At 34.1% G+C, this 1,153,433-nt stretch overlaps 10 protein-coding genes, 1 long non-coding RNA gene, 1 other non-coding gene and 1 pseudogene across 17 annotated transcripts; 5 read left to right on the top strand and 8 right to left on the bottom strand.

Annotated features, from left to right (window-relative positions):
- The first annotated feature begins 157,996 nt into the window (after nt 1–157,996).
- Nup153 (nucleoporin 153) lies at nt 157,997–276,182 on the top strand. Its single transcript, XM_085814217.1, has 21 exons — nt 157,997–158,226; nt 166,623–166,974; nt 174,063–174,260; nt 174,347–174,480; nt 177,068–177,178; nt 182,100–182,225; nt 182,325–182,384; nt 182,546–182,587; nt 193,870–193,980; nt 198,636–198,721; nt 198,995–199,076; nt 202,318–202,554; nt 202,648–202,767; nt 213,998–214,142; nt 226,342–226,928; nt 233,678–233,795; nt 239,360–240,634; nt 246,252–246,455; nt 246,751–247,094; nt 247,188–247,339; nt 269,498–276,182. Exons 1-21 carry the CDS (start codon nt 158,155–158,157, stop codon nt 269,583–269,585), a joined length of 4,644 nt encoding a protein of 1,547 aa, XP_085670343.1. The 5' UTR covers nt 157,997–158,154; the 3' UTR covers nt 269,586–276,182.
- A 10,299-nt stretch (nt 276,183–286,481) lies between these two features.
- LOC118191566 (C-1-tetrahydrofolate synthase, cytoplasmic-like) lies at nt 286,482–341,220 on the bottom strand. The gene is made up of 10 exons (XM_035362365.2): nt 341,060–341,220; nt 333,970–334,054; nt 323,543–323,656; nt 319,605–319,664; nt 308,209–308,285; nt 295,728–295,828; nt 289,484–289,620; nt 289,288–289,399; nt 289,019–289,191; nt 286,482–287,794 (listed from the first exon to the last, which is right to left on the bottom strand). The coding sequence occupies exons 1-10, from the start codon at nt 341,101–341,103 to the stop codon at nt 287,789–287,791; spliced, it is 909 nt and encodes a 302-aa protein (XP_035218256.1). The 5' UTR covers nt 341,104–341,220; the 3' UTR covers nt 286,482–287,788.
- Nucleotides 341,221–371,777: 30,557 nt separating this feature from the next.
- Nucleotides 371,778–457,150, bottom strand: LOC118180247 (glutamate-gated chloride channel-like). The gene is made up of 9 exons (XM_085814216.1): nt 457,085–457,150; nt 424,932–425,023; nt 424,755–424,852; nt 420,720–420,784; nt 415,401–415,618; nt 400,212–400,294; nt 399,996–400,130; nt 391,063–391,427; nt 371,778–372,156 (listed from the first exon to the last, which is right to left on the bottom strand). Exons 2-9 carry the CDS (start codon nt 424,994–424,996, stop codon nt 371,998–372,000), a joined length of 1,188 nt encoding a protein of 395 aa, XP_085670342.1. The 5' UTR covers nt 424,997–425,023; nt 457,085–457,150; the 3' UTR covers nt 371,778–371,997.
- TRNAS-UGA (transfer RNA serine (anticodon UGA)) lies at nt 449,793–449,880 on the bottom strand. Its single transcript has one exon. It is a non-coding gene; the product is annotated as a tRNA-Ser (tRNA).
- A 57,565-nt stretch (nt 457,151–514,715) lies between the features above and the next one.
- Nucleotides 514,716–520,382, bottom strand: LOC146998348 (uncharacterized). The gene is made up of 3 exons (XR_015040465.1): nt 520,265–520,382; nt 517,837–517,926; nt 514,716–514,851 (listed from the first exon to the last, which is right to left on the bottom strand). It is a non-coding gene; the product is annotated as an uncharacterized LOC146998348 (long non-coding RNA).
- Nucleotides 520,383–534,204: 13,822 nt separating this feature from the next.
- On the top strand, nt 534,205–549,278 carry DCTN1-p150 (dynactin subunit 1). The gene is made up of 2 exons (XM_035362780.2): nt 534,205–534,611; nt 542,708–549,278. Exon 2 carries the CDS (start codon nt 543,047–543,049, stop codon nt 546,815–546,817), a length of 3,771 nt encoding a protein of 1,256 aa, XP_035218671.2. The 5' UTR covers nt 534,205–534,611; nt 542,708–543,046; the 3' UTR covers nt 546,818–549,278.
- A 19,812-nt stretch (nt 549,279–569,090) lies between these two features.
- Nucleotides 569,091–728,284, bottom strand: LOC118196513 (cilia- and flagella-associated protein 68-like). The gene is made up of 5 exons (XM_085812407.1): nt 728,160–728,284; nt 637,487–637,674; nt 604,805–604,897; nt 584,095–584,188; nt 569,091–569,510 (listed from the first exon to the last, which is right to left on the bottom strand). The coding sequence occupies exons 2-5, from the start codon at nt 637,619–637,621 to the stop codon at nt 569,326–569,328; spliced, it is 507 nt and encodes a 168-aa protein (XP_085668533.1). The 5' UTR covers nt 637,622–637,674; nt 728,160–728,284; the 3' UTR covers nt 569,091–569,325.
- On the bottom strand, nt 704,918–707,484 carry LOC146998347 (uncharacterized; annotated as a pseudogene).
- Nucleotides 728,285–732,389: 4,105 nt separating the features above from the next.
- Nucleotides 732,390–854,700, top strand: LOC118195585 (protein capicua homolog). 2 transcript variants are annotated; one of them, XM_085814210.1, is made up of 20 exons: nt 732,394–732,770; nt 734,808–737,701; nt 762,031–762,159; nt 765,452–765,594; nt 765,697–765,888; nt 767,345–767,486; nt 768,094–768,197; nt 769,719–770,007; nt 775,118–776,395; nt 785,817–785,943; nt 790,151–790,378; nt 812,000–812,139; nt 813,220–813,369; nt 816,825–817,019; nt 818,809–818,915; nt 820,764–821,188; nt 829,620–829,774; nt 836,381–836,530; nt 840,113–840,268; nt 851,933–854,700. In XM_085814210.1, exons 2-20 carry the CDS (start codon nt 734,857–734,859, stop codon nt 852,349–852,351), a joined length of 7,374 nt encoding a protein of 2,457 aa, XP_085670336.1. In that variant the 5' UTR covers nt 732,394–732,770; nt 734,808–734,856; the 3' UTR covers nt 852,352–854,700. The 2 variants fall into 2 exon arrangements, 1 of the variants encoding a protein (XP_085670336.1); XR_015040464.1 differs by lacking the exons at nt 829,620–829,774; nt 851,933–854,700 and having other exon boundaries at nt 732,390–732,770; nt 840,113–840,250.
- Nucleotides 854,701–856,845: 2,145 nt separating this feature from the next.
- On the bottom strand, nt 856,846–1,016,247 carry LOC118191108 (ubiquitin carboxyl-terminal hydrolase 25-like). Of its 4 annotated transcripts, none has more exons than XM_085814212.1 (22): nt 1,016,070–1,016,247; nt 994,600–994,690; nt 977,303–977,499; nt 966,430–966,595; nt 964,772–964,855; nt 958,835–958,981; nt 957,884–957,972; nt 949,519–949,601; nt 949,291–949,430; nt 945,799–945,926; nt 945,582–945,677; nt 934,831–934,977; nt 911,522–911,775; nt 908,021–908,091; nt 901,000–901,228; nt 898,303–898,500; nt 894,579–894,715; nt 892,809–893,005; nt 891,343–891,510; nt 888,109–888,235; nt 881,587–881,791; nt 856,846–859,352 (listed from the first exon to the last, which is right to left on the bottom strand). In XM_085814212.1, the coding sequence occupies exons 2-22, from the start codon at nt 994,639–994,641 to the stop codon at nt 859,174–859,176; spliced, it is 3,084 nt and encodes a 1,027-aa protein (XP_085670338.1). In that variant the 5' UTR covers nt 994,642–994,690; nt 1,016,070–1,016,247; the 3' UTR covers nt 856,846–859,173. The 4 variants fall into 4 exon arrangements, with proteins under 4 accessions (XP_085670338.1, XP_085670340.1, XP_085670341.1 ...); XM_085814214.1 differs by having other exon boundaries at nt 881,596–881,791; XM_085814215.1 differs by having other exon boundaries at nt 892,809–892,990.
- On the bottom strand, nt 1,005,483–1,006,796 carry LOC146998346 (zinc finger BED domain-containing protein 5-like). The gene is made up of 2 exons (XM_085812506.1): nt 1,005,932–1,006,796; nt 1,005,483–1,005,868 (listed from the first exon to the last, which is right to left on the bottom strand). The coding sequence occupies exons 1-2, from the start codon at nt 1,006,794–1,006,796 to the stop codon at nt 1,005,483–1,005,485; spliced, it is 1,251 nt and encodes a 416-aa protein (XP_085668632.1).
- Nucleotides 1,016,248–1,016,580: 333 nt separating the features above from the next.
- Tom40 (Translocase of outer membrane 40) lies at nt 1,016,581–1,064,248 on the top strand. Its single transcript, XM_085814209.1, has 7 exons — nt 1,016,581–1,016,902; nt 1,039,762–1,039,928; nt 1,044,429–1,044,527; nt 1,051,851–1,052,088; nt 1,054,107–1,054,189; nt 1,055,834–1,055,930; nt 1,063,685–1,064,248. Exons 1-7 carry the CDS (start codon nt 1,016,728–1,016,730, stop codon nt 1,063,822–1,063,824), a joined length of 999 nt encoding a protein of 332 aa, XP_085670335.1. The 5' UTR covers nt 1,016,581–1,016,727; the 3' UTR covers nt 1,063,825–1,064,248.
- A 32,038-nt stretch (nt 1,064,249–1,096,286) lies between these two features.
- Nucleotides 1,096,287–1,151,543, top strand: Zpr1 (zinc finger protein Zpr1). 2 transcript variants are annotated; one of them, XM_085814207.1, is made up of 13 exons: nt 1,096,287–1,096,685; nt 1,104,023–1,104,184; nt 1,105,830–1,105,920; nt 1,106,035–1,106,105; nt 1,106,210–1,106,296; nt 1,115,182–1,115,222; nt 1,117,330–1,117,411; nt 1,117,525–1,117,670; nt 1,124,394–1,124,553; nt 1,137,925–1,138,086; nt 1,145,465–1,145,554; nt 1,151,111–1,151,176; nt 1,151,337–1,151,543. In XM_085814207.1, exons 1-13 carry the CDS (start codon nt 1,096,557–1,096,559, stop codon nt 1,151,454–1,151,456), a joined length of 1,407 nt encoding a protein of 468 aa, XP_085670333.1. In that variant the 5' UTR covers nt 1,096,287–1,096,556; the 3' UTR covers nt 1,151,457–1,151,543. The 2 variants fall into 2 exon arrangements, with proteins under 2 accessions (XP_085670333.1, XP_085670334.1); XM_085814208.1 differs by having other exon boundaries at nt 1,096,289–1,096,685; nt 1,137,976–1,138,086.
- The last annotated feature ends 1,890 nt before the right edge of the window (nt 1,151,544–1,153,433 follow it).

The raw sequence follows: 1,153,433 nt of genomic DNA, 5'->3' as shown, positions 1-1,153,433 counted from the left end.
AGTGTCTTTTTTTTTATAGATGATGATTAGTATTTTGTCCAACCTCCTCTGTGTTCTATGACAGATGCAATTCGTCGAGGCATGGACGCGATTAATGTTTCAAAATAAGTTTCTTCCAAACTATAAAAAGCATCGCGGACCAAGTCCCATAATTCCAATCGGTTTCGAGCTACCCGATTCGCTAATCGACGTTCTAATTCTGCCCAAACATTTTCGACGGGATTCAAATCAGCTCCTTTAGGAGGCCAGTCTTCGACCATAGGAATTTCATGTTCTCGAATCCATTGTGTGACGCGTAAACTCGTATGGATCGGAGAGAGATCGTGCATGAACAAGAGACGGTGTTCGGTGATCAAAGGGTTTAAAGAAACATCGGGAGGTTGACTATGATCGAGAAGCACCGGCTCTAAAATATTAGAGAGGTAATAGTCGGCATTTAAATGCTGGATCCCGATTCGACGGATTTGGTTGGGAAATTTTCCGCTCATGCACATCCAGACACTGAGATTAAAACGACCGGAACATTGACGGCCTTCTAACGCAGAAGAAAAATAACGTTCGTCTTGATAACGCAGGACCTGTCGAGGCCGCCATACGCGAATAGGACCGTACCCGATCGAACTGAACACTTTCTCATCGGAAAATATAATCCGGGACCAATCGTCAACCGTCCATTCCACACGCTGAGAAGCAAAGTCGTAGCGTCGTTGACGATGAATCTCCCGCAAATAATCTTTTCGGACGGGGATGCGCGACACTAATCCTTTTTCTTTTAATCGTCGACGAACCGTTTGAGCGGTGCAAGGCACTTGTAATCGACGACCAATATCCGTCGCGGGTAAAAAGGGATCACCCGTCGACATTTCAAAAATACGTTGATCCATTTCTTGGGTCGTGGCTCGAGGTCGGCCGGATTTGTGTTTGGTTTGATAGTTCTCCTCATTTTCCGAGGAGCGGGAGATCCAATATTGAACTGTGGAAGGAGCGACATTCAAATGTCGAGCAATTTGACGAACCGTTTGCCCTCGTTCATAATACGAACGACGAATTTCCCGTCTTATTTCAATAGGTGTATACGGCATGATAAGAATAAGAATAATACAAGTAGGATCTTGGTTACCATGTTCCTTGATTTCATTTCAACGTGTCACGGTCCCGATAAAATCGTAGCAGGTGTCAATGGTCAATTGCAGTGCACGGAATGTGATCAAATTCAAGATGCGTATGCTTTTATTTTACAAGCGTCCTTTCCTGATGACAGTGATTCGTTCTTATCAGCTCGTCTAGCTCGAGAATATGCGAATTGGACGGGAGATTTGAACGTACCCTGCACATTTCCTCTCATAGGGATTCCTGGTATTTTACCGATCCGTAATGTTTCCGTCACGTTACGTATTTTATTAAACGGGATTCGATTATTACAATGCGTGAATGCCCCTTTTCGATCCCAGGCCGAACCTTTTGAATCGTATGAATCGCTCGAACGGTTCATGATCGAATACATGGACGAATACGCCCAGCATATTGAAAAAATCGCCAATGAAGAGAATCACTCCCAAGTCGATAAAGCGGCTCTGCACGCTCTTTTCACCAACATGAAATCGCTCATGGAAAATGTCCATCAAGACGAGGACCAACCTTTCAATTTCTTAAGTTATTATCACAAAGTCCTAGCTCCCTATGTAAAAATATGTGACGGCGACGATGCTTTGTTCCTTCTACCTCCTACTTCCAAGGATGTTGAAAAGGATCCCGCTTATCAATTATGTTTGGAAATGAAAGCCTCCAATCAAATTCGGGCTCGTTATTCTCCTTACACGACCCTATTTGATCTTGTGCACGTCATGATTTATTGCAATTTATGCCGGAACGAACTCAACGTGGTGGCGAATTTCGTGTTTGAGTTTGGAGTTCGCATTTGTCGTCGCCCCTTCTTCTTCAAAGAATCATTCTTGACCCAGCAATTGCGAAAACTGGTCACTTCTCAAATTACGTACCATCGGAATACAGAATTCTACTACCTCCTTCGAGAGATTCAACAAGGCGGCACGTGCGATGCCTTATCACTAGAATTTATTGAAAAAATGAGCCGAATCGAAACCTTTTTAGCGAAAGTGTTCCTAGGAAAAGCGGATGATCGAATAAAGCAGTTTGCGTTCAAACAAAATTTCCCCTACGTCCTGTTTGTTCCGAAAGAAGACGAAGAGACGACGAAAAAAGCCACCCAAATTGATGAGTACCTCGGATATCTTTTCGGGACCGGGTTTATTATTTCCAAGCTCAAAGGTAAAGGATTAGTGAAAGGTTCGATCGCGACGGGTAAGAAATTTTACCGTCTTGTACAGAAAGTGGCCTTGAAAATACGCGAATTTGAAAAATCCGACGAAGAAATTTTCTGGACGATGGAAATGGTGAAACTGTTCTTATGTTCCGACGGGTATATGGAAAAAGAATTGAGAATGTTACTCAATGTAGCGACGAAGGAATCTCAAGTTCCCTCTCGTCAAGAAATATGTCAAGGAGGAGGAAGAAGAAACGAAGACGGCGAAGAGATGGATATGTCATAATCAAGTAAATCATTGGAAAAAATGGCAGACGCAGAGGAAGAAATCTGTGGAATTTGCCTGAAGGCCTTCAAAGAAACGAAACGCCATAAAGTCTACAATCTCGATTGTGAGCATTCCTTTCATATTAAATGTATAAAGAAATGGATTCGAGAGTATGGTAAAAAGAAATGCCCGACCTGTCGGACTGGTATCAGCCAGGATGATATGCTCTATTTTACCAGCGGAACATTGCAAATGGAACATTTAAGAATAGATTCGGATGAAGAGGAAGAGGAGGAAGAACCAGAGGTGGAAGAACCGCCAAGGCAACGACGAAGACGAAGACCCGAAGAAGAATTAGTCGATCTGGGAGGCCATGGTCTCATTTTTTCAGGGCCTAGTACCAGTCAGACGAGACCCAGAAGACAGAGAAGAGAAGATTTAGTGGGAGATTATGCTTATATGGATACACCTAGACAAAGTTCACCTACCTCAGATGATGAAGAACGGGAAGTCAACCCTTATTTTGGTCGACCGAATGCATTTTGGAGAGAAATGAGACGACAAAGACGAAGTAGAAGGAATTAGATGATTCTTAAAATAAAAATAAATACAGTACGCAAAAATGGAAAAGTAAGACTCACGACTGGTGTATAATATTTTGTTATCAACAGACCCATCTCCTATACATTGTTATATCAACAGATCTATTTCCAAATGGAAAAGTAAAACCGACCGACTGTTGAAAAATATTTCTGAAAAAAATTTGGTAGTGTAAAAAAAAAAAAAAAAAAAAAGAAAAGAAAGAAAAAAAAAAACACTTTTTGTTAATTTTTATCATGTCTTTTAGACATGATAAAAATTAACTGTACCTTCTTTTTTATTTTGAATGATGTCACCTTTTCTAAAAATAGATTTCTAAGAATGAATCATGCTTTTCTTGGAAATTTATTCTTAGAAACATGTCTAGACAACATGTTGACATCATTCCAAACAAAAAGGAGGGTAGAGTTAATTTTTATCATGTCTAAGACATGATAAAAATTAACAAAAAGTTTTTTTTTTTTTTTTTTTTTTTTTTTTTTTTAATACCACATTAGATTTTTTTGAGAAATATTTTCCACCAGTCGGTCGGTTTTACTTTCTTTTTTTGGAGATGTTGATAACGATATATAAGTCGATATATAAGTTTCACTCACTGGGTTCTGATTCATTCGTTTTCGCCTTTGCTTTCACGAGATATCGAGACCGCTTCAGCATTTCGAAGGAAGCTCCTTTGATGTTATACTGTTTCTTCAATCGTCGCTTTAGATTAAATAAATACTGGTAATGAGTTTTTCCAAATAGTTTGGATGGAGGAGCATTGAAAAGAAACTGGAATAACTTTATCTGATTTGGATCCTTATAGACTTCTAAAGATTTAGACGCAAACGCTTTTCGTTTCTCTGGATCATCGTTTAGATAGCCCAAGATGTGAATCATCCTCAATTCCGTTTCTAAAAGTAATAAGACTATCAGCGACAGTTCATCTGTTTCATAATTGGAGAGACAGTGATTACGGATTTGATTCATCTGCTCTGCTGTAAAAAGTTGGTGTTTTCGACGACGAGGTTTCTTGATCACCACCTCATCTGCAGAAGGTAAGAACCATTTTCGTCGAATAGCATTTAAAGCATTTGAAATATATTTCGCGGAACGTTGTTTTTGATCGATAAGATATTGGTGATATTCTTGAAGTGTTTCGGTATGATTTAGATCTTTATGCATTTGTAAACACCAAGTTTCATATTGATTTTCATAAATAGAGTAGACTAATTTACTAGTTTTTGAGGGAGACATGATGCTTCTTTTATTTTTGGTATAATGAAGAACTCTTACTTATTTATAATTTTTTTATTAGGTTTTTGAATCAAAAAAAATATTTATAATAATAAGAAGAAACAGTAGAAACAAAATGGCCGAATGTTGTCCAATTTGCTTAGACGAACTCATCGCCGAAGATGTAGAGACCATTTCTACTTTAACGTGCCAACATCAGTTCCACACGAAATGTATTGACATTTGGAGAGAAAAAGCATTGACGTGTCCTGTCTGCCGAGAACCGTTTGAAGATGCCCTGCAGAAATTAATTTCTATGTTTCTCCCTTTGCGACGTTCTTTTTTATATGATGTAATTTACGATTATGAAAACCGCATCAGGTTTTCAGACGATGAGGCTGATTTAGATGATTTACTCATGTATGAATTATTGGGACCTTGGGAAACTTCTGAGGAGGAAGAGGAGGAGGAAACAGAATCAATCGAACCTGAGCAAGAAAACCAGAGTGAGGAAACTAATTGAGACTGGAAAAAGGAATCGAGACCATAGATGGGTTTGAGTAAATTAGCCGATGACGGATGTAGGGATTGGACTCGAACCGATGGAATGGATTGGGACTGATATTCATCCCATTTCTTTAATCCCATCCGAAGATTTAAAGCCAATGACTTTTTCATATATTCGGAAAGAAGGAATCGCCAGGTTTTGGGACGATACTTTCCAACAATCTCGAGAGCGTTTAACATGCTGAGATAGCATTCTTGAGCTGTCCGACACAGTTTCAAATGAAAGACAACATCCATTTCATTCTCAACTTGCTTCCACCATCTCCCAGTTTGATATTTCCTTGGGTACAGCACTTCATTGTGTGGATATATTTCAGCCTCATCTTCGATCCACGGTTTCATGGTACTGGAAGGAAGGTCGTAGGGATCGCCTAAATGATAATTCAGTAACTGACAATTAGATAAATTGAGATGAAGATGGCTCGTGAAAACAATGAGACGATCGGCATAGGCTGGTTTGACCACCGAGTCTCCAAAATTCGGTTCGATCCAGATGAGAAGATCGCAATGCGTGCCGTCGCATTCATAAGACGGATCTAACCCGCTGATGAACCAATCGTTGGAATCGTCGAGAAGAATATGAACCGTTTTATGATGTCGAACAAAAAGGGTTTCCAAATGATAGGATAAGAGGGAAGGATGCCTTCCTAAATTACCTAATACAACGGTCACGGGTGCATCTTGACATTTCTTGAAAAGATCTTGAATGGAACCCATGGTGGTTGTTCCACATACTTGATTCCCGAGACGAGTCAGAAAAGATCCCATGCTTCTTTATTTTTTTAACGCAGCTCGCATATATTCTTGATCTTTCTGGAATTCCGATTCAGGATAAGGTGGCTTTTGAAGACTGGCATTCACTTCATTATGAAATTGAAACCAGACGTGGGCAAAGTGTTCGCCTAAAAACCGTTCTTTATACGTTTTGAGTTTGGATAAGTAATGATACACACAAATCCCGCATCGGAGAGTTCGATATAAAGATTCTGTCACAAAGTCTCTCCAAAGAGTTTTCGCGAGACGAATATCCTCGTCCTGCTCGTCCTGAACTGAAAACGCTTCGGCCATCCAATGTAAAAGCCGCCAGTAATAAGGACCAAAGACCAACGTGTTGTGGTAATTGATGTGATAAAAATAATCTTCGGCTGAAAAAGGTTGTGGGGATACGGAAATGCCGATCCGGGTCATCAAGTCTCGAATCGCCTGACTTTTCCCCTGGAGTAATTCAATCACCGCTTCGTCTAAAAAGAAAAAGTATTCGCTCTTCCATCGAATACGGTACAGGAGCGTTAACACGCAGTACGTGGTCAATTTAAAGAGTTGAATCCAGCTGTATTCGCCTACCCAAGCTCCAGGTCGTAGAAACGTCCGTCCCCATTTATCTTGGTTCATTAAATTGGCCATGAATAATAAATAGGTGACGACGACTTCATCTAATCGTTGTTGGGGCTCTTCTTCTCGGAAAGCGGTCGTAAAGTGGGTGACGTCAATACCCGGAGGAGGAGGTGGAGAAGAAGGGGTTTTGAAGTGTAAAAGTTCATGAATTTTATGAGCCACGAACGGTGAAACACGAGCCTGGCTTTCTTGGAGTTCGTTCGAAACGATCGGTTCATCTTCTAAATAAGTTCGTTTTAAACGTTTAAAGGTTTGAGCATCCATTCTCTTTACTTAAACCACCATTGACGAAAACGGCAATACCAATCTCCCACGTCTTTATTTTGCACCAAACTACTGAGCAATTCCCCGAAAGTTGTAAAAATCGTCAGCTTGCGAATGTATCCAAAAGCCAGAAAGAGAAAAATGAGTCCGTTGATGAGGAGGAAAAGGAGAAAGAACCAGCTTTGTGTTAAAATGAGACAAAACAGGATCACGAAGGATGTATACGCTCCAGCGACTAAAAGCGTTCCTAATGTTAAGGAATCCATTTGTTTTTTTTTTCTTCTTCCTCTCTATTCTTGACCTAATGTCTCGTAATAAAGGGTCCGATACGTAATATTCTGGTAAGCATTATAAACGGGATGGTGGATAAAGAGAAATAATAAAATCCATAAGAGGATCGATACCATATTTTTGTTTTCTTTGTTCTGAGTCAGAAGAGAAGAGATAATAATAAAGTAACTCATATTAATTAAAAAAAATGGTTCGAAGGGATAAATCCAAATCTGATAAAGCGGAACGAAAATTGCTTCGAATGGAAGCAGCTCCTCCTAATCATGTAGGAGACCCAGTCGTTGACAACCCCCTTAACAATCACCCTCCAAGCAATCCATCTAACCATCCTCCTCCAATCCATGACAATCCTCCTAATAATGATAATGTAGGCAATATTCCCATGGACGTGGATGAGGAAATAATTCGTCGGCATAGGCGAGATCTCCTGAATTACGAAGAATACTACCCCGATCGAATGAAATCAGATAAGCGCTATGCCAAATTGGCTGACGGAAATGAGATTTATGCTAAGAATCGACAAGGAGATGAATTTTATATGCTGGATCCCGACGGAAATATTGTGTTTGCAAAACAAATCTCTCTCATCACCGGTAAAATAACCCCTGTCTATGCCGTCGATCATCTGAACCGTTCTATTTTACCCGTCGACGCCCAAAACCGTCCCGTGTATGGATTTGATAGTGATGGGGAACCCATGTTTCCCATAGAAAACGGAAAAATGGTGTATCTGTTCTACGGAGGAAAAGAATGGTATCCGGAAAATCCTCAGACCAAAGAACAAATCTATGCTTTAGACGAGCACCATCGACCCTATTTTGCCAAAGACGAGCATCAAAAGCCTTACTATGCTCGAAAACTCGATGTCAATCAATTCCCTATCGAATATGCCCCTCTCGCTTCCAACGGTCAACGGATCTATATTCCCTTGGAGAACAATAAATTCCAATACCCGTTTAATCTCGTCACAAAACGACCGCTGTTTGAACTCTCTCCGGATCAGGACGAAATGTATTTCCGAAACAATACGCTAGGTGAATATTATCCCGTCAACGAATTCAACGATGAAATTTACGCTCGAGATCGTTTGCACAATGAAATGCCGGCTAGGAACATCGATGGAACCCCTTATTACGCTAAGAGAGCGAGTGGGGACGAATACTATCCCAAGCAACTCAACGGTCTCGAAACGTATATTCGAATTGGAAATAGGGACGAACCGGCCTTAGACGCTTTAAAAGGAGGCATTTATGCGAAAGATGAAAACTTGGACGAATATTATCCGAGAATTTACCATGACGACAATGACGAATAAAGCAAAACGATCACCAAAGGATCTTCGATGGCAAAAGATGAGTATTATGCAGTCGACAATCTTGGAAATCAGCGATATAGAAAGGATCGAAGGGAATTTGAAACATATATTACCACTGACGATCCCAGTCTACTGTATGCCCTAGACAAATATAAAGTTCCCCATTATGCTAAAAAACCCGTGTATATCGGTGGAGAAAAAAAATTTGAGGAGTATTATGGAAAAATCAATAACTTGCCCGTCTTTCTAAAGTACCAGGGTCGAGAAATTTATGCCAAAGAGCATTCCGGGGCCGAGATGTATCCCAAAGTTTTGTTTGGGAACGACATGATTGCTCGAGATGCCGACGGGCGGTATTATTATGCTAAAGATGAGACAGGAAATGAAAAATATCCCTTGTTCGCCGACGATACGGAACACAAGCCCGAATACATGTCTTACGCCCTCGATAAAAACGGTATTCCGTTCTATCCTATCAATTCTCAGGGTAAACCCATCTATCCTAAAAATGCTACAGGCGATGAATTTTATCAAATCCTTCACCCTTTCACTCAGCAAGTCATCTTTGGAAGAGATACCGATCAGAACCAAGTGTATGCGCGGAAAGCGGATGGAGGCGAAATTTACCCGGATAGCGGTCAATTCGCCATGACGAGGCTGAAAGAATTCTTTTATGCTCATGATAAGAACGGGGTCATTATTTACCCGGTCGATCAACACGGCAACGAACGATATTTAGTGACGGACAAAGGATCGTACGATCAATTGATGAAAGATCCGGCCGTGAAACGATACGCCAAAGATGCAGACAATAATGAAATCTATCCGGAAATTATTCCTGCCGATAAGCGCATTACCCAAAAACCTTTAGGAAACCGGTACGCTCAAAATAAATTGGGTGAATATTACTACCCGGTCGATCGATACAATAACGAGTACATTGTCCAGTTCAAGAAAGTGAGTGAGGAACAAATCTTTGCGAGTGGATACCCCATCACGTGTGATCAAATCATCATTGTTCCCAATTTAAATGACAAGCCCTGGACGCCTGCGTTTATACGAGACCCTAGAATTGAACCCGAAAATTTGATAGGCTACTTGTACCGATCGCATTCGAAACCGATGGATTATTTGACCAATTTGAGATCTAAACGCGCTTCTCGACACGGGTTCCAACCCTATAAAGTTATATATAATAACTCGGAGTGTAAAGTGGTCGAGAAAGTGGAAAGTGGTCTTCCAGGACAAGAAGATCCAGTGGAAGAGGAAGAGAAAAAGAAGAAAAGAAAGAAGAAAATATATGCCAACCCGATACAGTCTGACGAAAATAATCATCAATCCACCACCAACTGGACTAAAATCATTCTTTCTATGATAGGTATCTTGGCCATACTTGCGTTCCTAATCTGCATTAATATACTGTTTAAAAACTAAAGTCGTGAGACTAAGAAAAATATCTGAAACAATCCATTCTTAAAAAGATTGGGATGTCTTGTCAATCCAGTCGGTTGGAAAAAATTTTTCAGAGCTAAAAAAAAAAAAAAAAAAAAAAAAAAAAAAAAAAAAAAAAACAACAACTTTTTGTTAATTTTTATCATGTCTTCTAGACATGATAAAAATTAACTATCTACTCTTTTTGTCTAGGAATGATGTCTCACCCTTTCGAAAATTAGACCATGACTCACCTTTTCTAAAAATAAAATTCCAAGAAATAAATGAGTCATGGTGTATTTTTAGAAACATGGTGAGACATCATTGAAAACAAAAGGGGATAATTAATTTTTATCATGTCTAGAAGACATGATAAAAATTAACAAAAAGTTTTTTTTTTTTTTTTTTTTAATAGCTTTGAGAAATTTTTTCCAGCCGACTGGATTCACAAGTCATCACCATTTTTTTTAGGAATGAACTCTTCCTCATCTATTTAACCATTTCGAGTTTTGCTTCAAATGTGTACGTGCTATTGAAGAGGGACCCACCTAGATCCTAGTTGACTCATTCATGGGGATGGAAAAAAAAAAGTATTCTATAACGTGTTGGATAATGTTGGAGGTAAGTCTCTTTCTTTTTCATTTTTTTCTAAAGATTTATGAATGACAAACGGAAAGGTTTCTTTCTTGTACTCTTGAAGGCGATGAAAATAAAACAAAGCTTCTTGGAAAGCACAATATTTGGTCCGACCTATATGTTTCGGACAAAACGATGAATATTCATAGTTCATTGGTATGGGCGCGGTATGAAACGCCTCCTTGTTCTTGGAGACGAAATTGAAATAAATAGGACGGGCCAGTATCTGGTACAAAACATTAATTTTCCAATAATGAGGGCAGTAAATGTTTTTATATCCTGCCGTTAGAGCTACGAGAAACGGTTTTAATTGATCGTACGGCAAATGACCCTCATTCCATGAAAAGCCATGCGTTATATCCGCTAACGGTAAATGAACACTCGATACACTTTGTTTGGCGGAATAGGATAATTCAGACCACGGTATGGGTGGTTCCACGTAGATAATGCCTTGGGAACGATCATGGGTGATATAAGCCACTTCTTTAATAAAATAGTCGGAAAAGTCATCATTATAAGAAAGATTGAGTTCTTTGGCGAGAGGATCACCATTCAATTCGAAACCTTCGAAATTGAGAACGATATAGGATTCCATGTTTTATTTTTATCGGTCATCTTGTTTCAGGAGAACATTGAATCTAAAATCCTCTACGGTTATCACATGAAAATCTCTCAATTTGCCTTTTAGATAGGTGGCTCCAACTAAGTGGATGGATTGAGTCCCATATTTTTTCTTTAATTGTTGGAAACAAATCCGCTCTGATACTTGTACTGCAATAGGTCCTAGATGTATCTTATCCTTGCGAGTGAACAGAGTTATATATTCTATACCCACTCGATGTTGACGAAACTTTTGTAGAAATTGTATTAAGGACCAAGATTGAAGACCCAAGGTCGATTTTAAATCTCTTTCCAAATTAAACGTGGCAGTATGGGAAATAAGAACAATATATCGAAAGGAGGGACCTATTTGTCGATTGAACCGTTCGGTGATTCGCCATGGAAGAAAGGTTGAATGATTCATTTTTTTTTCAATTTAATTTAATTTTTTTTTTCTTCTTCGGTTCGAAGGATTAAACAAGCATGGCAGAGTATTACGATATTTCTGTTTTGAAAACTATTCAATTACCGATTGATCGACTCATCCGATTCGTGATTGGGCAAAATCCTCAACTTGAAAACTATCAAGCGACGTACCGGTTTCTGAATTTATTTTTTGAGATTACGCCTCGACTCGTTCGAGATTTTCAATCACAGGCCGTTGCTCATATCCGTCACGTGTTAGATAATATGTCGCAATATGGACACCTATATCTTTTAATCGATCAGCAGCCCCTGTTTAATGCCCTGGAATGGAATGATGAAGAATTTATTTTATCGAATGAAGAAGTCTTAGACCCTATTCGCAAAATGGCCAGTCAGTTTTTTCCTAAAGATTCTGCTCATTACCATATCACTTGCATCTATCTCTTATATTTTTACGCACTACTCGCGAATCCGAAATATACTTGGATCACAATGGATTATTTAATGCACGGCAATAAATATCATCAATATTTATTAGCTAAACATGCTCACGAAGAAAAGTAAAAATAAAATCATTAGACGAGAAATTTATTTTTTGAAAAGATAAAGCAATATAATGGAATTTTATCCGAATCGATATGGTAGCGAATATTACAAATATCGAAAAAAAGATCCAGTCTTTGTGAAAAGTGAATATGGTCATGAAAGGTATGCCATTCACTCCCAAAAGGGGGAAATCTATCCCGACAAAGGTGATCCTTTCGCTAAAACCCGAGACGGCCTTCCATATTATGCCAAAGATCCGAAAGGAAATGAAAAATATCCTCTACAACGTAAAAAATCCCTCGTTATTCAAATTCAAAACGAATTCGTTCTGGCCAAATACGCGGACGGAAAAGAACGATACCCGGTGGATTTCCGAGGGAACGAATATTATTTAGTGAAAAATGAAGAACCTTACGTCCTGAAAGATGCCCAAGGTGAAATCTACTTTGCTAAAACATGTAGTGGAAAAGTCCTCATTCCCTGGAATTATTTTGAACAGTACAAGTATCTTCTCTCAGAACATTATAAACGCACATGCGATGCTGCAGGAAACTGCGTTTATCAATCCACGGTACCCGTTGAAGAAATTCTTAAAAAGTTGTTTCCATGCCTCTGTTTGTGCTTAGCTGAAATACCTACAATGGCTTTTATTTTAGCAGCTACGTTAATGTCAATACCAGGACTGTAAGAACAACGTTCTTATATATAGTCAGTGAGAAGAGAAAGAATGACTCGAAGCTGACTGAAAAAAAAAAAAAAAAAAAAAAAAAAAAAAAAAAAAAAAAAACCTTTTTCTTCCGAAATTGATGTCTTCAATTTTCGAAAAATTGAAGACATCAATTTTCAGACTAAAAGGTTTTTTTTTTTTTTTTTTTTTTTTTTTTAAATCTTTAGAATTTTTTCTCAGCTGTTAGAAATTTTTCCAACCCGACTCGATCGACCGGACATCACCATGTTTTAAGAATGGACTCTCACTTATATATTTCAGCATTGCGAGTTTCACTTCACATGATTCTGTGTTTTTGAAGAAGAAACATCTTGAAATCTGGCTTTCTTCAGTCAACTTTTGTTTTTGCCAAGTCATTACACAATGAAATGTTGGGAACCTACCTCATGCATATGTAAAAAGGTTAGTAATTCTTGTCTTTTTTCAGATTTTTGATGATAACATTATCGTAATAAATAACTTGTCTTTTATGCTGAGGCAGATCAATGGGTTCATCGTCCACTTTTAAATGTTTCGTGGTTGAGTGTTCTCCCTCTTCGTCGTCATGCTTTCGTTTGAGAGACGAATTCAATTCGGCATTTTCAAACTGAAGGGGTTCTACTATATCCAAAGAAGAGGAAATATTATTTTCGGCTGAAAAGGAACTGAAATCCATTTCGGTCCGTTTCAAATGTCCAAATTCATCATTGAAACGCATAATGAGTTCCGTTTCGTGGATGGAGGTGTCGCGCATCGTTTTCAAAAATTGTCGAATGGCCGATTTCAGTTCGTTAAAGGTCGTAACAGAACCGGGAATGATTTGTACATCGGCATACTGTTTGAATTGTGTAAAAATATCGGTCGAAGATAAAAATTCTTTTTTGAATTCTACTAATATTTCAGGTTCGGAACGGTAACGGATCATGCCGTCCTCCATGTTAATATTGTGGGCCAGATGCAGATAAATCATTAAAAAAAACCTTTATAGGAATCTTCGACGATAGAATCTTTGGTTTCGAGTAAATATTGATCCTGCATCACTTGTTCTGAGGTGAGGGATGGAGCATTTTTCGTAAACACGGCGTCAAAAGGAATTGCTACCACGCGATCATTAAACGCCTCTGTGGCCGTACACACTGGGAAAGTATTGGTAGAAGCCATGAGTTTGGCACTGGGAATCGCTCCTACATTTTGCTCGTACAAATTCCGAAAACTGGTGGTCGAATTACCCGTGATTTCTTTCACGAGGTTTTCGTTTAATTTTCCCGACATTTCTTCAACAGTCACTACCCGACAACAAAATAACGAAGAGGCCAGTTCGGGTTGGGCTGATAGTCCTTGACCACTCGTCGTTTGTAAATTGACGGCTCGAATACCATGACTATAGCCTCCAAAGACCTTCGAGATCATTTGAAAGAATTTACTTTTTCCATTGCGCGTGTTGCCTTTCAAAATAAAAAATTTGCGACCGTAATTGGTCGCAATGAGAAGACTGGCCAGGACATCTAAAAGGTATATGAACAGATCGTATTCGAAACACGTATATTTACACATGTGCACATAAAAATGAAGCATGCTTTGAATGAGCGGGTTGGTTTCTAGTTTGTCATGAAACTCGCGCACTTTTTCCCGCAGCGTATCCAGTAAATCGTCCGTGAGGTCGAGAAAACAGCTTTTCAGGTATTGTAGAAAAAATTTCCGGTCGGTTAATAAACGATAGATGGCTATCAAATCCGGATCGTGACGAAATTGTATCAACTCGTGTCGACTAAAATTGATGCCCAGACGTCGATCCGATAGGTAAGATTCCGGAACCGTCCCTCCTACATGACCCGTCAAGAGATTCAGAACCCCATCGTGGGTTCGAATATGCCATTTATGTCGATCCATTTGAATGATTTTACGATCAATGTTGGTTCGACTCAGAATGGACGAGACCACATAATTAATGTTGACCTGTTTCATAATGTCTGTGAAAGGACACATGTTTTTAGTTTTATCGGCAAACTGATTCCGAGCATAGGCCTGAATGGAGGACCAGATGGCATTCATCAGGTTTAGAATTTCTATCTGGTGGGGCACTTCTTGCCAGTACTCGTGGATATTATTCCACAGCGTTGAGGTTTCTTACAGGAATTGTGCATGGTAATGACGAGAATCGGAAAATATCGCTCTTGAATTCGATGAATTTGTTCCACGAGCTGATCTCCAGACACCGAATATAAAATAACGCCTTTCATGGTTTTGATAATAGCTTCCAGTTTATCTTTAAATTTGTAAATTTTAGGATTGAGATTCGAACCACAAAAGAGGATCGTGTCGAGAGTAAAATCTTGGGAAATGATATCTATAATTTTACTGTTGATTTTTTCCACAGAATCTATGAGTTCGTGAGATTCTAATATCGTACGCAAATGGGATGCGAGTGTATGGGAGGACATTCGTAAATGTTGACACAAGGCACAAAAGACAGGTAAAAAATAGTAATCTTGATTGTACTGCATAATCGTACGAAGGGGATTGGGATCGGAATGCAAACTAGGATTGTCTAACTTGAGAGCTTGATTCACCGTCTGGAATACATCGTTTTCGATGACGATAGAATTTTGACTTTCCCGGTACCATCGTTTTAGAGCCCGGTTATTTGATTCAAAGTCTGAAATCACAAACCCGTTAAACTTGATAAAGTAAAACGTTTTTAACCAATGATGACCTTCGGTTCCAAAATCCTTCCCTTTGTAAATATACATCGGGGTTTTTAGTTTGTACACAAATGTAGCCACTTTTTCATCGTCGGGTCCAGCTTCCTCATCTTTGCTAATAAGCGTGGGATACGATACTCGATACAAAGGATCGTACAGTGTCACCACAGGCATCATATATTCATAAAGTTGTTTTTGAATATCCATTGGCTGGAGGTCGAGCAGTTTACGAAAAAAAGAATTGGTATTATCCTTGCGACGTTTAAATTTTGATTGAATGCCTAACAATCGCATGCTGAAAGCATTGGGATTGGTCAAATCTAAACGCCAGGTGGTTTGTTCGTCTACATAAATAATCAGCATGGGTTCGTATTTATTCGTATAGGGCTTGGAGGAATTCACAAGCGTCGCATTCGCTAAAACGTCCAACTGGAAAATAAATTCAGATGTTTCGTGATAGAACCGGGGTTGAAGTTGGCTGCAGAATTGAATATAATCATCATGAGCGATCGAGATTTCCGGCAAATGGACATGAATACCACCTCCTGGACGAACAGCCACAATAAAAGTAAAATGCTTAAGGGATAAAAAGTAAAATTTTAAGTTTGAGAGAATAACAGAATCTACATAATCGTAGAGCATAGATGAAGGAAGGGATGCATCGCATTCGGTTTTAATATCAATATCTAGGATAAGGGAATGATGGGTCGTCGAGCAAAGATCCATCGTTAAAAAAAGATTTTCGGCAGACGTTCGAGTATAAAATCGAGAAAATTGTGCGTAGTCTTTTCGGTTACAGTAAAAGATTCCTCCCGACATCTGGTAGAAAATGTAAGCATCGTTGGGCGCATCTCCAACCGAATTAATCCTTGTTAAATAATGGAGGCTCTGCGACATGATTATATATCTTTAACTTGATTAATATTTCTTAAAAAAATACAAGCAATGCTTTGTAAGTAAATATCCTATAAAATCTCCACGTGCTCCTCTAAAGAATAAATAAACTGAGCACTTTTACCTTCATAAAGTCTGTTCCTATATAATGTTGAATTCACGGCACAGAATGATTTAAAGTGAAATTCGTTTCGCACGTCTTAAATAGATAAACCAGAGTTCTTTCTAGCCAGAGCTCAGAAAAAATTCTAAAGTAGATATTAAAAAAAAAAAAAAAAAAAAAAAAAAACACTTTTTGTTAATTTTTATCATGTCTTTAGACATGATAAAAATTAACTACCTTCCCCTTTTGTCTGGGAATGTTGTCTCACACTTTCGGAAAATAGAACATGACTCATCATGTCTAAAAGACATGATAAAAATTAAAAAAAGTTTTTTTTTTTTTTTTTTTTTTTTTTTTTTTTTTTTTTTAATATACATTTCAGATTATCTGAGAAATTTTTCCCAGCCAGCTTTTACTTTTCTAGACATAAACGTCCTTGTTTATGTCCTTGAATGACGTCATCTCTCATGTATATATAAAGCGTGTAAGTTGGCTCTGTAGACTTATTCCTTTCGAGGAAGAAGGCGAGATAAAGTAAGCTCTGTCATGGATAATGAAAAGTATTACAATGTTTCGGATTATGTGGAAGCGTATGGAAATGTTTATAGACAATATTATTTTATAGCTGTTCGTTTCAAACTACCCATCTTCCATGTCGATACTTTGAAACATTTTAGCCCGAGTCTCGTTCGAGCACCTTGCATTCTCGTGGTCAGTGAAAATCGACTCATTTTCCAAGGAGAAAATTTAGACAAAGACTATCCGTTTCCTCGTGGGTCTTTAGTCTTTTGCGTGCATGGAACAAAAGAGGATCCTCGTTGGATTAACGTCTCTAGAGATACGACCGATCAGTTTTTACAAAGTTTATTTCCCTCTCGAGATTTTATCAAGGTCTCCTATGAAAATAATACCTTATTTGTTTGTTCGACCATCAATCCGTTTTCCTTGTTCTGGAAAGTACTTCCTCGCAATATGGCTTTTCGCGCCTTAAGCGATCTGACGATGACCTACATAAAAAGAGAACCTTTCCAGTTAGAGCATTGCATGCGCCTCCGATTTTTCAAACGAAATACGCACGTCTGGGAATCGTGGTCCAACTGGTATCACTATTTACATCCCATGCTCATCCTCCACTTCATACATTTAACGGGACAAGCTGCGAGTGCTCAATTGGCTGCCAAACTTCATAAATTGTGGAAACGCTCCCTTCCACCTTACCTGCATACGGATTCTATTCCATCGGACTTTTATACTTGTGAAATTACTTTTGACGACACGAAATTAACCGGTGTTTGGTTTGTCGTTTTGAATATGTCTTTAGTGATGTATGTTTCGCCCATGATTGCGTCATTCCATCATGAAACGTTCCTCGACGTGAATCGTGAACAATGTAATTATTGGCTACCGTTTTACCGAAATAATGAATTATGGACCCGAGAAGGATTTAAAATATACGTTTCCCACTTTAGAAAGAATCGTCGCTACTTGAAAGAAGTCATGATTTGGTTATCGTCCCGCTCCGAAGAAAAATATCAATATATGTTGCTCGATTTGAACAAAGTAGCCTACCTTTTAATGATTTAAAAAAAAGCAAAAAGAAAAGAATGTTACATGAACTGGTTCGATGTCTTATTCAATACCAGTCCGACCCCACTTTTATATCTTTAAATGTTGTCGATGGTCTCAAACAAAATCTTCGAGACGACGTGATCGATGCTTTTCTCCTGAGTCGACCTTTACTCCATCTCTATCCTCAACTGTATAAAAAGAGTTCGAGCATCATCGATTTCTTGTTTCGCATTTCGGGCTTGCATTTGGAAGAGATTGTTCCGATGGAATCGCAGGACCTGGAAAACAAAATCGCTTCTTTGGAAACTCAATTGGAGGCAGATCGGAAAGCTTTTGAGAAACAAATCGAGACGCTCCAACAAGAGCACAGGAACGAAATGCGTTATTTTCTAGCGGAAAAAGAACAATATGTGAATACCGCTCGATTCGGAAAAGAGCATTCAGTCGTGGATTTGCAACGACAATTGGAACGCCTTACATGGGAGAAAGAAACCCTGCAGACTGAGTTGGAGCAGGTGAAACGGAATCACGAAACCTTACAAACTCAGTGGGAGCAATTGAAACGAGATCACGAAACCTTACAGACACAAATTCGAACGCATGAGTCTGAAAAAATACAATGGCAGAGGCAAATACTAGAACAACAACAACAACAATTGAATAATAATAATATCGAGTTTCCAAACCGTTTGATGAACGAATGGCAAATGCTCCACCAACGCTACGAAACAGGACTTGAAGAATGGATGCAACGAACGGAAAGTTTAATCCGCCCTTTGCAAATGGCTTTACAAGAAACGATCGAGCAACTGAAACTTCCTCCTTCTTCTACGACTACGGTCATTGAAACTTTACCGCTCGAATCGCCTCCTCCTCAGCAGCTCATGATCGAGTCGTCGCGATCTAAATTAGAGCAATTACAAGAAACCCTCGACCAGTTTTTAACATCATATCAATCGGAACAAAAACAGCACGTCCAGCAATTGAACGAGGAATTGAAAGGACAATTGACCCTTTGTCAAAACGAAAAACGGATATTGGAAAAGCAGTTGGAGCAGGGTCAGAAAGAACGAACCGACCTCCTGCAAAAATGGAAAATCGAGTCCGAAATACATTTCCAGGAAGGTATTCAACGCGTTCTTGACACGCTGCAAAAGAAAAATCCTCATATCGAGACGATTCTTCGAGACGAAATGGCTGAACAAATGAAGGAGTTCCACGAAACGCAGTTTATGACGTTTTTACAGACGATCCTTCCCCCCTCATTTTGGAAACCTTTAGGTGCGAACCAAGATTGGAAAACGTTTTTCTTCCAGCAAATTCAAACGTATATCCAGTATTTACAAAATTGGCAAACCCAGCTTTTGAACCAATTAACACTTCTCGGGAATGCTTTAAATCAATCGCTAACGCCCGACAATTTAGCTCATACCGTTCTTCACAGTCTCCCTTCTTCCTCTAAAAGCATGATGGAAGACACGACCCTCTTGCAACGATTGCACGATCTTCAACAATCGATTGAGAACCAGAACGAAGCGAAGGAGGTCCTACAACAAATCCAAGCTCAACTCCATCGGGATCGTAGCCAAGAACATAAAAAATTACAGCAGAGTCTAGAACATGAAAAACGGCAACGCGTCGCTTTGGAAAAGAAACTGGAGGTCCTGAAAACGAATTTGGTAACTCTGATACGGACTAAATGGAATGCGTATTTTGGGGCCACGGATCACGATCAGATTCTCTCGGAACTCGAAAAAGTATTCCATTTCAAAGAAAATCTAGAGAGGACCCTCGAAACGCAATTGGCGCAACTGAAAGGTCATTTTCCCGAAATACCGGTCGTTCAATTCGATAATTTGGCGTCGAGCATGATCGAATGGGCTCGACAGATCGAGAATCACAACGATTGTGAAGTCGAGCTCCGTAAAACCAAAGAACAACTTTTCGAATTGAAACAGAAACTCGATCAAGTCGAAAGTAATTATACGAAATGTAATGAGTACCTTCTCTACGCCAAAACGAAATTGACCACGTTCCTAAAAACGATCCTTCAGAATGACCCTAGTGATCAGAGGGAAGATTGGCCGTTAGCTGTTGTCCATCAACTCCAAAACGTGATTCACGAGCATCGACAATTTCAAGATCTCGTTTATAAACAAATTGTCACGCTTCGAGCCCAGTTTCCGAACATACCGGATCCCATTGAAGAATTGGCGAATTCGGTGATTTTATATTTCGAGCAGGAACGAGACCTATATCGACGGCAGTTGGAGGAACGTCCTCACATCACCGAAGTGAAAGAACCCACTACTGTACCGGCCATTACGTATCCTACGGATCAAGTGGAGGAATTACAGCGGGAAGTGAAAGATTTACAAAACCAACTGGAAGTGTCTCGGTCTCGAAACCAAACTTTAGAAAACCAACTGGCTAAAGCTCTCGTAGCTCCGCAGGATGTAGAAATGTCCGATACTTCGAAATATAAACGAAAGCACGTATCGACGGTCGACGAAGACTATGTAAGAGGTCTGTCATTGGATTTACAAGAGGCCAAACACGCTTTAGATCGATGTCTGGACGAAAAAGCCCACTTGCAAAAGGAATTGGGACACATTAAAACCGAACCAACCCCTTCTCCCTCCGTATCGTCCGATTTCAAAATGCTCAGCGACCTGTTTTATCAATTATACGTGTCCTATTTTCGATTACGATTTGATGTCGTGTACGGAAAAACCGTTTTCTCGTCGGAGGAATATATTAGATCCGTGCTGAATAAATTGGATTTCGTGGATCGAAGCATTCGATCCAATATGACTGTGAAAGAATGGACCGATGTTTTATTGCAATACATCAAATGGGACGTACAAACTCTGAAAGGAGGGTTAGATTGGCAGGGGTCGCATACAGCCTACATTAAAGATGAATTCTTAATCTATTGCATGAATCAAACGATTGAAATCATTGACCGGTACGCGAAAGAATTGAGGAAACAGACCGAGATGTTTAGAAGTCCATAAAATAATAATAAAGGGGAACTATGGAATATTCAGAGTTAATCGATCGTATTCTTGCGCACCCGATTTTAAAAGCGGGGATTGACGAAATCGTTGAAAATAACCCGAGAACGTTAAACCTCGTGAGCCGGGAATGGAAAAATATATTAGCCAACAATCCTCAGTTTCAAGATTTTCAAGCTAAAGCGATCCCGTTCCAGCATCCCGTAGAAAAAGGTTATATTCAGATTGAAAATATTAAAGATTTCAATCATCATTATAATATTCTCGTAGCGGGGTATTGGGTTCTCTGCGCTACTAATTATAAGAGGAATCTGAATGCCCATTCTTTCATATGTAAACTCTGTCCTCCTCTGGTGGACATTACCAAAGCCGTGGCCGCCGATCATTCCCAAATGCTGATTTCAGAACAATGTCGGTTCTTCATTGAAAAATGTAGACCTTCTCTCTGTAAAGCGTGTCGGCAAATGAGTCAACGAAATGATCTGAATTCTCAGATGTCTCAAAATCAATGGTGTTTACGCAAAACCAAAGTGTTTGATGGAACGACCCTTTTAAACGTGTTTCAAGAAACCCTGGACCAAGAATTTGTGAATAACGATATGTTTATTGGTATTTTAAATATTAAAATTAATTCGCGGTACTTTTACGAAACGGACGCTTTGTATTGTAGAGTAGGAGGCATTTGTAGAGATATGATTCTCTTTCAAGAAGATGCTCTGAATATGATCGAAAAACCCGTGTTTCAGTTAAATATTTTAGAACCTTCTTCGAGAAATATTATTAACGAAACCATTTCTACTACCTTCGATAAAGAGAAAATCAAAACTGAAAAGGTGGATCCAGACCAGGTTCCCATCAAAAGCAAGATCAATCCAGATCTGTGCAAACCATTCAAGAAAGAGAAGCCTAAGAAGGAGGCTGAGGATGTAAAAGGCAATGAGGATCCAGTCTATTTAGGTGAGGTTTCTGCCAGTTCTATGAAGAACAAGTTTAGTAAATTTGCGTATAAACCGTACGCTCTCAGGTCTCGTCGTGATCTGGATGATCTGGATTAGAAGTTTAAAAAAAAAAAACTTTTTGTTAATTTTTATCATGTCTTTAGACATGATAAAAATTAACTACCCTCCCCTTTTTGTCTGGGAATGTTGTCTCACTCTTTCGAAAAATAAACCGTGACTCATTCTTGGAATGATTGCCATTAGAAAGGATGAGTTATGGTCTATTTTTAGAAAGTGTGAGACAACATTCCCAGACAAAAAGGGAAGGGGGTTGTTAATTTTTATCATGTCTAAAGACATGATAAAAATTAACAAAAAGGTTTTTTTTTTTTTTTTTTTTTTTTTTTTTTTTTTTTTTTTTAGATCTTAAAAATTTTTTCCAGCCGACTCGATCAACAAGACCATCATTTTTTTTCAAGAATGTGTTCTCACTTATCTATTTAAGCCATTCGAGTTTCATTCGTGTAAATCGGGTCGGAAATGTTTATCCAGGAACTCGCGCGTCGGTAAAATGACAGTATTTTTCGGAAACGAGAAATTTTCCTTCACAATCAGGAAAGGTCCAACGACCTTGGTATGCGATTCCGATTCCATTCGATGATAATAAATTTGCAATCCATAAGGATTTCGAAGATGGTTCAGGCAGAGAATATTCCGAAACGCCGAAATATTGTCCGACCCACAAGGAATTTTTCGATTACTAAAAATACAATTGGATTCGTTCATTGTCTTGGTTTCTGAAAATCCGGCAAGGGTCAAGAGACATGCGATTTTTTAACAAGTCTGGAGGCAAAGTCGCTAAACAATTTAAACAATTCGACATTCCTGTCAAACGAGCAGGGGAGGTCGCTAAAGTCGTCGCGAAGAATAAACCCCTTCAAAAAGCTTTTGATAAAGTGTTTAGTAAGAAAGCTCTTCTGACCGCTGGAGGGGTGACGGCCGTCGCGCTCGGTTCTCAATATGTCAACCAATACATTCGGGACAATTCGGGATGTTTTCTCTACAACGGAGGGGACATGGTTTGAAAACTTAAAGAATTGAGTTGTTGTCAACCCGAACCTGTTCACGGGATCGAATCGTGCACGGGATTTCCTATTCAGCAATGGAATGCGTGTGAAGGGTACGACAACGAGAAAGAGGATACGTGTTGTCGATTATGTGATTGTCAATATCACGATTGTACACCGACGCAAGAATTGAAATGCCGTCGACCCACGATCGGAGAAGCTTTAACGCATTTCAGTCAAGACGTGACAGGTTCCATCACGAGTGGTATTTTAGATGTTTTGGGTAATATACCGTACCTAAAACCAATCTTGTTGGGAATCGTTCTTGTCATCATCGGCCTTATTATTTGGAAATTCGTATAAGAAAAGATGGATATCGTTACACTTCAATCCTTAAAGACTCCTATCGATCACCTTCTTCATCATAAATATCGTCCTCGACTGAATACCGTGGTACCTCAATATATCAAATTTCATAAATTTCCGCCCTTCACGAGCCTCGTCACGCTCGAACTGGTGCGCGATCCAGAAGTACGGGAAGCGGTGCGAGACTATATTCAAACGCTGTTTCGAGAAAAAGAGAAATACGGCTGTTTGTATTTTTTGAGTGAACAAAACCTCGTACTTCCATTTACAATTCAATGGAATACAGAATTGGTCGTGGATCCACTGAACTTTTTTACTATCATTACGGAAATAGATCAGATAGCCGACCAGTTCGCTCAACTGGGAGATATGACGTACGAAATAACTCGCGTTGAAATACTCTATTTTTTAGTGTTGATTGTGAATATTCAACTCAATTGTATCACAGTCGATTATTTGCTACGATGTAATCAGATGTATGATTACTTGATTGCTGCTCCTAATCGAATCTTGACCAATTCCGAAATGGAAAAGAATACAATATGATCTCGAAGTTACGAAATGCTTCTTCTTCAACCCTCCTGAGCGATCTGAAGTAAAACTTGAAATGTTTAAATAGATAAGCGAGAGCCCATTCTAGAAAGAATTTTGAGATGTCTTGCCAATCGAGTCGGCTAGGAAAAATTTCTGTAGATGAAAAAAAAAAAAAAAAAAAACTTTTTGTTAATTTTTATCATGTCTTAAGACATGATAAAAATTAACTCTCTCTTCTTTTTGTCTGGGAAGGATGTCTCACCGTTTGAAAAAACAAACCATAACTCATCCTTTCTCATGGCAATCATTGCAAGAATGAGTCACGGTTTGTTTTTCGAAACGGTGAGACATCCTTCCCAGCCAAAAAGAAGAGAGAGTTAATTTTTATCATGTCTTAAAGACATGATAAAAATTAACCAAAAGTTTTTTTTTTTTTCTCTCAGAAATTTTTTCCAGCCGACTCGATTCACAAGACATTTCAAGATGACGTCATCGTTTCAAGAATTGTGTATATCAGTGGATAACTATCGCACTTCTTGTGAGTTGAGTTCCTAGCTGAGCTAAGGGAATCACCATTTCTCAATCTACAGATATTTGTTTCGTTTTTTTTTTCTCTTTACAACAGAACACATGGAGAGGAAACTGGTCGTTCCATAAATTCAATTCTTAACCGGACAATATCGAGAAATTTTCGAGCTTCTCGACTTAGGCGAATGACGATCGGAGACGATGAATTTCTTGGTACAATGATACCTTCTTCTTCTTCGGTTTCGACCGTTTCGGCCGAAAAGCATATTTTATGTCGAGCCAAAGTTAGAGCCAATTGAAAGAGTTTCAGATTGCCGTACCTGATTTCTAGATCCGTGGAACGATTCTGATGATAAAATTCCAGCCATGATTGAACCAGGTAAGGTAGATGAGCATAGGGTTTAGCAAGTGGAACTGGTTTTTCTTCTTCGATTTTAGTCAGACACCATAAATCATGAGGAATGGAAGCATATCGAACTCGGTGAAGCGCATGCTGACAATCGTATTCGTAACTCTCGAGAAACGTCAATTCGCTCACATCTGTGACGGGATGGAACAGACACGCTGTGTTTCTATTAGCAGGTTGTTTCGGATGAGATTCGAGCATGACATAACTTAAACATAAGAAAGCCTTTTTGTATTCAAACCCGATGATCGTCGAACAGAGTACGACCGGTTGAAGTGGATACGTGGTTTCTGGTTCGTAAAGAATAGGAATCCAGTGCACGGTCGTGGGGATGGCTTGATATTCCATGTTCCGCTGATACGGTGATCGAACATATAAAATCGTTTCCGGTTCAGAACCGTTGACGACGAGTCCAATGCATTTCCCGTTAGGATTCGATCGAGTAGCATTTTCGAACCCGATTTGAAACGGGTATTCGATCAAGAGTCCGACCTTCTCAAGCGAATTTCTCTGATCGTACGTATTCAAAATATCTTGGACAATATATTGAGGATGGTGCTGATACGTCCATTGTTTTTGAATGAGCGCCGTACTCTTATTGTACTCAATGGGAAACGGGATGGGTTTCTCAGGATTCACGGACGGTAAAAATTCAATAAAGGAAGACGGAAAAGCCGTTCGCGTTTTCAGAGGATCGTAATAAACGTCCGGTCGATCTTTCCATTCGTTGATGAAATTATGGACGAGGTCGTTCTCGTGATGGACCTGGTTGGACAAAAAACAAAGACGATACCTTTTCCCTCCGTCATCTTCTGGTAAATGTAATCTGGGCCCGTTATCATCATCAAAGTAATGTCCTCTTGGATACGGTATATCCCATTCGTCTAAATATAGAATTGTATGATTATTTTGGGAGCGGTACACGTTTTCGAACACGGGATTTTGTAAATACCGTTCGATCGTTTTAGGATCTTTCACAAAAAATGGTGTGGCGAAAAGTTTGAAAAGATTGTGGGAGGATTCCGATGAATTCGGGATCGTGGGGAAAATGACCCGTTCGTTTTCTAAAAGAAGGATCCATGATGCATTGCGTTGAAGAAAAACGGTACACGACAAGTCCGACATTTTACAATAGGCGGCTAGGGCGAGAACGAGTGGTTTCTGACTCGGGACGACTTTATCGAAATGAGCGAGTTTTCGAATCACAGAAGGTTGAAGCCGCATATGGGCTAAGGGAAAAAAAATCGTATCTTGAATCACATTGAATCCTCCTAAATGCAAGCCATGAAATTGGCTGTAAAGTGTAGCGTATTTATGAATATTCATTATCCTTTGTTTTTGAGAGGTTCGGATTAAAAAAAGAAGAAAATAGACATCTGAGAAAGTATCCGCAAGTGGAAAAGCTTACGATGAGCCGATTTTATAGTTGGCGTAGTATCCGAACTGACATTCGCTAAGGGGTCAAATAAAATCTAAAATCCATGGCTAGAGAATAGATGGGGAAAATCTTTTATGCTTCTGATAAAAACCGCTCGTTGTAAATCCAGAATCCATTGGTTAGAACAGATGCGGGAAATGTATTTGGAATTCTAATAAACAGACCAAACTGCCTTGAGTATCTGCAAGTAAAAAATCTTACGATGAGTCAATTTTATAGTTGAAGTAGAATCTTGGATCCATTAAGGATATTGATAGAACTTGTATGTAATTAGAGAGAAAGGAATGAACAAGATAAAATGAGTTATGAATCATTTCTCCGATCCGTTTTTGGATCTAATTATAAGACATTTGTGCCTTTTATTCATACTATTCAGCTTTACTGTTTATTTGTCATTACATTAGTAATTTGTCTGACCATCTACATGATTTATGAAACACAGCAAGATAAATATTAGGAAAACTATGTTCCCCCTTCATGGTATTTGTTTTTCAGACATATATATTATGGATTAAGTTATTTCTTTATCAATAGCGTCAGATCCTGGCACCCATTCAAAAAATCATTAATAATAATTTAATATCATTAATAAAATTTTGAAACCTTCTAGTATAAACCTTTTTATCAAATTTTTAGTAAAATAAAAAAGATCCTAAAATCCTTACCTTTTAAATCTAATGTGTCCCATAGGACAAACCGGTTTATCCTATGGGACACACTACATTTAAAAGGTAAGGATTTTAGGATCTTTGTTATTTTACGGTCAAGGAAAATTTAAAAGTTTTATGGAATCCTTATATTTTTTTAATCAATTTACTTTTTAGGTACCAAAAAAGGATTAGATTAAAAAATATAAGACGAAGTGAAAAATAATAGATAATAATTAATAATGAAGGGTAGGAATCAAGATGGATACTGAGGAACCTACAACTTTATCTGAAAGGAAAAGAAAAAGAAAAGCATATTTGAAACATTATTGGTCACTGGAACGAGTAAAAGAAGCAAATCGATGGAGAAAACGAGAAAGGCGAAAAGATCCAAACGTTCGATTCAAAGAAAAAGAATACCAACGAATGAGACGATGGAAATGTTGGGATAACGCTCTTCCTAAACATAGACATAAGCCTGACAATACAGTATTCAAACAATGTCCGTCGATGGAGGAATGTCAAAATATCATTAAACGTATGAATATTTCGGAAGGAACACGAGCTAAGTATGAATTTTATTTTAATGAATTCTATGATTGGTATCAAAAACATGGTGACGGTATAAAATATCATTATAAAAGAGCACTAGAGATATATGAAAAGTATCTGACTGAGGAAAAGAGGAAATCGTATAATAAAATAAAAAATAAAATCGTGTTTTTATACCGTTTGCTCGGTGAAAAAAGGGAGCGCTCGAAACAAATTCATATTAAAAGATGTCAAGGTCCTCTTCTTACATTAAATGATTTCAAAAAACTTAGAAAAATAGTTATAGATCGCTATGAATATGAAGAGATGGCTTTATTTATTCTTGTCATTCTTGAAACTGACTTAAAAGCAAACGAAATTTTAAAACTTCTGAACGAAACAGATCTTCGACGACATTATGCAGAAAAGAAATTGGCATCGTCCAATATATGGGATCAACGTAATCGGTTTTTGTATGAATTTTTGGCTTGGGTTATTGCCGGCCCACTTTTCCCTCGATCATTAGATGGTTGCTTAAGAAAATTAAAACGATTCTTTCGAAAGTATTTTCCGTATCGACCCTTTAATCCTTCCTATACCATCATTAAACGTTCCATGAAAATTGCAAAATATCGTAAATATATACGAGAAGAAGCTAAAAAAGAGATGAAATCAGTGTAACTAATGGGAATCAAGATGAATATTGAGGCATCTACAATTTTGTCTGAAAGGAAAAGGAAAAGAAAAGCGTATATGAAATGGTATTGGTCACAGGAAAAAGTAAAAGAAGCAAATCGATTGAGATCTCGAGAAAGGCGAAAAGATCCAAATGTTCGATTCAAAGAGCGGGAATACCAACGAATGAGACGATGGAAATGTTGGGATAGCGCTCTTCCTAAACAGAGACATAAACCTGATAATACAGTATTCAAACCATGTCCGTCAATGGAGGAATGTCAAAATATTATTAAACGTATGAATATTTCGGAAGGAACACGAATTAACTATGAACTTTATTTTAATGAATTCTATGAGTGGTATCGTAAGCATGGTGACGGTATACCAGATCATTATGCTGACGCCTTAAAAAAATATGAAAAGTATCTGAGGAAAAGAAGAAATCGCTTAATCAAGTAAAGAATAGACTTTGGTTTCTATATCGTTTGTTAAGTGTTAAAAAGGAGCGTCCGAAACAAACTAATACTAAAAGGTGTCAAAGTTCTCTTCTTACATTAGATGACCTCAAAAGACTTAGAAAAATAGTTATAGATCGCTACGAATATGAAGAAATGGCTTTATTCATTCTGGTCATTCTTGAAACCGAATTAAAAGCAAAAGAAATTTTAAAACTTTTGAACGAAACAGATCTTCGTCGACATTATGCAGAAAAGAAACTGGTGTCATCCAATGTATTGGACCAACGTAATCGGTTTTTGTATGAATTTCTAGCTTGGGTAATTGCCGGCCCACTTTTCCCTCGAAGATTAGATAGTTGCTCAAGAAAACTAAAACGATTCTTTCAAAAGTATTTTCCGAATCGATCCTTTTGTCCTTCCTTTACCATCATTAAACGTTCTATGAAAATTGCAGGTTATCGTAAATATATACAAGAAGAAGCTAAAAAGGAGATGGAATCAGTAACACAAGAGTCTATTCTTTAAAAAACTTTCAAAAAATATAGGGATTATTACTTTTATGGATTGAAAAAGATAACCAGATTGGATCTTCAAAAGCACTTCGTAATCTGAAGTAGAACTCAAAACACTTAGATAGGTTCAAAAAAAATAGGATAATCATTTCTTTCTAGTAAAACGAAAAATAATTAAGAAGGAAAAATCTCTTACCTTTATTGAAGCATTTGTCGTAACGTAAAAGCTGCGTTGAAAGGTGTTACCTCTTCAGCAGTACAGACTGATCTGTAGGGAATGTCGGATTGTTTAAATAGATAAGTGAGAGTCTGGATAATTAAAAAACCACAAGGATCAAGTCGATCGAATTGGTAGAAAAATTTTCTGTAAACTTAAAAAAAAATCCCCCTTTTCGTCTGAAATTGATGTCTTCAATTTTTCGAAATTGTGAGACATCATTTTCGGACAAAAAGGGGGGTTGGGTAATTTTTAATTACACCCGATGTAAGATAGAGTCACGGTTTGTTTTTTCAAAAAATTTGAGACATTTTTTTTTTTCAACTTACTCAATTGATTTGGTCCTTACATTTTTTAATGATCCAGTTCATTACGGATCCCGATAAAACCGAGCTATATTCCTATGCACACACTGAGGTTTTCCTTGAATCATAGCCTTTACTTGTGGAAATTGACACATGCATTCATGCTGATTGAACCCCCTATAGATAAATGTACCATTTTGACAAACGTCTTTCGCCAATTCTCCACAATCCGGTCCATTGTAAAAAGCTGGATCCGTACAGTAACACGACCACTGATAGAATCCATTTTTTTCGGTAAGAATAATCATACCTCCTTTTTCAGTTTGACACGGGTAAGGATTCAGTTTGGGCATACAGAGTCCTCGAACACATTGCATTTCTTCCCCGTTTGTGCAAAGAAAATCACATGTATCCACACACCAGATTTTTTCTCGTCGACAATCTTTAAGCGGTATAGATTCGTTCATGGGGATGGAATCCGATTCTATGACAGAAGTAGGAAAGAAAAATAGAAAGAGACCAAACATCATCAAGAATATATACATTTCAGCCATCTTTTTTTTATTTGGAAAAAAACAAAGGATAAGGATATGGAAAGACGAGTTGATCAACACGAAGAACGTCGATCTTGTCGTCAAACGGCTCTTCAGTCTAAAATTAATACTTGGCGAGATGCTTGTACGGCATGCTTTAAAATCATGGATGATTGGGCCACGATCGATTTTAAAAAATTCCATTTCATATTTGAACGATGGGCCTCGATTCTCAATCGTATCTTGGAAAATCCAATTCGTCGATTGGACCGTTACGAAATGTCCATGTATTATTGTGAAGAGCCAGGAGGACCCAAAGAGGTTATTCAGTTATATATTAATGAAACCGAAACCGAGGAAGGAAAAATTCCCGTCTACGTTATTTTTAATCTTTTCGAGTTTATTAAAATTCATCGCAATTACTGCTTAAACTATTCCACTTCGAACAAGATGCTGGTAGATCAAAACAGGGGCACGATCAATATGAACACCAATTATGCTAATCAGGTCAATGTAGATCAAACTCGATTTTATCGTAATGAAACGACATGGCAATTATTATTCATTTTTACTTTACATGCCTTGGCTCATTTAGATGTGTTTGATTTATACGATCACGCTTACTATGATACACACCAGCACGTTCGAGATTCAGTTTTCTTCCGATTATATTTCTATGGACAAGTCATTTGGGGAATATAAAGCAAAAAAAAATGTCTTATCCTTCCAAAGTTCCTATTGAGTATGTTCAAAAAGTGTTAGAAGAGAAATTAAATCGAAACGTGCGTCGTTCTGAATTGACAGGGACATGTTCGTTGGGGCACGTTTTATTCGACTTGTCTCATTTACAAAAATTTTTTCCCCGCTATAGTCCAGAAGAGTTTATAAAGTTTCGAGACGATAAATTTATAATCATTCCGGGAAATTACTGGTATGACGCTATGAGTGAAGAACCTCGTGCCCAAGACTATGTAAAACGATTCTTAAACCGTAATAAAGTAGAAATAAATCCAAATATGCGGCGTCGATCTCAACGTCAACGTTCTAGAAGTCGATCGAGAAGTCGATCTCAAAGTCCAACGAGAGTCCGAACACGATCTCAAAGTCCAACAAGAGTCCGAAGTCGATCTCCAAGTCCAACAAGAGTCCGAAATCGATCCCGAAGTCGCTCTTCGAGTATAGATATACCCATTCGGCATTACTTGGCTCCTCTACCCAAAAAAAGAGGGAGAAAGAGAAAGTCCAAACTCAAAGCTCGTGTTGGCTACGATCAAAAGTTTATAAAAGCCCTCGAGACAAACGAATCGGGTCTGATTCTAAAACCGACTCGAGGAATGGATCGAGATTTAAATTTGCCGGGATCTATTTGTCGGGGTATTCGCCAAGTCTGTCGCTACAAGGATCCTCAAACGAAACGTTACATCAATTTTGTTCGTGACGGGAGTGAAGACGTTGAGTACGTGCTGCAACTGGAATATTAACAAATGATGGGATTTTCTAACGGATTAAAAGCCAGCGGGACAAGAGCCTTCCAGTGATCCGAATAATATAAATTATAAGGATCGTAATCATATACATTAGACGGTAAAATGGCTTTGTCGGTATGATTCTTCCAAGCATAATCATCTCGAAGGGACAATAATACTGATTTAGAAGTGCACGGTGACAATAAACCTTGAATCATGCGTGTTTCCAGTAAAAGAGATGAACGAGGTCCAAAATATTCGGGATCCATAATTTGATGAGTGATCTTGGCCGTTTTATAGTTATACACTTATAGTCGTATGGACTGGGGTAAATATCGAGTACTTTCGTCGTGAGTTAAGTTCAAAAATTCTCGAATGGCAGGAATGTTACTATTCAGATACATTATGAAATTATAAATTTGTTCTTCGAACATCTTGTATTTAAACATATCAAATTCAGCAAGATGGTGACTGGACAGTTTAACACGAAAACATTTTTCCGGATATTGATTTATATTAAAATCTTTAGGATCGATTTGTCGTCGAATAACCAATTTACTACTCTCGTCCGAAGTGATAAATTCCAGTTTATACGGATTGGGTTCTTCTAAATATCTTTGATTCAACTCGAAACATGGGGAGTCGAATCGTTTTACTTTCCCGTCTGATTTATAAACCATTTTATAATAAATATCCATAACTACATAATCCACTAAAATGGGATATTTTTTCTGTTTCAATAAATCGAGGACGAGTTGTTTATAATCCATCTTCTTGTTTATCTCGCAGAAAGCCACGTTCGAATGAGTTGACGAATAGGCTCATGGGGCATGAGTTCTTGAAAAGTATCTAAAACCTCGGCCAGACTGCGTTGTCGACTTTTACAAATCAGTTGATGCGTTACATCGTTGAAGACGACTTTCTCGGAGAGAATGCATTGACCGCGACATTTCTTCTTAAAATAATCCGGATGCATGAGTTTCACGTACCGAATAATGTCTCGAGTCGTTCGTCGTTTCAAGAACCGATGCCATTTCTTCTCGTTTAAAAATTCTCGATGACCGATGCGTTCTCTCTTTTCCACATTCAGAGCTCCAATATCCACGAGCACGGGATGATGGTCCGTGTACACAAAAGAACATAATTTTAAAACGGGAGCCGTTCCTCCGAGTCGATAACAAATACTACACAAGAAAACAATGAACGTGTAAAACGTTTCTGCTAAATATTCCGGTTAAAGAATGCGAGCACTATAAAGTCCAGGATTCATTTCAAAGAGACCTATTGTATATCCCGAACATTCTCGGAAATGCGTCGCAAAAGGCAACACATACTCCGAACTCAATTGTCGATGAAGAAGGATCAAATCGAAAAAATGTTCGGGCAAGTCACAAGAGCTGCTGGCACTGTAAGATCTCCACTGCATTGAGTGGGAAGTAAACAGGCAGTGGAATCGTCTTTGATTGAAATTATTTAAAATGAGAAAACAGGCATAATCAAAATGCCAAGGACATTTGGAAGGAGCATAATAAACAATTTCTTTCACGTGTTCAATAATAGTATGAGTGGTGGATCGACTCATCTTCTTCTTTCTTTAAAAAAGAAAGATGGTGGTGGTCTGTGTCTTAGATATGGATGAGACGCTTGGATACTTTGAAGGAGAAACATTTCAAATTCGACCCAAAACCAATTTCCTGATCCAGTTTTTACGTCTTTGCAATATCGATATCATTTTGTGGAGTAAAGGTTCGGATGATTATGTCGAGCGAGTGATCAACAGTTCATTGCACGATATTGCACGATATGCGTATCGGATATTTGGCCGCACGCAATGTGAAAAGTCGTGCCGAAAGTATAATATTTCAAAATATTCGGAACATATCAGAGTCTTGTACAATTACGACATTCTTTTAATTGGGGTCGATGATAACGTCAATGAAAATATGGACGAGCGCTATGATTTAAGAATTCACGTGAAGCCGTACAAGCAGATAGATCCCCGTGATCAAGAACTGTATAAAGTCGTGGAAAAAATTACCCAATTTTGTATAGATCCTCAACGAGAGTAGATGAAGCGAGATAGGGTTTTTGCTATGTCAGCTGGGAACCCCATTCCGTATAGAGAAGTGAGTACGAGAAAGTTATGTGTATATAGTTCTTGAAGCAATGACGTCATTTTTAAACAAACCAATAGTAAGCCAGTTTTAAAAAATGATGATTGGGAAAAGGTCGGTTGAAAATCTGGCTGGAAAAAATATGTCAGGAAAATTTACAATCATTAAAAAAAAAAAAAAAAAAAAAAAATTTTGTTAATTTTTATCATGTCTTCTAGACATGATAAAAATTAATGACCCCCCTTTTTTGTTTTCAATGATGTCTCAGCATCATGTTTTTAAAATACACCATGACTCACCATTTCTAAAAATAAAATTCCAACAAAAGAATGAGTCATAGTTTATTTTTAGAAATGGTAAGACATCATTCAGAGACAAAAGGGTGGTAGTGTTAATTTTTATCATGTCTAAAGACATGATAAAAGTTAACAAAAAGTGTTTTTTTTTTTTTTCAGATATTTTTGTTCCAGCTCTCACAAAATTTTTTTTTCCACTCGACTTCATCAACCAAACAAGACATTGCAAAATTCCTTCTAGAATGAATTCTCGCTTATCTACTTAAGTCATCCCATTTTCGCTTCAAATCAGTTTGTGCTGCTAAAGAGGTAACATCTCCTAAGGCCAGTAGTCTAATAACCAAGATACTACATTCTACTTTGTTCGAAAAAAAGAAATCTATTGAGTAAGAATGGATTATTCGTTGATTATCAAGAATATTCTTTCTTCTCCCATCCTTGAGAAAGCTATCGACGAATTAAAAGAACGTCAAGGTGCTCTCAACTTAATATGTCCCGACTGGGAAGATGTTTTAAATCACGATCTGCTGTACGACACATTGTCAACAAAAAGTTCAATTTTCCAAAGGAACTCGAAAAGATACTGTTCACATCCGAAACATTATTGGTTTACAAAATTGCTATAATGTTCTCGTGGCTGGTTATTGGTATTTGAAACCGGGGGAGAATAATAAAATAGGAACTTCGTTCATGACTCGACTGTGTGCTCCTTTAACTAAAATTGGCGAAAGCATGAAAGAGAATCCGCAACACAAATTTGCGGAGAATTGTCGTTTTTTCATGGACCGGTGCGATCCCGCGTTTTGCTCTGCTTGTAAAGGAGCCCAAGATAAATTTCAAATTCATAGAAATATGTGGTGTATACGAAAGAGTCGGATCTTTAATGGAGAGGGTTTAAAAAATACTTTTCAGTGTTCGATTGAAAATATGTTTGGTACGACGACTTCTTTTCTAGGTATTCTAAACCTTCAAATTTCTAACCGGTACACTTTCGGAGAAAATTCGTACAAGGTAGGAGGTTTAGTTCGCGAATTTATCTTATTTAAAGAATCTGTTCTGTTCTCGACCGATCTGGATATCGAAACTCCTCTTTCCCTCCCTGTAGTCGAAGAGATGGAAGAAGGGGAAGAGAAGTGTCCCGAAATTATCGGCATTCCCAATTACTTCAAACCCGTTACTCATTTTTAAATAAGAAGAAAGCATTTAGAAATGGATTTATGGAAAATCCATCGTCGACATTTATTATCCAAACGACGTTACCGATTTTTTGCCAAGATGGCTCAAAAAGAAATGGATCAACTTCCCTATCTCACCCCTCATAATATGTTTATTCATCGAGGTTTATCGGAATCGCTGTTGAGTAACAGTTTTGTGATTACCGATCATATGCTTTCCAGCATTATACACCGAAAAGATAATATTGATCCTCAGTACAGTCAATATTTGAACAAAATCGTTCCTTGCCGCAATTTTAATCAACCTCTCCTCCTTCAGTTAATAGCCACCTCGATCGCGGAAAAGGTGAAACCGGAACAGAAAGAATTACCGATGGGCACAAGAGGACTTCCTAAAGACCCAATAGAGGATCCAAATGCTAGGAAAGTAAGTGTTATTAAGGGGGGTCCAGGAACCTCCACGGAGGATGCACTGAATCAAATGTTTGGCGTAAACAAGTAATTTAAAAAATAATGGACGACCCTGTCAAAATGGTGAAGGTTCAACGAAACGATATGGTCTACAGTGTTCGAAAGTATTTATTATCGATCCAAAATCTACAAACCAAATATAAATTTTTGCAATATTTTGAACAAATAGGGGCCCAACGAGATAATGCCGGTCTGGTGCATGAAGATCGAGGCGATAAAATAAAAGTTGTGAACCTCTATTGAAAAAAAGAAGATGACGCTTTGGATATTTCTTCTCGTCTTTTATCTTTACCTGATCATGATCTACCTGTTTCGAAACGAGTCACAAACGACTACAACCCCTCCTTGGCAATCCATTTCCTACCACCCTCCTCAGCGGACGACGCTTTATTCGACTTGTATTCACGCAACCGATTGTGACGACGATTAAATATGTTTTCGGGGTGAATGTCTTCCCAAACTCCTTCCCCATACCACTTGTTCTTCAGCTACGGGAGAGTGGGTTCTGGTGAATCAAAAAGGATTGAAATTCGCTACCTGTTTTTGTAAATACCCTCATCTCGTCACGCAAAAAGAACGCGGGGGGAATTGTGACGTAGACATTGCTTGCGGACCTCACGGCCGATTAGAAAGTTCAGACAAAGATCCTTTGAAAGAAGGTAAATGTGTTTGCGATTTTGGATACAAGCCGCTTTTGCAAGGTTTCGGGTGTGAAGAAATGACCGCTCACGAACGATTAGCATTTTCGAAGGAAGAAGAAAAAAACAACGTATGGGATCCGACCGTATTTTCCGAAAAGTATCTCGCGTCTTTCCAAAAACCCGGTTACTTCCAGCAGCCCTGTTCCTTCGATGCTTTTACAGGTCAGCCTTTAAAACATACTTTTTATCATGCAGAATTTGGAAGTTGTGTGTGTGATCCGAGGTATGGGAATATCGGGGTGCGACTCGATCATCCCTATTATTTGAAAAATAACGATAAGGGCTATAATGCTTGCGCGCATATTTTTAAAAGCGAACCCGATTCCCCGATCCATCATGTGAAACTGTTTGCCTATTTCTACATGTTTGATTATTCGCCGGTCGCGTTCATCGAATTTGAGAATTTAGACCCGACTCAATTATCCTATCCTTTCAATTATTACGTGGTCCAATCCAAGAAACACCATCTACAGATCGAAGAAACGTGGCCTTTTGACTACATGCAATATGTTTTTAAGTACCTTCCCTTTACGGTGCATACGCGTCACTGCCACGAAGATCCTATTTTTCATGTCAAAACGCGCTACGAAACCATTATTCGACAAAACCAGCTCACGCGTTGCCAGTTGATCGAGCAAGAACTGGATGGAAAATTAAGTCAACACGCGAACGCCTACACGCTCCTGTATCGATATCCCGTATGTCTTTTTTCAGAGGAGGATCGACGCGTTCCCGAAATTTATCAAGGCCATGTCGTTCTCAATCCTTTCCATTTACTGTTGAAAGCCCTCCCAAACCTTCTTCGATCGAACGGTATTCAGATGAAACCGAATGAGGAAGGCATGTGGCACGTCACGTTTGCTCGAGCTCCTTATGTAGAAACATATGCGGCGACGTTAGATCCAGCCGTCTTTCCCGATATTAAAGGAGAACCCACGAAAGCGTTGGAAAAAGGTCATTTCTTTTAAAGAGAAAGAGAGAGAAAATCAAAATAAAAGAAAGGGAGACATATAATCAAAATAAAAATGAAACGCGCTCATGAAGAATCCGAAAAGGAAATGGACCATGAAGAGGGGGAGAAGGAGGAAGAAGAACCTACCCATAAACGAATTAAACAGTCGGACGTGTCTCTATTATTAGAGCTTCAAAATAAACACACAGATCCCGGTCAGCAAATGAATCGAGAATTGGAAACGGCTCGCGAAAAATATCTCGTTTCTTATCTACGGAAAGTCATTGAAAAACTGCCCATGAGTAAACACGTTCTAGATTCAACGACCGAAATTCCAGAAGGCTACGAAGGATTTTTAAAAATGTACAGTATCGCTAAAACATGCGTCCATTCGGAAATTCAGTTAAAAAAATTGATGGCATTTAATTCCATCTTTGACATGTTGAATGGCGTGATCGGGAAAGTCATTCACGATAAATATATTGCTCCATATTTAACGAAACTCGTCACCGATCACGATTTGAATCGGGCTTTTGCCGTATTCCAAGAAACTCTGCAAGCAGACGATACGAACGCATCCACGAAACTCCATTGCGTTTCGTTTTTGATTCAAGACGAATTGTCAAAGAAGGAACCTCTCAAAGTCCCCAATCCTTTGTATAATCGTTTCACGCAGCAAATGTATGCCGTCAGTAAATACGTGACAAGTATATTAATGGCGATCGCAGCGAATCATGCAACTGCATCTACGCCTGACTTTGAAATGATCGGAACACCTAGAAAAGGAGAAAAATAACCAATGAAAAAAAAGCTTAGGAATACGAAAGTCCATTAGTAACAAAACATGACAATGTCAGTTGGAAAAATTTTCTAAGAGCTAAAAAAAAAAAAAAAAAAAAAAAAACTTTTTGTTAATTTTTTATCATGTCTTTAGACATGATAAAAATTAACTCTACCCCCTTTTTCTTTTTTGTTGTGAATGATGTCTCACACTTTCTAAAACTAGATTTCTAAGCAAAAGAATGAGTCATATCGTTCTTGGAAATTTATTTTAGAAACATGTTGACACCTGATTCAAACCAAAATAAGGGGTGAGGGGTAGTAAAGTTAATTTTTATCATGTCTAAAGACATGATAAAAATTAACAAAAAGTTTTTTTTTTTTTTTAATAGTCAATTCGATGTGGACAAGAAGTTACGCTTTTTTAACCAGAATAAACTTTCACTTAACTATTTAAATCGTCAGTCAGTGCTGTGGCCTGGATCCAAGCTTATACTCCATCATAGGAAAAAACCTTCTTATTTGGGTCCATATTCTTAAAAGAATTTCTTTTTTTGAATGTCTATTCTCCATTCGATAAACCACGCAACCAACACCAGAAACACGATCCATCGAAACTGAAATATATAGAAGAGTTTAGGAAAGAAATGAAATCCATGGAATATAGTTTCGGCCGCTTCATGGTATCGTAAACGCCGATCAAGGTTGACGAGCTGTTTAACCGGTTCAGGAGCGATTAATAATTGTCTGTCTTGATTCACCAGAATCACGGAATGAGCCCAATCCACCTCATTTAAAGAATCCACGTTGAATTTTTCTTCCGAGGGGTAATTGGGATAAACATGTTCCGCTACATATCGTAAAGGCGCGTCTAAGAGTTGAGCTGTAAAAATAATATTTTTGGGATACGTCAATAACAATTGATTTCTTAGAAATTCTTCCTGATAAGGAATCCAAGCTGATGAACGATAAAGAATCGTTTCCATCATGATATTATTTCATCTACTCTGTTTTTTTCTTCTTTACCTATTCCAATGTTTCATGTACCGAAATTTACTCGTCTATTATTTGGGACAATCGATCCCTTTTCATTTCAATCTTCTTCAATGGTATCGACAAGTCCATCAAGAAATCACATAATAAAGGAATCATTAGTGGATAAAACAATGTTTGGTTTTAATCTTCGTTCGACTCTCGCCATAACCATTTTAATATGTCTGGTGACAACACTGGTCATCATGGCTCTCATCGTATATCGTCTCTCCTACGGCAGTGTGGCTTTCGTTTACGATGCTGCTGATCCGAATAAAGTCACGACCAAAGGAACGACAGCGAGCGATTTCTGGGCCAACAATAAAATGTTGCTCATTGCTCCAACGGTTGTCAATGTGATCAATATACTAATGGCCGGTTTATTACTTTACGTGTAACCGAAAAGAGAATAAAGACTAGATTCAAAAATACATCACGATGGATACAAAGGCTATCATAGTAATTATCTTATTAGGAATTGTATTTGTCTCGTTACTCAATTTCGGCTACCTGGCAACAGCTATTTACAGTGATGCGACACCCAAAACAGGAGCCGAACATTTTAATCAACGCAACTGGATGTTTTACGGAAATATAATGCTACATATTATTGCTCTGATGCTAGGTGGAGGCATTTTTATGAAAAAGTAATGATTTAATTAAAAAAAATATGACAAGACCTGCCCAAGATGAATCCAAAATCTTTCAGAGAAATACTTTCATACATAACGATGAGTCACTCGTATTCATAAACACGTTCAAGGTGATGGACGGGCGTAACTTCAATCCAAGAAGAAATATACCAACAACTGCTTTTATTGACATCTTGCCCACTCAAGAAGGAAGAACAAGAATGATCAGAGTCAGCTAGAAAAATTTCCCAAGAGCTAAAAAAAAAAAAAAACTTTTTGTTAATTTTTATCATGTCTTCTAGACATGATAAAAATTCACTCTACCCTCCTTTTCATTTTGAATGATGTCAACATGTTTCTAAAAATAAATCTCTAAGAATGAATCATACTTTTCTTGGAAATCTATTTTTAGACACATGTTGACATCATTCAAAACGAAAAGGAGGGTAGTTAATTTTTATCATGTCTAGAAGACATGATAAAAATTAACAAAAAGTTTTTTTTTTTTTTTTTTTTTTTTTTTTCACTACTAGAAAATATTTTTCTCAGCTCTCAGAAATTTTCCCAGCCAACTCGATTGACCAGACATCACCATTTTCTTACAATAATGAACTTTCACTTATTTATTTAAACCATCCCAGTTTCACTTCAAATCAGTTTGTGCTTGAATACAAGCTTCTGTTCAGGTATGTTAATAATATATTTTTTGTTTCTTTGGCTTTTCGCGTTTAGTTTATGTGATTCGTCTTTCGCTATAGAGATCCAATATTTTATAATGGTAATTTTGATTTAAGATGGTCACCATTTTTGCCATTTTCCGTAGCGCTTGATCTGCTCGAGTGTCCATGTTGCGTCTATCTTCATAAGACATATCTAAATACAGCTCATTGGCGTTCGGTTCAATATTTAGGTGATACACTTCATGATTGCGTTCTTTGTCCATGAGAAACTTGAACACATCAAATTCATTTGGCCGGCGATCGGATTTGAACGGTTTCAGGACTCTCGGACTGTAAAGTCGTTTCCCCTTCGGATCAAAGACGAAACCCGGACAAGGTCCACCTTTTTGAGAACGAACTTCCACCTCGTCCGGTTCGACATCTTCTTCGACCTGTCGGCCATTGTCGGAACGATACTGTAATTTAAACCGTCGCCAATTGTCAATAAACGCGTCGAGAGTATCCTCCGATTCTGGAAAATATTGTCGGTAAAGCGTTTCGGCTTGAGTTTGTTCTTCGGGTAATAAATTGGCATACTCCACATATTCAGTGAACAATTTCCGGAAAATAGGATCTTTCTCACTTAAATAAGTGGCCATTTCATCCAACGTCATTTCGTATAACTGTTCGACAAAATTCATGATGGAAGTGCTTTTTTCTTCTTCTTCTTATTATTATTATTGAATTTTCAAAGCGGACATTATATCTTCCATTCTCTCACATTGATAGCGGTATTTTAAATATTTGAAAGATGTGATGGCCATGAGCGCTAGAAAAATGACGAGCGTTAAGACCGTGAAATGAAATTTAAAGTGAGTTTCTTCCTCATGCACAATCAACACGCAAATGGAATAGAGTAATCCGCCCGCTAAAGCAAAGATACCGAACGGTTCTAGCTTTGAAATATTCATGGGGATCCTAAAAGCGACTGGGCAACTCTCAAGTTAGTAAATACTTTATTCCAAAATTCTTCGTGAATAGCGAGCGAATTTTCTAAAGAGGCCTGGAACATTTCGTACTGAGGCAGAGTTTGAGCAAACGATAAAATACAGTCTTTGGGATTCTGCATCGGCGTATGAACTAACCATTCGCGTAACCGGTTCCACGTCTCGGGCCAACATTGAATTTCTTGGTTGAACTGATCGGCAATCGAGGGACCGAACGTTTCATTCAAAAACCAAGAAATGCAAGCTACAGTTTGTTTCATAATCGTTTCTGAATTCATGGTTCCTTATTTTTAAATATTTTTTTTCATTTATTTCAGAAAAAGAAAAAGAAGAGCAAAGAATGAATCATTTAGACGAATTGTTTCAGTACCTTCTCCAACACAAGAAAACAATTGTGTTTGGGAACCTGAGTCGATTACCCTATGTGATCAACGATTACATTTCCAAACATTTATCCCACCTCACCATTTTTGTCATTTGTCCCTTTTATACGTACCCGTCTTCCCCTCATGTGCGTGTAATTAAACCGGAAGAATTGAGCACGAACACGTGCGATTTATTATTCTACATTGAACCTTTTCCGCATGCCGTTTTACAACACGACATTAAAACGGCTCAACACCTCGTCATTTTAACGAGTCACATGATTTTTATCGATCGATACCATACGTGTTCCTATTTATCCTATTTTCATTTCGCGGGAAGTTTAGAAAGGTATATGGATAAAACCAAACAGCTGATGGATTTGGAACAGACGTTCCTTTACAAAACGGATCTACCCGAAGTTAAAGAGTCCAAGAAAGCTCTTTCGATCGGTCCTAGTCCTACCCTGGATCGATGGATTAGTCCCGAGAATCCCGATCCGACTCCCTTAGAAAACATGTCATGGATTTTAATCGATCTCACGTCCTTCCGGAATACGTCGTCACTGTTATTTCATTTTTGGACAGCTTTTGATTACATGTTGAATCATATCGATCGCATTGAAGGCTGGCAATTGTGTTTTAAAACGTCCGCGGAAGCTCGTGCTTATAAGAAACTCGTTCAGAAATGGATCGATTATCTCTGTTGTAGGGAATTCCAGCACGGGAACGTGTTACAATTGAATGAAATTCTCTCCCTCACGCCTTTTTATCGAGCAGGGACGGTCGATCTTCCCATTATTTTAGAAAAGAAACGATTCGGACCTTTGGAATATATTCTTTGCACATCGGTTCAAGATGCGTATCGAGCTTCTATGCGATATAACTTAGATCCTGTCGTCGGATCCGTGTTTCGATTGAAATAAAGTCAGAATGAATGATCCTAACGAGGATGATGTTTCGAAGGAAATTCCACCTCTTGGAACACCCGAAGTTATTTATTATGACGATATTCTACCTTCATAAATTCAAAACCAAGTCGACCTTCCCGACGATTTCGAACTTCAATTTCCTCTCCACACGTATGCCAAATCCGATGTAACCACTAGCCCTTACATTATTCGACCGTCCGTTTCTCCTTCTTCTCGAAGTTCGAGTCCAAGTTCAAGAAGTCCAAGAAAACGCAGTCCGAGTCCAAGAAGGAGCAGAAGTCCAAGTCTAAGCAGGAGCAGAAGTCCAAGTCTAAGCAGGAGCAGAAGTCCAAGTCCAAGAAGAAGAAAAAGTCAGAGAAATCGTAGTCGTAGTTTAGAAATACGTCATTCTAGAAGAAGAAGTCCTGTAAGAAGAAGTCGTTCGGCTTCCTTTTCATCGTCTGCATTTCTTCTTCCTCTCCTTCCAATATCAATCGTAGAGGAACACAAAGACCCATTCGTAGAAGACCTATGAGAAAACGTCGAGGATACGTTCTTGGATCTCGAACCGTTCGTCTGGGTCCCAATCGATTGCTTCATAAATATGGTAACCATTCCATTACGTTTCTGACCGAAGGTGGGGCCCACATACGAAATAAGAATATTCCCAATAAAGCTTGTCGATATCTATTAAGTCATTGCTCACGACGGCATCCAACAGCTCGAGATCGATTGCCACGACAAGCTCGTATTGTTTTGAGAAAGAAAACAGCTTAAACACAACGAGTTGAAAAAGAAACAATATCCAAGCAATTCACAAAAGCTAAAAAACAATTCAACAAAATAATAAAGTTCACTTACCAAAATGTGTATATAATAGACTTTAACTGAAGATCTTTCGAAGCTGGTATCCAAAGCACAAACTGATCTGAAACCGAAACTCGAGTAATTTAAATAGTTAAGTGGAAATCCTTTTTCTGGTTTTATCGATCGAACCAACTGGGAAAAATTTCCAGAGCCGTATTAAAAAAAAAAAAAAAAAAAAAAAAAAAACTTTTTGTTAATTTTAATCATGTCTTCAGACATGATTAAAATTAACTATCCCCCTTTTGTTCAAATGATGTTAATCTGTTGTCTCAATATGTTTCTAAAAATAGAACATGACTCATTTCTTTCTTGGAAATTTATTTTTAGAAATATGTTCGAAAAGATGAGACATCATTCCCAGACAAAAAGAAGAGAGAGTTAATTTTTATCATGTCTAAAGACATGATAAAAATTAACAAAAAGTTTTTTTTTTTTTTAAAGCTAAATTTTTTCCTACTACCCAACTTTTGCTTCTCCTTTCTACCTCCCCCCCTTTCGTTTCACAGTATATAAACAGCTGGAGCTGAGGGGATTTTCTCATTTCATACTGAGGACAAGATGGATCAGGAAAACACTGTAACCCTGGAACCTTTGACATTACCCTTGAAGGATCGTCTCAAGTACGTGTTGGATGAAGTCGTGCTGGAAGAATTTAATCAATCTAATTTGTTTACGACTAAAACCACCGTTCAGTTGAGAGTTTTAAAAAGAATAGCTAATATGATGATGTTTCCGTGGACCTTGATTCAAGATTTGAAACCTCTTGTACCCGTCCATCGATACTGTTTAAATACCATTTGGCGTTTATGGATGGATGTGCAACAGCAGTTGGTACAAAATAAAACCATCTCCACGCCAGATGATGGAATATGATCGAGAAAGTTTTATCTAAAGACTATTCTAGATCGACCGATCTAATAAGACTTTCCAACATCTTATTCAAACGACAGGAAATACCTAAGATAGAAGTGTATAAATTATTTGCCGTAGACGGATTGCTGGGCGAGGATCTGCAAAAGTATGTTTTTAATCTACAGTACGGAGGAGATGAAAAAACACCTTTAAACGAACAAGAAGCTCTAGATTTTAAAGCAGTTCATGCTCGAATCGTCCGTTGTTTATATCACGAAGTTTCCAAACGATCGGAATCTCTTCTCTACGTGGATGTGATTCGACGTACTATAGAAGAAATAATAAACACTACACCTTCTACCAGTGATGAAGCAAGCGAATGGGGTGCATTGTATTTAAAGTATCTTGGAGAGGATCTATTTTCAAATATATTTTACGAAATTAAAGTCTGGAAGACGAAAGAATTGGAACAATACCAGGCGAAAACGAATCAACAAGAAAATAATTCTCAAAAGAGAAAGAATGTGAGAGAGGATCCTAGAATCAAGAAGAAAAACAGAAATAATATGTCGGACCTTACTTTAGCTTCGAGTGATTATTTCGACCCTTCGATTGTCGATTTGCAACCTGTTCGTTATCCTTCTCCCGAGAGTCCACCTCCATCGGAAAGGGGAGGAGAAGATCCTGTAGAAGCTTCCTTCGAAAGACTAGAGTGTGAAGACGAAAATGTAGAAACTACAAGTAGTGAACAAGGCAAAATGAACCCCTATAGACTCGGAACATTTTTTCCATGGCTCTTTAATGGAATATAAAGAGTGGACAGTCCAATAATACATTGAAGGTATGTGGGAGACTATATATATATTTTTTGGAATAGATTTAAATACTTTAGATGCACAAATATTAGACGAAATGAACTTGTTTTTGTCCTTTACAAGAAGAACTACTAACTATGATAAAATGTTTTTCGAATAGCATCCTTTCCAAAATATTTTTTCATCAGGTTCCATCCTCAACTGTAAAATCTGATTTTGACAAGATTTTATAGATAAGATAGTTCATTAAAAAAATTTTTGAGAACTGGTTTTTATCGCTATTCCATACGCAACTGTAAAAACTAAAATTTATAGGATTTTATAGTTGAGACAATTTATTTTTTAATTAAAAAAAATTTTTTTTGGAACTGGTTTTTGTATATGTTCCATACGCAACTGTAAATACTGAATTGAATCTCATTTTATACTTGTTACTATATAAAAAATGAATCCTTTTATTTTTGTTGTTAAAAAAAGCAACAACATCGAACTTTTTTTCGATATATAGGAACAAAGCCCTCCTTCAAGATGAAATGGGATTCGTTTCAAAATAGAAATGAATATACTGTCACTTCTTACGATCTCGATCACGCTATTCGGTATGCTCAAGAAGCGACTCAACTCTATATTTACGAACAAGCTCTTCAAAGTCGGTACGCTTTTATTTTTAAACATACCACCTTCCAAATAAGAAAAGCCGACTCCAAACGGGATACCTAAAACCCTCGATCCGGAACAATGTCATGTCGTCGAAAAATTTGTTTTTACGCAAACGGGATGTGACATGATTGCCTGCTTCCCTTTCCAAGAAAATTTAGAATCGTGTTTCCCGGAAGATGAACCGCGATGGATTCGACTCGGAACGGGTTTCAGTTTAGCTTGCCAACTCGCCTGCGATCGTTTATATTCCAACACGCAGCAGAGTATGGACACGGAATATCGAAATGGAAAATGTGTAGCCATAAATCTCGCCAAGAAATTATTAGCTCTCTTGCCCGAACAAGTTTTCTTTCAATCAAATCATCCTTCTCTTCCTCGTCATCATGCCGGCCTCAATCTCGTCGAGGGTCATTTACGACTCAACCAGCCTTATTGTGAAGCGTACGGTCTTGTTTTCAACGGGTCTGATTGTGTGACGACGACGGGGCAAGATATTGGCGAATTGTTCTTGGGAAGCAGTATCTATCGATCTATTTCCACTCTGCAAAAAAATCATACGTTACCACCATATCCTCCTCATCTTCCCGACTTTGTACAAAACTGGCCCAAGAAACATGTGAAACGGTCCTTGGTTCATGAATTGGCGATTGATGTAGGGATCGATATCGGATTAAAAGCCGCGCAAAAAATCCTTGAAAAACGGATGCCTAAACTCTTAACCAAATTGAGTATGCAGTCTCTTCCCATTCAATCGGCCATCCTTCAAGCTGTCGTTCGGACCCAATTAAGTACGCTCGCAACACTTTCCAGAATCGCCGCGACAGGATTCTCGGTTACTTCCAATGTGCTGACGGGTATAAGTATTCTGTCCGCCGTACTCGATTACTCGATATATTGGATCCGTTTCATTTCAATAAAGTGCTGACCGCTCGAACTCTTTACGATATCGACTGGCGATTAGACGTTCAGTTTTATCAATCGGAAACGGACCATGTTCTAGAAATCACACCCGATCTTCTATGGGACGTGTTAGAAGAAGATGCGAGCGATCGATACCTCTTCTTTGCCGAGAAAGTGCAAGAATATTTAGATGCTATCCATAAAGTGCCCATGACCGATCGACCCCAAACGCGAATGTCATTTCTCCAAAAATCACGAACAGACGAAAGAACCCCGAAAAATTGGATTTATTTCACGATAATTGTTTATTTGTTAACAGGATTCACCTTCCTATTTCGACCCTACATGCATTACTTATGCGTGACCATCTTTTTCCTATTTGTGTTTTATTTTTATCGTCATTCTAAATGAAAGCTTAAGATTTTTGGAGAGAAAAAAAACGAATGACTTGGAGGGAGAGTAACTAACCAGTGAATAAACTAAAAATCAGTTAGTACTTACAAATTATAAGAAGATGTTTCTTCTTTCACAGCACAGAGTGATCTGAAGTGAAACTTGGAGTTTAAATAGATAAGCAAGAGTCTCTTCCAGAAACAATTTTAACATGTCTGGTTTTCTGGATCAACTCGGCTGGGAAAAAACTGTAAGAGCTGAAAAAAATTTATAGATAAAAAAAAAAAAAAAAAAAAAAAACTTTTTGTTAATTTTTATCATGTCTTTAGACATGATAAAAATTAACTACCTCCCCCCTTTTGTCTGGGAATGTTGTCTCACACTTTCTAAAAATAGACCATCACTCCTTTCTAAAGAATAGAATTCCAAGAATGAGTCCTGGTTTGTTTTTTCGAATGGGTGAGACATCCTTCCCAGACAAAAAGAGGGGACAGTTAATTTTTATCATGTCTATAAGACATGATAAAAATTAACCAAAAGTTTTTTTTTTTTTTTTTTTTTTTTTTTTTTTTTTTTTTTTTCAGCTGTGAAAAATTTTTTCCCAGCCGACTCGATGGACAAGATACCATTTTTTAATAATGGACTCGTTTATCTATTTAAGCTTTCCAAGTTTCGTTTCAGATGAGTCCGTGCTGCGGATACTGTTCTCCTGAAGATCTTTCAATAATACCACTTTCTCGGATAAAATTCATCACCATTCGCTTTTTTAGCATAACTTAGATAGATATAGAGAAATTTCTCGTTTTTATGATCTTTCGGGTAATACTCATTTCCATTTTCGTCTCATGCATATCGGATGTAATTCGTCTCTGGCTTTTCCCGAATTCTATCCTGTATATAATATTCTTTTCCAATGCTGGATTTAGGATAAATCTCTCCTCCCCTCGCATTGACAGCATACGTTTTCACATTTACATCCAATGAATTTAACGGGTATTCTCCTCCATTGTTTAATTTAGGATAAAATTCGTCTCTGGAATTGGATTTGGCGTACCGACGAGGAAGCGCTATATATTCATGACCCCGATATTCCACAGCGTAATATTCATTTCCATGCTCGTCTTTGGCAAAAATAGGTCGATTGTCATTATCGAAATAATACAGCTCCTGTTTAGGTTTTTTAGGATCTTTCGGATATCGTTCTTTTCCAAATTCATCTATGGTGTAAACCGAAACCATGTTTTTTTCCTTTACCGATCTTGATATTTACATGAGTCACCTCCGATTATCCAGTTATCTTTTGATACATCTTTCGAATCCAGTCTTCAATCGATTGGCCCGTTGTTTTGAGATGTTCGGAATTATGAACGGTCAAATAAGCCATGTAAGCGGCTAGACCAAACGTGAGGACTAATAAAAATAAAAAGATGAGCCGGTTCGTTAAGAGGGTGACTGCGACTAGGATGATGCTGATATAAACCGTAGAGTAAAACAATATGCCTTGACCTAAATAACGATCCATTTTTTTTTCTACTTTATTCCATTTTAATCAACGAGTCAGCCGAGACCGGATAGTCATCGGTCGTGACGGGCTTTTCGGTCATTTCACCCGTGTACAACAACGTCATGTCAGGATCGGGGAGGGCTTTTAATTTTCGGTCTTCCCAGTAAGCTGAACGAGGATGCGTGACGAGAATTCTAAAAAACAATTTCATGTCGCGCTCGGTCCAAATTTCATAGACTGAGGTAAGGAGGGGAATACCTTCGGGATGCTGCGTCGCATCAAAAACAGCTTCTCGTCCATCTATTTTATATCGCGCTCCATTTTCCGGTATAATACGACTCAGCTCTTGAACTTCAAGTCGAAGGGTTAATCCAGCCGGTAAAATCCCTTCATAGGCTTCTTCTTTGGGTACGCATACGTGATACCCGTACGGAGTGGCTCGAATTCCTTCTGTGGAGGAAGAAGGACAAAAGACAAAAGGTTGACGCCAATTACAAGTGGCGTATAATACGGAATCGGGAATAAATCGTCCCGATCGTATGCGATGGCCTTCACGACACGTTTCGGGAACGCTATAAGTCGAAGCCTGTTTCACAAATCGCTGCGACCAAAATTTCAAACCTTGCCGTCGAACGCGTTTCTTTCGAATTTTTCCCTTTTCAAAAAGACACATGTGAGGAGAAGTGGGTAAATAAATAGCCGTTTTCAATTGTTTGAGGAATGGGTACGGCGTGCAGTCGGGATGAGAACAAATATTATAGCCGGGAATATAAACTTCTTCGTTGGTTTCGTCACAAGAGGTACGAGGTTCATGATCAAGAGTCGTCCAGGGCCGAATCCAATTCGCAACGATCGATAAATGATCGAATTTAAACACATCGAGATGCCGATACTGAAACGCGCCGGGGATGCGCGGTCGACATTCATTTCCGTCAAAAAATTTTTGAGGAGGACACGTTTGAATTTCCCTCCGAGCGCAATCAAAATATCGATCGCTCGTATCGCCTATCGCGAGTTTCGACGATGACGACTTATCCTCACAAGCCCATTCAACCGTATATTGATCCGACACTCGATAGCCTGGTTCTAAAACCGTACGTTTTCGGGTTGGATCACACGTGTAAGCTACAGCTCGATCCAAAGATGTTGAAAATGGATAGGACGGAAGATGTTTCGTATACTCGTGAGCGGGAACGACAGTTTCTTTTGAGCTCGGTTGAACATTTTCACAGAAAAGAGGCGGTTGGCATGTTTGGGACGTTTCGTCGTACACCATCGGTAAATGGAATAAGGCATCGCCGGTCCATGTATCCCAGGAAAGAGGACAGGATATAGTGTCGCGAACCATTCCGTTTTCACAAATCGCGTAACCCGGAGAGTACAGAAAAGATCCTTTTTGGACGATGGGGAGAGGTCGTTGCGTATTATCGGGAAATCCGTCGCAGAGATCAGACACGCATCGCCGATAATGTGTCGAATATTTTTCTCCGGGCGAACATCGAATCATTTTCGGTCGATGGCCACGACACTCGATATACGTCACCTCGTCAATCGGAAAATGTTGACCGTCTTCACAGTAAGATACGAAATGTTTTCGCGAAGTGCAAGCGTCGTAGTAGAAAAATGTCTTGGGCGGACAGGCGATTCGAATCGGTTGTTCGTTCTGGCATTCGTAATAAAAACGTCGATTGGTTGGATCGGGTAAAACCGATCCGTCATGCTGATCGATGCAGGGATTGACAGGAATGCAGGTAGAAGGAGAATGTTCTTCTTGACACATGAGCACGTCTAGAACACGACCGTGCCGACATCGATAATAATAATACATCATGGACTTTTCGCGGGGTACAAAACTCTGCGATCGTAATAAAAACAGGTAGAGGTTTTTCCCCGTTGCGGGGAGCTGAGTATCATCGGGCTGTCCAAAACATTCATCTTTTTCCCAAATCCGTCCTTCCGCGAAATAATATTCGAGTGGGAGAAGAAACGTCCATGTTTTTCCCGTGGAGGTGTGAAACGAAGCCTCGTTGTCGTTTGAGGTCTCGATCTGATATTGGAAACGCGTCGTTGTCGTCGCAGGAGAAGAAGGAACTTTCGGGGACGGGACCGAAAAATTATAGAAATACAAGTAGCAGTAGTATAAACCCAAAACGAATAAAAGTATGGCGAGCATCCAGCCTTTATTCATAAACGAGATGTGCCAATTATGGAAAGAGCAAAAAATTCCGAAAAAGGACGCAGCAGCGTGTTGTTCCAAACCGAATTATCGACATTTTTTAAAACAAGATCGCGCGTTGGATGAAATGCCGGCTCTGTATCGTGAATGTTTATCCTGTCAACAAAAAAGAAAGATCTTGGCGCGATAAAAAAGTAAGTCAGAATGGATTCGTATCGTCTAACCCGACGTTATTTTCGTCAATTGCAACGGCTTCACTTCGTCTCGCAATTGCGGCAACGCGATTGGTATCATCATATCGTCATCCAATACGTGATGGATCCCCAAAAAGGACGCCATTTCACACTTTTTCATCCGGCTATGGATACCCATACAGAAGAGTCGCTGGTTTTCTTTGGAAAACGTCGCTTGTTTCTTACGTTTATGTTGAAACGGATCGTTCACCAAGGTTTGAATGCCGAACAACGGTTACAACCGAACGCGTTATTACCTCTCAAATCGCTCGACGATCCCGTCTGTGAAACACAACGCAAGGCTATTCAAAATATTTGGGAGGTCGATGCTCATTGGTATACTACGGAGAATAAAAACGATATTGCCGTGAAGAATACGGCTCCTTTCATCAAAACCGAACCTCAAGCTCTGTAATTTAAAATATCCATCGGATGGGTGAGATGATTCGGATACGACACGATTTCAATCGTATGAGACCATTTTAGCATGTATTTATAATGTAAAAGATCGTGCCGCTTCAGCGTATCGAGCCGGATAGCTGAAATATAGGTTTTTTCTTCGTTGGTTTTCTCGTACAAATAACAAATACCTTGATCGACGAACACGTAAACATCTTGAGGAAACAGTTGCAGAAGCGACTTGTCCTTGGAAAAGTGTCGAATCACAGTATAATGAGAACTCGTAGGGATCGGAACCGGTTCTAATTTATAAAGGAGGAAAGAAAGAAAAATGATACACCCGAGCGCGATCATTCTATGCATTGTATTTCTAGTGACTCTCTTGAATCTTTTTTATAAACCCGATCTCCGGATGCCTTCTATTCCTCCCTCATCATCATTAGCCTTACCAGAAATTTCAACCGAGACGTATTGCCCTTTCCAAATCTTTCAGTGTCCCGATAGCCATTGCGATTGTTCTCAGCTCTGTGAAACAAATCCCACGTTTTACGAAAAACTCACTCTTTCTGATAAAACATGGAATCATCTCGAACCGGGTACTTATTGTATTCCCCAAGGAATTCGGACCGCTTGTCTTTCTTCCTCGGAAATTCCTATTTTTTCGGCCTCGGGATGGCTCTGTGCTCCTCGTTCCTCTTTCACCCATCCTTGTCAACATCCAGAAGCCCGTGATCCTTCTCTCAATGTTTTAATAGATCGTCGAACCCAACAACCCGCTCAAGAAGTAGCCGATTATTACGAAACGTTAGAAGATGGATCGTTCCGATACCAATGTCAATGCCATTCTTTAGATCGACGAGGTAATCGAATGATTCAAACATCTCCGTGGGTCTGTTCTGTCGATTACTGCGTTCGAGATTTGTGGAACGTGCCCGGACTAGGATGGGACGCCGAACGACACGTCTGTGAATGTGGACCCTACGTGCATCGAGTTCTGGGCGATCTATCTTCACCCTGTGTTTTGGAATATACACACATAGACGAAAAGCATAGGTTAACGGGAAAACGAGAATGTATGACCGACCAATCTGTTGAATTCCGACCGATTTATTGTCCACAGAATCAGTCGGTTTTACGGTTCACAAAACGGGTCTTGCGAGGCAACACAGCGTACGATTATGTCATTGTACATGGAACAAGTGTTCCTAAAATTTCGAGAGGTCAAGAATGACATCTCATTTCAAACGAATCGAGAAAAATTTTCAAACGGACCAAGAATTGAGTCGGTTTGAAAAGGAAGACGAAAGCCCCAAAGAGGAAGGATGGTCGAAGAGACAAACGTTCGCCATTCATTTACTACTGGTAACGGCAGGTCCTACGATTCTTTTCGCTTTACTGGGCAACGTATTGAAGATTCATTATTATGTCGTCTGTTTAATTCTATTATTTTACTTTGGAGCTCTGGCCTACTTGATACGATACCGATTTCAGTGGCTATTGCAAGCTTTTAAAGAAAGCCAGAAATATATTCGTTGAATATGGGACTTGAAGAGTGGATTATATAAAAAAACTTTGAAAAAAAATGAAGAGGGAGAAGAGTAATAAAAAAGGAAGAAGCAATAATTTAACCATGGCGATGGATCCTGTACTTATTCATCTATCTCCCAAAAATTCTGAAGGTAAAGAGTTAGATTTGGAAATATGGATAAACCCCGATGATACGGATGACAAGATTATAGAAATACATCGTCATGATCGCAAAGACAAAACGAAAGAATTTGAACCCTGTTGTCAAAATCCTTTTTTAACTCCCGCTATCCTCCAACGTAGAGAAAATGAAAAGAATAAGACGATAGATAAAACATTAGAATTGACCAAAGAAGCCATCCACATGTTGAAAGAAGTGTTTTCGGGAAATGGAGAATTCAGTACAATGGAATTTGATGCATCGTCCACTGAGGTAAGAGCTGATTTTAGACAGCCGACCAAAGAACCTGAAGTTGAGAAAGCAACAAGTTGTCAAGGTCGTAAACATAAGAAAAGAGTTAATAAAAAGAAATAGTACATTTAAAAAGACCTCCCCATCCTTCTATGAATTTCTTGAACAATGAACTGTTTTCACGAGACTCAATCCACATCTTTGCTGGATCTAAAGAGAATCTTGAGAAAAGACATAGCTTAAACTGTTTCCAGGAGAGTTGAAGTGCAGGCTTTTTCAACAGCACAGAGGGATCTGAAGCAACAGTTGAAATGCTGAAATATATAGAACAGGAATTCCATTCTTAAAAAAAAAACTGGGATGTCTTGTCAATCGAATCGGGTAGAAAAAATTCTTGGCTGAAAAAAAAAAAAAAAAACTTTTTGTTAATTTTTATCATGTCTTTAGACATGATAAAAATTAACTCTACCCTCCTTTTTGTTTTGAATGATGTCTCACCTTTCCTAAAAATAGATTTCTAAGAATGATCATGTTTTTCTTGGAAGTCTATTGTTTACAAACATGTCTATACAACATGTTGACATCATTCAAAACGAAAAGGAGGGTAGAGTTAATTTTTATCATGTCTAAAAGACATGATAAAAATTAACAAAAAGTTTTTTTTTTTTTTTTTTTTTTTTTTTTTTTACTGAAGAATTTTTTCTCCTAGTTCTTAAAAATATTTTTCAACGATATCTCGATACCTCTACCTATTTTATTCCCCCTCTCTTAGTATATAAATGGTTGAAAAAGAAATCGGAGTTCATTCTGTTTCGTAAAAAGATAGCGAACACATGGCAACGGATAACTTAGTCATTTCATGTGAAGAAGATCCCTTTGAGGATATTCCAGATACGGAACCCACTTTTTATGGACCATTTTCACCCGTTTTTAGAGTACCGAAAAAGTCTTCTCCTTCTCCAACTCATTCTTTGGAAATACTGTCTTCTCCTCCCTCGTCATCCACTCATCAGCGCTCTAGAAAGAAGAAGTCCTCACAGACCAAGCTCCACCAAAAAATTGTTGGTGTGTTGGCTGTCACCTCTGATGGATATACTCTTACGAACTGCGTCCCGTTTATAGCCAGAGACCTGAAAACACATACGAAGGAATTTATTCAGCAATTTAATGCGGATCTGGAACAACTTCATATTGAAAAACTCTGCGTGGCGAATGAACCCATTCGAGAAAAAATTCATCAAAAGGTACATCTCAAGTTTTTATGGACTGTTATTTACAAACCTCAACATCGTCAGCCACAGCAATGTCCATCTTGTCGATCGAAATCTTGTCATCGATTTATGGCCATGCTAGCGCTCCAACAATTAGTGAAATTTGCTGTTCATAAATGTATTCATTGAGTGGATAGGTAATCAAGGAATTTTTCTATCTTTTTCCTTTTTTCAGATGATCCAGAGAAACAAATACTCTACTTCATATGGTTTAGTGGTAAAGACCTCATCAGGACAGGTGGTGATGATTCATCGAAAAATGCCATACTGTTTTCAAAATTATTTAATTCAGCTTTTAAAAAATAAACGTATCGAACCACCCTTCGATTTGGAAAAAATATCGGTGCTTCAAGATGAATTTGAAAACCATATTTATCCGACTCTCCATCCCAATTTACAAGACGATTATGATCGGTACAAGGCTAAATTAGCTTATGAAGATGAATGGGATTTCCCGCATGGACAAATGGATAAAAGACGTTTCAAGAAAGACGACGACCCTCGATTCAAATGGTTCAGAGTCGCGTATCAGGAATTTGAAGAGTCCGGCTACCGATTCGCCTACCAACCCTCGGACGTGGCTCAGTATCCCTTAATCAAACTAGAATTTACAGGATTAGATCAATGCATTTATACACAATATTTTTTTATAGTCGAACATCCTAAACATTTACGCCGTAATACCTACTTTGATAATTATTCTCCTTTCCAATCTCAAGCTGCTTATAGAATGGCTCTCGAACGCAATATCGGGAGTATTGATGATCGGATGGTCTATCGGGGTTACTTAATTAAAATCGAAGAGGCTCTAAAGTATCTAACACGTCAACAGGAAATGAAAAAGGACGGGAAGGATCAAGTGTTGCTATATTTTTAGAAGGAGATAAATGGAATCCACCCGATTCTATTTGTTATTTACAAAAGTAAAAAAAATGGAATAAGATCCCTTAGCCACCCCGCATTTCCCACTTGAAGAATCCATTCTATCTATTCTTTTTTTAAATGTCTAGGGATGTCATCCGACGCATTCTCTCCACCAAAAAAAAACGAGTTCCTCCCACCTACCCCAAAAAGAAGAAGAAGAAGAGGAAATTTCCCATGAGTCTTTTCGAGAACCCGCCCCCCCTCTCTTCCTATATATAAAAGAAACCGAGAGAAAAGTTGTCTTTTCTTTTTTTTCCATCTCATCCTCAGGAGAAAGAGAGAGAGAGAGAGAGAGAAAACCAAATGCCATGGAGTGGTTACGGCGAGAGTCTTTTTCCCTCGCGATTCGTTTCCGGTTCGCCAAGACAATTCCCCTCACGTTTTACTTGGGGTCGGGCACGCTCTATTTTCGAGGATCGGAACTCGTGACTTGCCTTTCCCAGCAAGGGACTTGGATGAGTCCGAAAGGTCAACGAACTATTCAGCAATGGATCTCTCAAGCCCCTTTTCGCCCTTACCGATCCTTAACGACGGATCTCTGGATCGATACGTCGGACCGCCCCAGCCGGATTCTCCGCCATACCCCTTTTATCACCTTCGATTCCCTGGAAAGACTGCTCAACGATTTGGGTCCAGACGCTCTCCTCTTTTCGACCTGGCTTCAGAGTGTGATGAGAGAACCTCTTCAAATCCAAGAAGATTCTCAGACCGGGGAAACTTATTTTAGTTCCGTGGAGAACAAGGTGATGGACTTTCAGTTTCAAAATTTATCGGAACTGTTTCAATGTGCTTTATGTTTTTATTCTTCTTAAAGAGTGGGTGGGGAAAGATAAACTAAAAATTGTAGAATAATCATAAAAAATAATTTTGTTTTTCTTTAAAAAAAATATTGAGATAGTCCAATCTTGGGGAGGAGGTGGAAAATTCAAAACTATTATCTAAAACAGATGTGGCGGTCAGTCCATTTCGATCCACAGAGGAGGATATGTGTGAGATTCTCTGATCCATAGAGAGTTTCAGAAAAAAAAACTGCGAAAGTTTCCCCCCCCCCATCTCCAAAAAATGGGTATCCAGGTTGAATGCACAGTACAGACTGATGGGAAGCCGAAACTCGAGTTCCTTAAATAGAAAAAAATGAGAGCTCCTTCTAGAAACAATTTTAGATGTCTTGTTTGGATGAGTGAGTCGAGTGGGAAAAATTTCTCAGAGCTGTGGAAAAAAATTTTAAATTAAAAAAAAAAAAAAAAAAAAAAAACTTTTGGTTAATTTTTATCATGTCTTATAGACATGATAAAAATTAACTCTCTCTTCTTTTTGTCTGGGAATGATGTCTCACCGTTTCGAAAAATAGAACATATCCCATTCTTGAAATTCTATTATTTTAGAAAGGATGATGAGTGATGGTCTATTTTTCGAAACGGTGAGACATCATTCCTAGACAAAAAGAAGAGAGAGTTAATTTTTATCATGTCTATAAGACATGATAAAAATTAACAAAAAGTTTTTTTTTTTTTTTTCAATTCAGGAAATTTTTCTCTGAGCTTTGCCAAGTTTTTTCCCAGCCAGCTCCATCCATAAAACAACACCTCTCAAAATCTTTTCTCACTTATCTATTTAAACCACTCGAATTTTTTTGCTTCCAATGAGTCCACGCATCTTGGCCTTTCTTCCACTCTGCTCTGAGAAAGATAGGATAGATTGTTTTCGGTGGACCGTCCTGTTGACGCTTCCGATTTATATAGAGAGCTATATATAGATAGGGTCCCTCCTAACTCCCTCTATTATGACTATTAGTCTTTTTCTTTTTTTTTCCAAGAAATATACAAAGAATGATCCACAGTTTTTTTTTCCGTTAATGAAAAAAAATATGCTTCTACCTTCCGACTTCTTTTTAGTACCTCTTTAGGTGTCTCCTCCTTCTGGATCTTTTCCTTCTCCTCTCTTCCTCGCGAGCAGGGAATTGGAAATGCTGTTCAGGATGCAACGCTCGTAAAGACTCCATTTTCTTCCTGGAGAGGGCGTCTACGGCAAACACCGTCTTGTCATTAAATTGGAGTTGGTAGTAAAGAGGTCCGTGAATAATGTACACGGAGCGAGCTCGCAGTCGATAGGGAATCATACGATACCCGTCGGCTTCTGATTCCATTTCCCATCCATAAAGACGGATAGAAGCTTCTCCGGTTTGAAGAATATGAACCCACTCGGGTGAAACGTAAAACACTTTTAAAAAGGTTCCAGCATCGACGGCGATCACATTTTCCCATCGCAGATAAGCGTGTAAGCGAAAGGTTCCTGCCTCCATCATCGATTGGAAAGCAAAATGCTTGAAAACTTCGATGGACGAAAAATAATGCAGGATTTTTCCATCGTAACAAGATAAATAGCACATGGTTTCTTGGACGATTTGTTCCATACGCTCCGGGTCCCGAAACCATTCTTCGAAACGGGAGAGAGGTTCCCATTGATCAGCTACTTCGAGATGACAGACGGGCGTGATTTCCACCAGGGTAGGTAGAACTGCAACGGCATCGGCCGACATTTTAGTTTTGCTTGGTTGGGAAGGAAGAACGAGAATGAACCCTGTAGGCAGAAAAACTCGGATCTATATAAATACTAGAGAAAAAAAGGCGGGGGGAAGGGAAGTTCTTCCTTCCTCCCAAAGAATAAGAAAAGTGAGTGGAAAGAAAAAAATCATTTCACTCTCAGGAAAAAAAAAAGAATTTTTTTCTTGTCAACATGTTGTCTAGACATGTTTCTAAAAATAGATTTCCAACAAAGGTTCATTCTTTTCTTAGAAATCTATTTTTAGAAAAAAACTGGCATATCCTTCAAAACAAATTTCTTTTTTTTTTCCTCCCTCCAGCAGCCAACTGGATGGGCAAGCGTTTCGGGTCAGATCAGTCCGTGCTGACATTATTTTTTTTAAATACAATGGAATTAGTATAGGAATGTACTAGAAACTGACCCAAGGTTGAAAAGAAAATATCAAAATCAATACTCACTTCTTGACGATTTCTTTTTCCAAAAACCTGTCGAAGAATTCTTGATGGGTTATCCAATCTCTAGACCTGTCTGAAGGGAATCCAATCTAAGGTCAGCGCGCATTTACCTGACGCGAAACTCGGAATATCTGCATAAATAACAAAACGTCCATTCTTAAAAACTTATCGTCTAGTCCATTGAGTTGGTTGGGGGGAAAAAAATTCTCAGAGCTCTGGAAAAAATTTCTGAGTAATAATAAAAAAAAAAAAAAACTTTTTGTTAATTTTTATCATGTCTTATAGACATGATAAAAATTAACTGTCCCCTCTTTTTGTCAAGGAAGGATGTCCCACCGTTTCGAAAACGAAACCAAAACTCATCCTTCTCATGGCAATTATTCCAAGAATGAGTCACGGTTTGTTTTTCGAAACGGTGAGACATCCTTCCCAGACAAAAAGAAGAGAGAGTTAATTTTTATCATGTCTAGAAGACATGATAAAAATTAACAAAAAGTTTTTTTTTTCTTTTTTTTTTAATTACTCAGAAATTTTTTCCAAAGCTCTGAGAATTTTTTCCCAGCCGACTCGATGATCCAAACAAGACAGATCCAAATTGTTTCTAGAAGGAACTCTCCCTTCTCTATTTAAACCACTCGTGTTTCCAACTTCAGTTCAGTCTGTGCTGTGAATTCGACCTGGATACACACTTCTCCCTCCTGGAAAGAATTTCTGTGAAGGTATGCGAACATTTTTCTCAGCTCTTAGAAAAATTTTACCAGCTGATTTGATCGACCGGAGACATCTCGAACATTCTGTTATCTGCGGAAGCCGTTTCATTTTCGTGCAGTTCATGCTGTGGACTCACCTGAATATCCATTGCTCCCTTCCCTTCTGGAAAGGGTCGTAGCTTTTTTAGATCCTCGTCGCTCTTTTTACGTTTCGTTGGATATCTAGGACGAACTTTTTTACCTTATTCCTTTCAAACTCTAATATTGCGGTTGGAGAGCCGTCATGGAAAATCAGCCATGATCCTGACGACTCTAAATCGACTCCTTGAAAACAGAGACTGGGAAAAAAAAATTCTCAGAGCTCTGGAAAATATTTTCTGAGTGATAAAAAAAAAAAAAAAAAAAAAAAAACTTTTGGTTAATTTTTATCATGTCTTCTAGACATGATAAAAATTAACTGTCCCTCCTTTTTGTCAAGGAAGGTTGTCTCACCGTTTCTAAAAATAGATCATGACTCATTCTTGGAAGAATTGCCTTGAAGAAGAGTGAGTGATGGTCTATTTTTAGAAAGGGTGAGACATCCTTCCCAGACAAAAAAGAAGAGAGTTAATTTTTGTCATGTCTGTAAGACATGATAAAAATTAACCAAAAGTTTTTTTTTTATATCATCTAAAGAATTTTTTCTAGCCGACTCGATCGACAAGACATGACATGACCATTGTTTTTTTTAATAATGGACTTAACCTATCCCTTTCAACCCTCCGAGTTTGGCTTTGGATCCGTGTCCTTGCTTCCACATTCAGAGCTCTTTTCTTCAACATTTCGATGCAGGGGAAGAATCAATTCTCTCACGACGTTTAGATATTCTTTCAGAATGCTAGAAAACTCATTCAAAGAAGAAGTATCTAAGGGTGGAGTTGCCGGTTGAGGAAAATTCACGAGTCTTGGAATCGGATTATGCGAATCCGTCTGTATGCCAAACTGTAAAGGAGAACCACCCGCTTTAGGAGAGCATATAATAGTAAGATCCATCTTTTTCCAATTTTTGATTTGTATACTTGTTTCTTCTTACTCGAAACATTTTCCTTTTTCTTCCTCCTCATCCAGGAACTGAATTCCAGGTGGAATGGAAGCATTTGTAATAAACTGTTGTTTCTTGGTTCCACACGCCTGACATTTTCCCGTGACCATCGGCCGTCGATTTTTCAACATGCGATAGTGGACGTCGACCGTATCGGTCTTGGTTCGGCATTTCACACACCAAATGGAATAAGAAATAGGTTCCGCGTCAGAATGCTCCATTGCAATAACACACTCTTTATTATTTTCTTCTCTTTTGAGAGAGAGAGATCTTAACCAGAAGTGTAGATATAAAATTTAGGATACGTTTCGGATCCGTCGGCTCTTTTCGCATACCCCACTTCTTCACAGAGGTATTCCGTTTGCTGATCCGCTCTTCGAGGATAAAACTCGTTTCCCCAAGCATCGCGAGCATAACGAATTCGATCGCCGGCCGTTAAACAATATTCGACTCCATCCGCCTTTTTAGGATACATTTCATGCCCCGATTCGTCTTTGGCATAAGGGAATAAAACAGACGTATAAAGCGAATACTCGTCCCCATTTTGAAATTTCGGGTAGTATTCTCGTCCAAAAGACGTTCGGGCATACCGTCGAGGAGCTAAAATGTATTGGTTTAAATCTACTGCGTAATACTCATGACCGTTTTCGTCTCGAGCCAAGATAGGATTTCCTTCAGGATCCGTAACGTATAATTCGTAATGAGGATGTTGGGGGTCGGTCGGGTATCGTTCTTTCCCCGATGCGTCTACTCGATAAACAGACGTGCTTAGTTCTCGTCGCCTGCTCCTTCCTTCCTCCCACTCGAGACCCGTTGAGATGAAGGTATGAGGTTGATATCTATAAAATGGGTTGACCCTTTCAAACTATTCCATTGTTTAAAGACGCGTGGGTTAGGAAAAAAAATATTAACAAAAGCAAATATCTGAACGGTTCAACACAACGGGTGAATGGAAAAAAGGAATAGTTCTCTCTATCCAGTCACAGGATGGTTTCTTCTTCTAGAACGGCTCACACTCAACTGAAGCGAAACTCGGAACTCGAAATGTTTAAATAGATCATAGAGTCCATTCCAGAAAGAATCCGGAGATGTCTTGTCCAGCCAAGTTGACTGGGAAAAAAATTTCTGAGTTAAAAAAAAAAAACACTTTTGGTTAATTTTTATCATGTCTTATAGACATGATAAAAATTAACTGTCCCCTCTTTTTGCCTGGGAAGGATGTCTCACCCATTCGAAAAAAACAAACCATGACTCATTCTTGGAATTGTTGCTATTAGAAAGGGTGAGTGATGGTCTATTTTTAGAAAGAGTGAGACATCCTTCCCAGACAAAAAGGGGGTTCATTAATTTTTATCATGTCTAGAAGACATGATAAAAATTAACCAAAAGTTTTTTTTTCTTTTCTTTTTTTTTTTTCAGCCCACTCGATCGACAAGACGTCCCCATTTTTTTATTTAAGAATGGATTCTTGTTTATTTGTGTAAGCATTCCGAGTTTCGTTTTAGATGAGTCTATGTTGTTGAAGAGGAAACATGGGTACCCTCATTTTTTTTTCCTATCTGATTTCTAAGATGAATTCAGTGAGTTCACCTTGACCTTTTCAAATTTTGTTTGTTTACTTTTAGCCCAGAGGTCGACGGATAAATCATTCTGATTTTTTATATATTTTTTGTGTCGCTCTCTCTCTCTAAGAAACCTATCTCGTTCCAAGTCTTCTCGAAGTGCTATTGGTTCATTTCGAGACGAGGTCATTTCACATCCCCCCTCCTCAAAAAGTGTATGTATATAAATTAAAGGAAGTGATTTTCTATACACACACTTCACCTTTTTGAGTGGTGTCACGATGAGCCTATCCAGTAGAGAACGTCTTAGGGAAAGAATGCGTGAACAGAAACGACGCTGGCGAAGCAATTCAGCTAATCGAGAGCGAGAACGAATACTTCAAAGGGAACGTTATGCTGTTCTTAAAAAAAAACTTCCGACCGCGAAAGAAACATCTTCCTCCCAAACAGTGGGAAAGCTATACGAATTTGCAGTATAAGGATATGTGGTCCGAAGAAGCCTATCAAAAATGTATTCGACAATGTAATAAAGAGCAATACAATTTCCTGATCTACGTTCTCGTTCGTTTGTACACCTATTACGCGTTACCTGAATCGAAACGTCCCCTTCCTCTGGATATTATTGTGCAAGGATCTGCCGGAACGGGTAAATCTTTCCTGATCCAAGCTTTATACCAAACTCTGATTCGAACGCCTCTTTTTAGCGAAGCGTGCTCGGTTCTCAAACTCGCACTTAGTGCTCAAGGAGCGGTTTACATTACGGGAGATACTTTGCATCATGCCCTGCGTCTTCAAATGAACGGGACTTTTGTTCGACCTCTGACCCAAGAGACCTTAGACTATTACAGACTCCTGTATGCTCCTTTACGGATGGTGATTTTGGATGACGTTTCCACGATCGGATCCAATTTATTTTCGCGCCTCGACCAGCAACTTCGACAATTGTGTCATGTGCCGGATAAACCGTTTGGGAATGTACATATGATTAAATTCGGAGATTTGCAGCATCTCCAACCGATTCGCGACACGTCCATTTTTTATTCTGAAGGGTAGTGGACGCCTCAATCCACGCTCTACTATGAACTAGTCGAATGTATGCGATTTTCTCTAGATTACGAGGAGAGACTCGATCGTTTAACGAGAAATCACTTTTTAGAACCGGACGATGTGGCATTTTTCCAGTCCCGCGTTCGCAGTTTCGACGAAATTCCTCGCGAAGCTATTATTCTCTGTTTTTCGAGCAAGGATGCAGAGAAATATAATATGAAACGTCTCCAATCCCGAGGGACGTACTGTTCGTGTCTGGCTCGAGACGTGATTTATTCCGAGAGCGAAAAATTGCGGAAGAGGATGATGAAACGGAGTCAACATTTACATCGATCTCAGATGGCGAATCTCGAATCCGTCCTCCATTTACAAAGAGGAGCGCGATATCAATTGACTAAAACGCTCGGCAGATCCAAAGGATGGATGAATGGAGCGATTGGAACACTACACCAAATAGACCAGGATGAAGACGGAGTTGTGACGCGAGTCTGGCTGCAATTTTCGAATAGTCTAGCTCCTATCGATCGCGTCTCCATTCGTATTGACACCTGTTCGACGAAAACACTCGCATTTTATCGCGAACAGATTCCTTTGATGTTAGCCGAAGCGATCACGGCTCATAAAGCCCAAGGAGCCACCTTTCCGTCGATCGCAATTTACATGCACGGACCTTTTAATCGATTTCAGCAATATGTCGCTTTTTCTCGAGTGACTCAACCCCAGGGATTGTATATTCTGGACCAGTTTCGTCCCCGCATGAAATTGGCGAGCAAGCAAAAATACGAGGAGGAACTGGAGCGATTGCAAAACATGTCCCGGATTCCGTATGATATATCGGCTCGAGAAGAGAACCAAGATCCGTACGAGTTTCTCATGAACCTTCTTCAATGTGGGAATCGTCTTTCCTTCCATCTTTCCAATAGAAACATCTCCCAAGAAAAAGAAATCGTCAAACTAGAAGAAAAACCTTCTTTCCATGTAAAACCTGTTATAAAATGTCACTCTTAAATCTTTTTTTAAAAATTCAATAAAAAGAAATAATCTCCATCAAAACCCCTCCATTCTTTCAAAGCTTCACAAAACGCTCAACAATGTCCACACAATGGGATGAGAAAAAATCGATTTCAACGGTCCACACAACATGTTGACTCCTCAAAATATGTCTCTCCCAAGTGACAGGATGCTTCTTCTTCAACGGCTGACACTCATCTAAAGCCAAACTGGGAATGCTTAAATAGATAAGCGAGAGTTTATTCTTAAAAAAAATGGCGCTGTCTTGTCAATGGAGAATCGAGTCGGCTGGGAAAAAATTTTGAGAGCCGGGAAAAAAAATTCTCTAACTCTTAAAAAAAAAAAAACTTTTGGTTAATTTTTATCATGTCTTATAGACATGATAAAAATTAAATCTACCCTCCTTTTGTCTGGGAATGTTGTCTCTCCGTTTCTAAAAATAGACCAGAACCCATTCTTGGAATTTTATTCTTTTTAGAAAGGATGAGTGATGGTCTATTTTTAGAAACGGTGAGACAACATTCCCAGACAAAAGGGGAAGGTAGTTAATTTTTATCATGTCTAAAGACATAATAAAAATTAACAAAAGTTTTTTTTTTTTTTTTTCAGAGTTAGAAAATTTTTTTTCCTGGCTCTCAAAATATTTTCCCAGCCGACTCGATTCTCCAATTGACGACACAGCGCCATTTTTTTATGAATGGATTCTCGTTTATCTATTTAAACATTTCGAGTGTCACTTCAGATGAATGTCAGCCGTTGAGGAAGAAAAACGCAAATTCCCATTTTCTCATTTCCTTCAGAGAGAGAGAGACCTAGATTTTCGAGACTCGATGACTTTTCAAGCATTTTTTGTTTAAGCTATTCGACTTCATATTTGTCTGACGTTCAAGAGTATGATCTCTCGTGGATGGATCTCTTCCACCTCATTCTCTTTCCAGTCGATTTAGAAGGGGAAGGGAGATTTTTTTTTCCTCATGGAGGATGTCTCCTGAATACCGTTCAAAGAGTCTATGGAGAAATTATATGGTCAGAGTCACGGATTTCCAGGGCAATCTGCTTCTCAGCTAAAAAAAAGGATCTCTCTTTCCCAGTCTGTCTTCGATTGCCTCGTTAACTGTGAAACCCATCGCTTTTCCGATTTTATGGTTCTCCCAGTATAATCAGACAGTCGGTCACAAAAGTATTCGAACACCGGTACCCTATCAGAAAATGACAAGATGGCGTTTTTTTTTCTCTTTCTCTCTGTGTGTCGTGTTATTCCATCCTAGGTTTTCTTCTCCCCCCCCTCATCTTGGAAAAAAGTGGAAAAAATTGGTTACGATCTCTTTTTGAATGGGGAGATGCCATTTTGAGAAAAAGCCGACGACCCTATCTTGGAGAATGAACATGACCGCTCTACACACCCTTTTACTCTCTCTCTCTCTTTTTTTGAATTGGGAAGCCATTTTGGGAAAAAGCGGACGACCCTATCTTGGAGAATAGAAATGAACGCCTCTCCCTCTCTCTTTGAAATGGGAAGCCATTTTGGGACCCTCTATTCTTGGAGAGGGAGAAAACTGAAGTCTGCATTTCGCTGTCTCTGAATGCGGAAAGCCCTTTTGGGAAAAGCGGACCCTCTACTTCTGATCTTGGAGAACTGGAAATGAACGCTCTACACGATCTCTCTTTGAATTCAGAAGGTATTTTGGGACCTTCTAATGTTGGAAAACTGAAATGAACGCTCTACACCTTCTCTCTCTCTCTCTCTTTCTCTGAAATGAGTAGCCATTTGAAAACTCCCTAACTTTGGAAAAAAACAGAAATGAACGCTCTACACCATCTCTCTTTGAAAATGGGGGGGTGTCATTTTGAGACCTCCCTCCCCTAAACTTAAAAAAAAACTGAAATGAATGCTCTACACTTTCTCTCTTTGGACATGGGTAACCTTTTGGGGACCCTCTCCTCTTGGTAGAAAAAAAAAAGAACTGAAGTGAAGGCTCTACACAATCTCTCTTGGAATGGGATCCATATTTCGGGAAACGTGGATCACCTCATGCTGGAAAACTGAAGTGAACCACCAAGATTGGACTCTATATAATATTTTTTTTAATTGACATCATGACCCTCCTCCCATTTGTTATTAAAAAATATTGTTTTTTTTTTGTTTTGGTTTTTATCCCATTTCCGATGTGATTTCAGAAATGCAATTCCATAACAGTTCAATTTCATTCGAGGTTAAATGATCTAAACAGTCTTTGACCCACCCATCCGTATGATTATTTTCTTCTCCTTCCTGTTGCACCAAATTTTGTATGTCCATATAATCATTCCATACGGGAAGGGCTGTATCCTCACAAGGCTGTCTTGAAACACTTGGAGTCTCTTTGGGATGAGTGGAGGGATCTAGGATGTCTGGACCCGGCTGCGATTCTACCTCCATGATTTCTGGACCGTTGGAACTTGTTTACCCGGCTGAAATTCTACCTCCATGATTTCTGGACCCGTTGGAACTTGTGAACCCGGCTGTAATTCTGCCTCCATGATTTCTGGACCTGTTGGAACTTATGGACCCGGCTGACATTCTACCTCTACGATGTCGGGACGTTTTGAAGCTTGTGGACCCGTCTGACATTCTACCTCTACGATGTCGGGACAGGTTGGAGGAGAAGAAGAAGAAGAAGAGGATACTAGAAGAGGTTCTGTCTGTGAGGAGTCCGAAAGAGGTTGCCTGTTTGAACAAGTCGGGGAAGAAGAAGAAGAAGAAGAAGCTTCTGGATTCTGAAGCGGATCTTGCACGCCAGGTAGGTTCCGGTAAGTCGACCGTTTTTTAAGAGGTAATTTTTTTTCTTCCTCCTCATCTTCAATTGTGATGACTTCAATTTCATTCCGTTGCCGGGTCGATTTTGTTTCGGGCCATGACGACGGTTTGGTCCAGCTCCTCTTATCATCTAAGGAAGGGATGGGTAAAGGTGGCGGAGGGTTTTCTTCTTCTTTTTCTTGAAACATCATCGGCGATTGGAAAGAAATCTCCTCTTTCAATTGTTTCCATAGCGAGTACGAGCACCGATCGACGAGAAAGAGACTCTTCTGGGTTGTGACGATGAGATATTGCGTTTTCGGGGGAACGACATAGTTTTGAAAAGCTCTTAGAATATATTTCTTATATTTCATCCTGTCGCTGACTTTAAAACTTCTTTCCTTCAGATTGGGGGACGATGATTCGTAATAGGCGAGAGGAGCGGCTGTGGTTTGAACAATATGAACTTCGTCCTCAGCCGTCGTTCTCACTCCAAACGTAAAATATCGTTTCGTGAGAAAAATATTCTTCCACCGAAAACTCGTGCGCGGATCCGTATATCGCCGGTCTGTTTGAATGGGCCGTCTCAAAGCTCGATCCATCCGATTCCAAGAGAAGGGAGATTCCTCTTTCGTTTGTTGCGATTCGAATAAATTTCTGTATATATTCTGAACGAGCAGGTTGGAGGATTCGATATCTTGGTTGAAAGAAACGATCGCTTGATGAGGTGGTAAATGCGGAATAAATGTCGCACAATGACACGCCAAAAAATTTTCAAGTTGGAGATTTGCTTTAGCGTCTTCAAATCCTCCCCGTTCGAAATCCGTTGAGTTGGAAAAACGTCTAATAGCGACATGGCTCCCAATGGAAAAGAAATGATCTCGCCCAGTACTCTCGTCTTTTTATATATAGACAAACACAGACACACATAGAGGCTCTATGACGTCCGTTTTATTTGTTTTTTTTTTTTGTTTCTCTCTCTCTTCTTTCCAAGAAATCTTATCTCCATGACCTCTTTTTCTTTTCTTAAAAAGATGAATGTGTGTGGGAATGAGGAAGTGAAAGTAATAATTTAATAAACAAAAAATTATCCAACCATGACCTTCATTTTTTTTTCAAAGTCAACCTTTTCAATCCAAGGACGTCCAGAGATAGAGGAAGCAGGGAGAGAGGAGGAGGAGGGAAGGGAAGGTCACACTCTCTTTCTCTCTATAAATAAAAGGGGAGAGCCCCAAAGTCGTATTTTTGTCCAAGTGGATCATGAGGAGGCATCCCCAGCTCACTACGTGTATTCCTTTCAAATATAAATATGTTGATCTTTCCTTTTATATCATCCAAGGAGTCGTTTACCTGAAAGCCTCCGATTTTTCAAAATGTGCGGGTTATTATACCGTGGGGAGTTATCAAAAGATGCGGGACGAATTTTTGTCCGACGAAAACGTGTTGATGGCTCGTGACATTCCACCTTTGGATGCACAAATTTTGTTAATGAAACGAGCCAAATATTTTTACACGTCCCACTTTCTAACCGTCTCACAAATGAATAGGATTATGGATCGTCTTGAGAAGACAAAAGGGATTCTCGTTCATTTTAGTGAATGGTTGCACAAATGTTTGCACGAACCTCTCTCGATCGAGAAGACTGGGAAGAATACCTATTATATTCTTCTCGAGGACTCTCCTCCTTCGTCTCATCATAGAGAGGCCACGACTTTTGAAAAAATCCTCGAGCAAGAAAAAATAGAATGGTGGAACAACTACCCCATCCCTCTCCCCGAGCATCAAGAGGAGCCTGTTCAGAAGAAAAAGAAAAAACCTTTCCAAAAGCCTATCCTCATCCTCCTCGATAATGATGGGGATGAGGAGAAGCCTGTTCAGATTCCTCTCAGTTTGTCAAAACCCGTCGAGGATGAAAAACCTCTCCCTTCCTCAAAACCCCTTGAGGAAGAGAGACCCCTCGAGAAGGAGAAATCTCTCCCATTGTCAAACCTCCTCGAAGATGAAAAACCTCTCCATTTATCAAGACCCCTCGAGAAGGAGGTACCTCTTCCTTTATCAAACCCCCTCGAAGATGAAAAACCTCTCCATTTATCAAGACCCCTCGAAAATGAGGGACCTCTCGATTTGTCAAAACCCCTCGAGGATAAGGGAACCAAAACTTCTCTCTCTTTCGAAGAGGAGGGACCTCTCAATTTCTCAAGACCCCTCAAGAATAAGGGAACCGAAAATCCTCTCCCTTTCTCAAGACTTCTCGAGGAGGAGGAGGAGGAGAGACCGCTCCATGTCTCAAGACAGGACCCCCCTCTATCTCTTGAGGATCCGAGGGAAACGATTCCTATTGAAAAACCATCTATCGACAATCCCCAGAAAAGGTCTTCGGAGGAGATTAGACTTCCATGTAGAAAACGAATCTGCCACAATAATAATAATAATAATAATATACCCCCTTCTCAACAACGGAATCCTACAACATTTGCAGATAAATGCATTCAAACCAATCCCTTTATAGTAACCCTTTTGATTGGAGAACCCGTGCATTAGCCTCGAAAAATAAAATGAGATTCTGGCCTGTTTCTATGACCAGAATGTTAAGCCAATAGATAGGTCTAGCTCAGAATTTTTCTTTTTAAAAGAAAATAAATAAATAAATAACCCAAAGACTATTCGTAAATATAAATGGTAAAGTCTCGAGTCGGCTGGAAAAAAATTTTCAGAGCTGAGAAAAATTCTTCAACTCAAAAAAAAAAAAAAAAAAAAACTTTTGGTTAATTTTTATCATGTCTTAGACATGATAAAAATTAACGACCCCCTTCCCTTTTCGTCTGGGAATGTTGTCTCACTCTTTTGAAAAACAAATCGTGATTCATGCATGGAATGATTGCCATTAGAGAAAGGATGAGTCATGGTCTATTTTTAGAAAGGGTGAGACATCCTTCCCAGACAAAAAGGGAGGGTCATTAATTTTTATCATGTCTAAGACATGATAAAAATTAACCAAAAGTTTTTTTTTTTTTTCATTAGAGAACTTTTATCTCACCTCTGAGAAATTTTTTTTCTCCCAGCCGATTCGAGACTTTACCATTTGTTTTTAAGAATGATTTCTCCCTGATCTATTATTTCAAAATTCCAAGTTTCGCTTCAGAACCATCTGTGCTGTTGAAGAAGTAACGTGATATATGTATTTTTTAATGAGTTCTGTCAAGATTGAATTGTGCAGGATCGACCTTGCGAATTTCTTCTCTGTGTCTTTAAATAATAATGATACCGAACTGCTTTTTGTAGAGCGCAATGGAAAAAACCTTTTGTATGGTTAGGACAATTCATGTGTTCGATCCCATTGTATTTGAGAATCTCTTGCGTCGATCCCGAAATGCAATAAATGGATCTTTGCAACCATTTCTCTAAAAACCGCCGTTTCATTTCTCCTCGCACCCAAATCATGGAAAAGGGTTCCGTTAACATCGTTAACACCCATGGAAAATAACTGTACGGAATTTCTCCTTCGTACCACGACAAGCCGTGATAATAATCACTTACCCACACAGCGGTTCGTTTTTCTTTCTCGGTGAGCATTTGCCATGGAAACGGGGGTTTAAAAACAAATACCCCTCGAGAAGTACCGTCCAATGAGACGTAAGCCAATTCTTTCACAATAAAGGCTCCTTGAGAATCGTAGAAACCTTCAAAGTCGAGCACGAGTTCCATGTTTTTTATTTCTTTTTCTTTCCAAGGTGACCTTTATTATTATTATGATGGATGTGTATTGAGATACGCACGATATTATTCAAAAAACAAATATATATACGAATGTGACCTTTCCAAGAATTCATACGACCTGTCACGTGCAACCTTCTCTCTCTATATATATATATAAAAGAGGAGACGGCGAGAGAACGCTATCCATTTTTTCCTTCAGGACACACAGCGAGAGAGAGAGAGAGAGAGAATTTTGTTTTCTTTTTTTCCTCAATTGAAGAAGATGGACATTTTGAGTGCCAAACCTCTCAAAGATTCCTACATTGTTCTGGACATGGAATACTTTCACTGTTATGATCCAAAGACGGGAGATATATGTTTCATCTTGAAAGAACTGGGCTACATCACTTGCGATTTAACCTTATGCGGATCCATGATTTTTCTCCCTCCTGTCCATTACGATGACTTATCGTCCCGCAATCAAGCTGTGGTCAACCAGACTACAAATAACCGACACGGCTTTCAATGAACCCAGGGTCGTCTTTCCTACGAGCATCCTCCTACGATCCTGAAAATACTGACCGAAAATGTGGAGGTGATCTACGTCAATGGATACGATAAAGCCGAATTTTTCAGCAAGCTCTGCCAGCGATCCGTTTACGAGTTTTACATCCCAGGGAAAACCGAGTGGCGGAACAAGTCGAAATGCACGCGACACCAATATTTCCAAAAGATGATTCATTGTGCCGAGAACAAGGTGAGAAATTTTCGATACCATTTGATGGAGGGTAGTTACGTTTTCCGGAAATTACATTGTTACCCCTCCGAAAGCAAAGCTGTCGAAGAGGAGGCGGAAGAATCTCCCCAGGAGAACTCGTGCGACGATGAGGAGGAGGAGGAGGAGGATGAACTTTCTAATAATAATAATAAATGTCTAAGTTGGGATGCTTTAGAGACCCAAGAATATTGGTCTCAACCCTTATCTCACCTAGACCTGAAAGAGGATCCTCAAGTGTACTCTTTGTGGTCCTCTTCTAAAATTTGGTCTTGGAGAGAACCCTTGAATGTTCATGAATGAAATGGTATGTAAATCCCTAGAGAAAAAAAAATAGAAAAAAAAAGTTCCTTTTTTTTGTAATATGTTGATTTCTTTCCAATCCCATTTCTTTTCTACAACTCCAGCCCAATCGATGAGAAGAAGACGAATTTTCCAAGTTACACAAGACGAATCTTCCAAGTTACACAAGACGTAGAAAGATTTCACAAGGATTTATAAATCACACGCTCCCACATGATATATGTATAGAGAGAAAAAGACCCTCTGTTCTCTAGCCAATACGTCAAGACTTCCCTAAACTAAGAGAGATCATGAGTACCGAGGAAACCTTAGCAGAGCAAGTGGAAAGAATTTCAAAGAGATTAGAAGAGTTAAGACGGGATAGATTTACAGTTCCGCCGACTAAAGAGGAAACTATCATCGATTTCAACAAACCGCTGTACTTTCATCCCCTACCCCAAAGAATGAGACGAGTGGACTCGCCGTTGAACAGTTCCAATGAGAAACAAAATGTCACTTATTTGAATAGTCAATTTCAACACATGAATATTTCATAAGTATTTTTTCCCTAAAGCGTAGGGAGATCGGATCAGTAGTTTATTCCTTTTCATCGTCGAAAAAGATTGGGAGGAAAAATCTTTCTCAGCTCTCTCAGAAAAATTTTTCAGCCTTAAAAAAAAAAAAAAAAACTTTTTGTTAATTTTTATCATGTCTTAGACATGATAAAAATTAACTCTACCCCCCCCCTTTTGTCTGGGAATGTTGTCTCACACTTTCTAAAAATAGACCATCACTCCTCCTTTCCTAAAGAATAGAATTCCAAGAATGGGATCTGGTCTATTTTTAGAAACGGTGAGACCCTATTCCCAGACAAAAGGCGGGTAGAGTTAATTTTTATCATGTCTAAAGTTCAGGGTCCATCCATCTTCTTATGTGAAACGGTGACCCTGACAAGATCGAGATAAACAAGTCCTGTGAGTTGTTTTGTAATCTTGACGCGATCAAAGAAAGACTTTTTATTATTTTTTTTGAAATAGGCGGGGGGTGGGGAGAGAAAATGTTCTCACGACCCTCAGATATCTTTTCATAAATATATTTTTTATCAAAGTGTTTCTTTCATTCCGATCCTTTTAAGAGGTTGGAATGACCCTGACATTTAGATGGGGTCGCGATCCCGACAGATGTCGCGCGAGTATAAAAATGTGTGTCCTCCGCAAGATTTCTTCAAAGAACAGAAGAAGACGTGAACTGAGCTGGTAAGTCCCTTTGGTCCTATGAATATGGTTATCTATAAACTCGATTTGATTCTTTGTTTCTTTTTTTAATAATCATAATAATCATAACTTCATTTAAAAAGAACTCTCTTCTTAACCCTTTGAAAAGAAAAATGTCTCTTTCAAGACGACGACTCTAAAACGTTTTATTGTTTTTTTTCCCTTTCTAGATCTTCCCTGTTATACATATATACCTTTTCGACTCTTTTTTTTGCTCCTGTTTGTGGGAGACATCACCGTATTCATCGCCATGGCGTGTTCAGAAAACATTATCGTGCTCGATCTAGAGGGTTTCCAGTCCTACAACTACAAGAAGGGTGAATTTACCTACGTTTTAAAAGAATTGGGCTATGCGACAAAAGATTTTTTGACCGTGGGATCGTTGACGTTTGCTCCTCCTCACCCCTTCCACCAACTGAGTGAAAAAAACCAAAAGACAAATGCCTGGCTGACGAGAAACCGGCCGGACTTCGTTGGAACGAGGGTCATATTCCCTACAACCATTTAGGACGCATTCTTCAATCGCTCACTCACAGCTTCTCCACGATTTATGTGGTGGGATGCCAGAAAGCTAAATTCTTTGCTAAAGCCTTGGATTATCAAAAACCCGTGACGGAAATTTATGTGCCAGATGGAATCATTTGGAAGTATCGGGAAAAATGTGCCCGACATCATCAAAGGATGAAATATTTCCATTGTGCCGAAAACAAAGTGCGTAACTATCGATGGCATATTACGGAAGGAGATTTTCATATCAATCACGTCTATCCAGACGGAACGGAGAAAGAGGAGAGGATTCAGGAGGAAGCAGACAATCCTCTGCAAGATTTTGATAAGGCCTACGATCAGTTAGAGAAGGATCCGTCCCCAAAAGCGTACGATAACCTCATCCAGAAATGGGATAATCTGTCCTGTTTCCAAGTGATGGAACATCCGGATGAGCATACGCCTTTAAACTTGATGGGCTCTTCTACTTCGTCAACTTCCTCCAATAACTCGAGGAAGACGGAGGGTTGGGGAGACATACCTGAAAATATTCCCCATTACGATCCAGCAGCCTGTTGGGACGAACCTTCCAAAGAATCTCATGAGACCCCCAAAATATCTTCAGAGGATCCAAAGACAAAATCCACTGAGTGTTGGGACAATGAACGGACGACTCATGATCCAAAATCCACTAAGACTATGTCCACTGAGTGTTGGGACAATGAACAGACGACTCATGCTCCAAAATCTATTGAGACTATGTCCACTGAATGTTGGGACAATGAACGGACGACCCATGCTCCAAAATCGACTGAGACTATGTCCACTGAGTGTTGGGACGATGAAACCGAAAAGACGACAGAGAATTGGGATGACCGTTCTCAAAAGTATTTGAATTGATATATAAATAAACTCAGGAGAAAAAAAAATAAAGAAAAGATTTTTAGAAATAAGTAGGGAAAGGTACTCCGCTTTCCCTATATTTATGGAAATGGACTGAGAAGAGAGAGAGAGAGACGAATCAGGAGACCAAAAAAAATGGGTCTTGGAAGGAATGAGTGCAAATGCATTCGATTCCTTCCGAGACCCATTTTTTTTGGGTCCCTCTCTCATCCAATCTTGGAAAAGAACTTTGTCCTATTTTTCTAGGTCCATTCAAAAAGAAATGAATCTATCCATAAATTTTCTTAAAAGAAAAAAAACAAAAAGATCCATTACCTCTTGACGGTCCAAAGTCGAGAATCTTGGAAAAAGTTATCCACTCTCTCCATCCAGTCAAGCTTCTCTGTAGAAAATCTAGTAGGTGCATCTGCATTCTTGAACACCCGGCAGTTATTATTGGACGCGAAACGTCGAATGCTGAAATAGTTAACAGTGAACCCATTCTTAAAGAAACGGGGATGTTTTATTCATCCAGTCGAGTGCGGAAAAATTTCTGAGAGCCGGAGAAAAATTTCTCTGGCTGAAAAAAAAAAAAAAAAAAAAAAAAAAATACCCCCTTTTAGTCTGAAAATTGATGTCTTGAATTTTTCAAAAATTGAAGACATCAATTTTCAAATTTTCAGACTAAAAAGGGGGGTAATTTATTTTTCAGAAACTTTTCCCAGCCGACTCGATGTGAATAAAACTTTACTGTTTGTTAAGAATGTTATTTAATGGATCGATTTCAACCTATCAAGTTTCGCTTGAGTTCCGGCCGTGCTGTGGGCCCACCTGGATACAAGTTATCCCCTTTTGGAATAGAATAAAACTTTACTGTTTTTTAAGAATGTTATTTAATGGATCGATTTCAAAATATCGAGTTTCGCTTGAGTTTTAGATGTGAATAAAACTTTACTGTTTTTTAAGAATGTTATTTAATGGATCGATTTCAACCTATCGAGTTTCGCTTGAGTTCCGGCCGTGCTGTGGGCAAACCTGGATACAAGTTTTCCCCTTTTGGAATAGAATTTCCGTCAAGGTAGGCTACTTTTCCTCTTTTTGCATTTTTCATGTCATTTCATTTGTATTACAATGTACTGAAAACGGGCGTTCGAACTGATTTCTAGGCTATTTCAATACAAATAGAGCTCGGTCCAAGAAAGAAATGATGTCCTTTTTTTTTTATTTTGTGAACTGCCAATTTGTATTGGAATATACTGAAAACGGGTGTTTGAGTCGGTTTTCAGTATATTTCAATACAAATAGAGCTCGATCCAAGAAAGAAATGATGTCTTTTTTTTTATTTTGTGAACTGCCAATTTGTATTGGAATATACTGAAAACGGGTGTTTGAGTCGGTTTTCAGTATATTTCAATACAAATAGAGCTCGATCCAAGAAAAAAATGATGTCTTTTTTTTTATTTTGAGGACTGCCCATTTGTATTGGAATATACTGAAAACGGGTGTTTGAGTCGGGTTTCAGTATATTTCAATACAAATAGAGCTCGATCCAAGAAAGAAATGATGTCTTTTTTTTATTTTGTGGACTGCCAATTTGTATTGGAATATACTGAAAAGGGGTGTTTGAGTCGGTTTTCAGTATATTTCAAATACAAGTGGAGCTCGATCCAAGAAAAAAATGATGTCTTTTTTTTTATTTTGTGGACTGCCAATTTTGTATTGGAATATACTGAAAACGGGCGTTCACGTCGGTTTTCAGTATATTTCAATACAAATGGAGCTCGATCCAAGAATGAAATGATGTCTTTTTTTATTTTGTGGACAACCAATTTTGTATTGGAATATACTGAAAAAGGGCATTCACGTCGATTTTCAGTATATTTCAATACAAATGGAGCTGGATCCAAGAAAAAAATGATGTCTTTTTTTTTATGTTGTGGACAGCCAATTTTGTATTGGAATATACTGTAAACGGGCGTTCACGTCGGTTTTCAGTATATTTCAATACAAATGGAGCTGGATCCAAGAAAAAAATGATGTCTTTTTTTTATGTTGTGGACAGCCAATTTTGTATTGGAATATACTGAAAACGGGCGTTCACGTTGGTTTTCAGTATATTACAATACAAGTGGAGCTGGATCCAAGAAAAAAATGATGTCTTTTTTTTATTTTGTGGACAGCCAATTTTGTATTGGAATATACTGAAAACGGGTGTTCACGTTGGTTTTCAGTATATTCCAATACAAATGGAGCTCCATCCAAGAAAAAAATGATGTCTTTTTTTTATGTTGTGGACTGCCCTATTTTGTATTGGAATATACTGAAAACGGGCGTTCGAGTCGGTTTTCAGTATATTCCAATACAAATGGATCTCGATCCAAGAAAAAAAATGATGTCTTTTTTTTATTTTGTGGACAGCCAATTTTGTATTGGAATGTACTGAAAACGGGCGTTCACGTCGGTTTTCAGTATATTACAATACAAGTGGAGCTCGATCCAAGAAAAAAATGATGTCTTTTTTTTATTTTGTGGACTGCCAATTTTGTATTGGAATATACTGAAAACGGGCGTTCACGTCGGTTTTCAGTATATTTCAATACAAATGGAGCTCCATCCAAGAAAAAAATGATGTCTTTTTTTTATGTTGTGGACTGCCCTATTTTGTATTAGAATATACTGAAAACGGGCGTTCACGTTGGTTTTCAGTATATTCTAATACAAGTGGAGCTCCATCCAAGAAAAAAATGATGTCTTTTTTTTATGTTGTGGACAATCAATTTTGTATTGGAATATACTGAAAACGGGCGTTCGAGTCCTTTTTCCGACTATTTCTACACACATTCCACTATATTAAAATGACGTCATGGTTGAGTCCAAACAGAGTCGTCCCCGCACAGAGTCGTCTCCGGACAAAGTCGTCCCCGGACAATTTTATACCGAATTTGTATAGAGATATACTTAAAATGGGCTTGGAGGGGAGGGCGCTTTCTAGTATATTCCTATATACATTCGGTTGCATTCAGAAACAAAAAGAATGTCTTTTTGAATGGACAAAAAACTTTTTGTTAATATTTATCATGTCTTCTAGACATGATAAAAATTAACTCATCCCCCTTTTGTCTGGGTATGTTGTCTCACCGCTTCTAAAAATAGACTAGAACCCAGTCTTTTCTTGGAATTCTGTTCTTTAAAAGGATGAGTCATGGTCTATTTTTAGAAAGTGGGAGACAACATTCCCAGACAAAAGGGGGGTGAGTTAATTTTTATCATGTCTAGAAGACATGATAAAAATTAACAAAAAGTTTTTTTTTTTTTTTACATCTCAGAATTTTTTTCTGAGCTCTGAAAAATTTTTCCTAGCCGATCCCATTTCGTTTTTCGACTTTCACTTTCAACTCTTTACTTTTCCTATCCACTGTCGTTGGAATTGTGTTCACTGGAGGCTATTTCTTTTTTTGCAATCTCGCTTTTAGTTTTCTCTGAGATTCTTTAGAAATGGCTATACAAATTTCACCATCTATATAGAGATGATGTCCAAACAAAGTCGTCCCCGGACCATCTTGATGACCGAATATGTATAGAAATAGTCTGAAAATGGGCTTGAGGGCAGGTTTCTGGACGATTCCTCTACAAATTCGGCCGCATCCAGAAAAACAAAAATACATAGTTTCTTTTTAGGTAGACAGGAGATGATAAATTTCTTTTCTCTCTCTCTCTCCCAATATTGGAGGAGAGAGTGGCCCAAAAAAATGGGTCTCGGAAGGAATCGAATGCATTTTGAAATGCACTCATTCCTTCCAAGACCCATTTTTTTGGTCTCGTGATTCAACTCTCCAGTCTATGGAATAGGGAAAGCGGAGAACGTTTCCCCTTCCTTAAGCAACTGGAGACCATATCGCATTATCATCATCATCATCATCATCCTCTTTCTGATACTTTTCAACGAAGGCTTGATGTCTCTGGATGATTTTGGGGAGATGATGGATCCCGAATTGAGTGATGAAAAAGAGAGGACTCTTTTTACTTTCTTGTTCGTCTTGCACAGTCTCTCGGTGGGTGATATAAGTTTCCCCGTCCTCCTCAATTTTCGTCAGAGGTCTCATGAATATTTTACACATCCAAGGGAAAAGCGACTCGTTATGCAGGAATTTCGAAGCGACGAAGGCCGCTTCATTCGAAGTGAGGACAATCTGGTTCGGTTGACCCCATTCTTTGGAGTAGTTGTCCAAATCGCCTAGTCGAAGAAAATGGTGTCGATTAGGAAAAAAGACTTGGAGAACACTCGTCGTATGCGAGACGTTCGTAGGCAAGAGAGTCAAGATATCTTTGGCATTCCAGTACAGGAATCCTAAATCCACATACGCGTGCACGTAATAGTCATCGTTATATTCCAGTTTGAGCAGCATGGCTTTTGTATTTTTTTTTTCCGTTCTCAAGGCAAAACACTCGTCTGATATGAACAAGAGCTCGCTGGCGATCCGTTTATATAGACTCCTCAGAGAGAGAGAGAGAGGGGAGGAGGAACAAGGTTGATGAATTATAAAATAAAAAATATGATAAAACATGAGTGTTTGTGAAGGTCATAGAGAGATGATTATAAAGTTGTTTTATTTTTTATTTCCTCAAAAGAAAAAACCAAAAGGGTCCCATTCCATACGACATAACCTTTGAGAAGTTGACGGGGTCATGTGTCTACAAAGTTGATAAACTCTAGAATAAAAAAAAAAGCTTTCATCACGTAGCTCTCGAGAAGAAAATGACAGGGGTCTCTAGGAGATGGTCATAGGTAGTATACAAATGATGGTTGTTTTTTTCTTTCGTTCCTCTCAATCCCATGACTTTTGAAAAGGTGACGGGGTGTCCTTTAGGAAAAAAATAGAAGGTCATAGAGAGAGAGAGGTAGACAAAGTTGATTTTTTTTTCTAGAATTCAACCGTCACGTCGCCCATCACGTGGTCTTCTCGTATATATAGAGAGGCGAGTGGAAGACAGACTCTATTTTCCAGAGAGAGAGAGACTGCTGTGCGTATCCATATTTCTACTCAAGATGATGATCCGCGTCTTATATAATGAGTTTGTGAGCATTCGCTGTTATGTGGATGACGGAAGATTGTTTTGGAACGCTACGGACATTTTGCCTCTGATTCATACTTCCAGTAAAAGAACCTGGGACATTCTCTCCGTGTTTTTCGACGAACACCACGTCTTCAGGAAAATAAAAGATCTTGAGAGTCTCGGCAGTTCTCAAGAGGGATATGTCCTCTCCAGCGAAGAAATGTTACATCTGGCCGAAAATAATCCTAAAAATAATCAGCTTCTGGCCTGGGTGTATAGCATTTTAACTCAGCTCCTGGTTCGAGTTGTACCCAATCAACCCGTTTACCGACTGCTCTATCCGGAGGAGAAATTTCCCTTCATCACCCTCTTTAATCTGGGAGTGCGCTACATACCGCCTCATCCAGGCATGACGGATTCTTCTACTTACCCTAAACAATATGCCAGCGCTTATTGCCAGACAGACCCCCGTCAAGAAAAGGTCGTCGAGACTCAAACGGATCCTCTGGTGGTCTCTTTAAATGTCACTAAAGTTATCACCTTCTAAAAAAAAACAACCACCACCACCCAAAAAAAAATTTGCTCCTCCTCCAAATTTTTTTTTATCTTCTCGAAAGAAAAAAAAAAGAAACTTTTCCATCTAGCCTCTTTCTTTCAATCCCTCTTAAGAGAGAGGGAGGAGAAAAGAAAGAGAGTTCTGAGGAGGCAAAAGAAATGGGTCTGGAAGGAAACGGGTGCATTGCGAGAAAAACAGGGTCCTCTTTTCTTTTCTCGAAATGCACCCTTTTCCTTCCAGACCCATTTTTCTTATCACTTCTTCAAACCAATCTTGGAAAGGTGGGGATACAATAAATTGTGTGTAAAGTCCATTTCGATCAAGACTGGATTTTTTTTGAAAAGAAAACATAATGTTATATATAGATAGCTAAATCTTTATCATGATATTCTTTAAGAATTTCTTAGCCATTTGTCAAAGAAGGGGACTATAATTGAAGAATTTATGAATTTGGGAACATGTCACCCATGGCAAATCTAAAATCTTGGAAGTGGATACTGGAAAGCCCCGCTCTGATTATAATTCTGAGTTTTAGCATGGGACATTTTTTAGATCAATAAGCTAAACTATTTTTCTAGTGTCATATTCTCTCGTGACTAGGGTTTCAGATTTGGGTAGAGAGAGACACTGTTCTGAACAGAAACGTGGAATGCTTTTAGCTTTTATAGAAAAGTGAAGAGTTGAAAGTGAAAGTCGAAAAACGAAATGGGATCGGTTAGGAAAAATTTCTCAGAGCTCAGAAAAAAATTTTGAGAAAAAAAAAAAAAAAAACTTTTTGTTAATTTTTATCATGTCTTCTAGACATGATAAAAATTAACTCACCCCCCTTTTGTCTGGGAATGTTGTCTCCCACTTTCTGAAAATAGACCATGACTCATCCTTTTAAAGAATAGAATTCCAAGAAAAGACTGGGTTCTGGTTTATTTTTAGAAACGGTGAGACAACATACCTAGACAAAAGGGGGATGAGTTAATTTTTATCATGTCTAGAAGACATGATAAAAATTAAACGTGTTTTTTTTTTTTTTTTTTTTTTTTTACATCTCAGAATTTTTTCTGAGCTCTGAAAATATTTTGCCAGCCGATCTCATTTCGTTATCATTTTTTTTATTTTAGAATTCATCAATCTTGTTCCTCCTCCCCTCTCCCTCTCTCTCTCTCTCTCTCTCTGAGGAGTCTATATAAACGGATCGCCAGCGAGCTCTTGTCCATATCAGACGAGTGTTTCGCCTTGAGAACGGAAAAAAAAATACAAAAGCCATGCTGCTCAAACTGGAATATAACGATGACTATTACGTGCACGCGTATGTGGATCTAGGATTCCTGTACTGGAATGCCAAAGATATCTTGACTCTCTTGCCTACGAACGTCTCGCATACGACGAGTGTTCTCCAAGTCTTTTTTCCTAATCGACACCATTTTCTTCGACTAGGCGATTTGTACAACTACTCCAAAGAATGGGGTCAACCGAACCAGATTGTCCTCACTTCGAATGAAGCGGCCTTCGTCGCTTCGAAATCCCTGCATAACAAGTCGCTTTTCCCTTGGATGTGTAAAATATTCATGTGACCTCTGACGAAAATTGAGGAGGACGGGGAAACGTATATCACCCTCCGAGAGACTGTGCAAGACGAACAAGAAAGTAAAAAGAGTCCTCTCTTTTTCATCACTCAATTCGGGATCCATCATCTCCCCAAAATCATCCAGAGACATCAAGCCTTCGTTGAAAAGTATCAGAAAGAGGATGATGATGATAATGCGATATGGTCTCCAGTTGCTTAAGGAAGGGGAAACGTTCTCCGCTTTCCCTATTCCATAGACTGGAGAGTTGAATCACGAGACCAAAAAAATGGGTCTTGGAAGGAATGAGTGCATTTCAAAATGCATTCGATTCCTTCCGAGACCCATTTTTTTGGGCCACTCTCTCCTCCAATATTGGGAGAGAGAGAGAGAAAAGAAATTTATCATCTCCTGTCCACCCAAAAAGAAACTATGTATTTTTGTTTTTCTGGATGCGGCCGAATTTGTAGAGGAATCGTCCAGAAACCTGCCCTCAAGCCCATTTTCAGACTATTTCTATACATATTCGGTCATAAAGATGGTCCGGGGACGACTTTGTTTGGACATCATCTCTATATAGATGGTGAAATTTGTATAGCCATTTCTAAAGAATCTCAGAGAAAAGTAAAAGCGAGATTGCAAAAAAAGAAATAGCCTCCAGTGAACACAATTCCAACGACAGTGGATAGGAAAAGTGAAGAGTTCAAAGTGAAAGTCGAAAAACGAAATGGGATCGGCTAGGAAAAATTTCTCAGAGCTCAGAAAAACATTCTGAGACGTAAAAAAAAAAAAAAAAAAAAAAAAAAAAAAAAAAAAAAAAACCTTTTTGTTAATTTTTATCATGTCTTCTAGACATGATAAAAATTAACTCACCCCGCTTTTGTCTGGGAATGTTGTCTCCCACTTTCTAAAAATAGACCATGACTCATCCTTTTCAAGAATAGAATTCCAAGAAAAGACTGGGTTCTGGTCTATTTTTAGAAACGGTGAGACAACATACCCAGACAAAAGGGGGTGAGTTAATTTCACTTTCAACTCTTCTCTTTTCTATAAAAGCATTCCACGTTTCTGTTCAGAACACTGTGGGCTGTTGAAAAGGCAACACGCCTCCCTCTCTACCCTAATCGGGAATCCTGATCCAGGTGTTCCCCGCTTCACGCTACCCATCTTCACCCATTTCTAAAGAATCTCAGAGAAAACTAAAAGCGAGATTGCAAAAAAAGAAATAGCCTCCAGTGAACACAATTCCAACGACAGTGGATAGCTTTTCGAGGTCCTTCCAGATATATTACCGGCGACCGATAGGTTGTTCAGGGTCTACAGCACAGACTCAATGTACCACCTTTTGTCTGGGAATGTTGTCTCACCGTTTCTAAAAATAGACCAGAACCCATTCTTTTCTTGGAATTCTATTCTTTAGAAAGAATGAGTCATGGTCTATTTTTAGAAACGGTGAGACAACATTCCTAGACAAAAGGGATTAGTTAATTTTTATCATGTCTAGAAGACATGATAAAAATTAACAAAAAGTATTTATAATATATATTATATAATATATATTGTATAATATATATATTATATAATATATTTATTATATATTTTTTCTTTTTTTTTTCTGACTCAGAATTTTTTCTCGGCTCTCAGAAATTTTTCCCAGCCGATCCCATTTTGCTTTTTGACTTTCACTTTCAATTCTTCTCTTTTCTATAAAAGTATTCCACGTTTTTGTTCAGAATAATGTGGGCTGTTGAAAAGGCAATATGTCTGGTCATCAAGATGGTCCGGGGACGACTTTGTTTGGACTCAACGATGACATCATTTCTATATAGATGGTGGAATTTGTATAGGAAGAGTTTAGAAACCGACTCGAACGCCTGTTTTCAGTATATTGCAATACAAATAGGGCTGTCCACACAATAAAAAAGACATCATTTTTTTCGTAAATAGAGCTCCATTTGTATAGAAATAGTCTAGAAATTGACTCGAAAGCCCGTTTTCAGTATATTACAATACAAATAGGAGGCACTCTCTCATCCAATCTTGGGAGAGAGAGAGAGAGATCCGGTTTCCATAGTCATCCTGTCCATTCAAAAATACATTCTTTTTGTTTCTGAATGCAACCGAATGTATATAGGAATATACTAGAAAGCGCCCTCCCCTCCAAGCCCATTTTAAGTATATCTCTATACAAATTCGGTATAAAATTGTCCGGGGACGACTTTGTCCGGAGACGACTCTGTCCGGGGACGACTCTGTTTGGACTCAACCATGAGGTCATTTTAATATAGTGGAATGTGTGTAGAAATAGTCGGAAAAAGGACTCGAACGCCCGTTTTCAGTATATTCCAATACAAAATTGATTGTTCACAACATAAAAAAGACATCATTTTTTTCTTGGATAGAGCTCCATTTGTATTTGAATATACTGAAAACCAACTCGAACGCCCATTTTCACTATATTCCAATACAAAATAGGGCAGTCCACAACATAAAAAAAAGACATCATTTTTTTCTTGGATGGAGCTCCATTTGTATTGAAATATACTGAAAACCAACGTGAACGCCCGTTTTCAGTATATTCCAATACAAAATAGGGCAGTCCACAACATAAAGAAAAGACATCATTTTTTTCTTGGATGGAGCTCCATTTGTATTGAAATATACTGAAAACCGACGTGAACGACCGTTTTCAGTATATTCCAATACAAAATTGGTTGTCCACAAAATAAAAAAAAGACATCATTTTTTTCTTGGATCGAGCTCCACTTGTATTGTAATATACTGAAATCCGACGTGAACGCCCGTTTTCAGTATATACCAATACAAAATTGGCAGTCCACAAAATAAAAAAAGACATCATTTTTTTCTTGGATCGAGCTCCACTTGTATTGTAATACACTGAAAACCAACGTGAACGCCCGTTTTCAGTATATTCCAATAAAAATTGGCTGTCCACAAAATAAAAAAAAGACATCATTTTTTTCTTGGATCCAGCTCCACTTGTATTGTAATATACTGAAAACCAACGTGAACGCCCGTTTTCAGTATATTCCAATACAAAATTGGCTGTCCACAACATAAAAAAAAGACATTTTTTTCTTGGATCGAGCTCCATTTGTATTGTAATATATTGAAAACCGACGTGAACGCCCGTTTTATGTATATTCCAATACAAAATTGGCTGTCCACAAAATAAAAAAAAGACATCATTTTTTTCTTGGATCCAGCTCCACTTGTATTGTAATATACTGAAAACCAACGTGAACGCCCGTTTTCAGTATATTCCAATACAAAATTGGCTGTCCACAACATAAAAAAAGACATCATTTTTTTCTTGGATCGAGCTTCATTTGTATTGAAATATACTGAAAACCGACGTGAATGCCCGTTTTCAGTATATTCCAATACAAAATTGGTTGTGCACAAAATAAAAAAAAGACATCATTTCATTCTTTGATCGAGCTCCATTTGTATTGAAATATACTGAAAACCGACGTGAACGCCCGTTTTCAGTATATTCCAATACAAAATTGGCAGTCCACAAAATAAAAAAAAGACATCCTTTCTTTCTTGGATCGAGCTCTATTTGTATTGAAATATACTGGAAACCGACTCAAACACCCGTTTTCAGTATATTCCAATACAAATTGGCAGTCCACAAAATAAAAAAAAAGACATCATTTCTTTCTTGGATCGAGCTCTATTTGTATTGAAATATACTGAAAACCGACTCAAACACCCGTTTTCAGTATATTCCAATACAAATTGGCAGTCCACAAAATAAAAAAAGACATCATTTCTTTCTTGGATCGAGCTCCATTTGTAAAGAAATAGCCTAGAAATCAGTTCGAACGCCCGTTTTCAGTATATTGTAATACAAATGAAATGACATGAAAAATGCAAAAAGAGGAAAAGTAGCCTACCTTGACGGAAATTCTATTCCAAAAGGGGAAAACTTGTATCCAGCCGGCCACAGCACGGCCGAAACTCAAGCGAAACTCGATAGGTTGAAATCGATCCATTAAATAACATTCTTAAAAAACAGTAAAGTTTTATTCACATCTAAAACTCAAGCGAAACTCGATAGGTTGAAATCGATCCATTAAATAACATTCTTAAAAAACAGTAAAGTTTTATTCTATTCCAAAAGGGGAAAAATTGTATCCAGGTGGGCCCACAGCACGGCCGGAACTCAAGCGAAACTCGATAGGTTGAAATCGATCCATTAAATAACATTCTTAACAAACAGTAAAGTTTTATTCACATCGAGTCGGCTGGGAAAAGTTTCTGAAAAATAAATTACCCCCCTTTTTAGTCTGAAAATTTGAAAATTGATGTCTTCAATTTTTGAAAAATTGAAGACATCAATTTTCAGACTAAAGACTAAAGACATCAATTTTCAGACTAAAGACATCAATTTTCAGACTAAAGACTTAAGCGGTTTTTTTTTTTTTTTTTTTTTTTTTTTTTTTTTTTTTTTTTTTTTTTTCAGCTAGAGAAATTTTTCTCCGGCTCTCAGAAATTTTTCCGCACTCGATTGGATGAATAAAACATCCCCGTTTCTTTTAAGAATGGGCTCACTGTTAACTATTTCAGCATTCGACGTTTCGCGTCCAATAATAACTGCCGGGTGTTCAAGAATGCAGATGCACCTAATAGATTTTCTACAGAGAAGCTTGACTGGATGGAGAGTGGATGACTTTTTCCAAGATTTTCGACTTTGGACCGTCAAGATCTCTCTCTCCCTCTCTCTCTGAGGAGTCTATATAAACGGATCGCCAGCGAGCTCTTGTTCATATCAGACGAGTGTTTCGCCTTGAGAACGGAAAAAAAAAATACAAAAGCCATGCTGCTCAAACTGGAATTTAACGATGACTATTACGTGCACGCGTATGTGGATCTAGGATTCCTGTACTGGAATGCCAAAGATATCTTGACTCTCTTGCCTACGAACGTCTCGCATACGACGAGTGTTCTCCAAGTCTTTTTTCCTAATCGACACCATTTTCTTCGACTAGGCGATTTGGACAACTACTCCAAAGAATGGGGTCAACCGAACCAGATTGTCCTCACTTCGAATGAAGCGGCCTTCGTCGCTTCGAAATCCCTGCATAACAAGTCGCTCTTCCCTTGGATGTGTAAAATATTCATGAGACCTCTGACGAAAATTGAGGAGGACGGGGAAACGTATATCACCCTCCGAGAGACTGTGCAAGACGAACAAGAAAGGAAAAAGAGTCCTCTCTTTTTCATCACTCAATTCGGGATCCATCATCTCCCCAAAATCATCCAGAGACATCAAGCCTTCGTTGAAAAGTATCAGAAAGAGGATGATGGTGATGATGATGATGCGATATGGTCTCCAGTCGCTTAAGGAAGGGGAAACGTTCTCCGCTTTCCCTATTCCATAGACTGGAGAGTTGAATCAGGAGACCAAAAAAATGGGTCTTGGAAGGAATGAGTGCATTTAAAAATGCATTCGATTCCTTCCAAGACCCATTTTTTTGGGCCACTCTCTCCCCCAATCTTGGGAGAGAGAGAGAAAAGAAATTTATCATCTCTGTCCACCCAAATGCGGCCGAATTTGTAGAGGAATCGTCCAGAAACCGGCCCTCAAGCCCATTTTCAGACTATTTCTATACATATTCGGTCATCAAGATGGTCCGGGGACGACTTTGTTTGGACATCATCTCTATATAGATGGTGAAATTTGTATAGCCATTTCTAAAGAATCTCAGAGAAAACTAAAAGCGAGATTGCAAAAAAAGAAATAGCCTCCAGTGAACACAATTCCAACGACAGTGGATAGGAAAAGTGAAGAGTTGAAAGTGAAAGTCGAAAAACGAAATGGGATCGGCTAGGAAAAATTTTTCAGAGCTCAGAGAAAAATTCTGAGATGTAAAAAAAAAAAAAAAAAAAAAAAAAAAAAAACTTTTTGTTAATTTTTATCATGTCTTCTAGACATGATAAAAATTAACTCACCCCCCTTTTGTCTGGGAATGTTGTCTCCCACTTTCTAAAAATGACTTACTCATGACTCATCCTTTTAAAGAATAGAATTCCAAGAAAAGACTGGGTTCTGGTCTATTTTTAGAAAGGGTGAGACAACATACCCAGACAAAAGGGGGATGAGTTAATTCTTATCATGTCTAGAAGACATGCTAAAAATTAACAAAAAGTTTTTTGTCCATTCAAAAAGACATTCTTTTTGTTTCTGAATGCAACCGAATGTATATAGGAATATACTAGAAAGCGCCCTCCCCTCCAAGCCCATTTTAAGTATATCTCTATACAAATTCGGTATAAAATTGTCCGGGGACGACTTTGTCCGGAGACGACTCTGTCCGGGGACGACTCTGTTTGGACTCAACCATGACGTCATTTTAATATAGTGGAATGTGTAGAAATAGTCGGAAAAAGGACTCGAACGCCCGTTTTCAGTATATTCCAATACAAAATTGATTGTCCACAACATGAAAAAAAGACATCATTTTTTTTCTTGGATAGAGCTCCATTTGTATTTGAATATACTGAAAACCGACTCGAACGCCCGTTTTCAGTATATTCCAATACAAAATAGGGTAGTCCACAACATAAAAAAAAGACATCATTTTTTTCTTGGATGGAGCTCCACTTGTATTAGAATATACTGAAAACCAACGTGAACGCCCGTTTTCAGTATATTCTAATACAAAATAGGGCAGTCCACAACATAAAAAAAGACATCATTTTTTTCTTGGATGGAGCTCCATTTGTATTGAAATATACTGAAAACCGACGTGAACGCCCGTTTTCAGTATATTCCAATACAAAATTGGCAGTCCACAAAATAAAAAAAAGACATCATTTTTTTCTTGGATCGAGCTCCACATGTATTGTAATATACTGAAATCCGACGTGAACGCCCGTTTTCAGTATATTCCAATACAAAATTGGCTGTCCACAAAATAAAAAAAGACATCATTTTTTTTCTTGGATCGAGCTCCATTTGTATTTGAATATACTGAAAACCGACTCGAACGCCCGTTTTCAGTATATTCCAATACAAAATAGGGCAGTCCACAACAAAAAAAAGACATCATTTTTTTCTTGGATGGAGCTCCATTTGTATTGAAATATACTGTGAGTGAGCGATTGAAGAATGCGTCCTAAATGGTTGTAGGGAATATGACCCTCTTTCCAACGAAGTCCGTGCCGGTTTCTCGTCAGCCAGGCATTTGTCTTTTGGTTTTTTTCACTCAGTTGGTGGAAGGGGTGAGGAGGAGCAAACGTCAACGATCCCACGGTCAAAAAATCTTTTGTCGCGGGTGTTCAAGAATGCAGATGTACCTACTAGATTTTCTACAGAGAAGCTTGACTGGATGGAGAGAAGTGGATAACTTTTTCCAAGATTCTCGACTTTGGACCGTCAAGAGGTAATGGATCTTTTTGTTTTTTTTCTTTTAAGAAAATTTATGGATAGATTCATTTCTTTTTGAATGGACCTAGAAAAATAGGACAAAGTTCTTTTCCAAGATTGGATGAGAGAGGGACCCAAAAAAAATGGGTCTCGGAAGGAATCGAATGCATTTGCACTCATTCCTTCCAAGACCCATTTTTTTTTGGTCTCCTGATTCGTCTCTCTCTCTCTCTTCTCAGTCCATTTCCATAAATATAGGGAAAGCGGAGAACCTTTCCCTACTTATTTCTAAAAATCTTTTCTTTATTTTTTTTCTCCTGAGTTTATTTATATATCAATTCAAATACTTTTGAGAACGGTCATCCCAATTCTCTGTCGTCTTTTCGGTTTCATCGTCCCAACACTCAGTGGACATAGTCTCAGTCGATTTTGGAGCATGGGTCGTCCGTTCATTGTCCCAACATTCAGTGGACATAGTCTCAATAGATTTTGGAGCATGAGTCGTCTGTTCATTGTCCCAACACTCAGTGGACATAGTCTTAGTGGATTTTGGATCATGAGTCGTCCGTTCATTGTCCCAACACTCAGTGGATTTTGTCTTTGGATCCTCTGAAGATATTTTGGGGGTCTCATGAGATTCTTTGGAAGGTTCGTCCCAACAGGCTGCTGGATCGTAATGGGGAATATTTTCAGGTATGTCTCCCCAACCCTTCGTCTTCCTCGAGTTATTGGAGGAAGTTGACGAAGTAGAAGAGCCCATCAAGTTTAAAGGCGTATGCTCATCCGGATGTTCCATCACTTGGAAACAGGACAGATTATCCCATTTCTGGATGAGGTTATCGTACGCTTTTGGGGACGGATCCTTCTCTAACTGATCATAGGCCTTATCAAAAGCTTGCAGAGGATTGTCTGCTTCCTCCTGAATCCTCTCCTCTTTCTCCGTTCCGTCTGGATAGACGTGATTGATATGAAAATCTCCTTCCGTAATATGCCATCGATAGTTGCGCACTTTGTTTTCGGCACAATGGAAATATTTCATCCTTTGATGATGTCGGGCACATTTTTCCCGATACTTCCAAATGATTCCATCTGGCACATAAATTTCCGTCACGGGTTTTTGATAATCCAAGGCTTTAGCAAAGAATTTAGCTTTCTGGCATCCCACCACATAAATCGTGGAGAAGCTGTGAGTGAGCGATTGAAGAATGCGTCCTAAATGGTTGTAGGGAATATGACCCTCGTTCCAACGAAGTCCGGCCGGTTTCTCGTCAGCCAGGCATTTGTCTTTTGGTTTTCTTCACTCAGTTGGTGGAAGGGGTGAGGAGGAGCAAACGTCAACGATCCCACGGTCAAAAAATCTTTTGTCGCATAGCCCAATTCTTTTAAAACGTAGGTAAATTCACCCTTCTTGTGGTTGTAGGACTGGAAACCCTCTAGATCGAGCACGATAAAGTTTTCTGAACACGCCATGGCGATGAATACGGTGATGTCTCCCACAAACAGGAGCAAAAAAAGAGTCGAAAAGGTATATATGTATAACAGGGAAGATCTAGAAAGGGAAAAAAAACAATAAAACGTTTTAGAGTCGTCGTCTTGAAAGAGACATTTTTCTTTTCAAAGGGTTAAGAAGAGAGTTCTTTTTAAATGAAGTTATGATTATTATGATTATTAAAAAAAGAAACAAAGAATCAAATCGAGTTTATAGATAACCATATTCATAGGACCAAAGGGACTTACCAGCTCAGTTCACGTCTTCTTCTGTTCTTTGAAGAAATCTTGCGGAGGACACACATTTTTATACTCGCGCGACATCTGTCGGGATCGCGACCCCATCTAAATGTCAGGGTCATTCCAACCTCTTAAAAGGATCGGAATGAAAGAAACACTTTGATAAAAAATATATTTATGAAAAGATATCTGAGGGTCGTGAGAACATTTTCTCTCCCCACCCCCCGCCTATTTCAAAAAAAATAATAAAAAGTCTTTCTTTGATCGCGTCAAGATTACAAAACAACTCACAGGACTTGTTTATCTCGATCTTGTCAGGGTCACCGTTTCACATAAGAAGATGGATGGACCCTGAACTTTAGACATGATAAAAATTAACTCTACCCGCCTTTTGTCTGGGAATAGGGTCTCACCGTTTCTAAAAATAGACCAGATCCCATTCTTGGAATTCTATTCTTTAGGATAGGAGGAGTGATGGTCTATTTTTAGAAAGTGTGAGACAACATTCCCAGACAAAAGGGGGGGTAGAGTTAATTTTTATCATGTCTAAGACATGATAAAAATTAACAAAAAGTTTTTTTTTTTTTTTTTTTAAGGCTGAAAAATTTTTCTGAGAGAGCTGAGAAAGATTTTTCCTCTCAATCTTTTTCGACGATGAAAAGGGAAAAACTACTGATCCGATCTCCCTACGCTTTAGGGAAAAAATACTTATGAAATATTCATGTGTTGAAATTGACTATTCAAATAAGTGACATTTTGTTTCTCATTGGAACTGTTCAACGGCGAGTCCACTCGTCTCATTCTTTGGGGTAGGGGATGAAAGTACAGCGGTTTGTTGAAATCGATGATAGTTTCCCTTTAGTCGGCGGAACTGTAAATCTATCCCGTCTTAACTCTTCTAATCTCTTTGAAAGTCTTTCCACTTGCTCTGCTAAGGTTTCCTCGGTACTCATGGTCTCTCTTAGTTTAGGGAAGTCTTGACGTATTGGCTAGAGAACAGAGGGTCTTTTTCTCTCTATACATATATCATGTGGGAGCGTGTGATTTATAAATCCTTGTGAAATCTTTCTACGTCTTGTGTAACTTGGAAGATTCGTCTTGTGTAACTTGGAAAATTCGTCTTCTTCTCATCGATTGGGCTGGAGTTATAGAAAAGAAATGGGATTGGAAAGAAATCAACATATTACAAAAAAAAGGAACTTTTTTTTTCTATTTTTTTTCTCTAGGGATTTACATACCATTTCATTCATGAACATTCAAGGGTTCTCTCCAAGACCAAATTTTAGAAGAGGACCACAAAGAGTACACTTGAGGATCCTCTTTCAGGTCTAGGTGAGATAAGGGTTGAGACCAATATTCTTGGGTCTCTAAAGCATCCCAACTTAGACATTTATTATTATTATTAGAAAGTTCATCCTCCTCCTCCTCCTCCTCATCGTCGCACGAGTTCTCCTGGGGAGATTCTTCCGCCTCCTCTTCGACAGCTTTGCTTTCGGAGGGGTAACAATGTAATTTCCGGAAAACGTAACTACCCTCCATCAAATGGTATCGAAAATTTCTCACCTTGTTCTCGGCACAATGAATCATCTTTTGGAAATATTGGTGTCGCGTGCATTTCGACTTGTTCCGCCACTCGGTTTTCCCTGGGATGTAAAACTCGTAAACGGATCGCTGGCAGAGCTTGCTGAAAAATTCGGCTTTATCGTATCCATTGACGTAGATCACCTCCACATTTTCGGTCAGTATTTTCAGGATCGTAGGAAGATGCTCGTAGGAAAGACGACCCTCGGTCCATTGAAGGCCGTGTCGGTTATTTGTAGTCTGGTTGACCACAGCTTGATTGCGGGACGATAAGTCATCGTAATGGACAGGAGGGAGAAAAATCATGGATCCGCATAAGGTTAAATCGCAAGTGATGTAGCCCAGTTCTTTCAAGATGAAACATATATCTCCCGTCTTTGGATCATAACAGTGAAAGTATTCCATGTCCAGAACAATGTAGGAATCTTTGAGAGGTTTGGCACTCAAAATGTCCATCTTCTTCAATTGAGGAAAAAAAGAAAACAAAATTCTCTCTCTCTCTCTCTCTCGCTGTGTGTCCTGAAGGAAAAAATGGATAGCGTTCTCTCGCCGTCTCCTCTTTTATATATATATAGAGAGAGAGAAGGTTGCACGTGACAGGTCGTATGAATTCTGGGAAAGGTCACATTCGTATATATATTTGTTTTTTGAATAATATCGTGCGTATCTCAATACACATCCATCATAATAATAATAAAGGTCACCTTGGAAAGAAAAAGAAATAAAAAACATGGAACTCGTGGTCGACTTTGAAGGTTTCTACGATTCTCAAGGAGCCTTTATTGTGAAAGAATTGGCTTACGTCACATTGGACGATACTTCTCGAGGGGTATTTGTTTTTAAACCCCCGTTTCCATGGCAAATGCTCACCGAGAAAGAAAAAGGAACCGCTGTGTGGGCAAGTGATTATTATCACGGCTTGTCGTGGTACGAAGGAGAAATTCCGTACAGTTATTTTCCATGGGTGTTAACGATGTTGACGGAACCCTTTTCCATGATTTGGGTGCGAGGAGAAATGAAACGGCGGTTTTTAGAGAAATGGTTGCAAAGATCCATTTATTGCATTTCGGGATCGACGCAAGAGATTCTCAAATACAATGGGATCGAACACATGAATTGTCCTAACCATACAAAAGGTTTTTTCCATTGCGCTCTACAAAAAGCAGTTCGGTATCATTATTATTTAAAGACACAGAGAAGAAATTCGCAAGGTCGATCCTGCACAATTCAATCTTGACAGAACTCATTAAAAAAAATACATATATCACGTTACTTCTTCAACAGCACAGATGGTTCTGAAGCGAAACTTGGAATTTTGAAATAATAGATCAGGGAGAAATCATTCTTAAAAACAAATGGTAAAGTCTCGAATCGGCTGGGAGAAAAAAAATTTCTCAGAGGTGAGATAGAAATTCTCTAATGAAAAAAAAAAAAAACTTTTGGTTAATTTTTATCATGTCTTAGACATGATAAAAATTAATGACCCTCCCTTTTTGTCTGGGAAGGATGTCTCACCCTTTCTAAAAATAGACCATGACTCATCCTTTCTCTAATGGCAATCATTCCATGAATGAATCACGATTTGTTTTTCAAAAGAGTGAGACAACATTCCGAGACGAAAAGGGAAGGGGGTCGTTAATTTTTATCATGTCTAAGACATGATAAAAATTAACAAAAATGTTTTTTTTTTTTTTTTTTTTTTTTTTGAGTTGAAGAATTTTTCTCAGCTCTGAAAATTTTTTCCAGCCGACTCGAGACTTTACCATTTATATTTACGAATAGTCTTTGAGTTATTTATTTATTTATTTTCTTTTAAAAAGAAAAATTCTGAGCTAGACCTATCTATTGGCTTAACATTCTGGTCATAGAAACAGTCTAGAATCTCATTTTATTTTTCGAGGCTAATGCACGGGTTCTCCAATCAAAAGGGTTACTATAAAGGGATTGGTTTGAATGCATTTATCTGCAAATGTTGTAGGATTCTGTTGTTGAGAAGGGGGTATATTATTATTATTATTATTATTATTATTATTATTATTATTATTGTGGCAGATTCGTTTTCTACATGGAAGTCTAATCTCCTCCGAAGACCTTTTCTGGGGATCGTCGATAGATGGTTTTTCAATAGGAATCGTTTCCCTCGGATCCTCAAGAGATAGAGGGGGGTCCTGTCTTGAGACATGGAGCGGTCTCTCCTCCTCCTCGAGAAGTCTTGAGAAAGGGAGAGGATTTTCGGTTCCCTTATTCTTGAGGGGTCTTGGCAAATTGAGAGGTCCCTCCTCTTCGAAAGAGAGAGAAGTTTTGGTTCCCTTATCCTCGAGGGGTTTTGACAAATCGAGAGGTCCCTCATTTTCGAGGGGTCTTGATAAATGGAGAGGTTTTTCATCTTCGAGGGGGTTTGATAAAGGAAGAGGTCCCTCCTTCTCGAGGGGTCTTGATAAATGGAGAGGTTTTTCATCTTCGAGGAGGTTTGACAATGGGAGAGATTTCTCCTTCTCGAGGGGTCTCTCTTCCTCAAGGGGTTTTGAGGAAGGGAGAGGTTTTTCATCCTCGACGGGTTTTGACAAACTGAGAGGAATCTGAACAGGCTTCTCCTCATCCCCATCATTATCGAGGAGGATGAGGATAGGCTTTTGGAAAGGTTTTTTCTTTTTCTTCTGAACAGGCTCCTCTTGATGCTCGGGGAGAGGGATGGGGTAGTTGTTCCACCATTCTACTTTTTCTTGCTCGAGGATTTTTTCAAAAGTCGTGGCCTCTCTATGATGAGACGAAGGAGGAGAGTCCTCGAGAAGAATATAATAGGTATTGTTCCCAGTCTTCTCGATCGAGAGAGGTTCTTGCAAACATTTGTGCAACCATTCACTAAAATGAACGAGAATCCCTTTTGTCTTCTCAAGACGATCCATAATCCTATTCATTTGCGAGACGGTTAGAAAGTGGGACGTGTAAAAATATTTGGCTCGTTTCATTAACAAAATTTGTGCATCCAAAGGTGGAATGTCACGAGCCATCAACACGTTTTCGTCGGACAAATTTCGTCCCGCATCTTTTGATAACTCCCCACGGTATAATAACCCGCACATTTTGAAAAATCGGAGGCTTTCAGGTAAACGACTCCTTGGATGATATAAAAGGAAAGATCAACATATTTATATTTGAAAGGAATACACGTAGTGAGCTGGGGATGCCTCCTCATGATCCACTTGGACAAAAATACGACTTTGGGGCTCTCCCCTTTTATTTATAGAGAGAAAGAGAGTGTGACCTACCCTTCCCTCCTCCTCCTCTCTCCCTGCTTCCTCTATCTCTGGACGTCCTTGGATTGAAAAGGTTGACTTTGAAAAAAAAAAGAAGTTCATGGTTGGATAATTTTTTGTTTATTAAATTATTACTTTCACTTCCTCATTCCCACACACATTCATCTTTTTAAGAAAAGAAAAAGAGGTCATGGAGATAAGATTTCTTGGAAAGAAGAGAGAGAGAAACAAAAAAAAACAAATAAAACGGACGTCATAGAGCCTCTATGTGTGTCTGTGTTTGTCTATATATAAAAAGACGAGAGTACTGGGCGAGATCATTTCTTTTCCATTGGGAGCCACGTCGCTATTAGACGTTTTTCCAACCCAACGGATTTCGAACTGGGAGGATTTGAAGACGCTAAAGCAAATCTCCAACTTGAAAATTTTTTTGGCGTGTCATTGTGCGACATTTATTCCGCATTTACCACCTCATCAAGCGATCGTTTCTTTCAACCAAGATGTCGAATCCTCCAACCTGCTCGTTCAGAATATATACAGAAATTTATTCGAATCGCAACAAACGAAAGAGGAATCTCCCTTCTCTTGGAATCGGATGGATCGAGCTTTGAGACGGCCCATTCAAACAGACCGGCGATATACGGATCCGCGCACGAGTTTTCGGTGGAAGAATATTTTTCTCACGAAACGATATTTTACGTTTGGAGTGAGAACGACGGCTGAGGACGAAGTTCATATTGTTCAAACCACAGCCGCTCCTCTCGCCTATTACGAATCATCGTCCCCCAATCTGAAGGAAAGAAATTTTAAAGTCAGCGACAGGATGAAATATAAGAAATATATTCTAAGACCTTTTCAAAACTATGTCGTTCCCCCGAAAACGCAATATCTCATCGTCACAACCCAGAAGAGTCTCTTTCTCGTCGATCGGTGCTCGTACTCGCTTTGGAAACAATTGAAAGAGGAGATTTCTTTCCAATCGCCGATGATGTTTCAAGAAAAAGAAGAAGAAAACCCTCCGCCACCTTTACCCATCCCTTCCTTAGATGATAAGAGGAGCTGGACCAAACCGTCGTCATGGCCCGAAACAAAATCGACCCGGCAACGGAATGAAATTGAAGTCATCACAATTGAAGATGAGGAGGAAGAAAAAAAATTACCTCTTAAACAACGGTCGACTTACCGGAACCTACCTGGCGTGCAAGATCCGCTTCAGAATCCAGAAGCTTCTTCTTCTTCTTCTTCTTCCCCGACTTGTTCAAACAGGCAACCTCTTTCGGACTCCTCACAGACAGAACCTCTTCTAGTATCCTCTTCTTCTCGTTCTTCTCCTCCAACCTGTCCCGACATCGTAGAGGTAGAATGTCAGACGGGTCCACAAGCTTCAAAAAGTCCCGACATCGTAGAGGTAGAATGTCAGCCGGGTCCACAAGTTCCAACAGGTCCAGAAATCATGGAGGCAGAATCACAGCCGGGTTCACAAGTTCCAACGGGTCCAGAAATCATGGAGGTAGAATTTCAGCCGGGTAAACAAGTTCCAACGGATCCAGAAATCATGGAGGTAGAATCGCAGCCGGGTCCAGACATCCTAGATCCCTCCACTCATCCCAAAGAGACTCCAAGTGTTTCAAGACAGCCTTGTGAGGATACAGCCCTTCCCGTATGGAATGATTATATGGACATACAAAATTTGGTGCAACAGGAAGGAGAAGAAAATAATCATACGGATGGGTGGGTCAAAGACTGTTTAGATCATTTAACCTCGAATGAAATTGAACTGTTATGAAATGCATTTCTGAAATCACATCGGAAATGGGATAAAAACCAAAACAAAAACAAACAATTTTTTTAATAACAAATGGGAGGAGGGTCATGATGTCAATTAAAAAAAAATATTATATAGAGTCCAATCTTGGTGGTTCACTTCAGTTTTCCAGCATGAGGTGATCCACGTTTCCCGAAATATGGATCCCATTCCAAGAGAGATTGTGTAGAGCCTTCACTTCAGTTCTTTTTTTTTTCTACCAAGAGGAGAGGGTCCCCAAAGGGTTACCCATGTCCAAAGAGAGAAAGTGTAGAGCATTCATTTCAGTTTTTTTTTCAAGTTTAGGGGAGGGAGGTCTCAAAATGACACCCCCCCCCATTTTCAAAGAGAGATGGTGTAGAGCGTTCATTTCTGTTTTTTTCCAAAGTTAGGGAGTTTTCAAATGGCTACCCATTTCAGAGAAAGAGAGAGAGAGAGAGAAGGTGTAGAGCGTTCATTTCAGTTTTCCAACATTAGAAGGTCCCAAAATACCTTCTGAATTCAAAGAGAGATCGTGTAGAGCGTTCATTTCCAGTTCTCCAAGATCAGAAGAAGAGGGTCCGCTTTTCCCAAAAGGGCTTTCCGCATTCAGAGACAGCGAAATGCAGACTTCAGTTTTCTCCCTCCCCAAGAATAGAGGGTCCCAAAATGGCTTCCCATTTCAAAGAGAGAGGGAGAGGCGTTCATTTCCATTCTCCAAGATAGGGTCGTCTGCTTTTTCCCAAAATGGCTTCCCAATTCAAAAAGAGAGAGAGAGAGAGAGAGAGAGTAAAAGGGTGTGTAGAGCGGTCATGTTCATTCTCCAAGATAGGGTCGTCAGCTTTTTCTCAAAATGGCATCTCCCCATTCAAAAAGAGATCGTAACCAATTTTTTCCAGTTTTTTCCAAGATGGGGGGGAGAAGAAAACCTAGGATGGAATAACACGACACACAGAGAGAAAGAGAAAAAAAACGCCATCTTGTCATTTTCTGATAGGGTACCGGTGTTCGAATTTTGTGACCGTCTGTACTCCAGTAACCACCGTTGAAAGAAAGAGTAACACCCCAGAACCCGTGTCCTCAGAGAGCATTACATCGGAGTTATTGCAGAATGCGCAATTAAACGATAAAGAGAGGAATGCTGCCGATCGCGTCATTAAAGATCTTCAAGTTACTTTCTCCCGCTCGTCTTCTGACGTGGGTCGAACTAGTTTAACACAACATAGAATAGATACCGGCGATCATCCCCCGATGAAGCAATATCCAAGACGTCTACTGTTTGCTAAACAGGAAGAGGTGCGAACACCGTTAAAAGATATGGATGAAGGCGATGTCATCGAGCCTTCAGCAAGTCCATGGGCATCTCCCATCGTTCTCGTCAGAAAGAAAGACGGCTCAACAAGATTTTGCGTTGACTATCGCCGGTTGAATGAGGTTACGAAGGAAGACAGTTACCCTCTTATTAGAATAGACGACATTCTCGACACTCTATCTGGAAGCAAGTGGTTCTCAACGCTTGATTAAAGAGTGGGTATTGGCAGGTAGAAATACAACCTGATGACCTAGAAAAGACATCGTTTACTACGGAACAAGGGCTTTGGCAATTCAAGGTGACGCCATTTGGACTGTGTAATGCGCCGGCAACATTCGAACGCCTCATGGAGACTGTTTTGAAAGGTCTTTCCTACGAAGCCTGTCTGATATACCTGGACGACATCACCATCGTCGGCAAGAGTTTTGAAGAACATCTATTAAATCTTAGAAAGGCGTTTCAGAAACTGAAAGAAGCCAATCTGAAGCTGAGTCCTGCTAAATGCAAAATGTTCCGAAATGAAGTGACTTATCTCGGACATGTCATCTCTGCAGAAGGTGTGTGCACGGATCCTGAAAAGGTGTCAGCTGTTAAATCCGCGAAACGTCCCGAAAATGTCCATCAGCTGAGAAGCTTCCCAGGGTTTGCACCTACTATAAGAGATTCGTGAAGGACTTTTCTTCCATCGCAAGACCCCTTCACAAGCTGACAGAGAGAGAGAACAAAAGTTCTTGTGGACAAAAGAATGCGAGGATGCATTTAACAACATAAAGGAAGCTTTAACATCTGCTCCAAACCTGACCTATCATCAGCTCGACAGACCATTTATTCTCGACGCGGATGCGAGCAATGAAAGTGTCGGTGCGGTTTTGTCCCAAGAAATAGACGGCCAAGAACGTGTAGTGGCGTACTGGAGCAAGTGCCTGTCTAAACCGGAGAGGAATTACTGTGTCACCAGGAAAGAGTTGCTCGCCATAGTCAAAGCTGTAGAACATTTCCATCATTATCTATACGGCATAAAATTCCTCCTCCGCACGGACCATGCCTCTTCGGCCTGGCTTTTAAATTTCAAGAATCCTGAGGGTCAAATAGCCAGGTGGATACAGAGACTCCAAGAATATGACATCAATATCCGTCATCGTAAGGGATCATCAGACAGGAACGCTGACGCCCTGTCTAGACGACCTTGCCCAGAATGCTGCCGATATTCTTCCAGGGTGGAAGCGAAATACGAGCTGCTGACTCCGGTCTTAAGACAAATTATAACATCAACATCGACTTTTCGAGACCCGTGGAGTGATGATGAAGTCAGGAAAGACCAGCTGGAAGACCGCGACATTAAACCCATAACTGCTTTAATGGAGTCATCAAACAGAAAACTTATCTGACAGGACATTTCTATCTGTAGACCTACAACAAAACAATACTGGGCACTCTGGGATTCACTTCACATTCGAAACCGCGTCTTATACCGGAAATTCGAATCGGAAGATGGGAAGACATTGCGATGGCAACTGATACTTCCAAGATCCCGCATTCCTTATGTCCTTAAAGAACTACAGAACTACATAGCAGCCCTACAGGAGGTCACTTTGGAATAATGAAGACCTTGCAAAGAGTTCGTGAGCGCTTTTACTGGAATAATGCAAAGGATGACGTGCAAAAGTGGTGCCGATCTTGCGATGCCTGTGCAGGTCGGAAAGGACCGAAGAGCCGCAGCCGAGGCAAGCTGCAACATTACAACCTAGGGGCGCCTTTTGAACGTATCGCCTTTGACGTCTTGGGACCTCTGCCACGAACTGCTGATGGCAACAAATACATACTCGTTGTCGTTGATTACTTCACCAAGTGGCCTGAAGCGTATCCTATTCCTGATCAAGAGGCTGTTACAGTAGCTGAGGTGATGATACAGCACTGGATTTCCAGGTTCGGAGTGCCTCTTCAGTTACATTCCGATCAGGAAAGGAATTTTACATCGCTAGTAATCAAAGAACTATGCAAACTACTCGGCATTGACAAAATCCAAACAACGCCATTGCATCCCCAGTCGGACAGCATGGTAGAGAGGTTCAATCGAACCATCCTTAATAACCTCTCAGTAGTGGTTTCCAGAAACCAACAGGACTGGGACAAGAAATTACCACTGTTTTTACTGGCTTACCGCAGTGCTGTCCACGTGACTACCGGCTATTCTCCATCACAGATGCTCTTCGGTCGTGACCTTCGTCTGCCTTGTGATCTATTGTTTGGTCGCCCTCCGGATGCTCCTTCATCGTCTGAGGAATATATTCAAGATCTCCAGGCCCGGTTTCAAGTGATGCACAACTTTGCACGAGAGCGATTCAAATTGGCGACGGAGAAGATGAAGACCCGATACGACACAAGAACTACTGAACATCAATTCCACGAAGGAGACAAGGTGTGGTTGTGGAATCCGACTCGACGGAAAGGACTTTGTCCGAAATTACGGATGGCGCGTACACAGTCCTAAACAGGCTAAATGATGTCGTGGTTCGGATTCGTAAGTCTTCGAACTCAAACCTAAAGTCGTTCATTACGACAGGTTAGCTCATTACTATGGCCATAGTACGCAGTGTAAATAATTGTAAATAGTGTAAGACTATGATTCTTTTTGTTTCTAAATGTGTATTTAGTATTTGATTTGATTTGTATTTGATAGCATTTGATTTGTTTTATTTATTGCATTTATTTTTCATGTTGTTTATTATTGTAATGTAATTCTTATTATTGCATTTATGCCACAGTAGTAAGTTTGGCTTCTTGTCTAGGGATTGTACTGCCCGGGACGTGCAGTCCTTGGGAAGGGGGCAGTGTCACGGATTTGTTATTTAAATAGCTTATGTCAGTTGAATTGTAAATTAAAGGGTTTTATTTCCGGCGCAGTGCAGGGCGTGATGAATATTAAAAGAAAGCTAAGTCGGAAAACTGAAAATACAAGAGCGCGTGCATGTAACATTTAATAAATATCTCTTTTTGATTTAGTACTAGAAAATTCTCGCGTGCGATTTTCAAATCTTATAAAAGGAGGAAAATCTCTCAGTTCGTGATAGTTAATTTGTTGTTGTTTAGAAAACTGCTCCTGTTGACTGTCGCGAATTCGCGGATTAGCTTTCTCTAGCTGTTTTGAATTAAGTTCTTTTGAACGTTTGAGTAGTTAGAAGATATCTACTGTGAGATAATGTAAAACTGAAAGAATATCTGAGGGAATTTAAGCATTTTGTGATAATAATAAATTTTTTTTGTTTATTTTTCATCGGACTTGTGCTTTCATTTCGTAACGAAACCGTACGCACGCAACAATATCAAAGAAAAATATTTTAAACAGACATGTTCATTAACATAAACTGGTAATATAAATATAAATGTTTAGTTAGGTTTTGAAGCAATTAGAAGTCCTTAGGATACATATTGTTACGGATTTAAATAGCTAATGTTAGTTGAATTGTAAATTAAATGGTTTTATTTCCCGCGCAGTGCAGCGCGTGACGAATATTAAAAGAAAGCTAAGCCGGAAAATTGAAAATACAGGAGCGCGTGCATGTAACATTTAATAAATATCTCTTTTTGATTTCGAGACAGTTCCAGAAAGTTCTCTTGCGCGATTTCAAAATCTTATAAAAAGAAGGAAAACCTGTCAATTCAGTTAGTCAGTTATTTTAGTTAGCTTGTTGTTGTTTTAAGAGTTTGTTTAGAAAACTGCTCTTGTTTATTGTAGCGAATTCGCGGATTAGCTTTCTTTAGCTGTTTGAATTAACTTCTGTTGAACGTTTGAGCAGTTAAGATAACTGAAAAAATATCTGAGGAAATTTTTGTTGTGATAGTAATAAATTTTGTCCATTTTTCATCGACTTGTGCATTTAATTCAAACGAACCCGTACGCACACAACAATATATATACACTGCCCTGCAAAAGTTAAGGTACAGCATGTTTTTTACGTCTAATTTGTGAATGAAGCAACATAGAAAGAAGAAACATGTTTACTAAACAGTTCTTTAATGAATGCGACATATAATGCTTCTAAAGTTTAACACAAATATGAATTACAACAAACAATTTCACGTTTGGCAGAGAAACTCAGACTTGGAGAAACAGTACATAACAATTTTTCGAGGAAAAAATATAATGATAAAATTACGAAAACGGGTTCTAATAAGGATTGTGTCCATTCCTACCTGCAATAAATGGGCTGCAGCTACGTTTCATGTTGTCAAATTAAGTTTTGGGTCAGTGAAATGGGAAGCAACGACCAGATGCAAAGTAATCCTTGTTCAAGCTCAACTAACGACCTTGGAAGAGGATTTAAAGCAGCAACCTATTACCCAGGATAGTCTTAAAGACGCTGTATGGGATTTTGGTCTGGGGATTGAGTTGGTTATTCCATCCGCACCATATCGTGACCCTCAATATATTCTTCGGCAACCCGAGCTCGGTGTAGTCGCTCATTGTCATCCATCAGAAGAAATCCAGGACCAACACCAGCGGCAAACGGACAGAAATATGGATGAAGGATCTCGTCTCGATTTCTCACACCGGTCAAAGTTCCCCCATGGACCATGTGCAGGTCTGTGTGACCATCGAAAGAGATCCCAGCCCAAACCACGCCTCTGTAACTGTTACTTTCCACCACCTCTGTAACTGTTACTTTACCTCTGTTTACCTCTGTAACTGTAACTGTAAACTTTCCAAAGAGTGGAACTGGTTGTATTTGTTCCCTCCAGATCATCTGATGACCTGAATCGCTCTCCACTGTGAACCTGGGCTCGCTTGTGAAGAGAATAGATGTCCGTTGTTGACTAGTCCAGGAGACGTGTTCCCTTGCCCAACATAAAAGAGCAATTCTGTATCCTCGGATCAAGGAGACACGAACTACTAGTCGTCTTGCATACACACCTGTATTGCGCAGGCGTCTGCGCACTGTAGTAGCAAAGATTCTGGTTCCCGTTGCCACTAAATGATTTGCCATGAGCTGAGGCACTGTAATGTTGCTTCTCCTTCAGGCCAAAACAGATAAATAATGGTCTCCAGGTGTTTTAACTCTTGATCTGCCTGGAACATGTCCTCTAGACACAGAATCTTCAGTTTAAAACTGATTGTATATAGACGATGTACCACCCTTTATTTACGAGACATTGAGACATCTCGCAGCATCAGATAGTGAATCGCTATTTCCATCCATACGATCGCCTACTACGACAACAAATAGAGCAAACGACTTCCACTGGGCATTGATGACTCTCCTAGATATTGTCAACGAAATTGGTAATAACATTTGAAGATCAACAATCGTGAACAAAACTTAAAATTTTTGCATTTTTCTCCAATTCCTATATGAGTAAGCAGATGAGTAAAGAAACTATGCACTCTTAATTAGTGAACCAAGGATCTCTGCTTGCAGCAAAATACTAGATGCAGAACACTCCGCCGCAGAGTGAAAACGGAGACACGACTGAATATTCCAACTATAATTTAGAATCACTTAGAAAGAAAAGAGCAGTCCATAAAAGGAGAATTATCAATCATCAACATTAAAGATACAAAGTTGGAGAAACTTCTGCACTAAAAATATAGACACGTATGGCATGTTCTTAATTTTCTTTATCAAGCTTCGGCATACTGGCATCTTCCCTACTAATTTCAGAGTCAGATGAGTCATAATTTTCCTTAAACACAGCAAAGGTCCTAGTAGCCCGAATTCCTACCAGCAAATATACCTCCTTTCTGCGCTAAGAAAAGTATATGAAATATTTCTTGTCAACTACCTGAAGAATCACTTACACGAAGGCAAAACAATCAGCTAACACCAATGAGGATTTCAGGAAGGGAAATGTGTCACACATGTACTCATGAAAAAGAGAAACTACATCCTGGAGAAACAAACACCATGGGTACCATACAGCCATCCTCAGCTTCGATCTTAAGAATGCCTTAATATCTTTTGGTGATCAGTTATTAAATATCCATAAAAACAAGCAGGATTACCAGAAAACATACATCACGCCTTTATCAGTTGCCTATCGGAACGCGAGCACATCGTCGGGCATAACATTGGCATCATACAACGTAAACAAACACAAATAAGGCCACAACAATCATGTGCCGTTCCAATCTTATGGAATCTGACCTTTAGCAGCACATTAGCTACTGTACGACTTAAGTACAGTCTTAAAGTCTATGACTACAGCTTCTTTTATTTCAGATGCCTTTATTTTTTATTTTTTATTTTTTTTAAGCTGGTGTACTGTTACAAAAAGGATGAAATGCTTGACATCTATAATTAGTACAGTTCCATTTTAAAAACTGTTAGTTTCTCATTTTTACTTCCTTGTACGAAGTAAAAAGGAAGTATTGTAATCGCGAAAAGATTCAGGCAGCATATTTCAACGAAAATATCCATTTTGACCGCTATAGAATGCAATTTAACGATGTTTTTGCGTGATATTTGTACGTAAGGACAGAATAAAATACTCTTTTCCTCCAAAAAAAATCATAAAACTGCTTTAAAATGAATTCTGAAGAGAATTTTTCGTACGAAGTATGTACGAAGGTATGTACGTACGTTTCTCGCATAACTCAAAAACGAGTAGCTTCAGAACGTTGAAATTTTGTATATAGGACTGCTATAATATGCAGATGTGCACCTCGTATTTTGGTTGCAATCGGCCGCACCAAATGTATATAAATATATTTATATATATATATCCACTCTTTTACCCGGCTCAGTGATCTCAGTTTCTTTTTACTCTTATATGTTTGTAAATTGTACATTTTTTGCTTTAAAAATGATTGACTTATATTGTTCTTATCTTCCGGTTAAGGTTTTTATGCCTTTAGTAAATCTGTATGCAATATTTATAAAATTATCAACCATTTTAAAGTTGTTTAAGTGCCGCTAAGAATAATATTTTTTTTGATGGCGGCCATTGCTTGTTTACATTTGAAACTGCAGGATAGTGGATTTGTTGCCAATCTAGAGAAACTTAGCTTCGCAACAACAAAGATAACACCTTCATTTATTATTGTAAATTAAATCATGCTTAATCCTTTCTGGAATTTTTTCGAGGAAATAAGTGTTTAAGATTTACTTCGCAATTTTTAATACAGATATTTTGAGTTTTTATGTATTTTTGCCTTGTCGCGAATCGAGAACTGAATTAATTGAATGAGAAATACTCAATCTTCTGTGAAAAACTGTTTCTTTTTTGTTTTGTTTGCTTAATTTCTTTTATACATCATTCTAGCTTTATTATAGTATTTGAATAGAACATGTGGCAACGATTAGATAATTCTTTAATTGATATAAATTTTGTGCATTCTGAGTTATGAATGAAATTTTATAATACTGTTAAGTGAACCTAGCGCCAGAGTGTCGCTATGGGAAACAAATAGAGTGAATTTTAAAGAATGCATTTATTCTATTGTGGTCTATCGCTGTCGGCGAAATAGATGTAATTCAATCCATTAAGTTTAAATGAAATGCAAGAAAAAATGCGTATAATTTAATATTTCGTACAAGGAAGTCATGTAGTGTACACATCAGATTTTTTATACTTAATGTCCTTATCCAACGAAAGATAGTTTACTTTTTTTCAATTTTATCGATAATTCTAAGGCAATTTATCGATAATATTACATACAATTAAAATTGTGTTGATTTTAGGTACTTAAATAATAAAAATAAAAGAAAAATTCAGTATCTTTGAAATCAATTCTTTCCGTATTTAAATATTAAAATTTGTATTGCCTATATTTTACAACTTTATTGAAATAAGCAGAAACGCTTACGTGCCCGTAGTAAAAGTATAGTGCTAGAAAAACACAATATAAAATATTGTGCATATATCAACGATATAAATCCCAATAGTTTAAAAACAAAAAAAATTTGTATTTTTCCGCTTTAAGTTTACATTTCAAGTAAGAGCCTAAGTATTAGTTATAAAGTATTTGCTCCCTCCTTTTTGCATTCCTTCATGGTGTAACGGTAGCACACTCGGCGCGTATTTGAGAGTTCCAGGTTCGAGTCCCGGTGAGACTAATAGCCATTTTTTTATGTCTCTGCTTCAAAAATAACCTAATGACTCTAGAGTGGCGTCCAAACTAAAAGTTGCTGGATGATAATCCTTCACCAACAGGATTTGGCGATTGGTGCCCTAATCCCCTGTCGCCATTTAACCCCTTAAGGACTAGGGCTTCGAGGCATATTTCACAAGTGCTCATCAACATAGCCACTGAGGGAGGGGTTTGGAAAATGGACCAATGAGCTCCTATTGCTCTTATGATGCTAAATCTTTGTGCATGTGAGCGTATTTACGCCTAAGAGGTGGACTCACAGGAATCTAACCGGCGGGATTCTAATCTGATAAGACCAAGAGGCATACTAGCGTAACCGTGAAATAACAACGAAACGTGCGCTTGGCTAGTGAAACACGCTGTGAATAATCTGAGATATTCATCCGTTAAATAAGCACTTTACTTAACTTTAAATTTACATCCTGGCGTGAGAATGTGAGGGGAAGTTGAGAAGTCTAAAATAGGTATCAAACTTAAATTTGTTATGCAAAATAAGAAAAACCCTACAAATGGTACAAAACGTTTGATGAAAAATTAAAATCTATGAAATTTAAATCCCTTAATTCAGGTAATTGTGTTTATATTAAAAAGACATCTAGCAGTGAAACTCTCATGATTGTATACTCTTTTACCAACTCTAAGCAAACATATTGTTACGAAATGCCAAGCTGCGATAAGATAGTTTCCCTGCAAGGCGGGTGTAGGGTAATTAGAACCTAGAGCGGGACCGACTCACCTACCAGCAGAGCCTCTTGGTCATGCAGGCTCCCCTTCTAATTGCCCCAAACGATGGCAGCCAGCAGCCTGTCCGTGCCTGCCTAACAGCCAAAAGATTACAAGTTAAGATTTAAATAGTGTTACGAATTTGGTATTTAAAAAGCTAATGTTAGTTCACTTATAAATTAAATGGTTTTATTTCTCGCGCAGTGTAGCGCGGGACGAATATTAAAAGAAAGCTAAGCCGGAAAATTGAAAATACAAGAGCGCGTGCATTAAATAAATAAATATCTCTTTTTGATTTCGAGAAAGTACTGGAAAATTCTAGCGCGTGATTTTAAAATCTTATAAAAGGAGGAAAACGTCTCAGTTTGTTGTAGTTGCTGCTTAGTTTGTTGTAGTTTAGAAAACTGCTCTTGTTGATTGTAGCGAATTCGCGGATTAGCTTTCTTTAGCTGTTTTGAATCACGTTCTATTAGACATTTGAGTAGTTAAAAGGTAACTAATGTGAGATATTGTAATACTGCATGATAATTTGAGAAGATTTAAGCATTTTTGTTGTGATAATAATAAATTTTTGTTCATTTTTCATCGGATTTGTGCATTCATTTCGTAACGAACCCGTACGCACGCAACAATTTTTGGTGTCAGAAGTGGAATTTGAATGCCAATGACAAGAGCGATGGAAGAGCAGTTAAGACAGTTGATATCAGCCTTTGCTGCATTTAAAGAAGAAATGAAAGAGGATATGAAATCTGGTCAGGAAAAGATGGAAGAATCCGTTAAAAAGGAAATGGAATCCGTTAAAAAGGAAATGCAAGCCGTTCACGAAAAGTTGGAAGCTGGTCAAGTAACTTTTAAGGAAGATATAAAACTTGTACAAGAAAAGATTGAAGAAGGTCAAGACGAAATGAAAAGAGAAATAATCTGCGTAATAGAAAGTAAATTTGAGGCTATGGAAGACAGAATAGGAGCTGTCGAAAATAAAGTCGGGCAAATTGAAGAAAAGGTTTCTTCTGTCAAAGATGAAATAGAAGATAGAGTGTCGGCTGTGGAGCAACGAGTCGAAGGAAGAGTTTCGGCCGTCCAACAACAAATTGAAGAGAGAGTGTCTGCAGTTGCCAAAGAAATGGAAACTTTAAAAAAATTCGTAGCAACGGCAAGGAGCAAGAGTGTTGATTTTAAATTTATACCGATGCCTGCTCGTCCATCTCTGAAGCTATCCACATATGATGGGAAGACATCCTGGCAAGTGTATAAGACCCAGTTTTCTATCGTTGCGGATGCGAATGGAAGAAACTCCCAAGCTAAGGCCTGTCATCTCGCCGCTTCTCTGAGAGCAGACGCAGCGGATATCCTGCAGACGCTTCCTGAAAATCAAAGGCTAGATTTCGAAGCTCTGTCCGGCGCCTTGGAGCTGCGCTTCGGCGAGAAATTTTTAAATGACTACAGCAGGCTCTAATTAAAATCCCGTCAACAGAAGCTCACCGAAACACTTCAGGAGCTCGCCACGGATGTAGAAAGGCTGTCACATCACGCCTTTTCGGAGTGCCCGACAGAAACAAGGGAAATCCTGTCCTTGCAATATTTCATCGATGGCATCCGGGACCCTGAAATACAGAAAGCACTGCGAATGGCGGATGTTAAAGATCTGAAAAGCGCTTTAGTGTACGCCATGAAATTTGAGGCAGCCCAGCAAGCCACTCGTAGAGACAGCCACCCAATCAGAGCTGCTCATGTCCAGGAACCAAGGGATCAAGTTACTGTTCGTCTAGACGATATAACCAGACAACTCAATGACTTAAGAAGAAATATCAGTGAAAAGAAACCGACCTTAAAATGTCGGAACTGCGGTGCTGAAGGACACATACGACGAAACTGCAGAATACCCCAGAGTACGGATGTTAAGACCGCTCCTAACAAACAGCAGGGAAACTAATTAGTGGCCATCTCGCGGGGCGGAGGTTGCCAGATAATGAAAAGCCCCAGTTTAAAGCGTTTCAGATTTCTGCAGTGAGAGGCGGCAGTAATGGACTTTTCATAATAGGACATATTAACCCATTAACGGTTTCACCCGGATTTTCTCGTTCTTTTATGCAGGTCTCTTAACGGTTCGTTACAGATTATTGTTAGTTTAAATGTACCCTCGAAAACGGACAGTCCCGTGTTTTTGTATTATCGAAAAAACACGCCAAAAAGGACTAGCCCGTATTTTTGTATGTCTTCCAACTCCCAATGCCTAAGGGGACAAGGGTCCATGCAATCCTGACGACAATGGGTAATGGCTGTCATTAGCGTGGGAAATCTCCTTGATGTTTTGGGATAAAGGCCTTACACTGACTCAAAGGAAACAAATTTATTACCAGTTACAAAGTGGATGCATATATAAAGGGATTTAAGAATTTCCGTTTTAGAGCAGTTATTGAATAAAAAATAGAATTTTTTACAAAATGAACGTTTACCTATAAGAGCATTAATGAATTAAAACGAGAAAAATAAAAGTAATAAATGCAAACATAAAAATCTGAGAATGCAAATCTTTCAGATTTTACATTACGCCCAAAGGGCGTTTTTTAACGGTTTGTGGGTTACCTTTATTTTTAAATATCATGCTCTTCGCACTTAAACCATAAAACTTCAGTTAAACATCAATACCGCAAAATAAATTTTAAATGAGCATATCTTTAGAATTTCCAATACACAGTCTCGCCCGTTGAAGATAAATTTTTATATTATTATTTTCATACAGTGTTGCCTTTGCTCCCTTTAAAATCGTTGAGTTTCTTAATAAAAAATTCATTGAAGTTTTACGAAATAGGAAACATATAATAAAACAAATTCCAAATCTCGGCTTCGAGATGCCCATATTCGGGTGGAAATGTACGTTATTCAAAATTGGATGGGTCTAGGTACCGTTGTTTTATCACAATGCGAGAAACATACATATATTTATGCAGATTATTCATTATTTAATTTCAAGGCAGATAGCCCTCGAGTGCTCTGCCGTAATCTAATAAACCAAAACCATTATTTAATTTCTTTAAATATAATACAGGGCTGTAATATGTGGTAGCAACAGTTTGAAAAGTGAACTGACATAGTTTTCAACGGAAAATGAAAAAATGAAGTTAATAGACCTTCTCGGCTAACGCCCTTTGTTTTAAAAATAATGTATCGTGTAATTTAATGGGAATACGAGATTAAATAATTCTCTTTAAAAAATTCTTCTACAAATTTATATCACGAATAATAAAAACGTGAGGCTGTCTTGATAAATTTATAAATATTATACATCTGACAATGCGATTCAATTATTTGATTTCGTAATTTAAGAGCCTATGATTCTTCTTATAAAACTGTACAGGAATTTAGCAAAGAATCTATTAAGTAATCTCTTATTACCATTAATCTATGCGATAAATTATTATTATTATTATTATTATTATTACTTTTGGTTCAGTCTTTTACTTCCAAGTATCCTTTTACCTCAAATAATCGAAAAAATATATAAATTTAAAACAAAATTCGCCCCCAATCAGAAATTAGGTTACAAATTTCATGCAAATTTTATTTCAAAAGCTATTTTACGCTCTGTAAAATGATGCAAACTTAAAAATTTAAGATTTTTAGTTTATTCATAAATGGAAATATGCGCAAAAAATTTCTTCGACATTAAATTTTAAAAACTCTAAATCAAATTATTATCATCCGTAAACGTAATTGTACAAAATCTGAATTCAATAGCTTATCGATAATCAGTTCAAAAATCGACGACGAGCTTTTGATTAAACACCGTGAATGAACTGAATACAATTTTTGGAACAGCTCTATTTTTAAGCACTTTGGAAAGATCGGTAAGTTGTTGATATAGCATAACCGTTATTTTTATAACATTCTTGGCATTATGAAACGTGTAAGTGACATTCATAAGCGATTCCCGACAGTTCTGTTCATTTGTCAACGTGGCTGCTTTTGAAAATATTGTGAAGCTCACTCGATGTGCTCCACTATCTATGATACTCATTAAAGATATTTAATAATGTTTTATTTCTATACAGAAATACTGGTAAAATTAAGAGGTCAAATTATAGGGTTTATATTTATTTTAACTAACATTTATTTTAAGTTTAAACTATCTTTCCTGTCAATCCTTACTTTCCCCTGGAACTGCCAATGCCAGAATATGTAAATTTGAGTAGAACGCGCAAGCATTCAAATTATCAGCGGAAGTAGTATGATTTAAATAGAAGGAAACGAGTTCGGTGAGGGAGTTATTCTTACTTAGCGAGCGCGGAGGTAGAAATCGAGAATTAAAGAACCCCGCGTTGCGGCCTATGTGCTTGGCGGGAAGTAGTTGCAATTGTTCCAGTGAGCTTCAAGTCTGCTGAATTAGCTGCGGTATTTGTAAAACGCGGTGAGTTAGTTATTTTAGAGAGCCTCGTAGTTAGAATATTGTCTTTATTTTCTTTTCAGGTTATTATTTTTATTTTGACTGTCTAGTTGGCACAGTTTGTAAGCGTCAAGAGGACGCAATTGTAATTTAGTACGTTGAATAAAAAGGGACTTAAACCCTTTACAAGACTCTGTGGTTTATACAAGCTTTCACAGTCACCCTTGGTTGCGTGCAAGTTGGAGGCGCGCAACGTTATATTGGCGCCCGAACACTTATCGAACTGAAATGGCCGAAAACTGTATGGAAGCCGCTGAACAACACCAAGAAATGACAACGCAGTTAGAAGGATTTGGATACCTGGTCCAGACTTTGAGAGCATCAATCAAGCCAAACGTCTATTTCGACGGAAAAAATTCGGTGTCCGTATTTTTAGAAGGTATAGAAAACCACTTTCAGCTCTACCCTGTGCCTGAAAGACAAAAAGTTGCCATCGCCACATCAGCACTAAGAGGACAGGCCGCGCTATGGTGGAAAAATATAGGCAAATTTCTTCTAGGTGAATTTGGAAGCCCGACGTATACATTTGAAAATTTCAAAAAATCGTTAGTAAAGGCCTTCCCCATAGTGAAAGATCGCGCACGGCTGGAAGCCGAGCTATATAGTTTCTATCAACGGGATACAGCACAATTGACGGACTTTATTTTACGAAAAATCAAACTAACGGATATGTTGTATGGGAAAAAACCCGATGCGGAGATAATTGAAATAATATTACCAAGATTGTTGCCCGCTGTCCAAGACTACTTTGAAATTAGAAACCCAACCACATTGCAGGAACTCTTCGAATTGGCGGTGAAGTTTCAAAATCGCAGAATCGCGGAAAGAGCGAGAGGGGAAACATATTCTCAAAGTACCCGAAGGAAGGAGGAAACCAGAAATGGAAATCGCTCATATGGGGGAAAGAACTATCAAGCTAACGCATCGAAACTCGAAGGTCAAGGCCCAAAAAGAAAATTTGAAAATAAGCATCCGCGTACCCAGAAGACACAGATTGAAAGGAAAGCTTTAAACGACTAGAGGGGCCTGTGAAAGGGAGGGTCCAGACCCCGGAAGTTTTAGAAAAACCCTCAAATAGACATCTAAATACAGTCATCGTAAAAAACTCACAGCTACCAATTATACAAGTCCTGGTTGGCGATGTACCAGTAGAAGCCCTCATCGATACAGGAGCAGAAGGAAATTTCATGAGTGAAAAGTTCTTCAAAAAGAATTTTTATAGGATACGACTCTTTAAAACCAGAAATACGGAAATTATAGCGGCGCAAGGAAAAACATGTCACTGCATCGGGAAAGTATCATTAAACTTACAGATAAAAGAGGAAAATCTCAAAGTATTAATTTTTGTGGTGAAAGACCTCCAACACTCTCTTATTTTAGGTAGGGACTTTTTAAGGGCCGCGAGGGACAAATTAAATTTTCAAGATAGTTCCGTGGTGCTGGAGATGGACCAGAGGGTGGTGGAACCGGTGGAGACACCTGAATTGGACCTTAGCCATTTGAATGACCAGGAAAGTAAAGCAATACAGCAAGTGGTGAGTAATTTTTCTCATTTGTTTTCAGAAAAACCGGGAAACTGTCAGATCGTGACTCACAAGATTCAATTAAATGCCGGAAAACCTTGTAGGACTAAACCGTATCGCTATGATAAACAAAAAGACTTAATCATCGAAGAACATTAAGACACAATAACACGCCGAATAAATACTAATTCAGAAGTCAAACAACAAAAATCAGCGTTAATTCACAAAATTTTTTTTTTCACAGGACTAGTTTCGATGGTTTTACCGAACCATCATCTTCAGCTGCAAAACCGCAAATGAATTAACGCTGATTTTTGTTGTTTGACTTCTGAATTAGTATCGAAGAACATATTCAGGAGATGTTAGAGAATAAAATAATAACGCCCATAAATAGTGAGTACGCGAGTCCAGTCGTACTATGTAGGAAAAAGAACGAGTTTCCTCCTTCGGACAAAAGGGCTTGGAGGTTTGCTATCGACTATAGAAAACTAAATAGCATAACTAAATTTCCAGTTTACCCTTTGCCGGTTATAGACGAGATCATTAGACAGATCAAATCGACGAGATATATGTCTACTTTGGACTTAACGTCTGGCTACTATCAAATAGCTATGAGACCCGAAGATGTACATAAAACCGCGTTTATAACAAAATCGGGCACTTACGCATTTTTACGCATGCCTTTTGGGTTGTGTGGGGCCCCATCAACATTCCAGAGAGCTATGGACATTGTTCTAAAGCCTGTCCTAGGAAAATCAACCTTTATTTATCTAGATGATATAATTATAACGAGTAATACGTTGGAACAACACATTAATGACCTCGAACAAGTTTTTAAATTATTAAAAGAGGCCGGTCTTACAATTAACGCCTCAAAATGCAAGTTCACAACTAAAGAACTTAAATATCTCGGTTATAAAATTTCGCAAAAGGGTATAGAAACGCAAGATTTAAAAATAAAAGCTATTAAGAATTTCCCACCGCCCAACACCGCCAAGAAACTTTCGTCTTTCCTTGGACTATGTTCTTACTATCGATCTTTCATAAAAAATTTCGCTAATATTGTTGAACCACTCTTAGTAATCAAAAGAAAAAAGAGTAAATTTACGTGGACAGCTGAAGCTAACACAGCTTTTGAAAGATTAAAAGAAGCGCTTATTAATGCCCCTGTTTTAAAATTCCCTGAGGGGTACGTAAACCTGGAAATTGCGGCAGATGCATCAGACTATGCGGTGGGTGCGGTTCTTATGCAAAATAACCATCCGCTGGCATTTTTTAGTAAAACATTGAATCAAACACAAAGGAATTATACAGCTACAGAAAGAGAAACATTAGCCGTATTAATGGCTGTACACAAATTTCGAGTTTATTTCGGCAAATCGCCAGTAACAGTCTTTTCGGATCATGCGGCTGTTGGTAGACTTTACTCGGGAAAAAACCTAACGCCCAGGTTAATAAGATGGGCTTTAAAACTCCAAGAATATAATATCACAATAAAATATAAACCGGGTAAGGAAAACAATGTAGCTGACGCACTTTCTCGTATAAAACTGGACGATGAAGGTAATGAACTTAAATGCGCTGTGTTGACTTCAAAAATTTTAGATTCTAGAGATACGGTTATTACTGAACTGAAAGCTGATCCTGAATTTGGAAATATCTATGCTTATTTGAAAGACCCCGAAAGCTTTGAGCACACAGATATCGATGCGATAAGAAATAGAGCAAAAAACTATGAAATAATAGATAATTTATTATTCTATACGAAAACAACAAACGAAAATCTTGAGTATAAGCCAGTCATCCCAGCCTCGCTTCGATTAAGCATTTTGAAGGAGCTGCACGAAAAAAAAAAGCGGGCCACCTCGGGGTCAGAAAGACTTTAAAAAGGGTACGCGAGGCGGTATATTTCCCGCAATTATACAAAATAGTAACGGCGTATGTCAGGTCCTGCAATCAATGTCAGTTAATAAATGATATTAATTACAGCCCGGCCGGGTACTTAAATAGCATTCGCGCTACATTTCCGAATGAAATTTTAGGCATAGATCTCCTTGGTCCCTTCCCCCAGAGCGAGTTAAATAAAAATCGTTTTCTTTTAGTAATAGTAGATCATTTTTCAAAATGGATAGAAATTGTTCCACTTAAACGCGCGTCAGCCAAAACAGTCGCAGATGCATTCTTACACAGATACATTTTAAAATACGGTGCACCGATAAAAGTCATTAGCGATAACGGAAAACAATTCATTAGTCAAATATTTGAAAACATATGCAATGGACTTGATATACGCCATATCAAAATGGTTCCGTATAGACCACAGGCTAACATAGCAGAAAGAGTTAATAAAAACATTGTAAAAATAATTCGCAGTTACGTTAGCACACATCACAAGCGCTGGGATGGCTACATAAATGAATTAGCTTATGCTTTAAGGTGAAAAAATACTATAATCAGGTGAAAAAATACTATAATCCAAATGATTTTGGATTATTTAAGAACGGCACATCATGATACTACGGGAAAAACTCCAGCAGAATTATTTTTAGGCAGAAAGTTAATTACGCCTTTAGATAAATTATTCTTTGTGCAACAAAGAGACCAGGAATTTAGACAAAAGAACGTGCAAAAGCTAATTGATCAGGCGCTTAAAACCTCGGATACGGCAAGAAATAGGCAGAAAATTTATTATGATAGAAAACGCCGTGAAGCAGATTTTAAAGTTGGGGATAAAGTATTGAAACGGAAATTTTCTTTATCAAGTGCCCCAGACAATTTTATGGCAAAGCTAGCTCCAAAGTTTGAAGGCCCCTATGTAATTCAGGAAATCAAAGGAGTAGTCTTATATCTTAAATACGAGAGAGGAGAAATCTGTAAAGCAAGTCCCGACCAGGTGAAAAAATACTATAATCCAAATGATTTTGAAATCCTTAAAAGTTTCTTGCAGGACTCAAGTCTAAACGAAATAGAAGGGCCAGAGACTGCAACAACTATTCCACCACCCAAGAAACAAAGAACTGAAGAGAGACCTAGCACTTCTCCAACCCGGACGTCGGTATCAAAAAGAAAAAATGATTTTCAAACTCCCGCGTTTAAGAAAAACAAAAATACAGATGAACCGGGTAAAGAAACCGTAGTAAAGACGAAAACACCACCTACAAAAGATGGCAGGAGGAATTACACATCAAGGAGAACGCGCACACGGCCACAGAGTCAGGTGCCAGCAAGGCCGCCGTTCCGGAAACTGAAACGCCAACAGGAGGCACAGAAGTACGAGGAACAGAAGAAATTCAAGAAGGACTCCAGACCGGAGGACGTTAAGACCAGCCGTCCCAGGCAGAAACGCAAAGGCCAACAACCAGACGATTACTCCGTCAAGAGGCCAGCATGTAGAGGACGCAAAAGAAAGAGCAACGGGGACGACACTCGGAGATCAATAAGGAGAAGATTGACATCCATGACACCTCTAACTTGGGATCAATTTTGTCAAAAACGGATGACGGAGTTTCAAGCATCGAAAACTCAAAGATAAGTTAAAACCTTCTATAATTTTTTTTTCTCTTTTGTTCCGAAATGTTATGCATAAGTACGAAGTTCTATGTTTTGACGAAAGTCAATATGTCTCGGTTGAGACTTAGTTTTGTTTTACTTTATTTAGCTAAGGCAAAAGTATTATTTTCTTTAAGTGTAAAAGCTAAAAACAAGCATTTTCTGTTGGTCGAAAGACTAATTCTGTTATGTTAAAGCCAAAATTTGGCCAGAGATAAAAATAACTTCGTATTCTTGTACTAATAAGAATTTTAGTTTCAGTGCCGCCAGCTTGGCGAAGAATGAGTAAAGTAAAAATTTATTTTCACTTATTCATTTTATGGTAAATTGTAAAAAGCATATGTACGAGGGCCATCCAGGAAGTAGATTACGTTTCCGTCTGTGTCCGCTAGGGGCGGGGCTAGCGCGGCCATCTTGGGGTCAGAGCGTTGCGCAGCTCAGTCTGCATCTAGCCGTGCTAGTGAGAGGTTCGTGCTGTGCTCCGTTCAGATACTGTGACGGTTTGAAATGTCTGCGTTAATTGAAAATCCCGCGAGCTGCGAGGTGCGCTCAGTAATAAGGTTTCTGACTGCAAAAAACTGTAAACCGATAGAAATCTATCGGCAGCTTCGTGAAGTGTATGGGGACAACATTATCACTGAAGGTGGAGTGCGTCAGTGGGTCATAAGATTTCAAAATGGCCGAACCAATGTTCACGACGAAGATCGAAGTGGGAGACCCAGCATAGTGACCGCCGAACTTCTCGAAAAGTCGATGCTAAAGTCCGTGAAAATCGAAATTTCACAATAACGGAACTTTCTTTGAGTTTTCCACAAATTTCGCGAAGTTTGTTGCACGAAATCATCAGCGAAAAGCTTGGTTACCACAAGTTTTGTGCAAGATGGATTCCAAAAATCTTGACAGAGGACCACAAAAATCAGCGAATGGCTGCAGCGTTGAACTTTTTGGACGCTTACCATAAGGATGGTGACTCTTTACTCGATCGCATCGTTACTGGTGACGAAACATGGGTGAAACATGTGAACTGTGAAACGAAATTGCAATCAATGCAGTGGGGGCACACAAGTTCTCCCCAAAAACCCAAGAAATGCATGCAAACAATGTCGGCAAGGAAGATGATGGCAACTGTTTTTTGGGACAGAAAAGGTGTAATTTTGGTGGACTTCCTGGAAAGAGGCACTACAATAAACTCTCAAAGGTATTGCCAAACTCTCCAAAAACTCAGAAGAGCAATTCAAAACAAGCGCAGAGGAATGTTGAGCTCTAAGATCTTGTTGATTCACGACAACGCCCGGCCCCACACGGCAAATGTCACTCGTAAAGTTCTTGAATCTTTTAAGTGGGAGTTGTTTCCTCATCCGCCGTACAGTCCCGACCTGGCACCGAGCGACTTCCACCTATTCCCAGCAATGAAGAAGTGGCTGGCTATGCAGCGTTTTGATGACGACGCACAGCTGCAAGAAGAGGTAACGAAGTGGTTGAAGGCGCAGGCGGCCGAATTTTTCGACGAAGGAATTTCCAAGCTCGTACATCGCTACGATAAATGCCTTAATTTGTATGGTGACTATGTAGAAAAGTAGTATTTGAGTGTGGCTTTCATCTGTATATAATAAAATTTGTTTCCTATACTTTGTTTATTTTTTTATTCCAAAACGTATAAACTTTTGTAAATGTATGTAAATACTTGCATGTTATGTAAAAGTAGAATTTAGTCTAGAAGCATAAAATTGTAGATGCTAAAAGTGAATGCTTAAAAGCAATGAAGTCAAAATTTAAGTAGTAAATTGTAGATAGTCATGCTTTAGAGCGAAAGCCTGCATGTTTAAAGATGAATGAGGGGGAAGTTAGAATGAATGTGTTTTGTAGGGTTCTCCACCTACATTTGAATTTTTAAGAATATTAAAGTAGCTCATTGAGTTGTAGAATGTCGAGTAAGGTGTGTCTATTTGGTTGTTGATTTCTAACAAATCATGGTGGTTAGGGGAAGTGTTGTAAGACTAAAACACGAATATTCCCGTTTGACACCACACATGGTGGAGAGCCAGGGTAAAGTTAAATTAATGCTTGAAAATTAATGCTTGAATGTGAAGTAAGCAATAACTAAGAAAAACGAATCGTTAAAAACAAAAATTTATTGTGTCAAGAAAGTGTAAATTATAATGTATGTAGAAAGATACTGATACTTATTCCTTCCAGATGCTGGAAGGAAAGACCAAGATTGATTGATGAAGTCCAGGAAAAGTTGCTGTAAGAAGAAAGCTTTGTAACGAATAACAGAATTTTAATATATAATTGTTACATAAGATTTTTTTTTTGTGTAAACGAGGCTTTCGCCAGTTAGTTCAGAATTAGATAAACTTACAACAGGTTGTTTGTAGGACCTGCTTCCAAGTTTTCCAAATTCTGGCAGCGGCAAATGTAGGGTTTATATTTATTTTAACTAACATTTATTTTAAGTTTAAACTATCTTTCCTGTCAATCCTTACTTTCCCCTGGAACTGCCAATGCCAGAATATGTAAATTTGAGTAGAACGCGCAAGCATTCAAATTATCAGCGGAAGTAGTATGATTTAAATAGAAGGAAACGAGTTCGGTGAGGGAGTTATTCTTACTTAGCGAGCGCGGAGGTAGAAATCGAGAATTGAAGAACCCCGCGTTGCGGCCTATGTGCTTGGCGGGAAGTAGTTGCAATTGTTTCAGTGAGCTTCAAGTCTGCTGAATTAGCTGCGGTATTTGTAAAACGCGGTGAGTTAGTTATTTTAGAGAGCCTCGTAGTTAGAATATTGTCTTTATTTTCTTTTCAGGTTATTATTTTTATTTTGACTGCCTAGTTGGCACAGTTTGTAAGCGTCAAGAGGACGCAATTGTAATTTAGTACGTTGAATAAAAAGGGACTTAAACCCTTTACAAGACTCTGTGGTTTATACAAGCTTTCACAGTCACCCTTGGTTGCGTGCAAGTTGGAGGCGCGCAACGTTATAAAATATTTAATTATTTGAGTTATATAACTATTTATACTGTCTCAAGAAATTTTGAGTCATTTTGTAAAAATAATCTTTTCTTTAAAATTCCTTTCCCCCCCCCTTCCCACTATGCTTCATGACTTTATTACTATTCTGATGAATGGAAGGTTTTTAGAGACATTACATTTTTTTTAACAGCAAGAGACATGAAAAATGAGCAATGCTTTACCCGGGACGCGAACCACGGACTTCTCGAATGCGCGCCGAGCGTACTGAGACCACGAAGGCATGCTAAAAGGGCGGGAGAAAATACCGTATATACTCCCCCTTTTAAAGGGCGACTGGGAATTGGGGGACCGAATCGCCAAATCCTTGCGGCGGAGAATCATCATCCACCACCTTTTTTGGTTTGGGTGCCACTATAGAAACATTAGGTTATTTCGAAGCAGGACATGTGAAATAGGAGCAATGCCTTCGCCGGCACTCGAACCACCAACCTCTCGAATACACGCCGTGCGTGCTGACCATTACACCACGAAGGTATGCTAAGAAGGCGGGAGAAAATACCTTATAGGTTACAAAAGTTGAGTACGTAGTCACAAATCTAACTAATAAATGCTCTACAAATAAAACTTTTAATATTTTAGCAGAATTTTTTGGAAACGTATTTATATAGATTGTTTTAGAAATCGACACAGTTTGATGCCAGTTTAGAGGAGGGGTTGTTTATGAGCGTATTAAAAATGCTTTTCCCACTCAAAATGTTAACTACTTTAAAATAATAATTCATAATCGCACTGAATCTGATGTTTACAATTATTTCCCCTGAGATTTCTTTAAAAAGAAAGAATTACAATTGTGTTTAATGCAGAAAATTTAATGGAATTGGCATCTGTGCAAGAGGACGGAAACTATCAGGGAGGACTTTCTAAGGAAAACTAGATTTCCTTCACATTGAACATAGAAAACTTTCACCGAACAAGCGTGTTCACCAGGATTTGAACTTATGTAGGATTACCAGTACTCAGCGGTTTTAGCGCTTGGCCACCTCAGGCCGATTAAAAATCTTGTTTAGAAACCTTTAATCTTGATTTAGTTTGAAGGTAAGGATTACTTGAATACAGCAAAACACACGAGGAATATCTGCTTTTAAGGAAAGAGATGCCTTCGTAGAGGACTTTTTAACGAGAAAACTCTCATATTCATGTTATATATAGGGAAAAACATGGAAAAATACCATTCAGCCATCGTATTCGTTCGTCAGGGTGTAAATCGAACTACCAGTATTTACCGGCCACTAATATGGCCGTAGTTGAATAGGGGAAATAACTGTTGGATTGTAAGGCATCTAAATTAAGAAATAAAAAAAATTTAAAAAAAAATCACTTCTGAGGTAATCTTAAACCCAAATTAAGTTTTTTATTATAATTATGAAAGAGTTCAACTCATTTGTTAATTTTCAGATCGTTAAAATTAGTGTGGCTTTAATGAATGATTATTTAGACCTGTTACAGGAAACAAATACATCAAAAGTTTCCTTTAAAATATCAGGAATTATTGAAAAATCTTCTGTAATTTATAAACGAGAAAACGTATTTATCCAGATTTTACATGTGTGAAAAAATAATGAATTTTGATCTTCTCTAGTAGAGACATTTGTAATTATATTCCTAGTTCCAAATTCAAAGTGAAAAATCTAGGTGCCTGAAGCCAGAGAACACTCGATTCTTCTTGGCTTCTATTCTCAGCGACGAAATAGATCAACTGCATGGAATTTTTATGATTTTTCTCAACATGTGAACTAAATGCGTGTAAGTGTTTCTTAGAAAGCTCGTCGGAAGTAGAATACCTTTATCTTGGTAGATAGATATCGTGTGCTTTAGTAAATTTAGCAAATCTAAACACAGGGCCGACAGTACTATGTTTGAGGCCTTTCTCTAACATAGTCGAATAGTGTATCGAATAGTCGAACAATGAAATCACCCTACATCGCCCTCTTTTACTTACTTTTATACTTTTATCACAATATTATACTCGTATATTGCATCCACAAAAATGTCTCTAAATTAATGTTATTTGGATTCGAAAACCATTTTGTGCTTAAATACATCTTTCCAGATGTTTGTCTTTTACTCACTGAGAGTCAATGCTTCTTGAAGATGTCAATTCATGAATGAAAAATTATTTCTTGCTTTTCCGTTTTCTTTCCCCTAACCGTTCCCACAAAGGCCGAACCTTTGGGCAAAAACAGCCCTCCAATGATGTTAATTCCTCAGTAAAAGAGAAAGCACTGAACGGGGTAAAGTAGTAGAAATCTTGACTTTCCTTTTCACTCAAAATTCAAGCATTCCCAAAATCTACTATAAAAGATATACTCCCTAAGGTATAAAATTTTTGTGTAATGAAATTATAAAATGCAATATATATATATATGCATTATAATATATATATATATGCTAAAATATGAATGCATATATATATATATATCATTGATTATATATATATATATATATATATATATATCATTGATGACATATATATATATATATATATCATTGATGACATATATATATATCAATTAAACCTTTAGACACACTCACACACATACATAATCAGATATATTACATATATAGAATCACATAGTATCAGTAGGTGAAAGAAGAAAATAAATCCTACTAGTGAAAGATTGCTGAAGAAATTCAAAGCATAATGAAAGCTTCTTTTATCTTGGAATCAAAGAACTTTTTTATCGCTTTAGTTTTTGGGAGACTATTAGATTAAAATGTAATAAATAAATAAGTATATGGAAGAAAAATAAATCTTTAAAGGAAGAAAAAGGAAAAATAGAACCAAACAATCAAATCATTTTCAGCATTAAAACCAATTTTAAGTGTGACAGTATATTTTCCTGCCGATACGAAAACTTAAGAAAATAGACAGAAATCTGCATTGTTTCACCTATCAATATACGACAAATGGAATAACGATACAAGAAAAAGTAAATTTGAAAAATTTGCGAAAGCGGAATAATTTCGAATGCTGCACAAATAGAAAGTTACCATGCAGATACATTGGATTTTTTCGAAGCAAGAAATGCGAAAATTCAGCAGTGCCCTCTTTGTGCTTCTAATAAGGAGGTCTTCCAAATTCTAGCTGGAAGGACTTCCATTTATAACAAGATAGTGAGAATGGCATAATTCCTTATTATTTGTTTTCATTTAAAGGGCGAGAGAGAAGAAGCACGAGGCACTGTCGGAATAATTCATGTGTTAACGAATTATCGTCTGACATGTTTTCGTTGGGGTGCCATTGAAGAGACATAGCGTTTTTATGAGGGAAAAAAAAAAAAAAAACACGAAAAATCCGTTATCCTATCAGCGGAATACGAACCACAGGCATTCCGACTGATAGTCCGATCTACTATCACTTACACCCCGAGTTAAAATTCTAGCTGGAAGAAGCTCCATTGAGCAATTTTTTCCAGCTCAAAGAAGAATGAGATAATTTCTCATAATCAATACGGATATATAACTGATGATTCTAAAATTCTATTATCATTAAGACTGGAAAAAATACACGATTTAATTCATTTTCATACATTTTTAAAAGAAGTTAAATTTTTCAGAGAGTTACTATAAAATATTTATTAGAATGTCAAATTTAAGCATTTCAATTATTTATATAATAAAGGATAAATTTTATATTTATTTATATTTATTAAATATTATAAAGAAAAATCTTTAATAATATCACTCTGATTTTAGTGGAGATATTTTAAGAAATAAATAAGTGAAAGCTGGAGGAAGAAAAACTATTTCAAGTTATATGTTTATCTTAAAAGTAACGAGAGAAAAACTATGTTAAAAGAAAAGGCACGCATATCGAAATTGTTTCCTGTACTGCTGACAAATTGTTATATGGCATGCATACTATAATGTTCATGAATAATTGATTGCTACTAGATTAATACAGGCATAGCATATTTCTAGGGACTGATTTGCTGTAATTTCCAATTTGATTTTTGCATACTTTTATATTTAGGACACTAATTACATCACATTGAAGATTACTCAATGCAATAATTCCAGTGCAGTTTTATAGAAAATTATAAAATTTTCAGTTTCAATAAACAAATATATAATATTTCGATGACTCAGCAGGTAACATAATTTATTATCTTTCAAGTTTTTTTCTAAAACACCTCGGCAGATATAGAATCACCCACAGACTGTACTAACTTTAAAAAGCGGCAGTATCTGAGTGTTCACATTTCTGTTTATAACTGCAATAAGAACAAGTATAAGTTTGAAAAGTTTACCAATGGCTATGTGGATAAAAGAGATGATCATAAGTATTTTGACCTCGTTTTGGTTTCTGGTCAATACGTTGGCTGTAGGGAAGATTTCGTGATTTTTTCCATGTGAACTAGTTTTCTTTATAAATTCCTCTAAGTCTTTCGTTAAGTACATGCAAAGTTGCTACATTAAACATTAGTAAGTGTTTACATAGGTAAACATTTTAAAAGCGACTAGCGTAAAGAAAGATTATTTAAATTATGTTTTTTAAAATGCAAATTCAGAACACTGAAAACCAAACAGTAAACATTATAAGACTAATTTAATAATCTTTGGTTTGGTTTAGTTGAAAACTTTACTTAAAAAACGTTGAAATTTACAATGTTTACAACAAACTATTATTCTGCCATATTCATCGATTGCGTTAATCAAAATCTAAAATTATTTAACGTAAAATGTAATTATCCGAAAATTATGTAAAATGAGAATTTTTTCCCACTATATCTGTAGTTTACAATGGCTAGAAAAAAAGATAGCTCTAGATAATGAGTATTTCTAGAATGAAAAAACTCTATTGACTAGAAATAGTCTTTCGAGACTTTAGTGTCAGATAGCCTGCGGAGGTCAGGTTCCCTTCCAAAAAAAAGTAAAACTGTTTAAAATGCATATAGTTTAACGCTTTCTGTTTTATTTGGAATAACATTTCAAAAATAAAACTCGTGTTGGTTACGAACTAAGCAATTCTTAACGGGATAAAAAGCCGTACATTGATAATGCTAGGATCATGCATTCAGTTTTCGTCGTTTTAATAAAATCCATAATGATACTTATGCTGGTAATTATAAACTGCATTTACGGATACAGAAGTATGATTAATACACTAATATCACAGAATATAAGCTTTTTATGCTCTGACAAGTTTTGTCAAGATACAAATTTTTAGTTCATATACAAGTCGTAAATTCCCTAGCCAGATTCCTTTTTTATATAAATAGATGCATAGAGGAGAAAATGGAACAGTTAATTATATTTTTTATTCTTTTTCAAAATTTAATTCTTGTAGATATAATTTTTAACGATAAACGATATTCTGCTAAGTTATAATACAAAAATTATTACTAATAATAATTTATATCCTAATATTTATATCCTAATTTAATAATATTTATATCACTCAAAACAGAATTGGAAAACTCATTCAAATCATATTTAATCAAAACATTTTACGAAGTTATGGGAAAAAGGAATTTTGGGGTTTGTTTGATTTTTAACGGTGAATTCAATCATTAAAACATTTTTACCGTGTTTCCTCATTCATAAAACATTAGCAAAATAATTTACTAAATAATTCTTAGATGTAATAGTATTCTTGTTTATCTTTTGTTATATGACTAAAAATAAATAAAAAAGCGGCTGGTATTCAATATTATTTTATTTAATTACAAATACTTGGCTATTGGTACTCAAGACATAGTCTTTCCATATTATCACTTTTCTATTAGGCCTTGAAATTATGTTAACGACCTAATAGAATTCGGAAAATCCTATGATTGCATAAAACTGCGGGAGGTGCTAATAATGACAAATTTTAAATGAAAATAGAAATTTATTTAAATAAATTTATTTAAATTCTATTTATGCATTTAATGTATCAAATGCAGAAAAGTGAGAAAAATCCATCCAACACAGAGAAATAATTCTTTCTAGTCTGTGGTAAGATTGTATCAAATTCATTTAAACTTCCGTTTAAATTCGAAATGCGATCTCTCAAATCAACGAAGGAATACATTTTTGGCTTTAAATTCTACATTAGTAGCAACTGTATAATAGCTAAACTTACCAGAATATTTGTAGAAAACCGCCAAAATTCTAGAAATTGCTATAAAATCCCGAAAAATATTAGGAAGATTATGCTTGCCAATTCCACGCTGAAAAGACGAAGATGAGCTCGACAGTAAACGAACAACTTGTGGAAAAAATTCAACGCTAAAATATAAATGCATATGCGAAATTTTCCAAAAATTTCTGATAAATATTGTACTCTCATCGTAAATATGTATGGACTTATAATGGGATGAAAACTGAGTCGGTAAAAGAATGGATTAAAATTTAATTTCCCAAAATAAATTGGTTTACTAAAACTAAATAAAATAGATAAGTAAATAGTAAAAAAAATGTGTAACAAAATAAATAATGATCTTTCTTAAAATACTGCCCAATAAAACATGTCGAATAATTGAATGTTCACAAGCTTGGAAGCTAAAATTCTAAAAAGATTTCGGAAAATTCGGCAGTCACATGTTAAAAGAAACAAGTCTACAGGCTACTAGTACAAAGAAAGAGGAGGGAGACGAAACTAAACGGAACAACTACTTCTTGGCATTCAATAGCGGGGAGGCAATTTTATGGCTTATCCATCACACTAAGGGGAAGCAAACATACTGCCTTAGGCTGGGCCATCTTAGAGAGATTTCAGAAAACGAAAGCGATTTTTTTTGGAGGGGTTTGTTGTCTGACAACGCGACCGTTTTCGAAGCATTTCGTTTCGAGAGGCGGGCTCGTTGATGGGTTAATGGAGTTGCCTGCAATATAACGATAGATACAGGAGCCAACGTTACCATCATCCGAAAAGATTTGGCTCAACAACTGGGAAACAAACTTATCTGGACGCCGCCCTGCGTTACCCTCCAGACTGTGTTCGGTGAGAAGATCGACATCGATGGAAAAGTAAACGTTAACATCACGTTTGGAAGTGCCGTTTACTATCACACGGCATATGTAGCAGAGATAACTGATTCTTGCATACTCGGATTGGACTTTCTAAGGAAATACAATTTTTCCTTGGACTTTAAAAATAACGAATTGCATTCTACATCTGAGGACATAGCCCTATTCGGAATTAATGATGGAGTGAAATCTATCCACAAAATTATAGCTCAAGATGATATCACAATATCCGCAAGAACCGAGTTTTTACTTCCTGGATCCATAGCCGAAAACAGAAATTTCCGCTACGGCATCATAGAATATCCCAATAACTGTAATAGCCCAAAAGGAGTACTAGTAGCCTCTACACTCATCGACCTATCCAGAACGGTTATCCCGGTGAGAGTCGCCAATGTAACTGAGAAGTTGAGAATTATTAAGAAAGGTGAAGTGGTTGCAGCATGTACTCCAGTAACCACCGTTGAAAGAAAGAGTAGCATCCAAGAATCCGTGTCTTCAGAAAACATTACATCAGAGTTACTTCAGAATGCGCAATTAAACGATGAAGAGAAGAATGCTGCCGATCGCGTCATTAAAGATCTTCAAGTTGTTTTCTCCCGATCGTCTTTTGACGTGGGTCGAACCAGTTTGACACAACATAGAATCGATACCGGCGATCATCCCCCGATCAAGCAACATCCAAGACGTCTACCGTTTGCTAAACAGCAAGAGGTGCGAACACTGTTAAAAGATATGGAAGAAGGCGATGTCATCGAGCCTTCAGTAAGTCCATGGGCATCTCCCATCGTCCTAGTCAGAAAGAAAGACGGCTCAACAAGATTTTGCGTTGACTATCGCCGGTTGAATGAGGTTACGAAGAAAGACAGTTACCCTCTTCGTAAAATTGACGACATTCTAGACACTCTTTCTGGAAGCAAGTGGTTCTCAACACTTGATTTAAAGAGTGAGTATTGGCAGGTAGAAATATAGCCTGAAGACCGAGAAAAGACGGCATTTACTACGGGACAAGGGCTGTGGCAATTCAAGGTAATGCCGTTTAGACTGTGTAATACGCCGGCAACATTCGAACGTCTTACAGAGACTGTTTTAAAAGGCCTTTCCTACGAAGTCTGCCTGATATACCTGGACGACATCATCATCGTCGGAAAGAGTTTTGAAGAACATTTAGAAAATCTTAGGAAGGTGCTTCAGAACTGAAAGAAGCCAATCTGAAGCTGAGTCCTACTAAATGCAAATTGTTCCGAAAGGAAGTGACTTACCTGGGACATGTCATCTCTGCAGAAGGTGTGCGCACGGATCCTGAAAAGGTATCAGCGGTTAAATCCTGGAAACGTCCCGAAAATGTCCATCAGCTGAGAAGCTTGCTAGGGATTTACACCTTCTATAGGAGATTCGTGAAGGACTTTTCTTCCATCGCAAGATCTCTTCCCAAGCTGACAGAGAGCAACCAAAAGTTCTTGTGGACAAAAGAATGCGACGATGCATTTAAGAACTTAAAGAAGGCTTTAACATCTGCTCCAATCCTGATGTATCCTCAGCACGACCGACCATTTATTCTCGACACCGACGCGAGCAATTAAAGTGTCGGTGCTGTTTTGTCCCAAGAAATAGACGGCCAAGAACGTGTAGTGGCGTACTGGAGCAAGTGCTTGTCTAAACCGGAGAGGAATTATTGTGTCACAGGGAAAGAGTTGCTCGCCATAGTCAAAGCTGTAGAACAGTTCCATCACTATCTATACGGCAGAAAATTCCTGCTCCGCACCGATCATGCATCATTGACCTGGCTTTTAACCCTTTAACTGCTTAAGACGTGTTTAAACGTTTTTGGAATTTCTTTAAAAATGCTTAAGACGTCTTTACACGAATTTCAAATCGCACGAAAAATGCTTAAGACGTGTATACAGGAAGCCCGAATTTCGCGAAGATTTCTTTAGACGTGTTTAGACGACGCGATCTAGTCTTCCTTCCCCTACCTTTCTGCAGGCGGCTGTCAGTTGACACAAAGGTCTTAATAGGGTGTGAAGTCTCTTTGAAAAGAGCAGTTCAGGAAAAAGTCCTTAGAGTGAAGTATCTTTGTCCGACAGCAGGTATGTATTATCTGTGTGCCGACTAAAAGTTTGCGAAAGAAGATAAATCGTTTTACAACTGTTTGACTTGTGGTACTTTATACAAATGAAAGTCAAACAGGATCCGACGTTGTTATAGTACATTGCCGAATTTTAGTAGAAACAAGAAAAAATAAGAATTATAACGGAGGACGCCTTTATGCCTATATGTTATAGAATCAAATATTTTATTTTTGTATTGAAAAACGATTACAATTTCTGATTCGTCAGGAAAAAATATAAAATGTTGCAACCAGCTTTCTTGCTTGCCTTCGTATTTCAAATGCGCGTTATTATAATGGTATATTCTTCTTTTTACATTCTGAAATGTTAAAACTGTGCTTTCAGCATGCCTGAGTTTTGTACTCGTATGTGTGGCTCTATGCTCCGTAGAAATGGCGAACTGACATATAAAAATTATATGAATGTTAAAAGGAAGATATTCTACTCGAAATTTCAATTAAATGGAATAAATGAATACGCCGAAAGAATTTCTAGAAATATTTGTTTTAAAAATTTTATTATTAAGATTTTAAATCCAAAATGTTTTGAAATCTAAAGAAAAAATATGTAATCCTTGAAACATTTTTGGAAAGAAATCTGTCGATATAAAATCTCTTAAAATTAATGGAGTGTAAATGAATTAAAACAGTTAGTGTACGGAAGGGTTAGATATACTCCGCACAAAAAATTACAGTCAGAAGATCAATTATTTAAAGATATAAATTAATTACATTAAAAGAATTTAAAATAAATTAAATCTGTCCAATAGTCAATGCTAACAGCAATAGCACGAATGAAAGTTATTCTTTAAATTCCAAACTTAATTCATCCGTCGGTACGCAATGATTGTGTCTTTGCGATTACTTTTCTTATAGATACTACAAAAGGCCGCCAACGAAGTAGCGATAAAATCGTTGAATACTAATAGTTTGAAGTGGGTTCAAATCCTGACGAATGTATTGCCTGCATATCAGTTTTAGCGAATTTTTGCTGCCCATGTTTAATGTGAATATGAGCCAATTTTAGTTAGCTTTTCATGATGGCGTGCCTTGACTACGAGTCCTCGCTCGGGTTGTGTTTGGTTTGGCTTGTTAGATTATTAAGCACGTGAAGGCGATCTGTCTAAGGGGAGGTATGCTTTCGTGACAGATTTTCTAAGGGAAACAATCTTGCACTACAAAAAGTTAAAGCCATAAAAACACCCATGCAATCAGCTTGTTCACTGGGGTTTGAATGCAGGTCAAACTACCAGTATGTTAAGAGAAGCGATTTCAAGAATGTTTAATTATTTTATTTAGTTTGTCATAAGCTAAAGAAAATAATTAAACATTCTTGAAATCTCTTCACATTACTGAAATGGCAATAATTTCGAATTATATTATGCTACCACTTTTCCTCTAATATGAAATTTTGAACTTTTCCGTTATCGGACAGCCCACCAGCGACTGAGCGGAGTCTAACGGAACAACTGGTGGTTCTGTCCGGGGTTCGAATCCCGGCAAACGGGCTGGTTGCCAGGATGATATTCTTAGTTTTCCATATGTGTACATGTATGCAAGCCAATTTCCGTTAGGCAGTCCTCGAACGAAGGCATCCTTCACCTTAGGCAAATAACCATCGAGTACTTTGCCATAATCAAATAAACCTTTATCCATAACATGCTTCAAATTTTTTTATGTTGAAAAGTTCATGCGCCAAAGTTGGCCCCCGTTGAATGAAATATGTTGCTTATTTTTTCTTTGTTTTTTATAACAACAATGTTCTTGTTTTCAGAATCTGAATTATCAATAAAATTCTTTTAATAATATGCGATTCTATTTTTTTTTTTTTTGTTTTGTTTTTTGTTTTTTTGTTTAATGAAAAATTAATTTAAGAGACAAATCTCTTACATTTAGCAAAATTTTCGATTTTCGAAACGAGTTGCTGTCAAAAGCGCATCTTCTCGTTGCTGCATATATTTGTTTAAAGCAAACTGCTTGGCGCGTGTGCTTTTATATTTGAAAAGATTCAGAGAATTTTCAACAGGGAAATAAAGTTATTAATTTTATTGAATTTTGTAGATTCTTTGTGTTTTGAGGTAAAAGTCAAACCATCAGATATGTGATAACCTTAAAATAAGGGTATATATAATCAGGATTTTGCGGCCAGACATTCCCAGCGATATACATTACAAAAAATTATCTATGTAGAATTAATGTATATTCCGTTTAGTATTTTAATTTATCAGTGTTATTACACATCAGTTTATCAGTGTAAGTTATATCGAGTTTTAGTTGTGTTCGATATAAGAATTTTATTTGGTTTATATAAATCCGATTGGTTTAATAATATTATATTTATTAAATACTATTTATTAGGTTTCCAAATCTGTCAAACCCAATCAATGGCCTCCTGGCTAAGATATCTGATTATCGCTATTTCGACTCATATTCGAACCCAAACAAACGAACTGGTTGAATTTTGTGATTTAGCTTATGTGTAACATGAACATGAGTACGTTTTACTTAGAAAGTCATCCATGGAGACATTCACATTGCCTTCGGCTGATAGATCTCGTTTCCTTTGCCATACTCAAAAAATCTAAAAATTTTTCAAAAAGACTAACAGATGCATATAACAAAATAAAATTAAGTAAATGCATATAAGAAAATAAAATTAAGTAAATGCATATAAAAAAACTGAAGTAAATGTATATAACGAAAAAAAAATGAGGTAAAAACAAATTTTCACTAATTTTTCAATACAGTAGTTTTTAAATTGCTTGTTTTCAAATTTTATTTCATTTTTATGTATGTACTAATATACAGTGTATGTGTGCGAAAGTGTGCTTGTTCGGCATATCCATATATATTAATTAAATAAATCTGATTTGAAAATGCATGCACTAACGCGCTATTCTCGTAATTTGAAAAAGACTAAAGTATTGTCTGAGAAAAATATTTATAAAGAAAATTAAATTTCATCTCCTTACTCGGTGCTGTGTAAAAAATGTAAATAAGCTTATTAATTTTTTTCTTCTTTATTAAAAACAAATAAGTTTCTTTTCATCTATATATGAAAAATAACAAAATCTTGCTGTCAGAATGGAAATTCTTAAAAATATAAAACTCGTTGTTTTCGAACAAAAGTTTCTGAGAAATTTCTCTAGGTCAGCAGGTAGTATCAGGACCACTGACTGCTTTGTTTGAAAAACCCGATGAAGTGAATGATTTTACCCCCAAAAGGTGTTCTTTAACAAAGCAGATGCGGTCCAAATGGCTTTGCTGAGAAGCGTTCGTATTTGAATAGCTTGAAAGCTTGAGTGGAAGACTTATTGTTTCCGAAGCAATCAGTCAAACAGCAAAAAAAATTTGTTATAGATATTTCTCTCTCTCTCTCTCTCTCTCTGTGAGTTCTTGAAATCTTGGAATGGGTGAAAGTTTATTTTGTTTTACATATATAAGGAAACTGCATGTAAAGCAAAATAATTCAAGGCACCCATTGTATGTTAATCATTGTACGTCCCCTCAGCTCTTCGGTTGGGTATTAAGAAAAGAAATTCCTATACTGCTTTTGTATTACTTGTATAGTGAAAGGTTTGAAAAAAATAGCTTCATATGAAAGTTTTTCTCCGATGAACGAATACAGCTGAAACATGTTTCTGTCTTCAAGTATATCCACAAAACATGAAATAGTATTGTACTCTTTTGTATTCTATTGCATTTTTACATTACTTCGTGGTAAATTTTTTGATTCTTAAATTTCTCTCTCTCTCTTTTCTTATAATACACAAGTACTCTTTCAAATATGGCTGACCTATGAACCTAAATTTTTATACTATAAAATTTTATATAAAAATTAGCCGTAATCATTAGACACAGTTTTGTGTATATTATATTCTTGAATACATGCCTGCAATTAATACTAAGAATACTATTGATAAAATTCGTGATATAATTAATAATGAAAATACTGTTTAAGTTAAAAACGGTTTGAATCTTTTTTTCATTATAGGGTAACATGAGCCAAACAATTTTCGTTAGAAATATACAATTATGCTAACTTCACACATCAGATAGAAAATATTTTATCGTCATCATCGGCTATGATAAAAGATTTTTACGCTTAAGATTTTGAATTATGATAAAGCACACAGGACCTATTTGTCTAAGTGAAAGGAAGTCTTCAGGGTAGATTTTTTTTTTTTTTTTTTTTTTTTTTTTTTTTTGTGGGAAACAAACTGTTAATTCACAATCAATTGTACTTAGGAAAAACCACTAAACCTCCCATGCAGCCGCTAGAATTTACCGGTGCTCAGCTATCTTACCGCTTGGAGACTAGTTGGCTTTCTGAACTTACGCAATATCAATCTGAATTTGAATATTTGCATAAAAAACGAGCAAAATAAAATGACCCATTGTAAATAGTACATTTTACTGAAATCAAACTTTCTTTGAAAAAGGAAAATTAATTGTAAGGAATAAGATGGATGCATTTAATTAAACAGCGGGCAATAACAGCGCTAATCATATGTTTCGTATAGGAAATCATTTTCTTCGTGTTATCGTATAACGAAAAATATCCACAGATTATATTTTACAGTTTTTAAGAAGTGATGGGTTATCTGCTGTAAGAGAATACCTTCGTGGGTAATTTTCTAAATAAAATTGGCTTGAATTCACGTTACGCATCGGGAAAATCATAAATACCACAAGCAGCTAAACTTTTCAGTTGCCAACAACAAACTACCAACATCTAGCAATCTTATTCACTCAACTATAGTGAACTTAAACTAATGTTTGTATATTATTAGTAGTATTAAAATAACGAAAATATTTATTCTAATAAAAATTTTTGTTTGAATATCCTCCCTAGTAAGGTATTTCCTTTGGTTGGAGAAGCCCACCAGCGGCCGAGCGGTAAAGTCGCTGAACACTGGTAGTTCGGTCCGTGGTTCGAATCCCGCGAACGGGCTGGCTGCATGGGTGTTTTCGTGGTTTTCCCCATGTGTAACGTGTATACGAGCCAGTTTTCCTTAGAAAATCCTCCACGAAGGCATCCCTCCCCTTAGGCAGATAGCCCTAGTGTGCTTTGCCATAATTAAATACACCACAACACCACACCTTTGGTTGGAGATTTGTCAACACTAAATGCTATGTTCAAACAAGACATTTATTTAGAGCATAATGCTTCAAAAATGTATGCTGGGATCCCTAGAAAAAAAATATCGCCGGAAAATATATCGCCGAAAAAATATTTAATTATTCATATTCTTATGATTAATTATTAAATAATTAATAACTTTTATAATTATTAAATGAAATGCTTATTTATACTTTACCAAATGTATAGCAACACTCTTTCTTTACAAAACTACCATATTGAATAAATTATATTGTAAGCTAATAAGTAACAACATTGCTTTGTTTAATTAAGATACAATAACAAGCCGAACAAACATTAAATTGTAAGTCAAACAACAAAAATCAGCGTTATATTTTCAAATTTTCACAATCTAATTTTCATTATATCTTATCTCGTTCATTTGCGCTTTTGCAGCTGAGGATGATGGTTCGGTAAAACCATCGAAACTAGTATATAGGACATGTAGATGTGCACCGCGTATTTTGATTGCAATCGGCCGCACCAAACGTACATAAATATATTTATATATATATCCACTCTGTTACCCGGTTCAGTGATCTGAGTGCCGCTAAGCCTAATAATGTTTTTGATGGTGGTCATTGCTTGTTTACATTTGAAACAGCAGAATAGTGGATTTGTTGCCAATCTAGAGAAACTTATCTTCGCAACAGCAAAGATAACGTCTTCATTTATTATTGCCAATTAAATCATGTTTAATCTTTTCTGGAATTTTTTCGAGGAAATAAGTGTTTCAGATTTACTTCGTAATTTTTAATACAGATATTTGGTATTTTTGCCTTGTCGCGAAGTGAGAACTGAATTAATTCAGTGAGAAGTACTCAATCGTCTGTGAAAAACTGTTTCTTTTTTGTTTTGTTTGCTTAATTTCTTTTATACATCGTTCTAGCTTTATTATAGTATTTGAATAGAACATGTGGCAACGATTAGATAATTCTTTAAATAATATAAATTTTGTAGATTCTGAGTTATAATATGAACGAAATATAATACTATTATGGTAAACAAATACCGCTATGGTAAACAAATAGAGTGAATTTTAAAGAATGCATTTATTCTATTGTGGTTTATGTGCTGTCGGCGAAGTAGATTTAATTCAATCCATTAAGTTTAAATGAAATGCAAGAAAAAATGCGTATAATTTAATATTCTGTACAAGGAAGTCATGTGCTGTACACATCAGATTTTTTATATTTATTATCGTACAAATGTTCGTTTAAATAAAAATGCCATACTCGTGGCTTTTACAAAATATTTTCATTCAAAACTGATATGCTTATCAAGATATTCTGTAAGTTAGGATATTCGTAGAACAGTTTCTGTTTGTTCACAGCTTTCTAAAAACATTCAAACTCGTAATAGATTTAAAATGTTAAGTTGGTATATTTCGGGGTTGTGGCTTTCATTGAAAAGATAATTCAAAGTAAATCAAGCCCAGTAAACCATTTTTAACAGTATGGATTTTGTATATGATCGGGAGTGATTTTAGGAAAGCTGTACGAAAAGATTTAAGCTTAAGAAATAAGATTAAAATGCAAAAGTAATGCACCCCTTTTCATATTTTTTTTTCCATTACAGTTCCAAATACAATGACATATTAGTAGTATAAAACAGAGAGCCTAAAAAAATTCGAAACACTACAGATTGTATGAGAAAAATAGATATTCAACAGATATTTCAAGACAGAAAATATTAATTATCCGTTGAAGAGAAATGCAAAAGCAATGACTTCCCAAATTATGTCATGAGAATAATATTTAGCAATTTTATATTACTATAGTACTTGCATTTTGAATATAACCAGCAACTTTTATCTACATATTTTGTTATTAATTACAAATTACAAAGATTCGAATGTCGGAATCATTACGCCGGGATAGCGTCTACACACGGGCATCCGTTTTGCGAACCTCATCGAGTTTGCCTGAGCCGACAATAGCTTCATCTTCATAAGCAGGTATTCTTGAGCAGTTTCTGTTCATATTATCATTTATTAAATATATACTTTCTTTACAAAATAATTAAATTATTTTTAGCAGTGATCTTCTGCATATTTCCTTTATTTATTTTTATATTTGTCAAAATATGCCCCTGTTCGTATTTTATACGCAAATTTCCAAGTTTACTATTTTCTGCATTTCACTTATTCTTTTAACTGCTTCTGTAGAAACAATGTTTCTTACTTTTTTCTTACATATGGATCGCTTTAAACAGCACTTTTCTTGGAAAGAGAGATATAAAAATGTAGTACTGGAAAGAGATAATAGAAATCATGAAAACGAAACGCTTAATGAAATTTCCTAATTACGTTAACTTTTGAAATTTATTAGAATAATAACAAATCTAGTATTTAAATTAGGTGAAAAATAAAACATAAATGAAATTACTTTCCAAAAGAAATCTAGTCCTTTGAGTAAAAAGGCGAACTAGTGGCAGAGTGGTAAGTTCATTGAATCCTGGTAGTTCGATCCGGCTTCGAATCCCGGCAAACAGGCTGGATGCAAGGGTGTTTTGGAAGTTTTCCCATGTTTAACTAGGATATAACCTAGTTTCCCTTAGAAAGCTCTTCACGAAAGCATACCTCTTTAGTTTGCTTTGCCACAGTAAAAGAAAATGCAATATAAGAGACACTTTAAGGAAAAAAATTTTTGTTAACATGTAAGGATTATCTTAACTTTTGCGATTATTTTCTTAAAAATCAGAAGACAATAGAAGAAAGTAATTTTTTTTGTTAATATCAAAATAGATAATTATTATCTCACATATTTTATATTTAAACAAAAATGTTAATTTCTTTTCTTCATCGCGTTTGCTGAAATTGTTATAAACTTGCCATTGTCCTGAAATCGGTAGCAAGTGAATGTTTTCGCGATTTGATATCTGAATTATTTAATCATGATATTTTAATCTCATAAATGAACTCAGCCCTGGCCAGAGATATGATGGTAACGTTAACTTTCTAAAGCAGGTGGTACAATCAAAGTATCTATTGCCCTATAGATTCTTGGTACAACTATTGTACCGCGAAAATTATTTGCTTTCAAGCCGTCTATGGTACAACTGTTCAACCAGCCTTTCTGTCTCCCCCTTTTCGAGTAATCGTTTTTCTTTAGATTCTCCAGTTCTCCAGGTGGTCCAAATTCCTGTTCGGAGCAGCCCTTGGCTATGCATTGTTTCCCGTTTCTTAGCTGGTTAGCTACGTTTTGGCGAAGACCGTAGGTTTCGTCTAATGCCAGTGTACTTGAAAATAAAACAGATGCTATCTCTCTTTCAAACATTAGAGCTTTTTCTCGTGATTTCAGTGTAACCTTTTTTTCCCGCTGTCTTATTCAGTTCTTATAATGGCACCTCGTGTCAAAGGTCCCATTCAGAAAGAAATTAATAAGTTTCTAAAGAGATTTAGAAGAGGAAACTTTTGCTGATACAGATTCGGACTTTTCAGATACAAAAGAAATATATTTTAATCAAGCTTTTAATAAAGATAAAGTTACCGATGACTTCAAAAGCAAGGCTAATAATTTATTTGAATGGAGACAGCGAACTGAGCATGACAAAGCTAACATATTGACATTTAGCGGTAATCCTGGTATAAAGACTGAATTTTCGGAAACTCATCTTGCTACTGATTTTTTAAATTATACTTTTCAGATGAATTGTTTAGAATTTTAACCAGAGAAACGAATCGATATGCATCTCAAATCTTAGAGTTGCCACCAAATATAAGCGGAAAAAGGAAGCATGAAAGCGACTTAACGCCAGTTACATCAGATAAGCTTCAGAAATTTTTTAGATTACTCTTACTCACAGGGCGTATTGATAAAGACAGCATTCGAGATTATTGGATGATTTAATGGACATCATCCAATAAAGAGGATACTTTATGAAAAATTTGTCATAATTTTTTTCTTTAATTTTGCTTTGAAAATATTCCTGGCTACTCTTTTTGATCACGGAAAGAAATATAAAATACACATTTCCTACACTGTAAATGTCAACACCTTGTATGCCCTTATTCTTTTGAAAGTATGAAAGATTAATTTATTTAAAATAAATTAGAAAATTTATTATGTAGAATATTATGTATATTCATTTAAAACCAAGGAAAAATCAAACTTTGGATATAACGATGGTTTCGAATGAAATCCGCCTGTGAAAGAAAACTGACGTGGATTCTTTATAAACATTTAAAACTCTTCTGAAAAATATTTTTGATAAATTTATATTTTCTGAAATTTTAAATCATACATCAAAATTCTCTTCAGCAAATATTAAAAAGAAGCCTAAAAGTTTTCTCTCTCTACGGACACTACGAAAATGCAAAGATTTAAGAAATATCTCATCAGACTTCACTTCACACTGCAGGAATAAAATGGATTGATTATATGGGTATTCGGAAAATTTTCTCTGCTAACGTAAATAAAATCCAATTTTATAAAAAAATTCTCTCCACAGATATATATACCTCCTTTGCCCGACAGTGCAAAGTAATATTTGTTAAAAGTTAAATAATCAAACACAACTAATAGATCTCTGATTTTCTTTTTTATGTAACAATAACAAAGCTATCGAAAAAAAAAAAAAAAAAAAGATTTAAAGCTTTATTATCACCTCAGAAATCAAACAGTAATGAATTAAATTCTAATCATGTAATAGTAATGAGTATTATTATGAATTCATTATTATTATTATTTCATTAACTTATTCATTAGTATTATTTTATTAATGAAAATAGATTATCAAATACTGCATTCGGACGCTCAAGCATATAAAGGTAGTTCATATTTGTCAAGTTCTGTTCTCGTTTGCTAATTTCTAGAAGAAACAAAGATATAAAATTCACAAATGATTACCCAGATTGATCAGAAATAGTAAATTTCTATAAACATCTTATACATTTTGTTCTTTATAAATAAATACAGTTTAGCCTAAATTAAATCAAAATAAACCTCGAAGAAGTCGCAAATATAGTAACCTATTCTAGATTATTGTCCAGCGTCTGACAAACATGTAAATTTTCCTGCATAGGGACAAATATCCAGCCTAACCATGGAGGTAAGAAAGTACTTCCTACGCCTTTTCTTATTAGGGGACAGTAAAGGAGGGGGAAAAAGTGTTTTGGATAGCGCCGTCCTAAAGGTTATATTATGAGAATTTAAGCCAGGTTTTAGAAGGTTAATAATGTATAAATTAAATTTAGAATGAAAATATTTTTCTGTACTGTTATCTATTTTTAAGCAACTGGAAGAAATATATTATTTTCATCTAGCGATAAATCTTGTCCTTTATTAAAAAATCGTTGCTCAGTACAGCAAAATTCATTGGTGTGGTGTGGTGTATTTAATTATGGCAAAGCACACTAGGGCTATCTGCCTAAGAGGAGGGATGCCTTTCGTGGAGGACTTTCTAAGGGAAACTGGCTCGTATACACGTTACACATGGGGAAAACCACGAAAACACCCATGCAGCCAGCCCGTTCGCGGGATTCGAACCTCACAGCAAAAATTCAAAAAGCCATTTTATCTGGAGTTCATTGCAACATTTTTTACTAAGCGTTTCTTCATACCATGAGTGCCATAAATAAAATAGGCTTCTAACATCTTATGATAACGTTCAGTTGCAAAATTCCTACCTTTAATGTTTATGTTCGTTATTATCTTACAGCTCCCAATAAACATACATATTACTTCATAATAAATATTATAATGTATACTGAAAAACCATCATATTTTTTTTTTTTTTTTTTTACATTTCAATGGTAAATTGTAATATAATTTTTTTAATAGTTTGATATTTTTTGGCTTATAACATTTTTTCCATAAAGAAGTACAAAAACAATCCATGGATCTCATAAAATTCAAATTTTGATTGATTTTGAGTTTCAATTTTATATATTTGTATTTTATTTGGTCTTATGAGTAAATAGAAAGTATTTAATTTTATAAATTGGTAAGAGCAGATTGCATTATTGTTTAAAAGAAGAAGGGAGTAAAAGCTTAAATTTTATTGATATTTATTTTAAAAAGTGTTTCAGTGGTTAACTTTTATTTGAAGCATCGGGCGGCAATCTGATGTTTTCAAACTATAAATGCTATATTTCTGTTATTTTCTTGTTCTTTAAAAATCTTGTTATGGATCTAAAGCGTGTAGGATTAACTTCCTTGGTCATACTTTTCGCAAATGTTTAATTTTTAATAATTATTCCCTTCGTCCCTGGTGCAGATGCATAATAACTGCGAAAAATCTCGTTCGCTCTTTCTTTCCTTCTCGTCTATTTCTTTTCGTAATTAGTTTGAAATGTAGTAAATCATTTCCTTCATCAACATTAGATTATAAGTATGCGTTATATTTAATGCAATCATAGTCTGCTCTAAATTTATACCCTACAAATCGCAAATATTATAAAGGACAGTTTGAATATGATAGAACTAAATTTCTTAGTTCTAGACAAATATTTGTATCGTCATTCTATTTAAAATGCTGCATTAGGGAAATGTACAAATTATGGATTTTCGAGAGCGCAAATACCTTTTTCGTACACTAATAAAGCAGTTTCTCTTTCAGATTCCTGAACAGAGAAGAGAGATCTGGAGCATAATCATGAACTGGCAATAAAACATACAAAAGAGTATACTAATTTTTTCTCAGCTATTTGATAGGACAAATGTAATTTTCAGATATCTTTCTGTTATTTTATAAAGTATTTCTCCAGCTTTCCTAGCGTGCCTTCGTGGTGTAGAGTATATAAGGTATTTCCCCCTTCTTAGGGTGCCTTCGTGGTGTAGTCGTTCTGCACGGTATTCCAGAGGTCCGTGGTTGGATTCGCGGAGAAGGCATTGCTCATTTTTCATCTCTACAGGTTTTCCAATTAACCTAATGTCTTTGCAGTGGCGCCCGAACTAAAAGGGTGTTGAATGATGATTCTTCTCACCCAGAATTTGGCGATTGGGTCCCCTAAAAACCCCAGCCCCCCCTTTAAAGGGGGGTGTATATAAGATATTTCTCCCGCCTTCCTAGCCTGCCTTCGTGGTGCAGTGGTTCTGCACGCTGGCCCGGTATTCCAGAGGGCCGTGGTTCGATTCCCAGCGAAGGCGTTTGCTAATTTTTCATCTTTCCTGACTTCAAAAAAATACCTAATGTCTCTACAATGTAATATAAAGGATATACGTATAATTTAATGTAAGCAGAAGCGCATCAATTTGAAACTTATACAAAATTCATCTTCAGATTGGTAATAATATGAAAGATCTTTCAATTATATTGGACATAAGTTTTTCTCCATCAAACAACAGTACTTTGCAAGAAAATATTCTTCCTTTTTGAAAAGAAGCTATTACTGAATGCTGTTGAAAGGTCCATAGCAAATTTTTCAAAATAATGCTGTTCTGAGTTATATTGACTAATTGCCGAAACTGTAATACTTCGCTTGCATAGATACATATACATATACCCTTCTTTTACTCAAATATATTGAATATTGAATTTAACAAATTTTATGACCTCTAATATAAATGACACGTAGATAAGAGTACAGTATAGATAACGTATCACATTATTTTTTAAAAAATCAGTTACAGCTTTCTATTTCATTGTGATGCCTCACTTCCTTGCCCCGTAAAACATCATAATGATTGGTGATCGTCAAGAATATTTTTTTAATGTTATTTTCATTTTCTAGATCTTCTAATAAATACTTCAAGGGCATGCGTCGGAAATTTAGTTTTAGGTTTAAGTTATTGCTAAACCGAAGTCTACATACCTTTTGACTGAGGTTATCGAGCTACTACTGTAATTAGAGAACCTGGCATGTTGTTCTCTTCCCCAAGGAGTAAAAACATCTTGTTCATGTAGATCTACTTTGCCGTTCGCGAGCTTTACCCAGATTTTAATTTCAAATTTCATGATTCGCTTTTAAATATAGTAATTTTTAATTGCTTAAAACACGTTTAATGCCGTGTATTGTATTGAATTTTAAGATCACATCGGTAGTCGGCTTATAATAATCAAAATATGTATACACAAATATTGTTAAACGAAAACTTCCGCTTTTATATATATTTTGAAAACAACATTATGTTTCATATTTTTAATGTTACTTCTTGTAAAATAATTATAATGATTCGTCATTCTGTTTTTGAAATACCAAAATTTCTGCTTTGGACGTCTTTGTCAATAAACTACCATATGTCAAACAAAATCTTGCTTTTATGCCATAATCTCAGTGATGCTATTTATGGTGCTAAGTAAATACTGAATGATTTTTAACTGTTTTACGCAAAAAAAAGCTAAAGGGCATAAAAGTGTTCTTAGGGAAACTTTCTCTAAATGTCATTTAGATTATCACTTATCTAATTCTTCTGAGATACATCGTTAACAACACCATTTCGTCTTAGATTTTACTTGCAAACTGTCACAGTTTACAAATGAATGCTTAAAAGTTACGGTATCCTCATAACATTGCTAAAATCATTGGTGCAATAGGTAGTATTAATGGAGATATACAATTCATTAGCAATTACATGGCACTTTGGAACGCAAAATGCATGTTGTTTTTTTATATCTGTTTTCTTCCTCCTGACGACTTTCTGCTTGCATTATGATGAAATAAATCTTGATTATCATATCCTCTAATCGTCATAAATACAATCTTGGGGCAAAAAGAGATTCCATCGCGGATTAAAAAAGAACAATGGAAAGTGTAAACCAATGACAGTAAATTAAAAAAATTTTGCTTGGTTCTATTAAGAGTTAATTTTTCGGTTATTACAATATTTTCTATAGCTAATTTCAGATTGTTCCCTTCAAAAAGGAGAAAAATAGAAAGCGATTCACGATACTGACCTCACACTACCATATAATTTTATTTAATTTAATTGAAAATATACACTAATATTTACTAGTACGTTGGCTATTAGCTATATATAAATCTACTTAAAAAATGTACAAAAAGAGTCTGTTTTCTATTTCGATTGCGCATACAGCTCCTTAGAGAATAAATGGTATTTATACGATATATTTCAAAATGTTTTCGAATTGGAAGTACGATTCTGTATGATGCGTGGAGAAAATTAATCAGTGTAAGTAAGGTTTTGTATATATGCCCACGATTTTCTTCATTAAAAGTATAGCTTAAACTTATATTCAAAAATCCAGTTAATGAAATTATACTCGTATATCACTTCATGGGTTATTCTATTAATTCTCAATATCTCTTAAATATAATACACATTCAATGCATCTTTTATAACATAAATTATTAAGTGTAGAGGTAACATTATTATTCAAGTCAACAAGCCTTGTTAATGCATAAATAACTTTCGCTACAAATATGACTTGAAATTATATAATTTCTCTCAAAGCTTTAAAAAAAAAAAAAAACATAAACAACAATGTATTTCTTTTGGCATTTTTCCCAAGAATAATAAAATACAATATTACTATAAGAAACGTGATAAAATTATCTCTTATGAAAATACGATAATGCAATGAATGTTTTTGCAAGTGTACTTATTATTCTGAAGCTTAAAATCAATTTACATACTAACTCAGTGATTTTCACATAAAACTCGTATTAGTCTGCTAGCATCTAGTGCTGCAGCTTTTACTTTTCAAATGAAACATGAAAGCAAGAGAGTCAGAATCGCTCTACGCTCACTGTTTGAGATTTTGTGAGGATTTTAAAAAATCTTCTCGTCTACTGATGAGGCTTCGATCATGAGCCTCATCAGTAGACGAAAAGTTAAAGACTGTTGAATTGTTGAATACTGGTAGTTCGATTTACTTTCGGTTGAAACCCAGGCGAATGGCATGCCAGCGTGTTTGTTTTTCCCGTATGTAAGGTTAGTTTGTTCTAGTTTCCTCTTTTCTAGTCCTCTTTTTGAAAGAAGACGTAATTGTCAGTATAAAAAATACATGAAAATACTTTAATCTCCTTAATTTATAATTCTGAATTTTGTTTAAATTTAACTTCTTTAAATCTCACATCAAATTAAGTTGATAAAATTTAGTGTAACTAATAAAGTAATTATTTATGTATAATTATTCATCAAATCATAGCCTATGCGTTTTGTAATAATATTTATTAAAATAAGAAAAGTGTAGAAGTATTTTTAAAAATAATTGTAAAAATAATTGTTGCTAATACATAAATGGAGAATAAGAAAGATTTAAAAGGTTTTACTGTTTCAATTCACAATGAAAAAGTACTGAAAAACAGAAATATAAATTGCAATAGAAAAATAGGGAAAAAAAATTGATATTTCCTCGCTTCAGTCATGAAAGGAAGAATAGAAATTGAACTAAATAAAAATGATTTAAATTCAGGTTACGCATGAGAAAAATCATAAAGACTTAAGCAGTTAACCAGTTGCCAGGACCCAAACTCGTCACAAACTACCAACGTTCAGCAGACGTATTCAATCCACTATAGTGAACTTAATCTATTTTTTATATATTAATTATTAACAGCATTAAAATAATAAAAATATTTGTTCTAAATAAAAGTTAATGATCCTTCCTTGTATGGCATTTTCTTTGGATAGGAGTTTGGTGTAAATACTTAATGCTATATTCAAACAAGACATTTATTTAGAGCTTAATGTTGCAAAAAATGAATACTGGGAAAATTATCACTAAAAAAAAAATATCTCCCTGATAATGAATCCCATAATATATATTTAATTACTCATATCCTTTATTAAACACATTATCATAATTATTAAATGCAATCTTTATTTATTACAAAACATTCGACAATACACTTTCTTTACAATAATACTTTACTTTTCTATACAAAAATACCATATTGAACGATTATATTACTTATGTGAGTTAATAAACAACAACATTGTTTAGTTCATGCATAATAACTTAGATAAAGTGTAATAAAACATTGCATAGTGATATTAATTATGTTACATAATTCCTTTGCAGCTTTCAGTTTGTAGAGTCATTCGGTTATTTTTGAAGTAAGAAACATGAAAAATGTGCAATGCCCTAGCCAGGACTTGAACCTGGGCCTCTCAAATACGCGCCGAGTGTGCGAACCATTACAGCACGAAGGTATAAAGAAAGGAGGGGAAAAATACCTTATGTACTCTCCCTTTTAAAGAGCGACTGGGGATTAGGGTACCCAATCGCCATATCAGGATGGTGAAGAATCATCATGCATCACTTTTTTTAGTTCGAGTGCCACTGAAGAGTCATTAGGTTATTTTTGAAATAAGAAACATGAAAAATGTGCAATGCCCTAGCCGGGACTCGAACCTGGACCTCTCGAATACACGCCCAATGTGCTAACGATTACACCACGAAGGCCTAAAGAAAGGAGTGAGAAAATACCTTATAAGTTATAAAAGTAATGTTTTAATATTTCATATCAAGTTTAGTGTTTCAGTGGCAAAAAAGTAAGAATTTATAAACTCAGTCAATTAATAATAAATTTCTAAGCTGCATGAATTTCTAAGTTCTGCAAGAATACCATTAAAAATGCAATCCTTAAAAAGAAGAGTGTATTATTTTGGAGCTGATATAGTTTGCACTGAGATTCAAACAACTGTCCTTAAATAATCCAAATCTTTGTTTTCGTTAAATAAGTCATATTTAATACCTATCCTCTTTCAAATCAGCAATCCACGTATAATTTTAAAAATGCTTTCCTTTACACTGAATTTTAGACATTTAGTCACAAAGTGACAAAGTCACAAAGTTAGTGAATATTTAAATTTGTTTAAAAATTCTTTTCTATAAATTTTTCAACTATAAACAAACAAATTAAAAATACTTTTCCAGAAAACACCATTCCTTCGGAAAAAGATTCGAATTTGAGCATAAGAGAAGCCTAAAGTTTGAAATATACCTTATTTTTCACTATCAGTTTCTTTAAAAAGCAGTTTTAAAAGTCACATCATATTCCGTTGATTAAACTTGCAGAAATCATAAAACACCATTTTTTTATAATAATTATTCGAATATTATGCTAAACATCTTAAAAATATAAAAAGGTAAAAAGGATTATATCTATAAGGAATTATAGAACTGTTAAAAGATAATTATTATTTGCATGCAAATAAAAAATATAGAAAAAGATTAATGTTTTAAAGATTTTTAATTTATGCTAAAAAAATCGGAAAATAATGTAACATTCAAGAGAACTAATAAATAATGCTATTTAAATGTTGTAACAGTGTCACAGAAGGAATGAAACATGTACCAGTTAATACAGATTTTATTAATAAATTATAATCCAATTTAATCGATTTGCAATGAAATCAGTGACTTCGAAATCTGGGTAACTTGGTTATAAAATGCATAAAAATGAAAAATGAAAACAGGCAAATTTTAAAAGCAATTTGTTCGAAAATGAGATGTTTGTATGAAAGAATATCCTTTTAGTTCTGATACCGTTTACTCACGAAATGTTGATGAGTATTTGGTAGACAATTACCCTAGAGCACTCCCAGGGTCCGTCAGAGAGAAGCTATTCATTCGGCAAAGTTCTTGACAGTTCGCATCTACTAATGTTTACAGTGCAATCAATCTCTTTTAGGCGGAACAATTGAGCTAAAATTCTGGGAGGGATGGGAAATAACAAAAGAACTGCTTGACAATTTTCAGAGGTTTAGGGTTATTTTCGCGACATTTTACGGGAAGTTCGGTCCAAAACTAGCGACAGTTTTAAAGGGATTCGCAGAAAATTACTCGACAGGCTAAGGGTTAAATTTCAAGAATCCTGAGGGTCAAATAGCCAGGTGGATACAGAGACTCCAAGAATATGACATCACTATCCGTCATCGTAAGGGATCATCACACGGAAACGCTGACGCCCTATCTAAAAGACCTTGCCAAGAAAACTGCCGATATTGTTCCAGGGTGGAAGCGAAATACGAGCTGCTGACTCCGGTCGCAAGACAGATTACAACATCAACATCGGCTGATCGAGAACCGTGGAGTGATGATGAAGTCAGGAAAGACCAGCTGGAAGACCGCGACATTAAACACATAATTGATTTAATGGAGTCGTCAAACAGAAAACCTACCTGGCAGGACATTTCTATCTGTAGTCCTACAACCAAACAATATTGGCACCCTGGGATTCACTTCACATTCGAAACGGCGTCTTATACCGGAAATTCGAATCGGATGATGGGAAGACGTTCCGATGGCAGCTGATACTTCCAAGATCCCGCATTCCTGATGTCCTTAAAGAACTACATAACAGTCCTACGGGAGGTCACTTTGGAATAATGAAGACCTTACAGAGAGTTCATGAGCGCTTTTACTGGAATAATGCAAAGGATGACGTGCATTATTCCAGTAAAATTCCGATCTTGCGATGCCTATGCAGGTCGGAAAGGACCGAAGAGACGCAGCCGAGGTTCAATCGAACCATCCTTACAAACCTCTCATTAGTGGTTTCCAGAAACCAGCAGGACTGGGACAAGAAATTATCGCTGCTTTTACTGGCTTACCGCAGTGCTGTCCATGAGGCTACCGGCTATTCTCCATCACAGATGCTCTTCGGTCGTGACTTTCGTCTGCCTTGTGATCTATTGTTTGGCCGCCCTCCGGATGCTCCTTCATCGTCTGAGGAATATATTCAAGATCTCCAGGCCCGGTTTCAAGCACAACTTTGCACGAGAGCGAGTCAACTTAGCGACGGAAAAGATGAAGACCCGATACGACACAAGAGCTACTGAACATCAATTCCACGAAAGAGACAAGGTGTGGTTGTGGAATCCGACTCGACGGAAAGGACTTTGTCCGAAATTACAGTCACCTTGGGATGGCCCGTACACAGTTCTAAACAGGCTGAATGACGTCGTGGTTCGGATTCGTAAGTCTTCGAACTCTAAACCTAAAGTCGTTCATTACGACAGGTTAGCTTATTACTATGGCCATAGTACGTAATGTAAATAATTGTAAATAGTATCAGACCATGGTCCTTTATGTTTTTAAATGTGTATTTGATTTGATTTGTATTTAGTATTTGACTTGCATTTAGTATTTGATTTGTATTTAGTATTTGTTTTGTATGTAGTATTTGATAGCATTTGATTTGTTTAAGTTAGTTATTGCATTTATTGTTCATGTTGTTTGATAGTGTAATGTAATGTTTATGCCTCAGTTGCATTTATGCCACAGTTGTAAGTTTGGCTTCCTGTCCAGGGATTGTACTGCCCGGGACGTGCAGTCCTTGGGAAGGGGGCAGTGTTACGCATTTGGTATTTAAAAAGCTAATGTTAGTTCAATTATAAATTAAATGGTTTTATTTCTCGCGCAGTGCAGCGCGTGACGAATATTAAAAGAAAGCTAAGCCGGAAAATTGAAAATACAAGAGCGCGTGCATTAAGTAAATAAATATCTCTTTTTGATTTCGAGAAAGTACTGGAAAATTCTAGCGCGGGATTTTAAAATCTTATAAAAGGAGAAAAACATCTCAGTTTGTTGTAGTTGCTGCTTAGTTTGTTGTTGTTTAGAAAACTGCTCTTGTTGATTGTAGCGAATTCGCGGATTAGCTTTCTTTAGCTGTTTTGAATTACGTTCTATTGGACATTTGAGTAGTTAAAAGGTAACTACTGTGAGATATTGTAATACTGCATAATAATTTGAGAATATTTAAGCATTTTTGTTGTGATAATAATAAATTTTTGTTCATTTTTCATCAGACTTGTGTATTCATTTCGTAGCGAACCCGTACGCACGCAACAATAGAATAAAGCCACAGAGAAACCAAAGCGAGGGATCGAGTAACACAAAAGTTAGTATAAGGAAACCAAAAAGAATTAATAAATTTATGTACAATATCAATAGGTTGCAAAGCCATTTTTTCAAATACAAACATACACAAAAGTGACAGAAAAGGGAAACTAAAAATAATTAAAATAATTAAATGATGTTAGTAAAAACCAAAATTAATAAAAGGAAAATTAACATGTCTGAATGAATGAAATATAATGGTCAATCTACGGATTATGGTAACTTGGCGATTTTTTGGCGAAAATTTGGCGACCAACTCTGCTACAGCACCCTGCTAGTTTTTCTTTTTTTAGACGCCATTTTGTTTTCACGAAGTAAAGGCAAATTTTTTTTTTTTTTTTACTCAACATTTTTCTGCAACAATCTGCTAGCCGAATTACGCTTATGCTAGAACTTTTATGGAACAAAATTGCTTAATCATGACGAAGATTAGGTGAGAAATTGGGAGAAAGTTTAGAATCGTCCACTGCTTGCCGCGTTTTTAAGAATTGCACATACACGGTATCCAAGTACACGTCGACCTATTTTTACTTAAAAAATCATCCAGAATTGCACAAAAATGGCATTGCGCACACTCTTGACTTTATCCATGTACACTGTTTAAGTCCTAGCTAGTAACCTTTATCGCCTTACCAAAATGTCGCCAAACTACCTGTTACCATATTCCAAAGATTAGCAATACAACTAAATAACACATAACACTACATACACAAAATTATCAGATTATAGCTCTCGGGCTTCACACAATCAATCACAATTAAATAAAGGTAATAAAATAATCAATAAGTCTGATTAATAAAATTCGCAAACTATTTTAAAACACATGCTATTTACAGTATCTCAATTAAAAACACACCTCAATACAATCAAGTAGTCTAATAAATAAAATCATTTAAAATCAATATACACAACATAAACACATTATTAAAATCAATCATATAATTAATTACATTAAAATATATCATAATAAAATTTTCAAGCTAAAAATCTACAGTCTATTTTATGCGCGTTTATATAGACCAGCACGGCCTCGGAGAACTTAGTCAACCTGCTAACATCTAACACTGATACATTTTTTACATATCTCTAAAATCTTTGGCTAATCTTTGGAATATTGTAACAGGTAGTTTGGCGACATTTTGGTAAGGCGATAAAGGTTGCTACGACTTTAGCAATAATCTGAGAAGTACACAGTTTGAATCACAGATTATTTTGTCTCAGAGAAATGAGAGATCATGAGACATGTAATGTGACATTTTCCGGAAAATTTCAATCGGGATTTTAGCTAATAAGCACTTAGAAACAATTTCGCTGCTAAACTGCAGAATCGCCCACTTATTTGTTTGGCGCTTTTTACAAGAGTAAGAAGTAAACTGCTTTCACTTAAAAGAAATCGGAGAATTGCAGAAACTTGAGCATAAGCAACTCCATTGATTCGCGTTGTAAAAAAAAAAATGTTTCTAGAAAAATTGAGCTTACTACAGGCGAACCAAGATCCTAGCCTAATTGATTTCTCAGCCCTAGATTTTTTGCATCTCCAAATACTACCATTCAATGACTTTTTCTGACTAACTAACCAGCATAGTATCTTACATTTTTCACAACAAAAGTTATCCTTCAATAATCGACAATCCATCAGAAATCCTCTAAAATGTCCATACTCTCTTGTTAATTCATACATAAAATATCTGTTCCCAAAATTTTACGCTTGTTTGAAAACTCCCACTTTAAATTTTCCTTTATAATCTCCTGATACTTAAGTACAAAATCACTAACAGCAGTTTTAGAGCAAGCAATAATTAAACGCAAAAATATCATCTCCTAAGTAGCCAAAAAATATATACAAAATAGTATTCACGGTATCTGAGCGTTAAACAATCGCCAATAACAGTGTTACGAATTGTGTATTTAGGTATTAATTTTAGTAGAATTCTAATTTAAAATGTTGCATTTCCCCCTGCAACGCAGTGTGAGACAAATTTTAAGAGAAATCTATACCGGAAAAGTAAGAATACAGGGCACGTGCATTAAACGTTGAGTAAACGGATATCTCGGTAATTTGTATTGAAATTGAATAAATGTAACTGCCTACTATATTAGCTGTAAACATAATTCCAACCTCTTGTTTACATTGCGTTTGGCGAATAGTATGGGTTACCAGATCATATCATTTATCGCCGCTCTTGGCGATATTTTTTGGTTTAAAATTCCGGGTGGGCTACACTGAAGCAGTGCCATTTTTTTTAAAAAAAAGGTACTTTTCCGTTTTGCCGGCGCAAGCGATAAAGTCGCCAGTAATAATACAACCGATGCCAAACGGAATATTTTTGCTGGTAACCTTTTACGCCTCATTTTCAAAACAAGTCGCAGCTTTTTCTTATCAGATTGATTTTTTCTTTCAATACTGTCATATAATTACATAGAGTTTTTATCAGATAGTTCAGTTTTATGTCTAAGGCCATTTTCGGTAATTAAGTAAATTAGGATGCAATCACAGCGCTTACCCGAAGCCGAAAATATAGAAATGGTAAAGTCAAGGGTTAAATTCATCAATTCTAATGAGAATGCATTAGCGAAGTAAAGCACTGAAGTTTTACATAATTTCTGAGTAAGCTATTCGTACGAATTGAAATATTTCTTGCATTTAAACTTGTGTTCCAAATTAAGATTTAACTTGAAGTTAACGTAGATAATTACTGAGAGCATTAGATTTTTGTAGAGTAGTTTACGCGAGATGAGATCGCTTGGAGTCACGTGATATGAACCGGCGAATCAGGATGCTGAACCATGAAAGCAAATTAAATTCTTAAATTAATGTCTTTTTACAAATTTATTGTCTTTATTTATTGGCTTTTTATAAAATTTTAAGCGATATTAAAATGTTTATGCCATCAAAAAAAGAATTCTTAGAACTAACATTTTTTAAATATTTTTTATGTGTATACAGTATGTTGTCGCTAATAAAGTCTGCTTGGCGAGATTTGCGCCGGCGAAACGGAAAAGTACCTAAAAAAATTGAAATATACAATTATGAAGTAAAAGAAAAATGGTACTACTTTGGTAGACGGTTGCACGGATTTTTGGCGATTTACATTGGCGCAATTGTTGGCGCGGTTGTTACATTTGTCAGCCATCTTGAAAAATGCTGTTTTTACGTATTTTACGCATATAGTAAAGTATTCGAAAAAATAAATATCGTTAAAAATAATGGATTAATTTTTTGTTGAAAACGTTGTTTTTTAAGATGGCTGGCAAATGTAAATAAATACATTTACTAAGAGTATAAAATGCTAAAGTAAATTTAAATTATTACTTTCATATAATAGAATAAAAACACCACTATAAAAACATTGCGCAACATTTAATTGGATTAAAATATTACTTAAATTGAATATCGAATTAAAAACATCATACCAACGTTTAAAAGAATTAAAATATTGCTTAAATACTTTAAAATAAGTTATATAGGATTTAATTATTTAACATTAAAACATATGCGGCAGTAAATATCTCAGGAATTTTTTAAAACTTTGTATTAATTTTTTTAATAAAAATTGAAGTATACAATTGTGAAGTAAAAGAAAATTATGTACTTACATTTTTTAACCTGTCATATATTAATAAGTACCAAAAAAAAGAGGTCAGCTAACGATCTTCACCTGTGTGATTCACATCTCTCACACTTCATTGAAGAAGCAATTAGCCAGGTTTTCTCCAAAAATTTAAAATAAATTTCCTCCGACGCTATTAACAATTTATAAATAAATCTTTGATTAGCAAAGCAAGGTTGGCCAAAATAAGGTTTCAAACGGCAATTTTTTTTATTCCGATACCAATAATTCTTCGTAATTACCAATAATATCATTCATATTCGAAAGACACATTCATTCGCTTTGAAGTCTGAAGAATTCGAAGAGATGAATAATAAAATTTTAAAATAGCGCGGTAATGCCCAAATATTCAGTAACCAATCAGGGAGCTGATTACATCACGCATAGAATTAAAATTATTTAAATAATCATTCATAATAAAATCATATTTAAAAAACGCAAAATTAAATCGTACTTTAATATTTAACAGCAATAAATAATGTTTAAAACAATAGATTAAATTTATAGATATTAAAATCAATTACTTTTAAAATAATGTGACATCATTCATTACATCATTCATAACATAAATTCCATAAAATATCATAAACAATAAAATTTTTATTTCAAATAAAAATGCAAAATTAAATTCATTTTTAGTATTTAGAAGTCATGAATAATATTTAAAACACAGAATTTATGCATAATAAAAGGCATTACTTTTTAAATCGGAGATCGGAGATCATCATTCGTTAAGTAGTGTTCGACCCGAGGGCCTTTACCACTACATGTTTATCAATCCCCTAAGGACCTGTAAAAGTTCGTTAAATTCCATAAACTGGAAAAGTCCTGTGCACTTGTAATAAAAGTGCAAAGTCTTCAGTAGTGAAGAAGTTGATCAGGGGTGGCGCCATATATCGGCCTCAGATGAAGTCTTCGTTGGATAAGCTATAATAGCAACTAAATTTTGGCATATTTATTACACATTATCGTAGATTTGACACAGTATCGTACAATAGTAAGATGAAAAGGATGATAAAGATGAAACAAAATCTATATTAAATAGTTGAAAATAATAAAATATATACAAAAACTACCATCTAACATTATGATGTATAGTTCTGGGCCGTTTATGCGGCTGTTCGATTAGATAGTCGTACTCCCCTATGTTTTTAATAACTTCGTGAGTGGAGGAATCACATTTTTCGTAGAATTTGAATGTAATCTTTAGTAATTCGGCATCTAATGGTAAAATCTTTAAAGAATTATGGATGACAGTGTTCCTAACGAACCACGGAGAGTTCGAGAGGAATCTGAGAGTTTTATTCTGAAAACTTTGAAGCCTTGCTCGGTTTGAACGTGCAGTAGCTGCCCACGCCGGAGCGGTATTTTTTAAATAAAATGAAAACAAAGTATCGGTTACAATAAATAACTTTTCCAGCAATGGGTTTACCATAAGTCGTATCGCTCGCCAAAAAAAAAAAAAAAAAATCGCCAAAATCCGTGCAACCGTAGCACCAAAACTTACCTTCTATCCTCGGCTTCAGTTGATCTTCGAAGTTCAAACTGTTTTTCACTTTCATCTATACATCTACTCAAAACCCTTTGTGTAGTTTTGTTTCACTCTACCAGATTCACATTTGTTTCATAAATCGAGCAGTTAACCAACCTTTCAAGCAACTGTTTCTGCACTCAATCCACTTTCTTAGCTGTTTCGCTCCAGCTGATTTAAAAAAAGATCAAAATTCAAATTTTCATCTATACTGTGGAAGCACGTAACACTAGACAAATTCTTTAAAAAGTTCTTCAAACCAAAGAATTCTTTTTTTTTTCCTTTTTGAGCACTTGAGGTTAATCATTTATTTAATATTTTCAATCGTTTGCTAAATTTTAATAATGCATTTTTGAGAGCTAAGTCCTTCTTAAAGCATTTAATTTTTCTTAAAGCCAAACTAATGCATTCATAAAATTATCTTTAAAAAGCTGATTTTTATGGTTAAAATGATATACGTGTTTGGCAATGCCGGTTTTTTTTTTTTTTTTTTTTTTTTTCTGAGTGTTTCTTAAGAATGAAGAGTGGCTCCCGAAAAAAATTGCGTGTCGTTTATCAGTGATGAAATCTGGAAAGCTAAGATAGCTAAGACCATTGAACTCTCACTCATTGATTTGTAATTTTGGCATCTTTTGTCGTATTGAATCTGGATTCCAACCAATTTTTCGGTGCTATCTTTGATAAACGGCAGGGTCCATACTTCAACACTGATTTTCAGTTATAAACAATAACTTGTGACTGACTAATTAACAAATATAATATTTTTATTTTATTTAAAATGGAGCTAAACGTACATTTTTCTCAAAACCACGAGACGTCTAGGAAATGTCTCAAGAAACGTTACTGCCTCGTTCAAAATGGTTCATATTTTCATTTGATCATTTAGGGGTCTAGTCTGGACACCTGTCGAGATCGATATCGGAAAACCAGTCGGGATTCTCTTTCCACTCGACAGCAAACGGGAGAGCGAGTCTGACCCCTTCAAATTCCGTCGGCGGAAAAGGAAGTGGAGATTCCGTGCGGAAGTGACGTTTATTGCATAGCAACCAGTCTGTCTCACCTCTACATTGCTCGAGGCTGAGGGAAAGAGGGGTAGTTTGTTGTCAAAAGGGCTGCTTCGCACGTGCGTTTCAATGAGGATGGCGGTATAAAAAAAATTACCAATCAGTTGGAGTAAATGGTGAAATTTTTCGAAAAACTCTGCAGCTGTTAAGTGATAAACTTGATAGAACATTTAGTAAAGAGCACAGAAAAAAGAAATGGGAAGAGTCAATGGATATTTTACACAAAACTGCAGATATGTGAAGAGAGTAAGCATAATTTTACGTATGATCTTTTGCAAAATGGAAATTTTCTAAAAGGTTACATGTTTGTAAACTATTTGTTAACAGTTTTATGGTTAAAATATTTTTTCTCTTAAAAGTTATGTAACAGTGTCCTAAATAAAATCATTAAAATATAGCATCGTGTACGCGTGTTTAATATTTCTATTGAATTTGAATCAAGTTTTTTTTAATTTTTAGCAGCCCATGATTGTATCAATAATTTTATTTATTCAGGAATTATACTTATCACGTAGCTACAAATATACCATATATCGAAAATACCAATAAGCAGAAAACTTTGGATTGATGCATTAAAAAACGATTTACTAGTAAGTAAAAATATAAGAAATTTTTAACAAAAGTAATGGGAAGGAAAATAAAAAGAATTAAATAACTATAGGTTAAACCACAAAACATATCATCTTGCATATAAATGCACACACATAAACATATATATATTATATAAAATGGAAGGGAAAATTGCATAACAGCTGCATATTGATAATGAAAAGATTTTTCTGTTTATATAAATGAACAGTGAAAGAAATTGCAGTACGGCATTCTTCCGTGAAAGTAGGTGCAATTATAAATACGTGGGTACCATCCTACAGCGCTGATGACACCAGAAAATCCAAACTTTCGATTGAATCGTAATTTGATTTTGTTTTGTTGAAAACTATGTAAATTTATCTATTTGGGGAAAATACCAGAACGAATAGCATATGTATCCTCTCAAATGCACCAACTTGACATTTATTTCTCAGCCCAATATATCTGTTATTAACAATATATCTCTGGTAACTTCCAGATGCAAAACAATTTAAGGCAAGCAATTATAAATATATAATTGTTTAATAATATTGTTTCATAATTTGTATAATATATTATAAATATATCAACATATGCAGTGAAAGGAAATTGTAGTACATATTCCTATTTATAACCTTTTTAAATAGATCTCACCAGGGACCGTGAGGTAAAATCGCTGAACACTGGTAGTTCAGTCCGAGGTCCGAATATCGCGAACGGGTTGGCTGCATTACCAACATATCTCTAATAATCAATATATCAATATATCTGTCATTACTAATATATTTCTCATTACCAACATATTTCTGGTAACTTTCAAAAGCATAAAAATTTAAGGCGTACAAAACCTTTTTTAAATAAATAACTATATACATATGTATAACTGTATTATAAATATATCAGCATATGCAGTGAAAGAAATTGCAGTACATGTTTCTATTTATACCCTTTTTAAATTGATCCCACTAGCGGCCGAGCGGTAAAATCTCTGAACACTGATAGTTCGGACCGAGGATCGAATCCCGCGATCGGGCTTGCTGCATGGGCTTCATTACAAACATATTTCTCGTAAATTCCAAAAGCATAAAAATTTAAGACTTACAAAACCTGTTTTAAATAACTAACTAACTAAATGTATTATAAATATATTAACATATGCAGTGTAAGGAAATTGTAGTACACATTCCTATTTATGCCCTTTTTATATCGTTCTCACTAGTGGCCAAGCAATAAAATCTCTAAACACTGATAGTACGGTTCGAGGTTCGAATCCAGCGAACGGACTATCTGCATGGGCCTCATTACCAACATATCATTGGTAACTTCCAGAAGCATAGGAGATTAAGGCACGCGAAATCTATTTTAAATAAATAAATATATATATATATATATAACTGTATGATATATATATTATCAGATGCAGTGAAAGAAATCGCAGTACGTATTCTTATTTATACCCTTTTTAAATCGATCCTACAAGCGGCCGAGCGGTAAAATCCCTGAACATTGGAAGTTCGGTGCAAGGTTGGAATCCCGCGAACGGGCTGGCTGCATGGGCGTTTTCGTGGTTTCCCCACGTTAGCTAGTTTCCTTTAGAAAGTCCTCCACGAAGGCAACCCTCACTTTAGGCAGATAGCCCTCGAGGCTTTGCCGTAATTACATAAAACCAGCACTTTAAGATCTGAATAAAAATACAAAACTGATGTAATATCTAAAAGCAGACCACATTAAAAAATCTGATAACTAATTATAAATCTTGCATTATAATATTTACAAGAATTTAACCGAAAATTATACAGGAATTTAACTAGTTTTATACAGGAGATTTTGGAAACTGACATTCATATCAGTACAGTTAAAACTACTTAAATAATTTTTTTTAACCCAAAGCAATTTAATGTAAATATTGAATTTAGGATGTGAATAATTTGAATTATATACTGCATATTCTTCAATGCACGTGTTAATGTATTAAATTTTTATACACTACAAATTAAAATAAAAGTAGAGGAAAATACATTATAATTTAAAACATAAAATTGCAAAATTTGTAAATTATTCATCCAAACATGAAATTAAGTACATTGATATATACATTAGTTGAAAAATTAAAATTTTAAATTAAAAGTATGCACTCCTTCTTTATATGTGAAATAGGAAAACACCAAATATATTATTTTCACTAAAATTTAATTAAGGAATTGCTACTGCAGAATACATAAATAATCTAGAATCGTCAGCATCAAATGCGTTATTTCTATAGCGAAATATTCGAGTTTTTCACAAATCTTAAGAAATTAAAATATCCATTAAATACACTTCCAGAAGCTATCCGCCGTCCTCACTTTAGCTCTAAAACGACAGTCAGAAACTTAAACGGCAGCTATCCAGCTGACGGAAAAATTTCCGACACGTCGATCTCTGTAATGATCGAGACGATGACACCAGACTCGCTCTCTGTCGAATAGATTGCAGAAAACGACCCGTTCTTCCATTTCGACAGTGTCCAAACTAGGGCCCTTAATTAGTCTCATCAATTATTATTGGGAGGCTTAGTTTATAGCGCATATAGATGTCGCCGTAAGCTGAGTCTCCTATTTCAACATCCAATCACATTCAACCTAACATGCCGCCATGATTGTTGGTAATCGTGGAGCGTTATTCTCTCGTAAGAATGATGTTAACCATCTCTAACAGGATGTAAATATAGTTTAATTGTTTTCATGTGTGTATTAGTTTTAAATTCACCAATCGTCCGTGAACTTCTATGAAAAGATGGATAAAAGACTTCTGCGCAACAAGAAAGTTAAACCTCGCAATGCGAGACAATACGATCGTTCAAATCAGGTATATCACATTGTCTTTTAACCTCCTTTCTCTGCAATGAACTTAGCAATGAAAGTTCAGCGATCGATCCATGATTTTAGAATTGTGTCATTATAATCTGTGTAATACAGAAGAAAACAAAATTCTCAATATTAATTTCATGATATATGCTTAGGACAGATATTGTCCTGTTATACTTTTTTTGCTTATGTGTTTTGGAAGAATTCTATGCTTAATTATTCATTTAAACAGACGTTTGTACTAATTGCACGATTATTGCATTTTGTAGACTCTGCTTCTTAACTTATGTGTATTAATAGTGTGTTCCACATTCAGCAATTGTGCTTCCCGAATTTTATATCGCTTGCACATATGTATGCGTTTAGGAGAATTTTTGGAATGTATGAAGTTTTCTGAAAATTAATTGCTTGTTAATGGTAAATTGTATTAAAATGCAGTTTTTAGTTATTCTCCATAGTTTTTTTGGCATTTGCCTCCAGGCATTTTCGTTTATATCTGGTTTGTTTCCCTCATTTGAACATGTTTTGTTAAAGCATATTGTGCTCTTTAGTGTTTTTTATTAAAGTGTATCAAGTTTCTGTTTTCTAAAGGTCATTGCAATTCAATTACATCATTTACTAAGGTAAGTTGTATGGATAGCACATGGGTTGAGGAGGGAAAAAGGGTGGAACATAAAACATAAGATAAACTTATTTTAAAGGCTTAGTAAAAGTCATTAATTCAAATATTTATTTGGATACAGATTTATTTGGATTGCCAGTGGAATCATCTAAAACTCCTTCCCAGCAGGATCATTTCCTTGTTAGATTAGCTGGTAGTATAGGATAGGGTTTTTAAAGTGTGTGTCACGACCCTCTTGGGGGTAGCTGGACCTGCAGCAGGGAGTTGCCAAAAGTGTTTGCAGTTTTTGTATTTATTAAACTTATTATATTAATTTTATTATAATTACCAAATATTTTTACGCAGTGTATCAGGAAATAGATAAGACAGTACAGACGAAGAAAAAAAACAAAAATGTTTCGATGCATTCTTTTTATAATATAAACGTTCATTTTCCTTGCTTTGCAGGTGACGCTGTCATTTTGTTTGTTACTTATTTAAAGTTTTCACATTGTTCTGTCTTAAAATTAGAAATTAAAGTTAATGACCTAAAATGGCAATAGTATATTAATGTACAAGTGAAAAAATTTGACAGTTTCACTCATGTATATGTTGGATTTGCACAATACTTATGGGGTCCCACAAAATTTTTGTAAATATTATTGGGTCCTGGGGGTCGCAAAAAAATGTCAGTGGTAAAAAGGGGTCCCGACTTGAAAAAATGTTTAAGAAACCCTGATATAGGAGATAAAATTTTTTCCATGAATAAGGTAAATATGAACTAATTTGTCTAATGGTTTTCAAAGGCAATGCTATTCAGCAGTACTTCCACAGGTTGTTATACAGCTTTATAGTCTTTTTTTTAGTTTTATGCAGGTATATAGTATATATTCGTATGCAGATTTATGGGGTTGTACTAGTTGTAAAAAGTCTCCAAATTATTACTATTCAAAAATTATAAATATACCCAAATATGATAGGGCCTTTCTTCACAAATATGCCACTGTATGTGTGAAAATGCATTCGAATTCGCATTTTGAAATTTTTGCATATATTATTTTTATGTATTTCTGTGTGTTTAAAGATAATTTAAAGTAACTATTACTACTTTCTTAAAATAAATTGTATTTATTTCTGGTAGAAAATGTATTCATAAATATTAGTTTAACAAATATAACGTATGTGGTAGATCACACGTGTGTATGTGGCAGCATCACATATGTTAAATAAGTTCAGAAAATAGTGTTCTTCTAGGGATAATTTGTCATGCGTCATATAATAATCAGTGACTTAAGCTAGTAATTTATTTTTTTTTTCAAAGTTTTGTAAAAGCATGCGAATAAGTGTTTTTGAAAATTAATAAGAAAATGTTTTCTTTTGTGTTTTTGTTATACTTCCTTTGTCTATTGTTCACTTTATAACATTCTGTTTTTAGATATTTTAGAATATACTAAAAAAGGTGTTTTAGCTGAATGGGGAAAATGGTGCCAAAGCAGTGCGAGTTTATCAGTGAAATAAGCCAGTTTGAGATCCAAGTTCCATAAAAACTATGTGATTTGGTAAAGCAAATCTAAAAAAACTGGATGCACATGTAAAAAAACTGATCACAATATGGATGACTATGTATTCCTGTTTAAGTTGTTGCAGAAGTACACAATACGATTACTGCAGGTCCATTGCCTTCTGCGAGAACTGTTACTTGCAGTGTGCATGTACTGAAAATCACAGTCCTCAAGCTTCTGTTCTGTAGATGTTTCCATATCGATTCCAGATGTTCTAGATTTTGCAACCTTGAGACAAATAGCATCATGTCTATTTTACAAAATTTTCCTTATCAGATACAATGAAGAGATACAAGTGGCTGCTGCAGATATTATGGGTAGATAAGGTGCATGTCTCTGTAACTGGCAGTGTAAACTGCAAGAACTGTTCCTTGGTTTGATGAAAATCCTCATAATATGGCACCAGCGCCTTTACACGAGGCTGAAGGGACAGTGTGGTGAGTCATCACAAGCACATTATCAGATACAATGAAGAGGTACAAGTGGCCGCTGCAGATATTATAGGTAGATAAGATGCATTTCTCTAACTGGCAGTGTAAACTGCAAGAACTGTTCCTTGGATTGATGAAAATCCTCACAATATGGCGCCAGCACCTTTACATGAGGCTGAAGGGACAGTGTGGTGGGTTATCACAGCACAAAATCAGATACAATGAAGAGATACAAGTGGCCGCTGCAGATATTATGTGTAGATAAGGTGCATTTCTCTGTAACTGGCAGTGTAAACAGCAAAAACTGTCCCTTGGATTGATGAAAATCTTCACAATATGGCGCCAGCACCTTTACACAAGGCTGAAGGGACATTATGGTGGGTCATCACAAGCACATTATCAGATACAATGAAAGATACAAGTGGCCGCTGCAGATATTATGGGTAGATAAGGTGCATTTCTTTGTAACTGGCAGCGTAAACTGCAAAAACAGTGTTTCCTGGATTGATGAAAATCCGTACAATATGGCAATAGCACCTTTCTATGAGGCTGAAGGGACAATGTGGTGAGTTATCACAAGCACATTCGGTTAATCTTTATGGTATCGCTTGGCGAATCATTTCTTTTTTGAAGCCAAGATCGGCACCAGTTTCAAGATGGTGCCGATCCTTCCACCCCTACAAGAAATCAACACAAACTCGGTGTGCATGTACAAATGTGCCTATTTTAACTTGAAAAAAAAAAAAAAAATCAGAGAATTTCACAAACTAAGCATTGCACACTAATTTAACTTTCTCCATGTACACATCAATCTATTTTCACTTAAACAAAATGAGAAAGCTAAAATGGAAGTTAAATCTATCGTGTTGACCAGAAAAAATTAACCTTTGTTTTAACACGCAGACACGAACAAATAGCCAAAAATACACAGACACAGAGTAATAAATAACCAAAAATACATATTTCCTAACATAAAAAGATTAAATAACAAATCTTTCAACATAAATTAACACACAGACACCGATGAATAAACAAAACGTCAATTTTTTAATGTACCTTTTCTTCACGTGCCCACCAGCATCTTGTCCACATACACAATTCAGTTAAATATCTGGTCATTTCGACTCATCTGCTGTTAATATCAGATAAATACGTATAATAATGCCAAGAAAACCATAAATACATTTTTTGGTACTTTTCTGTTTCGCCAGCGCAAATCTCGCCAAGCATACTTTATTGGCGTCAACATACAGTATACACATAAAAAATATTTAAAAAAATGTTAGTTTTAAGAATTCTTTTTTTAGAGGCATAAACATTTTAATATCGCTTAAAATTTTATAAAAAACCGATAAATAAAGACAATAAATTTGTAAAAAGACATTAATTTAAGAATTTACTACGCTTTCATGGTTCATATCACGTGACCCTAAGCGATCTCTTCTCACGTAAACTACTCTCTACAAAAATCTAATGCTCTCAGTAATTATCTACATTAATTTCAAGTTAAATCTTAATTTGGAACACAAGTTTAAATGCAAGAAATATTTCAATTCGTACGAATAGCTTACTCAGAAATTATGTAAAACTGCAGTACTTTACTTCGCTAATGCATTCTCATTAGAATTGATGAATTTAACTCTTGACTTTACCTTTTCTATATTTTCGGCTTCGGGTAAGCGCTGTGATTGCATCCTAATTGACTTAATTACCAAAAATGGCCTTGGACATAAAACTGAACTATCTGATAAAAATTCTATGTAATTATATGTCAGTATTGAAAGAAACAATCAATCTGATAAGAAAAAACTGCGACTTGTTTTGAAAATGAGGTGTAAAAGGTTACCAGCGAGAATATTCCGTTTGGCATCGGTTGCACCATTATTAGCGACTTTATCGCTTGCGCCGGTAAAACGGAAAAGTACCCATTTTTTTTTCCCTTCTCCTTCTTGCGCCACACATATTCTGCCAAATAATAGTGCAAGCCATCCTTTATTTTCCTCCTGGCTAAACTGTGTTTAATTCCACTCCATGCTCCTTCTATTTTATGTACTCCTTTCAGCAGTCAGAAATTGTAGTCGTGTTTGAAATAATATACTCATTTATAACACTAAGCAAACTTTTAGACGACCTTTCAGGCACCACTTTCATAAAATGTTATGCATGTGCAACCAAACACAGCACTTGAATATCTCCTTCAATATGAAAGGGTTACTATTACAAAAAATAGCCAAAATTTCAACTTATTACAACACATTTGGAATAATCGCACAATTCTCCCCAACACTAGTTTCATCAGCATTAGGGTTACCGTAAAACCTATTTCATGCAGCGGGTTCCCAGATTTCACGAACAACCAATACCACTTGGCGATTTTTTCAGACAGAAACCAAGCAGAACCGTACAGTAAATATCAACTTCACATTCATTCTCAGTGCTTACTTCTTCAAAGAGGTTACCTCCACAGGTATGAAAACATGCTCCATGACAAGTGTTCAGTATACAAAATGTTACAGAATTCCAGCAGTGAAATGTCATTTATAACATTGTACAGATGCAGGATACTGCTTCTCCGCATGTCGCATGTGCTTTCGGCAACTGCTGCGATTGTACTTTGGGGTCAGAGTAATTTCCTGAAACTTTGCAGTTTTGTGGCTACCGCAATCTCCCAATCACGCTTAGAGGAATTTCTGGTTCTGGGATTATCTGAAATCGAAGATGTGTATACCAAATCCTTGAGATTTGTCAGAATTGAACGATACCATAAAATATGGATTTATAGAGGTTCCTCCTGAGATGTTACATTTGTCATTGTTGTCGACAACCCACATGCAGTGCATTATCATCTGCAAAGTTGGGCATATTCAAAAGATCTAATTTCAGTACTTTCATCTTACTAGTAGGTCCGCTTGCAGATTTTTAGTCCCTGGGCTCTGATTGATGAAGTATTAATAATGAAGTTTCAAGAAAATGGGTATCTAATGCTCTTGATGGTTCTGAAAATCATTGCATGAGGGAAAGCCGACTAAAAAGAGTGACAAGGGTGATGATAGCGATGACTTGGAAGTTGCACCAGACAACCCAATTCCAGCACCACTGAATGATTCGAGGCCTTTGAAGTAGCCGTAGACAACAAGGGTGAATTCAAGATATGTATATCCCCAAAAAATATTCATAAGGTAAAACAGTGTTGCCAAAATAAATGTTTCAATGCAGGTATGTGCATTGAGTATATTTTCTTGTATTAAATTATAATGGAACTATGGAGTTTAACATCTGATGAGTATTTTTTTTTTTTTTTTTTTTTTTTCCTTTTTCAGAAATTTTGCAGTTTGCACAACCATTGAGAATGCAAAAGTTCACAATCCAGGAAATTTTTCAGCTTCGTAGAATGCGAGTTTTACAATATAGGGTGCAAATGTGTTGCATTATAGAACTTTAAATGTCTCATGTATATCTATAATCATCCTCAGATGATCCATATCTAAAGGGAAACCACTGAAACTCAAGCTCAGTGAAATAGCCAACACCAGCCAGAGAATTGACACTGCCATCCTAATGTATGGGAATTATGGATAATGCATGGATGTTTGCATGATTTTAACCCTTTGCGGCATGGTGGGTCAATATATGTCCCACCTAATTAATATTTATTTTCTCACTTAGCAATTTCCGTTACAAATTTTCTAATCTTTTAAAAATAATCTATTTTAGTTATTATTTTTCTCAGTAGATGTTACTACTATACCAGGGCTTAAGTTGATAAGCAAAAAATATTCAAAATAGGATCACAAGAGTGATATCCATGTATCTCCCATTTTTTAATATTTTAAAAATTTTGGTATACAATTTATGATATGTATGATTCTTTTTAATATTCAAAGGTATTTTCAAAAATCTTAATTGGATTCAATATTTGATAACATTAATTTTGCAGTTGAAATAAGTGGGTTAAAATTTGTCCCACCACACACTTGAATTTCCGCTCAATAGACGGCAGCACTCACGATTATTTTTTCTTTTCTTTTTTGCATCTACTTTTTTCGTGATTGCGCGCGCTTTTACATAAGTTGTATGCTCTGATGTGCTAAAATGTCTAGAAAAAAGTTAACAACTCAGGAAGCTTTGGATCTTTTTGCTGAATTGCCATCTGATTGGGACTCAAATGCTTCAGATGTGAGTTCTGATTCAGATGAAATTGAAATCCAGAAGAGAATAACTGAGGTTGAAGTTATTGCTGAAGAAGAAAGGGAAGTAGTTATAATTTGTTTCGCTTTTTAAAGACACAGACCCATCTATACATGTGGCACTGTAAATATGAATCGGAAGTATCTAACCAAAAATTTAAAAGACAAATTTATGTCAAGGGAATATATAGACTTTTCAGTTAGCCATTATTCAATTTATTGCATAAAATGGAAGGATAAAAGATCCGTTTCTATCCTGTCTTGCTTGGAAAAGGCAACTGAAATGAAAGAAATTAATAGAAAAGAACGAGATGGAAAGACAAAAAAAGTACTGTGCCCAAACAGCATTATTTCATACAATAAGAATATGGGATATGTCGACTAATTGATCAACTGAAAGGACTATATGAAATACACAGCAAAAGCAAGAAATGGTGGCACATAATTTTTCTTTTCTTTTTTTTTTTTTTACTTTCTAGATGCGAGTATAGTAAACGCATTTATTCAAATTTGTTCGTGAACCCGATCATGATGTAAAAACAATGAAAGATTTTCTTCTCTAAGTTATAGAAGGTCTAATGGCACTTGCAGGCAAGAAACAGCTGAAAAGAAAACTGAAATCCCCAGTTCAAATAAAAAATGAAAAACCCGTTCGTACGACCAGAAAAGAGACTAAAACATGTATGTCACACGCCAAAGAGAACGAGCAGAAGAAGATGTGCATATTGCAGCACATCGAAAGAAGAATGATGAACATTTTGGATGTGTGAAACATGTTAAGTGCCTCTATGCTTACAAAAGAATGAAACAACATGTTTTTCAAAGTTTCATGAAAAATGACTTTTTTTCAATTTTAATCATATATAAATGTTTTCGAATCAAGTGTCAATTTTAATATTTTATTTAGTATATCTAAGTTTCAAATTTTAATCTTAAAATAATATTCAAGAAAATATTTTTTGTTCCTAAAATTTAAAAATATTAAATATATATATGCAAAATGTGCATTTTGCAAAATTTTTCAAGTCATGCATATATGCAATAAGTACAAAATGCATTTTAGTGCGTTTATTATGAATATTTTAGAATGCACACTTTGTTTTGTTTATTCATTCCACATACGATTTTTTTTCCTGCTATACACCAGTATGCTGTAAGACATGTGCTAGTTGCATGGTGGGACAAATGGTATCCCACATTCCCCCGTAAAAAATAAAAGCGCAGAATTTTTTCCAAGCCTTAAAGGCACTTAAGTAAGTCCATCTGACTTATTCTAAGGCATTTTTTTAAAGATTAAAATATATTTTAAATATGCGTGTCGCAAAGGGTTAAGGGGCCATTTAATGGCTAGTATTATTTTTGAGAGGTTTGGTGTAAGTAAGAGCCTTGGATTATTTGAAAAGCTGTAGACTCATGATTTTTCTTGTTACTGCAATGGATGGTATACATTTTGGATACCAGTTGAGAAAACGGACAAGTCATCTTCAAAAGATTATAGAGTTTATAATTGTTTGTTTAGTAGTATTTTCTGTTTGATATGTTATGTTATTAACAGGATGTTTATTTTGTAGTATTTGTTGTGCTTTTTAATTTACCTTTATTTCTATTCATTTTAGAGTATCTTAGGTAAAGTTGCTTCCAAAGTAAAAGGTCTCTTAAATCCTTCATGGTTGTTCAATGTTTCACAATGGATGAGTAGTTCTGAAGAACAACCAGGCTGTTCAACAGATGATGTAGAAGATGAATTGTCTCCTGAAGAGGATTTCCAACCCCATATTGCTTCTAGACCAAGCAAGAGGCCAAAATTATCACATGATCACAATCCAGCTATTCTAAATGCAGGAACTCAAACTTGGTTAGACTCATCTTCATCATCTAGCCTGTTTAGTCCAACAAATATTCGTGCACCATCTGCTATGAGTCACAGTTCTTTAATTGGAAGAAAAGAACCCACGATCAACCTAAATGGTATATCTTTTATATTTTATGCTCATATTATTGCTATTAAAAGTATTGATGTTTTGTTGTGATTAAAAGTAATATACATATAATACTTTGATGTTAAACTAAAGCAAGGTTGTTAAGTGAAAATTATGAACTCGCATTTTTTTTCTGATAATTTCTTGTATTTGAAACAGCATTACTATATCTTTATAAAAATATCTTATAATGCTTACAAAAGTAATTGTAGTTAATCCTGACATAGGGACTGTGATTGAAACAAAATTTTGCTGTCTAATTGTAATTAGAGAAAAAGTAAGCATTTGGGGGAAAGATTTTGTCAAAGCCATTTTAGGTCATTCGTTTTTGTACAGTATTGGAAAGAATGTACAATGTTTTTGTACAATGAAAGTATAGAAAAACTGTTGTGTTAGAAACACTTGTTATCAGGTGCCTGGGTTAAAACCACATCCTATATGTAACTTGTATGAAAATGGCATAACTTTTCTATCATAACATAGGTAAAAGTCTATAAGTGAGAAGAAATCTCACTACACTTCCTAAATATGTTTAGAGGTGTAAATGCAATTTAGCGACTGTTTCCCTAACGAACAATAAAGGCATAACTTTGCTGTGTGCTAGCGTCAGAACGGCGATATTGGTATTGAAGTGAAACTGAATATTTTGTGCATGATCGAGTGCCTTTCTTACAACAACCAATTGTAGCTTTCCTCTTTATTATTTTTATACTCACGGTAATGTCTCAATGTATTAATTGAAGTAAAGTTGTGTGTTTTGTTAAGTTCAATCTCTTTTTGGAAAGTAGAAATTTTGGTGTATAATTTGTAAATATTTTAATTTCTTCAGAAAGTTCTCCACAGAAGTACGAGGGGTGATCCAAAAAAGGCGAATGACAAGGCAAATGAAAAAATATTTATTAACAATAGAGACAAGATACAAGATTTGCAATTACAATATTTCCTTTGCTTCACACAAGGAAGCAAAAATTGGAACAAACTGTGTCATATCTTAAGGTTTCATGTTTGCACAAAAGATCGAAACTTGTTCCTAAAGAACAAGCTATAAACGATCAACAGTTGGTGATGGCCCATACCTTTGTATCAGCTATCTGACGCTACATTATACAAGGGGTGATCCAAAAAAAAAAAAAAAAAAAGGTTACAAGGCAAATGAAAAAGTATTTATTAACAATAGAAACAAGATACAAATGGGAATCAAGAGACACATCTGGCCTTCACTTTTCCAAATAGTCGCCAAACCTGTTTAGGCATTTGTCAGAACGTTCGACCAACTTGTTTATCCCGTCTTAGTAGTAACCAGGGCCCTGGTCATTGGGTCATTTCTCGGCAGCTGTTTTCATTGCATCGTCTGAGGTGAAGGTGAACCATGTTCCGGATAAGTATAGCTTCAACGCCGGAAAAAGGAAATAGTCACTTGGAGCCAAATGGGGGCTGTATGGGGGGTGGTTCCAGACCTCCCACTTGAACCTTTGCAGCAATTCCTGAGTCTGGCGAGCTGTATGGGGCCTGGCATTGTCATGCAGAAGAATGACGCCTTTGCTCAGTAATCCAGGCCGTTTGCGTCGGATGGCTTTACGCAATTTCGTTAAGGTGGCACAATAACGAACGACATACCTTAATGGTATGGCCACGCTCCAAATACTCGATTAGGATAACACCAGTCGTATCCCAGAAAACGGTTGCCATCACTTTACCGGCAGAGGGTGTGACCTTAAACTTCTTCCTCGTCGGTTATCCAGCGTGTTTCCACTCCATCGTGGCTCTTTTCGATGTGGGGGTGAAGTGATGAAGCCATGTTTCATCACCGGTAACGATGCGATCAATAAAGTCATGGCCGTCTGAATGGTATCGCTGAAGAAATGTGAGGCTGCACATCATTCGAGTGGCCTTACGCTCCACGGACAACGCACGTGAAACCCAGCGGGCACAAACTTTGGAATATCGCAACTCATCGGTTACGATACGCTGAACGTTACTATAACTCAGGTCCAACTCTGAGGCAATCTCACGCACAGTTACTCGTGTCGATCCCTTTGAATGATTTCTTCAACACGTTCCGTGTTGATATCCGTCCTTGAAGAACTTGGATGGCCGCTCGCTTCCATATTGCGGTTTTCCACATGCTCCCTGCCCGCTTGATAAGAATGACACCATTTTGCTACCTGTTGTCTACTCATTGCTTTGTCCCCGTATACCTCAACGATTTGTCTGTGAATTTCGGATGCGGCCACATTCTTGGCCCATAAGAATTTCTATGTGAGACCACTTTTCTAGACGTCGTGCCATTACTGTCACTCTTAAGTGTCTGCGTAATGACGCTACTTACTCGTAGAACCTCTGTAGGAACCAATTTAAAGGATAAATCTGAAGAATATTTTAAGAAAAAATATTGGATTTAAAAAATTATAAACAAGTAATGAAAGGTTTCGTTACTTCAAGTGAAAAAGTTTTGGAATCTAGTTACCTACTAAATTTGAGAATTGCCAAGACTGGCAGTCGGAGAAAACCTTATATTACCAAAAGCTAAAGCTATCGTTTTAACATTATTCAAAGAAAATGGGGCAAATGAACTTAATAATATTCCATTATTAAATGATACAGTAAGTCGACAAGCTCATGAAATGGTAAATTCCATAAAAGAGACACTTATTCAAAAAATAAAACACAGTATTTTGCATTGCAGTTAAATGAAAAGTACTGATATAATGAATAATTTTGAATTATTACTTTACATATGTTTCAAAGAAGATAAATGAATAGCTGAAGAGTATTTATGAATATGAATCATGTAGATCATCAAGGTGAATGGATATGAATCATGTAGTAAGGATTTTCTGTATTCCCCCCTCCCTGTTTATATTCACTGCATTCAAAGAGCACAGTATTAAGGAGAGAGAAAACTGCTTTTAACTATTCTAAGCTAATATGTTGATCATTCATTTATAACTATTTGATTACATTGTGTTTAATTTATGCTTTTATTTACTTTGTTATTTATGTAATTAGATTGGTAAAAAATGAGTGTTTTCAAAATTTAATTTTTCTATATATACATAATTTTATAATGAAGTGTAATTAATAATTATAATTGCATAATTTATTTATTATAGTTTGCATTATATTATTACAATGAATTCTCATATACTAGTCATAATTGATTAAAACTTTACAAGAATATTTATTTTAGTTTTACTAAAATTAATAGCAATTATTTTTCTTTTATGTAAGTATATAAATACACATTAAAAAGAAAGAAATTTCTCAATAATTGGTTATAATTATGTTATAATAAAATTATAATTTTTGATTTTTTGCCTTATCTATTTGCATTATATCTGCCAATATCTATTTGCATTATTATACATATTTGTATTAGGGAAAGAAAACTATTTTAGAAAAAAAGAATGGGAAAGATTTTTGTATATAATAGATCACAATATTGGCTAATGTCACATTAATTAAACTACAATCAGGGCAGATCCTGCTTAGATAGTGTAGAAACCTTTTGAAACTTTTTTATCTTAAATACAGAAACAATATTTTCACTAAAAATATATTTCCTTGATTTTTAGAGATCTTATTTGTAAAAGTAAACACCAAAATGTGCATTATTCGAGTAAAATTCATTTATTGTGAAAACAAATTTGAACATTTGCTGTGTCTAGGGTTGCAAACCAATGCGAATCTTTGGTTTTATTCCTGCAAATATGAAACAAACACGCAAAAGACAATCGACAAGATTTCTGATGACACAGGGACCTCTCTTTTTTGATATAAAATTTCCTTTTGTCCAACAAAGAGCGAACTCTCATTTAAGCTCTGTAATTAACAACCGATTTGGATTATTTCTGAGTGTTTTGACAGAATGCCAGCCAAGGCTGTGTTTGCCACATTTGAACTATAGCATGATATTTCTTAAGGGATACTGTTTAAATTTTGTCTAGGAGTAGCATATTAAAAGAATAAAGAAATGCACAATTCATTCCTTCTGGCGGGGGGGGGGGGAATCCATTATATTTTAAATAAATTAGTACCTAAATGAAGGACACAAACCTGTCAGAAAGGGTTTTTATGTGTTTGAGTTGAGGCTAATAGAGCATACATTATGAAACTTCATTGTAGTTTGCAGTTTCAAGTAAGACCGATGTGTTTTTCTTTACTGCTAATGAAAGGAAAATCATACTTTACTTTTAAAGCAGTCATAGTTTTGGAATAAAAATTTGATTGGTACAGTCAAAAGTCGTTAATCCGGACTCGTCCGGACTTCGGCGATTCCGGATTATCGATTTTTCCGGATTATAGATCATCAGTTTAAATCTCATAAGATGGCATGCAGAAATTCTAAAATTAAAAATATGAAACCGTAATTTATGAAATAAAGAACAATTCTGATTTAAAGGGTATCAAAATTTATATAAAAAAAAAAAAAAAAAAAAAAAAAAAACTTAATATTTATTTGTTTACTTTATTAAATATTTCTTTCAATGTAAGTTGTTTAAGTTGCTTCGTTTTATGTGATAATACTTTCTCTTTAATTCTATAAACAGACATAATTTCTTGTTCAGTTACAAAGTTCCGCTGTTCAAGCCCCGTAATTGATGAGCCGAGAATACCGACTAACTTGTCAATCGAAATTTTTTCGTTTTCACTAACTTCTCTGTCACATTCTTCATGCCTTTATCCATTTTTTGCAGCAATTCCACTTTTTGTTTGTTGGACATCGAAACATATTTTCGTTCTGTAGATCCTTTGGGAGTTCCAGCATCGGAAATTCTATTTGACATAATCGAAAGTTCAAGTTTACTTTTATAAAATTGCTCTTACAGTCTGCAAAAAATAATAAGCGGGATCCAATTCGAAGATTAAGGAACAATGCAATCATTAACATTAACTGAAATAGATAATTAGATAATTTTAGCTTACGCCGTCCGTTATACATTAAACGCGCAGGCAAAAACGTATTCTGCACTTAAGCACACGCATATGCGCAGTAGTCAAGGTCTTACGCGCGTGCGTAAAACGCCTGTGCGCATGTGCCAACGCGGCGCATGCCAGAAAGTTTTTAGCTTTGAGGTTCGGATTATAGATCATTCTGGATTATGGGTGTCCGAATTAACGACTTTTAACTGTAATACACAAGATAAAGTTGAAGCAAGTTGCATATTCTGTATTATCTGCTTTAAAGAAAACACCTCCCCCAAAAAGTCTACTTTTAGAAGAAACTGATGGGGAGGATAAGACTATTATACAGGTCATCAAAAAAATGAAAAGTAAATAACAAGCATTAAGTTTAATTTCTACTGCATGCATGTTTTAAATATTTCATTGCACGAAAGAACATTACTTTTCTGAAAATTGTTGGGGTTTTTTAAAAAATATCCTTTTACTATTTAAATAATTTTTGGAGGCAAATGTCTTAAAATTCTCATTTGCTTCATCTCTGTTATTTTTATCAGAAATTATTATTAATTACTTGAAAACACGATTAGGTTGTTTTTTAGGGTGGCCCTTGGATTATTGCCAAGTTGTTGTTTCGTTTATAGTAACCTGAGTAATTAACTGTTACGGAAACTGTATTATGATGTGATTGGTTGCATGATTCTTGTGGATTTGACTGATGGGATATTTGTAAGAGCTTATTTCTGCGTTGGAAGTACATTGCTAGGAAGAAATTACATTCAGTTAGGAAGTGCATTGCTTATTTTGTGATGTACACTGTAAAATGGCTGTATGTGGTGAGTTTCTGTACGATTTTGAACGAAAGGGGGGAAAAGCATTAAGTGATTGGTGTGTAAATGCAGGTTTACTTAGTAGTCATAAGTGTCCTGTTTCTACGAAGGAAGTTCGTGTGTTCGAACATATCATTTGGATGACTTTGAATGGGTTTGTTGAAGAAAGGTTCATGCAAGAAATGCCACCGAGAGTCCGGCACTACGGAGGATATTTTTGACTAGAATTTATGTGCTGACAGCAATATGCATATTCTAGTTCAGATAATTTTAGAAAGTTTTTGCATGCTGATACGGAATTTTATGTTCCACAGACTGAAGACACAAAAATTTCTAAGTATGGTACGTCGATATTTCTTTTTTGTAGTGCGTATACGGGATAACTTGTTTTCTTTTTTCATGTTATTTCATTGTGTGATTTAAAATGCAGTTTATTGAGCTACGATTGGCTATAAATTTTGTTCAGTTTTGGTGATGAGTAACTTTGTTTTAACATTATGAGACGTCATTATTCTCCTGATTTTTTTTTAAAGTGAAAATAGGTGGATGTGTATATGGACAAAGTCAAGGGAGTGCACAGTGCTGAGTTTGTGCTATTCTCTGATGTTTTTATAAGTGAAATAAGATCAATGTGTACATGGACACTAAGTATGGTTTTGTGTAGCAGCCATCTTGAAAGTGTGCCTTGCTGGCCAGTTGTCAATTTTTGCCAAGGGGCACCCTGAAATACACTTTAAATACCCCGAAATACTCTTTAAACACTTGCAATTTTTAAAATAAAAACAGGTAATAAAAAAGTATACTTCCATAATATGAAATATTCTTAAAAAACTTAAAATACAAGAAAATGTACCATTCTCTTAACCACTTGCGCTAAAAAGACGTGCCACGCACGGCGAGATGCTTTTGACTCAAACCGCGCGCAAGAATGAAAATAACGTGGTGCACATGTCGCCTAACAACGAGATTGTTTATTTCTCGAGTTACAGCTCTGGATTGCACTCGCAGACGCGGAGCGGCGTAAATGAGGCACTTTACCGCTTGTTATATTGTAGCGCACGGCACTGCAACTGTGAAGTTTTGTCATAGCACAAGTGGTTAAATGCTTTGTAACACACTTGTCACCCTTAAATTCCTGAAAATCCTCACACGAAATTCTAAAGTGTACAGATGAAACCCTGTCCCTGATAACACTGACATCAGAACTTCTCCAAGAAAATGTTTTATGGATTTAGGAAGTACTGATTAAATTCATAAGATTGCTAACAAACACTGGTAGATTGATATATGTGTCTGCCTATTTATTAAAAGTCTCAGATTGTATTTAAAAAAAATTTATTTGTAGGAGGTGATGATCATTCAGAAAATAGTGATGGATCTGCATCTACAAGTGGTTGTTCCTCCTTGGTATCTTCTCACAAAGATAGACCTAATTTCCTACCTAGTCCCTGCCTCAGACTACGTGAAAATGCCTTCGAAAATTTGCAAGGTGAAATTAATGATAACAGAAAAAATGTAACTCCACAGAAAAATAGTTTACCATGTATGTAAATGTTATGACTTTTACAGTTATATATGTATGGATAGGTACATATAAATATTTGAAATTTATTTTTATAATTTTTATAGCGAATGTGAATTCAAGTAGGTCACCTCTATGGTCAAGTACATCAAGACCATCAGTTAAATATCCAAGATCACCCTCGATTATACAGAGCAATCAGCCAAGTTTCAACTTGAGCAAATTTATTGGTCCTTCAAAAGTAAGTGACACCTTATTGTTTTTATGATAAAGCTAAATAAGTTATATTTGTAACCCTATTTGCATCAAAAGTTTTTTATTCCACTAGCAATATATTTGTAGTGGGACTTGTGTTTTACTGTTTATTTTTATAACTTTCACATTGCAAAAACAGTTCATAGTTAAAGAAATATAAGGCAATATACATTTTTAGTTTTGTTTAAGGAAGAAAGCTGAGAATAAAGATGTAGCAATGTGAAAAATCTGCTTTTAAAGGAAACAGCTGTAAAAAATTTTTTTCTAAAGAAAAGATGGTTATGTGAGGCTTTTTAATGTTAAATCTGTAGTTTTTACTTTTAAATTTCAGCCATGCTGATGAAATTTGTGTTTTAAAAGTTTTAATACTGCTCCTGTTTCTCTTTTGCATTGTTAGATATCTAAACGTTTTGCCGAATTTTTTTTTTTTTTTTTTTTTTGTTGTTGTTGTTGTGGCTCATCTCATTTTTCTGACAGTAACATCAGAACAAGCCACCTGAAATTCATGTGGCAAGGAGTGCAAGTTTGGTTGCCCCCCCCTTCCCTCAGCACCAACTTTTCGAGAGGACTTTCGGCTCACCACATGTTTTCGAGTGCCCCCATGCTGCACAGATGCTATACATTTAGAAACATCTGTGTCTTTTCCGGCATTGGAACCGGAACCTTTCTGTACGGCAGTCAGTATCGCTAACCACTATCCCGATTGGGCACCTTTGCTGGATTTTTAAATCAATCTTCCATTTCATTATTTGATTATAGCTATTAGGAGCATCTAATCCAATGTTTCTCAAGCTTTTTGAGTGCTAAAAGTAATGCCACAAAATAATTTATCATCTTTTTGAATCATTCATGGAATATAAAAAAAGTAATTTGAAAAAAGTAATTTTATAAAAAGTTTTTTGGTGAAGGGCTTTACTTAAAATGGAAAAGTGTAGTACCTGTTTTGCAGGTGTTGCATTTTGCAGTATCTCCTCCACCCATGCAACGCATTTGCTATGTCTTTTTATTTAAAGAAGTATTGCATAATAAAGTTTATTGGTATGAGGAAATTCAGTTTTGTAAACTTATTACTGAAGAAAAAGTTACTTAATTTATGAAAATTGAAGAGTGCTTTGCCCTAATTTAGTAATCCCATCATTTTTTTGAATATTTGTATCTTAATCATGAAGAATGAATATGTTGACTCCCTTGGGGTGATGAAATTTTAAAAGGGCTAAATTATGATCAAGGAGTTGTTTGCCAAATGTGCATCAGTAGTTGATGGGCATAGTCAAAATTGCATCGATTGCTCAAAAACATTTATTATTGATAATTGTTTATTGATCTAAAATGCATATATTTTCTTCCAGTTGTCTAAACCAATATCTTGTAAATAGCATGAAATATTTCAGTGATTTATTATTTTAATACTTGCATATACTGTAAAAAGTTCCTATAATATCTGGCACAGTATGTGATTCTAAGAATATAATGTAAACATAAAAAGCAGGTCTGTTATGCTCATGGGGGTGGTAAGAGAGAAAGGAAGAAATGACATAAAATAATTAATAAAGGTAAGATACCCCAAAATTGTGAAATATATTTTTAAAGCAATAATGCATTTTAAGTGTATAAGTTTTTTTATGAAATAAGAACAAAAAAAACTTAACCAACATTATTGAAATTTCCCTCTTACCTAATAGAAGCAAGTTTTAGTCGAGTCAATAATTTACTACATAAAAAAGAAACAGGTTTAATATTATTGAATGGGATAAAAGAGTTAAGCAATTTTATATGACTATTAAAAATATTGCATCCGTGCCTTGAGCACAGCCATCACGTTAACTGAAATTAAATTTTTATGTAATTAGAATCGGTGATTTTGCTTCTGAAAACGTGTTTATAATTGCAAAATTAAACATAATGATCGTAATAACAAATCTGAAAGAATTAAGTCGCCCAAAAGGGCTCTTTTAAAGGTTGATATGCTTTATCAGTAGAGATTATCGATAGACTTGTCCGAAGTGGAATAATGAAACACGTTGGGGCTTGTGTTTTTCTGATTGGCAGCAGAGGATGAAAAATGAAACACATTTAAATCGAAATAACACAAAATCGTGTTTCAAGATCAATAGCCCTTCTAGGCTAATAAAATACAATAAAGCATACATCTAACAAGTCATTTTCTTCAGTGTTTTTCATATTCTAGTTTTTTAATAACTGCTTTATTGGAAGAAATATTGCTAAGCAGTTTACTTTAAACAAGTTAAATATCTTAATCAAGAAAATATGAATATTTTATTTTCATATGGTGGTAATGATATAAAAGGTTAGTAAGACATGTAGTTATTTCAGTAGTATGTCTTCTATAAATAAATTGCCTCACATTTTAGGTTAAATATTACTTTCCTATTTTTCAGTAAAGGGGTAGTATAGTTTTTTGCTGTAACGTCAGTATGAGATTGTTTAAGTTATTTATATTTATTCTATTTATTCATTTTGCTCTGTTGAGTGAAATATACAATAAAAATTTTTATGCTGAAGTTGTATTTTAAGAAAACGTTTGCTAATTTTGTAAATCTACTCGTATGCAGTTAAATCCCCTGGTTGAAAGAAAAGTAGCTTCACCCTTCTATGAAGGGAAAACTAGTTTTGGTGGTGCATCTTCCAACTGTAGAACATCATTAAGTATTGCACCTTACCAGGTTAGTATTTTATATTTGCACAGTATGTTTATTAACTTTTTTATGTCATGAACATCATGTAATGTTCTATTTTTTCCTTAAAAGTGGCATATAAATTTTCATTTTTGAAAAATCGCTGTGTATGTATTATTTAAAAATTTCATGGAATAACTTCATTACATTATGTATTTAATTTTTAATCTCAATTTATGTAATCTTTGTAACTATGAGCTTATTACTAACAGGGTTGCCACACCACCTGAAAAACAGGGAAAACTTAGGGAACTCGAAAACTAATTAGAAAGGGCAGGCAAAAATCTATTTTAGTTAAAATCTGAAAAAGTCGGAGAATTTCATATGGCAGTCCCCTAAAAAAGTGATTTTTATGCCAGCGTTGGAGGCCAAGCACTTTCTTGCCAAATTATGTATCACATTAGCGTCATTCGGGCAACTATCATAGAGCCAGTTTTTGCAGCTCCAATCAGATTGTCTTTTAGAAGGCAAACCAAGTCTCCAGCAACTTTGGTTTCCGATAACCTCGAGAATCAAGAGATTCGCATGCGCATGTACAGTGCATGTTGAACAAAAGCAAATACTTTCCCATTCTCATATAAAACAAAATAATTTTTAATTTTAGTTTACAGTACATACGGGATTTGGTGACATTATGATAAGCAATAAACTAATCATTTGGGTGTTGACAACAGTTTTTAAAATCAAGCCAAGGCTGTACCGTATACTAGGATTTTACCACAAAATCTTTTAAACCTTTTTTTCTTTTTAATAAATGGCTCATTTATCATTTTGCAGTAAAATAATAATAAAAAAAAATCAGTAATTGGTCATGTAGGCTAACCATTTATTCGTCGAAATATCGTTGATTCTTGTAACTCAATTTTGAAAACTGTATTTTAATGTTATTCATATCATTAAATATGACTTCTTACATCTAAATTTATTTATTTTTAGTTAATGCATAATACTTTCAAATTCCAGGCAATTTTCTCTGGCATACTCCTGAAACTAATTCTAACAGTATGATGACATACCATTATGAAATTTAATGCACATATTTTTTGCTTGTGTATGCTGCTAAATAAATATAAAATACCTGAAAAATTAAAAAATACCTATAAAATACCTGAATATATTTTAAAATATCATTAAATACATTTCAATCATTTAGCTGCAAAAAAAGCCATTTTTTAATCCAGATTGGGCAGATTCTAATCTCAATCTTCTGTGGAGAAAACATCTCCTATTATAGTTATAATAGTAATGCCTTGGGGACAAGTCATATGTAATTGGCAAATTTTTGTGCTTTCAAGTGGTACCATAATTAATTTACTTCTCGGCACGGCCAACACGAACTACATGGATAGCCTGGAATTTTCTTAAAACACACCTCGAAAACCTGGAAAAGTTGGGGAATTTCATTCTCTTGTTTAAATGGCAACCCTGTACTAAAGACTTGTATTGTATAACCTTAATACAAAATAATGTTCTATACATTTTAGGCCCTAGTATTGTACAGCTTACAGAATGTTGTGGGTTGTAGGTCTTGTCCTCTTAAGTTTTGTTTACAAAATCCTTCTCCTTTTATTTTTATTTATTTTTTATTTTTTTTATTTACCTTAAACTTTGGATTTTTTTTTACATAATTAACTAACTGAAAATACTCTTAAGAATTGTGTACGAAACAAATTCCGTACAAAACTATGACATTTTTACATATATTTATATTCAAAGAAAATAACATAAATTCAAAGAGTTAAGAAAAAGGTATAAATGAGAAGACAATTTTTTGAAGTGAAAAACTCCTGAAAGTCGTTAAGCATTTTTGTGTTAAAAAAAAGTCATGTTACTTTCTGAGTATCCGTCTAACCTCGAAAAGAGTATTATTACCTTTGGCTTTTTTTTTTTTTTTTTTAATCTAAGACAAAAACAACAGCCATTTTAAAAAATATCAGAACACTAAAAACTATGTGAAACAGTAACCAATTGGTAAAATTAATGACGTAGGAAATGCTTGTATTAAAACACACCGATTTGTTTTAGCTCCAAAAAGCAACAGAGACTTGCAGAAATTCAGCATCATGGACAACTTGGCATTGCGTATTCTGTCATTCTATGCAACAATCTACTTTTGCTTAAAAAACATCAAAAAATTGCACATATTTGGCATTTCATATGCTTATGTTCTTCCCACGTACACAGTGATCTGTTTTCATCTAAAAAATAAAGAATTGCACAAATTTTGATCTATGAAATTAAATTGTTTGCAAAGCACCATGTCATGGAATGCAGAGAAAATACAACATGAAGAAATCTGTTTCTTTTCAATCAGCCTGAAAACTCACAGACTTGTTATGATTCCTTGCAAAAGGAAAAGTGCACTCGTGCAACAAAAACAGTAACAGTCATCAAAATTGAAAGGTCAGAAATGTTGCTTATCTGCTGCATGCATTGCCTTGTAAAGACATTTTGTTGATGTTATTGCACTGAATTCGGTAGTTGCATGTTATCGCAAGCACCTTGGTACAGTTTGGCGAATATTATGGAAGAAAAATTACAATTAATTTTATTGTTAAAAAATATATATATGTAAAATATGTTAAAAATAAATATATTCATATGCTATGTTCCAACTATATATTTATTTCAATCAGTCTTCGTTCCTTTAACGATTTTGTGAAAAAACTCTCTAAAGGAATTTCACCTTTCCTCCTTCCAATATATTAAAATCCTACAAGCACAAATTTTAATGTAAAGTTTTAGTGGCATCAGAAGGTCAGCAGTTTAGCCAGTTTAATGCTATTGGTAATGAAATTTTTTTTTAATTTGTAGTGTTGCCAAATAAAAAAACAGTTGTTAGTGTTTGACTATTGTATAACCTTATAGAAGGAGCTAAGAAATAATACAGAAAATATTATTTTAGACTTAGTGTAGTATTTGGCAAGGTGTGTTATGTTCCAAAAAAACTTTATAAAATTTTCAAATACAAAACTTGTAATAATTTCATATTCATCGTTTAAAGTTTTCCTTTATAAAAAAATCACCATTCTGTTACCTGAGGCATTTAAAATGTTTAATATTATTAAATGAGACAAATTAAATAGGTATTTATGGAAACCCATGCAAGAAAATGGCTTACAATTTGACATGTCGAGTGCAGACCCCCATTTTTTGTTTTGATTCTATTTTTAAACTAACTTTATGAAAAGGAGTAGTATAATAAATTTTAACTTAAGTTATTGTATAACTATAGCTCTTGATAAATTTTAAGCATTTTAAAATTAAAAACTCAGTATTTAAATGTGGGATACACAACATGTGGCCATGAATGATCAATTTGTGGCCTGCCGACACCTCTTAAAAATTTTGTTGCAGTTTGACATATTGGTTGTTTAGAAGGAGTTGTGAGCAGAAAAAATTCACCCCCCTTCATTACTTATTCAACTCTTTCCTCTTGAAGTCAGATTTGGCACTGGGTCAAGTTCCTGCCATCAACCAAAGCGAGTTTCACCACCTGAGCACAAAAACTGCTCCTAGCCTGTACCACGCACAGATTGAGAAAGGGTATGACGTAGGTATACATAGAATGAGTGTGCATGCATGCATTAGTAAAAAGTGAGAGAAAAATATTTTCTCAGATTGAAAAAGCTGCATTAATTTACTTTGTGATGTTTCACTTTTGGTTTTGTGACTCTGCGTTGTTATATCACTTGTGTGTTTATTTTTTTTCGAGACTATTAAGAAGTTTCTTCTTTTGAATAGTTTATTTATTTATTTTTTTTTTAATATTGAAAGAGGAACCAATGTAGAATTTTTGTTATTTTTGTTGTTCATGGATTTGATAGTTACTTGCTATGATAAACAAATCAAAAATGAAAAGAAAGGTAGCAGACGATAATAGGAAATTTTTGGAGGCCTAGTTTTTGAAATACTTTTTTGAGGAGCTAGATGCTTATATGTAATTTTATGATTAGCATTTGCGAGGAGTATAATATTAAGTGACGCTACCACACGAAACACCCAACATTTACAAAGCTTGGGGAGAGGATCGGAATTGTACAATTGAATTGTTGCACAAAGGAATGTGTTCACAAAAACATCTTTACATTTAGATATATAACTGTGTTTAATTAGTTTTGGATTCACAGCCTTATTTTCTAAAAGTGGCTGCCCATTAACTGATGGCAATTGTGCAAAGAAGTGTATATTGTTGTTGCCTGAGAAAGTAGGCCCTGAAGCTATGAAGAAATTTTAAAATGTGAGTCTGAGCGGAATTGAAAATTTATCTGATGATAACAATTAGAGATTGCTGCTGCCAAATTTAAGTAATGCAAGTGAACAAACTTATATATGTGAACAAATATTTTCTGTTCTGAATCTAAATAAGTCATTAAGAAATAAATTGACAGATCAACACTTGCAATCTGTCTTAAGAATACCAACAACTAGTTTTCAACCATATATATCAAAAATTGATGATAAAATTTACTCTCAACCATCACACTAATGTATTTAACTATGACTAACTTGTACACCTTTTTATTAAAATATTTATGTATTATCATGCACAAACATAAACTGTCATTTTTTTTCAAGTTGAACTGGGTGTGTCCCCAGCAGTGCATGCAAGGGGAAAGGGAAACTACCCCTCCCCCTTGCTTACATACATACGTAATGGTCTCCAAGTAAGTTTAAATTTGATATGGTACATGTCTGAATAGTAAATTAAGCAACTTATTTTATTAACTATCTTTCCCCCCCCTCTTTTTTTTTTTTTTTTTTTTTTTTTTTTTTGGCATATGCAGCAAGTCATTTCCATGATTGGCTTGGCCTTCTGCTAAAAAAGGTTGTATGTCCCAAACTTAAAGGACTTCGTGTGCAGATTTATCTCTTCAGGCCATGATTAACAACATTAAACTTTTAACAGGTTGAAAGACCTTTGAAAAATCACATCAGAGTCCAAGTTAAGCAATCAGAAGACAGCCTAGAAGGTATGAGTTCTGCTGCTAGGAGAATTTTACAAACACTGGAAAAAATGTCGTCACCTGTCATGGTAGTGTAATTTATATACTTAATTTTTTAAGAATTGACATATCTTTACATATGAATTTGTTATATCTGAATTTATGATATTTATTTTTTTTATGGGTAGGATGCTAAGAAAATTCCTAACACAAACAAATCTCCTGTTGATTTGTCTTTATACCTATCTGTAAGTATAATTCATCTATTAACTTTAGTATAAAATGTGGATATTTCATGTTTAGTGCTGAGTCACGATAACAGTTACAAAATTGTGTACCATTAATTTTGGTTTGTAGTAAGCTGCATTTTATTATTATTTGTATTCTAATAAATTTCATATTTTTTCAGCCACGTAAAGTACGTAGGAATACTGTATTAACGCCAACAAGTGTAAGTATTTCTGCTTTATTAACATTCCTTTTTAAAGACTTAATGTATTTATGTAGAGTTCTCAGTATATGACGTAGCGCTTTTCTGTCATTTTTTGTGCCATTTGATACACATTGGCTTACTCCATGGCTTTTTCTTGATGTTAGATGAAACAAAATGATCGGAATCACCAACAAGAAAACAATTTAAGAGCACAGCCTACTTTTTTAACCCTCTGAGTGTTACAGGATTAGACGTGGAATTTCAAAGTTCCTCAAAATGGCATGAATAAATGATATTTTCTTGCTTGTAATTAAAAATAAACTCTGACGCTTTGTACCTTGATTCTTTTTCTTCCAGTCTACATCTAATCTGAAATCGGATACGTTAAGAGCTAGCAGAAATTTTCATGTGTTGTAATGCTGAGCTGCCAACTGTCCCGATTTTCGACCGTTCTCTCGCCGATTTGATTTACAACATATTTCTCCTGAATTTCTGTTATTCTTAAAATTTCTCATGACTTTTATGTATCTTGGCTTCATTATTTGCCAAAAAACATAAGTGACTTTGGCCATCTGAAAGCTCTTGGTTTTTCTCTAGATTAGTTATAAAAGAAAACCAAAATTGTTTCAGCGGTGATAAATTATGGCACTTCTGCTTTGTAAGTGAGAGCGCATGCATTCAAAAACATCGTGTTCTAGTTCTCCAGTGAGCATCAAGTGTTGCTGCTTGTCATCTGGTGTATATTAGCCAATGAGCACAATTCAAGATCGAGGTTGTTATTTTGTTCATCTTGTCACTGGGCGGTGTGAGTGTACGTGCTTTCGAGAAAAGGTTTAAGAAATTTCTATGAATAAGATAAACTACTCACGTACTTTTCAAAAATCGTACATGGATGACTTTCCTTTTATTATTACAATGCATTTGCGCTGTGTACCATTTGTCATTTTTGCATTTTTTTTTTTTTTTTTTTCATTTTGCACGGTGGAAGGGCCAATGTTCTCAAATGTGCGTACACCAGCGTTTTTAAGATTTATCAGTTACAGATTTCTCATAATGTAATATTCAAATGAGGATAATCTATTGAAATTGCATAAATTAAAATATCTTTGCAACTTCATGTTTTAACTTTGATGGTTTTTGATTATATTACTTCTTGAATTTAAATTGGATAATAAATGCTATGAGGTATTATTTATAAATTCATTTTTTTTAGTACCAGAGGTGCTATTAGTTTTGAAACTTGCTTTTTATCTGTGTTATTTTTATGTCTTGAGTCTTTTTTCAAATTATTGCCAAAATGTTACTGCAGTGTAAAGGGTGTCAAAAATTAACACAAGATTTGAATTCAATATAAAAGAGAGCTTTTAGTCTTTAGATATTTATTCTTTAAGTGAATCATAAAGTACATAAGATAGGGTTATTTATGGAATAACACATTGGGCAAATGGCCTCCATGGCTTTGCTGGCACATACACGCCCTTTCGTCAAAATTTTTCATGACCTTTCTGCATAACTGTGGCTGAATTTCGTTGATGCATTGTTTAATTTCCTCTTGTAATGCAAGTGTGGTTGTGGGATTGTTGACACAGACCTTTGACTTCAAATAACCCAATAAGAAGAAATCTAATAGTGTTAAATCACATATCTTTTGTGAGTATATGCTGTAGAGAGCTTCTTGAAATTTGCAATTTTTGTCCATGATGCCGAATTGGTGTTCCTAGGTTTTCACCAACACTCCCATGCACTCCTTCAATATTGACATTTGAACAGCTTGTTTTTGGACGACCGGTGTGTTTAGCGTCTCCAACTGGTCCAGTCTCCACAAATTTTTCAATTAATCTTTTCACAGTTGACGAGGTTAAAACACTATTTTTACCACATTTTGTATAAAATTTTCGAACTGCAGCCGCCAAATTTTCATCATTTTTAAAACATTGTTCAATAATGAAGACACGCTGTTGTATTGTATAATGCTCCATTTTCACTATTGAAGAGTCTGTGCACATATTCCTCGCATCGTGGAGAAATGAAGACAAACCACTGAATTTTTTAATACACGTTGTACTTCAGCTGAACCCTTGAACTAAGAGATTTAAGAGTGAGAAGGGCCAACACTGTTCGAAATAAAACTTTTTTATCTCTAGTGTGCCAGATTCTTGCCATTTGGCTAAATGTAAGATATTTATCCTTTAATTTTATTCCACAAATTCAGCTATTTAAAAGGGGAGTGTTGCGATTGTGTGAAATAGAATACTTATTATTTCAACTCATGTGCATGTTGACATTCAGTAAAGCGTAAGATATATATAACTTCCGAATTTAATCTTTGTGTTGCTGAGTAACAAGTGATTGAAAAGCAATAAATGCAGGTCTTCAAAATATTTGTTTTATTTTTTAATCTGAATGATTTAAATGAAAATGCATTTAAATCATGAGAGAAGTATTTATTTCTATAAAATAACTACTTGGACTCATTAAAATCATTATGTACTTTTTTTTTATCTTGAAGGTAACTCTTTTAGGCGACTGGCCATTCAAGCAGCTAATTTTCAAGGAAATGATATAATGAATGTAAAGAAACATATGACAACCTTAACACTCTACTGGGAATTTCAAAAGATATGCTGTTTCTAAATCTTTTGTGATTTTGTTCTTGAATTTTATGTGGCATAAGTGCGAAGAAAATAATCCTTAACCCCTTCGCGCCGACTGTCACGTATACGTGCCAGCAACAAACACACTTATCTACCGGCCGACACGCAGGCGTGCCAGAGCATTGTTGCGTTTTCTACCGAATGTCACGTATGTGTGCCACTACCTTGGAACGTTTTTCAAACTATAATTTCTGCCACAAGATGGCACTGTATGTCCATATGGTTTTAGATACATGTAGATTAGACCTTCTACTCGAAATGAGAGAAGCATGACTCACATACACGTGTTTTTGATTGTATAAACAAACGGGGAACTAAATGTTTCCGAATGGCATGATTTATGATGTCTCTTTAAATCGCACTTTATTCGCACGTGGTAGTTGTTTATTGTAAGTAGAAGTTTTATATGCACTAAAGCATTGAGTATTTCGGCTTACAGTTAAGTTTTTAGAAAATAATTACATCTTAATTCAGAAGTCAAACAACAAAAATCAGCGTTATATTTACAAAATTTTCACAGGACTAGTTTCGATGGTTTTACCGAACCACCATCTTCAGCTGCAAAACCGTAAATGAACAAGGTAGGAAATAATGATTAGATAAGATAAGAAAGACTGGACAAGAATAAGCAAGTGGCGCCATCTGTTGGCGAAACCAGAACTAAAACAAAATTTCTCTAAAAGCCGAAGGCAAATTTGGATTGGAATTAGGATCGTTAACTAGAACAGAAAGATTTTTATGAATGTGAAATGCCTCTAGAAAATCCAGTTCTCCAATGGAAGATGTTTTTTGAATAATTTTAGCAGCAGAAAAATTGAAAGTGTGATTTTCGGACCAACAATGTTGAGCAACAGAAGACTTCTGTGTTTCCTTTTTTCTAACATAAGCCTCATGCTCTTTGACGCGAAATTTTAAGGCTCTCTTAGTTTGGCCAATGTAAATTAAACCACACTGGCAAGGAATCCTATAAATACCCCAGGAATTCATATCCGGAATGGGGTCCTTGAGTATAGAAGTCCGAATTTTATTGATGGGAGAATAAACAACCCGAAAGTTAAATTTCTGCAAAATATGTGCAACTTTATAGCTAATTGATGGAAAGAAGGGAATGACAACAGAATTTTTATAATCTCCTAAAATAAGAGTGTGGCTTTTAGTGTGTTGAGATGAGAATTTTTTAACTGCTTGATTAATAATGTTGGGTGAAAAGCCCCTGTCAATAGCTATTGCTTTTAAATAATTTAGTTCTTCATCAAGGGCTAGTTTGGAGGAGCAAACTTGAAGAGCACGGAAAACATAGGAATAAAATGAAGCTAACTTTTGTTTAGTCGGATGACATGATTTAATGTGTGGTGGAAGGCAAACCGATGAAGGTTTACGGTAAACTGTAGTACTGAAGTTGGATGTGTTACGTGTGACCAGAATGTCGAGAAACGGAAGAGAATTGCAAGTCTCAAGTTCAAAAGTGAACTGAATAGCAGGATCAATAGAATTCATTGTTGAAGGAACTTTATTTAAATCATCTTTATTACCTTCAAACAGGGTAAAAGTATCGTCTACGTAGCGGAACCATGCCGGGAAGTTTAAAGTTTCAAACAATTTTGATTCATAATAATGCATGTAGATATCAGCCAGGATGGGACTGAGGGGGCATCCCATGGCTAATCCCTCAGTTTGCTTGTAATATTTATTTTGGAAAACAAAATGTGTTTGTTTCAAACAGAGTTGAGTGAGAGAAATTAGCTCATCAATTTCGATGCAAGAGAAATGAAATTCGCGAAGTCTGGTTTCTAGACATCTTAATGCACCCTCCACTGGGACATTGGTGAATAATGATTTTACATCAAAAGAAACCATGAGTAAATTACTAGGAGAAATGTTTTTAACCTTTTTTACAAACTCTATTGAATTTTTTATGGTGTAAATGTTATTGTCTAATAGAGTGGAAAATCTAGAAACTAAATATTTAGCTAATGGATACGAGGCAGTACCTAAATTTGATACAATAGGGCGGAAAGGAACACCACTTTTATGAATTTTGGGAAGAGCATATAATCTGGCACAATTCGCAACAGATGGGATAAGCGAATGTTTTAAGTTGCTTAAAATGATTTGCGAAGATTTGATCGCAGTTTTTATTCGGATCCCAGCATTCAGGATCCGTGAGAGACTGAATATCAGAAACTCGGTTTGATACAAAGGGTTTCCAATTTCTTGCACATCCCTTTATCCAGTAGATAGTTATTTGGCTGTCACTCCAAAGAAACTTTTGATGACACAGTTCAGGAAACAGCTTTGTCAAATACATAGACAATTTGGCGGCTACTAAAGCAGCCATCAACTCCAAACGAGGTAAAGTCATAGTGTTGAGTGGAGCTACGCGACCCTTTGCGGTAATGAAACTGGTGCAAATAATGTTTTCTGAATCAAGGTATCTAAAGTATGCTACTGCGCCATACGCTTTAGGGCTAGCGTCAGCAAATACATGAAGGCTAACATTAGATTTTTCACTACTACCAAAATATTTTCTCGGAAGAGAAAAATCCTCCAATATCTTTAATTCAGCTTGCCAGCGACTCCAGTCCTTAACTATTTCTAGTGGAAGGGTATCATCCCAGTCCACACCTAATGTCCAAATTTTTTGTAACAGAATTTTCATTTTCATCACAAAGGGTTGAAATACACCAATTGGATCGTAATCTTTGGCCATCCTTTGGAGAATAGTCCTTTTTGTGGCCTCAGCACTGTCATGGGATAAATTTCCTAAAAATTCGCAATTCAACTTGATCTTATCTGCTTCAGAGTTCCAGATCATGACCAAAAATTTTGACTCTTTAGCTGGTTCTATGTTATAACCTTTTCCAATCTACCAGGAATTAAGTTCGTCGGAATTTGACCTTAATTTTCTCAAATTCATCTCAGCGTCTTTAAAAATCTTAACCGCGTCTGAGGATAATCAACATGCATCTTCAATAGTGTCTGCACCATAGTATAAATCGTCTACATATAACGAGGAATCTGACATTTCATAACTTTCTGGATTTGTACTTTTATATTTTTTAATGTGGAATTTTATCGTCATCGCTAAAATTGCTGGACTACAGCAAAGTCCGAATGGAAGACGTTTAAACCTTAAAACTTTATATTTTTCCTCATTATTCCTGATCCAAAGACATTTTAAATATTCCCTATCCTTTTCTAAGATTCCTATCATTAAAAAGGCCTTAGCTAAATCTCCGCTGAAAGCAATTTCATATTTCCGAAATTTTAAAATTATGTCCAAAACCACGGGGATCAAACTAGGTCCAATGTCTAAAAAATCATTTAAGGACTTTACACCTTTAGTTCTAGAAGAGCTCGCGTCGTAAACAATCCTACACCTTGTGGTTTCCTTAGGTTTTATTATTTCCCTGTGCGGCATAAAATACGATGCCTCCGTTATTTCCTGTGGCTCTTCAATTACGGATTTATACTGCTGATAAATCTCAGGATTTCTAATAAGTCTATTTTTAAGACTTTCAAATCGTCTTAATGCAACTCCGAAATTATTTTTTAACCGCCCTGCTTCCGATTTCCATAATAAACTGACATAGTATCTATTACCTTCTACCCGTATTTCCTTTTCAAAGCTCTGAATTATTTCCCTCACCTGGTTTGAAATCGCTGAGTCATCGGTAAGGCCCATCAAATCTAAAGCCCATAACGATCGCAATGAATCAGTTACGCAAGAAGAAAGGTTTACCATTGCCGTGTTTTGAGATACTATTTCGCTCTCTTTATCTTGAAGGCCAACTGGGACCCATCCAAACATAGTAGAAATCGCATAAATTTCCTTTCCTAATTGAATCTTTTCCCCCCTTACCATTTTCCAGTAATAATCCACACCTATTAGAATTCCAACGCTTCTTTTACATAAACAAGCGATTCGCAATCCGCACTCATACATCATTTTTAGTGTTTGTTTTGACGGCGTGGTCATATGCGCAGCCGTTATGGCGTCAGTGACGAGACAGCTGATTTTTATTTTGTTCTTTTGCTTCGCATCCGAAACACACAATTCGACAACCTTATATGTTTTAGGTACTGCGTATTTCATTCTGAAAGAATAAATAGACAATGTTTCTTCTCCAACAAATTTTAAGTTTAATTTCTTAACTACACTAATATGAACGAAACTTCGTGTAGCACCACAATCGAAAATTAAATTAGTTAACTCTGACTTTCCGTCATAATGAGCTAACACTGAACAGGTTTGCAATAAAGCATTTTTATTCAATGATTCATCACATGGAACAACAGAAAGCGTGTGTTCTTTCGGGGAGTTTTGTGTTTCATCTACTAAATTATCTCGCGAGCTTTCGCACAATTCTTTTATATTTTGATTTGAAGCCGTTCGCGCTTTGTTACGATTTGAACTACTCGTACATAGTGATTCATGATGCGACTTAAACCCGCATTTTAAGCAGTTAGTTTTATTTCTGCACGATTTCCAAATGTGATATTTTCGAAAACAAATAAAGCATCTATTTTCAGTACGTAACTTACACAATTTTTCTTTAATGCTTTTATCACAAGAAAATGAATTACGGGACTTTTCGCAGAAGATGCATGCACGATTATCAACAGCATTGAAACTGGCAGCCGTAGGTACATTTCTGTGAATTTTTTTATAATCAGACTTAGCATGTTCGAAACGTGGAGGCAAGGTATTTCTTTTATCTCGCGTCAATAAACTCGACGCTTCACGACATTCAATTTCCCGCTTTATGAAGTCCAACAAGTCTGAAACATTAATTTCTTCATTTGGGATTTTCCCTCGATTAAATTTCAGAACGAACTCTTCTGGAATAGCTTTTAACAACACAGGTATTAATAACTGACCAAATGAACCTTTCGTAACTCCTTGCGCTTCCAAATTCCGAACTGCAATTTCGATTTCATCATATAACCTACGTAAAGCTTTAATATTATTTGAATTCCTTACTGGTTCTAAATTTAACAGTTTGTTCATGAATTGACTAATTATTATTTCTTTTTTCCCGAATCTATCCTTTAAAGATTTTATACTCTCATCGTAATTTTTTGCATTTAATTCTAATGAAGATACTACATTACTCGCGGCACCTGTAAGTAATGTTTTCAAGTATGCGAATTTTTCTATTTTACTAAGACTTTCGTTTTTGTCTATAGTGCTTTCGTAACTGTTCCAAAACTCCGTAAATTTTTCAGGATCACCGGAATATTTCTCTAAAATTAGTTTTGGAAGTTTTATCGTACTTTGTACATTTTGAAGTCTAACCAAGTTTTGTTCACGATCTTTAATACTTATTTTATCCTCTTCCAACATTCAATTAATTCGTTTAATAGCTCGAGAACATTTTTCCTGATATTCCTCAGAACTAACTACATCCGCTTCTAGAGAATCTATCTCAATTACGGAATGAATTGCCTCGTCTAATTCTTTCAAATTACTTTTCTTTTCTATTAATAATTCATGCACTTCGCATAATTCATCTGTATCTTTCTTTACTAAGCTATCCTCCACTTTCTTTAGTAGTTTAGATACTACCGTTCTCAATGCGGTTCTCTTTCGTTTTAATCTATCTAGTTCTGCCATTATTTCGCGTTAATACACAAATGTACCTAAGACTGCAAATTATCAAAATTCGAATCAAACACGTTCAAAGTTTAATAATAATCATGCTCTTACCTAGGGCATGGTCTGGACACGTACTTCCTCGTGAAGTTCACTTTAACAAATCCAAACTTTCCGTAAGATGCACCATTGTGACTTTCCTGCATTTATCCATGGCGGCCCGTAGAGCAAGCACAAAACATCCGATGGTTCAGTTTTCTAATGCTATTTATTATTCGTTATATTTACATATTTACAACTGTCCTATTGTTAGGTGGACTACCTTCACAGAAATCATGTTGCCTAATCAAACGACATTTCGTTTCTACTTACATGCGTTGCGCTACTGCCAAGCAGCGCCCTCTACTTCTTTCTTTACAACACCAATGTCCCAGTGGAGGGTGCATTAAGATGTCTAGAAACCAGACTTCGTGAATTTCATTTCTCTTGCATCGAAATTAATGAGCTAATTTCTCTCACTCAACTCTGTTTGAAACAAACATATTTTGTTTTCCAAAATAAATATTACAAGCAAACTGAGGGATTAGCCATGGGATGCCCCCTCAGTCCCATCCTGGCTGATATCTACATGAATTATTATGAATCAAAATTGTTTGAAACTTTAAACTTCCCGGCATGGTTCCGCTACGTAGACGATACTTTTACCCTGTTTGAAGGTAATAAAGATGATTTAAATAAAGTTCTTTCAACAATGAATTCTATTGATCCTGCTATTCAGTTCACTTTTGAACTTGAGACTTGCAATTCTCTTCCGTTTCTCGACATTCTGGTCACACGTAACACATCCAACTTCAGTACTATGGTTTACCGTAAACCTTCATCGGTTTGCCTTCCACCAACACTTTAAATCATGTCATCTGACTAAACAAAAGTTAGCTTCATTTTATTCCTATGTTTTCCGTGCTCTTCAAGTTTGCTCCTCCAAACTAGCCCTTGATGAACTAAATTATTTAAAAGCAATAGCTATTGACAGGGGCTTTCCTTCCAACATTATTAATCAAGCAGTTAAAAAATTCTCATCTCAACACACTAAAAGCCACACTCTTATTTTAGGAGAATATAAAAATTCTGTTGTCATTCCCTTCTTTCCATCAATTAGCTATAAAGTTGCACATATTTTGCAGAAATTTAACTTTCGGGTTGTTAATTGTCCCATCAATAAAATTCGGACTTCTATACTCAAGGACCCCATTCCGGATATGAATTCCTGGGGTATTTATAGGATTCCTTGCCAGTGTGGTTTAATTTACATTGGCCAAACTAAGAGACCCTTAAAATTTCGCGTCAAAGAGCATGAGGCATATGTTAAGAAAAAGGAAACACAGAAGTCTTCTGTTGCTCAACATTGTTGGTCCGAAAATCACACTTTCAATTTTTCTGCTGCTAAAATTATTCGAAAAACATCTTCCATTGGAGAACTGGATTTTCTAGAGGCATTTCACATTCATAAAAATCTTTCTGTTCTAGTTAACGATCCTAATTCCAATCCAAATTTACCTTCGGCTTTTAGAGAAATTATGTTTTAGTTCTGGTTTCGCCAACACATGGCGCCACTTGCTTATTCTTGTCCAGTCTTTCTTATCTTATCTAATCATTATTTCCTATCTTGTTCATTTACGGTTTTGCAGCTGAAGATGGTGGTTCGGTAAAAGCATCGAAACTAGTCCTGTGAAAATTTTGTAAATATAACGCTGATTTTTGTTGTTTGACTTCTGAATTAGTATTTATTCGGCGTGTTATTGTGTCTTAATTAGATCTTGTTAGACGTGAATTTTTTCTGTTTTTACCGTTTCAATGTCGAAGCGTCGAAAATGTTTAACAGAGCATGAAATAGCAGAAATGATGCAAAATATTTCAGATATTGATTCTGAAATTCTGATATTGATTCTGAAAGATTAACTGAAAGACATTTTCCAAAACTTTGTTCAGAAGAGACTGATAAGAAAATGAGACGACGATGCTTCGTTTGTTCACATTTCCGGAAAAATCCTCCAAAACGGCAAATGAGTTATTACGAGTTCAAGGAATGTAACGTAGGACTGTGTGTAGGTCCCTGTTTTAAAATTTTTCATACGAAAAGAGAATTTTAAGTAATATATTTAGTTTTCAGATGTATAATGTTAAAAGTCATAAAATGGTGAGTAATTAAAATAAAATGTGTAAAATATGCATTTAAACAAGAAATAAGGTAATTAAAGTATATATATAAAAATATTTATAAAGCATAAGCCGTTTAAATATTCTATAGAGCATTATTAAACAATGCGTTGATACTTCGGAGATTTCATGGATTTAGGCTTAGTAGCAAAAAAGCCCCCGGTCCTGGAGAGACGCTCGCGGAAGACACTGCCGGCCTCCGCGATAAGCGCGCGTTTTCGCTACCCGGCTCGAAGGGGTTAATTAAAGGAAACTGTGACTATACTAGATTAAACAAAATTCGACATGCATAAATTTGATTTAATTGATAATGGCAAATCATCCTTAGGGTTATCTTCCTAAGGGAAGGGATGGCTTCATGGAGGACATTCTGAGGGAAACTTGGCTTGGATACATATTACACATGGGAAAAACACCCATGCAGCCAGTCTGTTTGACTGGGATTGAACCCAGGTCAAAACTACCAGTGTTAAGAGATTTTACTGCTTGCTCATTGGTGGCTTCAATACGCTTAAAGGTGTAAGCAACTTTATGATGGGGTGCTGTTACGATTGTCCTGCCTTATTTACCTTTTTCTGAGTGTCCTGCCTTATTTACCTTTTTCTGAGTTATTATTTCGTAAATTATTTTAGTGTGTAAAGTTATTTTTATGTAATAGTGCTATATTATTGAATGTAGTACCTTCAGTGCAGAAAAACTAGTATAGCTTGTGTTGTTTCTTTGGATATATTTAGAGAGTGAAAAAAGTGTGTTTGTAATTTCTTTGGATGTTTTGGACATTTTTCATGCATATTTATTTATTAATTCTAACTTTTGTAAATTTTATTTTTCAGACAACAAAAGGGCCACCTATAGCTGATATAAGCACAATATCTAGATTAGCTACACTAAAAAATCATGGGCTCAAGAGGTGTAGAATTTCTCCTGTGGATAAAATATCTACTGTAAGATGCTAAATAGTTCTATACAGTTTGCATCTAAAATATTCCTTCTGATCTGATATATATATATATAATTCTCTTGATCAGTCATATTTGTGGTTTATGTAGTTCTTGAAAATACAAACCCTTTTTTGAAAAAATAAAAAAGAATACTGTTTTTTTCTCTAGAAGCTTGCATGTAGAATGATCCAGATACATGTTTTCTCTAGATGAACTAAAATTGAATGCATTATTAATTTAATTGCATGTTTTTATTTTCCTGTTTATTAATATATAACATTAATATTGTTTTCATATTTTGTTACTAATTTATACTAGGTTGTTTAACCGTTTTCCATGGATAAAATTGCTATATATTAATAAGTAGGAAAATATTGGGAATACAAATAAGTCTGCATTGTTTGACAAAAAAAGACACCAGCAGCAAGTTGTGGTTAAAATTGTCTAATGTAAACATCATAAGGTTGGACATATGCTAACAACATAACCTTGAAATATTAGCGATTTTTTATTAATTTTTTTCGTACAAAAATGTCTTAAGTTTTGAGCCAAATGAGCTTCATGCACGGGAACTATTGATTTGCTTCTTTAATTTGAAGAAATCTACAGCTGAGGCACATTGATTGCTTGTAGAAGCATATGGTGAGGCTTCCTTAAGTGAGAGAAGTTGTTGTGTTTCAAAGGTTCAAAGGAATACAGATTTAATGTCAAGGACAAAGAATGTAGTATAAGGATGAAAGTGTACGAAGACGTGGAATTGAAGCATTATTGGATGAAGTAGCAAATGCACGTAAAACGTCCATTTACATTAGGAGTAACTCGACAAGCAAGTTCACATTGTTTAAAATCATTGGGAATGATTAAAAAGCAAGGAAATAGGGTTACGTATGACCTGAAGCCATGAAACATTGAATGCAAATTTTTTACATGTGAAATGCTGCTTGTCAGGCATAAACAAAAAGGTCTTTTGCATTGTTGCATCCGGCTTATTATTTTTTGCAGACTGTTAGAGCAATTTTATAAAAAGTAAGCTTGAACTTTCGATTATGTCAAAAAGAGTTTCCGATTCTGGAGCTGCCAAAGGATCTACAAAGCGAAAGCATGTTTCAATGTCCATCAAACAAAAAGTGGAATTGCTGCAAAAAATGGATAAAGGCATGAAGAAAGTGAGTGAGAGGTTAGTGAAAACGAAAAAATTTTGATTGACAAGTTAGTCGGTATTCTCGACCCATCAATTACGGGACTTGAACAGCGGAACTTTGTAACTGAACAAGAAATTGTGTCTGTTTATAGAATTAAAGAGAAAGTATTAGCACATAAAATAAAGCAACTTAAACAACTTACATTGAAATAAATGTTTAATAAAGTAAACAAATAAATATTAAGCTTTTTTTCTTTGTAAATTTTGATACCCCTTTAGATCATAATTCCTCTTTATTTCATAAATTACGGTTTCATATTTTTAATTGTATAATTTCTGCATGCCATCTTACCAGATTTAAATTAATGATCTATAATCCGGAATCGCTGTATTTCCGACGAGTCCGAATTAAAGACTTTGTACTGTATTATGAGTTGTTCAAACTGAACGAAACCATAAATGTAGTTGTCTACCAAACATAACTGATGAGATCAAAAAGAGCACTCGAAGAAAAATGTACCTGCTACTACGGACATGACAAAATTATTCTCCTGCATGATAACGCTCATCCACATGTGATGCCAGACAAAACAGAAGTTCCCCACCCCTGCTGTATTCACGAGACATTGCTCCTTCTGATTACTACTTGTATTGATTAATGACACGTGGCCTGTCTAAGCAGCGTTTCACATCATGTGAAGGTACTAAAAATTGTGTTGATTTGTGGATGGCTTCGAAGGATCGGCGCGGAATCTGTATGCTGCCAGAAAAATGGGGGGAAAAGGCGTGGCTAGCAACGGACAAAACATTGAATAAAATATGACATACCATTCTTTCATAATAAATGTCCAGTTCTTGATGAAAAACAATGAACACTTATTAGTACTCCCAATGTAAAACAGTGACCTAAACATACGAAGGAGCAATAAACCATCTTAATATTTTATTATGGATAAGAATATATGTTATTCAATTTTAAACATTATTGTATTTTTTTCTAATCTAAGAAGCATCATTTATACCATATAAAAATTTCTAAAATAGGGTGAGCTTTTGAATCAACACCATCATAGAGTTCTGCTTTTTTTAATTCTTATCATTAAGAAATATTTTTTCCTTAATTATTAATCTAAAGGAAAACTAAAACATCTATTATGGCTGCCTCCGAATGTTAAGATTCAAGATGGAATGGAATCCCTCCCATTTTTAAGGCTGCAATATTTTTAATTTAGCTTGCATGATTTTTTTTTTTTTCTTCATAAGAGCTTTAATTCTGAGAATAAGATTAATGAATTACATTCATTGAGAAATCTTACTAATAGAACTATCATAATATTGAGGCCATCTAATGCAATGCAGCTTCACACTGCCAAGTATCTTATCATCGTAACTTATAAAATTTATTTTTAGCATTTCCCATCTGAAAGCATAATAGATGAAAACCTTGTGATGAATTCAAAGGTACTCTAAATTAACCAGTCAGGTGACACCGAAGTTATATGAATGTATATAATAAATTTCTGTATAGTGTGCAGTTAGTAGGTAAATATTAATATCGAAAGAGAAATATGCTAATGTAAAATTATGGAAAGCAATCCTGTTTTGGTGTAGATTTTGAATAAAACTTAACTGATCTTGAGGGTGATCAGAACGAAATTTTTTGTTTTTAAAGAAGAATATTTTAACCAGTTACAGCCAGCTTTTGCTACTAGTAGAATGAAACTGTTTCCTGCTGGCAGAAAGGCCAATGTGTGTTCTAATAAATATAAAATAAAGATTTGCAAAAATATCTTAAATTGGTTATTTTTTATAGCTATCTAGCTATAGCATATTTCAATCGACAAACAATTTAAGGACTATGTATGTAAAAAATATATATCCTGGCTATTGATTGTCTTTTGATAAATTCTGGTTAAATAATAAAGGCATTGGCCTCAATGCTGTCAGAATGGGTTAGTTAGTTCTAAGCACTGGCCCCCAGCCCACCTAGCAGGCAAAACCTGCCATATGGCTATGAGGGGACAGGTCAAGCCACAAAGCATTAAAAAAAAAAAAAAAAAAGTAAAGCAGATAAATACATTCCAAACACTCTTCGTGAAATAATATATAAATGTGTCATATCCATTTCTGTGTTTTTTCCTAAGTTTTAAATCTTTATAAGTTTTACTTTCAATTAGTTATTATTATTCAAATCTTTATATTATCAAAATTCATCTTAAATTTATAAGTTATCTCAATTATTTCTGTTTTGAGTATGATTTTCTTTGTTATATCTCGATACTAATATTCTTCTTATTCTCATTCACAGTCTTGCAAATTTTCTACACAATTTATAGTTACTAAATAAATCCTCAAACTTTGCAAATTTATTTTTTTCTCTCACACTTCCAGTCAGGCAACAGTCCTTGATGAAATGCTTTGAATCACCGCATTTATTACAAACTTTACATATATCAATTTCCTGGAAGTGGAACCTTTTGAAGTAAGCAGGGAACCTTCCATGTGCAGTAGGAATTTAATTGACATCTGCATCTCCTAAAATTCCCATTTTTTGCTAATTTTTAAATATTTTAGATAGTTTTTGCTTCTTTCAGAGAGATCCCATACATTTTCCAGTCTCTAATAAGCTTGTCATATATTATAGTACATGTCGTCTTTTTCGAATCTTGAATAAAAACCTTTTCGGTCCCAATCCCCAGGGCGGCTTCTTTCGCTAGAGCATCCGCTCTCTCATTCTCATAATGACCAGTGTGAGCTTTGATCCAATGTAAATTCAAAATATGCTTCTTTCGTAGTTCTAAATAAGTATGCTTAATTCCATTAGCAATATTATTCTTTTGAAAGGGACAGAAGAGAGCCTAAGAGCAGATAAGGCATCTGAGTATAAATTAATGTAATATGGATAATTTCTTGATCCAGGATAAAGCTATTTTAATTGCCAACAATTCTGCTTGATAAGCTGAATTTCTTGGTTTTAAAGTAAACGTTTGGTAATCGATTTCAATACTGTGGAAAAATACAACGAAGGCGCAGCCATATTGGGGATGGTTATCAGTTAATACCATTCCCAAAAGAAAAAGGGGGAACAGAGAGACCTTTCATTTTAAAAACCTTGCATAACTAATACAAATGATGCTTCAGATAAGCAGGGTGGTAAAGAGCTTAAAAAGAATCAGATTGTAGATATGAAATACACTAATATTAGTTTAAAATTAAGTCAACAGCATTGAGAAGGAAATATTCCTTGTGATAAATAAATGTCCTAGTCGTCAGTAAATGAAACTACTTTATAATAAAAATGTCTGTTAAAGAAAATTTAGAGTTTATTTACTAAGAATCAGTCTCTCCTTCACTGTCATGGCAATTTGAAAATTTATAGTTGTCTTGCAGTTAATTGTGTTTCACAATCAAAGAAACGTATATTCATTTCTACTCTTGAAAGAATCTGTATCATTATTGCATAGCTTGGATTGCTTGCTTTTGTTCTAACCAAGAATGAAAATTTTTATTATTGTAGGAATCTTCCATTCTGAATGTTGAAGAGAAAGAGCATAGGCAAATAATTACAGACCAAGGGGGTTTAGCAAATAGTTCTTTTGATGAGTAAGTATATTGTGTTGTTTAGCCCAACAGGGTATTAATCTCATGATTTTATGTTTATTCACTTTAATTTTTATCTATTGATGACATTATTTTGCATCACTTTCAGACATTGAGTAGTTTGTTTGCCATATTACATACATGTACTGTATTTGCATAAGAGCAACTCGCGAGTCAAGCTATTGCCACCCCTGCTATATATGCATACTTTAATGTATATATCTAAAAATATTGTTTAGATGCTAATAATCTAAAAATGTGATTGAAATTTTACAGTGTTTCGAAGGGAGGAGGTGGAAAGATGCGAACAAAATTAAATCAGCAGCATCGCCCATGCAAGGAAGTGTCAGAAAATGAGGTAACAGTATCTTTGCATGTTACAAAATATTGATGCTTATATTTCTAATCTGTACTTATAATGTATGCAAGCTAGGTAGCAGTTTATGAGAATAAATACTTTTAATTATGAATTAAATCATCTTTGATGTATTGAGGTATTATTTTTTCAAGTGAATAACAAAATCTATTCAGTTTAATTAGACTGTCAACTCTCCTGCAATTTCATCACACTACCCAATCTCCTAGTTTATAACTGAATCTCCTGGTTTTTAAATTTAAGCCTTTACTTAAAGAAAGTGTTTTTCAGCAATAAATTAAAGTTATTGAATTGATGAAATTTGGAGAAATTTCGTTACCCCACCTGCAGTGATTTTTCAGTGTAATTTTTCTTATGAAAATGTATTTGATCTGAATTGTTTTAATCTAACATAAGTTTTTGAAAAATATTTTGTAAAGATTCAACCAATGTTTAATATATTAATATTTACATTTAATTTTGTTTTACATCAGTATATGATATATTATTATTTTTATTTTCATCGTGTTTAAAAGTACTTGGATAAATTACAGCGTTTGTTCTCTACTCGGGATTTTGTGTAAAATTGTAAGAAACTTACAAAACTGATATTAGCTAAACAACATAAATTTCAGAATATTAAATTAAATATTAATATAGTTTATGTAAAATTGAATTATGATTAGTTGAATAGCCTGGATATATAAAATGAATTTAAGTCAGTTTAAAAGGTCTTTAGAAATGGTATTGCTGCACACAGGAAAACCTCCGGGAAACAGCCAGTTTTTGATATGAAAATTTTAAATTTATAAGCATAGCCACTTTTATCTCAGTACATCCTTACTTTATATCCGTGTTATTGTTTTTTTAGGTAAGTATTGTTTTAACAAACTTCTGCCTTTGAAACGGGTTCGTCAATCGTTTGTTTTTTTTCCCTGGTCAAAACAGACTATTGAATCATTACAACAGAATGAGTCAATACAAGCCGAATTTTCTATAAACTTTGTCAAATGTTTTGTCCTTATTTTTTGCATGACGCTGTTATCATTCAAATGCAGATTGTCCAAAATCCATGAAAACTTCTTTACACCATTTGCTTCACAACATAAGATTCATTCAGTGACCAAAAATCCTGATAGTTTGGGAGTTTTTAAATTCCCATTAGAATGTTTATTCTAAAAAAAAAAAAAATCATCATTTCCTAAAAACCATCATTAAAAAAAAAAAAAAAAAAAAAAAAAAAAACATTTCATAAAAAAAAAAAGAAAAGAAAAGAAACCATTTCATTCACAGGTGAAAATGGCTTTTTGAAATGATTTAAATCAAATTCCTCGTCATTATAAATATCATGAATGCACATCAAAGAGTTTTCTGGTTGCAATTTTCTAATTTCGACTATGCGTAATGTATGCTTTATGCATGCGCGCGTTGAAAGAAATGATTAATAAAGTAAACAAATAAATATTAAGCTTTTTTTTTTGTAAATTTTAATACCCTTTAGATCATAATTGCTCTTTATTTCATAAATTACGGTTTAATATTTTTAATTTTATAATTTCTGCATGCCATCATACCAGATTTAAAGTGATGATCTATAATCAGGAGTCATCGAAGTCCCGACGAGTCCGGATTAAAGACTTTTGACTGTATTTGTCGGTATATTTGAACTACAGAGTGTAGCAAACAAAAATGTCTGTGCAGGTCCCAAACTTATGATTTCAGATAGAAAATAAATTGGAATTTTTTTCTTTAGATGATATTATTATTGTCTATGTCTATTTTAATAAATATTTAGTAAGATAAATTTAAAGTTAATATATTTTTATTCAAATAAATAAAATGTTCTAGTCTGATCAGCTGTTTTCAGATGAAGAATTTACCCTGCGTGCAATTTAAATTTAAGATCCCTGACATATTCTTCACTTAAAGTAAAAACTTCAGATTTTTACTGTGTTTCTTCACTTAAAGTAAAAACTTCAGATGTTTTTTCAGTGTGATTCGCTCGCATGATGCATCTGAGTGTATTACATATTTTTTCTTGTATACTATACTAGCTATGCAGCCAGCCTTCGTCTGGCTTTTAACTGTACCGGAAAAATGCCTGAAGGGAATGCCAAACGTTAAATTTAAAAACTGCGCAGAATTTTACTCTGCAGAACTACTTCATAAAAAAATAATTAAAACCCACAAATAAAAAAAAAAACATATTACATATAAAAAAATTACATTGAAATGAGTAATATTCGTTAATACAAATGTTAATTATCCTAATAAATAAATTAACCAACTTCCCATTGCCTTCTCTCAAGAAACATCCAGTATCCAAGAGAAACATTAAATTTAAAAACTGCGCAGAATTATCGCCCTCATTTTTCCAAGTGGCAACAGTGCTGATTTTCAACAGTCAGCAATCCAGTATACAATTGAATGCAAAACTGTTGCCAAAGCCACATTTCTGAAAGAATGAAAATATTTAAAATGATGCGATAAAATTGAAAAGAGAAAATAAAAAAATCTGATTCAAATTTTTAAAAAAACATCGCTTCGAGGTGCACTGGCTCTTGTCTAGGTGGACCAATGTACCAAATTACATAGCTCTGTGTCTATTAGCTTACGCACAGCACGAACGAAAAACACACAGACTCTTTCTTTTATTATATGTAGAGATTATCATTGCTGCCACCAGAAATATTATTTATTGTTAGTATAAGCATTGGTCTCATTAGGATAGTCCATTGAAAATTCATTATTATGTAGCACATTTCCGTATTTACTGGACCGATGCCTTTATAGTAATTCTAGAATTTTTAAGCACATAAAAAGTAATGTAAATATTAGAGACTTTTTTTTTTTTTTTTTTTTTTTTTTTTTAAGTAAATATCTGTAATATTAACTGTTCCTGTGCAAGGTGACTATAAAGCATTGTGAAATGTATTCAAAGTGTGGTCAGGTCATTTAAATTTGCCAGAGCACTTCAGGGCTATATACTTGTAAGGAGGGATGACTTTCTAAAGGAAATTGGCTCATATTCATGTTAGATGTGGTGTGTTAATGACTTCTAGATGCTCCAGCTGGGAATATCCTGGGGTTCAATCGGAATTCGTAATTAAGTTGTAAGAAATTATTAAGTTGAATGTCATTTCAATTTTTAAGATTAATTATAAAATTTAATGTAATAAAATTGCAAAATTTATTTTTATGTAGTTCATAAATTTATTTTATCAAAATTGTACTTATTTTTTAGGTGAATTATGATGCTCCTTTGCCTAATATACCTTTACCAATTTCAAAGTTGCCTACCTTCACTTTTCATCCTGACAGTCAAGTGGACAAGACTAGTTCTGTTGCAAAAAGCATGTCTTCCTTTGCTTATCAACCTGATAGACAAGTGGACAAAACCAGTTCTGTTTCCAAAGGATTTGTGTTTTCAGATCCGATAGAGCTAATGTTACCCAATTCAGCACTGCCTGAAACATCTGTTGTAAGTTTTAATTGATAGGCTTTTCAAAGTTTTTTGTTGTTTTTTTGTGTTTTCTTTTTTAATGTAGAAATATATTTATGGTTTTATTTGCAGTCTCAAGAGGGAACCGCTCAAACAGATCTTGTCAAAAATGACCAGAGTGGAAAATCTTTCAAATTTTCAAGCCCAATTGAACATACATTACCAGCACCCGATCTACCTTCAACAGAAGCTGTAAGTCTTTTTTTCTCCCTTCTCTTATTTACAGTTGCATGTGGCTTAAAAATAGCATTAATTGTAAATGCATAGGTATGTTTCTTTCAGTGAAAATTTTCTAGTGTTAAGTAATCTGGATTTTGTAAATTTTGTAACTGAATTCCATTAACTTTATTGTATGTAGATTAGACTATAATGTGTTTTTTGATATCAAATAATTTTTTGAATACATTAAAATAAACATTTTTAAATTAGTAAATTGTATTCAGAAGTTGAGTCAAGCTTTGACAACATGACCCCTTCCAGAATAGTTATTATTTGTTTCTTTTTGAGAGTCCTTTTCAGCCTATTCTAATGAACACACAGTATTGAAACTTGGAATACATGTAACTGAATCCATAGGCAAAAAATTTTAAAAAGAAAAGTTCAAATTTTGACCTTAAGCCTTTTTCAATGAAATTTTGCTTAAAATAGATGAGATCCTTCTGTGTGAATTAGAAAATACTCTTCTGTATAGAGAGCAAAACCATTGGTATTAGAAAACTTGTTTAGATGTAAGTATGCCTCTAGAGAAAAAAAAAGAACATATGGGAAAGACTTTGATTAGGAAAGACGATGAAGAAATTTGAAGATTGGAAACCTCAGCATAGCTTAAGGAAGGAGATGGTTGCCCATTTTATAAAAAAATTGTTAAAAGAAGTGACAGTGTAGTGGGTAACAGAGTTTCTTGCTCTCAGTATTCAGTAATATGTCAAAGAAATATTCAGTAATATCCCATACAGCACACTTAGTTGCTCAGACGTTGCAGTGACCTCTCAATGTTGCATTTTCTTCACATTACATTTGTGACCACGGTACAGCGTCGCAGAAATGTCGCATTGCGATGTGGATGTGAATGTAGTACGAATGTCACACACTTGTCACAGCAAACATTTAATGTGACAACAAGAATTTCGAAGTCTTCCCCGCCCTGACCGTTCTTGACCTTGCTCACATAATTCTTTAATGGGAGGTATTCTTGCGTGTTGACCTCCCGTTGATTCATTGCTATGTACGAGGGCCATCCAGGAAGTAGATTACGTTTCCGTCTGTGTCCGCTAGGGGCGGGGCTAGCGCGGCCATCTTAGGGTCAGAGCGTTGCGCAGCTCAGTCTGCATCTAGCCGTGCTAGTGAGAGGTTCGTGCTGTGCTCCGTTCAGATACTGTGACGGTTTGAGATGTCTGCGTTAATTGAAAATCCCGCGAGGTGCGCTCAGTAATAAGGTTTCTGACTGCAAAAAACTGTAAACCGATAGAAATCTATCGGCAGCTTCGTGAAGTGTATGGGGACAACATTATCACTGAAGGTGGAGTGCGACAGTGGGTCATAAGATTTCAAAATGGCCAAACCAATGTTCACGATGAAGATCGAAGTGGGAGACCCAGCATAGTGACCGCCGAACTTCTCGAAAAAGTCGATGTCCGTGAAAATCGAAATTTCACAATAATGGAACTTTCTTTGAGTTTTCCACAAATTTCGCGAAGTTTGTTGCACGAAATCATCAGCGAAAAGCTTGGTTACCACAAGTTTTGTGCAAGATGGAAGGCAAGAAGAGGTAACGAAGTGGTTGAAGGCGCAGGCGGCCGAATTTTTCGACGAAGGAATTTCCAAGCTCGTACATCGCTACGATAAATGCCTTAATTTGTATGGTGACTATGTAGAAAAGTAGTATTTGAGTGTGGCTTTCATCTGTATATAATAAAATTTGTTTCCTATACTTTGTTTATTTTTTTATTCCAAAACGTAATCTACTTTCTGGATAGCCCTCGTATTTCAGTAAACCTTTCTAAGTAAATTATTCTTTTATGCTTATAGCTTGCAATTTTAGTTATTTTTTTTATTAAAAATATTAACAGCTTTTAGCGTGTTTTTATTGATGTGGTACTTCGAAATCATTGAACTATATTCTGTGGTGAATGCATTCACATTCTACCGAATCTAGTGTTATTAAGAGAGACTGACGAAAGAGTTTGTTGTCTGCATAGCGTTTGTCTTAAGGATTTTCGCGACCGTTTTTTTAGTTCTGTTCACCGAACACATCATCTATGCTACATTTTCAGGTAAGCACTGTTTTTGTACATTGACGTGAATGATATCAGTAATAATTAATATGTAATAATAAAAGTGTAATTTAAATGCTATGAACAAAAAGAACTATTGGCAGTAGGTTAACTTTTATTTGTATTACAAAGAGTACGGAAGCAAGGGCCATTATCAAAAGTCATCTTATTTTTGTCTTACTGCTTAGAAATTTTAATTTACGGAGTTAGGTTTATTTGGTAGATATAGTTCACTTTTTGTTGTTTTTAATGTTAAAAGATAATGAGAAAAAAGAATTGATTTTACTGCAGTACTTTCATCGTGTTCAGCTATTTTTCGAAATTATTGACAACTTACTTCCATGCGTGGTACTTAGCGCCACATTATAAATGATGCCATACTTCCATCTAAATCCAGTATCTAAATTTCTGAGATTAGTTTTTAAATTTATTATATCAGATTTTTTGTTTTCGCAAATTATGTCACACTTTTATGTATAATATATTTGTGTTGTTAAAGTAACCCAATTTCCTTAATAAGAGATTTAGTTAGAGAAAAATATTACCTAGTTTAGGTCAAATTATTTGAATATGGCAAAACATATGTGGGCTGCCTACTTAGGGAACGGATGCCTTCGTGGAGAACTTTCTAAGGAAACTAAGTCGTATTTACTTTATATATTAAAGAAAACATGAAAACCTGTGATAAGTATTTACTTAAAAGATTAAAAGAATATATTTATTGTATTAATTTTTCAAATAGATACATAAATTATTTAAATGATAAAAATATAAAAATAAGGAAATTACATTTCATCGTTACTTATATATGAAGTTAAAATTTCACTTTTGACAAAAGAGTATAAATTAATATTAATTTGTCTCTAAAAGTACAAGTTACTTCATGTTATAAAGAAACCAAATTTCAGATTGTATTTTAAGAAAATTTAACCTATTGGAGATAATTTTATAAATGTAATGAAAATTACTGTAAATTGAAATGTATTCTGAAGCTTCATCGATGAACTTTATTTGAAATAATAATTTTATTTTAAATTAATATATATTACATCTGCGAACAAGATATTTTATTTTGTTATTATAAACTCAAAAATTACATCTAACCCTCTAATTAAATTATCTAAGCTTATCACATCTAGTTTTTCTTTAATGTATCATTTTCAGAAATAGACATTTAAAAGATACTAATTTCTGCAATCGTGTTAAAAAAGCTTAAAAAAATTAAGAAAGGAATCTTGCGCAAAGAAATTTAGAAATTTCATTGTGATAACTTAGAAATTCGCATATTATAAAACGCTGTTGAATTAAAGTCTCTCTCAAACAGGGGAAGAAAAACTTATTTTAAGGTAAAATATAACTTCATAGAATTATTTTTATTGGGACAGACCTCAGTTCTTTCCCACATTTAAATAAGCAAATAAATTTGTTTGGACATTTTATAACAGAAAGCCAATCTCTGAAAGCTCCGTATAATTGCGCTACATTATAGTGGGACAAACAAATATTTCTTTCATTGTAAGAGGAGGAGTTTTATATTTTAATTATTTTTTAATTTTAACAAAAGTTTTAAAGTTATTCCTACAAAATTAAGTAGTTTATTTTCATAAGTACAGCCAATTTCAATTTGAACTTCAGTATATAACTGAAATTCAGTTTTAATTGCATAGATTCTAAAATGAAAGACATAAAACATGTTTTCATATTTCATTTCACTTTGTGTTTTCATTTTTTTATATTAAAGAAATCAAATAATCTATTTCTCTTCAGTTAAAAGTATACAAAGGAAACTGTTTCTTTAATTCCCGTGTAGTAAAAAAAAACTATAACATCATTGCTAAAACATGTATTGATGGCTTTTTGACATCTTAACAGTTAAATCATTTCTGATTTCAATAAAGAAATCAAATGAAAAATTTAAAGAAAGTTTATGCATCTCTGGTATTTTTCTTGTCAATAATCGCTTCATTCTTAATAATAATTTTAAAATTTATTTTCAATTATTATATATTAATTATTACTGCTATCATTCAAGTCAGTATACAGTAAGTGTTTACTCCCCATATATGTTGATTAAATAAAAGAACTTGCGAACTTTAACGAATGAGGGGGGAGGTGTTAAGAAATATAGTTATTATAAACATTGCAAGCCAAATAATACTTTTTTGAAATGTTTATTTTGAAAGAGGGAGAAGAAGGGGTTAAATTAAGAAATAAAATAAAATTTTTAATAAGTTATAATTCAGATTTTTAATACAATTTAAAAATTTTGCAAAAAAATTAACTGTCTTTAAATATTAAATTCTAAAGAATGAAAGCAAAATTATGTAGCTTCTGGGCAGCTTATACTCAAAAGTATTAGCAATGTAATATGGCTAGAAAATGACCATATGATCACTTTTGCATCATATATATAGTAATGCATTCTGCATTTTCTGTACGCTCTAGTTTACAGTTATGTAACCTTAATAGGGTGAGATAACAACCTCAGTAAGATGAGAAAATTTCAAATGATTATATTAGATATTTTCAATTATTTAAAAATTTTGAATATTACAAAAGTACTAATTCAGAAGTCAAACAACCAAAATCAGCGTTATATTTACAAAATTTTCACAGGACTAGTTTCGATGGTTTTACCGAACCACCATCCTCAGCTGCAAAACCGCAAATGAACAAGATAGGAAATAATGATTAGATAAGATAAGAAAACCTGGACAAGAATAATCTGTTGGTGAAACCAGAACTAAAACATAATTTCTTTAAAGGCCGAAGGCAAATTTGGATTGGAATTAGGATCGTTAACTAGAACAGAAAGATTTTTATGAATGTGAAATGCCTCTAGAAAATCCAGTTCTCCAACGGAAGATGTTTTTTGAATAATTTTGGCAGCAGAAAAATTGAAAGTGTGATTTTCGGACCAACAACGTTGGGCAAATGAAGACTTCTGTGTTTCCTTTTTTCTAACATATGCCTCATGTTCCTTGATGCGAAATTTTAAGGCTCTCTTAGTTTGGCCAATGTAAATTAAACCACACTGGCAAGGAATCCTATAAATACCCCAGGAATTCATATCCGGAATGGGATCCTTGAGTATGGAACTCGGAATTTTATTGATGGGAGAATAAACAACCCGAAAGTTAAATTTCTGCAAAGTATGTGCAACTTTATAGCTAATTGATGGAAAGAAGGGAATGACAACAGAATTTTTATAATCTCCTAAAACAAGAGTGTGCCTTTTAGTGTGTTGTGATGAGAATTTTTTAACTGCTTGATTAATAATGTTGGGTGAAAAGCCCCTGTCAATAGCTATTGCTTTTAAATAATTTACTTCTTCATCAAGGACTAGTTTGGAGGAGCAAACTTGAAGAGCAAGGAAAACATAGGAAAAAATTTTTTGTTGTTTGACTTCTGAATTAGTATTTATTCGGCGTGTTATTGTGTCTTAATTACAAAAGTATTTTAATACCTTGAAAAGTGTAATACCTTACTGGATCATTGAAACATTGTTGTAGTTACCTGCTCTCTAAAATAGGAGTTCATCACTCTAAACATTTAGAAAGTAATCCAGTGTTGTGTGACATCCATTTACATCTTTAGTGACATTATATTCATGGCACTTTATTATCCTGCATTCATGTCACTCTATCGCGTTATATTAAAATCGAAGTGAGTTGTTACATGAATGTCGCAGTGTGACTTCACAACAATATCACAGTGTAGTCTCACGACAACGTTACAGCGGGACTTCGCATCCATGTCACAGTGTGACTTGATAACAATGTCGTAATGTGACTTTGCATCAAATTTGCAATGTGAAGTCGCAAAAAGTGGACATTAAGCCATTCCTACAACGCTACGGGAACATTGATGTATTCACAATGCAACACGTTTGCAATATTGCAGCGATGTGCAGTTCTGTTGGGGATAGTCAAAGAAAACTGCGACAGCTGAAATATGCTTTCCTGGGTCCATGATGCAAAAGTTATTGCAACATATTTTCAGTGGTACCTTTATAAAATCTACTTAGTGCAAAAAATGAAGTTGCAAGATTGAATTTGTCTACTAATTTCTCACTAGAATGGTTATTGACAAAATTGAGCTGTGAATTGTATGGTGTTACAGATTCTATGGTGTGAATTCTATGGTGTTACAGATGATAATATCGCTGATAAAAGAATATCACGTCGCGGCGCGCAATGAACTGGAAGTTTATCTGTCAGCACTATCCTTATCTTCAGGGCAGATGTTTTTATTTTATTCGGCTTATAATTCTTTACTAAATGTAGTATTTCATCTCGATGTACTCCATCTTTGATATGATTTAAATGAAATTCCTCGTCATTATAAATATCACGAGTACACATCAAATAGTTTTCTGATTGCAATTTTCTAATTTCGACAATGCTAATGTATGCTTTACGCATGCGCGCATTGAAAGAAATGTTTAATAAGGTAAACAAATAAATATAAAGCCTTTTTTTAAAATTTTGATACTCTTTAGATCAAATTGCTCTTTATTTCATAAATTACGGTTTCATATTTTTAATTTTATAATTTCTGCATGCCATCTTACCAGATTTAAATTGATGATTTTTAATCCAGAAAAACCAATAATCCAAAATCGGCGAAGTCCCGACGAGTCCGGATTAAAGACTTTTGACTGTATTGCGCTTTCCTTTGAGAAAAGAAAAATAATTAAAAGATCGAGCAGGAACTTTACATTCTTTTAGCCTCTTTTTCTAAAGATAGCATTGTCTTTTTACTTTGTGCCATTATGTAGTTATCAGAAAGGCGTCACATGCTTTCAAAAGTTTCATAGTTTGTAAAACTGTGTGACTATGTGAGTAATAACATACATCTTAGATAACTTCTACATACTAATTTTGTTTAAAATACAAAGGTAGAATGTTATAAATTTTACATTTTTAGCATTTACTTAGTATATTTATACATTTAGAATAACATCATATGAAATTTCCTCCTGAAATAAGATTAAAATAAATAGTATTATTTGTACTATATTTTTAGATTATGGAATTAATTTTCAGAAATTATATTTTTATTAATATTTGACAAAAAATCAACTAATTATACTTATATGTATTATTTTGTTGTCAACATCAATGCTAAAAGGTTTGCAAATTTCATGCTCTACATCAGGGTTTCTTAAACTGAGGGTTGCGGGACCTGCAGCAGGGGGTCGCCAAAAATTTTAGCAATTTTGATATTTCGTACAATTACAAATATTTTTTACACAATTTATTTAAAAATAGATAAATATAAGACAATACAGACAACGAAGAAAAAAACAAAAACCTTTCGATGCATTCTTTTTATAATATAAATGCTCATTTTCCTTGCTTTGCGTGTGACAATGTCATTTCGTTTGATACTTATTTAAAATGTTCGCATTGTTCTATGTCTTAAAATTAGAAATTAAAGTTAATGACCTAAAACTGCAACAGTATATTACAGTACAAGTGAAAAAATTGACAGTTTCACTCGCGCGTGTGTTGGATTTGCACAAAATGTTTGTAAATATTATGAGGTCCTGAATGTCGCGAAAAAAATCTCTCATAAAAAATTGCGACTGAAAAAAGTTTAAGAAACCCTGCTCTACATGGACTGATTTCACTCCTAAACCACTGCCCACCTCTCTTCCAAGGTGTGCAGCTTACCCCCTCCCTTGATACAGATACATTTCACATTTAGAAAGCTCAAAGGTACTATTTATCAGTTAATTTCATTTAAGGCCAAAAAACATTCAATGTGCCTCTCAAAAGGTTAATTTTGTCGTAATATGTAGCAAAGAAAAAGGAGTAATCATTACTTCATTGATTGGTATCAACTCTTTCTGGTTGCAGGATTCTTTCCCAGTTTACTTTATACCTTTGGCTGGGCATTTTATATGCGATAACACTCTTTTCTTATCATCCTGGTAGTTAATTAAAGCTTTATTGTTATTAGGCTAGTTTTATCACATTATTTTTGAACTGTCCTCTAAATAGGACAGTGAGACAATACAATGTCATTTGAAGAATTTCTCCCCTTATAACTAAGAGTATAAAGGGGGGAAAACACCTCCTTCCTAGTGATTTACCACTGCCGAGTTATGTCAATACAATGGTTTCTGAAGTTAGAGGAAGCATTGGAGTTATTAAATAGTTTAGATTTAGATGAGAGCAATGCTGAAATTTCTATGCTGCCACCACATGCCAGTGAACTAACTGACGAAGATGAAGGGAAAGGCAATGAAATAAATACTGGTGAGATTACTACAGTCAAAAGTCGTTAATCCGGACTCGTCGGGACTTTGGCGATTCCGATTTATCCGGATTATAGATCATCAGTTTAAATCTCGTAAGGTAGCATGCAGAAATTCTAAAATTAAAAATATGAAACCGTTATTTATGAAATAAAGAACAATTATGATCGAAAGAGTATCAAAATTTACAAAAAAAAAAAAGCTTAATATTTATTTGTTTACTTTATTAAACATTTCTTTCAATGTAAGTTGTTTAAGTTGCTTCGTTTTATGTGATAATACTTTCTCTTTAATTCTATAAACAGACTTAATTTCTTGTTCAGTTACAGAGTTCTGCTGTGCTGAGAAAACCGACTAACTTGTCAATCGAAATTTTTTCGTTTTCACTTACCTCTCTGTCACCTTCTTCATGTCTTTATCCATTTTTTGCTGCAATTCCACTTTTTGTTTGATGGACATCGAAACATACTTTCGTTTTGTAGATCCTTTGGGAGCTCCAGCATCGGAAATTCTATTTGACATAATCGAAAGTTCAAGTTTACTTTTATAAAATTGCTCTTACAGTCTGCAAAAAATAATAAGACGGATCCAATTCGAAAATTAAGGAACAACACAATCATCAACATTAACTGAAATAGATAATTAGATAATTTTAGCTTATACCGTCTGTTATACGTAAAATGCGCACGTAAAAATGTTGGGAAATATAACTTATTGTAAACCTTTTACTGCATCATCTCTCCTCCTTGAAATGTGTATTTAGTTTAGTTTTTATTTTAATGTCATATATTAGTTACTTCTACTTCTTTTTCTTATTGCCACTGTTTGCGTTGAGAACAGACTGTTTCAACCTAATTGAGATGCAAAAATGAAGCGTGATGTTACGTCATCTGGAAAGCCGATTTTTGCCGATAGCTGATTGGTTGCCGTGAGACGATGTCATGCCTACTTCTGCTATAAGTATCTCGCGTCGATCTGGCTCAGCCCTCCTTCTAGTTCCTGCTTTCTTGGCACTTGGGTGTGTGGTTTCCAGCCCCTTCAGAAGGATGCGTGCAGTCCGGTGAATGAGTTCCTTGGTTCCTGTATACAAGATGATTGTTCCAAAATAAGTTCCTTGGTTCCTGTATACAAGATGATTGTTCCAGAAGAAGTTCCTTGGTTCCTGTATACAAGATTGATTGTTCCAGAGTAAGTTCCTTGGTTCCAGAAGCTACCATGTGAGTGACTGCCGTGGGCGGCATCCATGTTTTTCATGAAGGTGGCATTTAAAATATGTTAGCGGCGATTCCTCGTGTTCAACTAATGTAAACAGAGTTAGGCCGGTTTTAAGTGCTTTCCAGAACTTGATTTAATTTTTCAGGTGTTTTCTTGATCATTGATCATGGACTTATTGAATGTGTAGCCAATTTCACATGAGGCCGCATAATTACTGTTTAGGACATTTTGTTTGTATTGAATGCCAGTGTTTTTGGAGACCAGGTAAAAATATTATTTGATGAATGATGGTTATATTATATTTTTCTTAAGACTGATATTGTTTAAATTTATTTTCTGTGTTTTTATTCTTTATTATATTGTTAATAAATTGGTTAAGTTTGAAACTTTTTTTATTGTCTTCAATGTCTGCACAACATATTATCTCAGGGAGCTCTTATTGCTACTACTGCTAAATGTTTAATTTTATAAACTTTAAACTTTGCTTTAGCATCAGAAAACGTATTCTGCGCTTGCGCACACGCATATGCGCAGTCGTAAAGGTCTTACGCGCACGCGTAAACGCCTATGCGCATGTGTCACCGCGGCGCATGCGCAGAAAGTTTTTAGCTTTGAGGTCCGGATTATGGGTGTCCAAATTAACGACTTTTGACTGTATGTGATGTTCCTGGGTCTTTGGAGATTAGAACAGGAGACAGTTTCCAGGTTCAGTCGTCCATAGGCTCTAGTGTTTCGACAACAAAGAGCCCCCCCCCCCCAAAAAAAAAAGCTAAAAAATATCGCACTGCGCTACACAAAATGGGAAATACAGGCTGAATCAACTGCAAGTGACTTTCTCAAGAAGATAGAAACTGCACTAAAATCTAAAACTCCATTAGAGCTTTTTGAGCAGCTTTATTCCAATGGAGTTTATAATCTCATAGTAAAAGAAACTGTGCAATGTGTAAAAACATATATCATTAGCAGACATTTTAGATCTAACTGGTTATAATTCAAATATCTGCAAAAGTGTCTACTGCTCAGATGCTGAAATCGCTTCCAAAAGTTGAAATCTTATTTGCACTTTGTGGACAGTGGAACTGTGAGTCAGCATCTCCAGGATCGGTCCTTCAAAGTAAAACCTTTGTTTGCAATACTCAGTAATAATTTTATGAAGTTTGAACACTTCTCAGCAAATCTAAGAATTGATGAAATGATTATCATGTACTACAGTAGGAATAATTTGAAACAGTTTATGTGAGGCCAGGTGATACTTTGCTTATAAACTGTAGGCTTTCTGTGGAAGCAAGTATATTTTTACAATTTTTCTCTCTTCTGTGGCAAAAAATCTGATGTAAGAAATGATAATCATATTGGTATCTGGGTTGTGCTAAAACTGATATAGAATATTGTGAATCCTTCAAGTAACATAAACTTTTTTTTACCAGCTTTGATCTTTTGAAACGTTTTCATGAACTATGTTTTTGAGCAACAGAAACCAACCATACAAGAAAATCAGATAATTTAATAAAAAATATAGGTCTTTCATAGTAAAGCCAGTATATGTAATCAGTTCCCCAATGTTTAATATGATGTTAGGTGCATAATATTGGTATGTTCTCTGAATCCACCTCTTTTTTTTTTTTTTTTTTAATGTTATAATAGCATAATTGATATATTTGTTTTTTAGAGTTTGCCAAAAAGCACAAAAGGCTTCAGTTTTACTGCTCCTTCATCTACATGGGAATGTGGAACCTGCTGGGTTAGAAATCCAGAGACAGAAAATAAATGTTTAGCTTGTGAAACATGGAGGCCTTCAAAAGAGCCTTCTGCTGGTATGTTATTTAAAATATGCAAGTCCATAGTTAATTAAACAAGAAATAATTATAGTAATTTACTGTGTTTTATTTAGGTATTAAAACATTGTAAAAAGTACTAAGGATGTTATTACTTTGTTATTAAAATAAATAGAAGGCAGGGTTCCTTCAATCAGTGTTGTATTTTTAGAGCATTGTTTGATATATTTACTTTATTTATTTACTGTATTTCTCATACCGTTATGGTGATCTCTGAGTTAAGTAAGAAAGTGAAATATTATTATTGTACTGTGAAAGTACAAGGTAACAGACTGTCCAGGTGTTCTTAAGAAAGGTGTATATAACTATGTATAAAGAAGATAAAATGTTCTAAAGTGCAAGTCATTGGTGTGCTCAACAAAAATTTTGACATTTTTTCTAAAACATTTCATAATTTCTTAGAATTTTTGAAAATTTCTATGCTTGTAGCCCATAAAGATCACAATGTACAGGGTGGTTATAACTAAAGTGGCCTTATTCAGACTACTCTAGAACCTGTTCTATTTATTGAATTTTGATGAAATTTGGTATATATGTTATATGGACCATGGGGAAATGATTTCTGCAGTAAAATATAGTTCAAATTTTGACCACCAGGGAGAATTATGGCACCTAAAGAAGGACAAAAATCTGTCAGAATCATTAAAGATTATTCAGTTACAGAATGTGCTCCATTGACATCAATTACATGCTGAAAGCACATTATAGCGTGTTCAGTGGTAGCACAAAGTAACTCTTGAGGGATTTCAGCAAGATGGCATGTAATGCTGGCTTTCAACTCAGGTAAACTTCTAAGTCCTCCTCCATAGACATGGTCTTGTAAGAATTCCCACTACCAGGAATCATAGGGATTTAAGTCGGGGGGGAGGAGGCCAGGCATCCGGAAAATCTGCATAGTACACGATTCTAAGTTAGCATGAAGCAGTTCTTTGATTTAAGAGGTTATCACACATGGCCACAATCCCTGCTAGACGGGACTTTTCTGAGAAGTCATGATTCTGGTAGCACTGGATTAAACAAGAGGATTCCTAGAAAAAAGAGCCCTGCCTAAAGTGAAGTCCCGCCTAGCTATGGAAGCAATGTTGCGGCTACACAGGATTTTTCAAACTTCATCGAAAATGTCTCGGGTCCCTAGTAGAGACAACCAATCAGACGAAAGTTTTGGAAATCCCGATTTGAGCGTTAATCGATTACTGTTTGGCGTTCAAGTGTTTGTAGTAAGTGAGAATGGTAAACTAGCTGCATGTGTTTCCTGGAATTGTGCGGGTTCTGAGAATTGTCCCTTTCAACGTGAAATCCCGCGTAGCCGAAACATAATGTGATTGGGACCTTGCTGTCCAGTGTGGGGAGTTGCTCTATCTAAAACAATGTAGTTCCTGTAAAGCAGGAATGAATTGCTGTCGAAGGAGTTCACTGTACTGTGCACTCATGATGGAGCACGTTTTAGGACTTTGAAGAAATAGAGTTTCGAAAAAAAAACAGTCCGAGGATAAAATCAGCAGTAAATCCACGCCATACAGTCCAATAATCAGAATGCAATGGTTGTTGGTGTAGAGCATTAGGAGCTGAAGCACCCTGTATGTGACAATTTTAAATTATTCACAGCTCCATCTAAAGAAAAGTGCACCTCATCTGACCTTTCCAAGGCCACGTGTTAAGGTTGCAGTACTGGAAGCCAAGTGGATCTTATATGGATGCCATTTTAAAATGGATCGCAGAATTTTTTGTGCTGTCGACCAAGGAATCACCAACTCGTCTGACACCGATTGAACTTTTACTGAAGAATAGTGGGATTTAGAGGATCTTCCAACCACAGCAGTAGAGAATTCTTCGACAGTTTCATTCGCAACCAGTTTCTGCCCTCTTCCTGGCAGCACACCCAAGTCTCCAGTCTCTTCAAATTTCGTAATCATCTTCAAACCATTCTTCAACATGGGCCCTTTTCACAATCACTTTACGATGACATTCACGCAACGGAGCTTACGATTGTTGGCAATGGTGATGATAAAGGCAAAGCATATTTTGCTTCCCTTAAATAAAGCTAAGACTAATGTAAATAAAATCCATGCTTTATTCCGTAAATTAAAGTAAAAGAGCTAACACTGTAGCCTTTACATTTAAAATCATTAAGTGAAAGAAAAACTAGCATAATGCTAACTGATAATAACACAAGAGAACAAGAACATTTGCCGATATTGGCGTACATATATGTAATACTCGGCCAACCCGCCGATCTTGACGTCATCGGCCAATCAGCAACAACCACGCTAGCTTACCGCCGATTGACCTCCGATCAAAATTTGCATGTGGAAAACTAAAGCCAACAAACGGCCCTCTTTTTCCCATGCAAAGACAAAACCAAAACTTACACAGAAGTTCATAGTTCAATTCTATAATACGAAAACACTTATTGTCTTTAAACACTGAAAACATCTAAACAAAACTTTCTTAAATTAACAGCAGTCGCTGCTTTTGTAAATACGGCAGTATTTAATTTACTAGGGTTAAATTCAAGGTCAAACACTCCACCATTTACTAGTCTTCTAACAAAGTGATATTTTACATCTATGTGCTTAGTTCGGCGATTTTCTATTGGCGATCTAGAGAAATCAATGGCAGACTTGTTATCACAAAATATTTTACACTCTCTTAAATTAAACTTTAAAATTTCATCTTGCTTCAGATAAGGCGATATACTTCACTTCCATGGTTGATAAATTTACACATTTTTGTTTAACAGTTTTCCAGATTACCGGTACTTCATCTAAATATAATATAAATCCTCCCATGGACATGCGGTCATCTCTATTACTTGCATAAACGGCATCTGAATAACAATATAAATTTATATGTTTAATTTTTGATAAGTTTAACTTATATAACTTAGTACTATTGAGATAACCAAGCAATTTCAACAATGCTTCCCAATGCCTAATTCCAGGATTCTCCTGAAATTGTGATAAGATATTCACTGCATATGTAATATCAGGCCTTGTCCTGTTAGCTACAAAAACTAAACATCCTAACAGATTTCTAAAGGGTAATGTATGCATTTCTGCAATTTCTGCACTTGTAGATGGACAATCTAATTTTCTAAGAATAGTGCCTTTAGCTATGGGAAGTCAAGTTATTGGTATCTGGAAATGTTTAAATTTTTCAAAAATTTCTTCGATATATTTTTGCTGATGTATAAAAACCCCATTCTCATTCTCTAAGAATTCAATTCCAAGTAACGTTTTAGTTTTGCCTAATACTTTAAGATAAAAAAACTTACTCAGCTGTGAAATTACTTTATCTATACTATATTGATCTTTACTAGAAATCACAATATCATCTACATATAACAAGAGAATTACATTTGAACCCTTTTAAACACAATTACACCATTGTATTTTCTTAAAATGTAGATTTTCTAAAGTACTTTCAAATTCACAAAACCATTCATGGCCGCTTTGATGTAGACCGTAAATGGCCTTGTGTAATAAACACACTTTATTTTCTTCTTCGATAAATCCCTCTGGTTGGGTCGTATATATTTTCTCATTTAGGTTTGCATATAAATATGCATTTTTTACATCTAACTGACAATTAGTCCATCCATATAAACATACCAGGATAGTGAAAAATATTCTTATGATTGAAAAATTTACTGTAAACGTCATCAAAATCTTCACTACTTTTCTGCCTGAATCCCTGTGCTACTAAACGTGCTTTGTATGTAACCACTTGATTCTTTTCATTTCTTTTTAGCGTATAGACCCATTTGTTTCCTATCATAGATTTATTTTCTGGCTTTTCGACTAATTCCCAAACCTTTCTTTTCTTCATTGTGTCACTTTCTTCTTTCATTGCCCTATCCCATTTTTCGGCATTTACTGATTTTCGTGCTTCTTTAAAATTTTGTGGGATAACAATTTCTATGGAATTTGCCTCTTCAGACACGGAGCTAGTCTCCTGTTCTACAAAATTAACTTTCCGCGAGTATTCGTTTTTTCCACTAAAATCAAACTTATCTTTTTCAAATTTAATATTTCTTGCCTCACAATACTTTTTAATATCATTATAAGATCTAAAACGGGTGTCTGTTCCCTCTACATAATAATATATGTCTGTACGTGTTCCATCTAGCCTTTTAACTGCTTTTCTTTGCCAGTTTAAGTCTGATACTTCTTTCGGAGTAGATTTGTCATCTGACAACTTTATTTTTTCTCTAGAAATTTCCTGTTTATCTGATTCTGCTAATAGCTCAAATTCCTCTAGTCTTTTAAATTTAGGTTTTGATTTCTGTTCCAGGATACTATTTGCTGCATACAGTTTTTCATCGAACTTCACATTACAGGTTTTTATTAACCTGCGTTCTTCTGGCAGCCATATCCTATAACCCCTAGTTTCCTTCACATATCCTACCATGATTCCTTCTTTGCATCTCATTTGTAATTTATTTCTAATCTGCTTTGGCACGCCAACATAGGCTTTACAACCAAATATTTTAAAATAAACAACACTGGGTTTTCTATTTAGGAACATTTCATAAGGGGTTCGGTTGCTTTTATGACATACTCTGTTCCACATATGTACGAAACAGCCAAGAGCTTCTGCCCACATTCTTTTCCTATTTTACCATCATTAAGCATAGCTTTAACTGCATCTAATGCCGTTCGGCCCAAGGCGTTTTGACTTCTAGAGTACCTTTGCAAATTAATGCAATTACCTCCACAACTTCGATAAGAAATCTGAAATAATTAAGAAAAAGCAATGGCTAAAGGGAAATGAACGAAACCGTTAAGGGTTTACAGAGAGAGAAGTGAATAAGGAGTCCACACTAGGGACGAAAAATTCTTTCTGCTTTCAACTTGTTTTACAAGATTGAAAGAGAGAGAGTTGATAATTAAGGCGAATTCCTGAACGCACTGCGTTAATGGAATCGAAAAGGTTGGAAGACAATCAGCCAAGAAACGTATTGTTCCAAGGCTTGGGAAAGGTAAATTAGGTAATATGGAAAGCCGCAGAAAAGTTCTCCAACCACCCGTGGCGAACTGCAAGGGCTTTTCACTGTGGAAATAACTGGAGCAATTTTTCGAAGGCGTTAAGAACCGTGATAACAGTAGGAAAGACGGAGAAATTTTGGGAGAGGAGTTAAAGGGAAGAGCTTCGAGCTAAAGTGGCTTAAGTAGTGGGTAAAAATAGTGGAATTTAATGGGGAGAAAAATTTTTAGGGGCAGGATTAAGATTAAATTAATTTTTAAGAGTAGGGATATTTAAGGAATATTAAGCAAGCTTGTAAATTTTATTAGGGAATTATGCTGTTCGGTTAAAACGTTCACACACACCATTCTCTTCTGGGGTGTACGCGTTCGTGCGTTCAACACTAATTCCATTTTCGGCTAAGTACCCTTCGAATTGCCTGTTACAGAATTCCCCACCGTTATCGGTGCGTATACTTATTAATTTTCTATTCGTCAGTCTTTCCTTTGCCTATGATAATTCTTAAAGTTGTAGAACTATTCATTTTTATATTTCATACAATACACTGTTACTAATCTACTGTAGTCATCCACAATAGCAAGAAAATATTTACTCCCACCCTTAGATGGAACTGGTAGTGGGCCACAAACGTCTAAATAAACCAACTGCAATGATTTATCCGATCTCTTCGGAACAGTTTTAAAAGTTATTCTACTAGATTTAGCAATAATACATGGTTCGCACCTCTCCATTGGTTTTCCAGTTTCTGGTAACTCTTTCACGCTTTGATTCTTACTAGATTTCTTAATATAATCAAAATTTACGTGGCTAAATCTCCGATGCCATAGCATTGCATCATCTACTTTATTTAACCTTCCAATTTCTGTACCGTAACCAGCTTCCCTTTTATTTGTTGCATATCTAAATGGTTTTACGTGATAAAGTCCGTCATATTGTTTAGCGTAGCATAATCTATCCCAATTATTAAAGTGTATCCACATCTTCCCTTTTGAAATCACAAAATGAGCACCTCCCTTTTCTAACCTTGCTCCCGATAATAAATTTCTTCTTAGATTTGGATTATATAACACATTATCTAACTCAATCCAATTTATTCGATTGCCTACTTTTACTGCAAATTTTACAGTACCCTTTCCTAGTACTTTACTTTCACAATTTCTTACAGCTAAAGACATACGTATATCGTTTATTTCTTCGAAATTTGTTTTAATAAATTTCTATTATTACAGAAATAGTTGTAGCTGCAATATCTACGACCCAATTAAATTTATCTGCATTACCTCCTTTATCTGTAGTTGTTACATAATTTTCTACTAACATTAATTCTTTATATTTAAACTGTCCATTTTTATCGTCTATTTTAAACTTCTGATTTTTACTTACATTTTCTTTACATTGAGCGATTAAGTGCCCAAATTTATGACATCTGAAACAAGGTCCTATTTTCAGATTCCTCATCTTTTTCTTAGATTTAGCTTTATTTTCAACTTTATCTTTCCCTGCGTTTAAACTAATAGTATTAAACACGCTTACCTTGCTGTCTTCTAAATCGGCATTTACCTGGCGAAGTCGGCTTTCTTCCCTTACCAATTCTTCAGTAATTCTTTCCAGCGTAAAATCTTCGTCCTTCCTCCCATGGATCAACTGTACAATGCCGATCCGGGGGTAATCTTATTGCTAATACTTCTTCTTTGTCCTCTATGAAGCTCCAACAATTTCTATCCAGTAACAGCATTTTCATGTCGACTTTTCATCGATCCCAGTTGTCATGGTTTAACAACTCAGAACCTTCAGGTAGTAATGACGTCTTCAGTTAAGTGTGAGTACAACTTGAACAAACTTCTAAGACAGGTCAGCTTCTTTTCGTGGATAACAGCCCTCTTCACCTACATTCCTTCAGTGCTGAGTTGAACTGGATGACCAATTAGCTGTTGGCGCTGGGCCCATAACCCTGTTGGCAGTGGTGATGATAAAGGCAAAGCATATTTTGCTTCCCTTAAATAAAGCCTAAGACTAATGTAAATAAAATTCATGCTTTATTCCGTAAATTAAAATAAAAGAGCTAACATTGTAGCCTTTACATTTAAAATCATTAAGTGAAAGAAAAACTAGCATAATGCTCACTGATAATAACACAAGAGAACAGGAACATTCGCCGATCTTGGCGTCATCGGCCAATCAGCGGCAACCACGTTAGCTTACCGCCGATTGACCTCCGATCAAAATTTGCATGTGGAAAACTAAAGCCAACAACGATGACATTCACGCAACGCAGTTAAGCTATTGCTGCTGTTCTGATAAAAACAGTTTTACCAGTAAAGCTCTATCTTTCTTCTGTAAGGGCATGATTAACAATGACAAAGGCATGCAGAAGGATTTTCGGGCTCTGGCTGCAAGTCTCTTTATAGGTTTGACTAATTTACGTAAGGAATTTTTGCAAACTGCTATCTGGTGGTGAAAATTTGAACTATTTTTTTATTGCAGAATTATTTTCCCCATAGTCCATATAACGTATATACAAAGTTTCATCAAAATCTGATAGGCAGAACAGTTTCTACAGGGTTCTGAATAGGGTCATTTTAATTATAACCACCCTGTATGTTGTGTCTAACTATGTTATAAACATACGATTTTCAGTTATCTGCAAAAAGTCGGCTACAAATTATATTTGTTGCATGAATAAATGAGACTACTTATACTTCACCAAAAGTTCAAATTAGAGCTCCTAATGAAGATAGTTTTGAAAAGTTTATGTGTTAATAATTAATCAATTAAACTTCTGTGTTTCTTCACGAGACTACAGTATTTCAGATTCTATGCGGAACCTTCGGTTGTTGTGATTGCTGACATTTTGTTGTAGAGGATGTAGGATATACCAGCAAATACCTGAGGTACTTAACTGTTATAAATCCCAAGTTGCTATGTATACATTTGGAGGCATGGGCAATGACTTCTGTGGGAATTTATTTCCCACTCACATGACAAGCAGAGGACTGATGCATGATTAGCATCTGAATATGAAATGCACTTAACATACGCTCATATAAATGCACTCACAATATACTCAAAAGTACTAATTAAGAAGTCAAACAACAAAAATCAGCGTTATATTTACCAAATTTTCGCAGGACTAGTTTCGATGGTTTTACCGAACCACCATCTTCAGCTGCAAAACCGCAAATGAACCAGATAGGAAATAATGATTAGATAAGATAAGAAAGCCTGGACAAGAATAAGCAAGTGGCGCCATCTGTTGGTGAAACCAGAACTAAAACATAATTTCTTTAAAGGCTGAAGGCAAATTTGGATTGGAATTAGGATCGTTAACTAGAACAGAAAGATTTTTATGAATGTGAAATGCCTCTAGAAAATCCAGTTCTCCAATGGAAGATGTTTTTTGAATAATTTTGGCAGCAGAAAAACTGAAAGTGTGGTTTTCGGACCAACAATGTTGAGCAACAGAAGACTTCTGTGTTTCCTTTTTTCTAACATATGCCTCATGTTCCTTGATGCGAAATTTTAAGGCTCTCTTAGTTTGGCCAATGTAAATTAAACCACACTGCCAAGGAATCCTATAAATACCCCAGGAATTCATATCCGGAATGGGGTCCTTGAGTATGGAACTCGGAATTTTATTGATGGGAGAATAAACAACCCGAAAGTTAAATTTCTGCAAAATATGTGTAAATTTATAGCTAATTGATGGAAAGAAGGGAATGACAACAGAATTTTTATAATCTCCTAAAACAAGAGTGTGCCTTTTAGTGTGTTGAGATGAGAATTTTTTAACTGCTTGATTAATAATGTTGGGTGGAAAGCCCCTGTCAATAGCTATTGCTTTTAAATAATTTAGTTCTTCATCAAGGGCTAGTTTGGAGGAGCAAACTTGAAGAGCACGGAAAACATAGGAATAAAATGAAGCTAACTTTTGTTTAGTCGGATGACATGGTTTAAAGTGTTGGTGGAAGGCAAACCGATGAAGGTTTACGGTAAACCATAGTACTGAAGTTGGATGTGTTACGTGTGACCAGAATGTCGAGAAACGGAAGAGAATTGCAAGTCTCAAGTTCAAAAGTGAACTGAATAGCAGGATCAATAGAATTCATTGTTGAAAGAACTTTATTTAAATCATCTTTATTACCTTCAAACAGAGTAAAAGTATCGTCTACGTAGCGGAACCATGCCGGGAAGTTTAAAGTTTCAAACAATTTTGATTCATAATAATGCATGTAGATATCAGCCAGGATGGGACTGAGGGGGCTTCCCATGGCTAATCCCTCAGTTTGCTTGTAATATTTATTTTGGAAAACAAAATGTGTTTGTTTCAAACAGAGTTGAGTGAGAGAAATTAGCTCATCAATTTCGATGCAAAAGAAATGAAATTCGCGAAGTCTGGTTTCTAGACATCTTAGTGCACCCTCCACTGGGACATTGGTGAATAATGATTTTACATCAAAAGAAACCATGAGTAAATTACTAGGAGAAATGTTTTTAACTTTTTTTACAAACTCTATTGAATTTTTTATGGTGTAAATGTTATTGTCTAATAGAGTTGAAAATCTAGAAACTAAATATTTAGCTAATGGATACGAGGCAGTACCTAAATTTGATACAATAGGGCGGAAAGGAATACCCCTTTTATGAATTTTGGGAAGAGCATATAATCTGGCACAATTCGCAACAGATGGGATAAGTGAATATTTTAAGTTGCCTGAAATGATTTGCGAAGATTTGATCGCAGTTTTTATTTTTGACAAGTCCGAAGGTGAAGGATCTTTAGGGATCGGATTATATGGTCCTTCGTTTAAGAGTTTAGTGACACCATCGATGTAAGTGTTCCTATCCATGACGACTATCTGGCCACCTTTGTCGGCCTTTGAAATAATAATATCCGGGTTAGAATGAATTTCACGCAATGTAGCTCTTTCTCTCGCAGTTAGATTTGGTTTCAAAGGTTTATTTTTGAATTTCACATTATGAGCAATAAGATGCCTAATCATTTCTTTCTGTGAATCTGAAACTTTACTGAACTTGAAAGCTTTTTCGATAGGAGCCAAAATCTTTGGAATCGAGGGTTTACAGGTTTGTGAGAAGTTAAAATTATATTTTAGAATTCTCTCTTGTTCTTCTGAAAGACTAACATTAGAAATATTAACTATTGGCTTGATGTTTACAATGGGAAGATTTTTTGAACTACTTGAACTGGAAGATTGTAAAAGAAGTTTTTCGAATTTAACTGCAAGGGTGTTTTTATGACGGTTAACTGCATTCTGCGTTCTAGACCAAGACTTTTGTTCAAAGGCAGTGAATTTTGGATATGATTTAGCGAGTTCCAGATGAAGCTTATAGAGTTCACGTTCAATTTTGGACAATTGTTGACGTGTATCCCTTATGACGGACCGAAGTAAGGCAAGCTTGCAATTTAACAGAATTCTTGAAACGCGACTCGAAGGTTTTTGATTAGATTTGATTTGAATAAAATTTGGGATCAATTTTTTACATTTACATTTAAGTAAAAAGTCAAGATGATTCAGGAATTTTTGCCGTTTCAGGCGTAATTTAGTGAAACGATTAACGGATGAAGGCATGATAAACAATACAGAAAATCAAACTAAATTAACTAAACAATAATAAAGCACACACAAAACAGCAGAAAAATCCCTCACTGAAATTAATAGAAAACAAAACGTAAGCAAAATGCATGAAATCAGACAAGCAAAGCACAATATCCAAATATACAAAATATAAACATAACTTGAAAATTGCAAAAAAGTACTTACCGAAACTCATGCAATCACAAAATGGCGGCCACACCACGTGTTTTATTTAAAAGCAATAGCTATTGACAGGGGCTTTCCACCCAACCTTATTAATCAAGCAGTTAAAAAATTCTCATCTCAACACACTAAAAGGCACACTCTTGTTTTAGGAGATTATAAAAATTCTGTTGTCATTCCCTTCTTTCCATCAATTAGCTATAAAGTTGCACATACTTTGCAGAAATTTAACTTTCGGGTTGTTTATTCTCCCATCAATAAAATTCCGAGTTCCATACTCAAGGATCCCATTCCGGATATGAATTCCTGGGGTATTTATAGGATTCCTTGCCAGTGTGGTTTAATTTACATTGGCCAAACTAAGAGAGCCTTAAAATTTCGCATCAAGGAACATGAGGCATATGTTAGAAAAAAGGAAACACAGAAGTCTTCTGCTGCCAAAATTATTCAAAAAACATCTTCCATTGGAGAACTGGATTTTCTAGAGGCATTTCACATTCATAAAAATCTTTCTGTTCTAGTTAACGATCCTAATTCCAATCCAAATTTGCCTTTAGCCTTTAAAGAAATTATGTTTTAGTTCTGGTTTCACCAACAGATGGCGCCACTTGCTTATTCTTGTCCAGGCTTTCTTATCTTATCTAATCATTATTTCCTATCTGATTCATTTGCGGTTTTGCAGCTGAAGATGGTGGTTCGGTAAAACCATCAAAACTAGTCCTGTGAAAATTTGGTAAATATAACGCTGATTTTTGTTGTTTGACTTCTTAATTAGTATTTATTCGGCGTGTTATTGTGTATTACAAATTCGTGCAGACAGCCAAGACAAGAAATTTGAGTGCCTAAGATAATACTTAGCCAAAATTAATTTGTCAAGTTTTATTTCTTTTTAATTTGTTCTGCTTCTTATGTAATTTAAGATGTAAATATGAACAAAGCGTATTTTTTGGTTTTATTTTTTAAATCAAGAGGCTTGACATGCTAAAACAATAAAAACTTTTGAATAGTTGTGTTTAAATAATTCTTTTTCTTTCCCACCATCCCCCAGACCTTTCATGCTTTACGTTGTTTCTGAATGACAATAATAAGTAACCTAGTTCTGACACTTTTTGTCAATCAGTTTGGATGCTTTTCAGGTTATTTTTATGATCCAGAGGTTCCTAAATGATTGACTGGTTTAAAAGTACTAAAAAATAAAATAATTTATATTAATTTCCATTATAAAATGCTTTTATGTTTATATATATTGAGCATAAAAAAAAAGGCCAGCAGCCTAAGCAGTGATGCCTGTTTATAGCGGTTGGATAGCTTAGTAATTCAAATAAGTATTTGTGCATGAAGCAATAATACTTCATTTATGTTCATTAATTGTTGTTTTATTCTGCTTGATTCTCATAGAGTGTTATTCATTGCAGATGTAAAGCCTTCATGCAGTGATCAGCCATCCTCAATCTTTAAAGCTACATCAGCCAGTACAGATAGTTTGTGTGTAGCAAATACATCTCAGACATCAGTGACTTCTGGCTTTAAATTTGGTGCAGGGATTAATACTTTTGTGTCTTCTGCATCTACTAATAAGACTACTGGGTTTAAAATTCCTATCAGTTCTGCAAGTTCTCATATAGCATCCTTTGGAGGTTTTTCATTAGATTCTTGCAAAACATCTATTTCAGTGAGTACTACTGAAAATAATGTATCGCATTCTTCAGAGATTGAAAAGTCTACAGCTGAAACATGTATTAGCGCATCAGCATCAAATAATACCATCTCTAGTCTTACGTCGTCTAAACCTATGACTGTTTCTACATCTGTGAGAAATACTGACAGTATAAAAGAAACTCCATCTACACAAGAGGCAAGTAGTACTGCAGATACTTCATCTGTGATAACACCTGCAAAAGAAACTGAAAGCACATTATTAAAAGGGAATGTTGATATATCTAATACTGCTGCATTTAAATCAAATAATAATGTAGAATCTGTGACACCATTCCCAAAGGCAGTAAGTCTAAATTTCCTTTTTAATTAATAGGTTTCATTTAACACTCTTTTGGCTGAATTAGATATTCTGAAAAAGAAATAAGCATCTTATCTTAAATGATCACATATTCCATATTGTGTATTTAAAAAAAAAAAGTGGGCTAAGACTTAGGGCCTTTCTTGTGATCTTAATTAGCTAATTTACCTAAAAATCATGCTGTGTAGATGACAACATAATATGTAGCCAATTGAAAGGCGCATTGACAGCAATAGAAAAATTGGTGCTGTTCTGTTTTCGGGACTGGATTCAGAAATGTGAGACATATATACATGAATGCATACATACATTTTTTAACTCGTGCTGATAACAACAGTATTGAAAAATGTCACAACTTTTTTTTTTTAAAGGAAGTGACCATTATGTTTCTTATTCACTCTGGGGTAGTAAATTCTTTTAGCTGGAATTTCTTTAAAAAAATTAATAAATAAAGAGTTTATGTACAGACTTTGTTTTTAAACTAGCACTACTACGAGCCATCTGTAGCTTGATGTGTCAACTGAAATGCCATCAAATTTGGTAGGGGGACTGATGACCACATGGGATGAACAATCATTTGCACCTAAATGGGACTATTAACATTCTCAAGTCTTGAATTAGGCCATCCGAACAATACCCAGAACCATGCCCTTGCATATCATGCAAAGTTTTTTATGGTGTGCTGACTAGTTTTGTCATTCCACAACTGCAGCAGGGGCAACTGGGTGCAGCTAGAATTTAAGTTTTTCAAAAAAAAAAAAAATTTTTTTTACAATTTTTAATGGTGCTTTGAGTTTTTGTATATTTTGGTACTGTTCTGTTATCAAGACCAGAATAAAATGTATGCATGTATATATAATAATTTCCCTTGTTCTAATTCTGTAATGCTTTCATGTTGCGAAGCCTTTTTCCCTATGAAGGGGGGAATATGTAAGATAAAAATTATGTAAATCATGCTTATAATTTAAACTAATGGTAACTCTTTAATTCTTTCTCTTTGTTATAAAAATCGTTATAACTTCTGGATTGCATCATTTCTAGATCATTCCATTTTGCAAGTGCAACACTGATTCCTGTACAACACTGATGATGTAATGCAACACTGATGAAGTGTTCCTGTGCAACACTGATGATGTAATAATTGGGAACTGAAACTTTTTGACTCGAACCAAAACTTTCTCTTTGTGTGCTTCCATATTGCATAACTACGCACTTCAGTTTTACTTTGTACCCTACTAGGACGCAATTTCGCTTTCTATCGCAGTAATATGAAAAATGTAAATGTTGTGTGAATAGGCACAACTAGAGCACCAATCTATCCTAATAGCTATTATGCATCGACACTGCTCCATCTATATATATATATGTATGTGTACATATATGTGTTTGTACACACACATATATTCATACATGCATTTCTGAATCTGGTGCAGACAACAGAAGAGTACCTATAATTTTGCCTTGCTGTGAAGTGAGAACTGAATTAATTGAATGAGAAATATATCTCCAGTGAAATCTGAAACAATAAGTTTAAATGAAAGGCAACAAAAAACGTATACAGTCAAAAGTCGTTAATTCGGACACCCATAATCCGGAATGATCTATAATCCGGACCTCAAAGCTACAAACTTTCTGCAAACTTTTCCGTAAGACCTTTACCGCTGCGAATTTGCGCGTGCGCAAAATACGTTTACGAATGCACGTTTAATGTATAACAGACGGGATAAGCTAAGCTAAAATTATATATTTCAGTTAATGTTGCAGATTGCGTTGTTCCTTATTCTTCGAATTGGATCCGGATTATTATTTTTTGCAGACTGTTAGAGCAATTTTATAAAAGTAAGCTTGATTTTTCAGTTATGTCAAATAGAATTTCCGATATATATTTACTAATATGTAAAGGATATACAAAGCGAAAGTATCTTTCAGAGTCCATTAAACAAAAAGTGGAATTGCTGCAAAAAAATGGATAAAGGCATATCCTTTGTTTTCTAAACTTTAACGTTTGTTTATCTAAACTTTAACATTTGTTTTTCTAAACTTTAACGTTTGTTTATCTAAACTTGTTTATCTTTAACGCTGCTGTGGTGTGCAATGAATTGGAAGTTGATCTGTCAGCACTATCCTTATCTTAAGGGCAGATGTTTTTATTTTATTTGGCTTATAATTGCTTACTCAATGTAGTATTTCATCTGGATGTACTCGGTCTTTGATATGATTTTCGGATGGCGAAGAAAGTAACAGAGGTTATTGAAAATGAAAAAATTTCGATTGACTAGTCGGGTATTCTCGACACAGCAATTATAGGACTTGAACAGCGGAACTTTGTAACTGAACAAGACATTATGTCTGTTTATAGAATTAAAGAGAATGTATTATCACATAAAAAACGAAGCAACTTAAACAACTTACATTGAAAGAAATGCGTAATAAAGTAAACAAATAAATATTAAGCTTTTTTTTTTGTAAATTTTGATACCCTTTAGATCATAATTGTTCTTTATTTCGTAAATTACGGTTTCATATTTTTAATTTTATAATTTCTGCATGCCATTTTACCAGATTTAAACTGATGATCTATAATCCGGAATCGCCGAAGTCCTGACGAGTCCGGATTAACGACTTTTGACTGTATAATTTAATAAGCTGTGCAAGGAAGTCGTGTGGTGTGCACATCAGTATATGTATTTTTATTTTAGTGTTGCATATTTTTCAGCCATAAGAAACAATAATTATAATATCTTCTCTCCATTGTTTGTTTGTATTTTATACTTCTCCTCTTTTAACCCATTCAAGAGCTTGTCCTTCCGAATGAAATGCTTTGAAAACGGCCATGTGTTTAGTTAACAAATCCCTCCAAAAATCACTTTCCTTTTCTGGAATATCTAAGATATCCACTGCCATAGAGAAGTATACCACTTTCCCATAGTGTTATAGATAAGCCATAAAATGTCCTTTCTGCTACTGAATTTCAAGAACTACTTGTGTTAGTTTTGTCTTTCATGCTTGTTGTTAGCATGTTTTATTATTTGGCATGTTTATTGGGCAATATTTTAGATCATTATTTTCCCCTTACTTTATACTTTTATATCCTTACTTTAAAATTTTATGCTATTTTATTTAGTTTTATTTGTCTTTTTTTATTGGTAGGACAAGTGATCTGGGAAATTAAATTTTAATCTTTTTTTAACCAACTCAGTTTTCTTGACATTGTAAGTCCAACAATAAAAGTAAAATATTCCTCAGAAATTTTTTGAAAATTAACTTAGTGTTAAGTTTCCTCTGCAAGTTGTTTGCTAAAAGCTGAACTGACCCTTGTAAATGCCCACAGGATTAACAAGCAATGATGTTCCGAATGAATGAATGAAGTTTTTTTGGGGGGATTTTAAAACAATTTCTAAAATTAGGGTGGTTTTCTAAAGATATTTTGGTAATTTTAGCTTTGTGTAGTTGCTAGCAATATGGAATTTTAAATCAAAAATTTATTCTTTCATTGATTTGATAGATGATTAGATTGCTACTTCAAATGGAAGTTCAGTTGAATTTGATGTAATCTTACCAGAAAGAGTTATTTCTCCATGCTCAAAAGCAAGATTTTCTCACTTTTTTGCATTTTAAAAATTAAATATATGAAATAGAACATAAAAAAATGCCTTTGGATTTTCATGGTTTCAGTTAAATGAATTGTAAAATTTCTTTTTAAACTTTTGAAATATTTTCGCTTGTATGTGGCTAAATTTAAAATTGTGGAACTCCCTCTTACAATTCACTGTTAAAAATTAAATAAACTCCTTTTTTAACCCCCAAACTTATATAAAATGTTTTGACTAAATATGATTTGAATGAGTTATCCAATTCTGTTTCGAGTGGCATAAATTATTATTTCTAATATATATTATGTGGTAATATAACTTAGCAGAATATTGTTTACTGTTCAAAATTATATCTAAAGAAATTAATTTTGAAAAGAAAAAAAAGGGGGGCCGAAAGACGCACTAACCTTTCTGTTTTCATCATTATCGGCAGGAACCTTCTGCACAGCTATATAGTTCGCCTTTTCTGCTCAGCGTAATCATGGACGGGAGAAATGCAAATTTCTAACAGTGCACCTATTTGTTTAAAAATGGAACTAGTTAGGTAATTTATGGTATCTGTATGATTTGCTGTGAACGGTCATATACCTAATGCCGTGATTGAAGGGATGCTTGTCCCCTTAGGCATTTGGAGGCAAAAACAAGAAAAAAAAACCTAGGTAGATGTTCTTGATGTATCTTTTAATTTTAACAGAAACAGGGGCAAGCCTGTTTTCGAGGGTATATTTTAAATGACAAAATTCCCGTAACGACCCACTAAGGAACCTTCATAAAAAAAAAGATAATTTAGGTCCAACCATTAAAGGGTTAAAAGAGTTTTAAGGATAAAAACCAACTGAAATTAAAATAATAATAATAATAACTTTAAAAAACTACCAATGTAAAATATAGTAAAATGGGCAGAAGAAAACTTGAAGTAAAAAAAAATGGCATCTAGTATTAAGTGAAAAGGTTAGGGGAAAGAAATAAGCCAAATGTTGCAACATCAGCTTGAAATTTAATAATTGGTAAAATGTATTTTAATATTGATTTCATTAAAGGGTACTTTCTTTGGTAGACGGTTGCACAGATTTTTGGCACAATTGTTGGCACGGTTTTTACAGTCGTCAGCCATCCTGAAAAATGCTGTTTTTACGTATTTTACGCATATATTTTACCCATTAAAAATAATGGATTAATTTTTTGTTGAAAACGTTGTTTTTTAAGATGGCTGGCAAATGTAAATAAATACATTTACTAAGAGTATAAAATGCTAAAGTAAGGCTAAATTATTACTTTCATATAATAGAATAAAAACACCGCTATAAAAACATTGCGCAACATTTAATTGGATTAAAATATTACTTATATTGAATATCGAATTGAAAACATACCAACGTTAAAAAGAATTAAAATATTACTTAAATACTTTAAAATAAGTTTTATAGGATTTAATTATTTAACATTAAAACATATGCGGCAAGAAATATCTCAGGAATTTTTTAAAACTTTTGTATTAATTTTTTAATAAAAATTGAAGTATACAATTATGAAGTAAAAGAAAATTATGTACTTACATTTTTTAACCTGTCGTACATTGATAAGTACCAAAAAAAAAAAAAAAAAGGTCCGCTAACGATTTTCATCTGTGTGATCCACATCTCTCACACTTCCTTGAAGAAGCAATTAGCCAGGTTTTCTCCAAAAATTTAAAATAAATTTCCTCTGACACTATTAACAATTTATAAATAAATCTTTGATTAGCAAAGCAAGGTTGGCCAAAATAAGGTCTCAAACGGAAATTCTTTTATTCCGATGCCAATAATTATTGGTAATTACCAATAACAACATTCATATTCGAAACGGACACATCCATTCACTTTGAGGAATTCGAAGAGATGAATAATAAAATTTTAAAATGGCGCGGTAATGCACAAATATTCAGTAACCAATCAGGGAGCTGATTACATCACGCATAGAATTAAAATTATTTAAATAATCATTCATAATAAAATCATATTTTAAAAAAATGCAAAATTAAATTGTATTTTAATATTTAACACCCATAAATAATGTTTAAAACATTAGATTAAATTTATAGATATTAAAACTAATTACTTTTAAAATAATATGACGTCATTGATTACATCGTTCACAACATACAGAATTCCATAAAATATCATAAACATAGTGATCAGACCTGGGTTTCTCTATGTGTCTTATCTTCTTATCTGATTACCCTTAAAATTGAGAAGTTTTATCAAGACCTGTAACAGTCAAAGGTTGCTTTTTTGCTTGATTTGAATGGCATGTTTCCTTTGTGTTTAATACTAAATGAGAATTATATAAAGTTTATTTCATAACTGTACTGCATAATGTTAATTTTTAAATATGTTTTCTGATTAAATAAGCTTCTTGTTGTAATAATTGTGAGATGTGTTGTTAGATTTCAAATTGCTTGAAGGTTTATTTTTTAAGTTAGATTACTTGTTAATAACAAAGCACTCAAGGTTATTTCTTTGTTTCAAGGGGCCACTAATGTAGGAAATATTAAAGGGAATCTAGTTTCTGTGATTGTGCTACACAGGTATTGTGAATATGCTCACAGAAACATAACTAGCCTGTTTAGCCTACAGGAATATAACTTTGTCTGGATTACCTACGTTTCACTACTGAACTCATGGTGAAATAATTTATCTTGCTACGTTGGGTTTGTTTTTGTAGAATGTTATTTTTCACAATTATTTTTTCCCTCTTTCTGTTGTTATCACCTTGAAGAGTGGTCTGGATGATAAACTTTACTACATATTTGTGTAATTGTCATTGGTAACTTCTAAGAAGCTTCTAAGACAACTTTTATTTAAAAATAGAAACTGTTTTGACATATTGGTATATCAATTCATGTGCATCTTTTTTTAATTGTTTATTGAAAGCAAGTTTGATTATATTAATCAAGTCAATTATCCATGCATGGGTGTGTAAAACTGTATTAATACAAAAAAACACACAATTGCCTTATTATTTATCTCTACTTTGAAGTTGTGGTTTCTGTTTTACAGGAGATTTAATATGAATAAGTTTTTACTGCGATCGGTATCGTCAATTGGTAAAACAAACCTACACTTGTAGAGTATATACAAAGATATTTTTTTCTCCCTTTAGTTTATTCATAATGATGCAAATCTTTGGGAGTGTGACACATGTTTGGTAAGGAATAGTCAAGATAAAATAAAGTGCATAGCTTGTGAAACTTTGCGGCCAAGTAAAGGAAATTCCAGTGGTAATAAATTTTTATTCATGTGTTAAACAGTTTTTTTTTTTTTTTTTTTTTTTTTTTTTTTTTTTTTTTTTGCTTGTCTGCATTAATAAATTTTAATCCAGCTGTATTATAATAGTATATTTAACCTCTTCGTGCTCCCAGCATATCATGTACGACTCACTTCACTCTGAGGGCCGACCGTATCATATTTGATATGCTGAAACAGAATGTTTAACATTTTAAATATGCATTAATGATATCAGAATGCTGTGTAACAATGCTCACAATGGGCATTCATAGTTTTAAAATGGTTTACAGCATCCAAATGGCTTAAAATTTTGTATGTGAATAAAAGATGTAGTAGGCATGGGTATTTAAATTCTTGAGTTTTTCCTACTTCATTATTGTGCAGATATAATTTGAATATGTTAATATAATCATTATCTCTAATGTTGTACATTAACTTGCGTTTAAACTTTATTTTAATTTTGAATGAGATTTTCTCTTTATATTATATATAACATTTACCTTAATATAGTATACACAAGAATCCAAATATTTTGATAAAAAGTAGATTTTATAAGAATTATTTTCCTACGTAAAGCAAAGCACGCTCAATCAGAGGATGTTCTGCACTCCAAGGTCACAGGCCCATGCAGAAATTTTGTTTTCTCTGTTCCTGTAGTGAAGAGATTAAAGAAAAAACAAAAGATAGTGGAAGAACATTCTAAGATTTTAGCATTTATGATGTCAAATGACGATTTTTTTAATAAAATTTTAAAACACTGTTCATTTGAAACATGAGAGATTACTTATTTTATTAGTAAAATTTGTTGAATATCACATCAGATGTTTACAAAAATATAGAGTCCACTAATTTTCCAGTAATTTTGATACAAATTAAAACTGACATGTCCACCTTGACCTCACTATGAAAAGTAAAGTAATATAACTTTAATGTAACTTTCTGTGCAGACCACAGTTTGTTTTGCTACTGTAATTATTCTGTATTTATCAACAAAATGTAGTGTATTCATATTTGTATGTTATTTTTCTTATTTTCTTATGCTGTACTTTGTTCAAAGATTTTTTATACACACACACATATATATATATATACTTTGGCTTTTTATGTTAGACACGTAAAATGCTCCCATTTTCATATTATTTTACAAATTTACTGATGAATAACATTTTTATAATTTTTTTAATTTCTTACTGCTTTTAAGTCTTAAATCTTACCAAGAAAGTAACAAAATTTTCTTCCTTGGATTAAAATCTTTCACTGCCTATTTGTCTCTTCTTTTACACTTATAAATGCTGAAGTAATTAATTTTTTCTTCTTGTTATGTTTTGTTTCACCATGTTTTTGAAGTTGAGATGTGTTGATTCATTCGCTTCAGTGAAAAATATCGGCCATTTTATTTATTCTGTTCATCATTGTTTTTCCTTCCCCAGTTTTATGAGGTTAGAAGAATAAAGTTTGTAATGTACATGCTGTATTAGTTTATAAGGTATTTTCTCCCTCCTTTCCCGTGAACGGGCTGGCTGCATGGGCGTTTTCGTGGTTTTCCCCATGTGTAACGTGTATACGAGCCATCCCTTAGAAAGTCCTCCATGAAGGCATCCCTTCCCTTAGGCAGATAGTCCTCGTGTGCTTTGCCATAATTAAATACACACACCTTCTCCCTCCTTTCCACATGCCTTCATGGTATAACGGTAGAACTGTAGGCACATATTCAAGAGGTCCATGTTTGAGTCTTGGCAAGGGCATTGCATATTTTTCACATCTTCTGCTTTTAAAAAAAATAATAATAATAAATGACTCTTATGTGGCACTTGAACTAAAAGGTGGTGGATGGTGAATCTTCACCATCAGGATTTGATGATTGGTTCCCATAATCCCCAGTTGCCCTTTAATAGGGAGAGTATATAAGGTGTTATTTTCTCCTTGCTTTCCTTGCCTTTAAAAGGGTAGCACACAAGTATTAAATTTAGTTATCTACTAATTATATATTGCTTGCTTCTATTAACAATGGTCTCAAACTGATGGCCTTCGAAACAGTTTGATGTAGCCCTTCAATACCTTTTTAAGTACCTTTTAATTACACATTTGTTGCAAATGTGATGTTGTAAAGATGTCATGATTTTAATTATTTGAAGTCTGACTTCATATTATTTTCATTACCATTAGACACTAATAACATACTCGCACCAAAAAAGTCTGTTAATTGCACTAAATTTGCCATGTGATATAAATCATGTGTCAAGATTTGAAGATACTATAGAACCTCAAGATATAAGTTTAATTGGTTCCAGCATCGAGCTTGTATAGCGAATTTCTCGTATCTAGAAACAAACTTCCCCATTGAAAATAATGGAAATTCAGTTAATCTGTTCTACTCCCCCCAAAATATCAACGCAAGAATCAATTTTCCATAGTTTACCTTAATATAACCATAATTTACCTTAATAAAGAGTCTTGACTGGCGATAGGAATGTGAAGAAGACGAAACGGAGTACTGTGGGGAAGGAGATTACCCTTCTGATTCAGGAAGGCTCTCTCTCTTCTTGGGAATTTTACCATACTGGAAGCAGGTTCTGGGTTAGAATCACTCAACTTTCTTTTAGTTGAAGGCAAACTTATCTAATAACACTTCTTTCTGTCTCCTTTTTAAGATGCCTCTAAAATGCAATACTACATTGTCATAAAAGTTCATGGTGCTCCCACGCACTGCTTTGTTAGGGTGATTTTCTTTAAAGAAAGTTTTCACTTCTTCCCACTTTGTCAACACTTTTTCACTCTTACTGGGAGAGAGGGCCTCATTCCCTGTTCCCTCCTCCTCTAATGAAAGGTCTACCACCTCTTGCTGCTGCTTCTTGTGAAGTTCTTTAAGTTCATCTGTTGTAAGTACTTCACTATGCTCCTTCACTAACTCATCCAGATCTGCACCATCTTCATCCAGACCCATACTTTTACCCAGAGATTCAGTTTCTTTGACTAGTTGCACTGTGTTATCCACCAAGTTAACGATCAAAAACTAATTTGGGAATACTCTGAGGCCAGTTTTTTCTATGCTGAATTCAGAGTCCTCACTGAGGCTTTCCAAGCCAATGAAGTTTAAACATTGTAGGATCAGGAACGTTAATTCGGGAATATTCTGAGGCCAGTTTTTTCCATGCTGAATTCAGAGTCCTCACTGAGACTTTCCAAGCTTTATCAGTGCAGTTTAAACATTGTAAGATGGGGAAGTGATCCTTCCAGAATTCTCTGAGGGTCAGTCTTGTATTTTCGGTTGTTTCAAAACGCCTTTGAAACAAGGTCTTCATGGTACAGCTTCTTAAAGTTGGAAATAGGATGAAGGCTGGCCCATAGGATGAAGAAATGTAATGATGTTGGGAGGTAGAAACTTGACTTTATGAACTGAAATTCCCCCAGCAAATCATCTTCAAGCCCTGGAAAATGTGCAGGAGCACTGTCAAGGATGAGTAAAGCCTTGACTGGCAACTTATTTTCCTGAAAGTATTTCTTCACTAAGGGATCAAAATCTTTATTGACCCACTCAATGGAAAATTGCCATGTTACTCAGGCCTTGCTGTTGGCTCGCCACATCACATTCAGTTGGTTTTTATGCACCTTGCCCCTCTTGAAAACTCGGGGGTTTTCTGAGTGGTAGACTAGCAATGGCTTGATTTTACAATCTCCACTTGCGTTGGTGCAAAACAAGAAGGTAAGCCTATCTTTCATTGGCTTGTGGCCAAGCAGAGATTTGTCCTGTTGCATGATGAAGGTTCTCTTAGGCATTTTCTTCCAAAAGAGATCTGTTTTGTCACAATTAACACTTGCTAGGGAAGAAACCCTTCACTAGTAATAAATTGTAGGAACTCTGGCCGAAATTTATCAGCATTAGCTGTATCGGAGATTGCAGCCTTTCCATGTCATACGATACTGTGAACACTAGTTTTCTTTTAAAATTTTTTTAACCATGCACGGCTTCCTTTAAATGGCATCTCATCTTCAGTCAGCGTAGCTGGTGTTTTTTGGAGAAAGTTTTCAAGTGCAGATTAGCGCCCGATATCGAATCGCCTTTTAACTGCTTTTCGTTAATCCACACCAGCAACAGTTTCTCGACATCTTCTAGGAGTTTAGGACGGTGCTTGAAAGTAAAGGCAACTTTTTTAGCAGCACCAAGTTTCTTAATTTCTTCCTTCTTCAGAATAGTGCAGATCGTTGATGTCAAACAGGCATTAAGTCTTCGCCAGTTTCATCACTCTTACACTATGCTTATGTTTATGTATGATTTCTTCCTTAATTTCAATGGCCATGGCTTCCTTCATTTTCTTTGCATTGCTATCTGAGGCAACAATTTTCTTGGGAGGCATCGTGCAATAATAATTTTCACGTTAAATGTACAAAACAATTAACTCACAAGTGGTCGAGCACGTAGATCAAAGAGCACTGAGTGCTCTAAAGAGGGGATTCTCCGACTCAAGCTGGATCGGAAAATGCGCCACCCATACCAACAGCCTGGCTTGTAGCTCGTTACATGAGTCAGTGCTCGTATTTAGAGATGAATTCATCGCTCATACTTTCCTCATATCTGAAATTGCTCATATGTAAAGGTGCTGGTGTCTGGAGGTTCCTCTGTATAGATATGGTTAACTTTTATTCATATTTGTCAAAAATTAAGTATGCTCAGTTATGAAATTTGCACTAAGAATAATTCCTTCGTTTGGGGGATTATGAATTTTTTCACATTTGAAAATTATAAAAAAAATAAAAGAACTCGATGAGCATCTACAATCCTAATAAAGATAATTTTTAGTAATTTTTCTTCTGAACATGGAATTTTACAAACAAATTTTGTATTTACTTGCAAACTTGTGTGTTAAAATATTTAATACATAAGAGAAAAAGATATGGTTGTCATTGTTTATTCTTATGATTTGTCCTACTCGAAATGTTCATAATTTGTATATTTTTATTTAAAATTAAAGTAAGTTACTTAAAGACTAATTAAATATATCCCATTTTTTTTAATAAATGTCAATGTGAAATATTAATGTTTAACTGTCAGTATGTATGAATTACAGTATGTAACCAAAAAAAAATATCTTGCTGGACCAAATTTCTTGTGTACATTTTGATAAATATTTATTAAGTGGTAGGGAAGGAAAAAAAAATACTAGCCTGTCAGCTATTTTTAGATTGTGCATTTGGACCTGCATGCAATTTGAGTTTGAGGCCACAGTTTTAGGTGATCGACTGAATTTTTTTGCTAAAATATATAGCTGCGATATATCCACTAATGAATTTACCTTTCTCTTACCAAGTACTTGTAAGTTAACTACGTCCCTAGTTTCTATTACTAATTACTTGAAGTGCCTTTCATTTCTCGTGAAAACTTCTAATGATATATTTGTGTATTAAAATAATTAAATGTAATACATAAATATTAATTCAATTATTAACTAATTCATTTATATAACTGTAAAACATTTTATGAAATATTTAAGATACGTATATATATAATAAAATATTATGTATTGCCTTTTAATGATATTTTACTTATTTAAATCAACAGAGAAAAAAGACCTGACAAGTTTCAAGTTCAGTTCACCATTACAGAGCTCGCCACTGATTTTCAAATTTGGTAACCCCTTACCTACATGCCAGTCTACTGATACTAGTTCAAGTTTTAAATTTGGTGTACCTCCAAAAACAACTGTAAGTTCATTTTTTGGAACATCAACTCCCATCTCTGATAACGTAAATGTATCAAAAGCTGTAGAAGCTAGCAGCAGTTCAACAGTTACATCAGAAACACCATCTTCAAATACATCTGCAGAAAACCAGAAATCCATTGTGACTTTCCTGCTCAGTGAAAAGAAAGATAATACTGAAGAATCCAAGCAAGAAACAATTGCTAAAGTTGTTACTGAAGCCATCAGTAGTTCAGTTGGAAAGAGTTTGCAGACTTCAAATGTAAATGCAGGTGCTCTTTTTGGACAGAGTCCAACTGTAAATGCTTTTGGTGCAGTAAGTTCAAGTACAGAAACACAAGCTATTGCAACATCAAGTTCAACATCGTCTGTATCGGCTGAACTTAAACCATTTTCTGTTCCTGTGGTGTATAGTTTTAGTTTACCTGTTCAACAGCAAGATTCTAAAAAAGGATTATTTACATCGCCTGCTGAGAAATTAAGTACAGCATTCAGTTTATCAAAATCACAAACTGCTAGTGGAGATTTTCTGTCTAAAGATGCTAATATTAAGGTGTCGAGTGATCTGGGTGCTCAAAATGCTGATCAGGCTTCATCAACCCCAAAAGAAAGCCTTCCTGTAAGCTCAGGAGGGTCTTCAATTTCTTTTCAGGTACCTACTAATTCTCAGCCTGTAACTTCGTCCTTTGGGTTACCGGTATCAGCAGCACCAGTATTTAAATTTGGTGAAAAAGATTCTTCAAAAACTGTTTCTGAACCATCCTCAAAATCTGGAAGTATTTTCCAGTCTATGAATCCAACTCCAGCTGTTCCAACCTTTAACTTTCTTAATACGCCTTCAAATACTATTGCAAGTTCTACTCCTAAGCCTACAGAAACACAAGCTACGTCAAATAACCTTCAATTTCAACCAAGTGTTACACAAAATCAGGATATGAAGTCAGTTTCTGTTACACCTTTTTGCACAGCTGCAACATCAAATTCTTTTACTTTTGGGACTTCGACTGCTGCATCTGCTTCTGCTCCTTCAGGTTTCTCGTTTTTTGGTTCAGCTGCTACTTCAGTTGCAACTGGTAACACTAGTGGATTTAGTTTTGGAGCATCTTCTAACACATCTGTGGAGTCTAAGCCTGGTGGTAAGTATTTAGCTAAACTGTTATAATTATCAGATTAATAATAGAATCTGTGAAGAAACTGAATGCAGTTAAATAGGACTTCCTATAAATATCTCTACAAAAGCTTCAATTTATGGTAGTTGGATCAAAATTTTCATTAAATATGTAATGAAAGACCCTGTCCTTATAGTGGTTATAAAGGTAGGATGAAGTATATTACAAATAATTACAACAATATTCCTTCATAAAACCAGAGAAATTTCTTACATTAAAGCATTTCAAGGTTACCTGCTTTTAGAATGCCTTTGTTGTTCATGTTCTAAGGGAAATTTGTTTTACCATAGCCTAAAATTTCCTTCATTTAAAATATGCAAAGCCTTTCAGATGCGAAAACATTTTGATGCGACTGGGGATAGGTTCCTTCATTCACTACTGAAGCAAACTATCCTGTTTTATTGATCATCACTTTTATAACTTTTGGCAAGTAAATATTTTACCGAAAATCATTACCTATAATTAAAGCGTATGGTGTTGTAATTGAGTAAGATCTCGCTGGTTTGAACTCTGTGCATTTCCATTTAACCATATAATACCAAGCACTGAAAAATTAATAATTTTTATTTAAATTTTTAAATATGTATTTCTCTAAGCCTATCTATGTATGCATAGAAAAATAAACACCAAATTCCTATTAGTTTGATCAATACTGCCTGTCCTAAAAGTAGGACAATGGTATAATCCACTGCTAATCATTCTTACTTAGGTGGAATGGGAGAAAGCATCTTAAGCATAGCCCAGTGTTACATTTTGTACGGATAGTTGTTGGTTTTGCTGTTTTTAGCTGGCATCTTATTTGTCTATTTTATGGGATTTTTCACAACAACATGTTCATTTTGAAGCTTTAGAAAAATCTTCATTAAACTGTTGAACGTTCAGTTTTTTGCAAAGTAGTTTTATTGGAATAGAAAGTCCCAAGTAAACAGCTGTTTTGTATCTTTCGAAATCAAGCAGACTATCGTCATTAAACAACTGATTGAACTTCCAATGAAGCAGCAAATGCTGTTTCAAACGTATTAACAAATAAAGGCCAGTACCCTTTCTTTCCTTGAAATGAAGTAACATAAGTTGCTCCATGATTATCCAAATAGGTCAACTCCATTTTTATTTCCTTGCATGAAGTAAAAAGGAAGTATTGTAATCACGAAAATTTTCAGGCATCATATTTCAACAAAAATATTCATTTTGACCGTTATTGAATGCAACTTAACGATGTTTTTGCGTGACATCTGTATGTAAGGACAGAATAAAAGACTCTTTTCCACTCCAAAAATGATAAAACTGATTTAAAATAAATTCTGAATAGAATTTTTTGTGCCGTTCGTATGTACGTACGTATCATGCATAACTCAAAAACGAGTAGCCTCAGAACATTTTTGTATATAGGACTGCTATAACATGTAGATATGTACCTCATATTTTGGTTGCTATCGACCGCACCAAACATATATAAATATATGTATATATATATCCACTCTGTTGACCGGCTCATTGATCTTAGTTTCTTTACTCTTATATGTTTGTAAGTTGTGCATTTTTTCTTTAAAAATGATTGAATTATGTTGTTCTTATCTTCCGGTTAAAGTTTTTATGTCTTTAGTAAATCTGCATGTAATATTTGTGGAGTTATCAACAATTTAAAAGTTGTTTAAGTGCAGTTTAGCCTAATTAATTTTGTGATTGTGGACATGTTTGTATATATTTTAAACTTGGCAAACTAGCGGATTTGTTGCCAATCTAGAGAAACTAAGCTTCACTCACAACAACAAAGATAATGCCTTTTATTATTATGAATTAAATCATGTTTAATCCATTCTGGAATTTATTCAAGGAAATAAGTGTTTAAGATTTACTTTGTAATTTTTAATATAGATATTTTGAGTTTTTATGTATTTTTGCCTTGTCGGGAAGTGAGAACTGAATTAATTGAATAAGAAATACTGAATCGTCTGTGAAAAACTGTTTATTTTTTGTTTTGTGTGCTTAATTTCTTTTATACATCATTTTAGATTTATTATAGTATTTGAATAGAACATGTGGCAATGATTAGATAATTCTTCAAATGATATAAATTTATATGCATTCTGAGTTATAATACGAACGAAATGTAACCAGAGTGAGCCTAGCACCAGTGTCGCTATGGTAAACAAATATAATGAATTTTAAGATGAATTCTAGGATTTGAAAGCGTGCAGCGGCAACAACTTTCGAAATAAAGTAGATTTTCATCTCTAGTTTGCGAGACCGTTTCCACTCGGAAAAATGAGGGCAAAAATTATTGTTATTCCGAGTTTTTAATTAATCTCTCTCTCTCTCTCTCTCTTTTTTTTTTTTTTTTTTTTTTTTTTTAAGGTAGGTCTACTTTTTCAAGGATTCAGAAAATTGTAGAAAGTTTGGTAACGATAGCTATAGTAGTGACTGAGTTATTAGAGGACAAACACACTGACTTTCTTCTTTATATATATAGATTGTTAAAAAACCTGAATCATGCATTACAAACTTAAGTTAATTTGGCCAATGCTGCACCGTGAGCTTCTGAGTAGTGCTGCAATTAATAATCATGCCAAGAGGAAGAACTTATAGGCCAAAATTGATTGAATTAAATTTTTTACTTAAATATTTATATACAATTATTTTTTGTTTAGTGATATGTCACAGGTGCATTATTATTTCAGGGTTAATTTCACACCTACATTTTTTATGTTTGATAATGACTGGAACAGAAAATTCTTTTTTATTATACCAGAATGGAAGTTCTAAACTAACTCAGTTTTCGTTGTAATAACATTGAGAAGAAAAAAAAAAAAAAAAGAGAGAGAGAGAAGAAAAGAAGAAGAACTGTGAAACTACATCACTGATCAGGAAATAATGATTGTTTATAAATTCACGAAGTTGGGGTGTGAGCATAAATTATAGTCTGCAGCCTAAAGGCACTTATAAGGCCATTTCCTTCTTCCTCGGATCATATCCATAACCACAATAACAGTAGCTGCAGAAAAAAGGTCAAGTCCTTTGATTCCTTTTGAGTGATGAAGATGGCACGTGTTACGATTGTAAATGAGGTGACAATTGCTAGGATCTTGCAGTGCTGTATTTTAAAGTTATGCACTGTAGAACAGTGTAAGGTTTTTAAGCAAATTAATTGTAAACTTACCTTTTTAATATAAAATTATATATTTCTGTTTTAAAAAATCTAATGATCAACAGGAAGTGATACCGGGAGTTGATTTCCGTAGTTCATCCAATAGCAGTATTTAAGAAAAAGAGGCATAGCCCATATTATAATCAACAACAAAACAAAACAAAAAAAAAAAAATGTTATCAACAAGTTACTTCCCTCCCTTTTAGCTGTTTAATTTGGAGAACAAGTTTATTTGATTCACCATTCAGAACAGTGGGAACAGTGATTTTACTTATATTGCTATCATATTTCAATAGGAATTGATCCAAAACAGAAGATTAATGGCTGTATCTTTAAATCGTTTCTATGATTTAGCAATTTATTTTTGATAGGAGATCATTACAGTTATACGAGGAGCAGTTCTGCTACAAATAATATTTTTTTTTAGTTTACATACCATTGAGGATAAAATCAATTTCTAAATAATGTGACATCATCTTCTACCACTGTTGCTATCTCAAGCATTTTTTTTTTTTTTTTTTTAATGTAGAAATTTTGCTTTTTTCTTGAGTCTACCATCAACGAGCAGTAAAATAGTAACACTGGTATTTTATTTAGGGGTTAAATTCCACAAATTGACTAGCTGTATGAAAGTTTTCATAATATTACCACATGTAATAGGAATATAAGCCAGTTTTCTTTAAAAATTCCTCTTTAAAGAAAGAGAATCAGAAAAATTTAGATAATTCAGTTCATAACTTCAGTTAACATAGGAGATTGTGTTCTTCCTTAACTGATTTGATCCAACTTATTATTTTTGAAGGTTGTTACTATTACAACTATGTTGACAGAATTAAAGTTTTGAATTTTCAGTTATGTCCAAAAGACATTCTAATTCTGGAACTCTAGCAGGATTTGCAAAATGAATGTGGTGTGAGAATACGCCTTTGATGCAATTCAGGATCAAAAAGTGGGATTTCAAAATTAGGTAAAACAGCAGCTTTATTTTGGTGTGAATTTTAAATGCAATAGAAAGTAAATTTTCCATTTAATGGAATTTTTGAAGAAACACGGAAAAGTGATAATTGTTGATGTTAAGAGTAATATGTCATAGAAGACATGGTTGCATATCTTTGGGTGTGCAACCTTGGGTGCTTTCTTTGAGCTTAACAGAACACATCAACCAGATGAAGATAGCTAACAGGAGATTTGTAGATACCTGGATGTGATAATTCCATGCGATGCTTCATATGAATGCTGTCTAGGACAATCTGCTTGATTCCTATTCCCATTTTTGTTTTCAACAGCTATTTTCCATGTCAGGATCCATGTGTCAAGTCATCACACCACACTTGAGAGAATCGTGCCTGCTGGCCATGTCGATAACTTGGATGACACAAAACCCAGATAGGTCCATCGGGTGGACGTACAGTCTTCATACATTTCTTGGCTTGTATCATGGGATTAACGTACTGAACTTTTCAATTCTTTAACACTGTGTAGTCATAAGGGAGAATGCAAATTTTCCAACAATAATAATAAAGATGACATAATAAAATTTTTCTATTACAAATTACAATGCCCCAATCAGCTAACTTATGTAGAAACGTATGGTGTGGTTTTAAATCCAGGAAATATCTCTGCCAATAGTGATGAAAATGACTAAGTTTTTTTAGAATGAAAAGATTTTAATTGGCAGTTTAGCGGAGGTTTCGACACGACAGTTACGACACTCGGTTATAATGGAACTTTGTAACTGAACAAACAAGCTAAACAACTTACATTGAAAGAAATATTTGATAAAACAAATAAATATTTTTTTAATTTAAATTTTTTTGAAGTCATAAATGCTTTATTCTTTCATAAAGAGTTATTAATTTTTTAATTTCTGCATATTTTAATATAGTAGTTCTGAGTCAGTTTTGTTCCGTTCACCCCTTTCATGCTTCCCACGTAGAAATCAATCCCTGCTCCTTCCAAAGCTTGAAAAATACATATACATTTATGTAGGTTTAGATTGATTGGGTTAGATTGTGTGTCGTAAATTAAGCAACAAAAAGTATAGAAAATGGTCATAAACGCCATCTGAAGCTCTGAAGATTCAGGATCTTGGACTTTGTATTGTAGTATAATATTTAATTATATAAATTCACAAAAATAAAGTAAGTAATTATTATTATATGAATTGCAAACGGGACTGTCCATTTCAAGGTGGCCAGGAAAAATCCGGCTAAGAAAGAAATTTTTTTTTTTATTCATCCATTATTTCTTTTTTTCTGTTCTTAACAAAAACCGGCCAGTCCCCCCCTCCCTTTGATGCAATCTTTGCAGCCTGGTTGTAAAAGAATGAAAGAGAAGTCAGAAAATGGATTACCATATGCTCAGTTAGTGTTTTTTAGTAGTAGAAGTAAAAAGTGTTATAAAATCTGTAATGTTAAAATATTTCTTCTCCATTTTTAGGATTCACTTTTAAAAGTTTAAGTGATGATAAATCTAGCTTGGTGGCTTCTAATGCCCCTACCTTCAATGCTTCTACTGCAAATACTGCTAGTTCATCTGTTTTCAAATTTGGTGCATCTGCTCCTGCCTCTACTGGTGGTTTTGTTTTCGGAGTTCCTAAAAGTGAGCCTCAAAATGTTACACCGGCTTTCAGTTTTGGTACAGGTAAGTTTAATACAAAGCATTGCTTTTTTTTTTTTTTTTTATGTGTGCATCAGTCTTGGCTGCTGGTAAGCTTATGGTAAGATCCCATAAATTTGAAAATACTCAGCTGTGTACTCTTTTACCTAAGGCCAAATTAAATATTTTTTCCTAAAAAATCCAAGAAAAAATGCTGCAAAAACAATTAATATATATCTTTTTTCATAAATTCAACTCAAAACAGAATTTAATGTCAGATTTTAAGAATATTTGTAAAATTTGTTTTCTCATTGTATATTGAAGTACGTTATATTTTCAGGACCTGCATCTGCCTCAAATGAGTCAACCTTTTCAGGATTTCAACCAAATCAAACTGTTACTCCAAATTTCCAGTTTGGTACTCAGACATCTATGAACTCTGTTAATAATACTCCAGCGTTTGGTGTGACCAATACTTTTGCATTTGGCGGCAAGAACGATACTACCAATCAGTTGGCTGCTCCTGCAACTCAACAACCGACTGCTTCTGCATTCGGATCGATCCAGCCCGTTTTTGGAAATGCATCTGCTCCATCATTTGGAAAAGTAGATAAACCGGCATCTGGCGGGTTTAATTTTGGGGCTGCTGCTTCTTCAAACCCAGTTTTCGTATTTGGGTCAACGGTGAATATATTTTTAAATGCCTGTTTTAATGCATACTGAATGGCATTTGGAATTATTTAATACATGCTGAATGGTTTAATATGCTTGTTACAGGATAAAAAACCAGCTATGACACCTGGATTTTCATTTGGGACTCCTACACAATCAGAGACTCCCAACTCTTTCCAGGCTACATTTAATATGAACACACCTCCTAGTTTCAATTTCGGAGCTACATCTACTCCAGCAGGACCTTTTCAGTTTGCGTAAGCATACATATATCTTCAAGGGGGGCATTTTTTCCAGAGATAAGCTATACTTGCATGTGCATGAACTTGTATCTTTGTGTCATATTATATTTTGCGATTAGTTTGATAGCGATTATTAAATGGTACCTTAATTTTTAAATTCCTAACCCTTTGGCCATTATGTGTTGACGTAACAATGGAGTAAATGTTTTGCCAATTAAACATTCTTCATTTTGATTGCGCACTCTCCTTTGAATTCTTAAACATGTTTATATTTATTTCCTTTTTTCCCCCACGAATAAAAGATATTTCTTATTTACTTATTCTCCTTTTTTTTGTGTTTGTTCCTTCCTAAAAGACTTTTTATTTTTAATATTTTTATATGTGAAGTTAAAATTGAATCACTCAAAACTTATAATGGTTTGAGTGAATATGAATAACTATTAACCCTTTTCAAATTTTATAATTTCAGTTTTTGTGTACATTTAACAAATGTGTGCAATAAAAGTATTTGAATACTGCTGCATTATATACTGCTTTGAATTGTTATAGTGTCTAAAATGCATTGCAGTAGATGTTACAGCATTTGGCATATTGCCTCTTTATACTGCCTGTTTTCTTAGAATTTGTTGCAGCTCTAGTTGAGAGAGAAGTAGACTTTGCACTGTTCAGTTTTAAATGTGATGTATTATTTTCTTCTATTCCAAAATATCATCAGTTGTAAGATTGACCAATGCCACTAGCCAAAAAAAAAAAAAAAAAAAAGAGGGGGATTCTAAAGTAAAGCAGATTTCTAAAATTGTATTTAACAAATATATTTATTGTAATAGAATTTGATTTATAAGAGTAATATTTATTTGTCAGTAGATATTGATTATCATTTTCTGCATAATTATCAAAATCTTAATATTTTGAAACCATTGTTATCTGCACTGTAATATGAAAATGTCATCATCCCATAATATACAGTTGAATTCCGATAATCAACACATTTTGGGAATAAGGGTTATGTAGATTAGAAAATTTTGCAGTTTATAGGTTTTTCTGAATACAATAGAAGCCTACAAACTCGGCGTTCCATGTAACTTGATGATCACTTTTAATTTTTTTAATTGCTAAAATCTTCTGATCGAGCATTACATTGCTTTTGATGTAATGTGGTGGTTTGTTGATAGCTAAACTGCAATAATTTCAAACATTGTCTGTATGGTGCAAGCAGTACAAGTACATTTTAATTACTGTATTATTGTAATCATAGTGCGTTATTTATCTACATAAATATCTGCATGGTGTTTTGTTCTGCTCAAAGGTTTTATTCTAATTTTGCAGTTTTTGTTTTTTTCTCTTGTGATATTATTTCTTGGGACGTATATAATGAGTTTGGTGTCATGTTTTGTTTCTTTCATGGAAATTCCAATCTATCCCATTCTTCCTGTCAGCAACAAAATGGCTGAAGAAAATCAGGTGGCTGCTGTCGGTTAATAATCTTCTGTTGCTTCCTGTTAGCAGGCTTACTAAAGGGTTTGTGAGTGCATCCTATTATAAGCTAAACTTTCAGTTCATTCTGAGTAGAATTTCTCAGTTTAAGTCCTGACTTATAGGTGTCATTTTAATTGGGCAACTGAAAAATGCTGAACGAGAAGGGAGGGGAAAATCAATATGACAATGGAAAATAAATTAGATGTCTTAAGAAACTGAACAAAGAGGAGAGTATTAATGAAATTGCTGTAGGTTTAGCTGTTGAATGAAATATGAGTTGTAAATAACTCATTCCTGCTTTCCTAAAACTCTACATTTTCAGTAACTCAAGCAGATGTCCTTTGTTTATCCCTCAGTGCCATGTTGTGGGATTCAACTGCATGTGTTGTTTACATTTCTCCCATTCTGTTTTGTGCAGTTTGCATTGTTTGCTTATTGGTAACTATCTGCATAGCTATGCCTGTATAAAAATTGTCACGTTTATGCTCACAAATTCACGATTCTATTTTTTTACATAAAAACAAAACATTTAATGAAGAGCTTATGTACATTATTTACATTATTGAAAGCACAATCATACATATATTATAAATTTTCCCATCATAGGGCCAATATTCGTTTATCAAGAACAATTACCGCTATGCGGCCAAGAACAGATCATTTCAAGGCGTCGCCCTCAAGCTAACTAAAAAGAGTATTACATTCCTTCTCTGCCGCCAGTCACGTGACCTAGTCGGCGACAGACGATAAAAAATAAAAGAAAAAATGAATCCATCGGAGGGAAAAAGAAATAATTTCAACAAACTCTCCCCTGATGAACAATAGGTTCATCATAAATTTAACGAACTATTACAATATTACTATAACAATAAGAAACAAATAAAAATTACTTACATATACAGGTCACATTATATCAATAATTTCTTAACATCAAGAAAATTTTTTCTGAAACTATAGAAAAAACAAAACATTTAAATTGACATTTCTCAAGATCACCACAAATCATTAAACCAAGGAAAATAATAATGAAAACATTATGAAAAAGAAAATTTTTTTTTCTATCATCAGTTTATCAGTCATTCAGTCCAAATTTTTTTTTTAACCAGTCACTGATTATTGCAATTACTGATATCATCAATTTCTAAATTGTACAATAGCTGCACTGGACGTTTGATTACCGAATTACCAGTTTTCACTTCACACGATCTGATCATTCCATCTCTACCAATAAAGGTTTTGGTTATTCTTCCTAATTTCCACCAACTTCTAGGTAAATTTTCATCATGAACAAGTACTATATCATTTACGTTGAATGTAGATGGTTTCTTCTGACCGGTATAATGAGCAGATCTCAAGCACAGGAGATATTCTTTTTTCCATCTGTTCCAAAAGTGATTTATTAGATTTTCTCGTGTACGGAAACGTTTTAACATTACTTCTCTGGAACCTGGTAAATTCAAGTCATTCCTCCTTACAGCTGGCAAACTCAAGAGTCGTTTACCAATCAACAGGTGGGCTGGAGTAAGTGCGGAGGGCTCTTCAAGATCAGAAAAGACGTATGTTAATGGACGCAAGTTTATCATCGCTTCTATTTCAAGCAAACTCGTTTCTAATTCACTTTGAGTCAAAGATGATTTCCCAATGTTCTTTCTTAAACTAGTTTTTACACTGCGAACTAAACGTTCATAAAAACCGCACCACCAGGCAGCACGTTCCACAATATATTTCCATGTGATTCCATGCAAAGCATAAAATTTTTTTTAACTTCAGGGTGGTTAATCACTTTCCACATTTGCTTTAATTCAAGTTCGGCTCTTTTAAATGTTCTAGCATTGTCCGAGTACACAGTGGAACACAAACCTCTTCGGGATACGAACCTGCGGAACGCAAGTAAAAATTCTTCAGTGCTCATGCCTTTTACGAGCTCAAGGTGAATAGCTCTTGTAGTAGCGCAAGTAAACAATAAAATGTAATATTTGTTGTCATTTTCTTTTACATACAAAGGACCTGCAAAATCGAGTCCACAAATTGCGAAAGGTGGAGATTCATTAACTCTATCCGCTGGAAGAGGTGCAGCGATTTGTTGTCCAGGACGTACATTATATTTTTTGCATATTAAGCATTTACTCAGGATTGATTTGACGTATTGTTTTCCTCTTAAGAGCCAGAATTTTTCACGTATATGCACTAGAGTATCTGATACACCCGCATGATAAACCTTTTCATGAGCGTCTCGTACTACTAATTCACTTAATTTATGTTTTGAAGGGATTACTATTGGATGTTTGTTGTTAAATAGTAGGTTTGACTTTTGTAACCGACTTCGTACCAAAAGTAGACCTTCATCTGATAATATGGGATTTAATTCGAACAATTTTGAATCTTTTGAAATATGCTTGTTTTCTCTTAGAGACTCTATAACTTCAGGAAAACTATCTTCTTGAGCTTGTTTTAACCAAAAGGTTTCAGATTTACTGATTTCTTCTGCTGAAATTTCCGCAAAATTTCTATTTTTCCTTTTTACTTTTAAATTTGATATAAATCTGAAAATCCAAGCAGTCACAGGATAAAGTTTTTTCAAGGAACTAAATTTTGTCAAATTCATGAGTGGAACATTTTCAGTTTTGTCTGCTTTGATCAAACACGCTAGGATAGCTTCCGATTTTCGAGATTCTTCTGATACATCATGTAATTTTGACGTCGATTGTTTGGGTTTTGGCCATTGACTTTCAGGTAACGAAAGAAATGCAGGGCCATGCCACCATTTCGAAGAATTTATCAGTTCTTTTGCAGAACAACCCTTTGTTATTAGATCTGCAGGGTTGAGTTTTCCTTCGCAATGTCTCCATGAACAAGGATCTGAAATTTCATGTATTTCTGAAATTCTATTAGCAATGAAAGGTTTCCATCTTTTAGCTGTACCTTTAATCCAATGTAGAACTATTTCCGAATCTGACCATAAAATGACATTTGAAATATGTAGAATATTTTTCAGGTAGTTGGCAACCCTAGCACCCACCAGTGCTCCCATCAATTCAAGGCGGGGAAGCGTTAATTTCTTTAATGGTGCAACACGTGATTTTGCCAAAACAAATGTAGTTTCAAATTTATCTTCATCAGTTCTGTATCTCAAGTATGTGACTGAGCCATACGCATTCGGATTAGCGTCACTAAAAATGTGTAACTGAACAGTGTCCCTGTCTAAATTTGGTACATGAAAATAATATCTGGGAATTTTCAACATTTTAAGTTCTTTTATTTCAGAGAGCCATATTTTCCAGTCATTTTCGAGTTCTCCAGAAAAGATCTCATCCCAAGGTACCCCTTGAAGCCATAGCTGTTGCAATAAACATTTAATTCGAATTACAAAGGGTGCGATAAATCCAGATGGGTCAAAAATTTTGGCTGCTATTTTTAATACATTACGTTTGGTACATTCAGTGTTTCAGGGTTGCCACGCTACCTGGAGAACCGGGAAAAGTCAGGGAATTCGAAAATTGACCAAAATATTCAGGGAAAAGTCAGGGAATTTAAGTATTTTTGTCAAAATCTGGAAAAGTCAGGGAAGTTCATACAACGATCCAGCCAAAAAAAAGCGATTTTTGCGCCGACGTCGGAAGAGGTAACGTTTTTGGCGAATTATGCATCACGTGAGTGTCATTCGGGTAGCTGGCATAGAGCCAATTTTCGCAGCTCCAATTTGATTGTCTTTTAGAAAGGCAAAGCAACTTTTGGTTTCCAATATTCTCGAGAATTGCATGTGCAGTGCATGAACTAAAGAAAGTACCTGTTCTCGTATAAAACGAAATGGGTTTAATCCTAGTATACGGTACCATGGAGGTTAGAATCAAAGAATATGTATTGTAAAGAAGGAAAACCTCTCTGCAACAGACGTGGCTGTGGCTCCGTTCCATCATAGAGGGAAAACAGCTGTGCATGTCTGATATATCTGTTGCCAAAGCTCGAAACCGGTGTCGAAGTTCGAAGGTCACGTTATCAAGAGTTCATAAAATGAATATCGTTTAAAATTTCTTTAACCACTTGCGCTAAAAAGACGCGCCACGCACGTCAGGATGCTTTTGTCTCAAACCGCGAGCGACGTGAACACGTCGATAAGCATTTATCGCAAAAATGAAAATAACGCGGTGCACACGTCGCCTAACAACGAGATTGTTTATTTCTCGAGTTACAGCTCTGGATTGCACTCGCAGATGCGGAGCGGCGTAAATAAGACACTTTACCGCTTGTTATATTGTAGCGCACGGCACCGCAACCGTGAAGTTTAGTCTTAGCGCAAGTGGTTAAACTCTAAAGGAAAAGAAAATATTTTTTGGCGCAAGTAAATTAATTCATGGATTAGTTATTTTCAGGGGAAAAAAAAAAAAAAAAAGAACTACGAAAATCCGTTTTTAAAATTATTGCGAAAAATCCAAGAAGAAACGTCCTTTGATAAAACGTTTCTTCTTGGATTTTTCGCAATAATTTAAAAACAGATTTTCGTAGTTTTCTTTTTGTCAAAAAGCGTTTCTTCTTAACACGTGTTTCTCAATTTCCTGTACACATCGCTGAGAGGGAAATTCTGGCCGCCAGGTTCCGTCGCCAAATCCCTTGGCAAATTTTCCCTCCGCATTCTAGCGACGTAATAGCATTTTACTTGTATGGAACCTTTTCTTCTTTACATAGACGTTCTTTGGTTAGAATAATAATGGGATTTGGCGACATCTTGATGCGCAGTAAACGGGTCATTTTGGTCTTGGCGACAATTTTCAAAATTGTACCAAAGCCTTACCGTATACTAGAATTTTACCGCAAAATCTTTTTAAACCTTTTTTTTTTTTTTTTTTTTTTTTTTTTTTTTTTTTTTTTTTCTTTTTAATAAATACCTTGCCATTTTTCAGTAAAATAAAAAAATAGTAATCAGTCATCTAGGCTAGCCATGTAATATAACTATATTCGCTAAAATATCGTTGATTATTCTAATTCAATTTTTAAGTAATTATTTTTATGTTATTCATATAATTTAATGTCGCTTCTTCCCTCTAAATTTATTTATTATTAGTAAATAATATTTCAAAATTTCAGGAAATTTTCTCTGGCATAATCCTGAAATTAATTATAGCAGTATGATGACATACCAAATTTAATGCACATATGTTTTCCTAATGTATGCTGCGAAATAAATATAAAATACCTCAATTTATTAAAATAGATTTCTTTCTTTCGTTTAGCTGCAGAATGTCTGCAAAAAAAGCCTTATTTTATTCCAGATTGGGAAGATTCTAATTTCAATCTTCAGTGGAGAAAACAGCAACTATTATAATTATATTTGTGTTTTCAAGTGTTAAGGTGCCTTTTAAGAACATACCTCACGCAAATTAAATTTACCTAAAATCTAACCTAACTATTTAGCATTGCATTGTGATTTATAAGGACCGGATTAGCCTTGTGTTGAACTGGTGATGATCATGAGTAATAATTAAATAAAACATACATTTGTTATCCAATATATATATCTTAAATTTTATTAAGTTTCTTAAGTGGAAAACTAAACAAAATTATCAAACAAAGTATACCAAGAATAATTAAGAATAAATGTCCTCTGGGATTTATTAAATAATTAAGTGAATTTGCTACACAATACAAGTAATACCATAATTAATTTATCTCTTAGTACAGCCAACGTACATTACGCGGATAGACTGGAATTTTCTTGAAACACACCTGGAAAACCTGGAAAAGTCAGGGAATTTGATTCTCCTGTTTGAGTGGCAACCCTGGTGTTTATAGAGGACAGTAAGGGTGTTAATTCTAGTCCTAAGACATCTTTATCATTGTTCCATATTAAACCTAGTACTTTTAAAGATGTACATGGAGTGTCACTATTGAGAAAGATTAACTTTTCCTCAAGCCATTTCTGCTTAAGCTCTAGGGAATTGCTTTCGAATTTTCTTAGATTTAGACCTCCTTCAGCAAGAATTTTAACAGATTCATTTGATAGATTAAGCGCTTCTTCAACAGTTGTCGCTCCAGAAAATAGGTCATCCACGTAAAGATTTGAGTTAAGCATTTCAAAAGTCTTAAAGTTAGAATTCTTGTACTTATCAATGTGATGTTTTATTGTGCAAGCAAGGATGAAAGGACTACAAGTTACGCCAAAGGTTGCTCTTGTCATTTTTTAAGAAATTACACTCTCTTTTCTATCAAGGTTTTTAAAATAAAGAAATCTCAGATAATCTCTGTCTTCTTTTGCGATTGATATTTGAAGGAATGCCTTTTCGATATCTGCCGAAAGGGCGATCCTATTTTCACGGAATTTCAAAATAACGTCCAAAACATTTGGATTTAGATTTGGCCCTGGGTGAAGACATTGAGAGAAAGTGCATCATTTGATTTTGAAGAAGCATCGTAAACGATGCGTACCTTTGTTGTTGTTTTGTCGTCTCTAATTACAGGATGGTGAGGCATATAATAAGAATTAAGTGTCGAGCTGTTTTCAGGGCATACTTCTACAATTCCTAAATGTTCTTGTTCCCTGAGAATATTGTTGTATTTTTCAAATAACATTTCATTACACTTAAATTTATTTTCTAGACTAGCAAATCTTCTTTTAGCCACTTCAAGATTATTTCTCAATAAATTGCGAGATTTGCTCCATAGTAACCTTGCCTCATAACGACCATTTTTAAATTTCAAATTATTTTGAAAGTCATTTATGATTTCTAAATCACTAGAATTCTTTTCGTTATTCTCAACAATACCCATGACTTCTAAATCCCAAAATTTCTTCAGTTCATCATTTTCAATCTCAACTGATACACTACAACAATTTATTCTTCTATCTTTTGATTCTATCTGCCCATGAATAGTATGTCCGAAAATAGTTTCTGCAATGTATAAATATTTTTCCCACAATACCTAATTCAATTTGCCATAAAAAGTCTGACCCTAGTAAAATAGTTATTTCTCGTTCATGCCCTGTATCAGCAGGATTAAATCCTCTCATTTTCAAGCGTTGAATCAAACCTTTGTCTGGAACTACCAAGGCTTCAATATTTATGGAATTGTTTGTTTGCGAAACATTTTGTAATTCAAGAGAAACTACGTCAAATGATGATTCTTGTGGTTTTCGTCCGCCAAATGAATATACTAATAAATTTTCTTTTCTTATAGGCTTTAAATTCAGTTTTCTTACTAAATTTTCTTTTATAAAGCATTTTTCTGAACCACTATCACACAAAACCCTTGCATGGATTTTGTTTTCACCACCAGAGACACATACAATACAAGTTTGGAGTAATGTAGAAATAGTTTTATTTTTCTGTTCAGAAACGCAAGATACTAAGGTTGTGGATTTATCTGCGTTAATATTTTCAGGACTTTCATGTTTTTCTGATTTATTACAGAACAGCTCATTGTGAAATTTATTACTACATTTCGAACATGGGGTTAATTTACTTTTGCATTTAGAAGACAGGTGTGATTTTAAAAAACACTTGTAACAGCGTCCTCCCTTCTTCAATTTAAAACGTTTCTCTTGATCTGTATACCTTTTACAACCCAAGCTTGTATGATCCGAAGAGTCACAAAATACACAAAATATTTTTATAGAAGTGTTCAAGACAGCAGCCGAAGGAACACTTTTCTTAGAAGAAAAGTTCTGATTATATTTTTGTTTGGAATTAAAATTAGTGTAAGTGTCATGTATTTTATTACTAGAAGAATTATTTACTAATATTGTGGCCTCACGGGCACGTAAATCTTCTCTCATAAATTCCAATAGGTCATTGACCTTATACTCATTTTCTGTATTATTTTTCTTATGAAATTCTAGAACCATGTTTTCTGGTAACAATTTTAACAGTACAGGCAGAAGTAGATGCCCGTATGAACCTGTTGTTACCCCCATTGACTTGAGATTTCTGATATGTATTTCACATTTATCATACAGATTTCTAAGTCCCCTTATATTATTTGATGATTTTACTGGCTCTAAGTTCAAAATTTTATTTATATGACAGTTTATGATTGTATCACGCCTACCATATCTTTCGTTTAACAATTTTAGGCATTCATCATAATTTTCATCAGTGAGATCAAACCCTGATACAACATTATATGCAGTACCTGTCAAAAGAGATTTCAGGTATTGAAATTTACTTATTTTTGACAAAGAGTCATTGTTATCCACAGCATTCTTGAAACAGTTAATAAATTCTAAATAAGTGCTGGGATCACCAGAGAATTTTTCAATATTTAATTTCGGCAACTTAACTGCCGCAACAAATTTACTTTCGATTACAGGAGTTACAGGTACATTTTGAACTACGTTAACTTCGGTATCTGCTTTACATTTTCTTAACCTATTCTTAATTTTGGATTTCATACTCAAAATTTTATGAGAGTATTCTTCAACCGATTTTAATTCTTTTTCATATTCAGCTTTATCTTCAATCAATTTATCTATCTCTTTATCAATTTCATTTAAAGAATTTTCTTTTTCTGACAAAATATCCTGGCACTCTAACAAGGAATCTGTGTCAGTTCTTTCAATCGCTGCTACCAGCAAATCTTCTGCTTTATTTATTTGTTTAGTGATTGCAGATCTGATAGCAGCTCTTTTCGACTTTAATTTGTCTATATTTTCCATATTTCAAGTAATGGAATATAACCTTATAAAATTTAACAAATAATTGTAACAAAATTTAAAGTACAGTATTTCAATATTTTAAGCACTTCCTTTAAAAACAATATACTTAATAGTCCACAAATTTCCTTCGATTAAGACCAATTAATTTTTTCAAGCATCAATGAAGTATTATTCTTTCAAGTAATATTTCAATAAAACAACATAAATATTCAATACTTTTATTCAACTCAATCATTATTTTTCAAGGTTGAATACTTCAAGAATGAAAGAAAATGGCTTACCTGATATTTTCAGGTACCCTTCCATTATTCCAGCATAGAACTATATTCGGTTTCGATTTTAAAGTATCTAAAGGTCCGGGAATTTCGGCACCAAAAATATGTGTATAAAAATTGTCACGTTTATGCTCACGAATTCACGATTCTATTTTTTTACATAAAAACAAAACATTTAATGAAGAGCTTATGTACATTATTTACATTATTGAAAGCACAATCATACATATATTATAAATTTTCCCATCATAGGGCCAATATTCGTTTATCAAGAACAATTACCGCTATGCGGCCAAGAACAGATCATTTCAAGGCGTCGCCCTCAAGCTAACTAAAAAGAGTATTACATTCCTTCTCTGCCGCCAGTCACGTGACCTAGTCGGCGACAGACGATAAAAAATAAAAGAAAAAATGAATCCATCGGAGGGAAAAAGAAATAATTTCAACAATGCCTTCAATACTTAATCAGACAGATTTATAGAGTATAAAATTATTATTATTTTAAATGCAGTTTTTACAAAGAAAATAATCCACATGTTTTCCTCTTGAACCTCCATCCATCCTAATTCTATCATAACATTATACACATGTTCAATTGAATTATTAACAAAAAAAACCTAGAATTGAAATTTTGGGTTTTTAATGTTAATTAGAATTGAGCACCTAAAAAATAACTGACAAATGAATTCTTTACGCATGGTAACCCATAAATTCAAAACTTAATTTTAAAAGACAGCAAAAAAAAAAAAAAAAAAAAACACCAAAGAAAGTAATTTATCTAAAACAAAAGATTTTGAGATTTGTGGTCTGTGTTTGCTACAGAAATGATTTGCAAGTTTCAGTGCTTGTGCAAGAAATGCCAAATAACATCAATAATAAATTTTCTGTATTTAAAATATAAATAAAAGTGTATCTTTGCTTAAAAAGCTGATTAACATAATTTCTCCTCGTATGTAGAGAAAACAATTTTTATTTAATTTGTCATGCTGAATTTAAAGTTGAAACATTTTGTGTGTATCCAAAAATAAACGCTGATGCAATTCTTGCGTTATTGGACTTCTATCTCTTACAGTATCAAGTGTTTCGATGACGGTTTTTATTATTATTATTTATTTTATTTTATTTTATTTTTGGGGGGAGGGTGAAAATAATTGCCTGAAAAAAATGAGTTCAAAAAATTGTGTGTCTTAGAATTAAAGAAATGTGGTAATTCATATTCTGTTTTGATTTCCTAAGACCTGTAATAAAATTATATGCTTAATGCCATAGCTGCCAGCTCTCAGTTTTTCATCACATCTCTTGGTCATCCACTAGACTAGCGGTCTTCAACCCTAGGAACTTCACGGACTACATATATAATTTTATATTTGGCAGACCACTAATATCAATAAATTTTTTAAAAATCCTTAAAGCCTTGTTTCCGCTACTGCGTATGAATGGGTTGCGTCAATTGAAGACACACCTACGGCATCCGTACAAGTGTTTCCACTGCCGCATATCCGTAGAATATTTTAATTTTGCGCCGCTAGGTGTCACTGTAATATTTTGGTGCCAAACAAGCAGTTCGCAAGTTACGACGCTGAACATCTGAATTTTTCCCACTTAAGCGAGTATTGTTTGTTTTGGATTTGATATGGAGCCTGACATCAAACGCAGAAAAGTTTTGTTTACTAAATTCCATGTTATTAGAAATTTTTATATCTGCTTATGAACTGCATACCTGCCAACTTTTACGAATTTTTCGTAATTTTTACGAAAATGCGTTAGTCTTTACGATTTTACTATCGTAATCCATTTTTTACGATTTTTTTTTCCTTTTTCAAGTGTTTTTAGTGATTTTTGTCGAAATTTTAGAATTTTTCGCCAATTCAGCGATTTTCGCCAATTGCATCATGTTTTACCGCCAACCACCGACTACTTCGAATCCAGTAACCTGCGGTTTCTCCCAACTCGCCGCTTAACCAGCCAATCCAATGCGCTGAACTTGTTTCTCCCACTCTTTTCTTTGTGGGTGCCAGATTATTTTTTTAGCGTGGATTGAAGCATTCTCTTCTTTTTTTTTTTTTTTTTTTTTTTTTGTTTGCACGTGCTACGAATTTTTTTAATACGACGTTGTTACAAAATTAGTTTAAAAAAAACCATCTTCTCAATATTTTCGGCCTGCCTACAAAGCCGAATTTCCAACAATTAAAGAATCCTTCAAAGGAAATAACTATGCATTTTGCAACGTGTGCGTGTGTGACTTCATAATAAGTCACGGTGGAAGAAGCGACATTGTGAAGCATGTTAAGTCTAAAAAGCATGAAGTTAATGCTTCGGCTTCGACAACATTAAAGAAAGTGGATGATTTTTTTTCAAATTCGGCTACGAATTTGGATGCCGATGTCATTTTGGCAGAGTGTTTACTGCATTCCTCATCGAACACAACGTGCTGCTAAGTGCTGCCGATCATGCCGGTCAGCTTTTCAGACGGATGTTTCCCGACTCCAAGGTTGCTCAGAAATATGCTTGTGCTCGCACGTAAACATCTTCTATTGTGAACAAAATTGCTTGCGTTGCACAAAGTAAAATGATAGCTGCACTCCAGAATTCAGCATTTAACTTTATAACTAAAGTTTTTTATAACTTTATACTAAAGTTTGTAAAACCGTCCGTTGTGAAAAACAGTGTGTTGATTCGTGCTGCCTATAATAGTTTGGCAAATCAAAAGGATGACAATGATCTTATAATTGGAAATCAAACCACGGAACTTGTAAATTCTTTGAAAGATCATGAGAAAAAAGAATTTTTTCAATGTGTTAGAAAGTATGGCAGGTATGGAACTGCGAAAGTAAAGTAAGCTAGCAATCTTTAGATAAATAAGTAAGGTTATAATGCATATTATGAACATCACTAATTCCATAGAAGCTGAAGTAAATTAAAAAAAATTTTTTTTGCATTTCTGGAAGCCTTAAATATTTATATATATTATTAAAACTAAAATGTACTGTTAGTGAAAAAATAAACAAATAAATAAATAAAATAAAAGAGTTAAAGGAATTAAAAAAATAGTTGGTACTTTAAAAATACAGAGCAACTGTAAAGAAATGTTCACAATATTTACACAAAATTTGCTATGCTTTTTATTATCTTATTTTGCTATACCGCTGGCTTCAGGGTCATAGCTGGATAATTTATTAGAAATCTCGTTTGTTTTAAAATGCACTATGGGCAGTTATATTTTATGCATAATCAATAAAATATTATTTTTAATTTAAACATTTTAAATTCATATATCTTTTTATAGAAGTTATAAAAATAAGATTTTTCTCTTTATATATACGCACATTAGGTAAAGAAAATGGAAATATTTAATTAATTAATTCCTGCGCTTCTGCTGGAGAGGACTAAATTTAAAAGCAATTATTATAGTAATTTTTTGTTAAAAGAAAATTTAGGGCATTAATACTGTCTCATGTTAATTGGAATGAAAGCTTAGAGTCATAAACATCCCAGAGTCTGAGCACGTGTTTATCCTCTTGAGACCCGAGAAGTAATTCCTCGATATTTTTACCTAATTTTTTTGCGTGTTCTTAAAATGGAACTATTAAAAAGAAAAAAACACAAAACGTACAGTTTGAAAATTTTACTTATTTTAATTAAGTGGTACTCAAACGGGTATCTTGGAACTACATGCATATAATATCATTATAATAAAGTAAAGAGTTACATCAATGTATATAGTTTTTTTAAACAGTTATTTGTTATGAAATTCAAAGAAGCAATTCCTGTTTTGTAAACTAGATACAAATCACATTTAATACATCTTACTCTTGATTTACCTTGGCATGAAATTCAAAGAAGCAATTCCTGTTTTGTAAACTAGATACAAATCGCATTTAATACATCTTACTCTTGATTTACCTTGGCATCCTGGGAAGCGACATTTAATTTGATTTACTCTTTTTACATGTTCAGGAACGTGGCCAATTCGGTCATACCGTACATCCTTCACGGGCAAAGGAGCAATTTGTTGACTTTTTATACGTTGAGGTCTTTCCTGTATCGTTTCTTCAAAAACTTCTACTTTTATTAAGCTCTCAGCTATTACAAGCTTGAAGTCTATTTTTTGGAGGAACTTCACATTGCTTACAAAGACGAATATACGTAATCCAGGCATTGCAAGTTTCCATATTAAAAAAATGGGCGAAGACACGCATTGTCCTTTTTTTTTTTTTTTTTTTTTTTTTTTTTTTGTTCGTATGGATATCCGGTAATATGAGATTAGTCTGTCCATCATATCAACACCTCCCATGTAAGTGTTATGCGTCTTTACAGTAGCAGGTTGTCTGACATCTACTCACTGTCTTTGGGCCCTATTCACGACAAGGAGCGCTAATAATGATTTTCTCTTAACAGACGACCGTTGAATTTCACGGCTCCAGTAACCATAAGGACTGTTGGTTAAATAGGCATTCGTGACAACAACCGTCAGAGGGATCCTTACGGTGAGTAACCTTCGTTCGAGAGTTGGAGAAGTTTGTTAAAATAAGCCAATCATATTACAGCTACTAGAGATACAGGTTGACTCATCAGCCATGTTCAAGCATGGGCCTTGTTTTGTAGCTACGCTTTAGGGTTGTATTTCAGGTTTGGGATGCTATTTTTGGCTCTTTAGCAGTGTTCGCTAAAACGTTATTATTTTACATTCTAGAGTATCCAAACTTCCGATTTTTTGCATTCATATAAAGATGTGTGGCTTTTGACCCCCTTCTTTTCTCTGCAGTTCAGCTTCTTTCTTCTATTTTTTATAAACTGCCAAATTTCTCATATGATTTAAGTTATTTTAAAAGTTTCTAAAACATTTTCATATATTATATTTCATATATTCATTTGTATATTAGTTTAAAATATTTTTTTATTGAATTTTCAATTTTTACTTTTAAATACATGCATAATGTTAAGCATCTCAAAATCTATTTTTGACAATAAACTTCTCCCAGCTGTGTGCTTAAATTTTTACGAGGTTGTACTGGATTTTATAATCATACTTTCATATTTATTTAACTTTTTCCTTTTATAATTCAAGGTAATTTCATGTGTCATATAAAAATTACAAGTCTGTCAGTGCTCTATTTGTATGATAATTCTTAATTTCTCAGCTAGGGCATTTCAGTACTGAAGGAGTTAAGCATATTACTTTTATTTACATTACATGTTAAAATATTTAGAGGCCATTAAAGCTGTGGGTACAAATTGGAATGGATACAACTTCAGTAATTTTTAAGTTTCTAAAGCTTTCCTGAATCAACAGATAATTTTCTAAAATTGTCAATAAATTTTTACATGATAAATACATAAGTGCATGCTGGCGCTTTAATATATCTAGCAAGTTCACAGTTTAAACTTCTGAAATAAATTAATAGCACGTCTGCATACAAAGCGTGTTTTTTAATTAAGACACAATAACACGCCGAATAAATACTAATTCAGAAGTCAAACAACAAAAATCAGCGTTAATTTACAAAATTTTCACAGGACTAGTTTCGATGGTTTTACCGATCCATCATCTTCAGCTGCAAAACCGCAAATGTGTTTTTTATTTTAAACCGCGTGTTTTTTATTTTAAATATGCTATTTGAAGTAAAAATAAATTTTTGTATAGATTTAGTAGAGTAAAAATTCCACATCAAAAACATTTTTTCACCTTTATTTAGGTAAAACAAAATTAAAAAAATAATACATACACAAATAAATAAAAATAATACCTTTACATACGGAATTGCAGATATTATTTACTAATAAATTATTTGTTATTGACAGCTACTTTTCATAATACATAGAAAAATACTGATAAATTTATACGAATTTACATGCATATGCTGTTAATATTACATTTATTTGACCATTTAATGATAATTCCATAGCCTATATAAGATTCAATCACATTATGATATATTACACTCTTACAAAAGAAGAAATATCGAATTAGGAATATACTCTTTTATGTATTTGATAACAAAGAAGAATAAAACGTATGCAATATCACATTATGAAAAATCCTGCAAGTCATTACAATAATAGGTAAAAATCAGTTGATCATTCTTTCACGGTAGCACTAAGTTTTCCGATCAAAATTATGAATATGCCAAAACAAATTCACGATCGGTGCCTTCAATTTAAGGTCACACAAAAGTAAATTTGATTTAGCTGAACATGAGATCTACCACGACAAATTTATGAACAAATTGATTTTCTTTAAAATGTACTTGCAAATTCAACAAAAGCATGCATGAAATTTAACATTAAAATCTAAAGCACTAGTATTTAATAACAGTTACATGTATTAAATGAGTTTAATCATACTTTTAAGAATGCAATTTTCTGATAAATTTAAATTTTTATACGACAATTGAATTAATTTTGTAAAGCTACTTAAAACATATTTCATGTTCACACATTTAAATAAATTTAAAGTAAGTATACGTAAAAATGCAACATGAAGATTTACTACTAGATAAAGCATGATAATGGGCTCAAAACAATTTGTCTAATATTTAAATTAATTAAGACACAATAACACGCCGAATAAATACTAATTCAGAAGTCAAACAACAAAAATCAGCGTTATACCTACAAAATTTTCACAGGACTAGTTTCGATGGTTTTACCGAACCATCATCTTCAGCTGCGAAACCGCAAATGAACAAGATAGGAAATAATGATTAGATAAGATAAGAAAGTCTGAACAACAATAAGCAAGTGGTGCCATCTGTTGGCGAAACCAGAACTAAAACATAATTTCTCTAAAAGCCAAAGGCAAATTTGGATTGGAATTAGGATCGTTAACTAGAACAGAAAGATTTTTATGAATGTGAAATGCCTCTAGAAAATCCAGTTCTCCAATGGAAGATGTTTTTTGAATAATTTTGGCAGCAGAAAAACTGAAAGTGTGGTTTTCGGACCAACAATGTTGAGCAACAGAAGACTTCTGTGTTTCCTTTTTTCTAACATATGCCTCATGTTCCGCGCGAAATTTTAAGGCTCTCTTAGTTTGGCCAATGTAAATTAAACCACACTGGCAAGGAATCCTATAAATACCCCAGGAATTCATATCCGGAATGGGGTCCTTGAGTATGGAACTCGGAATTTTATTGATGGGAGAATAAACAACCCAAAAGTTAAATTTCTGCAAAATATGTGCAACTTTATAGCTAATTGATGGAAAGAAGGGAATGACAACAGAATTTTTATAATCTCCTAAAACAAGAGTGTGCCTTTTAGTGTGTTGAGATGAGAATTTTTTAACTGCTTGATTAATAATGTTGGGTGGAAAGCCCCTGTCAATAGCTATTGCTTTTAAATAATTTAGTTCTTCATCAAGGGCTAGTTTGGAGGAGCAAACTTGAAGAGCACGGAAAACATAGGAATAAAATGAAGCTAACTTTTGTTTAGTCGGATGACATGATTTAAAGTGTGGTGGAAGGCAAACCGATGAAGGTTTACGGTAAACTGTAGTACTGAAGTTGGATGTGTTACGTGTGACCAGAATTTAAATTAATACTTAACGTCTTCAAGACATTCATTTTCATTAAAGGTAAATGAGTATGCAGAACTAGGAAATTATTGTTAGGACAAATTTTGCTATTTCATGGACTTGGAGTTATAATTTTTGGCCGCTGATTTTCTTGAACTGAATTTCTTGGCCGCCTGATTTTATCTGCGAACAAGTACTGTAGTTTGCAGTTATCTTATGTTACTTATCTTTTTTTAACTGAATTAAGCTGATTGCTGACTTTTTCAGTACGCAAATTTCTTCTTATAATGTTAATTCAGCTATAATGTATTTTTTAGCAAAATATTCTTTCCCTAAGCCAGCGTTCATCACTACTTCTGCCGCCATTAATTGTTGGTGACAACACCTGATTGCTCCTTTTTTACCATGTGACCACAACTCATCCGCAGACGTACAGATAGAAGTTGAACATTGTTGAACTCCATCCGTATGTGATCCGTCACCGCACATCGACCGGATTGAAGATGTCAATCAAAGTGAATTCACTCGCTGATTGGAGAAACACATAGACGCCGCAACGCATACACAGCAATGGAAATGGGCCTTAAATCAAACCTTAAAAACAATATATTTATAAGCAAAATCAATATTCAACTTCCCAATACATGTAATTCTAATTTTCATTTATTAATATAATTTTCAAAACATTTCGTGTTCAGCAGCATGCCTTTATGTAAATTTAGGCTACGTCTCTGATTATGAGTAACAATTAAAACACTATTAACATCTCGTTGAAACACATATTTCGTTCACATTGAAAAATTATATAAAAAGTACAAAAATCTTACTTTCTTGTACAGAAAGCTTCACATTTCCATATCACTGAAAAGCAACTTCACGAAAAAGCAAAAAGAGATCGGCAAACGCAAAGCTATCAATAAACTGAAAGTGTTATGCCACCAATTTTTAATTATTGTAAACATAATAATCATCACGTACTCAGCAATGGTGCCATCGATCAAAGTTAGACAGAACGGAAACTTCCACTGATGCAATTATAAACAAGAATGCAGAGGTTCTCATAAAAATGTACCAAGTTAGGTGTTGACACAGAGAAAAATTGTGTTATTAATGACTACAATAGCATATGTTTGTAATTCAAAAGGAAAGAGAATTCCAGTTCGCTCTATTATTGATAATAGCAGCATATCTATGGATGCCAACTCTCACTTTCAAATGTTGCTAGATGCACCTGCAAAAGTAGTTTTCACGGAGCACCAGTTGGCGACCACTGAATCTATTAGTTTTTAATTTTTAGCCTTTAATCTATGGAAAATATTTCATGCAATAAATGAAATTTTAATGAATTGATAAAACTTAAACTAGAAAAACTTCATTCGCCCACCTGTGATAATTTTCTGACTAATGTTTTGTATTGTATATTGTTGTTTCATCTGAATTATATTTTTAATCACATTTTATTGTTCTTATTAAATGTTTAATCTGAGTTGTCATAATGTACTGCAGATATTTGTTGTAAACATTATATAAAAATTCAAACAATGCTTAAACAGTTTAATTCTTCACCACTCAGAATTTTCTCAGTATAAAAGCATAAAAAAATTTTAAAGTGTAATTAGCCAAAAAACATAGAATTTAAGAGATCAGAACCAGGATCAAGGATCAGAACCAGGGAGAAAGTAGGCGGCAGAGACACATATTAACACAAGACCGTATTTATTGACAGCGCAACACTGAATAAACAATTTGTACATATACATATGCTTACTCAGCTTCGATTCTGATGGACGCCAAATAGCACCGGATTTGGCATGAGCTTAAAATAAACATTGGTAACAGGATCGTATTAAATGCTAATGTGTTTTATATAAGAAATGAATTGCAAATTTTTCAGTAACCCGAGCCTTGCATTTTAAAATGAATTAAAGTCAGTTCGAAACTTCTTTTAAATGGTGTCACTGCGCAATGTTAAAAACTTCCCGGTTTCTCCCAGTTTTCTTGCAAAAATCGCCTGATTCTCAAGGTTGGAAGCTATGTAATGCAATACTAACTTTTTTGTTTGTTTGTTTGTTTTTAGTCGCTTTTTAAGAAGTTATGTACATAGTGTTGTAGTGATATAGTCTTTCAAATGCTTATTAGTCTGTTTTCAGTTAGGCTTTCTGTATAAAGCAAAACATATTGTTTTCATCAGGTTTTACTTTATAATATTATACGAAAAATTTTCTTTAAGTCTGACTATAAATTGCTGTCTATCAGTTTTTCCCTCTGTGTAACAATGTGTTTAATATTTATCTCTTTTTATATATTTCTCATTGCAATATAATGTTTTAGATGGTAAAATTAAATCACTCATATATATCTGGGGGGAGAGTACTTTTAACTATTTTATGGCTTTTTTCTCAAATTTTGGGTAAAAATATATGGAATTGTAGGAAAATACATTGCCATTATTTGTTTTGTAAGATTCTAATAAGATTACAGATTTTATGCTCATTTGTTGGTTGTATAAATGTAAATGTAGTTTTGAAAATAAATTTATAAACTTCCAGTTATAAATTTCATCTTAAGATTTAAAGTGAGTTGTTTTTAAAGAGGTATATTTGTTATGAATTGTTGGATCATAGATATGCAACAAAGCACAATAGCTCCAGTTTTGCTGGATGTTAGAGAAGTAATTATCTTTTTCAGCTACTCAGTCACTGTAAATCTAAATTTTAAAAAAAATAAAACGTTTTGGTACTCTCTTTCTTTTATTTTATTTTTTAAAGGCATTGGGCATTTACGTATTGGAGGAAACGTGACATAATTTAATAATGCTTTTCTTAAATTCCTACTGTTAGCTCACACTCCTTGTTTAAATTTTCAATCGTTGATAAAATACTTTTTATTTATTCACTCAAGTTCAATTAAATTTTTTTAAACTTTTAGTAGATGACACTTGATGTAGTTTTTTCACATATTAAAAAAATTTAATTTTTAAATAATTTATTTTTTTATTTTCAAAATTTTTCTTTGTTGATCTAAGTAAGAAGTGATTTAAAAAAAATTATATTACTTTTTTATTTATGCTGATATTCAGGCTTCTTTCCTTTGTGCATTGAATATTTCATTTGAATCGTATTGTCTTCCAAATTTTGTGATTCTAGTTATGAATTATTTGATTATGCTAAAGCATATGGTCTGTTATTTTAAACTAGGCATTTCAAGATCATTCTAGAGCCTTACCAGTAGGTTGACTAACTAAAATTTCTGAGTGGTAGGATTTGGGTTTGATCTCGAGCAAACAGGCCGGCAGCATATTTTTTCGCCATGTGCAACGGGAATACGAGGCAGTTCCCATTAGGCAGATAGCCTCATATGTTTTGCCATATTCTGATAACCTAATCAAACCAATGGACATTGTGTCTTTTAACTTACCTCATACTATAGTATTGTCTGCTACAGAAGATGTTCAAATGTATTAATTTGCTAAAATCATATAATCCTATCTGTGTGGTTTTAACAAAATACGTTAGGATCATAAAAACCGTGAAGTGTCTATCTAAAAATAGTATATGCGTATATATGCCTATGACAAAGGAGGGCTTCATAATTAGCTCTTGTTTATGTTACACATTAGAAGAAAGCATTAAATCCTCTTGCAACCAACTTGATCATCCGTCAAAAAGAAACCGTGGGGGTGAACTTTAGCGTTTCATGTTTTTAACTACTGTGTCATAGATCACTTTGTAACTCGGTTGTATTTATTTGTTAAGAGTTATCCATAACTGAATAGGCATTTACATTTGAAGGTAATAAATCATTTGTTCCATGTAAAAAGTGCATTTTTTTTTTTTTTTTAAATAAGAGATGAATAGATGATTTAATAGATTTATTTACCAAAGAATAAAGAAATAAAAGCTAATATAAAAATCTAAAATGTTGAATGGTACTTTTACCTCAATACTGATTTTTGTTTTACCTCAATACTGATTTGATTTCATAATGGGTTTTCGTTCAATGCTATAAATTGGTATGAATTAATACTGATTATTGGGAAAGTTATTTTGTGTGTATTATGTTGTGTCAAGATAGCAAATCATACAAAACAAGTTCTATCTGCATGCATAAGCATAAAATTGAGAACGAAGAATATGTTGTAGTTTTTCGTTTTATGCAGTCAGTTTTTAAATTCAAGTTTTATATTTTGGCTACATATAATTGTAAGTGATCTAAATGGAATGAAATAAATATTTTACTTTTTATCCCTCTTCCTTTAGGGCAAATAGTGACAGTGCGAGTCAGGCATCAGCAGCTCCTCGAAAGTACAGGAAAGCTCTAAGAAGAGGATTGCGAAAACAAGAATGAGTGTGAAAGAAGACGACAAAATCTGTTTATCTGTGAAGCATTTTTATGTGTACTGAAAGTTCACCAAGCCATGAGGTGCCTCCTACAGAAGCTTGCAAATGGCATCTGATAAAGTGTACATTGCTGCATGCAACTTATAATACAAAATTCCTTTGTTATCAGTTGGTATTTTGCAAGATCCCCAGAAAAGTTGTAATTTGACAGTGTCAAATTGCAAAAGGCTGAAATATTATTTTCAACATTTTGGTAGCTGAATGAAAACTGAAAGCTGTGTCTTGAAATTGCAAGTTTAAATATAGACTGTGATGTATATATAAAACGTGGCAGCCGTAAATTTCCGGTTGTGAACCAAGTAGTGTACATAGATTAATTTTGTTTTAGATTCTGTAAAAATGGAACTCAGGAAAAAAGATAAGTCTTGATTTTGACCATTGACCTTGAAAACTTATTTAAACTAACATTTTGAAGAATGAAAGTAAAGAAGCAGAACTTCAGCTACCATCAGTATGGGTTTGCTGCTTTTTATGCCAGTAGTAGTATAACAAATATTTCTGTTGTAGGCATCATCGAAGAATAACTACTTAGTATTTAACCCTGCATCTTAAATATATTCATTGGAATGCAGTTAGGGGGGTGGGGATTTTCCTAATTTCTGTATTCACCAGACCTTTGAAGCTGTGTTGTGTTCAGTCTTCATTATCCAAATTGGCTTAACATTTGGAGTTTGTTGTTTTCATAATAGGAATAAAGAATTATCAAAGTGAAAAAATAGTGCCATATTTATTCTAAAAAAATATATATTTTTTTTAAATATTCAAGTTGTTATTCTTTTGGTTTTTATCTCGATAAAATGAATTGATGCTTTATGACATATTATTTATATTCACTTTTTATGATGGTAGTTTGGGCTGAAACTCCAGATAATTTTCTCTTTGGCAGATATGTAAAAAACATTTTAATGAAATCTTCATTTAAAAAATTTTTAAATGGAACGTTACTCATTTTCAATTATGTGTGAAATGCGTGTACTTTTTAAGTATTTTATTGATGAATAATTTTTAGTATTTTTACAAATTTCATAGTGGAGCTCTTTTCATTTGTTTATAATTTATATGTGCTTCATACTAAGCCTTTTACATTTATTATATATCTTAAAATGTCAATCGCTGAAAAATGTTTTCTGTTCTCTGTACATATTTGACTTCAGAAATGTAAATCTTGCATATTGTATATTTTCTTTTCTCAAGTTGTTATAATTGAGTGAAAGTAAAGAGTACATGTAAAGGTGTTCTTATACGAAAATGATCAACATTTATGTAATAAAAAATTTGAAAGCTTTCCAAGTGAAGACTACGTTTCAATGTAGTTGGTTTTTAAAGAGCATGAAAAATCTATTTTTGATAATGGGATTGGGAGAGTTGTGGCTGTTCAATTTTTTGTGTCATTGTTAGGTTGAAAATTGTATCTAGACATTTAGTTCACAATAAAGTTTTTGTTTCCAAGTTATCTCAAAATTTGCAGTTTTAAAGCCTTTTTTATTGAGATATTAATCCATTTATGTTCGTTTAAATTATAGCCCACTATTTTTTAATGTTAGATTGCTGAATATAAACAATTCAAGCCAGCTCCTGTATGTGGTAAAGTATGTTAACAAAGAGGATTTTGTAGCATGTGTTGTTATTTTTTAAAATGATGTTGCATTTTCATACTTTGTAATTATAGTTGACTATTTTATGCAGAGTTTGAAAGCATAATTAAACTTTAAGCTTAATTTTTTAGAAAATTAAATGCATACGTAAAAAAAAAAAAAAGAAAAAATTTGGATTCTGACACTCTAGACATAATATTGCAATATGCATCAGTTTTTACTCTTGTAATTTTCGGTTGCTTTTACACAGATAGCATTTAAAAATACTTACTGGCTAGCTGAAAAGAAAAATCAAAATCATGCAGCTTATACATAAGAATGTTTTTTTTAAAATTATTATTATTATTATTATTATTATTATTATTAATTCCAGGCAAAAATGAAAGATAAATCTTAAGACTTCATTAAGATGCTTTTAAATCAAAAAGGGCATTTTGTACATTTTTATTTTCAAAAAGAATGTACATTCAAAAATTTTTAATCGTACGTCATTGTTATGTTGTGGTCTTGTACATAGTTTTCTTTAAATATTATACGACAAAGGAATTGAAGTTCTACAAATCTTTGAATGAAAAACTGGCTGTTGTGCCTGAGAAATAAATATTTATATAAAATTATATTCCATAACGCTGTGTGTTTTTGTGATTAATCTCACTTGTCCGACCTAATAAGAACATATGTATTTGTTTTTTAAAAATGTAAATATTTAAAATAATTTTTATATATATATATATATATAATTTTAGTCAGTTTTTACTTTAAATTCTATATTGTAAAGTATCATTGATGTAATATGGCATTTTGCGCTGTAGTAACGTGTCGTAGCACTTACAGAAGTACAAAAGGATGAGATATTTTATTTCATGGGACCAAAGGACCCAAATAAGAATTTGCTTTTGACAAAAGAATGGATACACAAATGTCAAAGACAAGATTCTATTAACGTGAAGAGCGGAAAAATCTGTAGCAAACATTTTCTCTATTCCGTGTTTATGAAGATGATAATGAAAAATCGCTTATTTAGATAGCCACAAAAAGAAACTTAAAATGGAATGCTGTGTCGAAAGTAAATTATGCTGACAATAATAAATCAAATGTTAATGGTTTTGAAATAAAACTCACAAATGAAAATATAGATATTCTTGAATGCCCTAAGTTTAAGGATAAACAAGAATGCATTGCTAATTTGAAGAGCAAAATAATATCCTTAGAAAACTGTATTAAAGTATTGAAAAATAGAGAGAAGAAAAATTTTAGAATGTTTGTTCAGCGGCAAAGAAGGTGGACGACATATAGAAAGAAACTGGTATCATAAATTAAAATCTCAAATAGCGAAATTTGGGAGGGGGAAAGAAGCACAAATCGGAGAATTGGGGAAAATGTCTAAAGCCTATTTTTATAAAGACGTAGATTAATGCATTACTGAAAAAGAAGGAAAAAATTAGGTGGACTAGTGAAGTATTTCTCGTTGCTTTGTCATAAGAGTTCTGTCATCTTAAAGCTATGATTTTTGGAAAGAAAAAGTTGGAATTCCTTTACCTAGTATTAGCAAATTAAAAAAATGGTGCGCTAAATTTTAGTGTAGTCCAAGAATTCAAAGTGATGTTCTTACTCTAAAGAAGGAAAAAGGTGAATAGTTGAATTCTATAGAAAAAATATGCATATAGATTGAAAACTCTGCTGTGACTCTAAACTGGACCAAGTTCTCGTTTTTTTTTTTTTTTTTTTTTCCAAAATGTGCAGTTTGCTTTAATCAGAGGTCTCGTTTCGCACTCTGCCTCAAATTACTGAGAAATCGTGTTTTAGATAAAAAACTTGTTTTAGAAGATGGAACTGTTTTAAATTTTGATATTATTAAAGAGGTTTTAAATAGAGATTCGGAAGAAATAAAATTGTGTCACAAACTAAAACCGAATTATTTAATGATCAAGGGAAACGAGAGACAAAACGTTGCTCTAGCGAAAACATTATTTTCAAGAACTATTGCAAAGGTATACTCCACCTCGTAGGAAATCAAAAAACATCTGACTTCTAAGAGTTAATCGATAATATCTTCGGTATTACGAATAGTACCAACAAGAATAAAGTACTTAGCAAACTAATTAAGTACTTGTTAACGTTTTTCTTATTGTATCCTTTGTAACTAATTATTGATTCAATTTTGTGCTAGATTAGCATTCTAGATAAAATATAATACAGTCAAAAGTCGTTAATCCGTCGGGACTTCGGCGATTCCGGATTATCGATTTTTTCGGATTATAGATCATCAGTTTAAATCTCGTAAAATGGCATGCAGAAATTCTAAAATTAAAAATATGAAACCGTAATTTATGAAATAAAGAACAATTATGATCTAAAGGGTATCAAAATTTGCAAAAAGAAAAAGCTTAATATTTATTTGTTTACTTTATTAAACATTTCTTTCAATGTAAGTTGTTTAAGTTTTGCTTCGTTTCATGTGATAATACTTTCTCTTTAATTCTATTAAACAGACATAATTTCTTGTTCAGTTACAAAGTTCCGCTGTTCAAGTCCTATAATTGCTGTGTCAAGAACACCGACTAATTTGTCAATCGAAATTTTTTTGTTTTCAATAACCTCTGTCACTTTTATTCGCTATCGGAAGCGAATTATAATGACGAGGAACTTGTTTTAAATCATATCAAAGACGGAGCATATCGAGATGAAATACTACATTTGGTAAGGAATTATAAGCCAAATAAAATAAAAACATCTGCGCTTAAGATAAGGAGTGTGCTGACAAATCAACTTCCAATTCATTACGCGCCCGCCGCCGAGCAGCGTGAAATTGATAAACAGATTTCGGATTTCAAAACATACTTTCGCTTTAGATCCTTTACATATTAACAAATATATATCGGAAATTCTATTTGATATAATCGAAAGTTTAAGCTTACTTTTATAAAATTGCTCTTACAGTCTGCAAAAAATAATAAGCCGGATGCAATTCGAAAATTAAGGAACAACGCAATCATCAACATTAACCGAAATAGATAATTATTTAGCTTATACGTCCATTATACATAAAATGCGCACGCGAAAACGTATTCTGCACTTGCGCACACTCATATGCGCAGTCGTAAAAGGTCTTACGCGCATGTGTCAACGCGGCGCATGCGCAGAATGTTTTTAGTTTTGATGTCCGGATTATAGATCGTTCCGAATTAACGACTTTTGACTGTAGTATAAAACATCAAAGTAATTGGCATAAAAAGACCTGCCTCCTTTATGCACACTTTTGAAAAATTTAATAACTGATTCAGGTACTGTAAAGCTATTTTGTCAAAATTAAGGTAACAGTCCTGTGTTTATTTAATTATAATATAGATGGAAGTATAAATTACAAAATTATTTTTAAAATATCTATTTTTATATTGAATCGGAAGAGAAATATGCTAATGTAAAATATACAATTAGGTAAAAAATCAAACGTAGATTAGCAGAAATTTTGCCATATGTGTCATATATGTTTAAAACTATGTCAATGTATAGTTGTTTTTGAGTAAATTTAAATAGCTGCTATTATAGAAGCAGTATAAAAATTCTCTCAGTTAGCATGAAGATAAAGAAATGATTATAAATAAACGTGCATTAAGTAAAAAACCTGCAAATAATAATAATAATAATAAATTTAAAAACACGGAACTTTATGTTAAAAGAGTAGTGCATTTTATCCAATATTTTAAAATTGAGTAAGTGTTATTAAATTTTTTAATGTAACATTGTCTCTTCCAAATTATAGCTAGCTTTCACACACAGCTCATTTTAAACGCTGGTTCAAAAATGCTAATTTCTAAGCTGTGAATTGCATCTCCGCGTTCAATGTCATCATGACTACGTCATCACTTCTCACTTTCTGCTTCAGGGGGAAAAGCTGTATGAGCTAGCCCTTCGCTTCTAAGTCCTGGGTATGGCAGTCAGCATCGCTAAGCATTTTCCCATCTATGCAACTTCCTTACTGCTTTTCAAGACTAATAAAATATCTTTATTAATACAGGGTTGCAATGCTATCTGGAAATGAAAAATATACTGAAAGAGTCGAATTTAAATACGTAAGCCAAAACTGCGTAAGTCGGAATTTCATATAGTGATTCCCGAAAAGGTAGTTTTTGCATCAACACTAAAAGTGGCTCACTTATTAACTACTTGACAAATTATGTTTCATGTGAGCGCCATTCTGCCAGCTGGCATAGAGCAAATTTTTGCAATGCCAATCAGATTGTCTTTCAGAAAGCATGTTTCCAGCAATCAGGTTACCATGACTTGCATGCTGTTCTACAGAACAAGAAATCCATGCAAGTTGAATGAAATAAAATTCTTCCTCGTGATTTAGAGAGCTTCTTTTTTTATTGTCATCTCCAGTTAAAAAAATCTAGTAAGTGAAACTTTGTAATCTTTTAAAAATACATACTTAACATATTCTATCATATTTGCTTGTTAGAATAATAACAATGCATGCAATGTATTTTTAAAGTTAAAAGAAATGTATTGTTGCTTTTTTAATCATATTGTGCATTATTAAAAATAAACTTTTCAACATCGTTGATGGCATGCATATATGAGGATTATTGGACTTCGGAATTTTGAAAGAAAATGTGATACTTTGCTTGGCAAGTGCCAAAATGGTTATTCGTCGAGAGAGCGTGTTGAGCTCTGGGAAGGACTGAACCGAAGAGTCAGGAGCTGTGCTCTGTGTGTCGTCGAGTGCATTGCGAGTTGTAGCGTGGAGAGTACGCAGAGTTCCAAAAACGACCAAACAGGAGCTGTATTCTGGTGCTTTGCAGTGAAGCTGTCTCCACCGTGTGATAACCTGGAAGCAGTGTCGCTGATCGTGTCAGCGTGTTTATAGTAGCTCATCGACGACTGTAAAAACATGTTTTGGAATTGTCCTGACAATACTGGCCAATAAAGTGTGTTTCGATATTTCATTAAGTAGTATTGTCATTATTCACTCCAAATCCTCACGAACCCCATACCAACGTGAAGGAAGAAAATAACGTAACAACTGGTGCCAGAAAAGAAAAAGGCAACAATATCATTTGTTGTGGCTTCTTCCTTCTAAATTATTATTAGTTAATAACACTTTCAAATTTCAGGCAATTTTCTTTGGCATACTCGCCAAACTAATTCTATCAGTATGATGACATACCATCACGAAATTTTGTTAAATAGATTTCTTTCTTTTAGCTGTAAGATAACTGCAAAAAAGACCTATTTTAATCCAGACTGGGCAGTAGAGTATGTTTGCAACCTACTGAAAAAGCTTCTAACAGGGCAAGATGCGTGTTTTGCTAAAAAAATCATCCTTTATCTTATCATAATTTTTAAATGCATGTGTTTAAAGTCTAAGTAATTGCTTAGTAATCCTCGCACGGTAATTACCAGTATTTTTGGAAGCAATAAATTTTTATTGTTATTAAAAGATCTTTCTCAGACAAACCACCTCTTTAAGAACCAAAATTGGTAAAACTCGATATTACGGTCCAGGTTGGCACGTTTTCAAAAAATTGTTGAGTCGCGGAATGGGTTGTTTTCGCGCCTTTTAAAAAATCGCTAACTCATCATATCGCCATATTAGATGGTTGCGAATTTAAATTAATTCTGTAAACATGCAAAAATATCTGAAATAGGACTTCAAGAAAAAGTGGGAAAAGTGCAGAATCACCCACTGCTTGGCGCGTTTTTAAGAATTGCACATACTCTGTATCCATATATATATTGACCAATTTTCACTTAAAAAAAATCCCAGAATTGAACAAAAATGACATTACGCACTCCCTTGACTTTATCCATGTACACATCGACTTATTTTCACCTAAACACCAAACAAATAAGTGGGCGATTCTGCACTTTACCTAAAGTATTTGGAAGTTAATAACTATGTATTTTATAGGATAAACAATATTAAAAGTTTTCATAATATTCTCTATACCATTTTTAAGACAGTAGCAAAATGAAGTAAAGCATTTTATCACGAAATTTGAGAAATTGTAATAAGCAGTAAATGATCAGAAAGCATTGATTCGTATTTAAGTTATTAGATTTGGTGCGATTTCACTTCACTTGACGACTGGACCATAATCTCCAGTCTAGCCCCAAAATAATTTGTAACTGTTTCTGTTCATCTCGGAGAGGGCTCAGTGTAATTGGTTTACTTTTATTTTTTAATTCCTAGATTCAAGCTAAATAATTATGATCAGCCAAGGGAAATGAAATAGTGAACTTTTTAGTGATGATCATTGCTGACTCTGAACATGACCATTATTTTTAGAACATAAATAAGCATCATTATTGAACATTTCCTCTCTAGAAAATCAAAATTGTCTGCAGTTGTAGGGATTTGTCTTAAAATTACTTACAGTTGAAATATAGTTACTTGATATTGTAAATAATAAGTTATTTATGTAAATAGTAAGTTTCTGAATGTACATAATCAAATTGGAAAAGCAACACATGAATTTAAGCAAGGAAGCTGGGTGAGGTCCCTCTTTTAATGAGTAAAGCTCCTGAAAAGAGAGACCTGTTTGTGATTGTCCTTGGAATCCAAAGGTGTTTATTCAAAATTTGTAGCAAACGAAGATTGCTCTTTTTCTTAATTTTAAATACATGTTCAATTGGTTAAGTTTCAATTATGTGTCTCTAAAATGCCATAAAATTGAACGACACCAGTGTTTGTTTTGTCGTTTATAGCAAAGGACACAACAACTGTCAGGTTAAAAGGGAGAGATGCCTCTCTAACAAAACCTTGCTTGTGTTGCACAAAAGGAAAAACCGTGTCTCCGGCCAGACCACAGTAACACAGATGCCAAAAAAAAAAAATTCTCTTTACATTTAAGTTCATGTTAAACATAGATAACATGTACATAAATTTTAGTGTTTTACTCCGTACATCTGTTGTTTTAGAAGATATGACACATTCCTTTTTATGAAATAATTTTTGTACAGTTTAGTCTTTTTATTTTATAGCTTATTTAATGGTAAAGAAAACTGTGGGAATAAAAATTTTAATTTAATACATATTCATTCAGTCATGTACTCTAAAACCCAGGTTTGCTCTTTTATAACATCGATTCCTGGGAAGTTCAACAGCGACTACTCCATTTGTGTCTTCTTTGGCCCACCAACGCCAAAGCCGTAAAGTTTCTAAACAATGCAGTTCGAATCCTCGCAAACGGGCTGGCTGCATGGACATTTTCGTGGTTTTCCTCATGCGTAACGTTTATAAAAGCCAGTTTCTCTTAGAAAGTTCGCCCTGAAGGCAGTCCGAGTGCTTTCCTATAATTAAATAAACCAAACCCTTTGTCCCTTCATTTCTCCCATTTATAAGTGAGTGACCTTGACGGTGCACAGACTTCACTTATTGATCAAGAACTCAATTTGATGTTGTCAAAATATTATACAGTGAGTATGTTAATCTGAAGTAAAGTCAAAATAGAATACAGAAGTGTCAGCTGTCAGAACCGTATGATGTAGGGCAACTGTATATATTTTTATAAACTTCTGTTTAGAAAAATGCTTATATGAAATGTATTTGTCGACTTTTTCACAGAAACTTTATGAGGGAAGAATTATATGCATTAGAATAGAACTGTGTTTTATATATTTTACAACAAATTTTTTTTTCCCATTCATTTTTGTTATTTGCTTTCATTCACACGATCATTAAGCAGACTGAACAATTAATTTGGCTTTTCAAAACGTTATGATAAAAATATGAGAATTTTCTTTACAGTGAATTTTCACTAAGATGACCACTCACAATTCCAGATGATTTTGGGCTTCAGTGAAGATTGTGTTCTTAGAAGTTTTTGATGTCTGTTAGTTTATATGAGCCAGTTTCTCTTAGAGAGTTCTCCCTGAAGGCATCCCTCCCCTTAGGCAGATAGTCCTCAAGTGCTTTCTCATAATTAAATAAACCAAAGCCTTTGTGCCTTCATTTCTCCCATTTATGACCTTGTCCATGTACAGTCTCTGATTTTATCTTTAAGATCATTATTTTTCAGGATACTTAAATGTAAAAGTGATTGTGGCCCAGATATGGCTGGGATTTCATATTTTTGATTTACTTTACTTTTTAACTTTTCATAAATCTAGATTTGCGAAATGTGTACTCATTTCTCAAATTTTGTTTTAGTTAAAACATATCATTCAGAATGAAAACTTTTAGACAAACACTAAATGCTAAGTACTTTTACATACTTGTACAGAAGCAGAAAAACCTAATACTGGTGGAAAACAGAAATACTCAGTATTTACTAAACTGATAAAAATCTATTTTAACTTGCTTTCATGGACCCTTTCCTGAAAGTTCATTTAATTATATGGATGATATTATGATAGAATTTTAAACATCCTTTAACCTTTATAGCTTGCCTGTAGAGACTATAAAATATTTATTCTCATTGCATAATAATAATGTGGAGCTTTCTTTACATTCCATGAACCATTATGTTTTTATTGCAGTTCCTTATCTCTAGCATCTGCTGATATGCATACTTCAAGCATAATACATAAAGGTTTAATTATTGCTTAAGTGAAATGCTATTGTCTACATTAAAATGTCTTGCTAGTCATATTGAACTTGAGCAAAGAAAAGTATAAATGAAGCAGTCCACATTCACCCCTCCCCCCAAAAAAGCAACCTAAACTTTACAAAAATGTTGAGAAGTCAAAAAGTTGACTGCATGAAGTGATACAGTAAAACATAAATTAATTTTTAATAAAATATAAAAAGCTGTACCTTTTCCTTCACTGAAAAATTCTTTTGAAAATATGTATATATAAAACACTAATTTTTTTAATTATTTGAAATCTTGTTGGATTTTTATTCCACGGTAATTTTCAGGATTTCCGGAATGGGATTGCTGTTGAATGAGAAAAGTACATTTAGTCAGTGTGAAGAGAATGGCATTTTTTTAATTATAACATTTTATTTTTTTGAATAATGCATATTTATTCTTAAACAGGACTACTATCACACACTGAAGAGCCAAAACATTATGACCACCTACTCAATAATGCGTTGTGCGACCTTTGGCATGCAAAACAGCTGCAGCTCTCCTTGTTATGGATGTCACAAGTTCTTGGTAGATGACTGGAGATAGATGTGCCAAATGTTTAAGCAGTGGTCCTGCAAAGTGATAAATTCTGACATGGTGGTGTTTCAGCTCTGAGCTGCTGCTCCATGACTACCCATTTGTGCTCTATCACGTTAAAATCCAGCAAGTTAGGCAGCCAGGACATTAACTGGAATTCATCCTTATGATCCTCGAACCTTTTCAACACGGTTTGAGCCTCGTGACATGGGGTGTGGTCCTGCTGGAAGATTCCATTTTCAGTTGGAAAGACAAGGAGATGCCTTGTAAAGGTGCAACCGATCTGCAGTTGAGTTCAGATAGTCCGCAGCTTTCATGGTCTGTTTTACCACAACTAAGGGTCTCAGAGACACCCATGAGAACATCCCTGAAAGCATAATACGGACACCAGCAGCCTGTGTATGACCTGCTGTACGGAAAGGGCGCAATATTTCACCTGGAAAATGGCGTACCCTGACACGACCATTGGCATGATGAAACCGTGATTTATCTTCCACTTATCCATAGTTCAGTCTGGATATTTCCCAGGCCCAATTGTAGGTGTAGTTGACTATGACACTTGGTCAACAGAGGCACTCAAGTTGGATATCTGCTGTGCAGTCCTATATCTAACATATATCCTATATCTGCTGGACTGTGTGTTCCGAAACACTTGCATTTCGATCTGCATTGTATTGAGCTGTCAGCTGAGCCACACCTAGGACCGATTTTGCTGTACCAAGTAGGTAATCTCTTTTTCTTTGATAACATGTCCAACACTTTTGCTGGTTTCACTGTCATTTATCAACTTTGCATAAATACTAAAACCGGCTGATCATGCAATTTCGGAGATACTCATTCCGTGGGCCATTACAATCAAATTCCTTAAATTCCCATCACTTGAAAAAATAAGTGCAAGAATGAATCCTTATTTTCTCCAGTAGCAAATAAATACCATTCCCAGTTAATGTTATGCCCTCCACGTCATCCAGACAAATTCATTGAAAAATGTGGGGATGGTCATAATATTTTGTCAGTGTAGTGAAATAACTGATTCAGTTAAAATGTATTTTTTTATCAAAGTAAAAAGTATGTGTGTAGTAATATCAGATAAAAGCTTTTTCATCTTCTTGCATAAATATCCTTCATTCTAAAAAATGGACTTTTATTTTTCTCTTTCATGAAAATTTGTTTAAAATCATAGCCTTTCTTTACTTTAGCTGCTAAGTGCAAAGTGTAGTTCACATGTGTTAATAAAAAAATTTTAAGTATGGAGTATATTTTTATTAATTTTTATTATTTTAAATATGCAATATATGTTTACTAATGCTATATGGTGTTAATGAAAAATTAAGTTTTTTTTTTTTTTTCAGTTGAATAAAATAATTTATGAATTTTATTTATATAAATGCCAAATAATATTTTTGTGTAGTGAAAATAACTATAAAATGATATGCGAAGTTTGAGAACCGATTTATGCAAAAATTAATATCCTTGCTTGTGAAGGGGTCGTTTTAGATAGGGTCATAGAAGAGTCCTGTATAGTGTAACAAGTATTTATTAACAGGTTTAAGTTACACACGAACATTACATTTAACTTTAAGAATATTACAGAGCAAGAGTCTGATAGAACCTATCACGTGGGACGCTTGGCTTTTACTGAAGTACTTCTCTGGCTACTCACCAGAGGGCAGCCTTGTTGTCACAGTTAGTCTAACAGTTTATGTTAAAGGATTGGTTATATGCTTTATTTTAGCTAATGGAGGAGTGTATTATGTATCAAAGTACATATAAATAACTTATTGCACAATATTGCTAAAAAAAATTTCAAAATTTTGTTGCAGTTTCTTTCTGCAGTGTAGATTACAAAATAAGCTATTAAGACATAATCTCTTATTTAGTTACATTGTTGAAGTCCTGCAACTGCTGTTTCGAGAATTCCGACTAACTTGTCAATCGAAATTTTCTCGTTTTCAGTAACTTTTCTGGCACTTTCTTTACTATCGGTAGCGGTATTTTCTGGATCTAGAACCATACTACAGATTTCGCCATTCATTGATTGATTGATGATTGAGAAGCATTGTCATCACAATGGAAAACTTCTTTTATATTATCTTCATTTATTATCACTTCTCCACGTTTCTTTACAAAATCCGTTAATTGGAAAATTTCACCTTTGTTTTGGGATATCTGAAAAACCTTTAAAATTAGTGGCTATCATTATCAAATTTAGCTATCCTTCACTATACATATTTGGCATCATGAGCTTGGTGACTAACGATAAGTTGTTCCGTTAAATTTTATCTTGCATTTATCGCGCACTGAGACAATTAAATCTAAATTGTAATAATTTAGTTATTTATTATACTTATGTCTATTTCTTGCACATGCACTTGATTTATTTATCAGAGTTCTGAATAAATAAATTACCACATATACTTATTTATATGTTTATGTGAATAATAAATCAGTTATTCTTAATTCAAATAGCCCTAAATGTAATCTTTGGGTCTATGAGTATCATCAAGGAAATCTATTTTTAGCATACGGAGACACATTTTTGGTAAATTTTTCCTCGTCAACATTTTCTAGCACATTTAACATAAATCTCTAATCATCGCCAAGCGTAAAGTCAACATAAAAGGTTACCATAATCCATTATTATTCAATTACTAACATAAAAAAATTGTTTGGGCATCTCTACACAAATAATTACTCAAGTGAAAAGAAAGTATAATAAATAATGATTCGCCAGGTTGGCGTCAGATCAACAATGTATCTATGTGAAATCTTTCGTTTTGAGATGTGTGCCAAGCAGACACGGAGCCAAATTACTGATCATACAAATTTATGCTAAAATGATTGTTTCTTCAAGTGTCGAAGTGAAATTAAGAGTCGGGACTCTCCAGATATTTTATTATGCGTGGAGGGGGGGAGAATAAATGTGCATGCTGCGTAAAGCCTAAGAGAAAACGTTGGTGGTTTTGAGGTCTGGATTTTAGATCATTCCGGATAACGGATGTCCAGATTTCGGACTTTGTACTGTAATATCTATAACTGATATATACCAGTTGGCTATAATCAAACTTACCCTATAAACAGCATCCTACAGTGCAAGCAGGTGAACGGCATGCGACAAAATTTTGTATATGGGCTATGTACGAGATGTGCTTGCGGAATTTCGGAAAAAAATTTTAATTCCAAAATGTCCACCAGAGGGTGCCTTTTTGAGAAAAACAGGAAAGTTAACACAATAAATGACCAAAACAGAATACAGATACACTATTAACATTCATCGACTAGTTTCTGATCACCGTGTCATCGAACCACATTATGTGAATATCGCTCCACAGAATATTCCAAGGCTATGACAGTTCAACAGTCATTCTCTTGAGAAAACTGACTGCGAATGAGAGACAATGTGGCTTGTTCCTATCAAGCAGCTCCTGGGTATGGCGGATCTTGTAAGGGAAGTAGTGTATTATGTTTCTAAATACTTTTTGGAAGGTGTTGTAATAAGAAATAGCCTGTCTGTGTCAATGTAAGAATAGAATGTCTGTCGAGAAACTGCACATGTGTTACTGCCACCAAACTCTGATGTCAATGACTGTGCGTCAACAGCTGTCTTGAAGGCATTAACAAGTACCGGTGTAACATTTTTACGGCTTTGTCCAGGTCGAACTCCTAATTTCCCCGCTTCTTCAAATCTCTTAATCATGATCCAGATACCTTTAGTCCACGCCGTAGGTTCTTTCTATGACGAAATTCACGAACTGCAGCAGAAGCATTCTCCTTGTTTTTGTAAAACCCAGCTTCACCAATAACGCACGTTCAACTAAAGATGTCGTCATTGGTACAACCGGAAACATCGGCTTCTTCTTCTTCCCAAGCATGCAAATCTCAACATTTTTCTCCTACAACTGACAGCTTTTTGTGGTTTTGCATTTTATTACTCATAATTCTTGTTCTGAATTGTTAATATTGTTTCTGTATTCTGTTTTGGTCGTTTATTGTGTTAAATTTCATGTGTTCCCCGAAAGGGCACCATCTGGTGGACATTTTGGAACTAAAATTTATTTTTCCAAATTCCTTGAGTGCAGCTGGTCCATACACAAAATTTTGTTGCATTCCGTTCACCCGTTTGCTCTGTAGGATGCCGTTTATAGAGGAAGTTTAATTATAACTACTTGGTATATGTCAACAGTTTGACTTAAAATTTATGTACATACAAATTTCATGGTATTTCTAGAGTTAAGCAAGTGAGGTAATTCCTTATGTAGATAGAGCGATTTTATTTAAAATTTAAAAAAATAACATTTAAACGGGTGCAAATAAAAGCAGCAGCACAGTCTCTCAAAGGAACTGGTTCATAAAGTTATTCTTTAGGTTTATTTCTAATTTTGAAAAAATGAAAATAGAAAAGCAACCTTTAACCTCTTCGTGACGGCATGTTGCTGAACTAAAAAACTCTGCAGACGGGTGTGTCATATGTGAATCAGTCCTAAATGTCGCTAGCGGAGTGATACACTGGTGTAACACACCGTCTCCAAGCTGAATTGCGCTGAGGGGCATGCCATCTCGTAAGAGGATTAGCTGCTGATGCATATATGGTACACCTGTCCTTAAAGGGTGCAGGCACCTTATGATTTGTTTATTTTTATTCTTTATGATTTCAGCCTTCCCATATAAGCATGCAAGGCCTTTATTTAACTAAATAGTGTTTCTTTTAAGAAAGTTTCTAGTATGAATACATAAAATATTATGCAGTATTTAATAATAAATGGAACACTAAACCATTTCTTGATATTTTAGTATGCGTAAGTAATACGAGTTATTAAATAATCCAAACTAAATACTGAGTTCGACAATGTGCGTGAAAAATTTTAAATTAGTAATGTCTGGCATTATGTATTTCCCATATTCTGACTTAAAATTCCGGATACTTTTATAGTCTTCTCGGGAGGGGATGTTCAATAATGATGTTTAATGCTGTCAAAAATAATGGTCATGTTCCAGAGTCAGCAGAAGTTGTCTCTAGAAGGTTATCCAATTTTGCCTTGTTCATTATGGTAGCATATAACAGTAGTTATTTTGTATCTCTGGGATTAAAAGTAAACTAATTGCAGTAAACCATCTCTGATATGACCAGTCACAACAATTCCAAATGATTTTGCTTCTTAGTGGAGGTGGTGTAGAAAGATGCTACTTAATAATGGTATAAATTTAAGTTCTCTTGATTAGCATAAAAAGATTAGCAAGTAATTATTTAGACTTTTAACATGTACATTATAAAACTGCAAGCAATCAGTTTATTTTTTAGGTAATGAAACCAAATTTTGAATTAATGGCTTTCTCTTCTAAAAAATAGCTGCCTCAAATTAAATATGCCTCCTAGTGATAGAAGATGGTTCAAGATAAACCGAAAAGTGTTTGTGTATTCGGCAGTGCGATAGCACCCCTTGGAAGAGGTTCACTTTTACAGAGTCTTCTCTTTTTCTTCACAACCTGAAAAGCAAGTTTGTAAGAACAATCCACGAAGTCTTGCTGCACTGGAACAGAATATGTGTACAACATCATCAGCAACATCCGATGGCATGAGTCACAAGCAAGTCGCACAATGTAATTCATGAAAACTGTGCCTGAGCCATGACAATCAACATTTTCAACAGAACCTGTAGAGACAGAGGAATCCGTGTAATAGGCTTTTGTCTTTTATCTATTTGTATAATCTTTTTAAGAGTTCATGTATTTTTCAATTGCTTTTGATTCTGTTTATCTTGGTCCACCATGTATCTGGAAATGTTAGTACTCTTAAGGAGAATTTGCTTAAATAATACTGCAATCACAAAAAATATATTTAATATAATTTTGAACACTTAAATGCAATAAATGTGAATTTATTTGTGGATACAGGATTTTTAATATATGGGAGGCATAAGACCCCTTATCTTAAAATAATGCATGTGTCTATTTTACTGGAATATTATAACAAAGTTCAGAACATAACAAATCCTATGCCAATTTTTTAAAGAGAGGATGATAAAAGGTTATTTAACGCGTTGACGCCGGCCTGATCCACCGGTGGCCATGCTAGATTGTTCCGTGGGGTGGCATGCATCACTGATGGACCACGTTTGTATATAAAAAAATACGTAATATAAAATGTAATTTTATTATATTATTATACATTAACATTTCTACCTTATAATCAAACATTTAACACAAAATACATAACTTATAATTTAATCAATACATTAAATATAACAAAATATAACTACTTATGTTACCAATGCAATTTTTTAAAACATTTTAAACAAAGTTCCGGCTTATCCGGACATCTGCTACAAAAGGTCATTACTTTTTTGTTTTGTTTGTGGCGTACTGTGCATCTTTTGAGTTTGTTAAGCGCTTTACATCCTTTCCTCATCTTCCTCCCGAATCCTTGGAGAGAACTTTAAAAAAAAATTTTCTGTCTACTTATTAATTCTTCACTAGGGAGATTCTCAACACTCTTCAATAGATAATCAATATTTTTTTTTTTTCTAAATTTTAAAATTTGGTAATGCTTGGTTCCTCGCTTTTTGTGGATGTGCCCGTCGACCGGGCTTATGGCCATAAAAACGATTTAAGGTTTTTCCCAATTCATGTGACTGGCCACTGTAGGTCCTATCGGCAGGCCAGACCAGGTGAGAATTTTGGAAATTTGGTCTATTCAAATCAGCTACTGAGCAATAGGGTGCAAGCATTAAACAGTATAATTTGTTTCCACACCACCATATGGGACGAACCGCTAATTGAAGCGCCGCCACACGGAACGGACTGCAAATATCTGAGCTGGTGTCAACGTGTTAAAGAAAACTGAAGGTTATCTGTTATTACTTTACTTTGAACATGAATTCTTCATAGCCAGTTTTATGAGGACAGGAAAAAAAGAGTGCTGCGAGTTTTTTTTACTAAATTATACTCAATTTACTTATTCAGATTGAAAGACCTATTATATTTCTTTAACAAAGATCTTAATTGCACGATGTTAACTGCACTGAAAATTTATTCCAGAAATGGTTTTTTAAAAAAAAACCACAATTTTTTTTTAAGTAGGGGGACACAGCTTTTTCCTTCTTACATACACAAAGGTGCAGCAATGATACAGAAGCATATTCTTTTAAAAGTAGTTTTTAGGTTAGATTTGAAATAACCAATTTTGAAAACATGAATTTTGAGCTAGAATTATGCCTTTAAAGAACTCCATTGTGCCAAATGTCATTTTTCCTTCAAAACATGACATATGATGCATAAAAGTTATGAGGAAACTTAATAAAAGTTTAAAATATAAAACAAACTATTGAGGTAAAGGTTTTATTTTTCAATTCATAAAAATTTATTTAAGTAGATTATTCTGTTGGAAAAACTGCTGTCAAACACATCTAAAATTCACACTTTTCCTTGTCAAGATATGCACATTAAGCCTAGAAAGAAAGAAAAATTATTGCCAATGAATAATTATGCGTATTTCTAGTTTAAAAAAAAAAAAAAAAAACATTTTTGGCAAGATGGTAACATTTAAATTTCATTTCTAGTCAAACCAAAGTCCCCCCATGCCTTTGTTTCAAATAATACATGACAGACATATTAGCAAAAGTCAATGGAAAAACTAAGCAGAATACTTTTGTTTCCTAAAAAATGAGAACCTCATTTCCAAATTCCCTTAAACCTGCAACTTGAAGGTAATGTCTCACCAAGGATGCTTTTCTTAGGCAATGATGATACTTCAAATAGCTAGTTTGTTAGTTCTAATATGGTTAAAATTTTTATGAAGTCTCTCTGGATCTACTGATCCTTATAAAATTCTTTAAAAAAATCTAATTTCATACAGTTTTGTGCTGGTTGAACTATGCAAACTCATAGAAATGTAGTTTCTATTGACTTCTGGATAAATTATGTCAAAGGGATGTACTATTAAAAAATGAAACAAAAATTGGTGATTATTTATTTCATACATTGTGCAACTAAAGTGCTATTTTTAAATTAGAATGAAATAACAGGAAAAATAAATGATTAAAATAATGGCCACTTTCAGTGCAGGCATCTAAAAAATAAAGCAGTAAATTGCATACTGCACAATTACAGTTACTTAGTTTTATTATTATTATTATTATTATTATTATTATTATTATTATTATTATTATTCTAATATTTTGGTGAATTGTGCACTTTTTGCTTTGAAAGGAATTATGTTATTCCGACTAAGGTTTGCATGCAATAGTTGTAGAATTTTTAAGTCTGTGGCCATCATTTGTTTACATTTGAAACTTCTAGTGAATTACATCAGCTAGTACATCAACTTAAGTGTCTTTTTGCCCAGTGTGACCAAAGGTTAACTTTTGGTGTTTTAGGTTTTTATGTATTGTACAAATTTTAATGAGACTTGTTGCACAGTGAGAATTGAATTGATTGAATTAGAAATATATCTAATGAAATTCGAGGAAATAATTCATAGCGGGAAAAAAATTTGTATAATAGTTAAATAATTAATAGGCCATACAAGGAAGTCATGGTATCCACATCAAATGTTTTTATTTACTAAATTTAGTTAACAAATTTAGACTTATATATGTAACATCTGTTATAAAAAATTGATCTGTTTGATTGATCAGAACAGAAATATAATATTAATGCAATTTAATACATACTTTTTCTTTTCCAAACAATGCCCGTTTTGCAGCCTGTACAGTGTTTTTTACTAACATAATAACAGTCATAGGTCCCACACCACCTGGCACTGGAGTTATATATGATGCTACCTCTTTTACTTCGTCAAAATCTACATCCCCAACTAGTCTTGAACCTGATTTCTTAGTTTCGTCTGGTAGAGAAAATTTATGTGAAATTAATCTGTGAAGTCGAATACAAAATTTGTGTTAAAAACATTGATAAAAAGTTAATATTTTTATTATTTTACCTGGAATACTTGATATTCCACAATCTATAACAACTGCACCAGGTTTGACCCAATCTTTTTTTACCAGTTGGGCTTGGCCTACAGCTGCAACTATTATATCAGCTTCCCTAACCTATAAAAATCTTGCTTTAAATATATTAAAAAAGAATTAATTTCTTTTTTAAAAAATTTAATTTATCTGAAAATTAATTATTACCACATCTTTGAGATTTTCAGTTCTTGAATGGCATACTGTAACTGTAGCATGATGCCAAATTAGAAGTTGTGCCATGGGCATGCCTACAATTTTGCTTCGGCCAATGACAACTGCTCGCTTCCCTTTTATGGAGACACCTTAAAAAGAAAAAAACACATCAAACATTATGACCACCTATGACCAAAACATTATGACCACCTAGTCAACGTGTTGTGCTACCTCTGGCCTGCAATACAACTGCAACTCACCTCAATGTGGATGCCACAAGTTCTTGGTAAACACAGAAAGGACAGGTTGCACTAAATGTAGTATCATTTAGGTTAATGCTAATTATTATGTTATTTTAGCCTAATTATAGGAGCCATGTTATTTTAACCTAAATTATAGGCACTCCAAACAAGCTTTAACATGGTCTAAGCAGTGATCTCGGAAAGTGAAGAAATTTCATGCCCAAATACATGGTGTTTGGGCTGTGAGCTGCCACTCCATGACATCCCAAATGTGCTCGGGTTAAGATCCGGCGAGTTAGGTGGCCAGGACATTAATTAGAATTCATCACTATGCTCCTCGAACCTTTCCAACACAATTCGAGCCTTGTAACTTGGGACGTTGTCCTGTTGGAAGGTCCTATTCCCAGTTGGGAAAACAGAGCAGCAACTAGTGTATGAACTACTGTAATGAGCAACTGTTTGCCTGGAAGATGGCATGCGCTGACACAACCATTGAAGTGTTGAATGAGAAATCGCAATTCATTCAACCAGGCAACTGTCTTCCATGGTCCAGTCTAGAAGTTCACGGGCCCACTGTAGAACAGAGGTCAACAGAGGCACATGAGTGTGATGTCTGCTGCATGGTCCCATATCCAACAGTGCCTGCTGAACTGTGTGTGCCGAAAGGCTTGGACTTGCACTGTACTGAGCTGTCAGCTGAGCCACTGTCTGGGACCAAGTGGGGACAGTCTCCAACATCCTTTTTCTTTGATGACATATAAACGTTCAACACCTTGGCATCTGCTGGTTTCACCATCATTTATCCACTTTGCATAAATACTAGCAACCTACCAGTTGTGCAGTTTCAGAGATACTTGTCTTTAGGCCATTACAACCTGCCCTCTATTAAATTTAAATCAGAAGCCTTTCCCATCACTTGCAAAGTTAAGGGCAAGAATGATTTCTTACTTCCTCCTGCAGCAGTTAAATACCATTCCCACTTAATCATGTGCCCTCCACGTCATCCGTATGATTTCATCAAAAAATGTGGGGATGGTCTTTGTGTTTCAACTCATCAGTGTATATATATAGGAGTTCCTTCATTTTTGAAACTCTTAGTTTTACACACAAACTTCCTATTGAAAAATATTTTAAATTATGTAAAATATTCATATTTCAGCAATTTTAAATTAAAGAAATCTTTTTTTTTTAAATTATAAAATCTAACTTTTTATATGGTGTCCCAGTCTCTGTACTTATATTTAGGAAAAATTTATAATCAGTATGAAAAGCAAAATACAGTCAAAAGTCATTAATTCGGACACCCATAATCCGGACCTCAAAGCTACAAACTTTCTGTGCATGCATCGCGTTGACGCATGCGCGTAAGACCTTTACGGCTGCAAATATGCTTGTGCGCGTGCGCAAAATACGTTTACGAATGCGCGTTTAATGTATAACGGACGGTAAAGCTAAGCTAAAATTATCTAATTCAGTTAATGTTGCAGATCGCGTTGTTCCTTAATCTTCGAATTGGATTCGACTTATTATTTTTTGCAGACTATTAGAGCAATTTTATAAAAGTAAGCTTGAACTTTCGATTATGTCAAATGGAATTTCTGATACATATTTACTAATATGTAAAGGATCTACAAAGTGAAAGTATGTTTCGAAGTCCATTAAACAAAAAGTGGAATTGCTGCAAAAAATGGATAAAGGCATATCCTTTGTTTATCTAAACTTTAACGTTTGTTTATCTAAACTTTGTTTATCTTTAACACCGTGGCACGCAATGAATTGAAAGTTAATCTGTCAGCACTATCCTTACCTTCAGGGAAGATGTTTTTATTTTATTTGGCTTATAATTCCTTACTAAATGTAATATTTCATCTCGATGTACTCCGTCTTCGATATGATTTAAATCAAATTCCTCGTCATTATAATTCGCTTCTGATAGCGAAGAAAGTAATAGAGGTTATTGAAAACGAAAAAATTTCGATTGACAAATTAGTCGGTATTCTCGATCATAGGACTTGAACAGCGGAACTTTGTAACTGAACAAGAAATTATGTCTGTTTATAGAATTAAAGAGAACGTTTCAACTTACATTGAAAGAAATGTTTAATAAAGTAAATAAATATTAAGCTTTTTTTTTTTTTTTTCTGTAAATTTTGATACCCTTTAAATCATAATTGTTCTTTATTTCATAAATTACGGTTTCATATTTTTAATTTTAGAATTTCTGCATGGCATCTTACCAGATTTAAACTGATGATCTATAATCCGGAATCGCCCGACGAGTCCGGATTAACGACTTTTAACTGTATTTCATTTCTATAAAACAAAAACTGATAGATATATTTAATTTCAAACTTTGAGATAACTTATTTAAAGAAATATTTATCTTATTTGGGATAAAGATTATTTAATAAATACGAGGGCCATCCAGGAAGTAGATTACGTTTCCGTCTGTGTCCGCTAGGGGCGGGGCTAGCGCGGCCATCTTGGGGTCAGAGCGTTGCGCAGCTCAGTCTGCATCTAGCCGTGCTAGTGAGAGGTTCGTGCTGTGCTCCGTTCAGATACTGTGACGGTTTGAAATGTCTGCGTTAATTGAAAATCCCGCGAGCTGCGCTCAGTAATAAGGTTTCTGACTGCAAAAAACTGTAAACCGATAGAAATCTATCGGCAGCTTCGTGAAGTGTATGGGGACAACATTATCACTGAAGGTGGAGTGCGACAGTGGGTCATAAGATTTCAAAATGGCCAAACCAATGTTCACGATGAAGATCGAAGTGGGAGACCCAGCATAGTGACCGCCGAACTTCTCGAAAAAGTCGATGTCCGTGAAAATCGAAATTTCACAATAATGGAACTTTCTTTGAGTTTTCCACAAATTTCGCGAAGTTTGTTGCACGAAATCATCAGCGAAAAGCTTGGTTACCACAAGTTTTGTGCAAGATGGAAGGCAAGAAGAGGTAACGAAGTGGTTGAAGGCGCAGGCGGCCGAATTTTTCGACGAAGGAATTTCCAAGCTCGTACATCGCTACGATAAATGCCTTAATTTGTATGGTGACTATGTAGAAAAGTAGTATTTGAGTGTGGCTTTCATCTGTATATAATAAAATTTGTTTCCTATACTTTGTTTATTTTTTTATTCCAAAACGTAATCTACTTTCTGGATAGCCCTCGTAAATTAGAATAACTCAAGGTTCTTTTTTCTCTTAAATGTCATTCAGCAATATTTTTTGCGATTCGATAGTTTCATTGCTAAAATTCTTTAGTTTATAATTTATTTTTTTTTTTACAACTGAGACGATGACAGAATTTTTATATAAATAATCTATAAGCTTTAAAACATTAAAAATATATTATCAGTGCTCGTGAAGTTTTATTACTTTATATATTATATCTCGTGAAGTTTTATTACTTTAGAATCATAAACACTAATAATCATACAAAAATTCATTAAACTAGAAATATATTTAATGGAAAAATGTATACTGATCAACAACACTTTCCAGGATAACCTGCTGATCATTTAATTTATTAGTACCAGCAATTTTCATCATACATGTGTCGTTCCAAAGCTATTTATGGTTTTTCAATTTGCACAAGAAAAAAAAGGCATTGCTATTCAAAAATTTTTGCACTGTAACTGTAATCATGAGAGCTTTATTATTTTAAATCATCACTATCCCCAGAGCATACCTTCAAATATCAAAATCTGAAATCAAATTACTCGCTAATTAGCAAGTAGTTTGAAAAAAATTCTTTTTGGATTCTTTTTGGAACCTTTTTGGATTTTGATATGTAATGAGAATGAACTGTTGTTGGTATCAGTTATTCACCTGAAAAATCCCGGATGTTTACTGGTTACTGTTCCAGATTTTTACTTAAATTCAGCCACAGGTCAAAAAAACTTTAACCTCTTCCTATGTTAAAGGCCTCCTATTTGTGTTAAGTGTTGAATTATAACATGGTCCTAAGTACATTATTGATTTATTTCTAGCTTAAATATAAATTATTAATATTATTAAACAAAGTAAAAAGAAGTTTAAAACTTAACCCAATAGAGTTCTGACAGCAGCAAAAAGTGTTGAGTAATTAATACGTTTAAAATCTATCCCATATTCATGATGTGTGAATCATATATTCCATCTCCAGAATTTTTTATCCAATAAATAAATTATGTTGAATTTGGCCGTGTATGTCTGCAAGTCCATCATTCCATCTATGCATTAAAGGCCTCTCCAAATAACACAGACAATAATATATATATATATATATACAGTCAAAAGTCTTTAATCCGGACTCGTCGGGACTTCGGCGATTCTGGATTATCGATTTCTCCGCATTATAGATCATCACTTTAAATCTAGTAAGATGGCATGCAGAAATTATAAAATTAAAAATATGAAACCGTAAGTTATGAAATACAGAACAATTATGATCGAAAGGGTATCAAAATTTACAAAAAAAAAAAAGCTTAATATTTATTTGATTATTTTATTAAACATTTCTTTCAAAGCGTGCATGCGTAAAGCATACATTACGTACGCATAGTCGAAATTAGAAAATTGTAACCAGAAAACTATTTGATGTGTATTCATGATATTTATAATGAATTTGATTTAAATCATATCAAAGACAGAGTACATCGAGATGAAATACTACATTTAGTAATGAACTATAAAGCCAAATAAAATAAAAACATCTGCCCTGAAGATAAGGATACTGCTGACAGATCAATTTCCAGTTCATTGCGTGCCGCGACGTTCCCCTCCCCCACAGAGCAGTGTGAAATTGATAAACAGATTTCGTAATGGTTAGAGAAACAAAGGATATGCCTTTATCCATTTTTTGCAGCAATTCCACTTTTTGTTTGATGGACATCGAAACATTCTTTCGTTTTGTAGATCCTTTCGCCATATCCAGCATCGGAAATTCTATTTGACATAATCAAAAGTTCAAGCTTACTTTTATAAAATTGCTCTAACAGTCTGTAAAAAATAATAAGCCGGATCCAATTGGAAGATTAAGGAACGACGCAATCTGCAACATTAACTGAAATAGATTAGATAATTTTAGCTTAGCTTATACCGTGCGTTATACATTAAACGTGCATGCGTAAATGTATTATGTGCATGCATACACGCATATGCACATGCATGAAGGTATTACACGCATGTGCAGAAAGTTTGTAACTTTGAGGTCTGGATTATAGATCATTCCGGATTATGGGCATCTGGATTAACGACTTTTGACTGTATATGTTATGGTAAAATCCTGACGTCTGGCAAATACTAGGTTTTACTGGCAAAACCCAACTTTTACCAAAGTAGCTTGGTAAAAGTCTGAAGTATGCTTAAATAAAAGCTGTTAGCTTGCTTATATTTTACAGATTCAGGCAAAATGTTGTAAAAATTTTTCCGCATAACATCATTTCTTTTCAGCAAAATAAAAAATGCAAAATATATTCAAATGGGAACAAACTGCTTCTATCTTAGATTGTAGCTGCTTACACTTGTTGGAATTCGCTCAGAGCTAGACTGCAAATGGCACAATTAGGATGCGCAAGGACAGAAAAGTGTGATGTAATTTGCGTGCTTATTCAAGTTCGATTTAAATCCCTTGCTTCTGACTTTTACCGGTAGGCGATGGTAACTCCTAGGTTTTACTGCAAAGCCTTGGTAAAAAGCCAAAATGGAAACACTTCGGACTTTTACCAAGCCATTCTGGTAAAACCTGGGATCTACCAGACTTTAAGAGACTTTGAGCTTTTACTCTAACATATATATACATATGTGTAGACACACAAGTTAAAATTTTATATTAACTATTTTAGCCCTTTAATTATAAACTGTTCAATGAAATGAATACTTGCATTAAAATTTATTTCAAAATGACTTCTATACAAATTATTACAATATAACTGATCTTATCAAAACATGTTGGGAAACAAAATACTTTTGTAGAAATGTGTCCAATACTAATAAAATTATTTTTGCTAATAAATTATTCAAAAAGTAGCGTACCAGATCTCTTTATTAGTTCTAAGCATCCCATTGGTGTGCAGGCTATAAAGAAACCTTCTAACTGACCATGAGAAAGTTTTCCTGCATTTACATCATGCAACCTATTAAAAGTATCAAACATTAAGTATATAGCAGCAATAAAAACTACAGATTAAATGGATGGTAATATTGCATTTTTTCATAGCTAATTCTCTCTATACGTGAAACAAATTCAATTTCCTATACTAAATATTCCAGGCACTCCAGGCACTTGCTTCCTCATACAAATTATTTAATCGTTAGTGCATATAAATATTTTTTTCAATGTTAAATCCTCCTACTGATTAAGTTAAAAGATACATAGCTATTTTTTTCAAAGATGAAAGCCAGGCTGCTGAGTCAGAACATCATACTTATGAAAAAGAAAAAAATCGAACTTCCAGGTAGGTGTGGAATAACCACATGTGTTCAATGCAAAGTGTCAACACTTGTACTTTGCTGTAATGTTTTACTATGAAATGTCAAAAAATGAATGTCGTATTTTCTAATGCACGGTCTGTGCATTGCAAAGTCTTCTATGATGTACATATTGTTAAATATTCACATTGATATGCAACCCTAAGCAGCCAAAAAGTTGAAATCTTTTTCCATAATATAAGAATTTTAAAATGTGATCACTAAAATATTGGAACTGTATTTTTCAAGCATTAAGAAGTTTCCATCCCATTTGAGTGGGATCTCCTTTGATCATAGCTGATTTATTGTAATCTTTTATACAAAAATTTTTATCTTTCCTTTTTTTCTAAAATAAGTTTCATTTCCTCCAAATTTGTACATAGATTTTTGGGTGCAAAAATCAAAAGAAATATCTTAACTGACAGGCAGTTCACTCTTTCTACATTAACCCTCTGAGCAATGGTGGGTTTTGGAATCTGTCATGAAAACCTGTATTTAAACAGCCTTTATTAGTTAAATTTGCATATTTACATATTTTAATCTCTATTTTCATAAACTTACATTCATTAAGATGACATTTGTATTATTAATGAAAGCAAAATGTCTTAAATTATAAGCTAATATATGCCAAGTGACAAAAAATCTCATAATTGGATAAAGGCGGTCATGGCGCTCAGAGTGTTAACTCAGTGCGTGTGTGTGTGATTATGACAAAGCCTCGAGGGCTATCTGCCTAAGAGGAGGGATGCCTTCGTGGAGGACTTTCTAAGGCTAATTCTCGTATACACGTTACACATGGGGAAAACCACGAAAACGCCCATGCAGCCAGCCCGTTCGCGGGATTCGAACCTCGGACTGAACTACCAGTGTTCAGCGACTTTACCGCTCGGCTGCTGGTGGGCCCGAGTGTTAACTCAGTGTAATATCATACAAGAGACTACGGTTACATCTCTCTAGAGCCTTGACAGCAAATTTTTCTAAATTTCTTTTAACCCTTTCCAGCATGCTACCTTTTAAAGTTGGAATTTCAACAAAAAACATAGGAGGTAGTCTAATCAGGCTTAGTTGTAAAAATAGCACTTAACATTTTAATTCTGTGAGTGTGCCCGAAGCGGTCTCATTGAATGAAAAGAGTGCTGAAGGGAGCATTGCTGAGAAGCACGTAATAGAGTAGAAGATTTTGCCTACGATTTATTTTAAAATACTACATTCTGATTACTAGAGTAAATTTAACATTAACGAGGTGCGCCACAGGGAAGCTTGCTACTGTACGCACCCGCAAAAAAAGCTCTTCTTGGTTATATGATGATTACATGTGTCTAAATTAAAAAGAAAAAAAAACAAAAAAAAAAAAAAAACAGTAACTTGGCTATATAATGATTACATATGTCTAAATAAATTTTAAAAAAACGTAACTTGGTTATTACATTTCTTATTATTGATATGATATTGACATTTCATATTTACACTTTCGTCTACATTTTTCATGGTGGTACTTTTTGAAGCAAGTAACATCATCTTTCAAAAAGCACAACCCAACATTGCATCTTTTGCACATGTATTGAAATCTGTATCAGATTCACTTTCTAAAGGCAATTCGTTTAGGACTTTCAGTGCTTCAGAACAATCAGTCAGCCCTCTTCGATTGATTTGCAAAATAATTAAAAATCAGAAAAATAAACTAATATTATATCTACAATTAAGAAAATATGAACAATAAAATTAAATAAACATCGACAACCCCCAAAACTATCAAAACATAAAGAAACAAAAGCTAACAAAACAGAAAGAAAAAAAAAAAAAAAAAAAAAAGAAAACCACTCTAGTGAAAAACAAAAGAGCTAACCGATAAAAGAACCCCAATAATTCTTAGTTAATAATTACTTCAGAAAAACACCCCAACAATTTTTTAGTTGATAACCAAACCTCCCTTCTAGACGTATATTTTTAGGTCTGGTTTGGTAATTTTTAGGTGTGCCCAGACTGGGTTTGGAGCTAAGAAAATCATCAGTTGATGCATAAACACATTCAAGATTCTCTTGGAATAAGTCTGAAATATAGCCTAATGATTAACAGGATTTTGGGCTCTTCTTTGTTGAAACTAATTAATCTTCAGTGTGTTTTCAGACATGTTACAAATCCTTTTTGTAAAACTCTGAGTTATAGATCTTTTGTCAAGATGATGCATCACAGCAGCATCTGATTTTGTGAAATATGAGTGACAGGAGTTGAATTGCCGATGTTCAGAAGAGTAGATTGGCAGAAATGGATCTCTCATGGACCCTCTTATATAAAATCCTGATTTTATCCCACTAGATTACTTTCAATCAATTTCTATGATTTACACTGAAGGAAAGAACTGATAATCATGACCCATCTTAAAGAGAAAATTATCAAGCAATAACAAGCATTATATATTCCTGTCACCACATAGACCAAAATTGAATGCTGCTATGACATCTGCCATGTTGTTACTGGTGCATGTACTGAAACTCAATTTTGTATACGATCTTTTTGAAAAACTAAATTTAATAAAGCCTTTTTCAATCCATTTCCCATAATACATACAGTTAATGTAGAAACAATGATTCTTTAAAACTTTTAACTCATGGCTAATATATATTGTTTGAATTCTAGTGATATACACTCATGTCCATAAATTAAGGATAATGCCAAATCAGGCAAAGGAAGAGTTAGAAGCAACACAAATTTAACTTATTTGTAAAGCTTATTTATTAAACAAAAGGTAAAGAGCAAAAAAAGATGCTATATGTTTGATATTATTAAAAAAATTAGCGATTTTTTCTCCCTGGAGCAAATTACAAAAAAACTTATTTACAAAAAACCAATATTACATGGTTGGTATGATTGTTAATACATTTTATGTCACCCAGACGATGCAATACAGTCCGTACAACGCCTAGGCATGCTGAGTATCAAATTATTGATCTGATCTTGGGGGGATATTACACCACTCAAAATGCAATGCTCTTCGAAGTTCCGGTACACATGTAGGAGGAGGTTGACGGGCTGCAGCTCGTCGGCCAAGCATGTCCCACATGTGCTCTACTGGATTCAAGCCCGGTGAGAATGCTGGCTAGTCCATACGGGTGATATCCTCCGATTGAAGGCATTCGCTTGCGATGTTTGCACGGTGAGAACGGGCGTTGTCATCCATAAACACAAATTGCACCCATGGCACCCCGAAACAAACGTACATGGTGTTCCAGAATGACGTCCCGATAGATTTGGCTTGTCATGGTTCCAATTTGAATATGCAGGTCAGTTCTGGAACCCAGAATAATTCCACTCCAAACCAGCACTCCTGCACCACCGTAATGGTGTTATTCAATGATGTTTTCTTGGCGGTAACGGGTACCTGAAGCTCTCCATATGAAAGTCCGGCGAGAATCAGACTGCAAGCTAAACCTGGACTCGTCGGAAAACATCACACAAGCCCACTGTTGTGGTGTCCACAATGCATGCTCTCTATTCCAGGCTAACCGCAGGCGACAGTGAGTTGCAGTAAGTGGAACGCATCTGACAGGTCTACGAGCATATAGACCAAACTGCCCTAAGTGTCTGTACACGGTGTGCCTTGAAACTGTCGTACCAGTGGCTGAAGAGAGCTGATGAGACAGGTCTGAGGCTGTGCTCCGCCTGTTTCTTTTGGCAGTAACTGCCAAATACCGGTCCTCATTCGGCGTTGTAACTCTGAAGCGATCTGTGCTGTAACGTCTACTCACATTACCATCATCTTGGAATCGTTGCCAAAGCCTGGATATGACACTCTGGGCAATTCCAAGTTCGTCTGATACTTCCAGTTGGGTACGCCCACATTCCAGACGGTCGATAATTCTACCACGTAAAAAATCATCCAAATGCGTCCTTTGTGTCATAACTATTTGGTTATTGCACTGAAATGCTTATAAAGCGCCTGCGAACAATTTTACTTCTTTGCCTGTATTTCTTATATATCACTCTCTTACACTCTTGTCATTGTGACGTACCATCGGTGTCATCTGGTTACTTCCTGAAATTTGCATGTGATTCCTGAAGATGTGTGTAGTGATTTTACAGATGATATATTTATTTTAGAGTTCGATTTCCGCGCGACTCCGAATTATCCTTAATTTATGGACATGAGTGTAATTTATTCCTTCCGTACGTTTTCATCACCAATTATTGGATTGTTTCTACCCAAAAAATACATTGAACACCCCTTCCCCCACAAAGAGACACATAGACACACTTTGCTACTGTGAACAAATATTGCTATTTATTAAAATAATCATCTTCTTTATTAATATTCAGGTTCAAAGCTTTTGTCTTAACTGCTGCATGGCATGGAAGTAACTAGATATTTTCCAGTAGGAATAAAGATAGGTGATGTTTTATTTTATTTTAAGTACCATACGTTTTCAATTGGATTTAGACCCAGTAATTGACATAGCATTCTCTAAAATACTCACATATGCCTCTCTGATCTCATGACCAATAAGGTATCAACTGTAAGGGCCACATACCATAAAAAGCAGCGCAACAACATTAAATGTTGTTGTTGTGACTTGCCTCACTTGTCTGACAGTAACATCAGAACGAGCCCACCAAATTCATCGTGGCAAGGAGTACAAGACTGCACCTGTTGTTCACAACAGTCTTTAGCACCATACATTTTAGTACGACTTTGCTCAGATCTGCTCCCAATTGTGACAGAGATTACCGTCACTTAAGGTCTTTGAACAAAGTGTTTTCATCCATTCCATACAAATTTATTTTTGTTTTGTTACTCCAGAGTTTATTTTGCCATTGTTTCGCAGTTTAATTTTATGCAAAAATAGTCATTTGGTAAGACATTTCAGAGTTTAATGGAAAGATTAACACATTTCATAAATTGTTTATTTTTCTAAAAGTAGATGCTTTTTTTCGAATTTTAATGCCCACGAGGTCTATTCTTAAATGGATTACAAAAAGAAGCATTAGGTTAGAAAAAGAAATTTTGTGAAGACAAACAAATATTTATACGGCCAATATTTTAACTATTGCAGTGGAACGATGTTCAGCAAAATAACAAACATAAAGCATGTTAATAGCTGTATGGTACACACATTAACGGACTGGCCTTTGCCACACGTATGCTTGAAAATATGCTAAAAATGCAACAGATCTACCAAATGTGAAACTATGAGATATGGATAGTCAGAAAGTACCCTATTTCCTCACTAGGACTTATTATCTTTTACTATAACCTTTGGCCAATAGTTCCTAACATTTTCTAAGATCCGCACTTGAATTAACACTTGAATTTCTAAGGTCCACACTAAGAAATGTTGGTAGTTGAGTGATGACTCATTGATCAATCAAGCGCACATGGCAACTCCTGCTTTATGTCCAGATTATACCCATTCATAATCTCAATTTACTTGGCTGCAATCTCAGCATTAAGTCAATATCGTTTTATTAAATGTTTTACAGTTTTGAAATAAAGAATTGTCTAGAATATCAAGATATCATATCAGTATAACTAGTAGCCCAAACCAAACTGGGCAATATGACCTTGCCAGTTCCATAGCTGGGATGATAATATATGAAGAACTGTCCTGATGTTTGACAACCTCCTCTATCCTACCCTATAAGGCAGTCTAATTAATAAATATAAGCAGATTTGAAGCCTTTTGGATTAGGATAAGCTATGCCCATCACAGAACATACGACTATTAAAAAATACTGAAGTTTGGAAATAATATCTGGGAAAAGCAAGAGAGAATCAAAAATCCAACCAAACTACAAAGATTATATTAAACTTTTCTTACAAAAATAATGCATATTATGATGAAAAAATTTCTTAATAATTACTTGTAATAGTAAAATGTACATTATATCTACTAATAAAATCTATGTGCATTATTATTCATACTAGCTTGGAAACAAATATGAAATTTATTAGTGGGGTATTTTTATAATACAGATAAATGTCGTGCTGCAATACTGCTAAATGTTATGATTACAATATTGGCAAATATCTCATTAAATCATCTAGGACCTGGGCATGTCCCCCTCAACTATGAAAATTTGTGAACCATTTCTTTTCTAAACTACAAAAAGAATACTTCTGCTAAAATCATAGCTTCATGATTTTTAGTAATCTTATTTTTTAAAGTAAGCAATGGAATAGGGACTAGACTAGAAGAGAAACACGCTAATGTGACAATCAAAATCGTAAAAACAACCTTGTATTTAGCGTAGGTATAATGAAACACTCAATCGATTTCGAGGGCAGCTAAAGGTCCCTCCTCATCAGGAGAAAGGAGAAAATAGAGGAGAAGGAGTCACAGAAACACGTGGTCCTTATCAGCACTGCACGTGGTATTAAATGGATTTTTAATCAGAGTTGCACTAGCCGCCTACTTTTACTGAGCCAGGCTATCTGATCAAGCACGAAACAACAGAAAAATTAGCGAAGTTAAAAATAAGGAGCGAGGGGCAAATGTACCTTCACGCTCAAAATCTGAACTTCAAATAACGGAAAGCAACCACTGAACGCATTTTTTTACCCTCTGGTAGTACCAAACGCGAGGAGGTAACGCCATCTATCGGCAAAAATAACTGAATTAAGACAGTAGAATATTAAAGGCATTAGGAAGGACTGGATTGGACTTCAAATCATTAACTAAACCTGCTAAATCTTTGTGAATGTGAAAAGCCTCAAGAAAATCACACTGTAAAATTAATGTAATTAGTCACACTGTAAAAAATTCTGTTGAAGTCATTGATAAACTTAAAAATATTTCTCCACTTCGTTCCATTATGGTTTCATTTGATGTCAAATCACTGTTTACTAATGTTCCGGTCGAAGGAGCACTAAATTGTCTTGAAACTAGGCTTCGGGAATTTCACTTCACACATGCTGAAATTAATGAGTTAGTTTCGCCTACTAAAGTTTCTCTGAGTCAAACCCACTTTGTTTTCCAAAATGCATATTTTCGTCAAGTTGAAGGATTGGCTATGGGTAATCCTCTCAGTCCGGTACTTGCTGACATTTATATGCACTATTTTGAGATGAAATTATTTGATAAACTATCTTTTCGTCTTTGGATTCGGTATGTTGACGACACTTTCGCACTTTTTGATGGTTATAAAGAGGATTTATCCGAGATTCTATCTATTATGAATTCAATTGATCCAGCCATCCAATTCACTCTTGAAATTAAATCCAACAATTCTCTCCCCTTCCTTGATATTCTTATAATCCGCAATGAAACTGATTTTAGCATCACTGTGTACCGTAAACCCTTTGCAGTTTATTTGCCACCCTGTTAAGCAAAAAATGACTTCCTTTTACTATTATGTATTCCACGCGCTTAAAGTTTGTTCCTCTGAATCTTTGCTTACCAATGAACTTAATTATTTGAGAGCAGTTGCGATTGACCGTGGATTTTCTCCCGTGATTATTGATAAAGCCGCTAAAAAATTTTCAGATTCCCATCAAAGAAGACATTCCACTGTTAGAAATAATATTAATGACCTTGTCGTGCTTCCATTTTATCCTTCTGTTAGCTATAAAATTGCACGGATTCTCCAGAAACTCAATTTTGAAGTCGGTTTCTCCCCTATTAATAAAATTCACCCTTCGATTTTAAAAGATTGCGTTTCTGTCTTGAATTCTTGGGGAATTTATAGTATATCGTGCCAGTGTGGTTTAAGATATATCGGCCAAACGAAAAGAGCGTTGAAGTTTCGTATCAAGGAACATGAATCTTATGTCAGAAAAGGCGAAATTAACAAGTCTTCAATAGCGTATCATAGTTGGACTTTTAACCATAATTTTGATTTTGGATCTCCAAAAATTATCCAAAAGGCTTCTTCCATAGGTGAATTGGATTTTCTTGAGGCTTTTCACATTCACAAAGATTTAGCAGGTTTAGTTAATGATTTGAAGTCCAATCCAGTCCTTCCTAATGCCTTTAAAATTCTACTATCTTAATTCTGTTATTTTTGCCGATAGATAGCGTTACCTCCTCGCGTTTGGTACTACCAGAGGGTATAAAAATCCGTTCATTGGTTGCTTTCCATTATTTGAAGTTCAGATTTTGAGCGTAAGGTGCATTTGCCCCCTCGCTCCCTATTTTAACTTCGCTAATTTTTCATGCTCGATCAGATAGCCTGGCTCAGTAAAAGTAAGCGGCCAGTGCAACTCTGATTAAAAATCTAGTTATAACCACGTGCAGTGCTGATAAGGACCACGTGTTTCTGTGACTCCTTCTCCTTTATTTTCTTCTTTCTAGGTATTTCTTTCTTCTGATGAGGAGGGACCTTTAGCTGCCCTCAAAATCGATTGAATGTTTCATTATACCTATGCTAAATACAAGGTTGTTTTTACAATTTTGATTGAATAGGGACTGTTCATAAAAATTCACAAGTTATTGACAAATAAAGATTTGTATTAATTTCCAAGTTTCAAATCAATACAAATCTTTATTTCTGCTCATATGAACCAAAGGTGCAAAAAATATGTGATGACAGAATCCCACAATAATAGAGGAAATTTGATCGCAATCAGCAGAACTAAAAGTAAGTATAATATACATACATACAGTCAAAAGTCGTTAATCCGGACTCGTCAGGACTTCGGCGATTCCGGATTATAGATCATCAGTTTAAATCTCGTAAGATGGCATGCAGCAATTCTAAAATTAAAAATATGAAACCGTAATTTATGAAATAAAGAACAATTATGATCTAAAGGGTATCCAAATTTACAAAAACTTAATATTTATTTGTTTACTTTAATAAAACATTTCTTTCAATGTAAGTTGCTTCGTTTTATGTGATAATACTTTCTCTTTAATTCTATAAACAGACATAATTTCTTGTTCAGTTACAAAGTTCCGCTGTTCAAATCCCGTTAATTGCTATGCCGAGAATACCGACTAACTTGTCAATCGAAATTTTTTCGTTTTTACTAACCTCTCTGTCACATTCTTCATGTCTTTATCCATTTTTTGCAGCAATTCCACTTTTTGTTTGATGAACATCGAAACATACTTTCGTTTTGTACGATCCTTTGGGGGCTTTAGAATCGGAAATTCTATTTGACATAATCGAAGGTTCAAGTTTACTTTTATAGTATTGCTCTTACAGTCTGCAAAAAATAATAAGCCGGATCCAATTCGAAAATTAAGGAACAACGCAATCATCAACATTAACTGAAATCGATAATTAGATAATTTTAGCTTATACCGTCCATTATACATAAAACGCGCAAGCGAAAACGTATTCTTCACTTGCGCACACTCATATGCGCAGTTGTAAAAGGTCTTACGCGCACGCGTAAACGCCTATGCGCATGTGTCAACGTGGCGCATGCGCAGAAAGTTTTTAGCTTTGAGGTCCGTATTATAGATCATTCCGAATTATGGGTGTCCGAATTAACGACTTTTGACTGTACTCTTCTCACTTGGCCTTTATTTTTACAATTGTGGGTTGTAGTCACATACTTCCAATTACAGAGATGTTTTAAACGATAAAAATATTCATTTTCATAAAAATATTCATTCAAGGTCAGATTTAAAAAAAAAATTAATTTTGGACAAATAACAAAATCTAACTAACTACTATGGTCTGCCTGTTTCTATACTTATATTTAGGAAAGTTTTGTACTTATGATTAAATATAAATAGTTTGATTCCTGTTTGACAAAAAAATGTACCAGATATTTAATTTCAAAACTTGCAATTTTTTATGCTATTTTCAACTTGTCTTGAGAAACCAGTTGGAATAATTCAAGGAAATAAGTTTAAATGAAGCACAGCAAAAAATGTGCAGAATTTGAAAGGCCATGCAAGGAAGTTATGTGGCATTCCCATCATATTTTTTTTACCTTTGAAATCAACATCAACATTGACAGAACAAAGAAAATCATATAGGATAATTAAATTATTAGATAGAACATGTAAAAAACTGAATATCTAATAAAGTACTGAAGACCTTCTTTTCAATTTTACGATTTATATCATGGTATCTCAACCGAGAATGATGCACTCATCCTTTTATTTGCCTGTTAATTATTTATGAATATAAGAAACTACTTTATTCAGGTTTTAATATTCATGAACATTTCTTATGCTGTGTTTAATTTACAAAACACATTCAAAAATAACCTAAACTTAAATAAATGTGTGCATATTTTTCTCATTTGGGAAAGGAGAGAAGGGGGAATCATCATCTGGCAATGATGAAAGGGGTGCAGGGGACAAAAAAGGTTGAGAACCACTGGTCTATATTCCTTCCAGATGCCACCCCCCCCCCTAAAAAAAGACAAAATAGATCAGGTGAAAAAAATTACATGTCCTGTTTACTTCTTACATGTATAGAGAGTTATCATTTCTTTTCTGTGAAAAGAAAGTTTAATTTATTGATGTGCTCTAATTCCCTGAGAAGCACAGCCTGAAAAATAGTTCTGACTGATGAAAATTTCAGCAGCTTTACGCCATTTCAGAGTTTTTCATAAAAGTGCCAGTACATTTATGCCAATCCACTATTTTCATGATCTGGACAACTTAATAACATAGATATATTGGGTTTTAATGAAAATTTCTAGCCACCGCAAAAATCGTCTGTGCAAACAGTTGTTTTTAATCATATTTTGTCACACGATTTTTGGCATTTGAAAGAAAAAGACTTGCTTTAGAAAACTGTGGTGTGAAATTTGTAAAAGAACATTGTTATCATAATGTATAAGATGTCTGAAATGGAACTATCACCCTACCAGATTAGAACCATCATTTACTTTCAGCTCTTTTCCAAAAAGTCAGCTACAGAATGTCACCAAATCATGTATACAGCTGGTACTAATGTTGCATCATATGACATTGTGAAAGTTTGGTACCGAAAGTTCAAAAACAAAGACTATGACATTCAAGAAGTAGAGAGCTCTAGCCTACTGATGTTGACGAGGCCTCCCTGTGAGAACTTGTGGTAGAAGATCAGTATACAACCACTCGGGAGCTTGCTAAGGAGTTGGAGGTTAATGCTATGCATCTCATAAACTTGACATATATGTCCAATTACTGGGCGTCACAGAGCTTGTACAGTCATTAGGATTTATTGGAAGCAAGAGAGATGAAAAAGAAGCAATCGCCTTCGCCGGGAATCGAACCACGTACCTCTGGAATACCAGCCCAGCGTGCTACCGTTACACCACGAAGCATGCTAGGGAAGTGGGAGAAATACCTTATATACTCCCCTTCTTAAAGGGCGTTCTAGAATACTGGCTCAGCGTGCTACTGTTACACCACGAAGGCATGCTAGGGAAGTGGGAGAAATACCTTATAAGCTGACTAAAGCAGATAAGGGCAGACATATTCAGTCTTGCACAAATCTGCACGAATATGAACGCAAGGACAAAATTCTGGGTTAGACTTGTGATGAAAGTGAATTTACTTCAACAACACAGGCCGAAAAGCAGGTTGGTCTGCGCCCGTCAGCAGCGTCGCAAAGTGCAATTTGATTAACAAAAAGACCATACTTTGTATCTGGGATTGTTGTGGTATTATCCACAAAGAATACCTGGGAAAAAGTACACACCCACCCTATAGCCCCAACATTGCTCCTTTGGATGTCTATCTTTCTTCACACCTGCAGCTACGTGATGCTACCTTCCATCCTGCACTGTTTTGGGGCTTTGAAAAACTACCAAAATGGCAGAAAATCATAGATTTAGGTGGTAATTTCTACCTGCATTAAAGGTACTGCTTTCGTGTTTTTTGTTTCTAGCTTTATTAAGAAAGTTTTTTAGTGGAAAACTTTCATTACAACCAGATAGTTGAAGTCAGTACTATTAAATATATAAATGATATATAATAAAAATATATATAATGCCAATGAAATACATGCTAATTTCATATTTAAATGAAATTCCAGATAATATTTTAAGGGTCTCATTCATCTAGTAATTTTACAAGATTAAAATTATAAAATTTAACACATTTACTTCCAATTTTATTATCAAATAAAATTCTATTCATTTCAAATACATGATACATACCCATCAACATCTTTGCTTGGAGAAATTGCATTTGTAATCTGAGCAGCATTTATAGGAGTATCACAGTCAAGAGGAAGCTAAAAGAAAGATTTTATTTGTGACTTAAAGGAAAACAAGTTTCATATAACATTCAAGATCAAACATATGTTTACATTTAAATCCCACATATTCAGACATACAATAAATCTATCAGCACTTTATAAAATCCTCTTTCTATATAAATATTTGTTTGTAAACTAATTACTTATTCCATCTAGTAATCAACTGATTTTAAAGTTAAAATATATTACTGTTATGAAGTCCTCTATAATAATACTTCTGTTCACCTCTAGAAATGAGAAATATTTTTACCTCTATATTTCAGATTTTTGAATTTTTTCCTGAAAAACTAATATAACCTATTAATAAAGGAAAATAATTAAATAATTACCTTTTAATAGCTAACAGCTAAGTTTCAAATTCTATTAATTGCTATTACATAGCATTAACTTAGTTTCCTTATTGCTTTACATTACAACTTTCTTAGTTAATTAAAAAATGTGAAATATACAGGTAAAAATGTTCCTCATTCTTTTTTGAGCTCACAAATCATTATGTGAATATGCATTTAAAATTTCTAAAGTCTAAAAACACATACCTGTGATGTTTCATAGTGCTTTATTACTTCCTTGTATGAAGTAAGGGAAACATTGTAATCGCGAAAATTTTGGGTATCATATTTCAACGAAAATATCCATTTCGACCATTGTCAAAATGATTTGAACGATGCTTTTGCATGACATTTTTAAATACAGACAGAATAAAGAAACTGTTTTTGCCAAAAAGGATTTTTAAATGGATTCAGATGAGTTTTTCCTTGACATATGTACGTATCTAACATAACTCAAGAACGAGTAGCCGTAGGAAGCTGCAATTTTGTATGTGGGACTGCTATAACATGTAGTTGTGCACCTCTTTGTTTGGTTGCAATCGGCCGCATGAATCAGTATATAATATAAATATCTGGCTTCGTGAGATTAGTTTTTATTATTCTTATATGTTGGTCAATTGTGCATATTTTGCTGTAAAATGATTGAATTATGCAGTTTTTATGTTCTGGTTCAGGTCTTTATGCTTTTAGTTAGTCTGCATGCAATAGCTATAGAATTATCAACAATTTAAAACCATTTGTTTACATTTGAAACTCGGTAGAATAGCGAATTCAGTCAGTTTCTGCACCTTCAAATGTCCTTTTGCCCTTGCCCACTGCACAGATTGTTTGTTTTTGAGTAGAAACACTAATTTTAATGGTAAAAATTGTTTTTTTAACTGTATTTGGTGTATTATAATTTTCTGTATTTTACAGATTTTAATGAAGATCTTTTGAGTTTTTATGTATTTTTACTTTGCCGCAAAGTAAGAACTGAAATGATTGAATGAAAAATATATCTCTAATGAAATTCAAGGAAATTAGTTTAAACGAAATGCAGCAAAAAATGTGCATAAATGATGCTTTAAATCTGCAAAATTTCTAAACTACTTTACTCCTATGGCTGTCTCATGCCATGATGTTTTCTTCTTGCATTGTTTTGTCTGCAATATTTTCAGGCAGACATATAATAGACAGCCTCAGTGTGCTCTGCTGTAGTTATCGAATTCATTTAAAAATTCCCCAGCCGCATTTTAACCCAATTCAAGATTAAATTTTTGGTTAAATTTTTATTGCTCAGTAAATTCTAGATCTATTATTTTGAAAATTATAAATTCTGCATTACATAATATTTTGAATTCTCCATTTTTCCAAAACATTTTCTAGGCATGTATGTGAAAGATAAAAATTTTAACTCCCTAAACCATATAAAATACAGAGGGTGTTTATACATTCTTAGAATGATTTTGGAACCATTTAATTAATATTTAAAAGCATAAAGAGTACTTTTTTTAATAGCTTGATCTGACTGCTTTTTCTCTGGAGTCTGCATCAAGATTTCCATTCCTCTTCCACTAATTTCTAGAGTCCATCAATTGTGGTGGGTTTGCGCTTGGAAATAGTGCAAACCCTTGTGCACTTGGACTTGGAAACAGTGCTTCAAGAGACCAAAGGCAATAATCCATCAGTGAAACTTCAGGGAACTTGGGGATGTCAGGAGGATACGTAGAAAATGTATACATGCAAACCTTTATCAGTCTTTATTTTTTCAATGAATGCAGTGGTAATCTTCAAAGTATAATTTGTTGCTTTGTCTTGATGAAATTTCACTCCCTGAAAGTCACTGAGATAAAGAACTGGAATTTCTTCTGTAAATACCAGATGTAAAATTTTCTTTTCTTAGCATATTGAATTGATTTAAACAATTTTCCCCCATCCTTCTTAGTTTTAATTTTCTACTAAAAGGGCATCCTGCGACAATCATAAACCTCTTGCTCAAACTTTCTTTTGCATTGATGTAGCCAGGTTTGTATACTTTATCTGCTCTGTGTTCAATAACAAATAAACCTTTTCATTGTTGTTTCTGTTGTTGCAGTCATTTAGGTAAACCCCTGCTTCATCAAGAGTCATTATGTATTTCCATTTAAATCCTGCTAAATAGTTTTATACAGGCTTCTACAAATTATTAAGCATTGGGCCACACACCTCAGCAAAAGCTGGTGAACATTATGGTTTTAGCTTTTTTAAGTTGTAAATGTTAGTTTAATAATTTATTTATTGATTCTACGATATATTTAAAAAGGCACCAATTCAGAAGTCAAACAGCAAAAATCAGCGTTAAATTTCAAAATTTTTACAGGACTAGTTTCGATGGTTTTACCGAACCACCATCCTCAGCTGCAAAACCGCAAATGAACAAGATAGGAAATAATGATTAGATAAGATAAAAAAGCCTGGACAAGAATAAGCAAGTGGCGCCATCTGTTGGTGAAACCAGAACTAAAACATAATTTCTTTAAAGGAAAAAGGCAAAGATGGATTGGAAATAGGATCGTTAACAAGAACAGAATTTTTTTTTTAATGTGAAATGCCTCTAGAAAATCCGTCTAGGCTTTCTTATCTTATGTAATCATTATTTCCTATCTTGTTCATTTGCAATTTTGCAGCTGAGGATGATGGTTCGGTAAAAATATCAAAACTAGTCCTGTGAAAATTAACGCTGATTTTTGTTGTTTGACTTCTGAATTGGTACTTATTTGGTGTGTTATTGTGTCTTAATTATATTTAAAAGGAACAATTGATTTCTGTGTTGGCAGATTTGAGAAACATTTGAAACAATCCATACTTTTTTCAGGATTCGTTTGGAGTCTTCTTCCATGTAGAATTAATGACCGATGGTTTTGAGGTGGACAACACAAAGATAAGAAATTAATGTATTCCGTCCCCCACGAGTCACGACATTCAAGCCACTACGAAGTGTGAAACAATAGGCCATGACATTGCAGGAACAATAATTGGTCCATTTACGGCTCCACTCGACCTTACAAGAATCATAACTTCATACCATCTTCAAGGGATTTTAGAAATCTGCACTGTGTCACCAAAGCTTCTCAGTTTCAGGGATGCCAATGGGCCAATGATCCTGTAGTGAACTATTGACTAGAGAGACTACTGCTAGCAAGATCCTCACATAATAAGTACATGATAGAAGCTAACAATCATTTCTATGCCTTCAATTTTTTTATGTATTGTAATACACTTCTCATAGTTAGTTCTATATGCAGTAATATGCAACCTTAGAAAATGGAATTAACGCCAGTTACTACATGAAGTTGTACCATTAGTGCAGCATACCATCACCACTGCAGTTTTTCCCTCTCTGATTAATACTTTTAGAAATTTTACTACTATGCATTTCATAGTGTCTTTGAATTATGGAATTTTTCTCTTCAGAAAGCATAAAACATATTCACATGTGACATTTTGAAATGAGGATAAATTTATAAGTAGCAAATGATATTTCACATTTCATGTAATAAGCTGTTGCCTAAAAGATTTAATTCCAAAATATTTGCTTTTTTTTTTTTTAAATTTTTTATTAAAATCATTCTAAAAATGTGTAAACACCCTCTGCTTTTGGTTTCTGAGAGATCAAATAACAACCAAGATGTATTTACACTATTTTTAAAATATTAATTTTTATAATATTAATTTTATATTATAATATTAATATAAAATATTAATTTTATTACACAGTTTCATGATGTATAACTACCATAAACATATTTCAAGATTTATAGCTACTCTAAAGCTACAAAAGTGCAAGGAATTTTGGGATGAATGGATAATAGATTTTCTGGCAAATAACGTAAAATCTCGTAGTGTATTGCAAATTAGTGTATTGTCGAGTTTTGTCTTAGACTGTGCCAAGTCGAGAGCTATACTCTTGTGTATCGTCTAGAGTCTCGGGAGAGTCTTGAGAGTATGTGGAGTTCCGAGAACGACCAAGGAGAGTTGGGAGCTGTACTTAGGTGCTTTGCAGTGAAGCTGTCTCCACCGTTATTGCCTGACAGTGTGAAGGCTGTGTCGCTGAACGTGTCAGCGTGTTTATAACAGTTCGACGACTGCAAAACTGATTTTGGAGCTCTCCTGATTAAGATTGGCTAAATAAAGTGTGTTTCGATACTTCATCAAGTAGTGTCGTCGTTATTCACTCCAAATCCATGCAAACCTCATACGAACGTGAAGGAAGAGAAAAACACAACAACTGGTGTCAGAAGTAAGAAAGAACGCAACAATATTATAAAGAGAATGCATTGAAATGTTTACTTTCTTTCTTTTTTTCCCCTGTGTTGTCTTATCTTTATCTATTTTCAGATACATTGTGTAAAAATATTTGGTAATTGTAAAATTATTGTGGTAAGTTAAAGAAGTATCAAAACTGCTAAAATTTTTGGTGACCCCTTGTTTCAGGTCGTGACTCACAGTCTGAGAAACCCTGATATAGAAGACTTAATCTTGTGAATTTCATATTTCTCTCCAATGTATTCTTAAATGTTTTTTATGTATTGAAATTTTCACCTATTTCTGTAAGATGATTTATTCTTATGAATTGCGTATTTCTCTTCATGCAGCAATGTTCATTATTGCATGAACAGATACATCATAGTTGGTTTTATAATTTTGTTTTGATATTTTTTTATCATAACATTAATGAATTTTCATCGGTGTATTATTTTAGTAGGTTTTAGAATTTTATTCCAGTTTTAAACAAGATAATAGAGCATAACCATACACATGGTTACCACGCCTGTACATTTTGTAACAATATAAATGTTCATTTTCCTTGCTTTGTATGTAACGCTGTCATTTATTTAAAATTGTTCTATGTCTTAAAATTAGAAATTAAAGTTAATGACCTAAAACTGCAATAGTATATTACAAAACAAGTGAAAAAATTGACAGTTTCGCGTACGCATGTATCGGATTTGGACAATGCTTGTGGGGTTCCACAAAATGTTTGTAAATATTATGGGGTCCTGGGGGTTGCGAAAAAATCTCAGTGACAAAAAGTGACTCAGTGACTGAAAAAACTTTAAGAAGCCCTAGTGTATATAAAATGATAGGTAAAATCTCAATACATAAAAAATACTTAAAACACGTTAAGCTATTTTAAACTAAGTAATAAAAATCACTTCCTTTACTTACACATGGTTATGCACTGGTTTAAAATTAAAGTCTTGTCTTAATGGTTGAAACTTATCTAGGAACCATTAAAATGCTTCATACAAAGTCCTTTAAAATAAGAACATTATTTATACTAAAATATATTGCACTGACAAAACAGTATTACAAATTAAGCAAATAGGTTCACTCTCGTTTTTGAGAAAATAATTAACAGCCAGTTCTAAGGCTAATTAAAAAAGAGTTCCTCCCTCTGGTTTGATGCTCAACTTATTATTGACCTGAACACCTAACTGTACCTGCCAAGTATTTATGGCTCTGTTGTTGATGATCATGCTGATATTTTTATGAAGTGTGCTGGTTTTTCTATGATGATGTTTCTACTTATATTTGTAAGAAGATGCTGACATTTCTAGAAGTATGAGTGGAAAAATCCACAGCATACTTTGCTGAAATGTCTGCTAGCTCATTCCCCTTTATCCCTAGACATCCAGGAACGCAGCAATAAAGAATTTGATACCCATGAGTGGTTACATTCAAATGTAGTCCTAGAATTTCAACTATTAAAATGTTCTCAGTATCAGAAAATGCATTTAGAGCTTTAAGTGTATTATACAAGTTGGTCTAAATTATAAAATTTTCCATGCATAACTTTGATATGTACGAAAGGGCATCACACCGAGAAGTTAATTCCAAAATGAGCACTAAGCAAGCCTCATGCAGCTGTTTTTCCTCCATACAGTTTTTTTTTTTTTAATCATAAAGGATGTTCCAACCGAACTGACTATTAGACTCATCTTTATATATAGGAATATAACTATTTTATTCATGCCGGTGAGCAAAAACATTTTCATAGAGATCTCATTTGTGCTTCTGTTATCAAAATGACAGAATACCTAAAGAGGCTGAATTTGTGCATTCTCCCAAGGTAGATTTCGAAATATTAAGCATTCAGATCAGCAATACTGTTCAGTCAGTGACCAAACTCTTGTGGGGGAATAAGGCACACGAGATCTCAAACCAGCAATCAAATATGTCAGCATACAAAATTATCTTACTCCTATGGTCCAGTTGTGATGTTATGTTGAAATAATGACAAAGACATCTGTGCTTACATTACAAATACAGTAATGGTTCCAAACAGTCAATCTACATATCTTCAAAATGAGATATTCTTAATTCTACAGAAAATATAACAATAACATAATGGGAAATGGCATCTAGTTTCAGTAACAAAGACTCTGTCAAGCCAAAACAATTTAGCCATAGTCCAGTTTAGACAGGGTTCATAGCCACATTTTAGTTAAAACAAATAAGCACCTATAAGCACTTTTCAAGCACATTTTAAGAAAAAAAAATAAGTACCTGTCTAATTACATCATACACAACTGCATAACCTTAAAAATTAGACTTGTAATTTAAAATATGAGAAATGAAATACTTATTAAGAGAGAATAAGCATTACCTCAACGATGGAAAATAATTACTTTTTTTTGTTTTTAATTTTAAATAATAGTTCAATTTACAGAACTAGTTTACAATGAGGGAAAAAAAAACTATCAAGAACTAAACTATATTACAAGATTTAATGATGAAATTTCAGTTCAAAATAGAGAAAACAAATAATAATACGGTACATTTATTGTATTCGCTCGGAACCTAATAATAAATACAATTTATTTTTCCACTCATATTGATATTTAAATAATTTAAATCTAAATTCTAAACATTTTCTAAATTTTCATTGTATATCAGTTTTCTCTTAACAGATATCGCAAGCAAAGTAAATTTAAGTAAAAAAGAGGAACATTTCTGAAAGGAGAAGACAGAAAATTTGCTTCATGCAGTCATCTTTAAGCTTAACTAACCCGCATACTTGGAAATTAGCAAATATTCGGACAGTCGAGCATAACTTGAAGGAGCGGAAGGGGGGTAGACTGTAGCCGCTCTTTAGATTTTTCCGCTAAATAAATGCTTTTTGACATTTCAATATGTGCATCATATAAAATAAACCAACAGAACTAAAAAATATTCTGCTTAGCAAGCACAGTAAAAGTCTTTTAAGTGTTCATAAACAAATCTCGGACTGAACATCAAAATTAATTATCTCTGCAAAATATCGCAAACGTTATTGCACAATACATGCGCCGTAATTCTTTCCTACGTGATATTACGCAATTGGAATTAACAACTGCCGGTATTGGGAGTATAAAGAACTAAATAACTGGGGTGTTTTTCATTCTAATTTTCAACAGACGGCATTAAATTTCCGGAATAGAATCCTTCTTCGCTTGGGTTGGTAGACTGCAGAACTTTTAGTCCTATTCAATCCAGATTGGAAAGTGACAAAAAAAAAAAAAAAAAAAAAAAAAGGTCCGTTGCTTGTTTTGCAGCGAACTGTAACAGTTTCAATATTCAAGATTTTGCGGAAAAAGGGAAGACCTCCCAACCTTCGTTCCAGGGTTGCCACTCAAACAGGAGAATGAAATTCCCTGACTTTTCCAGGTTTTCCAGGTATGTTTCGAGAAAATTCCAGTCTATCCACGTAATGTACGTTGGCTGTGCTAAGAGGTAAATTAATTATGGTATTACTTGTACTGTGTAGCAAATTCACTTAATTATTCAATAAATCCCAGAGGACATTTATTCTTAATTATTCTTGGTACACTTTGTTTGATAATTTTGTTTACTTTTCCGCTTAAAAGAACTTAATAAAATTTAAGATATATACATTGGATAACAACTGTACGTTTTATTTAATTATTATTCATGATCATCCCCAGTTCAACACGAGGCTAATCCGGTTCTTATAAATCACAACGCAATGCTAAAAGTTAGGTTAGATTTTAGGTAAATTTAATTTGTGTGAGGTGTATTCTTAAAAGGCACCTTAACACTTGAAAACACAAATATTATTATAATAGGAGTTGTTTTCTCCACTGAAGATTGAGATTAGAATCTGCCAAATCTGGAATAAAATAAGGCTTTTTTTGCAGACATTCTGCAGCTAAACGAAAGAAAGAAATCTATTTAATGATATTTTTTTACTAAATTGAGGTATTTTATATTTATTTCGCAGCATACAAAAAGAAAAAATATGTGCATTAAATTTCGTGATGTCATCATACTGTTAGAATTAATTTCAGGATTATGCCAGAGAAAATTTCCTGAAATTTGGAAATATTATATACTAATGATAAATAAATTTAGAGGGAAGAAGCAACATTAAATGATATGAATAACATAAAAATAAAGATAATTACTTAAAAATTTAATTAGAATAATCAACGATATTTTAGCAAATACAGTTATATTACATGGTTACTCTAGATGATTGATTACTATTTTTTTATTTTACTGCAAAATGACAAGGTATTTATTAAAAAGAAAAGAAAAAAAAAAAAAAAAAGATTTTGCGGTAAAATTCTAGTATACGATATGGCCTTCGCATGATTTTGAAAATTGTCGCCAAAAACAAAATGACCCATTTACTGCTCATCATCATGTCGCCAAATCCCTCTGTACCATACATGGAGATTATTCTAACCAAAGAACGTCTATGTAAAAAGCGGAGGGAAAATTTGCCAAGGAATTTGGCGACGGAACCTGGCGGCCAGAATTACAGGAAATTGAGAAACACGTGTTAAGAAAAAACGTTCTTCGACAAAAAAGAAAACTACGAAAATCCGTTTTTAAATTATTGCGAAAAATCCAAGAAGAAACGTTTTTTCTTGGATTTTTTGGAATAATTTTAAAAGCGGATTTTCGTAGATTTTTTCCCCCCCTCAAAATAACTAATCCATGAATTAATTTACTTGCGCCAAAAAATATTTTCTTTTCCTTTAGAGTTTAAAGAAATTTTAAACGGCATTCATTTTATGAACTCTTGATAACGTAACCTTCGAACTTCGACACCGGTTTCAAGCTTTGGCGCATGCACAGCTGTTTCCCGCTATGATGGAATGGAGCCACGTCTGTTGCAGAGAGGTTTTCCTTCTTTACAATACATATTTTTTGATTCTAACCATCATGGTACCGTATACTAGGATTAAACCCATTTTGTTTTATACGAGAACAGGTACTTTCTTTAGTTCATGCATTGCACATGCGATTCTCGAGGTTACTGGAAACCAAAAGTTGCGGGAAACTTGCTTTGCCTTTCTAAAAAGACAATCAAATTGGAGCTGCGAAAATTGGCTCTATGCCAGCTGCCCGAATGACACTCACGTGATACACAATTCGCCAAAATGTGATCTCTTCCGATGTCGGTGCAAAACTCGTCTTTTTTGGCGGGATCGTAGTATGAAATTCCCTGACTTTTCCCTGAATTTTGTGGTCAATTTCCGAATTCCCTGACTTTTTCTGGTTTTCCAGGTAGCGTGGCAACCCTGTCGTACTGTATAATGTATTGGCCAAAAAAATGAAATTATTTTGACTATTCGATTACTTTCCCTTTATTTAAGCCATTCCGAATATTATTCCTTAGAAAGCTAATCTGTGTTACAAAACAACCATTTTTGGAAGTTTACTATATTTCAGCAGTTACTGCAACTATGTTATTATAAACATTCACACATAACGATCATAATAAACACGAATATGAACCGACCAAGCAGAACGAGAATGCAAATTTTTAAGATCTTGATAGAAATTCAAACGTGTGTAGTATTTGGGTGGGAGGAAAAGAATGCCGAATGTACCGGAATTTTCTACTGCTTTCGCAATTCTTTGACCAATAGAACGACGGGCACCTGTCTGTACTCTTCGTACACACCAAAGGTATGTTAATGCAGAGAAAGAGGGAAAAGCTATTTCCGGGAGTATGACTCACCTTCTGACATTCCATATTAGAAAGAAAAGTTGTTTATTTAGTTTCGGCTTTGGTACGGGAAAAATAGCGCGTTCATTAAAAAAAAAAAAAAAAAAGCACTAAAAAAAAAATAAGGGCTTTAAAGAAAAAGTAAGCACCTATAAGGGCCTTTATATTTTATTTTCAAATATAAGGACTTATAAGCACTTATAAGGACCGGTACGAACCCTGTTAGATTATATATAAAGATTAGAGGGGATGGGTACCCTATAAGTGCAGAGAATAGTGTAATGATCTACAACACCCCAGGAGATAAGGAATTTCTCAAAGCCATCAAACCTGTCAAGTCAAAATATTCAATTTCTCACCATTATTTTCAATGTATCCTCTACAGAATTTTAATTTAATAGCTATATACACTACTTTTCATGATTTAATACAATAGAGATCATAGACAAACTTTAAATTCAAAATGCCCTTTAAAAAGGTCAGCCATTTTTTGAACAAATGGCATGTATTGTAAGATTAGCCAATGAGTAATATAACATAATCACAAGATTTGCATTATCTGTTCCTTTCTATTAAGCTAATTATTTACTAGTTCTTTATTAGTTCTGATATAAATGTCAGTTTGTTACAATATAAATTTACATTTAAGCTTCAGAGTTAAAAAAATTCAGCCATGCCATGAATGACCTATTCAAAACTTTACTGTAATTAAATAAAAATTTAGTAAGCCTTTAGTTTCATACATCACAATTTTTTGGAGAATCATGAATTACTTTCACAAATTTAAAACCAATTTTTCTGTATTTACCGTTTTTATCTCTGGTAAATGTAAAAATTTATTCATGTACCATGCAAAACAGAAATTGCAGCACAGTTACAATTCAAAAAACACTTTTTTCCTGGTATTAAATAAATTTCTTATAATAATTACCATACATCACATATAAATGATAAATTGGAAAAAAAAAATGATAAGAAACAAACCTGTACTATAATTCCATGAACAAGAGGATCATCATTCAGTTTGTTGACCTCGGATAATAACTGGAATACATAAATAAGTATTGAATTGCATTAGTTATATATAAAGATTTAGAAAAGATGTGAAGTCTAACATTTATGAAAATGTTCAAAACCATTAAAAATATAACCCCCCCCCAAAAAAAAACTCCAACTTGATTTACAAATTCTTAATTTGTATACATACTGTATTTAGTATGTAGATAGTTCAATTTGTGAACGATGCAGTTACAGTAAGATGATAACAAATGAACAGTATTCATGGATAAGTAACTATCCCAATAATATCTATACAAAAGAAACTTTATGTCAAACATATATTTTGAGCTACATCCCCAGGAGTGGAAACCTGGGTGTTTTCTCAGTTTAGATGTTTATTATTTTACAGTTTCTTCAACCTTATGAAAAATAGCATTATGAATATGCTAGAGATTTTTATTCATTATTTTTAAATGTACCATCTACTGCAGCAATTTACATTTACAAAATAAAAGAGCCAATTAAAAACTGGAAATGATCTACCTTCACATATTAGTTTTAGAGAAAAAAAATAAGCTATTCATAATCAGTAATATAGGTATTTTATTGTGGTATTAATTTCCACAACTACTTTCAGACGATTTCAAGAATATCAAATTTTTCTATAAATGTAGAGTATATCATTTTTTTTCAAATTTCTCCTTTTACTGTTAACTGTTTTACTTCTTTTTTACAATTATATAACTTTAATACAAACGTGTGTAGCTAGAAATCCTGCCAAAAATATCCTGCAAATTAAATTCTATTCCAAAATCCAAACCAGTTTTGAAGCTAAAGTAATTACCTCAAAATCCTGGAATACTAAAAAAGGTTATTTTCTTAAAGTTACATGAAGTAACACTTTTGATGCCTTTGGAAATCAACAAGCATTTCCAAAGCAGAATAATTATTTTTTATCATTTTAAAACTGTATCACTTAAATGAAAAAATTCGGTACTCTTCTGTTATCAGGACCAAATTCAGAAATGTGTGTATTATGCATGTGTTCATGTATGCATATATGCATGTGTATACATACACACATATGTGCATGTACATATACATGTGCATACACACATACATACATTTCTGAATTTGGTCAAATAAAAGCACTAATTATACAATACCAGGATATGATTGATTTAAAAAATATATAACGTAATGCGAATTTAACTCTGCAACTTGTCATTTCTGTTATCACTATCTACTTAACCCCTTCGAGCCGGGTAGCGAAAACGCGCACTTATCGCGGAGGCCGGCAGTGTCTTCCGCGAGCGTCTCTCCAGGGCCGGGGGCTTTTTGCTACTAAGCCTAAATCCATGAAATCTCCGAAGTATCAACCCATTGTTTAATAATGCTCTATAGAGTATTTAAACGGCTTATGCTTTATAAATATTTTTATATATATACTTTAATTACCTTATTTCTTGTTTAAATGCATATTTTACACATTTTATTTTAATTACTCACCATTTTATGACTTTTAACATTATACATCTGAAAACTAAATATATTACTTAAAATTCTCTTTTCGTATGAAAATTTTTAAAACAGAGATCTACACACAGTCCTAGGTTACATTCCTTGAACTCGTAATAACTCATTTGCCGTTTTGGAGGATTTTTCCGGGAATATGAACAAACGAAGCATCGTCGTCTCATTTTCTTATCAATCTCTTCTGAACAAAGTTTGGAAAATGTCTTTCAGTTAATCTTTCAGAATCAATATCAGAATTTCAGAATCAATATCTGAAATATTTTGCATCATTTCTGCTATTTCATGCTCTGTTAAACATTTTCGACGCTTCGACATTGAAACGGTAAAAACGGAAAGAATTCACGTCTAACAAGATCTAATTATTTTCTAAAAACTGAACTGTAAACGGAAATACTCAACGCTTTAGCGCATATAAAACTTCTACTTACAATAAACAACTACCACGTGCGAATAAAGTGCGATTTAAAGAGACGTCATAAATCACGCCATTCAGAAACATTTAGTTCCCCGTTTGTTTATATAATCAAAAACACGTGTATGCGAGTCATGCTTCTCTCATTTCAAGTAGAAGGTCTAATGCACATGTATCTGAAACCATATGGACATACAGTGCCATCTTGTGGCAGAAATTATAGTTTGAAAAACGTTCCAAGGTACTGGCACAAATACGTGACAGTCGGTAGAGAATGCAACAATCCTCTGGCACGCCTGCGTGTCGGCCGGTAGATAAGTGTGTTCGTTGCTGGCACATATACATGACAGTCGGCGCGAAGGGGTTAACAAGAAAAAAACCCCATTTTGAGGAGGGTTGGTAATTCATACATGGAACGCTGAAATCTTTTACAAAATTATTCTAAATCCCAGCCTGTCAAATTTCACGATTTATCTTGCAAATATTGCTATTTTCTCTGCAATAAATTTTCTTTGCTGATCATCAGTAATGAGTGGCAAAATATAGAAGTCAAAATATGCATTATAGTCAGACAATTACAAAGAGAGAAAAAGAGTTTAAGAAAACTAGATGGTAAATTAAAATCACTAAAGCTACGTGTGACCATGTACATGCACACCATTTGCCATGTAATAATACATACACATCATTTCCATATATTCCCACTGAAAATTCCATGCATATGAAAATTTTATGTATTTAAATGACTTTCTACTAGAACTAAAAATATCACATTAAGAATCGAGCAACTCTGATTTAAAAATAATAATAATAATTTAATTAAAAGTGATCAAATTCAAGTATTTTATTATTTTTTAAAATTTATCTAAACTTATCTCAGCATCAAATTAAGATATTAATCTTGATTCATCAATACTTTAACCCAGATCAGATTTTTTTGGAGGGGGGTGTCTTGCCAGCACAAACAAACAAAGTTACAATGCCTTTGCCCAAAAATTTGGATCACTGCACTAATTTAGTTTTGGCAAATATTTTCTAGTTCTCTTAACAATAAAATATGATTTACAGTGTTTTTTTTTTTTTTACACACATTTATAGCTGCTATTGATTTATTTGATTCATACAGAATACAACTGAGATTTATTTAAAATAAAATTTTTGTAATTCATTTGGAAGATGGCAAAACATAAAAACATAGCAAAAATTATTAGGATATGAAACTATGAATAAAATACATACTAAGAATTTACCACATAAATAATTAATTTTTGCTTTTAAGATTTCAAAATAAAAAGGTACATATTATCTCATCGACCGTGAAACTGTTGCCAAGCATCATTATTTAACACCAATTATGGACAAGCATAACGTGATATGCACATAACATCTTGCTTTCATCTGATGTAACCCCCAGTTGATTCTCGATAAGTCACATTTTGTTACAATATAAATTAAATGTTATTGCTCTATATTTTTTCTTGCATTTTGAAAAAAAAAAGGTAATTTAGATTTAGAACCTTCCTTCTACTGAACTGCAACCAGTGGATTATTCAGAGTTACTGGATCTTAGCATGATATGGCCAACCAAAGAGTAATAACTGTAATAATTATCTGTGGGAAGTTTGTATTTGTAGTGTTCTAAACAGAGCTTTTGGTAAAATCGAGAAGCCTAACAAAATCGACGAAAGCATTTTTTAGAGAGAAAAAACAGTGCAAGTCAAATACAAATTGCTTATTAAGTAAAGAGATGTCTGTTCCTTTAGAATTCTGCAGCACGATTGGAGCAACTTGGGTAGGATCTCTGCCAATTTGCATGCTTCGGTGATAGCCAACTTTCATGGTCAATGAGATAATGCATAAGTACCAATAAAAATATTACAGCTAATAAATAACTTTTTCTTGTAGGGAATATATGTTGTAATAAACTGCATGACTATCATGATGCATGTAAAAATTTCAGAAGAATTTAATATACCTCTCTCTCTGTAACTGTTCTTGGTAGTTGAATATGTTTAGTTGATACACCGATATCATTTGCAACTTTCTTTTTCATTCTAATATATACATTGGAATCTTCTCTAGCACCAACCTAAGCAAAGGGGAAATTACAATTAGATACAAAGTTCATTTAATAAAAAAACAAAGGCATTGATATTGATGGCATAATGAATCATTCTCTTTATTTAAATATTTTAAGAGACAATTTAAAATTATCAGCCCAAAATTTGGGTACTAGAAACAAATTTATTTTTAATCATGATAACGATCCTAAGCATATGGTTCTCAACATTCGCCTATGGTGTCTCTATAATTGTCCACAGGTTTTGAAAACACCATCTCAGTTGCCAGATTTAAACACCAAGAACATATTTGGAAAGAACTGGAGGTTAGAGTACGAAAACACGACATCAAAACGAAAAGCGAACTCAAAACAGTCATGATGGAAGAATGGAGAAACACTGATATAGAAATTACAAAAAAAAAAAAAAAAAAAAAAACTAGTAAAATCTATTCCCAGACCTTTAAAAGCTGTTGTGGATGCTAAAGGATATCCTACTAAATAATAATTTAATGAAAAATGAAAATATTTACTAATATGTTAATATGTCAAGAATTTTTTGAAGTGTACAAAGACTTTTGTGACATAAAATGTTTGTCGTTTTTTGATATTAATTTCTTAAAAATAAAGTTTTGCTATATTTTAAAAATATTGCATGTAATTTTGTTACGAATAGACTATAGGAATGAAAGAAGCATCATTTGAATGCATTTGTCTTCAAGCTGACATGGAATTTAGTGAAGTTGTTATGAAGAGAATATTACAATCTATTGTTATCAGCATATACGATCCCATATGCATTACGTCACCTGCGACACTATTGCCAAAGTTACTACTGCAAGTAGCTAGATGCAATAAGCTGGATCAGGAAGAAGAATTGCCATCCAGTTTGCAATTATGCAATTGAAGATATGCTAAACATTTAGAGGTACTTACGTATTATCGCAACCAGGTTGGCGCTATTTGCAAGTTTGAGTAAAAAAGTATGAATAGAAAGAAAATGTACATTTATTAATTACAGATAATTTTTAATACAGTTTTTTTATATTATTTTGTTTTAAAATATAAAATAGCAATTAAACCCTTCCGGTTTCGAATTTGAATAAGTTGCAGAATTATTTTTTCAGCGGAAATCTTTTGGCTATTGCTTTTAGCACTGATTGAAAACCGTATTCGCCATAACCATGTACACGTCGACTTATTTTTACTTAAAAAAACATCCCAGAATTGCACAAAAATTGCATTGCGCACACTCTTGACTTTAACCATGTACACTGCTATTTTCTCATAAATTACAAAAATTTGCACGAAAATGCAGGAAAATTTTGTGAATCTCCACATTCTCTTTTTACAAAACTACGTATAACACGTAGGGTTGCCGTAAGTAGGGTCGTCAAATTTAACAATTTATGCGAATTTTGGCCTGGTTGCGTTAATACGTAAGTACCCATTTAGATCTTGTTCAGAAATGTAGATCGCCTTGAAAAATATTGCATGGAAATTTCAAAACAGCCAGCTTACACATATTGACTGATGCTTCATCTCAAGATTATGCTTTCTCTACACTGTGAAGAAAAGGTAGAAGTGAAAGTCTCAATGAATTTGCAAAGGCTAGCTCCTGTTAACAGGCCAACAATTCCATGTATGGAGCTCTTAAGAGCCATCACGAGAGTTAGAATTCGTTTGATAATATTAGACATTTTAAATTTTCCTTTGTAGACATACTTTTGGATGGACTTGACGATAGGTTTGCATGGATTACGAGCACAGAACCATAAAACACCTTCATTGGAAATTGATTGACAGAAATCAGGGAATTGAACACTAGAGATGATTGGAGACACATTCCTGGTCAACCTAGCAGACTTGCTTACCCGAACTTGCGATTGGTCAGACATTCTGCTGAGTCAATGGGTGGAGGGTCCAGCTTGGTTGTATAGAAAGGAAGAGTCTTGGCTAATATCGTAATTATCTATTCCAATGGTAGCACTTCTGTAATGATGCAAGCCAATTAACACAAATACAGTCACTGAGAAAAGAAATTTAGCAAAATATTTTTGCATTTTTCAAACTACAAAAGAATCGTCCGCATGACTGCTTATGTTTTAAGATTTTGCAACAACATCAATGCAAAATCTAAGATGAAAGAGTGAATGCAAAATCTAAAAGTAAGATTTCATGTGAAGAGACTGAAAGGCAAAAAACACTGATAGAAATCAGACAGTTTGGATGGCCTTCTGAAATATGAGAGAAGTACTATAATAATACAGTACAGTTTTACATTAAAATGAAATTCTGAAGGTCCAAACAAGACTCATTCTCAGTCAAAATCCAGAGAATTTTACACAGGCTATAGTTTACCAGATCATCCTTTCTAGAGAGATTGATATTGCATACCAAAGATCTTTGACATATGGATTGGAATGGATCATTCAATTATGGCAAAGCACACGAGGGCTATCAGCCTAAAGGGAGGGATGCCTTCATGGAGGACTTTCTAAAGGAAACTGTCTCATATACCCGTTACACATGAGGACACTCTTTGACTTATGCTGGAGTATCTTTGACACTAATACAATCATGAAAATGATTTTGGATTCCCAAAAGATGGAATTAATAAGTTATCAGAAGAGTTTTACGACAATGTATACAATGCAAGAAACTGACTTCCAGAAATGATAACCTAGATTCAGCTCCTTTGCCTTCTGAATACAATGAGTTGTGTCACTTCCAGTAACTGGTGCAGATCTAGCTGGACCCTTTTTCTTATGTGCAAGAAGCAAAGCATGGGTAATACTTTTCAGATGTGCTGTCTATCAAGCAGCTCATCTGGAACTAGTTTCCCCGTCTGCTGAAGTATTTATGCAACTATTATGAAGATTTTGGGCAAAGAGAGAAGATGTTCTTCTCTTTATACTGACAATGGTACGAACTTTACTGGTGTAGCCAAACACTTTGAAATTGCAGAAATGGGATTTCATTCAAAAGGAATCTGCTTTAATGAAAATCACGTTCTATTAACCAAGGACCTATGCGAACAGCTACTAGGCATCCTCGACGCTCTCAAAGAATTAGCCATTAGAAGCCCTACGCAGAGCCCACAGCCACCAACACGGATCCTGGATTCCTCAGTGTGTCCACGACAACAACACCTCCAACAGTCTCAAGATCCTACGCACAGGTGTCTAAACCACCACCGAAACACACTCTCTTGCTTTACCCTAAAGAAGACACAAAGCTCACAAGGAAGGAACTTAAAGATCAACTCAGTGCTGAATTTCCTCTTCCCACACTAGGGGTTAAGATCACCACGCTAAGGCCAATTCAAAAAGAGGGTCTGGCCGTAGACTGTGCTACCCCTGAAGATCTTGAGAAACTTACCAAAAAACTACAGGGTACCCAAGGGAAGCAACTAGTTATGACTAAACTACCTTCTACTAGACTTCCCAAAGTTGCCGTCCACGACGTACACCCAGCAGTTTCCCAGGCAGACATCGAAAAAGCACTAGGATCTGAATTTCACCTCAACAAGAATTTAGCTAAAGTCCTCTACAGATTAAAAGACAAAGGAAATGGAATCAAGTGGGTTCTGGAATGCACACCACCAGCATATCATCAACTCATTCAGTCCCCAAGAATGTACCTCGGTTGGCGAGCACATCGAATCGCAGAATTTTATAACACTCGAAGATGTTACCACTGCCAGGAATTCAGGTACACCCAACAGAACTGTAAAAACAAGATCTATTGCGCGTTCTGTTCTGGTAGCCACAGCATCAAAGACTGCAATGCCCGCCAACCCACCTGCATCAACTGTGCAGACTGGAACTATAGGAGCCACAATAAGAAACTCTGCACACATCCAGCCTACGACGTCACATGCCCTACATACGGAAGGTACATTGCATGAATCAAGCATAGCACACAGTACGATTAATGGTACCCCTGACATCCCAAACAATATGGCAAGCAACACTATGCAGTCAAACGACACTGTAAAATGTATACAAATCAACCTTCAAAGAGCACGAGCCGCAACTTCACAGCTTATCCAGCACGCAATTACGCATGATGCCGACGTACTTCTACTTCAAGAACCCTACACGAGAGAAGGGGAAGTTGCAGGTCTTCCAATTGGCTGGACACTCTTTTAACAGAAATCCGTTCCCCAAAATCAAGCCCCAAGAGCAGCCATTGCATGTTGCAATCCCTCCTGGTCCCCCATAGTTATTAAACAAGAACGCGACATAGTTGCCATACTACTAGCCCTTCAAAACTTTCATCTTATCCTCATCTCTGTTTACTCACCACCTTCTGAAGATATTATAAATCTCACCACCAACGTCCTTGATGTCATGCAACGATATCCCTCAACTCCGATTCTTGTAGGTGGTGATTTTAATGCCCATAACAGCATATGGGGCTATGCGGATACTAGCGCAAAGGGCCAAGAATTGGAAGACTTTGTGGCCTGTCATGACCTCCACCTCCTCAACACTCCAGATGCTCCACCCACTTACGATAACTCCTACAATACTGGCTGGCCAGACCTTACTCTCTGCACGCACAACATCGCACGTACAATTCAAGATTGGACAGTAAATGAAGAAGAGAGTAACTCAGACCACAAGTACATACATTTCTCCATCAGCTGCGACACCACCATTTCTGTTATTACCAGGTTTAAGCTCCCAGGCAATAAGATCCGGCACCTCACCTCCTCCTTCTCCACCATCTTACATAACGAAGAAAGAAAACTTCACAGCATTAACAGTCCAGCCGACATGGAATTATTCACCAATCAACTCCTGGCGACACTGAAAGACATATGCCACAACATTCTGCCCACCCGGTTCGCGATGAAACTACAAGGAGTCTCTTGGTGGACCAAGGAGCTTCGCACACAGCGACAAAAATGCAGAGCCCTTAGACGTCGCATCCACACTGCAGACAACAGCATCAGACAACAAATTTTGCTGGCATACAGGAAAGAGAGAGAGCCCTTTACAAAAATAATACTCTAACAGCCAAAATTACTAGTTGGAGGAACTATTGTACAGCTAATAATAACCCATATGGCATCCTCCACAAAACTTACCACCGGCAAAGTCTTTCGCCAGGCACAGATCCATATCCAGACTCCAGCACCTGCCAATAATACCAACATAGTGGAACACACTGCCAGCACAATCCTGAGCACTATATTCCCTGATGACAACCCAGAGGAGGACACGCCCTCACAGCGTATCATCCGCGAAAATGCAAGCACTACCACCACCTCATATGATATTCCCTTCAGTAGCAGCGAGATTAGACACGTCTTCAAACTCCTCCCGCACAAAAAGGCACCAGGCCCAGACGGCCTCGACTATGCTATCATCAAAGTGGCCTACAATGCATGTCCATCATTCTTCAGCACCCTCTTCAATAGACTTCTTCATCTACAAATTTTTCCACAGGCCTTCAAACAAGGACAAGTAGTTCTCTTTTTAAAGAAAAATAAAAGCGCACAAGATTTGTGCTCTTATCGACCCATCTGCCTTTTATCCGCAATGGGTAAGATTTATGAAAAACTAATTGGCTGCAGAGCGCGTTCGACACCCTCTGGTAGCCTGCTATAAAACAAGCCCTCAGAATAGCACGCTGCCCAGCAAATATCTTTAACGCCTTTAATAGCTATTTGGAGAACCGAAGCTTTTTAATTTCCAATGACAACGGCACAACCACCAAAAGCCAGGAGCGAGGATGCCCCCAAGGCTCCTGCATCGGACCGGTTCTCTGGAACCTAACTTTCAATTCTGTGGTGGAAGCTGACTGGCCACAGCATACTACAGTTGTTGCTTACGCAGACGACGTCGCTCTGCTGGTCAAGGGACGCACATGGAAGGAATTAGAAAGAAATGGGACTGCAACATGTACCATATTCGAAAACATGTGCACTGCATTAAAACTCAAAATTTCCACTGAGAAATCCATGGCCCTTGTCATCCCTAGGGCAGGTACAAATCCATCACGCTGCCCTTGTATCAAATTGCACAATCGAAATATTAAGATAGTCTAAACTCTTAAACATCTAGGCCTTCTCTGGGATCAAGGACTCACGTGGCTCCCGCACATTCAAGACATCAGAAAGAAGACTATCACCATTGCAAGGAAGGTACGCACCTTTCAAGGGCGAAATTGGGGGGCAGAACCATCATATACAGAAGATCCTATATCACACTGTGGCAGAGAAGATCGCCACGTACGCTGCCGCTGCTTAGGCCCACCCAATGGGCGCTTGTAAAATCAAATTACTGACTACCGTCCAACGCCCTTTCGCCCTCAACCTCACAAAAGCCTTTCGCACAACTGCAACAAGTGCGGTGACTGTCCTTGCGGGGTTGCTGCCTCTCCACATCAAAGTAGAAATGGAAGCGGCATATACAACTCTAGTATACTTAAGAAAAGAAGTCATATTCTACAATAGCACCTACAGCCCAATCCAGTTTGAAACACCTGGACACCCTTTCCACACACACCCGGCAATTAAAGGCAAAGGAATTTCTGTCATCATCCCACGCACCCCTACCAACACTGGAATGTAAGTACCTTCACAAGGCACCCACATCTTTACAGATGGTTCTAAACAGGAGGATGGTGTAGGCAGTGCCTACATCCACTACCAGGATGGCCTGATAGAACAAGAATGGAAAGGTTGTTTGCAAAATCACAACAGCATCTTCCAAGCGGAGGTCCTGGCCATCACAGCAGCAATGCAGTACATTGTCCATAATGATCTAACTCATACCACACTTCATACAGACAGCTACTCAACACTTCAAGCCCTCCAGAACCATTAGCACAGATCCCCACTAGTCATCGCCCTTCAGCACCTCTTGCAGCAAAATTCACATATGCACACGACGCTGATGTGGATAAAATGTGGCAACTTGGTTCCTTCCTTCCCAGTTGCTCTTTGAATGGAAGGAAGTTTCTTCTCCCATTTAACTTAAACTGCACGCCTTCGTGCTGCAACTGAATAGCACTTCCGGCTACCAATCGCAAAATCCTGAGTTTGAATCCTGGCAAGGGCATCGTTGACTTTGACTGTTCCCTGCTCCAAAATAAATGTAATGATTCCACAAGTGGCTCCCGAACTAAATTTTAGTAGACTATAATTCTTCACCACATGGATTTAGCGAATGGATCTTTTTTTGCCCGGTCACCTTTTAAATGCGAGAAAACTTAAGAAATTTTAGCCACTCTTATTGCATACTGATGTGGATAAAAGCACTTATTGCCAACAACGAAGGCAATGAGTCAGCAGACCGTTTAGCCAATCAGGCAGTAACCGACTCAAATGCACAGCAGATCCACCTTCAAGCCCCACCTTCCTACCTAAAGGGACAGCTCCAGAGTAAAGGGCTCCAACAATGGCAGGAGGAATGGAACCATGGCACAACTGGCCGCCGCACCTACGATTTCTTCCCAAAAGTCAGCACGAATCGACACATTGCAATCACTCCGTTGACACGATATACCACGGGACACGGCCCATTCCCCAGCTACTTCCAAAGGCACAACATCTCATCAACAGATATATGCGTCTGTGGAGCCCCAGGCAACCCAGACCACTATCTTTTCACCTGCCAGCTGACAAAAGACAATCACCTCCCATGTCCAACCATGAACAGAGATGCACACCACCGCTTTATCATCACTCACAAGCCAGCCATAACCAAAATCTGCAAAGCTATCACTCAGATCGGGGCAATGGGCCAAGATATCTGCTCACCGCAATAGACCAAGACCCATCCAGCAACTCTTTAAACACGATCATCTTTTCGTCCCCCCTACCAACTATCCAACCTTTTTAAAAGCTTTTCACTCAGGGGCCACCCCCACAAGTTTTTAAACAAAAGCTCCTCACCACCAAGCCTTCAACTTTATGTGCACATGTCAATCTTCTTTAGAACTTACCTTACCGGTGTGCTAGCAGAGTACCAACTGTGTCAACTCAAAGTGCCTTCGAATGCCTACAGAACCTTCCAACCTATTGCAATGCATGATACACCGCACGTATACATCATGCACCTACTCCGACTATGCCTAAGCACTACATAAGTGCACACATCAGTGAACATCAGTACCTACACCGTGACTTAGATAATTCTCTTAAAGTTGTTTACAGTCATAGTAACTGTGCAACCATTGTGATTGTGTACTGAAATTACTGTGCCTAACATAGTGTCTGCGCTGTAGCGACTGTACCAACCTATAGCAATTGCATTAAAACTTAGTGACTGTGCCAAACTCCAAATTTAGTGCTATTAGTACCACAGTGTACACTAAACTTTAGTGTAGTCTGAACTCTTGCAAATTTGAACAATAGTGCAGACTGTACTTTCAGCGAACTCTAACACTAACTCCTAGCACCATAACTCTACATCCGGTACTAATTGCTTCATGTCTGTGTTTAAGTGCTCACAGCACATTTACAACCACAAGGATACCAGCAATACACATATGACTCCCTTTAAACCACTATTTTTTTTAAAGTATTTATTACTCTTGTATTTTACATATGCGTCTCTTTTCATATTTATCTTAATATCAATGCATCCTTATGTTCGTATCTGTTAGTATTTGTTTGTTTTTGTCTGTATATGTATCTATTCTTGTATATTTTTATGTATCTGTGTTATTCCAACAGCCATGCACACCCACAAAGTTATTGTCACGCAACCATTGTCAAACAATAATCCTCAGCCCCTGTTTGGCCATGTATTGATCTTTAGATCTGTATTATAAACTCCCGAGGCAGCCTCACGGGGCCCCAGGAAGTTGTTATTCCTAGATAGGGGAGAGCGTGGGACACATGCCTGTTTACCTATGTTAAACACCAGGCGTCCCCGTCCTCTGTCACCTGCCTTATAATATGGTGGGGTTTGGGAAAGAATAGTTCATTGTATCAAGAAACTTCTTCAAAAGTGTTTGGAAAAGTCCTGTGTCACATGTGAAGAAATGTTGACTTACTCACTGATTGCGAGGCCACTATAAACGAATGACCATTGACAAATTTGTCAGACAACCTTAATAAATTAAGACCTCTTATGTCTGCACACTTTATTCAAGATTCAGGAATAGAACAAACCATTAGTTTGGATTTAATCGTCACTTACTGAAATGTGTGCGTTACCTTCATATCTTACGGCTAAATCTATGAAAACATTTCTATAAATAATATTTGAAGAATTGGTAAGATGCTCCAAGTCATCTTCATGAAGAAAGATGATTTCTCCAAGAGAAATTATCCTAGTTGAATCAAAGAATCCAAACAGGATAAATTGGCCTTTAGCACAAATAACTGAATTGTTTCCTGGAAAGATAATATTGAATATGTCACAAAACAACTAGGCAACAGTGAAATCATACAACCCCTTCAGTGCATTTATTCTTTGAAGCTTACTTCTGCAACAAATTAACTGAAGTTCCTCAGAAAATTGAGGCTACCTCAGAAACAGAACCTAGTGATAAAAAGGTTCTGGAAGATGTAAAGGTGGTCGCCAAGTAGTGCCTGTGAAACACTGTAAGATGTAAAGGTGGTTGCTGAGCAATAGCTGCGAAGCACATGGACTTGTGAACTGTTATTTACTTTTCTCTCTACTGTTTCATAATTGTAATGTCATTTTATGTGTTTATTACTTTTTCAATGTTATATTCACACATTTATAGTTCTCAGTTCAATTTCATTCCATGTCTTACAAATTTATGTCTATTATATATATATATGTATATTTCACTTTCTTTTATTTTGTATTGCTTTACGGCAAATTTGACCAGCAATATGAAAGGTGGCAGGATGTTGCCATCCTGTTAAGCATAGCATTTCCTGTTTGATATTATTTGTTTTGCAATTATGTTTGATCTATAAATCTGCAGCACATCTATATATATATTTTTTTAACGTTGTGATCAGGAAAATTTATTACCATTCTAACTTTGCAGCATTTAATTTATGCTACAGAAAATACTGAATGTTGTTCATCATCAAGATGTATGGATCATTTGATTATATTAAACCCTACACGTAAACAGTCTCATTTATCTCTGTGTGTTTGTGAAGTGAAAATAAATCAGATATATAAGTTGGAATTTCGAGTCAAAACAGTGATAGTGGTCATAACATTTCAGCTGTATGAGCTGCCTAATGTATTTTGGACAAGTGATTACTGATGTGAATGTAATTCAGAAAACATTCAGTGCCTATTAGAAAATTAACTAAAACAGTTAAGCTGATAAAAGCATTTGAAATGTTATTTTACAATTCTTGAACATGTCCTTATTGTTAATATACATACCTGTACAATGGCCAACATAGGTTCAAAACCTGGATGCTTTTCTTTCAGAGTTATTACTTCTTCTTGCAACTCATTCTGGATAGCTCTATGTAATATAATGAAAATTCAATTATTAGAGCATAAAAGGTAAAAGAACTAGTCTAAATTAACATTTTATCAGTCAGTCATTTTCCACTGAGAAAAATAATTGCTTAGAATCCAAAAGTTCTGTTTGCAGAAATTACCTTATGCCTTAGTTCAGTTAATAAGACTACAGTGTTAAGTAAATGTTTCCATACAGCAAATATTAGCACCTAATTGCCTACAATAAAGATAACCTATTCATTCTTGAACTAAAAAAGATAGAACTGGAATATAACTATTTTAGAACCAAATTATGACCATAAAATCAGAATTTTAACTTTTTCATGTGGATTCAAAAAACAGCTGTTCCTTAACTGGGGACTATTTGTGCAGCATTTAAAGAAAGGGAAAAGAAATGATAGTATCAAGTCTTAAATACAAGGTGATTAGTGCCTTTTTGCTAGTGGAAAGAGAAACTGTCAATTCTGCCTTTAAATGCAATCTCTTTCAACTAGCAGATTGATTAATGCAGTTTTCTCACAAAAAATTAATTATCATTTCATCTTTAAATGAAATGAACACTACTACTAGAGAATTTTGCTGAAAATTTTATTTTGTTTCAGGATTAAAAAAAGTGTCTAATTTATTTCCATCTAAATCAAGTACTGAAAATAAATATACTCACATATGACAATACAGAAAATTGCAACTATAGTGATGCATAATATTTAAACCTTCCCTTCCTTTAAGTAGTAGTATAATTACAGTAATAATAAAAGATCATTCAGTACAGATAATTCAGATCTTTTGATTACAGTAGTAATCAAATCATTCTTTTTTTCAGCATACCAATAAAAAGCATATAATGGTTTTAAAGCATCAACTTTAAAATGAGAATGGAGAGGATGCTATATCTCCAGGATGGAAACTCTTTTATACTGTTAAAGGAAATTTTAATCAAATGCATAGGTTTGAAAACAGAGTCCAACACTTTCTGATCATGATCCTCAATCTCTAAACACTAATAAAACTATCAAACAGAATGTGACACGGTGAAATATTTCTCCTGAATCCTGATCTCTAAGCTCAGAAGGTTTGTTCCCATTTGCCCATTTTCATTTCCCATTTTGTTTATATCATTTCAAAATGTCTACACGGTTAGAGTATATTTAAGGTTGCATCTTGGATTATCACCAAGTTGTTGTTTCATTTATGGTAACCTGAATAGTTGAATGTTAGGAAAACCCTATTATGACGTAATTGGTTGTGTGATTTGAATGATGGGAAAAGATTTGTAAGTGTGTTTGTGAGTCGGATGATGGTTAGGAAGTATGTTAGTTATTTTGTGGTTTACATGGTAAAATGGCTGATTGTGGTAAGATTAATTTGAATTTCTATACAATTTGGAATGAAAAAAGCATTAATTGACTGGCGTACAAATGAAGGTTTACTTAGTAGCCATTTTAAGTGTCCCGTTTGTATGAAGGAAATGCGTCTGGTCGGAGAATACCGGCACTATGGAGGATATCTTTTCCTCTTGTTTTTGAGAATTTATGTGGCGATGCCAGTATACAGTTCTAGTTTAGATAATTTTAAACTCAGTGGCGTAACAGTCCTAGTAAGCCAAAGCCAGTAGTGCCCCGAAATCTGCTTTCTTGACCGTGCACCCCGGGGTGCGTAAGCATATGCCCTAAACAAGTGGTCAGCTTGGGGGTCACAAGACCCCCAGTGTTTAGTCCCCAAACAAACTTGGTACTCATTTTATCAACCCAAGGGATGGAAATCAAGGAATGAAAGGCTGAGTCGACCTTGTCCAGCCCGGGGATGGAACCCCAGACCTGTGGTGGTGCTGCATGATGCACTAATGACTGTGCCACCCAGCCTTTCAGATAATTTTAGGAAGTTTTTTAATGCTGTTATTGAAGTTTATTTAACTGAAGACACAGAAATTTCTAAATAAGGTAAGTGGATATTTCCTTTGTGTAGTGCTAAGATGAATTCCATTTTTATGTTATTTCATTGTTTGATTTAAAATGTGATTTATTGAAATTATATATTTTTTTGTTTGGCTCTCGTGTACAATTGGCTGCTCCTTTGACTTTTTAAGTGAAAATAGATCAATGTGTACATGGATACTGAGTTTGTGCAATTCTTTGACTTATTATTTTGGCTTTGTGTAGCGGTGATTTTTGACACAAAGACAAATAACAAGTTGTCCCGCTACACAAAGACAAAATGACAAGTCAAAGAATTGCGCAAACTCAGTGTCCGTGTACTGTGAAAAATTGCCAATTTTCGCCAAGGGGCACCCATAAATATACTTTTACTATCAACAAATGCTCTTTTCCATCAGAAGTCGCTAATGTTCTTATCTTTACACAGTTTATCTTAGTATTTCACTTTATTAAGCCTGCTATATCTTTGAGCCAATTTAGAAACACAAACAGCAAGTTCCTTCTCTCGTTCTTGCAGAAAACGGAAGCAGTCTGCATTGAATCAGCAGATACAAGATGACCAGCGCAATCGCATAACCTGTTCTCAAACAAGCTCCTGTATATTCAGTGCATTTCCTGGTCGACATGGGAATGGGACTTTTCAGTCTCAACCCTCTCCAAGGATTTGTTTCTCAGGAAAAGGCTGGCATGCATTCAGAAGTCAGAATTGACTTTTCAGGCTTGCGTATTACCAAAATAAAATTTCACAAAATTAACAACTAAACAAGCGCACGGCCATATGATATGGAAGTCATTTTCTCCAAACTCTTCAACAGAATTGCGAAATTTTCAGCGATTCATCCCAGAAAGGGGATTGTCATTAGTGATAAGTCGGTACTACCGAACCGGATATTTTGTAACGGGTACTTAGTTGTAATGGGTACTGAAAATCGGTACATCCAAGTACCCATTACTTCTGTACCGAAATGGGTACTTTTCGGTATTCGTTACTTCTGTACAGAAACGGGCACTTTTCGGTATTCGTTACTTCTGTACCGAAAGGGGTACTTTTCGGTATTCGTTACTTCTGTACCGAAAGGGGTACTTTTCGGTATTCGTTACTTCTGTACCGAAACGGGTACTTTTCGGTATTCGTTACTTCTGTACCGAAACGGGTGCTTTTCGCTATTCGCTACTTTGTAACGAAAATATGCGTCTCTTCTCGGTATTTCAGTATTCATTACTGGAGGATCCATGAGGGTTCAGCTCACTACGGTTTTGGTACGAGGACAGTAGTATCTGGTTGTATTTGCGAAATGGTGATATGCGCTTCTTGCGTCCATGAATGGCCTGCTCCTCAGACACTTCCGTAGTTGACATGTTTTCTGATATTCAAAATCTTACTCCGTACAGATAAAATCAAACACGTGGTGGAGTTCCTTCAGTGCGCAAAATCGTTAGCTGCGTATTTCGGTACTCCAAATCGTTACTAGGGCACTTCGGTACTCCAAATCATTACTAGGGTACTTTGGTACTCCAAATCGTTGCTAGGGTACTCCGGTATTTCGTTACTTCGGTACTCCAAATCGTTACTTGGGTACTCGGTACTTGAAATCGGTTTTCGGTACTTTTCAAAGTAACGGTTACTTGAGTAATGGGTATTTTGTACGGGGTACTTGTCTGTACCCGTTACTCTCGTACCGGGCACAAGAAAGTACCGAAGTTGCCCATCACTAATTGTCATTATTTGCTCTCAAATTTTGTCCACTTCAAATGTCTTCTCTGGAAATTTAAAGTTTTCATAATATTTGTTTATTTTGCATAACTTAAATCATTTAGTGGTTAGTTCAATGTATTAGAACTAAGACACAATAACACGCCGAATAAATACTAATTCAGAAGTCAAACAACAAAAATCAGCGTTATATTTATAAAATTTTCACAGGACATTTTTGAAAATTTTACAGGACATTGAAAATTTTGTAAATATAACGCTGATTTTTGTTGTTTGACTTCTGAATTAATATTAGAACTATTTGAAAGAAATGCCATTTGAAAATTAAATATTAAATTTTCAGAGCATTTGAACTGCTAAGTGTAACCTAAGAAAATTTCTTGCAGGTACTAACATTTTGAATTCAGACAGAAAACAAACATCTATGTTTCAATAAATATGTGTAAGGGATTGGGCACCCAAAGAAAATAGAATTTAACTGAATCGAAGAACTCTTAATTTTAGCCAGGGAGAGAAGGAGAAATTATAAGTTTGAGAATAATAAATAAATGTAGAGAAAAACATTGTAAAAAATACAACCGAATATTGTTGAAATAAATTTTCAAATAAGCCATGTTCAAGGAAAATTTAATTTTCAAAAATGTCATAAACTTGCACATTACAAGTAACATTGTGTGTAAAATAAAGAGATATCTATACATTAGGGACATACATATACACACTCATATGTATATATAAATTCATTCTCATTTCTTTAAAAAAATTCAGCTCATCAGCTGCTTTCAGAATGTGCATGACCTGTATGCAATTTGAATTGGAGACCACTGACGTAAGCTATAAACTAAAACTACACAAATAATTTCTTAAGTTAGCCAATGCAGCAGTTTTCATCTACAATGAGCCTCTAATGAAGATTTGGTGCTGATCCTGCTAAGGAATAAAGTTTCAAGGATTTAATTACACTGACGGCCTTTTATTTAAGTTTTGGCATTTGTTAATTTATAAAACACACTAAAATATAATCTAAATAAATGTATATGTATTTTTCAAGTTTTAAAAATGAGAGGAGAGGGGCAAACGATCATCTCGCAATGGTGAAAGTAATGCATGGTGGAAAAATGGTTAAAAACCACTGCACTATTTCAAAGATAATTTAATTTTGGTACTCTTCTGTTACTGGGAACGGATTCAAAAAATGTATGGATGGATGTGCCCATATATGCATGTATACATACATACATTTATATGTGTGCATACACACATACACACGTGTACAGGTACATATATTTCTTAATCCAGTCACGATAACATAAGAGTACCTTAATTTCTTTAAAGAAATAATTGCACATTTCTTTGCAATAATTTGATTTATTTGCTAAATCAAGTATGTAGATATGAAATAAAAGATGAAAGGGCTAATTTTTGGAATATGGTAACAGGTAGTTTGGCGACATTTTGGCAATAATCTGAGAAGTACACAGTTCGAATCACAGATTATTTTGTCTCGGAGAAATGAGAGGTCATGAGACATGTAATGCGACATTTTCCGGAAAATTCCATTTGTGATTTTAGCTAATAAGCACTCGGAAACAATTTCGCTGCTAAAGTGCAGAATAGCCCATTTATTTGTTTCTGCTTTTTACAAGAGTAAGAAGAATTGGATTTTTGTCAATTTACTTTGACTTTTTAAGTGAAAATAGGTCGATGTGTACATGGATAAAGTCAAGAGTGGGAGCAATGCCATTTTTGTGTAATTCTGGAATTTTTTTTTAAGTGAAAATAGGTCGACGTGTACATGGATACCGTGTATGTGCAGTTCTTAAAAACGCGGCAAGCAGTGGGCGATTCTGCACTTTCTCCCAATTTCACACCTAATCTTCGTCATGATAAAACACTTTTGTTCCATAAAAGTTCTAGCATAAGCGTAATTCGGCTAGCAGATTGTTGTAAAAAATGTTGAGTTAAAAAAAAAAAAAAAAAAAAAACCATGCCTTTACTTCGTGAAAACAAAATGGCGTCAAAAAAAAAACTAGCAAGTTGCTGTAGCAGGGTTGGTCGCCAAATTTTTGCCAAAAAATCGACAAGTTACCATAATCCGAAGATTCTCCTATGAAAGATTTTTATTACTAATGTATATTTTAGCTTTTTCAAAATTTCCACTAACAGACAAATTATGGTAATCTCGTAGGAGATTCCACACCCTTGGCAACACACTGGGAAAGTGCAGAATCATCCACTGCTTTGCATGTTTCTCAAAATCGCCAACTTGAAAATAACATGTAAAAAAATTGCACAAACTCAGTATCCATGTACACATCAACCTATTTTCACTTAGAAAAAAATTCCAGAATTGCACAAATTTGGCATTGCACACTCCCTTGACTTTGTCCATGTAGACACTGATACGTGCCATATAAGTGGGCGTGTCAAGGGTGAGGGCTCTGCTAGGAATCAACCCAAATTATATTTACTTCTGTTGTACATGTTGTATTTGAAATTTGTAGTTTCCGAGTATCAATCACACTAAACAAGATTTTTCTGTAGGATAGTGAAATATTTAATGTAAAGGAATTTTAACCATAGAGTGTAAAAAAAAAAATTTAAGCTATTTATATTATTCTGAATATTATTCAAGAATAGTTATAGTATCTCTATTTCTCCTGCTGTGCATTTCCAGTGTTTATTATGTCGCATATAAATTGTACTTGTGCATATTTCTATCCCTTTTATTACAAAAATAAAAAATTTCTAATAAGAACATGATTTATATTGTCAGGGCTAAGAATAAAATAAACAGCTTAAGACTACAAAGTACTAAAAACCAGCTCAAGTTTTATACTTTACAAAGCAGTAATCTTTAAAAATTATTCAAGTTAACTGAAAGTATTTGACATTCTAGTAAATTGAAATACATACAAAATGAGAAAATTTTATGCCAGAAAAAAATCGCATAATTTGATTCCTTGGATATCGACATTAATTTGTTGCTTTTATGCCTGAAGAAAATTAAATACTGATAGCAGATTATACAGCACATTTAATTGACGAAACTAACATAAAATGTAAAATGCTCGTTCTTATTTAATAATGTATAAAAAATAAAAAAGTCAAATTCTGCCTCTTATATTAAATAAAAAATTAAGATACTGGTACTTTCCGTGAATATGTTTAGCAAAGAATTAAAAACCATCATAAAAGTTTGAATGAAATGTGTTACATTCTACCGGAATATAGCAAGATGCACGGCCATGAATTGCAGTTTCCTCGCAAATCTACACTGATTTTTACTCCCTTAGAACAAAATTTCGTACATTTTCAGATAATTGAAAAAAATCGAAATTAAATAAAAAATGCATACTTGGAAATCTCCCTTCCAGACAAAATATTTCCAACTGCAGGCATTGTGAATAATGAATGCGGACAGTATTGTAGAGTTGAACCAGCGACCACTTGCAAGAATTCTAACTTTACAAAAGGCCTTATCAAGCCCTTGACCACATCTTGTAATGCAGTTCTTATCATTATGTTGATAAGCATCTTTCAAAACTTCAAGTCCAAAGTATTTAGCTGATAATGACAAAAGTCGAGTTGAATAATTTAAATGCACTCACACAAATCATTTTAATAATTAAAAAGTGTTAACTAAATAGCCTTAATTATGATATTATGAATAGTTAAATTGTGTAACATAAAATTTTATCGTATGGATTTTGATATTAAATGCAATTATATTATTCTGACCTATATTCTCCTTTTGCAAATATAATTTACGAAAATATCATAATTTTCATCTCCTTTCAAATTTCGTGCATTAATAAAAACCAAACTATCTTAACAGAATTTCGCGCCAAATTTCGCAGACGATACCTTGTTAACGTTGTAATTCAAAACCGAAGATAACGCCCTCAAGCGGACGAGAATGGGAATGTAATTTTCTGCCCGTTATTTTTTTTTTTTATTTAATAATCTATTTGGGAGGATAATTCTATATCTGCCGTTGTACTGGGCCGATTGACGAAATTCAAGTTGCGTTTGTCATGTCTCGAAGGCGTGACTTAGGATATCTATTAGATTTATATATAGCATTGTTCTAATATAGGTATTTTTACGCAAAATCGGACTTTTTCTGAAATTGCATGCCAATTGTTTTCCATATTTCGAGTCAACGACGCGAATTTTGTCTAAATAATAAATTTTGTAACATTTGGTGAGAAATTTACGGAGAATTTCAAAACGCGCCAATATATAAATTCACGTATATTTTTGGAAATTGTGAATAAAAAATACTCGTATTTTTTGCAGATATGCTTAGAAATACATCTACATGATTATAGTAAACATTTATATAGATTATAGTAAGCATTTATATAGATTATAATTCATAATGCTTTTCGAAAAATTTACAAAAATTATTTTAAAATATAAATTAAAAAAATAAATCATAAAAAAATGGGCAAATTTTATTTGAAATGAGCTTAAATTTCGAAATGTGAAAGGAAGAATCAATAAAGTTTAATAAAAAAAAGAGAGAATAAGTATACACCAAATTCAATTAACATTGAGGAGCTAAAATTTTGAGAGCTAATTTTTATGAAAGCTACTGCGATTTTTACAAAACTTAACAGTTTGGTTATTTTGAGTCGTAGAATCGAAATATGAAAAACAATTGGCATGTGTCAAAATACTTATATTAGAACAATGCTATATTTAAATCTCATATATATCCTAAGTTGCGCTTACGAGACATGAAAAACGCAAGTTGAATTTCGTCAATCGGTCCAATAGAAAAAAAGATGTAGAACTGTCCCTTTTTTTTTTTTTTTTTTTTTTGGAACTACTCTGATATGCGCCCTCAAGTCGCCAAACATTTCTGGCGAGAAACTTCATGCTGCTATATTACTATCTAAATTTTTTGTCTATATTTCAAACTTTAAGCCTAAAATGTCCCAAAGGCGCAGTTTTCGCACATGCAAAAACTATGCTTTGAACACACGATTTAAGCTAAAAATCTGAAACAAAAACAAAAAATTAGATAGCAAAAACGTAAAGTTTCTAACCAAAAATATTTGACAAGAATCCATGTACACAGCATCCTGTTTAAACTTAAAAAAACATCTACGAATTGCACTATTTAGGCAAGGAACGAATCTACGAACTACACACACCTCGCTTTAATAAATTAACATAACAATAAATTTCAAAGAATACCATGTACACAGCATCTTGTTTAAACTTTAAACATCTACGAATTGCACAATTTAGGCAACGAACAAATCTACGAACTACACACACCTCGCTTTTATAAAATAACATAATAACAATAAATTTCAAATAATACCATGTACACAGCGTTCTGTTTCAAAAACAACAATAACGACAGAAATTCATACTAAATAACCAATGAACATAACATTCTACAAAATAAGAACAAGAATAAAATAAAATGCACTTACCATAAATTAATGCTTTTTCGAGCAGCAGAAATACCAATTTCATACCGCCTTTAACATGCCACCACTATCGTATTTACATGACAGCCAGACACACTCCAGAAAATCCATACTATGGTTCAAAAATAAATAAAATCACAAATTCCTACATCTATCATGCACAGCCATTAAAAATAATCTCCCAGACCCTCTTTCCACACTTCTAAATACCCACTACCCCTCAACATGATGGCCACAATGATATTTCCTTTTGCCGAACTTCAATTCAACAACGTCTACCATTTTATCTTTCCCTCCCATCTTCTCAGACACAGACGCGAATCAACGAGCTCCAGCGAAAGATTGTTCAACGTCAACAGGGTAACCATAGAACACGCAATCTCGCTAAAAACCAGCGCAGAACACATATCGCCACATTTGATGAAATTAGGGCGTATATCAGAGTTGTACCTTTTCTTTTTCGCAGTGTACTTTACATAAGTATCATATAAATTGTAATAAACAAGAAAATCTGGAAGCTTTCTATCAAATTTTATATTGCGCCCAAAGTGGTTTTTTTTTTTTTTTTTTTTTTTTTTTTTTTACGTTTTGCGTGTTACTTTTTATTTATTGGATATCATGTTCGTCGCACTTAAACCATAAAATTCAATTCAACAGCAATATCACAAAATAATTTAAAAGGAACATATCATTAGAATTTCCGATACCCGGTCTCTCTCGCGCTGGAGATAAAACCCTTTTTTTACAGTGTTGCCATTACTGGCTTTGAAATCGTTCAGTTGGTTAATCAAAAATTCGTTAAAGTTTTACAAAATAGGAGATAGATAAAAAATTTTCCAAATTCGGGCTTCCAGATGCCCATATTCAAGTGGAGGACTATGTTATTCAAAATTTGCTGTCTCTAGGTACCGTTGCCTTTTCTAAGTGCGAGAAACATACATTATTGTAGATTTTACAGTATTTAATTTCTTTAAATGTAATGCAGGGCTTAATATTTGGTGGCAACAATTTGAAAAGTGAAATGCCGCTTGCAGTGAACCAATGCAAAATGCCAAAATGAAATTAATAGCCCTTCTGGGCAAATTGCCATTTTGGGCTAATAATAAGTAAAATGGCTCACATTTGTTTTCGAGCACTTGTGGTTTTTTTTTTTTTTTTAATTTGAAAATATTAGTGAAATGATTTTATTTACCTTTCGCATATTTTATCATTCATGATCTTTAAAAACCTGCCCTACGGAAAGCGATATTAGCACCCAGGATTCGAACTCCAATTTCAATCTCCCTCGAAACAGTTTAATATCAACGAATTTTTCAACGGGCAGAATAATTTTTGGTATAAAGTAAGTTACTAAAAAAACGAATTTAAAAGAATATCATAGTATCACTACTGTAAACAGTTGGGGACAAGCTGGTGACTTCAAAATCTGCTAAAAAGTTCTTTGTCAGCTCTTAAAACATCTTACAGTATAAGGTGCTATAAAGGCAAATAGGGCAGTCATAGGCAACATTCCCACAAGTTTAGTATAAAAATAATAATAAAGTGATACAGAAACAAAAATAAAATTATTCAGGACCAGAGTCGTAGCTAGGGTTTTCAGCGCCCAGGGACAACTGAAGATTTCGCGCCCTCCTACTGCTTGCCAAAGATGGAAAACATTTAATTCTAAAATGTCGTAACATCAGTTTTATGAAGTTTCATCAGACTTTATGAAGTTCATTTGAATTTCGATTTTTTAGTCTTTGTGAAAAGTTGGTTCTAAATTTCTTTATTATATATATATATGTAAGATAAAAATGTATAAATCAGAATTATAATATAACTATAAAGATTAATTCTTCCTCTCTATTCTAAAATCGTAATAACTTATCTGCATTGCGTCATTCAAATTAATCATGCGATCTTACGTAACCGTTAATACCAGATGCCTCTTGACGACCAATCACCGAATTGTAAACCAAAACTTTTCTCTTCGCGTGCTTTCGTCTTTCATAACTACGCACTTCAGCTTTTGCCCTCTACTTTGCTAAGATGTAACTTCGCTGGCTTGCTTTCTATCTCAACAATATCAAAAATGTAAATCTTCTGTGGAAAGGCACGACTAGAGTGCCAAGTGATTGTGGCCACAAATATGAATTGGAAATAAAAATGGAATTAAAACTGCCTCGAATGCCAAGTTCTTTAAATACTACGCAATCAAAATTCTTCTTCAATATGGGTCTAATCACGCATCGACACTGCTCCGACTTTTCCTTTGCTTTTATTATGACATATATATATATATATATATATATAAGAACTCCTACAATCCTAGAAAAAACTAATTTACGTATTTATTTATCCCACATTTTCATTTTGAAACATTTTAGTGCATGCTCTTCCTCAATATTTTGAAAGTTGATTTTTTGTTGAACTCAAATATGTACTAAACTAAAGTCAGTGGTGTAACAGCCCTAATGGGCCAAGGGCTGCAGTGCCCGAAATCTGCTTTCTTGACCGTGGGCCCCGTGGTGCGTAAGCAGATGCTCTGAACAAGTGGTCAGCTTGTCGCAGGATTCCCAGTGTTTAGTCTCCAAGAGAACTTGGTACTCATTTTATAGACCCAAGTGATGGAAATCAAGGGATAAAAGGCTATTCGACCTTGCCCAGCCCGGGAATCGAACCCCGGACCTGTGGTGCTTCTGCGTGATGCGCCAGCCACTGCGGCCTTACTCGAATATGTAATATGGAAAACTTCTATCAGAAAACATAATTCAACTCGGAATTGAAACACGAGATAAATAGAGATAATAATAATAATGTGGGGTATTTGATCCTCTTCCCCTAATAGTCATTTGAAACATTTTAGCGTGTTTTTCCATTCAGTTGAAACGATAAAAATATAGAAAAATTCCCACAGAAACATAATTCGGCTGAGAAACAAAACAGGGAAAAAAAGGGGGGGGCTCGCGTCTGAAAATTGATTGGTCTAAAACAGGGCTTCTTAAAAACTTTTTTTTAGTCACGACACTTTTTTATCACTGGGATTTTTTCGCGACCCCAGAATCCCAAAATATTTACGAAAATTTCATGGGACCCCATAAGCATTGCAAAAATCCGACACACGCGTGATTGAAACTGTCAATTTTTTCACTTGTACTGTAATATACTATTGCAGTTTTAGGTCATTAACTTTGATTTCTAATTTTAAGACATAGAACAATGTGAAAACTTTTATTAACAGACGAAATGAAAGCGTCACGCAAGTAAAATGAACATTTATAATATAAAAAGAATGCGTCAAAACGTTTTTGTTTTTCTCTTTGTCTGTATTGTCTTATCTTTTTATCTATTTTCAGATACATTATGTAAAAATATTCGGTAATTGTAAAATTATTATATTAAGTTAAAGAAATACCAAAATTGCGACACACTGCTATAGATGGGGATCGTGATCCACAGTTTAAGAAACTCTAGTCTTAAATAACGTTACAATATTTGACTTTGCTAGAACATCGGATAACTGAGGCCACAGCCAGTGCGGTTATGGCAGGTGTGCAAAATTTTGGAATTTATAGATCTCAAGGAGTAAAATTTTTGGAATTTAGGAGTGGAAAAGTTTTTAGAATTTAGGACCCACAGAGATTGCATAGCGCAGCAAAATGTACCTGCTGAAGCTAGGACTCTAGTGCATGTTATATTCTTGTAAGGAGTGTATGCCTGAACGCAGAGATGCATTTTGAGTCATGATCGCGAGGTCACCAGCCTACACAGCCTTGTGGGATATGTCATTCATGTAAATATGGAATAAAATTTATTGCACATTAGTTAAATAACCTAACTCATTCCTGGTAAGTATTATGCGAGAGTACTGTAATTGTTGAATAGGAATACAACGCTTTCTATTCATCTGAAATGGGATAGATCTTCTAGCAGTTATTCCGGCTGAAGTTTGAAGGAACGGATCATTCTGTATTTAGTTAGGTAATCAAAATACACAAACTATGGACATAACATATTAAACCGTAATTCACTTTTCACATTGGACAGCCAATGTTTATCCAAGTCGCACTTTCCCGCCCTAATTTTGAAAATACTCTGTTGCATGCTGTTCTGTTGAAGACAAGTCTAATTTTTTTTTTTTTTTTTTTTACAATAGCTTGTATTATTTTTTTTACAAAATTTATAGTCTGCGAGTCATGAACAAATTTTTGGGGGGTCAAAGAAATTTATTTGACAATAAAAGATATACGGAATTTGAAGAGAATTTTGGATGTTTTTTGACATTTGCTAGGAATTTTAAATTAAACATTTTCATATTTTGATTTTATTGTTTTCTACTTGATTTGTGTGTTATGTTTGCTGATTTCCAAACAACTCGAATCGAATTTCAAAGCATTTGCACACGCGCAGCTAAGATGTAGTTTTTTCGGCTATCTTAGTAGTGTCTTGCATGCAATTTGTAATTGTAATAATTGTTTATAAACTATGTTTCTTATTTCTAATCAAATTTGTTGTCAAGTAAGCACATAACATTTCCTAAGTATTGGAAAATTCAGTAGCGTCTCGAAGGATAATAAAAACAATTTTGTTTTAGTTACAATTTTGTTCAAGATGGTTAAATGGCCCAAAATACATACCCAATGTTCACAAGAGTAACAGGAAGCATGGACCAGCATCAAATAAACTTCGAGAAAAACTATTAATGAAAATGTAAACAAAAATTAATTCACTCTCTTTCTACTTCTAATAAAAAATTGAGTAAATATAAAGAAGAGTTTATTTTATATTGTTTTACATGTTGCATTATCAATGGAAAATGAATATCCATAGTGTGTTAAATGCAGTGAAAACTTCGCACATGGAACGCATGAAACCTGCGAAACTAAAAACACATTTAAAAGCTAAACATAAAGATTTAGCAAATAAATGTGCAGAATTTTTTTAAGGAATGAGCTGAGAGCATGAAAAATTAAAATGTATTTTTGAAAAATATACAACAGTTCCTGAGAAGGCTTTACGGTCATCCTTAAAAGTTTCATATTTAATTGCAAAAAATTTAAAACCTCATACAATTGGAGAATCGCTCCTTCTTCCTTCAGCAATTAAAATGACATAATTTATGCATGGAGAAAAATATAGTAATGATTTAAAAACAATAGCATTATCAAAAGATACCGTTTCTCGCCAAATTTCTCTCATATCAGACACTATAGAATACAGAATCCTGTCTTTACTATACAAATTGATGAAACTACCAACATTACTAAAATGTCTCAATTCATTGTTTATCTGAGATATGTTTTTTTAAGATGACGCAGTAGAATATTTCTTATGTTGTAATATTTGGGAAGAAAAAGCAACTGGAGAGAAAATATTTGAAATTAATTAACAAATATTTTGGAACGAATAATCTTACCTAAACACGCTGTGTCGCAATTTGTACTGATGATGCTGCAGCATTAACTGGTAATTATGAAGGACTAAGAGGGTTAATAATGAAAATTGCTCCCCATATAATATTCAACCATTGCATGACACATAGACAAGCACTTGTTGCAAAAGACATTGATGAAGAATTACACAAGATATTGCAGGGTTATTACTGCAATTAATTACATTAAAAGGCAAGATCCTAAGCAGTTGTCTCTTGTTAATACACTGTAATGAGATAAGTTCTAAGCAAGAGACATTATTACCAAAGTCAGTTGGCTTCCACATAGAAAAATACTGCGACATATTTTCGATTTGAGAAATACAGTTTACATAGTTTTGGAAGAAAAGAAACATACATCAGCAAGTTCATTCATTAATAATGATTGGTTAGAAAAACTCAGTTACATAGTAGACATTTTCTAAAAACGTTAAAATTTTAATACTGAGCATCAATATGGAAGTTTTTAAAACTAAGCTAATATATTGGCAAGGAGAATTGAACAAAAACAATAGAAACATGTTTTTCAGAATTTACTAAAGAAAATGATACAGATTTCTAGTTTAGAAACAACATATGATAAAATTGACAGAAAACCTTTTGAAAAATTTCCAAATAAGGAATTAGGTTGGATCCGTGATCCATTTTCCTTTGGTATTTTCAATTCCAATGTATCTCTAAATGAAAAAGAACAATTGATATTTTAAGTGATGAAATATTGTGTATTCAAGTTAAGTCTTTAACTTGCAAAAATTTTAGTTATCTATTGGAAACGAATATGCCGATTTAAAAGTAATGAAAGTAAATTATTACGTTTCTTACATAAAAGTGTATAGTAAACATTCAGCTTACACTTTAAAACTTCCAAAATGCTTATGTTACATTTCTCTGTTATATAAGCATTGAAAATGGATTTCTCACTGAAATAGAAATAATTTTGCTATTGAATTAACATGGAGAACTTTTTTATTGAAATATTTTTTATATGTGCCCTTTAGTTGCATCTACTACAAACTGAAGATTAAAGAACTGTTTTTAAAACATTTTCGAATTCGTTGTCATATTATTATTAATACGAAGCACTAGATTAGTGAGTTTTTATTACATTATTGACAAATATAGTTTTTAAACAAACAAAAAAATTTCAGCGGAGATAATTATTTGTCAAATATGAATGTGTTTTCAAAGCGGAAATAAATAATAAGTGATAAAAAGAAAATTCAGTTAGAACATTCACATCTCTAACAAAGTAATTTGCTTTGATTTAATCTTTATAATGCAATATATTTTACAATGATAATGCAAAATCCAATGTGAAAGCTTATGTGAAGATTACGATAGTACCCACAGTATTCAGCATTTCGTATAATCCTATACCTATATAATAATATTAAAATCAATTTTATCTGAATGAAATTCTCTTATTACAGAAACAGTCAAATTATGCAATTACATAAACGAATGCACTTTCAATGCACTTTCAGATTACATACTTAAACCTTTCCGGCACGCTACCTTTTAAAGTCAGCGTTTTGATTTAAAAAAAGGTAGGCCTAGAGATTAGGCCTAGAGGAGTACACAAGTAAAATTTTGTGAAGATAGCACTTATCGTTTTAATTCTGTGGGTGTGCCCAAAGTGGCACACTGATTGAATAGAGCTTCGAAAAGAGTACTGAAACGAGAATTGTTGTCAATGAACTGATCGATGAGATGCGGAGAAACAAAGAATACAGACTCTCAGTTGTCCTAGATTATCGGTGAGCCCGGTCTGGGCACACCTAGGGTTCGCCGTTTGATTTTAAGCAAGATTTTAAGGTAAAAATTTAAAACTAATATAGAATAAGGAGATTAGCATACAGCCAAAAAAATAACATAGAATTTTTTTTTTCAAACAATTACTTTTATACCCTGAAAAAATCTCAAAGATTTCTTTGAAAAATGAGGGTCTTAAAAAACTAACCATGGCTAAAATTTATGGACTGGTTTCTGTTGAGTTGCCATCTACTATAAATAAAGAAGGTTGAGAGTAAACTATAAATCCTTTTTCATTCAATTTTCTGTGCGTACAGAAGGAAATTTTTAGGTGTTTCCAGACCGGACACACAGTGCCATAAAGGGTTAATACTGTTTACAAGAGCAAGCCAAAGTTCTGTTTAAGTTACTTCTCGCCCTTCAGCACATGCTCAAGAATTACCATCCAGGCGAAACTAGTCGATTTTCCCAAGACTTCAAAAATTCGAAAAGTGGGGGTAGGGTTTAGAAGTACGCTTCCCGAAAGTATTAGCAATAATTACCTCGGTCTTCCGCGCCCAATGCTAGTGACCTGTCATTGCAAAGGTCCTGCAGACTTGAACTATGGAACCAAATATTGAGGACAAAAATTGTCACTAATGCAGACCTTACATTTGTTCGCATGTTGTGATCGGATCGGATTCCGGGGAAATTGTTTCTGCCCAGTCGCATTCTGTTTGGCAGCTAGAATGATATTGGCAGATTTAGAAAGCGTTGGACTCTTCTCTGTTTTCGAAGCTACAGTTCTCCATTAAAATTTCCTTCCATACTCTTATTTTGTTTCTAGCATTCGCTCTACTTTCATCAGTGACGCTTTAATCATTTTACTTTTTTTCCACTAGTCTGGTTGAAAAAAATGTTCCCCCATCGAAACCAAATGTTGTGCTGCATATTTAGGGTCTAAATCAGCTGGAGGTCGGCTGAGCTGTTTTTTAGTATTTGTTTGAAATTGTAAGTTTAGTCGGAGCCCCAAATAAGATGAGGTCTGATATTTCTTTTATTTAACTATTTATAATTAATTTAATAATTTATTACATTTGCATTCATATCTTTATTTTTATTGAATTTTAATTTCAATCTAATTATTTTAGTTATTTAGTTACTGCATTTATTTATTTTTTCCCTTTCTTCCTGACGGGCTTCTAGAACGCTCCGTCACCTTTAATTTTAGAAATAAAGCTCTGTGTGGAACGCGATGTTTCTCTCTGTCTTCACGCTGCTCGTCAATAATGACGTCAATAATATTCGAGCAGCACCAACGCGCAGCCTGTATTTCATTTAGAGGATCCTTATAATCTAATATCCTCTTAAGTCATTTCAATGAAAGGAACTACGCGATTGGACTCAACTTCCTGCTACAGAGGGAAATATGCAAGGCCATCGAAAAGACTGCCAATGCTATAAAAACTCATTCGTCGAAATGGTTAAATCTCAGTCAGAAGTTTAATTTATTACCTCGATCGAGAAAAATAGATCGAATTTTAGCAGAGAAATTCCGAAGCACTTACGTGCACTTCCGAGTGTAAAAAGTTAAAACCATCATCGAAATATGAAAGTTGGTGAATGTAATGCCAAAGCTAAGCCAGTCGATTCTGCAGAACTCTTATAATAAATCATTTTTCAGTCTCTTTACATAATCCACCAAATAGGCAACTGTTGCGGAAATATTCGACCAGCTTCGTAAAGAGGCTTTCGTCTACGATTTCTACTGTTTTGTTAGGCGGTCATTGACAGAGATGGTGATTACGTCACTGAGTAAATCAGTGAATAATAATTGATTTATGACGTAGCAGATCAAAGTCTTGTTACAGTGTATTTTGTTTTGCTTTGTACACTGGTTATCATAAATTAAAGAAAAATCACAAAAATCACGATTACTGAAAAAGTTACATGTAGAGTTTTATGAAACTTACCCACAATATACAACACATAGTAAGGTATCAAATAACATAAAAAGAAATTACCAGACAATTATGGTAATATAGAAATTAGCACGTGTATAAATGGAACAAATCGAAGGTGTCAGTTTGCTATAGGAAAAGTACCTTCAGTATGGAATATGATCGCCTCTAGAAGCAATACAGCTCATTGCTCTTACAAAGCAGTTGCAAGCGCGGCAAGGGTCTGAGGGGGCGGATTGAGAGCAGTTAGACGTCTGCCTAAAGCATCCTAAACGTGCTCGATAGGATTCAAGTCCGGGGATCGAGCTGGCCACTCCATGCGCATAATTTTTTCTTGTGGAAGATAATCATATACGATGCGAGCCCTGTGTGGTCTTGAATTGTCGTCCTGTAAAAGGAAAGCATCACCTATTGCCCCGCATATGGACGCACATAAGCATCAAGGATGTCATCTCTATAAACATGAGCATTCACGGTTCCCTTTGGAAAAACATGGAGGTCTGTGCGTCCACCCAAAGAGATGCCACCCCAAACACAGACACTGCCTCTTCCCGTATGCATCTCTTTCACGGATGTTTGACGGACGGTAACGGGTTCCAGGTTCCCTCCATATCAAATAACGCCTACTATCGCTTTCTAGACTAAACCTGGACTCATCCGTAAAGAGAATAGCCCTCCACTGCTCAGGCGTCCAGTGGACATGTTGTCATACCCACTGCAAACGAACCCTCCTATGGCGTGATTTAAGCGGCACGCAAATGGTCGTTCGCCTCGCATACAGACCACCTTCGTGAAGCCTTCTACGCACAGTTGACGTTGACACCAACCTTCCGGTGGCTGCAGCAAGGAAGGATCTAAGAAGAGTAGGAGTAGCGATTCTATTCTGAGTGCACATAATGCCAAATATCGGTCATCGGCGCTCGTCGTAGCAGTTGCCTGTCCTTGGCTGAACCTCCTAGGTGCCGAATCTGTGATTTGAAATTGCCTCGTAAGTCTGTCAACCACAGAAGGACTCACATTTAGCCATCTGGCCACTTCTGTTTGGCTTTGTCCTGCCTCTAGTTTCCCAATGGCTCTCTATCGTAGTTCTGCAGGCAAATGATGCCTGGAGGTCATTGTTACGAATTGGCTATCTCAGATTTCTGATGTCACTATCACAGTGAAATATGTGGGCTTGCTCTCAAACATGGACTTTTATGCTCCTCGCAGATGACGTATTTCGAGTGCAGCGCCACTGATTTGCATATTGGAGTTTTACTCAGCTACTCTTACTTGGCAACATATTCAAATTTTACACGGTTTGGCTTATTTTTGAGGGAGTTATCGCTATTTTTGTGATTTTTCCTTAATTTATGATAACCAGTGTATTTTATACTAATAAAGTCATAGCGTGGTATAAAAAGAAACCGACCCAATATTATCGTCAGGATATTATAGAGAATCGAGGATAAATTTTTTCTCTTGATATAAGATGATATATTGTTTTCAGTTTCAAGAGTATTGTTAACTGTTATCACTGTCAAGCAAGCGGCTTATCCAGGGCCCCATTAACATCTTCAGAGACCTTATGGACTTGAAAGATTTTATTAATATCAGATATCATTACGCCAGTTTTTTCTTCATTTCCTTCTCTCCCTCGATTTCGGTTTTGATTTAGCTGAAAAATTGATTTCATGGTGAAGACAACAATGAGAAATGTTTTAGTGCTCCCTTTCTTAAATACCTAATGACTTTTTTGTGCTGCCTCTTTTCCTTGATGCCGTAAGCACGTGCTTGTATTGCTTAATGTTCCAGCCCTGGGCCTATCTTTCTTGCCTGACAATAAACTCAGAATATGGCCATGAGATTTATCGAAGACAGGACCGCACGATTACTTGTATCGCAGGCACAGGCTTTCGGTCACTTTACGGGACAGTGGTCTCAAACTCACTTAGATCGCCGAATGCACGATCTAAAAGCAACCAACGGGGCAGATTTTTTTAGCAAAATTAATTTTTTAATAAAATTTTAAATTTTGTATATATTTTGTATAAGTATTTATCATAACATATATAAGCAACTGCAATAATGGTGTAAAGAAAATTAAAATCTATGTTTGCCCATTTTCAAATTTTGCATACATATGTTGTCCCAGAAGAAAAGAAAGAAAATTCAAGATAAATTAAAATTTTAATTTTAATTTGAGCAATGCATTGCATAAAATGACTATAAACATATTTCTACAATTGAAAATATAAAAAAATTAATTGGAAATATTTAAATAAACATTTAGAAAATCAATAAAAATAATTTGTCTTCCACTTCATACCAAGTCGTTAGCTTGAGATTATTTTACCCCCCAATTAATTTGTAAATCTACCTAAAGGGGGCAATACATATTAAAAGTAGTAAAACTTAAATTGACTAGTTTATTTATGTCACTGAATATGTACTGCACCTTTTAGAGAGATTTGCAAACTAATTTTGGGTTAAATAATCAATTTCTTCATTTGACATGAAGTGGAAGACAAATTATTTTTCTATTGATTTGTTAAAATAAAAAACTTCTGTAATCAATTTTTATCATGAATATAACACATTAATAGTTCATATTTTAAATAATTTAACTTCTTTGTTTACAAAAAAATAAATCAGGTTACGAAACTAAGAGGTTGAATAGACAGGCATTTTTGCCTACGGTTACATTGTTTTTAAGATTTATATCTAAAACATTTCGATTGCTTTTTATATTTTAAATTGTAGAAATATATTTATGGTCAACTTTATGCAATGCTTCGCTCAAATTAAACTTTGAATATAATTTGTCTTGAATTTTCTTCTTTTTCATCTGAGACAGTCTATGTAAGCAAAATTTGAAAATGGGCCTTTTATTATGTGGCTGAAATTTAAGGGTTGGTACCTGCAAGAAATTTTTTTTTTGGTTGTACTTTGTCATTCAAACGTAATTGCAGCTAAATTCTGACTAAAATTAAACAAATTTTGAAAACTTTCTCTGTGAGACGAAACTTGAAAATAAATATTGACAGTACATTTTCTGTTATTTATTAAATTTTTTCTTCGGTGCTTATAGATAAAAATGCATCTGTTTGTATATAATTCTTTGTTTCTTACTACAACACCTGATAGTGTTTCGATTTTAATAAAATTTGTAACTTTGGAGCAGGTCTTAATTTATAAAATCAGAAGTGTCGAAGCCCTCTGGAAGGCCCTCAGGAAGAAAGGGAAAAATAATTAAATTATTTAAGCAATTATAAATAGTTAAATAAGAGAAATAAATTACCGAACCTCGTCTTATTTGGGGCTACGATTCAACTTAAATTTCAGACAGAAAACTAAGAAATAGCTCAGTCGGCCTCCGACCGAATTTAGACTCTACAGTACAACGTACGATTTCAATGGGGTGGGGGTGGGGGACTTCTTTTTCCAGCACGCCAATGAAAAAAGGTAAAATGATTAAAAAGCGCCACTAATTAAAATACAGAGAATGCTAGAAAAAATATGTGTGTATGGAAAGAAATTTCATGCCGAATTGTAACTTTGAAATAAAAGAGAGAAGAGTCTAACGCTTTCTGAACGCGATGCCCTGCCAATGTAATTCTAGCTGTGAAGCAGAACATTACCTCCATGACTTAAAAAACACTGTCAGACAGACCGAGCCACCAATTCCGCCCGCTAACACTACGTCATGGTATACAGACGTCGGCTTTAGGCAGGGAGAAACCAAGGAAGGATATGAATATGCAGTTTTGAGGCTCCAGGCGCCCACTGGAAACCTCAAGCAGTTTAAAGGCTCGCTGAATTCGCCAACTCTACCGATGGGGGTGTTTCGCCCCGAACGACTTATAAAATATTATATTAACTGTCAAGAATTGCAAGATATCTTAGTTAAAAAAAAATACTAATTCGAATCACACATAACATCAAGATACTCGTACATGAACACTACAAATCAGGTTTCTAAACTGCCAAGTTTATTCAAGTCTAGCACACATTCAACTAGCGGACGCCAGATCCAAGAACAAGAAGTATATATACATCATGAAAGATTTATGTCCTCTTTGGCGATTAAAATATATTTCCACATAAAATTTCTTACACACTGGGCCCGGCTGAATTGTAGTTCAGAACAATCAAGGTTATCAGAGTTACATGAACATTTTCAAGAATTATTTTCAAGAATCATTATGCATTTCAATACAAATTCAAGTTTTGTAATACACAGAAATATCAAGAACATGTAAAACTTACCATATGTTTCAAGAATATCAAGTAAATTTTCAAGTAAATTTCATCAAGAATTATTGTCATAACATTCCTATTCAAGCATCAGGATTTAAATCAAGAATTTATATGACTCAAGATAATATTAAACAAATTATTTCAAAATCAAGATTATCATAATTGAACTAAAATAATAGAATTATTACAAGAAGCCTGCCTTTTTTTTTTTTTTTTTTTTCAGAATTAAATTAAAATTTTTAAATACACTTATACATTTCTACAACCTTAAAATTTTCTAATATATACATTTATTTAAATATTAAATATACAGTACTTTAAATAGCAATTAAATGAAATTGATACAACATTAGTAGCATTACGATTACATTTTCAATAAGAAATATACAATCATACAATATTAATACTCTTAGCACTCTAAATTTAGATAGAGGTAATGGTGCTATGACTTGTCGCATCGGTCAGGAATTATAACGCTGACACAGTACACAGTTTCTTATAACACGTTTCACATTTTGTCTGGATCTAATTATCCAGTACTTTTCACGGAGGAACATGAGAGTACTAGCTACACCTGTATGAAGAACTCGTTCATGTGCATCACGTAATAGAAGTTCTGTAAAATGAGTTTTTGAAGGAATAATTATAGGATGCTTTTCATGAAAACTTAAAGTTAATTTTTGTAGTCTCCCTCCTACTAACAAAACTCTTTCCCCACTTATAAAAGGATTTAGTTCATAAATGTTCGAGTGTTTTGAAATCAACTGTCCAGACTTTAAACTATTAATTTCATCAGAAAAATGTTCATATTGAACTTCTTTTATCAAATATATTTCTGCGGCAAAAAGTTCTTTCGCTATCAAGGGTCCGGTTTTCTTGTCAGTTTTATTTTTCAGATTGTGAATAAACCTAAATATCCATGCAGTTACTCTAATAGCTCTAATTAATTTACTATAATTTTCAAGATTCAACAGAGAATTAGATTTTTCTGCAATAGACGGTAGTATTGTCGTATCATTTATACACTTTTTGCGCTCTAATTCAGCATCAGAAAACTCCGTTGTCACGATAAATTTACTAGGCCAAGCACTCACTGATTAAACTAACCAGTCTGGCCCAGACTGCCATAATCTTGAAGACAACAAATATTCGGCTGAACATGCTCGAGATAAAATGTCCGCTGGATTGGACTTTCCATTACAATGTCTCCAGTTTATTTGGGCAAGTTAATAATTTTATTTCAGATACTCGATTTTTTACAAACATTTTCCATCGTTCAGGAGCACTATGAATCCAGTGAACCACTATCATACTGTCAGTCCACGGATAAATATTTTCTTCATGAATTAAAAACAGCTCTTTTAAATGTTTAGCAAGTCTTGCTGATGTTAATGCTCCTAGCAACTCTAACCTTGGAAGTGTGAGTTTTTGTTTTATTGGCGCAATTCTAGATTTTGCCATAATGAATGCTACCTGTCCTTCTTCAACTGACCTAAAATATGCAACTGAACCATACGCTTTAATAGATGCATCACAAAATAAATGAAGTTCGATATCCTTATTTTGATTCAATTTGCCGGGGAAATATTCTCGAGAAATTTCAAATTTCTTTAACTTTTCAATTTCACCGCTCCACTCGGACCACAACTGCTACATTCAGTTGGACCTTCATCGTCAAATTCTAAACCCAACTGCCAAAGGTTTTGCATTATCAATTTTGCACGTAATACAAATGGCGCCAAGAAACCCACTGGATCGAAAATAGTAGCAGTCACCTTTAATATATTTCTTTTTGTGGTTTTTCTACAACTATTTAATGTTTCGCACAAGTTGTCTGTGTTCAAGGAAGTTACATCTTTTCTCGTACACCAGTTAAGCCCTAATACTTTTAAAGAACTATTTAGTTCATTTTCTGATTTAATTATTCCACAATCATCCCAAAGTTTCTTTAGTTTCTCGGAATTTGTATTAAACTGACGCAAATTCATTCCGGCATCTTTAAGCATGCAATAGGCTCCAGTACTTAACTTAAAAGCCTGTTCCACAGAATCTGCACCATAGAAAACATCATCTACGTAGATCGAACAGTTCAACATCTCAAAAATATCTGGATTTTCTAACTCTATTTTCATTATATGCTTTTTATAGTGCACACCAGAATGAAAGGGCTACATGATACACCGAAAGGAACGCGAGTCATTCTATAATGTTTCAAATTGTAATTATTATCAAAGTATAAAAACCGTAATACATCTCTATCAATTTCAGAGATTCTAATCTGGAGAAAGGCCTTTTCAATCTCTGCTGAGAACGCATGTTTGTATTGTCTGAATCGCAATATCAAGTCCAAAACAGAAGGATTCAAATTTGGGCCAGGCATCAAACAATTGTTCAGAGATACCCCATTACACTTCGAAGATGCGTCAAACACGATACGGACTTTAGTTTTTGATGCATTTTTTCTTACAACTGGAGCATGTGGTATGTAATACACTTTACTACTATCACTACTTTCAATTTCTCACTCTTCTATTATTTCATTTTTTAACTGTTCGTTTATTACGCTATCATAATTCGACCTAAGCCATTCATCACTTTTTAGTTTATTAACCAAAGATACGAGACGTCGCTTGGAATTTTCTAAATTATTACCCAAGTTTGCATGATGTGATTTCCATAACAAACGAGCTACATATCTACCATTAGTAAAATGCAATTCTTTTTCAAATTTCTCAATGACTAATTTATCGTCAGGATTCTCGTTCTCCTCTAAACCCAAATGGTCTAGACTCCAAAACCTTCGCAAACAATCATTAACTGAATTATTATCTTCCTTCAAGTAATGAGAAGCACTAGTTGTAAAAATACAGGCACTAGACTGATCACCATCTAAAGATCCAACTAAGGACCAACCAAATATAGAAGACACCGCAAATAATTTATTAGTTACTCTTTTCTTTTCGCCTGTTTGCACTTTCCAACATGAGTCAGATCCTAACAATATTTTTATTTCAGCTGCTTCACCACTATCGGCTAATTTTAGATTTTCTGATTTTAATATTTCTAAAATGTTTTTGGAGGGAATTTTTATGATCGCTCCAGAAATTGTATCTGTAACAAGAGCTTCAATAGTGATTGAGTCATTAGGGAAATGCATACTTTTCAGGGTAATTTGAACAACAATATATTCTATTAGTCTACCTTGGCTATACCCAAATGAATAAATATATAACCTTTCTTTCCTTAAAGTCCTTAATTTTAGTTCTTTAGCCAAATCAGATCTAATAAATGACCTCTGTGATCCACCATCAATTAAGATTTTTACTATTTGGCTTCTAGTATTATCTGTATCTGAAGCGTAAACAGTGCAAGTTTGTAAATATACACCTTTATCAGCAGTTTCAGAAACAGTCTCAGAGTTAAACGACAGGGATGCAACTACATTCTGCTTAGAATCTGATACTGTAAGTACTTTCTGTTTAACATCTGAAACTGCTTCCACTTTAGGAAGAATATTTTTACAAAATAGCTTATTATGATTTAAACCATTACACAACTCACAAGATTGAAGTTTCTTTTAACATCTGGAAGCTATATGACCTCTCTTAAAACATCTGTAACAACGTGCATGGTATTTTAATATCGCTCTTTTTTGCTCATTAGTTTTCTCACATTTTCCTACATCATGTGTATTTTGATTACAATAGAAACAATACGACTTAGTCACTGTAGCTAACGCCGACGCAGTAGGAACACTTGCCCCTTTTAAGTAATTATTTTTATTCTGTTTAACACCGTAATTCGTGTCCCTTTTCTTTGAGTTTATTATTAAATTAGAAGCTTCCCGACTCTCAACTTCCAATCTAATGAATTCGAGAAGTTCTGTTAGGCTATATTGCTGTTTAGAGTTTCTTTTTCTATTAAACTCCAGATTCATATCGTCTGATAAAAGTTTTAAAATAACAGGTCCTAAAAGGGTTTCGTAAGCTTCCGACACAATACCCAATGAATTTAAAGTTCTTATATTGATTTCACAGCAATCGTATAGTGTTCTTAGTGCTTTCACATTGGACGAACTTCTAACCGGTTCAAGATTCAAGAGTTTATTCATGTGCGAAGATATTACCAAATCTGTTCGTCCAAATCTTTCTTTAATTAAACTTATAGAAGCGTCATAATTTTCATTAGATAGTGCAAACTCGGATACTGCACTTAAAGCAGGTCCTGCGAGTAAGGATTTAAGATAGGTAAACTTCTCGATCTTCGTTAACTCATTATTATTACCAATAGCATTTTCAAAAGAATTATAAAATTCCAAAAATAAACTAGGATCACCATAATATTTAGGAATTGAAATTTTAGGTAATCGAATGTTAGTTTTGTTTTCGACCTTTACGGCAGCAATATGGTTACCAGGCAATTCACTTTCAATGCTCACTATCTGAGAATTTAAATTAAGTTTCTTTTTAGCCCTAAAAATACATAAACTTATTTTTTCATCATATTCTAACACAGTATTACATTCTTTCTCAATTTCAGACTCATCCCCTTTAAAACAATCCAATATTTTTTCATTAATTTCTTTTAACGCAGACTGTTTAGAAGTAAGTAAAAACACATTTTCTTCTACCATATTCTTATCCAAAATGTCTTTTTCAATTTCAGGTTTTACAACATTTATTATTCTAGAAATAGCTTGCCTCAGGACTTTTCTAGCAGATTTCAATTTAATAATATCGTCTGCCATTATAACGTTGCGCGCCTCTAACTAGCACGCAACCAAGAGGTGACTGTGAAAGCTTGTATAAACCACAGAGTCTTATAAAGGGTTTAAGTCCCTTTTTATTCAACGTACTAATTTACAATTGCGTTCTCTTGACGCTTACAAACGGTGCCAACTCGGCAGTCAAAATAAAAATAAAAACCTGAAAAGAAATTAAAGACAATATTCTAACTACGAGGCTCTCTCAAATAACTAACTCACCGCGTTTTACAATACGGCTGCTAATTCAGCAGACTTGAAGCTCACTGGAACAATTGCAACTACTTCCCGCCAAGCACATAGGCCGCAACGCGGGGTTTTTCAAATCTCTATAACTACCTCCGCGCTCGCTAAGTAAGAATAACTCTCTCTCACCGAACTTGTTTCCTTCTATTTAAATCATACTACTTCCGCTGATACTTTGAATGCTTGCGCGTTCTACTCAAATTTACATATTCTGGCATTGGCAGTTCCAGGGGAAAGTAAGGATTGACAGGAAAGATAGTTTAAACTTAAAATAAATGTTAGTTAAAATAAATATAAACCCTACATTTGCCGCTGCCAGAATTTGGAAAACTTGGAAGCAGGTCCTACAAACGACCTGTTGTAAGTTTATCTAATTCTGAACTAACTGGCGAAAGCCTCGTTTACACAAAAATAATCTTATGTAACAATTAAAATTCTGTTACTCTTTACAAAGGTTTCTTCTTACAGCAACTTTTCCTGGACTTCATCAATCAATCTTGGTCTTTCCTTCCAGCATCTGGAAGGAATAAGTATCAGTATCTTTCTACATACATTACAATTTACACTTTCTTGACACAATAAATTTTTGTTTTTAACGTTTCGTTTTTCTTAGTTATTGCTTACTTCACATTCATTCAATTTTTCAAGCATTAATTTAACTTTACCCTGGCTCTCCACCGTGTGTGGTGTCAAACGGGAATATTCGTGTTTTAGTCTTACAACACTTCCCCTAACCACCATGATTTGTTAGGATTCAACAACCAAATAGACACACCTTACTCGACATTCTACAACTCAATGAGCTACTTTAATATTCTTAAAAATTCAAATGTAGGTGGAGAACCCTACAAAACACATTCATTCTAACTTCCCCCTCATTCATCTTTTAAACATGCAGGCTTTCGCTCTAAAGCATGACTTTACAGTTTAATACTTAAATTTTGACTTCATTGCTTTTAAGCATTCACTTTTAGCATCTACAATTTTATGCTTCTAGACTAAATTCTACTTTTACATAACATGCAAGTATTTACATACATTTACAAAAGTTTAATACATATGCTTTTTACAATTTACCATAAAATGAATAAGAGAAATAAATTTTTACTTTACTCAATCTTCGCCAAGCTGGCGGCACTGAAACTAAAATTCTTATTAGTACATACAAGAATACGAAGTTATTTTTATCTCCGGCCAAATTTTGGCTTTAATATAACAGAATTAGTCTTTCGACCATCAGAAAATGCTTGTTTTTAGCTTTTACACTTAAAGAAAATAATACTTTTGCCTTAGCTAAATAAAGTAAAACAAAACTAAGTCTCAACCGAGACATATTGACTTTCGTCAAAACATAGAACTTCGTACTTAGGCATAACATTTCGGAACAAAAGAGAAAAATATTTATAGAAGGTTTTAACTTATCTTTGAGTTTTCGATGCTTGAAACTCCGTCATCCGTTTTTGACAAAATTGATCCCAAGTTAGAGGTGTCATGGATGTCAATCTTCTCCTTGTTGATCTCCAATTGTCGTCCCCGTTGATCTTTCTTTTGCGTCCTCTACATGCTGGCCTCTTGACGGAGTAATCGTCTGGTTGTTGGCTTTTGCGTTTCTGCCTGGGACGGCTGGTCTTGACGTCCCCCGGTCTGGAGTCCTTGAATTTCTTCTGTTCCTCGTACTTCTGTGCTTCCTGTTGGCGTTTCAGTTTCCGGAACGGCGGCCTTGCTGACACCTGACTCTGTGGCCGTGTGCGCGTTCTTCTTGATGTGTAATTCCTCCTGCCATCCTTTGTAGGTGGTGTTTTTCTTTTTACCACGGTTTCTTTACTCGGTTCATCTGTACTTTTGTTTTTCTTAAACGCCGGAGTTTGATAATCATTTTTTCTTTTTGATACCGACGTCCGGGTTGTAGAAGTGCTAGGTCTCTCTTCAGTTCTCCGTTTCTTGGGTGGTGGAATAGTTGTTGCAGTCTCTGGCCCTTCTATTTCGTTTAGACTTGAGTCCTGCAAGAAACTTTTAAGGATTTCAAAATCATTGGGATTATAGTATTTTTTCACCTGGTCGGGACTTGCTTTACAGATTTCCCCTCTCTCGTTTTTAAGATATAAAACTACTCCTTTGATTTCCTGAATTACATAGGGGCCTTCAAACTTTGGAGCTAGCTTTGCCATAAAATTGTCTGGGGCACTTGATAAAGAAAATTTCCGTTTCAATACTTTATCACCAACTTTAAAATCTGCTTCACGGCGTTTTTTATCGTAATAAATTTTCTGCCTATTTCTTGCCGTATCCGAGGATTTAAGCGCCTGATCAATTAGTTTTTGCACGTCCTTTTGTTTGAATTCCTGCTCTCTTTGTTGCACAAAGAATAATTTATCTAAAGGCGTAATTAACTTTCTGCCTAAAAATAATTCTGCTGGAGTTTTTCCCGTAGTATCATGATGTGCCGTTCTTAAAGCATAAGCTAATTCATTTATGTAGCCATCCCAGCGCTTGTGATGTGTGCTAACGTAACTGCGAATTATTTTTACAATGTTTTTATTAACTCTTTCTGCTATGTTAGCCTGTGGTCTATACGGAACCATTTTGAAATGGCGTATATCAAGTCCATTGCATATGTTTTCAAATATTTGACTAATGAATTGTTTTCCGTTATCGCTAATGACTTTTATCGGTGCACCGTATTTTAAAATGTATCTGTGTAAGAATGCATCTGCGACTGTTTTGGCTGACGCGCGTTTAAGTGGAACAATTTCTATCCATTTTGAAAAATGATCTACTATTACTAAAAGAAAACGATTTTTATTTAACTCACTCTGGGGGAAGGGACCAAGGAGATCTATGCCTAAAATTTCATTCGGAAATGTAGCGCGAATGCTATTTAAGTACCCGGCCGGGCTGTAATTAATATCATTTATTAACTGACATTGATTGCAGGACCTGACATACGCCGTTACTATTTTGTATAATTGCGGGAAATATACCGCCTCGCGTACCCTTTTTAAAGTCTTTCTGACCCCGAGGTGGCCCGCTGTTTTTTTTTCGTGCAACTCCCTCAAAATGCTTAATCGAAGCGAGGCTGGGATGACTGGCTTATACTCAAGATTTTCGTTCGTTGTTTTTGTATAGAATAATAAATTATCTATTATTTCATAGTTTTTTGCTCTATTTCTTATCGCATCGATATCTGTATGCTCAAAGCCTTCGGGGTCTTTCAAATAAGCATAGATATTTCCAAATTCAGGATCAGCTTTCAGTTCAGTAATAACCGTATCTCTAGAATCTAAAATTTTTGAAGTCAACACAGCGCATTTAAGTTCATTACCTTCCTCGTCCAGTTTTATACGAGAAAGTGCGTCAGCTACATTGTTTTCCTTACCCGGTTTATATTTTATTGTGATATTATATTCTTGGAGTTTTAAAGCCCATCTTATTAACCTGGGCGTTAGGTTTTTTCCCGAGTAAAGTCTACCAACAGCCGCATGATCCGAAAAGACAGTTACTGGCGATTTGCCGAAATAAACTCGAAATTTGTGTACAGCCATTAATACGGCTAATGTTTCTCTTTCTGTAGCTGTATAATTCCTTTGTGTTTGATTCAATGTTTTACTAAAAAATGCCAGCGGATGGTTATTTTGCATAAGAACCGCACCCACCGCGTAGTCTGATGCATCTGCCGCAATTTCCAGGTTTTCGTCCCCCTCAGGGAATTTTAAAACAGGGGCATTAATAAGCGCTTCTTTTAATCTTTCAAAAGCCGTGTTAGCTTCCGCTGTCCACGTAAATTTACTCTTTTTTCTTTTGATTACTAAGAGTGGTTCAACAATATTAGCGAAATCTTTTATGAAAGATCGATAGTAAGAACATAGTCCAAGGAAAGACGAAAGTTTCTTGGCGGTGTTGGGCGGTGGGAAATTCTTAATAGCTTTTATTTTTGAATCTTGCGTTTCTATACCCTTTTGCGAAATTTTATAACCGAGATATTTAAGTTCTTTAGTTGCGAACTTGCATTTTGAGGCGTTAATTGTAAGACCGGCCTCTTTTAATAATTTAAAAACTTGTTCGAGATCACTAATGTGTTGTTCCAACGTACTACTCGTTATAATTATATCATCTAGATAAATTAAAGTTGATTTTCCTAGGACAGGCTTTAGAACAATGTCCATAGCTCTCTGGAATGTTGACGGGGCCCCACACAACCCAAAAGGCATGCGTAAAAATGCATAACTGCCCGATTTTGTTATAAACGCGGTTTTATGTATATCTTCGGGTCTCATAGCTATTTGATAGTAGCCAGACGTTAAGTCCAAAGTAGACATATATCTCGTCGATTTGATCTGTCTAATGATCTCGTCTATAACCGGCAAAGGGTAAACTGGGAATTTAGTTATGCTATTTAGTTTTCTATAATCGATAGCAAACCTCCAAGCCCTTTTATCCGAAAGAGGAAACTCGTTCTTTTTCCTACATAGTACGACTGGACTCGCGTATTCACTATTTATGGGCGTTATTATTTTATTCTTTAACATCTCCTGAATATGTTCTTCGATGATTACGTCTTTTTGTTTGTCATAGCGGTAAGGTTTAGTCCTACAAGGTTTTTCGGCATTTAATTGAATCTTGTGAGTTACAATCTGACAGTTTCCCGGCTTTTCTGAAAACAAATGAGAAAAATTACTCACCACTTGCTGTATTGCTTTACTTTCCTGGTCATTCAAATGGCTAAGGTCCAATTCAGGTGTCTCCACCGGTTCCACCACCCTCTGGTCCATCTCCAGCACCACGGAACTATCTTGAAAATTTAATTTGGCCCTCGCGGCCCTTAAAAAGTCCATACCTAAAATAAGAGAGTGTTGGAGGTGTTTCACCACAAAAATTAATACTTTGAGATTTTCCTCTTTTACCTGTACGTTTAATGCTACTTTCCCGATGCAGTGACATGTTTTTCCTTACGCCGCTATAATTTCCGTATTTCTGGTTTTAAAGAGTCGTATCCTATAAAAATTCTTTTTGAAGAACTTTTCACTCATGAAATTGCCTTCTGCCCCTGTATCGATGAGGGCTTCTACTGGTACATCGCCAACCAGGACTTGTATAATTGGTAGCTGTGAGTTTTTTACGATGACTGTATTTAGATGTCTATTTGAGGGTTTTTCTAAAACTTCCGGGGTCTGGACCCTCCCTTTCACAGGCCCCTCTAGTCGTTTAAAGCTTTCCTTTCAATCTGTGTCTTCTGGGTACGCGGATGCTTATTTTCAAATTTTCTTTTTGGGCCTTGCCCTTCAAGTTTCGATGCGTTAGCTTGATAGTTCTCTCCCCCATATGAGCGATTTCCATTTCTTGTTTCCTCCTTCCTTCTGGTACTTTGAGAATATGTTTCCCCTCTCGCTCTTTCCGCGATTCTGCGATTTTGAAACTTCACCGCCAATTCGAAAAGTTCCTGCAATGTGGTTGGGTTTCTAATTTCAAAGTAGTCTTGGACAGCGGGTAACAATCTTGGTAATATTATTTCAATAATCTCCGCATCGGGTTTTTTCCCATACAACATATCCGTTAGCTTGATTTTTCGTAAAATAAAGTCCGTCAATTGTGCTGTATCCCGTTGATAGAAACTATATAGCTCGGCTTCCAGCCGTGCGCGATCTTTCACTATGGGGAAGGCCTTTACTAACGATTTTTTGAAATTTTCAAAAGTATACGTCGGGCTTCCAAATTCACCTAGAAGAAATTTGCCTATATTTTTCCACCATAGCGCGGCCTGTCCTCTTAGTGCTGATGTGGCGATAGCAACTTTTTGTCTTTCGGGCACAGGATAGAGCTGAAAGTGGTTTTCTATACCTTCTAAAAATACGGACACCGAATTTTTTCCGTCGAAATAGACGTTTGGCTTGATTGATGCTCTCAAAGTCTGGACCAGGTATCCAAATCCTTCTAACTGCGTTGTCATTTCTTGGTGTTGTCCAGCGGCTTCCATCCAGTTTTCGGCCATTTCAGTTCGATAAGTGTTCGGGCGCCAATATAACGTTGCGCGCCTCTAACTAGCACGCAACCAAGAGGTGACTGTGAAAGCTTGTATAAACCACAGAGTCTTATAAAGGGTTTAAGTCCCTTTTTATTCAACGTACTAATTTACAATTGCGTTCTCTTGACGCTTACAAACGGTGCCAACTCGGCAGTCAAAATAAAAATAAAAACCTGAAAAGAAATTAAAGACAATATTCTAACTACGAGGCTCTCTCAAATAACTAACTCACCGCGTTTTACAATACGGCTGCTAATTCAGCAGACTTGAAGCTCACTGGAACAATTGCAACTACTTCCCGCCAAGCACATAGGCCGCAACGCGGGGTTTTTCAAATCTCTATAACTACCTCCGCGCTCGCTAAGTAAGAATAACTCTCTCTCACCGAACTTGTTTCCTTCTATTTAAATCATACTACTTCCGCTGATAATTTGAATGCTTGCGCGTTCTACTCAAATTTACATATTCTGGCATTGGCAGTTCCAGGGGAAAGTAAGGATTGACAGGAAAGATAGTTTAAACTTAAAATAAATGTTAGTTAAAATAAATATAAACCCTACACCATAATAACAACAAAAGTAATTTTTATTCTCTTACCTGGTGCAGGCTTCAAAAGGTATAATCCAAATTTGGTAACTCACTTTCCTGGTGAAACACATTCACACGTATTCCGAACGTTAATCCCGCCACGTTCAATGCAAAGGAATAATTTTTCAGTAACACGAAAAACACCGCATTCTAAATAAAAAAAAAATTTCGTGCGCAACTGTTGGGCGCCAAAAGTATAAAATATTATATTAACTGTCAAGAATTGCAAGATATCTTAGTTCAAAAAAACACTAATTCGAATCACACATAACATCAAGATACATGAACACTACAAATCAGGTTTCTAAACTGCCAAGTTTATTCAAGTCTAACACACATTCAACTAGCGGATGCCAGATCCAAGAAGTATATATACATCATGAAAGATTTACGCCCTCTTTGGCGATTAAAATATATTTCTAAATAAAATTTCTTACACGACTATCAATATCTGACTATATAGCTCCACCACAACCAACGGAATGAACGAAACAGTACCACATGGTCCCTGCTCGGCCTGAAACAGCCATCTCCAGCGATGACTCCAGTCCTGTGGAGACTGATTTTAAACACCCGTGGCCGAGACTGACTAGGTACAGATCCAGTAGCTTCCCAGGCTGTTTTACCTGAGTAGATCACCGAAAGGGAGTTCAAATAAGACAGGAGGCACAAAACCACTGGGTGAGCAGCTGTGCTGCCATGAAGACTTTCAGCTTTATTGCTCACTCAGTGGGACCATGTTTATTTAAATTTTATAATCTATAAAATATATGAAATTTGTATATATACACTAGCAGCTTCGCTGCCAGCCTTCGTCTGGCTTTTAACTGTACTGGAAAAATGGCTGAAGGGAACACCAAACGTTAAATTTAAAATCTGCTTAGAATTTTATTCTGCAGAACAACTTCATAAAAAAAAGTTATTACGTATAACAAAATTACAATGAAATAAGCAATATCCCTTAATACAAATATTAATTACCCTAAGAAATAAATTAACAATTAACCAACTTTCCTTTGCAAAATCTTAAGAACTCAAACAATATAAAGGAGGTTAAGAACTTTGTTTCCTAAAAAAATCACTCAAAACTTTTCAATATCTTAAAGACAGTGAAATGAGCAATAAATAACACAAAAGAATACAAAAAAAGAACAAACAATTCTGAAAAGCAATGTATAATTAATGATATTTTACCTTATATTTTCAAGAAAAAAAAAATTACAGTGAAATAAGCTATATCCCTTAATATAAATATTAATTATCCTAATAAAAAAATTAACCAACTTTCTGTTGAAGGAAAAAAATCATGCAAAACTTTTCAATATCTTACAAATAGTGAAATAAGCAAAAAATAACACGAAAGAAAATCAAAATAAATAAATAAATTCCGCGCAGAATTTTACTCTGCAGAAAAACTTTATCAAAAAAAGAAAAAAAAAATGTATTATATATATATATAAAAGTGACAATGAAATATGCCAATCTCTTAAAAACAGTGACATAAGAAATACGATGGAAAATTGTTGCCAAACCCATATTTCTAAAAGAATGAAACTATTCAAAATGATGCGATTTCATCAAAAATCTATCAACTACAATAAGAAAGGAAAATTGTTGCCAAAATCACATTTTTAAAGATGTGAGATACAAGAAGTGTACTCGGAAGCTTCATTTAAAATTTTTTTAAAAAATACAAAATATTATCCTTTTTCCAAAATTCGTTTTGTAAAAGCAGTCGCAAGGATGAAAGTTTAACGTGTCCAAAAATCAAAGGAAAATAAACTGTGCATTTTAAAAAATAAACTTTTTTTAGAAAATATCCCGTTGAAAAGGTATTAAGCTCACTTTGTTAAATAAATTCGTATTGAATCGATTGATTGAAACACGAAATTTGTTTTAAGTTCGTAAAATAGTTAAGTGCCTGCGTTCCATGGCGATGTGAAAATGGAGTGTGTAGAGTAAAATCTCGCTTTCCTATAGCCCATTATGTCTCAAAATGACGCGATTTCGTCACACACACACTGACACACAGACAGAATCTTTCTTGCATTATATCTAGAGATTAAATAAAGTTATGAGAAAAATTTATATATGTATATATATATATACATAAAAATAAATTAATTAGAATTTGATAGCTGCGGAGATTAATTTAGAGTTTTTATGAGTTCATAAGTGCTTATGAACAGTTCACAGGAATTTGAGTTCATAAAGATATTAAGTACATAAGTTCAATCAGTACATTGTAATTAGAGTTCTTAGGAGTTTATAGAGTTATTTAAAAGGATTAAAAGTTCATAGGTTCTTTAGGTGTCTTGAGTATAAATAAGACAAGACAAAAACACGTTCAAATAAGCGTCTTTTTGACTCGGAGCCGTCGTGCGCCGCACGACCCTGCACCTATTGTCGGCGCGGGCCTACACACACACACATATTACATAAAAATATTCTTTTGATATTGTGGATTACGATAAGAGATGGAGGTACTTGTTATAGCAGTTTCATGTGCAAAATTTGAACATTCTACGGCTAATCTTTTTTGAGTTATGCGAGATACATACTTACGTTCATCGTACAGACGTCACGAAAAAAAAAAAATCCATTTTGAATTCCTTTTAAATTCCTTTTACAATCCTTTTTGGATAAAATAACAATCAATTACAACCCGTTTTGTCACGCGAAAAGATTGTCAAAATGGATCCCGGAACGGTAAAAATGGACATTTCCGCTTAAATCTGATAACAGAAATATGATTACAGTACTTCCTTTACTTCGTACAAAGAAGTAAAAATTAACCAAACATGCTTTCATCAAAGGACGAATTAGACATTTTTATCAAATGAAATGCTGCTATTATTATCAAATGCTATTTGCAAATTGGTGCTCGAGGATCGAATTCCCCAAACGGGATGGCTGCATGGGCATTTTCATGGTTTTCCCCATGTGTAACATGGAAACGAGCCAATTTAGCTTAGAAAGTCCTCCACGAAGGCATCCTTCCCTTAGGCAGATAGTCCTCGAGGTTTTGCCTTAATCACATAAACAAAGCAAATCGAATTGGTACTCTTATTGCAAATCATGATGTTTAAATTTTCACTTAAATAACATTTTTTTTCTGTCTAAAACCTTTCAAATATTTGAAAATTACACTTAATTTTAATTAATTAATAATTAAATACAATTAATTTTTGTTAAAATCATAAATAAACGCAGAACTGTTGATAGGTATTAAGAGTTTATTACTATTTCCATTAGTAATAAATTGGTACTAAACAGAAAAAATACTACCACATTGAAAAAAAAAAAAAAAAAAAAAAAGGAATATCAAGATTACATATTATTAAAAAAAGTACATTTTTAGGTGACAAAAAAGTTAATACAAATATCTTGGTCTAGTCACAGAATTAGAAAAATTTCCTTATTTTAGATATTGTTTTGTTGTGTAATTAGTATAAATTTATGTTAAAAGTGTTAAGTTATGAATGAAAAGTTATGAGACAGAAGAAAATTCTTCAAGCTAAAGCATATCTTAAATAAAACAGAATAGGTTGAAGTTTGGAGTTTGAATAAGAAAGAAATATTAATGGAATAAGTATATCATTCAGTTATCATTTCGATATCAAAAATGTGACAAATTGCTCGTACATTTTTATGCAATCTGCACAAATCATCATTCATACAAAATTTATTTATACATATAAAATGCAGAAGTAAATACTTTCACAAGAAATAAAATAAACATTTCACAAAGTTACAGTGAAGAATAAATGTGTGATTTTTTTTTTTTTTTTTTAATTATGTACTTCTGCTACTTCCAGAAACAATCCGAAAAATCAAATTTTCTGCTTCGTTCATGTGCAGTATTCTTTTTTTCTCTGTGAGTCAGTTCAAGTCGCATATGTTAACCAGTAGATGAAGTTGAAGAGTGCAAAGATAGATGGAAACAAGATGCGAGAGATGGCATCAGTTCGTTGGCCTTTAGTCGAATATTTATTCAGCCATCGCAGAGGCATCAGAGTAAACCGAAGCAAACTGTGAGTCGTTTTCTGTTGAAATTAAAAAACAGAAAAATGAGAGAAGAATTTTACAAAATATTCATTTCCTCCCCCCCCAAAAAAAAACGGAGGGGGAAGAAAGCTTTCAGATTTTATATTACTCCCAAAGGGACTTTTCTTTAACCTTTTGTGTGTTATCTTTATTTGTTAAATATCATATTCTTTGCACTGCAACCATAAAATTCAGTTCAACAGCAATATCGCAAAATAATTTTAAAGAGCCTATCTTTAGAATTTCCGATACACAGTCTTTTTTTTTTTTTTTTTTTTTTTTTCGTACAGTGTCGCCTCTGCTCGCTTTGAAATCGTTGAGTTTGTTAATCGAAAATTCATTAAAGTATTACAATATATGAGATCGATAATAAAACAAATTTCAAATTCCAAATTAGGGCTTCCAGATGTCCATATTCGGTGGAAGATTACGTTATCCAAAACTGGATGGCTCTAGGGACCGTTGTTTTATCACAGTGCCAGAATTATACATACGTTTTTGCAGATTCTTCATTATTTAATTTCTTTAAATATAACACAGGGCGACAATACATGGTGGCGAAAATCTGAAAAGTGAACCGACATATAAAGTTTTCAAAATGCCAAAACGAAATTAATTGCCCTTCTGGGCTAACGTCTTTTGGGCTAAAAAATGACACATAACTTTTATTTATTTATTTATTTATTTTTTGTTGTAGTTTACACTTACTAGGAAAATACGAAAATACATTATTGCAACCTGGAAGAGATGTTATATCCAATTAGGGACAAAATCTATCTATTAGGAATAAAGATCAGAAACAGGAGAAGTATCAATTTAAAAGTTAAACAACAAAAATCAGTGTTATATTTTCAAATTTTTACAGGACTAGTTTCGATGAATTTACCAAACCATCAGCCTCAGCTGCCAAAGCGCAAATGAAAAAATAAGATATAGTGATTAGATAAGAATGGCTGGACAGGAGTTAAGGAGAAGTATTACTGATAATCGACGATGCATAAGATCATTTATTAGTTCTTCGATATTATAAAAGTGCGCCATCAAAAACACAAAAAAGTAAATCACTTAAAACGCCCACCAGCGGCCGAGCGGTAAAGTCGCTGAACACTGGTAGCTCGGTCCGAGGTTCGAATCCCGCGAACGGGCTGGCTGCATGGGTGTTTTCGTGGTTTTCCCCAAGTGTAACGTGTATACGAGCCAGTTCCCCTTAGAAAGTCCTCCACGAAGGCATCCCTCCCGGTAGGCAGATAGCCCTCGAGGCTTTGCCGTAATTAAATAACCTAACCTAAATCATTTAAAACATTTTTATTTTTGTGTGTGTATGGGGAGGGTTTTATGTTAATTAACAGTTATTATTTTGGCCTGTTTACAAATATATGGCTTAAGCTTCGGCTAGCCGCTTTTGCTTCTCGAAAGTTTAGGTCTAAGTCAGGCTTTAATAAGTGAGTGGATTTCTGTTTTGTTAAAACATTCGAATTTGTGCAGCCATCAGGTTGAGGTGTTAATAAATAGCTTTCGTTTTATTCGAGCTGAGCTACCTTTTGTTAGAAGGCAGACGGGACAATAAATCACCTTACAGTCTGTACGGTTACTTCGAAGTGATCTGTTAAATTAAAACAACGAAGTAACAGTATATATAATATATACTTCTCAGTCGCATTTTGCAAAAAGTGAATTTTGTAAATGTTTCATTTATAACATAAATGCACTAACAAAAATGCGTTTCATTTGTAACATAAATAATATATTAATATAATAATTCATAACATAAATGAAATGCACTTCTGTTAGCGTATAGCATTTGCAAATTTTTAACTTTACTTCTTATGTACACTGATCACATACATCCAGAACAAAATCGAACGATGACAGTAAAATTTCTTGGCAAAGTATAGATTCCAATCTTCTCCCTATATTTCTGTATTAAATTTTATTTAAACGGTAACCTACCTCTATTTAATGCATTTTTAATATTCTAAAATTTTATAATTTCACGTTCAGTAAAGAATACAGAAACAAATAAATTACCTAAACTTTCGAGAAGCAAACATAAATATTTATTATGCATGTACATTTTACATTTCAATTGAGTATTTATCTGAAAAATTAATCAATAAAACTAATAAAATCAACCAAAAAATATTATGAAGGAAATTTCATGGCGATTGCGTCAACAACAGATTCAAAACAATTCTTTCCTGTAGTGAATTTATGGCAAAATACAGTATTCTACAAAAATATTACTGCAGTTTAGTCTATTGCAAGTAAATTTCACAAAAACTATTTTGAAACTGAATTTTAAAACAACATAAAATCACAATTTGCTTATAAAAACCGTTCGAACGTGGAATAGTAGAAAAAGAAACTATGCGAAACTGGCGACGTTGACTGAAGAACTGTTATACAGCATAGGCTGCTTGAAGATCTGTTAGGCATGATCACCAAAGTTTCGAACAATCTGAAAATTTGGCGACTTCTACTAAGGTGCTTACGTTAACACATAAGAATCCTATTCCTATTTAAGAAGAAAAGGGGAAGGATTATATATATATATATATATTAATTGAAAAAGAAAATGTAAAGCTAACTGGTAATTAGACGTAAGACCTATCTGGTCTCAAAAACTTTTGCGCATAATGCTGCAAAAAGATTTGAAAGAATAGTAGTAGGTAGGAACATTGCTGCGAACTTGCTAAAAAGTTACCAGGAGTTGTAGCTCCACGAAATATTGTAACACAGTACTACACAAATAATAAGAAATTTGTCTGGAAAAACTGTAAATACGCGATAAAACTGCCAAATTTAGTGCTGGAAGACTTGCTAATGCACTAAAAAATTAATTAATCTGACTATTGTGAAATGTGAAAGGTTAACTCACATGAAAAATAGATCGACGGAAAAATATATATATATATATAAGGAAGGTATAAAAACATAGATTATAAAATGTCAATATAAAAAAAGCCTATACATAAAAAATTAAAATTAAAAATTGCCAATATATAAAATGCCTATACTAAAATTAAAATTAAAATGAAGACACAAAATGCATCAATACAATTTACAATAAACAATAATTAAATAGCGGAAAAATGGTAAATTAACCCACTCGTACTCACAGTTGGCTTTTCAAGGAAAAAAAACTGTTTTACGAAATAGGTTAAATACCATTACGCGTTTCGCCGAAACAGACCATTGAAGCTCTTGTTTAATGCGAAAAAAATTTTTTTAAAAGAACATTAGTATTTCCGAAAAAATTCTTTAGAATAAAACCTTTTTTGTAGCTCCACTGCTCTGTTCCTTTTCCCGACGCGTCCGCTGGAAAACACATTAAGGTGTCAAAAGCTATTATAATTCCGAGCAATGTAAAATAAAAATAAAAATCAAAATAGAAAAATAATAAAATAAAATAAATAGCGGTCTGCTATTAGTCAAAAATCACAACAACGTACGGGCTGGTCCTTTAAACCGTAAAGAATATGTAACTTTTATTAGAAGAAAGGTACTGTACACAAATAAAAATGTAATCAATTTTGTAAGTAAAAAAACGTTGCAGGGTCTTATTAGGATCAAAAACCAAGACAATAGAAACGAAAAAACTGACCTGAGAGGTTCCGTCCTCAGCTTACGAAATATTTTTGGAAAAGGGCGCATAATCTCTTCTTGCCTAAGCCAACCTTCCTTATCGTAATGTGACGTCGTCGTGCGAAGCTATAAAATCTGAAGAGGCCAATGGGCTGAGATTGTAGGTTAGCGGGAAGTCTTGTCCCCCCCTTTTTTTACAGAAGAGGGTAACAGATGAGAAAAGAAACGGAAAGAACACAAAATGGCGTCAGTCAAGTTGTAAGAAGAACAAAACCGTTAAAAATAAGTGAAAATGGCTAATTCAGCTAAAATTACTTATTTTTGGCCTTTAAAGAAAGTGTAAATTGGAAAAAATCATTTGTTAATAAAAGTCGTCATTCTTCAAGCTAGAGGGCTGTCAAGCTACTATGAAAAATGAAAAGGCCCGATTTGTTAATAAAAGCAGAGTTTGGCCTTCTAAGTAATTTAAAACTATTACATAATAGTATTAAAGTAAAGTGTCAAAATCTTTGGAGGAAAGAAAATGTTTGTAGAAGAATTAACTGTACATTTATACAATTTTTACAATAGATAATCTGAATTAGCCATCGATCATTTGCCGTCCGGTAGGCTTTAAGCAAAAAATTTCATTATCCAAAACAAATTATCTAAAAATTGGTAAGGCTAATGCCAGCTTTTTTAAAAGTATTTTTAATTATTTTCTGAGGAATTTGGTTATTTTTCAAAATTGTGACGAAGTAAAGTATTTCTTCTTGTAAGTGTTCTGTAGTATTACAGATCCTTTTGATTCTAAGAAGCTGTGAAAAAATTGTTTTAATGATGATTCTTTTGGAAATATTAGAATTCCAGTTTGTTAACTTTAGTGTAGAAAAAGTGAATTCTCTCCTCTTGTCGTAGACTTTAATAAAATTGTAATCAATGATATTAAGGTCAAGGTATACTACATTATTTTGCACCGTATTTGTTTTATTTAGCTTTAAGCTAGTTGGGTAGATATTAGCTGCTTATATATATATATTTCTCTATTTATCAAGAATTTTAAAGTAACATTCTTCTTCGAGGTATTATCCTGCGATATAGTTTCCAAATTTTACGACTGCAAGCTGATTTTTTTTTCTCTTTTTTAAAATCTTTAGTGCAACAATTTGCTTTAATTATTTCTAAAGGCTTATATCACAATTAACCTTAAAAAATGGAATATAAATTCTGTTATGTGTAGGTATAATATTCATATACTATATTTCCTCGCGTATCCCCTCCTTTTTTTCTAATAATTTTGTCGTCCGAAAATCAAGAGGGAAAAATTATGCCAATAATTTAATTCCCAAAGGACGCGATTATAGCAAGAACATAACGAATGAAAAGTAGTCATGGATAAACTAGAGGCTAACAATATTATTTCTTTAAACGGAACCAACTTTCCAATAAGAATATTTGGCAGTATTCTTATGACAATAGCTAATTACAATATCTAATAATACATCTACATTTCTGTAAGTTGAATCTTGCCGATTCTTATTGTTGTCTCGGCTACTCTTTAGACCTCAAATCATCCACAAATAATTGGAGGTGGTGAATATGCGGCCAGACTTTATTCTGAATATTTGAAACCAGACTCGAGTGCCACGTGCGACTCTCGCACGAAGAATGTAAATTATTTTTAAATGTTAGAATATGTTTTATCTTCTTGTTTGTATGTCGCCATTTTTTTTTTTTTGAGTGTTAAATAAAAGTTATTGCTGTGTTCCATCATTGGAGTTGCTTCATTTCGCCAAAGAAGTATTACAGTCTTAATTATTTTGGAGGCACCGACAGAGATCGAATAATCGTGCGTATTTTTATTTTATTAGTTCATCACTGAACATAATATTAGTGATACCAGATTATTACTTTCTGTTAATATTGAATTGCTTTATGTTATTAGTTCATCACTGAACACAATATTAGCGATACCAGATTATTACTTTCTGTTAATATTGAATTGATTTATGTTATTAGTTCATCACTGAACACAATATCAGCGATACCAGATTATTACTTCCTATTAATATTGAATTGTCTTATTTTATTACCCTTTTGGATATTATTTTTAATATTCATTTTAGTTGTCCAGACAGTAGATATATATATTGCTCTATGTTGTTATTCTTATTTTAGTCACCATTAATGTGGTAGAGAGAATGAACTTCATATAATTTAAATATTTCATTTTTGAGGTATACGTATTTAACAGAGTGCATTTAATTTCGTGACTCCTGACTGCATTAATTAATTAAAGTAATTAATTTGAGCTATTTTGAGGAAATATAAGGAACACAGTGTTCGTTAATTTTAAACACAGAAACAATGTCTTACTTAGGAAGAGCTCGTAAGGAAGATTTGCAAAATCTCGCGGCTGAACTGGGAGTTCATGTGACTGCAGATTTGAAAATATTTGATTTAAAACAGAAAATTGTTGAAAGTAGAGATTATGATGAAGTCTTCGTCAAAGGAGTCTTAGACACAATAATAGAAGAACGGAAAGAGAGGGAGGAAAGGGAAAGAGAAGAACGTAGGAGACAGGAAGAAGCAGAAGAGCGGAGAAGGAACGAACAATATGAATTAGAGAGATTAAGACGTGAAGCAGAGACAAAGTCTCAAAATACCGGACAGATCCGGCCGAAAACGGAGCTGCGTCACCTTATGCAGAAATTCGATGACAAGAAAGGAGATATCAGTCTATATTTGCTATTGTTTGGAAGGCAAGCAGAATGGGCTAAAATTGATAAAGAAGAATTTGTATCTCATTTACTAGGACTACTTCCTTACGAAGTAACCCAGTTAATAGCTAGAGAACCCTCCGATAAAGCTAAAGACTATGAACACGTGAAAAATTTATTGTTAAGACGGTTTAAATTAAGCCCGGAAAAGTTTAGGCAGAAATTTATGAAACATCAAAAGAGTACCGAATCCACATGGGTGGATTTCAATTATGAAATAGAAAATTATTGCAAAGAATGGGTGACTGGTCTAGGAGTTTTGATCAGTTGCTAGATTTGATGGTGCTTGACCAACTTAAACGTCGAGTTCCTCCTGAAATTCGAGATCATTTTCTTGATGAATGGGTAGAGATGATTTCATCTAAAAAATTAGCTGAAAAACTTGATGCCTGTGAAAACGTTTGCGGAAACTTTCAAAAAAGGCCTGTAGTGGATCGGCAGAAAGAAAGATACAATGCACTAACTCAAGGTAAATTGAGTTCAGATAATAAAAATAAAACTGAAAAAAAATCGTCATCAGGATTTAATTCGCAAAGCTGGTTTCATAGACCTAGAAATCCACGTCCAGATGATAAATATGAAAAACGAAAAACGCCACAATGCTATCGGTGTGGGTCCTATCAACATTTAAGACCCCAATGTCCAATGGGTTACGTAAATGGTCATAAAATTCCTATATTAAGGGATTCAGGTGCTAGTATTGATATAGTTTGTCGCAAATACATCACGCCGGAAATGCTGACAGGTGAAAATGTGTGGGTGCAACAGCCATTAGATTTGAATACAACCTGTTTGTTTACCATTGGCTGAGATCGAACTAAATTGCGATCTTGGGCGAGTAATAACTAAGGCTGCCATTATTAGAAATGAACTCGACAAAGGAAGGTATTTATTAGGCAATCGAACTTTTGCACTGTTGAATAAACAAGGAAAGGAACCTGATAGTTGTCCTCACCAGGTTAATGCTGTCTCTACTAGAGCTCAAAAGAAAAGAGAAATAGCCGAAGAGAAGATCTTGGAACCGATGAAGGAAGAAAATAAAGCATCCAGAGATGTTTTTGAAGAAGAAGATAATTTACCGGAGCTAAATTCGGAAGATGAAACTCTCATGAAACTGGTAAACATTGACTCAGAAGAAATTGCACAACTTCAGCTTGCTTATAAGGAACTGTCTAAAATCATCCATGAAGTTAAAGAAGGTACAAGCAAAAATGAGAACTATAGTCTGACAGGAAAAGAACTTTTAGTTAAAAAAACGACGGATAAAATGGGCTTTGAAAGACAGCTTGTCGTTATACCTGAAAAACTCAAGCCGTCAATTATAAAGATGTGCCACGAAGGAACTTCTGGTCATTTGGGTGTCAAAAAGACCAAAGACAGACTTGCTAGATATTTTTACTGGACGAGGTGTTACAAAGAAACTGAAGATTTTGTAAGAACCTGTGATGCTTGTCAGCGCGCTGGAAAAGGAAATGACAAAAGGAAGGCTCCAATGACATTAGTACCAGTAATTTCCGAAATATTCACTAAAATAAATGTCGATACCGTTGGTCCGCTACCTATTTCAAAGACTGGGAAAAAATATATTATTACAGCTCTGTGTATGTCGTCCAAATATCCAGATGCTGTTGCGGTGACAGACATTTCTTCGCCATCTGTGATTGATGCTTTCTTACAGATTTTCAGTCGTATGGGTTTCCCAAAAGTAATCCAAACAGATCAGGGGACCTCTTTCGTCAGTGCTTTGACAGAGGAATTTTTGGAGCGTTTCGGCATTAAACATGTAAGAAGCTCTGTGTATCATCCGCAGAGTAATCCCGTTGAGCGATTCCATAGAACGCTAAAAAGGGTGTTAAGAGTCGTATGTATAGGAGCGACTTCGGATTGGGAGAATTATCTACCATCAGTTCTTTTTGCTCTCAGAACAGTCACACACGAAAGCACTGGTTTTACACCAGCAGAATTAGTTCATGGCAAAAACCTACGAACGCCAGTCACTTTACTTTATGAGCAGTGGCTAGAACCGATTGAAGAAAATAATAATGTTGTCAGTTACGTTTTCGAACTTATTAATCGAATCAAGAAATGCCAAGAACTTGCCGTGGAAAACATGAAAGAAGCTCAACAACGGAGGAAAATATGGTACGATCGAAACGCAGTGAAAAGAGAATTTGCTAGAGGAGATTTAGTTCTTGTTTTATCAACGAATTGTCAAAATAGACTAGAAGTACAGTAGAAAGGACCTGTAAAAATAGAGCAGAAAATTTCAGAAACCAATTATATTGTAAGTTTCGAGGAACAAAATGAGCCAAATCAAGTATATCACATTAACATGCTTAAACCATATTACAAAAGACCAGAAATGATTAATATGATAACTAAAGTGGAAGGAGACTTAGAAATGGACATTCCTCGTTTACCTTCCAATCCAAGTATATTAAATTTTTCGGACATCATAGAGGAGAATGAACTCGAGAAAAGGTTGAAATCCGAGCAAATAGAAGATTTACGAAAGATTTTAGGGAAATATTCTGGTTGTTTTTCAAATAATCCTAGACTAACAAACTTAGTTTGTCACGATATTGAGCTATTAAATAACGAACCAATACAAATAAAGCCATACAGACTGTCACCCCGACAGACTGAAATTCTCAAAAGGGAAATACAGAAAATGCTCGATCTTAAAATTATAGAGCCGGGAGAATCGGACTATACATCTCCCATGATTTTGATAGAATCTTCATCAAAGGATCCTCGGCCTTGTATTGATTATCGTAAACTCAATGCTGTTACTAAAACTGAATACTATCCTTTGCCTAATATTGAAGAACGTATCGAAACTGTAGCAAAAGCAAAATATATTACCCTATTAGATTTATCTAGAGGCTACTGGCAAATTCCGTTAACAGAAAGAGCCCAAAGATATGCAACATTTGTAACTAGTTTTGGAAGTTTCAGACCTTTACGTTTACCCTTTGGATTAAAAAATGCCCCATATTTTTTTAGCAAAGTTATGACTAAAGTCCTGGCTGGATGCGAAGGTTTCGCTGTACCATACCTGGATGACATTGCCATTTACTCAGAAAACTGGCAAGAGCACCTTAAAAATTTAACTTCTGTTCTAGAGAGAATACAGAAAGCAAATTTACGACTAAAACCATCAAAATGTAAATTTGCACAAGATCAAGTGAGATACCTAGGCCATGTTGTGGGACAAGGACAACGAACCCCGGATGAAGTAAAGATCCTGGCTGTAAAGGAGTATCCTACACCTAAAATTAAAACAGAAGTACGTGCTTTCTTAGGACTGGTAGGGTATTATCGCCAGTACATACCGAGATTTTCGGAAATTGCTTCACCCCTCACGGAGGTTTTGAAGGGGGTAACAAAAAAAGGAAATATAGAATGGTCTGAAATATGTGACAAAGCTTTTAAAAATTTAAAAGAGTTGCTATGCAAGAAACCAATTCTGTATGCTCCCGACTTTGATAAAAGGTTTATTATACAAACCGATGCCTCAGACAATGGCATGGGTATAGTACTATGCCAATTAGATGATGAACAACGTGAACATCCTATCTTGTATATAAGCAAAAAATTTACTAAGTTTGAAAAGAATTATTGTACTACTGAAAAGGAGTGCGCTGCTATCATCTACGCTATCAAGAAACTGCATTTTTATCTGGATGGTCAACAAGAATTCTTGATTCAAACTGATCATAATCCTTTGGTCTGGCTACAATCCAACGCCAAATGTAACTCTAGATTGATGCGCTGGGCACTTTCATTACAACCTTATAATTTTAAGGTCATTTATCGCAAAGGATCTTTGCACAAGAACGTAGATGTTCTGAGTAGAATTAAGTAATGTAATAACTCTTAGTATATGTAACCACGTTCAGGATTTATTTATTTATTTAATGCATACTCAACTGATGTATTTGAACGTTCTCCATTTTTTTCTTCTTATTTAAATGTGGTATAAAAATATTTGTTTAAAACTTAAAAATTTTGGCCTGAAGTTTGGAAACTTATGAGAGAAATTACCTTTTCTCTTTAAGCATTTGAGCAAGCCGAGCTTATAAACTTTCGAATTTTACAGAACTTTTCCCTTCGGCAAAAGTCTCTCCGTTGGGGGAGAGGTTGTAACAGCTTTACATATTATTAAAATCTTGTAGTTTAAATAATTTAATTATATGAACATTAAGGTATTTATGAATGGCAATATTTGAAACCAGACTCGAGTGCCACGTGCGACTCTCGCACGAAAAATGTAAATTATTTTTAAATGTTAGAATATGTTTTATCTTCTTGTTTGTATGTCGCCATTTTTTTGAGTGTTAAATAAAAGTTATTGCTGTGTTCGATCATTGGAGTTGCTTCATTTCGCCAAAGAAGTATTACAGCCGGTATAAAGTTCAACAGTTAGAAAGGAAAAGTTCCGCTTATCCTTCGTACATCTTTTTGTTTGCGAGAGTCTGTTAGGAACACGAAAACAACCACTGCGTCGGCAAATCTATTTTAAAATTAGGAAAGCTCGTTCTCTGAACGTACTGAGGAAGGGGAAAATTATAAGAATACTTTTTTTTTAATTTTCAGAACTTAACTCTAAAACACGAGGGGGAAAATTACGCGAGGAGATATGGTAATTTTTACAGAAAGGAAAGTTTGTAAAACATTTAAACAGTCTTTGCTATGGTGTAAAAAACCATTGGGAGTTTCTGGTTTGATTATCGTGACGGACTGAGTTGTTTTCGAGTTCTCCATTGCGATGCTAAGAGTTAACGATCTTCAAATGTATGTAACGAAAGCTATGGAATGCGAAGATTTAACGTTGCTTTTAAGCTTTGATGCAGTTGTCCCAAACTGGCAGCCAGCGGAAACGTTTCAATTATGCTATAAAGTATTTCTCCCGCCTTCCTAGCTTGCCTTCGCGGTGTGGTGATCTGCACACTGGGCGCGTATTCCAGAAGTCCGTGGTTCGATTCCCGGCGAAGGCGTTGCTCATTTTTCAAGTCTCCTGCTTCCAAAAAATACCTAATGTCTCTATAGTGGTGCCCAAACTAAAAAGTGTGGTGGATGGTGATTCTCCATACCCAGGATTTGGCGATTGGGTCCCCTAAAAAACCCATTCGCCCTCGAAAAGAGGGGTATATAAGGTATTTCTCCCTCCTTCCTAGCATGCCTTCGTGGTGTGATGGTCTGCACGCCGGGCGCGTATTCAAAAGATCCGTGGTGAGATTCCCGGCGATTGTTCATTTTTCAAGTCTCCTGCTTCCAAAAAAATACTTAATGTCTCTACAATGTATCTGTTGCAAATACGCTGTTACAAAGATTTCTAGTTATCTGAAGTCCGAATTTATATTCATTAGCATTAAAGACGCATACATTACGCAGCAAAAAATATATAAATGGAGTAATTAATATAGATTGGGATTTAAATCTTTTTCAAACATTTCGAGATATTAGCTTTATGTAGAGAAATATGATGTCATACAGCGATTGCAGCGCCCTCACCTGAAATAGGTGTTAGATGTGAGATGCTATACGGGAATGGCGCATTAAGCCATATCCTTTGATTAGTAGAATTTTCTGTATGTTGATTAAGTAACTAATTAACTGTACATATTGTAAATAAATATTTAACTTAACCTTGTCGAATATAGATCAATTATAGTGTCGAATATAGATCAATTATATAGATATGATGTTCTTCATAAAGAAAGATTAATTTTAGATACGGTAGAAGTTTCGCCTTAGAATAAAAAACCCATTTTGCGACTCTTTGCTTTGATTTGATTTTACTAACTTTTTTCGTACTGGTCTAAAAACAAATGAGTTCATTCACGAATTTTTGCACTAACATTTTGCGCTTTATTTAGGAATATTATATGCGTACAGCTTCTCCTCCCCCTCCGCAGTTGAAGAAAAGACTCCGATCGACCAATATCTGTGATGAAAATAATTTTTAATAATTTTTTTTACAAACTTTGAAATCTATCAGAATTGAAACACCAGTGAGTATCAAGTCAAGCTGTAGTAAGATATAAAGAAGTTTATAATTATTTATATACAAACATTTGTATTTTTAGCTACGCGTCGAAAAAAAAATTTTATAAATAAGAGAAAGACTAGACTGTCAAGTTTTGTCCCACTTCGAAATTGTTTTCTAAAAACTTAGAACATTTTCACAATTTGTCTATTTTTAATTTAAATTAAAAGCAGTTATTTAATGATTAGATACAGATTATGAGCTCAAGTTCAAAGTTTGTATGAAGACAATGTATAGGAAAACTACGTACAAAAATGAAGGGATGCCTTCGTGGAGGACTTTTTAAAAGAAACTGAATTGTATTCACGTTATGTATGGAGAATCGAAATCCGTTTGCTAGGATTTGAACATGGGGCAAATTATTAGAGTTTAATAGTCTTATTTCCTCGGCAATGGGTGACATGAGCAATATTAACTTAATGTCATTTATTACTTGCTGCATTAAAAGACAGCTTAAATATTGTTAAAAAAATTAAAAATAAATTAATTTTAGTTTGTATTCTGTATGCATGTTATTTGTATTGAGTCTTTAAATCCGATTATCATATTTATGAGTCATGAAAAATATAATATCAGCTTTCAGCTTGAGATTATTATTGACAAATAGCATTGCCATAGACTTGCACAGCGTTATCCCTATAGTATATGCAAGTCGGAGAAAAACAAGGCTTATATTAAAGTAAAGCTATGCAAAGAAGTCAGTTTTCTGCTGCTAATATATGGTAATACTTATGAAATCATAATTATATAGTACCGAGCTTTCTTCGCATAGAATTTTTTGTGAGGAGCTCTTTCTATCTTTCATACAATAATAATCGAGCTTTTTTTTTTTTTTTTTTTTTTTTTTTTTTTTTTTTTTTTTTAATGCAACAAGAACCAACTGTATCATTATACGTTTACTGGTATAATTGGTAAATTTATTTATAAGACTTTATCTGCAGGATTTTAAAGCAAGAAATATTCTTCTGCATTCACCATTGTTAAGCATCAGTTATTTTCTTATGTGTATCATTGCAATTCAAGTCTGATTGCTATCGACAGGAATAAAATCTTATTGAATTCCTGTTTAATCTTATTGTTTCCTGTGCTTAATTCCTGTTTCATGAACAGATTCGATTGATTCTCAAGTGACATTTGATTCGATTGTGTTCTCAACGGACGCGCCCTTGTGTTCTCACTGAGACAGATATCGTCTGCATCAAACGGGCCATTATCTACGAACAGATAAACCAGTATCTGACGGCTTACTCGCAAAATAAAGAGAAAATACTCATGTTTTTCAAAGAGATAATTCCATTTTGTTTTGCCTCTAAACTACATTGTTCATCATTCTAGTAGAAATGATAAGATAAATTTCAAGTTCGAGAAACCATGTCATGTAAATTTTCGAAAATCAACTACCACAAATAATATTTTTATTGCTTTTATCTAAACTTATTAGCCCAAAGGGCGTTAGCCCAGAAGGACTATTAATTTCGTTTTCGCATTTTGCGTCGAAAACTTTAAATGTCCGTTTCAGTTTTCAAATTGTTGCCACCAAATATTATCGCCTTGTATTACATTTAAAGAAATTAAATAACGAAGAATCTGCATGAATGTATGTATGTTTCTCGTACTGTGATAAAACGGCGGTTCCTAGAGCCCTCCAATTTTGAATAACGTACTTTTCCACCCGAATATGGGTATCTGAACCCAAATTTGGAATTTTGTTTATTATCTATTTCCTATTTTGTAAAACTTTAACGAATTTTTGATTAACAAACTCGATGAGCAATGGCAACACTGTACGAAGAAAAAAAAATATATCTCCAGTGCGCGACTGTGTATCACAATTTCTAAAGATATGTTGTTCTTTTTAAAGTATTTTGCGATATTCCTGTTGACTTGAATTTTATGGTTTCAGTGCGAAGAACATGATTTTTAATAAATAAAGGTAACACACAAAACGTTTCAGATTTTGGGGGGGGGTGTTTTATTAGGTTTATCAAATTTACGAATTTTTGAGCAGATTTTTTTCTGATTTTATAGTAAAAAAGCAGTTAATCTGAAATTTATATAAGAAATAAGCTTTCTGGAATTAAATGCAAAAATTAACGATGAATAGTTACTTAAATTTGTCTCCGAAGTTTTTCTTGTTACTAGTTTGAAACTCGATTTTATTTCTAAAACCGTGTTTCAGAGATTAAAACTGAAAATATAAAACCTCCCCTTCTGTTTCTAGAGAAGATGGAATTTTTTATTACTTTAGCCTTCGTTTCATAAATGTTAATTCCATTTTTAAATTTCAGTAAGTTTGCAAACATGTGGAAAAAAATAACAGAAAATAGCATCAGTTTGCTATTTAGTTTGCTATTTCTACGCACTTGCGTAATTCTGTCTTGTAGCAAATAGCTATTTTGTTTAATTCCTTAATGTCAAAAATCTTTCTAAATGTTTTTTTCAAATTTCTAAATATCAAAATCTATATCAAAAACTACCCGTTTAGAAAATGAATTCAGATGAAATTTGTGCTTTGTTACTATTAGAAGATAAATAGGTATAGGTCATTTACAAGTTTTAAAATTTAATAAATTTTACTGGGTTTTACTCGCGTTTACTGGAAATGAAATTTGCAAAATTGGAAGAAAAAAAAAATCAATTATTGAAATTATATCATATACGGGGTGTCCCATATGTATTGGTAAAAACTTTATGGGCAGGTAGAGCACATAAAAAGGTTCGAGAACCGCATAGAAACCTACGACCGCAAACGTCGTCGTAAGCCGCTGGGTGGTGGTGCTGTTCACAATGTTTGGGTTGGTTTGGTCGGCGACTGCTTTAGTCGGGCTTTACCTATTTGCCATCATCTATGACGTCAGCAAATGACCTCATCTTTTTGGAACCATGGACCTTATAAGAGATAGACTAACCCAGTGGGCTGGACCCGCATCACCGACATGTCAGCAAGAAAGAGTAGGGACGAACATGTTTACTTTAACACTGAAACCTATGGCGTTTGTATCACATAACTCTTTTTAATTATTAAATGTGATACGTTGTATAGCGATGAGATTATGAAAGCCACAGTTTTATACAAATAGGATTTAATATATCTCATTAAAGCCCTTTTTTCTGCATTTCGCGCATTTTTTTCGCGCGTAATTCTTGTACAAACATCTTTACTTTGGTAAAACGATAAAAACTCTAAGCACAGAATTTATGAACTTAATTTTGCGTACAAATAATGTAAAATTAAATAAGATTGATAGTACGTGATGCTTTGAAATAAATAAGGTAAAATTAAACAAGATATCTGATCATTTTTTTAAAATTTAATGACCATTTTCAGGCAGTGATTTTCAAAACTATAATAACATTACAAAACAATCATTTATTTGATTATATCATCATTAACTTATTAACATTAAAGTGGAATAATTATTTTAGTAATTTATAAAATTCGAAGCATAAAATTTTCTGAGAGTAATGAAGGAAAAAAAAAAGATAAAATCAAATCTAGAAGCACTCAGATTTTATATTACGCCCAAAAGGAACCTTTTTTTAACGTTTTGTGTGTTCTCTATATTTATCGAATATCATGTTCTTCGCCCGTAAACTACATGCATTTGAAAACATCATATCTTTAGAATTTCCGCACTGGAGATAAAACTGTTATTTTCCGTACAGTGCTCGCTCTGAACTCGTTGAGTTTGTTAATAAAAAATTCGTTAAAGTTTAACAAAATACGAAATAGATTAAAACAAATTCGAAATTTGGCAGTCCAGATGCCCATGTTCGGGTGGAGGATTACATTATTCAAAATTTGATGGCTCTAAATACTGTCGTTTTTGTCACAGTGCGAGAAACATACATGTATTCATGCAGATTCCTCATTATTTAACTTCTTTAGATATAATCCAGAGAGATAATATTTGGTAACAACAATTTGCAAGGAGACACGGACATTTATAGTAAAACAGCGCAAAATGCCGCTTCGAAACTAACAGCCTTTCTAGGCTACCGCCGCTTTGGGCTAATAAATTAAATTAACAGTAAATAAAAAAATCTTATGCAGAACTAAAAATAAATAAAAAATAATCACTATAAAATACAAGCAAAATTCATGATTATGGTTAAATACAATTTTAATATTAGAATTAAATGTATAAAAATGTTTAAGGAGTCAAAAGTGTTTATCACTAGATGTATTATGAAATATAATCGAAACAAAATTCCTTTATAGAAATTGTGTTATAATACTCATCTATAATTTTAAAAAGGCAGCATAATTTAGAATTTTAAACAAAACTTTCAAAATTTCATTTTTAAATATTTTATTTTTTTTTTTACTTACCAATAAAAAGCATAAAATTTGCTTGTTTGAAATTTTCTATTAGTTCAGATTTAAAATATTATTTTCTAAAACAAGTAGTTACAAATTTCCTTACAGCATAGGAAAAGCTAAAAAAATATCCAGCCCTGAAAGCATGTAATAGCTTTATAATTATTTGGAACGTTAATTATGCTTGATAAATATGCTAAATTTTTAAAAATCAATCTCAATTTCAAAAATAAAAATATGTAGAAATTCTAATTTGTGAAATGAAGCGCTACAACCAGCTTTTTCTTGAACAATTATACACGCTGCATTAGGCAACCACTGTTAAATTTTTGCAAGTCGTCCGTACTCCTCCGGATGTGATCAAGGTGACAGCCGGGAACGCCTCAGACGAGGGAGAAAATCCATTTGGATTAGTCTATTTCTTATAAGGTCCATGTTTGGAACAAGTTCCAGCAAGCTTACTTCGCCCTGTGCCATAAAACACATCAGGACATTTTAGGCTATTGGTCTGATGAAGTGGCGTATTATCGCGCATAACATCCACTGCAGCTAACCTCTCATTTTTTTATATTCTTTTATGCAATTTTTTTAAAAAAATGTTGATTTGTCACAAATTTTGTACAATTTCAGAAGAATAAAATAATAAATTGGTAATCTAGCAGTAGATTTTGAGCTTTGCTACTGATTTATTACTAATCTGAGTGAAAAATCTGTGGCAATTGCGTCAACTAAGAATTTTACTGTCTTTTTTGTGGAAATTTCGTTATAACTGAAAATCTCATTTGATTGTTAAAACTAATTTACATCCACTTGTTGAAGATTAAATTTAAAATCCTCGCCTAAGAAGATCTTTTTTAAGATATAATCACAGTAACGATATCATTTTATAAGAATAGTCAACTGCCGATTGACTGGGATAATTATTGATAGTTATAGGAACGATGGTCACGAAATAAAAGCACGGTTGATCCAAGCAATTATTCGGAATAATTATGGATTATTCGGATTAATTCCCGATTATTCGGAATAATTATGGAGACGACTACCACGGTAAATCAAAATCACGGTTGAATCGAGGCAACTGCCGATTAACTGGGATAATTATGTATAATTGTGGCAACGACCACCATGGTTGATCTGAAGCGACTCTTGATTAACCGAAATAGCTATAGAGTCGGCAATCACGTTAAATCAAAATCACGGTTAATTCGAAACAACTGGGATAATTATGGGGACGACCATGGTAAACCAAAATCATGTTTAAACTCTGACAACTGCTAGTTAACGAGGATAACTGCAGGTAATTATGGAACGACAATCACAGTCAATCAAAATCATGGTTAATTTGAGGGAGCTTCCGAGTCATCGGAATAAATACGGGGACGATGACTGCGATAAATTAAAGTCACTTTTACTCCAAGGCAACCACCGATTAGCTGGAACAGTTATGGGAACGACAGCCACTATAAATCAAAATCACGGTTAACTCTAGGTAACTGCCGATTGTTTGGGATAATTAAATACGGGATAATAAATACGGGGACGATGACTACGGTAATCCGAAATTACTTTACTCCACGGCAACCGCCGATTAAAAAGGCAATTATGGGAACGACAGCCACTGTAAATCAAAATCGCGGTCAACCCGAGGCAACTGCCGACTGACTTGGATAATTATGGGAATGACGACCACGATAAGTCAAAATCACGGTTAAACAAAAGGCAATTGGAAAAGAGAAAGAAGAAAGTAATCTGTATTATAATTAAGGGGAAAATACTATTCATAATTGACTTCTATTTTCAAGCATTTGAATGTGAAAAATAAATTCAGTGAGTTAGGTAGAGCCCTTGTTCAAAATAATAAGAACGCACAGCTAATAACGGTAGACTGACATCATTAGAAATGAAGAACGTTAAGTTAAAAAATGTCTGTGACCTGTAGCTATCTCACGAACTTTTCTTTCTCTTTTCGGATATTCGGTAAACAATTTTGCTTCATTCTGATGTTTTGCGGTAGCAATTTTTCCAATATTCCTCAATCAACGAACTTAACATTTTTTAAACGGAATTTAGTTGATTTGCAACCCGGTTAATAGGGAGTTGAGTGCATTTAAGAGCAATACGAAACCAAGTTTTTTGCTACGGATAAAATGTAACATGTTCTGGAAATACAAACCAATTCCCTTACCTCTTCTGTAATCTGCTCGCCTGAAACGTTCAGTCCTTGTTGATCCGATTTTTCATTCATATTTACAACCAGACAGTGTTCTAATAAAACTCCGAATATAAGGCAAACACAGACCCCCATCCAGACGTCCAGAGCTGTCGTATAGGATATTTCGGGAATGAGGTCATTGGCCGAGGTATTCACTACGAAGAAACATATAAGGCTGCCCATCCAGATACCAAAACGTGCTGTTGTCATGTGTGAACGTAACCAAAATGTGACGAATGACAGCAAGACGAGAGCAGCCGTCGGCAGATATAGACGTACTAGATAGTAGTTGAAATTTCGGGAAAACAGCATGTCAAATTTCAAGCAACTGTACTCCCCTGTAACAAATGAAAGAGAAGAAAAATTACCACACCAAATTGTGATTCAAATGGGACAGACGATATTAATGTCAAATTACTGAAGGCACAAGATATTTCAAGCATTTTGCTTAGCATATTAAAATTTCGGCAATGTCCTTCAGAATTAAGACATTTATTGAATTTACTTTTAATTAACCTTTTACTTGAGTAGATGCCTGCCCGGCCAGCTGCCTAAAATAGTTCTTGTAGAAACATCTGACGTACTCAGCTCAAGAGCACGAAATTCCTCATGGCAAGGAGCGCTCAGCCTTGAGCACCTAACAGGTGAGAGTGCGATTTAGCTCTGTTCCGCCTTCGATTTTGATGGAGAGCAACCCCGGGGGGGGGGAGACGCGTAATGCCAAACTGCACGTTCAGTTGATCAATGTTAAACGAATTTCGCATACTGCGCATGCTCAGAAGAGAATTTGGCGTAATTACCACTTTTGTACAATTTTGAAAGAAGATAAATACGGTGTGTGTTTGATATTCTGTTCTTTATTGAGTATACTTGTGAGGAATAAAAGCAACTGCGTATGGTAAATAACTATATGTTCCATTCGTATATACTTTAACAAATTAAAGAATTAATCCAGTTTAAATTACTGAATTAAAGTCCAGGAAATTATTATAAATAACTGATATTAAATATTGTTACGAATTTGGTATTTAAAAATCTAATGTTAGTTCAATTATAAATTAAATGGTTTTATTTCTCGCGCAGTGCAGCGCGTGACGAATATTAAAAGAAAGCTAAGCCGGAAAAATTGAAAATACAAGAGCGCGTGCATTAAATAAATAAATATCTCTTTTTGATTTCGAGAAAATACTGGAAAATTCTAGCACGTGATTTTAAAATCTTATGAAAGGAGGAAAACATCTCAGTTTGTAGCAGTTGCTTAGTTTGTTGTTGTTTAGAAAACAGCTGTTGTTGGTTATAGCGAATTCGCGGATTAGCGTTCTTTAGCTGTTTTGAATTACGTTCTATTGTACATTTGAGTAGTTAAAAGATAACTACTGTGAGATATTGTAATACTGCGTGATAATTTGAAAAGATTTAAGCATTTTTGTTGTGATAATAATAAATTTTTGTTCATTTTTCATCGGACTTGTGCATTCATTTCGTAACGAATCCGTACGCACGCAACAATATTATAACGTTTATGAACAAATTAACCAAAATGAAATGAAGCAGAAGCAAATGCATTAAGCACAAATAAATTTCGGTAGTATTATAATTGTAAATAGTTGATGAGACCTACATGATGAACAGGCTTCTGTAATGGCTGCTTATGCTTAGTCGCCAGTATTTCCTGTTACGCCAACGCTACACCACTGAGCATGCGCTGGAAACGAAATTCTTTAACACTGATCAACTCAATGTGCGGTTTGCCATTACGCCTACCGTTCTACTGGGCCGATTGACGAAATTCAACTTGCATTTTTCATGTCTCGAAAGCGCAATCTAGGATATGTATTAGATTTATATATATCATTGTTCTAATATAGGTATTATGACACAAAATCGGACTTCTTCTGAAATGACATGCCAATTTTTTTTCCATATTTCGATTCTACGACTCATTATGCCAAACTGCCAAGTTTTGTAAAAATCGCACGAGTAGTTTTTAAAAAATTAGCTCTTAAAATTTTAGCTGCTCCATGCTGGTTGAATTTGGTATATATTTATTTATCTCTCTTTCTTTATTAAACATATTTGATTCTTCCTTTCACATTTCGAAATTTAGGCTCATTACAAATAAAATTCGCGCATTTTTTATGATTTATTTTTAAAATAAGTCATAAAAAAATGGGCGAATCTTTACAAATCTTCTAAAGGTGCTCAGTATATATTAATGTAAATATCTCCTTCATATTTGTAAGTTAGGCAATGCTTTATTACTAATTTCATTTCCGTTATATTTTTTAGTAATATTTTCATTTCCATTACATTTTATGTACTATAGTATTTGTTCTTCACTTTTATTTTCTGCACAGTCTTTAATGAAGCGTTCACACGAGAGCTTTGCGGTAACTAGAGACGTAAGCTAAACTTTATTGCTAAACTACCAGACTATGCTACGTTACGAGTGGTGTAAGGATTTTGTCTTGTGATAAGGTCACATAAAAGAAGAAGAGACTGAAGATTAATATGGAAGGATGTCTCGTGAGAATAAGCTGAAAAAACACGTTTTCAATAGTTGTTAAAATAGTCTTTATTAAAATAATTAAATCGTTGGCAATGTTAAAAACGCAAGCTCGAGAGCCACGAATTGCTCTCGCACGTAAAATGTATAGAATTTGATTTTTGAAATAGATAGGTTTTTCTCTGCAGAATTGTATGTAGCCATTTTTTTTAGCATTCAATAAATTTTATTATGTTGTGTTTTGTTTTCAACCTGATGTCACAACCTAGGGTTTGTATAGCGGTTTCGGCCACTACACCACAGCAGTAAATATTAAAAGTTGGTGGCAGCGGTGGGATTGTTCCTGAGAGTAAATTTAAGAACGGACTTTTTCGCCTGTGAACTTGAGTTTTATGTAAACAGTCAAGACTTTCTTCTCTTCAAGAACGATCTAATTTTGCGTGCAAGGACAGTTCGCGTGGTGAAGCCTCTTCAGTGACAAGTGACAGTGTGTCAGAAGGGAACGCCGGATGAAGCGTGATCTAGTGCCGCAAAATAGTGAAATTTCCCGGAAGAATATCCAAGTAGTGCCAGGAGAGTCAATCGAAGGCGTCTTCAAAATTGGTGAGTACCATTTTTGTGATTTTGGAGAGGTTATGCCAGTTATTCGAGACTAGACTTATTTTGGATATAGAGCAGGAAAAGGTTGCCTCTTAATTAGCATTTTTTCAATATACGCTTTGTTTGTAGGCATAGGTGTTATCATTAAGTGTTATAAGGCAATTTGTGTTCAGAATTGTTAGGGAATTATTCAGTTTTGGAGAGATAGACCTGTTGTTGTTTTTGTGTTATTGTTTTTCGGGCTAGGTTATTTTTCTTTAATTTTCCATAATGGGTGAGTTTATGAGGAAATTTACTAAAGCTCTGCTATTGGAGTTAGCGGAGGAGTTTGAAACAAATGTGTCTCAGGCAAATAGAGTAAGAGAAATTAGGCAGGCTATTCTAAATGCAAGAATTTGGGCTGCGACTGAGCAGAGAAAAGCAGAAGAAATAGCGAACAAGAGAGAGCAGAACGGGAACGGGAGCGGGAGCGAGTTTATGAATTGGAAAGGTTAAAACTGATGAATGTGGTTCAGACTAATAGCCTAGCTTCCACGGTTTCGAAAGTTGAACAATCTAGAGAAAAAAAGGTTAATTTGAAAGATCTAGTACCGCGTTTTGAACCGAGTAATATAGATATTTCATTATTTTTATGCTATTTGAGAAACAAGCTCAAAAAGAGAACGTTAATGAGATTGATTGGGTCTCGCAATTAATTCCTTTATTACCTTACGATGTAGCCCAGTTAATAGTGAAAGAACCAGCCGATAAAGGGGATGATTATCAGCATGTTAAGAAATTACTCATGTAGAGATTCAAGCTTAGTTCTTGGGCACTAAAAACAAAATTTGAAGAACATTCTAGAAAAAACGGAATGTTATGGGTGGATTTAGTGTATGAATTGAGAGTGTATTTAGAGAATTGGTTGGATTCAGTAGAAGTTCAAGATTTTGAAAGTCTTAAGGAACTTATGCTCACTGAGCAAATTAAGCGGCGAGTCCCTCTAGAAATAAGAGAGCACTACTTAGACAATTGGGAAGAATTTAAAACAGCTTCCATTTTAGCAGAGAAATGCGACAAGTATGAGGCTTTGCGAAGAGATATGAGGAAGTTAGAACAGAGAGCGGAGTTAAAGAAACCATTTGAGAAAGACAGAGAGCGGTATATAAATTCTAACTGTAGTTATAATCAGAAAAGTAGTGGTCATCAAAGAATTAAATCAGAGGAGCATATAAAAGTGGAGGCTCCTAAAAAAAAGCAAGTTTTCAATGAAGCAGGTTTCGAGAAACAGCGGAAAATAAGGTATTACCAATGTGGAAAGGACGGACATATCCGACCTAACTGTCCATCGCTGGAAAAGAATAAGGCTAATCTGGTGAATAATATAGGAACGGAGAGTTTAGGAAAATGTTTTGAGCCGTATTTCAAGAAAGCAGTAATTAATGGGATAGAGAGAGAATATCTGAGAGATACTGGAGCTGGTATAGATCTGTGTAATAGTACTTGGATTAATACTAATGACTTATTAGGGGAAACTGTATGGGTGAAACAGCCTTTGGACACAGAATGTAAATGTTTACCTTTGGCGAAAGTCACCATTGAAAGTGATTTTGGTGTGGTCACCACAAAGGCTGCGGTTACTCCGGTAGAGTTAGATAAAGAGTACTATTTGTTAGGGAATAAAACTGCACAGTTAATTGAGGAAATTAGGGAACGACCGGTTCTCTTGAATGCTGTGGAGACTCGTAGTCAGGCGCATGCGCGCAGGAGTTTAGAGAGAGCGAGTGCAAAGGACTTAGAATCCAGATCGGAAGAAAAGAAAGAGATAGAAAATGAAAGGGCCGTCAATAATGAGCATTCGGAAGAAAGGAATTTAACCAGTAATACGGAGGAGACAATTAAAATTGCAGACATCAGTTTAGAAGAAAGGTCTATCCTTGCTGATGTTTCGCCAGCAGAATTCTTGGAAGCACAAAAAACTTGCGCTAGTTTAGCGACCCTGTGGAAGAAAGGGGAAAGTGAAAATGAAAAAGAGTTTATAATAGTCAAGGAAAGACTATTCAGAGTGGCAGATTCTAAAAAAGGGGAAGATAAGCGTCAGCTGTGTGTGCCTCTCGTTTTTAGGAAAGGGATCTTGAAGTTATGCCACGAGGAAATCTCTGGTCATTTAGGTGTAACAAAAACCAAGGATAGAGTTTTGACACACTATTTCTGGCCTAATTGCTACCAGGAAATTGAAGAATTTGTGAGGACGTGCGATATTTGTCAGCGTGTAGGTCATAATAAGGATAAAAAGAAAGCCCCTATGAAGATTGTGCCTGTTATATCAGAAGTGTTTAGCAGATTAAATATTGATGCAGTAGGACCTCTGATCCCTAGTTCGCGTGAAAATAAATACTTAATCACGTCTATTTGTGTTGCTTCCAAATATCCAGATGCCATTCCTGTACAGAATTTAAACTCTAAATGTGTGATTCAAGCCTTGATCCAAATCTTTTCTAGATCAGGTTACCCTAAGGAAATTGAGTGTGATTTGGGGAGATCGTTTACCAGTGAACTTACATCTGAGTTTTTTAGCAAGTTCGGAATTAAGGTGTATCATTCTTCTGTGTGTCACCCTCAAAGCAATTCCGTTGAAAGGTTGCATTCCACCTTGAAAAGGGTATTTGAAGGCTTTGTGCTTGGAAAGCGGGAAGGACTGGGAAGAATGTTTGCCATGTGCTTTTTTCGCCCTCAGAACTGTTAGCCATGAGAGCACAGGTTTTAGTCCCTGCGAGTTAGTACATGGAAAAATTTGAGAATGCCTCAAACGATTGTGTATGAAAACTGGCTAGAGGAAGAAAGTTCAGACCCCACTGTGGTCGAGTATGTTCTAGACTTAATAAACAGATTAAAGAAGTGTCAGGAGCTGGCTGTAGAGAGAATGAAAGAGTGTCAGAGTAAAAGGAAACTCTGGTATGATCGCAACGCTGTTAAGAGAAGGTTTAAGGTCGGAGACCTCGTGCTTGTTTTAGCCACGTCTAAACCACACAAAATGGCTCTGAACTGGATAGAGCCAGGTAAAGTAACTAGTGTGATTTCCGAAACCAATTATACGGTAGAGATTCCAGGTAAGCGTAGCAGTGACACCATTTATCACGTAAATTTGATAAAACCTTATTATCAGTGCCCCGAGTTTGGGAATCTTGTGATGGAGGAGGTCATGGAAGATATTGAGGGAGAAGTGGACATTCCTTATCCCTTGGCTGATCCAAGTCAGGTAGATTTTTGGAAAATAGTTGGAGATAGTAAGCTAGAAGAAAGAGCTTCGGCAGAGGAAATAGGAAAATTCCAAGAAGTTATAAGGAAGTATGGAGCGGTGTTTTCGTCCGACCCCTGCTGTACGTTTTTGGTCAAAATGGATATTAAATTGTAGGATGAGACTCCGGTTAGAGTCAGGCCTTACCGAATGTCGGCGAGACAAACCGACATCCTAAAAGAGGAAATTAGGCGGTTGCTTGAGTTAGGAGTCATAGAAGTCGGGCAATCTGATTATGCTTCGCCTATGATCTTAGTAGAGGTCCCAGGTAAAGATCCTCGTCCTTGTATAGACTACAGAAAATTAAATTCAAAAACTATGACAGAATTTTTCCCTCTTCCCAATATTGAAGAAGTGGTAGAAAAAGTCAGCGCAGCTCCATTTATCACAATCATGGATCTAACCAAAAGATACTTCCAGATACCACTCACAGAGCGCGCACGGAGGTATGCCGCATTTGTGATGCCTTTTGGATCTTTCATCTCGAAGAAAATAATTTTTGGGCTTTTAAATGCGCCTTTCTATTTTTGTAAATTGATCGCTCAAGTTTTAGGAGGGCTGGACAATTTTGTTCTACCGTATATTGAAGACATCGCAGTCTTTTCGCCGACTTGGGACAGGCATATGAAGGATTTGGATGTGGTTTTAGGTTGCCTTCAGGAGGCTAAATTGACTGTTAAGCCCTCGAAATGCAAATTCGCACAAGACCATGTGAAATTTCTGGGTCATGAAGTAGGGTCTGGGAAAAGGTCGCCTAGTGAGGCCAAGATTCAAGCAATCAGAGATTTTCCGATCCCCACTACTAAAACACAGATACGTAGCTACCTTGGTACTGTGGGCTACTATGCAAGGTACATAAAAGACTACGCCAGTATTGCGGCACCTTTGACAGACGCTTTGAAGGGGAAAAACAAAAAAGAAAAAGTGATTTGGACAAAAGAGTGCGACGAGGCTTTCAATAAACTGAAGACCAAACTAGTAAAAAGTCCGGTTTTATTTGCACCAGATTATTCTAAAGAATTTATTGTGCAGACAGATGCCAGCTTATATGGTGCAGGTATTGTGTTGTCTCAAAATTCAGGATGGGGAGGAACACCCTATACTGTATCTTAGCAAAACGTTTACTAAAGCGGAGCGAAATTATAGCACCATTGAAAGAGAACTAGTGGCCATTATTTATGGACTGAAGAAACGAAGTCATTACTTAGATGGACAGAAATTCAAGATACAGACGGATCATAATCCGTTGACTTTTTTAAACAAAATGATGGGATCAAATTCTCGTTTGACTCGCTGGGCATTGTGTCTCCAACAGTACAACTTTGAAATTGTTCATAGGCCAGGAAAATTACACGGTAATGCAGATGGCTTGAGTCGTGGCCTAGTCCAGTGACTAAATATCACTAGTAGATACAAAGTAAGGTAAAAAGTAATGAAAATGGGTGAAAATGATTTTTGTAGAGTTTTGGAATTATATTTGTGTAGATTCAAAATTGTTTGCATTGTGTGTTTCATTTTCAAAAAAATTGTTAGAATTAAATGTTTTATTTTACGTATTAGCATTGTGTAAAATTTGAGGAATATGCTTTGTATAAGGCACACATTAGGAGTAGTTTAAATTATTTTTGTTGTATTTGTGCGGTTATGTTATCTAAAAAATAAGTGCAGGGTAATGTAACTGGCTTCTCTATTATCACTTAAATGGTTACCGCTTGTGTTTTGAAAGCAGTGAAATGTATTTAGAATTTTTTCTTCCATAGTCAAGAAAAATTTCTTTATGAGGGGCGGAGTTGTGATAAGGTCACATAAAAGAAGAAGAGACTGAAGATTAATATGGACAAGGATGTCTCGTGAGAATAAGCTGAAAAAACACGTTTTCAATAGTTGTTAAAATAGTCTTTATTAAAATAATTAAATCGTTGGCAATGTTAAAAACGCAAGCTCGAGAGCCACGAATTGCTCTCGCACGTAAAATGTATAGAATTTGATTTTTGAAATATATAGGTTTTTCTCTGCAGAATTGTATGTAGCCATTTTTTCAGCATTGAATAAATTTTATTATGTTTTGTTTTGTTTTCAACCTGATGTCACAACCCAGGGTTTGCATAGCGGTTTCGGCCACTACACCACAGTCTAAACTATTCACCTTTATTACTTAAGGTAAAATAACACGCCGAACAAATATTTATTTAGAAGTCAAACACCAAAACTGTGAAAATTTGCAAATATAACGCTGATTTTTGTTGTTTGAGTTCTAAATTAGTATTCAACTTTATACCAACGGGGTATAAAAACCAACTAATCGAAGTAAAGGAAACAGCAGCTGACGTTCGGTCGACGATATCGCCGAGTCAGCTGCACACACACACAGTCATGTGCAGCTTTATATTTCCTGATAGACTGCGATTTAAACCTTGTTCTACAGATATAAACGGACTTATAGACAAGAAGTCTATGACCACTAGACCACCGAGTGAAAACTCCATACGAGAAGAAAAAAGATAATTTAAAGTAATTTCTAACCTGTATTAGTTCTAGACTTGCAATGGTCAGTAAAAAAGGAATTCAGTGTAAATTTTGACATATGCAGATTTTTCGTCACTTGCACAGGGTCATCACGTTTCCACAAGAATACCAAATCGTCAGTTGTGTAACCATCTGAAATTAAAGCATATTCTATTATAAAGCTCGATTAGTGGGCCACAAAAAGAGAAGCAATGTAATAAGATTTCAACTCACAACTTGCGAATATTATTGTGCGCACCTGGTTGTCAAACGGGAAATTCTCTAAGTTACACGGAGAAAACAGCTTCAAAGATATCCTGCAATATGAAATTATATATTTCTAGTGGAAGAGTAAATATATAATATTAGAGAAATCCAAAAAATTTTGTAAAACCACCTACTATTAATATGTAGGTGTTTTCTACACATTTATATACAATACATACAGGTAATATATTAATACAAATAACTCATAGAAGCACAAATATTAAAAATATCACAGCGGCAAGAATCAGTATAAGTTGCAACAATTTGAAGGACTATAGTTTCAAAGGTTCAATAGAACATCTTTCTTCAGTTGCAGGAGTGAAAATGACAAAAGGGTGTGCATTTAATTATGACAAAGCACACTAGGGCTATCTGCCTAAGGGGAGGGATGCCTTCGTGAAGGACTTTCTAAGGGAAAATGGCTCGCATACACGTTACACATGCGGAAAACCACGAAAACACACATGCAGCCAGCCCGTTCGCCGGATTCGAACCTCGGACCGAACTACCAGTGTTCAGCGACTTTACCGCTCGGCCGCTGGTGGGCCAAATGATAAAAGGGAACCATGTGCTTATAGGGTTCTAATTATGTATGTTTAAATCAATCGGTGCTTCAGAGCACTTGGTAGAGATAAATGTGACATCCTGTGTGAATTAAGAATTAATACACTACATTAGTTCCTTAGTTATCCAAATACGGAGTGTATTAATCCGGCATACAATACCGGAATTAATGCACTCCACCACTTGCGGGCGTTTAAAATAATATAAGTTGAAACTGAAATTCAAGTATCGTACTCAGAGATTGCATAAAAGGGTCTACCTATGTTGGCTCAAGTATTTTAAATGGCGTCAGCTAGCAAAATGGCTAAAAATGAAATATGTGGGGAGCTGGCTATAGGGATGTAAAGTCTGAAGCTCTAACTCTAAAACATTTAAAACCGCGAACTTAAATATTCAGACAACTAATTTATATTCTGGTGAGGACTACTGAAAGGAGCAGTACAGTAAAGGGTTTAAATCATAATAATTGTTTAATTAAAATAAAAACCTTACATGCTTACGCGGTAGTAATAGACAAAAAATTTCAATAAAGTTCCAGATAAAGAAAAGAGAAAATACCATTGGGCCATCTCTTGACAAAAAGTGAAAACAATTATAAACTTTTTTTTAGTTAAAGATGGTTAAGAGTTGGAATCATTAACTAAAAATAAAAGACTTTTATTAATGTGAAATGCTTCTAAAAATCTAATTGGCTAATGGAAGATAGTTTTGAACAATTCTAGCAATAGAAAAAAGAAAATGTAATTTTTCAACTAGTAGTCTTAAACAATAGAGGATTTATGTGTTTCTGTTTTTCTAACATAGGTCTAATATTCGACAGACGAGCAAACCCTTTTTCAACAGATGAGAGAGAGAGAGAGAAAGTAAAGCAACAAGAGTGAAATGCTAAGACTAAAAAATTGTTAGATGGCATATCATCTTCGGTAGATGACAATGGCTACAAGCTAGATGCGCGTGGCTGTCTGGGCAGTCTGAAAGGCATTTGTCCGGAAAACAGTTCTCAAAAAGCTTTCAAAGGCTCAGTACCTGAAAGACAGGCAAAAAAAAAGTTTAAACAAATCTAAAATGTTGAAGGTTATATGCAAGGAGAAATCGAGGTTAAAACTCAAGCTAATGCTCCATAATTTAAATAAGTTCATAAGAAGTAGATGACGCCCCAGAATAGCAAAGACAGTGGATCACCTTTCATTAGTATTCCCTATTTGAAATATACTAGCCCTGCTGCTATAGCGACACCGCCACCCGCCAGACACAATGGCGGGGCTGTTCTTCTGGTAGACAGGCAGTATTTTCCAAAGAACGTCTATACGTTCAATACATATTCTTTGGTATTTTCTTACCAAAGAACGCAGTGGCATGAACGCTGGGAATTAGCTGCGACAGGCAGGCGTATCCAACGGCTGATGCCAAAGGTTAGGACAAAATTGAAAACTGAGAAAGCAACTCTTATTCAATTTGTAACAGGCAATGGCCCTTTTCTATCCTATTCAAGGCGATTTGGGTATAGTGGCATGCATATCTGTGACTGTGGAGGGCTTAGCAACTTCGATCATGAACTTCCCTTTACTCGGAACCATCATCTCAAATTACCGGCTTCTGAATACTGGATGGCTTGCAAAGAGAATACGCTCTATAATAAAGTTGCACATATAGAATACAAAAAGCTATTAAAATTTAAATTAAGTGTCACTGGTTCCTTTCTTATACGATCCACCTTCAATAACCCAAACTCTTATTATTGTCTCTTATGCTTGCCTCTAAAGCTGTTATTGCAGTCTAATACCTATCTTAACGTGAAAAACAACTTCAATGATTGTTAAAGTCGTTATAATGACATACTGATAGATCTACTATATTAGTACTGCCAATCATTATTGTTTCATATTGTAATAGATGTTTTGGTTTGTATTGACACTTGCAATTCAATTTTACTAAACACAACTATTAAATCAGTCCCAATTGTAGCTTTGTTTGCTTAATTTCCCATACAGATTAGTAACTGGTATTGTTCATCACTGATTTTTAATTCAATGTTAAAAAAATTTGAGAAATGTCTTACACATCTTCTGCTCTCTCTCGCACAACTTCTGCTGATTCTATAGCAGTTGCAGTAACCAACGACGCTGACTCAAGAACAGTTCGGTATCTTCAATTGATAGATTTTTTTTTTTATCAAAACCAAGTATCTTTGTGGAATTCATAAAACTACACAAAAAGACTTTTTAGATTAGCGAAAACATTAGCAGCATTTTGTCATTTAGCCCTTGATCAGGAAAGTATAATATTATCTCAGAATAGTACAATCTTGGAACTGCGACTTTTCACTTGGAGAGAAAGGAATTTTTATGTCCTGTGCAAGCAGCTCAGACTTCAGTTGTCTCACACGAGATTCCACAAATTCAGATGATAACGAACCTCCTTTTACCCTAGTGACGCGTAAAAAGAAACAAAGCATTTTTTCAAATAGAAATCTTTCTGATAGTGTTTTACTCATAACAGCTAATGATTCTTCTCGCGTTCACCTAATACAACTCAATCTCGGTTAGCATAGGAGCTCCAGGGTAAATGTTTAGCTTTGCCATTAGAAAAATACGCTTTACAAGACCTAATAGTTTGCTTCTTAGCTGTCGTAACAAAGAATATCTGGCAGCTCTTAAAACGGCAATTCAGGAAAAGGTTACTCTTCGAAAAGATTTATTGCTCAGAGAGCCTAAGGTGCACAACGACAACAAGTCATCTTTGGAGTTCGTTCACATATTCAAACACAGGATATAGTGCTTGCTGCTTGCATTGGACAACCTCGCAAAATCTTCAACGGTTTCCATATATCGAAAAGCTCCACAACCTCGCCAAGACGATAAAAATAACTGGATTGTAAAACTTGATTCTGCATACGCAGAGGTACACTGCTTAAAAAAAAAGGGGGGACAGTTCTATATCTCTCGTTCTACTGGGCCGATTGACAAAATTCAAATTGCGTTCTTCCTGTCTCGAAAGCGCAACTTAGGATATATATTAGATTTATATATATGGCACTATTCTAACATAGGTATTTTGACACAAAATCGGACTTTTCTGAAATAACATACCAATTTTTTTTTTCCTTTCCCGTGAGAGGAAAAAAAGTCACCATCGTTCCTTTTTTCCAAATAATATTCTTTATATTATATTTTTAATTATAACTGTTATTATTTTAAGTAATTTTTTCTTTTTCGAATTTTATTTTAATTGTTTAAGTTGCATGGTTTTTTTTCGAATAACTGTTTTAAAAATTTCTATTTACCTATTCGAACTGCGTAAATAAAGGTGCAGCGTTTATTTTTTTTCAAATAGTTTTCTTTATATATATATATTTGTCATAGTTATTATTTTAGGTAATTTTAAAATTTTTATACTTTTATTTTAATTGTTTGTGTTGCATTGTCTCTTCAGATAATTGTTTTAAAATTTTCTATTTATTCCTTCGAACTGAGCATTTTAAATATATTTATTAATATAAATTTTCCAGAATTTGATTTCATTTATTTGAATTGCGTTTCTTTCGGAAGACCCAGAACGATGCGTTTGAAAACTGCATATATTAAAAGAGAAAATACAGTAAAGTACAGTTAACACGCTTTTCAATGTTCCGTTCAGAAAAGATATATATAAATAAGAGAGATGTATAACCGACATTTTAACTTAGGATGACTTGCATACACTGCTTTAAACAGTTTTATCATTGTGCCCATTGCTTTGCACAATTTTATCCTACATTTGGTTTCTTAAAATGTTATTCATATTTTAGTCAAATATTTTATTTTTGAAATCCCAAGAATTAAATATCATAAGATTAAAAGGTTTTAAATTTAAAAAAAAAAAATACAAATACTAAATTTTACGTAAAAATTTATTTTTTCTTCTCATTTTCTTCAGGCATTCTACTTTATTCTTGCTCTTGTTTCTTTAGGCATTCTGCAAGTATATTAAAAAGCAACCAACTTTTCGAAATATCTTGGTATTTCTGACAATCATTTTATTATTGCCTTCCATTTCATAAAGGCTCACAAACGACCGAGCGGTAAAGTCGCTGAACACTGGTAGTTCACTCCGTGGTGCGAATCCCAATAAACGGACTGGTTGCATGGGCGTTTTCGTGGATTTTCTCATGTGTACCGTGTATGCCAGCTGGTTTCCCTTATAAAGTTCTTCACGAAGTATTTGGCCAGAGCTTTTATCAGCCTTTAGAGGCTAAACATTTTGAAGGTATGAGATGAAAGGAAAGACTGGTTTCCTCAAGAGGTTTTGGTTTATTTAATTATGACAAAGCACACTAGAGCTATCTGCTTAAGGGGAGGGATGCCTTCGTGGAGGACTTTCTAAGGGAAACTGGCTCGCATACACGTTACACATGGGGAAAAGAACGAAAACGCCTATGCAGCCAGCCCGTTCGCGGGATTGGAACCTCGGAGCGAACTACCAGTATTCAGCGACTTTACCGCTCGGCCGTTGTTTCATCAGGAGGAAAAAAAAAACATCTTTAGCTGACATCCACATACATCACTGGATAAACTCCTTAATCTTCAAATAATTCGACTGAGAAAATCATGGGATTCTGCATTTATGATACAATATGATGTTCTATAACGTAATTTAAATTTATACAACCATATAGTCTAAAACCAGTCGCTCTTCACTTTAATCTGCAATGATATCGTTTTTGTCTTTTCTGTTAACACAAGCTCATTTGATGGTATTTGCTGGTGTACACGTCCACGTGTTTTCTCTAAACACCTAAATTCTGTAATCTCTAAACACCTAAATGAAGTATCCTGAAAGTATATTCAAAAGCGTCCAACTTTTTTAAACATCTTGGTATGTCTGACACCCAAATTTCCCTGCAAATTTTTGCTTACTTTTCTCCCTAATTTTCTTCTTTCCTTCTACAGTTATTTTCAGTGCTCACACAAGAAAATTAAGATTTTTCGATTGCTAGACTTCCATAAATTTTGCATTCTTGTCAATTTTTTAAAATATCAATTACATGAATTGCGTTTCCGCTGAAGACAGCTTTTCATTTTCTAGTCATTTTAACTATAAATAAAGTTTAAAGCGAAGTCCAAAGGATAAATATTTTAATTAAAAGGTTTTTGCTAAATGACAAAGAAATAAAACAGTCCAGCAGGGTTTATTCTGTACCACCGAGTAACCCGATTCTTATATCGGCTGAAACAATCTAAATCATATTACAGATCATGTTTTTTTTATACGCGAGAGAAAAATTAGCTTCTTAAAACATTCTTTCTAAGAGAATTAATGTAAAAGATTATATTTATATATATATATATTTTTAAAGCTGGGACTTGAACCAAACTGTCAAACTTTTAAAGTTTAATTTATATTGTGGTTATAATTAAAGTTCCAATATGAAATGGTCATAAAAGGAAAACTACCGGACCAAATGTTATCAAACTTGGGAATCGTGTAAGGTTATGGGAATTTATTTCCCGCGGAAAAAAAAAAAAAGAGTTTAAAAACTCACCACCAGGGGGAAAATGGCGCTGTATACAATATTGTTAAATGAAATAAGACATGAAAACATCTGTTTAAAATGTGTTTAATAGTTTCCGAAACGTGTTACAAAGCATGTTCAATGTAGCGTGCAGCATTTTCCGAAGGCAAGTTAAATCCTGTTACTGCATTCTCAACAGCAGCTCTTAGCATATCAGGAGGAATGTTACGGACATGTCAGTGTATCACATTTTTTATTTCTGCCAAATTGTTTAGATTATCACCATAAACAGTGCTTTTGAGATAACTCCATAGCCAAAAGTCACAGAGGTTGAGGTCTGGTGGGAAGAGAGGAAGTGTCGGCCTATAAGACGTTCATTCGTGAAATGTTGCCTAAGTAACTGTGCGACATACGTGAGGTGGGGCTCAGCCCTGCATAAAACTCATAGTATCTAAAATGCCACGTTACTGCAGTTCATGTATCACGAAACAATTTAACATTGACTCTAAGTGAGCTGCAATCACAGTAGTCCAGCTGTCGACTCCTCTTCAGAGAAAAAATGATTCAGTTATAAAACTAGCTGTCATTCAACACTAAACGGTGTGGAATGACTGCTATGCAATCGAATGCAGTAGGAGAATGCAATTGAACTAGATAGATAACATGAGAGATTTCTTTGGCCCAAATCGATTAAAAGCGTTTTGAATCAGTATCTTCATATTTTAGGGCCGAACTCAGGCTTCAAAAATTGCAAATTAGCGATCTGTACGAAAACAATTTCCAGATTGTACGCACTTGTGCGAGTGATTTGGGATCTCACATTTTCTAATCGCTAATTCGTGGTTTTCACGGACGAATTTCTCACTTACACGGATGGCGCACTCGACTTTTATCGAATTAAACGCCTTTAAATGGTAATTTGCTTACTTCAAAGTTTCTTATGGGTATACAACATATTAAACCCGTGTAACAAAAGGTTAAGTTAGATTCCGACCCATATTTCGTTTAACAATATTGCATACAGCACCATTTCCCCCTGGTGGTGAGGTTTCGAACTTCCTTTTTTTCCCGGAAAATAAATTCCTATGACCTCCTTTACACGATTACCAAGCTTTATAACATTTGATCCAGTAGTTTTCCTTTTATGACCGTTTCAATGTGGAACTTTAATTATAACCACTCTGTATATTATTAAATTTTAATTTGAAGCTATGCGTTATATGTATACCATGCGTAAATTTTTCGCTTTTATGGGAAAATAAAGAATCGAAGCAAATATACTTAGGATAATGAAATAAAACTGAAAAAATTTCCCCTCCCTCCGAAAATCAAATATTGAAACTTCGACCTTGAATTTATTGGGTTATTGAAATATTTAATTTGACTTATCTTCTAAGTCCTAGTTCCGACAACAATTCCGAATTACTTAAGCTGAAGTAAAAGATTTAGTATATATTCACTGTATGTTAATAAAGTAATCATAGTGTAATAAAAATAGATTATAGAATTTACGCTGATGCAACTTTTTGTCTGACTGCACAACACATAATGGAAGAGAAGGCTTGTAGAGACCTGTTTTTGACATGCCTCTAAAAGTAGATGTCATACTTCTTTTGTCTCTTCAATGTCAAAAACTTTCCTTTGAGAGGCAACTTTAGTTTTGGGGAAAGAAAAAAAAATCACAAGAAGACAAATTTGAAGAACATGCAGGACGATTGAATACACATACTTATTTTCGGAACACAAGCGGTTTTCCGACTGGTTATTGAATAATGAAAACATGCATTGTCATGAAATACAAAACATTTGGAATACGTTTTCTGGCTGAATAACGTAAGATTAAAAGTCATCTGCTTAATTCACATCCATTTACAAGTCAACTACTCGGGCAATTGCAGAATCGTTTTGATCCTGAGCTTGTAAGACAAACCTAATATCGCTGGATTTAAACACTTCTTTAATCTTCCGAAAACATTCCTTCTTTAGCTCATATTCCAAGAATATTAATTGAATACAATTATTGCAAAAGAAATTGAATATTCATTTGCACTACGGCTTGGTAGTTTACTAACAAGTTAAAAAAACTTAAATTCTGCTTTTTGTGTCTAAGAATACAACAATATTTTAAATATTTACAAATAAAATATTAAATTGGAGATTTAATTGGTGCCTCACCAGTTGCCTAGCATTTGAAGATTGTTAAATACTAATTGTTTGTTGCGAAATCTAACCCAGGCTGCATGATTGGTTTTCGTAGTTTTCTAGGTTCTCTTTACAAAGGTTCTCTATGAAATCATCTTAATCAAATAGCTCCCATGTTCTTTCTATGTTCAAATAACCAACTGACCTAGTTTAAGCGCGATTTACAAGTGACGTTTCAAGCAAAACCCGAATGGTCATTAAAAATCATGTAGCCTGCCAATCGGGAGTAACATAAAATATACGGCGCCAATAATTGAAGTGCTGTTACGGCACGCTGTTTCTAAACTTAGATGGTCATTCCTTAATTAAATAGCCTACCAGCGGCCGAGCGGTAAAGACGCTGAACACTGGTAGTTCGGTCTGAGGTTACCGTAATAATTACTTATTACATTACTGATGATTAGGATTCAGTTCTTGACAATTACATTCTAAATTAGAATTTTAAGGATATAATGAAAATACGCTACGCACAAAAATACATTTTAGGATAAAAAATGAGTTGATTTTTTATGTTTCAAAACTTCTTAAATTCATTTAATAAACATCGTATCCTCGTTGTTAATTGAATCCAGAATATTGGGTGTCGCTTATATAATTATTCTTACTTGTCCACAGAACCTGCTGACTTATCCAGCCATTAAGTAGCTGCAGATCATTTCTACATAACCATTGAACTTCCATTAATTCAGTCTCTAGAGGGTTGTATATTTATATCATAATTTGACTTTTATAAAAATTATTATTCTAAATCTTATGTTTCTATAAAAATATACTGTGCTTTAAAAATATGGATGATAGTATCAGCCGCTCTTTCAGCCACTTCATAAGCAACAGTTTCTTTAGAAATAAATTATTCAGTTAATGTTATAAAATATTTTTATAAAATTCAAATAAACATCAAACGAAAACTCTCAGTTTTAGACAATTCGATTTAAACAAAGTTAAAGTAAAGTAGCAGACGATAAAACGCCGAAGGTAAAAATTTACTCTTATTTTTTGTTTAAAAAAAAAAAAAAAAAAATAGTTAAAAATTTGAATAATATCATCTGTAATTTTAAAAAAAAATAGCTTTTCATATAGTATTAATATATATTTATTACGCATCATTGAGGGAATATATTTCATATAATTAATTCTTCGTAAAATTTTGCTTGAAATTTAAGGTTAAAAATAGCTGTGGCAATTCACTGTAACCAAAATCCATAAACCACATTTGGCGTTATTATCGCTAAAAAAAAAAAAAAAAAAAAAAAAAAAAAAAAAAAAAAAAAAAAAAGCCAAGCTTCAAAACGCGAAAATATGTAAATTCGTGTATATCTTGGAAAATTTTGAATAAAAAAGTCTAATTTTTGCAGATATGCTTAAAAATACACCTACTTTAAGATGATGGTAAAAATTTTATAGGTTATAATTCAAAATTGTTTTCGAAAAATTTATAAAAATTATTTAAAAATAGAAATTTTAAAAATAAAACACAAAAAATGGGTAAATTTTATTTGGAATGAACCTAAATTTCGAAATGTGAAAGGAAAAATAATAATAACTTAATAAAAAAAGAGATATTGATAAATATTTACCAAATTCAATTAACATTGAGGAGCTAAAATTTTGAGAGCTAATATTTTAAAAACTACTCGTACGATTTTTACAAAATTTGGTATTCTGGCATAATTTGAGTCGTAGAATCGAAATATGGAAAAATATTGATATGTTATTTCAGAAAAAGTCCGATTTTATGTCAAAGTACCTATGTTAGAATAGTGCTATATATAAATCTAATATATATCCTAAGTCGCGCTTTCGAGACATGATAAACGCAGTTTGAATTTTATCAATCGGCCCAGTAGAACGGGAGATATAGCACTGTCCCTTTTTTTTTCTTTACATTTTTATCTTTGCTTTACAAAGCGCAAATTTCGTTTCATAGTTCGGTATTACAACTATCAGGACCTCGACCATAGTAGCAGAAATTGTAATTCCGGTCTCAGTTTTGTCAGGTGCTCCAAAGCGCATACATATAAGAATTGTAAGGTACAGTAAAAGTATATAAATTGCTCTTCGTCTAACAAAAATCTTGGCAATACTTTTGCATTAGATTATCAAGTTAATTTCCGTTGTAGTCCAACATACAAAGCAGCCCTACAGTCTAAACTACAATAAGAGGCTTAACGGATGCAGCAATAGGTATATAGGATAGCCTTTGTAATTTACCAACAACTTTGTATAAACTTTTGTTTTGCAGTGCAATCAACAGAAATCTCGACAAACGAACAGCTCGTTTTTTCAAACATTTTCAGAAACTTCAAAAAATATTGCTTTTTTTCCACGAACCTTATGCACAAAATGGTCATATTCCTGGTTTGTGTAATCGACTTCAAGCATTTATTTCAAAATCAAACTGGACACAAATTATATTATTCTGTGCTTTTTCAGTTACCATCTTTTCAGTCACAAAAAACACAATCACAGTGCAATTAAACGCTGAAAAAGATTTCTTTCTACTCTGTACCACCGGCGGCCGAGCGGTAAAATCCCTAGACACTTGTAGCTCTGTCCGGTGTACGAATCTCGGCCAACAGGCTGGCTGCATGGGCATTTCCGTTGTTTTCCCATATGTAAGGTGTATACGAGTCTTTCCCTTAAAAAGTCCTCCACGAAGGCATCTCTCCCTTTATGCAGATAGCCCTCAAGGCTTTGCCGTAATCATATAAACCAACCTAAAACGTTCTATTCCTTTTAGTTTACTTTCCACCTACTCAAAACCTGAAATTTGTTGCTGCATGAACTGGAACCTATCTTTGTTCGCTCTTCATATTCTTCAGATATCACAATTGCAGGTGACTTTAATGTGTCTAGTTCCTTATAAGGATCACCATATTAAAATAACGTAGCACAACTAGTACAAGACTTTACCTCTTCACACTCTCTTCATCTTTTAAATAGCTCAGACAGCCCACCTTTAGCACATTAAAAAAGCGAAGGGGAGGGGATTTATAGTGCTTATTATAGTGGAGCTTCAGCCCACTTTTTCAGAACCGGCTTGTTCTAGAAGATTTTTAAAGCCTAAGTAATATCGCGTAATAACGTTTTCTTTTGACAAAACGCTTACATTTCGAGCAGGACGTCGTTTTAAAAAAATCAGTGGAAATGACAAGAAATTTCTCGATAGTATTTCTTCGGAATTGCAACTTCTAAATGAGTGCCAGAATAAAGAAGAACTTCATCAAGCGTATTCTAAAATGATCTCATCTGTGATACAAGCTTGCTTAAGAAGTTACAAATTAAAAACTTTTGGACAGGTACGCAGGGTTTCTTGGTGGATCGCAGGACTTCAGGCTTAGAGCAAGTAGACATCGTGTACAGCGCGAGAGGGATCCGAATGCTCGTAGACAGCTATTGACAGCCTATGAAAAAGGTCAGCATTTAAGAAACGTTGTAAGAATTCTGTTTATTTTATTAACAGTTAAATTTTGAGTTAAACTTCCTTTCCTATCGCTTCTTAATTTCAACTTACCACTTCCGGCCAGAACGTAGTTTTAGAATCACATCTAAATGTAAATTGAGGACGAGTGGTATTTAACCGCTCGTCCGTTCTACTGTTTTAGTCAGGCCCGGGTGTCGGCTTTATTGTACAACTCCAAGACGGAGTTCTGTTAAACTTTAGTTGGAATAATAAAGGGTTATTTCACCCTTCTCACTTGTTGTTTTCTAACCCACGAACTCAAGCGATTATTCGCTTACTACTTCTTAAGAATCCTCACATTCAACTGTAACTTAGAATTACACAGTGGTGAATCCTACAACGTTAACAAAAGCTAAACGTTCTCCGTAATACACATACTGTTTACAAATAATAGAAAAGTTTAGAATTATTTCTAAAATAGCGAATGAGGAGGTTTCCGACCTTGTTCGATTCCAGTTTCCATTAAACCTTCAGCCACGACTTCTTCAAAATTACTCGACATTCTTTTGGAATCAATATTTGAGGAAGATAGAATGGAGTAAGACACAGATGAACAGGCCACTTAATGATTAAGTTTCGAAGTGCTTCGGCGGACAAACACAGAAGATGATCTAAGCTTTCCAACAAAATTTGAGCTAGGGTATGTCATCAAGAAGATTAATATACGGAAGACTTGTGGCCCTGATAACCTTGATAATCAGCTAGTAAAACTACTTTACCAGAATTTTCCTACTTTGATCACGATATTTGTAAGAAATTGTTGGCGACTAAGGCTCTTTCCGTTGAGAACAAAAATTGTAGAAGTTGCTTTCTTTTTAAAGAAGGATAAGGATCCCTCTCAGCCTCAATCTTACAAGCCGATTTGCTTGCTGCTGACTCTGGGTAAGCTATTGGAAAATACAATCTTTATACGATTAAATCATTTTCTTTCTAAAAATAAACTCTTAGAACAGCAATACGGATTCATTAGGAATAAATCCACTGAGCATGCGATGCAGGGATTGGTTAGCATTATAACTTTTAATAGACATAATAACATGCATATACTTATTATATGATCGGATATCTAGGAAGCTTTTGACAGACATTTGTGGCTGGATGTCCATGACATCCTGGACAACGCACAGTGTCCAATATATCTAACTGAACTTGTTAACAGCTTTTTGACTGATCGAAGAGTCCAGATAACAGAAACAGACAGAGTAGTGATACGTCAAATAACAAAGGGTTGTCCTCAAGTTTCATGTTTAGGGCCTTTGCTTTGGAATCTTGTTGCAAGTACATCGTTTTTAGAATTTAATAACAATGAAGTTGTTCGGGTACCGACATATGAGGACGATTTCTTAATAATTGTCTCCGACAGACACGAAGTTGAGAGTAAGGCGCAGTCCTGTTCAAATATCTTTTCAAACTGAGCTAGATTTCATAAAGTTAACATACCTCTATCCAAAAACAAAGCAATGCTAATTGGCTAATATCGTACTTTAAAAAGAAACAGTCTTAAAATCTTTGGAAATCAATAGCATTTGTTTTCAGTCTACAATATCTTGGTGTTATTATTAACAACATAACATCGTGGATTCCTCATATCAAAAACATCAAGCAAAAAATAGCAAAAATTCAGAATTCTACATATACGGTAACTGATGTAGCCCGGAGAGTCCCTTCAGTTTTTCTCAAAACCTGGCTACTTAATTCAATGCAGAAGACACCTCTATTAATAATTAGTAATACGTATCGCACAACGTCAACTTCCGCCCTACACATCTTCACAGGAATTCCTCCTCTGATAACAGAAAGAGAAGCTTTAAATAAGAAATATTTTAAGACTATGCACATCAAAAAAACCTATGGAGATATTCTTTCCATCCAGATGACTATGAAACAAATAAAGTTAACATTATTTCTCATCCATCTTCTTTCCACATATTAGAAAAATTAATCCAAGTATCCTCGATTTCTCTGAAAAATATTCGGCCATTTATGCGAATAGATCCAAGGCTGAGCTGGCGGCAATTAGGAAAGCTCTAAAACTTGCCCAATTACAAAGTATTATTAATGCCAAACGACTTTCCATTTTCAAAGCTTCGACTTCAAGTCTGGAAGCGCTTTGTGACTTCCAGTCGAAAATTCCACTAGTTCGAGATATTCAGAATCGTCTACTGTCTTTTCCTTTGCTTCTTCGACCAACTTTGGCTTGAGTTCCAGTTCAACGTGGGATTCTCGGCAACAAGATGGCAGATTCAAAAGCGAAGGAGGAGTCATTGACACAGGAAAGACGTTCATTTCCACTTCCATTGCCTTCTTCATGTCCAAAGAAAGGAATCTGGAAACTTCTACTAATGCGTTAACAAGGATGACTGAACTTGGGTAACGTGGCGAAGAACCTACGAATTCTTGCCCAAAGTTTCTACAAATCTCTTCTCCGTAAATTCTGCTGTAACTTGGTTCATAAGGTGGACACGGTCCATTTATGACTTATTTACATATAATTGGACTCGCTCAAAGTAATCTTTTTGCATGTGGACAGATCGGAGATGCTAATCATTGTGTTTTTCACTGGCAAAGTGCATCGATAAATTCATTTTAAACAACCTGCTTCGCAACATACGCCTTTCCGGTTCGTAGGATACTGCAAAATAAAATAAGATTAGTTAAATTGCAGCAAGATATGTTTTCCTGTAGCGCAGCAATCTCACAACGAGATTATTAACAATCAGTTAAGAATCATCAGGTACAATAAACATTTTATTTTGAATATCATGTGAGTTTGGAACTGTGTTTTAACTAGGGAAATTTTTGATATTATCTCTATCATTTTATCATTCCTTCACAATTATCTGCTTTCAGTAATTAAAAATCATATGTTACTTTTCGTAAAAATAAGTTATTGAAACTTAACTAATGTAATACATTTAGAAGCAAACTTTTGGCTGTATATTGTTTAGAAATTATATTAAATTTTTAATAGGAAGCATATTTATACCCTGTTTTGTAACACATATTGTACGTGTTTGTTTTTTTGCCGTGTATTTAAACTTTATGTTTAACCTCCTGATAAAAACTATTAATTGTAATTTTGTTTCGGCATCATTTTAAATTGAATGAATAATACTTTCTTAGCTGCACTGGTTGTATCAACGTTAGAACTAGCAGCTCTTAATGATGAACTTTGTTTTCCCATGGGCACAATCGTGCTTCTCTTGCCTCTTTTATATATAGTATATTAATGTAAAAGCCCGAAGTCTGGTAAATCCGAAGTTTTACCGGTAAAAACTAGCCTACTGTTTCAATACTCCATTAATTTACATCTTGTGTGTAGATTTTAAATGAAATAAAAGTAATAAAACTTCAATGAAACTTGACCAGTTAAGCCTTAAGTTATCGAATAATTTTTGAAGTTAAAACAACATACAAAAGAAATAAAGCTTCCAACCTGATACTGTAGAGCACAGTCCCGTTTGGATAAATTCTGGTGAAAGTATTTGGCATAATAATATTGTGAAATTTCCCAGAATTTTCATTCGGAAAAAATCCATCAGGTTGCCACAATCTTCCTGGTGAATCTAAAGTCATGTACGAGACATTTCTGCTCAGATACCTCAATCTATCATCCACCCACGACTGTCGAAATGTCAGTTGTGTTTCATATTCCTAATGAGAAAGAAATAAATTTCCATCAAAATTTATAAATACAAATTTAAAAGTAACACTTCTTAATAATACTGGCCCAGACCTTTGATGACACATACATTTTTTTTTTTTTCTCATTTTCTGAGCATCTTTCTCTTCTAACCCTCTGACTGCTCAATTTGTAGACCGAAATCGCTTCCAAAATTTTTTTCCCATATTTTAAATCTATATATATTTGAGAATTGTAAAATGCACTTTTTCTTTCTAGAAAATATTTTTTATACTGATTTTTATCATGAGAAACTAAGTTGCCAGAAAAACCAATTTCAGATGTTATCACCAAAAAAAAAAATGTTTTTTTAAATAAATTTCAGTCGAATTACAGCTAATTTCTATTCGTTGCATAATATAAAAAAAGTAAAATGTATAAAATTTCAGAAAAATACCTTAGAGATGCAGTTTAGTATGATAGAGTTCAAAACAGGGTTCAAGGCAAAGTCCAACTTCACAGTCTTTGTACCAGATTCAATAAATCTAATTAACAATCAATCTAATTATTAATCTAATCAATATACCTAATTAATAATTCAATAATTTAATTAAATAATCAAGATAATCGCTGAACGTTTTCTAGCAGCCATTTCTGTAAGAAAAAAGCGGCAAAAAGTGAAGTACCATGTGCCTTCAAATGCCGCAATTTAGTGGACAACTAACGATATCTGTTGGCCAAAACGTAACCTAAACTCCTAATAATACTGTATATAATTTATTTCAATGGTTAAACGAGGAAAAAATGGGATGCGCACCTCAATAAAGGAAGAAAAACATATGCCCGCGGAAATCGCAGGATGAGCAAATTTTGCTACATTTCAGTTGCCCGTGGAAATGGCGGGATGAATAGTTACTTTTGACATAATACTGTACCAATGCCTGTGAACTCATTTTTACTACGCAGCCATGTCCTATCCGCAGAAAACTGGTCATGTATTCTATTAGTCCTATCTATCGCGACAGGCATTTTCCATAAGGTAGGATTACCATTTCTAAGAATTTTCCTATACGGCATTTCTTAGCTCTTTAATGTTTCCGTGCGTATTCATGCCCACAAGATTACATGCAGTAGGAAAAAACCTATTTAACGGAAACATTCTTAGAATTACACACTCACAGTTGTGTGCAATGCCTTTTCCAGCTTTAATAAAATAACTTTTATTTTTTTATTTTGTTCAGCTATAATTTGGCGAAGGACCTTGGATCTTTACATTTTTAAAAAGGAATATCATGAACGCAAAAGGCATTTGGGGATCACACATTTCGAAAAAAATAAAATAAAATAAAATTCAAGCGACAAGTATGTGTAGTTGTTTGGATTTTAATCCATTCGTCAGTGTTTGCTAACTGTGTCCTTTTCTATATTATTAGCTCAAAGAACGTTAGCCCAGAAAGGCTATTAATTTCGTTTTGCCATTTTGCGTTGATTTACTATAAAATTCGGTTCACTTTTCAACTTGTTGCCACCAAATGTTAGAGCCCTGTGTTATATTTAAAGAAATTAAATAATGAAGAATCTGCATAAATGTATGTATGTATGTTTCTCTTGGTGCCGGAAAAACAACTGTACAGACATCAAATTTTCAATAAGTTGTTCTTCACTAGAATATGGGCATCTGGAAGGCTGAACTTGGAATTTCGAATTTGTTTTATTATCTATTTCATATTCTGTAGAACTTTAACGAATATCTGATTAAGAAACTCAACGATTTCAAAGCGAGCCATGGCAACTCTGTACGAAAAAAAAACTTTTATCTTCACCGCGCGGAACTGTGTATCGGAAATTCTAAAGATATATTCATTTTAAAATTATTTTGCGATATTGCTGTTGAGTTGAATTTTATGGTTTAAGTGCGAAGAACATGACATTTAATAAAGGTAACACACAAAACGTTAAAAAAGTCCCTTTGGGAGTAATATAAAATATGACAGCGTTCAGATTTTTTTTTTCATTATTTATTTTTGGGAACTTCATTTTTTTACTTCCTTGTACGAAGTAAAAAGGAAGTATTGTAATAGCGAAAAGTTTCAGGCAGCATATTTCAAGGAAAATACCCATTTTGACCGTTATCGAATGCAATTTAACGATGTTTTTGCGTGACATCTGCACGTAAGGACGGAATAAAAGACTCTTTTCCTCCAAAAAAATTATAAAATTGCTTTAAAATGAATTCTGAAGATAATTTTTCCTGGCGTCTGTACGAAAGTATGTACGTACGTATCTCGCATAACTCAAAAACGAGCAGCCTCAGAACGTTGAAATTTTGTATATATTACTGCTTTAACATGTAGATGTGCACCTCGTATTTTGGTTGCAATCGACCGCACCAAACGTATATAAATATATTTATATATATATCCACTCTGTTACCCGGCTCAGTGATCTCAGTTGCTTTACTTTCATATGTTTGTAAACTGTACATTTTTTTTTTTTTTAAAAATGATTGAATCATGTTGTTCTTATCTTCCAGTTAAGGTTTTTATGCCTTTAGTATATCTTTAGGCAATATTTTTAGAATTATCAACAATTTTAAATCTCTTTAAGTCCCGCTAAGCCTAATAATTTTTTTGATATGGTGGCCATTGCTTGTTTACATTTGAAACAGCAGGATAGTGGATTTGTTGCCAATCTAGAGAAACTTAGCTTCGCAAAAACAAAGATAACGCCTTCATTTAGTATTGAGAATTAAATCATGCTTAATCCTGTCTGGATCTTTTTCGAGGAAATCAGTGTTTAAGATTTACTTCGTAATTTTTAATACAGATATTTTGAGTTTTTATGTATTTTTGCCTTGTCGCGAAGTGATAACGGAATTAATTGAATGAGAAATACTCAATCGTCTGTGAAAAACTGTTTCTTTTTTGTTTTGTTTGCTTAATTTTTTTATACATTGTTCTAGCTTTATTATAGTATTTGAATAGAACATGTGGCAACGATTAGATAATTCTTTTAATGATATGAATTTTGTGCATTCTGAGTTATAATATGAACGAAATATAATACTATTAAGTGAACCTAGCGCCAGAGTGTCGCTATGGTAAACAAATAGAGTGAATTTTAAAGAATGCATTTATTCTATTGTGATTTATGCGTTGACTGTGAAGTAGATTTAATTCAATCCAATAAGTTTAAATGAAATGCAAGAAAAAATGCGTATAATTTAATATTCCGTACAAGGAAGTCATGTGGTGTACACATCAGATTTTTTTTATTTTAAGAGTATGTTTTCCATTTTAAAATGCACTTTTCGGCCATTTTTAAAGGCATTTTCAGTGAATATTTTAGATCATCACAACTGGGCCCGGCTGACCAGCAATAGCTTTGTCACAGAAAAGAAATTATTTAGTGATTCTGATGTATTAATTTGTGCTTTCGATTATTGTATGATGTATTAATTTGTGGTTTTAATTTCAATAACAAAGTCGGCATTTCTTCTCTAAGAAGGTATTTTTAATGCTCTTCGAATTTAGGTTATAAGGTATTTCTCCCGCCTTCGTGATGTAGTGATTCGATAGGTCCGTGGTTCGAGTCCCGACGAGGCATTGCTCATTTCTTCACTTTCCAGACATCGAAAAATTCTAAATGACTCTACAGTGGGCCCCGAACTAAAAAAAGGTGGTGGATGAAGTTTCTCTACCATCAAGATTTGAGGATTGGGGTCCTCTAATCCCCAGTCGCTCTTTAAAGGGAGGGGAGTATATGAGGTATTTCTCTCGCCTGTGGTCAGCACGCTCGACGCGTATTCGAGAGGTTCGTGGTTCGAGTCCCGTCGAAGACGTTTGCTAATTTTTCATCTCTCCCACTTACGGAATAACCTAATATCTCCACAAGGTTATTAATTAGCGATTTTTAATTGACAGAACTTCGAATTAGACTAAACCTAACACACAGATAATTCGTTATATTTACCGAATTCACATATTCACAGTCATTCGGTAAAATATTCATTTATATTTTACCGAATGACAAAAGTCTAGCAGAAGGAAGATAAAAAAATATTTTATTTCGAACAGTGTTGCCATTTTTCGCTTTCAAATAGCTGAGTTATTAAACAAAAATTCGTTAATTAGTACGCAATATGAAATAAATAAACAAACAGATTCGAAATTAAAAACTCCGGCTTCGAGGTGCCCATGTTCGGGTGGAGGATTACGTGTATTAAAAATTCAGTGGCTCTAGATGCCGTCGTTTTTCCACAATACGGGGAACATATACACACAAATATCTACAGATTCTTCATTACTGAATATTTTTTAAAATAATACTTTGCGATAATATTTGGTAGTAACAATTTGAAAATTAATTTGTCACTTTGGTGTGCCACCAAATTCTTAAAGTGTGCCTCCAAATTTTAGAAATGTATATAGTAAAAATTATAATGGGTTAAATTTTAGTATAAGATACACATGAGAATTGGCGAAATTCGGTTTTTAAGACATTAATAAGCGCGCCAATAGTGGTATCCAAGCCGATTTGGATGCCGAAGACTTCTGTATTTGAATTGACTTTGAACGAAGAAGAAGAGCTAATTTCACTTTCTAATAATCGAGATTTAATTTTAAAACATTCGTAAAGAATCAATTAATTACTTTTGGATTAACATCAGATGCGATTATCCCAAGATGGCCGAAAAAGCTTTAAAAATATTATTACAGTGTTCTACATCTTATTTGTGTTAATTCGGATTTTCAGTATTAACCAAGATAAAAACAAAAAAATGATCGACACTGTTAAATGCAGAAGACGATATGAGAGTAGCATTGTCATTTTTACGACAAAATCTAAATGAAACTATCAAAAACATCAAGCTCAAATTTCTCATTAAAAGTATTCTTATTATTATCTTGTAATTAATCCCTTAATAAACGTACTGCTGTTTTTGTAGTACATATTATTTTATTTTACATTCAAAGTTATTATCATAAACTATTTTACACAGTGTATGATAGGTAAGTAAACAACTTTTAAACTTATCTTTTTCTTTGTGTGCCGCGAAATTTTGAAATCGGTAAATGTGTACCGCGACAAAAAAAGGTTGAGAATCACTGGCCTAGAAGTTTTTAAACTTACCATTTTTGAGTCATCGAAGTCGTTTATTCCTCTCACGTACATGTTACACGTCACCACTGTAGGGCCTAAAAATAATTCATGCCAATTCAATACAAGTGTTTGTATGCAAATAAAAGATTTAAATAAAAGAGCAATTTTAAAAAAAGTAAGAATACTTCAAGATATCTCAATGAAGGCTGTAAAGTTTGAATCAAATGATAGAAATTTAAGTTGATTTAACACTACAGAAGAATTGGAAATTTCGGAATCAAAATATCCGGATCACTTTAGTCTTCTTTTAGAGCTACGTAAATTAATGCCTGCATGTTTCTAAATTTTTTCTTTGGGTTTAAGACCTTCTTTAGTAAAAAAGTTAACCACAAAAAGATACAGTAAAAATTCACTACAGAATTTTCATTCAAATTTCAAATTTGTGTGTATAATATTCTTAGGAAATATCCAGCTGCGGTAGGATAGCTTCCCCGTAAAGCAGTTTTAGAGTTGGCAGAAAATGGCAAGGGAAGGCAGGGTTAGCAGATTTGGCGTTAAATAGTCCATTTGGCGACAAAATTGGCGATATGCCATAGATGGAGAACATTCTAGAAGAAATTCTTACCGGTTTGGTCCAGAATGTTCTCGAAGGCAGGCTTAAAGTTATATAAACCCCACCTGTACGCGAAGTAGCAGTCAGTAAGTCTCGTAGTCAAGTGTCGAGGTTCTCGTAGTCAAGCGTCGAGCTATCTCAAAGTTTATCATCAGTGTCTCGTCAGAGTATCGAGAGTTAGTGCATCGACAGTGTGCGTCGTTGAGGCTATCGAGTGTATCGTCGAGTACATCGCGAGTTGTAATGCGGAGAGTCTCGAGAGTACGTTGAGTTCCGAGCACGAGTGTTGACATATAGACGTAGATACTTTTTGCTTTTAGTACTGATTCGTAATCTTTCTTGCATTCCTTTTTGAGAAATTCATCCATTTCGTGCCAATCAATCTCATCACGAGGGAAAACAATTGATGGTGGTGGTTCTCCGTAATTCGTATCATTTCCTTCATCTGGCTGTTGCTGCAGGATTTGAAATCTGTTAATCTGTTCGATTTCCATAGTTTTCGGCTGATCTACTATTTTTGCTACGTTTTTATGTGATTTCCATTCAGAAATGTCATTAGTTGGAGTCGTGGGAGGCATCAATACTGTTTCAGGGCTGGCTTTAGTTTGCGGTGAGTCAACTCGAATTCTTCTCCTCTCAGTTTTCGGAGTGGCTTCAGCTGCAGGTTGCTTTATGTTGCATCCGTCTCCATTCATCACATTTATAATCCTCTCTATTCCTGATCGTTTATTAACTTCATTGCGTTTTGCTGATATTCTTCGTCATCTGTCTTCAGTTCGGGGTCAGTTGCATGTTTTTTCTTTTTCGCTATCTTCTTAGCTTGGTTGGCTTTGCAGAGATGGGCCTTTTCAGAAATTCCATTTTCCTTGAGGTAGTCGGAAGCGAGTAAGTCGAATATTCTGATACAGCATTGTCACTGTAATCATTATCATCTTGGCTGAGTGTCCCGAAATGGGACATGATGCGTGAGACCCAGAGAAATCACTTAACAGAATTTTTAGAATCTAGTCAAAAATCAAGAGCACTGATCAATCGCCTATGGTACTAGGTTGAGCTCTGAATCTCGACAGAAAGAGTGAGTGGGAGAGAGAGGAAGTTGCGATGCAATTACCTTTTATACCGGATTACATTTCCGATCACATGACAGATTAATGTCCAGAGGCTTGATTAGGATTTCATCGATAAGTGCGCAACAGAGATTAGATAACTAATCTTTTCCAGAATTGCAAGGAGTTTAGTTATAAAATCACTGCTCTGATATTTTTAGAATGAAGGCTATTAAAGGGCTTTTATTTATTTATTATTTGAAAGATTGGTATTTTATATTTTACATATACGTGTGTAAAATATAAAAAATAGGATGGCTTTACTCTACGCGAACAAGCAACCTCTAATTAGCTTTCCGCAATTTTAGGATCTTCCCCCTAGACCAGAACTTTCGAGAATATTCGAGCCTATTACGTAACCGCTCCTATAAATAGAGAACTCGCGCCATTTTGCATCGGAGACCGCTTTCTGCCTCTACTGCTGTTAAGACCTAGGCTGCTAATCTCATATGCCTCCCTTTGTTCGAATACTACGACGCAGTGAGCTATAAATTTAAATCCTTCTGTGTCATCATTACCAGATTGCCAAGCTTCACTTATGTGCCCGACTGCCAAAATATTACATATATTAAGACACAATAACACGCCGAATAAATACTAATTCAGAAGTCAAACAACAAAAATCAGCGTTATATTTACAAAATTATTAGTTATTGTTGTTTGACTTCTGAATTAGTATTACATATATATACATATATTCTCAAACAAAGCGATTATTAGTACCAAATTTTGTAACCGAGCTTATTTAATTTATGACAAATACAAATAAAAATCTTCAAATTTTATGACTGATATCCCATTGAATGTAATTTATATCACATTATATTAAATTAACTCCGTTTAGAAGTTTTCTGATGCTCGTTCCAAATGGAAAAAAAAATAATGTTACGAATTTTCTATGTATGTCAATAATTTTGATGAAATTCGATATAAATTGTAGTATTGCTTGTATAATATAACATAATTGGCTTGAGGATGCGAAACATTCCTGGAGAAATAAGGTTAAAGGGGTTAAATCTCTTTAACATTGAGAAAAAAGGCTTTATTGCCAAATTGGAAACTGGCGAAAACACAATCACCATTCTGGGGCAGATCCAAGTTGACGGTGGTTTTTTGCGATTAATTTTTGTAGTCAAATGGTTGAGAAAACACCAAAAGTCGCCAAGCTTATCGACCATTTGGCGACATCGGGTCCGATACCTGTGTAACTGTAATTGGTCCGATCCTTATGGTATTGTAACTCTGTCTGAGTCTTTGTAACCGTAACTGTGTATACGTTCGAGTACGTTCGAGAAACCGAAGGTACTAGAAATTTCTCGGCGGATAGGGGAAAAGTATACAAAACCGGAGAGAGTACCTGTTTAGTACAGAGTTTGGCTCAAAGTACTGAGAATTTAGAACAGTAAGAGATCACTGTGCGAGCTAACGCATTACGAGGCTTTCGTATGGTTACGGATTTGGTATTTAAATAGCTAATGTTAGTTGAATTATAAATTAAATTCTTTTATTACCCTTGCGGTGCAGCGCGTAACGAATATTAAAAGAAAGCTAAGCTGGAAGATTAAAAATACAAGAGCGCGTGCATTTAACATTTAATAAATATATATCTCTCTTTTTGATTTCGAGAAAGTTCCAGAAAATTCTCGCGCGCGATTTAAAATCTTATGAAAAAGAGAAAAACCTCTCAATTCAGTTAGTTAGTTTGTTGTTTTAAGAGTTTGTTTAGAAAACTGCTCTTGTTGACTGTAGCGAATTCGCGAATTAGCTTTCTTTATTGTTTTGAATTAAGTTCTGTTAAACGTTTGATTAGTTAAAAGATACTACTGTAAGATATTGTAATATTGTACGATTATCTGAGAAAATTTAAGTATTTTGTTTTATTTATTTGCAATAATAATAAATCTTTATTCATTTTTCATCGGACTTGTGCATTCAATTCAAACGAACCCGTATGCACGCAACAGTATTATCTTCTGTTCAGCGTTCTTAGTTGTTTGAAATGGTAACTCCTGATTGTGTTCTGTCAGACCGAGAAGAGGTGTACTTTTGTCTGAAAATTTCCAAAACTGTAAACTGTTTTTGTAAAATTACATTTATCTAGCTATCACCGGTTCTGTGGGCATTCAGTTCATTCTGAACTCGTAAGCCCATACCAATAATATAAATACTAACACCAAATAACTATAGTCTTGAAATCTTCACAACAACATTTTTTGCAACAACTACACGATTGAAACGTCTTCGAAGGCCACATAAAGCTGCTTCGCGGGTCACATGCGGGCTGCCAGTTTGAGATCACTGCACTTCATAATTAATTCCCATACGAAGACAAAATTTGTTAGTTACCTGTTCCGTTGGTACCAACCGGGCGCAAGCGTCCGTCATAATTGCGATATATTTGGTCAAAAATAGCCTTTTTCTCTCTCATCAATAAATGGTCTGACCTGCGAAAAGAAAAATATTTTAGCTGCAGTATCTACTAACGAATTCATCGCAGGAGTTGTAAGAATAAAAATTACTTACCGTGCACTGATGTGACAGAACAGGAGTATGAACACGAGTGATGATAATGGAGTCCGAAGAGCCATTTTCACGTTTTCTTATACTTAGAAATGCTGAAAAAATATATATATTTTTTTCACTCTTTCACAATGAGTAAATAACAAAGTTTATGTTCTACGAATCGTTTAAAGACTTGTTACTACCTTTCTGCCTCTTATATAACATTAGGACATTAGGATATATATTACCTAATTAACATTAGGATATATATATATATATATATATATATAATGATTTTAATGAGTCCAACTCGTGCAATTTCACGGATCCAGCTAGTAATTATTAAGCATAAAGAGGAAGAATGGCGTTTATTACTTTTAAATAGCTTAAAATGACCCAAAAGAGAAATTAAATAGCTTACATTTCCTAAATAGGAACATATACGGAACATAAAAATATTTCTTTTCGGGCAGTGGCAACGCATTTCGTTTAATTGCTGAAGTGATTGATTAAATTTGAAAGACAAATACCTTAGCTTTGCCAAGTGACTGCACATTTGAAATCGCTGAGTTTATTAATTGAAATTTTATTTCATTCGCAAGAAACAAAAATAATTTTTTTTTTTTTTAAATCTAAAAGCTTTCAGATTTTATATTACGCCCAAAAGCAGCTTGTTAGTGTTACCTTTATTTATTAAATATCATGTTCTTCGCACTTAAACCATACAACTCAGTTCAAGAGCAATATCGCAAAATTATTTTTAAATGAGCCTATCTTTAAAATTTCCGATTCACAGTCTCGCGCGCTAGATTTAAAAATGCTTCCTTTCCGTACAGTTTTGCCATTTCTCGCTTTGAAATCGTTGAGTCTGTTAATCAAAAATTCGTTAAAAGTTTATAAAATAAGAAATCTATAATAAAACAAATTCCAAATTTGGGCTTCCATATGCCCATATTCGGGTGGAAACGAACGTTATTCGAAATTGGATGGCTCTAGGTACCGTTGTCTTATCACAATGCGAGAAACATGCATACATTCATGCATATTCTTCATTATTTAATTTCTTTAAATATAACATAGGGCGATAATATTGGGTAGCAACAATTTGAAAAAAGAATCGACATTTACAGTGAACCAACGCAAAATGCCAAAACGAAATTAATAGCCCTTCTAGGCAAATTGCTTCTTTGCACTAAAAATTCAAAATACCGTTTCCGAAATTCACGATTCGGATGGAGACCTGTTTCAATTTGAAACAATGAGAATGACTTCACAGACTGAAATTTCTAAGTCGACGGGGACGCTTCCAATGTGCGCATTGACGACGATATCGCCCGTGATCTTTCGGGTTCAACAGAACTGGGTGTCATTTCAGATGATCAACCTCTACTTTATGAAATAATCGAGGAACTCGACATTCAAAAAAAAAATAATAATAATAATAATAATAATAATAATTTCGATGTGTTAAAACGTACCATTCTGCTGATGACGAAGAACGAAGATCCATTCATTCGCTTCCTCGAACACAAGAACCGTTGATGAATTGTCGCAAACATTAGCTGCTGTAGGGCTCTCTCGGAATTGAGCCCTGAAAATTAAAATCTCCCGGCTCTCGGAAGGAATTTAAAATAAATATCACTCTACCGGAATATGAAGTTTCTCAAAAATAACGACACAATGTGCACGGACGAAATGGTTGACAGTATCGAAAATCACACGACCGCGCACAGCAGCCAAAGAACGTCTATGTCAATAAATAATCTTTGCAGGAGCGATCTTCGGTGAGCGTTCGCCTTACGGGATGAGTCATGGTTTCATGCCGGCTTGTCGCGCCGTGACCGGCCGTGGTCGCGCCCTCATCTTCCCTCACCCTCTTATTTTCAATCCATTCTTTCATTCACTCTGCAGTTAGCTAGCTATCTACAAACAAGTGCGTGTTTTGAAATAATTTAAATGCTTTCATAATAATGTCTAGTGAGAAAAAATGATTTTGATTTTGCAAGTAAACAAGTACCACAAAAAAAAAAAAAAAAAAAAAAAAACTTATTTTTTTTCTTTTCCCGGAAACGTTTTTCCTCTCCCGGATTTTGACAACCAAGAGGTGGCAACGCAAGTTGCTGGACTTGTGAAGAAGCAACTGAACTCAAAGGTATGCGCAATTTGTCTAACAATTCAGGCATAATTAAGACACAATAACACGCCGAATAAATACCAATTAAGTAGTCAAACAACAAAAATCAGCGTTATATTTACAAAATTTTTCACAGGACTAGTTTCGATGGTTTTACCGAACCACCATCCTCAGCTGCAAAACCGCAAATGAACAAAATAGGAAATAATGATTAGATAAGATAAGAAAGCCTGGACAAGAATAAGCAAGTGGCGCCATCTGTTGGTGAAACCAAAACTAAAACATAATTTATTTAAAGGCCGAAGGCAAATTTGGATTGGAATTAGGATCGTTAACTAGAACAGAAAGATTTTTATGAATGTGAAATGCCTCTAGAAAATCCAGTTCTCCAATGGAAGATGTTTTTTGAATAATTTTGGCAGCAGAAAAATTGAAAGTGTGATTTTCGGACCAACAATGTTGAGCAACAGAAGACTTTTGTGTTTCCTTTTTTCTAACATATGCCTCATGTTCCTTGACGCGAAATTTTAAGGCTCTCTTAGTTTGGCTAATGTAAATTAAACCACACTGGCAAGGAATCCTATAAATACCCCAGGAATTCATATCCGGAATGGCGTCCTTGAGTATGGAACTCGGAATTTTATTGATGGGAGAATAAACAACCCGAAAGTTAAATTTCTGCAAAATATGTGCAACTTTGTTGTCATTCCCTTCTTTCCATCAATTAGCTACAAAGTTGCACATATTTTGCAGAAATTTAACTTTCGGGTTGTTTATTCTCCCATCAATAAAATTCCGAGTTCCATACTCAAGGACCCCATTCCGGATATGAATTCCTGGGGTATTTATAGGATTCCTTGCCAGTGTGGTTTAATTTACATTAGCCAAACTAAGAGAGCCTTAAAATTTCGCGTTAAGGAACATGAGGCATATGTTAGAAAAAAGGAAACCCAGAAGTCTTCTGTTGCTCAACATTGTTGGTCCGAAAATCACACTTTCAATTTTTCTGCTGCCAAAATTATTCAAAAAACATCTTCCATTGGAGAACTGGATTTTCTAGAGACATTTCACATTCATAAAAATCTTTCTGTTCTAGTTAACGATCCTAATTCCAATCCAAATTTGCCTTCGGCCTTTAAAGAAATTATGTTTTAGTTTTGGTTTCACCAACAGATGGCGCCACTTGCTTATTCTTGTCCACGCTTTCTTATCTTATCTAATCATTATTTCCTATCTTGTTCATTTGCGGTTTTGCAGCTGAGGATGGTGGTTCGGTAAAACCATCGAAACTAGTCCTGTGAAAAATTTTGTAAATATAACGCTGATTTTTGTTGTTTGACTTCTGAATTGGAATTCAGGCATAGTTAGCTCTAATATTAAAGCGCAAATTTATAATGTTAATAACGCTAATTAAGGTTTTTAAGACTGCCACCAAAACTGCCAAGCAGTTATTAAAGTTGAATAGAATTAAAACCTATAGAGAAGCAGAATAAATTTGATCTATCAACTAAGGACAATTCATCTCCAGACATGTAGGTTGTGCAACAACCGACTCCTGCACAATCACATGTTCTTTGCTGCCCTTCATTTAAGCTTATTTCCTCGAATTTCATTTTTTTGTTTTTTAATTAAAGAAGAAAAACAATAAGTTCCCCATGTACCACATAGTATCACATGGGGCTTACAGAAGTAAGAATGAAACACAATACAAAATAAATAGAAGAAAAAAAACTGAAATAAAATTAAGGATGATTACAAAGTTTCACAATAAATTGACAAAAAGTGTTAAAAGCACTTCTCTCGGAAATAAATTGGTAAAATTCTGGAGGCCAGTTAATATTAAAGATTTTCAATTCCAGTTTCAAGACTTTTCTTTCGTTCTTATATTTAGGACATAGAAGAAGCACATGTTCAACATTCTGCTCTCCACCGAGGCTACAATCACAGACAGACTCGGAGCTTAACTTAAAATCTATTCAAATAACTTTTGAAATTTCCATGGCCAGTAAGAAATAGAGTTAGTTTATAGTATGTGAAGAAGTGATGACATGACAATCTCATCTTGATAGAAGGGAAAAATCTCTTTGTTAAGCTCCCTTTATTTGAATTAATGAATTCGTGGCTCCACGACTCCACAATACTTTCATACATGACCTTCTTAAAAAAGGAATTAGGGATATTGACAAAAGTGTCAATTTCCCGCTTAGTCGCAGCCTTAGCAAGGAAATCGGCTCATTCGTTCCCAACAACACCTGTATGACCACGAACAAATTGAAAATGCAACCGAAATATTTTTATCTTTTAGGCTTTTCAGTTCTTTTTGAATTTCGATAATGATATTATTAGAAAAAAAAAATACATTTTAAGATCTCCAAGGATGAAATGGAATCAGTACAAATGAGATAGTCTGAAACAGCACTATTTAGTTCAGAGACCCATTTGATGGCGAAGTTTAAGCACAAAAGTTCAGCTATAAAAACGGTACATTCATCTCTAATTCTAAATTGAAAGTGCTCAAATTCAAGACCATTTTTGAAGACAACAAATGCGAGACCAACCTTGCCATCAATTTTGCTGCCATCAGTATAGCAAGTTACAGGCGAATCATCTACGATTTTATTGCTAAACTGAATAAAATTAACAGCATGTCTTTCTGAAGGATGAGGAAGATCAGATGGAGGTAAAATACAATCATACTGAGAGACAGCAGAAGCAGAAATATTTTCCTTATAAGGAATAGCATGAAGAATGGCAATGTTAATTGAAGGAAAGCCAGAAATTGCATAAACAGACTCATAGCTAACCGTACCATATCCACATATGACTCGCAGAAGTATACGCCTTTGAAAGCGTCGTAAACATCTATAATTTATCTTCTTCTTGAGCGATATACCCCAGACTTTAGAGACATACATAATCAAGGGTGCAATTCCTTGTTTATAGATGAGCGAATGAACATTGTAATTAATACCGTATGTGTTGCGTGCAATGCGACTTAATCCACGCTGCAATTTATCGCATTTCTCTGATACATAAGTTAAGTGTTGCTTCCTAGAAAATTTACAGTCGATAAAAACCCCAAGATATTTCATTTGCTTTACGCCAGTCAAAGGGGTGCCGTCGAGAGATAAATGAAATGCATCATAAATGTTTCTCTTTTCAATAATCATAACCCTGGTTTTATCAGGATTAAAGTCTAATTTAAATCCTTTTGACCAGTCGGAGGCGAGATTTAAAGTTTCTTGTGCCTGTAAAATAGTAGCAGAAAGGTCCCTACTCTGGAAGCAAAACAAGACATCATCCGCAAAGGCTATAGTATCACAACAAGCAAGATGTTCCAGTTTTGATAGGAGATCATTAATAATAATACTCTAAAACGAAGGATCTGAAATTTAGCCTTGAGGGCAACCCCTTTTAAGACGTTTTGTTCGGATTCATTAGAGAATTCCATTAGTTCCTCGAATTTCATTAGAGATATATTTCTCATTCAATTAATTCTGTTCACATTTCGCGGCAACGAAAGGCAGAAATACATAAAAACACAAAACGTCTTCATGTGTCCAGCACGCGATCTCTCCCTAGTTCCATGCTAAGGCACCGAACTGGCTTTAAGTAAATAATCACTTCCGAATGATTATTCGCAGTAAAAATTGTTTTTGAAGATTTGTAAGAAATGAATGATTTTGTAAACAAATTTAATCTAACCTTCTATACTTATAGTTAAATGTTAATTATAAACACTACCCATTTTTAGCCCAAACGGGAAATTTGCCCGTTAATTAAAGAAGAAGGGCTATTAATTTCGTTTTGGCAGCTTGCGTTGATTCACTATAAACGGCGAATCCCTTTTTAAATTGTTGCCACCAAATATTAGAGCTCGAATTCTATTTAAAGAAATGAAATAATGAAGAATCTGCATAAATGTATATATGGTTCTCGCATTGTGATAAAACAACGGTACCTAGGTCCATCCAATTTTAAATAACCTATGTCTCCAAACGAATATGGGCATTTGGAAGCCCAAATTTGGAATTTGGAATTTATTTTATTATCTATTTCATACTTTGTAAAGCGTTTATAAGTTTTTGATTCAGAAACTTAAAGAAACTCAACGATTTCGAAGCGAGCAATGGCAACATCTTACGAGGAAAACAGAAACAATAATACCTAGAGACATCCAATTTTGAATAATGTAGTCCTTCACCCGAATATGGGCACTTGGAAGCCCGAATTTTGAATTTAGAATTCCCTTTATTATCTATTTCATATTTTGTAAAACTTTAACGAATTTTTTATTAATAAACTCCCCGATTTCAAAGCGAGCAATGGCAACACTGTACAGAAAAAAACTTTTTTTTATCTCCAGGGCGCGAGTCTGTGTATCGGAAATTCTAAAGATATACTCTTTTAAATATTCTGTGATTTTTCTGTTGAATTGAATTTAATGGTTTAAGCGCGAAGAACATGATATTTAATAAATAAAGGTAACATACGAAACGTTAAAAATACGCCTCTTTGGGAGTAATATAAAATCTGAAAACTTTCAGGGGTTCTTTTTAACTGTTTTTTTCCCATATGTGCTCAGGTACATATCCATTCTCATGTTTTGTTTTGAAAATACCGCATTATCCTCTGTCATATAGTGTTTCAGCTTCACAAATCCGTTACTTAATAATCATAAGATTTTTAAAAGCAGCATATCTTCAGAATTCCCGAGAGTGATATGCGCTTCCACACAATCTTTTTTTATTATTTCTTAAAAACAATACATAGCGATAACTTTTGGTATTCGAAAAGTGATTCGACACAAAAGTGAAACCACCCCCAAAGATCGTGTGTAATAATACATATGAGTGCTTCATAACAAGAACTCTTCTTCATAATGAGTTTTTCTCGTTGCATTCGGCATAATTTCAAGAATACATTCAATGCTTATAAATGTAACTAGAAAGCCCGGCGGTCATACGAAATTACCGCTGTTCTAGATATTATAAATTGTAATTAAAATGATTTGTGCAAAGGTGTCTGCTAATTCAAACTGAATTACCCAGGGCAGGCAGTGAGGATGCCACTTTGCTTATTGCCCTACGGGGTTTTCCCCTTTTGCTTGCTTAAAGTAGAGTGCAATGAAGGAAACCACTGGCGGTACATTTCTTAAGAGTCACCGCTAGCTCAATAAATAAAGGTGATTTAAATAATAAAATGTTAATTCACATCAGTCAAAGATCTCTTTGTACACAACATTTCTTGGGTAGATCTTTCCATCATTTTTAAGCTCGCTTAGCAAAGGACCATCCATTATTTTTAATTTTACGTCCGTTCTTTCACGAACTCTCCCTGACACTTATTGATGGTCATAACAAAGGCAAGTTTTCAGGTAATTGTCTATGTCTCAATTGAAGCGGCAACCCTGTGCCGTGGCAACTTCACCCCATTGGCTAGTACAGTTACACAAACAACTAATAAACTGTCGGCGACAAACAGACACTTAAGCTGCATATATATATAGGGTGAAGTAACATTATCTCCTCCGAAACGGCTGGCTCCCGGGTTTAACGAAGCACGCCGTTGGATTCCGCAGGTCCGTGGTACGCCATTTTGACCATTCGGGTCTTCATGGAACGTTAATTAGCTGATATATTAATTAAAAACTAATTTTTCCTACGTTTCCCACTTTCTTTCTTGTGTTTTCCCTATTTTCTTGTGTTATCTTGTGTTATCCCTATTTCCCTATCCTATATTTATTTGGCTATGTGCCAAATTCTTTTTTCTCGAATATCTCTGGAACGGCCGCGAGTTGAATTTCGAGACGCATATCCTCGGATTCCAAAAAATTCTCCGAATCCATCGATACCATTCTCATTTTCGTACGACTTTAATCGGTCGAGATATTAATAAAAAACTGCGGAAACGTTAATTTCCGCGCTCATTTTTTCGAGTGGCAACAACAAACTATCGGCGACAAACACTTAAGCTTATCTTTACATATATAAAGAAAAGATATATTGTTCTCAATCAGATATCTGGTTTGAGTATCAGATTTGAGAAGTTTTGGATTATGTCATAATATATTTCTGATGAAAGTCTCTTCAGAGCTTCAAGTACAATATCATTTCCGGTTTATCTATTTTAGCCAAAATATGACACTTTATTCCCACTGATAAGTTGTCTAGAAGTCTTAAATCACAGTCTTAAATGCTAAAATTGAAACATTTTGAATTTTATTTTTAATATACGTAGTTTTTCATTAAAAACTGTTATGGACGAATTGTAAAATACAAAAAATATAATAATAATAAAACACCAAATACAGTTAAAACAGTTAAAAAAACAATTTTTAATTATAATTAGAGTTTCTACGCAAAAACAAGCAATTCGCCAGCGCACAAGAAGACAGATTTTTGCGCAAAACTGAATATGCAGAATTGTGAAGATGCGCAAAACTGAAAGTTTACTACCGGTTCCACTCAGCAAAAAGACACTGAAGGTGCAGAAACCGACTTAATTCACTATTCTATTAACAGTTTTCTAACGCTAGTTTCGTTAGGCTTGATGGTACTTAAACAACTTTTAAACTGTTGACAATTCTTCAATTAACTATAGGTATAACAACTTTAAACGAAATATAAAAACTACATTATTGAATCACTTTTAAAGCCCAACTTACCAACCATATAAGCAAAAAAAAAAAAAAGCTGAGCTCACCCAAGCGGGCAACAGAGTAAGTATATGTGTACGTATATATATATATATAATACGTAAAGAAACATAATAAGAGACTAAAATTAAAAACAAAATTTGTATGCCCGCCCTTCGCTATAGGTTTAGGTGCTGTGGCTGCAATTTACTTTTAACTTTAGATGCTTTAAGTTTATATATATATATATATTTGTATATTTATACTTTTGGCGCGGCCGATTGCAACCGAAAAGAGAGGTGCATAACTACATGTTAGAGCAATTTCATTATAAAAATTTCAATATTCTATGGCTACGCGTTCCTGAGTTATGCGAGATACATACATATACGTACAGATTTCAAGGGGGGGGGGAAAACCTGTTCTGAATCCGTTTAAATCCATTTTATAATCCGTTTTGGCAATAACAGCTTTTTTTAATCTGTCCGTATGTAAAGATGTCACTCAAAATGGATACGAGAGTAGTCAAAATGGTATTTCCGTTGAAATAGTATGATATCCGAAATTTTTCGCGATTACAATACTTACTTTACTTCGTACAAGGAAGTAAAAAACACTGTTACAGAAGTTTAATTTTTTTTTTTTTTTTTCAGTTTTTTTACTTTTTTCCGCTAAAAAAGGAAAAATTGTAATTGCGAGAAATTCCGATTATTAGATTTAGATCATTTGGAAAATTCTATTGTGTGACATACGTACGCATAGATAGAATAAAATACTCTTTTTCCAAAACGGATTTCAAAATGAATTTAAAACCGATTAAAAAATGGAATTTTTTGTGACCTATTGTACGTACGTACATATCTCGCTACTGTACATTACGCTGGAGATAAAAAGGTTTCACAAACGACAGAACGTTGAAACGTTGTATATAGGACTACTTTAATATGCCTGTGTTTATCAATTGGATTACTCCGCAGAACTACCTATAGTGTACAGCTGATGCACAGAAGAAGTATCGCGGCCAAGTGCATTTCTCTGCAATTTGCTTGCTAGTCACTATTGATTATAGCACTCATCATTTATGTAATAAAATGTACCTGTTACATTCAACCCATCAATAATACCAGTATTTCCTAATAGTAATACACAAGGCATTTTTGCGGTGTTCTTAAAGTGGAAGTGTGTTTTTGTGTCAAATTAGCGTGAAAGTTATGTACGTGGTACAGGTGAAAAGTGATTTAAAGTGTTAACGTGAAAGTGTTATTAAGTTTTGATATTGCATGGTGAAAGTGTTTTCAAGTGTTAAGTGATTTACTCGAAAAGTGATTTAAGGTGTTTACGTTCCGTCAACGGTGATTTATAGTGTGATTTAAAGTGATTTAACGTGATTAAAAGTGATCCAAAGGGTTAACGTGTCTGCAATTTGCGTGCTCGTCACTATAGATTATAGCACTGAAATTTATGTATTAAAATGTACCTGTTACATTCAACCCAGCAATAATACCAGTATCTCCTAATAATATACATGACATTTATGTGGTGTTCTTAAAGTGGAAGTATATTTTTGTGTCAAATTAAAGTGAAAGTTATGTACGTGTTCGATATTGCACGGTGTACGTATTTTCAAGTGTTAAGTGATTTACGCAAAAAGTGATTTAAAGTGTTTACATTCCGTCAACGGTGATTTATAGTGTTATTTAACGTGGTTAAAAGTGATCCAAAGTGTTAACGTGTCTTCAATTTACTTGCTGGTCACTATTGATTATAGCACTCAATATTTATGTATTAAAATGTACCTGTTACATCCAACCCAGCAATAATTCCAGAACTTTCTAATAATATACAAGGCATTTATGTGGTGTTCTTAAAGTGGAAAAGTGTGTTATTGTGTCAAATTAAAGTGAAAGTTATGTACGTGGCACAGGTGAAAAGTGATTTAAAGTGTTATTAAGTGTTGATATTGTATGGTGAAAGTGTTTTCAAGTGTTAAGTGATTTACGCGAAAAGTGATTTAAAATTTTACGTTCTGTCAACGGTGATTTATAGTGTGATTTAAAGTGTTTTAACATATTTAAAAGTGATCCAAAGTGTTACGTGAAAGTGATATTACGTGGTGAATTCCATCAACACTGATTTAAAGTGATTAAGGTGATACAAGTGTTAACGTGAAAGTGATATAAATGTGTTATTAAGTGAAAAGTGCTCAACGTGTATCAGTGATTCAAGAATGACACGTAACTCATCTGCACAGTCGGAAGGAGAGCCTCAGATGCAAAGGTCGGATTTCGATCCGCAAGAGATACTCGACAGTGACCAAGACCATCAAGGCAAAGTTCACCTGCTCTACGAATTTATAAGAAAGACAGCCAGCACTTATAGAAGGGGCAAATTCCTCCTACCTTAAGATCTTCGTGAGCGACTGCTATGTGCTCTGGACGCTCTGGAAACGCTAGCCTTGAGAGGCCAACACCTTGCAGAGAGTCCAACCCTAGCAGACATAGGAGTAAACACGTCGACGGTTCTTTGTTGTGAACTTGCTCACTCGATTCAGCAAAATGCAAAAAGACAGGTGAAGCAGCTCCATGCAAGCAAAGATACTATACAGCAGGATGAGCACCCGGTTATAGAGGGCAAAGATGGCCAACCTACGTACGCGCAAGCGGTAAAGCGGAGATGGAAAAGGAAAGTCACGAACATGCCGACACTGCTGATCCTCCCTAAACGTGATGAACAGAGTGCGGATATACGCGGTGTACTAGAAAAGCATGTCCAAATTGAAGATCTGTGTGTCAACCTTCGGGGCATTACGAATTTAAGTAGTGGAGGTGTGGCGGTGCGATGCAACAACAAGGATGAAGTACAGAAGATAAGTCAGTTCCTAGCTCAGCACGATAACCTAAAGGATACAGTACGCACGCGTATACCACGGAAGAGAACACCGAAATGCACAATCGACAATGTACCGTACGGCACCTCGGAGGTGGAAGTACAAGAAATGCTACAAAAGTCTTGCAAACTTGGGAATGAAGAGTGTAGAGTCCTCTTCAAGCGCCCGGACAGAAGGAATAGTGCCATAAAGTGGGTGATTGAATGTACCCCTGGTGCCTTTCATGTCCTCATGTCCAAACGAAGATTGTTCCAAGGATGGAGGGAACATAGTATCTACGAGTTTACAGGAGCCAAGCGCTGTTTCCGCTGTCAGGACCTGGAACATACGTCGAAAGACTGCTGCCACAGGCCTTACTGCGCTTACTGCGGAGGCTGTCATGACATTAACGAATGTAAAGCGGACTGCCCTGAATGCATTAATTGCATCATAGCAAACAGAGATTCAAAAGTTAAAGTGGATACACACCATGCAGCGTACGCAGCAAACTGCCCAACATTCCATGCGCACATCCAGAAGTTTAAAGCACGTACTGACTACGGCGAGGACAACTAATTTAATAGCCCAGCAAGCAAGGCATCGTCTACCTACTACAACAGCCAGTTCACTTAATAACAAGCGCACCTCTCTAGGAAGCAAGTCAAGTATTTTCACAGTTAGTAATTTTACCTTAAAAGTCAATTAATTTACAAAAGTAATGGAAGTGAATTCAAGAACAGAGGAAAGCAATGTGCTCAAGTTTGTCCAAATCAACCTCCAAAGAGCGCGCGCGGCTACTGCACAGCTAGTGCAATATGCTATGGAGGAAGAGGCGGACTTCCTTTTAATTCAAGAACCTTTTCTTTATGCAGGGCAAGCAGCAGAATTTCCCCTCCAATGGACCGTCATCCAGGATTCAGGAAGTGAGGGAACAAGAGCGGCAGTAGTTTGTTGCCACAGCAGATGGTTGCCAGTTGTGCTAGCAAAGTCAAGAGACATGGTCACAATTGCAGTCGAGGCTATGGGACTGAGTGTCCTGGTCACGAATGTTTACATTCCACCTACAGTAGACGTTTCTCTCACATTAGATGCCTTGCAGAATATCCTTACGTCCTACCCGCATGCACACCATGTATTGGCAGGAGATTTTAACTCTCATGCGGAGGACTTCGGATATCCGACCACAGACCCAAGAGGTAGAGAAGTTGTGGACTTCATTGCATGCAACGGACTCATTCTTCATAACGTGCCGGACAGTCTGCCGACCTTCGAGACCCAAATGGGAAAAGGATGGCCCAACATCACTCTGTCAACAGCGCGTCTGGCTCAGAAAATACAGCACTGGACCGTAAGTGACACTCCCTCAAACTCGGACCATCGCTATATAACGTTCCAGATAGGTCAGCCACATGCGCAGTTTATGAACAAGCGTTATAGAACCAATGGCAGAAAATTAAAACAACTTGTAAGCTTTTACAGTTTATGTAGCTGGCCACGAGAGGGCGCAGCGTTTTTTACTTTTAGCTTGTTATATTTTTCTTACCGCATTGCGGATTTTTGAGATAGATGTAGTGGCAACCAAAAAACATGATGAATGTTCTAATGTAAGCATACAATTCTTGTACATAGCTGTAAATAAAGCTTTTGTGTGATAAAAAAGAAAAGGAATTCCAAGCGTTCCTGTGGATATTCATTAAGAAAGGTAAGCAAAATTTCACTTATTGATGTTATTAAATGTAAATAATAAGAATATAAAAAAAGAAAAAGATCATAAGTTACAACATGGTGCCGAAATTCCGAGATAACAGTGATCTTTAGATATATTGTGATTTAATTATTTATTATTGTTCGATTAGTGATTGAATATTGATTATTAAGATGGATAAGTTAAAAGCACTAAAAAAGAAACGAGGAATGTTAAGAGCATCAGTAACAAGACTGATAGCTAAAATGGAAAAGGAAATAGAATCGGATAATATTAAATTTGATTTATTAGAAGATGATTTATCCATCTTAAATGAAAATGAAAACGATATACTAATATTGAACTCTGAAATCGAATCTATCCTAACAGATGAAAAAGAGTACGAAACTGAAATACAGGATAGCTTGGAATATAAAAATAAAATTACCTAGTGTAAATCGAAGATCAGTAGAATATTTAGAAATAGAAAATGTGTTAAATTAAATGAGCTGCCATCTAATTCTGCTACTATAGATACGGTAGAGAACACAAATACAAATGGCGCTAAACTTCCGAAACTAACCATAAATAAATTTAAAGGCGAAATATGTGAATTTCAAAGTTTTTGGGCTCAATACGAATCTGCTATACATAATAACTCTGCTTTAAAGGATGTAGACAAATTTAATTACCTCACATCTTTACTAACGGACACAGCTTTAATGTCAATAAAGGGATTACCGTTAGTTGCCGAAAACTATGCTAAGGCAATAAATATTCTGAAAGAAAGGTTTGGTAGAAAGAACATTTTAATAAATGCACATATGAATCGTCTGCTGAATTTAAAGCCAATTAAAAAAATGGATGATATTAAAACATTACGTAACTTATATGATAGCTTAGAAATTGAAATTAGAAGCCTTGATTCCCTTAACGTTACTGCAAATTCTTACAGCTATTTGTCATGCCCACTGTTAATGAGGATACTTCCTAGCGAATTAGTTTTAGAGTTTAATCGATCTTTAACCCCTGACACAGAAACCACAGTGACTAACATTTTGGAATTTCTGAAGAAGGAAGTTGAAAGCAGAGAGCGTACGTTTTTCCAAACATCGCCAAACTATTCCGAGTTTAACATTAGAACCGAACAACATAAACATCAATCGCGAGACCTTATTAAAAGTGAGAAATATCATACTGCCTTCAAAAACAAACATTTTGTTCCAGCAGTTGCGTCGTTGAATACGAATACATCAACAGCCGATTGTATATTTTGTGGGAAGATAGAAAATGAATCTTTGAAACATTCTACTTCAAATTGCGCAATTCTAATTGAGGAAAAAAGAAAAAAATTAAAATTGGCTAACAGATGCTATTTATGCTTTCGTAAGTCTCATACATCTTCCCGTTGCAGCTCGGATATACGCTGTGATTTATGTTCATTAAGGCATAATACTATTTTACATGATAATAAATTTGAAAATAAACGGGAAAATAAAGGTGAGCTTAAAACAGACACAGTGGTGGCGTCAATTTCGGAAAGAGATAACAAAAATAGGGTTTATTTACAAACTACAAATGCAATAGCTTTAGGTCAGAATAGAAGAAAAAATGTAAGACTCATTTTCGATTCTGCCTCTCATAAATCTTTCATCCTGACGGAAGTATCAAAACAATTAAAATTAAGTGTTGTGAGGAAAGAAGAACTTCAGATTTACACCTTCGGCTCTACTGAGCCTACAGTTAAAAGGCTAAAAAAGGTTAACGTTATTCTTAAAGATATATGTGGACCTAGGAAAATAATAATTGAAGCTCTTGAAACTCCAGAAATTAATCAAGCTGTTATTGGTATGTCAGGAAAGGAAATACTTAATTATTGTAAGGAAAATTCGATAAGACTTGCTGATGCTACAGATATAGGTGTCCATAACTCTCAAATATCAGTATTAATTGGTAATGATTATTACTGGAAAATAGTCACTGGAAAAGTTAAAAGATTATCTAGGGTCTTGTTGCCTCTGAAACCTTATTTGGTTACACTATAAGCGGAACTGAAGCATTAAGTAATGTTTCTACACTTCATTCCGGAATTACGGTAATGAATGTTGTTGAGAATACTTCACATCCACATGATTTGGAAATTAGTGCAGCTCTAAAAAGGCTATGGGATTTAGATGCAATTGGAATACATGACTATTCAGCAAATGAAAATGACACTGAAGTTATGCGTAGATTTGAAGAAACTATTAAATATAAAACCAATCGTTATGAAGTTTCATTACCTTGGAAGGACAATATGAACAAAATGGGTAGTAATTATAACATCGCCTTAAACAGATAGAACAGTTTACTTAGAAGGTTTAAGAAAATCCTGAAATTTATGACAAGTATTCAAGGGTAATTGAAGATTATCTGAATAAAGGAATAGCTGAAAAGGCTCCGAAGAATTCTGAAGAAAACATCTATTATTTGCCACACCATTGTGTAATCAGAGAAGATCACTATTCTACGAAATTAAGGGTCGTATTTGATGCTTCCTCGCATACTCATGACAGTCTATCTTTAAATGATTGCTTACATTCAGGACCAAATTTAAACCCTGAATTATTAGATTTGCTAATTAAATTTCGTCAACACAAAATAGCATTTGCTGCAGATATCGAAGCTGCTTTTCTACAAATTCTGTTGAAGCCTGAGGACAGAAATGCAGTAAGATTTCTTTGGACTTCAAAGGAAAAGAAGCAACCGACGGTTTTAAGAATGACGCGTGTAATATTCGGAGCAACCTGTAGCCCATTTTTACTAGCAGCAACTATAAAGCATCACGCAAGAAAGTTGAAAGCACAATATTCGAAGATCTGTCAGCTTCTTGAAGAAACTTTTTACGTAGATGATTTGATTCATGGTACAGATGATGAAGAAGAAGCTGCAGAAATTTATGAAGATGTGAAAAGAATTATGATGCTTGCTAGTTTCAATATGAGAAAGTGGAGGAGCAATAACGCCCAATTACATGCGATTTGGAATGCAGCTGAAAATACGAAGTTTAATGGAGACGGAATGAATAGCACTTTGTTAGGATATATTTGGAATCATGAAGCAGATAAACTGAAATTTCGAATCAAAGATGAATTACTCAAGGATCCGGCTGAGGAAATAACAAAGCGGAAGATTCTTCAAGTTGCGGGCGAACTATACGATCCTATCGGTTTCATATCTCCCTTTGTTGTTGCAGCTAAAATGATGATGCAAGAATGTTGGCAAAGAGGTTACCAATGGGATGCACCACTTGATCAAGAATTGCAGAATCAATTTAAAACCTGGTATAATGAAATTCCTAAATTAAAAAATGTTGAAATTCCAAGACATTATTTCAACAATCTGTCAAAAGGAAATCTGTGGAATATTCAATTGCACTGTTTTACAGATAGTAGACAAAAGGGATATGGTGCCGTTGTATATTTGAGATACAATGAAAATGAGTTAACAAAAACATCATTTGTTATGTCCAAAGCAAGAGTTGCTCCCATAAAAAGGCTTTCGTTACCTCGACTGGAGCTTTTAGGAGCAGTCATAGGAGCTCGACTCATCACATACATCCGACATTCGTTGAAAAACATAGAAATGAAGATTTATATGTGGGCAGATTCAGAAATCGTATTACATTGGGTCAAGGCTGATTCGACAAAATGGAAACAATTTGTACGAAATAGGTGTCTAGAAATCCAAGAGAAAACTGATCCAGATTGGTGGAATTATTGTCCCAGCCATGAAAATCCTTCGGACTTATTGACGAGAGGACAAAAGTAGAAACCCTTTCATAAAATGAACTGTGGTGGTATGGCCCACCTTGGCTTGTCAAAGATAGCAGCGTTTGGCCCAGATCTTCGAGAAATTTTAAGGAAGATGATAAAATAACAAATTCTGAGAAACGAAAAGGAAAGAAGCAAGAAATTTTAACAGCAAACTGTATTGTTGAAAATATCATTCCTATCGAGAACTTTAGTGACATAAAAAAGGTATATAGAATAACATCTTATGTTTTCAGATTTATCAATAATTTGAAAAACCTAAAACTAAGAAGAATTGGACCTGTTAAGGCTGAAGAGATGAATGAAGCAGAGAATTTCTGGATCAAGAAAACTAAAGAAGAAAATTTTAGAGAAGAAATAAGGAAATTAAAGATGAAACAAAGCATACATAGTTCGAAAATATTTACATTAAATCCATTTGTAGACTCAAATGGAATACACAGAGTAGGAGGAAGGATTCAAAATGCTGGGTTAAGCTATAATCAAACATACCCAGCAGTACTACCTGAGAAGTCTCATTTCACAGATCATATCATTAAAGATTGTCACGAAACGCAAGCACACGGTGGTGTAGTTGAAACTTTAACTCAAATTAGGGAAAAATTTTGGATACTTAAGGGTCGACAGCGTGTAAAGAGTAATATTAACAAGGGTGTGATTTGCTACAGATTTAAAGCTAAGCCACTAAGTCAGGATATCGCTGCTCCTTTACCAATCGAAAGAATAACAGAGGCAAATCCCTTCGAAGTTGTAGGACTTGATTTTGCTGGTCCTATGAGTACAAAGGATGAAACTGGGAAAGCTTATATTGCTCTGAATACATGCGCTGTAACCAGAGCAGTGCATCTGGAACTTGTGTCTAGCCAAACAGCAAATAATTTTCTTTTGTCCTTTAGAAGATTTATTTCAAGAAGAGGAGTATGTCGAATAATATATTCAGACAATGCAAAAACCTTCAAAAGAGCAGACAAGGATCTACAAAAACTATGGAATACCATCAAGGACACAGAAGTTCAAAATTATTTTGGTAATAAAGGTATTGAGTGGAAATTCAATGTCGAGAAGGCGACTTGGTGGGGCGGTTTCTGGGAAAGGCTTATTAGATCTATCAAGTCATGTTTGAAGAAAATACTCATGAAGGCTTCACTTAAATTTGAAAAGCTGGAAACAGTTTTAATTGAAATTGAGGCGATATTGAATTCGCGTCCACTGACGTATGTTTATAGTGAAGTTGGAGAACCATAACCGCTGACGCCAGCTCATTTTCTAGTTGGACTAAGACTGACATCCTTACCATCTGGCAAAATTCTTGAACCTGATTCAACTAAAGAAAATTTAACAAGGCGATATAAATACCGGCTAAGGTTATTAGAAGAGTTTTGGAAAAGATGGAAAAGAGAATACTTACTTGAAATTAGAAACGTGAAACAAATTCAGAGAAGTAATGCCGTAACAGATCTTTTGAAAGGCTCTGTAGTTCTAGTACATGAACAAAAATTACCAAGATTATTATGGAAGATGGGAGTTGTACAGGAGTGTCATCCAGGACGAGATGGGAAAATAAGAGCTTGCACTGTCCGTTTAGCTAATGGAACTCATCTTCGTCGTCCTGTGCAGTTATTGCACCCATTAGAAATGACTTGAACTCTTTGAACTCAATACAATGAACTTAAATTGCGAACACTGCATGTATGAACATTTAAACTTGTAGAACATTAAAAACATTCAGTGTTTAAGATAACTTCAGAATCCAATCCTTTGATGAACCAAAAGTTCATCGCGGGGGAGGATTTTACAGTTTATGTAGCTGGCCACGAGAGGGCGCAGAGTTTTTTACTTTTAGCTTGTTATATTTTTCTTACCGCATTGCGGATTTTTGAGATAGATGTAGTGGCAACCAAAAAACAGGATGAATGTTCTAATGTAAGCATACAATTCTTGTACATAGCTGTAAATAAAGCTTTTGTGTGATAAAAAAGAAAAGGAATTCCAAGCGTTCCTGTGGATATTCATTAAGAAAGGTAAGCAAAATTTCACTTATCGATGTTATTAAATGTAAATAATAAGAATAAGAAAAAAGATCATAAGAAATTACATAAGCAGGCTAGGACCAGTACTAGAGCAGGTGGACGAGGCACTAATGAAATGTCAGAACATAAAGGATGCTGACGACTTAACCACCAGTATGATACGAGATATTCTATCTATCTGTGATGCCACCCTAGGCCTGAAATCACCAAAAGTTTTAAGAGTGGCAAACTGGTGGACGAAAGAGCTCCGTGCACAGCGCAGTCGCACCAGGGCATTTAGGCGTAAGATGAAGAGCGAAAGAGACCCAGACAGTAGGCAAGCCCTTAGTGTTCTTTGTAATAAAGAGCAAGCTCAGTACAAAATGGCAATTACAGCCGCAAAACTTGCCAGCTGGAGGGAGTTCTGTACTAAGAATGTAGAAGTCTATGGTGCTCTCCACAAGATAGCTTCGAACAAAGTTTACAGACCACCAGAACTAAGAGCCTTTGCAGGGCAGCAGGCTGGACACATAACAGAAATCACGCTCAGGACAATTCTTGACGCCGTACTTCCGGAAGAGGATATTACAGATCCGTCCGACCACCAGGCTTATACGCTGCACACATCTGTCCCAGATGATATGCCATTTACGGAGAAGGAAGTCTCCGCAACGATCAAAATTCTCCCGAAAAGTAAAGCTCCTGGTCCGGACTCAATAAACTATCCAATCTTGAGAGCAATACATAAAGCAAGATGCAATACATAAAGGCTTTCTCACGCGTTATTTTAACAAACTGCTAGCATTGCAAAGCTTTCCGGAACCTTACAAAACGGGGCAGGTTGTGCTCTTTAAGAAAGAAGGGAAGGATCCAAACAGCCCATCTTCTTTTAGGCCGATTTGTCTTCTCCCGGTAATAGGGAAACTCTATGAGAAGCTCCTAGTCCAGCGGCTTAAATTTCATATGACGCAGAGTGGGGCAATCTCTGACGCACAATATAGATTCAGAGAGCTACGCTCAACGATTGCTGCCCTATCAAAGATAAGAGACTATATCAGCCACTTGCATGAAAGGAAACAGCATGCAACGGTCCTAAGTCTGGACCTGCAAAGCGCATTTGACTCTCTGTGGTGGCCCTCAATTTTAGAGGCACTGCACCAGGCAAGGATCCCTGATAACCTCTTGCAGGTTTTCAAGCAATACCTGTCCAATAGAAAGTTCATAGTAACACACTGGCGGTGTCATAACCAGAAGCCAGACAAAAGGCTGTCCACAGGGATCGTGCGCGGGTCCAGACTTGTGGAACGCAACTTTCGATTCCATCCTACGATACGAATGGCCGTCCCATACACAGATAGTAGCCTTTGTGGATTACGCGACCTTTGTGGTGGGCGGCAAGAGTAGAGATGAACTGCAGCAAAACTGCAATGATGTAATTGATACCTTCTCTCGGCTATGTCAGGAGAAAAAGCTAATAATTTCTGAGGCAAAATCGAAATACATAATTTATCATAAGCCAGGCCAAACTTTAATAAGAAACCCAACCATCCAGCTTAATGGGAAGACCATCAAAAGGGTCAGAGAACTAAAACTCCTGGGTATTATATTGGATGAAAAGTTCACCTGGCTGCCTCACCTTAAAGCCCAAAGAGAAAAGGCTCGCCGAATCGCAAACAATCTGCAAAAAATGCAAGGCCCGCACTGGGGCCTTCGGCCCAATATCTACAAGATACTTTACTCCACTGTCGCGGAGAGGGTCCTAACCTACGGAGCAGCCATCTGGGCAGCCCCGATGACAGTCAGAAAGGCAAAATTGCTAAGTAGTGCACAGCGACCATTTGTCCTGGCCATAACGAAGACCTACAGGACAACGTCGACTGCGGCCGCTTCGGTATTAGCAGGGCTTATGCCGCTCCCAATCAAAGCGCAGCAAGAAACCTCAATTGCAAAGGTGACGCAACTCCAACAGCCATGCACATATGGGGGATACATGCTATCTGCCAGAAGTCTACGAAACACGCAGGTCCAAACTAAGCACACATCCGTCGGAATATGGACTGGGCATAAGGACTTTCCACTCACCAGCGTTAACCCCGCGCTTAGACGGACCAGGGGCCGTGCTTTATACAGACGGGTCAAAAATTGATAACGCTGTAGGCAGTGCCTATATAGCCTATATAAATGGAAACATAGCAATGGAATGGAAGGGCCGTCTGGGCGCACAGAACTCAGTATTCCAAGCGGAAGTAGTTGCTCTCACAAAGGCAGTGAAATGGGCAATTGACACACGGCAGAGTCGAGCTACGATATTTACTGACAGCCTGTCAAGCATTTATGCTATCAACAACCCTCTCCAGCGCTCCGCACTAATCTCGCACCTGCAAGAAGTCCTCCGTCTACAAGAAAAGTCAATGAGAATCCAAATTTCCTGGGTGAAGGCGCACGCCGGAATCCAGGGAAATGAAGCAGCAGACGCTCTTGCCAAGAAGGCTGCCCAAAATGAGGAAACGGAGCAGATTCAGGTGCCCATGCCCCGGTCATGCGTAAAGAGGCAAATAGAGGAGTCTGCCATTGGAAACTGGCAGAATGAATGGGACCAAATCCCGCAAGGCCGCAGAGCATATGAGTTCCTGCCCAAGGTAGAGGTGGACCGGCTCATCTCAGCGCCCTACCTCACGCGATATATAACAGGCCACGGCCCCTTTCCGACGTACTTTGCAGAAAGGGGTCTAGCAACAACTGATATGTGTGTTTGTGACAACGTGGGCTCACCAGACCATTATGTCATGGAGTGCCCCTTAACAGCAGAATGGCACATCAAATTCCCAACTACCAATGTTCTGCCTTTCAAACGCCTTCTCGTAAAACATCGAGGCACGCGGCAAAAGCTTAAAAGCATAATGGACAAACTAGAAAAAATGGGCATAGACCTCTGCAGGCCGGAATAGGGCACATGCAATAAACACAATTGGCATAAAAGCGTCTTACAACTGTGAAGTCTCTAGATGGTTGCAGGGCCAGGGTAATACCCGAGTATTCATAGAAAGCCGTCCGGGTGCCCTATCCTGCTGTCACCTGTCACCTGTGTACCTCCCTTTTTTATTGCAACTGGCAGTCCCGAAAGTTTGTATATATATATATATAATTATCTCAAATAGGTAAGAAATTTAAAACCGATAAAAAGCCGTTAAAGTACTTGAAGGTAACCTATCTTTTTTCCCAGAAACACGTTGTAAAAACAAAATACTTAAGAATAATACAATTTATGAACTAAAAAACGTTTTTCAACAGGAAACGTGGGAAAAATCAGAGCACAAAAATTTTTCTTAATTTTCTCTGTTCAGAGCTTCAAACAGAACGTGTCAAGGGAAAAGTGTTTTTGAAGCCTCAAACCAATTAACTAGACGTAAACATGTTTCGTTCCAACAAATTCATTGAAACTTCAAACGGTTTTAATCGTTTGAAGTCTCAGTGCGTTCGAACTCAATATCCTTTATAAATCCAAACTAATAAACAGTATCATTAAATTTAGCTCTTTTTCCGACTAAATTTCCCTTTTCTAAGCTACATAAGTACTAAAGTGCTAAAAGTAATTACTACAAATTAAAAGACTTAAAAATTGAAACTTATAATTTAAAATGAAAATCCTAAACATAAATGGTCTAGTAAGGCCAACGATCAAAAGATAAGTTAAATGCAAAAGAATAATAATTAAGAGTATACTGCAACGCGAATTAAGATGTCGGAAGAAATTGAACACAAAACTGGAAGAAAAAAAGTTGCTGCATAAAAATAAAGAATTTAGAAACAAAAAGCTTTAAAAAAAGTAAATTACGTCCAAAGCGGCTTTTTTAACATTTTGCGTGTTACCTTTAATTATTAAATATCATGTTCTTCACACTTAAACCATAAAATTCAATTCAACTGCAATACCACACAATAATTTAAAAAGAGTATTACAGTCTCGCGCGCTGGAGATAAAAAGGTTTTTTCTGTACAACATTGCCATTTTTTCTGTACAACAACATCTTTTTTAGAATGATTTTTAAGTTACTATAAATAGCAAATAAAGTCCTGCTTAACAGGAAATATTGACATGATTTCCAAATAATAATACAACTTAACTTCAATATATTCAATTTAACTGAAGATACGCCTTTCAAACTGACATTACTTTACTTGGAGTTTTTACAGCTCTTTGAGTACATTTGATGTTTAATTTTTCACAGATATGAGAAACATTTTTGCATAAATACCATACAAAACATATAATATTGACATGAACCAACATCATGGTCCAACATCGTTAACTTAAATTAACTTTTAATACATTTTAGTACGAGTTAATTTTAAAAAGAAAACTGCCAATGCAAGTATTCAAACAGAAATGCTTCACAAATTTCAGATAAAATAGGAACGGAATGAACCTAATTGATAATAACGGAAAAGCATGCAAAGGACTATGAAAAGATGCATTCTTGGAGGAAATTCTAAGGCCCTGTTTAGCACTTAGAAAATGGGCTGCATTTTTCCTTTTCAGATTAAGCAAACATTCAAGAGAATACCTATATATCTAGATATATTATTTACACTAGTTAGTAATGTAATTTATTAGTACAGTCGAAGGCGTATAGGAGCGGGTATGCAATATCCATGAAAAAAACTTCCTCCCAAGCCAAAGAGCAATAGTGAAATATAACATGTAAGAAGGCGGAAAAAAATGTCAGATTTCCAGCAAAATTAGTGTCTGAGTATTGAAAACATGAACAAGAAATGAATATTTTTCTGAAAATGTACCGAATGAGATAAGTCAGGGGTAAGAACCTTAACCAGTTTCAGGAATAAGGCATAAAAAATAATGAAGTATTTTTAATCTTATTTTGGTCTATAATGCATTTACTTATACTAAAATATTATGTTTGAAGACTGTACTCTGCACTTAGAAAGAATTTCATAAATTAGAGTGATTTCGTTTTCTGAAGTTTCAAGTTCAGAAATATTACAACTCAAAAGCAAAAAGTTTAGAACGATAATGAAGTGTACCGTAACCAATAATAAAAATTTTTTTTCTTCCTAAAAAAATTAAAGTGAAACTTTTTTGACCTAAAAAAAATCTAAATGAATTTTTTTCGACTTTTTAAAATTAAAGTGTAACTTTTTCCCCTTGCATTTTGAAATTAACATGGGTTTTCCCATAGACAAAATAAAAGTGGAGAATTTTCTCCATAAAAAATTTAAAGTGAAACTTTCTTGACCTAAAAGAATCTAAACGAATTTTTTTTTCAAAATTTAAACTCAAGTCTAATTTTTCTAACTACATTTTGAAATTAACATGGGTTTTCTCATAGACGAAAGAACTATGAAAATTTAGATTTCACTTTAAAATTTTTCGTCTTAAATTTTAAAGTGAAAATTTTTCCCACACAAAAAAAAAAGCAAACTGTTTCTTTTTCAGCCCTAAAGGAAACTGCAGTGAACTTTTTTTGCCTTGAAAAAAAAAAAAAAAAAAAAAAAAAAAAAACACATTCAGAAATTATCATCAAGGTATTCCACTCAGATATATATATATGGAAAGGCACGACTAAAGTGCCAAGTGATTGTGGCCACAAATATCAGCTGGAAATAAAAATGGAATTAAAACTGTCTCGACTGCCAAGTACTTTAAATTCTACGCAATCAAAATTCTTCTTCAATATGGATCTAAGCACGCATCTACAGTCATTTCCTTGCGCTTTTATTATGACAATTAAGCCGGTAGGATTCGAACCTACGCGGGGAAACCCCAATGGATTTCAAGTCCATTGCCTTAACCACTCGGCCACGACTGCTTCGGCGCTGCTTCGACTGCACGACTGCTCGGCACTTCCGCTTTATCAACAGCTCAAAAATATGTAAGATAAAAATATATGAGTCAAAATTATAGATTAAACTATAAAACATTAATTCTTCCTCTCTATTCTAAAATCGTAATAACTTCTCTGCATTGCGTCATTCAAATTAATCATGCGATCTTACGTAACCGTTAATGCAGATGCCTCTTGACCAATCACCAAATAACAAACAAAAACTTTCCTCTTCGCGTGCTTCCATCCTTCATAACGACGCACATCAGCTTTTGCTCGCTACTGTGCTAAGATGTGATTTCGATGGCTTGCTTTCTATCTCAAAAATGTAAATCTTCTGTGGAAAGGCACGACTACAGTGCCAAGTGATTGTGGCCACAAATATCAGCTGGAAATAAAAATGGAATTAAAACTGTCTCGACTGCCAAGTACTTTAAATTCTACGCAATCAAAATTCTTCTTCAATATGGATCTAAGCACGCATCGACACTGCTCCGTCTTTTTTCCTTTGCTCTTATTATGACATATATATATATATATATATTTTTCGTATCCGAATGCGTTTCGTGTCTCACACATGCTCATTACGTATGATTTGATTTACCAAAATTACAACCAAGTTAGAAGTTAAGTGAATACTTCCTGAAATACTGTACATTTCATTCCGGAAAGTATCTTCATTTTGAATCCTCTAACGTTTCTTTTCCTGCATCCCAAGTAAATTTTGCGCATAAAGTTTTCAGTTTCGATGGAAGTTATTTTCGGATGACTCTGATGTTATCGTGTTTTCATAAACCTTTTGAAAACTTGAATATTACCAATTTTTACGGTACGGCCACTGCAAATCATTGAATTTTCAAATATTTTCCCTTTTATCTTTTACAACGCCTTGTAAAGATGTGGGAACAAATCTTTATTAAATGGTTATATTGTTTGATTTAATAACGTTTTACACGTTTGGAAGATTTAACTTCAATAACACTACCACGCTGAATTAGAAAATTAATAAAAGAAATGGAATTTTTATCTTAGTATACTATGGGAATAGATTAATTTTATCTGACACTGATGTATTCGAATGTAGATAACAGAGACTTTTAACTCAGCTCATAAAGAATATTCTCTCCAAGTCGCCAAGAATCACTGACTTGCACTGTCATATATTTTTCTCACAAATTCTATTTCTTTCTTATGTGTGTGTATGTGTGTGTGTATTTTAATTACGGCAAAGCACACTAGGGCTATCTGCCTAAGGGGAGGGATGCCTTTCGTGGAGGACTTTCTAAGGGAAACTGGCTCGTATACACGTTACACATGGGGAAAACCACGAAAACATCCATGCAGCCAGCCCGTTCGCGGGATTCGAACCTCGGACCGAACTACCAGTGTTCAGCGACTTTACCGCTCGGCCGCTGGTGGGCCCTCTATTTCTTTCTTAAAAGAAGTTTATATACTAATTTCATTAGAAACATTTCTAAGAGAATATCTGACATTCATAAGAAACATCAGCGCCTTGATTTAAATTACTAGGAAACTAAGAATCATCGTTTTGTAAAATATGTTTCTCTTTAACTCAAAAGTTTCTTCTTTATCATATTCTAAATGAACAATTGTACATAAGTAATATATTGTATGGGTGAACCAGTGTTATATTTTAACTTATTCTATTACATATCAAGTGACTTTGAGAAGAAAGTCACGTTTTCTTCTAAATGATCATTTTTCAAGTAGAATTTTACTAAAGTCCACATGTGTTTATCGCACTTTTTGATAAAGTCTCAAAGGCTGAAATGTTTCATTACCAAATTTGTACTTTCCGACTTTTCTACTAAAACGAAAACCTTCATAAAATTTGTACATGTTATACTTTTGGATTAATTTGCATACCACTTGATTATCTTTGAAAATTTGTTTCCAAGTCCAGTTCTAATATATTGCTAATTTTTGCTTTTTCAGTGTATTTCGTTTGTGACAAAATCTCAGTTAGAACCTTTTCTTACTTAACATATAAGGTATTTCTCCCACTTTCCTAGCGTCCTTCGTAGTGTAGTGGTTCTGCAATTCATGGATGATAATAATTATACAAAACTAGTTATATGGGAGATTTCCATAAAGTGGTTCCATGGAAAGAAACACGACATCAGTCTCCTAAAACTTTAAGTGAGCACCTGATTTTTGCTCTTGCAAAAGTTAAGTAGAATTGCAGATTCTACGTAAGAACTAAAATCAAAGGCCCAATTCCTTCCTACCTCCATGGCATGGAAGTAGGAGACTTGAAAAATGAACTTTGCACTTGCCGGGACTCGAAATTGGACCTCTCGACTACGCGCCGAGTGTGCTACCGTTACACATCGAAGGATGCTGGAAGGAGGGAGAAAATACCTTACATACTCTCCCTTTTAAAGGGCGACTGAAGATTAGTGAATCCAATTACCAAATCCTGGTGCTGACAAATTACGCTCCAATACCTTTTAGTTCGGGTGCCATTTATGAGATCTAGTGTGCTTGGCTATCATAAAATGGTAAGTAAATATACTTAAGGTAGAACCTTGCGAATTCTCGCTCAGGCATGAAGATGAACACAACAGCGAAAGAATATAAAAGACCCTTTTATTTATCACAAACTAGTTAATAAATGGTACGGACTTACATGTTTAACAAGCAAAACACCGACCACTTGCGGTGAGAACTTAAACGATAATGTCGCACTAAATATAAAGAGTAGTGCGAGACTACAAAATTCAATTTAAACTAACACTTAGAAAACCTACACCATCAGAATACTAATACGATGGCAAGAATGTGTAGCCACTCTTAAGATTAACAGCTAGTGCCTAATAAACATGCGCTCACAATAGCAAAATCACGCTCTGTCAAACCTTTTCGCTCCAACAGTTTGAACACTCTAGTTCACCTACTAATTTGCATCCTGGCGAGGAAATGCGAGGGAAATAAGAGAATTCAGGAAAGACACATAAATTAAAATAACTATTAGTAAAATTTAATGCTACCCTACACTCTGAACACAAAAATAAACAATTGCGAGAATAATTGTGATTGCATTTTTTGCCATTCTCGTGGTTGTCGTCAACTTTCTGGCAGGATTCAGGTTTTATTGCACAATACGCGATATATTATTGTTACTATATATCTGCTTTATAACTATTCAGCGTTTTTTGTGACAATGCTGAAGATTTATTTTATCCGCTGATTAATAAATCAGTAAATAAAAAAAAAATGAAAAAAAAAAAAAAGTCTGAAGGCTTTCAGATTTTATATTACGCCCAAACGGGCTTTTTCTTTCCCCCCGTTTCGTGTGTTACCTTTATTTATTAAATATCATGTTCTTCGCACTTAAACCGTTAAACTGAATTCAACAGCAGTATCACAAAGTATTTAAAAGAGCATATCTTTAGAATTTCCGATACACAGTCTTGCGCGCTGGAGACAAAAACTCCCCTTCCTCCGTACAGTGTTGCCACTGCTCGCTTTGAAATCGTTGAAATTCTTAATCAAAAACTCAGAAATACTTTACAAAATATGAAACAGCTAATGAAAGAAATTTCAAATTTGGGCTTCCAGTTGCCCCTATTCAGGTGGACACGTTACGTTATTCAAAATTGGATGGCCTTCAAATAACTGGCTGCTGGAGCTGCCTGAAGTAGTTAAGAAAAAATACATAACCCTTTTAATACATCCAGTTTGTGCCATTTCACGGGTCCAGCTGATAATTAAGAAAAAGAGATAAAGGACTGCGTTAATCGCTTTGAACTCGCTTAGTTTGTTAATCAGAAACAGGCAGGTAATATTTAAAGAAAAATTAAATTATGCTTCACCCAATGTCAACAAAATGGCGAGTAGAAGTAAAAAATATTTTATATTGGATCGGATGGTTCAAAATTGCATGGCTCTAGGTACCGTTGTTTTTATCACAATGCGAGAAACATACATGCAGATTCTTCATTATTTCATTTCTTTAAATATAATACAGGGCGATAATATTTAGGGGCAACAATTTGAAAAGTGAACCAACATTTATAGTGAATTAAGGCAAAATGCTAGAACGAATTCAATAGCCCTTCTGAGCAAATTGCTAAAAATGAGGCTTCCATAGGAGGTGAAAGCACCTTCATGGAAAACATCGGATTGGCATGGTCAAATGCCGATGATCGGTTTCAACCGAGAAATTGAACTTCAGTTTGTGACCTTCTTCTGCTGCGGTACAGTTTTTTATGCTGCGGTACCGTTCTGAAGACGTCTATCTTTTCGAACAGTCACCGGCTTGAATAAAAGCATCTATGAAGGCATCTCCAAGAAACTTTTACTGTTTAGGGGGTATAGTTAGTACAGTTAGGGTTCTAAACCTCGCCAAAATTTAGCTCAAAGCTGACGTTTGGTTTATAAAAAAGATAGAAAAAGTAAATACCTATATGAAGTTCTGCTTAGTTTTACATTTCAGATTGACTGCTTCTGATCCGTATTCTATTTTATTTTAGGGTTACATTATTATATTATCATTATTTATTCTTATAAATTAATTATTTCATCATAACTATCCTTGAAAATTTAGGATGCTATGAAAGAAGGTAAAGAGTTAAACATTTGTTTATGCCATGTAAGATTTCAAATAATGAAGTAAATATGAATTTAAAAAATAAGGAAATAAGACAGTATCTTATAAAAACCAAAAAGAGGAGCAAAACGGAAAGAATTCGGATTTTAATATAGCACCAGAAAATTTGTTAAGGTTTTTTTATGCTCTCGTTGAGCGTGCATTTATCTATCTACTCGTGGACACACTTCTGTTGCAACAACTTGTTTTATCCTTTAAACTTTATATTATGAAACATCACATTTTCGCACATTCGCCACTTAAAATTCAGAGCTCTTTTTAAAAAGCAGCATATTTTTTGAATTCACGATTGGAGTCAGTTGTTTCAGTGTTGTGTTTAGTTATTTAGTGTTTAAAGTTGCCGCACATTATCCAGCTCAGTAGACTTATAATTCTCGAACCTCATGTTTGCTTCGAATTACTTTTGTTGCCAGTATCATTCTTCAAATAAGTAGTCGCCGGAGCGGACCGAAGTAATTAAGAAAAATATGTATCGCTTTTGATAAATCCAGTTTGTGCCATTTCACGAGTCCAGCTGATAATTAAGAAAAAAAGATAAAGAATTGAGTTAATTGCTTTGAACTTGCTTAGTTTGTTGATCAGAAACAGGCAGGTAATATTTAAAGAAAAATTAAATTATGCTTTACCCAACGGCAACAAATTGGCGAATTGAAGTAAAAAATATTTTATATCGGATATCTTTAGGATTCCGGATAAAGTGTTCAATATTGCCATTCAAATTTTTATAGTCGCTACATTATTTCTTTGAAGAAATACACAAGGATTATTTTTGATGGCAACACCTGAAAAGTGATACGAAGCAAAATTTGAGATTTGAGACTAATAGCACCCCTGTTTCAAGAAACATCGCAAATGAAGTTGTAACGGCATAAAGTGTAAATAATGAGTTTGAAAGTAACTCATAAATATTTTAATAATTATAAATGTTTACTTTGCATATTATTGTATTATCGTTTTTGGCAACAGTTTTTAATCTTTGGAATGCAATTTGGTTTAAAAACTAGAAGATGAGTTTTCGACTACGAGGCAATGTACGAGGCCTACGAACGGCAATCCACAGTGATACTAAAGCGGAAAAGGTGTAGGGAAAAAATATTAAACTTCCTGGAGAATTCTTTGAAGAGAAAATTAGTCATACACCACCTGAAACTTTTATACATAAATCACAAAAGTATATGGAGTTAATTCGGCCAAAGGAAATACAACAGAAAGGTATCCCTAAATTATTTGTACATAAAGATTTAGAATCAGCTTCTTAACGTTTTTCGTCGCTTTGACAGAATTCGGAAGCATCCCGAACCCCCATATGAAGGTCCGTATTTGGTTAGCAATCGTTGACCAAAATATTTTACTCTCACGATAAAGAATAAAGAAGTAAATGTATCCAAAAGACAGATTGAAGCTAGGATATATTCCACCACAACAAGTCCCTAAACAGGAGAAACATACGACTCCAAATTATGTAAACGATGCGCATACGCCGATTGAAATTCAAACCAAAATAACTGTGGCTCAATGTAAAATCAAATCAGCTTTAAGACAATCCCGAACTAATAGAATTCTTAAGACACCGTTGCGATTCAAAATCTGATATGTTATTTATACATTAGTTTTGTTATTATTTTGATGATAAGTACCATTACGTCTTCCAATCTTTCTAACGTAACGTTCGTTAGAGGAAGGGGCATAAAATGTAACAGCATGTAAGGAATGTCACGGCATAAAATGCAACTAAGTAGTTTAAAAGTAACTCATAAATATTTGAATAATTATAAATGTTTACTTTGCATATTATCGGTTTTCGCTATAATTTTTATCTTTGGAATGCAATTTGTTTTAAAAAATAGAAGATGAGTTGGAGAATAAAATTATGTTTGATGTTAATATGATAACTTTATAAGGTATTTCTCCCGCCTTCCTAGCGTGCTTTCGTGGTGTAGTGGTTCTGCACGCTGGGCCGGTATTTCAGAGGTGCGTGGTTCGATTCCCGAAGAAGGTGGTTGCTAATTTTTCATCTCTCCGGCTTTTCCAATTAACCTAATGTCGTTACAACTTTCTTATTTTTTTGTAGTTCAGTCAAACTTAATTGGAATAGCAAAATTTTGTCTGCATCTTATTACTTTGTATCAACTGAGGTTTCATAGGAGTACTTATAAAATCATTCAGAATTATGAATTCTTATATATTGCTTATTCATTTATTTTGCTAACATCAACTTAGTGTTGTTATGTTCATAAAAAATTATTTACCTTGGAAATTACTCAATTTTTATCTAATAAATAGAGATGCTGTTCTCTTAAATTCCCGCCGAAATTAATTTCATTATTCATCAAAAGAAAATAACCTACGCTATAAACATATTCACCGCGCATAAACTCAAATACAGGTGAAAAAACATCTTGGTAAATGATAAAACAAAATAACCTACGCTGTGAACATCTTCACCGTGCATAAATTCAAGTACAGGTGAAAAACATCTTGGTACTTACGGATAAAACAAAATTTTCTAAAAAGCAAGGCTGAGATTTAAAAAGCTAAAGAAACCCAAGTACTTACTGGAGCACGGTCTTCGTGGTAGAAACCATCAAAAACGGGTGTTAGACTTCGGTATGCTTTTATGATCCTAAAGGCGGATATCCACTTCATTTAAATTTCTCCTCAAGGACATTTCCATCAACGACAGCACGTTTTTGTAGTTACCCATCATTGTGACATTTTTTTTTTCTGAACTTCTGCCTGCATAATTGGAGTGACTGTATGAGGGGAAAGGAAGCATGTTCGATGCTTCCGATTTAATTGAAACAGCGACACCAAAAACTTGCCGCCAGCATCAAAACTAATGTCACAATAGGCAAACATGTTCTCGTCGATAAACGACAACAATATGTATTTTCCTTGAGATTGACATGAAATCATTTAATATTGATTTGTTTCATCAGATTCATCTGAGAACATTTTTATTCCAAACGGTCAAGCCGTATATGTTACGTGCGTACGGGTTCGTTATGAATTGAATGCACGAGTCCGATGAAAAATGAACAAAATTTATTATTATCACATCAAAATAAACAAAATGCTTAAATTTTCTCAGATATTCGTGCAGTATTACAATATCTCACGGTAGTTATATTTTAACTACTCAAACGTTCAACAGAACTTAATTCAAAACAGCTAGAGAAAGCTAATCCGCGAATTCGCTACAGTCAACATGAGCAGTTTACTAAACAAACTCTTAAAACAACAACTAACTAAATAACGAATTGAGAGGTTTTCATGCCGCTTATATAAGCTTTTTAAGAATTTTCTAGCACTTTCTCGAAATCAAAAACGAGATTTTTATTTATTAAATGTTAAATGCACGTGCTCTTGTATTTTTAATTCCGGCTTAGCTTTCCTTTAATATTCGTTACGCGCTGCCCTGCCGGGGAAAAAACAATTTGATTTATAATTCTACTAACATTAGCTATTTAAATACCAAATACGTAGCACTGTCCCTTTCCCCAAGGACTGCACGTCCCAGGCAGTACAATCCCTGGACAGGAAGCCAAATTTACAATTAAGGCATAAATGCAATAATAAACATTACATTACAAATAGAAAACAACATGAATAATAAATGCAATAACTAAAACAATTCATGTACTAAATACAAAACAAAACAAATACACACTTGCGGATCCGAGCCAAGACGTCGTTCAGCCTGTTTAGGACTGTGTACGGACCATCCCAAGGTAACTGTAATTTCGGACAGAGTCCTTTCCGTCGAGTTGGATTCTACAACCACACTTTGTCTCCTTCGTAGAATTGATGTTCAGTAGCTTCTTGTGTCGTATCGGGTATTCATCTTCTCCGTCGCCAAATTGACTCGCTCTCGTGCAAAGTTGTGCATCACTTCAAACCGGGCCTGAAGATCTTGAATTTATTCCTCAGACGATGAAGGCGCATCCGGAGGGCGACCAAACAATACATCACAAGGCAGACGAAGGTCACGACTGAAGAGCATCTGTGATGGGGAACAGCCGGTAGTCTCGTGGACAGCACTGCGGTAAGCCAGTAAAAACAGTGGCAATTTCTTGTCCCAGTCCTGTTGGTTTCTGGAAACCACTAATGACAGGTTATTAAGGATGGTTCGATTGAACCTCTCTACCATGCCGTCCGACTGGGGATGTAATGGCGTCATTTGGGTTTTGTCAATGCCGAGTAGTTTGCATAGTTCTTTGATAACTCCTGAGGTAAAATTTCTTCTCTAATCTGAATGTAACTGAAGAGGCACTCAGAACCTAGAAATCCAGTGCTGTATCACACCTCAGCCACTGTGACAGCCTCTTGATCAGGAATAGAATACGCTTCAGGTCACATGGTGAAGTAATCAATGACAACGAGTGTGTATTTGTTGCCATCAGCAGTTCGTAGCATAGGTCCCAAAATATCAAAGACGATACGTTCAAAAGTGCGCACCTACGTTGTAACGTTGCAGCTTGCTCAGCTGCTTTTCCTCGGTCCTTTACGACCTGCACAAGACCGACACCACTTTACCACCTGCATTGCAAGATAGGCACCACTTCTGCATGTCATCCTTTGCATTATTCCAGTAAAAGCGCTCACGAACTCTCTGCAAAGTCTTCATTATTCCAAAGTGACTTCCTGTATGGCTGTTATGTAGTTCTTTAAGGACATCAGGAATCCGGGATCTTGGAAATATCAGTTGCCATCGGAGAGTCTTCCCATCATCCGATTCGAATTTCCGGTATAAGATGCCGTTTCGAATGGGAAGTGAATCCCAGAGTGCCCAGTATCGTTTTGTTGTAGGACTATAGATAGAAATGTTCTGCCAGATCTGTTTGATGACTCCTTTAAATCAATTATGGGTTTAATGGCATGGTCTTCTTGCTGGTCTTTCCTGACTTCATCATAACTCCACGGGTCTCGATCAGCCGATGTTGATGTCGTTATTTGTCGTGCGACCGGACTCAGCAGTTCGTATTTCTCTTCGACCCTGGAACAATATCGGCAGCTTTCTGGGCAAGGTCTTCTAGATAGGGCGTAGGCATTTCCGTGCAATGATCCCTTCCGATGACGGATAATAATTTCATATTCTTGGAGTCTTATCCACCTGGCTTGTATCCATCTGGCTATTTGACCCTCAGGATTCTTAAAATTTAAAAGTCAGGCCAATGAGGCATTGTCCGTGCGAAGCAGGAATTTTCTGCCTTATAGGTACTGATGGAAATGTTCTACGGCTTTAACGATGGCGAGCAACTCTTTCCTAGAGACACAGTAACTCCTCTCTGGTTTAGACAGGCACTTGCTCCAGTACGCCACTACACGTTCTTGGCCGTCTATTTCTTGGTACAAAACAGCACCGCCACTTTCATTGCTCGCGTCCGTGTCGAGAATATATGATCTGTCGAGCTCAGAATACACCAGGATTGGAGCAGATGTTAAAGCTTCCCATAAGTTGTTAAATGCATCCTTGCGTTCTTTTGTCCACAAGAACTTTTGCTTGCTCTCTATTAGCTTGTGAAGGGGTCTTGCGATGGAAGAAAAGTCCTCCTCAAATCTTCTAGGAAGCTTCTCAGCTGATGGACATTTTCGGGACGTTTCCAGGATTTAACCGCTGACACCTTTTCAGGATCCGTGCATACACCTTTTGTAGAGATGACATGTGCGAGGTAAATCACTTCCTGTCTGAATAATTTGCATTTAGCGGGACTCAACTTTAAATTGGCTTCTTTCAGTTTCTGAAGCAGATTTCTAAGATTTTCTAGATGTTCTTCAAAAGTCTTTCCAACATTTTCATTTCTTCTTCAAACGAGACAAAGGCTGATATCAACTGCCTTAATTGTTCTTCCATCGCTCTTGTTATTGGCATTCAAACCCCACTCCTGACACCAAAAATAGTTGTACGAGTTCGTTATGAATTGAATGCACAAGTCCGATGAAAAATGAACAAAATTTGTTATTATCATATCAAATAAAACAAAATGCTTAAATGTTTTCAGATATTCGTACAGTATTACAATATCTCACAGTAGTTATTTTTTTACTACTCAAACTTTCAACAGAACTTAATTCAAAACAGCTAGAGAAAGCTAATTATATAAATAGTATAGTTATATTATATAGTTAAGTTATTATATAGTATATATAAATCCTTAATTGTAGAAAGAAAAAGAGTCAAGGTAAAAAGACGGAGGTTCATTTTGGAATGATAATCAAGAAAATACCTTTCGGGTTATTTTTCTCTGATCTGTATCTGTTCGCCCTGGAAATCGATAGAGTTGCAAGTAAAATCTACGCCAAACGCAAGGCTGGGAACTTAACGTGTTATCGCAGCCACCCTCGTAGAGGTCACCAAATTTTCAGAATGTGCCAAACTCTCGGGAAACCATGCTCGTAAATATTCCCCTTTAGTCAAGAAACGTCGCTATTTTCGTATGCGTTTTGTTATATTCCAGTAGCTTTTCAACAAACCTGACGTTTTTTGCCTTAATGTGCGCTTATGGAATTTTTCAGCAACGCAAGAAATTCTGGTAAAATTTCAATAGGAATAAATAATTTTAAGGCAAAATCTCTAAAGGCAACAGCGAGGAGGTGCATTTGCTAAAACATAGTCGAGATAAGCAATACGAACTTTGCGCAGGGCCAAATCTCTGGAATTCTGTGATCTTTTTCAAACGAAAGCAAATCGCTGTGTACTTCGGAAAGAGAATAACGCATACAAATTGCAGAACAATTTGGTGAAAAGTACAAGTGTATTATTTTTTCGATGTGTCACGTGATCCGTATTTAATATCTGAAATTTGTGTCTTAATTGCTAGAGTATATTTTCATTTCATACATCTATTGTTATTTTATTTTTTATCCCGGTAATTGCTTTAATATAAAATCCTGTATTACATAATTCAGACATTTTTAGAAAACTGATACAAATTGCATTACTTAACAACTTTTTGGTTCTTATTTTAGCTTAGCGCGTTTAATAATGTGTCCAAAATTTCCACACATTCCTGGCGAGAAAAACCTGTGGATGGCGTTTTTATACACTCTCAAAGTAAACTATGTCTGATACATACATATTCTATTTTACCGATATGTTACCTAAAGCGAAGGCTACGTGAAAATCATATTCCTTTCTACATTCGCCTGTACGTATTTTATCTGCATATATTGACAGAATAAATATTATGAGAAATATGTATATGTGTGTATCTCTGACAATATACGAAAAACACACGTACGAACACAGTAGTATATTTACACTCATGTTCATAAATTAAGGATAATTCGGAGTCACGCGGAAATCGAACTCTAAAATAAATATATCATCTGTAAAATCACTACACACATCTTCAAGAATCATATGCAAATTTCAGGAAGTAACCAGATGACACCGATGGTACGTCACAATGACGAGAGTGGAAGAGAGTGATATATAAGGAATACAGGCAAAGAAGTAAAATTGTTCACAGGCGCTTTATAAGCATTTCAGCGCAATAACCGAATAGTTATGACACAAAGGACACATTTGGATGATTTTTTACGTGGTAGAATTATCGGCCGTCTGGAATGTGGGCGTACCCAACTGGAAGTATCAGACGAACTTGGAATTGCCCAGAGTATCATCTCCAGGCTTTGGCAACGATTCCAAGATGATGGTAATGTCAGTAGACGTTACAGCACAGGTCGCTCCAGAGTTACAACGCCGAATGAGGACCGGTATTTGACAGTTACTGCCAAAAGAAACAGGCGGAGCACAGCCTTAGACCTGTCTCGTCAGCTCTCTTCAGCCACTGGTACGACAGTTTCAAGGCAGACCGTGTGCAGACGCTTAGGGCAGTTTGCTCTATATGCTCGTAGACCTGTCAGATGCGTTCTACTTACTGCAACTCACTGTCGCCTGCGGTTAGCCTGGAGTAGAGAGCATGCATTGTGGACACCGCAACAGTGGGCTTGTGTGATGTTTTCCGACGAGTCCAGGTTTAGCTTGCAGTCTGATTCTCGCCGCACTTTCATATGGAGAGCTTCAGGTACCCTTTACCGCCAAGAAAACATCAATGAACGACACCTTTACGGTGGTGCAGGAGTGCTTGTTTGGGGTGGAATTATTCTGGGTTCCAGAACTGACCTGCATATTCAAATTGGAACCATGACAAGCCAAATCTATCGGGACGTCATTCTGGAACAACATGTACGTTTGTTTTCTGGGAGCCATGGGCGCACAATTTGTGTTTATGGACGACAACTCCCGTCCTCACCGTGCAAACATCGTAAGCGAATGCCTTCAATCGGAGGATATCACACGTATGGACTGGCCAGCATTCTCACCGGACTTGAATCCAGTAGAGCACGTGTGGGACATGCTTGGCCGACGAGTTGCAGCCCGTCAACCTCCTCTTACATGTCTACCGGAACTTCGGAGAGCATTGCATTTTGAGTGGTGTAATATCCCCCAAGATCAGATCGATAATTTGATACTCAGCATGTCTAGGCGTTGTACGGACTGTATTGCATCGTCTGGGAGACATACAATGTATTAACGATCATACCAACCATGTAATATTGGTTTTTTTGTAATTTTTTTTTTTTTTTTAATTTGCTCCAGGGAGAAAAAATCGCTAATTTTTTTAATAATATCAAACATATAGCATCGTTTTTTTGCTCTTTACCTTTGTTTAATAAATAAGCTTTACAAAGAAGTCAAATTTTGCTTCCAACTCTTCCTTTGCCTGATTTTGCATTATCCTTAATTTATGGACATGAGTGTAGTAAGAAAGTGCTTAATTTGCTCAGTTTTGTCACGTTACTACTCAGTCAAAAGTACAGGAGATTATCTGAATTATGCGTATATGCAAACTAAAAAATAGGGAAGATTGGACAGTTTTATTCCTCGTGTTCTACTGGGTCGATTGACGAAATTCAACTTTGCGTTTTTCATATCTCGAAAGAGCGACTATAGCATTGCTATAGCATTGCTCTAATATATTTATTTTGACACGAAATCGGACTTTTTCTGAAATGTCCAATCGGCCAATTTTTTTTCATATTTCGACTGAGACTCAAATTATGCCAAAAATCGCAAGCGTTGTTTTTGAAAAATTAGCGCTCAAAACTTTAGCTCCTCCATGTTAATTGAATTTGGTATATTTTATTAAACCTTTTTTAGTCTTCCTTTCACTTTCGATATTTAGGTTCATTCAAAATAAAATTCACCCATTTTTTATAATTTATTTTTAAAATTTATATTTTAAATATTTTTATAAATTTTTCGAAAAACATATTTGAATTATAACCTTCAACATTGGATGGAATAATATTTTTGCCAAAATCTTAAAGTGGATGTATTTCTAAACATACCTGCAAAACATTAAGAGTTTTATTACTGAAAATTTCCTAAGATGTATGTGAATTTACATATTGGAGCGTTTTGAAATTTTGCATACTTGTTATAAGCGATAATAACACCAAATGTGGTTTAAGCACTCTGTTAAAATTATTTGAAAGTATGAATTATGACTTTTTTCCGCTCGTCTACAGTGAAAAAATGGAAAAGAAAATAGGTTGCTATAAAATAAAAATTTCGCCAAGTAAATAATTCTTGGCGCAAACTGAAAAAAATACCCCATATTAATTTCTGCCTAAATTTCGTATTAAATTTCACAAAATTTAATATTTAGGCATAATTAGAATCAATATATGGAAAAAAAATCTTATGTTATTTCAGAAAAAGTCCGATTTTTATTTCCCCGCAATGTACATGCAAAAAGTACTCTAAGCTATGATTGGTTAATTTGAGGTCTCTATATAATCAAGGAAGGATCTCGAATTTGGGTGAACAAATATATTTAGTGGGAGAGCACCGAATCTAGAATATTAATTTTCAGGTCGCCAATTGTTTTTAAAGCAGCTATCGTATTTTCTTATATCTTAAATACATATATGCAAAGGAAATAATTGATAAGATTTAAGTATATGTGATAAATACTGTGGTACCTCTGCATACGCCTGCTTTAAATGATTACATACTTCAAATGATTTTGCGTTTTTTAGTATACATTTTTTTTTAATTCATTAAGAATGAATTTTAGGTCGTTAGTGAAGAAGGTTTAAGGAGAAAAATCGAGCAACAAGGAAAATGGTTAGGACAACTATGCAAGTGAAAAAAGGAGGTTGTTGAAAAATATAAAGATTACATGCGCATGCGAAGCATACTGCATAGCGTATACCAAGTATGATGGTGTATACAATAGTGAAAAATAAAGATTTTATTAAATCAGGAAGGAGGATGACATCGATCACCAAACTAAGATCGAAGACGTCGGAGCATGTTGCAAATTGCTTTTGGTATGGATAACAGGAAAACATTTATGTGCATTGCTTCATATATGTATTGTTTATATTTCGCCCATCCCAATTGCATTTTAGTATTCAAAACTATTATATTAATAACTATAATTTTTTATTACTTCCTTTGTAGGGTTTATATTTATTTTAACTAACATTTATTTTAAGCTATCTATCCTGTCAAGCCTTTACTTTCCCCTAGAATTTCCAATGCCAGAGTATGTAAATCGTAATAGAATGCGCAGAGTATTAAAATTTTAGCAGAAGTAAATTGAGTTTAAACAGAAGGGAAACGTGATTGTAAGTGTGCTTCTTGAATCGTGAGCGTGAAGGTTGCTAGGTAGAAATTTAAGAACCGCGCGTTCCGGCCTGTGTGCCTATTTCGGCAGTTCGTTTCAACTTCTTAAACAGTAAGTTTGCTGAATCTCAGCTGTATCTTAGAACGCGGTTAAGTTAGTTACGATTATAGAGCCTCGTAGATAGTGATTTCGTTATTTATTCATCCTGTCATTTATTTTTAGTTGTACTTTTCTATTTTGTTTAACCGCCGGGTCGGCTTAGTTTGTGAGCGTTAAGTGAACGCAACTGTGATTTCTAAGGTAAAATAAAAATGGATTTAAACCCTTCTTACGAGTTTGTGTAATTTACAGTTCATAGCAGTCACTACTACTGTTGCTGACAAGTTGGGGCCTCGCAACATTATATTGGCGCCCGAGCACCTTACGAACTGAGATGGCAGAAAACTGGATGGAAGCTCCTGTACAACTCCAACAACAAGAAATGGCGAACCAGTTAGAAGGATTTGGATACCTGGTCCAAACGATGAGAGCATCTATCAAGCCAAACGTCAATTTCGACGGAAAAAATTCGGTGGCGATATTTTTAGAAGGCCTCGAAAATCACTTCCAGCTATACCCTGTGCCTGAAAGACAAAAAGTTGCCGTTGCCACGTCTGCACTAAGAGGACAGGCCTCACTATGGTGGAAGAGTATAGGGAAATTTTTATTAGGAGAATTCGGAGGCCAAACATATACCTTTGAAAATTTCAAAATATCATTATTAAAGGCCTTCCCCATAGTGAAAGACCGAGCAAAGCTATAAGCCTAGCTGTATAGTTTTTATCAACGTAATATAGAAGAGTTGACGGACTTTATTCTGCGAAAAGTTAAGCTGACGGATATGCTGTATGGAAAAAAAACCTGACACGGAGATAATTGAAATACTCTTACCAAGATTGCTACCTTGTCAATGTTCAAGATTACTTCCGAATTCGAAATCCAAGCACCTTGCAGGAACTCTTCGAGTTGGCGGTCAAGTTCCAAAACCGCAGAATAGCGGAAAAATCTAGAGGGGCATCGTATTCTCAAGGTCACCGAAGGCAATCCTCAAATCAACAGACCGGAAACACAAATCGCTCTTATGGGGGAAAGAGCTATCAAGCCAACTCATCGAAACTCGAAGGTCAAGGCCCAAAAAGGAAATTTGAAAACAACCGTTCGCGTACCCAGAAGACTGAAGCTGAAATGAAAGCTTTAAACGAGTAAAGGGGCCTGTAAAAGCGAGGATCCAAACCCCGGAAGTTTCGAAAAAACCCTCAAGAAGATACCTAAATACGGTCGTGGTAAAGAATTCACAATTACCGATTATACAAGTCCTGGTTGGCGATGTACCAGTAGAAGCCCTCATTGATACAGGGGCAGAAGGTAATTTTATGAGTGATACATTTTTCAAGAAGAATTTTAATAGGTTACGATTATTTAAAAATAAAAACACAGAAATTATAGCGGCGCAAGGAAAAACCTGTCAATGTATCGGGAAATTATCATTAAAAATACAGGTAAAAGATGAGAGCCTCAAAGTATTAATTTTTGTGGTGAAAAATTTGCAGAGTCCAGTCATCTTAGACATGGAGTTTCTAAAGGCCGCGAAAGCCAAACTAAATTTTCAGGAAAATTTGATTATGCTGGAAGTGGATCGGAGGGTGGTGGAGCCAGTGAAACAAGCGCAGGTAGACCTTAGCCATTTGAATGACCATGAAAGCCGAGCCATCCAGCAAGTGGTGAGTACTTTTTCAAACTTGTTTTCAGAACGGCCTAGTAATTGTCGAATTGTAACGCACGATAGACAACTAACTGCCGATAAACCCTGTAGGACTAAACCCTACCGGTATAATAAACAGAAAGAGCAAATTATCGAAGAACACATTCAGGAAATGCTGCACAACCAGATAATAACACCCATAAATAGTGAGTACGCGAGGCCAGTCGTACTATGTAGGAAAAAGAATGAGTTCCCTCCCTCGGATAAAAGGGCTTGGAGGTTTGCTATCGATTACAGAAAGCTTAATAGTGTTACTAAGTTCCCAGTTTACCCTTTGCCGGTTATAGAGGAAATTATTAGAAAGATTAAGTCTACGAAATACAGGACTACGTTGTACTTAACGTCTGGCTACTATCAAATAGCTATGAGACCCGAAGACATACATAAAGCCGCGTTTATCATAAAATCGGGCACTCATGCATTTTTACGCATGTCCTTTGGGTTGTGTGGGGCCCCGTCAACATTCCAGAGAGCTATGGACATTGTTCTAAAGCCTGTCCTAGGAAAATCGACTTTAATCTATCTAGATGATATAATTATAACGAGTAGTACGTTGGAACAACATATAAAGATTTAGAAGAGGTTTTTAAATTATTAAAAAAGGCTGGTCTTACAATTAACGCATCAAAATGCAAGTTCGCGACTAAAGAACTTAAATATCTGGGTTATAAAATTTCGCAAAAGGGTATAGAAACTCAGGATTCAAAAATAAAAGCCATCAAGAATTTCCCACCCCCCAATACCGCCAAGAAACTTTCTTCTTTCCTTGGGTTATGTTCTTATTATCGGTCGTTCATAAAACATTTTGCGAACATTTTTGAACCGTCTCTAGTAATTAAAAGAAAAAAAAGTAAGTTTACGTGGACAGCAGAAGCAAATACAGCATTTGAATGGTTAAAAGAAGCACTCATCAACGCCCCTGTTTTGAAATTCCCGGAAGGGGACGAAAACCTGGAAATTGCAGCAGATGCGTCGGACTATGCCGTAGGTGCGGTTCTCGTGCAGAATGGCCATCCTTTGGCATTTTTTAGTAAAACTAAATTCTACGCAAAGGAATCATACAGCTACAGAGAGAGAAACATTAGCCGTATTAATGGCTGTACACAAATTTCGAGTTTATTTCGGCAAAGCGCCAGTAACAGTCTTTTCGGATCATGCGGCTGTTGGTAAGGGAAAAACCTAATGCCCAGGTTAATAAGATGGGCTTTAAAACTTCAAGAATATAATCTAATAATTAAATATAAACCGGGTAAGGAGTGAGTGAGAGATTATGGCGCAAAACCAAAGATGGTTATAAAGCGCCAAACACGAGATGGGGTGTGTACAACTGATGAAATTAGAATACAATAAATAAAAACAAGTAGACAAATTTATCAAATCCAGAGGATGAAGTCATATAAAAACAAGTTAAAACCACACATTTAAAATTCAAGACACAATCTTTAAAACAAGTTACATTAGGTGATAAAAGCCAGTCTCTTTTAAATAATAAAATAAATTACCATTGACCTCTCTTCCGATTAAACGGTCGAGAGGTAAGTCACAGCCATTAAAAATTTCTGACGAAGATTATTAAAATATGGACACTCAATTAAAATATGACGGACAGATAGACAAACATTACAATTTGAACAAACAGGCTCATTCTCAGCTTTTAAAAGGTAGCTATGTGTCACTCTAGTGTGACCAATTCTGAGGCGAGTCAAAAGAACTTCCTCCTTACGATTTTTGGTAGATTCCCAATGCTCAATTCTAGGTTTTACTTGTCTTTACTTGTTTTGAAGCTGAACATCCCAAATTTGCTGCCATTTTTTTCGGACCTTTCCCTTGATGACACAGCAGATATCTCTAAAAGGGATAAGGCGACTGCACAGTTCAACAGTAGATTTGGCTGCGATATCTGCAAGCTCATTTCCCTTTATTCCAGCATGTCCAGGAACCCAGCAGTACAGGACTTCGTATCCTCGAATCGTTAAGTTTATGTGAATTTTGAGAACATCCACTACCACAGGATTCTGAGTGTTGGGAAAAGCTTCCAAAGATTTCAGAGCACTATACGAGTCTGTATAAACTATGAACTTTTTGTGGCAGAGCTTCGAGATGTACAAAATACAATAATATATTGTAGTTAATTCAGATGTTAGGACTGAAAAAGCATGGTGCAGGCTTCTGCCCTCTATGTAATCTTCAAATACAAATGCCATCCCGACATGATCTTTTGACTTTGATCCATCTGTATATATCGGATAATAACTGCTATATTTGTGCCTGTGTTCAGCGAAGAGTTGTCTGTAAACGATCTCGTTAGTGCTTGCCTTCACGTGATGTTTGAAAACATCAAGAAGCTGAATCCGTGAATTTTCCCAAGGTAGAATTTCGAAAATGTGTACTGCTTGGGGGCGCATATCAGAGAGGGAATGTTCCTCAATGACAGGGCGAACTCTTAAAGGAAGGTAGCAACGCAGGATGGACGCGTTTCAAATAAAACATTACACGCATCATCGAGTAAGCACAGCTTATTGGGATGTTCAGGTTGGGATAGAGTATTAAAATACTGCAAGAGGGACAATTGCTCACCCCTCAAATAAAATGATGGTTCGTTGCAGTCAACGTACAGGCTCTGGACGGGAGAGGTCCTGAAAGCTCCTGAACAAATCCGCAGAGCTTGATGGTGAACAGCATCCAGTTTTAACAATACTGATGGCCGAGCGGATCCATAAACAACTGAGCCATAGTCCAGTTTAGAGCGGACGAGCGCTCTGTAAATGCGAAGCATGGAGCAACGCTCTGCACCCCAGGAGGTGTTCACCAACACTTTTAAAATATTTAGTGCTTTTAGACACTTCTTTCTCAGGTTTAAAACATGAGAAAGGAAGGTCAATTTTCGGTCGAACGTCACTCCTAAAAATTTTACTTCGGGCGTAACTGGAATAATTGTACTATTCAGATATAACTCAGGCTCAGGATGGAGACCTCGCTTCCTACAAATGTGAACACACACAGTTTTCTGTTTGGAAAAAGTAAATCCCTGTTTGTTTGACCATTCTTGGATCTTATTCAGAGCCATCTGCAATTGCCTCTGTACGTATCTCATGTCTGCCCCTCGACAGCTAATCTGCAGATCATCAACATATAGAGATCCCAAGATGGTGGAAGGAAGTTCTTTTAGTACAGAGTTTATTTTTAAACTAAACAGGGTTACACTGAGCACACAGCCTTGAGGCACACCCTCTTCCTGTTCAAAAACATCTGACAGAACAGAGCCAATTCTTACTTGAAAAGCTCTAGTGTTCAAGAAATTTTGAATGAAAATTGGTAGGTTGCCCCGCAAGCCACTCTCATGAAGATCGCGAAGTATACCGTATCTCCATGCCTTATCATAAGCTTTTTCAATGTCGAAGAATATCGAGACAAGGTGGCTTCTTCTTACAAATGCTTTTCGAATAGATGTCTCTAAGAGCAGCATGTTATCTACAGTTGTTCTTCCCTTTCGAAAACCGCTCTGATAAGGCGATATAATATCATTCTTTTCCAAGAAGTAGACTAGGCGGCTGTTTACCATCTTTTCAAACAGTTTGCATATGCAACTCGTAAGGGCAATTCGCCGATAGTTCGATGGATTCCTTGGATCTTTCCCTGGCTTAGCAATAGGAATTACAACAGCTCTCCTCCACGCACTGGGAAAAATACGCTCCTTCCACACTCTATTGTAAAGAGTGAGGAGGGCAGTCAGTGACTTATAGGACAGATGTTTTAGCATTTCGTAATTCACGCCATCAAGACCCGGAGAAGACCTATGTGTCTGCAATAAAGCTCTCTTTAATTCCAGCATAGTAAATGCTCTATTGTAAGGCTCAGATTTGGACGAGTTGAATGCAATGGGATTTATTTCAGAGTACTGCTTAATAGAGAGAAATGCAGGTGAATAGTTTCTGCTGGAAGAAACGGCAGCAAATATCTCCCCGATAGTATTCGCAATTTCTTCTATGGAGCTAATCACTCGGCCATCTTTTTCCAAAAAAGGAAAGTGAGTGGTCTTTATATATTCCGCATGCTTTTCGAACTCTTTCCCAAACCCGCTTACTAGGTGTGGATGATGTTATTGACGACACATATGAAATCCAGGAATTCCTTTGGCTCTGCCTCCTTACTTTTCGTGCATTTGCTTTGGCTCTTTTAAATGCAATGAGGTTTCGCAGAGTAGGATATCTACGAAAAATACCCCATGCTTTTTTCTGTTTTTTCAGTGCTTCATGACAATCGCGATTCCACCACGGTTTCGAATATTTCAGTATTTTTTCTGATGTTCTAGGAATGGAAAGCATATCCGCCTCAATAATAGTATTTGTAACATCTTCAACAGCATCATCGATATGCGCATCTTCTACCATTTCATCTGTGAGCTCTGCAATGGAAGAGAAGAGTTCCCAGTCTGCCCTATCGAGTATGAATCGAGGGGATCTCGACATGGGGTTTGCTCCTCTTCGTGCAAGAGATATAAAAATGGGATAGTGATCGCTGTTGTAAAGATCATTTCCCACACTAAAAGTGCAAAATTGCAGCAGAGATGGTGAACAGATGGCAAGGTCGAGAGCGCGGAATGTCCTTGAAGGCTCATGGAAGTAAGTATTCTGCCCATTATTCAGGAGACAGAGGCTATGATCTTCGATCATCTGCTCAATTTGTCTTCCACGGCAATTTGCATCTTTACTACCCCAGAGCGGACTATGGCCGTTAAAATCTCCTATTATTATGAAAGGCTCAGGCAGCTGCTCTAAAAGATCATTTAAATCTTGCTGATCAATGTGCTCATTAGGAGGCAAATAAAGAGAAACGACTGAAATTACAATATGAAAGTTTACTTGTACAGCGACAACTTGGAGAGAAGTCGTCAAAGGAAAGGAACTTGAGGGACAGTCCAGTGAGGTGAGGAGACATACACCTCCACTGGCACGCTCACCTGCAAGGTTATCCTTCCTGACGAGAGAAAATCTCCGAAGTTTTGCATGTTGATCTGGTTTCAGATTTGTCTCTTGTATTGCGAAGCACACAGGATGATAAGTATTGATCATAGCTTTGATGTCAAGGAAATTTCGGTGGAAACCGCGACAGTTCCATGAGACGAGGGTGGCCATTATGTTTGATGTTTGTTCTTTCTGTGTTCCTTTTTAGTTTTGCGCGGAAGCAGATGTTCAGGAATTTCCAATCCATCCTCCACTTCCATACTGTCTGAATCTAGAGATTCAGAATTCAAACAATCTACAGAACTATTGCTGCGGCTTCTATTTTTTGTTACGATTTTTGGAGGCACAGTTTTGGGTTTGCTCGGGACAGCTATTTCTTTATTTTGTACGATATGTGTTGTATTTTCCTTTTTCTCGTTTGCAGGTTGCTGGGTTTTATTTGGTTGAGTCTGTGTACTTATGGAAGTTTGGGTGGGTATAGTGCGTGTTGATTTAACGGCGCTGGCGTATGATTTGTTTGATTGAGGCTGTGTGCTTTGAACTTGTCTCCTGGCTTCGGCATGTGAAATGTTCCTAGAAACTTTTATGGTCTGAACTTCCTTTTCAGATTTCCATTTTGGACAAGAGCGAGAAAATGTTGGGTGATCACCCTTGCAGTTAACACACAATGGTGCAGCGGTGCAATTCTCACTATCGTGGCCAACCGACAAGCATCTGGCGCACGTAAGGGTGCCACGACAGGATGTCTTAGAGTGACCAAACCGCTGTCACTGGAAGCATCGCATTGGGTTGCGAATATATGGTCTTACGGGACAGTTAAGATACCCAGCCTTTATATTCTTCGGCAGATCAGGCGATTTGAAGGTCGGGATCACGTGTTTCGTGTCAACCAACTGACCTTCCTTTCGCATCTTGATCCGCCTAGCACCACAGACATTTTGGTCAGTTAACTCGGAGACGAACTCTTCTTCTGAAACACACAGAAGGTCGATCTCCGAGATCACGCCTCTACAGGTATTAAGTGTTTTGTGTGCTGACACTGTTATAGCTACTTGCCTAAGTTTGGTTTGACGTAAAAGTGAAGCAGACTGGGTGGCCGAAAGGGTATCAATGAGCAAGTCTCCAGAACGGAGACGCTTTATGTTCCTTGGCTCACCTACGCAGGAATGAATGTATTTGCTGACCAGGAAAGGAGACATCTTTTGCAATTCTCCAGAGGCACTGGAAACAACAACAAAGCGCGGACAATCAGCAGATTCTTTGGCATTTGCATCGGTACGGATCTTCTTTGTAATGGATTTGTCACTAACTTCAATATCTTTGGTATTTTCATCAGCACGGATCTTCTTGTTAATAGATTTGTCGACAATTTCTATATCTTTGTTGGTATCATTTGACTCGGGTTTTTTTAAAATAAAAAGGGAAGCCATGATTGAAATATATAAGATTCGGGTCCGACGGCCCCGCCCATCACGGAGCCCAACAAGGGAACACAGATTCCTGTGTTAGGGCTAGCCGGACCTATACGCAAACTGAAGCCCCACAGTCGGCTTTCCCGAAAGCAGGTACTCCCGAGAGCTTGACCCCAAACCACTGACACAAGGACTAGTGACAGCCGATTGACACCCGTGAGGACGACTAAGGTGCCTCCCATTTAGCTGAAGCAGAGGCCAAAGTAGTGTGTTGGGGACAGTCTACCAGGACCCTCCTTTCCAGCGACACGGGTCTCCACGCACACGGCAAACACGTGGGCAGTTTTCTCGCCACTCGAAAACTAGAGACAAGAGCTGCTCCAGTCTCTCGTGACGAGCCCCAAACTCCGTAGAGAGAAACAACGAGGGAGAAGGGAAGGGGAAAAGTTCCAGATAAGAGGAGAGGATACGGAAAAGAGGATAGATCACTGGGGCTCCAGGATCGTGACACCCGTCTCACCAAGAAGATGATCCCCTGAAGGGCTAGGTTACCTCGGGATTGCCACACCCGTACTCACAAGAGTGAGCCCCTGAGGGCTAAACCGGGTAAGGAAAACAATGTTGCTGACGCACTAACTCGAATAAAACTGGACGATGAAGGAAATGAACTCAAATGCGCTGTGTTGACTTCAAAAATTTTAGATTCTAGAGAAACAGTTATTGCTGAATTGAAAGCTGATCCTGAATTTGGAAGTATCTATGTGTATGTGAAAGACCCCGAAAGCTTTGAAGACACAGATATCGATGCAATAAGAAGTAGAGCAGAAAACTATGAAATAATAGATAATTTATTGTTTTATACGAAAGCAACAAACGAAAATTTCGAATATAGACCTGTCATCCCAGCCTCGCTTCGATTAAGCATTTTGAAGGAATTACACGACGCGAAAACAGCGGGTCATTTAGGGATCAGAAACACTATAAAAAGGGTACGCGAGGCGGTATATTTCCCGAAATTATGCAAAATAGTAATTGCGTATGTCAGGTCCTGCAATCAATGTCAATTAATAAATGATATTAATTACAGCCCGGCCGGGTACTTAAATAGCATTCGCGCTACATTCCCGAATGAAATTTTAGGCATAGATCTTCTTGGTCCTTTCCCTCAGAGTGAGTTAAATAAAAATCGTTTTCTTTTAATAATTGTAGATCATTTTTCAAAATGGACAGAAATTGTTCCACTTAAACGCGCGTCAGCCAAAACAGTCGCAGATGCATTCTTACACAGATACATTTTAAAATACAATGCACCGATAAAAGTCATTAGCGATAACGGTAAACAATTCGTTAGCCTAATATTTGAAAACATTTGCTCTGGACTTGGCATACGCCATATCAAAATGGTTTTGTATAGACCACAGGCAAACATCGCAGAAAGAGTTAATAAAAATATTGTAAAAATAATTCGAAGTTATGTTAGCACACATCACAAGCGCTGGGGTGGCTACATAAATGAGTTAGCTTATGCTTTAAGAACAGCAAATCATGATACTACGGGAAAAACTCCAGCAGAATTATTTTTAGGACGTAAGTTAATTACGCCACTAGATAAATTATTCTTTGTGCAACAAAGAGAAGAAGAATTCAAACAAAAAGATAAACAGAAACTTATTGATCAGGCGGTTAAAAGTTCGGATACGGCAAGAAATAGACAAAAGCTTTACTATGATAGAAAACGCCGTGAAGCAGATTTTAAAGTAGGGGATAAAGTGTTAAAGCGGAAATCTTTTTTATCAAGTGCCCCAGATAATTTCACTGCAAAATTGGCTCCAAAATTTGAAGGCCCCTATGTAATACAGGAAATCAAAGGAGTCGTATTGTACCTTAAGAACGAGAGAGGGGAAATCTGTAAAGCAAGTCCCGACCAGGTGAAAAATACTATAATCAAAATAATTTTGAAATCCTTTAAAGTTTCTTGCAGGATTCAAGCAAGTGGAAATTCCAGAATTATTCAAAAGAAGTGGAAATTTCAGAATTAACGCCACCCGCTCCACCACCCAAGAAGCAGAGAACAGAAGAGGAACCTAGCCCTTTTAGGGTCCCGAAAAGAAGGAAGGAAAATGGTCAGACTCCAGCATTCAGGAAGTGCAGGAAATCAACGCCGCCGCGTAAAGAATCTTTGGTAAATAGGAAAACACCAGATACAACTTTGGACAGTAGAAATTCTGCGTCAAAGAAATCACTTCCAGGGCCAGATAGTCAGGAGCAAACAAGGCCGCCGTTCACAAGAAGAAAAAGACATGCGACATGCGACGAAGGACGTGGGCACCACCCCTCTACCAATACGGTTAATCGGTATAGCGCCACGTCCACCTTTATCTAGATAACCATACGTGTTCGTTGTGCTAATATACTAATATATAAACATACATACAAATTTGGTACTTCATACAGTGGCGTTAAAGCTAATTAATGTTAGACACTGGATAATACATTGCCATGTTACAACGTGTATGCAAAAGCATGGATACGATAGCATATATACATAACGTGTGTACTCATATGTTGAGTACACTATGACCCTTTGAAGCATTATCATTAGATTACAGAAGACATGTACATACTGAAATATTAGGTGCGCAATGTTATGCTGGAATGAGTAATTAGTACAGTGAATTAAAAGTTAGACCCTAGATTAGTACTGTGTAGTACAGTGTCTTTGGTGCAATTAATTTTAGAGTGGGGCTCTAGTTAGTTCTTTGCGATACGGTGCCGTGTTACAGGATAAAATGTGCAGATGCATAGTTACATTATCATATATACAGAACATAAATTCATATACATATATACAGACACATTAGGTACATGATTATTCCGTGCGTAATAGATGTATATTAACTATACAGTGCCAAGATATGTGATAACACTAGTAGATACATGGGTACAATTACATATAAACAAAGACATACACAATTACATATAGACAAAAGCGTATATACGCTTATATTTTGGTACACAATAGTCATTGGTGACATAAACATTTCGTACTTACTTCATATACTGAAACTCTAGATCCATAAAATAATGTTATAACTAGTAATAGGTGCTTATTTAATTTCATAATAGAACACTACGTTGATATTTTGCCTTACTGTGTCACGTTACATAGAAATGTATGCGGGTGCATGGGTACAGCTTCCTATTTACAATGCTATACTGTTTTCCTATTTACAATGCTATACCTATTTACAATGCTATACTGTTTTCCTATTTACAATGCTATACCTATTTACAATGCTTATATCATTCGATTTCATAATCAATAGGTACATGGCACATTAAATACATGAGCAGATGGTACATTGTAGAGTGCCGTTGAGGATAATTGATGCAATTAATTTTATAGTATTTTAAAAATAATGCATTTATACGCAATTATAGGGTGCATAATTGTCATTGGGTACTTATACAATAGGCGCATACTACATATACATATTCATATATTAGTTTCTTAATACAATGCTAGGGCAAGTAATTGGTGCTGTTATTTTTACATGTTACATGATGCTGTAGGCGATTGGATGGATAAACTAATATATATACTAATATACATATACACAACTTTTAGGCACATAATAATCACTAGATTCTCAGACATTAGGTACATGGTATACATATACATATATAAACAGATAGTTCATAATACAGTGTTATGGAAAGTAATAAATGCAGTTAATTTTATAGTAAAATTCTAGTTTAACACTATGCGAAACGGCTTCATGTTACACAGTGTTAAATACTGACGCATGAATACAGTAATATTTCTACTTGTTAATACTATATATATATAAATATACAAATATTTTTAGGTGCATACTTAACAAAGGATACATAATTATTAGATGCACTGTGCATATACGTACATAATACATAAGATTAGTACAATGCTGGAACAATACATTTGTGCTGTTAGTTTTAGTGTAAGATCATAGTTTAACGCTATGTGGTACAGTGCCATACTACAGGATGATATGCGCGGAGCCATGGATGCAGTTATATACATACTAAAACACGTATACACAATTATTAGGCACGCAGTAATCATTGGATTTATAAGCATTATATACATGGTACATAGACAGACGATACATAATATATAAACAAATATATATATAATAATAATGCTATAGAAGTTAATTAATGCAATGGGTTTTTAGAATTAAGACTTTAGATTAACACTATGCGGTAAAGTGTCATGTTGCGTGATGTTATATTCGGATGCATGGTTACATTATCATATATACGAGGATATATATACATATTATTAGGCACATAGTAATCATTGGGCTCACAATCTTAATGCCTTAGTCTCGTGGACTTGAAAGTACGTAATAAGGTTCAAATGGTGCTATTAATTTGATGATGCTAAATAATATTAATACAATAATGCAGCAATGATTAATACAGTTAATGATCAATACAGTAACATTTATACTAGAACATATATATACAAGTACAAGGCGCATAATTACATTGAGTATAAAAGCATTGGGTGCATTATACATATACATACATAAAACATAACTACATGGTGATGGTACTTAAGATACATTTAGAAACAGGTACAGATGGTCCTTATTTACATATTGCGGTACAGATAATAGACATAATTCGTTTGGTTGGCATAATGCAAATTGATTAAATAGTTTATTCTTGCTATATTACTAGGAGTGTTGGACACTCCTTACGATAATTTACAGTTATTTTGTGGTGTTGGTAGTTGGTGCTAGACACCGAATTACTATTCGTCTATATGGCTAAGTATGGCACAGGTCTGTGTTAAGATCGGCCAGTTTATCCATTAAAAGCCCTATTTTTCTAACCAGGTGGCTCTGTTTTATCAAAAACTTACAGAAAGCTTGTCGATTGGTCGACGGAAGAAGAAAAAGAAAGAAAGAAGAACGAAAAGATTGGCACCAACAGAAGAAATTCAAGCAAGAATCCAGACCGGAGGCCGCCAAGACCAGCCGTCCAGGGGCCAAACGGAAAAGACAGGAACCCGAAGACTACCACCCCAAGAGGCCGGCGTACAGAGGGCGAAAAAGAAAAGTCACCATGGAGGAAACTCGAAGAACCCAAAAGCGGAGATTGACTTCCATGAATTCTATAACTTGGGATCAATTTTGCCAGAAGAGGATGTCGGAGTTCCAAGCATCGAAAAGTCAAAGATAAGTTAAAATCTTCTATAAATTTTTCTTTTGTTCCGAAATGTTATGCGTAAATACGAAGTTCTATGGGTTGACGGAAGTCAATTTGTCTCGGTTGAGACTTAGTTTTGTTTTACTTTATTTAGCTAAGGCAAAAAGTATTATTTTCTTTAAGTATAAAATCTAAGAGCAAGCAGTTCGAGTTGGTCGAAAGACTGGTTCTGTTATGTTAAAGCCAAAATTTGGCCGAAGGTAAAATAACTTCGTATTCTTGTATTAATGAAAAATTTAGTTTCAGTGCCGCCAGCTTGGCGAAGAAAGCGTTAAGTAAAACTTTATTTTTATCTTATTCATTTTATGGTAAATTGTAAAAAATCATATGTATTAGAATTTTGTAAATATAGGTAAATAGTTGAAAGTTATGTAAAAGTAGAATTTAGTCTAGAAGCATAAAATTTTAGATGCTAAAAGTAAATGCTCAAACGAAACGAGTTCAAATCTAAGTATTAAACAGTAGATAAAATCATGCTTTAGAGCGAAAGCCTGCATGTCTAAAGATGAATGAGGGGGAATTTAGAAAGAATGTGTTTTGTAGGGTTCTCCACCTACGCTTCAATTTTAAGAATGTTAAACATAGCTCATCGAGTTTCAGTATGTTGGATTAAGGTGTGTCATATTTTTTCGTTTGTATGCTAACAAATCATTGTGGTTAGGGGAAGTGTTGTAATACAAAAACACGAAGACTCCCGTTTGACACCACACATGGTGGAGAACCAGGGTTAAATTCAGGTTTGAATATTTGAATGAATGTGAATGTAAGCAGTTAAATGAGGAAAAGAAAAGGATCGAAAATGAAAATGTATTGAGTGTTAAGAAACTGTAAATCATAATGTATTTCGAGTATACTGATACTTATTCCTTCCAGAGGCTGGAAGGAAGAAAAAAAGATTGATTGCTGAAGACCAAATACCAGAAAGGATCCTGTAAGAAGATATGGTAATTTAACAGCTACAGAAATGATTATAATTGTGTTAGGAAACAGTTTGTTTTATGTAAACGGAGTTCTTGAGTTTTAGGTCAGAATATGGAAACTTTTTCAACAGGTCGTTTCTAGGACCTGCTTCCAAGTTTACAAAATTCTGGCAGCGGCAAATGTAGGGTTTATATTTATTTTAACTAACATTTATTTTAAGCTATCTTCCCTGTCAAGCCTTTACTTTCCCCTAGAATTGCCAATGCCAGAGTATGTAAATCGTAATAGAATGCGCAGAGTATTAAAATTTTAGCAGAAGTAAATTGAGTTTAAACAGAAGGGAAACGTGATTGTAAGTGTGCTTCTTGAATCGTGAGCGTGAAGGTTGCTAGGTAGAAATTTAAGAACCGCGCGTTCCGGCCTGTGTGCCTATTTCGGCAGTTCGTTTCAACTTCTTAAACAGTAAGTTTGCTGAATCTCAGCTGTATCTTAGAACGCGGTTAAGTTAGTTACGATTATAGAGCCTCGTAGATAGTGATTTCGTTATTTATTCATCCTGTCATTTATTTTTAGTTGTACTTTTCTTTTTTGTTTAACCGCCGGGTCGGCGTAGTTTGTGAGCGTCAAGTGAACGTAATTGTGATTTCTAAGGTGAAATAAAAAGGGATTTAAACCCTTCTTACGAGTTTGTGTAATTTACAGTTCATAGCAGTCACTACTACTGTTGCTGACAAGTTGGGGCCTCGGAACATTATACCTTGTACTAAGTAAAAGAAGTTTTGTAATCACGAAAAATTTCAAATATCATATTTCAATAGAAATATCCATTTTCAACATTCCGGAAAGCATTTTGATTATTTCTTTCGTGATGTCTGAACGTACGGACAGAATAAAGGACTCTTTTGCAAAATGGATTGTAAAGTAGATTTAAAATGGAATTTTTCGTAGCGTATGTACCTCGCATGACTCAAAAACGATTAGCCGTGGAACTTAGATTTTTTTGTATATTATTATATGGAACTGCCATAACAAGCAGTTGTACACCTTCCTTTCTTATTGCAATCGGCAGTATCGGAAATATATAACTGTATAAGGTGTTTCAGCATAGCGGTTACAAGCTTTCAAGAGATATAATAGTACATCTAGGCGATGGAAAATCACATAGCAAAAGCATGATGGAAAATGATTTCCTGGCGCGATAGTGATGATACAAAACACGGGAAAGGAATGACAGGAACAGGGTAAGAAAACATGTTAATTATTAAGTACATCTAAAATGTTGGGACGGCTTTGACTGGTGAGTGAGTGAAGAAAACCAAGAAAGACTACCGACATGGCCTTGGCCTCACAGTGTGTTATCTTCCTGGCAGAAACCATCTGCTCTCTGCTCCACCCAGCTCCGGGAACGTGGCCTAAATAGACGGCTAAAAGCTTCACAAAGTTTGCAAGTAAGCATGGATGTTGTTGTTCGGGAAAAGAGTAGCCTGTTAGGAACTACTTAAATTTAAGCAAAGAAGAAAAGAAAAGGTTGTTATGATTCGCTGCCAGAATAAAACAAAGTCTTGTGTCAGATAAAGTAAGGAAAGGAGGGCTCTGCCTCGAAACTTAACTGCCGTAGACTGACTGGACTCGCCAAATGTCTACATGCGAACACAACTGTTATATAGTTAATGTGTTGTTTGTAATATCGTTGATTTTGCATGAAACAAAGACGTAAGGAATTCAATTATTACATATAGTAAACTTAAAAAAAGAAAAAAAAACTGTCTTAGCTCCCAAAATTAATTTAACGCAGAAGATTACTTTCAATATGCCTGACTCTTATATAAAACATTTATAAAATTGTGTACCTGAAATCACCAAGATAACAAATTCGTGCATAATTCAGTTCTTTTCGCAAACTTAAACTGGAGGTGTTTTACAAATTGAACCATGCACCTACATTTTCTGTCGCAGTACTTGCAGATAGGATAATACATACAGAAGAACAAAACTAAACATTAAGGTAAAAATTCAAACATGATACTGAACACAGATATACAGAAACCTGATCCCTAAAACCTGCAGACGTAACACTTAAATAATACATACATAATACACGAAACTTAAAACTGCATACATAATACATAAAACTGATCACTAAATGATGCTATATCTGTATAGCATGCTAAATCTGTATAGCATTATTCATCTACATTCAACCAGTGTAATATTAATTTCCCTTTAGTTTTTGCTTTGAGTAGCAACAGCTGTAAAATATTATTATTTTGCTTTGTTTTGCAATGGAGCATCTTGTTAAAAAGCGATCTCCGTTACGAACATCGTTTACTAAGATATATAAAAGTTTAATGTCTCTGTTTGCTGGTGAAAATACAGAAATAAGTGATGTTTAGATTAAATTAGGTACTTTAGAACGCATTAGTGCTGATTTAATGACTCTTGATAACGAAATTTTACAACTTAACTGCAGGCGATAATGGTAAACGTTATTCTGACTAATTTGAATTTGTAGAAGAATATAAAGTCCAATTTGATGAAGCTATAGTATGCGTCAATTCTTTTATAGGAAGTAAATCACAACAAAACAGAAATATATTAATTAATGAAAAATCAAAAATAAAACTTCCCAAACTTGACCTAATGAAGTTTGGCGGTGAAGTTAAAGAATGGTTGTGTTTCTGCAATCAGTTTAAACGAATTCCCGATCATGAAGAAATGGAGTTGGAAGACAAATTCCAATATTTAATACAATGTATGTTGCCAGGTACAAGAGCAAAAGAGATCATCGATAGCTATCCACCTACGGGAGAAAATTATATAAAAGCGATTGAAAGCTTCAAAGCAAGATTTGGCCGTGAGGGAATTGTTAGTGGAATATACTATGTTCGTGAGCTATTAACTTTAGTTGCTAAAAATGCTACCAAATCAAGGCTTATTATCACTCAATTATATGATAAACTTGAATCCCATAGCAGATCATTAAAATCCATTGGGATGACCTTAACCTCAGACAAATATTCTGCAATGCTCTTCCGGACTTGTGGAGTCGTGTATTCCAGACGACGTGTTGAGAGTTTGGTTGAGAAATTCAGTAAATGAAGAGAAATCGTATAGTGCAAGACTGACACAGCTTTTAAATTTTTTAAAGGCTGAGGTCGAAGGGGAAGAAAGAATAACTCTAGCAAAGTCAGGTATGAAGCAAAGTGATCCCTGCAGAAAAATTCATAAGGATAGGGAAGATCCTTACGCAAGCAAAAGGATCTTCCCTATTCTTACGAATTTTTCTTATGCTTGCTATACCTAGTGCAAGCAACTTGTTTTCTGGAGTAAAATAAATAAGTAAAAATAATGTAATAAATTGCATATTCTGTGAAAAATCTCATCAAAGCAAAGATTGCTACAAAGAACAAAATTTAAGTCATGATGAAAAATTGAAAATTATGGAAAAGAAAAAATGTTGCTTTACGTGTTGAAAACACACCATCGAGCTAAAAATAGTAAAACCAAAGCTCTACGCATGTTTTGTGGTAGGAAGCATTACACTGTTTGTTGTCCAGAATTTAAGCAGAAATCAAAAGTTCCTGTAGAATGCAATCAAGAAAATTGTGAAATTAACACTCTTTCTACATGCACTTCAGGAAGAGTTTTGCTTCAAACTTTAATGGTTGCCATTCAACATGAAGGAAGGAAACTTCATCTTCGAGCTTTGATCGATACTGGATCTGAATATTCCTATATTTTAAAATCAACAATAGAATCCTTAGGAATAAGACCAGAAGCTCAAATATTTAACACACGTTGTGTTTGGAGGAATAACATCTGATATGGATCATAAATGCTATAAAATAAATGTTGAGAATCTGCATACTGGTTATAGCTACAAGATTCCTGTGTTAGATCTATTTATTCTATAATTTGTGGATCTATACCTAGTCTAGAGAAAGGACCTTGGATATCAGAATTAGCTGGAAAGGAATTCATATCACAGATGTTGATTGTGTCAACCCGCAGATTGATCTTTTGATAGGCTCAGACTTTGCAAGAAACATTTATACAGGAAAAATACAGAAATTAAGTACAGTCATTTTTGCCATACTCGGATGAATTTTGATAGGTAAATCGCCAACAAGTGGAGGTGAAGATTCTATTGCTGCTGTTGTTACCTCCCTCTTAATTCACAATCAATATATCAGAAACTTTTGGGAATTAGAAGCCATTGGCCTTACAGATCCTTTTGAACTGAAATCTAGAAGTGAAATTTATAAGGTCGTAAACGATCATTTTATGGCAATTTTAAAAAAGATAAGGAGGAAGATATGAAGTGAAATTGCCATGGGTAAATGACAAAAATATTCCTGAGTATAGAGACATAGCTGAAAGAAGACTAGAGAAAACAACAACTAAGTAAAAAATAGAAGGAAAATATGATGCATATAATAATGTGTTCGAGAAGTGGTTAATAGAAGATATAATTGAAAAGGTACCACTTGAAGAACTATCTAAATCTGGTTGCTACTTGCCACATAGAGGGATTTTCAAGGAAAATTCAACAATTAAGGTTAGACCAGTTTTCGACGCATCAAATAGAAAGAAAGGATTTCCTTCACTTAATGATTGCCTTGAAAAGGCTAACAACTTAGAATTGATACCGTCATTGTTAGTAAGATTTAGGGAAAAAAGAATAGGTATTATATCTGACATAAAAAAGGCTTTCTTACAGATAAGCATTGCCGTAGAAGATAATGATTATCATCGATTTCTGTGGTGGAAGATAGTGAAATTTCAAGTTTTTAGGCACCGCGGAGTAGTTTGCGGAGTTACCAGCAGTCCGTTTATTCTTGGAGCAGTCATTTGTCATCATCTGGAAAACACATGCATAGAACATAAAGAAATTGCAAAATATTATTGATATCGTTTTATATTGATAACTGCGTCACTTCATTGGACACAGAAAGTGAAACTGAACATTTTATAGAAGTCGTTACACAGTTAATGCAAAATGCTAAATTTGAACTGAGAGGTTGGGAATTTACCAGTTTTAATATATCATCTCCAGAACTAGGAATATCTAAGTCTTAGGAGTGCTGTGGAATCGAAGAACTCCCACTTTATCTTGTGAAGTTGATTTAAGAACTGAAATGATGAAAGCATTTACTCGAAGAAAGTTACTTTCTATTGCACAAAGAGTTTTTGATCCGATTAGTTTTTGTTGCCCAGCAACATTGTATCCTAAATTACTTCTTCAAGACAGCTGGAAATCAAAGCTTGGTTGGGATGATGAATGTCAAAAGATGTATCTGAAAAGTTTAAGAAGTGGTTCAAGGACCTTCATCTTTTGAAATTGGTAGAAATTCCAAGATATATGTCAACAGAAAACTGTGTATCCATCAGCCTGCATACATTCTGTGATGCATCTAAATTATCTTATTCAACTGCCATTTTCTTGAGTAGTGAAACTTAAAATCAAGTTTCAGTGCAACTGGTGATTGCTAAATCGAGAATCGCACCACTGAAACTAATGTCAATTCCTAGACAAAAGTTAATGGCATGTACCCTAGGCGTAGGTCTTTCTGATATGGTGAAATAGGCTTTGAGTATCCAAGACATTGAAGAATATTATTGGACAGATTCAACTTCAGTGTTGTATTGGATAAATCATGGTGATACATGGACTGTGTTTGTAAAAAACAGAGTTAAGGAAATTAGAAATATCACAGATCGAACAAAGTGGCGACATGTACCAGACACTGAGAATCTTGCTGATTTGCCATCAAGAGGTTGTTTAGCGAAGAAACTAATAGAATCACATTGGTGGAAGGTTCCTCAGTGGCTGAAGTTATCGGATAAAGAATAGCCTCATTATACCCAAAATGATGATGAAGAGAGCGTTGACACGGAAAGGCGAAAGATTGTTCTAACAGCAATGAATAATGTCAACGACTTGTCTTCAAAAGCTGTTAACTACTTTTTGAAGTACACAAAAATTTTGAGAGAAACCGGGTGGATGTACAGGTTTATAGAAAATTCCCGAAAGAAAAGTGAAGAACGAGAGCATGGAGAGCTCAAAGTTCGTGAGCTAGAAAAGGCAGCAAATTTATAGTAAAGCTCGTACAACTTGACACCTTTTCATCTGAAGATATTAAAAATTTAAAGTCCATCAGTGTGTTTAAGGATGAGGGAATTTTGCGAGTCAAGACAAAATTGACAGAGAGGAAAGGTTTAGAAAATTTTAAATATCCAATTTTATTGCCAAGTACACATAAATTCGTTAAACTACTCATCCTAGAACATCATTTGATTTTACATCATGCTGGACTTCATTCGACAGAAATTTTGGATTATAAATGGTAGGAAAACAATAAGAGTAGCTATTTCTAATTGCATTGTTTGTAGAAGACACAGTACGAAAGCAATGATATAAAATATTAAGTTTCTGTGCCACTTCCAGAAGACAGAATTACAGAAGCATCCATTTTTGAAGTCGTTGAAATAGACATAGCAGGCCCTCTTATCCTTAAAGATGGAACAAAAGCTTGGTTTGCTTTGTATACATGTGCTGTATTAAGAGCTATTCATCTTGAACTGCTAACTTCTCTATCTACGAATTGCTTTCTCTTAAGATTACGAAGATTTATTGCCAGACGTGGACGTCCTCAATTAATGTATAGTCATAATGGGACGAATTTCACAGGAGCAAGTAATCTTTTTAATGCGATTGATTGGAAAATGATTGAAGGTGAAGCAGCTAATAGAAGAATTACATAGAAGTTTAATCCATCCTCAGCTTGCTGGTGGGGTGGTTTCTGGGAACGTTTGATCCAAATCGTTAAGAAAATACTAAGAAAAGTCTTGAAGAATGCTTCACTAACTTACGAAGAGAGACTTTGCTTACTTTGTGAATGTGAAGCTATAGTTAATTCGAGACCATTAACTTACGTATCCGAAGATTCCGATGAGTTAAAATCAATTACTCCTGCAATGTTCCTGCAAGAAATTCCAGAAGTTGGTGTGCCATATCTTGACCATATAGACAAGATAAATTTAACTAGAAGGTTACGGTACCAGCAAAGACTTCGGGAAGAGTTGAGAAAACGTTTTAGAATATCTAGGAAATCTCATGCTCAAACAAATAAATAAGAAGTCATCTTATGAATTAAAAGTTGGGGACATAGTTTTGATCGAAAACGAAGGTAAGAAGAGAGCATTTTTTCCTTTGGGATGAATAGTCAAATTGTATCCTGGTAAAGACAATAACGTCAGACTGGTTAAAGTTAAGACATCGAATGGAGGATTCTAAGATTAATTCAACGCTTATATCCATTAGAAATAAAACCAGAATCTGAGGGAAGTCCTGAAAAGGCAGGTACTGAACAAGAAAATATCCCTACGAAGACTTCAAGAGATACGGAAAGAGAGAGTTACTAGAAGTGGTCGAGCTATAAAAGTGCCTTTTAAAGTCAAGGACTTTGAATTTTAAAATAGACTTTTAAGTGAACTTTAAAATAGACGTTTAAGTGAACTTTAAAATAGACTTTTAAGTGAACTTTAAAATAGACGTTTAAGTGAACTTTAAAATAGACTTTTAAGTGAACTTTAAAATAGACGTTTAAGTGAACTTTAAAATAGACTTTTAAGTGAACTTTAAAATGAAATTTTAGGTTAAATTTTAGTTTAGTTAAATAGTTGTTCTGATAAAAATCATGTTATCAAAAGGTGGGAGTAAGTATAGCATTGTTCATTAACATTCAGCCAGTGTAATATTAATTTCCCTTTAGTTTTGCTTTGAAGTGGCAACAGCTGTAAAATATTATTATTTTGGTAGAATAAACTTGTTTGGTTGCGTTTAAACTCTTACAGAGACTATTTATGTAGAAATGAGTAGATGAATGGGCAAAATGGTGTACATTTACTGTCTTATCTAACAAAATCCTTGCCAAGTGCGATTTAACATTTATAGTACATGCATAGACGTAATAAAAATACACTTGGGTACATTAAAAAGGAACATTAACTGAAAGGTACAGTATCATACTATTCACATTAAGACTGACATCCGTTTCCTAAAAGCCCACCAGCGGCCGAGCGGTAAAGTCGCTGAACACTGGTAGTTCGGTCCGAGGTTCGAATCCCGCGAACGGGCTGGCTGCATGGGTGTTTTCGTGGTTTTCCTCATGTGTAACGTGTATACGAGCCAGTTTCCCTTAGAAAGTCCTCCACGAAGGCATCCCTCCCCTTAGGCAGATAGCCCTAGTGTGCTTTGCCATAGTTAAATACACCACCACACCGTTTCCTAAAATATTGTTACTTATTTGGTATTTAATTAGTTAATGTTAGTACAATTATAAATTAAATTGTTTTATTCCCCGTGCAGTGCCGCGCGTGACGAATATTAAAAGAAAGCTAAGCCGGAAAATTAAAAATACAAGGGCGTGTGCAATCAACATTTAAAAAATAAATACCTCTTTTTGATTTCGAGAAAGTCCCAGAAAATTTTCGCGCATTTAAAAAGCTTATATAAGCGGCATGAAAACCTCTCAATGCGTTATTTAGTTAGTTGTTGTTTTAAAAGTTTCTTTAGAAAACTGCTGTTGTTGACTGTAGCGAATTCGCAAATTAGCTTTCTCTAGCTGTCTTGAATTAAGTTCTGTTGAACGTTCGTTTGAGTAGTTAAAAGATAACTACCGTGAGATATTTTAATACTGTACGAATATCTGAGGAAATTTAAGCATTTTCTTTTATTTGTTGTGACAATAATAAATTTTGTTCATTTTGCATCGGACATGTGCATTCAATTCATAACGTACCCGTGCGCACGCAACAATGTACCTTGAATACCTAAAGCTGAACTGTTATCTATATATACACTGACTACCAATAAGTATTTGGACACTTATGCAAATGACGATATCTGCGGTCCTAAGGTACGTCACAAACTCCGCCGGTATATATCGTGTAGGAAACAGCATCGGCTTTAGTTGCATGCAAGATGTGGCAATTTTACGGGTTGGACCTCTGTTACTTTCAGGACGACAATGCCAGTTGTCATGTTTCGACGTTAACCAAGGCTTGGTAGGGTGCCAATGGAGTTCATCGAATGGACTGGCCTGCCCAGAGACCAGACTTGAACCCTATCGAGAACCTCTGAGACGAGTTGCATTGCCGAATTCAGGGGTGCACTACCCGTGCAAAATTGGTGAAGGAACTTCTATGTCTTCTCCAAGTCGAGTGGAAGAAAATACCACTAGCTGTCATACAAAGACTTGTGGAAAGTATGCCCCGGAGCGTCCATGCTGTAATTACCTCTCGTGAAGGCTCTACCAACTGTTGATTTTGAATAAAGTTAGTTTTTCTTTTCTATCACAGGTGTCCAAATACTTATTGGTAGTCAGTGTATAAAAAGAAAAAAGTCTAAAGTGTTTGTTCGCTAATAATTCTCACTACTATAGCTATCGTCACCAAACTTCCTACAATTTTTTTCTGGGTCGTAGAAAATGTCAACGTCCACTTTTTTTCCAAAAAAAGTAGCTAAAATCAGAGATATTAATTAAAAACGGGGAAAACGATAATTTTCGCCTTTATTTTTCCGAGTGGCAACAGTCTCGTACGCTTGAGATGAAAATCCGCTTTATTTCGGCGAAAAGTCGCCTCTGCTCGCTTTCAAATCCTAGAGTTTGTTAATAAAAATTTCTAAGTTTTACGATGAAATAAAAATAGCATTTCCAAACATTAATTACATTATTCCCGAATGCAAAAATTCGTGAGAAGCCATTTCGACTATTCCCATCTTCGTACGATTTTAATTAGCCGAAATGTTAATTAAAAACTCTGAAAACACTCAATTTCGCGCTTATTTTTCAAAGTGGCAATAGTCTCGCGCATTGGAGATAAAAATGCTTTATTTTGAAAAGTGTTCCTATTGCTCGCTTTCAATCCGTACAGTTTGTTAATCAAAAATTTGTAAGTTTTACAAATTCTTTATAGATATAAAGAAGAGAGTCTATTTGTTCGCGTTATTCATTTCTTATGAATTATGATCAATGTTTTGCCTCATTTAATTCACTAAAATTGAATATCGGTGAAACACCGGATGGAGCTTGAGCTTTTACAACCATTTCATTAGAAAGATGAAAATCATTAATAACTGCGTGCCATTGTTGCTGATATAATGAGAGAGAATTAGTTTATTTTTCTATGGAAATTTTTTATCTGGGTTTTCTTATCGCATGAGACTGAAAAATGTATACTAAACTTATGAATCGTATTTTTTGCATCGTTATTAGAGAAGGATTGCAGCGGTATCGTTCTCTCTGTTGTTAGATGCATTACTCTCAATCTAACCTAACTGACACCGGGTACTTCCGCTAGCGATTACTAAGAAAACAGAAGACCTTGCCTAAATTAATTCCGTAGTTACTTTTATCATCATAGTACATGCAAATAATTTATAAAAAAGCATAGCTGAGCACTTAATGCTGATCAGTAGGGAGAGACTTAAAAATAAAGTTGATCACATAAATACAGATAACTGATTGATCCCTCGTATTTACATAAAAAAAAAAAAAAAACTGAACATTTATTATTGTTAAAAAGGCAAAAATGCCTGTCAAGAATAATATCATTCACAAATTGATGCATACTTATAATATCAATATACAATTAGTAAACATCGGAAAAAAACACTGCAGTTGTTTTACTGACGCAATATTTAGTCTTCGTGTCTTTCGAGTCAAAAACCTGTACATTAATTGCAAAAGCAACTTTTTTAAAGAATATTGGCAGGTCCTTGCCATAGTCCTAATTATCTTTAGTCTTGGGCTGAGAAGTCTGAGGTGTGGGTCCGCATAAGTAACCCATTGGTTTAGTGTGTCTTGTCTATGCGACTCAGAGCTCTAAGTAGGGCTCTCTTGAATTTCTTCCTGCGCCGGCACACTTTCACGTCTTAAAGTATCCTTCCTTTGACAGTGGCTGGTTACCACTTAACTTTGACTGGTATACTAGGTATTGTTGCTATGACTTCTGACAGGTGCGACCTATCTCCTCTTTCTTCAGCAAGTTTTGTCGCAGCTACTGAACGACGCTACTATCCGCTGCGATGCGTTCTGCCATATGGTTTCAGCATGATGGGCATCCCCTCACATTACAGCCTTGATGTGAGTCTCTACCTGAATGCAACATATCCTCAACATTGGATCGGCGGCGGTGGTCCGGTGCACTGGGCAGCAAAATCGCCCGACCCCCACTTGCACTGACCACTGCCTCTGCGGATACGTCAAGACGACGGTGCCCGAAACACCCACGAAGAGTGTTGAGAAACCTATTGCACGCATCGTGACAGCTGCTGGAGAAGTTCGGAACACTCCCAGTATTTTCGAGAACATCATACTATCTTTCATGCGCCGGAGATATGAGGGCTTGCAACCCTATCCTTGGTCGCAGGCCCCACATCTTACAAAGAAAGTTCGAATACAATCCTTGATGATGATCGTCGTCTTTTTTGTTCTTATTCCTTGGCTTCTGCTATATTAAGGGTAATAAACATGTTTTCTCACCGTTAGAACAAGAAATGTTCGGCCACTTCATTTCTTGTGCTTTGTGTCGTCACTACCGCGCCAAGAAAGCGTTTCTGACCATGCATTGCTATGTCACCTTCCATCGTCATAGGTGTTCTTTTATCTCTCCTGAAAGTTTGTAACCGCTGTGCTAAAACAGCCTGTATATGTATATACTCATCTACTTTACCCGGCTTAAAAGTATTTACTCAGCCTTCATTTTCGCAATTGTTGGTCATACTCATATACTTCCAGTTAAAGATGTGTTTAAAATTAAATTTTAATTTGTTGTTACAAATTTCTTTAAAAAATTAATTTTGGACACCTATCGAAAGCTGACTTTTAATGCGGTCTCCCGTTTCCTATATTTATATTTTGAAAAGTTTTATACTCGCTATAAAAAATAAAAACAACATTAAAAATAATCGTAAATTACAAAATTTAACAGAAATTATAAAAAAAAAAGTAAAAATAACATTAAAAAATAAAACTTTAGGAAAAAAAACTATATCTGAAAGCTTCCAGATTTTATATTACGTCCAATAGGGTGCATTTTTATCATTTTATGTGTAACCTTTATTTACGAAATATCATGTTCTTCCCACTTAAACCACATAAAATTCAATTCAACAGCAGTATCACAAAATATTTAAAAACTGCAAAACAGCATATCTTTAGAATTTCCGATGCACAATCTCCCGCGCTGTAGATAAAAAAAAAAAATAAAAAAAAAAAAAAATTTCGTACCGTGTTGCCATTTCTGGTTTTGATATCGTTGAGTTTGTTAATCAACAATTCGTTAAAGTTTTGCAAAATTTGAAAGAGATAATAAAACAAACTCGAAATTCAAAATTCGGCATTCCAAGTGCCCATGTTCGGTCAGAGGACTACGTTATTCGGAACTGGATAGCTCTAAGTATTGTTGTTTTTTCACATTGCGAGAAACACTCATGCATTCATGCAAATTCTTCATTATTTAGTTTCTTTAAATAATGACGATAATATTGGGTGGCAACACTTTAAAATATGAACCAACGCAGAGAGTGAAACGACGCAAAATGCCGTTTTGAGACTATAATAGCCCTTTGGGTCAAACACCCCATTGGTCTAGAAAGATAGAAGTTTGACCTCCGCACAACAAAAATTGACAGGGATCCTTAATTTCAAAATTTTCAATTTTTAATGCTATTTTCAAACCGCCGAGTTAGTTAAGTTGGAATAATTCGAGGATTTAAGTCTAAATGAAGTGCAGCAAAAAAGTGTGTATAACTTAATGGCTTGCACAAGGAAGACAGGTATTGTCTGCATCAGATTTTTAATTAATAAGACAAAGATTATCCGAACTCTAAATAGCCTGGAAATATTAAAAATGAATATAACTTTTCTTCTACTGCCTTTTAAATTTATTCACAATTGCAAAATATATCCTAAAAAATTGTTTTCAAAGGGAGCAAAAGTAAGGTGTTCCACGGAGTATTCTAAATTTATAAAAGTGGTGACCGTTTGAAAAATAATTCAAAAATGCTGCTATAGGTAACAAAAAATGTGCGACGTGTCCCAATTTCTCTGCTTACAGACCGGTCTGGCCATAATTTACTCCAAGCAGAATTCGTAAGCTTGTAAATTATTTGTTGCCGGGCTTTGTTAATGAGAGTTAAGCAACGAAAAATATCAAATTAAAGTTTCGAAACGTGTCTGAGGGTTAACAGGATAAGTTTCAAAAAAAGTTTGAGGTAACCTTTGAAAATTATTTATTGTCAATTTAAGTATCTGTAAATTGAGACATCGTTCGTCATCTGAGGCGTTTGTTTTTCAGATAGTTTGTTCGTGAAGTGAGGCGTTCGTAATCCGAGGTTTTATTGTATTTTAAAACCAACTGCTCAAATGATTAACGCAAGTGGTAAATAGAGGGAAAACTTGCTACACTACTATTCTATCATAAATTAATGCTAAGTGGAGAATTTGGCACTTACTCAACGAAGAAAACACTTAATGATTCATAATAAGACTTTTAATTATTCAACAAGTAGATACGTACTTCCTTTTTTCCACTAGATATTCGCCCGCGAGGATTGCAGCAAGTATTTATCGCAGGCAGGTGTGTAGCTAGAAGGGGACTATCCACCACGCGAGGCACATTTTTAAGAGTGGCATTTTTTGCGTGAAATATTATTTAATAGGGATTAGCCATGTGGATCTTCGAAGCAAGTGAAGAATAATCAGACTCTAAATTCCCATACGGAATTAAATTGCAAAGGTAATAATATTTATTTTAGATTGTAGAGTCATTAGGCTATTTCGAAGCAGGAGCGATGAAAAATGAGTAATGCCTTCTCCGGGATTCGAACCACAGACCTCTCGAATACGCGCCGAGTGTGCTGACCACTACACCACGAAGACATGCTTAGAAGGCGGGAGAAATACCTTATATGCTCCCCTTATTAAATCGCGAGTGGGGATTAGGGGACCCAGTCGCCAAATCCTGGTGGTTGAAAATCATCACCTACCATCTATTTTAGTTCGGGCGCCACTGTAGGCACATTAGGTATTTTTTAAAGCAGGAGAGAGGAAAAAGAAGCAATGCCCTCGCCGAGACTCGAACCACGGACCTCTCGAATACGCACCGAGTATGCTGACCACTACACTACGAAGGCATGCTAAGAAGGCAAGAGAAATACCTTATAAAGTAAATCTTAAACACTTATTAAAAGAAATCACCACGAGTTTTCAAAAGCTATATACTCTTGTTATACTTTTTTCATCGAAATTTGTGAATGCAAATTACGAGTATCAACTAAATTATGATCGTTGTGACATTCATAAGAAGAAATTCCTCAGTCGGAAATGAACATTTCCGAGTTCATTTCCTTTATTGCTATAGAAATCCAAACAGTAAAGTGGAGAGGCTGTCCTTTTGAATTTCTGGACTGTATTCTAAAATACAATCTCTCCAGAACACAGTTCCAAGTACTGTAATACTAGTGCGAGTTTTTTGATCGATGGCTTTATGTGTTGTTAGTTTAAAAAGCTTTTGCTAAATTAAAGTCATTTAAGAATTATTCAAGAACTACACGTTTATATTTTGCATTTAAAAAATCTTTCTCTGCTGTCTACCTAATAGGAAAAGCTATCAAATAGACCTCTAGAGTGTTACGGATGGTTTTGACAATCGGTTTCCGATATTTCGCCAAACAGTTTTGGTTGATTCGCCATTTGGTTCGCTAATTGGTTTTGGCGAACAAAAAAGACAAGCAAAATAACGCTAAAATTTTAAAATGTTGGAAAGTTTATCTTCAGAAATAAGCGTAGAGTTTTAATTTATTTCCCTACCTCTCGTTTTGACATTTATGTAGTTGTTTATATATGAAAATGGGAGGCAAATTTAGGGACCATCCCGGACGGCAAAAGTTCTAGCTAGATCACCGATCGCAACTAAACCAGCAAAAATATTTATTTTGCCAGGACATTAAATTCGCATAGTGTAACGCTTTCTTTAAAATGGAATATATTGTAATCTGAATACAGTACAGCTCCAATTATACGAACTCCAACTATCCGAATCGCTTTCAAAAATTTTGAGAATCAAATGAAGAAGAGACGGAAAAGGAGAAAAAGGTGAAAGAAGCTCAAGGACCGAAGGACGCGCATCCGAAGATGAGGATGACGTGTGACTTGAGAAATTAATAAACCTTTTTTTTTGAAAATTCTTGGATGTTCAGAAGTTAGAGCTGAGGATACAGCAGAATGGATGGCGTGTGATTCGTCAGACCCAGGGTTTCAAATTCTAAATGATGATGAACTTACTGAAAGTGTGAGAGAAGAAAGTGTCGAGGAAGAAGGTGGTCTTAATTTCGAATTTGAAACAGACGCGGGACCATCAGCTAGTGAAGTGTTTGCCGGCCTCGAAACTGCATTCAAGTGGATGGAGCGTCAGCCCGAGTGCGACCACATGCAACTTCTCATTGTCAAGTGGATGCGGGACTTGGCTGCTCGAAAACGGATGAAAGCAGTCAAACAGCCTACTTTGACCGAGATGTTCAGCAAGCAATGACTTTCGGCACTTGTAAGTAGTGTACAGTACGCTATATAACATGAACGTAAAAGTGTTGCCTTTTCCTTTTAATTAATTAAAACCTCTTTTTCTTAAAAAACAGTTTTCTTCTTCTATTTTCAACATACATTAGATACAGTAATTAAAGTGTAAGTAGACACTTTCTTCGGAAAAAATCCAATTGTCCGAATTTTTGATTATCCGAATGCGGTCGGTCCCAATTGATTCGGATAGTTGGAACTCTACTGTACTTCAGATTACAGGCAACCTCCAAGAAGAATATTGTTGCGTGCGTACGGGTTCGTAATCGATTGAATGCCCGATAAAAGGTTAATAAAATATATTCTTATCAAAAGAAATATAACAGAATGCCGGAATTTTCCTCGGAGATATTTGTACAAGTGTTCAAAATATCACACAATATAATCAGTAGTTATACTTGAAACTACTAAAAAAGTTAAACTACAACACATTGCAAAGCGTTATCTAAAGAGAAAACTAACTCGGATTTATCTCACTTCGCGCGGGACTACAAATTGCAACAGTAACTAAGCAACTGAGCTGAGATGTTCTCTCTGTGGCATTTCATAGTTTTCAATCGGCCACGCGAGATAGTTCTAGCATTTTCTGCTTATCCAGATTTCTGAAACCAAGAAAAGGGGGGAATTGCGGTTGCAGCTAACATAGCAGTCAATTACATTTATTCAATTTAAATATTAATTACGAAATATCTATTTACTAAATTTTAAATGCAAGTGCTCCTGTATTTTTACTTTTCCGGTACGTTTGTATATAAATACTTTGAATATGTACTACCCCCCCCCTTTAGGCAGATTTACAAACTAATTGGGGGTAAAGTAATCTCAAAGTAACGGACTTGATATAATGTGGAAGACAAATTATTTTTATTGATTGGCTAAATTTTTATCTAAAAATTCAATTGATTTTTTTATATTTTAAATTGTAGCAATATATTTATAGTCATTTAACGCAATGCATGGCTCAAATTAGACTTTAAATAATAATTTAAATTGAATTTTCTTTCTTTTTTTCTGGGACAGCATATATAAGCAAAATTTGAAAATGAGCCGGCGACAACACGTTGCTTTTCAATAGCAGATTTTGTTGACAAAAACTGAAAGACTAATATCTCACATTTTACCGAAAGGCAACTGTGACGGGAGTTGGAGATAAATATTTTATTTCAAACAATGTTGCCTCTTCTCGCTTTTAGATGGCTGAATTAATAATCAAAAATTCATTAAGTTCGTACAAAATATGAAAGTAAGCAAAAACATATTCAAAACCCAAAATTCTGAATTCCTGAAATATGTTTCAAGGACCTGACATTTACAAATGGTGTTGACGCAGCTTAAATAAGCAATTGCTTGTCTTTCTATTAAGATCGACAGTTGAGTTCCAACGTCAATCCCCAATTCCTCTATTACCACAATCAGCGTAGCAGCTTAAATTAACAACATCCTGCTAAAGCTTTATCCTTTCCTAAGAAGATCCTTCCATTTATTGTGACAAGAAAGGGTTATATTCGGCTTTATAACTTCCAGTTTCGAATTTAAACCTTGTAATTCAGACAATAATTTTATCACGAGTGAAGGGAGGGGGGGGGGGGAATCTGAAAGTTTTCAGATTTTATATTACGCCCAGGAGGGTGTATTTTTAAATATCATGTTCTTCGCACTTAAAACACATAAAATTCAATTCAACAGCAATATCACGAAATAACAAAACAGCATATCTTTAGCACTTCCGATACAGTCTCGGTGCGCTGGAGATAAAAATATTTTTTCCGTACAGTATTGCCATTACTCGCTTTGAAATCGTTGAGTTTGTTAATCAAAAATTCGTTAAAGTTTTACAAAATTTTAAATAAAATAATTAAATTTAATTTAACATTTTAAAAAATTTAATAAAACAAATTCGAAATTTAAAATTCGGGCTTCCAAGTGCCCATGTTCGGCTGGAGGATTACATTATTCAAAACTGGATAGCTCTAGCTATCATTGTTCCTTCACAATGCGAAAAGCATTCATGGATTCATGCCAAGGAGGTTAGAATCATGTAGATTCTTCATTATTTTACCCTCCTTTGATTCCCTCCTTTGATTACCCTCCTTTGATTCATGCAAATTCTTCATTATTTAGTTTCTTTAAATAATACTAAATAACTACACTGTGTTTAGTGTTTAACTGGTGGCAACAGTTTGAAATGTGAATTGACGCAAAATGTCGTTTTTAAATTAATAGCTAACGCACTTTGAGCTTTAAAAAAAAAAAAAAAAAAAAAAAAAAAAAAAAAAAAAAAAAACCGCAAAATTCGCAGGGCTCTAAACAAGCTAAGAAGGGAAAAATATTATTAGGATAATATTTTGCGCAAAAAGCGTCTTTTTCCACAGCCGCCTGAAGTAGCTATTACGGAAAAGAAAAAAAAATAATACATTGTGTTTCCTCGCGTTTCCTCCCTAGCTTTTCAAGACTAGTTTTTAAAACTTTTAAAACCATTCGCATAATTCTCCCTATCCTCTACTGCAGATACGTTTTCCCTCTGTGGGCTATTTTATTGATAAACTGTACTTTCTTGAATATTATTTCAAAGGGCTTTAGTCCAGAAGGACTATTAATTTCGTTTCGGCATTTTGCGTCGAAAGCTTTAAATGTCCGTTTCAGTTTTCAAATTGTTGCCACCCAATATTATCGCCTTGTAGTACATTTAAAGAAATTAAATAACGAAGAATATGCATAAATATACGTATGTTTCTCGCATTGTGATAAAACAACGGTACCTAGAGCCATCCAATTTTGAATCACATAATCCTCCACCGCATATGGGTATCTGGAAGCTCTAGTTTTGAATTTGGAATTTGTTTTGTTATCGATTTCCGACTTTGTAACTCTTTAACGAATTTTGGATTAAGAAACTCAACAATTTCAAAGCGAGCAATGACAACACTGTAGGGAAAAAAAAAACTTTTCATCTCCAGTATGCGGGACTGTGGGTCGGAAATTTTAAAGATAGGCTCATTTAAAAATATTGCTGTTGAATTTAATTGTATGGTTTAAGTGCAAGGAACAAGATATTTAATAAATAAAGGTAACACGCGGAACGTTTAAAAGACGTCCCTTTGGGCATAATGTAAAATTCCGAAAGCTTTCAGATTTTTTTTAATTGAGTATATTTAGTCTGCTTTTTCATTTTTGTATTATCATTTCATCCCTTTTATTTTCTCTTGCACCTTTTATTTGAAATGTATTTCGTGCAGATTCTTCGTCAAGTAACCCGGACGTAGCAGGCGTTTTCAACAATTAAAAAATTTTCCAAATATGTGCTTTCATCTTACTTCTATCATTTATGTTTCAGCTCATTGTAGCCTTATTTGCTGCCGATGTGGTCGATCTTTGGAAATCAGAGTTTTTCTTTCGCTTTTCTTCTTTGTTCCTTCGATGTCTGTCTTTTAGATGAGGTCAAATCTTATTCATGTAAGGTATCCCTACCTGGTCAAAGATATGAAATAATTTAAATTTCGACGCCAATGAGACAAGGGTAAGCGCGCTGTGTGCATTTGAGTTGCGCAGCTGGGAGAGCTTAAAAGCATGATTGCTCGAGCCGTAGGGCTATTCAAACGAATCTGTTGAGCTTGGATGGATGGTATTCAGACTAGAGATGTCTCTGAGACGTAACTGAAGGCAGTACGAACAATTGTCGGACTTTGAGAAGAGGTGTATAGTAGGCCTTAGAGAAGCTACTTCGATCGGAGCGATATGATAGTTGTTCGGTGTCGGCGACAATGTATCACAGAAGGGATAGTCTACTGTTGTGAAGAGTCAGGGCGTCCCAGGAACACAAATGAGCGCGAGGATCGCGCAATCATGAGAGCGGATACTTCCGCACGAACAACGTCCCTAGCATCGATTCGATGCCATTTATCACCTTCCAGGCATCCGGTGGTATCAAGGGAAACTATTCGGAAACGAATGGCTGACGCCGGTATATGCTGCCGACGTCTATTAAGGTGTGGGATCTTCAGTGATGATTCCCGATTCAGTCTCAATGCTGATGACCAACGCACACGCGTGTGGAGGCGGCCAGACCAACGGTCCGATCCGGCGTTTGTTGTGGAGCGGCATACGACGATTACACATGGTATGACAGCGTGGGGAGCCATTTTTTGAGACACACGATCACCTCTAGCCGTCCTTCAAGGCACTATGACGAATTGCAGTTACGTGGAGGACATTTTAACCCCCGTTGTACTGCCTATGTTATCAAGACACTCAGGTACCATTTATCAGCAAGACAACGCTCGTCGACATACTGCGCGAATCTCACAAAAATGTCTTCAAGGAGATGATGTAATCCCGTGGCCTACCAGGTCACAGATCTCTTGCCAATAGAGTACGTTTGGGACATGCTTGGAAGGCAACTGCAGCCGTTCCGGAATATTGGTGAATTAACTGCCCAGTTGCAAAAATTATGGCATGATCTTCCGCAGAGAGTTATAGGTGTCATATTTGATTCCATGCCAAGCCGTGTTTCGACTTGTATAGCTGCCAGAAGCGGCTATACTATTTACTGATTTGTTAACTTTTTCATGACATAACTTCTTAATGAAACGATCTTCTGTTCTGAATTTGTAATCATTTAATTATCTTCTCATATACTACATACATGTTAAATTTCGTGATAGTAGTTCATTTCCTTCTAGATACATATATTTTTTCTGACAGAGTGCATAAAATTTAAACCAAAAAAGCTTGACTGAAGAAAGAAAAATCTTGCATTATTTTCCTTCTGCGCAAATATGAATTTTCCACTCTCTCTCTTTTTAAGACTGCCCGTAAGTTAATTGCAGCCAATAACTAAGCGTGCGTTTAATAATTAATAAAATAATATAAATAGAACGGAAATACTATGAAGTATGTCTTAGTGAGCATCTCTGAAAGTTACAAGTTTTGAGAACAGAAGAAATACGACCGCCTTCATAAAAGACAAAATAATTTCGACCTGTTGTTGTCCTGTCTATATAGTACACGGAAAAATTGTTTCCAGAGCCTCAAGAAGGTTGGACTTTCACCTCAATTTTGAGGAACAGCACTCTGGGGGGGGGGAGGATTGGTCCGAGAGTCTCCCACCCCTATCCCCTACTACAAAATTACACGAGAGGACTTTCGGCTCGCCATGTATTTAGAGTGGCCCCATGACACTATAATTTTACAAGCATCTATGCCTTCTACGGGATTCTATCTCGGGCCCTTCGGTACAGCAGTAGGCTCAGAAAACAATGTACGATATTAATTAAAACTTTCAATTTTTTGCCTAATTTTAAAAAATAATCATTGAAATTGTACTCGTATATTTGATGTAAACTAAGCACACAATTAATGTAGACTATATAATCTCCAAACATGTTTTTAACATATTTTTTCATTTTATAACTTATATCAAGTAAATATAAATTTGGTGGAGCACTAAAGATATCCATGATTAAATGGTAGCACAAGTATATTTTTATATAGCCATGTGCAGGTTCGAGGCTAGATATTTTAGCGTCCGGTGTCTCTGCATTTCCTAAACTCTGCTAGTTGGCTTTCTAAATTCTACAAAAACGTGCCGTCCCTAATTACTGCTGCACCGGACCTGATCGTATACTCCTGTTTTCTGTAAATGAAGAGATTTTAATATGTACATTGTGAGGCCAAAGACTTTAGGCTTTTAAAATTCATAAAAAAGAACTAGTTTTCGTAGGAGGACGCAATTTTTTGAACTTTGCTAGAATTGCCAGTTTGCTGCAAAAATCGAAGGTACTGGAAATTCCTAGGCGGACGGGGGAAAACTATATAAGCTCGGCAAGAGCATAAACTCTTAGTTTAGTGCAGATTTGATTTTAGAGTACTGATGAGAGATCACTCTGCGAACTTATCCATTGAGGCTTTGTATATCATCTTGTGTATAACGTTCTTAGAAGTTTGAAGTGGTAATTCCTGATTGTGCTCTGCCACGCTGGGAAGAGCTGTACGACAACATTTGTAAAACGTTCCAGAATTGTAAAGTGTTTCTTTAGGAAAAACCAATTTTATAAAGCTGTCATAAGTTCTGTGTGCATTCGATCCAGGTTGCATCACGAACCCGTACCCACACAACAATGCTGATATTTCGGGGAAAATCAAATATACAAACTGCTGAATTTTTTCTAGAATTATACACAAAAGATACATTACTCAAAGCAGGGGCGTAGCTAGAGGGGGGCAAGGAGGGGCATTTGTCCCCGGGCGCAGAATCCAGAGGGTGCCAAACTGATATTACGACATTTTAGAATTAAATGTTTTCCATCCTTGGCAAGCAGTAGGGGGCGCGAAATCTTCAGTTGTCCCTGGGCGCTGAAAACCCTAGCTACGAATCTGACTCAAAGGGCAATAAATATTCATATTTTAACACAGGTAATATGCAGTTTATAAAAACAATTATCTCTTGTATGTAAACTTACGTCTTTTCATAGTTATTTATTTATGTGTAAAATGTAAACATCAAAATATGTTGAAATTCTTGTCAATATGTACGCCTTAGAATTATTCAAAGGTAAGCCATTCTACTTGTCATATTTAACTATTTAATTATTTATTTATTTATACACATGCAAAACATTTGGCCAATAAGCCATTAGTCTTGATCTTGCTACCCAATACTTAAGAACAATAGAATTAAAAGATAACAGTGCGGTGCATTCGTCAGTATGCTCCCGACCCATGGAGTTACAAAGAGTACAGCTTGAAGAATCCTGAAGTCGAATTTTAAAAAGATGGGCATTCAGACAATCATCCCCAGTCAAAAGATGAAATAACGCCACGGCTACAGGACGAGGAAAATCTGGAATAACTGGCTTTGAACTAGTGAGACACTCCCAAGCCATTAGTCTTCATCTTGCTTCTCAATACTTAAGAACAATAGAATTAAAAGATAACAGTGCAGTGCATTCGTCAGTATGCTCCCGACTCATGGAGTTACAAAGAGTACAGCTTGAAGAGTCCTGAAGTCGAATTTTAAAAAGATGGGCATTCAGACAATCATCCCCAGTCAAAAGATGAAATAACACCACGGCTATAGGACGAGGAAAATCTGGAATAACTGGCTCTGAACTAGTGAGACATTCCCAGGCCTCTTCATTTCGCAGTCCATACGTAATGCCATAACGTAATGCAATCCAAATGCTTGGAAGAACAAGGAAGTGAGGCAATGCTGTGATAGATTAAGCTTTAACCAGGTTGCATCACGAGGAGGCCTGTCACGTTACACACCTTGTCATTACATTTAAAATTTAAATTTTACATATATGTAAATCTACGAGTAAATAGCCAGAAGTTAAAAATGTGATAGGTTGCGTTAATATTTCTAAGTCAATGAAAGAAGTTTGCTTCGGAATGTTTTATATAGTTTCTTTTCATTTATCTTAAAGACATCATTTTTCACTTAAATGGCCAAGGTATATTTGAATTATAATTGAATATTATATATTTTTAATAAAACTATTTCGAGACGTTTTTGTGATGTGTTACGAATAGTTGTAACTGTATTCTGTGTATCGTTATAAAAATGCTAGATAATTTCGGGTAATTCTTATTTTTATAGCCATTTTTTTTTTTCTGTTGTATTTTTTATTCATTATCGGAAGAAGACATTTCCACATTATATGCAGATATTTTCTCACCAGGAAAACATTAGAAATAAGCTGGGATAGAATTTAAATAAGCACAATTTTATTAAATTAATTTCTTAACAGAACTTGGAGTTGCATTTAGCTAAGCAACCATCTGAACCAACCTCCCCTTAATTAGTTGTTCCTTTTGATATTGTTGCATTCTACGGGTTCGTGGATTTGAAGTGATTGATAACAACACTTGATGAAGAATAAAAACACAATTTAGTTAGCCAGTATTACTCAGGATAGTTCCAAAATCACGTTTAAATTCGTCAAAAAACTACGACAAACACGCTGAAAAATTCAGCAACATAGCCTTCAGGCTATCAGACTATAATGGTGAAGACAGCTTCAAGGCAAAACATTAAAGTACAGCTCCCGACTCGGTCGATCGCTCTCGGAGATCAACACACTGAAGGATATACTCGATTGTCTCAACGATGATATACTCAACAACTCGACGATATACTCGATAGCCTCAATGATGCACACTCTCGATGCACTGCTACTCCGAGTACAAACAGGGTTTATATAGCTTTTAGGCCTGCTTTAACATTCTGTGCCAAACCAGTAAGGATTCGTTCCAAAATGTTCTCCATCCGTCTATGGCATATCGCCAATTTTGTTGCCAAATAAGTGATTTCGCGCCAAATATGGCAGTCGTGCCTCTCTTGTCTTTTTCTGGCAACCCTAAAGCCGTCTTGCGGGGAAGCTATCTTTCCGCGGCTAGGCATTTCGTAACAATATGTGGTTAAAGTAGATTTAAAGGTGCCCTTTGGATTGTCGCTAAGTTGTTTCATTTATCGCCAAGTTGTTGTCTCATTTATGGAAACCTGAGTAGTTGAATGCTAATAGAAATCCTATTAGCATTAATTGAAAAGTGTGTAAATAACGGTTTACTTAGTAGCCATTATTAAGAGTCCTGTTTAGAGGAAGGAAATGCGTATGGTCGAACATCGAATATTTTCGAAAGGAGGATATTTTTTACTCCGATTTTTGTGAATTTATGGTGCGAGGCAGTATACAGATTCTAGTTCAGATAATTTTAGAAGTGTTGGGATGCTGTTAAGGAATTTTGTTTGACCGAAGACGCATAAATTCGTAAATAAGGTAAGTGAGTATTTCCTTCGTGTAGTGCTAAGAGGAATTTCCTTTTTTATGTTATTTCATTGTTTGATTTAAAATGTAGTTTATTGAGATTATATATTTTTTTGTTGGCAGCTCCTTTTACTTTTTAAGTGAATATAGATCGATGTGTACAGGAACAAAGAAAAGGGAGTGCACAATGCCAAGTTTGTGCAATTCTCTGATTTTTTTAAGTGAAAATAAGTACATAGATAAAGTCAAGGGAGTGCACAATGCCTATTTGTGCAAATCTCTGATGTTTTTTTCAAATGAAAATAGGTCGATGTGTACATGGATACTGAGTTTGTGCAATTCTTTGACTTATTATCCAAAAATCGCCGCTACGCAAGACAAATTGCACGAACTCGGTATCCATGTACCGCCAAAAATCGCCAATTTTCGCTAAGGAGCACTCGTAAATATATTTTTACTCAATATGTATTATGCGACATATATTGGTTGTTTACTCTTTTTGTTTAACATTTTGGATTTTCCGATTCCATGGCTATACTTGAAGCTGAACATTAATTAGCACTTTTCTCGAGTATCAGCAAAAACAATCGATACTACTCTATTTCCGGGCGGCGTCAAACTATTATTGACGCCAGTATTGCTTAAGTAATTGTGGTACGACTAGCACAATTCACGATTTCAGTTCCTTTTTCGCCTGTGAATTTTTCGCAAAAAAAATTATTTATTTAAAGCTCTTTTTCCGCCTTTTGACACTGATTTTTTACAGTTTGGACGCTAGGACAAAAGCACTAGAACAGGGTTTCATAAATTTTTTGGTGTGGGTACTCCATACATCTAAACTATCTGCCATCTGTATTGGTTGTTAGTGTTTTGCGCTCCGATTTAAAGGATTACTTATTGCGGATAAAACATTCAAGCGTTGACAAAAATGTCACCTGAAAGCCCATATGTAGAGGATTCTATTGATGTCACGCTCAATATGACTCAACACATTAACAAGGATTAATTAGTAAATTAGAGTCATTTCTGGTAATTAGATTAATAGGTTTTAGTTTTAGTTTAGTCCATACGTAAGTAGTTTTCAATTTTTAATAGTGTTATTGACCTCTTTGTAGATTACAATTGTAGAGAAAATAATTTTCCTTCTAATTATATTAATTTCAGTATTCTCATATTCATATCCTTGAGTAATTAAGAAAAACTAATTATTTTTACAATTTTATATTAATCTGAATAACAATATTGTAACATAGTTGTAAACATTACTGTAACTTTTTGAAATAGCATTAACTGCATCAATTATATATAAAAATTTGTTTTTCATATTTAAACTTTAATTAATTCAAAATAAATTTTTCATAGACTTATTAAATAAATTTTCTTTCTTTTTATGCTAATTTTATACCTATATTCACAAAGCTTCTATACTTATACTAATTTTACTCGTTTTTCCTTATATTTCTACTAATTTTCAAATTTAAAGCAATGCATGTTAATAATGCAGTAGTTTGACGCTGAAATAGCACGCGCTTTAAAATACTGCAAATATAATATTTTTTACTTACTTGTACGAAGTAAAAAGGAAGTATTGTAATCGCGATAAGTTTCAGGCAGTATATTTCAACGAAAATATCCATTTTGACCGCTATCGAATGCAATTTAACGATGTTTTTGCGCGATATCTGTACGTAAGGACAGAATAAAAGACTCGTTTCCTCAAAAAAAATTATAAAAATTATAAAACTGCTTTAAAATTAATTCTGAAGAAAATTTTTCGTGGCGTCTGTACGAACGTATGTACGTACGAATCTCGCATAACTCAAGAACGAGTTGCCTCAGAACGTTGAAATTTTGTATATAGGACTGCTATAACATGTAGATGTGCACCTCGTATTTTGGTTGAAATCGGCCGCACCAAACGTATATAAATATATTTATATATATATCCACTCTGTTACCCGGCTCAGTAATCCCAGTTTCTTTACTCTTATATGTTTGTAAATTGTACATTTTTTGCTTTAAAAACGATTGAATTATGTTGTTTTTATCTTCCGGTTAACGTTTTTATGCCTTTATTAAATCTGTGTGAAATAGTTTTAGAATTATCAACAATTTTAAAGTTTTTTTTTTTTTTTTTTTTTTTTTTTTTTTTTTTTTGACGGCGGCCATTGATTGTTTACATTTGAAACAGCAGACTAGTGGATTTGTTGCCAATCTAGAGAAACTTAGCTCCACAACAACAAAGATAACGCTTTCATTTATTATTGCCAATTAAATCATGCTTAATCCTTTCCGGAATTTTTTCGAATAAATAAGTGTTTAAGATTTACTTTGTAATTTTTAATATAGATATTTTGAGTTTTTATGTATTTTTGCCTTGTCGCGAAGTGAGAACTGAATTAATTGAATGAGAAATACTCAATCGTCTGTGAAAAACTGTTTCTGTTTTGTTTTGTTTGCTTAATTTCTTTGATACATCATTCTAGCTTTATTATAGTATTTGAATAGAACACATGGCAAAGATTAGATAATTCTATTCTTTAAATGATATAAATTTTGTGCATTATGAATTATAATATGAACGAAATATAATACTGTTAAGTGAATCTAGCGCCAGAGTGTCGCTATGGTAAACAAATACTGAAAAACTGAATAAATACTGAGTGCTAATTCAGAAGTCAAACAACAAAAGTCAGCGTTCTATTTACAATTTACATTACTAATTCAGAAATCAAACAACAAAAATCAGCGTTCTATTTACAGTTTGTAAATAAAACGAATTAAATAGAACGCTGATTTTTGTTGTTTGACTTCTGAATTAGTATTTATTCGGCGTGTTATTGTGTCTTAAATACTGAGTGGTAAACAAATACTGAGTGAATTTTAAAGAATGCATTTATACTATTGTGGTTTATGTGCTGTCGGCGAAGTAGATTTAATTCAATCCAATAAGTTTAAATGAAATGCAAGAAAAAATGCGTATAATTTAATATTCCGTACAAGGAAGTTATGTGGTGTACACATCAGATTTTTTCATACTGAGTTAGTATAAGAATTAGCTTTAAACATATTACTGCTTTATTTACCATTATTTTATAATTTCTGTCCTACGAATCGGCAACTATTTAAATAATAATATTTATTTATTTATTTAATAACAAAATTCCCTTGCATTTAACATACCTGTATTTTCATTTTTCCTTCTTAATACAATAATGCAAGAAAACAATCTTCATTAATCTAAATATAAGCCTATATTTTTTAATATTCTTGTAATCTTTTTTTTACTTGTTAACATTAATAACGTAAGGAAACATTTCTATTTATTTTGCTTTATTTAACTGCAAGTTTATTTAGCAAATTAGTCCACCATTTTTCATTACAGTATGAGCCAAAAAAATGCAACGATGTCTGATACTAACTCAGATTATGATTTTGACTTTAATATAGACTCAATCTTAGAAAAATCACATAACTTATTATTAAATTGTTCAGACAAGGCAACTGCCATCGACCATTATTACAACTTAGGTCATAAAATTACTAAAAATGAAAAAAGGATCTAAAACAATCATACCTCGCAAACTCCAAGATTTAAGAACATCCTGGACAAACTAAAGGACGCTGTACTCAACTTCACGGATAAGAAGACCCAAGTAGACACTACCACTCAAGTTACACCAACAAATTTTTTCTCCAGATATAATAAATCAAATATAATCAAAGAAGATAAATCACATCAAATAATTCCAGACTCTAAATTTCAAGAATCCCAGACATATGAACATTCTTATGCTGATATTACCAAATGCCAACATCAAGAACATGTTACAAATACATCGTACGCTCACAATTCAATTACTTCAGTGATGAATAACTTTAACAATGGAGACGAAGACTCTAATAAATGATTACCAGCTCTTCTCATCTATCCCAAAGATAATAATACTACAACGAAAACTATTAGAAGACTTAGAATCTCCCGCTCAGTAGCCTCAATACCAACTTCGTCAAAATCTCTAAACTCAGATGTAGTGGAATTGCCGTTTCATGTCTGTGGTCTTGGTAGACTAAATTTGTAGCCTGTGTCAGAAGCTGTTTGCAAGACTCAAAGGCTGTTTCAGTGTCTATTGACCAATTTAAAGGTGTTTTGCCATTTTTCTTACAGTGTCCGAGCATACCATTTAAAGGAAGTTGAACTTGTGCAGCACGATTTAAAAATCTCCTATAGAAATTAAGAATTCCCAAAAAACGTCTGAGTTCATTAACAGTTTTGGGTTTTGGAAAATCTTGGATGACTTTAATTTTTTCTGGTAAAGGAATGATTCCATTTTTGCCGATAATGTGACCTAAAAATTTTACGCGTTCTGCAGCAAATGTGCATTTAGGAAGGTTGAAAGTCAAATTATGACTTTTTAATCTCTTAAAAACTTCTTCGATATAAGTCTGTGCCCAAAATTGGTCGCGAAACATTAGCAATTGTAAAGAAGCATCGGCTGGTCCATTTTCTGCACCACTCACATGTTGAGTTTCAGTAGTGAACTGACCGATGAAATTAAGTTTATTAATTTATCGAGGTGAGAGCTTGTCATACTTTTGGAAAAAAATGCTTTTGTGAATGGATTATGATCTGTAAATACCGTAAAGTTAATACCTTCAAGCAGATATCTAAAGTATTTGATAGCGGCAAATATTGCTAACAGCTTTCCATCGAACGTACTGTACTTTTGTTCCGTATTGATAAATTTTCTAGAGAAAAATCCTAATGGTTCGCATATTTGAGCGTTGAGTTGTTAGACGCGAGCGCCTATGGCTTTGTCTGATGCATCGCACATGAGAGCAATTTTCTTTTTTGGGTCTGGGTGGATCTCAAGATTCGGTGTGCCTGCTCAGATCACCACTGATCGTGGTAGTCAATTTCGCAGTGAACTCTTTCGAGAACTGGCCAAGAACTTTGGTATTCGCCTTTTTCACATCAGCGCGTATCGCCCACAAGCCAACGGCATCATTGAAAGGTGGCACAGATCCCTCAAACAATCCATAATGTGTCACACATCCGTACACTGGACTATCGCATTGCCTTTAGTTCTTTTGGGACTTCAGACCGCTTTCAAAGGGGAACTTAACTCCTCTCCAGCCAAACTGGTGTATGGCCAAACTTTGCGTCTTCCAGGACAATTCTTTATGTCTCCTGACACCAACATTCCGTGGAGTTACTTCTTAAAACAATTGAAGGATAATGTAGAACATCTTCGCCCGACTGCTACTACCAATCCAAAAAACAGATCTTTGTGTATAAACACTTAGATACATGTTCTCATGTTTTCTACTTGTAGACACAATAAAACCTTCCTTGCATATACCTCACGCGAGTCCGCACAAAGTACTTCGACGTGGTGATAAAACTTTTACCATATCTAAACAAGGATATGATATCACTGTGTCTATCGACAGAGTAAAGCCTGCTTATTTAGTCCCAAATGATGTATCTGAACCTCCTATTTTAACCTGATGTGGATAGGCCTCATCGCAGCAACCAAAAACTATCCAGTAAGCGAAAAGCCACCTGAAAAAAATGCTCCTGCGAAAGCAAATTATCAAACTCGTTCAGGACGTAGTGTCCACTTTCCCAAACGATTTGTTTAAGACTAATTTTTTCACATTTTTAGCGGATTTTCTTTTTCCAGGAAGGAAGATGGTGTGGGGCTACGTTCCCTCCACATTTCTTCAGCGCTTCGAGTTCTCCTTGCGCATGCGCGATAAGAATCCCATCTCTGCGCGACTGCAAAAAGAGAACTTTTGCTTTCTGTTTTTACAAGTTCGTGTATGCACTTTACTCATGGCCGAGATTCCTGTTATTTTTATCATTATGCACGTATTTTGATTATTAAAAGAATTTATTTTTCTAATTGGGTGTCTAGCTTTTAATCAGACCTGAAACATGCCACAATAGCAATGGCGTTTTTCAACTTAAGGACAGAGTACTTAATAGTCCAGTAAAATAGTATTTACTCAGAACTTCAATACTAAGACTTCCTAAATGTAACCTTCGTCATGTTCCTGCACAATATTCTGAACTAGATATTATAAAACTTCTTTCTTCGTCAGCCAACTTCCCAAGTCAAAAATTCACTCCCTTGTTTAAACTCTCTGAACGCACAGAATCTGCCTCAAAGTGGATTGTTGAATGAATGTTTCCCAGCAACTTTCAGTCAACTTCGCAAACAAAAAAAAAAAAAAAATTAACATTGGATGGCAATTTATAAGAATCACTGAATATTATGGAATAAAAAGATGCACTAATTGTCAAGACTTTGCCCACAATTAAAAATACTATTCTAATTGCACTCACTGTATGTTCTGCGGCCAGTGTCATCACCACACTCAGTGCCAAGAATATCAACCAGGATGTATCAATTGTCAAGTCAATAATTCCTATTTCAATACCAACTTTAGCATTTTTCATAACGCCAATGATGTCCACTGCCTCTCATATCAAATTGAAGTAGAAAAAATCAAGTCTAAAATAATATATTAATGGATGCACAAACAGAATTAAAAATGTTCCAAATAAAGCTCCAAAGAGCAAAAATTACATTACCTAACTCACTCAAGTTTGCCAAAGAAGAAGGTATTCAATTAATATTTGCACAAGAGCCATATATTTTACCCAATAAAAAAACTAGAACTCCCATCTGGCCTTTATTTACTTCTTTCACATTCTACCAAGTCTGCAATAATATATAATAATCCTCTTACAACACTTATAGCACTATATATCAGCCTACATACTGCCACAGTCAAAACAGAAATTAATGAATATCCACTGTTCTGTACGAGTCTGTGCTCCATCATCTCTCAGTCTTCAAGACATACTTCAAGAGCTGGACAATACACAACTTTCCGTCATAGTCGCACTATGTAATAGCCAGAGACTTTAATACTCAAAGCCCAGTATGGGGTGCCTCCACCGATAACAAAGAGGCAGACTTCTACTAGAATACATATATGAAAAAACTTGATTACTCTTAACCGTTCCAATAGCTCACTTACCTTTTATACGACTATTGATCAAGGATGGATAGGCCTCATACTTGCTACACCAAATGTTGCCTCTCTAATAAACAACTAAACAATATCCGATCAAGAACTTTTAACGATCATAGTTTCATCACCTTCCAACTTCAACCAAAAATATCATATACAATGAAACGAAGATTCAAAACTCAATATGGAAGACATAGAAAATTCAAATCTCATCTTCAAAATAATTCTCAAAACATAATATCATCCTTCATCCTCAGCATCCACAAAAGAAGAAGTTAATAATGTGTCGAAAACTTTATATATACTATTATAAATATCTGCACTTCAACTTACAAACTACTTTCTCTCATAAATAACCTTAAAATAAACTGGTGGAACAAAAACTTATCCATAGAACGAAATAATGTCAGAGCACTTTGCCGTAGATATAAATCGAGCAATATACAAAAAAAATATCAGACAATCTAAAATCAACAGTTAGAGATTCCTTTTGCAATAGTACTTCCAATATATTTGGTTCGGAATTTAAAATAGCATGTGATAAAACGTTTACACTTCCTTCTTTATGAATATCCAATTTCCCAGGCACTGTTTCTTCAACTGAAGCAGCATATAAAACCTCATCAGAACCATTTCCTCAAGACGATGTATCATCTGTTTCAAACAATTATACAAACTCTTTTCTTCCACTAACTATCAAAATTGGTTGAAGTAGATTACATTATAAAACGACTCAATAATAAAAAGCTCCCAGGCCAGATGGGATTGATAATATATTTATTTCTCAAGCAAATCTTCTATACAAACAGAAATATTATCAAAACTTTTATTATGGCATGCTGTAAATTCCATACTTTTCCTTCAGTTCTCAAAATATCTGTGTATTATTTCATAAAAAGAACAAACCATTGGACAATCCACTCTCCTATAGCCCGATATACTTCTTACCTACATTTAGCAAACTACTTGAAAAATCAATACTTTCCAGGCTAATATACCATCTTCATAAAAATAGAATAATGCACAATAATCAATTTGGCTTCATCCAAAATAAATCAATAGATCGTGCATTTCAAAAACTTCAAGAAGTTATCCATAATAATAAAACAAATAATCAACATTCAATTCTAATATCCTAGATATTCAATCTGCATGCATTTCTATCAAATGGAAAGGCATTATCAATATTCTAGAAAGCATCAACTGCCCAAAGGACATTCTTCTCCCACATAGCACAAAAACATCCTTGGGATATCCCAAGGATGTTGCTCGCGGGATATGCGCACATCCTCAGAACATCCCGGAATATCCTGCGAACCTCCTAAACACCTCCTCCCGAGTGCTTAATGTCACATCCCGGGATATCCTCAGGACATCCTAACCAAGTCCCATCGACAGCGTGCGGGATGTTATTAGGATATGAACTCCTACTTACTACATCCTCAGGACATCCCGGGATATCCCACAAACCTCCTAAGCACATCCCATTATATCCTAAAAACATCCTATCTATGCCCCATCGACAGCATATGGGATGTTATTAGGATTTAAAGTCCTACTTACTACATCCTCAGGACATCCCGTAATATCCCAATTTCCTCCTAAACTCATCCTCTTGAGCGCTTAATGTCACATCCCAGTATATCCTTAGGACATCCTATCTACGTCCCACGGACAGCTTATGGGATGTTATCAGGATTTGAAACACTAGTTACAATATCCCTTTAACCTCTTAAATACATACTCTCGACTGCTTAGTGTCACATCCCAGTATATATACAGAGGAAAATTCCAGTGAATAAAACTGAAAATTTTGCTTTTATTTTTAAGATATTAAAAATCTTTTGATCATTTTTAAACATCCAATAGCCCCCAAATTGAATTATTCATAATTAAATTATTTTACAAAATCAGTCTCTAATTTCAGTTAATTTGTATTAAAAATTGAATAATAAAATTACCCATTTAATAATCTTTACATAAATGAATCATCTTTCTTTAAAACATGTAAGGAATTTATAGTGTTTTGATGACACTGTTGGGAAATTGTTAAAAGGAATAAATTGTATTTTTAAAACTAAATCAATTCCTAGCCTCAGAATAAATAAATATGTTTTCGTAACATGAGAATGCTGCAGGCTTTTTTATATATTTAATATTTAGTTGTAAAAATTTGACATTATGTTAACAATTCTTTATATCATTCAAAGGTAACTCAAGAAGCTCTTCTAAAATTCTATCTTTCTGCTCACACAATTAAAAAAAAAATCTGAAAGGCCTCAGATTTTAGCAGTCACTCAAAGAGGCTAAAAGTTTATGAATGCATAGATTATCAATACAGATGGGGCAGTGGATATAGCAAAACATTTTATAAGATACTGACACCAGAAAGTTATATGTCTTCTATATATTTGAAAAATGAAGAAATATATCATGTAATTATGTAGAAATATTAAAATGTTTTCAATTAGATATATCATGAATTAAATGCATTTTAAATCAATCAGATTAAAAATTAAAAAAAAGCATTGTTAAGAACTGTGTGTAATGCTTTTAAATAGCTTGGCTTGTTAGTCAATAATATATTAGATTTTAAAGGTAAATATGTTAAATTTTGCCAAATGGCAAAACTTGAATAAAAAGCGAAACAAGTTTACGACTGACGATATGAAGTCACATTTCAAAACTAATAGCCCTTTTAGATTAAAAAAAAAAGTTCTGAAAATAATTTGCAATGGTTCATTGGTATTATTTTACGCAAAATTCAGTAAAATGAAATTTACCCGTTGAAAACAACACCAAATTAAACTTTGTAAATTCTAGCGCATGTTAAAGGTTGTTTCATCCAGAATTTTATTACTAACCATTCATTTCAGAGCAAAATAAAACAGTAATTGCCATTTATATGACAATCAATATCAAAAATTTAAATCTGCATTTTACGCAGCATAGAAAAACTTCAAAAGATCTACTGTTTACCATGCAATTAAGGCATTTTATTCTGCTATCAACTCTACCAATTATTAATTCCATTAAGTATATTCAGTTTACTCTTTCTGCTCAATATATGCAATGTAAAATTTTCCATAAATTTATTAATTCATTTTATTTTGAGGTGAGCTTTTATTCAACTCTCAATGTCAACGAGAATGTTTAGTTCATTTTTTATTCGGTCTCAAAAGAGAAATCAAAATACGTGGATTTATGTACGTGTATTTATGAATCAAAATACATGAGAAATCACAGTGGGAAAAGCACTGCTACCTTAAACTGTGATTATATATAACAAATGCAGTGAATTATAGTTAAAAAATAGTGAAAATATTTATATTTCTGAACTATTTCATATATAACATTTTCAGTTTCGCATATGTGGCAATTTAAGAACTTTTTTATGTATACCAATTTTTTGAAATATCTGCAAATTTTTGCATCTTTAAGGAAAGCTTATTCTTTCACCTGTAGTATATAAGTAATGGTAATTTACCAGATAAAATTACTTAATGGGGAATACAGAAAAATATCTAACGACTTACCTTTGTGACTTCATCTGCAAAGAGACTAAAAAAGTAGTTCAGCTAAATCTGCTATAATAAATATTTATAATAATGCTAAATTATGCAATATCTATTAATATGACAAATTTTTGTAAAGCTATTTATTTGGATGAAAAATAAACACATTCAGAAATTTATGGCACTATATTATGATTAACAGAGGAAAAACACTTTTCAAAATTCAAAATAGTTTTTATTAATCCAATTTATCATATTTTATTTGAATTCATGAAAAACAATGTTATATCCATGTATTCTTATGTATATAAGAACTCTTGATAAATTGGATCTCTGTCATTGCCTTTCACAGCACCTAAAATAAAAAAACACTCACAATTACATATGAATATAATTCATAATGAAATTTAAACAAATGACTATTAGAATGCAAATTAAAGGAAGCATTTAAAATATTTTAACATTTAGTACCTATAAACAGAGTAGCAATTATTTGATTTTTTGATTATAGTAAAATAAACATGAAGGATGCCTTTTAAAATTTTTTATGTCAGAAAATAAATTCAAACCACCAGCTGAACATATGAGCAGTTTTATCAATCAGCCACTGGTAGGTAACCTGGATACTGAATCAACATATAAAGTTGCCAAGATAAAGAGAGAAACAAAATTATGATAATCACATCTTACCTATTCATAAAACTATTTTAAATTTAATGTGTAGGCAAGTCCAAAAAGAGTGAGAATGAATTTATTTTGCAACACAAAGTAAAGTCTTGCAGGAGCAAAAAAAACTTGTCTCATGAGATTGGCAAGTAAAAAATAATTAACTGCATTTGGTAACATTTATCTGACAACACATAAGTAATTGTTAGCTATGTGCAGAAAATAAAATCTGATCAGGGGCGTAGCTAGAGGGGGGCAAGGGGGGCATCTGTCCTTGGGTGCAGAATCCAAGGGGCACCAAACTGATGTTGGAACATTTTAGAATTAAATGTTTTCCATCCTTGGCAAGCAGTAGGGGGCACGAAATCTTCAGTTGTCCTTGAGCGCTGAAAACCCTAGCTATGACTCTGAATCTGATCATGTTAATGCAATTTTAAACTTTTGAATTTAACCGCAGAAATTTACCAAAGAAGTACTTGTACCAGTAGTAAATGAAGATGTGGCTAATCTTTACTGTATGGTACACCTTGCTTTCTGTCTGAAAAAAAATCGCAAAGTGGTATTGGTTGTTTGTGAAATGTGGAAGCCCATTGCGTCAAATAAGTTTTTCGGTAACCCTAATGTTGATAATGTTGGCAAAAGTAGCCTTTGGAGAAAAAAAAAAAAACTTTTTTTTTGTCAATAAAAAGGAGTTATTTCTGCAAATATTGCCAACGTGCTGTGATAAATTTAGTTTTGGGCTACTTTTTTTAATAGTAAACCTTTTGTACGGTCCCAGGTTTTTGGTTCTTACCATTCTCTTCAATTGCTGTGTTTGGTTGCACGGAAGTGGTATGGTCTTGTATTTTGAACATGCTATTTATTATTTTGGTGTGGGTACCATTGTTTGAGTATGTCTGAGGTGACTAAGAGACGAAAAATTTAATTGAACTGCTTACCTGGAGGATGGTGGTGGGAAGCCTAAACATATGCATGTGAAAAAAAAAGATATGTTAAAAAAATGACGTTTCATTTATTTTTTTGTCTCTGTGTGTTAATTTTTGTTAGAAGATTTGTTGTTTAATGTTTTTATGTTAGGAAATATGTATTTTTGGTAACTTATTTCTCTCTGTTTGTGTATTTTTGGTTGTCTGTGTGTTAAGACAGTGGCGAATTTTTTCTGGTAACTATGATATTTTTAACTTTCTGATTTTCTTAAAGTGAAAATAGATCAATGTATACATGGACAAAGTTAAGGCGGTGCACAATGCCCAGTTTGTGCAGTTCTCTGTTTTAATAGGTCGATGTGTACATGGACACAGAGTTTGTGTATGTCTTTGACTTCTTATTTTGGTTTTGTGTAGCAGCCACCTTGAAATTGGTGCCGATCTTGATATAAAAAAAAGAAACGATTCACCAAGGGTTACAGTAGAGTAAATTTTTACCAAAGATGTTCTACCATAATCACCATTTCAGTGGTTTAAACACTAGTGGAGCAGTATGCAGAGATGAAGATTTGAGTTTTGTTTACACAGCATGATGGTTTAGGCACTCCATCCATTACAGTGAACAAAATTATAATAAACATAGCCACAATAACTGTCTATAAATATTGATGTATAACACTGCATTAACTATTATATTTCTTATGCTAGTATATACAGAATCCTTAATCGAAGGGAAAATCAGAAGACTGTGCATGCATTTTCCTTTAACTGAAACATGGATTTGACCATACAAATCTGTCTTACGGGACATGCCACACTATGCAGATAGACAGTAAAAAGTGCTTGTGTTGTTTTTATTTGTTAGAGGTATGAAATAAATATACTTCTAGATTTTAATTTTTTCTTTTCTTGTTTTACATTTGGATTACCTATCAAAAAGTAAGGAATTTTGATATTATTACAATATCGGAGTTAAAATAACAATTATTGGACATGTTAAAGTAATGAAAATTTTAAATTAGGTTAAAAAGTAACCCTTAATGTGGCATATTTTTGAATTAAACTCTATCGACATTTAAAACAACAAAACGTCCCTCTTTATTAAGGATTTTAATTAACTAATTTTAAATGCGGAGCTATGAATGGATTTTTTCCCTTGCATGTTATAATAACTGAAACAAAATTACTCTGGAACAGTCAAAATTCCTAAATGCAAGTACATAAAATTTACTTTAGCAATTTAAAGAGATGAGACACACTGGACACATGAATAAATTTCTATCAAAGAATAATTTATTAAATTTGGCCTGTTCCATAGTAAACTTTAACCATTAGATTACATTATTACACCATGTTATCAGTTTGAAAAACAAGTCATATGCCAGATCTTGGATGTAAAAGAAATGCACAAAATAATATACAGATTATTGAAAAATGATGTATACCAATGTTTATAGATATGATTAAATGTAACAGAAAATTTACTGTCACAACCACATTTTTAATTGAAATGTATTATTTTAACATTTTACAATATTTAAGGTATGGCATTAAATGCAACATTATGTGCCTGGACATAAGTTAGTAAATTAAAAAAAAAATAATAATAATCAAAGAATGAATGTCATGAAAATTTTCAAAAACAAGCAGAATTTAATTTAGAAGACCTTTAAACACTTATGATAAATAAATTTGAGAATTCTTCACCCAAAATTAAATTATAATTAACTAAAACCAGTTTGACTGACCTTCTACAAAATCCTTCAGCTGCAATTTTTTCTAGCTTGAAAACCAAATTCTTCTCCACATGGTAATAACATCTTAACCAGTTGAAATTCCTGCAGAAAGTTTGATAACACAGTAATAGAATTAATAGAATAGAAAAATTAACACAAAAGTATAGAACATCATTTAAACTTAACATTATTACAAATTTTGGTGCTTTCTGACTATCTGCAAAGCTGTGAAAATTGGCAAAATGGTTAGTTTATGGCTCATATCTACTGCTCTGTTCACAAGTAGTAATTCAAATAAGCACTTTATAAGAAACAAGAAATTTTAGGATGCACAAAATATACACATTGGGTCAAAAATATACACATTGTCAAAAATCATACAAAAATATACACATTGGGTCAATATTCACATATTTTTCATCCAATGGAATACTATTCAGAAATAAAGATTAAATATAAAGCATGTAAATACATGTGTGTGGTATGCATATTCATAGTTTGCTATTATCGTGTACATACTCTTGCTGTTTTAGCATAAGCTGTGAGGGCAGATGATAAGAAAGTATCAGAATTTTTCATGTATAAGAAAAGATTGCCCTGACAATAGTATCTCAATTGTTTAGCACTGACATTTACATAGCGCATTAGAAATATATAGTAATATATGTATAATAAAAAGATAATTGCATATTATTAATTCATTTTTTTAAATGCCAAACTTTAACAATTCTTTCACATATAATTAAACAGAATTCTTTCATATGAACATCTAAAATCCATTCTTAACTAAAGAATAAATAATAAAACCACGTAAATTTCTTATCAAGCCCATCATTTCCGAAATGTCTACTTCTGAAAGTTCCCAGCATTTCTCAATATATTATTAAATTACTAAACTAAGCATCAATGATCGTCATGTTCGCTAATGTGGCAATATCTTTCACACTTCTTTGTTACCACAAGTAACAAGTAGGCTTCAATAAATCTTTAACTGTTACATGCTACTTTTGTCTAAAATTTGTACAAATAATAAAATTAAATGAGCTCTTTATAATATGCTCAAAGAAATAATTTTGTATGAAAATTTGTATGTTATATATTGGCCTGATTAATGATTCAGGAAATAATTCGGGTTTTCAAAGTGCTTCCAATAATTCAAATTTCAGCTTGTGTCAAAATAAAATCTATAACACAAAGATAAGCAAATTTCCTTATGAACAATGCATTTTAACATTATTCAATCACTGGCAATCACACAGTACTGATTGCTTCAATAAACATTACTGTAACTGTGTTTAATCATTTAGTACAGTTTGTTATTTCCTGCAAAAAGAATTCACTTTTCTGGATAGCATTTACATTTCCATCTCACTTTCAATGAAACATTAAGAGAAATGCATATAATTTAAACACCAGTTTATTTTATTTATCAGACAGATTATGTCAACTCGAAAAAACCTATCAGTAAAATTCGGTAGTAATAATTCTGAATGTTAGGTAACTTGCAAGATTCAACAAAAATTATAAATACTTTTATTATAATGACAATACTACAGTAACATGAACATAAAATTAAACTGCATATAACTATGAAATAAGCCAGCATATAATAATGGTGCATTGGTTTCTAAAACAATGGGCTCGATGAAAAAATACATGTATTATGGTAGCTATTCACATTCTTCAGCTTTCCTAATATTCTCACGTTCACTTTACATAATTAAAGTATCTAAAATACAATAAAAATGCAAACAATATTTATGAGAAAATGTTAAAAGCAATCATAAGCATTTGATTGAATGACCATATTTTGTCTTCCTGCAAGTCGAATTTTAAAATGATATGCAGTTTGAAAAATGCTTAATCCTTTTATAAAATATTCAAAAAAGATTAAAAAAAGGTACTGTTCTGTTATCAGGACCGGGTTCAGAATTGTATTTATGTATGCTTGTATATTTGTATGTTTGTGTGTCTACATATACACATCTATGCACATACTTACGAACACAGGTTCATACATTTCCGATTCTGGTCCCAATAACAGAACAGTACCCCCAAAAAAACTTGAATTACAAACTAGATTAAGATAATGTTTCAACCATACATATTTTGGACAAAACAATGCAAACTCTTATTTTTATACAATTGTTCAAATTATTTAACATAAATTTATTGCTGCAATAAAATAATACGCAATCTGATCACACATATTATTTTGAAACTGAATGCATAAACTAGACTAAAAAAATTCAGTCATAAACATTTGGATAGCAGGGCAAATTAGATATTTGAAAAGACAGCCAGCCATTGAGATACACGTAATTCACGACAGAATGGTAACAATTCAAAGCTGTGAAACATTTAACTGTCAAAATGACATAAATAACATAAATTCGAAAAGCAAAAAAAGTAAACATACAAGTATTGCAACTGAACTTACCTTTCATGCAACAAAAAATATCCATACAAGTTAACCTCATGGCGCAGCCATTTTGGATTTCGTTTCAAATCAGACAGATGTTTACGGATTTGCGGAAGAATACGAGGACCTAGTAGTTTGCCGGATACAAAGTGCAATGACGCGAAAGAATATAGTTCTGTAGAACTTCCTACATTATTCCGTAATAAACAGTACTATTTCCTAATTTTTTTCTTTATCTAATTAATTAATTAATAGGGAAATAGTTAAATAATGCCGAATTCATTTTTAATGAAATGTAAAATTTTGCATGTATGGGACGACCACCTTCCGTCCAATATTTCTGAGAATATAAACAAATTTTGGAATCTGAGAGTATCAGTAAATAAATATATAGAATATCGCCTCTCAAACGACCACTTCTGAAAGTGACCAATAGTTCTGAGATTATCAATAAATATTGATATTAAGCATTATTTCTATAAGACGACCATCTCTATATAAGACCAAAGTTTCTAGAATCTTGGATAGTCATCAGAGATGTATCTTTACTGCGAAATTATCGCACGACTGTAATTCAATATCAATAACGGATCGCGCGATTGAAAAACATTTTCTGTCCTGTAATTAGAGGAAAAAAAAAAATTATGAGGTATTTCTCCCGCTTTCATAACGTGCCTTCGTGGTGTAATAGTTCTGCACGCTGGACCGGTATTTCAGAGGTCCGTGGTTCGATTCACGGCGAAGGCGGTTGCTAATTTTTCATCTCTACGGCTTCCCAAAAAAATCCTAATGTCTCTACAGTGGCGCCCGAATTAAAAAGGTGTTGGATGAGGTATATCCACACCCAGGATTTAGTGATTGGATCCCCTTAAAAAAAAGTCGGCCTTTAAAAAGAGAAGTAATATAAGGTATTTCTCCCGCTTTCCTAGCGTGTCTTCGGCCCACCAGCGGCCGAGCGGTAAAGTCGCTGAACCCTGGTAGTGCGATCCGAGATTCGAATCCCGCGAACAGGCTGGCTGCATGGGTGTTTTCGTGGTTTTCCCCACGTGTAACGTGTATACGAGCCAGTTTCCCTTAGTCCACGGCCAGTCCCTCCACGAAGACATCCCTCCCCTTAGGCAGATAGCCCTAGTGTGCTTTGCCATAATTAAATACACCACCACCACACCTAGCGTGTCTTCGTGGTGGGGTGGTTCTGCACACTGGGCCGGTATTCCAGAGGTCCGTCCTTCAATTCCCGGCGAAGGCAGTTGCTAATTTTTCATGTTTCCTGCTTCCAAAAAAATACCTAATGTCTCTATACCCAAATTTAAAAAAAAATTCGTTTCCGTAATTAAATACTTTTTATAAAAAAATATATATGTTATTTAGAATTTTGCAAATATTCTAGAAAATGCCAATCCATTGAAAAAAATCTTTTCCATGACTAAATAAATTTTTAAAAACGTCAGAAAAATAGAAGTTAAAATTAATAACAAAATAACAAGAATAAATCATCAATCATATCAATATTTTTAATGTACAGCATTTAGAAACAACTTAGTAAAATACATATGAAAAATAAAATAATGTGCAAGTTTCAGATGTGCAATGTCCAAAAATTAAAACTGGTAAATTTAAGAACAAATATCCTCAAAATGTTTGACAACGAAAGTCCTCCGGACAATGCAGAATGAATGTCCTCAGGATGTGAAATTGGTGAACTCCTCAGGACATCTGAGAATCAACATCTTCAGGACATCCTGTCATATCCCGGGACATAGCGACTTAAATAAGACATCCTCAGGATGTTAAATTACGATCTCCTCAGGACATCTGAGAATCAACATCCTTAGGACATCCTAAGTATGTCCCGGGATATTGCGACTTAAATAGGACATCCTGAGGATGTTTTGTGCTATGGGGGCTCTTATTAAAAGATTTTTTAAACAATAGAATTCTGCAATGTACATCCAATAGTGGTGCATTTAATTCTAAAATAACCAAAGGCTGTCCCCAGGGCTCATGTTTGGGGCCCACTCTCTGGAATCTCATCGCAAATATTGCTTTACAATCTTTTGAATATATTCCTCACACACGTACAGGCATATACCGATGATTTCCTTCTAACAGTTAATGCAAGCAATCGAAAACAAATAGAATAAAACTCCACTGAATCTCTCAATATCTTCAATAACTGGTCTAATAAATTTCATTTCAAGACTTCCTTTTCTAAATGTAAAGCACTTCATATACCTTAATCAAGGTCATCACTTAAAAACTTAAGAAATCCGATTTTCAAAATATCTCAAAATAAATTTAAATTAGACAAAAATGTCATCTATCTTGGCATTGTAAGCGACCCAAAAATGTCATGGCATCCTCATATTCAATATATAAAAAATAAAACCATTATTCTCACCAATAAATACTCACGCAAAATATCATCTCTCAACTATTCAAAGACCATTTCTTCTTCTAATCTCAAAAACATACAAAACTACTCCTACGAATGCATTACAAGTAATAACACGAATTCCACCTATTTATCATTCAATTATAATAGAAGTTGTAAAAGTACAAGTAGCAAGACTACGTCTCCATAGCAGTCTGAACAATAATCGATATTTCCCGAATAAATATGAACAACGGTTTCACAATATTGATTTAAATCCATCTGATTTTCATACAAAATCACTTAATACTACATTTCCATCCTATTGCTTCGCTCTACAAATATTTACTGATGATCCAAATCTGAACTAGGATTAGCTGTGCATATTGTGTCTTTTATAATAATAAACTAATCAATAAATGGAAGCATTACCAAAAGAAGCCATCACCTTTGCAAAGACTTTTACCTCCCTAGCTTAATAATTACAGACAGTGCATTCAGCATCTATGCAATAATTGGCCAAAATCGAACTGCAAGAGTTTGCAATATTCATTATCTTCTCTCTCACTTTCCTCACAACCTACTACCCAAATTCAAATGGACAAAAGCCTATGCTAGAACAATAGGAAAAAAAAATAGCTGATGATCTAGCCAAATATTGCAGCTAATAATCCGTCTTTACCTCAACATTTCCTTCCAAATCCTTTATCTTACTTAAACAATAAAGTAGAAGATCGACTTGACTTCTGGAAACAACAATGGACATTGGAAACACAGGTAGAAGAACTTTCCAATTACTACCAGTACTCTCAAGAAAACTATTATCATCCTCCAATAAAGCGATCACCATCTTTCTCACCTCACATGGTCCTTTTCCAGAGTATCTTAACAGATTCGGTCTCCATAACTCAAACTTATGTATCTGTGGACATATTAGTACTCTTGATCCCTATCTCTTTAACTGCGAAATCACAAAGGATCTCCACCTCAAGCCTTTTTCCACAACATTAGCACAACTCTGGTTCAGACAAACACTAAAAAGCAACTTCGTTTGCAATAAATATCAAAATAGCAAACTATTTATCCATCAACTGTGAAAATTTAAAAGCTCCATAAAAATAATTGTACAGGGGGATTCTGCTCTAATTAACAATATTGTTAATCTATGGACTTTTACATATATGGAGCTCATACAAGATATGGCCTTCTATATATGGACATTCTTTCACACTCTTCAAGACATGGACTTCTATGTATGAACTTCTATACATACTAAGTATAGATACTATAATTAAACTATATATACTATATATAGACTTCTATATACACTTTAGATTTTTATTTTATTACTTTATTAATTTTACTACATATAAACAGTCTACATATGAAAATTCTTCTACATTCTACAAGATATGGACTTTTACATACATTTATATGTTGACTTCTACATAGACTTTATACTTATATTTTATTTTTATTTATAAAGTTATCTAAGTTTAAAGTTATATTATGTATTCAACATTTCTAATTACTTATGTTTTGTACATCAACCAATTATAATGTAAAATGTACACTAAATTGTTATAATAAATGCCGCTGAGCTGCAGATGGTGGATAGTACCCATCAATAGAGCATACAAGCCGAAAGTCTAAAATGATGGTGCGGTTGCTTTATTGATGGTCTTCTGTCTGTGGGGACCCCATATTATTTATGAAAATTTTGTGGGACCTCCATAAGCATTGCGCAAATTCGACACACGCGTGACTGAAAGTGTCAATTTCTTCACTTGTACTGCAATATACACTGGTGTGCAAAAATTAAGGACGAAGTCGAAAAATTAGCATATCAGCTGAGCGAAGAGGCAGAGCGGACAGAAAGACCAATCAGGAGATTAAGTAAGGTGATGTATGGTAGCACATGCGCAGATATGCAGGTAGACGTAATGGGGGAGTTTAGTTTACGAGTATGCTGCAACCCTCCTGGCCGACAGTAATCGGCCTTCGGCCTCATGGTTAACGCAGCACACCCGACGCAGAAAAACAACAACAAAATAATAATAATAGTAAAATAAATAAATAAATAAAAGATTAAAATATTTAAAGTCCTATTCCCATGATAGTCTTATTTTCATTCACAATCCTCATAATTTCTGTTGCATAGCTATTCAAGAATTTTCTTTTTTCAATTACATTTTGTACATTTATTTTTTCAAATCTCGCCCTCACACTCTCGGTCAGTTTACATTCTTCCATAAAATGAGCTGCATTTCCGTACTTCCCACAAGCCAAGCATTGATCATTTCCCTGGAGATTAAATCGTTTTAAATAGGCCGGCAATCTACCATGATCCGTGATAACTTGAATAGTATCTATATTATTAAATAGATCCATTTTTCTTTTTATGGTCAAAATCCTCAAGTAACCCTTATTTTTATTTGAACCATTCCATTTCCGAGCCCATTTCTCAATTATGCTTGCTTTCATTTTTCTCAAGGTAATTCTTCTGGAATCATTAATAGCCTCATAAATATCACCCTCTCCCAGGGCAGCCTCTTTAGCTAGCATATCCGCCCTTTCATTCCCGATAACACCAATATGTGCCTTAACCCAATGAAAATATATAGCATTTTTCTCTCTTATTTTGTTATAAATGTTTTTTATATCCAAAAGAAGTCTATTGCTTGGTTCCGGATTTGCCAAGCCTTGTAAGGCCGAGAGAGCATCAGAATAAATATGTATTGTAAAGTACTGTTTTAAGTTTTAATAATGGGGGAGTGTCTGAGTAGTATAAAGCATGTTGTCGGTGTAAGATCAGTATTTCTGGCAAAGAAATTGCACGCCGTATAGCAGTTAAAATCACACCGAGTTGCTGCCTCAGCGAGAAATGGCGAATAATCAATCTGTTAGACGACATCTGGATGCTTTTACCCGAGGTCGAATCATTGGGAAGTTGGAGGAAGGCCGCAGTGTGACAAGTGTGGCTGCAACCCACAGATGACCGGTATATTGCCTTATACAGGCCAGAAGAAACAGGCGGCACACAGTGGGAGAAATCGCTAGACACACGACACAGGCGACTGGACGACCGATATCGCGTTTTACCGTGGCCAGAAGACTGCACGTTGGTGGTCTGTTTGCACGACGTCCTGTACGGTGTGTACCTCTAACGCCTGCCCATCGGAGAAGGCGTTCTCTGTGGTGCCGGGAACACCGGAATTGGAGAGACAATGAATGGGGACGAGTACTCTTTACAGATGAGAACAGATTCAGTCTGAGTAGCGATTCTCATCGCATACTCATCTGGAGAGAGCGGGGAAGCCGCAATCATCCCTCGAACATCATTGAAAGGGACAGTTATGGAGGTGGCGGTGTTCTCGTTTGGGGAGGCATCATGCTTGGTAGTCGTACAGACCTTCACATCTTCGACCCAGGTTCAGTCAACGGGACCCGTTATTGTAACGAGATTCTTCTTCCATATGTGCGTCTTTTTAGAGGCGCTATGGGTCCGCAGTTCCTTTTCATGGACGACAATGCACCATGTCATCGCACAGTAGCTGCCGAACAGCTCTTAGAGAGTGAGGATATTGAACGTATGGATTGGTCGGCACGATCTCTGGATCTCAATCCCATCGAGCATGTATGGGATTTTCTAGGCAGACGCTTGGCAGCTCGTACCTTACCACCAGTAACGATTCCGGAGCTTCGATTGGCGCTGCAAGACGAATGGGCAGCAATGCCTCAACAACTCATTGACACCCTCATTCTCAGCATGGGCAGACGCTGTAAAACCTGCCTACCAGTCAGGGGAGATCATATCCCCTATTAAAGATCGGATGTTTCTTGCTGGACACCCATCACAGGGATGTTTCGGCCTTCAGTTGCATTGCGCTCCATGCTACTTTGCAATAAAGCTTCTTTTTATCCCTCTGATTTCTTTTTTAGTAAGTGTTGCTTACATTACTCATGTCCTTACGTATTGGGGATCTTACGGTATTAAATGTGTTGATTTGGAAAGCTTTTGTACAAAGTTATATTGAAAAAAACCGTCTCGTCCTTAATTTTTGCACACCAGTGTACTCTTGCAGTTTTAGGTCATTAATGTTTAAAGTAAAATGAAGGTTTCTATTATAAAAAATGCGTCGAATTGTTTTCGTTTTTTCTTTGTCTGTATTGTTTTATCTTTACCTATTTTCAGCAACATTATGTAAAAATATTTGGTAACTGTAAAATTATTATAATAGTTTAAAGAAATATCAAAATTACTAAAATTTTTGGCAACTCCTTATTGCAGGACCCACACTTTAAGAAACTCTGCCCTAGGAGAAAAAGCACCGTTGGGTGGATTCTTCAACAACGATGATTTTTCGGCGGATTGTGCAGAGAAATCCAAAGCATTCTTTTTAGATGAAGGTGCCGATCGATCTGTAAAACGTTTATTGGTTGTCATTTAAAGAAAATGTTACGGAAGGAACAACTAGGGAGTGGTGTTGGCACTTGGGTCGAAGGCCGTACCCCATGTAGAACAATTTACCTTTCCTAATTATTACAAGAGAGAACTAAAAGAGATTATAGCTGACAGAATTTAGAGAGATGTAATATAAATTAGAGAATTGAATTCACGACAGCACTAGAAAAACCAATTCAAGCTGTTGATTTTTCTAAAAACACAGAAATAGAATGACATAGGCAGTTACGAGTCAATTGTTGCAATAGGTAATTACATAAACAGGAGAGAGGTTCGCCGGGAATCGAACCACAGACCTCTGGAATACCGGCCCAGCGTGCAGAACCACTACACCACGAAGGACGCTAGGAAAGCGGGAGAAATACCTTATACTATTTGCTAAATCAATGGCCTATTACTATTTGCTAAATCATTGTAATCATAAGAAGAGATTTTTAATAACGGTGTTGTTTATTGACCTCTGTCTCTCATAGAATGTTTTTGCAAGAAAATAGTAATGGGTCCTGAGCAGAACAATATTTAGTTCCTCGTGATTACGGTTATTACGAAGGTACCACTGGGCCTCTACGATCTGCCGCAGAACTCAGTTCTGCTCGGTCTGCAACCTTTTTCTATTACTTTTGCAGGCATACGCCCAGACTGGACACGCGTAGCAAAGCATGGGACGCAATATGGACTTGTAATTCAGTAACTTGTTATCTATAGAAAGAATGCTGTTTCGAGCACCAAAGGGTAGAGATTAGCTTTACGAGCTTGAGAGACGAGCTTTACGAAACTTCTAGATAACAGAGTAATGTGTGGGGTCCACGTGTTCGAATTGAGGATCACCCCAAGATAAGGAACTTGCTTGGCAGAGGAAGGAACAACTGTTTACACAAATTATTGAAAGACATATTAATCGGATGAATTGCGAGATGTTGGCTTCGAACATTTCACTGTGAGCCACAAATTTCACTTTATTAACCCAAAAAAGTAAATGCCACACCCAAACGATACAGCGTGTGAGGAAAAGTACAAAATGACGCAACACAAACGACATCGAAGTACGGTTCGACAACACCTCGAATCGTACTGTGGCGGTGAATGCATAAAAAACTATTTTTCTTCGATGTTGGAAGCTATTAAAAATTTCATGCCTGCTCAATAAATTAATAATTCAAGATTAGGATCCAATTTGCCTTATTTTGTATTTGGTGTTTGATTGAGTGAGAAACATTGTATCATCGCCAATGTCTTCCACCTCCCGAAATCGAAGAGTAACAAACAATCTCCACTTACTGCTATAAAAAATTTCTAATAATTGATAATTATGCAAACTTTAAGGTTTCGGTGTTTGTTTAGTTGAAATTAAGAATTAAATTATTTCAAATTTTAAAATATCACGATACAAGACTTTAAAGCAAAAAATGTAACATTATTTGCATCAAGCATCCAGAAATTAGCTGAAATAATGAATTATTTCACAAAAATACTTCTATAACCAATAAAAATAATATCTGGATTCCCATTTTAATATATTACAGCTTAAATCTGAACTATTAAGCACACCATAAAATAATTTTCTTAAAATAAACTGCTTTAAAATTAATTCTGAACAGAATTTTTCGTGGCGTCTGTACGAACGTATGTACGTATGTACGTACGTTTGTGCGTACGTACGTATCTCGCATAACTCAAAACTCTTTTTAACTCTTTTTATCTTCCGGTTAAGGATTTTATGCCTTTAGTAAATCTGTGCGCAATATTTTTAGAATTATCAGCAATTTTAAAGTTGTTTAATTGCCGCTAAGCCTGTTTTTAATGGCGGCCATCGATGTTTACATTTGAAACAGGAGACTAGTGGATTTGTTGCCAATCTAGAGAAACAGCTTCGCAACAACAAAGATAACGCATTCATTTATTATTGCAAATTAAATCATGCTTAAGTCTTTCTGGAATTTTTTCGAGGAAATAAGCGTTTGAGATTTACTTCGTAATTTTTAATATAGATATTTTGAGTTTTTATGTATTTTTGCCTTCTCGCAAAGTGAGAACTGAATTAATTAAATGAGAAATACCCAATCGTCTGTGAAAAACTGTTTCTGTTTTGTTTTGTTTGCTTAATTTCTTTTATACATCGTTCTAGCTTTATTATAGTACTTGAATAGAACATGTGGCAACGATTAGAAAATTCTTTAAATGATATACATTTTGTGCATTCTGAGTTATAATATGAATGACATAAGCGCCAGAGTGTCGCTATGGTAAACAAAGTGAATTTTAAAGAATACATTTATTCTATTGTGGTTTATGCGCTGTTGGCGAAGTAAGTTTAATTCAATCTAATAAGTTTAAATAAAATGCAAGAAAAAATGCGTATAATTTAATATTCCGTACAAGATAGATTGTACAGATTATGGGCTACACGTGTTTGACGTATTACCTATTTTTAAAAATAAGTCTTACAATTACACTTAATTATGTCATACAAAATGGTAAAAGATTACAAGATACAAAATGCAAATATTGATAATGAGTAACAGCAGTTTTATACATTATTCTGCTGATTATGGGCTACTCACTTTTACATGTTACCGTTTTAAGTTTAAATCCTTCAAGTACATTCATGCTTTGTAAATTCAAAACGCACAAAATGCTACATAGATATATTGTAATTACTTAATCAGTCATTGCATATACATATACCAATACATATGTTAACTTTTTGCTAAGTATAGGGAGCTTTTACATTATTTGAGTACACATATATACATAATTTTAACATGAATTTGCATAGAAACATTGGACATACGAAAACATAGAACATTGGCTATACACAAAAATTGCACGTTAAATCTTTATAAAACATGATACTTAATCATCAGCTCTTAATATAATGCGCCAGCTTATCCATGCACGTTACAAGTTGCTACTTAAAAGGAACATAATACTCAAGTAAAACATAGTTGAAATATTGATTCACATATTATTCTCAATTGCAACATTAGTTTCCTAAAAGCAAAACACTTACTTATGTTTCATTATATTACTGCTAATAGAAATTGTTACTGTTCAATAACACTGTACCGTAAAATACTACACAGAACTCAATTAGAACATAATATTACATAGCTATGCAAATATTCAATTAAACATAGAACAACTTAATATCTGAAATTGTTCAATTAAAACATAGTGCCACTTAATAGCTTTGCATACACTGGTCTGATATGCTGTTTCGTAATTCCATTACTACATAAGAAAATTGTTCACAATAAAGCTACTTTATAATTTTACATACTGACATTGCTTTACAGTGTTACAAGTGCTTTAACGTTGTTCCGAGTATACATCCATTGTCAAATGAAACATGATACTGCATAGGTATATTATGAACATGTAGTAAGGAACTTTTACTATATATATTTTCATCAAATTAATTTACATAGTACCTTAGTACGTATTAGAATGCATGGCTTGGCATTACAATTGCATATAGTATATACTTAAGTTTTCATATTGTCCATGCATTGGCACGCATATGTAGCATACTGTTCCTTATTGTTTATACATATATAAGGTGCATATAATTGCAAGACTGCATAGTTGATGCTTTAATGTTCGATCATAAAGCATGTAGCATATAGTGTCATTCCTTGTAAATGTTGTAGCTGCATATAATACATATAAGCAGTTGCTGCACTGACCCGTTAAGCACTCTGGCATAGGTCAGCACCCAGTGACGAGAGCTTTGACATTATAACACAAATTTTACAAACCAGATGCCTTTGCTTTATTAAATATTTACAATAGGCTTGTGTATTAGTAGATGGAATTAAGAGATGTTGTCCAGCAGTGAGCTGGCAGCTGGTAACATAGTGTTCGCGTGTGCCTTGTGAGCCACAGACACACATATCTGAGTTACTGATTCCATGTCACGCGAAATACGCTGGAAAAGGACCATGGCCTCTTGTGTATCTAATTAACAAAGGGTTACCTATATTTCTGTCTGGGTAGACATATGCAATGTGATATGCTGTTCTTCGTCCAGCAGGACTGGAGTCCCACTCTTTTTGCCACTTCAATATGGCACGTAGTCTGGTAATTGTCTTTAAATGGGAGTATGGCCATGGAGAACTGCTTCCTTAGCCATCTTATTAGCAAGCTCATTACCAATATTGCCGACATGGGCCTTAACCCATTTGAGACCATAATTTTTGCTTTGATGATTCCTAACAGCGCCCTGAATGTCTTTGTTCCAGGTCATTGTATTTCCCGTAGTTCAGGTACAACTTCTCTTCTTGGGATCTTATGGGATTTGGATAACGATACATTAAAATGTAATCTTAATTATTCAATGGATAATGAGATAAGTGAACGTAATATGTTGGCTATGGTACATAAAATTTTTGATCTGCAGGGTTCTTTGAGTCCAACTACCTTGCTACGTAAAATACTATTACAGGAAGCTTGGACTATCAAATTAAAATGGGATGACCCCTTGCCAGACAACATTCAGAAAACTTTTCAGAAGTGGCAGGATGAAATTAAATATCTTGAGAAAATTAGTATTCCACGATATGTAGAAATAAATGAGAATTTAGAGTTACATCTATTCGTTGATGTATGTAAAAGCTCCTATGGTGCATGTATCTACATTAGAATTGTAACGCCTATGGGAGTCAAATTTCGAATGATCAGAGCCAAATCCAGAGTAGCGACGTTAAAATCTCTGACAATACCCCGGTTAGAATTGATGGCCTGTTGCACTGGCGCGAGACTGGTACACTCAGTATACGCCGCCTTAGATTTGCCTGATTTGAAAATTATTGCATGGAGTGATTCTATGGTAGCACTCTGGTGTATTAAGAACTGTAGTGATTGGTCAGTGTTCGTTGCGAATAGAGTAAAAGAAATAAACAGTCTGATTCCTTTTCAGTGTTGGGGGCCATGTACCACGTTATTTAAACCCGGCAGATATGCTTTCAAGAGGCTGGAGGGAGAGGTTAGTTCATGTAGTAAAGGATCTGTTGAGAAGAACACTCGGTAACGCGGTTCTTCCAACCGAGGAGTTGTACACAGTATTGTGCGACTGCCAGTCAGTAATTAATTCTAGACCTCTTACCTATCTGTCCGGAATTCCAGATGATTTAATCCCACTTTCTCCAGCCATGTTTCTCGTCGAGAATCGTGGCTTAGGTGTTCCGGATGTTGATTTCTCCTATTCAAAAGGTCTTCGAAACAGGGCTAGACATCGCCAAAAACTGCTTAATGATTTAAGGCATAGATTTAGGAAAGAATATTTAGGCCTTCTGGTTCAAAATGAGAAGGATCCATCGTCAGAGCTACGGTTGGGTGAAATTGTCCTAATAGGAGATGACATCAAAAAACGGATGCATTGGCCTTTAGCTAAGGTCATTCGACTAACTCCTGGGAAAGATGGCAAGGTGAGAACTGTAGAACTGAAGACTCAAGCTAGTACTCTGCTTCGTCCCATTCAGCGAGTCTTTCCATTAGAAGTTCAGTTAACGGACATACCCACTGATCCCATAAACGATAACTCTTTTACTAATCCTATTTCTTCTATTTCTAGTGATGAGCATTCAGATTTTAATGACTCTTCAAATGACTCTAGTGACATCATGCAAGGTGCTAAAGTGTCAAGATTTGGATGTGTGACCAAGGTGCCTCAGAGATTAGATCTCTTCGAACAGGTACTGTATGTCTTTGAGCCAATCTGAAGTCGACTCAAAGAGGGGGAGAATGTTGGAGACGGCTCAAGCAGACAGACGATTACATAACGGCTATCCGAAGTCGACAGAAGGAGCGCCGCAGTTGATTGGACTATTTTTTATTATTCTTATTTTTTTTTCCTTTAACTGCGAACTAAGCGAGGAAATTCCCTTTTCACTCAGTTATATGTATGCACTAGTTAGAGTAATGTAACGTTTTCAGTTTGTGTGAGATATCCATATTAAATCTTTATATTAATAATCCCTGCTGCGATTATTTAATTTGTAACCTGCACGTTGTAGCCCTGAGAGTTGCAACAATGATGTATTGACCATAAACTTTTAGAGGTGCGGGAGGATTTAAAAAAAAATAAGAATTATATGATTATATGCTGCAAAAGGTAGCGCAGATCACATCTTCTTGACACAACTCGTTCATTTTTATGAATTTTGTAAAATCTCTAGCAATTTTGTCGCTGTTTGTATATGCATTTTTAGAATGTTTAATATATATTCTTTATTTCATTTATTAACAATGTTATTCAGCAACTTCACATCTGAATGCAGGCTTACTGAAATCCGTTTTACGTCTGCATCCATAGCGTGCTATCAGAAAATTCCAAAGCTTGTAATTATGAATAAATCTTATTTACCTGACAGGTCTTTCGGTCAACGCCGGCGCTGTTCTGAAGTTAATCATGAGTCATAGACTAGATTATGATCCAGATTTGTGACACAAACATTTATCACATTTTATTTTGCAGGAAGAAACTGAACATTTCAACGACGAATTACTTCGTTGTCAAAATAGTCACAGTTATCATTTGTAGTAAAAGACAACTGCTCAGCGGTAAAAGCTCTCATCGCAGTCACACTTCCGGGCAGCTGCCTCCAACTTAAAGAAAATAATACAAAATTCTAACTATAAATATCGTTTGGATGCCAAAACTTCGACGTCAGAAACAGTAAATAAACCATGGAGGTAGAACCAAAGAATATGTATTGTTCTTTGGTAGAACGGCCCGCCACCTGACGCCGAGAATGGCTCACATAATATTCATTTATCCAATATTTATCCAGCAAATATTCTAAATTTCGGTAGTTTAAAAATCATTCTCGTTTAAGTTTCATTGGATATGGATAAGGCATTCAACACAAAATAGGTATTTCTGTATATTATAGATGGATATTTGCAAGAAAATCAGAATATATTTCACAAGAAATACACTACCTAATTTGAAAAAAAAAAACTTTTCTGCTTCGTTGTTATTCTATATCGCTTAAATGTATATAAAAAATTATATTCTATATTTCAAATATAGTAAATGTTTTATTTTTTCTAAAAAATAAATTAATAAACTTAATTAGGAGTGAGAGAACTAAAAGAAAATATTTTTAGCGGTCCAGAAGCTGAATTACATCTTCGTGTAATGCATTTATCTGAACTTGTCTGGAGTTTCTGAATTTTGGGAAGAGTATATGATAAAATAAACTTTCTAGATTTTAAACATTTCGAATAAACATTAATTACAAGTTATAAAAAGTAAAATTCCATGTGAAACTTTTCGATGACATATTAAATGTGTAATTCGATATATGCATTCAACTGTGAAAGAGAATCCTGTGAGCAAAGATGAAATGAATGGGATGTCATAGTAGTTTTTTGTGACGATTCTGTTATAAATTGATTTTCTGGTAGAGTGTTATGACTGATCGCATTTTTGGTGTTGGAGTAGGAGTTTTTGTAATTGCTATCGTATGGATCAGCGCAATATGTCTGGCAGTTCTGTTTTCTAAAACGAAACGCCCTGTCTCGTAAGTTTTATGTTTTTAAATTTTAGGTCATTTATTATTTTCATGAGCAATATTTTTTATATGTGTAAACATTACAATTGGCTCATTTTAGTTTTTTTTAGTCATTTAACTCTTATAATTAACTTAACGTAATTTGCTGAAATAATTAAACGTCTAGAAAAACATTTAAATGTAGGTAAGTTTAAAAAAAAAATTGCGATCCGAAACCTTCAGATTACTATCTAATACCTCTAAGATTTTTTTTAGTAAAATTTTGTAATGTTTAAAAAAAAAAAATTAAGGTAAGATTAAAAAGAATTTGATTACTGATCTTAGTATGCTTTTTAATTAATGAGTGATGAAACAGTTTTATGCTAAGTACAGGCCTGCTAGAATCATTTATTTAAATGAGCTGTTCAAACCAAATGGTAAGAAAAAAAATGTACTATGTTATTACTCATCATAAATTAAGATCATTCAAATTAAAATTGAAACTTTTTCCAATGTGAGATGCCTTTTCACCTTTTAAACGACAGTCCAAAAAATGTGTCTTTATTTCTAAAGAAATTAATTTCCTCTTAAACATTGTTTTGTTATCTTTATCGGACATGCTATATGGGTGCTTTTGCTCCATGCGGAGTTTATTAAATTTATTCAGATTGCTTAGGCAATTTTCTTATCATTTTAGAGAAAAACCATTTTGTAGGAGGGTTCTTGCAACTTAGAACTGTGTTATAGTGAAACCATGTTACAAGATGTCATGTTGTAGGAGGGATAGCTGTACTTCTTTGAATTGTCATTCTGCCGATATTCACATGGGCATGCTTTCTCTGATGCCAGATTGCTTAGGCAATTTTACTTCCTTACAAAATCACCATCAGTAAGTGGGTGGCCGCTTTTAGAAATTAAGGCTGTGATTCCCAAACTAACTTCAGCGCAGTTATTTAATTGTGAAGATGCCTGTGTAAATACTTTTCTTTGTGCAACGAGAGGATGACGAAGAGATTCGATTTCATGATTTTTATCTTGTCCCTCAAGCTTTGAAAATGTTGAATGTTTCGTGTCATAGTATCTCTTAATATTATACTCCTTGCGTACACTAATCATAAAATTACACATCAAGCATGTAATTCTATTATTTTGCTCCACAAAAAAAGTATTTCATAAGTTCAAACTTCCAAAAATTTCCCGTTATTGTCCACTATCTTTGTTTTAGTTTTAAATCCATTGGTCAAAACCACGTGGAACAAACATGACAAAATTTCTGTGTTGGTTGGTTCTTCTTTCAAAATAATATTAACAATAGTGAAATATTCAAAACGAGAAACTTTTAATGGTCTCAAAAAGAAAAATAAACACATAAATGATAAAACAATGCATAGTTATGAAGCCAAAAGTGAACAATATAAAAGAAATGAATACAGCGCTTCCGATCTGAGCAAATATTTTTCTTCCCCTTTAAGTGCATGTATGCAAACTCGTGCTTCCTTTATCTGCACGCTGTATAGGCTAGGAGTAGTTTTTTGGTCAGGCCCTGACCTTATTTTGGTTGACCCTGGGAACTTGGCTCAGTGCTAAATCAGGAGAGAGTAGAATGAGTAACGAAGGGCCTCGCAACCCTTTCTAGAGATAACTGATGTGTCAAATTGCAACAAAATTTTGAAGAGATCTAGGCAGACCACAAGCTGACTGCTCACAGGCCCACATTTGGACTGCAGGCCACAGGTTGTGTATCCCTGGTATAGTGTCTGTCCAGTATGGGGCATTCTAAATATATAACGAGCTGAAAGTCTTCTTGAGAGGTTGGTTGTAGAGAAGGAGGGTTAGGAGACCCTAGGATGCTCTTCATCAAAATTGGGGGTGGAACTGAGTGAAGTCTACTGTCATCTGTATGGTGCTCAAGTGCAGTCTTGCACTTCTTGCCATGATGAATTTCATGATCTGTCTTGATGTTATTATCAGACAAGTGAGATAAGTCACAACAACAAAATTCCCCCCTCCCATGTAATTTTTTCAAAATTCTGTGGAATTATAGTTTCCACTATAAAATCCATTTTACACTTTTTTCCTTTGAATTTATTTTTTCTGGCCTTTTTCCTGTTGCAGAATTGGTAGGGATAATTTTCGTTTTGGATTTTAGATATTGCACCTTGGTAAGTTTAGAAGGATTTGAAGGCCCATTTCTATAATTCTAAAAGATTAAAAATAAAAAAAAAAAAACTGTGACAAAATAAAAATTATCTTCATGGAATTAGCATCTAATGGATGTATTTTACAGGAAGTTTGTAATGAATTAAATTTCGTGGATAATTTTTAGAAGAACTATGGAAACATAATATATCACTATTTAAAGTTTGATCCTTGTAATCATTTTTTAACATGTTTATCTTGCCTTTATTTTCTCATCTTTTCACTTGTCACAAGCATGGAAAATATCAAAAATGCTTTTCATCTTATCATAAAAAGGAAATTTTCTGTTGATAAGGAAATTGAAAACTGGCAATTTAAAAGATTCATATTACATGTCTCGATGCATCATACACAGGGCTGGCGCTAGGCATTTTCCCACCAAATGCAATCTCTGTAGGTATAAATTCTGCTGCCTAGTGCCTCCCTAAATTTTGCTCTCAGTGTTGCTTGGTGCGTCACTAAATTCTGAAAATTCTTCTGCACCGGCTCTGTAACCAGCCCTGACTATCTATCTTATCACGTTTATTCTCAATGCTCATATTACTAAAGAAATAAAATTAGAACATATGTATTCTCAATACATCTAGTTCTTTAGACTAGTGTAAATCTTTTGAGTTGAAAATTCTAAAATGAAAAGGAAACTTACTGAGGTAAGAAACTGAATACATAAAGAGAATTATTCCTCAATTATGTGAATGAACCAGTTTATAATTTCAGCCGGTTAATCTTTGGATTATGGTAACTTGGCGATTTTTTGGCAACCAACCCTGCTACAGCAAACTGCTAGTTTTTGTTAGGACGCCATTTTGTTTTCACGAAGTAAAGGCTTTTTTTTTTTTTTTTTACTTAATATTTTTTTCTAACAATCTGCTAGCCGAATTACGCTTATGCTAGAACTTTTATGGAACAAAAGTGCTTAATCATGACGAAGATTAGGTGCACAATCGCAAACTGTTTGCCACGTTTTTAAGAAATGCACATACACGGTATCCATGTACACGTCGACCTATTTTTTTGCTTAAACATCCCAGAATTGCACAAAAATGGCATTGCGCACACTCTTGACTTTATCCATGTACACTGCTAGAGTCCTAGCTAGTAACCTTTATCGCCTTAACCAAAATGTTGCCAAACTACCTGTTACCATATTCCAAAGATTAGCCTTTCAGCCTTTACTATAATTTTTCCTTTCCATTTCCTCACCAGAATGTAACTCTGTTAGATAGTATTTAAACTGGGTTTTTTATTTTGTAGAGAGTGTATTTCTGCCCTCCACTTGTGTGCTGCATTACTTCCTGCCAGCTCTAATAGTGGCTAATCTTTGGAATATGGTAACAGGTAGTTTGGCGACATTTTGGTTAGGCGATAAAGGTTACTAGCTAGGACTTTAGCAGTGTACATGGATAAGGTGCATGGTGCGCAATGCCATTTTTGTGCAATTCTGGGATGTTTTTTTAAGTGAAAATAGGTCGACGTGTACGTGGATGATACCGTGTTTGTGCAATTCTTAAAAACGTGGCAAGCAGTAGGCGATTCTGCACTTTCTTCCAATTTCGCACCTAATCTTCGTCATGATTAAGCACTTTTGTTCCATAAAAGTTCTAACATAAACGTAATTCGGCTAGCAGATTGTTGGAAAAAAGTGTTGAGGGGGGAAAAAATGCCTTTACTTCGTGAAAACAAAATGGCATCCAAACAAAAACTAGTAGGTTGCTGTAGCAGGGTTGGTCGCCAAATTTTCGACAAAAAATTGCCAAGTTACCATAATCCAAAGATTGACCCTAATAGTTTGTAACTATTTGGCTTTACTTTATAACTGCCGATATTTGAATTTGTTATGAGAGTTAGTGAGCCAGCTGAGATTTTAAAATTAAATTGTGTAGTTTTTGACTACTAGTCCACATTTTAAATTTGAATTTGACTGTTCCTGTGTAGTTGCATCATCACAAGCTGTAGTTAATTTTGTAGTATAAGAACATTCATTTATGTTTTAAGTTCTGTTTAAATAAAGAGGTTTATTTAAATCTTTTTCTGACTTTGTAATTACTTTCACATATGGTGATAATTTGCTTCAAGTCTGTCAGGGGTTCTGGACTATTTTAAGAGTTCAATTAAAACCTCATAGGTATACTGTCGAAACATTGACATGTTAGGAGACAAAGCAAAAACTAGTGGAACATTGGTTTGCGTATTTAAACAGATTTCTTATTGTTATAAAAGGTGCTTAAAGAGAAGGAAATTGATATAAATTAGTCAAAATGTCGGAAATTTTCAGATTTAAAAAATACATACATATTTTGCTGCGTGTTACAAATGTTTTGTAGTTTTTAATGTGTAATTATTGTAATATCATGTAAGAAACAATGTCATAAATTACACACATTTTAAAATTGTGATTTTAGTAATGCTTTTTTAACAAATATTTTAAGAAAATTAAAATATATATATATATTGTGGCAATGTAAATCTGTAATGACTAAGGGTATCTAACTATGTAATTTAATTATTAACTAATTCCTCACCCTTGAAATTTTTATCTGTGTTTTAAGAGCAAGTTATTGTGTAGAATTTATTCCTTACAGCTAGTGAATAATACAAAACACCTTATCACCTCTAATTGTGCAGGACTGGATTACAAGTCCGGGAATTGTGCAGGACACTAACTGCATCAGACAAACAGCATAATACTTTCAAAATTTGCGAACCCTGCCACATCACGCATTCGGGCCTGTTCTGATCAGCAGGTCTCTCTTTAGGCAAGCAGCAGCAATAAATCTCTGTTATGGATCATGCTGATTATTATTTTGCTTCTCATTTTAACCTATGCTTTTTGACACAAAATCTGCTTGCTATTTACTGAGTGTACGTAATGAAACAAGACATAAAAGAAAAAATCAACATGAAGCTATCTAGTAAAAGTGAATTAAATCCGTCTTTAAACTAATCTTCTTTAAAATATATCCAACTATTGTGCAAAATATTTAATGCTACTTGATAAGTTTTATAAAGTTGACTTTATTCTCAAATTTGTTTTATAATTATGATTATTAAATCATAAATAGGATGCATTATTAAATATGTAATAATAATGCATGTATTCCATTTGCGGATCTGTTTTATTCTTGAGATGGTGTTACAAAAGTGAAGTTCAGGCATAGATAAAATTTTTAATTGAATTTTTCAGTTCTAATTTGCTGTAGGTCCTTAATATTTTTCATTAATGGTCCTTAAAAGTACCTTTTTCATGTGGAGAACTGTGTATGAACCCTGTGCAAAACCTTGCCTCCTTTTCCTTCATGCTGCTTGGTACTACTACTTTACTAATGTTTTTCATTATCTTAAATTAACACTTGAGGAAAAGAAGCTGCAAATGTGGGGTGTATCTAAGGCCTTTACTAGCCGAAGGTAAAGCGTGCTTTTGTAGAGAACTTTATTAGATAGACTGGCTCGCATTTACATTCACGAGAAAACAAGAATGCAGGCAGCCTTTTCATCTGGGATTAGACTCAGGTTGAACTCCAAGTATTCAGTGTCACTAGTAGTCTCTTAAAGAGCAAAATTTTCCACTGAATAGCAGTTATAATTTTTTATTACACAGAAAAATGTTGATGCTTTCTTTTGAACTGCTTCTATTGACATTAATTTAAATCACTGCATATTTCTTATCTGAAAACTCATCTATTTGTGATGTTTTTATATTCTACATCTAAAGTGCAAACAGGTTAGTTAAAAGGATTTAATGTTTTAACTGGCCATATTTTATCCATGTGTGAGAACATGCAAATAAAAAAAAATCTATATTTTTAGAAGAGTATTAATGTATGTTGATATGAAAGCATAGTACTATAAGAGGGAATATGAGATAAATGCTTTAGCCAGAAATGTTTAAGAAAAGTTCTATGCTTCACTCTCATACAACTTTTAATATATTTGCTAGATGCAGTAATGCATTATTTTTAATAGGATTTAAAATTTAAAAAATTCTTACTTCTATTGCTAAGAAAAATTAAAATGTTAAAAACACAAAAGAACTTATCACCAGAATGTGTGAAAAGGTACTTACATGTTGTCCCATCAACTGTGAAACTGTCCCTTAGCAGGATGATTTAGTGCCAGTTACGGATAAGCCCTGACATCACAATGCACTCATAATATTTCTTCTTTTGATGTAATCCTGACTGATTCTCGATAAGTCACCTTTTGTTTTAATGAACAAGGATATAAGTTAACTGATATTGCTGTATTTTGTTCTGCATTAAAAAAAAATTGTAATTCCAGAACTGTAGAATCGCATTTGTGACTGCATTTCATTTACAGCTGATCGAGCAAATGAACATCTATCAAAAGGCAAGAACAACTGAATATGGAATACAAAACATTTGAAGTTTGGACACATATTATTAAATAGGACTGCTATAATATGCAGTTGTGCACCTCCCCCACTCTGTCACTCGTCTCATTGAGCTCATTTTTTTTTTATTCTTATATGTTGGTAAAATGCACATTTTTTGCTTTAAAAATGATTGAATTATGTTGTTCTTATCTTCTGTGTAAGGTTTTTATGCATTTAGTTAATCTGCATGCAATAGTTGAATTAACAACAATTTAAAAATTGTTTAAGTACAGCTAAGCCTAATTTTTGTTTACCGTAGTAGCCACATTGGTTTACATTTGAAAATCTACCAGAATAGTGAAATCAATTTCTGTATCTTCAGTGTCTTTTTTGCTGAGTAGGACCAAAGTTAAACTTTCATTTTTGTACACTGAAAAAATTGTTGACTGCTGGCCGAAATGCTTGTTTTTGCATAGAAACTCTAATTTTAATTGTAAAAATTGTTTTTTTTTAATTGTTTTAACTGTATTTGGTATTTTATTTATTTATTTATCTATATTTTTCAATTTTTAATGAAGATATTTTGAGGTTTTATATAGTTTTACCATTCCTTGAACTGAGAACAGAATAACTTGAATGAGAAATATATCTCTAATGAAATTCAAGGAACTAAGTTTAAATGAAATGCAGCAAAAAGTCCATATAATTTAATATTCCATACAAAAAAGTCGTGATGTATACATCAGATTTTTTTTTTTTTTTTTTTAAGAACAGTTTCAATTTTAAACATTTGTACTGGTCAAAAACCAAAAAAAATGAAAAACAAAGTCCAACATTAAGAATTGGCATAAATTAAATTTTTTTATTATTATTATTGTTATTCAGCGTGATATTTAAACTAAATTTGTACTGGGTTAAGTGCCAGTACGAATAGGTGCCAAGCTCTCATATTGTGTCCATATTCTCATAATTTATGTCAGATATCCGAATAATTTAGTGAAATTAGACAAATGATGTGCTATTTTGAAATAATTAGCGTATTTGACGGCATAAAATTTGCTTTCAAAAAAGTTATCTGCGTCTTATACGTGAAGGACACAGTCTTATACATGAAAGTAATTGCATTCAATAATTGTTTATTTGGCTTTTACGAAACGTGAGAACTAAAAGAAACCACGCTATTGAAACTTTTTTTTCCTTGTGTGTGGCCGTCTAAATAAGGGTGCATCTTATATGCCGTCAAATATGGTATGATAAGCTGGGTCATCTCGCATAACTGTTAATTTTTGCTGAGATAAGATGCTTATATAAACATTTCTAAATAAAATTCTATTATTTTAAATGCACTTTGGAATATACCACATTTTTGATCTACTTCAATTCCCTCCTCTTCCTGCTTTTTTTAAAATTTCTGGTTTCGTAAATTAGTGTGTAGTAATTTTTTTCTTTAGTGTTCTGTGTATTTTTTTAAATAGTTTTTCTTCATACTTTTAATGTGTCCACCTGCTGTTTAAATTTACAATGAATGGTGAAAACTGAAAATTTTATTTAATTTTGAATTAATTTTTCTTACAGTTATTTTTTTACCTTGCAGATTTCTTGGATTTGGGAGCATTTTGATTGCTTTTTTTATAACTGTTGTTCTTCTCTTCATACCTCGAGAATCTCAAGCATCATATCCTGAGCCAGAAATATTGCCACCAGATTACTTGTTTGTCTGGAGAATTACTCTTTTAGCATTTTTACTTGTTAGTTTTATTGTGGCTATTATTTTGATGATAACTGAATATTGGGCTGTTCCAATGTCTGCAAAACCTTTAAAAAAGGTTATCCGTAAAACTTATATAGTGGAAACTAAGTAATAAACTAAGTAATATGTATTGTTAACTGCTATATTTTCTTATTTTTAATATTTAATTAAGGGGTGATAAATATGGCTGAGAAAATACCTAAAATAGGTAGCAGAGTTGAAATTGTGGGTAAAGATGTTAAAGGTAAAGTTGCATTTGTTGGTAACACAAACTTTTCTTCTGGGAAGTGGTTTGGAGTTATATTAGATGAACCAAAAGGAAAAAATAATGGTTGTGTTCAGGGCAAAGCTTATTTCACTTGTCCCGATAATTATGGGATATTTGTTCGTCAGACTCAACTTCTAGTTCTTGATGAGGACATTGGAAGTAAGGGTAGGGCATCGTCATCACCATCAACTGGTTCTATGGAAAACATATCATCAGTAAAAGAGGCTCCAGAAAAACGACGAAAATCTTCTTTCACTACAAATATTCCTAAATTTCCTACTGATAAAGGAGTAAAAGATGCAGCAAATATGGCTGAAGCACCTTCTCATGGTTCTTCATCTAGTTCATTAAAAAGTTCGATGATTGAAGAGAATGCATCAGAGAATTCTGCTGACATTTTATCTATCAAAAATGCTGCTAGTACACTAGAATTCAAAGGTTTACTTCTCCAGAAAGATCAAGAAATTGATAGTCTTAAAAATGAAATCAAAGATCTGAATGAAAAAATTGAAACTTTGAAAATCAAGCGCCTTGAAGACCAGTCTAAAATAAAAGAAGCTGAGAAAACAAAAATTCAGGTGCAGCAGCTTCTGGAATATAAGGCAAAAATAACGGAAGTACAGGCTGATCTTCAGAGGCAACTAACGCAAGCAAAAAAAGAAGCGAAAGATGCAATTGAAGCAAAAGAACAACATGCAGAAGAAATGTCAGATTTAGCTGAAGCTATGGAATTAGCAACATTAGATAAAGAAATGGCCGAAGAAAAATGTGAAACTCTGCAAGCAGAATTGGAACAAACTAAAGAAAAACTTGAAGAATTGCAAATAGATTATGAAATTTTAAAAACTGAAATGTCGGATAAAGGAGGTGATGGAACTGCAACATTGTATCAAGTGAAACAATTAGAGCAGCAGAATGAGAGATTGAAGGAAGCTCTTGTTAAAATGAGAGATTTATCTGCTCATGAAAAGCAAGAATATCAAAGAACTCAGAAAGAACTTGATCAAGCAAAATCAGAGATTAGCGAACTTAGTCGTGCTAAGGAAAAATTAAGTCTGTTAGTTGATGATTATGAAAAACAACTTGGTGAGTTGAAAGAACAAGTTGATGCAGCCCTTGGATCTGAAGAAATGATTGAACTTTTAACTGAGAGAAATTTGGCATTAGAAGACAGAGTGCGAGAGCTTCAAGTTCTAGTTGATGATTTGGAACGATTACAGGATGTTAATGATCAGTTACAAGAAACAGCTAAGGAAACTGAACTAGAACTTCGTGAAGAAGTTGATATGTTAAATGCTAAAATTATTGAAGGTCAAAGGAAATTAGAAGCTACTCAGGAAGCAATTGCAGATTATGAGCAAACTATTCAAAAGTTCCGTGATCAGACAGAGCAGCTGCGAGAGACTAATCATGAACTTCAAATGCAATTGCAGAAGGAATCTGATAGAGTTGCTATGTCTAAACCAGTTGAGTATTTTGATTTTAAGGTCAAATATGCAGAAACGAAAGCTTTTGCTCGAGCTGTAGAAATGGATTTGAGAAGGTTAGAAGTGCAAGAAGCTACTCAGCATGTCAACTATTTATGTGCTTTCATGCCTGATAATTTCCTCTGCCGTGGTTCTGATCATGATGCAATTTTAGTGCTTTTGCTTATTCCTAGAATGATAACAAAAGCTGAAATTTTATCATCACAAATAAAAGAAAAATTCCCTTGTCCTGAAGAAATATCTAAAGATACTGTACTTAAGAGTCATAAAATTGATCAGTATTCATTTGCCAATCGTTTATTATATCAGCTCTACTTTTTACAGTCACTTTTGCATCAGTATTCTAGTGCTCTTAACCATTGCAACGTGGAATTATTTATGAAGATTGGCACACTGTATATGGAAATGGCTGTACAAGAAAAAGCTCTCGATTTTTATATTGATTTATTAAGAAAAGATCAGTTGGATGAAAATGTTAACCTTGATGCTCTAATTAAATCTGTTATGTATTTCTATAATCTTTATAGTGTGCATTTATCTTCAGAGACTGTTGATTGTACTTCACTTATGGCAGATCACATGAAACTAATCGGAGCTGCTTGTGAATCTATTCATACTGATATTTCTTCAGTAAAAGTTCTGTTGGACAATTCTGGTGAAAGTAGTGAATTTGGAATTTTACTAAGAGATGTTTGTACGTATTCAGACGACGTGCGTCAGTTTGTGAAAAAAATTCGAAGACGACTGCCTGCAGATAACAGTACATCTGTTTTGCATTTTCCTGCTGAAATTTTAGAACAACTCAATCATTGTAGAGAAAATATTGGACAAGTCATGACAGCTGCCTTCTATTTAAGAAAATCTGCTGTGCAACAAACTTCCATGTCAGGGGATGCTGTCCATGTTAGTATGGAAAAGATAAAAGAACTTGCTCATGAATCTACTGACAAAGCTTATGGCAAGGATGACAGTGGGCCGGAATGTATGCGTCAATCAATGAATACTCTTATGACATACATGAATAAATTGTCAAGTGCTATGCAAGAAGGTGAATATGAAATTGATCGTTCGAGTGTTGAAAAAGGAAACCCGCCTGTTTATCTGCGGGCACAAGCCATTAAAGAAGAAGCAAGAGATTTAGAAAATTTAAAATTCAAGTTGGAGGCTCGAGAGGGTGATATTTTTGAGCTGAAGAAAGCTCTTAAAATGAAGAGTGATGAGTTAAGCGAGATGCATGTTCGAAAAGAAATGGCAGAAAAGAAATTAGAAATAGCAACAAAAGACAGTGATGAGAGAGTTGAACGTATTCAGAGACAGCTAGATGAAGCAAAAATGCTTCTTAAGAAAAAAGAAAAGGAATTTGAAGAAACTCTTGATCATCTGCAAGCAGATATTGATGCTTTAGAAACAGAAAGAGGGGAACTGAAAGACAAAATTAAATTAATTTCTAAAAAGGTTATACTAGAAGGTTTATCAAAAACTACATCTTTAGCTAACTTGGTTGCTTCTCCTACAAGTCCTACAGTACCAGGTTCAGCACCATCAAATATTGTTATGTCTCGTGATAGCTCCTTGTTATCGCAGCAAGTCCAAGATCTGCAGTTAACGGTGAAGCATTTAAAGAACGAAAATATAAGATTGCAAACTGCTCGCATGTTGAAGCAACTGGAAAACTTACCATCTCTGAAAACTCCTACTAAACCTATAGGTTTTGCAAGTACAACTGGATTTATGAATATGGTAGAGCTTTCTGAAGCAGACAGCACACCATCAGAAAACATTGTTGCATTGTCAAAGAAGTCAAAAGACCTTTTAGGAAAAGCACAGAATTTGTGTTGTCCTCTGGTAGTAGATATTAGTCATCGTAAACCAGGTACACAACCAACGATTGATAAAATGGCAGCTAAATATCACCTTGTTGAATCTGCATCAAAACTGAAAATTCTACAGAATGAAGCAGAAAAATTAAAGGTAGAAATAGCTAACTTAAAAGCTGCCCAGAAACAGGGCACACAAATAAATGCAGACTTTTCTGCATTTCCAATACCAACATTTTCAAAGGTTTCTCCAGATAATAAGCAACTAGTTGCAAGAATTGCCATTCCTCAGAAATGCAGTTCTGGTGAGAAAATAGTTATTCCTCTCATGCTCAGTAACATGAGCACATTAAATCATCTGCATTCTACAGTTATATCCTGATATGCTTAAGGTGCCTTAGACAAAGTGTGCTTCAGTAACAAGAAACAGCTTTGCTAATTTATAAAATTTGTCAAACTATTTATTAATTTATTTTTGCTTTTAAATTTCATGTTAGCAATATAGTGGCTAAATAAAAAAAAAAAAAGTGCAATTTCCATAATGGCCCCATGTAAAGGTTAATTTTCCGTATGGATATTGCATGTGCCCTATCACAGTGTGAAAAATCAAAAGTATAATTGCTTCAGAGCTTCCTGTAGTAATTTGTACTACCAACTGTTTTGAACTCCATTAATTAACATTTTTAAAATATACTTTAAGCATTTGTTGTGATTGTTATTGTAGCAGTAGCATTACAAATTATTAATTATTCTGTTTAATCAAACTTGTTTAGAATGCCAAAAATCAGAATATCATTCAAGGAACATTGAAAAACAAAATCTATTATTATACCTAAGATGATTTTATAAGTTGTATTACTAATTAAGAAAGAAATGTTCTTATTAATTTAAATAAAATTTGATGATATTAGTCTGTATTTCTAGTAATTTTTTACTTCTTCAGTGAGTGACAAATTAAATCATTGAAATATAAATAATTAAAAAGATATAACTGCTTAATAACTATAGAAATATATAGCTTTTTTAATTGAAAGTAAACTATCATCTCAGCATCTGACTGAAAAATATTCTTTTGGGAAAATTCTTTTAAACACAATTAGATTAGAATATTATATTTTAGAAAAAGATAGTGCTTATTTCTGAAATGAAATAAATAAATCTGAACAAAAGAGAAAATTTATTGAATGAAAATTTGAAATTTAAAGGAGCAGCTTTCACTGATTTATTTTATGATTTACCATTTTTGTTTATGAGTGGCTTACCATGATAACATATCTCAAGTCTTGTAAATTGTATTAAGTGCAGCATTGTAAAAGGAGACAATAAGGCCAAGAACTGCTAGAGAGGTATATGTGTCTTGGTTTGAGCCAGATAGTCCTTTGTGAAGGTGAAAGGGCAAATATTTTATTTGTAAAAGGAGACAATAAGGCTTGTAAAAGGAGACAATAAGGCCAAGAACTGCTAGAGAGGTATATGTGTCTTGGTTTGAGCCAGATAGTCCTTTGTGAAGGTGAAAGGGCAAATATTTTATATTGTTGAAAGATGCAAAATCATGAAATTGATGGAAACATAAAAAAGTGTGAAAAGTGAAAATACCCAAAGCAAGTCTGTTTTAAATTTTTCAAAATTATATGTAATTTGCTAATTTTATCACAGTTTAGTATGAATTGTCTTATCTGAAGGAAATATGATATATTTATAGTTTATGAGATTTAAGAAAAAATCATGAAAAGTTTTCTGTTCAAAAACTTTTAATTAAACAAGTTTTCTGTAATTTTCAAAATTTTATCTTTATGTACAAAATCATATTCCTATCTGTAATTCTCTTATTATTGTTCAGATGTGATTTTTGTGATGATGATTTTTGTGCTGAATGTATCTGAATTATTTAAAATTTTTATTTATATCGAAATATGCTGTGTGAATGTGATTTGAGGGAAGAGATTCAGATTCAGATGCATTTTAATTTATTTATTTTGGATATGATGCAATACAGACCGGTCTTATTTTTTTTATTTATTTATTTATTTTTTTTTTTTCTTTAATGGTTTTGAACAAAAATAATTTTTTATGTATGTTTAGTTATCTGTATATGATAATATAATCCAAAATCATTTTCAAGTTAAATCATGAGACAGTAAGATATCAAGCTTTGATAAATCTTAATAGAACAGTTTATAATCTAATGAGCTATTTAATTACCATAGATTAACTAAGTATTCTCACTTTATTTTATTCTATGTAGATACAGTCAAAAGTCGTTAATTCAGACACCCATAATCCGGACCTCAACGCTAAAAACTTTCTGCACATGCGCCACGTTGGCACATGCACACGTACGTTTTTACGCGTGAGCGTAAGACCTTGACTACTGCGCATATGCGTGTGCGCAAGTGCAGAATACGTTTTCGCCTGCGCGTTTAATGTATAACAGACGGTGTAAGCTAAAATTATCTAATTATCTATTTCACTTAATGTTAATGATTGCGTTGTTTCTTAATCTTCAAATTGGATCCTGCTTATTATTTTTTGCAGACTGTAAGAGCAATTTTATAAAAGTAAACTTGAACTTTCGATTATGTCAAATAGAATTTCCGATGCTGGAACTTCCAAATTATCTACAAAATGAAAGTATGTTTTGATGTCCAACAAACAAAAAGTGGAATTGCTGCAAAAAATGGATAAAGACATGAAGAATGTGACAGAGAGGTTAGTGAAAACGAAAAAATTTCGATTGACAAGTTAGTCGGTATTCTCAGCACAGCAATTAACAGGACTTGAACAGCGAAACTTAAAATACAAAAAAAAAAAAAAAAAAAAAAAAAAAAAAAAAATTATAAAAACCTAAAAACTTATAAAAAGATTATGATACTTAAGTTTTTATTATCTTATCTCTATCCCTAAACTTTCTCGAGCCTGTGGCTCCCTCTATTGAGCATCAAGTAAATCACTTATGCCAAATTTTTCCTATTTCTGCTCACTTTTAGTAGTTCTGATGTGGAGGTACATGGTTTTGAACCATAGGCACTCCGAAAATTGCAAATCATTGGCATTGGCGGAACTTTGTAACTGAACAAGAAATTATGTCTGTTTATAGAATTAAAGAGAAAGTATTATCACATAAAATGAAGCAACTTAAACAACTTACATTGAAAGAAATGTTTAATAAAGTAAACAAATAAATATTAAGCTTTTTTTTGTGTGTGTGTGTGTGTAAATTTTGATACCCTTTAGATTCATAATTGTTCTTTATTTCATAAATTACGGTTTCATATTTTTAATTTTAGAATTTCTGCATGCCATCTTATGAGATTTAAACTGATGATCTATAATCCAGAATCGCCGAAGTTCCGACGAGTCCGGATTAACGACTTTTGACTGTATACATATATCAAAAATGAATTAATTTGGAATTTCTTTAACTTGTGCTTGCTAGTTGTATAGAGTGAAGCAAAAATATTAAGTATGTATATGTGAAATGTTAAATATATAATTAGCTAAATAATAAAAAATTGTGCATCAGTAATCTTGTAAAACAAGTCTTTTTCTCTTATATTAAATTGTGAAAAGAAAGGAAAACTTAACAATCTGATTTTTATTTTTTACATTCCTGCTTAATATATAAATGCTGAGATAAAATTATTTTGTTGCAATGTAATATTTACAAAAATGCATTTATTTAATAACGAGAAATATATAACCGATACATATTTAGGATATGTAAACTAAAAATAATGAATTAGTGAATAAAGAAATGAATCACATGTGTGTTGATGGGATGAATAGCATGCTTTGGAAGCTGTTATATGCTATCTGATAAGTGATCAGCTAAAAAGGCTCCTGTTTACAGGTGTTATCGTGGATGGATTAGCAACATTTTATATTAGGACATGATGTGAATTTTGGTACTTGTATTATCCCGTAGACAGTGAAATTATCACTTGGCAGTATGATTAATACCAGTTACAGATTAAGTAATATCTATATTACTTGTAATTGTTATAATAATATACTTGTAATATCTATATTATATATAATATCACCAATATTAAAGATATTGGTGGCTGAAGGATTAATAGCTTGATTTTGAATGTCACATGTTAACAGTTCCTTTAACTCACTTTAGTGCTGCAAGATTTCCAATTTACATTACTTGTTGTAATTGTTTTATTTGTGTTGCTATCTTCATTCTCTGAAAATACTTGCTTCTGTTCCTTTTAATTTTTCTCCTCTATTTTTAATTTATATAGTTCTCCAGTAGTCAGTTGAACATTGTGTTCTAATGCCTCTATATCTGCTTTAATAACATTTAAATGCATGGTCTTATGCAAGGAAACAACAGTATATACAATGCCACCTCACCTTCAAGTTGTTCTAAGGGAACTCTTTGGACACAGTCATGCAATAGTTTTCTAGGGTTGATTTCAGTGTTCGTACAGAAATAATTTCCCATGACTGATCAATAAGATACAAACACTGAAGAAAATTTAAATATTCCTTCCAGATATCACAGTTAATTCTGCGTTAGCAGAAACTTTTGAAAAAAGCTTTGGTATAAAGTTTCTTTCAATAATGTTGGATCCACTGATATGATGACTGATGTAACTTTAGGAGGAAAAATGTAATTTTGGTTAAACTGTTCATCCATATCTTTTTTTCAATTATAGTGAATGTACTGGAGCATTATCTATCACAAGGAGAACTTTCTCAGTTAAATCTTTTTTTGCTGCAATTTTTTTTTTTTTTTTTTTTTTTTTTTTTTTTTTTTTTTTTGTTATAGAGCAGATTTTTGTCATCCATTTAGAGAAGAATTGTACAATTATGCAAGTTCTGCTGTTAGCTGTCCACATCGAGTATGTATAACTTAATATTCTGTTTTAACGACTTGACTCTTAAGAATTTTCTGTGTGGTAAACTATCAGACATTTTATTTTCAAGTCACAACTGTCATTAGCATCCCCCCCAAAAAGTTTATCTTTTATTGTCTTGTGTTCTGGCAATCCATTTCCTTCTTAGTTGTGAATATTCGTTTAAACATTTTTTCATCCTGAAAGACTAATCTCATCACAGTTGAAAACTTGTTTTGGTCAGTAATTTTTGGACTGTTCAAATCTAGAGGCCAAAGTAGGGTATGAAAAAGTTCATGTTTAGAGGTCAGCAAGAGACATGACTGCTAGCTGCCTTAAGAAAAGCTGTTGTAAAGAACTTCTGTTGGGAATTGGATTATTTAATTCAGGTAAGTGCAAGAAAGCTATTGACTTAAGTTCCATTCCAGTTTTGATCAAGAGCATTTCGGGAAATGGAATTCAGAGGTCTTGTACTACCAAATTGTGGGGAGAACTTCTTGGATTCATAGATATTAAGTATCCTGGAAGGAATTGCCAATATTTTGCTGCATTAGCTGATGGAATCTAATATAAGAAGTGGCTGCTTCAGATATCACAAAACAAACAGAAATGTTTTTGCAAAATCTTTTATTTCTCTGTAATAAAATAATTTAATGAAAAATTTTATAGCTAAGATTTTATGTGCAATAACAGCTAAAAATAATGGTAATTAATGAAGCATCCCACTGATTTATAACCATCAGGTGTAACTTTTATATGATATGATATTGGTCTCGGGGATTCAAGCAAAGGGCATTTCACTGCTTTTGCTTAATAGGAAACTTTATCTGTATAAAGGTACAGTCATAATTTTAAGTTGCTTCTTAAAGTGAAATTATTTATAATATCTATGAATAAATTATTCATAGAATAGTCTGAAAGATATTGACAGTAAGTATAATTTTATTTTTATGGATATGTAGGATCTGACCTACTAAATACAGACAAATTCTTCGTTGTGCCTGTTAAAGTTTAAAATTATTATTGCATTTGAAGGAGGTTGAGTGTCACACTATACATTTTTAATAATTAAAACTTTAGATTAGATAACAGTTAATACTATGTGGTTAAAAATTAAAACTAAATTATTTTTGCTTCACCCTATCTCATATATTATAAATATATATTTAAAACAAATCACTCTCTTAAGAATTTGAATTTGAAGTGTACTTCAAGATTTTGCAAATGTTTAGCATCGATTATATACTTTATTTTTATGTTCCGTGTTGTGAATGGGCTATCTTCTTCAAGTCCTCTTTAGCAATAAAGAGGACCTTGCAAGATAAATATAGTGAATATAAAACTTAAGGGTTCTCATCATTCTGTGGGAAAATGTTTCTGTATAATTTTCAAATCTTTACTGAAAATCCTGTTCAACAGATTGTTCAGATTTCATTTTTATTTTTACTTTTTATTTTGATCTGTAAAATGTTCAACAATTAAGCAGCTATGTAAAAATATATATATATCTGTTAATAAAATAATTTGCTACATTATCTAATAAAATTTTACTCATATTAGCTATGTTTAGTAATGGTTTAATTGCATAAAATGTATAAATCATAATGAAAGTACGAGGGCTATCCAGAAAGTAGATTACGTTTTGGAATAAAAAAATAAACAAAGTATAGGAAACAAATTTTATTATATACAGATGAAAGCCACACTCAAATACTACTTTTCTACATAGTCACCATACAAATTAAGGCATTTATCGTAGCGATGTACGAGCTTGGAAATTCCTTCGTCGAAAAATTCGGCCGCCTGCGCCTTCAACCACTTCGTTACCTCTTCTTGCAGCTGTGCGTCGTCATCAAAACGCTGCATAGCCAGCCACTTCTTCATTGCTGGGAATAGGTGGAAGTCGCTCGGTGCCAGGTCGGGACTGTACGGCGGATGAGGAAACAACTCCCACTTAAAAGATTCAAGAACTTTACGAGTGACATTTGCCGTGTGGGGCCAGGCGTTGTCGTGAATCAACAAGATCTTAGAGCTCAACATTCCTCTGCGCTTGTTTTGAATTGCTCTTCTGAGTTTTTGGAGAGTTTGGCAATACCTTTGAGAGTTTATTGTAGTGCCTCTTTCCAGGAAGTCCACCAAAATTACACCTTTTCTGTCCCAAAAAACAGTCGCCATCATCTTCCTTGCCGACATTGTTTGCATGCATTTCTTGGGTTTTTGGGGAGAACTTGTGTGCCCCCACTGCATTGATTGCAATTTCGTTTCACAGTTCACATGTTTCACCCATGTTTCGTCACCAGTAACGATGCGATCGAGTAAAGAGTCACCATCCTTATGGTAAGCGTCCAAAAAGTTCAACGCTGCAGCCATTCGCTGATTTTTGTGGTCCTCTGTCAAGATTTTTGGAATCCATCTTGCACAAAACTTGTGGTAACCAAGCTTTTCGCTGATGATTTCGTGCAACAAACTTCGCGAAATTTGTGGAAAACTCAAAGAAAGTTCCGTTATTGTGAAATTTCGATTTTCACGGACTTTAGCATCGACTTTTTCGAGAAGTTCGGCGGTCACTATGCTGGGTCTCCCACTTCGATCTTCGTCGTGAACATTGGTTCAGCCATTTTGAAATCTTATGACCCACTGACGCACTCCACCTTCAGTGATAATGTTGTCCCCATACACTTCATGAAGCTGCCGATAGATTTCTATCGGTTTACAGTTTTTTGCAGTCAGAAACCTTATTACTGAGCGCACCTCGCGGGATTTTCAATTAACGCAGACATTTCAAACCGTCACAGTATCTGAACGGAGCACAGCACGAACCTCTCACTAGCACGGCTAGATGCAGACTGAGCTGCGCAACGCTCTGACCCCAAGATGGCCGCGCTAGCCCCGCCCCTAGCGGACACAGACGGAAACGTAATCTACTTCCTGGATGGCCCTCGTATGTTATCAGTATCTAAAAAGTAAGGTACAGTACAAGTAAAGTAAGGTGCAGTTCACTTACATATCCCCTCTTAAAAGAAATGTAATTTAGAAATTTCTAATTTATGGTGACAGTTTGTAAAGGTATGGTTTAATAGAAAAATATAACGTGAAAGTAAAAATAGAATTAAAAGCAGTACCTGTAACTTATTATAGAATACAGTAGTAGTAGTAGTATTTCTATTTAAATGTGCCTGTTTAATCCAAAGGGCATCAGCCCGGAAGGGCTATTAATTCTCTTTTGGCATTTTGTGTTTAATCACCATATACAGCATATCACGTTTCAAATTGTTGCCACCAAATATTATCGCAATTTATTATATTTAAAGAAATTAAATAATGAAGAATCTGCATAAATGTATGTATGTTTCTCGCATTTCGATAAAACGGCGGTATGTACAGCCATCCAATTTTGAATAACGTAATCCTCCACCCAAATGTGGGCACCTGGAATCCCAAATTTGGAATTTGTTTTATTATCTATTTTATATTTTGTAAAAAATTTAATTTTTGTAACGTATTTTTGATTAACAAAGCGAACAAATTCAAAGCGAACAATGGCAACACTGTACGAAAAAAAACATTTTTATCTCCAGCGCGCAAGACTGTGTGTTGGAATTTTTAAAGACGTTCTCTTTTAAAATTATTTTGGGATATTGCTGTTGAATTGAATTTTATGGTTCAAGTGCAAAGAACATAATATTTAATAAATAAAGGTTACATACAAAACATTAAAAAAAAAAAAAAAAAGGCCTCTTTTTTTTTTTTTTTTTTTTTTTACATTTTGTTAATTCCCCTCCTCAGATATAAAATCTTAAAACTTTAAAATCTTTTTTAGTTATTATCTGCAAATTTAGTTAACTTTTTCCCTCAGAAATGTTATGCATCCTGTAATATTTCCTCTTGATTTTCAAGAAGTGAAATTAGCTAATCTAATACCTGAGTAACTATGATATTCTGTGAAGAAAGAATTTTCAGTATTATTTTGTCATAGCATGCAAATTAACAAAAACATTACAAAACAAAAAAATTAACAAAAAATAATAAAGAGGATATTTCGTCATCATATGGTACTTATGGTTTCATTAATGGTTACACAATGTTATGTCAAAAAAAGCTAATTTTTAACTGAAGATGCCATTCAGTAGAAAATAATATCTGTCCTGAAAAATATTGTTATGAAATGTACAGGCGTGGTAAGATAGCTTCCCCGTAAAGCATTTTAGGGTTGCCATAAAATGGCAAGGGAAGGCAGGGTTGCCACATTTGGTGAGAAATCGCCCATTTGGCAACAAAATTGGCGATATCCCATGGACAGATGGAGAACCTTCTGGAACGAGTTCTTACCGGTTTAGCCCAGAATGTTCTCGAACACAAGCTGAAAGCTATATAAACCCTGCTGGTCCGCAGTCAGTGTGCTTCATCGAGAGGGCGAGTCAGAGTGTCTCGTTTGGAGTGCAAGTTAGTTAGTATCGAGTTGGTGTCTCGTCTAGCGACTCAATCCCTGCAGAGTCGATCAAGTTGACCAGCGAGTGCCGAGTGGATCGTCGAGTTCACTGAAGGAGTCTATTAGTGATCGCGGTTAGTGCATCGTCGAGAGAGAGTGTTGAGCTCCGGAAACGACTGAACCGAAGAGTCGGGAGCCATGCTCTGTGTGTCGTTGAGTGCATCACGAGTTGTAGCGTGGAGAGTCTCGAGAGTACGTGGAGCTCCAAAAACGACCGAGCTGAGTCGGGAACTGTACTCCGGAAAGCAGAATTGGGTGCTTTGCAGGAAGCTGTTTCCACTGTGATAGCCTGATAACCTGAAGGCTCTGTCGCTGATCGTGTCAGCGTGTTTATAGTAATTCATCGACGATGAACGTAAAGGAAGAAAATAATGCAACAATTGGTGTCTGAAGAATTAGAAATTACGTAACAATATGCTATGTGAAGAAGAATGGCAAATAAATCTTATACAAGTATTTTCTATATGGCTGAGTACATAATTGCTTATTGTAATAACAGTAATAAATCTGTTCATTTGTCCATTCTGTCTGATGAAATTATTATAGGAGGAGCATGCCAGTTAATATCTAACTCAGTTAATAATTCATCTGTTAGTGAGATAGTATTTTGTTCTTATTTCATTAACCTCATAATATGATATCTGCTATTTGCTACTCTTGTTTAAGTTCGTAGGTGAAAACTACTTCTATATATTTAAAAAAATTCCTTCTAAAGTAAATATTATTTTGCACCAAAAATGCCATCACCTGGTCAAAAAAGGATTTTTATTAGTGCTGCATTTTATGTGATTGATTTGAATTCCTTTACAACATGTATTGCACAACAGTGCACCTTCACAGTTCATACAATAGATTTTATATGTTACATATCTTTAACTATTTCTTCCATACTCTTATAGTATTCCTAACATTCTTTCTATTCTTATTAGTGATACTTTAACCATTTCAGTCAGAGTCCGATTGAGATATTTCTTAGTTTTTGAGTGAAATTATAATTCCCGCTGGAGCCCCAAATAAGAAATCTAGTATTTTATTTTATTATTTAATTTAGTAGTTTATTAGATTTTCATTCATATCTTTGCATTTCATTCAGTTTTAATTATTAATCATTTAATTATAAATAGTTTTAGCAATTATTTATTTATTTTTCATTTTTCCTGATGGCCATCTCTAGTGGTTCTGTAATTTTTATTTAGAAGCTGAGTTCTGTTAAAAATTAAGCTATTTTAAATTGGTAAACAAAGCATTAAAACTCAAATGTGTAGTAATTGACATTTTTCACTCATACCTTTTCAATTTCATCTTTAAATCCCCTCATATCTGTTTCTTCCTTGTAAATGTTATTTATTTGTACTTCCTTTCTTTATGTTGTGTAAGTGAAAATTCAGAAATGTTGCAAAAGTGTACCTTATGTTTTTCTTTGATAGTGCATGTTTATGAAGTGTTTTATTTTAATTAATCAATTTTTCATTGTTTGGATCTGTGCTATAAGTTCTCCTTTCCATTAGCCCTAACCAGAATGCAAATAAGATTAAAGAGTGTTTGAGGTGAGGGTTTTGAATATTTTAGATATAGAGCTTTTGACAGGGACTCTCAGAGCTTTACTTTTTATTGCCTGGCTCTGTTAATTAATATTCTGGCATTAGCTATTTGCTAGTCAAAGTTAAATCATGCCATTAATCGCCTGAATGGCACAGCGTTTAGCGTTTTTTAAACAGCTTCTGTTAGCGAAATTTTTATAATTACTTAGTTTTTGTTTTCATAAACTTCCATTCATTAACATGATATTTACATTATTAAAGAAAATAAGAAAGCAAAATATTATAATCTATGTCTCCTGACAAAGAATCTTGTGACTGGATAAAGGCGGCCGTGCCACTCTGGGGATTAAAACTCAAGCCAGCTTAGTGGGCCACAGATTTGTGTAGTCATGGGCTACTACGTATCTCTCTCTCTTTTTTTATATTTATTTATTTAAATCGTAAATTCCATTTTGCATTATTTTAGTACCCCACAAGTGGTAGAGTTTGATTATAAGCACAATTTGTGCCTTCTGTTTAAATTCAAGATTAAATAAAAAGATTTATTTGTAACCTTTATAAGACTTTGTCATACATTTTCAGATGAAATGATAATACACTTGACAGTCTAAGGGTCAGAAGGACTTAGAGGCTAATAATACAGATCAGATCCTGTATGTTCCATTTCATTTTCCATTGCTTCTTATGTTAGAAGACCATAAATTCAAATTACAGTGCAACAATATTTAAAGCCAGCTGTTCATAATAGGAATGCTAAATGACAGGGGGGAAAATTGCTGTATTCTCCCATCATAAATCAACAATATGTTGAGATTTTGCACTTATTTTATAAAGAAGATATAATTATTCAAGTTATAGCTGTGCATATTTTTCCAGTGAATGGGTCTGAGGCTTGAACCCATGAGAGAAGTCATAAGAATTTCTGCTTTGTGAAGATACATGTAGTAAAAATCATAACATCTGATTTCAGGTGTTAAAAATAGTTTGGAAGCCAGTGTATGAAAATGGCATTTTTGTATAATCTGGTTCACTGGAGTTTACTGTGAGTTTGAGGAAATCATTGAGAATTATGTACCGCTATAAGAGGTTTTATTTTTAGGCAAATGTGCCTTTTCTTATTAGCAAGTTTAAAATACATAACAACTTACTATTTAATTTATACGTATATGCACATACAAACAAGCATTATTTTTAAATTGAATTTTCTATAATAACATTATCAACCCATTACTAGTAGATTTTTAAAAATTATTGAGCTATCGATAAATTACTATTTCAAAAATACATCCTACAGGTTTTTGACTGGATTAATATCTATAATTAGGAACAAAAGAATACAATTTAGAACTATTGGTGATATTTTTCAAAATATTCAAAGAATAAGGCAAGAATATTTTAATATTTGTCATTTCTTTGGGGAGGGATTAGGAATGTGGGTGTCATGAAAATTACCGTTCCTCAAGGAAATGTGTTTGTTTCGCTTCTCACAGGTTAAAAGTAGTTTGCTAGTATATGGAAAATGAAACATCATTTAAAAATAATGCTCAACTCAGAAGTGTGTAAAAGTTCTTGGCAGAAGATTTCAAGAGAAACAAACCAAGGTAAAACGTTAAAAATCAGGCAAAATAGCAACTTTATATTTTGTATAGATTTTAATCAAAATTCTATTGAATTCGAGAGTAAACAGATACTGGTCCCTCTTTGTTAGGAGCAAAATAAATTCTTCCAAAATCTATACCAAACATGACGTTGTTTTGCCAATTTTTTTTATTTCTGTTATCTATATCCTATCTTATAGCCTGAAAGCAAAGAATTTGTCCCCCCCCCAAAAAAAGGCGGCAGTAAATAAATTGTATGCAAAATTTACTTTAAAAATTTGAACAATTTTCTCTTATTGGAGAAATTAAACAAGAAGAATCAGCGTAATGTTTGTAAATTTTGCAGAAATTATTCAAAAACCAAAATTCCAAAATTATTCACTATTCTAGTTATTCAAAAAAACATTGTCCATTGGATTTTCTAGAGGTGTTTTACATTAAAAAAGATCTTTCTGTTCTAGTTAATGAACCTATTTCCAAACCATCTTTAGCCTCAACCTTTAAGGAAATGATGTTTTAGTTTTCTTGTTTCATCACTAGATAGCGCCAGTAACTTACTTTCCAGTCATTTTTCTCTAATCACCATATTCCATCTCGTTCATATGCATTTAGGCAGCTGTGATTCTGTATTTAAACCATCAAAACTAGCCCTGCAAAATTTACAAACATTACGTTGATTCTTGTTGTTTAACTTCTCCAATAATCGTTATTCAGTGTGTTATTTTAACCTGAGTTTTTTTTTCTTCAGTAACTAACAAATAAATGAAATCAAAGGCTTAGAGAGTACTTAATTTTACAGATGATAAAAGCAAAAAATATCTGGTGATAACTTGATGCAGCAGAAGCAAATCAGGAATTAAATTGGAAATTTTGGCAGAATGAGGGTAAAAATAAAATCATTAAGAAAATTGTACATTTTTATCAATACGGAAAGATTAAAGGATGATTCATAGTGTAAGATACTAGCTCCTTTAAAATTATCTGGAGGCTAGCTCTTTATTTGAACTGCGAAGCGACTTTTCTCCAAGTTCAATGTGTATTAATAACTACACATAAGAAGGGTGCAAAGACCCTTTTATTTAACTAAAGAACAATATGAACAGACGGTACTCCTGGCATGCACAGGGCCTCGCCAAACTCAAAGTTGAAAAGGTAAAATTAAATCTAATCCTGGTGAATAAATCATCCGAAGCTGCATAGATATAATTTAACATGTAGCTGGTTCTTGGCTAATACCGCCGATGTAGACTAACCAGAAATTAATATGCACGGTCGTAAAACAGCAAGCTTAACTAATAGAGAAACAGTGTGGCCGAAAGGCAAATACGCTGTGTCTGAAGGAACTGTGACACCAATTTAAATAGTAGCTTTTTACCCTATTTTGCATAATGCGCGAAACTAAAATCGTATTCTGGATTGAAAACTAGAGTGTATAGGAAAGGTTGCTTCCAAAATAAAATTAACTAAAACCCCACAAAAGAAACCATTTCACCAATTAACGAAATTTTCTAAATAGTTTGACAACCCCCTTCCGAAAAAAAATTGGGATGTATATTCTATAGAATATCGCTGCTAAACAGAGGATAACATACGAATTTCTCTCTTTTTTTTTTTTTTTTTTCAAACACGAGCTTCATATTTCCTTTCACATCAAATAAGCTTCACTGAGCAAAAATGTTGGGAATTCGTATGTGGGATAGTATCTTCCACACAAGGTGAAATTTGAATTCTATTATTAAACAGAAAAGTGCCTTGGATGTTAATTAAATGTATAATATATGCAAAAACGACAGAGAATAGCTATAAATTCTTATTACTGTTCGCAGTGGATTTGACTGGACTTTTTCTGTCATAGCAAAGCACTGGAGGTCCGTCTACATACAGATAGGCCCTGAATACCATGCAAGTTGACAAGGCTTGTGCTTAGAGTCCCATATATTAAGAGACCCCAAAATCCTTCTATAATTTCTTTTCTCTCATAAGAACAAGAAAAGGTAAAATGCTCCAAAAAATATTCTGGTTTAGAGCTCCAGACTGTGCTAATATGACCTTGCTCAAGGAAAAGGATTCTTCTTAAGGAATTATATAAATAACACATGAAGAAAATCTCATTCATTATCCATAAATACAATCTGGAGCAAACTGTTAATGTTTCCTAGTATTTGTGAATTTGTTTTATAAGTTGTACAAGATAATTTTTTTTTAGTTCAAAGGGGCAACTTGCCCTGAAGGACTATTAATTTCGTTTTGGCATTTTCTGTCAAAAACTTTAAAAAGCCTGTATCACTTTTCAAATTGTTGCCACCATCTGCATAAATGTAAGTATGTTTATCGCATTGTGATAAAACAAAGGTACTTGGAGCCAACTAAATTTGAATAACGTTATCTTCCATAGAATATGGGCATGTGGAAGCCCTAATTTGAATTTGTAATTTGTTTTATTATCGATTTCATATTTTATGACACTTCAACGAATTTTTGATTAACAAACTTGACGATTTCAAAGCGAGCAATTTCGACTATACGAAAAAAAATTTTTTTTTTTTTATGTCCAGTACGTGAGACACTGTATCGGAAATTCTAAAGATAGGCTCATTTTAAAATTATTTTGCGATATTGCTGTTGAACTGAATTTTATGATTTGAGTACGTAGAACATGATATTTAATAAATAAAGGAAACACACAAAACATTAAAAAAACGCCCCTTTGGACGTAATTTAAAATCTGAAACCTTTCAGATTTTCTTTTTTATTTTTTAAAATTTACTTAAATAATTGAGTTCCCGATCAAGCGTAGACTTGGATGAATAAGCTTTTAAGTTCACAGAAACAAACAATAGTATGAACCATCTTTTATTTAGTATAATAAGAGGATCTGCGACTTAATGAATGGCAGACTACGGGCTGTGATACTGAAACTAGATCTAATGCAGGTAATTAAAAATGTGTAGAAAGAAAAGAAATTACACTATTTGGATTTATAAGCGAGTGGTGGTATCTTTTCAGTTAATTAACTACGCCCACTGTCGAGAAATAATTGTAGTTAATTTCTAAAGAATAAGGCATTCAACACAATTTAATTTACGATCATATGAAATATATTAATATATTTTATTTGCATAATAATTATTATATTTTTACTGTAGCTTGCATTTTTGATACAAGATTCAAGTTACAGTTAATATAGGCTATGTCATTGTCAGTAAGCTCTTAAATGGGTGCTTGCAAAGCTTAAGATTTGTGAATGGCAATTACTTTAAGAAGAAATTTTTGTTTAAACCATTGTTTCTGTTATGCAATTTAAAGTCAAAAGGGAACTTAAAATTTTACTAGGAGGAAGGTGTGGCTATAGATTTAAGCAACGAGCTGATTTAAAAAAATGGTACTTTTACGCTTCATTTTCAAAACAAGTCGCAGCCATTTCTTTTCAGTTTGATTATTTCTTTCAATACTGACATACAATTACGTAGAATTTTTACAGGATAGTTAAATTTTATGCCCTAAGACAATTCGCTGTAATTAAGTCAATTAGAATTCACTCACACAGCTCACCCGAAGGCGAAAATATAGAAAAGACATAATCAAGTGTTGAATTCATCAATTCTAATGAGAATGCACTAGCGAAGTAAACCACTGCGGTTTTACATACTTTCTGAGTAAGCTATTCGTACGAATTGAAATAAATCTGGCATTTAAACTTTTATTCCAAATTAAGATTTAACTTGAAATTAATGTAGATAATTACTGAGAGAATTAGATTTTTGTAGCATAGTTTAAGTGAGATGAGATCATTTGGGAGCACGTGATACGAACCGGAAAATTAGGATGTTGAACCATGAAAGCATAGTTAATTCTCAAAATTAACAATTCTTTTTACAAATTTATTGTCTTTATTTATTGGCTTTTTAAAAAATTTTAAACCATATTAAAATGTTTATGCCTTCAAAATAAAAAATTCTTAGACTTAACATTTGTTATGTGTATACTCTATGTTGTCACCAACAAAGTCTCTTTGGCGAGATTTGCGCCGGCGAAACTGAAAAGTACCAAAAAAATATTTCACATTTATTTATTAAATGTCGAGCTTATTTTCTTTTTAAAAGATTTTTAAACTGCAGATTGGAGACTTATTTCTGTGTACAGCACAGAAGCAGTATCATTTATTAATATTAAAAATTCTCTACTACTTTTAAATTAATGTTGTATCTGTGATGAGCAGTTTCCCATTTTGTAATATTTAAAATAAGTGAATAAATTATTCTTAGTAATTTGGCAGGCTTAATATTTACTGAAAAGTATGTAAAAAGAAAGGGAAAATCTTTATTAAAAAATAAATGTTCAGAACTGCACTGTAGTTAGCCAGTATTTTTTTCCTAATTTTTATATACATTTTTTAAATTTCAGCTGATGTTTGAATATTTTGTTATAAAAATTGTTGCCAGAATTTGAGGAAGGTCGATCGATAGATGAGTTAGTGAACTCGAGATACATCACCCCCACGAATATCACTAATGAAAGTAAAATGGAGTTCTAAATATCTGTCTAGTATCGTCCATAAAAACATTTACTGCATATCTGCGATATTTATTAGATATATTTATATATATTTATTAGATAGGTTATTCTTTCACGTATCTTTAAGGTAGAAAATTTAAAGATAATTTGGCTCTATGTTGCTATTGCGTAAAATGTTTGTAATATCACATTTGAACACCAGATGGCAGCTCCACTTTAATAAGCATATTTGGCAGTTTGAATGCATGCAATACATCTTTTTAGATCGTATAATTTTAAACAATACAGCATCTTCTGGAAAGCTAAGAGATCTTAAATACTTATATTGTAATATTTGTAAAAATAAATATTTAAACTAATCATAAAATCCTCACTTGCATTGGTTGTTTTTTAGAGGAAAAAAGGCACTGCAAATTTTCATTATATTTAAATCGCTATTGAAATAACAATTTTTTAAATAAAGGGTGTAATATTTTTAACGAATGTTAACTTACGTATATTTAAGTAATGAATGTTAACTTACATATATTTCTGCCATCTAGCGGTGAAAAATTCAAACCTATGTTTATTTTATGACTAGGCTGTGGGGTGCCATTCTCGAAGAACCTGAGTTCCCATTCAAAATCTTTCCCTGTATGGACTTCAGTGTTTACATGAATGAACACCAATTTCCTAAATCGTGGATACAAACACTTCTTACGTCTACATCTAAGAATTGATTCTAACGTAATCCTTGTACTCTTGTTATATTCTTAAGAATCCAATGAAGGCGAAGGTTAAGTTCCTTGCGTGTTTCGTAGGATTTGCTTTATCTGGCCTGTTCTCTTTCGGCTATTTACAGCTGTTTATTTTACTCTCTGCTGTTATTTATTTCAAAACAATGTTTAATTTTTTTCATATTTATTCGGTATAATTATCACGGAAATCTTAACATGCCTGTACTTCACAGTAATCTTTTTTTAGTACAAAGAGGGTTTCGCTATTTTTAGAACGATTTTGACAAAGAATTAAAAGTTTTCTTTTAACTCTTTTGTTGTTGTTGTTTTGTTAATAATTTCTTTGAAAAGTAAATGCTTTAGAATAAAATTTCTGGCAGCAGCTTATAATTTGAAATGAGAAATATCGTCTGCTACTTTTAAATTTGTTCCTATTCCGTAATTCAAAAAAGTTGTGAAAATTAAGATATTAAAATTTCTAAGTGTAAAATAAGCAACATTATTAGCTGGAAAGCGAAAACTATCGATCATTACTTCTGCTTGGAAAGAATAAACGAATGCCCAAAACAGGTACGTAGGTTTTCTAATGTTTCTGAAGTTAAATCTTTGGTAACAAGAGGAAATCCGCTGACGCAGAAATCAATTGCAAAGTCTTTAAATTCATTTATAGCATCAATAAATAAAATAAAAGGAAAAGAAAAGAATGTACTAACCTGGTTCCGTTAATGCAAAGAAAGTTGCAGTGAGGGGTAAGGGGTTTATGATTGTCGCAGGATTCTCACACAATGGAAAATTTAAAATGAGAAGGGTATAAAAAAATGTTAATATCAACTATTTTAAATATCAACTATATTAAGAGAAATTTTTAAGTCCGATATTTACAGAAAATATTCCATTTCTTTATCTCAATGGCTTTCAGAGAGTGAAACTTCAAGACAAAACGACAAGTCACACTTCGAAAAGTACCACTGCATGCCTTGAAAAAATGAAGACTGATGTAGATATTGCATATACCTTTACATATTCCTGCGAAGTTTCCTGACGTTTCATCTATGGACTATTGTATCCTTGTTCTCTTGAAAAGAGCTCTTTGTTAAGCGTTAACACACCACAATTAATGCACTCTGGAAAGTAGTGGAAGGAAAATGGAAATCAGAAAGCCTGGAAATTTTACGAAAAGCCCATTTATCATGGAAATCATTAAGTGCAGACTATAGTCCAGAAAAAAGGATATCAGATCGATCATTAAAAAATTATTCTGTACATTTTAAACATTAATTAAACGGACCCGAAATCATTCTAGAAATGTGTAAACACCCTCTGTAGTAGAATGTCATTTTTCAGTCAGTGTTTGAATATGGCTCCTGAGGTATTGTGACGTTATATAACAGGGATGGACAACGTGTGTGTGTATATATATATATATATATATATATATAATCCACTTTTTTTCTTAAAAATATATCTTAATCTACCTATTAAAATATTAACTCTTTGAAACTTGTATCTTGCTCACTAATAAGAGACAGCAGGGGAGAAGATTAAGCATGATTTCCTTCGCACTTATGCCATATGCAGTTCAACAGCAAAATTACAAAAATCTTAAAAGCAGCATGTGTTTATAATTCGCGATGAAGTGTTAAGTGTTGGCATATATTTGTCTATTTTTCTTTTCAACTTTTTCTCAGTTTATCCTATCAATGTACAGTTTTCTTAGTAAAGTGTCTTATAAAACTTTTTTTTTGGGGGGGGGGGATCTTTTTATTATTAACGTTTTGTGTGTAAAATTCATTTATTAAATATCACGTTCATTGCACTTACGCCACGTAAAATTCAGTTGAAGAGCAAAATATTTAAAAGTAGCGTATCTTTAGAATTTCCGATATACAGTTTCACGCGCTGGAGATAAACAATGTTTCAATCCTTGCATTTTTGCTCTTGCTCGTTTTCAAATTGTTGAATTTGTTAAAAATTCAAAAAATAAATAAATAAATAAAAATAAAAAATATGAAGTATAAAATTCAAAATTCGTTTAAAAGAATATGTTATTTAAAATTTGAGAAGTACTGTTGTTTTTTTCACGGTGCGAGAAAAACACATACATTCATAGAGATTCTTCATTATTTACCGTATTTGCCGGCGTATAAGACGCACCGGCCTATAAGACGCATCCCCTTCTTTATACCATTTTTGAAGAATAAAATTTATTACTGATCATTATAATTCCGCCAAGTTCTTATTGTTTTCTCAGTTGGGGGCGGCCCGAAATGCCTCTTTACAGCCCCGTTTCCCTGTTCTTTAGCATACGCAATCACACGTAGCTTGTATGCTATGTTATAGTAATGCCGATGTTGTTTTTAAGCCATAATTTGCCAACAAATTTAAGAAACTAAACAGTAGAAATTTCACACACTTAAAGGTCGTTCACAAAAACTGAGAAGTTTAAACGAACCCAGCTGTGATCGTCGATGACAGCGCATGCGTATTCACTGAGGTCTACGTAACTGTAATATTCCCACACTTCGCAAGAAAACAAGAAAAAAATAGCATAATTCCGAATAGAGGAAAGTTCCAGAAATGAATGTCATCAAAAACTGAGTGTCGACGTATAAGACGCACCCCCTTTTTCAGACCTATTTTCAAAGAAAAAAAGTGCGTTTTATACGCCGGCAAATACGTTAATTCCTTTAAATATAATACAGGGCGGTAATATTTGGTCGCAACATTTGGAAAAGATATTCAGACTTTTATATTGATTCGAAGCAAAATCCCATTCCGAGACTAATAGCCCATTTGGGCTAAAAATGCCGATTCACCTATGCCGTCCAAAGCAAAAATAGATGTTCGAGTGTCACTCTGAAATTTTTGAGATACACATAGGTTTTTAAAGTTATACTTAGGAAATTTTAGAAGCTTTCAAAGTAGTCTCCTCCAGCATCAATGCACTTCTGTAGACAAATTTTCCAAAGATTAAATGCCTCAAGCCATTCACTTCTTGGAATTGATGAAAGAAGTGTATTTATAATCTCATCTTCGGAATGAAAACGACGTAAGTTCTTTTTTAGATTAAAAAATAGGCAAAAGTCGCACATAGCTAGATCAGGTGAATAGGGTGGATGCTCTATCATTTTGATGTGTATTACTCAAATTCAATTGTTAAGTTTACTGACTGAGAAGGGGCATTGTTATAGTGGAACAGGAATCTTCTAACATTCACTTCTTGAAGAATTTTTGGAAGACACTTAGTGGTGCACCAGTTAGCTGTTGCTGTCTTCTGTCCTTCCAGCTTGATGGTTGTGACCAGTCCTGTACTTCTGAAGAAAACGGCGGAAAATTACTTTTTTCATGGCACGTTGTCTTTTCACCATTGTGGGCGTTTCACCATTCAAAGACCCATTGTTTACTTTCTTGACGTATTGGAAAGTCAAAAAAGAAAATGTTATGTATGTTTCATTATCAGTTACAATTTTATAAAATAATACGCTGGTAGTAAATCTTTCAGTAATTTAAGGGTTTCTTTACGGATTCTGACACGCTCCTTCGTTTGGTGCTTAGTTAAATTACGAGGAAACGGTAAACTAGTTTTTTCATATGCATTTCTTCATGAATAATTCTATTTGTGGGGGCGAATCCAATGTTAAGTTCCTTCTGGTATCAGGTGGTAGGTACAGCGATTTTCATCGATTAACATTTTCCACATGGCATATAATACACATTACCCGGGATCACTGCTGACAACAACCTTTCTGTGTGTTGATCATCCTAAAGAGAGTTGCGACCTCATTTAAAAAATTCAGTAAATGGTCTGAATACAGTAGCAAGATATAGATCGTTATTTCCAAATGCTTAATTGTAGACGTTGACCTTTTGTTTTAATCCCACTTTAAAATCATAGCACGATAACATTCTCGCTTCAGCTCCATATTTCCCTCTGCCTAAAATTTATTCTAAGTTAAACTACTTCCAGTTGGCCAATAAAACATCGTCTGCTATGCTAAAAATAGTTCATATTTTCAAATCTAATTGTTAATATTTTTTTGCCACTTATCGTCGCGCGTATCTCAAAAATTTCAACGTATTCGCTGCATATGCTGATATTGGGATATTTTTCTAGACTAACAGATTTCCAGAATTCTTACTCATGTTCTCTTGGTTTTAAGGTTATAATTTTATGTGGATTTTCTACACCAAAGGGACAATCTGCCCAGAAAGGCTATTAATTTGGCATTTTGCGGTGATTCACTGTAATCGTTGATTCACTTTTCAAATTTCTGCCACCAAATATTAGAGCCCTGTATTATATTTAAAGAAATTAAATAATGAAGAATCTGCATACACGTATGTATGTTTCTCGCACTGTGATCAAACACATGCCATCCTTAGAGCCATCCAGTTTTGAATAACGTATGTTTCTATCCGAATACGGGCATCTGGAAGCTCAAATTTGTAATTTGTTTTATCTATTTCGTATTTTCTAACACTTTAACGAATTTTTGATTAACAAACTCGGCGATTTCAAAGTAAGCAATGGCAACACTGCATGTAAAAACAAAAACAAAACAAAAAAAAAAAAAAAAAAAAAAATTATCTCCAACGAGCGGAACTGTGTATCGGAAATTCTAAAGATATGCTCAAATTAAAATTATTTTGTGAAACTCTCTTGAACTCAATTTTATGGTGTAAGTGCGAACATGAAATTTAAAATAAATAAAGGTAACGCACAAAACGTTAAAAAAAGTCCCTTTGGGTGTAATATAAAATCTAAAAAATTTCTGTTTTTATTATTATTGTTATTATTATTATTCCCAGAGCACACCCGTTACAGTTTCCACATCGTTTTGCAAAGAGAAGACAGTAACATCACTTTCGAAGGAGTTAAAAAAAAATATACGAAATATTAACGGAAGCTGGACTTAAAACAGCATTTCATTCTCATTTTTTAAAAAATTTATTATTGTTTGTGTTCGGCCACAGCATTAATATCTCGCTTCAAAATTAATAATTTTACATAAAAGGTCCTCAAATTTTACATAGTAAAAAATATATGGCTTTTCTTTCGATGTTCATTTTTCATTATAAAACTGATCGTAATGTATAGGAAGGAAAAAAAAAGCAAATGTGTTGAGTAATTACTTAAAATAAACAACAGACTGAATCGGCATATAAACTGTTTCTCTACTTCGGTCATCTATTGTGCTGCATTTCCATTCGTAGTCTGCAAAACAGGCATCTGGGAACTGTCCTTCGTGTTGAAATCAACTGAGGATCTTGGTAGGCTACCCGATATGTGGTTTCGTAGCTGTCATAAATTCTCTTCAGCGGAGGTAGATCAAGTTGGGGTTGATGTCCTGGAAAACTTTTGGCTACCCCTTCAGAAAAAATGAAAAAATAATGTTATCATGTTTTAATGGCGTTAAGCAATTATTGCTTAGCTATAGTTCAACCGCGACATCAGTTTTAACATGCATGCGTCATCCGAACCGATTTATTTACAAAATTGGGAGGATGGATATGAATCATGTAGACGGGAGTTTTTCACGATGTTCTTGTTTATTTTCACTGCAAGTAATCAAGGATAATATACTGTTTGTAATTAACTTTTTGATTACATGGGTTTACTTTTGTGAATTTATTTATTTTTTTATACACAGGGTGTTTCACACATTTTTGTTACAACTTTGCAAAGTTTTGTATATAAACAAACCTTAGAATTTTATTTTCTAACATATTCAGTCTGATAGCCCTCTTGTTGAACTATCGTATTACGTCTTTAATTACGTCTTATCGTATTTCCAATATAAAAGTCCTTTTCTTAAAACATCAAGGTTTATTTTATTCCACTCCTCCTTCACAATCTTCCAGAGTTCATTCAATATTTTGGGATGCCACGTATAAAGAGCTTGTTTTAAAAGTCCAGATGCACAGTATTCCCTAGGAGGCACATCTGAGAGGGGGGGTTTGGGTGGGATGCATTTAATGGGAATAGCTTCCCTTCCGGTTTCATTTCTCATTTTTTTTTTTTTTTTTTTCCAAAAAATAGAGCGGTCAGATTTAGAGGTATGGCTTGGTGCCTTATCCTGATAGAACTTACACAGTGAAGATTGTTTTGATAAAGAGATAGAATTTCTTCTTTAAAACTAGGTGTTAAAACATGTTTCTGAATGAGACTTAATTTTGACATTTTGTTCTAATTTGCTTATTTTAAGTTTTCCGTTATAAGAGAATCCACCGATAACCATAAAACCTTTACAAAAACTTTCCTTATTTTCTCTCAACCAGCATATTAAATCGTTTTCTCCTCTTTTTCGGTAGTAATCGATCTTTTCTATTGCAGTCAGATAAGTATACCCAAGCCTCATCTATTGTAACTATATATTTCTATTTTTCACCTGCCAAATAATTTTCATACAGCAATCTACACATAATCTTACGTTGAGAAACAGGTTTCTGCGTTAGGTGATGAACATCGTGTTTTTTTTTTTTTTTTTTTCTTTTGATTAGCTTTAAATTAGATTTTATAATTTTGTTCGGAAGATAGTTCGGAAGGTATTGCATTGATAGACGAATTGCAACAACTGCTAAAAAGGGGTGGCTTTGAGCTTCACAAATGGTCGACAAGTGAACCGTCATTGTTAAAAACCGCTGGCTTAACAAACACAGATAATGACAATATTCATCGTGTAATAGAAGACAAACCATTGAAAGTTCTGGGATTGGAATGGTATCCGGACAATGATGAATTCAAATGTAATGTCGGTGTAATAGAGTGTCAAAGTGTTCCGACTAAAAGGATTATTTTGTCATTCGGTAGCAAAGCTATTCGATCCATTGGGGTGGATAGCTCCGTTTGTAATTCTCGCTAAAATGATCCTTCAGCAATTGTAAAAATTACAATTATCATGGAATGATCCTGTAACAGAAGAGATTGATCGAAATTGGAGAAATCTATATAAAGAAGTTAAACTTTTGAATTCTATAAATATACCTAGGAAAATTCAGCTACCTGATTATTTTCGATGTGAACTTCACGGATTTTGTGATGCGTTTGAAAGGGGTTATGCAGCAGTTATTTATATCAAAACTTGCAATAACTCTGACATTAATGCTAAACTTGTAACAGCTAAAACTCGTGAAGCACCATTAAAATCTATTACGATTCCAAGACTGGAATTATGTGCAGCAGTGTTATTGGCACGCTTGATTCAGTCTGTAAAAGCTGCATTAGTTATAAATTTTGATTTAGTGCAAGCTTGGAGTGATTCACAAATCGTGTTGCCACGGCTAAGGTCAGATCCTAAAAAATGGCAAGTATTCGTATCCAATACAGTTTCTGAAATACAATCCATCTTACCACCTGAGAACTGGAGTCATGTTGATGGAAAAGAAAATCCAGCTGATTGTGCTTCACGCGGGTTATTTCCTGCAGAACTATTATCTCATCAATTGTGGTGGAATGGTCCTTCTTGGTTAAAGTGCAGTGAGATTTCCTTGTCTAAAAATATTCTTATAGATGAAGAGGCATTACCAGATGCACGTAAAACAGTCTCATTTGGTCTCATTTGTAGTTTCTGAACCTGTACAGGAACTTGCTAGAATATCAGATATATCTTCATTTCCAAAGTTACAACGCATATTTGCTTGGATATTAAGATTCATATCGAATTCTAAAGTAGCATATCTAGAAAGAAATACGTCTTTTTTTATCTAGTAATGAAATTCAAGCTGCAACTTTCTGTATTGTCCGAATAATACAGCGACTTCACTTTTTTAAAGAAATTCTATGGTTGGAGTTGGGAAAGGACTTACCTACAAACAGCAACCTCCTTAGCTTGTGTCCAATTTTAGATGACAACAAAGTGTTACGTGTAGGAGGAAGACTGAAAAATGCGCAACTATCAGAAAATGAAAAACATCCAATCTTATTACCTTCAAAACACAATCTGACAGAAGTCATAATTAGACACTTTCATGTCAAATATCTGCATGCAGCACCGGAACTTCTATCTTCAATTATACAGCAATTTTGGATCATAGCTGCTAGATCTGCTATCCGAAAAGTAGCAAGATCTTGTATCACGTGTTGCAAACTTAGAGCTAAAACTGCAAGTCAAATAATGGCTGATCTACCGGAATCTAGAGTAACATAATCGCAACCATTTCATCGAACTGGAATAGATTTTTCTGGACCGTTCATGATTAAACATCGTGCAGGACGTGGACAAAAATCTTTTAAATATTACGTATGCTTATTTGTGTGTTTTGTAATCAAGGCAGTACATCTTGGAGTGGTAGAAGATTTGTCAACAAAGGCATTTTTAAGTGCATTGAAACTATTTATTGCAAGAAGAGGGAAACCATTTGAGATTTATAGTGACTGCGGTACTAACTTTAAAGGTGCAGACAAAGAAATCAGAAAATGTTTTTTGCAATGTCAGAAAAGTCAAGAAATTCACAAATTTTTGTCTTTAGAGGAAATAAAATGGATATTCAACCCGCCATCATCTCCCCATTTTGGTGGACTATGGGAATCGGCAGTAAAGTCAATGAAATTATATCTAAAAAGGACTGTTGGTGATACTGTGCTGACCTATCCGGAATTTCAGACCTTGATAGCGCAGGTTGAGGCTTGTCTCAACTCTAGGCCATTATGTCCAACATCGGCTGATCCAAATGATTCAACTGCGTTAACACCTGGTCGTTTCCTAATAGGAACGTCTTTAACTGCCATACCTGAACCAGACCTAAATTATAGTTCCTTCAATCACCTTGAAAGATGGCATGTGAGACAGTTTATTTTTCAGCACTTCTGGAAAAAATGGAGTCGAGAATACCTGTCTCAGCTTCAGCAAAGACCTAAATGGCAAAAAAGTCAAAACAATTTAGAAGTCAATGACTTAGTCCTCATCAAAGAAGACAATCTTCCGCCTCTTAAATGGAGGTTAGGGAGAATAATTGCTGTTCATCCCGGCTCAGATCATAGAGTCAGAGTTGTTAGTATTAAAACTGGTCATGGTGTCATAAAACGACCAGTCGTGAAATTGTATCCTCTTCCTATTCAGACTAAAAACTATGAACTGCTTCGCACATAATATTTTGTATTATTTTTCTTATGTTTATCTTTTATTACAGACTAAGAAGTTTCAAAATGCTCCAACAGTTGAAATCCCAGGGGATTTCAACGAGGGCCAGGATGTTTATGTGAGTATCGTTTGCTTCATTTTATTGTTGCAAATAGCGTAAATTTCTTTTGTTTTTCTTCCTTTAGTTTTGAACTTTATATGTGGCAACAAGATTGATTGATTGATAGAATTGTGTTTGTGACAGCCATGTAGAATGGCTCGCTTATTTTGCATAAATTATTTCGCATCGCTGACATATTATTTATAATTAGTGTAATGAAATAAAAGTAAAGGAATACAGTCCATGTGTTACGTATTTATTGTTTGTGGAACATATTAAGTAAAGATCATACTCAACCGTCTGGGAAAAACTTTTTTTTTTGTTTTGTTTGCTTAATTTCCTTTATACATCATTCTAGCTTTATTATAGTATTTGAATAGAACATGTGGCAACGATTAGATAATTCTCTTCTTTAAATGATATAAATTTTGTGCATTATGAGTTATAATATGAACGAAATATAATACTGTTAAGTGAATCTAGCGCCAGAGTGTCGCTATGGTAAACAAATACTAGAGTGAATTTTAAAGAATGCATTTATTCTATTGTGGTTTATGCGCTGCCGGCGAAGTAGATTTAATTTATTAAGTTTAAATGAAATGCAAGAAAAAATGCGTATGATTTAATATTCCGTACAAGGAAGTCATGTGGTGTACACATCAGATTTTTTTTTCATAAATTTTCTGACTACACTATTTTTTGACAGACACTTGGTCCGCGAACCTTTGTGAATTTATTGATGTGGCTGTCGAGCGTGAAAGGTTGAAGACCCCTACTTTAAAGCATGAGATGCGACTTTAGATTTAGTTAGAGCTGTAACATAAATTTGTTGGGTATGCATTTTTTGTCCTTTTCCCAGTCCGACGTAAACTTTGACTTTTCTTTTCATATTAATTATGTTACTTATATTACGTGTAGAAATATTAAAGCCATGCTTTTCACATCTTTTTTTAATAATTGAATAAGAGGATTTCTCTTCCGACGGCGCAAAAATATAGCCTTCGATCCCTTGTTTATTTTTCAGCGACATTTTAAAGAAAAGAATATTTTTAGTGTTGCAGACGATAATTAAATCTTATTCCAATTGGATGCCAATCACGTTTGTATTTTAAAATAAATATTTATATATATGGAGAAAATAAAAATCGTTACAAAAATGTGTAATTATATGATAATAAAGGATTATTAGTCCAAAGGGGCAATTTACTCAGAAGGACTATTAATTTTGTTTTGGCATTTTGCTTCGATTCACGATAAGCGTTGTTTCACTTTTCAAATTGTTGCCACCAAATATTATCGCCCTGTATTATATTTAAAGAAATTAAATAATGAAAAATCTGCATGAATGTATGTGTGTTTCTCGCATTGTGACAAAACAACGGTATTTAGAGCCATCGAAATTTGAATAACGTAATCTTCCATAGAATAAGGGCATGTGGAAGCCCTAATTGGAATTTGGTATTTGTTTTGTAATGGATCTCATTTTTTAACTTTAATAAATGTTTGATTAACAAACTTAACGATTTCAAAGCGAGCAATGGAAACACTGTACCGAAAACAAAAAACAAAAAAAAAAAAAAAAAAAAGTGAAAGGTCTCAGATTTTACTACGTCCAAAGGGGCGTTTTTTTAACATTTTGTCTGTTACCTTTATTTATTAAATATCACGTTCTTCGCACTTAAACCATAAAATTCAGTTCAAGAGCAATATCGCAAAATAGTTTTAAATTGAGCCTATCTTTAGAATTTCCGATGCAGAGTCTCGATAGATACGCTGGAGATAAAAATGTTTTTTCTGTACAACGTTGCCATGGCTCGCTTTGAAATCCTTGAGTTTGTTAATCAAAAATTCGTTAAAGTTTTACAAAATATGAAATCAATAATAAAACAAATACCAAATTCCAAATTAGGGCTTCCACATGCCCTTATTCTATGTAAGATTACGCCATTCAAAATTTGATGACTCTAGGTAACGATGTTTTATTACAATGTGAGAAAACATATATGCCTTTATATTCTTTATTTAATTTCTTTAAATATAACAATTTCTAATATTTGGTGGCAACAATTTGAAAAGTTATTCGACGTTTATAGTGAATCAACGCAAAATACAAAAACGAGATTAATAGCCCTTCTGGGCAAATTGCCCCTGTGGGCTAGAAAAGGCTTTCTCTACACTAGTGCAGTTTAATTATTCAGAATATCAGCTTTCCTGGACTGTTTAATAATATTCTCCAACAAGCGTTAATTTTTACTACATACTTTATAAATACTAAAATAAATTTCAGTGACCTGTAATAATTAAATGTGGAATTTCTAACTCTTTTGAAACTTTTTGTATACAGTATCTTCTGCATCCAAAATGAAAACTGCTGCCTGTGATGACATTTTTTTTTAATGAAACGTGCATATTATAAACCTGTATAAATATTTTTCTTTTATTGAGTCGGTGACATTTTCTTTTAATATTTTGAAATGTCTTGCTTTATTGATACCAAACGAATATTTTTCGGGGAAAAAATGCAAAAGCAAGAAGCTGGACTACTAAAAATTGAAATTCTTTTTGAGTTTCCTAATTGTATTCAACTTGCTCGGCCAACCGCCTAGAATAATTATTTTGAAAAAGAGAAAATATATAAGGATTTTAATCAGCCCACCTAGCGAAATTTCAAAAAAATATTGAATATCTAAAAATGTTATTTTCTGTACAGAGTTGTCATTGCTCGCTTTGAACTCGTTGAGTTTGTTAATCAAAACTAATTACAAAACGTGAAATGGATTAAAACAAATTCGAAATTAGGCCTTCCAGGTGCCCATGTTCGGGTGGAGGATTACGTTAGTCAAAATTAGATGGCTCTAAATACGGTTGTTTTGTCATAATGCGAGAAATATACATACATTTATGCAGATTTTTCATTATTTAATTTCTTCAAATATAATGCTGGATTCTAACATTGGGTGGCAACAATTTCAAAAGTGAAACGGACATTTATAGTGAACAACGCAAAATCGCAAAATGAAAACAATAGTCCTTCCGGGACAAAGCCTCTTTGGTCTAATTATCTCCAGCGCGGGAGATTCTGTGTCGGAAATTCTAAAGATAGGCTCATTTTAAAATTATTTTGCGACATTGCTGTTGAACTGAATTTTATGGTTTTAGTACGTAGAACATGATATTTAATAAATAAATGTAACACACAAAACGTTAAAAAAAAGTGCCCTTTTGGACGTAATTTAAAATTTGAAACCTTTCAGATTTTTGTATAGTTATTTAATTGATTAGAATACTTATATTATAATAAATAATTGTTATATTTCGAAGTTAAAATCTATATGCAGTATTATAACTGTCTAACGGTGGGAAAATAAATTTATTTTAGGAAAAATGAATGATTCTTTTTTTTTTTTTTTTTTTTTTTTTTACATAAAAGATCAGATTATTGGCAAATTTCACGTTAAATCAACAGCGATCAGGGGGAATCCCGCTCACATGGGGTGCAAACTCCGTTAGAAATAGAATCGTAGATAGCCCTTGTCCCAAAGGGTTATATTTAGGTTAAGGTGACTGAATTGGATTGAATAAGGTTGTTCTGGTATAGCATGCGAGAACCATCTCTCTACGGAGAGGGATGCCTTTTTAAAGGAAACACCTCGTTACGCATGGGAAGATCACGGAATTTCCATGCAGATCGATTTTTGGTGACTTGATCGACATTTGGTGATTTAAGTAGCGCCATTTTCCCACAATGCAAGGGAGCTTCCAAACACACATATACATACAGATTCTTCATTAATTAACAGTAGAGAAGAGATGGCTTTGCTTTTCACAAGAGTAGCGAAGGCGCGCTTTTAATTCTCCCATTTTCAGTTTTCTGCACGAGTTTAAACAATGTCATAATTTTATCAGTTAACTCTCACATAAAAGAATAATCTCAAGCCTCGCGTATGACTGAAAGATAAGTTTAAATTATATTAGGAAAAAACTATCACTGAACATCTTTTTTAATCGTTAAAGTAGTATGGCTAAATCAATGACGCTGAATTGAAATATTTGATGTAGACACCCCATGACTTCTTTGTACTTCTTATTAAATTATACGTTTTTTGCTGCACTTCATTTAAACTTATTTCTTCGAATTTTAGTAGAGATATATTTCCTATTCAATCAATTCGGTTCTCAATTCGCAGTAAGGCAAAATTGCGTAAAACCTCAAACTTCATTAAAAATTATAAAATACAGAAAACCTAAAAGACCAAGCACAATTAAAAACAATTTTTACAATTAAAATTAAAGTTTCTACGCAAAAACAAGCAATTCGCAAACAAGCAGGATGACAAAATTTTCAGTGCACAAAGTTGAAGGTTAACTTTTGGACACATTGGGCGAAAACACACTGAAGTTAGTGCACTAACGAACTTGATTCACTGTTCTGCTAAGAATTTTACATGTAAACAAGTGGCGACCTCGTTAGGCTTAGCGGAACTTAAACTTTTAAATTGTTGATAATTCTACAACTGTTGCATGTAAATTACACTTTCGAAGCAAAAAATGCACAAATTTTTGCCCCAGCGGGCAAGAAGGCAGATATTTCAATGCACAAAACTAAAACTTTCTTTTTGGTCACACTCGGCAAAAAGACACTGTAGATATGGAAACTGAGATAATTCACTATTCTGCTAAGTTTCTAATGTAAACTAATATGGCTGCTATGGTAAAAAGTAGGCTTAGCTGAACTTAAACAACTTTTAAATCGTTGATAATTCTACAACTGTTGCATGTAGATTAACTAAAGGCATAAAAACCTTAATCAGAACATAAGAGCAATATAATTCAATCACTTTCAAAGCAAAAAATGCACAATTTACCAACATATGAGATTAAAAAAGAATGGACTCACCGAGCTGGGTAACAGAATGGCAGTATACATATATACGTTTGGTACGGCTCTTCGTTTTGGATTCTGTCCTGATTCATTTTAAATCCATTTTACAATCCGTTTTAGGAAAAAAAAAAAAAAGAGTCCTTTGTTCTGTCAGATGTCACGCAAAATCATCGTTTACATGGATTTGAGAGCGGTCAGAATGGATATTTTCGTTGAAATATGATACCCGAAATTATTCGTGATTTCAATACTTCCTTTACTTCGTACAAAGAAGTAAAAGCGGCAAGTCACCGAAGTCACTTAAGTTTTTTTTTTTTTTTTTTTTTTTCAAAGATTCTTTCAAAGAGAGTATCCATTTTTCCTTCGAAGTCTCTTAATGCATTCTTTATTATCATTGCAGAATTTTGTACGATGAAGCTGAACGTGCATAATCAGTATTGTTGTACTAAAATTCACGAGTGAAAATTTCTCGTTGAGAATGTAACAATATCGAATTTCCATTAATAAAGGAATTAAATGATTAATCAAGAATCTTTTATAATCAATGATACTCGCTATTAAATTTCCCGAAATTCTACTAATTCAGTCGCTGGGGAAAGACAGTGATAGCTAACATAAGATAAACATAATTCATTATACTTAAAAAATAAGTAAAATAATAGAAATAAAAAAAATTTCAGATTTTTTATCCTGCCGAAACGGGCGTCCCCTTCCCCATTTACAAACTCATACACATTTCGAGAGCATTTGGGCTCACCTCATTGGGCTGAAAATATTTAAAAACAATTTATCTTTAGAATTGAAGGGTTTGGAACGAGAAGGGCACAGCTGCAATTTTGGTAGATTTTGTGCTCATGGGTCTTTTGTTTTAAAAAATCGTTCTTTGCATTGGAGTAAAAAGCCACTGGAGTAGCCGTAAAAAGTCATTTTTACTAGCCCTTTTAATGGGGACAAACGTTTAAAACATAAGTTAAAAAATGAATTTTTGATTTTTTTAAAATTTTCCGAAAATTTAAAACTGTGCACATGGGCCCTTCTTGCTGCAAGCCTTTCAATTTCCGATAGACAGTTTTCCGCACCCCAGATAAAAATGTTTTATTTCCTAGAGTTTTCCTCCCGCTCGTTTTGAAATTATTGAGTTTGTTAATCGAAAATTCGTTAAAGTTTTACAAAATAGGAAATAGACAATGAAACAAATTCCAAATTCGGGCTTCCAGATGTTCATGTTCGGGTGGAGGATTATGTTATTCAAAATCTTATAAATCTAGGTACCATTGTTTTTTCACAGTGCGAGAAACGTACACACATTCATGTAGATTCTTCATTATTTGGTTTCTTTAAATATAATACAGGGCGATAACATTTGGTGGCAACAATTTGAAAAGTGATACAGCCATTTATAGTGATTTGAAACAAAATGTCCTTTCGAGACTATCGCCCAGTTGGGCATTTAAAGGAAAAAAAACTTCGAGAGAGATAGAGAGGAGTATAAATTTCAGAGTTGAATATTGTTGCTTATTTGTAAATCACATTATCTCTGTTGAATCTGTGTGTAGGTATGAATCTCTCTCGTAACTGTGGGAAAGTGAGGGCACCTGGAACCACCAATTTTGAATACCCACAATTCTGACCTCGAATACGCGCGCCTCCAAGCCCGAATTTTGGATTTCGAATTTTTTATTTACTTATTTATTTGATATTTTATGCGAATTTAAGGAGATTTAGTTCACAAATTCGTCGATTTAAAGGCGAACAGTAGCAACACTCTTCGAATTAAAACATTTTTACCTCCAGCGCGCCAGACTGTTACCGTTAGATAGTTATTTATCTTTTAGTTTTGATCAACAAACTCAGCTATTTAAAAGTAATGTTTTTTGATTGCCTGAAATTAAGTACTTTTATGTGCACACATCAGCGTGTGGTCATTACGTAACGCATAAGATGCGAGTTAAAGCTTTCAAATTTTATCTGTTTGTTATGCATTAACAAACAAACAGTTTAAAAGCAATAAACGCAGTCCTTAAGAATATGTTTTCTACTTTATAATCTGTTTGATTTAAAAGTAATGCTTTTAATTCATGAGATGTGTCGTTAGAAATGTTGAATATTTTCATAAAATGGCACTAGCTGTACTCATATTTTAGTGTGCTAGTGTTTAAAATGGTAATAAATCTAGAGCCCCGATCCCAACACTATCAAATAGAGAAAATGTAACAGACCGTAAAAGATATGAATGCAAATTGTAGAAGGGATACACATGCGCAAGTGATCAAAATTTTCGGTGAACCGGGCAGCGTAATGGCAGACCGCACATTGAGTTGAACAGTGTTAAACGAATGTCGCATACTGCGCATGCCCAGAAAAAAAGTTGGCGTAATTATTATGTTGGCGCGATTTGAAAAAAAAGATAAATACGATATATGGTAAATGTACCGCCATCTGATTGTAATCAAATCTAGCGTTTAAATCTTCGTAGAGTATAATGTAAATGTAAAGTAATTACTATGTTAAAATACGATTTTTTCCTGTATTGCTCGAACAACTGGAAAGCTGAATGATACGATCAAGTATGAATTCGATTGAAGAGTGCAAAAAATGGGTAAATGAAATCAGCGTAAATACAAATGCCCAGGGCAAGGACTGCAAACCAAATGCTATTGCAAGATTGCTTTCAGTTATGTATTTTCCCATTTCAGTAAATTTGATATGTTAAAAATGGAAGTATGTTTATGTACTATGTCACAGTATCATCTTTCTTAATACACATACAGTTCATTAGCTTTTTTTTTTTTTTTTTTTTTTTTTTTTTTTTTTTTTTTTAACATTTCCTAAATTGCTATATATTGTAACATTAAGAAAAAAGTTTTAAGAAATGATTTGCTTCCTTCAGAGGAATATAGCAAGTGTTTCTAAATAAGAAAAAAAAAAAAAAAAACCGCCAACATACATTACCAAACTAGGAGAGAAAATACAGTTTACATTACTGAATTATAACATGTAAACAAATTAAATCTAAATAACGAACTATTACGAACATATGTTAACAAATATTAAATGCATCGTTATCAGCAAATTAGCCTAAATTAAAATGAAACATATATTAATAAAAAAAAAAAGCAAATTCAATCAGTAAGGACGTTAAAATAACGAGTAAACAAAGTTCCATAATATTGCAATTGTAAACATCACTGAACCACACTGGACAGCAACGGACATCACGAATAAGTTAATGTAGGGTTGCTTACTCGCCAATATTTCTCCCCGCGCCAATCCCAACACTATCAAATAGAGAAAATGTAACAGACCATAAAAGATATGAATGCAAATTGTAGAAGGGATACACATGCGCAAGTGATCAAAATTTTCGGTGAACCGGGCATGGTCCCCGCACATTACACAGTTCTTAGCCCAGTTCCGAGTGCGTAAACGTACACTCGCCCCCCCCCTTAATTGCTCAGAACAGCGTTCTTTCTACTGATAACAAAACACTCATTTACAAAACCCTGTTGCGTCCCATATCACCTATGCCTGACCTGATTGGGGTTATACTTGTAAGACTTCGATGCAAAACCTGTAAATACTTCAGAATATTGTGTTCAAACAGGCGGTGGGTTGTCGTTGGCTCATTAGGAAGTCTGCAATTCCCGTGAGCTTAAAATTCCTGAAATACATGTGTATATGGCTATGTTAGCCGAGAAATTCTTTGATAAAACTCCTGATGTACAAAATAGCACCATACCTGTACTAAATTATGATATTAACAGTCGTGAAAACCGGAGAAGGCCGCTTGCAGTCTTCCACCACCTGAATATGTAAATCGTCTTCTGTTATTTTGTTTACCGTATTTTTTCTGTATGACCTGCCATTCACACCTATTTGTATTTTATTGCTTTAGTTTCTAAGCTTACATTCATCATATAGGTCTTTTGTGCAACCGATTTGTCCTTGTTCCGTACTGCGAAAGAAATGCAACGTCACGTCACAGTCATTTCACTATTTTACAGATTGTAGTCCGAAGAAGGGGAGATAATGGTTCGAAAAAGAACGTATGAAATGCCATAATGATACTGGAACTTGGAAATGAACTTCAGAGAGGACAGATGATTCGCATAACGGTTATATTAGTGGCGTGCCATTATGTTGGTGAGGTACCGCGGCCTTACGGCATTTTCTACCTGTAGAATATCCCAAATGCAAATTTTTAACAGTTTAATGTTAAAATATTGATCAGCCTACATGTTTTTAGGTCTGCAGATGCCTTCTTACAGTCAGCCTGATTGCCCGACTTCTCGTTAATTGAGTATACATGGGATACATTTGTACATTGGTTGAATATCTCCCACTCCCATGAAATGAAGATAACTCGTTGGCCCAGATCGATACAATGTCCAAGACATTATTCGGACAGAAATAGATTGGATAATCCATGTCGAATTCAAAATTACTTCTCCCCAAAGGAGATTTTGCTTCATATTCTTTCTTATCATCTTGTATTTTAAGACAAAAGAATTTTGTATATATATAAAATTAAACCATTTGCTTTGCACCTGTTGTTGTTGTGAGTTCTCTTACTACTCGTCTGACGATAATATCAGACCAATTTCACGAATTTATCTTGGCCAGGAACGCAGGATTGCGTTTGTCATTGGCATGAGCCTTTGACACCTCATAAGTGACAATACGAATTTATCCAGCTTCTCCGGGGAATGAATTCGAGGGCCTTCCACATTCCACCCCATTTTCCCTTTCACAAACCCTTCGAGAGGATTTTCGACTAGACAGTACTTTATGTGCCCCCATTTCGCGAAGACACTACACACTTACAAACGTCTGAGCCTTTTCTGAGATTAGAAGCCGGACTCGGTGATATGAGAGCCATACTCGGTGATATGGGACCCATACTCGTTGATTACTGTGCCAGTCTTGGTTATTCATGCCTGTTTTTGAGCATTTCTTTATCGTGTATCCCTTTTTTTCTGGCAGGCAACAGGTTTAACGCGATGTAGTTTAATTGTATAAGGACTTGAATTAATATTAAAGGAAGGTTAGGAAATTAATACCTTATAACATTGATCTATTATTGAAGTATTAGTTATTCATAATACAGTGACTGCAGAAATTACTAGTACTTTGAGAATGCATAAAAATCGGACGTATATAGCTCATTCGTAAGATAAAATTATTTTGCGCGGTTGTTTGAGCTTAAGTAGATTATATCTTTTCATTCTGACACATTTGCAGCTTAGAAAAATTGGTTGGAAAAAATAAACGCCTGACTTCCTTGGAAATCCACAAAAGGTTTAGCAAATAATTTATCAAACTTTTTTCAAAAATACATAAAAGTTAAAGTTGTTCTGTCTGTTCAATTTTTTATTAATAAAGATTTTCGAACTGCAAACTTTTGCTTTTCGTTTATAAGTTTTATTCCTTGATTTCTGCAATTCCTTGATTCTTGCAATGTTCTCATTTACGAGGCGAATTTAGGTATAGTTCAACTAAAATTTAAGAAATATTGCATTTTCATAACTTTCATCACAATTTCTTAAATATAACCATAACCGGCATACCCATTTAATTATCGTGAAAAAGGGGAAAAGTTACACAAGGTTGCAAGTGCTTAAAATACAAGATGATAAGGTAGAAAAGACGTAAAATCTCCATTTTTGGCGATACATTGTGCAATTCAAAGTGCCATCAGGTCGATTTATGCCCGAACAGCGTCCTGGACATTAGGGTTGTTCTGGGTATTAGGACAGGAGCATTAAAGGTTAAGAGCTCCATGTAATGTTCATCCGGACCAACGATTCATCTTCATTCTAGTACCGACAATTGTTAGCCCGAATTTGAAGGAGAAACATTGAAGAAAAGTAAGAAATATTAAATTTACTTACGATCGCTCGAAAGAATGTCTCCACAGAAACCTGTTTCATACTTGTTGCGATCCCCAAAACGTGTTTCATACTCGGTCTTATAGGCGTAATCAAACTGCAAGTGAAGATAGAAACAATTTTAGAAATGCTAAAAAACTTAACTGACTTTTTAGGAGAGCATATACGAAGCCATAAACTGGTTTATGACCATGATTCTAAGTACAGAAATTTGAAAATGAATTGCTCAGATAAAACAGAGATTTCGGAAAATTCATTTCGCTTTTTTAGATTTAACAACTAATTCCTTGCCTATTTCCCAGATCCTAGGGCAAGCTTATCTATAGCTATTTGGTGGTCATTCATAGCTTTGTCTATAATTATGAGCAACCATCCTATAACTTTATCGACAGTTACATCGATATCCAGGAGATATAGCTAGTCAGTGTTATAACGGTAACAATGAACTAGCCATCCACAGCAAGAGGGAATGCGATGCTTTAAGTTTGCCTTTTTAAACAATAAAGGAATGGAAATTGTTTAAGCCAGTGGTCTCGAAATCAAATTGAATGCGGGCCGAATGCTCGATCTGAAAGCAGCTGATAGGCCAGAAAAATTGTCGGTATCTACTTACGTATGTATTAACGCTTCTTTTTTTTTTTTTTTTTTTTTTTTACGGATGAAAAGGTAAAAGTTATTTATCGGGTGCAATATAGCACTTTTCGCGACTTTTTTTTAAAAAGATTCCTTAACTACTGATATTTATTGAAGTTGCCAAACATTATCAACGTCTGAAAAGGAAACATACTTTAGTAATTCAAAATAAAAATTTTAATTATTAAATAAGCGATACACTAAAAAAATAAAACGCTTTTTTTTTTTTTTTTTTTTTCAAATCTTTCTGCAATTTTTTTCTGCTGTTCTTCCCAAATACACAGGGATCTGTTTACACTTGAAGAAAGAGACAGTTGCAGAGATGCGGCATCACGCAAACTCCGATAACATCGGCTATATACCAAAGGTATCTCCTCGTATTCCCTTTAGAGATTTTGCGTCAAACTTCTGTGTTCCTGAAGAAAATTTACAGCAGTTTCTTCTGTTTCTGGCAAATTCCTTAACCACATATTTTAAAATTAATTTTGAAGCACAAAATATCTCGGTTCGTTTATAAAATCCATTGGAAATACAATAAAAAGAACGAACGCCAAAATGGCGCCGTTACTTGACTGAAAGTTTGTGTTGTGAGCACGGTTGCCTGAAGAATCATTACGCGCATTGTTGCCAGAGTTTGGCACATTCGGAAAATTTGGCACAGTTTACGCGTATTGTTTGGCACATTCTGAAAATTTGGCGACTTCTACTAAAAGGTATACGATAACAGTAAGTACCAAAGTTAAAAATATTTTAAATAAAAAATAAGTAAATAAATAAAATTAAAAATAAAATAATTACATGTCTTTTTGACCACGATATTCAGAAATTGCAGTTGACCTAATAACTTTATATTTATGCTAATTCTAAAGCAGCCAATAATTATAAGTATAAAATTAAATAAAATCTGAAGGCCTTCAGATTTTACATTACGTTTCTTTAGCGTTTTATATGTTACCTTTATTTATTAAATATCATGTTCTTCGAACTTAAACCATAAAATTCAATTCGAGAGCAATATCGTAAAATAATTTCTAACCTCCTTAGTTTGATTGCCGCAGCCGTGAACCTGAGCGCGAATACGCATGCTCCATTCGGACCGATTTTGAAATAGGGAGGATGAACGTGAATCGTGTAGTAAGGATTTCTTCGTTGTTATTTCTTCTGTTGTTTTTCACAGTGCATTCAAAGAACACAAAATTAAGGAAAAAATTACTTTTTTGTAATCTAGGCTGAAATATGATCATCTTTTGTAATTAACTGTTTCATTACACTGTTTTTAATTTTTCTGAATTTATTTATTTATTTATTGGTAAAAATACGATTGTTTTCAAAACTTAATTTTGTTATATACAGGGTGTCCATAATCAAGCTTGAAATTTGCGAGCAGTCTGTAGCAAACACTATGCAGCAGAATTGCATGAAAATTGGGTAATGGCGGAATGAAATGATTGGAATTTTATCGTGGGCAAAAAAACAATGAGTTTCAAAAACCACCACTAGATGGCGTTGTGCAATGTAAGCTATTGCCATATGCAAATGTCGTAATCATAGTAATCCTGCGCTCGCTCAGCAACCCTATAAAGATGCGAAAGGTGAACCGCAGTCATAGTCCTGTAGAAGACTTATAAGACTGGTGCACCAATTGGCGTGTAAAAATTAATGCTAGCAAATCGCAACTTTTAATCCTCAGCAAAACCAAGAAGCACATTGTTTATAAAGACTCTTCTTTTTCTTTTTTCTTACTCTTCCTTTCCTGTTCCTTTGGTCACAAAGGCTAAATATTTATGCATCATTTTAAATCAAAGACTCACATGGTCCAACCACATTAAAAGTGTCAAGAGCAAGGCCATTGGTATCATGTGCAGACTTCTCCCTGTCATTGGAAAATAATCTTAGCTTGGGTACCAAGAGACATATCTACACCACCTGCATTCGACCAATACTATGCTATGCTGCACCTGCTTGGAATACTGTTATTCAGCTTCATCAATTGCAAGTTGTACAGAACAAATTTTTGTTATTATTACTGACTCCCACTGTCTTATTCGTAATGAGCTTTTACACAGAAATTTAAAGCTTGAGACAATTCCAGATTATATCAGAAGATCCAATGAAAAGGTTTGCACCAAAGCCGAGCTATGTGACTTCGTAAATTATTAAAATCTTTATTTGTGAAATTCTCTTTGAAGATCGAAGCATCCGACCACTGGCAGCACACACCTTCATGGGCGGAGATGAAAACTTTATCACTTAGCTCCTCATTTGGTAGTTGTTTATACTTCTAACGCATCTGATTTTAATTGTTGTAGTTCTGCAGTTTGAATATAGTTCTTGGAAATTCTGGTAGCTGATGTTGTGTTGTATTATGCGTAGTTGTGTTGAATTTGCTGTATTGTAATTTTGTAGTCCAGGTTGTTGTAGTATTGTTGTATTTAGTTGTATTGATTGAGGCTGTATTGAAGTTTTTGAGATTGCCATTGAAGCCAATTTTGTATAGTATATTTCTCTTATTGTTGTCATTGAACCTACATTGTCTTGGATCCTTCTGGAAAACTCTGCTCGCTCGTCACGTTTTGAGAACTTGTCTGATGAGATTATTTTGCTCTTTTTGGTACTTCTCTCCTCCCCCCTTACTCCGTTTTCTCTTCTGAGATTGCTTCCACGTCCGGAATTTATTATATAATGTGCCCCAGGGCTTTATTTCAAGAATCGGCAACGTTGCTTTTTGCAATAGTTCGGTATAATATCGAGTCTAAGTCGCAGTCATAGTCGTTTCCAAGTCAAGGAAGATGACGTTGACTCTCCAGGAACGTACTTTACTGGTGAAATTGTTTTACCAAAACGTACCGAAGCTTTGCGGAAATTTCGGAGCGGTTACGAAAAGGTCCACTCACTAGTCAAGGGTTAACAAACATGATTAGGAAATTTGAAGCAATGGGAACATTGGGGATTCAGCCAGGATAGGAACGAAAATGTGTTGCAGTCCAGGTAGTGGATGATGTAAGTGCAAGTGGAGGGAGAGAGATCGCAAAACATCGGCAGCCCTAGTGTTTTCGCGTATTACAGCATCTGTTGCCCAACCTCATTCCATGGTTCATACGATTCTTCAAAAGGTCTTACGCTACTGTCCCTATAAACTGTCGCTAGTGCAGCAGCTCTTACTAGCTGAGTTGACAAACTTTTGCGTTGCGGTTTCTTGCGTGAGTTGAGGTTGAGGATCAATGGCCATGGAACATTTTGTGGGTAGACGAGGACCACTTTCATGTGGAAGGTGGGGTTAACACGTACTGTTGCCGTATTTGGGGTGCTACAAACCCGCATCAATTCCTATAAATTTCATTACACTCTTCGCATGTTACGGTTTCGCACGGCTTTACTGCAACCTTCATTGTGGTCCTTTTTTTGGGGGGAAGAGCACAGCTCCGCAGGGCCTGTGACATGCACCGTCATCGGTCAGCGATATGCTTCATTATTAGAATAAAATTAGTCACCGTTATTCCAACTCTTCAGGTAAGGAGTTGTGATACAACCACAGTGTTTACGCAGGATGGTGTCCTCCACACATCGCTCGCAGTGGCGTAACCAGAACTCTAGAACCCCTATGCAAAAACATTTCTTGCCCCCCCCCAATAAATTTACAGTATTCCCACCCAAAAAATCGAGGTTTCTAGGAGCCAACATTTTGATAATGATTTTTATGAGATCAGGATTAATAGTTAAAAATCTGATATGGACACACATTAATCCTTTGTACCGCCTATTAAATTATACACATTTTTTGCTGCACTTCATTTAAAGTTATTTTCTCGAATCATTCTAACTTAATTAACTAATTCCTGAAGGCAAGTTGAAAAATCAAAAATTTCAAACTTTTAACTACGCGGTAAGTTTTGTCGTACGGGAGTCAAACTTCTTCTAATTAATTTTTTCATAACGAGTATAAAACTTTCCCAGGTATAAGTATAGGAACCGGGAGACCGCATGAAAAGTTAAATTTCGTTATTCGCGGAAAATTATTTTTTTTTTTTTTTAATTTTACACAGCTAAAGCATTTTTCGTCATTTTAAACATTCTGATTTGTCACTATTTTATATGGTTTTTCTGGAATTTGATAGGATAAACAAATCTTTTTACGATCTTTTGCTAGGTTTCAAACTTCCTTTCTTACTATATATATACATACATGTATTAAAAAGATGTCAAGAAAAAATCCCTTTTGAATCCCAAACCCATTTTAGGAAAAAAAGAGTCTTTTACACTGTCTGCAAATACAGACGTTACGGAAAGAAAAAAACGCTCAAATGGTTTATGTGATTACGACAAAGCCGCGAGAGCAATCTGCCTAGGAAAATGGATGCCTTCTTGGAGGTCTTTCTAAGAGAAACTGGGTGGTAGACACATGAAGGGCCGTTCCTACTGGGGTTTATGTGAGCTAACGGAGACAAGTGACGTAGCCGACCCATTTCAGAAACAAGTGTTTTTCCATAGGGCAGCAAGTTGAAAATCTGAACTGCAGGCATAGCGGGGCTAGTCGACACATGGAACTGACTCCACTAGCTCAGATAAATCCCAGTGGGAACGGCCCTTTACACATGAGGAAAACTACGCAGGCACATGCATCCATCCCGTTCGGGGGATTCGAACCTCGGACCGAACTACTACTATTACTTTCAGCTTGACCCTTGGTGGGCCCCAGATGGATTTGGGAACGGTCAAAATTACTATTTCCGTTGAAATATGATAATCGAAGTTTTCGCGATTACGATACTTTCTTTACTTCGTTCAAAGAAATAAAAAAAGAGAACTTTTAATTTCATCCAAAAGCTTTGTTTTCAAACAACTAATAATTTGTTTTTAAACAATCAATTAATCATTTACTGTTGCAGGATTCAAATATTAACAGTGCTTGAGAGAATTTTTTAACGTCATTCATCACAATGTCATATTCTGCCAATAATTTGACATCAGAGCTGAGGTACTTTCTCTGTGTCTACGAAACAATTGTTATTTTCTGCTAAAGTTATCAGAATTTAATCTTCTAAAGCGAATTGATATTGTTTTCATATCTTACAGATTTGTTTTCAATATTGATCAATACAGTTATTTCCTTCCCAATTTTTCTTTTCGATACAACTTTCAATATGATGAGAAATTCCCTCGCGCATTTTTTTTTTTTTTTTTTTTTTCTTATTGTTAATGTTTGCCAGTGCTATATTCCTGTCGACCACATTTCTCCTTATCTGAAATTAACCAACATGGTTCTTAGTAGTCTTTGTTAAGTTCAAGCGAATAACAAAGCAAAATCTGTCTCTAAAACGGAGTTATTAATCACTGTATAATCAACAGAAGAAAATGATCTGCTCTCTTGATTTTGGGTCAGATCGGTATCTTTTGGTTTACAAAGGCCAAAATTTAAAATAAATCCTTTTTTATCCTTTGTACGGATTTCTGGATAATGACCAAAATCGGATGGATATCTTTCATTTTTTACATCTCTAAAAGCGATTGGAATATTGTCTGACCTTTCGTCACTGTTTATGACTGTAGCTGAAATATATTCTGATAGTTCGTCTTCTTCAGTGATTTCAGTCGAAATAGTTTCTGATACATTTTTAATTCTTAAAATTATATTTGAACTGTCTGATGCTGCATTTAAATGCTCGCAAATTTCTGATGGATGTTCCTGTGAGCTCAAAGTTGATGCTTAATATTCTCCTTGACTAGAATTTTCAACTCGGAAATACTGATCCGCAGTTTTCATTATTTGATTATAAGTAGAGTAAATCATATAATTCATCATTTAATTAATCAAGAAGAAAATTTTAAGAGTATCATGCAGTATTTTATGCCTACTTAAAACAGTATATACTGTATCGTTTCTTAAAATCATAAGGAATTTATTTCACTTTACGTTCATTTCGAATCTAAACAAATAATATAAATTTAATACATAATTTATATTATTTTTTCTATTCTAAGTCCTAGAGTTCCTTTATGTTAATTAACTAGTTATTTTGTGATTTAGACCTTTACTGTCATTTCTTCTTTCCGTTTCCATGCCAGAATGCAAATTATCTCGCACTTTAAATAAGATATGTTATCTTCGGCCTTCTATAGTAATCGCCGATATTAAATCTTCACGCCGTTCCATTTTTTAATTTTCTTACACTTCGATGCTGAGAAAATCACAAGTAGCTTTAATACATGAGAGTGCTTTTAAAATAACGAAAACAAATTAATAATTAATGTACATAACATTTGTGGGGATAAACTTTATAATGTACCATATATTGAAAGAAAACAAAAAAAAAAAAAAAATAAATACAAATATTAACTGCTTAAGTATTCGAATAAGTTTTCATTATCATAAAATTATGTACACGAAACTAGTATTGAAATTAATACGCGTCAGAGTTATAAACTATTTCAATCTGAAAAACGAAAAAAAGTTAAAAACTGTGAAAAAAATAAGAAACGTTGTAAGGATCCTAAGTTTTACTAACGTTTATTTTATTTTAAATCTTTACCATCACTTCTTATTTTCTACTTCCGGCCAGAATTAAAAGCTTTAACTTATTTATGCAAATTTGTCTTGCTAACGCCAAGTACTTAAGTTGTGGCTTTTTGCCAAACAAGAGAGAGGAAAGAGTTATTGCAAACCGCTTGCCATAGTAGTTTTACTCGGTTGCTGGTTGCCTTCAAGGCCAGAGGTTTGGTCCTCTTGATAAGTTCAAACGTATCGCAGTTTTAGCAGCTCTCTGTACTACATACGGATTTTGTTAAATAACGGCCAATCTTAAAGCTAGGCATTTGTATATTAATCCAAAGTTAGTTTTAGTTAGAGTTTTAGTTAATAGTTTTATATTCTTACGTTCAGACCACAAGTGCTTGGTCTCTGTATTCCGAAGTTCCGGAAATCGCTGTAAAGATAGAAAAATAAAGGGTTTCGTATACCCTTCCTGTGTGTATTGTCTCTTGGGTGAAGCGGGAAGCCTCACCTATACTTACGAAAATTTCAAGACTGCCTTAGTAAAAGCCTTCCCTGTCGTAAGAAATCGTTCAAAATTAGAAGCGGAACTCTTCAGCATATACCAGCAACGAATTGAAAATCTCTCAAGCTTTATTTTAAGAAAAATTCACGTCTTTAAACTCTTGTATGGAAGCCGTCCGGATCCTGAGATAATCCAAGTGATTTTGCCGAGGTTACTTTCCCAAGTACAAGACTTTATTGAATTAAGGAATCCGACTACACTGGAAAAGTTATTTGAGCTTGCAATCCAGTTTGAAACTAGAAGAACGGCGGACATTGAAAGAAGACGCCAGTATGAGCAACGAAGCCAATTTGGTGCGCCAAGACCACAGCAAAGGCAAGAACTCGGCTACGGAAGCAAATCGAATCAGTGGGCAAGGAAACCTGAGTATCCAAAAACAACCGGCGAACGTCGACAGTTCAATAGTAAGCCAGAAAAAAAGTCTGAAGGCCAGCGAAAAAAAAAGGAAGGCATGGAAAGGAAGAAAGAAAATTTAAACTAAAACGGATTTCTGCTGACGGGAGGGTGCGGAAATCCGAAGGCCAAGAAAACCCCTCTTCCTTCAAGTTAAATACAGTTATTGTGAAAAATTTGACTCTTCCAAAGATTGAAGTTTTGGTGAACAACATCCCAGCCACCGCACTCCTGGATACAGGCGCGCAGTGTTCCTGTGTGGCAGAAGATTTTTTTAGGAAGTACTTCCGCAGATACCGAATATATAATTCGGATAATACGACAGTGTTAGCTGCGCAGGGAGAAAGATGCAAATGCATAGGTAAAATACCATTATATATTCGCATTAAGGACGAGCAAGTAAAGATCATGTTTTTTATCGTAAAAAATTTACAAGCACATGTCATTTTAGGGATAGATTTTCTTTCAGAGGCAGAAGCAACGCTGGATTTCAACCAAGCGTCCCTTAAGCTGACCATGCAACCAGTTCTGGAAGAAAAAAGAGAACCAACCATATTAAACCTCAACCACCTGCCTAAGGGAGAGCAACAAAAAATTCGACAAGTGGTAAGTGAATTTGCTTTGTTATTTAGTGATATTCCCGGATTTACTCAAGTTACTAACCATAGTATCGACACAGGAGATTCACTGCCAGTTCGCCACAAACCGTATCGGTACGATAAGAATAAAGAAAAAATTATAGAGTGGCACATTCGAGATATGTTACGTAAAAAGATCATAACGCCCATCTCAAGTAGTTATGCTAGCCCGGTTGTGTTATGTAAGAAAAATAATGACTATCCAGTAACACATCCGAAAAGGTGGCGTTTTGCTATTGACTATCGTAAATTAAACTCCATGACTAAATATCCGGTATATCTGTTACCTATTATTGAAGAAATTTTAAGGAACATAACTTCTACGAAATATATGACTACGTTAGACTTAACGACTGGTTAACGACTGATTTTCAAATAGGTGTTAAACCAGAAGATGTGCCTAAGACTGCTTTTATAACCAAGTCTGGCACTTATGCATTCTTGCGTATGCCGTTTGGCCTTTCAGGGGCACCGGCAACATTTCAGCGATGTATGGACATTGTGCTAAGGCCTGTTCTAGGAAAGACCACATTTATCTATTTAGACGATATCATTATTACTAGTGATAATCTGGAGCAACATGTACAGGATTTAAGACAGGTGTTTTCATTATTAAATGAGGCCTGTCTAAAAGTTAATGTCGAAAAGCGCAAATTTGCAGCCCCTGAATTAAAATACTTAGGTTACAAAATATCTCAGAATGGAATCGAGACGGACGAATCAAAAATAATCGCTGTGCAAAAGTATCCGCCGCCAAATACGGCAAAGAAGCTCTCTTCTTTTCTAGGACTTTGTTCATATTATAGGTCCTTTATAAAAGATTTTGCAGCTATTGCTGAACCATTGTTAAAATTAAAAACGAAAAAGGCAAGATTCTCGTGGACGGCCGAAGCCAATAGTGCTTTCGAAAAATTAAAGCAAGCATTAACGCAAGCCCCTGTTCTGAAATTTCCTGAAAACGATGAGAATTTAGAAATTTCAGCGGATGCTTCGGATTATGCGGTAGGAGCTGTACTTTCGCAAAATCAGCAGCCCGTGGCATTTTTTAGTAGAACTTTAAATCAAACATAAAGAACTTATTCCGCGACTGAGAGAGAGGGACTGTTAGCAGTGCAAAAGTTCCGAGTCTATTTTGGAAGGGCGCCAATAACAGTGTATTCTGATCATGCAGCGGTAACTAGATGGTACTCATGGAAAAACTTATCCCCAAGGTTAATAAGATGGGCACTCAAGTTACAAGAGTATAATTTGGTAATTAAGCACACCCCCGGAAAGGAAAATATCGTAACAGATGCCTATCCAGAATAAAAATAGATGAAGAAGGTAATACTGTAAAGGTGGCAATGCTCACAGCATGTACGATACATTCCCGAGAAACTGTAACCGAACTGGGTAAGGATCCTGAATTTAAAAATATTTATGATTATTTAAAGGATCCTGAAAATTTTAGCCACCAAGATATTGTGGCGATAAGAAATAGGGCGGCCCATTACGAACTAATAGATGGTCTATTATTTTATACAAAAACTACGAATTCCAACAACGAATTTCGACCTATTATCCCAGCTAGTCTTAGATTAAATATACTGCAGGAGTTACAAGACTCCCCTTTAGCTTCTCATGCTGGTATTGTTATATAGAAGTTTCGGCACCAATGTTAAATAGCTTTATTTCAAGGTACCATTGTTAAATAAGAAACTCCTATATGTTAAATGTTAAATATGAACCTACTTGCCGTGAAAGGTTTCTACTTCCTCTTAGGGAGGAAACTAAACTCTTAAGAATTTGCTAACTACCAAACTTTTAGTGATCGTATAGAGAACGGTAAGCATTTTGCGTTGTGAAAAAATGCATCCCGGGACCGCGCCGTGAGAGGATCGAAAACATAAGAAAAACATATACAAGATATATAGGAAAAACATATTAAAAATATCAAGAAAACATACTGTAATAGGTTTCCAGATTAAATATCAGTTTATTCAATTACATCACAATAAAATAAAATCTTAACCTCATCTGAGAGTCTAAGGAGAATTCTTCAATTTGTCATTTACCCTTTTTTTTTCATTTAAATTCATATAAAAACTTTAAGGTTTGTCTTGGTAATTTAAAGGGGAAAGAGAAACAAGCCAAAATTTAAAGCCTGAGAATTAATTTAAGATTCGAAGCTGTTTTTACATTCCAAGAAAAGTTATTGAAAACCCACTCAAAGTTCAAACACACAAAAAAAAAAAAAAAAAAAAAAAAAAATAGCACTTAACTTGGTTGGACAACTTGAAGTGGAGGACTCGTATCTTAATAAGCGTTGACGTCGGCCGGGCTCATCTTTACACTGGTTCTCATAACGTCGACGTTATTTTACCACTGTAGAACAGAAACAGGAGCACTGCTGCCCAGGACGGCTATCCGCTTGGTCTTGAAAGTCTAAAGTCAACACGCAGGTAACTGGTTTTCATAGTGACGAAACTAATTTTTCCTCTGTAAAACAGAAACAGGAGCACTGCTGCCCAGGACGGCTATCCGCTTGGTCCTGAAAGTCCTAAGTCAACACGCAGGTAACTCGTTCAAATTTCGCCTCTTTACCAGAACGCGGCAAGGGAGCGTGTTTGCAGCTTCCGGCCAGAAACGTTTTTTTAGGCAATTACGGCTCGCCTGTTCTTACTCATCCCAAGAGCAAGCTTCACGAGTAACGTCCCAAGTAAGTTCCACACGCCAGTCAGTAAGTGAGTCTCGCCTCTTAACCAAAACGCGGCCGGGGAGCATATTTGCCGCTCCCCGCCGGAAAAACATCTCTCGTTGTGAATTACATCTTGCCTATCTCCTTCAAGCCGGTTTTCAAGAGTAACCTCCAAAAGTCCAGCAAGCTCAGTCAGCGCTACTCGAATTTCCTTCGTCTCCTCCACAAACGCGGGCTCCCACTATGGCTTCACTTATCGCCCCCTTAATTTTGGCAAAATTCGCGTTTTCAACTCCAGAATGCGGAAATAAGGGTGATCGCGCATGCGCGCCCTTCTTCACTTAGCCAACAACCGGACCCTCAATCGCCAAAAACCTGAATGACTTACATTGAAAGACAAGTAGCAACCTTTGACCTTTTTGTCACGTACTTCCTCTCTTAAGGTCAACTAACACAATGAAAAATCCTTCTAGAACATTCTAAAGGACAAAGCGCGCGAAATCATGACTTGGCAAAAAATTGCCTCCCTTTCCCTGCTTCTTTCACAATGAATCAAAGCTTGTACAAAATTTGCAAATAAAAGAAAATAAATAATATTCTTTTAAACTAAATAATATTCCCAGAAGCATCTGTTTTTCCCCAAAATTAAAGCTTTAAAATAAATAATTCAGAATCAAATAAAAATTAAGATTTCCATAAATCAGAAAATCATTCACATAGTTTTTATAACGCTATCAGACAAATTCTCTACACAACAGTATTCGAAAAACCATCCAACGCGTACGCGAAGCAGTTTATTTTCCTGAGCTGCAAAAGTTAACAAGGGCGTATGTCCAGTCCTGCCCAACATGTCAAGCAGTTAATTATATTAATTTCCGCCCGGCCGGGTTTCTAAATAGCATTAAATCGGAATTTCCAATTGAAATAATTGGCATCGATTTATTGGGCCCTTTCCCAAAAAGTCAGTTAAATAAAAGTCGGTATCTCCTTGTTATGGTTGATCATTTTAGTAAGTGGACCGAAATTGTTCCCTTAAAACGAGCCTCCGCGAAATTAGTTACTGATTCTATTTTAAATAAATATATTTTAAAATACGGGGAGCCCCTAAAAGTTATATCGGATAATGGTCCTCAATTTGTAAGTAATATATTTGAAGACATGTGCAAAAACTGGGCATACGTGATTTAAAAATGGTCCCGTATCGGCCGCAATTAAATATAGCGCAACGGGTCAATAGAAATATAGTGAAAATTATCCGTAGTTATGTTAAAAATTTTCATAAAAGCTGGGATAACTATGTCAATGAATTAGCTTTCGCCCTTAGGACCGCAAAACATGATACGAAGGGCAAAACTCCTGCTGAGTTATTTTTAGGCAGAAAGATTATAACGCCGTTAGATAAATTATTTTATGTTCAACAAAGAGCTCCAGAATTTAAAATGGGTGATATAGAAAAATTAATTAAAGAAGCAAAAAGAACACTGAAGTAGCACAAAGAAAACAGAAGCTCTATTCTGATATGAAACGACGGGGAGTAACTTATAAAGTAGGGGATGAAGTGTAAAAAATTAAGCATTCACTTTCTTCAACACCAGAAGATAAAACTGCCGAATTTTATCCACGATTTGAAGGACCATATGTCACAGAAAAAGTAAATCAGGCTGTAGTGGTGTTAAAAGCCAGGAATGGTGAAACCTGCACCGCAGACGTCGACCAGATAAAACCATTTTATAATCGTAATAAAATGCCAATGTTTCAAGATCTTTTGCAGGATCCTGCACGGCAGGCACAATCTCCAGAGGTGGAACAACGACAATCACAAGGGCAAGCCATTAGTAGACAGGAGCAATTGAAAAGAAAGTTCCCTCGTTGGAAAACTGAAGGTAACAAGAAAAAGAAGCCGTTCCACCGATCAGAAAAGAGAGGGCACGACCACCCCCAGAATGAAGAAGGGAGAAGTACGAGTAATGCAAAGAGAGCCAGGAGAAATGGCAGCAACTATAACACGGCTCCAAAACGGAAGATCTACCCATCGGATAGGAGTCTACGCAGCAAATGTCGACGAATTGATGAAGGAAGACCAGCTGCAGATGCAAAGAAGCAAGAAAAATTTGAACAGCCAGCAACGAGATCCAGGCAACAACGAGAGAGAGTTGTCCCGGTTCCGCCAAGACCACCTGCCATCAAACGGCCGAGACCACAAGCAGATGCTAAAAAGAAGGTCTTCAAGAGTGACCGAACTGGAAGAAAAAGAAAGCTCATGGAGGAAGGAACCGAAGGGCGAACCCGCACAAGAAGGAAGATAAACCAGACGGTAGTCTTCTCCACTTTCCAGGACTGGGCAGGAAAAAGGATGTCTGAATATCACAAAGATAAGTAAAACTTTATGTTACTTTGAAACCTTAAGTTAATTTTTCATTCTTATGCAAGTGGCAGAATTCAAGAAGTTTTACCTCATGTGAGGCCTACCTTTATCGCCAAAAAGGCGAGAAATGAGTTGTTACCTATTTTGGTATTGTTTTTCAATTACTCGAGAGTAAAACTAAAATTATTGTATAATAGGAATGTGTATTGAATATTGTAAAAGCATTGATAATCTTTGAGAAAGGTACCTTAAAAAAATTGTAAAAATTATTGTATAAAATTTTATTTAAAAGATTCTGGCAAGAAAGAAGTTTTAGTCTGAAAGACTTTTGAAATGTAGTATTTCAATGTAGAAGAATTGGCACTTGCTTGGAAAAGAATAGAAGTTAACAATGTACTACTAATGTGTGTTTTAAAATGCGTAAAATTAACGGCATGTTAATATGTCCTTATATACAACGTGAACTGTTATCTTAAAAGTTAAGAAATGATATGTTAAAAGTTAAGAAATGATATGTTAAAAGTGAAAATATTAGAGTAATGCCAAAAATTTTAACTTATTGGTGTGACTGTAAAAAGAGCAAATTATTGTGAATATGTGATAAAGGTTGAATGAATGTAAATAGTTAGGCTCTCTGACGCTACACTTCAGAGTTAGCCACTTTTCAGAATAGTACCTCATTGTTTAGAGATGAATATAAGGTGTGTTCTGAGGTCTTGTTATGTTGAATTTTAACACGTTAGTGTTTTGATTGCAGGCGGTAGTTTTGAACACTTGTACATAGACACGCTCGTGTTTGGTACTTTTCTTTACAACACACGTCAGAGAGCACGGGGAGATAATTAAATAACGTCATGAATGAAATAAGAATTTTAAAAGAGAAATATAAATATTCATGTTACTTGCCATTTGATTGTGTAACATTTCATTAAACTAGTTTTGCTTACAGATCTCTGGAAGGAACCAGATTTCAACTAAGAAACTCCTGTTTATAGATGCAGTACAGATGAAAATTACTTGTCCATGGAGTTGATAATGTAAAAACGACTTTTTAATTTCTAGTTTCTAGAGAGAAATGTTTGTAAAAGATTGGCCTCGCGTTAGATTCAAGAGCTAAAAGTTTTCAACAAGGTCGTTTAGACCTCAGTTTCAAACTAATTAACTCTGGCGGGAAGTATGTAAGGATCCTAAGTTTTACTGACGTTTATTTTATTTTAAATCTTTACTATCACTTCTTATTTTCTACTTCCGGCCAGAATTAAAAGCTTTAACTTATTTATGCAAATTTGTCTTGCTAACGCCAAGTACTTAAGTTGTGGCTTTTTGCCAAACAAGAGAGAGGAAAGAGTTATTGCAAACCGCTTGCCATAGTAGTTTTACTCGGTTGCTGGTTGCCTTCAAGGCCAGAGGTTTGGTCCTCTTGATAAGTTCAAACGTATCATAGTTTTAGCAGCTCTCTGTACTACATACAGATTTTGTTAAATAACGGTCAATCTTAAAGCTAGGCATTTGTATATTAATCCAAAGTTAGTTTTAGTTAGAGTTTTAGTTAATAGTTTTATATTCTTACGTTCAGACCACAAGTGGTTGGTCTCTGTATTCCGAAGTTCCGGAAATCTCTGTAAAGATAGAAAAATAAAGGGTTTCGTGTACCCTTCCTGTGTGTATTGTCTACTTCACAATTTATTGAACATAGCTTGAGTAAGCTCCCTGTTCCGAGTCAGAACAGTTCATGTTTCCAAAGCAAGTTAAGAGGAACACAAGTCCTGATAACGTGAATATAAAGCAAGGAAAAGGAGAGATGATTTTAACCCATTTTAACTTTTATTCGAGTTTAAACCATTATCATAAGATTTATATGAATAAATTAATTTCATAATCAAGCTTTAAAAGAAGAATTTGTGTAAAATGTAGAACGCGTAAGAAAAGTTGTAAATCTTACCCTCAGCCAACTCATTCTTTTTGTATTTTACGAGAAAATTTTACATCTGGCTACCATACAAAGTAGTTTCCTAAAATTGGGAGTTTTGGGAATTCTAGTGGACTTAAAGAGTCCTTCAATTTTACGATAGTTTTGCCACATGCTGGCCTAAAAAAATTAAGGACTTGTTCTCACAATAAACTCAAGCAACAGTCTGTCCTCAGTTATCAGTAGTGACTTGAAAGCTCTCCTCTAGAACGGAATCAAAATAAAAGCATATAGCTTTTCTGCTTTGTATTCAGTTGAAGTTTTGGTACATGTAACACTGAATTAAGCTTTTTGTCTGCTTTCAAGGGCCCCGTAACTGTGTTATATGACGCAGAGGGTACCTGGAAATTTAAAAGATGACGGATTCTAATATATATATTTAAGAAAAATAAAGAATATGTAAAAGATTAAATTAGCAACGTTAAATTTCCCTTCTCAATTCTAAAAACAGTAACCTCTCTCTGCACTGCGTCATTTCTACATTAATCCATATCCATATGACTCTTATATAATTCTGATGATGTAAATGGAACTAAAACTCTAGCAGCCAATAGCAATTGTACAGCAATATTAACTACCCAATCAAAATGCACCGAGAACCGAAACTGACTCAGTTTGAATTAAGATTTCACCCTGAATATAACGCACTTGCTTTCTACGCTTTGGCCTAGCCGGACTGTAGTCTGTCTGTTCCTACTTTCTTACTGCAAAATTATCTAAAATGTAAGCTTTTTGGGATAGGAACAATTAAATTACCAACTTTTTTGTGGCTGCAACATGAATGTTGAAATAAAAAAAATGAAGATTTAACCTGCCTAAAAATTGCAATGATGGCAAGGATTGAAATAAAAGCAAGGAAAAGCCGGAACTGTTGATGCGTAATAGCTGTATAGGGTAGATGCATACTGAAGAGGAAGAATTCTGATTGCGTAGTTACAGTGGATGGACAAAAATATGGAAACACCTTGTGAAATGCATGTTTGAAAAGAAAGATTGATTTTAATGAAATATGTAGGTGGCGCTGGCGTTTTTGACTACTGACGCCACCTATACAACTTCGTAAATGTGCTAAACAGTTCAGTTGTTGTCGGAGTACTGTTATGCGAGATTGTCATTGCATTATGTCAGAGTTAACAGACTTCGAACGTGGGCAAATTGTTGGAGCACGTATGGTAGGTGCTTCCGTAAGCAAGGCAGCCGAGGTGTTTAGTGTTTCAAGAGGTACTGTATCGAAGATTTATTCCGCATATTTGAAAAGCGGATAAACATCATCTGCTAAAGCACAGCGCGGACGAAAGTGTGTCCTGAGTGATCGTGACAGACGTTCATTAAGGGCAATTGTGACGAAAAATAAGAAGACCACAGCTGCAAAAGTTACTGCTGAAATGAATGTTGTGTTACCGAACCCTGCGAGTACCAAAACAATTAGAAGGGAGCTTCATAAACAGGAAATTGCTGGCCGTGCTGCAATTGAGAAGCCACTCATCAGTGATGCTAATGCCCGTAACAGGAAAAGGTGGTGTTTAAGTCATAAAGCCTGGACTATAGAGCAGTGGAAGCGAGTAATATGGTCTGACGAGTCTTATTTCACATTGTTTCCCACTTCTGACCAAGTTTAAGTCTGGAGAACGCCATCTCAAGCCTATAATACAGACTGCTTGTTGTCATCACTGCATGGCGGGGGCTCTGTTATGGTTTGGGCAGCCATATCGTGGTTCTCTGCTAGCCCCATGATAACTGTGTCAGGGCACATGACTGCCAAGACTTATGCGAACATTTTGGCCGATCAAGTTCATCCCATGGTACAAACTTTCTTCCCCGATGGTGATGGTGTCTTCCAAGACGACAAAGCCCCTGTTCACACAGCTCACATTGTCCAGGACTGGTTTTCTGAGCACGAGGATGAGTTGTCCCATCTCCCCTGGCCACCACAGTCACCAGACCTGAATATTATCGAACCTTTGTGGTCTACATTGGAACGGAAAGTGCGTTCTCGTTACCCACCGCCAACATCGTTATCTGAACTTGCCACCGTTTTGCAGGAAGAATGGTATAATATTCCCTTGGCAAACATACAGGAACTGTATTTATCCATTCCGAGAAGACTGCAAGCTGTTTTGGATGCCAACGGGTTTCCTACACCATATTAAGCAAAGAAACATGTTTTTTTAAAGATGTTTCCATATTTTTGTCCAACCCCTGTATGTTAATTTCGTAATATTTAAGAAACTTGGCAGTCGAGGCAATTTTAATTCCATTTTCATTTTCTAGTTGACGTTTGTGGCCACAGCTCACTTGGCAGTCGATACGTGCCTATTCAGCAACATTTACATTTTGGATAGTATAGCGCTAGCAAGCAAGATAGCGAAATCACATCCTGGCAAGATACAGAGCGAAGCTGAAGTGCATAGTAATGCAAGATAGAAGCACACGAAGAGAAAGGTTTTGGTTTAAAGTTTCAGTTTCCAATTATTACGTCATCAGCGCTGCGCAGACCATGCAAAATCGAATGATCCAGAAATGACGCAATTCAGGGAGGTTATTACGATTTTTAAAACAGAGAGGAAGAATTAAAGAGTTTACCGTTAGTTTAAATTACATATTTTTTATCTTACACATATATGTATCGTCTTTTAAGTTTAAACATATAAATGTTGTTCAGTAGGGCATTAAAAGGCCCCATAAGTCTTTGGGCCCCTATGCGACAGCATTCTTTGCATACCCTTATTTACGCCACTGATCGCCCGTTGTGTGAAACAAGTGCTCCGCTGCCATTTCGATGACGACAGAATCATCAGCCGAGAATTTCCTACAGCTTGGCCTCCTAAATCCCCCGACTCCTAAACCCTTGCGACTTTTGGCTGTGGGGATACCTCAAGGCCATGATCCACCGTGATTCCATCACATCTCTGTCCGACCTTAAAGAAAACATAGAACACCATGTGTGTAACATTCCCCAGTTTAATGCTGCTTTCAAAAGTCGAACATGCCATTTTACGTTTCCAGATAGTACCAGAGACGATGGTGGACATAATATCGAGCATGTTTTGTAAACTTTTGTAGACTATTTATATGTTCTCAATAAAGCTATGATACGCCACCTAGGGGTGGTTTTTGAAACTCATTTTTTTTTTTTTTTCTTTTCCCCTCGATAAAATTCCCATCATTTCATTCTGCCATTACCCAATTTTCATGTAATTCCGCTGCATAGTTTTTGCTGAAGTCTGCTCGCAAAATTCAAGTTTAATTATAGACACCTTGTATATGTTACCAACAAAGTATGAAATCCGGCATTCTATAGAATGCCAAGGCATTGTTTATAATGCCTAAAACTAGCCGGCAATGTATGAAACGATTCATATTTCACACATTTCCTAGGCATTCTATAGAATGCCAAATGACTAACCAGCAAAGTATAAAATACATTTCCGATTCGTTTCGAAGAACCGAAACTACTTACCAGAAGTTAATAAATGATGTAAAAAGGCCAAAATGACTGCTAAGAAGGAACCACGGGACTATGGGCAGCCGAATCCCTAGGTGTGATGTTTGTGGAAAACAAAATTACATTCAATTATCCTATTAAAGGAACCGTCAGTACTATACAGTATTACGTCACAGATGCTAAGTTATTTTCCGTATTTCATAAAAACTCATTTCAGTACCGCACACGGACGACGTGACAGAATGGTGAAAGAATTTTCAACCAAATACAAAGAAAGTTACACGTAATGATATTGAACTGTACAACCACCTTTGTGAGCCCTGCCAGAAAAAAAAAAAAAAAAAAAAAAAAAAAAACAGAAAGGTTTTAAAAAGGGCATTAAAAGTGAAACTTAAGATTGTTTCTGAATTTAATTTCCGTTGTCAGGTAGATCTTACCGATTCCCAGTCTCGATAGAAAATACAAATTTATTACACTGTATCCAAGATCACCTCACTATCCCCCCCTTTTTTTTTACATATTTCGAAGAACAGTTTTTTAATGACACTCTTTCATTAATTTTTCAGAAAATCGTCTTTTAAATAATAGCCTTATCATCACCTTTTTTTTTTCATTCTTTGCCTAAAAAGCCTTTGTCATTCTATAGAATGCCTAGGTCTTATATACAATGCCTAGGAAAAGTATGTAATAATTCTCTTATTTCATACTTTGCCTAAAATCGTTCGGCATTATATACAATGCCTAGGCATTCCATAGAATGCCGGCGTTTCATACTTTTCCGGTAACATGTACATAATTTAATGACAAACTGTAATAAATAATTGTTATTTTCTAACAATTTTTATTATAATTACTTAATAGTTATTTTTATTGTATAATTTTCATAATATTGGTAGTGCAATAATTTCTAATAATTTTACTATAAACTGATTATAATAATTTTACGACAGTAAGCAGTTATTATAATTATACTATGATTTAATAATAATAATAATAATAATAATAATAATATATATATTTACTAAAGAAATATTGATTATATTTTCTCTTACTATTAACTTTAGTAGAAGTATCTAAAAAGAGTGAACCCATAGGTAAGGAAGCTTAATTCCGAAAATTGTTTCAAAGTAACTTGGATGTAAATTGTTAAAAATGTATATAATCAATTACTGTACATCGATTGTGCTCCTCTCCTTCTCTAAAAGCCGGCTTTTTCTTTCCTAAAGTTGGTCCACCAGAGGTCGAGTGGTAAAGTCGCTACACGTCGAGAAATAAATTATATTAAGTAGGTCCCAGGCGCGAATCTCGCGAACTGGCTGGCTGCATGAGTGGGCACGAATGGACGTTTTTGAGGTTTTCTCGATGTTCAACGTACATACGAGCTAGTTTCCCTTAGAAAATCCTCGACGAAGACATCCCTTCCATAGCCCTACAGCCTTCGAGTGCTTTGCCGTAGTCAAAGGAACCGAACTTTCCTGAAAACTATGATTGACCTCGTGCGTATCTGCGGTTTTAAGAACTAGGAAATGAAACGTACTTACGTCACTCATTGTCTGCCTTTTGTTCTTCAAGTAATCATAATCTCGTCTTTCTTCGACCCAATTGTTGACGTTCACGTCTGTATGATAACGATTCTGTATTTGATTTAAAAAAGAAAAAAAAAAAAAAAAAAAAAAAAAAAAAAAGAAAAAGAAAAAGAAAAAAAGAAACAGCATTATTTTTGCACGTCCTTGATTTTGAAAACTAATGAATGGAAATGTACAAAATTCACATTATCAGAAACGTCAGAACATTTGAAATACTTAAAAGTCTGAATTTATCAAATACTCCCCCCTCAAATTTATTTAAATATTTAATAAAAGAATTTTGACAACCAGGAAGTAGATATCTCTTTAAATCTGCTGTCATGTCTTAGAAGTAATGATCAGTACTAGCAGAATGTCTTCTGTCTATCTACACAAGCTGTTGGAAAAACCTTACTGTATGCTGTCATTTTCCCTTAAATATTTATCTTAGATATTCCGATTATAAAATCTCTTGAAACAAAATGCGGAACAGATAAGCTCTCTTTTAGCAACTTGGGAGCGATAAATTCTATAAAAATTTAATCTAAATTTGGTACTTACTTATTATTTTGTCGACCGGTCAAGAAGCACGATTTAGCGCCAATTATGGATGAGAGCTTTCTTTAGAATTCGGCAGTAATAATTAGCGACTGACGACCTTTGCCGAAATTTCCGCCAATAGTCGACGGAATAATACGTAAATACACTACATTTTTACGCGGTCTCCAAAGAGTAAAAATTTCGGTTTATTAGATATTTATTTTGGTTTAAACCCTTGAAACAAAAAATGGCATAATGATATCTGCCTCGAATATCTCTGAAACATTCGCAAAGATGTTCATAACAAAATTGCGTTAATTTTTAATGCTTGTTGAAATTTGAGATTGAAGCTATTTTAGAGAAAATTTAGGGAGCAGTTTTCAGATATCATTATACATTTTATTTCGAAACAGGAGACGTGAAAATTGTGCAGTGCCTTCGCCGGGCCTCGCGCTGCAAGCCGGGCCATCTTTCCCGTTACACCATTAAGACACGCAGTAAAAAGGAAGAGAAACCTTGCAATTTAAAAATAATAAAAGTGACTATTGTTGGCTCAGATATTAACAGAAACAACATTCATTTTGAAGCTGCTCTCATTACAGACGCATATCTTTAATCACTTAAAAGAATTTTTTGCTTAAATGTACAAACATTTTGTACCTAATTTATTAAAGAGGAATGAATATTTTAATAATTAAAAATTGTTATCTACGCGGGTCGTAAAAAAAAAATTCTGATGTGGCTATCACTACTCACAGTACGTCCCCTTAAATTATACACATTTCTTGCTGCACTTCGTTTAATTATTTCCTCGTATTATTCTAACTTAATCCGTCTAGGCAAGTTACAAATACTGCAGATTTTGAAATTAATTTTTCCGCGATTATAATACTTCCTTCACTTCATACAAGAAAGTAAAAAGGCTTATGTTATTTTTGTAGAACCGTGTAGGGTTTCCCTTAGTTTGACTAACCAATTATTTTAATTTTTGGTACCTTTTCTGAACTTCTCATTCCCCTCGCATTTCCCCCCCCCAGGATGCAAATTAAGTTAAAGTGAAGGCGAGTATTTAAACCGTCAAATCGCCATGTAATTATATTTAAAGAAAATTATCGCCATTTATTATATTTAAAAGAAAATAAATAATGAAAATCTGCATGAATGCTTGTCGCATTGTGAAAGAACAGCGGTACCGAGAGATATCAAATTTTGAATAACGTAACCTGCCAACCGAACATGGGCACTTGGAAGCCCGAATTTTGAATTTGCTTCATTATCCGTTTCAAATTCTGTAATACTCTAACGAATTTTTGATGAATAAAACGATTTCCAAGCGAGCAGTGGCAAGACTGTACGGAAAAAAAAAAAATTCTTATCTCCAGGGCGCGAGACTGTATCGGAAATTCTAAAGATATGCTGCTTTTAAATTTTGTGATATTGCTGTTGAATTTTATGTGGTTTAGGTGCAAAGAACATAATATTTAATAAATAAAAGTTGCACACAAAACGTAAAAAGAAAACGTCCCTTTGGGCGTAATATAAAATATGAAAGTTTCATATTTTTTTTTTTTTCCTAATGTGTTTCAGAAATTAAATATAAAAAGTATATAAAATGTTGGTAAATACCAAAACTTGAATAAAAGTAGTTGTTATATTCATAAACTAAAATTAAATACTTAACAGCTAAATAAAACTATAAATTTCCTTCACCGGTTGAGTGCCCCCGTGCTGTATATTCTTATAAGAACTAGCTTAATTTGTTAATTCAATAGAACATTCAATTTGAAAGATAAATGCCTTACTTTTTTTCCGAGATTCGAACGGAAAGTGAAGGGACACATTAAAGTGAATCAACGCAAATTCGTGTTTCTATACTAATAACCCTTTTGAGATAAAATCTCGCAATATGTTCCTCGTATTTTCTTTCTGTTTTCGTTTTTTCTTTTTTTTTTTTTAAAGAATACTTAAGAGTCGTAACCGTTTCGTACTTATTTGAATGATTCTTGAATGTATTTAGTTATCGTAATGAAGTGTAAATTAAGTGCCTTACTTTTCAAGAATGCATTTAATGTAAATAACTGCATTTCATTATGCATAGAAGCCTTCGTATATTACCGCTCTGAGCGCATCAACCGTTGCCACAATTGGCATGCGCAGAAGTTTCTTCCCGCACGAAAATTGATTTTTAGGATTTTACGTTACTTTTCGAGTTTAATTCTTCAGTACCGACCTCTCGACATTCTGATAACAAGAGTAGCTCTTTTTTTTTTCGAATGAAAGCTCGAAGACTGTTTTAAATATTTTGCATTTGGAAATGTTTCCCACTTTAGGTATCCGATTCTAGTTTAGTTTCCTTAGACTCTGTCTTAAAATTTAATTGCTTATGTTTTGCAGCAGCTTTGTCCTTAGTACATATTTTAAAACTGTTAATTTAGCTTATTGCGTTTAATTTCATCAATGCTATGTGGATGGGTTCTTAGAACACATTTTCCTAGTCATTTATTTCCCGGAAGAATTCGCATCACAATGTATTATGAAATTAATTCTTTTTTCTAATTTTAAGCTTTTTGCTTGATGAAATATTTCACGATTTAGAATAATAATCTACCAGTCTCAATTTACCATTCTCAATCTTAAAACCATTGCTTAAATACTGCTTCCGAACTCACTTCGAATTTACATACACGTCAATAAAATTTATAGTTTCTGAAAAAAAGGAAAGTTTCTGAAATTAAAAATAATTGGTTAGAATAAAATAAGGTCTTTACAACTGATGTTATACAGTCTTATTTATTGCAACAATTTAAACTATTATGATATTATGATGCTTTGAACTGCACAAGAGTTCCTTGCTTTTACAACAATCTTTCTATCTGTAACCTCGGCTTCTCGTTTCGACATCCACCAAAACATATCTGTGTTTGTCGACACATTATTCGGTACAAAAGCCTTCCTAATACAAGATATGCACTCTAAAACAAACAAAAAAAAAAAAAAAAAAAAGAACGACGCACCAAGAAGGAATCATCCGATTGCTTTGAAATTTCGTATGCATACATTTTTTGACCAAATATGCAAATGATTGAAATTTGGTGTCCGATGAATGATCTCCAACGCATCGGAACTGTGCATCCAGCAGATGTATATAAGGAGCTGTTCTTAAACTGCTGTTAAAATTTTCTCTTGCATTGCGATTTAGGATACCTTGCAACGACTGAAAAAATGCCCCACCGCAGGATTTTAGCTGATTACCAGCAACTGTCAGAGTTTGAAAGAGGTTGTATCATTGGATTGAAAGAGGCAGGTTGGGCAAATCAGAGAATCGGCTCGTCATATGAGTCGAAGCGATGCGGCGATTAGAAGATAATGGCAAGAAGGGTGGACAATGGCAAATTTCAGCGTCATGATGGTAGCGGTCGACTTAGGGCCACAACAGATTGGGAGGACACAGTGATTGTCAGATCAGCTATCACAGCGCCTGATTCATCGCTATCAACCATCTACCCTTCCCTTTGCAGTAACCTGGCCTTATTTTTCAGCAAGATAATGCCAGACCACATACGGTACGTGTTGCTATGAACTGTGTTACAGCTTGTCAAACACTTCCTTGGCCAGCCAGATCCCTCTCCCATCGAACATATCATAGGAAGGCGACTGCTTCTACCAGGGAATGTTGATGACCTAGCTCTACAAGTGGAGCAAATTTGGCAAGATATACCGCAAGAGACCATGCGGGAGCTTTATCAGTCTATGCCACACCGTGTGGCAGCTTGCATCCAGGCTAGAGGTGGGTCAACACCTTATTGAGCTCGTTACTTTGTAACTATGTAACTCTGAAATAACTGATTCAATTGTTCTGAAATGTTTCTCTTCGCAGATAACAAAATGAGTGAAATCTTTGTGTAAGAGTTCTTCATGTGATTTTGAGGTGACAGGACGCATCTTTTACGTCCTAAACCACGCCAGTGGTTTCTGTAGAACAATAGTTTTTTTATGCTGTAACTACAGTAAAAAGGACGCTTTTTTGCGTCCAATCTGCGTTAGCGGATATTATATGATTTAGGGCTGTAATGATCAGTTTATTTTTATGTTATAATCAAGAAATCTATTTTAGTTTATCAAATAAATAATTTAAAAGACAACCTGTCTTTCTTTCACCCGACACGGGTGTCCTGACGTTACAGCTATAATAAATGGTGGCAGCGGTTCAGATTAGAAAATCCATGCAGAAATTACAGACCGTCAGGCTCTAAAAATTCATCTCAAGATTGTGGGACAGTCATTGTCCGGATATCAACAGTGTTTTGCAGATATTACAGACCGTCAGGTTCTGAAGTGCAGCACGAAAAGTTACGAACATCAGTTCGAAAAAGTGATTACAGCTCTCCGAAGTGACGAGATAAGAAAATCCATGCAGAGATTGCAGACCGTCCGTGTCTGAAATTCATCTCGAGTTTGTAGGACAGCCATTGTCCGAACATCATCAGTATTTGCAGATAGTACAGACCGCCAGGCTCTGAAGTGCAGCACGAATTTACGAACATCCGTTCGAAAAGTGATTTACAGCTCTTCGAAGTGGGGAATAGAATCCACGAAGAGGTTACGGACATCAGTCCAGAAAAAGAGAAACGACAGTCTCCTGAAATAAGCTCATCTTTAAGCGCGGTGATAAAGGTGTTACTTGTGCGATCATCTTTGTGTTCGAGAAAATTTACCGCAGTGAGCGTGTGGGACAATCATTGTCCGAAGATCATCAGATCATTGTGATGTGTAGAGTATTGAAAAAGTGATATGTGGGTGATCACCCTTGTGATCGAGAAAATTTAGATCATCAGATCTTGTGTGTGTGCGTTATAGGTGCCTGGATCATCAGTATCCATAAAATCTTAAATTGTGCGAAGCGAAGTCTCCAATCCAGACGGGTAAGTACCTTGGATTTTTATATTGAGACAGTAAAGTAATTTATTTCTGTAAATCAGTATGTAAGTTCACATAACTGTTTTAAGTCAACTTGTTCCTGTAAAGCTTAAAGAAATGTGCTTTTTGGGTTTTATGTTACAATAAGAAAGTATAAAATTTAGAATTTAAACCTGTATTAATAGTTTTTTTTAATATCTGAAATGTTAATGTGTTGTGCTTAAATTAAACTTATATATTGGATTGTGTAAAGGAGTAGAATTACTGTAACTTGAAGGTTTTAATGTTAGGTGACATTCTGACATATCATTTCTAAGACGTTTTGAATGTTATAAATATTAGAATTTCAGTTAAGGTGTGTCAAACTTTTATTTGTGTAAGAACTGAGAATTTTTTTTTCTATTGAAGGAGTAAAAGGGGAATGATAAAACCCCCAGTATCTTTCCTTTTAACTGTTGTCATATTAATGTTAATTACTAGCATATGGATAGGTATTGTGTAATTTATTGTATTTCTGAATGCTTATTTTAACATACCCCAAATTTTGAGGAAAGTATATTGTATTATCATAAGCAAGTGTGTTTTACGCAACTGAATTTAAAGCTTTTCAGAGGATAATATTATTTGTAGTTTCATACGTCCTCAAGTAGACAATGTTTGTTTTTATTTTTGAATGCTATGTGCATATTATAGTGTAAACTGTCTTGTTTTTGTCTAACATCTGTAAAATAGGTTGTGAAAAAAATTATAAAAGTTTAATTTTTACTCTCTCTTGTGAAAATGATATCTGTTTAAATCAATTGTATGTATCTGTAGCGTGAGGGAGCTATAATTGTTAGGATCATTATTTTGGTTATATCATGGCATTCTTATCAAAAGTTAGGAAAGAGGATCTTAAATCCTTGGCTGAAGAGTTAGGGGGAAAAGTTAGCCCTGAACTTAGGATATTGGATTTAAGACAGCTGATTTTGGGAAATGAATCCTATGAGGAGGAACTAGTGAAAGGCCTGTTAGAAAATATCACTTCAAAGAGGCTTGAGAGAGAAAAAAAGGAGCAGGAGAGAATTAGGAAGGAAGAAGAAGAGAGGCAAGAAAGAATTAGGAGAGAAGAAGAAGAAAGGCAGGATAGAATTAGAAGAGAAGAAATGGAATTTGAATTATCCAAGTTACGTTTACTAGCCGCTAACGGAAATGACTCTGGAAATGGTGGGAATGAAGAAAATGGACTAAAAAAAAGCCGATACGATCTAAAAAAAATTATGCCAAAATTTGATCCTGAAGAGAACGATATCAGTTTGTATTCTAGTCATGTTTGAGCGCCAAGCAAAGCGTGCGAATCTTCACCAATCAGAATGGGTTTCGGTTTTATTGACAATTTTGCCAACTGACATAGTTCAGCTGATTATGCGAGAACCAGAACAGCAGGCTTATGATTACGCTTATATAAAAGGGATACTGCTTAAAAGGTTCAAACTTAGTCCAGAAAAATTTCGCATCAAATTCGTGCAATCTCAGAAACACCCCCAAACCACTTGGAGAGATTTTGCCTTTGAATTAAGGAAGTACTTTGAAGAATGGATTGCAGGTTTGGAAGTTACGGATTTTGAACTTTTAAAGGAGCTCATGATAACGGACCAAATGAAGCGTCGTGTAAATGCCGAAGTGCGGCAACATTTTATTGACGAATGGTCGAAGATAACGATTCCAGAGAAATTAGCGGAAATGCTGGAAGAATATGAAAATGTGCGTGAACCCCGGAAGAAGTTCTCTCCTGTTCATAGTTCGGAGTCACAAAGGGGAAATACAAATAATTTAAATTCAAGGGATCCGCAAAAGTATCACCAGTCTGGAGGGGAAGATAGATATGCCTCTGACAGAAAGGAACATCTCCGGAATCAGGATGAGCGTAAATTTGATATGAGAAGATCATTTAAGTGTTATTCTTGTGGTTCAACTCAACACTTGAGGCCTCAATGCCCGGAAATTAAAAAGGATCTCAAAACTCCGTTTATTGTAAATAGAGTCCAGGAGATTGAAGAAGATTGTTTAGTCCCGTATCTAATGATGGCTAAAGTGAACGGTTTTGATCTTCCAGTTTTGTGAGATACCGGGTCATGCATTGACGTAATTTGCAAGAAATATCTCACTCCTTCGATGCTGACGGGCGAGACTGTTTAGGTAAAACACCCGTTTGATGAGGCCCCAGTTTGTGTACCCTTAGCAAACGTTATAATAGAAGGAACTTTTGGCCAAGTAACAACAAAAGCAGCGGTCACTCGAAATGAATTGGAACATTATCTGTTAGGAAACAGAACCGCCTAAAAATTAGCCGTAGATCAACACGATAAACTTTTCTTTCAGGTGAAAACAGGTATTCGAGCTCCGAGTCAATCAAAGAAGGAAATGGGGAAAAGTTGTCCACTGGAGTCTGAACGAGGCGAACTCGAACCCTCAAGCGAAGTTTCTCCCCTCATTATAGAAAGGGGTAAAGTCTTGTCTCAAACACAAAGGATAGAGAAAACAAATTTCTTTCTGCCTGAAACGAAAGCGAATGAACTATCACTGCCTACAATAAAATATTCTTTTATAGCGGACCTACAAAAGAAAAGTGACGTTGTAAAGCCATCTTGTGACTTAGTCGCGTTAAACGATCACAGTAATTCTTTGGGAAAGGTGTACAAGTTAAGAATTACCTTTCCGGTTCGGCACGAACAAGAAACTGTAGATAAGCTAAATGACGTTTCGTACCAACCAGATTTGCGGTTGACCAGTTTGCGGATGCCTAAAAATTCCGTAGGAGAATTGGCCAAGACATCGAGTAGTGTAAATTTACCATTGAGAGATTATCACAAACGGAAAGTTAAAAATCTGCAAGGTTTCCCTTTTCAGTCTGGCTAGATATATAATTAATATTAAACTTAGGACTGTATATTGTATATTACATTTTTCAGAAAATTATACGTTCTTTATTTGTATGTCTATAATTAAGTTTATTTCTCAGTATTATGTTGATTATATGTTTTTTTACTGGCCTCAATATAGTTCTTGTTATATTTATCCTTGGTACTTAACCCAGTGTTCTTGTAAAATGTAACTGCTAATTAGTTTACCTTGAAAACTTGCTGTGGTAGCTACCCTGAATTGGAGTTCTGAAAACCCCCGCCCCCCGGGGAGAAAAGGGGTTGTGACCATACAGCTACTAGTACCCCCGCGGGCACAGGTGCTGAATTATAACTTCCTGTTTGTTCGCGGACGAAATGGACCATACCGGCAAAAAGCAGGACTGCAGATAAAACCCCCTGGGAGTTCCGGACACAAGGAACTAATTATGTTTCTCTTCGCAAATAACAAAATGAATGAAATCTTTGTGTAAGAGTTCATGTGATTTTGAGGTGACAGGACGCATCTTTTACGTCCTAAACCACGCCAGTGGTTTCTGTAGAACAATAGTTTTTTATGCTGTAACTACAGTAAAAAGAACGCTTTTTTGCGTCCAATCTGCGTTAGTGGATATTGTATGATTTAGGGCTGTAATGATGAGTTTATTTTCATGTTGTAATCAAGAAATCTATTTTAGTTTATCAAATAAATAATTTAAAAAACAACCTGTCTTTCTTTCACCCGACACGGGTGTCCTGACGTTACAATATATATATATATATATATATATATATGTATGTATGTATATATATTAGAAAAGAAGAAGAGAAATGTGTGTGGCATGAACGCATTCAGCCAAACAATATTCGCGTTTACGGAGTGTTAAGTGTCGCATACACTTTTTAAAAATATTCGCTTTATTTGAGACATAAATTGATTAAAGTAAAAGCTGCTATTAGGTATTGTAAAAAAAGGCTCAAAATTTTTGGTTCATTTTCTTGTTGTTCTGGCATGTGTATCATAAAGTTTATATGACCTGTTAACCCACAAAATACTGACTCAGTTTTTAAAAGCATTGGAAAATATCGAAATGTTTAATTTAATTATTTTTTGTTTTGAGGTTTAGGATGGTAACGATTTGAAAAGAATTTCAAATGGAATCCTAAGTTTAAACACTTTTATTATTGGAAAAAATGCACAAAACTAGTCAATCGGTTAATTCTAATAACTCAAAAATTGCTTTCATAATAATAGTCAAATTCTCACTAGTGAAGAACCACCATTAGCTTTCATCATTAACGACTTGAAGTTAATCATGAAAGGAGTAATAACAATAATAATATTTGTATTCTAATTTGCTTTTAATTGACAAATGTGCAGCTTCATTTTTAGGCAGTTTCGGAGGCTGCCCATCTGAAACTACACAAAAACGAAGCTGCAACGATGGATAAGGTTAAAAAACTGATATGAAAGAACCTAAGTGACCCCTATCTGCAAATACACAAAATTCTACTTTTACTTCTGTAAAAATATTATATATATATATATATATATATAATTTTATGGAAACAAAAATAGCCAGTCTATTTCGAATTTTTGTAACCTCTGTTTAAAAGATTTTAATTCTTTGTAACTTTTTGCCTAGCCATTGGAGGGGAGGGGGCAGGAATTATATTTTTTTTCCTTAAATTTAATATTTATACATTGTAAACCTAATTTAGTAAAACATCTAAGTCCTTGGGTTCCTATGCGTTTGCATTCCTTGCATACTTGTGCCACTCTGAACTTCATAACTGTGTCGACACATTTTTGTCATTATGCCAAGACACCCTTGGGTCTTGGAAAGCGGTTTTCAACTTAAAAAATGGTATTGGCACCTCTATGTAATTTGGCCACTGTTCACGAGAATTAAGTCCTTCACATGGGGCATCCCGGCAGCCTTCATCAAGGTTGTTTTCTTCGCGATACTGAAATTGAAATGGCGTCGGTACCTTTATATATTTATGCGATAGCACTCTTGCGCCTTACAGATCAACTGGCAAATGGGAAAAAGAAGCCACCACTTTTTCTTCTTAGTTAAACTACGTGTAGATTAAACCAAACCAATCCGCCCTTAACAAGAGCTATGCGATACCGTCAGAAAAGTCTTTTTACATCATAGGGTCACTTTGTGACCAAGTGGACGGTCAGAAAGTGACCCGTACAGTCAGCAAAGTAAGACAACATATTGTTACCAATTTTGTATATATGTAAATAACTTTAGTAAAAGTATATGAAATTGTAGTAGCTCTTGTATAATGTAACATGAAAGGCTACAAGAGTGTGAAATACAGGGTTACAGAGTTAAGTCCATTTAACATTGAGGTAAATGGTTTGGTGAACTAGCGCCGAGCTGGCGATGAATTTGGCGACTAATTTTTGTCGTCAAATTTGGCGAGAAATTGCAAAACTCGCCAAGTTTGGTGACCATTTGTCGATTTTTTGATCCGACCTCTATATAAATGTAACTGTGTTCCGCCCTATATAGCTGTAACTGTGCATGCCTTCCAGCAATTTCGCGAAATCGAAGGTACTGGAAATTTCTCGGTGGACGGTGGAAATCTATATAAGACTGGAGAGTGCATCAGTTTAGCCCAGAGTATTGAGAGATCACTGTGTGAGCTTATGCATTTGAGGCTCTTTGCATTGCCTTGTGTTCAGCGTCCTTAAATAGTTTTAAGTGATAACTACTGATTTTGCTCTGTCGTACTGAGAAAAGCTAGATGCGTACTTTATGAGTGTCAAAAGTTCCGGAACACTTTTTGGAAAAGCCAACAAGTGTTGTAGAGACATTGTTTTTTTTTTTTTTTTTTTTTTTTTTTTTTTTTTTTTTTTTTAACAGGCAAGATGAAAAATTAGCAAACGCCTTCGCCGGGAATCGAACCACGGACTTCTGGAATACCGGCACAGCGTGCAGAACCACTATACCACGAAGGCACGCTAGGAAAGCGGAAGAAATACCTTAGAGTGTTTCTGGAAAACTAAATTTCATCAAGCAACCATCCGCTCCGTGCGCGTTTAATCCATTACGAACCCGTGCGTACGTAACAGTATAAATTAAAATTCAAAAGTAGTATAAATCCCATTTGTCAATAGTTTACTGTTGTAAGAATAAAAAATTAATTGAGAAAGGTTGTTGGCACATTTCTTTCGAAGATTAGGAAATTTAGGCGGAAATTTCTTTTTGTTTAATACATTGATCAACTAAAAAAAAAGCAATAAAATAAATTTTTCTTTGATAAGGGAAGATTGATAGACTTTATTCAAAGTAAAAACGGTCTTATCGGAAAGATACGGAATTTCATAATTAGATGGGCTGTGCATGCGTGTCGATAACATGTTAACCTTGCTGTAAATAGCAAATATCAGTTTCGGCTACCTCAGTTTCGTCATACATTCATTCATCAAGTTGCACAAATTTTCCAAAAACTTGAACCCTTTCTCTGAAAAAAAAAAGTCTGAAAGCTTTCAAAATTTATATTGCGCCCGAAGGGGTGCTCTTCTTCACGGGGCGGGGGACTCAAAACGGGATTTGAAAAGTAATACAGACATTCAAAGTCATTCGAAGCAAAATACCGTTAAACATTGTAACGCCTTTGCGTTGCTACGCTACCAGCATAATACCTGTAAGAAATGGAAAATAAATCTTTCGCATAAAATATGAAGATGCATGCGATGTTAATGTTAATGGAACACTTTGAAATCGCTGAATCTGTTAATCAAAAATTCGTTAAAGTTTTACAAAATATGAAATAGATAATAAAATAAATTTCAAATTCCAAACTTGGTCTTTCAGATGCCCATATTCGAGTGGAGGACTATGCTATTCAAAATTGGATGCCTCTAAGTACCGTTGTTTTTTCACAATGCGAGAAACGTACATACATTCGTGCAGTTTCTTCCTTATTTAATTTCTTTAAATATAATGCAGGGCTCTAATATTTGGTGGCAACAATTTGAAAACTGATTCAGACTTTTATAGTGGCAAGATGCCAAAACGAAATGAATAGCCCTTCTGGGCCTTAACAGCCTTTGGGTTTAAAAAAAAAATCGAAATTTGAAAATTTCAGATTATAGTTTAGCATTTCGAAGAATTTACAAGTTAAATTTCAAAGAATGAAGTTAAATAACTATATGAAGGTTAAAAAAACATAAAATTAATAATCTGTGAAAAATCTCAAATTAGAAAAAATTATGATTTTTTACATTCGCTTGCAAAATTTCATATACAGATTCCAGTTTAATGCCCGAAAAAAATTTTAATCTAAATGGTTACGATTGTTAGTTTAAGAATTAATTCCCAAAGAGCATATAAAATCGTGCACGTATTTCAAAGCGCTGTTACAAATAGCAACACCCAAAGTTGTGTGTGGGGGGGGGGAGTGTGTTGCACTTTGTACTTGTCTGTACTGTGCACTGTGGTTTGCCTTCCACCACACTTTAAATCATGTCATCCGACTAAACAAAAGTTAGCTTTATTTCATTCCTATGTTTTCCGTGCTCTTCAAATTTGCTCCTCCAAACTATCCCTTGATGAAGAACTAAATTATTTAAAAGCAATAGCTGTTGACAGGGGCTTTTTACCCAACATTATTAATCAAGCAGTTAAAAAATTCTCATCTCAACACACTAAAAGACATACTCTTGTTTTAGGAGATTATAAAACCCCTTTCGAACAGCTGTAGAACTTTCTAAAACAGTGTAGAATCTTTAAGGTAGAATTTAAGTCCTCTCTCCATCAGTTGTTCGCGAAAATTTCGAAAACGGTGAAGAAATAGGGGGTGATTTTACAAGAAGACACATAACTAATCACAAAGCAAGTATCAGTTATTAGAAAAACTGTTAGATGGCACCATATTAGTTATCTCTTTAGGACAGTGTATAGCTTTTCACAATAGTGCAGAATCTTTAGAGCAGATTTAAATGCGTTATATATCAGTTTTTCGTGGAATACGTCAAAAGCGGGTTTTCACAAAAACTATTTACATTACCCTAAATGAAGTCTCTTCACTCTGCTTAAAGCCCCCATTTGACGACAAAATTGGCGATATGCCACAGACGGAGCGAGAACATAGAATGAATTCCTACCGGTTTCCAGAATGTTCTCGAAGGGAGGTCTAAAGCTATACAAAACCTGTCTGTACGCAAAGTTTATCGTGAAGTGTATCTTGAGTATCTCAAGTATGTGCTTGAATATCTGGAGTTTAGTAGTAGTGCTTTGAGTTCAGAGATTAGCTTGAGAGCGATCGACTGAGTCGGGAGCTGTACTTTAATGCTTTGCCGTGAAGCTGCCTTCATTATAGTCCGATAGCCTGAAGGCTGTGGTGCTGATTGTTTCAACGTGTTTATCGTAGTTTTTTTCGACGACTGTAGTGCGTGTTTGGAACTGTCCTGCGTAATACTGACGAATAAATTGTGTTTTCATTCTTCATCAAGTGTTGTCATCAATCACTCCAAATCCACGAACCCGTAGAACGAACAGTATGTATACCTTTTCGTTCTGCCGATTGTTATACATACTGTTCGTTGAAAATAAAAAATGGGTTCGTTAAAAAAAATTTAAAAATAAAAATCTATTGCAATAAAAATGGAAGGTGCACAGTTAAATGTTATATCAGTCCCTTATATAAAATTTGAACGTTCTGAAGCTGATCGTTTTTAGTTGTGCTAGATACGTACATACGTACGTACAGACATCACAAAAAGTCCATTTTCAATCCATTTTACAATTTGTTTGGGGGGAAAGGTCTTTTATTGCCCATATGCACAAACGTCCCGCAAAAAAATAGTCAAAATACGATGGCTCTAGGTACCGACGATTTTCTACAATGGAAGGGGAATGCATACATAGATTCTTCGTTATTTAAATGTATAAATAATAAACATTAGTTTTGGGAATTGATAACAGTAAATATCATATTACAGTCAAAAGTCTTTAATCCGGACGTCTATAATCCGGAATGATCTATAATCCGGACCTCAAAGCTACAAACTTTCTGCGCATGCGTAAACGCATAATACCTTTACACATGCGCATATGCGCGTTTAATGTATAACGGACGGCATAAGCTAAGCTAAAATGACCTAATTTTCTATTTCAGTTAATGTTGCAGATTGCGTTTTTCCTTAATCTTCTAATTGGATCCGGCTTATTATTTTTTGCAGACTGTTAGAGCAATTTCATAAAAGTAAGCTTGAACTTTCGATTATGTCAAAAAGAATTTCTGATTCTGAAGCTGCCAAAGGATCTACAAAGCGAAAGCATGTTTCGATGTCCATCAAACAAAAAGTGGAATTGTTGCAAAAAGGGATAAAGGCATATCCTTTGTTTCTCTAACCATTCCGAAATCTGTTTATCAATTTCACGTTGCTCTTGGGGGGGGGACGTCGCGGCGCACAATGAACTGGAAGTTGATCTGTCAGCACTATCCTTATCTTCAGGGCAGATGTTTTTATTTTATTCGGCTTATAATTCCTTACTAAATGTAGTATTTCATCTCGATGTACTCCGTCTGTGATATGATTTAAATCAAATTCCTCCTCGTTATAAATATCACGAATACACATCAAATAGTTTTCTAGTTGCAATTTTCTAATTTCGACTATGCGTAATGTATGCTTTACGCATGCGCTCGTTGAAAGAAATGTTCAATAAAGTAAACAAATAAATATTAAGCTTTTTTTTTTATGTAAATTTTGATACCCTTTAGATCATAATTGCTCTTTATTACATAAATTACGCTTTCATATTTTTAATTTTATAATTTCTGCATGCCATCTTACCAGATTTAAACTGATGATTTATAATGCGGAAAAACCGATAATCCGGAATTGCCAAAGTCCCGACGAGTCCGGATTAAAGACTTTTGACTGTATTTTAGAAGAGAAGCCAAACCATTTTTACCTTTATACCTCTCGCCAACCTATACATATAGGTAAGGGAGGTAACGTTTTCGGTCCAAAAATTCGATAGTAAGTTTTCAATGAATAAGCGCGAGTTAGGGTCCACAAAATACCTTTTTACTATTTTTACAATGATGTCTGTGTTTATATGTGTATGTGTGTGACGATTTTTTAGTCCTAAAAATTTATACTATCCATATTTAATCTTTCTACGGTTAAAAAAGTTGATTATGTTTTGGAGTAAAATTGAATTACCGGAAGTGGTCTTTATTTGAAGCCCATAAAAGATTTTAATGAAAACCTACGTTAAAAGGACTTATCAGTTTCAGTATCAGAGTCGTAGCTAGGGTTGTCAGCGACCAGGGACAACTGAAAATTTCGTGCCCCCTACTGCTTGCCAAGGATGTAAAACATTTATTTGTTGTTAATTCTAAAATGTCGTGTGTATTTAATTATGGCAAAGCACACTAGGGCTATCTGCCTAAGGGGAGGGATGCCTTCGTGGAGGACTTTCTAAGGGAAACTGGCTCGTATACACATGGGGAAAACCACGAAAACACCCATGCAGCCAGCCCGTTCGCGGGATTCGAACCTCGGACCGAACTACCAGTGTTCAGCGACTTTACCGCTCAGCCGCTGGTGGGCCTTCTAAAATGTCGTAACATCAGTTTGGCGCCCCTTGGATTCTGCGCCCGGCGACAGATGCCCCCTTGCCCCCCTCTAGCTACGCCCCTTTTCAGTATTTAAGACTTTTTATGTCAATAGGAGGAATATAAATGTATTATAAACACTTAATCCTGTTTAATTAAAAACCAATTAAATTTATAAGTTTTTAAACTGCCCAATAAAGTAAAATTTTTAATAAGGGACCCACATATGATGATGTCGATATAAATTTAGAAAAACTAGTTTTTGCATGGTCAATGATACCTTGTAAAATGTAATCCAAAGTTTCTTAATTATTGGAGCAACCAATTTAGATTTTATTTTCGAACGATCAACCGGAAGTGATATTTTATTTAAAAATTAAAATTTTTTAATGCTAAATACATTTTTTAGGTATTAGATTTTTTTTAACTGTAAATTTTTTTTAGTGATTTTTTTGACTGTAAATAAACTTTTTGCAGTACTTTTTTTAATTGAACTTTTTTTTTTTTTTTTTTTTTTTTTTCTGCTTACTGTGCTTTAGTTATACCCGAACGTTCGGTAACTGATCACTGCATTATTTTACTTTTGATTTTAAAATAAAGAAAACAGTAAATTCCAAAAGCAGTCTTTATCATATGAGCGAATTCTACAAGCGAATCAGAGAGTTTATTCTGTTTTTCAATATTTCTTCAGAATCCTTCAGGTATATTCTTCGAGGTAGTTTTATTTATTCATAACCGTTTGAAGACTTCTTTTAAGCTCGTAAGGAATTTCGAAAAAAATCAAGAAATAACTCTTCTTTGACAGCGAGTTCTCGGAATTCCATAATCTTCTTAATATCGAAGACTTCTGTGTACGTACAGATCGACTTAGGTATAAAATTTTTATTTCTAAATTAAATTACGCTGCTTATAAAATCAAAATTTTAAGCATACGTTTTTCAAGACCATATCAATATGCTAGTGTATGTGTGCGCGGTGAGGGGAAGAGCACAGAGTTGCAAACAAGTGCAAAAACAAACCACAAAATCTGATACTTAGAAAAATGACAAACTCGGCGATATCTGCCAACTGTCGATCAAAACAATCCAACGAAAATAGAATACGATTACGAAATATTTTCCCTCTAAGATGAGATAAGATGGATGAGTAATGTAAAGCTAAGCGCGCACGTATGTAGTATCCTTATCTTTAAAATAAAGATTACAGTAGATTCTTGTCCATTTTTAGGGTATTTTCTTTACTCTTTAATTCTTTTAAACTGATAATCAGCTTTAAAAATAAAGATTACAGAAAATTTGACAAACATGCTCTTTGAAAGAAATGTTTTCCAGCGTGTAAAAGAATTCCAGATATCTGAGCTAACTATGATCACATGCAGTGGGAATTTTCAAAGAATATAAATAATTGGGTTTTCTTTTGTCTCTTTGGGACCAATACACATCAACTGCTAAGCAAGTAAAGGAATTCGGTTGATTTTTTATTGCATTTTTAATTGCATTGATTTCACTAAATATTATGTAGGCAGTATTTGAGTATTTGTAATATATGTTATCTATCTAACTCGATTTTCACATTCATAATGCAGTAGTGCATCATATCTGAGGATAGGACAGTGTAGGTGGGTTTGGAAAACTTCAGATAATGACGAATGCTACACAAGAAGAGATACTCCCGTTACATCTTTATTACTAATTGATAAAGAAATCTTTATAAATGATGCCACCCACAGCAGCCGAATCTTGAATGGAAACAGGCTTCCGTCCGAGTATATGCATCTCGGAGCCTGAAGCCGTATGAATTTAGCCCAAAGGAAAGTTAGCTCAGAAGGGCTATTCATTTCGTTTTGGCATTTTGCGTCGACTCAGTATAAACGGCGAATCACTTTTGAAATTGTTGCCACCAAATATTATCGCCCCTGTATTATATTTAAAGAAATTAAAAAAATGAAGAATATTCATAAACTTATGCACGTTTCCCGTATTGTGATAAAACAACGGTACCTTGAGCCATCCAATTTTGAATAACGTACGTCTCCACCCGAATATGGGCATCTGGAAGCCCAAATTTGGAATTTGTTTTATTATCTACTTCATATTTTGTAAAGCATTTGTGAGCACCTATTCACAGTTAGATAGGGACTAATACAGTTATAGTTACACAGGAATCGAAGAATATGCCGATTTTAGAGACTAATAATATTCCTCAAAACTATCGCCAGCGTAGCGCTATCTCACCAGTTTACCTCAATGTTAAATGAGAATTAGAGAAATTAGTTATTAGAGAAGGATTACAGAGGTATCATTTTCTCTGTTGTTAGATACATTACTCTCAATTTAACTTAACTGGCATCGAGTACTTCCGGTAGTATTATTATATAAGAGATATCACAATTTACATATAATTTCGCTAAAATTATTTACATGTATACAAAATTTGTAACAATACAAATTCCAGAAGAGTTTTATAAAAAGAAGTTTTCCGTTTTTATGCAACCAGATCCGACGAACGCCACTACATTACAACCTAATTATTTACCCTTTTTTTGTCAAATAAAAATCTGACATCCAAAGAATAAGTCTGACATCAATTCGAAACACCGGTACTCTTCATCCCGCCTTCCCTCGAACGGTCGTGCATATTTTGATGGACTGGAGTATGCGGAAAAGTTGTCCTTCCCCATTGGCAATTTTACGTTCGCCTTTCCTTTTCACTGTAGAAACATATTAAAGCGTTTAAAATCTACAAGCTTTCCGTACGCAAACAGAATCGCAGCCAAGTAATACAAATTAACGGAAACAGGTTTTATTAAGCAAACACTCTGTACCGGTTTATTTAACAGTTTGTTTGGAGTATATCGATATAGACTTTCGTAATGTGTCAAAATTTACGCTGCCATATATTTATGGAAAAAAGCAATCATTGTATTATTCTCACTACAATTTTTCCTTTTGTCTCAAAAGTAGAAGCGCAGGCAAAATAATAAGGTAATGCATTAATTTAAATATAAAAAAAAAAAAACCTACACGATTTTAATCTTTAAAATGTGACGCAAAATATAGCAATACGACTGTTGTCTGAAAAGTCCTTACCCGACCCTAGTTTCGCAACCGTTGGTCATAGACATATGCTTCCAATCATAAAAAGGCTTTAAATGGCCAAAAGATTCACGTTTTGTCATTTTTAAATAAAGGAAAAGCATTTTCATAAACTTTACGAAATCTAACCTTTTATACATTTTTCCGCTTCGTATACTTAAGAAAACGTGATACTCATTTTCGAAAGGCACAATCCAAAAAGTGCGACTTCCCTGCGAGAAAATGGACTGCGGTATTTATACATTATTTATAGGTCGTATACAAACTGAAGAGAGATCTGTTTTCATTCGTACTTAAATAAAAAAATAAAAAATAAAAAATAAATATCAGTTTAAGAAAAGATTTCTGGTGCTAGCAGATTAAGAAAAGAGCATTTTTTTATACATAGGGATATTTCCTGGCGTATTTTTTCCCTATTTTTAGCCCAAAGGGCGTTAGCCCAGAAGAGCTATTAATTTCGTTTTGGTATTTTGCGTTGGTTCACTACAAATGTCGATTCACTTTTCAAATTGCTGCCACCAAATATTAGAGCCCTGTGTTATATTTAAAGAAATTAAGTAAAGAATATAAAGGCATATATGTTTTTTCCCATTGTAATAAAACATCGCTACCTAGAGCCATCAAATTTTGAAAAACGTAATCTTCCGATTGTGTATTGGAAATTCTAAAGATACGTTCATGCAATATTGCTGTTGAATTGAATTTTATAGTTTAAGTGCGAAGAACATGATATTTAATAAATAAAGGTAGCACACAAAACCTTAAAAAAACTACCCTTTGGGCGTAATGTAAAATCTGAAAGCTTTCAATTAAAAAAATAATAATAATAATAATTTTATCATCTGAAAACGGAAAGGGGAAAATCATGCGACTTGTTGCAGTAAGAATAAGCAAATTAAAAATGTTATTGAATAAACTAAAGGTAACTATCGCAATATTAATTTCTTAAAAGAAACCTGCATTCGAATAAGAATAAATAGTAATATTAATATTACAATATCTAATAGGCCGTCTTCACATCTACTTTCTTCTAACGTGAATCTTGGCCATCCTCGTGGTTGCTTCTGCGACTTTTTAAACCTCAAATGATTACAGAAGATGAATGTGCAGCCGATTCGGCGAAATCGTAGACTGAATGTCAATTCCTGTTTGCTTAGCTGTGATAGGTTGGTTTTGTGTTAGACTGGCATGAAAATTAAATAGAAGGAAAAACGAGACATTTTAAATACAGTTTACGAAGACGCTATCTCAAAATGTTTTAATTGGGCGACCTCAAAATTAACATTCAAGAGTTGGTGCTCTCCCCCTAAACTCATCTGTTCTCCCAAATTCGAGAATCGTCTATGTTATGTAACAAACACAAATTAACCAATCACAAATTAGCTCTACTTATTCCTCAGTATAAATACTACTGGCGAGTTAATTTCATCATTCTTCCCTTCCCTAACTGCTGCTCTGTCAACACCGCCTCGCTTTACCTTTGTTCAACTACCTACGTCATTTCTTTTTAAAAGCCAATGCACACAGAAATTTATCATATTTCATTATGAGTGAATCATAGAAATGTATCAGATTTCATTATGATTGGATAAATATCTGAAAGGGTTTTATATGCCGTGAAATAAAGATTGGAAATTCGTCTAATTCATTTTTGTCATCTGTTCGTCTTTCCAACCTGCCATTCTGCCATCACGACTACACTTCAAAATCATTACATATACATATATATAATTTATTTTCTAACGATTATTTAATGTATTATTCTCCTCTGAAAAAAGTAGTTAGAATTTTATTGAAATGAAGACACTCATTAGCATGTTTAAAATGGATTCTTGAATATACTTAATATGGAAACATTAAAGTTTCCATTAAAAATGCTAATGAGTGACTTCATTTCAATAGAATTCTAACTTTTTTTTCTCAAAGGAGATAATATAATATACAAATAATAAAAAAATATCTGAAAGCTTTCAGATTTTATATTAGGCCCAAAGAGATTTTTTTAACGTTTCGTGTGTTATCTTTATTTATTCAGCAGTATCGCAAAATAATTTTAAAATGAGCATATCTTTAGAATTTCCGATACACAGTCTCGCGCGTTAGAGATATATTTTTTCCCCCCGTACAGTGTGGCCATTCCTCGTTTTGAAATCGTTGAGTTTGTTAATAAAAAATTCTTTAGTGTCTGACAAAATACGAAATCGATAAAAAACAAATTTCTAATTAGGGCTTCCAGGTGGCCATATTCGGTGAAGGATCACGTTATTCAAAATTGGATGACTCTAGGTACAGTTAATATATATATCACAGTTCGGGAAACATACACACATTTATGCAGATTCTTCGTTACTTAATTTCTTTAAATGTAATACAGGACTCTAATATTTGTTGGCAACAATTTGAAAAGTGAACCGACATTTATAGTGAACCTACGCAAAATGCCAAAACTAAATTAATAACCCTCTGGGCTAATAATAAAAAAATCGAAATTCATTATTTTGATTTCGAGGTGCACACGTTTGTGTGAAGAATTATGTGTGCTCAAAATTTGATGGTTCTATGCACCGCCGTTTTTTTTTACAATGCAAGGAACGTACATACTTTATTAATTAATACCACAGATTGTTTTTAATTAACATTTTTCTTTTTGACACTTTTTATAATTAAGATGTCAGATGACCCAAATTACAGCAGTATGAAAACCTATATTATTTGGGAGATTTCTTAACCTAGAGTAATCTTTCTGAAGCACTGTTATAAAGCACGTTAAAGTTTAAACACAAATTAAAATTTTTTTAAGAATTTCATTCTCTAAAATAAAAAAGATTAAAACATTATGTATAGGAAAGTCGCTATCAAATAAATATTCAAAGCTTTAGTTAAGTTTGCGAGATTCATTATTTTTGATGCATTCATTGTCACAAATAAGTTGTGACGGAATAGGTACAATTTTTCACTTTAAAATTTTTTAATCATTTAAAAAAGATGAAGCATGAAAATAGCGTTGATGTATTTCCGTCTATTTCGCTTCTGAATGAAAAATGATGGACGATATAGGAAAACCGTGAAAAGAGTAAGACAAATGACGTTTGGAGTAATGTTTCCTCCAATTTATTTTACAACTGCGCAGAACGAGATTTTAATTCCGTGGAAAGAAATTATCAGTGCGCAAGGCTGCACAATGTCGAAGTGCGATCGGGACCGTCTGGAAATCAGTTTTAGGCAGGGCCGTCTGGGTATAGGCTCGGGGGCATCACGAAAATAGGGGCCCCATGCTAATTCACTTACATTTCATTTCTATGAGTGGTTGTTGTAGGGGGCCCAGCCAGTACCCCCTACAAACAGAAAGTACTGCCCCAGCACACTAATTTGCCCGAAGGCCCGTAATGGTGCTAAGAAAGCATATAGCTCTCGTGTGCTGTGCCCTAATGCAAAAGCATTAGTTGACTAGAATTTTTTCCTTTCTCTTTACCGGAGACCAAAATGAGTTATAAAAAAGAATCTGTAAAGATAATTTAATGATAACAGCTAAGAGAAAATACTGTCCTTGCCAGTTTTATGCTTTGATGACCAGCTGAATTAGTTGTAGAGACATTCGGTTATTTCGAAGCAGGAGATATGAAAAATGAGCAATGCCCTCGCCAGGACTCGAACCACCGACCTCTCGAATACCCGCCGAGCGTGCTGACCACTACACGACGAAGGCGTGCTAAGAATGCGGGAGAAATACCTTATATACTCCCCCTTTTAAAGGGCGACTGAGGATTAGGGGGCCCAATCGCTAAATCTTGGTGGTGGAGAATCATCACCACTAAGATTTTTCTAGTCCGGGCGCCACTGTAGAGATATTAGTTTATTTCGAAGCAGGAGGTATGAAAAATGAGCAATGCCCTCGCAGGGACTCGAATTACGGAAGAAAACTACTTCCGTACGAAATACAAAATATTAGAAATGTCTGCAAAAAGACCAAGGGAAAATTAAAAATCAATAAAACATCTATTAAAAAATCTTTTAAATTTGCATCATGTATTTTGCATGTCACCTAAAATGAAATCATGGATCTCTTAAGAAGGATCGATTTTAAACCAGAGCAAACAAACAACAAAGGAGCATCAGACTTAATAGGAAGGTGAGTAATGATTGAAAAAATAAAATTCTGTAGAAGTCTGCAGGAAGGGGAAAAGTAGTGTTCACTGACTGACGTTTTCGAAACGAAGTTTACATGCAAAGTCCTAACAAGATTAAAGTCGCTGAACACATACAGTCAGACACTCCTTCGAATCCCGGCGAACAGGCTAGTTACATGTACATTTTCGTGGATTCCTCGTGTGTAATGTGGATACGAGCCGGTTTCCCTTAAAAAGTTCTCCATGAAGTCATCTATAGGCCCTCAAGTTGCTTTATTTTAAACAATCAATCTCACGTAATCAGATCAAGATGATAGGTTAGGTCATTCGAATATGGCAAAGTAGCGAGAGTTATTTGCCTAGAGGAGGAATACTTTCGTGGAGGATATTCTATGGAAAACTGGCATAAATGCATTCACGTTACATATGGAGAACACTACACCGTGCATCTAGTCCGCTCGCCTATGATTGAACCCTATAGTGGAACTACCAGCATTTGGAAGTCTTAACCACTCCGCCACTGATGGAACCGAGGTGAGGCCATTGTATTAATAAATTACACATATTGCCACACTTTTATAATAGTTTTTATATTTTTGTAAATTTCATTACGAGAAAACATATTCCGCATGATGGCCATCATTTTCAACGATTATGCAGAAATTGCGCACCATACCGTCATTCTGAGATAGGACGCGGATTTACAACAGACATCAAGCAATTATCAAAATATCAATTGGTATTTAAAAATAAAATAATTAGAACTGCATGCAGAAACGCAGAAAACATGACGATGACCGGCAACATGGAAAGCCCGCCCAGTAGGAGAAAGGTGAGAACACTGCACATTGGGTAGTGGATTCCTTCTTGAGCTGGATCCTGAGGTGAGGCGCCCTTTGATGGATGTTATACTAGAAAAATAGTGCGACGTAGCAAAACATGTAAATCCATAGGCGAAGTTATGGTGCTCCGTCCGTTTTTCCCTGCCCCTGGTTCCCAAATTCGGCAGTTGTGAGTATTCACGTCACCTTCCAAATGCAAATGAAGCAGCATACTATTGACAAAATTATTATTGATTAATATGCTATTTTGTCCACAGGACAGACGAAGCAACGGTTCATTGCATATGTCACCCTATAACGGAGAGACAGTTGTAGGATTAATTTCAATCTCAAAACCGGACGATACTTGAAATATTTTGTTTTGCCATGGAAGACGATAAAACTGCCCAGCCGAATGCCGAAGCTAGCAAGTGTGAAAATTCCCCCGTTTTGGGGTTGAGATGTGGTTTTATCAAGTACAGGTCCAATTTCAATAGCCATTCTGAATTGATCTTAAAGCAAGCAAGAAACTGAAGTGAGAACCGGAGTAGAGCGTCATAATCACGTAGAAGCAACCACTGCACCAGTGAAAGTTTGTAAGGATAATTATCAAAGTATATTCCGCATGATCTTACGAACAGTTGAACGTGGAATATCCAACGTCTGTGAATACATGCCGGATATTGGAGCTATGTTCTCTACCACCCAAAGCGCAACCTCCTTTACTATTTTCGCAAAAACGGGTTTCTTCCTCTTCCAGGACGAACGGAAAACGATCCTGTTTCTTCAAATTTAGTTACGAAGTTTTCGTTAACATTAATTGGACCTCTTCAAATCGCCTCCAAAGAGCGAAATTTCTGTAGAGCAACTACTATTTTGGCAAAACAATTTTACTAACAAAGAGCGATTTCGTAAACTTATTGTCAGCAACAAGCACACTGAGAACAAAATCTCTTCGAATATTTCTAGGTTTTATAACACCTGCTGTGTGGCGTCGACGAAGATTTATATTTTGACTGCAGGGTTTCAAAGCAAAACGCTGTCTATTTGTAACTAATTCTTTCTCTCTCTCTGAAAGACATTCCCATCCCTTCATTAAATCCGCCACAAAATTTAACGATTTTCTGATGACTGGTTTCGCCTGCTGGCAGCTTTGAAATAGGGTTCTTTAAATCTGGACATACTGTATAGCCGAGGGAATCGAATTTCTTCTACTTCAATCAGTAATGCAGCATATTAAAAAAAAAAATCAATGATGAAACTTGTCTGATTAATATTTTCTGATCATTCTATGATCTAATTCTTCTTATCACTGCTCATAATTTTCTGATCATACTTTTTCAAATTTTACATAATTAATTAATTTACATAAATTAATTTTTAATAATTTAATACTTTTACATAATTTAATAGGTCATACAGGAAATCATATGGAGTCCACATAAGATTTTTTTTCGTGTATTATTTATTAGCCTATACTTGCAAATTTCATGCACAAAGCCACTTGGCAGCCGAGCAATATTAGAGTTACTCTGAAAAGTAGTCCCGCAAACTCGAGAGGATGGTGAGTTACCGAAAATACCGAATGGAATGGGTTGTTCACAAGAAGGGATGGGTTACTCACCAATAAATTATTTTGTCCTAAATTAAGCAGGGTTATTTTATTGATTACTTTTTTTTTTTTTATTTGGTTATTCAAGGCATCTGATTTCATTTCCATTTATTTTTGTTTCTTTTCTTCCCGTCCGACATTTTTCTTGCGCAGACAGGTACAGTTCTGCAGGTGTTTAAGGCATTGATGAACTAACTGTTAAGCTGTTGTAACTGTTAAGTGTTAAACTAAGCTAACTGTTAAGCAGTAAATTAATTGTGAAAGAACAACACGGGGGCGGTTAAAGTGTTTCCTAAACCGCTTTCCCTACCTATCACCAACCTCTGAAGACGACTTTAGACTCACCGTGTATTTTAAGTGCCGCCTAGCCGCACAGACACTATACGGTTACAAATATCCATGACTTCTTCGAGATTCGAACCCAGCTTCACTCATTTGCACGGACAACACGGCGCAACACTTATAAGCCTGGTTATTAGCTGAGAAACTCTACTCAGAATGAACTGAAAGTTTAGCTTACAAGAGGGTGCAGTTATAACCTGATAACAGCTTGCAGCAGAAATGAGAAATTTAAAGTGGCAACTGAATACCTGACTTTCTTCAGCCAACTTGTTACTGAAAGAAGGAAGGGCATAGCTTGGAATTTCCACGGAAAGAACAAATCTTATCACGAAATTCGTTATACAGGTTCCAATCAATAGTGGCACGAAAGGAAAGAGACAAAAATTGCAAAATTAACCATAACAAATTTTGGACCTAAACAGGAAAACTTGCGAACATTCATATACCTGAATATGTAGCACAGTTACGAAAATCCAGTAAACTCTTTGCGCCTTACCAGCGTGTTTAGAAATGATTACAATCTAACTACTACTAAACCCCCACATTATTTCAAAGATGAAGATTCTGCTTGACCAGCAGAAATCATTTAACGATTAAAATTATTTTGCCATCGAGTTATAGGGAAAATCAAATAATCGGGAGTCGAGTTTGAGGACTCCAGTATATATTCTTCTTATTTAAAATATTAGAAATAAGTTACCGCGCAGCCATTTTTGTTAAAAAGAAATGCTGAGAAGAAGCAAATAATAATAGAAAACGTTCATCCTCATAAAAAGAAGCAAAAGGAACGTGTTTTACAAAATTTGGATCGGTTATTCAAGTAATAAATAACAAATAACTTCTAATAAAAACGAGCACTTATCCATCTGCGACTGACGTCTGACGCACGATTGTTTCTTCAACCTCACGCAAACAATCGCGACATTAAAGAGAACTGAACCGCTCTGCGGCCAATCGTTTTCGACACCAGTATCGAGTCAATCTGTTTAACGGTCCTCTCCTTCCGAAAGGTATGTCCCGTGGGCTGTGGAGAGCAGGCTTTTTCAAAAGGCGCCAGGATCATTCACTTTGCGTGGGCATTTTGCAGAGCCACGTGAGACCTGGAGAGATAACGATTTTTCACATCTATCGCGCGTGTGTTTGTGTTCGGGACTGCAAAGAATTTCCTTCGGCCGGAAAGCACTTGTCGGTGACGAAACAATGACGGGGCACTGCACCCTAGTCAGCCTGTGTGCACGCGGGGAGAAAAAAGAAAAAAAAATTCAGAAGAACGGTTTGAGTCCAGTTATAAAGAAAAATGTTTCTGAAAACTAAGCGCTGCTTAAGAATAACGTTTGATGTGGATACCACATGACTTCTTTGTACGGCCTATTAAATTATACACACTTTTTGCTGCACTTCAGTTAAACTTATTTCCCCAAATCAAACTAACTTATTTAAACGAGCCCTCGAGGTACATTGAAAATGACAACACAAATTGCAAGTTTTGGAATTAAATATCCCGGTCTATTTTTGTCTTTCGGGAGTCAAACTTTTAATAATTTAATTTTTTTTTTCATGACGAGTATAAAAATTTTTCCCATATACCAGGAACCGGGACACTACATTAAAACTAGATTTCGTAATTTGTCCAAAATCAATTTTTTTTTAATTTGACATTTCCAAAACATGAATAGTTTTATAAAGTATATCTTCCGCCTTAGCATGCCTCTGTGGTGTAATGCACGCTCGGCGCGTATTCCAGAAGTCCGTAGTTCGAATCCTGGCGAGGGAACATATGACCACGACCAATGATCACGAAAATAAGGCTGAGTAAGGACTTTTATGCCGGGTAAGAAATGGATGGGTATATATATACATATATATATATATATATATATATATATATACTTTTGGTATTAGCCATTACAATAAAAAAAAGATAGTTCACAACGAGATGTTATAGCAGTCTCATTGTCTCATACACAGAATTTCAGCGTTCTACAGCATTAGCTTTTTTGAGTTGTGCGAGTTACCTAGTGCAAAATTAATAATCTGATAATTAAATTAAATCAAATCTGCATAATTAAATCTGAAAGCTTTCAGATTTTACATTGCACCCAAAGGGGCGTTTTTTTAACGTTTTCTGTGTTACCTTTATTAAATATCATGTTCTTTGCACTTAAATCATGAAATTCAATTCAACAGCAATATCGCAAAATAGTTTTAAAATGAGCCTATCTTTAGAATTTCCGACACACAGTCTCGCGCTCTGGAGATACAAATGTTTCTTTTTTACCAAAGGCCCTGGATACCAAAGGCCCTGGATTCGAATCCCGGAGAAGGCATGGATGTAAAATTATCTGTCCCTTCATAGGAGGTAACGGTGGCCACCTATTAGATGCCTTCACAATAAAAGAGTCACCACTTCTGGCCTTAGTAGTTGCCAATGCCGTTATAGGCAAGTGCCCGCCACTGGGGGAAAAAAATAGAGACGTAATCATTAATGTTGTTCCTTTAAATCATTCTCTGCTGCGTAATTTATCAACTATGCAGTCTCGAAGACCTTGTTCTAAATTCCAACAAAGTAATGAAATATAAGCATAAGTTATTGAGGTAATTAAAGAGGTGATAAAAAAGTAACTATTTTGAAGTATGACTTGCCAAGAGACTTACTTCAGATTAGTAATATTTCCATTAAGCGTCACAACGTGACGGTACTATCTGACGGTTGTTCTTATACAGAAGAAGGTATGAGGGTCCATATATGAAGGCACATATCTGAGTTAATGGCAAGGCCGAAAAACACTCTTCTCTATGATACTGCAGTATAATAGCGATGGCATTTTTATGACCATCTATGTTTGACGTGAAAACAAAAGTCGGTTTTGTAATAACAAAATCCAATTTTAAATTCTGTAAATATTGTCTCCGGAGTATAAAATTCTCAGTCAACAAAATATTCATGATGTTTTAATTAGTTAAAAGCAAAGTTGTTCATTTCTTTAAGTGCAAAATTCACGAAATACCTGATTTTTCCCTCCCTATTTCTGGTTTCAAAATTTCTGAGAACAAATTTAAAAGCCCCCCCCCCATATAGGAGGAAAAAAAAAAAAAATCTAAGCAAAACTTTTATGAACGTAACCCCACTAAAGAAGTATTTTATTCTTTACATGTTACTTCACTATGTAAATAAAACCTAGGTTCGAAAAAAGTCTGAAAGAGTTAAGATTTTAATGATCCTCCTAACGAACTTTCGCGAAATTTAATAGAGATTTATCAGTTGGCATTATCAATACAAATGATCCAGGTGGAAGAGCTGAATTTTTTACAGGATGCTGGATGAATATACATTTAAACTAAGATGGGAACATGTTTTATCTTCTGTATATCTGAAGAGTGAAAAAATATAGAAGTCATTTTATAGAAACATTGAATGCTTTTCATTAAATATATCGCGAATTAAACGCATTTGTATTTTAATCAATATTATGGAAAATTAAGATATTCTTAAAAGCTGGCCGAATGGCAAGAGACTTTGTAAGGATCTTAAGTTTCATTAACGTTTATTTTATTTTAAAACTTTACTATAACTTCTTATTTTCCACTTCCGGCCAGAATTAAATGTGTTAACTTGTTTATGCAAATTGTACTTTTTAACGCCCAAGTATTTAACTTGTGGCTTTTTGCCAAGAGTTAGATAGAGAGGGAAAGTGAGCCGCCTTGCCACTGCATTCTGTACGAGTTTTCAATCAGCTGCTGTCCGCCTTTAAGGCCAGAAGTTTAGTCCTCTTGATATTTTAGAACGCATTGTAGTTTCGGCAGTTTGTGTACTACATACGTAATAATTTAAGTCTTAGTGTTAAGGCCAGTCTTAGTGTTAGGCATTTGTGTAAACTAATTCAAAGTGAGCTGTTATTTAAAATTTTAGTTAGTAGGGTTTTTTTTTTTTTTTTTAAATATTTTACGTTCAGATCACAAGTGGTTGGTATTTTTATCCCGAATTGCGGGAGCACCTGCAATATCGTGGACACTAACCCTTCCTGCTTGTGTCGTCCATTCCACACATACTTAAACATAGCTTGAATAAGCTCCCTGTTCCTAGACACGTAATATTCCCTAAACAAGTCAAAAGACATACAAGTCCTGACAATATGACTTAATTACGCTGATGAAGTCACTAATTCGGAACTTAAACTGCCTGTTATAAGTTGCCATGTTGGATAACTGCGCACTTTTGCTTCTACCTGTATTGACGCTGCTTCGCTTCTCTCTTCCTACTTCTTACTTGAACATAGCTTGAGTAAGCTCCCTCTTCCTATTCAAGACACGTAATGTTCCCGAAGCAAATCAGAAGACATACGAAAAGTGAAACAATTAATTTGCAACAGACGATATTTAAAGCGAATCAACGCGTAAAAATCGTTTTTCATGATTCATAGCCCTTTTGGGTTTAAAAAAAAATCTGGTGTAATCACCCCATGACATCCTTGTGCGCCCTATTAAATTAAGCACATTTTGGGCCGCAATTCATTTAAACTTATTTCTTCGAATTATTCTTAATTAAACAATCCCTCGAGTCAAGTTGAAAAACAAATTAATTAAATTACAACAAAAAAGGAGAAATAAACTTGCATGTTATAGCACTTCCATATACAAAATTTCAATGTTTCGCGGCTCTTCGTTTTACGCTTATGCAAGATACATACGTACGTATTTACAGAGGTCATGAAAAATTTCATTTTGAATCCATTTTACAATTCGTTTTGGAATAAAGAATCCTTTATTATGTCCGTACGTACAGATGTGATGCAAAACATTGAACAAATGGATTCGGGAACGTTCAAAATGAATATTCCCGTTGAAATAAGATACCCGAAATTTTTCTCGATTACAATGCTTTCTTTATTTCGTACAGAGAAGTACAAACAGTATTTATATATATATGTATGAAAACAAGTAACAAAAATTATCGACGAGTTTACCTTTACCTTTTACTAAAGATATGTATAGTTGCAAAGGGAGAAATTCAATCATTTTTGTAAAAAATATCCTATGTCTTTCAAAAGAACAAAATATTTCAAAAACCCCTATCCTGGAAGACAGAACTTGGATTGCGTTTACACTCAAACAAAACAGAACACCTGCTGTGGACACCATATGACTTCCTTGTACGGCCTATTAAATTATATACACTTTTTGCTGAATTTCATTCAGACTTATTTCTTCGAATTTCATTAAAGGTATATTTCGCATTTAATTAATTCAGTTCTCACTTCGCGGAAAGACAAAAATGCCTAAAAACTCGAAATATCTTCATTAAAAATTGTATAGTGAAAAAAAAAAAAAAAAAAAAAAAGCAATAAATACAGTTAAAAACAGTAAGAAACAATTTTTATAATTAAAATAAAGTTTCTACGAAGAAAACAATTCAGTCAGCGGGTATAAAGACATATTTATCGGTGCACAAAACTGAAAGTTTATTTTTGGTTCCATATCGCACTGAAGTTGGTGCACAAAGCGACTTAATTCAACATTCTATTAAGAGATTTAAATGTAAATAAATTGAAGTCTCGTTAGGTTTAGTAGCACCTAAACAACTTTTAAGTTTTTGATAATCATACAACTATTGCATGCAGATTAATTAAAGGGATAAAAACCTTAACCGGAACATAAGAACAACATAATTCAGTTAGGTTTAAAAGGAAAAAAAAAACGCACAATTTACCATCATATAAGAATAAAAAATCTGAGCTTACCGAACCGGGTAACAGAGTAGATATACAGGGTAGTCTAAAATTACTGAGCTCGATTCACATTTAAATTGCGGGCCACAAATAGACCTCATGGTCAAAGCTACTTAATGTTTAAAATTTTGTTGTGTAAAACTGTTTTAAATTGTCTTTCCAAGGAAATAAACATGTACCCATCCCATTTTGTTCCTTTCTAATTTTTCAAACATGAAATGGGCTCAGTAATTTTAGACCACCCTTTATATATATGTATTTTTATTTCCTTTACTTCGTTCAAGGAAGTAAAAAGATAAAATTAAAAAATATTTAATTCCCTAAAAGGCGAATCAACTGTATAATCCAAACTCAGATTTGCTACTTCCTCCTCTCCTGAACAGCCAAAATTTCAAAATTTCTATCCTACTTTTCAGCTTCTGTCTGACAGTTCAGTCAAAGAATTTGAATGGAATCCATTGTCTTTCTTTGATTTAATGGTTAGATGCACTTTTATACAAAAAACGCCGTACGGTGTCCTGAGATTTGCTTATTCAGTTCTCGTTCTTTTAGGTTGATTATAAAAAGGAAAGCAATGTGAAGAAGTTTCTTTCCCTTTACCTATGGAACAAGGATCCTAACATCCTAAACGTGCATTGTTTTAAGGGTTATCAATTTTCCCGTTAAAACTTGTGGAAATTCTGGAAGTCTGACGGAATCGAAAGGTTTGTTCGTAATATCTGGGGGTTCGTTACAGCCGGCTTGGAATGTGATCCATTTTTTTGTACGAGATCGGTTTTCGTGAACTACCGGATACAGCAAACTAAATTTTCGATCTTATAAAATTCGTTATGACGGTGATTGATTATACGGAACGATGTTTTAAACTTTCCCGCAAAATGTAAGGTGTATTTTCATTCAAACTATGATTGCATAAGAATTAAATATGTATAAAGAGAAAATGTGAGCATGCATTTCTTTCTTTAAAGCATTCTCACATCTTTAGAAAGAGAGGTCAAATGCCTACTTTTAAAGATGGGGCAGGCCACTGGTATCGCTCATTGCTACTGTCGCAGACATAGTTGCGTTTTATGTGCAGATACCTCTCACGCAGAAATTTTCTTTGTCTCTCATAATCAGCTTCATACTTCAGTCGCTCCATTACCTAGGGTTTTATGCAGTCTTCAGTTAGAAAATCTTCTCCTCAGACCTAATCTGTAAGAGTTAATGTAAAATGTTGATTTATGGTGGATCAAATGTTATTCCACGAAAAATTCAGCCATTATTTCAAAGCTATACACTTTTTTAGCCCAAATGGGTGTCTCGAAACGGCGTTTTGCGCCGGTTCTTTGTAAATGCTCGTTTCATTTTTGAAATTGTTGTCACCAAATATTATCACCCTATATTATATTTAAAATAATTAAATAATGAAGAATCTCAACGAATGTATACATGTTTCTCTGTGATTAAACAACAGTACCTTGAACCATCAAATTTTCAATAACATAGTCCTCCACCCGAATATGGGCACCTGGAAGCTCGAATTTGGAAATTATTCTATTACCTATTTCATATTTTGTAAACCTTCACTAATTTTTGACTGATAAATTCAACGATTTCAAAACGAGCAGTGGTGACACTGTACGAAAAAAAAAAAAAATTATCTTCAGCGCGCGAAACTGTTTACCGGAAATTCTAAAACTATACTGTTTCCCAAAGAGGCATCAGCCCAAATTCTCTAAGAGCCAAAATATTATGACATATTGCGAGACTTTCGGCCTATGAAACAGCTGCAAAGGCCGCTCCATGACATCCCTAGTGTGCTTTATCGAGTTGAGATCCGGCGAGATAGGTGGCCAGGACATTAACAAGGAATTCATTCTTATGGTCCTCGAACCACTTTAACACAATTCGATCCTTGTGACATGGGGCGTTGTCCTGCTGGAAGACAGACGCTATGTAAAGGTGCAACTGATCCGCAATTATGTTCAAATAGTTCGCAGCCTTCATACTCTGTTCTATCACAACTAAGGTTCTCAGAACCGCCCATGAGAAAATCTCTCAAAGCATAATACCGCCACCATCAGCCTGTGTATGACCTTCTGTAGAGGGAAGAGCAACTGTTTGCCTAAAAGACAGCGTACTCTGACACAACCATCGACATGATAAATGAGAAATCGTGATTCATCCGACCAGGCAACTGTCTTACCAATGATCCAATCTCTATATTCTCGGGCCCGCTTTAGGCGTAGTTGACAATGACGCTTGGTCAACAGAGGCACACAAGTGGGACGTCTGCTGCGCAGTCCCATATCAAACAGTGTCCGCTGAACTGTGTGTTCCGGAACATTTGCGCTTGGACATGCATTGTAATGGGCTGTCAGCTGAGCCACTGTTTGGCGTCGATTTTTCTGTACCAAGTGGGACAGTCCCTGGCGTCCTTTTTCTTTGATGATTTGTGGACGCCCAACACCTTGACGTCTACTGGTTTCAGACCGGGTTCCGGGCCGCCACGTGGAACTACTGAGAAGAAAGACCGACGTATTCGGCGTAAGGCTGCCGCGCATCGTACTGCGTCTGCGGCAGAAATTCGAACTGCAGTTGGTACCACAGTGACACAACGAACTGTTACAAATTGGTTAATTCAAGGACAGCTCCGAGCTATGTAGCGTGCATTCCACTGAACCCAAGCTATTGCCGTTTGTGATTCCAGTGGTGTCAAACAAGAGCTCAATGGAGGACAGAGTAAAGATCTGTTATGTTTTCTGATGAAAGCAGGTTCTGCCTTGGTGCTAATGATAGCCGTGTGTTGGTCAGAAGGATGCCAGGAGAAGGCCTGCAACCAAACTGTCTGCTGCCTAGACACACATCTGGAGTCATCCATCTGGAGTCTAAACGTCTGCTGCCTAGATACACACCTGGACCTGCATATGGAGTCATGGTCTGGGGAGCAATTCCTGTGCCAGCAGGAGTACTCTCGTGGTTATTCCAAGCAAACCTGTAGTGCTACTATTCATGAACAGCATTCAAGGGGGAGTTTTCCAACAGGATAACGCTCGTCTTCATACCGCTGTTGTAACGCAACGTGCTCTACAGAATGTCGTCGACATGTTACCTTGGCCTGCAAGATCACCAGATCTGCCTCCAATTGAGCACGTATGGGATATCATTGGGCTATAACTCCAGCGCCATCCACAGCCAGCACTGACCGTCCCATTATTGACAGAAGAAAGTAAAAGCATGGAATTTCATACTACAAAGTGGCATTCAGCATCTGTATGATATAATGCATGCACGTTTGCAGGCTTGCATTCAAAATTCGGAGGTTACACCGGCTATTAATGTAACAGCATTTCACATTTGAAATGCATTTTCTTGATCTTAAATTAACCTGTGATCTTGAAAATGTAATCAATTAAACATGTTAACTACATAAATGCCTTGGCCAAATTTCATTACTCTACAATAATTTTTCCTTGGTGTTGGGATTTTTTTTTCCGTTATTGTACGTATATATTCATTGCTCAACGCCACATAAAAGAAACTGCGAAGAGACAATAATCTCACTGAAGCTGAAGCGGTTCGATTTTCGTTTTAAAACTGACTTGTTTATATAGATGCGATTTAAATTTATTTGAGAGAAATACTTCAAAATTAAAGTTACTACATCAATTATTGAGTTTTCCCTCTTCTTACCTAAAGAAATTTTCATCGCCGATTTTTCGTCGTAATTATTTTATTATGGAAAACTTTGAATTACCACTTTGTATATTTTTAACGATGTGATTTAAAGATTAAAGCTAAGAAATTTTGTGCCAAATATTAAAAAATTATATCAATATATCAAACACAGTCATCATATTTACTAAAATCGAAATTTTGCACAATTAGAATCTCAAATTTTGTTTCTGAAAACTTGTTTATATTTGTAAAATTAAAAACAATAATAATAAAAAAAATAATCAAACATATATTAAATAAATAATTTTTTCAAAACTTCTGTTCATGTTCTAACTCTTAGCTTGTAAAATTATTTGTGGTGTAATTATGTCGTATGCTGTATGCAGAGGCAAATGTAAGGAAAAGGATGCAAGAAAAAGATTTAGAATTCCTGAACTAAATAGATCATAATGTCTAGAACAGAATACGGAACGAAAAGAGAATCTATAGTTCTTTTATCCATTCGAATCGCAATAAGTTGTCGAAGTTGATGGTTTAATGATAAGTAATCAACCAGATCATCTAAGACATCAACTATCTCGTAAGCGAAATCTGAAGAACGGAACATCATCAACAGAGAATAAGAATAAATGTATCCCTACAAGTTACGTTCTCTGTAGCGAAATACACAAAAAAGGAAATCAACTTAGAGTATCTATAGCGAAAATGTAGCCAATCAACTACTATCGCCGAAGCTGAAAGATAATCAGAAAATAATTTAGGAATTAAATAGTGTACTACATAATATATTTTAGGATTTTTTTATATGTTTCATGTAAAATGTTAAGATTTTTGTTATAAGTGAATTTGTAAAATAGTTTTCGCTCAAAATGTGCCTTAAGAATATTAATGATGATTCTGAATATTGAAAATCAGAAGAGTGAATGTTTTATCACTTTAAATTTGAACAAATTTACGAAGAAAGATGTAAAAATATATTCCTCAGAAACGATACTTCCCCATCTTCTAATAGATTTTTTATGCATAATTTTATTTACCTTGTAAGGTATTTCTTCCACCTTCTCAGCGTTCCTTCGTGGTGTAGTGGTTCTGCAGGCTGGGCCGGTATCCAAAGATCCGTGGTTCGATTCCCGGCAAAGGCGTTTGCTAATTTTTCATCTTTCCTGCTTCCAAAGTACCTAATGTCTCTACAATCTGAAGAAATTTTGCTTTTGATACGAAATTTTTATTTTATTATTTATTTGACATGAAACTGTTCAAAATATTTGCTATGGTCATAAACTAGGTAGGTTAAATGTAACACGGATAAGAAACAGAGTTATTAATTGGTTTAAACTAAAAACTAGAAAATAAAACATAATTTTCACCCTTAATACGATTACACACTGCTAGCCACTGAAACTGCTGCATCAGGAAGGAAAGCAAACGACAGAATCTTATTGTTATACGTAGGCAGTATAATGGGACAAAAGTACGGTTCAGTTTGCAGGTGGCCTGAAAACACAGAGTGTAGAATTCGATACACCGAGCTGGCAACTGAACGGCTATAATCTGGCTGGGCATCAAGTCGACAAGGTCACGGTCGAACTCAGCTTGGATGACAGATACGGATAGCGAAAAATATGTATACATATTCTTTAAGGAACAATACATATTCTCTGACGAATACTTCATTCCATGCGGCTTCAACCCTATGCCAGAATTCATAGCCGTAGTGGCTGGCTGTTGGTAGTGTACCGATCTCTCAGTAACTCGTCACAGTAACGAAGTAAAACTTGCTGGTTTAAAGCACAAAACACAAAACTACAATAATTACTGAAATTTCTATTGCCTTACATCATGCAAATGCAACACCAAGACCATATCTTTATGTCATGTGCTCAAAATGGCTTTTCTGTTCAGTATGCGCGTTTTAACATCGTAGACACTTTTGCATCACAGTTGTAGGTATCGTTGTGCAATGACTTTAAGCGGAATCGTTTTCTGTTCACACATCTGTTGAATTTTGTTATTCAACTATTGCGATGGGCAATGATATTTTAGTTTATTTTTATTGGTGTGTAAGGCATTCAAGTTTGCAAAAATATATTTTATATACAGGTGGCTATCAAAATAATGGAAACACTTGTGAATACCAGTGACATTTAAGAATGCGTTTCGTAAGTATTAAATACTATAAACCTAGTTACAGTTTTATTTAATATAAAAAGTACATATCATGGTAGAATGAGGTAGCTTTATTTAAGTTACATATGTCTCGGATGTTGTCGAAAGCGTAAAATGTCAGACCTTACAGATTTTCAATGAGGCCAAATTGTAGGAGCCCGACTAGCTGGAGCAACTGTGACAGAAACACACAGCTGTTAGGCGTTTCTAGGATAAGTTGTCTAAAGTCATGGCAGCGTACATGCAGCACGGCAGGAAAAGCTTCATAAAGCAAAATAGTGGACGGAAAGACAAGCTGAGAGAAAGAGACCAATGGGTACTGAAGCGGACTGTAATGTCTAAAAAGAAAACAACTGCAACCAAAGTGACCGCAAAGCTCAGTCAGCACTGGATTCTCCAGTGTCAATAATTACAGTTAGGAAACACCTTATTAAATATAACATTTACGGCAGTGCAGCTATTCCCAAGCCCCTAGTGGCACATGTTACTGCCAAACATCATATACAGTGGTGCCAAAACCGCAAAACCTTGTCGATTGATAAATGGAAGACAGTTATATGGTCAGATGAATCATCTTTCACACTTTTCCCTTCAACAGAACAAGTGCACGTCTGGAGGACACCTGCAGAAGTGTATGATCGTGATTGTCTCCTTCCAATCGTCAAACGTGTAAGTGAATCCGTCATGGTATGGGCAACCGTGTCGTTGTTTTCTGCTGGCCCAATCGTAATTCCGCAAGGAAGGATCAGTGGGGACAACATATATAGAATACCTATATAGAGAAGTTTTAGTTGACCAGGTCTATCCTGTGGTGCAAACTTTGTTTCTTGTAGGACATGGAATTTTCCAGGATAATAATACTCCTATTCAGGCAACGGGACTTGTCCAATCATAGTTTGATGAACAAGAGAATGGAGTGAAACGTCTACCTTGGCTCGCGAAGTCCCCGGCCTCAATAAACTGAAACATTTATGGTTTGTTTTAGAGCGTCCGGAATCAATATCCTCCACCGGCATCTCTCCCAGAACTTTCACAATATCCTACATTAAGAATGGTACAATATTCCTTTATACACTATTCAGTACATGTATGATTCGATTCTCAGGCGAATCCAAGCTATTTTATATTCCAAAGGCGGGCCCATGCCATGTTAATAACGGATTCTTTATTTCATTTTTTAACAACCACCTGTACATGTTAATATATTGCAAGTATGTATTTTAATAATACATATTATATACCTTCATTCTCTGTAAACTGAGTCATAATCTTATGCAAATAAGCCAGACTGCTATGGTAGCCAAATTGCCAATAATTACTGCCATATGTATGTAAATAAAGATATTCATAGCAACGGTTGAATAAAACAAATAGCAGGAGAAAATGCCCAGTATGAAATTTTATGTCTGAGCTCTAATTTCCTATATAGTTCGACCGTCTCAAGCGCAACCCTGGTTGGCATTCTGCCAAAACACATAGACTCGTCCATAAGGGGCGGTATTACTTGCTGCGACGTGAAAGGTCTTCTCTTCTCGAGAAAGAACTATGCTGGAGTAAAGTCCCCATCCTTGCACCTATTTTGAAAACAATTCGGTCCGAATAGCGCATGCGTATTTGCGCTCATGGTCGCGGATGAGGCGGTCGAACTATACTTGGCAGTTATCGGTTCAAACAATTAATGGTAAACATAATTATAATTAATCTTCTAAGATATTGGTAATTCATATTTCAACATATTCCCAGTTCATGGTTCAACATATTCCCAGTTCATGGTTCAATATATTACCAAATAATGGTTCAACCAAACTACCAAATAATGGAATAATGTTTCATCGTCTTTTGGTTGCAGCTATTTTAGTACCATGATTTGCTGAAGAAAGAAATTTTTAACTGTATGTCTGAAGCTATATTCCATGGTTCACCATATTACCAAATATTGTTGCAACTCTGAATCAAATTTTTAATAGTATGTACATGTTTGAAGCCATATTCACAATCCACGGTACACCACATTACCAAATATTGCTGCAACTCTCAATCAAATGTTTAATAGTGTATGTTTGAAGCCCTTTTGTGGAGCACCTGTAAACTGACGTTGTTAACCCTCGTCGTAATGTTTATCATTTAGAATCTTCAGGGTATGCGGATTATTTGTTTTATGCTTATTGGTAACCTGCTTCAAAATATTCGCCTTCCTTTCCAAATTATTGACAAACATTTATTTTTTTATTAGTTTAAATATGTGTTCAAGTTATAGAGGACATCTGCAGTTGGGCGTTTCTGATTACTGCAATTTGGCCTTTGAACAAAGCAATAGCTAATTCCATGTAAATAATGCAATAACAGTAAAAATTTCATTGATCTTTGGGGGACCTTATTCTCACCTTATTCCATTTTTCACTACAGTTAGTTGACCCTTCACCAAATTCAATCTGAGGGCCAAATCATTTGGCTATAATTTACTTTCTTCGTACTCTCTAAAGTCGGTAGCAATGTAAGGAGATTGCTGTCAATATCAAGGTCAATCAATCAATCAGTCTTACTCACATTTCTTCCCGAGTCCTTTATTTAGTAAAGCTTATACTTTTGGGGTGGTAAATTCATGTACATACCTCTGAAGTAGGTGAGTAGAAAAAAATAGAACAGCAAACTAAAAGGCCTAAGAGCAGTAACAAAATCTTTCAATCGTATACCTCAAATATTATGCAACGTACTGTTTTCCTTGCAAAGAGAGCAATGTGAATAAAAAATATCTTTCAAAACAGCAATGGGATTTAACCAATTTAACACACACACACACACACACAAAAAAAAAAAAAAAAAAAAAAAAAAAAAAATTAAATAAGTTTTTCACAGAATTTTAATTAGGAAGATGCAAATTTGTTTATGAACTGTTCATAATGACTTAACGCAATAGTTCATTTATGAACTGTTCATGACATTTCTAGAAATTATTTGACCGATGCTATAGCCATGAGTTATCCAAAAATCTGAGTCAAACAAAAGTTGCTTTTTAAAATTGTTAACTACAATCGAAAACAAGCCGTGTGAATGCAAAATCCCTTACTTGGAGAAATTTTTCTGACACTTGGCAATTTTTATAATCTCATTTGACCTTATTTGGCGACTTTACTTCAATACAAAAATCTCTTTCTGTAATATTTTGATAATATTAACCAAATGGTATATTTTTCGTATAAAAATGGGCGGAACTTCAGCAATTCGAGGGCAATATCCGAATGATAACACTAACCACGATCACATTAAATGGCGTCTAACGTAGTAACATTTCGCAGTTAAAAATGTCAGTACATTTCAGTTGCAAATAGCCTGTGTCTACAGGTACAGGCAGAAGCGGAAGGGACCCTGAAAGCGATCTAAAGAAATCTTAAGATATTCGTTGCGGTTTTTTTTTTTTTTTTTTTTTTTTTTTTTTTTTTTTTTTTTACGGGTCCGTGGATTTGAAGCGATTAACGACAACCCTTGTTGAAAAATGTAAACACAAGTTATTAGCCAGTATTATTGAGGACAAATCCAAACACACGTTTACAGTCGTCGAAAGCTACGACAAGCACGCTGAAACAATAAGTGACACAGCCTTCAGGCTATCAGGCTATAACGGTGGAGACAGCTTCACGGTAAAGCACCAGAGTATACAGCTCCCGACTTGGTTCAGTCGTTCTCGAAACTCTACGTATTCTCCAGATTCTCCAAGCTACAACTCGCGATGCCCTCGACAATAAGCACTAGACTACAGCTCCCGACTCGGTTCGGTAGTTCTCGGAGCTCAACACACTCAAGATAAAACTCGACGAGGCACTAACTCGCGATCAACTGGATAGACTGCGAGACACTGAATCACTGATGCAGGCAGGGTTTATATAAATTTTGGGGTGCTTCCGAGAACATTCTGGCCAAACCGGTAAGAATTCGTTTCAGAATGTTCTCCATCCGTCTATAGTATATCACTCAATGTCGCCAAATGGGAGATTTCTCGCCAAATATGTCAACCCTGTCTTGCATTGCCATTTTCTGGCGACCCTAAAACCGCCTTGCGAGGAAGCTATCCTACAGCAGCTGGACTTTTCGCAACAATTTATTTCGTATGGTAAGGAGGAATTGCTTAATATCCGCGCTCACCTCGAGTTATTTTCAGCAATTTACTATGCTGTGTAGGCTCTTTATTGTGCTTGTTTTCCTAATAAATTGTTAATTTTTTTTCAAGCTTATCTCAACTTATTATTTCAAGAGACATCAATTCGCAACAATATGAAGAATTCGCCCGTCATTCAAATGAAAACGGAGATCAAAGCAGTAGTTATTCAGGGAATGGCTCGCTTGAAATCAAATGTTAATCAATATTTACGAGCTTCGAGAAATGCTGTAACTGTATATCTTTCATTCCAACATTTAATGCAATTATCTACTTTGGTTTTCTTTTTCAAATTGCTTTTCATATCTCCCACGAGCATCCTGAAAGTGCGAATTACTTCTGTATGGTCGATAAGATATGATTATATGCGAATTATCGATAAAAGAACGCATTGAAGTTTGCTGCGTCAAGGAATGTCTTCTCTTTTGCCGATTAACTTTCGTGAATGGGCCGCTTTGTTTATCGTGAAAATGCCTCTCAGTCTGCAATCGCAACTTCCACCGTGCGCGTAAAAGGAAGGGGGTTTCCACTTTTTTTTTTTTTTTAAACTTGCCGCATGTAGCGAGTTACTGCGAAATTTTGATCCGTTGCCAAGGCAATGGCACGTTCTTTGCCAGGTTGGTTGTTATCCACATTTCGTTACGATTCATGTCTTGAGCGAGCTTTTGTACAGTGCGCGCATTTAAGAATTCTGGGGAACGCTTTTAATCAATTAAATAAAAAAATCTGATGGAGACATCACATGACTTCCTTGTACGGCTTATTTAAATTATATACAATTTTTACTGCACTTAATTTATTTCCTCGAATTTTTCTAACTTAATTAACTGATTCCCCACAGGCGAGTTGAAAATGACATCAAAAAGTTCAAATTTAAAAATTAAACATCCGATCAAATTTCGTCCTTCGGGAGTCAAACTTCTTTTAATTTGTTCATAACTAGTATAAAATTTATAGAAACCGGGAAACAACATTAAAAATTGGATTTCGTTATTTAAAAATATTGGAATTGGAAGTATATGACTGCGTCCAAAGATTACGAAATTAAAGGCCAAAGGACTTTTAAGCCGGGTAATTGAGTTGATAAATACATATATATATATATATATATACAGGGTGTTTATAAAGTCGCGGACCCATTTTGATGTTTAATAACTCATAAAATAATAAAGATAGATTAAAATTAATAACATAAATGGTTAGATAGACTCAAAAGGTTTCGTGACCCTTGTCAATGAACTTTCACGTGTGCCCCCTTCGTCGCACGTAGAATATCAAATCGATATTCAGTTTCACGCCAGGTACCGGCAAGCATGTCGGCATCCACAGAGGCTATTGCGGTTGTAATTCTGGCTTTTAGGTCATCCATGTTCGACACTCTCCTCCTGTAAACGTTATCCTTTACAAATCCCCAAAGAAAAAAGGCCAGCGGCGTTATATCAGGTGATTTGGGTGGCCAAGGAATTGGACCTCCTCGCCCACTCCATCTTCGTGTAAAATGGTCATTCAAAGAACTACGAACGAGGGTACCCCAATGAAGTGGTGCACCATCTTGTTGCAAAAAGACATGTGGCTGAAGCTCTTCTAGTTGTGGAAATACGAAGTTTTCCAACATGTCTAAGTATACGACTGATAAGACCGACTTTTCTGTAAAAAAGAAAGGCCCAATGACTCGGTCGTGCATTAGTCCACACCACACATTAACCTTTGGGGAATCCCTTTGTGCCTCCCGGTATTCATGGGGGTTTTCAGATCCCCATATGCGCACATTATGGCGATTAACAATGCCAGAAAGATGAAAGGATGTTTACGACGATATTACAGACGATATTTAGAAAAGTACAGATATTTTGACTGGAAAATGAAATTAGCTGAAATTAACCACACGCGCAGACGATATTTAAAAAAGTAAAGATATTCAAACCTGAAAAGGAAAATATATAAGTTATTCCATCAATAAATACCATAATTTTGTTTATATCTTCATTATTTTATGAGTTACTAGCAGCTTCGCTGCCAGCCTTCGTCTGGCTTTTAAATGTACCGGAAAAATGGCTGAAGGGAACATCAAACGTTAAATTTAAAAACTGCGTAGAATTTTACTCTGCAGAAAAACTTCATAAAAAAGTTATTACGTATAACAAAATTACAATGAAATAAGCAATATCCCTTAATACAAATATTAATTATACTAATAAATAAATTAACCAACTTCCCTTTGCAAAATCTTAAGAACTCAAATGGTATAAAGGAGGTTAAGAACTTTGTTTCCTAAAAAAATCACTCAAAACATTTCAATATCTTAAAAACAGTGAAATGAGCAATAAATAACATAAAAGAATACAAAAAACAAAAAATTCTGAAAAGCAAAGTGTAATTAATGATATTTTATCTTATATTTTCAAGAGGAAAAAAATTACAGTGAAATAAGCTATATCCCTTAATGCAAATATTAATTATCCTATTAAAAGAATTAACCAACTTTCCGTTAAAGAAAAAAAATCATGCAAAACTTTTCAATATCTTACAAACAGTGAAATGAGCAAAAAATAACATGAAAGAAACTCAAAAATCAAAAAAAGTCCGCGCACAATGTTACTCTGCACAACAACTTTATAATAAAAAAATCAATAAAAATGTATTATATATAAAAATTTTCAATGAAATATGCTAATCTCTTAAAAACAGTGACATAAGAAATACGATGAAAAATTGTTGCCAAACTCATATTTCTAAAAGAATGAAACTATTCAAAATGATGCGATTTCATCAAAAATCTATCAACAACAATAAGACAGGAAAATTGTTGCCAAAATCACATTTTTAAAGATGCGAGATGTGAGAAGTGTACTCGGAAGCTTCATTTAAAAAAATTTTTTTAAATACAAAATATTATCATTTTTCCAAAATTCTTTTTGTAAAAGCAGTCGCAAGGATGAAAGTTTAACATGTCCAAAAATCAAAGAAAAATAAACTGTGCATTTTTAATTATTTTTTTAAACATAAACGTTTTTAGAAAAAATCCCGTTGAAAAGGTGTTAAGCTCACTTTGTTAAATAAATTCGTATTTAATCGATTTATTGAAACACGAAATTTATTTTAAGTTCGTAAAATAGCTAAGTGCCTACGTTTCATGACGATGTGAAAATGGAGTGCGTAGAGTAAAATCTCGCTTTCCTATAGCCCATTATGTCTCAAAATGACGCGATTTCGTCACAAAACAAAAAATTAAAAGAATTCGAATTTCGAAAAAATCGCTCCGAGGTGCACTGGCTCTTGTCTAGATGCACGTATAATACCAAATTTCGTAGCCGTGGGTCTATTAGCTTACGCGCAGCGCGAACGAAAGACACACACACAGACTCTTTATTTTATTATATATAGAGAAGAGATTAAACATCAAAATGGGTCCGGGACTTTATAAACACCCTGTATATACACACACATTTGGTACTGCCGATAGCAACAAAAAAAGGAGATGCACAAGTAGATGCTATAGTGGTCCCATGTACAAAATTACAACTTTCTGTGCTTAACCATTTATGGGTTATTTACATACGTACGTACAAACGTCACGAAAAAATTCATTTGATATCCAATTTACAATCCTTTTTGGAAAAAAAAAGAAAAAAAAAAGAGTACTTTATTTTGTCCACACGTACAGACATTATACATTAAAAAAATGGTCAAAATGTATTTCGGAACAATCAAATTGGATATTTCCGTTGAAATCTGACACCTGAAATTGTTCACATTTTACTTCATACTAGGAAGTAAAAAAGCTTATGTGTATACCACACGACTTACTTGTACGGAATATTAAATTATACGCATTTCTTCCTGCATTTCATTTAAACTTATTTTCTCGAATTTCATTAGAGCTACATTTCTCATTCAATTGATTCAGCTCTCATTTCGTGGCTAGGCAAAAATATATAGAAACTCAAAATGTTTTTATTAAAAATTTAAAGATATAGAAAAACATAAAACCTCAAATGCAGTTAAAACAATTAAAAAACAATTTTTGCAATTAAAATTAGAGTTTCTACACAAAAACAAGCAATTCGCTCAGAAGGTAACAAGGCATAATTTTCGGTGCACAAAGTGAAAGTTTAATTTTGGTCCTGCTCGGCAAAAAGACAATGAAGCTGCAGAAACTGAATTCATTTTTCTGCTAGGTTTCAAATGTAAACAATATGGCTGCTGTAATAAACAAAAATTAGGCTTAGTGGAACTTAAACAACTTCTAAATTGCTGATAATTCGACAACTATTGCATGCTGGTTAACTAAAGTCATAAAAACCTTAACCGGAAGATAAGAACAACATAATTCAAACATTTTTAAAGCAAAAAATGCACAATTTACCAACATATAAGAATAAATAAACTGAGTTCACGAAGCCGAGTAACAGAGTGGGTATATGTATATATATATATATATATATATATATATATTTACTCTTTGTGTGGCCGATTGCAACCAAAATGCGAGGTGCACAACTACATGTTATAGCAGGCCTATATACAAAATTTCAACGTTCTGAAGCTACTTGTTTTAGAGTTATGAGAGATACGTATGTAACGTACGTACGTACAGACGCCACGAAAAAATTCTCTTCCAAATCCATTTTAAATCAGTTTTATAATTCCTTTGGGTAAAAAAGAGTCCTTTATTCTGTTCTTACGTACAGATGTCACGCAAAAACATCGTTAAACTGCATTCGATAGTGGTCAAAATGGATATTTTCGTTGAAATATGGTACCCGGAATTTTTCGTGATTGCAATAATTCCTTTACTTCGTACGAGGAAGTAAAAAGGATTATTGCAATCACGAATGCAATGAATTTCGCATATATTTACTGATGTCTCTTTTTTTAACTTCCTTTAAAAATATTACTTGATTCCTTCAATCGCAGTTCAAAATTTAGTTTTAATCCTAATCACATTCGCAGCTATTTTCTGATTTGTCTTTAAAATTTGTGTTTTTAAGCAAATTAAAATTTTTTTCGGAAACAATTTTTGAATTAGAACCTATAAAATTTTTACCATCACCTTAAAATAGATGTATTTCTAGATATACCTGAAAAAATTAGAGTTTTTTTATTCAAAATTTCCCAACATTTATGTGAATTTTGAAATTTGGTAAATTTGTTCTATGCAATAATAACTCCAAAATGTAGCGTACGTACTTTGTTAAAATTATTTGAAAGAACAAATGAAGCTCCTTTTATTCCGCTTGTACAATGTAAGGGAAAGGAAAATAGGTTATTATAAATTAAGAATTTAGCCAAATGAATTATTCTCTGCGCAAACTGAAAAATCTGCGCTGAGATAATTTTTTAAATTTCTCGGTACGTTTCTCAAAAAATTTTACTAAATTTAATATTTAGGCATAATACGAGTTGTAGAATCGAAATATGGAAAAAATCGTTATTGCATTGCAGGAAAAGTCTAATTTTGTATCAAAATACCTATGTTAGAATAATACTATATATAAATCTGATATATATCCTCAGTCGCACTCTCGGGACAGGAAAAGTTTATCTATATACATAATTCGTGTAGGGGAAGTTTTGTGTAGGCAAGAGTTTCTAAATTACTTTGGTTTTCTAAGAAATTTCGTTTTTTACTCTTAATTAACTTTTTTTTTTTTTTTTTAATTTTAATTCTAGTCTTTACTTGCTAATTTCTCAAAATTCCACTTGTTTAAATTTCTTTTTGGTGATTCATTCCTTGCAGCAATGGCGCAAGACAATTATTTAAATTTAATTTAACTTTACTATTTATTCTTTTGAAACAATATGAGTGTATTGATATATGCATGAAACATATATGAAACATATCTGAATATCATCTGTCTTAAAAATTTATTTAGAAATAATAAACCTCAAAGGGCTAAACCGAAATGTTGTTTCTATCATTTATGTTTACATGCATAAACCGAATCATGAAAATTAAAATTTTCTGCAATGGTATTCAATCATTCAATCTTGGTAATCAGTTCGAAGAAATGCTCATCAAATTTAATCATATGGTCCACTACAGAGACTGTTTTCAAGTCGCCACGAATCAGTTTCTTTCTGATCAAGTAATAAACATTGAAGATTCTTCTCAAACTCTTATTCTGTATCACCTGAAGTTTGTGGAAGTACGCGTCTGAGGTTGAGAACCAGGCTAGAGATGCGTAGCACAGAACTGCCGCCCAACCGGGTGAAGTGGTTAAGATCATTGACTGCCGTGCTGAAGGGCCCGGGTTTGAATCCGGAAGAAGGCATGGATGTTTGTAAATGTGTAGTTTCCGTGCGGTATGGGGCACCCTAAATATGCGGCGAGCCGCAATTTTTCTCGAGAGGTTGATGGTAAGGGAAGAGGTGGAGGGAGACCCCATGACCCGTCCCACCGGAGTGCTCTCCATCAGAATTGGGGGCGGAACTGAGCTAAATCGTACTGTCACCTGTAAGGTGCTCAAGGCTGTTGCCAATGACAAGGGTTAAACTTGCGCTCCTTGACACGAGGGATTTCGTGGGCTGACTATAGTTCAGACAAGTGAGTATTAGCAACAACAACAGAACTGGCTTATAATTGCATAGATATAAATCCTTTTCTTTGTGCTTAACAGTCCAGAGTAGTTTTTGAGGAGTACAGGAAGCTGGTTGCCTTTTCCTATATGACGTGCTTAATATTGTTACGAAATGTACAGACGCGGTAAGATGCCTTCCCCGCAAAGCAGTTTTAGGGTTGCCATAAAATGGCAAAGGACGGCAGGGTTATCATATTTGGCGAGAAATCGCCCATTTGGTGACAAAATAGGCGATATACCATGGACGGTTGGAGAACCTTCTGGAACGAATTCTTACCGGTTTAGCCCAGAATGTTCCCGAACACAAGCCGAAAGCTATATAAACACTGCTGGTTCCGCAGTCAGTTAGTGTGTGTGTGCCTCGTCTAGCGAGCTGATAGTCAGTCATTGAGCGAGTGTCTCGAAGTCTAGCGCCGAAGTGGTCGTCGAGTGCATCCATAGTCTTTTAGTGCATCGTCGAGTTTTGTTTTAGACTATGCTGAGTCGAGAGCTATACTCTTGTGTATCGTCGAGTGCATAGTGTGGAGAGTCTCGAGAGTACGTGGAGTTCCGAGAATAACCAAGCGGAGTTGGGAGCTGTGCTCGGGTGCTTTGCAGTGAAGCTGTCTCCACCGTTATTGCTTGACAGTGTGAAGGCTGTGTCGCTGATCGTATCAGCGTGTTTATAGTAGTTCATCGACGACTGTAAAACGTGTTTTGTAGCTGTCCTCACAATATTGGCTAAATAAAGTGTGTTTCGATACTTCATCAAGTGTCGTCGTTATTCACTCCAAATCTACGAACCCCGTACGAACGTGAAAGAAGAAAATAACGTAACAATATGATCAAGCCCATGTGAGCCAATAGTTAATGATAAAACCCCCAGATAAATTTTACATTCTTTCCCTCTCCTTGGATGTTCTCCTGCATGACTTGTGATTAATCATAATAAATATTAATTTTCCATATGGCCATAATTGATTTAAGGAGCTATTTAGAGAGATTTTTAAAAGCCGCTATAATATGATTAAATAGCAATAAATTATTACATCATTCTACTTTGTAAAATAATATAATAGTATTAAAATTTTATTTACATTAATAATTGTTTACCATAAACTACTAGAATCAAATTTGAATGGGCTTTATTAAAACAAAGAGCAGTTTGTTTTAATACAGTCCATTCAAACCCAGCTCATTCACACCAGCCCAGCCCATTCACACATTAATTCTTATCTTTACTTCTCAGCTGCAGATTTTTATATCATTCTTTCGTCATTATACAGCCATACTGGCAATTCCTTTCTGCACTTGGCTAGCAGTGTGTATATACTGCGTCAGCGATAATAAGCAGAAGGTAAAATTATTAAACCTTGAAGTCACGGATTTCCAAGAAGATCAATAAAATTTTAAAGGGAGTTAATGATGATCGAGGGATCTTTTGGGAATCGATAGCCGAATTCGCACCGACATTTTTTCGGCATAATAAATATCTCATTGGTTACAGAAAAAGTATTAATAAAATTGATAATTTATTATTTATTGATATAAACAATCAGTGATGAATGATATAATAAATTGATTTCTTGCTTATTATATGGAGCTATATCATACAGTAAGCAAGAAATCATAAAATAAATTTAAGGGAAAAACTAAAAATCTGAATTATGTTCAAAGGGGCTTTATATTATGTTCAAAGGGGCTTTTTTTAACGTTTTGTGTTTTACCTTTATTTATTCATGTTCTTCGCACTTAAACCATAAAATTCAATTCAACAGCAATATCGCAAAATAGTCTAAAAAGCGCATATCTTTAGAATTTCCGATGTAGAGTCTCGCGCGCTGGGGATAATTTTTCCCCCCGTACAGTGTTGCCATTTCTCGCTTTGAAATCGTTGACTTTCTTAACCAAAAACTCATAGTGGCTTTACAAAATAAGAAACACATAATAAAACAAATTCCAAATTTGGGCTTCCAGATGCCCATATTCGTGTGCGTATGTTATTCAAAATTCGATGACACTATAGGTACCACTGTTTTGCCACATTGCGAGAAACATAAAAACATTCTATTCCGGTTCTTCATTATTTAATTTCTTTCAGTATAACACAGGGCGGTAACATTTGGTGGCAACAATTTGAAAAGTTAAACGGACATTTAAAGTTTTCAACGCAAAATCCCGAAACGAATTTAATAGCCCTTCTGGAAACAAGAAAACACAACCAAAAAAATACGAAGAATGTAAAACCTTTTCAGAAGATATATCGTTATATACCCGTCACTTGCAAACTTTAAAAGAAGATTTTAATGTTGGCTTTCAGGACTTGAGAATTCGAATGTGCCAGCAAGGCTCATAGAACCGGTGAACTGCGATATATTTGAGACTGATATTATGATGCAAGAAGAACTGATCTGCAGTGAAGGACGATTTTAAAGCATAAAATCTTATTCAAAACACACGGCTACGCAAAGTTTTGGAATTTAAAAGTCATCGGAGAAAAATTTCAAAATAAAAGTCATTACCGAACCAATATTATTGAGTTTTATCTTTTCTTACCTAATGGAAGCAGATTTTCGTCGTCGAGTAATTAATTTACTACGAAAAACAAGAAACATGTTGAATATTTTTTTAACGAGGTGATTTAAGGATTAAGTAATTTTCCGCTAAACATTAAAAAATTACATCAATACATTAAGCGCAGTCATCCCATTAATTGAAATCGAATTTCTGAGAAATTAGAATCTGATGCATTTGTTCATATTTGTAAAATTAAAAATAATAATACAAAAATATTAAACATAAATCTAACAAATCATAAAATTTTCAAAGCAACAATCTTGCGTCTATCTTAGATTTTAATGAAGACTATCGAGGGCAAACAGGTACAAAGCTGTCTTGATCAGGAGCAGAAATTTCTTTACTCCTGATGAAGAGAGTCTGTACCTGTTTAATCCCGAAATCGCTAGTCTTGACAAAAATCCACGCCAAACACAAGCTAATTTTACGTTTTACTTTGGCATGTTTCCCTTCTATCTAATAAATCATTTTTTCAAAACTTTTGTTCACATTCTTAATCTAATTGTTAATTTTAAGTTATTTATGTGCAATTATATGTAATATGATTATGCTGTAGGCTGTATGCTATACAGAAAAAATGTACGGTTTCAATGAAAACCATTCTTTTAAAACGGGTCGATCCAAGAAAATGGCCGAAAATCTCTGCTTTGAAGTCATTACAAAGAAAAAGAAACAGAACTCGTTTATGAAGACGTTTTGTTCAATAAGTGTCCCTGAGTATGACACGTATTTGTTGACAGCGAATTTCTGCTTTTGAAATGTTTAAACTTACCGCCGCGCGCGACGAAGTTGCGACTAGAAATTCCTTCTGATAATTTGTATTTCTCTTGTTTATGTCAGAAGATAAATTCTTATCTTGCGACTGCTTTACATTAGTTTTCTATGGAACATGAAGTAAGAGAATGAACTGAAATTTATCGTTGAGTATATATGCCACATTTCGTTAAATGAAATTGTCTAGAAATTTTTTCTCTAATGTCACATGCTAAAAATGGTACACACACGCACCCCCCTTCCACACACAAAAAAAATTAGATCAGCAAATAATTCTTTTCAAAACCATCAGAGATTCAACCAAAGCCTTTTCAATGTCTGAAACTCTGTTTTGGATAAAAATCATGCTATTCAAAAAGAACTTGACTGAAATTTCTCTTATCTTGCATTACGATTCTAGCCATTCATTCCTTTTTTTAGAGATCATTCCAGATTAATAAGATTCTTTATCGGGCATACACCTTTACTTTATTAAGAAATTTCATGTTGCATGTTTCATGCTACAAAATTCTGATGCGGGCGAAGTACAGGATGACTAAGAAGGAATGCAAAAATCTAAAAAATGTATTACTCAGAAATTGTAAACACATCCAGATGATCTGAACATTTTAGGTGTACGTTTAATTTTGATATTATTTCATTTTTCGGACTGCCAAAATCGACACCGTATACGATTTTATACCGAACATGGCATGTTGCAGTTGGCTTATGGCTCTCTCCATCGTCATAGGTGATGGAGATTATGAAGCTTAATACCGTACTCAGTATTCTTACCATATCCAGGGGGGTTTCTGGATAAGCTATCAATCTTAAAACTGCACTGCGTGACCTGGAACTCCGAGGGCTACAGACAAGCTGTCTGAAGGTGTCCAATGTTTTAGTTTTCTTGGACCACATTGGAAGAAGATCAGAGTCGTAGCTAGGGTTTTCAGCGCCCAGGGACAACTGAAGATTTCGCGCCCCCTACTGCTTGCCAAGGATGGAAAACATTTAATTCTAAAATGTCGTAACATCTGTTTGGCGCCCCTTGGATTCTACGCCCGGGGACAGATGCCCCCTTGCCCCCCTCTAGCTACGCCCCTGAAGAAGTTGAAATACAAGGTGTGACACACACACACACAAAAAGAGACTGGTTCAATAAATCATTGTACTTACAGAATCAGTTCTTCGTGACATTATCACCTTCAATGTAGTTTTCTTCAGCTCTCACACACTTCTGCATTCGGTGCTGCCATTGCTGGTAACAGTTCTGGAACGAGGTTTTTGGAAAACCCTTCAGGAGATTTTCCGTTTTTGCCCGAACCACCTCAGCTGAGGTAAAATGGGTTCCTTTAAGTAAGATTTATCTTTAGGAAATAAAAAATGTCACATGGAGCCAAATCAGGTGAACAAGGAGGATGCCCCATCACAGTAATGTATTTGTTGGTCAGAAACTGACAGATAGGGTCGTGTGAGCGGGTGCATTGTCCTGGTGCAACAGCCATCCATCACTCCACAACGGTGGCCTTTCTCTTCCTAATTTTTTCACGAAGTCTTTTTAGTACTTCAATGTAGTAGTATTGATTAACAATCTGACCATTGGGAACCCATTCAATCATAATGAACGTTCTAGGCGCCCCACGTTCATCATTCTTCTACACTGTCCCTCCCCTCCGAAAACCGCTTATGCCCTTAAAACACACATGCATGAGACAAAATTTTATCTTCATAAACCTCGGCTAACATTTGAAATGTTTCCTTCGTGGCTGATTTCATAAGTTTTACAACATACTTGATATTGATTCGCTTTTTGGTTTTTACATTAGACATTTTTCCGGCAGAATGCAGTTTCATGCGTTCACTCAATGACGCAGTACTCCACACTGGCATGGTCGGTTAAGTCGAAACTGACCGTATGGATAGAGGAAGTGTGTGGCATGACGTCACCAAAACAGTTGTTGCCAACTCCACTTTGTTCTCAAGCTATACACTTAGTCTCTTTTGTGTGCATGTGTCACATTTCGTATTTTGGACCACATAATTATTTCTAATTCTTGAGGCAGCTCATGATCTCCCAAATAAGCGAATTACGCAAGTGCGCAGTTTTCATTGAAAAGTTTCGGGTTTGCTTAGAAATTTTTTATTTTCTCCTCCAGGATAGAAATGGGCAAGTTTGACTGCGCTAGTTCAAATTTGCTCATTTTATGCTATGCATAAAAAAGCGCATATAAAGAAAAACTTTAAATTCATATGAACCAGTGATTAACTTGATTTATATGGCAAGCTGTCACTGACTAACAATAATGATGGCTGATAAGCCCCCTTAAGACTTTTTTTAAATTATTTTAATAAAATTATTTTAACATTGTATTTGTCATTTTACGCATGAAATTTCACTATCAATTTTGTTTATGATTACAAACATAACCTGAAATCATAAAATCAATATAATATTTAACCTTGAATATGAGAAAATAATGGACCAATGTCTGGTTCAATTTTGCAATTCTCAGGTAGTTCTCAATGTGCTCATGCCATATTCTGGTTCTAAGTTTACTCTTAGTGTGCTTCACTCTTAAAAATAGTTGTTCACAATGCATTGCCAGATAATGACAGCTTGAATAACGTATCACTGTGCAGCCAGGCATATTTGTCTCTGGGTAGGCATGATTTATAAAAATCAAATCAACGTGATCAACTTTTTCCTTAAATTGAATATCAGATAGCAACTCTATGCATTATATTTGATATTTGATGCATTATATTTGATATTTGATCTGTATCGACTGTAAACGGACTAGTAAAAATACAAAAATTGTGATCAGTTTTCCGAAAATCTTGAAATCTATTTTCAAATTCTTGTATCAGATCGAAAAGTAAGGTTGAGTACTTTTTCCCATTTTTAAGGTCATGTTTGTCCAACGTGTTGAAATGCAAATAAATAATTATTTGCATTTATTTGAGCTTGCTTTATTTGACCCCTCAAAACACATTTTATTTCGCTTCAATTCGAAGGGTCAAATAATTCGTCGGTCCATGCTGAAAGCGAGCCTCAAACCCCGATCCCAGCAGTAAAATGTATCATCGGGGAACGGGGCAGTGTCTTCATATTTCTTTTACGTTTCGCGCTCGCTTCTCGGGCAGCTCTGATACTAACACTTGCATCATTACAGCGGCTTTAAGAGTTTCAGAATGATATGTTTTTATTATATTAACAATTTTTACTGTATAATCTGTAACAATATAAGACGACTAAGTTAAGGAATTAATGATAAAAATTCCAATAACTTTATCAATAGGTTGAATCTTGAACGATGTAAAGAGATTAAAACAGCGAAACGGAATACCAGGCTTCGTGAATAAAGTTTTCTTATACTGTTTTCGTTGCAGCCACCGAAACTGGAAACTGTCCACTGAGGTAGAGGCGGAAGCAAAAGTTTTAATATCTATTATCAGCCATTGCGTAGTGCAACTGAAAAAGTCAATTTGTTATCAGTATGTTTTTCTCTGAAAGCTGATGTCTGCATCTTTAGACGTTGTTTGAAAAACAGATGAAGGGCACTTTACTATTTTATTAAGGAGCAAACTTCTGTTGCTATGTGAAAGAAATATCTGAAAATAATAATTCTTTTTGTAATGCTGAAAACTTTACTTGTAATATCCTGTAATAGATCAGGCTAAATTAAATTTTTTTTAAAAAATCGAATATATTACATGGCAAGAAAGTCAGTATCCTTGAAAAGCATGTTAATTTGCATTCAATTTTCTGCCTTGTTTGAAGCATTGCATCAAAAGCAGGGGTATCCAAACTACGGCCCACAAGCACTATCAATTCGGGCCGCCAACGCGTTTTTTAAGTAATTTTATAAAATTTGAAGTAAGCAAGTTAGCATACACATTAACTGTTTTATGTAACAACCCATCTATAAATACATTTCCTGTCAGGAAATTTCTTTATAAAGCATATTATAAACATAATACAACTGTTTCTAAATTTACAATGGGTGAAATACAATAGCTCCCTATCAAAAAAAATTGTCAATGTACTTTTTGCGAGAATAAGGATTTCGTCTGTTATCTTTACCTCCTTTCATAGTAGTATTTTGGGTTTGTTCATAAAATTTTCGGCAGCAATTTTGTTTTAATCCTTATTTTCCCCCTTGTAATTTATTTTAATTTTGGAGATGTTTTTTCAAATCAAACTTACCCAAAATATGGAATGCCTGAAATATAAAAGTTTGCATCTGATCAAAATGTAAACAAAAGTAAAGTTACATTGCAAAACGAAGAAAGCTCTTATATTCTGGGATAAGAATATTTTTGCAAATGTTGAAACAGTTTTAAGAAATTTATGTTAGGTGAAACTGCATGAAAGTCTAAAAAACAAGTCTCTTCGTGTTTTCATAGCGGTATTCTTAAGACTCGCTCTACCTAATAGGTAAACTATTTTACGGCCAAATAAAGGGCTGGGCTAGCTCAAAAAGCAAACGTGGACAGCCAGATTCTCGGAACGTAGAATAGGCGTCCAGCCATGAACCCCCAAAAAACACTCAAAACAAATGAAAATAAAAATGCCCTTTTTCATCAGGCCTACCCTTCTTAGCCCCGGAAAACCAATCCCTGTGCGCTGAGTAACAAAAAAAGGCTAATATATAAAGAAAACAAACAAAAAAGTAAATAAAAATGAAGTACAAGACGGTATTCATCATATATAACCGCTGGTTATAACATGCGTATAGGAAAGTAAAGAGAAACTCATAAAATTAACCAAACACAATGAACTCTTAGTTAACTATAAATAAAAATAAGGAAAACGCACACGCACTCACAGTGGATAAAAAAAAGTATTGGCGATTGCCTACAGTTGATCATATTACCTAACAAAGGAAATGCTTGACAATTTTAGCTGGACATAACGAACACAGGAGGTAATAAACAATTTAATGAAACTTTCAATTTAATAGGCCTTTTACACAAAATATACAACAAAAACGTAAATCTGCAGTGCTATTTCAAAACTTTTAAAACGTTATTTTGCTAATTCTGTAATAAAATGGAGAAGGAATTGTGCTGAAAGCATGGTTATTCAATTCCAAAATGAGGGTTTAACGTATCATCCTATAGGAATACAACTGAACGTAAGTTGATATCCCGTTAGAAGTGTTGTGAAAATGTTCAACAAGACAGGATCGGCGGAAAATAACATTACAAGTGGACGGCCTCGAATATTTTCTGCAAGGGAAAACGGGCATTATCAAAGAGGTTAGGAAAAACCCTAAAATAAGTGCACCCCAGTTAGCGAAAGGGTGTTGCTAATACTTCGCATAGAACTTTTAGTGTACAGACTATACACAATGTTTTACATGAAGGAAGTTATTGTGGAAAGGCACTTGAAAGAAAACTTTCATTTCAGAAATAAATAGAGAAAGAGTTTAGATTTTGGAAAATCTCATTTTAATTTATCAGACGAATTTTGGAACACCGATATTTTTTCCGATGAATCAAAGTTTAACATTTTCGGGAGTGATAGACGACAATACGTGTGGAGAAAGCCAAACACCGAACTGGAAAAACAACATTTAACACCGACTGTGAAACATGGTGGAGAGAGCAGATATTATTAACATACTGTTAGGTGTGTAACAGTTCGTAATGGATTGAATGCAGACAAAACCGATGTTAGCTTGCTGAAATTTATTTCCCCCAAAACACTTTGAGGTTGCGGAACTCTTCCCACAAGGCATGAGTTACAGCTAATCTTTCTACTTCTACTAATTTGCTCAAGCTTCTGGTCTGACATGAATCAAAGGACCGTTAAAACAGCGTTTAAATTAAGCTTAACTATTTGTCATTCATTTAGTGCTTAAAAAGGCAGAATGAATGGTAGTAACATGTTAATATGCACGCCTTCTGATAAGTTCCGCCCCAAGTTTGAGAGCGAGAACCCTGGGGCACGGGTTCGAGGATTTCCCCCCTCTCTCTTGCACTATCAAACTGCTTTCGGCTCACCATTTGTTTAGAATAGCCCCATGCCGCAAAGACACTACACATTTACAATATCAATGCCTTCTCCGGGATTCGAACTTGGGCCTTTCGTTACGGTAGTGAGATACTAAACATTATCTCACTGGGTGGCAGTACGGAATGGCCACTGGAATATAAGGAATTTTGATCGGCTGTGCAGTTATTCATAAGTTATCCCCACAATCTTTACCAACAGCGTCTTCAAAGCGATTTTTCTGCTTTAAAAGCTTCGCGCGTATATTTTTTTGTAATGAAAATAAGTAATATTTTAGCTTATCTGAGCTGAAGGATGTTTCAGCGTTCTTATCAGCCGTGTAATTAAATAAACATTCGACAACAAGTTCATGGAAGCAAGTAAAAATAGATTTAATCTATTTCGCCAATAATGGGTATTTCTGTTTTCCATTTTCTGTCAGCTCAAATGATGAAAATATGAGTTCGTTCTGTTTCTTAAAACACAAGTGTCTAAATGTATCTGGTGTTAACTGTTTATACTGTAGGGTTTATATTTATTTTAACTAACATTTATTTTAAGTTTAAACTATCTTTCCTGTCAAGCCTTACTTTCCCCTGGAATTGCTAATGCCAGAGTATGTAAATTTTAGTAGAACGCGCAAAGTATTCAAATTGTCCGCGTAAGTAATTTGAGTTAAATAGAAGGGAAACAAGTTCGTAAGTGTGCTTTCTTGCTTCACGAGCGTGAAGGTGGCTAGGTAGAAATTGAAGAAACGCGCGTTTCGGCCTGTGTGCTTGCCTCGGCAGATAGTTGAATCTTTCAACTTAATATTCAGAGAGTTTGCTGAAATATCAGCTGTATCTTAGAACGCGGTTAGGTTAGTTACGTTTAGAGAGCCTCGTAAGTAGTAACTTGTTATTATTCATTTTTAGTTTCTTATTTTTATTTTACCGCCGGGTCGGCGTAGTTTGTGAGCGTCAAATGCACGCATCTATAACTTCTAAAGTAGAATAAAAAGGCAGTTAAACCCTTCTTAAGAGTTTTGTGTACTTTCCAGTTCATAGCAGTCACTAATATTGTTGCGTGTAGGTTGGGACCGCGAAACTCCACATTGGCGCCCGAACACTTGTCAAACTGAAATGGCCGAAAACTGGATGGAAGCTTCTGGACAAGTCCAACAAAAAGAAATGGCAAGCCAATTGGAAGGATTTGGATACCTGGTCCAGCTATGAGAGCATCAATCAAGCCAAACGTCAATTTCGACGGAAAAAATTCGGTGGCGATATTCTTATTAGGCCTCGAAAACCATTTCCAGCTCTACCCTGTGCCTGAAAGACAAAAAGTTGCCATTGCCACATCTGCACTAAGAGGACAGGCCTCGCTATGGTGGAAGAATATAGGTAAATTTTTATTAGGGGAATTCGGAGGCCAAACATATACCTTTGAAAATTTCAAAAAATCATTATTAAAGGCCTTCCCCATAGTGAAAGACCGAGCAAAGCTAGAAGCCGAACTGTATAGTTTTTATCAACGGAATATAGAAGAGTTGACGGACTTTATTCTGCGAAAAATTAAGCTGACGGATATGCTGTATGGGAAGAAACCCGATGCTGAGATTATTGAAATAATCTTACCAAGATTGCTACCTGCTATTCAAGATTACTTCGAAATTAGAAACCCAAGCACATTGCAGGAACTCTTCGAGTTGGCGGTCAAGTTCCAAAATCGCAGAATGGCGGAAAAAGCTAGAGGGGCATCGTATTCTCAAGGTCTCCGAAGGCAATCTTCAAATGAGCAGACCAGAAACGCAAATCGCTCTTATGGAGGAAAGAGCTATCAAGTTAACTCATCGAAGCTCGAAGGTCAAGGCTCAAAAAGGAAATTTGAAAACAACCGTCCGCGTATCCATAAGGTAGAAGTTGAAAGGAAAGCTTTAAACGAGTAGAGGGGCCTGTAAAAGCGAAGGTCCAGACCCCGGAAGTTTCGAAAAAACCTCAAGAAGATACTTAAATACGGTCATCGTAAAAAACTCACAATTACCGATTATACAAGTCCTGGTTGGCGATGTACCAGTAGAAGCCCTCATCGATACAGGAGCAGAAGGTAATTTTATGAGTAATACTTTTTTTAAGAAGAATTTTAATAGGTCACGATTATTTAAAAATAAAAACACAGAAATCATAGCAGCGCAAGGACAAACTTGTCAATGTATTGGCAAATTATAATTACAAATACAGATTAAAAACGAAAGCCTTAAAGTATTAATTTTTGTAGTAAAAAATTTGCAAAGTCCACTTATTTTAGGTATGGAGTTTTTAAAAGCCGCGAAGTCCAAACTGAATTTTCAGGAAAGTTCTATTGTGCTGGAGATGGATCAGAGGGTGGTGGAGGCAGTGGAACAACCGCAAGTCGACCTTAGCCATTTGAATGACCATGAAAGTCAAGTCATCCAGCAAGTGGTGAGTACTTTTTCGAATTTGTTTTCAGAACGGCCTGGTAAGTGTCAAATTGTTACGCATGATATACAGTTAACTGCCGACAAACCCTGTAGGACTAAACCTTACCGCTATGATAAACAGAAAGAGCAAATCATCGAAGAACACATTCAGGAAATGTTAAAGAACCAAATAATAACGCCCATAAATAGTGAGTACGCGAGTCCAGTCGTACTATGTAGGAAAAAGAATGACTTTCCTCCTTCGGATAAAAGGGCTTGGAGGTTTGCTCTCGATTACAGAAAGCTTAATAGTGTTACTAAATTCCCAGTTTACCTTTTGCCGGTTATAGAGGAAATTATTAGAAAGATTAAGTCTACGAGATACATGACTACGTTGGACTTAACGTCTGGCTACTATCAAATAGCTATGAGACCCGAAGACATACATAAAACCGCGTTTATAACAAAATCGGGCACTTATGCATTTTTACGCATTCTCTTTGGGTTGTGTGGGGCCCCGTCAACACTCCAGAGAGCTATGAACATTGTTCTAAAGCCTGTCCTAGGAAAATCGACTTTAATCTATCTAGATGATATAATTATAAAAATAAAAGCCATCAAGAATTTCCCACCTCCCAACACCGCCAAGAAACTTTCTTCTTTCCTTGGGTTATGTTCTTATTATCGGTCGTTCATAAAAGATTTTGCTAATATTGTTGAACTCTTGTTAGTAATTAAAAGAAAGAAAAGAAAATTCACGTGGACAGCAGAAGCAAATACTGCATTTGAAAGGTTAAAAGAAGCGCTCATCAATGCCCCTGTTTTGAAATTCCCGGAGGGGGGACGAAAATTTGGAAATTGCAGCAGATGCGTCGGACTATGCTGTAGGTGCTGTTCTCATGCAAAATGGCCATCCTTTGGCATTTTTTAGTAAAACTTTCAACCCTACGCAAAGGAATTATACAGCTACAGAGAGAGACGCCCAGGTTAATAAGATGGGCTTTAAAACTTCAAGAATATAACCTCAAAATTAAATATAACCGGGTAAGGAAAACAATGTAGCTGACGCACTATCTCGTATAAAACTGGACGATGAAGGAAATGAACTCAAATGCGCTGTGTTGACTTCAAAAATTTTAGATTCTAGAGAAACAATTATTGCTGAATTGAAAGCTGATCCTGAATTTGGAAGAATTTATGCTTATTTAAAAGACCCCGAAATATTTAAACATACAGATATCGCTGCAATAAGAAGTAGAGCAGAAAACTATGAAATAATAGATAATTTATTGTTTTATACGAAATCAACAAACGAAAATTTTGATTATAGACCAGTCATCCCAGCTTCTCTTCGATTGAGCATTTTGAAGGAATTACACGACTCGCCAACATCGGGTCATTTAGGGGTCAGAAAGACTTTAAAAAGGGTACGCGAGGCGGTATATTCCCGCAATTATACAAAATAGTAACTGCATATGTCAGGTCCTGAAATCAATGTCAGTTAATAAATGATATTAATTACAGCCCGGCCGGGTACTTAAATAGCATTCGCGCTACATTTCCGAATGAAATTTTAGGCATAGATCTTCTTGGTCCTTTCCCCCAGAGTGAATTAAATAAAAATCGTTTTCTTTTAGTAATTGTAGATCATTTTTCAAAATGGACAGAAATTGTTCCACTTAAACGCGCGTCAGCCAAAACAGTCGCAGATGCATTCTGACACAGATACATTTTAAAATACGGTGCAGCGATAAAAATCATTAGCGATAACGGTATACAATTCGTTAGCCAAATATTTGAAAACATTTGCACTGGACTTGGCATACGCCATATCAAAATGGTTCCGTATAGACCACAGGCAAACATAGCAGAAAGAGTTAATAAAAACATTGTAAAAATAATTCGCAGTTACGTTAGCACACATCACAAGCGCTGGGATGCCTACATAAATGAGTTAGCTTACGCTTTAAGAACGGTAAATCACGATACTACGGGAAAAACCCCAGCAGAATTATTATTAGGACGGAAGTTAATTACGCCTTTAGATAAATTATTCTTTGTGCAACAAAGAGAGCAAGAATTTAAACAGAAAGATGTGCAAAAACTCATTGACCAGGCGCCTAAAAGCTCGGATACGGCAAGAAATAGGCAAAAAATATATTACGATAGAAAACGCCGTGTAGCAGATTTTAAAGTTGGGGATAAAGTATTGAAGCGGAAATTTTCCTTATCAAGTGCCCCAGACAATTTTACGGCAAAGTTAGCTCCAAAATTTGAAGGCCCCTATGTAATTCCGGAAATCAAAGGAGTCGTATTGTACCTTAAGAACGAGAGAGGGGAAATCTGTAAAGCAAGTCCCGACCAGGTGAAAAATACTATAATCAAAATAATTTTGAAATCCTTAAAAGTTTCTTGCAGGACTCAAGCGTAAAAGAAGTAGAAGGTCCAGAAGTAACGTCACCCGCTCCACCACCCAAGAAGCAGAGAACTGAAGAGAAACCTAGCCCTTCTACAAGTCATGCGACGGTACCGAAAAGAAGAAAGGAAAACGTTCAGACTCCAGCATTTAAGAGATACAAGAAAGCAATTCCGCCGTGTAAAGAATCTTTGGTAAAGATGAAAAGATCAGTTACAACGTATCGCAGTAGAAATTCTGCATCGAGGAAAACACTTCCAGGGCCAGATAGTCAGGAGCAAACAAGGCCGCCGTTCACGAGAACGAAAAGACAGCAGGAGGAACGAAAAGACCACCACCAACAGAAGAAATTCAAGCACGATTCCAAACCGGAGGCCGCCAAGACCAGCCGTCCAGGGACAAAACGGAAAAGATAGCAACCCGACGACTACCACTCCAAGAGGCCGGCATACAGAGGGCGAAAAAGAAAAATCAACATGGACGAAAAACACAAAGGAGACGACTGACTTCGATGAATTCCATAACGTGGGAGCAGTTCTGCCAGAAGAGGATGTCGGAGTTCCAATCATCGAAAACTCAAAGATAAGTTAAAATCTTCTATAAATTTTTCTTTTGTTCCGAAATGTTATGCGTAAATACGAAGTTCTATGTTTTGACGGAAGTCAATTTGTCTCGGTTGAGACTTAGTTTTGTTTTACTTTATTTAGCTAAGGCAAAAAGTATTATTTTCTTTAAGTATAAAATCTAAGAACAAGCAGTTCCTGTTGGTCGAAAGACTAATTCTGTTATGTTAAAGCCAAAATTTGGCCGAAAGTAAAATAACTTTGTATTCTTGTATTAATGAGAAATTTAGTTTCAGTGCCGCCAGCTTGGCGAAGAATGCGTGAAGTAAAAATTTATTTTTCTCTTATTCATTTTATGGTAAATTGTAAAAATCATATGTATTAGAATTTTGTAAATATACGTAAATACTTGAAAGTTATGTAAAAGTAGAATTTAGTCTAGAAGCATAAAATTTTAGATGCTAAAAGTAAATACTCGAAAGAAATGAATTAAAGTTTAAGTATTAAACAGTAGATAAAATCATGCTTTAGAGCGAAAGCCTGCATGTCTAAAGATGAATGAGGGGGAAATTAGAATGAATGTGTTTTGTAGGGTTCTCCACCTACACTTGAATTTTAAGTTAAAATAGCTCATCGAGTTTTAGAATGTCGAGTAAGGTGTGTCTATTTGGTCGTTGAATGCTAACAAATCATTGTGGTTAGGGGAAGTGTTGCAATACTAAAACACGAATATTCCCGTTTTGACACCACACATGGTGGATAGCCAGGGTAAAGTTAAATTCATGTTTGAATACTTGAATGAATGCGAATTAAGTAGTAATTAAGAAAAATAAAACGAACAAAAACTTTATTCAGTGTCAAGAAAGTGTAAATTATAATGTATTTAGAAAGATATTGATACTTATTCCTTCCAGATGCTGGAAGGAAGAGAACAGATTGATTGCTGAAGTCCAGGAATGGTTGCTGTAAGAAGAGAGGGTAAAATGATTATCTACAGAAATTTATTCTAATTTGTGAGAAAATAGTTTATTTTATGTAAACGAGGCTCTTAAATTTTAGTTCAGAATATGGAAACTCTTCAACAGGTCGTTTCTAGGACCTGCTTCCAAGTTTACCAAATTCTGGCAGCGGCAAATGTAGGGTTTATATTTATTTTAACTAACATTTATTAAACTATCTTTCCTGTCAAGCCTTACTTTCCCCTGGAATTCCTTCTTAAGAGTTTTGTGTACTTTTCCAGTTCATAGCAGTCACTATTATTGTTGCGTGTAGGTTGGGGCCGCGCAACACCACAATACAGTGTAAAAGTTTTCACTTTATGCAATCTCTGAATGGTTATTTCATCTAAAACAAAATTTGAGAAAGGTGATGAGTAGACATTTCACAAATCCGATATTCCGGATTTAAGAAAATAAAAAAATCCGGAATTTCGGCTATTATCCGGATCAAACTCACCTCTGATTACCTCTGCCTTTTGTTTCCCGTGTGAATTTCGGATATTGAAGGCAGCATTTAAAAGGGACATGCACTTAATTTAGGGAAATATTTCGCATTTTTTTATTATTACTATCCTCGGATTGTGGAAAAACCTTGATGGTGTCAATTATCTTTTAATACCCTTAGCTGAATACTGACGCTTGTACAAGATTCCAAAGTTATGCATCATTGCAGAAAAATTCTCATCTGTTTTAAGTTTTGGGCTTCATTTTCCCCCTTTAAAAATTTATGTATGTAGCCAATAAAGTAGGGCGATTAAGAATTCTAAGCAAAAGAGTTGTAGGAACTACGGGAATAAAGAGTAGAAGGCTGGTCTCGCGAGATGCTTCCGAGAATGAATCGAACAAAACGAATCGATTTGGAAGAGTTCCCCAAAATTTCTTGGTAGAAACCCAGAACCACTTCATTTTCTCGGAATTCTATGTGGATATAATTGTTGTAGTTCGCTACTTGATTAGCGCTTAACAATGGATGCATTTCATTCCTACGAATTTTCTACCTGCTTCGTAATCACGTTACGAAAAACTGCAAGGTCTTAACTACTAAAGTGCAAAGAATAAAGATAAACGAGATACAACTTTTAGCGGACATTTAATAAGCCTGTCTTTATCTGTAGGGTAAATCGATATAGTCATTCTCATGATTCACATTTCGAATTTACTACAGCTTCAGATTTATAGTTTACCGCCTTTCTGTTTGACAGATTGGGTGTATCATCTACTCAAGTTTACGTATCGAAAGAGAATTAAAGCTCTTAATCATAAAGCTTGGAACTTGAAAGAAAAGTGAAAGCCCCAAACAACAGTTTTAAAGAGACTTACTATGAGACTGCGCGTTTTTACTTAATGTAAAGATGGATGTTTTATGTTAAGAGACTGCTTTACAGTAGCGATTAGGCCCGTTGTGTAAAAATGAACAATAGGCCCTAAGAATTTTTAGTCCAAAGAGTGTCAGTCTATAAGGGCTATTAATTTCGTTTTGGCATTTTGCGTTGAAAACTTAAAATGTCGGTTCTCTTTTCGAACTGTTGCCATCAAATATTACACCCCTGTATTATATTTAAAGAAAGTAAATAATGGAGAATCTGCATAAATGTATGCATGTTTCTCACATTATGATAAAACAATGGTATTTAAAGCCATCAAATTTTGAATAACGTACATTTGCTCCCGAATATGGGCATCTGGAAGCCCGAATTTGGAATTTGAAATTTGTTTTATTATCGATGTCATATTTTGTAACACTTAAACGAATTTTAACGATTTTGTTAATCAAACTTAAACGAACTGTTCAAGTTTGATTAACAAAATCAACGACTTCAAAGCGAGCAATGGTAACACTGTACGGGGAAAAGAAATTCTCCAGCGCGCGAGACTGTGTATCGGAAATTCTAAAGATAGGCTCATTATAAAATTATTTTGCGATATTGGTCTTGAACTGAACTTTATGGCTTAAGTGCGAAGAACATGATATTTAATAAATAAAGGTAACCCAGAAAATATTGGAGGAAAAAAAAAAAAAAAAAAAAAAAAACCTCTTTGGCCGTAATGTAAATCTGAAAGCATTCAGATTTTTTTCTTTCTTTTTTAAAGTTTGATTTCACTTCTTGAAGTTAGGTATTGAAATGACAGATTTATTACTTTCGAAGTATAATTTTCCTTTTTATATTAGTTGTTTGTGTTTAGCTTATAAGGTATCTCTCCCGCCTTATTGGCATGCCTTCGTGGTGTGGTGGTCTGCACGCTGTATGCGTATTCCAGAGATCCGTGGTTCGATTCCCGGCTAAGGCGTTGCTTATTTTTCATCTTTCTTGCTTCCAAAAAAATCCTAATGTTTCTACAAGCTTTATAATTCGAAATTTCCTGAATCTTAAACTATGGTTCCTGCTGTCATGAAGTTTGTCCACCCCTCCTATATAAAATGAATGGGCCTCATTTTTCACTGGACTATATCACAGCAAATTATGCAAGAACTAAGGGAAGAATACCTTCGTAGAGGACTCTATCAGGGACGCTGGTTCGTATTCACCAGGAAAACACGAAAACTCGCAATGCAGCTAGCCCGAGTACCAAGATTTGAATCCGAATTAAAATACCATTATTCGGTGTCTTAATCGATCTGCAACTGATCGGGTTCTTCATAAGCGAAGCTCGATCTCTCACCATTTTCGAAAGCGATCGCAATAGTGTTAGGAAAATACAGAAAAGTCCCAAAATGAGACAGCTACATACCAGACACACAGTGAACCTATCTAAAACTGAGACGACCGAAACTTTTCCTAAAAATGAGATAGCCACATAACTACAGTCAGAAGAAACCAAACTTCATTTTAAACTGCCTTCAGTTTCTTCACATTTAACGTAGAGATGAAATGCGTATCTTCATAAAATGCTATTCATATTCATCTATAAGCTTCTCGTTCTCAAATGTTTAATCGTTCAAGTTTTTTAAACTTGCTTGAAATCTTTATTGGAATTTTCGGATATTAATATTAATGAAGACTTGCTCTTCTAGTCTGTTACATTAGAACTAGAGAGTCCCTCGATTCTCTAATAAATCGAATAATGCCTTAAATTAAAATGGCACGTGTCCTATACTACCAATGTTATGTGCCGAATAATTTTCTGATATGTTAACTCTTGTCGTATGCATGGAAAGAGAAAAACTTTTTTGGCTGCTCATTGTTGATGTTAACTCGTCCAGCAAAGATTACAACTAAACATTTAGCTATATCGTTAACATTTAAAATTCATAATCTTTTGAAGATTATAACTAGACGTTGAATATGGAATTCTGGTGTGAAAGAAGGAAGAACTAGAAGCATATGTGATTGTGATTGCATTGTTTTCTGTACATTTTACCCAATTGCTCTGAAGAAACACACCTTCTGGAGGAAATCGCGGGGTTTCAACAAAAGGTCCGTTTTTAGTTGATGACTTGATGATAAAAAAAAAATATAATGACATCTTTGAATCTTTGTGGCAAATTAGCGGAAATTAAGATGAGAAATAATTTTTATATAATCTATCTAAATTCACAACAAATGGGCAAAAATGTTACACGTTTGTCATATTTGATGTGATATCTGGAAAACCAAAATCGTAATTTTTTTTGCGGCGTAATTTTTCTTGCGGTGGAAGTTAAAATTAGACCAGGGGTTCCCAGAGGGGTCGATATTGATCCTCTGGGGGAGATGAAATTTTAAAGGGTTTGGTTTATTGAAATCCCGGCGAAGCACACTAAAGCTATCTGCCTAATTGCAGGGATGCCTTCGTGAAGGACTTTCTAAGGGAAACTCTCTCGTACACATGGGGCCACGAAAACGTCCATGCAGCCAGCCCGTTCACGGAAATTTCAAAAGGGACTCACTGATGATCAAGGAGACGAAAGCCAAAAGTGCACAAGCAATTATTTGGCCTAATCAAGATCTAAATTGATTGCAAAAAATATTTACTACTAATACTGATAATTAAGTGTTTATTGATAAAAAAAAGTATATCACACATTGGTAAGTCTTATTCAAAACACATGAGTACGCTAAGTTTTCGAATTTAGAAGTCATCCGAGAGAAATATTCTAAAATAAAAATTGTTGCCGAACCAACATTATTGACTTTTAGAAGAAGGCTTCAGTCAGGTCCGTAATATACTACGGGGAAAACAACAACAGGTGGAATATCTTTCACCGAAGAGTTTAAGAATTAAGTTAAACAGTTTTATGCCAAATATTAAAAAAATTGCATTAATGCACGAAATTTACCTCTTTAAACCTATGGGGAAAAGGTAGGTTGAGGTTTTATTTTCGCAGGGAACATCGCCAACAAAAATTCAAATACTATATAAGAAAAATGATGTCTCTGATCCTGATGAAGAAATACTTCTGTAACAGCTATATACATTTTTGAAACAGCTGAAGAGATTTCCTTTGTATATGAATTTGGTTCATTCTGTAATGTTAGTATTTTATTTAAATCTAAAAGTAATGCGAAATTCTATCATTCCTCCTTCGCAAAAACATAATATTAAATTAATTTTCTAACATGATTACCTAAAATAATGTTTACTACCGTTTAATGTTAATGCTGTCAAAATTAAAGAAATATTTTTGACAAAAGTAAGGTATGTAACAGCACATTCGGAAACATTCGGAATGAATAGCCATTTAGAAATTATGCAATAAATGATTGAAATGTGTAGTCTCTTAGAGCAGCGGTTCTCAACCTTTTGACTAACGCGTACCATCTAAAAAAAAAAAAAAAAAAAAAAAAAAAAATGAAAAACTTTATTACCAACACTACATTTTATAATGATTATTTTTCAAATTCTCAATGGAAATATTAATATATATATATAATTTATTTACTAAAGAATATTGATTATATTATCTCCCAAGAACTCGATTTCGCACTAGTGAATTTAAGATCATACAACATACACTGGTGTGCAAAAATTAAGGATGAGAGGGTTTTTTCAATATAACTTTGTACAAAAACTTTCCAAATCAACACATTTAATACCGTAAGATCCCCAATACGTAAGGACATGAGTAATGTAAGCAACACTTACTAAAAGAGAAATCAGAGGGATAAAAAGAAGCTTTATTGAAAAAGTAGCATGGAGCGCAATGCGACTGAAGGATGAAACATCCCTGTGATGGGTGTCCAGCAAGAAACATCCGGTCTTTAATAGCGGATATGATCTCCCCTGACTGCTAGGCAGGTTCACAGCGTCTGCCCATGCTGAGAATGACGGTGTCAATGAGTTGTTGAGGCATTGCTGCCCAATCGTCTTGCAGCGCCAATCGAAGCTCCGGAATCGTTACTGGTGGTAAGGTACGAGCTGCCAAGCGTCTGCCTAGAAAATTCCATACATGCTCGATGGGATTGAGATCCGGAGATCGTGCCGACCAATCCATACATTCAATATCCTCACTCCCTAAGAGCTGTTCGGCAGCTACTGTGCGATGACATGGTGCATTGTCGTCCATGAAAAGGAACTGCGGACCCATAGCGCCTCTAAAAAGACGCACATATGGAAGAAGAATCTCGTTACAATAACGGGTCCCGTTGACTGAACCTGCGTCGAAGATGTGAAGGTCTGTACGACTACCAAGCATGATGCCTCCCCAAACGAGAACATCATTGAAAGGGACAGGTATGGAGGTGGCGGTGTTCTCGTTTGGGGAGGAATCATGCTTGGTAGTCGTACAGCCCTTCACATATTCGTCGCAGGTTCAGTCAACGGAACCCGTTATTGTAACGAGATTCTTCTTCCATATGTGCGTCTTTTTAGAGGCTCTATGTGTCCGCAGTTCCTTTTCATGGACGACAATGCACCATGTCATCGCACAGTAGCTGCCGAACAGCTCTTAGAGAGTGAGGATATTGAACGTATGGATTGGCCGGCACGATCTCCGGATCTCAATCCCATCGAGCATGTATGCGATTTTCTAGGCAGATGCTTGGCAGCTCGTACCGTACCACCAGTAACGATTCCGGAGCTTCAATTGGCGCTGCAAGACGAATGGGCAGCAATGCCTCAACAACTCATTGACACCCTCATTCTCAGCATGGGCAGACGCTGTGAAACCTGCCTAGCAGTCAGGGGAGATCATATCCCCTATTAAAGATCGGATGTTTCTTGCTGGACACCCATCACAGGTATGTTTCGGCCTTCAGTCGCATTGCGCTCCATGCTACTTTTTCAATAAAGCTTCTTTTTATCCCTCTGATTTCTCTTTTAGTAAGTGTTGCTTACATTACTCATGTCCTTACGTATTGGGGATCTTACGGTATTAAATGTGTTGATTTGGAAAGCTTTTGTACAAAGTTATATTGAAAAAACCGTCTCGTCCTTAATTTTTGCGCACCAGTGTATTTGCTTCCTTGTAAGCAAGGAAGTAAAAATTTTTGGCGTGATGCCTTTACTTATGGATAGAATAAATAAACATTTTCCCAAAACAGATTATAAAACATATTTAAAATGGATTTTTTTCGTGACGACTATAGGTATATACCCTATATATCTCGCACAACTCAAAAACGGTTAATTTTAGAACGTTAAAATTTTTTATATGGGACTGTTATAAAATCTAGTTATGCACCTCCCTTTTTTATTGCAATCTTTGGCAGTACCAAAAGCATATATACAATTATTTCCAATTGCAAAAGCATTTTTAAATGATGGAAATATTCGTGTTTTAGCCGTGCAAAAGTAAAGATAAAAAAATTAATTTTGGAGAAATAATGAAATCTAACTTTTAAAGCGGTCTACCTATATTTGGGAAAGTTTCACAATCGTTACGAAAAAATAACAGTACGAAAAGTTTGACTCCCGTATGACAAAAATGAAACGGGGTATTTAATTTTAAAATTTGAAACTTTTGATGTCATTTTCAACTTGCCTTGGCGAATCGGTTATAAGAATAATTCTAGGATATGAATTTAAATGATGTGCAGCAAAAAATATGTATAATCTAATAGGGCGTACGAAGAAATTATGTGGTTTCCGCATCAGATTTTTTTTCTCATGTCATCGTTTTGATGTTTGTACATCACAAGGCACGTTATATTAGATATTTAAAACTAAAAGGGTAAAAAAATATGAATGGATTTTACCTAGAAAGTATTACTGTTAAGGAATTTCTGTTTAATTTTTCGTCATAAAGATGACTCACTTTGCATCATATTTGACAATGCTTGAGTGAAGATGGTAATGATCACCAAGCTTAATACTAACATAAAAAGTTGCCATGCTTTAATATGAACTTAAGGTAAGGTTTAGTACTTAAGGTGGATCTGTGATTTGACTTGACATCATGACCTAATAGTTAATCGACTGCACCTTTTAGAAATTATGGGTTTCTGAATGAATTATTTTTAAACAAAGTTACAGAAATCAAAAACGTTTTCCTACTCGAACTCGAAACTGCGTACTTTTCATCGTAAGAAATAGCTTTGTTATTTTTGGCAACGTAAAAAAAAAGTATCATTTGAAAGTTTTTCTTTATTATCCAGGGCTTAATTTCTAAAATTAGAAGTGGCGGAGCCCTATGGAAGACTGTGAGGAAGGAAAGAAAATAAATAAAACAGCTAATAATTAAATAATAAATTAAAATCATATTAATTAATTAAAAGAAATTAATTAGTTAATTGATTAATTAAATTAAGAACAATGTAAAAATACGCACTGAAAGAGAAATCTAATAAATTATTAAATTAATTTTTAATAGTTAAATAGAAAAAAAAAAGTATCGGACCTCGTCTTATTTGGACATCGTCTGGAATTACAATGCCACTTGGATGCTAGGAAGTAGCTAAGCCAATCTCGGTCTGAGTTTAAGCACTCATTATACATATAGTGTACTATTTCAAAAGGAAGGGCAGTTACCAGTCTTTTTTTGCAGCACGACAAGGAAAAAGGATAAAACGCTTAAAGCTCCACTGAGGAGAGCAGTGAGAAATCTAGAAACAGTATGAGGATATGGAAAGAAATTTAACCGAAAAAGCTTTGAAAAGTGTAGCTTTGAAAATAAAGAGGGAAGAGTTTAAGACTTTCTGATTGCGATGCCCTGTCGATATAATTCTAGCCGTCAAGCAGAAATTTTCCCTGATTACTTTTCCTGAATAAATTTTCCTAAATAAATAAATAAGAATAAACACAAGACTTCTTTGTTCAAGTGACAGCAGTGGTTCCCGCGTTTGGTTACATCATTCAGAAAGTCACCAGGACAGTGGCGTAGCTAGGGTGGGGCAAGTGGAGACATCTGCCCCCGGGCGCAGCATCCAAGGGGCGCCAAATTGATGCTACGAATTTTTTTAATGAAATATTTCCCATTCTTACCACACAGAAAGGGGCGCAAATTCTTCAGTTGTCTCCGGGCGCTGGAAACTCCAGCTACGCCCCTACAACAGGAGCTTTGCAGTAGGAAGTCACTAGCGTGGAACGTGCACGATCAGAGTATCACTTTTAGTTCTAATTTACCCGCCGTCATGAATTCATTGCATATCCGGTAGAATAAGCCTTTGACATATAATTGGGGGGGGGTCGCACCTTAAAAGTCTAAACCTCTGTGTAAGGCTTCGGTGCGAGGGAAAGACAGGCCCTGCATTCAGAAGTTAGAATCAGATTTTTAAAACATATTTACTATTAAAACAAAATTTATGTGCTAAAATTGTGGTTCACGTGCATAAAAGAAGTGCTGGAACCCCTTTATTTAGGACTCCGATGCGCTCCGGATGAAATTATAATTTATCTCGAAAACTGAGTACCGGAGCCGGAGGGCTCCAGCGCAATTTAAGCTCTGTTATTGTCACAAAATGGCTACTTTTGCAGTCGTATCACTTTTTTAGACAATAAACCTAGTGAAGCTCAGAGCGCCATTGGGAATGAATCACTATCGAAACGAAAAAGAAAGCGAAAAAAAAAAAAAGTGCAGAGGAGGGGGAAGGAAGTTTGCGGTTTTCGTTACCACATCATAGTCAGCTGACACTCAAATTATCTCCTCTCTTTTCGCCTTTGTCCGCAGGAGTTCAGGTACTCTCAAGTTGTACAATTACCGTAGAATTTCCAGTTTGCTTTCCTCTCTTTTCTTCTTCAGAATTGTACTCTTTTGTTGCTCTCAGGTAGCTAACGAAGACTCGTTTTCGGTCCACAGAAGTCCGGGCGCTGCATTGAACTCTGCTTCGCGCAAAAAGCCCGTTCTGAAGGTCAAGTACGTTCACAATCGGAAACTTGCAACGATACAGTTACTGCACAGCCTCCGCTCCAACATTATCTTCCCCGATCTTTTCGGCCTGACGTAAGGTTTCAGTTGCAAAGTGAAAAGATAATCTACTTTCGTTTTCTACTTTTTTCTTTCACTTTATATCTTTTTTTTCGCTATTAACAGCATGTCCACATAGCAGCGTTGTCGGAAAAAAAGTGTTAAACGCGTGCGTTGACGCCTCCATAGAATTTATTTTTCGCATCGTGATTTCACTCGAATTCATAAATTGGAAAATAAAATTTTCAGGCTTTTTAATAGGATCTAGATTGCCTCAATGAAAATGAAACATACAAGTCAAAGTTTCGATTGATGTGTATATACAATGTACAAAATGCCTTTGGAAGTATGTCCTTAGGCGAAAAGACACTAATAAAATACCCAGTATGAGCATATTGGTATAGAATATTATAGCAGAAGCAGAAAGTCGATGCAAAAGTTTAAAAGCGAAGGGGAAAAAGTAACAAAAAAAAAAAAAAAAAATCTAAGAAGGTCTTTTGTGATCTCGGACTCCCCAGTCACGTTTAAATAGAGAATTCTCTGTTAGAGAAAGACAAGCAAGGAGGTGATCTCAATCCAATGAAGCCGGAATAGCAGAGGGCGACACTCAGGAGTATCGGAAATTCCAATCACAAATGCGCAGCCAAGAAGTTAGGTTCAACTGGTAGCCGGAAAGCAGCTACTGCAGTGTCTCGAGGGCAATCTGGTAAATTCAAATTTCTTATTCCAGCCTTTGTTTTCAATACGAGTTTCAAGATTACAAATAAAGGAGCTTCCGCCCCCCCCCCCCGACTCACATGCTTCAAGCCTATGTCCAGCTAGTGGAAAGCTAAATAAATGTTTCCAGATGCAGTCAAGCATACATAATGAGGACATAGAACTTCTAGGCAGAGCAGTTTTACAAGTTTGAAGTTCATATTTTTAGAGTTTTTAAATACAATTCCAAATATATACAACAAGAGGTATTTATAACTTTGTAGTTGAAATTTTACAATAATATTTGAATATTTGTAATAATTTTGACAAATGTAATTTTATCACTACCAGAGAATATAATTTTTTGAGAGTTCAGTTCTTATAGAATTTATAGAGCTGGTGATTACAGTTAATGCTATTTGGTAATTGCCTTCGTGTTGACTTTCTGAGTCTGGTATATCGCGTTTGGTAAATTGAAAGCTTTATTCGGGATATATCAGGTAAATTCCGGAGAAAGATATCCCGCTAAAGGCATGGATGTTTGTGAATGTATGGCATCCGTGCGGCATGGGGCACCCTAAATATGCGGCGAGCTGAAAGTCCTCTCGAAAGGTTGGTGGTAGGGAAAGAGGGCTGGGAGACTTCCTGACTTGACCCCCCCCCCGGATGCTCTCCAGAATTGGGGGTGGAACTGAGAGCTAAATCTCACTGTCACTTGTAAAATCCTAATCACATTTGTTTCCGCTACGAGGGACTGGACATCGAGAAGGACAATTCTCAAAACCCACACATTTCCACGAAACCTACTTAGCTAGGTTACCGTGTTTCCTCACTAAACAGACTTGAACAACAAACAGTAATCGATTATCGCTCAGATCGGGATCACGCGATCCTTCAGAAGCAGAACTTTCGTTTGATTGGTTGATCTCTACCCGAGACAGAGCTGCAGACGGAACATTTTTCGGCGAAGTTTCAAAAAGTCCGGGGAACCGGTACTTCGTTTCCGTAGCTAGGCGGGACTTCGCTTCCAGCGGAGCTGGTTTTTCTAGGAATCCTCCCCTTTAAACCAGAATCTCGTTTCTCAAAAAAGTCTCGTCTAGCAGGGAACCGTCGCTAGACGTGATAAGTCCTTAAGGTGCTCAAGGTTGTTGCCAACGACAGGCGTATCTTGCGCTCTTTGCCACGAGGAATTTTGTGAGCTTGGGCTGACTATAGGTTAGACAAGTGAGCATTAGTCAACAACAACAACAAAGCAAGCTCCGTGCTTCGAAAATCAAAAGCTAAATAATTGTAGAAAAGACAGCTGAAAAATAATAACACTAGCTTTATTCTCTAGAGCCATCTGTGTAAATATGCAGCCATTCATTATTTGGATAACTTTGTTCAGTTGTTTCCATGATAACGAAATACAAAAGTTCTGGACTGCAGTAGTCCGATTTTACGATAGGTTGGCAAAGATACAGTCGCAAAGCAATACCTCAAACTTAACAGCATCCCAGCATCCCGGAAATCTTATAAGGGGAGTCTGGTTCTGAATTATGAGTGTGTGTGTGATTATGGCAAATGTCGAGGGCTATCTGCCTAACGGGAAGGCTGCCTTCGTGGAGGACTTTCTAAGGGAAACTGGCTCGTATACACGTTACACATGGGGGAAACCACGAAAACGCCCATGCAGCCAGCCCGTTCGCGGGATTCGAACCTCGGACCGAACTATCAGTGTTCAGCGACTTTACCGCTCGGCCGCTGGTGGGCTTCTGAATTATGAGCATAAGGGATCATGCTTCGCATGAATTTGGCAAGTTGCCTTTCATATTACAACCTGTAATAGCTGGATTACTGAAGATAGAAATGGTATTGTTATTAATTGAGGTTTTAAATTCCGTAAATTTGTGTCATTATAGGCTCAAAAACAGGTTGCTCCCTTTACTTTTTCTGGGTGTATTAACCCACTGAATAAAGATGTACCAGGAGATGTAAATTCTTCTTTTATAGTTTTTAATTAAATTTTTCACTTCGTGTTTATTGAATTTCAAAGCTGCACTCAATTTCTTATATTAAAGTATTAAATAATTCTATTATTAAATAATGGAGAACTTTCTCCTGTGTGTGTCTGAAAAGTTAAAATATATATAATGTCATGTTATAAAAATACTGAATTTTTTAAATTAGATATAAGGTAAATTAAATGCATTTTTGATTAAATCAAACCGATTCAAAAATTAAAAAATACTATTCTTCAAAACTGCATCTGGTGCTTTTAAATAGCTTAGTTTGATAATCAGTAACAGACAGATTCAATTTAAAACGTAAATTAGTTACTTTTTGCCGAATGGCAACAGACTCCAATGAAAAGGGAAAGTACGCATTTAATGTGTCCAACAGTCAGCGAATCAACGTAAATCGTTGTTTCGAAATTAATAGCCCTTTTGGACTAATAACAGAATAGTTTTAAGTGGAGCATATAATAAAGTCGAGAAATTGTATGTCTGCAACACATCAGAAAATGGATTGAAAAGAGGATGGATGTGGGTTCACATAATGTGAGTTTTATTTTAGATACCAATTTCTTGAATTCAGTTCTCAAACACCAAGACAGTCCAGGATTTTTTCTGTACTAAATCGGGTAGTAAGAAAGTCACGAGGAGCTCTTCCCGAGTTTGCGGTCTCAATACCGCCCCAATGCCGAGCCCGGATAGATAGGCAACCATGCGTTCGCATTCGGGCTACGAGTGAAGAAAACACGAGCTGCTGACCTTGAGAAGGATTCCCCCCTCTCTCCCGGGACATCCACACACACGCACACACACATGGACTAGAATCGGGGCAACCACTCCTAGCGAGCAGGCTGAAAGCCTTGTTGCTGGGCCTGCGCCGGTCGATAACGCAACGCAACACTTCGCTGTCTCCGAATTCTCGCTGCTCCCTCCAAAAACCACGTGGGGGATGAAGCAAAACAATAACACCCGACGTAGTAGCGTGGAATCTTCCGCGCGATTTTCAGAGGCAATTTGACCTGCACGTTGAGGTTGCTTGTCTGCAGAGAATGAGTTTCTAGAAAACGCTAGTATGTGATCACCCTTGCTTAAAAAACTTTGTTAATTGTGTTTGGCAAAGACTAGTCTGACTTGTAAAACACAATTAATTAAAGCTTTACGGTCCCGTATGTTAAAAAAAGAAGTGCTGGTAAATGTATAACTGTTGCCAAAAGCAGCTGGTATAATTTAAAAGTTTATTGCTGTTGATCTGGAAACGTTTTACTCGTTGATATACATTTCAAAGCTTACACTAAACAAAAATTTCTCTTCCGATTGATTTCATAAATTAAGAGCCGTGTCTATGTCTATTATTATATATGCGTTCCCTCGCATTGTGGAAAAACAATGGCAGCTAGTGACACCAAATTTTGAACAGATCTAGTCCTCCTCCCGAACGTTAACACCTCAAAACCTGAATTTTCAATTTGTTTTTGACTTATATATAGTATTTTGTGCGGATTTAATGAATTTTTGATTAAGAAACTGGGCGATTTCAAAGAAGTAGCAATAATATTCGAGAAAAAACATTTTCATCTCCAGAATGTCGAACTGTTGTCACTCGGCAAACCTCGGCTATTTAAATAAGATGTGCGTACAATGTATGCAACTTTTTAAAGGGGAGAGCATAGCGCTATCATTGTGATCAACCAATCGAAAGCATATTTCTGCAGGTATGAATTAGTACGAATATGCTTGCATTTCTACTGCAAGCATTCTAATTTCTGCGGTGTGAAATTAAATTGAATATTCAACGTTACATTAACCACTGCTTGAATGAAAATACTTTTATGTTCCACGTGCTAGCATGTTGCCATTCAGTAAAGCGTAAGGTATTTAAATTTTATATTTGAATTGTAAGGTCATTAGGATTTTTTGATACTGGAGATGTAAAAAATGTGCAAGACCCTCGCCAGGACTCGAACCCCGGACTTTTCGAATACGCGTCGATTATGGTTCCGATTAAATCATGAAGGCATGCGAAAAAAAGGGAGAAAATACCGTATAGAATTTCTTTAAAAAAATTTCTTTCGAATTGCGGTATCTGTTTCTCTATTTTTTCTAAATTTCTTTATCTGCTTATTGAGGAGAAAACTAAACGATCTAAAAACAATAAACGCAGGTCATTAAGAATTTTTTTTTTTAACTTTTAATCTTATTACTTTAAATAAAATAAAAATGTATAAAATAAAATAAAAATGCATTAAAATCATGAGATGTCTAATTAGGAATATTAAATATTATAATGAATTGACACTGGCAGGGCTCATTAAAAATCCTTAATTTTTCCTTTTTATGATAACTATTTTAGGCGGCTGGCCGCGCAAGCGTTTAGTTAAACAGGGTGATCATAAAAATATCCCCCGATTTATGAAGCCTTAGCGGTATATCCGCTCAAACAATCGAAATGGAATTCCAGCCGTTTATGTTATTTGAAGGTATACGCTCGAGACTGTCAAGATTTAAAACAAGTTCCCACGGTTATGGTTGCAATGAAAAAATTTTGAAATTTTCTAATGGCAACGGCCATTTTTTTTCCTGCGCAAATTTATCAACGCATTGAATAAACATAAACGTCGTTGGAATGGTACACGTGTGACGAAAATTATCTGCGTAAAACATTTACAAAGATCATTGTAATGAACCAATCACAACACAAGAAGAGCGAAAAAAAGCTTTGTAGAAATTACACGTTTTCAACGCGCTCACCTTCGCAGGCGATAACGCCTTGCATGTGGGAGATTGTTGAGAACAGTGAAGAACGCAACATCTCAGAAAGAATATGTATAACTTCATGTTTTACGGCATTTTTCAGTACTGACAATTCTCGGGGATCTGACGTGTACATCTTTAGATTTCACATAACCCCAGAACCAGAAATCCATCGGAGTAAGTTCGGGGGATCGCAGTGGCCACGAAACTGCAAAGTTACGGGAAATGACTCTATCCAAACCGCTGCTGCAGCACTTGTCGAAAATTATGTAGAAGTGGGGAGGAGCATCATTATCCATACAATATTATCCATAAAATGCATCATGCAACGACATTTGCAACGACGTTGCTGCAATTCTGGAATTTCGTAATTCTGCAAGATTGTTGTATAACGAGCATTTGTGATGGAGCACGTTCTCGTATCTCTGGAAATGACCTTTTCGATGAAGTACGAACCGATACTTAGTATCTTTTGCAAACTGAATTGCGAATCGTTCGCAAATGTTTGTCGACAGTTTTCATCATACGTGTATGCGCTGATCAATTTGTGCAGGAAAAAACTGAGTATTGCTGTTCGAAAATTTCGAATTTTTTTCACTGTAATCGTAACTATGAGAGCTTTATTGTTTTAAATCATCAGCGCATACCTTCAAATAACAATATTCGAAAGTTCTTTTTCGATTGGTTGAGCGGATAGGGTGCTAGGGGTTTATGTATCGGCAAAGGGTTTTCAGGGCTAAACACTTTGCCGATACATACTCAAACTCTTTTTTATTAATTCAATTTAATTATAATAATTATTCTTAAAATAAAAAATGCAGCAATAACTGTTAATTTATATCTTTTTTTTAATAATTATGCTCAAAATGATATTTTTTCCTTTTAATAATTATTCTCAAAATAAAAAAAAGTCATTTTTTATTTTAATAACTATTCTCAAAATAATAATTTTAATAATTATTTTCAAAAGTAATTTTTTAAATAATTATTTTGAAAATTTCATTACTTATTCTCAAAACGAAAAAAATTTCTCAAAATGAAATTTTGAGAATAATTATTAAAATGAACAAATTTCAATAATTATTCTCAAAATTATTATTAATATTTTAATAATTATTCCCAAAATGGTAAAAAAAGCAGCAATAACTGTTAATTTATATCTTTATTCATGAAAATGAAACAGCTTTTTCAGAATCAGTCTGGATTGTACCAGATCGAAAGCGCAGGTGTTATGAACGTTTGTTCGTCACTTTGTCCGTAACTGGCAGTAAGACGCCCTGCTTGGTAATACGGTCGATGGGATAATATGTAACTACCGAATTTGGATTCCATTTCAGGCCAATATTAGGAAAGTTAAAAAAAACCTAGTTTGGTCAGCACATGATCTCCCTCCAATTATATGTCTTAAACAGCAACGAAATTTAAGTGAATAAAAAATTATTAAAATATATCGCTATAAATATAGTACTTAATTAGCAACCAGAAATAACTTGAAATTTCCAGTTTCGCCGTTATGTGTTAACATTTTATCACGACTGGAAAAAAGAATGGTCGCTCCTCACGGAACATTTTTGCAAAATCGTCCTTTAAAATCATATGCGTTAAATGCACAGTGTATGTAAAAGAGAGTGTAAATAAAATGTGACTCTAGAAATAAGTAAAATTCTTCAGGTCTTACCGAGAAATTGCGATCAGTTGGATACCATGCAGGGTAAACTAAAGAGACCTTGTGTGATAGATCTATAGATGTTATTACCCGATATAGAGGTGTTCCTGTTATTAATGATATTTACCACACAATTAATGTTAACTGCGTGTTAAATTAATAAGATAAACAATTTGACAAACTCGTCTGCCAAACTCTTATTATAACGGCTCTATATTTTTTTCAAGAAAAGAGTTCCAAGTGAAAAATAAGCTCTGGTTTATGGTTACTATTATAAGGTGTGTTACTTTACTCCCGCCTTCTTGGCGTGCCTTTGTGGTGTAGTGGCTCTGCACGCTGAGCCGGTATTCCAGAGGTCCATAGTTCGATTCCCGGCGAAGGCGGTTGCTAATTTTTCATCTCTTCGGCTTTTCCAATTAATCTAATGTCTCTACAGTGGTGCCCGGACTAAAAAGGGTGTTGGTGAGGATTCTGCACACCCAGGGTTTGGCGATTGGGTCCCATAAAAAATCCCAGTCGCCCTTTAAAAAGGAGAGTATATAAGGTATTTCTCCCGCCTTCTTAGCGTGCCTTTGTGGTGTAGTGATCAGCACACTCAGCCGGTATTTTAGAGGTGCGTGGTTCGATTCCCGGCGAAGGTGGTTGCTAATTTTTCATTTTGTCTGCTTTCAAAAATCCTAATGTCTCTACAATATCAAAATCTAATACGTTGTTCTTAACCATGTACGAATATTAAATAATAAATTTGAGAAGATTTGGATTAAAGATAATATACTTTTTGATGGAAATCTGTTCAGAGCTTCAAGTAACCTATCACTTTCGATTTACTAATTTTAGCCGAAATCTAATATATTGTTCCTATTGATATACAAAAATTTTTAATACTAAAACTTAAAAGTTTTGGATTATATTTAAATATAGTTTTTCATTTTAAAATGTTGCATGTTTTAAGTAAAGTAACACTTCCGATTGTTCATTAAAAATTGTTATGGGCTGAAAGTAAAGTACCACTTGCGGGTGTCCAGATTAACCCAAAATCTAATTAACTCTTTACATGAATGTAGAAACTATAAATACATGAAATACAATTTTTTTTTTTAAATTTTGATTTAAGAATTATCGAAAATGAAAAAGTCATCACACACATATATCATTGTGAAACTAATAAAAACGTGTTTAGCGACTCTAATTCAATTTTATTCACTCTCGAATTTTTTGGACCACAATATTATCTCGGTTACTTATGTTTATAGGTTATCAGGAGATAAAAACTAAATGCCAACTTTTCTCAACAGTTCGAATCTTTGACTGTTCGAAATTTAATTCTACTCTTTTCATTTTCGGCTCCTCAGAATTTTATATGAAATAAATACAATTTGTTGGTTAGACTTGCAGGAAGAAAATGAGCAGCATTCTATCTAAATGGCTCATAAGATTGAAAATGTATCATATTTACACTATCGAATAAGAATTATGCGATTTAAGACTTATCATGCGAAGATACACCCAGTATCATCACTAGGACAGTTCAGTTTTTCAAACAGCCTGTAAGTTTCCGTTTTGATCGGTGACTGTTGAGATCTTCAAAGGTTTTTATCGAAATACAGAAATTTGCAAATAAATTGAAGACTTCGGATTTACAGAACTTTGATTTTAAAATTTCTCTGTCAGAAGGGACATTGTCGGCGGCTGTTTACTTTAGCAAAGATTGCTTGTAATGTAACACGAAATTTTTTCCCAACTTTTGCCGAATAATGGTAAGCAGTGAAATTTTTAGAATTTAGGAAGACGAGAGGTAACAGAAATTTAGAAGCATAGAAAATAAAACGAGCGACAAAATGTCTACCGCTGGACCTGTACATGCATACATATTCTTCATTACTTAATAACAGTGATATGGTTAAAAACTGTTCGAAGTGTTTAGTCAAATAAATAACAAAACATATAGGAATCAGTTAAATGAATGATTTTCGGATAGTGCATCTGACGCTGTTCTAGCGATTTAGGTTGTGAAAGGAGAAGGAAAGGAAGTACAGCTTTCCTTTGAATACGCGCCAAACAAGCAAAAGAAAGTATTTGCTGTATGAGCTCTAGCCTTTTCAATTTGCTCTACATTCACTTCACCTTCTTTTAAAGTTAGTTTAGTCACCAGTTAAGAAGCATATTGCTTTTTACACTGTGTTCAGGAATTATTCGCAGGAACTATCACTGTTGGAAGTGTGCCAGCCTTCCTGTACAATAGCTAGCACTAACGTAAATCCTTTTAGTCAGCCGAGACTTAAATATAACGTTGAATTGTATTAAATAGTTAAGCAACCATCACTTCCCATTTGCGAGTAAAAAGCAGGAAACTTATTGCTACGGTTAAATGGTAATAATTCTTAATTATTGAAATAGAGTAAAGTGCACTTTATGAAAACGTGTTACAGAATTCTACGAAAAAAACTAATGTTCACTTTGTTTAGAATATTATAAAATTATGGCCTAATTTTCTGTAAACTAAATCAAAGATCTTTTATAGAATTGTTGTATATCCTTAAGAAACATTGACCTAAAGAAAATTACTATTTAAAGGCTTTAAAGGTGATAAAAGTCTAGTGCGCCATCCGTGTCACGGAAAAATGCGTCCGTGAAAACTATAAATTACCGATTAGAAAATGTGAGATCGCCAATCACTCGCAAAAGTGGGCTCATTCCGGAAATTTCGGTTATCTCAAAAGCACTCTTCATGGTGATAATCTAAACAATTTGGCGGATTTGAAAACACCGACATTTCCGTAACATTCCTCCTGATATGCTAAGAGCTGCGGTTAAGAATGCAGTCATACGATTTACCTTGATTTCGGAAAATGCTGAAGGCCACACTGAACATGCTTTGTAACATGTTTCAGAAACGATTAAACACATTTTAAACCGACGTCTCCATGTCTTATTCGTTTAACAATATTGCATACAGCGCCATTTCTCCTCCTGGTAGTGAGTTTTTGAACTTTTTTTTGCAGAAAATAAATTCCCATAGTGTCCTTTACACGATTACCAAGTTTGATAACATTTGGTCCAGTAGATTTCCTTTTACGACCATTTCAAAGTGAGACTTTAATTATAACCACCCTGTATTATGTACACTATGAGTATTATGCATCTTTCTCTGGCATCAAGCGATTCGTGCTTATCTTATGTATTAATGTATAAGTCACCAGCCAAACAGCTTTCTGGATTGATACCTTACTTTAAAATAAAAATATAATCGAGGTATAGCAGGTATTAAGTAAGATAACAGGTATCAAATAAGATAATAAGGTATAGCATCTAACAAAAATAATAAAAATGTAATAAAATAACGAAAGAAAAAAAAATTGAAAGGTTTCAGATTTGAATTTCGTCCAAAGGGGCGTTTTTTTAGCATTTTACATTTAGTGCTCAGCGGTCATTTATGCTAAATGTAGCTCATTTAGTGCTACATTTAGTGCTCAGCTTTCACAGAACAACATGTTGCGAAAGTAGATGAGCTCATCAAGAAAGACCATCCTGTAACAGGTACAGGTAGAAGCTAGGCTGGCACCTCCGTAGTACCACAGGTAATTGAGGTATTGCTGAACCTAGCTAACTGTTAAACTTTCCACCCCAATTTTGAGGGAGAACACCCCGGGGGGGGTCCGAGGTTCTCCCGCCCCTCTTTTTTTACCATCAACCACTTGGGAGGACTTTCTGAGATAAATGAGTTCTGGTATTAATAGTGTACACAAATCATATTGAGAAAAGACTGTCCTTGAAAAGTTCAACAACTGATGCTTCCAAAAGCAGAAATGTAAGAATAAATGTCTTTTCTAAGGCGGAAGGTGTAATAAGCAAGTCTTTGGAGCTCCCGTCCATCAGCATTGCGTAGATAAATGAAACTGTTGGAACATTAAAATGAAATAAAAAAATAAAAAATAATAATAAAAAAATAAATAATGAAAAATAAAAAAAATATAAATAAAATAAAATAAGGTAAAATAACATATGGACATGAATAAGCATTAGATATGACGAATATCCAGTCCGAATATTTGGATATGTATAAGAACGTCTCTGATTTTGGCCCTAAGGTGTCTGTTCTTTATGGCATATTTCTTAAATGGTATTAGGTTGTTGTTAGGCTTGATCAGATGTTTGCCGTCTGTTAGATTACAGTCAAAAATGTAATGATCAGGGTCACCCCTTTCGCCACATATGCAGAGATCCGTGGGGCACATGCCTCTGTCATGGAAGTAGGTGGGGAAAGGACCGTGCCCTGTGATATACTGATTCAGAACATGGTCATAGTGTAGGGCCTCTTTGTCAGTTTTTGAGAAAAAATTGTGGACTCTTCTGCCTTGCAATGCAGAATCCCACTCTTCTTGCCACTTTGAGTCGACAATAGCATTCAGTGTAAATTTTAAATGGGACTTGGGCCACGGGACATGAATTACCTCACTGTTAATGTTAGTCGTTGCATCCTTTGTAAGGAGGTCAGCTGCCTCGTTGGCGTCGTTTCCGTTGTGGGCTTTCACCCAATTGAGGATAAACTGGATTTCTGGGTGGGCACTTACAGTATTTTGAATATGTTAAACCAGCTGGTTCTTATTGTTTCTGTCCTTCAGGGCATATAATGCAGATTGACTGTCTGAATAGTTAGCTATTGTCCTGAAATTATTTGATATAGCTTTATTTACTGCAGATTGAATTGCTGACAGCTCAGCTTGATAAACGGAATTTTCTGGAGATAATTTTCCTTGCCATATTGTTGGAATAGAGGAAGAAGAATAGATTATTGATGCTGCGCCCACTTCTCCGTGATGAATTTTAGAGCCGTCTGTAAATGCTCTTGGACATTCTTTACTACTGATTGCTGAAGCGTCCGTATTGATAATTAAATTACAATACTTTACAGGATGGTAGGTCAATGGTATGGCTGGAGACTCATACTTTGAGGCAGAAAAGGTTCAGGTAAGCATCTTCTTTCAACTGGAGTACTCTGGCTTTTATTGAATCCTTCGTCGCAATTAAATGAAGGGGAGGAATCCCAGTAAGAACGCATAGAGAGGAATTAGCTGTCGTTCTGTAAGCTTTGCAAATGCTCAGGAGAAAAGGTCTCTGAATGGCGAAAAGTTTCCTTTTCTTCCTTTCTGTCATAGTCTCCGCCCAGATTGCAGCCCCATAATTCGCTATACTTGAAATTACTGTTAAAAATAAAATTTTTTGAATATGAGGACGAAGTCCCCAGTTACTACCTTGCATTTTTCTGAAATTATAAGCGATTTGATTTGTCTTTTTCTGAGTCTCCGTGAGATGGTACATAAAATTAAGTTGGTTATCTATGTGGATACCCAGAAACTTCAGGACTTGAGTAATCTTAATTTTCTTTCCGTCCAGGTTGAAGGTGGGCTTTCTTAAGAGCTTTTGGCCTGGCTTGTTAAAAAGTATTGCCTTGGACTTCTCTTGCGAAATGCAGAGTTTCAACATCTGGCATTCTATGTTAAACTGTTTGAGAGAACCGTTCACATTCCTTTCGAGGATGTCTCTAGTCCTACCATTAACAACCAACGCAGTGTCATCCGCAAACGCGAAGATCTTCGTATGATCGGGAAATTCATATTTTAAGACGTCATTAAAAGTGAGGGCCCAGAAATCAGCACTCAAGCAGGATCCTTGGGGACATCCTCTAGTAAATTTTTTGTTGGTTATCATGTTGTTATGAATGAATATGCTTTCTCTATTATGAAAGTAATGAATGAGGATATTGAGAAGATTAGAGGGACAGTTGGCTTTATTAAGTGCATGTAATACTGAAGGCCACCATATTGAGTCGAAGGCACTTTTTAAATCAACACAAATAAGTGCACTATGTTCACCTTTTGATTTATTATGTTGGATTTGCTTCAGTATTTTGTCAATTGCATGAATAGTGCTTGAGTTGGCTTTGAATCCGTATTGGTGTTTACTGATTGTTTGATTTTTGATAAAGTGATATCTCAACCGCCCGGCAATAAGTCTTTCTAGAACTTTTCCTATGGCAGGCAGCAAATTTATTGGCCGAAATGCAGAAGGATCTTCGGGGTTCCTATCCTTCTTCTCGAAAAGTATAATTTGTCCTTTCTTCATGTTATCGGGAAAGGTCGACAATTCTAAGCATTTATTGAAGAAATTAAGGATTCTTGGGTCATGATTGTGCATAATTTTTAGAATTTTGTTGTTTATAGAGTCGGGGCCCGGGGCTTTCTTATTGTTGAGGTGCTTGATAATATTATTAATTTCTTGTAGAGTGAAGGGGGAGTCTTTTGAGCCATTTTGTAAGAAATTGGAAAGTCTAATCTCTCTCTGCTCGGGTGTGTCATCTTCTGAATTGTCATCCATGAAGATAGCGTCAAGGATTTTGGTTGCTGCTTCTTGCGATAGAATCTGGGAATCAGGAATACTCTTATTGTTGCTTGCGTGATCTTTGTTGGGAAGCGTAATTTTTGTGGGAACGAAGAATTTCCTAGTTGCCAATTTATGGAGGATGCCATACGTATCTTTATTTTCAGAACAAAATTTTTTCCACGAGGTTAATTTAGCTTTCATAATTTTCTTTTTGTAAATCCTTCTTTGCTCGTTGTTTCTTGCGCATGCAGCATTCCTAGAATTGTCGTCCAGTGTAGATTTTATTTTCCTCCTTAAGGCTTTAGTTTTGTTCCTCTCTGCCCTCAACTCTTTTGTCCACCAGTTTGCAGTGAATTTATTTCTTGAAGCTCTAATTTTAAAGCTCTGTTGGGATATTCTTTGTATGACTGAGAAAAAGTTGCTGGAGATTTCATTTAATTGGTTGCGATCCCTGCAGTAGTTTATGCCGTTCAAAATGGAAGTTTTTTCTTTAGCAAGGAGGTTTTTAAATTTCTTGATGCCAGATTCAGTTATGTGAAAACGTTTCGTGCTGGTACTAGAAAAAGTAAGATCAATCTCAAAGTGAATGAACTTATGATCCGAATTATTTTCCTCGTCCAGTATCTTCCAGTTTTTAAGAAAGGTGCTGGCATTTGTGCTTGAAAGGGTTAGGTCAGGCCATCCTTTACCTGAGCATGTTTCGAAGGTAGGCCCTTGTACGGTGTCGTTGTGAAGGACGAGAGAGTTGGCAGCTATGAAATCTTCTACTTGTTCGCCTCTAGAATCTGATTTTGGATATCCCCATTGCACGCAATGGGCATTCATATCCCCACCGATAAAGTGATGTGCGGTCGGAGCACTCTGAATTATATTGTCAAGGTGTATAAGATTTCTTTCAATTTCTTCTGCGGGCGAACAGTAACAAGAAGAAATGCATAGTTGTACTGTACCTGAATTAATTGAGATAGATATAATGTCTCTATCAATTTTGCATACAGTAGGGTCTAGTTGTTTGTTCGTTAAGACAATGCAAGCTCTGGGGTTTTGTTTCTGGACTGGAAAATCTTTGCTTAAGTTTTTATATAAAATATTCCATGATAATGGAAACCCTTTTATCTCTCCTTTCACGCTGTATGGCTCCTGGATTAGTAAGATATCGTAATCGGATTCTGAGACTAACTGCACAAGTGAAGATGTGGCTTCCTTGCATCTCCTAAGATTACACTGAAGGCAGATAAGGTTCTTGAGAATCTGTGAAGTTTTTATTAGCATTGAAGGATTTGTGGAAAATGAGGCATCCATAAAAATACTTTGCAATATGAAAAATGAGAAAAAGAGAAGAGTAACTAAATAAATCAAAGGCTAAATTGCGTTGATGAATCGAAATGAAGTACAATTTAGACTATTTGATAATTAGTGATAGCTTTAATTTTTTCAGTTTCTCTTTTGTACAGAGGGCACTGAGGTGCATATGCTGCATGCTAGTAATTAATGTTTGTGCCATTTGCGTTGTTGTACAATCTGCAGTTAATGCAGTTAGGTATCTCGGCTCCGCAATCTTTTATTGAGTGATTGCCTCCACAGAATGCACAATAAGATTTAAATTTGCACTTGTGCTGAGAATGCGTAAAGTCTTGACAGTGGAAGCATCGTTTGACGCCAAAGAACTCTGCAATAGGAAGAAAATTCCAGTTATAAGTAATATTCCTGTGTTCCGTGCATGTCTTGAAGGTTGAACCATCCTGTAACAGTGGACGATTCTGACTCAGTAGGAATTAGCCATGGTACGATTCATGTAATCATCGGGGAGATGTTGAAGTTCCATAAAGCGTGCGCACAATAGGTCTCCCATCAGTTGACACCAGAATAAGGGACCTGTCACATGGTCATGTCTCTGCAATTGCTGCAGTGTTATAGCAAAGGGGCGGACGACTTTCTCTCAGCAGTTGTCACCGATGACGAGAGTTAGTGCCACCAGTTTGAGCCCAAATCGAAACGGAAAAGTTTGTAGTGGAAGCACATAGATTCCCCTCCATCAAAAAAGCTCAAGACTCTCCACACTAGTGCTGGTAAGGTAATGTTTTGGTTCTTTTTCGATCGCCCTACGTCGAATTTCGAATTCCTGGATCATGGAGCTACATTTAGTGCTCAGCGGTATTGTGAAAGTTAAAAAAACTTAGGAAGTCAATCAAATCGAAACGTCCCGGTAAACTTTCTTTTGGTGTCATCCTGTTGCACGAAAAAGCTACAACACCAACCAAGGAAACACACAGCTAAAGAAACTAAGGAAGTTTTGAGAAGTTCAAAGGGGAAGTCCTGAACCATCCACTTTATAGTCCAAATAGTCCACTTTATAGTCCTCACTTTATAGTCACTTTATAGTCCACTTTATAGTCCTCAATGTGACGTCCAAATCTTCAGTGACTTAAAAAAAAAAAAAAAAAAAAAAAAAAAAATTGAGGGGACAATTGTTTCAAACGGACGATGAAGTCAAGGAATGCGTGCGCAACTGGTTCAGACAGCAACTAAAGGCTTTGTACGAGTATGGCATTCTGCGACTAGTGTCACAATGAAATAAATGCCAAAACGATTGGGAACATTGCTTTTGAGTTTCATTAAATAAATTGTGTGATATATCCCTTTGCTTCGTCATTTTTTTGACTGCGTCAAATAATATTCTGCTAATATAATAAAACTTCTGATAATGTGGTAAAAGGAAGCACATATGATTTCCTTCCTTTTATTCATTTATTTATGCAATACTTCTTTTCACGTAGTTTCATACTTAAGCTTATTAGTTTCTTTGATTTTGATAATGGTTCTAGTCGTTAGGTAGGTCATCACCAGGGAGCAGTAGCTAATATTTTCTGGCTTATCCTCTCCGCTTTTTTTTTTTTTTTTTTTTCTAATTTTATCGTCCAAAAATCAAGAGGGGAAAATTAAATGAATAATTTAATTTTTGAAGGACGCGGTTACAGTAAGAACGTAACAGATGAAAAACTAGTCATCGCTAAACTACGGGTAATTAACTATCTTAATATTATTTCTTTAAAAGAAACCAACATTCAAATAAGAATACATAGTAATATTAACATTACAATATTTAATCTCAGCGTTCTTCTTGTTGTCTTTGCTATTCCTCAGGCCTCAAATCATCCATAAATGATTAGAGAAGATAAATGTGTAGCAGACTCGGTGAAATTGTAGACTGAAGGTCGGTCCGTCTTTGCCTCGCTGTGATGGGTTGATTCTTGTATTGAGCTGGCATGAAGTTTAACAGTTACTCGGCTTGACCTTCGCAGGTAGTTTGAGAGAGTTTTCGGTTATTAGTAAAACGCAAACAATCCTTGCGTAGACGAATCCATTTTAAAATTTATGAGGAAGGGGAAGTTACGCAAATATCTATAAAAAAAAAAAAAAAAAAAAAAAAACCCTGGCTCTAAAAACCTAAGGGAAAAAATGCGCAAGGAAATATGGTATATACTATATACGTACCATATTTTTGAAAATGTATTATATATATACATATATGTAAAAACAAAGTAAAGTAACAAAAAGAAATGGGATAATTGAAACACTATCTTAGATAATGTAAAAAAAGTTCGAGGAAATAAGTTAAATGAAGTTCAGGAATTTAATAGAACATACAAGGAATCGTGTGATGTTGATATCGGATATTTTAAGTAATTTTATCATCCAAAAATTGAAAGTGGAAAATTACGTGTTATTTAATTTTCGAAGAACGCGGCTACAGTAAGAACATAACAAATGATGAGAAGTCATGGATAAGAAGAAAAGATGAATAAAAAGGAGATCTTAATAAATATATATCAAATTCAATAAACATGGAGGAGCTAAAATTTTGAGAGCTCATTTTTTAAAAAGTAGTCGTGCGATTTTTACAAAACTTGGGTGTTTGGCATAATTTGAGTCGTAGAATCTAAATATGAAAGAAAAAAAAAAAAAAAAAAAAAAAAAAAGATATATTATTTCAGAAAAAGTCCGATTTTGTATCAAAATACCTATATTAGAACAATGCTATATATAAATCTAATACATATCTTAAGTCGCGCTTTCGAGACATGGAAAACGCAAGTTAAATTTCATCAATCAGCCCAGTAGAACGAGAGATACAGAACTATCCCATCCCCCCGCAGTGTACAGCATATAAAAGGGGGTGAAATTGTGCCAATATTTAAAAAAATTTCGGCTATGGCAGAAAATACGCGAGAAATACGTTGTATATATGTCATAATAACTATTCTAGACGGCTAGCCGAGCAAGTGGCTTGTATGTTAAAATAATAATAATAAACCCATTTTGTACAGTTTCGTGCAATTTAAAGCCTTGTACTTTAAGAGTCAATTGTATTGTCTTCGATATTACCTAATTTGAATCATACTACCATAAACATGAAAGACACCTTATTAGCGATTTATTGTGCTACACCTAAGAGTGATGATTTAAACTTAAATTCTCACCCTTTACAATGACTTCAAGAATGCGCAGGAAAGTGATTCTGCCTTGCATTTTGCGTGGGAAGTTTCTGAAAATAAACTTAGGGGTCTGCCGGGAAAGAACCGAATACCGTAAATTATTGATCGCTGCATGAATGTTGTAACATATGCCAGTGGTCTCAAACTGTAATTGCCGCCCGCGGTCCGCATGCACAATTTAAAAGCAGCTGATAAGCCAGAATTTTTCTCTTATTAACAAAATAACACACACACACACACACACACACATATATATATATATGTATAACTTTCGCTTACTTAGCATTTTCGAAAATATATATAAACAATAATAATACTATAGCAAACGAAAAAATGTCCGATTTATATTCAGTTTTAGTCTGAAATCTAAAATTTGTTACCTGGAAGACATATTTGTTGGTTACACTTTGAAATACTAATACAGCTAAATGTAAAATTTTCAGACTGACATTTATTAAAAATAGTTCCAACATGTTTAATTAATCATAAAATAACCCAATTTAATTTAAATTCAAAGAAAATATAAAAATTTTCTCCACGTTTCAGAGAAATTTTTCCAAGTAGGGCAAAAATTGAAAATAAATAATTACAACTTATTCTCTTTCTCTTATTTATGAATTTTCCCCCCGACGCATGAATAAAAATACATATGTTTGTATGTAAATTATAAACTTTGTAGAGACATTAGGATTTTTTGGATACGGGAGGCGTGAAAAATAAGCAATGCTCTGGCCGGGATCTCTCGAATACGCGCCGAGTGGGCCACCGTTACACCATGAAGGCATGCAGAAAGGAGGTAGAAAACATCTTATATATTCTCCTTTTTAAAGGGCGACTGTGGCATAGAGACCCAATTTCCAAATCCTGTTGGTGAAGAACCATCATCCACCACCTTTTAGTTCAGGGGCCACTGCAGCGTCATTAGGTTATTTAAAGCAGGAGACGTAAAAAACGAGCAATGCCCTTGCCAGGACTCTGGTCTTCTTGAATACGCGTCGAATGTGTTATCATTACACCAAGAGGGCATGCACAAGGGAAGGAGAAAATACCTTATAACTCCCTTTATTTCTTACTACAGCCTGACACTGGATGAGGTTTTAATTCTGATAAAGCTTTTGTAGCCTAGGAGAAAAATTACTAAAAATTATCCTCATCACGAATTCTAGATGCTCATCAGTCAATAGGGTTTTCTTCTTATTAATTTATTTCAACTGTGTGTGTGTGTGTGGGGGGAACTGTTCACATACGAATGTATTCCCGAACAAAGAGATTATTCTTGGTGCAAAAATTCGTAACTGAGCTTATTTATATTTTGACAAGCACGAATAAAAGTTAAAAAAAAAAAAAAAAAAAAAAAAAAAAAAATCTGTATCTCCAACTGTTTGGATAAGATTTATATTACATTTTAAATTAGTTTGCCTCTTTTATAGATTTTCTGATGCGTTATTCTTGTTCGTTATTAAGGGTAATGAAAATAATGTAAACATGAACTTCAAATAATTAAAATCTTGAAATCTTTGCAAGAAATTCATTATTGAAACGTCTTCACGGGCTGCATAATTTGCTTCCGGAGTCGCCCGTTTGAAACCATTGATGTAGGCAATTTTTGTTTTTCTTTTAGTTCACTGAGGAGTAAAAGTGATACTCTAATTTAGATCAAGCAGTTTTAATAATTGAGCTATGCCAGTTTTATCGAAGTGCATAACACATACACACTCACGTTTCTGTATTTTCCAATTAAAAATAAATACATTTTAAATTCGAGAGCCATCGTGCACTATTCATAAACGATGACCCTGAAAATTCACTCTTCTGTTTTGAACTCATTTACATCCCATTACGGTTATAAAAGTAGAAAATGAACTTACTAAAATTGCTAAAATTATTATTGCACATGATAAAATTATTTTCTAATGTATTTTAAGAAACAGGAAGGAGCCATGTCAAAAGCACCCGGAATTAGCTTTGTATGAAGAATACTATTTTTAACTCAGCCGGGGCTTAGCCGTAACTATCGAGATAGATAAGGCCTGCGCGCTGAGTTACTGCGTCACTGCTAGGGGACCGGTCTTCGTGCAGTTTACCTTCCTTGCTAAACACCAGTTTTTCTAAACCTATTCTATGAAATTGGTATCTCATACTATAAAATCAGTCTAAAACAAAATTACAAGCGGCAATATAATGTTTTACAAAGCTTATACGAATATGAAATATTTTCATTTTCTTTTGTTGGTATTTATTTTCAAAACAAAATTATTTGAGAATGGTGTGGTGCTTTTAAAAGCAAATCATTTCTTTGAAGGAAAAATTAGTTTTAAAATTCAAGTAGCAAAAATTTTTATTTTGATTTTTCTGTACTGTCTTTGTGTCTCTCGTTGATTCTCACCACCGCATCAAATTTTTTGTTTCACCCACTATAACAAAATGTTTGCCAGTGGGAACACATATTATCTCTCAATCTATAATTATTGCATATTTTTATTTATATCTATCATATTAATGTAGCAGGATTATAAAATATCAAACGAATGCAAGAGACTACTTAATATTTAGACTAACATTTAAATGCCTTATATCAGTCAGAAAAATTTTCTGAATGTAATAAATTACTAAATAGTCTACCTTTAAAATTATTTCTTACTTACATACTGTATGTTAATCTGTATTACAGTTAATGTTTTCCTCTTAATGCTACATAATTATTTGACAGAATCTGTAGTTTAATTGAGATAATGTTTATTACATAGCTCTGAAGACTATCAATATTAAATTCCAAATAAGACAAGAAAAAAGTTTTTTAAATAAACTTATACACAATTTTTTTTTGAAAATATTTTTAAAATATATGAAATACTTAAAGCATTTTTAGAAACAGAAATTTCTTGCAAATATTTACATTATACCTATTTAACTATAAGCGTTACCTCTGTTCTGAAAATATCTTTTCTATTAATATCCACATGAAAAGAAAATATAAATCCTTGTGGTGATGGCGATAAGGAGCGCGCCTTGCGCCCTCCGATAAGTGTGGCAACCCTAGAGGAGAAGTTTCTTACGAGTAGCGAGCAGAGCGAAACAGGCAGGCTGTCGGGGAGTATGCGCGAAGTTCCTAAATAAAGCTTAATTTTTATTGTACACTATGTCTTGTTAATATTATATTAATGCAGTAAGAACATAATCTGTGATATGGAATTCGAGGATTGGTGGTAAAAACATAACCGGAAATCACCATAATGGTAACCCGGACTGTGTTAAATCGTATGAACAGTTCTCAAGCACTTTCGGTTTTGACTACAAGCCATCACTCAAGATCTCCAAACCAGAAGTAATGGATTACATCGGTTTTCATCCTCCGAATCACAGATGAGTACTAATTATAGATCATTTTATAATTCTGTTTTCTACTTATCATTTAATTTAATTTTCTTTGGTTAAATTTTTGCTTTTATTTTGGCTTAAAAACCTTGCACAATGTCTGATGTTCATGCCGTCCAAATTCCGGTTTATAACCGATCAGACCCATATTTATGGTTTATTATGTGTGAAAGTACTTTTGCTCTCGCCACCCCCAAACCTATCACAGAATCCATTACTAAATATAATTACGTAGTTTCTCATCTTCCTCCAGATATCGCATCACTAGTACGGGATTTACTTATGAAACCAGACCCTATTGATCCATATGCAAAGCTTAAAACTGAGTTAATAAATCGTTCAGGAGAATCTTCTCAGCAAGAAATTCGCCAATTATTATCTGGAGAAGAATTAGGTTCTCGAAAACCTTCCGATTTGCTTAGAAATATGAAACGTCGAGCAGAATCTTTAAATGTTCCTGATAACTTAATGTTAGAATTATTCCTTCAACGTTTGCCTTCGACTGTTCAGTCTATTTTGGCAGCGGTTTCCAATTTAACTGTAGATAAAGCTGCAGAAATTGCCGACAGAATTTTAGAAGTAAATCCAACCCCAGGGACTTGTGCCGTTTCTCGCACAGTCGATCAGTCTCTAGAGGATAAATTATTTAAACAAATAGAAAAATTAAACAAACGTATTGATCGCATTTCTCTTTCTCGTGGTCGCTCGCCAAATCGCGGAGATCGCAATAAGGAAAGAAGCAATTCCAAAAGGAGAGATTATTCTGTTTGCTGGTATCATAGACGTTTTGGGAAAAAGTGTAGAGATGACAAATGTACAAAACCTTGTTCATGGCAGGGAAACGAAACCAGCAAAGAATAGAGGCGACTTATTCTTTGCCTCAAGTTTCACGTCGCCTGTTCGTTCGTGACCGTAGAACAAACCTTTCATTCTTGGTCGATACCGGCTCTGACGTGTCCTTACTTCCAGCAAATAATTCTCAAAAACGGAATTCGTCCCAACAAACACTTTTCGCTGCTAATTCTTCTACTATTCATGTTTATGGTCAAAAAACACTTTCTTTGGATTTCAAATTAAGACGACAGTTTACATGGACTTTTCTTATAGCAAATGTTAGTACACCCATTCTTGGAGCAGATTTTCTCCATTTCTTTGAATTGGTGCCTGATCTCAGAAACAAATGTCTCAAAGATTTAAAAACGCATTTTAAAACCGTCGGTTGCGTGAAAAATGCAAGCATTTATTCAGTAAAAACTGTATTTAGTGATACACCATATCACAAAATTTTAAAAGAATTTCCTTCAGTTACTAGATTACCAGATCCTAACCAACCTGTTAAACACAACACCGTTCATTATATCATAACTAAAGGTCCACCTGTGGTTGCAAAACCTCGTCGGTTAGCTCCAGATCGCTTAAAAATAGCAAAACAAGAATTTCAAACTATGATGCAATTGGGGCATTTGAGACCTTCGAGCAGCAATTATGCATCCCCACTTCACATGGTTCCAAAAAAGGGAAGTCTGGAATGGAGACCTGTAGGAGATTATCGAGCATTGAACGCTCAAACAATAAAAGACAAATACCCTATTCCATGTTTAGCCGATTTTACTGCTGCATTGCACGGTACTAAAATTTTTAGTCATGTCGACCTGATTAAGGCATACCATCAAATACCAATTAACCCAGCCGACATCCACAAAACCGCCATATGCACACCATTCGGTTTATTCGAAAGTATCCGTATGCAATTCGGCTTATGCAATGCATCTGCGACTTTTCAACGTTTTATAGATGAAGTTACGCGGGATTTAGAAGGCGTTTACGCTTTTGTCGATGACTTGCTCATAGCCTCTAAAGATTCTGAGGAACATTGCAGGCATTTGAAAGCTTTATTTTCCAAACTTCAGGAATATGGACTTTGCATAAATGTTTCAAAATGCACCTTTGGTCAAACATCTATTGATTTCTTAGGTTTTCACCTTAGTGAAAACGGAATTGAACCTCTTCCTGACAAAGTCAAATGTATTTTAGATTTTCCTCAACCTACCACTCTCACTCAGCTTCGCCGATTTTTAGGCATGTTTAACTTTTATAGATGTTTCATACCTAAAGCAGCACATATTCTTTCTCCTTTAATAAAATTGTTAGAAGGCTATATTAATAAAAAGAAATCTCGTTCTCGTGTTCAGGATTCATCCCCACAATTAAATTGGAACGAGAATGCTGAACAAGCCTTTATTGCTGCCAAAAATGCCATTGCTCAGGCTACCCTTTTGAGACACCCTATTCCCGGAGCCCAGCTAAGCATCTGGGTAGATGCCTCAGACGTCGCAATAGGCGGCACACTTATGCAGTTGTCTCAACAAACATGGGAACCTATAGCATTTTTCTTTATGAAACTCAGTAAAAGTCAACAGAAATGCTCCGCGTACGATAGGGAATTATTTTCTATTTATTCTGCAATTGAGAAATTCCGACACATGTTAGAGGGCAGAAATTTTATAATTTATACGGATCAAAAACCGTTAATATACGCTTTTAAACAGAATCCTCATAAATGTTCACCTCGACAATTGCGCCATTAGATTTTATTTCTCAGTACTCTACTGATATTAGGCATGTGCAAGGTTCAAAAAACGTCGTTGCTGACGCTCTTTCAAGAATCGAAATTGATTCCATAACAAAATCTCCATTTTTGGATTTTAAAAAATTTTCGGAAGCTCAACGGCATGATCCGGAGGTACAAGACCTTCTCAAAAACAACACATCATCTTTGAAACTGGAATTTAAACCGTGCCAATATTCTGATGGTAATATTCTTTGTGACATATCAACAGACATTCCTCGTCCATTTGTTCCGAATTCCTTTCGCAGACTCATCTTTAATCATCTGCATAATCTGTCACATCCAGGAATTGCAGCTACTACGAAGCTTATTTGTTCTCGTTATGTATGGCCCGATATGAAACGTCATATCAAAAATTGGGTGAAATCCTGTGAATCTTGCCAAAAATCGAAAATTACTAGGCATACTAAAGCACCACTGGGCACATTCTCTCTTCCTGATGCACGTTTTTCAGAAATCCATATGGATATCGTTGGACCGTTACCTCCATCAGAAGGCAACGTGTACCTTTTGACTCTAATAGATAGATTCTCCAGATGGCCTGAAGCCATTCCCATCCCGGATATGAAAACGGAAACCATTTGCAGAGCCATCTTCAACTGTTGGATATCTCGTTTTGGCTGCCCATCGATCATAACAACAGACCAAGGTTCTCAAATGAGATCCGCACTTTTTGCAGAATTCACGCGCATTTTGGGTACGAACAGAATCACAACAACAGCCTATCATCCAATGTCAAACGGCATTGTTGAACGATTTCATCGACATTTAAAATCTTCTCTCAAGGCTCACGAGACCAATAACTGGACTGAAACACTACCAGTTGTTATGCTTGGTATTCGGACAGCCGTAAAGGAAGATCTACAGTCATCTTGTGCTGAACTGGTGTACGGCACAACTCTCAAGCTGCCTAGTGATATGATAACGTCATCTAAGATATCTCCGTATGACACACAATTTATCACGAATCTTAGGCATAGAATGCAACAGTTGAATCCAATAGCAACATCTGCACATTGCCAAGAAAAATGTTACGTAAGTGCTACCTTAAAGTCGTGTACGCATGTATACTTACGTGTCGATCGAGTAAAGCCACCTCTGTGCCAACCATACACAGGTCCGCATAAAGTCCTTTCTAGAACGGACAAAACTTTCACAATAGATGTTAACGGTCTGAAATCTACTGTGTCTATAGACCGTGTGAAACCAGCCTATTTGCTTTCGGACTCTAATTTGCCTGAACTAAAAACAAATAAAGACTTAAAGACAGTTCAGCAGAATAAATCTGCAAACGAACTCTCTAAGACACAAACTGTCACCAGATCGGGAAGATATGTTCACTTCCCTAAGAAACTTGCTTCTTACATAACAATTTAAAACATTTTTTTTTTAAATTCATATCTTAACATATTTCTTGTTATTTCATGTTTATTATATGTGTCAATACCTTGTTATATATTGAATTGCATTTTGATCTTTTCTAATTTTATATTCTAATTTTGTAATCATAAAAAAAATACCCGACAGCACGGATACTCTGAGATAATTTCATAACCTATGTCGTTCCTTTGAATAGCCATTAAAGGAACTGGGGGGAAACTCTGTGGTGATGGCGATAAGGAGCGCGCCTTGCGCCCTCCGATAAGTGTGGCAACCCTAGAGGAGAAGTTTCTTACGAGTAGCGAGCAGAGCGAAACAGGCAGGCTGTCGGGGAGTATGCGCGAAGTTCCTAAATAAAGCTTAATTTTTATTGTGCACTATGTCTTGTTAATATTATATTAATGCAGTAAGAACATAATCTGTGATATGGAATTCGAGGATTGGTGGTAAAAACATAACAGGAAATTTCCATATCCTAACATCATGTTCAAAACTTTTTTTTATAATGTATGCAATTTTTTTTAACTTACCTTACATATCTTTTTGGGGGTGCCATGTACTCAACTTAAAGATTGTAATTCAAAAGATAATTAGAAAAAATTGTTTTTAAAATTGCATTGAATTGAAATACAATGAAAACAAGTATGTCTACATATGAATTCAATTACTACTGCTTCTTCAATAACTGTATATTTTTAAAATTTCAGTTTGCAGTTTCGCAATTTAATTACCTTAATATGAATCTTACATACATTATTTTAGAAAATTTTCTATCATTCTCAGAAAGATTTATATTGCATAACAAATTTTAAACAAACTGATTGCATGATAATAACATATATAAAAGTGAACAGAAGCTATATTAGCTAAACATATGCATTTAAGTTTCATCATGATAAAATGATATTTAATGATTTGCAAAAAGCATTGATATTTAAATTTAAGAACACAGTACTATGTCATGAATCATACTCATCATTTGATATTCTACATATTATGTAATGAAATAAGTGTTATGCTTTTAACCCCTTAGGACAGTTATTTCATATAAAATTAGTTTCCAATTAAAATAAAGAATCATAAATTTTGCTGACAATTTCTATATTACCAGTCTTAGTAATTATTACAAGGGATGGTGCTTCGGATATCAAAAGTAAACATAAATTCATCCCTTAAATCATAATGAATAAAAAATTACAACTTATAAAAGCCAACAAAAAGTTTACAAATAAATTTGCAATAAAATAACTGATATTTTTTAAATGCAATGGAATGTTTTCTAAAATATAAATACCTTATTTTAGATATTTGCTTTCTGTAGTGTTTGTAGTTTTCTTTTTAAACAGGGTTTTCTATAGTTCACAACAGTAATTCTTAAGTAAAATGTTTATGCACACCCACAAAATTTGTTTCACACAATACTCAGCAGTATGACCTAATTCACATATATCAATTGAATTAAATAATTCTAACCTATTTATAACAGAAAATGCAAGAGTCACTGCAAAATTTCGTTGATTTTGAACTTTTAAAAATTCATTTTCCTATTTCTCAGAAAGAAGTTTTTGAACTACTATATAGCAATGCACAATAATATTCACAATGTCTGGGTGAGGATACTTTAAACATCCTCTATCCATACTTGAAATTAAGCGATATGAATCTTCGCATATCAGTTCTTTATCAATTGAAAACTGTGACAGACATGATGAACACTTCTGTTTTTTGCATATGGCATAAACACAATATCCTGCAAGGTATGTCAAAACTGGTATTACACTTTCGATGCCTAAAATATCTTCATTAGTTACATCAATATTCAAGTAATTAATTACTTCATCTTCCTTTTCACATGAAGACACAACATTAAATTCATCAATAGTAATTCGACCAAACGTTGCAGATCTCAATGAAAAAGTGTTTTGTAATCTGAGTTTGGACTCACATTCAAATATTTGCCTCACTGAGACATGATATTGCGATCCGGCTAAAAATCTATACTTTCCGAATCTCTCTTCTAAAGAATCAGTTTGTATTTTTCCATAGAGAAAATATTTCATTTTCAGCTCTTCGATACAATACTCCTTCATTTCCAACAAAGCATGAGTTGTGTGAGTAAGAGCATGATGAGTTTCTTTCGTAAAACTCCCTGTAGTGCATCCCATGCTTTTCCAAACATCCAGCCAATTCAAAAATTTACTTAAGAACTTCACGTTTTCATCGTCAGGCAAATTAGTTAATGGATTCATATTTTCATTTATTAGTCGTATTCCTTTATGGGGACTTTTTACATTTATAATGCACCACCAAACATGAATTATTTTAATAAAATTTCCGGTTTCTTTGGCAAATTGGAGATTAGTTTTTTCTTCTAGTTCTACTAGAGCATTCACTACATGTTCATTAAAAACTTGCAGTGCCAGTTTGACATTCTGCCTCTCTAAATTCGATGGGTTAAGAGATTTAAAAGTCAAAGAGCGATTAAATATAACTAAATTATTCTTTTCAGCTTCATATAGTTTTTTGAGAGTATAAAAAGACGCAGTTTTCATAATAACATTATTTTCAAATGTCTCAAAATCTGGGTATTGAAAACACTGATTCAACCAGTTATTTCGTATACATTTTAATATATGTACTGCATCAATTACATAAAATAAGGGTCTGTCTGTTTTCACTGGATGAGGATAAACGATACTCAGTTTTGGTGGATTTGAGAAATAACACATAGCTTTACGATTGAGTGAATTATTGTCACTTACTACACAAACCGCGAAAACCCCTATATTCTCTAATCCTATTACAATCTTTTTAAGTATAAAGTGCAATATATCCGCTGTTATGGTTTTCACAGGTAAAATATGCACAACATTTTTATACTGGGAGAGTAAGCTCTGGATCATAAAAACATAAGCACTTGTTGCTGCATCCTTAGTGTTAAAAGAAGAGCCAACAATATTACCTCCTCTGAAATCTAAATATGGTTTAATATGAATTTCATCCATCATTACAGAAACAATTCTTTCATGAAGTTGAAGTTCCACAAATTTCTCTCTCGCATAATGAAGGAAGTTTACTTCAAATTGCTCTTTAAAGGACTTGCATTAAATTCAGTACAAATTTTTCTAACTGTTGCTGGATGGGGAAGAATTATGTTTCCCGAATGTCGTAAAAACTTATACGCGTGTGGAGATATGGAATGCAATAAAGTTGAAAATATTAGCATTTCTGGTGAGTATCTCCGTTTAACTTTATTAACCGAGAAAAGTGAAACTTGTTTGGCCAAAAAATTAATAACAGTTTCTTCGACTTCATCATTCAGTTTAAGAAGGCCCAATAATTCCAAAATTGTATCCAAAATTGATTGAATTTCATTTTGAGCTACAGGTATTAACAGAGACTGTACACCATCTAGTATCTCTTGGAGGTTTCTGATATCTCTAACTTTCACAGGAAAGTTACGTTCTTTGCATGATTTTATTGCAGCATTACCAATAAATGCTGAGACACTTAAATCATATTTAAGAACAACAGAGGCTTCAATAACTGGTGCTGCTTGAGTATTGATGTGAATAAATAATGTTTCATCTTCTTTTCTGATTATAGACCAAAATAACGGGATTTGCTGAGTCTCTAAGCACTTTAAAAAGTTTGCATATGTTGAAAACATGTATTTTGCTTCTTCTTCTGATTTCGTTTTCATGCTTTCCTGTAGAGCCAAATGCAGTTGCTGATTTTGTAATCGTATTTTTTTATCATACGGAGATTCTCGATTCTGTTTCTGATAGGATAAATATGCAGGGCAACCCGGAAATAAAGATGGTATTGCTTCTTTCGTTAATCGAGAACGTTCACGTGCACCTCTTTCAAGAGGTGCACTTATTTTTTTTTCAGAGGATGGATCATATGCACTTGTCTCCATCTCAATATCTTCATCTTTGAAATGAAGTTCGCAAACTTTTGAAGCTTTAGTTAATTTAAAATTACTCCGAGGTATACCTTTAAGCCATTTCTTTTTTTAAATTTCATTAGATGGAAAACTGTAGACGCTCACACGAGGACCATTATCATAATTTCCTTTGCATCCAGGAACAATACAATGGGAAGGCATAATGCTGATAACACAATTTCGCACGAAAATATGCAGAAACAAAAATGTATCACTAAGCAATCAACTTTACAAAGCAATGAATAATGCACAAATGTTAATAAAATTAACGAAATCTAAGCATCTAACAAGAGCGTGTGAGGTATGTCTAACAGTAACAGTTAAGTATGTCTTGTTAAGAGGCAGGTGGCTACTGGTAACAGCGTTAAGAGGTAGGTGACAAAGAATACGGAAAAAGTTTCGGGGAGTGTCATTGTGTGAGTTATTGCTGAGGGTCCCTTAACCGTGACGTCACAAGCCAGTTTCGATTCAGAGCGCGGGCCTTATCTATCTCGATGGTGACGGCTTAGCTCCGGCATTTCTCCATTTTTCAAAGAAAGTTTCCACTGGACTTTCATAAGGCTCCGCTATTTTTTATTTTTGAATTTAAATTAAGTATAGGAAAGCCTCGTAGTGAAAACGTTGCTCTATTTGTAAAGATAAAACCCAATTAAAAACACTCCTTTAAGGGGAAAAACTTAACTAAAATTTCATTAACATTACGTCCTACAAGCTCGGCTCAAATTCGACGAACTTAACCCGAGCTGCTTGTGGGGTCTCGGGCATACAATATGCAATAGGCTTAAATATACATATTAGAATATGCTTAAACATGCGGTTCAACAAATTGATTTCACGTTTAAAGAACTGAGCTCCAACTTTTCTCGGCTTCAAAACCAATGCACACTAGCAAACACAAGAAAACGCTCACCAGAATTGAGATCTGTAATACAGATGTTCGACTCGCGAAAAAAATTGCTTTCCTGGTGTACATTTAATGTTATATTTCTAAATTACAATATTACTTGCTATCCAAATTCCATCTAATTTGCATTCCGATGATGCTGATGGAAGAAATGAAAGGTACAAGGAAGAAATATTATAAAAATAACTGTTACCCAAAATGAACCATACACATTTTTTGCACAATTGCTTGAAAACCGATTCCGTAAATTTTTCAACACCCTGTATATCCTTAGCAATCCCTTAGTTAAGGCATATGCGAGGACGAAGGATCAAAGGCTTTCGTCTGGTCTTCTAACATATCCCGCAAATTGCTGCACCGGATTATGGTCAAGCAAGTCCATTGCCGAATCATCTTGATCCACGTGAGCCTTGATCACGGACACCTTACTAGGTGAAATTCTAAACGTATGATGTATGTAGACATTAGTCGAAGTTCGCTACTTTTTGCACTACAAAATGAGAACTGCGATTCACAACCGAGATGTCAATCGTGTCACTTGACGCCCGACATAAGAGAAGAAAGTATAGGATTTTATGTTCGCCTTTCCTTCATCTCACCAGAACGCATATTGGTTGGGTGAGTATTTAAACCGAGGATTTCAATATTTTAGAGATAGAGCTTTTGACAGCCTCACTTGCAGTTACATCATATCTCCAACTCTGCAAAAGTTTCTTCCGACTTTGAGCCATTTTGCTAGCCGACGTTAAGAACGCACCGTTAGTTAACTTGAACCAGCTTAAGTAGACCATTTGTGTAGTCTATGACTACGTTATATAAAATTTAATTTTACTTATGTTATTTTAAATACCCAATGCCGATATTTCGCAATGTTGGAGTTTTTGTTTGTAAGCACAAGTTCTGTTCAATTTTAAAGATTTAATAAAAAGAGTATTTTAGCTTTCTCAGTACTTTGTCATCTTAATTTCGCTTCTCAGTCTATGCAGATAGAAGGACGGAGTCAGTCTATATGAATTTAAGCTTCTGCACAAGAAGAAGTCTACAAGACATATATGACCAAACTAAGCACTTCTATTAGATATTGTCTTATTAATCAAATACTAATACTTTCAGTTATCATTATTAATACTGATACTGAATGTATAAGTGCCGGTAACGGTAAAATCGCAGAACACTATTAGTTCCGACCTGGGTCCCAATCCAGGGAATGGGCTGGCTGCATGGGCGGTTTTATGGTTTTTCCCATGTGTAACGTGTATATGAGCCATTTTCCATCAAAAAGTCCTCTACGAAGGCATCCCTCTCCTTAGGCAGATAACCTTAGTGTGCTTTGCAATAATAAGCTAAAAACCAATCATACGCACTTGGTATGTACTAATAGCGAGGAAGCGGAGGCGTAGTTAGAGGGGGGGGGAAGCAGTTCTTCGCCCCGGGCGGCAAATTTGTTTGGACATTTTCCGCGTGAAACATTGTTTTACAGTGGTTAATCATGTGGACTGCAGAGTGTAGAGACAGGTAAATACCTAACGAGGTCGAGGCAGGTAAGATACTGAACTGCCGTATAGAATTAAATTGAGAGAGAAGAAAAAAGATTTTACTTTATCTAAAGTATTTTAAGAAATCAGCTCGAGATTTCAATAGATACGTAGATACGTACTCTTGTTATAACTTCATTATTACAACAAAACTTTTGAATGAATACTACGTCTGTGACATTAATGAGGCAGAATTCTTAACTAAGAGAGAAGTTTTCAGAGTTTTATGTCCAATATTGCTAGGGGGAAAAAAAAAGGAGCGTGGAAGGACGTTCCTTTTCAGTTTCTGTAATTTATTCTAAAATGTAATATCCGGAACAATGTTCGAACTATTGTAATAGTGTAGAGTTTCCTTTAGTTTGCATACAAATTATTTTAAGTTTTGTACCTTTCCTTAACCTCTCATTTTTCCCTCGAAATTCCTCACCAGGTTAAGTGAAGAGAGTATAAAAACAGACGAAACTAGTAGTTTATTCAGAGCGTGATTTCGCTAGCCAGCGCAAATTTCTATTTTGTACTTGCTGCTGTTACTCCGAGTTGCTGTATCAGGTTCTGTTTTCCTCCTTACTTGCTTTGGGAACATTAAATGTCCTGACTCGGAACAGGGAGCTTACTAAAGCTATGTTCAATAAATTTGGGAAGTAGACAATACACACAGGAAGGGTATACGAAACCCTTTATTTTTCTCTCTTTACAATGATTTCCGGACTTCGGAATACAGAGACCAACCACTTGTGGTCTGAACGTAAGAATATAAAAATATTAACTAAACTCTAACTAAACTTAACTTTGGATTAATCAAACAAGTGCCTACTCCAAGATTGGCCGTATATTAGCAAAAAGGCGTATGTAGTACAGAGAACTGCTAACACTACGATACGTTTAAAATTATCAAGAGGATTAAACCTCTGGCCTTGAAGGCAACCAGCAACCGAGTAAAACTACTATGGCAAGCGGCCTGCTTCTAATAGCTCCTTCCTCTCTCTTGCTTGGCAAAAAGCCACAACTTAAGTACTTGGCGTTCGCAAGACAAATTTGCATAAATAAGTTAAAGCTTTTAATTCTGGCCGGAAGTAGAAAATAAGAAGTGATAGTAAAGATTTAAAATAAAATAAACGTTAGTAAAACTTAAGATCCTTACAGCTGATACAGCTTTTGGCCATTTAATTAAGTATATAGCCGGGTAGGCTGTTGAGTCAGCCTAGTTAGCCTTAAACTAAATTGTTAGTGAGCACTACTACCCTTATCTTTGAATTTATTAGTTCTAAGTTCCCACCGCAAGTGGTCGGTGTTCTAAGTTCCCAGCGCCCGAAGTACTTTCATTTGTGTCAAGAGTTTTACGAATAATAAAGGGTTTGTTTAGCCTTCTTCTGTGCCGATATTATTCACGCCTGTAAGAGAAGTCGCCAGGTTTCTTCGTAAGATCATGTTGATTTTATGATAGCGAAGAAGACCAAATCTTACAATAGTATTTCAAATTTTTCTCACAACTGCTGTTAAATGTTGCTAGTTGTGAGAGAAGTTTTTCTAACTGAGATTTAAAAAATATTTAAAAACTTTTGCATTTAAGAGAGCTTTCTATACTGTTTACATAACGGCAACGGGAGAAATCAAGCAGACCTTCTTTGATATCATTGATGGCTTTGCGAGCTAAAATTAAGCAAAATAGTATGATTTTAAAAAGTTAGAATTAAAAATTTTCTTAATAAACAATAGAGTTTTGATTTATATCCCTTTATGTTATTATGACATTGTTTTAGTTATTTGTTTGTGTATCAAGAGCAGCGGCAAATTCAGGGCTGTTCAAGCGATCAAATTAGAGATCGCTCCGCGCTGCAAAAGTTCTAGCTGCGTCACGGTGAGAAAGCGCATGGGTCGGTCTCAAATATTTCTATTCTCCGCAAGTTTCCTAAATGTCTCGCAGACACTTAGATATACCGCACTATTGCCTGACGCAACGTTGCCGGTTCAAGAAATCAAGCCCTGAGGCACATGACATAGTAAAATCTGGACGAGGATAAGGACAGGATGTCCGCAATTTATAGCAATCGCGCATGGATTGATGCACCCGGTATTTCACTACCTCCCTCCAGATATGAAACAGATGGTGTTCTTAATGAGCAGCATGTGCATAATACTTATATATATGTGTTATAGTACGCAGCGCGTCAGTCTGTTATTTAGCATTTTACTTTAAAAAAGGCACTTCACGGTCATAGCGACCACCTCTCATTTACTATTTTAAAGTGGGTCATTACCGTGGTGCGAAAGGGATTAAGGAATTTTAGCAAATTAGTGGACTCGGCCATCTTCCGCAGTAATCGTTTCGATGGTTGCGAGGGAAACCAAAAGGGGCAAAGTGGCTTTGAAATGCGTATTCTAAAGTAACAGACTATAAAAGAGAATGAAAGGAGCAGAAGGTCTCTGCAGTCTCTGAACATTGCTATTATTAAGGCAGAGACTGAGGATACTAGGCACTGTAGAGGATTTTTGTAGCAGTTTATCTATAAACTGCCAACAGAAAAATAAGAAATTTGGTAATTTTTCAATGTTTGGATCTGAATTTTGTGCTTTCTAGTTTAAAAAGATAGAAAAATAAAGAATATGTAAAAGATTAAATTAGCAGCTTAAATTCCCTTCTGTATTCTAAAAATAGTAACCTCTATTTGCACTGCCTCATTTCGAGACTAATTTATGTCATATTATTCTTACGTGATTCTGATGATGTAAATGGAACTCAAACAGCTAATAATAATTTTACAGCAATATTAACTATCCAATCAAAATGCACAGAGAACCAAAACTAACTCAGTCTGAATTAAGATTTCACCCTGAATATAACACACTTGCTTTCTACGCTTGTGGATCGGCGTTTCAGCATTCTTCGACATCAAAATTCTCACTGTTCATTACGGATTCAACAGCCTGCGTTCTACTACAGAATCTATTACAACAGTTTTTACGAAGCTAGCGGCAGTGCAAAGCAGCGACACGAAGCAAGAGAAAAGGCGGAAGAGAGGGAGTTGGTTAATGCATGCACTGCGAATAACGTTTCCATCGGAATTTTAACGCACAGCATATGTATCCTGTCGACTTTTATTTATATGTAATGTTTTTGAAGCATAGAAGAGGAATCAACTTGTAGCAGTTGTGGCTTATAGTGAAGGCTTACAGATGAAGGTAACAAAATATAAACTTGAAGAATTTCCAGCCTTTATTTCCACGCACGTAAAATCATCTCCGTGGATATTTATCCAATCATAATGAAATCCGGTATTCATACAATCCAGAGGTATTCATACAACAACATCAAACAACTGTATAGTATACCGTTTTTTAATTAAGTCTTAATTTTTTCTTCTAGTAAGTTGCTTTTAGTACTGGGCATTTTCGATTGATTAGTTCTTTAATCTCTTCTTCAGGAATAAAAGGACTTATGTTTTTAATTACTACTCTTAAATTTATCTTAGAGTGCAGCAAGAAAGTATGGAAAGGCGTTCCTCTTTCTAAGAGTTTGGGTAACGTTTTTGAATTTGGTAAAAGTTTACAATTGGATCCCCCTTGTATTTTGGAAAATCTTTTTTGACGGCAAGATCGGCGCCAGAAATGTACAATTTCACGATGGCCGCTACACAAAGCAAAAATAAGAAATAAAAAATTGCACAAATTCGGTGTCCATGTACACATCAATCTATTTTCACTTAAAAAATCAGAGAATCGCACAAACTCGGCATTGCGCTCTGACTTTACTTGTACACATCGATCTATTTTCACTTAAAAAATTCAGGAAGCTAAAACCAATTTAAAACTATCATGGTAACCAGAAATGGGGCTTCATCCCCAAAACATAACAAAATTTGTTGGCAATCGAAAGGGCACCCAATTCCACACTAGAGCTTTGAATTTTTCTATTGTCTCTAAAGATATACGTATAACTTTATTTAGAATACAAACATTATATTGTACTACTTGTTTATTATCTTGTTTCTGCGAATATTCTGCATTTATCTTTGGATATCTGTCATTCCTGCTTCTACGTTGTCACCGATACACTCAACTATTCTTTTTTCGGATTGCCGAACAGCGAACGTTCATATTTGTACTAATTAAATAGGAAGATGTACTACTTGTTTAGACGGAAGAGACTTTGTACTTTTGATTTGTACTACTTGTTTTTTATTTTTTTCTTTCGAATATTCTGAATCCATATCCTGATCATCTTCTGAAGAGGAAAGAGAAGCCTATTTATTTTTATCTTCAAATTTAGGAGTACTTTCAACTTCTGGAGGTTTTGCTGTTTTGGTTGGTAAAATCCAAAACAGCAAAATCTCCAGATGCCTTTTTGCTTTTCTATAATTTGACTGATTTACTAAAGATTCAGTTCTTTCTTTCACTTGTTCTGAAATTGCTGCCTTATATATTTCGCTTGTTTTTTTCTTAGCTGAGTAATTTTGATGTAAGACTTCTTTTCTTTTTCTTTTTCCTAATTTGTGTATCAGAATTCTTGATTTCTGTTAGTTTGTGAGCCGTGTTCGCGCTCTACACCGGATTCCATACTTGAGTTGTCTTCTGTTCGATCTGCCTGGAGTTTCGTTGGCTCAGGTGCATTCATCGGATGTGGCCGAAGGTTTTGAAAATTTCTTTTAGACTGGGGTTGTTTTGCTTCATATGGGCAAAAATACTACTCGCAAAAATTAGTACTCTCCGAGCATTTTTTTATCCTTAACGAAGAGGGCAATCGTTTTTTTCACACAGATTTCCTTTCTTGGTAGTAAAGATCATCCATATTTAGAGAATCAGAAACTCACATACTGACAGCCTCGACGCTGGTCTATGGTTGGCCACCTGATCATTTCTCTTAACATCAGCTAGGCTCAGCAGTACATCAATGATCAATTTTACTACAGAGCTGCTGGCCTAGCTTTATGGTCTGTTACGTATAGTTTATTATATGATTCCAATTTCATATGCTTCGCGATACTTTCTCACTAGTTCGCACAGCAGTTCTTGATCTGCCGCTTCTTGCATTCATAAATTGAAAACATACACTTTTTACATCATACGGAAAAGAAAGGGCTTCGCTGCGGGCTCTTCGGAAAATTTAGGATCCGCCGGTATTCATAGCACAGAAGCAAAATTGCAGAAGAGATGAGCGTATTCGTTGGCAGATATTACAGTTGTTTATGAAGCGCTGTATCCTATTGTTTTTCATAAAACAATACAGTACAACTCCAATTATCCGAGTTCTGACTATCCGAATCGTTTTCAGAATTTAAGAGAAAAATTAAGACGGAAACGTAGTGTTGGACGGTCAACAATTTCAGACATTAAAAGGAGCAAACCTACACTTTTAAACTTCGTGTCATTGCTTGAAAACGAAGATGGAAGTTCTTAAAAAAAGTCACTGAAGGCAGCAACAAATAAAAATTTAGAAGATATCGTTTCCAAGTGGTTTTTGTAGCAACGTTCTATGGGAAACCCAATTTCGGGTCCGATTCTTGGTGAAAAAGCTAAGACCTTAGCTCAGAAGCTTGGTTGTTCATCTTTTAAACCGAGTAACGGCTGGCTAAGAAATTTTAAGCGTAGGCACGGTGTCTGTCAAACAGCTTACGTTGATATTACAGCAAGCAATGACTTTCAGCACTTGTAAGTACTGTACGGTACGCTATATAACATGTACGTAAAAGTGTTGCCTTTTCATTTTGATTAATTGAAACCTCTTTTTCTTTAAAAATAGTTTTTTCTCCCATTTTCAAGGTACAGTACATACAGTACTTAATTAAATTGTACGTAGACCCTTTCTTCGGAAAAAAAATCCAACGATCCGAATTTTTGATTATACGAGTGGAGTCCTGTCCCTATTGATTCGGATAATTAGAGTTCTACTGTATTTAAAATTTGCGTCTTAACCCTTTTCACTTCTTGCCAACCTATGTACATAAATAAGTAAGGGAAGTAATATTTTCGGCTAAAAAATTCGAGAGTGACTTTTCAGTGAATAAGCACAAATTAGAATCCCCATAAATACATTTTGATTATTTTTTACTATGATGGCTCTTGATCTATGTGTATGACTGTGACGATTTCTTAGCCCACGTTAACTCTTATGTCAGACTTCCAAAAAATTTCTATTTTCTGCATTCCTATAAAAGCATAAGCTTTCTGCATTCATATCAAGAGTTGATCAGATTTGAGTTAAAATGGTACAACCAAGGAATTGGTACTTTACTTGAAGCCCATTCTGCAGCCATCAATGTCAGCAGCAACTGCAACACTACAGTTGCAGTTTGGGAACGAACTTTGTTGACTAATACCTGAGTATCACGGAGGTTATAGTACAGATCAAAAGGAATTTAGATTTATTGATAATACGGAAGTAACACAGAAGAGAATGAAGTTATGGTATACATTTTAAAATAATTTTTTAATATATCCTAAAGGATTAACTTACTTTACTAAAAAAGCAATTAAATTATATGTTATTCAGCTGCCCAATAGAATACAATTTTTAATAAAAAAATAAAGGGACAAACATTTGAACTATGTTGATATAACTTTGCAGGCATTTGATTATATAGGTATAAATTTAGAAAAATCGTCTTTTACCGATCGGCCGATGATAGCTAATGAAATATAATCCGGAATTTTATGTTGCTGATCTTTGCATTTGTAGGAACAGCTAATTATATTTTTTATATTTTCTTTCTAAACGATCAACGATACTTTATTTAAATTCGTTGCTATTTTAATATATGGATTGAAGAGAGGTTATGCACTCGTCGCATCAGATTTTTCAGTAAGCTTCTAATTACATATGTATCAGTTTTAAACAGCGAACAACATTAAATGCATTGCATGCAATTAAATACAAATTTCAACTAAAATAAAATTTAAAAAAAAAAAAAAAAAAACTAAGAAACAAATACCGGATAATTGCTGATGGAGGGCTTCTGTGGTATCTTGCAGTTGTTTGTTTATTTATTTTTCTAATAAATTATAATATTCCTGACTACTTGGTCAAGAGGACCCTATTGAACTGTAGCGACTTCACTGAGTTCAAGTGTAACGACAAAGTCCAGAGAAATATTAAAATAGCCTTTTATTCACTCAAAGAAATAATGCTTCCTGTACGCCCTTACGCCCGAGAAGGGCGTACAGGGAAGCTTCCACTCGGGCTTCAAATCAAGATAAGAAAAATAAGCAAATAATCTAATACTAAACTAAACTGAATTTAGCTAGACAGAATACCTAACGTAGGGTATTCTGAACCCTACCGAAGTTAGCATAAATACCTAATGTAGTTGGCCCCTTAATTAAATTAGCCGTAGATTATCAACAGGCGTGTACAACGCGGCCGAGGATAGTAGGTTTAACTAACGAAGTAACCTGACGGCAAACATGTGCCACTAAGGACTCCTAAGCTCTCCTATGAGATACATTCCGCAAGAGAAGAAGAGGAAAAATGTGGTCACGTGGTTTAAGAACAGCAACATCAGCATGTGCTGTGTTTACAATGGAGTCGATAGCAGATATTCCGCTGAAATTAATTGATTTTTCGAATTTAGAAATTTATGGCTATTGCGAGAAATTAAAAAATACGCTTGGAAATTATTTCTCTTTCCTTGATGTCAACAAGAAGGGTCTTTTGTTATTCAAGAAAAAACATGTGAACAATATTGTTTCAAATTCATGCCGGATATCACGGTACTTATAACAAGCTGTGTTAAAGCCGAAATGAAGAAATCAATTAATTATGAAACATCTGTGCAAATTTCTGCAGAAAACGAGGTAAGATTTATAATTTTTTCTTATGCGTGATGCTTACCAGTATTAATAATGTTTTTATTAAGAATATTAAGTGTATATCAGTTAATTGAAAACTATTCCCGAGACCTTAAATCACGTTTTCGAACTTTTAAACGTAAGTGTAATAATAGTATTGTTACGAAATGTCAAGGCACAGTGAGATGGCTTTCCCGCAAAGCAGTTTTAGAGTTGCCATAAAATGGCAAGGGAAGGCAGGTTTGCCGTATTTGGCGACAAAATAGGCGATATGCCATGGACGGATGGAGAAACTTCTGGAACGAATTCTTACCGGTTTAGCACAGAATGTTCTCGAACACAAGCCGAAAGCTGTATAAACCCTGCTGGTCCGCAGTCAGTTAGTGTCTCAGAGAGTGTGTCTCATCTAGCGAGTCGACCCAGTTGAGTGCCGAGTGAGTCGTCGAGTGCACCGAAGATGTCTCTTAGTGTATCGCGGTTAGTGCATCGTCGAGAGAGCGTGTTGAGCTCCGGGAACGACTGAACCGAAGAGTCGGGAGCCATGCTCTGCGCGTCTTCGAGTGCATCGCGAGTTGTAGCGTGGAGAGTCTCGAGAGTACGTGGAGTTCCGAGAACGACCGAGCAGAGTCGGGAGCTGTACTCCGGTGCTTTGCCGGTGCTTTGTGAAGCTCTCTCCACCGTGATAGCCTGATAACCTGGAGGCTGTGTCGCTGATCGTGTCAGCGTGTTTATAGTAGATCTTCGACGATTGTAAAAGTGTTTTGGAGTTGTCCTGATTGATATTGGCTAAATAAAGTGTGTTTCGATACTTCATCCAGTGTTGTCGTTATTCACTCCAAATCTACGCACCCCGTACGAACGTAAAGGAAGAAAATAATGTAACAATTGGTGTCAGAAGAAAGAAAAACGCAACAGTATATTCATAGTTCATGAATAGTTGTTCTAAATTACTGAAATGGCCGAATTCGTGAAAGATCTGTTTATCTGCAAGAACATAAATACCAACCCAATTTTTTTAATTAATATTAAATTAGTGTCATAGAATATTTTATGCAGCTAACATTTTATTAATTTCATCAGGATATGTTTTATTATTTTAGCTGTTGTAATCGATTTTTAATGAATACACTTAAATGTCGGAATGTTAATTTTTTAATACCTTCCATTGTAAATATTAAGGATACCAACAGCTGTAATATTAGAAGCATCAGTAATACTGAAACATTTTAATATAAAAAGGAAGCTTTTATAAGAATTTACATTTAATTCTAAATTTTCATGGGAGATTGCCGAGATTTTTAGTTTAAATATTAAATTAACATGTATATTTAGTCCTTGAAAACCAGTGGTTGTGTCATTCCATAGTTTGAGATAACATGTGCCTTAGATATATGCATTAGAATTATACTCGTCTATTTCCTATGGTAGATCTTTTCAATAAATACATTTGAAAATCTTTTTGAGATACATGATTTTAAAGTAAAAAATTCTGCACATAAATTATGTAACTTACAAGATTAAAAATAACTTCAAATTTATTTTTTAAATATCTAAAATGTATACAAATAGTACTTTATTATTATTTATTATTATAAAATGAAGAAAAATGTATTATGAAAAATTATTAGTTTCACAGCTAGTACTGCAGTGAACTCAGTTGCACAAATCGCTATATTTTTCTTTTTGAGATTTATAGTATACAAAATGTGTTAATTTGCAGTTTATACTATCAATAGGATAATAGTCAGTTGCTAAAAATTAAATTTTAAGTTGTATAAAATTATGCATTAATTTGGAACTGTGCAGAACATTGGCATCGTTATTCTTATATGATTTAAAGGCCAAATGCATTTACGGTGCTCCGGAAATTTGACTATTACGATTTTCAGAAATCAACTATTTATATTTACTGTTCTGCTTTTTAAGCTTATAAAATTATGACTTAAAAAAATATTTATAGTAACTTTCTTTTCAGTGTAGAAGAGCAATCTATGTAAACATGATTTTATGTATTCATTTTTACATTTTTATAAATGAATTAATAATCAGATCAAGGAAAGAATTCATAAATAAATATTAACAATCAAAACATAGCAAAGCAGCGAACAAAAGAGAATTATGAAGATAACAATAACATATAAGAGTTACCAAAATTATACTAACCAAATGAATGAACAGTTAATTAATGGATGAAATAATAATTGAAGATGAAATGCAAATTTCATAACTAATTAAAAATAAACAAAGCTTCCGAATTTTCAACACATCTACCGCAGCACAAGCTTGTTTGTTTACATTAGTAGTGCTTACATCATGTGATCTCTGACATCACCGGAATGTATCTCATTGAAGTAAGCTGAACCATCCTCAAATACTCCTTTTACCTCATTTACATTCAACGCGATTCTAAAAACTCATTCTGGTAAGGAGTTGTAAGTGGGAAACAAGAATTGAAAGGAAAGGGTTGCAAAATTAAAAAATAACTGTTATAAAACTATAATTCACCTTGCAGAATGTTTAAGAATACTTTGGATTCTGTTTTTTTTTTTTTAATCTGGTTAGTTTAGTTTGGTTGATTTTAGTTTAGTTCAGCTGGGAGAAAACAAGAGTGATAACTGTAGATGAGAAAAAATATAATGATTTTCAACTATGTTTTATTTTTTGTTTGAATATCTAAAAGAGTTGTTGTTTTCACTCGACGGAGAAAATCCTGACCCCGCAAAACATGCAGCTGTTATTATTTCACGCGATATAATTATCTTTCATTTTTTCTTCCGAATTATAACAGCATGTTTTGTATTAAGTATCAATTCTCATTCGATCACTGAAGTACACATCTGCTGCGAACATAAAACCCAAAGATATTAGTAAACTTTTGTACCCCAACACACAAATTGCAGTCCCCCCCCCATTTGTATCTTTCTTTTGCTTTTTTACCCTTCTCTTATTCCTCCTTTCCCCCCCATTTTTTTAAATTTACTGTAGATGTTTTGAATTTATTTTATTAGATGGCAACTTGAACAATAATTTTATTTAAAAAGAAAAAGGAAATGGTTGCCGCCTAAATAATGTAATGTTTAGGTAAGCCTACTACGGTACCGAAGGCCCGGGTTCGAATCCAGGAGAAGATATGTATATTTGTAGATGTATAGTGTCGGTGCGGCATGACGGCATTCTCAATATGAGGCGAGCTGAAAGTCCTCTCGTGTGGATTGGTAGGAGTGGAGAGGGAACCGCCGAATGACCCCAGGATGCTCTTCCTCAAAATTGGGGGTGGTAAACAGAAGTGCAACCTCTCTTCGGAGTAAGCTCTGGCAACCATTGTGTCATGTAATATGGACACATAACGCTTTTCAGCAAAGCGTAGAATTCGATCCTTCATAAGTCTCTGTTGTTTTCAGATTTCTAAGTTTATCAGTTAACATATCATATAACACTCGTACTTACATAACTCGTACTTACGAAAAAATTTATTTATTAATGTTTCCTTTTAGTTGCAAATATAGATAAATTTATATCATGAAAGGATATATATGAGTTAGCTCCGAATTACGAACTATTAACTAATAATGTCTGGTTTTTAATGGTGGAGGCATTTTAAGAACAGTTCGTTGCCTAAGTAAACGATAAAACTAGCTTTAACTATAGAAAATAATGGAAATATATATAACAATTCAATTTTCTGAACCAGTTTAATGAGCTAAAGTATTTTAGGAACAGATTCTACTCAGTCGCTTAGAATCGGTTGAATGCAACTACTGCTTCTTTCATTTTTTGGGGGCAATCAACAAATTCTTTAAGTTTTAGAACATCTTCTGATCTGTTCCCAAACCTTCTGTGCTTAACCCCCTAGGAAATACTGAACTAATGTTCACACCCTACATAGTATTCCCACATCGGCTTTTGGCTTAATAAAGTCTCGCGACTGGTTACTCGAAGATATAAACCATTCTTTGCCTCATTCCTTGATATTCCTTCTCGCACCTGTGGCTGGGAAATTTTCTGTATGCATATTCCTAAGCAGAAGGTCTGTCATATGACGAACATTCTACAAAGGAAGATCAGTTCTCTCTCCTTCCTAATTTTGGCGTATCTTATAGATGCTCAGTTAAACACGATACCTCATTGCTGCGTTCCTCAAATCTCTGTCCTGTCATGCCTTCTGACAGAATGCGAAATCTCGTCAATAAAATTGTTAAATGCACATCAGTATCACAACGGAGGGAGTGGATACGAGTACAAAGCTGTCGTTCACATTTTAGTTCGCAACATTCAACATGTATTTGTATTTTTTTCAAACGTTTTTAATCAGATAATTAACTTTTCACAAAACTTTTATCTAATTTTGCAACGAAGCCACTATGTTTTTTTTTTAATTATTTGGTATAGGGAACTGGATGGTAAAAATTTTTTAATCATTTTACTTTAAGAGCTATAAAGCCCCAAAACGCAGCAAAGGTCACGTGGCACAACCGAAAACGACTGGAAGCACACTGGTTCCTTTTAGAAACCCCTCCCTCGGTTGTGATATCGATATGCACCTGTCAGTTATATATCTAGTAAGCGGACCCCACTGTGGTCTGCACAGAATTCTTTCAGACATTCGGTTAGCAGTTCCTATAGCAGATCGACTCCAAGCCTAGGTGATATAGGCAGACACCTAAGGTTCCGATTTTCGAAAGTTGCCAGTTAAATTATTCTTTCAACCGAAAGCTAAACGGAGGTATGCTTTGCTTTAAATTATTAAAATATGTAATTTATATGGGATAATGGTCTCCCGAGGCTAAAAAATGCTGCTTTTGCAGTGTTCATCAATCACTGCTTGCATGGCGACGTACGTAGGCTAGCAAAAGAATAGGCTTCTTAAGGAACAGAATACTATCTCCACTGACTTGTTGAATTCCAAATAAGCTGCCAAAAAATAAAAAAAATTGATGTTGGGTGTCCCATTTGCATATTAGACTATCACAATGATGCAAGAGAAAACAAGGCATTTCTGATATTTTCCCCCCTCTGCCAGTCGAAATTTCCACATGAGAGGAAATTTCAGATGCTCGGTGTATCATCTTACTAATATGGCCACTGCGGACACTCCTCAGATGGGCCAAAGGGAGCAAATATTTTTGAAAATATATTTTCATTTCTAAGAGAGTTTGTGTAAATAAAGAATTCACAGTACTACATTAACCATCAGATTTACGATTCTGTTAAAACAGCCCTGCCCTTGACATCATCATTGGTAATCTCATTTGATAATAGGCCCCAGGTGATGCAAAGTACAGGACATGACTAATGTGGATTATAAGCCGGCTGTATTCTTACTGGCCACTCCTGAAATCGACATCCATGTCTAAGAAAGAACAGAAGTGGTTGACAACTGTGAGTTTTTTTTTTGGGGGGGGGGAAGCTTTTTATAATTAGTCTAGTATAGGTACACCGCTGATAAAGTACAGTGGTAACAGCCAGTAACAATGGCTTCTTTTGTAATACTAGCATCTCCCGTCAGGGCCATAACTATCTGCCAAAGTAAAACTGACTTCAGTTGGTCAAATTACTGGTAGTTGTTGTTAGAATAAATTAGTGTCTCTTTTGCGTAATTAAACTCGGCAACGTCAAAAACAAACGAGCGCCAAACGATATATTGGCGAGAAAGGATTCTATCTTTGTTTTGCAGGTAGAAGTCTTAAAAAAGATTTTGTACTTGCGATGTACTTGAACTTCATTTTTTTAGCAACCGACCAGCTGGCAATACATATTGCAAATGGACAATTTGCCCTAGCCATCTCTCTGCAAATTCCATTATCACATCTTAAATCAAGACTGTAACGGGACCTTATGTTCCTGTGGAAAGCTAACCTGGACACAGGAGGTAACAGGCAGGGACAGGGAAAAGTGGACGGAGCACCAGAACTTCGTCAATGACTTTAGAGGTATTGCTCCGCCGCACTACTGTACCCGCTGGGACTTCGATTGGCCCGCAAAGGATGCCAGTCTAACAAGATATTTACATAGAAACTTTACGTTAATTCTAGACTTAAGTACTGAATATACAATTACAAAGACAACGTATACAATTATTACAAAGAAATTAACCGATTAACAAAAGTTGGATTATGGTAGATTAATATTACATAATTACTTCGAACATACATCCTACAAACATTCATTGTACATCGGACATTGTACATTGTACTTCATACAAACAATACATTTACATTAGTATATCTAATGACATCGAATTACATTAAACATCTTTTTAAGCAACTAATTAGTGAAGAATTTTTTGTGCATCTCCTAGTACTTTGTCGTATTCCTAGGGCAAATTATCTTGTTAATACATTTTCTTTCATTTTTTTAACGTTACACACAATTGCATCAGCACTGAAGTCTTACATTATTTTTGTAAATTAATGTATCATAAATACAGAGAAAATATAGATTAGAAAATCACATAATACTTACATTTACATTAATATATCTAATTAAGTCGTATATTAATTTATTTTTTTAAATTAATGATTTAATTATTACAAGATTCCCCCCTCATCTTCTAATACAGTAGAAATTCTTAATGTAACTATTTTGTAGAAACAATTCATACCATATTTGGCCTGTTTTAGACATTTGCAATATTTCTGAAATCTTGCATTATTTTTGTAAGTTATGGAATAAGAGGTATTTATACAGACGTGATATCATCTTGAAATATGTCTTCTCTTTTATATGAGAAAAGTTTCTTCATAATCAAAGAAACCTTTTGTTGTAATTGAAGGATCGTTAGTAAGCATTTAATATATTCAGGCGTAATTTATGACCTTTCTTTGCAGTGTAGCTCTTTTGTGGTTTCAAAGCTTAAGGAAACTTCTTAGCTGATGGACATTTTCGGAGCATCTTTATTCTCTAACTGCTGAAACTTTTTCTGAATCCGTTCTCACACCTTCTGCAGAGATGACATGTCTGAACTAAGTCAAAGTGCAATACATAAAAACGAATGCGTCCGTACAATAATGTTGATGCTCAAAGTGCCCCATATAGATAAATAGTAGAGTTTTGGTGCAGTACATATTATTGCTGTAAGATTTGCTCAGACCAAATCAATAAAAGCTGTCGCAAACTTTGTAACTGAGAACTTGCTTTTATATACACAAAATTATAGGTTGAATCACATCGAGACTATAATCCTCAAATAACATATAAGGTATATATCCCGCTTTCCTAGCGTGCCTTCGTGGTGTTGTGGTTCTGCACGCTGGGTCGGTATTCCAGAGGTCCGTGGTTCGATTCCCGGCGAAGGCGGTTGCTATTTTTCGTCTTGCCTGCTTAAAAAATATCCTAATGTCTCTACAAACATTATTGTTGAATTTCTAATAAAATTATTTCTATGTTGTCACTTGTATTGAATGCTTGACGATCATTAAAAAGATTATTACACAAGAACATAATGTATTCTCCCTCCTTCTAGCATGCATCCGTGGTGTAACGGTAGCACACACAGAGCGTATTCGAGAAGTCCAGGTTCGAGTCGCAGTGAGGGCATTATACATTTTTCATGTCTCCCTACTTCCAAATAACCTAATGAGTCTACAGTGGCGCCCGAACTACAAGGTAGTGGACAATAATTCTAAGATATTCGCTTTCCTTCTAACATACCTTCGTTGTGTAATGGTAATACACTTGGCGCATATGCAAGAAGTCCAGGTTCGAGTTTCGGCGAGCGCATTGCACATTGCTATTATATGATATGTCAAAGTGAAATAATTATTAGCATTCTCAGAATGACTTCAGAAATACGTGCGGTTCAAAGTTGAGTTCAAGAAGGTCTTCTAAATAGAAAAGAACATGTACATTCTGATATCTGTAAAATGAATTGAACAGGAAATGCATAAAAAATTAGTTTTTTTAAATATGGCAAAGCACACGAGGGTTATCTTCCAAAGGGAAGTGATGCCATCATGGAGGATTTTCTAAGGGAACTGGCTGACTTTCAACTGCACTTCATGAACTCATGAAAAACAACGGCGTAGGCAGCCCGTTCGCTTTGAATCGAATCTGGATCGAAGGATCTTAACCACGGTATTCAACGGTCTTAATCATTTGAAATGCATAAAGAGAACTTAATTTTAATCTGCTATATATATTTAATTTTGATCCTATTTGTCATTATATTTGAAAAAAAATGGGGTATGTCCAGAGAATTAATAAAGGATTTTGCAGAAAGGAAACAACTAGCAAAATGCAAATTTTAATAAATCAGGATTTTTATAATGTTCATTTATGGTGACTTTTAACATCAGTTTTATCAGTCATACTGTAGAGGCTCATACATTCGAGGCAGGCAATAGAAACAATCAATGATGCCCTCTCCGGGGATTCGAACTGCGGACATTCCTGATGGCAGCCGTATGTGCTTTAAATAGCCCACAAGAAGCATGGGGTGCGTTTGAAAACACTCAAAGGTATGGGCTAGGAGTGAGATTTTACAACAATAGTCAGTTGTAGTTTTACCTTAATTGCCAAAGAAATTAGAACTGATGGAGAGAAGAAAATAGGGGACATAGAGGGGGGAATCTGGAGCAAGTATAAGTTTTATAAAAATTTGTAAATCGTTGATTATATTAGTTTAATTGATTATGACAAAGCAACTTGAACGCTATCTGCCTATGTGGAAGGATGCTTCGCGTAGGGCATTTTTAAAGAAACTGCCTCGTATCGACGTTACTCACAAGGAAAACCACCACGCAGCCATCCCGTTCCGGGATTCGATCCCACGTCGAACTACAAGTATTCAGCGACATTTACCCCTCGTCTGCTAGTAGGCCTTATACACTGGTTTCAAAAATTATGAAAAAAAAATCCATAACATTAGCGATAACTAGCTCAAAAATAAGCCAATCCGTATAAAATTTTAATCCGTTGTCAAATAAGAACTGCTGAGTGAAACTGCAGTATGCAATCTTTCATTTCTTCCAGTGTTTCACTCATTTCTTAAAACTAGTAAATAATAATAATTATGATTTAAAAAAAACCTTAGATTGGTGCAAATTTCATATAAAACTCAAAATAAAATTTTATATAAAATCTGCTAATGTTGAGCTTTTTTCTTTAACCCTATATTTCGCACGGTTCCTTTTAATTTTGTATTTTAAATAACACGATTCTTTCTCTATAGATTTATTTATTTGCCCTCGATACATCTTTGATAAATGGAAAATTTCATAAAAATCTGATTCCTCAAAGCAGCAAACCTGGATTTAAAAGTCAGCTGATTCCAGAAATAAGGCTCCAGTTCTCCCCTCTTTGTTGATCTAATTGTAGAGAAACAGAAAAGAGAGGCAGGGACACTTCCTTTTTTCTTGTAAAAAAAAAATTGTTTTGTGCTGGTACCCTTTAAGCAAGGGCTTATATTGCTTAATAATTGATTCAGCCCGACTAAAGTCATCATTAATGAAAAAACTCTGATCCCCCCTTTTTTTAGTGCTGTAAATTATAGAGAATGGGGCGTAGAAATAAGTTTTTGTGTAGGAGCTCACGAACTGTACTTACGCCATTGAATATATGCCGAAAGAAAATTCAGTATCAAAACTTGGCATTTCTAGATAGTCAGCAGCAATCGGCGACGCCAATATACCCCAGACTTAAGATTAACTGAAAAAACATGGCTTTACAGCTCATACTGCAGCACCAAAACTTTCTTGCACTTTATCTACAGAATATTCGAGATAGGCAATTTTCAGTAAACCACGCATTAAAGAGTTTCAGAAACTATTCAAGGCAAAACTTTGAAGCAAAAACTTTAAAGAAAAAGTTGTGCAATTTTTCTAAATATTTTTCAGTTTTGAAAAAATTCATTTTTACTTCCTTGTATGAAGTAAAGAAAGTACTGTAATCGCGAAAAATTTCGGGTATCGTATTTCAACGGAAATGTCCATTTTGACTATTCCCGAATCCATTTGAAAGACTTGTTGGTCATAACAATAGATTTCCAATTACAGAATGATTTCCAATTACAGCTTTTAATGATGACAATATTCATGTTTTGGAAATGTCAAATTAAAAAAAAATTTTTTTTTTCGATAAATAACAAAATCTAAGTTTTAATGCTATCTTCCATTTTCCTATACTTATATTTCAGAAGTTTTATGCTAGTTACGAAAAAATTAAATTATAAGAAGTTTGACTTCCATACGACCAAAATTGACCGGGATATTTAATTTCAAAATCTGAAATTTTTGGCATCATTTTTAACTTGCTTCGAGAAACGAATTAAGTTAGAATAATTTAAAATAGAATTAAGCGAATAAATTTAAATGCAGTGCAGCAAAAAATGTGTATAATTTAATGGGCAGTACAAGGAAGTCATGTAGTGTCTACATCAGATATTTTACTGTTATATAATCAGAGTATTATGATTTGACTAAATAACCACAGAAATTAATAAAGAAATTTTCAATTAATATATCTCGCTAACCTCACCAGTCTCTTAAATAAAAACCTCTAGCAAATGTACTTTGGTTTGATATGTTAACAAGGTCTACAATAATGTGTTTTCTCTCCATTTCATTTCATATGTGTTATTCTCTACAAACATTTATATTTTTGAAAGTAAAGTAACATACCTGATTGCCAGGTGTGCTTGTTCGATGACAAGAAATAACTTCGATAAACCATTTCTCAAAATAATTTGTAAAAGCAAATTTTTTTTCAAGGATTCTGTTTAAAAGTTTGCAAAACGGCGAAACTTTTGTCTTTCTACGCAAAGAAAGTTGAAACAAAGCAGTACGGTTGCCACTTCAAAAGCAATAATTTCCTGTTTATTAGTTTTACAAACGATTCTAGTTTTGGTAACTTTAGTAAATTTTGCATTGGATCCCGGGACATACGAAGCTCCATAGAATCTGAAGGAGATCATATTTTTTATAAATCATAGTTACGTGTAGAATCTATGATCAGGTGCTTCGTTATAAATTAAGGAAAAATAAAAAGTATTCTCAAAAGATTCTGATTTTAACATTGCACCAGAAGATTTGTTAAGTTTTTTTTTTTTTTTTTTTTAATTTATGCTTTCTCTGAGTATTTCAGTTTACCAGTCTGCTCTTGTTTTCATTCCTGCTAAGACAAATTTTTTTTCCTTTTTAAATTTTCTTATTAAGCATCGTTTTCGTTGCCCTTATGTCACACACAATTCGACAGTAAAATCCCAAAAGTATTAAAAGGGCATATCTGAAGCATTCCAGATAGAGTGTTAAGAGGTACCATAATTTTCTTTTTTTTTTTTTTTTTTTCTTTTATATATATATATATATATATGTATTCGGTAAATCATTTCTTTGGAAACTAACCTCTTGAACGTACAGCCGCTTAAAAGAGTTATCATAATGAGAAAAGTATATAAAAAAAAATCTGATATGTACACCACATGACGTCTTTGTATGGAATATTAAATTATACGCATTTTTTTCTTGCATTTTATTTAAACTTATTGGATTGAATTAAATCTACTTCGCCGACAGAGCATAAACCACAATAGAATAAATGCATTCTTTAAAATTCACTCTATTTGTTTACCATAGCGACACCCTGGCGCTAGGTTCACCTAACAGTATTATATTTCGTTCATATTATAACTCAGAATGCACAAAATTTATATCATTTAAAGAATTATCTAATCGTTGCCACATGTTCTATTCAAATACTATAATAAATCTATACCGATGTATAAAAGAAATTAAGCAAACAAAACAAAAAAGAAACAGTTTTTCACAGACGATTGAGTACTTCTCATTCAATTAATTCAGTTCTCACTTCGCGACAAGGCAAAAATACATAAAAAGTTAAAATATCTGTATTAAAAATTACGAAGTAAATCTTAAACTCTTATTTCCTCGAAAAAATTCCAGAAAGGATTAAGCATGATTTAATTCGCAATAATAAATGAAGGCGTTATCTTTGTTGTTGCGAAGCTAAGTTTCTCTAGTGGGCGCCATCAAAAACATTATTAGGCTTAGCGGCATTTAAACAACTTTAAAATTGTTGATAATTCTAAAAGTATCGCATACAGATTTACTAAAGGCATAAAATCCTTAACCGGAAGATAAGAACAACATAATTCAACCATTTTTAAAGCAAAAAATGTACAATTTACAAACATATAAGAGTAAAGAAACTGAGATCACTGAGCCGGGTAACAAAGTGGATATCTATATAAATATATTTATATACGTTTGGTGCGGCCGATTGCAACCAAAATACGAGGTGCACATCTACATGTTATAGCAGTCCTATATACAAAATTTCAACATTCTGAGGCTATTCGTTTTTGAGTTATGCGAGATACGTACGTACATACTTACGCACGCACGTACATACGTTCGTACAGACGCCACGAAAAATTCTCTTCAGAATTCATTTTAAAGCAGTTTTATAATTTTTTTGGAGGAAAAGAGTCTTTTATTCTGTCCTTACGTACAGATATCACGCAAAAACATCGTTAAATTTCACTCGATAGCGGTCAAAATGGATATTTTCGTTGAAATACGCTGCTTGAAACTTTTCGCGATTACAATACTTCCTTTTTACTTCGTACAAGGAAGAAAAAAATGTGAGTTCAAATGATACATTGCGATAACTTTTAGTGACAATAGTTTGAAATATGATTCGGACACAAAAGTAATACGGACAAAAATTCCCTTTCTAGACAAATAGCAGCTTTGGTGCTAATAATAATAATAATAATAATAATAATAAAACAAATTGGTCGCCCAAAAGGATTTACTAAGATTTTTTATGCTGTCGCTGAGCTCGCCGTCTACAAGTCTGCTGTTACGCTCACTCCTACTAACACCTACCCCCCCTTTTTTTTTGTCTTTTTAACTTTTTAAGCATAATTTTCTTTTCACTGAAAGCAGCATAGCAACATATGTTTAGAATTCCCGATATGATCCCGATGAGAGTTCCCGTTAAGTATCGGCATACATTTTTCTGTTTTTTTTTTGTCTTTTCTCAGTTCATAATATCAATGTTCAGTTTTTTTATTAAGCTGACTTGCAAAACTGTTTTTTTCGGGGGGGGGGTCTTTTTACTGTTAACCTCTCGTGTATTAACTTTATTAATTAAATATCATGTTCTTCGCACTTAAGCCACATTAAATTCCGTTCAACGACAAAAATCATACAATATTTTAAAACAGCACATATTTAGAATACCCGTTAGGTAGTTTCGCCTTCTGGAGATAAAAATGTTTTATTCTGTACACTGTTGCAACTACTCGATTTCAAATCGTGAGTTTGTTAAACAAAAATTTATAAAAGTAGTACAAAATATGAAACAGATAAGAAAGTAAATACGAAATTAAAAGTCCGGGCCTCTAGATGCCCATATTCGTGTCGAGGACTACGTTATTCAAAATTTGCTAGCTGTAGGTACATGCGTTTTTTCACAATGCTAGAAAAATGCATACATTCATGCAGATTATTCATTCATTAATTTGTTTATTAATCATTTTCTTTAAAAGCATTATTTTATTATTATTCTTCATTATTTAATTTTTTTAAATAATGCAGGGCGATAATATTTGGTGGCAACAATTTGAAAAGTTATACACAGTTTATAGTGATTGAAAATGGAGAGCATTAGCCCAATTGGACCCATTTTGGGCTAATAACGGTATCTCAGTTTAAATCGAACTAAGATTTTGAACCTCATTTTCCAAGGTATTGAATTATATTTTGTAATGATGGTTAGAACTAAGATTCTTATTGTAAAATGTTTCTCTCTTACGAGTTTTATATCCCATAATAATCGATATAAAAAATTTTATGTTGCTTGACATTTGTAATTAAGAATAAAAAATGAACCTTAATGCAAAAAAATATTAATAATTTTGTTTAAAATCCTTTTTTAAAATTTAATTTTGTGGTTATGCCTTTTTTAATTTTCTTTTAAAAGCATGTTTCTGTGGCCTAAACTTTTTTCCTAACTTTCTATTAGAAAATGAGAAACATAGTAGATGTTGCGACTCCTTTTAGCATTTCCCGTTTTAATAGTTTGTTTTGTAATTTTGTTTAATGTATGAATCTGGTAACTAGTTTTGTTTTCGAATGCTGTGATCGGGGAAATTCCTTATTCTTCTAAGTAAGCAGTTAAGTTACGTTACTGAAATACTGAATGTTTTTCATCATTAAGATGTACGGATCAATTGATCATTATACTAAACTCTACATGTAAATAATCGCATTTATCTGTATGTATTCGTAAAGTGAAATAAATTGGATATAAAACGAAGTTGGATTTCGAATCAAAACAGTAGAAATTCAGAGCATGAAATTGCACTCATGCTGTAAAATACTCAAGATATTTTTTGTTATAAGAAATAAAAATAAAATTTTAGTGGAAACAGTATTAAAATATAAGGCGATTTCAACATTTTTACCCTTAACCTGTTTCGATTACAATAAATTGGTTTTTATTCCCATTCATTCTTATGTCGAGAGTAGATTGATTAAAGTTTGAATATATGTGCTATTCAAACTCAATACAAGCTCAAATTTTATCCAGTACTCCGTAGTTCCATGGCTTAGAATTTCTAGACAATTTACGGGCATATTGATACGTACGCGAATTCATCTGTCAGCGTAGACTGCGGGTTTCTCTTTTATTTTCTGTCTTCTTTTTATTTATTTTTTAGTGTGTATATGTGTTCTTTCATTCTAACTCCTCCGAAACTGCATGTATTTTCTTCTTCCAGACTACGTCAAACGCTTTAAGATCTGATTGGTTGTCCGTTCAATGAAGTCACTGCGTGGTCGCAGCAAGGTTGCCTTGCTCATCAGCCGATTACGTCAGCTTTCGAAAGGAAAATGCAGTACATTAACAGGTTTGAGCAGGTATTGCATTTTTTTAGCTTAGGGTCATATTGCAATGAAAGCATTACTAAACTATGAGTCTAAAGTGTACACTGCATTACAGTTTTCTGCAAATATTTTAAATGTCTGTTGAAAATAAAAGAAATAACTATTGCAAGTGAATAGATCTAGTGGAGCATTACATGGAGCTACTACAGCCAATGAGCGCATACAACTCCAGACATTTTGAGCACGTGATTATACATCTGCCCAATCGTAGATCTCAACTTTACTAGCTCTGTTACTCATTCACCATTTTTAGGTCAAGAATCAGCGATGAGATGGGGCTAGTGTTGATAATATGAAAGAGTGGAATATTTGGGTAATGTAAGTACTTTGTTTTGCCATTATTTTGCAATTCGTGCTATTAATATTTAATAATGACGGAAATGTGTTGCACGATCTCTTATGAGATAGCATGTTATGAATTTTGCGCTACTAAATACATGCTTTCAGTTTAAATGTTTGTATGGTCGATCAACACAGCGGGATGGTAGGCTTAAAGTGTACGTGCACTACAGTGCTGCTTGTCAGGTGTTGGCTGCAAAATAAACATGTCTTTGCTTGTGGTTACCCTTGCTTTATTATTGCATTTGATTCCTTATCGCTTTAAGTGCAGCATTTCATAATATGATAGATCCAAGATGCAGAAATGCATATAAAGAAATTTTATATTATTGCATAAAAGTTTTTATTGCGATTTTCTTTTAATAGGGTCCTCTGCTGCTAAAACTATTTTCTGTTTCGTAATAAATTGCTCACTGTATATATATATCCCAGGTTTGTATTTTATTTATTTATGCATACTGTGAGAAGGAAATGGAATTGGATATTACTAATATCGTGATTAGGTTAAATTATAATACTGTCAGATAGTATCATTATTGATTTAGGTTGTTAATAATCTTACCCTCGAAGTCTGTGAATTAAATTATCGTGTAAGTTGTGTGTTACTGCAAAATTAATGTGAAAAGAGTGTATTTGACAGGTATTTAATCATTTAGATTCATCACTCTAGTCAATCACTAAGAACTTTAATATATATTGTACATATTATTTTCCAAGCTGAAAACTATATATTTGTTTATATATTATATTTTAAATATTATTACAAAACATTAACACGGTCTTTGTTTTTATGCATGTTTGCGGTTTGATTGTCATATGAAAACTCCTGTTACATTTGTGTTGTGATGAGTGTCTTGCTGCATTCTTTTTGATTTTTGTCATAATCTTGTTCAGAACTGGAACTAAGAAAATCGTGTGTTTTGTTATGGGTAAAATAGTACTGCTGCAGAATTAATGTGCAAAAAGATAAAGCATTTGATTGATCTTCCATTATATTTATAATTATTGATATTATAGTTCTGTTATATTTATAATAGAATTTCTGTAATAATTAACTTTTAGTGGAATAATACAATATTTAAGAAACAATAAATATGCATGTGTGCATTGCATATGATTTTCTTTTAATCAGAAGTATTTGTTTAAAATTTGGATTTTTAAGTTAATAGTATAGTAGGAAAAACTGAAATAATTTTTTTATGTATTAATGACAAAATATCTTATTTTAAAAATCTAATAAGTTTATTTTTCAAGGAAAGGAATGTTGGTTATGCTACACTTAATATTTTTGTCTTGAATTCCTCTTTATTTATTTTTTAAATAGAGATTATATGTATGCAGAATGATTAAAATATATATGGCAGAAATATAAAAGCAGATAGAAAGAACCAAAATAAGCTGATTTTGTTATGGGATGTATGTATAGAAATGAAATTTAGGTGGTACAAGATACTTAGCAGTATATGAAAAGTGTTCTGCTGGCATAAATTCTTGGTTCTGCTGGCATAATACTTGTGTGGATTTCAAGTGGTATACATCACTGCTTAAATGCATTTTATCTCTAATGCAGATAAAATGGAGCAGTGTATGTTGATTAAATTATAAACCAATGTATATTATCGGGTATGATTATGATGATTTATATGGGTCATATGCATAACACCTTTTTACATGCTGCTGAACAGTCCCTGTTACTTGTAATATGCTGTTTCTGTACACATTCCAATAAAAATCTGCTTAGTTTGGTCTCTCCTATCTGCCTTTTAATTTTTGTCACTTTTTTTTTTTTGAATAAGTGCATATATTGAAGCATTGTTGATGTGCATTATGGTATGCTAATCAGGTATTCCACATCTATTAAATTTTCAGAAATTGCTCTTTTTTGAAATCAGCTTTATTTAGTTTCATGAAACTTTACTGTATTTAAATTGTAATTGTCATTTCATACTTTAACAGAATTCTTGATTTTATATTTGTTACTTTCATTAATTACATTGCTTTTTTCTTCCTTTTCAGCCTTGCGATTCAGCATGGGATTTCACCATAATATAACCAGCATGTTGAAATGAATCGTCGCAGTGACAGTAGGCACAAGAAGGCAGGAGGTGTAGCTAAGATTGTTGCACCTTCTGCCAGAACAACAAGAAGTAGGAAGAGACATGCGAATCTTGAAACTACAGATGATAAGCAGGATGATGATTTAAAAATTCCAGATGTTGATCATAAAAATTTAGATTCTCCTGCCGATGACATTAATACAGTTTTAACTCTTGCATCAAAATCAGTGGACTGTGTTTCTCCACCAAAAAGTCATCCAAACATCAGTCAAAATGAGTGTCTTTTGAGTGAAATGAAAGCTATAACTGCGTCAGATACTGGTGAATCTCATTCTACTCATGATACTAGAACTTCTCCATCACCTCCAAAATTGGAATGTATTCAAACTACTGTAGTAGTTTCTCATCCTGTGGAACCCAAATTTCCAAATTTGGTTGAAAATAGCAGCAGTAAAGATGAAAATTTGCAGTTATTAGCAAAAAAAGTGCCAAAGAAAAGGAAATTTAATCCTTCTGATGTTGAAGGTATGATGGTTAGTGAAGTGAGTAAACCTTTCGAACCATCAAGTGTCATAACAAGGACTGTGACCCAACTTGCAAGTCAGCAGACTTCACCTCCTCAGCTTCCTTTTCTGTCACTCAATGGCATAGATATAGACTTAAAAGACTGGAAAGGCCAAAGGGTTTTAGCAAAATGTAATGGTATTTATTTACCTGGTGTTATTAGAGAGTTAAAAAATAACTGTGATATTGTAATACTGTTTGACAGAGACCAATCAACAAAGTGTATCTTTGATGTTTTAGGCAATGGTAAATACGATGTGATAAGTGATCACAGTCCATCACCAGGCCAAGTCAAAGTAGGTACTTGTGTTTGTGTTCGTGTGAATCAGGATGAAAATGTGTTTGTAGTAGGAGAAATTATTTCCATAAGCCCTAAACCTGTGCTTTTTAATGTGAAACTAGAAGGTACATCACAGTATGGACACGCAGGAACTACTGTTTGGGTTTCTAGAGCAAATCTCAGGCTCCTTTTGCCACCATGGTGGGAAGAGCTTGACATGGATCCTCAGCCATCAATGCCTTTTACACCTGCGCCACCTCAGCTATCAGTTTCGGCTCAGAGTAGTTTACAAATAGAAGCTAATGAGAACTTAGCTTGGAGGCCTCAGCCTGCACAAATTGAACTTCCCACCCCTCAAACAAGTGCTTTTACTCAAGTAATTACAAATCATCAGACTTTTCAAGATATGCCTTTAAGAATGCCTGCGCCTGTGTCGGAGCTGTATGCAACATCTCCTTTACCTAATCAAATACAAGTACCATCCATCTCCAACACATTTAACACTGGGACTTCTGAGCAGTTGGTGCATGAAACTGTGCTTAATAAGAAAGAATTAAGAAGCCCACATTTTGATGAAGAATCATCTGATGAGGATTTAAAAAAAGAAAATATTAAATTTGATCAAGATTATTTTACTTATCCATACCAAAGACCTTCAGCTTTATCTCAAGGTAGTATTACCCCACGGTCTCAATCTCGGAAAAGTGAGACTGGATTGAGCCGTGCAAGTACCGATTCATCCGATTGTCTTGGTACGTCACGTTCACCAGCTATGCTAAATGCAAAATATAAAAAAGGCGACATTGTTTCAACCCCAAATGGCATCAGAAAAAAGTTTAATGGTAAACAGTGGCGCAGATTGTGCTCAAAAGAGGGCTGTACGAAAGAGTCTCAACGTAGAGGTTATTGCTCTCGTCATTTATCCCTGAGAGGAAAGAATATTCGTCCTCCTTCTCTGTCTTTCCCGGGTCGCCGTAAAGGAACTTTCAAAGATTCTGCTACAGGCAGAGAACTAGAATGGGAAGAATCATCTCATGACAGTGAGTCTAACCCAGTTTTCTCTGAAAGAGATCGAGTGCAGGGACGTTTTGATAGAGATGAAACTGAAGCTGCAAATATGCTTGTTTCTTTAGGGAACTCAAGGTCAGCTACTCCAGCATTTTCTCCTAACAATACCCCTAATCCAATATCTCCTCGAACTTTTCAAACTCCAAACCACATAAACCTTTTTACTCCTATTGGTCATCCTCTGCCATCACCTACTGTTAGTCAACAACCTCCCCAATGGACTATATCCTCACAGGAGTCTCAAACATTAACTTCTGCTCCAGAAATATTATCAAATAACTATTCAGCTTCCAATACAATTTATCATCCTGGTGCCATAAGGACTGAAGTCATACAACATCCTGTTACTATTCAAGAACTCAGTGTGCAACCTGAGGCAAGAGCTTCTGTGCTTCATTTGAGCACAAATCAACCAGATACTTTGTCTGTTATTCAGCCTGTCAATTCACGTCCAGTTGGAATGCGGGATATGCCTTCTCATATTGAAAATCATAAACAAGAGCATGTTATTATGAAGGCATCCAAAGATGGCATTGTTACCTTGTCTCAAAGCAGTGTTCCTGATATGATGCCTAGTTTGGAGGAAGGTACATCTCGTGCAGTAGCAGACACTCAAGCAGTGTTACTTGTGAAAAAAGTTGTGCGAAACGATATGCAGTATATGAACAGCGAACCCACCGTTATAACATCTGCATCAGCTGGTAATTTTGTTTCAAATTACTCCGTTCAGAATTCTGTGTTAGTGCGAGATGAAGAGAAACCTGTAGATTATGACTATACAAAATATGCATGTGATGGAAGAATTCAAAGCTTTACTGAAAAAGATTCTAGAATTACAAATTCGCAGCCTATCACACCTTCGCAATCTGTGATACCTGTTGCTTCTTCCAATTCTCCTGTGAAAAAGGATATTTCCATAGATAATGGGAAGAATGGTGCAGGTGAGTTAATTTTTCACTTCATAGTGTGCTTTTTATATATATTTATTTTTTGGGTGTGCTTTTATTAAATTTTATTTTAAAATCAAAGTATATTTATTCCTTTGTAATACTAAACATTGAAGCATTATTTGTGTAATTATTAAAAAAAATGAGGGGGGGGGGAGTGGAAATTATTTGCAGTTATACTTATCAGATTATAACTCTGTTGTGTAGATTGTTATTTTTTAAGAAACTTTTGGCATCGTTTAAATTGATGTTACGTATTAAAATAATAGCAACTTTATCTCGCAAAGCACATCGGAAACAGTGTTGCTGTACAAGTTGGGAGATAGAAATTCTTTTACAGTCTAAGAATAGAATGTATAATAAATAAATAAATTTGGAAAGATTATATATATATATATATTCTTTTACTTTAATAATGGATATAAACCTCAATATGTCTTGAAAATGGGGAAATATTATTACAGAGTGCTGAATATAAATTAAATTTTAAACATTCTTCAGACTGTAATTGAATTGAATTTGTAAATACTGTATATCATAATGGTCTCATCTAAATGAGGTAGTTTTCCTTGAATCTTGTGAAATTCTCTTTGAAAAAAGTTCATAACAAATGTTCTGCATGCCACTTTAGATATTTTGCCCTCTTCTCCACTTAATTGAGTTTTCTATATTTTAGACTAATTCACTGAATGACATTCATTCTTCTCCAGCTTTTATTTTTCTCATGGTTTTAGAATTGATCTCTGCTGTAGAATTTTACACGTGCTTGTTATTTTTATTTGTCATATATAAAAGAATATTGACAGTTAAAAAAATAATTTTCCTATCCTTTTGACGTGAACGATTTTCTTACATGCATTATTATGAGGTTATTCCATTTTCATGATGTCAGTATTTGTCATTGCCTGATTTTTCGCACTGAAAAAAATTCACCTAAAGTCAGAATAAAGGATAGATTTGAAATTCAAGACTTGTGACACTTTACTGTATGTGCATTTTGAGGAAGTATGCTTTTTGAAATTTTAGCTCCAGGATTTATTCCTCTTGGAATATAGTCTTTTTTTTTTTTTTTATTTGGGGATACAGGCAGAACACTTGCAGGTAAAAAAAAAAAAAAAAAAAAAAAATGGTTTTTTTTGTTGATTTCTGTAAAGTACTGACCAACAGACTTTTTAATCTTCTGCTTTCCTTTTGTTGTAGAAATCTTTCTACTTCACTAAACAACTTTGCCATCATAATGAAATATTAATGAATAATAATTTAATTCAAATAATTTTAACAAAGCACATAAACCACATTTAGCATTATTATCTCTTATAACGAATATGCCAAACTTCAAAACACCCCACTATGTAAATTCACGTATATCCTAAGAAATTTTGAATAAAAAACTTTAAATTTTTTGCAGGTATATTTATTTATTAAATACATCTACTTTTTAGATGGTAGTAAAAATTTTATAGGTTATAATTCAAAATTTTTTTCAAAAAATTTAAAAATAAATCATAAAAAATGGTTGAATTTTATTTGGAATAAACCTACATTTTGAATTCTGGAAGAAAGAATCGAATTTAATAAAAAAGGAGATATTTATAAATATATATCAATTAACATTGAGAAGCTAAAATTTTGAGGGCTAATTTTTTAAAAATTATTCTTGCGATTTTTACAAAACTTGATACTCTGGCGTAATTTGAGTCAAAAATCAAAATAGGGGAAAAAATTGGCGTATCATTTTCTAACTCGCACTTTCGAGACATGAAAAACACAAATTGAATTTCATCAATCGGCCCAGTAGAAGTGGAGATATAGAACTGACCCCCCCTTTTTTTTTTTTGCCCAGCGTACTTATGAATGTATGTGTATATGAACATACATTTCTGAATCTGGTCGCGATAACAGAAGAGTATCGATATGTATTTAGTAATGTGTCATGGCTTTTACCAAAGGGAACTAAGTTTTAAAAAAAGATACTAGTTCTCTTTAAGATGCTTTCAGATGATTTGAAACCACCATATAGCAGAAATGTCATCATAGCAAAGTGAAATTCAATCCCAGTGTTTGTTAATATTTTTTGAACTATGGATCACTTTCATAAATGGCCATCTTAAGAAGGTGGGTCCTGGGCTGATCATAACCTCATTTTGAAAATCTTAAAAATATTTATGCAGTAAAAGTCCAACATGAATTCAAAAATTTTTGAGTATTGATATGATATTATTACATACATACATGCATGCAGATGTATTTTCAAACTACTGTATGTCATAAATATATTATTAAAATTAATTCATATTTCACTACATTAATTTACACAGTTCCCTATTGATTTGTTTTTCAACATTTGTTATAAAAATTATTAAGCTAGCTTTTCATGGATGGGAGGTGTTACTTTTTAAGAGGTTTTGCATTTGTATTTTTCTTTACTAACAACTGAAAATTCAGCATGATCTGCAGGTCATTTTGATGTAGACAATGGCTTTACACTTAATCCTTTTTAAGCATTAGATTAGAACTTGCAGAATGTAAAGAATTTTAATAAGCTGTCTGGTTATGCAATAAATTACTCCTAAGACCTTTACCAATAATCATCAGAAGGACTTTTTGACCCAAAAGCATTATATGCAATTTTGTGCAATGAGAATAAATAATATTTTAGTCTATGCAGCCTGTTCAAAGATGTTTTCCATTCTGACATCCATATAATTAAATGAACTTTCAGTAATGGCTCTGTCTAAGCAAGTTAAAAGAGATTTAATCAGTTTTGTCAATATCGGGTATTTCTCTTTTCCATTTTCTTTCACTTTGAATATTTCTGCCCAAAATGTTACTATATCAGTGTTTTCTTATTATGTGTAAGAGAAACAGTAAAATTACTTTTTCATGTAACACAAACTTAGTTTGCTCCAACTAGAACTTTGAATTCTCATTGAACTTTATTTAGTGTTAAAAAGTTTTTTAATCTAAATGATATATTTGTTCTGAAACAAAATATGGGGCAAAATGTGCTTTAACTCGCACTCCTGGGGACAAATTTATTGCCTGGTAATAAGATGTCAAATCTAGAAACCTAATTTTCTCGGATTGCAAAGCTAAAAAATTTTTCTGGCTTGCGAGAGTGCTTATTTTGTTTTTGTTACGTTTTCTGGCCACACGCAATTTTTTTTTTTTTTTTTTTAAAGTTTTGTTGCACTGCACATATTTTGTCATGTTTTAGGGTATTCTTCAAATCTGAGCCTTTTTCAAAGTTAAAATTAGTTAATTTAAATCACTTTAGTGTTGTTACTTTATGTAATACAACATATGTGGGTATGTCTGCTTTTTCTAAAAATTTTAATATGCATTTCCCTCAATTTAAATCAGATCTATGAATTTGACTGTGGAGAGCGAATGCATTACTGAATTTTTTGCTATTTTGGAAGTGAAAGGTAATCTTGCAGTTTGGGATTGGTGTGTAATTAAAGGGTTAATTGTGTTAACATATGAATGTCTGAAATGTTGTGGGAGCATGTGATTGCAAGAAAGGGAAAATAACAGATATGAATGGAGATGCAGGAAGAAAGGAAGTATTTCTCATGATGTTTGCAGGAGTATAAGGGGAGGTTCATGGTTTTCCCACAGCCATTTGAGTATGTGTCAGATTCTATGAGTAATGAGATAGTGGTTTGGAAGGTGTTCGAATGATTTTGTTATTAGTGAAATGAACATGCATAACCATGCAGTTGTGGATTGGTTTATGTTTTGTAGAGAGGATTGCTATTGATGTGCTAGGGAAAAGCTCGGAACTTTGAGGACCTGAAGTAATTGTAGAAGTGGATGAATCCAATCAAAATTTGGTAAAGTGAAATATGGAGGAACGGATAAATGCTTTGCTATAGTGGTTGAACCACGGATGAAAGAGGAACTTGGCTGATCTTTGGAATATGGTAACTGGTAGTATGGCGACATTTTGGAGGCGATAAAGGTTACTACCTAGGACTTTGGTAATAATGTGAGAAGTACTCAGTTCCGATTACGCATTATTTTGTGCGAGGAAAATGAGAGATCATGAGATATGTCATGTGACATTAATGGACGAATTACAGTTCTTTAATCGGAAAAGGGGGAAATCTGGAAAAAAACTGGAAATTTCGTATTTAGCTTTATTCTGTGTTGTGTGAAACAGTGTTGGTTAATTTTTGGATCCCATGGCCCTAACTAAAGTGAATTCGAAATGGGTATTTAGGCATTGTGATAAAGAGAATTTTGCTTTTTATTTAGCGGAGGAAGTATGGAGGAAAAATTTGCAGAAAAAATCTTTCAATAATTTTATTGAATGAATTAGAAAAGTGTATCCGCCACGTCATCAAGATTCTGAAGAAGATTAGGTAAGTTAGTATTTTTAATTATTTGAGGATATTATTTTTATGCATTGTTCTAAATGTAAGGAGTAAATAAAGTAATATGGTATTATTGGAAAATTGTTATTAGCAATGATTTAGTTTAAAGTAGTTAGGATTGTAAGCTAATTTTTATTAATTTAATGTATGTGCTTATTTATATTTTAAGTAGTGTTTTTGAATTTAATTATATTTTAATTAAATGATAGTTATTTTGTGAATTATATGTTTGTAGGAATTTGGTATACGTTTCAGTGGAAGTAAACGTGCATGGAAATAATTTAAATATTTGACACTAAGTATTTGTAACCATTTATAATGTTTGCAGTATGAATTCGTTGGTGACGTTTAAAATATAATAGATAATTTTGAGGTAAAAGTTTTTGGATATTTTATACTTGGAAATGTTCATCTTTGGAAAGGGTATATACATTTTCGCGATCAGGTAATTTCATATATGTTCGTTTTACCGGATTTAAAGATTCACAAAATTTTCATGCATTTTCGTGAAATTTTTCTAATTTATGAGAAAAAAAGCAGTGTACATGGATATAGTGAAGAGGGTGCGCAATGCCATTTTTGTGCAATTCTGGGATGTTTTTTTAAGTAAAAATAAGTCGACATGTACATGGTTTAGTGATATTTTAATTAAATAATAGTTATTTTGTGAATTTTATGTTTGTAGGAATTTGGTATACGTTTCAGTTGAAGTAAACGTGTATGGAAATAATTTAAATATTTGACACTAAGTATTTGTAACCATTTTTAACGTTTTGTTATGAATTCGTTGGTGACGTTTATAATAGATAATTTAGAGGTAAAAGTTTTTGAATATTTTATTTATATTATACGTGGAAATGTTCATCCTTGGATAGGATATATACTTTTTCGCGATCAGGTAATTTCATATATGTGCTTTTTTCAGAGTTTAAAGATTCAGAAAATTTTCCTGCATTTTCGTGCAAATTTTTGTAATTTATGAGAAAATAGGGTTGATCTTTACATTATGGTAACTTGGCGTTTTTTTGGCGACCAACTCTCCTACAGCAACCCTCTATTTTTTTTCCCCGCCGCCATTTTGTCTTCACGAAGTAAAGACATGTTTCTTTTCTTTTTATCTACTGAACACTTCTACTGAATTCTTTTATCTACTGAATGCGTAGTAGCCGAATTACACTTATGCTAGAAATTTTATCAAACAAAACTGCTTAATCATGACAAATATTCACTGCAAAATTGGGAAAAAGTGCACAATATTATACTCCTTACGCGTTTTTCAAAATAACACATACACATAAACCATGTACACGGCGACTTATTTTTACTTAAAAAAACATCCCAGAATTGCACAAAAATGGCATTGCGCACACTCTTCACTATATCCATGTACACTGCTTTTTTCTCATAAATTAGAAAAATTTCACGAAAATACATGACAATTTTCTCAATCTTTAAACCCGGTAAAAAGAACATATATGAAATTAACTGATCGCGAAAAAGTATTTACCCTTTACAAATATGAACATTTCCACATATAAAATAAATAAAATATCCAAAAACTTTTACCTCTAAATCAACTATTACATTATACACGTCACCAACGAATTCATACTGCAAGCATTACAAATACTTAGTATCAAATATTTAAGTTATTTCCATGCACGTTTATTTCAACTTAAACGTATACCAAATTCCTACAAACATAAAATTCACAAAATAACTATCATTTCATTAAAATATAATTAAATTCATAAACACTACTTAAAATATAAATGAGCACATACATTAAATTAATAAAAATTACCTTACAATCCTAATTACTTTAAACTAAATCATTGTTAATAACAATTTTCCCAATAATACAAAATTCCTTTCCACCTCATGATCTCTCATTCCTTCCCATGATCTCTCATTTCCCTCACACAAAATAATGCGTAATCGGAACTGAGTACTGCTCACATTATTACTAAAGTCCCAGGTAGTAACCTTTATCGCCTCCAAAATGTCGCCAAACTACCAGTTACCATATTGTAAAGATCAACCGAAAATAGCAGTGTAGATGGATAAAGTCAAGAGTGCGCGCAATGCCATTTTTGTGCAATTGTGGGATGTTTTTTTAAGTAAAAATAAGTCGACGTGTACATGGTTACTGTGTATGTGCGATTTTGAAAAACGCGGCAAGGAGTTTGTAATTCTGCACTTTTTTCCAATTTTGCAGTTACTATTTGTCATGATTAAGCAGTTTTGTTCCATAAAATTTCTAGCATAAGTGTAATTCGGCTAGCAGATTGTTGGAAAAAGTGTTGAGTAAATAAAAAGAAAAGAAACATGTCTTTACTTCGTGAAGACAAAATGGCGGCGAAAAAAAAATAGAGGGTTGCTGTAGCAGAGTTGGTCGCCAAATTATCGCCAAGTTACCATAATCCAAAGATCAACCAGGAACTTTTGGCTGTGATTCGTGAGTAGGTGTTACCGGGAATTTGTGATAGTATCGCCAATGAAGGATCTGTGCATTAAGAGTCAAAGCTCCTCATACAGGTGTGTATACCAGCTCCATAGAATCGATTTGGTCAGCAGTCAAGTGCTTCCTCGGAAAAAACATAAACCATGTGGAGGGAAAGTTTGATTCCTACTTAGGGAGAAAAATGCATGGCCACTCACTGGATGATAATGTGTGGGAGTCTTTCTTAAAAGCGATTGGAAGAATATATTCCACACTTAGAAAGGATTCTTTCTCAAAATAAGTCAGAATTATTTAATTATCTTTTATTTTGTGCTCTACTAATTTTTTTCATATTCTTTTATTTCATCCTCTAATTCATTTTTTCATATTTCTTTAGCTTTACATTGGAACGTATGTTAACCCACACAAAATCACACCAAGGGTCTCGATTAGAGCACATTTTCACCCCAAATTTAGAAAGATTTTGCAAATTTGCTGATTACAGAGTCTACATCTCACTCCAGATATTTCATATTTGAGAAAGTAAAAAACCCATAATTTCAGGTATTATATGGACCATAGTCACCTCTAAACAGATCATCAGAAGAGGGTTTACTCCATTTTTAACGCAAAAATAAATGTGATAATGAATATTATGAGCTGATGAAGTTCTGAAAATCAAATGCAGAGGGAAAATCAAAGTAACCATATCGTAATGAATAAGTATTATTTTAATTTGGGGGTATCATAAAAGTAAACATTAATTAAAATCTGTCTCAAAAAGAGTTGTTCTTGTGTCTAATATAAAACATGTTCAAATAGTGCCATGGACGAAGATGACAGCTCTGGCAATCTGCAAAATGTTATCATAGAGATTTGAACAAGTCCCCCAATTTTTAACAATTTAGCAAGGACAGCCAGACGATAAAAAATGTGTGCATTTGTCAGTTCTGTGTCTGGGCAGTTATCACAGCTCTTGCAGGTTTTCGTAACCTCTCTGTCAATTTTCAGTCCTCTGTGACAGTTCTGACTATGGTTTTAGTCATAAATTGATCCCCATAAGAGTTTTTGTCTCCTTATTCTATCAGATGCAGACAAGAAAAATAGCAGTGGTCCTTTTGAGTAGTCATTCTTGGAAACCATCGATGATAAATTGACTGAGATAGAATAATTGGTCTTCAGTGGAATGTTTTCTGTAGGATGTCTGATAGAAATTTATCTTGAGTTTTATAAAGACCTCCATGATTTTGGAGTGGATAATTCATTCCGTTACCTTGCAAAGGATGCTAGTTAGGGCGATAGCCTATAGTTCTTGCATTCTGTGGCTGATTTATTTAGTTTAAGTTAAGGTACAGTGATAAAAATTTTTCATGCCTTAGGCAGCTTACCAGATTTCGATAATGTGTTAAAGATTCTCAAAAAGCATTGTCTTGCTTTTTCACCAGGATGTTTAACCATTTCTCCAAAAAAGTATGTGGAGAAAATTATCCAAAAAATATCCAAAGATAATTTCTAGGTGATTTATTTCCTTTAAGAGTGCTGATAGCACTAAATTCTAGATTGATGTCCTTTAGAAACAGGTAATCATGCGCATACCCTCTTGCCTCCAGGAGCAATTTTTTGGCAGAGCATTTTATTTTCTTATCTCTCTGATAATCAGTTTTATCAATACTAAAGAAGTGCATGTAAGTTCATTGGCTACTTTCTCATTGTTTCCTTTGGGAAAATAAACTTTATCGATCTATCACTGTTTGTATGTACACTGCTCAAAAAAAAAATGGGACAGTCCTATATCTCCCGATCTACTGGGCCGATTGACAAAATTCAAATTGCGTTCTTCATGTCTCGAAAGCGCGACTTAGGATTTATATTAGATTTATATATAGCACTATTCTAACATAGGTATTTTGACACAAAATCGGACTTTTTCTGAAATAACATACCAATTTTTTTACATATTTCGATTCTACGACTCAAATTACGCCTAAATATGAAATTTTGTAAAATTTGGAGCGAAATTTACGGAGAAATTCACAAATTTATGTTGGCACTTTTTTGTCAGTTTGCGCCAAGAATACTTCACTTGGCGAACTTCTTAATATATGGCAACCTAGTTTCCTTAGAAAAAAAGTCACCATCATTCCTTTTTTTAAAATAATATTCTTTATATTATATTTTTCATTATAACTTATTATTTTAAGTAATTTTTTCTTTTCGAATTTCATTTTAATTGTTTAAGTTGCACTTTTTTTTTTTCCGAATAACTGTTTTAAAAATTTCTATTTACCTATTCGAACTGCGTAAATAAAGGTGCAGCATTTATTTATTTTTTTTTAAATAGTTTTCTTTATATATATTTCTCGTCATAGCTATTATTTTAGGTCATTTTTAAATTTTTATACTTTTATTTTAATTGTTTGTGTTGCATTGTCTCTTCAGATAATTGTTTTAAAATTTTCTATTTATTCCTTCGAACTGAGCATTTTAAATATATTTATTAATATCAATTTTCCAGAATTTGATTTTATTTATTTGAACTGCGTTTTTTTCGGAAGAACCCAGACTACGATGCGTTTGAAAACTGCATACTATATTAAAAGAGAAAATACAGTAAAGCACAGTTTTACACGCCTTTCAATGTTCCGTTCAGAAAAAATATATATAAATAAGAGAGATGTATAACCGATATTTTAACTTAGGATGACTTGCATACACTGCTTTAAACGGTTTTATCATTGTGCCCATTGCTTTACACAATTTTATCCTACATTTGGTTTCTTAAAATGTTATTCATATTTTAGTCAAATATTTTATTTTTGAAATCGCAAGAATCAAATATCATAAGATTGAAAAGTTTTAAATTAAAAAAAATACGAATACTAAATTTTACGAAAAAATTTATTTTTCTTCTCTGTTTCTTTAAGCATTCTGAAAGTATATTGAAAAGTATCCAACTTTTCGAAACATTTTGGTATTTCTTGACAATCATTTTAAATAAAGTTATCGCCTTCCATTTCATAAAGGCCCACAAACGGCCGAGCGGTAAAGTTGCTGAACACTGGTAGTTCACTCCGGGGTTCGAACCCCGGTAAACGGGCTAGTTGCATGGGCGTTTTCGTGGATTTTCTCGTGTGTACCGCGTATGACAGCTGGTTTCCCTTAGAAAGTTCTTCACGAAGTATTTCGTCAGAGCCTTTATCAGTCTTTAGAGGCTAAACATTTTGAAGCTATGAGATGAAAGGAAAGTCTGGTCTCATCAAAAGGTTTTGGTTTATTTTATTATGACAAAGCACACTACGGCTAGTTGCCTAAGGGGAGGGATGCCTTCCTGGAGGACTTTCTAAGGGAAACTGGCTCGCATACACGTTACACATGGGGAAAACCACGAAAACGCCCATGCAGCCAGCCCGTTCGCGGGATTCGAACCTCGGACCGAACTACCAGTGTTCAGGGACTTTACCGCTCGGCCGCTAGTTCATCAGGAAGGGAAAAAAACATCTTTAAGTGACATCCACATACATCACTGGATAAACTCCTCAATCTTCAAATAATTCGACTGAGGAAATCATGGGATTCACCATTTATGATACGATATGATGTTCTATAACGTAATTTACACAACCATATAGTTTAAAACCAGTCGCTCTTCACTTTAATCTGCAATGATATCGTTTTGTCTTTTCTGTTAACACAAGCTCAATTGATGGTATTTGCTGGTGTACTCGTCCAAGTGTTTGCTCTTTGAACACCTAAATTCTTTGAAGTATCCTGAAAGTATATTCAAAAGCGTCCAACTTTTTGAACATCTTGGTACGTCTGACAGCCAAATTTCCCTGCAAATTTTTGCTTACTTTTCTCCCTAATTTTCTTCTTTCCTTCCACAGTTATTTTCAGTGCTCACACAAGAAAATTAAGATTTTTCGACTGCTAGACTTCCATACATTTTGCATTCTTGTCAATTTTTTAAAATATCAATTATATGAATTGCGTTTCAGCTAAAGACAGCTTTTCATTTTTTAGTCATTTTAGCTATAAATAAAGTTTAAAGTGAAGTCCAAAGGATAAATAATTTAATTAAAAGATTTTTGCTAAATGACAAAGAAATAAAACAGTCCAGCAGGGTTTATTCTGTACCACAGAGTAACCCGATTCTTATATCGGCTGAAACAATCTAAATCATATTAAAGATCATGTTTTTTTATACAATCTATAACGCGAGAGAAAAAATTAGCTTCTTAAACCATGCTTTCTAAGAGAATTAATATAAAAATTTATATTTATATATATATATTTTAAAGTTGGAACTTGAACCAAACTGTCAGACTTTTAAAGCTTATTTTACATGGTGGTTATTATTAAAGTTCCACTTTGAAATGGTCATAAAAGGAAAACTACCGGACCAAATGTTATCAAACTTGGGAATCGTGTAAAGGAGTTATGAGAATTTATTTTCGGCGGAAAAAAAAAAGAGTTCAAAAACTCACCATCAAGGGAAAAATGGCGCTGTATACAATATTTTTAAATGAAATAAGACACGAAAACATCTGTTTAAAATGTGTTTAATATTTTCCGAAACGTGTTACAAAGCATGTTCAATGTAGCGTCCAGCATTTTCCGAAAGCAAGTTAAATCATGTTACTGCATTCTCAACAGCAGCTCTTAGCATATCAGGTTTGGTTTTGGTTTGGTTTATTAGATTACGGCAAAGCACTCGAGGGCTATCTGCCTTAAGGGAGGGATGCCTTCGTGGAGGACTTTTTAAGGGAAACTGGCTCGTATACACGTTACACATAGCATATCAGGAGGAATGTTATCAGTGTATCACATTTTTCATTTCTGCCAAATTGTTTAGATTATCACCATAAACAGTGCTTTTGAGATAACCTCATAGACAAAAGTCACAGAGGTTGAGGTCTGGTGGGAAGAGGGGAAGTGTTGGCCTATAAGACGTTCATTTGTGAAATGTTGCCTAAGTAACTATGCGACACTCTTGAGGTGGTGCCCAGCCCTGCATAAAAATCGTAGTATCTAAAATGCCAGGTTACTGCAGTTCATGTATCACGAAACATTTTAATATTGGCTCTAAGGAACTGCAAACGCAGTGGTCCAGCTGTCGACTGCTCTTCAGAAAAAAATGGTTCAGTTATAAAACTAGCTGTCATTCAAGAGTAAACGGTGTGAAATGACGGTTATGCAATCGAATTGTGTAGGAGAATGCAATGGAACTAGATAGATAACATGAGAGATTTCTTTGGCCCAAATTGATTAAAAGCGTTTTGAATCAGTATCTTCATGTTTTAGTGCCGAATTCAGGCTTAAAAAATTACAAATTAGCGATCTGTAAGAAAACGATTTCCAGATTGTACACACTTGTGAGAGTGATTTGCGATCTCACATTTTCTAATCGCTAATTCGTGGTTTTCACGGACGAAATTCTCACTTACACGGATGGCGCACTCGACATTTATCAAATTTAACGTCTTTAAATAATAATTTGCCTACTTCAAAGTTTCATAAGGGTATACAACATATTAAACCCGTTTAACAAAAGGTTAAGTTAGATTCCGACCCATATTTCGTTTAACAATATTGCATACAGCGCCATTTCCCTCCCTGGTGGTGAGGTTTCGAACTTCCTTTTTTTCGCGGAAAATAAATTCCCATGACCTCCTTTACACGATTTCCAAGTTTGATAACATTTGATCCAGTAGTTTTCCTTTTATGACCGTTTCAATGTGGAACTTTAATTATAACCACTCTGTATATTATTAAATTTTAATTTGAAGCTATGCGTTATATGTATACCATGCGTAAAATTTTCGCTTTTATGGAAAAATAAAAAATCGAAGCAAATATACTTAGTATAATGGACCAAAACTGAAAACATTTCCCCTCCCTCCGAAAATAAAATATTGAAATTTCGAACTTGAATTTACTGGGTTATCGAAATATTTAATTTCACTTATCTTCTAAGTCCTAGTTCCGACAACGATTCCGTCAAAAATTCCGAATTACTTAAGCTAAAGTTAAAGATTTAGTATATATTCACTGTATGTTAATAAAGTAATCAGAGTGGAATAAAAATAGATTATAGAATTTACGCTGATGTAACTTTTTGTCTGACTGCACAACATGTAATGGAAGAGAAGGTTTGTAGAGATCTGTTTTTGACATGCCTCTAAAAGTAGATGTCATATTAATTTTGTCTCTTCAATGTCAAAAAACTTTCCTTTGAGAGGCAACTTTAGTTTTTGAAAAAGAAAAAAAATCACAAGAAGACAAATTTGAAGAACATGCAGGACGATTGAATATACATACTTATTTTCCGAACACAAGCGGTTCTCCGACTGGTTATTGAATAATGAAAAGATGCATTGTCATGCAATACAAAACATTTGGAATACGTTTTCTGGCTGAATAACGTAAGATTAAAAGTCATCTGCTTAATTCACATCCATTTACAAGTCAACTACTCGGGCAATTGCAGAATCGTTTTGATCCTGAGCTTGTAACACAAACCTAATATCACTGGATTTAAACACTTCTTTAATCTTCCGAGAACGTTCCTTCTTTAGCTCATATTCCAAGAATATTAAGTGAATACAATTATTGCCAAAGAAATTGAATATTCATTTGCACTACGGCTTGGTAGTTTACTAACGAGTTAACAAAACTTAAATTCTGCTTTTTGTGTCAAAGAATACAACAATATTTTAAATATTTGCAAATAAAATATTAAATTGGAGATTTAATTGGAGCCTCATCAGTTGCCTAGCATTTGAAAAAGAAAATATTGTTAAATACTAATTGTTTGCTGCTCAGTCTAACCCAGGCTGCATGGTTGGTTTTCGTAGTTTTTTAGGTTCTCTTTACAAAGATTCTCTATGAAAGCATCTTAATCAAATAGCTCCCATGTTCTTTCTATGTTCAAATAACCAACTAACCTAGTTTAAGCGCGATTTCCAAGTGAAGTTCCAAGTTCCAAGTAAAATCCGAATACTCATTAAAAATCCTGTAGCTAGCCAATCGGGAGTAACATGAAAGATACGGAACCAATAATTGAAATGTTGTTACGGTACGCTGTTTCTTAACTTAGATGGTTATTCCTTAATTAAATAGCCCACCAACAGCCGAGCGGTAAAGACGCTGAACACTGGTAGTTCGGTTCTAGTTTCGAATCCCGCGAATGGGCTGGCCGCATGGGCGGTTTCGTGGTTTTCCCCATGTGTAACGTGTATACGAGCCAGTTTCCCTTAGAAAGTCCTCCACGAAGGCATCCCTCCCTTTAGGCAGATAGCCCTCGTGTGCTTTGCCATAATTAAATAATCCAATTCAATCCTTAATTAAATATAATTGATTTGTAAATTCTACTAGAACTGACGGTAAGAATTGAAGTGCAAATAAGTAATATGGTGTGCAATCTTGATTAATATAAAATTTAAAATATTTGCATAGAAAAATGTTTGCATTCAGACAGAAAGTTTTTTGAAATATTTGCAATTACTTTATAAGAAGGATTTATTAATAACAGCAATAATTACTTATTATATTACTGATGATTAGGATTCAGTTCTTGACAATTACATTCTAAATTAGAATTTTAAGGATATAATGAAAATAGCTATGCACAAAAATACATTTTAGGAAAAAAATGAGTTGATTTTTTGTTTTAAAACTTCTTAATTCATTTAGTAAACATCGTATCCTCGTTGTTTATTGAATCCAGAATGTTGGTGTCGTTTATATAATTATTCTTACTTGTCCACAGAATCTGCTGACTTATCCAGCCATTAAGTAGCTGCAGATCATTTCTACATAACCATTGAACTTCCATTAATTCAGTCTCTAGAGGGTTGTATGTTTATATCATAATTTGACCTTTATAAAAAATGATTATTCTAAATATTATGTTTCTATAAAAATATATTGTGCTTTAAAAATATGGATAATAGTATCAGCCGCTCTTTCAGCCACTTCAAAAGCAACAGTTTGTTTAGAAATAAATTATGCAGTTAATGTCATAAAATTCAAATAAATATCAAACGAAAATTTCAGTTTTAGACAATTCGATTTAAACGAAGTAAAGTAGCAGACGATAAAACGCCGAAGGTAAAAATTTATTCTTACAAAAACTTACTCTTAAATTTTTTAAAAAAAGAAAAGATACGAGAGAAATTAAAAAAAAATAGTTAAAAATTTGAATAATATCATTTATAATTTAAAAAAATAGCCTTTCATATATTTATATATATGTATTAATAAATATGTATTAATAAATATTTATTACGCATCATTGAGGGAAAAAATGTCATATAATTAATTCTCCGTAAAATTTTACTTGAAGTTTAAGGTTAAAAATAGCTGTGGCAATTCAGTGTAACAAAAATCCATAGACCACATTTGGCGTTATTATCGCTCAAAAAAAAGGTGCCAAATTTCAAAACGCGAAATTATGTAAATTCGTGTATATCTTAGAAAATTTTGAGTAAAAAAGTCTAATTTTTTGCAGATATGCTTAAAAATACACCTACTTTAAGATGATGGTAAAAATTTTATAGGTTATAATTCAAAATTTTTTTGAAAAATCTATAGAAATTATTTAAAAATAAAAATTTAAAAAATAAAACGCAAAAAATGGGTAAATTTTATTTGGAATGAACCAAAATTTCGAAATGTGAGAGAAAAAATCAAAAAAGTTTAATAAAAAAAGAGATATTAATAAATATTTGCCAAATTCAATTAACATTGAGGAGCTAAAATTTTGAGAGCTAATATTTTAAAAACTAATCGTACGGTTTTTACAAAACTTGGTATTCTGGCATAATTTGAGTCGTAGAATCGAAAAATGTAAAAAAATTGGTATGTTATTTAAGTCCGATTTTGTGTTAAAATACCTATGTTAGAATAGTACTATATATAAATCTAATATATATCCTAAGTCGCGCTTTCGAGACATGAAAAACGTAGTTTGAATTTTGTCAATCGCCCCAGTAGAATGGGAGATATAGCACTGTCCCATTTTTTTTTTGAGCAGTGTACATTCAGTCCATTACAAACCCATATGCACGTAACAATATTTATTTACTATGTTCTGATTACTTAAACGTTCCCTCCTTATCCAATTTTCATAACTTTATCAGAGCATATTAACCATTATTATACTCATTAGTTTTCATACTCAATTAATAAAATCTGTCGTGATGACCACCTCCCCAAGCGAATCACTTCTAAAGTGGACTAGTTTTTATGAGAAAAAATAAATAGTACCACTGAATTTTACCTTTCTAAAATGGCTACCACTACTGGCCATGTGTGATCATCATAGAGAAGATTAAAATTTTTCTTCGTGCAGTACAAAGTCTTTAATCCGGACCTCAAAGCTACAAACTTTCTGCGCATGCGTAGCGTTTACGCATGTGCATAATACATTTATGCTTGCACATATGCATTTACGCATGCGCATAATACGTTTAGGCATGCACGTTTAATGTATAACAGACGGTATAAGCTAGACTAAAATTATCTAATTATCTATTTCAGTTAATGTTGCCGATTGCGTTGTTCCTTAATCTTCTAATTGGATCCGGCTTATTATTTTTTGCAGACTGTTAGAGCAATTTTATAAAAGTAAGCTCGAACTTTCGATTATGTCAAAAAGAGTTTCCAATTCTTTAGCTGCCAAAGCATCTACAAAGCGAAAGCATGTTTCGATGTCCATCAAACAAAAAGAAGAATTGCTACAAAAAATGGATAAAGGCATGAAGAAAGTGACAGAGAGGTTAGTGAAAACGAAAAAAGTTTGATTTACAAGTTAGTCGGTATTCTCGGCACAGCAATTACAGGACTTGAACAGCGGAACCTTGTAACTGAACAAGAAATTATGTCTGTTTATAGAATTAAAGAGAAAGTATTAGCACATAAAATGAAGCAACTTAAACAAGTTACATTGAAAGAAATGTTTAATAAAGTAAGCAAATAAATATTAAACTTTTTTTTGTAAATTTTGATAATCTTTAGATCATAATTGCTCCTTATTTCATAAATTATGGTTTCATAATTAATTTTAATAATTTCTGCATGCCATCTTACCAGATTTAAATTGATGATCTATAATCCGGAAAAACCGCTAATCCAGAATCGCCGAAGTCCCGACAAGTCTGAATTAAAGACTTTGTACTGTATTTAGATCCCTAAGTAAAAAGCAGTATGTTCTGCTAGTAATTGGTTACTGATAGAGTTTGACTTGCTGTAGGAGCATAAACTAGGTCCACACGCTTAACAGATGTAGAGTTAAAAAGAAAAAAAGCTTTTTTTTTTTTTATTAAATAAGAACTGGAAGATAAACACATTTCTTGTGCTTAACAAAATCAGTCACCACTTGTGGTAATATACTTAAGTAACTACCAAATTCAAATTTCAGACATGGACTAGATGTTCAACAGAAAACTCTTAACCCGTGTATCAATTGGGATATCGACCACAAATAATGTTAGGATGAATAATTGCAACTTATCAAAGATGGCAGAAGGAAGTAACATGGCCTTGAGAGACAGAAACACATGTTGTCTTACAATCCAAAAACCTCAGCTTAAATACTCACTAACTCAATTTATGTTCTGGTGAAGAGAAAAAAAAAAGGAAAAGTTATAGTAAAGATCTAAATCATAATAACTGATTAATTTCAAATAATAACCTTACAATCGCATTGGGAAACTGGTTTATAGAGTGAAATAATGGTAAAGTTAGTATCAAACTATCAGTTTGTCATCTTACAATTTTTTTTGCGAAAAAGATTATGACAAAAGTAATTGGAAACCATCAACAATTTAAAAATGCTGCTGCTGTTGATAACTTTTAAATAGACTAATAAAATGTATTAATCAAGAAAAACAATGTTTCATTCTAAATATTTAGTTTTAGGTTTGATTTAATTTAAAAGTAAGGTTTATAACTGCTGTAATTTTTGGAAAGCTGGTGCGCATGTATCTGGTTCCTTTAGAGAAGAAAAAGTTAGGCATCCAAACATATTTTCATTCTCAATATGTATATATTGTCATAGTCACACAAACACACACATGTGGATATGTATGAAAACAAATCATTATGAATGTACTGAAACTCATTCTCTGTGACTACTTATAAGAGGTATTGGTACTTACGAATTATCGCAACCAGGTTGACGCGATTTGTAAGTTTGAGTAAAAAAGTATGAATAGAAAGAAAATGTACATTTATTAATTACAGATAATTTTTAATACAGTTTTTTATATTATTTTGTTTTAAAATATAAAACAGCAATTAAACCCTTCCGGTTTCAAATTTGAATAAGCTGAAGAATTATTTTTTTGGCAGAAATCTTTTGGCTATTGCTTTTAGCACTGATTGAAAACCATATTCACCATAACCATGTACACGTCGACTTATTTTTACTTAAAAAACATCCCAGAATTGCACAAAAATGCCATTGCGCACACTCTTGACTTTATCCATGTAAACTGCTATTTTCTCATAAATGACAAAAATTTGCACGAAAATGCAGGAAAATTTTGTGAATCTCCACATGCTGTTTTTGCAAAACTACGTATAACACGTAGGGTTGCTGTAAGTAGGGTCGCCAAATTTGGCAATTTATGCGAATTTTGGCCTGGTTGTGTTAATGCGTAAGTACTGAGGAATATTATTCCATAGTAAGTTAAAATAAACTGTTTATTACTTTCATAGAGTTTGGAATTATTTTATCCGTATGAATTGAAGACTCAGTTTCATGTTTAATGCTCTTGTTATTACACCATTGAGTCGTTCCAAGTCTACGTCTACATAGAGAAATAATGCATATTAGTAACTTTTAATTTTGAAAAAGTCCTTTCCCTTAAAGCAAACAAATTTAAGTGCATTTACACCTATTTTCTTAGATGTATGCCTGCATGCATCAGATTTAAATGCTTTTTATATCATATCAAATCTTTGAAATCTGTAAAGACTAAAATAAGCAGAAAGGTTCACGGTGACTTATTTCTAGTCTCCTCCAAAGCTGGATAATAAATCTGTATTATTACATGTGTAGGAGGTCAAAGTGGATTGAATGTATACAGAACCAATGATAGCTAGATAACATTTAAAATTTATTTTGCCAAGGGAATAATTTGCAACTCTGGAACTTTCCACAAAAGTATTCTTACAGCTTTTCTCAATATGACAGAGCACAATCAATATTTACCACTTCAATCGTATAAGAATGTGAAACACAAGACAATATACAAAAGCGTCGAATAGATAAGCTCACACAGTGATTTCTGAATACGGAGCTAAATTCTAAACTCGGAACTAATCTAAACTGAATCTGTCTCCATTCTGATATAATTTTCCCCCATCTACCGAAAAATTTCCAGTTCTTTCAATTTCTCAAAATTGCTGGAAGGCATCCACAGTTACAGTTACATAGGTTTTGAACCAAAATATAGCCAAGTTTGGTGACTTTTGATGATAAAAATTCACCACCAAAATCATACCAGCTTGCCGCCATTTAGTGTTAAATGGATGCCCCGGTAACCTTATTTTTCTGCGAATCTTTGCATCCTTGAAGCCTCTCATGTTACATTATACAGGGGATACTACAATTTATAGATAATATATGTATCTTTAATTATTTATATATTTTATTGAAATTACTAAAATTATTATTAAAATTATTTTTATACACACAAAATTTGTAACAGTATTCAGCATGTGATTATGGTACACACTCACTGTATATCTCCTTTGCAAATGAAATGAATGTCTGTGTTTTGTTATTCTTTATTTTCATTTCCTTCAATATTTTCCAAATTTACAAGAACTAATTATTGTGATTTCAAGAGATTATAGGAATAATTCCAATTGCCTTGGAATCAATATTAAATTTAAGGTTTTAGGACCTGTAGAGGAACAAGTTGTTTTAAAAGCTGAAATTTCTAAAATGTTTCCAGAAAGTACTGTATTTATAACTAAAAATAAGGATGCAACAGGTGCGTGAGAGCACCCTGGGTGATGACTTGAAGGTCTCCCACCTCTTCTTCCCTACCACCAACCACACAAGAGTACTTCCAGCTTGCTGTGTATTTAAAATGCTCACATGCTGCATAAGACACCGCGCACTCGCAAAACATCCACTCTTTCTCTGACTCTGAACCCCTGGCCCATCAGTACGAAAGTCGGCATCAATAACCACTCTAGCCAAATAAATAACAAGGATGCGAAAGCGGAAATTAGAAAGTTGCAGCATTAATTAAAAATTTTTAAAATGTGAAAATTACAGTGGTTAATAAAGGTAAATGTATAATGAGTATACTTCAAAAACATGCCAGTAGGTGAGTATGATTTAATTATAAAAGTGCAGACATTTGCTGAAAGTGTTTGCAGTTTGGTATTATATTCAAAATTCCAGAATTTTAAATAATAAACTCATGTCCATAAATTAAGGATAATGCAAAATCAGGCAAAGGAAGAGTTAGAAGCAAAACAAATTTGACTTATTTGTAAAGCTTATTTATTAAACAAAAGGTAAAGAGCAAAAAAAGATGCTATATGTTTGATATTATTAAAACAATTAGCGATTTTTTTCTCGATGGAGCAAATTACAAAAAAAAACCTATTTACAAAAAACCAATAATACATGGTTGGTATGATTGTTAATACATTGTATGTCTACCAGACGATGCAATACAGTCATTACAACGCCTAGGCATGCTGAGTATGAAATTATTTATCTGATCTTGGGGGATATTACACCACTCAAAATGCAATGCTCTCCAAAGTTCCGGTAGACATGTAGGAGGAGGTTAACGGGCTGCAACTTGTCGGCCAAGCATGTCCCACACGTGCTCTACTGAATTCAAGTCCGGTGAGAATGCTGGCCAGTCCATACGTGTGATATCCTCCAATTGAAGGCATTTGCTTACGATGTTTGCACGGTGAGGACGGGAGTTGTCGTCCATAAACACAAATTGTGCGCCCATGGCGCCCCGAAACAAACGTACATGTTGTTCCAGAATGACGTCCCGATAGATTTGGCTTGTCATGGTTCCAATTTGAACATGCAGGTCAGTTCTGGAACCCAGAATAAATCCACCCCAAACGAACACTCCTGCACCACTGTAATGGTGTCATTCAATGACATTTTCTTGGTGGTAACGGGTACCTGGAGCTTTCCATATGAAAGTCCAGTGAGAATCAGACTGCAAGCTGGCGGTGACCTGTGCTGTAATGTCTACTTGCATTACCATCATCTTGTTATCGTTGCCAAAGCCTGGAGATGACACTCTGGGCAATTCCAAGTTCGTCTTATACTTCCAGTTGGCTTCATTCTATTGTGATAAAATTTTTTTTTTAATTTTATAAAATTTCACTAGTAAATTTAAACAGAATTAAAGAAGCCATTTACTGTTACAAATGAAATATTTAATGTTGTATATAAGCATGACTGTTTATAACCAAACAGATCATTTTGCAGTGCAGGGAAAACCTTTTAGAAGTAAATGTTTGTACTTCTGACTGCCAGCATGTTAAGAACTGAAGCTTCCTTTTCTTGTACCAGCAATATTGAACATAAGTGTAATTGTTTATTGCTGGTGTGTTGTGCAAAGTGCAATTTTACCAGCTCAGATGAAATTTGAGCCTTTCGGCACTTAATGATGAATGTCTCCTAATTCGTAGAAACGAAAGCTTGAACAGATAGAGGAAGACCATCAAAACATCCTTTTTTTGTAACTCTCTGAAAGGCACACTTTTTGGATTTGTTTATATAGAGCTGACAGCATTTGTTAGTAACATTTGTAAAATTGCTTTTGTAACTGTTTGCTTTCATAAACTTTATTAAGAAGATATTTAGATTATTAACAAAAATTAGAAATCAAAATATTTTACATGATGAAATGATACATAGCAAGTGGCACTGAATTTCAGAACTGGATAAAGGCACTTAATCAAATTGGAGAGTTGAAAGTGCTAAGTCACATAAGCAAGTGTGAAAGCATGGATCAAAAGTGTTATCACTTAAGAATAGATGTAAAATTTGTACAAAAGTATGACATCAATGAAAACTGCAGTGCACATCTTTGAGATATTGCAAAAATTTAAGAAACTTTTTCCCTACAAATGTTACTTCAATTAGATCAAGGTGTAATCCAGAGCTTTAAAAGAGTTTTTTTAGAAAAAAGAGTGATGAGTAAAATTTGAATAGATTAGAAACTAAACTGTGTTATAATATAAATATATTTCTTACCCTGTAGTAATATCTGTGTGGGATTGAGTTTCCATATGAAAAGTTTGTAATCTTGTGGAGGATTTGTCAATAATCGGATCGGTACTATATGTTCTCATGTAATGTCAGAACATTTTAACTTCAGTACATATTTCCAGATAAGGACATTTCACTGGACATTCAATTTCAAAGTTTGGTAACTTGCACATCTTTTGTTATTCTCCCATGCAGAGTCGATGATAATGCTTGAAGAATAAACATGTTAAAAAAAAGTAAGTATCTATGTGGTTTTATATAGGGTTTTAAATGCTATATCTAACCTGAGCCAATTTTACAACTAAGTTATTCCCTAGGTATGCGCTAAGACTGGAGCTGCATTTCTTTTCCACAAAGAAAAGACAAAATTCATTGGTTCATTTTAAAGTGTAGTTAAATATTGTTTACGTCAATATTAATGTTATTTAAGAAATGTGAATAAATTTACAGTGAAACTTATTATAGTGGTTTTTTTCTGTGTCAAGTATTTATGAAAAATACGAAAATGATGGTATTAAACATTTGCATTAATCACGCTCTTTATAGCAACCTCTTGAACAGAACGCAGAAACCTTTTGGAATCTTGGGTAACTGTCTTAGGGAGGCTTCATTGCATGTACTCTTTAGTCACTGCATTGGATAGACTGAATTTTAATCTAGAGACATCTGCTACATGGGAGTATCTGAGCCATCTGATACATGGGATGCTTTACATCAGCCCCATGTAAAGCAAATTTAAATGTCCTACATCCTTATCTAAGTAGCTTTTAATTTTTTTTTCTTCTTTAAAATGGGCAGGAAATATATACACTGAGCATCAATTTTTCAACAATTTTTTGTGTACTTATGCCATCACAAAAGTGCGCACTCAAGTTCTGTTTTACTGTACGTGCAATGACAGTTCTTGTTTTCCAATCACTTATGCTTTTTTGAATTATCAGCTGTACTTATATTTAAAAAAATAAATGCCTTTTCCTGTTTTGTCATTGTATGGTATATTTCTTTGTCTTTGAGACATTCATTTCATTAAAACCTTTTCAGTTGGCGTGTTGACACTTTATCGTGCTGAGAATAACTACAGAATTTATGTTGTTTGCAAGAGGTTTGTAATGTCTTCACATATATTCTTATATTTACACAATGATTCTACACAATGGTTTTTTTTTCTTAAAAAAAGTACTGGAGTTTACTTGGCTAAATAAGTCTTCTACTATATTCCTCCCAAGATGAAAATTAAGTGAATATGTAAGAAAATTTGACCTTTGAGGATTATCTGACAATTAGTGAAAGTAAAACATGTGGAGAATTTGTCTGAATATGATTTAATTATTAAGTCACTATATTCTTAACAGACCATTGCAGACTATTCTCTTGGTAAAGGTATAGAAAAGTTGACGTATATCAGTGAAAGATATAGCAAATTTAACTCATAGTTGCAAAAAGGAAATGTAAGCATATATTTTACATTAATGAATACTCCAGACACTGCAGTAAAATCAACGTTCCATATGTCACTTTTAATTACTTAGTGATTTTATAAAAAAAAAAAAAATAAATAAATAAAATTTGCTTATGTAAATTATAAATAATTGTTTTGAACTTCTTATCTTTCATAGATTTTATCAAATTAAGGTAAAAAAATTTGGAGGCATTTTTTAAGTAACAAAATTTAAAGATTCATTATTTAAATTGCGCTTTATGCTTGTAAGTTTTAATAATTATTTCTTTTTAAATATATTTAAATTTTAATGAACTAATATAATTAATCAGTCATTTAATGACTTCTGAACAACATTTAATAAAGTGGCAATTTGTTGTGACATCTTTTTTCAGTATTCCTTAAGGTTTTATAATGCAAGTTAAATGTGTTCTGATGAAATGGGCTTTGAATGCTGCCATCCAGAGCACCAGTTATAGTTTTTTCCAATAATGGGGGCTAATTTGTTATAACTTTTGAGCTTTAAATTCCCAATATTTGAATGTAACTTCATGCATTACCTTCATGATAATTCTGTCCAGTAGGCATGCAACCTAAATAAAGCTGGTAATTTACAGCAGACATATCATTTATATGTACAATTACAATAGAATTTCAGTGATTAATAATTAATTTATTAATTATTTTTATAAAAATGTTTCTGACAAACTTTTACAGCACTTTAGAGGTCTGAATCTGCCGTTTCACCTGCAAATTTGATGAATTAAAAACTTTATATTTTATTTATAGCTTGGAGTGATGCCAGACCTATTCCAGTTTTTCCGTGGCATTCTTTAGTTCCCTTTCTTACAACGAATTCCTCATCAAATTCCACCCCAGATGTTCCAGTTGCATCAGAGACTTCTACAAAAGATACAGGTTTCAGTCATATTTGTGTTACTAATTTCAGTTTGTAAATAGCATACTGTTACCTATCTTTTAATTTTTTTACTAAGAAATTTGAAAATAATCCCTTTTTTTTAAATTGTTTGTCCTTATTTTTCTTTTTATGTATCATTTTGTTGTATTTTTCATAAGGAGTATAAAACTTTCCCAAATATAAGTAGTGTAGGAACCAGCATTAAAAGTTAGATCTCATTTATTTGTCCAAAATTAAGTTTTTTTAAAAAATTGATATTCCCCAAACATAAATACAGAGGCTGTTTGCAGGTTTTTTAGAGGATTTTCATTGTGTTTAAAGAACTATTTTCCTAAATTTTTTCTGTTTTAAATGTTCTATTTGATAACCTTTATTCTTTACTGTCTTTCTACACAGTAATTTCCAACATAATAAAGCCTTTTGTAGTATTGAAAGAGGTATTTTATAGCATTCCTCTCGAACAGCATTCCAAAGTCCAAGGAGTAGTCCAAGTCCAAGTCGAAGGTCGACATTCGGAAAATCTGCTTTTTATAATTTCAAAAGCGCAAAAATCCATAGGGGGATACATTAGAAGATTTAGTAGGGATGTGAGTGAAGGGTATGGGGGTTGATACCCATTTTTTGTTCCTTTTTTTTTTTCAGGAAATTAACGGTGACTTTCGACGTGTGGCTGCTTGCCTCCTCTTGATTCAGTTATACTGATTGATGCTACTCTGGTAGGTATTTCATATTTGAAAATATGTTTTAAAATATGTTCCTGAAAATATGTGGAGTTGATATTAACATTTTTCTCGGCTCACTTTATTTTTAATTTGCCATTATATAAAAAACCAGCAACAATCATAAATCCCTTTGAAAAACTTACTTTAGATTCTTAGAACTATGATTTAAGATTTTTTTCCTTCCTCTTTGAAGATAATAAATGGATCCCTTTTTTGGAATCATTTAAATACAAATAAATGTTTCTCATAAAGAATTCTGCAGTGCATTCTGCGTTCGACGACATGTCATAGAAAAAGACGATGCATATTATTGTTTTTTTAATTTTTTTTAAGATTTAAATTAACCCCAGTCACTTTTTTTATAGTTGATACTGAGCATTTTAATGAATTTGCAATTGTACTTTGAGTTGACGGATTTTCTTTTTAACACTAAGGATTCACTACCTTTGCAACATTAAAAAATTCCGTTTTTCCCTTGGATATGTGTTTGGAACAAATTTTCTACTTGAAGCCATTTTTCCTTATTGACAATATTATATATCTTAGCTTTAGATATAAAAGAATCGTGGCTTTTACAACATTTTTTAATAACTAGATATAAATAATTTTCTTTGGGAAAAACACAAACATAACCTTCCATCTATTGTTTCTTTAAAAGTGCTGTTTTGCATGAAAACAAACTGTAAAGTAGCAGACAATAATTTACCCTTTCAAAAATACAGTTGCAGTTAAAACAAAAATTTTCAAGTAAATGACATTTTTTATAGCAAATTAAAATCATCTAAAAATGTGTGAACAGCCTCTGTGTTTTTATCATTTAAAACATATCTGTGTTTAGAAAAATATAACTATGACTAAGGATTACAAAAATGAAAGGCGGGTAAGGGGGTAGTTATGTGTATGTATATACTGTATAAATACTTGTGGTATTGCTGATTGCAATAAAAAAGCAAGGTGCACAATTTTGTATATGGGACTGCTGTAACATCTGGATATTTCTTTATTCTGTCTGTACATGCAGACGTCATCAAAAATCATCCATGTGAATTGGAAACATTTAAAATGGATAGTTCTGTGGACGTTATGCTCAGTCAATACATGAGATAATTTAGTGACGTAAAGGATAATTCCATAATGGATTAAGCATATTTTAATTCACAATAATAAAAGAAGATGTTAGGGTTATAACATTAAAACAAACTTGTTTTTTATTTACATTTTTCTGTTGCCGATCTAGAGAAACTAAACTTCGCAACAACAAAAATAATATTATACATAGATGGAGCTGCTACTGTTCTGTTGTAGTAGGATATCTAAGCTTTTTTTGCAATTACAATAATTCCCGTACTTTGTACAAGTAAGTAAAAAGTCATGAAAACCACCAACTTGCACCCAATAAGTAACTTTTTTCATATGTAAGAAATCACAAGATTGCACCAAAGTGCTTCTGTTAATATGTAAATACCTAAAAATGTACAAAAGAAAATAGCGTAAAAAAAGTTCTGTGCAAATTGGGGGGGGGGAGAGTTCTAACCGCTAAACTCTTGCATATTAATTAAGCATTGGTTGCAACTGGCTGAAACTCTAGGTCATTTAGCCCAAGCCCAACAATATGGCAACTGGTACCATAGACCACCAGTAATTCCTCAATAATAAACACAATAGGCATAGAAATTTTATTCTTGATATGAAATTCCATTGTTTGAAAATAACAAATAATTTATTATTTTCACATAATGTAACCTACCAGTCACTTTAATAATTATAATCATCATGTTGTTTTTCAGTGATCCTGTTTATATAATGTTCCACTGTGAAACATCTTTCGAAACTAATTTGTCTATATTTTACAAAATTTTAGAACTAGTACTTAATATTTAGTAAGTGAAAGGGTTAAAGATTGTTCTGTCACTTATTTCACCGAGAAGAAAATAAACTAATTGCATTCAATTAAAAAACCATGGTGCAGAAGGAATAATTTTTTATGATATGAAAAAAAAAGGAAAGCATTTAAATCTCCCTTCTTCAAATTAAAACTTGTTATGAACTGATAGCACCCACTGGCTGGCAAGTGATTCAATTAATTGACGTTAGCAGTGAAAGAACAAAGGTATTTAGCCTAATAATTCTGAAGGTGCATGCCTAATAATTATGGTTGTAAAGCACTGTAGTATATGTAAATAAAATTTTGTGTGTGCTGATAACAAGTGGAATCATCACGTTCATACTCAAACAGAAATCTAACGAATGGTGATGTAATTACCACAGCACTGAAACAAATCTAATATGGCTATCTATTAAAATGTGTAATAATCTTGAAAAGTTTGGTCTCAGTTAAGCCATTTGTTTATTATCAAAGAATATGGAGAGATTTAATCCAATGAAAGAAATTATGTGCCTTTTTGGGACATCCTTAAAAGAAAAGAGACGAGGAAGAAGGGAAACCCCAAAACAAGCAGGAAAAATTTTAAACATAAATAAGTCAGTATTTCTATAGCTGGGGTAGAGGATATCTATAGTAATTTATTAGGAGAAATCATGTTTTTAATTAATGATATTTATTTTTTAGCTCCTCCAGAACCAGAAGAAGGTGATGATGATGTGTTTGTTACCAGTGACAATCTTCCTTTAGATGTTCAAGAATTAGCGGACAAGCGTCGAACTCAGTCCTTGAGTGCATTACCAAAAGATGAATTAAAAAGCCCCAAAAAGGTGGAAATGAAAATATTACATATTAAATTTAATACATCTATTGCATTTATAAAAATCTTTTAGCAAAGGAATTACTTTTTAATAAATATTATGTTTCTTTAGCCTGCAAGTCGGGAAAAAGATCACATCAGACGTCCCATGAATGCTTTTATGATATTTAGCAAGAGACATCGGTCCCTTGTTCACCAGAGACACCCAAATCAAGATAATAGAACCGTAAGCAAAATTTTAGGTGAATGGTGGTATGCACTTGAACCAGAGAGGAAGCAGAAGTATCATGATTTAGCTTATGAGGTTTGTTTATTTAGCTTTTAGTATATTTTACTACATGTTTATGCATGCTAATATTTTGCATGCAACAACAACTGTTATTTGTAATTTTTTCTGTTATTTGAGAGCTAATGTTCCTGTTTTTGCATTTAATTTTCTTGTTATATATCAAGCATTGAACCTGTGGACTATTTCTTATTACTTAAGTGTTTAATCATGCTGTTAATTGAGCCAGGTAATATGCTTCATTTGTTGGAAGATTAAAAAAAAGGGGGGCGTCTAATGTTGCCAGTGCATGGCCTTCTGCCAATTGTATATTTTAATTAGCAATGAGCTTTTAGTAAAGTATAACTACTGGTTGAACATTTGCAAATTTGTTGTTCTACCAGGTGTAAAAACTATATTATCTAAATTTGTACCAGCATAATCAAATGTCTGCAGCTTTTTATTAAAAATTATATTTTATTAAGAGTTAATAACATATAATTTAATTGGGTTTTAATTATGAAAATTGTATATGATATATTTAAAATAATAACTTTGAAGCAAATACTGTACTTCAGTTTTCTTCTATGTTATTCCTATAGTATTAACAAATCTAAATTCATTTTGATCAGCACGTATTAGATATCAGTAAATAATGCTTGTTAGGTTTTGGAATTAAAATTAAATTGTAATATATTTTTTCATGAACGTCTCTTCATAGCCTTAAGTCAAGAATCACTTCCGATTTATCAACTTTAGCCAAAATCTAATATATTGTCCTGATTGATAAATATTAAAATTTAAAAGGTTTGGATTATAGTTTAGTATAGTTTTTCATTCATTAAATTCCTATAGGTTTTGATTAAGGAAACACTTCTGGTTGGGCACTTTTACTTCATATCTAATCAATACTATATATGAACACAGAAAGCTTAAATATGGAAAATAGAAATTTTTGAAAATTTAATATAACAGTTATCATGAGCGGAAAAATTATCACACGTGGACAGATAGGCATACATCATGATAAAAATAGTAAAAATTTGTTGTGGGCACCCTAATTTGTTTTTATTCACTGGAAACTCTCAAATTTGTGGATCGAAAACATAATCTTCTTTGCGTATGTATGTAAGTTGGTGAGAGGTAAAAATAATGAACAAATAATTATTGTATTTATCAGAAATATTAATTTCCATCACTAGAAAAGATTCAAGAAAAATTATTGAACTATTTTTTGTGTAAGTAATGTAATCACTATATGGTATATCTGTTTTATTTTGTGTTGTTTTGAAAACAGGGTATACATTGCAAATATCATATAATTTTCTGCTGAATCTTTAATACTGCTAGTGTAGAGTCACAGTAAATATTTCATTTGTGTTTTGCATGTGTTTCGGCAGTTGTAAATTTTTGCAATCTGGTTGTCTTTTTAATAACTAGCAATGCAAATTTGCATTTCAGATATTATTAATTAAAGGTTTATTACTTTTGACAGGTAAAAGAGGCTCATTTTAAAGCATATCCCAATTGGAAATGGTGTAGCCGGGATAGAAAAAAATCCAGTACCAGCTCTGCACCTCGAGACAATCAGAAGCCGTCTGGGACTGATGAATCTATGATCCCATCTCTGCCATTAGGTAATTTCCATAAATACATTGAATTTTATTCCAAAAGTTAGGAATTTGAAAGCCTATAGTACTTACCTTGTAGGTCTTACTAGGTATAGTTAAACATGTCTTCATGAATAAACAAAATGTTATTTTAAGATAGTGTAATATCTCTGTCTCTTGTGTATTTATAGGTTTTGATTTAATGTTAATAGGATCAGCATTTACTTGTAGGAAGTTGTATTCTTGTGTTTATCAATAAATTTAAATTGTGATTATTATGAGATAAAAATCTACTATTAAGTATTTTCTAAATTAGAAGCAGTGGACTGAAATTAGATACTAATTTATGCGCATTGGAAGTGAATGTGCAGTTTAATTCAGTCATAGTTTTAGATTAAGTAGCAGTATGCTTGAAATCAGTAAAAGTGAGCCTCCTTTTTATTATTCTTATTTTACTGTTTTCTAAATGGGAAATTGTTGACACATTATTTTTATAAATTATAAATGCTCTTTATGAAAATTTCTTTTTATACTGTATATGGAAGAGTTTCTGTTCTGTGGCCCCCCCTTTTTTTAAATTCCCCTTCTTCTGTTTAAGACAATTTGAATAACGTTATTTAATTTTTCTTGACAGCTGATAAAGTTTCCGATGATTTGTTACTAAACTTTAATGTTTCTGCTGCTGCAAAAAAAGACAATGAGACTACTATAAAATCATCTAAAAATTCTATTTTTGAAGTAAGTCCAATATAAGAAATAATTACTTTTCTCTAAAACATTTTCTGTTCTTGTACAAAAAGTACGTTTTAAATAATTATTTTTTAGTTAATATGATTTGAATAGTTACTTTAAAGTATTTGGATAATTTTTTTCTAAAGCAAGTATTTTTTAATTATTTAAGTTATTATGAAAATTTTTAAAAATATTTTATGATAAAAGCAAATTTAAATAATAATGGTTTAAAAATTTTATGTAACTTTTTATTGATACTTTTCACATGTTACTAATATGAAAAATATTTTCTAACTGAAATACTATTTCTGTTTGTTCTTAAAATATGTTTTCATTCATATATATTGTGATAAAAACATGTTGAAATCAAAATAACACTCATAAGAAAAGCTTTTATATATTTTTTGGTATTTACACATTTTCCCATTCATCATAAAAGTTGGCAGCAAGCTTACAAAACTTGTGCCATTCATTCAAAGTATAAATAGGAGCTCAATTAAATTTAATATGGCAGCAAATTGTGTTGTTATTATTTTGGATTACAGCAAGACATGGCAAGGCTGTCTGCTTAACAGAAAGGATGCTTTTGTGAAGAATGTTTCAAAGAAAACTGGCTTGCATTAATGTCACGCATGGGAAAGGGTCACAGAAACTCGCATGCAGACAGTTCATTTGCAAAGACTTGAATTCGAGTCAAACTATCAGCATTCAGCAATTCATTGCTTGACCTCTGATGTATCAGTATCAGTCATTTTTGTAAAACCTGCACTTCATAAATTTGCCTAAATAAGAAACTGTGTCATACAGTTCCTCAGTGTTTTCTTGTGTCTTGTGCCTACAGACTTTTAATGTTTTAAATATATGCACCAGTATCAGAATTTACAAAATTATATTGATGATTAATGAACAGACGCTAATTCGTTATTGACACTAATTTGTACTATATGTCAAAAGTGTTCACTTGAAATAACTGGTTTTTCTAAATTAATACTATAATATTTACAAAATAAGATGAACTTTTTTGCATTCGCTTATATTTTACTGTGGCTGCCAACATAAAAGAATTTACTTTTAGAAATATTCAAATTTAGCAAATCTTTAGTATGTAATCCAGATCATCAAATCATATATAAAAAAATATTTGAATTCTAAAATATCTGAAAGAGCTCTTTTATCATCCAATGTAAGTTTTGATATTTCAAATTAACAGTAATTTCCTTTAACTTATTGTAATAGTTACTACTTTAAAATATATAAGCTTAATATATGCAGAATGAAAAATAAATTTTGAAGTTTATGATGTCCCTCTGCATTTCATCTGTAAAATAAGATTTTAAAATGTTTTAAATTTTTTTTTAAAATTATATAGTGATATTACTTTTTATTTGATTACTCTGATGTAAATGCTGCAGTTAAATTCTTAAAATGTTCATCATTTTTGTTTGTTGTTGTATCTGAAATTTAATTCATATACATTTTTAAATATTATGTTTGGAGATTAATTGGCATTATGCAAACAAATTTTAGAAACGGCCACGATCAAGATCTCTTTCTCAGTTGCCTGATCCCTGGCATACGAGCTTGCTAACAAATTCCTCTGAAGAAAATTCTGATAAAGTTATAAATGGTGCTAAAAGTGTAAAAATCAATGGAATGTCTCACAGTGATGCTGAAAATGTTAATTCTTTGAATTCTAATGAGAAACCAAAGAAAAAGCGTTCTAATTCATCAAAAAACACTTCTAATGACAAAGCACAAGATTCAGATACAAGTGATGATGAACGGATGGTGATTTGCGAGGATGATACTAATTCAGGTTAGTTTTTCTTCTTTTGGAAAATCATTTTTATGATAAGGTTTATTAATTTAATTAGAATCTTTAAATGTGTGTAATTGGTGTGTTAATGTGAGGGGATTATTTTCATTTATTTCTCCTCATAATGCAGTTAAATACTTGGTTTAAGATAATGCTGTATTAAAAGTTATGTTTATGTAAGTGAATATCTCTTGTTATATTTGGTAGTTACGTTATGTGCAAATTGTCATTTTTGAATTTTTCTTCACGTGTAAACATTTATCTTGTCTATTAAATATATATTATATCTTTATTAAAGATGTATAACTATAAAGTTCAGTAGTGAAGTGTGGGTGTATTGAAAGTGAAGGTGTATTAAACTTTTCGAAAAGTGTACTTTTTCATTAAAGCCATTTTGCAGTTTTGAGCCCCATAGTGGTGCATTTTGGTTTATTTCTTTCTTCACACTTTTAGCTCAGTTTTAGACAAAACATAATACTCAGGAACAGCAACATTTTTGGAGGATTATGTTGTAAAAGCACAGGGAACATCTGTGCTTTTACAACATAATCCTCTAAAAATCAGCTCTGTGTAGGGGGAGGGAGAACAGAGATGTATTATGTTTTTATTTTCTTTGTACAAAATAAAGGAAGTATTATATGCACAGAAAATATTGGATATCATATTTCAATGGAAATATTCATTTTGACTACTATTTTTTGCATGACGTGTGTTTACATGGACTGAATAAAAGACTTTTTTTTTTTCCAAAATGGATTCAAAATATTTTTTTTCATGATGTCTGTACATACATACACACATATGTATTTCATGTAATTCAAAAAAAGTTATCTGTAGAATGGGAAATTTTGGATATGGGGCTGTATAGAATATCTAGGTGTATATAACGGCTAGTTGTGCACTTCCTTTTTTAATTGAAATCAGCAGTACTGAAAGTATAATACTGCCTAACATGCAACATGATGAAGATTTGGCTGTATAAATATGCAAATTTCAGGTAACACATAGTGGAAAAAGTCATGCAGATGATATAAGATGCAAGTTGATCACGTGATTATAGTGCAAGATAAAAGTGAAGGAAATTGTGAATGAACCAACACTCTGCTGCTTAGGGAATCCAGAATTTCAAGAAGTTTAACATGCTTAGACAATGACATAATAGGTTGTTTCAGCAACTGGATGATTTTACGAGGTATGACATTGTAAGCTTACATATGGTTGGTAGGTCTTACTGTCATATCACTGCTGAAACTCACGTAGATCATCCGCTGTACATAAATTTTGGTCTAGAGGGATCAATGAAGGAAATGTAAATAATTGCTAAAGATCAGGTTCATCTGGACATACTACAGAGTGCACAGTTTGATGCATGCCAAGATAAGCGGTGGTGAATGGAATGTGGTGGGAGCTTTGGATGTTCCAATATCTGGGAGAACAGTTTCCCCAACATTTGCCTGAAAGCAGCCTGCATGCAAGCCACCCTTGTGCAGACTGCCATTAATGCCAAATCATCGACACGACTGCGAGGTGTCGTCAGTAAGACATTTGGACATCTCAGTAGCATTGCGTCTTGGTTTGCTTGATGATATTTGGCGATTAAGAATCTGATGGCATTGGGGAGATAGAGCCAGTCCGACTGCTATTGCTGAATGAATTTTATGATAACTGGGATGTGATTTAATGCCGTTTATCTGCACTGCCCCAGCCATTAACGGAAGGCGAACTTTGGAGGAGGGTTCAGAGCATATGGGCAGCATACCATCTCTCAGAACGCAATCCCCACACTAATCGAATCTGTAACCTTGTAGGGTTGCAACTTTCATTGCTGAAACAGATGGTCATAAATCTTACTGATTCCTTATATATTTCAGGCACTGTATAAATTTATTCTTTCTATAAATAGCATCACTTATTTACATATGCATGCTCTATTCTGTGTATTAATTGCCATCTACCCAATCTTTCATAGTGTTGCTTTTTCCAATTCAATTAGTGTATATATCTAAGTCTCTGTGATTTATGTATGTAACTAAACATTTTAATTAATCATAATAAATTGCCTAATACTTGCACAAAAGCTGTGAATATAATATATACACACACACGCTCCCACATCCCTGACCTTTATTTTCGGAATTATTGGTTGTAGTCTTATACTTCTAATTACAGAAGTGCTTTAAATGATGAAAATATTTTTTTGACAATGTCAAATTTAAGAAAAATTAATTTTGGACAAATAATAAAATTTAACTTTTATTGCGATCTCTCAGTTCCTGTACTTATATTTGGAAAAGTTTTATAGTCCTTATGAAAAAATAAAATTATGCGATTTTTGTCTCCTGATGCCAAAAATTGAGTGGGATGTTTAATTTCAAAATTTGCAATATTTGATGTCATTTTCAACTTGCTTTGAGGGATTTGCTAAGTTGAAATTATTCGAAGAAATAAGTTTAAATGAAGTGCAGCAAAAAATATGTTTAATTTAATATGACATATGAGAAAGTCATGTGGTGTCCACATCAGATTTTTCTTTTTGTGTATAAGGTTTTGTCAGTTTCCTCAATTTTTAACATTAGGATGAGATAACAAGGAATTAACACATACCTTTCTTAACATTATTCCAACCAGCCTTTGTGTTCCAGCTTACCAGCCTTGAAGCAAGTTTTCATTTGCTAATCAATAGATGCCTTATTTCCTCATTTATTTTTGCTTCTTTCATTTTAGTTCCAGGTTCTGAAATTTAAAAATCATTCATGTAATTTTTCCCTTTATGCCAGCCTAATGCAAGAACCAACCCATCAAAATGACCAAAGACAAACTGACATTCAGTTGACTGTTTGGGCAAGTTGGTCGTAAATTCACCTTCTCATTATTTATGGATGATATGAGGTGGCTGTGACAACTATAAGAATATGCGAGAATCAGGTTACGGGGAAATAGAAAGAAGAGTACCATATTAGATATTTGAATGTTATTTTGTATTCTTATTGGAATTAAAAAAATAATAATACTGTGATAGTTAACTAGTTTATCCATGACTACTTTTCATTTATTATGCTGTTATTGTAACCGTGTCCATCGGAAATTAAACTATTTGCATAATGTTCTCCTGTCAATTTTCAGACCATAAAAATAGAGGGGAGGGGAGGGAAATTCAAGGAGTAACAGTGTTAATTCCTGATACCATAAATAATCACATGGCAGTGATTAAAGAAATGCATGATCCAACAGAACATTGTGTTCTTATACCTCTTCCTTCTTGACAAGAGTGAAAATATACTCAAACAATAAAAGTGGCAAGTATGGCTTTAATAGAAAAGTACTCCCAGACTGTTATTAATATTATTAGATGATTAGATATTTGTATTATTTGAACAAACTCACTTTTATACATATCTCCTTTATTCTTATTTGTGTAACAGTAAGGGATTTAACTTCATTGGGTAATTGCAAGGGGTGATTACTTTCACATAAGTTGTTATTGAACTTCAGTTTTTAAGATGCCCTATTTTCCCTATGTAGATAACTCCAAACACAACATATATGCTTAAAAATCAATGGCATCTTGAAATATCAATCCCTCTCCTAAACTCTTACATGTTGACCTCTATCTGGAGACATATTTATAGAGGGAGTTTGTCTTATAATAAAAGAAATGCAGTATACATGCTGCCTTTTCAGTTAGGTATAAATAAGTTGTTTGTGTGCTCAGTGATTGAATATTTTTTGTGTTATGGAAAAGCTAAAATGTACTAAATTATGTGTAGTTAAATATTTTGTGAGATAAGTCTTCTTACCTGGAAAAAGAGAAATTTTATTTGTGAATAGTTATTAAAAATTTCTGAGGTGCAGACTATATTGTACTAAGTCAAAAAATTGTTGGCTAACTTAGACACATAAGGGAATAGCTTTATTGCAGTTTTTGATCAGAATCCAACTTGGTATAGTCAGAATTAGAGCAGAACTTCGAACAAAAGGAATTTCCGTGTAGATATATAGTGATACTGGGAAAGAGAATAGTGTTGGTTAGATTTTAAATTAACCATTAAGTTTATATATACAAATGCCAAAATGCACTTAAAGGTATATCAAAAATACTATGTGATGTAATTTAAAGTTCTAGTAAACTCATTCTGCACTTAAACCTCATCTCTTTGCACAATATGATTGCTGCCACTCTGCAGTTCTTTATATACCAAAATTACTTCTGCTTTTGGAAGACTTTAGAGAATACAGTTTCGTATTTGAAAATATAGTATATTCAAACTTCATATTTTTATTCTTTTGCCATTATCTCATGATTTCGAAAATAAAGTCACTAATAATTTTTAAACTTTTTAAAATCATGCAGTTTACTAAAATTTGATAATACAAATAATTTGTTTAATCTGAAAAAAACGTTCTCAGTGTTAAAAAGAATTCTTAATGTTATGAAATTTGTATTTAGTTAGATAGTTTTAGTAGAATTATAATTAAAATATTTGTATTTCCTTGTGCAATGTGCATTTAAAGAGAAAAGCTATGCCGGAAAATTAGAAATACAGGAGCATGTGCATTTAACATTGAGTAGAAGTTTATCTTGGTAATTTATATTTAAATTGAATACTGTGTTAGCTGTAATCGTAGTTTCATCCTTTTATTGCTTTCCAGAAATCTTGAGAAGCAGAAAATGCTAGAACAATCTCGTGCGGCCGGTTAAAAACTATTTAAAGCCGTACAGAGACATCTCAGCTCAGTTGTTTAGTTAGCTGCTGTTGTTATTGTTGCGAATTTGTGGTGAGATTGGATTAGCTTTCTCTTTAAATGTGTTGTGAATTGCATTCTATTCAACTTATTTGCGTTCTCCTGATTATTACTGCCTGATATTGTGAACACATGAACGAATATCTCTGAGAAAAATTCCAAAGTTTTGTTATATGTCTTGTGATAAGAATAAATTTTTGACTTGTGCATTCAATCTATTATGAAGCCGTATGCAAGCAACATTACTTTTAACTTGGAGGTGATGGGTCAACTATCTTGATACAGAGCTTTTAGGTAATTATTCTCTTAGATCATCAATGATTTGTTTTAGAAAATTTATTAAAAGTACTTTATTTTCTTTTTATAGCAAATGAAAAGTCATTATCAATTGAAGATCCTCCCATTGATTTAAAATGCAAGGAAAAAGTTACAGAAAGTGACACCGAAAGTCAATCAGATGACGAATCTCTTATAGAAAACAAAGCATTTCCCCAGCAGAGGTTCTCTCCTGTTATGAAACTTGGACCTTCAGCTGAAGTTACCCACCGTCCTAAACCAATAAAAGCACATCCTTGCTCTAATTCTCAAGTTCCATTTCCCATTGGAACAAATAACAGTAGCAATAACCATGCCTCAAGCAGTTCGGGAAGTGTACCGTTTTTAAGGCCATTACCTACAGGATCTAATTTCCAACCCACCGGTGCTGTATTTAAAGATGTACATTCTCCCAAAGTTCATAGTTCAGATGCATTTACCATATTTCCTGTTGAAAGCCAGAAGCCTTCAATAATTGTAACGTCAGAGCAAGGAGTGAATGACAGAATATCAGCATCTCCAGATATGCCTGTTTTGGTGTCAAAAACATCATCACAGGAGGAAGGTGGCCTACAATCTCAATCTATACTCAATCAGAAGTCAAGTACATTTGATCAGTTATTGGTTTCAACAGCATCAAGAGATTCTCCAAAACCACGCATTCAAAAAACAGTGCAAAAGTTGTCTAGAGGAAGTACTTTACCTCCACCACTTTCAATACCTTCTATTAATTTCAGTCATTCACCATCACCAGTTACATCTGCTGTCCATACAAATTACTCAAAAAACGTGTCATTGCAAACTCCAACTGTGAATAGGCAGCTGCAAACTTTGCAAGTTCCCACTTCTTCTGTTCCTGTTCAGAATGATAAATCCAAGTTGCAAATATCACCGATATCTGCTTCATTAATTCAAACATCTCAAGGATTTCTTGTGTCTAACGGGGCCTTAGGTGCAACTCACTACAGTATGGCAATTTTGAGTCCGCCCATTTCAAAAAACTCAGCTCCTTCTCCTCGTGCATCTCCTGCTCTTACTTCCCCTGAATATTTGACTGCAACTTTAAAAAATGTAGTTATTCCTGCTAGTAAGCAAAATGGTTTGCCAAGTATGCCACAAACACCATCTACACCAGGATCTCAGTTAACGCCAACTACAGTTCTGGCAAACTTAGTTCTTAAAACTAGTACCCAGATGCCTTCACAAGGTTTACTGTCGAGTCCAACATCTCCTGGGCAGTTTCATCTGTCTCCACAATTGATTTCAAGATCAGGTGGTCAAGTGCAATATTTGTTTCCTTCTCTGACACTACAATCATCTAATGTAAAAGGTGGGCATATATATTCATATGTATATATTGAACTAAATTGTTTTAAATTTTTTTTACGGTAAAAGTGATTCCATGTGTCACTAAATATTGTAAGAAGAGTGGCACAATCTTGCTCACTCAAACTCTCCTAATTATGTAGGACCTCAGAGTGAATATCTTAGTAATGTTTGAGTGTTATTTTTTTGGGGGGGAAGGAAATGGAAAAAGATGAAAAATTCCAAAAAATAAGCAACAACATGAAAAAATACGAATAATACAAAAATTTCATTAATCTTTTTAGAGTTCTTTATTTAGTTTTATTTTATTATACTTGAGAGTTTTAATTTAAATTAAGACTCTCGAGCATAATAAAATAGATTTTTACAAATTTATTTACAATTAATTTATGATATTCATCTTAAAGATATGTTATTGCACACATTGAATAAATGATAGTTTATGTACCAATTATATGTCTATTACATATTTTGTTTTAATACTTTATGTGAGAAATAAATATCACATAAGCATTAAAAGAAAGAGAGACAAAGGAATGCAAAAATCCTTTACTAATATTTATTTGCTTTATATAATATGTACATGGGAGGAGTAGATATAGCATTTCAAAGACATAAAATATCGTACTCTTGCCAGAAAATCATCCAACTAGCACATGCATTTATTTTGGTTAATTTTGAGTATTGCCAAGTGTGTATAATTCAGATAACTGTAAATTATCCTCAAGAAAAATAATCTAAAATATTATGGCTTTTAAGTTGGAACATTAACTGTTATGTAGCTATATGAAAATGTACTTTAGTATTATTTCATGTTTGTTACTAGTACATAATGGGTTGCATGGTAAGTTCTGGTTGCTAAGGGGATGAATGTTTATTTTGTTTAAAAACCAAATGTCAATCTCTGTTATTAAATAATGAAGAATTGGTATGAATGTATATTCCTGTCATTGTGGAAAAACAGTGGCACCAAGACACCAGATTTTGCACACGAGTAATCCTTCATCCAAACGTGTGCACTTCTCAGCCCGAACTTTGAATTTAAAATTTTTTTTTCATTATTTAATTTTTTGCATTAATTTAGGAAACTCGGCGCTTTTAAAAGCAAACAATGGCAACACTTATCAAAATAAAACATTTTTATCTCCAGTGTGTCAAACTGTTGCCATTCAGCAAAATGTAAGGTATTTATTTTTCACTTTTTCCAGGCAGTTTGTTGCCATTGCCTAAAATGTTCTTTTATCTTCCACATATCTCGTACCTCGTTACCATTCATCAGTACGATATTTTCAAATTTAATTTTTCTGTTATCAAATAATAAATTGATTTAAAAGCAATAAACACAATTCTTAAGAGTACTTTTTCTACTTATTGCTATTTTTTTACTCTTAACTTTAAATAAAAATACAGTCAGATCTTATTTATTTTTATAATTATTATTTTAGGCAGCTAGCTGCGTGAGCAACCAGTCATTACAAAAAATGAACTGTGTGTGTATTATTGAAGATCTGCCAGCATTCATGAAAATTTTCTCATCTCTTATCTGTGAAGTAAAGCTGGCCTAATGCTGCTAAAACATCAGGAAGTTTTCCATTCTTTTTTATTTTAGTGATGAAGGCCAGTCATGCAGTAGCACAGTTCAGCTTCTTAGTATAAGATCTAGGGAATGCATTGATTACTAAATTTGCTGGTTTTTAATTTTCAGTCTTTACTTAAGAAAATATTCACCCACAATAAATGAAGTTTATCGAATTAATGAAATTTATTAGACAAATTCTATTTCTTTACCTCTAATAATTTTCAGAATAATTTTTCTTGTTAAACTTTATTTCATTTGAATTGTATTTTTAGCCCAAAGGGCCAATTTGCCCAAAAGGGCTATTAATTTTGTTCTGGCATTTTGCGTTGGTTCACTATAAACAGCAAATCACTTTTTAAATTTTTGCCACCAAATATTAGAGCCCTGTATTATATTTAATGAAATTAAACAACGAAGAATCTTCATAAATGTATATATGTTTCTTGCATTGTGGTAAAACAACGGTACCTAGAGCCTTCAAATTTTGAATAACGTACGTCTTCACTCAAATATGTGCATCTGAAAGCCCCAAATTGGAATTTGTTTTATTATCAATTTCATATTTTGTAAAGCATTTGTGAGTTTTTGATTAACAAACTTGATGATTTCAAAGCAAGCAATGGCAGCACTGTACGGGGAAAAAGTAAACATTTTTATCTCCAGTGTGCAAGACTGTATGTCAGAAATTCTAAAGATACGCTCTTTAAAGTATTTTATGATATTGCTGTTGAATTGAATTTTAGGATTTAAGTGTAAAGAACATTATGTTTAATAAAGGTAACAGACAAAACATTAAAAAAACACCCCTTTGGGCATAACCTTAAAGCTTTAAATTGATATTTTAAAATTTTTATTGCATTGAATCTTATCAAATTTTGATTCTCCAACCTGTAATGATTTTCAAAATAATTTTCTTATTAAACTTTATTTCATCTGAGTTGTATCTTTTCTTATTACATTTTATCAACCATATTAAAAATTTTATACAAAAATTTTATCTGATACATCTGAGTTTCTGTACATTTGATCTGAGTTATATTAATCTAGTGCAACACATGTAAATTTTTATATGAAGATTCATGCAATGTGCAAACAGTTAATATTTGAATTTAATTTTCTTTAATATGTGGTAGATTACTAAGTTTACCCACACAAAAATTGTTACATAATCTACGCAAAAATTATCCACACATTTGGAATGCTATATCTACTGATTATTATTTTATTTTATCATGTTTTAATTATTACTAATTTTAATTAATTATTACTTTTATTTTTATCATATTAAAAGTACTTTAATAAGCAAAAACTTTCTTTTACTACTCGGAATTTTCTCAGTATAAAAGTTTTAAGAAAATTAAAAGATGAAATTAGCTAAAGAATATAAAATTTAGAATATCCAATTAAATACTAATATATTTTACATCAGAATTGAATTACAAATAGTTCAATAATCTGAACCTTGCATTATAATGCGAATAAATTCAGTTTGGAGTTCGTTTGAAATGGTGCCACCATGCAGTGCAAAATCCTCCCAGTTTCTTCTGGTTTTTAAGACTTCAAAGTTGGCAACTAAGGCATTTGTACATTGGCATGTTTTCTTCCAATGTATATTTCGCGGAGCCACAGTTTTTAGCAACTTTTTAGCGTGCATACTAAAATTTATCTTCTGATTTCCTTAATTATGCACCACCATGTGTAAAATTTTTGACCACATAGGTCTTTTATCGTTTGTTCTATCTACTTTACTTTAAATTATATATATATATATATATGAAATGTAATTTCTCATACATTATTTGTTTTGTGCAGCCGGGGCAACAGGAATGAGACAAATTTTGGAATATAAAGTGGTAGGTTTATTTTAGCATCCATCTCACAAGCGTTCTCTCTTCGTACCTTGAGCAGAAGCCCTATTTATCCCTATGTGTGCGTCACGAGGCTCATCTAATCAGCGATATTAATTGAAATCACGAGGTGACGCTATCTTCTCATCAGGAGTGTTCTTAAGGACTTTATGTAATATGACAGATTTATGAGTTTGGCGATTTGGCGGGCGCCAACAGGTTAATATATTTTATACTAAAGAAAGGATTTCGCCAAAATTTAGGAACAGGAATGCAATTTAGGTAGAGAATCGCCAACACATTATTAAGCAATATTATTAGAATTTAATTTAATCAATTGATTTAAAAATATCATTACAGATTATCCCCCCCCCCCATCTGAAAAGGCTTGCAGTCGCGGCCGTCTGCTCAAGACAGTCCAGATAGTGAGAGCAGAAAATTTAGTTATTAGGAAATTAAGTGAGTAGGAAAACTGATTGGATTTACCTCAAGGCACACAAAATGTTTACATAAAATATGACATAAAATATTTGAATATAATTAATACAGTATATAAAATATAATAAATGATTAATGAAATTATAATATAGTAACTAAGTGCAGAACAAATAAAGCACTAATAACATATTGCTGGTTAGCTACGCGGCAATAGGAAATAGTAATATAACTGAATTTGTAAGTTTATATCTTAGGGCATGCCATTCACAGTTTGTGTATGAGTCCGTACAATCATTAGAGTTGTCATTCAGGCTCATCTTCAGTCTTTTACTGGTCTTTGGAGATCTCCGGATCATTTAATTAGCTCTAGAATTATGGATCAGCATTGGCACTGAAAACATTTGAGTTTTTATGTCACGATACTAGAGCTCTTATACTCTTGTTGAAAATACACATCTTGCTAGGTTTTTAACATATTTTGTCACTCTATTTTTCTCTTATTAATGATTACAAAACAAAATTTAACTTCGAACATCCATAACAGTTTTTTGTACACGATGCTGCAGAAACATAAAATGAAATTCAGAAGTTTCAACAGCTGAAATTTAACTTTTTCAACTGTTGCTACAATTTATAACACAAACATAGGAAAACATGAGCTCAAGGAAATGTGAGGGTATAGTACTCTACTTGTAGTATAGCCTCAATTGAGTGTTTCCCACACGGAAAGTGCATTGAACCTGAAACTCAAGTTTGAAGGAGCCCAGTAAAAGAAAGGGGCAGACAAACTTTTCAGACACTGAGAGATAAATCAATTATTAAGGGGGACAACAAGATGAAAACTAAAAGAAGGGTTATGGATAGTTTATTGATTTATAAATTTTGATTTATTCATGATGTAATTTAAAGTTCTCGGGTGGATAATAGAACCTTAATTTTGACGTATGGTCAATCTCAGTTGGTTTCTTCGTGTGAAAATTTTCCCTGTCGATTTCATAATTAACTTCAGATAATTTATTCATAATCTGATAAGGGCCTGAATAGGGTGAAGTCAATTTTCTAGTATTTGGGTATTCGAATTCCTCGTAAAGGACAAAATCTCCAGGTTGAAATTTAGATTCTACAAATCTGATGTCATATCTAGTTTTATTCTTTCGGTGGTATTCGATAATTCTTTTCTTTGCTAAAGCCCTTGCTTCATTTAAGGAAGGGTATTTATTTTGATCAATTGGAGATTCAAAAGGGAGGTTACCAAATAGTAAGTATGCTGGGGTGAACTTAGTTACCGTACGAGGGGAGTTGTTATATTCGATAACAACTTGCTCTAGCACTTTAGTCCATGGTACTTTTTTAGAAGAAGAATTTACTTTACATTTTAGTCGACTTACTATTGATTGATTTACTTTTTCTACTTTACCATTTGTCTGGGGATGGTGAGATGAAGTTAAAAGTTGTTTAACATTATGCTTTTTAAGAAATTTTTTGAATCTAGAGGAAGTGAAGGCTGCATTCCTGTCACTCAAAATTTTTTCGGGGACTTGTATTTGAAATATTTGTTTTAGACAATTGGCATAGGTTTCTGAAGTTACACTTTTAGAGGGAAAAGCCCAGACATATCTTGTTGCATGGTCAATAACTATATGTGAATACTTTTTTGTAGAATTATAATAATTAAATCCTCCCACAGTGTCAATAGAGAGACATTCGAAAGGTTTGTCGGTTGGGGGTACGTCTTGCATAAGACCAAATTTTTTCTGTTTTTTCTTTTTATTAAGTTGACAAGTATGACAACGTTTAACAAAATTTCCGATATCTTCGCTAATATGAGGCCAATAATATTGAGGGGTGATTAAGTTAAGCATAATTTGAACTCCCGGGTGACCAAAATTTTCATGGGTTTTATTCAACAATTTTAATCTTAAAGGTTTAGGTACTACAATTTTATAAAAATTCTTTTTCTTAACTTCTTTAATTTTTTACCAATATCTAATTTTTTGCGAAAATATTGCGTTATGTCCTCTTTATGATTGTACTTGTAATTGGCAAAATCACCAAACGTAAAAAGAGGGAGCCACCTGGACAACGGCTCCCAGCGCATTTTCCAAGGTGTGCGCTAAGAAATTGGTGGATTCGAGTTGCTCGCAGCTCGAACGTTCTACGAACGTAAAAAACTCCCTCAGCAACCGCTTTTTCGACTCCTTCGCCTTCTTTGGTCAATGACCTCGTCCCCCCCCTCCGACCACCCCAAGGCTCTTAGCTCATAGCTTGAATACAGTTACCTTACCTTTCCCGGGGCCCGGTCTCCGCGCCTCTCTCCATCAGCTGACTCGTATCCATGGCAACCATTCACGCTGAGCGTTCCGGCTGCCTCTCCTTTTGTATCTGAGAGCAAGCAGTTGACTCGCGACGGGGGGCTCAATGCCTTCCATTGTGTTCAACGCTTGTTCTTTCCTCCTGTGTCCAAACAAGAGGACTCTTAACGAATCTTGATTTTTGCTTAACTGCTTCTTTCACAAACTTTAGCTAATGCTTTCTCTTATCCATTCCAATTTTCTGAACGATGATGTGGAGGTAATTGCATTTAATTGCAAAGGTACTCCGTAATTCAAACGCCTTGGTCCTTGGTCCAAACGTAATTAAAGTGGGGTCGAAAAAATTTTCCTTTAAAATTTGGATTAATTCCACATATTTAGTAATTTTATGGCAGTTTTTGACATATACGCTAAGTGCATTACCTTTTAGATATCGAGCTACATTATTAAGCTTCCATGTTTCATCTTTATCTAAATGAGTTTTGTTAAAGTACTCAAGCCACGAATTTATATCCATATCATTCTGCACGTCAAAGGGAATACTTGTTTCAGGTTCAGCGCTAGCTGCCCTTAATGAACCATCAGGATCAGAGATGTTTTCATTACCCATTATTCTCTTAATAATACTTTCATAAATAAAACTAACTCAAAAATAATAACCTTTAAATTTTCCCAAAACAATATTAAAAACCAAAATACATCCTTTAAATACCAAATTTAAAATACATTTATGCCAAAATAATACTTTTTAAAATTTTCAAAATAAAAACACTATTATTAAATCAGTAATTATAATTCAATAGTAATAATATCATTTACATCGCCAAATTATAATTAAATAGTAATAATATCATTTACATTGCCAAACTTTTTACTAATTGCTTCTGTTTGCCTTATTGTGATGAGAATACGAGTGATGAAATCGACACGAAAATACACATTTTTGTGCACTCTTGATTAGATTTTCGCAAAACACGATCAATCACCACACAAGCACAAAGCTCTCGAGAGCAACACAGAACGGCGTAGACGTAGGGAAAGATTTCCATCCTCAAAAGTAGGTCAACGGTAAGAGCACATTTGATGAACAACGAACTTTCGATGGAAACACAGATCACGCATCACAGGGGGCAAAAGGATGCTTCTCTGGACGTAAAATCTGCATAATACCAGAATACAGGTAACAGAAGGATGATTCTCTTGAAGCAAGAACGCCTAGAAAAAAATGTAGAAACATAGAAGTCGTACAGCGGCAAATTCATCTAAAGTGCGTAACATTTTATCCGTATAATCCTTGGGGTATCTTCTTTTTTAGATAATCCCTTTGAAGGTGGTATCCTACCGGCTTTCTGAAATGTAATTTCTCATACATTATTTGTTTTGTGCAGCCGGGGCAACAGGAATGAGACAAATTTTGGAATATAAAGTGGTAGGTTTATTTTAGCATCCATCTCACAAGCGTTCTCTCTTCGTACCTTGAGCAGAAGCCCTATTTATCCCTATGTGTGCGTCACGAGGCTCATCCAATCAGCGATATTAATTGAAATCACGAGGTGACGCTATCTTCTCATCAGGAGTGTTCTTAAGGACTTTATGTAATATGACAGATTTATGAGTTTGGCGATTTGGCGGGCGCCAACAGGAATATATTTTATACTAAAGAAAGGATTTCGCCAAAATTTAGGAACAGGAATGCAATTTAGGTAGAGAATCGCCAACACATTATTAAGCAATATTATTAGAATGTAATTTAATCAATTGATTTAAAAATATCATTACATATATATATATATACACACACTACCTTAATTCTTTAGGGCCCATATGTATGTTTGTGTACGTAGAGGTATTGTAATAAATATTTTTGAATGTGAATATGTTTGACTTGGCCACTTAGAGTTTTAAAGTAAATCTAAAATTGTTTCTTTTTATAATCACAGAAAATCAGATATTAAAGTTAATATCTATAAACTCATTTAACATGCTAAAGACATCAGTCAAAGGAACAGCCAATTTAACTAACATTCTTGTTGAATCACATTTCTTTATGATTAGAAAAATAAATAAAATACTATTTATGGGTATGATGTCTCTCTCTTCCTTTGGTGGTCAATTAATTCTGTTTGCTTGTAACTTTATTGTCATATGTCTTCACTATGAAGTATGTTCACTATTAGCTTATCTTTCAGTTTTTTAACTTCAGCATTGCAATTTCATTTAAGGTACATATAAGTCACCCTGATCTGTAAAGTGGTTAAGGTTTCTGACTGTATCACTGCGCCTAGGTTCAAATGGATGTTAGTAAGTGTATTGTATCCTTATGACATGGTGTCACTTAAAATACATGGCAAGTTAAAAGTCCTCACGAGTCACTTGGTGGTGAAGAAAGAAGTATGGGAGACCATTGGATTCATCCCCTGTGGGATTCTCCTTCAAAACTCTGACTGAGTTTGGCAGAGTCATGCTTAAACCTCTGAACCTCTAAATGGCATGTAATTTTTGATCTATTGCTGAAGACCTGTATTTAAAGCACATTTATTAGCTAAATTTTTGTAATTATTTGTTTCAGTCTTTGGTTTCTTAAATTTCTATTCATTGTGATGATATTTGCACCATTTAAGAAAACAAAGTATGTAAAATTATAAGGAAATACATACCAGGTGACACAAGATTTTATGACCAGATAAAGGCGATCATACCTCTTAGATGAAATACCAACAGATGGAATTTTGTACTACTTGCCTCAATAAAATTTGTGGACTTGGTGATATTTTCAAGCAAGTGATATAAGTAACAACAGCAATTGCATATAAAATTTTCATTCAATTCATTGAAATGAAATGAGGAATGAAAAAAGAGCAAAGCTTAATATAAGCACAATAATTACAGAGCAAGTGCCTATATTTTTTCTCCTTCATCCAGTTCACCGTTTAGTAGCAATCCAAACAAGGTCTCATTTGTGTAGAATCCCCGTTAAGGGGCACCTGAGGTGCTGGTAAGAGCGCGATGAAGTTCGCTCTGAGACCATCCTAAGTAACAGTATCACAAAAGGTTTTAAACCATAGGCACTCTGTAATTTGAAATCTAGATTACTGAAGCCTTAAGCGTTTTCTGTGTATAAAGTTTTAGCATAACCAAATTCAATATAAATGGCATAAAACATATTATATATATAAAAAAAATTATCTTTCAATTTTAACATGCTTATTTTATTGTAATTATTAAATAAAATAGGAAATCTTTATTCAGGTGTGGTGCAGATGGCTGTTCCTGCTCAAGGCAGCATTCAACTGGGTACACCTACTAGTCATGCGAGTGGTGTTCCAGCTGGTTTAACTGGAAGTAATACCAAGTATATAGCCAACGGTCATGGCAAGTAAGTAGTAATCTTTATGATAAGTTATATTAACATAATTCATAACATTTAGAGAATATTGTGGGAAACTATAATAAATTATTTTGAATATGGCGAAATATTAACCACTTTTCTGCCCAATAAGTTTCAGAAATCTGTTCAAAATTTCTCTGTTTTTGTATTGCAGAACGTGAAAGAAAACTGCATTTTTAATGAATTATATGTGAAAAATTACTCCTATGTCAAAAATAAAGTATCTTCATCGACAGAAAAAATTACAATTACGGAATTTTGCACACACATTAGTATGAGTAGTGAACTCTAAAATACCTCTATAATGCTGGCTTTTTTAACATATTCAGGTAGTAATAAATAATTTATATAGCTTTACATATTGTATTTACTACACATCTGGAAATTTTTGCTATTGCATAATCTATTTTAAAATGAGGAATGCCATACGAAGAATGTTTTTTGGTATATTTTAAAACAAGGAATGAATGAAAGAAAACATGTGAACGAGAATAATATAATTTAAAAGCTGATTTATATGCTTTTAATAGTAAGATTATAAGAGTTTATTGATTTGTAATAAAATTTATTAAATGAAACCATCAGGAAATTCAGCACTATATAGCAAAACAGATGTTTCACTATGAATACAGCAACCCCTCCCCTGAAAAAAATACAGACTTGTTTTTTATGGTTATGTAATGCCACATACGGGCAAAACTGTTAAGCAGTTAAAAACTGAGCAAGTGTTTAATTTTGTTTTTGCTTTTGAGGTTAATAGAAAGTTAAAGAAACGACTGAAAACTGGTTATTTTACTCTGGAATGAGAAGGCTATAAATAAGACACAAAATTTTAATTACTGTATTTTATTCTTGTTAATAGATTTAATAGTTTACATGAAGTGTATGATAAAAATATTACTTCATTTCCTTTGAACATAATTATTAAAATTAAATTTTTCTATTAAATGAAGTAAACAGATGTAGGCAGCTCTATTGACTTTTTTATGAGAAGTATTTTGTAAAGTAGAAGATCTTTTAAAAATCAACTGTTGAGTCTTCCAAAAGCTGAACTTTAAAGTGGAATAAATCTTGAAAATGTAAATGTTATATTTTCACAGAAACACATAAATATCTGAAGAATTCATATATTAAAAATGTTCTATGGTCAAAATGAGTATGTTAATGATTTAAGATTTCTGTTATTTTATGTTAGTGTTGTAAACCATTGTAGGTACCAGTGCGTGCAGTTTAGCTAAAACATTATTTATTGATGATTTGTTTTTGCAGATTTTCTTTTCCTATGTTTAAATGTTTTTAAAAATTTGCTTAATTAATTAGAAAAATTAATTAGAAATTATTAAAATTATTCCCATTATACATGAGATATGCAAAATTGAATCTCATTATTATGGCCATCATCCACTTCAAACATCAGCGCATCTATCACTTTCGCATACAGCAAAGGTAAATTACAAGATGTTTCCATTCATGAATATACCATTATTATGGGCAAAACATTATTTTATTAGACATGTATGCCTTTAATGTTATTTTTCTCGAACATTGAAATTACCTTCACCCTTTGAAGTAATGATTTTGCAGATTCATAGGTTTAGTATGGTGCTAATTATATTTTTGTAATAAACCAATAAAATTTTTCTAAAAGAATTCTTTTAAAAATTTTTTTTGGTAATTTCTGATTATGTGTCCCTTCTCCAATGAAGCAAACTAATATATAGCTAAATTATGAAGCAAAGCAGTATATTGCTGAAATAGTTCTGTGGCAACGACCTACAGTGTGACGAAAAAGTTGTTTTGTGGCAACCCATCTATGCATATTGTACAGTAGTTTGCAACATGTCAGCCATTTCACAACTGCTAAAAAATTATCTCCCTCTTTTCCCAAATTTGAAAAATACACAGACAGTTATTTAGATTTAATTTTTTTAATACAATTTTATAAATTAAACAACAAAAAGTATAGAAAATGTTGATAAATACCAAAACTAGAGTATAAGCAGTTTTTTGTATTTATAAACTAAATACTTATAAGCTAAATAAAAGGCTAACCAAATTCCCCCTTAAACTATGAAAATTTCCCAAAGATTTCCTCTTAGTATAACACATGACTGTTTTGGCCAGGCTAGAATGGCAAAATTGTTTGGAATTTTAAAATTATGTATGAAAACTTGCATTAGTTTAAGTTTGTGATAAATTAACCCATGTATATTTTTATCCCCAAAATGTTGGCTGTGGACATGAAAGAGAGTTCATGCTTAACCCTCTATTGCATGATTTTTACTTGGAAAAAATATGTATGTACTTGAATGTAATGAGAAAACATGAAAAAACGCTAAAAAAAATTAACTCTTAAATTTTCACTGTTTTTAATTGAATATTAACTTGTGCCAAATAGCAACAACATGCATTTGAACATAATAAACAAAAAAATTAAACCATGCCAAATGGCTACACCATGCATTCAACAGACAAAAATTGCTTTAAATGATCTCTAAAACAGTTTTTGTTTGTAAAAATATGGAGGACCTAAGCATTTGGTGCAATGTACTCTAGTAAATCCTTTGCAACTCAACATTTTACATTGTTGTTTATTTGTATCAGTGCTCTGATCAATGGTCAGTTCTGTCAGATATGATTACCTCTCTCTTTTTCTATCTTGGAAGCTGTCTTGAGCAAGTCTTTTTTGCTTGTTTTCCAGTTACTTCCTTTGTGGCTCACAGTCTCCCTCTTTTTAGAGATTTGTTTGTCTGTGTAAGCACAAAGTTTGTGTTAACTGCAGTCTAAAACTGATAAGTTTAGAGGCTTTTCAGTACTAAACTTTTGTTTGTGTACTTTTATAAAACAACCAAGAATTGATAATTGTCAGGTCTAATAGATGGTAGAACAACTGAAAATATCACTTTTTGCTTCCCATGATTATTTTTACCTTCCAATCAAACTATCAAGTAAGTGCACACTTTTCATGTGCTTGTTGTAAGTTATAACAGGAGGACAGTTTACTTTCATATGACACTTTTCTTTCCTGTCAAAGCGCTGTATGTTAGGATTAAATGTAGGATCTTCATCTCTATTATCCATATCTTCATCCTTTCCACTTGAAAGGCCATTGCATATTTCATCTGTCAATACTTTTTATGTTTCATCCGTATCAATAACATAAACAGACCTATTTGCTTCCATTATTTTAGCTTATAAAGTTTAAAAAAAGAAATAAATTACTTCTAGTCCTATCACAAAGACTTATAATTAAAACTGCGTGAACAAAAAAAAAAAAAAAAAAAAAAAAAAAAAAAAATTGAGAGCAGGGGTTCTCAACTCCGTGCCCACGAAGCTATTTTTTTTTTGCTCACGACTGTCCGCTATATACTATATTAGTATCAACTGCGCCCAACCCGTGGCCCAAAAATTGCATTAAATGCAACTATTTTGAATTTTTTGTTAGCTTTTTAATGTAAGGTATTGTTTATGATGCTTATGATTGCAATAAAATAAAGAAATATTAAGAATCACAGTACTTTTTTTTTTTACTGCTCCTGCCAGCATTTCCTGTTTGTCAGATGTACCCAGATGGGGAATAAGGTTAAGAACCCCTGATCTAGAGTAAGAAATATATATAGAGTACATATTTTCTGAACTGCAGTACTGAGTTATTGTTCATTGCATCCTTCCTGCATAATGTTATAATAGATATGCCATAATATATACAGATATATATTATGACCTAATTTTTTTCTTAATGTTAGCTGTTACATAGCTTTTACATAAAAAGCCTTTAAATGGAATATGAATGTTAATTTTATGCATATGATTTTTTTTTTTTTTTTTTTTTGTGTGTGTGTGTGTGTGTGTGTGTGTATGTGTGTGTGTGTTCATAGAAAAACATTTAATTGTAAATAGCAACCACAAAATTTGGTCATTCAAGTGATTTGAAAAGAGTATCCTGCGATTTCATTTACTGTTACATTACAGGTAACTAGTGCCATCTATTGAGAATGAAAGGTCGTAATTGAATTAAAGATGTCTGAAACTTTCTCTTGATGCACAGTGTTGCCTTATGGCTACATTTTGATGGTCATTAAGAAGAAAAATCAACTGTGTAGCTATTTGGCAACATAATGCAGTGTAGGGTTAAGAAAACGTAATGCTTCCAAACAAGGAGTTTTAACCATGTTTCTTATTTTTTATTATGTAGCACAATATCATCATCTAAGAGTCCAAACCCTTGTGTGCAAGGAGTGATTGTAAATAAACAGGCATCCACCCTTCCAGTTGCTGCCTCACAGGTTTTGACTCTGACACCAACAGCCAGCCCTGTTGTAGAAAATTCTCGGTTGACTCTGAACAGTGGGGCTCAGACTTACACTATAACAACTCCACCTACGTCTACTCCAACACAGCGGCTTATTTTACCATCCACCAGGTAAAGATTTTAAAAAACATTCTGTTATCAAGTAAAACTTACCTCTGTAGAAATGCAGTTTGTGTCAGTTCTTAGAAGCTGTTAGAAATTAATGTTTTGTTAAGAAGTAGTCATTCAGATAGTTCCTTAAAAGGCATAAAAGATTTTGGTACTTTTCTCTTATCAGGACCAGATTCAGAAATGTACATATATATGTATATGTGTATACACATACATATATATGCACATACACTGCTAACAAAAATTAGGGGAGCAAGCAAAAAAAGTGAAAAAAAAATGTTGCATGATAGCCATGCATGGGCATGAAATGGAGAATACAAGTACAGTTAAAAGTCGTTAATCCACACTCGTCGGGACTTCGGTGATTTCGGATTATAGATCATCAGTTTAAATTTGGTAAGATGGCATGCAGAAATTACAAAATTAAAAATATGAAACTGTAATTTATGAAATAAAGAACAATTATGATCTAAAGGGTATCAAATTTTACAAAAAGAAAAACTTAATATTTATTTGTTTACTTTATTAAACATTTCTTTCAATGTAAGTTGCTTCGTTTCATGTGATAATACTTTCTCTTTAATTCTATTAAACAGATATAATTTCTTGTTTAGTTACAATGTTCCGCTGTTCAAGTCCTGTAATTGCTGTGTTGAGAATACCGACTAATTTGTCAATCGAAATGTTTTCATTTTCAATAACCTCTGGGTCACTTTCTTCACTATCGGAAGTGAATTATAATGACGAGGAACTTGATTTAAATCATATCAAAGACTGATGAGTACATCGAGATGAAATACTACTGAGTACATCGAGATGAAATACTACACTTTGTAAGGAATTATAAGCCAAATAAAATAAAAACGTCTGCCCTGAAGATAAGGATAGTGCTGACAGATCAACTTCCAATCCGCGGGGTGAAATTGATAAACAGATTTTGGATTTCGAAACATACTTTCGCTTTGTAGATACAAATTACATATTAGTAAATATATATCAGAAATTCTATTTGACATAATAGAAAGTTCAAGCTTACTTTTATGAAATTGCTCTGCAAAAAATAATAAGCCGGATCCAATTCGAAGATTAAGGAACAACACAATCTGCAACATCATACCGTCCGTTACACATTAAACACGCCTGCGCACAAACATATTTGCAGCCGTAAAGGTTTTACGCACACTCGTAAATGCCTGAACTCGTGAACGCAACGCATGCGCAGAAAGTTTGTAGCTTTGAAGTCCGGATTATAGATCATTCCGGATTATGGGTGTCCGAATTAATGACTTTTGACTCTGCTCCATTCTTGAAGAAGTGTTATCTCCAAGTCTTGAATAGCAACAGGACGCCTTGGTCTTGCAGCAACCTGTCATCAGTGTGTGTTCAAAAGCTGCTCTATTGAGTTGAGATCAGGAGAGCATAGGGGCCACTACATACACTGTATCGTTTCAGCTTCAAGAAAGTTCTCCACAAGACGAGCTGTACAAGATCTGGCATTATCCTGTATTAGCAGAAAGGAATTACCAATGGCTGCAGGGTAAGGAATGATGTGGGGTCTCAAGATCTCATCTGCATACCTTTGAGCTGTCAAAGTGCCATTCTGAATGATATACAGGACAATACGTCTGTCTATGTTGATTGCACCCATACCATCACATCTTATCTGTAGTGTGATCTTTCTTGAACAAATATAGGTTTATTTCGAGTGCAAGCTAAGTTGTCTTCAACACAGGAGGTTCGTCCTGACCTTGCTTCATCCTTGGAAGTCTTCAAGGGCCTCACTAAAATGCTTGATCCTCTTGCAAAAAGATGTTTTCTTCAGCGAGTTATTTTCATAAACATCCGTCAACATTTCATGAATTTCCTGAGAGCTTTTTTGAAATTTCGCCAAAAATTTGATGTTGATTTGTTGTTTTGTGTGTTCATTAATATGCATCATTGACAAGAGCCAAAAAAAAAAAAAAAAAAAAAAAAAATCCACTTCTAGCTGTGTTCTTGCTTCGAGAGTATGGCAATTTTTGTCGCTCCAGTGGATCTCCTGCCAACAGAAAGCAAATGTGCGTGGCCGAACTTAAAACTCAATGTCACCCTACTAGCGTAGTTTGCATATTTATTGGATAGATTATGTATCATATAAAATGTGCATTTCATAAGTAGTCCTAATAAATTTTAGGAAACTTTACTGTTTGTTCCTATTAAAGAGATAAAAGGCACACTTTGCATAGTCTTGTTCTGTTTTGTGAGCTCGTGCTTAATCCATATTGTGACGAGGTCACATTGAATTAATTATTTACTATGTTATGGCAATATTTAGATATTTACATCAAATTCCTTTGGTGACAGTTTCATTTTTTTCGCCAACTTGTGTTGTAAGGTGAGGAACAGATTTCATCAGACAACTGTTGTAAGCGGAGGAAAGTGTTGTGTCAAACAACTAGTGTTACGTAAGGCGTTACGTTCGAACAATGGCTAGCTCAGAAGGGATTCGTAAGTCATCTACCCAATGAATTAACAGCTATCTTGTCATAAATGGAGTACTTCATTTAAACTTAAGCAAAAAGATTTATTTACACATAAAGACAAGTTAAAAGAATATGAAATATTTATCTAGCTACAATATCTATCTAGCCACATCATGCAAACATCGTTCTTAGCTAACTAAACCGGAACTGTTCGTTTTCCTCTGGCGTCCCATGACGTCAGTCTCTATCTGGCTTTTGATTCGTTGGCTTAGTGATGCCATTCCCAACATCCTCCCCCCTTTGAGTTGCTGGATAGCTACTCAAAACATTTAAGTCTATCAAGTTCAGTCTTAGTGGCATCTTAACAGTTCTACCAGCTCGTGTCTTTATAGTCTTAGAACTATCACATACATCGGAAACATCAGTTGAGTCCGGAGATCGGGGTGACCCAGAAATTTCTGAATGATGAGAGGTACTCATGTCGTCTCCACGATGAGAATCTGAAGACTTTACAGCAGATTGATGTTTTTGAGGATCACTTGGATGACATGAACCTGACAAATCATCATCTTGGATTTCTAAGGGAAACACTCGTTGTATCGGACGTACTAAATTGTTAGTTTGCGTTCTTAATCTAACTGTTCTCACTTTACCGTCCTTTCCTGGAATCAGTTCCGTAACCCTGGCTAAAGGCCAATTCAATCTCTTTTTGATATCATCTCCTATCAACACAACGTCATTCACTCGAATATTTGGAAAGTGTGAATTTTGCTGTCGTTTCTGAATAAGTAGTCCTAAATATTCCTTTCGAAAACGTACACGGAGATCTTTCATTAATTTTGCATGAAATCTGATTCTTTTCCTGAGATGATTGGTGTCTACTGTATCTATATCAGTTACATCTAAATTTGATCTGTCGGTCAGAAACATGGCAGGTGTAAGTGGAACTAAGTCTTCTGTATCTTCGGATACATATGTCAGGGGTCGCAAATTTACTACCCTTTCACATTCGCACATAACTGTTTCCAGTTCTTCATAGGTAAGAACAGCTCTGCCCAATGTTCTCCTAAGAAGTTCTTTGACTACTCGAACAAGTCTTTCCCACCATCCGCCCCACCAGGCAGCAGTGGGGGGAATGAATTTCCATTCGATCTTCTGTATTTCTGTTTGTCGAGTTATTTTACTCCAATCAATTTCTAAAAAATTATTATAAGCTCCCCTAAAGTTTGTACCGTTGTCTGTATAAACCACTCTAGGTCTTCCTCTTCTAGCAACAAAACGTCTAAATGATAACAGAAAAGCATCAGTGGAAAGCGACGTTATTAACTCTAAATGAATTGCTCTATAAAGAGCACACGTGTAGAGAACCATCCATACTTTGTCCCCACGTTTTACAAATAGGGGACCTGCTAAGTCAATACCAACTACTTCGAAAGCTGCAGCATTTTCCACTCTATCAGCAGGTAAGGAAACTGGTTCAGTAATGAGAGATTTAGTTTTGTATCGTCGACATTTAATACAGTCCTTCAGAACACTACGTATCGCTCTTCTTCCTCTTGTAATCCAGTACTTTTCACGCAATATGCTTAGTAATATCTGGGTTCCAGCATGACAGTTTTCTCGGTGAAAATATTCAATCAGTCTTTGAGTAAAGATACATTTATCAGGAAGAAGAATAGGTGAAATGAAGAAAGGCTTATCTATGCGTTCAGTAATTCGAGTTTTAATTCTGATAATTCCATTCGCATCTTTGAAAACACACAAGTTCCGAAAAGAGGTTTCACTAGGAAAAAATTGAGCTTGCACATTACGAATAAGCAGAATTTCAGCATTTTCAATCTCCTGCGTTAGAAGTTCTCCCCCCCGTCTAGTATCATGATGCGATCTTACATTACTGATAAATCTCAATATCCATGCAACCATTCTAACTATTGAATGGAAATTTGAGAATTTAATGGCATACCACGGGACTCTCTCTTCCAACAAATTAATATTACATAACCTAACCTTTCTCCTTTCAAGTGTTATTTCGGGTGTTTCCGTTATCAATATTTCGGTGTCAGGCCAGTTGTCTCTTGCTTGCAACAACCATGCCGGGCCTTTCCACCAGCAGGATTCTAACAATTTCTTAGGGGAACACCCTCGCGAAATCAGATCAGCGGGATTCATTTTCCCTGGCACATGTCGCCATTCATTATTAGGAAACAGATTATTTATTTCTTTTACTCTGTTCGAGACAAAAACTGTCCAATCACCACGCTCTTTTAACCAGTATAAAGCTACCCTAGAGTCGCTCCAAAATATTGTTTTAATCTCATGGGCATTTAAAGCCTGCTTCACTGAATATGCCAACCTGGCACCAATGCAGCAAGCCATTAACTCTAACCTAGGGATCATTACTTTCTTCAAAGGTGCAACTCTGGTTTTTGCTCTAACAAAGTAAATTTTTACCCCTTGAGAGGTTCTCGTTCTAAAAAAAATACAGGTGGCATATGCCTCTTTGCACGCATCTACGAAAACATGCATCTCAGTGGAATCATTTATTTCAACATAACGTGAGATTTCGATATCTCTTAATGCATCTATTTCTCTAAACCATCTTTTAAAAGACATTTGAATACTATCTGGTAAGGGAGTATCCCACTTTAGATTTAAATTCTACGTTTCCTTCAGTAAAAGCTTAGGTGGTAAGATTGCAGGACTCAACAGACCTATTGGATCATATATTTTGTGAACTGTAGCTAAAATGATTCTCTTAGTAAAATTTTGATCTTCACTTACAAGATTAAAGTTTAAATTACACTTAAGAGTGTCCTTATCAAGATCCCACAAAATTCCCAATACTTTCGTGACACCAGTACTATTAAAAACATACTTACATTTTACATTACTCTCCCAGTTTCTTAAATTAAAGCAACCCCGTGACAAAATATCTTTTGCATTTACAATAAAATCTTCCTGCTCCTCAATATTTGCAACACCACAAACACAATTATCTACGTAAAAAGAATGTTTCAGTTTTTGTGCTATAGCATCAAATTCAGATGGTACATTATCTAATAAATGTGTAATTGAGGCTGCTAATAAAAATGGACTCGACTTTAACCCAAATACTACTCTGCGATGTCGGTAAACAATCTGTTCACTCTCGGACGGATAAAAAAACCGCAAGAAATCTCTATGTTGAGGGGCTATACTTAGCATCAGAAATGCTTTCTCAATATCTGAAGATAATCCTATTGGATGAATTCGAAACCTATCAAGTATCTCTGGAATTATTTCTAGTAAGTTCGGACCCTTATACAAAAGGTCATTCAAAGAGCATTTACCACTTTCTCGGGCTGACGCGTCAAAGACAGGTCTGATTTTTGTACTGTCCTTAATTACTGGCCGATGAGGTAAAAAATGTCCCGTCTCAATATTATCAGTTACCTTTTCAATTATATTCAATTTTTCCCATTCCCGGAAAATCGTAGTATATTCTTCTAAAAATGCTTTATCTTGTGCTTGCTGGCACATCCTTTTATGCCGCTTCCAAATTAAATCTTTATTTGTCGGCAAATCGGCCACATCAGATTTAAAAGGTAAACAAAGTTCATATCTACCGTCTGAAAGAATTTTCACATTATTTTTAAACTCTTCCAAAACTCTAGAATGTTCTAAATTCTTTCTATTATTTTCAATGGGATCTGAAATACCTATGGATTCTAAAGACCACAAATCTTTTATCGAATAATTACTAACATACAACGAAATTGCATTCAAAACAGTATCATCATTGCTATCTCCAAATGACTCATGCTTCCCAGTTAACACATGTCCCAAACAAGTGTCAATCAAAAATAACCCTGACTCCAACCGAACAGATTTATTAGTAAATAAAGCGCCCACAATATCCGCTCCCAAAAGCAGATCAATCTCACGATCAGAAGAACCCAAATCAGACAAACTGACGCCTCTATCTTTCAGTTCATTAATAATTTTACTATCGTTCACTTTTGGCACTGTGCCACAAATTTTGCTCTCGGAAAGTGCTTCGATTTGAAAGGAGAAAGTTTCATCTAATGCCGAAATCAACAAATTATAAACATCGTGAATCTGCGTTCGCGTTTCTCTTCCACCGAATAACGAATGCTTCAATTTAATTTGCCTTAATGGTTTTAAATTTAAATTCTCTACTAATTTTTTACTGACAAACGAATGCTGAGAACCTGTATCCAGTAATGTGCGTACTTTAAGCTCAACATTCTTAAATTTAATTTTAACTATTAGAGTCATTAAATAAACATTTTCTATTTTACAGTTATTAGTTAATGTACTGGTTTCAGTTACGTCCCTTTTAGACTTTTCATTTGCGCTTTTTTCTTGTCGATCGGGACACATTAAAGAATGGTGATGTTTATTACAGTACATGCAAGAATTTTTTACTCGACATGTTTTATAGGTGTGTCCAAATCTGAAACATCCAAAACAGGCCCCTCTTTTAATTAATATATTTTTCTTAGCTTCTAATGTCATATTTCTAGCAGAAAAACATTCTTTAGTTGGGTGCCGTTTTTCACAAAAGAGACAGTTAAAATTGCGCTTACCTGGGCTCTCAGAATTTGATGTACTTACTAACGCAGCTGCGGTGGCGAAATCTAAATTTTTATTTAGTGTATCCTTTTTCTTAGAAATATGATTAGAACCAAACCCAGTGCGGGCTAACACGACCATCTCTTCTCCTTTCACTTCTTGTTTTAGAAAATTCATCAAATTTTCAAGGCATCGGTCATCAGGCTGAAGTGCTTCTTTTAAATTTCTGTTTCTCTCCCAAGCAATTAATACTTCTTCGGGCAGGCAGGATTCAACTAAAGGCGTTAAGAAATCAACTTACTTCTCTTGCGTTCTTCCAAGACTTTCTAAAGCTCTAATCTTGGTTTCTAAATCATCGTAGAGAGTGGGAAGATCCGTCTTCACACGTCCACTGCTTGCATTACGCATAACCATGCTTAGAAGATCTCTGACGTATATCTGCACAAGTAAGTCTTCTCTTCCAAACCTCTCTTGAAGCTGGGCGATTGCTTTTGAATAATTCGAGGCCGTTGCCGGAAAGCTCTCCACTACCCGTGCGGCTTTGGACTGAGGAACAACTGCTTGCAGGAGGTACTGGAATTTATCTTCATCTGGAATCGTCGGATCTTCATGGATCTTCGAAAACTGGCTCCAAAATGTCAAAAATTCTTTTGCTTCGCCGTTGAATTTCTTTAGTTCGATCTTCGGCAGTTTAAATTTGCGCTTCTCTGGTAATTCAGTAGGTAAAGGATTCTTCGACAGCTTTTCGATTTGAGAACACAGTTCAAAATATTTATCTCTATAAGGCTCAGAAGAAATAAAATCTTCTTCATATAGCTTTTCAGCTTCTTTAGATTGTAGAATTAGCGACGTTACTTCCTTTTGGCAAATTTCAAGTCGATTAAACTTGTCCCTAAGCTGTTGTTCCAGAATCGAAAGCAGCTTCAAATCAGGAATATCTGATTTCAGTTCTGCATCAATTTTGTTTGCACATGTGGTAAAGGAAGTTCTTAGACATTTTCTTTCTGTCTTCAGCTGTGTAAGCTCCATTTTCAATTTATTTTAGCTGTTATCGCGCCCCACGTCTTGGCGCCACAATGATATGTTACGTAAGGCGTTACGTTCGAACAATGGCTAGCTCAGAAGGGATTCGTAAGTCATCTACCCAATGAATTAACAGCTATCTTGTCATAAATGGAGTACTTCATTTAAACTTAAGCAAAAAGATTTATTTACACATAAAGACAAGTTAAAAGAATATGAAATATTTATCTAGCTACAATATCTATCTAGCCACATCATGCAAACATCGTTCTTAGCTAACTAAACCGGAACTGTTCGTTTTCCTCTGGCGTCCCATGACGTCAGTCTCTATCTGGCTTTTGATTCGTTGGCTTAGTGATGCCATTCCCAACAACTAGCGTCTTCACTTCTGTTTGCCTGTGTAGCTGAAGGTATTTTGCGATTGGTTGCCTTCTGACGCTGGATCTTTTTTCATTGGCGGCAAAATCCCGATGAAGAGTACTTGCATGTGTTTGAGCTGAAATACACCAAGTCTTCAAAGGGCTGTGTGGAAGAATTGATCTATCCTTTTTTTGTTCTGAGTGAGGAGGCCTCATATCGTCATGTGACATACCGGATTAAAAAAAAAAAGGAATATCTCTTCAGTATTGTTAGTATCCAATAAACAAGAATTAAATCTGTTTTCACGTGTTTGTCACTCTCTCGCCACGGCGGGCTATAGACCTGGATCTATAGACCTGGGGTAAGTTGCTACTATATTCCTGTTTATCATAACATGTGACATATACGTTTGCCACCACAACCAACGAAATAATCATTACCACACTTGGTGCCGCGCCCAACCATTTCGTGGGCTGTGGCAATTACATTAACGTTGCATTGAACTGTATCTATTCTAAGACTGCATTTAAAGCAGTTGTATTTATGAATGTATTTAAAGTGAATATAGATTGTATTAATCACATGAATGATTCAAAGTCTAACTGAATGTATTTAAGATGAATATAGATTGTATTAATCACATGAATGATTCAAAGTCTAACTTAAGTCTTATGCTGCAGTGGTAAATTTGTTTTATATTAATTTTTTTTATTTGTATTATATATATGATTTATAGTATATACCTTTATTGGGCAAAAATTTGCATATTTATTATATGTGTCATTTCATAGAATGTTATTTTGTTTAATTGAGTATGCCCAAGACACGACAACAATCTCCTGAACAAATGGAAACTAAAACATTCACATTTAATATTGCATCATTTTCTGGTGATCCTGATACCATTCGCCGGTTCACTAACCAGATTAAAGAATATAAAACTCTTAATAATTGGAATGATAAAGTTGCACTATTATATCTGAAAAGTAAACTTGTTGGTGCTGCACAGCAGTTCTTTGCAGAATCGCCTGCTTGTCAAAATGTGACTTCCTTAGATGAGGCTTGTGAAAAACTGATAAATTTCTTTTTGAAGGATTCTCTTCATCTAATTTAATTGCTTTCCAGACCATTCAGCTGTTACCTGGTGAGTCAATGAAAAGTCTTGCTCATCGCATTGAAACTTTGGCTCATGCTACATACAACCATGTTCAAAATAGCAAAGCATTGAACCAAATAAAATCTTTGCAGTTTCTAGCTGCTTTACCAATAGAACTCAAAGAAAAATTAATTAGTGAATCTACAGATAATTTTGATCAACTTGTGAATTTAGCTCAGCAACATCATTCTAATTCGCAAAATTTGAAAATAATGCAAACACATTCCATTGCTTTGAATAGCAAAGATGATGCTATTGAGAGTTTAAAAAGTCAAGTTGAAAACCTCAGTCTTCAAATTGCATTACAGAATGAAAAATGTCAGTTTTGTAATTTAGATAAGCATCCCTTAAATCAATGTAATGCTGTTTTGTCTTTACGGACAAGTAATCCCACACATACTCAAGATACAAATGACCACTGTGTAAATTGGATGCAAGAAACTCCCATATATCCTCCATATCCACTTCCATGCTTATACTGTCATAAATTTGGACATTCAATGTCAGTATGTCGTGCGTATTTGGCGATGTGTAGCCCTCGTCAGAACCAGGTTAGAAGTTTGAGTAGTCGTCCTAATCTCACTAGACCACAGTTCTATAGCAATAGTACACGACAAGGTGATAACTCAAATGTTAACAGATTTCCATCTTATGGTCGGAGACCAAATTATTATAATCAGCCAAGATACAGTACCCCTTTAAACGTAAGGGGAGTTCACAAGTAGGTGGCGATGTGACCTCTAATGTCTCAACCAAGTCACCAAAAACCAACTATCATACGAGCAAAGAATCGGAGAGTATTGAAACATATTTAAATAAGCAAATGATAATCAGGGGTAAACCGTCGAATTCTATCAAAGAGTTTTTGCAACAATTTCATGTCAAAAGTAAAAGTAATTGTTTACCTATTGCGCATATAAATAATGTCTTTTCTGATTGTACTCTTCCTTTGATTCATGTAACATTTGGTAAAAATTTGTGCACTTTATTACTTGATTCAGGAAGTTCTGTGTCATTGTTATCAAAAGCTGTGTTTGATACAATAAAATTGGATACTAAAGTTAGATTTTTATCCAGACATGTTCAAATTAAAACTATCAATTCCAATTTACATTTTTCAGCCTGTGCAGAAATATCATTTATGATAAACAAGCAGCATTTTAAACATGCCTTTTATGTATCTGATGCTTTTCAACAAAATTTTCATGGAATTTTAGGTTATGAGTTTTTATCCAAACGTGATGTCTTAATATGTGCTAAAAGTGCAGTTGCAAAATTTAATAATTTTGATGTACCTCTAATTAATATGGCTAATGTAAAAAATTATAATTGTAATCCTGTACCTTCAGAATGTTATGCAATTTTGAAACACAAAATTATGTTAGATCCTGGAGAATCGACAATTGCGCACTTAAGAGTCAATAGTCCTCATGCTAACAATCAACCTGTCCTTTTTCAACCAACTGTAAGTAAACACGATATTGAATTGCATCCTGCGATCCACACTCTAAACGACAATTCCTTCATTACTGTCATCAAAAATATTGGTTCGAACAATGTTCATATAAACAAAAATCAGAAGCTAGGTCAAGTCACATCTGATATTGAATTTGCTGAGACCATACATGATTCTGTAAATTCAGATACTCCTCAAAATGAGTATCGCTATCTTGTAACCCCACAAATTTGTTTTAGCTTTTTGAATCCCATTAGGACCCTCCCTTTTGAAATTCCTTATTCATTGCAATCCCAAGTTAAAGAAGATCTTCAGGAATTGCAGGAAGCTGGTTTAATTCATCGAAATGTTGCTGAATGGGCTTGTCCCATGCTCTTAGTAAAAAAGAAGCCAGATCCCAAATACCTTAATAATCCACCCAAATACCGCATGGCTCTTGATTTAAGATTGCTTAATTCTATTATTGAACATTCAACATATCCTCTTCCAAAGATTTCAACGCTTATAAACAACATCTCCACTTACAAGTACTATTCAGTACTTGACTTAAAAAATACTTATTGGCAAATTAAACTTCCCGATCACTTGCAGGATGTGTTAACATTTACTACCGCTTTTGGATCCTTTGCTAATAGAAGGCTAGTTTTTGGCTTAAAGACTGCCGCCAGTACTTTTCAAGCTTTAGTGGATACGCTTATTGATGAACGGCATCGTAGGTGTGCATGCATATCAGGATGATATTGTAATAGGTGCTTCTGACTTTAATGATATGATGACTAAGTTGACTGCAGTATTGAAACTTTTATCTAAGTATAACATAACACTGTCTCCTACAAAATGTGTCTTTTTCAAAACAGCTATAGATTATTTAGGATTTCACATCTTTCATAACTTAATTAAACCCATTTCAACTAATATTGCTAAGATCACTAACTTTCAACCACCTAAGACTGTCCGCCAGGTCAGAAAATTTCTAGGCCTTTGTGGTTTCTATAGGCATCCCATACCAAATTATGCTGAACTTACTGATATTTTGACACAATTGACCAGTAAGAAGAATAAATTTAAATGGACTGATGCGCATTTGCATTTGAGAAACTTCAGCATATATTCTTTTCTGAACCTTTTGTTATCTTACCACAATGGGACAAGGAATTTATACTGAATACTGATGCCAGTGGTCATGCTATTTTGGGAGTTCTGCAGGAACACAACAATGAATTGCATCCTGTGTCATATTATAGTCGAACATTGTCACCATCTGAAAGAAAATACCCAGCTATAAAATTGGAACTTTATGCCATTTATCGGTCTGTTACTGCTTTCAAATCATATTTATATAATCGAAAGTTTACAATTTTGACTGATAGTAAACCTCTGTTGCATTATCAAAAATCTATGTTACCTGCTGACAACACGACTAGGTGGCTTATGGAGTTAAGTGAATATACTTTTGAATTTTAGCATATTCCTGGAAAATTAAATTCTCTAGCTGATTACATGTCACGTATGCAAGATCCTGATCATAATCAGCCAGTGTTGGCTGAAAACTCTGAAGATAACTCAGTTATTCTTCCGTTTGTTGAAACAAATCTTGAACGACCCCAAGTGAATGCCCTGGTTTCTTCTGGAGATCCTGATTATGAAATTTCAGAGTCAACATTTCTTGCTGAGCAAAGTTCGGATCCTTTTACTTCAGAAATTATCACAATTTTGAAAAATCCTTCCTTGCTTAATGCTGCAAAGGTACATAATTTCTTCATTAATGAGTCAAGCAAGCTTCTTATGTTTATTTCAAACAAACAAAATAATGCTGAGTTAATTGTTGTTCCACAAGCATTGAAATCTAAAGTGTTAGAAATTTCCCATATATCCCATCTTGGGGTGCAAAAGACTTATGAGATTTTATCGAAACGTTACTTTTGGAAGGGCATGACACAAAGAACTTTGTCCTCTCGTGTCATTTATGCAACAAATATAAGTCGTTCACTCCTAAACAAGCACCATATAAAGCCATCAGAATACCTAAGTACCCAAATGACTTTATTTCCATGGATATTGTCGGTCCTATAAGGAATTGTGGCCATGTTCTTACTGTTTTAGATCATTTTTCTAAGCATCTTGCTTTATATCCACTTAAAAATCTCACTGCTGAAACTATTACAGGGCATTTATTACAATATATATCTGTACATGGACGATTGGAAATGATCTTGACTGATTTGGGCACACAATTCACTTCATTAGTGTTTGAATCAATTACAAAATCATTAGGTATTAAATTATCTCACTGTACTCCTCAGGGACCGGAATGCAATGCACAAAGTGAACGAGTTAATACTTCAATCAAAACTTCTTTACTTACCCTTCATGAAAAAGGTGTTTCATTTCAAAATGCATTGTTAATCCATCAGAATATTTACAATGGTACTATTCATCCTTCAACAGGCTATTCTCCTAATATTTTGCATTTTGGAAGAAACTTATCTTTAATTTTTGATACCTTTAATTTTTGGTACATTTCATCCTGATCCAAGGCCAGCTCAATTGGATAAATCCCATTATTTGTGTGATCTTCTAACACAGCTGAAATTAACTTATGAACATGCCTATGAGACGCTTGAGCGAAAACAAGTATAACAAAATACTCGTCCACTGAAAAATGCCAAATTAAGATCATTCAGTATTGATGACGTAGTGTATCTGAAATCTAAGGATACATTTAAACCCAGATTTTCTGGACCATTTTGTATTGTTTCAAAATCAAGTGATGTAAACTACACTATTCGAGCACTTGACAATGAGTTTGCTCAACCATTCAAAATTCACATCAATCGCCTTTGTTTAGCTTCAAAACGATTCTCTCACTTAGTTCAAAATCCACCTCCTGCTCCTCAAGTTACACACCAGTATAATCTAAGAAAAAAGACAGCACGTTTAAATTTTCTTCTTGTCTTAACATAGTAGTGTATTGGAGAATGTTGATATATATGAAAAGTTATGTATTGTTAAGCAGGAGGTGTGTTTATATCTAATTGTACCAAATTTATTCTGTTGTGCCTCTTTTGTTGAATTCTTATGATTGTGCAGGCATAATCATTAGAGTTTAAGGCTTGATCACCCTTAAATATCAATTATAGATTCAACAACATTGTGCCTAACATATTTAAAATGATTAAAGGTGTTTTATTTTTTCAAAATCTCTCTATATGATGTGATTATAGTTGTCTTATAATATTTTGTCATCATAAATGCTATTTATTAAGTGTAACTAGGAGTATGTAAAAATTGCAATTTTGCTTTATCGTAAAGAATGTTTTCTTATTTTATTGTAACGGTTCTCTAATCTTTAGTCACCATGAGATTTTATACGCCCTACTTTTATCTTGAAACTGTATGTGTTATATTACATATTTATAGCATGAAACATGTTTTGCATGAAAAGTTGGTATGTGAATTTTGTTTGTTGTATAACATGAGAAGTATTGTATGTCATGATATATTTAATTTGGTCCAATGGTTCAATGCATATTAACTTTATTCTAAGGGTTTGTGCTGCTCCCTTTTAGGTGCTAATTCAGAGTGTTGGTAATATCTAGCTGCATTGCAGTAGCATGAAATAATATATGTTAAACTATATTACATGGTGCTACTAAATTACTATAGCATGATATTCTATTACTGTGCCTTTGAGGACTCACTGTTAATGCATTTACCACCACAACTGTCTTATGTCTTGCAAGTTAACTTTGTTTACACATGATATTTCTGTGTTTGTGTATCCATATATCCTCTTAAATGCTGAATTCTGTGCAAATAGAACAGAATGTAGGTTTTGAACTATATGAACAATGTTCAAATTATTTGACATCTCGACTACTTTTGTGGACTGTGTACTTATTTAACACACACTTATTATCAATTATGTGCCTAGTTTTTCAATATTTTGGACAAATTATGTGAATGTGCAATGATTATATCACTTATTACTGAGTACACATGTTAGAGACTGTGCCTGAATACTCAGTACGGTAATTATGTTAAATTTATAGACTTTTGATATTATGGACTCTAATATTTTTCATGGACTTTTAAAATGAATGCTTCCATTACTGTGTGTGATGCACAGAAGACTATCAGTTGAACTTTAATCATCTGTGCCAACAGTATAACATTGGATTCTTTGCACAATTATCCATATACTTTGGTGTTAAATGATAGCAATTTAACCAAGTGATCTCCATGTTTTAATATGTTAGAAATTGTATGTTTATTTATAGCGCATCTGATTATGTTATTTGTCTGGCATTTGTATACTAAGTACTTTTATTTATTATGTAAATAGCAATCTGTGTGTAATATATGTATTTTCAATCAGCACTTTCACATGAATTGGCATGAGTTGATATGAGGCTCCCTCTTAACACTAGGAATGTTCTTTGTGCACATAGGAATTTTTTTTTTTACCCTTTTTTTTTCCGAAGCAGGGGTGGATATGTGACGAGGTCACATTGAATTAATTATTTACTACGATATGGCAATATTTAGATATTTGCATCAGATTCCTTTGGTGACAGTTTCATTTTTTTCGCCAGTTTGTGTTGTAAGGTGAGGAACAGATTTCATCAGACAACTGTTGTAAGCAGAGGAAAGTATTGCATCAGACAACTGTTGTAAGCGGAGGAAAGTATTGCGTCAAACAACTAGCGTCTTCACTTATGTTTGCCTGGGTAGCTGAAGGTATTTTGCGATTGGTTGCCTTCTGACGCTGGATCTTTTTTCATTGGTGGCAAAACTTAACTGTGGAACTTTATAAAAGGCGGTATTTTTGTCCACGAAGAGGGAGGAGAAGGAGGAGATTGTGAAGGTGCGAGATGGAGATGCTGCCTAGAGAAAGACAGTAAGAGTGGGGTAAAATGCAAACTTTTGGGAGTTTATCGTGCAAGCTTTCTTTGGTCTCTCAGTGTGTATTAAGGAAGCGAGTTTCTTTCTCTTTGATGTTGTAGCTGCAAAATTTAAGCTAATCTCTTTTTTTCCCGGGCTTGGCATTTTCGCCCGGCATCCCGATGAAAAGTACCTGCATGTGTTTGAGCTGAAATACACCAAGTCTTCGAAGGGCTGTGTGGAAGAATTGATCTATCCTTTTTTTGTTCTGAGTAAGGAGGCCTCATATCACCATGTGACATACCGGATTAAAAAAAAAGGAATATCTCTTCAGTATTGTTAGTATCCAATAAAGAAAGAATTAAATCTGTTTTCATGTGTTTGTCACTCTCTCGTCACGGTGGGCTATAGACCTGGATCTTGTCCTGGGGTAAGTTGCCACTATATCCCTGTTTATCATAACATGTGACATATACGTTTGCCACCACAACCAACAAAATAATCATTACCACACATATATTCAATTTTGTCAGCTTTACTGTAATTACTGTACTGCAAGAAGTGTTTGAATTGTGTACTGGTCTTCTGAACTGTTTTGCTTAGATCTAGTTAAATTATGTCCGTTCATTTTGTGAAAACAACAGAGGGGAGGACAGAGTCATGAATTCTGTTTTGAAGACTTTGTGAACTTCACAAAAGCAATGCCAAATCCGTTGGCTTGACAGCATTTTCTATGCTGAGATTTGTTGCGATTACAGAATTTTTGAATTTAAATTCATTAAAAAAAGTTATCCTTGCATCGCTTGTTGCTATAGTTGAAATTATCTGAATGGTTTTTAATATAACATACTCTCAGAAGTCAACAGCTTCTGGTATTACATTACTGAAGTATATAAACACCTAATACCATTAGAAATTTTATTTGCTTTTCTCAAAACAAGTAGAATTTGCTGCATCTTTTATTGGCTTTATTGCTGTATTATCTTGGTATTTGTGCTGTGTCTGTGCAAATAATGATATTAATTCTAGTACTGAAAATATCTTTATGTTTAATTAATAACTATTTTGTTGCTCGTACTTTTTTTCAAAAATTCATTAAGAATACTTATTTTATTGAAGAATAAGGTTTTTTACTTAAATAAAGATAATGATAAGTTTTGTCATGAAAGTTTATATAACATAAAAGTTATGATAAAGTTTGTAATTAAAAAACAATTGAAGGTAATATAAGGCAGGTAAGGTCCTACCACCCACTAATAGGCAATTTAAGCTTTCATGGTGGGCGTCTTTCATGGGGTTTTTTGTCTGATAATGATCAAGAAAGATTGAAATGTGCATGGATGTATACATTTATACCGAAGAGCCAAAACATTATGACCACTTACTCAGTAACGCAATGCATGATCTTTGATGTACAAAAGAGCTGCAACTTGCTTTGGCATGGATGCCACAAATTCTTGCTAGATGACCTGAGACGTTTTGTACCAAATGTCTAAGCAGCGGTCACGAAAAGTCAAGATAGTCAGACATGGAGGTGTTTGAGCTGTGAGCTACCGCTTCATGACATTCCAAATGTACTGTATCAGGTTAAGATCTGCCGAGTTAGGTGTTGAGGACATAAATTGGAATTCATCCTTATGCTCCTTAAACCATTCGAACACAATTTGATCCTTATGACATGAGCTGTTCTGCTGAAAGATTCCATTTCCAGTTGGGAAGACGACATACGCCATGTAAAGATGCAGCTGATCCATAGTTATGTTCAGATGGTTCGCAGCTGTCATGGTCTGTTCTACCATGATCAAGGATCTCAGAGCCATCTATGAGAGCATTTCCCAAAACATAATACTGCCATTACCAGCCTGTGTATGACTTGCTGTGTAGGGGTAGATCAACTATTTGCCTGGAAAATGGTGTACTCTAACACAACCATTTGTCGTGATGAATGAGAAATTGCAATTCATACGACCAGGCAACTGTCTTCCACTAATGTATGGTCTAGGCATAGTTGGCAATGACACTTGGTGAAGAGAGGAACACAAGTGGGACGTCTACTACTCAGTTCTATATATGACAGTGTCTGCTGAATTTTGAAACACCTGCACTTGGACATGCATTGTGTTGGGCTGTCAGCTGAGCCACTATCTGGTGTCAGTTTTGCTGTATGAAGTGGGACAGTCTCTGATGTCCTTTTTCTTTGCTGATATGTGGACGTCCAACACCTTGCCGTCTACTGCTTGTAACGAAAGTTTTCCGCCAAAAAATGTTCTTAATAAAGTTAGAAAAAGAAACATGAAAGCAGTACGTTTAGCGCGGGTGGTAATAACCATCGAAATCTATGATTTTCTGCCAACGTTTTGGTAGTTTTTCAAAGCCTTCAGCCAGAAACTTGGTGGCCATGAGTCTAAAAACAGATCAACTTCAATTCAGGCGTCCTGTGCAGGATGGAAGATAGCACCAGTAAACTGTGGCTGCAAGTGTGAAAAAAATTAGAAGTTCAAAGGAGCGATGTCGAGGTCATATGATGGGTGTGGCAAAGATCCCATTCGAGTCCTTATGGAATTTAGCCAGTGAATGCAGACTCATGTGGTCCTGCATTATCCTGATGGAGCATTATCTTTTTTGTGCTGGAACTCTTTGAAATTTTTCCTTGATAGCAATTTGAACACGGACCATCAAGGAATCTCATTGTACACCTTACTGTTGAGAGTTTTACTTTTTTCCAGATACTCTTGGTGGATAGTACCACAGCAATCACAACAGATACAAAGCATGATTATGTGAGATAATCATGCTTTGTATCTTCCTTTTCCTCTTTGTGAATAATACCACAGCAATCCCAACAGATACAAAGCATGCTTTTTGTTAGTCAAATTGCACTTTGCGCCTCACCAGGGGCAGACCAACACCTTTTTTTGGCTTGTGTTGTTGAAGTAAATCTACTTTTAATCACAAATGATGATCCGGTCCAGAATTTTGTCCTTGCTTTGATATTTGAGCAGATTAGTGCAGGCATGAACATGCCTGGCCTTATCTGTCTGAGTCAGCTCATGTGGCACCCAGCAATTCAACTTGTATGTTAAGTTTATGCAATGCATAGCATGACCAATGGACATGGCGCTAACATCTAACTCCTTAGCAAGCTCTTGAGTGTTTGCGTACTGATCTTCTTCTATAAGTTGTAGCAGGTGGGCCTTGTCAACATCAGTAGGCTGGGCAGAGCGCTATGCTTCTTGAGTGTCATAGTCTGTGTTTTTGAACTTTCTGTACCAAACCTTCACAGTGTCATACGATACATTAGTACCTACAGTGTATACATGTTTTGGTGACATTCTGTAGCTGACATTTTGGAACAGAACTGGAAATAAATGATGTATCTAATCTGGTAGCAGGATAGTTCAATTTGAGATACCTTGTACTTAATGAAAACGATATTTTTTTACAAATTTTGCAGCACAGTGTGCTAAAGCAAGTCTCTTTCTTTGGAACGCCAAAAATTGTTTGCCAAAACACAATTAAACATGCCTATGTGAACTGTTTACACAGAGGATATTTGTGGTGGTGGGAAACTTTCGTTAAAACCGATACTAACAATGACAAATTGTGAACAACCTACCAGTCATACAGTTTTGGAGATACTCGTTCTCAGTCTTCGAGCCATTACAGTCTGCTCTGTATCAGATTTGCTTAGAAGCCTTTCCTATCACTTGCAAAAGTAAGTACTAAAATGATTCCTTACCTTCTCTAGCAGCAGCTAAATACCATTCCCACTTAATCATGTGTCCTCCACATTATCCAGTCAAGTTCATTGAAAAATAAGAGGATGGTCATAATGTTTTGGTTTGTTGGTGTATACACATGCCATATCAAGTTTAGTTCTCTATTTGACCATTCTGCTTCATATAGAGCTTTCCTGTTTTTATACATTTATACGGCTTTGTTGTTTTTAATGAATTTCCTGTCTATTAAAAGTATAATATTATAAATTATAATATAAATAAATGGATAAATTTAACTATGTATTTTTTACTAAACATCCACTAAAAAACTTTTGTAGTTGCGCTAAATTAGTGTTAATTTACTGTGGATGTGTAGGCAGTATAGAAATTTTACTGCCTTCAAATTGGACTTGTAGGTATAAAAGGGCTAACTACCCTTGATATAAGAACTAATTAAAAAATTCAATGGATGCTTTTTTAGTTTTAAAATTTTAAAGCCATTAGCAGTTTCATTTGAAATTTTTCATTGAAATAAACAGATGAGCTACACTTATAAATTTTTAATATTGGAAGCCATATGTTATCCAAAAAGTAAGTTCTGGTGGGGTATCGCAAAAACAACAACTGTTCTTACAAAAATATTTTCTGTTGATAAATAAATACCAATAAGTATTTTTTAGCAATTCCCACTATTGTTCAGAGGTGCTTACAATGGTAACAGTAATCCCAGCATCATAGTAAGCTGTTACCTGTGATGCAAAGCACACATTGATTGTTGTCTTAAAACTGCAGATACCAAGTTTTTTTGTAGAGATGGAAGTTATGACTGCATGGTCTGGACTGTAGGGTGTATGCTACATCATTTGTTCTGGATTGTGCAGTTCAGTTTCATAAGAGTTTTTACATACACATTAATTGTGAAGCCTTGATACAAAAAAAATCTGACAAAACTACTTTTGTTTTTTTTTTTGTCCAAAACAAAGATTTGAAGATTTTCAAAGTGGAAAACGTACTTCTCTTTCATCTTTCGCGTTGATGAAATGTGCTTCCACTGTGGCACACCAACTTCTACACTGCTGTAGTTTGAATTAGAGATTGCATGCAACTCTCGAATTTTGTATCCAATATCAATATTGCTTAGGAAATCGCTGCCTTTCTTATAGTAGTGTACCAGTGAATCAAAGTTCTATGAACTGCACATCTGTTTCAGTTTGTACTCCTCTGCAGGCAGTTTTGACGGCCTAGTATGTAAAGCAGTTTCAGTGGTTAGCCTACACTTCATTCACTTTTTATGTTAATGTTTGCGAAGAAGTGTACATAGAAGTTCTTCGAAATTCAAGGAGAATGATGTCATATCAAATCTACTGTTCTGTCAAATTTTCCATTTAGATGAATGCACAAATTTCAATGACGAAAGGTAATGGGTGAGTATCCTCATCTACACATACATATTTCTGCCCTTTAAAAAGTCTTTTCTTTGTACTCTTGAATTGCTGATATCATTTCTGCAAAATTTTAATAGTTTTCCAATGAATTTTAGCATTTCTGGCACTCAAGAAATAAGTGATAGATGATTTTTGTAAATATTATGAACACAGACCCAAGATACACGGCGAGACTGTCTGAAAATTGCACCAAAACCTTACTAAAAATCAGAAAATTTTGCATGCCATGTGCAGCGTCACTGTCATAATATTGCAGTGACAGTGACACTATTTACTTTCTAGATATTCCTTATATATATGTGTTTAAATTCACCTGTGATGTTGATATTTTTATTTCTCTTTTAAATATTTTCTATATAGCCATGGAGTATAACTATTAATTGATTTTAATAGCTAAGTTGATATGTGTATTAAAAAATTGAATTTTGTCCATATTATGCATTTCTTTAATCATGCTGCAGCATAATGGTTAAATTGCTATCAGTTGAGCTGATGAATGGTATTTGGAAATATACAGTTGTATATGTTAATTGTTTTTTAGAAGGCAGGCAACTTCTCCTGGATCTCCGGCTTCACTGAGTTCACATCCGGTTTCCCTTATATCTTCATCAGACCTCTCTCCAGGTGTTCAAGGAACTTTAATACAACTTCAACAGTGTGTAGCTGTGACACCTCAGAAAGGTACTTTTATCAGCTGAAAATACTCATTTTTAGATAAAGGAAATCAGAGAAAAGAAACAGAAAAATGATCAGAAGTAGTTTAGAAAATTAGAAGTGTATGCTTATGATTTAATTACCAAATGCGAAAACTTTAAAAATTTATTGCATGTCAGTAAAAAGGGGATTATTCATGAATATGTTATTCCCCCCTTTTCTCTTTTGTTTTATTTGCTTTATTTATTTAGCTTACGAATCATTTGTTTTAAAATGCTTAGTTAAGAAGTTACTTTTATAGCTTTTTGTTTGTAAGATTACTTAAATAATTATTCTTGTACAGTGCTTTGAGATTAAGTTAATTTCTTTATTATCCAATATATGAATTTAATACATTTGTGTAATTTTTTGATATGAATTAAATGTTAAAGGTGCATTACACATTGGGCTATACCAGTGGTTCTGAACCTTTTTTGTCCCATGTACCCTTTTCACCATTACTAGATGATCATTTCTACTCTGCTGTTTTCCAAAACTCAAACTTTAATTTAAATTTAGATTATTTTTAGTGTGTTTTATAAATTAAGCAAGAAAAAGTATAAAAAATATTGATAAATACCAAAACTTGAATAATAGTAGTTTTTTATATTCACAAACTAAAATGAAATTTGTAACAGGTAAATGAAACTATGAACGAAAGAAAGAATGAAACACTCCAGAAACTGTGAAATCCCCCCTAGGGGGAATTCTCTCCTGATTAAGATACTTGGGCTGTACTATTTTAGATGTACTTATAGGTTAAATCTTACTGTAAGTTATGTTATAATCTTAAGTTATGCAGAAGAAAGAACCAATGTAATTGAGGAATGTAGAATTACACAAATAAAAAAAAATTTTTTTTTTCTTTTCTTTTTTTTTGGGGGGGGGGCAAGAGAAGTAACATGTATTTTACATTCTAAAAACATTCATTTTCTTTTTTTTCAACAATGTAAATTTGAATAAAATTATAAATTTTTAATTATTGCTTATGTTTTGAGGGGCATAATGAGATAATATACTTCTGTCTTTTCGAATACATTATAAATATTCATGATATGTATTTAATAGATCCAACAACATATATGACTGTGAATCAAGTTAAATCTCCCTCTGTGACATTAGTAGCATCAGCTTCTCCAGCTTCCAGTCCACGAGCATCATCAATAGCTGCAGCTAGAAGTCCTCATAATCGAAGTCAATCACCTCAGTTTTATGCAGGTATATTAATTTTATTTGTTATTATAACATTAATGTATTACATTAACAATATTAGGATCTAATAATATATGTCATACTGTAAGGTAATGGAAATGTAGTCATTTAATGCAACATAGACCCAAATAGTAACCGTTATTAAGCTTTGTTTTATATTTAAAAAGTTTTATTGTATTACAACTGCTCAAATTAGGATAGTAAAATATGGCTGTATTACATAGGTATGTTTCCATTAGCATCTGTTGCATCCGATAGAAAACATTGTGAGCCTCTCAAATGTTCCACTTCTAGAAATAGCCAAAAGCTACCTTTTTTTATGATTGCATCTAAGATTAAGCTGTGCATATCTTAAATACATGCTGTATTAAGTTGAAACCATGAATGGCTTATTAAATTAGTTTTGATTCCTTAGATCTTAATCCTGGAAAACTGTGGTAGTTTTTGAGCTAATACATGCAGCAGAGCTCTGACCTTCGAAGATGTGTGATTTTATTAGAATGAAACCAGTCAGACCTTATTTCAAGTGGCCCAAGATAAACTGAACTGGATATGGAAAGTTTCACTTGCACTTGGGTTCAGTTTATCTTGGCACACCTAATATATAACCCTATTCTCATGCAAAAGATGTCCCCACCTGTCTGGTGATCTACCTCCTGTGAACCATGATCAAAATTAAAGAAACTAGTATTGTTGCAGTAAACCAGACAAAAAGTAGTAGTAGTAAATAAATAAATGCAAAAAAATTTTACACTTTTTACCACATCCGTTGATCATTATATTAAATTAAAGAGAAGTGCACTGATGTGGCCCTGAAGATGGCCAATAATATCTGTCAGTGGTTGTCGTTATACTTCAAACCCAGTTCAAGCAATTATTTGGTATCTGTCAATTGAAGCAGTCCCATTTCACATTTGTTAATACTCATCATTTTACTGCTGTTATCAGATATAACACTGATAACCATCCCTGTTTTTCATTTAAACAAATGCTGTCCTGATGTTTCTTAACATGGCCAAAAATTTATGATCATTATTTACAGATTGACATCACAGTTTAGCGAGATGATGTGGCAGCATCACTTGTGTTAACTTCAGGTAATAAATCTTGAATATGAAGGTATTGTACTGCAGATTTCTCAGTTGCAATTATGCAGAATTCAGTTGCTCTCATCTTCATAGCACTATTCACAATTAACAAATTGACAGTTTTTACTTTTGCTGTCTTTTGCCAGAGGGGTATGAGTGTCAGGAGAATGCAGTAAGTTACCCTGATACTATAAATGAAGCCAAAGAGGGAACCACTCAAGGCCTGATCATGTGATTCATACTGACAATTAAAGTCAAATACAGGGTAGGTCATCTGTTGCAAGAAACCTGTGTGGAGAACTCTTAGATTGCAGAAAGATCCAAAAGTTGGTGCTACTAGTTTTCCCCTTTTGTCCTACTGAAAAAGGGGGGATGCTTGTGACAGGGCAGGGCAGATCCTCTCTGGCAGCCCTCCGTGAAGTATCAAAGTGACTTCACTAATGTCACATGATAATAGCTGACTTTCCAACTAGCATACTTGCTACTTCTGTGGACTTCTGCCTGTGATTTTTCTTTGAATGTGTTGAATGACTTACATGTAATTGTATTTTTTGTTTTTGTGCATATGTGCTAAGCTAATATATTTTTCTAAATGTAATTAAAGTAATAAATGTAAAAACAGGCATATCATCTCTTCCTTGTATTAACACATATGTCTATGGAATGGTGACTCTAATCTGGCCTGAGGTAAAACATTACACTGGTATGAACTTTAGGCTGGTAATAGGAACTTTGGCTACCTTTATCCGAGAGGACATGATACACACAAACCAATTTCCTAATTGCCATCGCTCTAGGTGGGTACATGGTGGACTAGCATTTTGGTTTTCATATATTTCCACATCCTTGGAGGTGCATTGAGATGACGAAAGAGTCTTCCTCATTTGATGGGCTGCTGCTGTGAGTCTGAATAGTATCCATTCCTTTTGGATTAATCCCCTTTAAGGACTTTTCACTTCCCCTGCCTTAACTGGGAAAGCCCATATTATCACAGTTTGGTGCAGCAAAATGAAGGCAATAATTATTATTATAGAGAATATTTAGGGAAAATTAATTTTCATATTTTATATAACTTATTTATTGTTATTAGTGTAGAACTGTTTTTTTTTTTTTTTTTAAATAACCTCTTTTTTAAAAAAGGAACTGCATGATTATTTATTGTAAATAGCAACTCTTCTGATTTCTTTATGTGAAAGCTGCAGTTTAGTGTAATTATTTATATTTACATAATGAGTTATCTAGAATAGTGGTTCTCAACTTTTTTTGCCGCATGCATTTTTCTTTCACCATTGCTAGGAGATCATTCCCTCCCCCATCTTTCCAAAATGTGAAAAATACACATGCATTTATTTAGATTATTTTTTTTAAACATGTTTTATAAATTAAACAAGAAAAAGCATAGGAAATATTGATACATACCAAAACTTGACTATTAGTAGTTTTTTGTATTCTTAAATTAAAATTAAATACTTAATGTTAATACTATCAAAACATATCAAACCTAATACTAAAACAAATAACTTACGTATCAAAATTAATGCTAAATAAAAGGCTGACTGTATTTCCCCATGAAGGTATGAAATCCTCCCAAGGGGGCGTATTGCCTAGTTTCAGAGGGATTTACTTGTGGTTGAAAATTCCTGGTTTAGAAATTAGATTTATGAGTAAATTTGTTAGTGTTAATAAATATATGTTAGCTGGAAGTAAATATTTCATAATGGTAAATACAAAAAATCGAGATTATATAGAATTTTTCATTTATTGCAGTTATATTAGTTATGCTAGATACCCTTTAACTAGATAGTAATGGAATGAAAGAAGGTAAAACATTAATTGCAACTGAATTCAACAGTTAAACTATTTTAAGCATTTATGTTGGAAGATGCAACATAAAATGTTCTTCATTGACAGTTTTTATATAGAAACTTTCTATATAAAGAAATAAATTTAACAAATATTTTATGGTGTGATTCTGTTGTTCGCAGTACAGATTAATTATTCTGTTGTTTGCAGTACAGATTAATTACTTTAATGAGATTTTCTTCTAGTAGTTTTAGAATTATTCAGAAAATAAAATGGAGTTGTAATATCATGATTTTGAAAAGTAAATTACCTTTAATTTTGCATGCATATATTAATATTTTAATCTAAAACTTTAATTGTTTTAAGTTACAATAAGATGGAAACGTTGATCATTACTGTGTAAGTTTAAACTAGCCTAAGGCTTGATAGGTAGTTTTTCACTGAAGAATTTAAAAAAAAAAAAAAAATTCTATATCAGCAATGTTAGATTTGATGTCTCACAATTTTTTGTTTGTTAGTCATTGAAGTAATCTGTTATTCTCACTGTATTGGGCATTTATTTATTCCTAGGTGTGATGGATATAAAATCTGGGGCACTTTCTACCACACCTGTAAGTTTGACTCCAAACAGTAAAGGAGATTTAACATTTTCAGCTCATGCATTTCATCCTAAGCCTCTCAAAGTAAAAGCTGCTGTAGCAAATGTCCCACTGCCTTCTGCTCCTGCAGAAACAGACTCCTCTCCAAAAGCTGATGCCAAAAATGGTACTTGAGATATATTGTTTCATTTGGAATAAATTCATGAAATAAAAATCACTACAGGGGAAAAAAAAAAAAAAAAAAAAGTTAACCTTCTGTCGGGCACAGTACTTTTCATAGAAGGAGTAAGCATGGTGTATCAAATTGATATATTGATTGGTTACTTTGGGGGCTTTGTCTAATTGCAAAATAGTATTTTGTTTCTTATATTTTTATAATAAACGCATATATATGTGTTTATTATAAAAATATAAGAAAATATGTGTTTATTATAAAAATATAAGAAAATATGTGTTTATTATAAAAATATAAGAAACATATATATGATTGTATATATGAAATATGTAAGTAGAATGTAAAAATATTTAGACAAAAATATAACGTTTGCAACGAACGAGTATACTTATTTTCATGGTGTTTCGATTTCTACATGATCTGTTATGATGTAGAACGGTAAAAATCACTAACTGAATTGTTGACAGAATCAAATAACATTCAGTTTTGATTGCCTTGAAAATAATATTTATATCAGATTAAGAAAATAGTGTCATTCATCATTCTTCACACCAGAATCATGATATGATGGACTCGGAAAATGAGTAGTGCAGTAAGTGCAAATGTTTTTGATGTTATGAGGTTAAGAGGCTTCTTGCACATTTTACAACTGTACTTAGTTGTCATTAAATTGTTGCTCTTTTGACACATTTTTCTTTTTACCCCATTATCACTGAAGTTGTCTTGTTTTTTAACCCCTTTGTGGTCTTAAAATTTTGACTTTCTTGAAGATTTTTATTATATTCCTGAAGTATCTATACTCCTTTGAGTAATTAATTCATGAAACAGATGTTTCAAAACATTTTTCTTTTAGCAACATCTTAATTGTTAGTAAATAACTTGTGCATTAATGTCAAATATATTTGCCATTGCAAAAAATATGGGTGCATATATAGCATCACAGCAAGCGATTCTAGTTCTCCTCTTAGAGAAGCTTTGACATGACAGCCCCTCCCATGCCTAATACGAATCCATGAGGTCAGTTAGTGTAATGCCCTGTCGGGTGTGACGGAATATGTAATAATATATAATGTATCTTGCAAAAAGGTTCTGTATTTGAATTTAACTGTATTTAGTGTGATTACTTTGACTTTTATCTTTAAATTTTCTAAATATTCTGATGTACGTTCAGATCTAATACTATATTTCTCTGCGTATAAAGATATTTAAAATAATCGATTGTAAGTACTGTAGTTTGCTCAACATTGATAACAGACATTAAATTTATCATAATAATAAGCATATTTAATAACTTTAACCATTTGTCACATGATGTATTTTCAGACTAGCATACTCTTTCAGAACGTTTAAATTGAATGCATTTCACTGATTTTGATGCACTACACAGATTTATGAATTTTTTTGTGCTGATTAAAAGAACTAGTCCAAAATATGATGTTTTGAGTATTTTAGTGGCAGTAGCTTATTAAAGATGAATTTAGAAGAATTTGAACAAGTTAGATGCATTATTTTGGCACTAGGTCTAAGTTTTGAACATTGTGGGGGAAAAACGCATAATAGAACTTTTTTACTTTTTGTTTTTGGAAAAAGGGTTGAATATATCAATCAAGATATTTTGAGAGTTCATTAAAAACTTTTTAAGATTGTTTTAGCGTGAATGAAATTAAAAGTATTTTGCAGCATTTTTATAGGGGAATTTAATTTCTTGACATTAGTATCTTGTATAGAGTTTTGTAGTACACGATTTGGGAAGAAAATTATAACTGTTTATTATTTGTAGTTGATGGAGATACTGTACAGTTGGATAATACGAAGCCTCAGAGATCTTGTAAAGGAAAGCGATATAAGGAAATGGTGGCTGAAGGGGGAATTAGAGCAAAGAAAAAAGTGAGTATTCATGAGTTTTGATTTATTTTTAAAACAAACGCATTTCAAATAGTACACAATTTTTATCACATTGAAAGAGCTGATGAAAAACGGAGCAATTTATTTTAAACGTAGGTAACCTGCTCTATAGTGAAAAAACAGAAAAGCCATGTGCTTAAACTTAAATGAGAGATAATGTTAAAAAATTGCAGTAAAAGTTTTTATTACCATTAAGTAAATTTTAATTCTAAATGGGTTCGTACATTATGCCACTAGAATATGAGCATTTAAGTACTGAAAAAGAATAGAGTATATGCTTTCTGTTTTAACTGCCTTTGTAAGTATCATAGAAAGAAATATTTATTAAAGTAACTTAACATCAAAATTGTAATTATTTGGCATTTTTATAGTTAAGCCACAATTAGTTTCAAATTAACTTTGGGTGGGCAGTTTGGAAAAAAAAAAAAAAAAAAAAAAAAAGAGTAAATATTACCCTAAATGTAGGTAAATAATCTTTTTAAATGGTTATTTGTCAATACAGTCAAAAGTCGTTAATTCGGACTAGTTGGGACTTCGGCCGTTCCGGATTATCGATTTTTCCGGATTATAGATCATCACTTTAAATCTGGTAAGATGGCATGCAGGAATTATAAAATTAAAAATATGAAACCGTAATTTATGAAATAAAGAACAATTATGATCTAAAGGGTATCAAAATTTACAAAAAAAAAAAAAAAAAAAAAAAAAAAGCTTAATATTTATTTGTTTACTTTATTAAACATTTCTTTCAATGTAAGTTGTTTAAGTTGCTTCGTTTTTTATGTGATAATACATTCTCTTTAATTCTATAAACAGACATAATTTCTTGTTCAGTTACAAAGTTCCGCTGTTCAAGTCCTATAATTGCTGTGTCGAGAATACCGACTAATTTGTCAATCAAAATTTTTTTGTTTTCAATAACCTCTGTGTTACTTTCTTTGCTATCAGAAGCGAATTATAATGATGAGGAATTTGATTTAAATCATATCAAAGCCGGAGTACATCGAGATGAAATACTACATTTAAGGAATTATAAGCCAAATAAAATAAAAACATCTGTCCTGAAGATAAGGATAGTGCTGACAGATCATCTTCCAATTCATTGCGTGCCGCCCCCCCCCCCGGCCGCAGAGCAGTGTGAAATTGATAAACAGATTTCAGAATGGTTAGATAAACAAAGGATATGCCTTTATCCATTTTTTGCAGCAATTCCACTTTTTGTTTAATGGATTTCGAAACATACTTTCGCTTTGTAGATCCTTTACATATTAGTAAATATATATCAGAAATTCTATTTGACATAATCAAAAGTTCGAGCTTACTTTTATAAAATTGCTCTAACAGCTCTAATTGCTCCACTTCGAAGATTAAGGAACAACACAATCTGCAACATTAACTGAATTGGATAATTTTAGCTTAGCTTATACCGACGGTTATACATTATACGCGCATTCGTAAACGTATTTTGCGCATGTGCACTCGCATATTCGCAGCCGTAAAGGTCTTACACGCATGCGTCGCCGTAGAAAGTTTGTAGCTTTGAGGTCGGGATTATGAGTGTCCGAATTAATGACTTTTGACTGTACATATTAATAACATTTCAAAATTTAACCCCTTTTTACTATTAATTATGATAACCTGAACTACTTTAAGAAAACTTTTGAGGTGTTTATGTGCAAATGCATATTGATAATGTTTCATATTTTTATCCATTTCATATCAATTTGATGTTTTGCTTGGTAGACTAAAAAAAATAGTCATTTGTGTTTATTTTGAGAAATTATATTAAAAAAGTTTCTAAGCTTTGATTTTGAGTAAAATTCATTACAGCCACCAAAACTAGGATTCATTAATGAGGTACCTGTTCAACCAGCTGACTGTCAAGCAACAACTGAAAGCAGTACAGTTGCTTCCAAATTAAATATGCCTCTGTCTTCAGTAATACCAGCTATCCCTCAGAAACCTGATAATCCTAGCCCAGGTACCGATGATGCCAGTGAAGTTTCAAACTCATCACCACAAGTGTGTTTTGTCCTAGCTCCAACTCCAGCACAGCTTGGACGAGCCCCAGGTCAGCTTCATCAGCGCCGATTGTCCGAGTCTCAGGATTCCGACAGCAAAGTTACTGTTGGAAGTGAAGAGGAAACTGAAGGTTCTGAAAATGAAAAACAAACATCGGGAAACAGTAATCATGCAGATTTGTCGAGTCCGAAAAAGCCTATCTTAAAAAGAGCTGTAGACGATGGCATGGATAAGTATGTTTTATGTGTAATTATGTTCGCTTGTAGTATCATTTAAGACATTTATTGTAGGTATTTTTGTTTTAAAAATAGTCTTTATATTGTATTGTATTCAAACTCATTAAAATTAAGTCTTTGAAATAATTTTTTTAAAAAATATTTAATATATAAATTTATTAATATAATTCATTATTGCAGAGTTTAAAAATTTTTTCCTTTCAGTGTTCATATGTAATGAGTAGCTAGTAAATCAACTTGAAAAGTTTGTGATTAAAAGGTTTTTCTTGTTTTAACTGTCTTAAGCAGCTAAACCAATATGAAATATGTTAGGATATGTTATGAAATATGTTAGGTTATCCTGTCAATGCGTGAAGAAGAAACTTGCAGACATGGCCAAATTAAAATACTTCTTTTCCTAATTGAAAAACGTGTTTCATTCATGCCATTAAAAATTTTAGATGTAATTTTGAAGATGGCAAAAGCAACAGGCTATTTACTAAGAAAAATGGAATGTATCTTATTCCAAGATGGAAGCCAAGTTCAAAGGGAACTGCTTTATCAGTGTTATGCAAACAGTGTAAAAAAGGGGAATATTCGAATTAAAATAGACAGTAGACGTGCAAATTAAACTTAGTAGTGTGATTTACATATTTCATAGTTGAACATTTTCATTACTCAATACAAAATAAAATTGTCATAGAAGCATGTCTTTTTAGAACTTTTCAAACATTTTAAAAGCTGCAAGTTGACAGAAGTGAAGAGGAAAATAAAAATGCCATGTATCTAAGAAGAAATCTTAGTTAAAAGTGGTATATAGTGGCTCACATTTATATTTGGACACTTGTATTTTTTTTTTTAAATTTATTTGCATAGTTCAAAGTGGTATATAGTGGCTTACATTCATATTTTGGACACTTGTATTTTTAAAATTTGTGCAGATTTTATACTAAGTATTTAAACATAAACTCCAAATCTTTTCTAGTATGTTATTTTTCCCATATATAAAGCCTTGCTTGTTACAAAACAATTATCATCAAATTATTCCTTATAATAAAGTAATTTTTTCAAATTATATTAAGGTCCGAGGTTCAAATCCCGCGAACGGGCTGGCTGCATGGGCGTTTTCGTGGTTTTCCCCATGTGTAACGTGTATACGAGCCAGTTTCCCTTAAAAAGTCCTCCACGAAGGCATCCCTCCCCTTAGGCAGATAGCCCTAGTGTGCTTTGCCATAATTAAATACACCACATCAAATTATATTAATTGGACCCTCAAAACTTTTATTGAGATATTTTGGCAGATGAAGTTTCTTCTCATATTTTTTTTTAAATAAAAATATACAATGTTTTGAGTCTTTTTTTTTTAAATAAAAAAAATCACAAAAATTACCATCTGCACTTCGAAATTGTTAGTTGTTTAGCAAAATATGTTAACAGTTTTATATCTGAAATGAATATGGTAGGATATGGTGAACTAACAACAAGTTCTGTCAGAAATTCATCTATTCATCATTTTAAAGATGGTAAAAGTATTCAAAATATCAAAAAAATTTTTGATGTAAAGTATTCAACTATCTTTGATGTTATAAAATGATGGAAAATGTGTGCAACTTTTGAAAGGGCATTGAAGTGTGTATCCCATTCCAAACTAGTATGAAGGAATCAGAGATTTATCTTATGAAAAATCAAACAAAACCCAAATATTAATGTTGCTAAACTTACAAAGGGTTCGTACGGTCCTTAAGAGTCCTTAAAAGTCCTTAAGTTTTTTGGAATCGATTTTTGTTCCTTAAAATTCCTTAATTTTGGCTAAAATTGAGAGAAGGTTCTTAATTTTAATCATCAGAAATGTCTTATCTGTTTTTACGACTGCCATTTTGAGTGTGAATTATCATTTTCGAGGAATATATTTGGCGATTCACTGATATATATGGTTATCTTTTGAATGGGTTCAGGGGTTATAATTTGTTTCTATTTCTAATATAAATTGTGAGGTATTGAAGTTTCTAAGCAAGAAGTGAAACATAAGCATTTCAAAATTCATTTTTTCTAACGAAGAGCTCTTATACAACTTTTCGCTTTTATTAAATGGTTCTAAATTTGGCGACATATCAACATTTTGGCGATTTTAGATCAGTTTCTATAAAAAGTTTTTAATTCCGAGATCTGGGAATTTTTCGAGAATTGTTTTTAAAACATTGTAACATTGATAAATTTCATTAAAATAATGGTGATATATTGAAGTTATATTTAAAAAATAACATTAAAATAAAACATTTTTATTTTTCACTGTCATATTATAAAGTTTCATTTTGGCAACTTATACAATGTTTTGAGTCTGAAAAATAAACAAGGTATAATGTATAGAAAATGTATGTATAAAGCACAATTTACGAAACACTTCTTAGCAAAAGCAAAATTAGCTATGTAATTAATTAAAAATGTCTTCTTTTTAATTTTTTCATAGTAAGAGTTTTTCCCACGTAATCGTTTCAGAATTCTCAGATTATGCATCAGTTTTCTCTATAAAATTATTTTTTTTTACTTTTTTTTTCCAAAATATTTCTTGCTTTTTGCTGTTACAGAAATGGTAGGTATAATTTTTCTTTAGAATTTTAGACATTGCAGCTTGGAAAGTTTCAAAGAATTTGAAGGCAAAATTTATAGACCCACGATTCTAGAAGATTCCAGAGATATGTGACAAAATAAAAAAATGTCTCCATGGTATTAACATGTAATGGATGTAATTTACAGAAAGTTTGCAATGAATTTCTTACCTTTTGGAGAACATCTGGAAGAACAATAAAAACATAATATTTGAATGTTTTACTTCCGATACTAGAATCTTTTTCTTAACGTGTTTATCTTCCCTTTATTTTCTCTTTACTTTTCACTAAAAACAAGCATGGAAAATATCAAAACTGCTTCTAATCTTATCACATGGGCAGGCGTTATAGAAAGGAATTTTTTATTAATAAAATAAATTGAAAAGTTAGAATTTAAAAGATTCATTTATATGTCTTAATGCATCATACACCGAGCTGACACTAGGCATTTTCCCTCCTGATGCAATCTATGTCTGTGTATCCTTTCTGCTGCCTAGTGCCTTTCTAAATTCTGCTTCCAATGTCTGCTCTAAATTTTAAAATAAAGTTTTGCCATTTTCTATCAAGATTTTGTTGCTCGGTGTGTCGATAAATTATAAAAATTCTTCTACACCAGTTTTGTAACTGGTCCTTACCATATATATTTCATATTTCTTCTGACTGTTCATATTACTAAAGAAATAAAATTAGCCAGTTTTTTCTATACATTCTAAATGCACTTTTTTAAAAATTTTATTGTGGAATAATAGAAATCCTTAATTAAATCCAAAAATTCTAAAATGAAAAGGAAACCTGTTGAAGAAAGAAACTGAATACTTGAAGAAAATTATTCTTCAAAGAATCAGTTATTTTGTAAATTACCCAGTTGTTTATGATTTCAGCCTTTATATGATAGAGTTACTGAATCAGCTTAAATTAAAATTAAATTGTATAATCGTTGACCACTAGTCCACATTTTAAATTTTAATTTGACTATTCTTGTTTAATAACGTCACTGTGAGCTATAATTGATTTTGTTAGCATAAGAACCTGCCTTTATGTTCTAAGTTCTTTTTAAATAAGAGGTTTATTTAAACCTTTGTCTGATATTATAGTTACTTTCAGACATAGCAATAATTTGCTTCACGTCTGTTGGCGGGTTTTGAACTATTTAACTTTTCCAGATCAAGTAAACCCTCATAGGTACATTGTGGAGAGATAAAGCATGCAGAAACTAGTCAGAACATTGGTTTGCGTATTGAGACAAATTTCTGATTGTTAGAAAAGATGCGTAAAGAGAAGAAAATTGATAAAAATTAGCCAAAATGTCTGGGAAGGCTTCAAATTAAAATGGCGCATAAATATTGAGTGTTGTTACAAGATATAAATGTTTTGTAGCTTTTAATGTGTAATTATCCTAATATTGCTTAAGAATCAATATCGTAATTTACATAGATTTTAAACTGTGAAATGTTATTAGATTTTGATTTTAATATGGCTTTTTTAACAAATATTGTTAAAAGAGAAATAAAATTTAATAGCGATCATGTAAATCCATAATGGCGAAGGTTATTTAACTGCTTAATTTAGTTGTTTATAACCAACTGCTTACCCTTAAAAATTATCTCTGCATATTAAAGTGAGTTATTGCCTTTCATTAATCCTCACCGTGGTCACAAGATAAAGCATAAAACTTTCAAGTAAAACCTATTCTTTGCATCTAGTTAGACTTAAAATAATACAAAACAACTTATCCCCTCTGGTGCTTTAGTGGCTTGAAACTTTAAAGTATATTAAGTGGGTTACAACCCCTGTAACTCTACACAAAACTATGACACTAACTGCATCAAACAAAGCCCAATTAACTTTCAAAACTTGCCAACTGTGCCTACATCAGGCCTTTCAGGTTTTGTTCTAATCAGCAGGTCTCTCTCTCTAGACAAACAGCAGCAGTGACAACATTCAGTCTTTTGTTATAAATCATGCTCATTATGATCTTACTTCTCATTTTAACCTGTGATGCTTGACATAAAATCTACCTGCTATTTACTAAACCTCTAGACTGAACAAGTATGTGACAAAGTAAGACTTGGGGAAAAAAAAAAAAAAAAAGTCAGCATAAAGCTTACTGTTAGTAAAATGTAAGTGACGCTTATCTTTCAAATATGTCCAACTATTATAAATATAAAGTATATAATGCTACGTGATAAATTGCATAAAGTTTATTTTATTCTCAAACTTATTAATAATAATGTTAATTAATTCACTTTTAATAATAATGTGTCATGCTAAGGGATCTATTTTATTTTTAGAATGGTGTTACAAAGGTGAAATTCAGGCATAGATAATATTTTAATTGAATTTATTCAGTTCTCATTTGCTCATAGGTCCTTAATTTTTTTCATTAATGGTCCTTAAAAGTACTTAATTTCCGTGCGCAGATATGTGTACGAATCCTGTTGTAGCAGATTTAGAAGAGTGGTTTTCAATAAAAGTTAATCCTGAAACTGTTAGATGATTCACTAGAGCACACGTGTACATTGGCTAATAAGCAAGAAGGAAATTTTTATCAAGTAGGAAACAAGGAATATACACCAAATACATTTGGCATTCACAAAATGTATGGTGAACAAAGATTTTTGATATTACAACAATGTTATATTTGCAAACAAGTCATAATACATTTTGGTCTAGTGAGCAAATTGCTGTATAGCAAAAGCCGAATAAAAACCAAGAACCTTATTAACCACTGTTAAACATGAGGTTACAGGCATAATGGTTTGTGGAATTTTCATTGCCTCTGGGATGAGAAATGTAGTTTTTATGGAAAGTAATATGTATGAGGATAAATATTCTTATCAAAACTCAAAAGCATGTGCAAGAAAACATGGAATGTGAAATACATTCTAATTCTATCAGGATAACAATCCTAAAATGCAACTCTGAATATATAGTTATAGTTATCTTACATCTGGCCTAAGAAAGTCAAAACTCCTCCATGTTCTCCTGATTTAAATCCTGTTGAACATATGTAGAGTAAGGTGAAGCAATATTGAGGAAACGGCACTTTTTCGAAAGCTCTGCTAGAAGTAATTCTTATGTAGTACAAAATTTTTTCGTGAAAAAAATTAGTTGAATACATGCCAAAAAGCATGAAAAGTGTAATTTTATTTAAAGGGTATCCAACAAAATATTGAATATCCTGTTGTTTTTTTTATTTTTTATTAAATATATATAAACCTGGATTTTGGTTTTTTTTCCAGATTTTGGATTATTCTAAATATTGTAGGATGATGGTATATGAGATGCACTTTTTCTTAAAAAATCAAGTCTTAAAAACTGGTGTGTCCTATACAGTGATGATGACAGAAACACCGGTAATGGCATTCTGGCAAGCTAAATCAAAAATGAAAGATCAACGTTGATACATGTGTGTTAATACGTGTTAATCCTCAGAATGCCAAGGCCTTTTGTTGCCTGTTTCTTTAAAAAGCCAAAGCATCGGAAATTCCATTTGAGATTCGTAACAATTTCTCTCACTTTCCATTCATTAATGAACAAAGAGATGTGAAGGTTTCAAATGATATCGTTTCTAATTCTTAATAAAGAATCTTTCACTGTAAGTGTATACTAAATCACATTTAACCTAAAGGTAAGGAATCACAAAACCACAATCCTGTTAGGATAAGACTGTCTACAATAAAGATGAATTGTTACAAAGCATCTGGGGAAATTGCACCTTAGGTTTTTGTGTACTTTAGGAGGAGGGTAGAAACAAAGCATGTAATCTCGGCTATTCTCATGGCTGTTGTAAGCTGTTATGCTTGCCTGTTATAAACTGTTAACCTAGAAAAACCAGTCCTTCAACAAAACAATTCTTTATTATTTTCAATTTTCTGGTTCCAACGTCAAGGTGTATCTCACACAAGGAGAAATACAGTATGTGTGTTCATTTTGAGAACTTTTTGATTGATTGTAATTGATATTTGCACATAAAACTGAAAAATACAAATGTCCAGAAACAAATGTGAGCATGATTTGCATTAATTGTGTTTTGATTTGCATATTTTGTATGTTGCATACAAAAAATATTAGTCATGGTCTTCCAAGTACAATAACACAGTACAAACTCCAAGATCCGGGCTCATCCAGACTTAAAGGTGATTCCGGATTTGGGATTTCTTTCAGATTTTAGATTATTTTAAATATTTTAGGATGATGTAGAAATTATTGAAATTAAAGATATGAAGCAGTGATTTATGAAATAATGAAACATTTATGATCCTAAAGAAATCAGTTTTATCAATTTAAAATTTACCCCCTCCCCCCTAAGAAAATGGGTCAGTATTTATTCATTTGCTTCATTAAACATTTCTTTCAATGTAAGCTGATTAAAATGCTTAATTTTTTATGTTAATACTTTATCTTTAATTCTGTAGATAGACATAAGTTCTTGTTCAGTTACAAAGTTCTATTGTTCAAGTCCTCTGATTGCCACATCGAAAATTTTCTCTAAATTTTCATTCAAAATTTTTTCGTTCTCAACAACCCCTGTGTCACTTTCTTCACTATTGATAGTGATATTTTCTGGATTTAGAACCATACTACATACAGATTTTGCCATCTGTTAGTTGATTGGAGTATTGTCATTGCAACAAAACACTTCTGTTTTATCATCTCTATCACCACTTTTGTACATTGCTTCACAAATTTCCTTCATTAGAAAATTTCGCTTTTTGTTTGTGATATCTGAAAACCTGCAAATTTGTGGATAGCATCATAAATCGTTGCTGGGAGCCCACCAGCGGCCGAGCGGTAAAGTCACTGAACACTGGTAGTTCGGTCCAAGGTTCAAATCCCGCGAACAGGCTGGCTGCATGGGTGTTTTTGTGGTTTTCCCCATATGTAACGTGTATACAAGCCAGTTTCCCTTAAAAAGTCCTCCACGAAGGCATCCCTCCCTTTAGGCAGTTTGCCATAATCACATACACACACAAATCGTAGCTGGCGTTTGGTATACATTATTGGCAAATATGTCCTAAGGTTGGTGACTAAAGACTGTTCACACTTAGCTCCACATGTTTGATTATGAAAAATATCAAATGTGCAAGAGCAATGTGCATTAAAAATAATTTTTAAAAATTAAAATAAAAATAAAAATAAAAATGTTGCTGGTGATACAGAAGTCCGGATCGGATCTTGAAATTTGTACTGTATACATCTTGACATGTGTCCATACAGAGGGTCGAAACCTTGGCTGCTTGGAGGGTTAAGTTTTACTAGTTAATGATAAACAATAATTTTAAGAAGTTTTTGACATAAAAATTTTTTAACCACACTCATGGATTAAAATATTTCATTTGTTTATTTTTTTAAAATTTGTTCCTTATATTTAAATGAGGTATTAAGAAAAAAGAATGAACACTAAATATTTCTAATTTTTATGTCATGTTTTACAATTTAATTTTTATAAATTGTGTCTCTTTGAATCTTGGTTTAATTATTGATTGGGATATTTTTTACATTTATTTATACAATTTATGTTGCAACAGTGGCTCTTTTTACATTTCTGGTTCTATAGGCATCTTCATCTGTAAAAACACAAAAGTTCCAGTCAATGAAAATTTTTTCAGTAAGGTTTTGTCATTTGCACATTAAAAATTCAAAATGATCATGATTGAAAGTGTTATATCTGTGATACTGGATGAAATTTCTTTTTCTTCTTTTAATTCAGTTTGAAAATATATTGTTTGGAAATTAATTTCATTTTTTATTTATGGTAGAGGTAAATGTTGCTGATAGAATTCCTGAATATTTCAAAGCAGTTTTATATTTTGACTAAGTTGAATATTTTTAATAATTAGGGTTCTTGAACAAGTTGATTTTGAAGCACGTTTTGCTGAACTTCCGCAGTTTAATCCAGAAGAATCTCCTTCTGCTGCTGCTGCTGCTGCTGCATCGCTACCTAATTCACCACGAGCATTTGTAAACAGCTATAGGAAAAAAAGGAGACTTTCAAGTAAGTCTGTTGATAGATAGACTTGCAATATAAAAATTTATTTCAAGGATATTGTTTCTCAATATCCTTAAATAGTGTTCTGTCATACTCATTTATTTTGTTTTCTGCTTTATGCAGTGCTCTCTCAAAAAGAATAACATACACAACATTTAAGCTTTTATTGTGGTTAAATAATTTTTTTTTGTATACTTTGGTAACTGGCTCAGTTACCTTGTAACCCCCAGGGGCACCTCACATGACTGAGTCTTAACTGCAATTCCCAAGAAGGACAGTGGAGGATCTATGGAGAAGGAGGGGTAACAAAAGACTGAATTTTGAAAGATGGGAACACACGGCAGTAGATAAGGCTACATTGAGCTAGAATGTAGATAATAGTAGGAAGGTGAAATCACTTTAAGTTTGAAATCACCTGTCATGTTCGGGTAGCTCAACGAAGAATCTCCACAAAATATGTTTCAAATAATAAATGCAGGGGTAAATAAAAATGACAAAATGCTAATACAAATCGAATACTCTGAATAAAAATAATCAAGGGATTACATATTACCAATAAACATAGCCCTCAGTGAGAGAAACCATGTACAGTCAAGGAAGGGGGAATTTGTGAATGTTTTTAAAATTTTCTGAGACTAGTTCTGAAATATATGAGAGGGCGTGGGAAGTACACAAAAAAATGTGGTACTGCACTAGTGGGCAAAACTTGCAAATTCATTTTTGAACATACAACCTTTTCATCATTGTTGTAAAGAGCTTTTTGCATTCAATACAGTGAAAAGCCAATTCAATAGAAATGACACATATGCAAATATCAGCATCGTGATACCAGAGGGTACATCAGGGCATGTAAAAGGCGAGGAGTCAGCTTGTGCAAGGCAACTTAAAAAGAAGAAAGGAAAGCACATTTTCAGGCATTTTTCTGCAAGTGAAAGTGAGATTGTACATGCACTATGGCTGCAAGAAAACAAGAAGAGACATTTATGTTTTCTGAAAGAGACCAAAGCTGGACAGTTATCTTATTAGTAAAGCTATATATATATATATATATATTTTCCCCCAGTTAACAATCTCTTTTCAGAAGATAATCTGTAAAAGTACTATTTGTCATCCACACGTTTTTGTTGCTATGGTAAGCTTAAAGTAAATTTTTGAATCCTTTCAAATATCAAGGTTTCTCCTTTTATGAGAAAACACTGCTTTCTTCTTAATTGTTGGTTCTATATTGCATGTTAATAGCGCAGTAACTTATTCCTTCAATTTCTTGAACGAATTGCTGTATCACTTTTAAATACTAATGCATGTTCTGGTAGTGCAGTCCAGATTTTGTATGTATTATAAATTTCTGTGGCTTGTATTTATTTAAGCAGCCTGAGTAGACTGTCTTTCATCCAGTTAGCTATATGATTATATCTGTTTCATTATTCTCACCAAGCAGTTTCTGATGAAGAATGTTAGATTTCTCTTTCTCCAACTTATGAGCTATATATTAGTTAATACAAAATTGTCTCCTAGCATTTAGTAAATTAGCTGAAAAAAGTTGCAGGAAGAGAACATATTTTGGCTTTATAGCTTGAAACCTTTCTAGAAAAGAAATTTCAACATGTTTTGATTTTCTGCCGTTTTTACCGCCCACCTTTTCTTTTCTTACCTGACATCTTTACATATGGACAGAATAAAGGGCTCTTTTCTCAAAAACGGTGTGAAAAAGGGATTTAAAGTAGAAAGGGATTTTTTCATGATGTCTGTACATATGTATGTACGCTTGTATGAATCTCACATAACTCAAAAATGATAAGTAGTAGAATTTTGAAATTTTATTTATAGTACTTCTATAACCTCTGGATATGCACCTCCTTTTTGTTACAATTGGCAGCACCAAAAATATTCTCTCTTTCTATTGTTAGCAATTAATTAGTTCCTTTATTCAAAGCATTTCCGTCAAACATTACTGCTCAAAAACATTACAGTTCAAATCATTACCATTCTAAAAAAAAAACTGTTGTTACCAATCAGGAAAATACATTTTAAATAAAATTAATACGTTGCGTTTACATTCGGGCATCCTGACTTGGTTACAACCTCGGAACATTAAGAACTTATACTTAAAAAAAATTTAAATCTGTAATATTAATGTTTATAGTTCGAAAGTCTTTAACTGTCATATAGATTCACTGTCGTTTTCTATTCTTTTTCCATGTCCTAGTTTTAGTAATATGCAGCGTGTTGTTATCGTTATCCCCAGTAATACTAATGTCATCACCATCATCATCGTTTTCTTCTGATTCAGCTTGACACTGCCATGACTTTAATTGGCTCACATGAGCTGTCGTACTAAAGAAATGTCCTTTCACCTTCTCTTCTAATTGAGTCACTCTATAGGTATCACTTCGTAAAACTTCTGTAACTACCAAAGGTCCTCAATACTTTTGTTGTGTTTTGGTTGATTCTCCAGTTGATTTAGGTATTCTTCTCATAACTACTATTTCTCCTCATTCGAATTTTAAAGAATTGCTTTTCTTCTTGTCATAATTTGCTTTAATTTTCATCTGAATTATCTTCAATTCTCTTTCTAACATTATTTTGTAAGATTACTGTATTCTCCCATTCAATTATTATCTTTTTATAGAAGCACGCTCTTCGGCATTGGTTTTATACGACTTCATGCAAATAGGCTTACTCTCTTCAATTTCTTTAATATCCATTTTTGTTAAGTTTGTACACCCTAATTCCTCCATATTTAATGCAAAACAATCTCGATACTCATTTATCAAATGTAAAACTTCCTGTTTTCTCTCTGGCGTAATATTGTTATTAACTTTAATTTCTTCTAAAGTAATTGGTCTCCTAAACTTCTTAATTTCATTTATTATCAGTATTTCCTTTTGACTTGAATTTTCAGTTTTCTGATCTGAACTTGGTTCAACTAATTCTGCTACTTCCGCTCTACCGATACATTGATTCTCTTTCAAAATTAGTTTTCGATCGCTGTAGTTAATGACTGGTATCACTGTTTCTCCCTGTATTACTTCCAATAATGAACCCAACTCATCTTCCGATCCACTTATTAAAACATAGCCGTTATTTATTTCATCAGTTTTAACTTTTGTGAAATTAACCGTATTACTTTCGATTTGAGTTTCTTGGGAAGCCTTCAGTTTAATTCACAGAGTGTTGCTATCATTTTGTAACTGTGAAGATGGGCAGTCATTAGCATAGCGTATGTGCAAAATATTACCTATCTTGGCGTATGCAATATGTGGTAAATCAATCCATGTTCGACCAACTAATAAGTCGCATGGTTGCGTTTCATCTCCTACAATTAGAACTGTAATGTCCTTTCCTTCCACATTATCAATCTCTAAGTTAACAGTTACTTTTCCCAATGTTCTAACGGCTGGTTTACTCTGGTTCCCAAAGCCAAACAATTCCTCCACATCAGATTTTATAATCAAGATTCAGTCTCTTAGCCGCAGACTGTTTCAATAAACACGAACTAGAATCCGTATCTATGATTGCAGTAATTTCTTCTCCATTATTGATGCGAGCATACTTTAAATATATAGCTGGTGAAACACCTGAATTCTGGTCCACGGATAAATTATTTTTAACATTTGTCAAGTCTGGATTCATAGACGTACACTTTTTAAAAGTATGACCCTTTTCATTACATTTCCTGCAAATAATTTCTTTTTTAAGTTGAGGACAATCCGTCGCTATATGTCCATAATCATTACAATTGAAGCATTTCGGCTCACCCTTTTCATTGCGGATGCCAGAATTATATTTCCTTTTCCTTTCGTCTGTTTTATAAAATTTATCTCCCAGATTGTATTTATTATTGAAACTTTTTAAAACCCACTTTGAAATTACCATCTGTCTGCATAGAATCTTTAACATTTTTGTGTCTTGAATACTGATTATAGGATCCTTCATAAAATTTAGAACCAAATTTGGGCTTAGAATTATGCCTAAAAGTGTTATTTTCTACTTTAAGTACTTTTATCCCTACCCGAATATTTTCATATTCATCTAGTTTTTTAGCCAACTCTTCAGGATTAAGGAATTTAGACCAAACATCAATGAAATGGTCTCGGATAGCAGCGGAGACCCTTTTCTTTAATTGATCCATAATAATAAGTTGTTTTAAAGAGTCGAAATCTGTTACATTTAATCCAGCAAGCCACTCTTCAAAATAGTTTTTGAATTAAAACGTGAAGTCCTTCCACGTATTATGCAACGTTTTAATATGATCAACAAACTTTTGCTGAAACTGTTGAGGGCTTAACTTAAATTTTCTCAGTAGCAGTTGTTTAACGTGCTTATAGTCATTAGCTTTTTCTTCTGATTTACGGGCAATTAATTGAGTTATTTCATAAGGCAATAGAACCAACAGCTGAGGAACCCAGTTTTGTTCTTCTAACCCAATACGTCATGCCTGTCTCTCAAATAAAACTAAATAAAAACTTATATCACCTTCATTCAAATCATATTTATGCATTAATTTACTCATATCACAAATATTACTTCTATTAACATTAGAAGGAACAGAATAATTTACATTACTACTTCTGATTTCTGCTTCTATTTTCAATTTTTCAAGTTCAAAAGTTCTTTGCTTATTTCTTTCTATAATTTCCATTTCAAATGCTCTTTGCTTATCTTTTTCTAAAATTTCTAACTTTTCCCTGTCTAAACGATCATTTATAATTCTATCTAGCATTTGTTTAGTAAAGTCTTCATTATAATTCTTATTATTCAAAATCATATCTCTTAAGCCTACAATTTTAATATCAGAAAGGACATCTACATGAAGTTCCAAAGCAAGTTCTTTTAAGTCACATTTCTTGCCTCTTGCCAAATAAGCCATCTTAGACTTCAATTTTCAAATAATAATACAATAATTATACTTAAGTTCTTTCCGTTTAATACTTAGACATAACATAAACAGTTTATAAATTCACGTACCTTTCTACTTTCAGTTTTGGCGAGCTTCCGCATTCAGTTTAAGCTTAACATACATTAAGGCAATACGTTGTTAAATCCTAGATAATAATTCCAGTTAATCCCACTTCTAAAATGTTAGCAATTAATTAGTTCCTTTATTCAAAACATTTCCGTCAAACATTACTGCTCAAAAACATTACAGTTCAAATCATTACCATTCTAAAAAAGCTGTTGTTGCCAATCAGGAAAATACATTTTAAATAAAATTAATACGTTGCGCTTACACTATATATATATATATATGCACCCACTCCTTTACTCAACCTTTATTTTCTGAATCGTTGAACATAGTCGTATTTCTCCAGTTACGAAAGTGTTTTAAATGGTGAATATATTTATATTTTGGTAATGTCAAATTGTAAAGAAATCTAATTTTCAGCAAATAACAAAATCTAACTTCTAATGCTATCTCCTGGTTTCTGTGCTTATGTTTGGGAAAGTTTTATACTCATTATGAAAAAATAAAATTTTAAGATGTTTCACTGCCATACGACAAAAATTTACCAGTATATTATTTTTGCTCTCTAGGACATTTTAATTTTTTATTAGTTTTTCATTCGTTGTAAATCCTTCTTTAAGTAAATTGTGCAAAGCTATTAGGGAAATTCACGTTATAAATGTAGTTTGTCTCACCAAGAACATTAAAATCTTTTAAGAATTTATCCTTTTCTAAAGTCTTTTCGATTGACATTTTGATATGTTACAAGTTAAGAACACGACAAATAAAAAATTTAAAAAAAAAGTTTCTTCCAGTGATTTATTCAAATTTCAAAATTTATATTTATAGCTAGCACTTTATGATTACAAGCATGATCAATGCTTTCCATGCATTTCCTTCAGTCTTCACATATTGCTTGCTTTCTATTCAAAGATTTGGAAGTGCTTAGAAGCTTCATGAAAATTTTTATAACTCTCTCTGAGCGTAACATATTTATTCCACAGTGGAGATTTTGAATGGGGAAACATTCAAAAATAGGATACAGAAGTAGCACTTCCACTTCCTATCAGCTGATATTCAAGCAGGAGTCCTCGCTCATTTAACCTAAGATAAAGAAATTCTACTCCTCTGAAGTGCAGTATGGACAGAGAATACTGAGAGCATGTATAGGGATCAAAGGGTAGGAAAATGAGAGTCAAAGTTCAAAATGAGAGTTCTATTGGAGCACTACATAACCTGAATGAGAAAGCCACAGTCCGTAATACATTACATGGATGAACTATGAAAACCTTGAATAGGTTGTGTTAGGCTATTCTAGCACTGAAAAATTAGTCTTTTACCATTCTGAGTTAATTAAGCAGTGGAGAAGAGTTTAATAAATCATGATTTTTCTGTGGATTACTATACATTTGTTTGGGTTCTGGAAAATTTGAACATAATAAGCGATTGAGTTTATTAACCAGTGAGTTTAATAAGCGGCAGGTACTGTTTTGGTTAATGTTTTAAATTTTTAAATAATGTATTAAACAAATGGAAGTAACTGTTTTATTCGTTATTCATATGAGATAAATGTAACTTGCAATTGGAAATAATTATTTATTATAGAAATCATGTTATTCTTTGCATATATTTTTGTATTGAATAATAGAAATATTGTATTTTTGAAGCTGCTCAAGATCAGGAAGACTCAGAATCTCTTAAAAGCCCAAGTAAACAAAAAGGTCAATCGAGTAGCTCGGAAGCAGGCACTCCAAAAACACCCAAGAGTGCCAAGTTTGAAGGAAATAAATTTTTTGGACCTAATTTCAGCATTGAAGGTAATTGTAATTTGCTTCTTTTAATATTGTAATGCATGTATTTTTAGATGTTTAAAGATTTTAAAAGTATTTCTTCTTTTTGATATATTTTTGATATCTAACAGTAAATTGTATTTGAAAAAGAAACATGTAATGTAAACATGTAAACATGTTGTAATGCAGTGATTCCATACTTTTCCTAATATTGATGGCACATTTAAATGAGCTGCCATAATTTTACTGCACTTTGTTTTGAATTATTATACTATATTAAATGTAATATTAATACTTAATTTGCTTTTTTTTTTATGTATTGCTCAGAAACTGGTGTACCAATATGCAAAATTTGTCAAAGACATGCTGATTAGTTTGTGCTCAGATTTCATGGCGTTTGTTTTTAAAAAAATAATGTTTTGTACTGCTGCTACATTAAAAACAAGATTAAAATTTTAAAATGTACATTTAAATTAAAAAAATTTGAAACATACCAGTATGTCACAACACACAGTTTGTGAAGTACTCTCTGAATACAACTGTATTCTGTAAATTTTTATTTATATATACCTATTCTTGTGGAAACAAGTTTTGCAAATATAGAAATTTCTTCCCTGTTTTTACTCCCTTGTATAAAGTAAAGGAAATATTGTAATTGCAAAAAAATTTTGGGTATCATATTTCAATAGAAATTTCTGTTTTAACCCTTCCTGAACCACATGGATGATTTTTTTTCTTTCTTTTGGCATGACATCTGTACATATGGACAGAATAAAAAGCTCTTTTTTTTTTTTTTTTAAACGATTTGAAAAATAGATTTAAAATGGATGCGAAAGGGATTTTTTTCATAACGTCTGTGGATAGTGTGTGTGCTTGCATGAATCTTGCATAACTCAGAAATGATAAATAATAGAATTTTGAAATTTTATTTATGCTATACGAATAGCCTCTGGATATACACCTCCCTTTCTTGTTACAATTGGCAGCACCAAACATATATATCTCTCTATATATACAGATGGAGGACAAAATAATACAAACACCTGTGAAATAATGGAAAATCTTTATTAATGGGGGGTTGGACCATCCTTTGACTGAAGTACAGATTGAATGTGACGTGGGATAGATGCACAAAGGTCATGGACAATATTTAAAGGAATATTAAGCCATTCCTCCTGCGGAGCGGTCTCTAATTCCGAAAGTCCAGATGGAGGTGGAAATCAAGAACGAAGTTTGGACTCCAAATACGCCCATAAATGTTCAATAATATTTAAGTCCGAAGACTGAGGGAGCCAAACGAGATGTTTAATTGCATCATCATGCTCTTCAAACCATTCTTAAGTACATCTAGCAGTGTGGATAGGGGCGTTGTAATTGCATCATCATGCTCTTCAAACCATTCTTAAATACATCTAGCAGTGTGGATAGGGGCGTTGTCGTCTTGAAAAAGTGGTCACTCCCCAGGGAATACAGTCTGGACAAAATTATTGACATGATCCCCTAGAATGCTTAGATAGTGATTGAATGTAATCCTTCCATGTAGAATAACAAGTGGCCCAAGACCGTGCCAAGATTTCGCAGCCCATACCATAATGGCGCCACCCCCACGCTTCACAGTCGGCAAGAGGCAGTCAGGATGAAGCACTTCTTTGGGCGTTCTCCAGACATAAATGCGTCCGGTCATCTGAAATAGGGTGAACGACGATTCATCTGACCATGTTACCTGTTGCCACTGCTGCAGGGGCCAGCCTTTGTGATGTCTTCACCATTGGCGTCGCTTGAAAGCATTAGTTTCTGTCACCAAGAGTTTACGAATTGCCACTCTACCATAAATGTTCGCAGCATGAAGTTCCCTTTTTCATCTAAACGGTATCAAAATTTAAAGGAAAAAGTTTACTATTTATTTGTTTACTTTATTAAACATTTCTTTCAATGTAAGTTGCTCTTTTTTGTGTACATAATTTTACACTTTCTCTTTAATTCTGTAGCCAGACATAATTTCTTGTTTAGTTACATTGTTTTAGTTCTGAATTGCTGTGTCGAGAATCCCGACTAATTGTCAATCGAAATTTTTTCATTTTCAGTAACCTCTCTGTCACTTTCTTTCACTATCGGTAGTGGTATTTTCTGGATCTGGAACCATACTACAGATTTCACCATCCATTAATTGACTGATGATTGAGGAGCATTGTCATCACAATGAAAAACTTCTTTAATATCATCTTTATTTATTATCGCTTCTCCACATTTCTTTACAGAATCTGGTTATTGGAAAATATCACCTTTATTTTGCAATATCCCAAAACCTTTAAAATTTGTGGCTATCATCATAAAATATAGCTGTTATTCACTATACATATTTGGCTATGTATGAGATTGGCCGCTAAATTTTATCTTCCTTCTGTTGCGCACTGAGACATTTAAGCCTGAATTAGTTTAGTTATTTGTTATACTTTTATGTCTATTTCTTGTACATGCTTATCTGAGTCCTGAATAAATAAATTCCCACATATACTTAAGGCTTATTGAGGGCTGGCACTAGATATCTTACCGCCTGATGCAGTCTCTGTTTGTCCTAAATTCAGCTACCAAGCACCTCCCTTTGTCTTCCCCAAAGTCTACCACCCGGTGTGGCCATATGAGCCCTGGTGCTGGTTTTAGGTTTATGTGAATAACAAATAATTTTAATTTGCATAGCACTAAATTTAATCTTTTGGCCTATGAGTATCATTAACAAAAATCTATTTTTAGCATAGGGGAAGAGATTTTTGTTGAATATTTCCTCATGGACATTTCTTTAGTGCATTGAACTTAAATCTGTAATCATAGCCAAGTGTAATGTCAACGTAAAAGGTTACCATACTCTTTATTATTCAATTACTAACATAAAAAAAAAAAAAAAAAAAGTTTAGGCAATGCTACATGAGTCATTACTCAAGTTGTCATGTGTTAATAAACATGTGATGATTAATGCAAAATATAATAAATTAATGATTCGGTAGATTGGCATCAGGGATCTGAAATATTAGTAGGTGTAAAATCAACGATGTATCTATGTAGAATGTTTCATTTTGAGACATATGCCAAACAGATGTGCATCTATGGGGCCAAATTATTGATTACACAAATTTATGTTAAGATGATTGTTTTTTCAATAACGAGGTAGAGCTGTAGTGAAATTAAGAATCAGACTTTCCAGATGTTTTATTATGCACAGAGGGGGAGGGGGAGAATCAAATTCGCATGCATAACACATACAAAAAATTTTTAAAAAAATGTTTGTGTCTTTGGGGCCCGAATTTTAGATCACTCCAGATATTGGACATCCAGATCTCGGACTTCGTACTGCATAAGCTATAGAAATCGTAAGAGATATAATCTCTCTTTTTAATCAATTATTGGAGAACTTACTAATAGATAAGAAAAAAATTCTTTAGTTTGAATAAAATTTTACTGCTAAAGTTTGGGCTGAGTTTTTATTAATATTTTAAAAAGTGATTTATGAATATATTATAAGATACTGTGTATACCATTTTGCTTCTCATAGCAATAATGTGCATTTATTGTGTTTTATCTGTTAAAAATATTTTGTTTGTAATATGGTTTTAGATTTTGTGGAAGCAGAATGTTCAAGTGCTCATTCTCCAAGGACACCTAAAACACCTAGTGATAGTGAAAAGGCGATGTCTTCTCAGAGACGTATTTTAGACCATCGAAGAAGTCTAGTGATGCAGTTGTTAAAAGAAGTTGGCTGGTTTCCCACTGGTAAATACTTCTTTTCTGTTACTAATTATAGATGTTTTGGTGCTTCTTTATTATTACAATCCTTATTATTTAGACAATGCCAAGAGCTTTCTTATTAATGGGTTGTGCCAAAGTGTCAACCAGTTCAGAACTCCAGCTTAAACTCCATTGGAATTTTTTAGGCAAATAATAAATTCTATCTGGAGTGTACCAGAACTGTAGAGCAGAAGGTTTCGACATTTTTTTCATGTAACTGAACAACAATTTCAGAAAATTTTTTTGATTTCAAAAATTTTATCTTAAGAATAAAATTGAATTAAAAATCGATTGTAACTTTTGAATACATGCCCTTCTTTTTCTTGAAAACAAACCCTTGGATTCGTTTAAGCAAAGATATCCTCAGCTCGCATGCAAAAAGGGTATCCTGTATTAAGTGCAGGAATCTGCCAACTTTTTGGAATTATGTAACCAAATAAAGGGGGGGGATGAGAATTGTCACTTGTTATTTTATTCTTGGGTAATTCTAGAGGAAATTATTTCTCCATTTCACACTTTGCTTTACAGCTAGAATTGCATTGGCAGGGGTCATGGTAAAAAAAAGTTGGACTCTTTTTCTCTTTTTACTTCCTTCTATGACTGACTTCGTACTTCCTCCCCCCCCAAAAAATTATAAAACTGATTTTAAATGAATTCTGAAGAGAATTTTTCGTGGCGTACATACGTATCTCGCATAACTCCAAAACGACTAGCCTCAGAACGTTCAAATTTTGTATATAGGACTGCTGTAACATGTAAAAATGCACTTCGTATTATGGTTGCAATCAGCCACACCAAAAGTACATATATATATACACTGGTTATCATAAATTAAGGAAAAATCACAAAAATAGCGATAACTCCCTCAAAAATAAGCCAAACCGTGTAAAATTTGAATATGTTGCCCAGTAAGAGTGGCTGAGTAAAACTGCGATATGCAAATTAGTGGCGCTGCTTTCGGAATATGTCATCTGCGAGGAGCATAAAAGTCCATGTTTCAGAGCAAGCCTACATATTTCACTGTGACAGTAACATCAGAAATCTGAGATAACCAATTCGTAACAATGACCTCCAGGCATCATTTGCCTGCAGAACTGCAATGGAGAGCCATTGGGAGACTAGAGGCATGACAAAGTCAAACAGAAGTGGCCAGATGGGTAAATGTGAATCCTTCTGTGGTTCAGAGACTTTGGAGGCAATTTTAAACCACAGATTCGGCATTTAGGAGCTTCAGCCAAGGACGGCCAACTGCTACGACGAGCACCGATGACTGATATTTGACATTATGTGCACGCAGGAATAGAACCGTTACTCTGACTCTTCTTAGATCCTCCCTTGCTGCAGCCACCGGAAGGTTCGTGTCAACATCAATTGTGCATAGAAGGCTTCACGAAGGTGGTCTGTATGCGAGGCGACCAACCATTTGTGTGCCGCTCGCGTCGCGCCATAGGAGGGACTGTTTTTAGTGGGCACAACATGTCCACTGGATGTCTGATCACTGGAGGGCGGTTCTCTGTATGGATGAATCCAGGTTTAGTCTAGAAAGCGATAGTAGGCGTTATTTGATATGGAGAGAACCTGAAACCCGTTATCATCCGTCAAGCATCTGTGAAAGAGATGCATACGGAAGGGGCAGTGTCTATGTTTGGAGTAGCATCTCTTTGGGTGGACGCACAGACCTCCATGTCTTTCCAAGGCGAACCGTAAATGCTCAGATTTTTAGAGATGACATCCTCGATGTTTATGTGCACCCATATGCCAGGGCAATAGGTGATGCTTTCCTGTCACAGGATGACAACACAAGACCACACAGGGCTCACATCGTAGATGATTATCTTCAACAGGAAACAATTATATGCATGGAGTGGCCAGCTCGATCCCCGGACTTGAATCCTATCGAGCACGTTTGGGATGCTTTAAGGAGACGTCTAGCTGCTCTCAATCCGCCCCCTTAGACCCTTGTCGTGCTTGAAACTGCTTTGCAAGAGCAATGGCTCTCGCTTCCTATGGAACTGATAGACCGCATAATTGAAAGCATCACACATCGCTGTATGTGCTGTATTGCTTCTAGAGGTGATCATATTCCATATTGAAGGTACTTTTCCTATATCAAACTGACGCTTTCGATTTGTTCATTTTATACATGTGCTAATTTTTATGCTACCATATTTGTCTGGTAATTTCTTTTTATGTTATTTGATACCTTACTATGTGTTGTATATTGTGGGTAAGTTTCATTAAATTCTACATGTAACTTTTTCAGTAATCATGATTTTTGTGATTTTTCCTTAATTTATGATAACCAGTTTATATATATATATATATATGTATCCACTCTGTTATTCGCCTCAGTTCTTTATTATGTGTTTGTAAATTGTGCATTTTTTCTTTTAAAAATGATTGAATTATGTTATTATGTTCTTTATGCCTTTAGTTAACCTGCATGCAATAATTTTGGAATCATTAACAATTTAAAAGTTTTTTTAATTGTGGCTAAGCCTAATTTTTAATGCCATGGCTGCCGTGTTTGTTAACATTTGAAACTTGTCAGAATAGTGGATTTTTTGCCAATCTAGAGAAACTAAGCTTCACAAAAAGTAATATATTCTTTTATTATTGCGAAATAAATTATGCTTAAGTCATTCTGGAATTATTTAAGTTATTAGCATGTTTTTGCATTGAAACTGTAATTTTAATTGTAAAAATTAGTTTTTTAATTGTTTTAACTGTACTTGTTGTTTTATGTTTTTCTATATCCTTCAAATTTTAATGAAAATATTTTGAATTTTTATGTATTTTTGCCTTGCCGCGAAGTGAGAATTGAATTAATTAGTAGCGCATGCGCATTAGGTGAACAGTGCTGAATCGTCTGCGAAAAACTGTTTCTTTTTTGTTTGTTTCATTCCTTTTATTTATCGTTTTAGATTTATTTATAATATTTGAATAGAACTTTTGGTAATTCATCAGATGATATAATTTTTGTGCATTCTTGAGTTATAAAATGAATGAGATGTTAAGTGAACCTAGCGCCAAACTGTCGCTATGGTAAATAAATATAGTGAACTGTAAAGAGTGCATTTATTCTATTGTGGTTTATGTGCTATTCACGAAGTAGATTTAATTCAAAATCTGTTAACTGTTAATTCAATATGTTTAAATGAAATGCAGGAAAATTGCATATAATTTAATATTCGGTACAAGGAAGTCATGTGGTGTATACATCAGATTTTTTTTTTTTTTTCATACCTACACATCCTTTTGCTAAAATTTTCTGCATACTCTGTATTCCTAGTGATCTTTGACTGATTTACCTTTTTTAACTGGTGTGCTGGAAAGAGAATAAGCTTTCTTTCCATCATCTGTTACGACAGTACATTGTACTGTATTATTGCATGCATATGGGTTAGTAATAGACTGAACATACACAGCTCTGATAATAGAGTGATAAAATTTATTTTATTGAAAGAAACACTTCAGAGTTCTGGAACCACAAAAATAGTTCTACGACTCTTCACAATATCGCAGAGTACAATTGGTAGTTACATTTCAAACTACTAAGAATGTTAAACACAATGCAATGTAAAATGCATCTAAATAGCAAAGCCAACCTGCAGATTTCTCAATACTTCTTTTCATGCTGAACTGGAAGGCATATGAAAGCTGAATAACAGTTACTCAGAACATCAGTGACATTTATGCAATTACTATATGGTGCTACAGACACCAGGCCAGAATGTTGACAAATGGTTGCCATGTTTGGCGATAAAATTAGTCTCTAAAATCATTGCCAGCGTGGCAATATCTTGGCAAATTAGCGAGACAGCCATTTACTCTGTATTAAATAGACTTGCCCCTGTATTCTTACTTTTACAGCTTAGCATCGTCTCTCTAGATTTTCATGTTATGTTTTATTTATTAATTTAGCCTTTATTTATTTTTATTCCTCCTTTCTGTTAGTTTTCCATGGGCTTTGGCAGTTCTAACTTTAGAAATAAAGCTCTGGTTACGGGTAGAGTGTAAAGCCTCATTTACGACAGCCGATTTGACCAGTAGCAAAAAACGGTTCTTCCGATGGTGTTCTACACCAGTAGTAAACATATTAAAAAAAGATGTAAGCGAAAGTTAAAAATCTGCCAATCCGATTTGCATTTGTAACATCATTCATTGCTCGCAGTGGCTTATGGGTAAAGGGATGGAAGGAGATGTGCATCTGAATCGGTCCTGAAGGCGAAACTGGTTCATATCCCCCTTTCTCCCTAATACAAACAGCGGTTGTGCGAAAGAGTGGCACTTAAGTGACCGTGATTGGGGGTGGTTTGCAAGTAGCCCAAATTGAATTGCCTGGGAGCTGTAATAATAAGGAAGTATCTATACTTTTGTTACAGACAATGGAGATTTGTAATTATTATTGTTAACATAATAAATTTTCCTAAAAATATTAATGTTCCTAGAAATAAAATGAAAGGGAGGACTTTGCAAAAAGGCATTCCAGATGTTTTTTTGTCTTTGTTAGGCTTTTCTAGCATTTTTGTGGCAGACATCTGACTCATTCTGATTGTTGTCTTAGTAGTGGTCCAAAAGCTAAACTAAAATGAAGAAATTTCTGAATATTTTTGAGAAATCTTTTCTCTTTAGGGTTTTTAGAATTTCCTTTTACTGGAAATAACCTATCCACAATTTTTATGCTTAAGATACTGAAAACACAGAAAACATCAAGGAACTCTTATTTTGATCATGGCTTTTCTCACTTAAGTTCTCAAAATGTTTCTTTATATTCAGAATTAATAATACTGATGCATAGGCACTTATGATAGCTATAGGTATGCAGTATTCAGTTTTTTACATTGTGTATGATAGCTATTGCTTGTTCAGTTACGTAACAAATTAACAAATCTCTCTCTTCATATACAGTACAAAGTCTTTAATCTGGACGTCCATAATCTGGAATGATCTATGATACGGACCTCAAAGCTACAAACTTTCTGCGCATACGTTGCGTTTACGTGTGTTGTTCCTTAATCTTCTAATTGGATACAGCTTATTATTTTTTGCAGACTGTTAGAGCAATTTTATAAAAAGTAAGCTTGAACTTTCGATTATGTCAAAAAGAGTTTCCTAGCTGCCAAAGGATCTACAAAGCGAAAGCATGTTTCGATGTCCATCAAACAAAAAGTGGAATTGCTGCAAAAAATGGATAAAGGCATGAAGAAAGTGACAGAGAGGTTAGTGAAAATGAAAAAATTTCGATTGACATGTTTAGTCGGTATTCTCGGCACAGCAATTACAGAACTTGAACAGCGGAACTTTGTAACTGAACAAGAAATTATGTCTGTTTATAGAATTAAAGAGAAAGTATTAGCACATGAAATGAAGCAACTTAAACAACTTACATTGAAAGAAATGTTAAATAAAGTAAACAAATAAATATTAAGTTTTTTTTTTTTTTTTTTTTTTTTTTTTTTTGGTAAATTTTGATACTCTTTAGATCATAATTGCTCTTTATTTCATAAATTCAATTTCGTATTTTTAATTTTATAATTTCTGCATGCCATCTTACCAGATTTAAATTGATGATCTGTCCGGAGTAAAGACTTTGTTCTGTATACTTACCAGATTTAAATTGATGATCTGTCTGGATTAAAGACTTTGTACTGTATATACTAGAATTGCTCCAAACATTTTGAGCCTTTAGATTAAGAGGGGTTTTCCCCCAGATGAAGTGTTCAAAATCAATTAAGACACAGGGAGCAGGAGCCCATGTTTACAGTTCAACATTCCTTAGTTGTATACATATTTTTATAGAGATAACTATGTTAACCAAATACACAGTATTTTTTGTGTCTTGTTGCAGGTGAAAATGTAGAAGTATCTTAAACAGTGTTGTGCAATAAAATTTTGCATGTGACAAATAAATAAAAAAATCTGATTCTGGAGCATTGCTGTTGTAGTGGACAGTGTACAAGGATGCAGTTTCATCTTTAGATGATAGAAGGCATTCTTGGATGGAGGGGGAGCATTGGAATTGGGCAGGATGTGTTTCAACTTCTAGAACTGAAACTTTGACTTGCATAGCTATAGCATTTATGGGTGCCTGAGTGTTTGAGAAAAAGGAGCTGTGCAGGGTCATCATGAAATTACAAGCACATGGTTCTTTCAATACATTCATGTCCTAGTCACATATTGTTGCCTTTGTAGGGAACTTTTGGATAAAAAATATATCTTTACCTATTATACAATCTTAAATTTGCTCCATGAGTTTTTTTTATTACCATAGCTCTTAAAAAGCTTAAATAATGTTGGTAATAATATAAAATAATAATATAATATAATGTCTGCTTTTAATAATATAAAATAATGTCTGCTTTAAGAGCGATATTTTAAGATAGATGAAAATAGACAAGCAACTCTGGTGAAGGATTTAAAGAACTCAAGTGTTGAATTTCTACCTTACAAAAGGTTTTGTCTAAATGAATTTAATAGTTTCTTAAATATATTGTAATATTTTATTATTTAACAAACGATTATATCGTTAAGGATTTGATATTTAAATAATGTTAGTTGAATTATAAATTAAATTGTTTTATTCCCCGTGCAGTGCAGCGCGTGACGAATATTAAAGGAAAGCTAAGCTGAAAAATTACAAATACAAGAGCACGTGCATTTAACATTTAATACATAAATATCTGTTTTTGATTTCGAGAAAGTTCCAGAAAATTCTCGTGCACGATTTAAAATCTTTTAAAACGAGTTAAACCTCTCAATTCGTTGTTGTAGTCAGGTTGTTGTTTTATGAGTTTGTTTAGAAAACTGCTCTTGTTGACTGTAGCGAATTCGCTGATTAGCTTTCTTTAGCTGTTTTGAATTAAGTTCTCTTGAACGTTTGAGTAGTTAAAAGATAACTACTGTGATATATTGTGATACTGCATGATTATGTGAAGACATTTAATCCTATTTGTTGTGATAATAATAAATTTTCTTCATTTTTCATTGGACTTGTGCATTCATTTCGTAACGAACCCGTACACACGCAACAATTTTTGGTGTCAGAAGTGGGATTTGAATGCCAGTAACAAGAGTGATGGAAGAACAATTGAGGCAGCTCATCAGTGCTTTTGCTACATTCCAAGAAAAGATGGAAGCTAGCCAAGCATCCTTTAAAGAGATTAAAGCGGAACAGGAAGCCGTTAAAGAGAAAATGGATGCTGCTCAAAAATATGTTAAAGAGGATATGAAGGCTATTCAAGCTGGTCAATTAACTTTTAAAGATGAGATAAAAGTTGCTAAGGAATCTGTTAAAGAAGAAATAAAAGCTGTACAAGTAATGATTGAAGAAAGTCAATACGAAATGAAAAGAGAAATTGCCTGCATAATAGAAACCAAATTCGATGCTATGAAAGGCAGAATAGATGTGGTTGAAGATAAAGTGGGACAAATTGAAGAAAATGTTTCCTCCGTAAAAGATCAAATTGAAGAAAGGGTTTTTTCAGTGAAAGAAGAAATAGAAGAAAGTTTCTTCTATAAAAGAACATATAGAGGAGAGAATTTCTGCTGTCGAACAGCAAACTGATGATAGGATTTCAGACGTTGCGAAAGAAGTTGATACTTTAAAGAAGATTGTAAAAATGGCAGAAAGCAATTCTAATAGTTTTAAATTTTTACCGATGCCTGCTCGTCCCATTCTGAAACTATCTACATATGATGGGAAGATCTCCTGGCAAGTATATAAGACACAGTTTTCTATAACGGCGGAAGCAAATGGATGGTATTCCCAGGCAAAGGTCTGTCATCTCGCTGCCTCTTTTAGAGCAGACGCAGCGGATATCCTGCGGACTCTTCCCGAAAACCAAAGGATAGATTTTGAAGCTCTATCCGGCGCTTTGGGGAAAAGTGTTTGAAAGACTTTAGCAAACTTCAACTAAAATCCCGTCAATAGAAGCCCACTGAAACACTTCAAGAGCTCGCCACGGATGTTGAAAGGCTGTCACATCACGCCTTTTCTGAGTGCCCGACAGAAACAAGGAAAATCCTGTCCTTGCAGTACTTCATCGATGGCATCCGGAACCCTGAAATACAGAAAGCACTGCGAATGGCGGATGTTAAAGATTTGAAAAGCGCTCTAGTGTATGCCATGAAATTCGAGGCACCCCAGCAAGCCACTCGTAGAAACCGCCACCCAGTCAGAGCTGTGTGAGTTCACGAGCTAGTGGATCAATTGATGGCTCTTTTAGATGATTTAGCCAAAGTCTATGCTTTGATAGGAGTGAGAACAAAGTTGCTTTAAGGTGTTGGAAATGTGGTATTGAATGGCACATACGATGACGTTGCAGAACATCCCAGGGCACGGATAATAAAGTGGATGAGTTCATAAAACCAGTGAATGCCTTGAGACGGAATACTGGTGAGAGGAAACCAACCCTAAAGTGCTGGAACTGTGGTGTTGAAGGCCACATACGAAGGAACTGAGTTGATTCGATGGAAAGGAGTCAGCCCTAAATTACAGTCACCTTGGGATGGTCCGCACATAGTCCTAAACAGGCTGAATGATGTCGTGGTTCGGATCCATAAGTCTTCGAACTCTAAACCTAAAGTCGTTCATTACAATAGGTTAGCTCATTACTATGGCCATAGTCATAGTGTAAATAATTTTAAATAGTATAAGACAATGGTCCTTTTTGTTTCTAAATGTGTATTTAGTATTTGATAGCATTTGGTTTGTTTAATTATTGCATTTATTGTTCATGTTGTTTGTTATTGTAATGTAATGTTTATTATTGCATTTATGCCTTAGTTGTAAGTTTGGCTTCCTGTCCAGGGATTGTACTGCCTGGGACGTGCAGTCCTTGGGAAGGGGGCAGTGTTACGGATTTTGTATTTAAATAGCTAATGTTAGTTGAATTATAAATTAAATTGTTTTATTCCCAGTGCAGTGCAGCGCGTGACGAATATTAAAGGAAAGCTAAGCTGAAAAATTAAAAATACAAGAGCACGTGCATGTAACATTTAATACATAAATATCTCTTTTTGATTTCGAGAGAGTTCCAGAAAATTCTCGCGCATGATTTAAAATCTTATAAAAGGAGGAAAACCTCTCAATTTGTTGTTGTAGTCAGTAAGGTTGCTGTTGTTTTAAGAGTTTGTTTAGAAAATTGCTGTTGTTGACTGTAGCGAATTCACGGATTAGCTTTCTTTAGCTGTTTTGAATTAAGTTCTCTTGAACGTTTGAGTAGTTAAAAGATAACTACTGTGAGATATATTAATACTGTACGAATATCTGAGGAAATTTAAGCATTTTTGTTGTGATAGTAAATTTTGTTCATTTTTCATCGGACTTGTGCATTCATTTCATAACGAACCCGTACGCATGCAACAGTATTTATTATCTTTGATTTTGGAGTGGCAATGCCATATTTGTATCATGTAACCATTGCTGGCAACGTCAAGAAAATGTTTAAAATTGTTATTCTGAAAGTTTTACTAGTAGGAGATGTATGAAAAATTTATAGAGAAAGAAACTGTAATAGTAAGCTGGAGCTGTAAAAGACAGAATTGTATTTAAGTTATATTATCTTCATGAATTGAGAATAAAATTTATGTTTGGCTAAAAAGCTCATCTGTTGTTTCGATAAAATAAAATTCTGTAAAATACTGTATTCAGTCTGTTCTGTAAAATATGTTACAATATGTATAGTTTTGTTTCTCTGCATTATTTAAATTAGCAAAAAATAATTAAAAAATAAGTAAATTAATAGTAAACTGAATTTTAAATAATATCGAAGAAAGAAGCCATTTAGACAATTACAGTTTTGCTGTTTCTATTTTATAAACTTAGGCAGCAAATGATGACATCACTTAGTGACTATAACCATCATAGTACCACCAGTTACAGAAGAGTGATATTAATAATATGTTGTTATTAATCCTTGTGTGCAGCTTTTGCTATACAAGGTCTATGAGTTTATTCACCTTCAAAAAGTCATAAAATAGCATAGGAGACTTAATTAAGTCGTCTTAGGACAAACTCAGACACCTAAGGATATGTGCCGGAGAAGCCTACTCATTGTTGCATTTCAGACAAATCAGGTGTGTCTTTTGACCTCTCTGGAAGGCAAGGCTTCTTAAATGGCCACTAAGAAAGCGGGAGAGTGCTGTCTGGGTGCATCTGTCACAGTTCATAGTGAGGGATCCAGTAGGGGATTCAACCCAGTACCAAGAGTGTGTCGGAGGGACAAGCCAAGTCACTTTATCAGTATGTTTTCTGGCAGAATACAGCTCAAGGTAAGTCGGACAGTTGGAAGTAGCCAGAGCCTCCTCGGCACTCTCCTTTGCCAGCACATCTGCCTCTTCATTTCCCCAAATGTCTACATGTGAGGGAATCTACTGAATGTGCACATCACAAGAGGACGAGACTTGTTTTAATTTAGTGAGAATTGAAGTTCCAATTTTGTCACCAACGTTACACCAGTTTGACAAATGTTGGACGACACTACAACTATCAGTCATAATCCAGATAGCTTTTGGGTCTAAAAATGACATTATATAGTTCAGTCCCTCATCGATGGCAAAGACTTCACTTTTGAAAACTGAGCTAAAGTCAGGAATTCTTTTCTTTATTTTGACCATTTTCCATTGGGATCTCTGATAAGTACTCCGCTGCCAATGTGGGAATGCTCATTTTTGCTACCGTAGCTGTAAAGTTTATTGTAATACTTCACTAGGCTTGAGTTTCTTCTGACACTCGGAGGCTGAAGGTCTTCCTCAAACAAACAATATCATTTGGGCAGCTGTTACATAAGCCAGTTATAACACGAGAGGCACTAAGCTGCACTCTCTCCGATTTCTGGAGGTTAGTTGTAGACGCGCAACAGTAAATAGGAAGGCCGTATTCTAAGATGGGACGGATAATAGCCAAATAAGTAGCTCTTAAAGTTCCTGCGTCAGCAGCCCAATCTTGTCCCGAGATATATTTCAGTAAATTAAGCCGCTTCCTACTGTTCAGCACTAATGCCTCCACATGCTTGTTGCTAGTAAATTCAATTAATAATATAAATATATCAATTGCAATTTATATAATACTAAAAAATCCATAAAAATATACATCCCTTAATTGATTGTTCTTAAAGTGAATCGTTAAAATATCTTTTGGAAAGTTTTAAAATTTATGAGTATTCCTACATTTATTGAAAATTTTTTTATCAAAGATCTGTATGTTTTCTCATTTAAGTCCTTATAAAATTGCTTAGTTTGGAATTATAATTTTGTCAGATTTCTGTGTTCTTGGACATTATAGCTTGCATTACTGAAAAAGAAAAGTGGTTTTATTTATTGTTAAAGACAATGTTTAGTAAAAGCTTATTTAAATAAATATGAACTAAATTTTGTTATATATAAATGTAACCATTTTTATGTTTCCATCTTCTTTTTTCCGAGAAAAATCTTAATAATTATAAAAATTAATATAAGTGTGTCTTTGAATAGTTAATTTCAGTATAAAATACTAGATATTTTTCTCTGAAATAATTAGTGTTTATTTTCTTAGCAAATATAATATGCTAGTTGGGAGGGGGAAAAAAAAAAAAAAAAAAAAAAAAAAAAAAAAAAAAAAAAAAAAAGCAAGAACTGATCTTATATTTTTCTGTATTTTAATTGCAGCTCAGGCAACTGCACAGTTTCAACATGTGCACCAAGAAGCATTTCCCACAAAAAACACTTTACAGTTGAAAATCAGAGAAGTTCGTCAGAAGCTAATGGCTCAGAATGTTGGAACTCCACAGCCTCCAACAACACCAACAATAACAAGTGGGGTTACAAGTGGCTCAGTTTCTATTAATAGTAATAATAGTAACATGTCAACACTCAATACAAGGTCAGAAGTGTTCTCAGATAGTACACCCCGTGCAAGTGCATGCTCTCAGCAGTTTTTGGCACCTGGTCCAGTGGTGACAAATAACAAACCTCGTCCAGCACTCACCCCTCCAGCTCCATCATCTGATGGAATCAAAAACACTTGTCCACTAGGATCAAATCAAGAGAAGCATGGAGAGATTGTGAATAGTAATGGACAGAGCTGATGAAATACAGTTTTATTCATGTACAGATTATTTTCATCAGCTCTGCAAAAACAAAGTGGTGCACATATTTTTTTTTTTTTTTTTTTGGAATGCTGGTGCAAAACTAGTCATATAAAAAGCATCATCTTTCGTTTTATGAACCCTTATTTTCTTCTAAAGAAGAGTTAATGAATATTGAGAGAAAGTAATTGCTATTTTCAGTGGAATAGGATCTCTTAACTTTTTAGTATTTTTCTTGCACTTGCATCCTCCAACAATGCAGAGCTGAGATGTCCTTATAAAGGATATTTTATAAGTTTGAGCTTGAATTTGTAGCTCTTGTAAATGACGAATATGAATTATCCTTTGGAAGGATATTGAATATAAACATTTTGAAATGGGGGGGGAGGTCACATATTTTTAGATAATACAAGACCCTGTGTGTTGCATTTGACTGACATATGGAGGATTATATTTAATTATGAGTAAAAGTTTCAAACACGTTTTTAACTGTCTGAGTAAATTGTTAAATTATTCTGAGTATTTTTCATATTTTTTAAATCCAATTTAATTTTAAAAATAAGTAATTCTACTTAAAATAATTTGTACATATTTTAAAATATAAAAGTTTATGTAATATTTATAAAAATTGCATTTGCATTCAGGTATTACATTCTGTTTGTTTTTGAAATAGATCCGAATACTGGGTTCATTTTCAGAATGTTTAATAGAAATATAATTTTTCAGCATGTTTGTGTTTTTATATGAGAAATAATTCAAAATCCTCTGCAACATTTTCATAATTAAAGGAATTTTTTTTTTTCTGAAATACGATTTTTTGTGCATGCTAAAATTTTTAAACATTATCAATCATGTAAATTAACATTTATATAAATTTTTCTAAAATGATAAATATTTTATGCTTGCTAAATTTTTTAAACTTTTAATTTTTTTTTTGTTTTGCTAAACATTATCACTTCTATAAATTATCATATGGGAAATAAATTTATATACATACATTAAGATGGTGAAATTTGTTATTCAAACTGCATACTGCGAAATTCATTTCTCGAGCATTCTTTTAAAGCTTCCTTAAAGACTCTTATGTAATTTTTTAAATTCTGAATTAGATTTTTTGCTTTTTAAATCAAAATGGTTAAAGCACTTAGAATCTTAAAATTTAAGTTATATAAAAATGTTAGAAAGTTAATCAGATTGTTACAACACTTGTTAATATTTTAAAAATTCTTTTGTTATATTATATAATCTATTTGAAGTATATTAGTACTTTGTTAGTCTACTAAAACATTGAAGAACAATAATGTTATATCAATTTTTAAGAGTACACCATACATGTGTATGTATATACTGAATACTGTTATAGATGAAAATTGATATGTATTTTAGAAGTATTACCAGAAGTTGTTGGAAAAAGTTTGTTGAGTGCATTATTCCTGTGTTAAATTTACTCTCTTAAAATATAATTCAGGATAAGGTCACTAAATTTTATCTGTTAATGTTAGAACTAAATTTTAACAGTGTCTTACATTATGTTTATTATGTGACATATAAAGAATTTGTATGAAAACTGACACATGCAAGAATCGTTTACAAAATGCTGAAATACTGTTCAGCTATTTTGTAATTATGCAAGCATATTGGCAGCTGGACATGTTATAGTTTGTCATTGGTGGAGGAGAAAAGGTGTAAAAATGTTTTAAAGGTGTAAATAGTCTTTAGTCATTTGCTATGTACAAATCTTGTAGTAATAATATGTAGATTTTAGTATTTATACTTTTGGTATTAAGTATGATTGAAGAATGTTTTTAGTTTTTCTTTAAATGCTCAATTTTTCTTTTATAAAATGTGAGCAGAATGGCAATCTCATGCTTTACTGAAATTTTCATTTGTGATAAGTTTTTATTCTGCTTTCTTAGAAAGTGAAGTTAAAAAAAAATTAGATTTTGGATTTTTATTGTATAAATTTTTAACCAGAGTAAAATTTTAAATCTATGAAAATTATATGAGTGATTATTTAATTCTAAATTATTTTAATTAAATTTTGAAATTGGTTATATAAAATTATTTTTAAAGAGATATTCTAATCTGTACAGACAAACTCCTTTATATAAAGTTATCTGATTGCTATTTTTATACCAAGGTCATAAATCTTACTCAAATATAGTGAGGATTGCTGCATTTTGTAAATAAATCAGATATAAAGATTTGCTGTCTAGTATTCTTACAAAGCACTTTTTATTGTCAAATGTGATCCACTATGTTGTAAAAATGTGTGGATATGTGAATACTGGTATAAATATATTGACCAGAAAGCAGAATTAAAAAGAAAAATACTTTATTGTTCTCATATTTTGTTTCTCTTCCCTCGCAAATCCAAACATATAATTGCTTGTGGACTATATTGTGAGAAAACAGAGTACTCTAATATGGTATTTTCAAATTTTTTTATGAAAAATTTTACTTAACAAAATAAAAAAAAATGTAAATATATTTTTACTTTCCACTTACTAAATATTTATTTAAACATGCATACATAATAATATCACAAAGAAAAAATCCAAATTTATTTTTTTGGTTTGAAGGCACTTTTGCTGGTTACACTTTGTTATTTAAAATACATTGCTAGTATTTAACTTCCTGAATGACATTTAAAATTGTTCTAATATGTTTAATTAAACATTAAATAAATTTAATTTAAAATAAAACGAATTATAAAAATTTTTAAGAGAAAATATTCCAGGTGGGGCAAAACTTGAGAATAAATAATTCGGACCTAGTTTCTTTCTCTTATTTATTAAATTTTAATTTGAAAATAAAAATACATGTTTATTATAATTTCTTATTGCACATGGTGTTTTAATTCTGATATTATAGTCTTAGGTAGAAATTATCATCAGAGATTGTAAATGTTAGTTAGTCAATAGAGTTCTTTTTTAAAAATTTTCAACCATTAAATTAGAAAATAAATAAACTGTTCACATATAAATCCCAAATGAAGCAATTATTCTTAGTTTCTAAAAAATCGTAACTGATGTTACTATATTTGAATTAAAATAACACACTGGATAGCAATAGGATTATTAGAGGAGTTAAAAGAGCAAGAACCAGCTTAATACACTCAAAAAGAGATTTGAGCGTATTCATTAAATTTGTAGGACTAATTTCGAAGGCTTAAGTATAGAAGGTGGTTCTATATTTAAACCTTCAAAAGTAGTCCTGCAAATTTACGAATATTAGCACTGGTTGTTGCTTTTTCTTTTCTAATATGAACTTATTTTTCAATAATTGTGAATAAAAGTTAATCTGATCTGTATCTTTGAATAAGATTTATATCACAGTGTAATATTAATGAGTTCCATTTTCAGATTTAATATAATGTGCTAGTCATATTCATGTTTAATAGACTTCAAATAACTCTTTAAACACCGTACTTATAACAAAAACATAATTGAAGTGTGCTTCAAGGGCCACCAATTTGAGACTGCTGATTATGTAGATGATTAAAAATTCATTAATTTCAATTCTTATTATAATATTCTCCTCATTTATTTCTTATCGTATAAATACATAACAAAGCTCTGTACCTTTAAAAATTAGGTTTAAAAAAGAAAAAAAGATCTTAATTAAAATGAAAGCTGTAGTAATTTTTAGTACTTATATTTCTTTAACTAAAATTTTTGTTAAGATTCATTTCAATTATGTTATTTTTAAGAACTGTTATGTAGGAAACCATTTAAAATTTGAGTAATAAAAATGCAAGTTGTCCCTTATAAAGTGATATTAATGAAAGAACATAAAATTTAAAATCTTTAATTATATATTTATCAATTTTACATCAGAATCATATATTAGTTCAATAACTTGAATCATAAATTACATTGTGAATTTAAGCCAACTTGGAGTTTTGAAAATGGCATGAGCACAAAAACTCCCGGTTTCTCATTAAAGAATGGCAGCTATGTATTAGAAGTAGTTTCGTAACCTAAATCGTGTATAATACAGTGAACCTAAGATTGACTTTTTTTGAAAGAACATCCCATGCAGTGGGAAAACCCAGTCTTCTTTGTTAAAATCACCCAGTTTTTCATATTTCAAAATTAATAGCTATAAATTTTCCTTTAATTCAGTAACTGTCTTTTTTTATATATATTGCTATTTGTAAAGACTTCTTTACAAAATAGCTACTGGAAGAAATTGGGGGAGTTGCATTTTATAAACAGAAAATACAATGCATTTTTTATTGGTATAAGTGGGATTTATAATCAGTTAGGCATAGTTACAAGGGAGAATCTGTCTCTGGGCACAGCATCCAGGAGGAGTCAAACTGATGTTACGATACTTTAGAATCAAATATTTTTCATTCTAAGCAAACAGAAGGGGGCATGAAATCTTTGATTGTTCCCAAGCAATGCAATACCCTAGGTACGACTGTTTACTATGTTGTAAAAATATATGGGTAATGTGAGTGCTAGCATAAATATATTGACCAAGAAACAGAAATAAAAAAATACTTTATTGTTCTCATATTTTTCTTTTTACTTTCCATTTAGACACCTCAGAAGACCAAATAATGTAATTGTTTTTGTTCTTTTGTGTAGACACCATTTTATGTACAGAAAGAACAAGAAAACAAAAGCATACTATTATATTAAATTTAAAAGAATTTATTTTTATAAATATTATATACATATATTCAAAATGAATTTTTGAATTTTCCCTGCATGAGTGGGAAAAGGGAAATATTTAATTTTTTCTTCCCCACAGATTTTAGCTTAATGAAACTTTTCCTAGTCGATCAATATATTCTTTTTCTATTTACCTACAAATAAAAATATATGGAAGAGATGAGTAAAAAGTTAAACTCAACAAACTTTAAAAAAAAAATTTTTTTTTTTTTTTTTTTTTGCTTTACTACTGCTTTAGAATTTGCATCTAAGTAACAAACTCCCCACTGGAGAAAAAGAAGAAAAAGCTTTGGCATTTAAGCATAAAATGACTAGGAATCATTTCAAATCAGCTAAATGCATTTTAAGTTCAGTATTTTAATACTTTAAAAGATAAGGTAACAAACTGGACTAATATAATTTCATACACAAATTTATCACAATCAGTATTTTAAAACTAATGTGAGCATAACACAACTTGTTTCACTTTAGATTATTCAAAATATTCCTGATCCAAACATTTATCTATGCACTGTGGTATGATTCAACAACTATTTAATTGTTTTAATTAGAACAATTATTTTTTGTGTCTGAACAGAACATCTAGTACATTTTGAGATATGCTGAAAAGTGCCAAATCCTGATATTAATAATATTCTGTTCTAATAAAGATTAAATTTATTAGTTTCAATCTTATTTTACAAAGATTACTATTACTCTTTATTTCAAAACTGCTGTCACTGAATGTAACTTAGATATGCCTTCATCCAGATAAACAGATTCTGAGAATGCTAACAACTTACTTAATTTCTTTAATTCTTATAAGTAATATATTCAAGCAATTCATTTATTTATATTAAATTTTGATTTATAACAGAAGTGAAATCAAAATATATCCTTTTAAGTAAGGAAAATACTAAAGCATCTGATTTAATATGCTTGAAAAATATAATAAATTGTATATAATGATGCTTAAAAATGATGATAATAAATAATTCAATGCATTATTCAAATGCACTTATAATTCTTTAGGTTTTCATATACGACAAAAAAATTGTTTTATTATTGGTATAAATGATATTTTTATTGTTACTTAAACGGTGTATAAAAATTATTTCAATTAGTACTTAAAATACAAAATACATTTTTCCAAAATATTTAACTTCATAAATGAAAAATATTTATTTAAAATAAAATTAGTTATTTTTTTAATGACTATCAGTTATTTTTGTAGTCTACTCTTTCCTAAGAGATGCCATAAAAGAACTCTTCTACACATAATTGTCATTTATTTTTGTATAAAACATTTATAAATAAATGCTTAAATAATAAAAATATAAATCTGCAAAAATATTTACGGGATTATAAGTTCACAACAATTGAAAATAAAAACCGCCAGAATTTTCTTTTAAGGCCGAATAAATATATTATGAAACAAAATAACTATGCCCGGTTTCATAAGTGATATCAGTGAAGCCATAACAGGCATATAATTTTCACTATTTCTTCCCTTTTCATAAAAACTACAAAACTAATTATTCGCACAGGAAACCAATCTGAAACAATGGAAGTCTGCAAGTGCCACTTTTTGAGCGATAACATCCATCCTGCTGAACAAAACACTTATATACAAGGCAGAACAAATTCACGGGGTAGCCTTTAGGTTATACTCATCCATTCTAAAATGATTTCACTCAATTCTATTTTGCAATTATGATACTAATGAGTTTGTATGTATCACATTCCTTTAACAAAAATCACAGTTAAAATCTTGAAATTAAATATAGCACCCTGAGTAGAGTGCGACATTCTTATATGATTTGACTTAGTAACCAAAATAGTTTCATTTGACCAACTTTTTTTTTTAAATCTGTCCCTGCACTCACAACAAGCATTCAGCAGTTTGAATATTTAACACATAACTTTCAGTTTCAAACCAGCAACAATTTTCGACCGCAAGTTGGAAAGATGTATCACAATATCAGCAAGTTTTAACAATGTGAATGATTTAAGTTACATGGTGGCTCTTAAAGTGTATTATAAAAACAGAAAAAGCACTTTCTCTGCTTTTGGATGCAAGGCAAATGAGGATACCATCCTCCAAGCTGGAAGCTTTTTCAACTTTTTCTTTTTTAACCTGCTAGTCAGAAACTGGCCTTCACTTTGCCACCTGTGATGCTTCGTACTCTCCCGATTTTATTGCCAAGTTCAGTGCAGCACGATATTTTTCTTCTAAGTTAAAAAGACGAGTCTGGGGCATAGCACGAGTTTTAGGCAAGTCGTTACTTGGGTCTAAAAGTTTACTCAAAAAGTCTTGCAACCTTTCTTGCTTGGGACCTAAATGAGAGAAGAGAAAAAATTAATTCCACTGCAAATGAAAATAAATAAATTAACATAATAATCTCACTGTATTATTCCTATGCTAAGTTATGTATAAAAACTAATTCCTGTAAAAGAAGTTGCACAGTTTTGTTTCACTTTCTAGTAGTTTATTAAATACAAAATTATTTGGTTTTGAGGGCCCTCAAAAATCGGCAAACTATTGTTAATGCCAGTGCTGCCAAAAATAATTGCGGCAACCCTAAGGCAAGAAAGGACGTATAATAGCAAGTAACTAAGATTATTGTTTTAATTTAGATGAAAGTTTAATTTCATATAATACTTTTTTATTATTATAATTTATATAAAAAAGGCTAAACATGACTGAATGGAAGAATAAAAGTAAATACAGTCAAAAGTCGTTAATTCGGACCTCAAAGCTACAAACTTTCTGCGCATGCGTTGCGTAAGACCTTTACGGCTGCGAATATGCGTGTGCGCATAATACGTTTACGCATGCGCGTTTAATATATAACAGACGGTATAAGCTAAGCTAAAATTATCTAATTCAGTTAATGTTGCAGATTGCGTTGTTCCTTAATCTTCGAATTGGATCCGACTTATTATTTTTTGCAGACTGTTAGAGCAATTTTATAAAAGTAAGCTTGAACTTTCGATTATGTCAAATAGAATTTCCAATATATATTTACTAATATGTAAAGGATCTACAAAGCGAAAGTATGTTCTGAAATCCGAAATCTGTTTATCAATTTCACGCTGCTCTGCGGCCGGGGGGAGGGGAGCAATGAATTGGAAGTTGATCTGTCAGCACTACCCTTATCTTCAGGGCAGATGTTTTCATTTTATTTGGCTTATAATTCCTTAAATTGACAAATTAGTCGGTATTCTCGACACAGCAATTATGACTTGAACAGCAGAACTTTGTAACTGAATAAGAAATTATGTCTGTTTATAGAATTAAAGAGAAAGTATTATCACATAAAACAAAGCAACTTAAACAACTTACATTGAAAGAAATGTTTAATAAAGTAAACAAATAAATATTAGGCTTTTTTTTTTTTTTTTAATTGTAATACCCTAAAGATCATAATTGTTCTTTATTTCATAAATTACGGTTTCATGTTTTTAATTTTATAATTTCTGCATGCCATCTTACCAGATTTAAACTGATGATCTATAATCCGGAATAGCCGAAGTCCCGACAAGTCCGGATTAACGACTTTTGACTGTAACTATTTCAGATCATTATTATAATTTATATAAAATAGCTAAACATAACTGAATGGATGCCTGCATCGCTAAAGCATAATTTCATCTTGTTGGTTGTTCAAACATAATTTTCTATAATGAATTCTTTTTCTTTGAAAAAATTCTCGGTAAAGTGCAGAATTGCCCATTTATTTGTTTGCCGCTTTTTCCATGGGTAAAAACAACTGGATTTTTGTCAATTTTCTTTTACTTTTTAAGTGAAAATAGGTCGATGTGTACATAGATAAAGTCAAGGGTGTGCGTAGTGCCATTTTTGTGCAATTCTGAGATTTTTTTTTTAAAAGTGAAAATAGGTCAATGTATACATGGATACCGAGTATGTGCAATTCTTAAAAATGTGTCAAGCAGGGGTGATTCTGCAGTTTACCCAAAATTCTACTGCAGACTTTTCAACATGGGCAATTCCCAAATTGTTAAATCCATAGGATATCAAAAAAGGATTTAAAAATTAAACTAGTATTTCAATGGCATCTTAAGAAATACAGAACTATATAAACTTATGCAATCTGAAATCAGCTTGCATGTTCATTTGGCGCACTGTTAAATGGGCACGCTGTTTGCTAGATTTGGTGATTTTGCGCATACAATTTTGCTGCAATTTTTTTTTATGATCCTCAAAACGGAATAGTACCAATTATTCTATGGGAGGGGGGAGCAACAATATGCGGTAAAAAAATAAAACATTGTGTAGCCAATTACTACCAAATGTAAATTACATCTTGTCACTTATGTATAAAATAAATCGTCTAAAAAATAGTGAGTACAATATTATCATTATTTTAAAACTAAAGTGGTAATCACATTGGAAGAGAAACACACCAATATAAAAGTGTAAAATATAATAAGTTCAACCCTCATTTTCTCACCTATTAGTATAATCTGTTGCTTGATCCCATCTCTGATTTTACTTCTTAGGAACTTTATGGTATATCTTGTAAATGTGGCTCACTACTACATCGGCCAAACTAAGAGTGTTAAAATTTTATCTCGCAGAATACGATTCTTATATTCAAAAAGGAGAAATAAATAAACTTTCAATAACTAATAATATCTTAATACCTAATCACAATTTTGACTTTGGTTTTGTGAAAGTTATCTGTAAAATTTCTTCAGTGAATGAACTTTTTTTGAAACTTCTGATGTTCATTAAAAAATTATCTTCTTAATTTTCCAATCCAGTTCTTCCTAACACTTTCACAATTCTAATGCTTTAGTTTTCTAAGTTTCCTTAACAGATGGTGCTATATTTATTTTTGCCTTGTTCCATCGATTGCTGTCAAGATAAAATGGTTGTTGCCCCTCCTATTTTTGCTCCTGAAAAAGGGCGTGTGTCCTTGAAATTAACCTTATTTTATTTGAAATAGACACCAAATTAAAAGTACTTTTTTGATTAATTTTAGTGATGATTTTTTTTTCCAGCATGGAACGTAATATAATGGGCTTATAACAATTTTTTACTGGACCTGTGTGAATAATTTAAGTGGAAATTCTTCAGTTTCCATATGGAGACTGTCTAACTGATTGTTTTCTAACCTCAAGGTTTTTCTATTACTGGCCTCTTTGAGTCTGTTCTCTACCCTACTCTATAAACAATAATATACTAAAAAAATTCATATATCATTCACATAACAATTATTTTCAAAAAGTATTATTTATTCCTGCATCCATCATTTTATGAATTGTTGTTTACCAAATTAATTGTTTGTGAATGATATTTTTGCTGCAAGATCGGAAATGTTCAATTTAGGGAAAAAGCAGCCAAGAAACAAAAGACAGTTACAACTTTTTTGTTACAAGAGATTATTATTATTATTATTTTGAAAATAATAACTCCTATTTATTTACAATGTGAATACTTTACTGGCTTAGCTGTTTTCTTCTTATTCCATCCCATGAAAATATGGATCCATCCCATTTGAATTTTGTCTTTATGCACCTCAATGGATACATCTTGAAATTTTGATGTATTTATTACACTTGCACAGCATTAAATTCTAAGCTAAAGTGCGACACAAAATTTGTAAATAGACTGATAATGACTAAAGATTTCTCAGAATATTTATTGTAAGCAATAAAACTAAAAAGCATGCAAAAATTCCTGCTACTGCATACTTTGCATGTCTTCATGGAGTAAAAATACTAAATGCACATATATGTAAGCTTATCAATTCTGGTTTGATGAAGTGATCCTTGTGCTCCATCCAGTTTGTCCCAGTTATTTAGCGAAATTTTAAAAGCACTGAATATACAAAAAGTAAAAACAGTGCATCTTTGGGGCAAAACAGAAATTAAAACATCTCTGTTACGCTCACTTTGTCAATCTAAATATTTGCGCATAGATCTAAGTACTTTTAATGTTGTCTAGATGCCCCCCCCCAAAAAAAATTACAGCATATGGCTTAATGAATTTAGATCTTTTATTCAACATATTTTTTACAGAATTTAGAAAAGCATGTAGATCCAATAGAATTTACAAAAGCTATAAAATCCAGATATTTTATTTCAATCAATGTTGGTAGCACTGAAACTTACACTAGTCACATCATTGTTGCAGCATGTTCAATTCAAATTGTGAGTTAAAATTATAAAGAGAAATTTTATGTTTACTGATGGATTAAAAAAAAGATTATTCATTTTTGAAAAACGTTTGTGATTGTGCTGACAAAATGAAATATTAACAGCGCTTTTAAGAATTTTTAAAAATAGTTCATACTATTGATATAGTTTCTTCCTATAACTATTCTAAATTTCTTTTCACTCTGTTGTTATTTTAGGTTTTAGATTTAGATTTTTCAATTATAGGTACTTAACCTAATAGGTTTCATTTTTTGTTGTAAGTAATGTCCTGGTTTGAACAAAAAATATTATGGTAACCCTATATAATATAAAACAGGGACTGGCATGTGTGGCCAGTCAACTAACGTAATGGGTGAAGATCTTGTAAGCATGCTTGTATAATGATCCTCCTCATAATCCTTCCTCCTTTTTGTATTCAGAAGTTTGAAAATATTCAAATATTTGCTTGATAATGAATAACAAACACATAAATTTCATTTTTAATGTCCATACTGATGTTAGCATAACTAATTAATTGTTTAAGGGTTTATTTTAAAAGTTTTGAAATTAATAAAATTATGAAATATGTTCTTATTGCCCACATGTACAACAACCTCTTATTCCACCTCAGATCTCCTCAAACACTTCTGTGCACACACATGAAAACTACAATAAACTATGTTATGCACTATTATGTTAGAATAATAAAGGAAGATTTTTAAAGACTTGAATTTCTTAAACCAAGAGGCCAAGAACACATTCATATTTTAAAATAAATGTGTAATTTTTGTTATGGCAGAATTTCAAACATTTTTAACATATTAGATATGCATGAGAAGGAATTTTCATATCTGTTTCAAACAATAGCAATTCTCACACTCTGAAATGTAGATGAAAGGAAAAAAGAATTCCCCCCACAGGATAATTAAAAATTCATTTTTCCCCTCAAGCTGAAAGATAATGAGATTTTAAATAATCTGTGAAATGTTAAAAATGAATCTTTCTAGAATCTTCTTCTTTTCTTTCTAGTAATACACAGTTTTCCTATAAACAGAAACTGGCTTATATTTATGCTATATAAAGGAAAAACCATGAAATCTACATACAGCCAGTTGATGCCAGGTCAGCATTTTCTACACATTTGTTTTGGTCGGCATTTGTTAAGATTTAATGTTACAGACTAGCCTTAAAAAAAAAAAAAAAAAAAAAAAAAAAAAAAAAAAAAAAAAAAAAAACACTTTTTTTATGTCTAATAAAGTAATATTTAAATGCTTAGGCATCAAAATAATTTGCAGATTTCACTTTCACATATGCATTCATTTGAAATGTTTGTCGATCAAGAAAGAAGAGAAACACGTCAAAGAAAAACATAAAATTAGGCAAAGCAACAACCTTCTGATTGGTATATATTTTAAACAAGAGACTATTAATTTTGAATACAATCAGGTGCAGGTCCCTCATCATCAGGAGAAAAGAAATTCTGCAAAGAAGGGAGCTGCATTTATGCCAAAGCAAAAGAGTAAAGTAAACAAGAAGGTAGGTGCTATCTGTCCACTGAAATAGTAACAAAATGTCAAAACTTAATAACATTTTAAAAGTATTAGGAAGAACTGGATTGGAATTAAAGTCCTAGTTAACCCTTTTCAGACAACAGCCATATCTTCTAGCCTGTCACTATGAGACAGAGAGCTATAATTCCCCGATGTCTTCGTAGGACAGTGGGTGCTCACTCACTATGCCTAATTTTGCTTTTGTCTGGCCAAAAACACTTTTATTCCAATTAACTGAATTTTTTAAAAACAGTACAGAAATAGATTTACCTTTATGCTTCATGAATTAAAAAAATAAGTATAACTTTTGCAGTTGTCATGATAATGATAATGAGGAATTTTAAAACATACATTCAAATTCAAGGCAAAATGGCATCAATGCAGCTAATGCCTGAAATTTACATTCTCTTCTTGATATGACCCTCTCCCTAATTTGTTAGATTACTTTTAATCAAAACTGAAGTAATGGTGTTTTTTGTACCATTTTTTACATCATATAAAACATGAGCATTACACATCGTAATGTCGAGGAGCCCGAAAAATAATTATTTATATCATCTGAAAGATTTTCTGTAAGATGGATAATGAGTAGTGACTGCATCACTATTATCCACACCTCCTATATTTTTACTATACTGCAACATACAGCTTGATTTCTTAATACTTTCTCGCGTTTTGTAATTTTGCTTACCATAATCTTCTAGTTGGCATTTATGTATTGTAGTTAAAAGCAATATTTCCTTCCTTCTTGATCTTTAAATGCAAACAGATTCATACTTTCACTACACATCGTCTCTACATTGTTTTGTGGAAATGCTTTTTGGCAGATCTTTCCTCATTTTCATGATTTTGCAATAAACATTTAGTTGTGTCACGTAAACCTAATGCAAGTGACTGTGAAGTGAAAAACCTATCCAGATATAAGATGTATCTTTTCCCCAGATGATTATAGCTCATAGAAGACATAGATGTGTTGCTGAACAAATTGTCCGTTTATTTTAAGCAATAAAGAATGGCCTTAAGAGAAAGCAAAGTACCCTTGCTATATTTGTAGATTTCAAAAATGCTGTTGATAAAATTTGGAGAGCTGGATTGCTTAAAATACTGATTTCCTGTGTCATTTCTGGCAACTTATATAAATGGATTAAAAGTGTATTTATAAATGTTAAATATGGTCAAAATGTGTTGGGTTATCAACAAACTAAACTAAGTTTACCTTAGGGAGCATAACTGAGTCCTATTCTATGTTATGATAAACAATTTAATTGACAATATTTATATATTTATTCCAGGCATTAATATCTTGTTATTCGTTGATGATATGGTGATGAGTGCTACCAGATCCGACTTTTTTGGCCTAGAGAGTGCCTTAAATGTTCTTAACACCTGGACTCATGAAAATGATATGGTGGTAAATACTGAAAAACTACCTTTCCTTAGTACTAAATACTAAGACATTCATCTTCATTATAATAATCTAAATAGAATGTATGATTCTGTTTAATTGGGCATTCATCTAGACCCAAAATTATCCTGGAAAAAAGCAAATACATACAGCTATTGATCGAGGACATTTGAGATTTAAACTATTGAAATGTCGGGCTGGTATTACTTGGGGTTTGACCCAAGATGTTTTGTGTACAGCCTATGAAAGTTACGTGCATTCTGTTGTCAAGTATGGTAATGAAGTTTCCATTACTGTCTCAGATTCTGTTAGAAACAAGCTGGATATTTTCCAAAGCAACATGTTGCGACTGATCACTGGTGGTGCAAAATCAACTCCTATTGTTGCTATGGGATTACAGACAGATTTGGAGCCTTTACGTGAAAGGTGCCAGAGGACTGTTATGAATCTAGTTGAAAAAGACAAGCGGTTCCCGGTTTACATAGATGATTCAGGGGAAGGTGCGATAAAAAAATTTCAGTACTAGAATATATTCAAGTAATTTTAGTATTAACTGTCCTGTTGGGAAGTAATGCAACAATTTTGATAAAGAGATAGCAGCTACAAAATATGCAACTGTTAAATTAAAAAATAGCCTAGATCAAAATATTTTGTTTTCCATCAATTCACAAACTGCTATTTTGTCTTACCAATTTTACCTATAATGAAAATGACAAGCTTGTTTCTTGTAATATGAAACTTTTTGAGCTAAGGTAGAACAGAAAGAGCATTGTTCTTTGAATTCCAAGCTATTTGGCTATTGGAGATTTTTGAAAATAAGCAGGCAGCTAAGACTTGTCAAGGTCGGGTCATTTATGGCCCAACCTGATTCCCCTTTACCTTTGTGTAATATTAAAAGAATTATACACAATAAAATGAAAATTAGCAGAATATCCTTATATGTTGATGCAGCTATGGATAAGAAACGGAATATCTTGTGTTTAGGTAAGTCCATCAAGGCTAATTTTGATCCTTGCTTTTTTACATTCTCGTCATTTTATTGGGCTGCTCGTTGACTAATGGCAGAAATGCGAAAGATGGGAGTAGGATAATAAAAAGTTATTGTAAACTCTTTCCTGTTTGTTTGCTTCCCCATGCTAAATCATGTCAAATCCTTCTAATGAACTCATTTTTTTTTAAATCAGTTGCCAATGGCAGAGAATTTTCTTTTGTGGTTATTCATAAATCCTTAATTTTCATTTGGTCATCAAAGAAAAAAATAAAATAAAAATTTCATCTAGTTATCAAAGTAGACATCATTAGACATAATATTAATATTTTTGCTTTTCTTCCATTTTATCTTTCTAACAGTTATAAAATTCCCCTGATTCTCCAGAAGTTCAATTTTCAAGTCATTTTCTCGCCTGTCAATAAAATCCATTGTTCGATTCTTAAAGATTCCATTTCTAAATTTAATTCTTGGAGAATTTACTGCATATCTTGTCAATGCAGTTTGAGATATATTGGCCAAACTAAAAGAGCATTACAGTTTTGCTTCGAGGAATATTAATCTCATGTGCAAAAAGAAGAAATAAACTCATTTTCAATATAGTTAATCATAGTTGGAAATTTAATGGCAGTTTTGACTTTTCATCTGCAAAATTTATCGAAAAAGCTTCATCAGTCTGTATACGGAATTTACTTAAACTTTTCACATTCACAAATATTTATCTTGTTTAATTCAGTGACTTTAATCCCAATCCAGTTCTACATAATGCTTTTAATATGCTATTAACATAAGTTTTCACATTTTGTTACTACAGTCAAAAGTCGTTAATTCAGACACCCATAATCCGGACTGTGCATAAGATGCACGTAAGACCTTTACGGCTGCGAATATGCGTGTGCGCTAAAATACGTTTACGAATGCGTGTTTAATGTATAACAGATGGTATAAGCTAAGCTAAAATTATCTAATTCAGTTAATGTTGCAGATTGCGTTGTTCCTTAATCTTCGAATTGGATCTGACTTATTATTTTTTGAAGACTGTTAGAGCAATTTTATAAAAGTAAGCTTGAACTTTCCTATTTACTAATATGTAAAGGATCTACAAAGCAAAAGTATGTTTCAAAGTCCATTAAACAAAAAGTGGAATTGCTGCAAAAAATGAATAAAGGCATATCCTTTGTTTATCTAACCATTCCGAAATCTGTTTATCAATTTCCCGCTGCTCTGCGTGTGTGTGGGGGGGGGGAGACGTCGCGGCGCACAATTAACTGGAAGTTGATCTGTCAGCACTATCCTTATCTTCAGGGCAGATGTTTTTATTTTATTTGGCTTATAATTCTTTACTAAATGTAGTATTTCATCTCGATGTACTCCATCTTTGATATGATTTAAATCAGATTCCTCATCATTATAATTCACTTCCGATAGCGAAGAAAGTGACTCGGAGGTTATTGAAAACAAAAAATTTTGATTGACAAATTAGTCGGTATTCTCGACACAGCAATTATAGGACTTGAACAGCAGAACTCTGTAACTGAAGAAATTATGTCTGTTTATAGAATTAAAGAGAACGTATTATCACATAAAAAACGAAGCAACTTGAACAACTTACATTGAAATAAATGTTTAATAAAGTAAACAAATAAATATTAAGCTTTTTTTTTTTTTTTTTTTTTTGTAAATTTTGATACCCTTTAGATCATAATTGTTCTTTATTTCGTAAATTACGGTTTCATATTTTTAATTTTATAATTTCTGCATGCCATCTTACCAGATTTAAACTGACGATCTATAATCCGGAAAAATTGATAATTCGGAATCGCCGAAGTCCCGACGAGTCCGGATTAACGACTTTTGACGGTATTTCTTTGGATAGATGGCGCCGCCTTCTGGTTCACTTTGCTTTCAGTAAAAATATGCTCCATTTTCTGAATTTCTACCCTCCTGATGATGAGAGACCTCCACCTGTTTACTTTTGAAATCGACAGTCTTGTTTAAAATATAGGCCAAATAGATGATTAATGCCTTGCCTAATTTTATGTTTGCTGATGTTTTATTTTCTAGGTACTGATATAAAATATAGGTACTTCATGGCCTTTTATTTATGGATATGAGTAGAAATAGGTTGAAACATCAATGAAACGAACATTCTTTATTCTATTTCCATCCTTCCTCCTTACTATTCTTTATTCTATTTCCTTAGATGCCTTTGCTAATTCTTGTAGGAGTAACAGCTTGAAATCACACCTTAGTTTAAATACCCTCTGCTGATTTAGTTAGGTTGTTGTTGCAAATGGATACAATGGTTTCAAATGGTTCAAATGCATTTGAAATGACAAATGCATTAAGTTGTTCTTATGTATGCATAAAGCACTTCGATCTGTAATCTCTTTTTATTTATCAAAGAATTTAACTTCCAAAAAAATTTACAACAGGAAGAGTTAAATTACTACACACTTACAGATATATAGATGATCTTATTACATTTAATAATTTTAATAAGATTGAATATTCCGAAATTTATCCAGAATGCCTTTTTATTTATCCAGAATAAAACTAATCATTCGCAAAATAATATCGACTATCTCGATCTTCAAATCATTAACTACAAAAATTTTTTACTTTTTGACAAAATAAGAAACTTCAGTTTCAATACTAACAAACTTAATAAATTGGACTTCCAACATCTCCAAAAAAGTTATTAGTAACACAATAATAAATCAAATACAATGTATTAAAAATATTTGCACAGATACGATAGATCTACAACGCGAAATTTTGCTCCTTATTAAAATTCTCAAAAATAATCTAATACCTAATCGATTTATTAACCATTGTCTTAAAAGGGCAGGCATTAAATACTCACTCTAAATCATTTAACTGATAGGGCTATGATAATTTGTTCCTAAACCTGAGAAGGCGGTATAATTTGGATGACTATCTGTTGGAGGATTTGTACATAGTGTAATTACAAAATTTTACATAATGTAAAAAGCTAATTGTTTTCAGACTTTTCTTATGCTGTTACTAAAAAAATTAGCCTATTTCATAATCTTTAGTCTGTCAAATAGCTCTTTGACAGTGAAAATTACTTTTTTCCTTTTCTAATTTTCTTCCTCATTCCGACACGACAATTAGCCAGAAATTAATTAATTTCCATTAACTAGTTAGTATATTCAAAATTTTAACAGACGTTTTCACTCACATAAGAACTCCGCAACAAACGTCTCTCAAGCAATCCTAGACCCTCCTGCATCCCATAAATTACTTCTCACAAGTTTTGCCGCCTGAAATAATTCAAAGTATCCCCGCTGCCGATAACGGAAATTTCGGACACACCCTCCTTCTGAGTAAAGCACAGAAGAAAACACTTTACCGACATCCCAATAGAAAGAACGTAAGTTAATTTATGCATTTTCTGGCCATTTATATCTTCATGTACATTTCAAATTCTTTTGTTATTATACATATATATTAATTTTTAATTTTTATTAAAAAATTTTTATTATTTGATTTGTTTTTGCAAAGATAGCATTGTTTTGTCTCTTAATTTTCTAATGTTTATTTCAATTACTTTGAGTTCTATTTCATAATCCCAATTAAGATTACCACTGTTTAATTTTTATACAAATAATTTTCAATTAACATGCATAAAAGCGAGGGTGTCGGGGGACATTTACTCAAGTATTTTGTAAATTTTCCTGAATTGCTTTTCACTCAAAATTTATAAAGAATTTTATATTAGCGAAAATGCTTAGTTCAGAATGAGTTCTTTGGTATTCTACTATGGTTCTAAATCCCACCACTTCACGGAACTACAATTTTGGGCTAACTTCATTTGCCAGATTGGCATCACCATTCTTACTTGAGTAAAAGACAAAACACCTTTGCATTTATTAAATATTGTTTATTGAACGGGAGTTGGTTTGTTCCCCTTGAAAAATCAACTAATTTCTGATCAATAGCGATAATTACTTGCTATTAATTTAATTTCTGTTTCAAAGATTGAAATTTTGTTATTCAATGTTTTAAATTCAGGTCCCCGTAAAACATTCTAATAATTTACATACAAGTTACTTTGAAACACAATTTTCATACACATACATAGGAATTAAACACATACGTAGGAATGAAACTTTCTACGTATGGGTTCCCTCTTTTTTGATATTTCTACTAAATTTATTAGGAGATAATATAATCAATATTGCTTTAGCAAATAGAACATAAATATATATGTATATTTATATACATGCATATATACATGTTCTTATATATGCATATTCTTGTTTTTGTCTTTACTGAAAACATTGTCGAAATTTCACCATAGGAGGATACCAATTTTACACCCATGAGAATGGGAAAGTTCCTACCCAGTTTTGCTGAAGAACACTCAAGGAACAGATACATCCTGCCCCTCTTTTCACACCATAATTTTTCTTTAGAGGACTTGTGGCTTGCTAGTATTTTAAGCATTCACATGCCACATAGAATCTATACACTTGCAAACATCCAAGCATTATCCACAATTGAAACCCCAGCTCAACAATATGGCAGCCAGCAACTCTAATCACTATATCAACAGGGTTCATAGCCACATTTTAGTTAAAAAAATAAGCACCTATAAGCACTTTTCAAGCACATTTTAAGAAAATAGACTTGTAATTTAAAATATGAGAAATGCAGTATTTATTAAGAGAGAATAAGCATTATCTCAACCATGGAAAATAATTACCTTTTTTTTTTTTTTTTTTTTTTTAAAATTTTAAATAACAGTTCAATTTACACAACTAGTTTACAATGAGAGGGGAAAAAAAAAAAAAAAAAACTTTGCAGAACTAAATTATATTACAAGATTTAATGATGAAATTTCAGTTCAAAATAGAGAAATTAAATAATAATAAGGCACATTTATTGTATTCGCTTGGAACCTAATAATAAATACAATTTATTTTTTCACTCATATTGATATTTAAATAATTTAAATCTAAATTTTGAACATTTTCTAAATTTTCATTGTATATCAGTTTTTCCTTAACAGATATTGCAAGCAAAGTAATTTAAGTAAAAAAGAGGAACATTTCTGAAATCAGAAGACAGAAATTTGCTTCATGCAAATTTTTCCATTTTCATCCTTTAACAGTAAAAGCTTAACTAACCCTCATACTTGGAAATTGGTGAATATTCGGACAGTTGAGCGTACAGGATCCCAGGACGAATTACTATTAATTCACGGCAAATGCATAATGCTCATATCTGAAGTTGCTGTTCCAAATGTCAATGACAGAACATTCAGCTTTCGAACTTCCATCTTTAAAATTACATTTATTTCCATAAAATTTCACAAATTTGCTTGTGTACTAGCAGACTAGGTCACAGCATTCATCAAGTTTAATAACTTAAATTAGCCTGAAGCAGATGATTTAGAAGCCAAATTATGAGGATGATCAAGTAAAAGACAGGAACTTTCATTCACATTCTAGGTGTGTACAGTATTTATCCAGTTTAGCTGCAAATCATCATGCAGACAGTCTGAATTGTCTCCACATCTTAAAATTGGTTTTTTTTAAGTATACCTATATTATATTTTATTACCATTATCAGCATCAATTAACATCGACTCCAACCCCAGAAGAAACTGCACATTAATTATGTCTTATTATATATACCATATTTGACGGCATATAAGACGCACTTTTTTTCCTAAATTAGGTCTCAAAAAAGTTACCTGCATCTTATACGTGAAGGTAATTGCATTCAATAATTGTTTATTTGGCTTTTACGAAATGTGAGAACTAAAAGAAACCACGCTATTAAACTTTTTTTCCTTGTGTGTGGCCGTCTAAATAAGGGTGTGTCTTATATGCCGTCAAATACGGTATATACACAGATAATAAGATATATTATAACAGACCGTGTGTGTGTGTGTGTGTATATATATATACCAGGGTTGGAACTTTAATAGTGGCAACTATTTATTTACAAGAAATACAAAAGTGATTCATGTCACCACAGTTCTTCAGTATAGTCGCCAGCATTGTGTACAACCCGTTTCCAGTGATGTGGAAATCGCAGAATACCTGTAGCAGCGCCTGTTTTGTTGATAGTTTGAATGGACTGGTCTACTGCCGCAAGAATCTCAGGAACAGTTTGGAAGCGAATGCCACAAAGTGGTTCCTTCATCTTAGGAATTAAGTCATAGTCACAAGGGCTTAGATCTGGGAAGTATGGTGGATGGTAAAGCACTTTCCAGCCCCATTGCTTGAACAAATCAGTCACAGCTTGCGCTGCATGCGGCCGAGCACTGTCATGCAAAATGAGAGGAGCGTTCTGAAGAAAGTGTTGCTGTTTTTTTCTCAAAGCTGGTCGGAGATTCTGCTCCAAAAATGAGCAGTAATACTGCGCAGTGACGGTCTGCTGTGGGGGAACAGTATGCATTAGGATGACACCATCACAAGTCGTACACGAGAATCACCATAACTTTCACATTGCTGGGGTTCCGACAAAATTTCGAACGTCGTGGTGACCCATGATGACGCCATTTGTTTCATTGGCGTTTCAGTTCTGGCTGGTATGATTGGGCCCAAGTCTCATCCAGCATAACGATATGGCGTAAAAAAGCATCTCCTTCGCGCACATAGTGCTCCAGGTGGGTTTGGGCAGCATAGTATTGTAGCCATTTCTGCATTTCCGTCAATTGATGTGGAACCCATAGTGAAGCAATTTTTCTCATGGACATGCGTTCCTTCAGAATGTGCAGCCTAGTGCTGTCTGTCCGGCCAGTTGACGAATCGTTTGGCAGCGATCACTGTCCATTAGTGCGGCAACAGTTTGCACGTCTGCATCACTGACACTCGGACGACCTGGCCGCAACATGTCTGCCACGTTTTGGCGTCCTTCATTGAATGCTTTCACCCATCTTGCTATGGTTCTGTAAGGCAATGCAGATTCCCCGCAAGCCTCTTGAAGCCCTCGATGACACTGTCATGCTGTACGACCTCTGGCACATTCAATTTTTATCCAACATCGTTGTTCTTGTTTTGAAAACATCCTGACAACACTTACTTTAGACTGCGAGCTAATACAAGGATCCGTTCTTCGCGTCACTCCGCATGCGCGTGACGTAGGCAAGACGAGTCTTTTTGCTGAGAAGTAAGGTAGGTATGTAGTTCACGTGTGGTATACGCGATATTCTTTGGTTTTGTTGCGCAGCGTTTTTTCAGCTGTGTTGCCACTATTAAAGTTCCAACCCTCGTATGTAATGAACAAGTTAATTATCTGTAATACTTGTACTAGAGCTACAAAGTAATAAAATAATATAATACTTTATTTTGTAGTAGTATATTTAATATATTATCTTTGAAAAAGTAGTTACTGAATTATTATAGTAAAAGTAGTTATTGAAAGTCTACTGAAATTAATTATTGAAATTAATTTACTGATTAGCATATTTAAGAAAGAATTATTAAAAAGGTATAATTAAAAGTGAAAATACAACCAAGAAACTAAGAAATTCTAGTCATTGACTGGAAATTAGTTGACTTTTCAAGGGAAACAAACTAACTTCTGATCAATTAACAACAATTACCGTATTTGACGGCATATAAGACGCACATTTTTTCCTAAATTTTGTCTCAAAAATGTTACCTTCATCTTATACGTGAAGGACAGAGGTTAACTTTCAATAATGAATGCTATTTTTAGCCCGGATAAAGGTCTAGACACACATAATAACTTTTTCTACATCTGCCATAATTATTTTGCGCATGCATGAAATATCTGTCGCCCAAAAGCGCCAAAGCTCAAAGCTGATGTCGAAGTTCGAACAGGTTCAACGGTCCCATTACGTCTATGGAGCCTTTCCTTCTTTACATAGACTTTCTTTGACTTAGCCGACACACGTTTTGGTATCGGTGCTACTATGTATAAACGTGTCAATATCGGTGCTTAATGTTTAAAATAATACCCTGGAAAATATGGCTACAAGAAACAAGAGATTAAGCTATACAATTCAGTATAAACTAGGAGTGTTAAACTATGCCAAAGTGTATGGAAACAGAGTAGCAGCAAGGCATTTCGGTCCACCACCTACTGGAAAAATTATACGTATTTGGCGACTGCAGGAAGATCGACTGAAAACTGCTAAGAAACAAAAACATAACCTTCGATGCCCAGCTCTATCTTGGCCTGAACTTGAAAATGCCATAAAAATGTGGATGATAGATAAGAGGAAATCTGGGATAAGTGTTTCAACCAAAATGATAAACAATGAGGCCAAAGGATTTGCAGAAAAACTTGCACAGAAAATGCCAGCAGATTATGAAGAAAAAATACTAGCATTTCATAGGTTTGTTATAAATGCATGCAAGAAAACGCCTTTTGAGCTTGGTCAAATAGGAAATATGGATGAAATTCCACTCACATTTGATATACCATCCAACAAGACTGTGAGTATTAAAGGGTCTAAATCAATAACCATAAAAACCACAGGTCATGAAAAAACACGATATACGGTAGTTCTAACATGTTGTGCTGATAGCACAAAACTACCGCCATTTTCATATTCAAAAGAAAACCTCATCCAAAAGAAAAACTTCCTATGGGTGTAATTGTTCATGTTCATCCGAAAGGCTGGATGGACGAAGCTGGAATGAAACTGTGGTTACAGAACATACAGGCGAGGCGACCTGGTGGACTCTTAAGAAAACCCCCTCTTTTGGTTTTGGATCAGTTTAGCGCCCATAGAACTGAAACCATAAAGAATAAAGCGACAGAATTAAAAACCTAGATAGCTGTCATTCCCAGCGAACTGAATAGCCAACTGCAGCCTTTAGATGTATCGGTGACTAAGCCATTTAAGGAAAAAGTGTGAGAACGATGGAACAAGTGGACAGGAAAGCCACATCACACCCTCAGGTAGAATGAAGCGGCCCTCTATTTCACAAGTGTGCGAGTGAGTAAAAAGATCCTGGGAGGACGTAAAGGCTGAAGTAATTGTTAAGTCCTTTAAGAAGTGCGGAATCGGTAATGCTCTTGACGGAACAGAAGACGACGCATTATTCGAAGAAGGTGATACCAGCGATGACGGAAACAGTAGTGATGACGGTATTCTCGTTTTTGATGATGATGATAGTGAAAAGGATTTTTATGGTTTTGAAAGTGATTAAAGTCTAATTTCATGACAAGCAACGTTTTCCTTGAATCTGTGTTTTTTGTTGTTTCTGCTTTCTTTTGTATTATGTTTGATTGCTTGCCATTCATTTATTTATTCATTATTGAAATTTACATATCATGTTCAAAATAGCTTGCCGTTTGTTAATTTTTCTTAGTAAAAATATGTTTGGTAATTGCATTCAATGATTGTTTATTTGGCTTTTACAAAACGTGAGAACTAAAAGAAACCACAGCTATCGCACGGACTATTGAAACTTTTTTTCCTTGTGTGTGGCCTTTTAAATAAGGGTGCGTCTTATATGCCAATGCATCTTACATGCCGTCAAATGCGGTAATAAATGCTTAAGTGTTTCATCTTTTTCTCAAGTAAGAATCATGACAAAAAAGCTTTTCAGTATTGCTTCCTGACTCTTTCGTGTTTGAAATATATATATGTGTGTGTGTGTGTATTTAGTATCTATGACAAGCTACAGCAAAATTCAATTATCCATGAAATAATATAGAGACATAATAATTTCTTTTTACTTTTAGTATTCAGAAATTTGAAAATATTCAGATGTATTTTTGATAATTATACTGCATAATAGATCCATAAGATATTTTTAAGGTTCATATTTAGTTAGAAATTTTAAAATTAATTAACCTAATGATTTTAAATAGATGAGTATTTACAAAGTAACCACTATAATCATCAGTCAGAAGGCTAATATCAGTAAATTATTTTCTTCCTACAAAATAATATAAAGATTTTTAATTATAAATACAGTCAAAAGTCGTTAATTCGTACACCCATAATTCGGACCTCAAAGCTAAAAACTTTCTGCGCATGTGCCGCGTTGACAAATGCGCATAGGCGTTTACGCGTGCGCGTAAGACCTTTACGACTGCGCACATGCGCGTGCGCGTAAGACCTTTACGACTGCGCATATGCGCGTGCGCGTTTAAAGTATAACGGACGGTATAAGCTAAAATTATCTAATTATCTATTTCAGTTAATGTTGATGATTGCGTTGTTCCTTAATCTTCGAATTGGATGCGGCTTATTATTTTTTGCAGACTGTAAGAGCAATTTTATAGAAGTAAACTTGAACTTTCGATTATGTCAAATAGAATTTCCGATGCTGGAGCTCCCAAAGGATCTACAAAACGAAAGTATGTTTGGGTGTCCATCAAACAAAAAGTGGAATTGCTGCAAAAAATGGATAAAGACATGAAGAAGGTGACAGAAAGGTTAGTGAAAATGAAAAAATTTCGATTGACAAGTTAGTCGGTGTTCTCAGCACAGCCATAACGGGACTTGAACAGCGGAACTTTGTAAGTGAACAAGAAATTATGTCTGTTTATAGAATTAAAGAGAAAGTATTATCACATAAAATGAAGCAACTTAAACAACTTAAATTGAAAGAAATGTTTAATAAAGTAAACAAATAAATATTAAGCTTTTTTTTTGTAAATTTTGATACCCTTTAGATCATAATTGTTCTTTATTTCATAAATTACGGTTTCATATTTTTAATTTTAGAATTTCTGCATGCCATCTTACGAGATTTAAACTGATGATCTATAATATGGAAAAATCGATAATCCGGAATCGCCAAATTCCCGACGAGTCCGGATTAACGACTTTTGACTGTATAAGTCCATTTGCTTCAAAAAACGATTAAAATTTTACATGAGCCAAAATTAAATAACATTAATATTTTTACGAATTGCTATACACTTCATTATCTTGAACATAATTTTTCTAACATGGAATAACTTTGCTGCCTTTAAATTCACAATACAGATTTAAACGTTAAACAAACCATTTTTACTTAATTACGAAAATTTTCAGGCATCATATTTCAACGAAAATATCGATTTTGACCACTATTGAATGCAATTTAATGATGTTTTTGCGTGACATCTATACGTAATAACAGAATAAAAAACTTTCCCCAACCCTAAAAAAATTATAAAACTGATCTAAAAATTCTGAAGAAAAAATTTTTGTGCCGTACGTACGTATCTCACATAACTCAAAAACGAATAGCCTCAGAACGTTGAAATTTTGTATATAGGACTGCTATAATATGTAGATGTGCACCTCGTATTTTGGTTGCAATCGGCTGCACCAAAAATATATAAACATCCACTCTCAGTTCAGTGATTTCAGTTTCTTTATTCTTATATGTTTATAAATTGTGCACTTTTTGCTTTAAAAATGATTGAATTACGTTGTTCTTATCTTCCGGTTAAGGGGTATCAGAAACCCCTATACTGACAATGTTAAATTGGCCATTTTCGATGTACCTTTTCTCAAAATCTGCTGTAGATACAAGCTTGAAATTTTTTCTGTAATTAAAGTAAACCTATCTGATTGTACTGAAATGAGCTTTTGAAGCATTTTGAATTTTAGAGTAAATTACAGAATATTTTGTTAGGCATAGTAAAATTTAGCACTTTTCATACGCAAAAAAATTAAATTTTTTTCCCCTAAGTTTATTACAAAAAGCTCATTTCAGTAAATATTAGGGAACCTAATAAATAAGCCATAAAAAGTTTAGATACCTGTGAGCAGTAGTTCCTGAGAAAAGGTACATCGAGTATAAAAAAATCACGTTTGAAGAAAAACGTGTTTTTATGTAAAAATCCTCATTGATCAAAGCAGTAGACGAGAAATTAAAACAAGATTTTTTCACAGTTCTAATTTTCATAGAGATTAAAGAATGGTATTTTTAGAAAGATAAAAGTGTAGAGAATTTGAAAATGCAAAAATCCAAAATCACAATTTTTTGAAGATTTTGGGGTTCCAACACCCCTTTTAAGGTTTTTATGCCTTAAGTAAATCTGCATACACAATATTTGTGGAGTTATCAACAATTTAAAAGTTGTTTAATTGCAACCAAGCCTAAAATTTTTTGTGATGGCAGTCATGTTTCTTTACATTTCAAACTTTGCAAAATAGCGGATTTGTTGCCAATCTAGAGAAACTAAGCTTCGCAACAACAAAGATAACGTCTTTTTTTATTATTGCAAATTAAATCATGTTTAATCCATTCTGGAATTTATTTAAGGAAATAAGTGTTTAAGATTTACTTCATAATTTTTAATATAGATATTTTGAATTTTATGTATTTTTACCTTGTCGGGAAGTGAGAACTGAATTAATTGAATGAGAAATACTGAATTGTCTGTGAAAAACTGTTTCTTTTTTGTTTTGTTTGCTTAATTTCTTTTATACATCGTTTCAAATTTATTATAGTATTTGAATAGAACATGTGACAATGATTAGATAATTCTTCAAATGATATAAATTTATATGCATTATAAGATATAATATGAATGAAATGTAATGCTGTTAAGTGAACCTAACGCCAGAGTGTCGCTGTAATAAACAAATACAGTCAAAAGTCGTTAATCCGGACTCGTCAGGACTTTGGCGATTCCGGATTATCGATTTTTCCGGATTATAGATCATCAGTTTAAATCTGGTAAAATGGCATGCAGAAATTATAAAATTAAAAATATGAAACCGTAATTTACGAAATAAAGAACAATTATGATCTAAAGGGTATCAAAATTTACAAAAAAAAAAAAAAAAAAAAAGAAAAAAGAAAAAAAGCTTAATATTTATTTGTTTACTTTATTAAACATTTCTTTCAATGTAAGTTGTTTAAGTTGCTTCGTTTTTTATGTGATAATACATTCTCTTTACCATAAACAGACATAATTTCTTGTTCAGTTACAAAGTTCCGCTGTTCAAGTCCTATACCGAGTTCAAGTCGAGAATACCGACTAATTTGTCAATCGAAATTTTTCCGTTTTCAATAACCTCTGTCACTTTCTTCGCTATCGGAAGCGAATTATAATGACGAGGCATTTGATTTAAATCATATCAAAGACGGAGTACATTGAGAGGAAATACCACATTTAGTAAGCAATTATAAGCCAAATAAAATAAAAATATCTGCCCTTAAGATAAGGATAGTGTTGACAGATCAACTTCCAATTCATTGCGCTCCGCGGCGTTAAAGATAAACAAAGGATATGCTTTTATCCATTTTTTGCAGCAATTCCACATTTTGTTTAATGGACTCCGAAAGATACTTTCGCTTTGTATATCCTTTACATATTAGTAAATATATATCGGAAATTCTATTTGAAATAATCGAAAGTTCAAGCTTACTTTTATAAAATTGCTCTAACAGTCTGCAAAAAATAATAAGCCGTATCCAATTCGAAGATTAAGGAACAACGCAATCTGCAACATTAACTGAAATAGATAATTAGATAATTTTAGCTTAGCTTATCCCGTCCATTATACATTAAATGCACATTCGTAAACGTATTTTGCGCACGCGCACACGCAAATTCGCAGCCGTAAAGGTCTTACGCGCATGCGTCAACGCGACACAGACGCAGAAAGTTTGTAGCTTTGAGGTCCGGATTATAGATCATTCCGGATTATGGGTGTCCGAATTAACGACTTTTGACTGTATAGTGAATTTTAAAGAGTGCATTTATTCTATTGTGGTTTATGTGCTATCGACAATGTAGATTTAATTCAATCTGATAGAGTTTAAATGAAATGCAAGAAAAAATGCATATAATTTAATATTCTGTACAAGGAAGTCGTGGTGTACACATCAGATTTTTCAATAATAAATTTCATTTTTATGTTTTAAATAAACACATATTACTTTCATTTTGACTTTGATTACATTATGTACAGGTAATAAAAGCGGAAGCAAAAGGAAAAAAAAAGTTTTATCTTTATCATAACCTGATAACTTATCACATCACCAACGCAAAATCTTCACATTCTAGACTTCTCTTTCATATACCATTTTCAATGCCACCTCTTTCAATAATAATAATATGAAACTCTCTCTTCAATGCCACCTCTTTTATATACAATTTTCAATGTCACTAATAAAAAAATAGCTTAAATACTGAAAGAACTCTCTTTCATCTTATTTCCACAAAATAAATTTCTTTTACTTATTTTAAATCTATTTCTAGAAAATTCTAAATCATATAAAATCCATACAAGACTGGCTTGCACATATCTCATACCTTTAAATAATGATCATAAATATTCCCGCTAGTTACCAAAGTCATGCAATGCCAAACATGTTCATACCTAACTTTTCCTAGACATTTTTAATGCACATTATTTTTACCTGACTACGCAGTTTTTCAAGTTTATAATGAAATCACTTACTGTTTTACATACGAAGCCTGGCTATCAAGTTTGGCACCACCTGCTTAAGTAATTATCGAGATTTAAAACCCAAAATGATCTCATACTTTGCTTACTTGCTATGTCAAGACCCAACATAGAACACCATCTGTTTCGTATAGTTTCTGCCACAACAATATCTGTCTCGGATGCTCCAGGTGATGCAAGGAATTCCATACTCGGTAGTACGTACTCGTAGGCAGTTGATAAGGCCTCTAAAGCTGCCGCAGGATCCAAAGATTCAAACTGGTTGGCTACAATTTCATTTAGTTTCTATTGGAAAAAAAAAAAAAAAAAAAAAATTACAAAGACAATGAAAATTTTTTCAACAGCTCATCATCAAACCCTTTATATTAAAAACAAGTCAATATTCAGCCTTTCAATGAAAGTTTCAGCCAGTTAAATGAAAAATGTTAAAATCACACATAAAAAAATAATTAATTAAATTTTAAAAAATGCAGAATTTTTACGTTTTAGAGCTAATATCATAGCTACTCGCCATGATTTAACATAAGAGACATAAAATTTCCCTATTTTGGCAAGTGCCTTCTACAATGGAAAAAATCACCTGGAAGAAATAGGTTCCATCTGCTAATGTGGAAGAAAGAAACTGATTTTTGAACTTATTTATATTATTATGCCTATATTTTATTCATATGTAGAACTGATGTATTATTACAAATTTAAATATATTCATATTCTACCTAATTTAACAAGCCTCATTTGTATGTTTACCTTTCTTTGGTTATTTATACTTTTTTGGAGGGAATGGGGCTCCTGTATGTATTTTTGTGCACTTCTAATGAGATCTGCTTTTGCAGTCAGATACATTTAAAACCAAATTTTAGTTAATATCAATGACCAAAAATAAGCAAAATACTATATTTTCTTGCATTTTTAGACCCCCCCCCCAGACTGATTTTGCCATCCAAAAATTGAAAGGGGAAAATTATGCAGATAATTTAATTTCTGAAGGATGCAGTTATAGTAAGAATATAACAAACGAAGTGTAGTCATGGATACATTACAGGTAACTATCACAATATTGTTTCTTTAAAAGACACCTACATTCCAATAAGAATACATAGTTATATTAACATTACAATATCTAATACGCTATCTTCATTTCTACTTCCCCTTAACTTGAATCTCAACATTTTTTACTGTCTATGCTACTACTGAGCACCATGCACTTATTGTTTCATTCCACTTAAATTCCATTATAAGAACAAGAGATTTATACTTATAAATTTGTTTCTAAAAAAACTTCAAGAAACGCTGGAGATTTTTCCCCATATTTTATTGTATTCCAAATTTTAATAAATTATTTAAACAAAGCTATTGGTCTAATAAATTCTTCTGGTATATTCATTCAATCAATTTTATTTCTCAAGTAGAATATCTTAATCTCTATATTTAAGAATTTTTTACATGCAAGTTAATGTTTATAGTAAATAATCAATCACACATATAAATCCATGCTGAAAATTGTGTTGTCCTTTCACAAAGCAAAAAGAAAATACCATTAAAAACTCCAATTGAAATACAAGGGCAAACAAAAAGCTAATTGTGACATTATATATCTTTTTCTTACTGTTGACGAATCAAAAAATGTAACATACTTTTAATACAAAGCTCAAGTAGTCAATAATATATTATATGATTTATTAAATATTTTTTCTAATACATTTGTGTTTTTTTTTTACTAAAATATGATAATATAATCAGCGACTGTGGGTTGGACATTACTTTAAAGTATCAGGAGGCAAACAGTTGTAAAATGATTCATTTCCATTCAACAAGCTTGTAGTCGCCAGAAGATAAATATATACCTGTTGTCTTCACTCAGCAGACTCTTCTGTAAAGTGCGCTATTCAAACAGATTTCACACCCTACTAAGAGCTTTGAGCTAAATGACAGCCATCTGCAGATATGCAGGTGGACGGAAGATCTGGTGTAACGTCTCAACACATCTTAGGCATTTATCAGAGTCTTGCCTTCATGTATACACGTCTTAATCATTTTTCAAAAAATTTCAGTTGCATGTATATGCATCTAAAGCATTTTTAGAGAGACATCTGAAAACGCTTAAAGAAGTTAAAGAGTTAAAAATTCTATCTCGGTAAATACAAAATCCTGCACCAGTTCCATCATCATTTTTAAAACCATCCAAATATAGTTCACAACCACTATTCAGTGGAGAACTTAAGTCCTGCTTAAAGCTTTAATTTTAGCTAGATGTTATGACCACTTTGAGTCTACGCTTTCTATTTCTTCTTTATTAATACTTATATCACCATATCCAAAGTTACAGCAACCTCTAGTAGTTATTTGAATAGCACTTTTTATATCCAGCTGATATCAAGTGGAATCACACCAGCTGAAATTTGAAGAGATGATGTAGATACTGTTTTATAGCATCTTGTCATCCTTTGGACAGCATTTGCTTTTCTCCTCATTTTAACTGTGGCAAATTTCCACCATGCTGAACAAGCATGAGCTACAATTCATACAATTGCTCTTTTATATAATTTTTTAATTGCCATTTTAGATATACCAGTCATTTGTATCAACTCATTAACAATCTTGCTTGTCTTTGCTTTTTTACATCCTGGTACTGCTATTGGTTTCAAAGGTGACATGAAGGGCTAAACGGCTCTGCCTCGGTTGACTTCAGGACATTTAAGGACCTTCAGATATTCTCGTGGTACTAAAAATTTTTCCATTTGTATCAAATGAAGCACCTATATAAAGCTACTTTGCAGCATCTGTTTAGTTGTATTGCCTTGGTGCATGATGAGCTGCTGAAGCTATCTAATTTCAAGTTGGAATTTATGAAGGAGAATGAATTTATGGATCTGATCTGATTCAGATCAGAGGGATTACTAAGAAGAAAACCTCCCAGACTTCGGGGGAGATTTTTATTTTTATGGCTGGTGGTCCGGATATTAAATCATTTCAGATACTGGATATGCAGATCTTGGACTTTGTACTTTATGTAATAAATTTAAATAGTTTCATTATATGAAGTTCTGGGGAAAATTATTATATTATTCTGCACTAAAACATTTACAGTCAAAAGTCGTTAATCCGGACTCGTCGGGACTTCGGCGATTCCGGATTATCGATTTTTCTGGATTATAGATCATCAGTTTAAATCTCGTAAGATGGCATGCAGAAATTCTAAAATTAAAAATATGAAACCGTAATTTATGAAACAAAGAACAATTATGATCTAAAGGGTATCAAAATTTGCAAAAAGAAAAAGCTTAATATTTATTTGTTTACTTTATTAAACATTTCTTTCAATGTAAGTTGTTTAAGTTTTGCTTCGTTTCATGTGATAATACTTTCTCTTTAATTCTATTAAACAGACATAATTTCTTGTTCAGTTACAAAGTTCCGCCGTTCAAGTACTATAATTGCTGTGTCAAGAACACCGACTAATTTGTCAATCGAAATTTTTTTGTTTTCAATAACCTCTGTCACTTTTCTTCGCTATCGGAAGCGAATTATAATGACGAGGAACTTGTTTTAAATCATATCAAAGACGGAGCATACCGAGATGAAATACTACATTTGGTAAGGAATTATAAGCCAAATAAAATAAAAACATCTGCGCTGAAGATAAGGATAGTGCTGACAAATCAACTTCCAATTCATTACGCGCCCGCCGCCGAGCAGCGTGAAATTGATAAACAGATTTCGGATTTCAAAACATACTTTCGCTTTAGATCCTTTACATATTAACAAATATATATCGGAAATTCTATTTGATATAATCGAAAGTTTAAGCTTACTTTTATAAAATTGCTCTTACAGTCTGCAAAAAATAATAAGCCGGATGCAATTCGAAAATTAAGGAACAACGCAATCATCAACATTAAATGAAATAGATAATTATTTAGCTTATACGTCCATTATACATAAAATGCGCACGCGAAAACGTATTCTGCACTTGCGCACACTCATATGCGCAGTCGTAAAAGGTCTTACGCGCACGCGTGAACGCCTCTGCACATGTGTCAACGTGGCGCATGCGCAGAAAGTTTTTAGTTTTGATGTCCGGATTATAGATCATTCCGAATTATGGGTGTCCGAATTAACGACTTTTGACTGTACTATAAAATGTTATTGTAAATTTATTCCTTAGCCTCACAGTTGCATGAATGTTAATTTATTCCACTTTTCCCTAGTTTCTTATACTATCCTGGAAAAAATATGTTTCTTCTAGAACAGACCCAACCCTGATATAAATATTACTCAATATATATATATATGAAATTGACTAAATCTAGAGCAAAATTCAGTGAAACAGCTCCAAAATTACTATTCATGTTCCAGACAAATAAATATGCACTTCTGCACAGGTGGTCTTCATTGATAAAGCAACCATTAATGATGGTGGTTATTGATTTGTATAGTGGATATCCTTGTTCATTGCTTTTTAAATCTTCTAAGAAAACATCAACACAGAAATGTGACCCCATCATATTATAATATTGTTTGTAATAATAAAACTACAACTTAATTATGAAGAAAAATAATTAATATTCTAGCAAAAATTAAAAAATGAATCAATATGCATTAAAAATTACTTTATACTCAGTTTCCTAAAATAATTTAAACTACATAATATTTCAAAAGATGGAAACTAGATCTTTTGGGTAAAATGAAAACAAAGTTACATAAAACATTTTCCAAAACAATCACTGCTCATTAAAATATTCATTTACCAAAATCTGCTAATATCCCTTTCAGACAGACTGTCAGCAATATCTTTGGTAACTTGAAATAATGTTCCTAAATGTAAACCTTTAACTTTTTGATTCACAAACATTTTAAATTAAGTTAAAAGATTAAGTTAGCCAAAATAAAATATGTTGCTCCCATTGATATATATATATATATAAAAAGCTTTAAATACCAAAATTTAAATTATCTGATGTGTTATATGACTTCCTTGTATGGTATATTAAATTATACACATCTTTTGCTGCATTTCATATAAACTCATCGAATTTCATTAGTGATATGTTTCTCATTCAATTAATTCAGTTCTTACTTTGCGGCAAAGCAAAAATACATAAAAGTACCTTAATTAAAAATTGTAAAATACAGTAAAACATAAAATCCCATATACATCCTTAAAAAGCTTTTAAATTGTTAGTAATTCTACAGCTATTTCATGCAGATTAAAGGCGTAAAAACTTAACCGGAACATAAGAACAACATAAGTCAATAACTTTTAAAGCAAAAAATGCACAATTTACCAACATATAATAAGAAAAAAAATTCAGCTCACTGAGTCGAGTAATAGAGTAGGTATATACATACATATAATTTATGTATGTTGCTGATTGCGATATTTGGTGTAGCCAATTGCAACCAAAATTGGGGCAGGAAGTGAAAAGGTACTGCAATGGTTGACACCTTTTGCAACCCTTGCTACAGAATGTGAATGAAATAGAAAAGGCTAAGGGCATCAATACTGTGATTTTTAGGGGAAAAAAATTAATTATGAATGTTTACCTTTTTAAAAATTACTTCTAATAAAAATAGTTGAATTAATTAATCATGTTTTATCTATTAAAAGGAAATTTATTGGAAGGAAAAAAATTTGGGAACCCATTATTTTCTGCATGTATTTACTTTCTCGATTAGACAGATTTTAAATCATCCACAGTACTGACAGAATTGTTATTTGGACTATGTGAGGTATTGCTGTATTACATGCAGCAAATGAACACATATTTAATAGTGCTATGGTCGCTAAACCTGCCTTGCCCCAATAAACCCTTTCACCATTTCTAGATCATTCTTCATTTCTTTCAAAAACTCCAACACATATATACAGTTATTTAGCTTTACATTATTTTTTTTAAAGTGGGTTTTTTATATTCAAAAACTAAAACTATTTAACAGGTAAATTAAAGGCTGATTGCATTCTCCCTTCTTACCTACAGGGTTATTCAACCCTGGTTGAGAGGGCTTAACACTCAAAAGACGAAAAATTTTTTAATGTAATTATGATGACAATAGGATTGAGTTTTTCATTGTAAACAACTGTTTCATGAAATCACTAAAAAATATTTAATTTTTATGTTCAAGTACATGTTATCGCAAAAATGTAAGTTTTAAGAGCAATTTTTCCCTTTCTGTATATTTTCTTTCTGAATTACTTCATAATTTATTTTTATGTCTGGTACTTGCTTGTGATGTTTTGTTTCTTAATGAGAAAAAAAAAAAAGTAAGCTAGGATAGCTAAATTTTTTACACCCAGACAAAATATAACTTTCCTTCTCCCAATGCATTTCATAACCAAATTAATATCGTATATGGCCCCAATATGTATAAATAAATATATAAAAATACATGAAAAAAGTATTTTTATCAGAAATTTTATAAAAATAAAATGAAAAGTCTGATAAATTCCTTTAAATGGAGCAAAACTATTGCTATAGAAATACTCCATGTAGTATATCTTAAAGTTCGAAGAAATCACAAAAAATGCAGGTACAATACATAAAAATTGCAACACTTAAGATGAAATAACAGCATTGAAATACTGTAAAATAAATAACACTTACCAAAGCACTTTTTCTCCTATAATGCTCGAGCAGCTTAACATCAAGACCTCGTCTGCTCCCTGCTAGTTTTAACAAAGTTGAGTTGAGTTGGCAACAACAAATGAACATGTTTAAAGCACTTGCATAACTAAAAAAGAAATTAAAATCAATACTTTTGTGATATTTAAAAAAAAAAGGAAAATACCGTTATATATATAAATGGTTGAGGGGGAGGGGAAAAAATTTATTCCTTCTCTTAAGGGAAAAAAAAGTACTCTGAACTTAAGAGTAAGTAGATCACAGTAAATGGTTCTAATATGAACTACAAGAAATTTCATAGTTTACCCAGGCACTCGAAACCAGTGGTCGTCAACTTTTAGAACTTCCCGAACCACTAATACGAATTATATATATAACTTAAATCAGACCCTAAAAACAACATATTAATATGCAAAAACAATATTCAACATTCTAATACATGTAATTCTAATTTTCATTTGTTAATATAATTTTCAAAACATTTGGTGTTCAGCAGCATGCCTTTATGAAAATTCAGGCTACGCCCCTGATTGTGAGTAACAATCATTTAAAAAAATTAAAAAAGAGAAGAATACAGGTTAAACAGCCCCCTTCTGGCCAACATGGTTAAGAGTTAGTACAGCACATGAATAACTTTCTGAAATAATGCATTTGACTCTACGGGAGTATAAGCCATCATATCATCTTCCATTATGACATGGAAAACTTAATTGCTAAATTAAGTCATTTTTAATAAAGCCAAAATGTTGGGTATCTTAACTGATCATGACATGACAAGACTTTATCAATTACATGCTGAACAGCAGATTAGTTCTTCTCCCCCCAAGTTCCAAGATGCTTCCATAATCTCTTCACAAGACCTCTGTTTGCCTGATTTCATGCAAATTCTGCCTTTATGTTCTTTGGCTAATTTCATTTCAGAATTTTCTTACACTTCTGTGTACTGAGAAAATCTTGAGTGAGGAAGTAGAGCTTTTATTTACCAAAATACTTTTAAATGTGAAGAAAGCAAAATTAATAACTAATGCCAAATAATAAAGTTAATTAAAACTAACTGTAAATTTAACCCTTTGCGGCACAGTGTGCCCGGTCTTAATTTCCGGAATTTTTCACCTAAAAATTTCCTTCTGTACGCACAGAAAAATTGAATGAAAAAGGATTTATAGGTTACTATAGGTTACTATGAACCTTCTTTGTTTATAGAAGATGGCAGCTCAACACAAACCAGTCCATATAATTTAACCATGTTTAGTTTTTTAAGACCCTCATTTTTCAAAGAAATCTTCCAAATTTTTTTAGGATATAAAAGGAATTGTTTGAAAAGAAATTTCTATGTTATTTTTGGGCTGTATGCTAATCTCCTAATTCTATATTAAGTTTTTACCTTGAAATCTTGCCTAAAATCAAACTGCGAATCCTATGTGTGCCCAGACCGGGCTCACCGATAATCTAGGACAACTGAGAGTCTGTATTCTTTGTTTCTCCACATCTCATCAGTCAGTTCATTGACAACAATGCTAGTTTCAGCATTCTTTTCGAAGCTCTATTCAATCAGTGTGCCACTTAGGGGCCACCCACAGAATTAAAACGATAAGTGATATCTTCACAAAATTTTACTTGTGTACTTCTCTAGGTAGACTGCATACCTTTTTTTTTTTTTAAATTAAAATTCCGACTTTAAAAGGTAGCGTGCTGGAAAGGGTTAAAACAGAATGGCACATACAGGTGAACAATGTGAAAAAGAAAACAATTTCTTCACTTCATATTGGTTAGGCTGCAATCCCGTCCCTTCACTTTCGAGACCAATTTCAATATAAGAAACTAGTTTTTAAGCTTTTTTTTTAGTAATGTTTCACCATCGCATTTTGTTCTGCAGCATACCTGTCAAACATGAAATAGGAAAAACTGGGAGTTTGTTGGCTTTTGCACAGCACAGTAGGATTATTTTAAAAGAAGTTAAAATTGATTAAAATTTGCTTTATAATATATGATTCAGCTTTTTCAACTATTCAGAAAGATTCTGACATAAAATACGCTAATATTTAATTACATATTTAAAATTGTATGTTCTTTTTCTTATACTTATATACTAAGAATTTTTTTAGTGGAAAAGAAAAGCTTTAATTTCTAAATACGAGAAAAATAAAATTAATAATTGGTGTACAAAGTATTGTGTGGATAAACTTAGTAATGTACTATGTATTTGTAAGATACTTTTCCTTCCTTACGATGTGCCTTAAAATGTCCAGACTCTGAATCCCGGCCAGGGTATTCTACATTTTTTACATCTCCTGCCTCTAAAAAATCCAAAATTCGCTCTACAGTGATGCAAACTAAAATCCGATACATGATAAATTCACCACTACCAGGATTGGGTGACTAGGTTCAAAACTTCCTGTGCTGTCATGGTGTAATTGGAAGCATGTTCAGCTAGAAATCGAAAGGTCTGGACTTTTGAATCCAGTGAAGGCATTGCATATTTTGAAATGGACCTACAGACTTGATATATTGATTAAAGCAAAATTAAATATAAAAATTTATGAGTTAAACATTGGTTGAATGTTCATATAAGTATCAGACATGTCTATGGTAGATTAAGACAATTCAGATCAAATAAAATTTAATAAGGAAAATTATGAGGAATACTAAGGACATGGGAATAAAATTTCCACAATTTAAACTTCATTAATGAAACGTTAATTGTGCAAATTTTATTTGCACATTTTAAGTTTACTTTTTAAGTTTAAGTTTACATTTTAAGTTACTGCTGAAAAACACTTTCATTTGTAAAGGCTAAAAATAAAAAACTGGGAGAATCAACAAGTATGCTGTAGTTTGATACGTGGAAACACAAAGCTGCATCAGTAGCAACGAAATAAAAGGCTAAAAAAATTTTTAAAAATGGGAGATTCAGTAATCTACAGGGAATCTTCAGACAAAACCAAAAGAGATAAAATCAATGCAATATGCATAGTGAAAGGTTACAGTCAGCCAACTTGAAGACCCTTATTTTCTCAAAATCTAAACACAGTTCAAATTTTTGATTATTTTCAAAGCTTATTTATCAAACAACAGGTTTATTCCCTCATACATTCTGTTCGAACTTCTGATGCATTTTTTTGAAGCACCATTTTTAACAAACACATGGCAAACCATTATTATTTTTTATACCCTGCTTACTCTGAAATTATTAATAACCACAAATATTAAACTTACTTTTTCTGCTGGTGATAATTTTCGATACCAAGAACAAAACAGCTGACCAATTTACGAAATGTCTGATACTCTTGATGCCAATTTTTATACAATGTAGAGTGGTGATCATTAAAATTACGCCTCATATTGTCCAGTTTCAGAGTAGCTGCATCTTTCATAAGGCGCCCACTAAAACAGAGATTTCAATATTATTAAAAATTTATTGTATAAACTTTTACTTAACTTTTTTTTTTCAAACTATATACAACTAAGATGGTATTACTGACTAATAGAAGAAATTCATACACTTTGGTTTTTAAGATCATACTTCAAATTTTATTACAGGGTTCCCACTCAAACAGAAGAATGAAATTCCCTGACTTTTCCAGGTGTGTTTCAAGAAAACGCTAGACTATCCACGTAGTGCACATTGGCTGTGCTGAGGGTAAATTAATTATGGTACCACTTGAAAACACAAAAATTTGCCAATTATATATGACTTTATATACATATACATAATTCCCAAAGCATTACTTTTATAACTACAATAGGAGTTGTTTTCTCCACTGAGGACAGAGATTATAATCTGCCCAATCGGGATTTAAAAATGTCTTTTTTGCAGCTAAAGGAAGAAAGAAATGCATTTAATGATATTTTAAAATAAATTCAAATATTTTATACTTATTCAGCAGCATACTTAGGTAAAAATTATATGCACTAAATTTTGTGACGGTCTGTCATGTTACTGCTAGAATTAGTTTCACAAGTATGCCAAAGAAAATTGCCTGAAATTTAAAAGTATTAGCAACTAATAATAAGTAAATTTGGAAGCAAGAAGACACATTAAATGATATGAGTAACATTAAAAGAAAGTTACTTGAGGGTTAAAGACTGAATTACAAATATCAATGGTACTTGGCAAATATAGATATATTAAATGGTTAGCCTAGATGACAGAAATTTTTTTAAATTGCAAAATGACAAATAAAGCATTTAAGAAAGAAGAAAAGGTTTAAAAGATTTTGTTTTATATGATAATTTACTTTAGTTCAACGTGCACTACACATGCACATGTGACTATGTGGATTCTCAAGGTTACTGGAAACTAAAGAAGCTAGAAACTTGCTTCGTTTTTCTAAAAGACAATCTGATTGGCACTGCGAAAATTGGCTCTATGCTAGCTGTCTGAATGATGCTCACGATAGATGATTCTCAAAGAAAGTGATTGCTTCCGACACTAACGCGAAAATCGCTTTTTTGAGAATTGCAGTATGAAACTCCGCGACTTTTACAGATACTGACTAAAATATTTAAATTCCTTAACTTTTTTGGTCAATTTTCAAATTCCCTGACTTTTCCCGGTTTTCCAGATAACCCTGTTATTGATTTGTATCAATTTTTCAAAGCACTTAAATTTTCTCAGTTTCATTCATATAATTTAAAATTTTACAATTCTAGAGCAGTTATAAATAATTAATTTTCCTTACTTTCGGAAATCATCCAATTCAGGCACCAAAAACTGCTCTAAAATGGACCATGTAAGAAATGGCTCAGGAGAATTAGAATTCATTGCCATATAAACACCAATATGTTGTAGTCGAGGGTCTTCAGATGGATTAGCGGGAAGTCTTGCCAACCTTCTTAGTCTAGAACTTTCCTGGTGAACTATCTGCACAATAAAATTCTAAAGAATACATGTTCTTCATAACATCACACACAACACACCAATGTAAGAAATAAATATGCTTAACATGGCATGGAAAATTTTTGAGTACAATAAAAAAAAAAATTATAAAATGTTATTAATAAAATACAAATCAGTTACAGGACATACTAACCCACAACTGATTTATATCTCATTCACTTTTTGTTAAGGCAGAAAACTAAATTACAGTGAACCTCAGTTCATGAACAAATTTTCTGAACAAAAAACATTTTGGATGGTGAAGAAACATTTTGGATGGATCAACAATAAATGATTTTCAAAACCATTTGAAGCAATCTGTGACATATTTCAAGACTCAGCGCCATCTAGAAATACCATTTAAATATTTTTAGTAACTCACCTCATTAGCAAATCTGTGACTCCCGAGTGCCTGAACACAAGGACCATGACTTCAGTCTGGAGGAAATTATGGTTAAACCATGTTGCAGTTAAAGTTTAGGGAGGCTTCGCATTGATTAATTTTTTGTTGTCAATGATATTGTGTCTTTAGGCCAGACCATGGGAGAGAAATTAACAGTGCTGACACAGAAGAGTCAGTGGACAACCTCAAAAAATGAGCTCATAAAAAAAACTGGGATAATCATTAAAAAAACTATATATATATATAAAACTGGAACAATTTCAGCAACAAAATATGATTACGCGAGAAGGGACTTCAGGGAAAGCGAATACGATCCTAGTTCTTTGACCTGCAAAATAAGAAAAGATCTAAAGTTTCACTGAAAAACATTATCCTAATTAAGAAATGCCAAGCTATATCTAAACAATTTCAGTGACATTGCCAATATGTCACTTTAGAAATATTCTAATATGAAGACCAATAACAAATCACACTGCTGAAATTTTGAGTGAAATGGAGGTCCAGTAAATTTGAAGTATAGTTCAGCAGCTTTAAGAGATAAAGAAAACAGACAAGAGACACAGCTACCTGATGTTTTTGTAGAAGGGAATTTCTCACTCAGACTCTAATATCTCCACCTTAACACTTTTCATTCACGATAGCAGACTTTCCTTTGCATGGGTATAGTAAAATAAATTATCTACTTTCCGTTTAATATTGTGTTTAACCTTTCCTGTCTTAAGATTTAATAATTCCAATTTGTTTTGTGATAAACCTGTGCATAAAATAATGTTCTAAGATTTTAAATAAGCTAGCATATCTCCTCCAGAAACAAATTAATCTTTTTTCAGTTTTAGTTTATAAACATTAACAATGACAAACGGCTTTTAGAAGCAATTTAAGTTCAGGAACCGAGGTTTCACCTTTTACAGAATTATAAACATAACTGAAATTGTATAGCAGCTGAATTTTTCATGTAGCAATGGTTATTGAACATACACAGTGTCATGCTTATTTATAAGCTACTTGAAGGATATAGCCTTATAGTCATAAGAAGTAGCTGGCAAGTATGAAACATGACTGTATGCCATTTGAGAGATCTTTTACAATTTTTTACAAAAATTAATATTCATATAAAATCTCTCTTTTAAGAGGAAACTTTAATTTGCATTTTCAAAGTGCTTTTCTTACCTCTGCAAATGCTTCGGCAGCTCCATGTCCCGAAAAGATTTTTGCATGTTCAATTCGACTAAGTGTTGTTTTGTGCAATAAGACAGCATGTTCCATGCTTAAATTGCTAAAAAATCGAGCTGTGTTCTCATCCATAACTATGAAGAAAAGAAAAGAATTATTTATTTCTTATCAAGAATATTCAAATTTAGTAAATCTCAAAGAAAATATGGAATATTAAATGACTAACATTTAAAGGATTACAGTATAATTATGAAAAAGATTAATCTAAATGATTGCATATAAATTCCACTTTTTATCTAATTTTTGTATAAATCTAGAATCGTTTCATTAAGAAAGTATTAACAACCAAAGCTGAAGTTGAAATTGGGAGCAAATAAATGTTTGGGGGGCATTAAAAATTTGATCTTTCAGATTCCAGCCTGAAACCTGAAGACCAAACTTTAATCCAACAATATATTTTTAATAAGAATTATTATTTACCTACAATAAAAAATTGAATTTTTATTTTAAGATAAAAAATACCGGATCTTCAAGAAAATTCTGCTCTTTTTTAAGGTTTCGATGGTCATCGATGAACTTGGCTTGCATTAAAGTGGGTGCAAACAAACACAGCTCGTATTACAAATTTATGAGCGATAGATATTGCATGTATTTAGGAAGAAAGAATTGCTCAATCTTGCAACTGTCAAAGGATTAAATAAAAGTGCATTTTTATCTAATCTTTTTGTTACTTTTAATAAGAAATGACCTTGATTATACCTGACTTGTAGGGGAAAAACTATTATTTCTACTCACATGATGTTATGTTTTTACAATGGTAAACATGAAGAAATAAAAAGTTCATTTTCATCATATTAGGCTTTAAAAAAATTCAAAAAAGCAAAAAACACCAGTCAGATAGCTTGCAAAACATGTATACGGTGCAAAGGCTGCTTCTAATGACCCAAAAAGCTAATTAACTAAAAATTGGAATAGAGAATGATTGTCTAATTAAGCTCTTTTTTGAGATGATGAGCAGGAATCAATCTTACCAGTTCTACAATGTACATTTCATTCATATATCACAGCTGTATTACAAATTTAAAATTTTCATTTTTAAAAATTTAATTAGTCTCATTTGTATATTTACAGTCACGTTGGTTATTTATATACATCTTTTTCGGCGGTGAGGGGTCTTTTTTATTTATTTTTGTGGTCTTACAATGAGACCTGCTTTTGAATTTAGGCAGATTTTAAAACTAAAATTCATTTTATATCAATAAAAGCAAAATTAAATTTTAAAAAAACTGAAAGGTTTCAGATTTTAAATTACGTCCAAAGGGGCTTTTTTTCAAAGTTCTGTGTGTTACCTCTATTTATTAAATATCATGTTCTTTGCACTTAAAACATAAAATTCAGTTCAATAGCAATGTCGCAAATTCATTTTAAAATGAACATATCTTTAGACTTTCCGATACACAGTTCTGCACGCTGGAGGTAAAAAAGTCCCCCCCCCCGGTAGTGTTGCCATTGCTCGCTTTTAAATCCTTGAGTTTGTTAATCAAAAATTCGTTAAAGTTTTACAAAATATGAAATCGATAATAAAACAAACTCCAAATTAGGGCTTCCAGATGACCATATTCGGTGGAGGATTACGTTATTCAAAATTTAATGGCTCTAGGTACCATTGTTTTATCACAATGCGAAAAATATACATACATTTAAGCAGATTTTTCATTATTTAATTTCTTCAAATATAATGCAGGACTCTAACATTTGGTGGCAACAGTTTGAAAAGTGATTCAACGAAAACAAAAGGCCTTTAGGGACAAAGAACCTTTGGACTGAAAAAAAATTATATCACAAAACTGAAGCTACATCATTACAATATTTCCAGAGCATATTTTGTTTCTCTTACTTAGCATTAACCAATTTCATAATTTTGAGTGAATAAATTCAAAAGAGAAGAAAATTTGCTTAAGTCCTGCTTAACTTTCTTAATTACATTATACAGTTCAAGTGAAATTTCATAAATGAACTTTCTTTTTAATATACAAGATTTAGTGTATCGTAAATGGCATTAATGTACACTAAGATTTTTTAAAATAGCGTACAGGGGCTGTTCACACATTTTTCAGACGATTTTACTTCATAATAAAATAAAATCTTCTGCATGGAACAGTGTTTTTAAATGCATATCTATTTTTGAAGGTATAAATTATAGTCTGCTACTTGGAAATATTGTGTTTTCATGCAAAACGGCTCTATTAAAGAAGTAATGGACAGCAGGCTATGTTTCTGCTCTTTCCAAAAAAAATTATTCATATCTAGCAATTAAAAAATGCTGTGAAAGCCATGGCTTTGTGATATCTAAAGCTATGATAGGTAATGTTGTCAATTAAAGGGAAAAAAACATCAAAGTTTGGTTTCAAGAGGAAGAATTTTTTTAAATACATATCCAAGCTAAAAACAGAACTTTTCAAATGTTGGAAATGTAGATCTTTAATGTTAAAAGAAAGTCCACCAATTCAAAAAGCGTTTACAAAATCATTAAAATGCTCAGTGTCAACTGCAAGCAAAGTGTATAGCGCTGATTTGAATCTTAAAAACATTATATGCATAGGTCTTTCTCCACGACATATTGGCGAACACAGAACGTGATGCAGAATTCTTTATGAGAAACATTTATCGGAACAGAAATGGATAAATGTTGCCACAAAAGATGAATCTTGGTTGTATTTAAATAACTGCAATAAAAAGATATCCATTTATTACCAACGAAGAGGGGGAAAAAATCTTAAAACATAGTTCAAAGAATCTAAAGAAAGTTTTTCAAAAAGATTTATGATTGTTGCACATTTTTCATATAACGGCTAATTAAAAATAACAAGAGTGGAGAAATATGTTAAGATCAACTCTACATATTTATCAAGAACATATTTCATACCCAATTTTCAAACACACAGTGCAATTAATCAGCAGAAAAAGCAAGTAGCCACACATCAAATTAATTTCCCAGTGGAAAAAAAAATGAAACAAAAATCAGGTATCAAGGCCATATTTACTCACATCTGTTGAAGTATCACTCATGGATTTTTACACTTTTGGACTTTTAAAAAGTGGACTACCCATTGACCTACAAACCTCTTTGGACTTTGGAAAGCTGTTCAAGAGGAATGGGATAAAATACTTCTTCTGATTTTACAAAAGGCTTCCTTATCTTGGAAATTATAGTGTAGAAAGATAATGAGGATTTATGGTTATCAATGAGAACATTTAAAACACAAAATTTTTAGGTAAAATACTTCTGTAAATACAATGGAAATTTACAAATACAAATGTGAAATACAAAAATGTGAGAACAGCCACCGTATTTTTAGGAAGGTTAGCAAATTTCTTCCACGGTGGAAAAAACTTCATACATGAGTCTATGTCTAACTGATTTAAACAGTTTCATTATATGAAATTTTTGGAGAAAATTATTTTGTATTGTGTTGCAAATAATAAAATACTGATTTTCATATAAGTTACACTGCTATTGGTAAATTTATTTCTTTTAGCATTCTCGTATGGTACATCAATGTTAATTTTTTCCATTTACTCCAGTTTTGTTTACTAATCTGGATGAAACAACCCTCAGCTAGATATGTGCCCCTCCCCTTGTGTGTATGTACATCATTTTCAGAAAACATGCAGAATCCCTTGTGGTTGTAAATGAACTTTTTTAAATAGATTTACTTACCCATTCTTTTTTCTGCTATAATGGTACAATCTCCATCTCCTCCAACAGTCATCGTAGATGAATCTTTTTTGCGACTTTGTTCAAAATCCCACTGTTCCATTTCCATTTGAAATGCCTCATTGTCATCTTCAACATACTGTTGTAAGTCTTCAGGTAAAGTATATAGATACTCGGGTCCAATTTCAACTTCTTTATTTTCTAAAAGCATAATGGTGCCAATAAAGTACAGAATAAAAAGATTAAGAACAAACTATGTCAGATATGTGCACAAAGAAGGAATTTCATAAGCCTAACCTTTTAACCATATATATATATATATATATATATATATATATAAAATAGCATAATTTTTAAAGCCAACAAACACATAACAGACGCCCACATCCATTACATATGAATACCATGAGATGCTTAAAAAGCATTATTGCAGAAGCCCATTGCTTCTCATGCATAATTTCCACCATTTTCAAGTTAATGATTCATTGTTCTGGGATTTTTATCAATTTTATTACAGTATACCCTTGCCAAGCACAGATTCTCAGAACATGATTTCTCACATACAAGTTATCTTAATTGTTTCATCCTAATTTGTCGTAGAATTTCACCCACAGTTTCATTCAGCTTTTTTATTTGTAGCATATATTTTAGAACATGAACATTTTATAATTTGAGAGGACTGATCTCAGGATTAATTTCATTTGAGAGGATTTATTTTTTTAAAAAAACTTCCCTGACCTTTTCAAAAAAAAAGGATTGATTTTCTTAATCGAGGATTGATTTTTGAATTAATTGACTTTCTTTGATCATCTTTTAATTTCTTTGACTTTCCAGGTGAACGGAAGCTCCATAATAATTAGTTACATAATCTGCTATAAATTAACGATATATCGATTTGAAATTTGAATTCAGTGAAAATATTAAAATGGTATTTAAAAAATAAGACAAACTTTCATACATAAAATGTCTCACAAAAATTACCAACTACTATAATATTTTAATTTTGCTAAGTAACGGGAGAAAAGCTTTGAAATAAAATAATAAAGAATATTTTCTCTTTGAATACATATTATCTGAGCTCTCTCTTTGGACTAAATAAATTTGAAAAAATAAACAACATTTTAGGCTGAAATGAAGGAAAAAAAAAGAGATAACACAAAATTAATTGGACACTTTCCCAATTTCTAATTAAAATTTCTGCAACAAATAAAAACCAAACTTTTATTTAATTGGTTTGATAAAGAAGCTAGGCAAAATAAAAAAAAAATGTTTGCTTATATAATTCAAATTTTATTTTTAGAAAATGCTCGTTATTTTATGGTTTTCTTGCAATGGCTCAGTCAAGAAAGTAAACATCATTAGAATGATAAAGAAGCTAGGAAAAAATCTAAAAAATGTTTGCTTTTATAATTCGAATTTTCTTTTCAAAAAACATTCGTTATTTTAATGTTTCCTTGCAATGGCTCGATTGCAAAAGGAAACATAATTAGAAACCCGCAGATTAGTTATTGATTTGCATTAAAAGAAAGGGAAACCTATTAGAAAAATTGCCTATTTAAAAAAAAAAAAACTTAACTCAAGTGTTTTTACAGTTTTTGGTATCGTTAAGTGTTATAACATACACAATCTCCAAGATTGAGTGCTCCTTAACTTGTTGCAAAACTTTATGCATTATATGGAATTATGTGTAAATCCAGAAATTGTAAGAACAGCAATGCAATCTGCAGGATATCGTGGGCGAGTAGCAAGAAGAAAATTTTAAGTCTGTTAAAAAATCCCAAAAATTTTGACTCGCTTTTGCAAAATTGATGAAACAAAAGACACCTCGACTACTGGGGGGGGGAATTGCTGTTTGCTGATGAAAGCAAATTTAACATCTTCGGCTCAGATGGACAAGTGATGGTGTGGAGAAATCCCAAAGAAGAATTTTGGAAGGAAAACTTGGTATGAACTGTTAAAGACAGCGGAAATGAAGTTATGGTATGGAAATCTAAGGCACATTCCGGTGTTGGTAATATAGAGTTTATAGATGTTATTATGGATCAGTACAATTACCTTGACATCATACAGCAAAATTTGGCTTCGTCAGCACAAAAAATTAATACACAAAATAGTTTTTAAATTCTACCAAGACAATGATCCAAAGCATATTGAGCCCAGTGTTAGACTCTGGCTGTTGTATAAATGTTCAGAGGTAATTAAGCACCACCTCTATCACTAGATCTTAATCCTATTACACATATTCGGCAGAAAGTGGAATCGAAAATTCGAAAACAGAGTATATCTTCGCAGCAGCAACTGAAAGCAGTGATTCAAGAGGAGTGACATTATATAAGTTCAAAAGTTTAAGGGGGGAAAAAAAAAAAAAAGTTGTGGCGTCAATACCCAAAAGTTTAAAGTGATCAGGTGTAAAGGTAATCCCACAAAATATTAAAAAACAAAAAACAATGTATGCTTTTGTCATTTTTGGCTGTTACTAAAAGTGTTCAATTATTTTTGTCAGAATATTTTTTCTCATTAAAAAAATGATATGGAATTTCAAATTTATACATGATCAAAATAAAAGTCTTTCTTTTTGCTCTTATTTATTTTAGTTTTTATGTACATTAAAGAATACAAAAATTCAAAATGTTCGATCATTTTTGTGAACCACTGTATGAAAATATTTTGACACATATTAAAGGAAAATACATAAATTACCATCAAAAAGTTCTGGCCTTAATTCATCAACATATAACAAACAATAAGCTGATGCATAATGGTGACCACCCATAGAGTCTTTCTGAAGTTCAGTCCATGTTGCTTCAGATACAGCTACATCATTAAACTTGAGCCAAAGTCTCCTATTAGGGCAATATACATAAGCCCAGTAATGACCAGAAGCAGCTTGGCCTTCATGAACTAAAACAGCATGCAGTCGATATGGCTTCTAAAGAAATAAAGAAGCAAAAGGTAAACAAATATATAAATAAATGCTCAATTTACCAATAACCTAATCCATTTTAATATTTTATAATTTTAATTTGGTTTACAATGCATTGGGCATTTCTAGCTCACATCTCATAGACCACAATGTTTAAATGGCCAAAGATATTTTATATAATGTACAACATCTGCAGGAAATTCAAAAAGCATGAATTATAAACCCTTTACAGATGGGCATCCCATGTATGCATTCCCTACAAATGTCTCTCAGATCCAGGCATCCCACCCATGCATCTATGCAGAGTGAGGTTAAGGAACGGGTGATGCATATGTGCATTTTCAGCTGAACAATTTTTTAAAGACCATTTGATGGCACTCTATGTCCATTACATTTGAATTGAATATAATTTTAGCTGTCTTCTAATTTAATTCTGTAATCTAATTGCCCTAATCTTCAGTTTGATCACATTCTGTCTAACTTTGGTGTCAGCTGTTGCAGGGAAGGAGGGAAAGCATAATGTAAACAGAGCTTGGCTCTTTAACTCACCAAGAGATATAAACATTTGTGTTTCTAAATATCTCTTCAAACTCCTTTTTTATTCTTTTTTTCTACTACATAGGGTGTTTTAGGGTTACTACGTGGTGTTCTGTTATGCTTTTATTGCTTATATTTTGCACACTTCTCTTTCTATAGGAAAGCTTTGACTTCAGTTTATTATGGAAAGCAAGCACTATTTTATTACAGGAAGGATTAACTCATAGGGTAAATAAGCCAATTAGTGACACAGATAAGAGTGATGATTCATTTTCTAAAGAGTTAGAGAGAGTGATGATTCGTTTCCTAAAGAAAGGTAGAGAGTGATATTTCTAGTGATTCTGAGAGAGATATTGTATCGGAGACTGAGCTCACTGAATGCTTGCCTTCCACTTCCCATGACAGATTTTGCTATTTCTTGAATTTTTTAATTAATTTTAGTTAAAAAATAGTAAATTAGTTTTAATTAAGTTTATGAATGTATTTTGTCCACAATTTTTATTTTTCTGAAAATTATTTCTCAAAGTAAGCAATTTTTTAATGCATTTTCATGTAACGTAAAGGAAAAAGATTATTAAACGTTAATTTTAACATAAATGATAGTATAAGTAATAATCTAAAAAGGTATAAAAAAATTATAAAGCTAGAACCTAAATCCACCCTCTAAAATTAGGTTTAGTGACCAAAATTAGGCTTTCTAATTAAAGCAAAACCTGAAAATAAACAATGATAACCTATTACATTTCTTTTATTTATTAAATTTTTCTTAGGTGCATTCAGGAAAAAAAAATATCTTTATGTAAATAACTGTACACTTCTTTACTTCATATTACACCTTTCAGCTACTTAAACCCCGTTCACAAGAGCAGATTCGACCGGCGGGGAAAACCGGTTCTTCCAACGTGCCCTATTCACATGGCAAACAAGCATTAACTGCTTCTCCAAATTGGAGGTAGAATTTGTCAGAATGCTCCTAACTCTCAGGAGCAGGGCAAATGGAGAGATTTCCTGTACTAATGCTGTGCGATCGTGCAATTCTCTTAATTTTAGTTACTGCTCGCAGGATTGTCAGCGAAACAATCGCGCTGATAGAAGTCTGAGGATGTGATAGCATCCCCCAAAAATGTCCAAGATGCGGAAATTATAGACAAATACAGACAAGATATCTGATGCCGGGTATTCTAGAAATATCATTCAAATTAAAACTAAAGTTAAGACAAGTGCATATCGCCTTCAACGCGACAAAAGACTTGGTACCTTTTTAATGATTTTTTTTTTTTTTTTTTTAATTTAAGCATTTCATCTACTTTTTATGAATATTATTAAATGGTTTTGTAAGACAAAATAATTTTAAGCTGAAAAAAAGCTTTCGCAAGTAATTTTTTTAAATTAATTTCTGAGAAAAAAATAAAAATACAATTTTATCTAAAATCATTAAAACATATATGATCTCGTCTTTTCATTTCAAACAATTTTTCTTTTTAGTATTTTGCAAAACCGATCTTTGTTTCTATAAAGTACATAATTTTAGATAAAATAATAAATAATTTAGTCCATATCTGTATATGTTTTAGGACTTTAAGTAAAAGGATTTATCAAAAAAATGCAAAGGTTTTTCAGTTTGCATTTGCAGTTTAAAGAATACAAACTGTCTAAACAAACATTAAATCATTTCAAATTTCTTTAAAATTTTCTTAACAAATTTCAATACACATATATATATATCAAACCTCGTGCTATTTATTCAATTGATAAATACAAACATAAATTACAAACCTTTTTTTCAAACCTTATCTGGCCAGAAAAATTGAAAAAAATCATAAAACGCAAGCAGAATTTTTCTTTACCTACTTTTGTTTTGTAAAACACATTCAAAACAATTTTAATACATTAATTAATTATAATATAGTTACGTGCGTACGGGTTCGTAATAGATTGATAATAGTTCGTAAATGATTGTCATTGCACTCAAATCCAATGTTAGCTTAATTAAATTTATTTTATCAACAGAAACACTTCAAAGTTCTGGAATTTTCCACACAAATACTCGTACAAGTGTTTAGAATATCACTAAGTACAATCAGTAGTTATGCTTCAATCTAATAAAAACGTTAAACACAATGCAATGCAAAAGGCATCTTAAGTCAACTCAGAAATATCTCCGATCTCACGCTGAACTAATAACTGGCAACAATAACAACTTATAAATAATGTCATAAAAATAGTGTGGTATAATGAGATTATTACTTTAAAACCGATATTTCAAATTGATGCCCAAGAAGAACAAGTATTTCCCATTCTGCTTCATTGCATATTTTTTAAAAAAGAAAAAAAATCATCCAATTTAATTCCCTTTATCATTTTTTTTTTTTTTTAAATGTGAAAAGTTTGTTTTATAAGTTGTGAAAATGTCGGAAGTTCGTAACCAATATATTTTTAGATATGAAATTTTAAAATTAATGGGCATCAAAAAGTCTATAAATATGAATGGTTTTCAAAAATTCTCCTAAAATATTTTTTAAAAAAATTACAGTAAAAAATTTCGCTTAATTTTTTTCCTCCACTGTGTCTTATGCTGCAAAATATAATATTCTGAGATTCTCAGTTTATTTGTTAATATTTGCAAAAAAGTTGTTTCAACTTTAAATTTGAAAAAAATCTAATCCTCTAAAAATCAAAAGCATGACACCACATCCACAAGCAATGTATGTACAAAGTTTGAGTTCTATATCTTATCGGGAAGCAGTTTAAAAATCTATGACCATCTTTTAACCATAGCGACAAACACCAAGAGTGAACTAAATAACAGCTTACAAAATAATAATAATTAAAAAGCATATATTTTTCAGGAACCATTACGAAAGTTCAGGTACCAGTTGCGAAAGTACAGTTTACAAAATTAACAATAGTAAACGGCAGCTGTGCGAAGGAGCGTTGCATGTGAAAGGGGCTTAAATCTCATGGCATTTCATTTCAATAACGTTTGTAAATTTGAGAGAAAATTATTAGAAACTATCTGTATCAAGAGTTACGGATGCTCATCAATCAACCTAGTTCTTTTTTTTTTTTTAATTATTAATTTTCAGTTGCACGAGGAGGGAAAAAACTGTTCATATATATAGATATGTATTTCCACACAAAGTGAATATTTTTAAAACAAAAATTTGTAACTGAGGGTATTTATGTTTTGACAAATACAAAAAAAAGGGGGGGGTAATCAAATCTTCAAACTTTGAATAAGATTTATATTACAGTCTAAATGAATTAGATGCAGTTGTAGTTCTCTTGGGGCATTATTCATATTAATTTTTAATCATAATGAAAATAATGTAAAACTGGACTCAAAATCATGAAAATCTTGACCTTTTTTTTTCGAATTCTTGCCATAATAATGCAAACTAATTTGCAGAAAATGTACTTAAAGGGCTAATAAAATTGCTCTGGGGCAACAAGTTTGAGATAACCGACATATGCAGCATTTTATCCACTTCTACTGAAGTGAATAACAATTTTCAACACTGAAAGCTGCAACAATTTTTTCACATACAGATATTTCCTGTAAAACAGATAGATTTTTCAGAATAAAAATCAGATATATCGGTACTTATAGGAAAACTGAAATGATATATTGATTTCAGTCTTTCCAATTTGTATTAAATAATTTTGCTAATTTATGTGACATCTTATAATTGCATCTCCCATACTTTTATTCATTTTTATGTAACCTTTACAAATAAATAAGACTTTTTTTTAACATTGATGTGCTTTATTTATTCCATAATCCAAACAAATTTTGCTAATTTCTTCATCTGTAGTGTTTTCTATAAGCTATATGTTTCAGCCTCGCGTTTATGAGTATTTTTATTCCTAAATGTTGGTTGCTTGTTCATATTTTTTTAGACTTATAAAATTAAATCAATATCAATTAAAATTCATGTCCAGTAGCTGCAACAAACTACAGAACCAACCAACTGAAGATTGTACTGGCTAAATATTTTGAAAGGACTATCAGTTTTGAACATTTATTTTCTAAGATAAATACATAAATAAAACAAAATTATTTTAACAAAGTTTAAAATCTAACTGCACTGTAATGCTTATTAAAATTGGTGATAATGAAAAATATCCCAGTAATTCACATAAAATTATTTTCAAAATGGTTCATTATTAAAAATTATAATAACTGCAACACATTGACGTATCACAGTTTTCTCCAACAGTAAAGATACTTAATTTTTCATGAGGTTTCAAGATTACTTATTTAACAAATATGATTCAAAATTTTCAAAACAGAAACCACATAAAAAAGAAAGAAAGGAAACAAAAACCTTTGCAAATTATTACAGATTAAAGCATGAGCAGTTGGCTAGACAAACAAATAAAAGATAAAGGTAACCCACAGAATATCAGTAATTAAACAGATGCCAAACGGAATATCCTCACTGGTAACCTTTTACGCCTCATTATCAAAACAAGTAGCAGCCATTTCTTATCAGATTGATTGTTTCTTTCAATACCGGCATACAATTACGTAGAATTTTTACCAGGTAGTTCAATTTTATGCCCTAAAGTCATTCGCGGTAAATAAATCAATTAGGATGCAATCACACCACTCACCCGAAGGCAAAAATATAGAAAAGGCAAAGCCAAGGGTCTTCAGTTCTAATTAGAATGCACTAGCGAAGTAAAGCACTGCGGTTTTACATAATTTTCGAGTAAGCTATTCATACAAATTGAAATAATTCTTGCATTTAAACTTGTATTCCAAATTAAGATTTAACTTGAAATTAATGTAGATAACTACTGAGAAAATTAGATTTTTGTAGTGTAGTTTACGTGAGATGAGATCACTTGGGATAATGTGATATGAACTAGCGAATAAGGATGTTGAACCGTGAAAGCATAGTAAATTCTTAAATTAATGCCTTTTTACAAAATTTTAAACGATATTAAAATGTTTATGTATTCAAAATAAAAAAATTCTTAGAACTAACATTTGTTAGCGTTTTTTATGTGTATACTGTACGTTGTCACCAATAAAGTCTGCTTGGCGAGATTTGCGCCGAAGAAACGGAAAAGTACCAAAAATGTTTGTAATAAAAAAAATTATTTCAAACAAATTTTTAATAAATATTTAGTAAAACAAATTTTACTAAATATTTATTAAAACAACCATAAATAATAATAGCACAAAGAAAAAATTAATACTAATATCTTTTTTTATCTGAAAACTTAGCTGATTAAGTTCAATACCTGTAAGACATTTTTGTTGGTTACATTTTATAATTCAAATATATTGATAGCTAAATATTTAATTCTCAGATACACATTACTTTCAAATAATTCTAATGTAGTTAATCATTAAATATCTGACTAATTTAAACTAAAAAATGAACAAATTACGCAAACTACTTAAGTTATCAGAGAAAATGTACCAAATCAGACAAAACTTGAAAACAAATAAAAATGGCATTAAATTGTCTTTTTCTCTTATTTATCACATTTTTGTTTGAGGCAGAAATAAAAATACATGTATCGGTATGTAGATAATTATAACCTTCATTTCTTAATAAAGTCTATAGCCTTGGAAAGAAATTACTAGAAATTATCTTCATTATGGATTGTAGATGTTGATTGAGGGTTTTTTTATTATTATTATTAATTTTCAACTATGAAAAAAGCTGTTAAGATATCACATTCCCAACAAAGAGATAATCATTAATACAAAAATTCATAACTGAGCTTATTTATTTTTTGACAAGTACAACTAAAATTTAATAAAATCTGTATTTTTAAATATTTGAATAAGTTTTACATCGTATTGTAAATTAATTTAGCTCCATTTACAGATTTACCAGTGCATTACTCATGTTTGATTTTAATGGCAATGAAAATAATATAAACTTGGATTTCAAATAACTAAAATCTTGACATCTTTCAATACTGTATTTACAGAAAATACACAACTGAAATGTTTTCAGGAGTCAAATGTGATCTGTGAGCCACTAGTTTGAAGCCACTGATTTCCCTTCCAGTTAAATACTTAAATTTTCATTTCTATGGAGTTCTTGAAAATTACTAAATCTAACTATTTTTAAGAATTTCTAGTAATGTACTATTTTTTATGGTTACTTTTAAATTTACAAAATAAGCTGAAGATGATTAGTAAATATAAATTTTTAAAATCTCCACTTTTTCGAAAACCAGCAAAACATATTTACATATATAAAATTTTAAAGATTCAAAGACAGATGAATATACCTTTTGCAATGATGGATCATTATAAATTTCTTTGATAGTATTGTCTATATTGTTGATATTATCTTGCAAAGCTGTAAAAATAAATAAAAGCCTAATGAGCATATAACATATTTCATGACAACAGATATTTAAAGCACTATATTTACCATTGCAAAAGCAACAGACAAAACATCAATTAAAATTTACAAAATTTTAAAACTAAAAATAAAGCAAAATTCTCACTAAATTGATGCATTTAAAATAAAGAAATCTATTTAAATTACCTAAAAATGAAATTAATTTTAATTAAATACCTAAGTATTTTAACTGATATGAATTAATTCAATTTTGAAACTATAAAGAAATATATATATATGTGATATTTTGGCAGTCGGGCACATGACTGACGAAGCTCGGCATCAGAGTCCAGGTGTTGTTTGGCTGAGTGGAATACAGCAGAAGGATTTTGCTTTTAATTGCACATCTTTATTCAATTCAAATGGCCGATAATTTTTCTTTTAAATGAAATTCTCCTAATTACATATCAAATAGTGTTTTAAACTAAATACAATGAAATCTAGGCTTTTGATGTCATAACTATTCCAACAAAGGGAAGAAAGATGAGAAGTGCAGCAGTATAGAATTTAACAGCAGAGGGAGAGAGGAGCTTCGGAGGCCAAATAGCGCAAATTCTGTATTTATAGAAGCGGTTGTGTAATAGGCTGGAATGTTCTCGAAAGTACTGGTCTAGAGGGAAGATCCTAAATTGCAGAAAGTTAATTAAAGGTTGCTGGTTCACATAGAGCAAAGCCATCCTATTTTTTTATGTTTTACATCCTCACCCCCCCAAAAAAAACAAGAGGCCAGGTGAGCAAAGCATTAGTAGATTAGTGAAGCAAGAAGCATGAGAAAAGAAACAAAGAAACATCCAGGACATAGCTTACAGGCTTTACATATGTCCTATCATAAATCATGATCTTTCTGATATAATTATAAAGTTTTTAAATTATACAATTTTACAATGATTTATAAATAAACATATAACTTATAACTAAATTTAAAACTATAAGACAATAATATATGGAATAATAAATTATAATAATAAAAGTTCTCAATTTTTCTCAAAATGTGCATTGAAAAGTTCATAAAGTCCTTTTCCTTGAATGAAGATACTGGTGAAGTCTCTTGATGCCAGTAAGTCCACAATATAAAAATAAGCTCACAAATATTATGCACTTTTTTCAATGAATATGATTCCATAATAATTTTTGAATAGAAGATGTTTAAAAATTTTGCAGGGAACTTTTTTTTTTTTTTTTTTTTTTTTTCATATAAAACTTAGAAGATACACAATTTATGCATAATGCGTTCACGCAATAACATGCGCTCATTCTTCTCATCGTAGGTAATTAACAATACATTGACATATTTTAAAGTAATTTAAAAATTCAATACAAAACATTCTGATATAATACCTTAAGAAAACAATTCAATATAAATCTCTAATAATATAATGTAATATTTCATAAAACAATAACGTCTTGAATAAAGTCTTTGGCATGTCCTCTCCAACAGATCAGCATAACTAGTTTGCTAATAGTTGGGGGTGCTAGGTACAAAATATCAAAAAACATCCGTTGCCTAATGAAAGGTAACTGGTTTTTGGCATTGTACATTGTATCAGTTTTTTTTTTTTTTTTTTTGTAAAAATATAAAATCTTACAAAATTAAAATTTAAGACAAATAATTTGTATGATCAAGTTAAAGTCTTTACTAGAATTTTGGAAACTAGAAATGAATATTACCTTACAACAAGCAGGCAGGAAAAAAAAATTGTTACAAAATAATATAAGAAAGATGATGTTTGGTTTTCTAAAAATATGAAAAAATACGATCATTTTGCTTGCAAAATCTCTAATCTCTTTAACAAACCATACAGGTATATGATAATTACTGATCATTAACCTTACATTAAAAGTTACTTAAAATATTAACTGAGGATATATTAATATATAATTCCAGTTTTTTCAATAGCATGACTTTTTTCTTTCAAAATGCAATAAAAAAAATCCCATTGCTGATCAAGGATGCTGATCATTTTCAGACACTCAGGAGTTGTATTATAAAGACTTTCTAAAATTTTCTACCAATTTCATATATTAAGACTGAAAGAAAAGGGGGAAAACAGTTGGCGAATATTTTAAAACCCAAATACATAGGACATTTCAAAAGTAAGTTTCATCATTTTTTTATACAGAAAAAGAATACATTATAACATCATGAACAGTATACCTTGCACTATTTTTCGACACAGTCACTACCGACATTGAGACATTTGTCGTAGCATGCAATCAATTTAATGAAACCACTCAGGTAAAACTCGAAGCCCTGCAATGCAAAGAAATGTTGCACAGCCCGCTCTCACCTCAGCATTGTGTTGGAAGTGACGCCCTGACAGTGCGACTTTCAATGCAGGCAACAGATGAAAGTCTGATGGGGCAAGATCGGGGCTGTAGGCTGCATGATCCAATCTCTTCCCTCCAAATCAGCGAATCTGATTTTGTGTGAGTGTTGTTGTGTGTGGTTTTGTGTTTTCATACAAGAGGACACCTTCATTCAACAGCCCTGGTCTCTTTTGTCGAATGGCAGACCTGAATTTGGCAAGGGTGTTGCAATTGCATGCTGCATTGATGGTTCCATTGTGGAGGAAATCAAAGAGACTTGCACTTTTCACATCCCAGAACACTATGGCCATAAACTTTCCTGCGGGAGGGTGACTTTTAATTTTTTCTCACTGATGAACTGGGATACTTCCATGTCACTGAGGCAACCTTTATTTCTGGGGTAAAGGTGGTGCACCCATGTCTCATCACCTGTGATAATTCTGAACAAGAACTCATTTCCCTCGTGCATACCGCATTTCAAGGCTGATTCCCTTTCTTGGCAATCTTGTGGTCCAGAGTCAGAATTTTTGACACCCATCTTGTAGAACCTTTTCAGTAAACCAATATATTATGGAGCATGAGATGGGCCGGTGCACAATCAATATGCAGTGCATATGCCCCATCTGAAGCACCTCTTTGCTACAACCATATCCTGTACTCTAGTAATGTTTTTTTTTATTTGTGGACTAGCAAACAATCATCTGACAAGACATGACCTCTTTACCATACATAGTCTGTAGGCATTCATGGATGAGGCACATACTAGTCCCACATGCCCATACATACCAGATGACAGCATGCACGTCCCACATGGTGACCACAATGTCAGCACATGTCTACTTGCCATCATGATTTGTACTCAAATAATCTCGGGCATGCCAGTCTGCTGCTACTCTCTCTTCCACTGCGCTCTGCGCACACGTCATTCCTCCTCTGCTGATACTCCTTCCTTAGTTGAACCAGCAATGAATGTGGCTTCTTATGGTAATTATTTGTTTCACCTGGTGTACCATATTTTCCTTCATAAAAAAGTGATGAAACTTACTTTCTGAACATCCCTCATACCCTAAATACTTACTTTTGACATTAGTTTCAATTTCTTTTCGCCACCTTTTCAAACACGCCTGTAAAACTTTTAATTCCAACTCTGAAACATGTTGCGGAGAAGGCACTGTTTCCTCACAGTTATGATTTACATGTTCAAAACCAGTGTTTCCAGCAGTTACAGATAAACACACACCACTCAGAGGAACACAAGACCCTGATGGGCTTGAAACAATGTCCATCGAATTTGCTTTATTTGGAGAGTTACAAGGGGAGTCACAACCCATGCTGCAATTAAAAAGAATATATATATCATTTTACATATAATTATACATAGCAAAATTCATTGTACAAATTTCACTCTTTAATCCTTTAAATTTTTCCCCTTATATTCTAAAAAGAGTGCTGCTAACCCTAGGAAAGCTAAAGTAACCAATTTACTTTCTAAGTCGACTCTTCTCTGCACTGAGGACTGCTTCAGAAATTGATGCACCCATAACTGCCAGCTCTGAAATAGGAAAAACCAGGAGTTTCTGAGAAGTTTTCATGCGGCATCGTGGCACCATTTCAAAGGAACTCCAAACTGGCTTAAATTTCTTTTATAACACATGATTTGAGTTATTCAACTGTTTGCAATATGGTTCTGATGTAAAATACATTAATATTTAATTAGATTTATACATTTCATTTAGTAATTTTCTTACATTGAAAAAACACAAAGCAGGGAAAAAAAGCTTAATATTGACTGACCAGACATTGATTGAAACTTCATTTAAACAGTAGATTAAAATAATTCATATCAAATAAAATTTTATTTAAAAAAATCATCCTGAAAATCACTACGTGTGAGGGAATAAAATTAGTATTAAAATTTCATTAACCAATAAATAAATTTCACTTATTACTGAAAAACACTTTCCTTGCCAAAGGCTAAAAATTAAAATGGGAGATTTGGCAATCTACCAGGAGACTGGGAGGTTTAAAAAAGTTGGATGTCTCCTGGTAAAATCTGGACAGTTGGCAGATGCGAATTTAATTTTGTCCTTAGCAAAGATCGAAAACTAAAAACCGGAACTCTGCCAATGAAAGAAGAGAGTTGGCAGCTATGACCACAATTACATTAATTTACATTTGTTTTAATCACTTCAGTTCCATATGTTTGACTGTTAGGTTTGCAATTCTCTGTCTCTTTTTCTAGGTGTGTCAGAATGGAAAATCTCCACTGCCTATTCAACTAACATTTACATATTTTTACATTTTACTTCAATCTCAAAGGGATTAAATAAAATCAATCACGCAGGTGTTACAATAGAAAAGCTCAAAGATTAGCTAAAATTTTTATTCACAGGAGGAAAAAATTAATTAAAATTAAATTTCTTCTTGAGGTTGCTGTTATGAACTAGCTGCTAAACAAGTCAGTTGAATTAAAATAAGTTCATAAATACACTTCCAACATAAAATTATAAATTAATAAATTTATCAAAATTGAACAAATATAATAAATATTTATACATCATCTTCATTTATCAATAGCCTATTAAATAATTCTTAATAATAGTAACTTTTCTATCGAAATAATCATTGAGAAATATGTTATTTGACAGACTTACAGCTTCGAGATAAAAACAATTGATAGATGTTTCAACCCCAGAGGAATTATAAAAAAAATCACACATTTGTTAACAGTTAAAAGACTGAGGTTCTAATTTACATAAAAAGTAGATAAATAAAGCTTTGACAAATTAGCTACTAAATGAGTTAGCTGATATACCATAATTTCATTAGTATGTTCTATTCTGATGTGAAATTATGAATTAAGAAATTTAATAAAAATGAACATATATAAAAACTAAATTATTTCAATATTTTTCATCTATATACAATCCAAGGCTCAGGTGCGAAGAACATGCAGAGCAGGTGCCTAGGCTAAGCCACATCCTCCGTGTAATGCATGGAGAGATGACATAACTTTCCTGCCATAACATTAGGGAATGATGGCCAAGAATTCTAGAAATAGGATTCTCGATGTTGCGATGAGAAGAGCCTTACATATAAACCTTCAGGAGGTACTACGACTAACAGACAGCAAAACTGCACTGGTTGAAGAAAGCAGAATGGGGAAAATTGAAAAAATCAGGTCTGAAAATAGCTGCGTGAGTTTCCTCTGTTCCTATTGTTCCGTCATAGAGTGTTAAATCTTTTCTAATCTTGAGACTCAGCGAAATTAATAAGTACCATAGCTGCTTGAAAGCCTGTTTGTAATTTTTCTGCTGGATTCTTTGCTGCTCTTTTTACCAATGCATAAGATGATCGAACATACAATCCAAACACTTTTTTAGTTAATAAAACTTTTTCCCTGCTAACAATGTGTAATAATTTGACTCATTTCATAAAAATGTGCTTATTTATGGTTAAAAAAATCCACTACTTAAATTTTTTGCAAATTTTGTAAATTCTATTTTTAAATGTTAATATCTTTTAAAAGTTTTTTTTAATATTAACAATTTTTAAACAGTTTTAGCTTATTTAATTTTTATTTCATTCATTTTTTTATTCTTAAATATATATTTATATATATATATATGTAATATACCTTAATATATTGACATTTATAGAAAATAAAGAAAAATAACATTATGCATGCATTATTGGAAAAACATTTCTCGAGAACAGTTTCAGTTCTAGATCCAGGTCTTTAGAGATTGCTGCAAAACATTAGAGCAGTTCTTATTTTACAAATCTTACATTTCCAGTTCGCCGTGGCTTTAATATTAAAAATTTCTATTTGAGGTGAGGTATTCCTCTATTTTTTCTTCATATCATTGACAATTGCAATACTTGACTGATTTCTTAACATTTCTTTTTGACTTTTAATTTGTTTACAGTATTTTATTTTGACTAATATAAAACACTTATTTTTATAATAATCATTTTACACAATAATTTTACTCGTATTTTCCTTTTACTAGCGACAACGACAATTAGGCCATATACTGCATTATCGTTCAACACAATTTTCAACTTCAATAGTATTTTATAATTACCATTAATGTCATTGCCAAAAATTGACACATAAATACAAAATAAATACAAAGATACAAAACAACACATCAAAAATTTACAACACAGAAAATTAGACATTAAATAATTAGAGGTGCTCTAATTACTTTTAGTAGCAACCCCAGTTGAGCATTTACCAAAAGGAAGGTGTGTCTACCTATTGGTGATGTAGTTTAAAATTTTCTGGATCTTGGTAAGTGTCGTAGTCTGGAAACATGGACAATATCAGTAGGTTTCTTTGTGTGGTAATTCTTTTTATCAATTTCATAATTAACCTCAGATAATTTTTTGACAATTTGGTATGGTCCAGAATAGGAAGGTGTCAATTTACGTGTATTCGGAAATTCAAATTCATCAAATAAAACTAGATCACCAGGTTGAAAATCTACATCTGCAAATTTTGTGTCATTACGACTTCTATTCCTTTTATGATATTCAATAGTTCTCTCTTTAGCTAATTTTCTCGCTATGTCAATCGGAGGGTAAGTATTTTGATCTAGGGAAGAATCGAAAGGAAGTTTTCCAAGTAAAAGATATGCAGGGGTGAATTTAGTTACCGAATGAGGGGAATTATTATATTCACTAATAACTTGATCCAAAATTTTCGCCCATGGAATTTTCGATGATGTAGAATTTACTTTACATCTTAAACGGGTTACTAGGGTTTGGTTCACATGCTCTACTTTACCATTTGTCTGGAGGTGATAGGCAGTAGTTAGAAGTTGTTTTCCATTATAATTTCTAAGAAATTTTTTGAATCTATTGCAAGTGAATGCAGCATTGCGGTCAATAAGGATTTTTTCGGAGACTTGAATGTGGAAAATTTGTTTCAAAATATTAGCATAAGTTTCTGTAGTTGCACTGCAAGTCCAAATTTTTTGGGTTTTTTTCTTTTTATTAATTTGACAAACCATGGCAATGTTTTACGAAATTTCCAATATCTTTACTAATGTAGGGCTAATAATATTGTGGGGTGATTAAATTTAACATAGCATGAATACCTGGGTGTCCAAATTTTTCATGAGATTCAGTTAATAATTTTAATCTTAAGGATTTTGGTACCACAAATTAAGTAAATACATAGAATGTAATGGCTTTAGTTTTCCACATGCAAATTTTGATAGGAGGTCGATCGGCGGTAAGCTAACGTAGTTGCCGCTGATTGGCCGATGACGTCAAGATCGGAGGGTTGGCCGAGTACAATATATATGTACGCCGGTATCGGCGAAGCTGGTTCTTGTTCTCTTGTGTGATTATCAGTTAGCATTATGCTAGTTTTGCTTTCATTAAATGATTTTAAATGTAAAGGCTACAGTGTTAGCTCTTTTATTTTATTTATGGAATAAAGCATGAATTTTATTTAGTTTAGTCTTAGCTTTATTTAAGGGAAGCAAAAAAAAAAAAAAAAAAAATGCTTTGACATTATCACCACTACCAACAGGGTTATGGGCCCAGCGCTAACAGCTAATCAGTCATTCAGTTCAACTCAGCATTGAAGAAATGTAGGTGAAGAGGGCCGTTATCCACGAAAAGAAGCTGACCTGTCTTAGAAGTTTGTTCAAGTCGTTGTGCTCACACTTAATTCAAGATGTCATTACTACCTGAAGGTTTTGAGTTGTTAAACCATGACAACTGGGATCGATGGAAAGTCGACATGAAAATGCTGTTACTGGATAGAAATTGTTGGAGCTTCATAGAGGACAAAGAAGAATTAGATAAAAGTGCAACAAGGCGTGAAAAGCAGGAGTTCACAATGAGAGAAAACCGAGCCTTCACTACACTATATTACGGAATTAAAGCTGAGTTCAGGCCGCTGATACAAAAGTGTTCAAGTGGTAAAGAAGCGTGGGAAGTTCTACAGAAACAATTTGAACTCAAAACAAGAGCAAGGATAATTCAGTTACTGGATGAATTTTTTAGTATTAGATATACGCCAAATGAAGAAATAGGATTATTCATCGCAAGGATAAGAATGACTGCAAAGAAGTTGGCTGAAGCTGGTCACAACTTGGCAGATCTTTTTAAAGGATTTCAGGTAATAAGGAGATTACCCCCGGAATATTTTGGCATTGTACAATTGATCTATAGGTGGAAGGACAAAGATTTTACGCTGGAAAGAATTGCTGAAGAGCTGGTAAGGGAAGAAAGCCGACTTCGCCAGTTAAACGCCGATTTAGAAGACAGCAAGGTAAGCGTGTTTAATACTGTTAGTTTAAACGCAGGGAAAGATAAAGTTGAAAATAAAACTACATCTACGAAAAAAATGGGGAATATGAGAATAGGACCTTGTTTCAGATGTCATAAATTTGGGCACTTAATTGCTCAATGTAAAGAAAATGTAAGTAAAAATCAGAAGTTTAAAATAGACGATAAAAATGGACAGTTTAAAGATAAATAATTAATGTTAGTAGAAAATTATGTAACAACTACAGATAAAAGGAGGTAACGCAGATAAATTTAATTGGGTCGTAGATACTGCAGCTACAACTCATTTCTGTAATAATAGAAATTTAATGACAAATTTCGAAGAAATAAACGATATACATATGTCTTTAGCTGTAGGAAATTGTGAAAGTAAAGTACTAGGAAAGGGTACTGTCAAATTTGCAGTAAAAGTAGGCAATCGAATAAATTGGATTGAGTTAGATAATGTGTTATATAATCCAAATCGAAGAAGAAATTTATTATCGGGAGCAAGGTTAGAAAAGGCTGGTGCTCATTTTGAGATTTCAAAAGGGAAGATGTGGATATACTTTAATAATTGGGATAGATTATGCTACGCTAAACGATATGATGGACTTTATCACGTAAAACCATTTAGATATGCAACAGGTAAAAGGGAAGCTGGTTACGGTACAGAAATTGGAAGTTTAAATAAAGTAGACGATGCAATGCTATGGCATCGGAGATTTAGCCACGTAAATTTTGATTATATTAAGGAAACTAGTAAGAATCAAAGCGTGAAAGGGTTACCAGAAATTGAAAAACCAATAGAGAGATGTAAATCGTGTATTATTGCTAAATCTAGTAGAATAACTTTTAAATCTGTGCCGAAGAGATCGAATAAACCATTGCAGTTGGTTTATTTAGACGTTTGTGGCCCATTACCAGTTCCATCTAAGGGTGGGAGTAAATATTTTCTTGCTATTGTAGATGACTATAGTAGATTAGTAACAGTGTATTGTATGAAAAATAAAAACGAATCGTTCTACAACTTTAAGAATTATCATAGGCAAATGGAAAGACTGACGAATAGAAAATTAATAAGTATACGCACCGATAATGGTGGGGAATTCTGTAACAGGCAATTCGAAGGGTACATAGCCGAAAATGGAATTAGTGTTGAACGCACGAACGCGTACACCCCAGAAGAGAACGGTGTGTGTGAACGTTTTAACCGAACGGCATTAGACGCAGTTAAAGCTATGCTTAATGATGGTAAAATGGGAAAAGAATGGTGGGCAGAAGCTCTTGGCTGTTTCGTACATACGTGGAACAGAGTATGTCATAAATGCAACCGAACCCCTTATGAAATGTTCCTAAATAGAAAACCCAGTGTTGTTTATTTTAAGGTATTTGGTTGTAAAGCCTATGTTGGCGTGCCAAAACAGATTAGGAATAAATTAGAAATGAGGTGCAAAGAAGGAATCATGGTAGGATATGCGAAGGAAACTAGGGGTTATAGGATATGGCTGCCAGAAGAATGCAAATTAATAGAAACCTGTAATGTGAAGTTCGATGAAAAACTGTATGCAGCAAATGGCATCCTGGAACAGAAATCAAAACCTAAATTTAAAAGACTAGAGGAATCTGAGCTATTAGCAGAATCAGATGAAGAACACGAAATTTCTAGAGAAGAAATTAAGTTGTCAGATGACAAATCTACTCCGAAAGAAGTATCAGACTTGAACTGGCAAAGAAAAGCAGTGAAAAGGCCAGATGGAACACGTACAGACATATATTATTATGTAGAGGGAACAGACACCCGTTTTAGATCCTATAATGATATTGAAAAGTATTGTGAGGCAAGAAATATTAAATATGAAAAAGATAAGTTCGATTTCAGTGGAAAAAACAAATACTCGGGGAAAGTTAATTTCGTAGAACAGGAGATTAGCTCTGTGTCTGAAGAGGCAAATTCCATAGAAATAGTTATCCCACAAAATTTTAAAGAAGCACGAAAATCAGTAAATGCCGAAGAATGGGATAAGGCAATGAAAGAAGAAATCGACACAATAAAGAAAAGAAAGGTTTTAGAATTAGTCGAAAAGCCAGAAAATAAAACTATGATAGGAAACAAATGGGTCAATACGCTAAAAAGAAATGAAAAGAATCAAGTGGTTAGATACAAAGCACGCTTAGTAGCACAGGGATTCAGGCAGAAAAGAGGTGAAGATTTTGATGACGTTTACAGTCCTGTAGTAAATTTTTCAATCATAAGAATATTTTTCACTATACTGGTATGTTTATATGGATGGACTAATTGTCAGTTAGATGTAAAGAGCGCATATTTATATGCAAACCTAAATGAGAAAATATATATGACCCAACCAGAGGGATTTATCGAAGAGAAAAATAGTGTTTATTACACAGGGCCATTTACGGTTTACATCAAAGTGGCAGTGAATGGTTTTGTGAATTTGAAAGTACTTTAGAAAATCTACATTTTAAGAAAATACAATGGTGTAATTGTGTTTATAAGGATTCAAATGCAATTCTCTTGTTATATGTAGATGATATTGTGATTTTTAGTAAAGATCAATATAGTATAGATAAAGTAATTTCACAGCTGAGTAAGTTTTCTGATCTTAAAGTATTAGGCAAAACTAAAACGTTACTTGGAATTGAATTCTTAGAGAATGAGAATGGGGTTATGGGGTTTTTATACATCAGCAAAAATATATCGAAGAAATTTTTGAAAAATTTAAACATTTCCAGATACCAATAACTTCACTTCCCATAGCTAAGGGCACTATTCTTACAAAATTTGATTGTCCATCTACAAGTGCAGAAATTGCGGAAATGCATACATTACCCTTTAGAAATCTGTTAGGATGTTTAGTTTTTGTAGCTAACAGGACAAGGCCTGATATTACATATGCAGTGAATATCTTATCACAATTTCAGGAGAATCCTGGAATTAGGCAAGCATTGTTGAAATTGCTTGGTTATCTCAATAGTACTAAATTATATAAGTTAAACTTATCGAAGATTAAACATCTAAATTTATACTGTTGTTCAGATGCTGATTATGCAAGTAATAGAGATGACTGCGTGTCCATGGGAGGATTTATATTATATTTAGATGAAGTACCGGTAATCTGGAAAACTGTTAAAGAAAAATGTGTAAGTTTATCAACCATGGAAGCGGAGTATATCGCCTTATCTGAAGCAGCGAAGGAATTAATGTGGACGAAAAATGTCTTACAAGATGAAATTTTAAAGTTTAATTTAAGAGAGTGTAAACTATTTTGTGATAACAAGTCTGCCATTGATTTTTCTAGATCGCCAATAGAAAATCGCCGAACTAAGCACATAGACGTAAAATATCACTTTGTTAGAAGACTAGTAAACGATGGAGTGTTTGACCTTGAATTTATCACCAGTAAATTAAATACTGCCGACTTATTTACAAAAGCAGCGACTGCTGTTAATTTAAGAAAGTTTTGTTTAGATGTTTTCAGTGTTTAAAGTCAATAAGTGTTTTCGCATAATAGAATTGAACTATGAACTTCTGTGAAAGTTTTGTTTTTGTCTTTGCATGGTGTTTTGGCCTCCTCGGTGATTGCGGTGATTTGTGCCCAGAGGGCGCACCGCACAAAAAGTTAGTTGCGTTACAGAACGTAAGGGAAGCGGACACGCCAAAATGTCGGGCGTATTACCGCTAATTGAGGTAATTGCATCGTATCTGTCAGGTGGCAGAAAACTAATATGATGTATCAATTCACATGCCAGGTGCAGAATATGTCTATCATGTACATGCCAGGAGGCATAATGCTTGTAAACATGCCAGGTGGCATACGACTTGTAAATAAATTGTTAATAAATGTACAGTAAAATATCTTGGTGCAATAGATCAAGGAACACGCATCAACAACTTTCTGATCATTTGGATACGTACATTTTTTCTGGTGACACCGGACTTGATTTGTGGAGATGAAGAATGGACGAAGAAAATTAGTGAGTTCATGACTGAAAAGCCAGGATTTAACGCGAAGAAATTCGAGGTAGGCCCTTTTTCATTTTTCCAATTTTGAATAGAATTGTTGAATAAAAATCTTGGTGATTATTATAGTTGATAGAATCTAATGGTAAAATGGAGGCTATGAATAAGGCAAAGAAGTTGCGTACGGTGACGCGTAACTTAACTACCAAGTTGATGAGTAAAATAGATTCTGCATTGTTAGAAGAGGGTGAAACCGCGGATGAGAAATTAAAAGAATTACTCGAAATGTTACTTGAAAAATCACAGTTGTTGAAACAATACGATTCTGAGATTGAAAAACTTATAATTACGGAACAGGAGTTAGAAACAGAAGTAATTTCCGCGCAGGAATATCAGGAAAGAATTATAAGTTTTAAATGTAAAATTCAGGAAAAATTAAGAAAAAACGCGTGTAAAGTTGAATCTAGAAATTCTAGTGAGGAAACTATATCTCCGAAGTTGAAAACTTGTGAAGTTAATACCTTAAAATTGCCAAAATTAACGATTACAAAATATTACGGTGATCCTTGTTCTTGGCTTGAATTCTGGAATCAGTTTAGTAATTCCATTCACCAAAACGAAAGTCTCAGTTCGGTTGACAAGTTTTGTTATTTAAAATCGCTTTTGGGAGGTTTAGCTTTAAATGCTATTAGTGGATTAACATTTACTAGTGAAAACTATACGGTGGCTGTTGATATACTAAAAAACCGTTTCGGCAGAGATGACCTGCTAATTAATGCGCATATGAATAAATTGTTGAGTTTAGAACCTGTAAAATATTCCGGAAATACGGCTTCTTTGAGGAAGCTTTATGACGATATAGAAATACAAATAAGGAATTTAAGATCTTTAAATGTTACTAGTGGTTCTTATGGACATTTATTATCCCCTATTTTGTTAAATTTAATACCCGAGAATTTAACTCTAGAATTCACTAGGAAAAGAAGTGATAAACAAAATTTCGATGTTAATGAACTACTAACGTTCTTGAAAACTGAAGTGGAATGTAGGGAAACATCAATGATGTTAGCGCGTTCTAAGAATTTTGATGTAAATGAAACATCAATACGAAACAAAAGTTCCCATCAAGGTTATCAAAATAAATCTTACATGCATTCTAAAAGAAATGATTACAGTACGAATAAGCAAGGTGTTTCAGTATTAACTAGTCGAAGCAAAACTCCCTCTAAATACTTTCAAAAATCACATTTTAATCCAAATCGAAAGTTCTCTACCCCGCCTAAGAAAGAGAATCAAAATGTCTGCATATTTTGTTTATCTGCTTGTCATATGAATCATGATTGCACACTTGATTTAAAGGCTCGCCGAAAGGCATTAATGGTTCGAGGTTTATGTTTTATTTGCTTTTCGAAAGGGCATCCAAGGCGTTTCTGTGCTCATAAAGATGAAAAGTGCAGACTGTGCAATGTCCAAGGTTTACATAATTCGTTAATATGTGACGCCGCATCGAAAGATTTAGAGACAGATACTTCCAATCAGACAAAACAAACGCCAATCCCTGAAGCTTCTCTTTCGCTCTTATGTAATGAAAATAATAACAAAATTAAACTACCGACTTCTGTTCTTTTACAGACGTTTTCGGCAGCAGTTAGGTGTAAAGGGGGGGACGAAAAGGTATTACGTTGTATGCTAGATTCAGGGTCAACAAAGTCATTCATCTTACGAGAAGTGGTTGATTCACTGGGGTTGAAAATTATTAATAAAGAAGCGCTTATTATTTTCACATTTGGATGCAAAGATGCAAAAGAGTGCTTGTATGATATCGTAGAAATCGTATTGCAAAATGTAAGCCATCCCAGTAAAAAGATAAAAATTAACGCAATAGTCATTGATTCTATAACACTAGGGCAAGTAAAAGTTCCTTCTCAGTGGATACGAAAGATGGCGTTTGAGAAGGGAATAGAATTAACAGATGCTGGTACGAGTGACGAAATTCAAGTATTAATAGGTTCGGATTATATTTGGGAAATTTTAGGAGAACGAAACGTGAAGATTTGTAAAAAATTAGTTGCAACAGAAAGCACTTTCGGTTTTGTGATTCAAGGCAAGGACGAAGGATCAAAGTGTAAGGACGCAAGAGTTAATCATATAACCGTTGTAAATGAGGACTTAGATTATGAAAGAGTTAAAAAATTATGGGAATTAGAAGCAATTGGGATAAGTTCGGATAAAGAAATATCTCTATCAGATAAAGAAATTTTAGAGTCATTTGAACGAAATACAACTTACAAGAATAAAAGGTATGAAACTCGATTATTGTGGAAAGAGGGTGTTGAAGGTTTAAATAACAATTATGAAATCGCGAAACAGCATTTACAATTTTTAAATAATAAGTTTCAGAAAAATAGCGAGCTATATTTAAAATATAATGAGATAATTAATGAACACTTGAGAGATGGTATAGTGGAACGGGTAGATACGTATTTAAATAGTAGTTTGAAAACGGGGTATTACATGCCTCATCACGCGGTAGTGCGCGAGCAGAAGGATTCTACAAAGGTTCGAATAGTTTTTGACGCTTCTTCTAAAAGTAAGGGAAATTTATCACTTAATGATTGTTTGGAAAGCGGACCTAATTTAAATCCTGATTTGCTAAAGATTATCATTAAATTCAGGGTACATTCAATTGCGTTTTGTGCCGACATTCAGCGTGCATTTTTAGAGGTAGGCTTAGCTAAAGAAGATAGGGATTTTTTTAAGTTTTTGTGGATAAATGAAGAAGGGTCAAATCTCGATCACAGTAATTCCAACTTACAAGTTCTTCAACACAATCGAGTTCCTTTCGGGGTCAAGCGGTCACCTTATTTATTAACAGTTACAGTAAGACTGCATTTAAAAAAGTATGAAGATGCCTACGAAGAGGCATGCAGTATGTTAAAAGAGCTTTACGTAGATGATTTAATTTCTGGGACAGTTAATGTCGCAAAGGCCTTACATTTAAGCAAGGATATGATTTTCATTCTTAGCGAGGCCAGTATGAATTTACGTAGATGGGTTTCAAACTCACCTGAGCTGAATGAACTATGGAAACTTAATGGAATTGACTCTCGTGAAACATCTGAAGACTCTTTGGTACCGTTGAAAGTTTTAGGTCTTATCTGGGACAATGTCAATGATAATTTGAAAATAGATGTATCTCAGTTTGAGAAGTTACAAAATCTCAAAGTAACTAAACGCATCATTTTAGCAGCATGTGGTATGCTCTTTGATCCCTTAGGAATTATGAATCCATTTACTGTTCGAGTTAAACTCTTAATGCAAACTATGTGCAAAAAGGGTATTCAATGGGACGAAAGTGTTCCCCTTGATACAGAATTCATATTTCAGGAATGGTTAAAAGAAGTTGAAAAAATAAAGTTTTTCGAAATTCCCAGACAGTACTTCAGTGATATGTGTTGGAAGTTAATAGAAGTTCACATATTTTCTGATGCCAGTCCCAAGTGTTATGGTGCCGTAGCATATTTTAGATTTAAGAAGAAAAATAAATGTAAAACAAGTTTCATAGTGTCGAAATCCCGTTTGTCTCCATTAAAAGGGGTAACACTCCCTAGGCTTGAACTTTTGGGAACATTAATTTCTGCAAGATTAGGTTCGTATTTGCAATCAATATTTCCGCAGTTGGATAAGGGAAATATATTTTACTGGACTGATTCCCAAATTTGCATTCACTGGATCAAGGGATCTGCCAACGAGTGGAAACAATTTGTTAGAAATCGTGTGGCAGAAATCAAAGAGAAAACAATTTTAAACAACTGGTACTTTTGCAGTGGGAAGACAAACCCTGCTGATAAACTTACGAGGGGCATGGATGCTGAAGTTCTAATTAATGATAGTGATTGGTTTTCTGGGCCACCCTGGCTTTCAGAAGTAAATATTCGACATCACATAAACGAAATGAATACCGAAGCTGACTTGCAAAACGTTAGTGAAGAACGAAAATGTGTTACTTTGAAAACACTTGTGGAATCTACAGAACCGTTACTAAATCTTGAACTGTACGGAAATTTAAACAAAATACTGGGAATAATGGCTTATGTTCTGTGCTTCGTGAACAACTGTAAATCCGCTCGTGAAAAGCAATCTGGTGTGCTTACCGCCTATGAGTTACGGAAGGCTTCAGAATTTATTATAAGAAATGTTCAACTTAATGAATTTTCAGAAGAAATTAAGGCTTAAAGAAAGAATCAGAAGAAATCAGAAGTTCTGTCTTTAATTTCAGAAGAAATTAAAGACAGAACAACCGATTAAAACTAAAAGCAAAATCATTTCACTTAATCCATTTCTAGATGAAAACGAAATTTTAAGAGTAGGAGGTAGATTAAGAAACGCAGAAATTACCAGAGAAAGTAAACATCCCATTATATTGCCAAATAATAATCACTTTACAAAATTAATGATACAGCATTATCACGAAAAACATTTACACGGCGGGTTGCATTTAATGTTATCCGCAATAAGACAGAAATACTGGATAATAAGTGCAAAGAATGAAATTAAAAAATGCATTTGGAAATGCATAAAACGTTGCAGAGTACGAGCAGTAACATCTATTCAATTAATGGGAGAACTACCTGCAAGTAGAGTGATTCCAATTAGAACCTTTTCAAAGGTTGGCGTTGATTATGCCGGCCCATTTTCTGTGAAAATGAAAAGGGGAAGAGGTATAAGACCAATTAAATGTTATGTCTGTATTTTCGTTTGTTTAGCTACAAAGGCTATCCATTTAGAGATTGCTAGCGACTTATCAAGTGAAGCATTCCTAGCTGCTCTAAAACGATTTGCTTCGAGGAGAGGAAAACCTCAAGAAATAAGAAGTGATTGTGGAACTAATTTTATGGGTTCAAATAAAATCCTCAAGGAAGCAGTTTCATCTGTCCAGTCAACCTCAGAATTTCAAAGGTGGTTAGCAAATGAAAACATAAGGTGGATATTCAACCCGCCAGCTGCTCCACATCATGGTGGTATATGGGAGGCAGCTGTTAGATCTATGAAGCTGCATCTAAAGAAATGTGTTGGAACTCAAATTTTGACTTATGAAGAGTTTCTAACTCTAATTGCACAAATTGAAGCATGCTTAAATTCGAGGCCAATAACACCGGTCTCCAGTGATCCCAATGATTTGACAGCTTTGACTCCTGGACACTTTATTATAGGGACTTCTTTAACAGCTGTTCCGGAACAAGATTTAACCGAAGTACGAGTGTCTCCATTGCAAAGATGGCAACTAACACAGCAGATGTTCCAAGGGTTTTGGAAGCGGTGGTCTAAAGAGTACCTGTGCCAACTACAGCAGCGTAGCAAATGGAGACAGCCTAGCAGAAATATTCGTCTAAATGACTTGGTTCTCATTAAAGAAGATAATATGCCTTCATTACATTGGAAACTCGGGCGAGTAATAGAAGTGTTTCCTGGAAGAGACAATAATGTCCGAGTGGTTAGACTAAAAACTGTGCACGGGGACATTAAACGTCCTATTACCAAACTGTGTCTTTTACCAGTTGAAGAACATTAACTTAAGTGTTTGGTTTATATTGAATATGTTTTATTATTATTTTCATTTCTTATTGTACTAATAATTTTATTTGTTTGTTCTAGTTTAACCCTCATAGTTAACGTTTCAATATAGTAAGATATAAGATGTTTTGCTAGAAGATTGGTAAGTGTAACATGTAATTTTATACTTTTTGAAGGTTTTTGTATGTTTTCAGTTTCTATATTTTTCATTTACTTGTTTGCATATATTGAAGATTGTATTAAGATGAATGTAATTCATCGGGAAGGGGAAGATGTTTTGGCCTCCTCGGTGATTGCAGTGATTTGTGCCCAGAGGGCGCACCGCACAAAAAGTTAGTTGCGTTACAGAACGTAACGGAAGCGGACACGCCAAAATGTCGGGCGTATCACCGCTAATTGAGGTAATTGCATCGTATCTGTCAGGTGGCAGAAAACTAATATGATGTATCAATTCACATGCCAGGTGGCAGAATATGTCTATCATGTACATGCCAGGAGGCATAACGCTTGTAAACATGCCAGGTGGCATACGACTTGTAAATAAATTGTAAATAAATGTACAGTAAAATATCTTGGTGCAATAGATCAAGGAACACGCATCAACAACCTTCTGATCATTTGGATACGTACACATGGGGAAAAGAGGGCCGTTTGTTGGCTTTAGTTTTCCACATGCAAATTTTGATCGGAGATAAGCTAACGTGGTTGCAGCTGATTGGCCGATGACGTCAAGATTGGCGGGTTGGCCGAGTATAATATATATGTACGCCGGTATCGGTGAAGCTGGTTCTTGTTCTCTTGTGTGATTATCAGTTAGCATTATGCTAGTTTTGCTTTCATTAAATGATTTTAATTGTAAAGGCGACAGTGTTAGCTCTTTTATTTTATTTGCGGAATAAAGCATGAATTTTATTTAGTTTAGTCTTAGCTTTATTTAAGGGAAGCAAAAAAAAAAAAAAAAAATGCTTTGACTTTATCACCACTACCAACAGAATGTTGGAGCTGGTGAGAAACAAGTTGTCTAGAAAGCATATCAGCTTCAAGGTTTGCAGAGCCTTTTTGATATTTAACTTCGTAATCAAACATACTGAGTCGGAGTGACCAACAGAATAATATACCTCTTAAATTCTTAAGATTTTTAAGCCAAACAAGGGCTGCGTGATCGGTATGGATTGTAAATTTTTGATCGTGAAGATAGTAATAAAATTTATCTAATGCATCAACAATAGCTAAACATTCAAGTTCTGTAATTGCATAATATTTTTCGTAATCTTTTAAAGCTCTAGAATGGTAGGCAACTGGGTGTAATATATTACTTTCATCTGGCTGCTTCAAAACAGCTCCCACAGCAATCTGTGATGCATCAACAAAAACATGACAAGGTTTATTTGGATCATACAATTGTAATACGGGTTTTGAAATAAGAATATTTTTCAGTTCGTCAAAAGCAGTTTGACATTGATCATCCCAATGCCATGGTTCATCTTTTTTCAATAATTTATTTAGAGGAGATCTTAATTTAGCATAATTAGGTATGAATCTATGATAAACATTTACACTGCCTAACACTCTTTGTAGTTCTTTTGCATTACTTGGATATTTCAAATTTTTAATACTTTCAATAATTTGGTTATCTGGGGTAACCTTTCTAATTTCATAACCTAGAAAATTTATTTTTTCTTTGGCAAAGACACATTTACTCTGGTTCAATTTAATACCTTCTTGAATAAATATTTCAAATAATTCACTCAAATGCTTTAGATGTTGTTCTTTGGAAGAAGAGTAAACAATTATGTCATCAAAATAACTACAAGCAAATTGGATTTTATTTTTAGTGAGGATGCATTTAATAACTCTGTTAAAGATAGCGGGTGCATTTTTGAAGCCAAAAGGGAGTCTTAGCCATTCATACAGTCCAAAATTTGTAATAAAAGCCAATTTTTAGGGGTCATCAGGGTGAGTAGGAATGTGCCAAAACCCTGATCTTAGATCTATTGTAGAAAAAAACCTTTGCATTACTTAATTTATCTAATAAATAGTCTATCCGGGTCAGGGGATGAGCATCAGTCTTTGCTAAAGCATTCAACTTACGATAATCAATACACATTCTGTTTTTTTTTTTTTTTTGCCCTCATCGCATTTTAATACTAAAGTTACTGGGGATGCATAAGGACTACTACTTTCTTTAATAATTCCATTTTTTAATAATTGATCAATTTGTCGTCTAATTTCTTCTTCTTCCTTAGGGGAAGTTCGATAAGGTCTTAAAGTGACAGGCAAATCAGAAGTCAAGTTAATTCGTTGTGGTTCAATGTTAATTTTACCTACATCATATTTATTTTTGGAAAACACATTCTTATATTTATTTAACAATTTAATTAATTCAGGGTTTTCTTCCTCCATACTCTCTGAATCTGTTGTTATTTCACTACTTTGTTTTTTCACATCACTTTTTTGAATTTTTAGTTTTACATTACTTTCATTATTTACATTAACTCTTGTTACCTTAGACATCCTATCATCATTAAACTTCATAGTATTAGACTTATTACCTTCATTAACTATTATACCTTTAGACACATTATTTTCATTATATATATTACTTTCATCAACACTTATTACCTCAGAGATATTACTTCTAGGTTTTGTCTTAACTGATGGCATTACATTACTGTTTTCTTCAAGTACTTGATCAAGTTGTACATGCAAAGAAACTCTGTTATTTACATTCACAGAATTTGAAATGTTTTCATTTCTTTGAGTTACCACTAAATTACTACAATCAATTTTTAATTCAAATAATTTACATTCATTTAAACCCAAAAGAACATAATCTAAATTAGTATCTAACACTAACAAGTTTAATAATATTTCCAATTTTCATTTGTAATCTACACATTTTATCAATAGAAAAATTTCCTTTAGTTTGCCTAATTTTAATACCTTTTACCTTTTGAATTTTTAACTGTAAATGGTTTGCAGATTTTTCTGAGATGATAGACAATGTTGCGCCAGTGTCCACGACACAGTCGACTCATCTGCCATGGGATACAAATCCCTTAATTCTTAGTTGTCAAATTCCCGAAGAATCAGACCCCGAATTTTTGTTTTCCACATAAGAATTAGTTTCAGTTTCGTTGTTGTCATTTTGGAATGGGCAGATTTGAGCCCAGTGATAACAATTTGGTATCCCTTTTTTGGTACATATTCTACAAGGTGATGGGGCTATACCGTCAAAATTACTATTAATACGGTGACTTACAACTTTCTTTCCGTTCTTGATATTACCGTTAGATTTATTTCCAATTTGTTGAAAACTATGAGGTTTGTAATTAGATGCATTGGGTCGATTATCAACAAACTGACGATTATTATTTCGGAAATTAGCTTGTCTGAATTGCTGACTATTCCTATGTGAATTTTCATCTTTAAATTCATGAATTTGTCGAAGTTTGTGGGCTTGTTCTAGCCAAGTTATCGGATCAGCGGGACTTTGAACAATCATCAAAGACTTTAAGTTCGTTGACAAACCTTCTGTCAAACCTTCTAAAATAATTGATTTATCCAAATTAAGCCGCTTACCCACTTCAATTTTCTTTCGAAAATAATTTGTGATGTCTTCTCTGGCGTTATATTTTAAATTAGCGAAGTCGCCGAAAGTAGTTAAGGTGAGATCGATAAAGTTTTCTTTTAATATTTGTTCAAATTCTGAGTAAGTTTTTAGCTCATGGCAATTTTTAATATAGAGCCAGAGGGCTTTTCCCTTAATGTAACGAGAAATATTTTGAAGTTTCCAATGTTCATCCTTATTTTGGCAGACTTTGTTAAAATAACCTAACCAAGAAATTATATCACTGTCCTTAGAATCTTTAAATGGAATAATATTTAAATCTATTGTATCTTGATTCAAGTTCAGTGAATAGTCAAGATTAACGGGTTCCTGATTTGTCGACATTGCAGCTGAAACTTTAAAATTTTCTTGAGAACAAAAAATGTGCACTTTTCTCAAAATATTTTTACAATAGTTAAAATATTTTTTTAAACTAAAAACTCTTCAGAGTACTATCAACACTTCATAGAATAATAGACTTAAATAAAATTTTGTATTCTCAAATTTTATGATTATCACTACACATTTCAGGATAATATCAAATCTTACTTAGAATATTATTAAATTAGAATAAGACTTGAAATTTAAATAAACTCGTAATTACTTTAACACAATATATTTAAAACAAACTATTGTCGTAGCAACTTAGTTTACACACTGAGAAAAAATAATTTCTTAAAATATGTTCTTACTTGGCTGTTGAGTACACTATTTAATCCTGCTCGTTTGTGTGCTGTTAAAAAAAAAAAAAAAAAAAGCATAAATATTGAATTTCTTCAGCTTCTTTCCAGCAGACGATATCCAAATCATGCGGTTCTAACTATGAGACGTGCTCAAAATGCGACAACAAAGCTGTATCACAATTCACAATTCTCCAATTAAAAAAAAAAAAAAAAACATATATGATTGAAATTTTTCACTTCTTTCCAGCAGACGATATCCAAATCATGTGGTTCTAACTATGAGACACACTCAAAATGCGACAACAAAGCTGTATCACAATTCTTCAATTTGAAAAAAAAAAAAAAATGACACAGCATAAATGATTGAATTTCTTCAGCTTCTTTCCAGCAGACGATATCCAAATCATGTGGTTCTAACTATGAGACGCGCTCAAAATTTGAAGACAAAGCTGTATCACAATTCATATGTTCTTCAGTTGTAAAAAAACAGACACAACTTGCACTTAAAAAGTTCTTTCTCTTCCACTGGAATTATTTTCCTTTTGGGTACATCCATCCTGCCGATTCCTTGTGATGTACCAGCTTTTGTCCGGAATAAAAATTGGTGAAGAATCATAGATGTAGTCGTAGCTTAAATCATCAGACGATAAGATTTAAAAACAGGATCCATTTATTATATTTCAGGAGATTATATTTAGGATTATATTATTATTTCAGGAGATATTATTTATTAATTACAAAAATTAAGATCTCTGGAGTAAATTAAAAAGAATTACTAATAACTTTTTGTATGAAGTTTACTGCATCATGGCATTTAAGAAAAGCCCCCGATATTCTTTTGCGAGTCCTTTTATAGCCTCTGGAAAGGCGGAGCTTCCAATAAATGACGTCAGCCTCATCAACCATTCAGTTCGCTTTAAATATTTCCAGAACATTCTATAACTGTACGTGTAGAAAAGGCAGGAAAAACAACTTGATTACAGGGCGATGGATTTAATTCCACGTACTTTCAAATAAGAGACCGTCGCCATTAAAAATGAAATGAACATACAGTTAGAATTTTAAGTGTATTCTTGACTATGGAACTTTATTATTACAAATATATATACATTAAAACTTCCAGCCAGCAAGGGATTAGCTTATACTTCAAAAATTAATTGTGAAGTTTTTTTTAAAGTTACGCTCAGTTTTCTGCCTAATTTTTAAGGCATGTTTCTCTGAGTCATTATTGCAATTAATTCTTTGAAAAGTTTTAATTTAGCTTGAATAGTTTTCAGTCAAACTTAAATATCGGGTCATCCAGAGAGTTTTGCAAATCAAAGCGCGTTTCGTGGTATAATTTTTGTTTCAGTATAGCAGAGAATGAAAAACCCAAAAAGGTCGAAAAAGTTCATTTTTGTCATATTATGCCTCCTTACTTTAAAAAATAAAATGCTAGCTAGACTGTTTGTAAAATTTGCACTGCATACAGACATAGTGCTGTTTCTGATAGCACAGTTCAAAGATGGTTAGAAATTTAAGAGTGGAAATTTCAGCCTAAAAAATGATGCCCACTCTGAATCACCATCTTCTAAATTAGGACCTCTTAAAACAAGCTATCACTGAAAATTAAGAGTTATATGATTCAAGAACTATCAGACAGAATAAATATTCCCAAAAGTACATGATCATTTGAAGAAAATTGAGTATGTAAGCTGCTATGATTATAGGCATTCCATAATTTAACAAAGGAGAATATGCTGACGCTTGTTCAAATTTTGGCAAGTCATTCTTTGCTGGGAGGGGGGCAAGCTCCTTTTCGAAACTGCTCATTACTGGAGATGAAAAGTATACAGTGGTGGCCAAAATTGAGGAATCTTTTAAAATTTTTTATGTTTTTGAACTTTGTATGCTTATAGAAAATGTCACGTTTCGCAAAATGCAAACTTGTATATATCATTTTAAAGAGAATTTATTACTGAATTCAATACAAAACACAAAATTCAATTATTTGCAATACAAAAAAGTTATATGTTCTTTAATATAAATAAAAAACACAGTTATGAAGTGGTTTGTAATGTCTAGCTTTCCTGGCCAATCACTGTTCTTGTTCTGAGAACCAATCAAATGTTAGTAACTGCCAGTAAAAGCTGACATCATGTTTACACTTGAAACAATTCATTATTTTGCTTTGTTCTGTAGAAGGAGGACCTGTTTCTTATAACACTGCAATTACAAGTATGAATTTTTGTAAAAATGTTTAATATTTAGTCAAGAAGCAATGACATCAAATAAAAGAGTAGATTGGACACCTAGAAAGAGATGTAATATTATTGTGTTACGAGACAATGGTCTTTCCTATGCTGAAATTGCAAGACGGGTGGTTCAGTGACTACATCTGGAGTCTGAAAGTTTTGTTTATGATATCAGGAGACAAATTCAATAAAAATAAATAAATAAATAAATAAATAAAAAGAAGAAGAAGAAGGAAAAGGCCGAAAATGCTGCACCACATTTATTGATGACAGAAGAATAAAAAGACTATGTCCCCAAGATAGAAAAATATCATCAGCAGCCATCAGAAGTGATCTGAATGATGCTGGTGTTTCTGTCAATTCAAGTACAATCAAGAGAAGATTAACAGATGTTGGATTGAGAGGGAGAATTTCACGAAAAAAAAAGACTACAGTGGGCAAAGGAACACATTAATTGGACAGATGATCTGTGGTCACAAGTTATATGGAGTGATGAAACTAAGATATCGTTATTCGGTAGTGATTGGCGAAAATATGTAAGACGTAGAATAGGAGAAGAGCTACATCCTGACTGCATTTAAGCAACTGTGAAGAAACCAGTTAGTGTTATGATTTGGTCATGCATGTCAGCAGATGGTATTGGTTGCCTTCATGTCATCGATGGGACACGTCTGAATGCCAGAAAATACATTGACACTATTCTAGAACCAAAACTTCTACCTTCCATCAGAGATCTCTTTCCCAACAATGCTTCGTTTATTTTTCAGCAGGATTCTGCTCCTTGCCACACAGCCAAAATATCGAAAGAGTGGTTTTGTACAAAGATCATTAAATTGTTGTCATGCCCAGGAAACAGTCCTGATCTCAGTCCTATCGAAAATTTGTAGCACCCTTTGAAAACTCTTGTCCGAATGAGGCGCCCATCAAATAAAAGGGAACTAATTGAGGTTATAATTTTTTCCTGGCATCATGTAATAGCGAAAGAGCTTAAAACTCTTGTCATCTCAATGAAACGTCAATGTGAAGCTGTAATCGAAAATAAAGGGTACCCTACTAAGTACTGATAACTCACTGCAATCATCACTGTCTAATGTATATCGATAACTATTATCGTTTAACTTTTTTTGTATTGCAAATAATTGAATTTTGTGTTTTGCATTGAATTCAGTAATAAATTCTCTTTAAAATGATATATACAAGTTTGTATTTTGTGAAACGTAATGCTTTCTATAAGCATATAAGCATAAGTTCAAAAACATAAAAATTTCCAAAAGTGTCGACAATTTTGGCCACCACTGTATACTATAAAATAACGTTACAAGAAAAAAATAACGAGGTAAGCCAAAAGAACCTGATTTAGTAATACACACGAGGTTGCATTCCAAAAAGTAATGTCATGTGCAGTGAACTACAAACGAATTGTATAGCATGAATTGCTGCCACTTTATCAGACATAAATTCAGAAAAATACTATTTGGCAGTTTTTAAGAGCAGAAATCGAAGGAGTGTGTCCAAAGCCGACCAGTCATCTAGGTGTTGTCTTTGATCATGACAATGCTCAACCCACATTTTGATGAATGTCAAACTTACCGAGCAGGACTGGGATGTTTTGTGTCACCTCTCCCCCATATTCTCTGTACCTTGTCTCCTCAAATTTCATCTCTTCAGGTCACTTCAAAATTCTCTGAACAGCCTGAAGTCCATGTGTACTATCAAACAGCACCTTGATAACTTCTTTACATAATAACTTTAATACCCAACAATTTTTAAAAAATGAATTTTATAGCTGCCAGACAGATGGCAAAAAGTCAGAGAAAAATTATGGTTATATGAATTAATTATAGTTTGTGTGTTTTGACTGCTTCATTTGTATTTATCTTAAAAAAAAAAACTGCAGAATTTTCACTATGATTTAATATTCTGCAAACAATATTTTAATATAATTCAAACCTGTTATAAAAAATTAACCACAGAAAGGAACATTTGGCTTTGAAAGAGATAAATTATAATAATTACCTGGAAACTGAAGCGGGAGAAGCCATCTCGATATCTTCCATCGTGTTCAACTCTTCGCTGCTTTTTCGACTCTCGGCAAAATCTAGCGTATACTGCAACACATCATAAAGTGGAACCTTTTTTGGCCCAGATCCATAGTTCAGATACCTTTTAACACCAAAAATGTCATTACTTGAGGAAAGGTTCAGTAGCTAAACTGCAAGGGTCAAATATTCACTTATATAAAATTTCCTTGCACAGGGTTCGTAGCCACATTTTAGTTAAAAAAATAAGCACATATAAGCACTTTTTAAGCACATTTTAAGGAAAAAATAAGCATCTGTCTAATTACATTATACACAACTGCATAACCTTAAAAGAAAAATTAGACTTGTAATTTAAAATATGAGCAATGCAATATTTATTAAGAGAATGGGCATTACCTCAACCATGGAAAACAATTAACTTTTTTTTTTTTTTTTTTATATATATATATAAATTTTAAATGACAGTTTAATTTACAGAATTAGTTTACAATGAGAGGAAAAGAAAACTATGCAGAACTAAACTATATTAGAAGAGTTAATGATGAAATTTGAGTTCAAAATATAGAAAATAAATAATAATAAGCCATATTAATTGTATTCATTTGGCACCTAATAATAAATACAATTTATTTTTCCACTCATATTAATATTTAAATAATTTAACTTAAATCAAAATTCTGAACATTTTCTAAATTTTCATTGCATAACAGTTTTCCCTTAACTTCCAAGCAAAGTAATTCAAGTAAAAAAGAGGCACCTTTCTGAAATCAGAAGACGTGAAATTGCTTCATTCAGTCATCCTTTAACAGAAAAGATTAACTAACCTGCATACTCGAAAATTGCCGAATATTCCGGGTAGTAACTGGAAAAAGAGGAGTGGGGGAGATTGTAGGCGTTCTTTAGATTTAAATTTAGGCTAAATAAATGACTTTGACATTTCGATATGTTCATCATATAAAAATAGACCAACGAAACTGAGAAATATTCTGCTTAGAAAGCACAGTAAAACTCTTTTAAGTGTTCATAAATAAATCTCAGACTGAACATCAAAATTGATTATCAAGGCAAAATACCGCAAACGTTATTGCGCAATATGTACGGCGTAATTCTTCCATATGTGAAATTACGCAATCGGAATCAACACCTGCTGGTATTCGGAGAATAAAGAACTAAATAAAGGAACAGAAAGAGACTTTTAATCTGGGGTGTTTCTGATTCTAATTTTCAACAGACTGTATTAAATTTCCGGAAGAGAATCAACCTTCACTTAGGTTGGGTAGGCCGCAAAAACTTTTAGTCCTATTCAATCCAGATTGGACAGTGACAAAAAAAAGTCCGCTGCTTCAATATTAGAGATTTTGCGGGAAAACTCCCAACCTCCGTACTGTACAATGTATTGAAAAAAAATTTTTAATTATTTTGACTATTCGATTACTTTCCTTTTATTTAAGCCATTCCGAATATTATTCCTTAGAAAGCTAATCTGTGTAAAAACACACCCATTTTTGGAAGTTTATCTACACTTCAGCAGTTACTGCAATTATATTATTATAAATATTCATACATATACTCATAATATAAGCATAACGATCATAATAAACACGAATATGAACTGACCACGCAGAACGAGAATGCAAATTATTAAAATCTTGATAGAAATTCAAACGTGTATAGTATTTGGGTGGGAGGAAATGAATACCGAATGCACCGGAATTTTCTACCGTTTTCGCAATTCTTTGACCAATAGAATGACGTGCACCTGTCTGTACTCTCGCACGCACCATAGGTTACGTTAATGCAGAGGAAGGGGGGAAAGCAATTTTCGGGAGTATGATTCACCATCTGACATTGCATAAAAGGAAGAAAAGTTGTTAATTTAGTTTCGGCTTTGGTACGGGGAAAAAATGCGCGTTCATTAAAAACAAAGGATTAAAAAAAACACTAAAAGCAAAAAATAAGCACTAAAAACAAAAAATAAGGGCTTTAAAGAAAAAGTAAGCACCTATAAGGGCCTTTATATTTTATTTTCAAATATAAAAACTTATAAGCACTTGTAAGGACCGCTACGAACCCTGTTGCAAAATACAAAAGCAAAAAAAAAAAAAAAAAAAATCGACTTACAGTCATATTTGTAAAAAGTCTAGCTACCCTTTTTTAAAAAAACTACTCTGAAATTATTGCTGGAAATACATACATATTCATTGCACGTTTGAAGACAGTACAAGAGCTTAAGTGCTAATAATGCAAAGACTCCAAATACTACGGAGTTGAAAATCTGCTTATACCAAAAGTTTTTAAATCATAATTATAAATTTCATTCTATCTTTGTGAACTTTCACCCTTCTCTTCTCTAATGCAGTCTAAAAATTATTTTGTCCATGCTTTTCCTATAGGATAAATTTTGAATATTTCAACATAAATTATGATAAAGTAATATAATTTTTTTCTTAAATCAGATAACATGCTTACAGCTGCAGCAAAAACTCCAATAACACATTTCCCAACACACAGTTTTGATTAGTAATTACAGCAGTAAGTAATTGATTAGTAATTTATCTCTCATCCATATAGTGAACAGTTTCCACATGAATCCCTTGCCATTTATGATCATGAATGAAATTCTATAGAAATAATGTTTTTTATTCCTGCATGCACTTTCCCACATTAATTGTTTGGTAAAAGAAATTCATGCGAGCTACATATTTATTATTTGTATTGCCTTCTGCTTGGATAATAACTCTAGTAACAAAATAATATAATAACACCTCATAAATAGCCTTCAGTTCCACATCCATATTATTACCATCATTTCTGAATATTTTTTGTCACAAGTTGCAACATGTTTATTTCTGTTAGTTTTCAGGAGTTTTAGGGTTAAATGCTTAAGAAAAAAATATCTTTCTGTGATTTAAAATAAACAAAATGTAATTTCATATAAAAATCAGCCCAAATAAAGATGAAAATGCCATTGACTGCAGTGTAAATATTAGTCCAGCGTTTCCAAAGCATTGTCGAAATGTTACGTTTCTGTTTATTCATAGGCTTAATTTTCATTTTGGGTCTACAAGATGATAAAAATACTAAGAGATGGTATTGAACTTCACGAATACATACAAACTTTAGAAAAGGTTTTAAAGTGTTTTTCTATATGCAAAGTGGGAGTGACATTGATGGAAAATGTTTTAAATCACACTTTCAAATGAGGTAAAATGTATTCATGAAACAACAGACAATACACTATTTTAAACACTTTAAGTATAATCATATTAAGTATTGTACTAAATTCATGCTAAAAGGAATAAATGTTATTTATTCATAATGTTTAATTACTTTCTTTCATTTATTGTTCCTTCCTTTCACTCCACTGAAAAAACAAGAGATCAAGGTTCCACCAACACAAGGCTGGAAAGAAACATTAACCATTTAATGTTTCTTTTCAGCATATATTTCTAACTAATTCATTGAAATTCCTTTTAAAAAAAAAACTAGATTTTATGTTCAAAGTGTGGAAGAAAAATAATGAAGCCACTTTTAGGAAACATGATATAAATTTTTTAGTTACAAATCAGTAGTATATCTTCTTTGAAATAGCTCTCCAGAAATGTTACACATTACTTCTAAGTAGTTCTGATGAGAAGCTACATACCATTCTTAATGTACTACGCTTAAAATATTTAAAGCAAAATCACTTTCAACCGATCCATTACAGTTTTCTGGATGTTATTTAAATATGTGTCACAAAAAGCATTATTAATATTATTAATAACAGGTATTTTTGTAGCTACTGTTTAATACAAAGCATTACCACAACGTGGCACCCATTATCTTGAATTTTGATCTACAAATGAACAAATTTCCACCACAACCCTAAGGCTGACAGAAAAATCTCATATTGGTAATGCTGGTTCACAATCTGTCCAATTTCTGAATTCCTTGTGAATAATCCCAAGCATTGGAAAAACAAATTAACAATGATTTAATATTGGATTGATCATTGCCCATTTCTTGGGGGGGGGAATACTGTGATTTGCAAATGCGTTACACTAACTCTTGATTTTTAATTTTTGGATAATATTCGAATATTCAGGTTTTGCCACCACTTATCACTTTCTTGGGGAAATTTTAATTGCTTTGGATAAATTTCAGAAAATCCAAATATAATCATCCCTCGCCACTTCTTGCTTTGACTACTGCAGCTTTACTCTATCGTGGTTTTTCAAATATATTCATTACAAAGTTGACTGAGAAAGTGAAAATGATAAAGTGCACGCTCAATTTTCTCATTCGAATATATACCCTGTATTACAATGAAAATCAAAACTTCTTTATATAAGGACTACAGGCCTATGTATTCGAACACCACTGTAAATTCTTCAATGCTGGCTGCAGCCGCTCTACCACACCTTGTGTGTGGGCAAGTATTTCTTTCCAAAAAATTGGGCGTGCTGAAACCAAGCCAATCATATGTTGTTAAACAATTTGCTATCCTATCCTGCACTGACTGGCTCAGCCTCACGCAAGTTTGTTTTTTTCATATATGCTTCTACATTGGACATCGGAAATCACTATCACTATGTCACATCGGGAACACACACTGGAAATCACTATGTCTGTGAGCGTGAAAGATGATAAGCAGCCAGAAATTCTAGGGTGGGGGAGGAGGAAGCTGGCATTACACTTGAACGTTCTCTAGTAAGTCATGAAACCTACTGAAGAACTACAGGACATGATTGGTGGATGGGACCCACAAATGCTGTATGCATTGCAGTTACAGAATGCACTTAATGGAGCAATGGACCTCCACAAAAGCCTTTTCACACATATGAAAAAACTAGGCCAGCAACTATCACAATATTCTTCAGCCACATACCCAGACACCCACAGAAGCAACAACAGAAGATGATGCAGCAAAAGACAAGCAGCTTTCAGCAGAAGACGAGAACAATGCATCTGCAGAAGATACTGCACTCCCTAAAGACTTGACTATTGAGGTTGTGCCTTCAGAGGTGCAGTAACCTTGCTTCTCTTTGCTGTGCAGTACATCTATTCATCTTCATCATCAATACACTATTTTCATAGCTTAGCAGTAGTGTGTAAGACTGTGTGTATGCAATTAAACATACAATAATAATATTATATTTATAACATCAAAAATGTCATATCATCTCTTATTTAGTCTAATATATTGGGTAATTATGAGGGTAATGGAATTTTGAACTGCATCGTGCAATAATTATATATATATATATATACATATAAAATTATTGCACGATGCAGTTCAAAATTCCATAGCTTTACTGCTGTGACACAAAGCAAATACACAGTTTACTTAATTTACTGCTAACCATCCTCACTGTAAAAATGCACAAGTTTTTTTATTATCTTATTCATCCACTTTGGATCTGTAAAATAAACTTTGAACAAATATGTGTTTAATGCTAAATGGAAACTCATTCTGAAGTCCAAAGACAGGGAGACAAAAGGAAAGCTGGAGAATACATGAAAAGTCTTATCATTTTTCTGCCTCACCTTATGTATCAGCAAAAATCCGACACCATTTCAAATAACTAAGGATATTAATGTGAAACACAAACAGATATATATGCATACACACATTTTTAAACAACTTCATTTGAAAAGGGGAAAATGTCTTTATTATTTTTTTATCAAAAAATTAATTTGTTTCATATCAGGTGTAATTTTTGGAAATTGCAGGATTAATAATTTTTACTAATAAATGAAAGTTCAGTATCATCATCAGATTAGAACATTTTTTTTACATTACATGAACATCAGATTAGAACATTTTTTTATTAGCATCAGATTAGAACTTGAAGTATGCAGATTAACAAGTGATACTGATGAGGAACAGCTAAAAGGAAAAGAATATTTCATTGAATGCAAAGAACTTTGGTAAACTATCCAGCTGTTTACTAAATTATACCTAAAATCTTTACCAATGGTCTTCAGATGAATTTCTAATGCAAAACCTACACTTGCATTTTTGGAGTTATTTTTGTGTAATGAAAATATATAATATTTTAGTCTTCACAACATCTAGGGTATCAGTGTTCAAAGATGTTCCATATTCTGTCATGTCACCCATATAATTAAATGAACTTTAAAAAAAGAATACATGGAAGCAAATTAAAATTAATCTATTTAGTTATACTAGGTACTTCTGCTTTCCATCTTCTTTCGGCCTTGAAACTTAAGCTCTTGTTTGACTTCTCTCAATAATCTAAAAGTTTTAAATTTTTGTTATCTCTGAATAATTATATTTTCTCAAAAAGAAAGAAAATGAAACTACATCACAAAAATCTGGAAATTTTGAATCAATGTAGTTAAAAATCTGGAATTCTTGCTCTAATCAGGATGTAATCATCCACGATTAATCAATGTCTTTTAACAGCTAAAATCATTCTAGTTGAATTATGATATTTTGCATATTTCTGGATGGACCGGGGAGGAACCCTTTTATTTTTATACTTTTAGTATGGCAAACTTAACAGCAGTTTTCCTTACATGTATAAGCAAATAAGCATTTTACAGTGTGCTAGATTTACAGCACACATAGCTTAATTACAGAAGTAAGTTAATTCTATTAGTGAAGTTATGTATCATACTCGAATACATCATACACGAATGTGTTTACTTATGTAAACACATTCGTTTTAAACTGGTATGACTCGCACAAGGTATGAGATACCCACTTCCCTGAATTTTTTAATGTTCCTTCCAGACCTTTTTCCGGAAATAGACAAGTCTGCGCATAGCTCACTCTAAGGTCATAACCTTGGGGCCGAATTCTGAAAATAGTTCTTCGGATATCGCCTCGGACGGGTATGTTATACTCTGCATGAGTATTTGTGTTATAGTTCAGAGTATGCGAACAAGCTTCCAAATTGTTTTTCCTTTATCCCACATTATCACAGTTATGGTGAAGAAATGCAATATTTGAGAAATTTATTGGATATTGCACATTCAGAAGAATAACTATCCTTGGAACCATAAGAAAAAATAAAAGAGATTCCTCCAATGTTTTTGAATTCAATGAAAAGATTGATTTACTCCTCCATGTTTGGATTCCAAAAAAACACAATAATTCTCTCACCTACACCCAAGAAAAATAAGAATGACTTCTACTTTCAACTATACATAATGATGATGTAATAGACTCATCTACAGGAAATTCGAAAGAAACCTGAAATAATAACTTTCTACAATTTATCTAAAGGAGCAGTTGACGTTGTAGACAAAATTGCTGCCACATATTCAACAGCTAGGAAATCTAATCTTTAATCCATGGCAATATTTTTTGCAGTTGTTACACGTTGCTGCAATAAATGCACGAATTATTTTGTTATGCACTAAGAAACTACCTACTGAACATCAAATGTGGTGATCATCTTTGAAATATTTAGAATTTCAGTTTGCAGAAAAATACAGGAAAAATAGAAGCCAACAAGCAATGCTTCTGATTAAACTTAAAAGGAAAACTAGGATCCAATGGAAACATTGCACCACCTACAAAGAAGGCCAAAGTTATACCTAAAAGATGCACTGAATGCCCTAATAAAAAAGACAGGAAAACTAAATTTATTTGTGAAAGGTGTGACAAACATATATGTACAGAACACATGGCACTTATTTGCAGAAAATATGTAAAATAAATAAAAGTAGCATGATTAACTAGTTTTACAACTGTAGTCTTCTTTTTAAATTCCCCCCTTTCGTGCATAGATTTTATGGTAGAAAATATAATGAAATACCCTTGTGTATGACATACCTTGCACAGAACACAATGGTTGAAGCTGTTTCAATTTAGGGAAAGGACTTCAGGGAAAATTTCAATTTAGGAAAAATGTTTTTTTAGGAAAGGGAATAAATCTAAAAAAAACCTTTTTCGCTGGAATTTTTTTAAACAGTCTGTTTATTTTTTTTTCTCTTAGTTACAGTATTAAATATTACTTCCAAAGTAATTTTGTTAAATATGTGCATTTTAACAGGCTTTCTTTATTTCTTTAAAAAAAAAAAAGGAAAAAAGAACCATTTATTCATTTTTTCTCTGCTCTTTTTTTTTTTTTTTTTTTTTTTTTTTGTAGTGATGTTATTTTCTTTATATGGAATCAGATTTTTAAAACATAACAAATTTTTCCATTCTATAAACCTTGATTAAGAAATATTTTCTAAACTATAAATATGTTTAGTTATTTATAAACATGTTGAGTCATTTATACGCAAACAATTCAAACTTAAAGTACACATTTAAAAGGAGGAAAGTAAAAATCATAAACATGCCCTAAAATCCACAAACCTTTCCAATCCACACACCCCTTTGTCCAGAATTGCATAAATTATTAGAATTCTATTGTATTTTATATTACTTTCTATTTTTCTGCCTCTTCCCTCTTAGATTATTACAAAAGGGGAATAATGAACCTAAGACATTTCAATGCTTTAGTAATTTAACATTAAATTGGATTTTTGAGTTCATTACATGACAAAAATCTATATTTCCAGAAATAACACTCTTTTCCCTTTCTATCAAAGCTGTGGGGGGGGGGGTAATTTATGCATGTAAACATAATTTTGGACATGAGTGTACATGAAAGCATCATGTAGCCAGGAGCTCTCGGTACAAACTAATAACATGCTGAGGCTTTGAGGAGAGTAAGACGACCTTTTAGATTGTAAAAAATGTGAAAAGCTCCATTATTATTAACCTAATTATTTTTCTAGTAAATTTCATTGCACAGTTCAAATGTTTTATTGATAAAACTACACATTATTATTATTATCATTATTATTATTATTATTTATTGTTAAAGTAAAAATGTAATTTTTATCTTCAGCATTATTATTATTTTTTTAATTTTATAGAAGTAATCTTGAAAGTTCCTTGAAATGTTAGATTTCAGATATAGAATCATATTTGAGTGCATATAAATTTTTCTCTTATTCATAGAATGACTTTTAACCCTTTCAGGACGGGCGTCCCATATACGCATTCCCTAAGAACATCTCCATGCTTCGAGGTTTACCACACTCAGTCTTCATTTTAAATTTCGTTTCTTCTTACTGTAAATAGTCTTTATTGTGTTGTTTTATTAATTTTGATTTTATCAATTAAAACTTTGGAATAATTTGAATAGCGCTTCCGAAAATTATTTTACAAGATAAGCAATTTTCAAGTATATTTTCACGTAAAATAAAGAAAAAAAGGTTATTATGTGTGGATTTTAACATATATAAGAGCTTGGGTAATAATCTAAAATGATACCAAAAATTACAATGCTAGAAGTGAAACTTTTTTTTCTGATTTTTTTATAAAATTAGCCTTAGCGATTCAAAACTTCCATCCTGTATGGTGACTGCCTTTGATTCCCTTCCATCCCGCATGAGCGTCTTAAACAAAGTTGCGCCATCGCGAAAAGGTTAACTTGCATTGATAGTTACAAATTTATTGAAAAATTTAACTGAACCTATTTTTGTTCTAACATTTCGAGTTAAAAAATTTGAAATTTTTTTATTCAAGAAAATTCAAACGACTGAAGAATATTTTTAAACAAAGACAATATCTCAATAATTTATTTCTTCTAGGACCAAAACTTAGAGAGATTTACTTAATACTCTTAGGTAAGTAACATTATAAAACAATATTTAAGTTTGTTTGATGGTTTGAAATTATAAAAATGAACCTAAACTTTGGGGGGGGGAGAACCTCGTTTTGAGAAAAACGTGAAAAACAAAAAAAAATTTTATCAACTAAATTTCAGAATTTTTTTAACTTTCTTACACCATAATCACACTGTGATAACTGCTCTGTAACTTCCTGTTTAACTTTATTTTGTCTTTTAGTAATTTTTGCTTGCTTAAGTTATTTTAAAAATCATTGTTTCAACTTTGATGAATAGATTTTTTTTAATTTTTAAATAAGCTTTACACGTCCTACTGTATATCTGTCTTAATTCTTTGAAACTTTTATCACTTCAATTCAGCAAAAAATAATTTCTTTAAAATATATAACAATATCCTCTCTCTAATTTTCAATGATTTTTCATCAACAAAACCATTTTCATGCTCATCTAGAGCTTCTCTGAGCAAAAGATCTCCAAAAAGCTTTTTCTTTTTTGTTTAGTTAACAGACATCATTTTGAAAAGAAGTGTTTATGCATAACACTGTAGACATAAATAAAACATAATAACTACATAACATACTATTAAGTCTCAGTTAAGATTTATTTATAGTAAGAGGACTATTTATTTATAGTAAGAGTTTATAGGGCTCCACTTGAAAATTCTGTCTTTAAAAAGGAGTTGTGGCTGTTTTAATATACATCATGTATAATAATTTAATAGAGATTGGTACCTTAAATCTAAAGATGTTATGCATTTTTGGAATCAGCATTTGAAGTCAAAAAGTGAAAAACTGATTTTTAGACTTACCCTCCTTATTAAGGATTTACTCTCCTCAAATACTCATCTACTAACTGGGCATATAAAATTCTATGCATATAAATACTTTAGCATGTGTGACAGACGGCAAAATTTGACATGAAAGAATACATATATCATTCCCCAAAATGATATATTTATGAGCCAAGTGTGATGCCTTTTTACATTCTGTTTTTAGCATGAAATTTTCAGGCAACCAAATATATAAAAGTAAAAAAATTCAAACCATAATAAAATTTTACAAATAAATGAAAACCTTAAATTTACTTTTCAAGTTGAGTCTGAAGTTTATCTCGCCGATCCTTCAATCGCCGAACTTTTTCTCTAATGGACCTTGTAGTATTCTTATTTTGTTCCATATACCTATTAAAATTCAGTGATAGATTATTGATAACATTATAGCATAGATTAATGTTAAAGGAATGGCATATTCATTAATATCAAAGTTAAGAATTCTTATCAATTAGCAATCATATTTGCTTACCTATCCATGTACATTATTTCTGGAAATTCTAATTTATTATGAATTTTTTCTGGCCGTCCTAATTGTTGATTAAATTGAAATCTTGAAAGTTCAAAGAGTAACACTGGAGGTAGACGAGTAAACCAACTCTATAAAGAAAATAAATATACAATCATTCGAATTAGTAAGAAACTTTAAAAACTAGACTCCTAAAATCATTGGCTACACCATTTTTACCAATACTCTGTAAAATATTTTTGAGAATTTAATGCACAATTTCCCAGATGATTCCAATGTGAAAAAAAGATTTTTTTAAACAAAATTAAACAAAAGTCTGAAAAGATTCAGACTGTAACATCACACAAGACTTTACCAGAGACAACAGGCACATTGAGGGCATGGCCGGTGGTATCGTGCATGGTTGGCATAGCAGTTCACAAGACGGAATATCTAAACATGAACAGGGATTTCAATACCCAGGAGCTTGAGACTGCAATTGTGGACTCAAATCTAAATAAATCTTCTGGACCTGATGGTATACATGAGCAAATAATAGATAATTTAGGTCTGAGTGGGAGACAAAAGATTCTTTGATATTATAAATGCTTCCTAGAAATTAGGGCAGCTTTCCGGAGATTGAAGAAGAGCTGATGCTGCCCCTATAAGAAATCCCAGCAAAGGGAATCTGCCAAAGGAACAATATGGTTCTAGAGAGAGGGACACTGCACAACAGATCAAGTACTTTATTTCTGTCAGAAGATTAGACACACTCATAACAGGAGACTGCTAATCACACTGTAGCAGCCTTTTTGACAGAGTATGGAATCAAAAACTAATTATAAAATTGTTCAATGTTTTTGGAATTTGTGGAAAGGCCCTGAACTGGAATTATGATTTTTTAAAACACAAACTTAAAAGGGTAAGTTTAACAATTCCCTTTCAAGGAGCTTTAGACTGTACAAACAGGTCCTGCAGGGATCTGCCTCAAGTCCTATTCCGTTTTTGCTCTTCCTAGTAGGTATCGAGCATGTAATCCCTAGGAGATGTGAAGTGGGCTTATTTGCAGATGATATTGTTCCTTGGGAATCCAGCCACTGATTTGAAGGAATATATTAAAGTTATATTAAAGTTGCCTTTGACAATTTATGGAATTTTGCTAAAAATTTTGCTCTTGTAATCTAATCGCCAGTACTATGGAAGAGCACCATCTGACACCTGATCCTCCAGAGGGTGTCTCTAGTGTCTTTTTCAATTCATGTAAACAAGCAAAAATATCTTCCTGATTATTTAAGGCAATTGGCTCTTGAAAGAATTAATAATACTCCAATGGATGCTGTTCAGGTGTATACGGACAGTAGTAAGAATGATAATAATAGTACTGGAAGTAGAATTTACATAAAATCACAAAATCATGAGATAAAGATTCAGATGAGGGATCCCGACTACTGCTCTGTCTTTCATAGCCAGCTAACTGACATAAATGAAGGTCTTGATTCTCTTATGTCACTCACTGATGGAAAACAAATATACACCTTCTCTGATAGCAGAAGTTCTATTCAACACTTGGCCTGTTGGTATAGTGTGAGAGATAATACAGGAGTGAATATTCTTAAGAAACTTAAGCACCTTTCTTTGTCTCATCAGATTCATATACAGTGGAATCCTTCCCATGTTAACATCTTGGGCAATCAGACTGCAGACACCCTGGCTAAGACAGGCGCTGGAGATGCCTTTGTGCCTTCTATGCCTCTCACCTATATGGAGATTATTTTATGATTAAGTGCACTTGGCTTGTTCCACCGGTTCACTTCCGGTATTAGTGTAATCGACCAGATGGCTCTCTGACACCTGATTGCAACAGACAGTATCAAACCACCCTCACCCACTTAATCAGTAGGCATAGATCTCACACTTTTTGAGGATTTCAAGTATTTTGAAGTCTGCACCAAGTATTCTTCTGAACAAACTTCCTCTGATTACATTCTTACTTGCCTGGGGCTCTCTAGGCAGGATCTCATTGAAAATCCATTGTTGGTTCTGGATTTCTTTAGCAAAATCTCCAAATATTTTAAAACAGCTTATCAGAAAAATTTAAGTCATGTAACATAAATTTAAAGAAGTAACCAAGAAGTTTTGATGGTCTAGTTATGGAAGATTCAAAAGAAAATATGATACATTTCTATTACCAGGATGCCAGTCACCAAATGTGCATGAAAGCACCAAATATGGTAACTTGTTTATATCGCATTATGAATAGTTGTGCAACATTTAATGTGCAATGCCCAGTTTGTGCTATTTTCTGGTTCTTTTAAGCAAAAATATATTGCTGCGTACACAGGAAGAACAAACGTTTGATACTGTGCCCAGCTTCAGCATTGTGCACATTACACATCGTATACATTATAATAGACAATGCTCAATGTGCACATTACTATAATCACAAGTTAAAATTTTTTTAATGAAACTTTATGTTTCATTAAAGTTGCTGTTAGTTAAATTTTGTTCAATGTTTATGTTTGACACCCTACACCAGAAATTTTTATATGTACTTGTATATATTTATTTAATTGACTAAATATTGGAAAGCATTGAGGTGCTATTTACCTAAAGTAGATTCTATGAAAAACACCTATTTCTCAAAAGACACATCTCAAAAGAATTTTAAAAATCTTTCTCCGAAATATAACATATGCATAAGAGCTGTATGAATGCTTTATACTTGTTATGTAAGGGAAAAAACCATAAAAACATATAAATAGTCAACTCATCTCTTATCAAGAACTGAATATAACGATGAAATTAATGACACACAGAACGTTTAAATAGGTCATTTATGTAACTCCAGATTTTTATACACATTAAACATTGCATCCCCCTACATGTTAGGAAGTGTACAGATCTCCTGAATTAGCAGATCAAAGGACCAGGAAAACTTAAATCTTTAGTATTTAACATTAAGTGATAGTTTTTAAAAGTGGTGAAAAAAAACTAAAAACAATACAAGCAGGAGCAAAGAGGCAATTAATTACCCTTAACACAGAAAAATACATCATCAATACAAGCATTGCTATAGCCAAAAATCCATAACTTCAAAGCTGCAAACGTAATAGAAATTGCTAAATTGCTCACACAGCAAAAATTAAAATCATTCAGTATAAGCTTATCTGGAGTCAACATTTCAGATTGGGAACACGTAAGCTTGAACTCTCAAAAGAACTCATAACTTTTAGCAACACTTTACTTACACTGCAACCATGAAGAATAACACTATAAAAATATTCCAAAAAATTTCGATTTAAAGTCGAGAAAATGTGTTTCCTGGAAATTTCAAATGAATAACGTACGGAACGAATGTATGGAAGAATGCACCTAAAACTGCATTAATAAGTCATTAATAACTTTAATGAAACTCTCCAAACAAAATTAATTAGAAAAAGGTGCAAGATCTCAAAGAAAATATTTAATAAACATTTTGCAGTAATCATTCCTATGCATAAGTTTCTTGCTACTTACCTCTTGACCAGATTTTGTCATAACATCATATGACTCAATCTCTTGAGCCATGGCAGCCTCTAAACTCTCATGAATATTACTAAAGCCATTGACTTGAAGGGGGTATTGGCCAAATGTTTCTTCATTGCTAAACATGCGTCCTAAAATTAAAAGTTGATTAGCTTCAGTTTTTATAATAATGATATTTTACATAATTAGAAGTAATAAAAAAAGAATTACAAGCTATACCTTCATTGTGTCCTTCAGATAAAAAATGACCATAAAATAAATCTAACATGGGATTTTGTACAGAATCTTCCATCATACTCTCCCTAGAAATATATGATTAATTAAAAAAAATTAAATAAAGAAAGCAGAAGTAATCACCTGTTAGTACATTTAAGTAGACTCAACACTGCTTATTCATTTAGAAAAAATAAAAGTAATTTCATTATCTGATTACATATAAACTAAGAAATTACATTGCATTGAAGACATTTTTACTCCCTCACACACACACACAAGGGGGAAAAAAAAAAATTGCACTTAAAATGCTATGCTAAAATAAAAAAATCTGATATGAAACTCAAATGTTGAATGAATACAACTTTGTGAATATTATATCACAAGATACAAAATAATCATCTGCTTGTTTAAAACTGAAATGCTTTTTGAAGTGAAATTTAAATTCACGTAATCGACAAGATTTGACTTAACTGGTGGCATTACTAGGAAATATTAATACATTGAAAGGATGGATCCACAGAACTTGCTACAGCATTCTTTACAGATTACAAGATACCCCTTTAAACTTAAAATCTTCACTTTACAGATTACAAGATACCCCTTTAAACAATATATTATTGGCTTCTATTACACATCAACAGAAGTGGTACATAGGTACATATCCTCAAGTGTTAACCTATTTTAACAAATTACTCCAAGAAGATGCCATTAATTCATGAATTACTCCAAGAAGAGTCAACAGTGAATATTTTACCTTTCCTCACTATAATATAAGAAAAATACAATTAAAATGCACCATTTAAAAAGAACTTAAGTATCTCATTTTATACCTCAAAAGCTTGAACTTTTAAACTGAATTAATCAAAGAGGCGAAAAGTATTAAAATTGTTTCCGATACAGACGAAAATAACAAAAGCTGCAACTCTGTCACTTTACAATAAAAACATTATTCCGTTCATTCTTCAAGAAGCCTTCAACATGCATTTTACTTATAGGTAAAACTACTTATTTTTTCCTCATAATGTTTAAAAAAAAAACTATTAATCAACAATAAACTTACTGATTGATAAATAATGGGCTTATGAGAAATGCATGCATAAAATGCTCATAATGTTAATTTTGTCTTTTCAACAGGTAATCTATGACACATTTTTGTATTGTATCAATAATTTTATGAGTGAGTAAAATCTGCTGCTCCTCCTTTTTAACTTGAAGATTAATAATTTTTTGTTTTTCATTTCTAATGGGGGGGGAACACATCAGATATATTTTTTAACTAAATCGAATATATTTTTACACTAAAATGTACACTGCTCAAAAAAAAAAGATGGGACAGTCCTATATCTCCCGATCTACTGGGCCGATTGACAAAATTCAAATTGCGTTCTTTATGTCTCGAAAGCGCGACTTAGGATATATATTAGATTTATATATAGCACTATTCTAACATAGGTATTTTGACACAAAATCGGACTTTTTCTGAAATAACATACCAATTTTTTTACATATTTCGATTCTACGACTCAAATTACGCCTAAATATGAAATTTTGTAAAATTTGGAGCGAAATTTATGGAGAAATTCACAAATTTATGTTGGCACTTTTTGTCAGTTTGCGCCAAGAATACTTCACTTGGCGAACTTCTTAATATATGGCAACCTAGTTTCCTTAGGAAAAAAAGTCACCATCATTCCTTTTTTCCAAATAATATTCTTTACTTTATATTTTTAATTATAACATATTATTTTAAGTAATTTTTTCTTTTTCGAATTTCATTTTAATTGTTTAAGTTGCACCTCCCCCCCCCCCGAATAACTGTTTTAAAAATTTCTATTTGCCTATTCGAACTGCGTAAATAAAAGTGCAGCGTTTATTTATTATTTATTTTTCAAACAGTTTTCTTTATATATATTTTTCGTCATAGCTATTATTTTAGGTCATTTTAAAATTTTTATACTTTTATTTTAATTGTTTGTGTTGCATTGTCTCTTCAGATAATTGTTTTAAAATTTTCTATTTATTCCTTTGAACTGAGCATTTTAAATATATTTATTAATATCAATTTTCCAGAATTTGATTTTATTTATTTGAACTGCGTTTTTTGTCGGAAGAATACTTTGTAACCCAGACTACGACGCGTTTGAAAACTGCATACTATATTAAAAGAGAAAATACAGTAAAGCACAGTTTTACACACCTTTCAATGTTCCGTTCAGAAAAAATATATATAAATAAGAGAGATGTATAACCGATATTTTAACTTAGGATGACTTGCATACACTGCTTTAAACAGTTTTATCATTGTGCCCATTGCTTTACACAATTTTATCCTACATTTGGTTTCTTAAAATGTTATTCATATTTTAGTCAAATATTTTATTTTTGAAATCACAAGAATCAAATATCATAAGATTGAAAAGTTTTAAATTTTAAAAAATACGAATACTAAATTTTACGAAAAAATTTATTTTTCTTTTCTGTTTCTTTAAGCATTCTGAAAGTATATTGAAAAGTATCCAACTTTTCGAAACATTTTGGTATTTCTGACAATCATTTTAAATAAAGTTATCGCCTTCCATTTCAAAAAGGCCCACAAACGGCCGAGCGGTAAAGTTGCCGAACACTGGTAGTTCACTCCGGGGTTCGAACCCCGGTAAACGGGCTGGTTGCATGGGCGTTTTCGTGGATTTTCTCATGTGTACCGCGTATGACAGCTGGTTTTTCTTAGAAAGTTCTTCACGAAGTATTTCGTCAGAGCCTTTATCAGTCTTTAGAGGCTAAACATTTTGAAGCTATGAGATGAAAGGAATGACTGGTTTCATCAAAAGGTTTTGGTTTATTTTATTATGACAAAGCACACTACGGCTATCTGCCTAAGGGGAGGGATGCCTTCCTGGAGGACTTTCTTAGGGAAACTGGCTCGCATACACGTTACACATGGGGAAAACCACGAAAACGCCCATGCAGCCAGCCCGTTTGTGGGATTCGAACCTCGGACCGAACTACCAGTGTTCAGCAACTTTACAGCTCGGCCGCTGTTTCATCAGGAATGGAAAAAAAAACATCTTTAAGTGCATCCACATACATCACTGGATAAACTCCTGAATCTTCAAATAACTCGACTGAGGAAATCATGGGATTCACCATTTATGATACGATATGATGTTCTATAACATAATTTACACAACCATATAGTTTAAAACCAGTCGCTCTTCACTTTAATCTGCAATGATATCGTTTTGTCTTTTCTGTTAACACAAACTCAATTGATGGTATTTGCTGGTGTACTCGTCCAAGTGTTTTCTCTTTGAACACCTAAATTCTTTAAAGTATCCTGAAAGTATATTCGAAAGCGTCCAACTTTTTGAACATCTTGGTACGTCTGACAGCCAAATTTCCCTGCAAATTTTTGCTTACTTTTCTCCCTAATTTTCTTCTTTCCTTCTACAGTTATTTTCAGTGCTCACACAAGAAAATTAAGATTTTTCGACTGCTAGACTTCCATACATTTCGCATTCTTGTCAATTTTTTAAAATATCAATTATATGAATTGCGTTTCAGCTAAAGACACCTTTTCATTTTCTAGTCATTTTAGCTATAAATAAAGTTTAAAGCGAAGCCCAAAGGATAAATATTTTAATTAAAAGATTTTTGCTAAATGACAAATAAATAAAACAGTCCAGCAGGGTTTATTCTGTACCACAGAGTGACCCGATTCTTATATCGGTGGAAACAATCTAAATCATATTAAAGATCATGTTTTTTTATACAATCTATAACGCGAGATAAAAATTAGCTTCTTAAAACATGCTTTCTAAGAGAATTAATATAAAAATTTATATTTATATATATATTTTTTAAAGTTGGGACTTGAACCAAACTGTCAGACTTTTAAAGCTTATTTTACATGGTGGTTATTATTAAAGTTCCACTTTGAAATGGTAATAAAAGGAAAACTACCGGACCAAATGTTATCAAACTTGGGAATCGTGTAAAGGAGGTTATGAGAATTTATTTTTGGCGGAAAAAAAAAAAAGAGTTCAAAAACTCACCATCAGGGGAAAAATGGCGCTGTACACAATATTGTTAAATGAAATAAGACACGAAAACATCTGTTTAAAATGTGTTTAATATTTTCCGAAACGTGTTACAAAGCATGTTCAATGTAGCGTCCAGCATTTTCCGAAAGCAAGTTAAATCATGTTACTGCATTCTCAACAGCAGCTCTTAGCATATCAGGTTTGGTTTTGGTTTGGTTTATTAGATTACGGCAAAGCACTCGAGGGCTATCTGCCTTAAGGGAGGGATGCCTTCGTGGAGGACTTTTTAAGGAAAACTGGCTCGTATACACGTTACACATAGCATATCAGGAGGAATGTTATCAGTGTATCACATTTTTCATTTCTGCCAAATTGTTTAGATTATCACCATAAACAGTGCTTTTGAGATAACCTCATAGACAAAAGTCACAGAGGTTGAGGTCTGGTGGGAAGAGGGGAAGTGTTGGCCTATAAGACGTTCATTCGTGAAATGTTGCCTAAGTAACTATGCGACACTCTTGAGGTGATGCCCAGCCCTGCATAAAAATCGTAGTATCTAAAATGCCCCGTTACTGCAGTTCATGTACCACGAAACATTTTAATATTGGCTCTAAGTGAGCTGCAATCGCAGTGGTCCAGCTGTCGACTGCTCTTCAGAAAAAAATGGTTCAGTTATAAAACTAGCTGTCATTCAACAGTAAACGGTGTGAAATGACTGTTATGCAATCGAATGCAGTAGGAGAATGCAATGAAACTAGATAGATAACATGAGAGATTTCTTTGGCCCAAATCGATTAAAAGCGTTTTGAATCAGTATCTTCATGTTTTACTGCCGAATTCAGGCTTAAAAAATTACAAATTAGCGATCTGTAAGAAAATGATTTCCAGATTGTACGCTCTTGTGAGAATGATTTGCGATCTCACATTTTCTAATCGCTTATTCGTGGTTTTCACGGACGAAATTCTCACTTACAGGGATGGCGCACTCGACATTTATCGAATTTAACGTCTTTAAATGGTAATTTGCCTACTTCAAAGTTTCTTAAGGGTATACAACACATTAAACCCGTTTAACAAAAGGTTAAGTTAGATTCCGACCCATATTTCGTTTAACAATATTGCATACAGCGCCATTTCCCCCCCCTGGTGGTGAGGTTTCGAACTTCCTTTTTTTAGCGGAAAATAAATTCCCATGACCTCCTCTACACGATTTCCAAGTTTGATATCATTTGATCCAGTAGTTTTCCTTTTATGAGCGTTTCAATGTGGAACTTAAATTATAACCACTCTGTATATTATTAAATTTTAATTTGAAGCTATGCATTATATGTATACCATGCGTAAAATTTTCTCTTTTATGGAAAAATAAAAAATCGAAGCAAATATACTTAGAATAATGGACCAAAACTGAAAAGATTTCCCCTCCCTCCGAAAATAAAATATTGAAATTTCGAACTTGAATTTACTGGGTTATCGAAATATTTATTTGACTTATCTTCTAAGTCCTAGTTCTGACAACAATTCTGTCAAAAATCCCGAATTATTTAAGCTAAAGTAAAAGATTTAGTATATATTCACTGTATGTTAATAAAGTAATCAGAGTGTAATAAAAAATAATTATAGAATGTACGCTGATGTAACTTTTTGTCTGACTGCACAACACGTAATGGAAGAGAAGGCTTGTCGAGATCTGTTTTTGACATGCCTCTAAAAGTAGATGTCATATTAATTTTGTCTCTTCAATGTCAAAAAACTTTCCTTTGAGAGGCAACTTTAGTTTTTGAGAAAGAAAAAAAATCACAAGAAGACAAATTTGAAGAACATGCAGGACGATTGAATATAATACTTATTTTCCGAACACAAGCGGTTCTCTGACTGGTTATTGAATAATGAAAAGATGCATTGTCATGCAATACAAAACATTTGGAATACGTTTTCTGGCTGAATAACGTAAGATTAAAAGTCATCTGCTTAATTCACATCCATTTACAAGTCAACTACTTGCAATAATCAACTATTGCAGAATCGTTTTGATCCTGAGCTTGTAAGACAAACCTAATATCACTGGATTTAAACACTTCTTTAATCTTCCGAGAACGTTCCTTCTTTAGCTCATATTCCAAGAATATTAAGTGAATACAATTATTGCCAAAGAAATTGAATATTCATTTGCACTACGGCTTGATAGTTTACTAACGAGTTAACAAAACTTAAATTCTGCTTTTTGTGTCAAAGAATACAACAATATTTTAAATATTTACAAATAAAATATTAAATTGGAGATTTAATTGGTGCTTCACCAGTTGCCTAGCATTTGAAGATTGTTAAATACTAATTGTTTGTTGCGAAATCTAACCCAGGCTGCATGATTGGTTTTCGTAGTTTTCTAGGTTCTCTTTACAAAGGTTCTCTATAAAATCATCTTAATCATATAGCTCCCATGTTCTTTCTATGTTCAAATAACAACTGACCTAGTTTAAGCGCGATTTACAAGTGAATTTTCAAGCAAAACCCGAATGGTCATTAAAAATCATGTAGCCTGCCAATTGGGAGTAACATGAAATATACGGCGCCAATAATTGAAGTGCTCTTAGGGTACGCTGTTTCTAAACTTAGATGGTCATTCCTTAATTAAATAGCCTACCAGCGGCCGAGCGGTAAAGACGCTGAACACTGGTAGTTCGGTCTGAGGTTACCGTAATAATTACTTATTATATTACTGATGATTAGGATTCAGTTCTTGACATTTACATTCTAAATTAGAATTTTAAGGATATAATGAAAATACGCTACGCACAAAAATACATTTTAGGAAAAAAAAATGAGTTGATTTTTTATGTTTTAAAACTTCTTAAATTCTTTTAGTAAACATCGTATCCTCGTTGTTTACTGAATCCAGAATGTTGGTGTCGTTTATATAATTATTCTTACTTGTCCACAGAATCTGCTGACTTATCCAGCCATTAAGTAGCTGCAGATCATTTCTACATAACCATTGAACTTCCATTAATTCAGTCTCTAGAGGGTTGTATGTTTATATCATAATTTGACTTTTATAAAAAATGATTATTCTAAATATTATGTTTCTATAAAAATATATTGTGCTTTAAAAATATGAATAATAGTATCAGCCGCTCTTTCAGCCACTTCAAAAGCAACAGTTTGTTTAGAAATAAATTATGCAGTTAATGTCATAAAATTCAAATAAATATCAAACGAAAATTCTCAGTTTTAGACAATTTGATTTAAATGAAGTAAAGTAACAGACGATAAAACGCCGAAGGTAAAAATTTACTCTTACAAAAACTTACTCTTAAATTTTTTTAAAAAAAGAAAAGATACGAGAGAAATTTTAAAAAATAGTTAAAAATTTGAATAATATCATCTATAATTTAAAAAAATGGCCTTTCATATAGTATTAATAAATATTTATTACGCATCATTGAGGGAAAAAAAGTCATATACTTAATTCTTCGTAAAATTTTACTTGAAGTTTAAGGTTAAAAATAGTTGTGGCAATTCAGTGTAACAAAAATCCATAGACCACATTTGGCGTTATTATCGCTCAAAAAAAAGTGGCAAATTTCAAAACGCAAAATTATGTAAATTCGTGTATATCTTAGAAAATTTTGAATAAAAAAGTCTAATTTTTTGCAGATATGCTTAAAAATACACCTACTTTAAGATGATGGTAAAAATTTTATAGGTTATAATTCAAAATTTTTTTCGAAAAATCTATAGAAATTATTTAAAAATAGAAATTTAAAAAATAAAACACAAAAAATGGGTAAATTTTATTTGGAATGAACCAGAATTTCGAAATGTGAGAGAAAAAATCAAAAAAGTTTAATAAAAAAAGAGATATTAATAAATATTTGCCAAATTCAATTAACATTGAGGAGCTAAAATTTTGAGAGCTAATATTTTAAAATCTATTCGTACGATTTTTACAAAACTTGGTATTCTGGCATAATTTGAGTCGTAGAATCGAAATATGTAAAAAAATTGGCATGTTATTTCAGAAAAAGTCCAATTTTGTGTCAAAATACCTATGTTAGAATAGTACTATATAAAAATCTAATATATATATCCTAAGTCGCGCTTTCGAGACATGAAAAACTTAGTTTGAATTTTGTCAATCGGCCCGATAGAACGGGAGATATAGCACTGTCCTTTTTTTTTTTTTTTTTTTTTTTTTTTTTTTGAGCAGTGTACATATTATGATGAAAGCATAACTGTGGCTTGTGACATTAAATGCACTTATTGCAATTTCAAGTCACTTGCATAATGGAAACAATTTTGCAATAGCAGAAATAATCTGAACTTACCCATTATCTCCTATATTTTGTGGATAAGAGTTCATTTTAAATGCTTCTTCTAACCATTCCAGAAGTTTATGGCTAAATTCACTAACATCCTAAATGAAAGAAAATTCAAAATATTGGTATCAATAATAATTAAAAATAATTATAATATAATAATTTAACAGTCAATAATAATTTTCCACATTTATTCTTAATGTTAAAATAATTTAATATTATTACAATAATAATTTAATAATCAATAAGTTTTCCCATTTATTCTTAATGTTCACATAAGATTGCATTTTATACAATAAAATTCCATCATGATATACTTCATTAAAATGTAACAACTAGTACAGTACAATAAGTCCAAACATAATATATTGTATTAAAAATAGAACAGTGCAAAACAAAATTAATGAACATGAAAATAAGGATCGAGATAGCACAGTGCTTGAAACTGTAATGAAAAAAAATTGTGGGCTAGTTCTGAATAATTTTATTATAGCAAATAAATTATATATATTCGACTTAGTTTGTCTTATTTGCTATTAATGGATTAGTACTGTTAATTGATTACATCTTTTAAAATTGTAGGCATACACTGTTGTTTAATTCTGAATGAAATTAAACATGGACAATTAGATTGTTAAGAAAATAAACTTACATTATAAAAAAGGCAATAAAATGTTCAAAAATAATAAAAATTTAAAATACTATTATATAACTCAAATCTTTCTAATTGATTTCCCACTCACATGGCCATGCATGATGAAAAGATCATAAATATATTTATTTAAATAGGAAAATACAAGAAAAATTTCTTCTCATAACTTTTCTATCCATATAATTAACAGCTGATAATCTACTGCAACATATACTAAATGAGAATACTGAAAGCAATATAATTACATAAAATTCTCACTCCATTTCTTGTTTAAAATCAAGAGATTTTGCATATAAAAAAACACTAACTTGTTGGGAATCAGTTCCACTACTATCAGGAAAAGCTTCTTTAAATTCTTCTAATGCATGAGATGGATCTACATATTTTCGCTTTGAACATAATAAAAGAGCAAACAATTTTCTTAATTCTTGCATGAATGCAAGATTCCGCCTTTCCTAGAAGAAGGGAAAAGAAATATAAATAAAAACATTAAAAATCAATAACTCAGTAAACCACATACTTGCTTGGTAAAACTATATTTTAGGGTACCCTTGACGAAACTTGGTGATTTTTGCCGGTACATGGATACCGAGTTGGTGCAATTCTTTGTCTTGTTATCTTGGCTTTGTGTTACATCGACCTATTTTCACCTAAAAAAAAAAAAATCTCAGAATTGCACAAAAATGGCATTGCGCACTCCCTTGACTTTATCCATATACACATCAACCTATTTTCACTTTAAAAAAAATCAGAGAACTGCACAAACTAGGCTAAATCGCCGCTACACAAAGATAAAATAACAAGACAAAGAATTGCACAAACTCGGTATCCATGTACACATCGACCTATTTTCACTTAAAATAAATTCCAGAATTGCACAAAAATGGCATTGCAAACTCCCTTGACTTTAGCCATGTACACATCGACCTATTTTCACTTGAAAAAAATATCAGAGAATTGCACAAACCATGCCTTATGCAATGCCTTGAGTTTGTCCATGTACACATCGATATATTTTCATTTAAAAAGTCAAGGGAGCACCCAATTCTACAGTAGAGGCAAACAAAAAATACATAATCTCAATAAACTACATTTTAAAGCAAACAATAAAATAACATAAAAAGGGGAAAACCTGTTATGCATTTAAGCAATACACAAAGTAAATATCCACTTACCTTATTTAGTCTGTGGCACAAAAAATTCCTTAACAGCATCCAAAAACTTTCTAAAATTATCTGAACTAGAATCCGTATATCAGCGTCACCACATAAATTCACAAAAATAAGAGTCAAAAATATACTAAGTAGTTTCAGACTGTCAGGAAAATGGCTACTAAGTAAACCTTCATTTACACACCAGTCAATTAATGTATTCCTCTTTCATTCCAAATCATACAGAAACTTCAAATGAATCTTACTACATTCAGCTATTGTACCGTCTAAACAATGAAACAAGCAATGTACTAAGCAACACACACCACAAAAGCCCTTGCAAAATATCCCATGATTCAAAATTTCCCAGAATAATGCAAATGATTATGTCATAATAGGGTTTCCATAAATGATACAACTTTGCGATGATACAAGAGGTACTCTAAAGTCAACTCTAACCACTTGCTTTAGTAAATGATTTCTTATGAACAAACACATGTACATAGACAGATCCAAAAAATTCTGGTTTGATACACTTCTAAACGACATGCAGAAAATGTGTCCAGTTTATTTTTTCATATGAACATCTTGAACTTTGATACACTTTTCACATCATTTAATGAAAAATTCTATGCTCCAGGAAAAGCAATTTGAAGATCTGTCCACAAAATGTTCCATAATCGGCCTTTCCATGCCATCTTCATCACCAAATGTTTTCTATACAAGTCAGATTTCGTATTAGAGAACAAGGAAATAACCAGTTGAAATTAAATCTCAGTTGTAAGGGGAGATGGATACCTCAAACCTACTGCCAAAAGGAGTCTGAAGTATCCAACTTGTAAGTTCAAGAAGAATGCACAAAATAGTTGTTTCAGACAGATCTAATCTTGCTGCTGTCCCCTCGACTATTAATCTTCAATCATTATTTCTGCCTAGACATGAGCAATATCTTCCAATGTCAATGCCTTGAATGCTAGACTTTTACAAGAACAATCTGCGGACAGGAAAAAAACGCATCACCACACATATTACCCAAGCATAGTCTTATTTCTTTGGGAATGACACCTTCTTTAGTTGAAAACTTAATCATAGAACAATATTTAATTTCAGAATAAATTAAAACATCACTTTATCCAATAAACAGTCAAAAAAGAACAAAGATGATTTCACTAGTGAAACTTCCAAATTTATACATTTAGTGCTGCCACTATACACCTGCAAAAAGAATTTATTGCCAAACAACATTTTATATGCGAGGCCAGAAATTTTGAATCTACCTATGTTGCTACAAAGTTCAGACAAAAGTTTTCAGTTGCTTATGAAAGAAAGCACATTTGAAATTTAACTGCATCGTCGACTGTTTTAGCCAACAAGTACACATTTGGGCAGAAATTCCTGGATTTCATATCTAAATATAGAAATAATAAAAGATTTTAAGCAATATCTTATTTCACAGATGGACAAAACAAATTTTACTACATGTTTCACCTATATACTGCGATATAATGCTTGGATTTACTATTATCTGGTCCAGGCAAAGTAATGTGAGGAAATCAGGTTGTGACCATGCCTGACTGGCACAATCACCATCATGGTGTGGAGCAGTGAATATCATGTATCCATGGTAGAGGTGTACATCAATAAGGAAAATTCTATCATCACCACAGAGTGACTGCTCTGCACTTACTTCTGTCTTGTTTTTATTGTGAGAGTAAATGTTTTGAAGAGCAGGCTCAGATTTACAATAACATCTCATGGCAGATCTTGCAGCATACAGACATCACAGAAAATTGAAGCAGTGAGGTAAGATATCACAAGATCTCCACAGTAGCACATATAATGCTGCTACAGAAATTTCTGGCTGCAATGAATGCAAAATTTTACTTATAATGGTATCTATACAAGCTGATGATTGCACAAGAACTTGCAAAACATAACTGTTAACAAAATTGTTTCTATTGAGGTTACCTTGCAAAATGTTCCACATAATGTTATGCTTTTCACTGATGAACAACATTTTCATTTGTCAGTCTGTGAGCACAAACAGATCTTTCACTATGGGTTCAAACTAATGCTCAAATTAATCTTTGGCAATGCTATGAATACGGTACTACGGAGTGGTCTGCTATCACTGATTTTGATGTAGTATGCCTCTAATTTTTTTTTAGAAAAGTAGTTACTTTTCTGTTTCGCTGGCGCAAATCTCGCCAAGCAGACTTTATTGGCAACAACACACAGTACACACATAAAACATTTTAACAAATGTTAATTCTAAGATTTTTTTATTTCGATTTTTTTAATCATTTAAAATTTTGTAAAAAGCTGAAAAAACACACAATAAATTTGTAAAAGACATTAATTTAAGAATTTACTATGCTTTCATGGTTCAACATCCTGATTCGTCGGTTCATACCATCTGACCCCAAGTGATCTCATCTTACGTAAACTACGCTACAAAAATCCAATTCTTTCAGTAATTATCTACATTAATTTCAAGTTAAATCTTGATTTGGAATACAAGTTTAAATGCAAGAATTATTTCAATTTGTACGAATAGCTTACTCTGAAATTATGTAAAACCGCAGTGCTTTACTTCGCTAGTACGTTCTCATTAGAATTGATGAGCCTTTGCCTTTTCTATATATTTGCCTTTGGGTGAGCCATATGATTGCATCCTAATTGACTTAATTACTGCGAATGGACTTGGGACATAACACTGAACTATCTAATAAAAATTCTATGTAATTGTATGACAATATTGGAAAAAAAAAAAAAATAATAATAATCATTTTGATAAAAAAAAATGGCTGTGAATTGTTTTGAAAATGAGGCGTAAATGGTTACCAGAAAAGATATTCCGTTTGGCATCAGTTTTACCATTATTGACGATTTTATCGACTGCGCTGGCAAAACGGAAAAGTACCGAAAAGTACTATAGCATCTGATCATTATGCAAATTTCTGCAGCAGCAAGTGAATAAATGTGGCCATTTGGCTGGGTGGTTTTAAAAAGCGGTACCCCAACCTAGACTTACATGGTGTGTATAGACCTACATATTAATGAAAATGTTAAATGAAATGGGTATTTACATATTATCCTGTCTGTGAGATTGCTGCGAAGCAACGTGATTTAGCAACATTTATGGATAAGTGTGATGTTACAAAACACTCATAAAATTTGTGCTTTCATTTGACATAATCCCAATCCATTCCATGTCAGCCACATAGAATTCCGGTTCATTAACAACTAGTCAAGTGAATTAACATCTATCGAACAGGGAAAAGAATGTGGAACGAACAGCAATGATTGCGAAAAGATTGCACTCATAGGATTCTAGACAGAACTTCCAGTAAAATCAGGGGGCGTAAAAAATAATAGAAACTGGCGAGTGCCTCTTTATGAAGCTCTAAAATCAAGCCAGTTGAATACTTTTGCAGCAGTGGCTATTTGGTGGATTGTACAGAGAGACTACCAAATGTTTTATTGAAAGATTTCTAGATAGAAATGTGGCTCAGAATTCAGAGGAATGATTGACGCAGTTTGGGCTGATACCCACAACTTTCAAAGTTCAACTTCCACAATCAACGGGATAATATGTATGTACCATGAAATGTTTCTAGGGCATCTGATCTCACTTTAAGGTAGCATTCAATGGCCAGTTCATGCATCTGATCTTGCACTTTGCAGATGATTTCTGTGAGGATACCTAAAGACTGAAAAGGAAATCCAAACGTAACCAATGAAAGATGCTAACACATAGGATATCATGGTAACGGCAAGGATATCATGGTAAGATGACTAGGAGGGTAATGCAGAAATCACAATGAGATTTCAGAAATTTATATACAGTGTAAGTCAGCATTTGGACATTTTCAAAACAAACTACTCACACAAAATAGCGAATTGCTGCACTTTCAAACTATTATTCATTATAAATATGCAATGGAGCAGAATATTTTGTTATTTGTAAATGTGAAGCAAAATGGTAAATCTTTAAATTTCCAACAGTGAAATAAAATTCTGCAGAACTTCTATCAATGCTTTGTTTATTATATATGAAGTATTGGAGTTATTTCTGCCATACTCTTGTAAGGTTCTTACTGTTAAACTAATAACAAGTTATTATGATTCTGATCTATATTCTATAATAACAAGTTATTATGTTTTCTTCTTTCCATATTCCTCACAAGAATGCACATTAGCTTTAGAGTATATAAGTTGAGGGTTGTAAATCTTAGTCAAAGAAAGAGTTTCTGGCACTCGCATTATGCCGTTAGAATTTTGCAAGCTCCATCTGAATGCGATTATTCTAGTTTTTGCATTCTCTCACAGCTAATGCTTTAAAACTTATGCACGGATAAGAGATACAGAACCAGTTTAGTTTATTGCATGTGTTACTAGGCTACTTTATCGAGGTTTAAATTTATTTGATTGTTATCGCTTAATATACTTCGCCACAGGTAGTAGTTTTCATCTGTAGTACAAGTTATGCCTTTTAAAATTAGAGTTCCGATTAAATAAAAAAAAATTATTTAAAATGTTCTCAAAGCTTTGTTATAGTGTTTCAGACATAGTGATAACTTGCCAAGTCATCTAATAAGGTTGTAGGATTTAAATTCAATTTTCCAAGTGATTGCCACTTTATACTTTGTATTAGATTATTTTTTAAATTATTTTATTCTTCAAAAAATGTTATTTTCAAGCTAAATATTTTTCACTATATGTTACTTGAGCTAACGTGTTTTGTTAAGAACTGCATCAAAACAGTCATCTTTGTCAGTATTCAATGGATTAAAAATCAAAAAATTAATTGATCAAAAGTAGAAAACTTACAGCAAGCACTACATTTAACATCAAACCTGCTGCAGCATAACAAGAAAAAATACTGACTTTTTACAAAGAAGAAATTAATTTTTGTTCTGAAAATTAAATATCTGTATAGATTCTCAAAAATAATGCACTATTTTCTTATGCTTTTTCCCCAAATTTATATAACTTAAAATTATTATATCATTCAACTTCTAAAAAAATGAACTTGTTAAATACATCATCACTGTAATAAAGCTTAGCTTTTATTTAAATTTAAGAAACTACCTTGGCATCAGGTGCAATCATATTCCAATCTCTTGGAGAATAACTCAGAACTAACCTTCTGAAAATAGGAAGATGAAACAAAGACTGAAAGGGAAAATATATAAAAATTTAAAATGATGTTAAGCAGTTCATTATTTTGGAAAAAAAAAAAAAAAATATTTTGCCTATAATATGGACTAATTTAATTTTAAAAACTATTACAGTCTTTTACTTAAAAGAAATATAAAAAGCAAGAGTTTTAACATAAAATTTTACACAAAATGCTAATAACCAGAGTAGCATTAAAATTCTAAAGATTTCATTCTTCATTTTCAGTTTTCCTTAAATAATATGCAGGGTTGCCATAAAGTAAGTTTGACCTAAATACTAGTCCTATACAGTTGCACAATTCAGCAGATCAAAATGAAATTCAAGATGTGAGGATTGCATGATTTTCCCTGAGAATCACACAAATACCAATAATTACAGTTACATCAAAACAACAGATATAGAAAATTTCCAATGGCAATAATTAATTTACACATTTTAATGTAAACAGCACAGAAGAAGAGGGAGAAAAAAACTTTGGAACAGTACTTATAGCAAGCAATGTGCAAAACCACTAGCAAAGAATACAGCAGGAATGACAAATGAGGAAAGAGGGGCACAGACAAGTATGTATAATTTGCATCATGACAGGTCTAGCAAGACAGTAGAACTTCAGGTATAGTCAGGTATAGAATTTGTACAGGTATAGTCCCACTACACTAACTGTACAGTTCTTCCCCAGTTTCGATGAATAGTGGCTTGATAGATCCACCAAACACTGGAGATTACTTAAAGCTCACCAGTATTTTAATGCAGTTACAAGCTGAAGCAATGTTAGCACTTGCACATTCAAGTAGATATATATTAGGTACTGTCATACCTTGCTGCTTGTTAAGCTTCCATACTAGTACTGACAAAGAACACTAGGGGGGAAGGGGTCTGAGGGTTTCCACCTCTCTCTTTCCTTACTACCAACTACTCGAAGGACTTTCGGTTTGCATTTGTGAATTTTGAGTGTCCCTTGCTGCAGAAATAATTTACAGTTATTCATGCCTTCTGCAGAATTTTAACCTGGGTCTATCGGTACTGCCGTCAGCGTCACCAACCACTGTACTGGTCGAGCAGCAGCAGCCCAATGACACTGAGACTGCACATACCAATCAGGCATGAAATCACAAGCATTAACCACACAACCCAAGCTGTTATCGTTTTATGTGATAAGTCTATATAGCATATCACAACTTTCTCTATAACTGTGACTAGAATATTGAAATATACTTATATTAAGCTTAAGGGCTATTTGCATATGAAAATGAATGTTTTATGGAGAATTTAAAAATAACAACTAGCTCGTATATAAGCTACACACATACACACACAGAAAAATCATAATAATAATAATAAACCAACCACTTGCTGAAAACTAAAATTAAAATGACCTAAGAATATTTTACCATATTCAGCAAACAGTCAACAAACACATCTTTTAATTACAGAACACTACACTATTAATTCAGGTATAATATATTCAGTTTAATTAACTATAATGAAATCATCAGTATAAATATTACAGTTTTGATGATTAAAAACACAAGGTGAAATTGCTCAAGTAAAACTGCATAAAATATTACCTGTATAACAGCTGAAAACCAGCATGTGTTTCCTACATTTTTCAGACCCACAGGCCAATCTCCATTTCGTTTTCGGTCATGAGGGTTCAAGGGATCTTGCCATACTTCTCCTCTTTTCCTTTTTGTTCCAACTGCTTTTGTTTCAGCGAGACTTGCTTCTACAACTCTATTTTTTACACAGCAACAAAGAAAGGAATTACTTAGCAACATTATGTATGAATATAATATAAACCTTTTATTAGGAATGGGAAAAAAAATCAATACATCATTTTTAATAAATGGTATAAATCATTTATTAAACCTGTAATCAGTTAACATTAACATTAAGAATATAGAAAATTTACATGCTACAGTTCCAAGATTTTACTCGAAAAGGATTTACTTAAATTTGGTTGACATCTTTTTTAAAACAATTCTCCTGAAATTTTAACACTGCCAAAGCAGAGCAGATGTCCTTTCCTTAATGGCGATTCAATATTGCCTATAATTTCACATGGATTTCACTTAAAGTGTCATATCCCTTTGGTTTCAATTTCATTTTCATAAAATAAAATTAGTCAGAGGGAGCTGTTTCGTGAAAAAATAAAGGGTGTAGGATTAAAAAAGTTCAGAAATTCTTGAAAAAGAGATTAAAAAATAAAAAATAAAAAACAGTCCAACATGATTTGTTGCATCCAATTTTTCATACACTTACAAATTTGCAATAGCTGCAAAAATTAACATCAAGAATATAGAAAATTATAAGCCGAGTTCACTATATCAGTGTTTGGCTGTATGTAAGTATATTTTTGTACTTCTTATACGATAGGCTTTCACATCTATGAGTTGGGATGGATTTTAAAACTAAACTCTGTTGATAATAACAACAAAGCAAAAAATTAACATATACAGCAGCATGCAGTGTTTTCCAAGCCAGATTATTGTGCATTAGTGAATCAATTAAGTGGATAACTAATCACTGTTCATTAAGTTGTAGCTTTCTTATTTCCACTGATTCTCTTACATCCTTATATTCTCTTATGAATACTTTCTCCTGTTATCAGTTAACTTTCATCTCTCATGCAATTCTTAAAGATCTTAATAATAAAAGTGTTGATGTGTCTTTTCATGTACATGGTCATACTGACAATCTAGGAAAGGAAAAGACTGACTGGTTGGCAGAACAAGCTACAGACCTTCAAAATAAGCTCACAGTGACATTAAATCATTCTTCAAGAAACAGAGTAAAACAATTATCAAGCAGAATGAATTACACAGAAATTCTCCTACTGCCTCGCAGTAGACTAAATTATTTTTTCCTTCTATTCCTCACAGACTCAAAAATAAACATCCTTTTCTGCAATTTTGAAATTACTAAATTTTTAACTGTGTGCGGTAATTTCAATTCATATTTAAAGACAGTAGACATACTTACACAGTACACATCGACCATGAGACTGTTACCAAGCAGTGCGATTTAGCACCAATTATAGATAAGCCCACACATACCAACACATTCATAGCATTTGCACTTTTGTTTGACATAACACCAACTGACTGTTAATAAGCTATGTTTTGCTTTTATGAACAAGGATATATATTGTTATTGCCTATACCTTTTTCCTTGCATTTAAAAAAATTCAATATAGGACCTTTCTTCTGCAGAACAGCAGGCAACAGATTATTTTCAATGTCATGGGATCCTACTTTATATTAAAAAAATAATAATAATAAATAAATAAAATAAAACATGTATTAATGGATAGAATATGTTCAGCTGAATATGGGCGACAAAACAGTAATCTATTACTGATTTGTCTACTACACCTATGGAAAGTTTGTATTCATAGTGTTCTAAACAGAGTTCCTGGTATAATCAAAGAGCCTAATAAATAACAGAAATAAACAAAAGCCTTTTTATGAAATGCAAAAATGAAGTGGGACGAATACTGACTGCTTATTAAATAAAAAAGCATCAGTTCCTTTAGCATTACGCAGGAACAATTAGTACAATCTTGGTGGGATCTCCACCAACTTCATGATTGATGGGATAATAGTAAGTACCCTAAAGAGTTTGGGCTGTGTCAATATGAACTTGCAGATGCAGCTTCAGGGCAGTGCAAAATGTCGAACATTTGTTGTTCTATTGTTCAAAGCTTACGAAAGGAAGAAAAGAACTCATTTCACAGTTAAATTCTTTTAAATATTAAGTTTCCTCAACTCCATGTTCAAGAAAAACAGCATTCTCCTCTTTCTGTATATTTATTTCTTAAGTTTCATCTATGAATTTATAACTTTTTATTTCATGTTATGTTACATTCCCCCCTTCCCTCAGTAAATATGGTATGATGCTATGTGCACAAACAGTTTATATATTCTTAAAATTAATATATAGAGAGAGATAGATGTGTAACAAAAATAAATCCTGCAGAAAGTAAAGTTGATTATTAAAACACTGAACTACATCATCTTTAACTCGGTATAACGTATAATGAATGAATCGGAAAGAACAGAATTATATTCTACTTTTTACTACATATTTTAGAAAAAGATTTTTCATAGCAGAAATAATAAAACATTTATTTTCATATAAATTAAACAATTTATAATCTTTAGGAAATCTATGAGTATCTTTTCTTCTGTTTTTTAGCATGTTTGTTCCAAAAATACCCAACCCTGATTCAAGGCATAACGTTGCATTTGACTAAAAATGAAGCGCCAAACAATATAATTCTAAACAATAAAACAATGTTCAAGTTTTCTTCAAAGATCAAGTAACTGATTTCTTTTTTAAGTGATATCAACCACAGTAAGTTCACTACCATTGTTCATATTTTCCCTCCAGCAACCAATAGTTAGTTGCCCTAAGTGTTAATGCCCTAACTGCCCTGTCTTTATCTAGGTGTTTTGCCAAATTAACTCTGTAACTAATTAATTAATTGTGTTTGTGTCAGTAGTTAGTTACTGGTGGTTATTTACTAACCACTAGTGGTTAGTTACTGGTAATTAATGCCTAATTCATCTAACTGTTGGTTAGTTGTCCCTTTTTTAAATAAGTATCCAAATAGACTTACATGGAGCAATTTAACCACTTGCACTAAAAAGACATGCCACGCACGTCAAGATGCTTTTGTCTCAAACCGCGAGCGACATGAATACCACGTTGATAGGCATTTATCGAAAAAATGAAAATAACGTGGTGCACACGTCTCCTAACAACGAGATTGTTTATTTCTCGAGTTACAGCTCTGGAGACACTCGCAGATGCGGAGCGGCGTAAATGAGACGCTTTACCGTTTGTTATATTGTAGCGCACGGCGCCGCAAACATGAAGTTTAGTCGTAGCGCAAGTGGTTAAAAACACCTATTATATCTAAGAATGCTTTATAAAAGCTCCACAAAGCCCTTTCAGAGTCTTCAGACCTGATCTGGTAAGATTCATACAGAACTTCACCCATGTTAATTACTTGAATTTGCCAGGAAAGTTGAAAAATTGTTTCAATAAGTCACAAAATATATATAAGCAAATAAAAGCATAATCTATCACTAAAAAGAAACGAGTAATTGGTAGCAATGACCTTCAATACCCTGAATACCTGTTTTGAGCCATACCTGTTGCTGAGAGCAAAACATGAGAACTTTTAGATGCTACCTTACATGCTTACTTTGAGTTTGAGTTACTAGTTTTACTTTGAGGTAAAATGCTTAAAAGGACACAGATAAAGATAGTTTAGCAATTATGACAGCAAACTTATTTAAAACTACACCACAGATGGAAGAGCTGCATGATTTACATGCCCTAGCATTACTCATTGAGTACACATTCCAAAAGAACTTCATCCACTTCATGACGCAACTCACCTTAGGGATAATGTGTTGTTGCAGTAGTACGATCTCGCAAGATGGGGTATTTTAGGTTGTTAAGCCTAGCTTTTAAGAAAATTCATTAAAAATATTTTTTATCAATTGTTTTGATTTTTCTTACAATGGTATCTAGGAGTAATATAATCGTAAATACACAATACCAAGAGATTCTAAAATAAAATTTAACTAAAACCAAAATGCAATATAAAATATTTGACTCGTCTTGATGAAATGCTGTAAAAAACTTACTTAAATCTACCATATGCAAAAATAATAAAATATACAATTAAATATTATAGTATAATTTCATAATATTTACTTTTCAAAATTTAGCAAATATTTCATTATGGGCCAATGTGGTAAACCTAACACAGTTCATGAGTTTGATTTCATGCAATTCACAAGTTTAATTAACAATTCACACAATTGATAAGTTCCATTTCTTTTTCACAGGAAATAAATATTTATTAAAAGCTCCCCCCTCCCTGCTTACATGGATTTCACAATTTGGGAATTTTACCACAGATAAATCAAAGTTTGAATTTTACCATAGATAAATCAAAGTCTGAATTAATGTATTTTAAGCAACAGGCATCAGAAAAAATAAAGAGCTATGCTTGAAAGATCATGACATAAAACTCAGTTTTGAACAAAACGCCGTGACATGTCGTTGCAGGAAATGATCTTGCAATAAGAGAAAAGGAACAAATTACAACTTAAGATGAACCATAATAATAATGTTGATTGGAACAGTTGCATGCAGGAGGTTTGCAAAACAGCTTTAATAGCCCAGCCAACAGTGAAAATTGGTGGTAGTGACAAGGTTGCCGAAATAAACGAAATACTTTTCACTAGGAGAAAAAGCCATGTTGGGCGGGTTCTTCCACAACAATGGGTTTGCGACTGATTGTGAGGAGACTCCAATGAACGCTTTTTATTTGCAGTTCCTTTTGGTAAGGCACATAAATCAGATGAAATGCAAGACGGTGGCTTCGAACACTTATTTACCACAAATTTATTTCACTTTGTTGTACCAAAAAATGAATGTCACACCCAGAGGGTAGAGCATCTGTGAGGGAAGTGCAAAATGGCACAACAAACGGCATCGCGGCATGGCTCAACAACACCTCGAATCCTACTTGTCCGAGTTTATGTGTCTACAAATGCATTAAAAAAATAAAATTTTTTCTTCGATGTTGGAAGATATTAAAATTTTAATGTATCCTCAATATATTAATAATTAAAGATCTAGATTTCAGATTTTTTCCCTTATTTCATGTTTGATTTGATGGAAAAAATTTAAACATCGCCAATGCCCCCCCCCCAAAACGGAGTAGTGCCCTTTTTTTAATAAGAACGCAAGAGCTGCATAAAAAAAAAAAACCTAGGTATGATACTTTTTTTCTACTATTAGTTCCCTAATACTGTATTTTTGTTTATATACTGTTTTAGATGCATACACATATCACAGATATTAATGTAATATGTGTGTAAATAATATATTTGATTTTTCGGTATTTTTCCATTATGCGCCTGCCCCGCATTTTGTTGGGTTTTTTAACTGCTAACAGTTTTAGTTATAAGAATAGTTTATAAGATGACAAGTACACAGATGATGGTCAATAGATCATCCCTTGCTACATGCCAAAAAAGCAGCAGGTTCACAAGAATGCTATGTTTAACATATAAAATTTTAATTAAAATAAATTTATTTAACAATTCATCTACATCTGGGGTACGACACCATTTTTCAATTTGCTTCCCTCATGAAATTCCTTCTTTAATTCGTTGGTTTGTATGTTTTATTTATTATTTTACTGTAGCAGATTTGAAAATTTGGCAATGAACAAGCGGCAAATATACCAATTATATTCTTTCAAGATAAAGGTGTTATCCATAATGAAAGACTGTATTTAAATAAGCATCCAATGGAAGTCAAATATTTGTCGAAAGATAAATGGTTCTGGCATGCACAGAAAAGACAAGATTCCAAAAAGGAACTCGGTTTGAGAATTCACACATATTATTTCTCATCAATCTACAATTTATTTATTTGTGATGCAAAGAGTGACCTCCATTGACTTTTGTAAATGGCAACTACAATTAAATGAAAACACGACAATGGACTGGAACAATTATCTCCAAGAGGTTTGCTGCAATTCTTCAATGTGTCATCATAAAACTAAGATCAGTGGTACCAACAAAATCATTGAAATTTTTTTCACAAAAAGGAAACACAATGTAAGTTGCATATATCTGCACAGTGGGTTTTCAGAGGCTTCTGGCAAAAAATAATAATGATTAGCTGCAAGATATGATCACTTCACGGTGAATCATTTAATTTTATTGGCCCTGTCACGGGGTATCATACTCATTCTAACAAACGTTTTGGGGGCAGTAATAAATGGAAAAACCAATACCGAACAGACACTGTCAAATCAACACTTTAATTTTCTCTTAAAACAATTCATGTGGCATTGCCTACATCCAAAAACTGAAATGTTGTCTACCATATTGGAAGATATTCGTGATATTCGTACATTCACGTCTCTTATGTTACGTTTAGTATTATTTATTGCAGCTTTTTTTTTTTTTTTTTTAGTAATTAAGAATGAAAAAATTCTTTGTATTAATAAGTTGCTATCTATGAACTACTTTTAAACTAAAAATTGTTTACGATTAAAAAGTCTGCCAAAATGTGTGGTATGTGCATAATGGAAAAGTACCAATTTTTAAATATATTCTGTAGAAAGAATTATATATTTATGTATTTTTTACCAATTTTTACTGATACATACATGACACTTGTAAATATAAACAGCTAAAATTAAAATTTTCAGTTAACTCTTTGAAATCGAGACTCTTCGCTAACCTGTATCCTCAAAATACCGAACCGCCCGAAATACTTTTCCAGTTTCCAGCAATTTTCTCCCCTCCCCGTCCATTAACGCAGAAAATAGGTGTGAAGATTTCGAATGACATTCTTTGTACTTTCTGACAAAGATTCCATTAACCTTTGACCCCGTTCTTTATAACCTATTTTGAAGGTCAGACAAACAAGCCTTTCTGGCTTTGTTATGATCATGACTGAGATTTTGTTTACTTCCCTTATTTTTATAGGAAGGATTAAATTGATTAAAAATAAATCTAATCCTTAAATCTTTTAAACTTCACTTTTATTGCAGTTTAAAATTTATGAAAAAAATAGCTCTGGTTTAAAAAGAGTAGATATTTTGTCATAATTCTGTTAAGTACTGAAATATTCCTGGGTTTTTATAGAGGATATAAAATGGATCCCGCTAAGCAAAATACGTATATTTATTACTATCACGTGCAACGTAAATATGAGCCAATTTTCATTGGGAAAATCACTCCCATTGCCTTCGCCAATCCTCTTGTACTTATATACAATAGGCTACTTTAACACCCCGTAATGAATATAATATAAATAAATAATTTTCTTTTTTAAAATTTCATTTTTACAGGAATTTCTTGTTTTTTTCTTTTATTGAACAGAGGATTAAGATTTCACTTCATGTACTTTCTTTCTCTTCATGTTAAGTTGCTATTTTTTAGTTAATGTGGTGTGTTATTTTTTCATTTTAGTTTATTTCACTTTGTTTTTCCTTTTCCAAAAATAATGAGGATCTTTTCATTTGTTGATCAGTTGTTTGATTCCATCTTTGTGAGGAATAAACCTTAGTTTATAGACATTTTTTATGATTTTACTTATTGTACAAGTTTTAAAGCGCGTTTATAAATGTCATTGTTTTTCCATGTTTTCATTAACGTAGTTATATATGTATATTATTATTTCTTTATATAGGTAAATATGCATATGTATTTTATCACTCATATAAATTTGTAGCTAGATATATGCATACATAAATGTGCCCCTTGCATTAAACGTGTCTATGTTTATATATATATTGCTGTTCATTCCACATTTATACACGTTTTTCTGATGGTGCAATAACGTTTTCACTTTTTTGAAATTGGATACTGTTCTGTAATCGTAACCGAATCAGAAATATATGAGTGTATGCACATGTGTATGTATATGCATATATGTGTCTATGTATATACACACATATTCCTACTTACAGTATATACATGCATACATGAAAACACACATCCATCCATCCATACATACATACATACATACATAAATACATTTCTGAATCCGGTCTTAATAAGATAACTGTACCTGAAATTGCATGGCCTTTTGTGGTCCTGAAAAGAGACTTTTTTTTATATTTTAGCAACTGAAATTCAAAGGCTAAACGAATGTTTTGCACAAGCACATTCTGCATATAACACACTCCCAAGAACTTTCAATATACCTCTCCCAGTTTGTCTTTTTTTCCTAATTATTTACATCGAACACAAGTGCAGTTATGACCATTAATTTTTCGACGTTTGTGATCATGAAATTCACTAGGCGAAAATATGCCTGAGGTTCGTTTTCAAAACAAATTTTGCGATGTGGATTCTTCAATCAGTTCTAATTTGAAGTCATATAGTTGCTTTGGTTGCTTTAGGATTGGATAGTTAGTGACTCTATGAACTATAAAAGTGTTATTCACTGCTGTGTCTAAAAGAAACCAAAATACATACATCCACCATTTTGAGGATTTTCTAGAAGCTGAGTAATATTTTCGATGCTGATCTGCTAGATCTACACCTTCCATATTCTTATTGTACTTGACAAATGCGGGTGGACATGGTACTATATTTTTTCAGAGCCTTTTCTCCTTGTAGTAAAAAAGGTTCATTTTTACAGTTTGTGGAAATTATATGTATCAATTTTTTATTAAGTCAGGATGAATAAAGTAAATTTGGCAGGCTTTTGCATTGCATAACTATGCTGTCATATTGATTTCGCAGCTTCATTTGCCTGATGTTCTCGGGCATGTTTTTCCGATTTGTTATCACAGTTCCAAATGATAATTGTCCAGATTTATATAACTCAAACATCAAGTCTATGCTGGTGAAAAATCTGTCAAAATATATTTCATGACCTTTGTTTTTAAGTGCTTTTACTAAGTGCATAACTACGTCATATCCTAAACCCTTTCCTGAACTTGGTATCTGATCTTTTTTACCACAATAAAGTTCAAAGTTGTAAGTATATCCTAAGCGAGATGTGCAGAGCATCCATATCTTTAATCCATGCTTAGCTGGTTTCATAGGCATATATTGCATGATCCCTAATCTACCTTTAACCGTTTGACTGCTACACGGCGAAAAAGCGCTGCGTTCATTTGTCTAAAAAACTGCGACGCAGTTAGTTATTTCAGAACGCACTTCTGTTACAAAGTATGCTACAAAAACTAAACATCCTAACAGATTTCTAAAGGGTAATGTATGCGTTTCCGCAATTTCTGCACTTGTAGATGGACAATCTAATTTTGTAAGAATAGTGCCCTTAGCTATGGGAAGTGAAGTTATTGGTATCTGGAAATGTTTAAATTTTTAAAAAATTTCTTCGATATATTTCTGCTGATGTATAAAAACCCCATTCTCATTCTCTAAGAATTCAATTCCAAGTAACGTTTTAGTTTTGCCTAATACTTTAAGATCAAAAAACTTACTCAGCTGTGAAATTACTTTATCTATACTATATTGATCGTTACTAAAAATCACAATATCATCTACATATAACAAGAGAATTACATTTGAACCCTTATAAACACAATTACACCATTGTATTTTCTTAAAATGTAGATTTTCTAAACTACTTTCAAATTCACAAAATCATTCACGGCCGATTTGATGTAGACCGTAAATGGCCTTGTGTAATAAACACACTTTATTTATTTGCATAAGGAAAAACTAAAGCCAACAAACGGCCCTCTTTTCCTCATGCAAAGACAAAAACAAAACTTACACAGAATTACAGTAGTTCAATTCTATTATATAAAAACACTTATTGTCTTTAAACACTGAGAACATCTAAACAAAACTTCCTTAAATTAACAGCAGTCGCCGTTTTTGTAAATAAGTCCGCAGTATTTAATTTACTGGTGATAAATTTAAGGTCAAACACTCCATCATTTACTAGTCTTCTAATAAAGTAATAATTTATGTCTATGTGCTTAGTTCAGTGATTTTCTATTGGCGATCTTGAAAAATCAATGGCAGACTTGATATCACAAATTAGTTTACATTCTCTTAAATTAAACTTTAAAATTTCATCTTGTAAGACATTTTTCATCCACATTAAGTCCTTCGCTGACCCTGATAAAGTGATATACTTCGCTTCCATGGTTGATAAACTTACACATTTGAAGAAACAACTTTACATATTGTAAAGGTGACGCACCAACATGTAAATTATGAATTGGTTCTGAAAAGCTGTTAAATGGGGACAAAATTATGGCATCATTATTAACATTAGCAGATCAGGTTTTTACTGGATTTTCGTTACACTTTTCTGAAACCTCTGCTTCCAGATTTGATTTGTGCTCATCTCCATCTACTGCTATAAATAATTCTTCTTCACTATCATTTATTTCATTTTCTATTTCTTTCCTGTCGCCGTCTTTTGATTCCAAATCTGACTCATCTGTATCATTAAAAAGAATAGCCTCAATTTCTTGTTAAGTTAAAACTTTGTGATATTTGCACATTTTGATTAAAGCTTAAAAGCACACTCTACGAAAAAAAGTGTCAACAACAAGCTATCAAAAGATAACAAACCTCTTAAGACAAGCTGTCTGCAGTAAGCTGATACAAAACATTGGGGAAATTGCACCTGCTACTGCATACCTTAGGGTGAGGGAAGAAAACAAGATTGCAATCTCGGCCGTTTTCGGGCGGATTGGTTGTGAAAGAATAAAACTATTACCAAATGTTTAAATCTTTTAAACTCATTTTCAAAGCTTTCTTTTTTATTTTTATGCAATTTTCATGTCTTTATTTTTTAAAATATATACATTAAAAGCAATTAACAGAAATGATTGTAAATTTTATCAATGATCAAAAATGGTTTCTTTATAAGTTATAAAAGTAATTCCAACTCACTAACCTGCTTATATCTTGATCTTCCATAGAAACTTGTCCCCCCAGAACCTTTTCCTGTTCTTTTAGAGACAGGGCAATAGCTTTTTTCAAGTCATCTTCTTTATCCGCACCATCATTTGTTAAGTCTATAACCCCAGCATTTGGAGATTGTGCAGCATCTTTTTCAGCATTCAGAATTGGCGGCTGTTGCTGCTGTTTCTGCTTTTGACACAAAAAGTAATTTTTTAGATATAAATCTTAATCATATATTCTATTAATGAGAACAGAAATTTAAAAAAAAAAAAAAAAAAGATATGGTACTTTTCCGTTTTGCTGGCGCAAATCTCGCCAAGCAGACTTTATTGGCAACAACATACAGTAAACGCATAAAAAAAGCTAACAAATGATAGTTCTAAGAATTTTGTATTTTAAAGGCATAAACATTTTAATATCATTTAAAATTTTGTAAAAAGCCAATAAGTAAAGATAATAAATTCCAAGTGATCTCATCTCATGTAAACTATGCTACAAAAATCTAATTTTCTCAGCAATTATCTAAATTAATTTCAAGTTAAATCTTAATTTGGAATACAAATTTAAATGCAAGAATTATTTTAATTTGTACAAATACCTCACTCAGAAATTATGTAGAACCGCAGCGCTTTACTTCACTAGTGCATTCTCGTTAGAACTGATGACCCTTGACTTTGCCTTTTCTATATTTTTGCCTTCAGGTGAGTGCTGTGATTGCATTTTAATTGATTTAACCCTTTCAGGATGGGTGTTCCATATACGCATTCTCTAAGAACGTCTCTTACAGCCGGGCATCCCATCCAGGCATCACTAGAGGTTATACTCAGAGGACGGGTGAATATCTTATTATACGCATTTTAAGCTGGAACGTTTTTTTTTTTTTTTTTTTTTTTTTTTTTTTTGAAGGCCACTAGATGACATCCTATGTCCATTACTTTTCAAATGAACACAGTTTTGTGTTCTTGACCTTGATACAGTCTGCCTGATTTTGATATTTTACTCATCAATTGTTGCAAGGGTGAGAGGGAGGGAAAGCGTAAACAGAGGTGGGCTCTTTAAATTGCCGCGTGCTAATATAACATTCGCGTGTCGGATTTATATCCAATTCCTTTTTTTTTATTCTATTACCCCTCCCTACAATGTATGGTCTTTTAGGGCTACTTATGTGGAGTTCTGTTATGTTTTGCATAGCATTCAGATATATTTCCATTTCTTTTCTCTTTTTTTCAGAAAGTCTCATCTCCAGTCTATTTTAGCCGGAAGGCGCTATTTATCAGAGTAAGAATACCCTCGTATGGTTAATTAACCATTTACTAATGCAGATGAGAGTGATTATTCATTTTCTAAGAATTTTGTATTTTAAAGGCATAAAGTGATACTTTTTCTAAGAGTTGGAAAGTGATACTTCTCCGTGCTTCGAGATTTACCACACTCAGTCTTCATTTTAAATTTTGTTACTTACTGTAAATAATCTTTATTGTGTTGTTTTATTAATTTTAAACTTTATTGATGGATTTTATCAAGTAAAACTTTGGAATAATTTGAATTCCGCTTCCGAAAATTATTTTATAAGATAAGCAATTTTTTAAGTACATTTTCATCTAAAATGAAGAAAAAAAAACATTATTAAGTACTAATTTTAACATATATAAGAGCTCAAGTAATAATCTAAAATGATACCAAAAATTACAATGCTAGAAGTGAAACTTTTTTCCCCCGATTTTTTTTAATAAAATTAGCTTTGCGATGCAAAACCTCCGTCCTGTACGGTGACTGCCTTTGATTCCCTTACGTCCCGCACGGTCATCTTAAACAAAGGTGCCAGTGCGAAAGGGTTAATTCTTGTGAATGGCCTTAGGGCACAAAATAGAACTATCTGGTAAAAATTCTATGTAATTGTATGCCAGTATTGAAAGAAACAATCAATCTGATTAGAAATGGCTGCGACTTGTTTTGAAAATGAGACGTAAAAGGTTACCAGCGAGGATATTTCGTTTGGCATCAGTCGTACCATTATTAGCGACTTTATCGCCTGCGCCGGCAAAATGGAAAAGTACCAAAGATAAATTAAATGTCATTTCACAATAATTCAAAATAGCTTTACAGAGAATGGCATACTTATGAGTCTGGGTCACATATTATTGGCAGTAAGCTTTTGAGACAAAATAGTAAAGAATCAAAACATAAAAAGTTAGTACCAAAAATTAAAATAAACAACAATTAAAAAAAAAGTTGAATTCACTTCAGATGGACTGCATGCAACGCAAAATGGGAAATATGGGGTAGGCATGGAGGAAATGCTCATAAAAACAAATTTTTGCTTTCATATATAGTACAAATGGAATGGATCATGCAAAAAGTTAATTACCTGAATAATGGCTTATCGACAGCATTTGTCATGAAACAAGTGAGTGGTTTTTGTTGTTTTTTTTTTAATTTTTTTAAAACAGATAGCAAAAACTTTAATAGAGGTAATTACAAATGTGATCAAGAACTTATTACAGATTTTTTGAAAGAATACTCAGTGCAGCAGCGTGGTTACTAAAATGTAACTGCAAATATTTTGCCGTCAAAAAATTATCACCAAGAATATGTGATCCAGTATAATCATTAACTATCCAGATTACATATATTCCGACAGGTGAATATCTTATTATGGAATAGAGAATGCATAGTAATACGATTACAAGGAAATACAACCAATAATACAAAACATGCATTCATAAAATCACTTATTCAAAAAAATATATTTTCATACACACAAGCAATCAATATATCGTCATATAATTTTACAAATACACACAAGCAATCAAATATATAGTCATATAATTTTACAAATATATAATTGCTGAATTTTATAAGCATTTAATTATAAATTATATGGTAACTATGTATGGAACTATTCCAACCACATCATGAACAGATGTATAATTTAAATATATATAATGTTTAATGTGCACAACATCTAAGCTGTGTACGATGGCAAGCTTAAGCGATTTTTTATAAACCATCTGAAGGTTATCGATATCTACTCACCTGCGTTGACAGATTTACTCATTTGCCAGAAGCTTTTTCCATTCAGGACTTTTCTGCCGACTCTGTGGCTCAATAATCCATCTCCGGTTGGATTGCACGATTTGGAGTACAATCAATTGTGACAATTGATTAAGGTCAACAATTCCAGTCACACCTTTTTGCTTCTCTAAACATCTATGCTTGGAATAAGCTGAATTCGCACTTCACCATATCATCCTCCCACCAACGGCTTAGTGGAACATTTCCACCGTGACCTAAAGGCAGCTTTCAAGTGCCATAATGACACCCAGTGGACTACATCACTCCCTCCTTTGCTTCTTGGGTTACGATCTTCCTTCAAGTAAGACCTTGCAGGTACATCTGCTGAACTTCATTAAATTTCAGAAATATACCTTGTAACAAAATGGAGATAATTTTTTTCACAGTCAGAACTAATTTTTCATACCTGTTGAGTCACGTAAATTATGTCAAACTTGTAGAGATTCATAGAGAAATATTAAAACTGAGTCTATATTATACAGTAAATCTCGCAAATATTTCGTTTTTTATTTCTAAAGAGATGTATGATATTCATTGTTATCGAATAATATTAGCATTTACTCCTAATACTCTTTTAATGGAATCTGTGATAACCCTTTACTAAAGTTTAAACAAATGAATGCAGTTTATACAAAATGAACTCTCAAACACTTCGGACAGTTAGCTCTTCAAATTTCATTAAACAGGGTTCGTACACATTTCCTTACATGAAAATTAAGGACTTTTAAGGACCATCAAAGAAAAAATTAAGGACCTATCAGCAAACAAAAAAACAAATAGAATAAAGCAATTATCCATACAACCGACTTCATGCTTGTAATTTCACTTTAAGAAACTAACAGAAGTGTGTAACTCCCTACAAGTTATGAAGTAGATAACATTAAATTAGGAACATAATTTCTTTAAAAACATGTATAAGTGTATTTTACACTAATAACAGTCACTATTTTAGAGATTTACATGATTATTATTAACTTATTTGATATTTATTTAAACACAGTCAACTACTATTATAATCACAATGTAAGAATATTTTGCAGATTAAAATAACTGATTTGTAAACATACAATTTATTTTCTTGGTTTTTTGAAAGATACTAGAATAATAAACTGTACAATAAAAGATACAAAACATTTGTGCTTTTTTTAAATCTGAAATCTTTTCAGCTATTTTAACATCTAATTTATTTATGTCTATTTCCTTTTCTTTACTATTCTTCTAAGTTCATTTGCTTTGATAAACAAATCAATGTTCATGCTGGTCTCAGCTTCATCTGCTAAAGCATCTACTTCTTCATTAATATCTTTAATGTCCCTTTGAAGAAATTTTTTCTTCTGCTTCATATAATCAATTTCTTCCTCAATGATATTTCTTTTCCTCTTTGAATTTTCAGATTTAGTTAAAGATTTTTGTTCTTCTAAATACTGCATATATTTAGACCTTGCAGAAGCTGCTGATGATCTCATTTCTTTATTAATTTCGATATTAAGAACAACTCCAGAAAATTTTATGTAATCAAATACTGTGCGTTGAAAAATGTATGATGAGTCACTTAAATTTTCGATTTCATTTGCTTTATTTACAGAGAAGCCTCTTTCCACAGAGGCCTGTCCATGTGACAAGATAAGAATCATTTTCACTATTTTCCATACTTTTGAATAGTGAAAATCATGAAAATAAGAAGTGAGAAATGTGTCAAGAATGTGTCAGAATTTCATCCCAATCATCTTGTAAAACATGTTTATTCTGCATTAATACCTTTAGAACTATTTTCATTTTGTTCTGGGCTTTTTCTGGACTTTTAACTATCAATCGCGGATCTATACAAGATGCATTCGATTGCGGCATTTATCATTCATTAACTGCTCAGCAATGAATCCCAAATAAACTTTACTTTTATCATTATAACAATTTGGATCATTAAAATTAAATTTATAAAGATTTTCTGCTTTAGCTATTTTTGAATATTCTAGTTTCAAAATTTTAAAGTGCTGAAGGCAATCATTTACAAGTTTTAAGATATCTTCAGCAAAAAAGGGAATAAGTGGTTTATCACTTTGATAATATTCAAGGAAAGGCAATAATATTTTCGACAGAGAGAGATAAAAATTTAATTTTATAAGAAATGTTTTATCTTTAGTTGCCTCCAAGATATTTGAGAAGGATTTCAATGAATTTTTTTTAAACTTTCCCATTTCAACTTCTTTAATGTACAGTAGCAAGTCATCCCATATTTCAATGGCTCTTTCAACTGCTGGGACATTTTGCAACCATCGGTAAAAGCAAAACTTCACAGGTAGCTTTTTTAAGCCAGATATACTTAAAAAATCTTCACATCTTGCAGGAGAATCTTTAAAAATCCAATATAAGGAGGATAAGAATGATGGAATGTCCCAGCCAGTGGATGACATCCTATGCTTGAAAGCATTGTTAAGAATGTGTAAACCACATGTCCCTAATGTCAAGCATTGAATGTTATATTCCTTTGTCTAGTCCTGTTGCAATAAATGATAAAATTTCCAGTTTACTGCAGGACCATCCATCGATATTTATAAGAGTTTTGACAAGTCTAGTTTTTCAACACATTCATAAAATTTGGATAAAATAATTTCACTTTTTGCATGCCCTATAAATGCAGAAGTAAGGTACTGAGTTCTGACCTTATTTTCGTGATGCCAGTACCTCACATAAATATCTAGTTGCTTCATTTGATTTGTCAGATTAAGAGTCTCATCAAATAGTAATGTAAAAAACTCGGCATTTTTACAATGCTTTAGTAACAAAGTTTTAAAATAAGGGCCAAGACCAAAATAACAGATATAAGCACATTTCTTTTCACCACATGAAAACCATTTTGCAATGGAACTATCCGGGAACATTTTAGTGAATAACGGCCCAATATCATCGCACAATTTAAAAGAATAGTGGCTTTTGACGCACTTAAAAGCCCACAATATTTCTGCATCTGTAACTTCAGATTTGAAAAGAAAAGAATTTATTTTATTATTTTCTACACTTATTGATGTTGAATTAGCAGTTACATCTTTTCCTGAAGTAGATGGTTCTTCTAACTTGACAAAATTCATGATACTGTTAGAAGAAACTCTGCAGTTGAGAAGGGAAAGATGTTTTGCAGCTAAAAGGGGCATTACATGCAAGGCATTAGTAAAATTAAGTATTGCATATATATGTATATAATGTATCTATCTATCTATATATATATATATAATAAGAAATGTATACTGAAAATATATATACATATATACATACAGTACATATATATATATACAGTACAAATTCCAAGATCCGGACATCCAATATCTGGAATGATCTAAAATCCGGACCTCAAAGCCACCACCAACCAATTTTTTAGGGCTGTTTTGGAGGGAAGGGGTATGCTTTACACATGCACATTAGATTTTTTTCCTCATCATAAAAAAACATGTCGGAAATCCCGATTCTTAATCTCAGATTGGCGCTAAATAAAATATCTCATTATTGAAGAAATAATTATTTTAGCATAAATTTGTGTGATTAGTAACTTGACTCCATAGCTGCGTATCTGCTTGGCATAATCTCAAACCAAAACATTTGTTAATTTTACACCAACTAATATTTTATATCCTTGATGCCGAAATCGCGAATCATTATTTATTGTATTTTGCTTTCATCACCGCATGTTTATCAACGGATGACAACTTGAGTGATGACTCATGCAGAGACGCCGAATAACAGAGTATTATCCGATTAAAGATTTAAGTTTAATGCGCTAAAATGTTAACAAGGGGAGATTTAACAGAAATTTCTTTCCTTATGCTGAAAATAGATTTTGTTAATGATACTCATAGGACAAACGATTATATTTAGTGCTATTTGAATTAAAAATAACTGATTTGTTATTCACATAAAGCCAGAACCAGCGCCAGAGCTTGCATGGCCGCATCAGGCGGCAGAATTTAGAGAAGTTAAACAGAAGTTTTTCATTGCGATGACAATGCCCCAATCATAAATCAATTAACGGAGGGCGAAATCTGTAGTATGGTTCTAAATCCAGAAAATACAGCTATCGATAGTGAAGAAAGTAACAGAGAGATTACTGAAAGAGAAAAAATTTTGATTGACAAGTTATTTGGAATTCTCGACACAGCAATTACAGGATTTGAACAATGGAACTTAATAACTCAACAAGAAATTATATGTCAATAGTATTAGTCTAAAGTATCAGCAGAGAAAACAAGTCAAACAACTCACATTGAAAGAAATGTTTAATAAAGTAAACATATAAATATTAAGCTCTTTTCTTTTGTAAATTTTGATACCATTTAAATCATAAATGCTTCATTATTTCATAAATCATGATTTCATATTTTCAATTTTATACTTTCTATGTGCCATCTTAGCAGATTTAAAATGATCTAATATCTGGAAAAATCTCAAATGTGGGATCGCCGAAGTCCCGACCTCAGACTTTGTACTGTATAAATATATATATATATACATATATACGGAATGTTTATTTTCAGTTAAGCTTCTACCCAATAACATTTTAATAATTCATGAAAGTTAATTTTGCGTCTAGTTAATTCAGGAAAATTAGTTTCAATTAGTTGTTTTCAGCTTTAAAAAATAATGCATTACTATCAAGAGCACAGGATTAAACCAAATACTTAATTGTCTATTGAAGCTTCAAAACGTATTTCCGAACTTCACTTTTTCTCGGCTAACGTTACCGAATTTACCCTTGGCGACCTAAAATCGAAATGGAGCCAACAGATTTCCCGCGAAATTGATAACAGACCCTCTGCAGAAATAAACTCATAATCCCGATATCCCATACATATAGTATGTGAAAAAGAGAATAAACTCCGTAGAAGGTGATAAAAAATTAAATTATGGCTTAATTGAAACAAACACAGAAATTAAGCTAAGCAAAACCGTGTAAAAACAAATTGAAATGATAAAACGAAACTTAATTTTCATGTGAATTTTCAGCGCTGACTCTCCCATTACAGAAATTTCAATTTGTTTCAAACAAAGACCACATTTAGCTTTATAAGGATTGTCATCCATCAATATCCAGTCTTTGCAGTCAGCTTGATGAAGCCACAGTTTATTGAAAATGCACTTTCCAGGCATCTCGTTCCTATTGGCGTCGGAAGGGTTGTGGCCTTCCAGGTTGGGATTGCTCTAATTTTGGCAAATATTTTCAGAATCCCCCCCCCTTTTTTTTTCTCGAGCACCTTCATCATCACTTTCGCCTCTTAAAGAACTTCCGGCTTCACGCTTTCGTCACAATCTGCCTAAATTTATGGATAACACCTGTTTCAAAAGATTGGGTGAATAGCCAATCAGACACCGATACTTTCGTTCGGGTAGCTAATTGTTTTTTTTTTTTTTTTTTTTTTTTTTTTTATCGTTTGCAACGCAAATCCACCAACGGATTGGTTGAGAGCCGTGCAATTTTAATTCCATATTCATGAGAAATCGCAATTCACACACAGAATGGCAATCATTAGAAATGATAAGAAATGTCAAATGAGCAAAATTAAGTACCGTTTATTCATTTTGGCCAAAATCAAGGACTTTTAAGGACCATACGAACCCTGATTAAAGGCACCTGACGTGGAAACATGTTTCAATTGCCATGGATTTTTAAAATTATATTTACATTATAAAATTACAAATATTATGAAAGAACTCATAACATTTAACATGGCACAATGCTTCAATTACCATCTGAGTTCTTTCAGCCATCCTCTGCTTCAGGCGATCCAGCATCCTTCCTCCAAACTTTCCGAGGGGAGATGAAGACGCTGTCTCCGACTCCTACATGATGCCACATTAAATACACCTCATTCGTACACGCTGCAATGAGCACTTGCACAAAAGGGTTTGTGCGAAATGATGTGGTAAAAACCACTGCTCACTTCTCCTTATGACGCACCCTTCAAAGTCTGTGCACGTAACAGTAAATATTTCACTGTTCTCATGCACGACAAGGAAACTGTTCTGGGAATAGATCGACTAAAGCCTGCATTCTTCGAAGCTTCAAATACTCCGGTTCCTATAACCAGTGATCCTCCTGATTCCCCGGATCCACCCATTTCTCCAAATACGTCTCCTTCAATCGACCTTACACTCCCAACCAATGCTCAGTGCTCCACCAGTCGTCACACGATCGGGAAGATGTGTGCACTTCAACACCAGATATTTGTGAACTGATTTTTTTCATCGTACCTTTGGTACTCAGGGGGAATACTATGCAGAACTCTTTATTAATATTATTCTTTATTATTATTTGTCCGCTGACCCAAGAGAGGGAACTACCAGCTTTCTCCCTCTTGTCCAGTAAGGGAAAATTCGGACCAGTCCCTCACTCTGTTCCTGGCTGCCGTCGGTGAAGCACGAGCTCACCTATCTTCCACTTTGTGATAGCTGTACAGTACAAAGTCCGTAATCTGAACGTCCATTATCCGGAATGATCTATAATCCGGACCTCAAAATCTGGATCATTTTAAGCAACTTACATTGAAAGAAATGTTTAATAAAGTAAACAAATAAATATTAAGCTTTTTTTGTAAATTTTGATACCCTTTAGATCATAATTGCTCTTTATTTCATAAATTACGGTTTCATATTTTTTATTGTATAATTTCTGCATGCCATCTTACCAGATTTAAATTGATGATCAATATTCCGAAAAAAAAACCTAATCCAGAATTGAAGTCCCGACGAGACCGGATTACAAACTTTGTACTATATTACGACTTTCATGCATTTTTGCTAATGTGGACTTACTACCTGTAAAAATGTTTATGTTCTGTGACCTGCATCTGGCGTTATTTTGTTATCAGTAAACATGTGTTGAAACATATATCCTATCTAGCACTTAATAAAAATGGTAATATCACCAAGTTATCATCATTTTATCTGCAGCAACAACACAAGCCACCTGTTACAACTCGAACGCGAAATGAGCGAAAGTTTCTCTTCTGCCAGTGGCAACGAGGAGTCGAAAAACGAACTTAGAAGAGAGCAGTCGCTCACTCGGTTTGTCTTGATAAAATTTGATACGGAGGGGGGATAATCCCCATCTTTTGATTTGAAATTAATCTCAAATTATGTATATATTGTAATATAAAAGATGTGTGTAAATAAAAGTTAAGACTTAATTGAAGTAGTGATTTGAATCGGATATACAAATTGAAAGCTCTCCCAAATAGAACTATGGATTATAGAAATAACATATTTTAGTGGTGCCTTCACCAAGGGACTTTTGGGTTAGAATTTCGAAGATGAGCAGATGGATTACCTGTAAACAGGTAAGCAATTCCTTTTTCTTTGAAAATTTGAAAAAAAAAAACGAGTTTCAATATTGTGATTAGTCAATTCTAAACATGGAAGCTTTAGATAAACTGAAGCAGAAACGTATGAATGAATGCAGTAACGTTACGAAATTAATTACAAAAATTGACAAATTGAGTCTTTGTTATCAGAAAATATCGAAAACACAAACATTGAGGAATTGAAGGAGATGAATGAAACTATTTTCGAAAGAGAAAACACATTGAAAATGTTGAATTCACAAATCGAAACTCAGTTAAAAGATGCTAAAGAATTTGAATAAGATATTTCTGCAAGTGATAAATACAATGAACAAATTATGTCTGCAAAGTTTAGAATTAAAATAAGATTAAATAAATGTAATGAAAATTTGTCTGTGAAAAAGGCATCAGATGCAAATTCTTTGAACACTTCTGTTTCTGAAATAAATGTATCGTGATCGGCTATGAAATTGCCAAAGTTAAATATTCAAAAATTCTCAGGAGATGCAGGAAAATAGTTAGAATTTTTTAACAGTTTTTAAGCTGCGATTGATCAGAAAAAAGCGTTAAGCAAGCTTGAAAAATTCGTATACTTGAAATCATTACTGATGGGGCAAGCATATAATGTCATTGAAGGATTTCAGTTAACCGAACAAAATTACGATTCGTGCTTAGAACTTTTTAAAAAACACTTTGGAAAACCAGAGAAGATTATAAAATCACATATGAAGAATCTTTTGGACATAGAACCAGTTAAAAATTCTTCTAACTTAAATGCACTAAGAAGATAACATGACGCTTGTGAAATAAACATTCGAAGCTTAAGTAATTTAGGAGTAACTTCACGTTCGTACGGACACTTGTTAAATCCGATATTATTGAAATTATTGCCTCAAGATTTGATTCTTGAATATCACCGAAAGCATGATCCAAAAGACGAATCTGATGTTACAGGTTTAATTGCTTTTTTGAAAAACGAAATTGAATGCCGCGAACAAACATACGCAGTTAACAAACCTGAACCGAAATTCGTTCCATTGAACGGAAAGAATAAACACTTCGACAAGCACAAAATTAATTATAAATACACAAAGAATAAGTTTAAATTTAACCTCTCGTCATCGGCAGAATTATTAACTCCTGTAAAAGAAGAAAACTGTATTTTTTGCAAAAATAACACACATAATAGTGAAAAGTGCAATATGAGTGTAAATGAAAAACGAAAATGTAGCGAGATTACAAGGTCGATGTTATGTTTGTCTGGCTCAAGGTCATCGATTTTCCGATAGTTCTGAGAAAAACTCTTGTGTATACTGCCACAAAAAACATAATGCAACCCTATGTTACAAAAATGAGAAAAAACCCGAAGCATCGCAATCAAAAGGTGTAGAAAATTCAGCGTGCAATCACATTAGCATCGATAGGAATAAAATATTTTTACAGACGGCGACAGTAGAACTTAAAAGTAGGTCACGCAATAAATTAGTCCGTTGTTTATTTGACAGCGCTAGTCAACGCTGGTATATTCAGAAACATCTGTCTAAACAACTGGGATTAAAAGTCGTGGGAAGGGAAGAAATAATGATTCATACTTTCGGATCTCAAGTGCCTACCAAACAGAACTATGCGCGAGTAGAAGTAAAAATAAAAATAAATTTCGATAACCAGGAATTAATTATTCAGGTTTTAGAGACTGATGAAATATCGAGTGCTGAGCTAGACTATCCTACGGAAAATATTCGGGAGTTTAAGAGATAGGGGAATAATTTTAGCGGATGTTGATCACGAATCTTTAGATAACAACAGCGTATCTTTACTCATTGGAGCTGATAATTATAGGAAATTAGTAAAAGACAAAGTTGAATGTTTGAACTCAACATTAGTTACAATAGAAACCAAAATGGTTTGGATTTTAATGGAAAAATTATCTGATCATATCAACGATAAGGAAAATGTGACTAATGCCGTCGCAGTGACTTCTTTATTAATTTACACATCGAAGATTGAAAATTTGTGAAAATTAGATTTATTGAGTATTCGAGACCCTGTTGAAACAAAATGCAGAAAGGAAATGGAAATTGCCACATTGAATCATTTTAACAAAACTGTTACCTTTAAAGAGGGAAGATATGAGGTTCAGTTGCCTTGGGTAATAGAAAAGGACTGTTTAAGTCAAAATTTCGATATTGCTAGACAGCGTTTAAAAAGTATGACACACCGGTTGATACAAAAGGGCAAATTCGAGGATTACAAAAATGTTTTCACAGATTGGTTAAATGAAGGAATTATAGAAGTCCCTGAACACGAAATGAATAATCAGTGTCACTATTTACACATAAATGGGTATTCAAAGAAACTTCGACCCTGAAATTGCGACCGGTTTTTGATGCTTCCTGTAAAGACAAAAATTTTCGCTCACTTAATGATTGCCTAGAAAAGGGTTCAAATTTGCTGGAACAAATTATTCCTATAATTTTAAGATTTCGCAAGAACAGAATAAGAGTTACTTCAGACATAAAAAAGGCTTTTTTGCAAATGTCAGTGAATAAGAGGGATCGAGATTTCTTACGATTTTTATGGTAGAAAGACAAGGAGAAACTTAAGAGTTTTTAGACATAAACACGTTTTTGGATTGAATTGCAGTCCCTTTTTATTGGCTGCTGTATTAAACCATCACATTGATCTAAATTCGTCTAAATATCCTGAAACAGCAGAAAATTTAAAAGAATCATTCTACGTAGATAATTCCAACACATCTCTTCCTGATGAAGAGACACGCGATTCATTGAGGAATCAAAACAGATATTAGATTCTGCGTCATTCGATCTAAAAGGGTGAGAGCACACTTCTCTTTTGAAATCTGAACACAGTATAAAACCTACTTCTGTATTGGGAATTTTGTGGGATAAGGAAGATGATAGCCTTTTCTATGAGGTGAAGACTGCTACTGACAAACCAGTAAATCTTACTAGGAGAAATATATTGCCTGTGGTACATCGCATTTGCGACCCCATGGGTTTTCTCTGCCCGATAACACTAACACCTAAACTACTCATACAAAAGACATGGTTCTTAAAAATTGGTTGAGATACAAATATACCCGAACACTTAGGAAAAGAGTTCTATTCGTGGATTGATGATTTGTCACTTTTATCCAGTATTAGAATTCCAAGGGCTTTAGATATAAATGGAAATGAAAATCTTAGTCTTCATATGTTCTGTGATGCAAGCAAACAAGCCTATGGATGTGTGATTTATTTAAGAAAAGAAACAAGTGAAAATGTATCAGTGTATTTTCTTCTAGCTAAAAGTAGAGCGAGTCCATTAAGAAAAATAACCATAAATCATCTAGATCCTGCTGTATAGAAGTCAGACTCGCAGTTCTTGCTTTACAAACACTCAAATTAGACAATGTTCCAAGGAACTATTGGACAGATTCTACTACTGCTCTTTCTTGGATCCAAAGAGATGACCATTGGGCGACATTTGTCGCAAATAGAGAGTAAAAGAGATACGAAAATTGTCATCGGAATCTGAATGGCGTCACATTTCAGGAAATTCGAATCCAGCAGATATACCATCATGAGGGTGTTCGATTAAGAGTTTTGTGAAATCTCGCTGGTGGCAAGGGCCAGAATGGCTTATGAAGAAAGGTGAAGAGTGGCCAACTAGTGAAGTGATTACTAAAGAAGAAGAAATTATGAAAGAAAAGCGAAAGTACATTATTTCGACTATGGCTAATATCACCGCTGAAAAATGGTACCTGATTTACTTTTCAAGTTACTTTAAAATTGTGAGAATGATTTCTTGGATTCTAAGATTCATAAATAATTGTAGACATGGAGGAAGAAATTATGGCAAAATCCTGAGTGTTGAAGAATTGGACATTGCTGAGAAGAAATTAGTGAAGATCGTTCAACAAGAAGCATTCTCTGATGAAGAACAGTTGAAGGGACATTTTACTTTCAGATGCAGAAGGGATTATAAGATTGAAAACTAAGATTTTGAGAAGACATGATGATGAAAACTTTCGGTGCCCCATTGTACTTCCAGCCAAACATGAATTAGTAGAAAGAATGATACAAGACTACCATTTACAACTTTTACATGCTGGTACTCAAGTTCTTTTGACCAATATTCGTCAAAAATTTTGGATAATAAAAGGAAGAAAAACAGTACAAGGAGTCATATCGAAGTGCGTTCTGTGCAAGAGACACTCGGTGAAAGCTCTTGATACAGTGCCTTGTCCTCTCCCAGAAGATCGAGTCAGAGATGCTTATGCATTTGAGGTGACAGGTGTTGATGTAGCAGGACCACTTGATTTAAAAGAAAATAGAAAAGCTTGGATCTTGCTTTTTACCTGTGGAGTTTATCGTGCGGTTCATTCAGAATTAATTGAAAGCTTGTTGACAAATGGATTTTTTCTCGGATTTAGAAGATTCATAGCACGAAGAGGACAGCCTAAAGTAGTATACAGCAATAATGGCACAAACTTTTTAGGGGCAAGGAATTTGCTCCGATCTGTTGACTGGAACCAAATTATCAGAAGTTCTTCGATAATGAAAATTCAGTGGAAGTTAAATCCCCCAACCGCAGCATGGTGGGGCCGCTGGTGGGAGAGACTGGTTCAGATGATCAAGAAATTATTGAGAAGAGTCCTGGGAAAAGCATTACTTTCATATGAAGAAATATTAACTATCCTACATGATGCAGAAGCAAATATTAACTCCAGACCATTAACATATGATTCAGAAGATTCCACCGATTTATGTGCACTCACTACATCTATGTTTATTCAGGATGTGCGGATCTGGATAGTTTGCATAAAATTAACTTATCGAAAAGATGGCGATACCACCAAAAGTTACGTGTGGAATTTCGTAAAAGATTTAGAGATGAATATCTTGGTCTGTTAGTACATCGACCAAAGACTGTACCTTCGCGAACCATCAAGAAAGGTGATTTAGTGTTTGTAGAGGACGATAAAAGGAAAAGAATAGACTGGCCTATGAGTCGTGTGATCGAAACATACCCAGGAAAAGACATCATCAGAGTGGTGAAAGTAAAACCATCTAGTGGTGAACTGTTAAGACCAGTTCAAAGAGTATTTCCAATGGAGATAGACAATAAAGAATCTTCTTCGAGCTTAAAACTACTGAATCATCCACATCTCCGAGAAATACTGGTAAAAGGAATGATTTAGTAATTGATACCAAAGACAATGAACTTGAAAATTCTGATAAAAACATTCATGGCAGAAAAATTGTGAAACCAAAGAACTTTAATTAGTTTAATTTTGTTTTCAGTACCACTATTATTTGTTTTCTTTATTCCTTTCTTTGAATTTAAATTTGTATGCAATTTGATTTTCCAGTTTAGAGAATTAATCTCTTTACTAGTATTTTTCAGAAAAGAATTTTTTGCCTGTTGTTTAAAGAATGTAAGTTTGCAGAATATTATGTAAGTTAAAAATATTCAAGATATTTGTTACGCCTAGATAAAATTGTTAATTTTGGTAAGATTTAAATTACTCATCTTATATTCATATTTCAATTTTCATTTCACAACTGTTTTGATTTTTTCATACTTTGTCAAAAATCAAAAGGTGGGAGAAATGTTACAACTCGAACGCAAAATGAGCAAAAGTTTCTCTTCTGCCAGTGGCAACGAGGAGTCGAAAAACGAACTTGGAAGAGAGCGGTCGCTCACTCGGTTTGTCTTGATAGAATTTGATATGGAGGGGGGATAATCCCCATCTTTTGATTTGAAATTAATCTTGAATTATGTATATATTGTAATATAAAAGATGTGTAAATAAAAGTCATCAAGACTTAATTGAAGTAGTGATTTGAATCGAATATACAAATTGAAAGCTCTCCCAAATAGAACTTATAGAAATAACACCACCAAAAATGGCATTCATAAATGATGGCCATATACAATACAAAGTCCGTAATCCGGACTCGTCGGGACTTTGGCGATTCCAGATCAGGGGTTTTTCCATATTATAGATTATCAATTTAAATCTGGTAAGATGGCATGCAATCAAATTTTACACACACACACACACACACACACACAAAAAAAAAGAGCTTAATATTTATTTGTTTACTTTATTAAACATTTCTCTCAACGCACGCATGCATAATGTGCACATAATGTATGCATATTCTTTACGCACATGCGTAAAACATACAAAAAAAAAGTTTGTGGCTTTGAGGTCCGGATTATAGATCATTCCGGATAATGGACGTCCGGATTAGAGACTTTGTACTGTCTTTAATGTTTGGCAATGCTACTTTTACTTCATTGTAAAATTTAAAATTTTTTATTAACTCTACGATTTGAAAGCAAGAAGTGGCAACACTTCTCAAAATAAAGCAGATTTTTATCTCCAGCATGTAAGACTGTTGCTACTTAGAAAAATGAGGGCAAAAATTAGCGTTTTCAGAGTTTTTAATTAATATCTATGATTTTAGGCCCCCCTCCTTTTTTTTAAAAAAAAAGTGGACGTTGACGTTTTCCAGGACTCAGAAAAGAATTGTAGAAAGTTTGGTGATGACAGTTATAGTAGTGACCGAGTTAATCACAAACACACAGACAGTTTTCTTTATAGATTGTTTCATTTTTGGAGTCTGTCAACCGTTCTGGAAATGCACGATGCATATCACCCAAAACGGGTTCGTAGGTCATATGTTATTCTGACGCTGACTTATTCTGTACAGATACTGAATGAATTGCCGTTTATGGCAGTCAGTTTCATTCTCGAACATGCTTTATAACATTTGGCAACAAATCGTGCATGCCTGACCTGAGCCAAAGAATTTACTCTGGTCAAGACCACTACACAACACAAGTACTGAAATTTGTAAATGAAAACAAATTATACCTGATTGGTGTAACGCTCCAAAGGCGACTGCTCCACAGTCATCTTGATGCCATTAATGCTACTTTCATATGAACTATGATGAATTGTGCATCTGTAAAATAAATAACCATATTTTCAAGAAAGCTTAAACAAAACTAAGAAACAGTAGTTTCATAATGCTATTTGTGTCTAAAGAAGCTATCCAGTGATGCGCGCGACTACGCGGGACAATTGCTTAAAATTTGCTTTAAAAAGAACTGCTGTCTGTCCTATGTTTTGTAAAATTTATCTATGAAATTGAATCTAATGTAGAAATGTAAATTTACTAGTAAATATTTTATTATACCTATTATCATAGCTGCCAACTTTGAAATATTAAAAAAAACCTGAAAATTTTCACACAGAAAACGGAAACTTCTGAATAGTTTTCTGCTACCCGGCAATACCATTTTAAGAGTTCGAAATTGATTTAAATCAACTTTTTAATTCATGATTCAGGTAACTGAACTATTTATAATGATTTTTTATGATTAATTGTAAAAGATTTTTTTAAATAATTTATTTTATACTAGTATAATTATTACTATTAAAAAATCTTTTACAAAACAGTGTGTACTTCTAGACATTGTTTTGTAAAAGATAGGGGGTCTCCAAATATTTATGGCACCAATAAAGCCATTATTAAATTTGGCAATCAATACATTAAATGCTTTAAAATGAAGAAATTTAGAGTTTAACATGAATCAGATACTTTATTTTTTTATAATTCCGATTGTAAATATTTTCTGTACTGATAACAATAAGAATACAGTCAAAAGTTGTTAATTCGGACACCCATAATTCGGAATGATCTATAATCCGGACCTCAAAGCTAAACACTTTCTGCGCAGGGGCCGCGTTGACACATGCACATAGGCGTTTACGCGTGCGTGTAAGACCTCTTACGACTGAGCATCTGTGTGTGCGCAAGCGCAGAATACGTTTTCGCGTGTGCGTTTAATGTATAACGGACGGTATAAGCTAAAATTATCTAATTATCTATTTCAGTTAATGTTGATGATTGCGTTGTTCCTTAATTTTCGAATACTATAAAAGTAAACTTGAACTTTTGATTATGTCGAATAGAGTTTCCGATTCTGGAGCTCCCAAAGGATCGTATAAAACGAAAGTATGTTTCGATGTCCATCAAACAAAAAGTGGAATTGCTGCAAAAAATGGATAATGACATGAAGAATGTGACAGAGAAGTTAGTTAAAACGAAAAAATTTCGATTGACAAGTTAGTCGGTATTCTCGGCACAGCAATTAACGGGACTTGAACAGCGGAACTTTGTAACTGAACAAAAAATTATGTCTGTTTATAGAATTAAAGAGAAAGTATTATCACATAAAACGAAGCAACTTAAACAACTTACATTGAAAGAAATGTTTAATAAAATAAACAAATAAATATTAAGCTTTTTTTTGTAAATTTTGATACCCTTTAGATCATAATTGTTCTTTATTTCATAAATTACGGTTTCATATTTTTAATTTTAGAATTTCTGCATGCCATCTTACACGATTTAAACTGATGATCTATAATCCGGAAAAATCGATAATCCGGAATCGCCGAAGTCCCGACGAGTCCGGATTAACGACTTTTGACTGTATTAGGTAAATAAGAAAATTCTATCAACCATCTTTTGCCAAAAGCAGGCAATACTGTTTCTGTCAGTAATGGGAAAACTTAATTTTGGAAACACTTGGTTCGGATAATCTTTGTCTTTACACAAAAGTTTCATCAGCTTTGGTTTTCTTTTTTTTTTTTTTTTTTTCTCAGTTTCAAATCTTTCCTCCTCACATTAATAAATAAATGAATAAAATTTCAGATGTGCCCATTACAGAACATAATGCAGTAGTATTTTAAACAATATGGAATCCTACAATCAACCAAAACGTGCATTAAAGGGTATGATATGACACTTTACTTGAAAATATACAAACAATGGTACTGCAGGCTCTTGAAAAGAGAGTAAAAGTTTGCAACGGTAAGTGGGTTTAGGTTTTAAGTATTTAATTTTTAAATACACTAATATTCATCAGTAGTTGGAGCCAAGAATTAGACTATTAAATGGGAAAAAGAACAATTAGATTTAAGTGACAAGCTAGTTATCAATTGGAAAAATTGCTTAAGAGAAGTTTGCATGTACAACTTTTTATCAAGACCAAAGAAAAAAATCAAGTGGGGGGGATACTCAGATAGCCGGCACTTGGCGAGGTTCCTGAAATCGCGTTCGGCAACTTGGGCAATAGGCGCCAAACAGTGAGAAGAGTGTTTAGGTTGCTAGCCCAGATGTTAACTAAGATAGGGAAAAGGAAAAGGATATTTTCTTTCTATATGGTTGATACTTTGCATGTGGTGTCGTGACTTTGCAGATAAATCTTTGTGCTGATGATCTCATGAATTTGTCAGTAGATGTTTTGAATTCACTGTTTAATTATTTTCTAAATAAATTAATTGCACTTGTAATTAGAATAAAATCATTTTATTTTTATACAAGAAAATTACAAAATATGCTCTTTTTCCATACTTATGGCTCACGTTAGCCCATGTGTATTTACATATAATTAATTTCTAAATAAATAAATTAAAAAATTTTAATTATAGATTTAAATAAATTAATTACACTTCTAATCAGAATAAAATGATTTTATTTTTATAGAATAAAATATGCTTCTTTTCTAACTTATTGCTCGTATTTCCAGATAATTTCTAATTAGAATGGAAACTTTTTTAATTATCTTCTTAATATTTAAATATATGGGAGTCTGGCCATAAGAAACAGGAATGAATATCTAAATAAATTAATTGTACTTCTAATACAAATATATATATATATATATATATTTTAATTTATGGAAGTCATTTGTTTAATCTAACCAAATGCCTTTTTTTCTAATTATGTTCATGTATAAATATGATTAGAATTATTTAGAATATCAAAAGCACTCTTAGGCTATTTGCTTAAGGAGAGGGAAGTCTGTTAGCCGTGCCTTGACCTTGAGACGAACTACCAGTGTGCAATAGTTTTACCCTTCAGCTGCTGAAAGACACCCTGTATCATAAAAGCAGGTTTTTAACCCCTCATAATAAATATATTCAAATATAATTATTAAAAATGCAATCAAATGATAATCAGACCTTTGAAATGCTAATAAGTTAGTATGAAATATTACAAAAACATTATTCTGCTGTTTTTCTACGTTAAGCATATTTCACCAACTTTGTTATATAGAGGATTTTGTGGATTAAAAATTGGGTATGTCAGTAAAATATCTAAACCATCAGCATTTCTTTTTTTTTTCACAAAAAAAAAAAAAAAAAAAAAACGAATAAAAGTTCATTAAATTTGTATCTTTGAATGAGATTTATATTTATATATTTTTTTTATTTCTTATGTTCATGTTTAATAGTAATGCATGTAAAATAAACTGAAACTTTAAATAAGTAAAAAATAGAAATCTTTGAATCACTGTACTTGCAACAATGCATAACTGAAATACATTCGCCGACCACATAAAACTGCTTTGAGGGGCTGCAAGTTTGAAACCACTGTTACAGACAATGTTCGAATTGCACAAAAATAATATTTTAGGATTTAACTTCTCATGGAATAAATACAGACAAATTCAAATAACCTTACTCTATTCTATTTGATTGGTATCTTTCTGAAATTTAAACAATTGCATAATGTTGTGAAAAGCTATAGAAGCGCTTGTTACAAATCCTGTTTCCCTGCAGTTATGCATTTCATGATTACATTTCTTTGGCTACTTAAATGAAAACTATTTTCCCCACTTAAACAAGAAAAATAACCTTATTAATTGAAATTACCTGTATTAAAGAATCCAGAATTTAAAATATAAACCTGACTGAATGATTGAATAGCCTGGAATACATTTCGAGGATGCAATATTATTGTGGAAATAATCGCATATTTCTTTAAACTTTCATCATTAACTATGTGTTATCACATAGTTAATCACATATATCACATTTTCGTGATCATTACTGCATTTATATAAAGAACATGTTTTTAAACATATATGACCATTATTACCGATAATTGTTCAAATTAATGGTAAGAATTAAAAAAGTTAATAATGCTGGAGTTATATACAGTAGAAAGTCTTTAATCCGGACTTGTCGGGAGATCGGCGATTCTGGATTAGGGGTTTTTCCAGATTATAGATCATCGATTTAAATCTGGTACGATGGCATGCAGAAATTATAAAATTAAAAATATAAAACTGTAATTTATGAAATAAAGAGCAATTATGATCTAAAGGGTATCAAAATTTACAAAAAGCTCAATATTTGTTTACTTCATTAAACATTTCTTTCAATGTAAGTTGTTTAAGTTGCTTCATTTTATGTGCTAATACTTTCTCTTTAATTCTATAAACAGACATAAATTCTTGTTCAATTACAAAGTTCCGCTGTTCAAGTCCTGTAATTGCTGCGCCGAGAATACCAACTAACTTTTCAATCGAAATTTTATCGCTTTCACCAACTTCTCTGTCACTTTCTTCACGCTTTTATCCATTTTTTGCAGCAATTCCACTTTTTGTCTGATGGGCATCGAAACATGCTTTCGCTTTGTAGATTCTTTGGCAGCTCGGAAACTCTTTTTGACATAATCGAAAGTTCAAGCTTACTTTTTATAAAATTGTTCTAACAGTCTGCAAAAAATAATAAGCCAGATCCAATTAGAACATTAAGAAGCAAAGCAATCTGCAACATTAACTGAAATAGATAATTTTAACCTAGCTTATACCGTCTGTTATACATTAAACGCGCATACATAAACGTATTATGTGCATGTGTGAACGCTACGCATGCGCAGAAAGTTTGCGCTAATCTTTGGAATATGGTAACAGGTAGTTTGGCGACATTTTGGTAAGGCGATAAAGGTTACTAGCTAGGACTTTAGCAGTGTACATGGATAAAGTCAAGAGTGTGTGTGCGCAATGCCATTTTTGTGCAATTCTGAGATTTTTTTTTAAGTCAAAATAGGTCGACGTGTACATGGATGATATCGTGTATGTGCAATTCTTAAAAACACAGCAAGCAGTGGGCGATTCTGCACTTTCTCCAATTTCGCACCTAATCTTCGTCATGATTAAGCACTTTTGTTCCATAAAAGTTCTAGCATAAGCGTAATTCAGCTAGCAGATTGTTGGAAAAAAAATGTTGAGGGGAAAAAATAAATAAATAAACAAATAAAACATGCCTTTACTTCATGAAAACAAAATGGCGTCCAAACAAAAACTAGCAGGTTGCTGTAGCAGGGTTGGTTGACAAAAAATCGCCAAGTTACCATAATCCAAAGATTAACCAAAGTTTGTAGCTTTGAGGTTCGGATTATAGATCATTCCAGATTAAGGACTGTACTGTATATTATAATATAAAATATTAAGATGAAAAGAACATGTAGATTTACTTAATCACAACAATAACTAATTGTTTACAGTTTGTTCTATGTGTATGGTTTATCATCTCAATACAACACTACACTTTGAATTATGCGATTTTCACACAGCAGAGCTATTACCCCGATATTGGGCTGAAGAAAGAATTTTTGGAAAGTGCCTTTTGATGACATTTCCCTCTCGGGTAAAAAAATTCCTCCCAACAATGTGGCGATTTTTCACGATTCAAGATGACGGAGAAAACTGCTTTAAGTGCCGCTTATCCGCGTTTTCCCATTTGAAGTTCCGTTAATCTTCGGTCTTCGGCTGAACTGAATGAGAAAGGATAATGTATTTTCGGGTAAAATTTATTTATCTTTTATTTTTTAAAAGGTACTACAGTCAAAAGTCTTTAATCCGGACTCGTCGGGACTTCGGCAATTCCGGATTATCAGTTTTTCCAGATTGTATATCATCAGTTTAAATCTGGTCAGATGGCATGCAGAAATTATAACATTAAAAATATGAAACCGTAATTTACGAAATAAAGAGCAATTATGATCTAAATAGTATTAAAATTTACAAAAAAAAGCTTAATATTTATTTGTTTACTTTATTAAACATTTCTTTCAATGTGCGCATGCGTAAAGCATACATTACGCATAGTCAAAATTAGAAAATTGCAACCAAAAACTATTTGAGGTGTATTCGTGATATTTATAATGATGAGGAATTTGATTTAAATCATATCAAAGACGGAGTATCCAGATGAAATACTGCATTTAGTAAAGAATTATAAGGCGAATAAAATAAAAACATCTGCCTTGAAGATAAGGATAGTGCTGACAGATCAACCTTCAGTTGACAGTGCGCTGTCAAGGGCACTGCGACGCCCTTGACAGCGCACTGCGACTTGTAGGTAGGGACACAGGATGGACGTGTTTCAAATAATGTGTTACACGCATTATCAAGTAAGCCCAGCTTATTAGGATGATCAGGTTGCGATAGGATATTAAAATATTGCAAAAGGGACAATTGCTCACGCCTCAGATAAAGTGATGGTTCGTTACAGTCAACATACAGGCTCTGGACAGGAGAAGTCCTGAAAGCTCCTGAACAAATCCACAGAGCTTGGTGGTGAACAGGATCCAGTTTCAACAATACTGATGACCAGGCAGGTCCATAAACAACTGAGCCATAGTCCAGTTTAGAGCGAACAAGCGCTCTGTAAATGCGAAGCATAGAGCAACGCTCTGCACCCCAGGAGGTGTTCGCCAACACTTTTAAAATATTTAGTGTTCTTAAACACTTCTTTCTCAGGTTTAAAACATGAGAGAGGAAAGTCAATTTTCGGTCGAACATCACCCCTAAAAATTTTACTTCAGGTGCAACTGGAATCACAGACCCATTTAGGTATAATTCAGGCTCAGGATGGAGACCTTGCTTTCTACAAAAGTGCACGCACAAAGTTTTTTGTTTGGAAAAAGTAAATCCCTGTTTGTCTGACCATTCCTGGATTTTATTCAGAGCCATCTGCATTTGCCTCTCTACGTATCTCATGTCTGCCCCTCAACAGCTAATCTGCAGATCATCAACATATAGAGATCCCAAGATGGTGGGAGGAAGTTCTTTTAGTACAGAGTTTATTTTTAAAATGAACAGGGTTACACTTAGCACACAGCCTTGAGGCACACCCTCTTCCTGTTCAAAAACATCTGACAAAACAGAGCCAATCCTTACTTGAAAAGTCCTAGTATTCAAGAAATTCTGAATGAAAATTGGTAGGTTGCCGCGCAAGCCACTCTCGTGAAGATCCCGAAGTATACTGTATCTCCATGCCTTATCGTAAGCTTTCTCAATGTCAAAGAATATTGAGACAAGGTGACTTCTTCTGACAAAGGCTTTTCAAATAGATGTCTCTAAAAGAAGCATATTATCTACAGTCTTTCTTCCCTTTCGAAAACCACTTTGATAAGGCGATAAAATATTATTCTTTTCCAAGAAGTAGACTAGGCGGCTGTTTACCATCTTTTCAAGCAGTTTGCAAACACAACTGGTAAGGGCAATTGGCCGATAGTTTGAGGGATTCCTCGGGTCTTTCCCTGGCTTAACAATAGGAATGACAACAGCTCTCCTCCATGCACTGGGGAAGGAACACTCCTTCCACACACTATTGTAAAGAGTGAGAAGGGCAGTCAGTGACTTATAGGACAGATGCTTCAGCATTTCATAATACACGCCATCCAGACACGGACAAGAACTATGAGTCTGTAACAAAGCTCTCTTTAGCTCTAGCACAGTAAAGTCTCTATTATAAGGCTCAAGGTTGGAAGTGTTAAAAGCGATGGGATTTCTCTCAGAGCGCTGCTTGATAGAAAGAAATGCAGGTGAGTAATTTCTGCTGGAAGAAATGGCAGTCAATGTCTCACCAATAGTATTCGCAATTTCTTCTATGGAGCTAATCACTCGGCCATCTTTTTACAGAAAGGAAAGTGAGTGGTTTTTATATATTCCACATACTTTTTTAACTCTTTCCCAAACCCGTTTACTAGGCGTAGAGGATGTTATTGATGACACATATGAAATCCAGGCATCCCTCTGGCTCTGCCTTCTTACTTTTCGCGCATTCGCTTTGGCTCTTTTAAATGCTATGAGGTTTCGCAGTGTAGGATATCTATGAAAAATTCCCCATGCTTTTTTCTGTTTTTTCAGTGCTTCATGACAGTTGCGATTCCACCATGGTTTCGTATATTTTCGTATTTTTCCTGATGTTCTAGGAATGGAAAGCATAGCTGCCGCAATAATAGTATTAGTAACAGCTTCAACAGCATCATCGATGTGCACATCTTCTACCATGTTCTCTGTGAGCTCTGTGGTGGAAGAAAAGAGTTCCCAGTCTGCCCTATCGAGCATGAATCGAGGGGATCTTGACATGGGGTTTGCTCTTCTTTGTGCAAGAGATATAAGAATGGGATAGTGATCGCTGTTGTAAAGATCATTTCCCACACTAAAAGTGCAAAATGGCAACAGAGATGGTGAACAGATGGCAAGGTCGAGAGCGTGGAATGTCCTTGAAGGCTCATGCATACTTGCCAACCTACGACACTCAAAAATCAGGAGATTTTTTTAAGAAATCAGGAGATTTTTCACAATGTTAAAAAGACTTTTTAAATGATAAAAATATAGTTTTTAATAATGAATTAACTTTAAATAGTAACTAATTCTTAAATGCAAGCAACAAAAAAATACCTTACACATAAAAAACATTTTTATTACTTGCATCGTTTACGGAAAAAAAAAAAGACACTTTAGTTTTCGTACAAATGTTATAAACAGTGGCAGATTTTGCTTTCTTTAAGAAAGAAACGTCATAATTTTGTTCATAGCAATTGCCACGTAGGCCTGTTTTCGCTAATAAAAGTTTTTCGAATGTGTCATCACTAATATTAGATCTAAATTTAGTCCTCGTTTTCGTAACACTGAGAATCCTCTCACACTCTGCATTACTATAGGGAACTGTCAAGATGGTAACACAATTCTAGACAGTTCACTATATTTTACAGTTCCATCAGCACCTTTCACTTTTCCAATTAAACTCCACTGGGTGTCAATCCTAGCTGATTTTATGACTTCATCCAAGTTTTCTAATTGTAAACTATTGTTATGCAGCTGTTACAATTAGAAAACTTGAATGAAGACTTGGATGGATTGTTTCAATTTTTCCTTCCTTTTAGAACTCCTTTCAAGATAATAATAAATATCAACGATGTGTTCATCCACATTTATGGGTAAAGAAGCTGCCCCTTTTTCAGCTGCTAAATTTAAGAGGTGACAGGTGCACCTCATAATCTGAATTTTCCTTTTCTTAAGATGCCTGCAACACCAGTCTTCCAAGCCTACCAATACTGGTGCATTATCGGCACCAAGTGCTAAGCAATTATCCAGAGGGCCTGCATTTTCTTTTAAAGTTTTAATAATTAGCTGTGCTATATTAAAGCCTGTCAAATGTCCTTCTAAAGTAGGAACATAAAGTAAACTGCACTCAATTTCTGAAGACTCTGGATCAAAAAAAGAAACAATTGGATACAGTTTTGAATCGGTATTATTACTTCCATCCGTAGAGAGGCAGAAAGGAGCTGTTTTAATGCTATCAATAACTGAAGATTTATTTTTCAAACCCATTTCTTTAACAATTGATCCTGTTTTGATTCTTGCACCTTGAGTATTTTTTAGCGATTTCACTATCGGGAAACATTTTTCTAAATAAAGCTGCAGCGTGATCCGATGCATTCAGTGGCAGGATGTGCTCCAGTAAAAAAGGCAGAGAACAGACATTCTGCATTAATAACTTTTTGGTCCTTTGTTTCCGAAGAAAAATTTAATTTTCCGTTTTTTTAAAAACAACTCATGTTATCCTTGTGTTTTTGCATACGTACATGTTTGAGAACATCCGCCCTTCCACCATGCGAAATCGAAAAATCGCAACGACGGGTGGTACACATCGCAAATTTATTACATTTCTTTGAGGAAATAATGGAATGAAAGTCAACTGTGTACGATTTTTGAAACGTACACGAGTATTTCACTTTCTCGCAGACGTAGCAAAAGATGATAATTTCTAAAACTATTTCCCTAAGGCACGTGTACTCACACAACTCTGGACAAAATGAAAGAAATAACTAAAGCACGTCCAAATAACAACTTACTTTGTCCTCATTGGCTAATATATGCCAGCTGACACGCAGTGGAGCTCGAAGCCCATTGGAGAACTGGAGAACGACGTTTCTGGATACGTATAATGCTCTCACTCACAAAGCAGAAGCTGTCTGATTAGCAAGGTTTTGTTTTAGATATAATGTAGAATAATTCAATTGCTTTCAGACATACAAAAGCACTTTGTTTTTATTCTTATAACAAAGTATTAAGCCAAGTTGCATAAAAGTCGTGAGAAATTTTAAGAATAAGAAAAAGTCGGGAGAAATATATCGTAAATCGGGTTGGCGGGAGAGCGGTCGAAAAGCGGGAGTCTCCCACTTAAATTGGGAGAGTTGGTAACTCTGCTCATGGAAGTACGTATCCTGCCCATTATTCAGGAGACAAAAGGAAAAATCTTCGATCATCTGCTCAATTTGTCTTCCTCGGCAGTTGGTATCTTTACTACCCCAGAGCGGACTATGGCCGTTAAAGTCTCCTATTATGATAAAGGGGTGAGGCAGTTGCTCTATGACAGCGTTTCTCAACCTTTTTTGGCCAAGGCACACTTGTCGTGGGGAAAAAAATCACGAGGCACACCACCATTAGAAAATGTTAAAAAATTAACTCTGTGCCTATATTGACTATAATAAAGTAATTCTCTTGAATAGGAATCAAATAAGCACAAAGAAAGTATTTTATAATTACTTTATTATGAAATATTAAGTAAACAGAATAGTGAAAAATTATAAAATACTTTCAGTGCGAAACCAGGGCCTGTTTGGCTGAACACAAAGCTGATATTCTGGCTGGAATCGAAGAAAGACACACACGTAGCTCTTCGTCAACAGTTCTCAGTCTCTCTCTGTATTTGGTTTTCATAGCAATCATGCTTGAAAAACTAATCTCACACAGATATGTAGTGGAAAAAGGGAGCAATGTCAAAATAGCTTTGTTTGCCAGAAGGGGGAACTCCTTGGCAGTATCCAACCAAAAACTGTCCAAAGGTAGATCAGCAAATCTTAGCTTGCAACCACGATTTCGTCTCAGTTCAATTAGTTCCTCCTCCTGTAAAGTCATTTCCTTTCCAGCAACTGATGCTGAGCTATAAGGGTCCCTAACCCAGTCAAGGCATTCAGTGGAGACTGAAGAGAAATAAAATGACAACTTCTCCTCAAGAGTTTTTAAATGCTTAACTATTATCTCACACAGTGCAGCAGTGTGAACACCTTGCCATTGCATGGTGAGTGTGAACATTTCAAGTTTGCCACTTTCCAAGTGTTGATGCCAGAGTTGCACCTTTGAACGGAATCCATTTATTTTATCTGTACTTGTAAGTAGGTTTTCATTTCGGCCTTGCATTCGGGTGTTTAATTCATTCAGATGATGAAATATATCTGCCAGGTATGCCAGCCTTGCACACCACTCATCACTTGCAAGCTGCTTTGCGTAATCTGACCCCTCATTTGACAGAAACACTTTAAGCTCCTCACGCAGCTCATACACACGAACCAAGACCTTGCCACGCGACAACCACCGGACCTCCGTATGAAACAGCAAGGTTTTATGCTTTGCTCCCATCTCCTCACACAAAGCTGCAAATATGCGACTTTTCATGGGTCGCGACTTTACAATGTTTACCATGCGCACAACATCATCCAACACATGAACTAAGGCTGATGGTAAAGTCTTGGCTACGAGGGCATCGCGGTGTAAAAAACAATGCGTAATAATCACATCTGGATTTCTTTCCTTCACTCTGCTTACAAAGCCTTTGGTGCGCCCGACCATGGCTGCAGCTCCATCGGTGCAGACACTTGTGCAGTTTTCCCACTTAAGTCCTCCTTGTTCAAGGTATTCTGATGTGACCCGAAAAATTTCTTCTCCTGTTGTTTTTTCTGGCAATACCTTACAAAAAAAGAAGTTTTCTCTAATTGCATCACCATCAACAAAACGCACATTAGCTAAGAGTTGAGCATGTCCACTGATATCAGTAGACTCATTAAGTTGCAATGCAAATTTCTCACTGATACGGATCTTTTCCAAAACCACACTTTCGATGCCTGCAGACATGACATTAATACGTCTGGAAAGTGTTGTTTGAGAGAGGGACTTTGGCTATTTCCTTTGCTGCTTCAGATCCGAGCATCTCCTCTACAATAGCTTTGCAGGCAGGAAGTATTAATGTCTCTGCCACAGTGTGCGACTTTTTTGTCTTGGCTATAAGTTCAGCAACTTGATAGCTAGCTTTAAGAGCTCTTTCATTTACCTTTGTTGTTTTTCTCATAAAAGTTGTCTGTTTCTCCATGTTGTCATGCAGGCGAACAAAATAGTCCACATTCTTGTTTTGAAGCAAAGGGTGTTTCGTTTGGAGATGGCGTTTAAGTTTGCTTGGGACCATAGCACTGTTAGCTAGCTTTTCACCACACACCACGCACAGTGGAGTTGGTTTGTGTTCATCTCCAGTGAAAGTAAATCCAACTGAAATATAGCTTTCGCTATATTGCCTTGCGCCAGAGAATTTAACCAGCTTTGCTTTCTTTTGACCCCCACTCATACTCGGGCTCTCATCTGGCTCCAGATTTTGTTCAGAGTCCAGTTCTTTCCTTTTCAAAAACTTGTCCATCACTGCAGTATCAGTGTCTCTCTCCTCACAGCAGCCGTTGTCTCTCTGACACTGTGTGAGGCGTCTGCCTGCGTCTCATGGGGGCGGGGACACGGCGGACACTTGTCAAGATTGGCAGGGGGAGGAGTTATAGCACTGCACAGCGCCGTGACCACCTATGACACTGGCGGGGGGAGTGACGGGAGGAGTTATAGCGGGCGAACAGCGCCGTGACACCCAGACCCGGTGGCACACCATGGTGCTTCAGACGGCACACTGGTGTGCCGCGGAACAGCGGTTGGGAACTGCTGCTCTATGAGACCCTTTAAATCTTGCTGATCAATGCGCTCATTTGGAGGCAAATACAGAGAAACGACTGAGACAAGAGTATGAAATTTTGCTTGAGTTGCGACAACTTGGAGGGATGTCGTCAAAGGAAGTGCATTTGATGGATAATCCAGTGAGGTGAGGAGGCCTACACCCCCACTGGCACGCTCACCTGCAAGGTTATCCTTCCTGACAATAGAAAACCTCCGAAGTTTTTCTTGTTGTTCCTGTTTCAGATTTGTTTCTTATATTGCTAAGCACACAGGATTATAGGTATTGATTATAGCTTTGATGTCAAGCAAATTTCGGCGGAAACAGCGACAATTCCAAGAGATAAGGGTGGCCATTACGTCTCCTGTTTATTTTTTCGGAGCTCCTTTTTTGTCTTTCGAGGGAGCAGGTGTTTTGGGATTTCCAATCCTTCTTCTATTTCCATATTATCCGAGTCCGGGGTGTCAGATATTAAATCATCAATTGAACTACTGCTCAGATTTCGGTTTTTGTTAGCTGTGTTTTGTAGGCTTGTTTTTGGATTTTTTTGAATTACTATTTCTTTCTTCTGGATTGTGTGAAGTGGGTCTTTCTTGTTTTTGTTATTAGTTTGAGGCTCTTGGCTTTTTGTTGATGAAATGAAAGATGTTTGGATGGCAACTGATCTTGTGGACTTAACAGCATTGGCAAAAGATAAATTTGGGCACACTTGTGAGCTTTGTACTATTTTCCGGGCTTCAGCATAAGACACATTTCGAGTTACTTTTGTCGCCTGCACTTCCTTTTCAGATTTCCATTTTGGATAAGAGTGAGAAAATGCTGGGTGATCAACCTTGCAGTTAACACACGGTGGCGCAGCGGTGCAATTCTCACTATCGTGGCCAACCAACGAACATCTGGCGCACGTAAGGGTGCCACGACAGGATGTCTTAGAGTGACCAAACCGCTGGCATTGGAAGCATCTCGTTGGGTTGGGAATATATGGTCTTACGGGACAGTTAAGATACCCAGCCTTTATATTCTTTGGCAGATCAGGCGATTTGATGGTCAGGATCACGTGTTTCGTGTCAATCAACTGGCCTTCCTTTCGCATCTTGATCCGCCTAGCACCACAGACACTTTGGTCAGCTAACTCGGAGACGAACTCTTCCTCTGAAACACACAGAAGGTCGATCTCCGAGATCATACCTCTACAGGTATTAAATGTTTTGTGTGCTGACACAGTTATAGCTACTTGTCCAAGTTTGGTTTGACGTAAAAGTGAAACAGACTGGGTGGCCGAAAGGGTATCAATAAGCAAGTCTCCAGAACGGAGACGCTTTATGTTCCTTGGCTCACCCATGCAGGAATGAATGTATTTGCTGACCAGGAAAGGAGACATCTTTTGCAATTCTCCAGAGGCACTAGAAACAACAACAAAGCGCGGACAATCAGTAGATTCTTTGGCATTTGCATCGGTACGGATCTTCTTGGTAATGGATTTGTCAGTAACTCCAATATCTTTGGTATTTTCATCAGTACGGATCTTCTTGTTAATCGATTTGTCAACAATTTCTATATCTTTGTTGGTGTCATTTGATTCAGGTTTCTTTAGAATAAAAAGAGAAGCCATGATTGAAAAATATAAGACTCGGGTCCGACGGCACCACCCACCACGGGAACACAGATTCCTGTGTTAGGGCTAGCCAGACCTATACGCAAACTGAAACCCCACAGTCGGCTTTCCCGAAAGCACTCCCAAGAGCTTGACCCCAAGCCACTGACACAAGGACTAGTGACCAGCCGATTGACACCTGTGAGGACAACTAAGGTGCCTCCCGTTTAGCTGAAGCAGAGGCCAAAGCAGTGTGTTGGGGACAGTACCTCGCCCCTCAACTACTAGGACCCTCCTTTCCAGTGACACGGGTCTCCACGCATGGCAAACACGTGGGCACAGTTATAGCTACTTGTCCAAATTTTCTCGCCACTCGAAAACTAGAGACGGGCTGCTCCAGTCTCTCGTGACGAGCCTCAAACTCCGTAGAGAGAAACCACGAGGGAGAAGGGAAGGGGAAAAGTTCCAGCCAAGAGGAGAGGAGATGGAAAAGAGGATAGATCACTGGGGCTCCAGGATCGTGAAACCCGTCTCACCAACAAGATGATCTCCTGAAGGGCTAGGGTACCTCGGGATTGCCACACCCGTACTCAAAAAAAGTGAGACCCCTGAGGGGTCGGAATGGTTAGAGAAACAAAGGATATGCCTTTATCCATTTTTTGCAGCAATTCCACTTTTTTTTTTTTTTTTTTTTTTTTATTTTGATGGACATCGAAACATGCTTTTGCTTTGTAGAATCTTTGGCAGCTCCAGAATCGGAAATTCTTTTTCACATAATCGAAAGCTCAAGCTTTCTTTTATAAAATTGCTCTAACAGTCTGCAAAAAATAATAAGCCAGATCCAATTAGAAGATTAAGCAACAATGCAATCTGCAACATTAACTGAAATAGATAATTTTAGCTTAGCTTATGCTGTCCATTAAACGTGCATGCGTAAACATATTATACACATGCGTAAACGTATTTACGCAGAAAAGATTACTGCAGTATTTGCAGCTTTGAGGTCCGGATTATAGATCATTCCGGTTTAAAGACTTTTGACTGTATTCTGTTTCGAGGACCGTAAAAAATTGCTGCAAAATGCGCAAAAGTGCCAAATCCAGCAAATACACCCATTTAACAGAGTGCCAAATTTAGCGTATGTGCTGATTTTAGATTGCACAAGTTTATATAGTTCTATATTTCTCAAAATACCATTGAAATACTGGTTTAATTTTTAAATCCTTTTTTGATATCATATGGATTTAATAATTTGGGAATGGCCCATGACGAAAAGTTGGCAGTAGAACTTTGGGAAAAGTGCAGAATCGCCCACCACATGACGCGTTTTTAAGAATTGCACATAGTCGGTATCCATGTACACATCGACCTATTTTCACTTTAAAAAAATTTCATAGAACTGCACAAAAATGGCCCTGTGCATACCCTTGACTTTATCTATGTACACATCGACCTATTTTCACTTAAAAATACACCCATTTAATACACCCATTTACTTAAAAAGCAAAAGAAAATTGACACAAATCCAATTGTTTTCAACCTCGTAAAAAGCGGCAAACAAATAAGTGGGCAATTCTGCACTTTACCGAGAATTTTTTCGAAGAAAAAGCATCATTCATTATAGAAAATTATGTTTGAACAACCAATGAGATGATATTATGCTTTAGCAATAACTCGGTAGCGAAATAGCGATGCAGGCCTCCGTTCAGTTATGTTTTTCAGTTATGTTTAGGGTAGCCGCAATTATTTTTGGCAGCAATGGCATCAACAATTTTTTATGGCCCTCAAAACCGAATAGTACCTTTTGAAATAACAGTAGTGGTTTCGCGGAGTTTCTGATTGGTTAATATTGTTTAATTAATCAGTTATTGGTTTTTGATCAGTTACTGAATATGATTTTAGTTTGATAAGATCTTTTGTTCTACAGTTCGAGTTGCTAACGTATTTTGTTCTACAGTTAGAGTTGATAACGTTATCTCTCGGTTATGATAAGCAGTGCTGTGAATTGTGAATATTGAAACACGAAATTTTTTTGGAAGTTAGAACTGGAAGGAAAGCTTGCTGTAATTCAATGGGCAGTAGATGCCGGACTGCTGCAGAAGGCTTTCTGTTGTCCCAAATGCGAGAAAGAAATGGAACTTGCCCCACGTTCAGGTTTATCAGATGGGTTTAACTGGATTTATCGGAAAACTGGTGAAGGTTCCCATCACATCGAGCGATCTTTGGGAAAAGGCACGTGGTTCGACGGAACAAATTTAAACATTTCAACTATAATGCAGTTGACCATTCAGTGGGTATAAGGAGGTAGCCACTCCTATATTATGGAAGATTTGCATCTTACTAAACAGACAGCGACTGACAGGATGATGTTTTGCCGGAAGGTGTGTGTGCAGTGATTAATTATAAATTCTGCACCTATCGGCAGCAAAAACGTTGTACTTGAAATTGATGAATGCAAATTTGGAAAACGTAAATTTAATCGTGGAAAGCGAGTTGAAGGGTAATGGGTTTTCGGCAGCATAGAGAAAGCGGCAGTAATAAATGTTTCATGGCCGCCATGCAGGACCGCACTAAGGATACGCTGTTGGGGATTCTTAAAAAGTTTGTTCTGCCCGAGAGTGTAATCATTTCCGACTGCACAGCATCACCTTCCGTGACCACGTTACCGGCGCCCATACGAATTCAATTGACGGAATGTGGAGTGTTGTTAAGCGTGGGATGAAGTGGACGAAAAAGGTAAGCAAAGAGTTTGACTCTTATTTGGCAGAATATATGTGGCGGCGCTTGAACAATAATAAATCGTCATCTGAAAAAATTAAAAACTTTATAGTATAGTGGATTTAAGAAGAGAAACATATTCGCCACCCGAGTTTGAGGACCATGGCATTTGAGTTATGATATAGACCCTAAAACATATGTGACACTGAGCCATGGCATTTAATTTCTTATATTTTATGTGTCAATGTTTTGTATTTGTTGCAATGTATGTTGAAAATTATATTTTTATTTGTTATAAGGTCTGTTAGAAATTATTTTCAATTTCCAAATGCTTACTTTGGCTGAAGTGCATAATCGTCCACTTATTTAATTGGTGTTTCTTTGGTGCTTTTTACAAGAGTAAGAAGAATTGGATTTTTGTCAATTTTCTTTGACTTTTTAAGTGAAAATAGGTTGATGTGTACATGGATACTGAGTATGTGCAATTCTTAAAAATACGGCAAGCAGTGGGCGATTCTGCACGTTCCCAATTATATGTCTATTACTGTAATTGTAAAGCACATCACAATATATCCCATATTATAAAGCACAATAATTGTAAAGCACATAACAATAATAATTTCCTATATTGTAAAGCACATAACAAAACAATTATGAGATTGATTTTAAGTACGCTTTTTTTCTGTTATGAAATGTTACTAATCACTAATCAAGAAAAAAAATCGCCAAATGGCACCAATGTAAATTACACATATGTTAACTTTCAGTATTGTTTTGTTACATTTTCATGCACCTTTTTAAAATGTTAGTTTTGGGTACTATTCAGTTTCGAGGGCCGTAAAAAATTGTCAAACTATAGTTGATGCCAATGCTGCCAAAAATAATTGCAGCAACCCTAATAAATGCAGCAAGAAAGGAAGCATAAGAGTAAATAACTATTTCAGATCATTATTAATTTATATAAAAATTGCTAAACATAACTGAATGGATGCCTGCATCGCTATTTCGCTACCGACTTATCGCTAAAGCACGATTTCATCTCGTTGGTTGTTCAAACGTAATTTTCTATAACGAATGATGCCTTTTCTTTGAAAATATTCAGAATCAGAATTCAGAAGTGCAGAATCGCTCACTTATTTGTTTGCCGCTTTTTACAAGGGTAAAAGCAATTGGATTTTTGTCAATTTTATTTTACTTTTTAAATGAAAATAGGTCTATGTCTAGACAAACTCAAGGGAGTGCGCAGTGCCATTTTTGTGCAATTCTGGGATATTTTTGGCTAATCTTTGGAATATGGTAACAGGTAGTTTGGCGACATTTTGGAGGCGATAAAGGTTACTACCTAGGACTTTGGGAATAATGTGAGAAGTACTCAGTTCCGATTACGCATTATTTTGTGTGAGGGAAATGAGAGATCATGAGATATGTCATGTGACATTAATGGACGAATCACTGTTTTTTAATCAGAAAAGGGGGTAAATTTGTAAAAATATCTGCTGTACTTTATTGCAGTAGTTTCATTCTATGTTCTGTGAAACAGTGTTGTTTAATATTTGGATCCCATGGCCCTATATAAAGTAAATCCGAAATTTTTATTGCGTTTATGTGTAATTGAAAAGAATTGCTTAATTGTGGATAAGTATGAATGTCCAATATGTGGGAATGAAATGAGATTGTGTGAAAGGAAGGATATTACAGATAAGTTTGAATGGCGGTGCAAGAAACCTGGTGAAAATGGACATTTTGTGATCCGCCATGCACTCAAGATTCTGTAGAAGATTAGGTAAGTTAGTATTTTTAATTATTTGAGGATATTATTTTTATGCATTGTTCTAAATGAAAGGAGTAAATAAATTAATATGGTATTATTGGAAAATTGTTATTAGCAATGATTTAGTTTAAAGTAATTAGTATTATAAGCTAATTTTTATTAATTTAATGTATGTGCTTATTTATATTTTAAGTAGTGTTTTTTAATTTAATTATATTTTAATTTACTGATCATGATTTTGAGAGTTATATGTTTGTAGTATTTTGGAATACGTTTGAGTAGAAGTAAATGTACATGGAAAGAATTTAAGTATTTGACACTAAGTATTTGTAATCATTTTTAATGTTTTGTTATAAATTCGTTGGTGACATTAATAATAGATAATTTAGACGTAAAAGTTTTTGGATATTTTATTTATTTTATACGTGCAAATGTCCATCCTTGGAAAGGGTATATACTTTTTCGCGATCAGGTAATTTCATATACGTCCTTTTTACCGAATTTAACAATTCACAAAATTTTCTAATTTATGAGAAAAAAGCAGTGTTGATGGATATAGTAAAGAGTGTGCACAATGCCATTTTTGTGCAATTCTGGGATGTTTTTTTAAATAAAAATAAGTTGACGTGTACATGGTTACTGTGTATGTGCGATTTTGAAAAATGCAGCAAGGATTTGCGATTCTGCACTTTTTCCCAATTTTGCAGTTAATATTTGTCATGATTAAGCAGTTTTGTTCCATAAAATTTCTAGCATAAGTGTAATTCGGTTAGCAGATTGTTGGAAAAAGTGTTGAGTAAATAAAAAGAAAAGAAACATGTCTTTACTATGGCGGCGAAAAAAAAAATAGAGGGGTGCTGTAGCAGAGTTGGTCGCCAAATTTTCGCCAAAAAATTGCCAAGTTACCATAATCCGAAGATGAACCATATTTTTTTAAGTGAAAATAGGTAGATGTGCACATGGATACCGAGTATGTGCAATTCTTAAAAACGCGCCAAGCAGTGAGTGATTCTGCACTTTACTCAAAATTCTATTGCCGACTTTTCATCATGGGCAATTCCCAAATTGTTAAATCCATAGGATATCAAAAAGAGATTTAAAAATTAAACTAGTATTTCAATGGCGTCTTAAGAAATATAGAACTAGTATATAAACTTACGCAATCTGAAACCAGCGCATACGCTAGATCTGGGGCGCTGTTAAATAGGCACGTTTGCTAGATTTGGCGCTTTTGCGCATACATTTTCGCTGCAATTTTTTTACAGCCCTCAAAACAGAAGAGTACCTAGTTTTTATATAATTCGATTTTTTTCCAGTAGTACTTCAGGGTAAAATTCTAGTATACCATGTGGCCTTGGTGCGATTTTTAAAATTGTCGCCAACACCAAAATGATGCGTTTAAGTTTGTCGCCAAATTTTTAAAGTTAAGCTTCGCCACAAGTTTGAGCAGGCAAAAAAAGTAAACAAAATGATAATCTTAAAATAATAAATAATAAGTATTTGGTGAGACACAAGAATAAAAGCAAGGGGGAAGTGCAGAATCGCCCACTGCTTGGTGCGTTTTTAAGAATTGCACATACTCGGTATCCATGTACACATTGACCTAGTTTCACTTAAAAAAAATCCCAGAATTGCACAAAAATGGCATTGCGCGCTCCCTTGACTTTATCCATGTACACATCGACCTATCTTCACTTAAAAAGTCAAAGAAAATTGACAAAAATCCAATTCTTCTTACTCTCGTAAAAAGCGCCTAATAAACGCCAAACAAATTAGTGGGCGAGCTTTAATCCTAGTATCCGGTGCACACGGGATTTGGCGGCTTTATGATGAGCAGTAAAAACGGAACATATACGATGAGTAGTTAACAGGTCATTCAAAGAAAATATATAGTATATACTATGTATATAGTATATATACTATGTGTGTATAGTATATATACTATGTGTGTATAGTATATATATATATATATATAGACGTTCTTTGGATCATTTTTGGTGTTGTCGATACTTTTCAAAGTCGCGCCAAGGCTGCACCGTATACTAGGATTTTACCGTGGGCGATTCTGCACACGAAAGCAAATTTCAAAATGGTCTTAATTATAAAAGAACAATCTGGTATAAAGTGTGAATAAATTTATATTTATGTTGTTAGATTTTGATAATTAGCTAAATTTATATGTTATTGTATAGAGATGCACTAGCAATGGCTCAAACTCTGATCAGAATAAATATCAGATATGAATAAAGAAATTTACACTTTAAAAAGACATAACTTGCACATCAGTTTACGAGACCGCACACTAAGCCTAACAAAGTAAACAAGTCAAATTGCACTCACAATGATACTGTACTCTGCTAGATATTGCAAAGCTACGCGATTAATTCACAATATTATATCCAAAACATGCTTGAGCACAACAAAAATTATTTCTTTCAATAAAATAGCAATGACGAGAAACCGACAACATTTATTTGAATGTATCCAATAGTGACATTCACAACGTAAATATGCAGCCATCTTTAAATTCAGTAACAGAATGATAAAATTCTCACATGAAATATTACATTCCGTGGGTCTGTGTCTCATGAATATAGAAATTAGTTTTAATAAAGAAAACATTATTAAACATCTAAATTAAATAATTTTATAAGGAAAAGTGTTTCATACTTAAATCTAATTCTTTCTACTATTCATATATTAATAAAATTGAAATACACCAGGTTATCAAGAAATACTTATTTTATTTAGACTTAACACATACTTTGATATACTCTTTTAATTTATTCAATATGCATTTATAAATTAGAAATATTTTATTTTATACTATTGTTTATGGCAACTCACTACAACTTCAACTATTGAAAATCGAGCATGGTGCTTTACATTTATAGACGGTAAAGGGCATTTGTAGCAACTATAAGTTAGGTCTTCTAATTTTCTGATCAGGTTCCATTTTTCTTTAGAGCATATTTATTAAAGCTGAGGTAAATACATTATGGGGAATGTATTTGCATCTAGTTTAGTTGAAACAACAGTCCCGGGATCAGTTCCTCCACCAAATTTACCCGAGCAACCTTCGACTGGAAAGTATGAACCAGCAAAAGAAACTTCAGAGATTTCATCAGACCCGAATCCTGGAGCTCTAGAAGATATTCATAAAAAGTGCAAGGGTAAGCTGTGTAATTTTGTTAATATCGTTTGCTTATAGGATTTTATTTCCTTACTTCTTTAATGTGTATTTATTCAACACCTATAGTTCTCTTCCTTAAGCCGGTCGAGTATAAAATGGGGAACTGAGATTTACCTTTCTAATAACATTTTGTAGTGTATGCTAACCAATTTTAGCACAGAATGAGGTATTTGGGGAAAGTGCAGAATCACCCACTGCTTCACGCATTTTTTAAAATCGCCAACTTGAAAATAAGTCAAAGAATTGCACAAACTCGACATTCATGTACACATCAACCTATTTTCACTTAAAAAAACATCCGAGAATTGCACAAGCTTATCATTGCACACTCCCTTGACTTTGTCTGAAGTATAATTCACTCAAGAAAGTGTTAGATTTAATCATTTGGTCAGGTATTTCAATTTTTGGATAAATCAAATTAATGTCGTTTATAACGTGCGTAAAAGAAATTGCATAGAATTATATTAAAAACAGGTATAAAAAGCATGTGTATTCAAAAATATCACCCTACTTTATATCACAAAAATATGTTTAACTGCATTTCTGATGCAATAGCATTGTAAAACATAACAATGATGCAAGAGAAAAGGTTGAACAAACTATCATTAGTAGTATCTTTCTTATACGTTGAATGAAATTCCTTTTCCTGCATTTCTTCATTTTATGAAACTTCCACCAAATTGGCATATTGGCTTAAATAAACACAACCTTAAGTTCTTTAAATTGCATCAGAAAGAATGATTTGCTTGTGTTAGCTTAAATAATTATATTACGTCTTTAATAAATATTTCTTTTACATCATCTATTTTCAAGAAAAATTTGTTATTACTAAATCTTATTACAAAAAAAAAAATAAAAAAGTACTGTTGGCTAACTGCTTTTTCAGGAAACTGCATAAAAAAATAATCGTGTGTACTTACCAGGTCTGTCGCAAAAACGGCAATTATTTTTACTCGAACTACTTCAAGAGTGGGTCCCCCTTCCATGTGGATATAATTAAGCTAATTTTCCCCTCCGTTGAATTTAGCGAGTGAAATTAGTTTTTCTCCTTGTGGTACTTCATCACAGGACTGGCTGCTAAAATAGTATTTTATCTCCTATTTGGCTACATTATAATTTGCATACTAACACATATGCTGTATATTACTCGTACCTTAATCAAGATATGTGGCGAATACAGAAATTTAGTCAATATACATCAGTAAGCGAAACTACGTAAAATGCTTTAAATTTCCAGTTTCTTTAAAGAATTGCTTCAATAATGGTGAAAAATTAATCTTGTATTTTTTATCGTTATTTTCTTTTCTGAACAAAGGGAATATGTGAGAATTTTTTTCTCTCGTGTTCCAATTTTTCGAATACAATTTATTCGCAACTTATTTTAATATTATGTTTATATTTAATTTTCAAATATTAAGTTTATTCCAGTGTAAAGTATTAGATTTAAATAATTCCTTAGAATGCATCATAAATTTATTAGTAGTTAGTTATTTATGACACTGTTTTGACTTGTGAGAAATAAATAAGGTGTTGTAATTGCAAAAAATTTTGGTTTTCTTATTTCAAAGGAAATTTCGATTGATCTTTAGATTATGGTAACTTGGTGATTTTTTGGCGAAAATTTGGCGACCAACTCTCCTACAGCAACCCTCTATTTTTTTTTTCCCGCCGCCATTTTGTCTTCACGAAGTAAAGACATGTTTCTTTTCTTTTTATCTACTGAACACTTCTTCCAACAATCTACTAGCCGAATTACACTTATGCTAGAAATTTTATCTAACAAAACTGCTTAATCATGACAAATATTCACTGCGAAATTGGGAAAAAGTGCACAATACCATACTCCTTATGCCTTTTTCAAAATAACACATACACATAAACCATGTACACGTCGACTTATTTTTACTTAAAAAAACATCCCAGATTTGCACAAAAATGGCATTGCGCATACTCTTCACTATATCCATGTACACTGCTTTTTTCTCATAAATTAGAAAAATTTCATGAAAATACATGACAATTTTCTGAATCTTTAAACCCGGTAAAAAGAACATATATGAAATTACCTGATCACGAAAAAGTATATACCCTTTCCAAATATGAACATTTTCACACATAAAATAAATAAAATATCCAAAAACTTTTACCTCTAAATCATCTATTATATTATAAATATCACCAATGAATTCATACCGCAAGCATTACAAATACTTAGTGTCAAATATTTAAATTGTTTCCATGCACGTTTACTTCAACTAAAACATATACCAAATTCCTACAAACATAAAATTCACAAAATAACTATCATTTAATTAAAATATAATTAAATTCAAAAACACTACTTATTATTTTATTTAAACTCTTAAAAGTACAAGAAGTATTAAAAAAGAACTAAAAACTTATTACAAAAAATGTTTTAAAGTACATATTTATGAGAAGAATCTAGTATTTTTTATGAGTGTGATAATGTTGATAACACTCACTATGGTAAAAAGGTGCATTGCAAAACTCGCATTTGAAGCAAGTAAACTTTTTTTTTTTTTTTTTTTTTTTATGTGCCGCACAAACTACACAGTTTTGTTGGGCATATAGCTTTTTGACTTTATTTTCTATTCGGATTAATTTGTGCTTTTTTATGTCTAGTGAAAGACGTCCAGGTGGATCAATTTTATATCGTGAAGTCCGTGCTGCCGAGTTCGATGTATCAGGTTGTGGCTCTTCAATGTCCATCAATTCCAGATCTTTGGTTTTTTTTATCAGTTATAAGACAGTGTGATAATTCTAACAAATATTTTTTTATATGTCAAGCTACTATTATTATGCATTATATACTAAATAAAAATTGAAAAATGGACAATTTAACAAATACATTACAGCCCACTTGGCCCACTTCCTTGTTTTTCGCAATATTGAGTAATACGAAAGGTACTGGTCTGCCCTATCAACACCTTTCATATAGTTGTATTCTATTACGCATTTTGGTTTCATTATTTTTGTATTTGTGTGCCAATCTGTATTGGAGCTTTCTAATAGTTCACTCGAATAAATATTCGAAATCATCCCCACTTCTCTCTTTGACTACCAAATTTGTAATAACACGTCTCCTTTTCTCCGGAAAATTGACTGTCCACGTTGCAACTTATTATTTTTTAATTCATGTGGAAGTCCTTGGTGTACACGTATTGTTCCACAACTTAATATTTTATGTTTTAAAAGAGTTTTGTTTATATCTACACTTATAATTATCCATAAATACATGATAATATTTGTCTTTATAAGGAGTAAGAATATCTAATATTGTTTCCACCAGTAGCCTTCCTTCTCCACAATACATTTTCATATTACAAATATAGCTCTTTTTCGATTCAGCCGCAACTCTCATCAAGATTCCATATGTAATAATTTTTGAGGCATTGTAAACTTTAAATCCCGATCTTCCACACCATGGTATGATGCTTTCATCCAGTGAAATCTCTCCTTGGTGTATACAGTCAAAAGTCTTTAATCCGGACTCGTCCGTTATACATTAAACGCGCATGCGTAAAGGTATTTTGCACATGCGTAAACGCGTTATGCTTTTATGCATGCGCAGAATGTCTGTAGCTTTGAGGTCCGGATTAACGACTTTTGACTGTATACAGTATTGAATTTTTCAACCAAACTGTCATAAACTGGTCGAATTTTAAATAGATGGTCGCTTGATTCATCCATTTCATCGTTGTTCGCAAAGTGCCACCATCTCCATATCTCTTTAAATCTATCACGACTCATTGTCTTTGGAAATATTGGTGTTTCTAGTAATGGATCTGTTGTCCAATATTCATCGATCTTCCGTTAGAAATAATAATCCTAAAAATTTCTTGAATTCACCAATAGTGAGATCCGTTCATTTTATCATTTTCTTCTTTTTAACATATTTTTTGACGTTTTGATGGAGATATCGGTTAGTTTCTTTTACCATCATTTCGTAGAAATTATCATCGAAGAACACATCCAGAGATCCTTCAACACCATTCTGTGGTAAAATATTTAACCCCGCTTGATCCAAAAATGGTTCTATTGTAGGTGGAATGTGAACTTCAGTCCATTGATGTATAATTTCTTCTTCATCATCATTTTCACTTTCATCATCGCTAATCGGTAGTGGAAAAACTCGGATCCTTCTCATAGGTCGTATAGAACTATCACTATCATTATCACTTAAAATATCCAACTCTCTTTCATCGCAATCAACGTCAGACAAATCATCTGCATATATATCTTTGGTACTTACGTATTAACGCAACCAGGCCAAAATTCGCATAAATCGCCAAATTTGGCGACCCTACTTACGGCAGCCCTACATGTTTAGACGAAAGTTTATTTGTAAAACGAAAAAATAACACTGGGCGTGTACTACCACAGCAATGGGTTTTCGGCGGAATTTGCCGAGAAAAGAAAGAGACTATTTTGGTTACTGTACCTAACAGAAGCGCCGTTACCCTCATGGAAAAAATTTGCGAAAATATCAAGGAAGGAAGCATCATTTATTCGGATTGCTGGAAAGGATACAATACAAGTGAGTTCGAAAATGATGGATTTCTGCATGGAACTGTTGATCACAAATATAACTTTGTGGATCCCAACACGGGCGTTCACACACAACATGTAGAGCGCATGTGGGGCTCAGCCAAATGGCGCAACAAAAAACAGAGAGGAACAGCCCGTCATCATCTTAACTCGTACCTTATCGAATTTATATGGCGCCAAGCTCAAGCTGTTAATGGCAAAGACAGTTTTCAATCAGTGCTAAAAGCAATAGCCAAAAGATTTCCACCGAAAAAATAATTCTGCAACTTATTCAAATTCGAAACCGGAAGGGTTTAATTGCTATTTTATATTTTAAAACAAAATAATATAAAAAACTATTTTAAAACAAAATAACATAAAAATTATCTGTAATTAATAAATATACATTTTCTTTCTATTCATACTTTTTTACTCAAACTTACAAATCGTGCCAACCTGGTTGCGATAATAGGTAAGTACCATATCTTTATTTTCACGTGAAACCATATTGCAGGATTTCAAAATTTACTGTAAGTAGAATTTGAACAACCGAACAGCTTCAAACCACAAAATGTACTAAATACTAATGTAAAGTGGTGCATGGATTACGCAATGTGGTTGCAAACCTACTAATACAACTTCCACCTTTAAGCTACTTTCGAGATAAATCGTATTACTACGACTCCCATCTTTAATGTGATAATAAAGAGACCACCACATCTGGTCTTGTATAGATTAATGGCCTGGGTTGCATTTTTAATTGTTCACAATCTGCCATTGGAAAAAAAAATCTCATTTTCAAACGAAATCAGTTTAAATGAAGTTTAGCAAAAAATGTGTTTAATTTATTTGGTGTACAAGGAAGTCACGTGATGTCCGTATCAGGTTTTTTAAGATGTTTCAAAATAAATAAATATATGGTTTGAATATCAAACAATCTCAAATATTTGAGTTTTATTTGTTTGTAAATATTTTACAAGAAAGATAAGAAGTACAGTCAAAAGTTGTTAATTCGGACACCTATAATCCGGAATGATCTATAATTTGGACCTCAAAGCTACAAACTTTCTGCACATGCGTCGCTTTGACGCACGAGCAGAGGCGTTTACGCGTGCACTTAAGACCTTTACGGCTGCAAATATATGTGTGCGCATGCGTGTTTAATGTATAACGGACAGTAAAAGGTAAGCTAAAATTATCTAATTCAGTTAATGTTGCAGATTGCGTTGTTCCTTAATATTCGAATTGGATCCGTCTTATTATTTTTTGCAGATTGTTAGAGCAAGTTTATAAAAGTAAGCTTGAACTTTCGATTATGTCAAATAGAATTTCCGATATATATTTACTAATATGTAAAGGATTTACAAAGCGAAAGTATGTTTCGAAATCCGAAATCTGTTTATCAATTTCACGCTGCTCTGCGGCGGGGGGGGGGGGGGGGGGGGGACGCCGTGACGAGGAATGAATTGGAAGTTGATCTGTCAGCACTATCCTTATCTTCACCGCAGATGTTTTTATTTTATTTGGTTTATAATTCCTTACTAAATGTAGTATTTCATGTCGATGTACTCCGTCTTTGATATGATTTAAAGCAATTATAGGACTTAAACATGATATGATTTAAAGCAATTATAGGACTTAAACAGCGGATCTTTGTAACTAAACAAGAAATTATGTCTGTTTAATAGAATTAAAGAAAAAGTATTATCACATGAAAGGAAGCAACTTAAACAACTTACATTGAAAGAAATGTTTAATAAAGTAAACAAATAAATATTAAGCTTTTTTTTTTTGTAAATTTTGATACCCTTTAGATCATAATTGTTCTTTATTTCATAAATTATGGTTTCATATTTTTAATTTTGTAATTTCTGCATGTCATCTTACCAGATTTAAACTGATGATCTATAATCCAGAAAAATCGATAATCCGGAATCGCCGAAGTCCCGATTAACGACTTTTGACTGTAATCTAAATAGCATACCTTGAAGAGAAACACATTAAGTACACTTTTTTAAAACAAAATTTAAAGAGTAACTGATTAAATTTTCTTTAAATTCCTTTTGTAAAATATTATATATGAAACCAGATATTGTTTTCAGAAAGACAATTTGTAGAGCGATTAGGTTTTTTTTGATGCTAAGGACGTAAAAAATGAGCAATGCCCTCACCGGGATTCAAACATGGACCTCTCGAATCCGCGCTGACGTTGCTACCATTACACCACAAAGGATGCAGTGAGAACTTAGAAAATACCTTATATACTTTGCCTTTTAAAGGCCGACTGGAGATTAGGAGACCAAATTGCCAAATCATGGTGGTGAAGAATCATCATCCATCCCCCTTTTTTTTTTTTTTTTAGTTCGGACATTAGTTTATTTGTGGAGGAGACACATTAAAAATGAGCAAAGCCCTAGCCAAGACTCGAACCTCTCGAATGTACGCCGAATGTGCTACCTTATACCACGAAGGTATGCAGAAAGGAGGGAGAAAATACCTTATAACTTTAAGGAGAAAAGTATTGTCTTAAAATAAATATCACACAATAATTTCCACCTTAAACTGTCTTTCTGAAAAATATTTTTTGTAATATTCATTCTAAAATTCAAGCAATATTTCTGTACATAAGTTTGATATTCTTAAAGTTATGTTATCTAAATGTATTTATAAGCAGTCAGTTAAAACACAATATAAAAACTTCATAAGATTTACCGTATAGATCTATTTCTATTGCCTATTTCCATCTATTCTATTATCCGTTTCTATCTATTCTAGGATCAACCAAAATAGAATTATAATTATCTTCTTGAATATTTGAACGTGTAAAATATGTCAATATGGCATATGCGAACAAGTAAAATTATCTTATTACTGTTAGGGATGTTGAATGTTAAACTTCCCTTAAAAAGGCGGCAAAACGTATGACAGTTTTAGGTTTAGTTTATTTGATTGCGGCAAAGCAAGAAAATGTTATCTTACTAATGAAAGTCTTCGTGGAGAACTTCCCAAGGGAAATTGGTTGGTATTGACGTTACACAGAAGGAAAACCACCGAAGCATCCATGCAGTCAACCTGTTTGCCAGAACATGGGTCGAACTACTGGTGTTCAACGATATTACTGTTCGACCATTGGCTAGCCCATATCTATTTAGGAAAAGTGACTTCACGTGGTATGTTGGAATTTTTAAACTTATGTGACATGCAAATTATACAGCCGATGCAATGCAATGCATCGGCTATATAATTTGCATGTCACATATTCATATAGCAAATTCTTTAATGGCTTGATTCTTGTAGTTTTCTACGAAACCCTCTGATAGCCGACTGGATAAGACCACAAAATCTGATCCTTCGATATGGATTCGAATCATGGCGTACACAGGGTTCGTAGCGATCCTTACAAGTGCTTATAAGTCCTTATATTTGAAAATAAAATATAAAGGCCCTTATAGGTGCTTACTTTGGTTAATCTTTGGATTATGATAACTTGGCGATTTTTTGGCAAAAATTTGGCTACCAACCCTACTACAGCAACCTGCTAGTTTTGTTTGGACGCCATTTTGTTTTCACAAAGTACAGGCTTTTTTTTTTTACTCAACATTTTTTTCCAACAATCTGCTATCCGAATTTCGCTTATGCTAGAACTTTTATGGAACAAAAGTGCTTAATCATAACGAAGATTAGGTGCGAAATCGGGAGAAAGTGCAGAATCGCAAACTGCTTGCAGCGTTTTTAAGAATTGCACATACTCGGTATCCATGTACACGTCGACCTATTTTCACTTAAAAAACATCCCAGAATTGCACAAAAATGGCATTGCGCACACTCTTGACTTTATCCATGTACACTGCTAAAGTCCTAGCTAGTAACCTTTATCGCCTTACCAAAATGTCGCCAAATTACCTCACCATATTCCAAAGATTAGCCCTTACTTTTTCTTTAAAGCCCTTATTTTTTTGTTTTTAGTGCTTATTTTATGCTTTTAGTGCTTTTTTTAATGAACGCGCATTTTTCCCCCCATACCAAAGCCGAAACTAAATAAACAACTTTTCTTCCTAATATGGAATGTCAGATGGTGAATCATACTCCCTGAAATAGCTTTTCCCCCCTTTCTCTGCATTAACATAACCTTTAGTGTGCACGAAGAGTACAGGGTGCACATCGTTCTATTGGTCAAAGAAATGCGAAAACTGCAGAAAATTCCGGTACATTCGGTATTCTTTTTCCTCGCACCCAAATACTACACACGTTTGAATTTCTATCAAGATCTTAATAATTTGCATTCTCATTCCAAGTGGTCAGTTCATATTCGTGTTTATTATGATCGTTATGCTTATATTATGAGCATATGTATGAATATTTATAATAATATAGTTGCAGTAGCTGCTGAAGTGTAGATAAATTTCCAAAAATGGGTTTATTTTTACACAGATTAGCTTTCTAAGGAATAATATTCGGAATGGCTTAAATAAAAGGAAAGTAATCGAATAGTCAGAATAATTTCTTTTTTGCCAATACATTATACAGTACGGAGGTTGAGAGGTTCTCCCCTTTCTCCACAAAATCTGTAATTTTGAAGCAGCGGAATCTGGATTGAATAGAACTAAAAGTTTTGCGGTATACCCAACCCAAGCGAAGAATGATTCTGTTTCGGAAATTTAACAGTCTGTTCAAAGTTATAATCGAAAACACCCCAGATTAGTAAGTTTCTTTCTTTTCCTTTATTTAGTTCTTTATTCTCCGAATACCGACAGCTGTTGATTCTGATTCCGATTGCATAATATCACATATGAAAGAATTACGCCGCACGTATTGCGCAATAACGTTTGCAGTATTTTGCAGAGATAATTAATTTTGATGTTCAGTCTGAGATTTATTTATGAACACTTTAAAGAGTTTTATTGTTCTTTCTAAACAGAATATTTCTCAGTTCCATTGGTCTATTTTTATATGATGCACATATCGAAATGTCAAAATCATTTATTTAGCCCAGAAATCTAAAGAATGGCTACAATCTTCCTCCCCCCTCCTCTTTTTCCAGATACTCTCGACTATACGGAATATTCGGCAATTTCCGAGTATTCGGGTTAGTTAAGCTTTTACTGTTAAAGGATGACTGCATGAAGCAATTTCCCGTCTCCTGATTTCAGAAATGTTCCTCTTTTTTACTTAAATTACTTTGCTTGGACTATATGTTAAGGGAAAACTGTTATGCAATGAAAATTTAGAAAATGTTCAGAATTTTGATTTAAGTTAAATTATTTAAATATTAATATGGCTTATTATTATTTATTTTCTATATTTTGGACTGAAATTTCATCATTAAATCTTGTAATATAGTTTAGTTCTGCATAGTTTGTTTTTTTTTTTTTTTTTTTTCCCCTCTTTCATTGTAAACTAATTCTGTAAACTGAACTGTCATTTAAAATTTTAAAAAAAAAAAAAAAAAAAAAAATTGTTTTCCATGGTTGAGGTAATGCTCATTCTCTTAATAAATATGGCCTTGCTGATATTTTAAATTGCAAGTCTAATTCTTCTTTTAAGGTTATGCAGTTGTGTTTTATGTAATTAGACAGGTGCTTATTTTTTTTCTTAAAATGTGCTTAAAAAGTGCTTATAGGTGCTTATTTTTTTAACTAAAATGTGGCTGTGAACCCTGGTACAGCCTGGCTACGTAGGAACTTTTTAGGATTTCTCTGTGTGAATACAATTATGAGCCAAGTTTCCTTTCAGAATCTTTCATGAAAACATTCCACTTCTTAGTCAGATGATTCAAGAATGTTTTGTCGTTTTCAATTAAAACAAACAAGCTTCTTAGGAAGTACGACGCAGAAGTATACATTAATCATTTATTTTTTCCAAAATATTCTTATTAAAAATCTATTTAACAATGATTATATTAATTATATATCCTAGTAAATTATGAATATTTTTTTTAGTTTCTTGTTATCTCTGTTTCTGTGTATTATAAAAATTCAAGCATTCAGAGTTTTACACAAAAATAAATTCTTTCTGTAGTAACAAATGAAACGTTTTCAGTCGAAATTATTTAAGATAAATACAATATTTTTTTTTTTACAGCATCAGTATGCTTTAGCTTATTTTGACTAATGTAAAGCATATTAGGGCTATCTGCCTAAAAGGAGGGATGCCTTCGTTGGAGGACTTTTTAAGAATTCAGGATTAGTATTCCATTATTTCAATGCCAAGACACCTCCTGAAATCTTTGTCATAAATATTAAAATTTTAAAGCCCTAAATCATAGTAAATACAGTTTCTGAAAATTATTATATTCATACAACTGTTTTGAAGTCGAAGAACACTTTCTATTTTGAAATTTCTTGCTGTAGGACTAATGTAAAAGCTAAATTTTGTAACTTAGTGTATGTAGATAAAATGATTTATATAGCATCTAGATATAGTATTTATTTAGCGAAGAATGTTCACGTCAGACCATTATTGTGATTTATAATTTTAATTTTTTACTATTTATTATTCTTCAAACCATTGTAGTAACAATGGTACTATTTAAAAAATTATCAGTATTGATATTTACTCTAATTGTGTATTTTACTATTGGTCGCGTCACCAATGGCACCCACGACGCTGTAGCCAAGTCAAGTGCTGGTCATCATTAACCCCTCTGCAGTCAATGTATTAAATATATGTATAATCTCAGTAAAGTGCATTTTAAAAAATAACATAAGAATGGAAATACATGTTCTCTAATCTACGAAGTACAAAAAGGAAATATCGACTTACCTTATTTAGAAATTTCTGTGACTTCTGTGTGTGGCAAACAGAATTCCTTAACAACATCCAAAAACTGTCTAAAATTATCTGAACCAGAATTTGTGTACTGTTGTTGCCACATAAATTCACAAAAATATCCTCCATAGTACCAGACTGTTGGATAAACTTATTCAGAGCCATATGAATGATTTTTATGCTCACCCATACGTATTTCCTTCATACAAGTAAGACGCGTATAATCATTACTGAGTAAACCTTCATTTACGCACCAGTGAATCAATTTTTTTCCCCCATTCATTCCAAATTGTACAGAAACTTCAGATTAATCTTATCACAGGCAGCCGTTTTACGGTGTAAAGCACAAAATAAGGCACGTGCTTCCTAAGCGACACCCAATGCAGAAATAAGCCCTGAGAAATCAAAATCACCGCGATCACACATTACAACCAATCACGTCATGATAGAGTTTTCAAAACATACACCGTAAAATATTCAGGTTGCCATAAATGAAATAACAATAATCCAAGGAGTACCCGAAAATATAGACTACCCTATTTAGCTCCTTCTTGAATTGACATTGTTAACAGAAAGAATGCTCTATTATATTATATGTGAGGAGTGATAGTTCTAGTGGGACAATATACCCATACCTCCAGCAGAAAAGTTTTTCATCTCTTCTCAGGAAACCGCCTTTTATATCTCATTGTCTTGTTACTTGTACTAAACACGAGAAGGGGAAAGATTCCTTCACTTCTTTTATCTCTTTGTCCATTCAAGTGACCTTCAAGGCTGCAATCGGTATCATTAACAAAGGCACCTCATTGCACAGGATTTCACCAGTGATCTGACTGAGCTACCATTGCAATCTGAAATCATTCATCCTAGACTATGTAAGGGAAAATTCTAAATACTTTTCACTGCTTTCAGAACAAAAGTGGTAACCATTTAAGTGATAATAGAGAAGCCAGTTACTTTAACCTGTACTTATTTCTTTATAACATAAAGACAAGAACACAGCAAAAATATTTAAACTGCTCCTATTGTCTCCTCACATAAAGTATTTTTCTCAAATTTTACAAAATGCTTATACTTAACATAAAACCTTTGATTCTAACCATTTTGAAAATGATACACGCAAACAATTTTGAATTTAAAATAGTATAATGCCAAAACACTACAAAATGTATTTACTTTAATATATATTTGGTTTTGGAAATCACTCTGGTTACTTTCCAATCTTTATTGTTTTCTAAGCCCAAAGCCTTCAGCATCCTTTTCCAAGTGGAATGCAATCTTGCAACAGAATTGCTTTGAGGATGACATACCGAAGAATGATGCACTTTAATTCCAAACTTACTAAAAAAAACTCGGATGCAAATTCACTAGTAAACGATCTACCCAAATCACACTGAATTTCCTTAGGGTAACCTGATTTAGAAAAGATTTGCATTAAGGCTTGAATCTCACTTTTAGAACTTAAATTCTGCACAGGAATGCATCTGGATATTTGGAAGCAACATAAATTGATGTAGTTAAGTATTTATTTTCACGTGAACTAGTTATCAGAGGTCCTACTGCATCATTATGTAATCTGCTATACATTTCTGATATAACGGCACAATCTTCATTGGGGCTTTCTTTTTATCCCTATTGTGGCCTATATGCTGACAAGTATCACACTTCCTCACAAATTCTTCAATTTCTTGGTAACAATTAGGCCAGAAATACTGTGTCAAAACTCTGTCCTTGGTTTTTGTTACCTGTAAATGACCAGATATTTCCACGTGGCACAACTTCATGATCCCTTTATTAAAAACAAGAGGCACACACAGCTGAAGCTTATCTTCCCTTTTTTTTAGAGTAGTTCCCCTGAGTAGCCTCTCTTTTGGAATTATAAACTTTTTTTTTCCCCCTTTTGCTTTTCCCTTCCAGAGGGCTGCTAAACTAACGCATCTTTTTGTGCTTCTGAGAATTCTGCTGGTGAAACATCCGCAAAGATAGATCTTTATTCTAAACTGATGTCTGGAATTTCAATCAACTCCTCTGTATTTCTTGTTAACTTCCCTTCTTCCAAAAGCTCATTATTCACACCTTTATTTTCTATCTCTTCCTCCTCTTCTGATCTGGAACTAAAGTCCTTCGCGCCCGCTTTTTCTAAATTCCTGCGCGCATCCTCATGACTACGAGTTTACACAACATTCAAGAGAAACGATCGTTTCCTAATTTCCTTTATCAGCTGCGCAGTTTTATTTCCTAACGAATAGTACTCTTTATCTAACTTCACTGGTGTAACCACTGCCTTTGTGATTATCACACCAAGAATACCTTCAGTGGTGACTTTCACCAAAGGTAAACATTTACATTCTGTGTCCAAAGGCTGCTTCACCCACACAGTTTCCCCTAATAAGTCACTAGTATTAATCTAAGTACTATTCCAGCTCCAGTATCTCTCAGATATTCTCTCTCTACCCCATTAATTACTGCTTTCTTGAAATATGGCTCAAAACACTTCCCTAAACTCTCCATTCCTAAATTCACTAGATTAGTCTTATTTGTTTCCAGCGATCGACAGTTAGGTTGGATATTCATCCTTTCCACATTGGTAACACATTATTTTCCGCTGTTTCTCGAAACCTGCTTCCTGGAAAGCATGCTCTTTTTTAGAAGCCTCCACTTATCTGTGTTCCAATTTAATTCTTTAATGACCAGTACTTTTCTGATTAATACTCCCATTGGAATTTACATACCGCTCTCCAACTTTCTCAAGTAGTTTCTTAAACCCCACTTTCTGCTCTAACCTCCTCCTATCTTAAGACACAATAACACGCCAAACAAATACTACTTCAGAAGTCAAACAACAAAAATCAGCGTTATATTTTCAAATTTTCACAGGACTAGTTTCGATGATTTTACCGAACTACCATCCTCGGCTGCAAAACTGCAAATGAACAAGGTAAGAAATAATGATTAAATAAGATAAGAAGGCCTGGACATGAATAAGCAAGTGGTGCCATCTGTTGATGAAACCAGAACTAAAACATAATTTCTTTGAAGGCCGAAGGCAAAGATGGATTGGAATTAGGATCGTTAACTAGAACAGAAAGATTTTTTAGAATGTGAAGTGCCTCTAGAAAATCCAGTTCTCCAATGGCAGATGTTTTTTGAATAATTGTAGCAGCAGAAAAATTGAAAGTGTGATTTTCGGACCAACAATGTTGAGCAACAGAAGACTTCTGTGTTTCCTTTTTTCTAACATATGCCTCATGTTCCTTGACGTAAAATTTTAAGGCTCTCTTAGTTTGGCCAATGTAAATTAAACCACCCTGGCAAGGAATCCTATAAATACCCCAGGAATTCATATCCGGAATGGGGTCCTTGAGTATGGAACTCAGAATTTTATTGATGGGAGAATAAACGACCCGAAAGTTAAATTTCTGCAAAATATGTGCAACTTTATAAATTGATAGAAAGAAGGGAATGAAAACAAAATTTGTATAATAATATATAAATAATCTCCTATAAAACAAGTGTGTGCCTTTTAGTTTGTTGAGATGAGAATTTTTTAACTGCTTGATTAATAATGTTGGGTGAAAAGCTCCTGTCAATAGCTATTGCTTTTACATAATTTAGTTCTTCATCAAGGGATAGTTTGGAGGAGCAAACTTGAAGAGCACGGAAAACATAGGAATAAAATGAAGCTAACTTTTGTTTTGTCGGATGACATGATTTAAAGTGTGGTGAAAGGCAAACCGATGATGGTTTACGTTAAATCGTAGTACTGAAGTTGGCTGTGTTACGTGTGACCAGAATGTCGAGAAACGGAAGAGAATTGCAAGTCTCAAGTTCAAAAGTGAACTGAATAGCAGGATCAATAGAATTCATTGTTGAAAAAACTTTATTTAAATCATCTTTATTACCTTCAAACAGGGTAAAAGTATCGTCTACATAGCGGAACCATACCGGGAAGTTTAAAGTTTCAAACGATTTTGATTCATAATAATGCATGTAGATATCAGCCAGGATGGGACTGAGGGGGCTTCCCATGGCTAATCTCTCAGTTTGCTTGTGAATTACTCCTTTACTATCAGAGAAAAACAATCAGCATGCACTTCACGTGCGACTTGCTCCTGCAAGCTTTCCTGGGCTTCGGCGAGGAAGCAGTGTGCCATTCTGAACTTTGACGGTTCACTCAGGATCGTACTCGTAGACCCAGGTCTCATCTCCAGAAGGTTCGGATCAACATTCAACCGTTGGAGCATTTTCTGTCAAACAGACATGTGCCGTTTCTTCTGATCCACCGACAAAATTTTTGGTGCCAGTTTGGTACACACTTTTCGCATCATCAAATTCTCCATCACAATCCTCCACTCCGTACTCTGACTGAGTTCCAGTTCATCGGCAATTAATCTAGTACTAAGACGGCGGTTTTGTTTAAAAATTCCCACACTCTCTCCACATTTTGATCCGTTCAGCTTGATGATGGCCTCCCAGAGCGGTCGTCGTCTTCAACATTCCCGTGGCCATCTTTGAAACGTTTGTGCCACATGAAAACCATTGCATGGGACATGGCTTCTTCCTTAAAGGCCTCTTGAATCATACCGAGAGTCTCTGTGGCAGTTTTGTTCAGTCGCACGCAAAATTTAATCGCCTAACGTTGCTCCATATTCGACCAAGTTCAATGACACGCGCTTACGCTGCAAGTGATGCACACTTTTCAGGGTTCCAGAGGCAACTGCCGCAGCGTCAGTTCGTTCCCTGAGACTCCCCACCCGCCGGAACCGGCCTGCGCGTGCTCCCCTACTCAGAAATGAACCAGTCTTGAAACTTCCGACTCAGTATGCATGTTCTTATCAGAGTTCTGAATAAATAAATTCCCACGTATATTGTGAGCCATATAAAAAAAAAATTGTGAGCCACTACTCAAGTTGTCATTTTTTGATAAACATGGTCATGAAAGGAAAGTAGAATAAATAATGATTTGCCAGGTTGGTGTCATATGAACAATGTATCCAAGTGGAATGTTTCCATTTAAGATGTGTACCAAAGTAGATAAGCAGCAGCAACGGAGCCAAATTACTGATCGTACAAATTTATGCTAAAATGATTGTTTCTTCAGTAACAATGTATTTTATTTAGTGTCAAAGTGAAATTAAGAATCGGCATTCTCCAGATGTTTTATTATGCACGGAGGGGGGAATTAAATAGTTTTGAGGTCTGAATTTTGGATCATTCTGGATAATGGACATCCGGATTTAGGAATTTGTACTGTACTTGTTAAAAGATAAATAGCTTAAGTTATGAATTTTTCCAATAAGAATACATACTTTGTTTTTGAGTACATTTACATGAAAACAGTTTTTGGTTTGGAGTTGTTAACGAGTCTGCTCTGTATAATGCTCTGTGTCTGAGAAGATGGGGGGGGGAAGATAAAGTGGTGGAAGTTGATGAATTGAAGTTTGGCAAAAAAAAAACTCATCATGCCCATCCTCTTTAGGGGCAGTGGGTATTTGAATGCGTGGAAAGAGGGTGTGGGAGATTATTTTTAGTGGCTGTGCATGATAGAAGTAGGGAAATGCTGATGCAGTGTATTAAAGAGTGGATTGATCTTGGTACAACTGTTTTTTTTTTTTTTTGGGTGGATGGAAATCTTACAAGGATTTAGGAAAAGAAGGTTTTGAACATTTATTTGTGAACCATAGTATGAATTTTCTGGATAGTGTGTCTGGCTGTCATATAAATAGGATAGTGATTACGTGGTGGCGTATTAAAGGCAATATGAAATTTGTATTTCTGCTTTTGGAAAAAGCATTCATTCATGGTAAGTGCATTTTATTTTATTCTTGTTCTTATTTTGTAGAATGTTATGTTCATTGTTTAGTATGAATTTCTGTTGTTATTGTTTTTTTTTAATTGTTACAAATTTATTTTAGTTTATTTTGTTGATTAGTACATAGTGCCTAGATTGTGCAATTTGTAGATGTTTTTTAAAGTTGAAACAAAATGCTGTGTACATGGTATTCTTTGAAATTTATTGTTGCTATGTTAATTTATTAAAGTGAGGTGTGCGTAGTTCATAGATTCTTCCAATGCCTAGATTGTGCAATTTGAGATGTTAAATTAAAACATATCGCTGAGCACATGGCCGCATTTTGGGACACATTTTAGATTTAAAGTTCGAAATAGACAAAAAATTTAGATAGTAATATGGCAGCGGGGATTTGGGCGACCTGAGGACGCATATAAGAGTAGTTCCAAAGCACTAAATGACCCCCAGACTTCTGAGAGGGGAAACTTACCCAAGCTTTTCACCTACACCCCTTCAATTAAACTGACCCATCTTGGCTCTCAGCCAAAATGCTCTCGCTAGTGTGGTTAGACAGTATAAATTTGATATTTTTCCTTGCATTGTTTTTATTCATATAGTTTTACAAATATCTAGTAAAAAGTTTTTAATTTAATTAACAAACTTTGTTAAAGAAATAAATCATACCTCTTTTTGTGTGTAACTGCTGCCCGTCAGCTACTTTCAGATTGTGCGTTGGCTGGTGTGCAATGTAAGTCTGAGATCACTGTAGCAAAGTATCGTTGATGTAGTATGTCTTCATGCATTCTAGCAAAGTGCCATGAAATTCATCCAAATGAGAAAGATGGTGATATAATGTCTCGTATTTTTCCAAAGAATAATTTGCTTTTGACGAAATAAATAAATACATGTATGGAAGACAAGATTCTATTAATGTGAAGAATACAATTATTTACATGATAATAGTAGATTACATAGAAAAAATAAAATTTTTGCAAGCATTCATTTTTTAAATAATTTTCATAATAAAATGAAAAATAATGGATGGAATCAATCATCTACAGGATCATACACAGCGTGCATGATCCTGAGCTTAATTTTCAATTTACGAGTTTCATCCATACAGTACGCTCCCGATTATCCGCGGAATTGGGTGGCGTGGCTGCTGTGGATAACAAAAGACGCAGATAATCCGAAAAAAAGCTAAAAACGTGTATAGCAAATAAGAAAACAGTCATTCAAACTTTGAAAAATCATTTTATGTATAAAAAGTAAAATAAACAGCAGGAAATGTTGAACTAACGCTTAATATTTTAGCTTATTACGCTTAATATATTCTCCCCATGAAGTTTAATTTCTCGAATTCCATGTCGCTACTTAAAACGAGTCAACCATCCAGAAGACGCATCAAAATTTCCTTTCAGGCCTTACAACTCAAAAAAGGTTTTTGCCTTCGCCCCAATGATAAGACCATTTACAGGAGTACCCTCTTTTCAAACTTGAGCTAACCACTCTGTCAATGCCATGTCTAGCTCATCAAAGGTAGAACCCCTCATAGTTTTTCGCGTTTTCATTGCGGAAGCACTACCCTTCATAGTTTTTCACGTTTTCATTGCGGAAGCACTGTCCGACATTGAATGCAAAGTTTACCAGTTTGTCTTTTTGCTTTAGAATGTCACGCACTGTTGTTTCCGCGATTCCGTAATCCATCTGCTGCCTTGTAGTGCCGTTTGGTACTTTGGAAATTAATTCTAGTTTTTTGTGCAATCGTCAACACAACCTTCTTTCGTTTTCCTGACATTTTAAATCGGTAACGAAAAACACAAAACCAAAAAGCACAAGCACTGAACACAATAAAAGATAAGAAATTAACTCTGGCTGGTTCGCAAACACTATCAGGCTTAAACTAACAATGGTGAGTGGGAGGAAGTGGACGTGTCAGTAAGATTAAGACGAGAGAGCACAGTGAAGCGGGCACTGCAAGGGTGAGTAAGAAATCATTTACTCATCAGAGGAGAAGGTTCCGAGAAGGCCTGAGATATTTTTGCTATAAGTAAGCATGATGTTAGCAAATTTAACATTTTTCTCAGTTTTGTGAACATTTTTATTTTCTTTGCTTTACACTTGCAAACAAAAAAAAACTTGGCGCTGATAATCGGGAGTGTACTGTATTTTTCAATTTATTGTGTAAACTCATTAAAAATGCATGTCATCATCGTAGATTTCTTGCGAGATCAACTCATTATTTCGTTCGGATACGATATGCTCCATATTAAAAAAAGTCCACCTTCAATGTGACAGCGAAATCATCTGCAGAAAGCCGCTTCGCTCTGATTGGTCAACACTTAACCCAAACTTGGCGTAAAGTTGAAAACTCAGAACCTTACGCCGTGTGCCCTAAACCAGATTTTGTGACTTAGCACAGACTGGTTGCCTTGGAAATGGAGCTCAGCTTTAACCACTTATGCCCTTTATGCCCCCATCTAAACGCAGTCTTAGGCCCCGTTCAGACGAGGGCGTAAGTGGTTAAAGCCGAGCTCTGTTGCCAAGGCAACCAGTCACTGCTACGTCACAGAATCTGGTTTAAGGCTCGTGGCATAGGGTTCCAAGTTTTCAACTTTACGCCGAGTTTGGGATAAGCATCGACCAATCAGAGCAAAGCTAAAACGAATTGGCTTTCTTTAGATGATTTCGCTGTCACATCGAAGGCAACGTTTTTTTTTTAATATGGAACACATCGTATCTGAATGAGTTGTAAAACAAATAATGAGTTGTAATCGTATCTGAACAAAATAAAGAGTTGATCTCGCGAGAAGTCTACGATAATGGCATGCATTTTTAATGAGTTTTTCCATTTATATTGAAAAATATGGATGAAATTCGTAAAGCGAAAGTTAAGCTCAGGATTATGCACGCTCTGTATGATCCTGTAGATGTTTGATCCCATTCAATATTTTTCATTTTATTATGAAAATTCTTAAAAAAATGCATGCTTGCAAAAATTTTATTTTTTCTGTGTAAATTATTGGTATTACTTTCTTTCTGTCTATAATTTTTTTAAATTTTTACTATATTTTTTTTCCTGTTTAATTATTTTTTGTATTTAAGAATAAATTTATTAAAAAAGCTAGAAATATTGTATTGCTATTTGCTTCAAATGCTGATTTTCTTTCCAAACAAACTTCATGAATTAATTTTACTAAAACATCAAATTAATATCAAGAATCTGCTGTTTTTTTTTAACAGTAAAAATACTATTATAAAAAAGAAAGAAAAAATTATTTTCACTTATTTAAGAATAGTCACAATAGTCAATTCAATGGTGTAAGCTTTATATAAGTAATAAAAGATTAATCTTTTGAGAAAATGCTCTTATGAATTCCAAGAAAGAACAAATGTAGTGAAATATCCTTAAAACAACAGTGAACAGTTTAGACAGTTTTGTCTCCTGTTGAAGTTCTGTACTGTTTTTTAATTACGTTCTCCATGAAAGGAATTTACTTTTAATGAAACTAAATAGCACACATAATTCATAACATGGACTATAATTTAATGAATAGTATTTGTTATTATTATCCACTCTTTATTACTATCATTTGAATGAGTTTTGAATCATTAAATTCATGCTATTTCTCTGGTAGAAATTCCTGGATAAGGTATGAATGTTTATAATTTTGATGTATTTGAAGACTTGGTTACCTAAAATTTGTGAATGTGAAATTTCTTTTGAGGTTTGGTCGTAAATAGAAATGACAGCATATGTTGAACTTAAATTCAGGGGTGCGGCTTATACATGCAAATAATTAAAAATAGATGTATACAAACAGTTGGCAAGACAGCAAAATGTATTTAATGATTGAGCATAAAATACATTGTTGGGTGAACGTTTCCTAGTATTGTACTAGTTGTGGTTGCTAGTCATTGTGACCAGTTGTTGGATACTAGTACTAGTGATAATTGATACTGGTAGTGCAGCAAACTACTATAGTGATCGACAGGGACAGTGAATAAGGAATGCTAAGCAAACGTTTCACTGTCACAGAAACATGTTCCTTTTGATTGAAAATTTAAAAAAAAAAAAATAATAATAATGTATGGTAAGTACTGTTTTTAGCTTAACTGCTTTCACACCTGCAAAATAGAAAAATATTATATACAGGCTATCTGTTAGTTATCCTTAAGATTTTTTTTTAATTAGGCATATTTAGGATATCGTATTTCTCCTAAGAGAAATTATATATAAAAATTGAAGAAGGTTTTATATAGTATATAAATATGCATGTGCATGTTTATAGTATAGAGAGTACTACAGTACAATGCAGAAATATTCCATACTGCTTTGCACAGAAAGATATGTGCCAACCAAGTATTGGTCTTTCAAAAAAATATCTAGACCATTTTGTTATTTTTCTTTTTTACCTTCTTCCGTTGCCACTTGGCTTATAAGAAGGGCAGATAAAAGAGCATTCTGTTGAACCAGTAAAACTGTGTTGAGCTGAAAAAGCCATGGCACAAAATAACGAAAACGAGCAGAGCGAGTGCAAGAAATCAGTTGAGCTGGAAAACAGCGCACAAAAGGTGTGGACACATTCACGCATGCGCAAATTTAACTTCTCTCAATGGCCACAGCTTAGAACCCCGTCTCGCAGGTGTGAACCTTGCGCTTTATGCCCACGTCTGAACGCAGCTTTAGGGCTGTTATGCCACTGAGTTTAGCCTTTTTTTTTAACTCAGCATTTTAGCTAATTTATAATTGTCTGAAACGTCAAAGTAAATTTGCGAAAAAAAAAGATCTTTCACCTTTGCTCATCTTTTGAAAAATTAAGTAATTCTCGTTAGATATTCTGAGCAAAGTTGTTTTGTCAACCTTAAGGGTTCGATCTTGTATTTATTTAAGTGTAATGTGTAATAATTTAATGTATGTGTGTAAAACTCAGTTAGACAGTTATTTTTACAGTATCTGTTATTATATCAAATCGGCAGAGAAATATGCCAATGTAAAATTTATAATTAGGTCTTAGAATAGATTAAATTTTGAATAAAACTATCGATCTCATAGGCAGTCAAACGTAAGTTCCTCTTCTTCAGCTGCAGGGGAAAAAAAAAGAATTGACATATATATTCAAAACTACGTCAAGTTTTTTCCTCCTCTATCTTTAAAAGGCTGTTATAGTTATCTTAGAAAGAGTAATAGAGTTCTCCCACTTATTATGCAGATAAAGAAAAGATTATGCTAAAGTATTTTGTTCATGATTTAATAATAAATCCACAGGGATAAAAGGTATACAACGTTTAAGAAAATTTTAGTATAGTTTATCTATTATTTTTTAATTAGTAAATAAGTATTAACTTTTTAAATGTTATAAATGCTTACAGTAATGGCATCTTGTCTTCTAAATTAAAGCTAAAAGCTATTTGTTCATGCACAGTTTTTTAAGGCTTTTTTTTTTTTTTTTTTTTTTTTTTTAATGTTTATTTCTTTGCTGAGAATTGTGTCTTTGCAGCCAGTGTCAACATGACTACTCCAGCACTCCTCAGTTCCTGTTTCAGGGAAGGGAGGCTCTATGAACTAGTCCTTCTCTTCCAAGTCCTGGCCTCAATGTGCTTTTCCATATTGAAATAACCTAAACCCAGTATTTTTATGTTAATTCTGCTGTAATAATTGTATTATTTATTTTGCTTTGTGCTTATTTGTTCTCATTTGGAGAATTTTTTTTTTTTTTTTTTTCTTTCAGATGTTTTCCCAACTACATTTGAAGGATCTAAGTTAATGATTAATAAAATGCTGAGTAGTCATTTTCAGGTTAGTCACTCTATAAACTTGAGCATGAGCAATACGACTCCTTCGGGATATCGTTTTGGGGCCACTTATGTTGGATCTAATCAAGTTGGTCCTATGGAGGTAAGTTCTTCCCTTCCCATTACATTCCTAAAAAGTATTTTTATGCAGTGAATGTTTGATAAATAGTAAAGTGTCAGAAAATTAATCTTTATTTCATTAGAATCTTAAAATTGGTTGTTTTAATTTTGCATTTTAAAAACTGACTTTTTCAAGCTAGTGTTTATCCGTACATATTAAATGTTTCAAACACTGCATTAAGTTATATTTTTCTGCTATGCAAAAAAAAAAAAAAAAAAAAAAAAAAAAAAAAAAAAACGTTATATATTCAGTGGCTCAAAGTAAATGTTGAATGCTTTTTTCTTTTAATATTTTATAAATTGATTTTCAATGTAAGAAATAATTTAAATAAAATATGAAATAGCCTTTATAAATCAACATTCAGGTACACATTTATTTATCACAAGCAACAGCAAAAGTTAACCACTACTTATTTTTAAGAAAAATTTAAACTTATAAAGTAAAAACTAGTCTCAAAATTAAGTCATATAACATTTGATTATGTAATTTTTTTCTTAAATGCAAAATTTGCCTGTCTTTTCTGTTCTTATAAAACAATATAAAGATATTGTTACATGTATATTTTATTCAAACCACATATAATATACATCCAACGAAAATTATTTTGATTGTGATTTGTATTTAAATCAAAATCTGTATTTATCAATTCAGAGTCAAAATCAGTTTAACAAATCTATGAAAAGTAATAAAAATGAGCCTTTCCTTTACCAGTCATACATCTGATGACTGTGGTGGATAAACAATCTTTATGGCTTTAAAAAATTCCTTAAAGCGGTCACTCGGTGATAAAATCTGCATGCTTTTCTGCCACATGTACTCAGCCAGGTATGTATCGCTTCAAACTTTTTTTGCTTTCACTCTATGTATCCTTAATAGAATTTGTGTCATTTCTCTCCGGACCATTAAAAATGAGACTGTGATTTGTGTAGAAGTGTATAAATCCCTAATCACTAAGACAATCATATGACTTCCAGTGGTCCAAAATAATAATATGTCTCGACAAAATATTTTCTTTTATAATCTTTAACCCATTCGCGAAGGGGAGCTTCCCAAGAGAACGCTTTGGCACCTCTGTTACCGAAGCGTTCTCTTGGGACGGCGCGTTAACCGGATGCGTCGTCCTGTGGGAACGGCCAATTTACACTGCTAAGCCTAACTTTGAGAAAAAATTCATATAAATGAAATTTGTCGTCCAATTTTGGGTACATTATGAGAAGAACATTCAGGTAGTCGTCAGAATTAATTTTAAGCCTTTATTATTATATTTTCCTTAAAAATTTTATAAAATACTCATTCTAGAATAATATAATTTTCTCCTTATCCCACAAATAAATATATATATATATATATATATATGAAAAAATATCCAAATAATCGCAGATTTTATTTAACAGAACACACAATTAAAATTTTAAAATATTAAAACTGAATTGAAATTAAAAAATATTAAAACTGTCTTTCATGAGCAAACAGCGAAAAGTAAGCAATGTTTCAAAAAGAGACGGTGTATGATAATTCTTTAAAACATGGGTGTACGCAAAGTCCGACGTTGCATTAGTCACAGGAATATAATATCTGCTGCTATTTTACTCAGCAAATTTGACTCATTTAGCATTTGTACAGATAGTGCTTTAATTTTGCCATTTAAAAAAAAAAAAAAAAAAAACACTTTTGCTAAGCGATGCAAAATATTCATCTCAAAGAGTAATAAAAAAGCCTCTACTGATAGAACATCTTCACTATAACGATAAAAAAATAAAAAAATATTAGAAAAATTAATAAATTACAGTAAGAGCCATTACGTTACTCAACAATTAGTGATTGTGTATATTCTAGGTTTAAATACTGCTTTTGATTAAAAATATTCATCTCAAAGCACGAAAAATCTAAGAGTAATAAAAAAAAAAACTCTGATGATGGAACCTCTATCCCACTATATCACAAAAATAAAAATAAAACCTCAATGCAGCGAGAGCATGTGCATTTGTTTATATCAAATGACACAGTTAAAGAGACATTACATTGCTCAACACCCACCCACGAATCTCCCTCTCATTCTGAAACAAAATACCAAAAATAAAAATCATTGCATAGGAATGAAGGTAAACATACTTAACTTTCAAAATATTTCCCCATAACAGGCATACGGCTACATCTAGCGGCAAAAAAAAAAAATATTAATTAAACGTTCTATTTAGAAAATCAAATGTGGTATGCCCGTCTGGTAAAATGAATTAAATGGTGATTCAAATATGACACACCCGGCCGTGAGGTAATGTTTGCTGCTGATGCATATATGACACACCCGTGCTGAACGGGTTAAAGGATATTCTTTCAATCACTTCTCAACCATGCAGAAAAAGTATTTATTTTATCCCCCCTTCAATATTTCCAATCATACATTTGTCTTCCTTGTGCTTTTCATTGTGATACTTTCCTCTTCCAAACTTGCTTTCATCAGTTTCAATCACACTTCCAGCCTTTCCAAGTATGTTATTTCTCAAGCACACCTCCACACACACCTGTTAACAAAATATCTTCGAATCTGCCACAGTATGATCTCTCACATGCATTTCTGACCCCACAAATATGTTAGATTCTTGCATGTCTTTCAACTGTCTTGTGGAAAACCAAGAGCTCTTTCCTAGATCCCTTTTTGACTTTGGAAGGACTGGGCACACATACCGCCATTCACACACATTTGTCGCATCTCTTCTTTCAGCTAATTTCCACCTACTTTTGCACACACGACACTCGTGCACTTTCGGAATAAAGACAAAATTTATGCACTTGTCTATCGTACGCCTTTCATCCTTGTCTTGAAACCTAATCAGATATGTAAACTCCATTCATTCTACTCTTTCGGCGTCAGCCATTAACTCGCTGGATTATCCACGAAGAGCACGGTAAAATGACGAATATTCAAAATGCCCAGTTAAATAGTACAAATGGTAACCCTAATAGTTTCCGCAGCTTGGTATGCAATGTTGCCAAATTTGGCTAGGTTTCGCAAATTGGTGACGATATACCGTAATCTACAGCCCACTTGAAAATTTTAAAAAATCTTGCTACATCCTATTCAAAAGATTTAGAAAAGACATTAAAAAAATAAGGGTAAAAAATTACTTTCAATTACTGAGAAAAATTTGTCTATTCAATGCCAAATAGATTAAAAGCTATTGTAGTAACTAAAGGCTTATCACCAAATACTAAATTTCATTTAAATAATTCAAATAATCTATAGCAGAGGTGGACAACTTTCTATATATAAGAGCTACTTTTTATCTTAAAAGTGTGTTGCGATCGACTTGTTGTCGTAGGTTTAGTCAACTGAAGGTCTGAGATTGCAATTTTTTATGTGTCATATTCATAATTCATATTTATTAATTTTTTAATTAAATCTCTTCCTTCAAACCTTACTAGAGTAATTGATGGAGTTTTTACAGGATCTTCTTAAGTTTTCATGATCAGTTATAAAATACATAAATTCACTTGAATCTAAGTAACTGCTGCTTTTAACTTAACGAGTATTTTTATATTTTAAAGTCATGTGAATCTAATTAATCATATCTTTTTGTGCTTTAGCCTAGTTTCAAAACCATGAAATGCTTTTCTGCTTGAAGGAATTAAAGTTTTTTCAAATCGCTGTCAGTTCAGTCTTAGTGTATCTGTAATTTAGAAAACAGCCTTTTCTAGTATTCCAAAAATCTAAGAAATCAGGTTTATTTAAAATTCTGGTTTTAGAATAGGATTAATTGCTACATAAATCCTAATGAAAGGTAATGTTAAAATTATATAAGTATAAAAAACAGTTTTAAATGTAAAATATGTAAAGATCATTAAAAAATTTAAGAAATTTAGAAATAATTTTTAAATATCTGAAGTCCGCAATGTTATTCATTATTCATTAAAAAATTACTATTTATGTAATTACTGGTAATTATTCTGCTGTAAAATTACTAGCTTGCCCAGGATTCACTATTTGTCTGTTATTCTAATAATTAAAATTAGCTAAAACGTAATTGCATTCAAAAGATCCTTAAATTATATAAGGAAAAGATTCATCTTTTCATTGCCACTTAGTTGATCAATCCAGTAAAAATACTCAGATCATCATTAGTTTAAATTAGCATAAAGTAAACGATCCAGGTACTCTATTTTTTACTTTATGTTAACTATTTTTCTGTATTGCTGTAAATAGGTGTGCAATGCGAAATAGTGTAAGATTAGTATACTTTAACAATATTTATTAGAAATCACCTCTTTTATTACTTTTTGTGAAGAAAAAAAAATGTATGTGTGCTCAAATGTCTATGAGCACATTTACGTAAGGTATTGCAGGGCTAAGATGTAATAGATATTTCATTGTAGTGAACATAATGGAACTAGCTTATTATATAATAAAAGATATTTATTATTTTTATGAATTTGTCACACAGTCATAGCTTTTAAGTAATATCAAATATATATATATTTTTTTAGGCATATCCAATTTTATTGGGTGATATTGATCCTAGTGGCAACCTGAGTGCTCATATCATTCACCAATACAAAAATATACGTGGAAAATATGTTGCTCAGGTATAATATTCTACATTTTTATATTTATGTGTTGATTTAGTAAATTTGTAAATTTTATTAAAAGTAATGTCAAATTGTTGTGCTTTCGCTGACCGGAACATTCATATTGCTGGTACTTCGACTGAGCACTACAGTGTAAAATTTTCAGTCATTAATGATAGCATATCATTTTTCACTGAGTTGAAAAAATCTGAAAATGTGTTTGAAAGAAAGGGGAGGCTGTATGACTACTAACATACATAATTTTTAGAAAAAATATATATTTGTATTGCTAGGTTCTTAGTAACAAAGGGATAATAATTAATAGCCAAGGATAAAAAAATAATTTAAGTGTGAAGAAGAAAATTTGTTTAGAATATGGACAGAAGCAAAATTAAATTAATGAAGAAAAACAAAAAAAACAAATTGTTCATTGTAAAAAATTGTTAGCAGACTTCAAGTAATTAGAGGGTTTGCTCTCTCTTTCTCTGATACACTGAACACTGCTTAAGTTTGAAGGAACGTTTCAGAGAGATTACTGCAGTACACGTCAGGCAGTAGTAAAAGCAATACTTACGTATTATTTCATTTACCATTGGCTGAATCATAAGTCATTACTGCGGAATTTTAAAGGAAGTGGTACCGTAAGTACTGTAAAAACATAATAAATTAAAAATATGATAATCCAGAATGGGAATTTGTGAAGTTAGTTACTTTTCCTAGTACTTTTTCAGAATTTTCTGTCAAGTTTAGTAATAAAGATGATAATGGGGACAAAGTGTTTATTATAGCTGTGTTACAAATAAGACGTTGGCTGTTGTGATCTGCCCGAATATAGAAATATGAGCATTTTTTATTTTCTTTAGGCTAACTTTATAAAGGTATTCTTGAACAGGATACCTTTATATAAGTGAGCACAGGATACAGTGAGTATGGTCTTGCAGATGAGTAGCGTATGATCTGTACCTGTGGTTTTGTTTCTCGAGTGTCTTTCTTTTTTATTGGGCATTAAATAGACTTTTACACCGTTCTTCGGACATGCTAAACCACTTTACAAAAAAAAAAAAAAAAAAAATTGAAGTTGCCAAAAGTATCCATTTTGAACTAAAAAGAATTTAAAATTAATATGTTTGAGATTGTTAAATTTGGTTAACTTATATTTGGAAAATATTTATATTTTCTAGAATACTGTGAATAAACTTATACCAAATCTACCAGTTTAGTCATGTTTGTCAAAATTGGAATACACATAGCAAAAATTAATGGAGATAAAAGTTTCATGTGCCTTCTAATTCCAAAGATCAAGGATACATACTTATTTTAAATATTTTACTGTAAAAACTAATAATATATATAATTAATATCATACTTCACACAGTATGACAAGTTTAAATCTGTGCCGTCAATCTAATGCTATTTTTAACTTCGGGGGGAGGGGCTCTTCTTAATCATGTGATTTTTGAAGTATAGGGAAACTTCGTTCCTTACCTAGACCGTATGTACTGCATGTTAAATGTAAACTTTAATGGATGCTTTCCTTGAGCTTAACAAAACTGATGAGCGTCAACCTATGACATGCGAGGAAAAAATAAAACATGAAGATGATGGATGGATAACGGGTAACTAACTTGACTGATGTGTTGTCAGGTACATGGCTGCAACAATTACATACAATAACACGACAAACAAATATTAATTTAGAGGTCAAACAACAAAAATCAGCGTTATATTTTCAAATTTTCACAGGACTAGTTTCGGTGTTTTTACCGAACCATCATCCTCAGCTGCAAAAAAAAAAATTGCACTTTTGTTTAAATTAATGCATACAATACTTCATATAAGTGCTGCTGTGTCTAATTACATCCGGCTAGATTCCTATTTTCATTATAATCTTCGACATCTCCTTTCCATGTCAGAATTCCATACATCAGCTCGCTGCTCCATGCTGAAGAGAATCGCTGTTACTGTCCATGTTAATAATCCGGGATATTGGGAGGATACATGGTCTTTGCAGATCGTTTCTTTCAATACTGGCATACAATTACATAAAATTTTTACCAGGTAGTTCAATTTTATACCCTAAAGCCACTCGGGGTAATTAAGTCAATTAGGGTGCAATGGCACCGCTTATCCGAAGGCGAAAATATAGGAAAGCCAAAGTCAATGGTTAAGTTCATCAGTTCTAATGAGAATGCGCTAGTGAAGTAAAGCGATGTGGTTTTGCATAATTTCTCAGTATGCATTTCGGACGAATTGAAATAATTCTTGCTTTTAAACTTGTATTCCATAATCAGCTTTAACTTGAAATTAATGTAGATTATTATTGAGAGAATTAGATTTTTGTAATGTAGTTTACGCGAGATGAGATCACATGATATGAACTGGCAAATCAGGATGTTCTACCATGAAAGCATAGTAATTTCATACACACAATTTGTAACACAATAAATAACATTTGGTTAATTAACAAAGTCTATAGCCTGCTCTGCCAGGCACAAAGTCCATTTGACTTTGGCAGAATCACAGTAAAATAATATATAAGTAATGAAAAATAACATGAATAATAAACTAAGTTATTTTAGCAAAGTCCATTTCCCTTTGTAAGTAAATATTTACAATTTTACCACTTTGAATTGTGGTGAATTGACCTAGGTCTTTTCACTATGCTTTCCACAGTAGGGTCATAGTTAACAATTTCTATAATTGCACTATAAGATGGCTTTTCCATTTTTTTCAAAGAAATTATGTACATCTATTACGATTTGTTCTTGAATCGGATTATCTTTAAATCTGTATGAATTTGCATATAATAATATGGGTCTGATTAATATCAGAATGTTCTTTAACTTGATAATTTAGATTAGTTCTAGCTAACTTAGATTTTTTGTCTAATAGACTGTATAAGGCCATGAAAGCTCTGTTTACTTTATTTTTTTTCTGTGACATGATCTTTGAAAGCAGACTGCCGATACTTACACCCAGGTATTTGTAGGAATTTGGAACTGGAATGATCTCATTTTCAGTTTTTACTTCTGAGTTTGTCCTCATATTTTTATATGTCTGTATTGATGCAATAAAATTCATTAATTTTACATCATCATGTTTTTTCAGAGCGTGGCTTGTTACTAAGTACGCCTTGAAACAACAGCATTGGAACTCGTGTTCTAAATTTAATCATCTGAACAACATTTATCATGTTAAATCCTTCCTTGAGAAGTTCATCCATTATATTGTTAACTGAACAATCAGAGACCCCCTGATAATTACTTTCAAGGGTTTAACTTTCTTCTGGTACATCACATAATGCTGAACATTATTCTGAGTTAAGTAAGCACTTATGTTCCGATGTTCATCAGTGTTAGCGGAGATAACTTTAAGAATCTCTATAGATAATGTGTATGTGGGAAGTAAACTGAAAGTAGATATTGGACAACTTTTTGACAAAGTAATTGTGGGAATAACCATAGTCTGATTCATTCTGACAACTGGAGACTCCACATTATGTGGGGTTATAACCTTATCTGACTTTCCATTATCAATATTTGTGCTAACATTGTCAGTGTCGCAAATAACTATGTCATTACTTGTAGTATTAGCCTTGTTGGAATCACTAAATACGTTAAATTTGTTGCTAACATCCAAGTCAAGAAAACCTTTGCTTAATTTGGTGGGGTGCATGGTCTTCCTCGGAAAGGTAAAGCCATCTTGGGTATGTTTTTTAATACACTGGTTATCATAAATTAGGAAAAATCACAAAAACAGCGATAATTCCCTCAAAAATAAGCCAAACCGTGTAAAATTTGAATATGTTTCCAAGTAAGCATAGCTGAGTAAAACTCGTATATGCAAATTAATGCCGCTGCACTCGGAATACGTTATCTGCGAGGAGCATAAAAGTCCATGTTTGAGAGCAAGCACACATATTGCACTGTGATAGCGACATCAGAAATCTGAGATAGCCATTCGTAACAATGATCTCCAGGCATCATTTGCCTTCAGAACTACGACAGAAAGCCATTGGGAGACTAGAGGCAGGACAAAGTCAAACAGAAGTGACCAGAGATGGCTAAATGTGAGTCCTTCTGTGGTTCATAGACTTTGGAGGCAATTTCAAATCACAGATTCGGCATCTAGGAGGTTCAGCCAAGGACGGCCAACTGCTACGACGAGCGCCGATGATCGATATTTGACATTATGTGCACTCAGGAATAGAACCGCTACTCAGACTCTTCTTAGATCCTCCCTTGCTGCAGCCACCGGAAGGTTCGTGTCAACATCAATTGTGCATAGAAGGCTTCACGAAGGTGGTCTGTATGCGAGGCGACCAACCATTTGTGTGCCGCTCGCGTCGCGCCATAGGAGGGACTGTTTTTAGTGGGCACAACATTTCCACTGGATGTCTGATCACTGGAGGGCGGTTCTCTGTATGGATGAATCCAGGTTTAGTCTAGAAAGCGATAGTAGGCGTTATTTGATATGGAGAGAACCTGAAACCCGTTATCATCCGTCAAGCATCTGTGAAAGAGATGCATACGGAAGGGGCAGTGTCTATGTTTGGAGTAGCATCTCTTTGGGTGGACGCACAGACCTCCATGTCTTTCCAAGGCGAACCGTAAATGCTCAGATTTTTAGAGATGACATCCTCGATGTTTATGTGCACCCATATGCCAGGGCAATAGGTGATGCTTTCCTGTCACAGGATGACAACACAAGACCACACAGGGCTCACATCATATATGATTATCTTCAACAGCAAATAATCATGCGCATGGAGTGGCCAGCTCGATCCTCGGACTTGAATCCTATCGAGCACGTTTGGGATGCTTTAGGGAGACGTTTAGCTGCTCTCAATCTGCCCCCTTAGACCCTTGCCGCGCTTGCAACTACTTTGCAAGAGCAATGGCTCTCGCTTACTATGGAACTGATAGACCGCATAATTGAAAGCATCACACATCGCTGAATGTGCTATATTGCTTCTAGAGGCGATTATATTCCATATTGAAGGTACTTTTACTATAGCAAATTGACATCTTCGATTTTTTCATTTTATACGTGTGCTAATTTTTATGCTACCATAATAATTGTCTGGTAATTTCTTTTTATGTTATTTGATACCTTACTATGTGTTGTATATTGTGGTTAAGTTTCATAAAATTCTACATGTAACCTTTTCAGTAATCATGATTTTTGTGATTTTTCCTTAATTTTTGATAACCAGTATAGTTGAATTTTTTTCCTTTCCGATAGTCAAAATTCCTTTTCCTTTTCCCTTTTTTTTTTTTTTTTTTTTTTTTTTCCACACATCTGTTGCATGCCTGCTTTAAGAAGATCCACAATTTTAGTACCCTTGTCTGTACCTTGTCTTGTCTTAGAAACCTTACTCGAAATAGGGGGAAGGACTACATTACTGGCCAGCAACATTTTCAGGATTTAGATGAGCAACAGATAAATCATCACTTTCTAAAACATCAGAATCAGTGATATCAGATAAATCAAGACTTGTTATGAGCCCTAAAATATTCACCTCTAATGTTCTGAGTATGCGAGTTAGTTTCTATAATCTACGCACCTACCATATCTGAATGTCAATTCTTATCCTGTCTCTGGATTGTCCTTTAGATATTGGCAACCCATCAATTTGTCTTCGAATTGAAGTGAATTTTGAAGAATGTCCACTGCATTGCTAAAGTCTATTTTTTTGTAAATCTTTTTCACAAGTAAATCCTTTAACAGCCTTATTCTTTTCATTTAAGAGGCATTCTTGAAGAATCAAAGGCCGTATCTGAATTGTACAAGTCATATTCAGAAATATTTTCACAATTCGAATCACTATCCAATGTCCATAATAATGCATTCAAAAATATATGTATTCTAAGAGCACGAGGCCATGCATACCTCAGTGACTGCCCTAAAATTTGTCTCTCAACCTTCTGCATTGTTTTTAGCCAATCACATTAAAGAAAAATTGTACTATAAATACCATTGTATTCCAACTATGCCTTCTCTTTCCATCATTTCCATTTACACGGCTCTTGTCAGTCTGTGCACAGTTTGGGAATCAGTAAGTCATCTACAGCTTTGAATCATTACACATGCACACACACATATATATATGTTACAGTGAAATACCGAAATCTGGAGAATGTCAACATTCACATAGTTGCTTGGTGTATGTCCGAAATATTTTCCAAATACTCTTATTTCTGACTTACACCGGTAAATGTCGACATTCACCATGTACTAATGGGGAATGTTGAACATATAAGGGTATTATGTTTTCTTCTCCGTAATTCAGTCTTGAAAAAAAAACGCACTTGAGACTTAAAATAAGAACTTAAAACACACAGTACATTCAAAATGAGAAAGGAAAATAATAGAAGTTAAACTTACTAAATTATGTGATTCAAATCTTATTTATTGCAACAACTTAAACTGTTATGACAATTCGAATTGTATAAGAGGCCCTTTCTTTTACAACTGCATTTATTTGTGGAACACTTCCTTTTGCAGTCACAGCATGTACATATACTCCTCTCTTTTCGACTTACACCAGAGCATATCTGTGATTGTCGACATAGACCGGTGAAGGTCCGAATGTACAAGAATGTGATGCAATATTCGATCTTTCACCGACGTATTTGATGAATGTTGACATTCTCCAGTGAAAGTCGACATTCTTCAATATCGGTCTTTCATGGTAACATATATATATAATGATTGTACAGAATCTAACTAATGCAATTTCACAAGTCCAGTTAGCAATTAATAATTGAAATAAATCTGCATTTATTGCTTTTAATTCTCTTTCTTAACCCTCTGAGCATTATGACTGGCTTTATCCGGTCATCTGAAGTTTGGCTACTTGGCACATATTAGCTTATGATTTAATATATTTTGCTTTCTTACTTTCTTTAATAATATATCATCTTAAAGAATGTAAGTTTATGAAAATATGGACTAAAATAAGTAATTAAACAATCTAGATTAATAAATGCTTTTTAAATACCGGTCTTCATGACAGATCTAAAATCCTGTGCTGCTCGGAGGGTTAATTAACAACAAATTAAATTTGGAAGAAAAATGCAAATACACTTTGCTGAACGACAGCACACTGTCCCATGAAAAATAAAAGTACTTTAATTTGGGTAGTGCCAACACTTTGTTCTTCATGACTATAGTGTTTGCTGCCATGTTTTCACGACGTACATGTGTGCAAATTCTTTATTATTTAATAATAAAGATTTAAATCCTTTCTGAATTTTATGATTCTAAAATAAGAAAACTACAATTTATTGGATAAAATGTTATGTTATTTACCGTTAAGTAATTTAAAATGAATTTCAGGTCCAAGACTCAAAATTTGTTGCTTCTCAGCTCGCTCTTGATTACAAGGGGTTAGATTACACAGCTTCTTTAATGCTAGCCAACACAGATATCCTGAATAATTCAGGGGTGGCTGTCCTACATTATCTTCAAAATGTTATTCCATCTTTGGCACTTGGTGCTGAAATGGTATGCCAGTATGGTCCTCAAGTTCCTGGAGGTCATGTGTCTGCAATGTCTTTAGCTGGAAGGTATACAGGTATGTGTTATTCCAGGGGTTCTCAACCCGGGAAGAATTCCCCTTTAGGATGGATTTCATAGTTTCAGAGAGGAATGCGGCCAGCCTGATTAAAAAAGAACCTAAATCTAAATAAATGTGTATGTATTTTTTTAGTTTGAAAAAACTGGAAAGGGGGGAGTGATCTTCTAGCAGTGATGAATGGGATGCATGCAGGAAAAAAGGTTGAGAACCACTGTGCTATTCATTATTATTTTTATTTTTAAAGTTGACCAGTGCTAAAAACTTGAGAATGCTAATAGTTCACCCTCCATTCAATTTCATGATGGCATATTAAAGTAGCTTCATGTGATTTTCATTGATTTCTTACATATAATCAAAATGTGACCCATTTTCTTTAAAATTAGGCTAAATGTTTTTGCTGCTGAAGAAGAGGCACTTGTCTTTGATTGCCCGTATAAAAAACATTCATTATTATTTTGTTATTCTTCATTCATTCTGTTAATTTCATTTACTAGTTAAATGCCTTATTCTTTATAAAAAAATTATCATGAATTGAAAGCAAAGTTTTATTTTTTGTAACAAATACTAAAAGTAATTCGAACATTATTTTAACTGTTTCAAAAGTCTCTTCCAACATAATTCATTATATTTAATTAATCATTTACCTTTTTACTGTAAACAATTCTCGTGTTTTGTTTTTAGTAGCCAGAAAATGCTGTTTTGTTGATCTTGAGTTATTTAGTGTTTTTAAGGTTCCTCGTTTGAACATTACTTTTTATATTAGTTTTATTTAAATTTTTCATTCATCTCAAATTCTATCATTTGGTTACTTTACTTCCAATTATAACATGCTTATCCTTCTTTTTGTGGTGCTTTTTAGTGTGTGTTTTAAATTTAGCTTTTAGGAATGTGTTTTATTCTATCACATACATGGTGGATTAGAAAGTGCATTACTTACCTATTATAATTTCCTTCATAATATTCACCTTCCATAGCAATGTCCTCGCATTTCTACCTCTGCTTAATGCAGCCTTTGCCATTTTGCATGAACAGATCTATAACATTTTGTGACTTATACTGGATCGTGGTAACTGTGAAAAAATGACTACCTTTCAGCTTCGTCTTCACCTGTGGAAAAAGGTTTGGTTTATTGGAGTATAGCCAAACCTATCTTAAGCTCTCAATGGCTATCTACCTAAGCAGAGAGATGCCTATGGAGGACTTCCTAAGAGAAATTGGCTCATGTACGTGTTACATATGGCAAAACCCACGAAAACACCCAGCCAGCCCATTAACCAGGAATTGAAGCCCAAACTGAACTAACCGTATTTAGAGACTTAGCCGCTCGGCTGCTGGCAGAAAAAGGAAGAAATCGGCAAGAACTGTATCTGTTATTCAGGGTTGCCATGCTACCGGGAACATCTGAAAAACCGGGAAATGTCCTGGAATTTAAATGTTTTAGTCAAAATCTGGGAAATTCAAGGTATTTCGTACTGAGATCCCCAAACCAAAAAAGCAATTTTCGTGGCAATGTAAGAACCGATCACTTTCCTGGCGAATCATAAACTGTCCATAGTGTAATTGTGGGCTGCAATGCACATATCATCACAAAACACCAATGAAATAACTCTCAATGTTAAAACAGCAATGTTTCTTGCCCTTTATCAAGGTTCATGGTCACTTGCTATAGTGCAGCCATGGGCTACCACTTGTTGGTATGCAACTGAGCTTGACCAGGAACTTTTTTATCTATCGGTGTATTTGTGCAAGGGAGATAAAATGTTAGATCTATGTAAAAATTCTGCATTCTACTTTTCTTGAAAAAATGTTTCTAGATATTTTGCTGTAAGGAAAAATTATTAAAATATAAGAATTAATAAAATATATTTTGATAAAAAAAAAATTAAGAGAAGAGCAGTTATTTGTTAGTTTGTGTCTTTGTGCAAGTTTTGAATGTCTTACTTATTTCATGGTTGAATTATGTTGTAAGTCGTCTCGCTTATAATATTGAGTTTTGAACTTTTTACTTGTTCCAGGGTCTAATTATACTGCAAGTGCAACAGTGAATCTTGCTTCTCTGCATGCTTGTTTTTATCGTAAAGGTGGTGAAAATATGCAGGTAAGTAAAGTAATGGTTTGATACATAATATGTGTATACATATTATCTAGCTTGTAATATTGTACATTTTGCTATGTATGGGGTGATTCTAAATTGCTTTTACAAATTTAGAGGGGTGATAGTACCCATCCAGATGAGCAGTAATTACCATAGAACATAGGGTCGCATTCCACACTGAGAGGCAGAAAAGAGGAGTATCAGAATTCCAACCTGAACTTACAACAGTGCTGGGAAAGCGAATGAATGAGACCAAAAGTTGTGCAATCAGATTTATTGTTTAGTGAAAAACTTACAGAAAGTGCTCCAAATGCTGACCACACGTGTTGTTGCACAGTTGACATCGAAAGGAACGACTGGCGCACCCTTCCAAAGATTCCTGGTATCTTGCCATGAGACCTTCAGCTGAGTCCACAGGCATATCATACACTAAAGATTTCATTCTGCCTCCAGAAGTCCAGTGGGTTGAGGTCGAGTCAGCTAGGGGACCAAGACACAGGTCCGCCATGTCCGATCAATTGTGTGGGAATGTGGCATTCACAGGGTTATGGAGCGTGACAGAAAAATTTGCTGGGGCTCTCGAGCATAAACCACATGTCTCTCTGAATGGGGAACGGAACAGCCTGCAATAAACTGGGAAGTACTTGTTTGAAGAAGATGTGGTCAAACGATCTAGCATGATGTAAGGGCCTGCCAGATAATCGCCTAGGATACCTGCCCAGACATTTATGGAAAATTTCTGCTGTTGTTTATGAGGGGTAGTACAGTGGGTATTGGTGTCAGACCAAACGTGTTGATTGTACATGTTGAAAATGCATTCTCTGCTGAATGTTGCCTCATCACTAAGTAATATTAAGGCAGGAAATCATGGATCGTTATTCCTCATTTCAAGCATTCACTGCACAAAGTCTGCTCGACAGCAATAATCATCTGTGTCCAAAGATTACACTTGTATGTGGTAGGGGTGCGTGTGTTCCTCATGTAAAATATGCCACATCACTGCGAAATGCCCATTTCGTGTGCCACCGCTTGCGTACTTGTGGAAGGAGCTGCTTCAAATCTAGTCAAAACTCGCCCTTCCGTTTCTGGCATTTGTACATTTCACGAACGCCCTGCATTGCTTTTTGAGATGGCAAAAGAACCACAGTCTTCCAATTAACACTGGAAAAGGTTGCATGACTTGGAATCCGATGAATTGGAAACTGCTGTTCGTACAATATTCATGCTTTGCATCTCTTCCCTTTTGCTTCACCGTATGGGAAGTGAATATTTGCCAATCCCTCATATGTGTATTCCGCCATAGTATTCACAAAAAATTGCAGACTATGTTATCAAGGTAATAATTGAAATGATGATGTGTCATCTTCAAGGACACCGTTTGCTCTGTTTGGCTTTCTCTGGTATCAACTAAGAGCAAAATGTTTCTTCTTCTCAGTGCAAATTTGTATTCGGTTAATTCTTGATAGTCTTCTCCTTTATTTATGCATCTCTATCTTTCTCTTTTCTGCCTATCGGCGTAAAATGCGACCCTATGTTCTGTGGTAATTATTGGTCGTCTGCATGGTACTATCACCCTTCTTAATTTGTAAAAGCAATTTAGAATCACCCTATGTATTTTATATATATATATATATAACCTTCTTTTAGATGGGTGTTGAATTGGAAACAAACTTAAGGTTAGGAGAAACTCTATGTAGTATAGGATATCAAATTGATCTTCCTAAAGCAAATTTAATGTTTCGAGGTAAGAACTTTTTAACATTTTTTACTTTTCTGCCAAACTCATCATTCAGCTGTTAACAATTTTTTTTAAGAATTTTTTTCTTTTTACTCTTATGTATTTTATTTTAAATATTCAGCTTATTTTAAAATCCATATTTTTTATGATAATAAGTAAGCACTATTAAAATCATGCATAGAGCTTCTGTACCTATAAAAATAATAATATTGGGGGCTTCTGTAAGAGATAATTTTTATGTTATATTCCAAACTCTAGACAAGCGTTTCTTAAACTGTCGGTCGTGACCCCTAACAGGTTGTGAAAATTTAAGTCAGGTGAATGAATTTTAAAAAATTGCATTATTCGACATTGTTAAGATTAATCATCTGCCATTATTTATCCCAAAATGAAGTTTTTTAGCTGTCAAGTGACTAAAAACTTTTATGTGGAATAAGTATTTCAACTTCAATGCTTGTAATGTTTTCATGTACTTAAAACAAATCCTGAAACTACTACTTTTCATATGGCTATATTGTTACCAAAGAAATAAATTATTTGTGGGAAAATATTTATTTTTATACCCTTATTCTATATTTAATATTGAGTTACAAAAAAGTCTTGATGATAAGGGGTCATGAATGAAAAGAATTTTTTAAAACTTGATCTGCACCAGAGGGTCTTACAGGGAGGATATGGTCAGCCAGACTGCACCTGGTTCCCACTGTGCTGTTAAAAGCTGCCCAGGTAAAGTTGTTAGTGACGTTGACTGTGGTACTATGAACCCAAACTCTAATTCTGAAGAAGGCTGTAATGTTTGTAAGCATGTGGTGTATGTGTGGCAAGGGGCTCTCAAAATACATGGTGGCCCAAAAGTCCTCTCAAGTGGTTAATGGTATTGGGAAGAGGGATGAGAGACCTTTGGACTGCCCGCTATGCTGTTCTTCCTTAAAACTGAGGCAGAGCTGTGTAGTTAGTATGGTGAATGCCTGTACAACCTGTGGTGAAATTCTGGTGTCCCACCAACATGTATAGTGCTGTTAAAAAAGTAATCTAAATAAATGTATATGTATTCATCAAGCTTTAGAAAGAGGGAGAAGATGATCTTCTAGCAGTGGTGGGGCCAAAAGAGGTTGCGAACTACTGCTCTAGTCCATAGTTTTCCGATTCTTTTGTGGTTCACTGTACCTTTCGGAGAGCAGCTGCCTGTCCTTGCATCAGTAATATTTTATTCCTTCTGAATGTGATCTGCAGATACTGATTGAAAAAGCTTAAAAATGTTTAGGTATTTATATTACTTGCATTTGACCAAATTATTTATTAAAAACCACTTTTCAAAATATTGAGAATAGAATGATAACAATTAAAGACAACCTGATGTACCATTCTTAGATTCCTGCGACAATGTACACAATAGCATATATTTTTAAAATGTGCTCCTTTCACATGTTGAATGTTACTAGAAAACATCATTACCTTGGAATAGAAAAATAAACCTACGTTCAGCTTGAACCAGCATATGTAAAGGATCGACTGACATGGTTTAGTATGATACCTTTAACCCTCCGAGTTGTGACCGGCTTTATCCAGTCATCAGAAGTTTTGCTACTTGACATATATTAGCTTAATTTAAGATATTTTGCTTTCTTACTTTCTTTAATAATGTAAATATCATCTTAATGAATGTAGGTTTATGAAAATGCAGACTAATATAAGTAACTGTACAAACTCAATTAATAAATGCTGTGTGTTTGTAATATTTATGTAATTAATATAATGTTTAAATGCATGTTTAGAAAATGTTTATGAAACCTATTTTTTTAAGCGTGTTCATTTTGCCCATTTACTGCCCCTTCATTCAGTAATACTTCCTTAGATCTCCTTATAGCCTTTTTATAGGCAACAACATCCATGTTGGGAAACCCTGTTTCTAGACCCCTAGAAAATGTTTATGCAAACTATTTTTTTAAGTATGTTCGTTTTGCCCACTTACTGCCCTTCATTCAGTAATACTTCCTTAGATCTCCTTACAGCCTATTGATAGGCAACAACATCCATGTTGGGAAACCCTGTGTTCTAGACCCCTTTTTGTATGCTTTGTTCCCCCACATATTCGTTTGTTTTGCACATGTCTGCTCTTGATGCATTGTGTATATGATTTCACTTAATTCTGCTTCAGTTATCTAGCTCATTTTGTCATGTGAATATTGAAGAAAATTCATTGCACTTTAATAAAATGTGAAGATCTTTTTGGCATATGGATGCAAGGTTACCACGCTACCTGAAAAACCAAGAAAAGTCGTGGAATTCGAAAATTGACCACAAAAGTCAGGGAATTTATAATCGGATCTGGAAATCAAAACCTGGAAAAGCTGATGAATCATGTATCTCATGAGGGTCATTTGGACAGCTGGTGTAGAGCAAGTCAGATTGTCTTTTAGAAAAGCAAAGCAAGTTTCCAGCATCTTTTGTTTCCAGTAACCTCGACAATCTAGAGATTCGCATGTGCATCTTGAACGAAAGTAAATCTTCCCCTCCCCCCCCCCCATTTTCGTATAAAACAACATATTTTAAACATTTTATTATTTCTTAAATGCCTTGTTTGTCATTTTGCTGTAAAATAAAAAAATGAAATCAATCATCTAGGCTAACCATTTAACATATCTATATTCGCCAAAATACTAGCCATTTTTGTTATTCTGTTTTTAATTCTTAAATAATTAACTTTATTTTAATGTTATTCGCATCATTTAATGCATTTTCCTCCTTCTAAATTTAATTATTAACCTTCCAGCATGCGCGCTTGGCAATTTTACACGAGCACGCGCACGTCGTATTTTTTACGACATCCGTTGTTTTAATTTTTTGGGCAAGAAAAACGACAGAAATGAGTGAATATTGATAATAAATTTGTTAAGAAATAAAATATTAATATTATTAATACAAAATACAAATGATATCACATTCAAATATAATTATTTTTAAGTTCTTATGTTAGCGAGATGGAAATGCAGTGATGTATTTCATTATAGAAAATTTTAAATTTATTATTTAATAATTATATTTTAAAATCGAAGCTAATTTTAATATTCGTCAAAGACAAGTGTAGACAATGATAAAGGAAAACACCTTGGTGGAGGAAAAAAAGTAAGTTTAGCATTACTTACTTCTGCAAGGAAATTTACTTCTTACTGGTTACAAAAATGCACAGTAAACTAACTTAAATGTTTCTATTTATTTCTAAAAAATAGAAATAAAAGAAAATAAGGAATGGAAATCGCTATTGTTCTCCCATCCAAAGGTTTCCTTTTTTTCATCAGTTAATTCTTGAAAAATTTGAACAAAATCAGCTGGTTGCACATATTTTTTTGCCATGAAAACCGATATAAAATTTACAGAGCCAAATGTATTCAAATTAAAATATACACGGCAATTAATAACACAAAAATTACAAATTATTTGAGGAAAAAATATTTTGCGAATTTTAAAACATGACCACGCGCGTGTCATAACTTTTATGGAAAAGCTGCCACATAGCATAAAGCCTAGTTATATATTAAAAAAAAAAAAAAAGTCAAATGATTTCCTGTTGGCACATTCCATGATGTGGGGAAGGGTAGAAAGGAGGAATAAAAATTACCTTCAGACGTTTCAGCTTCGATATGCAAAAAATATGCATTAAATACTGAATTTGTCGTAAATTCTGCACATGCTGGAAGGTTAATTAATGTTTTCCAATTTCAGGCATATTTATGAAACTAATTGTAGCAGTAACATCATCCATCCCGAAATTTAAAGCACATATTTTTTACTTATGTATGCTGCAAAAGAACAATAAAATACTTAAATTTATTTTAAAATATCATTAAATAGATTTCTTTCTTCCTTTAGCTACAAAATGTCTAGGAAATGCATTTTAAAATCCCAGTTGAGCAGATTCGAATCTCAGTCCTCTGTGGAGAAAACAACTCTTATGTAGTAATTAAAAATAATACTTTGGGGATGTAATTGGCAATTTTTTGTGTTTTCAAGTGTTACCATAATTAATTTACCTTCAGCACTGCCAACGTGCACTATGTGAATAGCCTGGAAATTTCTTCAAACAAATCTGGAAAAGTTAGGTACTTTTATTGTCCTGTTTGAATGGCAACACTGTGGGTGTTTAGTCACAGAAACTCATTCAGTAATTTTTCTTAATTTAATCCTACACACAAACAACCCATTGTGGCATTGGTAAATAGGAGTTTCGTTAATGATAATTTGCAGGAGTAACAAGTATGTTATATTCTATATATATTTAATTGAATATCTTTATTTTGCTAAAACATAGTACATGACTGAAGAGCAGTTTCAAAGATTTATTTTAGTGCTTGCCATTTCGCAGCAGGTATCAATTTCCTAGAGTTTTGACCTGCTCTTTCGAGTTTGCCGTATCAAGAACAGCTTAGTGAAAAATTAAGAGACATGTTTTATGTCCACGACCCGAAGGCGAAGAAACCTAGAAAATGCCGAAACATGCAGTCCATAAATGCCTCCATACGAGGCTAGAAAGTTTGTGCAGAGCATTCAATCGCGCTGGCGTGGAAAGATGGAAAATCACGAAATCAGTGCAGTAATGGAATCATCAGTCAGCAAAGTCTTCACTTGGGGAGTCCGTCTGGCTTAGTTTTCGTTTTCTGCAATTCTCATCAACATCATTGCGGCTTGGAAACCTGCTTTAAGTTTTTCAGCTGTTGATTTTGCCTGTCTTATCTTCTCTATGTGTGAAATTATGGAACTCAGGACCTCGTTGATTTTTTCGTCTTTTAACCATGAAACGGCATTAGCAAATTCCTTATGTGGCAGTTTGAAATTTCCTTTAACTTTCTCGCTGTACGTCATTTGACTAGTACTTATCTTTGCTGGTTTTGGAATACTTTTAGTAGACGGGAAGTTTTCCTCATTTTTCTCTGGAACTGCAGGTCTTGAGGTAGGCTTTTTCCTTTCAAATCACTTTTTATATTCACTGCAACCACGGTAGCTGCTGACGTGGTTTAAAATGCAGAAAATGCATTTCAGTTGTTCATCAGCGTTCAGAGGGCATTCGTTGCTCCTGTGAGGTTCACCACATTTACAGCATCATATAGGGTTATTGCATAGTTGTTGGGCATGGCTGAACTCTTGACATCGGAAACACTTTATTGGACGTTTCTTCAGCGCGTAGTTTTCTATCATCACATTAAAACTGAACACATTGTTCAGTTTATGTATTGAGTGTCCTGCAGCATTTTCTTGAGCTCTAGCAGAAAGATTGTCAATTTTTCAAAGTTGTTCCTCCACGAACGGGTGAACTGCTTTACCTTTATCACGGGAAATTTTCTTCGCTGCAAGTCCTGTAGAATAGCTTCTTGTTTGATAGAGGCTGGAATATTCTTCATTACGATCCGGATGGGTTTCTCACTTTAAAACCGATAGGAATGGTCTTCTTTGCGTGCCTTCTTAGCATCTTTTATATTGACTGGATACCCTTTCGTCTTTAATAAGCTGACCGCTTCATCTAACTTCGACTTTTCCTAGAATGCTAAGAATTTCCTTCATTTTACTTCCATCTTTTTCGTTTTTCAATAATCGTTCAATTTGCTCCTGCGAACTTATTCTGTGGATCTTCTTTCCTTTGGCTTTTTTGGTTTAGCTTTTTTGGGGCTTCTTAGAAATTCATCACGTCTGGAAAATACAAGATGAGATGCTGTAGATCTCCAGCATAGTCAGTAAAGTCCTCTTCTATTGAGTCGGGAGTCCTAAAGAAGGACATTTTTTATTACCCTTAGGTAATGCTCCTCAAAAAGTCTCACTACTAGCAGCTCAAAAACTTTCAACTAGCAAATGCAAGTAAACCCCTCTATCCGCCTATTGGACTGGGACAGTGCCTTCACTCTCTCATTTATTTTAGTGAATCTACAATATGTTTAGCTCAGCAGTACCTAAAATTACTGTTATTTCTTCTAGATGATACTGTATCATGGAATTATGAATATCTGGAACTGCTTTTAAATATTACTGTCACAAGCTAGCAGCTTGTATTGCAGCAACTGAGAAATAATGTTATTTTTTGTCTTAAAAGGAAGTAAAGTAATGAATTTTGCAATATGCCTACAGGATAGATCATCATACCATGCTGCATCTCTCTCTTTCAGTTTTGTCAAAAATGAAGTAACAAGCCTTCATTTTTTGTTCTGAATAACTTCTGCCTTTGTTGAAACTCAGCCATTGAAAATGAGTTTGGGTAATTTATTAGAGCAGTTCATGATTCTGAAGCTGATACTGTGTTAACTGTATAGTGAGAACTAATGATATCTTACCTGTGATGTTCATGAATGGGAGACGGGTTTTATCCAGCCATGAAAATTGTTGAAACTGGGTGTGTAGTATCTTATTATTTATAATGTTTTGTCTTCTTTTGTGATCTCAGTATAATACTAATAAAATCTTCTCAAGAGATAGTTGAAGAGGAATGGAAGATCCACGTGCTGTCCCCCGTGGGTGTTCTCTCAAAATTTGGGTAGAACTGCACTGTTAATATGGCAACACTCTACCCATATAACCAGTGGTAAAATTCTGGTTTCTCACCCACTTCAACCTGTATCTAAATGAATTCGAGTTAAAAAAGAGATGAAAATAATTGATACAAATATAGCAACTAACTGTTTAAACAGTTGTTTATGAGCATATCCAAAAACCTGCACACAGTTCTTTCTTATATTACTCTTTGGTTTGGCTATAAAAATGTTTGGACTTTGGTTTGGCTATAAAAATGTCATCATGTCCCGCTCTTGCCATTTATCAGTGAAAGCATGGTATTGCAATCAGTGTTGATCTATTAGCAATGCTTGAATTTATGTATATGTTACGCTGAAACACCGAAATCTGGAGAATGTCGACTTTCACCGGTGAATGTCAATATTCACATAGTCTCTTGGTGTATGTCCGAAATATTTTCCAAATACTCTTATTTCTGACTTACACCGGTTAATGTTGACATTCACCATGTACTAATGGTGAATGTTGAACATATAACAATATTATATTTTCTTCGTAATTCAGTAATTCTCCGTAATTCGCGAATAAACGCACTTGAAACTTCAAATAAGAACATGAGAACCTAAAACACACTATACATTCAAAATGAGAAAGGAAAATAATAGAAGTTAAAAACTTACTTAATTATACAGTACGTTCTAAATGAGAAAATAAAATAACAGTAATAAAAAACTTATTAAATTATGTCATTCAAATCTTATTTATTGCAACAACTTAAAGTATTATGGCACTTTATGACCTCTCTTTTCGACTTCCACCAGAGCATATCTGTGATTGCCGACATACACCGCTGAGGGTCTGAATATACAAGAATGTAGTGAAATATTTGGTCTTTCACCGACGTATTTGGTGAATGTTGATATTCTCCTGTGAAAGTTGACATTCTCCAATTTCGGTCTTTCACGGTAACATATACAAATTACTCACCAAGCTTTGGAATGCAGATAATTTGTCCATTTTATTTCTTAAAAAAATTTACATGGCCATTATGAGAAATAAAAAATATATATTCTGCTCTCAATGTTCTTTTAAAAAATCTTTGAAATTACTATTTTGTCAACAATAACAGAAAATGTGTGTTTCTTACATTAAAATTTTTTATCTAAATATTTTATTATTTAAAAAAGATTGGCTGTGAAGTCTCCTTTAAAAAGAGAATATTGTTGTGTGACAATATTAAAATTAATTATTTTCATTATTTATAGGTATGGTTGATTCTAATTGGAATGTTGGGGCTGTGCTTGAGAAGAAACTTACACCATTACCATTTACTCTTGCTCTCAGCGGCATGCTTAATCATACTAAGTGTAATTATCGATGTGGAATTGGACTAATTATTGGTTAAACTATAGCCAAATTATAAAAATTTGTCTAGAAATAAATTTTTTTAAATTATATTTAGAAAAAATAAGGACTATATATTGACAAACAAGCATCTTCACATTCCATATGTGATATGTGAAAGAGGTAGTAGGTTATAAATATGCTAGATTACATTTTCTTAATTTATTAACTCAAAAATCAATTTAAAATTTATTTCATTAAAAAGGAAAACTATTAAAATCCATTTTAGTTTTGATGAACTGATGTGATGGAAAAATTCATCAACATGTTATACAATTATGTTTGCACAATATTATTTGCATGCCAACTGAATTGTAAAGCAATTACCATTTGCTTGTGTTTGTTCGATCATTTTGTAAATAGAGACCCGATGTCACAAGATGTGATGCATTTTAAATCGTCAATTAAATTTTTTTATATAGAAATGGATTCAATTTTTCCAGTGTATAAACACATTGTTTTGATATTGGTATTTTCCTATTTCATCTGCGTATTAGAATAAACTTGAATTGAGAAACTGTAGATGGGCTTAAGTCTGTAAGTAATGGAACAAACAGTTTGATACTATTACAAAGAAATATTACTGAGACATTTATATTTTTAAAAATTGCTATTGGAAAGTATCTTATATCTAACACTGCAAAGAGTTTTTACCATTACAGATTTTGACAGTTGAAAAAAAAAATTCCAATCAGATTTTGAGAAGTGAATTTCAGTTTAACACCTGAAACAGTTTTAAACTAAGCAATTACATAGGCATCCTAATTTAAGAATTAATACCATGGAAATTAAGGCTATGGAACTCAAAATTTTATATTTAAAATGTGCTCCAAAAGAAAACAATTTTAGTTTGTTAACCAACAAAACTTGTCCTCAGCACATTGTTATATCTAGACAGTCTCGTTCATCTTCAAAATGTCTGCTTTCTAAAATTTTTTTCTTTCTTAAAAAAGCTAAAAATGACTCTTATTTCAACCTTCTTGTTTTCTGTTTGAATGTAATGAATGATTTCACTCATTTGATCTATATATGAAGTATTGAGCTTACTGTCAAAGATGAGTCTAAAATATTTCACATTTTTAATATCATTCAAAATCTTTTCCTTAACAATTCCACCCAAAAGTGAGATAAACTCATTTTGCGTGGTGGAAAGGAGATAGCTTTTTAACCCTCTGAGCGGCAAGAGTTTTCGCTACTATGATAACAATTTTTTTATTTTAAAACTCATTTTGAGTGGTGGAAAGGAGATAGCTTTTTAACCCTCTGAGCGGCAAGAGTTTTCGCTACTATGATAACAATTTTTTTTATTTTAATGTAAAAACTCTCCTGGAATTTCATACCTGTATTTGTGTACTTTTGATATATTGCCTTAATTTCTTTGACATATTTTAATATGCATATATATATTGTTCTAGTTTGATCTAAGTACATAATCAAATTTTGATGGAAGTTGAATCGACTGTAGAAAATTACCTTTGTCCTTTCCCGACGAACGCTCTGTGTGGCTGTGGAATGAAAAATTTTGCTTAGCTGTAAACATGGGACATTTAAGGAGTGTTTTTGAAAGATCTCTCCATTTCTTTTTTTCTGTTTCAGTAGCTGTCTGTCTAATTATATCCATTGTTCTATTGGCAATTAGACGCTTGAAGTTTAAAATTTGCGCTTAAAGTTTCCATTAAGTTTGGAAACCAGTTACAAATTTAGGTGTAATACTCAGACTTGCATCTGTGCCAAAGAGTCATCAATAACAACAATACAAACTTTGATTTTTGATTGAATATCCCATCCAGATTCTCAGAATCTTGCCATTTATCTGACTCGTATAGAAACAATCAGACATCAACTTTCAGCTAGCATCCTTCGTCTTAATCTTGTGCCCTTGTCTCTTAATTGAAACAAATGGCTCATCTTTGATTTGAAATGCTTCATTTCCTCTTTTAATTGCGTCAACTCTTAGATTATCTGGAACAGGGAAAAGTCAATCAGAAAATAAACTATTAATTTCTTCTTCTCCTCCTCCTTCCTCTTTGTTTGATGTGCCATCTTCATTGTGATTATCTCCAAAGTTGTCATTTTCTTTATCTTATTTGAACTCTCATTTTATATCTCAGTTTCATGAATGTCTGTCTAATTTGATCTTCACTTTAGGGATTTTTATCAAGTTTTTCATTAACTCTAATTTCATTCTCAGATTGAGATAATATTGCACCGTCTTCTCCCAAACTTGATGCTGATATCGAAGATTTAACAAATTTTAACTTCAAGCGGACTAGCGACTGGATTTCCAAAACTTTGGTCTTAAGCCCCCCTTTCCCGTACTTCACTTTTTTAACTCTGGTAACTCCAAAATAGTTATTTTCTCCATAATATATATATATATATATTACAATCGCAATACTTTCTCTGTATTACAGTAGCTTGTGAGAAAATTAAAATAATGGATTTATTTTATTTTACATAGTCAAAACTTTACTTCTAAAAAAATATTACTCTCACAAGCTAGTAGCTTGTATTTCAACAATGGAATGGGTTAAAAAGCTATCTCCTTTCCACCACCCAAAATGAGTTTATCTTACTTTTGGGTGGAATTGTTAAGGAAAAGATTTTGAACGATATTAAAAATGTGAAATATTTTAGACTCATCTTTGACAGTAAGCTCAATACCTCATATATAGATCAAATGATGTATTGTTCGTTCGCCCATAGAATGATCCTAAAGTAAACAAAAGTATGAGCCTCTTACCTAAATGCGAGTAATGGCCTAAATTGAGATAGAGATAGACATATTTGTTTATGTTATAGTTGGTTCTATGAGTGAATGGGCAATATCTCCCCATCCCACTGCTTAAAACATTTTGCGCCATCTATTTTATTATATGTTCAGGTTAAAAATATGTTGCACAGAACGACTTGAGATTTAAGGCAGGGTTGAAATGGTGAGTTCAACAGGGCATTTCAAAAGAAATGAAACCGAAACACCCGCATATACTGCACAATAATACTAAGTCATTACAGCATCACATCATTCATCCAAAATTAGTGATTGTAAAGGCCTATGCAGATTATCTGACATATTATTAACAAAAAGGTGCATTAATACAAAAAAAGCAATTTTTTATTATCCCTTCAGAGCTGGTAGCTGGTGCAGGCCGCAACCATGTTCCTTCACCACTGCATAAATGCATAGTGAAATCTTGTTGCATAAATAATTTGATCATTTAAAATTAAATAACAAAAATATTGAATGATCTAGAAATGAAATCTTAATTTACGATATAAAAGCTTGAATGTTCATGTAATGAAGTGACATCAAAGTCTGTCAATAAATTTCTTTTTTGAAAAAATAAAAATTTTATGTGCAGCTTTAAGGTAATGTAATCTACCCACTGTCAGACAAATCTGAAAGAGGTACTGTTAAAGACCAAGATGGTATTTCACAGATTCAACATGTGTAGCAATCAGTCTTAAAGTGTTGTGTTAACTAACCATGGCTACTAGAGACATGGGCATAGACACTGGGGTACACTTGCAAGTTCGCAAACGAAAAAATACAGTTCTAAAATATTTACTGACTGGAAAAGAATTTTCTCTGTGATTATTCTACTAAGATATTGCTTTTCACTTGAAAAGTCTAGAACAGTCTAAAAATGTTAACTTTAAAGAATTAAAGATTGTAGAAAATAACATGTTTTTCTCTTTGGAACACAATTCTACATGAAATTCTGACATTTTCATCTAATTAGAGTAAAGAGTTGATGCATCACCATCTCTTCACACTTTTATTTATTTTAAACGCACTTCTTCCTTTTTTAACATACTTGATGAGATCTCACAAATTAAAAATTAGTGTTTCCTGCTTCTCTTATTTTGATTTCAATCAACCTTAATCACTTCATGAAATCTTGTTAGCTACGGGAGCAATAGCAGCTATAAACTTTTGTATTTCTCAGTCGGAAGACGAAGCATAATATTATTTTCGAAGCAAATAACCCATTAAGAAACTTAATTGGAAGATTTTTCTGAAAACTGGTGATGCTAAGGAAATCCTGCCAGGTAAAATTGAATTCGGTGGCCCATGCATCCCAATGTCTAAGGAGGAATAGCAATCTCCGCTCAAACAAGCACCTGATCCGGGGAAGCGGAAAAAGATCTCGACCCACTTGCACCTGGAAGCCCACAATGAACAAAGCGGTCCCCTCTTTTTTATTATTATTATTTAGTTCTAAACCCTTGGCTCTCAAACCAACTGGGAATTCTACTAATGTGCAGTCCTTCAAGGAAATCTTGGTTCCCAAGGCCCATCAAAATATCGTAACCTGAAAATAAGCATAAATTTATGTTCTGGCCAATGCAGGATAAATTTACTTCATTTCTTTTTGTTTTCAACTGGAAACACAACTGCTGTCATCTTGACCCCTTTCAATGAGTCACCATTTGCTTGAGAACAAAATTCGATTCCTTCTTTATGTTTGCAAGCCAGAAACGTGTCACTTCCGGCCATTTATGAAGCCCCCTACAGGCTCTTTCATTTTGATTTATTATCAAGAGGTTTTTTTTAAAAAAAAAAAAAAAAACAGAAACCTTCTCTCCCTAACCAAACAATCGGTTTGGGAGAACACTGACCAAATAATTTAACTGTGCTTCCTTCCTGTTCAGATATTTAGAAAATTATCCTGGATGCAGTCTTCAAATTTTGAGGTTACACCATCAGGATGAAAGAAGAGGCGTAGCGTTTCGCAAGTTTGTGAATGGGTCAAAGCTTCAAGGTATGCTGTGAAAACAGAGACGTTGCTTAAGTCATTTACCTTTTTGAAGAAATCAGTCATTTGTGTTTGCTTCTTGCTTTGGAAGCATTTTCTCTTGATCTGAGATTGCATGTTTCGTAGCATAAGTTTCCCGGCCAACTCCGCGTCGTCTTGTTCTTCCAAATAGCTCAGCAATCCGTCGACTTGTTGCAAAGCCGCTTCGTGCATCTTCCGCATCTGCACAGTGGGCTCTTCTTCGCCTTCACTTCGCTGTCCTTCATTCTCGGTCTCTCCTCTTGCTTTCTTCACAATTTCGTCATCTGTCAAGCGTTCAAAGCCAGGTTCGTTGACGTCACACTTCAACACTTAATGTTTTCACACTTAGTCACACTTAATGTTTTCAGCATTGACGTTCTCACCACCCGGAACTGTTTTCACCATATCGGCAACATTTGCCGTGGGCATGTCTACATCTTCATTCTCTTCTTCATAACACAAAGGGGTTAGGTTGTTGTTGGCTTTAACATTAGGCGTGAGTTATCTCCATGATTTTATGAGGGTTGACGGTTTCACAGAGTCCCATGCAGGTGCAATATCATAGATGCTGTCCAAGATTGTGTAGTGTTTCCAAAACTCTTTCAGATCATAACCTTCTTCAATTTTGGTCATTAGCAGCTTGGTTCCATATGTTCTCTTCATTATTGCAATGACTCCTTGTTCCATGGGTTGGATTAGCGCAGTAACGTTTGGGGGGAGAAACTTTGCAAAAATTTGTCCATCTGAAGACTTTAATACGCTTGTTGCTGGGTGAGAAGGTGTGTTGTCGATCTATAGCACAGCTTAGACATTTCCACAAAAGTTCCGATTCGTCGGCATTGTAAATTTGTTCAAAAGATAGCTCTATTTTTAAAACAAATTCTTCAAATTCATGGTGGAAATCGTCAGCTGCTTGTTGGTCACCACTAAGTTTCTTCCCATGAAGTTCAATTTCTCGAATTCCATGTCGCTGCTTAAAACGGGTCAACCAGCCAGAAGACACATCAAAATTTCCTTTCAGGCCTAATAACTCAAAAAAGGTTTTTGCCTTCGCCGCAATGATAGGACCATTTACAGGAGTACCCTCTTTTCGAACTTGAGCTAACCACTCTGTCAATGCAGTGTCTAGCTCATCAAAGATAGAAACCCTTCATAGTTTTTTGCTTTTTCATTGCGGAAGCACTGTCCGACATTAGTGCAAAGTTCACCAGTTTGTCTTTTTGCTTTAGAATGTCATGCACTGTTGTTTCCGCCATTCCGTAATCCAATTCCATCTGCTGCCTTGTAGCGCTGTTTGCTACTTTGGAAATTAATTCTAGTTTTTGCACAATCGTCAACACAACCTTCTTTCGTTTTTCTGACATTTTAAATCTGTAACGAAAAACACAAAACCAAAAAGCACAGACACTGAAAAAGCACTGACTTATCTTTTATAGATAAGAAATTAACTCGGACTGGTTCGCAAACACTATCAGGCTTAAACTAACAATGGCAAGTGGGAGGAAGTGGACGTGTCAGTAAGATTAAGACGAGAGAGGGCGGTGGAGCGGGCACTGCAAGGGTGAGTAAGAAATCACTTACTCATCAGAGGGGAAGGTTCCGAGAAGGCCTGAGATATTTTTGCTATAAGTAAGCATGATGTTAGCAAATTTAACGTTTCGCTCAGTTTTGTGAACATTTTTATTTTCTTTGCTTTCACTTGAAAAAAAAAAATTGTGTGGCAGGTCCGGATAATCGATAGTCTACTGTATTTAAAATACCGTAAATTCATTATAATCAGCAATTATAAGTTTTATCCTTCAAAGATGTGTAAAAAAGGGGGTGCGTCTTATACGCTTTCAAATACAGTAATTCAAATGCTGAAATTTGTGGCAAAGCAACTTGCAAAATACATTTAATTTTTTAAAGGATAATTAGAGAAAATGAAATACAGCTTTGAAGTTGCTGCTCTAGACATGACCAAAACCACTCCCTTAAGGGATTAGATCGGAACCATTCGCTCACTGAAGTGAATCGGTTCTTTTTAACAATTCACCGCTCAATAACATTGACTTTGATAAATGCGCTTGGAACAAGTATGGACCCCTGGACTGATTTCTTTCAACTGTGCATTTGAGATTCCGTTTAAAAAAATAACTTTTCTACATAAAACAACAATAAAATTCTGAAATAAAAAAATGGGAAAACTAAACTCACATTTGTTAAACATTATTTTATTACTGTAATTGTAATAAAATAATGTAATATTTAACAAATTTTGTTGCTACCACAAAGTGTAGTGTAAAAATAAATTTTTAGATTGGAGGCAGATCCCAAAGAGCATGAAATTGTCTGCTGACAATACATTTAATTTTGCTTTATTTTATCTAATCCAATAAAATGATACCGTCGAGGTTCTTCCATTCGGTAGGATCCACATTTTGTTCGGCAACCTTGAAAAATACATCAGATGAAAAAATTTGTGTTTCTAAATATATGCTAATTCTAAAGGAGATTAAAGAGAAGTTTACGGCTCTTGATTACAAGACGTTAGTAAAGCAAGTAATTAAATAAAAATATGATTTATTATTTTACATAAATATTACAATAATATTGTATAAAAAATACCTAATTACATAGCTATAATATGACACAATATTCAACGAATCAGAATGAAACTCAGAAGAGTAGCTCCTAGGAAGCGAAAAGAGCAAGTAAGCAGGAGCCAGATTTGAAAGAGCGAATAATGAAGACTCTGACGGAGTCTTCAAGCGCTGACAGCTGGGAATCCGTAGAACTAGTTCCTATAATCTACGCACTTTAAACAAATCCTCGCACTGGCATATGGTTGTTATTCGAGGCAGGGCTTAATTTCTAAGAGTAGAAGTGCTGGAGCTCTATGGAAGACCGTCAGCAAAGACAAACAAGAGTAAATAAATAAATAAAACTGCTATTAAACTCATTAATAATTTTAAAATTAAATAGTTATCAAATTAATTAATAGCTATTTAATTGATGTTTATAAATTGTTATTTGATCAATAATTATTATATAATTAATTATAATTTAATTGATAATTATTAGGTGATTAACTATTATTCATTGAAATAATTTAAGATTGAAGTAATTAAATAAATAAAATTTAAAAAGATGAATTGAAATTTAATAAGCGATTTTTAATATAATTTTATTGTTAAAATTTAATTTTCGAGATAAAGTTTCTACTGAAATTGTTATTCAATTATATAAAAGGAGTGCCTCAGCCTTCTTATTCAGGGCTCCGATGCATTCCGGCTAGAATTATGATTTATTACAAAAATTAAGAAGCTCTGGTCGTAGGAGATGAAAAAGTTCATTTATCATCACAAAAATTAAATATACTTAAAATATAGCTGAGGAAAATTCCAAGGCAAAACAGAATGAGGGTATGAGTGGGTGGAAACAAAAAATGAGAGGAATCTTGGTGAAAGAGAAAGTTTTCTTTGACCGCGGCTCTCTGCTGATATAATTATAGCCATCAAGCAGATGTGGTCAGAGTAAAATGAGTCATAAATCTGACTCCTAAGGATGAATGTAAAGTTGCTGGTTACGCTTTCCCCCACATTAGTGGATACTGTGGGAAGATGATGTATAAGACATGCTTGAGCAGTTTTATCTCAGTATTTCACGCTTATTGTACTTAGCTGTCATTTAACGCACATTTAAGAACACAAATTTTCCTTCCTGTGAGGATAACTAACAGCAAGCATCGATAACAATACTTATGGCAAGAAATTTAAAACGTTCCTAAACAAACTCCCCCAAATTTATTGCCTTTCTTAAAGAGAAAGGTTTCCGCATGTGAGTGAGGGGACTTTACTTGAACTTACCATGAGTTCGTATTTCTAGGGAAATAGAGTATTGCAAGGTCTGCTTATTTTTTTCCCTTTAAATTGTGGTTCAGTTTTATAAAAAGAAGTACCGAAGCTCACCATTTTTAAGGCTCTGGTGCGTTCCGGCTAAAATTGTAATTTATCTTAAAAAACTGAGAAGTACCGGAGCCGGGCTCCGGCACAATTTAAGCACTGACTCGAGGGCCATTCAAACGTTAGTATAGAAGAGTGAGGACCAGAGATATCAAAAAAAGAAAAAAAATTACACATAAGCCAGTAGTTTAATATATATCTTTATTTTACAATCCAGAAATAATTTCAGTAAGGTAAAGTCTCAGGCTCGGTTCCAGTGAAGCACTTTCAATGCGATTTCTCGTTTTTAATTTAATTTGTTTGAGAGTAGAAAAAGTACCCGCATTCATATGTACTGCCAAACAGCAATATCATTTGCAAAGAGAATTTATGCAGTTTGAGAAAACATTCTTAAATCAGTTTCCAGAAATGTTTAGTGACATCATACTTTTTAGTCTGGTAGAATGGATATGCCTGAAGATAAAAAATTTCTGTTTGAGGGTCGCAAGGCACCTCACTTATTTCAATCTCCCTGGGGCTGTTTAACAATGAAAGTTTAGTTTTTAGGGAGTCAAAATCCTGGAATCTGTCATGGAACTCTTTCTTGATATCAGTAATTATTTCATGAAACATACTAAGATTTGTGTCATTTTATGTCTTTCAGCTGCTGACAAAATGGGAAGTGTGCTGTATTGTTTGCTCTTACTGCAATTTGAATTATATTAAGTTTTTTTACGATTATTATTATTTAAAGCAGTGAGAATGATCTTCATTTTTTCTAAATGTTTAACTAACATTTTCTTTTAGTAAGAAGGGCAAGTACCAACAAAATGAATAAGCGGGTTGGACCGCGCTGGTCTAGTGAATCGGTTCTAGATCGGATCGTCAATATCTATACTCTGTCTTACCATGCGAGATTACACTTATGACCATTGAATCCGGGCAACCCGTGTGATGGATCTAAACATATATATATAACTTGCATACCTGCCAACTTTTACGAATTTTTTGTAATTTGTACGAAAATGTGTTTGTCTTTACGATTTTACGATCGTAATCCATTTTTTACGATTTTTTTCCTTTTTCAAGTGTTTTTAGTGATTTTTGTCGAAATTTTAGAATTTTTCACCAATTCAGCGATTTTCGCCAGTTGCATCGTGTTTTACCGCCAACTACCGACTACTTCGAATCCAGTAACCTGCGGTTTCTCCCAACTCGCCGCTTAACCAGCCAATCCAATGTGCTGAACTTGTTTCTCCCACTCTTTTCTTTGTGGGTGCCAGATTATTTTTTTAGCGTGGATTGTCGCATTCTGATTTTTTTTTTTTTTTCCCACGTGCTACGAATTTTCTTAATACGTCGTTGTTACGAAATGAGTTCAAAAAAACCGTATTCTCAATATTTTCGGCCTGCTTACAAAGCCGAATTTCCAACAATTAAAGAATCCTTCAAAGGAAATAACTATGCATTTTGCAACGTGTGCGTGTGTGACTTCATAATAAGTCACGGTGGAAGAAGCGACATTGTGAAGCATGTTAAGTCTAAAAAGCATGAAGTTTATGCTTCGGCTTCGACAACGTCAAAGAAAGTGGATGATTTTTTTTTTCAAATTCGGCTACGAATTCGGATGCCGATATCATTTTGGCAGAGTGTTTGTTTACTGCATTCCTCATCGAACACAACGTGCCGCTAAGCGCTGCCGATCACGCCGGTCAACTTTTCAGACGGATGTTTCCCGACTCCAAGATTGCTCAGAAATATGCTTGTGCTCACACGAAAACATCTTCTATTGTGAACGAAATTGCTTGCGATGCACAAAGTAAAACTATAGCTGCACTCCAGAATTCAGCATTTTCGGTGTCAATCGATGGCAGCAACGACAGAGATTGGAAGCTTTACCGTTTACCCCATCGTTGTCACATATTTCTGTGATGTTTCTAATGAAATGAAAACTCATCTTTTGCGTCTCCCATTGTTAAATGGAGATGCTACGGGGGAAAATATTGCCTCCTTGGTAATTAATGAGTTGAAACAACTTAACATCCCAATATCAAACTGCATTTCATTTGGTGCAGATAATGCTCATATCATGGTGGGTGACAAAAAGGGTGTAGCCTCTTTCCTCAAAAAAGAATAAAATGAATTAATTGTTATTGGATGCCCATGCCACTTAATTAATTTGGCAGCAGAAAAAGCTGCAGCTGCTTTACCATTAAATATTGATATTATTTTTATCTTTAGAGGTTGGCAGGTATGAACTTGTTTTAACCACATAATCTCTTCTAGAGAATGAATAGCTTCGAAAACTTTACACAGCTCGGAGAACTAATGAATAGAGTGATAGAAGCTAAGTTTGTTATCAGGTTTATAGATTGAAGAGTTGCTGTACTTTGAAGATAAAATTGATGAGCTGAAAACTGCTTTCCATGGTACTTCTAAGCATTTGTTGTTCATTTTAAAAATATCTGGGCATTAGCAAATTCAGAATTTTTTAATATACTCGAAAAATGTCTGAGATGGAAATACTGGATTTGAGTTTTTTGCGTGTAGTGTTGTTATAAATCATATAAGATAATACTGTACGGGAAATTCTGCTTCATTGCCGCGAAATCCAGGTTTCAAATACCTAAATAAAGATTTTCTTATACCATTTTGGTGTAGGCAGTGGTTGAGGTTAGAGAGCCAGCAATCAAATTTATCTTATTTAAATCTGTAAAATAGTTTGTCGAATTGTGTTTTCAATAACAAATTTAACTCTAACAGACAATCCAAAAAGTTCACTGAATTTTCTGTTAAACTGTCTACCTTTGACCTCAAGCTCGAGAAAGGCTTTAATACATTATTCCTTTCATAAGGCAATACTACACATTACTCTTTTGCAAACATATCGAAGCACCACGAAGAACATATACACGAACATATCGAAGCACCACGATTGATGTGTTTTTCTATCTGGAAAAAAGTGTAAAAAGGAAAGAAAACCTAGAGAATTTCCAAGAACTGTGCTCTGGTGAAACGAGAAAAATTCTGAAACATGTATGCACGAGATGGTTATCCTTAGGCAGAGCGCTAGGAAGGTTTATTGAACAGTGGGATGCATTGCTAAAATATTTCCACGAAGAGACCAAAACGAAACCACAAATCCCATCAAATTTGTCGGCATATAAGATTCCGAAAACCAACTTTGCTTCTAATCAAAATGCTTTAAAAGGGAAAAGCCAACACACAGAATCAAACCCTTTAAAAAGAAAATGCTTAGAAGACTCCTCAAAGGTTAACTTTGTTAAAGAAGTTGAAGGGAAGAAGAAACAGTCTTCTATTAGCCGGGAGGAAAGGATTTTCTGTCTTCTTTCTTTGGATTTGAACAAAGCATATTGTAGTTTCGTGTTAAGTACCATTAAGATTTTTGAAAGTGTAAATACCCTTCTACAATCAGCTTCGCCAAAATCTCCCCTGCTTATCCAAATTCTTAATGATCTTTGGAAAGAACTTTATACTAAGTTTGTAAAACCATCCGTTGTGAAAAACAGTGTGTTGATTCGTGTTGCCTATAATAGTTTGGCAAATCAAAATGATGACAATGATCTTATAATTGGAAATCAAACCAGGGAACTTGTAAATTCTTTGAAAGATCATGAGAAAAAAGAATTTTTTCAATGTGTTAGTACTTTTTCTTAGCCTGTGATTACATTGTACGGAAGTTTCCTTTGCAAAATGAAGTTCTTTTAAATGCTGAAGTGGCAAATTTGAAACAAAGTGAAAATTCATCTTTTGAAAAGATTCTTTTTTTATTGATAAATTTCCATTTTCGTTAACAATTAAAGAAAATGAATGCCATAATGATGCTTTAGATGAACTACAGAACCAATTTTCTGCTGCACAGTTTGAAGACTTTGCCAGTTCTGGAGAAGATAGACTTGATGTCCTCGTTGATACCTTAAAAAGAATAAAAAGAGCTGATGGAACACCAAAATATGATAGACTAGCAAGAGTTTTATGTGCTATTCTCGTAATTCCACACAGTAATGCTGAGTGCGAGAGAGTCTTCAGTGTTGTGAAGAAAAACAAAACTATGTTTCGTTCTTCAATTTCACCAAAAACTCTAGAAAACATTTTAATTGCTAAATGTTATGAGGAAACTAATTGTTATGACAGAAAATTTTCCAAAGAACTTTTGGCTAAAGCCAAAAAATGCACTCTAAATTCATTGCAATAATTTTTTTGTGTAACATTAAGTTCTTGTTTTATGTTTCCTAATAAATTTTTTAGTTACTACTTAATTGAGATTTACTAATGTAAGTACAATTTTCTTTTTTCTATTTGTATAAATTGTTATTTTTTTAATATCAAAGCATGATATTAATTCTTCTTGTTCTTCTGAATTTTTATCTTTAGAGGTTGGCAGGTATGAACTTGTTTTAACCACATAATCTCTTCTAGAGAATGAATAGCTTCGAAAACTTTACACAGCTCGGAGAACTAATGAATAGAGTGATAGAAGCTAAGTTTGTTATCAGGTTTATAGATTGAAGAGTTGCTGTACTTTGAAGATAAAATTGATGAGCTGAAAACTGCTTTCCATGGTACTTCTAAGCATTTGTTGTTCATTTTAAAAATATCTGGGCATTAGCAAATTCAGAATTTTTTAATATACTCGAAAAATGTCTGAGATGGAAATACTGGATTTGAGTTTTTTGCGTGTAGTGTTGTTATAAATCATATAAGATAATACTGTACGGGAAATTCTGCTTCATTGCCGCGAAATCCAGGTTTCAAATACCTAAATAAAGATTTTCTTATACCATTTTGGTGTAGGCAGTGGTTGAGGTTAGAGAGCCAGCAATCAAATTTATCTTATTTAAATCTGTAAAATAGTTTGTCGAATTGTGTTTTCAATAACAAATTTAACTCTAACAGACAATCCAAAAAGTTCACTGAATTTTCTGTTAAACTGTCTACCTTTGACCTCAAGCTCGAGAAAGGCTTTAATACATTATTCCTTTCATAAGGCAATACTACACATTACTCTTTTGCAAACATATCGAAGCACCACGAAGAAAGTGGTTGTTTTGATGATACTGAATATGTGTATAGCTGATACACAGATGATAAAAGGATTAAAAAATCAAGATCATAAGTATCTGTTCACGGTTCACAATCATCCATTAAGTGTTCAAATTAGTAGTTGGTCGAACCTCCTCTGGCGGCAATGTATGCTTGAATCCTTCAGGCAAGGAATGGTAGAGGTTCCTAATGTCATCCTGCGACACATACTGCCAGGCATGTATCAGTTGTCGCTCCAGATCTGTGATATTTTGTGGTGCCCGAATCTGGTGACCTTGCTGGTCAAGGAAGAGTATCAACCGCACGGAGACAGTCCAGAGATATGCGAGCGGTATGTGGCCTGGCATTATCTTGCTGGAAAATGACCCCAGGATGACGTGCCATGAAGGTTAATGCAACCGGCCGCAGGATGGAATCAACATATCGTTGAGCTGTTAAAGATGTACGGAGGTTGACTAAAGATGGCTTGCTGTCATAAGAAATAGCGCATCACACCAGGGGGTTATGGCTGTATGCCTTTGTAAAACAAAGGCTGATTGTGACCGCAGGGCCCGTTCTCTCCAGACACGTACATGGTGGTCATCTGCTTCAAAAGTGAAGCAGAATTCATTACTGAACACTATACGATGCCAGTCTGATGGCGGCCATGATGATCAGCTGCGACACCACTCCAGACAATTCCACCGATGTTGTGGGGTCAAAGACAAACGTCTTAAAGGCATCTGTGAGCGTAGCCCCTCCTCAGACAAGCGCCGTGAGATGGTGTACTGAACCACGGGAGGTATAGACCTGGCTGTAATGCGTTGAATAGTCGACAATGATACCTTTGGGGAGGTTCGGGCCTGGCGAACAATCATCCTATTTTGCCTCGCATTTGTGCTCCTTGGCCTTTCAGAGCCTTCATTTCGTCGGAAATTTTCTTGTATCAACCATTGCTGCCAACATCTTTGCACATGATCGCAATTCCAGTTCATTTGTCTTGAAACTTTGATCATTTGCATGTTCAATCAAGATGTTTTGCACACCAAATTTCGTCACGATACGATCGCAGGAGTTCTTGGTGCTTCGATTTTTTTTTTTTGCAAAAGAGTGTAATTCTACCAAGCATCCCGCATTCTAATACGTAAATTTATTTTTAGAACAACAATAAAATAGAAATTAAATATTGTTCCCATTCACATTATTGTTTTAATCGCATATCATTTATAGTTATGTAAATCTAACGTAGTATTTATGTAACGCAGTAAGGTTGACTTGTATCTATTAAAATAAAATTTTAAATAAATAAAAAAAAATTTGAAGGGTTTCAGATTTCAAATTACGTCCAAAGGAGCGTTTCCTTAACGTTTTGTGTGTTACCTTTATTTATTAAATATCATGTTCTTCGCACTTAAACCATAAATTCAAGTTCAACAGCAATGTCGCAAAATAATTTTAAAACGAGCATATCTTTAGAATTTCTGATAAAGCGGCTCACGCGCTGGAGATAAAAATGTACCCCCTGGTAGAGTGTTGCCATTGTTCGCTTTTAAATCGCTGAGTTTGTTTATCAAAAATTCGTTAAAGTTTTACGAAATATGAAATCGATAATAAAACAAACTCCAAATTAGGGCTTCCAGATGACCATATTCGGTGGAGGATTACGTTATTCAAAATTTGATGGCTCTAGGTACCGTTGTTTTATCACAATGCGAGAAACAAACATACAGTTATGCAGATTCTTCATTATTTAATTTTTTTAAAACGGCACTCAAATATTTGGTGGTAACAATTTGAAATATGAATAAACGCAAAATGTCAAAACGAAATTAATAGTCCTGGGCAAACTGCCCTTTTGCACTAAAAAATATGAAAGGGCTGTTGCCGAAAAGTGCTTGTTAAGGTGCTACGCTCTCGACTGGTCTGCTGCTGCACTCATTCTTACTAAACAATTTCTTTTCAGCTTTTAATTAAGCATCATTTTCTTCGCACTTAGGCCGTATACAGTTCAGCAGCAAATTTACAAAAACTTTTAAAAGCAGCACGTGTTTAGAATTTCCGATGAAGTTAAGTGTTGGTATATATTTTTAGCCCAGAAGGGCTATTAATTTCGTTTTGGCATTTTGCTTTGAAATTTTTGAATGCCCGTTTCACTTTTCAAATTGTTGCCACCGAATATTAGAGCCCCGTTTGTTTCTCGCATTGTGATAAAACAACGGTACCTAGAGCCATCAAATTTTGAATAACGTAATCCTCTACCAAATATGGGCATCCGGAAGCCCTGAAATTTGTTTTATTATCGATTTCATATTTTGCAGCACTTGACGAATTTTTGATTAACAGACTCAACGATTTGAAAGCGAGCAATGTCTCCACTGTACGGGGGGGGAGGGGAAGTAGCTCCAATGAGCGGACTGTGTATCTTAAATTTTAAAGATATGCTCATTTTAAAATTATTTTGCTATATTGCCGTTAAACTGAATTTTATGGTTTAAGTGCAAAGAACATAATATTTAATAAATAAACATGACTCACAAAACGTTAAAAAGACGCTCTTTTGGGCGTAATGTAAAATCTGAGAGTTTTCAACTTTTTTTTTTTTTATTCTTTTCTCAATATCATATTAATGTACAGTTTTCTTAGTAAAGATGGCTTACAAAACTTTGTCTTTTTATTATTAACGTTTTGTGTCTTACAAGAAAAAAGTATCACCGACTTTTTCAGCTTTCAGTACTTAAAATTATAAATCACACTTCAGCCACGAAGTAGCCGATCTTTTATTAAAGACTCGCTTCAAAGATTTAAAAACAATATCTCTCATTAAAACACTATGACTGTGGTGATTATTCACAAAATCAGTTTCAACGAAAACTATCTTTATTATCTCGAAAGAGATCAATAACGCTGCTAGCGTTGCTACGTCGTTCTCGAACTTGAATATCTATTATTGCCATACAATAATAGATATTCAAGTAAAACTAAACTATACTAACAAAATATAAGTGAGGCTTGCTCATGAGCCAGAAAATACAAAATAAAAAATAATAAACATTAAAATAAGTAATGTATTATTAACATACCCCCACCTTTTGATTATAAACTATAATCAAAATGTAAAAGTATTGAAAAATATATGTATATCCTGTACTAATCAAATAGACCACAGAAATACTCTCAAGTATAAGAAATAAGAATAACAACCAATAAAAATGTATTTCCCTAAAGCACATATTTAAGTTATAAGTCCAGTTTTTCTGGAACATTAATTTTTCTACCAGTTCTACTAAATTTTGAATGAGAGCCCCTAAATATTCCGACCGAATTCGTTCCTCAGTTCTTAATTATAATTTGTCTGTATTTGAGTTTAAGAGATAAAGAAGTCTGAGAGATAAAAGAATTTTTTCCACATTATCAATATCTGGAACACTGCATTCATGAATGTCTTGAGTTGATTACGCTTTCACAGTCTGCCAGAGTAGTTTCCATTTCTGCATAATTTAGATGAGCCTTACCTAACAACACTCCTTTAAGAGATCTTTCAATATTCTTATTAGTCGCTTCTACCAACCGACCCACCATGCGGCAGTCGTTGGGTTAAACTTCCAGTCAATCGAATTGACGACTCCATGTTTCTGTATACGGTTCCAATCTAGTATTTTGAATGAATTGGCTGCCCCAACAAAATTAGAGCCATTTTCACAGTACACAATAGCACATCTTCCTCTGCGAGCTATAAATCTTCTAAATGCCATTAAAAAGGCGTCTGGGGAAGCGGCAGTAAATGGCTCAAAATGTACTGCTCTGTACACTGCGGAAGTGAATATTAACACCCAACTCTTTCTTTTTTTTTTTTTTTTTTTTTTTTTTTTTTAATAGAAACAGAGGACCAGCCATGTCAACCCTTGTAATTTGAAATAGCAGCGTTTTACGCAGCGTCCTTTACACTATTTTCAGGAAGAGGCTCATATATCGCTTCCATGTTCCTTGAACTATATCTTTTACAGATATAATCGTGCAATTAGCCACAATATTTTTCGCAGTCTTTCTTCCGTTAAGAATTCAATATTTTTCTCAAAGCAGATTCAAAAGTATCTGACCACCTACGTGACAATTCTTCATATGAACACATGAATCTTTAACTTCGCTTCGTGAAATTCTGTTGCATTCGATTCTCTGTATTTCCTGCTGTCAGTGTGTGATATAATATTTAATATTATTGGCAGCATTAAAATTATATTACATGGAATGGCAACAGTCATTCTTAGTTTAAATAGTGTTCTACTACTACTACTACTAAGAACATATAGTGAATTTTAGTTTCAGAAAGCAGCGCCTCCTTTTACTCTGTATCACGTGAAGAACATCAGTAAAACAAAAAGACGAAAGTAAAAGTCAGGTGGCCGCCATCACTGTTATATATGTAACTGTAACTGTATCTATTATTATCTTTAACCATAATTGTAATATAGATGAGCAATGTAGAATAAAAGATGTTTGTGTACATCTTGTAATCATCACTGAGCACGTAACCAACACATATAAAATACAACACATGGCGCAGCCTGTCATTGATTAAAAAAGAAAATCTTTTTTGAAGAACCATGCAGCCTAGGTAAAGATGTTCTAAACAAAAACATCATGGGAAGTTGTTTACTGTGAAATCCAAACTTATATCGCTGGTAAGTGAGTTGTTTATTTTTATTGGAAGTGGCTAAAAATACGTATATATAAACTATTTAAAGTCCTAAATTAAATATGGATGGATTAAAGCCACCAAGTAATCTAAGTTTCGAAGGAAATTTAAGCGAAAATTGGAAGAAATGGAAACAAAAATTCCAAATTTATATGTTAGCGTCTGGTGGTATTACTAAGTCACCTGAAATTAAAGTAGCTATTTTATTGCATATTATTGGTGAAGAAGCACTTGAAAAATTTAATACTTTTAATTTAAGTGAAGAAGATAAGAAGGATGTTGACAAAGTAATTGAAGCTTTCGAAAATTTTTGCCTACCGAAAGCAAACGAAAGTGTTGATAGACATATATTTTTCTGTCGAACACAACATGTAGGTGAATCGTTTGATGATTTCTTAACCGATTTAAACAAATTAAGTAGCAACTGTGGATTTGCAGAATTAAAAGATAGTTTAATAAGGGATAGAATAGTAAGTGGAATTCTAAATAAAAATCTCAAAGATAGATTATTAAGGGAAGATCAGTTAACATTGTAGAAATGTATTAAAATGTGTAAAGCTTCTGAATTAGCAGAACTTCAGCTGAAAACTTTAACTGAAGAAAATAAAATAGAAGCTATCAAACGTAATAAATTTCGACCTTCAGAGGAAAAAAGTCAGCCTTGTAAGAAAGACTATCATGTAAAACAAAGTACTAAATCTTCTTCAAACTATCAAGGAAATAAATACAATAATCCAAAACCATATAGAAAATGTGGAACTTTTCATAAGTTATACAACTGTCCTGCTTATAATAAGATTTGCTTGTACTGTAAAAAGAAAAATCACTTTTCTAAAATGTGCACTTTTAAAAATGCTAATGTTGTACAGAATAATTTAGAGCATGAGTTACATAATAATGGTAATGAATATATTTTAGGGTCAGTAGAAGATATAAAGCCATTTTCTAAAAATAAAACCGAATGGTTTAAAAAACTAAAAGTAAACATATCTAAATATTTATTTGTTAAGTTGGATACTGGAGCTCAGTGTAATGTGCTACCATTGCCTAAATTTAAACAATTAAATTTAAGAGAGAAATGTTTGACTAAATCAAAAGTCACTTTAAATAATTACAATGGTACTACAATTGATGTAGTTGGAAAATGTAAATTATTATGTGAAACATCGAAAGGGGACAAGGATAGAATAGAATTTCAAGTTGTAGCATGTGATAAAACTGTTCCAGCTATTTTAGGTTTACCTACATTGCAAAAATTAAACCTAATACAAAGGATTTGTACAGTAAATCCTGATTCTAATGAAAAGTTACCAGAACTTTTAAAAGGATATCAAGATTTGTTTAAAGGAACTGGGAATTTAACTGGATATACATATCATATTAAATTAAAACCAGGAGCTGTTGGTAAAATAGAACCCTGTAGGAAAATTCCACTTAGCTTATTAAATCCATTAAAAAAGGAATTAGCAAGAATGGAAAAAGATGGTATTATAAAGAAAGTTAACCAACCAACAGAATTCGTGAATTCATTAGTGGTAGTAAGGAAAAAGGATGGAAATTTAAGAGTGTGTTTAGATCCTCAGCACCTTAACCAAAATATACTGAGAGAACATTATCACATACCAACCTTTGAAGAAATTTCATCTCAAATGACAAATGCAAAGGTCTTTAGTATTTTAGATGCAAACAAAGCATTTTGGCAAATTAAACTGTCAGATTCAAGTTGTGAATTTACTACATTTAACACTCCGTTTGGTAGATATTGTTTTTTGAGGTTGCCATATGGACTGAGTTCATCACCAGAAGTTTTCCACAGAAGTTTTTCTGAAATTTTTAGTGATTTAGAAGGAGTTCAAATATATATAGATGACTTATTAGTTTGGGGTAAAGATAAAAAAGAACATGATTCAAGATTAAAGAAGTTGTTGGACCGAGCCAGAGAAAAGAATGTTAAATTTAATTTAAATAAATGTAAATTTGGGCTGAATGAAGTGAAATATATGGGACATATATTTTCTAAAGATGGTTTGAAACCAGATGAAGACAAAATTAAGGCTATTCTAGATATAAAACCACCAAAAAATGTGAAAGAATTAGAAACTTTCCTAGGAATGATTACATATGTTTCTAGATTTATACCTAATGTATCAGAATTGACATCATGCTTAAGAGATTTGTTGAAAAAACAAGTTATCTGGAACTAGAATGCAACACATGAAAAAGCATTTAGAAGACTAAAAGATGTCTTGGTAAATAAATCAGTTTTACAGTATTATGATATAAACATGCTAGTAGTTTTATCTGTAGATGCATCTCAAGAAGGACTAGGATCAGTCTTACTGCAGAATAATTTACCAGTGGCATATGCATCTAAGGCATTAACAGATACTCAGAAGAATTATGCTCAAATTGAAAAGGAAACTTTAGCTATTTTATTTGCGTGTGAGAAATTTCACCAGTATATATTTGGAAAAAATATTACTGTGGAAAGTGATCATAAACCACTGGAATCAATTTTTAAAAAGCCATTAAATAAATGCCCTGTAAGACTACAAAGAATGCGTATAAGATTACAGCCATATCAGTTTGAGATAAAATATAAACCAGGAAAAGAACTTTTTATAGCGGATGCATTATCAAGATCATTCACTGATAAAGGATCTGATTTCTTTGAAGAAGAAATAGAAGCTCATGTTGGATTAGTTGTAGAATGTATACCAATGCCTAATGGTAAAATGGAAGTTTTTCAACTGGAAACAGAAAAAGATGAAGAACTACAAGTTTTAAAAAAATTAATTAAAACTGGATGGCCAGATGAAAAATGTATGGTTCCAGAACTGGCAAAACCATATTTTAACTTCAGAGAAGAACTATCAGAAGCAAATGGATTAATATTTAAAAATTCCTGTGTTGTTGTACCAAGAAGTTTACGAAAAGATATGTTAAGCAGAATTCATTATGGTCATTTAGGAGTAGTAAAATGCAAGATCAAAGCAAGAGAAATATTATATTTGCCAGGAATGTCCAAAGAAATTGAAGATTTGGTACTGAATTGTCAAACATGTTTAAGTTTACAAAAAGCTAATACTAAAGAACCAATGATATCTAAAGAAATACCTAATGGTCCATGAGAAGTATTGGGAACAGATATCTTTTACTTTCAAGGAAGGGATTATCTAATAGTAATAGATTATTTTAGCAAATATGTTGAAATTGGACATTTGGAAGATTTGTCAAGTGTAGCAGTGATAAAGCAATTGAAATCAATTTTTGCAAGACATGGTATTCCGAAAATAGTATATTCGGATAATGGTCCACAATATAATTGCAGGAAATATAAAGATTTTGCAAGATGGAATTTTGAAACCAGAATTTCAAATCCAAAATACCCACAGTCTAATGGAATGGTTGAAAGACATATTCAAACTGTCAAGCGAATGTTAGAAAAAGCTGTAGTTGACAACAAGGATCCATATTTAGTTTTACTGGAATATCGTAACTCTCCTATTTCAGATGAAATTAAGTCACCTTCAGAATTGATGTTTGGAAGAAAAGTAAATGGATTGAAGCCTATAAAAGAGAATTTTGTCCAAGCTAAACGATATGAAGACCATTAACAACATTTACTGAAGAGACAAACCTTACAAAAAAGTTATTATGATAGGAATGCAAGACCATTAAAACGACTGAAAACAGGAGATCATGTTTACATAAAAGAGAAAGGGAAAAAACTAAATGAAAGAGGGAAAATTACAGAAGAAGCAGAAAGACCACGTTCATATAGGATTATAAGAACAGATGGAAGAATTGTAGAAAGGAACAGAAGAGACCTTCTTAAAGGAACTAATCAGGAAGAGTTTACAATACAAAACAACTATGAGAATGAAGTTATAGATGAACCCGAGATACATGAGAATAGTAGGAGCACTACAAATTTAGATGTGCCTGTAAGTCCAAAATCTAACAGAAGTGTTGTGTCACCAAATAGTGAAAGAGGTATAGTATCATCAAATTTTTCAAATAGACATAACTACGTCACTTGATCTGGTAGGACTGTTAAGAAACCTTATTATTTAAAAGAATATGTTTAATTTTACTACTATTATTATTTTTTATAAAAAAGGGAGATGTTATATATGTAACTGTAACTGTATCTATTATTATCTTTAACCATAACTGTAATATAGAATAGTAGATGAGCAATGTAGAATAAAAGATGTTTGTGTACATCTTGTAATCATCACTGAGCACGTAACCAACACATATAAAATACAACACAATCACTCGACGAAAAAGGTGAGTGTCTGGTCAATGTTCCAAATCAGTGAACTGAAGAATCTAGTATAAGTAAAAAATGTTAAGGATGGAAAATGTCAGATGGATATTTGTGCTTTTCTCTGGGAAATGGAGAACATCTAAGAGAGTTGATGCAGTTGTTGGGATGAGTGAGAATTGAATAGAAGAAATTTCTGGCAAATTTTTGAATATAATCTTGAATTGTATCTACTTTGAGATCACGGTGGATTTACGAATTTGGAATGAACCATGGCGCGTTGGTGATCTCTGAGTGCTTTGTTTTGAAGAACTTGGATGTGTTGAAGGTGAGTTTTGGCAGCGTGGCCCCAGACAGGACTAGCATAGAGTAGTGCTGGTCGAAGTATAGATTTCTATAAGAGGAGTTTATTATAAAGGGACATATGACTTCTTCTGCCAAGAAGTGGGCGCATAGTTGCAAGCGTGATTTTGATTTTTTTCGCAGTTTCCCTGAGATGTTTCTGAAAAGTCAATGTTTGATCAAGACTGACTCCTAGATATATAACTTCCTCAAACAGAAGAGATATAGGTGAAGTGAAATTTGTTTGGCCTTTGCGAAAAATTATTGCTTTTGATTTTTCTGTATCAACTGCAATCCTCCAAAGAGTGAGCCAATTTTTAGATTATTGAGGTAATGTTGAAGAAGGATCTGGACATCAGTAACAGTAGAAGCTTGGGTCATAATTGCAGTATCATCAGCGAAAAGAGCAATGGTAATTATGGGTCCTTAGGAATATCGTAAATGTAAATGTTATATAAATATGGACAAAGTGCAAATCCTTGAAGCACTCCATCGAAAATTTTTCTGGAAGAAACAGAACTGCCAATTTTCACTGCAAAGATTCTGTCTTGGAGATAGAAAACAATAAGTTTAATACAATGATCGAGAAAGTTTAACTTGATACGTTTGTATATAAGTCTCCGGTGCCATACCCTATCAAAAGCTTTCGCAATATCAAGGAAAACGGCTCAGGTAAGGAACTTACAATTGAAATCGTCAGTAATATAGTTGATGACACTATGCAGCTGGTGATTAGTACTGTGAAGATAACGGAAGCCAAACTGTTTGTTGCGGCAAAGCCAGCGAACTATTAAAAATAACATTACCTTTTTTGTGAATGGCATCACTTACGTTTTTGTATTTATAAATGTTCTTTTGCTTGTTCTATAGTTCATGTTTATGTTAGGAAATAAATAAGTATAAAATACTATCTCCTAATATCTGGTGCCGAAAAAAACCGCTTACGAAACAGGACCTTGAACTTATACTTCCTACTGTTGGATTATTCTTGCTGAATTATTTTACTTCCGACATTAAAACTTAGTTTTGTTTTTGTTCTTTTCTACTACTCGGGCAATGGCGCCGACCGGTGAAGCTGTAGACAAAATGACGCAACTGAAACGAAAGCGGAAAGCCGTGCGAAGTAATGTTTCTCGCTTTTCTACTGAAATTGATACTTTGAACGATGATTTCTCAATTGAGAAAGTTGAATATATTTGTAATCGCTTAACAACTGCTTTAAATGATATGAAACTAATAGATAACGAAATTCACAACTTCCTTTCTGACGATGAATATGAAAGTGATAATTTGCAGTGTGAAAACTACATAGATACTGGTGAATCCGCAATTTTCAAAGCACGAAAAATTATTCAAAATAAATTATCGCCAACTGCAAATAATGTTATTGCTTCGAATATGGATACCCATGATTTGGCGATGACATTTGGTGACCATTCTACTACAGTGCCTGTGACTCAACCATATACAGTTAAATTGCCAACAATTAAATTACAGTCATTTACAGGAGAAATTAAACAGTGGCAATGTTTTTGGGAACAGTTTAAATCTTCTATAGATGCCAATCCACATCTTTCTGTTATTGATAAACATGTTTTCCTCAGAGGTTATTTAGATGGTGAAGCTAAACGCCTTGTTGATGGAATTAGTGTAATAGGAGACAGCTATGAAACAACAAAAAAAATTGTTGGAGGAAAGATATGGAAATAAAGATCGAATTATCCAATCACTTTTAGATTACTTAGAACATTTAAATGTTATTCAAGACCCATCTCCTACGCATCTAAATGATCTTTACATAGAATGTAACAGAAGAATTCAAGCTTTAACTGCTCTGGGTGAAAATACTGAAGCATACGGTAGAATCCTAGTGCCAAAAGTTATTCGTGCATTCCCCAATGATATTTGTTGCCGCTGGATTATCTATGCCAAGCGTGAAAAACTAAACGAAGGTAATATTACTAGATTGATGCAGTTCTTGGCAGAAGAAGTGGAAGGTGTAGTTGCAGCACAAAGAGTTAAAGTTAAAGGTACGTCTTTTTCTGATCACACCGTAAAGTGCACTGTAGAAAATTCAATTCCAAAACAGTAAACAAACGTAAGAAAATTTCACCATTTTGTTCATTTTGTGATACTACAGGACATTGGCCTCAATATTGTGAAACTGTTACAGACTATGATACTCGTGTTCAGAAACAGAGGTCATAGAGTTTCAAACTGCCCAAGAAAAAATACTGCACGGTGCACTAAATGCAAGAAAAGGCATCATGTTTCTATTTGTCCTCCTGTTGAAAACAATCAACTGCGGATAACTAACAGTGCTGTAAATCACATAACCTTTCCTAAAACAATTTTCACACATTTTCAAACTGCTCGTGTGTATGTTAGTGGCCCCACACGCATTACTAAATTAACACGTTGCATTTTAGATGGTGGTAGCCAAGCAAGGTTTGGTCACACAAACCTCATTGAAAAACTGAAGCTTAAAGTTGTCAGTTCTGCCTCACTTTCAGTTCAAGCATTTGAATCTTTTACTTCACAAGAACAATGTAGATGTGTTCAACTGTCACTTTCAAGTTTGTGGAGCAACCAAGCATTTTTGATCTCCGCATTTGAAAGCTCCAATTCCTCTACTACACATCCTACTGCTCCACCAGAAATAGTTCACTTTGCTCAGAAGAAAAGATTGAGAATTGCTGATTCTCCTCCGGATACCTCTTCACTGCCCATAGAAATACTTATTGGTGGGGATCATTATTGGCAAATTGTTTCCACAGAAGCTCCAATCAAGCTTTCAGAATCTTTTGTTATGGTACCGTCAGTGTTTGGATGGGTTCTTAGTGGAACAAGAACACATACTACAATCGCTGAGAAGACTTCTGTCCATCAAGTTTGTGTGCAAGTTAAAACTGATTGTTTAAATGATCAGGTACGTCGCTTCTGGGAATTAGACTCCAAAGGGATACAAGATGCGTAGAAACGAAAAATGACTACTCGAGATGAAGAAATTTTATCAGAATTTCACAAAACTTACAGCACTGAAGACAATCGAAGAATTGTGTCTCTGCCTAGAAAACCATTCGTCACACCTTTGCCTACAAACAAAATATAGCGGAAAACAGATTTCATTCTCTTCAGAAAAGACTTGCATCTAGTGATGTGTTAAAGACACAATATTACAACTGCATGCTGAATTACATTGAACAAAAGCATGTTGAAGTTTGTTCCATAGATGAATCCAATGAGAATCCAGTATATTACCTTCCTCATCATGCTGTACGAAAGGAAAACGCAATCTGAAACCAAGTGGATAATTGTGTTTGATGCTTCCTCGCATGCTCCAGGAATGATTTCACTCAACGATACCTTGGAAGCTGGCCCGAATCTTCTTCCTGAATCTATTGGTTGTGTACTAAGATTTCGATTGTATGAATTCGCTGTTACATGTGATGGTAAGCAAGCTTTTTTAACGTTGTCACTACATAAAGAAGATAGGGACGTCACAAAATTTTCTGGTGCAAATTAAAATCTGATTCATCTCAACCTACTACTTTTACAGATGAAATAACTGTTTACAGATTTACTCGTTTACCATTTGGCCTTACTTGCAGTCCGTTTTTTACTCTGTGCTGCGACACGAGAATTGGCTGCAAAACATATCACAGAATTTCCAATTGCTGCACCAATGATAGAACTCAAAGATGTAGTACAAACACATGAAGAATCTCACAAAACGGAAACAATGGCTTAGGTATTGGCTGGAATACAACTTCTGATACAGTCAAAAGTCGTTAATTCGGGCACCCATAATTCGGAATGATCTATAATCCGGACCTCAAAGCTAAAAACTTTCTGCGCATGGGCCGCGTTGACACATGCGCATAGGCGTTTACGCGTGCGTGTAAGACCTCTTACGACTGCGCATTTGCGTGTACGCAAGCGCAGAATACGTTTTCGCGTGCGCGTTTTATGTATAACGGACGGCATAAGCTAAAATTATCTAATTATCTATTTCAGTTAATGTTGATGATTGCGTTGTTCCTTAATTTTCGAATTGGATCCGGCTTATTATTTTTTGCAGACTGTAAGAGCAATACTATAAAAGTAAACTTGAACTTTCGATTATGTCAAATAGAATTTCCGATTCTGGAGCTCCCAAAGGATCGTACAAAACGAAAGTATGTTTCGATGTCCATCAAACAAAAAGTGGAATTGCTGCAAAAAATGGATAAAGACATGAAGAATGTGACAGAGAGGTTAGTGAAAACGAAAAAATTTCGATTGACAAGTTAGTCGGTATTCTTGGCACAGCAATTAACGGGACTTTAGCGGAACTTTGTAACTGTACAAAAAATTATGTCTGTTTATAGAATTAAAGAGAATGTATTATCACATAAAACGAAGCAACTTAAACAACTTACATTGAAAGAAATGTTTAATAAAGTAAACAAATAAATATTAAACTTTTTTTTGTAAATTTTGATACCCTTTAGATCATAATTGTTCTTTATTTCATAAATTACGGTTTCATATTTTTAATTTTAGAATTTCTGCATACCATCTTACGCGATTTAAACTGATGATCTATAATCCGGAAAAATCGATAATCCGGAATCGCCGAAGTCCCGACGAGTCCGGATTAACGACTTTTGACTGTACTTTGAAGCATGCATTCAAGACTTCCCTCTGTGTTTTTACAGACAAACCACTTACAAAGAGATGGTTACTCCGCTGCATTGCTAGTTTTTATGATCACTTAGGCCTTTTTTCACCGTTTACTAATCTTTGGAAAATCTTATTCCAAGATACATGGATTCTTGGAATCAAGTGGGATGAATTACTACCTACTAATTTATCAACTTTATGGTATGCAGCTGTGAAAGAACTTGATGACATTTGCTCCCTTCAAATTCCTCGATGCATAGGGATTTCATCACATGTTCCTTTTGCTATTCATGTGTTTTGTGACGCATCTGAATGTGCCTATGGTTCAGTTCTGTACATTGTTACCTTTAAAGGTGACCAATCGAATGTGAATTTAGTGTGTAGTCGCAACAAACTATCTCCTATAAAGAAAGTTACCTTACCTCGTTTGGAGCTCTTGGCTGCTCTGATGGGAGCACGATTATTGCAATATTTCTATGCTGAAACAAACATCTGTTCGTCAAATGCAACATTCTGGAGTGATTCTCAAGTTGTCTTAGGGTGGATGCGCAGTGACCCCAACAAATGGAAAACTTTTGTTAGCAACAGAGTAACAGAAATTATTTCCTATACCAATCCTTCACAATGGAGACATTGCCCTGGCAAAGACAATCCAGCTGACAAACTTTCTCGAGGTGTTTCACCATCAACACTAAAAAACCTGGAAATTTGGTGGAACGGCCCTTCATGGTTAGTCAAATCTCTAGAATATTGGTCTCATTCTGATACTATTTCTCAAGATTACAGTCATAACTTCGAGGCAAAGAAAGAAAAAGTTCAGACCCTTCACATCGTATCTACTCAACCAATCATAAAGGCTGGAAACTACAGTTCTTACGTTCGATTGTTACGTGTAACATCTTGGATTCTTCGCTTTATTCACAACTGTAGGAAACAAGAAAAGTTAGCGGGTGAGTTACATGCCACAGAACTGAATCAAGCTCGTATTTATTGGATACAGACCGTTCAGAAAGAATCCTTTCCTTCAGAATATGAAGCTCTGTTGCAGGAAAATCACTCCCTAAGAAATCAAGGATAAAACAATTTAACCATTTCTTCAAGAACAATATTATACTTCTTTGTGGTCGACTACAATTTTCTGATTTATCTCATGCTGAAAAACATCCCATATTATTGGAAGGTTCTCATCCTTTTACAAGCCTACTGATACGCCAAACACATTTACGAATGCATCATCTCGGTGTTCGGATTGTACTTTCTCATCTTCGTTCAGAATATTGGATATAAAGAGCAAGATAAGCCATTAAAAAAGTGATAAAGACTTGCCTTCCATGTAAAATACTGAAACAAAAGAGAAGTGAACAGAAGCTCCACTACCAGCTAAGCGAATTCAAAAGTCATCTCCTTTCGAAACTACCGGAATTGATTTTGCTGAACCACTCTACGTAAAAAATAATAACTCCGTTACAAAAGCTTACATTGTCATCTTCACATGTGCTACAAGTCGAGCTATCCACTTAGAATTAGTTTCCGATCTGCGTACTGACGTCTTCCTACTTGCATTACAACGTTTTGTCTCTAGACGTTCACTTCCTCATACAGTGTACACTGATAATGCCACAACTTTCTGCGCTGCGGACACAGAGCTGAAGTTATTGTGGGATACTATATCCTCTGCCAAGGTACAACAGTTTTATGCCCACCACAACATCAAATGGAAATTTATCGCCCCCCGAGCGGCTTGGTGGGGAGGATGGTGGGAAAGAATGATTGGCTCAATTAAGCGATGCCTTCGGAAAACATTAGGTAAGGCTCTTTTGGATGACGCTGGTTTGATCACTGTATTACGTGATATTGAAGCCGCTCTTAACAGTAGACCGATTGTCCACGATTATGGAATAAAATATGACTCTGAGGAAGCTTTAACACCCTCACACTTCCTCATAGGAAAGAAATTAATCACTATTCCTTTCAGCCCCACAAATCCTGAGACAAATTTAAATCATATGTGGAAAAATCGTCAACATTTGATATACTCATTTTGGAAAAGATGGCAAAAGGAATATTTGATGGACTTGCGTACATTTCATCAAGTGCGGAATCCATCTGAAACAAATAAAATACGAAAAGGGGACATTGTCCTACTACAAGAAGATGTTAGACCTCGCCACACCTGGAAGAAGGCCCGTGTTGAGGAGCTAATCCTTGGCCGCGACAAAAGAGTCCGTACTTGTGTTCTGCGCACCAATGGACATACCATTACCCGACCTGTGCAGCTGATCATCCCCCTGGAGGTTGACCAGGGTGGGGAGGATGTTACGGCAAAGCCAGCGAACTATTAAAAATAACATTACCCTTTTTGCGAATGGCATCACTTACGTTTTTGTATTTATAAATGTTCTTTTGCTTGTTCTATACTTCATGTTTATGTTAGGAAATAAATAAGTATAAAATACTATCTCCTAATGCTGTTCTCGTAGAATGTAGGAGCTCTGTGGAATAATTTGATTAAGATGATAAAGAATAACTTTTTCAGCTATTTTAGAAAGTTGACTGATTGGGCGGTAGTTCTGGGGAAACGTTGAATTTTGATACAATTTTGGCAAGACGACGATGAGGGCATGGTTCTATATATTAGGAAAGTAAGAGAATTTGATGATAAAGATGATTATCTTAGTAAGACAAGTGATGGCATTGATAGGAAGATGTTTCAACGCTTTGGTAGAAATACCATCAACACTAGAGCTTTTCTAGGTTTTAAGGAGCTAATATAATCGGCAACCAGCTTAGGCGTGGCAAGGAATGTAAAGTTCAAGGGACCTGGGATTTTTAGGAAGGTATTAACAGTATCATTAACTTTGGAGATATGATTTTTGTTGTAGGAAGTAGTATTGGGAATAAACGTTTCTTCTAGTGTATCTGCAAAGGTGCTAGCTTTATCTTCGTCTGAATAAATCATTCCGTTGGTACCATGAAGTGGCGGAATTTGGTTTAAGGTTTTCCTAAATTTCTTTGCAATGTCAAAAAGAGAATTATCTTCAGTTGTGAGAGAGTTGAGGAAGTTTCGCTAGCGTTGCGTCTTGAAGTTACTAATGTTCTTTTTGATGTCACGTTGAAGAGCGTTCACTTGAGTTTTTAGCCTTGGGTCTCTTGTATTTTGCCAGTTTTTCCTAATACGATTTTTGCATTTGATTTTTTGTCTTATGCTGGCTGAAAGAGGAAGAAAAGGATGGGAATTGATGAATTCATCGGTTGAAAAATTAATAGCATGTTGAATAAAGGTGGTAAACTTCTTGATTTCAGACCCAATATCGTCTTCATTGGTAATTTTGGGATTTCCAGGAATGGTATCTGAAATGATTTTTGAGAATTTTTTCCAGTCTGTAACGCCAAGACTCTTGCCCAGTGAAGGTAAGTAACTATTTATGCTGATTTCAGGAAGAATGGGATTATGGTCAGATGAGAGAGCTGGAATAACAGAAATTTGGCAATTATAGTCCAGGTTGTTAGATAGAAAAAAAAGTCAATAATAGAAGAACTATTATAGCCGTAATGCGTAGGTTCATCAGAGGCATGAATGGTATAATTTTTATTTTGAATCATGCAAACAATTTTTCGTCCTTTTCTATTGCTAGCTCCTTGATTCCAGCATTGATGCTTAGCGTTAAAATCTCCTCCAATTAAAGCAGGAGAGTTAAAATCCAGTAGCTGTTCAATTTCAGAAATGATTGAACTATTATTAGGAGATATTAGAGATAACGACTTTTTTGTGCTCAATTTGAATTTCGATAGTATTGCTTTCAAAAGAGGTAGATTCTCTCATAATTAGAAAAAAAGCCTGTAGTACCAATTATTATAGAAACGGTTTCATTATTTGTCATCGCGCTAGTCGTTTTCACCTTCTCCCTTTCAATCTCTTCTTCATTCCAGCTATGCTGTTACAGGAATCCAAGTAATTAAGGAATTCTGTAGGATCTTTCTTCCAGTGTGGTGTCTCCCACCATCTTGATGTAATTAGATATTTCGCTTTGCAACCTCTGGATGGCAGATCGGCAGGATTCTTTTCTCCACGGACGTGCTTCCAAGCTGAAGGTTTACTGAATTCTCTAATCTTTTTAACTCGGTTTCGTATGGAAACAGATCAGTTTCCATCTCTTTTAATCCTTTCGAGCACTGTTGTGCATTCATTCCAGTAGTATTTGTTGACTCTTTTCCATCTCAGGGCTTTGGTTACTAAATCTGTCAATCTGGCCTCAATTACGGTTGCCAAAAGTTCCATTCTTGAGATAGTTGCCCCTCTTAAAGGAGAAACTCGAGATTTAACTGTATTTGTTTTAAATAATCTAACTAAAGACTTAGCAAAATCTTATAATCAGTTTCTGTAAGTCCTCTTAGCTGCACTTCCAAATCTGCATTCAGTACCTCAGGTTTAATAAGAGCTTTCAGTTTTTTAGCTCATTTTGATGGCAGTTTTCATACCTGAAACAAGATCCTCCCGTCGAAGTCCCGCCATTACACATAATCACCTTGCATTCTTTGAATTTATCGATTAGAAACTGAAATTTTCGCTGATAAATTCTTTTCCAAATAGATACTGAGTATTCTTAATTCTCGTAAAAAGCAATGCGAAACACATCAATGCAAAACCTAAAGAATAAAAGAGCAACATGGTTTGCCCAGCCATAGCTATAGAAAAAGTGAATATTTTATAGAGAGTGTTGGAAACTACTGTCACTTCTATTTTCTTATTTATTTACATTTCTCGTATATTCTCACACGGCACGTGAAGTATTGAATTGTACAGTAAACAAAGCGGGATATTTTTATAAATGTTTACACATCGATCTGTAAATTTTCATTATCTTAGTCATATTTAAACATTGTTCTAAAAGTATTGTGAATTAAAACATACTCTGTTTTCTTACTAAAGTCCTGCATTTTTTGGTGCTGAAAATACATCATCTGATTGTCTTTCAAGCCAGTATTTGTGTTACCTTTTATTCAGCTTTCGAAATGTCAACCTCTGAAACTCACGATAAAGATCAAAAGACTAAAACGACTCATTTATTTCGTGATTTAAATGCAGATCAAGATCCAGAAGTTACTGAAATAGAAAGTTTGTGTTTGCAGTGTCGACAAAATGTATGTATTGAAATTTTTTTGGAAATAATCTCATATAAAACGTGTTAAATGTTTAAGATTTGAATCCGATTAAATTCAGCCTAAGATCGCTGTTCATTCTAATAAACTAGGTGACCAGTATTTCTGAGAAAATAAGCATTATTGATAACTGTAGTATCATTATTTCAGAGAATTCTGATTATTGTAATATCCTCATTCTTTTATACATATATATGATGGTGGTCTTAATATAAGAGAAGGAAAAAAATTAAAATGGCATTAAATTGTTTCTGTGTTAATGTTATCATTTTTCAGTCTATTTTGTCATGTAGGCTTGGCTTTGTTTATTATAGTAATGTGTTATTGACTCGTAAGCTTTTTGAGCACAGCTTTAGTATTAGTCCTTTTTGGCGAGAAATTTGTTTGGCGACATTTTGGAGCGATAAATGAAAAATTATAATAACCTTGGTAACCCTAAATACTGAGCTTCAAACATGCCGCCATTTCTGTCCACGTAACTTTAACGAATTTGATAGGTATCAGAGCTTTGATGGCAGGAGAGATAAATTGTGTGTTTTTCTTAAAGTTACTTTTGTGTTAGGAAAGCACAAAATTTAAAATATTTTTTAAAAAGCCAACTTTTTGATAGTTAAAACTGGTGCTTTTAATATTACATCACATGAGTCTTGACATTTTTTCATATGTCAACTCTGCATATTATTATAAACTCCACCCCCCCCCAAGGAAAAAAAAAACTCATTTTCAGTAGCATGAGGTAAACTCTTGGTGTTTCCTTTGCTAAGGAGATGAAAATTACCATGGTCTAAAAATACTTATTTACCTCATATTAGAACTAAAGGGATGTGTAATTGCATGAATTCATAGGTTCAAATCAAGACCAAAATCAGGTTTCATTATTGCTTTTATAACATTTTCATAATTTGTCTGACTATAAAAAATATAATGTTGCTTAGATTATGGAATATATTGCTTATAATTTAGAGTTCTCAAATTTTCTAAATCTTACAACCTAACAGCTGTATATGAATAACCTTCACTGAGTATTATTACTTTTATTAATAGTATGTTGACATAACAGTCGACTTTTTATTTTAAATTTTATGCAAATTTTCTACATTACTTAAACATTTTATCTAACAGAAATCTGAATTTTTTGTAATAAAAACTCTATAATAAAATTAAGAGTACAATTTATATATAAAAATTTGACTACATGGCAAGCACTTAGATACTGATTTCAATATCTTTAAATGTTATTATCGTAAAGTTTAGATATATTCTTATTAAGTTAAGATATACTTTTATTCTATTATAAAGTTTAGATGTACTGAACAGAAGGCACACTTTGTGCTTACGACTCAGTCAACCACTTGTGGCAAGATAACTTATGATAACAATTAAGTTCAAATGTAAAATTTAAATTCAAATGAATTTGTAGCTCAAAGGCTGCACAAATCAATTTAATGCAAAGTTGGTTAAAAACTTAACTGGCATGGAATTCAACTATCAGCAATTATAATGCAAGGCTGAAGACTACAAATCTTTTCTTATCTAGCAACCTATTAATGTGGCCTCAAAAGGCAAAACACGGTTTGTTTTACAAAATAAAAACTTCATTTGGATTCTGGTGCGAAAACAGATGGAGAAAATGGACAGTAAAGATCCCAAGCATAAAATAACTCTGGTTACAAAATAAAGGAACGTTACAATATACTTTGTTCCCTGATTAATTATTCAGTACATGAAATAGTGTAATGCATTTTTGTATTTAGTTTATTTAAATGCTTTCCAAAACTGACAAGATTTTGCAAACATATTGACCATATTTTTCAACCTATAGATGCAACACTTCTTCTCTTCAGAAGTAAGATTTAGAATTAACAAATAAGAAAATAAGAGATAATTATGAATAGAAAATAAATACATATGCTGGCTAGCAGAAGAAGGATGCCTTCATAAGTACTTTTTAAGAGAAACTGGCTCAGATTCACATTACACCTACGGAAAACTACTAAAACTCCCATATAGCCAGCCTGAACTACCACTGTTCAGTGGCTATCACTCCACCACTAGTGGATTCCAATGACTGTTCGAATTTTTCACAGAAATCATCATTCACGATGATTGTTGTATTATTACCATTGGTACAAAATTTACTCATTATGATAATTTAATTTTAGCTTTTAAATTATAATCATAAATTACTTGTAATAAATTGAGGGATTAAAAAATACACACTTCTTAATATTTTTACCATTTACAATATTTAATCATAAAAAATATTTCTAACACTGGCACAAAACTTGCCCATTATAATTGAATTTGATTTCCTTCACTTTGAAATATTTTTTTATTTTCTTTTTATAACAGAATCTAAGAAACTAAAGTTTTAATTTAAGTTAAGAAACTAAAGTACTAGTTTGAAATGCATTTATTAACCTTTTGTAAATTTCATTATTCATAAACATAAAAATTAACCTTTTGTAAATTTAAAATATTAGCTAAGTACTAATATACAGTCAAAAGTCGTTAATTCGGACACCCATAATTCGGAATGATCTATAATCCGGACCTCAAAACTAAAAACTTTCTGCGCATGCGCCGCGTTGACACATGCGCATAGGCGTTTACGCGTGCGCGTAAGACCTTTTACGACGGCGCATATGAGTATGCGCAAGTGCAGAATACGTTTTCGCGTGCGCGTTTTATGTATAATGGACGTATAAGCTAAAATTATCTAATTATCTATTTCAGTTAATGTTGATGATTGCGTTGTTCCTTAATTTTCGAATTGGATCCGGCTTATTATTTTTTGCAGACTGTAAGAGCAATTTTATAAAAGTAAGCTTAAACTTTCGATTATATCAAATAGAATTTCCGATATATATTTGTTAATATGTAAAGGATCTAAAGCGAAAGTAGTATGTTTTGAAATCCGAAATCTGTTTATCAATTTCACGCTGCTCGGCGGGGGGATCGGCGCGGCGGGCGCATAATGAATTGGAAGTTGATCTGTCAGCACTATCCTTATCTTCAGCGCAGATGTTTTTATTTTATTTGGCTTATAATTCCTTACCAAATGTAGTATTTCATCTCGATATGCTCCGCCTTTGATATGATTTAAAACAAGTTCCTCGTCATTATAATTCGCTTTCGATAGCGAAGAAAGTAACAGAGGTTATTGAAAAGGAAAAAATTTCGATTGACAAATTAGTCGGTGTTCTCGACACAGCAATTATAGGACTTGAACAGCGGAACTTTGTAACTGAACAAGAAATTATGTCTGTTTAATAGAATTAAAGAGAAAATATTATCACATGAAACGAAGCAAAACTTAAACAACTTACATTGAAAGAAATGTTTAATAAAGTAAACAAATAAATATTAAGCTTTTTCTTTTTGAAAATTTTGATACCCTTTAGATCACAATTGTTCTTTATTTCATAAATTACGGTTTCATATTTTTAATTTTAGAATTTCTGCATGCCATCTTACGAGATTTAAACTGATGATCTATAATCCGTAAAAATCGATAATCCGGAATCGCCAAAGTCCCGACTAGTCCGGATTAACGACTTTTGACTGTAATAAAATATAAATATGAACTAACTACTTAAAATATTAATGTTTAATACATTATATTTTGTAATTAAAAATATTAACATTTCGTAAATTTCATTACTCATAACATAATAATTGTCATAAATTCATTTACAGTAGTGTTTCAAGAATTTATCATAGCAGTACTAAAAATATTGAAAATTAGAGAAAGACTGTTTATTCTGATTAAGAGCTTATTTTTTTTTAGGATTGTTATTTAGTCTAGATCGGGTTTGTTGACAATCCGCCATTTTTTTCCGATTTTCAAAACCGGGTCTACCTTGGCGACCGAAGTTTGTCGCCAAATAAAAAAATCGCCAAAAGGACCAATACTAAAGCTGTTCCGCTCTTTGTTCTATTTTTCATTTTTTGTCTATGTAGCTGGTTATATCAGTATTTAAATGGCAGTCATATTACCTGAAGGTATGATTAATGTTTTTATTAATTTTGCTTGTTTAAAGAACAAGTAAATCACAGCCTTTGGATTTAATATTATTAAATCATTTAAGCTCTAATATTAGGGTCATATTAGGCTGTTGATTACTGTGATAGCACTTGAATTCAGCAGAATATGTAGCTGAAGCGGGTAAAGTGCACTTATTTGTTTGGCGCTTTTTACAAGAGTATGAAGAATTGGATTTTTGTCAATTTTCTTTGACTTTTTAAGTGAAAATAGCTTGATGTGTACATGGATAAAGTCAAGGGAGTGCGCAGTGCTGTTTTTGTGCAATTCTGGTATGTTTTTTTAAGTGAAAATAGGTCGATGTGTACATGGATATCGAGTATGGGCAATTCTTAAAAGCGCGCCAAGCAGAGGGGGATTCTGCACTTTGCCTGCTGAAGCTAATTAATAAATTTTTCACAGATGTAGATATGGGAAGAGAAAGTATTTACATGCTTTCTTGAGCATTTTTAGGGAAAAAAATTGTCAAAGTGTAATTTATTGCCTAGCAATGGATCATCTTGACATTCCAACACACTTAAAAGATCTTCACCTAGGATTTATATAACCTCAATTAATCCTTGATAAGCCAATTTATTTGTTGATTTTCTGACTAAATAAACAATGATTTGCTTCTTCCAGATTTTTACCTGGTGCAAGTTTGAACTTATATTTAGTTAACCTTTGTATGTGCTATATCCATCTGTAACTTTTGTCTATTTACTGTATATTTCCATGTGTAAGTTGAGAATTTTTGGATCTTTCTCTAAAGTTAAAGGGGTGGACTTTTATACAGGTCTGCTAATTCTTGCAAAAAATGTAGGTATTTTTCTGTTAGCCGGGCGCAAGTGATAAATTGCTAAATATCACTTTTTCATTTTTGTAGTTTATGGGGGAAAAAATCATAAATTAAATGAATTATTTGTCTTATGAAAATGAGTTGTTTTATTTTTGAAATTGCTTATAATGCTAGTTTGTTGTGTCATCACCAAAACATGATCTCAAGGTGCTGGTTAAAAGCTGGGTGATTTTTTGTAAAATTACCCAGCTTTCCCCACTGTGGAACTTGTTTTTCATTTACAGAGAAATGCTGAAGAACAACACTGTTAGAATTTTCAGCAAATGTGATCATGTGTGATTTGAAATTTGCTGTGTAAGAATTTCTCTCTCCACTCATCTTTCAGACTAAAAATAATATGGCACAGAAAATAAGACTAGTGCAGATATCACAGATTATATACTAGACAACAAATGAATGGAATAAATGTGCTAGCTTCAGATAGGGTTACCATTGTTCACACTTATTTGCATAGGGTGTTTTACTTTACAGCAAAATTGATTAGAAAATATTATACTCATTTTACCTGTTTGGCAATATTTTGACTTCAATGTGACATGATTCAACATTAAAACCCATACATATGAGTTATGTGCAAGTTTTGAATGTGGTGTAAATTTTTGAAGAAAAAAATGCATTCTCAGGTTACACACAGCTTGGCTTATAGTCAGAAATATTTAGTAAATAAAGAGCAATCTGCCCATTCATTCGTTAGAATAATTGCCATGGGTTTGGCCAGATATCTGCAAATTCATGTAGTCAGCGAGGAAGTGCATGTAGCATCACTGAATATATGATAAGACATATTTTATGAAAAGTGTTATTAATTGTGGGTTGATGAGTATAAAAGTAACTATACATAACATACATACATATTATTGCATGTATATTTTATGTTTCACCTATATATTTATTCCAAAGGACAATCAGTAAACCCGGTGACAATTACAAGGAAACAAAATATATTCTTGCCGTTTTGGACAGTCAGATAATAATCGCAGCTAATCCTCAAAGTAATCACCATAGGCATCCAGTGCCTTTTGCCAACGAGTGGCTAGCTGTGCGATGCCATCGCAGTAAAACTCAGGAGTATGCAAAGAAGTCTGTGAGGACCTTTTCAAGGTCAGCCGGTTGTTGAAGGATTTTCCACAAAGATGGTTGTCCAGGCTATGAAAAAGGTGGTAGTCTGTTGGCACAAGGTCTGGGGAGCATGGTGGATGGGGTAGTGTCTCCCAGCTCAGTCGCTGGATGGTATCCCTGGCCTCCCAAGCCACATGCAGCCTAGTATTGTCATAGAGGAGGAGTACACCCTTAGGATTGACCAAAGCTGGCTCTTTATGCATCAGTGCCTAATGCACACATTCCAACTGCTGCGAGTACAGGCTTACCATGATGGTTTGACCCACTGGCAGGAACTCATAGTGCACCACTTGACAACTAGTCCATCAGATAAAGAGCGTAATCTTGCGTGGTTGGAGAGAAGGTGTTGCAGTGTGAGGCACAGTGTCCCGTGGTGACGACCAATGTCTAGGTGTGTCATACTGGACCACTTTTCATTTCTGGTGAGTACTAAATGAAATATGGATGCATTGCGGTGCCAAGTAAGTGGTGACAAACGGGCAGTGACACACTGTTGCTTGTTTGTGTCGGACAGTGTGTGTGGTACCCACTTGCTTAGCTTGTATGCCTTTCCTATGCTGTACAAATGGAATCTAATTGTTTCATCAGATACCTGGAAGTGTGCAGCAAGCTCACCACATGTTTGGCTACTGTCACTCTCTATAACTGCTCTCAGGGCCTCATCTTTCAGCGCTTGTGGCTGACCACTGCGTGGTGCATCACTAAGAGACATATCTCCTAACCTGAACTTCTGGAACCATTGCCAGCAGTTCTTTCATTAATGGTATTATTCCCAAAGGCCTGGCAATTTGGCAACTTGATTCTGCTGCTGACAGGTCAATTATGTTTGAAGTACCATTGCAACGTGCTTTTATACTCTTCGTCAATGTCCGAACTCCCGTCCTAACCACTTCATTGGCAGGTTTGGCAAGAATTCAAAGCATTGTTATTTTAGTGATTTTGTGGCAAAATAATATATTCTTGCAGAAATTTCACCTCTCTTTCTTCTATTATGGGAAAATTATTCAAACACAAATTTTAAAATCATGTTCAAGAGAAAAAATAATCATAATTTTTCTATAGCCTTTGGAATTGGAATGTAACAATAAGAACAGGTACGAAAATATCAATGTTGGAAACAATATTTGTCATATGCATGCTTATCTGAATAGTTGTTAAGCACATGGTAACCAGAGTTTGGTGTATTCTGAAGCTTTGCTGATTTTTGCTAAGGTAGTTGCAATAATAGTACCAATTTAATCAGCCCTTGCAATTAAATTGAAAACATGTGGGATAATTTGCTGATTAGATACTAATTATATTTTATTCTCTTTATAGGGTACAACTAGGCTATTATTAACAAAAATTCCATTTTATAAGGAAGTTGTAATTATGTCATTTTCATGTAACCACTGTCATTGGGAGAATAATGAATTACAGCCAGCTGCTAAGATCCAAGAAAAAGGAGTTTCATACAAGCTGAATGTATTGTCACCTCAGGTGAGAGTTCTTTTTGTCATGTATATTGCTGTTTGTGTTATGTACAGTTGAATCTTACTATAACAAACTTCAATGGACCAAATATTTTGTCCATTTCAGTGGTTTGCTGTATCTCATTTGACAAGAAAAAATTCATCATCTCACAAAGTAGTGTAAAATGTGATTGATGAATCATACAGAATAGGCAGTTAGCACTGACACATTTTCCAAAAGAAGTTAATGGTAACTTTAATTTAAAAAACATTAAAAGTTAATTACAATTATTATTACTCTCAATTACTAAATTTCATTTTTCATCGTGTTTCTGTTTCATCATATATTAATAATTTTACACAAAAATTTGCTTAGCATAAAAGTCATGGCTCAGATCATTTCCTCCAGTTACTGTTTCTATCTAAAAATATATCCACTTGCACATTTCTTTAGAAATATGCATTTAACAAATATAAATAAACATCGGCCTTGAACAGAATGCTATCCGTCAGCTCAGTCCAAGAACTCGAATGGAATCAAAGAACCAATTCAAATTATTTAGAAGATTAATGTCTCTTTGGTTCAGTTCCTGTCACCTTTGAACACTGTAAGGTGTGTCTATTGTATGTCCTGGTTTTGCAGAAAATGAGGGTTACACTTGCTTTACATAGTCCTTTGTACTCGTATAAGTATAGGAAGTATTGTAATTTAAAAAAAAAAAAAAAAAAAAAAAAAAAAATGGGTGTCATATTTCAAAGGAAATATCCATTTTGGCTATTTTTTGCACAATGTCTATTAGTAAACACTGAATAAAGGGCCTTTTTTTTCCAGAACGGATTGTAAAAAGATTTAAAATGGATTTTTTCCATGACATCCATACACATTGTATGTGTGTATGTATAAAAACTCAAAAACAAATAGCTGTAAAATACTGAAATTTTGTATAAGGGGCTGCTATAACATTTATATGTGCACTTTCCTTTTTTATTGCAATCAGCAGCACCAAAAGTATATATATATATATATATATATATTATTATAACACACATATATATATACAGGGTGTATCAGTATAGCGATGACAAACTTTCAGGAGAGATAGAGTACACCTAGACGATGGGAAATAACATAGGAATGCATGGTCAGAAATGCTTTCCTGGTGTGGTAGTGACAACATAAAAGTCAAGAAAGAAAGGTGAGAAAACATGCTTATTATTCGAAGTAAAACAAAAACAAGGAAAAAACAACATAAAGAGACAATGATCATCATAAAAAAATATGTTTGAAATTACGAACCAGACCGTGATGCATGCTTCACATCTCTGCACGGAAGATTTGCATCATGAATGGAAGATGCATGACGAGCGGTTAGTAATTTTTCTGTTTCGAGTTCTAGAAATTCTGGGAATAAAATTTGGCAAATACAAAATTATTTCTGTCAAAAGATATCTGAAAAGGTTCCTTATACTATCTGATTTTTACACATTTCGATGTTTGCTTTAGCCATATAAAACAATATTAAGTCTATAGGAAATCGGATGGAAACAAAAAGTTCATTCATTATAAGGTTTACTCTAGCAAGATTTAATTTAATTTATTCTTATTGTGTTTTTATAATGCTGAGACTTTTCTTTTTGCTGAAATTATTCATGTTTATATTTGTTCTCTAAAGGATTTGGCCAGGATTGTTGTGAAGACAGAATGGGCTTCTGTTATGATTCCAGAGCTAGATTTCGAAATTCCATCACATTCTCAAGAAGGAAGTAAGAAAAGTGTTCTTGTTGTGGGAGGAGGGAGAGCATATATATGTATGTGCATTAACTTTCATGATTATCTTCTATGAGTGTACATTTTTTTTTTTTTTTTTTTTATTGTAGCTGTGACTACAGTTGAAGGCATTATTGAGAGAACTTACACTGGTTTGAGCCAAAAAATTCAGTACTTAAAGGTATTTTAAGATTTTTGCAAATGTTAACTAAATATAATTACATAGTTGAATTTGATATATTTTAATAGCAATAATTATGATTTTTTCTCCTTGTTTCTTTAAAGGATGAGGACTCTGAGTCTGCATCAAAAATAACTGAATTTTTGGAAAAGCTGCAGAATTTGAAATCTGGGAACACTCATTTTACTTTTGTATGGAATTTTTCGATTTCTCATGTCATATTAGAAAATGTATTGTTTTACACTCATGTTCATAAATTAAGGATAATGCAAAATCAGGCAAAGGAAGAGTTAGAAGCAAAACAAATTTGATTATTTTTAAAGCTTATTTATTAAACAAAAGGTAAAGAGCAAAAAAAGATGCTACTGTCAAAAGTTGTTAATTCGGACACCCATAATTCGGAATGATCTAAAATCCGGACCTCAAAGCTAAAAACTTTCTGCGCATGCGCCACGTTGACACATGCGCATAGACGCTTACGCGCGCGCGTAAGACCTCTTACGACTGTTGGCAGTGGTGATAAAAGCAAAGCATAATTTGCTTCCCTTAAATAAAGCTAAGACTAAACTAAATAAAATTCATGCTTTATTCCATAAATAAAATAAAAGAGCTAACACTTTACATTTAAAATCATTAGATTGAAAGCAAACTAGCATAATGCTAACTGATAATCACACAAGAGAACAAAAACAAGAACTTTCGCCGATACCGGAGTACATATATATTATACTCGGCCAACCCGCCGGTCTTGACGTCATCGGCCAATCAGCGGCAACCACGTTAGCTTACCGCCGATCGACCTCCGATCAAAATTTGCATGTAGAAAACTAAAGCCAACAAACTGCCCTCTTTTCCCCATGCAAAGACAAAAACAAAACTTTCACAGAAGTTCATACTTCAATTCTATTATACGAAAACACTCATTGTCTTTAAACACTGAAAACATCTAAACAAAACTTTCTTAAATTAACAGCAGTCACTGCTTTTCTAAATAAGTCGGCAGTATTTAATTTACTGGTGATAAATTCAAGGTCAAACACTCCATCATTTACTAGTCTTCTAACAAAGTGATATTTTACGTCTATGTGCTTAGTTCGGCGATTTTCTATTGGCGATCTAGAAAAATCAATGGCAGACTTGTTATCACAAAATAGTTTACACTCTCTTAAATTAAACTTTAAAATTTCATCTTGTAAGACATTTTTCATCCACATTAATTCCTTCGCTGCTTCAGATAAGGCGATATACTCCGCTTCCATGGTTGATAAACTTACATATTTTTGTTTAACAGTTTTCCAGATTACCGGTACTTCATCTAAATATAATATAAATCCTCCCATGGACCATGGACAGTATAAATTTAGATGTTTAATCTTCGATAAGTTTAACTTATATAATTTAGTACTATTGAGATAACCAAGCAATTTCAACAATGCTTCCCAATGCCTAATTCCAGGATTCTCCTGAAATTGTGATAAGATATTCACTGCATATGTAATATCAGTCCTTGTCCTGTTAGCTACAAAAACTAAACATCCTAACAGATTTCTAAAGGGTAATGTATGCGTTTCCGCAATTTCTGCAGTTGTAGATGGACAATCTAATTTTGTAAGAATAGTGCCCTTAGCTATGGGAAGTGAAGTTATTGGTATCTGGAAATGTTTGAATTTTTCAAAAATTTCTTCAATATATTTCTGCTGATGTATAAAAACCCCATTCTCATTCTCTAAGAATTCAATTCCAAGTAACGTTTTAGTTTTGCCTAATACTTTAAGATCAAAAACTTACTCAGCTGTGAAATTACTTTATCTATACTATATTGATCGTTACTAAAAATCACAATATCATCTACATATAACAAGAGAATTACATTTGAACCCTTATAAACACAATTACACCATTGTATTTTCTTAAAATGTAGATTTTCTAAAGTACTTTCAAATTCACAAAACCATTCACGGCCGCTTTGATGTAGACCGTAAATGGCCTTGTGTAATAAACACACTTTATTTTTCTCTTCGATAAATCCCTCTGGTTGGGTCATATATATTTTCTCATTTAGGTTTGCATATAAATATGCGTTCTTTACATCTAATTAGTCCATCCATATAAACATACCAGTATATTGAAAAATATTCTTATGATTGAAAAATTTACTACAGGACTGTAAACATCATCAAAATCTTCACCTCTTTTCTGCCTGAATCCCTGTGCTACTAAGCGTGCTTTGTATCTAACCACTTGATTCTTTTCATTTCTTTTTAGCGTATAGACCCATTTGTTTCGTATTATAGTTTTATTTTCTGGCTTTTCGACTAATTCCCAAACCTTTCTTTTCTTTATTGTGTCGATTTCTTCTTTCATTGCCTTATCCCATTCTTCGGCATTTACTGATTTTCGTGCTTCTTTAAAATTTTGTGGGATAACTATTTCTACGGAATTTGCCTCTTGAGACACAGAGCTAATCTCCTGTTCTACGAAATTAACTTTCCCCGAGTATTTGTTTTTTCCACTAAAATCGAACTTATCTTTTTCATATTTAATATTTCTTGCCTCACAATACTTTTCAATATCATTATAGGATCTAAAACGGAGGTCTGTTCCCTCTACATAATAATATATGTCTGTACGTGTTCCATCTGGCCTTTTAACTGCTTTTCTTTGCCAGTTTCTTTGAAGTTTGATACTTCTTTCGGAGTAGATTTGTCATTTGACAACTTTATTTCTTCTCTAGAAATTTCGTGTTCTTCATCTGATTCTGCTTATAGCTCAGATTCCTCTAGTCTTTTTAATTTAGGTTTTGATTTCTGTTCCAGGATGCCATTTGCTGCATACAGTTTTTCATCGAACTTTACATTACAGGTTTCTATTAATTTGCGTTCTTCTGGCAGCCATATCCTATAACCCCTAGTTTCCTTCGCATATCCTACCATGATTTCTTCTTTGCACCTCATTTCTAATTTATTCCTAATCTGTTTTGGCACGTCAACATAGGCTTTACAACCAAATACTTTAAAATAAACAACACTGGGTTTTCTATTTAGGAACATTTCATAAGGGGTTCTGTTGCTTTTATGACATACTCTGTTCCACGTATGTACGAAACAGCCAAGAGCTTCTGCCCACCATTCTTTTCCCATTTTACCATCATTAAGCATAGCTTTAACTGCGTCTAATGCCTTTCGGTTAAAACGTTCACACACACCGTTCTCTTCTGGGGTGTACGCGTTCGTGCGTTCAACACTAATTCCATTTTCGGCTAAGTACCCTTCGAATTGCCTGTTACAGAATTCCCCACCATTATCGGTGTGTATACTTATTAATTTTCTTTTCGTCAGTCTTTCCATTTGCCTATGATAATTCTTAAAGTTGTAGAAGGATTCGTTTTTATTTTTCATACAATACACTGTTACTAATCTACTATAGTCATCTACAATAGCAAGAAAATATTTACTCCCACCCTTAGATGGAACTGGTAGTGGGCCACAAACGTCTAAATAAACCAACTGCAATGGTTTATCCGATCTCTTCGGAACAGATTTAAAAGTTATTCTACTAGATTTAGCAATAATACACGATTTACACCTCTCTATTGGTTTTTCAATTTCTGGTACCTCTTTCACGCTTTGATTCTTACTAGTTTTCTTAATATAATCAAAATTTACGTGGCTAAATCTCCGATGCCATAGCATTGCATCGTCTACTTTATTTAACTTTCCAATTTCTGTACCGTAACCAGCTTCCCTTTTACCTGTTGCATATCTAAATGGTTTTACGTGATAAAGTCTGTCATATCGTTTAGCGTAGCATAATCTATCCTAATTATTAAAGTATATCCACATCTTCCCTTTTGAAATCATAAAATAAGCACCAGCCTTTTCTAACCTTGCTCCCGATAATAAATTTCTTCTTAGATTTGGATTATATAACACATTATCTAACTCAATCCAATTTATTCGATTGCCTACTTTTACTGCAAATTTGACAGTACCCTTTCCTAGTACTTTACTTTCACAATTTCCTACAGCTAAATCCATACGTATATCGTTTATTTCTTCGAAATTTGTCATTAAATTTCTATTATTACAGAAATGAGTCGTAGCTGCAGTATCTACGACCCAATTAAATTTATCTGCGTTACCTCCTTTATCTGTAGTTGTTACATAATTTTCTACTAACATTAATTATTTATCTTTAAACTGTCCATTTTTATCGTCTATTTTAAACTTCTGATTTTTACTTACATTTTCTTTACATTGAGGAATTAAGTGCCCAAATTTATGACATCTGAAACAAGGTCCTATTCTCATATTCCCCATTTTTTTCTTAGATTTAGTTTTATTTTCAACTTTATCTTTCCCTGCGTTTAAACTAATAGTATTAAACACGCTTACCTTGTCTTCTAAATCGGCGTTTACCTGGCGAAGTCGGCTTTCTTCCCTTACCAATTCTTCAGCAATTCTTTCCAGTGTAAAATCTTTGTCCTTCCACCTATATATCAACTGTACAATGCCGGAGTATTCCTGGGGTAATCTCCTTATTGCCTGAAATCCTTTAAAAAGATCTTCCAAGTTGTGACCAGCTTCAGCCAACTTCTTTGCAGTCATTCTTATCCTTGCGATGAATAATCCTATTTCTTCATTTGGCGTATATCTAATACTAAAAAATTCATCCAGTAACTGAATTATCCTTGCTCTTGTTTTGAGTTCAAATTGCTTCTGTAGAACTTCCCACGCTTCTTTACCACTTACATTCTTGTATCAGCGGCCTGAACTCAGCTTTAATTCCGTAATATAATGTAGTGAAGGCTCTGTTCTCTCTCAGTGTGAACTCCTGCTTTTCACGCCTTGTTGCACTTTTATCTAATTCTTCTTCTTTGTCTTCTATGAAGCTCCAACAATTTCTATCCAGTAACAGCATTTTCATGTCGACTTTCCATCGATCCCAGTTGTCATGGTTTAACAACTCAAAACCTTCAGGTAGTAATGACATCTTCAATTAAGTGTGAGCACGATGACTTGAACAAACTTCTAAGACAGGTCAGCTTCTTTTCGTGGATAACGGCCCTCTTCACCTACATTCCTTCAATGCTGAGTTGAACTGGATGATTGATTAGCTGTTGGCGCTGGGCCCATAACCCTGTTGGGAGTGATGATCAAGGCAAAGCATAATTTGCTTCCCTTAAATAAAGCTAAGACTAAACAAAATAAAATTCATGCTTTATTCCGTAAATAAAATAAAAGAGCTAACACTGTAGCCTTTACATTTAAAATCATTAGATTGAAAGCAAACTAGCATAATGCTAACTGATAATCACACAAGAGAACAAGAACAAGAACTTTCGCCAATACCGGCGTACATATATATTATACGCGGCCAACCTGCCGATCTTGACGTCATTGGCCAATCAGCGGCAACCACGTTAGCTTACCGTCGATCGACCTCCGATCAAAATTTGCATGTGGAAAACTAAAGCCAACAACGACTGCGCATTTGCGTGTGCGCAAGTGCAGAATACGTTTTCGCGTGCGCGTTTTATGTATAACGGATGGTATCAGCTAAAATTATCTATTTCAGTTAATGTTGATGATTGCGTTGTTCCTTAATTTTTGAATAGGATCCAGCTTATTATTTTTTGCAGACTGTAAGAGCAATACTATAAAAGTAAACTTGAACTTTCGGTTATGTCAAAGAGAATTTCCGATTCTGGAGCTCCCAAAGGATCGTACAAAACGAAAGTATGTTTCGATGTCCATCAAACAAAAAGTGGAATTGCTGCAAAAAATGGATAAAACATGAAGAATGTGACAGAGAGGTTAGTGAAAACAAAAAAATTTCGATTGACAAGTTAGTCGGTATTCTCGGCACAGCAATTAACAGGACTTGAACAGCGGAACTTTGTAACTGTACAAAAAATTATGTCTGTTTATAGAATTAAAGAGATTATCACATAAAACGAAGCAACTTAAACAACTTACATTGAAAGAAATGTTTAATAAAGTAAACAAATAAATATTAAGCTTTTTTTTTTTTTGTAAATTTTGATACCCTTTAGATCATAATTGTTCTTTATTTCATAAATTACGGTTTCATATTTTTAATTTTAGAATTTCTGCATATCATCTTACGTGATTTAAACTGATGATCTATAATTCGGAAAAATCGATAATCCGGAATCGCCGAAGTCCCGACGAGTCCGGATTAATGACTTTTGACTGTACTTTGAAGCATGCATTCAAGACTTCCCTCTGTATTTTTACAGACAAACCACTTACAAAGAGATGGTTACTCCACTGCATTGCTAGTTTTTATGATCACTTAGGCCTTTTTTCACCGTTTACTATTCTTGGAAAAATCTTATTCCAAGATACATGGATTCTTGGAATCAAGTGGGATGAATTACTACCTACTAATTTATCAACTTTATGGTATGCAGCTGTGAAAGAACTTGATGACATTTGCTCCCTTCAAATTCCTCGATGCATAGGGATTTCATCACATGTTCCTTTTGCTATTCATGTGTTTTGTGACGCATCTGAATGTGCCTATGGTTCAGTTCTGTACATTGTTACCTTTAAAGGTGACCAAACGAATGTGAATTTAGTGTGTAGTCGCAACAAACTACCTCCTATAAAGAAAGTTACCTTACCTCGTTTGGAGCTCTTGGCCGTTCTGATGGGAGCACGATTGTTGCAATATTTCTATGCTGAAACAAACATCTGTTCGTCAAATGCAACATTCTGGAGTGTTTCTCAAGTTGTCTTAGGGTGGATGCGCAGTGACCCCAACAAATGGAAAACTTTTGTTAGCAACAGAGTAACAGAAATTATTTCCTATACCTATCCTTCACAATGGAGACATTGCCCTGGCAAAGACAATCCAGCTGACAAACTTTCTCGAGATGTTTCACCATCAACGCTAAAAAACCTGGAAATTTGGTGGAACGGCCCTCCATGGTTAGTCAAATCTCTAGAATATTGGTCTCATTCTGATACTATTTCTCAAGATTACAGTCATAACTTCGAGGCAAAGAAAGAAAAAGTTCAGACCCTTCACATCGTATCTACTCAACCAATCATAAAGGCTGGAAACTACAGTTCTTACGTTCGATTGTTACGTGTAACATCTTAACATCCTGTGCTGTGACGTCTACTCACATTACCATCATCTTGGAATCGTTGCCAAAGCCTGAAGATGACATTCTGGTCAATTCCAAGTTCGTCTGATACTTCCAGTTGGGTACGCCCACATTCCAGACGGCTGATAATTCTACCACGTAAAAAATCATCCAAATGTGTCCTTTGTGTCATAACTATTCGGTTACTGCACTGAAATGCTTACAAAGCGCCTGCGAACAATTTTACTTCTTTGCCTGTATTCCTTATATATCACTCTCTTACATTCTCATCATTGTGACGTACCATCGGTGTCATCTGGTTACTTCCTGAAATTTGCATATATGATTCTTGATGATGTGTGTAGTGATTTTACAGGTGATATATTTATTTTAGAGTTTGATTTCCACGTGACTCCGAATTATCCTTAATTTATGGACATGAGTGTAGTTATTATAGTAATTTAGTGCCATATCTTAGTAAATAATAGCTAAAACAGGTTGTGCAGTTAAATCTTGTTAGTTAGCATGATCACTTCAAGCTAACTAACAAGATAGTCCGATCAGTAAGGTAGCAAGTTTTCCGCACATGAAATAATACCTCTATTCCTCTCACTTTTTATTGTCAGATGAATAGCTCCAAATTCATTGAACATTTTAATAAAACTATTCTGTAAAATATTCTTGTAAAAGAATAAATTTCTGTTTTATTAAAAAAAAAAAAGTCTGATATGGCCAACACATGACCTGCTGCCAATTCTGTATTTTAAATAGCAATGAGCTTTAACTCTTTCACATCGAAGTCGCCCGTAACGGCCGTTCATTCAGGCAACGGCAAACCGTCCCAGCGCCTCGTTTATTTTCTACCTAGTTCTTTCCCCTCCAAGTTAGTGTATGGCTCATTGGTTTCGCGAGTTGTTAAAAGACATGTCAATCATTCTTTTGAAGCAAATAAAGGAGAAATACGGAAAGCTATTAACGTTCGCAGCTGCAATCCAGCCCTAAGGTGAAACTGCACACAATGGATGAAACCGCAGAGGGAAAGGAAAACTATTCCAAGACAAATTCGTAAACACGGGCGTTTTCGATGTTTGTTGAAAACAGATTTGGTCGTCTCTTGATGTGAAAGAGTTAAGTAAAATATCACTTCTGGTTGATTATTTGTTAAAAAATGTTTAATTGTTCAAATAAATAAAAAAGTTTGCAATAAAAAATTTCAGATTTTGTTTTATTAGTACTAGTTGGCCATGTGTAAAAGTTAGCTTTTTTAAATTTATACCAACTTAAAAAAATTTCAGATTTTGTTTTATTAGTAGTAGTTGGCCATGTGTAAAAGTTAGCTTTTTTAAATTTATACCAGCTTAATCAAATGTCCCATTACTTTTGTTAATTAAAAATTGTACTTTATTGGACAGTTGGATGATATAAAATTTATTTGTTTTTTAAATAAAAAAATAAGTGTGTATAATATATTTAAAATAAAAACTTTGAAAATACTACCATAATTAAATTTTCTTCTGTGTTATTTCTATAGTTGCACAAATCTAAATTCATTCTAATCTGCACATATATCCCTGTGATCAATTAACAATGTTCATTCATCTGCAACAATATATTATGTTGATCGCAGTAAAACTGTTATCAGCTTCAATTAAAGTAATTTAACATAACGTAACTTAGCTGAATTGAATTGGTTGAAAAGGACGTTCATTCAGAAGAAATTTAGAATTGTCATTCCACTATATATCCTTTAACATAGTTATAAACTAATATGTTATGTATAGTTATAATAAATTGCTTTCTGAAATAAATTGGTGTTTTAATAAATAAATAGTATATGTTTACATCAATCTGTCCTTCCTAAACTTTGGTATTTTGATTAAAGTATAAGGCTTACCTTTTTTTAGAAATAAATCATATAGTGAATATTTTGAAAGAATAATTATTTTCCTTTTCATTCAGGTGTTGCGAGATTGTTCTGGCAACAGTTTCTTGGAAAACATGTATCCTTTAATGTAGTTACTAAGTAATATTTAAGTTTATAAGAATGCGTATTCGTGTACATGATGATAGGAAACCACAATGAGTGTAGATAAATGTGATCTGTGAAGTTAAACTGGTTGTCTTATTGTGTTTGCCTTGAATGCTCACTGTCTGTGATTATGAAATTTTATTTTCTAGTAAGTTACATAGATTCCCTTCAATTTTTATATGTTATATTTAGATAACATGTCAGAATTTCAATAGGGGGTCATTCCTGAATAAGAAATCCTAATGTCTCAGAAATTTTAGCAGCCCTGATTTATAATTATATTCGAGTTAACATATTTATTTTAAAATGAGAATATAGCCTTTAACAATTTCTTTTTAATTATGGAAATTAATGTAATTCCTTTGAAATATCTTATAGAATCACCTTGAATCTTCAAGTTAGAACTAATATAATGTTAAAAATATTAAGAAAATTATAACGGGCAACTAATGACATATAAAGTAATTAAAATTAGGCAAAAAGGCAGTTGTGTTACACATTCATAAAATTTTGGAAGAACAGGCCGATTAGTACAACTTTTCTGTTTTGTCACATGATATAAAACATTTGTCCAAAACAAATGGATCTGTAATAGTAGCTTTTGTTTGGTAACAGATTTTGAATAAAATATTAATGATTTTGAGGGGGATTAGACTCAGTTCCCTGTTCTACAGAAGTAAAAAAAAAAAAAAAAATTCTGTAACTCTTCTAATATTAAGATATAGTAGATTAGTTATACCTGAATTACAGAATACAGTGAACTCCTAAGAAACTTTTGCTAATTACTTATTTTTTTAATCAGGTTTCCTGATTTTTGTGTGTCGATCACCTCAAAAAGTAGCCCATAAAATTAATGCCACTTTCTTCGCTGATTTACAAACTTACACATTCTCTCTTTTTTTTTTTTTTTTTTTTTTGAACTTGTGTTCTCTTTTTATTTTTACTGTTTATTTTTATTAATTCTAAATGGAGAGGGCGAGGGAGATGAAAAAATTTGGAATAAATTTAATACTAGAATTTTCAAATCATTTGGCTGGGAATTTTCAAGTTGATAATGAAAAGGAACCAGAAATTTGCTGCTGCTTTGAATTGAAAATTGAAAAGACGATTAGTAGCCGTTGCTGAAATTATTTCAAAGTTGCTTTCTGCTTAAAAATGATTGGATCAACATTTTATCTTGTAGTGTAAAAAATATTCTGCTTGTGTATTCAAGGTTTTTCATTCTCACCTAAAACTTCTAAAGTGTGTATTGTTGTCTTTTTATTTGGTAGGTTTTAATTTATTAACTATGTTAAATATAAAGAAGAGAATTTCTTTTTCTGTGAATGAAAAGAAATAAGTTTTAAAACAAGCGAATGCTCACATTTTGACTAAGCCTGAAATTGCAGAAAAAGATTTGATTAGTTCTGCAGATTACCTGTGGAATTTTATAGTTATGAAACAAATAAAAATTAAAGTTTTTTTTTTTTTTTTTCCAATCTATAACAAATAAAAGGTAGGTGCAAATTGCATTTTTAATGCTATGATCTTACACAAGGCTGTAGAATGGAGAGCCAAATGTATTTAAAAAAAAAAAAAAAAAAAATGGCAGAAAATTTAGTCATCTTCGGGTTCTTGATTTTTGGTTATGCAAAAATACGTTTTTGATTAATGGACTACTTCCATAACTTATGCAGTGAAGGACAATATGATAAGCAGATTTGTTATATTCATTGAACACAAATAGATAACAGTGAACATTAGATTATTTTGGATAATTTGTGTTAGTGTAAAATGAAAGATGAGTAATAGCCTGTGAAGTGTATAGTTTGCACTGATGTCAAAGCTATTAAAGTAAATATTCGTGTGGTATCAAAAAGAACTTTTAACAGAAAAGATGATGCTGTGGTAACATATGGGGGATAAACTTTAATTTCTTTTTACTTATAATTTAAATAATCATGTTAAATCTATTGAACATTTGATTTGCTGTTGATAATTTGACATGGTTATGCATACTGTGTTTGTGTGGCATTTCTTTTGAGTGTTCAAAAAAATTATTTTTATCATTTTGATTGTTTTCCTTAATTTGAATAAAGTTGTGCACCACTGCCAGATCCTCAATTAGAAGTATCACAGTTTGAAAGATCTCGAGAAGAAAATTTGATGCTTGGGTTATATGTAAGTACACCATTGGCTTTAAAATAATTTTATCTTTAAAGCTAACTAATTCATTTGAATTTACAATAGCTATATTTTATATCTTGGCAGTGCAACATTTTTTGTTATGATAGGCACTTAATGCTGACACTAAGGAAAACAAAACTGAATCACATACACAAGCGTATGAGGAAAGTAATCTTAAGGATGAAGTTTTGGGCCTTCCTACGAACTGTTATTCTTGCAATGCCCCATGTGTGACAAACATGAAATTAACTCATATCCTTTTTTAATATGCAAGTGTATTAGTGTTCATTTTGTAATTTCAGTCACTGTGTTATTGTTCGATGTATTATTCTGCTGTTATAACAGTACATTTGAAACAAATTATGTTACATTGGTAGTAGTAAAATATGCTTCAGATATAGAGTGCCTACCATGCTAAGGACATAGAGTAAAAATTCTGCAATTTTTTATGTTTATCAACTCTTTATCTTTACTGTTACTTCTACTTTTTCAGCTCCCACTAGGATGCAAATTAATTAACATGTGTTATATAAGAACAGAGTTCTTGAAGTGAGCTTTTGGTAACAATGCTGACTTCATGCTAAATCTTCTTCAGTTAAGAGTTAAATTGTCTTCAGCAAGCCACTGAGACTGATTTTGTAAGGAATAAGCAGTGCATTTGTTAAATTGAAGTTTAAATAAAAAGGTTCATTTTAAACCTTTTAAATCTTCATATTACTGCAGTTGCTTTACTTGAAGACTAGGATGGGGCGATAAGCCATTTGATGGTCTTCATGGAATATGACTTAAGGTTTGAAAATTTAAGAATTCTCTATGATGCAAGATCATTTTAAAGTTTGGTGTATATATCAGTTTATGTAAAGACTGAAGGATCACTTTTAGCCTAAAAGAGTCCTTTGTCTTAAAACATGGTTTTGCATTGTTTCACTTTTTATTTCTTTTGCCATTGAGCAAAGTGCAAGAGGTTTTTCTTTCATATTGAATCTGTCTGTTATGGATTAACAAACTAAGCTATTTAAAAGCATTAAATGCAGTTTTTAAAATTACTTTCTTTGAATTGATTGATTTAAATAAAAATTAATTGAGATCATGATATCTATATAAATATATTTTGTGCTAACTTAACAAACTTTTCATTAAAAACTTAGTGATTTAAAGGCTTTGCATTGCCACTCTGCAAAGCGCAAGATATATATGTTTAATCAGAAAACTCGGTTAAGTAAAAAACTTGTCTTGTCTCTTGGGAAAATGCAATTATATTAATTTGTTTCAAATTTAATAAAGAAACTTGACTCTTTAAGAGAAATGTCTTACCACTGCCCAGCTAAAAATATTTTAAAGTGTGTTCAGCAAAACAGTTAAAGTAAGCAGCAAAGCATTTAAATTTCAACAAAATGTAAAATATTTAATTTTTCACACATTAAAAGGCATGTTATTGTGTCACATGCATTTTCTTTGCTTTTTGAAAGTGAATTTTTAATAGCACAAAACATTACTTTTTCTGTGAAATCAAGTATATCACTGAAATGAAAATCAATTGCTCAATCTACACCTCAAGCATGAAAAGAAAAACACTATGAGCTTCAGAAACAAATGAGCAGCTGGAAACATGACTGTAAAACATTTGAGTATGCAGTGCTCAGGCTTATTCATATGAAACAAATGAGCAATGAGAAGCAAGACTGGAAAACGTTTGAATACGCATTGCTGAAGTTTGTCTGTTCTTCTGAAACAGACAAGCAACGAGAAGCAAGATTGGGAAATGTTCAAGTATGCAGTGATCATGCCTGTTTGTCTGAAATAGACGAGCAATGGAAAAGGAAGAAAACTGAAAAACATTCGAGTATGCACTGCTCAATCCAGACAAATACTGCATGCTGATTTATATCTTGGTGCATTCTGTTATGATGCTAATTATGATTACAGTCTTCATTCAAGTGTGGCTATTGTAAAAATGACTAAGTTATGCATGTAATTGCAGAGCCCTCAAATTTAAGAATGAATAACCAGAAATGTGCTGTGCGAATGGAAAAGTCAAACTGCCAGAATTAAATTCACCACCTGAACCAATATCAGCCCTGGTAATCAGGTGACACAAGCTAATCAAATCATGTAGAATACTCATAAAGAAAAAATTGCATAGCAGAATTAAAACAAAAATACTTTCTTTCCTTTAAGTAGCACTGCAATGCATGCCATGTAACAGCTAGTATTTAATAAAAAAATATTAAATACTTTTATAGAATGATGCTATGTATTTTTTCACATTTCAGATATATAGAAGATTTATAGTATTCCCAAGTTAGTCTAAATGTATATTCTTATAATATCCTATAAAATGTTTTGCTCTTCCATATGAACCATCTCTTATTGATAATCCTTTCTGGAACCACATTAAACTTTAAAAGAGCTCATTTAGGTGACCGTTAAAATCTAAAGCCATTCAGGTGAAAAAAAGAGGGAATTTTTTTTAAAATTTCATTTTTTTTTTTTATTGTGGGTTAATTATTTCAAACTGCTTTGATGAATACATAATACATAAGATAGTTAAACAGCAGAACTACTATACCTGATTTTTTTCCAGGTAAGTTAAGTGTGTGGGAACTTAACAAATGAGGGCAAGGGAAGGTTCATTAATTTGTTTATTGAAATTTCATGTTCCATGCATGAAACAGAAACAAACAAACAAAAAAATTATACTAGTTTTATTCTGTTACGGAATAAGACTTCTTAATTTGTGTTTCTGTGTCCTGGTGCATTTCTCTTTTAAAGAATTTTGGAGATTCTATATGTTACATTGTTTTATTTTGTGGTATTAATTATTATACTGTTATGTAGTAATACAGTCGAAAGTCTTTAATACGGACGTCCATAATCCGGACCTCAAAGCTACAAACTTTCTGCACGTGCGTAAACGCATAATGCACTTGTGCATGTGCATAATACCTTTACGCATGCACATAATAACTTTATGCATGCATGTTTAATGTGTAACGGATGGTATAAGCTAAGCTAAAAGTATCTAATCATCTATTTCAGTTAATGTTGCAGATTGTGTTGTTCCTTAATCTTCTAATTGGATCTGGCTTATTATTTTTTGCAGACTGTTAGAGCAATTTTATAAAAGTAAGCTTGAACTTTCGATTATGTCAAAAAGAGTTTTCGATTCTGGAGCTGCCAAAGGATCTGCAAAGCAAAAGCATGTTTCAGTGTCCATCAAACAAAAAATGGATAAAGGCATATCCTTTGTTTCTCTAACCATTCCAAAATCTGTTTATCAATTTCACGCTGCTCTGCGGGGGGGGGGGGACGTCGCGGTGCGCAATGAACTGGAAGTTGATCTGTCAGCACTATCCTTATTTTCAGGGCAGATGTTTTTATTTTATTCGGCTTATAATTCCTTACTAAATGTAGTATTTCATCTTGATGTACTCTGTCTTTGATATGATTTAAATCAAATTCCTCGTCGTTATAAATATCACAAATACACATCAAATAGTTTTCTGGTTGCAATTTTCCAATTTCGACTATGTGTAATGTATGCTTTACGCATGCGCATGTTGAAAGAAATGTTTAATAAAGTAAACAAATAAATATTAAGCTTTTTTTTTTTTTTTTTTTGTAAACTTTGATACCCTTTAGATCATAATTGCTCTTTATATCATAAATTACGGTTTCATATTTTTAATTTTATAATTTCTGCATGCCATCTTACCAGATTTAAACTGATGATCTATAATCCCGAAAAACCGATAATCCGGAATCGCTGAAGTCCCGACGAGTTCGGATTAAAAACTTTTGACTGTATAGAGTACTATTGTTTGCTGTATTCTTTTATCTGTCTTGCAGAAATAATTTTTACTACATAATAATAATTATGTTAATCACATGAGTATGCTACATTAAAGAAGGCAAAGTTTTTCTTGAATGAAGGAGAATTGATTTATAAGCATCCTATAATGATATAAAATTTATACTTATACTGCACTATAATGATATAAGTTCCTATAATCATATAAAATTTGTACTTATACTGCACTTGCAAATTATTTCATAGGTCACCTTCAAAATACTGTAAATAGGATGCTGTTAAAATTCTATAAATAGTGTCATCCCTTGTGAAAATATGCATCTTTCCCAGCTCTTCTTAAAGCTATAAAATATTTTTGATGGCCTTTTTTTAAATACTTTTCAAGGTCCTCATCAGATTCTCATATCTAAGAAATTGAATACATTTTTTGTAATTTTTGTGAAACATATTCAAATTGTATAATCTTGTGTGCAAAATTAATTTTTGGATATTTTCAGTATTTTCTAAAGATGCAAAAACTTGTGCCATGTAGCAGTTTGTTGTCAAATCTGCATATTAAGCACATATTTTTTTGTGAATATGTAAGTTATTGCTTGAAATCATTCTTTTTATGGTATCGATGACAAGTTCTTTCCTTTTTGCTCATTGCTAGATTTGGTGGCTTATCAAAATTTTGGCAATTTTAAAACCAGTTTGACTATGAAAATATTAATTTAGTGATTTGGGAATTTTGGGATAATTATTTTTAATGAACGTAATAATTTATTATATGATATCATTACAGTAATTACAGTTTACTAAAATCACATTATTTGAAAGATTATTCCAATTTAAGGAAATTAGCATGGCAACGAATGTTCTTTTTTCTCATTTCTCCTGTTTTAAAATGTGTTTGCCTTTCATGTTCGGCAGTTTTTTAGTGTCCAGATTGTGAAATTTAAAGAAGTTTATAAATGATATGAAATAGGTTTTGAAATTTCTTTTTGGTAAACTGAAACATTTGCTGTATATATGTAAAAGTAAATTTAATTTCTCTCATTTTTTTATGATAAGAGTGCCACCCTTCCCACAGTTCCTTAAAATATTCAAATATGTCTCAATTTCTTGCTTAAATTTGAATTTATGCTTTAAATTTTTTTTAAAAAAATTTTCTGAATTTTATTTTCATAAATGGTGTGCAGGTGCACAGACACTGGCACCTTTAATTTTATGACATTTCAAGGATTTTTTTTAATTCAAAGAAAAAGAAATAATTTTCAGGGCATTAATTTGTTGGTTTATTAAATAATCTTTGATGATAATGGCTGTGTAGTTTGAAGTATTCTCTCAGAGCAAATAAATTATTTTTTTCCGTTCCTGTAACCCTGTGGTGTCCGTTCTGAGCCTTTTGAGCCAGAAAAGGATTTAGTATGCATTTAATCTTGAAAAGATTGGTCTGTGCTTTGGTCTTTGTAAGGGACAATGTTATTTGCTTTTGAGCATACTATCTTTGTTTCAGGATCATATTAAAAGAAGTAGTTCTCATTTCTATTACTTAAAGGTTTTTGATAAAATTTTGACCATTAACTGTCGATTGCTTTGTGTTCATTGTGAAATCTTCAAGAAACAAATTACTGTTGTTCCTGGAAGGTGAAGGCCTTCCAATTTATTGTCTTCTTTTGTTAATACTTCATATTCTTTATAAAAAAATTTGCTATTCAGAGTTTTGCGAAATATATCATTTCTAAATCCTCACTAGAAATACACAAGTATGTTTAGCATTCAACACAGAGTACAAGGTATTGAATCTTCTCTTTTCTACTTATTTTATCATATGACCTCTACTTTATCAAATGAAGCCACAAATTTTAAGAAATATAATAGTTAGTAACACCTTATTCATCATAAGTTGTATTCAATATTTCTAGAGTTTCTGAGGTAGTATTTTCTAACCAAAAAATTCTGTTAATTTTTGGTTTTTTGTATTTTCATTAAATTATACTTTGTTTTTATGATGGCATGTGGTGTTTTATACAAACTGACCTATAAATCCGAAATAATCAACGATGCACATTGTGTTTTTGTAGGAGAAAAGGAGGTGCATAGTTCATTTTGAGTATTAAAATTCATTTCTTGATACAAAAATTTAAGGAAAATTTTTCTGTTAAAATTGTTTTATCTACATAAGAAAGTAAGTAAATTTTAAATGTGTAAAATTTGTAAAGTATTTTTATGTAGTTAATTTACAAGACAGTTTATAAAATTATGAAAGTTTATAAATTTACAACTTTTAATTTCAGTTAACATTCTTCCATGTAAAAACCCAAATCTTCCATGTAGAAGATCCAGAGAATTTATACTGGTATTTTCATTTTCTTTTATGCTTATTCAAGTCGCCAAATTTTTAACTGCTGTGGGATGCCACAATTTTTAAAATGTGCTGCTTCAAATTGCTTTTGTTTTTGAAATATAGTTAGCTTTTTCTAAATTGTGTTGTTACTAACTATTATATTTCTTAAAATTTGTGGCTTCATTTGATAAAGTAGAGGTCATATGATAAAATAAGTAGAAAAGAGAAGATTCAATACCTTGTACTCTGTGTTGAATGCTAAATATACTTGTGTATTTCTAGTGAGGATTTAGAAATGATATATTTGGCTTGTTACAGAAAATCCAAGTAAATTAAGTTCAAGTAATGAAGAATCTGCATAAATGTATCTATGTTTCACGCATTGTGATAAAACAACAGTACCTACAGCCATCAAATTTTGGATTATGTAATCCTATTGCGAATATGAGCATCTGGGAGCCCAAATTTGAAATTTGGAATTGGAATTGGTTTTATTATCGATTTCCTGATTAACAAAATCAAGCATTTCAAAGTGAGCAATGGCAACATTGTACAGAAAAAACATTTTTATCTCCAGCACGTGAGACTGTGTATGCTCAGTTTAAAATTATTTGGTGATATTGCTGTGGAACTGAATTTTATGGTTTAAGTTCGAAGAACTTGATATTTAATAAATAAAGGTAGCACACAAAATGTAAAAAAAAAAAAAAAAAAAAAAAAAAAAAAAACTCTGGACGTAATTTAAAATCTGAAACCTTTCAAATTTTTTTTTTTTTTGTTGTTAATATTTTCTGTTACATTTACTTTTGTTAAAATACCTTAACTCTTTTCATAAAAATACCTCATTTTAAAGATGTTGTCATTATGGCTACTACCTGTGATGCTTGTGGGCATAAAACGAATGAAGTAAAGAGTGGATCTGGTATCGAACCATACGGAGTGAGATTTATTCTCAAAATAGAGACTGAAGAAGATTTATCTAGGGATGTATTAAAGGTAATTTTTTCCATTCTTTATTTTTTTTGACAAATATACTGAACAAATGAATGTTTTGCAGAATTGTTATTACTTACAGAAATGTCTCTAAAGTAATCTCGAACTACCTCAGAACTTTGGTCTGTTGTTCTTGCAGTGATCATTTTCCCATGCGTATTGTTAGCCATTTTTGGTATTGAATGAAATTCTATAAAAATAACATGAGGTATTTATGTATTATTCTGTAGACTGTGAAAGTTATCTGCCATCTAACCATGAAATTTGACAGATATCCTCCCAAAGGATGTGTCAGTTGTTCCTGCAGAAATTTGAGCTTCTGTCTACAACTCTTACAATAAAACATTCATCATTCTTCTTATACAGCCTACGGCCCACCAGCGGCCGAGCGGTAAAGACGCTGGTAGTTCAGTCTGAGGTTCGAATCCCGCGAACGAGCTGGCTGCATGGGCGTTTTCGTGGTTTTCCCCATGTGTAACGTATATACGAGCCAGTTTCCCTTAGAAAGTCCTCCACGAAGGCATCCCTCCCTTTAGGCAGATAGCCCCGTGTGCTTTGCCGTAATTGAATAATCCAATCCAATCCAATCCTTATACAGTCTACCAAATGGCTGCTGCTGTATAAGTATTCAACCTACTTCATTTTTGCACCTCTTAAAACAGGGTTTGTTGATTTCTACTGTTATGTTAGGCCTTTCAGTTTTACTGGAAGCTCTATTTAAAATGCTCTGAATTCAAATTTCCTGCAAGTAATTGTTCCAGTCTTTTATTATTTTATTGGCCATATTCAGCTGTTCGTTTCTCCATTCAACAGATGTTAATTCCCTCAAGCAACTGTAAATGAATCAAAATGCAGTCACAAATGTGATTCTACAGCCCTCGAAACCAGGGCTGTGGAGTTGGTAGGGAAAATGACCGACTCCGACTCCTGGAATTTTAATAACTCCGACTTTGACTCCTTCTTATATATGTAAACATATAAAAAAGAAGTAGTAGATGCTACAGAATAAAAATTGATGCTTAGCAAATTTTTTATATTTTTATATGCGTAGCAAATTTTTTATTTTTTATAAATTTTAATTAGCATTTATTGTGAAATGGAAAAACTGGCATTAGTAATTTCTAAGAAACAGTAAAACTTCAGCAAGATCTTCTTTGTTAGAGGACCATAGATCCGATTTGAATCGAATAAACTTCTGAATTGAGAAGAGTCTTTCCATACTGACTTGAGTAGGAAGAAGAGCTGTTACTGTTATGGCTACTTCCTTTAACTTTTCAGGATAGATTTTTGTAAGTTCTAAAAGAGGTGTCTTGCAAGAGCAATCATATTTGTCTATTTCGTAAAAGGCGATGTATAAATCTTGTTTGTATTTTTTCATTTTTATATCTAAAGGCTCTTGGTTCTTTATTTTCATTCGCTTTGCATTAACCTTTTCAATATTATCCAAATATTTCTCAAAATCTAATTCATCGTTCGAAGAAGATGATAGAGACTTGGTTGCAATATCTGCAGTTTGACTGTCCTGATTTGAATACCCCAGTTGCTCTGAGAATAATTTCATTCTTAATGAAAGTTCATAGATGGTTTTCTTTGCCATTTTAATTTGTTTGTCATCCAACAAAATTTGGCATTTTGGATCTACATATGTTGAACCGAGCGTGATCTTACTGTCTAGCAAACTAGTTTTTCTTTTCTTCATTGAAGAAATTATTCCTTCTGCTATAAACCCTCCATTTCAGAAAGAACAAACATCGTATTCTTCCTGTCCTGCCTCTTGTTAATTCTTCAGATTGTAGCTTTTTGGTGGCTATATACAGTATAGAAAGAAGAGTTTCCAATTCTGCAAGATCATTCCAGTCTTTCTGTTAGTGAAATATTAAGGTTATCTACATATTCTAACATTCTCGTCTCCTGTCAATTCTTCAGATTGTAGCTTTTTTGTGGCTATACACGGTGCTGAAAGAAGAATTTCTAGTTCTGCAAGATCATTTCTCAGTCTTTCTGTTTGAGAAATATTAGGGTTATTTACATCTTCTGAAAAAGTTCTTAATCCTAACAACCACTATATCATCAGATATGTACTTCTCCATTGCTTTGCTCTTCTCCTGCTCGCTTCCTTAGAATGGCATCAATTTTGGGAGTTCCTCAATTCACCAGTGCAATTCACCTTGCAGCTTACCTCAATTCACCAGTGAGATTAGTAACTAAATGAATCAGTTTAATCAATAATGGCAAATATCACATCCATCATGTTCCCTTATATTTATTTACTAATATGTCAATAAAATTGAAAATAACTATTTATTAATGTACAGTCGATTCCAGTTAATTGGACCACTAGATAATCAGACCAGCCACTTTTTCGGACCAAATGCTAAAGAACCAGAACAAATCCTTTGTACATAAGGCTAATATTACTCACTTATTTGGACCAAAATTCTGTGTAAACAGACCAAAAAACGTGAGAGCGAATAAGAAACAGAAGCTATAAGTCGGCCGCATACAGCAGATGTACAGGTGGTCTGCGACATATGGGAGGATCTGTAGTTGCGGCTCCCCAGGAAAATGCTTTATCAAAGGTCAGGAATTCCTTGACAAGTGCATGACAGAAGCAAAACTGGTGGGAGGTGAACACGCGCACCATATTCTTTGACCTGCGCCTCCGAGTTTCGAGGAAATGAACAATAGAGTGTCTGGCTCCACTTGAAAGGAATTCCTGCCTGTCAATCATGATTAAAGTTTACACGAGAAAGCTATCATTTCGTCACCTTTTTGGGATGATTTTAGTGCCAAAGCTTTGAATGGCGAGCATTTTATCTCCCTCTGGACCTCAACATCTTGAACCCGAAACACCAAAGTTTCTTCAGACCACTTTAATCAGTCAACTGCGTGTGTGTCTTGTCTCCCCTGCCAAAATGCCACGACGGGACTTGACGTTAGCTGAAAAATTGGTTTTCTTGATAAGATCAAGCAGCAACCATGAAACACTAGTCAGCGTCGATTGGTGGAAATAACCGGATTGGCAAAGACTACAATTGCGCACTTGATAAAACAAAAGAATGAGCTGCAAGAAGAATGGGCACAATGTGAAGGAACTTTCAAAAAAAGGAAGCATGAAGGCAATGACCCAGATATCGATGAGGCCCTTAACGAATGGTTTGCCATTGTTACTGGATGATCTGTGCGAGTAAGTGGTCCAAGGTTAAAATGCAAAGCAGAAGAACTCACTAAAAAGCTGCGCCACAATGACTTTAAAGCTATGGACGGTTGGTTGTCTCGATGGAAATCTAGACATGACATAAAATTCAAGAAAGCACATGGCGAGAACAAAAGTGCTGTTAGTGCAAATGCTGACGAATGGAAATCAACAAAACTGCCCGAGCTTCTTGAAAGTTTTTCAGCAGATGACATCTACCATGTTGATGAGACTGGGCTGTATTATCGTGTTACGGCGGACAGCTCGTTAAGTTACAAACATGTTCCACTCTCTGGCTCCAAAAAAGCAATGGATTGCATAACTGTCTTGTGCTGCTCAAACATGTCAGGAACGGACAAGAGGAAGCTGTTCGTTATAAGAAAAAGCACTAAGCCTCGCTGCTTTAAAGGACTTAGGATGGAGAGTTTACCAGTTGTGTATCGTGCGAACAGAAATGCGTGGATTACTTCTAAACTTTTTAAAGAATGGCTGAAGAATTGGAACAGAGAGCTACAATGCCAGTCGAAAAAAGTGCTGCTTCTTCTTGACAATTGTGTAGCACATCCTCATTTACATTGCTTGATGAACGTCCAATTGGAATTTCTACCTCCCAGGACCACAGCTTTGGTCCAGCCAATGGATGGGCATCATAAAAAATTTGAAGACCTTTTATCATGCAAGGTTGGTTAATTACATCCTTGAAGCAATTGAAGAAAGTTTGCTGACCTCATCCTCAAAAGCCAGCGAAGTCAGTGCAAAGGTCAACATCTTTACAAGCAGTTGCATTTGTGGTCGACAGCTGGCGAAAAGTGAGCAGTGAGACAATTCAGAACTATTTTTCTCACTGTGGCTTTAAGCACTTGGTTTTGGAGATGGATGTGGACATGCTAATTGAAAGTGAAAATGATGATTTACATGTGGAACTTCAACAGGTACAAAATTGCAAAGAATTTTTATCCATTGACAACGAGCTTCAATGCTACGATGAAAATGAAGATTACGACGCTGCACTCGTTGCAGCAAAACACACGACAGCATCGGAAGACCAAGAAAGTGTTGATGATGATACCGATAATAAGTTGGTGCAAGTGACAACACAGGATGCGAGGAAATGCATTGAAACTTTACATCGGTATTTCATGCAGGAGGGAAATGAAGGCAGTCCCATTGCTGTGTTAGATGTTTGTGGCGATTTCGTTCACGCCTCAGATCACATTGGATAAGTTCTTCAAATGTTGACTGCAACTTGGTATGAAATTGTTTTTTTTGTGCTTCGCATGTTGAGTATCGTGTAGATTGTTTCTTAGAATTTATTTCTAAATTAATTTTCTCAATGAAAAAAGTTCGACGGTATTTCTTGTTTGTACATGTATGTTTGCCATACATGTGTACCGCACCATAAAGTTCATAATTATATATTAGTACATGATTTACATGTGCATTGACTGTTTGCTACATATAGCATGTCCATCTTACAATATAGGACATGTTCGTGTAATCGGACCAGCCAGTTATTAGAATGAAAATGATCGCTTCCCAATGTGGTACGATTAACCGGAATCGACTATATATAGTCCATAAATAAAAATATTTACCGAGTTTGTCATTATTTTTTTTTTCAATTCACTTTAATTTAATTTCAAATTCAAACTGTTCAACAAAAACTGGAGTCGGAGTCGACGTGTATTTTAGTGACTCCAACTCCTTTTACCCAAAAATCTACCTGACTCTGATTGCGACTCCAACTCCACAGCCCCGCTTGAAACATGCTCCTTTTTGAATGGATACTCTCATTTCACAATTTTTCATATTGCCTCGCCATTGTTTATTTGTGGTTATCCTCAAGCAAAAGTGCAGATGTTATGAGTGTATTGTGACTTTATGCTTATCCATAATTGGCACGAAATTATAATACCTGGCAACAGTTTCGGGATTGATGGGATAGTGCATAAGTACCTAACATTGTTTATTCTATCATCCATCATTTCTGAACTAGCATTTTACTGCATTAATCATTTGTAAATGTCTGGTACAGTATTTCATACATGAATTACATGTAAAGAAAGGTGTTTGCTTGTATTCCTTTTTTTCTTGACTCTCAATCTGAGAGCAAAGTATCGCAGCAACACATTGCATGTGGCCCTCAATATGCGTAACAAGTACCATATTAAAATGTTATGTCATTATAAATTTCAGTAAGTTTATTTCTAATAGTTTCCATTAGTTTATTCTTTTTAGTGTCCAGGGCTTTCAGGTTTAGTTTTCAAATCACATCTTATTGTATGCAATCAATATTTATACACCTGTCCTGCGACCAGTTACGACAACTGAAGGAAAAAAAAGTTATTGTATGTAAGGAAAAATATGAATAAGATGTGATATCAAGCTTCACTGGTAATTATTAAATCTTGAATCATGTTTTCAGTTAAAATATTATTCAGCAAAGGAGCGTAAAACATTCTGTAACACTTTTCTTAAAAAGTAGTTTTTTTTAACATTGTCATTAATAAAATGTTACAACATATTATTTGCTGGCTTAGTTGTTTTCATCCTCTGTTCAATTAAAAGTGATAGATTGACTTCCCTCTGCTGTAATTTTATGTGCAGAAGTATTTGTTTGAATGATTTATCTTATATAATTCACATTTAATTTTTCTTCTTCACTGTTGATTGCAGGTTATTTATTTTCTTTCATTGCATATTTTTTCTTTGTTTAGAATTCTTGTTATTTTTTGTATATTGATTCAAAATCCCAATTAATCCAAAATCACAGTTAATCTAAGAGCAGTTAAAGAAACACAGTAAAGAGAAATAACTCATTATTAACTGAAAAATACTGTAAAGAATTTACCTATATTTTCAAGCAATTTAATGTTCATTTCATTACCTAAATTATATCAGCATTCAAAGAGGAAAAAATACACTGAAAACAATAAAAGAATAAACTTTATTAAATGCATAAATTAGGGAAGAAGGAACTAAGTTGTAAATGAAAGAAAAACGGTAAAGAACACTTAGAGTAAAACTTCAAAAAAATGTCATTAAATTTAGATACATGTGAAAAAGTCAAAAATCTGCATATGATTTGTTTCTTTCATGCTGATGCTTTATAAAAGTAATTTTTCTCTCATTCCCAAATGAACAGACTTCACTCCTTAAATAAGCACAGCTCATTTCACCCTCCGTAAACTGGGAGTTGAATGAGCATTTAATATTTCACTAAATCACAGTTAATTTGTGATAAGTTTCTTCTACATCATCAGCAAGTAAATAAAATCTTTTGATGGATTTACATTATGATCAATTAGTAACTCTAAAAGAAATCTTCTGAATTTTTTTGATAAATAAAAGGAATTATTAATTTTTTGTGTCTGTAGGTTTAAAAAAAAGTTATATGAGCAGTCATCTATCATACTATCACACATTTATATTTTTTTATGTGTGTGTTTTGATTATAGTCTGTGAGAGAATTCTTCTGAATATAATTGAATTTGTAGAAATTAATGAGCAGTGGAAATTTTTCTGTTTGAAATTTTAGGAAGAATAATTTATAACAGTTTATCAAAACTTATATACAGTGGATGGACAAAAATATGGAAACACCTTGTGAAATGCATGTTTGAAAAGAAAGATTGATTTTAATGAAATATGTAGGTGGCGCTGGCGTTTTTAACTACTGACGTCACCTATACAACTTCGTAAATGTGCTAAACAGTTCAGTTGTTGTCAAAGTACTGGTACGTGAGGTTGTCATTGCATTATGTCAGAGTTAACAGACTTCGAACGTGGGCAAATTGTTGGAGCACGTATGGTAGGTGCTTCCGTAAGCAAGGTAGCCGAGGTGTTTAGTGTTTCAAGAGGTACTGTATCGAAGATTTATTCCGCATATTTGAAAAGCGGAAAAACATCATCTGCTAAATCACAGCGCGGACGAAAGTGTGTCCTGAGTGATCTTGACAGACGATCATTAAGGGCAATCGTGACGAAAAATAAGAAGACCACAGCTGCAAAAGTTACTGCTGAAATGAATGTTGTGTTACCAAACCCTGTGAGTACCAAAACAATTAGAAGGGAGCTTCATAAACAGGGAATTGCTGGCCGTGCTGAAATTGAGCCTGAACATAAAGCCTGGACTATAAAGCAGTGGAAGCGAGTAATATGGTCTGATGAGTCTTCTTTCACATTGTTTCCCACTTCTGGCCAAGTTTACGTCTGGAGAACGCCATCTCAAGCCTATTAAACAGACTGCTTGTTGCTAAGAGTGAAACATGGCGGGGGTTCTGTTATGGTTTGGGAAGCCATATCGTGGTTCTCTTCTCTGCTAGGCCCATGATAACTGTGTCAGGGCATATGACTGCCAAGATTTATGTGAACATTTTGGCCGATCAAGTTCATCCCATGGTACAAACTTTGTTCCCCGATGGTGATGGTGTCTTCCAAGACAACAAAGCCGTGTTCACACAGCTCACATTGTCCAGGACTGGTTTTCTAAACACGAGGATGAGTTGTCCCATCTCCCCTGGCCGCCACAGTCACCAGACCTGAATATTATCGAACCTTTGTGGTCTACATTGGAACGGAAAGTGCATTCTCATTATCCACCACCAACATCGTTATCTGAACTAGCCACCATTTTGCAGGAAGAATGGTATAATATTCCCTTGGCAAACATACAGGAACTGTATTTATCCATTCCGAGGAGACTGCAAGCTGTTTTGGATGCCAACGGGTTTCTTACACCATATTAAGCAAAGAAACATGTTTTTTTAAAGGTGTTTCCATATTTTTGTCCAACCCCTGTATATGAGCAAAAAGTAATAACTAATGTGTAAAAAGAGCATATATCTCCGAATCCAGTAATAAATTTATATTTGGATGGGGTAATTGGCAGCTCCTAATTCTAAGTCAAATGATTCCATGGTTCCAATGAATAGTCATTCTAGTTTTAAAAAGTAATTTTTTAAAAATGAGCTTCTTCCCTTGTGTGTTCTCATTATATAACGGGTAGTGCATCCAACTAGCACTGGAAGATCCAAGGCCTGAATCCCTGTGATGACTCAATCATCCTAGTTGATTTTTAGTGTTTCTTACTCTAAAAATATCTGATAGCTCTACAGTAGCACCCAGGGCTGGCGCAATCATTTTGCCACCTAGTGCAATCTTTACCTGAATCTTGATATTATTTTTAAATTGTGCTTGAAGACGGAGGTGATTTTGGTCCAGATAAAACTGGAATTCAGCATTTTTTATGCTTTCAAATCCAAAGTTTCTAGATTTATAAAATGTACACTCATTATCTTTCTGAAATGTAATTTTAGAATAGCTATATCATTCAGTTATTATAAAAAATTTGCATTTTTAGACTATGAAGGCTGTTCATAGACTGAATAAAGCTCGGTAAGAAGTTAAACTTCTTGTCTGAGTGAACTGAGTTTACTCAAATAAAGGGGAGAGGAGAAAAAATATTGTGAAATTTTGCCTGAAACATGGAGGTAAGAAAGGAAGGAGTGGCCAAATCGTCATTAGAAGTGAAGCACTGCTCCGAAGCTTCGGTCAGCTTTCAGTTTTTTGTTTACATTCAGTAGCTCTTTTGACAGTGCTCTGATAGTATTTCGACACATGACAGTTCCATACAAATCGAAAAACGGGACACTTCCACATAAAAGAAACATTCCTAGTATGATGGATAATAGCAATTTGTATAGTTTAGCGACATTTACGCAAAAATCACATCTTGGTTATTTTTCGATAACTAACAGTAGCGATTTTGATTATGAATTTTTTTCATAAAATTTTAAGCTGTTGAACTATAAAAATACAGATTTTAGCAAAAAAAGTTATGCTCAAAGAATAAAAAATACCTCACCGTACCTTTAAAATTTCATTTTTCGATACCCTTAATACAGTATTCGCTACTTTTATTTTATGTTCCAGACGCCAAAATGTTTTAAATAAAATAAATTTTTTTCACATCCACATATTATTGTAACATGTACTTTTTAAAATTAGTGTAAATTACTTCACTCGAAAAATATAGTGAATGCACAGAAATTAAAGATTTCCACATGCCGGAAATGAAAAATATGAAATATATATGCGTATTTGTGCATGTGCTTCCAAAAGGCATGTATCTGCCTTTAACAAAATACCTAAATATTTATTAAATTATTTATAAATGTATTTGAAATGAAGGATTTATTCATTCATAAATAACTGTGAAAGTTACTGTGAAGATTAATGATACTGTTACTGTGAAGACTAATTATTAAATGTATGTAAATTTATAATGATTATAAATATTATCTAAATATATAATAATATTAACATTGAATTGTAAACATAAATTGACATCCTGTTGACAAATACGTTATAAAACTATTTAAGTAAGAATTGTTCGTACTGGGAAGCAATCTGTTAAAAGGTATTGTAAAGCAATTTCTATGAGATGTGTATTTAAAAAAGTAATAAAGAAGAGTTTTGGAATACATATTGTTGAAATTAAGGGTAAAAAAAATGTGATAAGTATAATTAAAAGAATTATTCCCCTTACATTTTCTAATAAGTCAGTTACAAATTTTAAATAATATTTAAAAAATAATCCTTACTGTATTCCCTTTCAGTAATATTCAGTATAAGTTATATAAGTACTATTTAAAGTTAATATAAGTATATAAGTACTATTTAAAGTTATTTTCAGTTAATATAAGTACTATTTAAAGTATTTCGCTATTAAATTAAAAGGTTCTCTAATTTGAAATGGACCGAATAGAGTATTAAGTGTAAACTGACTTATAGTTTCGATTTAAAAGATGCCTTAGAAGCTAAAAAATCATGTCATATTTGAGAAAGTATTTTAGGAAGAAGCTCTATAAATAGAAAAAAATAGAAAAGAAATAATGCATAATTTTAATAATACAGTAAACTTTGATCTTAATTTTTATAATCCTTAACTGAATCAAATTGAATTACCTTATTTTTTTTTCTAATGTAATTAACGAAAACTTGTGAAAATATTTCAAATTAAACCATTCTGAGCAAACTGTTCTGTGAAAAGTATAGCATTTAATTCCGTTCAGAATGAAATGTTGTTTAAAAATGTATTCTTTTCCTATACTTAGAATTCTGAAGTACTGTAGAAAAGAAAATAGTACATTTATATGCATATTTACGACGTAATTACAAAATATTTACATCCGATCATGTCAAAACCCATTGAACTCAATGGTAAATTACCCAATGTTTTGGTCACCAAAGAAGGGATCGTCAGTGCTTCAAACCAGGGTATGGGGAAACCTGTTTAGGGCCACTTCATTTAACTTCCTACCTCCATGGCCTGAAATATTCGGTCTAAAAGAAGATGGAAAGTACCTTATATTCATTCATAAAACTGATTAAAATCTGTTTTAACTTGCTTACATGAACCTTTTGCTTAAAGTTCATTTATTTATATGCTTTGTCTTGTTACAGCATATAAAATGTCCTTGAAAACTGATAGCATAGATGCTAGGCAGGCTGAGAAGTATTTTTTCTTCTCATGATATTACAAAATACTTGTGCAGCATGTTACAAAATGCTTATGCAGCAGAAAATTCTTTTGAAGATCCTTCTTGTAAATTTATTAGGAGTAATCTGTTGAATAACTTGACACCTTACTATGATTCTTTACATTCCTGGAACCATTCTCTTCCCTGTAGCAGTTTCTTACATCCAATACTTGTTTAATGTGCATACTTCAAGTTCTAGTTTAATACATAAAGTGAAAAGTCAGTGTCTGTATCAAAATGTCTTGCTGATCATCAAGGCGGGGTTAAGACCTTATGCACTGCCCTTACATATGCTTATGTCCATTTTTTTTTCTTTATTCCTTCTCTCCCTCTCAGTTTCAGTTTAGCTACCCTTTGCATTCCATGGTTGGGCCCTTTTCTTCTTGACCTAAGCTTATATAGTACATGCTTGCATTGCTTAACCCGCGAGCGCACGCGCTGGGTCCAATAGACCCGCCCGATTAAAGAAACCTTTCTGAAAATGCCTCTATTTTTCCCCAAGTGGTTGTAATTCAGTGTAGTCTCCTCCAAGGCCATCTTCTTTATGTTTCCGAAGTTTTTTGCCGTAAATTTTATTTGAAGTTTTGTTTTAATCAGATCGGGTCTTTCAGACCCAGTGCGCCTATTCGCATTGCTGTAAGGTAGTTCTTTTGTGGTAGTAAAGAAAACAGCTAACATGCCGTGTAATTTACTGAAAACGAAAATGAGACTGACATTTATTGCTTTCTTGGAAAAGAGAAAAACCTAATTGTAAAAAGAAAGTCTAAAGTTGATGTTAGAACACCTGCTCATAATATTATTACTAATTTGCCTGGAAACATCGTTAAGGCAAAATATGTGTAGACTTCAACTGAACCGTGGTAACTTTTACTAAGAGAACAAATGTTGCTGAAAGTCATCAGTTATACAAATATTTATATTGCATCTATTTCTGACAGCTTTCAAAGAGAGAGAGATGCTCATAACACAACTCTAACTGAAATTTTCACTTTTAATAGGTCTTTTATATTTTTGTGACATCAAGTCATCTCATGTAAATGTACGGGATCTGCTGGCAATAGAAGGAACCGGCTTGGAAATTTTCCACAAAACTATATCCTACAAATGTTTTCTTTTTTTTTATAAAGATGTTTGCGTTTTGATGATATAGGAACTCGCGTCATCAAGAATGAATCAGATAAACTTGCACCTATCAGAGAGTTTTGAAGATTTTGTGAATAACTGCCAGAAATGTCACACTGTCGGTGAGTTCATAACAATTAATGAAAAACTTGAAGCCTTACGAGAAAGACGTTCTTTCAAGCAGTATATCCGTGATAAACCTGAATAATAACTCCTGACTAACCTGAATAAGAATATAATGAATTCCTAATAAATTCTATATTAATATAATATGTTTTTCTATTCCTTTAAAAAATTTTATTTCATAAGGAATATTACAGAAATTGAAATTAAAATATTAGTATTTATAGTTTGCATATTCTTTAAGTTTAATCATAAAATTTTGGCATAAGTGTAAGACTTTTACCTGAAGAGTAACAGTTTTTTCTTCAAAAAACAGGAGCCGGGTCTTTTGGACCCAGGGCGCGTGCTCGTATAACTCAAAAGAGCGCGTGCGCTCCCAGGTTAATGATTAATTTAGTCCTACCAATGGTACTGGACTTCAGGAAAGGAAACTATAAATGGAGTCATTTTTCAGAGATTATGTTGTGAAATATTTCTACCACAAATTACCAAAGTAAAGAAAAGAACAATTTAGTTCCTTATCTTCTCGGTAGTGCCCAGCATCATCATAATCCGTAAGGAAGTTGAACGCAAAATGGTAAACGAAATACATTTATTTAACACATTAACAGATGTTTAACATAGAATAACATTCACAATATATGTACAGAGAGCGTTCAATAATGAGTCATTATGAGAGAGTTTTAACACTGTCCTTACATATCTACATGAAGGACTGAGAAGAAGGAAAGAAAAAAGCTAGTCACTCAGTTACTCTTCTGTAGCACACCCAGATTAGAATCTGTCACCTTATCAGCAGCTGTTCATCACTGTATATCAACAGACTGAATCTCCCCTCTCTTCCCAAACATGCTAAAATGTTGCAATCAGTTTTTAAATGCTGAGACCAAAATGTTAGGCATCTGGATGAAATGATATAGGGAAACATAAATTAATTCTGAATCAATTTCAAGAAAACATATTTGTTAGAAAATATATATGTATGCTTGTTTGTATGCATTTCGTATTAATATTCTGAATTATTTATAATATGGCATTTTTATTCCATAATAGTTTTTAAGATTTTTGCAATGGGGTCGCAATCACCTCTAATAAGAATTAAATACTAGACCAACAATTGATATTTGTAAAAAAGATGTATGTAATGCAATTGGAATGGCATGTCTGGAATTTGTGATAACTATGTCTTTTTTGTATTGAGATTTATGAAATTCCTTTTTGAACTCTCAGAACTTCATGCAGACATTAAAAACATCAGATAGCTGTTACTTAGAACTTGCTCTCAAAACATATGAAACTGAAGTTTGCATGTAATTTTGGATTTCAACAAATATAGTATTATAATAAATTGTTTTTAATCTGTTTAAATTACCTAATCTCTTTAAATAGGTGTTTAAATTACCTGACGAAAACTGTAAAGTTTTTTGTAATTCTATTCAGTCAGATACATGTGCAATTTCTATCAAAGAACTAGAATTGGAAGTTGGAGCAGCTGCATTTGGCAGTCGATATACAACTGTTGAAGGAATTCTTTCGACAATCAAGGATGAAGTATGTTTTTTTTTTCATTTTTTACTAATTAAATTGTCCTCATGCTCTGGTTAAGGTTTTTACGCATTTAGTTAATCTGCATGCAATAGTTGTTGAATTATCAACAATTTAAACTGGTGTTAAGTCTAATGAGGCAGAATTTGCTTACGTATGAAACTCTTAGTAGTTTAGTGAATTAAGTCAGTTGGCGCAAGAACATAAGGATCTTTTGGACCAGCGGGAGGGGAAGTCAAGTTATAGTGCATCCAAATTTTGTCTCCCTACCCATTGGACAAATTGCTTGTTTTGGTGCAGATAGGTAATGACTGCCATTGGTTAATTTATTTTGTAATAAGTTTCATTATTTAATTTGTTTGACATTTCCTCTGTTTGTTAATTTGGCTATTATTTTCATTTGTTAATATATAGAAAAGCATTTGGAATACAGTCAAAAGTCGTTAATCCGGACTCGTCGGGACTTCGGCGATTCCGGATTATCGATTTTTACGGATTATAGATCATCAGTTTAAATCTCGTAAGATGGCATGCAGAAATTCTAAAATTAAAAATATGAAACCGTAATTTATGAAATAAAGAACAATTATGATCTAAAGGGTATCAAAATTTGCAAAAAGTAAAAGCTTAATATTTATTTGTTTACTTTATTAAACATTTCTTTCAATGTAAGTTGTTTAAGTTTTGCTTCGTTTCATGTGATAATACTTTCTCTTTAATTCTATTAAACAGACATAATTTCTTGTTCAGTTACAAAGTTCCGCCGTTCAAGTCCTATAATTGCTGTGTCAAGAACACCGACTAATTTGTCAATCGAAATTTTTTTGTTTTCAATAACCTCTGTCACTTTTCTTCGCTATCGGAAGCGAATTATAATGACGAGAAACTTGTTTTAAATCATATCAAAGACGGAGCATACCGAGATGAAATACTACATTTGGTAAGGAATTATAAGCCAAATAAAATAAAAACATCTGCGCTGAAGATAAGGATAGTGCTGACAAATCAACTTCCAATTCATTACGCGCCCGCCGCCGAGCAGCGTGAAATTGATAAACAGATTTCGGATTTCAAAACATACTTTCGCTTTAGATCCTTTACATATTAACAAATATATATCGGAAATTCTATTTGATATAATCGAAAGTTTAAGCTTACTTTTATAAAATTGCTCTTACAGTCTGCAAAAAATAATAAGCCGGATGCAATTCGAAAATTAAGGAAGAACGCAATCATCAACATTAACTGAAATAGATAATTATTTAGCTTATACGTCCATTATACATAAAATGCGCACGCGAAAACGTATTCTGCACTTGCGCACACTCATATGCGCAGTCGTAAAAGGTCTTACGCGCACGCGTGAACGCCTCTGCGCATGTGTCAACGCGGCGCATGCGCAGAAAGTTTTTAGTTTTGATGTCCGGATTATAGATCATTCCGAATTATGGGTGTCCGAATTAACGACTTTTGACTGTAGTAAATTGAACAGAACTTAATAAATTCTCAAAAAATAATGCAGGGTGTCCCATGTAACATACCATCCATACTTGACAATTAGATGCATTTGAAGGAGAAACATGAAAAAACATATGTAAATAAACATGAAAGAGAGGTGTGATTTAATGTACAGTGCTTTTTTCTAATCCCATATGAAAGAAATATGTGATTGAATACTTTCACAGCCTCTTTATTGTTATCTTTCAGATGGGCATCTGTTTGTGATTGTTACTGTAACCATTTTACATCCTTGTATGAAGTAAAAGAAGTATTGAAATTGTGAAAAATTTTGCGTGTCATATTTCAATGGAAATATCCATTCCGACAGTTTCTGAATCCATTTTGACTATTTTTTTTTTTCGTTACTTGTGCTTGTATGGATAGAAAAAGGGACTCATTTTTCCAAAACAGATTGTAAAATGGATTAAAAATTTAATTTTTTTGTGATGTCTGTGCATACATACGTATCTCATATAACTCAAAAGCAGTTAGTCATAGAACACTGAAATTTTATATATGGGGTTCCTATAGTGTGAGTACATTCCTTTTTTATTGCAATACCATTACCAAAAATATATGTATGTATACCCACCCCCGTACCTGAATTAAATGTCTTTACTGGTCCTTTATTTTTGCAATCGTTGGTCATAAACATATACTTCCAACTACAGAAATGATTCAAATGATGAAAATATTCATGTTTTGACAATGTGAAATTTAAAAAAAAAATTAATTTTGGACAAATAACAAAATCTAACTTTTAATGTGGTCTTCCTGTTCTTATATTTGTTAAAGTTTTATACTCGTTATGAAAAAATAAAATTGTAAAAAGTTTAACTCCTGTACAAGATTTGACTGTGATATTTAATTTTAAAATTTGCTATTTTTTATGTCATTTTAAACTTGGCTTGAGGGAGCAGTTAATTAAATTAGAATAATTCAAGGAAGTACCTTTAGATGAAGTGCAGCACAAAGTGTATTGCTTCCTTGTACGGAGTCACATCAAATTTTTTTCAAAATAATCCTGTAAGACAGGGTTTCTTAAACTGTGGGGGTCGTGGGACCTGCAGCAGGGGATCGCCAAAAATTTTAGCAGTTTTGATATTTATTTAATTTATTATAATAATTTTACAATTACTAAATATTTTTACACAATGTATTTGAAAATAGATAAAGATAAGGCAATACAGACAAAGAAAAAAATGAAAACGTTTCAACACATTCTTTTTATAATATAAACGTTCATTTTCCTTGCTTTGCACGTGACTATGTTATTTCATCTGTTACTTATTTAAATGTTTCACATTGTTCTATATCTTAAAATTAGAAATTAAAGTTAATGACCTAAAACTGCAATAGTATATTACAGTACAAGTGAAAAAATTGACAGTTTCACTCACGCGTGTCTCGGATTTACACAATACTTATGTGGTCCCAAAAAATTTTTGTAAATATTATGGTTTCCTGGGGGACATGAAAAAATCTCAGTGATTAAAAGGATCGTGACTGAAAAAAGTTTAAGAAACCCTGCTGTAAGAAATAGTTCAATGAAGAAAAAAAAAAAAAAAAAAGACTGCCAATTTTTTTGAGTGATATTATATTTAAAACACTAGTTTTCTGTAGGTGTATCAGCCTTTTATTATATATGGAGATATCTACTTAACTTCATATTATCCTGTGTTTGTCTATTTGCGTAATTGTCCTAATATAATTGCAGTTGCTTGTGAAAAATTACAAGCCCAGAATATCATGGCAGTTTGATTCCAGTGAGAAGTACAATTCGATTATCATTTAAAAAGAAAAAAAAAAAAAGTCTCATCTTTAGAGGCAAAGAACTCAAGTAGTGCTTGGCTGACATTTGCTTCAGTTTTGAATTTTCTACTCTTGAAAAAATTTTGTGAGGAGAGAAACAAGTGATAATCGGAGAATGCTAGGTCCAAGGAATGTGGTGTTTACAGCAAAATTTCCCAGGCTAACTCTGCGATTTTCTGACAAATAACCAAAGCAGCGTTTGATCTGGCATTATCCATGATGCATCATGATGTGCTTCCTGTTGAACATTGCAGCCTCTTTTCTTTGAATGCTTTGTTTAAATCATCCATTTGCTGGCAGTATCTCCCCAAATTAAGCTTTTTATTAAGTTTCGAAAGCTTGTTTGTATATTGGTCCTAGGATAGTATCTTATTCAGGTTCATGCTCAGTTTAGAGATGGTATGGCATATTGTCCAGGCTGACAGTATGCTCTTTTCTTAATGATGTTTTTCTAAGTAATCCATTTTTTATCACCACTTATTATCCAGTCCAAGAACGGTTTGCTCTTGTTCTGAGCAAGCAGACATGTTGCGTTTGACAAATCGATCATGCAAATGTTTGTCATTTAACTCATGAGGCATCCATCTGGAATATTTATAGACCATCTTAGTTTCTGAACATTGTCTGAAATGGTTTGTTGAGCTGAGTTAAGCTTTTCTACGTTTTTTGACTGCAATGTCAAAAAACGGTCTTGCTGTATCAATGTCTTGACAATATCATCATTGATCAAAGATGGCTGCCCAGAGAGTGGATTAAGATCGAAATCACCTGCTACAGATTTTTCAAACCATCATCTGCACATTCTGTATCGAACTGCATCCCAGCTATGAACTTTCACTAAATAAAGTCCGAAATCCAGACGTCCATTATCCGGAATGATCTTAAATCCGGACCTCAAAGCCACAAAATTTTTTTTTATATGTTTTACGCATGCACATTTCATTTTTCCTTCCATAATAAAACATGTAGAGATTTTCACTTAAAAATTCCGATTCTTAATTTCACTTAGGTACTAAATAAAATACTTAATTATGGAAAAACAATCATGTAAGCATAAATTTGTGAGATTAATAATTTGCTGCTTGGCATACACCTCAAACCGAAACATTCTCCTATTTTGCATCCCTGAAGCCGACCTGGCGAGTCATTATTTATTATATTTTGTTTTCATCACCGCATGTTTATCAATACATGACAGCTTCAGTAATAACTCATGCAGTGATGTCTAAACTTTTTTTTGTATTAGTAATTGAATAACAAGGGTATGGCAACCTTTTATGCTAACATTAATTATGCTTGGCGATGATTATAGATTTTTAAATGCTCTAAGAAATGTTGATGAAGAAAAATTCAACAAAAATTTATTTTCATATGCTAAATATAGATTTTGTTAATGAAACTCATGGGCCAAAAAGATTACATTTAGTGCTATTTTAATTAAAAATAACTGATATGTTATTCATCATAAACCCAGAAGCGGCGGCAGAATATGTCGTCACCGCACGCCAGAATTTAGTAAAGAGGAAATTTTTGGAATTTGGGGAAGCACCGAGTGGCAAAATTAAGGGATGAGAAGTTTTTTGCGATTTAGCAAAAGCACTGGCATCCAAAGTTTAGTCGCTGTGAAAATTTAGAACTTAGGAAGGCACTTTGTAGCAGAATTTAGGACCCGTAGAGACTGCACCAGGCGGTATCTACCACCGGCCCTAGATAATGCCTTAAGTATATTTATGCAGGACTCAGATTAGTTTTAAGCATGTGCAAGAAATAAACGTAGGTATAGTAAATAACTAAACTAATACAATTCAGGCTTAAATCAGTACGCAAAAGGAGCAAGACAAAATTTATTGAAGTAACTTGGCTTTTGTCGCCAGTCTTGTGATACACAGCCAATAATGTATAACAAACGCTGTTAAGGCATTTCAGTTAATCTAGGAGACTGTGCTGCTCCCTAATCTTCTAATTTGATCCAGCTTATTATTTTGCAGACTGTTATTATTACGGCAATTTTATAAAAAATAAGCTTGAACTTTTGATTATGTCAAAAAGACTTTCCAATTCTGGAGCTGCCAAAGGATCTACGAAGTGAAACCATGTTTCTATGTCCATTAAATAAAAGTTGGAATTGCTGCAAAAAATGGATAAAGGCATATCCATCTCAAAATTATGCGAGGAGTATGTATGGCATTGGAAAGTCAACTGTATATGACATAAGAAAAAGGAACTTTTTGAATTTTTTGTGGAAGCAACTTAAACAACTTACATTGAAAGAAATGTTTAATAAAGTAAACGAATAAATATTGAGCTTTTTTTTTTTTTTTTTTTTTTTTTTTTGTAAATTTTTGATACCCTTTAGATCATAATTGTTCTTTATTTCATAAATTATGATTTCATAATTTTAATTATATAATTTCTGCATGCCATCTTACCAGATTTAAATTGATGATCTAATATTAATTCAGAAGTCAAACAATCTAATATCCAGAAATAATGATGATCTAATATCCAGAAAAATCCCAAATTTGGAATCGCCGAAGTCCCAACGAGTTCGGATTTCGGACTTTGTACTGTATTGACATTTCTATGGCATTTCTTCCTTGTCGGAATTCATACGAAATACAGTGTTTTAAATGAAATTTATGGGTAGCCATGGTTTACACAATCACATCTCCCTTAATGACATTCTGGTAGACCTTATGATATAATGATTTAGAAATATTGAAGTACAGATGTCAATGTCGTAAAGAAGCCAGTACAAATATATTTATATTCTGGCACTTGTTGTTGAACTTTTTACATTTTTGGTGTCGCTGCAGTAAGAAGAGAAGCAGTGTCAATATGTTAACTGCTAACAAAAGCACAGACCAAAATGTGGTGATATGTTTTCAAAATGTAGTGATATGTGTTGTGGTGATATGTTGGTTTTAAAATAATTTGAGTTTTACTTTACAGTGCTGGTTTCAGTGTGCTTTATCTTAATTGGTTGGTATTTAAACTTCTAAAATTATTATTAGCTAAAGCATTTATGCATCATTAACCATCTCAGTTGTGTGGGTTATTGGATCTGTCATGAAGTGTCCGAACATGATACTGTATTTAAACAGCATTTATTAGCTAAATTTGTACAATTACTTTTTTTAGTCTCTATTTTTATAAACTTACATTCATCAATATGGAAGTTATGTTGTTAAAGAAAGTAAGAAATCAAAATATCTTAAATTATACGTTATTATATACGAAGTCACGAAAAATCTCATGACTGTATAAAGACGGTCATGGCACTGAGAGGGTTTTAATTAAATTAGGAAGGGAATTAAAATTATTTTGGAATTAAAATGTTGTTTCACGAGCTTGGAAAACCTTCCAGATGATAGATGCAGCTGTAAGAAAGGTTGATGGTGATCGGTCAAGGAAAACAAGTGTCTGATAACCAATATATTGCCTTGCACTTAAAAAGAGATTGAAACCAGACAGCGAGCGACACTGCTCAGCATTTGTGCATGGCAACTGGGCAATAGGTTTACATCGGCAGTGTTTACAGTGGTGTAAAAAACACAAAGACTGGACACCTCATTATTGGACTCACGTTCTCTCTACCGATGAGAGTCATTTCAGTGTAATAAAGGAGTCTCGGTGCCATTTGATATGGAGAGAGTAGGGTCATGCTTTCAACTCACTGACATCAGGGAAAGAGTCCATTAGGTGGTCCAGGCGTGCTTGTATGGGGAGGCATTATGATGAATGGACAGACAAAGCTACACATTTTCGATAGAAGTTCACTTATCGGATATCATTACTCTGATGAGGTTTTCCTTCTCTCACGTAAATATTTCTTAGAGTGCCATTGGTCCTGAATTTGTTTTTTAATGAATTAACTGGAATGAAGCTCTGTTGCTTAGAAAGAAATTTAAATATCTGTTTGATGATATTTATGTAATTACCAAAGTAAAAAAAACCTGATAAATTATCTAGTTGTGTCTAATTTATGCTAAAATTGTGAAATATAGCTTTTTAAATTATCATCTGTTTAATATTGTTTGACATACCAAAGTGTTATTTATCTTTTTTAAAGCTAAAGCTGAGTAATCCGTTAGCTACGGGAGACAGTGGAGATCCATTACTGAAAGAAAAGATGGAAAGTTTTTTAACAAAATTAGATGAGGTAATTTAAGAAATTTTAATTTTAAAATAGTGAATAAAAAGTACTATATTGTATCATTTATTTGCACACAAAATTTTGGTAAAATTATGTTTATATCATTTATTGTTTAGGCCTGAATGTAAGATGATGTTATCCCCCTCTTAAATTTCCTATATAAAAAACATACTCATCATTATAAATACAGTGTAATACTTAAAAAACATTTAAGATGTTTTACTGCCTACCCATTTATTTATGTTAAAAGAAACACATTTATACTCGACTCCCAGTTATCTGTTGAGAGGAGATGGCAGTGTTGTGAAGTATCTGCAGGACTGTTCCTAGGCCATTGCCTGCCTGTGTACATTCCTATGATTGCCACCTCCAAATTTAAAATAAAATGCTCAATAATTAATAAAATTTTTATTTCATACTCACTAAGTACTTACATATGACAAGTATTTACAATGAATTCAAAATATTTAGACATGTTATCGCAAGAATCTGTCTGCCTCTGATTTTGGGTGCCCGCATACTTTTACGACCTGCACCCCTGCTAGGAACGGCCCTGATATCTGTGTGTGTTCTCTCTCCCTGAGGTAATTTATGGAAGTAATGTACTAAATTATCATAAACAATTTTATGCCTTTTCTTTTCATCCTTTGTTTTACAGTTTCAGGAAATTCATTCAATTATTTCACTAAAAATGGTTCCTGGTGAGACTATCAGACAATCTATCATCCCATTTGTCAAAGTAACTCCAGGTCAGAAGAATGTTAATGCAGCCTATTAAAGCTTTAAACTTAACAAATGCATGTCCTGAGCTTACAAAACAGTCTCTGCTGCTTGCAGAATTTAATCTAACATAAAATGTAAATTAACTTAAAGTAATTTAATGCCATAAATTCACAAAAACAAAAAGCCTGTCAATGTCTCAAACCAATCAAATTGTGTGAATGAACTCGGCTAGCAAAAGGCTAATGCCGGTCTAAACACTGAGATGGGCAAGGACATATTACAATGGTCAGCTGTGCTGCCAAATTTCTCTCTCTAACTTTCAAAACTCTGTATTTATGCACATGTAGTTAATTTCCACAATGGAGGTTAAGACAAGTAATTGATATGTAATTAAAAATCTGATGGGGTGTCTGGTCATTGCCTTCCTGTATTTGTTTATTGTTCTATTGTACTAACATTCATCCTGTTATTTATAATTGTTATTTTGGATGGTTTGCTTTGAATAAAAAGTCTATTATTTTTTTAATTATTTTAATTAAGCTCAGTTTTATATATTAACCAGGGTTCGTAGCGGTCCTTATAAGTGCTTATAAGTCCTTATATGTGAAAATAAAATATAAAGGCCTTTATAGGTGCTTACTTTTTCTTTAAGGCCCTTATTTTTTGTTTTTAGTGCTTTTTTTTTAATGAACGCGCAATTTTTCCCCGTACCAAAGCCGAAACTAAATAAACAACTTTTCTTCCTAATATGGAATGTCAGATGGTGAATCATACTCCCGGAAATAGCTTTTTCCCCCTTTCTCTGCATAAACATAACCTTTGGTGTGTGCAAAGAGTACAGACAGGTGCCCGTCGTTCTGTTGGTCAAAGAATTGCGAAAGCAGTAGAAAATTCCGGTACATTCGGCATTCTTTTCCTCCCACCCAAATACACATTTGAATTTCTATCAAGATCTTAATAATTTGCATTCTCGTTTCGCTTGGTCAGTTCATATCCATGTTTATTATGTGATCGTTATGCTTATATTATGAGCATATGTATGAATGTTTATAATAACATAGTTGCAGTAAATGCTGAAGTATAGTAAACTTCCGAAAATTGTTGTGTTTTAACACAGATTAGCTTTCTAAGGAATAATATTCAGAATGGCTTATATAAAGGGAAAGTAATCGAATAGTCAAAATAATTTCATTTTTTTTGGCCAATACATTATACAGTACGAAGGTTGGGAGGTTCTTCCCTTTCTCCGCAAAATCTAAAATATTGAAACTGTTACAGTTTGCTGCAAAACAAGCAACGAACCTTTTTTTTTTTTTTTTTTTTTGTCACTTTCCAATCTGGATTGAACAGGACTAAAAGTTCTGCGGTCTACCAACTTAAGCGAAGAATGAGTCTATTCCGGAAATTTAACGCAATCTGTTGAAAATTAGAATGGAAAACACCCCAGATTGGTAAGTCTCTTTCTTTTCCTTTATTTAGTACTTTATTCTCCCAATACCGACAGCTGTTGAATCCGATTGCATAATATCATGTAGGGAAGAATTACGGCGCACGTATTGCGCAATAACGTTTGCGATATTTTGCAGAGATAATTAATTTTGATGTTCGGTCCGAGATTTTTTTATGAACACTTAAAAGAGTTTTACTGTGCTTGCAAAGCAGAATATTTTTCTGTTCTGTTGGCTTGTTTTTATATGATGCACATATCGAAATGTCAAAGGCATTTATTTAACGGAAAAATCTAAAGAACGGCTACAGTCTATCCCCCCCTCCGCTCCTCTTTTTCAAGTTACGCTCGACTGTCCGAATGTTTGCCAATTTTCAAGTATGCGGGTAGTTAAGATTTTACTGTTAAAGGATGACTGCGTGAAGCAAATTTCTGTCTTCTGATTTCAGAAATGTTCCTCTTTTTTACTTAAATTGCTTTGCTTGCAATATCTGTTAAGGGAAAACTGATATACGATGAAAATTTAGAAAATGTTCAGAATTTAGATTTAAATTAGTTAAATTTCAATATGAGTGGAAAACTAAATTGTTATTAAGTTCCAAGCGGATAGAGTAATTGTGCCTTATTATTATTTATTTCCTATATTTTGAACTGAAATTTCATCATTAAATCTTGTAATATAGTTTAGTTCTGCATAGTTTTTTTCCTCTCATTGTAAACTAGTAAACTAGTTCTGTAAATTGAACTGTTGTTAAAAATAAAAAATAAAAAATAAAAATAAAAAATAAAAAAAAAACTAATTATTTTTCATGGTTGAGGTAATGCTTATTCTCTCTTAATAAATACTGCATTTCGTATATTTTAAATTACCAGTCTAATTTTTAAGGTTATGCAGTTGTGTATAATGTAATTAGACAGGTGCTTATTTTTTTTTCTTAAAATATCCTTGAAAAGTGCTTATAGGTGCTTATTTTTTTAACTAAAATGGGGCTATGAACCCTGTTAACCTTCTGAGTGGCTTAGCTTTTTTTGTATCTGCTCACAAAAACCTGCATTTAATCAGCAATTTTTAGCTAAATTTTTATAATGACTTATTTTTGTCTCTGCTTTTGTAAATTTGCATTCATTAAGATTATATTTACCTTATTTAAGAAAATAAAAAAGTAAAATATTTTAAATTACAATCTATTATATACCAAATGACAAAAAATCTCATTTAAAGGGTTAAACTATGTCTTTTTTGTTTAAAATATAACAGTTCAGTTTTAAAAGTATTTTGGCAGTCACATAACTGTGTAAATACTTTACTGTCTAAATACTGAATACTGTCTAATGGTATTTAATATTATATCATTTTAAGTGATCCGTGTTTTCTGTGTGCACTTGTGCATTGATTTGCTTGGGTTATAAGAAGTTTGGTAAACTTATTTTTATCCCATTTTATGGTCTCTGAACTATGTTCTTATTTTTACTGTAGATAAGCTGATATATGTGATACCTGTATGTAACTATTTTTTAACTCGTGAAACACATTTAGAAATACAGGATTATCTTCTGTTTAGAGCAGTGGTCTCAAACTGGCAGCATACATGTGGCCTCCAGAACAATTTATGTAGCCCACACCCATAAATTAATTATCATTATTAGGGTAAGAATTTGAAAAAAAAAAAGTTTAATATTTTAGTGATTTGGAGTCAAATTTTACATTATTTTCATAACGAAAAGCAAATGTGAATAATTGTTTGAAAGATCTAGAATTGGAATTAATTAAATTTATACTTTGATATAAACTATACACAGAAATTTGAAGATACAAATTTGATTAACTTTATATAGTACTTGTCAAAAGATTACATTATGAATTTTTGCAGTAAAAATAATCTAATAGGAAGTGCATTTACATTTTTTATAGATGAAAAATAATAAATTAGAATAAGAACCAGACTGCCAATCAGTATTTATAATTTGTGATGAAGATACTTTCTAGTAATATTCCTCTAAAATTACAAGTCTTATGAAACTCAAAATGATATGAGAGGTTGTACCTGAAAGGTACAGTAGGAAACAAAGAGGTTTATAATAAACATTACTTTCCAAAGTATGTGCCATAGAAAAATCTAATATATACACAAAAGAGACTAAATTTCATTATTTGTTCTCAAGTTTTGTCTCTGTTTGGAAGTTTTTGTATATTTTTTTAAACCCAAAGGGGTAGTTTTTCAGAAGGGCTATTAATTTCGTTTTGGCATTTTGCATCAGTTCACTTTTCAAATTGTGTCACCAAATATTACATTTAAGAACATTAAATAATGAAGAATCTACATAAATGCATGTATGTTTCTCACACTGTGAAAAAACAAAGGTACATAGAGACATCAAATTGTGAATAACATAGTCCTTCATTCAAATATGGGCATCTGGAAGCCCAAATTTGGAATTTGTTTTATTATCAATTTCATATTTTGTCAAACATTTAAGAATTTCTTATTAAGAAATTCAACAATTTCGAAGTGAGCAATGACAACACTGTATGGGAAAAAAAATTAATTTTATCTCCAGCGCGCGAGACTGTGTATCAGAAATTCTAAAGATATGCTCTTTTAAATTATTTTGCGATATTGCTGTTGACGTTTATGGTTTAAGTACGAAGAACATGATATTTAATAAGAAACACAAAACATTAAAAAATGCCCCTTTGGGCATAACATAAAATCTGAAATCTTTCAAATTTTTTTATTTTACAAGTTAGTAGTTATTTCAATATATATGTTAGTCTGAAAAGTTTAATATATAGCTGTCAATGCATTTGAATTACATATTGTGACCAATACTTTTATATTTCAGGCAAAAAATAAAGTATTAAATTTGAATTTTTGCTTTGGATCTTTTTTTTTTATGTGTATGTTTTGACCAATATTTAGTGAAAAATATTTAATTTTGTTAACATATTTTGTTTTGGTAACAAAAAGAGAACAAAAACTTTTCTTCCTTTGTTTCTTTTTTTTTCATTTTCCCCCTTTTCTTTCTTTCTTTGCTTATTGTGGCTTGTCAGCTGCTTTCAAATCATGCCTTTGACTGGCGTGCAATTTCAGTTTGAGACCACTGTCTTAGCGTATTTACCATATTTTAGAATCGGTGTGTGAAATATTTATGTACAAATCTTTGTGGTTTCTGCAGAAAATTTTTTCTTTAACCTTTTTTCAAAGGAGGAAAGATAAATAAATAAAAATTAAGAATAGAATAGGGCAAATGTTTTACTTAATGAATTTTGTTGTGTCTTTATGCATATCATCTTTGCATAATGTTTTATCATGTAAAGTTTGTATCATCATGCAGCATGCTAGTGTTTGAGAATTTATTTGTGAAGCTGATCACATGTTTTTTCTGTGTAGATTATCTCAGGTAAATGGAAAGTTACTCTAATTCTTGATGATCCCTGTGGTAACAGCTATGTTCAGGTAATTAGGATTTTACCTGTTGTTATATGACTTACTTAGGTTTTAAAAGTTATGCTGATTTCCTCATTCTAATCTAGAGAAATTCTGATTTTAATCTAGAGTTTGTAGACAATTTTTTTTGTATTATTTTAATGATGATGTACTTTTTAATCTCTTTCAGAGTATACATTATCCAAATCCTGATACAAATCTGACTGTTGAAAAGTACAAAAGATCACGGGAACAAGATGAAGAGCTGGGACTGTTAGACATGAAAGTTGAAAATTATGAAGAATCTTAGTATATGTTCTTATCAGTTTTACATAGTTTTTATGCAGTTTAGCAATACTATTGTGATATTTGAAAATAAATGTTAATATTTTAAACATATTTGTCTTCTCGTTGGCATAATACATGATATCATACCTGCCAACTTTTACGAATTTTTCGTAATTTTTACGAAAATGCGTTTGTCTTTACGATTTTACGATCGTATTCCATTTTTTACGATTTTTTCCTTTTTGAAGTGTTTTTAGTGATTTTTGTCGAAATTTTAGAATTTTTCGCCAATTCAGCGATTTTCGCCAATTGCATCGTGTTTTACCGCCAACTACCGACTACTTCGAATCCAGTAACCTGCGGTTTCTCCCCAACTCGCCGCTTAACCAGCCAATCCAATGCGCTGAACTTGTTTCTCCCACTCTTTTCTTTGTGGGCACCAGATTATTTTTTTCGCGCTCGCTTCAGCAGCAAGGGAATTACTCAGCGAGCGTAGATTGTCTTAATACGTTGTTGTTACGAAATGAGTTCAAAAAAACCTTATTCTCAATATTTTTGGCCTGCCTACAAAGCCGAATTTCCAACAATTAAAGAATCCTTCAAAGGAAATAACTATGCATTTTGCAATGTGTGGGTGTGTGACTTCATAATAAGTCACGGTGGAAGAAGCGACATTGTGAAGCATGTTAAGTCTAAAAAGCAAGAAGTTAATGTTTCGGCTTCGACAACGTCAAAGAAAGTGGATAATTTTTTTTTCAAATTTGGCTACGAATTCGGATGCCGATGTCATTTTGGCAGAGTGTTTGTTTACTGCATTCCTCATCGAACACAACGTGCCACTAAGCGCTGCCGAAAACGCCGGTCAGCTTTTCAGACGGATGTTTCCCGACTCCAAGATTGCTCAGAAATATGGTTGTGCTCGCACGAAAACATCTTCTATTGTGAACGAAATTGTTTGCGATGCACAAAGTACAACGATAGCTGCACTCCAGAATTCAGCATTTTCGGTGTCAATCGATGGCAGCAATGACAGCGATCGGAAGCTTTACCCCATCGTTGTCACATATTTCTGTGATGTTTCTAATGAAATGAAAACTCATCTTTGCGTCTTCCATTGTTAAATGGAGATGCTATGGGGGAAAATATTGCCTCCTTGGTAATTAATGAGTTGAAACAACTTAACATCCCAATATCAAACTGCATTTCATTTGGTGCAGATAATGCTCATGTCATGGTGGGTGACAAAAAGGGTGTAGCCTCTTTCCTCAAAAAAGAACAAAATGAATTAATTGTTATTGGATGCCCATGCCACGTAATTAATTTGGCAGCAGAAAAAGCTGCAGCTGCTTTACCATTAAATATTGACCAGCTTCTGATTGATGTGTTTTTCTATCTGGAAAAAAGTGTAAAAAGGAAAGAAAACCTAAAGAATTTCCAAGAACTGTGCTCTGGTGAAATGAGAAAAATTGTGAAACATGTATGCACGAGATGGTTATCCTTAGGCAGAGCGCTAGGAAGGTTTATTGAACAGTGGGATGCATTGCTAAAATATTTCCACGAAGAGACCAAAACGAAACCACAGATCCCATCAAATTTGTCGGCATATAAGATTCCGAAAACCAACTTTGCTTCTAATCAAAATGCTTTAAAAGGGAAAAGCCAACACACAGAATCAAACCCTTTAAAAAGAAAATGCTTAGAAGACACCTCAAAGGTTAACTTTGTTAAAGAAGTTGAAGGGAAGAAGAAACAGTCTTCTATTAGCCGGGAGGAAAGGATTTTCTGTCTTCTTTCTTTGGATTTGAACAAAGCATATTGTAGTTTCGTGTTAAGTACCATTAAGATTTTTGAAAGTGTAAATACCCTTCTACAATCAGCTTCGCCAAAATCTCCCCTGCTTATCCAAATTCTTAATGATCTTTGGAAAGAACTTTATACTAAGTTTGTAAAACCGTCCGTTGTGAAAAACAGTGTGTTGATTCGTGTTGCCTATAATAGT

This window comes from Stegodyphus dumicola, chromosome 3 (assembly GCF_044657685.1).
Source record: "Stegodyphus dumicola isolate Sdum_Otavi_A_Nest chromosome 3, ASM4465768v1".
Classification (NCBI taxonomy): Eukaryota; Metazoa; Arthropoda; class Arachnida; order Araneae; family Eresidae; genus Stegodyphus; species Stegodyphus dumicola.
Note: the sequence above shows the minus strand (reverse complement) of the source record. Positions and strands in the feature narration are given on the sequence as shown.

What these genes read in the sequence shown, in the direction of transcription:
- LOC118196513 (XM_085812407.1), bottom strand. Translation starts at nt 637,621, where the DNA reads ATGGAGCGACTGAAGTATGAAGCTGATTATGAGAGACAAAGAAAATTT. An exon ending in GGCCTGCCCCATCTTTAAAA is followed by an intron (nt 604,898 to 637,486) that starts GTAGGCATTTGA and finishes AATCAAATACAG; the next exon opens with AATCGTTATCATACAGACGT. An exon ending in AAAGGCAGACAATGAGTGAC is followed by an intron (nt 584,189 to 604,804) that starts GTAAGTACGTTT and finishes CTTCACTTGCAG; the next exon opens with TTTGATTACGCCTATAAGAC.
- LOC118191566 (XM_035362365.2), bottom strand. Translation starts at nt 341,103, where the DNA reads ATGCCTGCAGTTGGAAATATTTTGTCTGGAAGGGAGATTTCCAA. An exon ending in GAACAGTTACAGAGAGAGAG is followed by an intron (nt 319,665 to 323,542) that starts GTATATTAAATT and finishes TATGTATTCCAG; the next exon opens with TTATTATCCGAGGTCAACAA. An exon ending in CCAAGCAAAGATGTTGATGG is followed by an intron (nt 295,829 to 308,208) that starts GTATGTATCATG and finishes TACTTTTAATAG; the next exon opens with GTTGCATGATGTAAATGCAG.
- LOC118195585 (XM_085814210.1), top strand. Translation starts at nt 734,857, where the DNA reads ATGAATCGTCGCAGTGACAGTAGGCACAAGAAGGCAGGAGGTGTAGCT. An exon ending in GATCCCATCTCTGCCATTAG is followed by an intron (nt 767,487 to 768,093) that starts GTAATTTCCATA and finishes TTTTCTTGACAG; the next exon opens with CTGATAAAGTTTCCGATGAT. An exon ending in CTAAAAATTCTATTTTTGAA is followed by an intron (nt 768,198 to 769,718) that starts GTAAGTCCAATA and finishes AACAAATTTTAG; the next exon opens with AAACGGCCACGATCAAGATC.
- LOC146998346 (XM_085812506.1), bottom strand. Translation starts at nt 1,006,796, where the DNA reads ATGTCTGCAGGCATCGAAAGTGTGGTTTTGGAAAAGATCCGTATCAGT. An exon ending in TGTTCACACTGCTGCACTGT is followed by an intron (nt 1,005,869 to 1,005,931) that starts GTGAGATAATAG and finishes ATTTCTCTTCAG; the next exon opens with TCTCCACTGAATGCCTTGAC.
- Tom40 (XM_085814209.1), top strand. Translation starts at nt 1,016,728, where the DNA reads ATGGGGAATGTATTTGCATCTAGTTTAGTTGAAACAACAGTCCCGGGA. An exon ending in TATTCATAAAAAGTGCAAGG is followed by an intron (nt 1,016,903 to 1,039,761) that starts GTAAGCTGTGTA and finishes TTTTTCTTTCAG; the next exon opens with ATGTTTTCCCAACTACATTT. An exon ending in GTGGAAAATATGTTGCTCAG is followed by an intron (nt 1,044,528 to 1,051,850) that starts GTATAATATTCT and finishes AATGAATTTCAG; the next exon opens with GTCCAAGACTCAAAATTTGT.
- Zpr1 (XM_085814207.1), top strand. Translation starts at nt 1,096,557, where the DNA reads ATGTCAACCTCTGAAACTCACGATAAAGATCAAAAGACTAAAACGACT. An exon ending in GTTTGCAGTGTCGACAAAAT is followed by an intron (nt 1,096,686 to 1,104,022) that starts GTATGTATTGAA and finishes TTCTCTTTATAG; the next exon opens with GGTACAACTAGGCTATTATT. An exon ending in TATCTAGGGATGTATTAAAG is followed by an intron (nt 1,124,554 to 1,137,924) that starts GTAATTTTTTCC and finishes CTCTTTAAATAG; the next exon opens with GTGTTTAAATTACCTGACGA.
- LOC118191108 (XM_085814212.1), bottom strand. Translation starts at nt 994,641, where the DNA reads ATGACTGTGGAGCAGTCGCCTTTGGAGCGTTACACCAATCAG. An exon ending in ATCTGAAGGACACAATGAAG is followed by an intron (nt 949,431 to 949,518) that starts GTATAGCTTGTA and finishes TTTTAATTTTAG; the next exon opens with GACGCATGTTTAGCAATGAA. An exon ending in CTGCCGAAGCATTTGCAGAG is followed by an intron (nt 893,006 to 894,578) that starts GTAAGAAAAGCA and finishes TGTATTCTTTAG; the next exon opens with AATTTTATTGTGCAGATAGT.
- LOC118180247 (XM_085814216.1), bottom strand. Translation starts at nt 424,996, where the DNA reads ATGGCTCTTCGGACTCCATTATCATCACTCGTGTTCATACTCCTGTTC. An exon ending in CACAATAATATTCGCAAGTT is followed by an intron (nt 400,131 to 400,211) that starts GTGAGTTGAAAT and finishes CTTTAATTTCAG; the next exon opens with ATGGTTACACAACTGACGAT. An exon ending in GCGAGCAGATTACAGAAGAG is followed by an intron (nt 372,157 to 391,062) that starts GTAAGGGAATTG and finishes TAATTTCAACAG; the next exon opens with AAAACGACTCACAGTTTGCT.
- DCTN1-p150 (XM_035362780.2), top strand. Translation starts at nt 543,047, where the DNA reads ATGGCTGAGAAAATACCTAAAATAGGTAGCAGAGTTGAAATTGTGGGT.
- Nup153 (XM_085814217.1), top strand. Translation starts at nt 158,155, where the DNA reads ATGGATAAAAGACTTCTGCGCAACAAGAAAGTTAAACCTCGCAATGCG. An exon ending in AGGAAGTGTCAGAAAATGAG is followed by an intron (nt 199,077 to 202,317) that starts GTAACAGTATCT and finishes CTTATTTTTTAG; the next exon opens with GTGAATTATGATGCTCCTTT. An exon ending in AAGTAAAGGAAATTCCAGTG is followed by an intron (nt 233,796 to 239,359) that starts GTAATAAATTTT and finishes TTAAATCAACAG; the next exon opens with AGAAAAAAGACCTGACAAGT.